This window comes from Pelodiscus sinensis, chromosome 1 (assembly GCF_049634645.1).
Source record: "Pelodiscus sinensis isolate JC-2024 chromosome 1, ASM4963464v1, whole genome shotgun sequence".
NCBI classification, from domain to species: Eukaryota; Metazoa; Chordata; order Testudines; family Trionychidae; genus Pelodiscus; species Pelodiscus sinensis.
In genome coordinates, this window is record NC_134711.1 from 18,737,750 (window position 1) to 19,891,182 (window position 1,153,433).

Here is a 1,153,433-nt window from a genome sequence, read left to right on the forward strand (position 1 = left end):
AGGAATGGTGTCCCTGGCCTCTGTTTGTGGAAGGCTGGAGATGGATGGCACAAGACAAATGGCTTGGTCGTTGTCTTCGGTCCATCCCCTCCGGGGTAGCTGGTGCTGGCCGCTGTTGGCAGACAGGCTACTGGCTATATGGATCTTTGGTCTGACCCAATACAGCTGTTGTTATGTTCTTATGTTCTAAATTCAGGGCTCAGGGTCGGGAATCTCACTGAACCAATTTGATTTTCATGCAAACCTGCTCCTGGGTTCGCATGTGGCCTTTGGTTGCCAAGCTGGCAGCTATCCTGCCCTAGATGGCCACTTTCCCGTGCCTAGTGCGGAGATTGTGGATGTTGGAGGCCTCCCCCCCCAAACCTGGATGAAGTCCATGATCTCCACACTAGATCAGGCAGGCGCCCGCCTCTTGCAGCCCCAGGCAGGCTCCTGGGAGCCATCAGCCTGGTCCTGGGAAGAGGCGGAGGGCTGGGTGGCAGCGGGTGGCTGGCTCATGGCGTGCCAGGTATAGGGTCTGCTGGGTCTACACAGCCCTTAATTTGAACTACTTAATTCGAACTAGGTGTTAGTCCTCGTAGAATGAGGTTTACCTAGTTCGAATTAAGCGCTCCGCTAGTTCGAATTAAGTTCAAACTAGCGGTTTGTATGTGTAGCGCCTATGAAAATTAATTCGAACTAACGGCTGTTTGTTCGAATTAACTTTGTAGTGTAGACATACCCTATGATGCTTTACAGATGGGCCTCGGTGACACCAGCCAGCATCATTTTTCTTTTTGTGTAAAAAGTTGATGTAAGGCTCTGTGATGCAAAATGAGAAAACATTCAACGTTGCAGCCAAAAGAATCTCACTTGTAATCCCAAAGGAATTTGACCCATCCTAGCAAATGCACTTTAGCCTGATTATGTAGTTTTCAATTATATTATTGTTTCCTGCAGCAAGATTACTTGGGCAAGATTCTATACTACAACAAAAAAATCCACTTCAGTGAAGTGTTTTACCTTTGCCTACCTACCAAACAAGTGAATATTGAACATGCATTAGTAATCCGAGTCTTTCTATTCCATTTTGTCAGTCATATATAAAGTTCAAGGCTGAAAAAAAAACCAATGGCTGATCCTCCCATTACTCAGTTATGTAACGGGAAGGGTATGACATTCTATAAACAAGTTCTGGTGAATTATGGGATACTGCACTCCTCTTTTCTTCTGTCTACTTTCTAGGGCTGAGGGGTTGCAGTCTGCTACATCATACATAACATTGTGGCCTTGACTTGCACATCAGTAAGTATGCTATTTAAATCTAAAATGAAGCATTTATAATTATACATTTTGTGGGGACAGAGTTCTGTGGCTGGGAGTAGGGGCAAGGGAACAGGGTGCTGGGAGGGCAGAGGACAGGATTCTGCAACAGGGGACAGAGTGCCAGTGGGGACAGGTTTCTGCAGCTGGGGACAGGGTGCCAGTGGGGACAAAGTTCAGGGAGTGGGGACGGGAATGGGGACAGAGTTCTGTAGCTGGGGACTGGGGAGTGGAGTTTGGGGAGCGGGGAGTGCAGACAGGGGGTGGGGTGCCAGTGGCAGCCGAGAGTCCCCTGCATATGCCTCCTCCCAGGATTCCCGCACCCCCGGAGGGAAGCAAGCACATGCCTTCTCCGGGCCCGACTGCTCCTTCCCCCCCCGTGGCTCAGGGAAACCCCAAGCGTGCCTGCTCCGGGGCCAACCTCCCCCCCTCCCGCGGCAGGGCCAAACTCCTGCGGGAGCTTTTCCCGGGGGCAATCCCCCCCTCCCGAGGCGGAGCCAAACCCCCCTCCCATGGCGCGGCCGGGCCCAGCCAACCCCCTCTCCTCCCGCAGTGCGGCCAAACCCCGGGGCTCACCCACCGCTTCCGCGGCGCAGGGAAACCCCTGCGCTCAACTCATCCCTCCAGCGCTGGTGGCACAGGGAAGCCGCCGCACTCCTCCTCCAGGGCAGATGCCCCCTCCCCCAGCATGCAACAGAGCTGTGGGAGGAGAGCAGTCCGCGCACTTCCAGAACCCCTGGAAGTGACGCGGGCTTCAGACAGGACTTCCGTCCACCCCGCGGGAAGCCAGCACTACACTAGAGGTAGGTAGTGGGGCTTCTCGGAGGTGGAGGGAAAATGGGGGGTGGGTGCCCCAACACCTCGCGATCGACTGGTCAAGGCCTTGCGATCGACCACGGATCTAAGGGTGTGTCTACACTACAGGGCTTAACTCAAAATAAGCTATGCAAATTGACCTACATCAGTTGCTTAGTTTATTTCAAAATAGATTATTTTGAAATAGGGAGTGTCTACACAGCACTTATTTCAAAATAGTGATAGAAATGTAGCCGTGTTAGTCTGGTGTAGCTGAAACAAAATACAGGACTATGTAGCACTTTAAAGACTAATAAACCATCTTGTTAGTCTTTAAAGTGCTACATAGTCCTGTATTTTATTTCAAAATAGATCACTCTTCCTCTGACTTCCCTTATTCCTCGTACAAGGAGGGCCACAGGAATTGGAGTAAGAAGTCCTCCAGCTTGACAGTATTTTGACAATATTTTGAAATAACTGCCAGCTGTGTAGACACGGACTAAGTTATTTCAGAATAGCACTAGTTATTTCGAAAGCGTGTTGCAGTGTAGATGTACCCTTACATGGAAACACCCAAAATACACTTTCTCCTGCTGTAGGGTGGGGAGATCATAGACATGTAGAAATTGTAAGTGATATGAGGGGTTTAAAATAGAAGTTTGGATCAGGAGTGAACTTGTTAAAAGTTCTGTCTTGAAATGCCAATTCCTTGATTCATATTCCATTCGTGTGCAAATACCATCAGATTTGTATCTACATCTGAATGCAAAAGCAACTCCCATCCCCACCCACAAAGAGACAGACTAATTATACAGATGTAACCCCAAAGAGTACTACCTTGGTTCCTGGGTCTCTGTGCATTAATTCACACATCCCAGAGCATTGTGAGAGGAGAGAAACCATTTTGGATGCATCTTTAGCCAGCCACTGAAAGGGAAGGATTTGCTCTGGGTAAATTCATGAGTTTCAGGGTACATGCAGGGATCCCTCTGAGAACTGGCCTCTGGAAATCTAGATGCAATAGCCCTTTTTGCAGGCTATTCCCAGTCTGTAGAATTTTACTGGGAAAACTCCCCACCTTACCAGGCTGAGTGAGTGCTTCAGCTCCATACATAACTCAGTTACTACAAGGCAAGTTCTGCTCTGGCTGCTAGCTTAGGGCTGCCCACCTGCTGTGAGTGTTTTTGAGCTCTAGGAATTAGAACTTTTAGTAGACTCATGAAATTTGCACCTGATTCCTGCATCCCTTTCTGGTGAGGGGAAACCCTGAGATCAGAAGCAGCTTCACTTTGCATTAAAGTACAATCTCCATGGTAGTTGCACTTAGGCTATGTCTAGACTGCAAGCCTCTTTCGAAAGAGAGCATCTAGACTGCACACGGAACTTTCGAAAAAGCAAGCCGCTTTTTCGAAAGAAAGCACCCAGTGAGCCTGTTTGCTTTCAAGAGCACTTTCGAAAGAAGGCGTTCTTCCTCGTGGAATTAGGTTTACCACCGTCGAAAGAAAAGCCGCAGTCTAGACGCAGGTGAAGTTTTTTCGAAAAAACCCCTGAGTCTGGACACAGCCTTATTGTGTCTCTCTTTTTCTAGCCCCGGCAGAATTAAATTAGGGGAGAATCACCTACTCGTCTGCATTACCATCTCAGCCATGTAAGAAAACAGGAATTTAATACCATGGCATTAAAAACTCCATCTAAATTTACTGGGAACACTTATCTATTTTCTCCCAAACAACATCAGACATTAATTCAAATCGATCCAGCACAGCAGCATGCTGTTCAAGTATTAAGGGAAACAGGCTCTGCTCTTAAGATTCCAAAGTGACAGTGATGTGTTAAGTTTGGGAGTGCCTTGGTTTATTCATCAGCAGGGACAGCATTTTATAGTGAAAATGCCACAGGATAACAAGATGGTAATGGAACTTGCAAGTGAAGAAAATTACATACTCCAATCTAGCTAACTGAACTATGATTTTTTTTCAAGATTAGGGAGAACTGGTGACTACATTTTTATTTTCAAGCTCTTCCCACCAAAAATGCTGTATGATATGCAGGAATCTAAGGGCTTCATCCAGCAGACACTTACACATATGAGTCACTTCAAATTACTTGCATGCACATATTTTTGCCTCAACGGGCACTGAAGTTGAAAGCAGATCGAAATAGCTATTTGATTACTGTTTTAATTTATACTGAGGAGAGCATTGTGGAGCAAATTTCAGGTTCACAGTATCTGGTAGAAATCCAAAGACTTTATTATTAACCAGGCATCTCATCTAAATAAAATTCAGACTGATCATTCATCTTCCCATTTTACACAAAGTCCTTTTTTCCTTCTCGTCACATGTATAATTAATTTTATTATACACTGATACATCTTACATCGTACATCTTTTTAACAGATCCTTTATAAATAGAGGTTAGTTCATCTACACAGGTTTTTTTGTTCACTGTTATAATGCAAGTGCCTGTAATTTAATTATTTTAATAGACATGACAAATGTGTCTGACACATGCTAGACGATGTTTTGGCTAGTGCTTTCATGCATACAAAATGGACATTTCCCTTGAGAGCAAATGCATCACTGCATATTGCTCCTGTTAAAAGGACAGTGGGTTTCATGGTGGTCTAATTAACAGAAACAACAACAGTGGTAACATAAGCATAACATTTAAGCATCTGCTCAGTCTGAGTGAACTGGTTAGATAATGCTTATTGCTTTTCAGAATTTTAAAGAACAAATGAAAATGACAAAGGGATCTCAGGCCCACTGAAGTCATCAGAAAATTCTCTTGACTTCAATGGGCTTTAGATGAAGACCAAAGAGAGTTAACCAAGGAATGACAACATATTTCACCACAATGTGTAATGCTTCAGCAACAATTAATTCATTTGAATTGGCAATGGCATAGTATGTCATACAGGCAATGGCTATAGTATGTCATTGTGGAAATGAGCAATTTTGTTTTACACAGATCAGAAAAGTTTATTTTGGTTTCATCGTATGGTTGAGTTCTTTGTGTGTGTGTGTGTGTGTGTGTGTGTGTGTGTGTGTGTGTGTGTGCGTGTGTGTGGGTGGGTGGGTGTGTGCATGCGTGCACACACACTATTTATTTTAGTAAAAATGTATTCCTGGCCCCGGTCTACACTAGGACTTTATTTTAAAATACACCCCCAAGTCAAATTTGTAAGTAGAGCATCCACACTACCAATCCTGTTATTTCAAAATAACAGGTAGCAGAATTAAAATCTGTACTCCTGCTTTTCATCAGGAGTAACACTAATTGCAAAAATAGTTATTTTGAAGTAACAGTAGTGTGGATGCTCCGGTGCCATCATTTCGAAAAAAATACTCCTCGGTGCTTGCTAGGGCTCTAAGTCTGAGGTAGCACATCTGTATTAATGGAGCCCGCCTCGGACTAATTTCAAGGCTTCCCCATAGTGTGGACATACTAGTTCGAATCTGTTAAATCAGGAGTTATGAAATTGAATTTAGTAATTTAAAATACTTTTCTAGAGTAAACATGTCCCGAGAGTGAAAACATGCACATTCTCTTCACATGGAAATTTCACAGAAATCGTTATATTTAATGTAACAGTGCCAGGGCCCTGTGCTAAAAATGGCAGCAAAAAAAGTAGAATTCCAAATCATGTTTCCATGAGCAAATATACACCAAGAAACATAAAACGGGCAATCACTCATGTAGAAACACCCTGTGGGCAGAATTTGTAGGGTGTGGAGATGTGATAAATGCTTTTGAAAATTTCCCACCATCTGAAATCCTTTTCAGGACAATTTACAGTACTTGGGAAAAATGGTGTCAGTCTACTTCCAGGTTACGTATTTCATTGAATTTTATCCTCCCCTTTTTAGTGGAGAGAACACTTCCTAACTGAAGTATACAGTGCATTACCAGAGTTTGTAGGGGTTAACTATCTAAATTCCACCTTTCTTCCTACATCCTGTCTAATGTCTCTAGCTCAAAGTGTAACTTGGCTTTCAGTTCTAACGTTTGACCTCTCAAGATGCTCTGTGATTAGTCCATGCTTCTGTAACCTTGGCCAGAGTCCAAATTTGATGAGCTTCCTGGTGCAGTTCAACACCTGTCTTTTCAGCTGGACCTATGATTGACCAATAGATCACCATTGCAGTGGGTCTAAAGGAAGCAGTCATTTTGTAAAGACCTACAGTATATCTAATCAAATTTAGTCTTTGATTTTAACTGATGTATAGTCAGGCACCTACACTTGGAGGTCATGGTTGCACTAACAAGCCCTTACACATGTACAAATACAGAACCATACCCTTCAGTATAAATTGACATAATTCCATGGACTGTATTTAAACTTTGCCCTGTTTTGCCAGCTGAGGTGTTTTATGGTGAAGTCCTTTCACAGAACACCTAGCAGACACTGACAGTGGGCTCTCTTCTGCAAGCTGCTAAAGCCATCCATTTCCATTGAGGTATACAACACATAACAGATGTCACTTGAGTTGATGGCTCTGAGCACCTCTCTGGATCAGGCCTTAGAATAGGGATTTAATGGATCACAGAACTTCCATTCTACACCCACAGAAATGGAGTTTCATTGCATCCAAGATGACTACAGTCAAATCCCACTCATAATATTTGTAACTTCCCTTCTCCATTCATCCCCATGTGGTTCCACTGCACACAGGGCATTATTCCTGATGCCCTTCTCTGAGGTGTGTGCAGACTGATTATGCCACCGTTGTACAGAGTTGGTGTCTGTGTTGTGTTGCTAGGCAACTCCTGAAAAACCAAATCCCGGAGCAGGTCATTTGCTCAGGCATACCTGCCTATGGCCCCAGCTCTGTTTGTTTAATTAAAACTCCAGCCACAGAACAATGAGCTGGCTGGAAAGTAAACAGCCCCAATCATTTATGACTGCATTCACCAATCTGCCCACAGTAAGTTTTCATTTAATATTTCAATGAGCTGGAAATATCTCCCATGCCCCACTCACTTTGATTGACTTCCCAGAAAGACTCTCTAAGCAAAATATGGACTGATTCTTTTGAATATTGCAGGCGTTGAAAGCAAGCTGTCAGGACTGTCTCTTCCTGTTATGAATACACCCATCCTGCAGGCATATGAAAAATAGCCACAACATGATTTCCTCCAAAAAAGGGACATGTGTCATTTAACATTGGTAGAGAACAACTGAAAATATACAGAGAAAATTTGCTTTGGTTTATTGATAAGAAAATAATGATGAGGGTGTAGTCTCTCTCATTTATACCTTCTATTCTACATGGTTTTCTATTCATTGTTATTACTATTATACTGATTTATTCCTTTCATATGTTTCCAAATTCCTCCAAGACTCCATTGTATCAAGCAAAAAGCATTGACACTAGCTTAGAAAACTGAAACTCCCAGTGGGAGACAGCAAATACGTGACATTATTTTAACATGCACCAGTAGCGCTTGTTGGCTCAGAGCTCATTCTTGGATTTTCTTCTCTTTTGGGAGTAACTATACATAGTATACATTCTTTGCAAGCTCCACTCATGAATCTATGGCAGATTCATTTTTAATAACTGTAAGGCATGGCTCCTTAAGTAGAATTTCATGTAACCATGGGTTTTCCAAATTTCTACAAGTGCTATTATGGTTGTGAAAGAGACTCTTAAAGAGGATTGAAATCACTGATAATAAAGCATGTTATTATGCGCATATTTTCCATTGGAATAGTATAACCTGCCAGAGTAAAAGGTGAGTATTCTAGGATGAAACTGTGATGTGGGAATGAAAATTGTGTTAAGATATTTTAGGAGCTCCTTTTGAAGCCAAAGGGCCTCTGATTTCAGTCACATTGGTGAACATCAGGATTAACCCTACTGATGTGAATCAAATTATGTCCATTTAAAACCATGGTGAGGTTGAAATTAGTCTCATCATGAAGAAAACTCTTTCATTTTAAGAGTAGAGCATGAAAATGCTTTAAAATTTAACTAATTTAATCCTTTCTGTGTTCTGAATAAACTATTTCCATCCCTGATGTCATGAGAATAATTCAGGTTAGTTTCGAATTTGGGAATTAAGGAATGATCATTTGCAACCGTGGATTAAAAACAAAGATTAAGAATGTGTTTTGTGGTGGTTGCTTTTAAGAAAATTCAAAATTAGTACCTGTGCAAATACAAAATTAGCATCCACATCTGCAAAAATGATTTGCTGATATCCAAATCCATATCTATGGATGCAGATATCCACAGATACAAGTAGATATAAAATTTGTATCCACATTCATATCTGCAAAAATGAAAGGAGGTAACTGCATTCACATCTGCCAATGTGGATACCAAGGAATATAGAGCTCATATCTGTGAATTTCTAGGGCTCTACTAATATTTCTATAGTAACTTGTCTGAAGTGTTTGGATGAATATTTTTACATTAGAATAGCAAAGGCACCAATCAGGATCATGGCCTCATTGTGCTGGAAGCTGTACAGACATAAAGCAGTTCCGATTCCATAATGTTTACCATCTAAAAAGCAATAAGGAAGGGACAAGAAAAGAGTTGTGGAGGAAGGAAGAAGAAGATGAATGTGACTTATAAGAACATAAGCTTTGTCTACACTATATTTTTGTAGAGTAAGCATGCCTATCAGGCAATTTACAATGGATATCATGGTAAAGTTTGGTCTTAAAAAAAAGTGAAAAAAAATGGATAGTGGCTCATGATTTGAATGTACAGATTTTAGTACAGCATAATAGGCTCATACTGGTTTAATGTAATAGAAGATTCTTAATTTATTTAAACTATCCTATATAAATAATCTGTAATCTGAAGCCTATGACTAGTGGTGTCGCTTGAACCACAGACTTCTCACTATGTAACCAGGAACCACCACTGGTTAAGCCAAGGAAAAATAAATAAATATTCTCCTTAGTTTGCTAAAAGGCTGTAACAGATTCTTAAACTTCTTTGCATTCCAACCACTAAAGGAGGACAAGGCACCATAATGCATAAACATGGGTTACAAACTTTTGCAGTCATGTCATTATATTTTTATCTGTAATCATTCCCATTTCTTAGTCTGCATGATTGTCTTTCCCAACTCAGCAACAGAGTTTGGCAATTTTTTAATCTGAGATTTTTCGGGGGCAAAAAATTCATCAACATTAAAATGTTTCACAAAATCATGTTGACTTTGCCAAATGTTCATTTTTAAAAAGGAAACTAAAAAATATCACTTCATTTTTATTTTTTTGTGTGTCTCAGTGTTTTCATGTTGGATCTTTCTCCATCTGGCTCCATTTCTCCAGTAAGTTACAAAGTCACTCTCTCTCTCTCTCTGTTGCAATAAATATTTAAGTATTTTACTGTTTACCTAGTGCTTTGGAGAGCTTTTTATAATAACATGAAACATGCAATTATAGATATACAAAATACACAATGGGAGATGGGACCAGGAGGACTTATTAATTGTATCATATTCACTACCATCAGAGCTGGATCCACAAGTACCCACCACTCAGGGTGTGTCTAGACTACAGAGTTTTGTCAACAAAAGTGGACTTTTGTTGACAAAACTATACCTGCGTCCACACTACCACTGAGTTCTGTCGACATAACGTCGACAGAACTCAGCAGTTTTGTCGACGTATGTAAACCTCATTTTACGAGGAATAACACCTTCTGTCGACAGAGTTTCTGTCGACAGAAGGTGTTATTGAATGGAAACTGTCCTTTGCGTCCAGACTACCATGTCGACAAAAGCAGCTTGCTTTGTCGACAGAACTCAATGTAGTCTGGACGCGCTTTGTCGACAGAAGTTTTGTCGACAGTATCTGTCGACAAAACTTCTGTCGACAGAAGCCTGTAGTCTAGACGTACCCCTAGTGACCTGAGCCCATACAAGTGGGAAAGAACCTCCACCCTAAACAAAGGGCACAGATGCAACAATCACAGAATCACAGGATTAGAAAAGACCTCAGGTCATCGAGTCCAAACCCTCTGCCCAAAGCAGGACCAACCCCAACTAAATCATCCCAGTCAGGGCTTTGTCAAGCCAGGACTTAAAAACCTTTAGGGATGGAGATTCCACCACCTCCCTAAGTAACCCATTCCAGTGCTTCACCACCCTCCCCGTGAAATAGTCTTTCCTAACATACAAGCTAGACCGCCCACACTAGACCATTGTTCCTTGTTCTGCCATCTTTCACGACCGAGACTAGTCTCTCTCCATCCTCTTTGGAACCTCCCTTCAAGTAGTTAAAGGCTGATATCAAATGCCTGTAATTCCAAGGTCTTTTTCTGCTAAACTGGTGCTTAGCCAGTCAGTCCCCAGCCTGTAGCATACTTGGGATTCTTCTGTCCCAAGTGCAGAACTCTGCACTTCTCCTTGTTGAACGTTATCAGATTTCTTGTAGCCCAATCCTCCAATTTGTCTAGGTTACTTTGGACCATATCTCCATCTTCTAGCATATCTACATTTCCTCCAAGTTTAGTGTCTTCTGTGAACTTGCTGAGGGTGAACTTCCATCCCCTCATCCAAGTCATTAATAAATATGAGCAACAAGCGGAGCGAAGCAGAGGGGAGGCTGCAGGCAGGGAAGCTTAAGAGGGAGTTTGACAGAGGGAGTTCTAATATGGTTAGGAAAACCTGCAACACCTGTTCCAGCACTGCTTCTGTCTCCTCCACCTGCGGCTGTAGCCAGACAGAATGCCAGAGCACTGATGCCTCTATCCAGATCCTGGTATGGTTTTGCAGGGACTGTGGCTTGCAATTCCCAATATCCAGACTGGGGGACCATCCAATGTGAAAGGTGCCTGTTGGTGGAATCTCTCAGGCAGAATATAGGAGAGCTACAGGAGGAGGTGGCTAGGTTGAGGAGCATCCAAATCCACGAGCAATTCCTGGACAGTGTTCATGTGGAGACAGCTGAGGTAGCTGTCCCAGTACTGCTGACACACCACTGGTGGAGGAGGAGATAACTCAGGGTAGACACTGGCAGCTGGTTACTTCTGGCAGCAGGCAGTGCTCCACCCCTGCTCTGAACCCTCCCACCATAGTACTAGGAAACCATTATGCTCTTCTTGATACAGGAAAGAAGGAATCACCCCCTACAACAGAGGAGGAGAAGCCTCGTACCTCCCAAGGCTGGGAGATCTGCTGCCACCACTGCGAATAGGAAACGTAGGGTAGTGGTGGTGAAGTCTCTCTTCTGAGGGGGATGGAGGCGCCTATCTGTCACCTATCTTTGATAGGATAACAATTCTTGTGGATAAGGGAGAAGCAGTGGACATCGTATACCTAGACTTTAGTAAGGCATTTGATATGATCTTGCATGATATTCTTATCAATAAACTAGGCAAATACAACTTTGATGGGGCTACTATAAGGTGGGTGCATAACTGACTGGATAACCGTTCTCAGAGAGTAGTAATTAATGGATCATAATCCTGCTGGAAAGGTATAACAAGTGAGGTTCCGCAGAGATCTGTTTTGGGACTGGTTCTGTTCAATATGTTCATCAACAATTTAAATATCAGCATAGAGAGTATGCTTATTAAGTTTGCAGATGATAACAAGCTGGGAGGGGTTGCAACTGGTTAGGAGGACAGGGTCATAATTCAAAATGATCTGGACAAATTGGAGAAATGGTCTGAGGTAAACAGGATGAAGTTTAATAAATACAAATGCAAAGTGCTCCACTTAGGAAGGAACAATCAGTTTTACGCAACCAGAATGGGAAGCAACTGTCTAGGAAGGAGTAAGGCAGAAAGGGATCTAGGGGTTATAGTGGACCACAAGCTAAATATGAGTCAACAGTGTGACTCTCTTGCAAAAAAATCAAACATGACTCTAGCATGCATTTATAGGTGTGTTGTGAGCTAGACATGAGAAGTCATTCTTTGACACTACTCTGCACTGATTAGAGTATTGTGAGTATTATCATTAGAGATTCTCAGTTGGAGTATTGTGTCCAATACATTTCAAGAAAGATGTGGAGAAATTGGAGAAGGTCCAGAGAAGAGCAACAAGAATGATTAAAGGTCTAGAGAACATGACCTATGAAGGACGATTGAAAGAATTGGGTTTGTTTAGTTTAGAAAAGAGAAGACTGAGGGGGGACATGATAGCGGTTTTCAGGAATCTAAAAGAGTGTCATAAGGAAGAGGGAAAAAACTTGTTCATCTTGGCCTCTGAGGATGGAACAAGAAGCAATGGGCTTAAACTGCAGCAAGGGAGGTTTAGGTTGGACATTAGGAAAAAGTTCCTGTCAGGGTGGTTAAACACTGGAATAAATTGCCTTGGGAGGTCGTGGAATCTCCATCTCTGGAGATATTTAAGAGTAGGTTAGATAAATGTCTATCAGGGATGGTCTAGACAGTAATGGGTCCTGCCATGAGGGCAGGGGACTGGACTTGATGAACTCTTGAGGTTGCTTTCAATCCTAATATTCTAAGATTCTATGTGTTCTCTTTCTCCCCTTCTCCCTCCCGCCGCTTCTGCCTGCAATGCGCACACCTCCGCCTCTGTTATAGCTTCACTCGTTTGGCTGCTTTTCTGTCCCTACTTCCCTGTTCTCAAAATAAACAAACATAAAGGTGGACATTAGGTTGGACATTAAGAAAAACTTCCTAACTAGCCGGGTGGTTAACACTGGAGTAAGTTGCTTAGGGAGGTTGTGGAATCTTTATCTCTGGAGATATTTAAGAGCAGGTTAGACAGACATCTATCAGTGATGGTCTAGATCAGTGTTTCTTAAACTTTTTAAGACCGAGGAACACCAAACAATAAAAAAAAAATTATGAGGAACACCAAAGATTTTTTGAGTAAAAATAAAAAAGTCGGGGGGAAAGTTATTGAGAAAAAAAAAGTTCACCTGCCCCTTTAAGGGTGGCCATTTTGAATTCTGGTGTTCTCTACTGCACACCTCCAACTTCCTCTTGGCACACCAGCATGCCGTGGAACACAGTTTAAGAAACACTGGTCTAGACGGTGCTTGGTCCTGCCATGAGAGCAAAGGACTGGACTCAATGACCTCCCGAGATCCCTTCCAGTTCTAGTGTTTCATGTTTAACAAAACTGCACCCAGAACTGACCCCTGGGGGACTCCATTTGACACAGATTGCCAACCTGACATCAAGCCATTGATCACTACCCATTGAGCCTAACAATCTAGCCAGCTTTCTACCCACCTTACAGTGCATTTATCCAATCCATACTTCCTTAACTTCCTGGCAATAATATTGTGGGAGACTGTAACATAAGCTTTGCTAAAGTCAAAGTATATCACATCCACTGCCTTACCCATGTCCACAGAGCCAGTTACTTTGTCAAAGAAGGCAATCGGGAGGTCAGGCATGACTTGCCCTTGGTGAATTCATATTAACTATTCCTGATCACTTAACTCTCTTCAAAATAGATTCCTTGAAGATCCCCTCCATGATTTTTTCCAGGGCCTGAGATGAGGCTGACCAGTCTGTGGTTCCCTGGATTGTCGTTCTTCCATTATTTTAAAGATGGGCACTTCATTTGCTTTTTTCCAATCATCTGGGACCTCCGCTGATCACCACAAGTTTTTAAATATAATGGCCAATGGCTTTGTAATCACATCAGCCAACTCCCTCAGCATCCCTGGATGCATTAGATCTGGCCCCATAGATTTGTATATGTCCAGGTTTTCTAAATAGATGCTCTCTATTAGACAGTCTGGACACTATCTTTCGTGAAAGCCATTTTTACCATGCTTTTTCGATGTGATTTTTCAGTGTGGATATGCCCTTGCGCAAGAAGTTTTTGTGGAAGTTCTCTTCCGATAAAACCTTCTTGCACAAGAAGCCTGCAGTCTAGACATAGCCATAGGCCCTATTGCTAGTTCTGCCATTGATTTATTATGTGATCCTTTCCAGATCTTTGTGTTTTAGTTCATTTTCCCATGTTACAATCTGAAAAATATTCTGTTCTCTTCATACTAACAATGAAACCTGTAATCAGCTGCATGCTTTTTAAAAAGGATGGGACATTACAAGATGTACTTCGACTTCATTTACCATTAATACTGTATTGGTGAACACACTAATAGGATGCACTTGTATTGTCAGAAAAAAATATTCTCTCACACCCCATTTAAATTTGCCACCACAACATTTTTCTGCCTCTTTTTATAAATGCATCAAATACTCTGTAGACCTCAGCAAAGATGCCACTAACCGTTGTAATAACAAATAAAGTTCTGCACACTTTTGCAACATGAAGGTCACTCATTCATGAAGTTCTGAAAAGAAATTTGCAAAGGCAAGATCAAAGAATTGACACAGTTGGAAGACGTGAAAAAAATGTAATTTTAAAAATAATTCAGAGAAAAATCCAAATGTGAAAAACGCAGTTAAAACAATGCATCATAAATAGCATTATTTCTTCAGTTAATACCCCAGCTTTTAAAGTCATGTCATTACCTGAGCCTCTACTCACAACAATTACACATTTAAGATAATTTACTGACACAAGAAACTGAAAAAGAAGGCACCGGGGAATTATGGTACAGTGGGTTAATTTACCTCTGGATAGCATTCAGCATATACCTAGTGTCTATAGCAGCAAGGGGAGAAATGGAAAAAACCACATACTTCTGTTTGAAATAACAAAAGCACTAGTGAAGAATATAATGCCTATGTAGTATCAACAATCCGATTTGCTACAATGACCACATCTGTGTGGTCTGTGAAATGTGGGAGGAGTTACTGTGTGGCTTGCTCTCAAAATACCGTGATTCCTACTGAAAAGTATGACTGTAAACTACAGATGCTTATGCAACAATTATTTATGTTTGGTGACTTCTGTACTTCAGTAAATAATATACTCATTTCCAATTTTTAATATCTTTTTCACATAAACGTGCTGAGCAGGAATTTTTTGCTTGTATGATTTTAAAATGTCAGTAAATAAATTAGAGAACTAAATCTCTGCCTTGCAGCAAAAAAAGGAACCAGGAAGCAGAAATCTCCCCTACGTCTTTATGCTACCAGCAAAAGAGAACTTAGTAAAATTTTCTGTGAGTAGAGGAATCTTGCAGAATCCCTGAAGGTCCACATGTAATGAGAGCACATATCCTGCAAACACACTTACGATTAAAAATCACACACACATTGAGCATGGACTAAAACCCTGATCATTCAGCTCTGAACAAAGAGGCTTCTGTCACTACCATTAAAAGCAACCTTCTTCAGCAACTGGCAGCATCTAGTCCCTTATCCTTTCAGTGGGATAGTCAATTTTGCAGAAAGCTAATACATTCCTAGAAGCTTTGGGTTCTGTTGGACCAGCAAAGGGAAGGAGTTCCCAATTCAAGGGCTCTTTCACTGAGGTTACATCTAGACTGCAGGCTTCTTTCGGAAGAAGCTTTTTTTGGAAGAGATCTTCCAAAAAAACTTCTTCTGAAAGAGAGCGTCCACACTGCAAAAGTGCATCAAAAAGAGATCTGTTTTTTCAAAAGAGAGCGTCCAGAAAGAATGGACACTCTCTCGCATGTAAACTGTGATTACTATGGGCACCAGGGCACCTGTGCTTTTTCCTCTTTTCTCTTCTTCTGAAAAAACTCCCTCTTCCCCGTCCACACATGGCTTTTTGCAAAAGAAAAAAGCCAATGCCGGAAACACACCTCTGTTCTTTTGATTTTCTTGCGGCAGAACTCAATTGCAGTGTTGGAAAAACGGTCTTCTCTGCCTCTCTTCTCCTCCATCCAATGTTCTCTCCAGGCTGGAACCAGCACAGTAGGTCACTGGGCTCTCCCCTTTGCAGCCCATTGTCTTTCGTCTGGCCAGAACTGGTTGTGTCCTCAGATCGGGGTTTAGCAATCACTAGGGCACCAGTCGCTGGGGCTCCAGTTCTGTGCTGTTCTCTGCAAAAATAAACTCCCTCTCCTCTTGTCACTTTAAACCAGAGTGCCCCGCTCTGAATGCAACCCCCCTTTGAACTGCCAAAACTCTCCACTTTCTCACAGTTTCCTACTGTTCATTTGTTGGGTCATAAGAGTTATCACATTATTTTGGCAAATCAGCACAAATGGGATTCTCTATTCATGACCAGCTAAAGACTGAAACAGCAAGACTTTTTTTAGGGTTGGATTGAAGTATATCAACTAATCCATGTGGAGGATTTTGAATAATACCTTCTATCAACACAGCATGTCTGATACAGATTAGTATTATTAAGCTCTGATTAGCTCTGAATTTCTCTCTATTTTCCTGGAATGTGTGTGTGTGTAAAACATGTAAAGACACCTTGTGATGAGAACCTAGTGGATTGTTGCACCAAAAATGATCAGAGACAGAAAGTCCTGTAGTCCAAGAACAAAGACAGGGAGGCAATTAAGCAGTATTCCACTTTGGGCTTTGCTTCCGCCATCCTTGAACTATACACTCTGTGCCTCAGTCTCCCTGTCTGTACAAGGGCAATATGATGATTACCTACCTGAGAAGAGCAGAACAACTATGAGTTAACTGATCGTGACAGGGCTTCACCCACCGAGCTAGCACTTTCTGGTGGTTTTCGTATGTATCCACTCCACAGATTGGTACACCCACTCTCAGCTGTGTCCCATCTGCCATCACACATGGTCCTGGATCTACATCAGTTCAAGGACCAATGCGTCCTTTTTATGACACAGCCCTCTAGCTGTACTGTGCAGTGCGTTTCCCCAGTACCACACTCCAATGCTACATCTACACTGACAAGTCTTGTGCAAGAACATATGCAAATAAAGTGTGATGATGAATATCGCCGTGCCTCATTTGTATACTTAATGAGCCACCATTTTGTGCAAGGGGCTTTTGCACAAGAAGGAGCAATCTATACTGCTCCTTCTTGCACAAAAAAATCCTCTTGCACAAGAGTTGTTCTGCCGCTTATTTTCAAGCAGAACGGCTCTTGCGCACAAGGGGGATTTTGCAGAAGAAGGAGAAGTGTAGACTGCTCCTTCTTGAACAAAAGCCTCTTGTGCAAAAATGGTGCCTCATTAAGTATGCAAATGAGGTGCGATGATATTCATCACCGCACCTCATTTGCATATATTCTTGCACAAGATTGGCCAGTGTGGATGTAGCCCAACTGTACAGCCACTACCTCTGTGGCAAGTGGAAAGGAGACACAGGCCCATCCATTATGCCAAGTCCCAGCCCAGGGATTCTATAGAAGACAGCCATGTGCTGCATCTCCTCCAACCTCTCAGTACATTTTCCTGCACCATTTCCCCACAGCCTCAGCCCCATCTTCACCCTTGCCTCTCTCTAGCTTCCCTAGCCTCTGTTAGCAGGGCTGCTCTGTCCATTGTGCTGATGCTTCTCCTTCTTATTAGGGAGCCAGCTCTTTCCTCCTTGGGCTCCAGGCAGCCATTGAACCTGATCTGCCCTGAAATTCTTCTTAAATGGGCCTGCCAGACCCTGACCAGATGGTACTCACAAACCCTCTCTTATTTGCTGCTTTTTGTGCAGCCTCATTAGAGCTCACTTAACTCCTTGTAGGCCACTGGGAGGCAGATGCCCCATCACACTGATGTTTGCAAAGTGGTTAGAAATCCTGATGGAAGCATAGAACTGCAAAGTATATTTTACTAACAGTTGAAAAGCAGCATATTATAAGATATACAGTGCAAATTTCCCCAGAATATATATGCTTAGCCTGCATATTTCAACACTTATGTCCCCCCCACCCCAACTAAATTTCCCAGATATTGGTGGCATAGTCAACTGTGGGTAATGTCCTCAAACATCCTTCCTGGAAAAATTTGTATATAGAAAGCTAGCCTTCTCCCAAAAGCAAGCACATCCACTGTGGGGTAGATTGTGATATCAAGTATAAATAATACTTGACATCTATGGGGCAATTTGAAAAATACTAAGCTATCCAATGTGAGATGCAATCTTATGATCTAGGACCACCTAGAAATGTATGTTGAAGAATGACCATCAAAAGAAACATGTCAAGCAACAGTGCTTCCAGCTCAACCATTCCTTGGCACATATGATCCTTGACTTGTATGGTCCTTGGCACGTATGATTGTCCATGAAGAAGATTTAATCATAGATAATCTATGGTTGAGGAGAATTGGGAAATTAGTACTCACACTGTTGCATGGCAAAATCAGACTGAGTAACAATCTTTTCTTTTCTAATTGTATGTATACTCTATAATTCAAACACTAATAAGCACAAAAGAAGAGGTTAAGCAAGTTATCACTGTAACAACATCTTGGATGTTGGAGCATTCCAGATTTTTCAATTTATCTGTTACTTTAATTTGATATTAATATCATAATGAAGTTACCATAAAAAAGTTATCCATTAGTTCCCATAATAGAAGGACTAGAGGACACCAAATGAAATTAATGGGTAGCAGGTTTAAAACTAATAAAAGAAAGTTCTTCTTCACACAGTGCATAGTCAATCTGTGGAACTCTTTGCCAGAGGAGGCTGTGAAGGCTAGAACTATAATAGAGTTTAAAGAGAAACTAGATAGATTCATGGAGGTTAGGTCCATAAAAGGCTATTAGCCAGGGAGTAGGAATGGTGTCCCTGGCCTCTGTTTGTCAGAGGCTGGAGACAGATGGCATGAGACAAATTGCTTGAACATTGTCTTCAGTCCACCCCCTCCGGGGCACCTGCTGCTGGCCACTGTCAGCAGACAGGCTACTGGGCTAGATGGACCTTTGGTCTGACCCAGTATGGCCACTCTTATGTTCTCATATACTATAAGGTCACTGGTTTTCTTGAACCTTACTTGGGGATAGATTAATGGAGGAGGTAAACTACATGTAGTTGATGTAGGTATGGGAGGATGCAATGGAGAAAAAGTTTTTAAAAAAAGAGGAGGTCTTACCTCCCTTAAGTCTTACAAATGTTTTTATTCTCGGAAGTCATACTAAATCATTTTGTAATGTACTTGTAGGTAAGATAAGCACAATTTATTAAAAAAATAAGTTAGTACTTGTATAAAATCTCAACAGCAATCAATCAAAAGATGCCCATAGAGAGGCGAGAACTTATAGGAAGCAAATTCTGTATTTAACTCCAGAAGGATAATTCATTGGCTGTTGATTTAGGACTGTTGGACAACTCCCCTTTTGAAATAAGAAATTAACTTTGTTCATTGCCTCATCACTCTGCTGAACATGAAAATAGGGCCTCATATAATGGAACGAAATACTCTCCCTATGAGCTGATTACATATTGCAGGCTGAATATGAAAACAATAAAAACACATCTGTTACTGAAACTTGACTTCCTTTCATCTGATGTTTCCTCCTTACGAATGTCTGCCGTGTATTTAAAATCTCACAGTGATATCACATACTGATGCCAGTGCATAGTAACAGATTATAGTGCATTGCAATTTTCATTAGTTCCATCATTTCAGTCCTAAATGAGTTTGGTCTAATCAACAGTGAGAATTGTTGTGGGAATGTTTATAGTCAAGTTACTTAATTGGTAAAGTGTAGTAAAAGATGTATCTTGTGTAAGAGAAATTCCCACAAGTCATGTTTAAAGGTCAATATTTTAATTTGGCTTTTTAAAACCACATTTTACGAGCAGTGCACGAAGGGGGGCAAATTCTAATCTCGATTTCACTTTTGTGTAAAGTTAGCAAAAGCCATTCTGTGTATCTGTATAGCACCTAACACAACCAGGGTGGGATGATGGGGGGTGGGGTAATCCCCTAAGCATTACCGCAATATAAATAAAGTAACAGATGAACAGAGTTGACATTTTTCAGATTCTGTTCTCTAGCTTTTCACCCGAATTCTGCTAACCTTTAAATATTGCAGATCAGCAATTGCACTTTTTCCATACTCTTGCATTCAGAATCTCAAAAGAGATCTATCTAGAAGGGAAGAAATGGATATATCCTATCAAGACAGCCTCCTTCACGCTGACTCACTTAAACAGGCATAAGAACCAAATTACTCTCGTTCCCTCTTGGAACTGGTATAAAGCAGATGAAGTTCACTTCAGAAAGGCTTCTCCTAGCTGTTCAGCTGTTGAACAACACCTTATTCTCCTCTCCATTGCAGCACAGCCAGGACCCTAACAATAGCCCACTAAAGTTAGTGGAAAGATTCCTATTAACTTCAGTGTACTTTGCATTGGGCTACAATGGACAATCAGTACAATTGCTGAAGTTGCCCACAGGTTAGCCAATCCTATTCTCATTGAAGTTATTTGCAAAATTTGTGACTTCCATGATCTAGCATTGGGTCCTGGGTATCTGAAGTAGAGGTTGTGTCATTGGATATTATACTGACAAATACACACATGCATCTGTTAAGTTTATTGGCATTTAAAAATGCCGTGCATGTTGACAGTGCATTTAGACACAACAGACAAATACAGTAAAAAAACAACACAACAATGTATAATTCACTTCTCAGCAAGAACGTTTCGACTAGAAGTTCTTAGAATTGATGGAGAAACCAGAATGAAAATGAATCTTCCTTATTTTGGGTTAGGCTTCTCTCATAATATGCATGTGTGTGTTGCTGTGTGCATGTATGCCTCTAGTCTGCATATTTTAGAGAAACGCCCTGGATTTGAATTTGTTATTATTCTGTTTCCCTTAATGTCCTTCTGGAATAAACTATGCTGATCCAAAACGTACTGAAGTCAATTAAAAGATTTCCACTGACTTCAGTGAGCTTTGGAAAAAGGTGCTAAATACAACAAACCAGTGAATGTAGATTTTTCCACTCAAAAATGAATCTACTCTTCATCAATAAATCAAATAGGGCAAGATCCTCAGCTAGTACCAATTGGTGTAGTATTATTTAAATCAGTGGAGTGATAGCTATTTACACCGGTAAGGGTATGGCCCACAATAACTGTATATATCATGATGATCCTGCAGATTTTCTGATGAATAGGTTGGCCAGGTATGGAACCAAACTCCATGAATGGTCAACAATGATCTCAACAAATGTATGCCAAATTGAAGGTAATGGGATTTTGTTGTTGTGGAATAGAGCACCCTAAGGAATTAATTAAATGGGATTTTAAATTATGAATACCAAAGTCAGGTCATATTGGATAATTCACTTGTTATTTTACAGTAATTGGTTACACAAATTATTGTATTATTTAGAACCTCTTGTTTTTTGGTGGAACTCCTTGCACATTTAATTAACTATGAGTACAAAATGACTTAAAGCAAAGCCAATAACAACTCCTTATACATCTTTATTGAATGGATATAGCCAGTAAAAACAACATTTTAGTTTCTCCTATTGGAATTTTCTTTTTTTTTTTAAGGAAAACCAACAGAGATGCGTGATAAATTCATGAGAGCTGACAACATTGAGTATGGCAAACAAAGATTTTTGTCCCTTATATAGTGAATAGTTCATAATTGTTAATGAGCCATTAGAATACATTAAAAAGTAAATGAATGTTGTCACAAGTGAGAATATTGTAAAATGAGAGATGGGGGATGTTAGTTCTAAACCCACATGCTGTTTTAGCATTCATTATTCTCCCTGTATTCCATAGCTTTATGCACTTTGAGTCCTTCTCTCATTATAATCTTTATACATTCAACTAAAAATTCATTAATTTGTGTCAATATGACAAGCTGTCAATTTCGTCTTTCTCAGCCAGTTTAATGTTAGCTAATAAACGATCTTTCCTTATTTCAACTTCCATGAGTCAGCATAAGTAATATATGACTTCTGCCAGCTTGCGTGTTGCAGTAATTTGGCCACTGGCAATGTGTGACAGTCTTCATTTTGATCATCTGACTTAACCAATCAGTCTTTTTTTAATGTACTTTAAGACTTTGTAATGCAACAATGCAGTGAGGCTCAAGTAACATACATGATGTGTTTTAGAACTTGTATGTATCAGTAACTTCCCTCGTAAGGGGGTAAAATATGTTATACATATACACATCACCAGTATGTCTTCATAGCGTCAAATGTTTTAAAAAAAAATCTAAGTGAAAATGCAAGTGTTTTCCCCCAAAGTGTTTTTATGCCATCTTTAATCAGAGCAAGGGAACTGGCTTATTAAAATAAATTAGCAGTGCAGACCCCAATTTTCATAAATAAGTACACATAATTCAATTGCTGAGATTGTTGTAGCATGAACACTGATAGTTGTGTGCTTGTTTCTCTACTTGCATGTACAACACCAGTAATTTTATAAGCAGAATGTGCACAAGCACTTTTCCATACAAATGTAAGGAAATTCTGTTCATTCCTTTAAGAACTCTTTTTTTCCTATTGGCAGTCCAATGTTATGAAGGAAAGTTCATTTCCCATGATGACAAAGCACACAAACTAGAATGCAGATTTTAACATGAATAATATTAAAACTAGGGCTGGTTTTCCTGACTTGCAATAGTTTGGAATCTCAACATTTTTTCACATCTGAAGTCAGGATGAAAATTATAAATCTCAGAAACATATGCAAACCAGTAATTTGAAAATGTTTTTGGATCAGGTCAAACAAAATGTTTTATTCTGATAGATTAATAATGTTTCAACTTTAACTTTTTTAAATAATTTCTAAAAATCAGTTTCTGTGAATCAGCATTTCCTGAAGAAATGTTTTGCTGGAAAATTCCCAACAAGTTTTAATTAAAACTACTGACCAATGTTCTGCAAACTTTCCTTGTTTTGGAAATTTCAGTTAGACTTAATCAAACTCTTTGCCATGATGAAGAAGCCCTTTTTCTTCTTTGTCATTCTAGTTCCCCTACCAACCAGTCCTTCATTTGTGCACCGTTAAAGTGGCTAACTCAAGGCATCACTGGAGAAATTCTGGATAGAAATCTTATTCAAATGACTCTTCCTGGCTAGCCATATTTCCCATATTTACCAATAGTTCCCCCTATCCTCTGGAATTATGCAGATGAAGTAGCTCTGTGGCCATTCTTCCTCCTGGTCACAAGAGATGGGAGCAGAGAGGCTCCTGACCCTGTGTAATGTCAGGCCTCAGGCCTTGCAAAGATAACTGTGAAAGCCATATGTAACTCACTGTGTGTACAGCAGCACAAGTACAGGAGTCTGGGCTGGTCTGCTGCATCAGCAAGATATAGCCAGTACTCTATACTAGGAAGACACAAGGGGAACAGAATGACATTGGCAGCTCTTACAGCACGGCTGTACTGTCCCCAGCCCTTGTACTTAGCTGCATCTCCTCCATCCGTACAGCAGTCCCACCGGAGGACAGAGATGAGGGCAAGGCTGGGGGTGGGCACAGCCATGCCAGAAGAGCTGCTGCACAGGACCACCATGCAAACATGTTCTGCTTCTCCCCAGAGTGCCCAGAACTGGTATAGACATAGGCTATGTAATGGATTCATAAGGGCATCCTGGGATGCACACACCATGGACACACAATAATCATTAAACTGTTGGTTGGCGTATATGCAAGTTAGCCATCTAAACTGCATCACAACATTCCAGGATTGTCATTTTTTTGTCTCATGTTGAAACCTAGAATGCATGCTGAATGGGTGTGAAGTGCTGGAAATAGTAATAATTATGGCTGTTCAGAAAATCACTAAGTTCAATCAGCACTGGGACTTGCAGTTTTTGAATTTTCTGCCATTTCCTTCTTCAAAATGGCCACCAACTCCTGTGACTGTCCACAGGACTAAAGCCAGCAATGTTCACCATTTCCCTGCTGCCTATTTGCATGGAGAAATGGTGCTACCCTTATGAAAGCTGACTGCCACCTGTTGCTTTTCATCACTGAGACTGAAAACTCCCTCACAGGCAACATGGTTGCTATCATAGGATTCAGGGAGCAGGGAAGGAAAAAGAACTGTGAGGAGCACCAGAGACACGGGGGGTATGTCTACACTACCCCGCTAGTTCGAACTAGCGGGGTAATGTATGCATACCGCACTTGCTAATGAAGCCCGGGATTTGAATTTCCCGGGCTTCATTAGCATAAGCGGGGAGCCGCCATTTTTAAATCCCCGCTGCTTCGAACCCCGTGTAGCGCGGCTACACGGGGCTCGAACTAGGTAGTTCGGACTAGGGTCCTATTCCGAACTACCGTTACTCCTCGTTTCACGTGAAACGAGGAGTAACGGTAGTTCGGAATAGGACCCTAGTCCGAACTACCTAGTTCGAGCCCCGTGTAGCCACGCTACACGGGGTTCGAAGCAGCGGGGATTTAAAAATGGCGGCTCCCCGCTTATGCTAATGAAGCCCGGGAAATTCAAATCCCGGGCTTCATTAGCAAGTGCGGTATGCATACATTACCCCGCTAGTTCGAACTAGCGGGGTAGTGTAGACATACCCTGGGAGAGGTGAGAGCAAGTGAAAGCAGATGGCATGAGAGGCTCCTTCGAGCCAGCATTTTTCAGGGTGGGCATGCAGACAAAGTGCTGTGAGAGAAACTGAGGACACAGACTTTTTCTGCCACTGAGCCCTGCCTTCATATATGACCCTAGAGTAGAGATGGTCCTGGGGTAGGAAGCAGCAGGGGGCACATCACTGGGGAATTGGTGCTGCTGTGTCCCTAGTAGAGAAGTCCTCGGGCAGCAAAAAGCAGAGAAGTCTTGCTGAAGGGTCCAGACAGTCATAAGACATGAATGGCAGAGCCACTGTCTTAGGGGTGAGGAGAAGATTAGCAAGTCTCCAGCAAAGCAGCCAGGGAAAAACTCATGCACTCTGACAGAGGAATAGAGGGCAATTAAAAAGAGATACTACTGCTAACACATATTTCAGCATTATGTGCTCTGTCAGTACTGTGGTATCCCGAGACTGATGACATGTACCTTGGTAATAAAGTTTTACATTCAAAGCAAAAAGTGAGGCAAGGATGACACATTGTTGAGCATTTGTCTTCCACAAAATAAAAATGGGTTCAAGGTTCTGACATTAATGAAAGATGCTGCTCAAATCTTTGCGAAAACGTGGACAAATGTCCTAAGTAATGTAACAAACAAATGGGATGGAGGTGGGCATTTGTAATTTTTGTGATAGGAGAAAATGTTGTCACGTGTGCATACATTACAATTGGACAGGATACATGTTTTGCAGTCATATTCTTTCTTTACTGCCTTCTAGCTGTCACTGTCATTTCACATGACTTTAGAAATTAAACCAGTGCAATAGCATAGCCTTTAGCTAGTAGGCTATAACCAGACCATGTTGGCAATCCTTTATATTGCAGTGCAGAATAAGATCTGTAGTACCCAAGTGAGCCTGAAAGACCTATTTTCTATTTCATAAATACAGAAGAAAAGAGTGAGATTGAAAAAGGCAATTAGCTAGTGCAAAATAAAAACAGTTTAGCAGCTCTTGTGCCACTCAATATACCCATGCTACATATTTGCTATTACATCTCATGTGTACTAATGACAGATTAACAAACCACATAGGTGTAAGTGGGAGTTTGAAAGCCAATTAGACCCAGTGAATTTTCCCCAATGTGTCAAAACAACAGAAGTGGCTGGGCTCAGTAACTTTGTGCTGAGCCATTGCGAAAAATGAGTGATTATTAACCTTCAGTGTTTTTCTTTGCTTCCCTGGGGTCTTGTGACCTAGTTGCTCTATGCTAAGAAGCAATGTGCATATCCGGCATACAAATCTCTTAAATGAGGGCAGTCTTGGGTCCCAGGTACACCTCCAGGCCTCCATGTAATAATGAATGCTTTTTATATACACAACACACTTATCTGACATTTAGCCTGGGACATAAATTTTAGGCCTAGTGATCAGAGCAGCGGTGGTCAGGAGTAGTGGTCCAAGCCAGACTCAGAATGGGAAGACAAGACAAATTAGAAATGGAGTCACAATCAGGAATCAAGTCAAGCTGTCAAAGCAGAGTGAGTAGCAAGGGATGGAGTGTGGAAGCAAGGAAGTGGAAGAAGGCAGGAATCAGGATCCAGGTGAGAAGGAAGATCAAAAATCTACCTAATTGCTCAAACAACTTTTTGTGCTTCCTTCTGACTTATACAGCAAATCTCAGCCAATGCAAAAAGAGCTCTGTGGGTGGTACCACTAGTGAGGTAGGGTCCACCAGCCCATCTCCAGGCTGGGAGTAGCCAGGTGTTGGATGGTGATTGAGGTATGAGGACTACCCGTGGCTCATGGCTTAAGACCTCCCATGATAATTCTGTACTTATAAGAACAGCCTCTGGACTAACTTCTCTCCTGTGCCAAATTTCCTGATTCTTGGCCATAGCCCTGATATGATTTCAAGCAGAGACTAGGATGCTCTGACATATGGCATTGGTGTAGCTCTGCCTGCCATCCCCAGGTTGGAGAAATCTCAGAGGCATCTGATCTGGCTCCTGAACACTTAGGCTACGTCTACATTGGCCCCTTCTCCGGAAGAGGCATGTTAATTTCCAACTTCAGAATAGGGAAATCTGCGGGGGATTTAAATATCCCCTGCGGGATTTAAATAAACATGGCCGCCCCTTTTTTTCCAGCTTGGGGAAAAGCCGGAAAAAAGCGTCTAGACTGGTGTGATCCTCCGGAATAAAGCCCTTTTCCGGAGGATCTCTTATTCCTACTTCAAAGTAGGAATAAGTAGGAATAAGAAGTAGGAATAAGAGATCCTCCGGAAAAGGGCTTTATTCCGGAGGATCGCACCAGTCTAGACGCTTTTTTCCGGCTTTTCCCCAAGCTGGAAAAAAGCGGCGGCCATGTTTATTTAAATCCCACGGGGGATATTTAAATCCCTCACAGATTTCCCTATTCTGAAGTTGGAAATTAACATGCCTCTTCCGGAGAAGGGGCCAATGTAGACGTAGCCTTATTGTAAGAGAGTTCCCCTTTCCCAGGAGGTTTCATTGCCAGATATATTGTCACCTGAACAGGAGAGAGTCTAGGTCTTATGATTTCATTTTCCAAAACTAACACAGCAGTGGATGCTTATTATTGATCTTTACAGTGTTGAAAAGTACCATGACAACAGTCTTTTTAAAAATAGAAACATAGACTTTAAAGTACTGTTGTAAGAGCACCTAGACTCCATGTAGAGAAACCCATTATCCACATAGTACCCATATGCTTGCTAGGGGCTTTTTATACATAGTTCATGTCCCCAAAGCTGCTCTCACAATATTAGACATGCAGAGAACCTTGCAAGTTTTGGGACATTATATAAATAAGTAATAAAGGCTTATCTTCAATCCTGCCATGGGGGAGAGGGAAAAGAGATCCAAAGGCTATCCTTGAACCTCAGCAGGATAGAGCGTTGAGTTCTCACATGGCAAATATAATTGCTGCCAAATCAAAGTTCTACATCAGACAAGGAATTCTTTTTCTCTAAATCAAAAGGACTGCAGAAAAGCAATCAGCTTTGTGTTAGCAGAGAGAAGTAGAGACCCTAGGGAACAAGTCATTTAAGAACACATTGAAAATAACTGTGGAAATAACACAGAGAAACATCTGTGTAGGTTGCAGCAGCCTTCAACAGTACTGAATTGAAGCAAAGGTGAGAAAAGGAGATATCTGAGCCATTAATGATTGTCTTTGAAAAGTTATGGAAGATGGGAGAGATGACAGAAGGCTGGAAAGGGGCAAATATAATGGCCATCTATTAAAACGGGGGAAAAGACAACACAGGTAATTGCAGACCAATCAGATTAATTTCTGTAACTGGAAATATAATGGAGCAAATAATTAAGCTATCAATTTAAAGACATCTAGAATATAATAAGTAACAATCAGCATGGATCTGCCAAGAAGAAACCTTGGATAACTTTCTTGGATAGCATAACAAGTCAAAGATGAACATTAGACTTTATATATCTTTATTTTAATAAAGTTTTTGATACTATCTTTCATTTCTCTAGTTGTTCATGTGAAGGTCATGTAACCTAGAAGGAGCTACTAGAAGGTGGACGTGTAACTGGTTAGAAAACCATTCCAAGAGAGCAGTTATCAGTGGGCCAAAGTCATGCTGGATGGGTATAATAGGTGGGGGTACCAGAGGGATCAGTTCTGGGTCAAGTTCTGTTCAATATCTTCATCAATTATTTAGATAATGACATAGAGAGTACACTTATAACATCTGTGGAAAATATCAAGTGGAGAGGGATTGCAAATGCTTTGGAAGAAAGGATTATAATTCAAAATGATGTGAAGAAATGATCTGCAGTAAATAGGATGAAGTGCAATAAGGACAAATGCAAAGTACTCCATTTCAGAAGGAACAATCAGTTGCACACATGTAAAATAGGAAATGACTGTCTAGGGAGGAGATCTGGGGATCTGGGGGTCCTAGTGGACGACGAGCTGAATATGAGTAAACAATGTGACACTGTTGAAAAAATATCATTCTGGAATGTATTAACAGGAGGTTGTAAATAAGAAAACACAAGAACTTCAGAGGGATAGCCTAGTTAGCCTGTAACTGGAAAAACTTAAAAACATCAGAAGTAATTTTTCCATTCTACTGCACATTGATTAGGCCTCCACTGGACCATTGTATCCAATTTTGGGAGCCACATGTCGGGAAAGATGTGGACAAATTTTGAGAGAAGTCTAGAGAAGAGCAACAAAAATTATCAAAGATCTAGAAAACCTGACCTCTGAAAGAAGACTGAAAAATCTGGGTTTGTTTAGTCTGGAAAAGAGACACAGGGGACACGATAACAGCTTTCAAACACGTGAATGGTTGTTACAAGGAGGAAGAAGAAAAAATGTTCTTAACTTCTGAGGCTAGGACCAAGAAGCAATGGACTTAAACTGCAGTGAGGGTGGTTTAGATTAGACATTAGGAAAAATTGTATGTCAGGGTGGTTAAACACTGGAATAAATTGTCTAAGGTGGTTGGGGAATCTCCATCCTTGGATATTTTTAGGAGCAGTTTAGACAAACACATGTCAGGGATGGTCTAGATAATACTTAGTCCTGCCATGAATGCAGGGCACTGGACTAGATGACCTCTTGAGATCCTCTCCAGTCCTATGATTCCATTGTAATCCCCTTTTCCTCCCTGGGATACTCAGTAGCAGGCAACACTCAGTTGTATGCTTGATCTTGAGAATAAAGAAGATCCTGAATATCCCATTGCACTGTTAGATAGGTGGGAATCCTCTAGCCACCCCTCTACTGCAGTCCCTTATTCCTAAAAGAATTTAAAATTGGCAGTGCCTCCACTTGGCTGTCCTCTATACATACTCCAAGATGTGCATTGGGAATCTCCAGGAAGAAACCTATTCTAATAATAATAATCTGTGTTATGGGTCTAACTCAAAAATACAAATTATCAATCATACACATCCAATGCCCTTAAATTAGAGATTACAAACTTTTACTTAACAATATAAAGAAACAGGATCTAACAGATTAAAATTAAATGTCACTGCTAATTTAAATCCACAGGGCGAAGCTAAATAAAATTAAATAAATATTGGATTCAGTAACAAATAAAACTAATCCAACTGGCATTTATATTGCCACGATTTATCCCATCCCAGAGTATACACTCCTCTGGATTTCAGAGTCCTAGACACTTACATGGCCATGTTTGGAGATTTGCAGCTGGAGACAGCACTGTGCAGGTCTGTGTATCATTCTAGTCACGGCAACAAGCTGCACAACCCCTCTGGAGATGAGACAGTAGCCTCATTAAATGCCAGCAGCTCTGAGTTCTGGTTCGATGGGAAGATCACTCTGCCACTTTTCAGACTCAGACTCAGTCTCTCTGCTATGCTAGTTCCTTTACTGCAGGCATTTCTCAGTCAACTCTAGGCCCAGTGATCTCTCCCCAGCTCCAGGGAATCCACCAACCATAACCAAAACTGCTTGCTTGATCAGAGCCCCATCAGTCTCTCAGAAGCAACTTCTTGCTCCATCGCTGTAGCTCCTGGTATAGACAGAGCTCCACAGCAGCAATTTGGCTCCTCTTCCAAAAAGGGAGGCCACTGCCTGCTCTCTTTGCACTACCTCGAAGACTGAAGTCTCACCTCTCATCATGGGAGTTTAAGTCTTACAGGCTAGATTGAAGCCCCACTGGCACACTCCCAGAAAAGGTCAGAGGCTTCTGTAGTAAAGAGGGCTTCCACTATGATGTTCTATAAGGTGGTGGCACAGGACACAGCTGACATCTGTATCCACAGAAAGCTACTGATTGGCCCTGATGCTCTCCGTGTTGGGATCTTGCTGTCAAGATCTTGTCTTGTTGGGATTAATTACTGCAGTGGCTGAAGACAGCCAGTGGGGAGGACTGAGAGCCAGGGCCCTCAGCTATATGCAGCTCCCCTCTAGGAGCCCCGTTGTCTCCTCTCAGGCAGGAGGGTGGTTAGGCAGCCGCACAGGGCTTCTTCTCTCTGCAATCCCAGACATGGAATTCAGGAGACAGTGTGGAATGGAGTTGATCAAAAATGTTCTATTACAATGGTTTCTCAGGGAGGAATTGGAACTTCTGATTACATGGATTTCACCCCAAATGATCAGCTTTTTGTGGGAAAATTTGGTTTTTTTAACCAAATTCTTTTCATTTTTTAGTTTCGCCCAAATGCACACATATTTCCAGGGGAAACATACAGATGAAATCAATCTTTTGTTTTGTTTTGTCATAAATATCCACAGAGGAAAGTACACAGACTAACTATAAATGGGATGCCTCATTAGAGAGCAGGTGCAGACTGATTTTGGTGAAGGGGACTCTTAACCCAGTACACATTTCATGAAGTTCTCGTGTGCATGTGTTACCCAACAAGAATAACAACATTTTATTACCATCAGACTTTTTTGATCAAAATATTACAGGCTCTTCTGTAGCAGATATGAAAATGAGGGTTGGCCTATTCAGTTGTTTCTCATTTTTCACCAACAAAAGCCTCTGTTTCACTAACTGAAAGAGCAAGTTCTCTCTGCTCTAGTACAGTGGTTATCAACCTGAGGTCTGTGGCTTCCTGGGGGTCTGCAGACCGTGTCTAAGATTTCCAAAAGAGCCTACCCATTTTTTATGGGTTCTCAGATGAAAAAGGTAGAAAACTATTGCTGTACGGCTTCAGGCCAAAGAAGACAATGCTCCCTAGCACTACACAGGGCCATTTTGGAGTACAGTTGCTGACTCCAGGCCTAAATATTCCTGTCCTGCCAACATAGATGAGGAGTAGCTCCATTAAAGTTAATGGCATTACACAGGTGGCAGAGAACAATTAGGCTGTCAGTCTTCATTTACAGACATCTCGGTTTTACACAGTGGAAGGATAACAAATGCATTGTTAAAAAAGCTATTGTCACAGAAGGAAGAGTTTATGCCCACCCACACTGCCCACTCATTCATGATCACAAGATGAGATTACCATGATGACTACAATATAAGGAAAATATGTTGTCCTTTTAGAGCCTAAGGCTAAGGTTACTTATTCATTGTCTGAGGCTGAAACTAAAGAACGCTTCAGTATCAAGATAGACATTTTAAACATTTTTGCTAGAGGCTAATTTTTAAATAACTGACTGACTATTAGCATCAAAGAGCTGTACTGCATCTCACCTTATTTACCTACCACAGTGAGTAAATCTAATTCTTTCAGGATTTGATAGCATCTACCAGATTGGTTCACAGTTGCTAACTTTTGGAGAGGACAATTCTCAAAATGGCCTAATGCCACTAATGGTTTCAGGAGGAAAATAGTAGGCGCACTTCACTCCACACAGTTTTATCAGGCATCTCCCCCTTTCCTTTTCTGGAGGTGATAGGAGGCTTCTTCCCTCTGTTCCACAGCCTAGGGAGAACATGTACCAGATATAGTTTGAACTCCGATACATCTTTCACCCAAGCTTCTTTTTCTTTTTTCTTCTGAAATAGCCCCATTTCTCTCTAACATTTCTCTGGGCTTTCTTTTTCTTTGTCCCCATCCTCCCTGGCCTTTTTTTCATCCCTACTTCATTTTTATCCTCAGTTATTTCTCTCACAGGAGATCAGGGTTCAAGCACCTGCTTTTCCACAGGCTTCCTGAGTGACATTAGATAAGTCACTTAGCCACTCTGTGCCTCAGTTTCCTCTCTGGAGAATAGAATAGGGATGTAAATGCGTAGTTGATTAACCGATAATCAAAAGCTTATAGGTTAATGCTATAGACTACATGCATTCCCGCCCCCCACCCCTCTGACACTTGCCAGTACATTTTTTAACAGGCTAGCCAGCAGCCCGGCTCAGTCCTGGCTTGTGATGGGTCTGGGATCTACCCCTGCTGTGGCTCTTCATTTAAAGCATATTAGGAGCCGAGCGGGCAGGCAGCCCAGCTCAGCTCCAGCTCGTGTCGGGTCTGGGAGCTCAAACTACCCCCTAGACAGGGGACACTGCCACCCCATGCTGCTGCCTCTTTATCTGAGGCAATAGCACAGGGCAACAGGCAGCCTCTCCGCAAGAGGAGCCTCCCACCTGACACCCTGCGCTGCTGTCTCTGATACAGTGGCAGCAGCATGGAGTGTCATGGGTCTTCTCAAAACTGAGGTCAGAGTTAACTAGCTGCAGGCCCCGCCCCCAGGGACTATAGAATAGTTGACTAACGGATAAGAATTCATGAGATTACTCAACTATCCAATTAACTAATATTTAACATCCCTAGAATAGAGTCGTTCCATGGGTCATATGAGGACAAATGCATTACAGATTGTGAGGTGCTCACATACTACGGTAATGAAGGTCATATAGGTACAATTGAGTCTCTTAACAGTTCTGTCCCCTATAATTTATTGGACATTTCCATACTGGACCTGGAGGTTATTGAGAAGAGTGGGGTGGGAAGAGATAGATCAATGAGTGCCTTCTCCCCTCTTCATTCTCTTAGGTTGCTAGGAGGCATAACTGCTCCTGTTATGCCTTTGAGCCAGCTACATTCTGCTCTACCTTTGGACACCACCAAGATACAGGGAAAAGACAGGTATTCCACTGTCTGCCTCCCCTCATTATAGTGTCTCTTAATTCATAGATTTGAAGGCCAGAATGGATCTTTGTGATCCTCTAGTCTGACCTCTTGTATAACACAGTGCATAAATCTTCCCTAAAGTAGTTCCCAGATCATCTCTTGTTGAAGATGGTCAGTGATGGAAAAATCCATGAAGACCTCGGTAAGTTGTTCCAAATGGTTAATTCCTCTCACTGATGAAAAATGTACACCTTATTTTCAAGCTTAATTTATCCATCTTCAGCTTCCACAACAGCATGATGTTATACTTTTCTCTGCTAGACTGAAGAAATCATTGTTGAACATGTTCCCCCAGTAGATTCTTATATACAGTAAACAAACTCAACCTTCTTTTTGTTAAGCTAGATAGATCAAGCTCCTTGAATCTATCACTGCAAGGCCTGTTTTCTAATCCTTTAATCACACTTGTAGCTCCTCTCTGTATCCTCTCCAATTAAGTGGCAAGATGGTGGCATTTTTTAAATAAAGCATAAGCACTAGTGTCAGACAGCAGTGCTTGGGACACTGCCCAGGGCTGGATTATAAAATGAAGGAAGTCTGGCAAAAATGGGACTCTTGGCAGTTCTGAGTGGCTGAGCCACTGGCAACATCACACACAATCATTTATTCATCAGGGATCTACAATAAAAATGTATAACTAAATGTATATAACATAATGGACCAAAGGAGTTCAAGAGACTTGGCAGTTTCTCTTGGGGACAATATTAAAAGGAACAACTTCAAACTACCACTCTGTAAAGCAGGGATGGGAACTTATGGCATATTGGCCAGCTCCAGCCCACAGAGGGTCTTCCTCTGCAGTGAAGTCAGCTGGTGCTCATGCTCCAGCCCAGCAGCAAGTCTCTGAGCCTCGGTACTTCCCCCCGGGGGGCTGGAGCATGAACGATGGCTCACCTTGCTGAGCCGTGGAGCCAGATCATTAAGTTTTGGGTTTTGTTTTTGAGGGTTTTTTTGTTTGTTTGGGGTTTGTTTTTTCTTATTGGAAGCCAGGTCAGAATTTTTTTTCCCACGTCTCACTTTTGTGTGGCTCCCAACTGATTTTTCTGTGGATCTTTGGCCCCTGGCTGAAAAAAGGTTTCCCTCCCTTACTGTAAAGGAAAGATGGGAAGAGCAGAGAGGGTATATCTAGACTACAGGCTTTTGTCGACAGAAGTTCTGTTGACAGATACTGTCAACAAAGCTTCTGTCGACCAAGAGCATCTAGACTACATCCAGTTCTGTCGACAAAGGAAGCCGCTTTGTCGACATGACAGTGTAGACGAAAAGGACAGTGTAGATTCAATAATGCCTTCTGTCGACAGAACTCATCGACAAAAGGTGTTATTCCTCATAAAATGAGGTTTACAGTCGTCGACAAAGCTGCTGAGTTCTGTTGACGTTATGTTGACAGAACTCAGCAGCAGTGTAGACGCAGGTATAGTTTACCTTAAAAGGTCTTCATGGCTCTATCAGGAGCTCTTTAATGTCCTGAAAAACAAAAAGGAATCCTATAAAAAGTGAAAAGTGATGAATACATGAGATAAAGATGAGTAGAAAAGAATAAGCACAAAAATGCAGGGACAAAAATCAGACAAGCTAAGGCACAGAATGAATAAAACTACCAAGGAGCATGAAGAAAAATAAGAGGTTCTTTCAAATACATTAGGGCTACATCTACTCTGCAGGCTTTTTGTGCAAGAACGGCCGTTCTTGTGCATAAAACTTGTGGAGCGTCTACAATGCATGCACGTTCTTGTGCAAGTAAATTTACAGTAAAGTGTTGGAAAAAAGGGCTTCTGCACAAGAGTTATACCTCTCCCCACGAGGAATAAGCCCTCTTGCGCAAGAGTTCTTGCGCAAGAAGGCAATGTGGATGGGCAACAGGGATTTCTTGAGCAAGAAATCCCTATGGCTAAAATGGCCATCAGAGCTTTATTGCACAAGAGAGCATCCACACTGCCGTGGATGCTCTTGTGCAAAAGCACATCTCTTGTGCAAACACACATGGCAGTGTGGACATGCTCTTGCACAAGACCTTTTGCACAAGAACTCTTGCGCAAAGCAGTTCTTGTGCAAGAAACCTGCAGTGTAGACATAGCACAAGAGCAAGAGAAAGATGAAGGAAAGAGCAGGTCGTCTTCTTAGCAGAGAAAGAACTCTAATGACTGATGGCAGCAGGAAGTCTCAGGTTTTTAATTTTGCTTATTTTGCTTCAGTCTTCCTAAAATGTAAATGGTGACAAGACACTCAACATAATTAATAGTAACAATAAAGGACCAGAGCCAAAATAGGAATAGAACAGATAAGTTAGATGTATTTAAGTCAGCAAGTCAGATTAAATTCATGCTAAGGTACTTAGAAACTAGATGAAGCTATCCTGGAACTATTAATGTCCCTCTGCAATGTATATTGGACAAACTGGTCAGTCACTTTGCCAGAGAATCAATCCTCACAGATCAGACATCAGAAATCTCCACACACACAAACCTGTCAGCCAGCATTTTAATCAAACTGGCCGTTCCCTTAAAGACCTGACAACATGTGTCCTACTACAAAGAGACTTTAACACCAGATTACAGGGGGAGACTTCAAAACTTTTATTTCTGCTAACATTTGACAGTTAATATAGATGATAATTACCTTACGCATTACAAAGACAGCCTCCCCATCTTTAAAGTGCTACATAGTCCTGTATTTTGTTTCAGCTACACCAGACTAACACGGCTACATTTCTATCACTATTCCCTATCTTTTGATATTCGTAGTAACTCCTGATTAGCCACTTAATTGACTCTTACAATAAGCAATTTCCTACTTCCTTGTCTCTTCCTTGTCCCTTTGCCCCCTTCTGTTCTATGTAGCTGATTCGTTAGTTTATATTTTGTTCACTTTTTTCATTGTATCCCTCTGTTATATAATGGTCATGCTAATTCATTTTCAGAATATGATCTGAAGAAGTGGGTCTGCTCCACGAAAGCTCATCACCTAATAAACTATCTTGTTAGTCTTTAAAGTGCTACATGACTGCTTTTTTTGTATTAAAAAATATGTTTGAGAACTCATGCAAGATGGGTTAGGTCCCAGAAGGCTGGAGTAAGACAGATATAGTATCCTTCCTTAAAAGAGAAGCAAAAAGGACCCAGGGAAGTACAGAGCAGTCAGCCTAACACAATCAGTTTGCATGCACCTCGAGAATATAAGAAATAGCCCCAAATTATGCCAGACCTATCTAATTTTCTTTTGTGAGAGGATTTCTGACCTACTCTTTGGGAGGAAGGGCAGTAAAAGTAATATCTTGATTTTAATAGATCTTTTGACACAGTACCATATGACATTTTCATAAGCAAACTAGGGAAATGCGGTTTAGATTAAATTACTTGAGGGTTGTTCACAACCTGTTGAGAGACCATAGACAATGAATAGTTATCATGGATTACTATTAAACCAGGAGGACATGTCTAGTAGACTCCTGTAGGGACTAATACTATTCAATATTTTCATTAATGATTTGGATAATGGAGTAAAGAATATGCTTATAAAATTTTCAGATAACACCGAGTTGGAAGGGGTTGCTGGCACTTTAATGGACCGGATTGCTATCCAAAATAACCTTGACAAATTGGAGAAGTGGCCTGAATTCAACAAGATGAAATTCATTACTTACAAGTGCAACATGGAGAATACAAAATACAGCTACAAAATGGGGAATAACTGGCCAGGCAGTATAGGTACCGAAAAGGATCTTAGGTTTATGTGGGTTAAAAATTAAATGTGATTAAACAGTATAATGCAGAAGCAAAATATAATTCTGGGCTATATGAAAAGAAGAATCATATATAAGACCTAAGCAGTAACTGTAAATATAAAAGGTTTAGAAATGTTGATCTATGAGGAAAGGTTAAAAAAGGTGGTCATATTTAGTCTTGAGAAAAGAAGTCCCGGTTTTTAAAAAAATCAGGTTATTGGGAAAATGAAGAACACCTGTCAAGAATGGTCTAGCTTTTCTAGGTCCTTGTTACGCCTCTATCATGAAGGCAGGGGAAAAGGAGGGGGGGGGTCCCCCCCTTTCCTATCTAGCGAGACACCGGACCCAGATCCGTTTTCTCGATTGCCAACCTTTAATTTCTAATACACGCACCGCGTTACCGGTCCTGAACAGCACGCCCGTGGTGCCAATGACCACCCTCTGGGAGAAGGGTGAGAGGGAGGGGGTCCGGGCCCGCCCTCACTCCGGACCCCGACCCAGGGCCCTAAAGCCAGGACACTAGTCCCAGCCAACGACGGGGGGGGTGTTTGCAACCCTAAACTCCCCCGCACTCGGGTTCCACGGCCCAGCCCTGGGCCACTTCTCCCTCTTCCCCCGAGTTCCCCCTGCTACGGCTCACCGGCCCCCGGGGTTGCACCTCACCCAGGGGCGCCAGTAGCCGCTACCTTCCGGTCCCCCGGCGTGCTCCCCGTCTCCCGGGCCGCCCCTCTGGACGGGCGTCCCGGCATTTAAATCTCCCGCCCGGCGCCGGAGAATGACGCCCCCCCTGACGTCCGTTTTGTGCGCCGCCTGTTCCCGTCGCGGGGGTGACGTCACGCCCCACGCAGAATTGCACGGACGCCGCTCCCCTGGGCAGCGTCCGCTGGCTGCCCCGAACCGCGTCTCACGGCGGTCGGGGGGAGCCCGTGCCGCGGCCGGCTCCGAAAGTGGCGGGGCGGCCCCGCCACACACCTTCCCCCTTATGTCCGAGTCTCTCCTTACCGGCCCGCCCTCTAATGTTTCGTCTATACGTGACAGGCAGTCCGCATTCCCGTTCGCGGCTCCTGCTCGGTGTGTCACCTGGAATTGGTACGGTTGCAGGCTCAGGTACCACCTTAATACTCGTGGGTTGGTCTCCTTCATCGTCTGCATCCACTGCAGTGGCGCGTGGTCCGTTACCACGGTAAATTTCCCCCCTACAAGAAAATACCGCAGTGAGTCAATTGCCCATTTCAGAGCCAGGGCCTCCTTCTCTATCGTTGCGTACGCCTTCTCCCGGGGAAATAACTTGCGGCTCAAATATAAAATAGGATGACCCTCGCCCCCCTCCTCCTGGGTCAAGACAGCCCCTAAACCGGCTTCTGACACGTCAGTCTGTAATACGAAGGGTTTATCAAAGTTTGGCTGTGCCAGCACTGGCGCGCATACCAACCGTCCTTTTAGCTCTTGGAAGGCTGTCTCACACTCTGGGGTCCATCTTACCCGGTCGGGTTGTCCCTTCCGGGTGAGGTCTGTGAGAGGGGCGGCTATCGATGCGAAATTAGGTATAAATCGTCTATAATACCCTGCTAAGCCGAGAAATTGCCTTACCCGTCTTTTCGTAGTTGGGGTGGGGTATTCGCGTACCGCCTGAACTTTGTCTATCAGGGGTCTGAGCTCCCCCTTCCCTACTGTATATCCTAGGTACGAGACCTCGGCCTTCCCAAACTGACATTTTTTTGGGTTGGCAGTTAGGCCTGCCTGGTGTAGGGTTGCCAATATCGCCTTCAGGTGTTTCAGATGTTCTTCCCAGGAGTTGCTGTACACGATGATATCGTCGATATAGGCGGCTGCGTAGTTCTGGTGATCTTTCAAGACGCGGTTCATCAGTCTCTGAAATGTCGCTGCGGCCCTGTGTAGTCCGAATGGCATTTTCGTAAACTGATATAATCCGAAGGGGGTGGCGAACGCCGTCTTCACCTGGGCTTCTGCTTCCAGGGGGATCTGCCAGTAGCCTTTCGTCAGGTCTAATGTCGACAGGTATATAGCCCCTCCCAGGCGGTCCAGCAGCTCATCTATCCACGGCATGGGGTAGGCATCAAAACGGGATATGGCATTTACTTTTCTGAAATCTATACAAAATCTAACGGACCCATCGGGTTTAGGCACCAGGACAATGGGGCTCCGCCACTCGCTATGGGATTCTCGTATCACTCCCCAATCTAGCATAGCTTGGAGCTCCTCCTTTACCGTACCCCACAGTTTCCAGGGCAGCGGGCGCATATTGTCCCGTACCACCTTCCCCGGCTCCGTCCTAATTTCGTGTTGCACTAGTATCGTTTGCCCGGGGCGGCTGGTCAGCACCTCCTTGAACCCCTCGAGGAGGCCTCGTAGCTGTTCTCGTTGTGAGCGGGAGAGGTCTTCGCCGACCTGTATCCCGTCTAGCCTGATCTCGGGCTCTCCCCAGGGCCCGAACTCGATGTCGGTTGACCGGGGTTCTACTAGGAGGGCCTCTCGGGGGTTCCATTTCTTTAACAAATTAACGTGGTAGACTTGTGCCTCTACCCGGTTTCTATTCACCCGGACCTCATAGTCGACAGGCCCCACCCTCCGTAATACTCGGAAGGGTCCCTGCCAGTGGGCTAACAATTTCGACTCCCCGCTAGGCAGTAGTAAGAGGACTTGGTCTCCGGGTTCGAACTCCCGTACTTGGGTCTTCTTATCATAGTTCTCCTTCTGTCGGTCTTGTGACCTTTTCAGGTTCCCTTGGGCCCACTCTGCCAAGTCGTGCAGGGTCCTCTTTAACTTGCCTACATATTGGGCTGTCCCCAGCGCGGTGGAGTTATCGGCCTCCCAGCCTTCCCTTACCAAGTCCAGGATGCCTCGAGGTCGCCGCCCGTACAGTAACTCGAACGGAGAATATCCCAAGGATGACTGGGGAACCTCTCGCACCGCGAACATCAGAGCTGGGAGAAGTTTGTCCCATTCGCGGGGGTCGTCCTGCGCAAACTTCCTCAACATCCCTTTCAGGGTGCGGTTAAAACGTTCCACCAGGCCATCCGTCTGCGGGTGGTATACCGAGGTCCGGATCTTCCGTATCTGCAACACCTTACATAACTCCATCATTACTTTGGACGTCAAATTCGTCCCTTGGTCCGTTAACAGTTCTTTGGGTAAACCAACCCATGAGAACAGTTTTACTAACGCCTCCGCTATTACGGGGGCGGTGGCCCGTTTTAGGGGTATGGCCTCCGGCCAGCGGGTCGCATAGTCCACAATGACCAAAATGAAACTATGCCCCCGTGCGGATTTCTCGAGAGGCCCTACCAAGTCTAGTGCAACCCGCTCAAAGGGGGTCCCTACCACGGGGAGGGGGACTAACGGCGCTGGGGGTACCCGATTGGTGGATGTCTTTTGGCACTGGGGACACGAGCCACAGAAGTCCTTAATTTCCTGGTAGACCCCGGGCCAATAAAATCGCTGCAATACCCTCTGCTGGGTCTTTTCCGCCCCTAAGTGTCCGGACCACGGGTGTTCGTGGGCTAGCTCTAAGACCTTCCACCGATAAGGTCGCGGTACCAGGAGCTGCCACCGCTCCTCCCCGGGGAGCTCCCCTTCTGCTACCCGGTATAAACGGTCCCCCTTCACCTCAAAGCGCGGTCCTCTGGGTTGGCGCGTGGGTCCGCCCGGCTGGGGGTCTTCCGTCGTTTGAATCTGGGCCCAGGCCGCCCGCAAGGTGGGGTCTTCCCTTTGCTGCACCAGGAAGTCTCCCTCCTCCACCTCCAGGCGGACGATCGTCGGGGTCCCCTCCGCTTTCTTTGCGTGCCCCGAATCCGCCTGTTCCTCGTCCCCTTGGGCCACCAGTGTCCCACGTTCGTCCTCCCTTCCTTGTCCGGCTGGCACGGCCTCGCCCCACTGGCTCAAGAGTCTTTTTAGTCCCGGCCAATCCCGCCCCACCAGTAGCGGGTAGGCCAACTTGGGGCCTACCGCCACTATACAGTCCTCCTCCAACACCCCATCCCCGAGCCGGACTCGTATGGTGGGGTAGTGGTGAACGTCCCCGTGGACACACCGGAGCGCTATAGTGGGGCCCTTGGCCTGCTTGGGGTATATTACATCCTCCCGGACTATGGTCTGCCCGCACCCGGAGTCTAATATTGCCTCCACCGGGCGTCCCTCGACCCACAGTTCCCTGATTACCTGTGCGGTGCTTGGGGCTCCACGCCTCTGGCCGAAGGTACAGTCCATCATAGGGCAGTCCCGTTTGTAATGGCCCTCTTGGCCGCATCGGTAACACGCCCCTCTGGGTGCCCCCTCCGGTGGTGGAACCCCGGGCCCGGTCTCGGTTGCCCGGTCGACCTTCGGCTCCGTTAGGGGTCGACTCCATCGTGGGGCGAGTCTCCTCTCCGGTAGGAGTCCTAAGGGGCCTCTCCGGCCCTCCCCACTCCGTAAAGGTGTGGCTGGTTTCGCCGGGGGTGGTTCACCCTTTCTGGGTTCTCGTGGCGACCCGCCGGTGGGTTTTCCCTCTATCCCCTCCGCGGCCAGAAAGTGCTCCATCAGGGTCACAGCTTCGTCTAGGGTTTCCGGGAGATGGCGACGCACCCACCGCTGCCCTTCCGTGGGGAGTATCCGCATGTATTGTTCTAGGATGACCATGTCGGCCACCTGCGTCCCCGTCTTATTCTCGGGTTCCAGCCACCGCATGCCCGCCTCCTTCACCCTTTGGGCCACCGCTCGCGGCCGCTCCAGTGGGTCATACCTGGCCTCCCGGTACCTCCGTCGGTGGGTCTCTGGGGTCACGCCCAACTGGTCGAGAACTGCTTCTTTTACCTTATAGTAACATAAGGCGTCCCGTGCCGACATCCCGCGATAGGCCAGCTGGGCGGGCCCGGACAGGTAGGGCGCCAACAGGGTTGCCCAATGTTCCTGTGGCCACCTAGCCGCTGTGGCTACCCGCTCGAAGGTGACCAAGAAGGCTTCCGGGTCGTCGTCCGGTCCCAGCTTTGTCAACCGTATGGGTAGTCGGGCTCCACTGTCCTCGTCCACTCCCGGCATACCGGCCACAGCCCCCATGGCAGCTCCCCGCGGCTCCCTGGCCGCTTGCTCCTGACGCTCTTGCAGCTGGTTCAGCAATTGTTGCAGGGCCTGCATCTGCTGTTGCTGCTGGACCTTTTGCGTCTCAGTCCACCATTCTATGATCCGGTTGGGCTCCATTTCGGCTAAGAGTTAAACCTTCGTTAATATCGCTTACCGTCCCCCCTAGACCCCTGTTTCGGGGCCCCTTGCCCACATTCTCCACCACGTGTTACGCCTCTATCCTGAAGGCAGGGGAAAAGGAGGGGGGGGGTCCCCCCCTTTCCTATCTAGTGAGACACCGGACCCAGATCCGTTTTCTCGATTGCCAACCTTTAATTTCTAATACACGCACCGCGTTACCGGTCCCGAACAGCACGCCCGTGGTGCCAATGACCACCCTCTGGGAGAAGGGTGAGAGGGAGGGGGTCCGGGCCCGCCCTCACTCCGGACCCCGACCCAGGGCCCTAAAGCCAGGACACTAGTCCCAGCCAACGACGGGGGGGGTGTTTGCAACCCTAAACTCCCCCGCACTCGGGTTCCACGGCCCAGCCCTGGGCCACTTCTCCCTCTTCCCCCGAGTTCCCCCTGCTACGGCTCACCGGCCCCCGGGGTTGCACCTCACCCAGGGGCGCCAGTAGCCGCTACCTTCCGGTCCCCCGGCGTGCTCCCCGTCTCCCGGGCCGCCCCTCTGGACGGGCGTCCCGGCATTTAAATCTCCCGCCCGGCGCCGGAGAATGACGCCCCCCCCGACGTCCGTTTTGTGCGCCGCCTGTTCCCGTCGCGGGGGTGACGTCACGCCCCGCGCAGAATTGCACAGACGCCGCTCCCCTGGGCGGCGTCCGCTGGCTGCCCCGAACCGCGTCTCACGGCGGTCGGGGGGAGCCCGTGCCGCGGCCGGCTCCGAAAGTGGCGGGGCGGCCCCGCCACAGTCCTCCATCAGCACAGGGAGCTAGATTTGATGACCTCTCGAGGTCTCTTTCAGTCCTACAGTTCTATGAAAACAATCAGAATGGTAAAGGTAATGTATTCAACAGCAAAGTGTATCATTGTAATGGGGTATATTCCCTAGACTGGTTCTGAGAGGCATGAATTAAGCCAGGAGGTCCAATCATCCAACTAAGCAGCAAATGAGGGAGATATAAACTGTGTGGTGGGAGCTAATTGGGAGGAAGCTCATCTGAGAAGGAAGAGGAGGGTCCCGAATAAAGCCCAGAAGCTTAGCACAAAAATGGCTGCAGGGATGTAGGCTGCAGTTGCTTCTGAATAGCACAGACTAGGCTGTGTTTCTAAGGGGAGGAGTAAGAAGTGAGGTCAGATTAGGGTTGGAGATTTGGGGAGGGGACAGGATCAGGACATGGTAGGAGTCTGTGCAAGGAGTTGCCTCATGCCCTGTGCCCCCCTCAGGACAGCCCTAGCTACAGTAGCTGGTAGCCTTCAGCTACTCTCTGGGAGGAGAAAGTTAGGAAGCTAGTAAATCTTGGGAAAGGAGTCAGCCAGCCACACAGGCAGGAAAAGCTTAGGGAAAGTGGCAGCAAGGCCCAGGAGGTAGTAGACCTTGGCTATTAATTAGAAGCCCAGTGTAGACAGTGGGACTGGGTTCTCATACTAGCCATTGGGCAAGAAAATGGAAAGACTGCTTGGGTCTGGGGCTTTGATCCCCAGAATGGGAAGTAGTGTGATTACCTGTCATGAAGAGGCAGCTGTTGGAGCAAGAAAGGGGCTTCAGAATGATGGAGAGAGAGGGTGCCATTGCAGGAAAGGGCATTGGCCTCACAGAGCAAGTTCCCAGACAAGCCAGGAGGAGGAACCATCCAGTGGTGAGTAGAATACACTGTGGCAGTCGCATTTAGAATTAAACAGAAATAGCTGTTAGTACAGCTATCTATCCTAGGCAGTCATCTGACCCATACCTGATCACCTCACTGTCTGTAATGTAGCATCCTTATAATACCGGTGAAGGGGCGTACCGGCTCCACACTGGGGAAGCTACGCCTTACCAGGCTCACCTGCTGAAGAAGCACGGCTGGGCCTGCGTAAACTGCAGCCCAGGTATAAAAGCCTGGAGAGAGGCTCGGTCTGGACTGGCTGCTGAGGAGGAAGGAGGCACTGTCAGAGGGACTGGACCTGGAAACCAGCCAGTGAGACTCCTGCACTAAAGAAGGGTATCTGGAGGAAGGAGGTGCTGCTGGAACTCCTGTAGGAAAACTGTCAGAGGCACCGGACCTGGAAACCAGCCAGCGAGATACCTACATTACAGAGGACCTAGAGGAAGGACCTTGGAAGGGGTCCAACTGAGTATGGTAGGAAATAGCCCAGGGTGGGAGATGGTTTCCTGAGGAGCTTCCCATGTTGCAGAGGGAGTCCCCGTTTAGAAAGCAGTCATCTGTGTCACTGTTAATAGGGCTCTGGGATGGGACCCAATGGAATAGGGAGGGCCTGGGTCCCCCTACCACCTCCTCAATCTCCCAACCAGTGGGGCCTGCACCCCCTTATTACTGATTCCAGATGCTAGGCTGCACTGCCCCAGTGAGAAGGTTGTGAGTGTAGAACCGCATTCAAGTTTCAGGATGCCCAGGGTTAGGTGTGGTTCCAAAAGCCCCAGGAGACATGACAGCTTCCCATAGCCCAGGAGAGAGATGAGTGCTTCAAGCGACAACAATACCACAGAGAAAGGGAGCGGCTCCTTTATTGCCATTTTACAGAACTCAAAGCCTGAGTGACATCCAGGAAGTCTGAGGCCAATGAGGAAGTTGAACATCTCCCCACTTGCACCTTAACTATACAACCAAGTTTTCTCTTTAAACTACCCCGATGTGAGGGTGACATGACAAAACCCAGAATCTCTTATTCTAATAGCTAACCACCAGAGCCTGAAATGACCCAAGAAATGCTGACAGCTTTTAAAACACAAGGGGCTCGTCTACACTGGCCCCTTTTCCGGAAGGGGCATGTTAATTTCAACTATCATAGTAGGGAAATCTGTGGGGGATTTAAATATCCCCCGCGGCATTTAAATAAAAATGTCTGCCGCTTTTTTCCGGCTTTTAGAAAAGCCGGAAAAGAGCGTCTACACTGGCCCCGATCCTCCGGAAAAAGCGCCCTTTTCCGGAGGCTCTTATTCCTACTTTGAACTAGGGTGGTAGTTCGAACTAGGGTGGTAGTGTAGACATACCCAAGCAGTATAAGGCTTTAACTAGCCATATTGGCCTGATTCACTATTTCCCTGCACCTGGATAGACAGTTACATCGCGGAGAGTGGATACAGTTGCAATGGTAGCATTTCACCGCCACTGTACACTGGTTTAAGTGACAACATAAAGGGCAGAGAATTGAATTGGACTGCCATGTGCATTACACTATTTCCCATGCAGTACCTGAATGCTGTAATAAACATAGAACACCAAGAAGTTTGCCATACAGGGCTTAGTGCATTTAAAATAAACTGATCTGTAAGTGTCTGTCTACATTAAAACAACCACTCTCAACAGCAACTGACTCCTGCTCCTGCTATGAAGCTAAAAATAGCCAGGTACATATTCCTGCTCACCTATAGCCTTGAATTTAAAATCTGGCTGGAAATAGGAGGTCTCAGAGCACAGGTTCCAGCAGAAGCAGAAATGTCTACATGCCTATTTTTAATTGTTTACCAGCATGAAACCAAGTGAGCTGATACAGTCTCTGAGACTTACTGCCATTAATTGTTGTGGACTTTTAATGTAGATGTACCCTAGGAAGGTTTTTAACTCAAATTTGGGGCATGTTGTGCAATTGATTTTTTCCAGAAGAACTCCGTAGTAAAAATCAATGAGGAGTTCTGCTTAATGATCAATAGTATAATATGGCCTTTGGCTTGGATTAGGAGTTAGATCAGATCATCTAATAAAGACAGCAAATGCTGAATATCTCACTACACACGCATGGGGTCACAACTTGAGAGTGTTAATTTCTTCCCTTCCATACCAAAATGCTGAAAGGAGAAGTAAAATAATAAGTTTTATTTTGTTTACCACATCTATCACTTTCACAGAATATTGATATACCTGCTGGTTTAGAAATAATTTTATTGGTAAATAATTTTATTGGTAAAAGATACTTGAAAAAGAATTTCTATAGTGATTGGTGATTTGGGGTGCTAATCTGAGACCCCTTTAAGACACCTTATTTTTCAGAAAGTTCTGCAAACTCACCCTCTGAAAATCAGGCCTCTTTAAAAGGTGACATCCTGGCCCTATTACTTTCTCTGGCAACACTCCCTGGCTTCAAGGGGGCCAGCTTTGCCTCTCAAGGGTCTCATAGAGATGTCTATTGCATGAGCAAGGGTCTTTGGGTTTAGTACCAAGTCCTAACACAGCTTTCCTCCTCTACAGCCTTAGGCAAGCCATTAAGGGCCACTTTTCCAAAGGAATTGAGATGCCTACAGATATAAGGTGGCACTTTTTAAAAAAGGACTTAGGTGCTTAAAGCCCACTGAAAGGAACAATACTTCCTTCATGGGGTTATATAACTTAATTAATGTTTAAAGGCTCTGTGGTATATTAATATCATGGTTATGAGAAAACTGCTTTGGACTCTTTAGTTTCTTCAGTGCACTCCTTCAGTGAGAAACCTAATTTCTTGCATCTCCCTCTGTCCAGAGCCACACAATTTAACCATTCAGGCTACGTCTACACTACGAGTTTTTCTGGAAGAGGCAATGCAAATGAAGCGCAGATTAACGTTTTCTTATGCTTCATTTGCATACTCTCTTCTGATCTGTTTTAGCGCTAGGGGGTTTTGCACAAAAACAAGCAGTGTGGATGTTTCCTTTTTGAGCAAAAACCCGTTTTTGTGCAAGATCGTTATACCTCCTTTTTTGAGGCATAAGGATCACTTAAGAGCACTTTTGGTAAAAGGTGTGTGTGGACAGGGAAGAGGGAGTTCTTTCACAAGAAGAGGAAAGAGGAAAAAGCACAGGTGCTCTGATGGCCCTCCAATCAATGTAGACGCTATCTTTCGAAAAAAGCAGATAGCTTTTTCAATGTGCTTCGGCAGTGTGAACGATCTCTTCTTGAAAAGTTTCTTCCAAAAGAAGCCTGCAGTCTAGACATGGCCTCAGTGTCATACACTCTGATGGACATAGTTTGGGATCAATATAACCAATCAGGTGTTTACTCAGCTCGTTCACTTTTTACCTTCTATTTCACCCCCATTCTATGCCTCTAGGAAAAAGATGAAGACTCTTTTTATTGCCTAGAAAAATCTTTAGTACTTTACATGTAGGTAACTGGTGCCTATCCTTTCTATCCAATTACAATGGATTGGGAGTGTGTAATGATTCACTCAGGTTGAATGTTCCAAGGTTATTAAATTAATCTGGGAGAAAACCTCAGTTAAAAAAAGAGAACTACTCATAGCACAATTAGGAAATGTTATGCTAGAGCCATGGCTGCCAATTTATAGTGTATAAATTAAAATGGTGGCAGCAGCTATGTCTGTTCACTCTGCATATTTTGCACACTATTTAAAATTGCTTATCAATGACTTCCTGCATTTGAGTGGAATGAAAGTATTCTCTTGGCAGCTTCACTCTTACCTCAGAGATTGATGAAAAGATGTTTTCATATAGAGTGGCCTCCCTTCACCTTTTCCTTCTCTTTAGATCACTTAAGAAATTATTTTCCCCCTAATGTTCTAGTTTCAATCTCTCTATTTTTCTGCAGTTTTTCCTCTCTTGTTCTATTGCAGTAGTCCTGAATGCCAATGAAGTAATATCTGGTTTAGCCATACAAAGACATTTTGAAGGTCATTTCTCAGGGATGATTTTTTTTCTTTTGAGTCCGAAACTGATGTTGGACAACTTGAAAAAGTACTTGAGCTGAGCTAAGTTAAAAGTGAAGGTGTTTGAGTTCAAACTATCAATTGGTGTTCGTTGACTACACTGGATCTATGCAGATTTATGCCAGCTGAAGAGCTGATATTTTCCTATATTTTAGACTACAGCAACATGTCTAGTTTACCACTGTGTCCTTGTGCTAATAATTGCGAGGTGGGGGGGAGAGGGAGTTGTTTTGTTTTTTGTTTTTTGGTGGGTTTTTTGCCGCCACTGGTCTCTAATGGAAAACACAGGTATATTGGAACCTTTTCATGATGTTCTCCTGGAATTTCAATTAGAGTGCTACATGCTACAAATCCAATTTCCTATATTTCCCTGAGTTTTATAGAATCATAGAATCATAGGGCTGGAAGAGACCTCAGGAGACTTAAAAACCTCTAGGAATGGAGATTCTACCACCTCCCTAGTTAACCCATTTCAGTACTTCACCCACTCTCCTAGTGAAATAGCTTTTCCTAATATCCAACCTAGACCTCCTCCACTGTAACTTGAGACCATTGCTCCTTGTTCTGCCATCCGTCAGTACTGAGAACAGCCTCTCTCCATCCTCTTTGGAACCTCCCTTCAGGAAGATGAAGGCTGCTATCAAATTCTCTCTCACTCTTCTCTTCTGTAGACTAAATAAGCCCAAATCCCTCAGCCTCTCCTCATAGGTCATGTGCTCCAGCCCCCTAATCGTTTTGGTTGCCCTCTGATGTACCCTCTCCAATGTGTCACATCCTTTCTGTATTGGGGGCCTAGAATTGCATGCAATACTCCAGATGTGGCCTCACCAGTGCCAAATAAAGGGGAATAATCACTTGTCTAGATTTGCTGGCAATGCTCCTCCTAATGCACCTTAATATGCCACTAGCTACAAGGGCACACTGTTGACTCATATCCAGCTTCTCATCCTCTGTAATCCCCAGGTTCTTTTCTACTGAACTGCTACTTAGCCAGTCAGTCCCCAGCCTGTAACAATGCTTGGGATTCTTCCGTCCCAAGTGCAGGGCTCTGCACTTGTCCTTGTTGAACCTCATCAGATTTCTTTTGGCCCAATCCTCCAATTTGTCTAGGTCACTCTGGACCTTATCTCTGCCCTCCAATATATTTGCCTCTCCCGCTAGCTTAGTGTCATTCACAAACTTGCATAGGATGCAATCCATCCCCTCATCCAGGTCATTAATAAAGATGTTGAACAAAACCGGTCCTAGAATCTATCCTTGGGGCACTCCACTTGAAACCAACCAGACATCAAGCTGTTGACCACTACCTGTTGAGCCCGACAATCTAGCCAGCTTCCTATCCACCCCACAGTCCATTTATCCTATCCATACTTCCTTAACTTGCTGGCAAGAATATTGTGGGAGACCGTATCAAAAGCTTTGGTAAAGTCAAGGTATATCACATCCACTCTTCCCCATGTCCACAGAGCCAGTTACCTCATCATAAAAACTAATCAGATTGGTCAGGCATGACTTGCCCTTGTGAATCCATGTTGACTATTCCTGATCAATTTCCCCTCTTCTAAGTGCTTCAAAATGTGTTTCTTTTTCTTTTTCTCCATTCAAAAATTATAAAAGCACTACAAAGACAAGGTAGATGAGGTAATATTTTGCTTTTATTGACCCAACTTCTGTTTGTGACAGAAAAGCTTTTGAGCTTATAGAGACCTGAAGAAGAGATCTGTGTAAGCTCAAACACTTTTCTCTGTCACAAACAGAAGTTGGGTCAATAAAAGAGATGACCTTGCCTACCTTCTGCCTAATATCCTGGGAACCAGCACAGCTACACCACTGCTTAAAAGCACTTGAGAAGTTTTCATCTTGCAGCTCATGATGGTTAGTAGTACTGCTTTTAAATTTATTTAGAGCATATTCTGACGGAGTTCTTCACAATGAGTAACCTTTTGCTGTGTAAGTAGCCTCAGGAAAACCAATGAAATGTTGCCCTGTAAAGCTTTACTTAATCTGCCTCACCCTGCCCCACTGAAGTCAACACTAACACTTCCATTCACTTGTGTAGAGAAGAATTAACCCCAATGAAAGTAAGGCTGGTAGAATCAGACAGACCCTTTTTTATGGCTTTTCCCCTTCACTGGCAGCTCTAGCAAGGCAATAGGCATTAAGCATGGTGGGGGACAGACACAGACAAGAGCTGTTCTTGTTGCTTTTACACTAGTGCCTTTTAGAATGGTAGTTCCCAATTTTTTCGTGCTCTGGGCCCTGCACACAGACACTTTGGGATTACTTCTCTTTATGGGATGCCCAGGGATCTGATTGCTGATTAGTTCAAAATTAAAATGAATCAAATGAGTCTTTCCTGCAGAGGGTGGAGGAGCCAAGTACACAGCAAATCAACTCTGCCATCATCCCAAAACTGTGGCTCCTGCCACCTCTGTGCTGTGTCCTGGCTGGGCTCAGCTCCCACTTTGGGTATTACAGCCTAGCCCCTCACACATGGAGTCACAATTTAGTGCTGTTCTGGCTTGGCTGGGCCAAATATTAGTGAGTGGCACAGAAAGCCAGGGGCTAAGTCACAGCAGCCAGAGCAATGAATCGAGTCCAGGGGAACATGAACCACTTCAACCAAGACTTGCTCTGGCTTTCTTGCATTTTCTTTTCTCCCCCTTTTCCGGGTCTCACAATCCTCTCATGCCCTTTTATGACCTCTAAGGAAATTCATGTCTCTCAGTTTACAAAATGCTTCACTAGAAGACTGGCAGCAATTGTTCAGGTGTTTTCTACGCTGCATTGATAAATGTGATGAAAGAATGATCCTCTGATGTGGTGGTTTATGTGGTTAGGTCCAGTGATGCCATCACTTGTATAGATGTGTATAACGCTTGTATAGATGTCCACACATCTATATAAGAGATATCATCACAGGACTTAACTACATAAACCACCACATCAGAGGCTCATTTAACTGCACATCCACTATTGTGATCAATGGCATCAAATTCCAGCAATGCCCCTCTGCCATGTATATTGGCTAAACTGGACAGTCTCTACAGGAAATAATTAATGGACACAAATCAGATAAATGAAAAGGCAACACACAGAAACCCATTGGGGAACATTTTAACTTATTAACCAGGCACTTATTAATGGATCTCAAAGTCACCACATTTTTTCAGGCCAATTCCACAAGCCAGCTACACTGGGAAGCCTTAGAATTGAACTTCATTTACAGGTTTGATTCCTATCACAAAGCTATGAATAAAGACATTGGCTGGAGGGCCCACTACATTCCATATCCTAGGGTATGTCTAGACTACATGGCTCCATCAATGGAGTAGATGAGTTTACTACACATAGGAAAATGAAGCAGCGATTTAAATAATTGCCGCTTTATTTACATCAAAATGGCTGCCGTGCTGTGCCAATCAGCTGTTTAGCAGCACAGAGGGGCAGTCTGGGCGCACCGCGGTCGACAAGGGACCCGCTGTGCCACCAAACAGCTGATTATTTAAATCGCTGCTTCGTTTTCCTACGTCTAGTAAACTCATCTACATGGCTCCGTCGACGGAGCCATGTAGCCTAGACATACCCCAATGACATAAAAAACCAAACAACGGGTCCTTAAGAATGATTTGCACCTTCTCTATCAGCTTCATGTTGCATGAACACTCTGACTATTCTTTTCCCTTTTTTTCTTTCTCTCTTTCCCCCACCCTACCATCCATCCCTTATTTATTTAGAAACTGGACCTTTAATAACTCCATTCATCTGAAGAAATGGATTGTGCCTACAAAAGCTCATGTTACCATCTACATGTTTTGTTAGTCTTTAAGGGTATGTCTACACTACCCCCCTAGTTCAAACTAGGGGGGGTAATGTAGTCATACGGAGTTGCAAATGAAGCCCGGGATTTGAATTTCCCGGGCTTCATTTGCATAAAGCCGGCCGGCGCCATTTTTAAATGCCGGCTAGGTCGGACCCCGTGCCGCGCGGCTACACGCGGCACGGACTAGCTAGTTCGGATTAGGCTTCCTAATCCGAACTAGCTGTACACCTCGTTCCATGAGGCCTCTATCCTTTCCCCCCTCCGTCTCCTCTTTTCTAAGCTGAAAAGTCCCAGTCTCTGTAGCCTTTCTTCATCTGGGACCTGTTCCCAACCCCTGATCATGTTAGTTGCCCTCCCCTCTCCCACCCTCTCTCTTCCCCTCTCCCACCTCCTTTTCCCAGTCTCCCCCAGTTTTGTTCAATAAAGACAGAGTCAATGTTGGAAGAAACGTTATCTTTATTTTGTACATCAATAAGAAGGGGGGCTAGGGAAGGGTAAGTGGAAGGAGGTGAGGGAGGAATGGGGTACGAGCCCCCGATGGGGAGGACTGGGCTGGCTCTGCAGGCTTCTGGGGGTGGAAGCTCTCCTGCAGCCCCCCAATTGCCCCCTCTCCCCAGATGGCAGCCTGCGGCAAGTGCAGCCGGGCTGATGGCCGAGTGGTGTGATGTGCCCAGTGTGGGTACTCCAGGCACTCCAAGCCAGAACTTCTTTGCAAGCGGGGCACCCCTTAGAACTGTGTGTCCGGGGTGGGGGTTGGGACCCTTTAAGCGCAGCCCTCGGCTAGCCTGAGACAGCATCTCCATGCTCTAAGTCCTCCTCTTATGCCCTGCCGGCACTGCTTCCGGCCATCCTTAAGCCCTGTTCAGAGTCCACTCAATGTGGACTTGCTAGTTCGAATTAGCAAAACGCTAATTCGAACTAGTTTTTAGTTCTAGACGCGTTAGTTCGAATTAGCTTAGTTCGAATTAACTAATTCGAACTAAGTTAGTTCGAACTAGTGCTGTAGTGTAGACGTACCCTCAGCTACTCCTCTGAAACCTCTGCTTAGGGTAGGGCTGACTGCCTGGACACGACAGAGAAACGGTGCTTTACCTGGGGCCTGTCCTGTCACGGAGAAGGAGTGTAGTGGCCAACAAGGGAAAAAAGGGTCCTTACCACAGGGTATATTTTATACATACAATAAAAGCAGTACCCAGATTAAATTCTGATTATTTGTCTCGGCAAGCATTAAGCTACTGTTGCTGCTGACCCAAAATAACTATAGGCTGGCTATAGTACATATAGTACATTCCTTGTACTTATGAGATCACTGTAGCCTGGGAGGAGGTTACCTTTCATTCCAATCAATTAGTAAGCTAATGAGTTTAGCACAAGGGGTGGTCAATAATTTTTGCCCAGGGGACACTTCAAAATTTTTTGAAATACCCCCAGGCCACCCCGGAAGGAGCTACCCCACCCCCACACCATGATTGGTGTGGGGATTGGGCAGCCCCTTTACCCTCCCTTCCCACTAGGCACCCATGCCCTGAAAGAGGCTTGGCACTCTCCCCCACCCCCTGGCCAATCAGAGCCTGGGGGTGGAGGAGCACGAGAAGCCTCCTCCCACCCTGTGAGGTGCCGCGGGCTCCTCGCAGGGCCAGGGGAGGGCAAAGGAAGCTTCATGAAGCTTCCCCACCAACAAGTCCTCATTGGTCTGAGGGAGGGGGAGTGCGTTAAGCCTTCTCCACTCTGCCCCCACCCTGAGAGCAGTGTGCGGCGCTTTAAAGTGCTGTGCACTGTTCACAGGGCAGGGACAGAGCAGAGAAGGCTTCAGGCTCTCCCCCACCCCCAGGGCCTAATTGGCCTGAGGGGGAGGGAGCAGCAGGGCCTCTGGGGGCCAGATCCATCCACTTGGCAGGCCGGATTCAGCCCATGGAGGCCCTTTTGCCCACCCCTGGTTTAGCACATGGATCTCATTCTTCTTTGAGCTAAGTGTATGGTGGATTCTATCTCTCTGGACCACATGCACTGGGGAACCTCTGAGTACAGCTCCCAGGGGCAGCTGTGAGCCTAGGCAGACTAGGCAGTCGCCTAGGGCATCGCCGGCCTGGGGTGCCCGATGATGACATCACAGGGCGCCCGGGTGCCCGATGATTATGTCACGGCCATTGACAGCCGTGCAGGTGGGGGCACCAATCGCGCCTTCCACCTGGGGCACCAGCTGCTGCAGCCGGCCTCGGGCCACTCCTGACAGCTCCCACCTCTTCTTGAATGATAACATTCAGATCCATGGAGGGAGCCCCCAGCATCCAGAAATTCATGACAAGGAAGAAAGAGGTGGAGAAAAGTGGACCAGTTTGCTGTGAGGCTGCAGGGGAAAGTACTTCTCTCCCTGCCCCAGTTCTATCCGTATACATATACACCAGACCCCTAGCTATTAGGGTAGAAATAAAATGTATTTCCAAATGTCATCTTTCCACTGGGTAGCCTTTGGCTACAAAAGCCCTGATGATGTCTGAGGCACATGGTCTCCAAGGCAACTGCCCTGGTCTCCTGACTCACAGGATTACAGAGCTGGCCCTACAATCTATCCAATGGATGGGGAGAGATCAACACATCTGAAAAATGTGCTTTAGTGCAGTGCAAGTTACACTTTTGTCAAACACATCGCTGGATTCAATGCAGCTACAGACAGGTGAAATTAAATGGCCTGTGATATACAGGAGATCAGACTTGATCTAACGTTCCCTTCTGGCTTCAAAATCTATAACCATTTTTCCCTGACAGAATGACACATGAGAGAAATTAACCTACCTGCCCCTCCTATAGTGTCCTTGTGAGAAAAGGATGATCAAATAATATTTATGTATGTGCTCTACCCTGCAAATATGAAGGATACATCTAGACTGCACTCCAAAATCGAAATAAGATAGGCAATTTGCATAGTGCAAATTGCCTACCTTATTTTGATTTTATTTCAAAATAGGCTATTTCAAAATTTGGTGAGTCTACACGGCATCAAATTTCGAAATAAAGCACTATTTCAAAACATCCCTTATTCCTTGTGGAATGAGGTTTAAAGGGATGCCAAAATAGCACATCCGGTATTTTGAAAATTATTTCAAAATGGCAGACATGTTCCTTGGACAAGGGGTATGCCTTGCAATCTAGACATACTCTAGGTTGTCACCACTTAAAATGGCACCAGTTGCTACTTTCGCAATGGTATCAACATGATCACAGTGTTTCCTAGGATTGCCAACTTTCCAATTTCTTTGAAACTGGACACCCGTGCTGTGCCCCACCCCTTGAGGCCAGACCTTCTACTGCACCCTTTGCTCTACTCTCACCCACAAGGTCCCAACCTCCACTCCTCCTCTCCCTGCCTCATCCTGTGCCTAGTCTGGGAATCACCACAGTCTCCACATCCTGCCAGTTACATGTGAGCTCTCTCCTCCTCCTACACTTGTCCCTGCTGGCAGGCCAATCTTGCCCCCACATACCAACCTCTATTCTCCATTCCTGCTTCTACAGTTGGCAACTGGATTGCTGGTGTATGGTCGGTGTTTCTGACTGGTTGCCAGGTGCCTGTTTTGACTGTACTTTACACCATACACCTGGCATCCTTAGACTATTTCCTGGCATTAGAATATGGAATAACTGCAACATCTCATATGCCACAGTATAATGAATGTTGACTTTCTTAATAGTGATCAGTGTATATATATACATGCATATATTTAGCAAAGCCCTTGGATTGAAAGATACCCTCTTATTCTAAGCCAGGAGGAAAAGTGACTTCTTGCTCTATATTTGTCATCTGAAGAAGTGGGTTGTGTCCATAAAAGCTCATGATACTATCTCTACATGTTTGGTTAGTCTCTAAGGCTACGTCTAGACTGCAAACCTCTTTCGAAAAAGAGCATCTAGACTACAAACAGTACTTTAGAAAAAGCAAGCCGCTTTTTCGAAAGAGAGCACCCAGACAGTCTGGAAGCTCTCGTTCAAAAAAGCACAGTTTGCATTACATAGCACCTTTTTTCAAAAGAACACTTTTGAAAAAAGGCATTATTCCTCATAAAACAAGGTTTTCCGTGGTTGAAAAAACTGCGGCATTCTTTCAATTTACTTTCAAAAGAATGCGGCAGCAGTCTAGACGCAGGGGAAGTTTTTTTTGAAAAAAGGCCACTTTAAAAAAAAAAAACCTGTAGTCTAGATACACCCTAAGGTGCGCAAGGCCATTGTTGTTTTTTAACTTTTTTTTTTTTAGTTATAGATTAATGTGGTTACCCCTCTGGGACTTTCAAGAAGTTAATCAGATATTGACTTGCAATTGCTGTGCATAGTAAATTGTGTTAATCACTAACTTTAACCAATTAATCAGATACTTCCCATCCCCCCTTTTTTTCCTGGACCATTGTGTATTTTTGTTGTTGCCATCTTTAAATAGTAGTTGTTAGGAAGCAGGGTCTGAAGTAGAACCAGTCTCCAGGCAACGTAATGAGTGTGGCTGACCTGTAACAAGACACCTAATTGGTGGGAAGAGTCAGCAGACCAGTTCTTAAACCCAGCAGCAGTTTGGCTGGTGGCTGATTGCCTCCCTTGGGAGTGCAAAGTGTGTACACTGGAAAAGGAGGTGGTAATATGAAAAGCTTGGAGGCCTTAACAATGTCACAGATTCTATTGTAACACCTAGTCAGAGCATCAGGAAAATGTGACCCTATTTAAAAAAAATACAATATTACTTTTCTTTACACATACAGCAAAAGTGAATGGCTTGAATTCTTGAATTATCCACATTGTCCACTGATGATGATAGACTCAGCAAGGAATGTTACTTTGCCCGGAACTTCATGAAGAAGTTTGCTGGCTATTCAAAGCATCCTCCCATGGCTACAATAACTCCTGTGACAGCTTGTTCCCAGCCTTGTTCCTGCCTTGCTTCACCCAAGGTAACACAGCTCTGACTAGGTTTTGATTCCTGACCTCTGACTCTGCTATCTGGCTTCTGTCTCCAACCACTCAGCATGCTGGCCTGGAACTCTATTTCTAACGTTGGTAAAATGGAAATCCTTTGCAGATACATTCTGCATCTATTGTTTCTGAAGTTTGTACAGGAATATATTAGGGTCATATTATCTTATAATGTGAAGACACAATCTCCCTATAGACACAATCAAGAGGTACAGACTGGCAGCTTCTACCTGAATTGGTTAGAAGTGTTTTGGCATTATCTCAAGTAATATCAGCTTCACAGAGAAAATGAAGTGCTTTTAGCACCCCTTCCCTCATATTTCCCCTCCCTTTTATAGATCTCTTAAGAATTAATATAAAGCTTTTTGAGTAATCTCTTTTCAGTATGATATACAATGTAAAATACATTTTATCATTTAAAAAGCTATGGAAGTCTGTGTCAACATGGCATATACCAACAGCATATCGTTTAGCAAATATAACCTGCAAAATGTGTGTGGAAGCCTACTTGGATTTGAGTTGTCATCTTCACAAATTTTGATGTCAAAACAAATCATTGTCCAAATCAGGTATTTGATTCTATGTCCATTGAGGATTTCTCAACAACATAAGAAAATCCTAAGTGATGTTATTGAATAGCCACTCTAAGAAATTCTTGATTAGGACTTAAAACACAGGGGTCTTGTAAAATCTGCAGTCTCCCTCATTCTTCCCTCTAAAGTCAGGAGTTTGGCACTGGCAGAAATGTAGTCAGGTAGGAGAACGCAGCTGCATTTCAGTCTCAAAATGCCCAAAGCATTTCTCTCTACCCTGTGATTTCCTTTGGAGTAGAGGAGGCAGAATGAATTCAAAGTATGGTCATACTAATGAGATAATACCTACACTGATGACAATCAGCTATGGGAGTACAGCTGTATTGAGCTGAAAGAGGAAATCACCTCTGGATAATGAAGGACCACCAGGAATCATGCATATTTTTCTTTTGCACTTGGTCTCATATAGTATATCTACACTACAGTGTTATTTCAAAATATCTTATTCTAAATAAGATATCTTCTTTTGGAATAGTTAATTCGAAATAAGTTATTTTGAAATAAAGCGTCTACACACAAAATGCATTTTGAAATAGCGTTTCACTATTTTGAAATAGCGCATCCACACTGAGTGGATGCTGAATTGCATTTAAGGCCGGCTGGAACCAGGTCCAGCAGGGCATCAGATCAGGAGTTACTTTGTGTAACTGAGGCTATCTGAGGCCTGTGCTTAAAGGGACTCCCCCGCCCCCAGACAGCCAGTTCTCAGCTTTCCCTGCTTGCTTGCCTACCTGGATGAGGGACAACAAAGCATTTTGTCTCTGAGTGCTCTGGTTGCCCTCACTCAGGACACCACAGCACTCTGCAACATGGAGCCAGAGCTGCCCCTGGGCACTCTAGTGCTTCTCTTGGATGTGTTGCTGCGAGCCTGGCTGCACTTTCTGCAGGCTGTCATCCAGGAGGTCCATGGGGGGGCTGTCAGTATCCAGGAGGCCCTGCGGGAGAGCTTCCACCCTGAGGAGCACCAAGAGCCTCCCTGGTCTGCCCCAGTGGGGGCTTGTGCCTCATTCCTCCCTCACGTCCTTCCACTTACCCTTCCCTAATCCCCTTCCTGATGTCAAATAAAATACACATATTTTCATGAATACAAACTCTCTTTATTTAATAAAACTGGGAGGGGAGGATGAAACTTTGGTGAAACTGGGAAAGGGGAGATGAGAAGGTGGGAGAGGGGAGGGAGAAACCTGAGAGGAGGGAGCTCGAAGGGGGAATCAAGGGGAAGAAGGGGGAGGGGAAGTTCAGGGCTGGGGGTCTCGCCGGACAAACTTGATTTTCATGTGAACCTGCTCCTAGGTTCGCATGTGGCCTTTCGTGGCCAGGCTGGCAGCTATCCTGCCATAGATGGCTGCATTCCTTCATCTAGCATGGAGAGCATGGACATTGGGGGCATCCCCCCCAAACCTGAATAAGGTCCATGATCTCCATGCTGAACCAGGAAGGCACCCGCCTTCTCCAGGCCCTGGCAGGCTCCTGGGAGCTGGCAGACTGCTCCTCGGGAGTGGTGGAGGGCTGGCTGCCAGTGGCTTGCTGTCTCATGTTTTGGGGCCACTGGGTCGGGGCAGTGACTGCTAGCTCTGGGCTGGCAGGCTTGGAGATGGCACAGGCACTGTGACCAGAGTCAATCCCTTTAAGGGCTCCGGGAAGGGGGAGGGACAGGAGTGTTCTTGGTTGAACCCTAGGCAGCTGACCCAGGCTCTGAGACTTGGTCCTGTGGGCTTTTTTATTGCAGTGTAGACATATTCAGAGTCACAGACAGGGCTTTTGCTCTTATTTGGACTGGATTATAACTTTACAATCAATCCCTTAAGAAACTAATATTTGTTAATAGGCTTTGTTTTAATAGACTGTATTGCTTAACTGCAACAAGCAGTTCCAAAACAGATGGAATTCCTAGGGTGATTACATAGCAAAGCTTTGGTAATGTAAATACCATCAATTCCTCCCTCAGTATATCTTCTCTGGCATCTCATTAGTAATAAAAGGTCATACTGTAGGCAGTGCTTAATTTGTGCTAGAGCTTACTGAGGCTGAGCCCCAGCACCTTGAGGCTTGGCAATTCATAGCTTTGGTACCTCTGGCCTTACTGCATCGGTTATGAAAGTAAAAAAGATTATTATTTGAGTATTGGCGCTTCTTCATTACAACCTAAGCACTGAACATTGGCACACTTAAAAACAACTTGCCTTAAGTGACTAACATTATTATCAGTACCCTCTATAGTACGTATAAAAAGGATGAGGTACAAACTGAAGTAACTTTCTCTCAAATGGATGAAATTTAAAAGTAGCATGTCTAAAGTGTGAATTCATTTCTTTAAGAGATGAAATTGCACTCATGTTCGTGATTTAGAACAACTGCAATACCAACAATAGTGGCTGTACAAGTGAGTGATATTCTCTGTCAGGGGGATTTCACAACTGAGGAGACGAAATGAGACATTTTGTGCCCTGTTAGTGTGATGTGAATTGTACTTTCTATATGAATCTGGGGGCGGGATCAATACTGCATTTTCTGTGTGCTTGTGCATGACAGCTAGGCTAGAAACAAGGTCAGCAGTGGTTACATTTGTAAGGTTAGAAAACATTTCTCTCAGGGTATGTTGAAGGAAAAATCCCTGACACCTGATGGTCAGACATACCCAGTAGATGTTGTATTACATGACAATGAATGCTCTTGTAAATAGGAAAAGAAACCAAATTCTGACATAAGTTGCACTCATATGAAACAATGAATTCAGTGATCTAAGACTCATGAGTTTATTCAAAAAGTAAATAATTCTTACTGAATGTGAAACTGTAGGGGTATGTCTACACTGCCACACTAGTTCAAACTAGAGTGGCTAATGTAGGCATTCAAACTTGCAAATGAAGCCCGGGATTTAAATATCCTGGGCTTTATTTGCATGTTCCCGGGCGCCACCATTTTTAAATGCCCAGAGGTTTAATGGTAGTTCGTATTAGGAGCTTTAATTCGAACTACCTAGTCTGTGCTGCGTGTAGCCGTAGGCAGGGAATTCGAACTACGGGGCATTTAAAAATGGCGGCACCTGGGAACATGCAAATAAAGCATGGGATATTTAAATCCCGGGCTTCATCTGCGAGTTCGAATGCCTACATTAGCCACCCTAGTTCGAACTAGGGTGGCAGTATAGACATACTCTTGGTGCCTCAAAATCACATGTAACCCCCACAAATAGATGAACTATCAGGGAAACCTCAGGAGAACCCAATATAGTACAAACTAAAGAACAAGGAAATCGACACCTCCATGAAACCAATAAATAGAAACTGGATAGGGGGCCAGAATATATATGACATTATGAGTGGAACAGGAAGAGATCACCTGGGGACTGCAACTGACCAACATTGACTTTTCTATTAAGAAGGTCTCAAATGATTGTTGGGCACTACAACCTTTAGATGTGGTCTGCCCACTTGGCCCTTCCCCAAAATCTAAAGCCCTCTGTATGATTTACAACACTGTTTACTCTTCTGGGAATTCCAGAAGTTACTATTATAAACATTCACCTGTTTTCAGTTACTCTCTATTGGTCACTGTTGGCTTGCACTTGTTTTTGTTGTTTTCAGTTGGAGAAAGAGTATTCCGAGGAAACACGAGATGAATAGACCTGTTTCTCTGTTCCAAAATCTAATTGGCCAAATAGAAAGAACTAGGAGAAAGTTGCAAATTTTCCATTGGAACGTAAGTAAAAAAGGTTAATTTCTGGTCTTTAGTGGAAAGATAAGTAATTTATGGAGATCCTTATCCCTGTTGCTTTGGAATATGCACTTATACAGCAAATTGGAAGTGCTTTGTTGTTGACAAGGCTGGGATGGTGGTAACCTATGAATCCAGCAGTCAGTCAATACTAATATGAGTGTAAAACATGCTATCAAGGAACAAAGAAATGTCTAGTTTCCTAAATCATGTATTTGAACACCAGGATATATTAGTATCTGCATTTGTTGGCATTTTCTCTGTATGTTTATTAAAAGCTGTGATACTTGCCTGCTTAATCTTTCCTGAAATGAATGTTATATTTGCTGTCTCAATAAATGAAATTGTGGTTATGTAGTTTAATCCATGCCAATACAGTCTTTCTCTGTCCCCCTCTAGTTTCTGGACTATATGTCGTCTTTATTTGTCTCTGAAATAATAGAACTGGTCCATTAGCTTCAGCAATGAATAGTGTAAATCTAAGCCTCTGACTACACTGCAAACAAACACCCTTGGCAGTGAATCTCAAACCTGGGTCTACAAACTCAGACTCATACTATGGTGCTAAAAATAACCAAAAAATATCCAACCAGGAATGTCTAAAAGCTAAGAGAGTGGGTTTCAGAGCTCATCTATCTTATTTTTAGCTGAGACTAGGGTAGACGCCTTGTTTTTTGCAGCATAGACATACTTTCAGAGGTCTTATGCATAATCCAGTCCCTTCAGATACACTAACTAGGTTTGCCATTACAATAATGGGCCATATATAGATGACATCATGGCTGCCAATTGGACAAAACTAGGAACTCCAGCCCAAAACCAAATTTACGATTGCTTCACCTGAAATAGTTCTTTTCACTGTTAATACATAGCAGTCTTTTACTACCTCTGTGACTAGCCACTCAACAGATTAAGACTGTGTAATGCATTTCACAATCAAAGCGATGGGATCCCAACTTTCCATAGAACCCCATTCTGTGTTGAACCCCTGGTTCCCTTATCTATGCTGAAAGCCCATCAAGCTCCATCCGTGCACCCTGAATCCTTTCTTCCAGTTGCCATGGAGGTTTGAGGGAAGCAGCCAGTACAAAAGATGGCAAACATAATAATGTGGCATCTAGAATGAGCATCCAATTGTTCCCCTTTGCTACAAAAAATCTAAGCTAAACCCTGTTGTTCAGTGAGATGATATCCATAAATTGGATTAGTTAGATGCCTACCATGGTAACAATCACAGCTCCAACTCAGTTCCCAGAATTCCTCCTAGAAATGTAGTGTACACATTAGTTAGCAAACTGACCAAGAGGGTTTTGGTCTTGTGAGTGTGTGTTTATTTATCTTTTGGCACTTGTACATGTCATGCTTAGGGGAGTTCCCAGCAACAGAGAGACCAGTGCTTACAGCTGCTGCTTTTTTCTCCTTTTGTTTTCATTTTTAATTATTCCAAGGCTTTTTGAGACTCGTGTATTCCCTTCAACAGCTGAGCTACTTTACATGCTCTAAAGAGTAGAAATAATATAAACTGCTGGGAAAAAATTTAAAAAATCATAAAAAAGATCCAAACTCCTCTAGATAAAGTACTACATTGGAAGCATTTAGTTTCTACATCATAGATGAAGTGTTGAGAATGATAATAGATATAGTCAAAATTCATTGGTCCCTCCTTTTTATACTGTATGATAATTGGAGAATGACAGATACCTCAAGATAATTTAACAGCAAAGAAAAAATCCAAAATATTTCACAAAGCGCTAAAACCTGGGGTCTTTTGACCACAATGACTAAATTCACATTAACTACTATGAGGGTGAAGAGGTTTCCTGAGCAAGGAAAAACTCTGAGAGGATCTCAGGATTTGGTCTCTTATGTAGGCACTTCATGGAATACAATGAAGCAAGAGGTAACTGAAGTCTACAATAGGATTGCCAGGTGAAAAGGGAACCCTGGCAGCTCCAGTCAGCATCACTGTGCAATGGGGCTAAGGCAGGCTCTTCGCCTGCCCGGGCTCTGCGTGGCGCCCAGAAGCAGCCAGCATATCCAGTACCTAGGTGCAGGGGCAGCCACTGGAGTTCCATGCATGGCCCTTTCCCTGAGCCATTGCTCCATGGCTCCCATAGGCAGGGAACCATGGCCAGTGGGAGATGCAGGAGCAGTAGCTATGTACATGGGTAACATGCAGAGCCCCCAGCTCCTCCACCTAGGAGCCAGATATGCCATATGCTTCTGGGAACTGTGTGAGGTAAGTGCCTCCTGGCCAGAGCGTCCTCTCCCATATCTAGCCCCCCCGACCCCAGACCTGAGACCCCCTTCCATACCCAACACCCTCCCCCCCCCCGGATTTCACACCTCAACCCTCTGCCCCAGCCCTGCGCCCCCTCCTGTAATCCAAACTCTTCATCCCTGGATCTACCCCCTGAATTTATATCCCCAGCTGGAGCCCACACTCCAAACCACTACCCCAACCTGGAGCGCCCTCTGGCACCCTAAATGCCTCATTTCTGGACCTATCTCAGAGCTCAGCTGCCCGCCGGAGCCCTCACCCCCTCCTATGCTCCAACCCCCTCCCCCAGACCAGTGAATGGGAATGAAGAGGGAAGAGTGAGCAACAGAGTGAGAGAGGCATGAGCTAGGGTGGGGCCTCAGAGAAGGGACAGAGCACTTGGGAATAACTTCCTGTAAGCTACCCTCAGGCTCTTTTAACCCCCTCCTCTGAAGAAAGCTTGAAACTCAGCTACTGAGATCAGATGAGAACTGAATTTTAATTTCCCTTAGTAGTTTGGCTATGCAGTCCTAGGCATGTGTACACAAAATCTCCCATCTTCTAGGAATTAGATCAGGATCTTAAAAGAGTGATTTTTCTTTAGAAAAAAATACACATTTGGTGATATATTACTTGGTTGGTAGGTGTTATGGAACTGAAAAAAAGAATTAAAAACACAGATAATTCTTTCCCTGGGATTCAGTTTGGAAAGTTACAGGGTAAGGAGGTAGCACAGAGAAGGCCAACAAACCCCAAAATAAAGAAAAATTAACCTGATCATGTCTGATTAAACCTTCTGTATTCTACTCACATATCTGTAGTTTCAAGACTTAGTCCTTCTCTAGACATGGATGACTATGAATTCTCCATGCCTGGCTCCCTGGCTCATTATGGGTCCTTCCAGAGCTCTGCTCTGGCCTCACCACAACAGGAAGAGATACTGCTTCCAATTCAAAAGCCCATACTCTGTTTCCATTGGCTCACCTGGCTTCTTGCCAACTCAACTCCTTGCTTTCTTAAGCATTACTGGGGGTTCTGGGTCTTACTGGCTATGTTTTAACCCTTTCACAAGCAGGGCAAATAAGGCTAAGTCTAAAGAGTTAACACTACTGAGTAAAGACATTTGCTAATTCAATGTCTGGACTATTCAGAAAATGGTGTTACACGGTCTCCCCAAGCACCTCACCTGTTTATGCTGCTGTCTGCACTGTTGATGCCAACAAGGGAGCGTCAGCTTCAGTGAGCTGTGGCTGCAGAGTTCACTGCCATCGATCAGGCCACATAAGGCTCAAAGCACTCAGTCTATTAGTTTAACAAAGAGATGGTAATGTAGTGATTTGGATAGCCTGTAAGTACCTGCAGGAAGAACAAATACTTAAGTTTAGGAGCGAGAGAGATAATATAATCCAATAGTCAGAAGGTGAAAATGCATACATCCAGACTAGAAAGAAGGTGTAACTTTTCAACCATGAGAACAATTAACCATTGGAACAATTTACCAAGGATCATAGCGGATTGGTTATCACAGACTATTTTTCAATCCAGATTGGATGTTTTTCTAAAAGATTTGCTCTAGGAATTATTTTGGGGAAATTCTCTGCCCTATGGGAGGTCAGACAAGATGATCACAATGATTTCTCCTGGACTTCAAATGCATAGAGGGGATTATGGTAAACTAGAGGAAACCATTGGAAATGTGGGTCCAGATTCATGAATAGATTACCACCTCGTTCCATCAACATTTGACTTTCTTCCTTCCTTCCTTCCTTTGGAGCAAGCCTTTGGGAGCTGCCTTGTGGAAAGCCAAGAGTAACCACGATACTAGCCTGTAACTTTGTCCCATGGTCATCAACTCTTCTAGCCAGTACTTCCTCATAGCTAGGAAAAATTCTAGATAAGAGACAGTTAATTCTCAGTTAACTTTAAAAAATAGACCTTTGTCATGTCATCTTCATGCCTTGTCACTAGCATGTTTCACTTTTGTATAAAGAAACCTGAGGTTGCATTTCAGGCTACCTTCAGGTAGGAATAAGAGATCCTCCGGAAAAGGGCTTTATTCCGGAGGATCGCGCCAGTCTAGATGCTTTTTTCCGGCTTTTCCCCAAGCCGGAAAAAAAGCGGCAGACATGTTTATTTAAATCCGCAGGGGATATTTAAATATCCCGCAGATTTCCTTATGTTGACTTACCTGCTTTGCATCCCTTTTCCGGAATTTGGGGCCAGTGTAGACGTAGCCCATTTGTATACATGTATTAGTCATGACTCAAAAGATGGGCTTGAGAATGAGAGTTTGCACATGGAAGGAGGTAGCGGAGAGAGTGAAGTACTTGTTTTCTAAGCATATTCTTTGTTAAAGCTCAGTGCAATCACTCCAAGTGGGAATGTACAGCTAGGATGTGAAGAGAAGGGAAATAGATATTTTCCTAGATATGCCACTTTGATGTATGCCCACTTCTAATTCGCACACAGTGGGAGAATCTGAGAAGCAAGGTGGGCAGGAGAATAAGGCCTTGTTCTAAAATAACATCCTTCATTAAGCTTTCCTTATGTTTGCTAATTAGTGAAGATTTAAAACAACAACAAAAAGCTAATGGACTTGACAGTGCTCTGAAGTGTCACATTATTAACAGCAATTTGATGATGATGATGACTTAATTATGCACTTACTTAGATCAGAGATTATCTAAGAGTCTGCCTTGGTGTTGAATTTGTTAAACCGTATCATTCAGACTTTAATTTGCAATCTTCAAATTGGGGATGGCTCAGATCTGGATTCATTCAACCAACTTAAGCATCCGGGGTTTGGCTTAGTGGGAACCAAGACAAAAGATTCTAGTTTAGTGGACTCTCATTTCTAATTTATATAGCACTCTAGGAAGCTTTCTAGGATTGTGCAAGATATATTAAAGGGTTCAGGTTAGCCCTGCCCCCACAGGATTACAGGGAGCAAATACTAATGCAGGGTTTGTCTTTAGGTGTTACTACTATATTTCAGAACAATGAACTCTTCCCTGCTCTGAAGAGTTATACAGTACATTGGAGTCCAGATGAACACAGGACAAGAACTGTGAAAGACAGGAGACACAGGGGTGAAATAACTTAAATCTTACAGGTACTGTTGTATTCCAACCAAACCTCCTCCTCCCCCCCCCCCCCAAGGGAGGGGGGAGTCAGGGAAGAAGGTTGGGAAGGTTGCCAGGGCAGAGATTGGGGGGTGTTTGTGGAGGAGCTCAGAGCTTTGGGGTGTGGAGATTGCAGGAGTCAAGACAAAGATGGTGAAGGGTGGCTCAGGGCAGGGGTGTGGAGCATGTGGGGGTGCAGGAGTCAGGGCAGGGATCTGTGGGGTGAGGGACTCAAGGCAGGGGATTAGGATTATGTGTAGGAAGCTCAGGGCCAGCAGTTGTCCACTGTACTTATCTGGCTACCTGAGCACTGCCTAGCTGCTTGAATACTAGGGCTGGAGCCTGAGTTTGCTGTGGCTGCACCGTCCAAGTTGATGGTAGCATCCAAAGCACCTCTCCCAGGCAGCCAGTCTCATACCAGGATGCACCATTTTATGTTCATCTTTGGCAGGAGTGCATAAGAGTATGGAGACATGCTGAGTGAGAAGGACCCTGGCACTGGACGGTTTAATGCAGAGATAAGTTTTAAGGAATAATATGGAGCAGAAAGAGGGTGGTCATTTAAAAAGAAGTAGGTGGGGCTTCCAATGGTGTGAAATAAATTCTTAGCAAGCCTAGAACTGAGGCTAAATTATTAGTTTCTGGTGCTTTCTCTGTGGACTTTATTTTTTTAGAAGAATTTTCCTGAGCATCATTATGGGTGAATGGCTCAGGAATTAGACTTGGAATGAGGAGACCTGCATTCTATTCCTGGATCTGTGACTGATTGCCTGGATGACTGTGGGCAAGTCATTTCACCTATCTGTGTCTATTTCCCATTGCTTGCCTACCTTGGTAATTGAGATGGTAAACTCTTCATGGAAGGGATGGTCTTCCTCAGTGTGTCTGTATAGCACCTAAACAAAAGGGTTCCAGGCTTGAATGGACACTATTGCAATACACACAATAATCTGTCTTGCTCTCTGGCTTTATGTTTTACCTTAAGTGGTTATGTCAAACCATCTAAAAGTGCAATTAGCATCTAAAAGTGCAATTACACAAAACCCTCTTTCATAATTTTTTCTTATTCTTGAATTAATTTGATAATAAGTTGTTGATCTCAATTTAAAACACTAAGGAAAGAGGATTTGTACAACATTTCATGATCATGTATTACCAATAAAGTGCAACGAAATAGGTTTGCATGGCTTGCCTTTAAAAAGAAACAACCGTGCTGGCTGTCCAGCTGAAGTATGAAATGAAATAGCATTCATCATCAGCACAAGAGGAAGTGGAACCAACCAGCCACTGTATTCCCCTGAAAGCATGAGTCACAGACCTATTGAGAACAAAATATGGATTTCAGATGGTGAGCCCTTCAGGCTGTCTGGCAACCTGCTTGCCAGTGAGAAAAATGTAATAGCTAGTTCATATAAGACTAAGAAGGATGATGGAAAGGCCTATTTTGGCATGGGGAGCTCAATACCTGTAAAAAATAGTCAAGGCAGAGACCATCTGTGCCTTAAGAAACAACTAAATCCAGCTAGTGTTGCTGGAATAAAAACAGGGTGGCATTTGCTTATTAGAGTCAGGAATTACCTGTTTCTGCGTCCATTTTAGTGGGGCTTATTTTAAAATCTTCTAATGATGGTTTTTATTTCAAAATAGTATTTATTTTTATGCTGACCATTCCAAAGGGGCCTACAGAAGTTAGGTGCCCATCTCCTATTGACCCCCTTGCAAACCCTATCCTTATTTCTTAAGGCCAGCTTGTTTCTGGACTTTTTGCAGGGTGCAGGAAAGGGAGAGCAAACAGAGCCCACCTCTGCCAAATCCCTACACTCAGAGCATGAGACACTGGCCTGCAGAATGGCGGGAAGTTTCTCACTTCATGGAGTCTTGTGTGTTCCATCCTAACCTACCCATCACAATGGAGTCCCTGTTCTGTTTCCAGATAAATTAGAGATAGGGCCCTGTGATGGGGTGTCGTGTCCCCATGTGGTGGAATTCCCCGAACCCCGCAAAAGCAAGCGGGGAGCGAAGGCGCTCTGGACTCGTGGAGCCGCTCCCATGTGGTGGTACCAGGGCTATTCCATGGCTGCAGCTGGCACATGCGCAGAAGCGCTTGGGGCCGGCTTGCCAGCCAGCAGGACGACGCCTGTGCCAGCGTCCCAAAGGGATGGCGCCGGCTTTGAAAAGGCGTCAGCCCCTGCAGCAAGGGGCGGTGGACCGGAGGCAAGGACTGCAGATCGTTGGCCTCGGCAGGACGCGGGCTGTATGGGGTGGAGAGACGGGCAGCGGACTGGCATCTCCCTCATGGCCGGCGAAGGCTTTTTGACCCTCAGGGTGGGCCCAGAGAGAGGAGAATTGACAGCGCCGGATGGGATCATGGGGTGAGATGCAGCCGGCGGTATAACCATGGACCAACATGACAAAGGGGGTAGGAAGTAACCCAGGATGTGTGGAACATGGATGTCGGGCCATGGGTAAGGCCTCATTGGAGCCCGCGGATTGGTGCATTGCGGGACGAGTCCCCACCAACTGAGCAGTGGACCGGTATCCCTGCTCTTAGGGTCCTGGGTTGGGGACTGGAGTGGGGGTGGGACCAGTCCCCCCTATCCTCTATGAGTGGGCCAAGTAAACATTTAGGACTATCGACTTTGTCCAAGAGACTTAATTATGTGGGTGCGGGTCTTATGGCGAGCACATAGGGACATTGTTGACAGGAAAGGAGGGAGGACAGCTGCCGAAAATGGCATACATCCGCTCACGATGATGAGGTACACTAGTGCCTGCGTGAGCATTGACCGGAGGGAGTAGCCCCATGCTGGGACAGGCCCAAACAACAAAGAATAAATCCAAATCCAAAGTTTGGAGAGATCTTCCTAGCCAGGACTTTGCTTCCACTTATACTAGAGATTAAGTCCGGCAGCAAAATGCAGATCTGCAGAAAGGATGGTCTTGCCCTTGACTAAACAGGGATTAAGAGATCAGACTTCCTACATGTTCTTGGGCAAGTCATACATCTCCCCGTGCCTCAGTTTCACACCTTTAAAATGGATATTTCTCCTGCCTTTTGCCTGTTTTGTCTATAATTTATAAGTTTTTCACAGCAGGTACTCTTGCTTACTATCTGTGTGTACATCACCAGCACTGCAGAGCCCCTAGATATGGCCATAATATGAATAACAGAACTTCACAGAGAATACAGTTGGACTGCTAGTTCAGGCTCAAGTTTTGACTTAAGCACCCATAATCTTCCAATATCAATATCACCCAAACTGTGCATCTTTGGCACTCACCGATGGAAATAACGCTTTTTCACTACGGCAGAAAGTGGTTTAAATCAGCCACAGATCCAGGTGGAATGTCACATTCGATGGACTCTCTAAGGGTACGTCTACACTACAGCGCTAGTTCGAACTAACTTTCTAGTGTAGACATACCCTAAGTCAAGATCTCATGGAAATAGGGGAGCATCAACAATGTTTTAAATGTCAGGGAAATTTAAATGCTAATGACTGTCTGATTCACTTATAAATGAACAGGATAATTTAGGAAATAAAAATGACCTCCCTCCTCTGTGCTCAATTGATTATGTGTCTGTAATGCATCACCACCCACTTCTTCAATCAGATTCTTTGCAACTGCACGAAGGTGCCTTGTATCTGGCAATATATTGAAAATAGGCAAAACTCGTGATGCCTGCTCAGAATCACTGAAGGACAAGCTTGTTATCTATTCAAGGGACAAACAGCCCTATAACAGTGTTTTTTCTATTACCTTCAGGAAGAAAAAAATTATGGCTAAATTATTATCCAAATGATATCACGTTCTTCTTTTGGGGGGGGGGGTTGGTTTTGTTTGGTTTTGTTTGGTTTGGTTTTTTTTGCAAAAGCTTTCGAACATACTTTAATGAGTTTAAACAAAGTCAACAAAGAAAAACAAAAACTGTAAAAGTGGTACAGGTTGCTGCACCTCTATAAACCAGGACTCTCTGACCCAGCAGGACCACATATGTTCCAGGATCAGAGAGTCCCAGTGCACTGGGGTGGGGGTGAGTGGAGCTCAGTGCGATGCAGCGGGTACATGGCCCAGCTGGGCTGTATGGGAGGGGCGGGAAACAGAAAGCCAGGCATGCAGCTCTGCTGGGCTGCAGGGGGGGGGGGGGAGGAGGAAAGGGAGCCAGAAAGCCCTGGCATGGGGTAGGCCTGGCAGCAAAGGGGGCAGAAATGTCCGCCCCTGGTCTGGCAAAATTCCTCATCCGGGACCAATCAGGTCCTGAGGATGCTGGACCAGGGAGAGCCAACCTGCAATAACAAAAGTAGGAGCATTTCAAGTATATATTCATAGTGTTAGAGTTGTTCTAGGGACACTTCAGTAGCATCCATGTATTTGGGGTGAGGAGTTTCTTTTCTGCTAGCTGGCTCCAAAGTACCCTCCCTTCCTTTGGAATGAAGAACTCTCTTGTTGCCTTTGAGGAAGGAGGGATTTCCCCCCCAATATCATTCCAACGCCTTTATTGGAGATCAAATAGCTCCAGTCCTTCAGTCACCAATCAGGGGACTCCTTCCTTTTGGCCTGTGGCCACAGGTGTAGGCTCACAGGTATGTCCACACTGCAATAAACTAACCAGAACTGTTCCATGTCAGCTAAGTTTGGCTTGGGCTGCATGGCTGTTTACTTTCACCATAGACATTCAGCCTCAGGCTGAACCCTGGGACTCTGTGAGGAGAGTAGGTCCTAAAAGCCAGGCTGAAACCTAAGCCCAAACATCTACACTGCAATTAAACAGTCCCATAGCCTGATTTCTGTGAGTCCAAGTCAGCTGATAGGGGCCTGCTGGGGGAGTTTTAATTGCAGTGTAGACACCTACATAGTGACCCCTCAAATGGGCCTCTCTGGGTTTGTCTTTCAGCCCTAAGCTCTTAGGCTAGTGTGTTCCTGCAGTAGCACTACAGCCTGCACACTCCCTTCTCAAAGAGCATTCCCTTCTCTGTCATGATCCCATGTTTCCAACCACCCCATTCTCACTAGGGACATTTAAGTCAGACCACTCTCCATCTGCTTCCTTCTAATAAGGACCCTGTTCCTATGAGAGGGAGTCACCTGTTAGGTATGGTAAGTGTTCTTCAAACTCTGTTGCAGAAACCCACAGGGACTGAAGTAATACACTTATAATTTATTATTTACAGTTAAAACCTCTGAATGGATTCTGGTACTGCCCAGATAGAAGGGCTTAATATCCTTTTCAAGTCCCAGAAAGGTTTATTTCACACCCCAGTGCAGACTTCCTTTTCATAAGCCACAGAGACTGAAGTTCTCCCTGTCTGTTCTCAATACCACTCTCTTGGCAGCCCAGACCTCTACCCTCCCTGGTCCACAGAGTTCAGCAAGACCTTTCTGGGTACCTTCAGCAAGCCTGGATCAAACCATCTGCAGTTGGCAAGTCTTCACATTCTCTCACTCTTTTGAATAAATAAGGGGCGGGGGAGTGCTTCTAGCAACCCTGTGGGCCCTCATGTAGTCCTTAGGCTTCAGACCACTATCTCACATCCATCCACATATTTTACCTTCCACATATCTCCTACCTAAATAATATAAACACAGCACATATCAAATGTTCTTCTGGCTCTCCTACAAGTGGAGAAGAAATAGCAGATGGAAGCAGGGGTGGGATTTCCGGCCAGCTCCCTATCTAGCCAGGGCTCTAGGTACAGAGATCTGACCTCCTCACTCTGTTGATATGTGAAATGGAAACTCCACAGGTTATATGTGATGTGGAAACTCTTCCTCCACACTGTTGATATGTGAAATGGAAACTCCTCCTTTTAGAGTCACACTTTTAGCTCAGGACATAAAGGGTTAGCTAAATGACTCCTGTTAATCATACTGGAAGTTGTTTGGCAATATCCCTGTGGGGCAAGAGATTAGTTAATACCTGTGATTAGTTAAAAAACAGCCAAACAAAAATCCTTTTTCAAGTTAGATTTACATTTCAAAACTTTCCCCAAGCCTGTGAAGATTCTGCTCCTGAGTTCTGAATCAGCCCATTTGCAGACTTACACCCAATTCTCTTCTCAAATATGACCATAGGTAAGTGTCTGCCTGGTTGGGTGATTGCTGCGCTGACATAAAGTGAGTTTGTTTGCCAACCACCCCACACCATGATGGCATTACAGACAGGTCAGGAAAAAGCATAGCTCTGCCAATTTCCAAGTATAATCCCTGGGCTGACTAACTTGCATTGAGAGCAACATGACTACCACAGACCAGTCTGCAGGCTGTTCCTGACATTCCCCCATCCCACACCAATTTGAACATATTTTCCCACAATTACCTCTTTGGGAGTACTGACACTTAGTTTCTACTCATATTTTCTCCCTAATCAAGGCTATGAAGTTTTCAGCCTCATAAACATTTGGGCTGTGTCTAGACTGGCCAGTTTTTCCGGAAAATCAGCCGCTTTTCCAGAAAAACTTGCCAGCTGTCTACACTGGCCGCTTGAATTTCTGCAAAAGCACTGACTTCCTACTGTAAGAAATCAGTGCTTCTTGCAGAAATACTATTCTGCTCCTGTTCAGGCAAAAGTCCTTTTGCGCAAAGCTTTTGCCCGAACAGGAGCAGAATAGTATTTCTGTAAGAAGCACTGATTTCTTACAGTAGGAAGTCAGTGCTTTTGCGCAAAAGGGCCAGTGTAGACAACTCAGATTTGTTTTCCGCAAAAAAGACCTGATCGGGAAAATGGCGATCGGGGCTTTTTTGCAGAAAAGCGCGTCTAGATTGGCACGGACGCTGTTCCGCAAAAAGTGCTTTTGTGGAAAAGCGTCCATGCCAATCTAGACGCTCTGTTCCAAAAATGCTTTTAACGGAACACGTTTCCGTTAAAAGCATTTCCGGAAAATCATGCCAATCTAGACGCAGCCATACAGTAGAAACTACTTATACTGAGACATCATAAATGCATTTTTCCAGATGCTTCTGCCTCACACTTTCTCCTTTGCTAACTCAGGATTGTAAATCACCAGCAACCATGAAAGATAAAATATGTATATGCAATGGTGATGCAGGATCTCTGGATATAAAAATATGAGCATTTCCTGGCAGAGTGAAAGGACTAGCTCTACGAAGTTCAGAGTCAGCAGCACATTCATGCACCTTTATCTTTGGCCTACCCTCTAGAGGGAGACAAAGAACCACTGTGGTGTTGAAGTGAGTTACACATACATAGGAACCAGGAGTTCAGAAAGTTTGAGTTCTGCAATCACTGTACTGGAAGTACCAGAAAAATAGTAAAGTAAAAGGGGTTTGAGGGTTGAAAAATATGCTTGAAAATGGGTGACTGCTCTCTTTGACGCCTCCATTGCCGCTGACGCCATTGACTTCATTAGGTGGATTCCCATCAGGCCTATAGGCAATGGTACTGCAGCACTTGTTCCTCCCACTCTGATATGGTCAAATAAAAGAGGATAGGGAGAAGATAATCCATGGGAATGCAGTACTTCACACCTTCCAGAGAGATAAAAATGTCATGGAGATTATCCAAGAGGACCCTGATTGCACTTAAGTTTTGTTTCATAGTAAGACGTGTGAAAGTCCATTACAACAAACCCTTTTTGACCACAGATGGAGTTTCACTTTATCCAGGTTCATTATAGGCAGGTTCTTCTGTACTCCTAACATGCACTACTCAGCTGCTTAGTGGCTATAACAAGAGAGTAGGAATCAAAACAATGGGTTCTTTTCTTTTGCATGAAGCATTAGAAAGCTACATAATCTGTCTCTGAAGCTATAAAAAACCATTGTTGTTTCCAACCCAAGAGCAGATATATGTAAATCCCTTTGCTGACAGCCTGTTCCCTGTAAGATTCATATTAGAGAAAGCTATACAGGATGGAATAGATTTTGGAAGGATGATGTGGAAGGAAGATGGACTCAGTGGGGGATTGTGCCTCAGGGAATATCGTGAAAAGTCTCTCACGCTCCCTCCTGCACAAGAGGATGTGCAGTTTGCATCAGTCTTTAAAACAGTCTGGCCTTCCCCTTGCAATGCCTGAACTGCTCCGCCCTTTTCCCTGCTTCCATCTTCCTCCCTTCTATCGACCACAGCAGGAGTCAAGTACAATTTGTCCAGTGCATTTATATGCCAACAGACATGATTTATATGCTCCTGAAACAGGCATCACTGAAAAGACTTTACTGTGACAGAAGATGAATAAGGCTAAGAGAGCCCTTTCGGGTGTTTTAGCCTGCAAAATGAAGCAGACGTAGACATGGATGACATAAAACACCAGTGATCATCAGTTACACATTTTTAGGGCACAAAAGATCCTTTTGCCACTGCATTAGGTGCCTGGCTCATCACACTTCAAGTGCCAATACTAAGGTACACTCCACAGTTCCAAAGAAACCACCATCACACAGAAATTATGATGGCCACTACAATCAGTGGAAGAGTGGTGTTACTTTTCAGAGAAAAGCATTTTTTTTTCAGAAATAAACATGTTCATGACTGCTGGGCATTTTTTCCCTCTTGCTATAGACATCTGCAGTTTATTTATCTGAATTCTTTCTGAAACTATAGAACAACTGGCAGCTTGCAGTCAGAGCTTCAAAAGGAATCTCAGATTCTTTGGAGACCAAGAAGAGTATTTGACAGACATTTCTATCTCATGCATTCCCCCTTCTTCTCCCTCCCCCCACACACTTCTTTTTCTACAGTTAAATACTGTTTTAATAATATTTTTAGTAGATGAGTCCATCTTTTCCCTTCCTTGTACATAAAAGGTCTCTAGCTTTGAGTGAGAAAGAAGTACAAAGAGAGACGCAGGTAAATCCTGATTTTTCTGAACTCCAACTATCTGTCTCTCAGGAAGAATTATAGACATACTATATTCCAGTCTCAAATTATCAAAGAAACATATGATGGTGAAATAAATCAACATGGAATTAATATAAACAATAATGTCCAATCGATAGACATATATATAAAAAAGGAAAGGAAGGTAATATTGCATTAAATCATAGATGCCAAGATAACATGTGTGGAGAGGGATTAATGATGTTTTCCCTTCTACACTGAGCAACTTCATGTAACATGTGATGCCAGTGATCTAGACATAATTTGGGTGCATGTCTCTAATTAAGTCACATGGCTTTGATATGGGATAGATAAGCCACACACTGGTGAGACAGGGATTGATAAGGCAGGTAGGCTACGCAGTGGCAAGAATGTTAAGAAAAGTTTAATGGTGGACCCACTGAACTATGCCCTGCTATGCGTGTCAGGAGTGGTGAGGAGAGGTAACAGGAGCCCTAACTCGGTTCAGGGCTGACCAGGAAGGAAAACAGAGCTCTATTATGAGCTCCTTTGAGGGGGGAAGCGTCGTTCCAGCCAAGGCTATGTCTAGCCATCCCTCTTTCGAAAGAGGGATATAAATTAGACAGATCAAAATTTCCCATGCTTCATTTGCATAATGGTGGCCACACGTTCTTTCAAAAATGGGTATTTCTAAAGTGAAACCTTTGTGTAGATGCAGTTCTTTTTTTTAAAAAACCCTTTTTCGAAAGATTCTGTACTCCTCAAAAAATGAGGTTTACAGGATCTTTTGAAAAGGGTTTTTTTTCCGAAAGAACCATGTCTAGATGGAGGTTTCACTTTCAAAATACCCGTTTTCGAAAGAACACATGATCACCATTATGTAAATGAAGTGCGGAAATTCAAATCTCGGTTTCATTTGCAATTTTGATCTGTCTAATTTACATCCCTCTTTCGAAAGAGGGACGTAGTTTAGACATGCCCTAAGAACCTGAGGCAGCTTGCTATGTGAACGAGCCATTTGGTGGCTGCAGTGACTGGGCACAGGAAGATGGACATAAAGGGACTACCTGTGGTGACCAAGCTGAAGCAAAAGGATGGTGACCGTTTTCAGTTCACCATTTTCCTTTGGTTTTGGACTATATCACCCCAGAAGGGGTCAAACTCAAATGTGCCATAGATGGAGGACTAAAGCACTAGATCTTCGAGGAATGACATCTGACCAGCAGATGCCAGCGGAATTGTATCCTTGTAAGCCATAAGGGGGAGGTGGGTGCTGCTTAAATGATTTTGTTTAAAGGCTTGTAACCAGGGATGTCAAATAAGCAGTAGAGTATTTTTTCCAACAGCTGTAACAAGGCACTTCAGAATTAAGATAGCATTGCATAGCAATATGAACAGAGTTTAGAGAGGTGTAAGGATTACCAGAGGTGGGAAGAAGAATAACATGGGGGTAAGGGGGTTTGTTTGTTTTGCAAATCTACTGTTAAAAAAAAGACTCACAAGATTGTGTAGGTAAAAAGAGTCATGTTTGTTAAATTTCTGCTGCACTCTCAGGACATGCACGCCAATGAAGTCACAACAGCATACTCTGGGCTGATACTATACTCGATAGGGAAGCTTTGACACAAGCGCACTGCTTTGGGATTTTGGATGCTGCTGAAGGACCTTTTAGGAGGATTTAGGAGATAGGCAACACATAAGTAAGTACAGGATGACTTTACAGTTAAAGGATCCCTATGAATCAGCAAGTATCTAACACTACAGAGATTAACTCATCTGAATTTTGGTTTGATACATAGCCAAATGTGACTGCAAGATCTAGGAATGGAAAGAGAAAAGGAATGCCCTCAGGTGAAAGGGTGTCATTCACAAATGTCTCAGTATTAGGCTATTTCTATCTCCCATGATAGAAACAGCTGTAGGCAAAATGACTTAGCTTAGTCCAATCCAGCAGCAACAGCCAATGCCGTACTTTTCCTGTGTCACACAGTTAATGGTGATAGTCTTCACTCAAAATTACTAGGAAGTAGCAAACAGGGTAGGAGACATCTTAGAAAATCAACATGACAAAGTGAGCAATTAGTCTCACAGGAAATAAGAGGACAAGTTCTTTCTGAAACTCATCATCAACTCTGAGGATTGGGAGTTGTGCAAGTCAATTTATGGAGATCCAGCAACACCAGCCAGGTGTGGTAACAGACTTTATGCCAAACAGTTATTCTGGGAAACTAAATGTATTCTGCACACACAAGCTATATTAAAAGAAGAATGCAGAACCAAACACTTGGGCTGTGTCCAGACTCAGGGTTTTTTTCGAAAAAAGTAGCCTTTTTTCGAAAAAACTTCACCTGCGTCTAGACTGCAGCCGCGTTCTTTCGAAATTAAATTGAAAGAATGCGGCTTTTCTTTCGACGGTGGTAAACCTAATTCCACGAGGAAGAACGCCTTCTTTTGAAAGTACTCTTTCGAAAGAAGGCGTTCTTGAAAGCAAACAGGCTTTTTAGAAAGAGAGCATCCAGACTCACTGGGTGCTTTCTTTCGAAAAAGCGGCTTGCTTTTTCGAAATTCCGCGTGCAGTCTAGACGCTCTCTTTCGAAAGAGGCTCTTTCGAAAGTATCTTTCGAAAGAGCCTCTTTCGAAAGAGGCTTGCAGTCTAGACATAGCCTTGGAAGTTAAGACACACCAGACTTAAAGCTGTCAATGTAACTTTAATTCAATACCATATTGTGTAAATGTAACCTTAATTCAGAGTCTTTCATTACATGATCCCATATAACTTTCTGTACAGTGACCAGCTTCATTCAGTGCACAGAATGGACAGACCTTGCTTACTGGGCATCTCTCCAGTATTGTCTGATCTTCTTTCTTCAATAATGTGGCTCTATGTCTTATCAGTTGCACTCTGTTCAAATCTTGTTCTCATGACTAAATTATCTTTTTATGATCCCTTCACAGGCATTAATATATCTTCATGACTTGCCTAAGAGAAGAGGGAGAAGAGGTATTTGCAAATTGGGAACTGAGGCACAGAGAAATAAAGATCAGAAGTTTCCACTAATGTTATGTGCCCAGTCTGAGCGGCTTACAACCTCACTTTTTGGCATACATCATGCTACATATACCATTTTATGGTCAGTGTGTCTCCCATTGACAATGCCATCTGTGAGTCCTCAGCCCTTCTGTACATCAGACCCCAATGTTTCAAGTCAGGTGCCGAAAAAATGAGGAACACACAATTAGTGACCGTCTCAGAAAAGTTTTGGTTTAAGTGACTCGCCTCCTATCATACAGGAGCATTAGTCAAAGCTTCCCTCACATCCTGTGAGAAAAATCGCCCATTGCCTTGACTGATAGCCAAGAGAGGAAATGCATAGGGAACCTTTAGCATCCACATGAGGCTTGTGAGGGCGTGCTGGGCTGTTATATGGTTTATTTTCCTGAGCATTCTCAGGTATAGCTACTGTCTACTCCCACGGGCCATGGTCAACTGTACACAGCCAATGGCAGCTACAGGAAGTGGTACAAGCTGGGCCACCAATTCCATAGCTGCCATTGGCTGTGACTGGCAGTCCCTGGGAGCTCAGAGCAGCTATGCCTAAGGATGCTTAGGTAAGGAAACTGTCTGGAGGCCTGCCAGCAGCTAACCCCGATGAACCACATTTGGCCTGCAAGTTGGAGGTTCTTATCCCTGCTGTAGAGGCAACATGCCAGGTCTGCATCCCCTCAGAGCTGCCCCTCTCAGCACCATCACTGAAACCGTGCCCCCACTTTTAACAAAAGATACATAAGCATTGAAATTATGTCCCCCACAGATTTTTTTTAGCCCACAGAATATTAGATTCTGCCTGGAAGGTGCTACAATTACACCTTTTGCCCATCAGGGGCTGCTGTGGCACAAGAAGAGAGGCAGTTGTCTCACTGCCAGAGAAACCAGCCCCAAAGAAGGAAGGGACACTTTGGCCTTGAGCCCCATCTCACTTCTACAATGGTTTCGGTGCCTTTGCTACATGGGCATACTCTGGGATAGCTGATTAAACTGGCTGTCCTCCAACTGTGTGCCACCAGAGCAGCCCAAAGCCAGCAAGGGGGGAAAGGGGCAGAATCAGGGTTTCCACCTTTACTCAGGCAACTATGTGAATTGCCTTGCCCTTGACTTCAGTGGAAGTTTTCTGAAGTCTTCGCTGAGGCAAATGTTAGAACTATGAATAAACTTCAATATTTATAGAAAACTGTCCTTCTGCAAATAGACTTGTACTGTTTTCTCCATATGTGCTGGGGTTTATATAACATTTGTTTTCTGCTTCCTGCTTTTCAATACCTACTAACATCTGGTAGTTCCTGCTATTATTCTTTTGTAGGGTGATAGTGTCTAGAAGCCCCAGTCAGGTGTTGTACAAATGTAACCCACACACCTTCTGGGTGGGGTGCACTGTCCCATGTAGTGGCACTGAGATCATTTACAGAAAGAATAATGAGTCTGTTCTACAGCCTTAGCTGAGAGCTGGCTTTTAGCTCATTCAGTAGAGGCTCATTCATGAAGCTTGAGAGGTCTCTTACACAAACACAGATCACAAATATTTTCGATGCTCCGAAGAGCTTACAATATACCTAAATTAGTGGTGCAATAACTTGTTTGTTTTTTATTCAAAACATAAATACTCTCAAAGATTTAAGTCACTTAAAGACAAGATAAAAGTACTACACTTAGGAAGGAAAAATGACATGCACCAAACAGAAGGGCTGCTGAAAATATCTGGGGCTTATAGTGGATCACAAATTAATAGGACTCCACCATGTCATTTAATCAGTGTCTTAGTCAGTGCCATTCTAGGATATATTAATGGGAGTGGTATATGTATGACATGGGAGGCAAATGTCCTCCTCTACACAGCACTGCTGAGGCCTTAGCTGGAGTAGAGTGTTAGGATTTTGCACCTCACATTAAAGAAGATATGATAGAGAGATTCCAGAAGAGAGCATTAAAAACTGCTAAGAGGTTTATAAAGGTTGAAAGCATTGGGGATGTTTAGTCTAGAGAAGAGAGCGGGATGTGGGGAGAACCTGAGAAGTCTTCAGATGTGTTAAGGGTTGTTATAAAGAAGACAGCGATCAATTAGTCTCCACATCCACTGAAGGTAGGGCAAGTAGTAATTGGCTTAGTTTGAAGCAAGGATATTTAATACTGGAATAGATTATCAAGGAAGTTTGAGGAATCCCCATCAGAACAGGTTAGACAAACACCTGTCGGGTATGGTGGTTGCATACATAATTGTGGTTCAGCAAAGGTCATAGATAGATAACCTCTTGAGGCCCTACATTTCTGTGACTCTCTTTCACAGTTTCATTGTGAAACTAAATTATTAGTGGATATTCTGGTGTAACTTAGCTTCTCGCAAAATTTCAAATATAAGTCCCTTCCCCAGCAAAAATAAATGGATACCAAAAGTAAAAATAATGCCTCACTCTAGACAAGGCTGTTTTGTAACATCAAAAAACAGGAATGCCACATGTGTATCTATGTATGTATAAACAAACTTACAAATAAATAAATAGCCATACTGCAGCCAACTTACCAAACCCCCTCCTCCCACAAAATTGCTCGCATGAATGAGAAATTATGTTGCTCCAGTCCACAAGAAGTAGAAGTCAGAGGCAAACTGTTAGTAATTAGTCCACTTCTCTGTGCAGAGCTAAGGATTCAATTTGCTCATCTTTCACAATGCTCCTTTTCTCCTCAGCCAGGAAGTTTAATGTAGAGACCACATCTTTGTCTTTGAGGACTGGGGCAGTGGTTGTTGTTGAGGGGGAGGCGGGTATGGTGCAGCAACCTTCTCATAGAAGGCTATCTATAACTGTCACTTCCCTCTTTCATTAGTAGCTAATATTTTTAAGATCCTTTCACTCAGTCTAGTAGCATTAAGGAAATGCAACATTTTTTTTGCACAACTGAATATCTCTGATACTCTCACTAGTTCTTTTGACTCCAACCTGGCTCCGTTTTTATTTAAAAAAATAATACTCTATCCATTGGATATTGCCCACAATTCCATGCAAAATGATCAGCAGTTTCTTTGGTTTTACACACATTACACAGCTTGTCTTTGTCTATTTATTTATGTCATTTAATGAACACTGACCAGTTAACAGTCTAAAAATGCCTACTTCACTTTTTCCATCATGACTGTAAAATATTATTTTTTATTTCTGAGCCTACATCATATCATATTTATGCTTTTATTTCCTTAGTTCATGGCTTTTTGCAACTCCTTTGCAAGCTCCTTCATGACCACACTTCTAAATTTTTGTCTACTCTATATCGATTGTAAATGGTGTGGTCTCATGGGACACTGCTGAGAGTTTTCAATTCGGGACAAACTGCTGAGAAAAAGGGGCAGTCACAGCCAATGTTCTCTCTAATCTTTTCCATGCATGTACAGAATATTTTTTATGTGCAGCAAGGCATGTGTGAATGTGTACCACTAGGAGAAACATCTCCTTTTTTATAACATGTTTTGCTGTTTTGTCAGTTATCTCACTGCCAGATGTTCCAATATGTGCTGGAATACATGCTGTTGTTACTGATATCTGCTTGCATTATTTCCATAGTTAGGGATATTATTTCACTTATTATGTCACTTCTGCTTTCTAAACTCCCTACTTTGATTGTCATTATGCCTGACAAGTAATCAGATAAAATTACAGCTACAGCTGGTCATGCATCTCTTATCCAGGTTAGTGTCAACCTTATCCCCATTAGTTCAGCTGTCAGAATGGTCACATAACTCAATAGCCTTTTAGAGATCTGGATTCCCAGACTAGGAACACAGAAGGCTGTTCTCAATCTACCCATGTTGTCTTCTTTAGATCCATCTGCTTAGAATAGGCAAAGCTGGATCCATTTTTCATGAATAAATTCAGAAATTTCTTTGTCCGTAATGTTCAATTGCTTCCTTCCCTTATGGATTTGGAGTTGTATGGGTATTTTTAAAGGATGGGATGCAAGGTGGAATAACTGTCTTTCCATTTGATTTCCTATGACTAAAAATTTTTAGTTCTTTCAACATTTCTTTGACATTATCTTTACTTATTTTCTGATTCTTTTCATATGAGGAAGTCTGTGACAATCATATGTTTTCATCTATTAAGCTCCCAGCAATTCTCATAAATCTGACTACTTCTATTATCATTGTTTTCCTTTTACCTTTTGCACGAAAGGTTAGATCTAACAGTTTCATCCTTATTCATAGGTGCTTCTCCAGTGGTTATTGGCAATACATGCATTGGTGCTCTTACTGTGCACTGCATGCCTATGGCCATTCTTCTTCCTGGAGCAATTTCAAGTTTCTAAGAGGTGTTTTTGGCGGTGAACCAAAATCATGGCAGCTATAGTGTAAAACTGGCGTTATCAATGTTCTATATAAAATAAGCTGCACTTTCTTATCTGAAACCCATTTGTTTCCAGCAACACTTTTAATTAAGTTCATCCTACATTTGTGCATTATGTGACCTTTCCAAGCTAATTTATTATCAAACACTACTCCTAGGAACACAGATTTTTGAACTATCTGAATTTTTTTCACTATAAAGAAATAAGTACTATTTTTCACTAATTTTCTTCCCAATGAAAAGCATCCCTTTATAATTATGAATTTAAATCCCAAATCACTTACCTCTTTAGAAATTCGATAAAGTGCCTCATTTCTTTTCCATGGCTCCACTGTCTTTCATACTTAGTCCATACAAGACAGTCATCTGCAAAAAAAAAGAAGAAATATATATTCTCATCTGCACACTATGTAGAGATAATTTATCATAATGAAACCAAAGTAAGGCTGATAATGCTCCCTTGTGGAAATCCATTTGTAAAGACCACACCTCTTTTCTAGGCTTCTGCTTGTTTCCTCAAACTAAACTGAGTATGTCACAGAGTAGCCAATCCCTGGTGACTAGAAATGAGTCTTGTTTCCCTGTGTCTGAGCAGGCGAGCCCAGAGTAGCCAATTAAAGGGGCTGAGTTCCATCTGGGACTATAAAGGGCTGCCATAGTTCAGGAAGTAAGTGTTGGAAAGGAGTGACTGGGCAAGGCTTTGCCTGGAGAAGGGAAGCCCTAGTGCTAACTCTGTAGTGGGTCCTTGGAGTAAGGGATCAGATGCTTAGGGACGCAGCTCTGGAGTTACTGCTTTCAGAAGGGAGCTTCAAGGAGCTTCTTTGACAACCCCAGAGACTCCTGGGAGTCATGACCCTGAAGCCTGAGAGAAAGGAATGAGTTAAGAATATTTTTTGTTGCTTTATTTGCCTGTGTTAAGAAACTGAACTTTCATAAAGGAGACAGGGTAGGGCTGTGACTGCTTGGAAGCTGCGGAGAAACCCCAATTAGCCGGAAGAAGACAAAGAACTAAAGTCATGTCTCCCATGAAGAGGCACTGCACTTCTAGAAGAAAGTAACATACTAGGAGTGACCTTCAATTGAGGGTATGCATTGCATTCCCGTCTGCATTCTTTCCAGCCTGCCTACACAATAGGTCTGCAGCAACTCCAACCCGGCTTTCACACATATATTTACCCTTCCCTGACAATGTCACAGCATAAATGAGATTACAGACAGCACTGTAATGCAACCCATAGAAAGTAAATACATTTTCCAGAAGGGAAGTTTGTAAGTGTTTTGGTTTCTTTTGGCACAGTGAGGGATTACTAATTTCCATGTCTCTCAATACCTGTCTATTAATTGGATTCATCTTCAGGCTTAGGCAAATTAGAAGTGACCCCTTGAAGAACTCTGACACATGTTGCCCATGATGGAGGAACAGTCTTAACCTATCTTACACTAGTGTCCTGAGGCTTAAATTGTTAATATTTGCAAATGTAAAGTGCTACATAAGTTCACAGTCAAGAAACACAATTAGTACTAGGCTAGTCAGGGAACAAAAGTCAAAGACAAAAAAATAAGATATAAAGTCAAAGAGGTGGAGTACGAAGTGAACTTAACTAAAGGTCACAGAGGATGCAACTACACTACGCTGTAACTTGAAATAATATATGCAATTTGAACTACGCAAATTACGTATCTTATTTCAATGCTATTTCAAAATAGCTTATTTTGTCTACACAGTGCCAAATTTTGAAATAAATCACTATTCTGAAACATCCCTTACTCCTCGTGGAATGAGGTTTACAGCGACATCGGAATAGCAAGCCCAAAATAACAGGCTTGCTGTGACAACACAGGATAGCTATTTCCGGATACTCCAGTATCCTGAAATAGCATTGCAATGTAGACGTACCCAGAGAAGGCCTAACATTGAGATCAAAGAAAGGGGTCATAATTTGCTTTAGCTGACTGGGATATAAGAATCCTCCCAATAGCTGGTGAGGTTCGGGAAACCTAAATGCCCTCCACCAAAGTTTGTATTGCCTGTTCTGTATCAGCAATGGGAAGATGTATTGTAAAGTACTGATAGAGTTAATCTGCGGGTCTTACTGCATTCTGAAGTGGTATGGGCTATTTGTGGCACTTTGCATTATTACTCAGCTGTGGTTTTGCTGCCAGCCTGGAGTAAGGAACAGCCTGTGGTTGTGTTTTCCTAGAAGCAGGCCAAAGGCCAGTTATTGACTCAGACACATTTTAAAGCCTGTTTCTCTCCAGCCCGGTGTGGCAAGATAATCTGCTCCAGCCCTGTACTAGACTAGATGACTACCCAGGCCAATTGGGGCAGGTCAGTCCTGAAATGCAGCGTTCAAGTCCCAGGCCTAGATTGAAAGACTCCAGAACAGAATTTGTCCTGGATTCCCTGAGGCACTGTTCTGTACCTGCCTTAGGCTTAGGGTGGTACCAGTCAATTCCTGATGAGGTGGGCAGGTTCATAGTCTTGGGGCTGCTTTTGTCTCTCCACCAGCCTTTTGCCCAGGACAGGGGGACTATCTGAGACGTGACACTGTGGCCTGCGCCCCCTGGATGGCTGTTATCATGACCCAGCTTGTGGAATGGTGGAGGCCAAAGCCTCAGGGAGAACAGGATAGGACCAAAGCATGTGTCCTGCTTTAGCCTTTTGAAAAGTGATCACCCTGCACTGGTCATGAATTACCTACTTGCTGTACAAACTCCACCAGTTTCCCCAGCAGTGGGAAGAGATGCCCCACAGAGATAGCTCTGCCTCTGCACCTGCAATGGAGGTAGTCCACACAGGGGAGTAACAGGACTCCTCGGGTATGCCTACACTACAGCGCTAATTCGAACTAACTTAGTTTGAATTAGTTAATTCGAACTAAGCTAATTCGAACTAACGCATCCAGACTAAAAAACTAGTTCGAATTAGCGTTTTGCTAATTCGAACTAGCATGTCCACATTAAGTGGACCCTGAACCAGGCTTAAGTATGGCCGGAAGCAGTGCCGGCAGGGCATCAGATGAGGACTTAGAGCGTGGAGCTGCTGCCTCAGGCTAGCCGAGAGCTGTGCTTAAAGGGACCCGACCCCCATCCCGGACAGACAGTTCTCAGGGGTGCCTCACTTGCAAAGCAGTCCTGGCTTGGAGTGCCCTGAGTGCCCACACTGGACACATCACAGCATTTGGCCATCAGACCAGCTGCACTTGCTGCAGGCCGCCATCTGGGGAGAGGGGGCAATTGGGGAGCTGCAGGAGAGTTTCCACCCCCAGAAGCCTGCAGAGCCAACCCAGTCCTCCCCATCGGGGGCTCGTACCCCATTCCTCCCTCACCTCTTCCCACTTACCCTTCCCTAGCCCCCCTTCCTGATGTACAAAATAAAGAAAATGTGTGGTCAAAAATAGAATCTCTCTTTATTGAACAAAACTCGGGGAGACTGGAAAAAGGAGGTGGGAGAGGGGAAGAGAGAGGGTGGGAGAGGGGAGGACAACTAAAATTATCAGAGGTTTGGAACAGGTCCGATATGAAGAGAGGCTAAAGAGACTGGGACTTCTCAGCTTAGAAAAGAGGAGACTGAGGGGGGATAGGATAGAGGTCTATAAAAGCATGAGTGGGGTGGAGAGGGTGCATACAGAAAAGTTCTTGATTAATTCCCATAATAGAAGGACTAGAGGACACCAAAGGAAAGGAATGGGTAGCAGGCTTCAAACTAGTAACAGAAAGTTGTTCTTCACAAAGCAAAGAGTCAACCTGTGGAACTCCTTGCTGCAGGAGGCTGTGAAGGCAAGAACTAGAACAGAGTTTAAAGAGAAGTGAGATAAAGTGATGGAGGTTGGGTCCATGAAGTGGTATTAGCCAGGGAGTACGAGTGGTGTCCCTGCTCAAAGTTTGTGGAAGGCTGGAGAGGGATGGCACGAGACAAATGGCTTGGTCACTGTCTTCGGTCCATCCCCTCCAGGGTCCCTAGGGTTGGCTGCTGTCGGCAGACAGGCTACTGGGCTAGATGGACCTTTGGTCTGACCCAGGACGGCCATTGTAAGCTCAGGGCTCAGGGTCAGGGGTCTCAGTGGACAACCTTGATTTTCATGCACACCTGCTCCTGGGTGGCCAGGCTGGCAGCTATCCAGACCTAGATGGCCACTTTCCTGTGCCTAGTGCGGAGGTCGTGGACGAGGTCCACGATGTCCGCACTAGCCCAAGCAGGTGCCCGCCTCTTGCGGTCCCGGGCCAGCTCCAGGGAGCCGCCAGCCTGGTCCCGGGAAGAGGGGGAGGGCTGGGGAGCATCGGGTGGCTGGCTTGAGCTGTGCCAGGTGCAGGGTCTGCTAGCTGGGTGCTGGCAGGCTTGCACCTGGCACGGGCACCGTAGCCAGCCCGTGCCCCTTTAAGGGGTCCGGAGCCGGGAGGGGGGCAATAGAGTTTCCCTGGTGTTGGCCAGAGTGGCCACCAGGGAAAGCTGGGGAGGGCTAGCCTCCCACTAGTTCGAATTAAGGGGCTACACACCCCTTAATTCGAACTAGTAAGTTCGAACTAGGCTTAGTCCTCGTAGAATGAGGTTTACCAAGTTCGAACTAAGCGCTCCGCTAGTTCGAATTAAGTTCAAACTAGCGGAGCGCTAGTGTAGCACCTATCAAAGTTAATTCGAACTAACGTCTGTTAGTTCGAATTAACTTTGTAGTGTAGACATACCCCTTGTGTCCCCTAACTCTCCTGTGAAACAGCACAGCCAGGGTGACCTTCTGTGTCTTACAAAGTCACTGGAAGCAACTATGCTCCCTGTCCTAGGTGCTGATTCCACCGGTGGAGGGCTGGAGCACCTATTGGGAGAATATGGTGGGCGCCCAACACCTGTTCCCCTATTCCCGAGTGTCTCTTACCCATTGTTGGGCTCCGATGATCAGTGCCTCTCCCTCCCTCCCCATGCATCCCACCACAATGAACAGATGTTTTATGGCGTGTAGCTCTGGGGAGAGGAGGGTGGAGCAAAGGAATGGTGTGTTTAGGAGAAGGGGAAGAGGTGGGGTGGGAAGATGTGGGGTGGGGCTTGGCACCGAGCTGGTGGTCAAGCACCCCTTGGCACATTAGAAAAGCCGTCTCCTGTGCTCCTTGCTTCTGCCTACACCACTACGGAATATGTCCCTAAAATGTTGTGCAACTTCCAGCAAGAGTGAATTGATTTGGGTTTTTGCAATCAAGCTTCTGTCTTTCATGTCAAAAAGATAAAGGTCCTGCCCTCCCCCACTTGTTCATCCATGAATGCACCAGAATTCACAAGTCTCCAATCGAAGTCTGGGAATGAACTCTCAGCTATCAAGTTCCTAAAGACTGGCTAAAATTCCTCTGTCATCATTAATAGTAAATATAAAATCAAAGCTCTTATCTATGGGTACAGCCATTCCTTTTTTAAAAAAAAATCAACAGATATTTTTATGCCTTTTCTCTGGCCAGAGGAGCATTAAGGGAGGAAGGACTGGCTGCCATGCTAAACATCATTGGATTTTGCTTTATTGGATCAGATGAGCAGTAAATTGAGAGTGGGAATGGTTAGAAAAAATTTGACAGAACCACTTTTTGTCAGAGAATTTCATGCAGTTCCATGGAAGCTGAAATGCCTCGTGAACTCATATTGATCTAACTGAAATTTCATTTCTCAGGGGAAAAAATGGGTTTTGTTTCTAGTTGGAACAAAGATAAATGATGAAATCTCAAAGCCTTTGGTGAATAGGATTTCCATCCTCCATGTGGCTTCTATTGAGAGGAGCAACCTGCCTAAGGCAATGGCCAGGGGTAACACCTCTGACAACTCATTGTGCACCTCACCAAATGTAGAGTGCAATGTGAAGTGGAGACATTTCTTCCTGACCAGCTAACCCCCTAGAAGCTTAGACTCCTGACTGCTGTACTCTTTGCTTGTGCAACTACCACGGGTGCTCTGGGGCTGGAGTACCCATAGAACAAAAAATAGTGGGGTGCTCAGTATCCTCTATGGCCCCACCCATCAACTCCTCCTCCCCCATCAGCACCTCCTGTCCATGCAGAAGATGCCGGGGTGGAGGGGAAGCTCATGTAGGGCATGCTCAGGGAAAGGGCAGAACAGGCAGGAAGAAGCTGGAACAGGGCCGGGAAGAAATAGGGCTGGGTGGGGCCTTGGGAAGGAGTGGAGTGGGGTGCTGGGCCTGGGGTGAGGGTTGAGCACCCCCAGGGAAACAAGGAAGTTGGCGCCTGTGACAACTAGAGATATCATTGGTTCCAAAAGCAAACAATTCCGCTGTGTAGGAAAGATAGAAAATATGGCAAAAGACCAGCTTGGCTTAACAAGGAGATCTTGCACGATCTCAAAATAAAAAAGGAGTCGTATAAAAAATGGAAACTAGGACAACTAACAAAGGATGAATATAGGCAAGCAACACGGGAATGCAGGGGCAAGATTAGAAAGGCAAAGGCACAAAATGAGATCAAACTAGCAACAGGCATAAAGGGAAACAAGAAGACCTTTTATAAATACATTAAAAGCAAGAGGAAGACCAAGGACAGGGTAGGCCCACTGCTTAGTGAGGAGGGAGAAGCAGTAACAGGAAACTTGGAAATGGCGGAGATGCTCAATGACTTCTTTGTTTCGGTCTTCACCAAGAAGTCTGGAGGTGTGCCTAACGCAGTGAATACAAGCAGAGAGAGGGTAAGTTTAGAAGATAGGATACACAAAGAACAAGTTAAAAATCACTTAGGAAAGTTAGATGTCAGCAAGTCACCAGGTCCTGATGAAATGCATCCCAGGATACTCAAGGAGCTGATAGAGGAGGTATCTGAGCCTTTAGCTATGATCTTTGAAAAATCATGGCAGACAGGGGAGATTCCAGAAGACTGGAAAAGGGCAAATATTGTGCCCATCTATAAAAAGGGGAATAAGAACAACCCAGGAAACTATAGACCAGTCAGTTTAACGTCTGTCCCAGGGAAGCTAATGGAGCAGGTAATTAAGGAAATCATATGCAAACACTTGGAAGGTAATAAAGTGATAGGGAATAGCCAACATGGGTTTGTGAAGAACAAGTCATGCCAAACTAATCTGATAGCTTTCTTTGATAAGATAACGAGCCTTGTGGATAAGGGAGAAGCGGTGGATGTCATATACCTAGATTTTAGTAAGGCATTTGATACGGTCTCACATGATATTCTTATTGATAAACTAGGCAAATATAACTTAGATAGGGCCACGATAAGGTGGGTGCATAATTGGCTGGATAACCGTAGTCAGAGAGTTGTTGTTAACGGTTCTAAATCCTGCTGGAAAGGGATAACAAGTGGAGTTCCTCAAGGGTCTGTTTTGGGACCCGTACTGTTCAATATCTTCATCAATGATGTAGATATTGGGATAGAGAGTACGCTTATTAAGTTTGCAGATGATACCAAACTGGGTGGGGTTGCGACTTCTTTGGAGGATAGGGACATAATTCAAAATGACCTTAGCAAGTTAGAGAAATGGTCACAGGTAAACAGGATGAGGTTTAATAAAGAGAAATGCAAAGTGCTCCACTTAGGAAGGAACAATCAGTTCCATACATACAAGATGGGAAGCGACTGTCTAGGAAGGAGCATGGCAGAAAGGGATCTAGGGGCCATAGTGGACCACAAGTTGAATATGAGTCAACAGTGTGATGCTGTTGCAAAAAAAGCAAATATGATTCTAGGTTGTATCAACAGGTGTGTTGTAAGCAAAACTCGTGAAGTCATTCTGCCGCTCTACTCTGCACTAGTTAGGCCTCAGCTGGGATACTGTGTCCAGTTCTGGGCGCCACATTTCAAGAAAGATGTGGAGAAATTGGAAAGGGTACAGAGAAGAGCAACAAGAATGATTAAAGGTCTAGAGAACATGACCTATGAAGCCAGGCTTCATTAACTGGGCTTGTTTAGTTTGGAAAAAAGAAGATTAAGGGGGGACATGATAGCGGTTTTCAAATATCTAAAAGGGTGTCACAAGGAGGAAGGAGAAAATTTGTTCCTCTTGGTTTCTGAGGACAGGACAAGGAGTAATGGGCTTAAAGTGCAGCAGGAGAGGTTTAGATTGGACATTAGGAAAAAATTCCTAACTGTCAGGGTGGTCAAATATTGGAATAAATTGCCAAGGGAGGTGGTGGAATCTCCCTCTCTGGAGATATTTAAGAACAGGTTAGATAGACATCTGTCAGGGATGGTGTAGATGGAGCTTGGTCCTGCCTTGAGGGCGGGGGGCTGGACTCGATGACCTCTCGAGGTCCCTTCCAGTCCTATTATTCTATGATTCTATGATTGGTTCTAAAACTAGTCGATACGCAGCCTGTCTGATGGCAGTGAAATCAGTACACTGACTTCATGCTGGGAGTGTTGCTTTTATTTGCCTTCCTCCCACAGTGCAGGAGCCAAGAAAATGTTCATTTTTTAAAAAATATCAAATGTCTGTCTCAAAATTATTGCATGATTTAGTTCTGGATTTAAAATCCACATGGTTAAAAGGATTATTGGATGAAGGCAGGATGGGGGGGAAATGCTGTATGCTGTGATAGCACAATCCCTCTCATTGACCAGGAGAAAGGGGGAACAAGATGATCACTGCTGTTATGGTGCTGCAATCTTTATCCTGCTGAAGATGAACAGGAGGTAATAGAGATGCAGGTAGGTAACAGTGGGCAAGTAAGCAGCTGGGAGAGGACCGTTGAAACCAGGAGTTGGTTGACCCTGTGGCAGATCTGAGGGAGATACCCTCTGATTGGCTGACTCCAAGCATGCTGACCCTCTCACAAGGTGCTGTGAGAGCATTTGCATGTCTAAGTGAAAAGCTCACGGTTTTGAACTGTTTTGTTTTGAGCTTCTGTATGTGCATGTGTTTGGGGGGAAATATGGATGCTAATTGAGTATTGGGAGGAATGAAACCTGAGTAATTTACTGGCACACTTAAACAAGACATAATGTTTTATTTATCATTTTCCATGCCCCGTGTTGGTAAATTTCAAGGATGCTACCTATCTCCTGTCCCATAACAAAGGTAGGGTATGTCTACACATCAAAGTTAATTCGAAATAGCAGTCATTATTCTGAATTAACTTTAATAGTGTCTACACAGCCAAACTGCTATTTCAAATTAAATTCGAAATAGCGGGGCAGTTAATTCAAATTTGGGAAACCTCATTCTGCGAGAAGTAACACCAAACTTGAATTATCTAATTCAAAATAAGTGCTGTGTAGACGTTTAGTCCGAATTACCTGGCCTCCAGCCTTCCCAGTTTCCCCTGGTGGCCACTCTGAGCCAAACCAGGAAATCTCTTCTCCCTCCCCCCAGCCCCGGAGCCCTTAAAGGGGCAGACTCTGGCCACAGAGCCTGTGCCAGCTCCAAGCCTGCCGGCCCAGAGCCAGCAGTCACTGTCCCAACCCAGTGGCCCCAAAACATGAGCCAGCAATCCACTGGCAGCCAGCCCTCCACTTCTCCCCAGGAGCAGTCTGCCAGCTCCTAGGAGCCTGCCAGCACCTGGAGAAGGCGGGCGCCTTCCTGGTCCAGGGCAGAAATCAGGGTGGACCGTACTCAGGTTTGGGGGGGATGCCCCCAACGTCCATGATCTCTGCACTAGACAGAGGAACACAGCTGTCTATGGCAGGATAGCTGCCAGCCTGGCCACCAAAGGCCACAGGCAAACCCAGGAGCAGGTTTGCATGAAAATCAAGTTGGTCCGGCAAGACCCTCAACCCTGAGCTTCTCCTCCCCCTTCCTCCCCTTGCCTCCCCATTCCAGCGCCTTCCTCCGAGGTTTCCCCCTCTCCTCTCCCATCCTCATTCCCACCCCAGTTTCGGTCAATAAAGAGAGTTTGTTTTTGGCAAGAAATGTGTTTTTATTTGACATCAGGAAGTGGGGTCAGGGAGGGGTAAGTTGAAGGAGGGAAGAATGAGGCACAAGCCCCCACTGGAGCACACCCGGGAGGCTCTTAGTGCTCCTCAGGGTGGAAGCTCTCCTGCAGGGCCTACTGACAGCCCCCCCCCCATGGACCTCCAGGATGGCAGCCTGCAGAAAGTGCAGTCAGGCTCGCTGCAGCATGCCCATGAGAAGCATCAGAGTGCCCAGGGCCAGCTCCAGCTCCGTGTTGCAGAGTGCTGTGGTGTCCCGAGTGAGGGTAACCAGAGCACGCAGAGACAAAATGCTTTGCTGTCCCTCATCAAGGCAGGCAAGCAAGCAGGGACACCTGAGAACCAGCTACCCAGAGATGGGTGGGGGAGGGGTGTCCCTTTAAGCACAGGCCTCAGAGAGCCTCAGGCAGCAGCCACACACAGACACTCCTGACCTGATGCCCTGCCTGACCTAGTTCTGGCTGGCCTTAAATCCGAGTCTGTGTCCAGTCAGTGTGGATGCAGTATTTCAAATTAACAAAAAGCTATTTCAAACTGCATTTTGTGCATAGACACATTAATTCAAATTAGCTTAATTCGAATTAACTATTTCGAATTAAGATAACTCAAATTAACGCTGTAGTGTAGACATACCCGTAGAGAGTCACAAGAAGAGCTGATAGCTGAAAGCTAATCTGATAGCTTTCTTTGATAGGATAATGAGCCTTGTGGATAAGGGAGAAGCGGTGGATGTCATATGCCTAGACTTTAGTAAGGCATTTGATACGGCCTCGCATGATATTCTTATTGATAAACTAGGCAAATATAACTTAGATAGGGCCACGATAAGGTGGGTGCATAATTGGCTGGATAACTGTAGTCAGAGAGTTGTTGTTAACGGTGCTAAATCCTGCTGGAAAGGGATAACAAGTGGAGTTCCGCAAGGGTCTGTTTTCGGACCCGTACTGTTCAATATCTTCATCAATGATGTAGATATTGGGATAGAGAGTACGCTTATTAAGTTTGCAGATGATACCAAACTGGGTGGCGTTGCAACTTCTTTGGAGGATAGGGACATAATTCAAAATGACCTTAGCAAGTTAAAGAAATGGTCAGAGGTAAACAGGATGAGGTTTAATAAAGAGAAATGCAAAGTGCTCCACTTAGGAAGGAACAATCAGTTCCATACATACAAGATGGGAAGCGGCTGTCTAGGAAGGAGCATGGCGGAAAGGGATCTAGGGATCATAGTGGACCACAAGTTGAATATGAGTCAACAGTGTGTTGCCGTTGCAAAAAAAGCAAATATGATTCTAGGTTGTATCAACAGGTGTGTTGTAAGCAAAACTCTTGAAGTCATTCTGCCGCTCTACTCTGCACTAGTTAGGCCTCAGATGGAGTACTGTGTCCAGTTCTGGGCGCCACATTTCAAGAAAGATGTGGAGAAATTGGAAAGGGTACAGAGAAGAGCGACAAGAATGATTAAAGGTTTAGAGAACATGACCTATGAAGCCAGGCTTCATGAACTGGGCTTGTTTAGTTTGGAAAAAAGAAGATTAAGGGGGGACATGATAGCGGTTTTCAAATATCTAAAAGGGTGTCACAAGGAGGAAGGAGAAAATTTGTTCCTCTTGGTTTCTGAGGACAGGACAAGGAGTAATGGGCTTAAAGTGCAGCAGGGGAGGTTTAGATTGGACATTAGGAAAAAATTCCTAACTGTCAGGGTGGTCAAATATTGGAATAAATTGCCAAGGGAGGTGGTGGAATCTCCCTCTCTGGAGATATTTAAGAACAGGTTAGATAGACATCTGTCAGGGATGGTGTCCTGCCTTGAGGGCGGGGGGCTGGACTCGATGACCTTTCGAGGTCCCTTCCAGTCCTATTATTCTATGATTCTATGATTCTTCTGACGCTAAAGAAGGAACTTGATTAGAATAACAGAAAATAGAGTCATCCTTAAAAATACTCTACCCAGAGTGGAGAGCTTCTGCCCAGAATCTTTCCCTAGATGACCAGATGACCCATTTCATAGGGACATTCCTGATATTTGTGGCTTTGTCTTATATAGATGCCTATTACCCCCACACACTCTGTTCCAATTTTTCACCCTTGCTATCAGGTCGCCATAGGCTGTCCTTCCATCAAATATTTTAAGAAGCAGTGTACATGTACAGAGCCTCACAGGCCCTTTATTTATGCCAGTGACTGCTGGTGGGGAATGCAAAGGAAAGCTGAATAGTAAAGATGGTGTTTCTTCATTAAGGTTCAGGGGTTTTTCAGGTATGATGTATCAGCTTGCTGCTGTGCATCAGCTTTTATTGGTTTTGTAAAAGAGAAGAGGTAGGGACAAAGAGACAGTCATGAGCCAAAGAAATGTAAAAAATGAACAAAATGGTATAGAAGAAGCAAGGGAGAAATAGAAGAGGGCAAAGTAAAGGAGCCTAAAAGGAAAATGAAGAGGAAAATAGCTGAGGGTAAATATGTGTAATATTGTATTAATAAAGCCATTATTTTCTCTCCCTAGAGATTTTTCACTGTATTCTTTAAGGGATACTATGAAGCTAGGAATCTGTGAAGTTAGGAGTTAAATCTGGGTCACACCTGCCCTTTGTACTGGCCTATATTTTTGGTTTTATAATAAACAGGAAAATATTATTTTCCCCTTTGTTACTGTATAAAAAATGTAAACAATAAAGGGAATTGACTGGCTATAACAGGTACTGGAGAACTTTACTATTTAAAAAGTGCTACGCAGCGCACAGTGTAAATTGGACAAAAGCAACATTTTTCCTTTGTTGCTTTGGTAATAATCTTAGTGTCACTTTCAACAACAACAGGTTATACATTTTCAAAAAGAAGTGTTTGTTTTGTTTTAAAGGGACCGTGGGCTAGATTCACAAAAGGTCTTAGATGCCTACTTGAGGCACCTAAATCCCATAATTAGGCCCCAAGGGGATTCACAAAATCCCTACTCAAGAATCCTGAAAGTACCTGAAATTCACACTACAACATTCTTTGTAGTAAAAATTTGCTAGGAACGTGTGTTCCTGCCTGTGTACATATACATTGTGGCCCGATGCCCAGAGTCTGAATGCACAAACCCCACACAATTCACAAAATGGGGCAAAATAGATGTTTCTCTGCCTGACTCTCCTGCAATGCCCAATTTGGCAAGCATACACAGGCCCCAGTAAATGCAACCAGGAACCTCATACTTCTGTAGCCCAAGGATTTGGGTACTCAGTATGTTTAAGACCCTGGTTCAGGTCCTCCTACTCTGAGAGAGGATTTGACAAGGGATCTGCCACCTCTCATATGAGTTCCCTAATCACGAGATTAGGGGATATTTTCATGTGGGGTCCCCCAATTTCTCCTGTTGAAACTGTTCCACTGAGGATCGATTATAATTTGGCGCTGTCTACAAAGTGCCAAATTTCAAAATAACTTGCTATTCTGAAATTTCCCTTAACCCTTGTGGAACAAGGGTTACCAGGACATCAGAATAAGCTGCCTGTTATTTTGAAATAACAGGCTGCTTCAATAGACAAGGAATAGCTATTTTGGGATATTTCTGGTATCCCGAAATAACTCTGCAGTTTAGATGTACCTGTAGAGAATAGGAAAAAGTACATCACCTAAAGCATCTCAATCTTTAGGCACCTCAATACCTCTGAAAATCTGGCCTGATGTTTCCTTTGGCTCCAAACCTACACTGTAATATGTGAGTGGAGTAATGAACTGGTACAGAGTCTTGCTGAAGTAATTAGGCCTCCGTGGAGATCTGCCTGAATGCTGCAAAATATATTAGAGGCAAACCTATACATTCATGTTGATAAGAAATTTAAACATTGTGACACTGCTGCAAAAATAAGCAAACATAATTCTGGGATGCATTAACAGGAGCATTGTAAACAGGACACAAAATGTAATTATTTCAGTCTATTCTGTACTTATTAGGCCTCCACTGGAATATGGTGTCCAGTTCTGGGCACCAAGTTTCAGGAAAAATGTGGAGAAATTGGAGAAGGTCCAGAGAAGAGCAACAAGAATGATTAAAGGTTTAGAAAACATGAGCTATGAGGGAAGACTGAAAGAACTGGAAAAGAAAAGACTCTTTTGTTCAGTTTGGAAAAGAGAAGACTGAGACAGGATGTGATAACAGCTTTCAAGAATCTAAAAGGATGTTACAAGGAGGAGGGAGAAAAAATATTCTCCTTAACCTCTCACGATAGGATAAGAAGCAATGGGCTTCAATTGTAGCAAGGGAGGCTTAGATCGGACATTGGGAAAAATTTCCTAATTGTCAGGGTTGTTAAGCATCAAATTGTCAAAGGAGGTTGTGGAATCTCCATCCTTGGAGATATTTAAGAGCAGGTTAGACAAACATCTGTCAGGAATTATTTAGAAGGTGGATGGTCCTGCTGTGAGTGCAGGGGACTGGACTGATGGCCTCTTGAGGGCCCTTCCCGTTCTAGTGTTCTATTGTTCTATGATCGGGGTGGGCAAGATATGACCTGTGGGCCAGATCCAGCTCACAAAATCCTTTGATCCAGTCTGTGACCTGTCCTGTCAAGACCCTGAGGCTGTTCAAAATGGCTGGCAGATCCCCTGGCACATCGCACGGCACCTAGCGGGCGCTGGCAGACATTTTAAACAGTGAGGTGTGCACCTGGCAGGCAAGCTCCAGGCACCAGTTGGCCTGGGGTAGGGGATCATGTGAAGTCTCCTTCTCCCCTTGAACTCCTGCAGGGGTGCAGATGAATAGAAGGTTCAAAACAGCTGGTGGCTCCCTCTAGGCACCGTGCAGCCCTGGTGAGGGGAGAGAGAGTTCTTGCACTCCCACACCCTAAGGCCCTGCTCCCAGCTGCAATGATTGGCCTGGGGGTGGGGAAGCATGGAAAGTCTCTTGCCCCTCAGGGATGTGCATCCATGAGTGGCACACAGAAGGAACCTCCTTGAGCACCCTAGGGCTGCTGCAGGCGGGAGCCTGCCTTGGGGACCCTGTTGGGCTGCTGGCCGGGAGCCACCTAAGGTAAGTGGCTCCCAGCCATTGCCTGCATCTAACACCCCAGCCCCTACTTCTTGCACCCCAGCCCCTTCCATTTCCCAACTCCCTGCCGCAGGCCACCACCCCCTCCTGCTCTAAGTCATGTCCCAAATCCTCTGCACACACATCTGGCCCCAGGTCACAATGCCCTCCCAGATCCTCCACCCCCTGCTACACCCTTCCCCCAGGTCAAAATTCACTCCTGCACACCAATCCTCTGCCCCAGTTACAACCCCCAACTTCATTCAAATTCCCTCTCAGATCCCACACCCTCTCCTGCACCCCAATACTGTACCCCAAGCTCCCTTCTGCACCTAACCTCTGTCCCAATCCCCACACCTCCTCCATAGCACAGTGTGGCCCTTGACCACTTTCCAAAATCTTGGAATGCCTCCTCCCCCCCCCATCAAAAATTATTACCCACTCTTGTTTTATTATGTTAAACATATGTATTTATTCCACATTAAAAAGATAACTGGCGTATGCATTTTTGCATCATCTTGTTATCAAGATTCATTAAAGCTGCTAATTGCTTAATGAAAAATAAAAATACAGCTGCTGTATTTTTAGATTCACAGCCAGATGTCTTCACTAGATAGTTGTGGTTACCTGCCCTTCCCACCTTTTTCAAAAATTTGCAGCCCTACAATAATTCCAGTTTCTTATTAAGTTCTTCTGAAATCCTCTCGGAGTGAATCCATAGCTGTCTTGGAAATCTACTTATCAAATCATCCTATATAAGCAGAAATAGCAAGTAATAGCATAAGCTCATGATTATTTTTCTCTCGCGAACACAGCCCTTTACAGCAACTCATTTAACAGCATGGAAGCCTGTGAACATGAAAAAATAAAACAAATTTTTCCCCCTAAAAATATCCCCTATTAAGTATCTCTCACACAGAATAAAATCACAAAGGAAAGCTAGATCAAACATAAAGTGCACAGATGATACTAGAGTAGCATAGAATAGTGCTGCAATAATTTAGAAGATTTCAATCTTTTTCATTATGACCTCAGTTTTCAGGGGTCGTAAGTGAGCCACTGTAGTTTGTATTGGGATGAAATGATAATTATACAAGTTTTCAAGCCATTTATAGTTTTGCAAAGCAATTTTGAAAGTACTGATGAGAAGAAATTGGCATTTTTCTAACTAGTTGTGGATGTTCATTCTTTTTTCTAGCTACCATCTAAAACCAGATTTTTAAAAATTACAAACAATAAGTTCTTTGTGAAGACCGTTTCATTTCTGGTTTTTCCTGTTTTTAATTTGAAACATTGCAGAATATTTCCAGTTGGTAGAAAAAAATAGTTACCGAGCAGATGCACTAGCTATTTTCAGAATGCCATTTCCCCGCCCCCACTCCTCACCCCCATTCCATGAGCTGTACTGTTGAAGACTGCTGCTTAATAATTTCACCCACACATTTAGAAAGCAATAATTTTTAGAGTACTATATCCAGTCCAGTTGACATCCCACTGAAGTGAGGTTCAGCATTCCAATTACCAGCCTGCTTCCAAATGCCCCTTGAGTTAGAGATTGTAGATCAGATCACACATCAAAACATGTGAACACATCAATTAGCATTCTGTTGGAAGCAAATCAAGGACAAACATACTCTGTGACATTTTTCAGATCTTATTTTACACAGAAATGAGGGTTAAAAACCAGCCATATTTGGCCTTAATCATTATTTTCCCAGTCTCTTTCTTTATTATAACACCATACTATTGCAATATTGACATGCAAATTCCCATTCAAATAAGCCATGCTTCCCCCATTGATTTTTTTTTTTTTATAATGGAGATTTATTACAAAGAAAAATGCTTAGCACTTGTAGTACTTATTCATCTTCAAAACTCTGTGAACATGAATTGGTTAATCCTCATAGCCTTCCCTTTCATTTTTCTGCTCCTGCACCATATTCTCTTCCTCCTACCCTACAAACTCTCTCAAAGTTACCCTGTTCCTCTCCTCCTTTTCCTCAGGTTTCCTCCACCCTCCTTCCAAAAAATCTCCCTCTCTTCTCTTCCCTTCCTAGCCCTAGAGAGGGGCTCTTGGGAGCTTTGTAGGCAGAGACAGATGCAGGGAGAGGTTCAGGTTCAAGTAAGGGGGCGCACAGCCAAAAGCAGAGGAATAGCTCCCCTCTTCTCCCTGGCTAGGGTAAGCAGATTTGACTTACAGTTATAGAAGTGGTAGCCCTGTCTTGTTTCAGTCTACTTTAACCATAGGGAGTTCACTGCAAGGTGATGATATGTAGGGAGTTTGCACAGGAGTTCATGTTGGCTAAAGAGACAAATCCAGGATGACCCAGGAGGGAGCAGCATCTAGAAGAGATATCCTTTGTGAACCACCTGCTTCCACTTCCCAGTATTGGGCCCTGGCACAAAAAAAGCATGTGCCACCAAGCTCTTTGGCTCCTGGATCCTGAAACATGTTGAGGTTCTCCACCTCCAATTCAAATCAATGAGGGTATGTCTACACTACCCCGCTAGTTCGAACTAGCGGGGTAATGTATGCATACCGCACTTGCTAATGAAGCCCGGGATTTGAATTTCCCGGGCTTCATTAGCATAAGCGGGGAGCCGCCATTTTTAAATCCCCGCTGCTTCGAACCCCGTGTAGCGCGGCTACACGGGGCTCGAACTAGGTAGTTCGGACTAGGGTGCCTATTCCGAACTACCGGTACACCTCGTTTCACGAGGAGTACCGGTAGTTCGGAATAGGACCCTAGTCCGAACTACCTAGTTCGAGCCCCGTGTAGCCGCGCTACACGGGGTTCGAAGCAGCGGGGATTTAAAAATGGCGGCTCCCCGCTTATGCTAATGAAGCCCGGGAAATTCAAATCCCGGGCTTCATTAGCAAGTGCGGTATGCATACATTACCCCGCTAGTTCGAACTAGCGGGGTAGTGTAGACATACCCTGAGAGCTGGGCACCTAACTATATCTGAAGAGCTGGGCTTCAGGTCCTGTGAAGCATATCAACCCATCAGGCAAATGCTGATTGATACATCAGTGCAAGTCACTTCCCTGGAAAAGAATGCAAGCAAATGATTCTTTACAGGAGAATTAATAAGAATTAAACTTGTAAATGAAGTTAAGTTCCAACCCTTCTCTGTGTATTTGGCTTGTGGAATGGACCTGAAACAACACTGTAATTTGGAGATCCATTAATGAGAGCCCAGTTGTTAAAGTGTTCTCCAACAGGTTTCTCTGTATTGTCTTTACAGATATATACACAGTGAAGAGTTGGAACTTAACTTCATTTACAAGTTTAATTCTTATGCTAACGGAATGGACAGAGACATTAGCTGGCTCACACACTACCTTCCACATCCCAATGACTTAACCAACCAACCAACCAAGTGAGGTGCCAATTGTTCTTATCAATCTCTTGTAACTATTGAATAATCCAATCACTGTCTTTTTTTTCCTCCTCCCCCTCCTTTTCCCTTATTTATTCTTGAATCTGGACTTCTAATACTCCAGTCATCTGAAGAAGTGGGCTGTGCCTACGAAAGCTCATGATACCATCTACATGTTTTGTTAGTCTTTAAGGTGCTACTAGACTTTTCATTGTTTTTTAAGTTTTTCCTGTTACAGACTAACTCGGCTACCCCTCTGACACTTTTGAACATCTCTTATTGCTGTAACTTCTTTTTGGTGTATGTGTATGCTCTTTGTTGGATAGTGCATGAGGCCTTCTCAAGTAGGGGTGAGTGTGTGCATGCACACGCATACACCTGTGTTAATAAAACAAGTGTGTATATATATCAAGGTTTGTGGTGTCTATATATATTTACTGCACCTATAAGGTCTGAAATAGTGCTGGTCACAAATTTTTCAACAACAAAATTTCTTGTCAGCAAATGTGGTCTTCTTGAAATCAAAATGTCCCACAGGCAAATGTCAACTTTGATTATTTTTTTAAAAATTATTTTTCAGAACCAACATGTAGAAATGCCAATTTGAAATTAAATGTCTTGTTTCAAATTGACATTTCATTTCAAAATGTCAGGAGGTTATATTTTGATTGGAAATGTTGAAATTTGTCATGTCAACATTCCCCAATTAGTATTTTATGGAGCTTTTTGCTCTGCAAAAATTCTTAGCATTTGTTACCAGATTTGCCCAATACTCTGGGGTATGCTCATTTTTTAGGGTTATTCTTATGGGGCTGGGGGGAGGTTAACAATTCTATCAGTGTGCTGCTTGTGCTTACTTGTGCTCTCATATGGAGCTGAATTCTCCCTGCTGCCAATTCCCCCTTCCACTGGAGCTCTCCTGCAGGAACTGGGTTCCTCAGGATGGGGTTCTTCCCACCTTAGCAACACACACAGACACTCACAACCACTAACAGAGCATGCCTGAGAGGACTGAGTAATCAGCACTCACAAGCTGACCCCTCATATGTCCCTGGATTCAGCAGGCTGGGTTAACCGCAGTGCCATGCTACACCCTCATGAGCCTTTGGACTCAGTGGGGCTGGATTAAACAGCACTTTAAGCTGCCATCCTCATAAGCCCCTAGATTCAGTACCCCCTATCCTCACTTTCACATCACAATCATTCACTGGGAAACCACATGATGAGCAAACCTCACAGGATTTTGAGCACTACAGGGATCTTTAGCTTGGGTACAAGAAGCGTTATTACAGAGCGAATGGGGAAGCCAAAACAACACCCCTTGAGGAAGAGTGAGCGAAAGAGAAAGAAAGAGAGAGAGAAGCAACCAGCTTAACAATGAAAGTGATTTATTTCTGAGTAGTGAAAACAGTCACAATATTAAATCTAAATTGAAACTGATTACAAATGTTATAACAGTGTACATAGGGCAGGGTCAGGAGGCTATGCTTAGAGAGGTAGTGGGGGGGGGAAGGAAGAGAGAGAGAGAGAGATCTCACCAATTCATGGAGCTTGCACTGATCGGGGTTCCCAGATGCTGATGGGATCCAGGGGTCCAGAGGGCAGGAGATGAGAGCCCCCAGCACAATCAGACAGGAGATGATGAAGTCTCAATGGAACGTATGCAGTTTAAATCCAGATATCAGAACAGTTTTTCCTAGGCAAGGATAGGCGTTTTTATAGGGATAGGACAATAGCTCAAAGAGAAACAGAGGCAAGACAATAGAGACTGATCACACCTGGTTATGAGTGAACTTCCTTGAACAAGCGCACAATGCAACTGGGCAGTTTCAGTATTTTGGATGTCAATAGGATCATTACTAGAATTGGTCTGATAGGGTATGTCTAGAATACATGGCTCCGTCGACGGGCCCATGTAAACTAGTTTACCCGGCATAGGCAAAGAAGCGGAATTGAAATAATCCCCGCTTCATTAAAATAAACATGGCCAGCGTGCTGTGCCGACGATCAGCTGACCCGGCACAGCGCGGTAGTCTAGACATGGCTCGGCCGGCTGAGGAAGCCTTTGCCGACCAATCCCTTATGCCTCGTGAAACAAATTTTTAAAAAGGACAAATTCAAGACATCTAAAGCCCAACTCCTACTGAATTAGTGGGGTGCACAACTCATTTGGGCTCTTCTGAAAATTCCGATAAATTTGATAGCTCTTTACAACATTACATGCTGCATTTTGATTCTCTTGTATATTAAAATATTTTTGTCATTTTTGGTGTATGTGTCTTCATTCCCCTTTACACGTATCCAGTTGCTTCCCCACCTTCTTTTAAGTATTTTAGTTACTATGGAAACAACACTAGAGTTGGGAGTGGTTGTAATTAGTGATGTCTGCAAGTGCAGTATAAAGTTAATATATATAATTAAGCCCTGAAGCCCCAGTAGGCTCTGTGTAGATGGAGTCCCAAGGTCTGGATGGGCAGAGTTCATTGCCATACGGAGGCCTTAGCATTCTATATCATGATTTGTGAAATAGTTGTGCAAATTAATTAATATAAATTAATTACATTATTACAGGGTTGAGTGACTTGTGAATCAAGCCAGGAATTGGATTTGACATGTATTAGGAGTGCATGTGAAGGACACACTATGCACTTGCAGTGAGTAGTAAAAAAAGATTGTCTTCCTACTGAACTGTCAGCTTAACATGGGACTTTTAAATTCATTCCTTCATTTTAGTGGTGGATGCTGGGGCTGGGAAGAGGCACATGCACATTTATATGCAGCTGCTTTGAACTTTGATTCTTTATTTTAAATGTTTATTGGTAATATTAAAAATGCTAATTAAAGATTTTAAATAAAACTCAAAAAGACTTAGAGCCTTCTTGCCACTGGCTTCTTCAGAGAAGGAACATTTATTTTTCCTTAAAGGTAATTTGTTTGTTTGTGTTATTCATCCCTTTGCTCCTCTTCTTCCCAGGCCTTGCCTGTACACAGATGTTGTACTCCTTTAACTTACATTAGTATTCAGATTAGTGCTAAAGCTGTGTGGATACTCTTCTTTCAGATGGTGAGGGCTTTTTATTCAATTAGTTTAATCCATTTGCATCACGTTAGACTAAACTGAAATATGTCATTCTTAACACAAAATATGTGTATCTATTGGTAATGGCATTGAGGTAATTGAGGCAATGTTATGTATAACTCTCCTCTTCTTCCAGTTTACCTCCAGTTTTGCTGAAGCACTGGTCTGATTTTTGTCTTTTCAGAACTTTTAGGAAGTATTACAAAGTTTCACCTCAGAATTATTGTATGGGCAATCCTCAGCAGTAGGTGTTAATAGCTCCCAGTTAACATCAAAGAGAGAGCAATCTACCCTTTATTAGTAAAAAAAAAAAAAAAAAAAAAAAAAACCAAAACACTGTAAACAAAATAAAGTCTTATAAATAGAGCTTTGGAATACTACAAATGTACACAAAGGCTATTAGATGGTAAATGTGTTCCTTCTACAGACTTCCCCCTTTGTTGTTGTTACATATATTTAAATATAAGTTCCAAGGTAACATTTAGACTTCTGTATTTTAGCACATACTCCCTTTAGATCTTTTTACACAGATGGCTTCTCAGTCTTTATAGTGTGACCAGAATATGGAGAAACAAAAGACAGGACTATGAAACACTTTAAATACTGACAAGATGGTTTATTAGGTGATGAGTTTTTGTGGGACAGACCCACTACCTCAGATCAAATTGTGGAAGAACATTGTTATGACCATATATACCAAAGAGATACAATCAAAAAGGTGTTCACTTTTTTTTTATTGTATCCCTTTGGTATATACGGTCATGCCAATTTTCTTCCACAATTTGATCTGAGGAAGTGGGTCTGGCCCACGAAAGCTCATCACCTAATAAACCATCTTGTTAGTCTCTAAAGTGCTTCATAGTCCTGTCTTTTGTTTCAGCTAGACCAGACTAACAAGGCTACATTTCTATTACAGAATATGGAGAGTGTGTCACTTGGACTCTGCCTCCTCTTTTTCCTTCTTCTAGGCTTCTTCACTCTCCTTTCTCTCCTACATCCTTGCTTCCCTCCAATTCTTGGTTTTCTTCTTGCCTCGCTGCTTTTCATTCTCTGGTTCATTCTACAGTTTTTCAGTGTCAGCTTTCAGGCTTGAACTCTGTGGCCGTAAGCCCCAGGTCCATGGTTAGGGTGACCAGATGTCCTGTTTTTAAAGGGACAGTCCCATGTTTAAGCTAGGTTGCAGGTGTCCTGACTTTTTTTGAGAAGCAGAAGTATTTCATTACTTAGGTACCCAGTGATGAGGATTAACCTTCTCAATGCTCATTGGACTCACAGGGAGACTTATAACTGACTTCAGTGATCTTTGGATCAGACCAGAGAAAGCTCTTATTGAACTGTTCTAGCATTACTTTTGTACCCAAAGCCTCACTGCTTTCAGTATGACAATAATCAGTATGAAAGAAGGATCAGGCCCTGACTTTTTAATCCTGAATTTCTTTGGCAAATGCTTAACAGAGTAAACAATTGTGCTCAAGGCGTTGCAATGGCACAAAAGCAGAATAACAGAGGAAAGACTCAGGCACCTTCTATTCTTAACTTGTCACAGCTTTAGCATGATTTTAAAGCCTATTTTAGGCCAGATGCACCACTACTTCACTGGTATTTTATGCTGTTGTAACAACATTGATTTCCTATAACGGACACTTGCATAAGGCTACAGGGAAAGCAGTGGTTCATCTGGCCATTAAAAATGTATGTAAATGGTTTTAAAACTTACATGAGTCTCATCCATGGACCAACTCTCGCTCTTACTTCATGTGATGTGATATAACAACAGCAGCAGGAGTCATTCTCCATCATTCTTACAGTCTGATTCTGAGAGGTGCTCAGCACCCTGAGCACTCACTCTGGCAAGAGGACCGACCTTGGCAGAGATGTCCCAAAGACTCCTATTAATTGCATCAAGAAGCTGTCTGGTGCAATATTATATATTAACAACTACTGCCAAGTTTCTCATCAAATGATGCACCAATCACAAAAACACCCCATTACTCCTGGCATGCATTATCTTCCTTATGCATTTCCATTACATGTGGCTTGAGAGACTAAGCACATCAAATTTTCAATTTGTTCAGGAGTCTAGTGGTGGCTAGAGTAAAAGCCTGATCTGGAAATAAGACATACATTTGTGAGTGATGGTAATTGTGCCAATGGTTAATTTACAAGGGGCATGGTGAGGTGTTCATCATGTGCAATTCTTAACTCAAGACTGGATGTTTTTCTCAAAAACATGCTCTATTTTGGGGAAGTTCTGTGGGCTGTGATATATAGACAGTCAGACTCGATGATCACAATGATCCCCTGTGGCCTTCGAATCTATGAATTCCATTCTCAGGCAAAACTTTGCCTAAAGTTTAAATCACCTGTGAAGAGAGCTTGCTTTTATGATAGATGGTACCTTATATCAAAAATCATAATAATATTCGGTTCTCTCCCACTCCCAAAGGACTAGTCACTTACCCCAGGTTAATTGTACCTCAGATCTCAAACTTATAGGCTACATCTAGACTGGCATGATTTTCTGCAAATGCTTTTAACGGAAAAGTTTTTCCGTTAAAAGCATTTGTGGAAAAGAGCATCTAGATTGGCACAGACGCTTTTGCGCAAAAGCACTTTCTGAAGAGAAGCGTCCGTGCCAATCTAGATGCAGTATTGCGCAAGAAAGCCCTGCTCGCCATTTTCGCCATCGGGGCTTTTTTGCGCAAAACACTTTTTAGCTGTCTACACTGGCCCTCTTGCGCAAATGCTTTTGCGCAAGAGGGCTTTTTCCCAAATGGGAGCAGCATTGTATTTGCGCAAGAACACTGACAATCTTACATTAGATCGTCAGTGCTCTTGTGCAAATTCAAGTGGCCAGTGTAGACAGCTGGCAAGTTTTTCCGCAAAAGCAGATGCTTTTGCGGAAAAACTTGCCAGTCTAGACACAGCCATAGGTTATAGTCAATCCTATAACAAACACACACGCACACAAGAAAAAGAGAAAAAATTCATTTGCAAGATTAAAGCTGGTAAATTTACACACACATACACACATATTAGTTACAGTCATAGGTTCAAAAAATAATGGAAGCAGCTGTAATATGCAAGCTGTACATGTCCTTTTGAGTTAATTCAGGACAAGCACTGAGGATCCCTTGCATAGGTTTAGAAATCTTCCCCTTCATTGATTGAGCAGCAAAGAGACAACAATTTCTTCTTTTTCGAGATTTTTATTCCCTTTCTCCAAAGTTCAAGCTGGAGGGCTGTGTGCTTCTGGATGTCTTCTGTTCACAGTGCAGCCATCAATAAAGCCTTTTATCCTCTGATGTTCTACAAGGTTTCATCTGCTGTCAATGGGACTTCTTTTGTTGGGCAGGAGATGACACCTCTTCTGGTAAACCAATATTTCCCTCTTGTTAAAGTTCTCTCTGACATTTATAGTTATAGGTCATGCCCTTAAATATTACATTAAAACACAGGATACTGGTATTGTAAGTGAGATTCATGTGTGGAACAACCTACTGGCATTTCATAGCATTAAATCACTTAACGCATTTTTATAAATCTAATACTATATTAATAATGCTAACACACAGGCGAGCCAGACTGGTTTCTAGCTATGTGTTTGTTAGTCAACAATGAGGCCTAGGAGACCTTGGCATGAGTTGCCCTGTCACAACATATATGCACACATTATAAATGGAGGCGATGTACTGAGGATAATTATGTAACATTATGATGTTATCATGTATCTTTGACTGTTTCATTTGCCTTCTCTCCAGTAGTCCACCTCACCTGGAATTTTTTCCACTTCTTAGAGCACCTGCAAACAGATGTCTCTTATTTATTTATTCTTTAAAATATACCTATCACAAAAAATGTCAACTTCGCCTCCCAAATGTCGATTTTCCTAGCAAAACCATATGTGACCATGAGCAAGATTTATCCCTAGGCCATTAAGAACTTTCATGTACATTAAAGTGTCACTATTCTAAAGTCAGATCTTAAGTGACCCTATCAGATTAGAAAAGGGAACTTTATCCTTTTTTTAAATGGGAGACGCTCAGGTTTCTGATGAGACAAATAGCGTAAGAGCTACTAGAAATAGATACCTACTTATCTTCTCTATGGGACAGCTAGTTGATTCCAAAAGGTACCATAAGAGCTTCAGTTAAGATTTTACCTATCAACATTATTTTACAAGAGCCCCTTCTATATCACACACAGCATACTCATCTGAAAATAGAATTGTCCATCTTCAAAATGGCATTGCATTGTGTACTCATCTTCCATCTTCCTCTGATGTGCCTAATGGAATGGAGCCCTGGTAATACTTGTACGTGCTACATCAATATAAATGTTTTATTTTGGGCATAATGATGATTATGATTTATCTCTTCATACGAGCTTTCTAAATAATAGATCCATACTTGACATGTAGATGGGGCTTTGTTTTTCCTCAGATGTGTTATGTTTTATCTTGGTATTTAAATATCCCCTATTACTATACTATCAGTGTAGTTATCCTCACAACACCCTTGTGAGATAGGGATATGCTCTTTACAGATGAAGACCTTAAGACTCAGAAAGATAATGTTTTGCTCAAGCTCATACAGGAATTTTGCCATAAAGCGTGGGATTGAGCCCAAGGTCCTAAGGGTAGCAGCACCTTTACACTTGCACTGCCCTTTTTGTATTTTGCTATGTTAAACTCATCTTTTTCTTTGGCCTGCCAAAAGTCCCACATGATCCCAATTCCTCTGTGTTTTATGGGGTTCTGTAGAAATTGTGCAAAACTTCAGAAACAATTTCAAATTTTTCCACCATTTCTCCCAATCCACAACAGTGAGATCTTAGCTGATGTGCTGTCAGAGAGTCACCAAATGCAGAGCAGCGTCCATAAACTTTTTTACAGGGCTGCACAGTGTGTTACAGGAAAGTATGAAGAGGTGCATTCAGGTATCTCCTTTTCTGGAATAAATTTGATAGGTTTTGGCTCAGCAGATCACAGAGTCTGCAAGGAGTTTCTTTGCGTGAAGAGGTTTTCTTTCTTTATATTTTTACCAAATAATAACAATAGTGAGTTTTCTGATTAAATGAACTTTGTCTGAACTTTGTCTAAGAATTTCATAAGCACCTAAGTGACTTTGAGTTCCATTTCAAAATCCCACCCATAAGGGCAAGTCTCTGTATTTAATATGGGGTTAAGGGATTTGTTGAAAAAGTGGGCATCCAATACTGCTGTCATTGCCAGTCTTCTGAGGTCCTCATGCACCAAGAGCCTGATCCAAAGCCCCACTGAAGACAATGGGCATCACCCATTAATTTCAGTGGACTTTGTTTTAGGGCATAGGAGCACAAGGCTAGACACAGTCCTGCTCCTTGCACAGAGGCTTAATGGAAAAAGAAGAAATGTGCTAGTGCTTCATCCCTGATAACTTACTTTTGCTCTACAAGTGTAGCCTGTAGACATCTGTATATTTTCCTGCATGTGTTTAGACAACCCAGCAAACAGCTGCCAGACTGATTCAAGAATAAGCTACAGAGCTTCTCCAGTTTACACCAGCTGAGTCTGTGACACTGTCTCTTGACACAGGGTACTCTCTCAAAGCCTGCAGCATGAGAGAGCCCATTGCTACCTTGTGGAAGAGCCAGGGATGGCACACTCCTCCAGAGTGGGGCGTACAATCTTTTTGCAGTCTGGCTTTGGATAGATAAAATAGACAGAATAAGGCATATTGTCAGAAATATATAGAGAACCTGATTCTCCTCTTGATTCCAATGGTGTAAATCAGAAATAGCTAATTCCCCTCCCGCATATGCATTGTAGCGAATATATTGATAATTCACTGTTCAGAGTTCCCTAATATTCACTATCCTTCTTCTTGCCTCCTGACTGGCAGATTCAGAAACATGTAAGGATTTGCATGCTTCACTTGGTTTTGAAACAAAACCATGACTCTACTTCAGGTTTTGCCTGCACTGGGATCATCTCCAATAAGGGTTGTACACGTTGCAAGAATTTCAGGCTCAATCCGGGTGAAAACTTAGGCTCTGATCCTTACTGTGAGTAGACCCCTGCATCCCACACCACACTGACTTCACTGAAGGTATGAATGGGTGGAGTGATCTACCTACATGGAGCTTGTTGCAGTTTTGGGGCTCAAGTTTGTAATGAAACCCCAAGCCCACCGAGCTGTCCGTGTTCTGTGAATGCTGTACACAGTTCTAGCTAGATCTAACCTTGCAATATATTTCATCATGGAGTACATGTTTAGAATCAGTTTTGAATAGAAACATGGCCAAAGGTGGTTGGCCAGATTTACCCAGCCTTGAAGCCAGATTGTGATCCAGAGCACTAGCCCCATGCATTGTACTCCTGCATGGACTTTCCAGGCTTGGGCCTGGAAACATAGGAGTAAGATGGTACTGCATACATGTTTACACTCCCTGGAGCAGAAGAGTGGGAAATAGGCATAGCCTTGTGTCTTCTGATCAACACAGCTGAGCTCACTTCTGTAGTTCCGTTTTTCCAGAGTTGCTCCCAGCTGCAGATACTTCCTGGTTTTCTCTAATATGGAGGAGCATGACAAAACAAAGAGTTAATGTCTGGGAACAAGAGTAGCACCCCAGAGCTGTCACAGATGCATTGCTTTTCCATATGGACTTCTGCATCTCTTGCGGAGGGGGGCATACAATCTGGGAACAGTAATACCTCCTGATCCAGGAATGGCATCCCCCTCTCTTCCCTTTTGAAATAGAAAGGTAAATACTAAATCCCTTTATGCCTCCGCTCCAGCCCAATGGCATCTGTTCATCTCCTGACTGTGCAGGGAGTCCAAGAACTTCACCCAAATATTTTTGCTCTGATCCTCTCCCCACACTACCTGATGTCAATAGACATCATGCTCCTCTTTCCTTCACTTCTCCTTTTGATTCACTCTTGCTAACCTTTTCTATCCCTGCCATTCCCATCTCTACCCCATTTCTACCTGGGCAAGCCATTAAAAAACAAACAAACCCCTTAACAGTAAAAGGAAAGAAATGGGTATTTGGTGATATATGTGTATATCCAGGGAGCTAATAGGGCATATTCTGGTCATCACTCTGATAGCTTGCAGTGAGCTTCATGCTCACCTGTTCGCCGGTATGGAATTCATTGCAGTAGGGAGCCTCAGCTTGTAATCTCTTTATAGCGAGTTACTTGCAATGTGTTTGTACAGGGCCTAGAATAATGGTCTGGATACTGATTAATGCCTTTGGGGTATTTCTGTATTAGAGCAATAACATTTTTATTTGTATTTTCTCCAGGTTTTTTTCTACTGTTATTATGTATTTATATTACAGTGGCACCTTAAGTCTTTAGTCATAGACTAGTGTTGGATCCTGTACAAACACAGAACCAACTATATTATTATATGGGGACCTGATCTTGGAAGCTATTTGTATTCCTGTTACTCTAATTAATATTTTTACAGATATTGCCCTAATGAGCTGCACCAATGACAAATGCAGCATTAGAAAGCTTAAGAATATGATAATGTAAAAAAAATTAATCTTATGCCACTTTATGCTTCTGGCTTTACTGTTTACCCGAGCATTCCTCCTTTTGCCTTATTATTTGTCTCTCTCATGTCAGCACTGCTATAACCCCAAATGTTCAAAGATCATGAGTCAGGCACCCAAAATCAGGAGATTGGCTTGATAAAATAATTATGATGGTTTCCCGCCTTCTTTTTTTAGTCTCTGAGCCTGCTGTAGGTCATGGTTTTTAAGCTTTTCTCTGCAATGATTAGGGCTAAACATGTCCTTTTTAAAAAGTGGAAGTTGAGATGTTCACATAGTCATATGACTCCAGGAGTTGAGTTCTTGAGGAAAAACACCAAATGCCATAAAACAACAAAACAGACGCTGGCTGAGTTTTACTTCAGTGCTGAAACAGTCTTTGTGACTGAGGAGTTATGACCACCCTGTTCTCCCCACATTGCTAAGCAGAATGGAGTTCTATGCAGAGAGAAGAGAAGTCTCAGGGGTGGGGATGTTTGAGTGTAGTAAATCCATTGAGTTAATAGTGACACTGTTCAATAGAATCAGGGAGTAGGTGGAAGGCAGAAGCTGCATTAGATTAGAATAATTAATATGAGACTGGACATAACTTTCAGGTATCCTAATGATGCAGGTCACACACAGAAGACAAATTGCACTACAAATGCATTGTAAGGCAGAGAGTCTCAAAAGTGTGGTCTGACTGTGGAGTATTTGCTGTCAGTCATGCAGAGAGCTAGCAGCTCAGGGGTACAAGATTGGTCTGGTCCTTAAGGCACAAGGCTGTGATTTGGAGCACCTGTGTTTAATTCCCTGTTCTGAGACAGACTTCCTGAGTGACCCTAGGTGAGCTGCTTAGTCTCCTTGCCTCAGTTTCCCAACTATAAAATATAGATAACAACACTGCCTAAATTCACAACGGTCTAGTGGGCCAAATAAAGATTCTGAGGCATTTCGATATTAGAGTAACGTGAGCCATTTATCTAATTACTGAAGATAGATGTTGCTGGTTCCACCTCCCCTAGCTGATGTATTAGATTGATTTTTTTAAGGTTGGAGTAACTCAAAATAGTTGCCATTGTTTCTCTACCTACTCTATTAAATATCCATGAAATAAATCCCCCCCCTTCCTTTACCCTGTAAAACAGTTGCCGTTTCCATGGGGATATTACTGATGATGAATTGGGTCATGGGGGCTGTGGGAGGGGCTGATCTGCATGATTGTGAATGGAAGTGATGTTGGCTCCTACAAGGGCATAGACAACTTTTTGATGGGGAGGAGGGGAATAGAGGAAACAATAACTTGCTTTAATGTGTAATATTTTATTATGATTAAACTGCTCCACTTGTAATACAGCAAAATAAACAAGCTTCTGTTCCAAATTGTGTTTTCATGTTTTAATAAAACCCTTAATTTTTAGTAGGGATGAAGCCCCTCCCTAGCTCTCAGTTGTTTGTACCCTTGGCCCTGAGATGATCTCTTTCTTAAAAATGTGGTGAGGCCAGGTGCAAGGGCTAAGATCTTCTACTGGATCAACTTCTGTGGGCTGAGAGCAAGGTGCTTTCGAGCTCCCAATAAGCTTTTCGTCGGGTCTTGGTTTCTCTTTAGCAGGCAGGCTCCTCTCGTTCGCCGACAGAAGTTGGTCCCAAAACACGATTTCACCTCCCCCACCTTGTGTGTCTGCTGTTCTGGGACCCACCGGTTTCCAACAAGACTGCAGACGCGGTGACCGCCCTGACAAAATCTGGTCCGCCTGTCCCAGGAAGGAAACAGGCGCAAGGGGCCAGGTGTTGCTGCTTAGCACCCAAAATGGGAAAGAGGTTTACAAAAGAGCTGGGGAATTCCGAGCACTCGCAACAAACAAACAAACAAACCCCTCAGGCCAGTATCTAGGGGGAGGCGAACGGGAAGCTGCTGAGCGCTGGACGATTTGCCCGGGACTAGGTCTTCCCTTGCCTGGCTCTCTGAAAGCAGGCTGCGGGGGAGGGTTGCCCGGGGGAAATCGGGAGATGCAGAATCCCAGCCTCACATGGCCAGGGTGCCGCTAGCGAGAAGCCAGGCGCGGCTTTGGGGGCAGCCGGAGTCTCCCTGCGCTCCACGCTGGCTGCCCCGGCCCAACCCCAGGGTCTATGCGCACCACCCCTCGCACAGTGCGCCGCGGAGCGCAGCCGAGCCGGTTCGCAGCCGGCCTGCAGCGGCTTTCTGGCATGTGCCCGCTCCGCGCCGGCTGGGGCGAGGCACCACCCCCTGCCTCCCCCTCCTCGCGCGGGAGATCAGAGGCTGACTCCGGGAGTCCCTCCTCTGCCTTGTATGGCAAGCGGCTCCCTATAGGGCTCGGCGAGTCTCCTCTGCCACCCGCCCCCGCGGTGACTTTCCCCAGCTCCCTTCCTGCGGCTCGTGGCAGGGAAGCCGAGGAGAAATCGCCCAGCCTCTGCCTGCTTTCGCACCCCCTCCACCAGCCCCCGCCTCCGCCGCCTCCTCCCTCCTCCGCAATCGGGAATAAATCAGGCACGGACAGCCCCACGCAGGCACAGAGCGAGCGGAGAGCTGGTCCCAAAGTAGCCCTGATGGCGGCGGATCGCAGGGAGCCGGAGCCGCTGCTGGAGTAGCGGAGAGTCAGAGCCTCTCCCTCTCGGCTGGATCTCCCGCCCCCCGGCTCTCTCCATCGCTCGCCTCCCCACCCCTAGCTCCCCTCCCAGCTGCTGCGCCCAGCGCTGGGCGGCTCCTGGGAGAGGGGGAGGGGGCTTTAAAAAGCAAAACAAGCCCCAGTCATTTAATTATTTGTTCCGGCTCCGTGACTGGGGGGAATCGATCTTCGATCAGGAAGATGGCTGCTGGCTGGCGGCTGCTCCTGAGTCTGACACTTTGCCACTCCCTGGTGCTGAACCTGGCCTCGGAAGGACCCTTCCCTTCTGCCTCTATGTGAGTCCCAGCCGAGTTTGGCTCCGGCGTGGTTTGTTTTGAAACGCGGTGGTGGGGAAGGGGGAGGGTGTTTCCCTGAGAAAGTGTGTGTGTGTGTGTGTGTGTGTGTGTGTTTGGGAGAGGGTGGGATTGTAACGTGCGAGGGGAACTCTCCTTCCCTGGGATTGGGGGAGCCCTGTTCATAAAGTGGTAACTGGGGCACATGGCAGGATTTTGGCTGCTTTTGCTTTAAAGATCCAGGATCTCCGATCGATGGTCAATGAGGAGGGAAACAGCAAGCCCCAGCACAGCCAAGTACTAGACTTTTGAGTTCAGGGATTTGCATGAGAACAACACTCCCGACCGGGTCCCAGTCTCTAAATATACCCCCAGCAGATGAGCTGTGCTAAGAAGAAAGTTTCTAGTTGCACACATTCTCCCTCCCCGCTCCCACGGGCTTCAAAGGCTATTTCAGTTTGACTGGAATCTCAATACTTTCTATTTTTAAGTAATACAGCAGCAATTTATTTTTTCTTCTTTTTAAGAATTTTAAAATGCACAAAATACATATCCTTGCTTTCCCCATGCATGTTTGCATGATAGTGTTATTTTAATTTTTGGCTGGGGATTTTAAATGTATGTATGTCATTCTTACCTTGATCTCCTCCAGTTCACAACATGAATATTTTGACAGCTCCAGGGTTTGTTTTGTGTGTATGATTTTGTGGGTGCAGAATCATGTGCAAAAACAGACTTTTTTCATGTTGAAAGCAACGTAAGTAAAGTAGGTGTATTTTCATGCAGACTCTCTCAAACATTAGCTTTCATAATAATTACTTCAGGGGATTCACCTTTGCACCTTTTAAAAGGAATACTTAGTAATAGCTGTTTTATGTTGCTACTTTGCATGGATGTAATCCAAAATGTTCAAAGCGTTGTATAGTTATTAACATGAAAATGTTTCCCAGAGCAAAGGAAGGATCACATATTGAAAACCATGTGAAACAAAAAAGGAAAGGGGAAATAGACCAATATATTTTTGGTTTCAACCAGACATTTATAGGATAAGAAACAATGTGTGCTAATGACCACACTTCCTTTGTAGAAGCGCTTACTTTTAGTTCTATGGTTACCTGTCATCAGGTAACTTTATGTGGATGGTTCACTTGAATGCATTTTCTACAGGAAAACAAAAGTAAGGGTAGTAGTCTATGTTTGATGCTGGGCAGAATTTACTGTTCTTGCTCATCCTGTACAGGCGATTCCAGTGATTACCAGGAGTGCTTTTTCACCAATAAGTGCTGCTGGGGTGTTACAATTGGTTTCAGTTCTTAATATTGGTTCCATTTATATATTGAAGCAAAACTAAAATGATGCGCACACTGGTACAAGAAGGAAAGGGATTAAAAACATAACTGCATAGCCACTTAATATATTTTATATTGCATAAATGAAGCCTTGCCTTTTCTGATGCTTGACTCATGATTCAGTTTCTTGGACTGAAAGAATGCCTTACAAAGTTGTGCTGGGTAAAGCAAGGAGAGGAGTAAAAATAAATGCTAGGATACTCATCTTTTAAAATACTTGCTACTCTTAGTCTTCTGTTTTAGGATGTTGAAATCTACCTCCTTAGTGAATTGATAAATCATGTTATTCACAATTGATCTTCTCATAAAATTACTCTAATTCATAAAAGAGACAGAAATATTGAAATCAACATGGTGTGAAGCAAATACTATAATTTCCAGATGAAATTACAGACCACTTTTTACTGTGAGATACTTTGGTTTTCAGTCTTAGTAGTCCACTCAGTCCATATTTGCTTCTTACCTTTGCAGTCACTATTACTATATTCATCATAAAAGCAAACATCAGCAAAATAAGGTATTGGTTAATCAAAGAACTTGTTTCTAATAAGGAATGCAGAATAAGAAATATTTTTTTCCTCTTGGTTAACAGCTTTTAAATGTTCTCCACTGTCTACTTATGGTATGTGGGTTGCTTTTAAAAAAAAAAATTAAGCCATTGCAACATTGTAGAAACAATCCAGTGTCTGCCTATCCTTCATAATATATTTCATCCCTTAAATGAAATCAAAGAGCACATAAGTCTCAGTTCATTTAGGAGACAGTTCAGCAGGCTGGTAGGAAGACTTGTTTTGCAAAAGAGTAATGATGTAACAGGTGAAGATGAAAACAATGCTAGGATGCTGTTTTTAATGCTTGTGTGATGATGATTTTCTCAACAGTGAATAGTGTAAAGGGGAAGAAGTGAAAATGACACAAGTGAGAATATCTGTGAGTGTAAATAATTTAAGATGTAAATAGTACAGGTAACAAATAGGAAAAAAAGAAAAGGACTGAAGGGTGGAAAGGAAAGAAAGGAGTACTAGTAGCTGACACATTAAAGGCTGTTTAATGCCTGATTTGTTATACTTATCTACAAGTATTTTCCCAATATTTTTTTTACATGAACCCCTTTTTATCATTGATTTTGAAAAGCTGATATAAAGTGGCATTTAAGTATTGCTGGGGGGGGTATTGTAAAAACAAAAAACTCTAGCATAGTTTATGATTTCATCAATAGCTGTTTGTCACCCTCATGGCCCTGTGAATTTTTTGTGTCAGTAATTTCATTCTTTTGAGATGTATCTTAAATGCAGAACTCAAGAAATTCATGTAATCAATACAGTGATATAAAATATTACCTCTTTTGTGGTAAAGAAAACCCAGAAGATTTCACCAGTGTCTCTGATAGAATCTCAGGGGTTTGATAAATATCATTACTATGGCTTTGATATATTTACCCAGGAAAATAGGGGTTGTCAGCTTATTAGAAATGTCTATACTGAATGAAACAGAAATCTGAGCTTTTCATTCAAAATAAGAAAAGATGTTAGTCATAGAGTGCTGCAAGTAGGCAATGTTAGAATATTTGAAACATATTGAGGATTTTTTTTGTATTGGTATATGCAGGTTATATTGGTAGATAAAACTTGATATTTTGATATAGTTGGACTATATATGAACGAAATGTGTAATTTTCACTGTCAAAATATTAAGGAATCATGCAATGAACTAAAATATATAGTGGTCGCTTATGTTTTGACTGCCAGTAATTCAGTGATCATATGCATTGTGCACTTACATGAGATTTTTTTTTAAATATGGCAGACTTATTCTTTTAACTAAACTCCTGGGAATAGTGCACAATACGTTTCTTTCTGTCTAGTCCTATATGTCCATTTAATGTCTATGTATATCTAGATGTATTCTTTAATTTTTTATAAGGATACCATAGCACACTATTGGTGCTATATGAATAAAATAACAATAAAAACAAAATAAGAGCGATTTTAACTTCAGATTTTTTAAAAATAGTTGTAACTTTGACATCGGCTAAAAAGAAAGGATTACAAAGTGTTTAGTATTTAACATACCAGTGATTAAGATACAGTGTAAATGTGTACTTTGTGAGGACTAACTTAGCTATTTTGTTACAAAATTAAAAACTTATCAGTTACATGACACATTAGATTTGGATCCTATTAAATTCTTGTTTTTGTGTTTACAGGATTGGTTTTATAATTTGGTCCTATCAAATCCTCTTAACAATTTTCTTGGTTCTCTCTCTTTTTTTTTTTTTTTTTTAAATGGCCCTCTCCTAATGTTTGGGTTTTAAAATAGAAAGCTTAAATTCATGACATAACAGAACAGACTTTGTCCCTTTGAGTTACAATATTTATTAATATTATTCAAAATATATCAGAATACCAAGGAAATTGTGAACATATTTCTAAACAAGCAAACACTTAGTAAATAAAGGTGCAATCCTCAAACATTTGTTTGTGACTCACTCTTACTCTTTTATGTTAGGATTACTCATTGAAGTAAGTATAACACACATGAAAGGACTGTGACTTTTATCTTTGTGTTTTGCACATGATCCTACCAAGTTTAATTCTACCATTAATAACTATATAGGTTAGACTTGTTATTTTGTATCACTTTCTGTATTAAATAATTAGAAACAAATGATGGAGAGAAACATTCACAGTATGCATTTTAAATATTCTTATAGACTTCATTTTGACATTTCCAAATTAATGATTACTTGATCCTTTTATTAAAAAATAGCATATTTTGCAATCAAGGACTATTTAGCATTGAAGCTAGTTGTAATATACCAAGTACTTGCCCTTTTGAAAGTAGCATTGTTTGGTATATTGAGAAATAATTTCTGATATTAAAAAAAAATCCTACTCACTGATGTGAGCCTTTATGCAAATGAATAGAGGGAGCCAAAAGATAAAATGCACTTAGGAACAGTATTACCTCTTGGTGTATTCTCTTGTGTACTGTTTTGTACCTCAGACACATGATGCTGAGGTACAAAACAGTACACAAGAGGTATAAAACTACAGTTGCTTAAAATACAATCTTATGAATGTATGTCTAGGAGAAATAAATATAAAACAGAATAAAACACCTTGGTGATCAGTGTTAGTTTTCTTTTTGTGTGTTTATATAGGTGTGCGTGATGAGTATAAATGAAAGTTATTTGGATTCACAAAACAGTATTCTATTTTTATTTTATTTATTATCAGTGGGAGTTTCTTGGTATTTTGGTTTTATTTCTTTCCCTCTGTTTTGTTTTGTTTTTTGTTTTTGTTTTTTAATGTTTGGATGTCTGCTACCCTCTTGATGGTTATTTCTTCTGAGGTTTTCAAACGTTCAGCTGGTATATTTTATTAGATATGAAAATCATAAACTGAAAACATGCAGTATAGTCACTGATTAAAGAGAATGTGAGAGATTTTCATTGAAATCAGTGTTTTAAGGTTTTTGTCATCTTTCATCTTACAATGATGCTATTTTCAGAACTCTGTTGCTCATACCCTACAAAATGATTTTATCCAAGAATTCAGCTGTTAGAGAGGGAGGGAGCCTGGCAGCATGTTAGTTTTATACATGCTCACTTAAATAGAAGGCCTTTGATGTAGATTTCTTTTAACAACAACATTAATTTTGCTAAGCAGTTTAATTTGGGGGAGGGACACGGTCAAATTGTGATTTAACCTTTTGCAGAAGATAAACACAAATCCACAGATAACTGAGGTCAGATCTTTTAATGCCTTGGTCCCACATCCATTACTCATGTGAGTAACCATTCCTAAAGCAAGTCATCTCATTTAAACAACTGGACTATGATAAGATTTAAAGATTGCTCTTCTGGGTAATTTAACAGAGATAAGAAAATAGATCAATCCTACTCCCACTGGCTTAATGGAAGCAGGATCAGGCCCCAAACTCCCTTGTATTTGTACAGATGAACTAGAGTTTCCTCATCCCTGTATGCTTATATATGTACTTTGTTCATCATGTTTAAAAAGATCTTCATGACTAATGCCAAAATTGTAGACTTGGAATAAAAACCTCTCCTCTGCATCGGAAAAAGAAACTGTTCACCAATCTATAACACTGGGAATCAAATTGTTATGCGGTCCCCACCTGTAATTTTGCTAAAGTCAGATGCTGTGCTCTATTTTTGTCGTTGGTAAATACTGAATCAGGCTTATTTACAGAAATGATGTAAACTCAATGTCAGGATTTAAGTGATTTGTGACTCTAGCATCTTAAAAAAATACAAATGTTATTGGGGACCAAACTGCCTCCCCTTTCCTCTCTCCCCACCCCCATTCCTCATATTTTCTCCCTTTGGCAATCCCTATTCTCAGTGCCCTGATTACTCTCAAAGCTCTCCCATATGAGCACTGCATTTTACTGTCATTAATTGATGAATATCAATGACTATTTAAATTATGTGACTGAAAATGCAGTCCTGATTTTGCCTTTGGGGCTTACTATAGGACCTGATCCTAAAACACCTTTCTCATACATATAGTTCTTTCATTTTAGTGGCCCCAGTATCCCTTTACAATTTGAAGGATTGGACCCAAAGCTTGGATTTTGTATTACTAAATGGCATTGGAAATAGTAGTGAATTGAACGCTTCTGTTAGGCATGATGGACTTGATTCTCATAACTTCTGATTGACACGAATGTAAATGAAGTCAAAATTTGCCCAGTATTTTATTTTTGATACACTTTTCAGCAACAACAGCATAATTATATCCACATAACGCTATACTGATTGTAGAAAGGATTTACGTGCAAATTGCAAATATAATATTAATAGCTGAATCCTGCTCGCAGTTGCACTTGTAACACCTTGATGACATTAATGTGCTGGTTTGAGGTTAGCTGAGGACAAAGTCGGGCCCAGGAGGTCTAATGTTCTAGTATATTGAGTCAAATCTAGCCTGCTAATTTTGCAGTATTGCATTAGACTTCCAAAAAAGCCTCAGTGATTTAAGAGCCTCTATATACTTTCTTGAAAATCAGTGGGATTTGTGCTCCTAAATCTCATCAGCATCTTTAAAAATCCCAGTCTGTATCAGGGGAGTATAAACCTATTGGCCTGATTGCATAAATCTTGCTTAAGCTAAAACCAATGACAACTTTGCCTACATAGGGGCTGCTGATTGAAGCCTTGGATCTTTCTCAGGTGTGTTATACAGGTTGACCCTCTCTAATCCAGCACTCTCTGGTCCAGCAGAATTTATGGTCCAGCATGATACTAATTAGTTAGATATATAAAACCATGGTATGCCCACACCTTGAATACTGTGTACAGATGTGGGAGCCTCATCTCAAAAAAATATATTGGCATTGGAAAAGGTTCAGAAAAGGGCAACAGAAATTATTAAGGGTTTGGAACAGATCCCATATGAAGAGAGATTAAAAAGACTTGGACTTTTCAGCTTTGAAAAGAGAAGACTAAAGGGAAGAGGGTATGATAGAGGTCTGTAAAACCATGACTGATGTGGAAAAAATGAATAAGGAAAAATTACTTACTTGTTCCCATAATATAAGAACTAGCAATCATTACATGAAATTAATAGGTAGCAGGTTTAAAACAAAGAAATGGAAGTCTTTCTTCACACAGCACACAGTCAACTGATGGAACTCCTTGTCAGAGGATGTTGTGAAGACCAGGACTTCAACAGGGTTCAAAAAAGAACTAGATAAATTCACAAAGGTGAGGTCCATCAATGGTTATTAGCCGGGATGGGTAGGAATGGTGTCCCTAACCTTTCTTTGTTAGAGGCTGGAAATGGATGACAGGAGAGGGATCACGTAATGATTCCCTGTTCTGTTCACTCCCTCTGGGGCATCTGGCATTGGTCACTGTTGGAAGACAGGCTGCTGGGCTAGATGGACCTTCGTTCTGGCCCAATATGGCTGTTTTAATGTCCTCTTATCCTGGGCGTGACTAAGTTTCCTGCACTCCCATCAAATTTGTTTACAGCCACCAGTCCTGGCTCTCGGTGTTCTATGCTGTTATTTATCTCTAATTTACCCCCCTAAATTTCTTTTAAGAACCCAGTAAGCAGTGAAAGTGTTAGTAATGCTGCTAAACAATACTGACCCCCATTGGTCCGGTATATTCTCTAGTTTGGCAGCGGTCAGGTCCCAAGGGTGCCGGACAAGAGAGGTTCAATCTATACTACACTTTTTGGAAATTAGTTCAGATTGTGGCCCCAAAATTGTTTGCAGAAGAGGGCATCAGCAGAGTCCTCGGCAGCATCTCCAATTTCCCATGCCCTGAGAACTTGCAGTGAGGGCTCTGGAGCTCATCAGGCCTGATGCAGGATGTGGGTGTTTCCCACAATGGACTGAGGCAGTGGGATGATACACATCATTCCCTCCTGAATCTCTCTTGAGTAAAATTGATATGGGATGGAACTCTGTTGGGGAAGCTGACTTGGTGAGGTTGAAATTGTTGTCCAAAGAGTGTCCCTGTGCAGAAGTCTTATGAAGCAAGGTTATGCTATCTGTGGCCATGGCCCTGATATTTGAAAAAATAAAAGCAACTATGCTGATAAAAACAGACTTGCAAAAGCCTTGATGTCTCTACCTCCAAAAGTATTTGGATCATTTTATTATTTTTCTGGGCTTTGTTGAGACATTACATGCATAGTGCTGTGCATAGAGAACAAACATGATTTACAAAGGGAAATATGTCAACTGTGGCTTTGTACAAGATTGCTTCCCTTGATTGCAGCCTACTATCTTTAATGGGAGTTAATAATAAATTAATGAATTATGTAATGCAAGGTTGGATGTTTGAAAGATACCTTATGTTCTTTGAAGTTTCACTCCACATGCCCACCACGACAAAAATCCATACTAAATGTGCCTGATCTGTATCCCTCAAAACAGTTGTTTCACAACCTTTTTTTTTTTTAAATAAAGTGCCCTTTTTGAAATGTATATAAAAGTACTCCCAGTACCTACAGTTTTCAGACAGACAACAAAGATTTCTACCATTTCAACACATTTGTTTAAACAACTTAATCCTAGCCGGGTGGGCAATAAATTTTGTGGGCATAAAAAGTACAAAAATAATAGAGTTGTAAAACTTAACACACAAATTCAGTTTTCTCCAAATGTCAGTTTTGCTGACCTACCCTCCCAGACTTCTCTCAAGTACCCCTAAGAGTATTCGCACCACTGGCTGAGAAACACTGCCTTAAAAGACGTGAACGTTTGTTAACATACAGTGATACCCCCCCCCCTCGCCCCCCATTTACAACGGTGAGATCTTCCATGAGCAGTGCTTATTTGAGTCAAATTTTGCCAAGTGAAACCCCATGTCTTATTCTTGATTTGGGGTCAGAATCTGACCCTAAATCAATCAATTAATCTTAATTGAGAAGTCCTGTGGATGTTAGTGGGGATATTTGTATTTGCAAGAATTCATCTCATGAGTCAGGATTTGCAGATTAGGCCTAGACCTCAGTTTTTGTTTTTAAACCACCAAAAATGAGTCCAGTCTAGTTATCATTCAGTGGGAATTTTGGGTCTGAGCCTGCTCTCGCTGAAGCAAATGAAAATGTCCTATTTTTCTCTGACTTGCTCTCCATGACATACCAGTGGTGGAAGAGAGGCAGGAAGCTGGATTTTTGTTCCTCATATGATTTTTGCTATTTATTTACAAAGATTCTAACAAGTTTATGAAAAAGATTGACATTATATTGCACCAACAAATCAGCAAGCTTTTACAGTTAATTACAGTAATTCAGAATCACACTGTCTTTATTTGAGGCAGTGCCTGAAACACTCAGAATATGAATATAGGGTTATAATATTTCTGTTTAAATAAGGCTTGTTTCTATGGGATTTTTTCCCCTTTCTTTCATTACCTTCTTGTCCTCTCTCCATTTCCCTGCTTTTTAAGAGTTCAATCGGAGAAAGATAGGATTTTGCAAATAATTATTTGGGCCCTTGAATCTGTAGTAGGATCAGTGTGTTCTGAGCCCAGACCTGCAGCCCTTACTCACCTGACTCTCATAACTTCCACTGGGTTACATGTGAATATGGCAAGCAAAATTTGACTCCTGTTTAGCAGAAGCTCACATAGGAAAATAAACTGGAGGGGAAAGGGATTCACCATTCAATCACGATATAGCTTAGGGGTGGGCAATAATTTTTTTCTGCGGGCCACTTCAGAAATCTTTGAAGTGGCCTGGACCACATGGGAAGGGGAGGGGCATCGGTATTTCCACTCCACTCCAGGTTCCCCACTCCTAGACAGTGATTGGTCTGGAGGTAAGGGAGTGCCTTTGCCCCCACCCCACATTCCCCCAAGATGCCCATGCCACTGACATGAGAGGAGACTTCCCTCTCTCCCCTGCCCCTAGGCCAATTAGGACTTGGGGGTGGGGGAGCACCCGAAGCCTCCTCTGCTCCTGTCCCCCCCCCTCCCCACAGCCCGTGCTCTGTGAGCAGCTTGTAGTGCTTCAAAGCGCCGCATGCTCCTGGCAGAGTGGGAGTAGGCTTTGTGTGTTTCCCTGCCTCCTGACCCTAATTGGCTTGGGGGCGGGGGGAGCAGCAGGACATCCATGGGCCTGATCTACCCACTTGGCAGGCTGGATGTGGCCTGCGGAAGCCATTTTGCCCATCCGATATAGCTTATGTTTTTTTTTTTTTTTTTTTTAAAGCAAGTGACAAGATAGTTATTCTCCAATGTGACTAGAGTAAAATGAAGATTGAAGTCATCATTTTCCTTGGCATGCTGCTGAAACTGCATGTTGTTAGGGATGCCTTAGTACAGCCATGTTTTCTGAGGCAACAATTTTTACTCTAGGTTAGCTCCTCCAAATGACATCATTGGGGATTGGGCTCTGAGTTTATTCTGGAAGCACAGTTGTTGCATGTGTCATGTTCCACTCTGCAACTGCCAGTCACCTAGAAGACACCAGTGCAGGGAGTGATATGGGTAGAAATAACCCTGTATAATATGATTTATTATCACTATCAATAATTCTCTAGAAAGAGTGACATTCTGAGTTAGGGTCTATGTCACTGTCAAAAATATCATTACCTGTTTCTGAGTCCCTGATAATTTGGAATTTAATCAGAAAAAGAAGAAAAAATGATTCAGGAAATTATAAATGATTATTAGGAATGGTGTAAGAACACTTTACCACATGCCAAAAATGTGCAATCCTTCTTTTTCAGTTGTGGGATGTGTAAATTAGAAAAACAACCTGATTTGTAAGGGAAGTAAAGGTGGCTACAAAACATTATATATATATATATATATAAACCAATATATATGAGAATAATGAATATAAATCAGAATTTAGGAATTGTTAAAAAAAACCATTGATTTGGGAAGTAAAGGAACCCAAGGAGAAATTGACAAAACCCTGTCTGGAATGATTTAGTAGGGATTGGCCGTGCTTTTAGTTGGGGGTTGGACTTGATGACCTCCTGAGGTCTTTTCCAACCCTATGATTCTAACTGAATAATCTTATGAATCAGCATCCTAGCAGATAAAGCACAATATAGGAGTATTAGCTGGTGTCTGCCACAGACCACCAGATCACTCTAGGAAACAGAATAATGAGCTCCTTTCTCACCTATTAGGAATGTGCAGGGGAAAAAAGCTGTGTGATTATGGGGATTTCAGTGAGGGCCACATACACTGAAAGTCTCATGCTGCCAGCACTAAAACATTCTTGGCATTTCTAAATATTATAGAATTCAGTTCAAATTCAGTGTTGCATCCCACATGGAAGAATTCTATATTAGACCAAATCTTAATAGGTAAAGAAAAACTGGTCATAGAACTACACTTTAATGTTATGTTATGTACAAGTGATCATGATTTGATCACATTTCTAACGTGCAAACTGAATAAAATCCAGATCAGTACTAAGTATACTCAATGCTATTAAAGGGCCTATTTCATAAAGCTGAAATCGATGACCAGTTAGATCAGCTGGGAGGAAGAACTGAATCAGAAAAATGTGAATGATTATTGGGAATTTTTATAAGAACACTTTACGCATGCCAAATATGTGCAGTCCTCAACCAAGGAAAAATGATGTCTAGGTTAGAAAAACAGCCTGATTTATAAGAGAAGTAAAGGCAGCCACAAAAAATGACCTGGAGGAAAACATAAAATCATCACTGATGGAGTTTGAAGAAGGCACAACAATTGTGGGAGTGGTAAATAAAGAAGCGGACAGATGATGGATGCAGCATGTTCTGGATCACTGTAACTTGGGTACAAGCAAACACTGCATTTTAGTATAGTTAAATGTATCCCTCAAGGAAGAGAGAACACAACCCATTCTTATAGTACAGGGACTCTGTCTTGGGAAGCAATTATTCAGAGGAAGATTTGGAGGTTGTGTTGAATAAGCAGCTGAACATGAAGTACCAGTGTGATGCTGTGGCCAAAAGTGTAATGTGTCTCTTGGTTTAATTAATTGGGAAATGCCAATGAGGAGAAGCCAGGTTAACTTTACCTCTGTTTTGGCACTGGTGTGACTGCTGCTGGAATACAGTGTCCAATTCCAATGTCAACAATTCAATAAATATGTTCATAAATTGGAGAGGGATCGGGAAAGAGTCACAAGAATGATTAAAGATTTAGAAAACATGTCTCTCAGCCATAGACTCAGAGAGGTCCTTCTGTTTTTGCTTAGCAAGGAGAAGGGGTGACTTTCTGGGTATCAAATATTTGATAAAGGGCTCTTTAGTCTAGCAGAAAAATACCCAGTGACTGGATGTAGAAGCTAGGTAAATTCAGACTGGAAAATAGGCATACATCTTTAACTGAGAGAGTAACCGGCTATTGTAACAGGATTGTGGAGAGCTCTCCGTCACTGGCAATTGTTAAATCAGGATTAGGTGTGTTTTTTTTTTTAAATAAGTTCTCTCCTAATTATTTTGGAGACGTTCTATGCCCTGTGTTACATAGGAAATCAAACTAGATGATCATAGTGGTCCCTTCTGGCTTTGGAATCTATGCCTCTATCAATTCATTAAACTCCTTAAGGTGTTTTAAAATACGTTCTGTAGAACCTTGCTGAATGTCTGTAGCATAGGCACTGACTCCCTGGTGGCTAGGGAAAAATTACTGGCTGCTGAGCAGCCAAGCCAAGCTCTCACCTCCCCCACCCCCCGCACCTTCCCCATGAGCCTCTTGTCTGCTGGTGGCCCCACCTTACTAATTCCTCCCCTGCCCTTCCAACACTGCTGGAGTGCTATGAACAGCTGATTCATGGTGCTCAGGAAGCTCCAGGAGGGAGGGGGAAGAGTGGGACATGGTGCACTCAAGTGAGGAGGTGCGTCGAACACCACCCCAGCCCTAACCTGGCTAGGAGGGAAGTTGGTGCTTTTGGTGTGATAATCCTCTTGCTTTTACCCTTCTTGTATTCTGTAGCACTTTATATGTGAGAAGTAATTTCATTCTGTATGTATAACCCTGCTACAAGAGGGATTAAAATGGACATCCGAGACCTGTGCTGTGCTGTAGGGGAGAACAGCTGAGAGTGGATAGGATGAAAATGTGAAGTACTATAAAATGCTACCAGACCATTTGTTGTTTTTGTAGTTTATCCTGTACAGATTAACTCGGCTACTCCCTGAAGCTGCATAAAGAAGGTTAGCCTCCTATAATAGAAGGGGATATGCACATGTGCACATGCATTTACTAGTGAATCTGCTGGTAATGCCAGCTGTGCTCTCTTCATGTCTAAATCCATCCCCATGGGTGGATGATACCATTGAAACTGCTTTTTTTTTTTTTTTTTTTTTTCCCTGCAGAAATAAGAGGAGACTGAAGGGGCATTGTGTTTTCTGGTTTACATCCCCAAGGGCAAATACATTGCATCGTAGTTATGTCGGTCTAGTCTTTCCATACAGAGTCTCGCTGTGAGCTTGTTCTAGTCACTTAAATTCTATGCCTCAGTTTCCCTCACCTATTAAATGGTGTCAATACTTGACAAGTGTCCCATTTTATGGATGAAGGGGCCTAGTATCTAGCCAAATGGGGACAGAGGGCAGGATGGTGACCCATCTAAATAAATTAGTTACTTATGGTTTGTAAAGCCCTTTATGAATGAAAAGTGGCTTTATTTTTATACTTCCATTTTGCTTCAAAAACCTGCGTACATGTGAACTTTCCTGACAGAATAATAATTCTGATTTTTCTGTTTCACATGGCAGATGCTTTTTATAGACCAAATAAAAAGTTGCTGGCACACCTCTTCCTCCGCCCCCCCCTTTTTTTGGGGTTACTGAAGGCCTGGGGAGTTAGGAGAATTAATCCCTCCAAATCTTTTACTCCTGAGATGTACACAGATTGTAAAACATAAGCCTAGTAGCATTTTTAGAAACTTATTCAGGAGTCAGCAAAAGTTTACAGACAGAACTGTGGGGGGGAAAAACAGCTTATCTGCTTCATGCCAGCTGTTAGGTACTCATTTTGCTACACCCCCATCATTGTCCCAAATAAGAACACCTGAGGGGCTTGCTTCTGGAATTAATGAACACCTGGAGTTCTCACTGAAGGCAGTTGGAACTGAGGGTACTTAGCTCATTTGAAAATGGACCATAAAGATCTTGTTAAGGGTTCTCTAAAGAAAACAGAGAGAGACTAGTCCACAGGTTAGGATGCTACCCTTGGACCCATCTGACCTTGCAGAGTCGCTGTGTGAATAAATACATTTCAGAAAGAGGTGCTCTGGTATGCTGGGAATGGGGGTTTTGTAAGTACTTAAGATAAATAGCGCTACTTAATAAAATTACTTCCAAGGAATTTTGTGTGTGTGCCCACGCATACGTGCTCATGGGGGTAGGGTAGTTGGAGGTGGGTTTATTACCGACTACGAATTAATGCCATTGCTAATGATAACTACTGAAGTTGTAAGGGTGGTTGTGGGGTTTTTTCCCCAAAATTTGTATAACAGGCCTTTCTTTGGTAATCATTTTTGACATGGACACCAGAAGGAAATTTGTATAAAGTCTTACAATGTTCATTTGTGACTTAAGTCACTTCATTCTGTGGCATCGCAGAAATGGCTTTTGCAGAAATGCTAGATCTTCAAATGAGTGGGTGATCTGCACGAAGGGTCACTAATAATTGCATGAGAGAATGTTAAGGAGATTACATTAAACTTAATATGTATGACCAAATTTTGCTCTATATCTGGAGGCAGAATCTGGCTAAATTAATCCCCATGTGACTTCAGTAAAGTTACACCAAGGATGAATTTAGCCCATTGCATGCATAAATGTCCACAGATATAATTTAGCACCCGAGTCTAGTATTCCATTCATCAGTATAAGACCGGAGTAATTCTACTGGAGTGAATAATAGAGGTATATTGGTCATTGCAAGAAGAAAATTAGGCCTGTACCATATACACACAAGGTTCAGGATGAATCTGCATAAAATAATTTCTCATTGTGCCCATACAGGTTTTAATCCCTGGGGAATGAGTCATCACTGTCAAGACCTGGTTATGTAGATTTTTATAAAATAAAATGCATTTCCTACTATGTTCATGCAATACAACAGGAGATAGTAACACATCACAAAGAAACCATGCATGAGATCAGATATGGTCATTTGTTTTTCCCTTTAAATGATCAGTTCTGACATCACTTCATTGTTTATGTGTTACTGAAAAAGTGCTCATGTAAAAGGACTTTTTAACATTCTATGAGGCAAGGCAAATTAGTAACAAATGCTATTTTCAATACGTATGTGATTGTAAAGAAGAAGTATTTTCATTGTTTAAAACACTGCCTGTTTAATACTGTGAAGTCTAAAATGTATGTCTTTTCACACATTTTATTTTTTTTCTTAAGAAGTAATTAGTTGTAGAACTCAGCATTTTTACATTACAGCGAGGGTAGGAATGATCAAAGTCATTTATTTTAACCCTCATTATGCAGAGCTGATTACCAGGTACACCATCTGGTGCAAAATCATGATTTTTTTTTCAGGTATTTATTATTCAAATCTTCACAAAAATCTAAAGCATCCAAGTTCTGCAATATAAAATCTTGACTTTTGTAACAGTAGATATATTGGACAATGGTTACCTTCTCTCTTCTCCACCAGGAATTGAATTATCCAACCGGATTTAACAAGGCGACTGGTCTAGGGGTGAGACTGCTGTATAGAAACATTGGGTTATAGTCTTCATAAGTTCAGTGTGCTCAGAGTTAGATCTCTTACACCACTGGCTCCCTGTGTGATCTTCAATGAGTGATTTAAATAGTAATCATGTCAGTTGTTGAGCACTTTCAGCTTCCATTAGTCATAACTTCATTGAAAACTGACTGCTCTCAGTACCTCATAGGATCAACTCCTTGAGCATCTCAGTGCCTTAGTTTCCCAATATGCAAAAATGAGGGCTAACAATACTCCTCGCTCCCTCACTGGGATGTTGGAAGACATAATTCGTGAGTTTGCTCATCAAAGTAAGTATTTGCATTTGCAAACAGGGTCACTATGCGCACACATCATCGTTTAAACACACAAATATCCATTATGCACCCCATGCAGAGATTTTTTGTTTCTGCCATTTCTGCAAGCACAAATTAAGCACTAGCAACTGAAACTTTGGTTCCATGGCTGTACTTAACCGAGACCTAATACTGCCACCCTTACATGGAGTGTAGTATCATACTCCACAAGTAGTCCATTAAGGACAGTGGAACACCCTGTAAATGAAGGGACTGGGTGTAGAAATGGGCTCACAGTTCTGTTGGCTTAGTTATCAAATTACTTCAACCCAATCCAAATTTAATATTCGTGTGGATCCTTTCTATACATCAGACAGTTGCTCAGTCATATGTCAACTTTATGTTTGAGCTCCTTAGCCATCATTGTTTTAAGTAACTTTTTTTTAATCAATGGGATGTAGAACTGCCGCTAGATAAGAGGTAGACAATAATTTTTATAGGGGGTCCACTTCATTAATTTTGGTACATGTTCACGTGCTGGCTCCACCTGCAGAAGGGGCGGGGCTGGGGCCAGAGGCTTTGAAGAAAAAACAGCAGAGGGTTCCTGGCTCTGCCGCTACCACATTGCATTGCAGCTGCTCAGGGCTGCTGTGGCTATTTAAAGGGCTTGTGGCTCCGGCCTCTGCCAGGGTAGCACTGCGAATGGGAGTTGTGAACCATTTAAATGGGATCCTGCTGCCTGAGTCACCACCTGGAAATTCAGAGGCCCAGGCAGCAAGATATACATAGAAATGGCTGGATCGAAGTGTTAGGTGGCCGGATTTGGCCCCTGGGCCGCATCTTACCCATCCCTGTGCTAGATTAAGGTATTACCATAGTAAAAAAAACCCTAAATATAGCAGTTGTGATATACTGTAAAATCTTGTAGCTTTAATTTGAAATGATTGTTTAACTATTTTGGTGCTTGTATATCATAAACAGAGATATTAAGTGGTTCTGTACCCTGGGGTAAGGATGAATATCTGAGCTGAAGTTTACAATAACTGAGTAGTCAGACGAGATGAAACATGACACAAAAATTAGAAACCACACTAAAATTCAGAAAGTTACTCATTGTTAATCACTTGAGTGAAATTGCAAAGGTAGCATGATAAACGGAGGAAGGGAAATACAGCAGTGAAAACAAACAAGGGAATTGGGCAGAGACTACTGGCAGAAAAGAAAAGACCTGTTGACATTATAGTATTTGGAAGAGGTAAGTTAGGGTGACGCTTTATCAAGTGAAGGGATAATAGTAACACAATTGAACATAATTGAAAACTGAATAGAGGCACACAGGGGCGGATATACGGCAGGGCGAACGGGGCGGCCACCCTGGGCCCCGTGCTTCAGAAAGCCCCGCGCATGCGCCGTGACGCCACCGCGCATGCGCCGTGGCAAAGGGGGGGGGGCCCACGGAATTATGCTGCCCAGGGCCCCGCAAAACGGTCATCTGCCCCTGGAGGCACAGAGTATCTAAGTGGAAACAGAGGATGTAGAACAATGATAAATACTAGCTAACAAAGGTTATGGAATAGTCTATGACATGGGTTCCCAAACTGGGGGGCATGCCCCCCTGGTGGGGTGTGAAGAAATTCTGGGGGTGGGGGCACAAGGCAACCCAGCCTTCCTCCCCCACCCCAATCAAGTTTTGCTGCCCTATTCAGTTCCTTTTTTCTCTTTTCTTTTTTTCCTCAACAAGTTTTGCTGCTATTGGGGGGGTGGTATTAAAAAGGGGGGCGTGATGCCAAAAAGTTTGGGAACCACTGGTCTATGGAATACAGGCAGTCCCCGGGTTACATGGATCTGACTTACATCGGATCCCTACTTACAAACGGGATGAGGCAACCCCGCACTAGCTGCTTCCCCTCAGCAGACCAGGGAGACGCGAAGCTAGCACCCCCCCCCCCCCCCCCCCCCAGCAGACCATGGAGACGTGGAGCGGCTTTTCTCAGCAGACACCTCAGCTTGAGAATAAAGGACTGAGGGAAGTGAGGTGTGGGAGAATAAAACTGAGCTCTGGAGAAATGTTTGGCTAGAGTTTCCCCTACAATATGTACCAGTTCCGACTTACATACAAATTCAACTTAAGAACAAACCTACAGTCCCTATCTTGTACGTAACCCGGGGACTGCCTGTAGTCACTTAGTTGGAGAGTATTTTCTAAGGTAGTAGGAGTCTCAGAAAAGGAGTTCTATTCTGTTTGGTTTTAACTAAGCTTTGAACTTTCTGTGGATCCGTGTTTTCATTTTAGTTTTGTAGACTTGTGTATGCAAATTTAGAAGTCAAGAATGTAAAACACTAGTTGCACTGTCTAGATTCACAGGCTAGTGCTCTACATACTTCCCTAGACATCTCTGTAGTGAATGCCATAGATGACCCGTCATTCCCCTTTTTTATTCCAGGTCTGAGAATTTCCTTTGCTTGAGTAATCATTATGCAAATCTGTGTGGCTGTGGGTTTTTTTTTTTTAGCTATGAACAAATTTCCACCAATGACCAACCCTAAAAGAGAGGACTCATTTTCACTGATCTTCTATGCTGTTATTTGGACTGAACTCCATTAGAGAATGACTTGTGTATGAACATCAGTCATCATCAGATACCCTTCCTTACAGATCATATTACTCTACTCCACAGACAGCATTACTGACTCCAGTGGGACTATTCAAGAAACAAGGTAGTGCACAAGTAAGGGTATTAGAACATAGCCCCTGTGGATCACTGGCACTGATTAGGCTATTTCTGGTTCACACTCAGGCTAGGTCTGCACTACAGAGTTTTTGCACAAAACCAGCCGTTTTTGCGCAAAAACTCGTGGAGCATCCACACCAAGTACATTTTTGTGCAAGTAAAATGAAAGAACAGGGGTTTTTCCAGTGTAGGTATTCCTCCTTCTAAGAGGAATAACTCCTTTTTGCGCAAGAGCTCTTGTGCAAAAACATGTGTGTGGTTGGGGAACAGGGTTTTTTTTGTGCAAAAAGAGGCAATCGAAAAAAGCACAGGTGCCCTGGTGGCCATTCTGTAAATAGCTATCAGTTTCCTTTCGAGGGAGCGGCCATGCAGTCGGGATGCTCTCTTTTGAAAAAGTGCATCACTTTTTAATGCGCTTTTGCAGTGTGGGTGCTCTCTTGTGCAAGAAGTTTTTGAGGAAGATCTTTCGCAAAAAGCTTCTTTATGCAAGAAGCCTGTAGTGTAGATATATAGCCTCAGTGGAGAAGTGATACAATGAAAAACTTTAGCAATGCACTTGTTATGGTAAGTCCATCCAGATGCTTTTAAAGGATCAGAGAAGTCTCCTATCCCAGATCATTTATATTGAAAAATTACTCCCTTGTTGGCATTACTTGCACAACACCATGCGGAAGAAGGGCATAACACTTGATGAAAGGAATATAATTTCCTTTAAAATTATACATAAAATCAACACAAAATGTGAGTCAGGAAGTTGGATTCTGTACCTGGCTCTAGCACTAACCTGATGGATTGCCTCAAAGGGTAGCCATGTTAGTTTGTATCTGCAAAAATAGCAAGGAGTCCTATGGCATCTTAAAGACTAGCAAACGTATGAGGGTGTAAGCTTTTGTGGGTGAAAACTACTTTATCAAATACTTTAGAGTCGTCATACATTGCATCAGATGCATGGAGTCATCATTATATATTGGTTATAATGGCTAGAGGTTTCAATTGAAATCTGGTCATTATTGTGCTATGTGTAGTTAAAGAAGGGCTTTGGATAGCTCAGTGGTTTGAGCATTGGCCTGCTAAACCCAGGGTTGTGAGTTCCATCCTTGCAGAGGCTGTTTAGGGATTTGGGGCAAAAAAAAATTCATCATGGTACTTGGTCATGCTGAGAAGGCAGGGGACTGGACTCAATGACCTATCAAGGTCCCTTCCAGTTCTAGGAGATAAGCAATCTCCATTATTTAAAAAAAGAAAGAAAGAGAAGGGAAACAAGCCCAGAGAAGTACTGTGGCTTGTCCAAAACTGCAAAGAAGTTAACTGGCATCACATAACCCTGGATCCCTGATTCCCATTACAGTGTTTTCTGTAACTGATGTAGTTAGTCCTAGTGCCCAAGTGGTAGAAGTCTGAGTACAATGATGATGAATGATGGGCAGAAAGGCTGTCACAGTTGTATATAGAATAATTTGTATTTTCTTTAAGATAAAACAAACAAGGAAATGACTTGCAAAAAATGCTAAGTTTTATAGAACATTATTGGATTGCAAGGTCAAGAACTCCAGAACTAGGAATCCTAAGCTTCTAGGTTACCTATGCAATCTTGATTCACCCCTTGTGCATATGTATGCATTATGATACAGTCTTTAACTAAATGATCTCATGGATATTTCCGTAAAAATCGATGCCTCTTTCTGGAAGTGGCTAATTATACTGTTCATCAGCCGTTTGGAGGCACAGGTGCATTTTTGGTGAAACCTGCTACCTAAACTTAAGTAGCACCGGTCCTAACTGGACTATCTAGGAGTTTGTCAATAGCTTTTTCTGTCCGAGAGAGCTAAATGTTTCAAATCTGTCAGTCACAATCCACATGTGCTCCACTTACAGACTGTATTTGGGCAGGAATCCAGTCCAGTATACAGGCAGTCCCCGAGTTACGCGGATCCGACTTATGTCGGATCCGCAGTTACGAACGGGGCCCGTCTCCCTGGTCTCCAGCAGACCAGGGAGAGGAAGCAAAGCGGCGGAGCACGCGGGCAGCGGAGAGCCCAGACGCGTCTGGGCTGTCCATTGCCCGCGTCCTCCTTGGCTTTGCTCCCCGTCCCCCTGGTCTGCGGACCAGGGAGACGAAGAGCAAAGCAGAGCAAAGCCGCGGAGCCCGAGGGCAGCAGGACAGCCACGGCGCATCTGGGCTGTCCCGCTGCCCCCGTGCTCCGTGGCTTTGCTCCGGACGCCTGTGGTACAGCAGCTGGGGCACTGCCGGTTGGTCCCGTAGCGCCGCTCTGGGCGCTACTGGACCAACCCGGCAGCACCCCAGCTGCTCTGCCCCAGGCGTCCTGATTCAGCCACTGCTGGTCAGTTTCAGCAGCAGCTGAATCAGGACGCCTGGGGCAGAGCAGCTTGGGTGCTGCTGGGTTGGTCCAGTAGCGCCGAGGAGTGGCGGTGCTACTGGAGCAACCCAGCAGCACCCCAGCTGCTCTGCCCTAGGCGTCCCCAAGTCAGCTGCTGCTGAAACTGACCAGTGGCTGACTACAGGAAGCCCCTGCCCTGGGCTTCCTGGAATCAGCCGCTGATCAGTTTCAGCAGCAGCTGACTTGGGGATGCCTGGGGTTCTTAAGTTGAATCTGTATGTAAGTCAGAACTGGCTTATGTCGGTTGAATCTGGACACCAGTTCTGACTTACGTACAGATTCAACTTAAGAAGAAACCTACAGTCCCTATCTTGTACATAACCCGGGGACTGCCTGTATATTTAAAGATCAGCTAAGCTACAAATTGGAGATCAACTGAAAAATAATTAATCCCAAACCTGGTTAATACAGAAATATTGATTACAAAGAATGTATGAAGCTGAGTTGCCATCAGATACCTCAAAAAAGTCACAGTACACTACTTTGATAAACTAATAACTTGGGATTCTATAACTGTTATAGTGAAACAACTCCACAGTAACTGAAATAAGCCTGTTTATTTTTCCAGGCAGGCACATAAATAGATGTTAGTCCATACTCATAAAATACAGAAATCCTGTGTGGATACACAATCCGTGTATACATGCAAGTATACACTTTATAAAGTGTGTAATATATTTATTTGCTTTTGTATATTAGACTTCTGGTTCAACAGCAATTTGGTTCATTGCCAGGTTAGCCTGTTAACACTCTATAATTAACATGGACACATACCCCCTGTGTGTGACATTTGTTTCACCTGGGAAAATTGGATAATAAACTAATGGAGGTTTTCTTGGCTGAAAATGCTGTGTATTTTCAGAGGGGAGCAATTACAAAGACTGCATAATACTCAGCTTTATCTAAACAGAAAAACATCAGACAAACAGGCTTTATTTACAAGAAGCATATTATTTTGGTATGTGTGTGGAGGGGAAGGATGCATGGATGTATGTAGATTTTATATAATCCCTGTGATATAGGTTGGCGTGAAGGATTTACCATGCACTAGGACACAGGGATATTCAGAAGCCTTGTAGCACATCAGACATACATTTAATTTATTTTACCATCTGATGTTGCATTCAGTTGAAAGGTGGTGTCACCTTCACTTGTGTCCAGAATCTGAATGGTAGGGGGTGGCTCAGAGACATTTAAGAGGCAAATGCTGTAGAGAGCATTCTGTGCTGGGGAGCGCTCGAAGGTTTGATGTAGACTTTGTAGCCATTTATACACTTCCAGACAGGCTAAAATGCCCATAATTTGTTGGAAAATGTAGTTGGAAAACACCTTAAACCTTGCAGCCTAAAGCTAGGTATGGGTGAATATGTCCACTTGATGTGAGTCACAGGATGTGATTGTGTAGTGTCTAGGCTCTCTCACTTCAGTGCAGCAGAGGTCTTAATGAGTCATATGTGGGTCTTGGATTCTGATAGTTGCTTGTTGTTTCTACATTGTTTGTCTCCACTGGGACAGTGGGATAATAACACTTGTCCCTTAGTGGTTTAGTAGTGGTGATGTAAAATGCTAATACCTATTTCATTTGAGAAAGTAAGACTGTGCAAAAACCTAATCAGATTTTTTAAAAAAAGTATTTCGGTTAGACGAGGTCCTATAACTTTTATAGGACCAAGTTCTGTTTGATAGAGACAAGATATCACCTTACCTGTCTTGTCTTTCTAATATTGCGGGACTGAAATAGTTACAACTACATTGCATATAAGTATTCATGTTTTCAGCCATTTTATGCATTCATGGGCTTCGAATTAAAATCAGGAAGGTTAGCTTAAGCATCAAGGAAAAATGTCCCAACAGGCTCCTTAATTTGTGGAATCATTCTTTATGGATGTTTTATGGTTGTTTCCAGACTGAGGCTTCTAAAATATTACTGCACAAGATGTGAAAATATAATGTAAAACCCAATCCTTCACTAGTGGCCATTACTCATTTATATTCTGTGCAACTTGTTTTTTATACTAGCAAAATATAGTTTACTTGTCTGACCCAGTTACAAAATTGGGGTATGAATGAATGCAAGGTCTGGTAATGCAATCACATGTGTTTCGAATTGTGTGTTATCAACCACCATTCTTCTCTAAGTTAGACATCTGTGGGATATTCTTAAGGAGATTTCTCACTTCATTGTGGCTCTGCATAGAACGTCTTTATTGCCAATATTCACTAGAGGAATGCCATGACTATCATTGATATTCTGTCTGGTCTCAGTTCACATTATCTTTTAATGAAATAAAATGTAGCTTGTTCAATTATTCACGCTTTGTGGCAAGATATTGTTAAACACTAGAGATATGCAGTCCTTCTCCCCTGAATATTCTGGTGACAAACAAGTTCACAGAATCATAGATGTGTAAGATAGAAGGGGATCATTTTTGCCATTTCTCTGCCAGTTGCATTCTTGAATGTCAGTTATGTTATAGTGTACATTATAGTGATTGTGTATTGTGCCAAGTAGGAAGACTTGGGCAATGAGGTCCATTCTCTCCCACAGTTGGGAAAGGAGCAGTGGATGTGCCCTCTCATAACCCTACATGCTGCCTCTGTTGCTGATCTTTATTATTGCTGTTGCACCTGGGAGCTCCAGTAATGGCTCAGAACCCTCTTGTCTTAAAGAGTTAAACACAGAACAAAAAGATGGTCCCTGACATACAAGAAACTTACATTCTAGGTATAAGATAAGAGACAACAGACAGATTGTGGTTTGGAGAGACCACATCTGGAAGTGAGGAGTTCACCTCATGCCCAAGCAAATCTTGATGTCTTTCCCATGGCTGCTGACAAAGGTAACAATTAGTGCCCAATGGTAGTGTTTGAACGTCTTGTTCTGTGGACATATGTCCCTGCTGCCTCTGACTCCTCAACTACTATATCCCTAATGGATAGGTCTGTGTTGCTCCTTGGACTGGAAAATAAATCTCCTCCTTTTGTTCTGGGCTAGTTCATTTTTAAAACTAAAACCTATTTATCAGAGGCTCCTGCTCTGCTCATGGTTTCCTGCCACTGTTGTAGTCCTCACTGGCACCTACTCTGGGGTTCCCCGGTTATGAGAGAGGATAGGATGTTCTTGGGAGGACCCCATAGCACTGGACTCATTATCACCTTTTGGTTTGTAATAATTGTTTGACCTCTAAACATCACTGAAAGGCAATTGGGTTTCCCTAACTGAAAGCGAATGAGAGTTCTTATGGCAGATCTCTTTTAGGTATGTATGTGTGCTGGGTTATTTTTGGTTGTCGTGGAAGTAGGGGCTAGAGGAGTGGCCAGTTTCAGGGTTCTGTATCTAGGATTGGTTGGAGATTATCTAAAGAAAGGGATGTGCATATAAGTCTAATTATGGCTGCCATTTCCCAATTCTGTTGATGTACTTTTTATTTGATATAGGATTCTTTTTTTTTTCCTGCCTCTTAGAAGGAAATCCAGAAATCTTAAAGAAATGGTACAGAATGGAGGGTAAGAAAGAAATGTCCATTTGAACAAAAGATACTGCTCTAGCTGGATAATATTACACTTAATTATTTTATTTGACGATGATAAAGGAGCCAAGGAACCCACAGCAGTGGTTTTATCAATTGATTGTATGTTGCTGAGAAGGATGATGGTGTGACTTTTTTTTTCATTGTGGCATTTTTGTATGTATCTAAGATTCTTCAGTATAAAAAATGCTATCTGATTAGCATTTTGAGAACAGCTTGGATTCAGACAGATGACAATCAAATTGGAATAAGCCACCTAAGATGCAGTTAAGTACAAGGCTGAATAGTAACAGAGATTCAGTTTGGAATTTAAACCTTGCATAAGGTGTCTTGCTAAGGAGCAGCAGGGAACTGGCTCCACCTAAAGAGATCTGGTGTGGCACAGTTGGACTGAACTCCAGTCTTTAGTGTCTCTCCTTTCTTCGGGATCTCTGATATCTGAAGTCCACGCAGTGCTTAGAGTGCACTTTCTCTCAGCATGTCACACAACGACAGGGTAATATAACTAATAAGGATTTGCTGTTTTCTTCATTGCTCTTGTTGATTTTATTTTTAGCTCTTTGCTACAAGAGATGGGGCTTTGAATTGCTTGCTCTGCTGTGCTCTCTCTCTCTCAGTCTCTGTCTCTTGACAGGTGTAAGGAGGATCCTAAATATAGAATCCACCCGTCAGTTGGTTTCAGCAATAAGCAGGCACTGATTTAGCATTTCTTAACCTACTATGTTCCAAATGGTAGGGTTGATTTGTTTTAAATCTACAAATGTGTTAAACTACAAGGCACTCTTAAGATTATCAGCAGATTGGAATATGCTGTAGTATGTATGAGCTATGCCATAAGCAGGCATGTCCATGAAACAATAGGAGAGTGTCAGGAATGGTTTGCGTAAGCTGCGGTGATGGAGCTGTGTATCAGAAAGGGACAGAAAATGCATTTTAAACATTTCCTCTTTCTCAGCCATTTAATTAGATGATAGATCACTGATTAGGATAAGAATCAGGAAAAATAAACAAGCATGTATTGGACATGGAATGGATTTTTAGCACTTGTATTCTCCCTGGATTTCCCAAGGAAAATAGAATAACAGTTAGTGTGATGGGTGTGTGGGGGTGTTAATCAGTTGCATCTTGGGACAAGAATGAAATTCAAGTGCTTGGTGGGAGATGCAGTTCTCAACTCTGTGTTTTTTTTTTTTATATTGCTTTCATTAATACAGTATAAAAATAAAGTATGGTCATTTCATAAAGTGCGGTTATTAATGACTTAGCTGAGGTCAGTGCATTACTCATGCTTAATATTAATTGGCCAATCTTAATTTGTTAATGGAAAAGGTTTCTAATATTGGTAAAGATGTGTGATTTTCTACTTAAGAGAGTAGGGAGTTTCTTTGCTTGCCCTCAGAAATTAAAGGGATCTCATCTGTGTCTTACATATATCCGTACAGCACTCCTTTCAGTGGGAGTTTTGCACAGGACAGAGAAAGAGAGGGGTGCTGAATTGTTAACATGGAGGATGTCATGATTTATGTCCCGCACCCCTTCTGATGTACATGTCTATGGGAAGTATATGTCCTATCCATTACACTAAAGGCCACTTTAAGGATAACTCCTTTAAATGGATCAAGACCACAGTCTTGCTTCTCCCGGTTTGCCATGGGTCAGTGCCTTATGTTAATGGCTAGTCTGTCCCATCCATAGGAGCCTGGTCTCCCTAGTCCCTTTGCTATCACCTTTAGAGTGGAACAGGTTGATTGCTCATCATTCTTATTTCCGGTTTCTTCACGGGACAACCAGCTGGTCTCCTGGAAAAACCTCTTCAGGGAAATAGGAAATACTCCTCCTTGTCCTGCTGCTTCTGGCTGATTTCCAGACCTGGGATTATCTGCTAACATGGTTCACTCGGTTGGTTTAAGCCCTAGAGTGAGGTAAAAGGGCAGAATGCCACAACAGCAGGGCTTGCACTTGAGACGATGCTTTGAGGAGGAGGGGTGACTTCTGTCCATGCCCCTGAATGATTGTTAGGGACTCTGCTGCAGAGGGTTGATAAGGGTACCAGGCTGGGATTTATGTTCTCAGGCGTGGACTGTGAAACTGTCAGGTGTAAACTTGCTGGCTCTTTGCAGTTCAGAGAGGAACCCTACTGAAAGTTTTGGACAGGTGTTCTTTTGGGTCTCTAAGGTCAAATGAACTGAAACTCTAGGGGGCCCAGTACCATGAGAACTGAACCTGATTTCTAAAGAAGCAAAACAGAACTTGTAGTGATCTGGATCTGAAACTAGTGATCTGGATCTGAAACTGCTGCCTCCTTTTTTTTTTTTTGCACAGCTGCAGCTGCTTGTTCACAGATGGGTTCAATCTGTCATGACAGCTGAGAGCACTGACCTTTCACCTAAAGCTATTGCCTAGCTCTCTGTCACCAAGAACCTCAGTAGTGGAAAAATAGGAGCATTTGGCTTGTGTGGCTCTTTTTTTTTTTTTTTTCTTTTTTTTAACTGTAATGATTGACAATGTTGGTTTCATTTCTTCCTCCCACTCTCAGCTCTGCCACTGTCACTCCTGTAGTGGCCAGATTCCTTGTCTTCCAACACCCTCCTCTCTGCTTGGTCTGGGTTTTGGATGGTATTTTTAATTTGCCTACTCTCATCTTTGCAGATTGCACTGGGGAGAGTCATTCTGCTACACCCTCATCCAAGAGAACTCTTCCTGGTCAGAATCTATCCACCCTCCCTCCACCCTCCTCATTTGTTGAAACAGAAGATATATCTGCTAAATAGAAGAAATAATCTAGGGCCAGCTCCAAAGCCTACTGAATGGGAGTCATTTCCTCAAGTGCATGGGCTTTGGATGAACCCCTAGTCTGTATTATTTGGAAATAAGTCTGTTGGTGCATTTCACCCAGCATAAAACTGCATGAAGCAGACCTATTATATTGTTCAGTTAGGGAGTCAATTGCAGAATATGCCCTAGTAAAAGGTGAATTTGAGAAATATGTAGTGGGAGCAATGGCTAAACTTAGCATTAGTTTGCATTGAACAGGAAATAACCCACATAGTTTAGCCATATAAAAAGATAAAAGGATTTAAGGATGTAAGCTTAAGAATGAAAGCTTAAGGATGTAAGAAGGTTAATAAGAGGATACATGCTAACTGTGTACATGAGCATAAAGACTGAAGATTATCTGCAGGCGATTTATTTTTATTAAGACATTTCGTGACTGGCATGTCTGGGCAACATTGACCTAAAAGAAATGTTGAGGATTTGTTGTGTATATATAATTCTGCAGCAGTTTGTGCTTGAAAATTGCTGGCACTTGTATCAGTGGTTTAGAGGTTTTGTACGTACCACCATCTCTTATCCTAGCAACTATAAAATCAGTTTGTCCCTAACCCTCCATGCTTGTGTGAAGGGGAAGGCACAAGCTATTTTGTGCAGCACAAGGACTGCTCCTTCCCTTGGATATCCTCTGCTCTGGGATAGGAAGGGAGTGAGGTCATGGCCCTATCTACCTTCCTCATACTGGTTTTGGGAGCTTGTTGGGCATGGATAGAGAAGCAGGCTGTACGATCTTAAACTTGCCCAGTCTTCCTTCATGCTTGCCTCTTGAGGAAAGTTCTCATCTTTTTAAAGGCACAGTCCCTCCTCATTTTGCTTTAGGGCAGGGCAGGCCTGTGGCTAAATGCCACAATGTCTGTATAAAGCAAAGACATAGCCTGCCACCACCAGAACAGATAGCATCATTTAGTGGTTACATGTTGCAAAGAAGTTCCTTTGAGATGCACTGGCAGTCACTTGATCAAATGATATGAGTTTTGAAGCAGCTGTATAAGTTGCAAAAAGTTACTCTCCATCTATGGTGCTTTCTTTCCTAGCCTTTGCGTATTGGTGGATTTGAGATCTCATGAAAGAAAACACTTTAGCCAAGTAAATACAGTACTCAGAAGGAGAGCGAACTGTGTCCTTGCTGTTGGGTTTCTTGTCTAAGGCTTTTAGAGGTAACATGAGGCATTCTCACACTGTTTTAAAATGAATGGATATGTTGGTTCCATATCCTATATCAGAGGATTCCTCACAATTAGTCACATGGAAGACTCCAGGCTAAGTTTCTTCAAAGTAGAATGTTCAGAAAACAGATGGGTGGATGTCTTCTTTAAGAAGCCAGGAAAAAACGTCACTCTTCATGTTTGAGTGTATGCCTAGGCTATCATGATTATACTGTAACATCTTTTCTGCCATTCCTGACACAAGTTTACAAGCTCCCAGAACCTGTGGGTCAGCCCAACAGCTTCTGTTTTTCTTTCCTTCAACGCCAATTGAAACGTGTTTAAGGTAGAAGTTTGAAAAGGGTTTCAAATGTTTGAAAGTGAACAATAAATAAATAAAACTGAGTTGCATCTCTAGATTTGAAACATTAATTCCCTTCCTGTAGTTAAGTGTAGATTCTCCTTGAGCACAACTGTGGGACTACGGTATAGAGAGAGAGGCTGATTTCTCAGTTAAGCAAGTCATATAGGAGCTATGGGATCAAAAACTATAATCTCCATGAGGAAACTGAGATCCAGCACAAATCGCCAAGTACGCACACCCCTGTCTCTGTGTGTGCCATCTGTGAGATGCTGTCAGACCTGGGGTCAGCTCATGCCGACTGCTCATGCCAGGGCCTTACTGACCACTTACAAATGCACAACTGGAAATCACTCTAGCTTACCTGTGGGTTACTATAGTTAAAACATTCTTATTACACTAATATCTATTTTTAGTGTTTAAACTTTATGGAATACTTGAAGGATGCTGCATGTACTAATCCTACCTCTTCATAGCTGAATCCATGGTATAAAGTTATACTGAATGTTCCGTATTATAAAGCTCTCTAGCTGTGTAACTCATAAAACAGAAAAGGAAGCATTAAGGCAAAGTGCTCGTGCTGCATGCAAAATGGCCCATTGAGGGCAAATAAGGCATTGTATAGCATCAAAGAAAGAAACCTTCTTGATTGCATTTCTTACTCTCTCCAGGACATTTGGATTCTAGGGTGAAGGGGATAAAAATCTGACAAGGGGAAACTTGACTCTGCAAGACAAAAAATGCTAAACTTTAGCAAGAGATCCCCGTGTTGCTTGGCATGGGCTAGCCCTAAAGAACATAGAGGATTGGTCATTTTACCTATTTAAATCTAAGACCTGCAACACATTTGTGTGTATCTGCTTCCTGTTTGAACTTTGTAAATAACTCTCGTTTTCTCCTAGTTAACAAATCTTTAGCTCATTTATCACTCATTAATTTGATTTGAGATCAGAGTACAATTGACCTGTGGTAGTGACTGATCCTTTGGGACTGAGAGCTGTGGGGAAAGCAGAGTGCCGGTGATCTTCAAAGCCATGTGGTTGGGGATGGGGTGCCATGAGGAGAGCGGGGGAGGGGGGTGATGCCATGAAGGGACAGGATTTCAGGGCTGTTGAGACAGAGCCCCCGCCCATGAGGGGGTGGGAGAGTCCTGGACTGGATTGTGCGATCATTCCAGCTGGGACTGGCCAGTGGGCCAGGAGTCTGAAATCCCTGCGTTGCACATAAGCCTATGCTGTTTACCATCCTCTGGGTGAAAAGCTTGTTCAAGACTCCAACCCAAGGTTAGAATTCATATTTCTCTGTTCTTGCTTGGTTAAATCTAGCCTGTGCTACAGTTTCAGTTGTCTAAGATACAACAAACCTGACTGGACAGCAACCAGAACTGTTGTAAATTAACCTCAACAGCTGTGTGTGGTTGGAAGCATAGCATGAATTGTGATACTGGTGTATGTATACTACCCATTTTATGGGCTCCATTTCTGCAAGTGAGAAGGAGACCCAGCATAGTGAATGGTAATGCTGGCTTTTTGTGCATTTCAAATTATTTCTCCGTGAAAATGCCATACTGTGTAAACCACTTCTCTGTGTAAATGTCATGTAAACCCTCAACTAGCACACTCCTTGTAAAGGAAAAGTAGGCATGGCAGAATTATGGCACCAATAAAGGAACATTTATTAAGAGGTTGCCAGTTGGGTCCGTCTTCACTTTATTCAGATAAGTAGGTCCAGTCTTACACTTCTTAGTGCAGACTACATTTCCTAAGGAAGTGGACTGGGGGAGAATTTAATTTCCTGTCTAGAGGAACACTGCCAGGTGGCAGTGTAACAGCTTGATGGTTCTAATTTTGCAATTAGTTCTTGCAAATAGAGTTTTGTAATCTCTTTTCAAACAGTCTAGCTCAAACTAATCATGGCCTTTTCTCTTTACTTAAGCAACAGAATCTACATTTCATAAAACTGCCAGGACTCTAAATAACTTGCCTATACCTGCTATATTTGCCATGCTCTTCCTTTAACAGTAATACAGTTGTGTAGTATGCACAGGTAATTTTTTAGTCACATCTTATGTGTGTTAGATTGTTGCCAGCCCTTACATAGTTACAGGGTACAGAAGGACAGAGGAAGGCATTTCCCCCTGCTTTAGTGGGCTCCATGGGGGCCAGCTATAATTACAGCCCTTGCATTCACAAGCAGTGCAGGGGTTGCTAGCAAGTGGTCTGTTCCTGCTGAGAGCCACATGGCTTAAAACAGGGAACAGGTAGTAGGTACGATTGCTAGGTGTCCGGTGTTGAACTAGACAGTCCAGTATGTGAGCTTTCTGTTTGGGAAACAATTCATAAAATATAAATAAATGTCCGGTATATTCTAAATAAGATGTAATGTAGATTGTGATGTAATGTCAAGTGTGTCCAGTATTTTTGTTGAAACCATCTGGCAACCCTAGCTACTGGGGAGACCCATGAGTTTATCAGCTTCCTGAATGCTGGCCAGGGTACTGTGTTCAGTGCCTTAAAAACATGTCACAGATTTGGTTTTTTTCCCCCCCTCAACACCAACAAGGAGCCACAGAGAGATACCACTTGGTCCAATGCATGTCTTAATGTGGCTAGGAGCGAAATGCCAAAACCTAGCACTTTATAAACAATAGCCCAATGCTTTTCTCTAGCAGAATGAATTTTAGTGCTTATCTGCTTGCCAGCTTTACCTCCATAGTGCTCAGAATCAATGGTGGTAAGATCAACAGCATAACCAAAATTTGTGTGCAAACTTCCCTAATCCATCCCACCAACATGTGAGCTGTAGAGATTAGGGATGTAAACGACTAGTCAACTACATGATTAGCCTAGGCTTATTGGGTAGTCAAGTCACTATTCGACTAGTCACTTCCCTCCTTGGTCCCTATGAATCAGAGGCACGGGGGTAGGGGGGGAGAGGGGGAAGGAACTGGTGCTGGGGGAAGTCGGTTTAAAAGCCGGTTCCTCCTGGCACCATCTCCTGGGGCGGAGAGGGGGCGAGGACGGGGGTGGCAGAGGCACAGCGCAAGAAATGGTACAAGTGGAAACTGAAGCCATTCCTGCTCAAGCCATCCCCGCTGCACCTCTGCCTTTGAAATGTACAAGAGTCATGGGCAGCTCTTGTACATTTCAAAGGCAGAGGTGCAGCGGGATAAGGAGCACCCCCATCATCAACTAACTGAAAATTAACATCCCTAGTAGGATGAGACATTGTGTGTCCATTCACATTTAATGCCTGGTATCTCTGCTGATACATCCAGCATCACAGGCTCAAGAATATTTTTAGTGATATCTGAAAGGAAACCCAACTAAACCTTGGTCCTGCAGTTCTTGTTTGATTTGCCCCGACCATGTTAGAATGCTACCCAGAGCTATTCCATAATATTCACTGGAGGAGGTGACTGGCTGCTTCTCTTGGAAATCTATGTTGATGGGATCTAACCACATTAGACTTGACTGCAACCCTGCATGTGTTCCCATGCTGAGGAGGAAGGAGGCAAAAGAGAATTCCTACCGATATTGGGTGGTTGAGGAGGGAGCAGCCACAAATGGTTTATGAGGAGAGGGTGGTGGACACCTGTGTGTGGCAGGAAGAGTCTTGGCTCCATCTCTAGTGCATTATCTACCACACTTGAGCCAATGCACAAGAGGAAGTTGGCTGTCCCAGGAAAATGGTGTGGTATAGTTCCCTGTACCCCCCAAGGATTCATGGAAAATCAGGGACCAAATTGTGGTTCGCAGTCATACCTCAATTCCTGCTTTGTATTTGGGGCTACTGAACAGGGTGGGGGCAGCGCCACGCTCCTGGGGACCAGGGCGCACGAATGGCTCAGGCCAGCCCTAAGTGGGAGAGGTCTAGGTTGGATATTAGGAAAAACTATTTCATTAGGAGGGTGGTGAAGCACTGGAATGGGTTACCTAGGGAGATGGTGGAATCTGCATCGCTAGGGGTTTTTAAGTCTCAGCTTGACAAAGCCCTGCCTGGGTTGCTTTAGTTGGGATTGGTCCTGCCTTGGGCAGGGGGCTGGACTTGATGACCTTCTGAGGTCTCTTCCAGCTCTATGATTCTAACTCTATAAAGATCATGTGAAAGATTAAGCCTCTGATCTAAGATAGAGAAGATATTGGAAAAACACTTTCTAGGCCAATGAGGTCATAGGACAGCTGCTTATGAAACTCATGGGGTAGCCAAGTTAGTCTGTACAGGATAAACTTCAACAACAAGTGGTCTTGTAGCACTTTATTGACTAACAAAACGTGTAGATAGTATCAAACCATTTACATGTGGTGTTAGTCAAAGTGCTACCAGACAATTTGTTGTTTTTCAAGTTTATAAAACTCATGTTCTGGTACTAGCCTCTGATTTCATTCACTCGGATCTCTGCATCTGCCTCTGATAGTGCAGCAATCTAAGCAGTTCTTTCCAGACAGTTGCTAAATTCATGGCTGTTCTTGAGGTACACACGGGCTGCATGTCAACAACTGCAAATTAGAGTCCAGGAAGTGGGCTTTAACAAAATCTGCCAATATTCTGGGATTTACAATCTAACAGATCATGTCGATTTCTGGCAATAGCAATTATTTTTGGCTCATTAAATTCCTCTTCAGAAACACAATCTAATATGTGACATATAATAGGATCCCTGTCAGGTTAAAATCCTCTCAGTACCTCAATAGGATGCTTGAAGATTCCAGTGTGGGAGGCAGAATTCCTTCTTCCATAAGCTGCTGCTTCGATCCTGGAGCATAATTCTACAGTAGAAAGAAAACGTTTCTTCCCAAACTTCTTTATCCAGAATTCACACACCCTGCATTGAAGTGCTATGTGTTCTCCCCATACATTTGAAAAGTACCTTTCTCTGGCTGAACAAGCCATGATGTGATCTGCTTTTTTTATGCATCTTTTTTTTTTTTTTTTTTTTTTTTTTTGTGGCAGCTTGAACACAGTACAGGGAGACCAAAAGATAAATATATCAGTCATATTTTGAAATCAATAGATTAAAGATCCATGTGAAAGGCAGAAAAGAGTGTACAGCAGACTGTACAAAAGAAAGATGTGTTCAGGAATGGAAAACTACTGGGTTTGGAAGGAAAGTAGACCTAAAATAAGGAACACATGGCCATAAAACGATATTGTAAAAAAGGACTACATAAAAGGATTCTCTAAGTTCACACAGAAAAAAAAATCAGGTTGGGGTAAAACAAGGCTGCTGATAAAGGCGCACGACGAACTGACAAGTCATGATTGTACAGTGGCAACATTTTTAACCATCTTTGTTCTTTCAGCAAGGATTTAAAAAAAAAAAAAACAGTCCAAGACCAAGCACAATATTGACTGCAATAATCTGACTCTAAAACAAGTGATGAGCAAGGAGATGGTGAAAGGCTCTCAGAAAATTGAATATATAGTTCAGTATTTTATAAAGTTTTGAGCTAACTCTGAAGTGGTGAATGAATGGGAAAGCTGAATAGCCAGCTTTTGTGAGCCACGATCCCTGTACCCAAGTTAAAGATATGTTAAAGATCCCTGTGCTACTCATGTACCTATCAAACCTCTCACCTCCAGGGAAGCATAAATAAGTTATCTGGGGTGTTGTTTGTAAATGAGCAGGTAGGTTGGGACAAAATGCCTCTGAGAGCTCTACAGAATTTTTGAAAATGATCTACTATAAATCATGTGTGTCAAGAAAGATACTTCATGACAAGAAAAGCATTTAGGAAAAAAGATAACCCAGGAAGCTATCAGCCAATTAGTACCTGTACCAGAGACTGACTCTTTGGGAGCCAGGCCTTGAGCACCCAGGGGAAAAATTAGTGGTGCAGAGCATACATAAGCACCAAGCTCCTCTCCATCCCTTCCCCTTGTGCCTCTCACATGTCAGTGGCCCTGCACTTACCAACTCCCTCCTTCCCTCCCAACACTTCCAGAGTAATGCAAACAGCTGATCTGTGGTGTGCAAGCTCCGGAAAGGAGGAAAAGGAGTGGTGATGGGGTGTGCTTGGGGAACGAGGCAGGGAAAAAGTGAGGCAGGGCAGCAGGGATGGGAAGATTTGGGGCAGATGACAGGGCTTGGGGGAAGGGATGGAGTAGAGTCAGGGCCTGGAGTAGGTGAGTGTCGACGATCCCCCAACAAAAAGTTGGCACCTATTGTTCTGCGCAAAGTATTCAAGCATAGTTGGGGGGAGGAGTAAAAATATTTTGGATATAAACGTTCAACTGACAAAGTATTAACAAAAGACATTCATCATGATATTTCCTGATCTAGCCGACAAAGGAAATACAGGCATGATAGAGTATGATATGATGCTGAATCCTAAATTGATCAAGAAAATAGATAAATAATAATCAGATAAAAACTTCCTAGCATGGATTCAAACCAGTTGATGAACAGGAGCAATGTTAATTTGATTTCACAGGCCTTTTCTTCAGGTGTTCTGTTTTCATTAGTGATCTACAAGTGATGTAACAGTAATCATGATCAAATTCATTGAATGCACCAACATTGAGGAGTGGCAAATGCAAACATCCAGCCCAATTGTGAAGTGAATGCAGTTGGGTGAATGTAGTGATCTCAGATTACTGTCATTTTTTTTTTCAATCCATCAAAATGAAAGAGGAAACTAAATAGTACAGAAATAAATGAGGGGACAGCTATCTAGCACTGAGTGATAGGAAATGATGAAAATAAAGCCCCATTTTGTAAATAAATGTGCTCTACTGGAGAAGTATGTGTGTTGAAGGTTACAGGGAAACTTTGAAGTGACCCATGATTTTGGGTGCCAAGTTATGGTTGCCTAGCTTGAGATGTCTCAAAGGGGCTGATGTTCCAATGACAAGTGTTCAGCACATTCTGATAATCAGCTCCAATTATGATGTTTCAAGGTAGACACTCCAATTCATTAATTGTTTTTGAAAATATTGACCATATACAGGCCATCCTCACTATAAGTCCAAGATACGTTCCAAAAATCTTGGACTTAGAGTGAAACAACTTAAATCAGGGAATTCCTTTCCCCGCGGCTGATTTCCATTTGTTCAAATTGGTTTTGTTTTTCTTAGTGTGACTTAAGAAGAGGGATCGGAGGTCTTAATGCACCAGTTCCTACCAGTGACTTTAGCATGGAACTGATATATATCAGGATGACTTATAGCTGAGACACCCTGTATAGAATATCTCGAAGATCTAAGAAATTAATCGTGCCATTCTGCATGGCCCTGGAATAGTGTGTACAGTTGCAGTTCTCAACTGCTTAGGAAGAATAGAAGAAAACTAGAAAAATACCAAGGAGTTTAAAAAAAATACAAAAATTGACAGAAGTCATTTGAGGAAGTTTAAAGTAGCTAACCTTAAAAAGCTCAGAAAAGACTGGGGACAAAGTCGTGGTCTATAAATACCTTCAAGGAAGTGGTATAAATGAAATGATGGAATTATTCCATGCTGGAAGTAGGTAGACAAAAGAGCAATGACTTGAGGCTAAAAGAGAAAAGTTAAGGTTAGGTATTTGAAAAACATCCCTCTTGAATACCAAGAGCAAATAGCCAATGGAATAGATTGCTAATGACCAGAGCACCTTCACTACAAGAATGCAAGAATTTAGGTAAAAAAACAGTCTTGCAAACCAGAAGAGTAGAATAGGATGTTGGGGTTTCAGCTCTAGTCCCTAGTGATCATTCCTGGCCTTACTGTCTCTATTGTATTTATCTCTATGGGTGAAAGATAATGAAGAGCAGAGAAATCACATACAAGCTATGAATTTCAGTCCTCTTTTATACTCTGCAGGGCTTATTACAACCTCACAAAGCCTCCTTGTACAGTTGTCCACTTCTGGAAGCGTATGTAGCAGAAATGCCATCACCTGAGCAGGTTAGGGAATTAGCCCTTGGTACTAGCCTGCCAACACAATCACCAGCTACTTCAGTACAGCTGCTAGTAGCCATTTGTTTGCTCCAGAGGCTATATCACAGCGATATAGGCTGATGAGTGGGCCTTATAAGTGGCCCTCCATCTCAGTAGGTCCGAAGATGGTCGTAAACCAGATGGTCTCCCGGGATAGGTTAGTTTTGTTAACTGTGCTCGTGTGCCTAGAATTTGCAGGATGTGCCAACTGAACTGTAGCAGCTCTTTGATTGGATGCAGAAGGAATGCACGGCTTTTGTAGTCAATGTTGTGAGTAATCAGCTGCATGTGCCCTTGCTTTAAGTTAGTAATACCACTAGGAAAAAAGCTACATGGATGGAAACCAATGTAATCTGGCAACCATGCACATGGGCAACAGTAAATAAAATGTCTCATGGGCCACACTTAGAACACTGATAGGTCTCAGGTTGTCCACCACTGCTATATTACAATGTCCTCTCTTTGACTCTTTCCTAAGCAGTGTGGTGTTGCCTCACACCCTCAAGTCAGTTAGTCCTCTCCTTACAGTCATGCCTGTCTGTCCTTGGTGATGCTGTGCGTTCTAAATAGTTCTTTTTCCCCCCCCATTGCGAACAAACCTTCTGGTCTTGTGTGTTTATATTGCATGTTACACCTTCCTGGAGAGGTCATTTACAGAAAGGGTAGGTCTTTTGTACATAGCATTGTTCAATTTTGTTAGTTTTTCTTGGACTGTGGTCCAGAGAGCACTCAGTGCTCTGTAGGACTTGTAAGGAAAAAAACAAAACCAGTTTGTGGCCAGAGTGTTTCTGGCATTTAAGGTGGACTTGGGGAAGACCATTCAGAAGTCTTAGTTAAACTAGAGGAGGATAATGCACCCCATTCCAATATCTTATTAAAATGACCCTATCGAATTCACAGTCCAATTTTGGTCAATTTCATACTCATAGGACATAAATAATAAATAAGGATTTCAGCTGTTTAATTCAGAAATTTGAGTGGCCCATAAAGGAGTGGTGAGGGAGAGAGTTGTAAGGGATTACAGGGGTTTGTGGTATTGCACTGCACTCCCTTCAGAGCTGGGTGCTGCCAGTCTCCACGCCCCCACTGAAGACAATTTTGAAACCCTTCCCTCCTGCAAAATAACCTTTTTGGGTTGGGACCCCCAATTTGAGAAATGCTGGTCTCCCCTGTGAAATCTACACAGGATAGGGCAAAAGCACACAAGACCAGTTTTCACATGGGGAAACCAGTTTTCATGGTCTCTGCATTTTTGATGGCAGAGAGTTTGGCACCGCCCTGGTTATTAAAGTGCTCTTTATTGGACTTGTAGGAGAGTTCAAAATGAGGAGAGTGTGGATTTGGCAAATGGGGAAGTTATTTAATTACAAAAAAGCAGCATGGAGAACAGGAATAAGAAACGAATGGGATGATGAGGCCAGGCGCATGGATCCTTTCTGATGACATGCAGAACTGAACTGTTTAAGAATGAAATAATACATTTGTACATGGATTTATGAAGTCTCCACTGAAATGGTGAAATATCATGCTTTGGACCAGCATTATGCATGTGGGAGGTGACACCTATCACTAGGAAATCCCAGGAAAGATATTGCAAGGGCTACAGTTTGACTGGCAGGACGTAGCAGAGTGCATTTTATAAATATTTAGTGACATTTTAATACTTAACGTTAAACAACCTCTCAGGAATTTTTGTTTTGACTCACTGTAACTGAGATGATCAAAATGAATCCAGACAAGCGTCATGAACTGTAGATTTATCAACAGGAGGTAGCTTTGCATAATGAAAGGGGGCAAATTCCACACTGATGGAAAGTATGATCTCCACACAGCGTGCCGGCCTGTGGAATTCATTGTCATATGATATCATCCAAGCCAACAACTTAACAGCAGTCATTCCGAAAAGGACTTCACAGTTATATGGATAACCAGCACAAACGCTGTCCTGGCTCTGCCCCAGGTCCTATCCACACCTGACCCTTCTTCCCCCAAGGCCCTGCCCTTACTCTGCTTCTTCCTGACCACATTCCTCCTCTCTCCTAGCATTTCCCACTGCCCACTGCAGAACTGATAGTGTGTGAGGGTGTGGAAGAAGGATGTGCTGGGAATAGGGGGAGGAACTCATCAGTAGGGTCTGCCATGGGTGCTCCTATGAAGTCAATGGCTGTGATAGTAACTATTTAAAAATATATAACCCAAGAGCGCTGGAAGAGATTGGAACTATCAAGTGTCATAATATGAAACGATCTCTAACTATTAGGCTTCAACAAGAAATTTTTCCCTGGGGACAAGTTATCCTGTAGCTGCTTATTTAGGCTTTCTTCCCTTTGAAGCAGCTGGCACTGACCATTGTTGGAGACAGATTATTGGGCAAGAAGGGCCACTGCTCTGATCCAGTATGACCCTGGGCAAGTGAGGATAAATGCTTTGGTGATGGTGAGGTGCTTGAATACTCTGGTCACAGGATCCATATGAGTGCCTCAGAGACTTCCTGTGTGGTGCTGTTTTCCATTGGTGTTGCCCCATTGCATTGTTTATCGCAAAAGTTTTCTTGTAGTTAGAAACTTTTCCTCATAGTTTTCAGACTCCTCCAAACTGGCTGCCATTAGCTCACTGGTTTCTTGATGAAGGTGATGGCCCACACGCATGCTGTGATGTCGACAGTTCAGATTATTCCATGTGCAGAACTAATGTAGCCATTGTCATGCAAGCTGATGGCGTGAGTAATATTACTGCATCCTGCTTGAGCTACGAAAGTGATACGCCCAGGGCCAACATGGTGACTGTGGCAGATACACTTGGTGCGAGTAGAGAGAGTGGGTGTGACTGGAATAGGGCAGAGTTCTGTTCTCAAAAGTGACTGAGAGGCTGAGCTATTAAAGGAGAGTCCCAGGAGAGAAGTTATTAGCATTTGCTCTGGACATCTTTCAACTCATGTCTGTTATCCACCTCCTGTGGAAAACAAAAGCATATATAGACTTGAGTGATTTCGTCTCTTTGCAGAAGTAAGTCCTCACTCTTGTGGAAAGTGCTGTTAGAATTCCATTGTTTGGCCCTTGACTCGCTGTATGATCTTGGGGAAATCTATTGTAACCACTTGGTACCTCAGTTTCCCCATCTGGGTACCAATAATAAATATCAGAATGGTGGAAGGCTTGATGGAATATATGGCCAGTGTGAAATCTTTAATTCAGTGTTTCTCAACTAGGGATATGTGTAGATCTTCCAATGGGTATATCAGTTCATCTAGGGTATGTCTAGACTACATGCCTCTGTTACCAGAGGCATATAAATTAGACTACCCAACATAGTCAATGAAGCCGGGATTTAAATATCCCTGGCTCATTAAAATGGCAGCCACACTGTGCTGGCTCAGCTGATCGTCGGCACAGTGCACGAGTCAAGACGCGGATCGGTCGACAGGGAATTCCTTGTCGACCGCTTCTGTAAACCTCATTTCATGAGGCATAAGGGAGTGGTCGACAAAGGTGTTCCCTGTCGACTGATCTGCATCTTGACTGCTGCGCTCTGCCGACGATCAGCTGAGATGGCACAGCGCAGCGGCCATTTTTATTTTAATGGTGCCAGGGATATTTAAATCCTGGCTTCATTGACTCTGTCGGGTAGTCTAATTTACTTGCCTCTGGCGACAGAGGCATGTAGTCTAGACATACCCCTAGATATTTGCCTAGTTTTACAACAGATTACATAAAGCACTAATGAAGTCAGTACAAACTAGACAAATTATAGTGCTCTGTCTGCCATACACTGAAATGGAAGTACAGGCAGTCCCCAGGTTACGTACAAGATAGGGACTGTAGGTTTGTTCTTAAGTTGAATTTGTATGTAAGTCGGAACTGGTACATATTGTAGGGGAAACTCTAGCCAAACATTTCTCCAGAGCTCAGTTGGGATGATGAACAAGGACTCTGGATTTACAGAGTTGTTGGCCAGAAGGTACCATTAGCGACACCTAGTCTGACCATAACATAGGCCATCAGAACCACATTCTACATTAAACCCATTGCTTCTGTTTGAGCGACAGCATTGGATATTATTATAGAATGTCCTGTCCAGATGTATTTCTCCTCCTGGAGGTGACTCAAAATAAAGAGAGCAGCAATCAGTGAGATGGGGTGCTGAAAGGTTGAAGGCGCTGAAAGGGAAACAGCCAAGTAATGGTTCATGTTTGTTCTTTGCAATGTGTGGGGCCAAAGTGTTAAAATGCCACTTCAAGTCTCCTTCTACAATGCTATCTGTATTCCATTAGCTTCTGTTTTTCTACACCTGTTTCTCAGTTCCCATCTGCACTGAAGCCTCCTGCACATGGCCCTTGCATAAAGATGGGACAAATCACATGCAACCTGCCAGTGTCCTGAAATGAAATGATGGGACATGGTCAAAGGTATTTTTTTTTCAGTGTGCTTTTGACCAGGTGACTGTTCTAACTGGTGGCTTTGCAGATGGTGGGTTATAATCTATTGTATTTCAGAAAGACAAAGTTTGCAGAATGCAAGGAACTAGTGGGTCACTGGTCCTGTGTTGGTGAATGAGAGTGTACATGAAGCTTTCTTTCACTCTCCTGGAACAGTGGCTAATCATAGTGCATCCTGGGGAGTGAAGCCATAGGGTGATCTGGTGCTCAACTTTCTAAAGTATTGTCAACCCTAAGCATTTGCAAATTGTGAGTCTGACTTAAAAATCATGAGACTTCAAAAGGAATAGCTCTTGCTTATTTGTGTATTGTGTTCTTTGTTCTCTGGTGTCAGCCTTTAGATCACTATCAAGCTTTTCTCTACAACCTAGGGTTGCTAACTTTCTGAATGCACAAAATCTAATGCCTTGCCAGTCCCCGAGGCCCAGTTCATCGCCCTTCCTCCAAAGCTTGCTCTATTTCACCTTCACTTGCTTTTACCAAGGTGGGATGGGGGGGGGGGTTCCTGTCTGGGCTCTGGAGTGGGGCTGGGGATGAAGGTTTGGAGTACCAGAAGGGATCTGGGCTGAGTCAGATATTTAGAATTTGGGGTGGCATGGGCTTTGGGCTGGGGGTGCAGGCTCTGGGTAAGCCTAGAAATGAAGAGTTCAGAGGGCTCTAAGCAGGTGCAGGCATTTGAGGTGAGGGTTCTGGCTGGGGGAGTGGGGTTAGAAATGAGGGATTTGGGGTTCAGGATGGGCTAGGGAAGAGAGCTGGGGCAGGCAGGGATCTGGTGGCTCTTATTGTGGCTCCCAGGAAGCAGCTGCTGAGTGCCCTGCATCCTGTGGCACATGAGAAGCCAGAGACTCTGGGTGCTGCCCTTGTGCCTGCAGGAGCTGCTCCTGCAGCTCCTATTGGTTGCTGTTCCCAGTAAATGGGAGTTGCGGAGTTGGCACTTGGGAGCCACACAAAGACAGATCAGGTAGGGAGCCTACCATAGCTCTGGTCCTTTTAGCCCAGCATCTTGTCTTCCAACAGTGGCTGGTGTAAGAATTGGCATGATTGTGTATCTGAGAGCTAGTTGAAAAGCCAGTTTTCATTTTGCAAAATTTGAAATGTCCTCAATTTATTTTTAGCGACAAAAGAAAATGAACAAAGAAAAGTTCCATTTTTTTCAGGGTTTCTCTTTTATATCCTCCTCTTAAAGAAGACAAAAAGATAGACAAACAAACAAAAACCCAGAAAAACTTAAAGGAAAGCAAACATCTTCCACCAAAAACATATACAAAACAGCCATTTTTCATTGAATACATTCCAAATGAACAATTTTGACCATATCTAATAAACATATTTTATATTTGTATTTTATAATGTAGACCATCAGTGATGATTGATAGATAAAAAGCAACCATTCTGTAAAATACATACAGAAAGTCTATAGCAAGATACTCAGATATTTAGTACATAAAAATGTTTTTTTGAGGGGAGGGTTACGTGAATCTTAGCCATGATTTTTTGAGAATTTTTCTAGCCTCACAAATAGAATGTAAGGTAAGGAGGTTTTTCTTCATAAGAACATGAGAATGGCCGTACTGGGTCAGACCAAAGGTCCATCTAGCCCAGTATCCTGTCTGCCGACAGTGGCCAGCACCAGGTGCCCCAGAGAGGGTAGACCGAAGACAGTGATCAAGCGATTTGTCTTCTGCCATCCCTCTCCAGCCTCTGACAAACAGAGGCCAAGGACACCATTTTATCCCCTGGCGAAAAGCCTTTTATGGACCTAACCTCCATGAAATTATCTAGCTTCTCTTTAAACTCTGTTATAGTCCTAGCCTTCACAGGCTCCTCTGGCAAGGAGTTCCACAGGTTGACTACACGCTGTGTGAAGAAGAACTTTCTTTTATTAGTTTTAAACCTGCTCCCCATTAATTTCATTTGGTGTCCTCTAGTTCTTTTATTTAGGGAACAAATAAATAACTTTATAGGCCTGAATAGTAGATGTTCCTGATTTCTGAACTGGGCTTTGCCATTTTCTCTCTGTGGCCTGGAGCAAACCACTTAATCATCCAGGCTATGTCTACACTGCGCTGTTTTGCTCAAGAAATATGCAAGTGAGGCAAAGCCTGGAATATCGCCGTGCCTCATCTGCATAATTAATGAGCAGCCGCTTTTTGCGCAAGAGGCTCTTGCACAACAGGGGGTTTTTGCGCAAAAAGGAGCCGTGTAGATGGCTCCTTTTTTGCACAAAAGCCTCTTCTGCAAAAAGTGGCTGCTCATTAATTATGCAGATGAGGTGCAGCAATATTCCATGCTTTGCCTCATTTGCATATTTTGTGCAAAACAGTGCAGTATAGACATAGCCCCAGCCTAAAGCTATGTCTACATGGGGAAGGGATGGTGACAAACGTGCTGTCGAAATGCAAAGGTCGCCAAAAGTAAAAAATGTTTAAGATTTTTTTTTTTTCTGCCTCTCGTTGTCGACACTTCATGACCACATGGCTAGTACTCTAGCTATGTAGACAAGCATCCCACCATGCAGGGTTGTGGGAAGGCAGAGCTGATCCCTGTGCTTCTTGGGATTCCCTCATAGCTTTGTGAGCTCTCCCTGCTGTGGAATGTCAAAGCAGCACAGTAGTCTCTCCAGCCCACCCCCTTCAGCAGCAGTCTGCCTGCTGCTCTGCTCCTAGCAGGGCAAAAAAGGAGCATTCCAGTGCTTTGCTCTTTGTCTGTTCCCCAGACGGAGCAGCTCACTCAGCTGTCAGATACTTCCCAGAGCTTTGAAAGGGAAGGGGATGCATGCCTGCAAGTCAGCAGAGATCATAAAACACTGAGCAGAGACATCAGGGCAGGCATTGTGGGATACTGACAGAAGTCAGTTCTCTGGACAAAACAAACAACAAAGTCCACACCGGTTCTGTCTTTTCCCATGTCTTTATTGTTGACAGCAGTCTCTTGCGGGGCTGGACATTTTTTGTCGCCAAAACTGGATGTTTGTCCCAACAAAAGTCACATTGCAGTATAAATGCTCTCACTGTTTTGTTGTCAAAAGGCAGATTTTTGGAGATAAAACATGCCAGTGTAGAGAAGCCCTTAGAATCCTATCTGTAACATGGGATCATCCTTATATATCCCCCCAATGGTGTACTGAAGATTAATCAGTACATGTTTATAAAGGGCACTGAAGATGTACAAACCTCAGTAGTACTGTCAGAAGTTTCTTGTGCAATGATTCAGGAAATCCATCTTTTAAAAATTTAAAGGCAATTTCCAGACTCTGTGGTTCCTCTAAGCCCGCTGTTTCTGAAAGTAGACTGAAATGTCATATACAGAGAAATCTGAATCACTTAGTAAATGATTGTTGTTGACTCCCTTTTGCTCCAAAGCCTCTTTAAGAGTTGCTCAACGTGAAACTCTTATCCCCACCACTCCCAACTCTGTTATGGGGTTGATCATTCTAATGTGTGCCACAGAGAGCAAAATAATCTATCCCCAGATTACTGAAATTGCCAGTAATTTGCCATCAGATGATTCTGGTCTCCATGTGGCGCTGCCTCTTTGAAACGCCGCGAGGAGCCTGACATTGGGCTCCCAACTGCATTTCAGAGGCAGTGACGCATGGAGCCCAGCGTCAGCAGGGGAATCCCTAGCTGACCCTGGGCTCCATGTGGTGCTTTCGCCTTTGAAGTGTAGCAACAGTCCTAGAGCTGTTGCTACACTTCAATTGTGCCTCTCAACTATTCGAATAGTCAATGCAAAATGAATCGACTATTCGATTAGTCAGTCGATATTTAATATCCTTAATGTGATGCATAGACTCGTTTTTATCCTGTGCGATGGCTTAATGCTAATGAATAATCTGAGTCTGGGTGCTCCTTAGCAAATCCAGCCAGCATTTCTCAATGTTAATAGTGCTCGAAAGCATCAAAAATTGAAGACCAAATTCTGCATCACACCACACTCATGCAACCCCATTGACTTCAGTAAGTTTAGCCCCTGGTATTTCATTTGTATGCTAATTATTCACATTAGGGATGGTAAATCCTGTTTAATTGATTGTTTAACCCCTTAACGGGGGATTAGATGAGGGAAAGCTGCTCCAGTCTACTCAGGCTGGAGCGCCCCAAACCTCCCAGACAGGGGCTGCTCCTGCCACGCTGGAGTGCCCCTTAATCTCCTCTACTCTTCCCCCTCATGGCAGGCCCATGGGGATGGAGCAGCCCCTTGTCTTCAGGGGGTGTAGAGCTGCTCTAGCCCCAACAGTTAACCGGAACGGGTAAACCTCACCGGTTAAGATGTGCCCAATTCACATCTGCTTTATTTTCAAAGGCATTAAGATTTGTGACTTTTTTTTAACATATTTCCTGTTTTCTTAGACAAGAGTCCTATTGTTCTTCTTTTATGGAGAAACTATGTATGCATATGGTCACCTCTGAAAAGACTACCCATCACTGAAGGTGACTGAGATGTTTATGCAAGCAGGAGAGAGCTGTGCTACTTTAGATTGCTGACTCTTTGGGGTAAAAACTGTCTCTTTTTTCCTTTTGCTCTGGGTTTGTGCTATATCTAGCACAATGGCCCCTGGTACATGATTGGGCTTCTAGGTTCCAGTGCAATACTGTCAATAATAATAATAATAATAATGCGTGAACTTCAAAATACGTGGCAGACTGCAGGATCCCAAAGCAACCTTTTTCTAACCCATAGGAACTGCAATTTACCATCTGTAAGTAGGTTACTGTCCAATAAAAATGAGTGGGAAGTAGTTTTCCCACCCCATGATGCTTTGAGATTTTAAAAAAATAAATCCCATTGGGAGGAACCAAGAACCCTGAAAGTCCTTGCCATCAATGATTGAGTAAGAGAGGTAGCCTAGTGCTTAGGGTACTCTGCTGGCATATGACAACTCTGGTTCATGGCATTGATCTGCCATTCTTCCAAGCCCCAAGTGAGAAAGGGGGGGGGGGGAGGTTTTAACTACCAGGCTGTAAACTGTTCTGAGGTGGGTTGCTGTCATTACTCCTGTTTGGAGCTGTTCCATTTCATAGAAATGATGTGGATCTCAGAGCAAGTATGGGAGTCTGGGTCCTCCATCCCACCTGAGTGCCCTAAACACTGGGCTATGGAGTCAGTCTTTTCTTCTCACCTTGGATGAGGAAGACATGTTCTCCTTCACCCCAGCCAAGTGCCTTTGCTACCAGGATTTAGTCTATTCTGATTTCTTAGCATGGAGGAAAATCTGCCCAGTCTTTCCCTCCCCTATACATTGAGAGGAGGTGCAGATGGGATGTAAGGATCTATAGTGAGCTAAAGGGCCCATCAGGCTTTGAAGACTCATTTATTTCCTTCCAGGAACAAGTAAAGCAAAATTATTATAATGTTCCCCAGGATCTTCACCATTAGTGGATGAAGCCATCATTAATTTAGCATAGTATTAGTTATAAATTTAAAGCACAAATCAACTGAAAGCATTTGGTGGCACTAGTCTAATTTCCTACATAGATATAAATGTTATGCAAGTGTGAAAGCTTGCATTAGCACTTCTTTATAGCTCAGGCAATTCACTGTGTGCTTTGACACTTTTGTACATCTAGTCCATTAATGTGTACTATAAAGTCTTTTTTTTCTTTCTGAGCTTGTATATCACAGCTTAACCAGTGTTCCAAGATGACATATCCTGAATTCAAATTATTCTGATTAGTGTAAGAAAATGCAGCGTAACATAAGGGCAAAACAGTCTTATTCAATCTGCATTATATATCACTAATCTAAGCTATGCTCTCCTTCCATTGGCTAGAATCCCCATTAACATGAGTGGAAGTAGAGAGTAGAGAAGAATATTCATTGGTGAGCCAGAGCAGTAGGTGGGAGACTTTTGCATTGAGGTGGGAGGGAAGAATTTTAGGTGTGGGTAGTGGCCTGTGCAGAAGAGGTAATGCTGCTGTTGTTGCTCTGTTTGTGAAATTGCAGAGTAAATCCACAGTGTTGCAATGAGCTCTACACGGGTTTGTGAAATTGAATTTATTTACCTTAGTGTAGTTCCATGCAAAACAGCTTGTAGGTTCCAGGCCAGAATTAACACCATACAACATATCAGACTGGGATTTCGACTCTGTTAATTATTTTTTTTTTTAAGTGCAGTAAATTCTGCAAATTCTGATTATCCTCTTTAAAGGTTGTGTACATTGGTGTGCCCTCCCCCACCCCTGCCAGCACCGCTGAGCTGCTTAGTGTGGCCGTGGCTAGCTGGCCAGACTGTGTGGCTCCCTCTTCCCCATTTCGTGCCCCTGGCTAGGCCTGGAGAGGCCTGCACCAACCCCTCCACTCTCCTCTGCCCTAGGAAGCCTGCACAGCCTCCCCTTTGCCCCCTCCCTTACCCCCAGGCAAGACGGAGGGAGAACCAGCAGCAGAGTCCTGCATGGCTTCAACACCCCTCTCCCCCACCTTGGGCTAGCACCGCCCAAATCCTGGCCATGGGCCAGGTTCCCTCCCTAATCCCAGGCCCCCCTGAACTCCTACTCCCAGGCTGGACCCAGTCAATATCGGGTATGTCTTATAGCAGTGTTTCTCAACATTTTTTTATGAGATACCATTTTTTTTTTTTTTTTTTGGTAAAGTACCCCCAGTACCTACAGTTTTCAGACACATTTTTTTTTCTACCATTGCAACACATTTGTTCGAACAACTTAATTGTAGCTGGACGGGCAATCAAATTTTGGGTGTAAAAAGTACAAAAGTAATAAAGCGCTGTAAAACTTAAAACAAAAATTCAGTTTTCTCCAAATTTCAGTTGTGTTGACGTACCCCCCAGACTTCTCTCCAGTACCCTTAAGGGTACTCGTACCACTGGTTGAGAAACACTGTCTTTATAGTATTGAAAAAATATATGCATCTATAATGAGTTTTATACATATTAACAGTTATGTATAATGTTGACCTAGATATGCTTGCTGTAGGAATCATAACTTCATTTTTTTGTTTTAATAACTGAGGATTTCAACATTCTATGAATGTAGGGGTTTTCTTTGAATTTCTTTTAAATACTGCATTTAATTCTTTAAAAAATATGGTCTATGGTTGTATTTTTAAGGTATGAATACAAAAATAGGTGGTGGCACACACAGGTAAGTACACATTGGGGAAGGAATTTGTGATCTAGAATGATTGGTCCCTGGCTTCATAAAGGGCATCAGAGGGTATTGCAATTACCCATACCACCCTCAGACTCCTATACGGTGGCTGTATAATTGCCGAGTATGCAAATGTGAATGAAATGGCTGATTCATTGTTCACATATGCAATAACAGGGTACCAAGATGAGGGTATGACTGGTCAGGTTTGAGATGGGTACAGAGTCTAATCAGTTTAAACTGTGCTCCAAACTGCATTTTGGGTATAAATGGAATGATATCTGTTGATGGCATCTGAGGAACTGGAGGCCTTTATTAATGTTTGTGCATCCATAGGATTACCATTGTCCATTGCAAGCTCTTATGATTTTTATCATGAAGTATTCTTGAATTTCCTACTGCTGAAGTTATGTGATTTTTATTAATATCGCAGCTTTCATTTTTTTTAAAAGTGGATTTCCAACTCTTTATTATGGAGATAGGCAAAAGTTTGAAAATGTGATATCTAAAGGTTTGAAAGTGAAAAGAGAAATTAAAAAACCAAAGAAATGGATTCATTTTTTTAAAAAATCTTGATTTGTAAGTTAGCCTCATAATTTTTGGGAGGATCTCTCAATTTTTGCGTGATTGGTTGCCCTAAGCTATACAATCTCTGTTTTAGGTGGCTTTGCAAAGAATTGTGCAGACTGTGAGTTTTATAAACATTTGTAACTTTATTTTCAAATGAAATAGCTTTCGACATGTCTAGAATGTGGAGTGTGGCCCAAATCCTGTAATATGTTGCACAGAGATGGACTGCTGCTGCATTTCCCTGGAGACTCAGGTTTCATTTTGGGGCACAGGAAATGCTCCATGATACAGTACCAGCTGTTGTTCCACCATAAGAATACTGACACTTACAAATTAAAGTTCAGCACTTACAAAGTGCAAAAAACACAGCCTGATTTTAAAATAATCCCCCATGATTATCATAATAAAAATGTCTGAATGTAATTGTACTTAGATTCTCTCTCACTCACACTCACACTCACACCCTTCTTCAGAGAAGAAGCATGGGAAATTTCAGGATGGAGGTTAATTTTCATAAAGCTAGAAGCAGTTGAACACACAGCTTTCTAACTGGGCATCCTTGACCACAACTGTAGAAGAAATCTCTATAGTAATTGCCAATGCTTTTGATAAAGGGCTTTTTTAGTATGCTCACTTTCTTTATAATAATGGAACACATTTGGATTTATTTTGTTAACATTATGATTTGCTGGAATAATTACGGAGAAAGCCACAGTTGTGAGAATGAAAGATAAAGGAATAAAATGCCTTTCAGAATCAGTTTTCTATGCTGTGAACCATTTTACATGCCTCTCAGTAATCATGGCTGATAAAAGTATTTCACTTTAATAAAATGGGTGAAAGATGGAAAAAGTGAACCATTCTTCCTTAATAAGATTTAGTGTATGAAACTTTCCTTCTTCAGCCCCCACAAAACACTATTATCTCATGGAAGGGGAAAAGAACATAGTGATAAATTTACAAGTAAGTCTGGAGTTTGCGTCTGTTCCTGATGAAGTAATTGAGAAGAAGCAGAATCTGGCCTGTTGGTTGATTGTCCAACCCCAGTAAAGAGAATAGGAGTCTCGTTGTTGACTTCAGTGGTGGCAGAATTTCTGTGTTCTGTAAACGCCATTCAACTGTGTAAGGTGCAGAGTGCCTCTTGTATTTGAGGGTAGTCAGTGTTTACTAGGAGATGCTTGGTGGTTATTTGGATCAAATTCATTTAAGCAGAATAAAGTAATATTAAGCAAAGCAACTTCCCATAATTTGTTTCCTTAATGTCAATCTTCTCCGCTATCTATTGCCTTTTATTGCCCTGTTCTTTGAGTATCCATTTTTTTATCAGCAGACTGAAATAAATAAGCGTATCAAGTTCTTGAGATCTGAAGAATCCCAAGCAAAAACTATAATAATTATTATTCAAATAGTTCCAAACTGTCACGCTCCTTATAGATGTATGATTTGGCTCTTGTGTTGCATAGTTTGAATTCTGGTTCTAGAAACTTTGTTTAGTGTTCATAAGAACACTTTGAGCCCTTTAAGTATTCCTTTTGTTTTTCTTCAGCTGTTGTCATAAGTGGCATAATGTAAATCTGTTTTTATTATTCTGACTTAAGATGCTATCTTGTAAGAATTAGTTGACTATATAGAAAAAATCATGGAAATAATCTTGATTATGAAGATTATGAAATCACAAAAATGGAGTAAAGTAATGCTGACTAACCATGTTGATTTCTACTCACTGTTTAGCCAGTCTTCAGCTCCATTTCACCAAAGCACTTAAGGATGTGATTAAAGGTAAAAGCATGATTAAGTCCTGTGAGCATAAATAAAACTTAATAATGTAGCTTAAAAGCTGAGCACATGCTTATATGCTTGGACTGGAACCTGCAATCAAACACATGGTTATATGCTATAGTGAAATAGATTATAATCATTATTGAGTGGTGTGTGTGTGTGTGGGGGGGGGGGGGTGACTGATTATCATTCCATTTTGGTCAGTATTAGGGATGTCAATGAGTAGTCAACTGGACAATTAACCAATAAGCTTAAATATATCGGTTAATCTTGTTGACTACTCACATTCCCCCCCATGTGTTGCCTCTGGCTCTGTGGTGCCACCTGTTCCCACCCCACACTACTGCCTCTGTCAGATGCAGCAGCAGGGGTGAGGAGGTAGGGGAGGCTGCTGCAAGGCAGCCTATGTCTCTGGCCTGGGTCCACTGTGGACAGAAGCTGCATCATAGTAGCAGACCCTGTCCGGCGGGGAGGAGGGAAGGGAAAGGGGGGAGGTGGTTCTGAGCTCCACACAGACAGCAGCTGCTCCACATCTCCTGGAGCAGCCTTTGTCTGTGGGGAGCGTGGACCCTCCATGGACAGGGATTGCTGTGACTGCATGCTGCTGCTTTTGTATCAGAGGCAGCAGCACAAGGTGGCAGGCAGCCAGTCTGCACGGAGAACTGGTTTTTAAACTGGCCCCCCTTGTGAACCGGCTCCACCCGCACTGCTGTCTCTGATACAGTCCCCCAACCCCCCACCTCGGGACTATCTAATAGTCATGTAATTGACAATATTTTGTGCAGTTACACAGCTATTCAGTTACATGTTGTACCTCTAAAATCCGAGATTCTGTGGTCCAGCAACATCCATGGTCCAGCAGATCTTTTAAGGAGAGAAAAATCCATTCTTGATTTTAAAATTGTCGTTGATGGAGAATCCACCACAGTTCTGGGTAGATTGTGCCTATGGATAATTATCCTCACTTTTAAAAAATTATATCTTGTTTCTACTCTTAGAAATGTTAGGACACTCCTGAAACATATATTCAATAGTTTTTTGCAAAATGCATTGGAACAAATAGATTAATTTTGTTAACATTTGTAAGTGCTCTTGTCAGGATAGAATGATTTTAACTTGTTTTACTTCTTTACGAAAGTGTCCTTTTTTTTAAATTCAGATCAAGCACTTGTGGTTTACAGAGCTCTGTAGGGTAAAATTTCACACTATGAGCAAAACTGATGAATGGCTCACACCTTCTTTGAATTTGCAAACAGCAGAATATTTGTAACTTCTCCACCCCCTCTGATTTTGTTCTTATTTCTTCTCCCTTTCACTTCCTCTAAACAAGAATATATTTGGTGTGTGAATTGTCAGTTTTTCCCCAGCACATGGGCATAAATTTACTGCTGAAAGTTGTTTTTTATAAGTGAAAATTTGGAAAGTGAAAATAGTTTTTCAGAGATGCACCAATGATTCATTTCTTGCTGTTTAAGTGAGCTCCATTGAGGTTATTGCATACAGTGGTTTTTAAACAATTAAGTTATCTACAAAGAGTGCTTTTCTTGAGTAGGATTTCAGGATTTGGTCCATAGAAATTAATCAGACAAAGCCATATTATCTCATCTAGTCACCTCTTTACTAGATGGAGTTGTTCCTCTAGTGTATTTTCTGTATCCTTTCTTGTTTAATTACCAGTATGTGCCAAGCAACTCCGCCTGTCTTAACACATTGTGTTTTGAAAAAAGTCTCTCTTAAAAATATATAGTGTTCTAGGGATTTATTTTCTCCCACTCCCATTGTGTTTTATCTGGGTGTGACTCCACAAAAACTAATGCAGTTACAGCAGCATTAAGCTGGTGTAAAGCCATGAAGAATCAGGTTCCTATGCTTATTACTCTGTGTGACCAGAAACTTCCAGATTGATCTGCTTAAGGTTCAGTTGGATGTGGGGAGTTGTAAATGTCTTTAAATGATAATTGTTTAGTTATCCATTCTTTGTTACTCTGAGGAATTTTGTTGTGAATTGCAGCTGTAGGTCAGTTGAATTTTGCTTGCCCTTCCTTGTCCTAAGGTTCTTGCAGGTAAATGGCAGAAGCAATGGGTTCTTTTCCTGACTGACATTCGTTCCCCTTGTGTCTTTTTGGCAAGTTACTTGTAATTTGTTTAACTCTTCAGGCAATGCCATTGTGGGTGATGTAACACTGACAGTATCACAAAGGGCATTGCAAAGGGAGGTGGTCCTGTACACTGCTCTAGACAGCTAACAACAAAACAAAGATCACATTTGTAGTAAGTAGGTCACTTGTCTCTTTGTCCTAAGAGCACTAACATTTCGCCTACTGCCCCTCCCCAGGACCGTGATGAATGGATTCTGTGAATGGGCCAGCGTGGCTTCTGTTTAGTAGGGGTTCTTGATCCAGAATAGATGTAGCACTTACAAAGAAATAATAAAGGTCAGAAGTAGACGTGATGGAGATTTGCTGACAGAAAGACCATTTTGGAAAGAAGCAGGGCCAATCTGGATGTTTCCGGTAACACACAGAGAGGAAGGAATTCTCATCTGCTCTCTGATTCTTAAAGTGAGAACCAAAAGCTGAAAAAAATGTAGTAGTAGACACTCCTTAAGAGAAGGAGTTTTAACTCCAGAAAGACAACAGAAGCATATATGCTTAATCTGTTACCACTGGGTTCACTTCTACTGCTTGGATGATTCACGGGAGCAAATTTCTTACAAAGTCAAATCTCTGTGTGACATGACCTCCTACGTGCAGATTCTTCTGAATCATTCATCCACATCTGGCAGTGGGTGAGGATGGTGGGAAAAGTACTAGAGGCACATTGTTAATGCTTGATAAATACTCGGTGAATGGCCAGCTTTACATCAGACAACTGATTCGCCATATTTTGTTGGTGATGTTTGTTCAGAATACTACTGTCTGCTCACCAAACTTGAAACAAGCTTCTTAATTACTCTGAAACCAGTAGTTCTCCAAAAGAGTCTAATTGGAACTACTGAAATCTGGAGGTCATTGTTTTTTGTCCAGGAATTCATATGCTCTCTCATGACAAGAATTGTCAAAAATAGGCTGTATTTGTAAACAAAACCAAAACAAAGTAGATCTGAGGATTGTTGGTTAGGAATTCCTGTCACCCATCCCAGCTCTGTCACTAATTACTTCTCTACCCTCTGGCATAGCATATCACTGTGTTGCCTCAGTTTCTCCTACTGTAATGAGAGCTTTACTTACCTACCTAACAAAGTGTATTTAAGATTAGAAAATGAGAATTTCTGTGTGTTTGTTGGTAAAAGGCATGTCCCCCATCTGCCTTTTCAGTGTACATGCTGCCTAGATTGTGCTGTTATATGGAATGCACCCTAGTCAGTGGAAGGAGGTGTACAGCTAGTTCGGATTAGAAGCCTAATCCGAACTAGCTAGTCCGTGCCGCGTCTAGCTGCGCGGCACGGGGTTCGAACTAGCCGGCATTTAAAAATGGCGCCGGCCGGCTTCATGCAAATGAAGCCCCAGAAATTCAAATCCCGGGCTTCATTTGCAACTGTGGATGACTACATTACCCCCGCTAGTTCGAACTAGCGGGGTAGTGTAGACATACCCTCCCATACTGGGAAACATAGTGCAGTAGTCTGGGAGCTGACCTTGTCTATGAAGACAGATGCAAAAAAAGCATTGAGTACTTCAGCTTTTCCCACATCATCTGTCACTAGGTTACCTCCCTCATCCAGTAAGGGCCCCACACCCTGTCTGATCACCCTCTTATTGCTAACGTACCTGTAGAAACTTTTCTTGTTCTACACATCCCTTGCTAGCTGCAATTCCAATTGTTCTTTCACTTTCCAGATTACTCCCCTGCATTCTCGAGCAATATATATATCCTCCTCCCTGCTCATCTGTCCAAGCTTCCACTTCTTATAAGCTTCCTTTTTTGTGTTTAAGCTCACAAAGGATTACCCCGGTAAGCCAATCTGGTCACCTACCACACTTGCTTTTGTCTTAGTACAATTTGCTTTCCATTGGTGATCTCTTTGGCAATTGAAGCAATTGCTTGCCCAGGAAAGTAACAATAGGAAAGCATTTGTTATTTTTTGTTGGCTTTTAATATAGATTAGTCTCCTGATATGAGGAGAATCCAACCGACCAGAGCATACATCGCAGGCAGAGTTTGGGGATCACTGCTTTCGTCTTTCTGAAGTGAAAGTGAGCTGTACCAAAGAATAGAAGTGTATCAGATTTGTGTACAGCTGGGAGTTAAACTTGAGTAGAAATGTCAACATATCCTTTTTTCCCTCAATGCGTTTCCTTGAAAGTGCACTCAATTTCTCCCTCTGAGGGTATATAGTAGCCTGTGTAAGTCAGAGTATTAAGATGATTAAATATTAAACGTAGTCTCTAGACCTTCATTAATTAATCTGGTCTGTTACCAGTACAAGACATAAAGCCAGCTCCTCTTCATTCTCCTCTCTGTGTAATCTATTGTGGCGCATGCACAGATCCCACATAGCAGAGTGCTCTTCTGCAGATGAAAAAGGGATTACATTTCAATGACAGCCTTAAAAAGAGGCTACACATAGATATGTCTGGTTTTGATAATAGGTTGTGTTGTTAGGGCCTTTTTAATTATTAGAGGATCTAAGGATGCTTTCCAAATGTTAACCAAGACTCATAGCATCTGTGAGAAATGGGGAAGCAACATGCTCATTCTGCAGGAGTGTAAAGAGAGATTAAATGATTGCATTTGCTTGTACAGAATCTCGGGTGTATCCTTGCAGTTAGGTAGGTTTGAAAGAACCTGTCTGGCTTTCACTCAAATATTTATTTGTGTGTGTAAGGAAAAGAAGTGCCCCATAAACAGAAGTTTTGTTGAGAGAGGTGCCCTAAATTTCTAAGCAATGATTTTTTTTTTCAAACAAAATCACCTAGTGGATTTTGCTGTCAATAAAATGGGAATTGGGCATGTAAATCCTTTTGACAGATTTACAAATATCAGCGTTATTGTCAGTAGAGAGGCAATTGGAGGCCCCAGTCTGGGATCAAGGTCGCATTGTGCTAGAGTACTGTGCAAAGCCGTAGTAAAGAGGCAGTCCCTACCTAAAGAGTTTACTGTATAGGTTGTTAATGAGATGCAACAGATAGATGAATCAAGATGATGGTGATGAAGGTGAGTTTTTCATGCAACAGACATGTTTTCATATGGACTAGCTATGCACACAATGTAGTGCCACTTACCTAACCAGCGCTGTTTGACTTTTGTGCAAATAGTCTGAATTGCCTCCTGCTTTTAATGAAGCCTGAATCTTAGTTCTAATAAGAGGGTACTGCAGTGCTGTCAGAGTACACCATTTTTGGCAGTGGTCTTAAAGCCCTCGCTCCTGGCATCCTGTGATCGCATGAGATTATCAAATTTCATTTTCAAGCACATTTTTAGCCCTCAGATTTGCCAAAGAAAGTGTGAACACTAATGTCTCAAAAAGCAGATGGCACCTTAAACCCTAGAAATAATTATTTAAAATCTCATGATATTTAAGCCAATCTAGTGACTTTGGGGGACTTATGATTTTTTTGAATGGATTGATGCTAATGGAATTATTGGGCACCTCTACTATCCACGAGTAATTAGTAGAGACAAAAGCAGGGGAGGGAACCTTTTGTTCCCCCTCCATACAACAAGGGGGACTTGTTCTCAGTGGTGCAAACTGAAATTACTCTCATGACTTCAGCAGTACTATTGTCATTTACATCCCAGAGGACAGCCTGGCGAAATATGCATTCCATCCACTGTGCTGATGTCATATAACATCTCTTATCCAAAGACAACAGCAAATCTGATACCTTTCAAAGCACATCTGAAACTTCAATCAATAATTAGAATGTAAGAGCTTGACAGTGGGACAGGAGTGGGGTTTAAAGCAAGCTGTGTGACCCTCGCGTAGGGAATCAATTTTTATGAGGAGTAGAATCTGGCACTTGTCCTGCATGATCTGCCGGGAATCAATTGGACAAAATTTGGATAATGGATTAGTGCTGATCGAAATTAAGTAATTTTATGTGACTTTAACACGCTGCCTGAGATGAGTCAGTCAATAGTACTTAAACTGAGATGCCCCAATATTAGAGGACAGTTTGAAGTAAGCAGACAACATGTTCGGTACAGTGCTGTGTGTGTGTGATTAGTCCCTATGCCTGCCAGAGAAGGGGAGCCATTTTGAGAAAGAAGTGAATTACTAGCTCACTACTCTTCCCATTTCGGTTTTGCATTTGAGTCTAAAGCAGCATTGACATTTGGTGCAGCAGAGCCTGGAATGTTGTTCACAAGCAGGAAGATCTGAGAGCGATCCCAGCTAGATAGACCTGGACCATGCCTAAAATTTAGGTCAACCTAACCACATTGCTCAGGGCTGTGAAAAAATGTCACACCTTACATGAAGTACTTAGGTTGGTTGGCCTGTAGATGCAGCGAGGTTGGCAGAAAAATTCTTCTGCTGCCTCTCAATGTTGTGGATTTACTACAGTGACTATAGAGGAAGAAAAACAAAACAAACCTACTGTCTATGCTATATTAGTTTAGCAATTCCTGTAGCACGTGTATTTGTAGACGTATCCTTAGTCATCAGCCGACATACCGCAGCCTGCAGCACTACTGAAAGCCAGTTATTGGATGTTCATGTTGCTGAGGAGGCTAGAGGCAAAGTGTCCTCTAATGGTGAGGGGTAGGGCAGGTAACTCTACTGTGTAAATATCTCAGACACATTTATGGGCTTAGCACTCACTATGCCTTTTCTGAGAGGTTGAAACATGAGGAGGCACAGAGATATTTACCTCTGAAGTAAATCATGGTCCTTCCACAAAAGATAAGTGGCCAGATAGTGCCCTTAGTGAGTGGATGCCTGATAAGGGAATGGATCTGCTGCTTCAATGCTATCCCTTTGGTGAAAAAGACAACCCAGCTGTGCCAAGGTGTTTTACAGACTTCCCTTCTATGGGGAAGGCATTAGCAATGGCGCAGTGATTAACATATTTTATGAATGCTGTCTGCTGTCCCGGCAAGGTGTCTGGCTGTTTGATTATAGAGTTGACAATGAACTGAAAGTCAGTCTACAAAACCGCTTTATTTCTCTAGCTATAGAGAAATACTGAGCTGCTCAAGAACTCCCAGTGACTGCCAGTCTAAAAACACGTAACCCCCCCCCCCTCCCCCAAATAATCATCAGCTATTGTCTTTGGCACAAAGTAGAAAACTCCATTCATTATTTACTCACTTTGTCTCCCTCTCTGTTGTAATGGAGGTGCCTCCCCCACTTGCACACAGTTGTAGCCATCTGTATCCCTGTGCTCTTTTCTACTCACTGCCACTGGCTCAAGGATGGGTGAAGGCTAAATATGGCTCGCTGCCTCTCTCACCAGGAAAAAAAAATCTTTCCTCGCCAAACTTGCCAATGGGCTTTTTTTTTTTTTTCCTGAGTCCCCACTTCTTGGATAGCCAGACACTCCACATTCTGTCAGTGTCCTGCAGCGGCTTCTTTGATCTTTTTGTTGGTTCTTCTCTCCACCAGTAAACTATTTAGAAGGCTGACTGGCAGCCAAGCTCAGGCCTGGCTTGCAGTGGGTCCAGGACCTACCTCTGCTGCGGCTCTTTATTAAAAGTGTATTAGGAGCTAGGTGAGCAGGCAGCCTGGCTCAATCCCGGCTCGCACCAAGTGCGAGTTCAGACCTCCTGTGGAAAGGGGCTGCTGCCACCCTGCACTGCTGCCTCTGTATCAAAGGCAGCAGCAAAGAGCAAAAGGCAGCCAGTCCATGTGGGGAGCTGTTTTTTAAACTGGGATCCTGCGCCAAAAAGGGATACAGGTTACTACTGTATCTGTTTTGCATAACACAGAAGAATTAGTTTGACAATTGGCTTCTTCCCTCTCCCCGCCTTTGCTCAGTCTAATAACTGCTAGAGAAACTGATTTAATCAACAAACCATGTAAGTGCAGTGATTGTGAATCAGATCCTTGTAAAGCAAACACATGTTTCACAGCAAATTGCTAAGGGATACCAGAGTCTCTGCTCTCTTTTTACCCAAATAGATTGTCTTTTAAGCAGCTGCCTCATTTTAAAAAAAAGCCTGTGCTACATATGGACCTTTAATCAACATGTCATCAAAGCCCATGTTATGGTATGCTTCATTTGAAACACATCCGTACTTTCGTTTATTCAATTGTCCAGTTCCTATTCCAACCACTATTAACCCTGGCAAGCAAAGATGGATGAGTGAGTGACAAAAAGCTTGTGTCAGAGCTGAGATCATTTATGTGTGTGTGATGTCTTGATCTGTGTACACATCCCTCTTGGGGACCATCGGGCAATTAAGTTCACCCATTACAAACAGAGCTGTGTCTTTACACTCTGATTTGATAGGAGAATGGGTAATTCCTGTTAATGACTACTACATCTGTTCAATTACATTGCTTTGTATTGATGCTTAATTAGGGAATGTGTCTAGATGGGGGGCAGGGGAGGGAGAGGAAGAAAGGGGGAGGGATGGCTCCTGTGTAAATGTCTCATGCTCTTCCTCAATAGTCTGCCTTTGTAACATGCGTTTGAATGCAGTGACAGGCATTGTGGCCCTTTTGACTATAGGGCTTGTACCCCAGCCTGAGAGAGGAGAGCAAAGCCTCTTTGAGAAGGAGCTGCTCTAAAGCTGAATTACACTTAATGGCATCCTTATCCAGCTTTCCTGTGAAGTGACCCTTGCTGACCTATTGCCCTGTATACTTGCTCTGAAATCGTTCCTAAGGCTTGACTATAAAACTTGTTTCAGAACAGAGGCTTTATAGACCGCCTCGGGCATTCAAAAATCATGGGTCAGACCCCTCCTAAAATTGTGAATGTTAGCTTAAAATCGTAAGATTTTTTTTTTTAACTAAGATGTTCTTATTTGGCTATTGACTTTTGGGTCTTCAATGCCAAATTTTCATGCTGCTTACTCTTCTCCTCCTCACCCCTTTTCTTTAAGGTAAAGCTGAGATTCTTATGAACCCAAAGTTTTAAGAAAAATGAGAAATACCAATACTAAGAGATTCACAATAAAATCTATGGAGCTGGCAATGGCCCGCGAAGCCTGATGGTAACTGTTTTAAAGGCTTTTGTTAAAGTGCTGGAGAAAGTTAGTCACAGATGGCTTTAACGTACATGTGGCCTAACCACACTGGCTGGCATAGCTGTGACCCTGATCGGGTGGCCATTACACAAACAAGCGGTGGTCATTCATATGAGTTGTCCCATTGAAGACAAGAGGCTACTCAGATGGACTAAGGTTTACTGAAATGAGCATGATCTTTTGCATAAACAGTTTTCAACCCTGTATTTGAAGTTGTTTCTCAGTACAGCAAGCTCTTGGTGTATTGGACTAAATTTATCCTTTACTCAAAAGATATAGGACTGAAGTTTTCTGGAGAAGGACAAGGATCATGACAGATGTTAATTTACATTCACAGTCCAGGAGCTTAGCTAGAACAGTCCTTTAAAAAACAAAACAAAAAAACAAAACAGGATTTCAGTGCAATTGACTTTATAGGACTTGAGCAATTTGAAGACACTAGCATGTATACAGTCTATTGCTACTGCTGTGGATGCTTAACAATCTGTTCAATGCCCCTTTGATTTAACAGTTTTTATTTTCCAATTTCCTTTTATTTTTAAGCCAGCATTGAATGCAGATAAACCCTACCTTTAGAAGATGAAGTCTGTTTACATCTCTGCAACACACAATCTCTTTGTACTGTTACAGTTGTGGTATGTTACAGAGATGATGGCTTTTACACACTGTAAATCAGCCTTTAAAGGATAGAATATATTTGCAATGAAATAGATTATTAGTCTGGAGACTATTATATAGCAAAGAGTTCCTAGCAACACTTTGGTAAAGTAATTTTGTAAATGAGAGTGGCAGTAGTGTAGGGTCACGAGGTAAGGTGAGTTGGAGTCAAAGACTTTTTTGTTTCTTTGATTGTGTCCTTAAAGCACTAACTCCCAAGCTTTTTCATATCATGCACCAGCAAACTCATTCACAAACTTTTGGTGGACCGGTAACATTTTTATTTGCATATCCATTATGCAATTATTGAATATTCAAACAAGCAAATAAAATGTTACTGGCCTGCCAAAAGTTTGTGAATGAGTTTGCCAGTCTGAATTTATAAATATCCCCAACCTCCAGAGCCTCCCTAGTGCCAGCCCTAACCTCTAGAGCCCTCAGCACCAGCCACTAACCCCAGAGTCCTCTGCAACCAAGCCCCACCCAGTGCCAGCTGTCCATCCTCAGATTCCCCCCAGTGCCAGCCTCCCACCATGATACCCCCTAGTACCAACCCCCAATATTAGCCCCATCCCCAGGACCCTCAAGTGCCAGCTCCCCACCCTGGATGTCCCAGTGCCTCCCATGGTCAGTACCCCACTGCTTAGAGCCCCCACCCACCAGAATCCCTCAGTATTAGCTTTACCCCCAGAGGTCCCCAGTGCCAGCCCCCTGCCTCTTAGAGCCTCCCAGCACTAGCCCTGCTCCTGGTTCTCCCAGTGCCTGTCCCTCCCCCCCTCACCTAACTTGTGCTGCCTCCCAGCTGCCAGCTGAGCACTGCTTCCTGGATTGTGGCTGCTCTGCCAGTCTCCATGCAGTGAACTGTAATTATGCAGCTGGGAGGAGAACCGCCCCTGCCTGGCGCTGCTGAGAGGTGGAGCAGGACATGCCTCTCCTAACAGCCGCGGCAGGAGGGGAGGCACTGGGTGGTGTATTCCAGCCCTGGCCCCGGAGCCGCTGCAGCCTGGTAGCCAGCGGTTTGCGGCCCGGCGCCAGTCCTTGGCCCAGTGGTTGTGAACCACTGCCTAATAGCATATGGCAGCATGCTACCTTTTTATAATGGATATTTTATTTATAACTCCTTGTGATGATTAAGCAGGAGGAATCAGCAGCACAGAACATTGTCTTTCCACAGAAGCTCTAAGGATCAAGTCTCAGTGGTGAACTGTTCTTGGTTGCATTGTAGCCATCCTGTTTGTTTACACATTTACTGCATGAGCTGTATTTAAATCACGGCTGTTACCTGGCTATGAAAAGCCTAGCATAAAAATAAGTCTGATTTAATAGAATCCTAGAATACTAGAACTGGAAGGGACCTTGAGAGGTCATTGAGTCCAGTCCCCTCCCCAGACCATTCCTGATAGGTGTATTAGTATTTGGGCTTTCTTCTTGACCCAATTAATATTGAATTTCTAGGACTAGATCCTGGGTGTTTGCTCCTGCTTGGCTTGTGCCTTGAATACTAGACTAGAGCCATGCTCAGTCATTCTCTCTGACCCAGTGACTAATTATTTATTGCCAAATGGAACAATTTAAGCAATCTGAGAGATTATTTCCCTCCAGATTTCCTGATAGCCTGGTTGTTAGACCACTCACCTGAGATGAGATGAGATATCTGGATTGAAGTCCCCTCTGACCCAAGCTACTAGCATGGCTAGATATCAAATATGAAAAATGCGGATGGGGGATGGAGGGTAGTAGGCACTTAAATAAGACAAAACCCCAAATATCAGGACTGATCAGCTAAAATTGCCAGAATATGAAAATGGGGAGGGATCAAGTTTGCAAACATGAAGCTAGGGGGAGAGGTAGATATGTTGGAGGGCAGGGATAGAGTCCGGAGTGACCTAGACAAATTGGAGGATTGGGCCAAAAGAAATCCGACGAGATTCAACAAGGCCAAGTGCAGATTCCTGCACTCAGGACGAAAGAATCCCAAGCATTGCTACAGGCTGGGGACTGACTGGCTAAGCAGCAGTTCGGCAGAAAAGGAGCTGGGGGTTACAGTGGATGAGAAGCTGGATATGAGTCAACAATGTGCCCTTGTAGCCAAGAAGGCTAATGGCAAATTGGGGTGCTTTAGAAGGAGCATTTCCAGAAGATCTAGAGAAGTTATTACTCCCCTTATTCAGCATTGGTGAGGTCACATCTGGAGTACTGTGTCCAGTTCTGGGCCCCCCAATACAGAAAGGATGTGGACGCATTGGAGAGAGTCCAGCAAAGGGCGACCAAAATGATTAGGGGGCTGGAGCACATGACCTACGAGGAGAGGCTGAGTGATTTGGGCTTATTTAGTCTGCAGAAGCGAAGAGTGAAGGGGGATGTGATAGCAGCCTTCAACTTCCTGAAGGGAGGTTCCAAAGAGGATGGAGAGAGGCTATTCTTAGTAGTGACGGATGGAAGAACAAGGAGCAATGGGCTCAAGTTACAGTGGGGAAGGTCTAGGTTGGCTATTAGGAAAAACTATCTCACTAGGAGGGTGGTGAAGCACTGGAATGGGTTACCTAGGGAGGTGGTAGAATCTCCATCCCTAAAGGTTTTTAAGTCTCGGCTTGACAAAGCCCTGGCTGGGATGGTTTAGTTGAGGTTGGTCCTGCTTTGGGTAGGGGGCTGGGCTCAATGACCTCCTGAAGTCTCTGCCAGCCCTAGGATTCTATGATTCTGTGATCACTTGATGATAACATATACTGTTCATTCCGCATAGGGCACCACTAGGAGAAGAGAGGATACCAAGATAGATGGCCTTTGGTCTGATGCAGCGGAGCTGTTAAGTTTTTATGTTCTAAAATTGGGACACCTGGTCACCATACAAGCTAGCCAATATAAGATGGGTGCATTTTAATTAAATTTTCTCTCTCTGAATAGAATGAGGGCATCCAATCCTATGCTTACAATGGGCTATGTGGTTCACCTTCTTTACACCTCATGCAATGCCACGAATGTCATTTGTGCTAAGGGCTTGCTGCTGCACCACTGAAATCAGTGAAAACTTTCATGTTGACTACAGCAGGAGCAGAACTGAGAGGTCTAAATCAGGAGATAAGTGGTTGTGTGTGTGTGAGAGAGAGAAAAAGATATTCTGATCAGATTTATAAATGTACTTATGGCAAACATGTAGCTTCAGTGATAAATGGTCCTTGAAATAGCTAGGGAATAATAAATACAGCTATGAAATGTGACAACATAATTTCCAAATGATCTCTTTGGGTGCTTTTCTGGTTTGGGATCTATTCTAGAGTTCTTTCTCAGACAAAACATCTACTTTAGGGCTTTGAGTGAAGGTGGAGGCTTTGAACTGACAGGGTGATCTTAGCAATACACAGTTATTTTTTTACTGCTACATTGGTCAGAAGACGTTTGCAGTTTTTATACCACACAGACACATGTGAGATGCCACCATTTTTCTGAGTACTCTCTAGTAGTAAATACATTTAGGCTACGTCTACACTGGCCCCTTCTTCGGAAGGGGCATGCTAATTTTGAAAGTGGGAATAGGGAAATCCGCGGGGGATTTAAATATCCCCCGCGGGATTTAAATAAACATGTCCGCCGCTTTTTTTCCGGCTTGGGGAAAAGCCGGAAAAAAGCGTCTAGACTGGCCCGATCCTCCGGAATAAAGCCCTATTCCGGAGGATCTCTTATTCCTACTTCGAAGTAGGGCTTTATTCCGGAGGATCGGGCCAGTCTAGACGCTTTTTTCCGGCTTTTCCCCAAGCCGGAAAAAAAGCGGCGGACATGTTTATTTAAATCCCGCGGGGGATATTTAAATCCCCCGCGGATTTCCCTATTCCCACTTTCAAAATTAGCATGCCCCTTCCCAAGAAGGGGCCAGTGTAGACGTAGCCTTAGTGTCTAAGATTCTTGGTGTGAGGTAGTTGTTGACCCTAATGATGACAACTGTTTATATATTGTGTAGATAATTCAAAGGCTTGTGTAGCTAATTAAGCCAAAAAGTAAAGTGCCTAACTCTTGTATTCAAGCTGCATGAAGGCAAGACTCTGCTATGGCACAAAAAGATCCAACTTGTGTGGCCCAGATGGAATTCTCATAACTGCCCTGAGAATTTATATATGTATCCTATTTTGATTCTCATTTATATAAGCCTCTTTCCTTCTCGATCTTCAATCAGTCTGCCATGTTTTAATTTCATTATACTTTTTGACTAAGACTAAGGTCTTAGATGTGGAGAAAAAAATCATTTCATTATAAATGATAGCTAGCATGTGAACCTGAGATGTTAAAAGCCATTGATAAAACTGTTTCATGAATAAAATGCCTTTTCAAAACTGCATTTTAAACACTTTATAAAATCCCATTACAGTGAATTTTTTTTTCAATCTGTGTTTTTAGGATAATTGTTTTCTTCCAGTAAGCAGTGCTTTGCCCAGTTAAATAGCTATCATTAAAAACCAGCAGACTCTGGTCTGGCAACATCCATCATTCAGCAGGACCAAGGATGCTCCTGCACCAGAGAGCTGGGAGCCTAAGGGCAGGAGCCCCAGAGCAGCTACCAGGAGTGTGGAGCCCCACGGCTGCCCTGGATGTGTGGAGCCTTGCAATAGAAACCAGAGCCTCTGCTGCCCAGGAAGCCAGCTGCAGCTGGGCAAGCAGCCCAGCTAGGTTGGGAGTGGGTGAGGGTGAGACAGGATGCAGTGATGGGCTTGGGAGCGCGTGGCAGGACACCTCCCCTGGTCCAGCAAATTCTCTCATTCGGGACTGGTCAGGGAGATCCAACCTGTACTACATAATATAATAATATTCCGCAGCACGTACATAGAGCTTTTCAGCCATAGGGACTAGAGTCTAACGCAGGGGTGGGCAATAATTTTTGATGGGGGAACCACTCCAAAGTTTTAGAAAGTGGTTGAGGGCCACACTCCTCCATGATATTAATGGAGGAAGTGTGGGGTCTGGGATGGAGGTTGGGTACAGAAGGGAGCTTGGGTTAAGGGATTGGGGTGCTAGAGGAAGAATGGAGTCTGGGAGGGCGTTCGGGGAAAGGAGGTGGTTGTGACCTAGTGCAGGGGACTGAGATGCAGGGTATTTGGATGTGACCTAGGGTAGGAGGGGATTGTGATCTTTTTAGGCACGCGATTGGGGTGCCAGATCTGGGAGGGGGCATGGGTGCATGTGGTGTAGCAGGGCAGGAGTGGGGGACAGAGAGTTGGGGAAGGGAGGAACTGAGGTGCCAGAAGCAGGCTCTGGCCAGGAGTCTTTCCAGCTAGCAGCCAAACCAGCCTGCCTGCAGAGCTCAAGGCTTGCAGACCTTAAAATGTTTCTGCCTGCTCAGCCATGTGCTTGAGTAAATAATTCAGCAGGAGGTTGTGCTTCGTGGCTGCTTGTTATTGTAACAGGCAGATCCTATTGGGCAATTTCTCGTCAGAAACTGGCCAATGGGATTGTGCTGGGGTGGGAGCTGTGTCTGAATCTTGCCCTCTCCCCTCTGGGCTCATAAAGCCATGTTTCAGACTGGTGTGGGGCTCTCCATTGCCTCCATAGGCCAGATCCTGTGGCTTGGTAGCCTGCATGTGGCCCACAGGCAGTATTTTGCGCAGGCCTGTTCTAATTCTAGATCCACTGATGTAAATCGGGAGTAACTGCAGTCTGAAGAATGGGCTCAGTTCTCATCTCATTTACATAAGCGTAAATTCATGGAAGTCTGTAGAGTTACTCCTGATTCTTACTATTGTAGTTGAGATTAGAATTGTACTCAGTGAAATGATTCCTAGGTGGCATCAATGCAAATAAAAATACTGTTAATTATCTATTTACTTTGGTCCCTATCATCCTATTATCTGAACATCCTGAATTTCAAAGCACTTTATATAGGTTAGTATCATTAACCTAATTTTAGAGAAGTGGAAACAGTCTGTCTCTGTGAATTGCAGGTGTCTCACTGAATGGCAGTTGGCATTTTAGTTTCAAGTATTATGTGTTAACAGTTGTGAATATAACTTCTAGTGTGGAGATTCACAACTGATTTTAGCATGACACCACAAAAAACACCATCTCAATTAACCTAGAAGTTGCAGTTGTGTGTCAACAATTACATATGTTCAGAAATATTCCCGATAAAGAGCTAGGAAACAAAGCTGGGTTTTCTATTTGTGTGCTCTATTAACTGGACCAGATTTTTTTTATTATTTTAAAAAGATATATATTAAGCTGTTGATTTAGAAACAAGCTCATTATCATGCATGATGCAATTCTAGTTTTGGGGCTATAGCAGTGTTAAGTAGATTCTGAGAATTTGATTAATTTTCATCTTATAAGCAATAAACATACTTGACAGGTATCCACTTGTACGAGCCTGTAATGAATCACATCTAGGAAACAATGGCAGTCAATGAGCTGTAACTTTATTAAGTCTTATCTCTTTATGAAATACTTCTCATTTAGCTAGAGTTGGTTAAACTTTAATAATTCTTAAGGGTTTCCATTTAGGATATATGTTAATTTTGGATCTGAATCGGTTTGTGTCAGGTGTAAATATCTTGGGTTAAACATTTAAGAAAAATGAAAGTGTGTTGAAAAATGATTATCCATGTAATAGTCATTTCCATTATAGAGTATTTTTCACATTTGTTTACTGGAAAGTTGCAGATTGCAAAAGGAGATTTGTTTGGCAAAAAATAGAAGTATTTGTGAAGCAGTAGCTGTAATCACTGACTTGTTCTGGTATACAAACACCTTCCTGTCACTTGATTTGTACAGGATTTTCTTATAGAAAGCAGTAACACAGTTGAGGCCTGCTTTGGTTGTGTTAATGTAGGCAGCAGAGCTTCTATTGAACTCTGGAATCTATCCTAAGCAGATGTGGCCCCCATTATAAGCAACTCTTGATCTTAAAGGTATTTGTTCTCAACACCACTGTGAGGAAGGGAGTTCTGTTGTCCCCATTTTCCAGGGAGTGAACTGGGGAACACAGAAGCAATGTGATTTGGTCAACATCGTACAGTAAGTCCATAGCAGATCAAGGGCTCACTTCCAGATCTCTGAAGTCTTAGGCTAGTGTGTTAAACATTGAACCACCTTTCTGCTAACATATGCTGGTATAAAAATTACTGCATTGAGCGCCCATTGTGGTGTTTACCTGCATCACATAAGCCTCACTTTGAGGTTATTTGCTGGAGTAGGTGGTAGAGTGGTCATGGAGGTCTGTGAAACAAGCCTGCATAGGCTTGCAGCATAGGCTGCAATGGCTGTGGGACTGAAAGAGACCTATTTTTGTAGCTCCAGTGCTCTGGATGGTCTAGTCAAGGATGAGGAGGGACTGAAGCTGCTGCTTCTCCAGATTTGGGCTGGGTTTCAGAAGTGGTTTTTAGCTTCCTTCACCCACCTGAAGAAGCCTAGATGTCGATTTCATTCATGGAGATTAAATTCTGGATTTTTGCTTTCTAAAGCCTTCTGCTTAACTTGGAAATACCTCCTCCAAGAGAAGGGGTGGAGGGTTGGATGTGAGGGAGGGCTGTCTTTCTCTCTCCTCCCATCATGGCACTCAAGTATACAGGCATCCATATATCTAGTTCACTGGATTAAGTCTGGTGTAGATAGGGAATGACTCCAAATTAGTTCCATTGGGTAATGTTTTGGTGGAAATCATGTAAAGTCTGCCTCAGATTTCTCTTCTATAACATTGGGATAGTGATGCTAACCCACATACGGTGCTTTGACATTCAGGATGTCGAGATGATAGGTTGATGGGGACCTAAGTATTCAGATTAGATGATTAAAACAGTATTTCCTTTGCATAACTGTAAATTGGGAATTAGTCCATTGGGCCCAAAATTCTGATCTTATTTACAACAGTGTAAATTAGGAATAACTCTAATGACTACTGTGGCATTGTTTGTATAGGTGAGATCAAAATAAACCCATTCATGTGAATGCAGTTAATCCATTCTTGGAGGATGAAAAGCACTGTGTGTGCTGGTGCTTATTCAGTATTTTTTTAATATTAAAATTTATTGCAGGCAGCAAGTTTCATGAGCACTGCCTGGAAGATTGATGTAGAAGTTTATTAATTTAAGGGGAGGGGAAGTCAGGTGGTGGTATTAGTATTCTATCAGTGCCAAGAGGCTACAACTAATCACTGAGCTAGACACTAGATAAACACTGAGTAAATAATCCCTACCCTGGTGAGTTTGCAGCCTAAATAGACACTAAAGGAAGCCTTTTTACGAGAACAAGAATGACAGTCACTGTATAGATGCCCACAGCTCCCTCCCTGCTGATAAACAAATCAAGCAACCAAATAAATAACCCTACTTCAAGCAAGTACTTATATTCTGAAAAGTGAGAAGACCTGGAAACTCCCTGGAGTACTCTAAGGTCTTGGCTACTGGTACTCTATTTTATGTGAGTGAAAGGCACTCCTGTACTAAACAGGCAGAGTGTGTTGCCGTTAACAAAGATAGACAAGATGGGTAAAGAGAGTGAGGAAGAACGAAATAGTATCCCCATTCTAGCAGTATAATGCATGCTGCAGTGAGTACACTGTACCTGCACACATCATAGACAGCATGGCGCCCAACTACTCCCCACATAGTGTAGTAGCTAGAGGCAACAGTCTAACCTTTTAGCTAGACAAAAGCTTGTGGTGGTCATCTTCAGTTCCATTTTATATGCAGTTTTGCAGGGAGTCTCTGATACTGCACATGCATAGAGCTCTGCAAATCTGCAGATACCCACTTTATATCCATGGGCATCTGCAGATCATTTTTGTGGATTGCAGATTGGTTACGCATACAGATTTTGCATCTGCGCAGGACTCTACGCATGCACAACATTTGCAGCACAAGCCTTTACCACTTGAGCTAAAGGACATAATTATTTATATACACCTTCATTCAATACTAATGGAATTTGCTACACGTTCCTACAGTAAATAGATTATAAGGGAGTATCTGAGATCCAAGGGCTCAGGTTCAGAAATGCCCAAAGGTTACATAATTAGTTCAGCATGTCTCTTATTGTGATTGTAAAGATGCTTCATGGTGCGGCACCTGAATGAATCATTAAGTGTCCTGCACTAGCGTATAAGCTAGTCAGAGCTGTGACTTTCACTTCCTGTTACACTTGGGCTTTCAAACTGAGGTGACAGTTTTATCCATCTTTTGATACTAGTGGTGTGATTCAAGGTAATGTCACTTTTCTAAGGGATTTGATCTCATGACTTCAGTGGTCATAGGACTGGACTTGTGTGTCCAATCTTCTGAAATGCTGAGTGCACTCCTTTCTCTTTCACATGGGGGAAAATGGCAGTTTGAGGGCGGTCAGCCTGTTGCAAAGCAATTTGGTCAGTATCTTACAGAAGCTTCATCTCCTTACTCTTTTCAAATCCCAGCCAGCCAGCCAGCCACACATGAGATACAAGTACTGTCGGCTTGATAGATCATTGGAATATATAATCGCATTAAAACTCCCTAGGGAGTCATACACTAGCGAAACTGGTGATTTCCTTATAGAAAGTTAATATTTCCATTGTAATGTGTGGTGCTCTTTCACATGTCATCTACAAATTGTAATAACAAGAAATTTCTACTTGCCCTTCAGTTTAGTCTGAAAGGGAAAAATCGTAGCTGACAATTCTGTATTTGTTAATTTTATAACAGTATTTTTTTCTGTGTGTGCTTTCCCCCTCCTTTCATGGATAGTAAATCTTCCAGAATTATCCTAGTCTGAAAGAAAAGGTCCTCTGAGCAGGAAAACAAAGTGTAAGGGTAGATTGGAAAAATAGCAGTGCTTGCTCTTTCATTACTTTTGAGTCAAATCTCCTTTGTCTTTATTTTTCAAACATGGCCTTTTGGTTGAATTAAGAGCACGTGGTCTGCATTTTTGGTGTGGAGGTAGAGGCTGATAGTCTGAGAAACATTGAATGATTTTTGTGAACAAATCACCTTCTTTGTGCAGTCCTCTATCTTTTTCATCATTTTAACTGTGGTTTATTAGGTGTTCAAAGGTATGCTGGGTATCATTCAGAATCACAGACTAAGATGTGCCTGCATCTTGAGAAGCGTACAACTAAGGTCTCGAACTTCATTGTGCTCTGCATTGACTGACTGACTGACTAACTGAATGCTCTGGCTAGCTAGGGTACGTCTGCACACCCCACGGCCTCACAGCCTGGGGATTATGCTCCTCCGTACTGCTCTAAAAATAGCTGTGGAGATGTTTTGCCTTGGGGCTGGGACTCTGGCTCTGAAGCTCGACCTGAAACTTAATAGTGCTGTCTACACAGCTGTTTTTAAGGCACGTGAGCCCTGTAAGTCTGTGTGTGTCAATCCGGGCACACGTTCACTGTGCCACTAGCTGTATAAATGTGTCTAAAATTACATTGAAATCATTGTGGCTTCATGAGGGCATTGCACAGCAGCTTGTCCAAAACATTAGTGCCAAACACATCAAGATTGGGCCTTATATCAGTACACTACCTTTAAAACCATACTGTGCAATGAAGGGACTGCCTGTTCTCCCATGGGTGTCAGTGACAAAATTCACATCAACTTTAGTGACAGGTGGAGAGAATTCAAAGGATTCACAGCTGTAACACTGTGTGAATTAACTGCACATGTTTCTTTGATTTCTGAAATGCACGCAAGCACTGTGTTTTTTCACATTGAACTAGTGATGCACAGTGCTGTGTGAAGTCTATTTTAAAGTACATGTGGAACATTAAAAAAAAAGATTTGGGGTGTATAATGAAGGGTCTCTGAAAACCTCCCTCAGTCAGGTATATCTTTAAATTATTATGGTTCAATTCTGTGATTTTTGGGAACTGTAAATTGCTGTGGTGAAAGAGTGTTTGTTATATTAAGTGTCAAATTGGCCTTTATGGACCACATTTTACCGTCAGCCCTTGCGCAGAGAATCCTGGTGAACTTACTTGCAGTAAAACACATGGCATGCAGTAGCCCTGAGTTTGAAACATCAGGCCCCATTCTGCTTTTGAACGCTCAGATGAGGTTCCCGTTGAAGTCAATAGGAGCGGAAGATGTGCGAAACATATTCTGTATACAATCTTTGTATACGGAGTTCTTCATCAGCGGGTCTCAAAGCCCTTTAACAAAGGAGGTAAGTCTCAGTCCCATTTTGTTGAACAGAAAACTGATTTGTAGGGAAATAACTTGCCCAAGATCAGCCAGCAAACCAGAAGTGGAGCAGAGAACAGACCCTAGGACTCCTGAGTTCCAACCCACACTAGCCACTGACCAAAACTGTTTTTCTTCCTGGTGATTGTCTGTCTTTGATTACCTATATGCAAGTGAGAGCCTCTTCACTACATGGCATGTACATCATTTTACAGCCCATCTCAAAGAAAACCCAGTCTCAGTAATGCACTCCTTCAGTAATTCTCAGCAATTGAAATGATGTAAACAGAGGTTTAGAGCAATTGTGTTACAATATGCGGCCTCTTTTGATTAAATATGGTTTGATTTTCTGTTTTAAATTCGTCACTGCAACTTTAATGCTGTACTAAACAGTCCGACATAAACTTCTCTTCAGCATTGCAGTTCTGGTGCTGCCCTTATCAGGAAAAAGAAAGCTTGCTGCCTCTTTAAGCCATAAACCAACATGTTTGCTGTTACAACTTTGCAATTGCAAAATAAACTTTGCCTGTGAGCAACTGTCAGAGATTACACTGCAGGCTTCAGTGAAAGGAAGCAGTGGACAAGCATAACAGTGTCCAGGAGCTCCCATTTCTCCCTCCTCCCCCCCCTTTTTTTTTCCTTTTTCAATTGACAATTTTTTAAAGAAATATTGTCAATGAGAGAAACTACAATACAGTTGGAAATATTTAATAGAAATTGCTATTTTGGACTGGGATTACAGTTTGCAAGTGTTGTGAAGAATTTCCCATGCACGTTTAGGATTGAGAATTGTCTAGTTCAGAAACCACATACAACAGAAGCTTGGAATAGCTAAACTGTAGGCTGCCAACCCACTTATATCTGGTGGTTGAGGTGGAGGATTACCAATCACAGTTACAAATGAGAAACAATATAAGTAAATACTGCTAATGTTACTTACAGTAGTCTGAATGGGAAAGACTGCATTAATGTTTGTAACAATATTAAAACATTAGTTTACAATGTAGTACTTTTACTATTAGCCTGGGAGGAAGAATCTGAATTTATTATTCTTCATTATACATTGTATTAAACATTTTAGAAACAATACCAAGAGCGCACAGGCCACAGAAATCATACCATTGTAGGATTAATATTTTAGACATCATTGATCATGAATAAAATCTATAAATCAATAATTGAATGTACAAAATTATTTTAGACAAAACTAGAATGGGGAGGGAGAAAGTCTCTTGTTAATTTTGGCTTATTAGTTTTATTCCATCTAATTGTGTGGAGCCAGTTGTAGGACTGGGGTAAGTGAAATCAGAAGCAGGCCTGGGATTTTTCATTTAATATACAATTTCATATTAATAGAAAAGATTAGCATATTTTTCCACACTGAAGGCCTCAATTTCCAAAAAGTTTAAGTAATTTTAATAACATTAAAATTTTTGTTCCATCACTAATACAATTGTCATTCCAAAATTAACTACAGAGAACACAATTGTGGTAAAGGGAAACTGTCAATTTAAAAACCAGTCCCGTCTCATTTTTATCGCTTGTTGTTACAAATAAGACCTAAAATCTTTTTATAACTAGAATAGAGAAGAGACAATATTCTCAGTTATTTTTCCTGTTTCCTTTATTTTATGCATTGGAATCACATTTTGAATAATGGATGGCACTATTTCATTTGTTTGTGTGGATGTTTCTCACCACAACAAGGGAGAAAAGAAATAGTTTAAAAGATAGAAAATGTAATGGTAAACCCACAGAAATTAGTAGATGCTCTTGGGATAGTAGATGTGGTTCCTGATACTACCTGTTAATACACGCATACGTGTAAGTGACTAGATTTTAAATTGGTGTCCTTTCACTGAAGCAGACGGTAGTTTAGTAGATCACAGCTGCAGAGCACACAAAATGCATCATAAAGAATCCACATTTATAAGAAATTTCTAGAATAGAAATCACTAGACTAAATGTTTACTTTATGTACAATGCAGAAGATTTGAACAGCGACCTTTAAAATAATTTATATATGATGCTTTTGAAAACTGAAACATGAAAAATAATATGGAAAAGCTTCAGAATAATGTTTGAATTAATTACAGTAGTCAGTGAGAATGTAATCAATCAATAAGCCTAGAAACACATCAACAGCATGTTTCCTTGCCATATGGGAGAAGAGACCTGATGGGGGGGAGGAGGGTGAATTGTTGTTGATAGGATGCTAAAGAGGAAAAGCAAAGCACGCACACACTGTATCTCATCATCTGATCCATAGACGAGCGTTAATACTAAACCTGAAGGGAGTTGCTTATTGGTTGTCTGGGAGACTGGTGGCAAATTTTTCCATTTGGGACAGCAAGTGGAAGAAGCAGTGTTCTAGTGAGGGGAGTAGGAATTAATGGTATAAAAAAGGGAGAGATGTGGGCGAAAGAGAACAACATTGACTTCAGTGAAGCCAAGATTTCACCTACTGTTTGCTAGCATTTGTTTTAAACTTGCCCACCCTTGCATTATTGCCAGTCAAGTTACACTTCTGCTAGCAACTTAGAGTGCTGGGACAGACTGGCACACTGTCTGTTCAACTGCCATCTTGCTTAAGCCCTGTCTGCCACTCCCACTGGTGTTAGCGTGAAGGTGAGAAATGTTAAAAGAAATTGTACTGTAAGCGCGGCTGCTGGGTCTAAGTGGGTGAATGAAAACATCCTCTGTGCTCGTGTAGAAAATAACGGCTTCTCTCTTGGTTCTTTTTGAAGAAACTTTTAGAATATAATAGAGCTTTATAGCTCTGCTATAGAACTCCATCAGATGGATCAAATGCTAGGGGTGGTGGTGGGGGGAATAGAAACTAAAGTTTCCATAATGATACATAACCTCTTCCTGGATTTCCTAGCCACCTATGAGTCCATTGGGACCTGGGTTAAGTGGCAGGTTCTAAGGCAGCAATAGGCAACCAAGACTAGTAATTGGGCTGCAAGAATTATCCTCCTTCATCTCAGTTGGATGCATGATTGCCAGAGGTGGGCAACCTGCAGCCCAGTGGGTTTCTCCCTATGGCCAAAGAGATGTTTTTTGCCCCCTTCCCTGGTGCCTATCACAACCTGGGGTACTGGAGCCCACCCTTCCTACTTTTTCCCCCCTCGATCCCAATACTCTGAGTGTCATAAATCCTCCCAGCTCCTCTCCATCTCTCCCAGAGCTTGCATAGCCGTGAACAGCTAATTTGTGCATTCAGGCTCTGGGAGAAAATGGGAGGAGCGGGAACAGAGTGTGAATCAGTGGATTCATGACTCTCCGAAAGTGCTGGGAAGGCGGGAGAGGGATAGGAAGTGTGGAGCCTCTGTGCCTGAGGGTCTGAGGGCCGCAGGGAGGGTCTGCGGGCCGCAGGTTTTCCACCACTGCTCTAAGGGGAGGCAAACCCCATCATCTTGGAAGGAAATGATTGGTGAATTTCCAGAAATTTCATTTACCTTTCCATGCAATATCCCTAATCCCTCTCTCCTTCCTCTCACCCCCTGCTAGCACACACTCCTGTGACTTTGCCCACAATATAGCCTGTTATTTCTGAGGCATCTAAGAAGCTGATATTCTAATAGACTGGAATGATCAGTGAAGCCTCTTTTGTCACCCACTGAGAACCTCTGGGTATTATAGTTACTGCCAAAAATTTAAAGCAAACCTTTGTTCTGTTTTTGAAAGTAAATGCTGCTGTCCAACCCAAATGTGGACACTGTCCCCTTCAAATGGTGCAGTTACTAGGTTGTGCTGCATTTTAAATGTAAGCTTTGTTGCATTCCTATCACATTGTGCTGTATAATTTGTGTCACATTCCAAACTGGAACGTGATGGGATGCACTGTAATGAGATGTAACCCAATTTGGTGTTTTTTTTTCTCTTTAACAAAGGCTTTGCTCTCTTGGATTAGATACAGCACATCTGCTTTGCCATTGAATTTAAAATAACTGCAAAGCAGGAAGAGACTGTGTCAAGTATGAGGAATGGACAATTTTTATTTAATATTAAACCATTTACAACAATAATATTTTTAGAATATCAGATCTTAACTGCTGAGAGCACAATACAATTCCTGGATTTCTTGTTGTGCTCTTTCTGATATTTCTCAGGAAAGTGCAAAGGCATAAAAAGGAAGTCAAAGGCTCGTTATAATTATAACTGCAGGGATATGCAAATGTGGCAGGCAAAGGGTCAATGCTATTAGGGTTCATCTACACCTCAGTGATGTTTCAGAATAACTGATGTTATTCTGAAATAAAGAGCATGTCTATGCTACAAGCCTTTATTTTGAAATAATGTTGTCAGTCCCCGTAATACACGAGGTTCGAAGGGATGCCGGAAAGGATGAGACCTCAACTGGGGGTTTTAAAAAGCAGAAACTGATTTTATTTTGATGACGCCAGACAATCATCAGAACAAAAATTAAACAGATTGCCAGACAACACAAAACAATTCCCTGAGGCTTTTTCTAAATCACAATAATTCCCAATAACTGCCCAGGGGTTAGGAACAGTTGAATTAACACTGGTATTGTCCATAGGGCTGATTATTTACACAACTTTTATACAAGGAAACAGTAAAAAACCTAAACCACAACTATTTATAAACTAACTTAGTAACTTTTTAGCCACTGTCACTTGCCAAGAAATAAGGACAACTAAAACATCAATTAGGATAGGGATGATGGTGGGGGGGTGGGGGTGGGGGTTTATGCCAGTTATGGAGACAGCAGGAACACAAGTACCGGTCGCATGCTCATAAACTGTCTCCACTCGAGTCGACCAACTCGGAGTACACTCAGTAAGACTCGAAAGCGGGGGGTGCAAGGCGTCTGGGTGATCAGGCCAGGCGTTCACTCAATGCGAATCCCCAGTGAGAGAGGGGCTGCCTGCCTGTTTTATTGCCTGTGAACTTATCACCCCATAGGTTGGTTTTTGCTGCAGTGGGTGGAGTAGCAGGCCTGAGCACAAGTCAGCCCATTGGCTGATCTTTGACTGCAATGGGTGGAGCGAGCAGGGGAAGATTATTAATTTACATGCTCTTATATGGAAAACACTCCACCTCACAGACAGAGCCCCCTATACCAGCCTTAGAGGTATTACAGGCTATGGCTCCCTGCGACGGGCAGCCATTGTTGTAGTTCTGACTCGAACAAATGTCAAGCTGGAGGACTTCTTACTCCAACTTCTGTAACCCTCATTTCACGAGGATTAAGGGAAGTTGAAGGAAGAGTGTTCTTCCTTTGACTTCCTGCTGGTTGGATAGCGCCAAAAGCTGAATTAAGCTATTTCGACTTCACCTATACAGTTGACATAACTGAAGTTCAGTAGCTTGTACCCTTAGGCTACATCTAGACTACAGGCTTCTTTCGTAAGAAGCTTTTTTTTGAAAGATCTTCTGAAAGAATTTCTTCAGAAAGAGAGCATCCACACTGCAAAAGGCATTGAAAAAGTTATCTGCTTTTTCGAAAGAGCGTCCAGACTGAATGAATGCTCTCTTGCATGTAAACTGTGATTGCTATGGATAGAATGGCCACCAGGGCACCTGTGCTTTTTCCTCTTCTTTCGAAAACACCCTCTTCCCCGTGCACACAAGCCTTTTGCGAAAGAACTCTTTTGGAAAAAGGCTTCTTCTGTGTAAAATGGGGATTGCCAATGCCAGAAAAATTCCTCTGTTCTTTCGATTTTTCTTGTGGAAGAACGCAATTGTAATGTCGATGTTCCTCAAGCTTTGCCAGAAAAGTGACATTTTTTCTGACAAAACTCTGTAGTGTAGACATACCCTTAGAGACAGGCATTTCTTGCAGTTTCTCTGACCTCAATAGAGTTAAGACCAGATTTCCCTGTAGTCTCTAGTCTCTGCAGAATTAAAGATCCATGTTCTATGCTCATCCTCTAAAGAGAAGAATCTGATGAGCTTTCTAGATACTGAAGTTCTTTGTGTGTTCAGACTACTTTTTTCCACTTTTGCTAATTTTTTTTATAGAAGGGTGTAGGGGGCCCATCTCCCCTGACAGTCGGAGGAGGGGTCCCCAAAAACAGGATTGATGCCCAGTTTTAAAAGGGGTGTGTGGTCCCCAAAATACAATTCCCTTCTTTTACAGTAAATACGGCCCTATGGGCCTGGTCTGAAAGTCCTGTTTCCTCTTTAGGGTAAATATGGCCCAAGATGCCTAGCAAAAATACTGTCTCCTCTCTCAGGGGGAATGCAGCCCGGTAGGCCTAGTCCCAAAAGCACTGTTCCCTCTGTTAGGATATATGGCCCTGCAGGCTTAGTCAAAAAGTGCTGTGGTCTCCTTCTGCAAGACTCTCTGGCCTCAAGACCTATGCCCCTTGTGAGTTTCCCTTGGCTGTCAGGGAGACAAGTGTCGCGGGGCAGGGAGGTAGGAGGACCTGTGCCCTCCTGCTCCACCAGGTCTTGACGCAAGGCCCTGTTGCCAGCGGGGCATCCCACTGAAATGCACTGAGCTCCAGGAGGGACAAACCTCACCCTGGGCCACTTCCTACTGTCCCTGGTGGAGCATTGCTCAATGAATCCAGCTCACGGAAAAGGTTTCCCTGGTTGGGGCTGGTGCTGAGGCTGCAACAGCTGCTGCCACGGTGGCTGCTCTTACGGCTGCAGTAGCTGCGGCAACGGCTGCCTGGGCTGCGGCTCTGGGGACTCCTGCAGCTGCGGTGGCTGCTCTGGTGGCAGGGACTGCTCGGGAGCTCTGGCTTGAGCTCCTTCCCTGCTGGCAGTCAGCCCAGACAGGGCTGCTCCACTGGCTTTTATACAGCTCCAGCAGTTGGAGCATGCCCAGTCTGGGAAGAAGGGTGGGACTGCCTCTGCCACAGAGTCTTAGGCTCATCGCAAAGGGGAAAAGGTAGAAATCTGTAGCTAAGTGAATGCCGAAGATGAAAGATAATGGTAAAGCAGGAAAGGAATTAGAATGTACATAAGCTTAACAGAATGAAATTAAGCAAATGATTTTGCGATAGGAGTAGGTGATGGTGTAGCCTTCCAAGGAATGTTAGGCCAAATCCATTGAAAAGTAGACTAAACAAAGCTCAAGAAAATGGACTAGATGGAATAAATCTTGGCAAAGCAGGCAATAGGTTAGGTGACCAGTGCTCTTCCTCTGTGTCTGTTGTTACCAAGGCTGAGAGAATCTCTCTGGGTCAAATCCCCACTAGCTGCCTCATGCTTCTGTTTGGGTTTAGCGTGGGTCGCGTGCATAATTAGTGGGGAAATCCATTCTGGCAGCCTGGGAGCAAGTTGAAGAGATGGTTTATGATTTGTGGTAATTGCTACTACATCCTGGATTACATTCTAATGCGACTCTCTCTCCCTTTTCATTGTATAGGAAGTCAGGGCCCACTACTTAGCTTTGTGGATCACAAGGTTATTTCTGTGACTTTCTAGGGACCTAAAAGTGAGGCACTGTACACTCAGTCTTGTAATGTGTAAGTCCCTTGTGAATCCCTCCCTTAGTCCCTTTGTACCTCAATTCCCCCAGCTGTTAAATGGGATAACAGTACTTCCCTACTTCATAGGGACCTAGTGTGCTCCTATACCAGGATGATGGGGACTCTTCCATACATGGTAATAAAGGCTGACAGTATGTTTCCTTCTTCAGCTAACAATTAATCTGATCACTAAGACAACACTACAAGAGATACAACTGCAGAAAAGTTCACCCAGCACTAGGGATGTAAGGGAGTAGTTGACTACCCAATAAACCTATGCTTATCAGGTAGTTGAGGCAACTACTTGCTTCCCCCCTCTCCTTTCTGCCTCTGTGTCAGAGGCAGCAAGGAGGCAGAAGCTGGTGCTGGGGGGGAGCTGACTTAAAATCTCATACATCCTCCCCCCTCCCCCCCAGCACCGTCTCCACAATGAGGAGCTCTTAATACGTTTAAACTAAAGCGCCACAGCGGCATTAGCTCCCGGGGCCTGAACTAACCAGCCCCAGCTCATGCTGGCTTTGGGACCACTGCGGCTCTGCATTTTAAATGTAGTTTAATGTCATTTTAAATGTAGCATTTAAACTTCAGAGCCGCAGCGGAAGTAGCAAGTGCCCTTCCCCCACCCCCCATCGACTATTTGAGTAGTCAATGGAAATCCTTTGGCTACTTGATTAGCTAATTAATCGAAACTTAACATCCCTACCTGGCACTTGAAGACTTATAATCAAAACACAGATGGGAGTTTAGTCAGTCTCTATACCATTTAATCCCTAACCTCTCCGCTGCAGCTGTCAGCTAGTGCTAATTGTGGTTGTGTTTTCTGACAGGAACTCTTATCTAGGATATGCGGAGACCACCATGCAGTCTACAGATGGTTTAAAAAAAAAAAGGTTGCTGTACAGCCAGGCTAGATTTGAGCCAGCAGAAGAGATTCATATTCACTTTTCTCAGTGTTGGTGGCATATTCCAAAAAGGCAAACAGGTTACATTTTTAGCAACCAAGGACACATTCGTTCTCTCTCTCACACATATACATACACACCCCATTATGTGTGTGCAGAGAGAGAGAGAGCATATCTAAAGCAGATTCACAGCAATATCGAGGAGGGATTTCAGCATCAATCTGCCACCTGGAAGATAATCTGTCAGCCTGCATTCATGTTTGTGATCATCACCAGCTATTTGCGATTGATCTGATGGGACATCTTTTTTTCTCTCTCCTTTTTATTTCTGTAGAATAAAGTCATGGGTGGATAAAATGCAAGAGGATCTTGTAACGTTGGCAAGAACTGCAAGTGGGGTGGACCAGCTTGCCAAGGTGAGTCTGAACGGGCGGAGCCTCTATTTTTGACAGTAGAACCGTCAGAAGTGGATGGGGTTTGTCATTTAGGGGAAACAATTAATTCATGCCATCCTCATGATTATGTTTGGAATTCAAGCCTATAGTATGTCTTTTCTCTACTGACTAATACAAATATAGAGTATCATGAGCTTTTGTGGGTAAAACCCATTATCTGAAGTTCTTGAGACTGTATATTTTTGTTATTCTCTAAGATGCCGTAAGACTATTTGTTCTTTCCTAAAGTTACAGACTAATACAGCTACCCCTCTGAGACTTTTTTCTACTGTTTACTTAGAAGAAAATGAATAATGGAGACATCCATTAATTCATCCTCTTTATACTGAAGCTAATCTTTAATCAGCTCTGCACTGCCAGGCATAAGGTTTATGATTGTTATAACATCCACACACAATAGCACAGCTCTTTTTACATTGTATATTTGTCTAACACGGTATCCAGGAAGCAACTATTCAAGGACAGTTCATGGAAAGCTCTGCTCCATATTGAGAGAGAAGATCAGTTTTCTGACACATAAATTCTCTGAATGGAAGAAGTCTTTGTTGGTTCGATTTCTATGGAGGAGAATAACTATCTAATTTCAGTTACCCTTGCTACTTTGCTAGAGAATATTTTACTGAAGGAACAAATTATTACTTGTTTATGGAGAATAGATATCCATACTGTTATCTCACACAGAAAAGTAAGTTAAAAGAACATTATTAAGGTTGTAAAGTTAAGCACTCAAAAGTTAGGAAATACCAGAATTAAGATTTCCTGTGCAGCATTAATTCAGTCCCCTTGTATGTATATACATAGTCTTTAATTTCATGTCACACAATTTTTTTTCCATAGGAATTTTTTTTTCCATAGGACCTGCTCTGAATATGAGTGAGGGTTTTGCAGTGAAGGGGACTGTTGTTTAAAGGTCCTTACCTCATTTAATGCAGAATTTGGAAGGTGTATTGTAGGGATGTGAGCGACTAATTGACTAGTCGACTAGTTGCTTCCTCTCCCCCCTCCCCCCTTGCTGCCTCTATCACAAAGAGGCAGCAAGGGGGGAAGAGGAGCGAGTCCTGGAGGGAGCCATCTTAAAAGCTGATTTTTTTTCCCCCCAGCTCCATGGGAGGGGGCAGGGGCGCAGCGACGGCCCACTTTGAAATGTACAAGAGGCCCTGCTGGGGACACTTGTATGTTTCAAAGGGGAAGCGCCCGCCTGGAGTGGGGTCAGTGGGACTTCAAGTTGGTCCCTGGCTCCATGCGGTATTCCAACTTTGAAATGTAGAAGTGTCCCCAGTGAGGGCTCTTGTGCAGTTCAAAGAGGAAGCACAGCATTGAGCCAGGGGCCAGTGCAGGACTCAGAGTCCCTTGCTGACCCCAGGCTCCATGCGACACTTCTGCTTGGGCTCTTGTGCATTTCCAAGCAGAAGCACTCGCGTGGAGCCCGGGATCAGCGGGACTCCCTACTGGCCCCAGCCTCCAGGCTGTGTTCCAACTTTGAAATGCAGAAGAGCCCCCTCTGGAGCTCTTGTACATTTTGAAGGCGGAAGTTCTTTTCGACTAATCAAATAGTCAATGGAAATCCCATTGACTTTGATTAGTTAACTAATTGAAATTTAGCATCCCTAATGTATAGTGTAAGAGGAAGGAGAATGAGGGAGAGAAAGGAGGGTCTCATGGTTAAGGCAGTTGAATGCTATCCTGGAGAATTGGATTCTGTCCCTGTCTTAGCCAAAGAATTCTTACGTGATACTGTGCAAGTCACTTATTCCAAATTTATCACACTTGTTGTGTGTTCTGTATTTTCTTGGTGGCTAAATTGAGTCTCTGAAATCTAATTTGCAGGAGTGCTGAGCATTCTCAGCTACAATTGAAGTCAATGGGACCTGTTCTTTGATGGTATAAAATACTGTATAATGGTAAGAGCTAGGGATGTTAAATATTGGTAAATTGAATAGTCAATTAACCTCATGAATTGTTATCGGTTAATCGACTATTCTATAATCCCCAGGGGTGGGGCCAGCAGTAGCGCGGGGTGCCAGGTGGGAGCTGGTCTGTGAGGGGAGCCAATTTAAAAACCAGCTGCTCTTGCGGATCAGCTGCTTGTCGCCCTGGGATGCTGCTTTTGATAAAGAGGGAGCAGTGCGGGGTGGTAGCAGCCCCTTTCTGGGGGCAGAGGGTCTGAGTTCCCAGAGCCAGCATGAACTGGAACTGAGCCAGGCCGTCTGCCCGCCCGGCTCCTAATACACTCTAAGTGCAGAGCCTCAGCGGGGGTAGGTCTTGGACCTGGCGTGAGCCAGAGTTGAGCAGGGCTGCTGAGCAGCCTGCAAAAAAAAAAAAGTTACTGGTTGGGTGTGGGGGGAGAAATGTGTGTAGTCTATAGCGTTAACCTATAAGCTTTTACTTATCAGTTAATCGATTTCACTATTACATTCCTAGTAAGAACTCTGAAAAGGTCTGAGGCCTCTCAAATTAGGAACCTAACATTAGTAAACGCTTTTGACCTTCATCTTCCTGTTCCTCATTGCCCCATGTTTAAAGTTGGGATAATACCTGCAACTCATCTCTTGTGGAAATGAATTCATTAATATTTGTGAAGCTCTCATATGCTATAGTGATAAGCTCTATGCTTAACCTAAAAGCTCAGCAGTTTTGTCGACGCTGGTAAACCTCATTTTACAAGGCATAACACCTTCTGTCGACAGAGTTCTGTCAACAGAAGGTGTTATTGCCTGTAGGGTTGCGTCTAGACTACAGAGTTCTGTCGACAAAGCAGCTTGCTTTGTCGACAGAACTGAATGTGTCTAGACGCTCTATGTCGACAAAACCCTGTAGTCTAGACGTACCTAAAGTGACCACTGTCCATTCTAAGTACTGAATGAAGCAAGGGTCCTATGGAAAAACACGTGAGAGTTAGATATTACATCCTAATACCCCCTGGCAGCCGAATTAAGGTTGTACAGACATCTGTATTCCTAATTTTTTAGTCCTTGACTTTGCAGCCTTAATATTATTCTTTTAATTTTGTTCTATGTGTTATGGGTAATTCCCTAGATTTTTTTTTTTAAATGACACTGGAAAAAAAATCCACCCTGAAATATCATCTTGAGAAATCATATTGACATTCACATGGTTCATCAGCAAGAAAGGAACCTTTAGACCCACTGAATACACCTCCGACACTTGAGCTAATGCAGTAACTGATAGCAACAGTGAATCATCTCCTGTGTGGACTAGCTCCAAAGGGGTAATTTCAGAGAGATTCACATCAGAAGAGGGAGAGACTCAAACTCTATATTCAGTTCCAGGCTAGGGAGTGTGCTCTAGCAGGTGCAAATTGTTCTGTGCATGTGCCCCAAATGTGACATATTCTGTCCCATCCCTTCAGACTGTCTCTTATCCACCCCAGACTCCTTTTCCCAGTTCCATAATTCTCACTTTCTCATCCCAGTCTTTAGGCTGCTCATCCCAGTCCTGGTTTACTTGCTTAGACCGTCAAAGTCTTACCCTTATTGACTTTTGATCCCCTTGTTAGTTGGTTCCCAACTTCCAGTTTTCTTGTGTAGTCACTCCTAGATCATCCCTCCTCAAAACCCCTGTCTCCTTAAGCAGCCAGTCCAAGTTGTCCTCCTCTGGCTTCTTCTAATCTTTCTCCCTCCCTTCCAGTCACTTCCCTCTTTGCTTCCAATCTTCCTTTTGGGCTTTTTGTCTAATCTCAATGACCCCTCCCACTTCTCTCCATGCATGCATACTCCCAGCCAGATCCATCCATCCATCCATCCATCCTAGTCTCCATATCCTGCACTCACAGTCTGAGTCTGGTGCTTGACTGCTCATCTGATTTCAGTCTCCCACATTTCCCACCTTTCACTGTTTCCTTTCTCAACCAGCTCCAGTCTCTCCTCTCCCTTAATTCACACTCCTAGTTCCACACCCACTAGGTAATTTTCCCAGTGCATGCCTTTCCCTCCTCTCTAGTTTGGCTTTTGTCACCTCTGTATGAGACTCAGATGGATTCCTTCACCATGAACCCTGAGTCTAGTGGCAGATGCCTGGACTAAGAATAGCCCACAGCAGCTCAGAAGTGCAGTTTTCAGACAAAACTCTGTTCAACTGCCGACTTGAACATGCCCAGTGCACCAACAATCTTTGAGGAAACTGCTGAAATCTAAGAACCCTCTGCTGAGCATATGTGTTCTTCAGCTTTTCAAGGATCAGAATTTGGACAAATTAGGATGGGGTTTCCATGGGAGAACCAAAGGCACATCTGTGAAACAAAAGTTGCCCCCTGCAAAACATCAGGTTCTACTGCCACTGTGCTTTGGTGCATAAGCATTTCAAAGAAAAGGTGTCTAGAATATTTTAACATAAGGAAACATATTTATCCATAATTTTTTTCTTGGAAATCGCCGAAGCATTATGGCAAAAATTTTAAAAAGATCAATAATCAGCCTGAAGCAGACACCAGGAATGGAAAATTTCAGCCCAAAGCATATAATGTGGCCAGACTTGAACCAAGTGAAAACAGGTTCTTATAATGGGAATGTTCGTGTATATTATTAAGATCACCTATCAGCCCAGCCTAAAATATACCATAGTTCATGAAAATTGAAGGAAATATTAATCTCTGAACATAGTATATAATCCTTTTAGATAGCCAAGATATATAGTACACTTAATACATGTTAAATTTCTGTTTCAGTAGGTATGTCTATAGGTTTCTATGAGTGTGTGTGATTCTAGAATAAGAAGCATTAATGCAGTATGTGTCCATGTAAACTACCACTTCATATTAATATCGTTTATGACCGATCTATACAGCAGTATGGTTTTAGTCTATATCCAGAGGCTTTAATTGCCCTTCTTTGTAAGTGTGAATGTAAAACCCAGTGAGGTGTGACCTAAGCAATCTCTCTTTTCTCTTGTATACAAGTATCATTGTCACTTTCAGATTTTTAAAATGACATACTATTTCACTGCTATACTTACATTAGTGCTTTATTATCATTTCTTCTGAAATTAACCCCAGTCTTGCTGTATGAGCTATTAACATGTTAAAGATAAAGCGCTTGTGAATTCTGTAGTTTGGGGCGACTAACACTTCATCAGAGAACCTGCTTTCCATTGCTTATAGCTTTTTGAAACTTGCAGCTTTTCAGCTAAGTTTCCAGGGCTGGAGTCTGACACACAGCCTGCTGAAATCAATGGACATACTTCTGTTGACTTTAAATCAGCAGTCTAGTCTCCGCATTTTGGGGAAAATTTGAGAGAAAATAGTTTTCTCTCTTCATCCCTTTTTTCTTTCATTTTTTTTTTGTTGGGAGGGGTGTTGTAAGGAATGATGATATTTAAAAATAATACACTGTTTCTGTTCTAACTAGTCCTGACTTTCTGTGAACATTGATTTTTTTTTTTTTTTTTTTTTTTTTGTGCAGCACCAGAGTGCTGGGGGGTAAATAGCCAGGAAATAGACTTAGGAAAGAGAAGTGTGTGTGTGTTCTAGAGACAAATCCATTCTGATTTGATAAAATGATGAGGACTTAAAAATCACAGCTAGCACAGGTAATTGATTTTTAATCATTTTAAGACATTGGAAGGACACCCACTGAGTTCAGTGGTAATTACTGCAACTTTCCCAATGCTGCATTCACTCATAGGTGTCATGAGGTATTCTGGTGACATATCCCATGATTCTTTGTGCAGCTTTATGATTCTTTCCTTGTGAATTGAGAGAGAATTTCTCAGTTCTTCTTAGCATGTGAGGGGATTGTAGGGAGGCCCCAAAGGATCATCAGCACTGGAGAGATTTAGACTGTGACCTCACTACAAAGGGAATAGATTACCAGCTGAGTGGAAGTTATACACAAGCTATAACATACATAGTCAGCAGGGTTAGGCTTATAGTTTCACTAAATTCAAGTGAGTTTTGTGATGGATAGGTGGGGTGTTATGAGTAAGACCCAAGTAAGAGCTCAAATTAAGTCTACAGTGAAGATACCTGAAAAGTGGCAGCATGGTTAAAGTTGTTGTTGTTTTTTAAACGCTTAATGTTCTCTAGTGGTAAACAGTATCAAGAGTCTGAGTTTCTCCTATTTCTCCCTAAGGAGCATATTCTTTTGTTTAGTAGTCCCCATTGTTGAAAGATCTCTTCTGAGGAAATTTTGTTGTTCTAATCATAATAGTTTTCTGGCAGTTAATAAAACTGCCTCCTGCATTTGGATAGTTAATGGGGTAACCATAAAGAATACTGTAGGAACAGTAAGTCCAATCAAAACCTTTCAAATAGCTTATAATATTGAATACTTTTCAATAAACTGCTTATGAACTTTCTAAAATGTATGATTAAAGACTAAGAAAAATGCACAGAAATGGTTTGATGAATAACTTAGAATAGTTGCTTCTTGTGAACATTTGACCTACAGAAGTGTATTGAATGTTATCCATTTTTTTTGCAATAGCACTTATGCTATGAAACAAGGTTGGGTTCCTGTTGCACTGGGTGCTGTGCATACAGATAGAAAACCCCTGCTCAGAAGAGAGTAGTCTAAACAGCCAAAATGTGTGGGCATGCGGATGGAAAGGAAACACTATTCTCTGTATTGTATGGATGTGGAACTTGGGCACAAAGAGATTGACTTACTCATGGTCACACAGAGGCTATGTCTGTACTGCCCCCGTTTTGCGCAAGAAATATGCAAATGAGGCTAAGGTGGTATATATCCGAGCCTCATTTGCATAATTAATATGCACCCGCTTTTGGGACAGAAAACCCCTCTTGCGCAAGAGCCAATTTCTGGAAAAAATGCAGAAGAACGGCTCTTGTGCAACAGCTCCTTTTTGCGCAAAGCCTCTTGCGCAAAAAGTGGGTGCTCATTAATTATGCAAATGAGGCGTGGCAATATTCCATGGTAGCCTCATTTGCATATTTCTTGAGCAAAACGGGCAGTATAGACATAGCCAGAGGGTCTGAGCCAGAGTGAAGAATAGATCCAGGATCTCTTGAATCCCAGGCCAGTACTTTTGCCACAAATCATGCTCCCTCTAAATAGTGTATTATGAATAATTGATTAACTGTAGGAATAAAGAATAACATAGCTATCAATTAACTACATTTATTAGTACCCATAAGTTGGACTGTGCTTAATATATGTCTCCTCTTCTAGTTCATCTTTGTGCCCTTTGCTGCTTATTTATGCTGTATAGAAAGTGGCTTCAAAGTGGTTTTCCAAAAATAGTTTTTAATTTGCATTTTTAAATGCAGCTTTCCCAGACATTAATTAGGGGGGTTCAGCTCGAGAGCTGGGAATGCGCCAACACAGATTTTCCACCAACTGTGGTGTCCTTATCTCAGTTCCAGTCCTCCAAAGATTGCCTTGGCAAGGAGGGATGTCTTGAGTTGATAGGCCAAATTCTCATCTGGTGTAAATCTCAGGGTGCTACACTGTAGTCCATGCAGTAACATCAGTTTATATCCGCTGACACACTGGCATGATAGCTCTAATTTTAAAACCAGCTGAGACCAATACTGAGCCACTTTATACATCACATTCATCTGAAGGAAGTAGGTTGTGCCCACAAAAGCTCATGATACCATCTACATGTTTTGTTGGTCTCTAAAGTGCTGCAAGACTATTTGTTGTTTTTTACATTTTTCCAGTTACAGACTAATTTGGCTACTTCTCTGAAGCTTCTGAACTTTTTTGTTCTGTTTCCCATTTGAAAAGAGCATGGTGGGTTGTATTACCAATTTCACATCCTGAGACAGTTCAGTTTCTGATTAATTATATGTTTCTTTCTAAAAGAACAATGGGAAAACTCATAATAAAACACAGTATACAGGATAATCTAGTTACAAGATATTGAACATATAGCAACCTCTGACACACTCGGAGGGAAGACCACAGGTTGCAGGAGGGGAGAGTTTGGAGGAGGCACTAGCAAGTCAGTCTGTGTGCATATGGCTTGAATGATTGCTGCAGTTATGCCACATGCAAATAGCTCTCAAGAAAAAAAAATCTCTAATTTTAAGACATTATATACTTTAAATTCATGATATATAAACCAGTGCAATTGGAGCATGTGAGTGGTATTTGATGCTCTGGCTGATCTATTTTTTTAAACAAATTTGCCAGTTGCCAATAAAATAATGTAATCTGCCTTTTTTTCTTATGAGTTTGGAGATTTGCATTATCATCACAATACCTTGGGATAGCTAATTTTAAAAGTTTGCATCCAGCTAAAGATACTGCTGTTCCACTGTTTAAGTGGTAACAGATGGAACCTGTTGAAAATACAGCAGCAGTTTGCCAACCGACATGCAAGCATGCTGTGTGTGTGAGAGAGAGGATTTGAGTCACACGCAAGTGAGGAGACGTGATGTTATCGTATTATCTCTGTAGATGCTGAGAGGTGGTTTTGTAGGGAGGTATTAGGGAGTTGCCTTGGGGATGCAGTTGTGGCAGGCTTGCTTGCTATTGGAGAGGGTGCTGAGATTTTTTGCATTTCAAAGGTGGTGACTCCTAGTTCTAGACCTTAAAAATAAAAAATGGGAGGGGCTGGATTGTTATATCCGCTAAGGCTGCTTTAAACTGCTCTGGTAGCATAAAGGCGGTGTAATTGCTGTTCATTAGGGATGCAAGAGTATAGTCGATTAACTGATAACTGATAGATTAATGCTATAACCTGCATGCATTTCTTCCCTCCTTCACCTCCCACCAGTAATTTTTTAGCAGGCTAGCCAGCAGCCCTGCTCAGTTCTGGCTTGCGCCGGGTCTGGGAGCTCAGCCCTCGTACAGGGGCTGCTGCCACCCCATGCTGCTGTCTCTGTATTAGAGGCAGCAACGCAGGGTGGCAGGCAGCTCGTTCATTAGAGGAGCTGGTTTTTAAACTGGCTACCCTCATGGACCAGCTCCTGTGTGGCACCCCAAGTTGCTGCCTCTCTTAGAGAGGCAGCAGCACAAGATGGCAGGGGATTGCTGGGAGTGGGGCTGGAACGCACTGGCTGTCATCTCCACCTCCGATATTATAGAATAGTCAGCTAACCGATAAGAATTCATGAGTTTAATCGACTATTCAGTTTACCTATATTTAACATCCCCACTGGTCCCTTTAAGCAGTATAAAGCAACTTCAGTGTAAATCAGCATTGCCCAAACTATGTGCCACGGCTCGATACCGAGTCGCGGGAAAAATATACTGGGCCTCAGCGTGGCTGATGGGAGGGGAGCGGGGCGGACTGGGAGGAGGTGTGTATGTGTGTGGGGGGGAAACCAGCCGCCAGGAAGTAGGGTTGGGAGCAGCGGGGCTGTCTGGCGGAAGCAGGGTTGGGGGCAGCGGGGCTATCCAGTGGAGATTAGGGCGTGCAGGCAGCGGAAGCAGGGCTGGGTGGAGGGGGGGCTGGCCAGGGGAGATCGGGAGGAGAAGGACTGGAGAACCAGCCTCCGGAAGCAGAGTTGGATGGGGGCTGGCCACGGGATGGGGTGGAAGGGGCTTGACAGGGAAGATCATGAGGAGGAGGACAGGTAAACCAGCCACTGGAAGCTGGCCAGGGGAGATCAGGAGGAAAAGCGGCCGGGGCGGGAGGGGAGTGAATCAGCCGGCGGGAAGCGGGACTGACCCGGGCACACGAGTGAGTCTGGCCCTGGGGATTCCATATTGCTCCCCTGCCCCACACATACCCTCCCTCGAGTAGTTGCGAACTGCCTGGCTGGTAGGCACGCTCATGCAGGATTAGCACATCTACCAGCCAGACAGTTTGAAGCTGCAGATTGATACACCTAATAATAATAAAACTTACCTAATTAGAAAATACTGGACATATAAAATGTCCGATATTTTCTCAATTCGTTTCCCAGACAGAATGCTCAAATACCGGACTGTCCGGTACAAAACTGGACACCTGGCAACCCTACGCCTCCTTGCACCCTGCCTCTTAGCCAGATACCTTACCCCCAATCTGCTCCTGCTCCCGTCTCCTGGAGTGCCCATGCGGCGCTGGGTCCCCCAAGCCCTGGTCCAGGCTGGGTGGAGGATGTGGCCAGGTGAAACACTGAAAAATGTATTCATTTTTAATTCTTTTTTAAAATATGCGTTTATATTTTTGGGCTGCAAAAAACAGTACTGAAAAAGAGTTCTAACTAAAGTAAAAAGTTTGGGAAACCCTGGTTTAGCCAGCTTTGTATCCATCTTGCAGTCTATTAATCCAATCCATATTCACTTAACTTGCTGGCAAGAATATTGTGGGTGACCGTATCAAAAGCTTTGCTAAAGCTGGCACTGGGAGCTTCGGGAGGACCAGAAAAACTTATTTGAATATTCATCATTTGCTTAATGAATATGTAAATATGCAAATGAATGTTAACGGTCCTCCAAAAGCTTGTGAATGGATTTTCTGGTCCCTGTGTCAAAAAGTTTGGGAACCCCTGGTGTAAATGGTATGGAAGCCCTGGTAAGGAAGTGTTTTTTTCAAGGTTCCTTGGACAGATTTAAAGATATGGACATAGATTTTTATTAAAGTGAGATTTTATAGATAGGCCCCCTATTTTGATACTTCATGATGGATTTGGGAGGCTGCCTCTCCAATGTGCTAAGCACTCAGGTGATTTCATTGTCTTCAGTCATTTTCTTCTGGAGGACCAAAATCTAACTGACAAAGTTTATTCAGAAAGGATGCATACCCATGTGTGTTAATCCTGGACAGCCACTGCCATGTTGCTCAAGAGCGAGTGGAGGGTGGTTTGAATTGTAGAGCTAAGTACACAAATAGTTATTATTTTTTGAATGTGCGTATTGCTTCCATTTAACAGAAACCTTTTGAAGCAGAGGTCCATGACAGAGCTAATTGACACTTTTTATAATTTAATAAACTATGGCAAGTGTGTTTCTAATTCCTCACATAAATTGCGAATCTACCTCTAGGGGTAGGAGTCTGAGGGAAAAGATCTCAGAGTGGGCATGCTGACCCATAAAAATGCACTTGTCCATTTCAAACTGATTGACAAGGAACACATATTACATATCAGAGTAACAATATGGTTGTATGTTAGGAGTTTTGACATGACAAATACATAGGAGCTGGACCGTAAACTGTAATGGCAATGAATAACATTTTACACTGTAACCTTTTCAAACAACAGGCTAATTGAACAGAACAGCAGTTTAGAGAGACTGTTCCAAAGAGAGCTAGTTTCTGAATGTTTCCCTTTTGATATATAGCAGCAATAGCGAGTCATGCATGATATTCATGAGGCATGCTGTTAATCTATCCCAGGAGCCGAAGAGTGTACCCGTACAGATAACGGACTTGGTCTCCAAATGATATTCATACCACAACAAGCATATATTTTCATTTCCAAAAATTAAATGAAGATGTGAATGGAAATCTGATGGGTGAATGTGAGTTTACTCTCAGAAGCTGTCCACAATTAATTATTAGATATTTTTATTTTGTTTTATCTCATAAATGGTTTATGGTAATATACCCCACTGAGATTCTGCATTCAGAGATGTGGTCCACTTTTTAGGCAGTTTTGTATCCCCTTGACAGCCTCGTTCTTCTGTTTATGCTTTTAATGCTGGAAGTTTCTGGTTCAGGGTCTCATTTTGGGTTTGAACCTCTGAGGGCATCGTATGCTCTGAACAAACTTCTCAATCCCGAGGAGGTATGCAACTCACTGGTTCTTAGGTGTTGTGCCTCTGGTCCACAGGGAATATGGATCTGCTACAGCTTCCTTAGCTCAACTTGTAGAGAGAATCATAGTGTACAAGTCTGTGGGTCAGTGCCTGGTGTTGCAGATAAAATGGTAGCAAACAGCATACATCTTCTTTATCCTCTAGGTATCACAGAGAAAGTTAAGCTTGTTCTTTATTAGAGCTGGTTGAAAAATGGGGGGAAATTTTCTTTAAACTTTTATCTTAAAGATAAAAGACCAGAATTCCAAATGTGAACTTCCCCTGAATTATTTGAAATTTCCATTTATTTTCAACCAGCTCTGTTCTTTATCCCTACACATATGTGTTATTGTGAACATTACCAGTTGATGTTTTCTGCATTTGTTTTTTATTTTGGCTTAGATATTTTCCAAAGTAAAAACCATTTGTTCATAGTGAGAAATATGACGGATGGAAATGATTGATTTGGAGAAATGATGGGAAGGATACTTTCTATCTCTTAACTGTATAGCGGATGGATGCAGCAGGGCCAACAGCTCCTATGGGCCCCCATGCAAGGGGCAGGACTAGGGGTAGCCAGCCTGGAGAGCCACCCAGAGTGTATTGCTGACCTACTCTCCCCTCCCCCCCCCAATACCCTCAGAACTGTGCTGAACGGCATTCTGGTGGCAATTTTAAAGGGCCTGGGTTCTCTGGCTGCTGCCACTGCTGCTTCTCTATCTGTAGAGCCAACTGCAGAGCCAATGAATTGGTATGTATTAACTCAAAGGGAAAGATCTAAAAACAAGAAAGCATTTGTCACACTGTGTTCTGTTAAGCATGATATATCCCTGAAGGAATTATGCACCAAAAATTAAAAATGTTATGCACGATATTTGAAAAGGCTCCAGTATGGCAAGAGGAGAGCACAGGCCACTGTATTCATGGAGGTGGAAGATCACCCTGCAGCACCTTCCCACCAGACACAGATGATTCAGTGGTGACGTTATGCCCGACCCTGACATAGAACAAGGGTTAGGCCTGTCCCAGAAACACTCCAGAGACTGCCCCCTACATCAGGCATACTAAGATAGCAAGTATGGAGCCGGCAGGCTCAGCCCAGTAGGATCCAAAAGTGGAGGGGCTTAGTGTAGGGACTTCCAAGGCGTGGGATGGCAGAATTCAGTTGGGGCAGTCTGGTGATTGGCTTGGTGGTATGTGCAAGAGGATCTGGATGCACAGGGGCTCTCAGTGAGGCTCCAGATGCTAGGGGAATGGGGCTCTGGGGGAGGCCTAGCTGAAGGCAGTTGTGGTTCAGCTGCAGGGGTCTGGGTGTGGGGGAGATGGAGGTCTGATTGTGGGTGGCTCAGCTGGGGTAACAGGTGCTGGGATGAGGGTCTGTGTGCAGCTGGTTGGGGCTGAGGCCTGGTTATGGGGAGTCGTTGGGATGGTACAGGTGCGGGGACGAGGTTCATCAGGGTGGGGGTCCAAGTGTGGGGAATGTCTCAGTGCATGAGTAGGGGGTTTGGATGCAGGGGGAGGTTTTGGTGGGGATTTCTGGGTACAGAAAGTGAGGCTCAGCAGATGGGTCTGGGTATAGATCCATGGAGGTCTCGGTCTGGCTGTTGTACAGAGAGCTGCTCCTCTGTTCACACAATGACCCTTCCCACCACGAGGGCATGAATTGCAGTGGTATGGAGCTTTCTGAAGCTGGGGGAGGTTTCTGGGTCTGATCCAGTCCTGGCTACTCCTTGCAGGGAAAGAGGAGGTTCTGTTCTCTCCCACATCCCCAGCTCTGCTGAGGCTAGCAGATGAACCTGTCACCCAGTAGCCTCCAGCCAGGGCATCCCCAGCTCCTCTCTCTCTTACCTGCAGGGATTTATGTCTCTACAGGCTACCCAAAACAATGCACTCATGCTATTGGGCTCAGGCATGTGACTACTCTTGCAGTGTCCCTTTGCTTTCCCATTGGAAATCATTTTTCTGTGGGCAAACAAGGAAGTCTCTGGGAGGTATGAATTCTGTGCTCAGGAAGTGGCACAGAATTCACTTGAGTAATCATACAGGAGGGCTCATTACTGGAGTGTCAGTGAAGTTGAGTTTATGGCATAGGGTTGGCCCTTGACATCTCCTGAGTCCTAATTCTGGATGTATCATCAACCTGCTTTGTAGCCTTATGCCACTTAGTCGTTTCCTAATTCATATGTAAAAGGGGGGATAATACTGAGCCATCCCAAGCCTGTTGGGGAGGTTAATTTATTGAGGTTTGCATGGTGTGTTTAAAAATGTAAATACAGCCGGAGAATTGGTGAGCATTAAGGGATTTTGCCAGCAGTGCAATGAACATGTGCATTGAAAATTAGCATCTCATGCGATGACAGAGCCCAATACGTAGAGTTTGAGACAAAAGACAAAATGGGATAAGCTAACTAGTGGTCTCCAAAACATGGAACAGTATTGTAACAATATTGTGCTCCAAAGAGACATCCCATTTATGGCACACCACTGCCAGTGCTGTACAGTTTTATGTGAAACCAACTACCAAAGGAGTGAGAATCATGAACAGCATCCAACTTACATGTTGCTAACTGATGTGGAGATGTCAGTGAAGTGTAATTACTTCTAGAAATGCAGTCTGGGAAATGTGAAGACCTATCTGCATGTCCTTATGATATGAATGGAAAGTAAAGGATTGTCAAAACACTGGGTGCCTCATTTATAATATGCACATGCTAGTCTCTCTCTCTCTCTCTCTCTCTCCGCTCCCTTAGCAATAAACTGGCATTTTGAAACATTGCTCCTTCAAGCATGCAGAGTTGGTTATAAGAGTTGAAACATAGGTGGCTGTGTTAACGAAGTTCAGACAGACTCAAGGGGAAGGAGTAACTTAGCACTGCCATACGTTCAAATTATTACTACATGATGAGCAGGGAAGTTATTGAGCATGTTACTATTCCTGGCACATGGAGGGGTTGTGTTGATCATGCATGCAAGTATAACTGGAAAACCATTTTATTCCAGCTTCCTGTGACATTTGCTTTCTGCTTGCTCTCATGGGAGCAGGGGATGGATTTCTTTCATCCAAAATGTTCTTTGGCCCAGATATGTAGATAATGAAGGATTATTGAGGTACTTTGCAATGGGGTATCGTCCTGATCCTGATACACTTTTACTTTTAGCTGTGTGTGTTTTCAGACTCCTGGGTTCTGTTCTTGACTCTGCTACCAACCTTACTGTTTTATGCTGGAGAAGCCATTATCAGGCTTAAGTTGATAAGATACTTATTTGCAAAGTGTTCATACACGTACAAAATTGACTCGAAGATGAAAATGTCTGTATACACGTTGAATATTATGATATCGTTTATTATCAGTGTGACAACCAATGAGACATTTTAAAAGGTCATTTTTTTATTGATAGGAATATTTCCTATCTTCTTTGTGTTGTCGTTGGGGAAGAATGTCTATATTGAGAGATTCTATACATATGAAATAGTGATCATGGAAAAAATTCCTAGACTTTACAGGCTACCAGACTACATACCTAGGCATGCAAGGATAAAGCTGTGCAATTTCTCAATCCTGCACTATGGCCCTTGTGCTGCAAGTAAAGAAAGGCTCATGAGCAGTTTCATGAGTTTGGGATTACTCATGTGCTTTGAGTAAAAATGATGCTTATGTGCATTGGTGGTTCAGCTCAAATTGTTCTGCATTTTGCAGGATGAGGCCCCCGTTGGCTACCTGAGGATTGGTGAAAGTGTCCGTTAAAAGTGAGCCGTCTCTTGTCATACTTCTAGATTGCGATGAGCAACCTAGGCTAGTGAGTGGACTGCATGAATGGCCCTCCTTCAGCTCAATGAGCTGAAATATTGTAGATACTGAAAATGGTCTCCTGGGACATCTTTTTGCTAACTTTTTGTGTGTAACTAAAATTTGCAAGGTGTGCCATTTGAACCATAGTAGCGCTTTGATTGGAAGCAGAAGGAGCACATGGTTCTTACCATCAATATTGTGTGCAATCAGCATGCATGTTACTTTATATGCCCTTGCTTTATGAGGGCATCACTTTAGTAATAACAGTGGGGGGGGAAAATTACGTGGTCGGAAGCCAGCAGAATCTGGCAACCCTGCGCATGGGCAATCGTAAGGAAAGTGCCTCATGGGCCATGTGTAGAACCTTTATGGGCTGGATGTGGCCCCACCACTGTTTTAGGCATCCTAATGCACACGTCAATACTAATGATACGTCCTGGATCTAGAAACTGTCTGATCTGTCATGTCTACATGGATCACAGCACTCTGACTAGGCAAGTAATTCTGGAAAAAGCCACAGATATTGTACAATATGGAGGCATTTTCTTCCTTGGGTGCTGATAAGAATTTCAAGAGCAAAGACATCTGTGGGTTGCTAGGAAACTAGTGTAATTTTATTTGGACTCCATATCTGACAAATTAAGCTGTTCAACATATCTCTCTGATTTTCCTGGCATAAGTGTCTTTAAAAATGGTGAGGATTTGTGCCTATGGCTTGCAGCCTATGCTCTATAATGAATCAGTTAGTTGCAAACAAGTTAGATAGTCATAAGAAAAATCCTCAGGCCATGACCTTATGTAACCCCCTTTTTCCTTCCCAAGTTACTCAGGAGCAGGTCACACTCACAGATGTGCCTGGGTGCCTGATGGTTTCAACATAAAAGGAGATCCTGAGTACCCCAGTGGTGGTGAAGTTTAGTTGGGGAAAACCCTATCCACCCCCTTGCTGCTGTCCCTTGCTCATAAAGAACATACAGTGGCAGTGCCTCCACCTGGCTAGCTCGTTACACACTTAATGGTGTGCCTTTGGAGCCTCCAGGAATAAAATTATTCCAGCAATAATCTGGATCTAACTCTAGGACAACAATACAAATCATAAATAATATACATCTGATAGATTGCAATAGAATGAACAACCTTTACTTAAACCCTGTTTCTTTAAGTTGTTAACAGATTAACAGTGAATAACATTAACAAAGTACACAGCAATAATAGGAAACTTATATATTTGGCATGTGCACTGCCAGCAATTATCCCCACTCCTCAGAACTCACAGTACCATACACTTGCTTGTGTGGGTGTGCTTGAAGATTTTGCAGCTGGAGTGGATGGCTCTAGTCTCCTTCTGTGTGCTGGATGCAGAGTAACTTCTAGCCACAGGTACAGCCAAAGGGCAATCAGAAGCAACTTGCTAGATTCCAGTCCCAAAGGCTCTTAGTCCAAACCCTAACAGCTCCTGGACTGGATCAAATGCCTCCACAGCAGCCTGGCTCTCTTTCTGCTCCAAAAACAGAGGGAAGAGTCCACAGACCGCTGGGGCTCACCTCACACACATGGAAAGAATCAGCACCCAAAAACAAAAGTCACTTTCTTCCTGGTTTCCTTCAGGGCTCATGGGAATTGTAGTCTCTGGGGCTACATTGCAGCACACAGGATCTTCCCAGAGAATAAGCAGAGGCACGAGAAAGTATCCATATTCCTTCAGGAATCTGTTATGGGCAGTAAGAGGACAGGAATTATTTACTTTAGTGCTTGGAGCTACTGCAGACTAGGAAGTATGTAGTATAATGTTAAATCAGAAGTAATAATAAGGGGACTCCCTGGAGTACATTAGAGTGAATATGTCTATTTTCAAACTTTTCCTCTTTTTACTGAAATCCGTGTCAAACTGCCTTATTACCTTCATTGGCAGCAGGATGGAGCCCTTTATGTTGAGAGGTTTAACAAACCCAATACGCATAGAATTGATAGTATGAATTAATTAGAATATTCTGCAGTGCTGGAAACTTTTATGACTCCCAGTTCCATAGTATCTGAGTGACTCGTTGACAGTGACCAGGAAATGGGCAGTTGTGCCTATTGGTTACAACAGGACTGAGAAGCCAAAACCAAGTGATAAAGCCCAAGTGAGAAATTGGAGCAAAGGATCAGAGCCAGGTTACTGGTAGTGAAGAAGGTAAGGGCATGGATGGGTTCAAAGCGGGGCCAGGTGCTACCACAGCAGTGGGTGAATGGGTGACTCATGTTATCAGGCAATTTACTACAGGACAGCTCTGCTCATTAAGTTGCCTGCCGACTGGTTCTACTACACTCACAATCTTTAATGTATTAATCTGCATGGCAAAGTAGGAAAGCATTGTCGGCCCTCATTTTACAGATGAAAAACTAAGTGATTTGCCCAAGGTTATACAGAAAGTGTATGGTAGAGCAGGGACCAAGACCCAGATCTTCCATATTCTTCCCCTCACATACACACAAAAACATGCCATTTCATGAAACCACCCAAATCAAACTCATCATACACAGTTTGGTCTAAGATGAAATAAAATATAAAGACGACACATAAATGGTGACTAACCTATTAACTAACTGTTCACTTTAATATTCTAAAGTAGTGCTAGAATCCAGATAAGGAATTTAATTTAGTGTGATTTTTTTTTTAAGGTTCACAATAGTCCCATTAAAGATGGGAATTATCCTTTTCTATGATCTTTATGCCAATAGCATGAATTACGTTGTACAGGCAGTCCCCGGGTTACGTACAAGTTAGGGACTGTAGGTTTGTTCTTAAGTTGAATTTGTACGTAAGTCGGAACTGGCGTCCAGATTCAGCCGCTGCTGAAACTGACCAGCGGCTGATTACAGGAAGCCTGAGGCAGAGCTGCTGGGGTGTTGCTGGGTTGGTTCAGTAGCGCCGAGGAGCGGTGCTGCGGGACCAACCGGCAGCGCCCCAGCGGCTTTACCACAGGCGTCCGGGAGAAAAGCCAGGCTTTGCTCCGCGTCTCCCTGGTCTGCTGGGGGGGCAGCTTTTCTCGCCCCGGAGGACGCGGGCTGCGGGACCGCGGCACGTCTGGGCGGTCCCGCCGCCTGAGTCCTCCAGGGCAAGAAAAGCCCCGTTTGTAAGTGCGGATCCGACATAAATCGGATCCGCGTAACCCGGGGACTGCCTGTACTCTCTTTCTTATCATTTGAATTACTACAGCGCCAAAGAATCCTAGACATTGCACTGAACCACATAGTGCTGGGTGCTGTATGAACACTCCCTGCCACAGGAACTTACATGCTAAGTATCTGTCATGACTGGTATGTGGGCAATCTGACCTTGTAGTCAGAGCAGGAGTCAAGTAGGGGCAGTTTACCAGAATATCAGAATCCAAGACAGGCCAAAAGGCAAATGCAGGATCAGAAAACAGGCAATGTCTGGTTATTAGGAGATCTACAGGAGGCTGTAGACTCGGCTATTTCAGGCAAAGCAGTTTTGAGCAGAGAGAACACACTTGCAAGGACAATTTCCCATTCCTCTGTTTGGGGGCTATGGACTTGTCAGGGCCATTCAGGGATCCTCCAATCTGATTGCCCTCTGGTTAGGGGAACCAGTTGGAGTCCTCTGTGAGAGAGCAGCCGTTTGTGTTGCTGGGTGGCTGGTTGTGACCTCCTAACTCTTATGAGGCTGGTAGACTCTCTGTCCCTGCCCATCAGATCTGATAGCTGGATATCAACAGGCAGGGCAGTCAAGTGAAAAATGAGACATTGGTCTGCATGCTAGCCAGTGGATGGCAATTATGAACACTATTCAGCAGCAATATAATGCCTCATAAATGAGAATCAGGAATAGTGCAATAATTGTTGTCAGTACTGTTGCAGCAGTGCATGACTGGAGTGAGATGCATGTCTGGGTGCTCACGTGGCTCTGTGGCTGCAGCGTTCAAGGCCTTGTCTACACTGGCAAGTTTTGTCTCAAAAGCCTCTTTTCAGAGACAAAACCTGGAAAATGTTTACTTTGTGATGCGGCTAAATGTCTGTTTGGGTCCACCTCCTCAAGGGACTCTTGTCTTTTCCCATCCCTTTATTGCCAACAGTCATGCACTAGAGTAGTATGGTGTGTGTTTTGTTGATTTCATTAGACTCTAGCATGTTTCCCACAATGCTCATTTAGTCACTCTGACTGGCTCTTCAAATCTGCTGCTCTGAATCAACATAAATGGGTATTCAGATGTTCCCCTCCCACCTGCCATCCCCAGGAACTTTAAAATCCATTTTCTGGTGTCTGGCTTATGGTGTAGTGATCCTTATGGAGTCTTCTCAGGGAACCAGGGTGTCGATTGCTCAAAACAGGCTCCAAAAGCTCAAGCAGGAGAATATCAGTGTGTGGGGTGGAGGATTGGTGCAATCACAGCTGCGAGTGACCCAGAGGAACTGGAACATGTACGGTCACATTTCTGGAGCCTGACGCAGATTGGAAAGTACCTCTCTGCAAAGCCAGACACTGTCGTCAACATTCCACAGAGTCACAGTCCCATGTATCAAAGTGAAATTTATTGCCCTGAACACTTAAGTGCTGCCCCAACAGTAGGTTTCCCCACTCCAAACTGATTTGCAACTGAACGGTAGCAATTGGAAGTTAACAGCTTTCACAAAGCTATGGCAACACGCTTCTGTACCAAGAAAGCAGCTCTCATTCGGATGTCCTTGCATGACAATTCAGGGGCCAGCTCAGCACACAGGTCCAGGAAGGTTGCCTTATATATCTGAAAGTTCCATAGCCACAGATCTTCATTCCACCCATGCATGACTAGCTTACTGCTAGTTTTCCTAGTCCGAAAGAGACCCTCTTCTGTGCATAGCTGATCTGTGACAGCCCAGTGCAATGCTACTTTGCTGATGTCCCTGTCACTTGTGCTGTTGTCCACGTCTGAGACTTCATCCTCTGCTGTTAATTGCATAAGTAGCTCTGCTGCTGTGTGTGATGTTCTAAGCACAACAACATGAGAGAGAAATCTGGGATTCATGATTTGTCACAGCAGATGGTGGAGTTTGCAGGAAGGACTGTCATGCCAGTGGTGTGAAAGTAAGCTGGAAGCCCAGGGAGGGCTGGGAAGCAAAGAGGTGGTTGCTGGGACTTTTTCATATTTCCAAAATGCCTAGTGCTATGCTGCACATTCCCACTGTGCTTAGTGAGTGATGGTGACTCCAGGCTTATCCTTATTGCTTTGGGGGATGCTTATGCTCATTGCTTTGCACTTTCTTCGGAGCTAATGATGTGGCCATGGTATGTTGACAGTGGGTTCCAGAAAAAACAGATTTTACAAGTTTTCAGTTTGTGACATTTGCATGTGGAGATCACTTTAGTCTTCAAACTTTTCCTTTTAAACAAAGCCCAAGTGTGTCTCAAGCATCAATAGATTATCCACAGAAGATTGTGTTGATCTAGACCAATACTATATTCTTTGTTTTACAGATGGGTGTCTGAGGTGTACACAGATCAGTAGTATTTAACACTGAGCATTCAAAATCTGACTTCATATGCCTCGCCCAATTTCATGCAGGAAGTCTGATGGCACATCTTCAAATAGAACTCGCTTCTCCCAAATCTCTGTCCAGTGCCTTCACTATTGGTCCCAAACATGGTGCCCTCTGGCGCCCGGCAGGCGAACGGCCATGCCCCCTGGCGCCCGGCAGCCTCTAAAGGTTGGGGACCACTGGCCTTTACCATACTGCTATCCTTTCTAAGAAAAGGGCCCTCTGTTTCTTAAATGTGGAAAACTTGCCTTATTCCAGAGCCAAATAGAAGTTTTTGCAAAACTGACTAAACAATACAGCCTTCCTATGACAACAGTCAGAGGAATTCAGCCATAGTTTAAAATGATTCAGTGCTCCATTATTATTAGGTTATTGGACAATCTGTGCAAACAATGTGGAGTATGCCGGCCGTGTAAAGGCGAACACACTCACTGCTCTTGGAAATGTATGAGAGGAACCAACTTTTCTTTTTTTTTCTATTTTTAATTTTTTAATAATATATTAAAGCCATTTCAATGGAATTTCAATTACGTGTATAATAAGGAGCACACTGTGTGTGTGCATTTTCAATTCACACTCAACTCATATAAACATACTTGACTTTCCTTAGCAGCAAGCAGAGAGAACAAAGTCTGTAAATGTGCCCTTGAAGACTGAGTGAAGAGGGAGGCGTTCTGTAGGGGAATTATCAGTTCTTCTCCTCTTCAGCACATTAGACCATTGTTCTTGTTCTTATGTTGCTTCATGCTGAAATGTTTTTTTTTAACACTTAATTATCAATATCCAGGAGGGCCAACAGGCTAGTTGGGTTCCTGGGGAAGTTGGGAGGCGGTGTGTGTCTGGCTCTGCACCCATTGAAGAGGTGGGGCCTCAGGTGGAAAGGGCATGGCTGGGAGCAGCCAGCCTTCACAGTTGCCTGGAGCATCCTGTGCTGCTTCCCCACCTCCATTCCTCAGCCAACCTTGAAGCTGCTTGGAGTGCACAGTGTGGCACTTCCATGGCAATGTAATGGGCCCGGGGTCATTTTGAATCTCTGGGCTTCAGGGCAACTGCCCTTTTTGTGCCCCCTTGTTAGTGGGTCAGTCTATATGAAGTATTTAGAAAATAATTTTAATACATTCTCTCTTGAAGAGGAAAGTTCAGGTTGAATCTCTTTAATCTGATACTCTCTGGTTGAGCAACATCTGTGGCCCAGCATGATTTTAGTTAGCTGGGTGCACTTACCATGGGTGAGGCTAAGTTTCTTGCAGTCCCATAAAGTTTGATTGCAGCCACCAGTTCTGGCTCTGTGTTCTGTGCTGTTGTTTGGCTCTAACGTAGCCCTAAATGTCTTCTAATGCTTACAGGACTCTTAGGAGTGTTGGTAATGATGCTAGACAATATTGAGCTCCAGTGGTTCAGCAAATGTTCTGGTTTGGCACTGGTCAGGTCCCGAGGGTGTCAGACTAAAGAGGCTCAACCTGTACATGACTATTGACTTTAAAAAGAAATGAACACCTTTTATTTTTCTTGTTGTGGCCTTACGGATTTCACTTATCCATGCAGTGAGGTTTTGTTCCATTAAAAATGGCATATTTTACTGACAATTTGAAAAGTTTTTAGTAAAACTCCAGTGATTTAATGCAATTCTATGTAAAATCTAACAAAAACTTGCATTCACTTGGTCAAAGCAATGTAATGTATTCTGATCAGCTCTTTAGAAGGAGCCCTATAGATAGCCAAATTGCATTGTTAAAGGTGAATAAACACACCTTACCTGATAAAGACCTTTCTGACTATTAGAGCAGAGCTTTTGCTAATTGTGTTTGACTACTAGATGGAAGGTTTTGAAAATGAAAAGTTTGTTGCTGGGTGGCTGATTGTGAAACCTCTCTTTGCTGCTCTAATTTTCTGCAGCATCAAAGCTGAATGAAAGGAAAAGGGGAGTAAACAAACACACAAATTATGTAAGCATCTCTTAAATAATTAGTTACGCTTTCCTCCATTATTCCTGACTTGCTAGTTTAGACAAGCCTCACATTTTGAGGAAGGTCGGGAAGCGTGTTAACATTGACGATCACTCTGAAAAACTGGAACAGGCATGTATTCAGTAAATAGGGGCATATATTTTCCATTAGTTAGCCACAGGTAAAAGAGGAGTAATGTTGATACTTTGAGCCCTGAGGATAGGCGGAAGTGCGGTAAAGGAGCACTAGTTTACTCTAGTCTAGGATAGAGGACTGCATTCTAGAAATGTGTATCTCTATGGTACCAGTTTCCAGGTTAGATCATCTGGCAACAGCACTTTTTAAAATCCCTGACACAGATGCAGTGTCTCAGGAAATAATATGAACCTCAGGAGAGCCCCTCATATCTGCAGGGCCAATGGTGTCAGCAGTGAAGCTTTTCACTGAATGGGGTAAAATATTCCAATTCAGCATTGTTGGATCACACCTATAAGTCTTGGAGTAGGAGCTGGAGAAGGGAGAGTAGACAGTTTCCTTGATCCTGAAAGTGATAACCAGCAACTTCCTCCAAAGCCCCACCAATAAGGGGTATTTAAATGTTACAGTGTATTGAAAGGCTAGAAGCCCCATAGGTTCTAATGCTGTGCTTTGTTCTGTGGGCGACAGCCTGCTTTTCACTGGCACGTGTGACAGCATGTTACGACTACATGGTCCCTCCCTTAAGACTCTACAGTGGAACATACAGTGCTAAAACACATAACTGGTGAGTTGAGGAAACATTTTAATTTCCCTTGTTACCCCCAACAATTATTACTCCAAAAGTGTAACTCTCATGTGGATTGCGAGTTTGCATGTATTTATTGTTCTCCCTATTCTTGGGTGGTGGTTTATTTTAATAGAGCAGAGCTGATTCAAATATTTGGAATGTAAACATTTCTTATAATCAAATATAGCCCTTTTTTTGTTTTGTGTTTTTTTTTGTGAATGGAAATTGACCTGCTTTGCTTCTCTTCTCCTCGCCAGTGAAACCAAAAATATGAAGGGAAAAAAAATCCTGTGTGTAGGTGAGACAGAGGTTGGGTTAAAAATGAAGTACTGGAATTTTTCAAAAAACAATTTTTTTCATGAAATGTTCAAATAATGGACACCCCTAAAGAGTATTTCAAATTGATCTAATTTCTTTATATGGCTAAAAAAGTAGAAATTTTGGGCAGCGGCAGATATACTATACCAAGGGTTGCAGAATTTGGGGGATACGTTTTTTTTTTTTGCTTTTTTATGCTCCACACAGGTTTCTGGGGTGGCTGAGGAGGTGGGACGTACTACTTAGCTTTCCAGTTTCGTGAGTCATTTAGCACTTCTTCAGCTGCCTCGGAGCCTGCCTGGGCCATATCAGAAGCTGCTTTAGGGGAGTGAGTTTTTCCCCAGGGTGTCTTGGATGGGAAGATATGGCTACGACTAGCAGGAGGCTTTCCCAGGAAGGTGCTGGTGGGACCTTGAGGCTTTGGCTGTCCCAAGGCTCCTCTGGGTGTGGGGAAGGAGTTTGGAGGGACCGGGGCAGGGGTCAGCCATGGAGAGGGTATCTTGGGGCTTCAGCTGCAGGGTTTTTTTGAGCTCTGTCTTTGGGGGCGTTCGAGCCTCTGGCCAGCCCAGGGCTGATGCAGCTGAGGGACTGTTGCTTGGGGCTCCTCGGTGTGAGGTGGGGCAGGAAGTCTTGGGGCTCCGGCTATGGGGGAGTGGACGGATGGGGAAGAGAAGTGGGGCTGTCCTCCCCAAATGCGGGCTCCACTCACCAAATATTACCAGAGTGGCTCAGACCATTAGCTCCTTGAGTATCCTATTTCTGACAATAACTAGCGCTAGATGCCCCAGAGCAAGGCACAAGACACTCTGTAGTGGTCAGTTGCGGAATAAAACACACCTAGAAATATAGGGCTAAAAGGGATGTCCAGAGGTGATCTAGTGCACCCCACTTTCTCAGAGGCTGGACCAAGTAAATCTAGACTATCCCTGACAGGTCGGACAAACACTTGTACTTAAAAACTTCCAAGAGGAGTAGCCATGTTAGTCTGTAACTTAAAAACAAAATTAAAAAAACCACGAATGGTCCTGTGGCATCTTAGAGACAACAAAAATATGTAAGCGTATGAAAGCTCATAATGCTATACATACTGCTCCGTGTCTCTCTTTCTCTTCCCCCCCTTCCTGCCTCTCACTCTCTCTCCACCCTCCTGTCTCTGTCAGGGATGCACGCATGTTCAGGCTCCGCCCCCTGGGCATGTACGTCACCGCCCCGCTCCCCATCGCCTCCCGCTGTGGTGCTCGGCTGACTTCTGTGCCGCTCAGCCGGGCCACCGCGTGGGAGCAAGTGGCACAAATGGCCTCTTTCTCCCTCCTCCTACTGCCTTGCCTTCTCTCTCTCTCAGCTCTCGTCCGCCGCCTGCCTCTCTCTCCTTTTCTCTCTCTCTTCTCCTCCTCTCACCCTGTGTTTCTCTTCTCCTCCTCCTGCTGTCTGTCTCTCTCTCTCTCTCTCTTTCTCTCTCACTGTCCTCCGCCTCCTCTTTGCCTCCTCTGTTCTCCAATCTGTCTCCTCCCAACCGCTCTGCTTTCCTTCTTTTGAATCCGGCGCCCTTTTCTGATGTCAGAGATGCATGCTTGTCCAGGCCCCGCCCCCAGGCTGTTCCCTCTGGGTGGCGTGTTGCCTCTCGCCGTGGTGCTCGGCTGATATCTGCGCCGCTCAGCCGGGCTGCCACGTGGGAGCAAGTGGTGCGAGCAGATGTTTGGTGTCCACGCTCCCCATGCAGCACGGTGGTGCTGCATGGGGAGCGCGGGACCTAAACGGTCCAGGGGGGCGCGGCCCCCTGGCTGTGTACATCACCACTCTTCCTCCATGGCGGCTCGGTTGAGTGCTGCACCACGGTCGCTTGCGCCGCTGGCTTCCCCGCGGCTGCCCGGCTGAGGGGCGCAGCACTTAGCTGAGCTCCACGGCGGGAGGGGAAAGGGGATGGGGCGGGGCGGTGACGTACAAGGCCAGAGGGCGAGTCCGTGTACGTCAGAATTACAGACTCTCAGACATTGGGCTACTATATATATGATACTCTTCGCTCCATTATCCAAGTTACTAATGAAAATATTGAATAGTACCAATCCTAGGACAGAGCACTGCAGAATCCCAGTAGTAGAGCCCAGCAAATCCATGGATATCCACAGCTCATTTTTACGGATATGGATGTGGGTGAGGATACTAATTTTATATGTAGAGCCCTGTGAATTTACGGATACCCGCTTTATATCCACGGGTATCTGCATCCAGGGATGTCAATGCGCAGGGCTCGCCAAGCGCTTGTGAGCCCTGCTCACCAGAAGTGCGGTTTGGCATGGTGTGCATGTGCTGATCGCGCTGCACGGCTGTGCCGGCTTGTAATCTTCTCACCATGGGCGAGTAGATTACACTAATTGTCGAGCTCTGTCAATGTGGCTAATTGTGGCTACTTTTTTTTCTGCACAGGACTCTACCCATTAAATACATCTCAGTTTTGATGGTGAAGCACTGGTAACTACTCTTTAAACCAATTGTGCATCCAGGTCATTGTAATTTCATCTAGACCCTGCATTTCTCTAGTTTGCTCATTAAAATATTATGGAGAACGCTATCAAAAAGCCTTACAAAATTTCAATCTATTGTTTTCTCCTATCCCAAGTAACCCTTTCAGAGAAGGAAATTAGATTGCTTTGGCATGATTTGTTCATGACAAATCCATGTTGGCTGTTACTTATACCCCTCCTACCACCTCCATGCTTGCAAACTAATTATTTAATAATTAATTCCAGTAATCTTTCCAGGTCCTCTTTGTTCCTCTTTTTAAAGCTAGGTACTGTGTTTGCCCTTTTCCAGTCCTCTGGGGCCTCCCCTCCCTCCTTGAGGTTTCAAAGATAATTGCTGATGGTTCTGAGATAGCTTTAGCTAGTTCTTAAATTACCTAATGTGAATTTCATCAATCCCTGACAACTTGAATGCACCTCACTTATCTAAATACTGTATTTTAACATGTTCTAACTCTATCAACTAATAGTTGGTTTATGTCCTGAAGCATGAAGGTTTATATCTCTTCTTTGGTATTGTTATTCTATGTAATGTAAATGTGCATGTTGTCATTACAGAAATAGGTCCACATTTTCAGAAGACATCAACACGTTGTCCATAACTATCATTGCTGAACGATTAGTAGCTTTGAAAATCCAGCTCTTACTTAGACGCTTAAGTAGGAACTGAACTCCTTATGAAACCTGTCTCTCTGATTGTAGATTGTTTGCCATCTGACTGTCTTGTCCATGATGTCTAATTTGGTTTTGAATCTGCAGTAGAAGATTTAGAAAGGCATGAAATAATTAACCATACTGGAATTTGACCAAGATACTGAGACTTGCAAAATGAGTCATGAGATCTTTAGTGTGCTTCCCTTGCACCTCACTGGGGTTTGGCTGGCTAACAGCGGAGCATGAAGCATCTGTGACTGAATCACTGCATCATTTATTGCTGCACAGTGGTCTTATATATTTACTTGGGAGATCTTAGGTGATCCTAGACTTCAGTGGTAGATTTTATGCAGATATTTAGGGGATGTCTTTCCAAAAGCAAAAATTAAAACCTTTTTTTCTTTTAAAATCAGTTACTAGGGAGAGAGGTTTTTGATTTGGGGGGGGTGGGGGGGGAGAAATGCCTGAAACTAATGGTAATTAATGTGCGTGACAGAACTGATGAATATCTCAGACGTGACTGGTTCCATTGACAAGAATGGCATCAGTTCTGGCAATGTTCAAAATCTACCAGCCGCAAGCAGCAGATCCCTGTATTGGTGTGTTCCTTTAAAGCCACCATATAATTATACCCTGAGAAGCCTGGCACAGCTGGTGGAATCCGTCTGCTGGATAGTTTCTGAGCTCTTTCTGCTGGATCTCTGCCAGTGAATTAGTGTTGGACCCATTCCTCTGTGTGTGTGCCTAGAATTACTTCCCATAAGACTGTCTAACCCCCATCAGGCAGTGTTTCAGAGAGGCAACACACTTGTGTAACCTCAGGCCATCTGTTGGTTGCATAAATTAGTTTTCCCCATTCACCATCTAGCCATCAGATACACACACTCTTTCTTTTTCCAGATTTAGATTTCTCCTCCCCCCCCCACAGTGAAGTTGTGTAGGAGGGAAGGGACATCCTTTAAAAAACACAAACTGAGAAACCCCATTCCTCTCCTTTTTTAGGTTGATAATAACCCCCTTAGAAACACTTCAGAAAAACAGAACCAGTTATTCCAGTACCAAGGAGGACTTCAAAAAACTACCACCCCTAAATGTAAATAAGGGACTGATTGCCAGGAGGTTTAAATCTGCACAATTATATTTACTTCAACACATTATGTTGATTCACCTCCGGTATCTGGGTCTTAATCTTTTAGGAAGAATAAAATAATTACGTCAGTGATTTCCGGGCTCAGCTTCAGGCACCTTTATAGACATTTGATTTTCAGAGAGGGGATGCTCAGTGAAAACCAGGCCCTTTTAAGTCTCAGGTCAAGTATTGTAAAAACAAAGCTGTACGTGTGTGTGTGTGTGTGTGTGTGTGTGTGTGTGTGTGTGTGTGTGTACGCGCGCACACACGCACACCCCCCCCCCCCCAAAACAACAACCAACCCCCCTTCCACCTAGAATCATTAACCATTTTTAAAAATTGGGGGAGGAGGGGAGGGGGGTCATCATTTTCAAGGCTCAGACCTGAAAGAAGCAGAGCATTGCTTGGGGATGCGGAGGACTATGAAATCCCACTGCTGAGATCTGCTCATCTCCTTGCAGAATTGATCCCATAGTTCTCCAGCTCACCAAGGACTAACAGATTCCAGAATCCTTAAGCCATCATTGTATTGACTTCACTACTACCCATCTCACAATCTCCTTTATAGAGATAGAGAAACTCGAACACAGAAATTCAAAGCTCCCTGGGGTAGGGGCCGTCTGTTCATTATATGTATGCACAGTGACTAGCACAGTGTGGCTCTGATCTTTGATCCTTTAGGCTTTATTGCGATGCAAATAATTAGTAATAATGATCATAATAGCCTCATGAGTGCTGAGGATTAATTTTAATAATAATGATAATACATTCAGCCCTTCATTATGCCCACTTAACACCCAAATCAGTGGAGACATAATTCTCAAGCAGAGAGGCTGTGGCTTGCACAACTCATCATAGTTTATTCAAACAGTGGGCAATAACTGAAGAGTTACCAGTTCATAGCCCTGTAGTCAATTCACTAGGCCACTGTGCTCTTATTACAATAAAAACAAACAGGCCCATGCTGTAGTTCTGAATTGTTTCCTTTTTTCTTCCTTTTTTCTTCCTTTTTTCATGTAGATTTATATGAAAAACAACCATCTGTATACAGTGGAAGCCAACAATGCACGTGACTTGGTGGAATTTGCAGCCAGAGATATTGAAAAACTACTGAGTAACAGATCAAAAGCCCTGGTGGTGAGTACTAACTGGATCGTTCTCTTCTACTCATTCTCTTTCTTTTTGAGTCTTCATGTTTTTACTGATGCATGTTTTGCTACTTATAAATATAGGGACATTGTCAGCCTGATGTGTACAGGACATGACATATGTAGAATGATGGCTTGCAATTTCATGATAGAAAATCAACTTATGAGTTAGGGCAGACACTTATGTTGTTGATTGACAGATTAGGGACCCGGGCCAAATGGCAAACCAAAAGATAAATAGGGTGAACAATTTTCCTCTGACTGATGCACATGAATGTTTGACATGAAGATGATAGTATTCTATAGTCATTAATAATCTTGAAGCATTGAATGGATACTCGATCCTCTAAGGTAACTCATTTTAAAAAATATTTGTACATAACCAATTGGGTAGATGAGTTTTGAGAGCGATATCCAGTAACAGTTGGGTAATATGATATGTATCTCTAAATCACAAGCCTTTACTCTCCTCATCTTTTTAACCTCCCAGTCTTTTGTGATGGTAGCATCTGATTTTCCTCTTCCAATAATGTGTTTGTGTGTCTGCTGAAGCGGATTCACTTCACAGGATGTTTGTTCTACTGCTGGCTGGCTATTTTACTCCATATTTCTACCACCTTCAGGGTAAATGAAATCCACCTTGAACTTCTAATAAGTTTGTCCTCCGTTCTAATCCCATGATCCCATATGTTTTGAATTACAACCAGTTGCTATTTCAAACTGTTCATTGGCTGTGATCCTTTTCCTTTCCATTAAATGGATCAGGTGTGGCTAATTCCTTCTTGTAACTCAGACCCACAAAACCCTGGTTCATTTCAGAATTGTTTTCTACTGCCTTTTTCAATTTGAACAATGCCCTTCCTTTAAATGTGTTGACCAGATTTCTATGGAGCGCTCCAAGGGTGTGTCTAGACTACATGCCTCCTTCGACGGAGGCATGTAGATTAGCCAGATCGGAAGAGGGAAATGAAGCCGCGATTAAAATAATCGCGGCTTCATTTAAATTTAAATGGCTGCCCCGATCTGCCGATCAGCTGTTTGTCGGCAGATCGGGGGAGTCTGGACGCGATGCCCCGACAAAGAAGCCTTTCTTCATCGACACAGGTAAGCCTGGTTTCACGAGGCTTACCTGTGTCGATGAAGAAAGGCTTCTTTGTCGGGGCATCGCGTCCAGACTCCCCCGATCTGCCGACAAACAGCTGATCGGCAGATCGGGGCAGCCATTTAAATTTAAATGAAGCCGCGATTATTTTAATCGCGGCTTCATTTCCCTCTTCCGATCTGGCTAATCTACATGCCTCCGTCGAAGGAGGCATGTAGTCTAGACACACCCCAAGTGTGTTCGCTCTTGTGTCTTTCATAGTGTTAGATCTAGAAACAGGCATTCCTTGAAGTAGGGTCTAAAACTAGATGGAACAGTAGACCTGTGAGATGAGGGTCAATTGGTTTATTTACATCTTCACATTGACGCTTAGTGTAGTTTGGGAAAAGTCACTTAAAGCCACATTGTAGTTTGCCATCTAGGATAGAATTCATCCCACTCCAGCTGTACCTTGGTCAGGTGTCAGTAACTGGCTGACAAGTGAAACCACTGCTCTGTGTTTGGCCTTCAGTACTAGCCTCCTTAAAAGCCAGGCACTTGTGTCTGTTGGTAAAGTTGTCTGAACTGGCTGGTGGGGATCGTTATGTGGTGTATCTCTCTCTTTAGTGCAGGGTTATATCTTTAATACACAATCTTTTAACTTTGCTGTGCCTTAGCTTATCTAAATGTCAGATGGATGTTGTGCACCTACAATATGCTGTTGTGTGTTCTGAGGCTGGCTTAATGTTCATATAGCACATGAACATTGCATGGACGATACATTGTGATGAATTATGATGAGTTGTTATATGGATAACTGCTGTTTCCCCACTACTTTCCCTGTCCAGTAAATTCAAACCATTGTACACCTAAGGCAGTGTTGCTCGTGTTTGCAATTTTATTGTTAATCCTACTTTTTTTTTAAACATCAGCTACTAAAATCAAGAAGATATGCGAGAATCTCAGATTGAATTTTAAAAAAGTAAGTTTCAGGCCCTCATGGTTGCTGAGAAACTTGTAAAGTCAAGTGAATGCATGCTAAAGGCTCACAAACAAGAAAGCAAGATAAAATAACCCCAAATTATTCTTTAAATAATTCATTATCCCTTTTTAGCCGATTTCATGACTGTTCAGTGCTTAGGCTGGTAATACCACGAACAGTGGGCACCTACTATAGGACTTATACCAGGGGGCTGTAGTCTCCTGATCTTTGTTGAAACATGGGAGTATCAGACTCCTGGCATAAGTACTTGTCACTTTATCCATAAATAGTGAAATTCACTCTATGTAGAGGGCCAGAATTGGGCACTTAAACCTCTGCCCAGATGTGAATTTTTCTCGCAGTCTCTTAGATCCTAATGCGCTCCCTCTTTGTGCTGAAACAGCTGAGAAATTATCATTTTTAGCTGGTCTTTATGAGGTGTGTTTAATCATCTGAGGATCTCTGTGGTTTACAAACATTAATTAAGCAAATACAACAGATGCATCTCCCCCCCTCCCCCCCCCCCTTGGATAAGTATATTTTGGATATATATATAACCCTCATCCAGCCTACCACAATTGCATATTCATCTGCTCCAGTTGGCAAAGCATTGCATTGGACTTCTGCAGACTCCCAGTATTTAAGTGTTTACTTTTTCTATGAAGCGTTCTCCCAGTCTTTGTTTGGCTTTTTTATGCCATGTGTCTATACACACACACTTCTTATGCCTTTATTCATATATAGGCATAAAAGAATACGTGTGAATACATACATGTGTATATATACATGTTTTTCCATGCTGAAAAACTGGATATTTAATTCTTACTCAGTTCCTTTCAGAGTATTATCTGCTGTTTATATGAAAGATCCACATTCCCATCACAGGTCATAATTTCTTTTCTGGAGAACCTGTGAAATTTCAGTGACTTTAGAACAGTTACATGGGAATAAAGTAGAGTAGACTCCAAAAGATATTTTTTAAAACTACAGATAAATGTTGTGCAGAAGGGTTTAGTGTGTATTACCATACCACCTCAAGTATTCAAAAATTATGACTCAAGTATTCCCAACTCATGCTAATGGCTTAATTGTGAGATTTTGAAGAATGGGTTTTGTTTTAGTTAATTTCTGGTTATGATCTATTAGTATAATTTAAAGTCACATTTTTAATTTTTTTTTACAGCCACATGGGCTAGAAATGTTTTTTAAATGAAAGTTGAGACTCAAATATTCAAAAGGACTTCATGAGATGGATCTTTCAGAAATATGCTAACTATTGCAAGACAACCAATAGAATCACGATACTATTACCAACTTCTGTCATGGTGCTGGCTTCTGTTCTCTATTAATTCTCAGTCTATGCCATTACTGTATGTTAAAAATGACCTGTTTCATTCATCTTGCCATAAACATTAATGGTTGATTTTGTTTTTGTTTTTTGTTTTTTTTTGTTCAACACCTTACTGCTTTTGTCATCAGTGTACACAGTCACTTCGGAGTTTATGTCCTCCTCCAGGTCATTTATATACACTCGTGATAGTCTCTTGTTGTTTCATGAATCTTAATCTGTTACTTTCTACTAGCAGTTCTTCACCCAGGCAGATTTCTGTGTCATACAGGAGCTTCCCCATATGTTTAACTGATTTTTGTAAACAGATCATCTGTGCTGCATAAAATAGTTCTGCAATCTAGATACGTTTACACCTACAGTTTCAATTTTGACGGCGCTGAAAAGAAGTCAGGCATAGCTGTTACTAATTACCACTGGGAATAAAGTGTGCCAAAGTGTTAATTAAGACCGAGTATGATTCAAGAGGACAATTCAGCTTCCAGCGATGCTCTCAGGGAGGTACAAGTGAATGACATCAGCGGTCTCATTGTTCATACACTGGCATAGCCGAAGGACTTCACTGGGTAAATGATAGTCCCTAGGCATGTAGCAGAAACAAAGTTGGGGCAAGGTTATAATATGCAAACACTGATGGCTTTCCCAATAATATACTACTTTCCTTCAGGTTGCCAGGGTGACTGTAAATGAAAATTAATGCTACTGTAATAAAATCTGCGGTGTTGTAACACACCCCTCTGTTAAGCATCAGTAAATATCCATGAATAAGATTTTTTGGACAACATTATCTGATGGTTTTGTACATGACATATGAAAGTGTCACTTCATCAAGCACTGGGGCTAACTCAGAAGGGATTCATCATTCTATTTCAGTCTGCATACATTAAGAATATAGTATAAAATTTATATGGAGAGGAGTGTGAAAAATGAATGAAGATAGCAGGTGTTTTTCTAGAAAGGAGATAGATTACATTTGATTAATCATCATCTTTCCTTTTAGTTGGGTTCATATATTTTCTATTCACAGAAAGTAAGCCCATCCACACTCCTTAATCTGCCAATGCCCCAGTATGGGATACCCAGTGTCACAGAATTCCAAATGAGACACACACAAATATTAGAGTTGTATTGGAAATACAGTGAAGTTTCTTTTTGTAGGGTTAGTCACTGTTTCTGTAACCATGACACCACAGTTCTTTATTTCATATGGGGAGAATAAATTCTGCAATAAAAGTTTGAAGTACTATTTTTATAAAGAACTGGAAGACTTACTCAGTGTTGCCCAGGTCCGGGGCAGGGAGTGGGCTGTGCAGGTCTCCCACTGAAGCTCCCTGGGCCTGCCTGTCTGTGAGTGTGTTGGGCGGATCAGTGGTTAAGGCGGGGGGGAGAAGCCTGTGTCTCCTGGGAGGAGGGGGGAGAGCTGCACTGCTTGGCCTTGGTGGTACTCCGGGGGTGGTGGTACAGGGCTTTCCCTTGCTCTCCTCTTGATTTGGCACTGGGATCAAGGACTGGTAGGAGGGCCTGGGCCAGTGGCTGGTAAGATAGCAATCCCCATGCCCAGCTGGGCCATTCCTTTCCTGGTGAGGCTACCCCAGTGTTTACTCTTCAGTATAGTTGTCCCCTGTGTTTGCCGCCTCTGGTGGTCACTCTGCAGTATCATGTCCCTCCAATCAGCTCCCTCCCTTTCCATGTTATGAGAAACAATTGAATTCCAGGCATATCTAGTTTTCCTGACAAAACCAAACACAGACTTTGCTTGAAATTAGGATAAGAGGATGCTGCATATGAAATGTGGTGATCTTAGCTGTTACCATTTAGGAGGAGTTCTTGAACAAAGAGACTTGCAGATGAATAGTCAGACTCACAGACAGACACACAAATCTCTAAAATTATATATTTAGATTTAAGTATTCTTGGAACGGAAATAATTGATGTCCCTTAAAATTCTAAATATTTGGGATGTGAGAGCTCATCTGGCCATCTCTGAGTGGCAAAAAAAATTCATTTGAAGAACAAAGCAAGGGTAGTTTGATTGAGCTAACAGTTCAAAAGCCCCTTGAATGCATACATAGGTACTGTAGCCAGCTATCTTCAAGTGGTTAATTAGCTCAATAATATTAAAGATGTTCAGCAGAGCTCTGGAATTCTTTGTCAAAACAATTTTGAATGAAAATTCAGTTTTTGCAAAATTGGACTTTTTCAAAAATTTCAGTTTTGCAGATCATTCTTGATTTTTTTTCCCACTTTTGTTTTGAGACAACGCAACATGAAAGTACAGTTTCAGGTTACCTGATTTGGAATAATATTTTGGGTAACCGCTGCCCACATTCTCCTCTGTTGATTGAGCTCTTTGGTTAGACATCTCATGATGCCATCTGGTCTCCCTTTTGACAATGTGTGCATCATGAGAGCTATTTTCATTCCAGGGAGGTGAACCACAGCAGAGAATGAAGGCACAAGTCACCTTAACAACCATGAGGCAGAGGAACACCCCAGGCCGATGTAGTTGCATGATGAATTTTTTCAAAATAAAATGCTTTGACATTTTCCAGTGAAATTTTCATTCTACGAAATAGTTTTGATATTTCAACTTTTTTTATTGTGATTTGGGTATGTTGAAGTACAGGCAGTCCCCGGGTTACGTACAAGATAGGGACTGTAGGTTTGTTCTTAAGTTGAATTTGTATGTAAGTCGGAACTGGTACATATTGTAGGGGAAACTCTAGCCAAACATTTCTCCAGAGCTCAGTTTTATTCTCCCACACCTCACTTCCCTCAGTCCTTTATTCTCAAGCTGAGGTGTCTGCTGGGAAAAGCCGCTCCGAGTCTCCCTGGTCTGCTGGGGGAGGGGGGCACTAACTTCGCGTCTCCCTGGTCTGCTGGGGGAAGCAGCTAGTGCGGGGTTGCCTCACCCCATTTGTAAGTAGGGATCCGATGTAAGTCGGATCCCTGTAATTCGGGGACTGCCTGTATCAGAATTTCCTGTGAGACAAACTCTGTTTATTGCTCAGCTCTAGTGCTAAGTTGTCTATTCAAATGTCATGGGAGGGAAGAGGCAGTTCTCTTGAGTTAGCTCATCTCAAGTGAAAAATACACCTTTTTACCAGTGAAGATAGGGCCTCTGAGATTAAGCATGGTTTTATTAATACTACTTCTGAATGGATACGTGGTCAACCATGAAGCCGGTTAAAAGCCTCTTCTTGTAACAGAATAAAATGTGTAAAAAGGCATATTATAGTCTCCTTAATATTTGTGTGTGATTGAAGGCTTCCCTCCGTGTTCTGAGTGCAGCAATATTATCTTTTGCCAATTATTCCAAGGCCAGAAGAAACCGCTGGGATCTTCTCATCTCATCTGATCTGTGTAATACAGGCCACAGAATGTACACTTGCGAATCTTTTATTAAATAATCCAATCATGATTTTAAAACTGCCAGTGATACTGACCATTAAAAGGAAAAATATGTTGCTAACAGCAGTGATGAATTTTTCAGGAGTGTGCTGCAAAGGACAAGGGTATATTTAATGTAGGCGATAGTGTGACGTAGGTAAGTGATGGGCTTTCACCCAGTGATTTTGAAATGCAATATGTATTGTTCAGCTGATCAACATGTATCCTCTGTGTTTAAGTTCTTGCACATGTAATTGTTGTATCATATTTCTTGTTGGCCTAATCCATCACTCAGTGCAAGTGACTTCAAGAGAAGGTGGTCTGGCCTAATATGCATACATGAGAGAAATTGTATCTGAAAATGTAATCAACACAAATGAAAACGAGTTCTATAGGTGTATGTACTCACATGCTAGTACTCAAAGACTTCATGTACCAATGATAGGGTGTTACCCTTTTCTGAAATGATTCCGATGCCAATATATCTTTGTTTGAGATGAGGCGACTACATCTGTACGCATTATTCAAGATGTAGGTGTACCATGGATTTATATGAAGGCAATAAGATATTATCCATCTTATTCTCTATCCCTTTTTTAATAATAAGCTTTTTCTTATCTGTTATTCGACCACACTATTACATCCCTAATTGGTAGCACTGGAATTGTAATCCCATTGTCCCAGTACTGGTGACTCCACACATGCTGCATGAACCCCTCAGCATGTCATGCCCCTGCTATAGCAATTTTCTGTTTTTCATTGTTAACATAATTAAAATGAAAGCAATGCCTGACCTATTTGAATTCTTTGAGACTAGGCCCACTGTTAGGTTTATTTTTGGAGTCCTGAACTGTAGATAGTCTTGTTTTATTGCTGTTACTTATAGAATGTTTTGAAACATGTTTTTGCTACAGATCAAAGTATACTGTAGCTGTTTGCCTTTCTCTGGGTTGGTAATATCTGAATTATGAAGAAAGTGGTCTATAATGGGTATGGTAAATCTAACATGTCTCCCTCAAGAATTCCTTTAAGATGAGGATCTCTAAATGCTTTACAATTAACATGGCTTGACAATACATAATATTATTCCATGTATTTCTTATTGTTTGACAGCAAGTTTATATGTAAAGATATTGCTCTAGATGCTTTTGCTGCACATGGATCAGAAATAAAATGAACCACAGCGGAATATTGGACTATCCATTTCATATGATATATGCTGAGAATACTGGAAAATATTGCTTAGTTATATTCCCCATTCTAAGCATAGGATGGAATATTTCTGTAAACAGGTATTTCTCTAAAACTGCACTATGGGTGCCCCTGCTGTTGGTAGCTCTTGTAACTATAGCTGATGTCAGCTCAGCAAAACCCAGTTAGATGGGAAAGCCAGGTGGTGGTCTTGCCCAGGTTTCTTGCAGCCTTATCACTAGAATAACTGCAGTTAACATAACTGGTCCCTCCACATGACCAACTTTTTAAGGGTGCTCACTGTTAATTACATTTCATAACCAGATAAATCTTTGTCCTGACATCCATTCCCTCCTCCTGCTCAAATGTCTTTTCATGAAAATAATACAAGATGAGCATTACACTATATCTAGAAAGTTAACACATCTAAGCTTTGGTGAACCAAGAGATACAAATGAATTCTAGAGCCTCCTCATGGAGCATGTCCAGCCAGCCATCTATTTTTAATGCCTCTGTTCATTGTAGCTGCTGTATGATGAAACAGGGAGGGCGATGAATTATCAGATGACCAGGTCCCAATGTGTTTTTGTGCTTTAGATTAAAACCAGAACCTTGAACTTCACCCAGAAACCAACAAGCATCCCTACATAGCACCATTACAATGCATATCTGGTGCAGCATTATGCTTAATATGTGTTTTCTTCACTACCTTCAGTTTCAAGATCAAGTTCCATGTAATGTGTCACAGTAATATAGAGCTGACATGGCAAAGGCAAGAAGGGTTTGCAAGGTGGTTGGTGTGCAGAAGAAACCGGCTCAAGCATCTAGCTTGGTATAGATAAAAAGGATTGTTGGCAGTTACTTGGGCACTGAAGTCCATTGGCATTCTGCATGAGAAAAGACTGCAAAATATCACCTTATCATGTCACATTAAGAAAAATAAAGCAAAAAATGTCCAGCTGCCCTATAGGGGTATGTCTAGACAGTGGAACTATTTTGGGATATGTCCGGTATCTCAAAATAGCGTTTTCTGCGTCTTAACAGCACACCTGTTATTCTGAACTGCAGTTGAAATAATGGGCTTGCTATTCTGATGTCCTGGTAAACCTCATTCCACAAGGAGTGAAAGACTTGTTGGAATAGCAGTCTGTTTCGAAATAAGCTACGCAGTTTGTGTAGCTACTTCAGGCTAGCACACTGTGTAAACTCACCCTAGGATTTTACCAGTCCAGCATACAATAGAGTCTGTGTGAAAATAACTCTAGTAGAGCAATAATAGACTGGGTGGTGCTAACAGATGCCTTCCAAAAACAAGAAAAGATTATCCGCCTGTGAAGTACGGTTATAGCTCACAGATGCCAGAACGTCTGTCAGATCAGCAGTGATGCTCACAGTGACTGGCAAAATGCTGAAATGCTGCACTATCTCTGGATGCCCCTGCTGTTGGTAGCTATTGTAACTATAGCTGATGTCAGCTCTGCAAAACCCAGTTAGGTGGGAAAGCCAGGTGGTGTTTTACAGCTGCAGCAGGGGTTCCTTGTAGCCTTTTCACCAGGATACCTGCAATTAACATAACTGGTTCCTCCCCTTGACTAATTAACTCAAGTCCTACCACTGTTTACAGCACAAATTCTGGCCTCGTGAAGTGTTTTGAATGAGAATTGAGAGCATGCAGGGAACTGACTTTCTGATCTGTTCATTCTGTTGCCACATAATTTTTCAGCTAGTTCTTAAGCAAAGTACAGTAGAGTTTCTAGGAGAGAGTCCTTGTGCCCCTTGTATTTCATGATGTGATACTTGTGAGCAGCAGTGTAGTCATGTGCAATGAGAATTAAACTCAGGCGGGGGGTGGGGAGGAAATGACATTGACAATATGTGGATAATGTAAATCACAGGGTAAAAGGTGACTGTATTGATCCATTGCTGAGCAGATTTCAGCGTTTGAATGTATAAAGTGCTCAAATATCCACTATAATAAGAAAAAAGGTAAGGTAGGGTTTGGAAATAGTTTGTCTGGTTTACATTGATGACCTCTCTCTTTCTCTGTCTTGTACTTGGCAAGTACAGGCAGTCCCTGGGTTATGTACAAGATAGGGACTGTAGGTTTGTTCTTAAGTTGAATCTGTATGTAAGTTGGAACTGGCGTCCAGATTCAGCCGCTGCTGAAACTGACTAGCGGCTGACTACAGGAAGCCCAAGGCAGAGTTCCTTTGCCCCGGGCTTCCTGGAATCAGCCTCTGATCAGTTTCAACAGGCTGAATCTGGACGCCAGTTCTGACTTGCATACAGATTCAACTTAAGAACCCCAGGCGTCCCCAAGTCAGCTGCTGCTGAAACTGATCAGCGGCTGACTTTGGGACGCCTGGGGCAGAGCAGCTGGGGTGCTGCTTGGTTGCTCCAGTAGCGCCGCTCCTCGGCACACCTGCTCCTGAACCCTAATCCCCTCCCTGAGCTCCATTCTGCACCAAAGCTCGGTCCCGAACTCCACATCCCCTCCATAGAGAAGTGCAGTGCTTGACCACTTTCCAAAATCTTGGAGAGCCCCCCCATTAAAATTATTGCCCATCCCTATGCTATGCCAATATGCTTTCGTTCTGAGCTGCAACACCCCTTGTATTTCAGCTCTCCAATGAACTGCTTCCGGTTTTAGCACTCTGAGGTTGCTTAATCCTGGCATGTGCCTGGAGAAGTTTAATAGCACTTATCCATATGCAGTGGTACAGGCCATAGAAGTTTGCTATTCAGGGTGTGTGTGTGTGTGTGTGTGTGTGTGTTCTTTGCTTAGCCTATTTCAGACAAATATCATAATATATTGCACTGTATAATCTCATTGATAAATCTATTTCAGTTCCCATAAAAGGCATTCTTTGTTTTTAAAATGTCACCTAAATAGATGCCAACCAAATTGTGTAATGATACTAGCAGTGATGCAGGAGACCATGAGCTCAGGGTTGGTCTAAAGAAAGGGACTTTGGACTTTGGTCGTGTAGGCCAGAATTTTCACTGCCAAAATCAAACCAGTGATAAGATGGATGCAGAAGAGGCGGCACTTGATGGTTACACTGTCTTGCCAAGAGGAGCAGATCAAGGGATTTCTGAGAGAAGAATGCCAGAAGATGATAAACTTCCCATCCCACCTTGAGCTGGAGCTGTAGGAAATGGCAGCAGGGCCAGAATCTGCAAGTCCATATACCAACTCCAAACATGTGGACCCTCAACTGGGCACTAAAAGTGACATGCAGCTGTTGTACATCTAAAGTGCACTACGCATCTTTTAGTGCACTGTAGTAGGGTCCACATGGCAATTTTGTGAGATACTTGCTCTTGGTATAGACAAGGCCTAAAGCTTCAGTAGTATCTCACAAAGGAGGACAGACAACAGTATTGTCTTCTCCATTTCCTTGTGCTGAATTCTTGCTGAGGCTCAGGGGAGTCAGCTGGTGCACATATCTGGACTGGTTTGGAGTAATTTTGTCAATAGAATGCAAGCAATTCAGACAGGTGAGGTACTTACGAGACCATGGCAGCGATTTCATTGATCCCATGCCTGGATCAATCACTGATTTTTTTCCAAGCCATTTATAAAGGGCTTGTTAAGAGTTGCTGTGATTCCATGGGATTTATCAAGATCAGGTGTATTTTAATCAGCTGTTCTCTCTCTCCTACCCTTGCTGATACAGTACTATGCACTGTTCATTCCTGTTGATTTGAAAAGCTAGGTAAATTGCTGTATTAGTAGGTAAAATAGAAGCAGCAGGATTGTTTGGATGAAGTCTGTTTAAGTTTAGCTCTAAGAATTTCATCTGTTTCCCACTCCTTTTTTTGACACACCAGCCAGCTGCACTAGAAGAGCTCACACTGGAGAAATGTTGGAAGGAGGACAGCTTGAAGGGCTGACAGCAGTCAAGGCAGGCTGTACTTTTTCTTTCAGAAAGCTGCTCACAAGGGAACCTTCCCCATACTTTGCTAGTGTTTTATTGTCACTTAAATAGGTGTGCATCCTAAAGGCAGCTTGCAATGGACTCTCTTTGCTATGTTGTCAGGGAAAAGCAATTCCATGTCTCTCAATCCAGGGACACAGTTAAGAGGAGAACATTTTCTGTTCAGGAAGAAGTGTAAGATACATGGAATAAATTACTGGTACCCAAGGCAAATAGGTTTTGTTGGGTTTACACACCTTGCAAAGCATTAGAGGCTCAGGAAAATAATAAACAATGAGGGCTGTCAGTAAAAATCCAACTGGAGGCTGCACGATTGATTCTTTCCCTGTTGTTTTTCTCATGATTTGATATCCCCACTCACAAGTGAAAAGAGGGCCTTTTCCCTCTTCTCTACATGGACAATCATGATTCATCATCCTGAAGGAATGCCGCATAAGTCCACAGAGATGCTGAGATGGTATTTAGTACCTCTGCTGAATCTCTAGCCTCCTGGCTCAGTCTATTGCAGTAATAGGACTACATGCTTTACATACATATGTGACTGAGATGGCACAGGTGAAGATGGGCTTGAGGCAAATCTTTTAAAATGATCAGCATTTCTTTTCATTCTACTCACAGAATTGACTATTGCTGCTACATCTATGAAACAAGTATGTTTTTTTGTTTCCATGGCATCATTCTAGCAGCATTTAGCATGTAAAGAAAGCAGGAACACTAGGACCAAAAAGCCATAGACTTCCCCAGGTTTACATTTTCTTTTCAGATATGCCCCTTTGAATGTTTTTTCCCCCCCTCTTTTGGAAGAAATTCCCTTCCAATATGTTCCATGACTCAGGATCAGAATACAACATTCTAGATTTGTGCATATACTTCTTTCCCCCCATTCAGAAGATTGGGATTCTCTTCTAAGGGCATCTCAGAATACAAGTGATATTCTAAATACCTAGAGCATCAGTTGTGGTGTATTCACTGTAAGTTAGTGAGCTGACCCACCAGCTAGGGAAGGTGAAGTACTACTCCAATCAGCCACATTAGTCCAGCTTGGCATTGCGATATATAGCTGAGCTAAGTCCCAAGGCATGTTTGAAAGTGCAGGCCTGCCGACAGGAAGAGTAAAGGGGGCAGTTGTCATGGAGCTTGGCGATTTAAAATGGGTCTGGGGTTTAGGCCACTGCTGCTGACACAGTAGCACCCACCTTTTCCGGGGGCACAGAGCAGGGCTACCCCCACATAACTGTGTGCTTCTGTAACTGGGCAGCATTCCATGTGGGCTGGAGAATCTGGGGCTAAGCCAAATTGATTACAAAATGAGCCCTACCTGAGGGGAATTAGGCAGTTCCCTATAAAGAAGAGAATGTGGCTGAAATAAATTAGGGAGCACTAGGAAAGCTCTCAAGACAGGGAAGCTTGGGCGAGACTCTAACAAAAAAAAGACTGAGAGAAGCTCTCTAGTAAGAGGGGCCTAGGAGAGACTAGGGTTGCCAGGTGTCCGGTTTTGAACTGGACAGTCTAGAAATTGAGCTTTCTGTTTGGGAAACAAATTGAGAAAATATAAATGTCTGGTATTTTCTAAATAAGATGTAACGTAGATTGTGCTGTAATGTCAAGTGTGTCCGGTATTTTTGTTGAAACCATCTGGCAACCCTAGGAGAGCCCCTGATTAAGCAGGGAGGAGACAGAGGGAAACTTAAGAGGCTGGGTAAGAATTGGTTCAGGGAATACTGCAGCACAAGGAAAGGAGGCGATTGTGCAGATCCAGGCCAGTACCTAGAGCAGAGGGTGGGCCTGCATTTCCCTACTGGTCCCAAGAAAGGGGAGAGAAGCCCACCACAAATATTATTGAGCCCACAAGGAGTTAGAGGATGAGAAGAGAAGAGGCTGAGAGAGTCTGAGGCTTGGGAGTGGGGAAGGATTTTGTTTGTGTGGAAGATAATTGGGAGACTTTCAGTTTGGACAGCTGACCCTGGAAGGGAGGGTCTTAAGATACAGTGTAGCTGCCAGAGCTTTTCTTCGCTGCAGGGAAAGCTGTCAGCTTCCTGTGACAGGGAAAGGCTCCAGCAATTAGGAAAGGCTCTGACTGGGGAGACAGTAGGGAAATGCTCCAGCAGCTCCCCCCAGCCGAGACATTTCCCATTGTTTCCCCTTGCTAGAGCTTTTCACTGACATGCATAGCTGTTCACGGCCATGTGAATGCAGCCAGCTTTTCACTACAGCACATGTACTCTCTATGCCTCCTCAAATGGTATGCACTGTAAATGTAAAGGCAGGAAGCTTTATATATTTGTAGTATTTAAAGTCAGAAGAGAATATTACACTTTCTGGTCCAGTGGTTCTCAGTCTGTGGTCTGCAGACCCCCTGGGGTCAGCATACTCTCTCTAAAGGGTCCATGAAATATTCCCATAGAACAGTGGGTTTCAACCTTTTGCATCCTGGGATGTCCAAAGGGTCCTGCATCTCCATTTTGAAATTGTTAGTGGTCTGCAAATGAAAAAAAGGTTGAGAACCTCTGAATTAGTCTGATCACCTGTACATCAGCGGCCATTAACTTTCACCCTGTCTTAAGCGCAGTACCTTGAGTTTGGCTAAAGCACACTTTTCAGAAAAATATCCAGCCTTGATTTGAAGATTTTAATAGATGGAGAGAGTCCACCACTTCCCTTCACTTTTATTAGTGGTTAATCAACCCTTATTTAAAAAACAAACAGTGCCTGATTTCTGTTTCAGTTTGTCTGGATTTAGCTTCCAGTGATGGTTTATCTCCATTAGTTTAAAGAATCACTTCACATTTTGTTTGTCCAGCTTACCAAGTGATCTGAAAAATGTTAAATTTTTGCCTTTGCAGCAGCATAACCTTTCAATTCAACTTTCTGAGTGAATTTGGAGTTGTGGTTATTTAGGCAAGATATTAGTGTTCTTTTCCTCTGTATGAAGTTGCAATGTAACAAATAAGTACTACTTCTTGTAAGGTCAGTAGCCCTCTATTAGTATTTACTGAATTAATAAACACACAGATGCTCTAAGGCAGATTCTGATTTTGGTTTACAGTGATTTATGGGAGAGACTCTGAATTTTAAACTGTCAATGAAAGCATAATTTGTTCCAGGTTGATTTTCAGGGGTTGACTATTAATATAATTTATCAGTGCCTAGAATTGAGCATCCAAAAACTAAATTCCACAAAAATCACTAATCACTTTGGAAAAGTGAACCCAGCCCATTTACTGATGAGGTGGCCAGTTGTCCTCTCGTTTGCACCTGTTCTGGAAAGCATCATTTATTTATTAATCAGGTTAGTAGCAAAAAAGTTGTACAGCAAAATTGTGCTAATGTGCCACCTTTTGTAAAAGATTACGTATTATTACAGCTGTAAATGTTTACCCTTGTTTAGGTACAAATGTAGTACTTTTAGGGGTTTTGTAGGCCACCGCTATAAGAATAAAATATGAAAAGGTGCCATAATGAATTTCCCATACTGCAGTCCCACTGGCACACAGTCTTTCTGTAGATTTCCTTAGGTAGATGCTGATGGCTCTTAGCTTTTTTCTTTCTATGCTACCAACTATCTTAAAGGTCAGCTTTGTGACAAGGCCATTGGCCAAAATGCCAAATGTTTATGATAATGGATGGAAAGTGTAAATACATTAAGCACATTTTTAAATGGAACAGACTGTCTACATGGCAAAAACTGTAGTTGGCAGACTCATTGCAGATCTTTCACAAAATGTTCCCTAAATGGTAACTGTTTACAATAACGGCAGCCTTTTTTATACAAGAAGCTCGGAAAGCTCTTCTTTGAGTTATGGCCTTTATTGTATTCCACGGAGTGCTATATGTATGTGCCATGTGTCCAGATAGATACACAGGTGCAGAGAAATCAAAGCTAATAGAGGCCTGACGTCTGTGTGAAAAAATTGCTGGAGCAAAATGATCGGCACCGCTGTTTGATAGTGATCCAGCTTAAAGGAGGCTGATACAGTTTGCTGCCTAGATAAGGTGGCAGTTGCGAGCACCTAGTTTTTGTTCAGCACTGCGCTTAATGAAATGTCTCAGAATGAGGGAGGCTAGTCCAAATGCCAGATTTTGGGGTCTGGAAGAAATGTTTTCCATATGGCAAAATTGGCAAACTGTTGTATGGGTATCTTCACCCTCTATCCAGCATGTAGTTGATCTGGGGTTAAGTTGCAGCTATGTTGAGTTCAGGTGCAATTCCGTGTGGCAAGGTCTCTATTTGAGGTCCCTGTAACCCAGTGGTCTGCCAGGACTTTGGGCCTGGGCATGGCAACATATGATGAAGGAAAATGTCTCTGGATCACATGCAGCTTGCAGCTTCCCTCATGTTCTCTCTCCTACCTCCAGTGTGGAGGACAGGAGCAAGTTTGGACTCTGGCTTTCCCTTGGCAGGCTTGAGAGTATTGAGAGGACATTAACCTCATGCTCACGCTCACATTTATAGTAAATCAGGAGCCATTGGTGCCAGTTGAGATCTACACTGCAGCATCCCTGCTGGGTAGTTTGAACATATTACCCCATTCGGTGATACTTACAAAGTAGCAAATCTCAAACTTTTTGGCCCATGGTCCATCCCGCTCAATACAAACCTTTCAACAGACCATCAGTCACATAATTATGCCCAAGCCACTTTGCTAGTGCTACCGCTAGGGAGGACAGTTTAATATTAATCAAAATTATTAAATGGGTTAAGCGCTTTAACTTTCTCATGTTAGTTTATCAAACTTCACTTTAAAGTAAAATATTAATTTACGTCCAACACAAAAAGGTTTCAACATTGTCTTTATTCATGGCAGAGGTACCCTGCTGTGTCTCTGCCTTTTAAATGTAATAGGAGCCACCCGGCTCTTACTCCATTTAAAAAGCAGAGGCGCAGAATCTGGGACTGTGCACGAGCTGGGAATCAGCTGATTCCTGGCTTGCACCCAATGCCCTGCTGTGCCTCTGCTTTTTAAATGGAGTAAGAGCCAGGTGACTCTTACTACATTTAAAAGGAAGAGCCACAGCGGGGCTGGCTGCCGGGGGCCGGGAGCTAATCCTGCTGCAGCTCTGCAGTTTCTTTCCCTTATTGACTAATCGAGTAGTTGATGGAGATTCCATTGACTACTCGATTATATGATTAAACTAAATTTAACATCCCTCGTTTGAGAACCACTGATATAAAGTAAGTTGTGGCCTCTGCTTTTAGCCATTTCATGGTGTCTGCACCTTGTTTCCATGTTCATGCCAATGAAATGCTGTACGTATTAATGTGCATTCAGAATGCTCTATACTCCATACCCAAAGGCAGTGTAAGCTTAGCTGTAGATCTTCTTCAAATGGGTATTCTTGGGACTGACCTGTAACAATAAGGTCTTAAGTGACTTTTCTGAAGTTTCGGTTGAAGTCTGTGACCCATCCAGCATTACAACCTGGATCCCTTCTCTCCCTTTGCCTGTGGTATGATCTTGAGATCATACAAATTACATTACTGGGATTTGAGTTTTGTGATGTTTATGAACAGTTGAAGATTTCTATTTGTAATCTGCCTGCCTGCTTTACACTGATTAGCCTCTTGCTGGTGAAGGGGTGTAAGAGGCCTGCCCAGAGAGAGGCTGCAGGGAAGCAGCGTTATGCGAGTCAGGCAGGCTCCGCTCTACCGAGATGGATGGGTTTAGTAGGCCAGTGCAAACCAGAGGAACAAGTGCGGGTGCTCTGTTCTGGTCCTAGGAGTGCAACTGGTGGCATTTCTTTTTTAAGCTTGGCGAGGGAAGAACTGAGAACTTACCTCTGAGGTAAGGAGTGAAGATAAAGGGGAAGGTAGGGAGAGGGCCGCGGATGCAGCAGCAATGAACTGAAGGGAACAGAACATACTTGCTCTTTATAAGGTCTCTGAGTTGGAACTCAGGGTTCTCCCACTGGCACGTGGTTTGAAGGCTGAGTAAACTGCTGAGTTTAAAGGGCCCAGAGCCAAGGCTGAAGACTCTGATGAAGGCAGACAGTTTTTGTTGGATTTCTACTACACTGGAAGGGATTAATTTTTGATTTTATGACCCAGCCGGAGGGCTTCATCTCTGAAGACCCAGAATGCAAGGTTGACAGCCTACAGGGGATATCAGAAGCAGGAAAACACATGCATGTACTCAAGAGCTGACTTGTCCTTGTTATATACCTCTTTTTAACAGGGACTATTCACAGAGAAAGATAATTTCTTTGTAAGAAAGGGGCAGTTTACAATCAATTTACTTGTGTGTTCCATACTTTTCTTCACCCCCTCAACATGAATTATTTTAATGCCAAATTAGGATATCCTTTTTCAATGCGAAATAGTATCTAACTACACAAGTAGCGGTTTTAATTTCTGTTGTAACTTCTCTTGCAAAATGATGCTATAAAATTGAAATAGAAGTATCTGAATTTGACCTTAAGATTGTCAGCTCTTTGGAACAGGGACCGACTTTTCGTATATTTTTGGAGAAATCTTAGCACATTTTGCAATGCTGTAATTTAGATAATTTATAGTAATAAATTGGACATTTCTGCATAGTCTTTCTGTTGACTGAATCAACCATCCCACTTCGTCATTCAGTCCTCAAACTGTTGTCCTGAATGTTACTTTAGCCATCTGTACTCTTTATCAAGAGCCTTAGAATCTGCAGATGAAAGGTGTTATAGAATTGCATAAATACTATGGGTTCAGTGTTGTTGACATTTTTTTTCCTGGAACATTTTGGAGATTATTTTTTTAGCATCTTGGTGGCACAATTTGTGCCAGTATTTTAGGCATGCTGTTAATTGCAAGCCTCAGGGAAGAATACAGCAAAATCTGGGGTTTTTCAGAGTAAGCTTCGAAGGAAAATTGGATCATCAGTGTTTGAATCTTTGGGAAACAGCTTGCTGCACAGCTAGTTAAGAAGCAACACCCAGATCTCTCTCTTCAGGAAAGTTCAAAGCAGATTCGAGTCTGTCATCTTTCTTTGATAGGTGTCCCTTCCCCCATCAGTATTAAGGCGCCCACCTGCTACCTTTATTATGCCTTATGGGCTTTCTAGTTGAATTTCCATGTTAAAATATTCCTCAAGGGCAGCTTCTGTCAGCTTTCTATGCAACAGTGACCTTTGATGTACTTGTTAGTACAGAAGGCAAAATTCCCTAGGAAACCAAGACCTAAAGGTTCAGAAGGCAGAATATGTTGGTAGGAAGGCAGTATAATAAACCACCTTCTGTGATTTCCTGGAGGTGCAGATTGTGCTTTATTCCAGCTATCTCAGATCCAACTGTAAATTTGCCCGTAAACAAATGAAAAGCTTCACCTGTGAAAGCTTGCATTAGACATAAGTGAGTGATCCACTTTGCTGTTCATCCCTTTAGAAAATGAAGCGGTGCCTCTTGTGGATGGGATAGCTTCATATAAATCTGCCCACAAGGGGCTGGTGGGTGATGTACCATTGCCGTAATATTATAGGTGTATCGGAGATCAAGGCAAGAAGTGGCACATGAGACGCTACCTCCTCCCCTTTCTTGCACAGTCATTCATGGGCTGTACCTAATACAGGTTGAACCTGTCTTGTCTGGGACTCTCTGGTCTGGCAACATCTGTGGATAAATGTTGTTGGACCAGAGAGCCCCTGGACCAGAGGGCTGGGTGACCATGTGGTTGGCCGCCGCAGCCCTGGGGTAGCAGAGCTGCGACAGCCCTGAGGAGTAGAGCCCCAGTGGCTCCAGAGCAGCAGATCCATGGCACCACTGGCAGCCCTGCGGTAGCAAACGTGTGGAAGCCCCGGCAGCCCCAAGGTGTGGAGCCCTGGCAGCTCTGGGGAGTGGAACTATGGTTGCTGGAGCCGCCCCAATGTTCCGAGCACTGGAGCCAGGTAGCAGCGGCAGCCCCAGCATAACAGAGTCCAGCAGCCCCGGGGAGTGCAGCCCCAGAGCCATAACAGCCCTGGAACCCCAGAGCTGTGGCAGGGGCATTACCTGAGAGTTGTGGCAGCCCAGAGACAGTGGATTCCTGACAGTCCCTGGGCAGTAGAGCTGGGAACTGGCAACTTGGGGGCAAGGGAGCTCCACTAGGTCTGCTGACAGACCCTGGGAAAGCCCAGAGTGCCATCAGCAGAGCGATGGAATTGACCTCCCCAGGTCCGGCAAACTGCTCATTTGGGACCAGTCAAGTCCCAGGAATGCCAGACCAGGGAGGTCCAACCTGTAGCTGTTTATGTTCTAGGGAGCACAGGAACTGTTCACTTCTGCTCCCCACTAGTGACTTGGAAAAGGGACCAGGGAGGAGGTAGGGCCGAGAATGGAGTACATTGCTCAGTCCCTTCCACTCTATGCCACATACACATGTAGCAACAGAGCGGAGATAGGAATTTTCACACTGTTAAACCAGTGGTCCATCTGGTTCAATTTCTGTCACTGTCAGGGACTCCTATAAGTTGCTTCAGAAGAAATCCTTCAGCAAGCCACTAGCAGAGCTGGCAATAAAAGCTATGTCTCTTGAATCGAGGTCCAAAGCCCAGTCCATTAGTCCATGTTGCCTCCTGAGAGCTGAAGTGGGAATAAAATGTGAAGGCAGAAGTGAGAAAGGATAAAAAAAGAAAACATGGATGTACAACACATTTTAAAGGATGGGATGAAATTGTTTTTAAATGATGAAGGGTAGGCTATGGGCTTGTCCACATGGCTCTGGAGTACAGACTATCCATAAGATATGCAAATCCAGCTATGCAAAATGTGTAGCTGTAGTTGGCTTACCTTAAGCAGAGCCTTGCAGTTTCCACACTACTCATAAAAGGAGTACCGGATGCTGGCCCTCAGCATTCGATTTATAGGACTATACTAGACCTACTAAATCAAACACCAGAAGATCAGCATCCAGAGCGCTGATCTTCTGGTAAGTATAGACGCGCCCTATGTGAGCCATTCATCAGTATTTTACCTTATTTTAGTTAGTGGTGAGAATTCTCTTATTTTATCCCATTAATACAAATTGTTGCTCATCTCCTGGGCTGTGTCTGCATTGGGACCCCTTTCCGGAAAAGGGATGCTAATGTAGACTTCAGAATTGCAAATTCCGCGGGGGATTTAAATATCCACCGCGGCATTTGCATTTACATGGCTGCCGCTTTTTTCCGGCTTGGGGATAAGCCGGAGAAAAGCGCCAGTCTAGATGTGATTCTCCGGAAAATGAGCCCTTTTCCGGAGGATCTCTTATTCCTACTTTTTTCCAGAGAATCATGTCTAGACTGGCGCTTTTCTCCGGCTTATCCCCAAGCCGGAAAAAAGCGGCAGCCATGTAAATGCAAATGCCGCGGTGGATATTTAAATCCCCCGCGGAATTTGCAATTCAGAAGTCTACATTAGCATCCCTTTTCCGGAAAGGGCTGCCAGTGTAGACACAGCCCTGTTGTAGAATAACCTGAGCAGCCATTGCTCATCAGTGAGGGTTATTTTTTTATTAGGCTTTTTGGTTCTAATGTATTTTAAATTCAAGCAATCTTATTAAAACTTCAGTCACTTCCCACTTCATTGTAATTAAAACCACCCCAAGGCAATAAATTTTGTTTCATGTAAATATGACAGGCATAATTATGGCAAACCTAATTGTTCATGTATTGCTATTTTTCATGAAGTGATAAGGTTGTGTATGAAGGTGAGTGAACAAGAAATTAATTTGAAAATTGCCCCCTCCTCCCCGATTTTTCCCATTTTTTAAAAAAGTTTTAATTTCCCTCCACCTTGATGATTGAACCACATTTTAAAATTAACTCCAGGATGCTACAGAGATATTGCTGTAGCTCCAAATGCTATTAAAATGGAGAAAACCAGTGCTGTTAGTCAAACATATAAAATTCTGTTTTTAATTGTAATTACACCGGTTTGAAGGCTTGAATATTTCAGACTTGCAATAATGGGAATATTTTGTAACCTTATGCTTGCCTTTTTCCCTTCTATGATGAGCCTGCGTGTCCCCTTACAGCTCTCTTCAGGTAACAGCTTCTTTCCTGAAGGAATTTTTCAAGAAGCAAGTGCGTGGAGGCAGGGGGGCAAACTACCTCAGACCTAAAGAATATCAGGAATGATGCTTGAGCCTTCCCGCTTCTTCAAAACCTTATATTACATAACCCTTCCATCTCAGTTTTTGCTTGCATACTATCTACAGGCAAGCTCCTTTTCCCCAGCTCTTCATGCTGGCACAGAGTTGTTCGGTGTCACAGCAGCAGTGACTCATTAATGCTCAGTCCAGCGTAAAATACTTAACAGACAGCCTCTGCTGCTAAATTCAGTAAATATTCCCCTAGTAGGCTGTCTGAGGCAGACCAGTGGAGAGCAATGATTTCACTTGCTGGGCATGATGTCACAGGAGTGTGCGGTCCTGGGGTTCTGGTTGCTGAGTGTGCAGTGAGCTTTACCCTTTGACATTTGTTTTGTTTTAGCTCTTTGAAGGATTTGCATTTGTCGTAGATTTGTCAGGATCTAGTTCTGTTATGTGGCTTGTTTTCTTTAAAAAAAATAATGGACTGAAATGTTAGAGTGGCATGTTTACCTGTCTCGAAGATGATAGAATCAGCTCAGGTTGAAACTCCAGGGGCTAATTATTCGCAGGAAATTTTCGAAGAGGTTTAGTCATTAGAAACATACATGCTGTGTAAACCATGTGCTCCTTATAAGATCTCATTCAGCTTCTCCAGAGACCTCTCTCCTTCAATTGCATTACTGTTACTACCAGCTATTATTTCTATTAAACACAATTGTGAAAGTTGGGGGAACCCCTAGCAACATGCACTGATTATTTTTTATTCCACACTAAACATATGTACATTTTACAGTGATGTATGTTAGGGGATGTAACTAACTGAGGAACAACAGGCAAAATAAAAATGTTTGTGTTGTCATGAGATGCAGACAAAGGAGTAGTCTATGGTCTTGTCACAACTCTATGGAAAATTATCTGGGAAATGACAACGTGCATGAGCTTAAATTCTTTATACACAAAGAGGAGATCATATCCACACATGCTCCTGTTTCCTTACATATACTCAGACTACCTGGCACCTGCATAATTAGGGTTGTGTGCCAAAATGGGTTTAATAGGGTAGCTTTCTCCTCTAAAAGTAGGGCTCTAATCAGTGTAAAATTTTTCTCAGTGGGCTAGTTTGTGTACCCTTTGAGTTTTCTATGTAGTCTCTGTGTCGACCTCCCACCACAACTGCAGCACTACTACCTTCCCACTATGCCTCCTTTAACCACCCTGCTGCAAATGACCCCTTACTAAACTGCACTCTCCCAGCATAGCCAACTGTAACACCAAACCTCCACATCAGTTAGTATTTGGGTAGGAGGAAATAATCTGGTAAAGGGGGGTATCTGCAGTAGGTGTAATTCAAGTTAATATTGTAGAGCATGGTCTGCTATACTGCTGCTGAGCATTTGTGGGTGAGAGAATAGAGCAGGGGCGGCCCATCCGTATAGGCGAACTAAGCGGTCGCCTAGGGCGCCAAGTTAAATGGGGCACCAAATGGTGGCGCAATATTATTGAGGGGTTTGGAGGTGAGGGCACCAATTGCATGGTTCGCCTAGGGCGCCAGTTGTAGGCAGCTAGTCTAGGGCCGCCCCGATAGAGATAATGTACTGCCAGGTGGCTGAGCAATTCTTTTCCATGCTTTTTATGACTTTCAGGAGAGAGGGATAAGCTCAGTGGTTTGAGCATTGGCCTGCTCAACGCAGGGTTGTGAGTTCAATCCTTGAAGAGGCCATTTGGGGATCTGGGCAAATCTGGCAGAGATGGTACTAGGTCCTGCTGTGAGGCCAGGGGACTGGACTCAATGATCTCTCAGGGTCCAATTCTATGAGAGAGGTATATCTCTATATATTATATTATGTTATATTATTACATTCTGCGTGTTTTGGCTATAGCAATACTAACTGCTTCTCAAGAAAGGCTTTTGTATATTAATAGACATGTGCATATGCAGTCGTACTCTGTTCTGTGTAAAGGTTTTTGGGCACTAATTGTGGCCCTGAACCTTCACTCAATTATGCACATGCTAAGTATCATACACATGAATTTTCCTGTTAGTTTCATCTTCCCAGAATCGGTACCTATAGGATCCCTTTTGGAATTAAAAATGCTGCTAAAGTTATGATTACTTTAATTGAGCCTCTATTGATAGAATTAATTATGGAATTTGAATTTGAAACTTCTACTTATCTTGCATTCAAAAATATGTGAAAGGAACACATTATTTGAAATACCAATACAATTATATTAGTATAACTTGAGATGTCATTTTTCATGTATGTTTTATGTGAGCACATAGCCTGTCTTTTTAGCTATGAGTATTAAACTGTATTTGAGCAACTCCTCTGGCTCCTCATAGCACCATATGGGAAACTCCAGTCTAAATACCATCTTAATATTCTAGTTTTCCAGACCCAGTGATCTGTGTCTTGGGAGCAGGCAGAAAGACAGAAGGTCTTTTGGATGTTATGTGATAATCCCCGTATAAACATATGGATGTCATTCATGAGGAGTACCTCCAGCCATTAAGAAATGATAGAAGCTTCAGGTTGACTCTTTTAACTTGTCTTTTGGAGTGCAGCTCTAATCCATATTTGGTTGTTTAGTAACAAATCATTTCCCATCAGCTATGTTTTGCTTTTTCTCCTATCCTTAATAATATCCACAAGACACCATATTGGTGTATGTCTTTGTCTTTTAGTGATATTTTTGTGGGTCAATACAAATTTGAAAATTATGGTATGGATATTGTCAGGAATTAATAATATCATTTTGCTAGAGTCAACATAGAGGTGCGATTAGATGTCTCTACTGAGACTTCTCTTAGTCTCAGGCTCAGAATGAAGCAGTATCCGGGTCGGGGGGTGGGTGGGTGTGTGTGTGTGTGTGTGTGTGTGTGTGTGTGTGTTTAGGAACATGTGGTGGAGAGGTATGCGAATGAGATGGGATTTTGCTTTTTCAAGATGCTTGGCTACATGGGTCTGATTTATTATTTAGCTGTGTGCTGTGTTCAGATCAGCAGGGAAGCCTTTTCTTCTGCAGCTCCATTGAGATCTGTGTATGTCAATTACTATTGTATAGCTGCTTGGATATCATTCATGATTGCTTGCATTTTCTGCTAACTTTCCACAGAATTTATTCTCATAACTTTTTCAGTGCAGACAGAATACTAGTTTTTACTAGCTTTATTTTCTCTTTAATTATCAGAACCTTCGTGTAAGCATATAACCATAGGCTGCTTTTGCACTGACTACCACTTGTCAGCTGGAAAATTAGACCACTTTAGTTTGGCACTGAATTAAAACTAATACTGTACCTAAAGAAGGCATGCTTAATTAGCAGCTTTCCTATAGGTATGGTGTCACCAATGGGTAAATTACTGAAAAGTTTGTGTTCAATTTTCAAGGTTTGTGATGTCTTCTGTACCATATACATTGTTAGTATCTAATAACTGAAAGCAAAGAGAAAGGAGCCTGGTATCTTAAAATCCTGATGTCATACCATTCGGGCTGTGACTTACCTATATCTGCAGTAAGCAGAGCTGTTTCTTTTGCCAATTAGGATATTTTACAATACTACACACCCTCATTTTCATTTTAGGTTTCAAGAAAACAGGTACTGTGGCACTCTAGAAGGACTTTTCAACAGAGATTATCTTCATAAAGTCATATGAATTATAGCTAGGTAAAGATTACTGGTTGAGCTAATTCTTCACCTAGTCAAGAAAGGATTTTTATCCTAGACAATGTTCAAATCTTTTGTCTAGTTTCTTTTTCAATTGTCTAATTGATTAGGCTTCTGACACCTTGGAGACTTTCCACTAAGCAGTAAATCCTCTGACAAGACACTTTCTCTTATCCTTCAGGGGGTAGCCAAGTTAGTCTGTATAATAATAATAATAAGAATAAACTTAAAAAAAACAATGAAGAGTCTGGTAGCACTTTAAAGACCAACAAAACATGTAGATGGTATCATGAGCTCTCGTGGGCACAGCACACTTCTTCAGGTGATCAGAGTGTTGGATGTCCAGAACTAAAATAAATAGCATAGGAAAAGGGAGAAGGAAAGAAATGGGAGAGGGGGAAACAAGAAGAGGTAGTGGGTATAAAAAATATCAAGGGGAAAGCGGAGCTGGAAAGCCGAGCTGGAATGTAACAGGAAAAACAAATAGTCTAAAGATTGGATAGGCAAAAGAGGCAGATGAGAACCATTAGTGGGCAATAGAGAAGAAGAGTACTAACACCAGATACTATGCAGACAAAGAATCATTGGCATCTTCATTGTCTGGTACGTTGATAATGTCCCAGCCATCCATATCTTTATTTAATCCATTAGCATGAGTATCAAACTTGTGAATGAATTGTAGTTCTAGTCCTTCCCTGTGTATTTGGCTTGTGGAATTGATCTGTAACAAAACAGCCGCTTGAAGATCTGTTAATGAATGCCCTGGTAGATTGAAGTGTTCTCCAACAAGTTTTTGTATGTTCCCTTTAGGGATATCTGATTTGTGTCCATTAATTCTTTCCTGTAGGGACTGTCCAGTTTGTCCAATATATATTGCAGTGAGGCATTGCTGGCATGTTACATTCCTGGATGTGCAGTTAAATAAATCTCTGATTTGGTGGCTTATGTGGTTGCCTCCAGTACAGGCAGTCCCCAAGTTACGCGGATCCGACTTATGTCGGATCCGCAGTTACGAACGGGGCCGTTCCTCTCCCTGGTCTCCAGCAGACCAGGGAGAGGAAGCAAAGTGGCGGAACACGTGGGCAGCGGACAGGGCTGTCCGCTGCCCACGCGCTCCGAGGCTTGGCTCTGCTTTGCCCCCCCCCCCGTCCCCCTGGTCTGCAGACCAGGAGGAGGGGGGGGAGCAAAGCAGAGCAAAGCCGCAGAGCACGCGGGCAGCGGACAGCCACGGCGCGTCTGGGCTGTCCCGCTGCCCCCGTGCTCCGTGGCTTTGCTCCAGACACCTGTGGTACAGCAGCTGGGGCGCTGCCAGTAGCGCCGCTCTGGGCGCTACTGGACCAACCGGGCAGCACCCCAGCTGTTCTGCCCCAGGCTCCTGATTCAGCCACTGCTGGTCAGATTCAGCAGCGGCTGAATCAGGACGCCTGGGGCAGAGCAGCTTGGGAGCTCCTGGGTTGGTCCAGTAGCGCCCAGGAGCGGCGGCGCTACTGGACCAACCCAGCAGCACACCAGCTGCTCTGCCCCAGGCATCCCCAAGTCAGCCGCTGCTGAAACTGACCAGGAAGCCCCTGCCCCGGGCTTCCTGGAATCAGCCGCTGATCAGTTTCAGCAGCAGCTGACTTGGGGATGCCTGGGGTTCTTAAGTTGAATCTGTATGTAAGTCAGAACTGGCATCCAGATTCAGCTGCTGTTGAAACTGATCAGTTTCAGCAGTGGCTGAATCTGGACGCCAGTTCCGACTTACATACAGATTCAACTTAAGAACAAACCTACAGTCCCTATCTTGTACGTAACCCGGGGTCTGCCTGTAATGAATTTGCTTGTATAGATATGTGGGGCAGAGTTGGCATCGGGGCTGATTGCAGGGCTGGGTTCCTGGATATTTATGATGTAGCTGTGTAGCGTGTTCAGGCTCCTTTTTTTCTTTTTTTACCAGTTTTAAGTTTCCTACTCATACTATCTTGTCACCTAAAATAATTCTTCTTTACATCACCACAATTGTGACTCAGCCACCATACAGATCTGTATATCTTTCCTCCTATGCTAGAACCTTCCTGCCATTTGAAACCATTTCAGTTGGTTTCCTCTGCACTTGTCTTGTTCATTTGTTCATTGCTAACTTTGTAGTGTTAAAGGTATTCAGAATTTTGCTATAATACCCTAAGTGTGGTCTCAAAACATGCAAAGAACTTTAAAAATACTACTCCTATTATGTCATTGGTGAGAGACACTGGGCTTGGGGTCTCATTGTGTAAAAAGAAAAGAGTGTTTTCCCAAAGGGTTTAGTCTTTTTGAAGGGCTTTATATTCCTAGCTATCATGTTAATATTGATAGCAATAGCAAAGTCCACAATGGTCTTTATTGAGTCACTAGCAGGTCTTCCTTTTTCAGAGTAAAAATTCTACTTGGGGTACGATTCTTGGTTTGGATATTGTAGATTTTGTTAACTTACTTTGTATTTAAGTTGATTTGTTTCAGAGTCTTTTTGTTTTATTTTTGGTGTTGCTCAAAGATCATAGAATCATAGAGGATTAAGGCTGGAAGAGACCTCAGGAAGGAGTCTAGTCCAAACCCCTGCTCAAAGCGGGACTGACCCCAACTAAATCATTTGGCAGAAGGCGGTGTTGGTTTTGTGAAGTCTATGATAAGACCTTCCCAAAGAGGAATTTTTGCAGCATTTCCTAAAGACCATCGGACTTCAGGTTCATCTAATACAGGGCTACTCAACACATTGCCCGTTTGTTTGTGGCCTGCAGTGCAGTTTGGGTTTACGCGAGCCTCAACACGCAACCCATGAGTGGGAGCCAAAACAAAAAAATAGTCAATATAATGGTCTTCTGTTGATATGCATATTAGTAGTTAAATTCCTGGACTCATTAAAAGTGCTGTTATATGGGTGGAAATGGGGTAAATATTGCATTATAGTAATATCAGCAGAACTGACTTAAATGGGGCATGTGTGTTGTGTAGCCTCTCCATAATCTTTGTATTCATGCCCATCAGTGTGAAAGAAGCTATTTTCATATATTTACATATATATTTGCATGTATATGCAACCACACTTAAGTTGCGGCCCTCGGCATATGCTGTGAGTATCATTGTGGCCCGTGGAGATTCCAAAGTTGAGTTGCCCTGATCTAATACAATTCAAATATGTTCCATAGTCCAATCCTCTAAACTGAGAGTGCTTTGTCTCCAACTCTGATGTGTTTTATCTTGGGCTTCGTGATCTGCATTGGCCCAGAAGAGCACAGCAGTCTTAGTCCTAGAGTAGACACAGTGAAAAGGGTAGTGGAGGGTGCTATAATATAAAGAAATGAGTATGATGAAGAATTAGCATAACTTTTATAAAAATAGTGGTGGTTTTCAGGGTGGTAGCAGGACGTAGGAAAAGGGACTAATCGCACTTTGTTGCTAAAATAACCATGATCACAAGGCTCAGTTTATTAGCCATCATGGTAGTATCCTAAGGAAGAATTTGGAAAAAAAATAAGCTAATATCAGTATGAATTGAATAGGGATGTTGAAGGACTTGTGGACTATCCCATAAGCAAATGCTTATCAGATAGTTGGCAGGATAGTTGACTAGTCGCTCCCCCCCCCCCCCGCCTTGCTGCCTCTGTCAGATAGAGGCGGGGGGGAAAGGGGAGAAGAGAGGGTACTTCAAAGCGCTGATCCTGGGTTCCATGAGAACTACCCAGCTGACTCTGGACTCCGTGTAGTACTGCCACTTTGAAATGCCGTGGGGAGTCGAGCATCAGGCTCCTCACAGCATTTCAAAGTGGCAGCACTGCGTGGAGCCCAGGGTCAGCAAGTCCCCAGCTCATTCTGGGCTTCACGTGTTGCTTTTGCCTTTGAAGTGCAGCAACAGCCATAGGGCCGTAGGGCTGTTGCTGCACTTCAAAGGTAGAGGCGCCCTATTGACTAATCGAATAATCAGTGCAAAATGCATCGACTATTTGATTAGTCAATTACTCTATCCTTAACATCCTTAGGATTGAATGAGAGAGATTTTGCTGTGTACATAGGACAGTTTGGGAGAAAGCCCAGAGAAGTTTAAGGAAGAAGGTAATTGGGGGTGGGAAAGGCTAAGAGTATTGGAGTAAATTTTTGCTTTAGATCCTGTAAGTGAGAACAGTCTGCCAGAGAAATCTGAGGATTGGAGCATGCAGTAATACTGCCTCTGAAATTGCAAGCGACTCTCTTAAATTGCAAACCAAGAGATTATCCGTAATCCAGCCATCCTCCGAAGTCCCATAATGCAGAAAATAGTAATGGTGCTCTCTAAATTGTAACCGACAGAGAAACATAAAGGTTATAAACTATTTCAGTTAGACGTTTTCTAGAATATGAGGTACATTTTTGCAATATCCAACTCTTAAAACATTAACATGAAATAAGTATCCAGGTTCTGATATTTTTATAGGCAAACCAATCATCGTACCTGCGACTGAAATGGCTGTAATAAATCGGCAACACTTTATACCAAAAATCCAAGGGGGAATTTTGTGAACAGCACAAGATCTCCATAGGTGGTGGCTTGGCTATACTTAAAAGAATGTCTGCAGCAATTTATTTCTGTGTGTCTCTAGTAATTTTGTGGAAGGAATTTTTCACAGCAATCGGCTGCATATTAAGGCAGGAGAGTAAGAGGAATATGATGGGCAGAGGAAAGTGATTAAGGATAATTGTTCATTTTTTATATTTCTGAAAACTTGAAAATGTGCTGGTTGGCTCACAACATCCTTAATCAGGGCTTATGCTGAAACTTGGTTATTAGTTCTGCAGCGCACACAGACTGTGCAACCTGTGTATTGACTCTGCAATGACTTTTGCATCTTCAAGTAAGGAAGTTCCACTCCTGTAATCATGTGATACCCTTTATCCAAACAATACTGCAAACCACTGTATGTGTTGAACTTTGAAACAGAAGAAGGGTGGGCAGTAATTTTTACCGGGGGTGGGCACTTCATGAATTTTGGTACATGGTTGCAGACCGACTGTAGGCACTCGGGAAGGTGCAGGGACTCGGGGAGAAAGGAGTGGGGCTGGAGGCTACAGATAGAGACAAAGAGAGTGAGTGACTGAACAGGCCCATATGCAGGAATTTCTTTGTGTGTGGGATGCTTCTTTTGTAGATGTGGCCTACAAGGATGTGAATGTACCCACTATGGTCCCCCAAGTAAGTGGGAAATCAACCCCAGCTTTCCCCTGGCCAGCCAGAGCATGGAAGAGGGAGGCTTGGGCAGCACGCTGCTCCTGCCTTTCCCTGGCTAGCTGGAACATGCTTACTTGGGGGACCACGGGGTGCTTTTACACCCTTCACACTCTTTTCCCCCACATATGGGCCTGGTAAAGGAGACACTTTGCGTGTGAGACACAAACTTTGGGACACAGATTGAGTGTGTGTGACTGTACATGACAGTGACTGCGTATGTGTGCCACAGACTGGATGTATGTGATAGTGACAGAGAGTGTGTGCACAGGCTGCTGCTGGATAAGTTTCTGAGAGAAACCAGGCTGTGTCTCGTGAAGGGAAATGTGTCCTGCTCTATTGTCTCTCCTCTCCCTGCTCTGCACTCCTCTGAGTCACTTACCATCCATGCTTCAGATTGGAGCAGCTCTTCTGACTGCGTGTCTCCCTCTCCCCAACCCCTGCTCCGTAGAGATGGGGCACAGGGGCAGTGAATACCCTGACTTAAGCACTCTCCTCTCCCCTCTGTCCACTCCACCTGCTGGCTCTTCATTAGCAGGAAAATAATGGGAGCAGCTTGGTTGCAAGACAGAGCAAGGGAGGAGGGGGGCAGCTGAACATATGCCGTGGGCTATTAATTACCTCTGGGAATCAGCTGGGCAGGCAGGAGAGAAAGGCTTGGCCAGCTGGATCCAGCCCCTAGGCCAGATTTTTTTGCCCACCCTTTTTTCAAGTGTCTCTTCTCTCCCATTTTGTGTGCTACAATTTTCTGTTCTTTAACCTCCTGATATCCACCTAGTTTTACTGAGGTCTCCTCAAAACACTAGTATTAAGAGCAGCTTCTTTGGTATGTCCTGCACTGCACCTCTGTTAGGTCACTCCATTGTCTAGTCTACCACAACAAACAGAAGCTTTGGATCCTTCCCCTTTAAAGCCCTTCACAACTTCATCCTTCCTTACTTAAAAGCAAACAAATTTCTCCCTCCCCTTCCTGGCACCTCCTCCATCATTTGTATTTCTACTTTTCTCCGGAAACTATCTTGTACTTTTCCAGCCCCCAAGTGTGGTTTTGCACGTGGATCCGTTTTATTCTGAATCTGAAATTCTCCCTTTCTTTGTGCTTTATTTTTTCCCAAGAATCCAGTTTTATTTCAAAACTCCATCAAATTCAGAAGTGTAAAAACACTAGCTTATTTACATGCTTACATATTTTCCACACCCCCCCCTAACTGATCACATTCCGGAAGCTCAATATGTTTTATGGAGCTATATTTTTTCCACGTCAGTTTAGCACACTAGCTGAAATCTTGGTCCCGTTGATTCAGTGCAGCCAAGATTACAACCAAAGTATGTTAAATGTTGTTTTAGACTTTTATTCCCTAAAACCCTAACCTTCCCCAATATCTCAACAATGCTTTTTCTGGCAGGGGAAAGCTAGATTTATCCACCTCCATATCTTCATTCATCCTCTTGTGATGGTCACTGGAAAGCAATACAAAACATTGCATTCCCTTCCTCCTCTCTGCCTGATGATCTGAAAATCTGATCTAAACTAATCTAGATTAGAGTAGTTTAGATTAGAGTGGTTTACATTAAATTAGAGTAGATTAATCTAAACTACGCTAATATAATCTAAACTAAATTACTCTACTCTAATCTAAACTATTCTAATCTAATCCAAACTACCCTAATCTGATGACCACACTTTCAAAAGGATGTAAAAAAACAACAAATGGTGTGGTAGCACTTTATAGACTAACAAAACATGTAGATGGTATTATGAGCTTTCGTGGACACAGCCCACTTCTTCAGATGACTGGAGTTAAGTATCAATGGAGCCATGCCTTTTTATTTCACCTAAGGATCTGCTTCAGATCCTTAACAATGACAATGCGAGCATTTATACAGCTTTTCTGTTAGGGTATGTCTACGCTTGCAGCCTAATTCGAACTAGAGCTGCAAATGTAGGCATTCGGAACTGCAGATCAAGCCCGGGATTTAAATATCCCGCACTTGATTTGCATCTTCCCGGCCAGTGCCATTTTTGAAATTTACAAGCCCAAAATAACTGCCTGCGTCTACACGCGGCAATGATATGGGCGTTCGAAATAAAGCCCTAGTTCGAACTACCTGTTGGAGGAATAACAGGTAGCTTGAACTAGGGTTTTATTTTGAATGCCCATTTCACTGCCGCATGTAGATGTGGGCAGTTACTTCGGGCTTGTAAATTTTAAAAAAAAATGGCTACTGGCTGGGAAGATGCAAATCAAGTGCGGGATATTCAAATCCCGGGCTTGATTTGCAATTCTGAATGCCTACATTTGCAGCCCTAGTTTGAATTAGGCTGCAAATGTAGACATACCCTTATTTCAAAATAATTTGGAAATAATGGATGGCTTATTCTGAAATCTGTAAACCTCATTTTACTAGGAATAGCACTATTCCAAAATAGCTATTTTGAAATAACCCATGTGTAGACACTCCACAGCTGCTATTTCAAATTTGGCCCTGGTGAGGAACTATCTAAGTTATTCCTCCCCACTGCCTCCTGGTGCTCTAAATCGAGATAGCACATCTACATTGGGGAAGCCTGCCTTGTTCTAATTTTGAAACTTCCCTGCAGCGTAGATGTGCTATTTTGAAATAAGCTATTTCAGAATAACTGTTCCGGAATAGCTTATTTTGAAATAAGCGTGCAGTGTAGACATACCCGAAGGTGCCACAGGACTACTCATTGTTTTCCAGTACTAGATACAGCACTTCTGTGTTTGAGAGTTTGGGTTAGCTCCTGAGGATGTATCTGAATTTGATTTTTTTTCAGTCCATCTTTGACATTTGTTTCCTTCACTGTAAAGTCAGGGCAGTGAAGCATATAAGACAGCTGTTATGGACTGAGAAAGGAAGCAGACAACAAAATGCACACAGAAACAAACAGTGGAACCTGATCGGTTGAGTCATCGGAATAGAAAAAGATTACAATACACAGGGCCTGGTCCTAAACAGAATCTTAGAAGCAGTTGCATCTAGCAAAAAGAAAAAGAAAAAAAGAGTAAGCTGTTTTAGTCTGCCTGCAAGAAAGGAAATTAGCGAATAAGAAATCAAACTCTCTCAATATTTCAGGGGTTATATAGATATGGCAGAAAGGAAGGATCTGAACCAGAATGCACTAATGGATTTGTTCTTAGGAAATGCTCTTGAAGCAACATTCTGGAAAAAAAAAAATCTACATGCTAATTGTCACTGCCCTGGATGGAAGGTGATAAGAAAAAGTAGTGTTCCATGGTCAACCCTAATAAATATGCACGGAAAGTATGATTTCTTCATCTGTCTACTTTTAGCCATGAGAGGATGCATCACCTGTTTGTCCTTTCTTGTGACGGGTTGCTGCTGTGCTCTGTCCTTGTAGATAGGTCAGGCTTGTCTGGAGTAGTTCATGAGGGATGTGTCATCTTTGTACTTGGCTGTAGGGAGAGTGTGAATTAAGCAAAGAGTAGGGAAAAAAAAGACAAAATTAAAGCACATGATAAGCAAATGTTTCTAGTTTGTTTTTCCTATTTCTTTTATTTCTGTCATGTTTTCTTCCTCTGCGATCCACATGCAACATGTTTTTCAACTTGGGCACTGTGTTGCTGTCCTCCACCATCTGCATTTTTCTGAATATTCAAAATTGGGTTCTCTTGGTACCAAATGGATCCATGGGATATGGCAGTTTATATCATCATGCAGATGATTTTCTTGATTGTTGGGTACAGACAGGAGAAATCCCATATTTCCCTACATGTGGATGTGTATTATGTGCTGTGTGTGTCTGGTATGATCCATCAAATGCCACAGCATGCATGGGAAAGAGGCCACTTGAGCGCCTATGAAAAAATGGCATTTGATGCTCTTGTGGTTTCTGAAAGCTCCTAAGGCTGGAAGCTGCTAACTGATTTAAAACCTAAACCCCAGACAATACAACAAAACCTGTTTACTGTTAACAGTCTCAAATGGAAGGTAGAACCTTGAGTGATGCATTATAGAAGCAAGATGTAGGAAGAAAGTGCAAAAATATCACCAGCATTGTGAAAGGGAAGGCTTCTGTAATGATACCAGGGACCTTGATGTAATTTCATTTGCCTTCAGTATATTGGAGTCCAGTACGCAGTGTAGTCATTAGAAATGATTCAATATGTTCAGACAGCTTATACTGCTGTAAGATGAACGATTAAGGGAGCCGAACAAAAAATTATGTATTATGCCTTTCTAGTAAAAGCAAAGGGGAGCTTAATCCTTAGAATGACTCCACTGAAGGCAGAGTAACACTAGACATGGCATTTTGGTGCAAAGAGCTGGTGTGTGTGTGTGTGTGTGTGTGTGTGTGTGTGTGTGTGTGTGTGTCAGTACGTAATTTTCAGAGAAATCTTTCAATGGTAACAGCTTTATAAGGAAAGGAAGTTCAGGCAAAACAAGAGAGCCCAAATCACATCAACACTTGTGTGCAGGAGTAATTTTAGTGGAAAGGATAGTTACCATTGAGATCAATGGAGATTTAACCATGTTCACAAATGTGACTTTCTCGCACATGTAGGTGTTTGCATCAGGACCTAATGGAGAGAGTGCAAAAACAGTGCCAAAAAATGGAAATTCAAATTGTGTGTGTGTGTGTGTGTGTGTGTGTGTGTGTGTGTGTAAGGAGGGTTGGGAAGATAAGAAAAACTGGAAAGACTAATTCTGTAGACCCTTAGGGTTGCCAACTTTCTACTTGCAGAAAAACTAACACCCTTGCTTTTCCCTGCCCATGCCCTGCCCCTCTTGAGAGGCCCCGCCTCACCCTTCTCTCTCACTTTCACTGGGTTGGATCGGGGGCTGAGATATCTCAGAAACAATTCACTCCTGCTCTGGCATGGGAACTGATGGTTTACATGACATCTGCCATCTTGGCCAATATTCTGGTGATTAGACCGGGGATATCAAGGGTGGGTGTCACTTAGTGGTATTTGTTGGACTGTCTCTAGTGCTCTATAGAGCTGTGTGCATATTATAAGGAGTGCCATGGGTCCTGCTAGCCTCACACTCTCTCAGTTCCTTCTTACTGCCTGGGACAGCTGTTGAAATGACCCTTTCTTAATTTGGCAAGTGAAATGGCAAGGCTTCTTCCCAGTGGAGTCACTCTTTGTTCACAGTGATAGAGATTCAGCCGTGTTAGTCTGGTCTAGCTGAAATAAAAGACAGGACTATGTAGCACTTTAAAGACTAACAAGATGGTTTATTAGGTGATGAGCTTTCGTGGGCCAGACCCACTTCCTCAGATCAATATGTGGAAGAAAATCGGCACAATCATATATACCGAAGTCAAAAAAATGAACACATGTGAAACTGACAAATCAAATTTTAGAACAGAGTGGGCTGAGGGGGGAAGGTTAGTGTCTGTGAAGTAATGACATAGCAGTGATAATAGGGGAAGTTTCTGTGAGGTAATGACATTAGGGATGATAATTGGGGAAGCTAATTAGTGCATCGAAAAAGGGTACTCACCAGTGCAGAAGAGAGACAAGTGGAAAGGGATTGAGAAGCTACTGTCACCTCTGACAACGTTGTTGAGTTTGGTTCAAGTCTCTCCGCTGACACCAGGTAACCACTGGTGAACAGATGGTGCATTGATTCCAGGGGCATTTTAATCAGCTAGAGATCTTCTGTCTGTCTCAAAAAATCAAACGGAGAGTTAGGAAGCATTAAGAAAGGGATAGAGAATAAGACAGAGAATGTCTTATTACCTCTGTACAAATCCTCTAAAAAACTTACCCAGCCTTGCCTGGGTCCAGCCTAGGGTGGGGGTAGAGCTGCACACTCTGTCTACTGGATTCTCCCTTAGTCAGTGTGAAGAGGGGAGGGAGAGGCCTGCAGTTGCTGGCTTCTTCCTGGTGCTGGGTGGAGGGAAGGGGGAGGGAGGGGGAGCCCTGGCTGATAGCTGTCCCCTGAGGCTGGCTAGGGGCAGGAGGAACCATAATGGGGGCAGGAGAGGCCGCACACTGTGGCTGCTTGCTCACCCTGAGAATGACTAAGTGTAAGGAGCGGGGGTTGGAGAGGCCAGCTGCCACCGCTCCCCAGAGGCAGGGAAGGCATGCAGAGCTCCTGCAGATGCTCGCACTGGGGGCCACGCAGCAGCTCGCAGCTATTCCCTGGGACTGGCTGGGGTGTCAGCTGCTCATGGTCAGTGGCTTCCCGCTGGGGCACTGGCCACTTCCGTTGGGTTTTTGCTGGACCCCTGTGGCCATTCATGAGTATAACTGTCCCTACTCTCACACGCTGCTTTTCTATTTTGTGAGAAACAATTGAATTCAAGGCACATCCCCTTGTCTTGGAACAGCCAGACCCTGACCTTACTTAAAGTTAGGGTAAGAGAAAGCTGCATACTAAATTTTGTGCTCCTAGCTCGTATAGTTTAGAAAGAGTTCTTGAACAGACTGACAGATGGACAAACAGACGGACACACATTTCTAAAATATATAGATATATGGTAAATCCACATCTTGAATACTTCATGCAGATGTGGTCACCTCATCTCAAAAAGATATCTTGGCATTGGAAAAGGTTCAGAAAAGGGCAACAAAAATGATTACAGGTATGGATCAGCTGCAATTTGAAGAGAGGTTGATAAGACTTGGACTTTTCAGCTTAGAGAAGAGACAACTAAGGGGATAGATGATAGAGGTCTATAAAATCATGACTAGTTGGAAAAAGAGAATAAACAAGAGTTATTTACTCCTTCCCATAACACACAAACTAGGAGTCACAAATGAAGTTTATAGGTAGCAGGTTTAAAACAAACAAAAGGAAGTTCTTCTTGACTCAATGCACAGTCAACCTGTGGAACTTCTTGTCAGAGGATAATGTGAAGTCCAGGATTAAAAAATGAGCTAGATAAATTCACAGAGTATAGGTCCATTAATGGCTAATAGCCAGTATGGGCAGGAATGGCACCCTAGATTCTGTTTGTCAGAAACAGGGAATTGGCGACCAGGGCTGAATCGCCTGACGATTACCTGTTCTACTCATTCTCTCTGGGGCACCTGGCATTGGCCGCTGTCAGAATACAGGCTACAGGGATAGATGTACCTTTAGTCTGACCCAGTATGGCCATTCTTATGCTCTTTGGTTCCTCCAACTTCTCTTTGGCAGCTACAATCTTCAGTGTCCAGAAACCAAACAGTTCTACAACAACCAGGACGTTTTTTCTACGTGACTTTTCCCGGTGACTTTTCTTACAAAAAGCTCTGAGGAAAGAGTTGTTTGCATGTTGGACATTTAGGTGGGCCTTTGCTTTTTATACTGAGAGCACTGAGCCCTTCTGCAAATCCTTGCAAATCTTTCCGGCAATAGTAGAAAGGATGAGAGGGTTATTTGTGTCAACCTGGAGTATCTTATCCTGTATTTGAGCTTGTTACAAACAAGTGAATGCCCTTCCTCCAGCTCTCATGACCTCTCATTCCACAAGGCTTTGTCAGCAGTATTCCTCGTGCAGATAGCAATCCAGGAGTTGCAACCTGGTTGTTGGTTTGTAACTTCATGTCCCACTACATCACCATCTAGCAGGCTCAAGCAGATGCTCTGTTTGGGAGACTAGGGTTGCAGAGTCAGTACATCCATGGATTCTGAGCCCACTTTTGGGGGTACTGCTTGTGAATCACCTAGCACGGAATGGACGTGAACTAACTCTTAAAGAAGAAAAGGTGACTGCTAATCTTGCATAATTGTTCTTCAAGGTGTGTTGCTCGTGTCTCGTCCATGACCCACCCTTTTACTAACTCTATCAGAATTACCAGCAAGAAGGAACTGAGCGGGTGCAGGGCCGGCAGCATTCCTAATACATTACATGTGTATAGCTTCAGAGGGCACTAGTGTTGGCCCAATGGATGCCCTTAAGGGAATAATCTCTGTCAACAGTGTACATGGCATGTACCACCCAGCATATAATAGACATGAGCTCCACCTCTTGAAGAAACAACAGTGATGGAAGGTTAATAACTGCTGCTTTTTTTAACATTTTCACATGACTGAATTTGTGCAGTGAAGTTCTTTGCTTTGTGTTGAGCAGAGAAGTCCTTGTCCTAATACTGCTCACTTGCAGGATGGGAAGAAAAGTTGTTTACATGCCTGCCCTATGGGATGATGTCCTTTGTCAAATAGATTTAAAAAAAGCTAAGCACTAAATTTGCCTTGCTCTTGTACTTATGGGGAGATAAGTAAACAATATCTGTGTTCATATATCATGGGGAAATAGGGGAAATAAAGGATTTCCAGTTCTTAGATAACCTCAGTTGTGATATTGAGAGAGTTTGCAATAGATTTTGCATAACTGACTACTGTTGATCAAGTATGCAAATTTCTATATATTAGCAATCAGAATATCTAGTTATGAATGGAGAGTATGTTTTCATGCTGATACTTTAATTTAAAAGTCAGCTTTTAAACTACACGTTTAAATGTGGGATTTTCAAAAAGCGCTTGGATGACTTTGTAATGGATTTAAGGGGAAGGTTTTCAAAAAGTGCTTAGTGATTCTGGGCACCTCCATTTATGGGTATCTCTCTCAACACTGAAAGACACATGGCTTTCAGAAACTGCTTAGCACCCATCTTCTGAAAATCAGATCCCTCTAAGGCATGTCATGTTGGGCATACAAAAATGGAAACAATCAATTTTAAAAATTTTGGCCAGTGCTCCTAAGTCACTTAGGAACTTTTGAAAAAAAAATCTAATGCTTCAGCAGTAAGTAAAGAAACAGGCATTTTGTCCTCATGTTAAAGGTAAATATTATACGTCCTTCCCAACCTGTACAGTAGCAGGCCCTTGCAATATTTTTAAATGTGTTTGTTTTGTATTCTAAATTGTTCCTATGAAAGTCCACTAAGTTATGTCAAGCACTACAAGACAAGTTCCTATCTTGCCTTATGTGGGGGCCCATTGGGTCTACTGTTTTTCCACATGTTCAATGAGAACTGTACATTTCAGTGTTTGTCTTCAACTAATTGCTCCCCAGACCCAATCATGTGTTGAAAATTTTACCTAAGGTTGAAATACTGAAGTCCCTTCTCAACACTCCTTCCATCTTGCCTTTCACTGTGTAGCACAACTGTTGGGAAAGAAGTCTTTCAGAATCAGTAATCAGAAAAGGCAATAATACTTTGAGTACTGGGGTGCAGACAAAGAGTGATATGGTAAGTTTTCAATTCCTACAGTGAAACAGTATTATGGCTTGATATGTCATAATGCAGGGTATATTGGTATCCATGAGGGAAACTAATGTGGACAAAACATAATTGCTGGGGCTTGCTTTATGTCATGTGTTATTTTACTGAATGCAGAAAACAAAAGGTCTTGCTTGGGTCAGATGCTTGTCTTGCTTGGTTAAGATGCTTGTGAACATTTACAGATATTTGAAATGTTCTGGAGACACAAATCTTGCTATTATGGGAATCACAACTTCACTTGGCGCTTATGCGTGGTTTACTTTACGGATGTGAACAGCTAGTCGACTATCGGATAAGCATTTGCTTCTCCGATAGTCGACTAGTCACTTCTCTTCTCCCCCTTGCTGCCTCTATCAAAAGGAGGCAGGAAGTGGAGAGGATGGGAGAAGAATAGCAGGGGGTGGGTCAAAGCAGCAGTGCCACATGGAGCCAGGGGTCCGCTGAGCCTGGGCTCCATGTGGCTCTGCCGCTTTGAAACGCGGCATGGAGCCGGACGCTGGGCTCCCTGCAGCGTTTCAAGTTGGCAGTGCTGCATGAAGCCTGGGCTCAGCTGGGGATTCAGAGTCCACAGCAGACCACAGGTTCCATGTGGCACTGCCGCTTTGAAACACTGTGGGGAGCACAGGACCAGCAGGGGACTGTTTGGGTCCCCCACTGACCTCGTGCTCCCCACAGTGCTTTCGCCTTTGAAGCGTAGCAACAGTCCTGGGGTGTTGCTACACTTCAAAGGCGGAGGCGCCCTTATCGACTATAGGCAGTCCCCGGGTTACGTACAAGATAGGGACTGTAGGTTTGTTCTTAAGTTGAATCTGTATGTAAGTTGGAACTGGCGTCCAGATTCAGCCGCTGCTGAAACTGACCAGCAGCTGACTACAGGAAGCCCGAGGCAGAGTTGCTCTGCCCCAGGCTTCCTGGAATCAGCCTCTGATCAGTTTCAACAGGCTGAATCTGGACGCCAGTTCCATACAGATTCAACTTAAGAACCCCAGGCGTCCCCAAGTCAGCTGCTGCTGAAACTGATCAGCGGCTGATTCCAAGAAGTTGGGGATTCCAGCGGCTGACTTGGGGACGCCTGGGGCAGAGCAGCTGGGGTGCTGCTGACCAGGGAGACGCGGAGCAAGCCCCGTTCGTAACTGCGGATCCGACATAAGTCGGATCCGCATAACTTGGGGACTGCCTGTATTCAATTAGCAAATTAATCTAAATGTAACATCCATAATTTACTTTCAGTTCTCAAATAATAAATTGCTTTCAGGTTTTCTGAAATTCAGTGGAAGAAAGAATAATTTCAGATGTCACATCAGTATTCCTATTGAAGATGTTTGTTTTACTGGACAGCTTTCATGACATTCAAACTCTCTAAAAGTGAAATAAGGCTCCTTTCTCTGGAGAAAGGTCTAGTAGTGACTCTGTCGCCATGACCGTGACAGACCGTGAGTTTTTTACAGATGGGCAGTGTCTTTGTGGGATATTAAACTTTTGGCTTACTTGCTTATTTCTAAACCTGAAAACACACAACGATGCTTTGGGCATTTGTTTTAGTTCCCTTGTATGCTTCTTCCAGCTTCTGCTAACGTCTGTCTCACGTACCCCAGCATGACTGCAGGGGTTCAGCAGTGTTTCACTAGCAATGATTCCTTTTGTCTGTTAGCACAGTGGTGCTGGTACAAAAAAGACTGTCTCTCTATCTGCTTCATTCAGTGCACTCTTGCTGGTGCCTAGTAAGTGTGGAACCACTGAGGGAAGAGAAGATAGCAGCTGAGTGCCTCAGGGTCTGGATTGAAGGGAGTTGACTAACCAGATGAAGGTGACACAAGCTCAAGGGGGAACAGGGTGGATCCTAGTCCTCCTTACACTCTTTTTTTTTTTTTTAATTTTATTTTTTAACTCTCCACTTTCAAATTGGAGCCAGTATTTCCACAACTATTTAAGGTCTGATAATAGAAATCATTTCTCATCCATCACAGTGAAGCACATCAAAGTAAAGGTTGTTACTACAGTGTACGCATTAGTAATATGGATAGCTTTGGTGGATACCTTTCTGTCTCAAACATGTATGATGCTTGAGCTCATTAGCCTTCTTGAAGTGGAGGCCTGAAGGTACACATTTGAGATCTCCATACTATTGAACATTTTGTAACTAGATTTATGAACGGACTCTTATGGCAAGGTGAAGGGAGAGGTAGCGGAGGAAGATATTCCAGTTTACAGATATGTGATGGGATAGAAGCATCATAGTATAACCCCAGTGGATAAGGAGTTAACTCTGGCTTCCTTTCTCTCTGTCCAGAATGGCTTGTGTTGAGCCGGAGAGAGTAAAGTGCTTATGGGAAGACGTTTTACCTGGTCTTTGAGGAGTGAGTTGAACTACCAGCCTTCCAGGTTCTTTTGTATATGAAAAGTTGATTTGGTTAAAAAATTTGCTTGTGATATCAACTATTGGTGGCGGTTACTGTAAATTCTGCAGTCACTCCAGTTTATTATGGAATCATATCTTCTTAGCTCTCTGATATCTGCAATGCTGGAGGAAAGGTTCTTGAGTGTTTAGTGGAAGCACAACACTGAAACTTTTTGTTCTGGTTGGTTGCCTGCAAATGCATTGCTGTAAGAGGTGTGCATGTCAGATCCCACTAGCTTAGTATGGTTGGACCTGTTTTTTGGGTTTGTGTATGAATGGGAGCCATCTAAGGGAGTCTGAACATATTGGGATTATGTGCTGCTTCTGTGTCACTACTGAACCAATTTTTTAGTACCATTGTCAAGAGGGAGGGAGAGCACTATATTGGAGGTGTGTTATTTCCGTCTATAATTAAAATCCCACAACACCTTTTGCAAGCTCAAGGGCTTTTTTTAACTCTAGTAATCTTAGTTAATCAACTCAGATGATCAAATACTAATTTAGGACATTGGATTCTGCTTGCCTATTATAAATGCTTCCTACAGTTTTGAATGACTAAACTGTATTTCCTTCCCTTACTGTCCCAAACAGTTCTGCAACATCGTGAGGCACTTTTTTCCCCGAAATTTTGCTTTGTTCAGCTGAAGAAACAGCTACATATCAATAGCTAGCTAACTGATTTTTTTTGTGTGTGTGTATGCTTGGTTTCAGATGGAAAAAGGCAAATCTAAATCTACTGGACCCCTCCACCCCAGCCGATAAAACATGGAAACACATGGTTGTTGATTCTTATTATTAATACGGCAGTGCCTCAGTTTCAGCCAGATATTATACAGAATAATTAAGACAGTCTTTTAAAATACTGTCTTCACTTCTCACACACACCTCACTGATATTCGTAAGAATTGTATAGTGGTTCCAAGGCAGCATGTGTGGCCTTTTAGATGGTTTCTTTTAAATCTTAATCAGCTCAGAACCTTAATCTTGTGTTTTGTAGAATAGAATAGAGCTTATTATATGATTGAAATCACTGTTCTGAGTCATCCAGTTGGAATTACAGAAATGTATTACACGGCGCTGACAATGCGAACGCCTTTAACTTAGTGTCTTGCTCAGTGTGCAGTTGACCCTGACAAGAGATTCCCCCAGCTCTCTCTGCGATTTGTCTCTCACTGTGCAATCTAGAGTATTTGGCCTTTAATCAGTTAAAGGGGTTGAAGTGTTGCTTGTGGGAGGTAATTACAGGTTTGCAATGAAAATGACAGTTTGTCTGCTGGATGGCACTTGTCACACTGGGGAGAATGCAAACAGCCTACATAGCGCATGGGTTCTCTGCAGAAAGGCCCCTTCCTGAGATAATGACTCAGGTCCTTGGAGAAATGAGGGAATTGGGCAGCAACCTGAGGGGCAAAGTGCTGCTTTATCTTGTGTGATATCTATTCAAGAGAATCCAAGAAGGAAATGTTAAACAAGAGGCAATCTGTGCTGAATCCTCCTTCAGCTCATGCTCTTTGCATTCAAAATAACATGGGTAAAAAAAAAAAAAAAAAAAAAAGAGGAATTATTGACATAGATCTTCTAGGAAGCCTCCAAAGATTTTGTGTTCTCCAGTCCTTTTTTTTCAGAAACTTGCCTTTTTGAAAGTAGCTATCTTGCTAGAAGTCCTGTGTCAATTCTGGTATTTAATTAAAGTAACAAAGGTTTTCTCTGCAGTCTTAATTGGCAGCACCTATGAGAGAGGGGAGTTTGGTGGCTGAAGCTGTAGATACAGTTTGTGTTTCTGAATACATGCCTTAAAGCTGAAACTGCTGTCTAGATGCAATCAGGTTCTACGAGCATATAACTGAGACTGCACTTCAACTGACATAAATCAGTGCGGCTCCAATGCAATTGATGAAACTATGCTGATTTACACCAGCTCATGGTGTGGCCTATAAAATGTCTACATAAAAGGTGATATGTGATTGGCTTCAATCTGTAAAATGGCATGCAGCATAAATGTGGTTTCATATTCATTGCTTCTCTTTTCTATGGGGTTAGGAATTAGGTTATTGAGTCGAAGACCTGTTTGTGTGTTCCCTTTTTGAGAAGACAAAGCTGCCAGATTTTATAGTCTAGTTATTTGTGGGGATTTAATAAAGTAAATCATGGGGGACATGTCATTGTGTTAGGAGACTATTGCTGTTGCTGAAGAAGAATTAGAAGTCTGTGGCTCCAGAGAAGCTACCTCATTTTGGAGGTGCCCAAGTTTCTTGCTTCTGATTCTGCTGAGATCAAGACTGCTCTGTGCCAGACCAAAACAGTTGCACAGGCACATTAACCACCCACTGGTATTGCTTGTTTTAAGAGAACATAAATTAACAGAGCTGTTTTCCTTCGTGATAATTACAATTGGAAAACTCACCTTAGTAATCAGAATACATGTGTGCACAAAGAGAGAACTTTGGAGCTGTCAATCTGGAATCCTTTTTTGAATAGTATAGTTACTTATCGTTTAAAAGGGGGAGAGAGATAATATGCTAAGAAACTGAATTGAACAGCCATCTCTCTGAAGAGATGGTTGCATAGTGCAGTACTTGCATTAGTGCTGGCAAAAGGACTCTCACTTCCATAGAAACAGATAAAAAAGTCCCTTCTAGGAGAATACATCAGATGGCAGCAGAATCACAGGCAATCTGATTAGTTCGACAAGTTGTCAATTTTCACAGGCTCTCTGTTCCGGCAGAAAAGCTTTGATGGGATTTGTGTGGGGAAGACTGATGTTCTCTTTATAGTCCCTAAGTGAGATAGTAAAAGTTCCCTGTCATATGCCAACCTGCACTCGAGTAAACACAAAATAAGATAATATGTTGCTGCTGCCAGTGCCTCTGGGTCTTCTGAACGAGACTTTGAAGAGCCCAAGGAAATAGGATCTAAAAATAACATGAAGTGCAAGGGCCTTTCTGCTATGTACTGTTTCTTACAAGAAGGCATGTAGCCTTGGCGTTTCATTTTATATGAATGGTTACTTTTTATTAAATACAAGGAATTTTTTTTTTATTTTGGAGAAAATACTATCTTACAATGTTTTCATACAGAAGTGCACCCCCAAAACCCAAATCAAACCAAAAATTAAAAGCAACAGAAAGCTCCAACCCAAAGCTTTTGCATTATTACTTAGCAAGAGACTCAAACCTCTCTTCGAATTTTGAACAGTTGACTCTTAGCTTGTTACAGACAGGTTGTTAACACTATTCTAGGGTGTGTGGGAATGTTTAAACAGGGAGGACCTGGAAGTGGTAGTGCTTTGAGCAAAGCAATACTAATTGCACTATTTCTTCAATGGAACTTCATATTCAAAATATGAGGAGATGCCAGTTTAATACCTATTAAATACAGACTAAACCAGAACCTAGAATCTAAAACATTGACTGTTGATTGAATTCATATTTGAACTCATAGGCTATGTCTAAACTACATCCCTCTGTCAGCAGAGGGATGTAAATGAAGCACTTCAAAAGTTTAAATGAAGCTGGGATTTAAATATCCCGTGCTTCATTTGCATAATCACGTAATGACGCTCTTTTGAAAAAGCGCTCTTTCGAAATTGAAACTGACTCTAGATTTGAGAGTCTGTCTCTCTAACTCTATAACTTCAAGTGGTTTATGGGCCTGTTTTCCCATTTAGATGCAGCCCAAATTTATTGAAAAGTTGTTCTTGCAAGATGTATGCTCAGAATGGCACATAGTTTGTGAGAAAAGCTGATCATGTGTGATTTCTGTCATGTTCTGTTGAAATCTTGAGGGTTCAGCAGGATATCACTGATCTTGGATCTGAACCCAAGTCTTAGCCCTGAGTTGGTTTTGAATCACCAGATTGATTGTGGATCTAACTTTGCATAGCTGCAATTGTTAGCTACTGATTGAATGAAATCCGTGTTGGCAGGGATGATTGGCAGTGAGGTAGCATCATACAACTATGGAACAGCTTGAATAATAACCTTTGAAAAAAAACTTAAAGCAATTAGAACTAAACATGAATTATCTGTAAATTTTTAGACCATCCTTTATTAAATCGTCATTTAGACATCTTCCTTTTGGGCAAACTGGGATTTCCCCACCTTCTACAAGAGCTTGTGGTCATAGAGAGTGCTGTAGTATGATGCTCTCTCAAAATACATGTGGGATGTGAATGATAGAAGAGGAGAAGGCAGATTTGCATCATGGATTGTCTATCAGTCAGTGAGATTAACAAAAGTTCAGAGTATAATAAAAATTAGGGAAAGAGAGAAACAAAGCAGAAATCCATACCTACAATGTCAAATGGTGGCTTCTCTCATGAAAGTTTGGTACGTGACCACTGCCCATACCAAGAGAGCAGACTCACTTTTTTCCCTTGGGGTAGAATTTTCAATAGTGCTTAGTCCTATTTTTCAAAAGTGACTTCCGAGCCTAAGTTTCATTGACTTTCTATGAGAAAGAGGTGTCTAAATCACTTATGAGAAATGGGACTTCTGCTGCAATCCTAAATCACTTAGGCTCTTTTGAAAACTTTACCCCCTAAACTCAAATCCAACATGTTGGCTATGCCTACGCTGAAGACATAATTTCAGCATGAGTAGAAGTATCCACACTGGCTCTAAAATAACAGTCACCAGTGATTGCCCTGGAGAAGGGATGTGCTAGCTGCCCCATGTACAATCCCATCTGAAACCTGAGGTGTGTAATTGGAGCAACTGACCTATCCCTCTTCCTTCTGCACTGCTATTTTTATCATGCTATAATGTACAGATCTAGGATGCATATGCCTGCCTGAGTTAGAAATGATGCCTCCAGTTCCAGTGTAAACATACCTTTTAAAATCTACATTTACTAAAGACACTTCTGTATAATTGCTTATATGATCTAGAGGTCAGTCTTCTTTGAACAGTGTCAGCCTAATATATTGATTGGGTGTATGTTCTTATTATTGACATTTTAGTAGAGATTTGAGTCAATAGTGGGATGATCATGTTGGCAGAATAGTCCACAGAAAACTATTGGGACCTCAGTCTTCCGTGAAAGAACACTTTTAATAGCAGAAATTAACTGTTTCTGATTAATTTACTCAAGAGAGACTGGCCATATAATTTAGAAAGAGGTAATTTTAGCTATCCACAATAGCTTTGAATTCTCCATTAGGGTTTGGAGAGGTATACAACTGATATATAACCAACACCCTTTTTTAATATCTGAGTAGAAATTCTCCATGTGCATTTTTAGGGTTTTCTTTTTTTTTTTTAACTAATACATCCTTAATGGGAGCCACAGTTGTCTGAAGTCAGAATAACTTAGCAAAAAATGGACAGTGTGACAGTCAGGTGCAGGGCCGGTCCTAACCAACTGGTGGCCCCAGGCAACTGCCCATCTCACCCATAGGTTTGCCAGATGGTTTCAAAACAAATACCAGACACAAATTTGTCAAGCAAAAAAAAGAGGGGTCGGGGGGTCGGAAAACTGGGGGAGGCTTCAGGAGGTCGGGCTGAAATGCGGTCACGTCCCGCCTCTCAGATCGGAAGCCCCTTGAAGATGGTGGCCCTGGGTGACCGCCTGGCTCGCCCACCCCACTAAGACCAGCTCTGGTCAGGTGTGTATATTAAAAGAGAACATGAGGTGGTTGTTATGGTTTGGGATTAGAATGTTGTTCCATGTCCACAAAGATGGAGTGCTTATTACATTTAGTACCTTTAGGAATCCTTTACAGGTGGGGAGGAGTGTGCTAGCAGTAGTAGAGTAGCCAATGGGAAGGTGGCAGGGAGATTTTCACAGTAACTTTTTGTTTTTTTTTCCTTTTAGGGCTTTATATGGGTGTATTGTATTCTGGTATAACTAAGTGCCTGATCAAACAAAGTTTTGGTTGTTGCTAAGAAAATAAAGCAGGAAGCATCAAATAATTCCAGTCTTTTATATAATAAAAGTGTGTGTGGTTGAATGTAACACAAATGAAAACACTTTAAAAGAATGTAGCAAACTTAAGTACTCAAAAGTTAGGAAATGCTAGAAAGTTGCCTGTGCAATCTTAATTCAGCCCCTTGTATGAATGATACTGTCTTTAATTATACAATCACATGCTATTTTTTCCACAGGACGGCTATTTCATTTGGTGTCTCAGGGACTTGCTCTGAGGATGAATCAGAGTTATTAAACTAGTCTTGAGAAGCGCTGCAGATCAGTGCCTATACTCTTTGTACGTGTCCTGTATGCCTCAAGGTTTATTGGTTTTTATCAAAGAAAAAATTCAAAGATGGCCTCCAGTTCACTTTCACTTCTGCCTGAAATTCTGTAGGCACACAATTAGCTGTAAAGTGATGCTATATTTCACTTTTGTGCAATCTTTTGCTAGAATAATATAAAGTATCCCAGGGCTTAACATAGTCTGTATCTGAATGGAAATGTTCTCAGAGTTCATGAAAAAAGTTGTTCCTTTTTTTCCCTCTCTTAAAGACTGCTATGTTTACAACCATGTCTTTCAAGGTTCTTGTAACTGATTTCCTCAGTTTGCAATCTCTGATGGGAACATTGAGTTTAGTTTAGAAATCTTGGGCCAAAGTTGGTTCGAATAGTGTCAACCTTCTTTTGCCTACACCAGAATTATTATTCACTTTTTATCTCAGTTCTGATGATTCACTTGTAGAATTTCTCTTTCTGTACTTTCCACAGATCAGTGGAGCCTTGACAGCCTCTACTGGCCCCATGCTCCTGGAAGGGGCGTGGCCAAAGGCAGAACGGGCGGAACCAAGGACAGCTAGCTCTCAGTGCCGCCCAGAGCACAGTGCTCTCTGCAGCCCTTAATGATGACTGGAACATGCAGCACTGGGCTCTGGCAGTGATTTAAAGGGCTCATGTCTCTGGCTTTCACCTCTCTTACTGTTGGGAGTGGTGGCATCCAAAGTCCTGGACCCCTTTCAATTGCCTCGCCACGGGTCAATTGCTCCCTTTGCCTTCCCCTTCGGAGATGGACACACTTCTCCTCTTTTTTCCACTCTGACCTTATGCTATCACCAAAAGTTTTGATTCTGGTTTGTGAAATGTGTTATGTCATGCATTTTCACTACATTAATAAACTAAAATCATTCTTTGTTCCAGATTTTCCAAGCATGAAGGAAAATTGCTGTTTTGCAAGACTGCCCCTGCTGTAGAGCGACTTATGACAATTCTTTGTACTTTATTTTGTTCTAAGGAAGGGTATAGGGGAGAAATGTCACCCTTCTGCTTGTTACCACCCTATATTGCTCAGCTGTCACAGCCATTCTCATAGCAGTTCAGCTCTACATTTTAGAATAGTTGCCTTTCTAGGTCCTTGAGTTCCCCTCATCAGTGACTATGAAGATATCTTATGACTGAATTGACGGTAATTCACTAAAACGTGAGCTTGTTGCTAATAAGGATTCAATCCACTGTGCCAAGCCCTAGTGCTTGTTTAGTGTTCTGGTTGTAAGTTAATGCTCAGAAGGCTCTGTTATTTGAATTATTGATAAAGCATTTTGTTCAAAGTGCGAATGCAAAAGCAGTTTTGAGCTACAGAGGTAAGACACTCCCATACACTATTCCCAGGCTGTCTGTGTGAAAATGCCTGCCCTTAGCCTAAAATGAAAGATACAAATCACTTACTTCAGCTGCTAAAATTGCTAGATATCAGTTAACAAGCAAGCAGTTCTCTTACACCTGACTCGAGAGTCTTTCTGTCATTGCAGTGTAAGAGTTATCAAGTCTTTTTTGAAAGCCACATTATATAATACTGAAAAGAAGTCAGTATTTAATTACTAGACCTTCACATGTGAACTCACCCCAGACTTTTTTTACTGCTCCTCCACAAATGATTTTGGGTTCTCTTGTAGGTTGCAATTAAGAGCAGCAATTCATATATCCTGTATTTAGTTTCACTGATGGATACATATCATAGGTTACTAGGATCTGGGGCTTTTTTCTTATACTTTTAAGGACAGAAGGGACTGTTGTGACCATCTAATCTAAAGCAGAGTGTATGAACTTTCACCCAGTTATTTTCAAATCAAGACCATAATTTGTGGTTGAGCCTAGCCCTGGGCACACGGCGCCCCTTACAGCTGCCATCAGGCATCTCCTATAGGTTGGCACCCAAGGCAGTTGCCCGGCTAGTTCCCCCCCCCCCCCCTTAATCCGGCCCTGAGCCTAGAACAGGTATTTTGGAAAGACAACCAGCAATGAGTTTCTTTTCTCAATTTCTGTCTGAGTTGCAGGATTAGGAGACCCTTCAAACAGGCTTACACTTACACTCAAAAAGTTTAAGTTTAAATAAGGAAAAGTTATATGTTAAAGTTTGAAGTTAATCTCTAATGGTTTGAAAGATAATCACCATTAACCTACCTTTCTACATTATCAAATCCTTATGCAGCACAGGTTTATAACTTTCACCTTCAAGAATTTACATATAAAGTAGAGTCCCGATTATCCGACCTAAATGGGACCGACAGGTGGTCAGATTACCAAAAATGTCGGATGATAGGGACTCTACTGTAGCGGGTGCCACTTGGTCCCTATCCCTGCCTGGCCCTAGCCCCTTTCCTCCCTGCAGCTCCCGGGCATGGGCTGGGAGAATGGCCCCGCTCGCTGCCCCATCACTCTCCTGGAGCCGCTGATGCCGCTCCTGCCGGCACCGCTTCGTCCCCGGGTGCTGCAGGGTCAGATAAAGCGGAATGTCAGATTACCAAAGGTCGGATAATCCGGACTCTACTGTACTATATAAAAGCTTAATATATAAATGGGACCTTGTGAGAGTTAATGGAAAAATACACACTTTCCCAAAACACACCGAGACGCCTCCATTTGAAGTAAAAATGGATCTTCACGTGAGTACTGGAGTCTGCTTACAAGATGGGTGCTTAAAAGTATGTTGGCCAAAAAGTGGGGAAAGCCTTCCACAATCCTAGTTTATACAGTACTGTATTTACTGTTCCTACCAGCCTGACCTAATCATTCACTTTGTTCCCAGAAGTGCTTAAACCCTGGCATAATTGTGAATGACTGTCTGGTGAAGAAAAATTCTGGGCATTGGCATGCAAAGGAGAGCCTTTATATATCCATTTTTTCTTCACCATTTTGATTTCCAGCAGTCTGACTCCTGCAACAGGCAGGTTGTGTATGGGCGTAGAGTTTACCCTGGCCAAGCGTGCTGTCCTGGATTTCAGCTATATTATTTCATTTGTTTATTTTAGAGAAAGTGTGGTGTTTACTCTCTCTAATGAATTTTTTGGCTTAGGCAAATGGCACACTGAATGCTTTTATGAATTAATATTTTCTCAGTGAACTATAATAGCTTCTTAGTGAGTACACATCATTTGGTTCACACTCTTTGGTATGCATATTAACTCTAAAATATTGTGTGTTATTTACTTACATGCTTTATTAGACCCCTCTGATTTAACATGGTTTATTCTGTCAGTCTCTGATATACTTTTTAAAAAGTTCGGGTCCAGATCCTACTGTCTTTACTCAGGACATCAACAGAAACTTTTGCTTAAGAAGTTTTGTTGGAATGAAGTAACCTTTTTGTGGCTGATAGCTCAAAGCCATTAAGGTCTATTACAAAATTCATTTTAATTCAATCGGTTATTGATCCAGTTGACTTTCACAGATGCTACTGTTTCAGTCACGGTGCCATACATCCTTATGCAAGTACAGACAAAATATGCATTTACAATGAAAATATTGCATGTTAACGGTATCTTGTATTTCCAACCTCAATTTTAGTGCCATTGTTTTGTATTTTTAAAACTTGCCAATGGGCTCCATTCTGATCAGACATTACTTATATAGTTAAGTAAAGGTTTTGATTTAATAAGTGCAAAAAACGTGCTTTGTTAGAAAACTTTTTTTTCATTTAACATTAGGCACACTTAACTTCAGAGGACACTTTTCAAGTTTAAAATCATGCAAGTGAAAAATCAGCCTCCCATCTTATTATGCCTATAGTATTTAAAGTTCTGAGAGGTAGACAAGTTAGTCGGTTACAGCAAAAACAACAAGTAGTTTGGGGGCACTTTAAAGACTAACACATTTATTAGGGTATTAGAGCATAAGCTTTTGTAAGTTATGCGTCATTATTCAAGCTGATTTAAAAGCAAACAAACAAAACTCAGGACTTGTCTTCATTTTTCAGTTTATTTATATGTGGCACTTCCTTCATTTTAGATAAGGGAAATATACTTGTTAAAATACAATTGTCCTTTTGTTTCTCATCAATTTCACTGGTGGCTGGTGTGCTTATTAGCAAGCACCTTGTTGCAGTATTTGCATTGCAGACACTGCAGGAGAATGTTTCTATTCATAACCAGTAATACAAGCACAGTTGGATTTCTGCCTTTTTTAGTTATTTTATTCTAAAAGCACAGAACCTGAATACTGGGCTCCCATTTCAATGTCCCTTTGAGGATGGCTGAATAAATTTCTGGCAAATACTGGAGTCCATTGTGACTTTGCCTCAACCCTTTGCTTGGGTCAGTGCATAGCTGTGTTGCCCCAGGAACCAGACTGATATACAGTTACAATTTGCATATGTTTCTCTTTCTCCCCCGCCTCCCCCCGAGCCAGAAGGTGGAAGCTATTTAGCCAGCCTTGTACCTGGTGCAGCGTATTACCCTTAGCACTTTCATACAATTGGACTACCTGGTGTATGGGGAGGGACAGAGCCAATGCTCAACCAGCTCTCTGGCCACAGCTGCAAGGAATGAAGATATAGCAAACCTTTGGAGACTGTTCTGTGCTACTACCAAAGGTACAGCCAGGTGGTACAGGGAAATCTGGGGCACCACATGCCCTGTTACTCACCTATACGGGTACACATATTGGACCATAACCTGGCCCTTATATTGTGCTCTTCCTGAACATTGAATTCAGCAAAACTCGCTTCTGAAAATCAGGAAACACTTTCACCACGAATTCCCAGCTGGAACTCTGCCAGTATTTCAGCCAGGCTTCATTAACCATGCCCTAAGGTCATCTAGTTCAACCGTCCTCCAAATCTCCCCCGAACCCTAAACTTCCTTTGTTCCCCATCATGTTCTCCACCTTCCTCTCCCTACCTTGCCACCCAATTCTCTTCCTTTTCCTATCACCCATTTTCATTTATCCTCCTCCTCATAATATTCCTACCTCTTGCTTCAGAATCAAGCCTCACTTCCCCTATTACCACCCACTTTTTCACCCATAATTCCCCTCCTTGTGAGCATTCACATGTATAATTTTTTTTCTTCTTTTCCAAAACAGTTTCAGCACCTCCTCAGCATTCTGCTGTACTCATATTACTATCCCCCAAAGTAATGGAACAAAACAAAAACAAAAACTCAGCCCTGGATAGTGGCAAATTTTTCACAAATGTTTTATTCTCAGATTTCTGCAGTGGGTGGATTTCAAATGTGCAAATTGTAGGTTCAGAGGTGTGAAATGGCTCTTTCATCTCAATGAGAAATTCTCATGGAAAAAAAACACCCATGGGAGCCTGAACAAGAAGCAATAGGCTTAAATTGCAGTAAGGGAGATTTAGGTTGAACATTAAGACAAACTTCCTAACTGTCAGGGTGTTTAAGCACTGGAATATCTTGCCTGGGGAGGTTGTGGAATCTCCATCATTGGAGACATATAAGAGGTTAGACAAACATCTATCAGGTATAATCTAGACAGAGCTTGGTCCTCCCAGGTGGGCAGAGGACTCGAATTGATGACCTCTTGAGTTCCCTTCCAGTTCTAGTACAGGTTGAACCTCTGTCGTCTGGAACGCTCTGGTCCAGCAACATCCACTTACTAGAGAACCCCAGCACAGATGTTGCCGGCAGCTGGGAGCAAAGATGGCAGGCAGAGGAGCTCATGGGGCACCAGAGATGTCAGCTGGCCTAGTTGGGAAGCCAGTGGGGGTGCTGGAGCCTTCGGGGTGGGGTACTAAGCCTGCAGGTGGCAGAGCCAGGAAGGGGGAGGGGCTGCAGACCTCACAGCCGGTGGGAGCATGACACCCACGGGACTGCTACCAGAACTGCTGGGGCCAGAGGGGCAGCTGGGGCCATTGGCGCTCACAGGGCTGTGGCAGTGTGACAGGTAGCTGAGTAGAAGAACCAAGCGGAAAGGCTGGCACCCCCTCCCTCCCCAACCTTCCCTGGCCCAAAAAACTCCTTTGTCCCGGACCAGTCAGGTCCCGAGGGAGCCAGACCAGAGAGGTACAACCTGTGTTCTGTGATTCTATGAATAGTTCTGAGATTGAGTGCAGAGTTTCAGTGTGTCAGGCATACCTCTTCTCAGCTCCTCATCCCAGTCTAAGCAGTGTGGTATTTGGTGCATGTACTGAGCATGTCAATTTTAAGCTCTTTACCCAGAGAGACATATCTTCTCCAGATTCTGGCTCACACTGGCATGGTGTAGGAAAAGGAGGGTAATTACACTATAGGTTACTTAAAAATTCAAGAACTTGACCTTGAATTCTGCCTTTATAACATTTACCAAGGGATGTCTTTATGAACATCACCAATGTTGTGTCAGAATAACTCAAGATTGCATGTATTACAATCTGCCATTTTCATTCTCTTTGCTATTTTCCTGTGCAAAGTGATTGACAGGATTGGGATATTGGCCACTCAGAGAGGAAAGATGGTCAGTAATGAGGCTCCAAATCTAGGATTTGGGAGATCTGGGATGAAGTCCCTTTTCTGCTCATACTCTTTGTATGACTTTGGACATGTCGCTTACCAGCACAACTGGTCCAACAGAAAACAGCAAATAGTTTTGTAGCACCTTAGAGACTGAGAAAACATGTAGATGGTATCATGAGCTTTTGTGGGCACAACCCACTTCTTCAGAGGAATGGAGTTATTAAAGGTCCAGCTTCTAAAAACAAGGCTAGTCGTTGTTTGTTTTTCTAGCTACAGACTAACTCAGCTATCTCTCTGCAGCTTTTGTCCCAGCAGAAGTTTATCAGAGGTGTGATCCATGAATGACACTGCTGTGCTCCCACAGCTCCTGATGTAGATGCCATTTAATCAACAAAATTGCACTTTTGCTGGCATATCTTATTTTACTCAGCTGAGCTTGAAGATATATCAGCAAAAGCTATGTCCATGCTAGAAGCACTTTGGTAGTGTAATATGGTGGTATACCAGGAAAGCACTCCTAGTGTAGACTTGGCTTTGCTGCTTTTTGCCTCAGTTTCCCAGCAATAACATGGGTATAATACTTTTCTTAGGCTCACTTTTTAACACTTATGAGTGTTGTGAGGGTAAATACATTCAAGATTACAAGGTGTTCAGATATTTCGATGTTGGGGAGCGTCTAAACATCTAAAATATCTAGATTGATCCAGATCGAATTACATGTGTTAATTAACTTTCTGATTCTTATTCAGAATCACTGCAGAAGAATATCTGGATAAAAGGCACAGGGAAATGAAATAACTCAAAAAATCCAATTGCTGAAAATTATTTGTGTTTCTTTAAGAAGAGAAAGAAACCCTCCTACTCCTTTTTAATGGCTAATTATATGCTGGAATTATTTTAGATTTTAAATTATAGTATATAAAATATCTTTGTCCCATTTTTGGCATATTCTCTAGATGTTCTCAGACAATGGTGTAACTTTTGGCCTATACAACAAAATAGGCTACATCAAACAACCTGAATTCTTAGCTAAGCAAATTGAAAACACGAGCTCTGTATCTAAAATCAATACGCAGTACTATTATTTCAGTATGGAATTAAGATGGACCCAATAGCTGCAGTTCAGAATAGTTCTCTGTGGTTTCTTGTATTGGAGCCATACTCAATGTGGTTTGTTTGCTATTTTTTTAAATGCTGGGTCCTTAAAAAAAATAATATTCACAATACAAATCTAACCCCAAAGGTCAATTTGCAGTATTTTAGGAGTAATTGTGAAGAGATTGGAATGGGGGGTGGAGGGAGGAATGGCAGTTGCAGAGATTGTGCTGTATTGCTAATGAGCAGATGCTCTGCAGTGTACTGAGAGATCGCATTACAATTAAAAAAATAGTGGTAGGTGTGAGGAGATCATTCAGCTGTGTATGTGATGTCAGATCTACCTTGACCAGCTTTTTTTGTGACAGGTGCAGGTGGATAAAAAATACCAAAAAGAGTCTCCATTAGGATTGCCAGATGGCTGAAACAAAAATACCGCCCCCCCCAAAAAAAAGAACCACTGGGGGGTGGAAACGGGGGGGCGGGGGGGGGAGGGGAGAGGCAAGGTTGTTGAGCAAAAAAAAAAAGAACCTCCAAGGACCTGAATCACTGCTAGGGGTTACCAGGTAGTCATTCAAAAAAAAAAAAAAAAAAAAAAAAGGGAAGAAATGGAAAGGAAATTGACTCTAGAATTAATGTCCCTATCTCAAAGACCAAAGGTAATCTCATCATATTTATTAGAAAAAATGCTTCCCAGTTTAGGAAGCAGCTGCATTTTGCATAGGGAAAGGTGCTTAGTAAGAGCAACGTAGGTGCTGCAAGTACTGTTAGATCCACTAATGCACATTTTCTTTTATGGCCTCCTCCTGTCTCTCTCTTTCACATCAGGTCAGGGGGCTTGTAGCATAATTAAAAATTTAATTATTTATGAAGAGCCATTAAAGTGGGCGGCTTGCAGATTAGTCAAAGACAGCAGAAGTGTGACACGAAGCCACCGCATTCTCCTCTGCCTCTCTCATTCACAGTAAATGATGTCTCGACTGACTGCCTGGAAACCAAGCTAATGTGTTTTGAGCTTTGGATAAGAAGGAAAAAAAAAAAGCATGCTCTGTGGTGAGATATATAGCAGAGATAAAACTACAGATGGAATTCTGCTGGCAAAGGGGCATATTGAGAGGACAAAAGAAAGGGCATGGAGCATGACTCATTGTACAGCTTTGGAAATTAGGAAACTGAATGTTCTAATTTTTCCATCCACTTGAGGAGTTTATGAGCTTAATGAAGTTTCTGAAAATAGTGGGAGCTTGTTTAATAGCATTAAGACCATATTCTACCAATATGGTGGGGGACTATCTGAAAATAAGATAAGGCCTTTATTTATATGCTGTTATCTGGTAATAAGGGCACAGCTATAGATGTTACCCTAATGAATGAGATCTATGGCATGTGAAGCCTTTTAGCTACAGTACTATTTTTGCCCTGACAAAACCACCTTATAGGAAAACAAGATGAGAAATAGGCACTAATTATCCTGTAAAAATCAGCCTTGTCTGCCAGGTTCCCATTCACTTTCAGGTGCACTTCTAGATACTGACTTAGGTCCCTCCATGGCTAAACCCTGACAATTTGAAAGATCATTCTTCTCCCCATGACCGATCATAGCATTTCAGGTCATCTGAATTGCTGAAGCTAGCTGTCCCTAGATTTAACTGGACATGTGTTAGTGGCATTGGGAGTGCAGTGGAAAGAATTCTGGTGTGGGGGTAAGAAGGTGGGCTATTCCTACCCTACCCCAAAAGAAGTATCTTACTGAGTATTTGAATGTGGCTTATTAAATTATGTGAATGCAGCCTGAGGTCTGTGGAAGGCCTGTTTAATCTAATGATAAGACATACTGTGGTATGTTTGTGTATGTGTGAGATGGTTTCATCATAAAGACTGCTTCAATAGTAAGATGGAGCTTTCTTGAAATATCCAGTGTAGTAATCCTGGCAAATAAAATCTCTATTGTAACACATCTCTTTTGACTTACAATAGAATTATAGTGAAAATATGCCTACAGGCCATCTATGAAGAGCCAATTTGAAAATGAAAAACGCACGTTGTCTCTTCAGTTTGCATTGTTCATACACTGTACACATTGTTTTTAGTATGCATAATACAATGAGAGTGCATCCCTTTCATCATATGTATGTATGCACTCATGCAGGCGGGGGAAAGTGCAGAGTCCTGTCTCCACCCTTAAATTTTTTTTTTTAATTTTTTTTTAGTCTTCCTTTAGTCATGACAGATGGAATATGATTCTGTAACCTGATTGAAATGAGTTTCTAGCACAGACCTTTCATTGCTCTGAATGCTTAAACTGAATGTGCATTCATTATCCAGGAAAAAAACAAAACAAAACAAAACAAAAAAAAACTAACACCTTTAAAACCCATGTCTGATGAGAGTTGGCATTATTTTGCAAAATAAGAATGCAGACACATTAATTAATATAAATTGACTGGAACTGATGCTTAGTATGCAGAATTGAAACTGCTTGAAGCTGCCTTCACTTACACATGCACAAGTTATGCTGGTTGTTCCCATGGTAATTATAGCTCTGTTCAATATTAATGAGTAATTGCCATAGTGAATTCCTTAAAGTCCTCTCTTTTTTGAAAAAAAGAGATTAACCCTTTAGTGAATTTGGAGTTTATATGGCTCATGAAAACAGGTGATCAGCAACCACCACTGAAGTCGGGATCGTGGCTGGAGATGCTGTCTGAGTACCCTTGTTTTAAGTTTGCTGGTCAGAACCGGCCACTCTGTGCCTCATCCAGCAATTTCTTCATAGATGTACTATGTATGGTTGCATTGCAGTTGTGTAAGGCTGTAGATGCATATGCTGACCCATATTTGCAAGCTGCCCAATGTGAAACACGTTAAATAGGCTCAATTTTCAGAAAGTTCTGAGAACTCACTCCCTGAAAATCAGGTCCCAAGTTGGACACCCAAAAACTGAGACACTCATAATTACAAATCACTCTTAAACATTTTATACACTGGACTTAGGTCTTCAGCCTACTCCCTGTTTTATAGGGTTGTGCAGAAAGGTCAAGCATAGCTTGTAATCTCCTTCAACTACCTTCCGAGATCAGTCCCTTAATACGTTAAGACATGGTCATTCTTAATGCACAAACCATCACAACAGTTTTCAAGTATGAGCAGCAAATTGTCTTTTCTTATCCAGTTGGTAAAGATTCTCTTTTGGGTTAGGACATTCTTTGTTTCATTCTGATAGTTCTGTGTCCACCACTCAGACATTTGCTATGGATAGATAACATTTCAGTAACTTAAAATGATCCCTTTTTTTCTGGAATATTTCCTAGGAATTATCTTACCTTATCAACACTATAATTCTCCAAAACAGCATCCCATTATTGCGATGTGTGAAAGTAATTATACTCTTTCTTTTAGCATGCCAATTTTGTCATTTTGGAAGCAAGGAGCGTGTTTTTCTTTGATCTTTGTGTATATTTTTTCCCCCTGAGCCTCTAGTTCTATTCTTGAAACAGTGGCTTATTAGATACTTTCTCAAGAAAAAGCATAGCTGAACCCAATAGAAATAAATAAAATATAATGAAAGAAAAAAGCTGAATTATACTTGCTGTTTGCGCCTGAGACATTCCTTCATGGTACAGTAATGGAGGTTCAGTGTAAAAGCAGAAAGGGCAGTAGCCAGTGATTGATTTTTTTTTTTAAAGAACTTTGGCTTCTATTATTATCTTTGTTCTCTGAAATGAAATGTATTATTTTCCTTTCTTGGTACATTTCCTTTGCTACTTTTTTTTTGTAGACCTGAGTATGTAAAGAGGCCCCTCTTGCTTTGTAGTTATTGTGCAGTGCAACTTTTTGAGATCACAGCTATCCAGTCTTGTTTTTATTGTTGTTTTTATTACTATTATTTGTATTGCATTAGCATCTAGGAGCCCCAATCATGGATGTGGACCTCATTTGTTAGGCATTTTTCAGACATAAAACAGTAAATGGTCCCAACCAACCCCAAAGAGCTTCCAATCCAGGTGTAAGACGAGAGTCAACAGATGAAAAATAATTGGGGGCCCAAAGAAATCCTGAGACCGTGCACAGACAATCAGCCTAACCAGTAACTTTCTCATGATGTTGTAATAAAAGCAGAAGCTATATCAGGAGAACGTCTTTGTTTTTTGCTTTCATTTTCCAGGGTAATTTTTTTCCGTTGTTGATAGAAAACTACAGATGTAGATATATCTGCAGGCACAGTTTCTAATGTTGACAGCAGTTTCTGAGCTGAAGATTTGGTGTACTTTGGGTAAACCAATGCTTTTTTGGCTTTGGTTTTCTATTTGTTCCCAAAACAGAAACAAACTATGTATATAAACAGTGAGCTTTGTCATTTTCTTACCCCCTTTTTATGTTCCTCTAAGTTCTCAGATGACATGATGAGAAACATCTATGTAAATAGACGGCTGTAGGGAAGGTAGTGTCACCAGACTAGGAGTCAAGAGACCTGGGCGAGTGCCTCAGGTGATGTAAATGGTCACTGCTCTACTGAAGTCTAATAGAGTTCCGTCAGCTCAGGATTTGTTCCTCATTGTGCTATTGGTTTGTGTCACTCAAGGCAAGTCACATCACCTCTCTGTGATTCATCTATACAGTAATGCCACATTTGTGTAGAGTGCTGTGAGATGTGCAGATGAAAAGGTGCTGAATAAATGTAAATTATGAGATTGATAATTGTTTTATTTTTGTGTAAATTAAGGCTATTTGCGGGCTTTTGGTGCTCCTATTTGAGTGGACTGGCAAGAAGCATATAAATGATAAATATCTTCTCCCCATTTTGAATAATGCCATTATTTTTACGGTGTAGTCTTATATTTTAAATATATCCCATCAAGTGTCAAATTTTGCTTTTATTTATCTTCAGAGCGGAGCATCCTTATTCACTGCATTTTGGCTGCCAGCATAAATGGAAACTGTCTTGAGATGTATATGCATTCAGACTGCAACAGAATGACTGGCACTGGGTATGTGTTTTTAGTGTCAAGGCTATGATAATATATATCATTAGTTGTAAAACATAGTCTGCTGCCGGCTCCATGCCAGCATGCTGTCTTATGCACAGTGCCAAACCTTACTGGGAACCTAATATGTTCTTTAGTTCAGCTGCAAATTTCCACAGTTGAAACTACAAAGCTAAGATGCCAAATTGGGTCACACCAAATCTCCTTTGAATCATGTTGACTGTATCTCAACTGGACATGGAAATCAGTCTCGATGTAGGCCAAATGAGATGCTATTGTATCTTCATCTTCCCTTTGGGCTAGATGGCTATAGTCCTGAGTTAGCCATGCTATGGGAGCAATACCTCTCTTATGGTACATTTACACAGAGATAAAAGCCCTGTGGCACAGCTATGGCTGACTTGGGCCCACAAGGTCTAAAAGTTGCTGTAGATATTTAGGCACCAGCCCGGATCTGAACATATACCTGGCAGGTTTTGAGCTCTGGAGCCTGAATCAGCTGCCTCAGGCCAGCCACTGGTTTTCTATCCTTGGGTGGATATATCCTTAGTCCACTGTGCAGCCCTGATCAGATTTTGGCTACGGCTATGAGGCCTAGCAATGCTGACCAAAGGATGTAGGGGAAAAGTCAGAGAAGGGAAGCCACCTTGGCTCCATTTCCTTGCTTGTTTCCTTGAGAGAGTGTGTGACCCAACACACAGGGAGTAAATTGCTCCAGGAAAAGTGGTGAACTACTTCACTCCTTCCCCAAGGAAAGGGGATGAATTGTGACTGAGTAACAATTCATTCTCTGGTCTGGTGCTGGGGCTGTGTCACCCTTTTTTGTAGAGATCTAGTTCTTTCTGATTTCTTGGCATAGTACGTACTGACTGTGAAATAGATGATGCAAAGAAAAAACCTCGTTGTTGATTTCCTGACAGGTAAAATAGCACAGTGTGTTATAACAACTTGTGTGTCCAATAGTGACTTTTGTATGTAATGTTATAGTCCTGCCTATCACCGGAAATTAGAGAGACAGGCTGAGTGAGGAATGATACCTTTAATTAGACCAACTTCTGTTTTTTCTCTCGTCAGGAGAAGCTGGTCCAATGCAAGTTGTTACATCACTCAACTTGTCTCTCCCCATAGTACCTTTTGCCAATTGAACATAAGATTGTCTATACTGGGTCAGACCAAAGGTCCATCTAGCCCAATATCCTGTCTTCGGACAGTGGCCAATGCCAGGTGCCCCGCAGAGGGAGTGAACAGAACAGGAAATCATCAAGTGATCCATCCCCTGTAGTCCATTCCCAGCTTCTGACAAACCATACGTGCCCATCGAGGCTAATAACCATGGATGTACCTATCCTTCAGGAATTTATCTAGCTCTTTTTTGAACCCTGTTATAGTCTTGGATTTCACAACATCCTCTGACAAGGTGTTCCACAGATTGACTGTGTGTTGTGTGAATTTGGTACTACTAATAAAATATACTTGGTTCTCTTTTCTTGATACTTAGGTTACACTATAGATTTATTTAGCGCAAAAGAAAGGTACTTTACAAGTACTTTTAAAATACAGCATTAAAAAGGCTTTGTAACAATGGGAAAAGGAAGGAATTGCTAGGTAAAGGGGATTATGGAACTCTCACTCATGATCAATATTATCTCACTACATGACTTTTTCTACTAGCAATCAGCAGATTTACAAATGTATTCACATACTGCTTGGTTTGAGCATGGACTTTCCCAAAGCAGTAGTGGGACGAGATGGAGGGAGATGTTAGGTTGATTATCAGCACAAATATTTATCCCATTATGAAATCTCTCAAGGGGCATTTCAGAAGTCCCTTCACTTTAGTGTTTCACAACAGGAATTTGGAGATTATATTGCTAACAGTATTGTAAGAGGAAATGGATTTGCTGGACTAATAGGTCTTTTCAGGTCTAATTTTCTTAGTTCTGTTATAGGAGAAACTCCAGTTTTTTACTCTGGATTTCTATGATAAACTTAATGGAACACAAACTACAAGAATGACAAAATACATGTATGGTTAAATATATTTCCGGACTCTGTTATATTTTCACATATTATATTCACACTATAAAACGGCAGGCTGATGTACATGGGAAGGAAAGGCAAAAAGTTATGATCCTAAAAGCACAAAAAAAAAAGTCAGAGTGGGAAATGTCATTTATCTAAAAGCAGTAGAGTTTTTGAATGGTTTGCTTGGCCTAGGATTTGCTGGGATGAGAAATTAGAAGACCGAGAACCCCTCCCCCTCTTGATTCAGTGTAATTCACCAGAAAGGGAAAGGAAATAAAATGTGAGCAACAATACAGATTCTGTAATCCCTTGCTTAAGGGAAGCGTGTTTGCATGGGGATGGGGGTGAAGAGGAGGGACAGCTGCTCACTGGATTAATATACAGTCCAATATTAATCCAATCATAAAAATCCAATATTTATTGGATTATGGTATTTAGCTTATAATGGTTTTATGACATAGCAAAGCTGAATTTTGAAGCTCTTTATTTCGCCAGTCTCTGCAACAGCACTACTTTGCTTTGCAGAACCTGAGGATTAAAAACAGGCTACAACAATAAGTACATAAAAATATAAAATTTAAAAAAAGTTAGAAAGGATGTTGTTTGCTGTCTTTATTAGATATTTGTCAACAGCTCTTCTCATTATAATTTGGCATTATGAGCCAGCACGCACCAAAAGAAACCTAAGGTCACCCATTTCTTTACACACAGTAACACATTTTCATAATGATCTTTGGATTCAGATTGGAAGATACCTCCTGTGGCTCCTTTCTGTATATATATGAAAAGGAAAACGTAAAGATTTCATTTCTAATTGGAACACTCGGGCAAATTCTGTAGAGGAACTTTGTTCCTGCATCTCTCATGAAAGTTAATAGGAATTAAAATGAATAGAGGACGCAGATGCTAAGCACCTTTCATGGGGTGGCCATTATTTAAAACCATTAGTTAAAACCATGTATAATACAGACATCTACTTGAGGGCTCTAGAACAGGGGTAGGCAAAAAGCCAGAGGCAGTTCACCAGGGTTAGCCCTTGGTGGGTCACTAGCACTTTACTTACCTGCGTGTCCGCAGGTACAACAGCTTGCAGCTCCTGTTCTCTATGAATCACCATTGCCGTTCAGTGGGATCTGCAGGAAGCAGTGCGTTCCATTAGCCGGGAACGGTGATCCATAGCCTGCAAGCGGCCATATGGGTAAATAAAGCTGTCAGTATTTAGGGTACGTTTAGACTACATGCCTCTGTCGCCAGAGGCTTGTAGATTGGCTACCCGACATAGTAAAATGAAGAGGCGATTTAAATAATCTCCGCTTCATTTAAATTGACATGGCTGCCGTACTGAGCCGACAAACAGCTGATCAGCTGTTTGTCGGCTCAGCGCGATAGTCTGGACGCGCGGGTGTCGACATCAAAGGTGTTTGTCGACCACCCAGGTATGTCTCCTGGGATGAGGTTTACCTGGGTGGTCGACAAATACCTTTGATGTTGACACCCGCGTGTCCAGACTATCGCGCTGAGCCGACAAACAGCTGATCAGCTGTTTGTCGGCTCAGCGCAGCAGCCATGTAAATTTAAATGAAGCGGCGATTATTTAAATCGCCGCTTCATTTTACTATGTCGGGTAGCCTAATCTACATGCCTCTGGCGACAGAGGCATGTAGTCTAGACGTACCCTTAGTAACTTTGGACAAGGAATAAGCTCCACATTGGAGCAGGAATATGGCTAATGAGAAAAGTAACAAATTTAGAAAGGTAAATCAAGCAAACTGACTGAGATATTTAGTCTTGCTGAATATGCTCTGTATAACAGAAACTGGGCCATGGATGAATGGATTTTTATATGTATAATCATATCTGTGGCATAGCCACTGTACTGTGGTTGTTAGGTATTTTAAAATGGAATGTATTTGCATAATCCATTTTCACCTTAAAATAGTGACAACAGCATAGGGGATATTTCCATGGTATTAGTGACCAGCTGGAGTTAACACCTCTTGTCCTTCTCAGTCTTTTTATTTTACAAGGAAATGCGATGCAGCTTACCAGTCACTGAGGAAATAATGATCTTAGTATGCTACAATACATGATTTTAAACAGCTGCCTGATTGGACCCCAGTCACAAATATAAGCCAAGCCATTTTATTTTAAAAAACAACAAATAGTCTGGTAGCACTTCAAAGACTAACACTGTTTTGTTAGTCTTTAAAGTGCTACCAGACTATCTGTTGTTTTTTAAGTTTATCCTGTACAGACTAACTCAGCTACCCCCTGAAGCATTTTATTTTAGTAAAGCCCATCTACTGTCCCCTGGAGTGACCCATAAAGTGCCTATTTCTTTTGTCAGACAAGGCCCTAAAACTTGCAAGTGAATCCACATTTATTTGTGAGCACTGTGAATGTTGTGTCCTTTTGGGCCATTCTTTTCCATTTTTTAATATCTTGAAGTTACCTCGAACCTAAACTGTGGACCTGCCCCAGAGAAGAAGTGGTAGTACAACTATCTTACTCACTTCTGCCAAAGTATCTGTATCAGTAACTAGGGGGGTAGTTTTATTAAGGTCTTGACAAGGAATGGTTTTCTCTGTGTATAGTTGTTGAGAATAAATGTTTAAAATAAGTGTAACCATACCTAGTTATTGTAAAGACCAGTGTGATATAAATTATTTAATAAATCACTATGTAAAATGTAACCCTTTTTATCCTTCTTTCAACTAAAATCTGTATTTAGAGAATATCAGTAAAACTTTAATGATGAATATTTTCTCTTCTTATAAATCAAGAATATTTTATCTTGTGTATACTGTATATAATAGTAAAAAGTAATACAGTGCTTGTGATCTGTTTTTAAACAGTAGCTTAGAGATAACATAAAGACCATGATGACATGGTAAGGTTGATGTAGCAGGCATTTCTATTTGATTGTAATAGTTGTGAAAATCTATGCATTTTACCAGAGTGCAAATTAAAATCCTGATGAGGTCCTTGTGGCATTGCTTTCACTGGAAATCTCTGGGTAGATACAAGAATCCACTTGTGTGGTTTCTGGATCTAAGGCAACAAGCTAGAGTCCTTGTAAAGTCAGTGTGGCTGCATGGGGGCTTGAGCGGCTATTCACATATTTCTGATTCCATGCATAGCACCTAAATAATACACTGATATGTTTGGACCTGTTTAATAGGAATTGCCAGACTGGATCATATTAGTTTTTTGAGTAATCCACTGTCTTCTCACTGACAGTCTCGCCAATAGCAACCTTCAAATATTGCTGCGAGAAACTTAGTAGGAGGTAGTCAAGCTAACTCCCATTAATTGGTGTTTGGCTCAAACCCTGTAGTGTGAGAGTTTATAGTCCTTCTAAAATTCTTGTTTGGTTGGTTGGTGTTAGTATTTACTATTATGACTGGATATTTTTTACTCTGGATATGAATTTATGGAAGAAGGGTAGATTTGTGATTAAGGCACTTGGCTGGAACTCAGGAGATTTGGCTTTATTTTTGTCTGAAATTTCCTCTGTAACTTTGGGCAAGTCTCTTTATCTCTGTGTGTCTCAACTTTCCCTGCCTAAAATGAGGCTAATATTTTCCTATATAAAAGGGTTGTTTTGAAAATGAAATCTGTTAATGACTGTGAAGTACTTATGCTGATCTGTAGTGGGCTTATAAATACCTAGATAGACAGAAATGTCCGATTCCTTTTTTGAATCCTGTGGTGCTCTTAGCCTCAATAATAAATAATAATAATAAACTCACTATGTGTTACGTGAAAAATAATTTATTTTATAATATCAGATGTGTTGCTGTGGGAGCAGCAGTAAAGTAACATACTTCACTTGGACATTTCATGACTGTGAAGTATGTTACTTTACTTCTGAAAAATCTTGAATGCTTAACTGTAAAATCTTCGTCACATTAATATCTGTTCTCTCCATTCAATATTTTATATATCATTTATGGTCCTCAGGATGGGAGGTGCTTTTTAAAATTAAGATATTATTGCCTCACATTAAGAAGTTTATCTTTATAGAGTGGTTGCCTAGGAGATAAACAAATGCTAGTTTTCCAAGATTTCCCTGCAGCATATAAGAATACAGATGCTTCAGGAAGAATGAACTTGAACAGGGCAATTTCAAGTGATCCATCTGTATGGACCACTTCCAGCTTCCGGCATAAGCTATTTGAACAAATCCAAGGCTTACCTATGAGCAACAAAGCAAAACTATTAAGATGAGTAATTTGTGAACTCAAATTCTTACATATTAGCAGCTTTAGAGAAAAATCTTAGTTTTTATGGACAAAGCAAGCATATTTTATGTGCTTTAATAAAGCAACTTTCTTGTTCATTCTAACTTATTTTTTGTTACTGGGAGCTGCATTCTTATTCAGGTACTAGAGTTCTCTGTGAATCCCCAGGGGAATAGAACATAGAGGGATATTATTGCCAGAAGATATTATTGGTGAATTTCAATTGTACAGCAGTTTCCTGTAAGTCTGTTGAATTGTCAAGGACTTTGTTTCATGGTGAAAAGAAATTATGCTTCTGTGCTGAACTGAACAAGCTGAAAGCCCAAGGGGAATGCAAAAAATGTTGCCTTACTTGCGGGGGAATATTGCGTATGCGATTGCAGATGACAGTAACACAATAAATAAAGGTAATAAATAAGCAGAACAATGTCAGTTTGCAAGTTGCAGATGGTCACCTTCTGATAGGAACATGATATAAAGGGTGCTCTGATTAGTGATGTTGTTTCATAGCATTTGGTTCTAGTAGTGCCTAATCATACCACCCTTTCAGTGTGAATGCCAATGAGTGCTTTATAATCCCGAGAAACTGAAAACCCACCTTTGCATTGTTATTTTCCTATTTTATTATGCCTTTTCCTGCCTGTGAAAGGAAGCTTTGATCAAAGATTCCTAATCCTCTTCACTCTCTAAATATATATGGAAATAGGATTTTAAGACATAAAATAACTTGCATAAATGGAAAAAAAGGGGAAGGCAACTATAATTCTAATTGTCCACTGCTCCTAAACAGTGGGGTTGTTTTGACATATTTAGATGTGCTAAGGATTTATCCCAATGCTTGTTAAATAGTGTTTTAAACTATCTTTTACGAAAAAAAAAGTCCTACATATTTTTCTGCTACTAGAAATAGTTCATTGTGCAAATATTGTACTGCAATTGCTTATGAATGGGGAACAAATTAAGAAAATGTATTCTGCTTCTCTTTAAACTGAACTATACCGTCGTGAGTATAACACTTAAGGCTATCTCCCTGATTCCTCGTGACTGTTAAGAAGTGTATTTTGTGTACTTGAGTCATCAACAGTAGCCATAGGGCAAGGAGAAAAAAAATTAACTGGAATGTGTAACCTAGAACTTCAAATATAGAAGTAGAAGAAATACAAGAACTGTATAAATCAGAAGGTGAAACACACTGTGATTCTCCTTGCTCTTTACATTCATCTGAATACATTGCCTTCAATAGTAAAGTGTGGTTTACATCAGAATGTGAGGTGAATCAAGCCCTTTTTTGCATCCAGAAAAGGATATTTTAAACAGCTTTCATTAGTGAGACTGTTCCAGTCCTTATTTTAACTATTTCATTCAACTAGGAAGGATGAAGACAGTAGAAAGATAAAATAAAAACCAAACATAAACCATGGGTTTGCCATGCAAGCACAGTACTTTTATGACATTGTGTGTGTATGCATGAGAGAGAGAATCTGTTTAATTTATAAATTTTGTAGGGCTGGGGCCTTGTCTTCTTACTGTTCAGCAAATTGCCTAGCATATATATACAAATCAGGTTAGATTATTGCTTTGCAGTCTGTATTCAGTCGGGGGCAGCACAGAGCTCTGATGTCCAGAAGCAGACTAGCGAGGGAATTCATAGAATTATAGAACTGGAGAGGTCATCAAGTCCAGCCCCCTGCACTCATGGCAGGACCAAGCACCATCTAGATCAGGGCAACTGAACTTTGGAAGCCCCAGGGGCCACAATGATACTCTCAGCATCTCTACAACGTAAGTGTGGTTGCATATATATGCAAATATATATGCAAATAGCTTCTTTCACACATTGCCCTGGCGCTCCCGGCACCTCCTCCCTGGGGGCTAGAAACGCCAACACCCTGAACCCGTCTGATCTAGAAAGCCCATCAGCTTGCATCTTTCAGTGCTCACCCCGCCTGGGAGACACCTGGCTGTTGTGGACCATGTTCCCAGTGGAGGCCATGTTCAAAGGATCCCACCCGTAGGCCACTTGTTGAACCCTGTGTAAACCCAAACTGCACCGCGGGCTGCAAACAAAAGGGCTGCAGGTTGCATGCGGACCATGGGCCGCGTGTTGATAGCCCTGATCTAGATCATCCTTGAGAAATGTCTATCTAACCTGCTCTTAAAAATCTCCAGTGATGCAGATTCCACAACCTCCTTACACATTTATTCCAGTGATTAACCACCCGGACAGGAAGCTTTTTCTTAATGTCCAGCCTAAACCTCCCATGCTGCAATTTAAATACATACAGATATGAATAGAATTCTTAAGCCAGTTTCATAGTAGAGATGGTGAGCTTAAGACTTACAGCAGATCTGAGGTCACAGAATATTTCACCAAAGGAAGACATGCTGCCAGGCTTGCATAGGGCTTGAACACATATGCTCAGTATTATTAACACACTGTACTTACCAGTTGAGCTAGCCAGCCCACAGAGGACTTAAAGCCCACCAGGCTCAACTTTCTGATGGTCAGGGAACTTTCTGATGTTGGGTTGGGGTAGAGACTTTTAATACCACAACTCTCTCCCTACCTCTCCTGTTTCTCCAGGGAATTAGTATTCTGCAACTGATCTATGCCAACATCAGTGTACTTTCTCCTTTGCACCAGCTCCAGAAGAGAGAAATTGCCCCAGGGTCTGACCATTAAAAAAAGCCTGGGGTTACTGGCTGCTACCAGCCTTTAGAGCACCCAGAATGCAAACAGAATGCCCAGAAGACAAAGAGAATGCCAGTTGTGTGGGGGAAATGGTAAAACATTCACCTGCAAACAAATTATAATTGTATCTCATAATGATAAGATCTTGACGTTTGTGTAATATATTATGTTGTGTAGTAGCAGTTCCCAAAAAGACGAAGAACGTTTTCTGTAAGTGACGATGCATGTGATATTTTAGGGAGCAGAATACACATGTCAAATTTCAAAAGAGTTGAGATGAGAGAACAAGCCCAAACTCCTTCAGATCTTTTGTGTTTATCTATTTCCTGTGCTAATAGTTCTGGTAAAATGCAGAAAAATGTTGTCGTTGAACCAAAATAATGTTAGAGTTTGGAAGACTGGTTCAACTCACACTCCTTATTAAAACTTATATGTTTTGCTTTAAAAAAAAATAAAGCAGGATACTAGAGGCCTCCTGATTTAGAATTTATATAGAAAGTGTCAGTTAAACTTGGGAGAGAAACATCTGAAAACATACTGACAGCCCCCGTTCCACTGAACTAGAGGTGCCTCTTTAAAGCAGCTTTTGAAAATTCCTAGATGAAAGATAACTGGCTATGTTTTATACTTTATTTAAAGCTATTATGAGATCATGGAAGCCTGCCTCATTACTTGCTCCACTGCTTATTACTTGCCAGTGCAGTAAATGCTAAAAGGCCTAAATTTTAGGTTTCGTGTTCAGCTTTTTTTAATGTTAAATACTAAATTTTAATGGAACTTATGAAAATATTGATTAAAGCCTCTTTTATGCCCTCTTCTTTTGATTTTTGTATTTCCTTAAAGTGTTTGTAGCTCACTTTAAGGAATGCTCTGACAGGGTGCAATAGAACCAGACCGTGAAACTGGCTACACGCAAGTTGGTGTATTTTTTTTCCCAAGCCCAATGTAGATGCACATAAATAAGCCTGCCCTTTGGCAATTAGATTTAACCAGATCACTGGACCCATATGCACATGTGGAAATCCGTGAATGCAAGGATTTCTTTGTTCAAAACTAGCTGCAGGTTTGGGGTCTAAGTGGTGAAAAGTGAATGAGAATAGATGTGGATATGTCTTTGACCCTTATTATCCCCCAAAGTATTAAGATGTCTTTATATAGAGGGGGAGGGAGTGTGGGTGTGGGTGTGTGGGTGGCCCACATTCTAGTTTGTATCTTATAGTGGATAAGTTTCCTTGTGGTAAAAACAGCACCGGTTCCAGTTATTGCTAATTGGCACTTTAACTGAGCACCTCAAAACACAGGGTAAGAATTTAAAGGGACCAAATGTGCATTTGTTCTACACAAATTCTTTCTGCATAGCCACATGAGGCCTGCTCCTGCTATTTGTGTTGTATGTGTACAGTTCCTCTAAGTCTGGGTTGAGGCACTATCAGGATGTTGGAGGGAAACTTGTACTGCCCACACTAAACTAACAACTTTTTTAGGAAATCAGATGTCTGGAACAGTGAAACGATGAGACTGTTTCATGAACTGGTTGAACAAAAATAAATTACTGAAACAAAGCATCTTTCTTTAGAGATAAGTAAAGGAATGTGCTCAAACAGAGGTGCAATTCTAGGGATATATGCAGGAAACCTATAGACCTTTATTACATGAATTGAGAAATCCCTCCTTTTTTTGGAAGAGAATGCCTTTGTTTATACTATCGTAAGTCTTAAAGATACTTAGTAATGGGCTAGACCAGGAAAAGGCAATAGGTGGACAGTGGGCCAAATCCAAACTGCTTCATGCTTTTGAAGAGACTGCAAAATCTTATTTACTACTACTACTGCTACATTATTAATTATTATTTATTATTATTCTATTTTGCATTATTTTCTCTAGAGTCTGACCTTGACTATGCCTTCATCAAGAAATTTGGACATTAACAAAAAAGTAATGGCTACTTCTGAGCTAGCCAGTTTCTTTCCTCTGAGATGGCCATACCTTTGCTATAACAACTACAAATGTATCTTCCAGTATGAGAGAGGCACATCCAATGAGTTACTTTTCATTCCTCATTTTGATTTTTCTAATGTGGCAGGAATATTTAGTTGCTGATCAGTGAAACTCACTAGACTTTAGATGTTAACCCCTTTGATTGTAGTTTGAATACTGATCTGGGCATAATTGTTGCTGGCTCGTCTATCTGCAGTATTGTTCCATACAGCTTACATGCAAACGTTCCTTGCCATCAAAAAAGCGAAGGAAGTAAACTGGTTTCTAGAAGAGTACCATTTGCTACCCTTGCCATAATGGGAACACTTTATTTTATTCTTTCTTTCCTCTGGGTGTTGAGTAAGACGAGGTGTTTTGAATCATGAAAAGAATAAAAGGACGAGCAGTCCAAGGCAAGAATTATGCTCTGGGAAGGGGCAGGGTCTCAGGCTGAAGAGGCATGGCTGGGGTAGCCTGTTGTCATATTTTGAATTCTGGACCCTGGAACAACTACCCCTTTGCCCTTTCCCCCCTTCGATGGGCCTGGCATCTCTTGACCCATCAACAATTTTGCACACAAGAGTCTTTGTCTTATAACACCAATAGTTATAATTAGATTCTTTGAAGTTTATATATAACACACAGAGATTGGTCTCTTTGTTAAATTGAATACAGTACTATGCATATATTATAAAGGGACAGAGATTGGGCACACATTAGAAACACGTCACGGGAGGTCTAGTGTGACTGCATCCGTGGCTGGCAGGGGAAAATATTCTTTGGGGCTAAGTCTACACTGCGAGTTTTTGCGGCATAAAGTACGCTAATGAGGGAGTCATTAGCATAAGAAGTGATCTCATTAGCATCTTTTTTGCTGTTTCTTTTTGCGCAAGGGGTGTTTGCGCAGAAAGAAGCAGGGTAGCCATTTCTGTTTTGCGCGAAACCCCTGTTTTGCGCAAGATCCTTGTGCCTGTCCCGGAGAGGTATGAGGATCTTGCACAAAAACTCCATTTTGTGCAAAATGGAATAGGCTACACGGCTTCTTTTTGCGCAAAAAGAAATGGCAGAAAATATGCTAATGAGATAGTGACTCATTCTAATGAATCCCTCATTAGCATATTTAATGCCGCAAAAACTCGCAGTGTAGACGTAGCCTGGGAGATGGGTTTTGTGGGGGAGGACATGTAACTTGGTGCATCTTTATTGGCATCCTGCTCTCTGTGGGAGCATGGGGGGATGTGAGGCCCCTCTCTCATCTGTGGTTGTGCCTTTCTTTATCCTGGCCTGGTTTGGAGAGTGAGTCCATCCTTCTCTGGTGGTTTCTGTCAGCAGCACTAGGCCTCACTTGGGGTTATTTAATTTAGTGCCAAAGCGAAGTAAAATATAACACACAAAAAGAGTAAGAGATCAGATGGCGTTTTTTTTTTGGAGGGGGGGGAAGAGTTAAATAAATAAATGCTCTCCAATTAAAGAGCTAGGGAGGGAGGCAGAGGCAGTCCCTGGTGTCCAAAGGGAGCCTGTTGCAAGAAGGGAGAGCCATTCTCAAAGTATTAACATTGATAATATCAGGCCAGTGCCCTTTAAGTCCTGGGAGCTACTGCTGACACTGATCAAGCCAGCTCAGCTTGCATAATGTGCTGTTTCCCATGTGCGTAGTCCTGACCTCCCTCCTTGTGGGAGCTGCAGTGCACCATGCGTGGAGCCAGCCATAATGAGAGTACATGTCCCAAGCAGCGTCCATGGGGGAGCGCATGTGCATGGGTAGGTCGGGAGCAGAGTGAGGCTGGTAAACAGGGAGCACATTTTGCTGTTTCTCAAGAGCTGGAGTGTAGCTCTGTCCTGCGTTTCAAGTGCTGGAGCGATTCTCTGGACAATCCAACAACACTACATCCCTGTGGCACAGAAAGAATGGAGAGGGGCTAAGTCTTTTTGCCATAGCTGCCTGCCAGTTATGATAGTCCTGTAAATAACCCTCATGTATACATACATCTTGTGTACACTTCTGGACACTTGCTTGCCAAAACATTTACCAACTGAAAGCCCAAATAAGGTGAATTAGGGATTGAAAACTCTGATTTAATAGGAAAGACTAAGAGTTAACTATGTACACAGTAGCTGAATTAAATGATAAATTAAGGGAAGGGTAATGCTGGAGAAGGCAATAGCAGTGTACAGATGTCTGAAAGTGTAAACAGCAGGGAGGCTGCAAAACTCTGCAGGCTTGTGTGTGTGCAGGGATTGTAATTATTGGGAAAGGAATGAAATTAGGACATGGTAAATTCTAAAATTCAAAATACAGGCAGTCCCCGAGTTACGCGGATCCGACTTATGTCGGATCCGCAGTTACGAACGGGGCCGTTCCTCTCCCTGGTCTCCAGCAGACCAGGGAGAGGAAGCAAAGCGGCGGAACACGTGGGCAGCGGACAGGGCTGTCCGCTGCCCACGCGCTCCGAGGCTTGGCTCTGCCTTGCCCCCCCCATCCTCCTGGTCTGCAGACCAGGGGGATGGGGGGGGGGGGGCAAAGCAGAGCCAAGCCGCCCGGCCAGCTGACAGCCCAGACGCGTCTGGGCTGTCAGCTGATCGCGCACTCCGCGGCTTGGCTCTTCTTTGCCCCCCCCGCCCCCCTGGTCTGCAGACCAGGGGGACGGGGGGGGGGGGCAAAGCAGAGCAAAGCCGCGGAGCCTGAGGGCAGCAGGACAGCCACGGCACGTCTGGGCTGTCCCGCTGCCCCCGTGCTCCGTGGCTTTGCTCCGGACACCTGTGGTACAGCAGCTGGGGCGCTGCCAGTTGGTCCCGTAGCGCCGCTCTGGGCGCTACTGGACCAACCGGGCAGCACCCCAGCTGTTCTGCCCCAGGCGTCCTGATTCAGCCACTGCTGGTCAGATTCAGCAGCGGCTGAATCAGGACGCCTGGGGCAGAGCAGCTTGGGTGCTGCTGGGTTGGTTCAGTAGCGCCGAGGAGCGGCGGCACTACTGGACCAACCCAGCAGCACCCCAGCTGCTCTGCCCCAGGCGTCCCCAAGTCAGCCGCTGCTGAAAGTGACCAGTGGCTGACTACAGGAAGCCCCTGCCTCGGGCTTCCTGGAATCAGCCGCTGATCAGTTTCAGCAGCAGCTGACTTGGGGATGCCTGGGGTTCTTAAGTTGAATCTGTATGTAAGTCAGAACTGGCGTCCAGATTCAGCCGCTGTTGAAACTGATCAGTTTCAGCAGCGGCTGAATCTGGACGCCAGTTCCGACTTACATACAGATTCAACTTAAGAACAAACCTACAGTCCCTATCTTGTACGTAACCCGGGGACTGTCTGTAACAGGAAAATATCTTAGGCATGGAAATTGCTGCCCAAAGGATGTGCTGGAACCAGCATCAATCTGTTTAGGGTACTTAGCTGGCCCCATCACTATGGTAACTCACAACTGTAATGTATTTATCATCCCAGCATTCCTGTAAGATAAGGGAAATTTGCTTTTTACTCATGGGAAACAGAGAAGCTAAGTGACTTACCCAAGGTTACACACAAAGTCTGTGGTAGAACAGAGACTTGAAGTTGAGTATCCCAAAGCACAGGCTAGCACCATAACCAACCTTTTTCTCTCCATTTGCGTATTTCAGTTTAGACCAGAAATGATCCTGCTTGGGTTAGATCCTTCTTCCATCGTGATTTTTCTGTGAGGTTTTTTGGCTGCTCATATCTTCTTGGGATTCGAACCTCGTGTGCCTTTTCACTGCTGCTAGGAAGTTGCTCTTTGCCATTGGTCTGTGCTTCTAACTCAGTCCATCTTCCCAGCAGTGGGTCTCTTGAGCCACGAAGCAGGGAGACCGGAGAGAGAACCTGAATGGAGCTAGGAACCTAGCAGAATAGTAGGTAAGCCCATGGTGTCCAACACGCTAGTCGTTAGCCACATGTGGCGATTTGGCTGGTTGAGTGTGGCTAGTTTGCTGTAATGGCTACTTCTTCAGAACTGGTTGAGCAGTCAACAGCCATGGAACGCAGTCAGGGAACAAAGGAAATAATCCCACTGCTGTGTATCTCTCATAGTTTGGGGTCTGACGAATCCAAGGCAGGGGTTGATGAGTCAGGAAGAAGCACTGTGAGCTGGAGATAAGGAGAGAGCAGGGTTTGGGATGGTAGTGGGTATGTTGTGTGGGAAAACGGGGAGAGAAGGGGCAGAAGGAAAGGTGGCTTACTCTTGTTACTTTAGCACAGAAGGTACCAATTTTGTTTTGTTCTCTGAGCAATAATACAGTAGGTGTTTGGTTGATTTTATTCTTGCCTTTCTTTTCATGTATTAACAAAATACAGGCAGTTTTGAAGGAACACTTTGCCTGGGGTACGCCCTTGCTATATCCAGGTTTGCTCTTTGTTTTGAGAAACTGCTCCATCATAGAACTCTGACAATATGCACCAGTTTCTTAAAAATCATGTTGAAATTAGGTATAAATGTTTAGGAAAACACCAATTAAACTCTCTTTTCTACATAGCAGGAGTCTTAAAATGAAAATCTTTGGAAGAAATAGATCTCTTCATCTTCTGTTTGATGTTACTTGAGAACTATCCTTGTCAACTGATCCAAGAATTCACTGAGTCTTTCTAATTTGTCTGCACATTTCAGTGTAATTAATTTTGCTTTTAAATGTTCAGTTGCAAATATATCTGGGAAGGAGCAATGGCAGGCTAAGATAAAATTCCTCCTTCAGATAGCTTGGGTAACTTGGCTGTGATCAAAGCGGCAACTATTATTCATTATCCCTTAAGTTACTTAATACATTTATTCTTTTTCATTATAATATTCTTGAGAAGACTGGAAAATTGTTTGAGCCTTTCCCAATTGCACTTAAAATCTGTGTAATTAGTGGGTGTTAAGTATGGGAATGACAACTGCCAAGAGCTTTTTCTGCACAACAGATCAGTGACTGTAAGTCTCAGTAATGTTATCACACCCATAAAAGTGATCGCCTTGGTTTATACAATATGATTTTACTGTGGTGCTTGTTCCAACCAGGGTGAGTTGAAATGGATTTTCTCTCTTTGGATGATACCTTCGAATCAAGACTAGATGCCTCTCTGGAAAATAGGCTTTAATCAAATACAAGTTCATTTTTAGTCAACTGCAAGTTACTGAGCTCAATAAAAGGGTAAACTGGGTGAAATTTAATGGCCACACTAGAAAATGTAATGGCTTCTTCTGGCCTTAAACTCGGTGAATCCATGGCATATGTCATAGAAGTGAATGGATTGTTACTAGCAGTATTACTTTGTTCAGAAAGTTTTACTGATCATGAGGGCTGTGTCTACACTGGCATGAATTTCCGGAACTGCTTAAAACGGAATACTATTCCGTTTTCAGTTTTTCCGGAAAAGGAGTGTCCACACTGGCAGGCTGCTTTTCTGGAAAAGCCCTTTTTCTGGAAAAGCGTCTGTGGCCAATGTAGACGCGCTTTTCCGGAAAAGAGCCCCAATCGCCATTTTTGCGATCGGGGCTTTTTTCCGGAAAAGACTACTGGGCTGTCTACACTGGCCCTTTTCCAGAACAGTGTTCCGGAATAAGGACTTATGCCCGACCGGGAGCAGAATAATTTTTCCGGAATAGCGGCTGATTTTGTACCGTAGAGTGTTGTTGCTTTTCCGGAAATTCAAGGGCCAGTGTAGACAGCTCGCAGCTTATTCCGGAAAAGTGGCTGATTTTCCGGAATAAGTGGCCCAGTGTAGACACAGCCGAGTAGTTTTCTTATTGTGTAGTTGGAATAACAAGTATACCATTTTAGCACAATCTAGGCTTTAGATTCAAAGTGTAGTCAACTACTGTATAATACAACAGTGAACTCATTAAATTAGATAGTCCATCAGTCTCTCCACATGTCTGAGGTGACTCCATAGCAATGTTGAGAAAAGGCATGAAAGGAAAAATATTATTCACCAAAACTTTATTAAGACTATCAGAAAAGGAGGTCTGGGCATCCATTATGAGTCGAGAGAAATAAAATGTACTATATAGTTTAGAGGGTCTGTACATCTGCCTGTCTATCTGAGTCTGTTCAAAAACGCCTCTTAAATGGTAAGAGCAAGGGACACCAAATTTGGCATGCAGCTTCCTCGTACCATAATTTAAAGCAAGGCCAGTATTTGATTGTGCCAGGACAATGGGATGAGCGTGGAATGTGATTGTTTTGCATCAAACGGAAAGAGAGGGGTGAGAGCAGGGACAGTTATACTCACAAATGACCTCGGGGGGCTAGGAAGTGTCCCAATTTTGAGGAACAGCTGCTGGCTGGTAGCATGGCCCCTGCCATTCCAAGCTGCCCACAGAGAGCAGCTACCCACTGTGCTGCACAGTCCCCACACTCCTGGGGCAAAGCTAGCAGGCAGCCTGCATATCCCTCCCGCTGTCCCAGGCCAGCCTCCATGAGAAGCCAGTCGGTAGGGAGTGCTGAGTAAATCTGGGTATGTCTACACTACCCCGCTAGTTCGAACTAGCGGGGTAATGTATGCATACCGAACTTGCTAATGAAGCCCGGGATTTGAATTTCCCAGGCTTCATTAGCATAAAGCCGGCGCCGCCATTTTTAAAAGCCGGCTAGTGCGAACCCCGTGCCGCGTGTAGCCGCGCGGCACGGGCTAGATAGTTGGAACTTGGAACGAGGAGTACAGATAGTTCGAACTACGTAGCCATTCCGAACTATCTAGCCCGTGCCGCGTGGCTACACGTGGCACGGGGTTCGCACTAGCCGGCTTTTAAAAATGGCGGCGCCGGCTTTATGCTAATGAAGCCCGGGAAATTCAAATCCCGGGCTTCATTAGCAAGTTCGGTATGCATACCTTACCCCGCTAGTTCGAACTAGCGGGGTAGTATAGACATACCCTCTTTCAGAGTATTATAAACAAAGAGTCGTTGAATGTCCATTACATAGTTAAGAATGTGAGGGTATGTCAACACTACAAAGTTCATTCGAACTAACGGATGTTAGTTCGAATTAACTTTGATAGGCGCTACACTAGCGCTCCGCTAGTTTGAACTTAATGTCCGTGCCAGGTGCAAGCCTGCCAGCACCCAGCTAGCAGACCCTGCACCTGGCACAGCTTGAGCCAGGCACTTGATGCCCGCCAGCCCTCCCCCTCTTCCCGGGACCAGGCTGGCGGCTCCCGGGAGCTTGCCCGGGACCGCGAGAGGCGGGCACCCGCCTGGTCTAGTGCGGACATCGTGGACCTCGTCCACGACCTCCGCACTAGGCACAGGAAAGTGGTTGTCTAGGGCAGGAGAGCTGCCAGCCTGGCCACCCAGGAGCACGTGTGCATGAAAATCAAGGTGGTCCACTGAGACCCCCGACCCTGAGCCCTGAGCTTACAATGGCCGTACTGGGTCAGACCAAAGGTCCATCTAGCCCAGTAGCCTGTCTGCCAACAGCGGCCAACCCTAGGGACCCTGGAGGGGATGGACTGACGACAGTGACCAAGTCATTTGTCTCGTGCCATCCCTCTCCAGCCTTCCACAAACTTTGGGCAGGGACACCACTCCTACCCCTGGCTAATACCACTCCATGGACCCAACCTCCATGACTTGATCTCACTTCTCTTTAAACTCTGTTCTAGTTCTAGCCTTCACAGCCTCCTGCAGCAAGCAGTTCCACAGCTTGACTCTTTGCTTTGTGAAGAACAACTTTCTGTTACTAGTTTGAAGCCTGCTACCCATTCCTTTCCTTTGGTGTCCTCTAGTCCTTCTATTATGGGAACTAATGAAGAACTTTTCTGTATGCACCCTCTCCACCCCACTCATGCTTTTATAGACCTCTATCCTATCCCCCCTCAGTCTCCTCTTTTCTAAACTGAAGAGTCCCAGTCTCTTTAGCCTCTCTTCATATGGGACCTGTTCCAAACCTCTGATCATTTTAGTTGCCCTCCCCTCTCCCAACCTCTCTCTTCCCCTCTCCCACCTCCTTTTCCCAGTCTCCCCGAGTTTTGTTCAATAAAGAGAGATTCTATTTTTGACCACACATTTTCTTTATTTTGTACATCAGGAAGGGGGGCTAGGGAAGGGTAAGTGGAAGGAGGTGAGGGAGGAATGGGGTACGAGCCCCCGATGGGGAGGACTGGGCTGGCTCTGTGGGCTTCTGGGGGTGGAAGCTCTCCTGCAGCCCCCCAATTGCCCTCTTTCCCCAGATGGCAGCCTGCGGCAAGTGCAGCCGGTCTGATGGCTGAGTGCTATGATGTGTCCAGTGTGGGCACTCAGGGCACTCCAAGCCAGGACTGCTTTGCAAGTGGGGCACCCCTGAGAACTGTCTGTCCGGGGTGGGGGTCGGGTCCCTTTAAGCACAGCCTTTGGCTAGCCTGAGACAGCATCTCCACGCTCTAAGTCCTCATCTGATGCCCTGCCGGCAATGCTTCCGGCCATCCTTAACCCCGGTTCAGGGTCCACTTAAGGTGGACATGCTAGTTCGAATTAGCAAAGCGCTAATTCGAACTAGTTTTTAGTTCTAGATGCGTTAGTTCAACTTAGCTTAGTTCGAATTAACTAATTCGAACTAAGTTAGTTCGAATTAGCGCTGTAGTGTAGACATACCCTTACATTATTTCTTTGGTTTCTCCTACTATTTCTGAAATGGCAGGCACAGCCTTAATTCTATATTGTCTACTTTTAAATATTTCCCTTTAGTGTCTCTTAAACATATATTCACCTGGCATTTCTCAAAACTATTGTATCTTGGTTATGGAGGAGAAAAAGAAACTAAATTCTTGAAGCCACTTGGGACCTTTATGTAAATAATTAAATCATCATGCCAAAGAGAAAGTGAGAATGCCTCTATTTTCTTTGGCCGCTAGGGCACTCATGTGGGAGACATATCCTAGGCTCTCTGCTTAAGTGAACATTAAATTGTTTCTACAAAATTGAACAGCATCCTCAGATGGAGAAAAGCTTGTCCTGGATTTACCCCATAGCTAAGTGGTTAGTGCAAAAAGATGGCCCTTCTCTTGAGGGAGGGAGGGAAAATGAACCTGAGTCTCTTGCATCCCAGGTGAGTTAGCTTTTCTCCTTCGGTTTTCTTGAATAAAAGAATTACCTGGCTCAGATGTCTGATTCTGGGAGAAGGTTCATAGCTGTGACCCTGCATGCAGATAGGCACCTCCAAGTGTTGAACTCCCACAATTGAAGCACAAGTTCCAGGAAATGCACATATAGCTATAATAACATTCCTACTTAAGAAAAGCATTTTGAAAATGGCTTGTAGGAAGGAGGGAAAGAAACAAGGGAAGGGGGCAATGAATCAAGAGCATCTTACTCTCTTCCTTTATCAGGGACAGAATGGGGAAAGGCATCGTTAGGGCTTTCTTTCCATTATCATCTCTCTCAGAAAATTACACGTTCTCTCTAGTGTGCACACGCATCATTAAACACTCCATATATCTCCCATAGCTTCTCCACCCTAACACTCAAGAAGCCGGTCATCAGATTAATCTTTGTCACTAACAATCACTTATATAGCTATGAGAAAGGAACATTATAGCCATACAAGCACAGCAGGAATCTATAATTTAAACCTCATACTGCTGAATTAAAGGCATTTATCAGTATACTAACCCATCTCGCTCACATTATCTTATTTTTAGCCCCACAATGACAGTATATTCAGGTATTGTAACCCCCGCCTCTAAATGTGTTAGTAGTTAGCAATCTGCTCTTGATAGGAACCATTATAGCTACGAAAGGGCTGGGGTTGATATTATTTGTTACTTCACTGGCAGCAGGCCTCTGAGATGCCCCTGTGATATCATTTGGCTGCATCTTGATAGAATTAGGAGCCTCTCTTCTCTGTGTGGGCACATTCTTCCCCAGTTTCTAGGCAGGGTTGCCAACTGGCTTATCACAGAAACCCAAACACCCTTGACTCCTCTCCTCCACCCTTCCCTGAGGACCTGCCCCACTCACTACATCCCTCACCTCGCTTTCACTTGTTCTCCTTCACCTTTACTAACTTTCACCAAGCTGGGGCAGATGGGTGGGGTGCAGTATGTGGTGAGGGCTCTGGACTGGGGCCAAAGGGTTCAGAATGTGGGAGAAGGCTCTGGGTTGAGCCTGGAGCAGGGCACTGGGATACAAGGCAGGGTGGGGGGTGAGGGCTTGGGAAGAAATTTAGGTGCAGGGGGAGTCCAGGATGGGACAGGGGATTGGAATGTAGGAAGAAGTTCAAGAGCTGAGACAGGATGCGGGCTCTGACTGGGTGCCATTTACCTCAGACATCTCCAGACAGGGGCACAAGCTCCAGCCAGGTGGTGCTTATATAAGTCATATACCTTCTAGGTGTGGTGTACTGTCCTGTCTAGTGGCACTGAGATCACTTAGGGCACATCTACACGGCAAGACTAAACTCAAAATAAACTGTGCAACTTGAGCTATACTAATAATTGCATAGCTTAAGTCGAGAGAGTTTATTTTGATTTTTGCACAGCAATTATTGTACTGTTCCCCCAACATCCCTTACTCCTCATACAATGAGGGTTATAGGAGTTGGAATAAGCAGTCCTCCAGCTCAACATAATTTCGAATTAACTGCTTGTGTCTAGACATGGACTTTATTTCAGAATAACGTCAATTTTACCAAAATAATACTGCTCACAGAGAGAAGAAATGAGTGTGCTCTACAGCCTTTGCTAATAACCTTTTAGCTCATGCAGTAGAGGCTCGTGCACTAAGCTCCAGAGGTCCCAGGTTCAACTGTGTCCGCAGACAACCGGGGTCTGTTGGCGTTTCATTTAAATTGGTTGGTTCAGGTTTTACTGTGCAGCACACTGCTCCTGGAAAAGTGGCTTGTCTGTCCTTGTGGGCTCAGGGAAGGTGGCTGATGGCTCTGCCGGCTGCCCTCGTCTGTAGACATGATCCCCACAGCTCCCAATGGTCAGGAGCAGAACAGCACCTGAGCAGGCAGGCCTTAGCTCTGCAGCATTGCCAGATTTTTAGCAGTTTAAAATCTCCCAGTTTGTCATCAGGAGCTTCCAGGAGATAGTTTGATTCCAGGAGACTCCTGGTGAAACTGGGAGTGTTGGCATAAGAATGGCTGTACTGGGTCAGACCAAAGGTCCATCTAGCCCAGTATCCTGTCTGCCGAGAGTGGCCAGCACCAGGTGCCCCAGAGAGGGTGGACCGAAGACCGTGATCAAGCAATTTGTCTCCTGCCATCCCTCTCCAACCTCTGACAGAGGCCAGGGATATCAATTCTATCCCCTGGCTAATAGCCTTTTATGGACCTAACTTCCATGAAATTATCTAGCTTCTCTTTAAACTCTGTTATAGTCCTAGCCTTCACAGCCTCCTCTGGCAAGGAGTTCCACAGGTTGACTACATACTGTGTGAAGAAGAACTTTCTTTTATTAGTTTTAAACCTGCTACCCATTATTTTCATTTGGTGTCCTCTAGTTCTTCTATTATGGGAACTAATAAATAACTTTTCTCTATCCGCCCTCTCCACACCACTCATGATTTTATAGATCTCTATCATATCCCCCCTCTGTCTCCTCTTTTCTAAACTGAAAAGTCCCAGTCGCTTTAACCTCTCCTCATATGGGATTCGTTCCAAACCCCTAATCGTTTTAGTTGGCCTTTTCTGAACCCTTTCTAAGGCCAAAATATCTTTTTTGAGGTGAGGAGACCACATCTGTACACACTATTCAAGATGTGGGCGTACCATAATTTTGTATAGGGGCAGTAAGATAGTCTGTGTCTTATTTTCTATCCCTTTCTTAATAATTCCTAGCATCCTATTTGCCTTTTTGACCGCCGCTGTACACTGTGTGGAAGTTTTCAGAGAACTATCCATGATAACTTCAAGATCTCTTTCCTGATTTTTCATAGCCAAATTAGCCCCCATCATACTGTACCTATAGTTGAGGTTATTTTTCCCGATCTGCATTACTTTATACGTATCCACATTAAATTTCATTTGCCATTTTGTTGCCCAATCACTTAGTTTGGTGAGATCTTCTTGGAGTCCCTCACAGTCTGCTTCTGTCTTGACTATCCTAAACAGTTTGGTATCATCTGCAAACTTTACCACCTCACTGCTTACCCCTTTCTCCAGATCATTTATGAATAAGTTGAAAAGGATTGGTCCCAGGACTGACCCTTGGGGGACACCACTAGTTACCCCTCTCCATTCTGAAAATTTACCATTTATTCCTACCCTTTGTTTCCTGTCTTTTAACCAGTTCTCAATCCAAGAAAGGACCTTCCCTCTTATCCCATGGCCATGTAATTTACACAAGAGCCTTTGGAATAAGCAGTCCTCCAGCTCAACATAAGCCTTGTCAAAGGCTTTCTGAAAATCTAAGTATACTATATCTACTGGATCCCCCTTGTCTGCATGTTTGTTAACTCCTTCAAAGAACTCTAATAGATTAGTAAGACATGATTTCCCTTTACAGAAACCATGTTGACACTTGTCCAACAAATTATGTTCTTCTACATGCCTCGTGATTTTATTCTTTATTATTGTTTTGACTAATTTGCCCGGTACTGAAGTTAGGCTTATTGGGGTTCTGGCTTCGGTGACCCTAATCTCACCTGGCCTCCCTTCTCCCAATTACAAGGAGAGAGGGAGGCAGAGCAGGCTTTCCCACTATATGTAGCCAGATCCCAGAAGCAGCCAAAACTACCCAAACCTTCAAAGCAACATCTTGGAAGAGGGCTGAGAATAGCCAAGCACGGGTTGCCTCACCTCTTCCCCCAACAGCCATTGGAGAACAGAAGGGGAACAGAAATGATTAAAGTGGAAAGATGAAAATTACTGAGACTTTTCAGTTTGGAAAAGACACATCTAAGAGAAGATATGATAGAGGTCCATACAATCATGAATGGCGTGCAGAATGTCAATAAGTAAGTGATATTTATTTATTCACATAACCCAAGAATAAGGGCTCACCCAAACAAATTAATAGGCAGCAGATGTAAGGCAAACAGAAGGAAGTATTTCTTTACACAATGCACAGTCATCCTGTGCAACACCTTGCCAGAGGATGCTGTGAAAGTCAAAAGTATAACGGGTTCAACAAACAATCAGAGAAGTTCATGGAGGATCTCTTGAGAATGTTCTGAATGCCCTTAGACTCTGACTGCTGGAAGCTGGGAATGGAAGACAGGGATGAGACATTTAGCCTTTTCTTTTCATTCCCTCTGGGACAACCTGACATTGGTTGCTATGAGAAGACAGGATACTTGCCTGGATGAACCATTGTTCTAACACAGTATGGATGTTCTTAATTCTTATACTCTGATAACTACACAGCTATGTGTAGTCACGTAGTGCTCTGCACCTTCCCTGGTTCTGGAGTCTTTCGCGGCCTTGTGTAGCTACATGTGTAATTCCCATACAGCACATCTTGCTGTAAATGTAGCTATAGCCTAAGCAGACCAGAAACAAGCAGAAGGTTGGGGAAAGGGACACAAAACGTGTTTTGCTAGTTCCAGCATACATTTTTATGTACATTATCTTGAATATACACATAGCAGTTATATTTGGGTGTTTTATAACCCGTCCATTTATAGCTGACTAATTTCTTATACACATTCCGAGGAGAATTGGGGTTCATAGGGAGGGAGTTAGAGAAGGGAAGGGCAGATTATAGCCTAAATTATTGAGCGATTCACACAGTGAAAGAGCAGAGATCAGAGACATAGGCTGTGTCTATACTACGGGGCTTTATCAGACAAAGGTACACACATTGCATTCCGTGGAGTGCAATGTGTGTACCTTTTTCCAGTAGTTTCTTTGGAAGAGGCTTTTCTGAAATTTGGCCTGTCTATACTGGCCCAAATTTCAGAAAAAATCCCTCTTTCAGAAGAGCCCTTCTTCCTCATGGGAGGAGGAAGACAGGGCTTCCAAAAGAATGTGACTGTTCTTCTGTAAAAAAGAGGAGGAGCAGACTTGTTCCCTGCATGCGGCGGAGGTATCCCGGAAAACCCCCGTAATCTAGACATAGCCATGAGGGGCAAAATTTTCCTGATCCTGACTATTTTGTGTCAGTGCACCAGATACTAAGGACACAACTGTCTTTCCTCCAGAGTCATCGAGGTGCTAAAGTGGTGAATGGAGTTGTTGTTGTGAGCTGTTAAACAGCTGTTATATGTGTCATAGGGGTTCCTGTATTTGTACAGTTTGTAACACACTTCAAGAATCTCTTCTGGATGGAAGGTGTTATAAAATATCCTAAATGAAAGACTATGGCACAGTTTTTGCTTGGGGCTTAATCCAAAACTAAGCAAATGAAGGGGAGGAAAAATGGGCAACAGTTTAGACCCTCAGCTGAAGTACAATATCTGTGTTCGTTTCTGCAGTTCATTATAAAACAAGAACAATAGCAATGTGCTATGCTTTTCACACAGTAAAAACAGTAGTTCGAAATAGAAAAGGTGGTTTCAAATGTGATGGGGTGCAGAATGCAGGGCATCTGAATTTTTTAGGCCAAATTCTGTGTTTTATCTGTGTAATTTGATTGCAGCCCCATAAGTATTCAGGTTTATTCTCATGTGACTGCAAGCCAAATTTGCCCATTTGTATATGACAGAGATTGCTTAACTACTGCAAGAATGTACATTTAATTATTTGAGATTGATTACTAAACTTATCTCTCAAGACAAATATTAATTTAAAAGACACAGAGTTTTCCTCCTGCTGAAATCCATAACAACTTCGGTATCTTTCAAAAAGCTCAGTCGCACTGCAGCTTTATTAATCTGGAAAGAGGGTCCAAGAGGTTATAGGGCAAATTTGGGAAACCACCATAGAGACAGGGGAAATAGAAAATTTAATAAATCACTGTCTATACTAAGTCTTCTGTTATGATTTAAAAAAAACACACCTCTTGCTCTGTCCATGGTAGATGTGTTGGATTTAACTGTTAATTTGTATAATGCCTAATCGATAGAGGTCCATGATTGGGACCAATGTTCCCAGTAAGTTGAGAGCTGGGGCAGGCACCCAGGAAAGATTAGAATGCCCACAGCCAGCAGCATGAGTTTCTACTGGTAGTGCCCATCTACACATCTCTTGGTGCATATAACGAAATGTATTCTACACATGAATGAAAAAATTAGAGGGAACATTAATTAGAATCCTGGGGTGTAGGAGGTTTGTACAAACATAGTCATAATTAATTATAGCATCTGAAACCTTCCTGGCATTTGAGAAGCACGTTAAAACACGTGGATGGAAAGCCCTGTATAAATGCAATATTTTCTTTATTATACTATGTGACTCATGACCCAAATACCAAAGAAAAGTGGTGCATGAAAGAACAGTTAGATTTATCCTATGAAAATAGGTTCAGCAGTTCAGCATTTGATTTAGATCAGTAGAGCAATTTCACTGCTGTTGAAAGCTGTGTAATCATCTAATTTTGACTGCTGTGCTATTGGTTAGTGAAAAGTGCAATTTACCTACATTATATTTACTTACTAAGTTATCATAAAGCAATATGAGCTTACAATTAACCTACAGTTTTAGAATAAAATACAAGGGGGAGCAAAGAAAAATAAAATCCCATTGTTTAACACATCCCTGGTAATATGAACTAAATCTTTAAACTTTTTCTTTCAATTAACTTTTGCACTTTATATAGTCCTTTTGTGCAACAATCACAAAGTGCCAAATAGTTTTCCCATAACTCACATGAGATGCTTTACACATGTTTTATAGCAAAGTAAAATAAGCTGCAAAGAGGTTTCATTATGTGCCTGACATTACACAAAGAAGTCAGTAGTAGGGCTTTTAATAGAATGCAACAGGTGTGTTTGCCAGTCCTCTGCTCTAACCAGTCATCAGCACTCCCTTGGTAGTTAGTCATGTACATTGTTTGCTTTCTCTATAGTATTCCTGAAGAGAAATCTACAGTAATTTGGTGCCTTAAGGTTCTACTAGTGAAAGTGATTGCATTATTTTTCATAAGATACCACATATTTTACCCTCTGTGAGTATCCATAAAATACATATGTGTTTATAGATATGCTAAGATGTAATATTACTTCAATAAGCTCTGATTTATAGGACTTGTGTAATCAAGTTTCTATGAGTCCTACACATTGCTGAGAATCTGCGTTGGCTAACCCAAGTCCTGTTTATAGTCTCTTTGACATCACTGGCTCTGGGACTCTTGTAATTTTTGCCATCTGAGTTAGCAGTCTGTTTCATTTAAATGACAGCCGACAGTCTTTTAAAAAAAAAATCCGAGCACAGTACATAAAACGGAACATTCTCTAAGTAGCATGAAGTCAAAGACATATGCCTTAATGTGATGATGACAAAAGGAAAGCATGAGCCAAATATCATGCTATCGCAATGATTTTGACCTGAAGAAGAGAGAAGTGAAAACACCCATCCTTCCCTGTTCACCACATACTTAGGTTTAGCACCCATTCTCCAGATACTTAAAGAAAAAACAGGAAGGGGAGTGGGAGATAGAGCATCATTCTCTTCCCCTTCCGCCGTTTCCCTTCTATTTATTTCGAGTTTTCATATCCGCTACTGATAACACCAGTCATCTGAAGAAGTGGGCTGTGCCCACGAAAGCTTATACCACCATCTACATGTTTTGTTAGTCTATAAAGTTTTGCATTAGTCTGTTACAGAAAAAAACAACAAACTCGTCTACTGCCTGAAGCTCCTTCACGTACTTAGGGTAAAACACAATGGCTAAATCCTCCGCATTAATATAACCCTGCAAATCTGCAGAGGATGTGGATATCCAAGGATCATTTACACATGGAAATCAATTCTGTATCAATGCAGGACTCTATGCATTAATTTGTTTAGTACTTTTGAAGGCAAGCGAGCAGTGCTGATTTACACCAATTGAGGTGCAATTGGGCTGGCTCCTACTTCCATTTCTCCTTGTATTAGAAGCAAAGCATTCAGACTTTTGTAATGTGATTTACTAAGGAACATGTATTTGAAAGCATTGTATGATTGAGTTGGCTTTCCAGAGAACACTGAAGAGCCCTTCAGGACAACATTCCACCCAAGAAAAAGTACCTGGCTTGAAAAAAAATGCAGTGATATAGGCAAATTTGATACAAAGTCTGCCATTTTAGGACTGTGAAATCAGCCCACTGAAGGAATGTGAGTAATAGTGTTGACATAATATACTTAGACCTTTGTAATATGTTTGACATGTTATTGCACAATATTTTGTTCATTAATACTAGAACCATATAAAATTAACAAGGCATGTGTTAATTAAACTAAAAATTAGCTAACTGATGAGTCAACACATAATTGTAAATGGAAAATTATTATTAAGTGGGTGTTTTTTCATTCGGATCCTAGTCAGGTTTTGTCCATCCACTATTTAACATTTTAATCAATGGCCTGGGAGAACACGCAGAAAGAAGCCTCACTAAGAAAATTTGCATTTGACAAATGCGGGGGTGGGGGGAGTGATACATAATGAAGAAAACAAGTCACTGATTGAAAGGGACTGTGCAAGCTAACAGTATCTATTGCAATAAAGCTAAATGTGTAAATATGTAAATGTATACCTCTAGGAACAAAATGTGTAGGCCATACACATGGGAAAAGGAACTGTGTCCTGTGAGACAGTGATCACGAAAAAGATTTGGTGGATTATAAGATGAACACAAACTCCTGGTGTGAATCTGTTGCCAAAAGAGGTAATCTGATCCTGTGATGCATAAATAGGGGAATTTTGAGTAGGAGTAGAAAGTTTATTTTATCTCTGTAGTTGGCAGTGATGTGACTACAGCTGGATACTGTGTTGATCAACTAGAGAGGGTTCAGAGAACAGTAAAAAAAAAAGATTAGAAAGCATCATTATCATAATAATAATAGACTTGAGGAACTCCAGTTGTGTAGCTGATAGGGATGTTAAAAAACGTGTTTTTATGTAAATGTGTAACTGTTGATTTTTTTTTTAGCGGTTATACATTTACACGCAGGGAGGCAGGCAGGAGCAAGCGCTCATGGGGAGCCGACTGATACAAAGGCAATGGGGTATGGCTGTAACTGTTAGGATTAACCAATGAGTCCAGGCTTATCAGTTAATCATGTAAATGAGTACACACTAACATCCCTAGTAGCTGAATAAAGAGATGGTTAAGGGGTGACTTAATTACAGACTATACCTATCTTCATGGGGAACAAATATTTAATAATGGGCTCTCCAGATATAACACAATCCAGTGGGTGAAAGTTGAAGCTAAACAAATTTTGACTGGAAACAAGAAGTAAATTTTGAAGCAGAAGTAATGAACTATTGAAACAATTTCAATTGTGGTGGATTCTCTGTCTTGGAAATTTTAAAACCAAGATTAGATTTTGTTTTTCTAAACAATGTGCCCTAGAATTATTATTAGGGGAAGTTTTGTGCCATGTGTTCCATAGACGGTCAAACAAAAGAATCAGAATGGCTTCTTTTGGACTAGAGATACATATATTAACCTAGTAATGCAATGTTAACCCTTTGAAGTTTCTGGTGCTGTTGCTTAAAATTAGCACACCAATCTGTACTATGTGCAGTAATTAAAAGTACTGCATATGTAAGCACTGACACTGACTTGCTGTTTGAATGATGATGCATTACCAATACTCAGTGTTCTTAGTAGGCTGTTACCTCCCATTGGGACTTGACTTTTGGTGGGTGTAGTGCATGTCGATTTTTAAGTGAGTGCTATAAATAAATGCTGCAATTACTGTAGGGTAATGAAAGGGGTGACTAGTTAAGTTGTAGTCTGTTTAAGCTATCACCAAAGCATGACTGTGATTACAGAAGATAAACACAGAACACTCATAGTACTGCTTATTCATACTCCAGAGAACAGAGATTTCTTCCTCACCAAAGAGAAATCAGAGATAAATGGTTGCTACAGCTTCAAAAACAGTCTTTAATGAGACTGTGGTAATAATGTAGCCTCCTGCAGAACATAAAAATTTCCAAATAGTGGAAATGACTGAGGTATGTGTGTGACACGTGAAGATAAGAAGTTACTTTCCCTCTTTACCCACACACCACTATTTCCACTTTTTAAGGCTTTTGTACTTTAAGTTAAATGGAAAATAGCCACCTTTTCTACCATTGTTAATTATAATTATATCCTCAATTTATTAATTAAATTTTGGAACATTTTTCTCTTGAAGGTGCTGCTCATTGCATCCACATCATTATGTTGCATGGAATGAATCTAATTGGTACAGTCTAATTGAACTATTTGTTAAAAACTTTTTAAAATTATAGCATGACAATAAGTGTAACTTTCACTTTTTATCAAGCATACAGTATCTGGTAGTCCAAATCTGAATGATTACAGTGTGCCTCAGTGCACTTCATCAATGTTGCTATCGGGAGCTTTCATTCTAGGAGTTTTTAACTTAAGCAAATTGAATCACTGATTTTCTTTTACTTTTCTGTTTGTTGTAAATTGCACAGCTGCTTTTTTCTCTCCCCACATCTGAAAATGGATACTTTTGGCCCTCTAGTGGTTAAGCATGAACAATTTCAGCCCCACTTCTACACAGCATTGAAATGACAGTCTTTGAGGATGGGTCTTGAGTGCTGAGCTCCCTTTAAAGCCAGCAATGGGCAACCAGGCTAGTGAGTGGACAGCATGAGTGGCCCTCTTTCATGTCAGTGGGTCACAAGATTGTCATAACCAAGACTGTCTTCTGGCTTAGGGTAATTTTAACTGTACCGGCGTACCTAGTATTTGTGGCGTATGTGGATTGATCCATAGCAGTACTTTGATTGAATGTGGAGGGAGTACAAACAAATTGTGATTCTTTGGTTTATATGCATGGAATTGCATTTGTTTAGGTGATGTTGTGATTGAATGTTCGGAAACACTCAGTTCAGAATATTCCTGTTCAAAATTAGTTGGTATTTTTTACTCTTATTTGGCCTTTTTGTCTTAGTTAAACTTTGCAAAGTCAGCAGGCTACAAGCTTTAAAAGTTGATTTGGTATGTGGCTATGCATGCCACACCTGCTTGTGCTCCACCAAGGTACTGAGTGACATAAGTACCCCCTAAAATCTTGTTCCCTAGTTTATGAACAGTAGGTGGTGCTAAAGGAGTGTTGTCAACAGTACAGGGTAAGACTTCTGTCCATCTTACAAAAACGATTCTTAAATGCATTCAAAACAGCACTTTCCTTTTTAAAGCCTCTCAGAATTTTCCAGCTTTATGTTCAGCTTCTGATTATCTCTTTTCTTTCTGAAATGGACTGTCCATCCCTAATGTAAATAACTGCTACCTGGCATTAGAACATAAGCTTAGCACTAACAGGTATTCTTAGAAGGGTGAAGCTCTATGAAATCGTGCCTTAGCTTTGAAAATTCATTCACAAACAGTTGGGTGCTTTATGTCTCAGTGTGCATGCAAATTGTATGAACAAACCTTAGCACTCCATTGCTTTGAGACCTCTCCCCATATATTTATTTATTTTTATTGCTGTAGCAAATAGGAGCCCCAGATACATATAGGACTCCATTGTGCTAGACACTGCACAAGCACAACAGAAGAATGGCCCCTATCGCCATAAGGTTGCAAGGATCTTACAGGTGGATGAGGAAGTACAAGGAAACAATGAGAAAATAATAGTGATCAAGAAGACCAGTGGTATCAGTTCCCCAGAAGCCTAACTGGCATGTTTTTCATAAACCTTGTGGCAAAGAGAATTTCAAGAGGGTTTTGAAAAAGGATAATGAGTTAGTTTTGTGGGTATTTGCAGGGAGCATCTCCCCAGTGTGAGGGGCATCCTGGGAGAAAGCTTTAAAGTGCTTGTTTAAATTTAACAAAGATGCCTTCTGATGTCATTGGCTACTTGGAGGTCAGAATCAGGATGAAGAACTGGTTCTGAGCTTTGGCTTGGAAGAGGTCATTAGAGACCATAGCAAAAACAGTTGTCAGGCAAGTGCAAGGGGCAGAAGATGGTTTTGGGAAGGTCTGTTCAACCCATGTTTAGGGAGCAACCATGCTTTTAGTGCTTTTCATCTTCCAACCACAACTAATAGCCACTTTTTAATGGATCCTCTCAAAGCCAATGCTCCTGTAAGATGCTGAAAGAAAACATCATTATAAAAGCTGAAAATGAAGTAGAGGGAAAGTATGGAATTGGGAGTTTTCTAGAGGGCTGGTCCTGATGACTAGACTGTTTCCAGGATTTGGGATTTGAAGTGGTCTTATGACAATTGGGGGACAGGGACAGGTTAGGAGTGAGTCTTGTTGTGCCAAGATGTAGGATAGAGCTTTACAAAGACTGAGAATCCGGCTATATCTTACCTATCTTTGCGGCTGGACTCAGTCCCTTGCTCAGTTTAGGTACAGCACTACATTTTGCAGGTTGGATCCATCACATAAAATAGTTTCTGGAGAAAATTACCATAACTTGCTTCGTGCCAAGGATATTGGTAGTACTGGAGGTTCTGGTACTCTCATAACATAACTTTGGAAGGACAATAAGCAAGGCTTGTTTTTTGAGTGAACATGATTTTGGAATGCCTTTCCAATCAAAAAGTCGTCCCTGTTGATATGACGGTAACTGGGTGCTGGCGATGGCCACGCTGACAATGCCACATTTATATCAGACTGAAAGAAATAGGACAGATATACCCCAAAGCTGGAGGGATGTGTGTATCTATTATTAGTTTCACCAGACCAGTAACAAAGGAGCCTCTGTAATACCACACTATTTAACGAAAAGCTAAAAACACAGTTCCTTTTTGGCATTCCAGTCTTTGACTTGGGATGTTAGATTGAGTGTAATTAAATAGTTGTGTAGCTGCATCACATTTTAGTGGTTACACAACTATTCAATAGTCCCTGGAGGTGGGGCTGGCAGACAGTGCTCTCCCAGGGAGCCGCCTGCCACCTCAAGCTGCTGCCTCTCTATCAGTGGCAGTAGTGCAGGGTGGCAGGTAGGAGTAGTCTGCAAGGGGAGCTAGTTTAAAACCAGCTCCACATGGGCTCCAACACCCATCTCCTCCCTGCCCCTTGCTGCCTCTGAGGGGAACACATGCAGTTGACAGGATTAACTGATAAGACCAGGCTTATCAGTTAATTGTGTAGTTGCTGACACATTGACATTCCTACCTTTGACTCCTATTGAGATAACCAGGGAGAAGTTATAATGAGAAGTTATTGAAAACCCATTTTATTATATGTAAGGTTCTTCCAAATTCCAAATGATCAGACATATCCCCAGGTTGATATGTAACTTAAATATCAGTCAGCCAATCCTTAGTAACTAAAATTTAATAATAAAATAAAAGATAGTTATAAATGCTTGATAGATCATACACAGATGAATGATTGCAAAGCCCACTGTCAGGTTTGTAGCAGTGATGGGATAGACTTTTAAAGTGTCTCTGGTAACTCCCAAAAGAATGGAAAGTCTTTAGCCCATAGTTCAGTATGCTCCTTGTAGTAATAAATACACAAAATTAGAGTAGGAAAGCAGTATTATGGTTACATTTTAGGAGACTTTTCATATCCTGTGCTAAGTACAGTACTTGTAAATTTACTGTCCTTCAAAAGAGCCTACAGCCCCCACTGAATGGAAAGTTACTTAGCCAAGATGGAGTCTAGGGTCATATGAACATATTACATGTCTTTGCATGGTTTGCTGAATCACAGGTAGTGGCCATTTGTGCCTTGCTGTCTGAAGCATCCGCAGGAAGAGCTATCTGGAAGGGATGAGTTTCTACAGTGGCCTATTGTGATAGTGGAGTGTCCTTAATAAGACGTTAATTCATAGCTGTCTATCCCAAAAGTAAATTCTGTTTAAACGATGTCATCCAGGAACATAACACATGTTTTAGATACAAGTGTGTAGCCAATATTCATATATTTAAATCTGTGTATCTACTTTGTTTCTAATCTGGATAATCAAACTTAGAAAATGATATCTTTTCTATTGATGCCTTACATGATGTACTTTGTACAGGGCTTATAGAAACTATGTGACAGTGATAACAACAGTGATGTAAATCTTTGATCATATAGCATCACACTTTCTCTGTCTCAAGTAGCTTGGCCATCCTCACCAGATGGACAATAGTCACATTTTAAAAGATCTCCTGTGTGGAGAACATGCAGGTGATCCAAGGCCACTGGGTCAATCTAGGCTCGGATTCAAAGATGGTTTTTAAGAGGGGCTTGAAAAAGTTGACAGTGCGAGTTGAGAAGATGCAGCTAGCTGTGCTACAGGAGGGAGTAAAAGAGGTGGAAGAGAGGTGGCGGAAAGACAGGGAAGCAAGAAGTAAATGGCAGCAAGTCAGCTTCATCCTGTGTCCCTGCATCATCTGCAGGAAGGATGGTGGCTCGAGAATTGTACTTCTTAGCCATATATGATGGTGCTGCACAACATTCAGTAGCTGATCTGATTTGGCATTTACCTCATTGTCTTTCGAGATACATAAGTGCTATTTCCATAATTATTAACCTGTATGAATCAAAGACACTGCATAAAATTGTCTTGGCTTTAAACTATTTTGCTGCTAGGGAAATTGTGACAAGAGAGCTAAATTCACTTGCCCAATGTTAGAAAGTCAAGACCAGAACGTGGTGTTTTAATCCCCCTAGTTAATGCATGTTAGGGATATTAAATATCAGTTAATTGAATAGTCGAGTAACCTCATGAGTTCTTATTGGTTAGTCAACTATTCTATAGTCCCTGGGGTGGGGTCCGGCCCGGCAGCTCTCTGGCCTCACTCCTGAGAAGTCCCCTGCCTTTTGGTGCTGCTTCCACTTTATCAGAGAGGTGCCAAGTGGGAGCTGTTCTGCGAGGGGAGCCAGTTTAAAAAACAGTTCCCCTTGTAGACCAGCTGCCTGTTTCCCTGTGCCGCTGCCTCTGATAAAAAAAACAGCGGCATGGGCTGGTAGTATCCCCTGTCTAGGGGGTGGTCTGAGCTTCCAGACCCAGCACAGGCTGGAGCTGAGCTGAGCTGCTTGCCCACCTCCTAATATGCTTTAAATGCAGAGCCCATTCTGGTCCTAGAGGGAGATGTGACTTGCCAAGGGTCATATGGGAATAATTTATCAGAACTGGAATTTGAAATCAGGTATCCTGAGAATGAGTCTATTGTGTTGACCTCAGGATCATCCTCAAAGGGAAAAAATGCAGAGCCGCAGAGGGGAAAGGTCCTGGACCCATCGCAAGCCAGGACTGAGCCAGGCTACTGGTCAGTCTGCTAAAAAAAATGTACTGGCAAGTTGGGGGGAGGGGGAATGCATGTAGTCTATAGCATTAACCTATAAGCTTTTGCTTATCAGTTAATTTCTTAATCAACTACACTTTTACATCCCTAACGTGTGAGTTTTATATTTGTTATCAGGAGATGTACTAGTAGAACGCTTTGATAGTCCCTTAGGTAAACTGGCCCCAGTATTAAAAGGAATTACGGACATTTATGAGGCCTGGTCACCATAGTAACTGTGTGTCCTGTAGTCCTCAAACGTTCTGTGAGGCAGTAGGGAGTACTGCCATTCTCATATTCTGGTCCTGGAGGGAGATTTGACTTGAGGGTCATATGGGAATAATTTATCAGAACTGGAATTTGAAATCAGGTCTCTTGAGCATGAGTCTATTGTGTTGACCTCAGGATCATCCTGAAAGGGAAAAAATGAACCTTGACATCTTTAATCTTTTCCCCTCCCCTCCCATATCCCAAGGCCCAAGATGGGTCTAACAGAAGAATCCACTTCCTAGTACAGTAGAACAAAAGAAAAGATTTTGCCCTTCTTGCATTGTCCAAAGGTCACAACAGTTCTCTATGTGATTCTCTCATTTCTTTCACCTGTCTTGGGAAAGTCATTTAGGTGATTATTGTTAGGGTGGGTGGGAGGGTAGGGGAGGAGATTAGATGATTTGGGAGATGATAATGTGATGGCAATAAATCCCAGTTGGAATTTAGCCCAGGATGTTCATGATCAATAAGGATTATTGTTTCATGTGAAATGGGTTAGTGCTCTGATTCCAATTCCATTTGTTTATGTAGGCATTCACACAGCACACACAATAAAATCCAAAACCCAATGAAGAGAAGGAAACATTCTATCAGAGTTTCTGTTAATTGGTATCTCTGTCAGTCTCAGGAGAAAGAGAGAGAGAGGAAGGGGCTAAATAGTCTTCTCCAGTGCAGGGTTTCAGACAGGAAAAATTGCACTACTGCTACTGACAACACTCTTATTTGTTCTGTAGACACATAGGAGACCTTCATCACAGAGGAGTCTAGCACAAACACTATAGCTTAAAAAGAAGAGAGAAGCTTGGTAGGAGGAAGTTTGACATGCCAGCCTCAAAACAACTATTTCTTCTGTCACATATTCCTCACATTTTGTCCCAACTAAATGCTTGTAAAACTAAGGAATCCCCAGGACACTCTCTGTTGCTCCTTGCATATGATATTCCCATTTGCTCTTCCATCCACAGTCATTAGAAAGCAATTATCCAAAAGATTATTATCATTGCTAAGCTTTTTGTTAAGTTAAAACAACAGTTTCACTGTTTTGAAATTGAGCAAGTTGCTACCAATCCTAGCCATATACAAAGCAGAAAGCCTTACTTTGGATAAAAAAAGATTTATTCTGAAAGCCATTTTTGTTTCATGCTCTATTGGCTTTGAAACAAAGTCATTAATTATCTTGGCTAATTTCCTCCCCTAGTATCTCAATTTGTTTTTTGTGCATCATAAACTACACCATACGTTCAAGTGGTACTTGCATACTGCCTGGTTTAATTTCACTTCCATAATTATCTTCCCTTGTATTGCCAAGATCTGGATTTGACTAGCTGACTAATTAAAATATTGTGTATGTCAGAGACATGTTTTCTACACCCTAATTCCTTCCCACTGTTGATGTATATGAGAAACCCAGAAGAACAGTAGATGCCAGTCAGAGTGCTGAACACAAAAGAAAAAGCAAAGGTTTCATACAGTACCTTACATGCACAAATAGGTTAGATATTAGTAATGTAGGGTATTTGTAGGCAAACACAGCACCAATGATGCCCTTGCCAAGAGCTCAAGTATAGCACTGGGTATAGAACTTGTAGTCTGAGACCAGTTTACTGGAGAGTCTGACATTATTCACTAATGGCTGACTGTAAGAGTGGGTACTGCTTCTTTGGGTGGAACTTGATCTAGAAGCCTGTGTTGGGAAGGTCATGATTTTATTTACCAGAAATAAATGGCATTGAGCTGAATTTACTTTGGAGGACTGGGGAGATTTTAAGGCTGTATTAACTTCTTTTATCCCCACAGGTAAACAGAATTAGCTGTTACTGAAATCAAAAGTGTTAGGTTGTATAAAGTTTTGAATGACATGAATTAGGATGACCATATTATAGATACATTGTTTCCATTAAACCCTTTTGCAAACCATAAAGTATTCTGTATAGTTAAGAAGTATGCTTTAGAAATGTTTAATTTTTTCTTGTTTTCTTTCACCGTATTAGTCTCCCTCTGTTTCTAAAGTCATCTCCTCCAATTAGTATCATGCCTTGCAGAGACAAACTTTGATAGCAATAAATATTAGAAACTTAGAAATCAGGTGGAGTAGCGTTTCCATCCATAATAATGAAGTAGTGTTAAAGTCTAATTCTTCATGATGGACAAGAGTAGAAATACAAGGCTCTAAGCACTAGAAACTTGGGTGGAAGAAGGATTTCTAGGTCTCTGTTATAAATCTCAATTTCTAGCACTAACATTTATAATTAAAATCAAGCCTGAAACTTGCAGGATGGAATAATGCCCATTATTGGCATCATAACATTTGGCAAGGCAACATACTACTACCTTCACCTTGCCAGGCTCCACATTCCCTCTTCTGGCAGTGGGGAGTAAATCAGTCCCATTCAGGAGAGTTTTCATTCTTTATTCAGGTTTTATTTTTGAACAATAAAGAGGTAGGCCTTTAGAGTAGGCTTAAGCAGTGCTCTCCAGTCACACAAAAAGTAACAAGTTCATGACATAAAAAGGGAATAGCTCTTTCTGTCCTCTCTCACCAGAAGATTTTTTTTAAAGAGATCACTAGGGGGCTATGCCCCCCATCACTACTCTCACCAACTCCGCCCCCCCCCCCCCTCTGGGAGTAGGCAACCTTGGTTCTCCCCTCAGCCACCAGGGAGGGCCAGGCCATGTCCCTGCCAACTCTGACCTTGACCCACCAGCCCCAGTCCTTTCTCCTTGGCTGTGTTAGCCCCGGCCTATGCCCTTCCCCCCCGCCCCCATCACTACCCAGCTGAGGCTGTGCCAGCCCTGACTCTGCCCTCAGCAACCGGAGAGGGTTGAGTCCACAGTGTGGCAGGCCCAGCTCTACCCCCGGCAACTGAGAGAGGCCAAGGCCGCAGCAAACCAGCCCCCGTTCTGCACTGGCTGCCGGGAAGGGCTGGGCCAAGGCGCAAAGCCCCAGCTCTACCCTCAGAGGCCAGGGTAGGCTGAGGCTGCAGCATGCCTGCCCTGGCTCTGTCCTTGGTGGCCGTGGAAAGTCAAGACTGCAGTGAGTCAGCCCCAGCTCTGCATATGGCTGCTGGAGAGGGCTGGACTGGCAGTGGATGGGGCTTAGCTCCAGGGACGGGGCTTCGGGTCAAAGGTGTGGGGCTAGGCTCTGTTGTCCCGCAGGATTATATGAGACAGACAATCACCCACCCACCGCTTAATGGAACTCAATGAGCCTAAACTTTCACACTTGCATTGGTGGTATAGTTGAGTGTATTTTTCCACTTCCATTGGTGGTATAGTGGTAAGCATAGCTTCCTTCCAAGCAGTTGACTTGGGTTTGATTCCTGCCCAATGCAGGGGTGGGTGTGTGTGTGTGTGTGTGTGTTCCCTTCTGTAGGGGCATGGACTTGATGATCTCTCAAGGTCCCTTCCAGTTCTGTATTTTCTGATTAATGTCCTGGAGAACCTTACCATTCTAGAGCTGATATATCTGATTCCCACCATACTGTGGTATTGTCTAGTGTGACTTGGTCACAAGAGGTATGTCTAGACTAAATGGCTCTGTCGATGGAGCCATGTAAACTAGTTTACCCGGCATAGGCAAAGAAGCGGGGATTTAAATAATCCCCATTTCATTAAAATAAGCATGGCCCCTGCGCTGTGCCAACGATCAGCTGATCCGGCACAGTGCAACAGTCTAGACGCAGATCTGTCGGCTGGGGAAGCCTTTGCTGACCGATCTTGTAAACCTTGTTTCACGAGGCATAAGGGATTGGTCAGCAAAGGCTTCCCCAGCCGACAGATCCACGTCTAGACTGCCTCACTCTGCTGGATCAGCTGATGGTTGGCACAGCACAGCGGCCATGTTTATTTTAATGAAGCGGGGATTATTTAAATCTCCGCTTCATTGCCTATGCCTGGTAAACTAGTTTACATGGCTCCGTCGAAGGAGCCATGTAGTCCAGACATACCCAAGAGGTATATATTAAAAAAAAAAAAAAAAAAATCTGGCGTTTTTCTTTTTTCAGTGGCATGTGTTTAAAGCTACTCAAAGACTTTGAATATTAGAAGTAGCCTAGTGGACATAATACAAACGATGAAGTTGTCTAGGTCCATTCTCCTTGTCTCTGTAATAATGCATGTGAGGCAGCCAAAATGTATGGTTCAGTTTATCATGTGGCTATTACCACCCCATCTGTAATACCAGTGTTGTTAAACCTTTTTATTTCTTGTTTTCTGATGACGTTAGTCATTGAGGAGGTTGTGTAGGATTGTCTTCCTATTCTTGTGCTCATCCTTTGACAGAGGGTGGGATGTTTATTTTTGTCCGTGGTTTGCTTTTTAATTTATGAATTCAGATAATTAATTGAAAATGTGTCGGCACTGATGCCATTAAACAGTCCTCACAATGTGAAGCTTGCAGCACTACTTGGATTTGGTGTCCGTTTGTCCCACTTTTGAACACCAGCTGACAGATATGGATGAGCTAAAAGTAGGTTTCAAATGGCAAAATAAGGTATTCCTAGCTTTAATATAGAGGAGGGGAGTCTGGACGGAGGATTAGAACACTACACTGGGAGGAAAGAGACCTGTTAATCCCAGATCTGACAATACCTCATTATATGGTCTTTGGCTTCAGATGGGTAGCCGAGTTAGTCTGTAACAGGAAAAACTTAAAAAAACAACAAATAGTGTAGTAGCACCTTGAAGACTAACAAAACATGTAGATGATATCATGAGCTTTCAGTTATCACTTTCTGTGTTCATTTCATTCACGGGTAAGTTTTCAGTTGAACTGTCAGCTAGTGCTGCTCTACTAGCTGATTTCTATGTAACATAGTTATCTTTGTGATACTGAAGTTTCATGTGTAGGTGTTCAGTCTTTCAACTTCCTCCAACTGATACTCCAGCCGGATGGTCAGACAGCACTGATGCACTTGAAATATTACTATTAAAAATGAAACAGGATACACAGTACAGAGCCTGCTTTTCCATGCTCCAACAGAGCCAATCTCTTCTATAGATTTCTCCATTTGGAAGAGTTTTTGTCAGCAGATGAGTGGAAAAAGCATGATTTTCAGCATCTTTTGGTATCTTACTTGAGATCTGAAAACAACTGCCTTTGAAAAATGACTGCATTTGAGCAACATTGTTCTTATCAAGAAGTACAATATGAGGTTCTGATGTCATGGTTATTTCACTGTCCTGTGCTAGTCATCAGTTCTTGCTCTTGCTGCACAGCAACTCCAAGGTCCTCATTTTCTGCCTGCACAGTCTCTAAATTGAGCATCGATTCTACGTCTATTGCTGTGATTGGCATTTCTGTCTCTTGATTAATGACCTCCTCATTTTGAGGCAGTGGCATTGAAATATCATTTGTGAGTACAAAGTTTTCATCATCAGAACTGGTGGTGTCACTCTCAGTATGATCACCATCTAATGTCTGAGGAGTCTCTTCTATGAGAAATGATGTTATTGGCTTTAAACTCTTAACTGCTGCTTTGCTCTGTTGCTTTTGCCATCTCTTATTTGCACCACTTTTAAATCTTCATTTTTATAAAGGGATTCTTTTAAAATATAGTAACACAGAATACATTAATTTGCTAAAGGCTATTGGTTATACAAAATTTTAATTGTCTGTACTTTGTGATGAATATTATATAATAATGGGTTGAGGCTGTTGTTTACTATGGCCCATATAACCTTATTTTAAAATCTTGAAATTTTGACTAACATGTTCCTGTTATTAAATTCTTCTAATTACTGGTGCTTTGTTATGAATATGAACATGGGGCGATTGCCAGATTAGATATAAAGTTTATTAAACAACTAGTATTAGAAGTTTATTACCACAAAAAAGCCTTTAATGGTGAATCGAAACCTGGATAAAGAGGTAGCATACAGCTGAGCATGATATAGTTATTGTATACAAAGACACATAAGAAAAAACAGGAATATGAAAATTTCCTATGCTGAGATGGAAATGACTTGCTAGAAAAATGTTAAAATTTGAGGCCCCTTTGTTTCCTGAGGCCCCAGCCAAATGGTCCTCTTAGCCGTCCCTCTAATAGGACCTGATGTTCTATGCATAGCTACTTTTGATCAAGAGGAAAAAGTTAGAAGCTTATTCAAAGGGATTCATAACACTTTTGTGTGTATCACACAAAGTTTTCTTTCCTCATCCTTATGGCAAAGTATGCTAGAATACTTTGCACTGAGAATCACTTGTAAACTAAAAACTGAAAATTTTATTTTAGCAGAGAACTTAAAGAAAGGAAACAATTTGAAAAGGAGAGTTTAAGCTATCTGTCTTTCCATGCCTACTTATGTATTTTTGCAGCTTTTATTACAATAGTATTAAATTAAGATACCAACATGGAGTGTACTCATTAAAATGCAATGACAATTATCAACCAAAGTGCTTCTTATGATTGCTTCTCTCAACTCTGTCCTTATAACTTTCATGTCATCTAAAACCATGGATAAACCTTTAAAAAAGAGTGAACATTTGGCCTTAATAGTCCCAGTGGTGCATTTTGTTGCAGAATTACTATATACACTGTTTTAAAATTAGTAGCAATTTAGTAAGAAAACAATAACTATGATCTCAAAATATTTTTTCCCACTGTTTTGTTATGAGTTGCTTTCCTGATTGTGGTGTAATGAGGAATATTATGGATAATTGCATTTTGTAATAAGCAATGATTAATGCAAATCATTTGCAGCAAATGTATTAATAGCTTTATAGTTACCAGAGAGCTCTCATTGCTTCAATAATGCATTAGAAAATTAAGTCCAAGGGCAACATTGTGAAGCTACAAATTTTGAAGTTAATATAATAAGAAAGAGGTTATTTTATTATCTTCTATAATTTATCAGTTAATCCTTTTCAACCCACACATAGATATGCATATTTAAAATTGTTTGTAATACTGATCATTCAGTAAATTTTTGCGTATGAGTGGTATGTTTGCATCATTAGAAATTGTTTTTTTTTTTAAGAATATTCACCAAAATTTCATCACTGCATGTTAGGCAATGATTCTAAAGTGCAGCTGAAAGCATTGGAAATTTCAGACATGCAGCTAACATTGTTCAGAACTGTTGGTTTGTTACAATGGAAGAGTTCAGTAGTGCACCCATGCGAGAATTCCCTTTCCTTTACATTCCTGGAAACTTTAGCTAGTCTAGGAATCAATATGAGTGCTACTGAAAGAATAAAAGTAACAGCTTAAAATGAGGTTAAAATGTATATGGGCCTTTGCTTATCTCCATGCTTAATCCACAGGATTCATGTATTTGGTAGTGCTTGGACATTATCATATTGCTACCTCCATCAACCTTCATCTATCAAATGAGCCAAACACAAATGAGCCCCCTCTTACCTTTGTCAACAGCATCCCAGGAGAGTGCTTACCCCTTTGTGTCTTATTCAATAAGATATATATGAAACAGAGGAGAAATTCACAATGTTGGGAGCTGAGTACAGGAGCAAAATCACTGCCATTTTGCAGATAGTAGATTGCCATGAAGGAAAGTAATATAACTCCAGAATATGAAGTTTTAGCAGAATATACACAATTAGGGTATGTCTACACTACCACCCTAGTTCGAACTAGGGTGGTTAATGTAGGCAACCGAAGTTGCAAATGAAGCCCGGGATTTAAATATCCTGGGCTTCATTTGCATCTTGCCGGGCACTGCCATTTTGCCCGGCACGGAGTAGGTAGTTTGGATTAGGCTCTCTAATCCGAACTACTGGTACACCTCGTGGTTCAAAAATCAAATGAGGTGTACCAGTAGTTTGGATTAGAGAGCCTAATCTGAACTACCTACTCCGTGCCGCGTGTAGCTGCGGGCACGGAGTCCAAACTACCGGGGCTTTAAAAATGGCGGTGCCTGGCAAGATGCAAATGAAGCCCGGGATATTTAAATCCCGGGCTTCATTTTCAACTTCGGTTGCCTACATTAACCACCCTAGTTCGAACTAGGGTGGTAGTGTAGACATACCCTTAGTGTCTTGCACACTTCTTTGGAGTATATGTCACTCTTAATTCTCTTCTGTTGTGCTGCCATCAGTGAGCTTTTTGGCTAATTATTTTTTTACACATAATTCTGCTTAATAAACCCTCCAGATGTTTACAAAAAATCAAACAAAAACCCAACAACCAAAACATTAAGGATGTTCTGTGAATTTGCACAGTTCCTTTGAGGTTGATGAGTGTAGAAATCAATCAACAGATTACACTGATCTCCTTTCTGTACCAGTCTATCTATAGTAAATTTGTTTTCTGTGGTGGATCACTTTTATATGATAGTTGTAATTTCCAGCAATCGTTTCAAAACACAATACAAAAATTACAACAGGATAAGAATTGCTTACGTAGATAAATACATGCTTACTAGCTTTGTCTTTTTTTTTTTTTTTTTTTTTTTTTTTTTTTTTTTTTGACAAGCTCTAGAGAATGCAGGTAAATATATTATTGCATTTATTGGTCCTGTGTATTTCAGCCATAAAAGCCTGGCACTTAAAGCTAAAATTTTCTTTAGTCCTCAGAGTGGTAGTCAGGGTTTCCATGCTATGTCCACCAGAGAAATTATTATGTACTGAGTTACATAAGTAGTATAGAAAAATCCTGTATTTAGAATCTTCAGAGGGGTAGCCAAGTTAGTCTGTAACAGGAAAAACTTAAAAAAAACAACAAATATTCTAGTAGCACCTTAAAGACTAACAAAACATGTAGATGGTGGTATGAGCTTTTGTGGGCACAATCCGCTTCTTCAGATGACAGGAGTGTTGGAAGTACACATCCAAGAATAAATAAGAGAAGGAGTAGGGGAGAGGGGAGGAAGGAAAAAAAATGGAGGAGAGGAAGAAAAAAAAGAGACAGTGAGTAGATAAGCTTCAGATGGATAGCCGAGTTAGTCTGTAACAGGAAAAACTTAAACAACAAATAGTCTAGTCTTATGGTGCTTCTAGGCTATTTGTTGTTTTTTAAGTTTTTCCTGTATGTAGAATGACATTTGCATGCTATGGAGTAAACAAGGCATGAAGTACTGAATATCTGATCATTCACTTGAATCTGTCCAGTTGTCTATCCTCTAACCAGTGCACTAAATATAGTGGCAGTCCTGAAGGGAAAAAAAAGGGATCATGCAATTCAAGAATATGATGCATTTGCACGAGGGGGGCTGAATTAAGGTTCTACAGGCATCCTTAAAAATGGAGTTTACAAAAGGGCTCAATTTTGCAATTTCCATATGTATTAATGCTGTTTTCTCAGTAACATTTCTCTTTCTCACTACATAGACAACCTCCTTCCCCCTCTACACACGCACATACAACTGGCTTGCATTTTTGAGTGATACTCTGTAAGGCACGCCTACTCGACTTTGGAAGCACTGAGGCGCATACCAAATATATATGCAAATAGCTTCTTTCACATGATGGGCATGAATACAAAGATTAAGGCAAGACTACACATTTAAGGTCTCATTTAAGTCAATTCTGCTGATATTAATAAAATACAATATTTACCCACATTATGCATAGATTTCCACCAATATGACAGCACTTTTAATGAGCAAACAGTCCAGGAATTTAACTACTAAAATGCATATCAACAGAGACCATTATATTGACTACTTTTTTGTTTTGGCTCCCGCCTGCGGGTTGCATGTTGAGCCCTGTGTAAACCCAAACTGCACCGTGGGCAGCAAGCAAACAGATTGTGGGCCTCATTCAGTCCGTGGGCTGCGTGTTGAGTAGCCTTGCTGTAAGGTATGGACTTGTGCTGCTCAGTAATTGACCTACTATGTGCAATAGCAAATGGTTAAGTGAAAAAATCATATAATATTTAGTGCACCATAATGCCTCCACCATTTACAGTATCAGAGAAATCAGGTTTCCAAATTAAAATTTCCAGCTGTCCTCTTTATCTGACAGACTTCTTAGAATCGCCTAAGAGAAATTATTAATAAAATGTATTTCTTGTAATTTTTGTTGTCTCTGTGGCTTGTAGCTAGGATTCTCTATGTATGTTAACAGCAGAGCTGTGTTAGCTATTGAGTGTGGTTGGTTGAACTTTCTATTATTCACAAAGCAAGTATGTCTGTTCATTAATTGTGATTTGTGATTAGTCACCTAGGTTGAATAGTATTGTCTGTGCTTCCTACCTGGATTGGATTGTAAATAGAGGATAAGGAATAGCCAAATAAGAATGCACTTTCAGAGTAATAATAATGATTTTGCGGAATTCATCAAATAGAGAATGTTTGGAAATTATTGAAATTTTCTGATATTCATGAGGCTTTCTAAAACTACGTATGTGACCCTACAAGTAACCACATCTGTCACTTTACTCTGTATATTTATGTGGGTGACTTTATGTATTATTTGAGAAGCTTGCTTAATACTCAAATTTAAAATGTGCTGAGAACTCTGGCCCTAATCAAGAAAAGCTCTTCAGTTCATTCTTAAATGTAAGGGTATGAGTAGCCCCATTTACTTAAATGGAATTACTCGTGCATTTTAATATGTGCTTGTGACGGCACGTTGGGGGTTCCCCGTCTCCTGCACCCCGAAATGGCACAAACAGACTGTACCAGCCAGTGGAATTGAGGGTGGTTTATTGCTCCTCCAGCACAGCGCAGCACAGATGTAATCTGGTTACAGGAACTGGGCTAGGAGGCCTCAGGCCCCCTTGAGATGGGGGAGACTGGGCCCCTAAACTCCAGTTCCTCTCCCTAGGCTGTCTCATCCATCCTCACAGACAGCCACCAACCAACTAACCCACTTCCAGCCCTGCCCCCCAGCCAGGGCCGCATTCACCTTCCTTTGTTCCTCTCCATGGGGGGTGTCTGGCCACTGGTTCAACCAGTTTGGCCTTACCTTTGCCTAGTGAGGTTTTCCCTGCTGGGTCTTGCTCCAGACAGCAGAGGTCACCACAGCCCAGCAAGTACCCCCACTACGTCACAGTGCTTCCATGCTTTGCTGGATCAGAGCCATAGTGCTTTGCACCTTGCAGAATTGGGTCTTGAGCTGGCACAGTCTGTGATGGTTGCTTTGTACTAAAAGTGTCTCATAGCTAATCCCTTGCTCTATCCATCTGCATTTCACTAACCTTTGTGATTGGATGCCACATTGATATAATCAGAAAGCTCTTCATTCCTGCTATGTCCTTTGGGAAATCAAAGTTTTTCATTTGACTCTCCCCACCAGCTTGAAAATAGGGTCTCATCTGTCATTGTACATTTTAGCTTGTTCTGTCACACTGAGGACAAGGTATGGAGCAGCAAGGCAGATGGCCTTGGGTTAAGTAAACAGCAACAACATGATGGATAACCAGTTCATACAGGTTGCTCTTGGAATATAGAGGACAAGTTCAGACCTGTGTGAACCTGGTATGGTAGCAGGTTGTTTCATTGCTGCATTGTTCTCAAAAGTTAGAATGACTGAAACTGCTGTTTGCAAAGGCTCTATGCAAAGGAGCATGGAACATTTAACACAGGGGATCCCAATACATGTTTGATTCAATGGCAATCTTTTGTTTACAGGGCTTGAATACCATATGTAAGTAACTGATTAAAATGTGACTGTTTTCTTCTATAAGCTAGAAGATTGTGCTCCTGTAGGCTCCTCTGTGTCAGACACATCCTATAGCCATGGTATCCAACACCCTAGCCACATATGACTATTTGTCCAGTTGAGTGTGGCTAGTTGGCTTGAACAGTAAAAACTCAATCGTTTTATTCAATTTTTTAAATAAAAAAACAAAAATTTTCAGAGAATTAAAAAAAAAGTTCATAAGATCTTTCTTAATTCCAAAGCCACTTTCTGTTAATTTGACCCACCTGCTCAATGTAGGCTACAACCTGTTTGTGGAATAGCTTAAATATGCTGCTAGAGGCTGGAAATCATCATGCACCATTGTAAGCTATGGCTGGTATTTCCAAGTACTAGTTTTCCACTGGTATTTATCATCGAAGCCTTTTTGAAAATACTTCTGAGTTCTTTGGGTGAAATTATTTGTTCTTGTATGAAGCAACTTAGTTTCCATGCTGGCCAGTCTTCTCCTGGCATTCATTTCATTCGTTGAGTGTGTTACTCAAGTGAGTATCTTTATTTTTAAGCGTCCATTGTGCAAGTACAGTACTATACAGATTATGCTACCTTTTGAGATCCCTGTTTTTGTTTTGAATGTTCATATGCCGGATTCTGATGATTAGAACAACTACAATCAGTTGTCAAAAAAAATTGAAAATAATGTTTGCCTTAACTGTTATTTATTATAACTTTTTCATGTTGGCATTTTGATTCATGAAAAACCCATTTTAGTTTGACATTGCTAATTCTCAAGACCTTGTCAATTTGCTCAGCCTGGACAAATGTACGTTTGAAGAAGATATGCTTGCACTTCAAAGCCAACTCGATCAGTCAAAAAAAATGAATCGGGTTTCACAATGTGGCATGTGTTTTTGTGACAGAATCATTTGGCTATTTTGAAAAATGCAGTTGCCAAACGTTTTTCCAGGTTTAGTTTTTCATCATGGCATACATCAAGTCCAAGTATTGGTCACCATTACTGGATGAAAATATGGAGGCTGAGTTGACGTGTGCTATCAGTGAAAAGCTTTTGCCTGATTTCAGAGGTTTAGCAGTGAAACAAAATTATCAAGTGTCCCACTGATTGAATTTCTGTGAAATGTGATTTCTGTTGATTAAAACCAATGTTGAAGCATTCTGTTGCTATTAAAAGACAAGAATTGGTATGTTCAGAGAGTCTTGCAAAATTATTTACATTTTCAGAGTAATGTGGATAGTTCGCTATAGCAGTAGCCATTACAATGGGTACTGCTTCAGAACTGGTTGGATACCATGGTGAAGCTTTCCTGTGAATTTTCTCCAGTTTTTCAGCATCCCTTTTAATTACTGCAGTATTCCACTAGTCATCTCACCAGTGTCTTATATGCTTGTTCAATATTCCTCTGTTAATATAGTTGTGTATTGTTAGCCCTTTTTTCTACAGTGTCACACATACTGTAATTTTTTATACTCCTAAGTGCTATGATAATACAAATAATTAATAATAATAATTGCAGTGGAAGCTCATGTTGAGTTTAATATCTACAATGGCCTCTTCAGTCACTGCCTTGAAGAATATAATCTCAGTGTTGTCAATATGACTGTTTGGGGAGAGTTGCTTTAAAAATGGTATTATAGACTTGGGAGGGCTGCTTGTTGTTAATGTTGCTTGACACTTCCTTTTATAAGAACCTGTTTTCATTTGCTAAAGTTTTCTAAACTTTAATCATTGGGCTGAAGCTTTCAATGACACATGCCTGCCTCAGGCTAAATTTTTTTGATAAAGGCACTCCTCTTCGTAGTCATGGGTGGGAATGAACAACAATAAAGAAATTGATTGTTTGGGAGCACTCTAAAGATTTCAAAGAGCAAGGGTACTGGGAAAGTAGATTTAGTGTGGGAAAGTGAGGGGATATATTTATTATCAGTTAAGGAGGGCAGCCTTTAGGGAGACTGCAGGAGGATTAAGAGTTGAACACATTGATACTTGTCTTCAGCTCCAAATGGAAATTTGTGTGTTAAAGTCTGACTTCTTTGTTTATACATAGTATAGTAGTACAACAATATGGGTCTGATTTTGCTCTAAACCAGTGTTTCCCAAATGGTGTTCTGAGAAATCTCGGGGTTCCGCAAAGTAAAAATAAGGGTTCTGTGAGAAAATTCCATTACAGCCTGAACTATTGTCATGGAATGCAATTTTCATTCATTTATGAATTTTATTGAAAACAATTTTAATTTGTGTTTGCCACGATAAGTGTCCCTGTGTAATGCCAGCTTAACCAGAGAGTGGGGACGATGATGTCACTACTCAGCGCTGCGCGCGCAGTCAGTTGGGTTCCTTGCAGCCAGTCAGGTTCCGCAAAATTCTTTCAAGTTCAAAAGGGTTCCATGGCCAAATAAAATTGGGAAACACTGCTCTAAACTATACCAGTGAAAGTCCCTGGAGTTATAACACTAACAAAACTAAGCTAGCACACAATCGGGCCCTTTTTATTACACACGTTGGACAAGATCCTCAGCTGATGCTCCCTCGAGTTCAATGAATGCAAGACTTCTGTCTCCCAAGTGAAGTCAATGGAGCCATGTTGATTTACACCAGTTGAAGATCAGACTCACATGTGACTTATATGGGCTTATTGTGTTCCAGTCTTTTAATATTGAACTTTTAAACCTGCTACATGAGTTTACTATCAGACCCCTGCATTGTGTGTCTTGTTCAAAGATGCTATTCTGTGTCCTATTCAAAGAGCATGGGCAGCTCATTTTTGATACGGCATTTGATAAGGCATTTGATACGGTCTCGCATGATATTCTTATTGATAAACTAGGCAAATATAACTTAGATAGGGCCACGATAAGGTGGGTGCATAATTGGTTGGATAACCGTAGTCAGAGAGTTGTTGTTAACGGTTCTAAATCCTACTGGAAAGGGATAACAAGTGGAGTTCCTCAAGGGTTTGTTTTGGGACCCGTACTGTTCAATATCTTCATCAATGATGTAGATATTGGGATAGAGAGTACGCTTATTAAGTTTGCAGATGATACCAAACTGGGTGCGGTTGCAACTTCTTTGAAGGATAGGGACATAATTCAAAATGACCTTAGCAAGTTAGAGAAATGGTCAGAGGTAAACAGGATGAGGTTTAATAAAGAGAAATGCAAAGTGCTTCACTTAGGAAGGAACAATCAGTTCCATACATACAAGATGGGAAGCGACTGTCTAGGAAGGAGCATGGCGGAAAGGGATCTAGGGGTCATAGTGGACCACAAGTTGAATATGAGTCAACAGTGTGATGCTGTTGCAAAAAAAGCAAATATGATTCTAGGTTGTATCAACAGGTGTGTTGTAAGCAAAACTCGTGAAGTCATTCTGCTGCTCTACTCTGCACTAGTTAGGCCTCAGCTGGAGTACTGTGTCCAGTTCTGGGCGCCACATTTCAAGAAAGATGTGGAGAAATTGGAAAGGGTACAGAGAAGAGCGACAAGAATGATTAAAGGTTTAGAGAACGTGACCTATGAAGCCAGGCTTCATGAACTGGGCTTGTTTAGTTTGGAAAAAAGAAGATTAAGGGGGGACATGATAGCAGTTTTCAAATATCTAAAAGGGTGTCACAAGGAGGAAGGAGAAAATTTGTTCCTCTTGGTTTCTGAGGACAGGACAAGGAGTAATGGGCTTAGGGTGCAGCAGGGGAGGTTTAGATTGGACATTAGGAAAAAATTCCTAACTGTCAGGGTGGTCAAATATTGGAATAAATTGCCAAGGGAGGTGGTGGAATCTCCCTCTCTGGAGATATTTAAGAACAGGTTAGATAGACATCTGTCAGGGATGGTGTAGACAGAGCTTGGTCCTGCCTTGAGGGCGGGGGGCTGGACTCGATGACCTCTTGAGGTCCCTTCCAGTCCTATTATTCTATGATTCTATGTACATGCACTGCTCATTGGGATTTGAATACAGGAGCCGCAGACAAGCAATTTCTCCTTATACCTACAGTTCTATTGATTTAAATAAGAACTAGAATAATCACATTCTCTCATGTATTTGCTTCCAGTCTTTCTTAGAGAATTGACCACACAGCAAATGCTTGGATCTCTTCTCCAGTATGAAAGTTACTTGGCACTTGAGCCAGCCCTGACTTTTAAAAACTTTAGTCCAAATGGAACCTCAGACAAGGAATATCCCTCCCTTCCCACATGTGTTGAATGCCTTATTTTACTGTGCTTATTTTGAATACCTTACATTAATGTGGATGTAAACCTTCACACCCACTTAAGGCCCTTTTATATTTACCAGAAGTTTGAAAAGGGACCTTAATGCAGTTGAGAACTGGTTTCTCATTATGGGTAACATGCTTGGAGATACTTGATGGAAAAGAATAGAAGTCAAATACATTATAACATTTGAACTTTCTGTAAAAGCAGTCATTGAAAGAAACATTTCAAAGGAAAGGTGTTATGATATAAACTTTCATGGGAAGGTGAGATAATTTCTTATTGGACAGGCAAAAGAAATAAAAAGGGCCTAAACCACTTATCGGGCCTTTTTGTGTGTGACTCTGCAGTTCTGTTGATCCCTGTTTAGCATACTGTCATTTTGTCTGGGCTTTAATCATGTTTCCAAAACATTGTGCTTCAGGTAAAAGTTTTGATGACACCTTTTCTTTTTCCTGAGATGAAAACATCTTGATACCCCGTGAAAATGCTTTCCAACAGAAGGCATAGTCTGCAGAAAATTATAGAGGATGAAAAAGCTACACTGAGAGAATAAGTTTTGGATGAAAAAGAACAGTCCCTCTGCTACAATAATAATAATGGATATGTAAAATAGTAAGTTCTCAAGCAGCAACAATTATAAATCTTTAACTTTCTGGTATCAAGTGTCAGAGGAGTAGCCATGTTAGTCTGAAACTGCAAAAGCGCCAAGGAGTCCTGTGGCACCTTACAGACTAATAGATTTATTGGAGCATACGCTTTCTTGGGCACAGACCCACTGCATCTGACAAAGTGGGTCTTTGCCCACGAAAGCTTATCTTCCAATAAATCTATTAGTCTGTAAGGTGCCACAGGACTCCTCGTCACTTTAACTTTCTGAATTTCAGAATCTCCTGTCATTAAAATAGTCTCATCCCCCACAATTTCCCATAATTGTGAAAAAAATTAAATCAATAAGAAACAATGAAATGCTTGAAAATATACATTAATGTCTATTTTAATGTTGAATTCTACTAAGCATTGCTATAATAATAGCCCTCTGGATACTCTGAAACTGTGTGTTTTACAAACAGCTGATATACAAATAGTTATGTCATCCCAAGTGTCTAAACCAGTTTTTTTCTGCATAACATCCCACTATCTCGCACCACTTTACACACTTGACCTAAATTTAATTATCCAAGGGGTGTGTGTATGTGGAATTTCATTAGTTCTACAAAATGGAAATTGGGGATTTCAGAAAACCTTTCTGCCTGACTGATACATTTACTGTTATTGACTAGAACCTTACTCCATCAGCAGATCCTATAATTTAAATGGACTTATGTAGTGACTGTGATGTGGCCACATAATGGAGTAATGGAGAATCAACTGCCCTTCCATTGCTGTGCACAGCCCAATTAATGCTTTCATCTTCATGGCTGGAAAATGGTGGGGACAGCAGGAGCTGTCTGTCCAATTACTCTACCCATTGGGGGATGGAACATTCCATTCCCTATATGGCAGCCAGTGCGATCTCTAGTGGTGTGTGGGGTCTGGGGCAGTCCCCCTTTCTGCCCCAGAACCCACTCTCCTATCCTGCCTCTTCCCACCTCTGCTCTGCCCTCAAGCCCTCCCCCTGAGCAAAACAGTTCAGGATATAACTAGGTGGCCTGGTGCCAGCAATAGAGGTCAGACCCCACCTACGCTCGTTGCAGGGCAGGAAATGGATTAACCCAGCCCCAGCACTCTGTGCTCCCCCAACCCTAGCTCCCAGCTGTGTCACTTGAGGTAGCAGAGTAGGCTGAGGCGGCATGCCCCACTTCCCATTGTCGCGATGAAGGAGAGCAACCCGGGTGGGAAATGGCAGAGCAGGCACCTTGGTTGCTCTGCTTCCCATGGCTTGTGCCTCTGCTGGTGAATGCTGGGATGAACCCAACCCTTGCTTATTAGCCTTAGGCCCACCTGATAACAGGTTGCCCTGTGCCCCATATTGCCCCCCAAAGCGTGGGGTCCGGAGCAGCGGACCCAAACTGTCCAATGGACAGACAGAAAACCCAGTTAGTCTGGTTTTCATTTTCTATGGCATTTGCAAGTTGACACTTTTTCACCAAACTTTCCCAGTGTAGCCATAGCCTTAAGTTCCAAAAAACCTTCCTTTTTGACCCCAGGTTATATGGTCAAACGTCAGTCCTACCTGGCTATACCTTAATCAATTATGTTAAACTTAAGAACAGTAAAACCTGTTATCCGGCATGCTCGGGGATTAGGGAGTGCCAGTAACCTAAAAATTCTGGTTAGCTGAGGGGGTGGGGTGCATGGGAGAGGTGCGGGGGCCGGGATGTGGTCTGCTTTTGGGGGGGAGCCATGCCTGGTGAGGGGTGTGGAAGCTGGGAGTGCCAGGAGCTGTGGGTCAGTTTCTTTTTTTTGGGCAAGGAGGGGGTGAGTTGCTTTTCCCAGCTTCAGAAATTTTCCGGTTTCTACAGTTTTCCAGGTGATTACGTTCCAGATAGCGCAGGTTTTACTGTACAACAAAAGAGAATTTGTCACCACTTGTAGCCTATATGAAACTATTCTTTAACCAAGCATACTTCTTCACCTTAGATTATTTAAATCTTACAGAATCAGTGTACAACAAACTGAAACAATTAAAGAATCAGACAGAGGCCATATAGATAGGCAAAACTATAGATAAAGGTAAACCAATAGAAGTAAAGATTTCTTAATCACAGTTATTGATAACAGAGTCTGTCAAGGGACCCACTTATCGAACAAGTTTTCTTTAAAAATCTTAAAATCTGTTTCTTTATCTAGTGATGGGGGTAGTATTAGGACAGGAGCACCTTCGTAACAGCCCAATATCACATTCTTTTGATGTGATTTAGATAGAATGTGAGGGTACAACTGCTTCTTAGCTCATGGCTGCTGCTCTCTCAATGTGTCTGTTGCTGCTTATTGCAAACAAAAGGCCTCAGACTTTACTAAATGAAATAAGAATATTTTAAGCAGTGGTGGATCACCACCCGGGCCAACGGGGCCCATGCCCTGGGATGCCAGACAGTTTTGGACCCCTGGAAAAAATCTCCCCTGCTGTGGCCTGAGGGCAAAGAGCTTCTCTGGTCTCAGAGCCATGGGAGAAGGGGGGAAGGGAGATCAATAGGAGTGGGGAGAGGTGCTGCAGGGGGAAGAGGTGGACTAGCACAGGTAAGGGTCTGAAGTGGGATGGTTTGGGACAGTGCTGTTGTGGAACAGGTGTGGGGCTGTGGGGAAAAGGGCAAAATGGGCTGTGTCTGTGGAGTAATTGCAGACAGAAGAGGTGAAGTGCCCAACTTGCTTGTGCCCAAGGCTCCAGGAGAACTTCTTCTCCCTCTGATTTTCAGAGGATCTGTATGACACATTTGACACTCAGGTAGATAGTAACAGAATAATATAGTCCTTTTCTGTTTGTGGCACTGGAGTTGCTCACTTGATAGATACAATTTTGTTATTTTTTTGTGTAACTTGATGCATCTGTGGTTATTGTTATTTTCCATACTGAGTTAAACATTGATATATTAGGGTTTCAGGTAAAAGATGTGGGTACATTGTTGTGTTCATTTGAACATAAGAACAGTCATGCTGGGTGAGGCCAATGATCCATCTAGCTCAGTTTGCAGTCTTCTGACAGTGACCAATGCCAGATGCTTCAGAGAGAGTGAACAGAACATGTAAATTAAGTAATCTATCCACTGTCATTCATTCCCAGCTTCAGAGAGTCAGGCTCAGGGACTCTCAGATCAGGGGGTTGCATCCCTGATCATCTTGGGAAATAGCCGTTATTAGTCTATGCTCCATGAACTATCTAAGTTCTTTTTTTGGACGCAATTATAGTTCCGGCCTTCACAACATCCCCTGGCAATGAGTTCTTTAGGCTTACATGAGCAGAAGGACTTTTGTTTAATTTAAACCTGCTGCATATTAATTTAATCAGGTGACTGGTTCTTGCATTCTGCAAAGGGATAAAGAACACTATCTTATTCATTTTCTCCACATTTTGACCTCTATCATATTCCTTCCTTAGTAGTCTCTGTCCAAAACAGAACAGGCCAGTGTTCTTAATATCGCCTCTTATGGAAGCTGTTCCATACCGTTAGTTATATTTGTTCATCTTGTCTGTACCTTTTCCATTTCTTTCTTTTTAAGATGGGGCAATCAGAAAGGCACATGGTGTTCAAGGTGTGGGTGTACCATGGATTAATATAGTGGCATTATGATATTTTCTGTTTTATTGTTTATCCTTTCCATAATGGAGCATAACATGCTGTTAGCTTTTTTGATTGCCAATGCACATTGAGCAGATGTTTTTAATTTAGAGAAATGAAGCTAGTAATAAAGCTTTTTTTTTTTTTTTTTTTAAGTTGGGGAGCAAATTTTAGATCTCAGAGTGAATGGGCTATATGCACAAGAACAATCCCTTTGATACCTTAACATATTTGGCAGACATTTTAGAAAAGTGACACATTTAACCTTACAGACCTGTGTCAAAGTTGTGATGTTCTGTTTAAGTTAGGTGCAGTGTGATTAGTTCCACAAAGAACTGGGTGGCATGGAGGAAAATCTAAAAAAGTTTGAAGGAAAATTGGGTTGAATAAAGCTGAGTAATGATGGAGTCTAATAACTTGATATCATTTAAGAGAGAACTGATACAGCAGGACTAAAATTTTGATATGCCTTCATATAAGCTATATTTCTTCCTGGATTCTTCATTGACACCACATTTCCCTTCATCAATGAGAACACATTGGGTATGTCTAAACTACATCCCTTTTTCGATAAAGGGGTGTAAATTAGACATATTGAAATTGTAAATGAAGCCGGGATTTGAATTTCCCGCACTTCATTTGCATTTAGAAAAGCTGTTTTTCAGAAAAAAAAGCCCATGGTCAAGATGGGGGATCTTTCGACAGAAATGCCCCATTTCGAAAGATCCTGCAGCCCTCATTTTTTGAGGTGTACAGGATCTTTTGAAACGGGGCATTTCTGTCGAAAGATTCCCGTCTTGACCGTGGTTTCTTTTGTTTGTTTGTTTGTTTGTTTGTTTGTTTTTGAAAAGCGGTTTTTTGGAAAAAAGCCGCAGCCACCATTATGCAAATGAAGTGTAGGAAATTCAAATCCAGGCTTCATTTACAATTTCGATATGTCTAATTTACATCCCTTTATTGAAAAAGGGATGTAGTTTAGACATGCCCACAAGGAGTAATTTCATCTTCTTGGGCAAATCAGCAGCCATTCACCAGGCCTGGATTCATGCTGAGAATCCACAGTGAAGCATAACACCCCAGTCAAGACAGAGCAGTAGGGTACATAATTTCTTCTGCCATTGAATTGCTGGTGTTTTGGGTGATGGGAGGGAGGAGGAATGACCGAAGTATTGTTGCTTAAAAGTTAGGTATTACATATGTGAAGTGGATTTCTTAAAGTGAAAAAAAAAACATGGTTGTTTCATGACCTGTTTAGCTTGCAACTTAGTTTGTGTGGATGGCAGCTTAAGTTGCAGAACAGACCATTATTTCTCCTTTGTTGTCGCTACGGTTTTTCAGGTAGAGAATTCATGAACTAAAAATGGTTGACAAAACCAAGTGTAAAGATATACTGGTTCAGAAATCCTGTCTTGTTAAGTGTCCAAGTAAGTTTTATGTGTGTCTTATTTTTATTATTGTTATGCTCACAATGTATAATTAACCTTGTGAATTCACTGCTTCAGAATCATATTTTTTTTGAATTCACTGCTTCAGAATCATATTTTGGAAGTGAGATTTACATCATAAAAATTACTCAGAGGGGTAGCCGTGTTAGTCTTTAACTTTAAAAACAATGAGTAGTTTGTGGCACCTTAAATACTAAGAAAAATATTATATCTATCATGAACTTTTGTGGATAACACCAAATTCGTCAGATGAGTTGGAGTGGAAAAAATTATAAAAATAATAAAATCATAACTTATAAAAATTCATAAAATTAGAATGTTTGCACAGATAAGTTGGGTTAAGAGTTCACTATAAAATTATAAAGGGTTATCATTCTGCATGTGTGATGGATGGGAGGGGGTACTATCCTTTTCCAAACATCCAAGAATTAAGTAACTAAAGGGTTAAAACCCAGAATAGTGGGTATCCAGGAAGTGTTGGCAGGGAGCCAGGAGAACCAGTGGGAAGGAAGCATTCAGCTTTGAACTGAAAGCAAATCTGCCTGCTGCAGTTCTTTTGTATGAGTTCAAACCAGGAGCTGCAGAGGGGGGACCTGAATTAAACCAGGCAGGAATACCTATGCAAAATTATGAGATCCATTGCGGGTGCAGATACTGCCATTTCCTTCATTCCAGTTACTGTTGGAGATATGTGAATTGTCTGCCTGGGCCACTAATCTATGTAGATATGGCAATCATCCTGTGCATGGTGGTGGCAGTCTAATCAAGATCAGGACTCTGTTGTGTTAAGCACTATACAAACATAAAGGTAGGTGCCATTTCTACCTCCAAGTTTAGTAGTTTTACTCTAATAGTAAGTATTATAGAAGTGTAGGAAATAAAATAACTATATCTGCTAGGTCTAAAGCAAAACCAACATGGTTCCTGAGTGACCACTGTAAATCTGTTACAGATAGTACAGACACACTATAATTGATACTCATGGTAAGTGTCTGTTGTTTTCTTCCTCATGCCCCTTCATCATTTATCTATAGTGTTTCCCAGAGTTTGAGGCATGAACCATTAGCCAGAGGAACATGCGTAGGTCCCTTTATTTTTCTCTGCCTCTGCTTTCATTAAAAAGACAACAGAAGTAAGTGTCTAGCTGATATGATTGCAAAGAAAACCTTGAAAACATGACCTGTCTAAAAGTACAGAAAAGTCTGAATTTCATAATTTCATAGAACTAGAGGGAACCTTAAGAAATCATCAAATCGAGTCCCCTGCATTCATTGCAGGACCAATCACCAGAGCGTTCAACAAGAGCTCTGAGGTATGAACTGCCCTTTTCATTTCAATAGTATTAAACTCAGTTGCCAGTGATGACACTTATCCTCACCCACCCACACATTAATTCTTCTATTGCCCATCAATGTACTGTAAGAAAGAAGATTGTTATAGGAGGCAACTCTAACCTGTGTACTAGGAGTGATTGCTCCTTTTGGGTAGGCCATTAATGCCATCTTGTTGTTGGAAGACTATTTAGTTTCATCTTCCTGAAAGACAGCTCTACTTTTAAATAGTTGGAAAATGTGGTTTAGAAAAATGTCCAATTATGTAAAATAGTATCAAACTGAGGTATGTCTACCCTATAATTGGAGGGTGTAAATTCCAGCTTGAGGAGACACACCTGTGCTAGCTCTGTTGGAGTTAGGGCAGTAGAATTCTGAAGTTCTCCTGCTGGGAGGGCTACCTACACTGAAGGAGGCCAAGTCTACACTGGGTGAAAAATTCAACTTAAGATACTCAACTCCAGCTACAAAGATAGTGTTGATGGAGTCTATGTAACTTTAATCAGATTTCGGCAGTGGTGGCCCCACTATGGGAAGTTGATGGGAGAAACTCTCCCATTGACTTCTCTTAGTCCTTGCAATCTCGGGGAGTACTGGGGTTGATGGGAGCTCCATCAGCATTTGATGTAGTGTGTCCTTACTATCTCTGGATTAGTATAGACAAAGCCTGAGTACATGCTTTCTGATTTCAATGGGATCGTATTCAGAATGGCTTGCCCTTTCCATGGCTTGTGCTACAAGAGCTACACTTTTCTACTTTTAGAGCACTAGTTTAGGCAGATCTAGTGTGGACGTGTCTTCTGGAGTTGAAATTTATACCAACAGTAGGCTGGAGAGCCTAGGGGTGAGCCAGCCCTGATTACAGGATGAGCCCCACAGGTGAGAAATCAGGTGACTCTGATTACAAAAGAAGCAGAAAGTTACAGTGAAAGGGGGGAAGCTCAGAAAACTGTGGTGGACTGAAGAAAGCTTTCCAGGCAGGGAGGCCTGGCAGAGACCCTGACTAAGCAGAGAAGAGATTGCAAAGACCCCCTGCAGGACAAAAAGAGAAAATAGCATTGTGAGGACTTCAGAATGGATTTTTGGGGGGCGAGTTTTGTGTACAGTTTAGTTTATATTGATAAAAACAGTACCATAGGAGGAATCATTTTTGACCAAGAAAAAGTGAAATTTTATTTGGAACAGATACAGGCTGCCTCTAGCATGACTCTAGGCCACAAGGGGGCACACGGAAGGCAGCCAACCTATCATCTAAGTGGTATTTGTTTGTGAAGCAAGGAAACTATGAGAAAATGAATTGCCAGATCCTAGTTCAGCACTTCCTCCTGTGACTGAATTTTAAATATCTGATTAATGTTCACAGCTCACAGTCTGTTTCACCCATAAAGGTTAATATGTCGAGATGGTGCTTTGTTTCCTATTTTGTTTCCTACATCACTCTCCATAGTGATACCTTCATATATTTGCTAAACCAACACATTTTATATTATCCAGCAGTTTATTTAATTATTGGTCAGGCATCACTTTTTAATATCTCATCCAAGCACAAATGTATTTGTTCCAGTAGCTGTTCTTTTTTTAAACACCAGCCTGCAATATTTGAGTCTCCCTAGGGAACTCTTAGAGCCAGGCCTACCCAGTAAATAGAAACAGCTTTCTTGCAGCCTGAGGTATTGACAGATGCTTCAAATTGGATGCTTTATACTCAGTACCTGCTGTGAATAAAAGATTACTAAGGATTGATAGGCCATACTTTACTCACAAAAAAAGGTTTGCTAATTTTTCTGCTATTTTGTAATAGGGAAAATCACATCACAATTTCCTATTTCTGTGGTAGTTTTTAGCCTTTTCTTCCCCCTCCCCCCTAGATCTACAAGATGCAGCTGTCTTTTACCAGGATTATGTTATTCAGCAAGTGTAATGCAAGATATATTACTCTGACATTAATTTGCAGCTAAACCAGGAAACCATTTTCTTATTCCTAAGGGACAGAAAGTGGCAGTAATGCCAAGAGGAATATGATAGGACCAAATAAAAATGAATGATATAGTAGATTAGGTCACTGTCAGGTATAATGGAATCTGTTATGGGTTATTTATATTCTATACAATGGGACAAAGACCTATCCTGGTGGTCAATATACAAATATGGGATTATTATTATTATTATTATGAACATAGCACCTAGTCCTATATTAGGACACCATTGTGCAATGTTCAGTACAAGTACAGAACAAAAAATAGACCCGTCCTGAAAGGCTTGTAACACCAACACACAGAACTGAATGTGGGTCTTCTGGAGCTGAGTGCATGAGCCTCTACAGCTTGAGCTAAAAGGTTATTAGCGAAGGCAGATCTAGGGGCTCCATCTGAACTAGGGACCCTGAGAGCAGGGCAGGCAGCGATAAGAACGCTGTCCCACAGTCAATAAGCCCCAGGCGCTGGTTCAGGGTGGGCAGCAGAGCAAAGCAGTTCCAATTAGTAAGACCTGGACCCTGGTTCAGGACAGGGCAGCAAACAAATGCAGTTCCAGTTACAGGCAACCCCCCAGACTTGCAACACGACCGGTTCCTGGGGAAGCGTCACAAGTCGGAGGCATCGTAACTCGAACCCGCATTTACAATAAGCGCCGTGCGCCGTTGTAAATGTGGTCTGAGGATATAAGTCGGGGGTTTTTGGCCTCTTCTGCAATTACAAAAATGGTCATAAGTGCAGGGGGTTGCAACTCAGGCCATCGTGACATGGTGGTTTCCTTATATTAAGGCCCAGGCCTTGGTCCAGGGCAGGCATCCAAACAAATGCAGTTCTGCAGGCATGAGAGTGGAGGGGGAGACTGCCACCTAGTGTGTGGAGTGGCAGGGGTACGTGGGCCCTCCCTACTTGATCATGTCCCAGCCCAGGGCCCTAGCAGTAGGGTTACCAGGTAGACCTCCCCCGAAATACCGGACACATTTGATTGTGGGCGGGGGAGGAACCGGCCGGGAGGAGGGCGGGACTGGCTGGGAAAAAGGGGGGTGGGAGGCGGGGTTGGAGGGGGTGGCGGACCTGGCCAAGAGGAAGGGGGCGGGAGGTGGGGCTGGCAGGGGGGGATCGGGGGCCGCGGGGCTGGCCAGGAGGAAGGGGGGGCAGGAAGCAGACCTGAGGGGGAGCGGGAACCGAGGGGGCTGGATGGGAGGAGGGGTGGCCAGAGGAAGGGGGGCAGTAAGCAGAACTGGCGGGCGGGGGGTGCAGCCACTGGCCATAGCCAGAGTCCAACAGGCCGCGCCCCTGGCAGGCGCTCTCTCTAGTTGCTAGTAGAAGCCGGGCAGGGGCAGTGGCTGGGACTTGCAGCCACGCCCACCGCCTGGTTTCTGAACGCAACCAGAGGCTCCCAGCTGGTAGGCGGGGCCGCAGTTGGTGCTGGGAGCCTCTGGTTGCATGCAGAAGCCGAGCGGTGAGCGTAGCTGCAAGTCCCAGCCATTGCCCCTGCCTGTCTCGCCCCGCCCTACCCTGCCACACCTGGCTTTTGCATGCGACCACAGGGTTCCCAGTGCCAATCGCGGCCTGCCTTCTAGTAGCTCCTCCGCCAGGGTTCTGTCCAGCACCCAGCCAGAAAGTCAGAAAATACCGGACATTGCACATGCTGAAACATGCTGACTAAACTCCACAATGTTATGAGCTCAGTCTGACAGTCGTTGGCTTCTCCTGGGCCACTTCCTAACTCCTCCTCAGCATCTACCTGGCACCACGCTGACTGCTGGTTCTTGGGATTATAGTACTCTGAACCCTTTGGCAGGGTGTAGAAAGTCTCCTCTTTGGAGCAAGGGTACGTTGGTTTGGGCCAGTCCTCAGCCTCTGCAAGGTTCTCAGGGTCCTCCTGGCTTGAGAGCTCAGGGCAGGCTTCTGCTTCCTCCAGCAGCTGAGGCCGTACTGAGCTCCTGGGCTGGGCTTTTATGCTCCTGCCCTGCCCTTTGGCCTCCTTGGAGTTAAAATGGCAGGACCGGGCTTGGAGAGGGGTGGTTCTTCCTCGAGGTCAGGGAGCGGTCACCCCTGCTCACTACGGCCCCATTTACCAAAGGGAATAAGCACATGGTGGTTATTTTGTGTTTAAATCCCACTGATTGCATGATAGCTCAGCACACACCTGAATATTTTGCTGGAGAAATATTAAGCACAGGCTCAAGAGCTCTTCTGAATCAGGACCTTAGTAAAGTATCTCCTAGACTGAAATATAAAACCAGTATCCCACTTGCCTATTGAAAGCTGTATGCTCGGTCATATTGATTTATACTGGAATTTAGTTGGTTAATAAGGGCAGGTGCGCACTTAAAATGCTACATCGGTAAAGCTATGCCACTGCAGTGCTTTAATGAAGACCTTTTAAGATGGTGGGATAGTGTTTTCCCATTGACATAAACTACTGCCTCTTGGGGAAATGGATAAACTATGTCAACTGGAGAAGGTTCCTGATGACATAACACGGTCTCCTCTACTAGGCTGGTATCAATATTCCTTCTAATTTTTTCCATCCATGTGCAGAATGAATTTTACGTGCACTAAGGCACGTGTGGATATGTACCACCAATAGAAATACATGCTGCTGGCTGTAGGAATGTATTGGTGCTCTGCTAATCAGCTGGATGGCATTTGAATTTCTCCTGAGTGGTCGCTTAAGTGCTCTTTGGATTTTTCACATCCCTGAGGTTTATAGTTATAGCACCATAGGTCTGTAGCTAGGGCTGCCAACTCTCCCGCTGGAAGGAGCGGACACCATTTGCAGCAATGGCATCTGTTGTGTCCAGCCAAAGAACTTTGGTAATCCTGCATAGTGCAGGCCAGACCTAAAACTAAAGAAAGACAGTTGGCTTGGTTTTTAAACACATTTCATCAGTTGGTGTGTGTGATTTTGTTCTGTTTTATTTTCTGAGAGTGAGAGAGCGAGTGCGTGCAAGCCAGGAGTGACCAAATCCAATTACATTCCTCACCGCTGAGCAAAGCATTTCAACACAAAGACAACTAGCCTCAGATTGGCTTGGCAGAGATTAAGCCCACTTCAATTCAATGAGTTAACATAGCAGCTTGTTTTAAAATAACTTGTGGACATGCTGGCAGTCTCTGTCAGTAATCTGAAGCTGCTTTTTGCCGTGATATATGTGCGAAGCCATTGTCAAGACACTGATTCATTATCTAGCCTAGCCGAAGTGCCGTAAATTTTAATGGCTGTTTTTCCAGGTTACTGCCACAACTTGTAGTGTCAATATGCTCTGACAGAATAAATAGGCTAGAATTCGATTTAGAATTCTACTCAGAAAAAAAGATACTTTTAAATATTGAAACTTAGTACAATTCAACTAGTTTATTTAATAGTTGATTATTGTTTGTATTATAGTAGAAAATCCAACTGAGACTGAGAGTACGTCTAGACTACAGGCTTTTGTCGACAGAAGTTTTGTCAACAGATACTGTCGACAAAGCTTCTATCGACAAAGAGCGTGTACACTACATTCAGTTCTGTCGACAAAGCAAGCTGCTTTGTCGACATGGCACTGTAGACGCAAGGATAGTTTACATGCAATAACGCCTTCTGTCGACAGAACGCGTTATGCCTTGTGAAATGAGGTTTACCAGCGTTGACAAAACTACTGAGTTCTGTCAACGTTATGTCAACAGAACTCAGCGGTAGTGTGGACCCAGGTATAGTTTTGTCGACAAAAGTCCACTTTTGTCGACAAAACTCTGTAGTCTAGACACACCCTGAGGCTCCATTTTGTAAGGCAGTGTAGTAAAATAGTGCATGTCCTGAAAAGGTCATGATAGAAATAGGCAGTGCAGACAAAGATTAGGAGGTGAAAAGCAGACAGCAAGATTCCCTCTAATATGTTCCATCCATGTGTGGAATAAATTACTCACCTGGCCCTTAATTGATATATAGCAGCCCTGTCTCAGCTGCCCCTGATTAGCCATGGCGGTTGCTGTGGTGTGTTTTTTTGTTTGTTTGTTTTTTAAGAGCTGCCTCTCTTTCCATCCAGCCCTTTAACCTGCCCTGACACAGTATATTAAAGATTGTGATATCGGAGCCCATATTAGCATCTGATATAGCTGTGCAGCATCCATATTCATTGTATTGTATAATGACAATTTGCAAAGGTCACTTGCTCACCCTAAAAAATAATTATACACCATATACATGGAAATACTGAGACCACTTGTCACTACTTTCATTTTTTTAAATTAGCTAATCACAATTTAGTCCTAATTTTTCCAACAATGTCTGTCATTTTATTGGCATTCAAACTAGACTCTTCTGACAATAGGCTGATTTGACAATTATAAGCCCAGATGGAAAACTGAATATTTGATTTAAAACAAAGGATTTGCAAGACACAAAAAACAAAGTGGTTTAATAATAATACCCTTTGAATATTGTTTAATCTACCCAAAGCCTTGGTAAACCAGATGAAGTTTGAAAATTGAACTCTTTGATGGAGTGGTTTGAATCATCAAGGAAGATGTTAGGAATGGTGAATATTGGAACTTGGGTTGAAAAACTTGGGAGCATATATAGTTCTGAAAATGAATCATCTTTGCTTGTCTGTGAGGTGAAATCGTCCCACTCTTGATTAACATTTGTTCCAAGATTTGGTATATTCCTTGCTACTTTGTCAATATTATTCTCATCTCCTTTTCAGTTCTGGTTAAAACTAAGGTTTTGTCATGTTTTCTTCTAGTATAAGTTACTATAGGTGCCAGTTTTCTCCAAGCTCATGAGGGGTTCTCTCTCTCCCCCCCCCCCCCCAGCCCCGGCTCTCCCCAATCCTTCTTTCCCCCAGGTCCTCACTCCTGTCCTGCCATTTCCTCCCCCAAATGAGCCCTGTCCATGCCTCTCCGCTACTTCCCAGAGCATCCTGCTCACCGTGAAACAGCTGACTGGTAGGAATTGATTGGCTGGGATACCAGCAGACAGGAGATGTTAGGGGGAAGGGAGGGATCTGGCTTAGAGGGTTCTAAGCACCCACTAATTATTTTTTGTGGGTGCTCCAGCCCCTGGAGCACTGCAGGTGAAAGTCAAGGACACGTGATAAAAAATCATAGAAGCCTGTGACCTGTGCCCACCTTATAATAAAAATGGTCATGACAAAATGGGCAGAGGAGGGACTCAGCACCCAACACTACTGTGGTTTTGGGGCTTCCCCCTCATGATGGTTTGGAACTGCAGGGTCCCACACTGTCCTTGGCATGTGGTCCCCCTGCCATCCTGGGCTAAAGCAGAAAATATCACTGAGATCTCTGTAAGTCACAGATTCTGTGATATAATCTTAGCTTTGGTTATACATGTTGAACCTCCCAAATCCAGGATTCTCTGGTCTGGCAACATCCGTGGTCCAGCAGAACCATGGATGTTGATGGACCAAAGAGCCCTGGAGCCTGCTGAGACAACACAGGGACTGGGGAGCCCTGGTTGGGCCAGATGACATCTGGGGAGTCTGTGTCCTGGCTGGGGAACCTCTGGCATCAGTGGGTCCAGGTGGTGGCCAGGAGTCCCAGCATCAGTGGTGCCAGGTCTGGCCAGGGAGTTCCTGCCCTGGCCGGGGAACCACTGGCTTTAGCAAGGCCAGGTGGCCTGGGAGTCCCAGCCCCAGAACCCCCAGTGGCAGCAGGTATGGGATGTCTGGACAGCTTCTCTCAGGGAAACCCCAGCTGAAGAGAGCCTGGCAGAGGCGGCCTTCCTTGGCCAGGGGATTTCATGGGTTTCTAATGGCAGCAGGGTGGCCCTAGCAGTGGGATGCCAGGCTTGAAAAGATGCATCAACGTGCAGAAGAGTTCACAATCTCTTGGCCCTCTGTAGAACCAAGGACCTTTTCTATTGAAAGGCTATATACTGTAATTTCATAGAATCATAGAACTGGAAAGGGACCTCAAGAGATCGAATCAACTCCCCTGCCCTTGATGTGTGGGCAGCATCTAATTGTGCTGCTAAGGCTCATTTAGGCGATTTGGCACTGCAAATGTTGAACCTGAGAAGCAGAGACTGAAAAAAAATTTGGAGTCATGCTACATAAATCAGTTGAGCACAAGCTTCCAATGCAACACTGGGCTGAAAAGTGCAAATGACATCCTTGTATGCATAAAGAGTTATGGAGTAGGAACAGAGGTTATATTACTGCCCTTGGCATTGATGCAGCCACTGCCAAAATATATTGATCAGTTCTGGTGTCCGCAAGTTAAGAATGATGCTGATAAACTGGTGAGGATTCAGAGAAAGAGTAGAATGATTTAGAGACGGGAAAACATACCTTATAGGAAATTCAAAAAGCTCAATCTAATTAGCTTAACAAAGATGCTTAAGGGGTGACTTGATTACATTCTATAATTACCAACACGGGGCACAAATATTTAATACTGTAATGGGCTCTTTAGTCTAGAACAACAAGGTATAACATGATCCATTGGTGGAAACTGAAGCCAGACAAATTCAGACTGGAAATAAAGTATATATATATATTTTTAGCTGTGAGAGTAATTAAGCATTAGAACGGTTGTGGTGGATTCTCAGTCTCTGGCAACTTCTAAATAAAGACTGGATATTTTTCTAAAAGATACTCTCTAGGAATTATTGTGTGTTATACAGGAGGTCAGTCTAGATTATTACAATGGTCCCTTCTGGCCTTGCAATGTAGGAATAGGAGCAGCTTGCATCTAGGTCTGACAAGCTTGTGATTGGGTTACAAGAGCTCTGGCTGATGCAGTGACATTTCCATTTTGCATGTTATTGCTGTCACTCAATCTCAAGAGAGAGACAGGCACAATTAATTAAGCCCCTAACTTGCAGCTGCAGCAGCCACACTGGCCTGTGAAAAAGGAGGTTAACCCTCCCTCCTCCCCCTTCCCCGACTAACAACTAAAGAGCAGGTTAATAGTGATAAGAAAATAGAAAAGTAATAATGCAGTGGCTCAGAGAAGAAGGATTTTTTGGTCATACCTATCACTCAGTACCTCGTCTAGAAATTAGCTTTTATCTGTTGTTTCGGATTGGTCCATGTTCTCTGACCTCACAGCTGGAGGTGGGGCACCATGAATTTGCCAGGCAGAACATATGTTTTGACTGGCACAAAGGAGTTGCTGATAGCTTGTTTCTGACAGTGGCCAGTGCCAGCCGCTTCAGAGGAATGTGCAATTCTGGAATAACATGCTTGTAAGGCAGGTTTCTTCCCAGTTATTAGTTAATTGTTGGCTTATACAGAGAGCTGGTAAAAGCTAAATTCTGCCATAAAATACCTGCCACAACTGTTGCTGAAACAGTGGGATTTTGGACACGTGCAAAATAGAACTTATCCTGAAGTATTGTCTTTCATATAAACATGTATTGCCACGTAATTCCTGTTTTTCCAGTGGGGTAACTAAAGCACAACTGTTGTTACATGACAAGCGCAATGTCACGTAGCAACTCAGTGGCAGAGTTAAGAACAGAATCTATGTCTCTTCAAGCTATGCTGAAATTCTCTAGCTCTGAGAATTAACTCACAGTAAGTGTGCTTGTGGGTGCCCTGTGTGAGTGTGAAAATTACCACGTTAAAGGTAGTAATTTGTTTAAGCGCTTTCCTCTTAAAGTGCCAGAAACTTTAACATATTAATAGTTAAGCACCATTTTGATGAGATAATTGAATGTGCTGGGCAGTTTGGAGTTCCAAGGCAAAGAAGAAAGTGCTTAATATATACATGAGGTCAGTTATTAGGTAACACTCACTTCTGAACAGTTTACTGTCATCAGTAAATTTACTGAGAATCTGCTTGAAAAGCCACTGCTGCCAGTCTACAGTTATATACCTAAGAGTGAGAACAAAATGTAAGTGTTTAAAGAACCTGAAACAGCAAATGGAAAAGAGGCTCTGGTTGCCTAGAGGAGATAGGACGGATGAACAAACTGTCATTTAACAGAAAACCTTTTTCCTCCTTTAGAGAATGTTACACGATGTGATAGGAAGGATTTACATTTTTTCTGAAGATGAATATTATGAATATTTTCAGCAAAGTGTGCTGTGAATATGAAAACTGACTGCTTTTATTGCTATGTGTATAAAATCTATATTTTGTTAGTGCATTTCTTTAGAATGTGTAATATCCATTTCTAAAATTAGATTGATTAATGAGGTGATTCGTGAGAATGGGAAGGAAGTCCTGTAATGGACAGTTATGCAATTATGCCCATAAGGGAAGATTCTATTTTCTGAACATTTTTGTATCACTTATAAAGCCTCAGAGAAAAACATATTCATGTTTTATATTTCTCTGCCATGTGCCTTAAGAACAAGATAATTCATTCTCTCTCAAATATTTAGCAAATTGGTTGACTGGGGTAGTTTTCTGAAGCTTTTCCAAATATATTCAAAGATCGTTGGGAAGTGGAAGAGAGGCTGTGTCTGGCACAAACAGGTTTTGTATAAAAAATCCAGGGCTTCTGGCTTTTCACTGAGTCTGCACTATTGTCTGAATAATCTGATTGATTTTACTACTTCAGTTTATCTGCAGATTAAGGGAATTCAGATGCACGTGAAAATTAGCATGCAGAGTTGTACAGTTTTTGTACACTTACACTTTTCTGTATTACTTGCACAATTGTGAGAACAATGAGTTTCCATTTGAAGACTACTATGAAGCATTAATCAAACATATATGTCAAGAAGTTACCATATGTAATATGTTTACTTAAAATGTTACTAGAATAATAACATGGAAGACTATTGTCAAGGAGCTAAGAGTCATGAGTAGAGATGGATGAAATTTGTTTGGCAAATGATAAATTGGCTGAAAAAATGGTTCTTCTTCGAGTGAAGTCCCTGTGGGGCTCCACTGTTTGTGTCGGGCTTGTCCCAGCACCATAGATCAGAGACTGTTTCAGCAGTGTTCAGTCGGGCTACGTGAGAGGCGCAGGATGTTCCTGCCTGACTCCTCACAGTTCCTTCTTCACCTCCTTCAGCTATGGACGAGCTCCAACCTCTCTCCTCCTTGTGTTACTTCTGTGAAGCAAAAGAAAGAAAATGAGATAGATATTGTAGACTTACCTGTTCCTCTTAGTTTTTCCTTTGTTAAACAGTTAATAGTTTTAAAAACACAGCTCTTATTTCAGCTTGTATAGAGTTAATCCGACAGTTTACCGCCGAGGTTGATAGTAGGGTGGAAGTTGCTGAAATCCTTGTGGAATTCTTCAAGAGTCTCTTAACTGTGGGTCCATATGATGAAGATGTCATCAATGTAGCATAAGTAAAGTAGATGTGTGTTAGGGGGCGAGAGCTGAGGAAACATTGTTCAAGGTCAGCCATAAAGATGTTGGCATACTGTGGTAACATGCGAGTGTGTAAAGGGAATATACAGAAGCCTGTTAGTGAGCATTTCAGCTTGTCTAACCATAGTCTGACAGACCTGCAAGTAGCTGTCTTGTCACAAACCAGCTGTACAAGCCAAATACACAGAGAAGCCCTGGAATCCCAGTTCATCCACAAATTCAATTTACATGCTAATGGACTCAGTCGTGATATGGGCTAGTGGGGACTCTACCTACTTAATAACCACTGAAGTTGCTAACAGCTCCCTGAGTGGTATCCTTCGTGTTTTAGGAAACTATCTATTGACTTCAATTTTTATCTGCTTATGTTTAAGTACTCATTCTCCAGATACGTAATGATGCTCTGTCTCCCATCTTCCTCCCTTTTTCTTTCTCTCCCCCTCCCTTTCCCCTCTCCTATTTATTTCGAGTTTTCATATCCCCAACTCATAACTCCAGTCAGCTGAAGAAGTGGGCTGTGCCCACAAAAGTTCATGATACCATCTACATGTTTCGTCAGTCTATAAAGTGCTCCCAGACCATTTTTGTTTTTTTTCTGTAACAGACGCTCCCAAAGTCATGAGGTTTTGATATCAGAAGTGCAGGAGAAACAGCATGATCTTCTAAAGAACCTCCAGTTCTCTACAAAATCTAAAATTGCACTGCCTGTAGACGAGGCAATATCTGAAGCAGCAGACCAAGTATGGCAAATACCAGCCATAACTTCTCCCACCCCTCCTCCAACCAACAAAAGGGCAGATAGAAAATACTTTGTTCCATGGACTTTTTATTCTTGCACCCTCAACCTAAAACTTTAGTGGTTGATGGTGCAAATCAAAGGTCTAAAAATCCTCAATACAAAACAAATATACAAGACAAAGACCACAAACACCTGGAGAAAAACATTCTCCACTCGCTCACAAAACCACCCTCAAGCCAATGGCAACTTCATCACTTACCTTTCTCACCATGAAAATGGTGTTCCTGTTGGCAATCATATCTGCAAGGAGGGGTAGTGAACTTGTGGCTTTCACAGCTTCACCTCCATACACGATTTTGCACAAACATAAAGTTATTCTATGACCCCACTCCTCCTTCCTACCCAAAGTTTGATCTGAATTTCATATCAGTGAATCGATAGATCTTCCCACTTTCTAACTGAAACCTCATCACTTAAGTGATGAAGCCATATTGCACACGCTGGATGCGAGAGGGGCCACTGCCATCTAGTTAGACAGGATGCAGTCTTTTTGATTATCACAGAAATTGCTCATATATATTGCCAAAAGATCCAAGGGAAAACCACTTTCTTCCCTGTGCATATCAAAATTGATAACATACTGTATTGCCACCTGCTACTCACTCCAGAACAGAGTGGTACTAACAACTTCTAAAGCTCATTCCACCAGAGCGATGGCAACATCAACGACCTTCCTCAGGGGAGTGTCGCTCCATGAAATACGTCAAACGATGAACATCTAACATCTATGCAATTCCACCATGCTCGACAAGGGACACCACAGTAGTTACAGCGATCCTTTCCATGGCCAGCAACAACTAGATGAAGCCCACCTACCATCTAACTGGGCACTGCTACATAGTCACCAACAGTGGAACATCTTTGAGGACATCACTTGAAGAAAGAGAAGTTACTCACTCTGTGCAGTAACGATGGTTCTTTGAGATGTGTCCCCTTGTGGGTGTTACACTATTGGTAACTATGCTCCTCTACCCACTCTCCTCCCCACTTGTTTGAGCACTAGCAACTTGCCAGGAGGGCGACAAAGAATAAACAGAGAGGAGTTTGGCTGCACGTGCTAACGTCAAAGGTGGGAACACTGCGCACCTCACGCGCATGTGCAGCCCGATTGGACACTGCTGTAAAAGTCTCTGATCCGTGGAGCCAGGGCGATCCTGACAACAGTGGTTCCCCCCTCAGGAACACACATCTCAAAGAACCATCGTGACTACACAGAGTGAGTAACTTCTCTATTTTTGAGGCACTGAAACTATTCACAAATTCAGGATGAATTTGGTAAATAGTATTGGCTAAGGTAAAATTATTTTTGGAATGTTGAAAAGTTAAATTTCAAGATTTCCAAAAATAACATTGTTTCAAAATCAACATTTTTAAACACAAAATGTTTTGAATTGTCATTTTCATGCATTTTGTGTGGCCAGAACAACATTTTTTGAAGGGGATTTTTTTTTGGTGAGGAAAAAATGAAAAACATAGTTTCTGTTCAGTCATGAGTCCTATTTTTGACTTTTGCTGCCTTAGGCCCTGTTCCATAAGATATTTATAGTAGGCATTTGCTTAAGCATGTAAGAAGTTCCATTGATGCCAATGGGGCTTCTCCTATGCTTTAAGGCAGGCACATACTAATGTGTAAACTTGAACCCCTTCAAATACCAGCTTATGAAATGTGAATAATATTACCTTCTTTACGTGATTGGATTAAATAAAATGTTATCTTTATAAAGGGAACCTGATTATAAGCGCCTGTATGCAATAAGTGAAAAAGTATATAACAGAAAAATAATTGTATACATTGGAGGGAGATATCAGCATATAAAATTATTCTTTGTTTATATATCAGACAACTAGATTTGACAGAATTAGATTATTTTTAATAAGTGTTACAGATATGGTTATTTTTAAGAGTTGTTTCAGTTGTTATAGGTTTAAATTTTCAATCAAAACTATGGGTTTTTAACATTTTTTTATTTAAATTTTAACAGTGGGAAATTATGGAGGTGGTATCAGACAATAAATATTGACAGTACATGCTTAGATTCAAGAAGATTATGCTTTTTAACAGTAAAAACAGAATTATCAAATCAAAATACACAAAGTGAATATTATTAAATCAAGCTCCAATGAGTTCCCAAGTAACACTTTTCTTTCTGTGCATTTATCTGTATATTTTGATTACTATCAGTGGAAATATTTTTGTCCATCTTTGTGTTTTACATTGAATGGATATTTATGGACATTTACTGATTTAAAAAAATCTAATTCTTCCAAGTCTCAATAAGACTCTGTGAGAATACTGTATACTGTCACAGTGAAAATGACCTCTTACCTCACCCCCCAGAAACGGTAGTGTTAAAACAGTTACAGATACAGTGAATGATTTTTCAGAAATATTTTCGGGAAAAAACCTCCTTGTTTTCAAACAGATGTCACCCAAAATGTATTTTGTTTTAAAGGGGTGGCAAGTTCTTAAAAATCAGTGCCTGTTTGCCTGTGATGTGGGACTGTGGAGCTTAAGGGCTAATGAGACAATATGTGGGTATCATTCATTATTCTCTTGTCATGAAATGACACTAAGCCTTCATGCACAGTTGCTGCTGTAAAGTTCCTATGTTATATTAGGTGCCTTTTGTAAAAAAAAATCTACTTTGACTCCAAGATGAATAGATTGTGGAGTAATTACATTGAGTTCACTTTCTCCATAAAATGACCCCTTGAAAAGCTATCTATAGCTAAGCAGAGGTACTCAATATTTTGCCTAATATCAATAGAACTGTCCAAAGCATGCTGCGTTTTGCCGTGTGTACATATGTTTTAAAATAGTGTCTTCAAGGCTCCTGCACACTATAGTCATACTGCTATCAATAACAAAATAAACTGCACAGAGGGCCTGATCTAAAACTCATTAAAGTTGATAATATTTGACTTTGCAGACCTTTGGGACCACTAAGAGTGGGATTTTCAAAAATACTTAAATGATTTATGAGCAGAGACCTATTGCAAGATGATGGGATACGTAAGGGAACTTTTTAGTAGCTTGAATGGCAGTTAAGCGTCTTATACTCATTGACTTACAGTGCATCTGTGCCTTTGCAGACCTTGCCCTTTGCTCCTAAATCACTTAAGTGTTTTTTTGAAAATCCCATCCTAAGGGGCCACTTTATGTGTTTTGGTACACAGCTACAACTACTGGTGAAATAATGAATGGAATCTGATCTTTGGCATTTCCAGGGGCAGATTCAGTTGGTGCTGGGCCTTCATCCTGGGAAGGATGAGTGTTAAAAAAGTGTGCCCATCTATTGAATTTACTCTAAGAACAAACAGCTTTGATATGATAAATATAGTGCATGTGAAAAAATATTTCCTAAGATAAAATTATTTTCTAAGGGTACATCTACATTTGCATCCCTCGAGATAGGGATGCAAATGTAGCCAACTGAAATTGCTAAACTTGCCCGTGCGTTACTCCACTCGCCAACTGATTCGAACCCGGAAGTGTGCTCTGGGACATGTTAGTTTGAACCAAATCTCTTGGTTCGAACTAATGTTACTCAAAAAATGCTAATGAAGCACGGGATATTTGAATCCCCACTTCATTAGCAATTTCGGTCGGCTACATTTGCATCCCTATCTTGAGATAGGGAGCAAGTGTAGATGTATCCTAAGGGAATACAAATAAAACGAGGCAAATAACTGTTTAAGAATTTTGTCTATCAACTTTACTCATTGTAATTCTACAATGTATTTGTTTTTAATTGAAACAAAATCAAATCAAACTTTGCTTAGTAGACAATAGAGAGAGAGAGGGAGATACTTCAGTATTTTGGTTCTTGGGATGCTTCCGTGCTGAATTTGTATACACAGATCAGAAATTCCCCAAAGTGCACGGGTATTCATATAGTGAATATAGGTTTAACCCCCTTTCTATTTGCATTACTTTCTACTCCATCTCCCAGAATTTGCTATGTCTGTGCATTACAAGCTCAGTGGATAGCTGTAGCATGTGAATAAGTAATAAGTGAATGGGGAACACTAATCCCCGCATTTTTGAAGGGGAATTAATAGCACCAGCAAAAGTTAAGAGGAGATGGAGCTCAATGACATATTGTCCAAGGTAGGTGGAATTATTCTGGTTGTGAATGTGTTTGAAGCAGTTGAATCACTTTGTTCACTGTGAGTGAGATTAATCTTAAAGATCCATACTACAGATCACCCATAGGTCATCTAATACCTGAATGCGGCTTCAGAAATCTTGGAACTGTCCCCAAGAAAGGGTACATCATCTTTCCCTTGCCATAGACTCAAAGTAGGACCAGGATTTTTCATGATCTGCTGTGGATATTGCACTAGCCACCGTTTTTATTTTTCTTCTTCTTTTAGGGCAGGAAAGGATTGGCTGAGGTGGGGTGGTGCTTTTTTTTTTAAGGTAGGTGGGGAAATTACATCAAGATGTCTCAGCTTAGTAGGTAGCAGGTGTAGTAGGTACATGTTGCAGTGGGAATATGGTTAGTAGATAAACAGGAGTTGAAACTGGATTTCAAGGTGGCAGCCCCTATGGAAGCTTTATAAAAGCGTTAGGACTCTGGTGCAGCCCAGGTACAATCCCCTTTCTTTTGCAGGTCTTCATATGGGGGGTGCACAAATGGGCATGGAAGCAGGATAGAAACAGGGAGGGCTGACAACAGCCTTCCCATATAGGTGGGAACAATTATGGAGATAATGTCCTACATGTATGATTCATAATGACCTAAATGTGTGATTTATTTCAGGGTGTTTCCACATCTGTTAAATTAATACAGTTGTGGCCTAGTTAAACCACATGCATTATATCTAGACTTTATTCCTGCAAAGTCAGGAAAACAACTAATACAAACATTCTGGGCTCGTCTACACTGGCCCCTTTTCCGAAAGGGGCATGGTAATTTCAGAGATCGTAATAGGGAAATCCGCGGGGGATTTAAATATCCCCCGCGGCATTTAAATAAAAATGTCCGCCGCTTTTTTCCAGCTTTTAGAAAAGCCGGAAAAGAGCGTCTACACTGGCCCCGATCCTCCGGAAAAAGCGCCCTTTTCCGGAGGATCTTATTCCTACTTTCTCTGAAATTACCATGCCCCTTTCGGAAAAGGGGCCAGTGTAGACGTAGCTTCTAGGTCTGAGCTGATTCTGCCATGACAGCAGCATTAGCAAACAATCTCATCCTGTGCATTGAATGAACATACAAGGGAATGAAATTGAAGTTTCACAGGCAGCCTTGTTCGTTACATTTCCGCACTTTTGGATGCTTGCAGCCTGAACGAATTTCCTGTAACATGCAGGCAAGGCCAGCTCGAGCCATTCCTGCGCCCCGGGCAGTGGGCATGCGATGCATGTGCGGCTCTGCCCCCGGGTGCACGGCGCATGCATGGACCCACCCCCCGGTGTGCTGTGCACCTTACAGCTGCAATCGGGTACGCGGTGCCTGATGGCAGCTCTAAGGGACACCGCCGGGCGCCTGATTGCTAAATACGCTGGCTAAATACAAATTTGTACTAAATACACTGGCTTTGTTTTTATAGCATGGACATGGTTTTTAGTGCTGTGCAGAGGTCAAATTCTGTTTTGAAATGGAGCATGAGATTTCAGCATATGTTTTGGAAGAATCGTTCTGATTAGGAACAAACTCTAAATTTCTTAATTTCGCTGTTGAAAGAAAACTCTGAAAAAATAGTTTTGGATTGATTGTTTGAAATTGATTGTCCGCCCTGTTTATTATATTAAACACCAAAAGTCATTTCAAAACCAAAAATCAAAAGATTTAATTCCAAAACGTCAAAATGGAAGGTTTGATATTTGGACCCCCTCTTCTTCTTTTCTTCCGTGGTGAATTTTACATGACTTTACCAAGGACATAGACTTCAATTGAACCAAATTCCCTGACAGGAAATGTCAATGTGTTTTTTCACCACCTCTAATTTAATTTTTAATCCTGCTCTAAGGTGTGATTTGTGCCTTCTAAATATAGTTGAAGATATTTTAGATAATAAGGCCTAAACCAATATAATAAGCACTGTTAAACTCTTTAATTCTTACTGAAATCTTAAGTTCTCTTTCTGTAAGCGTGTGGAGAATAAAAAAAAAGAGAGAGAAATAAGCCACTATAGCAACAGAAAAAAATGCACCAAGCCTCATTAGTGCATAAATGAAGCTCTTACTGGATATTTTTCTTTAGCTCTAAGCAGTTACAACTACAGTTAGAATTACATTGGCACACCCAGCAAGAAGTGTTCATTAGCTCTAGAAGCTACTTTCTTTTAGCCATTAGAAACGGAAACAAAAACCAGTCTGATCGTTCCTTATTTCATATTCATGTGATTTTGCCTTGTAATGGCTTGAGTGACAGCCTTGGTATGCATTGTCCAATGTCTTCACATCAAGACTGTGACCTCAATTCACCTATCATTCATTCCTCTGTGTCAGCTGCGCCTACTGTGGATGTCCATTATTCAGACCCTATATTGTGTTATGATGAATTGCCCCCTTGGGAATTTTAGGACATGTTAATCCCAGTTGGACAGAATTCTCTGGAATAAATAATCAGCAAGACCCTAAGGTAAATCCAGGCAGATCAGAGGCTGTGGATTTTTGACAGCCATTTCTCCATGAAAAGAATCAAGAAGCATCCTTGAGCAGCTCCCCTTTCACTATCACTGGATGCTTGTACATTGAGATGTTGTCTGTCATAATTTCATTCCCGGTTTCTTCCTTTATATGTAAAGTATCTATGTTGCAGAGGACAGTTACAGATAATTGTCTTTTGTAATTGAGACTCTCACCAGGTTCTTCCTTCATCTTCAGATGAGAGAAGTTTGTAGTAAGAAAAGTCAGTAACATTTTAATGTATATTGTATTGAAAGCCATTTGTGTGTATTTAGTGCAGCTGGTGGTCTATAGTCAAATATAATTGAAAATATAACACTGTGTGGGGGGGGGAGGGAAGAGAGAGAGAGAGAGAGAGAGAGAGAAAGAGATTTAATCCTTTCAGTAAGGCTAGAGTGTGGGCCCCCATGTAGCGATACTGGCCAAGGGAAGGATTGAGTGAGGAATTGTATATTGCATGTCAAATTGCCAGAATTTCAGCACAGGATCTGCTAGCAAGATACTTTGTGAAGCTAGTGGGGAGGGGAATGGATTAATCCGGGGTGGCCAACCTGTTCCAGTCGAAGAGCCACAATAGTAGTGGAGACAGCATGAAGAGCCGGGGCAAAGTTGTTGAGAGAGAGAGAGAAAAAAAAAGCACTGTACTGGAGGAAAATAGGTGCTGGAACATCCATCCCAGGGCATGGTTGGTGGGTTGTTTTGTTTTGGCTCAACAGCTTTGCCCTGGCTCTTTATTCTGTCTCCACTGCTATTGTGGTTCACAAAAAAAACACTGAGAAGGGGTGAGAGATGCAAGCTCTGGGAGGGAGTTTGGGAGCAGGAGGAAGTAGAGAAGAGGATGCGGGTTCAGGGAGGGGGCTCCTGGCTGGATAATGTTGGGGTCAGGTGGAGGGTTGGGGTGCTGAGTAAGATGCAGGCTTGTGGCTGTGAGGGTGCAGGAGTTTGGGCTGGGGTACATGAGGGGCTCAGGGCAAGGAGGCTGGGAGCATGATGGGCTCAGGACACAGATTTGCAGTGTGTGGATGGTGCAGGAGTGTTGTGGCAGAAGACTGGGGAAGTGGAGTACAGGAGTTTGGGGATGAGAGGCTCAGGACAGGGGGTTCAAGTGTATGATAGGCTCAGGTTTGGGGTTGGGTGTGTGTGTGCAGGAGTGTTATGATGCTGTGGACAGATCAGGGCTTGGCGGCCAGGCTTCACTTTTAAATAAAATATTATGTCAAACATAAAATGTTTCAGCATTGTCTTTATTTATCAGAGGGGCAGGGAAACCTTTTTGAGTCACTGACCCACAGAAAAGTCAGTTGGGGCCACACAAGTGAGATGCAAAAAAACAACTGCTCCAAAACCCCCCAAGCCTCACTAATGTGGTCCCAACTGTGCTGGTGGGGGCAGAGGGCAGGGTGCTGGGGCAGGGTACTCGTGGGGGAAGGGGTCTGGCCAGGAGGAGGGAGCAGAGACAGCTGGGGCCAGTACCTGGGGATCCCAGGTCTCAGGAAGCACGCTGGCTGCTCTTTCCCTTCCCCAGAGCCAGGTGCGCCCTCACCCCTAACCCAATTCCCCCCAGAGCCAAGCACCGGGCCCCCTCTATATCAATCCCCCTTCCTCCCCAACCTAATTCTCATATTCCCCCCCCCCCCCCGCCCGCTGCTACAGCTGCGCCTCTCCCTCTATGCGCTGAGCAGTCAGCACACTGTAAATGTGCCCTTTCCCCCTGGTAGCCGCCTCTCCTTCCCAGAGCCAGACACCTCCCCTCCCCACTCTAACCCAATCCCTCTGCCCCATTAACCTTATGCCCAGGTCCCGGAGCAGAGCCACCGCTGCACCCGAAGCCGGTGCCGCTACCTGCACTCAGCAACTGGCTACTAGCACCTGCAGGCTGGGACTCTGTGTGCTACCCGACCTGCATGTGCAGGATATGACCTATTGCGCTGGGGGCCGTGAGCGGAACGGCACAGGCCGTGAGCTCGCATGCAGCTCACAGCAGCCCTGCTGTGAGAGCAGCTGACCTAACTGGTTCTGGGCTTCGTCTTGGTTCCGTCAGGAGCTGCAATTTTTTTTCTTCGTGAGCCGCATGCAGCTCATGAGCCACGGGTTTGGCCGCCCCTGGATTAGTCTGAGACCCATCTCAATCCCCACATCTTAAGTACTCCAAGATGAAGGCAAGAAATTCAGGGCCACTGATTCTTCTTCAGTCTGTGAAATTTGGTAAAAGTTAGAACTGGTTGAAAAATATGGAATATTTTACCCATGGAAAATCTCATTCTTTTTAGTGAAAAATTTCAATCAACTCTCCCTCTCAAAACTAGATTAAACTGGCACTAGCCTTATGGGAATTGTGGTTTGAGTGCCTTTTCTTCTATATTCCTGTGAGGTCTGGGCTCATGATAAACCATTTTCTTCCCTCTTGGTGAGGTGAGAGTAAATTACAACATTATCTGGTTGCGGTGTATCATAAGAGAAGTAATTCAGATAGAGGGAAGAATGCAGTTTCAGTTTAATCCAACCTCCAAATTTAGAATCAAATCTTTTGAAGTTTGGATTATTGATGCTATAGTGAAAGTTTTGAAGACATTTTTCATGGAAGAATTCCATTCATTAAAAAAATCCCTAATTTTCCATTAAAAATGGTTGACCAACCTTCCCCCTGCCCAAAACAAACAAACAAAAACTACTAGCACTGTCTAAATCACCAGTCATGTCAGTTAATCAGTTTGCCTCACAATTTTCTGTGCTTTATTTATTGAATTTAATAATAAAAATATACAAATATTTTTGTAGTAGTATGGTAGCTGGTGAGAAACAAAACATTCATTTTAGTTCTTCACTACTGAGACTGAATCTACTAGTGGTCATGTTTGATGCCCGATATTCACAGCAGCCCTGAAATAAGTCTGAGGTGCCACACGTTATGAGGTCATAGCCAGTCTCTTTGCATGGAGTACTAGTTTCAAAGCTTTAATACAGGCATCTTTTGAAAGAAATATTGCAGTTTCAATTAACAGATACTAGATAAATACATTTCTTAACTTGACTTGCAAATATTTCTTTTAAAGAAATTGACTGATTTAAAAAAGAACTGTCAGACTGTACAAGCCTGAATTCTGATAAGGCCTAGGGTTTAATGTCACATTTCAGTATTTCTTGCATAAGCTGCATTGTTACATTTAAGCCACGGAGGCTGTCAAACCTTGCAGAAGAAGCAAGTTCTCTTCCTCTGAACTGTCAGCCAGCACCTTAATTAAGCTACAAAGCAATTTTTCCTCCAAATAAAAAGTGGTAGGTGTCTCTTCTCACATTTCAGATCTGAGGCTCTATTTGACAATGTAAAGTCAAGATGTCATCCAGCACTGCACTGTTTGCCATTATAACTTAGACAGCTGTAGGAGCTGTTGTGTTCTGAGGGCGAAATAGGCTTGGGGGGGCGGGGCGCAGGTTAATAAATGAGCCTTGAGAATGGGAGGAAAAAGAGCTTTGTCTACACCATTGTGCTCTTTCTTGTTTGGAAGCTAAGTAAGGAGAGCTACATTGGCAGTGCTGCTCTTTAAATAGCTTCATCTTTCTTAGGCCATGTCTGCATGACAAACTTTGGTCAACATAAGTTATGTCAGCATAAAGCTGCTGTGGTTAGGGCATTGCTTGCATATGTATGTAACGTGGACAAGTGGAATTGAATATGTGACCTCTGGAGCTTAGTGCATGATCCTCTACAACATGAGCTAAAAGCCAGCTGCCTTTCAGCTAAGGCAGTAGAGCAAGCTACCATGACAGTAAAGAGGTGAGTGGGGCTCACGCTCTGGAAACTAGGAATTCTAGATTGCTACAAGTCAGTATTGGAGTTCAAAATCCACTTTCAGGACTCTTCTCGTGGTTGTGAATGGTCATTAATTGTCTCTTGCTACACATAACTCAGGTTCTTTGTAATGTGCATGGATTTGCAGAAAATGGGTTCCTGAACTGTACTGAACCAAAAGACAAGCTCACATATCCTTATTTTGGCATTAGACCAGCTTCCTGTGGAGAACATCAACAGATAGGACTACTTTTCAATGGTTATGTAAGTGCTTGTGGCTCTTGGACAGGGTTTAAATTCTCAGGGTATGTCTACACTTGCTCCCTAGTTTGAACTAGGGATGCAAATATAGCTGACCGAAATTGCTAATGAAGTGGGGATTTAAATATCCTGTACTTCATTAGCATAATCTTGCCCGCGCGCTATTCCGCTCACCAGTTGATCGAACCGGGAAGTGCACTCCGGGATGCGTTAGTTCAAATCAAACCCCTTGGTTCTAATGAGAACTAATGTTACTCCTGAGGGCAATGAAGCAGTGAAGCAATGGTTGTCATTAATATCTCTCAGGGTGGATGAGTAAGGGATGGGATGTGGGTCCAGGTACCACATGGGACGTTGAGGGGGCGGTATAGGAATGCACTGTAATGGACTTCTTCATGGACTACAGAGGGAGGAGAGCTTGTGGTTGCTGAGCCATCCCCAAGAGTCAGCAACATCTGTGTTTGCTGCTGGAGCAGACCTGTTATCTCCTGGTTTTTCTTCTTCTTGTCCTGCTAGGTCTCCTGAACCATCCTCCTGTGTGCTTTTTCCTTCTTCGGGCTGTCTGCAATGTTCATCCTTCAGACTCTTTGCTGACAGTAGATTTGGTTGGAAAATGAGGTTGAAAAATTGAAAACTGCCAACAATTGACACATTCCCTGCTGAGGGCTACTAAATCCCATAAAATGTTTGACTGAAAACCAGGGATGAAAATGACTTAAACCACTAACTTGTACATGGGACGGCTAGTCTCCTGAGCAGTGTGTACAGTACACATGGCTGCTTTCTTACCAGTACACTGTGCCCACTTTTGCCTCCCCTGAAAACACACAATTTCATTTGAAAGGGTTTTTTTTAGTTTTCTAATGAGAAATTTAAAAAAAAAAATCAAGGAAAGTACACACTTTCCATGAAAATGTGTAACTGAAAGCTTAATTTTACTTTAACAATTAAGTATTTAATTCTGATGAATGATTGTATTTGGCTTGCTGTACTATTGAGTCAATCATGGGAGATGGAACTCTTAGCATTAATATTTTAAAGCTATATCAAATAATCTAATGGCATTCCCACACTTAGATTCACACAAATGGGCCCATGTGCCTACATTGAGCTTCATCATTCAGCGCTGAATCTGATTTCAGGATCAGGGCAACAATTGATGCAGCGCTTTGAAGATTTAAGGTGCGATGTTAGAGCTAAGTTTTAGAATTGTTAGGGTTATTAATAACCCTGATAAAATTCTTTTTAATTCCCGATTGTGAAATATTGCATTGTTCGGTTAAGAATACAAGGCTTAGCTCTTAACCACATAATAGTGTTTCAAACTGTGTTTAAATAAATGCACGTTTGTGGTAGAACAAAACCAGAGTACAAGCAGTCCCCGGGTTACGTACAAGATAGGGACTGTAGGTTTGTTCTTAAGTTGAATTTGTATGTAAGTCGGAACTGGTACATATTGTAGGGGAAACTCTAGCCAAACATTTCTCCAGAGCTCAGTTTTATTCTCCCACACCTCACTTCCCTCAGTCCTTTATTCTCAAGCTGAGGTGTCTGCTGAGAAAAGCCGCTCCCCATCTCTCTGGTCTGCTGGGGGGGGGGGGGGCGCTAGCTTCGCATCTCCCTGGTCTGCTGGCGGGAAGCAGCTAGTGCGGGGTTGCCTCACCCCGTTTGTAAGTAGGGATCCGATGTAAGTCAGATCCATGTAACCCGGGGACTGCCTGTAATTGAAACTTAAAAGTCTTTCACTATCCCTTGTTTATTTTAAAAAAATACTATTAGAGACACCATCTTTCCTAACAACAAAACAATACTTCAAATCTGAATAGAAAAGTCATCTTCTTAGAAACACATTTATAATGTGTTTGGGTTTGGACCTGTAGCTTTTAATTAGTTTGTGTGGTTTTTCCACAATAAATTATTTACAGGAACTTTTGATGTTTCATATCAATCTAAATGGAGAGAGAATTAAATAGGGCGCATATATATATATATATATATATATATATATAAAATAGGGCATATATTTTACATATATATAAAATTAGACTTAAACAGCTGTAGAAAATCAATCTGGCTCAGTTTGTGCTATTATGTAAACTACAATTCAGGATATGCTATAGCATTGAATTCAATTTTTTTGATTCTATAGGGATTTTCAGCAGTTATGTTCTAGCTAGTGTGAGGCTTCATTTGTGTAGACAAATTTTGCTTTGTAGTCTTAAAGCCTTGTTCTGCAGTCCTTGTGCATCCAAAACAGTTAGAAGTTCTGTGTATGAAATGCACATAAGCTCAAGTCCTATATATGATATCAGTGGTGGGCAAGTAGTTCTATTGAAGTAGCAAATAATGGATTCTTTGCCAATACGCAGAAGCACAATAACAGAGTAGCAGAAAATGTTTATGGCATGAATTATTTATTAGTAGGGGAAGATTCCTGCAATATAACCATGAAACTAGACAAAGAAAAGGGAAATTATATTTCAATTTGGGTAGGAGATATTGAGATTACTAATCTTAAATTATACTTCAAGTCTGATAAACTGATGCTTTAGAAGACATGGCTTGGTTAGAGATATGTTGTTATGTATGCCCCAAAATAGGGTTCATTTACCTACCTTTGTGAAAGTCCATGAATAATTATTGATGATAAAGCTGTAAGTGTGAGATTTGGAACAAGGCAGACAAAGGGAGTAACCAGGACTAAGCAAATAGGAAACAAATACAGTGTTTGAGTTCGTACTTCCTTATTCTCTTGTGTTTACATATTAAGCTTCTAGATACAACAGACCACACCCTTAAGAGGTGAAAATCAGCATATTTCCATGGAAATTACTGATATTATAGATATGTACATCAGTTGAGATGCTGACTTATTTATGTAGCTGACTTTTTCCTTGTTTTGCCTCTGCCAAAATTGCCGCTATGCTTAAGATTTCCTATCTTATTTTGGGGACAGAGAAATAAACATGATTTTTATGACAGCCAGATAGAAAAAGGGTTGCCTAGTGGTTCACGTGCTGCACTGTGACTCTAAAAACATAGATTCAGTTCCCTGACCTTCCACAGACCTGTGTAACCATGGGAAGTCACTGTCCCTCAGCTGCCCATCTGCAAAAAGAGGATATTTGTATTAACATAGTGCTAGAACCTTAATGGTGGAGCAGAACTCCAGTGTGCTAGAAGCTATACAAACCCAATGGGTTTACAGTCAGAATAAGCAGCTCCTTGACTCACAAGAAGCTACGTACATTGAAGACTGTGAGGTGCTCTAGTATTATGGTAAAGGGGCCATAAAAGTACCTAAGAGAGATGTTGCATCATACTGTTACTTCGCTGAGGGTATGTCTACACTAGTCCCCTAGTTCGAACTAGGGGGGCCAATGAGGGCAACCGAAAATTGTTAATGAAGCGCGGGATTTAAATATCCCGTGCTTGATTAGCATATTCCCGGCCGGTCGCCATTTTGGAAACTAACTAGCCCGAAGTAACTGCTCACATCTACACGCGGCAGAGAAGTGAGATTCCGAGATAAACCCCTTAGTTCGAATTAACTGTTAAACCTTATGGAATGAGGCTAGTGTAGACGTATCCTGAGTTCAATAAGTACATACGGTTTTGAAGTGAAATAGGTAGCAATATTGATGCTATACTCCAATGACAGTTAAATTGGTTTAAATCCAGAGCAAACCCCTTACAGTTAGTGAACTAAGACCTTGCCCCCTGCATAAGGATGTTAAATATCAACTAATCGAATAGTCAATGCATTTTGCTGTTGCTACACTTCAAAAGTGAAAGTGCTGCATGGAGCCCAGGGTCAGCAGGGGACTCCCCTGTGGACTCCCTCTGATAGCGGCAGCAAGGGTCGGGGGGAAGCGACTAGTCAACTACCCTATTGACTAATCCTTCACATCCCTATTTCTGCATGCCAGCTGTACCAAAGTAGGCACATGACAGTGCTAATGTATAAGGTAGGTGCTGTTACTGGGCACATTGCTTCTGCCCATGTTATTACAGCAGTTATGTCTTGTGGAGGCATAATGCTTCCCTTCAGCAGCAACTGGGTAGTCAGCAGCTTTCTCCTTGTTACCATTCCTATTCCCATGGCTTCATCAGCTCTCAGAGCTGTAATTTAGCCCTCAAAATCTGGTTGTCAAGTTTCTGTTTTAATAGCTGGGATTTGTTTGTGTAATGGTTCTTAATTATTGGGTTTCATCTGAGGAATAGTGTATGTGTAAAAGTCCTCCTGGCTTAGGAGAATTACTGGTTCTTCTCTCTGCGGTTGGTGCATTCATATTTTTTCCATCTGAGGTTCCAGTGAAGTCAAAACCTATGAAGGGGGTATGTTTGGAATCAGGAAGATGGGCCATAATCTACTTTGTTTTATTTGGGTACACCAGATATTGATTAGTGAAGCCAGCAGAGTTACACTGGATCTATGGCAAGCTTGACAGTATATAGGCAGCAGCAGGAATTTGATACAAATTGTGTGTATGGAAACTTGAGTGTTCAGAGTGACAATTATGAATAGTGACAATGACACCAGCAAATGGACTGCATCTGGAGAGAGCAGTTTTCCTTCTATCTAGTGTATATTTCTAATGGGATTAGGCAAATTATAAAGTGTTCCAAATATAACTTGATAGTCTGTTTTAAGACATTTTATTACTGAGTTGTTTGACTAGGTTTAGCCAGCAAGTTGAGGGATGTTAATATAGAATAAAACACTCACACGTTCATGGTCCAATCCTCCTTTAAAATAGTGAGTTTTAATGCTTAAGGAAAGAAGAAATGAGTCCTTTATATTTAAAAAATACACAAGTCTATAAAGTTGTTAATTCTGCTGTCTTTGCAGAATGTAATAAACGAGAAGCAAAGATAGTTAGCTTAAAGAGCTGAAGCCACTGAAATAATCTTACCTGCTGAGTGATTTTTCTACCAGCCTGGGGATTCATTCATTGTGACAGTTTTTGTTCCATTTAAATACTTTAGAAGCAAAACGGATATCTAGAAATACTATTTCAGGAGGTTGATTAAAGCAGCTATTGAGCTAACTAAGTCCTAAACTTTTTTTTCCTAAAGTGAAGAACTTAGTAGGCTTCTCAAACTGATTCTGCTGCTTTCAGAGCCCTTTATGTTTCCAGGAGACCCTGCTTTGTACTGAAGAAAGCAGTATCTTTTAATCTCCAGAATCATTAGTCATTCTTTCCTGCTGATTTCGTACACAGGCAATTCCATATACATTCAATAGACAGATATTTTTATATAAGGCTGAAAATAGTTGCTTAATAATTATAAGAGCCACTTGTTATTACCCTTATAGTTAAGACTGCCTATCTCTTTGGCCCTTTTACTTTAGTTGAGAGTGTGGGGGGAGAGAATTTTTCCATACTTGGAGTCTGTTTCATTTGCACCAGTGTAAAATGAGTATAAAGTGCTACTAAAGAGTTACTAATCACTCATTCTACACTGGTGTAAGTGATGATACCTTATAGAGCAATGGAGACTCAGATCCCTACAAGAAGGTGAGTACTGCTAGAAGATTGGAAGAAAATCACTCAGCCATTTCTGAGGGATATGAGAGTGAGAAAATTACTGCTAAGGTTGAATAATAATGAAAATCACAATTTTCATTTGCTCATACATTTCTGAGATTTGAAACTTTGAAATTGAAACTTCCTTTCAAATGTCTTCCCCAAAAGAAATATTTTCGGAAAAAAAATTGAGCCATTTTTTAGTTGAATGCCAGTGAAAAGTAGTTTTCCTGTTACTGGAGAAATGACACTTTGTGACATTAGCGGAAGGAAACTACCCTTCTGCCATGAGAAGCATAGTGGAGAGAGGCATTGTCATGGCTGGAACTTACTGGTGAGTGTGTTACAAGTACATCTCTTATGTCTGAGCCACAGAAGGTACAACCCCACATAGGGAATGTTAGCTCATGCTTTTAGCTTTGGAGATGTCAGTCAGGATAGTGGCCATTCCATGTTTAGTGTCAGATCCAGAACAGTGGTTTGTGCTAGTGCCAAACAATCAGTGCTGGAAAATGAATCTTACCCTTTTTTATTTTCCTCCCATCTCTTTTCTTAAAACCAAACAAAAAACCCTTTTGGCCATTGTGTACAAGGTAGCTGCCTGCATAAGGGCTTGCATGATTACACTGAAAAGGTAGGAAACACCAAAGTTTATTATTTATATTGTAAATGCTAATTTTATTACTAGTACTGTAGCGGGACTGTTGGGAGGGCATCACAGCACCAGATGTATTCTTAAATTTCATAATTAAACTAGACAGATGTTATATGATAGTCTCGCTGATTGTTCAGCTATTTAAATATACACCATGGTATTGCACATTTTGTTTTCTACAACCTTAGCTATGCATTGATTGCATCTTGTAATGCTACATAATGCAGTATATTTAACTATAATTAACGTTATTTAACATCCTTAGTAATTATTGCAGTTTTTTTATGTTCACACTACTCTCCTTTGGCCAGTGTTGCATATACTCACTGGAGGTTCTTGTACTGACTTAAGTGGGGCAGTGTGGGAGGCTGTGAGCCCTGGGGCAGAGAGGCTCCAGGTTTAAGGCTTAGAGTTGGGGGCGTCCAGCTGTGAGACCTGCGCAACCTGACAGCCATCATGCAATGTCAGTAACATGGTGTCTATATGGACACTGTGTTTCTCTAACTACATCTACCTAAGTGCTATGCCCCTCTCAGAGGTGGAGTTATTAGATCAAGGCAATGGGTGACATACACGGTTTGGAGAAGCATTGTAGTTGTGTATATGCTTACAGAGTTAGGTCAACATAAGACAATTTATGTCATCCTCACTCTGTAATGTAGACCTGGCTAAGAGGTGTATTTATCAGGCATGGGGTCTTCTGCTACTTGACTACAGATGGCAATATTGCCAAATCCAAACATTCAAAAATCATGAATCAGACCCTAAAAATTAGGACATTATCTTAAAAATGTTGAGACTTTAAAGAAGGAATGTTGAGCAGTTTTCCTTTGCCTCTTGCTTTCTGAGATCAGGTCACATTCTCAAATTTTTCTCCGCAACCATCAGGACTAAAACCCACATTTTTAAAGGAAAGTTGAAATACTCATATGATTTACGACAACTTGACCAACCGAGCTGCAGAGTCTCAAAAACAAACCAACTAAAAAAAATTCACCCCACAAACCAACCCTGAAAAAAAAACCCCAAACAAACATCAATGGTATTTTATGGGACTTGTGACAAAACTGCAAGTCTGTGTCTACACTGGCATGAATTTCCGGAAATGCTTAAAACGGAATACTATTCCGTTTTCAGTTTTTCCAGAAAAGGAGCATCTACATTGGCAGGTTGCTTTTCCGGAAAAGCCCTTTTTCCGGAAAAGCGTCTGTGGCCAATGTAGACGCACTTTTCTGGAAAAGACTACTGGGCTGTCTACACTGGCCCTTTTCCGGAACAGTGTTCCGGAATAAGGACTTATGCCCGAGCGGGAGCAGAATAGTTTTTCCGGAATAGCAGCTGATTTTGTACAGTAGAGCATCATTGCTTTTCTAGAAATTCAAGGGCCAGTGTAGACAGCTCGCAGCTTATTCTGGAAAAGTGGCTGATTTTCCGGAATAAGTGGCCCAGTGTAGACACAGCCCAAGAGTTTCTAACCTTGCTAGTCAAACTAGTGGAAAAGGAAAGATCTTGGAAAGCCAGTTTTCTTTTATAAAAAAGAATGTTTAAAACTTGAAATGACTCTTTATTTTTCCATTTTTGGGTCAAATAATGAACTGTGCCTGTATATTATAAATTTTGTCCACAGTTGAGTCATCCTGTGATGACCTTATTAGATTCATTCCAGATCTCCAAAAGAGATGGAATGGGAGAAAGCATCCTTTTTATGATTGTACGCCAGCCACTGGAGTCCTGGGTCCCTGACCTGTGCTTGGTCTAATGCCTCTGGCAAAACTGGGGACCCTGAAATCAGGGAAGGCAGTGATATAACCACTGTCCCACAGATAAATAAGCTCAGGCCCTGGGTCAGGATGGACAGTTCAACAAACAGTCCAAAATCAGTATGGCCCGAGCCCTGGTTCATGGTGGGCCAGGCAAACGAATGCAGTTCCAGTTATTAAGGCCCAGATCCTGGTTCGGGGGATGGGTGGGGGTGGGCAGGCAAACAAACAAGAGTTCTCCAGGCATGAGCAGGGAGGGGGAGACTGCCACCTGTATGTGTGGGGGCAGGAGGGACGTGGGCCCTCCCTTTTCCACCGTATCCCACCCAGTGCCCTAGCAATGGCAGCCCTGGCTGCTGCTGGGATCAGCGGGGATCCAGCCCGCAACACACTGACACGCTCTATGATGTTATGAGGTCAGTCTGACAGTCATCGGCTTCCCCTGGGCCACTGCCTAACTCCTCCCTAGCATCTACCTGGCACCACAATCTCTGCTGGACCTCAGGGTCCTGGTAGTCTGAACCATTGAGCAGGGTATAGAAGGTCTCATTTTTGGAGCAAAGGCCCGGCTGTCTGGGACAGTCCTCAGCCTCTACAAGGTTCTCAGGGCCTTCCTGGCTTGGGAGCTCAGGGCAGGCCTCTTCTTCCTCCAATGGCTGAGCCCTTACTGAGCTCCTGGGCTGGGCTTTTATGCTCCTGCCCTGCCCCTTGGCCTCCATGGAGTTAAAGGGTCAGGACCCATTTTGGCCCACCCAGACTCAGAGAGGGGTTCTTCCACCTCGGGGTCAGTGAGCAGCCACGCCTGTTCACTACAATTATCCAGTATTTGCTTACAATACAGGCACCAAGCTTTTTCTCTCTGTTTAGAATTTCTAGTAGCCCAGATATTAACTTTGCAACTATCAATGACGTCTGTCTGCATACAGTCACAGCCACCCATAATAGTTGCTGTAGGTGCAGGGACTTGTGGTACTGCCACCCCCCCGGCTTGAAGTAGTAATGATTGCTCACACCATAAGGTACAACCTTCACTGCACACAGACCCTATGCAGCCCCAGCCTATATCCTGAGCACCTTTCGAACCAGCATTTGAATGATAAGTTTTGATAGTCTCCCTCCAACCCAGACAGGCTGGGTGGCCTGCTGAGGTTAGTCGGGGGTAGGGATGTTAAATTTTGATTAATCAGCTAAAAGAGTGGTCAATGGAATTTCCATCAACTACTCGACTAGTCAATAAAAGGCAGAGCACTCACTACCCCTGCTGCGCCTCTGCCTTTTAAATGCAGTAAGAGCTGAGTGGCTCTTACTACATTTAAAAGGCAGAACTACAGTGCCGCTGTTTGTCTTCCTCCTCTATCCTTCCCCACACTGTGGAGATGGTAATGGGGGAAACCAGCTTTTAAACCAGCTCCCCCTAGGACTGGTTCCTGCTTCCTCCGCCCTTGCTGCTTCTGATATAGAGGAATCTACTACTTTATTGGATAGGAAAGATAGGTATTGAGAAGTATAGACATACGTTCATGTTTTATAATTTTGTGTTGTATTGTAGCTACTTTTTTCTATTACTCTTTCATTTCTAGTAATTTTTAATAATCCATAAGTAATCCTAATTTTATTTTATGATAAGTGTTTGCAAGTGCAGTGTAGTTACAGGAACAGTGTTTTAAGGTAAAAATGGGTACAGTGGATCTTGAATTTCTGTGTGCAGAGTCAGGGGCTGGATATCACAGAGGAATGAATCAAATGGGTTGGGGATTGGGGTGCTTTTGTTGTTAACCTGCAAGGTGCAGGAAGGGCTGGCATGAACCCAGAGGAAAGTGCTTGAATAGCTAAAGGACTGAAGGTAACAAAATGACCCTCAGTCATGAGACTATCAAAGCAGGTTACAACCTAAGTCCTTTTATGAGACTTAAGTCCTTCCTAAGTCCTTGCACCCTTCCCTGAGCAGCCTGCATTGGCCATTGCCAGGGAAAGTATACTGGACTGAATGGACCAGTGGTGTGAACTGGTCTGGAAGAAGTAATTGCTGTGTTAACTGTGAGATACAGTTGTACTAGGGCATTCATCACAGATTCATTCGTCTTCTGTTCACTCTTTTGTCATAATCTCACTTTTTAAAATTCTTTTTGTATTGATTTTTGCTGTTCACAACCAGATTCGGAAGATAACCTTGTAATAAGAAGCTTTAGTTGGAATGAAAATAAATAGAAGTTCAAAGGGGGAACTAAACTTTTGCATATTATTAGGCTTTTTTTTTCTTTTGTAGGAGGCATGAAAGACTAGCAAAACAAAGTAATACAAGATGTGGAAGCAATATGAGGATGGAACAAAGGCAGTTTTGAGATGGGATAATGCTACTTGATTGTGTTCTTTGAGGTAGAAGGTGGTGATTAGATTTTCATGTGTAGAGAAGTGTGAGACATCCTAATTAAACACCTTTTGCTGGGAATCATCATTGATAAATCGAGACTGCTTGTGGTAGCTCTTTTGCCCAGAAAGCTAATGCTACAAAAGTCTTTCAGAAATAGATTTTCAGAAGTCTTTCTTCCACATTGGAAGGAAATTGTAATTTGGGTGTTGAATCAAGTGTGTATGTTATAGTTCTTGCCACTTTTCACAAAGATAATTTATGTTAAGCAGAGCTAGAGCTACTGTGGAGTACATTTTGGTTTTCTAAAATGGCCTAGTTCCTGGGAGGAATATTAAAGTATTAAAGTATCACATGCTGCTGTGAATGGTAGTGTGTGCAGTGAACTAACCTTGAGACTGAGTGCCAGATGACTGTTCTAATCCCAGTTCTATCATTTATTCATTACTAAAAGACCTGTGTTGCCCAGATCCATCAGGGCAGGGGACTGGGTGCATGGGGTGGGGGAGGGCAAGGGAGTGAGGTGGGACTCAGGGTGGGGATTGCCATCTGGTGGGAATTTCTCTCCCACCTGGCCATTGGCTTCTCCCCCCACCCCTCCATACACCCCACCTGGCAGGGGCCATTTCTTTCCCCCCAGGCCCTTCACCTAGCAGGGGTCTTCCCTCTTCTCCCAACCCCCATAGGGAAAGCTATAAAATATACTCAGTATATTCCAACATCATCCCTTTTGCCTTTGGGGTACTACATTTTTTTTTAAACTACACACTGCTGTTTTATTCTATTTCAAATGAGATTTAGGGAAAGCTCTTAATGGAACTTAATCCTCATTAAAATGCCTCACTTTTCTGTATACGTGATTGATTGCCAAAAAATGACTATTGTCTTTTAGTAATTAATCTCCATTGTGCCACAGACTAGCTGTTTTGAACTGAAACAATGTATTCATAGTGTGTGCAATTAAACGCCAGTCCACATTCAGAAGAACTAATTGGTAAACTGATATTGTATTTGTATGTAGTGATAGCATTAAAATCTTGTTTCAGAAACGAGGCATAAGGTATTGTTTACATTTCATCAAGCAAATTAACTGGGATATGAAAAGCGGTCTATAATTGGTCATCTGTGGAACTTTCAACTTACTTTTTTTGCATTTAAATACTCTGCATGACACTTTGGAACACTACATCTGTAATTAGTTCAGCATCTATAACAATAGGAAGCTCCACAAATTCAGACTGGAAATAAAGTACACATTTTTAACAGTAATTACCAAGAGTTGTGGCAGATTCTCCATCACTGGCAACTTTTAAACCAAGGTTAGATGTTTTTCAAATTTTGCTTTTGTTCAAACTGGAATTAGTTCAGGAAAATGTTATGGCCTGTGTTCTGCTAGAAGTCAGTAAGCACTTCCAGCTTTAGAACCTATGAGTCAGATTCTAAAAGCTATTTAGACATCTAATGGGATTGTTTTAAAGCATCTACATGCCTAGATGCTTTTTAAAATCCCAGTATGTACCTAAATAGCCTTAACAATCATGCCATATGAGTTCATGACTCTGTGAGTCAATAGCACTAAATCAAGATGAAACTGCCTGAATTTGCCATAATTTCTTTCCTGGTTTAGAATTTTACAGTAGATGTGCATTTTGTACTGGAGAGGTATCATCCAGACATCAGAATCATTAGAGAGGAAAAAAATCATGCTCTCATAACTAAACCTGTTATTGCTGTAAACTGACTCTTGTGTTCAGGCTTGAAATTAGATGAATGTTTGTAACCATCAGTGGAATGAAGTTCTGGTACACCTTTCCATGGGGTCTGTGAGAGTAAAAAGCCTAACTGGCTTCAATACATTTTTTATGAGATTTCCTACCAAGGCATGTAGGTGTTTTACAACTGATTACCTCCAGTGTCTGGTGATTGGACACTATATGAGGAGGGTGTGATCACTATTGGGCTGCTGAGTCCTTCAACTCACCAACCTTGGTTGCTTCTCATACTGTCATGCTGATTGTGACCATCCCCCCATGCTTCATGAAATTGACTTATGGACACACATGCATAACTCAAAGCTGTTTTGGAAAAAATACCTAATCTAATCTACAAATTTTCATGTCTCGATGTGCTGGATCTATATAACTTATTTTGGTGTATGTATCATTCTTGTATGTAAAGTTAGAGATATAGAGTATGGAATAGTTTATGGCTTTAAATATGCAAATGCAGGCCATCAAGGGTGTTTCCCTCAATATCTGGGTGATCACCTGTAAATAGCCCCTCCTGTCCTTTAAATCTTACCAGTGCTTGGTCCTAGGAAGTCATGTGATCTTCCTAACTGGTAGGGGCTAACTAGGTAATTCTCCATGGAAGGGGGGAATATAAAAAAGAGAATTTCTGCCTGAAAGGGAAGCTATTTAAGTTGCAATTGTTTTCAGTCTCTGTCTTTGGGTGGTATCTCACGCCCAGGAGAATTAACCAAAGACCCTAGGAGGGAAAAAAGAACTTCTCTGGTAGGAAAGCTTAGCTGAAATAAGAATAGTTTTAGGGTAAGTTTGTGATAAGTGTTAGAACTAGTATCCGTTTTTTGTTATTTTAAATTTGTAATCTGCTTTGCTCTGCCTGTTTTTACCTGCATGCAATAAATCACTTTGATTTACTACAAAACCCAGTTTAAATAGTTCTTTCCTGGAGGAGCAATCAGTGCGTACCTCCTCTTTTCTTTGTTAAAGGAGGCTTACATGAATGATTTGAGGTGCTGATTCCTTTTGGGGAGTGGGTTCCCTCGAAGCTGTGCCCAAAACTGTATTTTCCTCAGATCTGAAGAGTTTCAGTGTCAATATTGCTCTTCAGGGGGGTGGTGATCTCAGCTCTATTCCTTGGCTAGGGGAGACCAGGAGATCTGCCCCAGCAGGACAGGGTAGTGAGAAGCCCCAGAGAGCAGAGGCAAGGGTCAGTGGCTTTGTCAGCACTCCGGTAAGCATCCCCAAGGGGACTTCTGGGACTGTACCCTGTGTCAGTGATGTCAAGCTACAGACCTCTGACAGGCACTGTGCTTACACAGACATCCAGAGTCAGGGACACATCTAACTTTCTTACGGGAATGACGTCCCAGCCACTCAGGAGCCATCAGTAGGGAGGCTCAAGCCAGTTCCCACCAGCTCTTCACCCTGGAATCCCAAAGATTTACCGTCTTGAACCGGTCACTGACTGGCTAATGGAAGTTCATTAAATAAAAGTAGCCCTTGGTTTTGGGGGCTTTTTTTGGTGGTGGTGGTGGTGGTGCATTCCTCTGCAGCCTGGAGCACAAGTCACTGATAAGTTTAAACTACTATTCACTAGTGGTGAATACTCTGCTGTAACTTGAAGTATTTAAATCCTGATCTGAGGACATCAGTAAATGAGAGAGACAGAGAGAGAGACAGAACGAACACAGACAGATGGAGTCTTCTGACCTTAAAGTGAAGATGAATACTCTGTTTGCACTAAACTGCAAATAGATTCTCATCTCATAAGGAGTGGAATTTGAACAAAGGAGATTGTGTGATAGTTGGCAGATATAAAATGATTGACAGCCCCAGATGGATAGATAGTACACATCATGTATTCGTGAGTATGTTAAGTAGCCATTCCATTTAAAGTGTATGCTACTCGTACCATCCATATACCATTATCACAGGTACTTACAGTGCTTGAGTATCTCTGCTTAGGCAGAAGGCAAGTTGTGATTGAGGTATGTGTCTGATGAACATAGTCCCCAGTTAAGCTGTTGATGCATCTTTGAAGCCAAAGAGGTTTGATCCTGTTCAAATATTGTCAGATCATAACAAAAATCAAACAGATTGATTTAGTTACAGTTGCTTAAGCAAAGCAGGGGCAGTTAAAGAAACCTTTTTCTGATGCATCCTGCCATTTAGCATCCCACCAAAATGTAAAGATCAATCTTTTGTGTATTATTGAGAAGAACTAGGAGAGGGAGCAAGGAAGGGGATGGAGTTTTGATTTGATTGAAGTTGCCTATTCCTGAACACGAGTGAGGTCTGTTTAGTCATTAACAAAACATAGTCCTGATTCGGGAAAGCACTCAAGGATGTGCTTGAACTTTATGCACATCAGTAGGTCCCATAGAAGCATGTACTCAATGATATAAGAGTTTAAATGCTTTCCTAGATATAGATTTTTTTTCTGAATCTAGTGTTATGCTTTGAGGGATAAAGGTTGCTGGACAACACTAGAGTGGCCAATGCACTGTTAGATTTTCCTTTAGTCAGTTTCTGCTCTCATGTACCCTAATGTAAACCAGGAGTAATTATCTTGAAATCAATGAAGTTACATTAATGCAAAATCACCCTGAAGATTTAGGTCCTTTGTGGGGGGTTTTCCAGTTTGCTAATTATGGCACATCATTCCTTGAAAATTTATGTTTTTACTTCTTAAGGTGACTATACACTGCTGCTATGTCCCCTCTCCCAAAAAATATTTCTACAGGTTTATGAGTTAAACATCTTTATCTTTCTGGTGACTAAAAGCTACTTCCATTACAGCAGTGGAGTCTGACAATAGTATTCAGTTTTAGTGCACTTTTTTCCAGAGGTAGCCATGTTAGTACTTTTTGTTTGTGCCGTTGCCATTGGAAACATGTTTCTTTGACTCTTTCTTTCTCACTATTGAAGACGTTAAATAGATTATCCAGTAGCTATATCTCACCACCTGCTCTCTTTCTTCCTTAGCATGCAAAGCTGCTAATATGCTATAAGGGGGGGCATGGGCTCAGTTATCACTTATTCTGTCAATATTCTGTCTGGTTAAAGTCAATGTACACATTGTTTGAAGGCGGCTGAGATTCCTGTTGAATTTTGTTTTTGTTTTTTTTCCTGTGGAGGCGTTAATTAACTTTTAAACATAGAAAGCCAGATTCTTTGCTACTGTGACTCAGCATTAATTGAATGAAGTCAACAGACCTATGCAGTTTGCACCACCTGAAGATCTGAAACAGAATGTTTTAAACTTTTTTTTCTTTTTTTTTTCCAGTTAGGGTTTGGGGGTGGTGGGAGCACATGAAGTCTGCCCCGTCCTGCAAGGCAGCTCCGCCAGCTGAGTGCTTAGACTCACCCGCCAGCTGAGCCGGGGATGGGGGCAGGGCAGGAGGATACTCTGTGCACTTTTCCCCGCCCCCAGGGCCTAATTGGCCTGGGTGTGGAAGAAGTGTGAAATCTCTCGCTCCCTGCCTTCCTGTGTGTGGCGCTTAGTCAACCGCCAGTCAAGTGTCCACATGCTCCCCCGTCCATAGGCCCTGATTGTCCTGGGGGTGAAAGAGCAACAGGACTGCCATGATGCTTGGTGGGCCAGATTTGGCCCGCGGAGGCCCTTTTGCCCACCTCTGGTCTAAAGTCATGACTATACTTAGCATGCTGGAGATCAATCTTCTGGCATTTGATGAAGCACATCTATTAAAGATGCACTAAACTGAATGCGGGGGGCACCCAGGGTCGACACTGGTACTTCTCGATTTGGGAGGAGTAAGGGAAGCTGATGGGAGCATTTGTTGCCATTGGCCTCCCATTGAGAAGATGATGCCAAGCTCTGCTTAAGTTATGTTGACTCCAGCTATGTTATTTACATAGCTGGTACCTTAAGCTGACCTTCTGGATCTAGTCTAGACCTGGCCTAATAGTTTACACATAAAGGTAAACTAGATCCACAAAAGAACCTAAGTGCTGCAATGCTTAGCATTGTTGCACATAGCTTTGGAATCCACAGCCCCAAGTTGGGCAGCTAGATACCTTAAGCAATGCATGTGCAGAATTAAGCAATTAAGCATGGGATTACCAAAATCCAGCACTCGAGTGGGAAATCACATAACCTATCCAGAAGGAAATGAGGAGGAGAGAGGTGTGGCCTATCTTAGGCCTTTCAAAAGGAGATAAATGTCTGATCATTTTTGCACGTAAATCTGGAGGAGGCAGTAGCCCTCCTTTACTGCTTTTAGCCAAATGGTTAGGACATTCACCCAGGATGAAGGGCACTAATTTTTAATGCCCCATTTCTGTCTGACGGAGAAAAAAATATGACCTTTGGTTTCCTGTGCTCAGGAAAGGGTCTTTACCACTGGGATGTGGTGTATTCTAGGATAGGGCACTTTCAATCTTTCCTATTGAAACTGTATTTTATAAATTAAATAGCCATTGGTAGGGAGGATAAGCAATAGACTGTATAGCTAAGTGGTTAGGCCACTCACTTAAGCTATAGGAGACCAAGGTTCTCAGTTCCCACTGAGTATTTATACACACTGGAACAGCTCTAATAGGAAAAGCAGAGAAATATGTTCTGGAATACACCCTATACTAATCAGTAGGACACTGGGAGGAGTGTGTTGTTAGCACACTATTTGTGTAATGGCATCGTATTTTGATAACACCTAAGGGCAATTAGACTAAAAGATAATTAATGTGCCTAAATCTGGGCTTTTACTGTTTGGTTTTTTTTAAATACCTTTTAACCCCAGTGACACAAATAAGTCTATTATGGTGTAACTAAGATCAGAGTTTGAACATATGTATCCTCCTCTTCTATTTTCCTCCATATGAGCAGGGCTCGACAAATAATACAATCTACTTGCCTGTGGTGAGTAGATTGTAACCCGGAAGAGCTGGATTCAGGCGATCTGCGCATGCGCAGATTGCCGGACAGCACGGCTGGCGAGCAGGGCTCGCTGTGGTTCGGCAAGCCCTGCATATAAGGATACATGGGCTGTATTCATTTCCTGCTCTTCTGTAAGGGTACGTTTACACTAGCCCCCAGTTCGATCTAGGGAGGCTTATGAGGGTGACCGAAATTGCTAATGAAGCACATGATTTAAATATCCCGTGCTTGATTAGCATATTTCCGGCCAGTTGCCATTTTGTAAACTGATTAGCCCAAAGTAACTGCCCTCGTCTACATGCGGCAGGAAAGCGTGTTTCCGAGATAAATCCCTTAGTTCGAATTAACAGTTAAATCTCATTCCAAGGGCAGAATTAAGCAATTAAGCATGGGATTACCAAAGGCCTCATTCCATGAGGTGTAACTGTTAATTCAAACTAAGGGGTTTATCTCAGAATCACGCTTCTCTGCCATGTGTAGAAGCTGGCAGTTACTTCGGGCTAGTCAGTTTCCAAAATGGTGACCGGCCGGGAATATGCTAATCAAGTGCGGGATATTTAAATCCCGTGCTTCATTAGCAATTTTGGTCGCCCTCATTAGCCTCCCTAGTTTGAACTAGGAGGCTAGTGTAGATGTACCCTAAGATCCTGAAGTTAAGCAGGTGCTTAACATGAAGCCCAGGAGTAATCCCATTTGACCTGATCAATGCCCCCAGAAATGAGTAAAAGTGCTTACTTAGTGCATATGTCACTTAGCTGGGCACCTTGTTGGTTATGGCTGCAAAGTTACTGGCTCAGCTGCTTTGATTGTGAGGGCGGGGGATGTCACTGAAGTAGGCAGTGAATAGAAGCTTCTGGAGTTCTGCAGTTTGTGAATTGTCAGATTATTTGGCAAGCTCAGACTAATGGTTCTGGCATTTGTCCCTCACCTTATGAACATTGAAAAAAATATAACAATAATGTGCCCGGCTTTTAAAGCATATAAATTATGAGAGTGCAAATCTAATAAGAAATACTTGAAGGGGTTGAAAACACTGGAAATGAGAAGCATACATTGTATGTTAAAATAAATGGCCTTTTACTGATTGGATAAAGTATTCTACCAAGATTTCACTGCTAGATGTCAAGACAGATTTGACAGACTATTTCTTATTCTCCCTTTCTGCTCATTTTTCTTCATGCCATTATCTATCGCTCTCTTCATCTTATCCTCTCCTTGACAGAGACATTTTCTGGCACTATCAGGCTGTCAGAGTCCTGCACAGCTTTTCAAAACCCCCCTTTCCACTATTTCACTCCCAAAAAGAAGAACCTAATAGATGAAAAGCTATGAAATTAACTGCCCTGCCAGTGTGCGTCATAAACACGTTGCTGCTATTTTATACATTTTTATATAGAAAATGTGTACATAAACATGTTGTGAATTATTATATATTTTGTTTAATATTTATTGCACAAAGATATATCAGCAGAAAAAAAGACATTTTTCTGACCTATCTTCCATGTAGACAAACATGTTTTTTTCCTTCTTCCTATCATGTATGACTTTTTTATTTAACTTCCTCCTTCTACTGACTCTAACTACTGTATACCCAGTGCCCTCTGGTTTTGATACTTGTCTTGCAAGAATTATCATAAAATAGGGTTCATTTTTGTTTTATTTTGATCAGATGAAAAAAATCCTTATTGAACTCAAGCTACTATGTCCTTAGTTTGCCTGTGTTAACAGTGAGCTAATTTATATCTCTTTGGGGAGTTAGAGATGAAATTATTTTGATTCTCTGGGATTGATTTTCACAGCCCTCTCTTTTACTTACATTGCACAGCTCATCCAGAACCAAACTTTTCCAACAACAATCAGGCTGAAGCCATGTTGTGTTTCTTTTCATATTTACCTTGCATCCAGTAAAGAGGAGAATGTGATTTAGTGTGATTTCAGCCTCTTGTTATGTATGAGAGATGCCAGCTTGCTGTTTTTAAGTTTCCTTTAGGAAAGGCCTGTAGTCAGAGACTGCCTATTCCATACGTCTGAGAAGGGTGTGAAATGTGAGGCTAAGTTGATATTTTGTCAAAAAGAATTGGATTGTGCTGAATTGCATTAACTATTACTAGGAAGTATACAGAAGTTTAATTCAGCATTATTTTATGTGTACTAGACTTTGTCATTTTTGGTTATAGCTTCTCTGAAAAAAATCAAATATTTGCGGCTAAATGCTCATGTCTATGTATCAAGAGAAATAATTGCTCGATGTTACTCTACTGCCTACTGCATCCCTGTGCACCCTATTTTAAAGCAGATTCACTGTGCCCTAGCACGATTATTTTTATTTCCTGTGACCTAAGAGCCCAATCCAAAATGCACTAAAGTCCATGGAAACGCTTCAGTTAATAGTTCTGCAGATTTATAGGGGAGAACACATCACACGCTCTAAAATCAATGTCTAGGTAGCATTCGATCAATTATAGAATCATAGATTCATAGGGCTGGAAGAGACCTCAGGGAGTCATCGAGTCCAGCCCCCTGCCAAAACAGGACCAACCCCAATTAAATCATCCCAGGCAAGGCTTTGTTAAGCCGTAACTTTAAAAACCTCTAGGGATGGAGATTCTACCACCTCCCTAGGTAACTCATTCTAGTGCTTCTTCCACCCTTCTAGTGAATAGTTTTTCCTAATATCCATCCTAGACCTTTGTGTGCATGAGTAGGGATTTCAGAGGAAATACTCTCTTTTTTTTGACCAGCTAAAGAAATTGCTCAGATCTTAAACACTCTCTTCACCTGAGCAGTTTAGAGCTTAACAAGAGGGAATCTTTTCTTGGGGATGGCTTAAACTTAAAATATGTGAGAGTTCAATTCAGTTTGGGTAAATACCCAGTAAAGTGAGTGAGTTCCTGAACCTGACTTGCACATCAAAATGATGATACTACATCCTCCCTCATCTGGAGGCGGGCAGAGTGCACAAAGTCTCTTGTTCCCAGCCTCCGCCCTGTAAGGGGCACACACTTTCAGGGCAGGTGCAGGGAGCGAGAGATTTCATAAGAACATAAGAACGGCCATACTGGGTCAGACCAACAGTCCATCTAGTCCAGTATCCTGTCTGCTGACAGTGACCAATGCCAGATGCCCCAGGGAGAGGGAACACAACAGGTAATCCTCACGTGATCTCTCCCTTGTCACCCATTTCCAGACAGAGGCTAGGGACACCATTCCTACCTGTCCTGGCTAATAGCCAATGATAGACATAACCTCCATGAATCTATCTAGCTCTTTTTAAAACCCTGTTAAAGTCCTAGCCTTCACCACATCCTCTGATAAGGAATTCCAGAGTGCCCCTCCCTCCCTCAGGCCCCGATTGGCTTAGGGGCAGGGGAGTGGCAGGATAGTCATGAGCCGGATCCACCCCTGTCATGGAGGGCCAAATTCTGACGAGTGACATCAGTAGGATCACTCATGGAGTGGAGCATTAAATGTACTCACACAGCTTTAACTCCAAGCACTGAGTTTCAGAGATAAGATTCAGATAGTATTAAGTCACTGTGAATACTAAGTCACATGCATCTGACGAAGTGGGTCTTTGCCCATGAAAGCTTATGCTCCTACACTTCAGTTAGTCTATAAGGTGCCACAGGACTCCTCGTCGCTTTTGTGAATACTTTGGAACTCATGAGTAGCTTTATCAAATCAGTGGCACATTCATACAGTACAACATTCCAGGTCTACTTGTGGCAATTCCTCTTGGGAGTGGGGAGAAGAGTTTTCAGTGGAAACTGAAAGAGTTTTTAATCTGACTTTCCCTTTGCCCATTTTAATCCGTGCTAATAAAAGTCAGTTTGACTCGTAAAGGAGGAAGATACCCATTACATTTGTGTAACTGACATTGAATAGAAATATTTTAATGTAGTCTTCTAAATTGATGGAAGATAATGAGATTTCCCCATTAGATTTTATTAGCTGACATGATTGTTTCATGTTAGACATGAGGTCATCTTGTTAGAAAAACTAATTGAGATGGTCTGAAAATAAAATTATTATTCACGTGGTAAAAGAAGACGAGCTTGGAAAGATTAAAAAATGTGTAAAATTGTATTTACTTCACAGGTGCACTAAGATTGTTTGAAATTTGTAGTCTCCAATATTATGGAAAGGAGCACACTTTTCAGCATGCAGTATGTTGGGATCTAGATAATTTAGGTGGTTGGTAAATGGGGATAGAGTCTGAGTCATGAGTTCAAAGTTGTTTACAATAGGCATTCCATTCCTAATAGCTAGCTGCCCCCATTTCAAAAGCCACTGTTACTGCAGGCAAGTTTTGTCTTTTGGCAGCATCATGAAAAAAGGTAAGGGCTAATGGACATGAATTATACACTGATCCTCAGGGCTGGTCCACTCTAGAAGCATATCGAGACATATTGGTATGGCACTGTGGGGAATTTGGAATTGCTGTTTTCTGTGTGGCACCCATCAGTGAGATTAATAAGCCATGTTGAGTCTCCATATATTCACTTACAATTAATGAAAGAAGGGTGGGGAGGGGAGAACATAAGAACCTGATTATCTGTCTCATCCAAGCTGTGATCAGTGAAAGGCAAAGGGGGAATGAGCACTGATGGTAAGCCATCTTTATTCCTCTCAATTATAGGGCTGCAAGTTAGAACATCCTCAAATCTGTACTAACTTCTGTCAGACCCAAAGGGGCTGTTGTACAACTGAGGATTTGTGAAGCACAAGATGCTCTAGACTTGGTCCCCTTAATATCAGCGACTTCCTCTTGCCCAGCGTGCCCCCTAAACTCAAGTGCCTGGTAGGGTGTGACCTAGAGCTACACTGGTTCTGTGCTCCTCATAGACTAAGCTGTGCTGTGGTATCCTTATATGGTATTTAAGCCAGCAGGAATTAATAATAGACATTTATTATTTTTAAGAAGAGATTGTTTCATTAGATTGCATTAGATGTGTATATATATATATTTTAGCACTGTAATTTACGTACATGTTGCTTGCATAAATAGAAGTATATCAAACTAAAAATATTTTATGATAAAATGTTAAAAAAGAAGAAAAAGAGCAAATTGGTCATGGTCCAAATATGTATTTTTGATCTTCCACAATTCATGTAAAACTGAATTAATAATACACACTAAAACACACACAGCATGAGTCCTCTTATAGTTTCTCTTTCAGAAATGGTTACTTTGACAAACAAGCAACAGTTACTCTTGCAAACAAGCTAAATTACTTTAGCAACAAGATTACTTTACCAAGTCTTTTTAGCCAAATGGCTTTCAGGTCTCACATGGTGGGTCACATGCTGTGCAGAGGGAAAGTATTTTATGATTTACATGCTGTGTAGATGGAAAGTAATTTATGATTTTAACCCCATGTGCCATAAAACAAAATTCTACAAAACATGGTCACAACCATTGTTTATTGTGTAGTATGTTGTCTTTTTCAATTTAAGATTCCCATGTTACCAATACAAATTGAATCTCCTTTCAAGAAAATTCATGTATGAACTCCGTGGTGCTTAAGGGTGCTATCCTCTCCTTTAATTGTTTCTTCCTAGTTGCCTGTCCTTCAAAATCTATTACCTCATTGTCTACTCCCCCCCCCCCCCCCCCCCGCCCCTCATAATACCCATCGCTGCTTGCAGGAATTTCAGGGCTGAATTCTGCCCTCAAATGCTGGTCACAGTATGTGTGTATTCTGTACTGTAACATGTCAGTGAATCAACTGCATAATCGTAGAAGTAATAGTTCTCTTCTCCTTACCATTTTTCATCCTACACACATCTCTGGCCTTAAAGTCATGTTCCTACATAGAAAGGTGATCGGCATATAGCTACTGAGTCCTTAATCAAATGTATGCACTATGTAATTAAGAGACTGAAGAATTCTACTTAAGCTATTTTAATATTAGTAGGTTAGTATTTATATAGAATTTGGGGAAGATGGAAAACACTCAAGAGTATAAGAGATTAGTGTTACCTTTATTATTCAGAGCTGACAGAGAATCGACACGATATTTTGTGAAACACTGTAATTCATTCTGTGAGCCCTATATCATCATCAGATTATGTAAATTAACATCCCTCCAGTGATATCTATAATGTTAAACCAGAATTCTTATGCAAATGATATGAACAGGGACATCTGATGGCTCCCACACTATCTTTCACATTCTAATGACTTAACCAACCAGCCAAACAATGAGGGTGCTAATTGTTCTTATCAGCCTCTTGTAACTATTTGAAACATCTATTTACTGTGTGTCTCTTTTTTTCCCCTTCCCCTCCTTTATCTTTTTTCCTCCTCCTCCCCTCTCCCTTCTCCTTATTGATTCTTGGATCTAGACATCTAATACTCCAGTCATCTGAAGAAGAGCTTATGATACCATCTACATGTTTTGCTAGTATTTAAGATGATGCTAGACTATTTGTTGTTTATGTTTTTCCTGTTGCAGACAAACTTGGCTACCCCTCATAAGCTTCAGAATATATCAGTTGAGGATTTGGCACTTAACATCTTAATCTGTTTAATTCTGAATTTCAATAGCAATTGTTTAGGTTTGGATTATATAGAGATAAATTCATGGAGGTTAGGTCCATCAATTGCTATTCGCCAGGATAGATAGGAATGGTGTCCCTAGCCTCTGTTTGTCAGAGGCTGGAAATAGATGACAGGAGAGGAATCACTTGATGATTACCTGTTCTGTCCACTTTCACTGGGGCATCTGGCATTGGCCACTGTCGGAAGACAGGATACTGGGCTAGATGAACCTTTGGTCTTAACCAGTATGGCTTCTTATGTAATTTTTTATCTTTGATCTCAGTTCTAAATTTTAAATAATGTCCATAGTCGCCTTCCCATTGCCTTTTACTGTTTCTTGACCAACACCATAATGTTCCTCAGTGTGATAGTTGCCATCTTGGTCAATACTGAGTATCTGCAGAGCTAAAAGCTGGAACTGGTTGAGCTTGAACTTAAAAAAAAATGGTCTGCTGGTGCAGTCACAGCCTTCATATCCTCTGTGGTCCAGGAGTACACTGAAATGCATGCTCATCAGTAGTTTGCAGCTTCTGCTCTTAACCTAATGGTGCCTCACTCTGGCACTATTAAGCAAAAATGGTTAGTTGTTAAATGTAAATGAACAGCTGTTAAGAATTCATTTGAAATGAAAAAGTGTCCCTTTTATTTATCATTCTAAGCTGTTTCTGAGCTTTTTTTTTCATAATTGCAGTTCTGCCTTTGATCCCTGCTTTATACCCACAATTCTAGAAAGAAATGCTTAAACTGGTACTTGAGATCCATAGTAAAATGATTAGAGCATGCATTACATTTCAAGTACTTAAAGTTATAGTTTCCACCATGAATAAAAGTAACATTCACTGATTACAACACAATGGCATCTGAGATACTATCATAATTCTCTTATTCTAAGTATAAATATTCATGTGATATCCCTGTATGTGCTAGGTGTTGGTAAGGTTGGACTTTTAGTTTCCAATCACTATATGTAAGCATTATGTAATCTTTTGGGATCTGAACAACATGCAGTAACTGGATCCAGAATCCTGCATAGAGGACTCTTACGCCCTCATAGAGTCCAGCTGAAGACAGTGTGTTTCTATGCAGGGGTAAAGGGTCATCCCTCAAAGATCCCTTTTCAAGTCTCCACTCATTAAATCAATTTTGGATTCTGATGTGATACAGAAAAACTACACAGGCCAAAAGTGGGTGCTGATGAATGTCCATTTAGAGTAGACGGAGAGGCCACCTAATAAATATTTTAGTATTTCCAGTCGGGTCCCTCGGGTGTCAGTTTTTTGCCTTCTGCTATTCAACAGTTTTATCAATGACCTGGAAGAACACACAAAATTATCACTGGTAAAGGTTTGCAAATGAAACAACAATTGAAGGAGTGGTAAAAATGTGGGGGTCATGGTGAATATGAAGGTGAGCTTGAGATTTCAGTATAATGCTGTCACTAAAGAACTACAGGGTGGACCTCCCTGGTCCGGCACTCTCAGGACTTGCCCATCCCCGATGAGGAAATTTGCTGGACAATGGGAGGTCCCCTGACACCAGCCCCTCAGCCTGTTGCCCCTCCCTACTGCTGGCTCCTTCAGCTGAGCTGGGCTGGGCTGCAAGCTCTGGCTCTGCTGCCAGCTGGGCATGCATCCCAGCAACGCTGCCGGTTGGCACATTGCCTGATCAGGCTGTTGCAGTTCCAGCCCTACTGCAAGGCAGCACCTGGCCTGAGCCATGTTGCTTCTACCAAGTTGCCACGGCCCCAGCCTGGCTTTCCCTCCCTGACTGCTGCAGCTGCAGCCCAGGCCCCAGGGCTCGGTGGCAGGCAACCCCAATCACACTGCCTCCTGGGCTGCTGCGGCCCCAGCCAGGCTTCCCCTCCTAGACTACCATGGTCCCAGCAGGCATCCTCAACCATGCTCCACTGCTGCCTGGACTGCCCCAGTACTGCTGCTGCCTAGGCTGCTGTGACCCTGCTGCTACCAGACTTACTGGGCTGTGCCAGCTCCCAGCTGCTGGCCCTCCTGCTCTGGGGCTTTCTCATCAAGGAGGAGCATCTGCATTTTGGAAGGGAGTCTTAAGTAGGGGCAGAGTGGTTGATTTGCCTCTATATTTAGTGGTGGTGCAACCACTGCTGCAATATTGTGCCCAGTACTGGTGTTGGGAGTTGAAGAAGGATGTTGCTATATTAGAGATGGTTCAGGGAAGAGCCCTGTGAATGGCTAAAGTATTAGAAAACACACCTTCTAGGGAAAGACCTAAGGAGCTCTATCTTTGTAGTTTAAGAAAGAGACAGTAAAGGGGTGACTTGATTACAGTCTATAAGTAGCCACATGGGGAACAAATATTTAATAAGTGGCTCTTCAATTTAGTAGAGAAAAATATAATATGATACAATGGTGGAAACTGAAGCTAGAAAACAATTGGACTGAAAATAAGGCATACATTTTTGAATGTGAGAATAATGACCTATGGGAACAATTTACTAAGGGTCACTGTGGATTCTCCCATCACTGGCAATTTTTAAATCAAGGTAGTTGAGGTGTTTTAATAAAAGAGAGAGACACAGAGAGATCTGCTCTAGGAGTTATTTGGGGAAGTTCTAAGACCTGGGTTATCTAGTCTGACCTTGTATATCACACTGGTCTCTCCTGGCATTGGAATCTATGAACTATCTTCATGGCAGTTACTCACAGAAAACCACATCAAATTTGGAATATGGCAAAAATGATCCCTTATGTATCCCTTAAAGTGCTACATAGTCCTGCATTTCCCTTATGTCAGTGATGCTCAGACCTTAGTGATTCATTACTCTCAAACTAGTGATCAGCATTATTCAAAAGAGCCACAGTCATATGACTTTTTCATTTACTGTAGTGTACATTCATAGTTAAACAGCATGAGGAGGGGAAATATGTAGTTGTATTATTGTTTATTAGTATTATTTTATCAATTACAATCAGTTAATAACAAAGTAAAAACATCCAATCGATTAATAATTAAGACAGGTTACTAATTAAATTAGTGTTTTAATATCAGGTGCTGCAAAGAACCACAGGAGACACACTTTTATCATAATGAGTAGTATTCTGCTTTGTAAATTGTCCTATCAATGGACTTTTAAGGTAAAGTACCATACATGAGTAAGGGTAGCAGAAACTAGTCCTATGTAAGTGGATAAATTGCGATTAGCTTAAGAGACAAAAAGTAGAAGCATTATGAACAAAGAAATAGTTTTTCTAACCTGCAGTGCTTCATCAGCCTTTATTAAAACATTTTAAAAATTGCATGCGCTTATTTTTTTCACTGTGGCCTCTTGCTACCAGGAACTGTATACCCCACTCCCAGCCCAACCCATTTCTTTGCATTACCATAATCGGTAATCCTCACCTGTTAAGGGCGAGGCTTACCAGTTAACCATTCATATCCCTAATTGATACAAGCACTTGAAGTTCATTCTATATTTCTAAATTGTTTGATGCTGGCATAGTCTCCCAGAGCATATCTCTTTTTTTAAATGACCTAATTTTTTCCCCCTTGGAATTCAGTATTTTAGCAGGCTTTTGTCAGACTACTGAGGTCTAATAACTCTCAGATTACACATTTTATAATGGCTTAATGTACCACAGGGTAGTCAAATATTATTTCAAGATGAATTACTTGAGAGGAGGAGGTGGGAAGGACAAGAAGATTGATTTCATTGTACTGAATGTAATTGTAATAGAGCCATTAACTGACAGAAGTCTGTGCTGGCTAGGGAAGATAAAGATATGACACACAAGAAAAAGGATTGTTGGAAGATGAATAGGCCTTTTAGGGAGTTGATCTTTCAGCTGATCAGATAAAGCATTTTCAGGTCTCATTCCTGCAAACTATGGTAAATCAAAGGCTTTCTTGGGATCCAGGGACTAGACCTTTAAAATAGGCAGTTTTAAGATTGACAATAGGATTTATGTGGCATTTTTGTAATCCCTTTAAAAATTACAGAAAAGTTGAAATAAACATAAACCTTGGATCTTTTGCACTTCTTATTCTTCCACAATGGATATTTTACTCTAAGAGTAGCAGTTGACAGAAAGATGAAAGGAAATGTAACATCCTGGTTGATGGTGTTGCCCAAGTAGGTGAATATTTCTACATTAGTGAGAACATCATCCTCTATCCATACTGGAGATGGTGTGGCAATATTGAAGGTCACAATATCTATCTTTCTGCAGTTGATTTTCTGATTTTCAATTTACCAGCTGAATGTGTTAATTTTTTTTTTTTGGTATATGGAGTTGGGTATGTGATAGGAAAGCAAAGTCCAGGTCTTCAGGGTATGAGAAGGATGTCTTAACATGTCTTCTGTTGTATGCCACATTACCCAGTAGACAATAATGTTAAAGAGGATTGCTGATATTACATACCCGTGGTATACTGTTTTAACTTCACTGTGATCAACACTTTATATAATGTTGGAATAGAAACTTTTGATTATGTTGATTATATAGAGAGAAATTCCATATACAGTACCTGCAGAATGCTCCACAGCCTGGTCCTGTGAACGCTATCAAAAGCGTTCTCAATATCTTTGATGTTTATGTAGAGTTACCATTGTCATTCTAAACATTGTTCTATTATACTTTTTGTGTCTGTGCATGCATATCCTTTCTGAAAACCATCTTCCTTTTCTCTGGTAACACTATCAACTGACTCAGCTATATGCTGGACTATGATTTTACACAATACCTTGCTTGACACAGGTGGAATTGTGATACCACACCAAATATTACAATCGTTAAGAGTTTCTTTGGTATCTTCACTCATTTGGCACTTTTTCCCTTTCCCAAACTGATGTACATAGAAGGGACAAGATAGATGCTGCTAACTCTGGATTTACCGTGAACAATTTTGCTTTTAAGTTATTCTTGCTATGAGTTTCCCCATTTTTGAAGGATTTGATGGATTGAATAATCTTTTCTTTCGCTGAAGTATCTGTGTTGATATCAAGATCTTCTTCTGCCTCCTGGATGTTTGCTGCTTCTTTAGGTGACTCCCTATTCAGCAATTATTTGAAATGCTCTGCTCAGCACATTTATTGTTTTATTTGTCTTTCTTATTGTCAGTAGGTGGCCTTGTTTGTCCCTGATGAGTATTTGTTCATGTCTGCCATTTACCATGATAAACAGGTCTTATTTCACCATGAGCAGCTGCATCCTTGGCTTTTGTTGCCAGATTATCAATATAATATAATTTGTCTGCTTTCAGAAAAATGTTTGACCTACCAGTGCACCTTGCTATAGCTCGTGGTATTTGTCTTTTAGCTTCTTAATTTTTTTTGTCTAAAACATTTTACATGTAGGGCTCATCTGGTTTCTATAGCACTCTGTGTTGGGTGTAATCCAATCCTTTCTTCTCTTCTGCTGGTAGCCTAGACAGGCTTCACTGGTCTGCTTATAGACTATTGTAATCCTGTCCAGCTACTTGTTGATCTCATCTGCATTTCCCTTCTCTTCATCAAAGTCTACAAATGCCTGAAACCTGTTCTTCAAAGGCAGAATGAAGGCCTTCTATATTTCAGGTGATTTTAGTTTGACAGTGTCAGTAAGTAAATATCCCTTGTTGGTGAACTCACACTTCTCAGTTTTAGCTTGGTGAAGGCTATCAGAAGGTGGGAGTGACTGCCAAAATCTTCTCCTCTTTTCGTTTTCACATGTTTCAGTGAGCATTGCCATTGATCACCATATAGTCAGTCTGGTTCTTATCTCTGCCATTTGGAGAGCACCATGTCACGATGTTGAAATAGGATTCTGCTGATGACTAGGTCATTTGAATTGGAGAACTCAACAAGCCTCCCTCTCTGTTCATTCATGGTTCCACAACCATGTCTTCAATTTGCTCTGTCTGCGTTCGTGTTGTCCTTACTGACCTTGGCATTCAGGTCTCCCATGGCAATGGGTCATCTCATGGTGCTCACTCTAATTCTGCCTGTAATATAAGGTAGAATTTGTCCTTTGCTTCTTCATCACAGCCATTTTCTGTACCATAACACTGAATCAGGGTGATATTACTGTTGTGGTTCCCTTTTTCAGTCTGGCTTTCATAAGTCTGCTACTGATGGACTTACACTCAAGCAGGGATCTCTCTACTCCCTTCTTCAAAAGGATGGCAACACCCTTATCGGGTTGTCCATCATCTTCTCTGGAATATAGCAAAGTTTCTCCTAAGGTTCTTGCTAACCTTCTTGATTATATCCATCTGCTCTCATTGACAGCCAGGGTATATAAGTTACAGTGTCTCATCTCTTCCCAGTTTCATATATTGTCCATTATGTTCCAAAAACTATGTTTGGTTCTTATCTGGAAGTCACATGGGTCATTGACTCCTGAAGGCAGTAATGTTCATGCAATGATGGCCAATTTTTCTGCCGCTTCTTCGTTGTTGTGATGGTTTTTACAGGTTGAGGTTATTATCCCTGTGCCTAACCTACAACCTGGAGGACAGGGATGTGTATTCTGTCTAGTCTCTCCTCCACAGACCAGTGCAGCATAACTGAACCTGCCAAGACCAAAAAGCCTTCATTGACACCAATTCTGAAGATTATTAGAGCATGCATATTTTCCCAACCCAACCAGGGCCAGAAAAAGTAGTGTGTTCCAGTGACTAGAACAATGGACTTATAAAGCGGAGACCTTTGCTCTGTTTGCTGCTTTTTTTTTTTTTTTTTTAAACCAGTGTCGTCTTTGTGACTTTTGGTAAGGAGCTTTGGCTTATGTTTTCTAAAGGGAGCATTAGCTTTCATGCTTAAGTTTGGACAACTAGGGCCTGATTTCCAGAGGTATTGAACATCTGCAATTGCAGATGTGGGTACCTCTTAGAAAATTTGGCCCCATCTGTGTAATATTGGGCAGTCGGGATTAAATGCTGCTTTTGTAAATGGGGCTCTTTACCAGTCAGTGCCTCAGTTTCTACAAATGCAAAACATAAGTGGGTACATATTTTAAGGTGTTTTGAGATCTACAGCTATAAACTGAGAATTAATTTCCTTATTATCTTTTGGCACTCTACTATGAAGAACAGTTGAGGACAAAAAAATGAACAACTGTTTAAAATACGAGTCTCTCAAGATTTCAAATTGAGGTTCATTTCTGGTTGCTGCTAACTTTCTCTGAAATCCTTAGCAGGGGCAATACAAACAGTTATTCCTCCATTGTAACTTATTGTTCAATTTTGTTCCTTTGTGTTCCTCTTGTCTTTCTCTAAAACCCAGAAGCAGCAGTTCATTGCTGAACTTCGAGGCTGCGTCTACACTGGCAAGATTTTGCACAAATACTTTAATGCAAGAGTTTTAGCGTTAAAGTATTTGCGCAAGAGAGCGTCTACATTGGCATGTGCTTTTGCGCAAGAGATGTGCTTTTGTGCAAAAGCAGCCGTGCCAGTGTAAACGCTCTCTTGCGCAAGAAAGCTCCGATGGGATGGCCATTTTAGCCATCGGGTTTTCTTGCACAAGAAATTCATGTTGCCTGCCTACACTGGCCTCTTGCGCAAGAACAATTGCGCAAGAGGGCTTTTTCCTGAGTGGAAGCATCATAGTTCTTGTGCAAGAAGCACTGATTTCACACATTAAAACGTCAGTGTTCTTGCGCAAAAATTCCCCGCCAGTGTAGACAGGCAGCATGTTTTTGCACAAAAGCGCCTGCTTTTGCGCAAAATCATGCCAATGTAGACATAGCCCAAGGGTATATTGAGACAATGTGTAAGAAGCCCAATACAAATAAAGATGAATGGTGCATGGTTTTGTGTGGTGATGTCACACTATGTCCTGCTTTCCTATGTTGTTATGAAACACAACTTCAGTATCTACAGCTCACCAGAGCACAACCTCTACAATTTGATGCAGGACTGTCTGTATCAAGTAAAGACATCAGGATTAATAAATCCCTGTACCGATGTGTTATGCAAGTGCATTATCACAATGAGGTATTTGAGGTAATGAATTAATCTAATGGGATGTATGGGACAAGCCAGCATTCTTTGTCCCAGCATAATGCATCATATTATAATAGGATTGTTTTTGTTTTGCAAACATGGAAGTTGGCCAGTTGGAAGGTAATTGTGGGTGGAAATGCTGATAAGACATCAGTAATTTCCTATTAATTATGAATAGTTTGAATTGCCTACCACAGTAGAGTGGGCATAGCTCTGCTTTGGCAGCGAAACAGGCTAGGCTCTGACATTGTTTCTAGGATGATTGCAAGCAAATCATAATAATGAGTTAAAATGAATGCTATACTTGTGAAACTTGCCAGCCTGCCAGTCCTAGAGTTTGACTTCCTCTCTTCACGCTGCTGGTCTTGCACTGACAGTCCCAATGGAACCGTCTTATTTGTCCCCTCCAACCAGTGCGATCGGACTCCATCCAAAGGCACCACAAGCAGGGAGGTGATCATTGAGGTCTTGGTCTCTTTGCTGAGACTGAAAGCAAGAGTGAACATTTACACATTATAAAACTACTGTTGTGATTGGTCACTGGGAAATTATACTGATTTCACCAATTCATTTCAGGTAGGATTTGATCCAAAGCCCATTGTAGTCAATGAGGACCTTTCCATTGACTTTAACAGACTTTGGAGCTGTCCCATGGTGACCAAGATGTCATCAGAGGGTAATTAATTTTATTCACTATTGATCTTAACTAGATTCAAATAGACAAGTAGAATCAGAATGTTTTAGAATCCTGTTATCAATCCCCTAACAACATATCTGTAATAACAAACCTCCTTTACACTGTTTTGCCTGACTTACATATTAAAAATGAACGATTGGTGTTTTTATTACTTTCTCCTTCTAACAAAGGCCAGGTAGAAAGGTGTTTCCTGTGTGCTAAACATATGCAGATGTTTGTTCATGCCTTTGTGAACTTCCTTTGGTGTTTCCCGGTTTTCCTACTCAGGTTACAAAGTCTAAACATAAATTTAAAGAGTGAGTGCAAAAGCAGTTTGTTTGTGGATATTGTCCACAGATTTTGAGACATAAGTCTCTTTCTCTCTCTCACACACACAAAAATATCTCAACTGACAGCTACATTAAAATAACTCTATTAAGACTGCAAAGTGAAGTATTCAAAATGTAGGAAATGGCACAGGGTACCGGTCAAAAAGCTCCCTCTTTCTTGCTGCATGGACACCAGCATGGGGACACTAAGGCTGTGTCCAAACTCGAGGTTTTTTCCGAAAAAAGTAGCCTTTTTTTCGAAAAAACTTCCCCTGCGTCTAGACTACAGCCGCATTCTTTCAAAATAAAATCGAAAGAACGCGGTTTTTCTTTCGACGGCGGAAAACTTCATTTCACGAGGAAGAATGACTTTTTTCGAAAGTGCTCTTTCGAAAAAAGGCGTTCTTGAATGCAAACAGGACTTCTTCGAAAGAGAGCATCCAGACTGCCTGGGTGCTCTCTTTTGAAAAAGCGTCTTGCTTTTTCAAAAGTACTGCTTGCAGTCTAGACGCTCTTTTTCAAAAGAGGCTTTTTTGAAAGTATCTTTCGAAAAAGACTCTTTCGAAAGAGCCTTGCAGTCTGGACGTAGCCTAAGGGTGTATCTAGACTACATGCCTCCGTCGATGGAGGCATGTACGTTAGACAGATAGGCAAAGGGAAATGAAGCCGCGATTTAAATAATCGCGGCTTCATTTAAATTTACATGGCTGCCGCGCTGAGCCGACAAACAGCTGATTAGCTGTTTGTCGGCTCTGCGCGCTAGTCTGGACGTGCCGCGCCGACCTGAAAGCCTTTTATCGACATCCCCCTTATGCCTCATAGGATGAGATTTACAAGGGATGTTGATAAAAGGCTTTCATTTCGACAGGGGAGCGTCCAGACTAGCGCCCGGAGCCGACAAACAGCTGATCAGCTGTTTGTCGGCTCAGCGCGGCAGTCATGTAAATTTAAATGAAGCCGCGATTATTTTAATCGCGGCTTCATTTCCCTTTTTCTAATACACCAATCTACATGCCTCCATCGATGGAGGCATGTAGTTTAGACATACCCTAAGAGCACAGGAAACAAAATTCTTGTTTTAATTCTGGTGCATTGCCCCAACTTGCAGCAGTCTACAGCGCTAATGGCTGATAATTTCCGGCTTAGCTCTGGCTTAGGTATCTACTTGGTGCAGATAGCTGCAAAACTCTAGCTATCCTTTATTGAACATATGTGAACTGTTTCCACTGTCTCCCATTCCCTGAGGCTTGTGACTTGGCCATGTATGGGTGGATTTTCATAGGGTTGGGAAAAGGCCATCCTCTGCCAAATTTCTGAATGTAGGGGCATTGGAGCTTCCCAAAGAAAAGGTCACTGGAATTTTTTTAAAAGGGCGGAAACTATTTATTTTCCCCTACTTACGTTGGATCTAATAAATATTAGTTATTGTGTAGCATGACGGCAGATTATATGAATGGTGATAAATGCAAAGGAACGCATGTTAGGAAAACCTTTTTCCAGAAACACGGATTATCAATTAGCTAGAACTCTTTTAAGGAAAAGTTGGAATAGTAATGTCCAGATTGTGCACCACAATCTATATAATGATTATGGTGCTCGAGTGAGCAAAAGGAACAACACAAAAATATTATGGCATTTTTTGAATATATGATATGTCCTTACTCAATTGAATGTTATTTTTTTGGGTCCACATCTCAGAACATAGCTGAAAAGGGGAATATCTAGAGAGGAGAACCAGAAAAGGCTCGCGAATTACCCACGAGAAGAGTTTTAACATGCATAAATAAATAAGATGGATTCTAATATTTTGGTAGAAGAAGAATCAGAAAGGATAGAATCTTATGTATATTTGAGAGTGAGTGTCTGTCGGTCTGTGCATCTGTTCAGTAACTCCTCAAAGTGGTAAAAGCGAAAACCACCGAATTTGGCATGCAGTTCCTCTAATCGTAACTTAAAGGTCAGTTTATTTAGTTGTGCCAGGACAATGGAATGTGCATGGAAACTGCTTGTTTTTCATCAAATTGAAAGAGAAGACTCTGATAGCAGGGACAGTTATACTCCACAATGACCATAGGGGTGTATCAAGCACTCCAGTCCCAGGGAGCAGCTGCCAGCTGGCCAGCGCAGCCCGTCATCCCAGGTCATCCTTTGGGACCAGCTTCTGGCTGGCCCCAGGAAGCAGCCGCCAGCCACTCTTGCCCCCATCCTCTGTCCTGAGCCCCCCCATTCCCTACTCTGACTCCTGCATCCCCCCACTCCGTCCCTGAGCCCTTCACATCTCCCAACCCCCTGCCATGGCTCCTGCATTGCCTACCCCTTGCCCTGCCTCCTGCACCCTCCACACTCCCAGCCCTCTCCCCTGAAAGACCTGAGAAACACCAGATAAATCTTCCAGTACATTATAAAATAACAAATGTCACAATAGATGCCATGTCCCTTATTGCATCATGAAATTGAAAGGCAACATGTTTATATAGATAATCTGTGTATAGACGTATATCAATAAGGAGATGAAAGAAGTAAATATTATAATATTAAGACAAGTATTAATGAATGCCCATTATTTAAAACAATGACAAGGATGTCAATCTTCATGCTACAGAGAATAAGCTGATAGCCTATTGTAGTCTGCCCTACTGATCATGCATTATGTTTGCATAAGTACAGGTTGAACCTCTGTAAGTAGGGACTCTCTGTTCTGGAAACATCCATGGTCTGGTGAAGGGCTGGTGCCTAGGGGTGCTGCAGATTGGCAGGGCTGCGGGCTATTGGCAGAAAGCTGCCAGCGGGGCCAGTATCCTAGATCCCTGCAGTTGGGCAGCCATGTTTCCTAATAAATTTGGTGAGGAATTCAGCTTGACCTTTTAGGTATATGTATGTGAATTGAGCACCAGAGAGAGATGGGATTGATAGGAGTTTTGCCACAAATGTTGGAAGTACTCTTTGACTTAGTGAGGGGCAATTCAGGTGCTAAATTACAGTGAATATGCAGTATTGTTGTGATTGTGTTGGTCCCAGGATATTAGAGCGACAAGAGGGCTAAGGTAATATATTTTATTGGACCAACTTCTGCTGGTGAGGGAGACAAGTTTTACAGTGAATAGGCAGGAAAGAAGATGAAACACAGGTAGGACCTATGAGGGAGACAGCTTAATCATGTCATGACATCTAATATTTCAGAAGATCTTGTAATATCTGTGACAACACAGTGATGGATTACAAACAAAGGCATGCAAAACTAATTTGTATTAAGCCAATGAAAATGACTTGAACAGCAATTGCTATTTCAAAGAGGTTTCCAAGTCAACACCCTGAGCTAGCAGCCAAGAAAAGATGAAGCAGATCATTAATATCAAGTGTGACAATGTCTATGTTCCTTAGCCCAGTGTCCTGCTCCCAGGGTGAAGTAACTGCTTATTATCTGTTTCAAACACTACTGCAGGGTGAACAATCTAAGTAAATTATTATTTCTTGGGCTTTGTATGAGTCTCTTGATCATTACCATGTGGCTTCAACTGGATGTGCAACAGAGAATCCAGTTGATTAAGTAATTCCAAATTGCAGATGGGCCCCTTTAAAAGTCTGATCTCACATACTTATTCATTAACTTACGTCCCCCCCCCCCCACACACACACAAAAAGAAAAAAAAAGAAAAAGAAAAGACATTTAAGAAACTACTGACATTGGAACCTGGCTAATGCCTTGGACATCAATTGTTATATTAATAGAACAGGTACGCAGGTAGCTGTTGTTAGGGCTAGAAAAATAGATATTGTGATAATGCCCATTATTTACAAACATTATTTTATTAAGAAAAGTATTGATGGATGTCTTGTCTGTTTTTTTCCTCAGCGCCTTGCAACAGAAGCAGAGATATTTCAAGCATCACATCAGTGGAGAGATGAGTTTGGGGTAAGTTTTCACCTTTCCCTTCATCAGTCTTTTCAAATATTTCCCGCTTTACAGTTGCCACTCTCTTTTTTTCAACTTTAACATCTCAACATAAGTGTTTTAGCAGGGACCTCATCCTCTAAAAGCATGGATTTGGCCTGGTAGAAAGAATCAGTGTGTTAGATGTATTAATTTGCTTTGAAGTATTAAATCAGTTTCTGTAAGTCAGTGAAATGTCCTGAGCCCACCCTGAAAATGGCATGGGTAGGGAAGGTTGCAAAAAGGAAAGAACATTTGCTCCAAACTTATGGCTAATGCTATATTTAGATTCACTCACCAATCACAAAACTGTGCTCCTGATCCCTTGAACCGATTATCAAAAAGCTAGAAAAAAGAAATTGCATAGTCCCCCTTTACTGCATTCCATGTTCTGGCTCCCAGTCAGAGAACAGGTTCCGTAAAGTGAGAAGTTACTTAAAACTCAATTCAGTATTGTAACCAATTGTGGTCTCAATGCAAAGGGTGGTCAGGGTGGGAGAGTCCCAAAGCTCTTGTAGGTGGGAGTTGTGGTATTGCCACCCTCATTTCTGCCCTGCTTCTGGCAGGTAGAACTGCCTTCAGAGCTGGCTAGTCAAGCGCTGTCTACACTACAGAGATTTTTTGGAAAAATGGCTGTTTTTTTTTTTTTTTAAAGCTTCACTTACGTCCACACTGCAATCATGTCCTTTTGAAAGAACAGAGGAGATTTTCCGACATTGGTAAACCTTTTTCTGCGAGGAAGAAGCCTTTTTTCTGAAAGAGCTCATCAGAAAAAGGCGTGTGTGGATGGGGAAAAGGGAGTTCTTTCGGAAGAAATACGAGATAGTGTCCATTCAGTGTGGATGCTCTCTTTTGGAAGAAGTTTTTCCAGAAGATCTCCTCTGGAAAAGCTTCTTCCAAAAGAAGCCTGCAGGAGATAGATGTAGCCTCTGGGAGGAAGGTTGCTGGTAGGGAGTCCAGCTCTAATGCCAGTGCTACAGCAGCAGTTGGAGCTGAAGCCTCTCCACATTGGGGGTGGGAGGAGTGACATCTGGCACTGGGGAGCTTCCTGCAAGCAAGGGAAATCCTGGAGGTGGGTCTAACCCACCCCAAGAGCACCCCTGCAGGAGAAGAGGAAATACCATCCTTCCCCATCCCCAGCTGGGACTAGCAACTGGAGCCTGCCCTGGGCTGTGCCAGACTTCAATAGGGAGATCAGATTTCACAGTCCATGACTCATTTTTCATGGTCATGAATTTGGTAGGGCCTAGAACCCCATTGATTTCAGTCACTTTCAGTCAGGAACTTAACCTCTGTGCCAAGCTGTTGAACAAGAATGTGATATCTCTTTGCTTTATTCATCATAAATTCAGAATTTTGATGTTTTGGACATTTTCCAACTGTGCCTCTTCCCAATCAGCTCATTCATGTCATGTGGTGGCAGTTATGTCCCATTATGCTACTCTAAAGAGTAGCGTTCCCCAGGTGCATTCATGGACTGTTTGCGTCTAGTCTGAAAACAATTGAATGCACAAACCTTCTAGTGACTTCAGGATGCCCCCAGGATACACCAGGTGAAGGGATCTCTGAGGCTGATTGATAGCTACTAGCTATAGAAGTTGATTTCTTCTTCACCTAAAAAATACTAGCTGATGGGGCAGATAATTTCCAGCAAAGACACTTCTAATGATCTTTCCTCCCACATCATCCTAACCAGTTGGATTTTTTATTCCTACACAACCCTTTGCCAATTGGTAAGGCGCCAATACTGTGTGTATACATCTACTAGCAAGATAAACCCACACAATTAAAAACATGACCCCCCATTTGATGGAGCCATCATTCTTTCATTCTTTAAACCAGTGTTCCATGTACATGTTAATACAAAGAGGTTAAAAAAGAAATTAGGACCAGGCCAAATTTAGATCCTGGATCTGTAATGGGCAACCCGTCTGCAGTGCTGGTGGCCTCAGTGCACAAGGGTGTGGGTAATTTTAGGTACTATGTTTGATCATGCACCATTTTACTATTGTAGTATGCACTTGTGCCACCTGGCACTAGGGTCTGCTTTTGCTTTATTTCTTTTATCCTTCACGTTCGGTATAAAAGACACAGATTGGCGTACTCCCTTCAGGGAAGCTTCTGCTCTCATCAGAATTCATCGCCAGGGAGAGATCTCAGAGTAATTTTTGAAATGTAATTTCATATTAATGCACAGCGCAGGCTGTGGCTGGAGTTATAGAGTTAAGGTAATCACAGTCTGTGCATATCTTACAGTCTGAAAGAGTCTGCAGTTGGATTTGTAATAAAGTAGCTGCAAAGAAAGCTTGTGCTTTACTGTTTTGAGTTAGGATGAGAACACTGTGCAGACTATAATAACCTTGACCTTAGGTTATGCAATTAAATTTAGAATAAATGTATTTAAGCTTCATATAATTTAATTTGTTCCATTTTAGCCAGAAGTAATCTTTCTTCTTTTCTGCCCTACTTTTTAGAAAATGTCTGATCAAATTAGCTTGCACACAGATCTTTTTGATAAACTTTACTTTTCACTGCAAGATTCATTCTCCTAATGACTGTTTTAAGAACAGAAGCGGTATCATAGAAGGTTTTCAGTGGGCTATGCTTCTTGTTGGCTCGTGGTTGCATATTGAATGAACCTGCTTCCCTTGTTTGATGGAGTTTGAGTTTGGGTGATAAATAAAAAGCTCCTTCAGCACAGTATATATGAGTCATAAGAGAAACAAGCTTTTTTGGACACAGTCTGTTGCTGATTTTAATTAGCTCACAATCAGCAATGATCTTGACAGCCATATTGCAGTGCAGTGATAGCCTGCAGGTTTTTGGAGAGGGGAAAAAAAAAACCAAGTTAAAATATACAGTATAACATGGGAGGCTCACTCTTACAGAGTGACTCTATGGACTGATTTCAGTGGAAGAAGTTTGGGGGAGAAAGGCTAAAGCTGTGACATATGTAAATTCTGATGTCTGTGTAAAGGTGTAAAAGATGTGTGCCATTAGGAAAGAGTCAGAGCATCTGTTGTAGCAACTTGCTCTGTGTGGAAATTTTTGTGCACAGTTACACAATAAAAGTGTGTAAAATATACTAAGGTGGGAGCAAGAAAGTTTTTTTTTAATAGAGCTGTTGATTAATCACAGTTAACTCAGAAAATTATCTCAAAAATTAACCGTGATTCAAAATAGTGATGAATTGCCATTTTTAATCACAGTTATACAATAGAATAACAATTGAAATGTATTCAGTGTTTGTGTATGGTTTTTTTATCTACATTTTCAAATTAGGGATGTTAGCTTGTACTTATTTACATGATTATCCTATAAGTCTTATTGGTTAATCCTAATGACTTAGCACACCCCCCTCCTCCCTGCAGCAAGTGGGGAGTGGGAGGGTGGAGCTGGGTTCTAAGCTAGCTCACAGCATGTACCAGTTTCTGGAGAGATACCTGCCCCCTTAGCTCCTTGTTACTTCCTACTGATGCAGCAGCATGGGGGTGGCAGCGGCGGGGAGTGGAGGGGAGGCAGGAGCCAGTGCTGGGGGGAGCCGGCTTAATGAATGAGAGGCATCAGCACAGGGTATGAGAGGTACAGGCAGGAGCCGGTACATGCAGGAAGCTGGCTTTCAAGCTGGCTCACGCAGAGCTTCCTTCACCCCCTGTACTGCTGCCTCTGTATCAGAGCCAGCAGAGTGTGTATGTGTGTGGGTGACAGGCAGAAGCCAATACGCCCACTTTTAAGCCAGCTCTGTGGAGTCGCCTGTCCCCCCTTGCTGCTTCCCACTGAGGCAGCTGTGTGGAGGCAGGACATGCAGGAGCTGGTGCTCAGGGGGCAGTTGGCTTAAAAGTCAGCTCCCCAGGAGCCCCGGCTCCTGTGAAGCCACCTGCCCCCCACTCTACTGCCTCTGATAGAGACTGCAGCATGCAGGGGAGGGAAGGAAGGTGGGAGATGGTACACACAGGAAACCCGCTTTCAACCTGGCTCCTCGCACATATTGGCTCCTGCCAAGCTGCCCTCTCCATCTCCCCCTGTCCACCTCGCTGCTGCCTCCCAGCACGCGGCTGCCCTCTGGGACCTGGAGCCTTAGTGCAGCATGCGCAGCTGCTCTACAGGACCCGGAGCGCTAGTGTGGCATGCATAGCTGCCTTACGGGACCCAGAGCCATGGCAGCAATGGCTGGCCAATGGGATCAGCAGGGCAGGGCAGCGAGACCAACAGGAGGTGGGGAGTATCGACTCCCATGGGGCTGCCTGCACCCTGTGCAGTTGCCTCTTTATTAAAGGCAGTGGGGGAGACTTAAACGTCGGCTCCCTGTGAGGACAGCTCCTGCCTCCCCCAACTCTCCTGCATGTAAATGTGTAACCACTAAAAAAATCCAGCAGCTACACATTTACACAAACACACGTTAGGGATATCAACTATCTCAAATGTATTTTACCGTGAAAGCTTTTGCTATCCAGCACTTTAACTGGAAAACTTTAACCAGCATTGTGGCACTTCAAGATGATGTCATCAACAGGTGCCTCCTTCTCCCTCAGCCTGCCTTGAGCTGCCTAACGCTTTGCTTAAGCATGCAGCACATTCAATTAACTGGCAACCAGTATTCCCCATAAGTGCTGAATAATAAAGCTTTCACTGTGTTTCAGTTCCCACACAAAGCTAAACACAGAGCAAGACCCAAAGCATGCTTACTTTATATCCTGTTTGATTAAAATATTTGTACAGTTTGAACCTCCCTGGTCCAGCACCATTAGGACCTGACTGGTTCCAGATGAGGGATTTTGCTGGACCAAGGGAAGCCATTTCCATACCCTTGCCACTGTCCCACCTGGCCCCAGCTAGCTCCCCGCCTCCTGCTGGTCCCATTGCCCTGCTGACCCCATTGGGAAGCCATCACTGCCGTGGCTTTGGGTCCTGTAGGTCAGCCATGCATGCTGCGCTAGGGCTCCGAATCCCGTACATTCTGCGTAGGGTAGCCGTGTGCTGGGGCTCCAGGATCTGCTGGGTTGCTGCGCACTGCGGCTTCCTGCCTCACCAAGCTACCATGACTCCCTGCTGCAGCTCCCGCTGGGCAGCCTTGTGCCAGTTCTCCCAACCTTGACTGGCAGTCTCACTGCCACATGCTGGGCAGCCCTGCCATCAGCTCACTGTAGGCTGTCCACTGCCCTGCTGGTCCTGAAGGGATCTATGTTGCTGGCCCTCCACCAGGACTTTCTAGTTTTGACACATCCATGCCAGACCATGGATGTAGCTGGACCAGAGAATCCTGGTTGAGAGAGTTTCAACCTGTACTGTAAAAACGATAAACAAAAGAAATAGTATTTTTCAGTTCACCTTAGACAAGTAGTGTAGTTCAATCTCTTCATCATGAAAGTGCAAATTACAAATGAAGATTTTTTTTTTAAGTAACTTCAGTCAGAAACAAAACAAAACAATGTCCCCAAGTCCATTTGGTCCTACTTCTTGTTCTGGCAATGGCTAAGGGAAGCAATTATGGGAGATAATGATACCTGCTTCTTATTTGCATTGTCACCTGAAAATAATGCGCAGTCCTGTGGCTCCTTAGTGACGATCCAAAATATGTAGAATCATAAGCGTTCCTGGGTAAAACCCACTTCATCAGATGAATTGGAGTGGAAATAACAGAAACCAAGAGATATAGATATGGCAAAAGAAGTACCTGTCTATTGTAGCACCTGTGCTAATGAGGCTAATTAAGTGGGCTGGATATGTCTCATACATAACTTTTATTGCGGAAACGCAGATATAGGAGGAAATGCAGAGGCGGGAGAAATTGGTTTAAAGTAAGAACAGAGGTCCACATGGCACTTCTGTGCCAGACATGCTAAATATTCATTTGCTCCTTTATGCTTCAGCCACCATTCCAGAGGACATGCATTAATTACATTTATCACTGAACTCCTTGAAAGTTATGATTCGGGTTTGTCCAAACAAACTACTCTAAAGTGACTATTTAGGGCTGCACCAGGTATAAGAGCTAACTTACTTCAGATATGGAAGTTTTTGACACAAGACTTTGACTTTGCTGGGATTGCATGGTGGTATACGTTGGATTACAATCGGTCCTACTGCTTAAGAAAATGGAGACTGTGGAGTAAGTAGAGGGTGACATGGCCTAAAGTTGTTTAAAAAATATGTATACAAATAGATAAGGTTAGGTTTTCAGCAAGTTGGAGTCTGTAAGGAACAACTTGAAGCAGAGGGTTAAGTTTGATATTGCAGAGGGAACATCTGATTCTACAACATTGAGACCCAATGATTGTCCACTGAATTCAGAAATGGTCTTTCCACTGATGTCAGTGTTCTTTGAAACAAGCCGTAAAGGCACAAATCTGCATTCTGTGTTCACATAACTCATAGATTCATAGACTTTAAGGCGAGAAGGGACCACTATGATCTAGTCTGATTTCCTTAACATTGTGCTGAAAACCCTCCTGTAATGGCCCCCGACGTCTGGCTGAGTTACTGGAGTCCTCAAAGCATGATTTAAAGTTACAGAGAGTCCATCATTTATGCTTGTTTAAACCTGCAAGTGATCTATGCCCCATGCTGCAGAGGAAGGCGAATCCCTCATCAACCACTGCCAATCTGATCCCCTGGGAAAATCCCTTCCTGCACCCAAATGTGATGTTCGGTTGGACTTTGAGCTAGGGATGTAAGCGACTAGCTTATGCTTATCGGATAGTCGACTAGTCACTTCCGCCCTTTGCTGCCTCTATCAGAGAAAGGCAGCAAGGGGGCAGAGGACAAGCCTGTGCTGGGGGAAGCCAACTTAAAAGCTCATTCCCCCAGCACTGTCTCCACGGGGGCAGGGGAAGTAGAGGCACTGTGGGAAACCGTGCAAGCAGGGACTGAAGCAGTCTCCGCTAGTGCTGCTTCTGCTGCGATTCTGCTTTCGAAATGTACAAGAGACCCACGGGGGCTCTTGTACATTTCAAAAGCAGAAGCCCCGTGCTCTCTGTGGGGCTTCTGCTCCCTGAGAGGCTTCAGCAGGGCTTTTGTACATTTCAAAGGCTCAGGTGCCACAGGGAGCACAGGTCCGGTCCCCTCCTGGCCTGTGTTCCCTGTGGGGCTTCCACTTTTGAACTGTAGTAAGAGCCCGGAAGGAAGAGCCCTTCCACTAAATTGAGCATGGGGTTTTGGTATGCAAGGTTGAGACAACACGTACAGACTCCAAAACATTTTAGGCTCAGTAATTTCCCGGAAGCTGTAATGAGTATGTGTCAGCATTGCACACTCTATTCTCCTGACATACTTACCTCTTGAATTTTCCTTAAATACACTCCCTCTGGGGAGCTATTTATTATTCAATAAATGTATATTATATAGTATCATAGACACAAACTGAACTCTACATCATCCTCTAGTGATTTGGTGAAGTGAGCAAAGTCTCATAAGTGTTAAAATTTAGAAAATGATTAATTGAATGTAGTGCACCGAATATAAATTAATTGTGACTGTATGTATTTTGTGTCAACTTCACACCTGGAGCACAGGGCTGGCATATTGAATTTAGTGGATTTATATGATTAAAATTAAGCATGTGTATATAAATTAGGGCATTACACAGATCGGGTCTCTCTAATACTCTTTGTAACAGGCACAGAGGAGCTTTGGCAATCAGGGCTGTCTCTGGGTGGGGGCAGTTCTGGGACAACCCCACCACTAACCCGAGCCCTTATCCTCCCTTCCTCTTTACAACCCTGTTACACTTCTGACCCTGTCTCCATTCTGCCCCTTCCTCCCAATCTCTACTTGCCTCACCTCTTCCAACCTCTGTTCTCCCTCTTCCTGCCTCCCTTTCATCCCTTCCCCCCAAACTTCTCCCCCATGCAATGCTGGTAGCCAGTGGAGTGAGGCAGGTTGGGGCTAAGTTGTTCTGCTTCCTGCCACCGCCAGTGAGTGCAAGGGTGGGCCTGACCACTGTTCCCTCAAGCTATGTGCTTGGACAGCTGCCCAGTGAGATTCAAATGCCACCCAACTGATTAGCCGAGTGCCCAGAGCTGGAAGCACGTGTTTCTACTGGTGGTGCACATTCACACACGCCTCGGTGCACATAAAAATATTAAAAAATAGAGGGAACATTGGCCCGGACCCCAGCTACCAATGCCAAGCAACTTTTTTGTGCCCCAGACCACCTTGCCCTGAAGCGTAGGGTCTCCCATAGTGCGAGGCCCGGGGCATTTGCCTTGGACTGTCTTAAGAACAAGATAGCTCTGGCAGTCACTGTTCCAGCCCTTGGCATGGAATAGCACATGGACTAGGGTTGTCAGATGGTTGAAACAAAAATACTGAACCTCCCCCCCCCCCCCCCCCCAAAGAAAACAAAACAACACTAGGGAAAAAATTCTGTTGAAGGGGAAAAAAGGGGGTGGGGGAGACCAAAGTTGTTGAGCAAAAAAGAAAAAAAAAACACCCAGCATTAAAACAGCATGTCTCCTTTAAGAGTGAGTGCAGGGATAGGAACAGGGGAGAAGTTGAGCATTAAGACCCAGGGAGTCATTGCTTCCCCTAGGTCTTTTGGCCAGCAGCCAGTTTGTGCCGGCAGCCTTGTGGAACCAGGTAAGCATGGGGGCTGGTGTTGGGGGCTGGGGGGAAAAGTTTGGGGGGGGGCAGAGGCCGGGCACTGAGTGTTTGTAGAGTTGCCAGGTGCCCGACATTTTCGCCTCCTGTCTGGGGAAAAATTTAGAAAATACCGGACATCTCAGGTGTCCAGTATTCTCTGAATTTTTTTACCGGACAGGAGGAGAAAATACCGGACACCTTGGCAACCCTAACATGGATGGGCTGCATGAGAAGCGCAGCATCTTGGTTCTGAAGGTGGATCTTACCTCCTGGGACTCCAGGCTCTCTGAAGTTTATCCAGAGCCCGCTAAAATCAGTGGATATTTCTATTGGCTTCAGTGGGCAGTAGGCAGAACTACTCTCGATTTATGTGGAGTGAATTTTACTCCATGTAAGTACAACTTACTAAGATGGAGGCATATTGCCAATAAACCTTTATTACACAGGAGTGTTTTGAAATCGTAAGTTCAATAGAAACGAAAGGATTTTTTTTTTTTTTACAGAATTTCTTTCCAAGATCCATTTTTAACATGAATGCTTTAGTGTTTTAATATTATAAAGAGTCTAATAACTTCTTAATACCTTCCATCAATAATTTAACAGTGGGGTAATGGGAATAATTACTGAAAAGGTTCCTTTACGTTTCAAAAGGCATATTAGAGATCCTGGATATTTTCTGGAGTAAAGAAGGGCAGCTTTCATTAAATATAGGTTTGCAATTTATACATATGTATACATTTTCTGATTAAATGCAATGCCAATTAAAATAGATCTGATTTGCAGTTATCTTTAAGGCCCTAAAATACAACATACTGCTTATAAAAGTGTTACGTCTCTTAGAGACTTACGAGACCACTATAAAGAAGAATCCAAAATATTGAACTTCAGAAGCATAACAAGAAAAAGGGGGGGCAAAAGCCCACTTAATTCACTGCCATACTCCATTTCCTTTACTCCCAGCAGCACAGCATTCCCTAGTTGAACATAGAACTGGAGAAACAAAAACTGTACTTATAAATGAGTTTGAATTAATGCAGCCATCAGAAGTACAAACCAGTACTGCTAAACAGACCAAACCTCATCAGCTATTACTCTGAATTTCTTGAGCCTTTGAAAGGAAGATTTTTTTTTTTGTCAGTTGTAATGGTCCAATTATTCTTTTGGATTTCAGGGGCTTTTGAAGAAGGAATAGTGTGTGTAGAGGGGAAATGTTCAGTATTAAAATAATTGCTGTGATTCCCCAAAAGATCTCTTACAATTGCATTTGGTATCACGTTTGATTGCATTGCAATGGTTTGTTAGCTAAAGCAATTTTTGTTTTCAGTTGGGCATATAATATTAATTGTACTTACACATGTATAAGCGTAAGGAATATCTCATTTGTATTTTAATAAGCAGAGTCTTTCTGCTTGGCTTATTAGCATCCACTTATTTATAAGACTGCAATGCAGACTGCTAGGAATTAATTATCATGTAAATAGAAGCTCTTAAAAATTCCTTTCAATGTGTGTTTTCTGTTAAACAATGGCATCGTTCTGGATTCTTTCAGGACCATCTTAATTCTCTGTACATTAGTATCTAAGATAAAATATTTAGTATGATTTGGAAATAGGCCAAAGTTTGAGTTTCAGCTTAGCTTAAGTTTGCGGTGTAGAGAAAAGATTATAGAAATGTTATTGTGGATCATGTATTTTCATAGCTTCTTAGTTTTCTTGAGAAGAGAATGTTAACTGCATAAAAATGTAATGCAGAGTTGCACACCATCAGAATGGCAAAGGATAAAATTATGATTGAGACTAATTTATTCTCCTAACATGAGCAGTAATCCTTTTAGGTCACAGTAAAAATGTTTTATGGGAGGCAGTAGAAGGAAATGTCAAACAACACAAGTTCCTAGGGATAGAATGCTTACGTTTCCAGGACTGGCTATAATTTTTCCCGAATGCTGAGTCAGCATCAGAAAGTTGCATCTTAAAAACAACTGAAATCCTGCCAGTTGTATTGTTAATCGCCTAATTGTCAAACCTGATTTTTCAACTCCTGAGATGATTGAAAGAAATCAGACATCAGAGGCAGAGATGGGACACAGAATACTTCACTGATGTGTACCTCATGTAGCTATTCACATTTGTACAAAGGAATCCAGACTCTTTGCTGTAATCAGGTTCTTACCTAGTCGATTGCACCAGTGCAAACTAGATGGGAAATGCTATCATTCCAATTTGATACCATTTCCTACCCACTTTGCATTGATCTAAATGCATACACGAGCTGCAGGGCAGCGGAGAACTAAGCAGAATGTCTGCAGGTGTAGAGGAAGTGTAAAGCTCTGTGACTGGGAAGAGTTGAGAAATCTGATTAAAAACAAAAATGGCTCACAGCAATGGAAAATCAGGTCCATGCTGGTATATGTCAGTCTTTTCTGTGTCTTCACTCTGGGACTGGATCCAAAGACTGTTGAAGTTAATGGGAAGACTTCTACTGATTTCAGTGGTTTTTGGATGAGGCCCTGTGTTTCTGAGATATATATGATAGAGAAGTTAACTCAGTGTGATTAATCTAAATTGACAGATGGTCATGGTCTTAGGGAGAGGAATATGTTTTCCTCTGAAGGGCCCTGTGTTACCTTAACTTATGTGATACTTGTCTTGGATTGGTGCATAATTTAAATGAGACATGCCATATATCTCTCTGAAATAACGTGAACATGGAATTCTGCTGTCAGCTGTGTGTGCACTTTGAGGTCTTCCCACTCACAGAATTGTGCATCATGCAATGGAGATTGTGAGAAGAAATGGAGCATAACATGTTGCATGCAGAGGCAATCATGTGGATTATTCTGATGTTTCTCTGATGCTTATCCAAATCATCCCAAGTTTTGGGGTCTGTGGAAGTGGGACCAAAGTTTGGTAGGAAAAAAATTCCTGGTACTGTCTGATTTAAATCTAGTAGGGAAATATCTCAATTACAATTTTTTTGTCAGTACATCAGCCCTGGACTGAAGCCAAGTTATAATTCTGTTCCTTTAAGTTAACGGGAATGACTTCCAAATTAAAAAAAAAAGTTTTAGTTCAGTTTCCACTGTATTTGAACCAGTTTTACCATCCTTTATGTAGAATGCCAGCAAATGGCATGGAGACAGATTTCTTTATTTTAATTTATGAGAATTTGACCAGATTGAAACATAGCCTGGACAAATGTGTTATGAGAGATAAGTATTGAGTCTTGGTTCTCCTTATGCACTCTTTTTTTTTTCCATTTAGGAAAAAATGTTAACCCTTTGGCAAGATTTTTATCTGATTGACAGGTGTCAATCCAAATAATGTTGAACTCCAGTGGAATTTCCCTTGACTAGTGTAAGAAGAGAAATAATCTCAATAAATCCTCAGGAAAGTAAATACAAGAGTCCCTGACTAAATCACTTACAGCCTTTTTTTTCTCTTTAATTTCCAGAGAATGGCAAATAATATTTACATTTATCCTTCAGTGTTTTGTTCAGAAGGTCTTGCACTATCTGAACTAATTCATACTGATTTTACCATTCCAAGTGGAAACACCTGCTTTTACCATTCACTTCAAAGTGGACACACCTGATTAATACTAAGATCAGAATGAAGGATGTGCGTAAATATTCCATACTTGATCTCCCAATTAGGACTGCATGGTGGATTATTGATATGGGCACTAGAACACTGAGACCACAAATACACATCAAAATATCCTAAAGCTAGCCAAAAATCTATTGACCACTTTATATCATCTAAATTACAGTTGTGAATTATGGCTTCACTGTGCAGTGTAAAGCTGTGTAAGTCATACATTCAGCTCCAGTAACCAAACAGTGCACAACCTGTCATCAGTGCAATTCTCCTACTGAGTGTTGAAGCTCTTAATGGGTTATCACGCATACATTCAGATGAAAACAAAGTTTCCTTGACATCTTATGTGTGCTTGAGAAGTACTGAATTTGACACATCCTATTTTCTAATATGTCTCTTTGGGTTATTGCATTTTGGCATCTCTTTTACATGCTTAATTATAAATAGAAGTTTAACATTTTAATATAAATTGTTAAAAAATTATATCTACCTAAACGAGAAATTTACTGGTATGCATGGTGCCAGGAAAGTTTTTAGGATGAGGAGATAAGCAGTCAGTCATTATTTTATCTTTCAGAACCCCATTTTATCTAAAAAAATTAAAAGTGTGAACAGACATCACTTAGCTTTACACATTGACCATGCAGCTAATTAAAATTTTTGCTGCTTCTGACAGAGGTGGGAGGTGGCTGGGCTCAGTGTAATTTAAATTTTCTCATCTTTCAGACCCCACTGACATCATAAAATCCTAGGGCTGGAAGAGACTTCAGGAGGTCATCAAGTCTAGCCCCCTGCCCAAAGCAGGACCAATCCCAACTAAATCATCCTAGCCAGGGCTTTGTCAAGCCAAGACTTAAAAATCTCTAGGGATGGCGATACCACCACCTCACTAGGTAACCCATTCCAGTACTTCACCACCCTCCTAGTGAAATAGTTTTTCCTAATATCCAACCTAGACCTCCGCCACTGTAACTTGAGACCATTGCTCCTTGTTCTGCCATCCGTCACTATTGAGAACAGCTTCTCTCCATCCCCTTTTGAACCTCCCTTCAGGAAGTTGCTGTCAATTTCCCCCTCTCTCCTTACTTTTCTCTTCTGCAGACTAAAGAAGCCCAAATCCCTCAGCCTCTCCTTCTAGATCATGTGTTCCAGCCCCCTAATCATTTTGGTTGCCCTGCTCTGGACCCTCTCTAGTGTGTCCACATCCTGTCTGTAGTGGGGGGCCCAGAACTGGACACAATAATCCAGTGCCAAATAAAGACATGTACATTATCGCCGCCTTTGATGCAGTTGTTTAATGTGGTTTCTGAACAAACATCTAATTACAAGCAAAATGTATTATTGCACCCAATTTATTAGCACCCTGCAGATTCTCTAGCTTAGTTTAAAGAACCTACTGTACTGTAAGAGATACTTCCTGCAGGCTGCTGTCTACTTAGTACCTACTTTTCCCAGACTCTTAAATGACTTGGTAACACTTAGATGACTAATTACTATTTTTGCCCATATTACATTCCAGTGGCAGAGATAGTAGCTACTGAGTTTGTGATGAGTGGCAACCCCGTTATCTTCATTTGGAATTTAGTTAATAAATCTAGTGATGTGGGGAAAGGAAGAGAATTAAGTTAACTCAGTTACAGTGGTTTTGGACTACTAATAAGAGAAAGACAGTAAAAGCACATTTTTGTCTTCTATAGAATAAACATATAAACAAGGAAGCAGTCAGTTAAGTAACAAGATGACATTCTGACATAGATATTTTTGGGAATGGAAGCACACTTTAAAAGGTTTCAAGATTCAGTTCAGTTTAAATAGGCATCTGAAAGCTTTGATACTTATTTGAAAAGTATCCAAAGTATGAATTACTTCTTGGATCTGCAAATTGGGTTGAAAAATATGATGCTTGTGAGAATTTCAATATTTTCTCTTCCAGGCTCTTTTGTTTAATGTTTAAAACAAACAAACAAAGAAACACAACCAAGAAAGCACCTCCCCAAAAACTCTCTTCCTCTATAAACAATGTTTTCAATTTGGCAGGTCTGTTTCACGAAGGCTGGAATCTGGATATGCAGAGGGCCCAGAAGTGCAGAATAGATTGAGAAGAGTGGGAGAGGAGAAGAAGGAAATAACCATGTTTATTTGAAACTGGAAATAGATTTGTTTTGAGATTTTTAGGGCAATAGAATAGATGACGTTCTTTTCCCATTCAAATGTTTGCTTTCCCATTGTGTTCTTTTCCCATTCAAATCTATTTACTATCTCTCTCTATATAGCAGGGCAGTGCAGGACTAATAGTGGTTGCAACTTTGAGGCTCCCATGTTTGGTCTCAGCACAGGGAGCTGAACTTGATGATTTCTCAAGGTCCATTCCAAACCTAATATTTTTTTATTTAAGAGGTTCACATTTTTCTTCATATGCTACAATCTGTTTGTGTAGCGAATACAAATATTTAATCTGTGCATCACTTTCCCTCATGTAGAGGAAAAAAAGACATTGTAATATTGATGAAATCTATATAGTAGGGTGGTTGTAAGGTTTAACATGGTAATGTTTGAAGTCCTTGATGGAGATACTATAATGCAAAATGTGGCAACAGTCTGAAAACCTAATGACCCACACAATGAAAAATGGCATTTTCACACCAGTATGCATTCATTAGGAATTTTAAGAGTGAATGTTCCAAGACTACTAGCACATGGGACAGCTAAAGATGGCAAGTATTTGATGCCTCTCCAGTAATCTCAAACAGATACACAATCCAAAAGTAAATGATATTCTCAGTCGGGTTTGACATTAAAATATACTTAGAGCTATAAAGAGACCTGCTGGATACCTACTGTAAACACAAACATTTTACATTGGTTGTTTGATTTCTGTCCATTCATCCTTTCTACGCTCTGCCTCTGATTTGCATGCAAATTAAGTAAGTGAGGTAAAATCATGGCTCTCTTCTGTGACTTCCTTGAAAGTGATGTGGTTCTACTGAAATTATGAAACACTTTTCTGTGGGTTCAAATGGGCGAAGGAATATCCTTTAGTGGACCAACTTCTAGTGGTAAGAGAAAGAGTCTTGATCTACACAGAGCTCATCTTCAAGTCTGGGGAAGGTACTCAAACTATCACAACAAATACTGTGATGTCCAGTTGTATATAAATCCACAGATCCACAGGTATAAATCTATTGCAGCTAGTTGTGGAACTGGTTCCAGATGTGTGTGTATGTGGAAAATTCAAATTGTATTCATTTTCCATTTGATTTGTACATAAAGTATATTTAATTTTAATGGTAAATTTGAAATTATTAAAAAAAATACTAATGGACCTGCTCCACATTTAGATCCAAATAATTAATCTAAATTTAGCTTGTCCATCTGCGCTTTTTAGGAGGTGCATTGAGGCTTGCTACTTATAGAACGGCCACAAAGTGACCTGAATCTACATGTTTGCCTTCTGCCTTTTACAGGTATCTTCCATTGCACAAGTCTACTGACTCCTCTTCTTAGAGGAGAATATGCAGAGGAAATTCAAAGGAAGAACCTTGTTTGGGGTTTTACTGGATTTGCTTTTCTTTTTTTCCACAGTTGTGGAATATGTGGCCATCAGACACATACCAAAATAATATTTAAATAACTCTAAATAGTTACGAACAGTTGATGTGTTTTTAAAAATGACTGTGGCATTACTACAGTTTAATTTGTAAAGCTCCCTGTCAGGAAGGGAACTGGTATTGTACAATGATGACCTTCCTTGTAAGTGATGGTTTCAATCTGAAAAATGGTATAGCCACAAATATTACAAAGTGTCATCCAGTTGAAAAAATCTCTTCCATTCTTCTTCCAGACGAGGCTGCAGGAGTCAAACTAAGGCTGCCATGTACACAATGGACTTAAAAGAAATCGGAGCCAACTAAATATAGGAGTCCATTCTATAATAAAGAGAAAACTTAACAATGATGTATTGGGCTGCTTGGTGTCACACATTTCTCATATGAAATCCAAAGTTTCTTTAGGAGGGAAAATGTTCTATTTTAATCCATGTTCTTTGCTTTTAGAAAGACTTTTTTCTCTTCTGCATGAGAAGTACCCATAATGGTTGCCATTCATACAGGGCAATGTAAAGGTATGTACTGTTAGATCAGGTTGGCCTTCAGATGGAGTGGGAGGATGGCACAGAACAATGTTCATACTGTATCATTACTTACTTAAAAACAATAAAAATGTGTGTGTTGCACATTCAAAGAAGAGTCAGATAAATACTGACAATAGCTAGACACAGCAAGACACTGGAGAAGCACACATAAAAGGAACTGCTTGTGTGCAAACAAATGAGTGCCTTTTTCTGATTTAATTTATGCTCCCTGAAAACAAGCACAATCCAAATAGGGATTATGAGTCAGAGTCAACCTGTAATGATGTAAATGGCAGTTCGGTTGGACTCAAAATGAAATTAAACCAGAGTACGGAGTCATGACCATTGCTCTCTTATGATGTCCAATACATATTACTACAGTAGACTGCCGATAATCCGGAACCTTTGGGACCTAGGTGGTGATATATATGCACACACACACACAGTGTATGTAAAGTGTTTTTAACCCTTTTTATTGTAGCACAAGTACTGTCCAGTGTCACACAATGCCAGTGGCAGACTGACTCAGTCCCATCCGGTTTCACTCAGTTCAGCTGCTGCATCTGATATCTTGTGACCCGTTTTTTGCCGAAGCTCGCTCACTAGGCTCTTGCCATTTTGATGCCGGACTATCGGGAGTGCCGTATAATTGGATGCCGGACTATTGGAGTTTTACTGTACTTGGCAAGTAATACTAAAGAAACATGCACTATTCTGCTTGCAAAATACCTGCAGTGGTCATGATACCTTTAAACATGGCAAAGCTGAAGTACGCAACACAGTGTATGACAGAGAATCAAGGCACACAAAAAGTGTTCTTTAGGCAACATAAAACAGTGTAGGATTAATTTCTTGAGAATAAATAGCCATCTATAGCCATATTATCACCATTCTTTATTTTCTCTGTAAATAATTTTCAACAACAGCAGTGAACTGAAACTATATTTGTGTGGAACACAGACAGCTTTGGGCCAAAAATGAGTGTTATCTCTTGAAATGAGAGCTACCAAATTACAGTAATTACCAAAAAGTGTTGTATGAGATGTTGCAGATGATTTCTATTTGAAATAAAGGGAAATCTAGTGGCATTACAGTTTAAAGCTGTGAGCAAATATTGACTTTGGATTAGGGATTTGAAAGGTTAACCAGTGGAGGCAGAAGCAGCTCCCTGCTCCATACCTGCAGAGTCCACTGTGGTGAGAAGGTGAAATCAAGAAACAGACACTGAGATGTTTCCAATCCCAAACCTCCCCCTACCCCAAAGAAAAAAAAAGAATTGGCAAAGGCAAGATTGAGAAACAGGAATTGCTGCCTTCTGTTTTGTTGCACAGTCTTCCATTGGGCCAAGCTGCTTCCCATACAAATGTTAGGGTATGTCTACATTTAGGGTGGCATATAAACTACAGATTAGGGCTTTAAGCGACTAATCGACTAGTCGCTCCTCACCCCACTTGCTGCTTCTGTCCGAGAGAGGCAGCAAAGGGGGGCACGGTTAAAAGACAGTTCCCCCCAGCACCGTCTCTGCCGGGGGTAGGGAGGCAGAGGCGTAGTGGGGGGACTGAGTGTGAGATGGGAATCAACTGTCCTGGCTAATACCCATTCCACATCTAAGCCTCTGCTTTTACCGCAGTGGGATTAGTTCCAGGGGTGGGAACTAACCCCACTGTGGCTCTGCTGTTTTCCCCTTATAAACTCATCGGTGGACATTCCATCAACTATTCGATTAGCTGATTAAATGCAACAGATGCTGCATGCTCAGTTAGCATGGGTACACAAATACCTTAGAGCTGAAGTGGGCAATAATTTTGGATGGGGGGGGCTACTTCACTAATTTTTAAAGTGGCCCTGGGCTACCCTGGAAGGGCAGGTCCTCAGGTGGAAGGGGTGGGGCCAGGACACTCTGATGGCCTGGGAGCAGGGTAGCAGCAGCATGCCCATGGGCCGGATGCATCCATTTGGCGGAATCCTCTTTGCCCGCCCCTGCCTTAGATACCTAAGTCTTATCACTTTAGTATCTCAGCGGCTTCCAGAAACATGTTCAGTTATGTTTAAAAGTCTCAGAGGTTTAGCTGTGTTAGTTTGAAAGGCTGTGTCTAGACTACATCCCTCTTTCGACAGAGGGATGTAAATTAGACACTTCGAAATTGCAAATGAAATGGGGATTTAAATATCCCGTGCTTCATTTGCATAATCATGTCATGGCGCTCTTTTGAAAAAGTGCCATTTTGAAAGTAAAACCCCTTTCTAGACACGGTTCTTTTGAAAATGGCAGGCTTTTTCGAAAGATCCTGTACTCCTCAAAAAATGAGGTTTATAGGATCTTTTGAAAAAACGTGCTGTTTTCGAAAGGACCATGTCTAGACTGTAGTTTTACTTTCGAAATGGTGCTTTTTCAAAAGAGCACCATGCAAATGAAGCACGGGATATTGAAATCCCCGCTTCCTTTGCAATTCCAAAGTGTCTAATTTACATCCCTCTGTTGAAAGAGGTTTATAGTCTAGACATAGCCTGTCAGAATACGCTTAAAAAACAGCAAAGGGTCCTGCAGCACCATAGAGACTAACAAAAAATGTAGATAGTATCATGAGCTTTCGTGGGCACAACCCACTTCTTCAAATGAAACTGAAATCTGAAGAAGTGGGTTGTACCCACGAAAGCTCATTATACTGTCTACATTTTTTGTTAGTCTCTAAGGTGCTGCAGAACTATTTGTTGTTTTTAAGTTTATTCAGTTGTGTCTTCAGATAAAGTCTTCAGTACTTTTGTTTTTTTGCAGAACTGAGAAAATTAAAAGGAAATCTCTGAAGTCATAAGGTTTTTTATATCGTAGTACTGGAGAATCCATATTTTTAATATCTTTTTTAATATCTTTCAGCTCATTTTTTAAAAAGAAAGAAACTGAGTTACATGGAGGAATTTCTGTTAGGTTAAAAAAAGGAAAGCACTAATAATACAAATATTAAACTTTCTTACATATAAAGTATGATTATTTGGGACATTTAGAACAATACCTACAAATGTAATAAGGCGGTTGATACAGATTTTGTACCAGTATGATTAATTTAATGATCTGAAGAAAAATACAACAAGGGATAGTGATACAAACTGTTGTTACATAACATCAGTTCCCCTGGGTAAGTCATTAAACTAACCAGAATAAAATCATCTATAACTTCATTTTTGTATTAAGTAATAAAATAAATTGTACTTATATACTCTCAGTGGTTATCTCCTGGCACTGAAATACTGTACATCCCATTACATGTTTTATTCCAGTGATTTCAGGCAGGGCATACATATAAGAGATGTCAAAGGTAAGTAATTATGATTGTTTTTGTTCTTCTTTTAAGTGGGTGAATTCTGAATATTTCTTAAACCTGACAACTGCCCACCTGCACTAGCTGTCATTGTGACACATCTTAGAGGTTTAGGAAAATTATTTAAATAAATCTTTTTACAGAGAAGGTAAGATTATCTCAGAGAGCCCCATTACGATAATTACCGTATTTTCCGGCGTATAGGGCGACTGGGCGTATAAGACGACCCCCTATCTTTTTAATTAAAAGATAGGGTTTCATCTTATACCCCAGCGCCCCTCCTCCTCCTTTGCTCCCGGTGTCCCTGGTCTGCTGGAGATGGTCCCCAGCAGACCAGAGGCACCGGGAGCAAAGCCGCCAGGAGCGCCTGGGCTCCCCCCCCCCCTCCCCGCCGGAGCCCCTCCGCGGCTTTGAAAGCCTCGGGGGAAGCCGGCGGCGGGGCATCCCAGGCGCGCATAGGCTCCCCCCCCCCGCCGGAGCCCCTCCGCGGCTTTGAAAGCCTCGGGGGAAGCCGGCGGGGGGGCATCCCAGGCGCGCATGGGCTGCCCGCCCGCCGGAGCCCCTCCGCGGCTTTGAAAGCCTCGGGGGAAGCCGGCGGGGGGGCATCCCAGGCGCGCATGGGCTGCCCCCCCTCCGGAGCCCCGCGGGCTGGGCAGCATGGCTGGCCAGAGGAGATGCAGGGGGGTGGGGATCAGGGATGAGGTATACCTGGGTGGTCGACAAATACCTTTGATGTCGACACCCCCGCGTCCAGACTACCGCGCTGAGCCGACAAACAGCTGATCAGCTGTTTGTCGGCACAGCGTGGCAGCCATGTAAATTTAAATGAAGTGGCGATTATTTAAATCGCCGCTTCATTTTCCTATGTCTGGTAGCCTAATCTACATGTCTCTGGCGACAGAGGCATGTAGTCTAGACGTACCCCATGCCTGTGTTGCCAGAGGCATGTAAATTAGACTACCAGACATAGTCAATGAAGCTGGAATTTAAATATCCCTGGCTTCATTAAAATAAAAATGGCCACCACGCTGTGCTGGCTCAGCTTATCATCAGCACAGCGCACGAGTCATGACGCGGATTGGTAGACAAGGGAAATCTTTGTCGACTGCTTCCTTATGCCTGTTTATTGTGAATGTGCAACTTACAAATTTAGAATTTCTTTTATACTCTAAGGACATATCTACACTATGAAATTATTTCCAAATAACTAAATTCAATTTAACTCCTGATTTTACAGAATTGAAATAGTGTGTCCCCTCTACGAAGAAGCCTCACAATTAGCCTTAGGCAGGCTCCGTTAATGTCCATGTGCTACCTTGACTAAGAGTCCCAGGAAGCTCTATGGAGTAATTAGTTCAAATTACTCTGGGGAGTAGTTGTTTTGAAATAGTGGCACCAGAGTGGCCACACTTACGGTATTTCAAAATAACTACAGGCAGTCCCCGGGTTACGTACGAAATAGGGACTGTAGGTTTGTTCTTAAGTTGAATCTGTATGTAAGTCGGAACTGGCATCAGCCGCTGCTGAAACTGATCAGCGGCTGATTCCAGGAAGCCCGGGGCAGAGCAACTCTGCCTCGGGCTTCCTGTAGTTAGCCGCTGGTCAGTTTCAGCAGCGGCTGACTTGGGGACGCCTGGGGCAGAGCAGCTGGGGTGCTGCTTGGTTGGTCCAGTAGCGCGGCTCCTCGACGCTACTGGAGCAACCCGGCAGCACCCCAGCTGCTCTGCCCCAGGCGTCCTGATTCAGCCGCTGCTGAAACTGACCAGCAGCGGCTGAATCAGGATGCCTCGGGCAGAGCAGCTGCGGTGCTGCCGGGTTGTTCCGGAGCAGGCAATGCGGGACCAACCCGGCAGCCCCCAGCTGCTCTACCCCAGGGGTAGGCAAGAAAAGCCTGGTCAGCTGGGGGGGGGGGCACTAGCTGCACCCCCCCCCCAGCAGACCAGGGAGACGGGGGTGGCGGGACCGCCCAAGTCCTCCACGGCTTTGCTCTGTCTCCCTGGTCTGCTGACCTGGGAGACGCGGAGCAAAGCCGCAGAGCACGTGGGCAGCGGGACAGTCCAAGCGCGCCGCGGCTGTCCCACTGCAGGCCTGCTCCGAGGCTTTGCTCCCCATCTCCCTGGTCTGCTGGTCCCCAGGCTTTGCTCCCCGTCTCCCTGCAGACCAGGGAGATGGGGAGCAAAGCCGCGGAGCACGCCCGCAGCGGGACAGCCTGGGCGCGCTTGAGCTGTCCCCCTGCGGGCGTGCTCCGCGGCTTTGCTCCCCATCTCCCTGCAGACCAGGGAGACAGGGGGCAGCTTTTCTCGCCCCGGAGGACAGGGGCGGTGAACCGCGGCGCATCTGGGCGTCCCGCCACTCCCGTCCTCTGGGGCGAGAAAAGCCCCGTTCGTAACTGCGGATCCGACGTAAGTCGGAGCCACGTAACTCGGGGACTGCTTATATTTCAAAATTAGGGTGGCACCCCGAGGAAAGCAGGAGTACAGATTTCAAAATAAGTGGCCTGTTATTTTGAAATAAGGGGCTTGGTAGTGTGGATGCTCTATTTATAAATTTGACCTAAAGAGGTTATCTAGTATACCGTATTTTCCGGCGTATAGGGCGACTGGGTGTATAAGACGACCCCCTATCTTTTTAATTAAAAGATAGGGTTTCATCTTATACCCCAGCGCCCCTCCGCCTCCTTTGCTCCCGGTGTCCCTGGTCTGCTGGAGATGGTCCCCAGCAGACCAGAGGCACCGGGAGCAAAGCCGCCAGGAGCGCCTGGGCTGCCCCCCCCCCGCTCCCGCCGGAGCCCCTCCGCGGCTTTGAAAGCCTCGGGGGAAGCCGGCGGCGGGGCATCCCAGGCGCGCATGGGCTGCCCCCCCGCCAGAGCCCCTCCGCGGCTTTGAAAGCCTCGGGGGAAGCCGGCGGGGGGGCATCCCAGGCGCGCATGGGCTGCCCCCCCGCCGGAGCCCCTCCGCGGCTTTGAAAGCCTCGGGGGAAGCCGGCGGCGGGGCATCCCAGGCGCGCATGGGCTGCCCCCCCGCCGGAGCCCCTCCGCGGCTTTGAAAGCCTCGGGGGAAGCCGGCGGGGGGGGGGCATCCCAGGCGCGCATGGGCTGCCCCCCCGCCGGAGCCCCTCCGCGGCTTTGAAAGCCTCGGGGGAAGCCGGCGGGGGGGCATCCCAGGCGCGCATGGGCTGCCCCCCCGCCGGCTTCCCCCGAGGCTTTCAAAGCCGCGGAGGGGCTCCGGCGGGGGGGCAGCCCATGCGCGCCTGGGATGCCCCGCCGCCGGCTTCCCCCGAGGCTTTCAAAGCCGCGGAGGGGCTCCGGCGGCGGGGCATCCGGCGTACAAGACGACCCCCGATTTTTGGGGGATGTTTTTTAACATCAGAGGTCGTCTTGTACGCCGGAATATACGGTAGATCAGGGCAAAAAGAAAACAGTGTGAAACTTGAGTGCCTACAGGTTCACATCTGTAAGTTGCACTTTCATGGTAGAAAAATCTCAGAGAGGTAGCCATGTCAGTTTGTAATTTTAAAAACTGAGTAGTCCAGTGGCACCTTAGACACTAACTCAAATATATAGATAGCAGATATGTAGATAGATATCTATTGGGATCTTACCCATGGAAGCTTATGATGCTATATATTTTTCTTAGATTGCACTATAGTACTTATATTGGGTGAACTGAATTTATCCTATTTCTTTTGTTCATCTTTTTACAGTGCAAATATTTGTGAACATGGTACACTTTGTATTCTGTATTATAATTGAAATAAATTTATTTGAAAATGTAGAAAAACATCCACAATATTTATAATAAATTTTAATTGGTAGGATATTCATTTAACTGTATTATTAAAACTATGATTAATCATGTTTAATTTTTAAATTGAACTATTTTGTTTTGCATCAATTACTTGAATTTATTGAGATTGACAGCCAAAACATATTAATACTTTAATAGAATATAAAAATTGGAGCAAAAGGATTGAGAATGTTGAAGGTGAGGCAAAACATTTACTTCATCAAAGGAAAATGTTTTTACTTTATCCAACTGAGAGAGCCCAAACCAAAAACTATTATTTTTCAATTTTTTCCCATAAAAATACTGTTGAAATTGATACTGTCTTGTGAAACATTTAGATGAAAGTGCTTTTTGTGACAGAAAACTGAATAAGTTCAAAGCCAGGGATATGCCTTGGAGAAGACTTTCTTGCACTCTCATCCAAGACACTTCCATTATCTACAGTGGGAGTTGAATCAGACCCTTTCTAATCAACTGAGGTAACCATTTATTGTTGCCACTAAACTCGGCACATATGATGTACTTTTACTGTTGATCTTTGGAAACAGAAGTGGAGGAATAAACTTGCTGCTCAATAACCAGTTGTAAATGCAATTGTCTGGTAATGCCAAAGGAGGACAGGAGGCACTTGATATAGGGTTGCTAGACATCTGGCTTTCAACTGGAATGTCTGGTCGAAAAGGGACCCTGGTGATTCTGATCAGCATTCCTGGTTGACCCCACATAGGCTCTGAGGGTAGAGGAGGAGGTTCAGAGTGTGGGCTCCAGGCAGCACTCATCTCAGGTGCATCCTGGGAAGTAGCAACATGTCCCTATGGCTTGAGCACAAGACTGGCCAGGGAGGCTCTGCACACTGCTCCTGAGTGCTGGCTCCACCCTTGCAGCAACCCTTGACTGTGGTTCCAGGCCTGTGATCCCCTTTCTACCTGTCTCTTGGACAAGCTGCCTTTGCTACTGAAGAAGAAATGGGGAAAATCTCACGTTGATCAAGTCAGCAAAGCCCCCCCCCCTTTTAATGTTGTGAGGGCATTTTATATTCAACAGTATGAAGTCTAAATAAGAATACACCCCCATGATATAGACTGGAGCACCATTAAAGGTCAGAGAAGGGAGGATACAGTAATCTGTTTATTTTCTAATACAAATCTGCTCATTCATTGATTAATGCAGAAGGCTTTACCATCTTGCTCCAGCCCTTGTTGCTTGTTAGTGGAGCAGTAGCAGAGAGGTGAATCAGTTTTCATAAAGACAAATGGTTTTAAAACATTGTCCATTGTTTCTTAAAAGCTCTCTCCATGTGAGTTGGTATCTAGAGGGTATGTCTAGACTACGTGCCTCTGTAGTCAGAGGCATGTAGATTAGGCTACCCGGCATAGGGGAATGAAGACGTGATTTAAATAATCGCAGCTTTATTTAAATTAAAAGGGCTGCCACGCTCTGCCGACCAGCTGATGATCAGCTGTTTGTCGGCAGATCGGGGCAGTCTGAACGTGCCACGGTTGACAAGTAAGCCTTTGTTGACTGGTGCAGGTAAACCTGGTTTCACGAGGCATACCTGCGCCGATTGACAAAGGCTTCTTTGTCGACCGTGGCGCGTCCAGACTGCTCTGATCTGCCGACAAACAGCTGATCATCAGCTGGTCGGCAAAGCGTGGCTGCCATTTTAATTTAAATGAAGCCGCGATTATTTAAATCGCAGCTTCATTTCCCTATGCTGGGTAGCCTAATCTACATGCCTCTGATGACAGAAGCATTTAGTCTAGACATACCCTTGGAGCCTGGCAATTAGAATCAGAATACCATTTTTTCCATTCAGTTATGAAAGGCTAACCGTTATTAAAACAATCTAGTTCATTGTGTATTGACATGCTCCTGAGACAGAGTTCTGGGTGGCAGTGTTGTGCTACTTTTGACTTGCCAATCTGGTTTAGACTTCACATCCAAATTAAGGAAGTCAATAGTGATCTGTACTGGACACCTCTATTTAAAATTCTAATGAAATGAAGATGGATTTAACAAACTGTGAATTAAGAGAAACATATATTAGTACTTCAAGCAGATAGTATGGTGTGATAGAGAGTTTAATTAGGTGCTAAGATGTTAATTTCAATTTTTGTGCCTGGAAATCATCTTTGTAATTTTGTCATGTTAAAAAAACCCAACAAAAAACAAAAACATTAGGTTGGTTATGCTTGGTCTCGGTGATTAAAAGATTAGCAGTTCAGGGAGCTAGTTTGTGGAATTATCTGAATAATTCTATCTACCAGAATAACTATAATAATGAAAAACATTAATAAACACTGCCTGAATAAGATAGATTAAGAGAGTCTCTTCCCTCCACCCATTTTTCCATGTACATAGTTTAAAGGATTATGGTAGTGACTCTGGAAAATGAGTCGGGTGCGACTCACTTTACTTGGAAACCTTATTTTAAACCAGGAGTGGGCAATAATTTTTGATTGGGGGGCAGGACCACGTCAAGATTTTGGTAAATGGACAAGGGTCACACTTTTGTATAGAGGGAGAGTGGGTTCTGGGACTGAGGGTGTTTGCAGAAGGGAGCTCAGGGTAGGGTATTGGGGTACAGGAGAGGATGCGGGCTCTGAGAGGATGAAAGGGGGTTTGGCCCTGGGGCAGGAGATTGGGGGGCAGGATCAAGGAGAGGCTCTGGGTTGAGGAGAGGATTCTAGCCAGGAGAGAGGTGTAGGAAGGGATGCAGAGTCTGGGAGGGAGTTGTGACCTGAGGCTGGGGAGAGGAGAGTGCAGAGGGTGTTAGCAGCCCCAAACCACTCAAAGTGGTCAATAAGATCTGAGAGCAAGGGCAGTGAACAACCCGCTCCCCCCATCCCTGTGCATGGCTCAGAGAGCCAAATGGAACAGCCAGCCACTTTGAGTGGCATGGAGCTTCTCCATGCCAGAGGGTCCCAGTGGGGCAGGCCACAAGCTGGATTAAAGGGGTTGGTGGGCTGGATTCAGACCATAGGCCATATCTAGCCCACCACTGTTTCAAACCAAATATTTTTACACAGAAAATTTCCTTACTTCCTCACATTTAAATTTATGGGTTTTCTCACTATAGATATTTTTTGCGAAAATAAACATATAGCAACATCTGTCCATCCATCCACCCACACCTGCCACTCTATATTTGTTAGAGAAGACTGAAACTCCACTCTTGTTTTGGCATTGTCCTAATATATCTTGGGTGGGAAATTGGATTCTAAATATTCCATATACTATGCAATTTAAGTATAGGTATTACTACACAGTGCAGTGCTTATGGCTTATCAGAGATGAAAATCTTACACTCCAAGAAAAAGTTTCATTGCAGATAACTGCTACAGTGACCATTCTTACTCCATAAACAGTTGTGGCAGAGGTTAATGGCAGTACTAGTTTTGAAATAGCAGAGTCTTCATCCTTGATTTGGACTTTGAAATTTTACATTAAACTTCTTCTTTTTTTTTTTTTTTTTTTTTTTTTTTTTTTTTTTTTTTTTTTTGGTAGCAATCACTTCTAGATGCAATTTTTTAGTAGCAGTAAGGAAAAGATCTAAAAAATCAATAAGTTTTCCTCATTGTAATGTCAATTGTTTTTATGCTCAACGGAGATTAGTTTTTGATCAGAGGACATTAGACAATATGGGATCTTGGTGTGAAGATGCCCAGACTCTTAACAAATATTGTAATGTATCAGAATAGACAACAATGATGTGCAGAAGCTTCACTGAAGACTCTGATATGACACAGCTGTGTTTTTATATTATGAAGGTATTTGTTCAGTTGTGGCAGCTGTTCCTTGTGGGGTTGGGGGCAGTATTTAGTGTTTTATTTTACCACATTATTCTGTTATTGTGTTTAGTCTATATCCAAATTGTACGTAATATCTAAATAAGATGTTTAATATATTTTTCATAGGAGCCTAGACAGTGGAAAATTAAGAATCATCCAGACAGGGCTGTCAAAAGACTATTTCCTATAAACGTTCTAAATTATTTGATGTTTGGTGACGTTAAAGTTACCCTGACTCTTTTCTAACACATTTCCGCTTTCTATCATCATTTTCATAGAGAAAGGTTGAACAGAATAACAATCATGTTAGTGTATTTTATAGTACTTTATAGAGCTATGTTTATGACCAGGATGAGTGGTTATAAATCAAAGTCATTTAAATCACTGATTTTATTCATGATTTAAGCCAGCAAGCAAGAAACTTTGATTAAAATAATTGATTTTGTATTTGCATTTGTACTTAACTAGTTAGCTTTCTAAAGAAAGGTTGATTCTCATCGGATGGTAACTATGAAACCATGTTGCAGTTACATATAGCTTTTTCACTACAATTGATATCTGTTGTTTCTAAGCTGGAAGATACACTATATCTATATACATATAAGAATTATGTAAAAAGCTTAGCTTCTACATTAATTCAGATTCTTAATTTTACTCTTTTATATTAGAAAATTGTAATGGATGCATTTCATATTTACTAAATTATTATTTTTATATGTGATTTGTATAGAACTCTGGATAGAAAATCAAATTAAGTTAAAATGTACAAACAGCATTTTCAGGTTTTGTTATTTCATGAAATTACCTTAAATGTGCAGAGTATATTAAAACAAGGGAAGTGTTATGTGTAGTAAATGAATGTAACAAGATTTATTTCTAGTCACCATGTCCTGCAAAATTTAAGACTAGTATATCGCACCCTTTTATCTAGTTTTTATTCATAGACTGGAAGAGAAAAACAGGTTTTTATATTTTTCAGCTCCCAGTTGGTTTTTGAGTTTTGAATGCATTTGAATCAATGGGCAGAAAGAGAATATTTTCACTGTATTTGCTACTCTGTCACATGCTGCCTTAACACTTCAGCAAACTCTGGTTCCAAGAGCTTACAGTGACATCCACCAGTCCAGTGATTTCTTTAACTGGGAAGTAAAAGTGTACTTCTTAATGTTAGTTTTTGTATTTAATTTAAATAGATGTAATATAGTATATTTAGATTTATAGATGTAATATAGTATATTTAGATTTTGACATAGATGAACAATTATAACTTAAATTTAAAATTTATTTTTAAATAACCCTGTATTTATTTATTTTTTATTGTTTTTTTCAATTGTTCTTTCAAAAAGATTTGTATGCATTCAGCTTGTGACTTAAATTACAATGAAAATTGATGTGAACATGAACTAATTGTTGCTCAGTTTAACACAAAGGCTGTGTCAAGACTGGCAAGTGTTTCCGCAAAAGCAGCTGCTTTTGCGGGAAAACTTGCCAGCTGTCTACACTGGCCACTTGAATTTCTGCAGGAACACTGATGATCTCATGTAAGATTGTCAGTGTTCTTGCGGAAATGCTATGCTGCTCCCGTTTGGGCAAAAGCCCTTTTCCAGAAATGCTTTTGTTCAAAAGGGCCAGTGTAGACAGCTGAAAACTGTTTTGCGCAAAAAAGCCCCGATGGCGAAAATGGTGATCTGGGCTTTCTTGCACAAAACCGCATCTAGATTGGCATGGATGCTTTTCCACAAAAAGTGCTTTTGCGGAAAAGCATCCGTGCCTATCTAGACACTCTTTTCTGCAAATGCTTTTAACGGAAAAACTTTTCAGTCAAAAGCATTCGTGGAAAATCATGCCTGTCTAGACGTAGCCAAAATGTACAGACAGTAAGATGACATTGGTGCTGCTGATAAACATATTCTCTCCTCTTTTTCATTTTTTGGCTACATAAATGGCTTGATATATTACTATGGTCAGCATAAAAATAGAACAAAAAAAAACAAACAAAGAACAAAACAGCATATTGTGTGAAGAGTTAGCATTCTGTTTTCTTCTGACTTTAGGGACTAAGATTTTTTTTTTAATTACAGCTATGTTTGCTGTATAGCAGGCCAATACAAATGTAAATTAAAAATGCATTTTAAAATAGTTTGTGTATGTATTTGGGCGTTACTATAATGTAACTCATGATCTCTAAGTCATTAACACATACTTATTGTAAGTACATACAAAGTCCACTTCAAACCATTTGAAGCCATTCTATTTTTTCAGCTAACTTTGGACCAGGCCCATCAAAAGTAACAGGATACAGCAACATTATTTATCTCAGGGCAAGGGTACATGAGAAAATCATGTAAATGAGGGACTAGACATACTGCCAACTTGATCTGTTTCTTTAAAAAAATCCTCAGGTTAATTAATTTCAGATTTTTCTTTTGGCACATAATCTCTGAAGTTTAGCAAGCTATTCATTGACAGACACAGGATAAGAAAAAAAAAAGTAAACTTTCTGTATTATGTCCTATCAGCAGCATTTTAGATTGCAGCATGATATTAATCTAAAAGATCTTTTCAAGTAGGAAAAATGTTAGTCCTGGTCAGAATCCTATAATAATGGCTATTCTCATCACATGCGATAGAGTAGGCGTTAGCAGCAAACTCATCAATGCAGTGCGTTAACTTCCTGATATTTGGTTTATAAGGTAATGCAAGTTTATACTCAGTATGTAAGATACAATATTGAGCCTGTTATCGATCATCATATGTTGATGCACCATCCCTACTGAGACAGAAGCTACCTTCTCAGCACCATTGTCTGATTTAGAAATAGAAAATTTAATTGGCCAGATTCCTACTTTATAATCAGCATCGGGTGCAAAGTCTTCAAAATAAGATCTTTTTGGGGGTAAGGGGGCACATATCTGTCTTGGCTAGGTATTCCTAAGTGCTCATTACTCAGGTTTCTGAGTGACACAGTGATCACGTACCCCTGATAAACAGTTTGATGAGTATGAAAGATCAGGCCTACGTGTCTTGGGAATGGTGACAATCAGGTATATAGCCTTGTAGTGAACCAGTCATCCTCTTTCTGGTACCATTAGTCAATTATCTCAGTCCATTTCACAGTAGACAATTGTTCACATCACAAAAAACCCTATCACTCTTGCTACAAATTGGGAACCTCATTGTTAGGCTGAGCAGAGGAGCAATTTCAGGATGCATGCTACAGGAAATAAACAGGACCAATTCTCCTGAAAGGTCATGGTAATTAAGCTGAATTTAATGAAAAAATATGTAGTATCTTCAATCCTCCCTCATTATATTTTTTCAGTTTCTGCATTATCACAGGAGCATTGTTCATTCCCCATATAGCTCTTGGTAAGTTCCAAAGACAGTTCTGGTGCATAAAATAGGCAGTATGGTCCTTACGCAAGCTGTGGACCTGAATTAGAACATCTAAATACTTCCCAAATTATTGTATGAAATGTAATGTTAGAAATACAGATACTTCCTCTTGAGCTTATCGCATCCTCTGGGCAAACCCAATGGTGACTAAAAATCTCACTACTCCCCATCCCCCCCCCCCGGATCAAATCTTGATAGGGAAATTATTGCATTGCTTTGACATTTGCCCACAAATCACTTTAAAATAGCAGTTTTGTTTCCTCAAGGCTCCTGTTTTTTATGTAACAAGATCAAGATGCTTTTCTCTTATGTCTTAGAAACTGAATAATTTTCACATTATTTCCTGTTTATTTAGCCATTTTTATTTTATTGAATTGCTGTGCTTTTGCAAGTTGGTTGTAGAGACAGCAGGCAAATGAATGTTTCAATACAAAGATTAAGGGGAAAAGGTTATTAGCTGATATTCTTTTTCTTATTTGTTTTGCCTGTCTGAAATTTAACCTAAACGAGACTGTTACAGCGTTATTAGAAAACTAATTAATTGTAATAGTTGTCTCTTTTTCATGAACTAGACAAGCTTTTTACCTAGCAATACTTTATTTTGAGACACAATGATACACATGGACTAATTTAGTCTTTATTGTAGGTCACATCTTGCTTTCTTTTATGCTGTGTCTAATTGTGCCTGACTAGTATATGTCCGACAAAGAGCAGGATTGAACTGAGGCTAGATAGCTTATTTCTCTTAGGACATGTTAGGCTGGTGTTGAATGATAACGATCCTAAAGGAAACAGAAGGAATAATTCTTAATCTTCACTGGGAGGCAGAAAAAATTCTGTGGAACATAAAACTGATTTTTCTTTTTTCTTTTTTTTTTTCTTTTTTTTTTTTTTAAACAAATACTTAACAGAAGTATTGACTGGCATTTCCTAAACATTTATCAGATAATTTCAGCTTTTCTTGCTCTACCATTTTGATATGTCCACACAGAGCACCAAAACAGGATAATTCAGTTTCAATTGTACTTGTTATTTAAGTATATGGCTCCCAAAATATGCATACATAATTCTGTTTGCTAAATATTTAGGACTGATTTGTGACATAAAATTATCTCAAAATATGTATGCGGAGATTACCTTAAAGCAGTCAAATGGTTAAACTGTGCAGTCAGGAAAAAAGTATAAAAATAAGTGAATGCTGTGGAACTTGAGTAAACATATTAAGTTGTGTCCTACTTGCTTACTGTTGAGAGAAGTCCATTGTGCTGTGTGCATGTATAGTGACTCACTATACATTGCAGGAACCGAGTTGAGAATTGGTGGCAATTCTGAAACATTAAAAAAGTGTTTCAGATCTAACAGAAAATGTGTTAAAACAAATTCCACAAGTCAAAAAGTGTAAACAAACAAACAAAAAAACTACTCACCCGCTCCCCAAAAACAAAACAAAGTTTGGATTGAACTAAACATTCAGATTTAAATTATTTTTCTAATGCTTATAGAAATAAATATAACTTTGAAGGATGCAATTGTTTTGAACTGAAAAATTGAAACAATTTATTCCAAAAATGTTAAAATTTAACATTTAAAAGTGGCTTTTAAATCAAGACAATTCAGTGAAATGGACATGAATTAATTAAATGTGTTGTGTTACAGAATCTACATTTTTCACTGAAAAAAGATTGTGTTTGAAAAATTATGCCCATCCCTAATCCTTGTTTTCAAAACAAAACAAGGTTGATGTGATCTATAACTGTGACAAGAAGGAAGCAAGAAATATGTATGTGTATTTCCTACACATCAACATATTTCTGGTGTTTTTCATTGTTGTCACGACTACTGCAGTCAAAAGTGACATTATAGTTTCCCTCCTCTATGTTGCTTTGGCACTATTTCATATAAAATAGAATGGAAGAAGTAGAAAAAGATTGTGATAAGTCAGAGAATTAGGACCTTTAAATATACTTCAATTTATTTTGCATATTAATTTACTCATACTATATCATACTACAATATAATTTATGGAGTAATTGATTCCAGTGCTCTATACTGTAGCATGATTCTATAAAGCAAGGGTTCTCAAACAGACACTTCTTAATAGTGATTTTTTCCCCCTGGGAAGTCTCCTTTCTCATTGATAATCTCATAATAGAGTTCTATAGCAAATACAACGAGAACAGCTATACTGGGTCAGACCAAAGGTCCATCTCACCTAGTATTTTATCTTCTGGTGGTAGCCAATGCCAGGTGCTCCAGTGGGAATGAACAGAACCGGTAATTGTGAAATGTTCACCCCCTTTTCCTCATTCCCAGCCTCTGACAAACAGAGGAGGACACCATCCCTGCTCATTCTTGGCAAATAGCCATTGATAAACATCCTCCATGAATTTATCTAGCTCTTTTTTAACCCTGTTATAATCTTGGTCTTCTATATCCTCTAGCAAGGAGTTCCACAGGTTGATTGTGCTTTGTGTGAAGAAGTATAGGCTGACCATCTAAAATCTGGCGCACACAGGTCCAGCAAAATCCATGGTCCAGCAGGACCACAGATATTGCTGGATTGTAGAGCCTGGCTTGGAGCAGAGACCGGGAGCAAAGGTCTGGCCAGGCCCCAAGGGTTCTGCGCTTCTAGGTGGGTATCATCTGCCTCAGAGGATCAGTCATCCTCCACATAGCCTCTTGCCCTTTAGAGGCAAAGGTTACAGCTTACTGAGCCCTCCTTGTCATAGGCAAGTCCAAGGATTGGGGTGAGGCTCTTCCGCAGTCCCGGTTTTCCGCTTCAGAAGCATACTCTGTAGTGGCATAGGAAGGGTTTGGAGAAACCCAGGCCCACCAACTACTCCAGGTTCCAGCCCAGGGACCATAAGGGAGCGGCAATTGACATTTTTTTCCTGTAGCCCCAGTTCAGTAGCCTTGTCCCTGGTCTTTCCCAAAGACACCCCTCAGTACCATCTCCCTGGTACCTAAGTGAGTCTCTCCTGCTCCTGTACAACACGCTTCCCTCCTTGCAGATCTCAGCTCTCCAGCAGAGTACCTCTCACACTCAGCCCTGGGCTAGTCTCCTGTTTCCTGCTTTTCCTGAGAGAAAGCCCTTTAAACTAGCCCCACCAGGCCTTAATGGACTGCAGGTGCCCTGATTAGCCTGGTGCTTCAGGGAAGTTCTTAATTGGCCCTAGGTGCCTGCTTGTCTTGATAACGTGGCCAGTTCATTCAAGGGACAGAAGACTATTCATCCAGTTCACTGTATACTTGCCCTCTATCAAACCATTGTAGCCAGCTGCCCTGGGTTTGTCACATTCTCTTTCCCTTTATTAATGATTCCCAACATTCTATTCGTTCTTCTGACTGCCACCACACATCGAGTGGATGTTTTCAGAGAACTATCCACAATGACTCCACAATCACTTTCTTGAATTATAACAGCTAATTTATTCCCTATCATTTTATATGTAGAGTTGAGATTATTTTCCAATATGCATTACTTTGCATTTATCAACATTAAATTTAATCTGCCTTTTGTTGTCCAGTCACCTAATTTTGTGATATCCTTTGGAAGCTCTTCATTGTCTGCTTTTGTACTTAACTCTATTGAGAAGTTTTGTGTCACTATTTACCCTTTTCTCCAGAGCATTTACAAATATGCTGGTCCCAGAGTGAATCCCTGTAGTTACCTCTCCATTCCAATCACTGACCATTAGTTCTTACCCTTTGTTTCCTATCTTTTAACCAATTACCAGTCCATGAGAGGACCTTCCCTCTTATGCTGTGACAGCTTACTTTGCTTAAGAGCCTTTGGTGAGGAACCTTTCTGGAAATCTAAATACACTATATCTACTGGATTCCTCTTGTCCATATGTTTATCGATCCCCTCAAATAATTGTAGTAGATTCAGGAGCCTTGATTTCTCTTTACAAAAAGATGTTGACTCTTCCCTAACAAATTATGTTCATCTGTGTGTCTGACAATTCTGTTCTTTACTATAATTTCAACCAATTTACTCAGTACTGATGTTAGACTTACTGGCTTGTAATTGCCAGGATCACCTCTAGCACCCTTTTTAACAATTAGTGTCACATTACCTAGCCTCAGTCAGTTTGGTATAGAAGCTGATTTAAATTATAGTTAATAGTTCTGCAATTTCACATTTGAGTTCTTCAAAGCTCTTAGGTGTATGCTATCTGCTCCTGCCTGATATATTACGTTAGTTTATCAGTTTGTTCTAAAACCTCCTTTCAAGACACCTCAGTCTGGGATATTTCCTCAGATTTTTCACCCCAAAAGAAAGGCTCAAGTATGAGAATCTCCATCTTGTCCTCAGACATGAAATCCTATGCAAAGAGTCCATTTAGTTTCTCCACACTGATCTTATTGTCTGAGTGCTCCCTTTAGCATCTCAAACATCTAGTAGCCCTACTGGGTTTTTTTTTAAGTACTGCTTCTCATGCTACTAATTCTAAGTTTTGGCTGGTTGGTGTTCAGGTTACATTTTGGCCTTCCTAATTGTATATTTACATTTCATTTGCCAGAGTTTATACTCCTTTCTGTTTTTCTCACTAGGATTTAACTTCTACCTTTTTATTGCTCATTGCATCTTTATATAACAGTGGCTCTTTTTTTGTTTGCTTACTATGTGTGTGTTTTTGGCGGGGGGGGGGGAAGTGGGGCTTGGCAGGTATTCATTTAAGCTAAGCTCTGAAAAGCAAAAACATATGTTTGACCTAAATCTGAAAATTTTTGATGTGGAAGTGTCAGCATGGTACTGGTATTATTTGGCTTTTTCATGTCTCCTATGTGAAACACTGTGGTGTCCCCTCTTGCTGGATTGCGTAGTCTAGTTTGGGAGCCCACCCAGACAGTAAAAGAGAGAAGGACTCACAAGGCATATAAAGAACTATAAATCTCTAGAGAGTATTTCTGAATCAATATTTTTCATTTATCTGAAAATTTCAGGTTTTTTACCAAGTCAATATTTTTTCTTTTTTTCTTTTTTTCTTTTTTTTTTTTTTTTTTTTACAAAAAGTCAATATTTTTTTCTGTGAAAAGCAATATGTTTTCAGTGGTGGGGGGAAGCATTCTGTCAACAAACCATCTTTCTACCAATAAAGTTTTGATCAGAACTAGTGAGGACTACACTCTTTGTGGGCCATTGCTAGGATTTGAATGAAGGCTCTCTAGCTCATACGCATTAGGATTACCAGGTAATCCAAAGGAGTAACTCCATTTACTAGCAGTAATGAAATGACAGAAATGATAACACAATTAATGTGACTTTGAGATAATAGGGTCAATGAAGGCTCACAGGATAAAGAATATCTATACGGTCAGAAAAGTGACATTACTAAATTGGTCCCACATCAAATCTTAATTTGTTTTGATATTATTAGATACTGTTAGAGATTGTTTGCCGTGCAATAGGAATTCATATTGTGAATTATCTTGGTTTCACTCTAGGGAATGTCTCGCTAATATATAACACCATTGTGGTCATGTATAAATTTCTCATTTAAATATAAAATCACCTGAAGTTATTTCTTCCATAAACATGATTCATTCACAGATGGAATGATGATTGACTTCTTTGTTGAAGAAGATGATGGTGCTATTGTTGGGGAAAACCTTTCGCTTTATACTTTCCGGAATCCAGCTGTAATTTCCATAGTAGCATGATACTGTACTGATATATTTCATTAGGTGGATTCAAATTCCCTGTGCCCAGGAGTGAATAAAGAAGTAGTTGAATATAAGAATCAAAAAAATTTGTTCTTGTCTAGCAGTGGTTAAATATGAAGTATAGGCCTGGAGTTTTAACTGGTCCATGAATTTAATTTGTGAGTTTATGCTGGCTTCAATGTATCCTAATACAGTGTTAGGTCATGTTTTCTACATCAGGTGCAGTGAAACAGATATAATATCCATATTGGTTTATTTTTTGTTTAGGTGCTTTCTAAAAGGAGCATAACATGAAAAATATCATCAAGCAAGGTTTTAATTCTTTCCTTCTGTGCTTATCTTGGTTAAACTTGTCCTTATGTTTTTAAGAGCTTCATTTGTTTGAGGGTGGTTATTAATATTTCTAATTATTTGAGTCAAACAGAAGTAGCAGAGGACTAATTCACAGCATTATATGATGCAGGCAGCATCTTGCAGGATTAGAGCTTCAAAGAATGTTAATTAAACAGAGAGTTTCATTGCCCTCTGAGTGTGCCTGAACCCAATGGTGTATGAAATAACAGGATGGAAAAAAAACTAATATTTTTGCTCTCTTTTTTTTTTTCAACTTTCTTCACAAGCCACGTGCTAAAATGCTTCCTGTTATGGAAACATGGCACGTTAAGTACCAGGGACTGATGTCTAACCTGTTCCCCATTGAGGGCTAGAGAGTGACTTCTTGTGGCAGCTTCAGCCCATATCGTAATGGGGATGCTGGCCCATCCTCCACCAGGTGATCAGAAGATACAGAAAACTGTTTAATGCCCCACTGTTGCATGAAAAGGGCTTTTTATCTCAACCAGGCAGAGCAGCATTCATCTCCCACCCAGGGTAGTAGTTAAATAGCAGGTTTGTCATGATCCAATATGAGCATCACATGACATAAGCTCACAAATTAAATTCATGGACTAGTTAATACTCCTTTTTTTGCAGGGGGCTGGGAAGAATTACTTTCCTTACTACCAGTACAGTAGGTTGAGGGCTTAGTGCAGATAAATATTAACTATGGGTTAGGCTACGATGTTCCAACTCATAAATATGGGATGGATGTACTCTATAGCGAAGGGAAAGGGTGATCGGATAAAATGATTTGGTAAAGGTTTTCAAGGGAGATATTCTTTAAAGGAGCTGAAACAGAGGGGTTTGGGGCTCTTATGATTGGCACAGCACAAAGCTGCTCCCAGCTCTTTTGTAACCTTCATTTGGGGGTGGTGGAAGGTCGCAAGGTCCCAGCAGTGGACCAGACTGCAGAAAGTAGCAGGGCTAATAATGACATATACCCTACACCTTGGATATATATAAACCAATGCTACTCATACTGAGGCTTACAAGGCTCAAGGGGCTCTTTAATGTGTCTCCTGCCGCTCTTTATAGCATATATTTAAAAAAAAAAAACCTGTGTAATTATTAACCAGTCTAAGATATTAGTCAATCAGGATGTTTTAACCAATTTTCTTTTTGCTGAGAGAAGAATAACATACATATACATAAAACAATGAATTCACATTTCCGTGGCTCTCTTGCATAATGTTGATTTGTCTCCTGAATACTGAGATCTTTGTATCAATAATGTACATTATTATGGCAAAGTCTGCACTATAGAATTTTATCTGACACTTGCACCCAGACATTTAGAAATAATGTTGTGTCCTAATTAAACCACATCCAGTGTCTCCTGTCCTCCTGCCATCACCCGACAAAGATCAATGTACTACAATTAACTGTGATCTCTTGTGGTAAAAGGAATTTCCTCATGTGTCTGTGCATGTGATGAGCTGTGGTTTAACAATCCTAGCTTTGGTAGAAAGCCAGCATTGAGTAGAAAAGAAATGTATAGTGATGGCAGAGTGTGATGAATTAAGAGCTATTTGTATTTGTGTCTCATATTTCCTTTCGCTTCTGCAAAAATCCAACACCATGTGACTGAAAATATTCTGAAACAAAGCTTTTAAAATGGGGTGGAGGAATGGAGAAAGGAAAAATAATGGATTCAGATTGATAATATTTAAATCATAAGCTATTATAATATATAAAGTTCAAAACACTTTATACAGGGAAATAATTTCACTAACCTTACTGAAGAGATGGTGCAGCACGGTGGCTTTATTATTATCAAAAATTAACTGTGCTTAGCTTAGAACTTCAGGATTGCTATACTCCTTGTTAGACTTTCTCCAGTAAGTCTCTCATGATTATGTTTATATAAGGAAACAAGTCTTGGGGTAGCCATGTTAGTCTGAAACGAAAAAAACCCTGAAAAACCAACAATGGTCCTGTAGCACGTTAGGGCATATCTACACTAGGAAATTATTTTGAAATAACTACATTGGAAATAATAGCCCCCAAAATAACTATTTCAAAATAAGCATATTCCCCAAAGAAAGTAGGAGTTTAGATTTTGAAATAATCAGCTCATTATTTCAAAATAACAGTCTTAGTAGTATAGACGCTTTGGTTATTATTTTGAAATAAGGGCGTAGAGACTAACCAAAAAATATATAGATAGTATCATGCACTTTCGTGGGCACAACCCACTTCTTCAACCCATGAAAGCTCATGATACTATCTATATATATTTTTTGGTTAGTTTTTAAGATGCTACAGGACTATTATTGTTTTTTAAGATTTTTAAATGAGGAAATAGTATGTCTTTCTTCCTTTTAGAGGCCGGGTTTCTGCAACTTTTTGTGCATGTGAGTAGCCTGGGTTACTCATATGAGTAAGACCTATTCTTGTGATTAAGGGTTTGCATTTTGGTTGTTTTCATACATTTTTAATATATAGAATTCATTTCTGTAAATAGAAATAATATATATATATTGATGGATGAATATACTGTATTTACATAAGAACATAATGGCCATAATGGATTAGATCAATGGTCCATCTATCCTGCTAGTCGATCCTCCAATAGTAGCGAATGCCAAGTGATTCAGAGAGAATGAACTGAAGTGATCCATTCCACATCATCCATTCGCAGCTTCTAGCAATCAGAGGCTAGGGACACTTTAGAATCTGTTTTTGCATCTTGTCCATCCTGGCTAATAGTCACTGATAGATCTATTTTCTGTGAATGTATCTAGTTACTTTTTGAGCCCTGTTCTGGTGTTTGCCTTTACAACATCATCTGGCAAGGAGTTCTGCAGGTTGACTGTATGTTGTGTAAAGACATAACTTTCTTTGAATTGTTTAAAACCTGCTTCCTATTAATTTTATTTGGGGACTCCTAATTCTTGTGTTATGAGAAGGAGTACTATATATGCTTGTTCATAAGCTGATCTTTTTTTGGAAGGAAAAAAGTGAAGTATCAAAGAGGAGGGGTCAGCTTATGAAACAGGTCTAGACCAATAGTTGATGATTTTAAGCTGTTGAATTATTGAACTGAGTATCCAATACATTCTCATTGCAGATTAGGGGTCAGCAAACTTTGGTTTCTGACCCGGGGGGTAAGCTGCTGGTGATTGTGGGCATTTTGCTTACATGAAATGTCTGAGGCATTGAGTGCTGCATTTTCCTGTGGCTGTGGTTCACTGTTACCATCCTGTGGGAGGAGGAGGCCCGCATGTTTGTCAGCCAGTGCCACTTCCTGAAGCTCCTAGTGGCCAGGACCAGCAAACTGTGGTCACTGGGAGCTGAGGAACTCCATGCCTGTTGATGCTCAAGGGAGACAGGGACTAAAGTTTGCTGACCATCTGAAAAGAGTCACTTGATTTTTTCCATTTTTACCTATCCTTCTTTGGGGGTCAGCTTATAAATGAATGGGTTAGAGAGTGAGTATATACATTAAGACAGTTCCTTATTTACTTTCTCTACATAAGTCATAACTTTATAAACCTCTATCATATCCCCCCCCCCCCTCCCGTATTCATCTCTTTTATAAACTGAAAGATCCCAGTCTTATTAATCTCTCCTCCTACGGGAGCCATCCCATGCCCTTAATAATTTTGTTGCCCTTTTTTGTACCTTTGCCAGTTCCAATATATGTTTATTGGAATGGGGTGACTGCATCTGCATGAAGTATTGAAAATGTGAGCATATCATGTTTGTATATCTAGGCAATATGATATTTTCTGTCTTATTATTTATCCCATTTGTAATGATTACCCAATATTGTTAGCTTTTTTTGACTGCTGCTGCACATTGAGTGGATGGTATCAGAAAACTATCCACAGTAACGCCAAAATCTCTTTCTTGCATTATAACAGCCTAATTCAGACTCCATCATTTTATATGGATATTTGGAATTATACTTTCCAATGTACATTATTTTACATTTATCAGCATTGAATTTCATCTCCTATTTTTTTACCCAGTCACCCAGTTTTGTGAATCCAGTGTCAGGCTAATATTTCACTTAGATATTAATTATTGAATGATGGAAGCTTAGACAAGGGGTAAGAGTTCAAACATATCATTGTAAAATTGGCTATATAATATAAACTGGATTAAAAGTGTAAATGACAATTTTTTGTAGGCAGTAATGATTGCTTTCTGATTTAGGCTCTGATGAAAGCAAAATACTTAAGCATGTGCTTAACTTTTAAGTGCATATTTAAGCACTTTAATTACTTAGGGACTCAACATAGCACTCTTGAGATTCTTGAGCAGAAAGATCTGCGTAAGTGCAAAGGGTTGCATTTACTTTGTTGAAAAAAGTGACAGTTATTGGAAGGAAGACTCCACATTAGGCAATTCTGCAGGATTAATAGAAAGACAACAGAAGTGGCAGATTTTTCATAGGAAAATGTCATAATTTTTCACCCGCTCAAGAAATCATTTCAAATCTTGATTTATTGTGATATTACAAAAGTGGCTAATGTTATGGTAGTTCATGGGTCTGTTAAAATTGAGACTATTGAAATTCATCTTCTGCAACATTAAATTCTGTTGTATTCTACAATAATTAAATTGTCCTTCTGATACGTATTCCCCAGGCTTATTTTTACCCCACATGAAAATGGATTATGTGCAAGCAAGTCTTAGTAACCCACTTATTTAACCCACTAAACATAGTGGCTACGTCTAGACAGGAATGATTTTCCGCAAATGCTTTTAACGGAAAAGTTTTTCCGTTAAAAGCATTTGCGGAAAAGAGCATCTAGATTGGGATAGACGCTTTTGCGCAAAAGCATTTTTTGCGAAAAGTGTCCGTGCCAATCTAGACGTAGTTTTGCGCAAGAAAGCCCCGATCGCCATTTTCGCCATCGGGGCTTTTTTGCGCAAAACAGTTTTTAGCTGTCTACACTGGCCCTCTTGCGCAAAAGCATTTGCGCAAGAGGGCTTTTTCCCAAACGGGAGCAGCATAGTATTTGCGCAAGAACACTGATAATCTTACATTAGATCGTCAGTGTTCTTGCGCAAATTCAAGCGGCCAGTGTAGACAGCTGGCAAGTTTTTCCACAAAAGCAGATGCTTTTGCAGAATAACTTGCCAGTCTAGATGCAGCCAGTGAGTTATCATGTCTGTTGCTTGATAGGTTGTTTTGTAGCAAATATTATCACTTTTTAGGTGGTGAATTCTTCATATATCTTCAAAATAAATAGCTCTCATAAATCTTCTGTTAGCAGATCCTCCCCCCACCCCCAGCATATCTTATACTCTTCCAATTGTTGATGTACCTTTTACAAGTTTTCAGGGAAGAAGTGCTAAATAAATGACATTTCTCTGTCATATTTGTTGGTTCACAAAGAAGATAAAACTAAGGGCCTGATCTTATTGGGAAATGAACATGGGTGTGCACAAAATTCAGAATCAATTCTAAAATGTGTATATTCAGCTTTACTTTAGTTTGTGGACCTGTATATTCATCATCACTTTTCAATTAATTGAATGATTTTTTTCTTTCCCCCCCACAGCGTAATGATATCATCTATTACAATGCAAAAGATGATCAGAATGATGTAAGTAGTACATTATCTTTTGTTTTACTTGCAAACCGTGGGCTGCTGAAATTCTCAGAAAATTGAAGGGGATATTAAAGATTCTAACTCTGTTAAGCTGACATTTTCAACTATTTCTGGGAAATATTTTCGATTTCTGTACATACAAACCAAGTTTGGTAGACTATTAGATTGCTTTTCATGTTTGTTTAAAGTCATGTTTTCTCTCGTTAGGCCTTCAGAGTTGGTAATGAGGGAATGGCTTGAGAAAAGAACAGCACTCTCCACAGCACTGATTAGGTATAGAATCAAACAGCGTAGTCTGAATTATAATACTACATAATCAAGAGCACTAACTTAAAGAATTTGAGAACTATTTTCTTATTTGGTTTCCAGAATTTCTTTCTGGCTGGGAACAAAACCACAGCAGGAAGAAACAATACTCCTCCCCCGCCTTCTTATAAGTTCCCTAGCCCAATTTTGCAGACTTAAGTGGCCAGATTCTCCATTGCTCCCTATACAGTCCATTGCATCATTGCATCCCATGAAGTCATTTATAGCCCTGGAAAGTGATGAAAATGGATGAAAATTGATGTAAAATACAAATAATAGCAATTTGCACCCATTTTGCATTGATGGAAAAACTATAAAAGGTGCAGGGCAATGGAGAATCTGGCCCAGAAAAAGTAAATTATCTGAGGTTTTCCACCATGACTTTAAATACTAAAAACCTTGAGAGGAAGTAACCTTCTCCTTCATTTGAGATAACACAGCTGACTTTTTTATTATAGTTTTATTTACAAAGGAATGGCAAACGTGTTGGAATGATTTAATTGGATGGATCAACATGCTTCAATAGCACTCTGTAATCACATATTGCTAAAAAGATTGATGCCATCACTATAGCACTTGATGCTATTGCTGTGAGGTAATTAAATAAGATACATAGATCATGTCAAACAAAAGTATTTGAGTTGCTTTTGTTAGATATGGGTACTCCACTGGGATGCAGGTAGAGACAGTTTGTTCCTCAAATAATCAAAACTCACAGGCTGAACTCTTCAAATTTGGGTGCCTGAAGATAAATCTATACTTAGGCAGCTAAGGAAAAGTGATGTGAGTTTGAACAATGATGTTTAGTATGTGTCCTGTTGAATACAATGCAATTATCAAGTGTTCTGCATTTCTGAATACATATAATTTCTCATTAAGTGCCTAAGTCTTTGTCTATGGCTGTGTCTAGACTGGCAAGTTTTTCCACAAAAGCAGTTGCTTTTGTGGAAAAACTTGCCAGCTGTCTACACTGGCCACTTGAATTTGCTCAAGAACACTGACGATCTAATGTAAGATTGTCAGTGTTCTTCCGCAAATACAATGAATCTCCGTTTGGGGAAAAAGCCCTCTTGCGGAAATGCTTTTGCACAAGAGGGCCAGTGTAGACAGCTAAAAACTGTTTTGTGCAAAAAAGCCCCAATGGCGAAAAGGGTGATCGTGGCTTTCTTGCTAAACCGTGTCTAGATTGTCACGGACGCTTTTCAGCAAAAAGTGCTTTTGCGCAAAAGCGTCCGCGCCAATGTAGACTCTCTCTTCTGCAAATGCTTTTAACGGAAAAACTTTTCAGTTAAAAGCATTTGTGGAAAATCATGCCAGTCTAGTCGTAGCCTATATGTCTAAGTTTAAAGCACACACGAAAGCACTTTAAGATGGCAGTATAGTCAAACCACCTCCATGAGGAGAGTAGCCAACAGAATTGGGAGCCTGCTGATATTGGCATTTAACAGTGCTGTAACTTTGCTGCACTAAAGGGCTACATCTACTTTACGAGTTTTCTCAGCAAAAACATGCTAATGAGGGACTAATTTGCATGAGTTGTGATCTTATTTGCATATTTTCTGCTGATCCGTTTTTGCGCTGGGGTTTTTGCAAAAACATGCAGTGTGGACATTTTCTTTTTGCACAAAAAAACCTTTTCCTGCAAGATCGGTAAACCTCCTTTTTGGGGGCATAAGGTTCTTGCAGGAAATGGGGTTTTTGAGCAAAAAGAAAATGTCCACATTGCTTGTTTTTGCGCAAATACCCCAGCAGAAAAACTGATTAACAGAAAATATGCAAATGAGATAATGACTCATGCAAATGAATCCCTCATTCGCATATTTTTTTTGCTGAGAAAACTCGTAGTGTAGACATAGCCAGGGTGTATTTTTCCACACCCTTGAGTAAGAAAATTACAGAGCAGTCAAGTGGCAGTGAAGACAAGTCCTAAGTATGCATTTAGGATGCTAAATGTGGGCCCCCATGTTTGAGCAATTCAAGCCTACAATAGAAGTTCCTATTTTAATTCTGATAGATAAAAATAATATTGTAAGGTTGTTTGGGGGCATCTATTTTTATAGCAGTGGTCAAAATAGGTTAGGCACAGCTGCAATGCAAACACCTTCTAGCAATTTATATCTTTCTCAATTCAAAAATCTTGTGTTTCCTCCCCCATTTTAAAACACATTCCCAAAAAAGGCTTTTTATTCTTATCCTTGCTCCTTCCACCTTGTTTTTGTTTCTTTGGACTCCTTTCCTTTCTGGAGCCCCAGACCCATTAACACCAAAAGAAAATACTAAGAAACATCATGATTGTGGACTTAATCGTCGTTGTCAGTCAGTGATGGAGAATTTGATGGAGAATTGGTCAATAAATAAGAAAAACACCTTAAGATGATAGCAGCAGTACAGCATGTAATCCAAAAGCCAGGACCAGTACAAGTTACTATTTTGAACACTCTTTTCTATTTCTGAACAAATGAAATATTTGAAACCCTTGGGATTCAGTCAGATGCTACAGCAGTTCCCAGAGTAATAGCTTTAGGTGATTTTTTTTTTCAATGCAAAAATCGATGATATTTGAGCCTGCCAGCTGGTTTCAGTCCTTGTACGTTTTGTGATTTTTCATTTTGCACCTATATCCTGAGAGGAAGTCCAAGAATCTGACAAAAGTGAAGAACAGTAATTCAGTCCCATTCTTAGGACTTTTGTTTAGTGCAAGATCAGGTTCCCTAGATGCAGTGGTTAGTGCAGTTAATTATATAATGGGTTGGAAAGGTGGAAATCAAACCGGGCAACATCATAGAAGGTGCTGTGTACTTTGCATTGATAATATCGTAATGTGCTCAGATGCTTTGAAGATGAATGAAATATAAATACTAGCTAGCTAGGTTAGGTAGGTAAAAGGGCATCTGATTCTGAGTAAGTGGGGTATATTTACATGGTCACATGTGCTGACAAAGTTCATTGCATTTCCTCCTTTCATAATAATTCACATTTCAAACAGTAGCAATGATGGAAAGCAGGGGTGTTACATCTGTGATTTTTTTCCTTTTTAGGGTTTTTCCCCCCAAATTTAAGAAAACAATGTTAATGAACAAAGAATTAGACTTCAAGAATCCATTTGATTTTAAAGTCTCTGGTTGCTTTGCGACACATGTGCTTTGTCTCTGCCAGATCAGTCTTTGGAACAGGCAGGATCAGAAGCTGCTTGGCTGCCTTTGAAACGAGTGTTCTGTCTCTGCAGATGCCACTAATGACATCCCCCATGAGTTCTGGTTAGACCCTGACAATTTAGGTCATCTTCACATTTCACTGCCACTGATGCCTATTCAGTACATCTACGAAGGACTGTACACACTCGCCTTGGATAAATTCCTTTAATGCCTTTCTTTGGCATTCATGAAAGGCGAAGCTTTCGTGTTCGCTCTAACCTTTATCACCTTTAAAGCAGCAGTGCACTCAGTGGTTATACACAAACAGGAGAAACCTTATTTCCATTAGCATATACGTGAAAAGAAAACATGGGCTGCAAATGTAATACAAAAAAAGAAGGGCCAGGGTTTTCGAGAATGACTAATGATGTTGTTTATCCGACCTGAGACAGTTTAAAAAGGGTTTCTGATTTTTCAGAAACCGCTGAGGGCCCATTCCCAGAATATCTGTCGTCTATAAGGAGTCTCAAGTTGGGCATATATAAAATCTTGGCCTAAGCATTTATTTTTAAATGCAGTATATTTAGATCTTCTCCTTTATCTGGAGAGGTGTTATCTTATTGAATGAGTTCAGGTTAGGGACTAAGGATCATTTGAATTGTTGATCCTAGCACTGGCTCTAACTTCTGACTCTGTGGCCTTGAGTAAATTGCATAATCACTTTACCATGGTTTCCACAACTATAAAGTGGGGATAAAATGTATTGCACAAGGTGGTATGGATGAATTAATCTTTTTTTTTTTTTTTTTGCAAAGCATTTTTAGGTGAGACAATCTATAGAACTTATCAACAAACTCCTTTAAAAGAGCAAATGATCACTATAAGATTGACCTCGGGGGAGGGATAGCTCAGTGGTTTGAGCGTTGGCCTGCTAAACCCAGGGTGAGTTCAATCCTTGAGAGGTCCATTTAGGGATTTGGGGCAAGGATGGTACTAGGTCCTGCTGTGAGGGCAGGGGACTAGACTCAATGACCTTTCAAGGTTCCTTCCAGTTCTATGAGATGGTATATCTCCATATATTATATCTAGTTGAACAGATCTGCAGTCTTCTTCATCTGAAATATGTACACTTAAAAGAAGCTCAGATACCTTTTTCAAAGTATATCTTGCTGATTTCTAGTTAAATTCTAATTTGTACCCTTACTGAGTTAAAGTCCTACTTCAGCTGACTCCTCCCCTCCAGACCTCTTACTGTAGAATAGAAATCCCCAGGCCCATTTTTTTGTACCATTTCATATTTTGTGGGTACCTGAAATTTAGATGAGGCTATTGGAGTGCAATACACTAGCCTTCCAGTGGTTGGAATTAAACTAAAGTGTAAAACACTTACTAGGGTAAAGAAATGCGTTTATTTGTTGAAAGAAAGAAAGAAAGGAAAGAAAGAAAGAAAGAATCTCACCATGCATTGGCAGTTTCTGAAGCTTCGATAAACTTTGTCTCAGAGTAAGCCAAAAGGAGAAACAGTGAAAAAGTGCATCATTAGTAGCCTTTATTAACTAAATTCTTAAATCTATAGTCTGTGTGCCTGTTTGGAGCCGGTCTGAAACTTGCTTACTCTGGTAATTCCTGCAGAGTCTAGTTTTCTTAGCTTGACTAATTCTAAGACTCATCTGTTCTTGAAGCAAGGGGAAACTTGTTTACTCAGGTCTTCAATTCAAATGACTTGCCAACTCTAGTAGAGAATTCTATTGATCTTGTACAGCCAAACTCTCTTGAACATTCTGGTCAGCCTGTTCAGATGCTTCGCTTATTTGGTTTTGACTGTTGGTTTTCCTAGTGAAATTGTTTTGTATTTGTCTCCATGAATTATGATAATTCAGTAAAGTTTTGGTCTGCACAATGTGCTGCAAGATTCAGCGTTTGTACTTATTTTTTTTTCTTCTTTGCTCTCAGGTAAACTTTCACTATTATACAGATATTCATGTTTATATGTCCTGACTTTTCAATCTCTGAAAAATTAATCTTAATACTATGACCTTTTCTTATAAGCCCTTTTAACCTGATTTGGTTCTTGCCTATCCTTCCCCAACTACAACATACCTGTACTAATTTCTAGATTAGTAAAACTGAACATTTATAATCTAAATTTTTCTGTCACAGCTCAGATGACAGCAGTGAAAGCCTCCCAGAATGTCCAACCAATCTTAATACTGAACTGAAACCACTGAAGTTGAAAGGGTTGTTCAGTTTTTCTGTTAATCTTGTTTTCTGGCTTACCTGTTACTGATCTCGATTGAGGCCTATGCAGTAGTAATAGTAATTGCAGATTTTTTTCTGTTCTGCAGTCTACTTTGCTTTCCTTCTTTTTAAATACACAGTGCTCTGAAGAGGCACCTCTCTCCCTCTTTCAGGCATAGTTTTTTGTGGCTAAACTGCTTTCTTCACTTTTTTTAAATTAAATAAAATCATTTTAATAAGTTCATCTAATTACTTGTGTGCCTGTTTTCACCATGAAATGTGAATCATTAATGTGTTTTATCTTCACAACAAGGAAGGAAGGGTTTTTTCCCTATTTTTTAATTATGGAAATGAAGCACGGGGTATATTAAATGACTTACCAAGGTCATAGAGGATAATTGTGGTTAAACCAATAGGTTTGCATTCACTAGAACATATTTCCTAGCCTTCCTGTTTGGCAGGTTGTAGTCCATATAATTGAGTTTTATTTGAAGGTGTAGACTACAGGTGTATGAAAGATACTGTGCTTTTATATGACAGCTGAACAGTTCTGTTACTCATTCCCCTTTCACACATTGTAATTACTTTATCTGCTTTTTCGTTTTTGCCTCCTTGCTTCTTTCTACTCTTCTCTATTTAAAGTCTCTTCTGACTCACTGTTCAGTCCTCTTTTCTTGTCTTGCATTGGCTTTGCTGTATTTCCAGTCAGCATCTTTTCCCCACAGATCTTTTCCAAACCTAAGTTCTCTCTGTATTTGCTCTTAGAATCCATTCCTCTAGTACAGAGGTACTCAACATTCATTGCATTGTGACTGTGACCCCCCCCCCCCTTCTGACAATAAATATGTTACATGACCCTAGGACTAAAGACTGAGCCCACCCAAGCCCTGCTGCTCCAGGTGTGTGTGTGGGGGAGGGAGGGAGCAAAGACTAGGCAGTAGGGCTTTGTCTTCAGCCCAAGGCAATAGGGTTTGAGTAAAGCTCAGGCTTTGTCCCTGGTTCCATGCAAGTCTAATGCCAGTGCTGGTTACCCTATTAAAACAGATTTGTGATGCACTTTGGGGTCCTAAACTACAGTTTGAGATAAACAGCTCTAATAGACCCTTAATTGCTTGGTCTTCCTTTTTTCACTCTTTGTGTTCTATTCCTATTTCCTTATTTTTTTTAATTGGTCACTTCTTCCCTATGGCATACTGCAGTAAGGAGAACTCTTGTAATACCACACAGGCAGTGCACAGTTTGGGTGAGCCTAGACTACATTCCTCTTTTGAAAGAGGAATGAAAATGAGGGAAATCAAAAATGCAAATCTTGTGCTTCATTTGCATAATCTCTTCCGATTGTTTTTTTGGAAGAGATTTTTACGGAAAAAAAAAGCAGTCTAGATGGGGTTCTTTCGAAAAAAACCCCACCCTTTTTTGAAAGAACCCTGTAAGCCTCATTTTTTCAGGAAAAAAGGGTTCTTTTGAAAGGTTTTTTTTTTTCCAAAAGAACCCCATATAGACTGCTTTTTTTTCAAAAAAATCTCTTCCGAAAAAGTGATTAGAAGAGATTATGCAAATGAAGAGCGAGATTTGTAAATCAGGGCTTCATTTGCATTCATTTTTCAAAAAAGGAATGTAGTCTAGACACACCCATTTTGTTACCATTATGTGTATATGCAGCAGACTTCTCTGTATTATAAATAGCAATACAAGCTTCTGGAGGAGCAAAACCTAAAACACATTCATTTTAGGAGTTTAAAATTCAGTGTTTCCAGGTGCATTCTGCAGGATAGTGCATGATTTTTTTTATTTTTAGTTTTTAACACTGAACATGAAGCTGGTTTACCTACCAAATTGCCTTTGTAAACTATAATGATTTAAATTGATCACAGCATAAAACTGCTTATTAATTTGTAATTGGACATTTCTAAAGAAACAAGGAAAACTGTAGTTATCAGCAGGATCATTCCAGAACTGCCAATTAAGGTCTTTGTTATTCACAGAATTACTGTTCCCTCCGTTGCTTTATATGGTGGTAAATGGTAATATAAGTTAAGTTATTGGTTGCTGTGCTGTCAGTCAAATAAGAAGTTATGGCAGTGAAAACCTGCACTATCAATACCAAGTTGTTTAATTTATAGTGCATATAATAGCATGTGTCCTGAGCAAATCTACTTTTTTCTCCTTTTATTCTAATGACGCTTTTTATAATCCTTTCAACAAAAAGGACATAATACCCTAAGGGGAAAGAGAGTACAGAATTGCAGTGACTTAGCTAATTAACTCAAAGGACCAACTCTTGTTCTTTTTACCTAGGTTGTTCTTTTTATTTAACATTTAGCTTAACCTGAAACCAGAACAGCCATGCCTGACTGGAAGCTTCGAGCACCCCTTTCACTCTAATTCATCAGACCTTAATTGGGAACAGTCAATTGCATCTTCTGGCAAGGAATGCATCCCTAATTGACACAAGTGATTTATTAGAGAAGAGGATTTCCTTCATCAGCCTCATATTGGAAAGCAGCCATGACTGATGGAGGAGTACCACTTGTGCAGATGCTAATCATTTACTAATAGTTAAAGCGACAGCTACACTTTTTATTCATTTTCTTACTGAACTGAAAGCAGGAGGCCTAAGAATGGAAACTCCACAAGAGACTAAACAAATTGGGAACTGTGAATTTTACCTACAGGGAAGCAGCCCAGTTTTGTATCAAATAAGGTCATGCTTGTGCCACTTATATAGATTTTTTTTAAATCTGTTTAAACATGTGTGAGCTCTACTGCAAGGGATACGTGTCATTTCTGACTTTTTCCCAGAGCAGTGGCTAATAGCTGAAACAGGGATTCAGTGAAAGATATAATACATTGGCATAAATGCAGCTCTCTACCTCTTTGCAAATTCACAGAGGAATATTATTAGATAAATCAAGAAAGGGGAGGCAAGAGAAGCTGGGCTGGGTCTTGCATGGATATTGGTGTAGATATTAATGTGACCTTTAAAAAGTGACTAGTGGATTTTGAATGCCATAATTTTTGGGCGCCAAACTTCAGATGTCATACAAGGACTGATTTTTATACAAGGAAGTAATGAGGGTCCACTCTCTAACAAGTAGGTATCTTTGGTGTGCCAAGTTGGGCACCCCCTAAACCAGAAGTGGGCAATAATTTTTGATCGGGGGGGCTACTTCAGAAATTTATAACATGGCCCAGGCTGCCCCAGAAGGGGTAGGGCTTTAGGCAGAAGAGCTGGGGCCAGGACACTTCCGTGCTTCCCCACTCATAGACCCTGATTGGTCTGGAGTGAGGGAGTGTGCAAAATCTCTTCTCCCCCTCTGCTTCCCTCCCCCCTCCATGCCTTGTTGGTGGGAGGAGACTTTACATGCTCCCTCCTGCTGCCCCCAGGTCAGTCAAGGCCGGGGCGGGGGAGCATGTGAAGTCTCTTGCTCCCTCCCCCTGCTCTGCAAGGAAGTGCCAGCTGAGAAGCAGCTGGTGGTTGACTTTAAGTGCTAAGCCTTTTGCAGGGAAGGAGGGAGGAGGCTTCACACACTACCCATGCCCCCAAGGCTTAATTGGCCTGGGGGCAAGGGAGAGCGCACAAAGTCTCCTCCCACCCTGCGAGGGGCACGGCGCTTCTAAGAGCCACACACTCCTTGCAGGATGGGGACAGGGTGGGAGGAGACTGTGAGTTCCCCCTGCCTGCAGGCCAATCTAGGAGGGGCAAAGATTTAGCACACTTCCTCACCCCAGACTAATCCGGGTCTGAAAGTGGGGAAGCACGGAAGTGTCCTAGCCCTGGCCCTTCTGCCTGAGGCCCTGACCCTCACTGTGAACAAAGTAGAATGTCAAATGAACATTTTCTATCTTCCTCTGCTGCTTGGATTCCAGCGAGATCAGAGCAGTGAAAGTTGCAAATGGCAACGTGAAACTTTGCTGAAAATACATTGAAACTGCTCTATGAAAGTTGAATGCTGAGTATTGAAACAACCTGGGACTTCCGCTCCACATCCTTCTAAGAAAGGTTTCACTAACTTGACTCCCTTGGAGTGTTTTGCTAGCAACATTTAGTATCCTGCTTGAGAAGATATTTTGCTTATGAACTCCTATTTTGGGTAACAAGATAGCACACACTTTAGAAATACCTTGAATAAATAGCTAGATTCTGACACTTAAACAATTACAAGGTGGTAGGGAGAGAAAAGCTTAGAAGTAAAGTGCTATGGAATGTCACAATATTCCTTGCTTGCTTCCGTCTTACCTTGCCCGTCAGGTTTTAAGTTAGTGACAATTTTAACTCTTTATTCCCTTCCAAATTGTGTGCTCTTTAGTATATTTTCTCTGCTGTTCTATATCCACTTGCTACACTCTACTTCACTCCTCTTCATGTTTGTAAGAAGCAACAAAAGATGTTCAGACAGTGCTTTGAGTATCATACCAATTTCACTTCGGTGCTCTGCAGTAGAATAGGGAAGAGAAGCTTAAAAATGCTGCTGTTCTACATTTAATCTTGTGTTTATGTTGAGTGCTCTAGGAGGTGTTAGCTTGACAGTCATAACTCTGGTGGTATCACACAGTGATTAAAGTAGTGTTTCAGTTAGCCAGGTTCCAAGTCCCATATGGTTTTATAGATCACAACCACATTTAGATTTCTTTTCTAAACTTTTTCCATCATTTCTCATTGGAAAGGCAGCACATGCTATGGAGAAGTAATGCAAGGTGTTCCTTGTGTGATGTGTTACTCAATAACTGGACAGCTTCATGTTTCCAAATTGGTTTGAGCATTTAGCTCCATGTTGTTTAGCAGAACCACATGTATCAATGGTAAATATACACCTCAGGTATATCTAATTTTGAAAGGGATCATGTATTTTAATCTCAAAGTTACTTAGGTTCTACACCTACTTGCTATTTCCTCACATTTACATTGAAACATATCTGAATCATAAAGAAAGACTAAGAATCCCAAGTTTACAGAAAACATTGTGGACCCTAAAGGAATGACTTCAACAGCAGTTCAAATTTCTTCTCTGAGTACATTCACATGCCCATTCTGATTTAGGTGTATATATATCCCAAATAAAGCTATCAGAGACTTTTGTCCCCTTAGTGGTGTCTGTCTGCTCAGCGCTTGCACCCCCAGGTGCTGCACGTTCATAATACGGAATAAGGCAGCCACACTGAACCTGGGCTCCTCAGTTCCATGCAGCTGTTACATGCTCTCTGTCTTTAGTAAAACATCTTAGTGACTTTTAATTGTGTTCTATTGTAAAGAGTTCATGGTTTTATAGTTGTAATTTTAGGAGTCAGAGCTCCTCTTCATATTCAGAGAGGTGGCCCATTCCTCCCTCAGTACTGTGGCATGGCTCAGGCGTTAGGGCTTAAACAGTGCTTTTCATTTGATAATTAGAGATCCTGATGCATCTTACCTCAAGAATTTTGGAGAGGGTCCCAGAAAAGAAGGCTTCCACATTTGTTAAGGACTGAAGCCTGCATGCAGAAGGACAGAGAGTGGGGTTCAGAGTCTCCTCATGGAGGCAGCACTGAGACCTGCCTTGGAGCCAACAGCAGACTTGGTGTTGAACACTTCAGCATCAGTACACAGCTCTCAGCACCAGTCCTCCTCTGTGTTAAAGAAGAATAAACACCAGGGTCAGCAGGATAAGACCTACTCTCTGGCAGCAAAAGGAATCTGAGCAGACAACAGAATTCCATGCCACTCTCCCTCCTCAGCACTGTGCGACTGCTGACAGCAATATCAGTGCTGGCACCACTGACTCCAGGAGATGATCAATCAGCTGGCTGGCAGTAGGCAGACCATTTCGCAATGCCATGCACCCCAGAATCTTATACAGCTGCTAAGAAACCCATGACATAGCTGGTTCCAAGCAGGCCAAGAGACAGGATACAGTTGTTGGATCTCCAGGATACGGGAGAAGGTCCCAGTACCGAACCTGGTACCTAAGTGGGAATAACCCCTAGTACTGAAGCTGGCACCAGAACCGGGACTGGTTCAGGATTCCCAGGGGGAGGCAGAATTGCATGCTGTGGCAGCACGTGACTCCTCCCCATCTTCTCCGGAAGATGAACTGATGCTCTAAAGATCCTTCATTGCCATAGGATGACTTAAGAATACACCAAGACTAACAAAAGTGGGTTCCTCTAATCTAGGGCTGCTAATAGGGGATATCAAGGAACCATCCATTGGGTTCCTGGGCATTTTGTAAACCACAGTTCCTACAAGGGTTGTACTCCCTTTGCACAATACAATCAGGGTCCTATCAAGGCCATTTGGCAGAATCTCTCCTCTATGCTCCCCATAGCAAAGAGAACAGAAAGAAAATATTTTGTGCCTGCAAAATGCTGTGAATTTCTGTTCTCTCTCCCTCCACCAGGTTCCCTCATTTTAGCAGTTGCTACCAAGGCCAGACAGGTTCTACCCCAAAACCAAAAAAACCCAAGGAAAATGGACTTTAATGTGGGGGAGATCTACTCAGTAGGGGAGAGAGAGGTTGGAGTTGAGGATAGTGAACCAGCAGGCATTGCTGGATCACTGTGATTATAATTCGTGGGAAGCAATGAACATATTTGACTGACCTCCCAGGTACTGCGACCAGGAATCTCCCCCCCCCCCCCTATCGATGAGGGGAAAATAGTAACTAGTGCTTCCTTGCAGGCAGCCAAAGATGCCATGGACTCAGTGACTAGATCTATATGTGGCCATGTCATGGGCTCCTTAGTGACCACAACATCTGTGACCATGCATAAGAGCTTGTGGTTGCAGGTGGGTCGGTTCACTCAAGAAGTTCAGCATTCAGTACAAAATTTGCTGTTGGAGGGACTCTTGCTCTTTATGTAGCAAACAGATGCCAGGCTCCAGGAGTACAAAGACATCAGGGCAACACTTAATTCCTTGGACCTTCCACCTGAGGCAGCATATAGGAGGCAATACAGGCCCCAACACTCTGGTCTGTCCCTTCTTGTCCTGTTACTACCACAAGAGATGGAGAAATAAAGACTCAAGCACAGGCCTCCCCTGCTTTCCTCCTCTTCTGCAGGTCCAACACAGTTGGTCCCACTTAACTCAGGGACCTTGAAACACCTGTTTTGGTGGGTTTGTCGAGGAAAGCATACCAATTCCTTGCAATCCAGATTTAGTTTCTCCTGTTTTTTCTGTCTTTCCCACTTCCTTCGAGCATGGCAATGGGTCAGCTCTTACTGTTGAATCCTAAACACAGTGTTTCATTACACTCTTCAATTTATTTCAACCCCATCTTCCCAACTGCCTTCCCCATCCGTCTTCAGAGGCCCCTCTCACAAGCTTCTGCTTCTGCTTGTGAGAGGTTGGTAGGAGAAATGGAGAACAGGCTGTGTGCCTCCCTTATACCAGTGCTATGAGCACATGGCATCAGGATGCACTAGAGCCAAACTGACAGATACCACCAGAGGAAAAATCCGCAATATCTGTGGTCAGAGCTGACACACTCCTAAATTGGGAGGAACATGTACAATATATCTTAAAGTACAATAGGTACAGAAGGTTTAAAAACATTTTTCCTTTTGTCCCTCATTTTGGATCTTAATCACATACTATGATTTGATTATTGGCAGATAGTTTGATAGGGATGATATTCATCTCTACACCGAAAAGATCACTTATTCTGGAACAAAATGGAGTCCTGATCCATGTCCAGGACTCCTAGTAAATACAAATCATTAATATTTCTCACCTGAGCACAGGTAATCAAAATGCACCTTACCCTAACACAGCATAAGATATGACCAGTGTTTATTAAGACATATTAACAAATGAATCAAATTTCCCTTGTTCCTTTTGCCCAAGTTTATACCCTTCTCATTTTTACCTTTTACGTATTTTTACACTCTCAACTTCCATCTTTCGAGTTTCTTTTAGTTCCCTTGTGACGTTGCTTCTTTCTCTTTCAGAGAGAAATGCACATTCTATGATTACACTGCATTTTTACTTCATGTTTGAAATATAATAACAGAATATTTTCAATGCCAGTGTGAGTTAATGCTATTCCTGGGAAGATGAACATTTGAACTGACAGTGAGTACATGACTGACATTGACTAGTTAGTACCAAGAGTTTGTCAGGTTGCTCACTGAAAATGAGCTCCTTCCACACCTACCAAATGTGTCGCTGAAAGACGTATCAAGTCTCTCCACGTCAAGGTTATTACAAGACAGTTTGATTGTAAACAGCGGTTGGGAAATGGGCTGCTTTTCTGGCTGCCATTGGAATTATAAATTATCTTAATGCCTGAAGGAGCAGGTGTTCTTCTTGCACTCTATTTGAATTTGGGGGATGAATCAGACTTTATGCTCATATCCCATTCCTCCCAACTATGCAAATCTTTTCTCTTCTCTCCTATCTCTCCCTCACCTAATGTATGAATATGCATTTGGGGCTGCATGAAAAATACATGATAATGAGATATGACTATGCCCAGAGCCATCTCCTACCTGGGAAATGGTATTATGAAATAATAATGGCAAGAGTGCTGCTATAGTCAATATCATAAGATGATGAGAGTGTTCATAATGCAAAGAATCCTACCTTCAAGGCAGACGTGCATCAGAACACCACTAGAAGTCTCCCAGTGGAGGCTAAAGTTTATGCGACACTAAAGATGAAAATTCAACCCTAAAGCTAGTGATTCATTGTTTTAATGGAACTTTACTTTCTTTGAAATATTAATTTTATCAGAAACATGGGTGATAGTTAAAAATGCACTAATATTCTTTTTGTTCGTGTGTTTGTTTTCTGTAAATAAAGTCAGTCCTTACTGAAGTTAGTGTTGGAACTCTCATTGAAACGGTGTTTTCAGACAAAATTATGTGTTCCCCAACTCCAAATGTTACTTGTATGAATGCCATGATATGTCACTTTGAATTGCATCAGTCATTCTGAGTTTTATTATATAGCATAAAACTAAATGATTGATTAAAACTGACATGTATTGTTATGTAGTTGATCTTAGGGTGAAATGGGATTTGAAAATTCCAGGGTTTTCTAACAAAGGCTGATATGGTGTGACAACTGCACCCCATATTTCCATGATTTTATGATTATGATATGATTTATGGCATAAATATTATGCAGTTAGTACAAGGTGAGTCTGTAAGGTGTCATTGGAAAGTTATGATTTGCTGAATACAATTCTCATTTGTGTGCATGTAACATCATCTGTAGGCAAGATGCTCCCAGTCTAGATAGCTGGTTGAGAAGAGCCTATTTAAGGTAATGGTCCATTCAGATGAAATATAGGCCTTAGGAGAAACTTATTCTCCATCTGGTGAGCCTTTCTGGGAACACTCCAGACAGCATATGAGTAATGGCAGCTGTGACACAGCAAGGTATGTGGAAGGGCATATGGCCAGACTACATGACACTCATCTCCATTTTGGTACCTCTGTTTTTCAGCAATATGTTCTGGGAACCAAGTTTGAAACAAAGGGTTCCTGCCATATGGAAAAACTATGTAAGACAAGGAGTGACATCACTCATTGCACTTCACTCCCTCACAGTTGAACACCAGAAAGAAGCTTCAAAAGAAAAGGACTGGAAACGAGGGTACGAGCCCAAGCTACAAATCAAGTGCAACTTGTTCCTTAAGGATCTGCAAGTCTGCTCGTAACATCAGTCAGGGGGAGAATTTACTAATTCATATTAGGGATGTTAAGCTGCATTTATTTTATTTATTAAAAGCCAGCTCCTTGTGAGCACTGGCCCCCATTTGCCCCTCCTTGTGCTGCTGCTTCTGTAGGAAGCAGCAGTGATGGGGAAGGAGGCTCTGTGGGAGCCAACACACATCTCCCTCCCACCACCGTGCTGCCTCTGATACAGTTAACCGGATACACGTTCACATCCCCAATTCATATGCAATGTTTTCAATATCTTAGCCTCAATTTGCAGTTGTACTTATTTACTAGGTAATCTGCTTTGATCTGTGTGCTATCTCTTATATTCACTTAAAAGCTATTTTTTATAGTTAATAAAATGTTTTATGTTTTAATCTAAATCAATGTGCCTTGACTGAAACATCTGGAGAAAATTTCAGCTTGTTTTAATACAAGCATATTCTGCATATTCTTCTCCACTTTAAGAGAGACGTGAACTGAGTAATACATTCATACTGGTTGAGAGTTTGACCGGCTCAAGCCGATTCAGTTTTGGGGTGCTAAGCTTGGAAGCTGGGGGTTACTGTGGCTGCAGCCCCTCTACTGCTGCTTCATACAGTGGCTGGCCAAAGCCTGCATGCAACTGAAGCTGGATGTGTCCCTGTGTTTGTGAATGTTGGAAAGGATGCAGAAACAGGAGCAGTTTATAGCCTGTCACAGCAGCACAGTCCAGAGAGGGAACTCAGGCTGGTGAATCAGATGGCTAAGAAGTATCCGAATTTGAGTGGCACTCGTGGGGGAACCTGTACTTATGATAACAGGTTCAAAAACATGAAGACCTCACATAGGTTAGTATTGAAATAAAATGTGTCCATATGAGTGAGTTGGACACAAGAAAATAAAAATCACATTGTTTTGCATTGATAATTGTATTCAGAACCCCTGAACCTTGAGTTGAACTTCATATTATTTACAATAGCTAATGAAAGAAATTAACAGAAATAATCTTGCACAATGCTCTCTGGATTTGATAACAGTTATAGCTAATGTATGACAGTGTTACAAAACAAGCAAAAATATTCCAATTATAGTTGAGACAATTGAGACAACAATCCAAACACTGTCTTAAAATGTAAAATGTACCAAAACTAGCGGTGAAGTATTGGGACTAATAAGTAATTTTTGTTTTCTGTCAGAGTCTTGAAGTATTTCTTTTATTGACGGCATAATGTCTCACTACCTTAAGGTGACCTTGAATATATTTCAAAGGCTGCAGGGTACAGTCTTGAGACAGAGGTGATGTGTAAATTGCACTGTCCCAGAATTGGCAGTGTCTTTCTTTCTTAGGCACAGTTCTTCCTTTTCTTCCCCTTGGCCTCTATTTTAGTATATGTGATTGTGGAGGTGTTATGTGAATTTTCTCTTGGCCTATAGCAGGAACAAACTGCTCCCAAATTGGCTCACCTGCTTTAATCCCAAGTAAGGTGGAGCCATGGTACTGACCACTGCTCACCTCTCTCCAATCATTTGCTCCCAAAGTCCAAATAGTCTCCAATAGCAGTTTGAGACAGTATCCTACCCTCACTAAGCCAGTTAAGAATAGAAGGTGAGTGGAACCAATCTTAGGCCAGGTCTACACTAAATGAGAAAGTTAACTTAAGATACGCAACTCCAGCAGCTGGAGTGGAAGCATCTTAAATTGTGCTTTGGCACTGTCCACACAGTGGGAGGGTTGCACATGTTCCTGTTGACTTCTCTTACTCATCATGAAGAGAAGGACTACTGGTTAGAATGGAGACACCTGCTCAGTCTGAATTAGCAGGTCTTCACTAGCCATGCTAATTTGAACCCTGGAAAATCGACTGCGGCAGCTTTAATCTTCTATATAATGTAGACAAGCTCTCAGGAAGAAAAGATCCAATGCAGACCTTGTATATTTGCATATAATTAGTCTGCTATCTTATTCATTCTAGTGCTGTCCCCTAGTCCATTTCTGCGAGCATTAACACGATAATCTACTGTTTCCTATATTTTCCATAAATAAAACTGTCAGCTACAGACAAGGCATGAGACTTGAAACAGTCTTTTATGTAACGCTTTTCAGACAGTACTTCTGCATCCAAGACATGTCTTTCCAAACATGTGCAGAATAGTAAGCAATCTCTGGTTTAGCTGCAGAAATAATTCTTGCCCAGTGTGACTGTGAAAGGTCAACTATATTTCTACTTCAACTGTTCCTGTGTTCTCTCAGCAGATTCCTAGACTTTCAACTCCCTTAATTATGACCCAAGAAAAGGGTGGCTTTTAGTTAATCCTACAACTCTCTTTTATTGTATTCATTATGTTTTAACTGTTTTTTAATTCTGTTAATTTTTTTATATGAAGCGACCCAATGCTTGACTCCTTCAATAATTTTCCAGAAAGTTCCTTAGTTATGTCCAGTGTTTATGTGACGAGGCATCTGCCCTGAACAGGCACTTTAAGGGTAAAACCCATCCTTTGGAGAGGGCTGAGAGAGAAAAGCCCACAGCTAAGGCAGATATTGCCAATTAGGGCCCATCTGGGGGCTATAAGAAAAAGGGCCCCAGGACAGAGACTCTTGCTCTAGCTGGGGAACAGGAAGACCTGGCTGCCAAGGAAACTTGGAGGCTTCCTGCAACAGAGCAGTGCTGGGAAAGGCAGGCAGGGCTGGGGAGCTCTGGCCTGATCTCACTCCCAGGCTTCAGGGCCTGAAGCAAGGCTTGAGAGTACTAGGGCTGCAGGGGGGCCACCAGAATAGGAAAAGGCAGCAGGTCCTCACCCTCTTGCCAAAGATGTGTGGCCATTTCATACTGCAGTTTGCCCCTGTGGCAGGGGCTTGATGAAGATTGGCAGTGGGTCACTTAGGCAAGGTAGGTACAGGGGAATTGGGATTCCTTGGGAAGGGTGGTCCCCAGAGTGCAGAGACTGATGAACACCCCTCCCCCCCAGAAGGGGACCAAGAATGGGCACTGCCAGAGGGCAATACCCTGAAGAGAACGCCATGGTCTGGGAGCGATGCGGGTCCAGAATAGAGAGCATGGAGTGAGGACATGGAGAGACACCCTCCAGAGGGAGGCACCCTGTGGGCTGTTAAGAACTAATTCCCAGTGCTACTGGCAGGAGACGCCATGGCGGTGAGTCCTGCCCTCTGACAGTCTCCTTAAAATATTTGCATGAGCTTTGGCAACATTTAGAGATTGACCCTTCTGTATTTTTTTGTGCATCTCTGCTCATGCCTATTGTTTTGCTAAAGTGTCTTACTGAATTTCTTTCTTCTAACTTTTACTTTCTTACACATGCCTCATACCAAACTTTAACTTTGTAGTTTCTCATATAGTGAACTGTCAGTTTGTTCAGGCTCTACTAATATGGAACCTGGGGAAAAACATCTGTATATGCTCCATGTGTAACTCACGGGATTTGTACTTGGTTTAGTATTATCTACTGACTTTTTGTTTTTCTAGATATTACAGTGCAAACAGACAGAGTTTCTAGCAGCAATTAACATCATGACATAATTAGTTAAAGTTTTTACAAGGTATTAAATATTTAGAATACAAAATATTACTATTAACAATACTAAATGCTAATCAAATTGAGGCGGGGGAAAGGGCAACTGCCAAGAGCATGCTCTAAACAGTACTAGCATCGAATGGGGTACAGCTGAAGACAGTACTGCATTATGGGATAGCATCAGGATTCAGGGGATGACTATATATGGTGCAGGACAAAGACATGCGGATCAGATAAAGAACTCAAACTCATAACTGTCCAAATTCAATTGCTTTTAAATCTGGGATTTATAGCTAAACACCAGTGATGTACTCTGAGAATTTAGCAGTTTGAGATTGCTTTTGTTAGGAATCTGGTCCATAAAGTATGTGGGGGAGGGGGAAAGGATTTCTGTCACTTTATTTTCAGTAAAATCAGGATTGGGTTCTAGATTGGAGCTCTGGTTTGACATGTATCTGTTGAATATTCTAATTTATCCATTGTCTGGAAAACTCACAGATCAGATACTTTCAGTAGAGATTCAGCAAGACTGGGCCTATCTTTTTCAAATAGTGTTACATCTGGTTGACTACCTCATGGGACCTCTGTACAACCAGTTCCAAGGAAGATAGGAAATAAAAGAGAATTGTGTTAATTGTGTTTTTTGTTTTGTTTTATAATAAAAAAAATCAGCTAATGGATTTTTTTGTGAAATTCAACAAAAGTTTATATTTTGTGTTAGCTGAATTGACAGTTTATTTTATTCAGACCAAGTCATTCACTCCTGTCTAGATTATCCATCACCCCACCTTCAAAGCCAAGCACCCTTCAGCAAAATACTAGGCATGAGGAGAGAGGTAGAAAAGGAAATCCAGAAGGATCAACCAAAGCTAGTGAAAATGAAGGAAAGAAACACAGGACCTTTCTAAAAAAATCAACTGACATCTCCTTTGAAATTGATAAAGAAGTTGAGTAATGGGACAACACAAAATTAAATGTTAAAAATAGTTAAAGTGTAATGAACTCAAGATGTATCTAGTACTGAAACAGTCACAATCAATCAGCTATATCTCAGGAGTAAGCAAGAAAATGACGGTGGGGTTATTTTGTGGTGTTTCCCCTCACTGCCCTCCTTCCGCTGGAATCTGGGACTCTGAATCCAGTGTCATCATTACACACAAGCAAGAAACACACAAGACAAAATGATGTGCTCCCATCTCATATGTCCCCATATTTCCCTCACCAAGTACCCATGTTTTGGGTTATATTGTAGTGAGGGGAGCAAACTCCATGAGTGCACATGCAGAGACTGGAAATGGTTGGAGCCTTGACATCTGTGAATGAGCACCAGGAGGAAGATAGCTGGATGCCAGGACAGGCAGTGCCAGTGAACCAGACACTGCTTTTATTTCTAGTGCATAAAATTGGTTTTAATTATGCAAAAAGTGTCACAAACACCTTCATCAGTCTTGCTAGTTTCATTAGGCTGGGGGGGGCAATAGCTGTGCCTCTGCTTCACCATCTCTGAGAAGGGCCATGCATCTTGACACCCCCACCTAGGAGAGTTTCACCAATAAGTTTCACTAATAATTAGCATGTCTCTCTTGGACATTTTGTCCACGCACCAGGATAATCTTGCACATCGTCAGTGGAACATAACATCCTTGTTGATTTGCAAATAAAATTCCTCCATGAAATTCCTTCTGCTTTCATCTTTTCAAAGGGGGCAGTTTGTGCTCAGTCTGTGCTTGCCTGTCTTAAAACTCCAGCAGTTATTGTGTAAATGTCTAGCTCTTGCATCTTTTTCCAGTGTAGTCTATATTGCTGATAAGCTGCTGTCTAGTCTGGTGTAATTGCTGCTGCGATTTAATACTTTAATATCAGCTCACCTTTGCTGCTATACACTTTTAATTTGGTTGCAAATGATCTTATTCTTCAAAGTCATTGCTCAACATCAGTTGTCCTGTTTTTCAGCTGTGGAAATCACTCATATGAATTTTAGTTTCCTGCATCTCAGACCACATTGCTACTGGCAGTTAAGAAAATCATGCTCTTTTTACCTAAGATATCTAATAAAGTGATCCTCAAAGCTAGGTAGTTGAGGTCATGTCACAGTCACGTTGGCCAGTGGTAGGCACCTCCATCTACTTGGGATCCCCAGTGATGAACCCACTTAAGGTGTCTATATCCTACTCTTTCCTCTGTAGCTGACTCATTCTGTCTTCTGCTTATGTGCAATACCTCTCAAGAAAACTCTGTTTCCATATGCTGTCTTTTATGCAGATACCATGCACCCTTCCACATAATGGGTGTACTCCTACCAATCATCCTGCTGTGAAGCCTAAGACAAGGGTCTACACTACCAGAGAATGTCAACCTCAGATATACAACTCCAGCTATGAGAATAACATAGCTGGATTTGAGGTACTTTAAGTCAAATTTCTGCGATGCCCCCCACTACGGGGAAACACTCTGTTGACTTTCCTTACTCCTTGCAACGCAGTGTATTACTGGGGTTGACGGGGGAAGAGGAGGCACTATCAGCGCACAATTTAGTGGATTCTTACTAGACCCACTAAATTGAACCCTGAGAGATCGATCTCTGGAGAATCAGTCTTGGGGTAAGTAAAGACAAGCCCTGAGAGGTGTCAGGTCTTTGGCATGCCACAAGATTGGGTCTCACTGGCAAGATGGCTTAGTTCCGAGGCATCTGGGGCTTTGGTACTGAGGTGGTACTTAGCTGTTGAACAGTATCTGGGCTTAGGTGGCTTTTTGAATTACAACTGGCAGGAACTTAGACAGCTATGAGGTTTGGCAGAAGCTGAACACCAATTTTGAGAATGTCAGTGCTGTCTAATTTGTGGATTTAGACACTCTCATCATCCAAGGCTTATGATCTGAAAATCTGATGCCAAGTCTATACTAGACCTGGAAGGTTGGATTAAAGTATGCATCTCCAGCTATGTAAATAATGTAGCTGGAGCCAAGCTTGGTGCCGTCTCCATATTGGGAGGTCGATGGGAGCAAGCATTTCCATCTGCTTCCCTTACTCCTTATGACTGCCGACTTGGGGCGCCCTCAGCATTCAATCTTTGGTGCAGTAAGTGTAGATGTGGCCTAAGTTCTACTTGGAATAGGACTTAGAGTGTTTTTTGTTAAAGATAACCTTCGACTTTCCTTGAGCCAGCTCATGCAAGTAGAAATGGATCATTACTGCCCATATACCTGTGTAAGAGTTAATCACAGTAAAACCCATTATAGGTCAGCAGCTGCAATATATTTTTAAACAGCCACAGAAGTTACAAAGCTTTCTAACTGAAACAGAACTCTTCCTAAAGAGTAAGAGCTAGGACCACCACTTCTAGTATATAGCTTCCTATGATCATAACTTAAATCATCATAAGAGTTTGGTTTGCCAGGAAAATGGGATGTGTCTGCAATGTGATTGCTTCTCATAAAATCATACAGAATCACCAGGCAGGTGAGAGGGGTTGACTGGGGGGCTCCCATTAGGGAGGGTGGGGGGCATACAGGGACGCTGCCGGCTGTTCCCCTTGGTCAGGGAGTGAGGGGAAAGTGAGGTCTGCTGCATTTATCACTCTGGCTGGAGAGCACAGGGGGCAGAAAAGCGGTGCACTTTGCTCTCACACTCTTGACAGGGACAGGAAGGGGAAGAGCAGGCAGTCCTAGTACAAGTCTGGCGGAGAAGGGGCTTCAGTTCCTTTTCATACCCAGTCCCCTGCCTAGAGGCCCTCACTCCCCAACCCTGACTTCTGCCCCCTCCACACCCCTCATTCCCTGCCCTACCTCTCTCCTTAAGGACTTGAGCAACACTGGGTACATGTGTTGTATAGTATAGTATAGTTAGTGTGTGCATAAATTCTTCAAGGACATTTTAAGTAATGGAATTTCTCAAGTGCTGGAAAATTGCTAAATATATGTAGAAGGCTGTGACAAAAGTATAAATGGTTTTACTCTGTATTTCTATATTTGTGTGGGGGGGGTTCAGTGGGGGACAATATGCCTTTGTTTTGCTACAGGAAAATTCTTTATAAAATGACATTCTTCTCTCTACTGCATGCTCTTGACATGGCCAAAAAGAGTGATGGCATAGAATAAAAACACATTCAGTCCTGAATGTAATCACTAATACTTATTAAACAATTTGTTAGACCATGAAGACAAATGTGACCCTAAGCACCCCTGTATGGTCTGCGCTGAAGCCCAGAATGTGTCAGATAGTTAAACTTAAGAATATAGCAGCAAACTGCATGACTCAGGAGGCGGGAAGATGATATTTCCATCTGCAGAATGGTCAATCTGTCACATTCCATGAGCACTTAATTCATTTAAAATAGATTCAGTGCTTTTAATGTCATCTCATTCATCTTAAATAGTTGTTTAATTTAACTAGTAAAAGAGTAGGTTATTTAAAAAACAGTGACTCAAGCTTTTGCACTATAGGAAATTGATTTGCTGAGGTTTTTTTAACTATGTATTTTCAATATTTCAAATTAATATAAAACTGTACTATGCTATCAAATTTAAAGAGTCTTAACAGGATAATGTTTATTATTAGGAATGGTCAAATTATTCACTATAAGCTGCTTATTTGGCTTTTTAGTTCTTTATTTCTGATTGTATGTTGTCCGTGAAGAAATTCCAATTTGTATATATTTATTCATTATAATGAGTTGTTCAGTGAATGATCTACACAAGCAAATTTCATCCTATGGATAGTTTGCAGATTTTTGATATTAATCAATTATTTAATATTCAATCTTCATCTAAAGTCAAATGATATTCTTAGAGCTCTGTGAGTTGCTAATCCATCCTTTAATTTTTGTACACACCTGAAACTAGCATCATTGTATCATGAAATGAATTTGTTTTTTTTTATTGACTGAATCATGGCTCCAGGTTTGAAATTCACTTTCCAATAATGTGCACAAGAACAAAACTTTACTTGCAGGAGTGTTCATGAAAACTTAGGCAAAAAAGAGTACAAATACACCTTAAGCGATTGCCCCAGGCTGAATTTATGTCTGAAATTTTCTCTGCTTGCAATGACCCTTGTGGGCTGTTTTTCAGGTACGCTTCGGAAACTCAGCCCTCTGACCGACTCTCACTCCATAGGTGTCCAAATCAATCAGACTCCTTCTAGGCTAACAGGCTCTCTGTCCTGTCCTTCTCTGTAACACTGTCTCTGGGCTCTGGGCTCAGTCAGTCCTTCAGTTTCAGTTCTTCTGATTTGCCTCTCAAACATGTTTCCCTCTCTTTATTATGGAGCCAACAGCTGAGCCACCACACTATATCTATGCATTAGATCTCCCTCTGGGGTAACTCAGTAACTATTGACAGCCTTCGGGGTTTTCAGTCCTCTCTCTGGGCGTGGTTCAGCTTCCTTTTTAGGGTATTCCCTCTGGCTGGTAGAGGGGGAGGGACTCAGGCCCACCAACTACTCTCTGGAAATAGCAGCCACATGCTACTTTAGTTTGTCTGCTCCTATTCTTCCGTGGGCCGTTTTCCATGTGCACTCTCACTTTCACTTATATCAACCTCATAGATCTTTTATAGAGTCCCAGAAGGCAGCCACTCTTGTTCTGTCCCAGGTACTGCAGCTTCTTCAGACAGTAAGAAATTCCATCCTTAATCTTTTAGCTTCTGCAGTAACTGAACTTCTCTAGCCCTGTAGTCCTTTGTATATGAGCCTACTGATCCCTGATTGGCTGCTTTCCTGCAGCCTGTCCCTAATTGGCTGCTCTCCTACAGCTTCTCCGGAAGACACTTTAGTGATGTTCATGTTACATAATGGAATATGTTAATAATATTTTCCTCTAATGGTAAATTTAAGGATGCCATGAGAATTACCATACATGCCACTCTAAGCAAAAGATTTGAATATACCTTATGTTTCTCTTTGATTAATAAAGCATATTTGTTGGGATTTAAAAACTAAGTAATAAACATATCAAAATATTTTCTTAATCAATGCATTAAGAATGTTTAAGTAGTGCTATTAAAACTCCATATTTGTGGACTTATAATAACGACGGGCAAGCCATTTTGACTAAAACAAGAACCACACAGAATTCTGAACTCAAATTGTATTGGGAAAAAAAGTATTTATTTGTTTATTCATTTTCATTCTCATGAGCTTTGCATTTCTTGGCTCTAATAGCATTTGGATATGTGAGGATAAAAAGAACTCCTGAGGTAACCAAATAGAGCCAGGAGATCTGGATATTTTCAATTCTTGTCTTTCAAAATTTGCAATTTTTGTCTTCTGACAAAAGTAGTTCAGTAAAAGTTTTTGGTTTTAACACAATTTTGGATTACTAATCTTCCAAACATTTTGAGATGTATCTAGCAATATTTTCTGAAAATCATTTTATTTCCACAACAGACTATATAATTAGATATACATTTAAAATGTATTTTAAATTATTGCATGGCAGCCTTTTGAATTTCCTTTTTTGATGCAGTACTTTCCATGACACACAGTACAAGAAGATAGGTAAAATCTGTGTACTTTTAATGTAGCATATTGCTGTTGTAGGTGAAGACTGAGATTGTATGAAATATCTCAGTAGCTAGTATTTGTCGGGCAACATAGAAGTCACTGTGATTTACTCCTGTACTTAGTCAGGCACATGCTGAACAGTCTTGCTCAATTAGGGCCTAAGGGCTAGTTCTCTCAAACCCTTGCTCCAGATATTTATTGTCACTATAATATATTATTTACATGGTGACTGTGTCAAGAAGCCAAAACAGATTTTGGTCCCACAATACTAGGTTTTCTGATAACACTGAAGAACAAAAAAACCAGAAATAATTTACACTTGTACCAGGCTTTGATGCTGCAATTGATTGGAACACAGACGTGTCTGCATCTGCATGGGCCTCATTGGAATCAATGGCACTTTTGTCTGGAGTATGCAAACATACATGGAAAAGGTTTGAAGAACTGGGCCAAATTTCTTACAAATTGTATAGTTCAGACCCGTGTTGAGCAATTAGTGTCATTACATGCCTCATTTTTCCATCCACATGCAGAATACATTTTGTTATATGCACTGAGGCATGGACTGATGTGCATACCAGTAGAAACACACACAGTCAGCTGTGGGCACTCTGCTAATCAGCTGGGCAGCATTTGAATCTCTCGTAGCTGGCCACCCAATCCCACAACTTACAGGAAACACTGGTCAGCATATCCCCAGAGATCCATGACAAACAGGTTGAACTCCACTGGTCTGTGGTTAATGACAGCATTTCATGGACCCCTTAGACATATTTTACAGCTTCCACAGGGGTCCTTAGGCCTCTATTTGAAAGCCATTGAAATAAACTAATATGATGGTAAGTATTAAGTAACACATCATCAAGTCTGTGAAGTTACTCATATATAAAGAAGTTTTGCAGCCATACAAAGCATATTATCTGGACTGCAGAATGATGAAAATGTTGGGTATGTCATTCCCAGTCCATACCACACAAGTACTACAGTTGTCTAAAAGCATTATTTGTCTTTGGTTTGGATTTGCATCTGTTTTAGCAGCTAATAAGGCTAATTCAACCTTGCATAGCATACGATCTACCCTGTGCCATTTGGCACCTGAGTTAAATCATCTTTGATTCTTCTTGGGTAACTTTGGGTGTGCATTTGTAAGTAATCTGCTAAAAGAAAGGAATGTTTGTTTGTTTCAGTGATATGATTTTTTTTTTCAAAATACAGTTCCATTTTTTTCAGACCATTCTTTGCTAACAGCTACAAGAAGAAGGAATCAAATAGTTTGATGTATTAATGAAAGGAATTTCCTGGAATACAGCATAAGCACACACACATCTTAAAATTATAAGAAAATTTAATAGCGGGGGAGAGAATTGACTTCCCTTCCTGTTACCATAATGATGAAATAGCAAATTATATTTTACTCCCTTATCTAAAACAAATAAAAATTCAAAGTAGCCAAAACCTCACCCTACTAGGGCACAAAATTTAGAAAGGTATTTCTCTAGATCTGTAATTCTGTAGGTTTCTTTTCTATATAGGTCTCTCGGCATCACCCACCATCGCTATCTGAGCCCCTTGTGTTTCTGAATGAATGTGTATCCATGACAATCTAGGTGAAGTAGGGAAAATAGCATCTCTAGTTTACATGTGGGGTACTGAGTCACCTAAGGCCTAAACCAGAGGTATTGATGTGCCTGAACTCCAGATTTGGGTGCCATTGAAATCCACAAAACCTTCCCTTGAATTCTGCATACCCCTGAATAAATTCACTAAGCAGCCACATTTTCCTTGTGAAAGTCTGTATGCTTATGTGTCTGCCTCTGGGCATGCATGCAATCTCCCACTATAGGCATCCAAATGCTTCAGACCCAGTGTAATTTTTAAATTAGGGAAATATAGGTGTACTCACATGCAGATTGTGGTCCATACACAATCCAACTAGAGGAAGAATTTATGATGTCACCCTAATAACCCCTTTACCCATTGGTTAGAACACTTACTCAGAGTGTAGGACACTAGTTTCTATTCCCTCTTGACCTGATAGAGTGAGGATTTCAATACAGGCCTCCCACCTCTCAGGTAAGCACCCTAACAACTGGGCTATGAGATATTCTGATGCGGTTCCCACATTCTTTTCTCTTGAAATTGTTCCATTCTGGAAAAAATAATTAAATAGTCATTGGGTCTGAGATAATTGAGAGTAGCTCTGTAGCCTGGTGTTCAGGGCATTTCATCTGTGTGGTGAGAGACAAAGGACCAGTCCCCCTGCCCTTATGACCATTTAATTATTTTTCCAAAATGGAATGGCATCAGGAGGAGAGATGGTGGAAGAACCATATCAGAATATCCTGTAGCCCAGTGGTTAGAGCACTGTCCTTAGAGCTGATGATATCTGAATGGGGAGCTTTCATCTTATCAGGCAGAGGAGGGCAATGAACCCAGATCTCCTACATTGCTGATGAGTATTTTAAACACTGGGCTGAAAATAAGGGAGATACTTCCTCCAGCATTTCTTGCAAGAATAGCTGAGGTGCCAAGATGTTCCTGACTTTGGAAGGGATTCCTAGCTGTGGACTACAAACAGGAAGAGATACATACCTGCACCACAGCCTTACACATCTAGCCTCCTGAGAAGAGTGGAGTATAGGATATATCATTCTCATAGATATCTCCCATTGTTTAGCTTAGGCAGCTCCCCTCACTGATATTTCTCATTGCTTACCTCAGGTATCTCTCTGCCTAAAATGCTGGTTTTTGTGCATCACATTCTGAGGTGTGATTCTCTTTCTCCCCCTACATTAAATAGGGAGTTGGCACCTGTGACGGGGCAGGCGCTTTGCCCGCGCTCCCCTGCACTGAAACGGACACCAGGGCAGAAAGCAGGCATCCGGGAAGGCGGGCGGACGAGGGGGCGTCGATCGCGGGGAACCCGGAAGCCGTAGCAAGGGCAGAGGCGGCCGGCAATCGGGAGGACTACCCGGCGCTGCCGGATGATGTCAGGGGAGGCGACGAGCGGGATGCCAAGAAGGGCGGGCCCAGAACGCCGGGAGGACGCCAGCCCAGGAGGTGGAGGGGCGGGGGATTCAAAAGGGCGGGTGCCACAAACAAGAGGGGAGCTCCTGGAGATGGGAGGATGCCAGCCCCCTGCCAGGAGAGCGTAGCACGGGGGAACCCCTGGGCACAGATCCCCGCCAGAGGAAGGGACTCAGGGTGAGTCTATCCCCTTGCTGGGGAACCTACTGGGATTGAGCCGGGAAGAAGAGACCCAGGGCGGGGCCGCGAACCCCGCGAGTGGAGGGTTTGGGGAACTCGACCCCCTCCACTGACAAGGGACAGGCGTCCCCGTCTTAGGGCCCTGGGCCGGGGCTCGGAGAGTGGGAGGGCCCGAGCCCCCTTCCCGGCCCCTCGGATCCAAGTGGGTCCGGAGCGTGCCGGAGTTATAGGCCTCAGACCGCGGCCAGGTGGTCAGTCACAAGGCAAATACTCCCCTTTGGGACGACGGCTCACCCGAACTCAGGGTGACCTCAGGAGAGAGGGTAACAGCACTGAACCCAGGGTTTGTGAATTCCAATGATTTTTCAGTCGAAAAGTTAGGTGTTGCAGTGTTCAGTTTTGCAGCTGATGTATGAGTGTCTCTGTGCTTTTTGGTCATGAAATTAAGGGTCTAATGGTGTGGAGATGGGGAAATAGGGATGGAGTCTCCAATTTGCTTCATGTCAAGCAGTAAGCAAATTGGCCAAGGTCACAAAGAAGCATTATGGAAGAATCCATGTTTCCTGAATCCCAACTGAATGTTTTAGTGACAACATTCACTTCCATCTATTCTGGTGCTGAACTGTGCATGCATGGGGGGAAAGATTGTATTTCTTTAAGTTAATGCCCTAAACTGGTACAAATGTGAATTGAAAGGTGAAATGGATGGTATCAGCTACACAAGGCAGGGAGAAATTGGTCTGGAGATTTATTTCAGAGAAATAAGTGAGATATTTTGCTGACTGTCAGTGGTAGTAAGAACGTAATTCAATAAGTGTAGGCTGAGTTCGAATAGATGGAAAATTAATCTTCAGCCTCTGTCTCCTGTGGGATTTTCCTGTGCCATTATTGATTGCATTTCAAGCTCCTGCCTCAGGAGAGAAATTGGTTGGAGTTAGATTTTAATTGTATTCACAAGCTACATTGGATTACTTTCCTTCACAAGATATGTGCTTTGTGGTATGTTTGTGAAAACAAAGTTGGGCTGGATATTAAAAACGTAACCAATACATTTATTCTATTGATAGAAACATAATTCTTAGGATCTTGTTGTGTGATTAATATGTTAATGCAAATACACTGTTTCCTCCCCTGTCTTAGACAGTTTTACTGTGAGTCTACATTATTTTAATTCATATATATTTATTCAGGGGAAATGGGTAAATTCCTGTTAATTACCGAGGAACCATTATAACACCTGGATTTTGTCAATTAGTGACTAGGAATGAAATTCATCCAGTCTGGAAAGCCCATTTAAGCCATTATGGAGGGGAGATAGGAAAATGTGTCGGGTAGTGAGGATATCACAGTGGCTCTCTGTGCCAGCCCAGAAAATGTCAAAAGTAGTCAATTCAAAGCAGAATGCTGGTGCATTTTATGTGAATTATTGGGCCCAGTCCTTGATATCAGGGGCCCCACAGAGACAATGATGCATGTGGGAAGGGATTCTAGGTGAGTTGAGGGAACTGAGTGAATGAACTCACCGATCTTTGTAGTTCTCCCTTTTGGCTCATGGAGCATAGACAGAAAAGGTAATACGCCCTGGCTTAATGATCTCTACAGAAGCAATTCTTGTTTGGGGGAGGAGCGCTGGTAGAACTTTCAGAGGCTCTGTGGGACTGCATACTGTGTGAAAGCTCAAGCCCTTGTATGATATCTCATGATTCTTGTAGATCAAATGTAGAGAATGAAACTGCAACCTCTTCTCTGAGCTCAGAGGATGGGGCTATACAACCTAACTCCCCCTTTTCCCTAAAACAGTGGTCCCCAACCATTTGAGGTTGCCGGGTGCCAGGGGGCGTGGCCGTTCGCCCTCCGGGCGCCAGGGGGCGGGGACACTTGCGAGACCGGGGGCTGCCCCCCCATAGCCGCGAGCCCGGGGGCGGCCCCCCCCATAGCCGCGGGCCCAGGGCCCCCCCCCATAGCCACGCGCCTGGGGCCGGCGCCCCCCCCCCCAAAGCGCCGTGCGCCCGGGGCCAGCGCTCTCCCCCCCAACCGCCGCGCGCCCGGGGCCGGCGCCCCCTGCAAGCGCCCCGCGCCCAGAGCACGGGCGGCCAATCCACAGCACTCCCGGGGCCGGCGCTCACCGTGCGCCATGTGCCCGGGGCCAGGCCAGCCCCGAGCACTTGGCAGGCGCATACAAATGCCCCCGCGGGCACCGTGTTGGGGACCACGGCCCTAAAAGAATAATAGAATAGGAACAAAGAGGGATTATCTCACTTAGAGAGCCGTGCCTTCCCACTCTTCGTAAGAGACAATCACTTGAGTCTGCATTTGCAACCAAATATTCTAATCTCTTAGAACTGAATTGAAACCATGTAGAAAAGAGATTGCAGAGATTCATGTTCAGAGGAATACAGAGTTTTCATAATCCTTCCAGTCCTATATAAAAATATGCTCTTGGGAGTGCTGCTTTTATAGAAGATAGACTATAGAGAAACTTTGAAATAAATAAACCCTGCAAATTCAAAACAAATAATCTTTATGGAGAGATAAAGGGGAAACAGTAGCTGTTTCTGGTATTTTATAGTGGTAATACGACTTGACAGCTCTTAAAATTATTTTTTTGAGCATGTGAATGTAGCGTTTGGGACTGTTGGTGCCAATCTCCCAAATAAATGACAGTGCTAGGTTTTGGGGGTTGCTCTTTTTTTTTTTTAAATCAAATGATTTGTAGGTATGAATTTTGTGACATTAACAACCTGTTGCTGGGATCTCATGATCAGAATTAGTCTAATTCATTAGATTGGGCAGCATGAGGCCAGAAAATAATTTAGGATCAGCACACTAACATTTGGTAACTGTTAAGTGACATTTCACACTTGCAAACATTTAAACTGTCCTGTAGCTGAAAAGCAAAAATTATGGAAAAACATTAATTGGGCCATATTACATTTTGTGTAGAGTAATGTTAATGTTCCATCATTTTAAATCATAAACATATACAGTAATCGCTAAACAATCACTGTTATGGATCCAGAATGATCATTTAAAAATCAAGATATAAGAGCAGAACTTCCTCCTGAAACTTCTGTTTATGAAGTAGGGATGGATAATGTGTTAAACTGCAATGTCCCATGCAACATTGTTCTGATATATCTTGCTTTGTCCACTTTCCTGTTTTTAATACTAAATTTCATCACTGGAAAAGGAGGAACTTCTATGTACAGTATCAAAAGGCTAGATAGTAAATGCTTTACAGTTGCTGATATTGGCCTGAGGTCAGGTGCTCACCAATGTGAACATGTACACATCTGGTCTTAAATGGGAGCTGAAGATTACACTTAAATTCTAATGCGGATTTATGAAGATACTCAGGTGGAACAGGAGTGTTAGGTACCTCCTGATGTGCTTGGAGTGCCTGAAGAAAAACAATCAGACTCATGCACGCTTCACCTGGTGGGTCTTAGGACTACTGTGCTACAAAGGGAGTAAGTGAAAGAGGCAAGAACATGGCTGTTTTTCTGCTCTGGTCAGCAGACCTGGCTTTTCAGAGACTCTGTTTCATGCCATAAAAATAGTATGGGGCTGACCAGACTCTCTTGCTCCCTGGAGCTCTGGCAGGCATCCTGTCTTCCCAAGTACAGTACCTCCCAGCTCTTCCACTGGGGCAGTGAAACATTAACACTACTCTTTATTATGGGATCTGGGATCAAACCTTTACCTAGTACTGCAATAGGACAAATGGCAGGACAGCTAAAGAAACGATATTTCAATCAAGACAATCCTGTGGTTGCCTTGATATTTGGTTGTCTGTGATTAAAGATGAACAGCGTAGAAATACATCATTAATACTCTATAAGACAGTTATGTTTGGTTAAAATCTGTATTGTTCTTCAAAACATAATCCATCTTACAAAATCAGGGTGTCTGAACAGTACCATAAATTTGAAATAAGATACGCAATTTGCCCTATGCAAACTGCGTATCTTATTTAGATTGAATTTTGAAATAGGCTATTTCAAAATGTGGAACCTGTACACAGTACCAAATTTCAAAATAACAAGGGTTACCAAGATGATGAAATAGCATGCTCATTATTTTGAGAAATGGATGGCTTGTTAAGATGTAGGGTACCTCCGGTATCCCGAAATAGCCACGCAGTGTAGACGTACCCTCAGTGTCTTCATGTATAATATTAACATGACTATACAGTGATACTTTATTATAATATGTATTATTGCTGTTCCAAATAGTTAACTTATGATAAAATACTGTAACAGGACTCTTATTTATATCATGTTCCTTTCCTTTTGCCTCTTGTTATAGGCTAAATGAGCAGTTTATGTAAAATCTATATATGAAATGTACATTGTAGCAATTTAGGATTTCCAATCTGCAAGATAATTTTCTAATAGGAATGTGGAAATAAATCATATTTATACTTTCCCACCTACAGCTCTAGAATGAGCTTGTAGCGCTAATTGATTATGAATCATTACCATGCTGTAAGATTAAATGCTCTTGCATTGTGTGTGTGTGTGTGTGTGTATTAAATATGCATCTGGATGTGTAGTACTGCATTCACCTTTTTCTTCTATCAGCTTTAATTCCATTGACTTTAATGGGACATCTCTTGGTTTAAACCAACGTGTGTGTGTGAGAGAGAGAGAGACAGACAGACAGACACTCTGACCTAGCTAGTAGAGAAAGATTATGAGTCTATTCTGTGCCAAGAGGCAAATATGAATTAAATTGTTCTTAACATAAATTTTAATATGTTGTCCTTTGAATGTCTTTCCTTATAAAGCCTGAAAAGAATGAGACTGAAACTGGAAGCCAGAAAATCAGACCTGTGTTTGAAGAAGATGCTGTTTTTAGGAGACAGATATCTTACCAGCATGCAGCAGTTCACATACCAACAGATATTTATGAAGGCTGTAAGTAGCATGTGAACACATAATTCTATAATTATAGTACATTTATTATGTGAATCCCATTCATAAAAACAATTAGATAAGTGTGCCTATTTTTTTCATTTGTGTTTGTGGGTTTTTTTAAGTGCTTTCTTTTTAAAGAGCTTCACATATGGTACATTAGGCATGCCATTCATAATATGAGCTGGAAGAAGCTGTATTTAGACTATCAACTATGTGAGAGGTAAAGATCTGCTTATAAGAGATCTGAATTTGGTTAATGGATCACAGAGCAGGAACTGTGAAAGTAAATTCTTGTGAGTGTCCTAATTTTCTCATCCATTCATTCTTTGTATGTACAGTTTTCTCAGTTAATCCAAACTCTTCTTGACAGCTTTTCCTTAGATAGTTTCAGCCTCAGGCAGAGATGAGCACTGAAAACATCTGAAGTATTTCAAAAGCATATACAACTCATTGAAATAGCATGCTGTTCAATATGGTAGTACTTATACTGCATGTAGCTTATATGAAGTACTTTTTGTTAGTATAGACCTTTAGCAGTGAATGCTGAATGAGCTCTCTTCAAACTGAGCCAATAAAGGAAACAATTGTGTTCAAGTTTCCAAATAAGTAATTACAGGAACCCAAAATGCAGTACTACATTGTCTCTCAAAATAGAAATATTTCCTTGTCTGAAACTTCATAAAAGGTACAATATTAAATAAAAAGATACAAAAGAGATACCACACTCACATTGAAATGCCTGAAAATTTAAGAAAGGAGGGATCCATTTTAGTTTTGTAGTTAGCACTACTCATTTTTATTCTGCAGACTTTTCCAGTCTGTAAAGATCTCATCAACAGGAAGAAGACTCTAATCTGACCTGTATTTCTTTAAAATTCAAAGCCACCATTGTGTTTCTGCATCTGTAAATGACATAGGAGTGAAAATGGAAATGTCAACAGGATTGGGGAGGAGGGAATCATAGTATTCGTCATATGGTGTGTATGAACAACACTGATTTAGAGGATTATTCTGGGATTCTGACTTTAATAAATGCTAAAGTGCATTTTAATTGAAGGATTAAAGAGAAGTCGGCAGCCATTTTCTTTCCTTATTTTAGAGCTTCTTACATTTAGCTGCTAAAATCTTATGAGAAATCATATGGTTCCCATCACTGGGACTGGGAAGCTAATTAGTTAATGACCCTTGAATTTTGATGTGGTCACAGGAATATTTAAAAAGTCTGGATCTTGTGTTAAGGTTCCAGGCATGATTTGTAAGTGGCATGTATATCCCATAGAATATTTCTAAGGTAATTTTACTAACAAATTGTCCATTTATCTAAAAGTGAAAAATTCCACAGACTTCTAAACTTTTAAAGACTTAATTAAATAGATCCAAAATATTAATGTAAGTACTTGTTGAGAGGGTATTGTTTCATGATTTGTGGTAGATGTTGGTATGAAAAATTCATGATTTTTTGATTCTGTGACATTAAATACCAGAGTAAAGTGCCTGGTGATATGACTTGATTTAGATTGAGAGAAGAGGAAGTCCTCAAACCTTTCAGATTTCATTTTGTGTCAGCAACATCTCACCCCCTCACATGGTAATAACATATAACTTTTACTTATACGGTTACACTTTAATTTTGTTTCTTGAACCACCATTTGTTTTTTAAAAAAGTACAAGTTCCAGGTTTTATATTAATGAGCATGGAAATCAGCACCAGATTTATGTTTTGGTAACAAAGATCTATAACATCTGAAATGTAGCAAAGAAGTTTGGATGCCTGTCATGTATTGACTAACCCTGTTTTAATCACAAGTAACAAAACAGACACAAGCCAGGCCTATAATCTTCAGCACTTATCCAAAGCAAATTTCTTCAACTACAAGAACATTTTTTGCTGTTCATAACCCAAAGGAGATTGATAACATATTTGTAAACCTATATTAATTCAGCATCTTGCTGTTCTAATTAATCCAACTGCTATTTTCTTACTCAGCTTTTGGTGTCCACTGCATAACAAATGGTTGTATAGTTTGAGAATAGTTTTATCTGCAGTTCCTTTACCATACTAGACTGCTTATGAGCTCTCATAAGGGGCTATTGCAGTGAATAGCTCTGAAAACAATGTGTGAAACATAATTTACAGGTTTTAAGAGTTAGAGATCAAATAGCTTTTGTGAATGAATTATTGCTTGGAATATGGGTTTATAATTTAGTTTTTTTAAATGTTTTATGTTTTCTTATATATGGGGGAGGAAATATAGAATTGGATGTTTATCTCACAGAAGAATCTGGAGATTAACTCCCTTGAATGCTCCATTGAGATTTGCCTGTATAGATCCCATCTCTTGATATACCACGCACTTCACATTATGAACAAGAAACAATGGTGGTGTGGGCCAAGTACATGTCCTCATGGATCTGCATGATCCTTGAGGTAATTTTCACCATAGCTCTACTTATTTCTGCATCCTTTCTGAACGCCTAACGTCTGGGCTTTAGAATCATTGGTAGTTTAGTGGCTTCTACTTTTTTTACAGTCAGCCCTTCATAATGGGAGCTCTATAGCTGCCACACCAAAGGAGCAGACTAGAAAACAAATTGTGACCTCTGAGAATTACAATTCATTCCTGTTTACGTGGAGAGGGAGTAAGTTATGTCACCTCTTTTTGTGGAGCTTCTTACTCCTTTCTACGTGGAGGACGGTCACAACCAAATCTCCGCTCATTACTTACCATTCCACATTTCTTCCCTGTCCAGTGGATTGAAGAAGGAAATATCAGGCAAGTGGTTTGTGCTCTTGCACCTATATTGGGAATCACAGTCTGAATGGGGCCCAGCAGACTCCCCATAATCTCCATTTCTTGTCTGCATGGCAGAGCATGGACTATCAATCTTGCTAAAGGGAGGTCTTGGTTCAGCCTAGTTGAAACTGACACAAGACAGACCTATAAGCTTCAGCAATTTTTGAGGGTTCCTAGAGGTCTCAAGACAAAATCAAAATTCTGTTTTAAAAAAGGAGCCCCTGGAATCAACTTTCTGCTACATTTTGGGAAACAGACAAGCATCTTCTTTTAACAGTTACATAAGTTTCATGTCTAATTCCCTACACACTACACTGGAACTTTACTCTTCTACTCTGTACGCATATAAATGGTTGCTCTCAGTTGCTCTCACAGTTTGCAGTGAGTGGCAAATTGTGTGAGTCAGTGGTAGCTCCAGTTAGACATTGGTACCGGTGTTGCTGCAGACTTTAGAAAAAGTGCTGGATGAGGTACCCATGAGAACACTTTTTATAATAATTCCTGCTTCAGTTGTTGTAAACAGTCACTCTAAATTAAAGGTTTACAATTTTTCAGCAACTAAGCCTGTCATCGCTTTAGCCTCTGATTAGTTCCAAAGAGTTGATTAAAATGACAGATCAACACTGCATAGAGAAAAAAGCAACATAGTGCTTTTCAGCATACTGACATCACTTTAAATAAGTCCAGGCAGCTTCTGATAACCTGGCAGGGCCTTTCTCCCAAATATATCAGAGGAATGATAAACAGTTATGATTTTGTCAGATGATTGAATTAGTTTGGTGAAATATTTGTATGCATTTTTTTTATCCTGAATGAATTTGGTATTTTAAGATCCAGTCTTTTCATTGGTATGGCAATTTCAACTCTCCTCTCTTGGAAAGAGTGAGGGTGAAGACCTGACATCATTGAAGTTTATGGAAAATCACATTAATTTTATCCAATGATTGTTTTTGTTTTTACATTTCAATTCTTACCTATAATGGAATATGCCAACAATCTTAAGCATGTTAAAATATAATAATAATAAATAAAAATATAATACAATGCATTATGATAGTGGTCTTCTGATAGTAATTCTAATTATATTAGCTACTGATGTGACATTACAAAATAATACAATGATAAGATTTAGTGCATTTTTTGCCTAGAAGGGATAAGTCTTTAAGAACTATCTGAAAACTATTATTTTGAGGCCTTCGTAATTATGATATCCATATCCTTAAAATAGAATTTGAACATGGTCCATGGGTTATTAGAAGCTTGGAATATGCCAAGATATAAGTTTATTATAAATTTCAAGGCAAGTAATGCAAATCCCATATTTATAATGTAACCTAGTGCATATGTGGGATAGATTATCCTGTTAACAATACCAAAAACTGGAAAAACACTATTGGTTTTTATTTTCATAATATCCAAATGTGGGTAGTAAGATTTATTTTAGGAAGCATCTATTATATTAATAAAAGGTTGGAATGCTGCATCTTTTAAGGTTTTAGAGAAGATCAAGGGAGTATTAAAAGTTTCTTATGCCTTACTGTAAATATTTTAAAGAGGCAGTAAAACTGTATGTAATATAAAGTGTTTTTTCTTCTAGGTAAGACAATTTTCCTTCTAGGATTATTTTGTTTTGTGTATGAAAAAGATAAAAATATGCTATCAAACTCAAATTGGGGTGATAACTGAGTAGGGATATTACTAGTCCAGTGTTAATTTTTTGTGGAGGTTGAAAAGGGAAATTTAAAAGTGTTGGATGCCAAGATATTTTATTTTAAAAATTAACGGTCCAGGAAAATAAGAAATGGTATGCCAGCTCTTACTACTTGTTTCTTTTACTGCAAAATAATGGAAAACCAAAATGAAAAATGCAGTTTTATCTCTTTATCGTGTGAATCCCGTGATAGAGACAAGGTGAATGAGGTAATATCTTTTATTGTTCCAATTTCTGTTGGTGAGAAAGTTGAGTTGTGGTATGTATCGATGCTCACCTTCAGATACAAGATTTCCTCAGACCAAGACACACCAACTCAAAACAGCACCGGATCCTGAGAGAACAAATTCATAACTTGCAGGCATATTTCCACTACCACACACTTTTTAAGACCATGGGTCCTATGAATGCCCATCACATCACGTGGTATACCTCACCAAATGATCACTATTCTTTTGAATGAACTCACCTGGAAAAATAAGACAAAAACACAATATCATTTGTAGATTAATGTAGTTCACAAAATGATCACCTCTGTCATTCAATATTTTCAAAAGATGAGTGTGAGTTTTAGTTCATAACTTTGCTAGATACTAAAAGTCACAGTCCTAATAAAGGATTTAATGCTCATTGTAACAGTCTGTAACCCACTAACCCCCTTCTTTTATTCTTTGTCTACATGGGTGTTAATGGGACACTTAATCTTTTATGGTCCTTAAAATATGTTCTAACTACTTGTGCTAAACTACCTGTTCAATCTACTATTTACTAACAATGAATAGTCCTGTGGCACCTGAGAGGCTAGCCAAAATATATAAAATCATGAGCTTTCATCAGATGAAGTGGAGTGGAAATAACAGAAACCAAAGTATATATATATATATATACACCTTGGTTTCTGTTATTTCCACTCCACTTCATCTGATATATATATACACATTAGCAGATGTACCTCTCAATTGCAGGACCTGTGTTAATGAGACCAATTAAGTGGGCTGGATGTGTCCCATATATAGCTTTTGACATAGAAATTCAGATGTTTTGGGATACTTTTCCAGATCTGAAGTACTCTTTAGTTTGACAGCTTGTTCTTCTCATCAATATCCTATTAAAAGCATTTCAATAGTTTTAAATTGAATCCCTTCCATGTATCTTAGGTAATTTTCTCTTACTAATGTAACCCTTCTGCTGGATAGGGCCGGCAGCAACCAGGGCCAGGTTCAATATCTAGGAGTCCATCTCTCACATAACCGGCTCCGGCCCCCACCCAGTCGCTTGGGAAATTCATATACCCCTGGGTGCCTCTGAGAGGTGATGCTTCCCCACTCGCAAGCACAGAGTCTGAATGTAGAACATAAACTTTTAATGAAAGAGAAAGAGAGAAGTGACATGGCATTAACTTGGGAAAATACCATGAACAGAGTTCATAACTCCCCACGAGTAACCATCCCAGCTCAAATGGCTTGAGCAATGTCCTTGGCCTCTCGTGTTCACTAGTCGAACAAGGTAAGGGTTCCATTCACTTACCCAACATTCCCCATACCCCACTTCAAACGCCCCACTTACAGCTCTGTCCAGTCAGTGCAGACCCAGCCACATCACCCTGATGACTTCCTTCATAGACCCTGATGTGATGCCACCTGTGCGCTGCCCCTGCTGCCCACCGGTTGTTCCCGCCAGCCGCTCCTCTGGCTGCCTATCGCCTCTCCTACCGGCTGCCCGTTCCCGCCAGCCGCTCCACTGGCCACCTACCGCCTCTCCTACCGGCTGCCCGTTCCCGCCAGCCGCTCCACTGGCCGCCGCTCCTACCGACCGCCTGCCGGTTTTTCCTGCCAGCTGCAATGGGTCTGGTTCCTGGCCAAACCAGTGACTTCATCTCTCAGGGTATGTCTACAAAGTTAGTTCGAACTAACGGACGTTAGTTCGAACTAACTTTCATAGGCGCTACACTAGCGCTCCGTTAGTTCGAACTTAATTCGAACTAACGGAGCGCTTAGTTCGAACTAGGTAATCCTCATTCCACGAGGATTAAGCCTAGTTCGAACTTACTAGTTCGAATTAAGGGCTGTGTAGACCCTTAATTCGAACTAGTGGGAGGCTAGCCCTCCCCAGCTTTCCCTTGTGGCCACTCTGGCCAGCACCAGGGAACTTGTCTGCCCCCCTCCCGGCCCCGGACCCCTTAAAGGGGCACGGGCTGGCTACGGTGCCCGTGCCAGGTGCAAGCCTGTCAGCACCCAGCCAGCAGACCCTGCACCTGGCACGGATCGAGCCACCCACCCGATGGCCCCCAGCCCTCCCCCTCTTCCCGGGACCAGGCTGGCAGCTCCCGGGAGCTTGCCCGGGACCGCAAGAGGCGGGCACCCGCCTTGGCTAGTGCGGACATCGTGGACCTCGTCCACGACCTCCGCACTAGACACAGGAAAGTAGCCGGCTAGGTCAGGATAGCTGCCAGCCTGGCCACCCAGGAGCAGGTGTGCGTGAAAATCAAGGTGGTCCACTGAGACCCCCGACCCTGAGCCCTGAGCTTACAATGGCCGTCCTGGGTCAGACCAAAGGTCCATTTAGCCCAGTAGCCTGTCTGCCGACAGCGGCCAACCCTAGGGACCCTGGAGGGGATGGACCGAAGACAGTGACCAAGCCAATTGTCTCGTGCCATCCCTCTCCAGCCTTCCACAAACCTTGGGCAGGGACACCACTCCTACCCCCTGGCTAATAGCACTCCATGGACCCAACCTCCATGACTTGATCTCACTTCCCTTTAAACTCTGTTCTAGTTGTAGCCTTCACAGCCTCCTGCAGCAAGGAGTTCCACAGGTTGACTCTTTGCTTTGTGAAGAACAACTTTCTGTTACTAGTTTGAAGCCTGCTACCCATTCCTTTCCTTTGGTATCCTCTAGTCCTTCTTTATGGGAACTAATGAAGAACTTTTCTGTATGCACCCTCTCCACCCAACTCCTGCTTTTAAAGACCTCTATCCTGTCCCCCCTCCGTCTCCTCTTTTCTAAGCTGAAAAGTCCCAGTCTCTTTAGCCTCTCTTCATATGGGACCTGTTCCCAACCTCTGATCATTTTAGTTGCCCTCCCCTCTCCCAGCCTCTCTCTTCCCCTCTCCCACCTCCTTTTCCCAGTCTCCCCCAGTTTTGTTCAATAAAGACAGATTCCATATTTGAACACAATTGTCCTTTATTTTGTACATTAAGAAGAGGGGCTAGGGAAGGGTAAGTGGAAGGAGGTGAGGGAGGAATGGGGTACACGCCCCCGATGGGGTGGACTGGGCTGGCTCTGTAGGCTTCTGGGGGTGGAAGCTCTCCTGCAACCCCCCCAATTGATCCCTCTCCCCAGATGGCAGCCTGCGGGAAGTGTAGCCGGTCTGATGGCCGAGTGCTGTGATGTGCCCAGTGTGGGTACTCTGGGCACTCCAAACCAGGACTGCTTTGCAAGCGGGGCACCCAGAGAACTGTCTGTCCGGGGTGGGGGTCGGGACCCTTTAAGCACAGCCCTCGGCTAGCCTGAGACAGCATCTCCACGCTCTAAGTCCTCCTCTGATGCCCTGCCGGCACTGCTTCCGGCCATCCTCAAGCCTGGTTCAGGGTCCTCTTAATGTGGACGCGCTAGTTCGAATTAGCAAAATGCTAATTTGAACTAGTTTTTTAGTCTAGATCCGTTAGTTCGAATTAGCTTAGTTCAAATTAACTAATTCGAACTAAGTTAGTTCGAATTAATGTTGTAGTGTAGACGTACCCTCTGTGATTTCAACTCTTTAGCCATCACCTAGGCTGGCAAAAGATTCCAGCTTCCACTGAAATAATAAAAGGATGCCTGATGGAGACTGCTTTAGGTCTATCCTTAAAACAGGAGGGAAAGAAGCAGATTGAACCAGTCTTCAGCTCACACTTGGCAGGCATGATGCAGGCTGGCTCAAGCCCTTCTCCTCAAGCTCCCTATACCCAACCTCTGGAAGGGGGAGGCTTGTTCATCTGAGACTTCTCACAATGATGGTGTCTCTCCTGCAAGCATTGGTGTCATATTTTACAGTTCCCACATTTAGGGGTTGCATGATTTGTGACCCCCACAACAGCCCAAATTAGTTATAATACATCACATTCCATTCCAACAGTGATCCTCCATCAGCCCTGGCTGAATTGGATTTACATAACCACACCTCAGATTCCTGCCCCATCCTGGCATGAGCTGTATTTACATATCAACAGTTAACAGTTAAGTGTCTTGCAGAGCTAAAACAATTTGAGTGAGCACACCCACCTCCAGGGCAGCTTTCTCCTTTTAGCTGGCTGATAGCAAGCAGTAGTTTAGCCTCTACTTACACTAATATATGTTCAGGTCTTCAGGAAATTTCCCTTGGGTTGGATTTCTTGAGTCTTCCCTGTTCATCTTAGCTATCTGTAGTAGCTTCATAGTAGAGATTGACAAAATGAGTTTTGGGGAGAGAGGATGTTAAGTTTCCATTGATTACTCAATTAGTTAATAAGGGGGAAAACTGCAGAGCTGCAGCTAGTTAGCTCCTGGCCCCAGAAGCTAACCCCACAGTGGCTCTGCCTTTTAAGAGCTGTGAGGCTTCTAATACATTTAAAAGGCAGAGGCGCAGTCAGGGAGACCCAGTGCGAGCCAGTAATCAGCTATCCCAGCTTGTGCCTGGTCCCTGACTCAGCGGCTCTGCTTTTTAAATATATTAAAGAGCCTGCTTGATTTTACTACATTTAAAAAGCAGAGATGAGTGTCTGGGACCAGGCACAGCTGGGAATCAGCTGATTTTTGGCTTGCACCCGGTCCCCCGCTAGCCTCTGCCTCTGCTGCTCCCTGCGGAGATGGTCCTGAGGGAAACAGGCTTTTAAGCCAGCTCCTCCCCTCCCTCCACACAGGCTCCTGCTCTCCCCAGCCTTTCTGCCTCTCTCTGATAGAGGCAGCAAGTGGGGGCGGGGGGAGAGAGTGTGACTAATCAAGTGACTGATCCTTGGATGGGTGAGAACATCCACATTATACCTAGATTTATTTCTCTGATAATACAACCCTACTTTCTTTTTCATAGGTCTTTTCCTAAAACATCAATGTTTTACACATTTACTTTCATGAGCTAAGGTTTATATTTCAGCAACACTGGATTTTATACCAGATGGGGAAAGGCAGGGTTCATTTACCCTAGGATAAGGATCTTCTTTGTTACTTGTCTTTGAAATAATTTTTTGTGTTTCCTGGGGGCGCAGTATTTACAATTAACACTTCTATCAAATCTTCTATCCAAAGCACCAGTTGCAGCCTCCAAGTATATGTCCATTTTTCAAAATGTAATATAAACCAAATTGGAATAGAGAGTTTAAGCAAGATAAATGTCACATCATAGCTTTTCTGAGTTAGTACAGTCTTAAAGGTGATATTCCCTTCTTCCCACAAAACCATGTTTGTCTTCCTGACATTTGCTTGTCTCCAGGGTGACTTAGAGCAGAAGCCTCCTATAATTAAACAAACAAAAATATATGCGGATGAGATTTTCCCTCCAAAGAATCATACATATGAAAATAAAATAAATATCCTCTAAGCTTCTGTAAAAGTACAGATAAATTTTATATTGTACATTTTAGTACAGATACTAAAATTACAAAAATTTATTAATATCATTTTTATTAATATTGAGGTCTGTCCTCTATATTTTGAAGGGTAAACAAAGTGGCTACTTGTTTTACTAAACCTGAAATTGACAACAAAACATTTAAACCTCTTAATGTTTCTTCATGTTCAAGTCTTTGAAACCCTGAAAAGATTCATTGTCTTAATTGAAAAAGCAGTGAATCGTTATTTAGCTCCATGTAGCATACGACACGGTTCTGCTAATTTTCGGCATGTTTATTATGATTTAATTATCAAGCAATTAGAAAAAAAATCATTGAAGTGGATCTTTAAATGAATTCACTATGTCAGCATATTCTAAATACCAAACCCTATGGCTTGAGGTCATTGTAAAACAAATGTTAGTTTCAAGGGGCCTTCATGTACTCTCAGCCTGCCTGGCAGGAACCAATATTAAACCTGGAAGGAAGTTATTGAAGCATGAACCTTAAGCACAGAAATTCAGGGTCATGATTGCTTTTAATGTTATGAAAAAACTAGATTTACTATTATTTTTGTGTGGGTACTTATTAAAATTCCCAGAGAGTCAGGTGACTTTTAAATGTCATAAAAGCAGGAAGAAATAACTCGGATTGAGTTACTATAATGGTTACTATTTTCAAACTACTACCTTAAGAAGTAAATATAAAAGTTCTCAGTTCTTTGCTCAAAAAAAGATTATTGTTGTCAAATACAGAAAGCAAAACAATTTGACTCGTATCCTCCATAGTGACCTTTGCATCCAGGTCACACTAACGAACATTTTGAAGATCACTCATTGCTAATTTTACTTAATTTTGAGAGAGCAGGATTTTTGGTGGGGCAAAATTCTTTGATTCGCTTAACCACATCTTATCAGTATGTTTCAAGGAACATCAAAGACCTGTAGTCAGTAACGAAGAGAAGGATAGAAGAAACATGTAACACTTTTAATACTGGCTTCTACATGAGACATCTTGGATAGTTTTTATTGCCAATAACTTTTTCTAATTTGCTTGAAGTTGGAGACAGTAGATCATGCATTTTTGCTTTTCTATTCTCTATGGCCATATAGTAGCTCAGGCTGCAAATATATCCAATAAGAAACTACTGACATAGTTGCTGAAGTGCTATCCTTGTTTATTAAGTAGCATAGATAATCTTTGTTGTGTTTTTCCCTATGGTAGTCTGATAATTTGAATTCAATGAATAAGGACTTTTCAAAAATAATTACTGTGTGTGTGAGGCGAAGCCTTTGTTGATTTTTTTCATATATAAAGAGAGAAGAAGAATGAATCATCATTTTGTCAGATGAAGTAGGGGAGACAGATGAGTCAGTGGAGGTACAGTAAAAAAAATGCAGGAAACTAAATGGATGGTTCAGTAGTCATTGAGTTTCTGTTATACACAAAAGCAGACAGGCATTAAAAATGAGGGAAGCCTTAAAAATTATGGGACTAGCTGGTTGCAGAAATGCTGTAGACACATCAGCACAGCAATTGTCCATAGACATTCCTTCTAAATGTCACTTTAAATAGCTAAATATGAATTTCAGACTGAAATAGGTTGTAATTGTTCTTATATCTGTCACTTCTGCTGTATCAAGAAATTACGCTGCATCAGCAGAAGAGGTCACTGTTATTGCACAGTAATTTATCCTAGTTTGCTCTTCCTGTTTACAGGACAAAAAAAAATGTGCCTGCCTCTTGGTTATATTTCCAGCTAGTGTTTGTCACTCATACAACAGACAGACAGACTGACTCATTTTTGTAAAACAGGCTGCAAGCAATTTGGGAATGAGTACAGGCAGTCCCCGACTTACGCGGATCCGACTTATGTCGGATCCGCACTTACGAACGGGGCTTTCTCGCCCCGGAGGTCGAGGTGGCGGATTGCTACCTGCGAGCTCCGGGGCGAGAAAGCCCCGTTCGTAAGCTGCTCCGGTGCCCCTGGTCTGCTGGAGACCGTCTCCAGCAGACCAGGGGCACCGGGCGGGTTCCCGCGCTTCTGAGGCTTTGCCAGAGCAAAGCATCAGAAGCACGGGAACCCGCCGCGGCTGCCGCTTCAGTCCCGGTGCCTGTGGTCTGCTGGGGACGGTCCCCAGCAGACCACAGGCACCGGGACTGAAGCGGCAGCAGCGGCGGTTCCCCGCGCTTCTGAGGCTTTGCCAGAGCAAAGCATCAGAGGCGCGGCACCCCGCTGCCGCTGCGGCTCTGCTCCCCGTGTCCCTGGTCTGCTGGGGAGGGGGGCGCAGCTAGTGTGCCCCCCCCCCAGCAGACCAGGCTTTTGTTTTTGACCCTGGGGCAGAGCAGCTGGGGCTCTGCCGATTGGTCCTGCAGCGCCGCTCTGGGCACTACTGGACCAACCCGGCAGCACCCCAGTTGCTCTGCCCCAGGTCCTGATTCAGCCACTGCTGGTCAGTTTCAGCAGTGGCTGAATCAGGACGCCTGGGGCAGAGCAGATGGGGTGCTGCTGGGTTGGTCCAGTAGCACCGAGGAGCGGCGCTACTGGAGCAACCCAGCAGCACCCCAGCTGCTCTGCCCCAGGCGTCCCCAAGTCAGCTTCTGCTGAAACTGACCAGCGCTGACTACAGGAAGCCCGAGGCAGAGTTGCTCTGCCCCGGGCTTCCTGGAATCAGCTGCTGATCAGTTTCAGCAGCAGCTGACTTGGGGACGCCTGGGGTTCTTAAGTTGATTCTGTATGTAAGTCAGAACTGGCGGTCAGTTTCAGCTGCTCATGACATGCTTGCAAAGCAGTCCTGGTTTGGAGTGCCCAGAGTACCCACACTGGGCACATCACAGCACTCGGCCATCAGACCGGCTACACTTCCCGCAGGCTGCCATCTGGGGAGAGGGATCAATTGGTGGGGTTGCAGGAGAGTCTTGAATTCATTGTGGATAGTTCTCTGAAAACATCCACTCAGTGTGCAGCGGCAGTCAAAAAAGCAAATAGAATGTTGGGAATCATTAAAAAGGGATAGAGAATAAGAGAACATCTTATTGCCTCTATATAAATCTATGGTACACCCATATCTTGAATACTGTGTACAGATGTTGTTGCCTCATCTCAAAAAGATATCTTGTCATTAGAAAAAATCAGAACAATGATTAGGGGTTTGGAATGGGTGCCATATGAAGAGAGATTAAAAAGACAGGGATTTTTCATCTGAGAAAAAGGAGGGATATGACAGAGATCGATAAAATCATGACAGGTATGGCGAAAGTGAATAAGGAAAAGTTACTTACTTCTTCCAATAACATAGGAACGAGGGATCACCAAAATAAATTAATAGGTAGCAGATTTTAAACAAACAAGAGGAAGTTTTTCTTTAGGCAGCATATAGTCAACCCGTGGAACTCCTTGCCAAAGGATATTTTGAATACCACAATTTTTTACAAGGTTCAAAAAAAGAACTAGATAAATTCTTGGAAGTTAGATCCATCAATACGTATTAGCCAGAATAAGTAGAAATGGTGTCCCTAGTCTCTGTTTGTCAGGGGCTGGAAATGGATGACAAGAGAGGGATCACTTGATGATTACCTGTTCTGTTACCCCTTCTGGGGCATCTGGCTTTGGACACTGTTGGAAGACAGGATACTGGGCTAGATGGACCTTTGGCCTGGTCCAGTATGGCCGTTCTTATGTTCTAAGAAATTGGATTGGTTGTATCCCATACATAACATCTGTGTTTCTGTATCCCCAGGGTCCAGGCCACTGACCCTGTAGGTTCTGCTGTGATTCAGGGTCTTGCTGCCAACTACGGGCTCCTCAGCTGTGTCCTGCTGTGGCTAGGTTACCACCTCTCTTGGACTGGCATACCGGGCACCAGGTGTGGCAATGATGACTGGTCCAGGAGAATTAGCAACCCTAGGTATGACTCTAGCCTCGGGCAGTGAGGGGCACATACAGGTGTAGGGGGTGGAGTCACAGCTCAGCACCCTCACCCTAAAAATAGTTCAGGTGTGTGACGTAGTGTGGGTACCTTGCTGGTTGCTGGGCTTGGGTTGTGAGCGACCTCCATTGGCTGCTGTCTGCAGCACGGCCCAGCAGGGCAGGGGATGAGTCATTATGCAAGGGGGCTTTGAACCTGTCTGACCAGTTATCTCCCAGGGAACGGAACAATGGGAAAAGGAGAGTGGATCCCTGGCTGGGGGCAGGGCTGGAAGTGAGTTAGTTTGGTTTCTGACTGGTATCATGGAGGAAGCAGCCTAGGCAACGGGCTGGGATTTAGGGGCCCAGGCTCCCCCATCTCAAGGGGCGGCTGAGGCATCCTAGGCCTGCCCTGTAACCAGATTACATCTGTGCTGTGCTGTATCCCGGAGAAACAATAAACTCCCTCTATTCTACTGGCTGGTGGAGTCTATTCGTGCCATTATGGGGGTGCAGGAGACAGGAAAACCCCAACGTGCCATTACAAGATGCCACTGGAGATAGGAGGTAAAAAGCAGAAGGAATATGCTCCTGCCTCTTATTTGGAACCCAGAACTGATAAGAAAAGTCCACAGTGTCTTTAAGTGGTCAATAAAATCATATTACTTTTTAAATCCTAGGAGTGTGGGGGAAAAACAACTCTTACCATTTTCTCTCTGTGCACAGTGATGGGTTTTGAAATGTGTCTAGGTGGTTTATTTATTTATTTTTAATATCAAAAGGAATAAGCACATAAATTGTGAACAAAATGCCTGCAAGGTTTCCTTTTGAAAAAGGAAAACTGCTTTTGAGCTATTAAAGTATGGAGCACGGTGGGGAGAGGAGTACTTGAAACAAGGTAAATCTGTTATTAGTATTTGTTTTTCTACTTTAGAAGTCTTTTTTTTTTTTCAAAGCTGTGATCTCATAGCTAAGAAATTTCAGTGCATGGTACCAATATGGCCATAAGTTATGACTTTCCTCCTCCGCACAAAACGTAAATAGAAATTACATCTTTGAGTTATTGGATTTAAAAGATTGGCAGTGTGTTCTTATAATCCTGTGATGGGGTGAGGTCACAGAAGACCCCTTGGGGGAAGCTTCCCGGAGTGGTGACAAAGCCACTGACATTCGCTGCCTTGCTCTCTATGGCTTCTCACTACCCTATCCTGCTGGGCCAGCTCAAAAGGTCTCCCCAGCCAAGGCACAGAACTGAGATCGCCCCCCCTTCCTCCCCCGCCCGTACAGACACTGAAAATCTTCAGGTCCAAGGAAAATGCAGTTTTGGACCCAGCCTCCAGGGATATCACTCCCCAAATGGGATCAGAACCACAAATTAATTATTTAGGTAAGCCTCCTTTAATAATGAAAGGAGCACACACTAATTGCTCCCCCAGGTAACAGTTATTTACATTGGGCTTGATAGTAAATAAAAGTGATGTTATTCATTACAAACTGTAGAATTAAGTGGTTGTGAAAACAGGCAGAGCAAAGTAGATTACAAATTTAAAATAACAGAAAAAGTTTGGCTAATTCTAACACTAAAACCTCAGTACAAACTCACCCTAAAATTATTCTTAGTCCTGCTAAGCCTCCAAACCAGGGAAGTTCATCTCCCTGGGGATCTCTGGTTCATTTTTTGGGGAGTGCCATGTCAGCCAAAGACCAAGAAATTGCTAGTTTCCCATTGTTTTATAGATTCCACCTTTGGGCTGGAATTCTGTTTCTATATTCCACCATTACATGGAAAAATCACAGTTGGTTATACCCTACCAGTTGGTGGGGGGGGGGAGGGTTGTCACATGACTTCCTAGGACAAATCACTGCTAGAAGACAAAATAATCTGTTTACAGTTGACCAGACCTTGAGGAAAACACTCTTGATGGCTTGTCTTTGCACTTTCAAAACCATAACCATACTCTATATATCTAACTTTACACCCAAGAATGATAGTCACCAAAATAAGATATACAGTCCCAGTGGATTATGACATTAAGATTAATAGATTACATGAGACAGTTTTTCAACAGCATCTTTTGAATTATGCATATTTGTGTCTGTAAGTCCATTTCATAAAGCATGTTTGGGGTGGGGAGAGTGTCCATCATAAATCTTTCCCTTAGGGACATTTAATTCATTTGGACTTTCACAGTGAAATGAATGAAACTTGTTAAATTATAGCTATGCAGAAGATAAAAATTAGGATTCTGAGCATTTAATGCTGAAAAAGACTGCCCACATGTAGGATGAAATATTAAAAAGGAAACATTATACCTATGGGCACTGTTTAAAATCTCCCTATTGATATAGCCATCTGGTATGTGGTTTTGGATGTTTACTGAGAAGCTGTATGGATCATCAAAATTGAATAAATTTGTTTAGAATAAATTATATCTACTATAATGATAGCATCTATTTTATCATAGAATCCAGCAAACAGTATTTAAAATGTCAAATCATCTTTGCAAGTGATGATGTGGAAGATTAAACATGCAGAGGGGGAAGAAATTAAATGGAAGCAGGAAAAGATCGACCAACCTTGGGAACAGTGTATGTGTGCATCTAAGTTAGCCTAATAGGATGACATTGCTTTCTGTACAAATACTGTGTCCCCCCGCGGATTCACAATTCATGGAGCTGCATCATGTAGACTATCCTGTAACTGAAAAACAATGAATGGTTCTGCAGTGCTGCAGGACCATTTGTTGTTGTTGTTTTTTTTAAATGTATGTTTCCATTTCTGATGTTTTATTTGAGTCCATTTGTCCTTTGTTGTAGAAACTGTCCAGTTTGGCCAATATACATGGTACGGGTTATTACTGGCACTTGGTGGCATATATCACGAGAGGATATGCTGCTATATGAGCCCCTGATGTTGCCTTTGATGGTGTTTCTTGTGTATAGGTAGACAGAGTTGGCAGAAGCAATCATGGATTTTAAAGTGGATTTAAAAGCCATTCTTCTACAAAATAATTTCACTAACCAATTGAGAGAGGCAGATGTTTGAAACCGTTACACGGCTTGAATAAAGACATTAACTGGGTGGTGCATTACAAAGTCAATTTCTCCTGTCTTTAACCTCCAAATTTTCACATCAAAAGCTATGAATGGGAAACACTCAGCACACTAAATTAGCCTCATTAACACATATCCTACAATTGATAGGTACTTCTTTTGATGTTATATATCTTTTGGTTTCTGTTATTTGCACTCCAACTTGTCTGATGAAGTGGGTTATACCCATGTATCAAGGCTGATTCCCCACTCTGGCATGATAAATGCAGAAGTGGGGGCCCGCAAAAGTACCCCAAAACCAAAGTATAAACCTTCCCCCGCAAAATCTTAAAAACCTAGATTTTGGAGATAAAAATCCGCTGCTACCACCCACGTAATGGTAAGAAAACCAGGGAGGAGATCACTTGGGAAATCTCAGCCCTAAAGTAAAACCAGGACAAACAAATTAACCAATACCAGGTTAATAAAAAAGGAAGAACTTTTATTATCATCACAATAGTCCTGTTACAAGCATAATGACTAGATGGAAAAGTCACCAATTAATATACTTATGGGGGACCTCCACGGGTCAAGAGCTTAGTTACAAAGGAGAGGAAAACTCATTTTTAAATGCACAGACATCAGATTTCCATTCCCAAACCATAAAACGGATTTATCTAAACTTTACCCTACTTACAGATAGTGAAGAGTCTTTTCTTGGAGAGAGACCTGTTGTCTGTTCCCCTCAGTATCTGGAGGGAGACTGCACAGAGACAAAGGAGGGAAACCCAAAAATTCCTTTGTCTCAGTTTGAAATCCCTGTCTGCATTTCTATTGGCTAACTTCTACCTGGCTAGGTACAGTTAACCCCTTAGTCCCTAGGCTGCTAGCTAACCCTCATGGTCATGACAGCTTGAAAGCTAATTTTACATATGATATAGCTGATACTCTCTTAAGAATATTCAAAGGGATAGCTGAGTTAGTCTGTAACAAGAAAAACTTAAAAAACAACACATTGTCTAGTAGCACCTTAAAGACTAAATAGTTACAAGAGGCAGATAAGAACCAGTATTTTTTACCAGTTTTACTGATCATCTGGATCTATTTCACTCTATATGTCATAAAATTTCCTGAATTTTAGAAGGCAATAACTTCTTATTTAAATAGTAGGATGCTGCCATGAGAAAACATTACTCAGATTTATTCTGCCTAATATCTTTGCTTGTTCAATAGGAACCCACTGAACAAGCATTTTGAAAGTTAGGGGTTGTTTTCTTCAAAAAAAACCCCTGTAAAATCATATTATTCAGTGGTTATTTTGTAATGACCATAGAATTAAAAATTCATTAAAATAAATTATATTTTAACATAATATGCTCTTCTTCACATCCCATAGTATCACTTTGTCCTGAATTCAACTGCTATATGGGAAACCTGCTTGAGCCATTCTTACTCTCAGTGAATACCAACTTATTCTATGAGTAGTTCCATGGAACAAGCACCAATAAGCTAGTTGTATCTAAAAAGTATTAACCATTTTGTGTATGTCACAAATTGCGATCTAATTTGCTGCCCTTTATGTGTGTCTGTACACACATAAATAAAAGGCAACAAATTAGGTTTTTGGAGAAACAAAAGTTATTGTGCAGGTGTGTCTATACACACACATAAGAACTTTTGTTTCTCCAGAAACCTATCCAACTAAACTGGGGGGGGGGGGGGGGGGGGGGAAGAGTGTGAGTGTGTGTTAAACAACCCTAAAACAGAAACTGTAGGAAAACCAATGCAATATGACAGCCTGCCTGCAAATGCACATTGCCAAAACAAAGAGTTGAACTGCAGTAGTGCTGTAGATTCCTGTATCAGTATCCCCCCTATCTATTAACTTTGATCCTTATCTGCTTTCTTTTTAACTGGCCAGTCTTCAGGTGCTTACTGATGGCCATTCTGCTTTCCTGTTTTTCCCCTTGATTTTTTCATAACCTCTACTCCGTTTCCCACCCCTCCTCCTTTTTTTCCTTCTGCCTTCTCCCCTATTTATTTTGGGTCTGCACATCCTAATCTTATAACTCCGGTCATCTGAAGAAGTGGCTGTGTCCACAAAAGCTCATGATACCATCTACATGTTTTGTTAGTCTCTAAGGTGCTACCAGACCTGTTTTTGTTTAAGTTTACTCTTCAAATCTTATGCTTATAAGAAGCACTCAGGATCTTTTTAGCAGAAAAGGAAATTTGTTGCATTTATTAATAACACAATAGTAAAGTAGCTAGTGTATGCTCACACAAACACACACACAATCCTACAGTGTTGTTATAGTTACCAGTCTGTTGTTTTATCAGCCTGTTGGCCAGGTAGGCTGAGTGTGAGGAGCAGGGATTTAGCAGGGAGTGATGCTCCAGGATCTTGACAGGACACACAAACTGTGGTAAAACAGACCCTTTTATAGCAGTTTTACTTAATTTAGATCAATAAGTTTTGCACAGTCATGCTGTAATAAATCACCATTTGATGAGTGCTTGTTTTCTTAAGTTGCTCTTCTCATATCCTAGCTATCTTGTCCCAACTGATAGGTGCTTGCCTTATCTTTTAGAGTCATCAGTCTGCTTCTCATCTGCTTCTCAACAGAGGTATACAGTAATCTCCTGGCACCTTTGTGTCTGTCCTAAGTCTTTCCTAGAACATCTGGTCTGGTGATGGCCTTCACAATTATCTTCTAACACACATTCCTCATTCTGCATTCACACAAACAAAAATTACATAATAAACTTAAAAAACAACAAATGTTCTGGTAGCATTTTATAGACTAACAAAACATGTAGATGGTACCATGAGCTTTCATCTGAAGAAGTGGACTGTGCCCATGAAAGCTTGTGATACCATCTACATGTTTTGTTAGTCTATTAAGTGCTGCCAGACCCACTGTTGTTTTTTAAGTTTATCTTGTATAGACTAACTCGGCTACCCCCAAAAATTACATAGTTGCTTCTGTAAAAATAGATCTAGTACAAAAAATATTCTTACATTCTTAAATTAAAGAAAAAAACAATCATGACAGAAAAAGGGTGACACTAGTGAGAAACAGACTTTTAATCTATTTCTGCTTTAACATCTATAACTAACACAAATAGCCTGCTTAATGCATCTTTACCAACAGCACTAAGCTCTTCCTTTCTGCAAGTCAGAAAGAATGGCTGGTAAGGTACATGGTGGTACATTTACATTGCATAAAGCTACATTTAAGCTACATGGCTACCGAAAAACCACACAAAAAACAACATCTATGTACTATAACACAGATTGATATCCTTTTACAGGTTTTTGAACCATTTTACATAATCTAATGTAGTGGGAATATAGTTTTCTGTCACATTTAATAGGATGGCTTTTGAAAGTTTATATTTGCTATAATATTTTAGAGAATTATTTTTAAAGCAATACTTAATATGAGTGCCAAAAATCTTCCCGCTCTGTTTTGTCACCAATTACATAGCTAAGAATAGTTACAATATTTCCTAAAAACAACCACTTTCCAAACCCCCCCAAATTGTTCTTTCTTTTTTTATGTTCCGTGCCTCAGATGACTCTTGCCTTCCATACAAGGTTATGACATCTATGCAAATGTATGAAAAATAATTATTATAGATTGTTGTGGAATCATATAAATATAGGTCTGGAAAGGACAACAAAGGTCATCTAATCAATGTCTATATGATCCTCTCTCCTGCAGGAGCAAGAATACATAAATTATCCCTGAAAGTAATTGCGCTAGCCTGCCCATAAACCTCTCCTATGATAGGGATTTCAAGATGACCTGACTGCTACTTAGCTTTCCTTATAGTTTTGAAAGTCTTTTTTCCTCCTAATATTCAATCTGAATCCTTTTTGCTTCAAATTAAGCCAGTTACTTCTCTTTTGACCCTCATTGGACAATTGATCACTGTCCTCTGTAAAAACCAACTTTTACATGTTTATTATATCCCCACTCAGTTTTCTCTTATCTAATTGAAATTGTGATATATTTTCCCAACTGTTTAAAACCCAGTTTAAAAAATTGGAATGTGGAGTTATATGCGAGGGGGTTTAACTACTGCCTCTTGTACCAACCACTAGTGTTTCAGTGTCTCCTTATGCTTCCCCATCTGTGTGTCTACATCTGTCTGTTGTCTCCTGTTTTACAGTTCTACACTAAGGTCCATGGATAGGGTCCATATTTTTCTTCTACATTTGTAGTCTACCTAGCACACTGAGGTCATGGTCATACCTTGGGTTTTTAAGTACAATAACTGCAGTACAAATAAATAATGATTATGATGGGAGTCACTGGACGGTACACATTATTTAACATATTTTTTTCTTAGTGAGCAAGGAAGAGAGGCTGTATTTTTTTTTGTTATGAATTGTGCTTTGAAAGAAGCTGGAGTGAGTTGCAGCAGATTTCACTCTCCAACTTAATCTCACTAATTAGACCCAGTTGTCAGGGTAGAGTAGTTTCTTGGGAACAGACATTGGCATATAAGTTGAGATTTCTGAATATTGCCTGCATGATATTTATGACAACCTCTGTTCCAGGAGTGGACTATATGTATAAATATGGCCATTTGTGTTTAGAATATACCTAGAGTCCATGTCACTTATTCTAGGAAGCTGACTCAAATGGCCCAGAATCCTACTGCTACTTGACACAAAAGTGACTCTGGTGTCAGTAACAGGACAATGGTAAAAAAGTGCATCTAATTTTCACATTCAAAAGTTGTCACTAAAGATCAGTTTTTATAATTGTAACACTCATACACACAAGTCGAAAATACTTATCTTAAGGGGTATTATTTTATGCATTTTAAAGTAATGTCTATAAAACATCTTTCAGCACAACTCTATTAAATGCTATAGAACTTTTTTTTTCATTCATTGATAAAGATAATCACATTTGCTACTTTAAGACCCAGACCAGTGGAGTGCTGAATGTGCATTTAATTTGGTAGGATTTGAGGGTAATTAGTAGACTGTAAAGTGAGGTATTTACCAGGAAGTGCATTTTAATAATGGTAAGAGACTAAATAGTGGCTGACCACAAGAAGAGAGCATGAGAGGAGAAAGACATAAAACCAAGACCTTATTCCTCTCAGTTGGTGGTGGAAAATCAAAGGCACACTTGGGTAGCTCACTATGATGGCTATAGCAAGTGACAGACCATTCAGAGGCTTAAGGAAAGAAGATAATGAAATCTTAAATTAGAATAGCATCCAAAACAGCCTGACAATTGCTCAAAGCAAATAAAAAAAAGCCATATAGTGGTTGGCAATTGGGGGAGTGGAGAAGGAATGGAATAAGGACCAGGAAGAAGAAAAGTGAATTTTTAAAGGCTAGCAGTTTTTCACAAATGTGAGTTCTGAGAATTGGAATAGAGTTCTGAAGAAAAGGTTCCAAAATTCCTGTTAACTATGTGCAAGGTCCAAAGGGACTGGATTATCTCTTGGTAGCTTCTGTTTTGTAATATGAGACAGATTTTTTTAAATTAATTCTGCATTTGTCACAGCTGTTTTGGAATTATTTATCTTCCTTTGATTCTTTATATAAGGATAATACTCATCATATGGTTTAGAAATGCGTGAATGTATTTGGATAAAATAAGACGCGAGCAGAAATATTTTCAGAACATTGCCTTTTTTTTTTGAGGGAAAGAAGTCTGATTAACCATATCTTCTATATAGTTGAGAGAGTTTGTCTATCCATCTGTCTGTCTGTCTGTTCAATAAGTGCTCCTTTTTATCAGAGGCTGGAAATGGATGACAAGAGAGAGAACACTTGAGGATTACTGTTCTGTTCACTCCTTCAGAGGTATCTGGCTTTGACCACTGTTGGAAGACAGGATTCTGGCCTAAATGTACCTTTGGTCTGTCCCAGTACGACCGTTCTTATGTTCTCTTAAATGATAAGAGCTAGGATCACCAAATTTGGTATACAGCTTCCTCTTATCATAACTTAAAACAAGGTAAGGTTTGTACCAGGAGAATGGGATGTGCCTGGAATGTGATTGTGTCTCAGAAAACCATACAGAAAAGAGAGAATCACCAGGCAGGTGAAAAGGGCTGGCTGGCGGCATACCCTGCTCCCATCTGGGACTGTCCTATCCCCGAGCATCCCCCCTCAGGTGCCTTTTTAGGGAGGGCATGAGAGCTGAAGCTGCTCCCTGCCCCAATTCACATTGCTGACTGTTTCATCAGGGTGTGAGGGGAAAGGGCAGAAGTTTGTTGCATATTCCACTCTGGCTGGGAAGCACAGGGGGCAAATGAGCTGTGTACTGTGCTCTCGCTTCCTGACAGGGACAGGAGGGAGAAAAGCAAGTCACCTTGGTACAAATCTCGGGGAGGGGGTAGTTATACCCACAATGTCCTTACACACACACACACACACACACACACACACACACACCCAGCCCTGAGACTCTCCTGACCTATCAATCCTGATTCCTGTATCCCCTCACATCTCCTCCTGCCCTGAGCCCCTCCTCAACCCCCAACCCTGACTTCTGCATTCCCACCCCATTAGCCCTCTTCTCCCCCACACCGTTGACTTCTGGACCCCCACGCTCCCCAGCCCCATGCTCTGAGCCCCTCCTCACAGCCACCCTCACTTCTGTCCTAGACCTATAGCCCTCTGTCCTGACTGTTGCATCTCCCCTCTTTTCTCATCCCCTACTCTGAGCCCACTCACATCCTGACATGCCCCACCCCCCTGACTTGAGCCTCCCAAACTCCACCCCACACTTAATATCACAACCTCTACCCCCCACAACATCCTTCCCTGAGGGACTCCCTACTCGGGTGAAGACGGGGGGGGGGGAGGGTTGGGGTTTGCGATACTATAGTACTTATAAAAAAAATTGTTACTTTTAACCCAGGACTAAACCAAGATTGGCCAGAAAAATAGGATGAACCTACAATTGGATTGCTTCTCAATAGACGTTACAGAAAAGAGAGAAAACAGAGAAATTTGGAGTAGTGCCCTGTTTTGGCACAGCTAAAAGAATGCTTATGGTTTGGAAACTAGAAGAAAAATTCATGGCAAAACACATTGACTACAGCCCTTAAAAGGGGGGGGAGGGAACCCTCAGCAAATGATAAGAGTTTATAGTGATGAAGAAAAAAAATGAAACATTATGTTTAGACATTTCCATGGCATTTTGACTTCTGATTCAGTTGAAACTACTGGCGAACGTGACATGAATTCATGAATATTTTTGGACCACCCAAATCAGCATTTTTTGGCAAATAAGCTATTGAAAAATATCACCAAGTTCTAAATGGAGAGTCTTTTGAGGGGTCAACAATCACCATTACGAGCCCACTTGAACTTTTGTTTGAGTTACTTTCTTCGGCATGATTTGAATAGAGATTTCTTTGAGCTAATTATATTGCACTCTAGTTCAGTTTTAACATTAGAACAACTGACTTCTGAAACAGACACAGAATTGTGTCAGATGCTTTAGTTTGTAGAAGTAGTCCTTCACGTGTAGTTTGGGAATAAATGGAAATGAGCTTTTTTTCCTCTATTTTTTTTTTTAAGTGGAGTTCAATTAATGTTTGCGGTATTGTGCCCAGAAATAATAGAGGCAGAATGAATAGCTATCTAAGGATGTAGACAGCCTCGTGTCCTCCAATTTGATAGTTATAAGAATATAAGGACATAAGAATGGCCATAATGGTCAGACTAAAGGTCCATCTAGCTCAGTATCCTGTCCTCCAACAGTGGCCAATACGAGGTATCCCAGAGGGAATGAACAGAATAGATCAAGTGATCCCTCCCTTCTCACCTATTCCCAGCTTCCGACAAACAGAGACTATAAGAACACCATTTCTACCCATCCTGGTTAATAGCTATTGATGAACCTATCCTCCATGAATTTATCTAGTTCTTTTTTGAACCTTGTTAAAGTCTTGGTCTTCACAATACCCTGTAATAAGGAGTTCCACAGGTTCACTGGATGTTGCATATAGAAATACTTCCTTTTGTTTGTTTTAAACTTGCTACCTATTAATTCCATTTGGTGACCCCTAGTTCTTGTGTTATGGGAACAAGTAAATAACATTTCCTTATTTACTTTCTCCACACCAGTTTTGACTTTATAGACCTCTATCATGTCCCCTCTCAGTCTTCTCTTTTCTAAACTGAAAAGTCCCTATCTTTTTAATCTCTCCTCATATGGCAGCTGTTCCAAACCCCTATCCATTTAGTTGCCTTTTTCTGAATTTTTCCAATGACAAGATTGTTTTAGGTGACCATGCACACATTATTCAAGATGTGGGCGTACCATGGATTTATATAGAGGCAATAAGATATTCTCTGTCTTATTCTCTATCCCTTTTAAAATAATTCTTAGGATTCTCTTTGCTTTTTTGACAGCTGCTGCACGTTGAAACAAAAAACAGGACTATGTAGCACTTTAAAGACTAACAAAATGGTTTATTAGGTGATGCGCTTTCATGGGCCTGACCCACTTCCTCAGATCATGCATATTGAGTGGATGTTTTCAGAGAACTATCCACAATAACTCCAAGACCTCTCTCTTGAGTTACAATAGCTAATTTAATCCACATCATTTGTATGTATAGTTGGGATTGTTTTCCAATATGCATTAATTTGCATTTAACAACATTAAAATTCATTCACCATTTTTTTTTGCCCTGTCACCTAGGTTAATGAGATCCCTTTGAAGCTCTTCACAGTCTGCTTTGCAATTCACTGTTTTGCCCCCTCACTGTTTAGCCCAGTGGTTTAAGCATGAGATCACCTCAAACTCAAATACGCTCTCCCTGCCTCCTTTGTGCCCCTTCTCCAAGGTCCTGCCCCTGCTCACTCCATCCTCCCTCTTTCCCCCACCCTCCTTCACTTTCACCTGGCTGGGTCAGAGGGTTGGGGTGCAGGCTCTAGTCTTGAATTAAGGCAGCATTTCTCAAACTGTGGGTTGCGATTCTTCTTCCGTGCCTGACTCTGCGGGGTGTGTGTGGGGGGGGGAGAGATTTGATTGGAGCGGGGCTCCAGACACTGAGACTGCCTGCCTGGGAGGGTGTGGGGCGCTAGGGGGGCCTGGGTCTGACTCAGGGGGAGAATCCACTGGTATGGAGGGATACTAGGGGGCCTGCCTCAGGGGGAGGGAGGAGTGCACTGTGATGCGGGGGCGCTGGGGGGCCTGGCTCAGGGGGAGGGGTTGGTGCAGTTCCAAACTGGACAAAGTGGTGCAACTTTTGCTTAACAACTTTGGTGAGGGTCACACACATTCAAATAGCATTTTAGGGGGTCGCAGTATCACAACGTTCAGATTTGGAGTGTGAGAGGGGCTCTGAGATGAGCTTGGGGCAGGCCATTGGGGTGCTGGAAGGGGTTCTAAGTGCAGGCTCTGGGAGGGCATTTGGATGCAGGGCTGCTCGGGGCTAGAGCAGGGGCCTGGAGTGCAGGAGGGGGGGTTCATGACTGGGGTGGGGTTTCGGGATGTGGCCACCAGCTAGGCACTGCTTACCTCAGGTGGTGGTGCAGTGGGGCTAAGGCACTCCCAAAAGCAGCCAGCAAACTCCATCCCAAGTCCTGGAGCTAGGATACAGAGTAGGAGAGGGGACACCTTGACATCAGCACCCCTCTTCTCCCTCCCCTGACCTGCACAGAAAGCAGAGTCTCCTGAGGGGACAGCTCCAAGACAAAGGGCAGGAGATGTGCAGCAGTCTGGGGTGAAGGGGCAGCTCAAGTGGTGGGCTTGATAACCTCTTGGCCAAAACAGTCAGGAGCCCCTCTCAGAGGCTCCAAGATCTACAAGTAGATCCTGATCTACTGGTTGGTGACCACTAGTTTAGCTCTCTCTGCAGATTATTTATGAATATGTTGAATAGGACTGATCCATGTACAGATTTCTGGGGCACACCAATGGTTACTTCTCTTCAATATGAAAACAGACAAGTTATTCCTATCCTTCATTTTCTGTATTTTAACCAGTTATAAATCTAAGCTTGGATTTGCAAAATAGTCTAAGTGCAGGCATGGAATTAGTTACAAACTGCGTCCTTAGTTACACATGTCAGAGTTCCCATTGCAGTCAATGGGAGTATGTGTGGTATTCATTGCCTCATAAATAAAGCACCAGGTCAAAATATTAGCTGCATTGAAATCAGCATTAATATTCCTATTGATTTCATTGGGATCAGGATTTCCACCCAAGAATTTAATTTAAAAAATTAGCATTGCCATTTTCAACCTGAAACATGTTTCCTACTTTTCTTATCAACAAATTGTATAGACCTTACTGTAGGGCTTTCAAATATCTGAGGTGCTCAAGTACAAAAATATAACTAGAAAGAATTGAAAAATCCTACAGTAGCATTAAAAACACCATATGGCAATTGGTTCTTGCATGCAAGCAATGTAATAGGGGAAACCAAATAACTTCCTGTTGACAACTTACAAATGAGATGGAATTGTGTCCCGGAAAGTTCATTAGTTCTAGCCTGAGTGCAATAGTTTGGACAGTGAATAAATGAGAAACTTCATTATAGGATACCAGCTGTATATTTAGAGTTGATCTGCTGAGACGTATACAATGTAGCTGTTAAATTATTTCTTTATTATCTTTAAATTTCATTTCCTGTAGCTCTCACCAGCAGGAGAAATTTACAATTGCTACCCATGAAAATCCCACTTGTCTTGCAAAATGGATACTGTGTTTTGACATGCAGACTAGTTCCAATGGCTCATCAAGGACAGATTGTGTGTTTGGTTTACTTAGATGGTTTGTTTATTTACTCCAAAATAGAGTTTTGTTTTGTTTTACTGCAAGAACAAATAGTATAATGCCATAATTGCTAACCAACAAAAAATCAGTTCCCAAGAATCCAGACTAAAGACTTTGTCACTATAGACAGTACAGCTAATAATGTAATGGTATACACAATGCTTTTAATAATTAATAATCTGTAGGTCTATTTAACAACAGATCAAGGTCTCATTGAGCTAGGTACAATACACACATAACAAAAGGACAGAATATCAAGCACATTTGTAACAGTTAAAGGTATAGTAACAGTCAGATATGAAGAAATTGTATACTAATGTAGCCCTACTAAGCGTGACTTGTTTGTTTCCCAATTCTATGTGTTCCCCAATATTATTACTATTTGCCACATAAAATTAATCTTCCCAGTTGAGTACACAAATTACTCATTCATAATTTCCTGAGTCCCAGTTTGAGAACAAAAAAGGAAAGCAAATCTTTCTTTTCTTAAAAATCATTATGAGTAGGGTTATAATTTCTGATATAGGCAGTAACTATTATGTGACATCCATGTGTAGGATAAATAGGGTAAATTTAGATTTGGAAGATATTTCCTCAATGTTGGAAGGAGTTCTGGGATACTGAGTAGTGTCTTTGCCTTCTACCATAAAGCAGGAGGGATTCACAGAGAGATAGATGTTTGTGGGAAGAATTTTTACTCTAGCCTGCATATAGAGACTGTGACCTTAATCCTGCAATGAGTCTACACTAGGGCTGTCAAGCAATTAAAAAACTTAATTGTGATTAATCACATGATAAATCGCATGCAACTCCTCTTTGAAATGCTGCGGTGACGTTTCAACGAGGCAGCACTGCATAGAGCTCGGGATCAGCTACAGCATTTCAAAAGGGCAGCTGGAGTTCCCAGCTGATCCCAGCTCTGCATTGCAAAGCCCCTTTGAAGTACCACTCAAGCGCCTTAAAGGGGCAGCTCTATATGGAGTTTTGCAACGCGGAGCCGGGGATCAGCTGGGCACTCCAGCTGCTCCCTGGCTCCACTTGTGTTGCCCCTTTAAAGTGCCAGAATGGCACTTTAAACAGACAGCGCAGTATTAACGCCTGCGATTAATGTGTTAATTTTTTTAACACATTAATCCTGTCCTGCATTAGTCTCAGGTGTTAACGCAGGTCAATTGAAAGCCCTAGTCTGTACCTGCTTAACTGTATGCACTGTGAGTATTTCTGTTGACTCCAATGAGACTGCTTGCAGGATGTCAAGATAAGCACGTGCAAGCCTTTGCACGAATAGAGCTTAAGGAATGAGATATGTAACGTCTGGTTTTTTGTCAGGGAGAAGTCTGATGGAGGAAACAGTTCTGATCCCGTATGGATTAGTTGTTGGCAGTTTATAATAAACCAGAGTGTAGAGGTGTGGGGGATACAGAGCCCGTGGGCTGTGTTCATGAATGCTACTTCGAGCACTCAACAAACTGTTTAAATGTAACCTTCTGCTGAGAAGTGCCTATAAAATTTTTCAGCACTAGAAATAATTGCCTACAGAGACTAGCATTTGACCCTTTTTAAAGTTAGAGTTAAATATCTATTGCTTTTAGCTCACAGAGAAACCTAGTGGAATTAATTCTCTGGGCTGGGCAATTTTAATATAATCATATAAATTAGAGAAAACAATGTAGGTTTTGTGAAAAATATGCAAATATTCCCTGGGACATAATGTACTATAATGTCATTGCAACACAAAGTGAATTTAGGTTAAATTAATTTAAAGTAATGTTTTTAGTTCCATTATGAAAAGATAAACCTAAGATTGCTATAAGATTAACATTGGAAGCTTTTTTGTACGGATGGTACAGATTGCAGCTGGGGTAATTATGAACAACTGTTCTTTATAGAAGTAAATCTTTTCTACCCCTCTGTTTCCCAGGTTTTACAACAAGACAACTTCTTGTGCTATGCTTCCTTGCTCCTTCAGTCCCTCTGGAGAACTAACTTATATCAGTCAGTCTCCCTGTCAATGCAAGAATGCGTCAGTCATGGGGACATCAGTGGATTCATGCAGGCTTTACAATCCCTGTCTCGCTATCTCCTATAGATATCTGAAAGGACCAGAGAGAAAGCATTTGAAATGTCTTTGTATATGTACATAATAGATCAAACAATTGCTTTTAGATATTCCTTTGTTAAGGAGTAACAGTGATGACTGACAGCACATAATCATAGACTGAGCTATGTTAGTAAATTCTGATAGTTCCATGTAGCCTCTCCAGACTGGCACACCAGATTATAATACCAGAATATTTTAAAGGTATAGTTTACCCTGCTATTATTGAAATGTGCTAATATTTCTGTGCATCGTGTTTCAGCCTCCCTCCTGATCACTTTTACATTTTTACCATTTAATCACAAAACTTGTACCATGTTCAAATCTGACTTTCACAAATATCATGTTTCTAAGGATTCTCCCTCCACCCCCTAATCAGTATATCATTTCTCCTATTCCGTCCTTTTAAAAATACTGGTTTTAAGCATAGATTTTTGGTTTTCCAGGTTGCACCTCAGCAGGGACATTTTATAAAATTAAATTATGCAGGCTAATGGTTTGTATTTGTCTTTATTTTCCCAATATGGTAAAATATATTCATTTGGATTATATATAAAGACTTGTATAATGCCCTACATCTATTCACACAATATCTGCAAGCTATAACTTCTCTTAGAGTTCACGGGTAACTGTATGTTTTGCCTGAAAATTACGTACAAGCTGAACTCTCAAATGCTGTGGGATATAAAATTAAAATGGATTCTTCTAGTGCTTTAACCACAAAGGAAATTTAATTAGAAAAAGAGCATACAAAAAGGTGCTAATTACTTATGAGACAAGGCTGTTTTTAGGTCGTACACTGCCTAGCCAGGCAAAAAAGATACTTTTCAATGGTTATGATAGTATGAAAACTGGTCTTTCTATCAGTCTTGATGACCCCTAAAATCCAAAAAAGTATGAGCCAAATCTTAACAAGAGCCAGCAGACACCACCCAGTGGAACTCTGCCCAGATGCATGAATAGATACTGGAACAGAAATAGGGCCCACAGTCACAGGTCCCTTCTTCAGCTAGTCTTTGCTCCCTGGTCTTATAAATGGCCGTCTTGGCCAGGCCCAGGAGGAGGCTGACGACGTGGTCACACAACTTTGTGGAGCCATGGGTAAATTAACAGGTGAAGGATTCCCTGAACCTGTTGAAGGAAAGGCAAAAAAACCCCTAACTGCACCCAAACCAGTATGGTAGTGTGAAGGGCTCACCTTTTCATGAATGAGACCACACCAAGGGCAGGTCTGCAACTTCTCTGCGTGGCTCTTCTCTGGGGCTGTGTCTACACTGGGCCACTTATTCCGGAAAATCAGCCGCTTTTCCGGAATAAGCTGCGAGCTGTCTACACTGGCCCTTGAATTTCCGGAAAAGCAACGATGCTCTACTGTACAAAATCAGCCGCTATTCCGGAAAAACTATTCTGCTCCTGCTCGGGCATAAGTCCTTATTCCGAAACACTGTTCCGGAAAAGGGCCGGTGTAGACAGCCCAGTAGTCTTTTCCGGAAAAAAGCCCCGATCGCGAAAATGGTGATCGGGGCTCTTTTCCGGAAAAGCCCGTCTACATTGGCCACAGACGCTTTTCCAGAAAAGCAGCCTGCCAATGTAGATGCTCCTTTTCCGGAAAAACTGAAAACGGAATAGTATTCCGTTTTAAGCAGTTCCGGAAATTCATGCCAGTGTAGACACAGCCTGGGAGTAGAGGTGTCCCAGGTGGCTTTCTGGTTGGTTGCCTGGGACCAGGCTTCTTTCTACCCCCTTGGGGGAACCTGGGGGCTTGGGGGAACCCGGGCACACCCACTCCTCTGGGTCCCGGCCCAGGGACCTTGTGAATGGCAGTTACCTTCTAACTGGCTCTGCTGCCCACTGCTACCTCGCTCTCTGGGCCACTTCCCCAAATAGCTACTCCATCCAGCCCTCTCTCTCAAGGTTTTGAGGTCCAGGGTTCTGTAAAGTATTCTGTTATGGCTATATTCAGCCATTGGGCCTTGGAGCTGTCCAAGGTGCTGCTGTCCTCCCAGGCAGTCCCTAGATCTGATTGGGTTGCGCTCCAGTGAGGAACTGCTAGGTCTTGGCCCTGCAGCTTCTTTTATATCAGCCTGCTGGGTCCTGATTGGGTGCAGGAGAAACAGCTGAACTCTGCTTTGGAGGACCTTTTTTCTGTTGTTCTCCCTGGGGCAGGGTGCGGCAAGGCCTCCAGCAGGGAGCACCAGGCCTAATCCACCCTGTCATATGTGTCAATAGAAAAATTCCTTCCCAACCTCTTCTCTGCTCCTCTCCTGCCCCCACAAAAAAGTAGTGAGTAGTGTAATGCATACAGTGGGTCTTGACCAAACCTGATATTTTACCTACAGGGGAGGAAGGATGGGTCCTGACTCAGCCTGTTCCATGTAAAAGAGAGACTTCAGGTACAGGGCTGCCTCTTATATGCTGCCTTCCCAGGGAATAAGTCAGTAAGCATGCTGATCCTTTTGCAACAGTTTTCATCCCCTCCGCCCATCCATAAATCACTGCTCCTTTCATTTGGCCAGCCCAGCCAAATGCCTCCTCCCCTGTCTTAAAAGTGTGGTACAGTCAGTGTGGTTTTTGTTAGCTTTGGAATGATCATCCACCTTATTTAAACCAGTTTCATATAATTTGCCATGCATTCCTTTTATAGACATCTGATACTTCAAATTTAAAAAAAAAATGATTCCTCTGTCATTACATAGTAGTTCTTTCTTCAGTGATTGATTCACAGAATTGTATGACGTTTTACTAAATAGAGTTTTTTAGGCTTCATGTTACAAGTTTTAAAAACAATCTAAACTAGTTTATAACTATTCTTTCTGGCATGGTCCATCTGTCCTTTAGATTGCCAGGGGATGCCAAAGAAAAAGTAATCATCGAAGGTTTTATTATCTTGTAGTCAAAACCAGAGGGCTTTAGCCTTTGGTCACCATCACTTTTTCTCTTTGTCAGACTATTGCTGTGAAATGAATGATGCGAGCCATTAGGTAGGCAAACCTCTACTGTGCACTCATTAAATGGATACTTTACATGCTGATTTTCCCTGATGTTGAATTTTGTGGGTAGGACATTGGTCAAAGTTGTGAACTTGTGGAACAATAAAAGCAAACCATGTTAGAGAATTCCAGCTCTATATAGACTTTGATCCAGTGTAAGAACAGGAAAAGGAGTCAGAAAACTTGGGTTTTATCCCCAATTGTGTTACTATCTTTGTGAAATCATTTCCTTTCCCTGCATTTTCCCCTCAGCTTCTCTATTAAATTGAGGATATTTTTAAAGTGTTCTGAGATCAGTAAATAAAATTCACTTGTAAGTTTCAATTTATGTTTATGATAAAGCAAGGCACAGAAGTTCAAGTGGATTGTCCAAGATTCCAGAGATAAATCAGAGGCAGAGGTAGGAATATATTTCCAAGGTTTTATGCATTCCTAATCTCTCAAGATTAAAATTCTTCTTGTGCAATTATCTGCTCAACATTGCCTTAAATATGTGTTTGCCTACATTCACAAAGAGTGCGGCAAACATTTATTTTGAGAGGGCAATGAGGTACAGTCTGAATTTGTGAAGGTTTCAATGCATTATAACCTTGAAGTCTGGAATCTGTTCAAGTCCATTACAGAGAAAAGAGAAAAATGGATGTTTACAGCAAACTCTCAGAAACTTACTCCGCACATTATGACACGGGTGAAAAACTGAAATATTTATTTTCTTTCAAATCTGTAGTAGCAGTGAGCTGTAATATACAGCTGGTAGGAGACCCACTCGTAGGCTATACCTACACTATAACCTCTTGCGCAAAAACAGATGCAAATGAGGGAAAGCGTGAAATATTGCCACACCTCATTTGCATAATGAATGAGGCTCTGTTTGTGCACAAGAGGCTTTTGAACAAAAACCCCTCTTGCGCAAGAGCCGCTCTTCCTGGAAAAAAATGCGGAAGAACGGCTCTTGCTCAAGAGGGTTTTTTGCACAAAAAAGAGCCATGTAATGGCTCCTTTTTGCGCAAAAGCCTCTTGTGCAAAAACAGCGCCTCATTAATTATTCAAATGAGGTACAACGATATTCCACACTTTGCCTCATTTGCATATGTTTTTGCGCAAGAGGCTGTAGTGTAGACATAGCCTTAGAGTCTGAGCTGTGCTTCCTTATATCTCTGCTGTGGCTGGGTGACTGCTTTCTGATTTGTGACGAGGAAATGGGTAATGGGTATGTGTGGCCTGCTCTTCTTTTTTTATGCAATTGTCATTATTTCCATCGAATCATTATTTACAGTGTTTTGCACCCATTGTTAGTTATTGTTCTCAAGATCTAAAATAGTTTTGTTTCCTTCATATTTCTCCTACCTACACAGAGGCTAGTTTGGTCCACTAGCTAGGATACTAGACCTGGAGGCAGAAGATCTGAGTTTCATTTTTACCTCTGCCACGAACCTGCTTTGCAACTTCGAACAAGTCACTTCTCTTCCTTACACTTTTCCTGATGAGGATACTGATATGTCCCTTCCTTATAAACTGCTTTAAGATGTGTGAGTTGTAAGTGTTGCAGTTCTTGGTAACTGCACCTGGACTCCCCATCCATAGTCTCTCATAGGCTCCCACTCTAGGTTCCTAGCTTCTCAGTCATCACCTTTCTTGTTTAGAGACCCATCTCTCTGCTACCCATCCCCTTTTTTTTCCCAGGCTACATAGTTCTCTGACCTAAATGGTCAGTGTCTGCACTTTGCTTTCTCTGAAGAGGCCCAGTAATTCCCCAAACAGCCCTTTCTCAGCAAGCAGATTTATTTTTAAGGTGAAACCATTACAGAGAAAATGTATTTGAAACAATAGAAGAACCTACACACTTGCAAATAAGTTTACAAGAGATCCTGCTTCCCCTGACACACACACACACACACACACACACACACACACACACACACACACACACACACACGAGACTGTACTTCAGACAGCATCAAGGAACTTGTTTATGGTCACAAGTTTATAATAGCTTTAGCTCAGAAAAAAAAAGTCCCAATAACCAAGTTACTCACCTTTATACATTTTGGGACTTTGCTCTTCAAAGTCTTCCAGGTAGAGATAATCAGCATATAAGGGTTCCCTCAGGGTGTAACTTCAAAGGGTTGGGTCCAGTGTCAGAAATTTGTATTTACCTCTCACCAGGTATTTCCTTGGAAACACCCTGTAGTTTGTTTGTTCCTGAGGTTCCTTCTGATCTGACACATTGTTTATGAAGGTCATAAGATTTTCCAAGATTACACTGGCCACATTTTCCCCACATACAACCCCACGATAATGTTCAAACTTTGCATTTAAACAATGGAGTCCAAAGATAATTAATTTAATTCAGTAAGTTTTGCAAGGATATTGCAGGAAATTGCATGCCACAATAAGAATTGAGTTTTATTCATTGCAAGGTTTGTTATTTCACATATTTTTTTTTAAACTGGCACTATGCGAAAGTATTCCTCCTTTCCTCAAAATGCTTTGTGTCTAACATTATTTACACATTACTGGGCCCCTACATTTGAGACAATTGAGAGGGTTCCTTCATCTCCTACACAAAATCCTTTAATTCTGGTTTTCAGCGTGAGAAGGGCAGGCAACATTTAGTCTTGTAAGCAGGTTTTGCAGTGTAATGATACTGGAGGTAAATGTCACTGTAATAGAAAGTTACAAGATAATGGTCTCTTGCCACTAACTTAAATACTGGAGGTGAAATGGAAACATTTACTCTGTAAACTAGAGGCATGGATTCAGTAACAGAATTTTGTTACCACAAATGATTGCACTTGCTCCTTCTCCCAAAGGAGCCTGCCTTGGACTTATTTCGAGGCTTCCCGTAGTGTAGACACACTATTTTGAAATAGTTATTTTAGGAGCTATTATTTTGAAATAACTTATTTCAAAATAATTTCCTAGTGTAGACATGCCCCCATTGTAAGTGAATAAAGCACAATTTTATTTTTCAACTGAGTACACCTCAAGAAGACAGGGAGTGCTGAAGTCTACCCTGATATCAGAGAGGTTGAAAGGGCGTGTGTGTTTGTGTTTATATCTATAAATGAAAACAAATGTAGTGAATGTGTCTTCCAAAATTGATCTCCCAGTCAATTTGGAATGCATCAGAAAGCATTCTTCAACTGAACTTCATAGAATATGGATTTGTCTGCACTTTGTAAATTAGTAATGTGATTTGAATTATTAGAAGCTTGTTCATTTTCTGTGTATCTGACAGGTTCTAAAGGGTTTAATTCTTAATGATTTTTTGAGGCCAGGCCCGGCAAAACTCCTTTGATCTAACTCAGATACTTAGCTGCATAGGAGATGTTTGTTTCATTGAGATTTATATGAAAGGCATAGGAAAAGCTGATATCCAGGATTGGACAATTTGCAAAATCTGTAAGAGGGAAGATAGAGAGTGCTTACTTCATTTTGTTTATAAAAAAATCTTGGGGTGTTTGAGATAGTGAAGCATATTACATTAGCCTATGTCTTCCGTACTGCTGTAAAATAATCATTTAAGGCTGTGCGGGAATTGATTTGTTGGTAATTTACAGTGTAGTTCTTGCAATGTACTTGTTAATAACATACATCCACTTAATTACATTGGCACAAATGGAGAGTTTCATCTCAGTAAAGGCCTGGGATTGTGGTGCCTTCCAAATATAATGAAAGGAAGAATACACAGTTGATCCCCATTGTGTGATGGACTGTAGACTTATATTACCAACCTTTTGCTTTGATGAATACTGAAAATTCACTAAAATTATGTCTTAAAAGACAAAAAGAGGAATTCTCTTGATTTGCAGGAACATGTTTGCAATGATAATGGTAAAGGCATTAGTCAAATTCTCTCTGAAGTCTTGATTAACTGTTAATTTAACTATTCGTAGCCCTTTCATGTGCTTCATAAAAGAGATTCAACTTATAAAGTGGACTGTTTCTAGAAATTCTTTTGAAATACCTTATAACAGTCATTAAACATTAAAATAAAACCTGAATAATCTTTTAAGACTATAGAAAACTTAAAGGAAAGAACTGTAAGATCCCCCAAGCAATGTACATATTAAAATAAAAAGTAAAATATGCCGCAATAAAAAGCAGAATTCTAAGGACAAATTCCAGTAAATCTGCTTTGACCTGACTTCCAATTAAACTAACCTAGCTATGCCCCATACAGTTATGATGAATATGCAGTAGTGCTTCATGCAAAAGAGTTCATTATGGACAGAAGTTTTAGGTCTCACCAGACTAATTTATGTGCATACTTCTTCTCCCCATCCCCAGTCTAACAGAGCTTTGTGGATTTGCTTTATTGTGTGTGTGTGAATGTGTGTCCAATAGATGGCTGTGCAAATTTAAACATGTGTGTTGCTTGTTCCCCTTGTGCATGATAATTGCAGAATATGTGCTAGTTCAGTTTCATTTTTTTGTCAGGGAGGCTACGTCTAAACTGTGAAGCTATTTCGGAATACCGGAAATATCCCAAAATAGCTATTCTGTGTCTTTAAAGCAGCCCATTATTTAGAAATAGATTTTGAAATAATGGGCACGGTATTCCGGCATCTCTGTAACCCGCGTTCCATGAGTGTTAAGGGATGCTTCAGAATAGCACTTTATTTTGAAATTTGGTGCTGTGTCTACTTATAGGCTACGTCTAGACTGGCATGATTTTCCGCAAATGCTTTTAACGGAAAAGTTTTCCGTTAAAAGCATTTGCGGAAAAGAGCATCTAGATTGGCACGGATGCTTTTCCTCAAAAGCACTTTTTGCGGAAAAGTGTCCATGCCAATCTAGACGTGCTTTTGCGCAAAAAAGCCCAGATTGCCATTTTCGCGATCAGGGCTTTTTTGCGGAAAACAAATCTGAGCTATCTACACTGGCCCTTTTGTGCAAAAGGACTTTTGCACGAATGGGAGCAGCATAGTATTTCCGCAAGAAGCACTGATTTCTTACATGAGATTGTCAGTGTTCTTGCAGAAATTCAAGCAGCCAGTGTAGACAGCTGGCAAGTTTTTCCGAAAAAGTGGCTGCTTTTGCGGAAAAACTTGCCAGTCTAGGCACAGCCATAAGCTAAAGATAAGCAAAACTAACTCTTTTCAGTCTCTCTTCATATAGGTTTTTTTCCATGTCCCTGATTATTCTCTTTGCTCTTCCCCTTCTAATTCTTCAGTATCGTTTAGCAGATAAAGAACACATCAGTGTGCACAATATTTCAGATTAAGGCATTCCATTGTCTTCTATAAAGACATTATTATTTTTACCATATTACAGGCGACCCCGACTTGCGACACGATTGGTTCCCCGGGACATAATTCAGGGGTTTTCGGCCCCTTCCGCACTTCAAAAAATAGTTGTAAGTGCGAAGGGTTACAGCTCAGGGGTTTCCTGTATTCTCTGCCAATTTATTATCTATTACAACATCTAGGTTTTTTGATTATTGTCAATGAAGTTTTTTTTACCTGATTATGGCATTAAAAACAATTGTATTGATCTCATACAAGAAATAATAGAATCCATTTCACACTCTTTCATGTATGTTATCTATGCGGTTCTAATAGCTGTGAAATGCAGAGCTGAGCAGTAAGGTGGTGTTTTGTGTTCTCTCTCTTTCTTTTTTCCCCATGGAGCCATATTTAACTCAGATTACATCTTTTCGAATTACATAGTGTTTAGTCTCACAATGAATTGTTATGTACGTATTGGGATATCTTTACCTCATTTTAAGGCTATTATATTGTGGTATGAAGTTTCTAGAAAATTATATTTATGCCCACTTCTGATAACTGGAAGTGTTTATCTCCTTTCTTGTCAAGTATAAAGAAAGTGATTTAACATATGGGATCTTTCCTAGGGTCTCTTGTGTGTCTTTCTGTCACCATGGAATTATTGCTTCATCTTCATGTATATTCACACACATGGGCACACTTTCAATAAGCAAGGATTTATTAGCCTTTGTACTGTGAAATGGCACCTATCTGATACTGCAGTGGGGAAAAAACAGGAACGATTCACTTATTGAGTTTGTGGGACTGCAGTGTCAATATGGCTGGTAAACTGCAGAAACTGACAGCATCGATTGAACAATAATTGCATAAAACATTGTCCAGTTAAATCATGATTAATATGTAAACATGAATGAAATGCTTAAGTTGTGTCTACACATATTTCAAGAGAAATAGAGGTCCAAGATATTAATGTAAGATAGAAAAATGACTCAATTGCCTGTATATGAAGCAACCTGATTTATACTCCGTAATTATGCAGAATTCAAGTCAGCAGAAAATGTACTGATTGGCAGAAACAATTACCAGTACAGTTCAGATATGAACTGTGTTTTTAGTTTTGACTAGTAGCAGATTCTGGTAAAATACAGCAAAATGTTCTAAAGCAATATCTTTTATCATTAGGATTATTCATTTTGTATATGCATTCATTGTTTTGCATTTTAATTGTTTGATCTGACTAGCATTTAAAAGATTTAGGCAGAAGAAAATATAGGTAGACTTCGAGACATGCCCATTCTAGAAGGCTGCATAATGATGATTGTTGCAGCCAGGTGACTAAGACATATAGCCATGCTGTACCATCAGATATTGCAAAATCTAAACAGAAGTGATATTTAAAGGAGCCCTAATAAAGTACACGATTTTGCATGATGTAGGTAGCTGCTAATCCAAGACACAGTTAAAGCAAGGTAATAAATGCCAGTTAACATAGTTTATGAAAAATAGATGATGTCAAACAGATTTTATCTTTTTTATAAGATTATAAGTTTGGTTGATAAAGCCAATAGTTTTGATGTAATACATTTAGAATTTTGTAAGTAATGTGACTTGGTACTGCACCGCATTTTGATTAAAAACTGCAGTAAGTCCTTCTATAATTCACATGTATACAGTGGATTTTGACATAATACAGTTTTCCTTTTGTGATGCATTTTTAGGCTGTGCACACTATTTTATATAGTGTGTGCTCACAGAGGGAGTTTGGATGTGGGAGGGTGGTCAGGACAGAGCTTTGAGTTCTGCACCAGGAACAGCTGAGGACCGACCCAAGTTCAGCTCCATCTGGATCCAGCTCCCCAGACCTCATCGGACAGAGCCCCACAAAGGGACTCTCCATGCCTGCTGTTCCTGGCGGAAGCATGGATATGTGGCTCCATGAAGGTCCCCCAATGTGGGGGAGGGGAAAATGCCCCAGGACCCGGTGATTTGAAATTGCCTGGGGCCTCCCAGAATCTCACGGTTCAGATAACACTGAGAGCTGGGAGGAGGCATGCTGTAGCTCAGAAGACATAGGGGGGGCTGGCTGCCTCTGGCCCCGCCCCTTCTGACTAATGCCCTGCCCCAGGGCTGGCTTTAGGAAGTGCGGGGCCCAATTCGAACCAAATTTTGGTTGACCAAAAAACCCCCCCAAAACAACCCAGCACACAAACAAACAACTCACAGCCCCCTTAAATCCCCAGCTACAGGGCAGAGTCCCGCCCTCGAGCCAAACACATGGGCTGACTCCCCCTCCCACAGCGCACAGTAGCTGCCACGCTCCTCTACCGGGGCCAATGCCCCCTCCCGCAGCGCGCCCAGCACATTTCTGGGTTTAGGGCGCGGGGCCCTTTTAGGCTCAGCCCGATTCGGGGGAATCGGCCTAAAGCCGTCCCTTCCCCATGTTGGATCACAGATCCAGGCCTCTCCATCTTGCCCAGGGGCCCAGGAATTCTGTCAGCTCTCCTGGCTCCATGTGCTGTCCCAATTCCTCCCAGAACACTGACTGAGGGTAGAAGAGTTGCAGACCCAACTGGCTGCATGCTCCGGCCAGGAACAGGGCAGGCATGGGGAGTGGCTTACAGGTATCCACCTGAAGTGAGTGCCCCTCCTGTGCCTAACCTTCCTGCCCCGAGCACCCTCCACCCCCATATCCAAACACCCTCACAGAGCCTGCGCCTTGCTCTCCTTCCCATGCACCCAACTTTGTCATGTCTGGGAAAGTAACCCTGGTTTTTCCCAGTTATTCTTCAGTTTATATAATATGCTCTCTTATAACGTGCTGGCCAATGGACAACCCTGCCAGGACCCTCAGGCACGCAGCTGCCATGGTGTAAAGTGTAGTCTGTGCAGCTCTCTGCTCCACAGGAAGGGTAAAGCTTCATGTGATCTCCCTGCCCCCAGCCCAATTCTCAGATCCTATAGGTTGGAATTAAGCAGCCAATAGGAATTGACCCCAGCCAATCTCTCAGCTCCTATTGGCTGGAAACCACCAGCAAAAGCCTCTTTCCCTTCCCCGAGCTGTGAGCCATGTGTAGGGAACAACCCTGCAGTTTAAAATGATCTGGGACTGCAGCAGGCAGGGAACCCAGCCTGCCTTTGGGGCTGCTGTAGGGCTGCTGGCTTAGGTAAGCGCCTCCCAGTCAGAGCCTGCCTCTGGCATGCCTTCCCCTCCTGCACTCCAACTTCCTCCTCCAGGTCACCATCCAAACCCTCTGCACCCCATTCCCCAGGTCACAACTCCCTCCCAGACCTTGTACCCTCTCCTAAGCTTCTCCCCCAGGCCAGAATCCTCTCCTGCATCCAAACCCCATCTCAGACCCTGCACCCCAATCACTTGCCCCAGATCACCACCCAAACCCTCTGCAGTCACTCTGCACCCCCTTCTCCCATGTCATAATTCCCTCCCAGACATTGCACCTCCTCCTAGAGCCTCTCCCCGAGGTCCAAATCCTCTCCTGCACCCAAACTCCTTCCCTGACCCTACAAGCTCCTCCTTCACCCAGCTTCACTCTCAGACCTCACACCGTCTCTTGCACTCTTACCCCGTGTACCCTTCTGCACCCAGCCTCCACCCTGTACCCCGAATCTCCTCCAAAGAAAAGTGAGGCCCATGATCACTTTCCAAAATCTTGGAGTGCCCCTTCCCCACCAAAAATTATTGCCCACTACTGCTGGAAGTGGTCTAAGTGCCATTACATGGGACAGTGAACCACATGCAGTAGGTGAGTGGGTTACATATACATCCAGTGATGAAAAATAAAAGCTATACAGGCAGTCCCCGGGTTACGTACAAGATATGGACTGTAGGTTTGTTCTTAAGTTGAATTTGTATGTATGTCAGAACTGGCGTCCAGATTCAGCCGTTGTTGAAACTTACCAGCAGCGGCTGAATTGGACATGCCTGGGGCAGAACAGCTGGCGTGCTGCTGGGTTGGTCCCGCAGCGCTGCTTCTCGGCGCTAGAGGACCAACCCGGCAGCACCCCAGCTGCTCTGCCCCAGGTGTTCCCAAGTCAGCCGCTGCTGAAACCGACCAGCGGCTGACTACAGGAAGCCCGAGGCAGAGATGCTCTGCCCCGGGCTTCCTGGAATCAGCCACTAATCACTTTCAACAGTGGCTGACTTGGGGACGCCTGGGACAGAGCATCTGGGGTGCTGCTGGGTTGGTCCAGTAGTGCCGCACCTCGGCGCTGTGGGACCAACCCGGCAGCCCCCCAGCTGCTCTACCCCAGGCGTCGGCGAGAAAAGCCTGGTCTGCTGGGGTGGGGGGGGAGCACAAGCTGGGCCCCCCCCCCAGCAGACCAGGGAGATGTGGAGCGGCTTTTCCCGCCGCGGAGGGCGCGGGCGGCGGGACTGCGGTGCATCTCGGCGGTCCCGCCGCCCGCATCTTCTGCGGCGAGAAAAGCTGCTCCTCATCTCCCTGGTCTGCTGGGGGGAAGCACCCCCCGCGCCGCCGGAGGCAGCGACAGTGGGGGAGGCACCCCGCTCTAGCGGGCCCCCCCCGGTTCGTAACTAGGGGTCCGACTTAAGTCGGACTGATGTAATCCGGGGACTGCCTGTATTTACACATGGAGGGACTTGATCTTAGAAGGCAGTGACCATTCAAAGGACTTGGAGGTCATGGTGTTTAATAAGTTGTACATGAACTGCTGGTGCATTTTTGCAGCCAAAAGGACTAATGCTTCCCTTGAATGCATAGTCGGCAATTTTGATCAGGCGTATGGAAGTTACATTGTCTCTGTAGCTGGCACGGGCGTGATCACTGCTGCAATTCTGTGTCCAGTTCTGGTGTGTACAATTTAGGAAGGATATGGTAAATTCTCCATCACCAGATAACTTTTTTTTTAAATGGAGATGGATGCTTATATAAAATATGTGCACTTGTTCAATCAGCAATTTGTGTGGCTTTGTTATTCATGAGTTTGGACTAGATGATCTCTCGTGTACCTTTTGGCCTTAGAATCCATAGAGATTGTTATCCCGTTAGTTAGACGTGTTCCTGTTCTTCAGTATTGTATGAGGGCTGAAGTCATAGCTGTATGTGATTATTAAAAGATTTCACTACTCAGATGAGTAGTGCTTCAAACTTATGCTGCCCAAGTCCCAGTACCATGTGATTCCTATATAAACTACCTCTCTCCATGAGAAAATCCTTTTCGATACAGTATTCTTCATTTCCTGTCATCATACGGTTCACAGATAGAGAATATCTATTAGATTATCACTTATTTTATAGCTTAACCAATTTCGCTATTGAGAAGTTTTATTTTGCTTTCCTTAATACAGTAGGCTTCCGATAATCTGGAACCTATGGGACCTAGGTGGTGCCGGATTATCAAATATGCCGGACTATCAGGAGGTACTATAAACTGTGTACATTATATACTGTATATAAAGTGTTCTTAACACTTTTTATTGTACATACTGTATACAGTATACTGTAATGTTTTAGGTTTAAGACTTTTTTACCCTTTTTTCTCAGTTCAGCTGCTGCCGCTGTTACCTTGTGACTCATTTTTTGCCGAAGCTCACTCCCCAGGCTTTTGCCATTTTGATGCCGGACTATCAGGAGTGCCGGACTATTGGATGCCCGACTATTGGAGTTTTACTGTATAATCTGACCTATAGCAATACTCTTTTATTCCAGCAAAATGCAGGACAATGTAGCACTTTAAAGACTAACTAGATGGTTTATTAGATGATGAGCTTTCGTGGGCCAGACCCACTTCCTCAGGGTCTGGCCCACGAAAGCTCATCATCTAATAAACCATCTTGTTAGTCTTTAAAGTGCTACATTGTCCTGCATTTTGCTTCAGCTACCCCAGACTAACATGGCTACATTTCTATCACTCTTTTATTCCATTAATTATGATTCATAATTCCTTTCCTGTCCTTAGTGTTTCAACCCCCTCAGATATTTGTGAATTATTAACCCAGAATGCAATATGCAAAAAGAGACTGAAGGGCGGTACATGACTTTACTATATACTAAAGGTTACCAAAAAGGCCATTGCAATTTCCAGCTTCAGGGCATTAGTATGCCTTTAGTCTGAATGAGCCTGAAATAAGACAATCATGAACAGTTAACACCAGTGATCAGATCATCAGCTGATATAAATTGTCATTGCTCCACTGAAGTCAATAAAACTATGATGGTGCTTCCAAGATATACAAATAATAGTTTGTGATAGACCTAGAAAACTAATGGAAGGACTAAAACCTATGTTCGTTCATTTTGAAGCTTCTGAGGTAATGGGCATAAACCTCTCCAGTGCCCACCTTGAGTAACTATTAGTAAGATGTCTGCTCTGCAATAACTAATGAGAGAATCAGATTTGTATCTGAATTAACTGCTGTCTTAAATCATTTGCTCAAATGCGCTTTACCAGATTAGGTTTATATCAAACACCTGATGCTGCAAAATCACAACTCCCGCAGTTCTGCAGATGGCTTTGTTTTTGTTTCTTTACTATACTTAGCTCACAGCATAATCACAGCATCTTAGCCACCACTGATATTCTTGTTTTGCAGATGTGTAAATTAAATTTCTGTAAATGTGATCGAACAATTGGACATTGCTGCAGGTTCAGATGTCTGATGTAAAGCTTTTTACAAGAAAATAAGATGTAGGATCAAGCTCTGAACTGCTTACCGGAGCATTTGAAGCAAAAGGTTTACTGCTTCAAGGTGAACAAGGTGGACAGCTTCATGTGATTGCATGGGTTGACTCTCTTCAGGAGACAGCATATATTTCTCTTTCCCCTCTGTCAGTGGAAGTGTCCCCCCTGAATTACATTATTATGCAAATCTGGTGTTGTGTAAACATCTAGTTTTTGCTTTGAGATATAGCTTTTTGGTGAGGGGAAACAGCATTCTAAAATGAAAGTATATGCTATAAAGATTTCTATGTTGAAATGTATTAATCTTCGTCATGCTCCATTTGGAAAATGCAGGTGTTTTAAAATTAAAACAAAAGCAAAAATACTTGAAATTCCCTGAGGGAAGCATAATTCACTCTCCATTTATAGTAATTGCCATTGGTTTGGCTCATAAAGCAGTTAACTATGTTACAGAACAGCCTCATTTGAAATGAATGTTTAAACAACCTTGTATGTCTACTAACTGGGATTGATACATTTGTTCGTATTAATAGTTTGTACATCACAATCAATCAAATTTTCCATTGTGATCAAATCAATAATTTTCTGAACAGAAAAGCAAGCTGGGGACCCATAAATTTTTTTAATCTCAGTTGGCACTCTAAGAAGAGCAATAGAAACAGATATGTATATGCAGTATAGCCAGAATGGTGTGTAAAGATGGGTAAAACCTTAAATAGTCAAAAAGTTTCCTTTTTTTAAAAAAAATACAAAAGGCTTTTATGTCTGCTCTTAATATCAGTAGAACACAAAACAGGAGGAAATCACAATGATCATATGTGGAAACAAAAATATAATTACTTTATTTTTTTCTCCATATGGTGAATATGTTTTGCCAGAAAATTGCAGGTGTTTGTAAGAAATGAAATTGTTCTTGTTTGTAATATATAGGTGTGTTTATTTTACTGGTATTACTAACGTGACACACATGTAATGCGAGGGCATGTGAAGTGAGGTGTGTGTTGATTGCACACAACATAAACTGTGAGAGCCATGCAGTCCCGCTGCCTCCAGTGTTTAAAATCAAGCAATAATTTGATCTGAGAGATGATTTATGGTCTTTTTAATTCTTTTACTGGATTCCAAAGAGTGATCTTTCTCCGTAACTATCCACAGCCAGCAAGTCAGTGTAGTGTGTGCAGCTGTTTCAAGTGTTAGTTCCACAGTGTTATTTGCACTGCAGGTATATTAATAGTTTATGAAAAGGGAAGTAAAATACCACTTAAAACAACTTGAGAGGGTGGTGAGTTAGAACCACTGTTAGTCAAAGGAGCAGAGCAGTGGCTCTTTATTCTTTTCTGCATATATAATAGCAATAGCAGGTAATAAATAATATTCAAATAATAATAAAAGTTAACACAATGTGTGTGCATTCTATTTGATGGAACTAAACTGAAAAATCAGCCAAATGACCTTTCATTGCTGGCTTCAGTATAGAAATGAATGTTTTCAGTTACTGTTGCAGATGGCTCAGATGAACCAGACACAGCATTTACTAATGTTACGTCTGTGACGTACACCTGCAAACAAGATTAATAGAGTGCTCAGATTGAATAAAACAAGTTAATTTTTATTTACCTCAGTAACTTTTTTTTAAGGGGGGGGGTTGTTCTGTTAGGTGACAGTAAAACTTGGTTATCAAATTGAATTCAAAGGCGTACAGTCATGGCCCAGTTTGCTTATGGGCCTTTCTATAGTCCTCATAAGCACAATGTCTGAGGACCTGACAAACATCAGTCAATATATCCTCCCAGTGTCACTGTGCAGTAGACAGGTACTATCTCCTGCTTTGCAGATAGGTCACCAAGGCCTACGGAAGTAAATGAGCTTCCAAAGGAAGGATGGGCAAGTTGATATCTGTTATTGGACCATAGTGATAGAAATGTAGCGGTGTTAGTCTGGTGTAGCTGAAACAAAATACAGAACTATGTAGCACTTTAAAGACTAACAAGATGGTTTATTAGATGATGAGCTTTCGTGGGCCAGACCCACTTCCTCAGATCAAATAGTGGAAGAAAATAGTCACAGCCATATATACCAAAGGATACAATTTTAAAAAAATGAACACATATGAAAAGGACAAATCACATTTCAGAACAGAAGGGGGATGCGGGGGGAGGGGGGGGGGGAAGGAAGGTGAATGCCAGTGAGTTAATGATATTAGAGGTGGGGAAGGGGAAATGTCTGTGAGTTAATAGTATTAGAGGTGATAATTGGGGAAGCTATCTTTGTAATGGGTAAGATAGCTGGAGTCTTTGTTAAGTCCCCTGCAGAGAGTGTCGAATTTTAGCATGAATGCCAGTTCAGAGGATTCCCTTTCAAGTGCAGATTTGAATGTCTTCTGAAGTAGGATGCAGGTTAGCAGGTCATTCAGACAGTGTCCTTTCTGGTTGAAATGACAAGCAACTGTTTTTTCTTTGTGATCCTGTCTAATGTCTGTTTTGTGGGCATTGATTCTTTGGCGAAGTGTCTGAGACGTTTGTCCAATGTACATAGCAGACGGACACTTCCGGCACATGATAGCATAGATTATATTTCTGGATGCGCAGAAATATGTATTCTGGATCTTATAACTCACTTGGTTAGGTCCAATAATGGTGTCAGCAGAGTGAATATGTGGACAAAGCTGGCAGCGGGGTTTGTTGCAAGGTAAAGTACCAGGGTTGGTAATAGTGTGGTATGTCCTGTGGTTGTTGGTAAGAATCATCTTGAGGTTAGGTGGTTGTCTATAGGAGACTATGGGTCTGTCTCCCAGAGCTTCTTGGAGTTTAGTGTCCTGTTCCAGTATAGGTTGTAATCTATTGATAATGTGTTGGACAGGTTTAAGTTGGGAGCTGTAGGTGATGACAAGTGGTGTTCTATTGTTGGTTTTCTTGGGTCTGTCTTGTAGTAGATGGTGTCTAGCTACTCGTTTGGCTCTTTCAATTTGCATTTTTATTTCTCCGGGTGGGTAGTTGAGGTTTATAAATGCTTGGTAGAGATCCTGAAGTTTCTGGTCTCTGTCTGTGGGATTAGAGCAGATGCGGTTGTATCGAAGGGCTTGGCTATAAATGATGGATCGTATGGTGTGTGCTGGATGGGAGCTGGAAGCATGTAGGTAACTGTATGAGTCAGTGGGTTTTCTGTAGAGGGTGGTGTCTAATTTTCCATTGTTGATTTGTACTGTGGTGTCCAGGAAATGGATCTCTCGTGTGCAATGGTCCAGGCTGAGGTTAATGGTGGGGTGTAGGTTGTTGAAATCTCTGTGGAATGTCTCCAGTGTTTCTTGGCCATGCGTCCAGATCATAAAGATGTCATCGATGTAGCGTAAGTAGAGAAGGGGTAAAAGGGGACGGGAGTTGAGGAAACATTGTTCTAGGTCAGCCATAAAGATATTAGCATATTGTGGGGCCATGCGTGTACCCATGGCTGTGCCGCTGATCTGGAAATAATTGTGGGTGAGAACGAAGTTACATAGGTCTGCTACCAGGTTGGCAGTGGTGTCCTCTGGGATAGTGTTTCTAATAGCTTGTAATCCGTCTTCATATGGGATGTTGGTGTATAGTGCTTCTACATCCATGGTGGCAAGGATGGTGTTATTGGGGAGGTTATCGATGTTTTGTAGTTTCCTTAGGAAGTCAGTAGTGTCTCGGAGATAGCTGGGGGTGTTGGTTGCGTAGGGTTTGAGGAGAGAGTCTACATAGCTGGATAGGCCAGTAGTGAGTGTGCCAATACCAGAGATGATGGGGCGTCCGGGGTGTCCAGGTTTATGGATCTTGGGAAGCAGATAGAAAAATCCTGGTCGGGGGTCAGAAGGTATTTCTATGTGGATTTGTTCCCGAGTAGCTGTAGGGAGGCTTTTAAGGAGACAGAGTAATTTCTTTTGGTATTCCAAAAGTAGGATCAGAGGAGAGAGGTTTGTAAAATGTGGTGTTGGAGAGTTGTCTGGTTGCCTCTTGGTTATAGTCGGCCTTATTCATAATGACCACAGCACCACCTTTGTCAGCTGGTTTGATTATAATGTCCAGGTTGTTTTTGAGACTCTGGACGGCATGTTGTTCAGCGTGGCTGAGATTGTGTGTCGCTTGTTGTTGTTTGCGCATCCAGAAATATAATCTATGCTAACATGTGCCGGAAGTGTCCGTCTGCTATGTACACTGGACAAACGTCTCAGACACTTCGCCAAAGAATCAATGCCCACAAAACAGACATTAGACAGGATCACAAAGAAAAAACAGTTGCTTGTCATTTCAACCAGAAAGGACACTGTCTGAATGACCTGCTAACCTGCATCCTACTTCAGAAGACATTCAAATCTGCACTTGAAAGGGAATCCTCTGAACTGGCATTCATGCTAAAATTCGACACTCTCTGCAGGGGACTTAACAAAGACTCCAGCTATCTTACCCATTACAAAGATAGCTTCCCCAATTATCACCTCTAATACTATTAACTTACAGACATCTACCCTTCCCCACCTCTAATATCATTAACTCATTGGCATTCACCTTCCTTCTCCCCCTCCCCCGCATCCCCCTTCTGTTCTGAAATGTGATTTGTCCTTTTCATATGTGTTCATTTTTTTTTAAATTGTATCCTTTGGTATATATGGCTGTGACTATTTTCTTCCACTATTTGATCTGAGGAAGTGGGTCTGGCCCATGAAAACTCATCATTTAATAAACCATCTTGTTAGTCTTTAAAGTGCTACATAGTCCTGTATTTTGTTATTGGACCAGCTTTTGTTGGTGAGAGACACAAGCTTTCGAGCCCCACAGAGCTCTTCTTCAGAACTGGGGAACAACTTGCAAGGATTGAAACTATGGGATAGAAAAACTTTGAGAACATTTGGAATTTAAATGCTTTCGATTTTCTTGAATCCTAGAAACATTATATAAATATTAGGGCATGTTTCTGCTTCTCTTCAATACAAGACAACACAAGAAAAAATTATTTGAAATTCTCATTTATAGTTCAGTTTTAACCTACCCAGCAAACCAAATAATATCTTGCTCATGGCCAAGTAAGCCATTGTGTGACCAGAAGGTCTCTATGTAAATTAAACACAAAATAAAAATTTGCTAGTTGAACGTACCAGTCTTTTCTCTAGTTAAAATTTATATATTTGGAATCCAGAATATACTTCACAATGGCATTGGGGGCTAAATTCAAACTGAAGACTAACTTTTTGTGAAGGTTCTCAAGAAAGAACCCATTTTGCTTTCTGTAACTATGCTGTATATGCACATACTCAAGAGGAAGTGTTGTAAATTAACAGTCACATTGTCTTAGCAGCCAGTTAATAGCACAAAATTAAAATCTGTCCAGTGAGTCTTAAGAGGCTTTCATTTCAAGGAAGCCATCACTGTTGGTGATACGTACCTAAGTATCTTGATTCCTTATCTTATTATCAAATGACAATCACACTGCTTTTAAAAGACAGAAAAATCGGCCGATATCCTCTAATTGAAAGACCTTTTATCACCAGCTCTTCATGGAAACAAAGGACAACAAAACCTACACAGGTGAAATTAACATGGACTCATGTTCAAATAATCAGATATAGGCTAAAGGGCCATTTTATCACTGCCATTCCTCAGCATACAAAAGAGGAGAGAAGGGTGAAAAATTCTGGTATTTAGCCAGGTGGTATTTCAATAGGAACCACATCCTCCTGTCAAGATACCCGCAGAAGGGCTAATTTGGCACCTTTTTCTTACAGTCAGTACTGCCCAGACAAGTCTAGGTAGTAGATGGGTGGTTTCTGAACAATCTCCACTTTGGTCTTACAATAGGGTCCACCAACACTGACTGGGCAAAGAGCCTGTTCCTCTAAAACTGATGAGAAATAGTAAGTCTCCAGACATACGAGAGGGAGAAAGTAGGTTGAGCTCAATGGTCATGTATAAAGTAGCTCACATTTATAAGTGTTTGCAGGATGTCGGGCCTGAAAGAACTAATGACTCCGCTCCTACATGAGACAAAACCAGGACTGTCGATACAAGGGGAGAGGGATAAAAGCGGCAGTTGCCCCAAGGGCCAGCGATTCAAATGAGCCCTGGGCTCTTTAAATTACTTCTGGAGTCCCATTACTCTCTCCAGGCAGCACTGAGGGCCAGTTACCCTCAGCCCCTCCCCTTCATCCTTGATCCCACCCCTTCTGGGAATACGGAGCTGGGCTCCTCAGGGCCTGTGGAGACTGTTGGCTCCACTGGACAAAACTACCTCTGACCTCAGTGAGAGTCTTGCCTGGGTAAAAACCCTAGTGTCAGACAATATATGTAGTCTGAAATGATAGACTGTTGGTAGAAGACTTTGATTAGTGTTTCAGATTTACAAGTCAATTATATCCTTCTGTATGTTTAAGAATGGAATTCTTATTTTAACTAATTTAGGGCCATACTCTGATTTTTTTTCTTTAGCAAAATGGTACCTCCTTACACCCCAAGCAATTCAATTGAAATCAAGGGATTTCAGTGTAAATGAGGGAGACAGACTATGGTTTATAGGGATATAAATCTAGAATTTTAAAACAAAATCAACATTAATTGTTTCTGTTGTCAATCTGAACAAGAATAATATAATAATAATTAGTAATGATGTCAGATGTGGAAAATGCTTGTAATTGTAGAAATAATGAACTTGGGGGCAAGGCAATGAAACAATGCAATGATGATATAAAGACAGTAATATAAAAACAAATGTGGTATATAGGAAAATGACAAGAAACTAGAAAGCTCTTTTTTGACTAAGATCAATATAAAAGGAGATTCGATAGAATCTGACAAGGGAAGTGAAAGCTCTTTGCTTGAATAAGATGAATGAAACGTGGGAAGCAATAGAAACTGACCAGTGACTTGAAGGATCACGGCTTGCATGAGATCGATATAAAAACAGATGGAATGCAAACTGACAATGAAGTGGAGGGTTGTTACAAGAGTAAGACGAATATGAAAATATAGACAATACTGAAAAGACTGGGAAGATGCATATTGCTTCATAAGAGACATGAGGGCGCACGCTAATGATATACCAAGATAAGCATTATCATTCTGATAGCATACTACTCTTACTAATGTGCTTTTTTCAATTAGTCACTCTGGTAGTAATTGCCACTCTGGCAATAGTGTTTCCCTGATTATTAATTTTTAATTAAGCTTTTGAAAATTGTTGCACACGAGGGGAAAAGTTCAATTGAATATTTATGTTTTGTTGCATGGATATCATAACAGCAATTTTAAAAAATCATATTCTCTTCACCCTCTATATCACTCCACCTTTAAAGTTGCTCCATAGATCCTGGAGGAGGATCTCTCTGGCATTTGATAAGTCTGTGTAGATGGCAGACTGCATTCTTCCTGCGTTGTCCTTTGGAGCAGAACATTCCTGTAATCTTAGTTCTTTTCCCCTCTTTTTTTCCCCTTAAGGGCTAGTGCTTCTATACCTTCCAGTTTCTAATTTTGTGGGAGTATATCTTTTTCCCCTTTGATTTCCCATTCTCCCAGGGTTGCTTTTTGGGACATGACAATCTTTTCCTTCTCTTGCCTCAGAATAATGGCAGACAGAGACCACAAAGAAGGAAGCAAAAGTGGGAAAATACCATGCCTCTCCTCCCTCATGCAAAAGTGCCTAACATTGTCAGCAGACGATATTGGTGAGGTGGGAGTGAAGCCAGGTCCACAGTAATCAGGCAGAAGAATGCTCTACTCTTGACCAGCACACAAGTCTACTATAATCTGGTTGTAGTGATGCCTTCCAATTCACTGTGGCAACTAGGGAGGAATAGCCACAGCAAAAGGTGGCACCTCATCCTACATGCTAAGTGTGTTCAGTGTTTCTGCCCATTGCACATGGGGTCAGCTTTGATAACCAAAAGTGGAACTGATGAGAAGATCCACACCCAACAAATCCTTTTTTCTTTCTCCTGTCTTCCCCACTTTGCCACTCCAGCACACTCACCTCTGTGCCGGGGGAGGAATTGAGCCAATGAGCAGACCGGGGTTCAAGCCTGGGAAGACTGGAAAAGAAGACAAAGGAAGCAGCAGGTGAAGGAGACTGGTGCCCTCAGCTAGGGTAGAGAGAGAGAGAGAGTGGAAAAGAGAGAGAAGTTTTGTCTACACTACAGAGTTTTTTGGAAAAACAGCCGTTTTTCTGAAAAAAAAATCCTTCATGTACGTCTACACAGCAATCACGTTCTTTCAAAAAAAAATCAAAAGAGCAGAGGGTTTTTTCTGACATTGATAAACCTCTTTCTATGAGGAAGAAGCCTTTTTCTGAAAGACCTCTTTCGGAAAAAGGCGTGTGTGGATGGGGAAGAGGGAGTTCTTTCCTCAAAGAAGAGGAAAGAGGAAAAAGCACAGATGCTTTAGTGACCACTCTGTCCATAGTAATCACAACTTAAATGCGGGATAGTGTCCATTCAGTGTGGATGCTATTTTTCGAAAAAGCAGATCACTCTTTTGATGCGCTTTGGTAGTGTGGATGCTCTCTTTCGGAAGAAGTTTTTTTGGAAGATTTCTTCCAGAAAAGCTTTTTCCAAAAGAAGCCTGCAGTTTAGACGTAGCCAGAGAGAGACCAGAAGTGGAGCCTAGGCTGTGTCCAGACTCCATGCCTCCGTCGACGGAGGCATGTAGATTAGCCAGATCGGAAGAGGGAAATGAAGCCGCGATTAAAATAATCGCGGCTTCATTTAAATTTAAATGGCTGCCCCGATCTGCCGATCAGCTGTTTGTCGGCAGATCGGGAGAGTCTGGACGCGATGCCCCGACAAAGAAGCCTTTCTTCATCGACACAGGTAAGCCTGGTTTCACGAGGCTTACCTGTGTCGATGAAGAAAGGCTTCTTTGTCGGGGCATCGCGTCCAGACTCTCCCGATCTGCCGACAAACAGCTGATCGGCAGATCGGGGCAGCCATTTAAATTTAAATGAAGCCGCGATTATTTTAATCGCGGCTTCATTTCCCTCTTCCGATCTGGCTAATCTACATGCCTCCGTCGACGGAGGCATGGAGTCTGGACACAGCCCTAGTGGCTGGTGGCCAGGACCCTGGTGCAGAGCCACACTGGGTGCATAATTTGCTGCAGTACTCCCCAATATTCCTACTTCCTGCACCTATAGATCTCTGTTCCTGCTCCTTGTCCCTGATTCTGCACCTGGGGTCTTATTCCTGGATCCTGCCACTGCCCCAACTTATACTCTGGCTCCAGTTTTTGATTCCTGGCTCTGGCTTACTCTGGACTTGGTGTGTGTACTATGCTCATGACTTTGATCCTGTGTTTCTGGCTTCTGGCTCCAGCTGGATTCCCTGACTAGGTAACTCAGCTTCTCCATCAGCCAGTATGTTTGGCTACCTGTTTTCCAACCCTTAAGCCATCCTCATGCTCTGATCATTACCCATGACCCCATCACTGCACCAAGAGACCATTTGATTATATAAGATCATTGGCTGATTTCATCTTCATGTTTATGTTGCTATATTGAACTGTAAAGCATTGTTTGTGTTTTGTGTAAAAGCGAATTACAGTAAACTTCCGATAATCTGGCACCTTTAGGACCCAGGGGGTGCCGGATTATCAGATACGCCGGAGTACCGGAAGGGGAGCTATGAGGCGTCTGGCGTGGGAGTGGTGTGGGGGGATTGGCGGGGAACTGCACAGACTGGGAGAGGGTGGCGCTGCGGGACCAACCTGGCAGCACCCCAGCTTCTCTGCCCCCGGCTTTCCCAAGTCAGTCGCTGCTGAAACTGACCAGCAGCTGACTTGGGACCCCAGCTGCTCTGTCCCTGGCTTCCCGAAGTCAGCCGCTGGTCAGTTTCAGCAGCGGCTGACTTGGGGAAGCTGGTGGCAGAGAAGCTGCGGTGCTGCCGGGTTGGTCCCGCAGCGCCGCTCAGGTGAGGAGCTGCTCTGCCCCCGGCATCTCCAAGTCAGCCGCTGGTCAGTTTCAGCAGCAGCGGACTTGAGGAAGCTGGGAGGAGAGCAGATGGCGTGCTCTGCCCCAGGGCTTCCCCAAGTCCACCGCTGCTAAACTGATCAGCGGCTGACTTGGGGAAGCTGGGGGCAGAGCAGCTCCAATTGTCCAGCTGGCTGGAGCACTTCCGAGTTCCAGTTGGTGCTGGACTATCAGGAGTGCCGGACTCCTGGATGCCGGACAATTGGAGTTTTACTGTACATGTGTTCTTCTTGGCCTCTGATGATAGGACAAGAAGCAATGGGCTAAAACTGCAGTAAGGGAGGTTCAGGTTGGATATTAGAAAAAAATTCCTAACTGTCAGGTGGTTGAGCACTGGAATAAATTGCCTAGGGAGGTTGTGGAATCTCCTTCACTGGAGATATCTAAAAGCAGGTTAGACAGGCATCTATCAGGGATGATCTAGATGGTGCTTGGTCCTGCTATGAGGACAGGGACTGGACTTGATGATCTCTCAAGGTCCCTTCCAGTTCTAGTGTTCTATGATTCTTTCAAAACAAAAAGTGTGGTTTATTGTCTCTGCAGGGGAGGAGGTGGGGAGACAGAAGGGAGGGGTTGGGTAGGAAAGGCACACTGGGCCACTGCAAAGACCCCATGTGGGGTGGCTCAGGGTATAATCTTGCAGCTCGTCCTGGATGATACTCTCCCTCAGGACCACCTGGATGCACACAGCCCCCTGATGGGCCTGCTGGATGGCTGCTGTATGCAGCTGCTCGAAGGCCCTGATAAGCCTCTCTGCCTCTGCCCACACCCTGGTAGGAACATCTTCTCCTTGTGTTCACAAAGGTTGTGGAGGACACAGCATGCAGCCACTCTTTGGAGAATGTTCTGGTCGCTGAGTTCCTGCCAGGTGAGGAGGAAACAGAATCTCCCTTTCAGATGACAACAGGCACCCTCCACTGCAGTGGGGGACCTGCTGAGCCTGCCATTGCAGCATTTCTTGCTTTGGTCAACATGTCTGGTATAGGGTTTCATTAGCCAGGGGAGCAGAATGTAGGCTGCATCCCCTACAATGTACATCAGCTTGTCAACAGTCCCCCACGTGATGGTGTGGTCTGGGGAAAAAGTGCTGCCGTGCAGCTTCTGGAACAGGCTGGAGTTTCGGAAGATGCGGACATCATGCGCCTTCCCTGACCAGCCAATGTTGATGTCCATGAACTGGCCTTGGTGATCCATGAGGGCCTGCAGGACCAAGAACCCCTTGTGGTTGATGCATTTAAATGCCCAGTGGTCAGGGGCCTGGATATGGGTGCTGTCAATAGATCCCTACAGTTGGGGAAGCTGATGGCACCAAAGCCAGTGTCGATGGGGTCCACGTTGGTTGATGGCCCTGCATAACAGGATGTTGTTGATGGCCCTCACCCCCTGTAGAAGGCGACAAACAGAGAATCACAGGGTTGCCAGATGTCTCAGGAGGTCCCCAAGTCTAATCTGCCCTCCCCCATACACACCAGAGGCAACCCTTACTTACCCCATCCTCCGGTGGAGCTTTTTGAAAGCGGGACTGAAAAGCCTCCCGGGAAGGAGGCTTCCACCATGCCCCCTTCCCTAGAGAACCCCATTCTAGCATCTCACTGCCCTCCTGGGACAATAGCACGAGTGAATCATATCTGCATAAACATGGCCCCAACAGTCGATATCCTCATGCCAAACTGGTTCCCCACAAAGTGGTAGCTGTCCAGTGTGGCAAATAGCAATGGCAACCTGCTTCTGGAGGGGGATGGAGGATCTCCTGTAGGTGTCCTGTCCCAGGAGGGCAGGGACAAGCCACTTACATAGCTCCATGAAGTATCCTTCTGCATGGTGAAGTTCTAGAGTCACTACTGGTTGTCCCACCATTCCATGAGAATCCTGTCCACCAGTTGGACTGGTGTCCAGTCTCCAGAAACAGCAGTGCACAGTGTGCATGGAAGGATGAGTGTGGTTGTGCTGCAGGAACAGCACATGGAGAGAGGAGAGGAGGTGCCTGCAGTGAGCTGGGGGTCCGCCTGCAGAGTCATGAGGGCAGCCTGCAGAAAATGTACCAGGAGGTACAGCATGATATGTAAGAGCCATCGATTTCTCGGAGGCAGATGCAGCTCTGTGGCAGGAGTACTTTGGTGTCTACAAGGTAGCAAGATCATGAAGAGAAAAAGTGGTGTTGTCTCTCAAGAATGTAGGCAAAGGAGAAGAGCCTGAGACATGACTGTACGGAGGGGTCCTTTTAAGCATGAGTCTCAGATAGCCTAAGGCAGCAGCTCTGGGAAGTGACTGCTGTCTTGATGCCCTGCCTGAAGTGCTTCTGGGTGACCTTAAAAGCGATTCAGCATCCAAGAGTATGGACACTATTTCAAAATAGCTCAGCGCTATTTCACCAGGCATTTGCTGTGTAGATGCACTATTTTGAAATAAGCTCTTTCAAAATACAAATTTCTAAGTTGCTTATTCCGAAATAAGCAGGCAGTGTGGACGTACCCTTAATGAACAAATGCTGGTTGTTGTTTTTTTTTTCTGAATTAGGGTTTCTATACATTGTCCTATTATATCTAAATGTGTGTTTTGCTTTAGCAGATGCTGCTTCTTTTTGAGCTAGAGAAAGTCAAAGATCAGTCACATATTTGTTACCTTCTCATGTGAGATTTGGTTTGTTATTTTTTGCTCCCCCCCTAAATATGTAATTGATTGGCAGAATAAATTGCATTAAAAACACTCTTTGTCAACCATCTTTCATTGTGCTGTCTGTTGTTCTCTTAGGAGACTCGGATACACACAGTGAAGCCACGCCGGATACATAAACATAAGTGGTTTTATTGTCAAAGCATATTACTCCTTACAGCCTTCACGTATTACTAAATATGTGCTTCTCAGCGCAGAGAAGCAGGCAAGTAAGCAAGCAAACAGGCAAGCAAGGATCCAAGGCTTACACCCCTTGGGCGACCACCAGTCCTGGGCCCTCCCGTCCGTGCTCTTGAGGGCTGGTAGTAGGCGCTGCTCCAGCGTGGGGAATTCCTGGGCATCCACACAGCCTAGATCCTTAGGTGGGACTGACCATTCAAGCAGTGCCTTTCAGCTGTTTTATAACTCTTTCTTTCTGAGAAGCACAAACATTCAGAGGCAGAGTCTAGCAAGAAGCACTACGGCTATCCCATTCCCACACATATCCTTGGGCTTAATTATCTCACAACTTATTTATGCAGCCAACGAGGTCTTGAGCCAGCTTGTCACCAGTTAGAACCAGCCCAGCTCCGGCTCTAGCCGAGCCACCTGCAAAAAACAGCAAGGGTAACTAACGGTTACCCCGACACTGTTTTGCAGCTTATTGTGCTTGGTTGAGTAAGTAGGTTCACATTCTACTTTTATTTTTTCTGTATGAGTAATTAGTGTGTCTGGTTGAGCTGTTTTTATTAGGGTTTTCTCCATACAGCTTACAAGAATTAATCTTGTCGTACTTTTCTTGGTTTAGGATGGTCAGCTTTCTCCCCTTTATTAAAAATAATTACCCTTTCCATCTTACCAAGTCTAGCATGTTCTGACTTTTCTGTTCCTGTGTTTTATTGCATCCAGGTACCTCTTTCCCTCTGATTTGCCAAGAATGTGAGCTTTTCGGTGTCACATTCTTCCCATCATATTCTTGTACTACTTTGCATAGCACATCTCTTAATCTCATTTGCTACTTCCCTGTCCATTTTTCAATTATTTCCTATGCCTATCAAAATGCCTATAGTAAGCATGGCTTATGTGTTTGTATAGCACTTAGCAAAATGGAGCCTTGATACAAAGAATGCAATAATAAGTGATTGAACAGTAACTTCCTCTATTCATCCCCCTGCCTTGTTAGTCAGTGGCTTCTGAATATACGTTCTGAAAAACTCTGGTCATCTGAAGAAGTGGGCTGTGTCTACAAAAAATCATGACACCATCTATATGTTTTGTTAGTCTATGAAGTACTACCAGACCAGTTTTTGTTTTTTAAGTTTATCCTGTACAGACTAACTCGGCTACCCCCTAGAGCTTCTGAATATACAATTCATCTGCTTCCTCTTTTTCTCATCTGCTGTTACACAGTATGGATTGGATGCATTCTCTTTCTCTTCTTTCCAATGTCTTGTTAACATAAGAATATTGATGATTTTTTCTATATTCAAAATATCTAAGCTTGTAAGATCACTGACCAGAATTTTTGACTGCTAGCATCTGAAATGCAATTTTGTAAAAAACAAATTGTAGCTGTGGCAGGGCCTCTAATGTCTACTTAAATGATGCCCATGGTGTTTTTTTTTTTTTAACCAAAAGCAGCTTTCTGGATTCCAAAGAAGGATATTATTATTATTATTATTATTATTACAACTATTTATATATTTATTGGCAGCAACAACAACAACATATCTCTGTGTCTAATATCTTTGGAGCAACATGTCTTCAGCAACACTTGTAAACATCAATACAATTTATAAGTTTGACTTTTTGGTTACACATTGCTGACAATAAAAATAAGATAAAGTTCTCTGTCAGTATCTGCCAAAACATAATAGATTGACAAAATTAAAAAAAAAACACTAATGTTTTGAAATTTATTTTAATGCTATAACCATAAACAATAGAATATTTTCACATTGCTATCAGGGATTAGTTACGTGCAGCTAAAATGAAAAAGATTTGGTTGATTTTGGTTTATATATTGTAAACCACAGTCCTTCGAAGGGAAAAAAATATTTTTGATCCATAAGCCCTGAAAACATAGAGTGGCTTCGTGGATCCATTTTGTGCTCTGAAGAAAAAGTACTCAAATTTTTCCCCTTTTATCCCTACTTGAGATTTTGCTGTATTTGTTAGATGTTGTTAATTGAAGTAGCAGGAGCAAAGCACTCAACGGATTTTGGATCCAGCAGCTGAACAACAAGAAGAACACAAATAACAATTCTATAGTACTAGCACGCTGAGCCCCATGTTAGCTTCGCTTACCAACCCCCCTTCTCTCTGGCATCTTTCATGGCCAGAAAGCATGAGAGCGTGATGATGTCATTCTGTTCCTCATCAGGAAAAAATTATACACACACACACACACACACACACACACACACACACACACACACACACACACACAGAAAGAGAGAGAGAGCGTGTGCGTAGGGCTGGCCTTACCATGAGGTGAACTGAGGCGGCCGCCTCAGGTGCCAGACTGTTGGGGGAGGGCGCCACTAGGACCCAGAGTGTAGAAAATTGTTTCTGCTGCTGGTGCATATATATTCTCTCTGCTCTAGATGCACAGAAATGGTGGAGTGCTGTGCTGGAGGAAGGAGGGCACAAGAGACATAACAGGCAGGCAGGAGAAAAGGCGGCATGGGGGTGTTATTTGAGCTCCCCACCTCAGGTGCCAAATGTATCTGTCCCAGGGAAGATAATGGAGCAGGTAATTAAGGAAATCATATGCAAACACTTGAAAGGTAATAAAGTGATAGGGAATAGCCAGCATGGGTTTGTGAAGAACAAGTCATGCCAAACTAATCTGATAGCTTTCTTTGATAGGATAACGAGCCTTGTGGATAAGGGAGAAGCGGTGGATGTCATATACCTAGACTTTAGTAAGGCATTTGATACGGTCTCGCATGATATTCTTATTGATAAACTAGGCAAATATAACTTAGATAGGGCCACGATAAGGTGGGTGCATAATTGGCTGGATAACCGTAGTCAGAGAGTTGTTGTTAACGGTGCTAAATCCTGCTGGAAAGGGATAACAAGTGGAGTTCCTCAAGGGTCTGTTTTGGGACCCGTACTGTTCAATATCTTCATCAATGACTTAGATATTGGGATAGAGAGTACGCTTATTAAGTTTGCAGATGATACCAAACTGGGTGGGGTTGCAACTTCTTTGGAGGATAGGGACATAATTCAAAATGACCTTAGCAAGTTAGAGAAATGGTCAGAGGTAAACAGGATGAGGTTTAATAAAGAGAAATGCAAAGTGCTCCACTTAGGAAGGAACAATCAGTTCCATACATACAAGATGGGAAGCGACTGTCTAGGAAGGAGCATGGCGGAAAGGGATCTAGGGGTCATAGTGGACCACAAGTTGAATATGAGTCAACAGTGTGATGCTGTTGCAAAAAAAGCAAATATGATTCTAGGTTGTATCAACAGGTGTGTTGTAAGCAAAACTCGTGAAGTCATTCTGCCGCTCTACTCTGCACTAGTTAGGCCTCAGCTGGAGTACTGTGTCCAGTTCTGGGCGCCACATTTCCAGAAAGATGTGGAGAAATTGGAAAGGGTACAGAGAAGAGCGAAAAGAATGATTAAAGGTCTAGAGAACATGACCTATGAAGCCAGGCTTCATGAACTGGGCTTGTTTAGTTTGGAAAAAAGAAGATTAAGGGGGGACATGATAGCGGTTTTCAAATATCTAAGAGGGTGTCACAAGGAGGAAGGAGAAAATTTGTTCCTCTTGGTTTCTGAGGACAGGACAAGGAGTAATGGGCTTAAAGTGCAGCAGGGGAAGTTTAGATTGGACATTAGGAAAAAATTCCTAACGGTCAGGGTAGTCAGATATTGGAATAAATTGCCAAGGGAGGTGGTGGAATCTCCTTCTCTGGAGATATTTAAGAACAGGTTAGATAGACATCTGTCAGGGATGGTGTAGACGGAGCTTGGTCCTGCCTTGAGGGCGGGGGGCTGGACTCGAAGACCTCTTGAGGTCCCTTCCAGTCCTATGATTCTATGATGTCAATGGATAGGGTCCTGCTAGGTTGACAGCCATGAAAAACATGACATAGACCATGAAATAAGCCCTTCCCTGTGAAATCTGATCTCAGTTCTGGGGAGGGATAGGACTTGTTACCCCTCTTACCAACACCCCATGACTCCTGCCCTGATGTGGGGGGGGGGGCATTGTGCCAAGCTCCAGACAGCTGCTCTCCTTTGCTCCCTCTGTGACACCTGCTAGGATTCAGTGCATCCATTCCCCCGCCCCTCCCCATAGCTCCTGCTTGGGTTCAGGAGCTTTTGGCTCAGGGCTGCTGTCCCCCCGGCTCCTATGTGGGCTCTGGACCACCACAGCTCAGGGCTTCAGCCCCCACAGCTCTTGTTGTTTCTTGGGGCTTCCACCCTGTGGCTACTGCCAGAGTTTGGGCACCCATTTTGGGCATGGGCCACAGCTTTCGACTTCTCCAATCCACTTTTAGATTGGGACACTCAAGGTTATAACATGGTGATATTTCAGATTGAAACATCTGAAATCATGAAAATGACTCAAGTGAACCTAGAGTTTTGCAGGGACCTGTTCACAGAGATACATACATTGATAAAAGCCTAGGATCTAGTGCTGCTTTTCTTACTGGACTCGTGTCATGTATAGAACATATAAGGGTATATGCTGGTTTAGAGTGTTGTCACTTCCTTAAAGTGGCATAGTTGCTCAGCCTTGCTTAGTGGGTCTTTCATTTAATAGAAAAGGACAGATGGTTTTGATAAGTATTTTGACTCTAGGGCAGATCCTCACCTGGTGCAAGTTGCCATAGCTTTATTGGCTACAGCTGAAGCTAAGAAAATTGCCATAGCTCCACTGCTTAGCTTCTATTAAAGCCAATGAAGCTGTAACAATTTGCATCAAAAATTTGCCTCTCTGTATAGAGTGAATAGGTTGTAATTGGTTTCTAGATATGAGATGGAGTACTTAAAGAAGCCAGGTGCAAATATTATTTCTAATACTATATATCAACAATCTATTTTGAGCAACTTGGTGTGATATCTTTTGTCATGTCCTGTACTTTTTATCTTTGTATGGCTGTTCCGCTAGCTGAAAATGTGTGACATGTGCTGTCAATTATAACAGATTAATATGGCCATAGCTGAAGCATATCAAAGCTGTTGCTGGAAATCACTAAGCAACACTTTATTCCAGATGGACTGACACATTTATTTAAGTACAGTCCAGTGTATTGCCTGTTGACAGCATATCTTCTGTCACTGGCAAGCCCAGTTATCCCTTCTCTCAGCTATGGTTTATTACTCTGTTTTAATTTATTTGACCCTTCACTCTTAGTTCACCAAACCACAATTGCATCTAAGCTGTCTAATCACTATATGCAGACAACACAATCACAAACAGAAGCATCGGTGTCTTGCTATGGTAAGTCCAGTGTTGCTTAGTTATAAACTCATCTGAGCTGTCTTATCGCTATGTACAGAGAACACAATTGCAAACAGAAGCAGCAGTGTCTCACCATAGTAAGTCCAGTGCTGCTTAGTTATAAACTAATTTTTAATTGATTTAAAGCATAATGGTTCTTTTCTTTTTTAAACAGGTCCTGCTAGGCAGGTCTTGCATATTTCAACTACAATGCTCTAAACTCATATTCTCAGCTGAAGTCAAACCATATGAAAAATTAAATGTGCCCACATATTTGCAGGATTTGGGACTGAGTTTATTATATTTTACTATGAAGCATGGCCCCAAGTTAAATATATGAAATTCAGATTCCAATTTTAATATAATCTTTATTTTATGAATTTGCAATACTCTGAGTCCTTGTTTCTAGGCCTGTGTTGGAAAAGCTAGTTGATTTAGCTTCAAGTTATTTGACAGGTGTTAGAAAACAGAATAGTCCTGGCCATTTTGGTTCCAGATCGCTGTTCACCAATTGTTCCATATTTTTTTATTTTCTTAAAAACAATTAACCATCATCCCCTTCTTGTTGTGTGGAAAGAATTTAATCTCTACATCTAAGCTTAAAAAGAATCCATTCTCATCAGGCACTAGTATTCCATAGTTATTTTTATGTAATTGTTACTAACTAGCAGTGAGATTTTGGCTTTTAAGATTAAAATGCCTGAACCTTTTGCAATAATATTTTTGTGAAATTTACAACAAATATATATTTCTTTGCTTTAAAAATGATTTGGTCTCTTCCTTACTAATGTTCTGGATGCTTAAAGCTTTTCCTTTAGGTATACTTCCAATGCTTTGATTCTTAACATCTCACAAGCTAATTGAGGTCAGTCTAAATTTGAACAAACTCTTAGTAATCAACACTTCCTATAATACCAGAGAAGTATGATCCAGGGGACATGTTCCAGGAGATAAGGCAGTAGCCTAGATTTTGGGATATCTTCATTTAAGTCCTGCTCTGCTGTTGACTCACTGGATTACCTTTGTGCCTTAGTTGTCCATCTGTGAAATTGGGATAATAGCACTTCCCTATCTTGTGGGTGTATTGTGAGGACAAAGCCATTAAAATTGTGTTGCCCTAGGCACTAGGATCATATCATAGAATCATAGAATACTAGGACTGGAAGGGACATCAAGAGGTCAGCAAGTCCAGTCCCCTGTCCTCATGGCAGGACCAAATACTGTCTAGACCATCCCTGATAGACATTTATCTAACCTACTCTTAAATATCTCCAGAGATGGGGATTCCACAACCTCCATGGGCAATTTATTCCAGTGTTTAACTATCCTGACAGTTAGGAACTTTTTCCTAATGTCCAACCTAAATCTCCCTTGCTGCAGTTTAAGCCCATTGCTTCTTGTTCTATACTCAGAGGCCAAGATGAACAAGTTTTCTCCCTCCTCCTTCTGACACCCTTTTAGATACCTGAAAACTGTCCCCCCTCTGTCTTCTCTTTTCTAAACTAAACAAACCCAATTCTTTCAGCCTTCCTTCATCGGTCATGTTCTCTAGACCTTCATTCATTCTTGTTGCTCTTCTCTGGACCCTCTCCAATTTCCCCACATCTTTCTTGAAATGCGGTGCCCAGAACTGGACACAGTACTCCAACTGAGGCCTAACCAGCGCAGAGTAGAGCAGAAGAATAAATTCTTAATGCATCCCAGAATCATGTTTGCTTTTTTTGCAACAGCATCACACTGCTGACTCATATTCAGCTTGTGGTCCCCTATAACTCCTAGATCCCTTTCTGCCGTACTCCTTCTTAGACAGTCGCTTCCCATTCTGTATGTGTGAAACTGATTGTTCCTTCCTAAGTGGAGCACTTTACATTTGTCTTTATTAAACTTCATCCTGTTTACCTCAGACCATTTCTCCAATTTGTCCAGATCATTTTGAATTATGACCCTATCCTCCAGAGCAGTCGCAACCCCTTCCAGCTTGGTATCATCTGAAAACTTAATAAGCGTACTTTCTATGCCAATATCTAAATCGTTGATGAAGATATTGAACAGAGCCAGTCCCAAAATAGAACCCCACTTGTTATACCTTTCCAGCAGGATTGTGAACCATTAATAACTACTCTCTGACGAGAGGGCATGTAAGTACTTAATTTGGCTGGCTGGGATAGTAGTTTACAGAACACCCAGTGAACAAGTGCCGTATACAGTAAAACTCCAATAGTCCGGCATCCAATAGTCCGGCATCAAAATGGCAAGAACCTAGTGAGTGAGCTTCAGCAAAAAATGAGTCACAAGGTAGCAGCAGCAGCTGAACTGAGCAAAAAGGGTAAAAAAGGCTTAAAAAAACTAAAACATTACATTATACTGTATACAGTATGTACAATAAAAAGGGTTAAGAACACTTTATGTACAGTATATAATGTATACAGTATATATATAACCAGTTTATAGTACCTCCTGATAGTCTGGCAAATTTGATAATCCGGCACCACCTAGGTCCCATAGGTTCCAGATTATCAGAAGTCTACTGTATATAACTCTGAAGTGTGGGTAATATGTATTGCATGTTAGGGCAGTTTGTTCTATTGGCAGAAAGGTTCCCCATAATGTCCCCCATTGTATGTGATTAAAAAAATACCACCTTATTATTGTATTATTGAAGTGCTTTGCTGCTTTGATGTCAAGGACACCACCAACTTTTGGAAACATGCTTTCAAGATTTGTTTGTTTTTAAATCTAAAGCAATGATAAGACTCTGTCCTGTGGTCAGTTCTCTACACCTGGCTACCAATCTACTGAATATAAACACAACAGATGAAAGTTTCAGGAAAAGCTCTTGGTGAAGCCATGGAGAGGAAACGGGAGGTGTAAAATCCTGGCCCCCATGGAAATCAATGAGTGTTTTGCCTTTCACTTCAGTCATACCAGAATTTCACCCTGAGAGTAGAATGTAATTTGGTATCAAGGAGAACAAGACACAGGAGTGTATCTGCCTCTTATTTCACTTGGAATACTACTGTAGACTACATAAAACACAAGCTGTTCCTTTTGTATAAAAATTCAGGTAGAGGATATAAAAAAAATCTTGGCAGAGTCCTTGGAGAAATAAGCAGCATTTCTGTCTGCATAGGCTGCTAGCTTCAACTCTAACCCCTCCAAAATCCCATAGCCCTTTGAAGAGAGAAACAGCTTTATTAATTCTTCAAATAAACATCCAGGACACATACTTTACAAAGACCTTAATTATAATTCATTCTGTAATACAGTTGCTGATGTATCCATGCTTCGAAAGGATTCCCTGCGTCATTTGTATTATTTTAGTATTTGGCTTTAGTTATACAGTGGGCTGTTGTTTTTGTATCCCTCCAACTGATTTCCTCTGAGGGAAGAGATCTCTAGGAATTGGACTTCTCCAGAGCATCCATCCTCCCATCCTCTGTTTTTTAATAGCAGATTTATCCAAAGCAAACCTTCGTACTACCTTTTTGCCAAGCTAAAATTACAGAAGTTAGGAAAATTCTACTATTTTTCAGTCTGGAAAGTTCATGCATGAGAATATTAGTGCATCATAAAATAGAAAGAGTCTTTCATATCTGCTCTCTATAAACTGAGGGAACAGGTTTTATCTCATAATCAGTTTCCTCACGTATGCTTTTTCATCGTACTCCCTTCGTACTCCGTATGCCTTGGATTTCTATAGTCTACGATGCAATTAGATAGATTAAACCAGTATGCCCATCTTCCCATTGCTCATTAATCTTCCATTTACATGGAGATTTGATTAGATTCCATTAGCCAAATCCACCAAAATGGTCTGTACCTTTTTAATATTTATGAAAATGTGGCATCCTTTAAAATAGATTTCTATATATTTAATTGGATGAACAGGTTTATTACTGAGTGCTTTACCTCTTTGTTAATTAGAGTCACTGTAAAAATCAATAATGCTTGTAGTTATCAAACGTAGCCTGTTAAAGTTGCCTTTCATTTATTGTAACGAACATCAAATATATGTCTGGTTTACTGCCACTGGTGTAAGAATAAAAGGAATGAACTCTCATTGTATACAGTATACATTCCATAAAGAAAGTCTTGAGAATTTGGTACCCTGAGAAATGTATGAAATTCATTTGTATAACATCTCTATTTTCAAGGCATCTTTAGACTACAGATAATATAAATTACAAAGAGGAAAGAAAGCTTCTGCTGTTTTGGCTTTCTTATGCCATAGTCAGACAAAAATACTTTTTCTCTTGACATGATGACTCATGGTTATTCAGAGCCTTTCTTTGAAAAAACTTCCCCTGCGTCTAGACTGCTGCTGCGTTCTTTCGAAAGTAAATTGAAAGAAAACGGCGGTTATTTCGACCGCGGAAAACCTTGTTTCATGAGGAATAACACCTTTTTTCAAAAGTGCTCTTTGCTATGTAATGCAAACTGTGCTTTTTCAAAAGAGAGCATCCAGACTGCCTGGGTGCTCTCTTTTGGAAAAGTGGCTTGCTTTTTCTAAAGTACTGGTTGTAGTCTAGACGCTCTTTTTTGAAAGAAGCTTTTTCGAAAGTATCTTTCGAAAAAGCCTCTTTCTAAAGAAGCTTATAGTTTAGACGTAGCCTTAAGGGGCTGCATTTTTCACACCACTGAGAGAGCTTGGTATGCTGGGGAAAATTCCCAGGGTAGACCAGGCCTTTGTTCTCCACGCCTGAGGTTTTCTTTTAAATGTCAATGTATTTTGGTTAACTTTAATGATACACCATTGTCTCTTCCTGGCTGGAAATTTGAAGTTGGTTTTGTGTAAACAACTAGCCTCCCCCTGCCTGATTACTTCATCCCCTGTTGTGAGGGGGTGCACCATAGTTACAATTACAATGTTCCAAAGCTATGCACATGTATAAAAATCTATCCAGAAGTATACATTCATAACTGGAACCTGTATTCGTACCTCCTAATGATCACAATATTACAAGTTTCATAAAATATAATATTTAGGCACAACAACATTTTTGTACAACCAGTTGATTCAATTGCTCATTCTTTAGGATTTGGATGCCCTGTTGTTTCCCTGGGGTGTCTGGATCCTGTGATTTATAATTGTAAAACTTGAAGTTCAGAAAAAAAAGACTGTTATTATTGTGTTTGTGCTTCATATGGAAGAGTGTGGAGCAGCAGGGGTGAAAGAGTGCAAACTAGAACAGTAAGTGGTCAGAGAAAACAGATTGCAAACTAAGTAATAGCGAAAATAGTGTCAAACAAAAACCCTTCAATCTATATTGGCTGTAGTATGTCTAGGGGTATCACTTGTGTGATCTAGCTTTCATAGTATTTGTATCCTATTTTATAGCTGATTGCATTAAACTACCACACACAAAAAATTAAGTTGAAGCTTTTAAAAAAAATATATGTTTACATTATAAAGGAAAGAGTTTTGCAAACTGTGAATTTTAAAAATAGAATTCAAAAGATATTAAAATCTTTATAAGAAGAAGATTCCTCTATCCCTAGTTAGGAGAGAAATGTACTCTGCCACTGACAATAGGTTAGTGTGCATTTAAAAAGGGTTCACTTTTGTTTTATACAGCGTGACACATAACTCATTTAAACACTGAGTTTGTACTGGTGGAACTTTTGATGCTTAATTTACATTTTATTAATTGCTCTTGTTGAGATGTAACAGAAGCCTAATTCCATCCTCTGTTCTTGACATTTTTATTCTCATTTCCTTCTCCTGGGCATTTCTTTTTTTTTTTTTTTATGAGCTTTTAGTGTGCCATTCTTGCTATTAGCATGTGGCGGCTAAACCTGTCAGCTTACATCATATGGCATTGCCAATTAATTTTCTTGATTTGATGTAAGAAACAACTGCATGCTATTTCTCAGTGTCTTCTCTGGTGACTCATTAATAGAAATATGTAATCCATAATGTCAGCTCTTTAATGGGGAACAGTGAACTCACAGGAGTACAGGATGTTTTACTATTTGAACTTCTAATCAAGAATATTACTTGTATATCGTAAAATTATGCTTTGGCAAGCTCTGATGTTGAAATTATTCAATTTCGTTGGGTTTTTTTCGAAACTTGTAATTCTTTTTTGTAACGTTCTCTGTATTTCTCTGCTGTGTATTACCTAAAAAATTCTGATTGACCTGTCCAACTAAATTTTATGATAGGATGAATTACTCATTAAAGGTAATTCCAAACCAAGGCTTTACACTTAATTTGTAGTTAAGACATAAGAAACGATTACATGTACTGTAAAAAAATCCCATTGAAAACAATTTCTTCCCTGCTTATTGAATTATTTTAGAAACTATTAGAACAATTTTAGAACCATATTTTATTAGTTCCTTCTGTCCTCTAAATGCCAACCTGGTACTTGGACAAAATGATAAAGGGGACAATGTTCCTTTATGTTTCATTGGAGATGCCTGTTGAGTTTTTGTTAAAGCAAACAAACAAAATGTAGACAACTTGAATATAGCATGCTGTTGATGATAATTTCTGTTGCACATATTTATTTATTTCATTCACCAGTGAAAAAATAAGAACATGAATTTAAGTCTATTTGATATCTACTAAATATATATGGGTATGTCTACACTACCCCTCTAGTTCGAATTAGGGGGGTAATGTATGCATACCGAACTTGCTAATGAAGCCCGGGATTTGAATTTCCCGGGCTTCATTAGCATAAAGCCGGCGCCGCCATTTTTAAAAGCCGGCTAGTGCGAACCCCGTAGCTTCTCTAGAGAATATTATGCTGATTTAGGAGGTGAGGTGTGCACTGTCTGGTTTAGTTGAAATGTTGCTGGATTGTTTACATTAACTGGAACTTTTTTAGTGTGCCTAGTTTCACATTTGATATAATTTGCATCAGTTATGTGAAGGTCATTACTTGTGGCGAGCATTGTGACCAGTATGGTAGTGTTCATTCTTCTGTCTATTCACAGTTGGATGTTGTTGTTGGGTTGTGGGTTTCCATTTCCTTTCCCTTTTCCTTTCCCTTTCTTCCAACATGGTTATTTGTGCATTTGAAAGCAAGAGGACCCTAAAGCTGCAGACTGACCTAATGACATGAGGCTAGATAGCATTGGAAAAAGTTGCTGGAGAGGCAACAAGTTCTTCAGAGAACTTTTTATCTACACAACCACAGCCTTAATAGAAAGAGCACAAACAGGGAAGGACTAAGTGAAATATATGACAGACTTTCCCTTCCTGTTGAGCTTTATATGATGGGAGAAATTATGCCACCTCACAGTATAACTTGTGAGGTGAATTACTCCAGTACCTTCATTTGCAGTTCCAAAAATCACCAAACTGTATTTTTTAAATAGCCTCTACAGGGTCTTTAGTATTTGTGACAATATCTACAGATTTATAAAAAAATTCTCTCAGTATGTAGGTTTGTTTAGAAACATGAAGGAAATTACTCTTTCATTCTCAGCAGCACATACAGTATGACAGTAAAAGCTTTCAGTGATTGATGAGCATATTTAGCATTGTATTTCCTTAACATGTACCAGAAAGTATCTAAACTCTGAAAATGTAGGTTTGTAATAAAACCTATGAGGCAGCAAGAGCACTAGAATATACTTTCAGTAAAATTTCCATGTGTAGATGTTGTTGACTTGCTGACTGGGGGAGAGGTGAGGGAAGCACACTAGTGTGAACACATGAATAAATACATATATTCAAATATATCCTCCCTCCCATAGCCCAAAATTTGACTGGAATTATATATAACATTTACCACAATAATGTTGTATAAGGAGTGTGTCTCTGTGCTTTAAATCAATGAGTCAACTTCATTAAAATGAGAGATGGAAACCCATTGCCCACCACAGCCATACTAAAAGACAGTCACTTTTATGCAATACATGAATTGCTGAGGAGGTTCTTTTTGTTCCCTCCAGTGTATGCATAGCTGCATCATTAGGGAGCAAACAGTAGCTGACATCTCTTCAGAGATAGTAAATAGCTCCCAGGCTTTTCAAATAAAGTCATATATTGTCTTCTATTCAGGCCAGGGCCTATACATTAAATAAATCATCAAAACTATGTTCTTCCAGCTTTGTTTAAAAGAGAACAATAGTGCAGTGTTTTATTGATTGCATTTGCAGAGGCAGATTGAATCTAGGGCTTGTCAAGGCTCCTGAATCCCGTGTCATAAATAAGAGAGTGGGGAAGAATGGATGTATTTCAATGGAATTAGCAGGAAAGAATCATGTTGCCCATTGTATGATGATGGATTTAGTTTTTTTTTCCCTGCCCATGTCAAGTGGGAGGTAGCAACAGTAGTGCATTGAAGAGTCACTCTCCAAAGACCAAGGTCTGTTTTTAAAAGAGGATTTTAGAGGTAAGCTAGTTATATAAAATTCATCAACAGCTTCTTCCTCTTACAATGGTGTGCTTCAAAAGGTAAATAAGTGATTCTAGCAAATGCCATTTCTTATTTGAGCTGGCCATGACAAGTGATCAAATACCCATTTTAGGAAGGTCCAATTTTTCAAAACAACAGAAAAATAAATGCAGATATACTGTAGTAAATATAAGAGACATATTTGGGAAGCCCATAGAAATCCAAATCTTACAATTTAGATCATGGTCAGCTGAATTTAGTATCTCTGGAGGGGGTGATTTACTTATGTGCAAAATGAGTTGATAATTTAGGAGGGAGTGGTTTGAGGAATTGCCGGGGGGAGGGTTGTTTGTTTTTGTTTGATTAAGATGACTTTTCGTAAGGTGGAACGCATCAGAGGTATTGATGCTAGAAGTTTAACCAAAATCATATGTTCATCAGAGGCATCAGTTTGAAAATGCCTATTAGCAGTGGTATTGCAAAAATGGTAAATCTCATTACCAGCAAATGTCGGCATGCTTTTCTATTTACAAGGAGAGAACATCCGTCAGCATTTGGAAAGCAACATTAAGTTTCTTGAATAAATACACATTTTGAAAGTGATTGTGAAAGCTAAACTTCCTTACAATTACTTCTTCACTCCCTGTGACTTTGGGTGGATATTCTGTTTGCAGTAGAAGCTGCTTGTTGTAGAGTAAACACACAAATATCAAACCTCCCCCCAGAAAGGTTGTTTTAATGACCATATGTTGTGGATAACAGCCTTCCCCCACTGCATTGTACATATTTGTTTACATGATAAGTTGCTGTGATCACAGTGAGTAAATTAAAAGGAAGCTGATACAAAATGAAGTGTACAATTGTGTGATCTATTTTTTAAATTAAAAGCTGAAACAGTCACTATATTAATTTATGGAATACTGGAAAGAATTGGTTTTTTTGAAAATGTGATGGTAGAGATGCTATTAGTATCATTAGCAGCTTTCTCCCAGCTTTTATTCTTCTTTAACAGGGGATGGAATGAGTTGCTTTTGCTGGTCTAATTAAACTCCACTCATAACCCTGTTTTCAGGCATTCAGACTTAACAGGAAATAGTTTTTTTTTTCCTTCTGGACTTTCTTTTTTCATTTTTAAAATGCATAAATAAGGGAAAAAAGTCTCTTTCAAATATGCAAAAATATTATTTTAAGGCATAGTATTTAGTCTAAAATTCTTAAAGTAGGAGGTCGGGTGTTTGGGAGACAATTAAAATATAAAAGAGTCTTAAAGTTAACTGTAGCATCTTTTCTCCACAAATATCTAAAATAGTGAAGTGGTTTTGCCATATAAAACCATGGAGAAAAATCAGAGGATTTATTAATCAAGAAAATTATTATATCAGTAAGATCCTTGTCAATATAGTATATAGATATTTAGATATGTGATCGTTCTTTTTTCCACTTGTTAACCCATGATTATTATTTATGTGTAGGCTTTTCTGGGATACTCTTTACTGTAGTATTTAAGCACTTCATATACTTCCATTAAATTATAAGGAAGTATTGCTATCCTCATTTTATGAATGGGGAAACTAAGTTATGAAGAAATATAGGTCCTTCCTTAATCAGCAAGACACTCATCCATGTATGTAGTTTTTCACTTGTGCTCACATTCATTGCTATTTAGCTAAGCACTTAAGCATATCATGAATTCCATTGACTTCAGTGATCTAAGTGACTTGTCCAAAGTTATACTGGAAGTTTGTGCAGCAGTGAGACTAGCACCTCTGTCTTCTGAGTCTCTTTTCTCTTCCCCGTGTCCTTAATTTAAAGAAATCTCATACCAAAATTTGCACTGATTTCACTGGGACCAGGATTCCACTTTTAGGTGTTCAGTCATGTAAGGAGGGTCCAGGACAGAATCACTGCACAAATTAAAAAGAGTGTTACAAGAACTGTTCAAAGATTTCAGTGCTTTATTATGTAATTATACAATAGATCAGACTGGCTTGAAATAATATAATTGCACAATAAACATTTTAAAAATTATAGTTGAGTACTTACTGGTTTTGAGTGAAATGTTATTTCTCGAGTAAATATGTATTTAATTACATATTTGATAAAGAGACTGGATATATAATAAAGAGTATTGGTTACAGGGGATCTGGATCTTAGGAGCACAGAAAGCACTTTTAAAACTTTACAGAGTAAATCTTTCACCAAACACACAGAGTACCAAATGTTCCATTTGCTTTAAAACACAAACCAATGAAATGTAATGTTAGCATTTATTTATCTAATTACAAAAACCGATACAATCTAGAAGTGGATCTTAACTGCAGAGATTGCACTAAATTTTTATTCTTGGTTCTTCCCACCACCTTACCTGTAAAGTTTTACAGAAGAATGCCTCTTCTTTATCTGACAGATGTCCTAACTTTATTTAGTCCACCTTGAATTTCCTATGGACATTTCTGTAGAAATATGACAGAGAATTCTTATTAACAGCAACATTCTAAATGTATTTTTGTCACTTTTGATATATTTTTTTCCTTTCCCGCTTTTTTAATTCAGTTTGGTAATGAGTGTATTACAGCCTGTAGAACATATGTATTTCAGTCCTAAAGTGTTATTTATGATGCCATCAGACAAGACAAAGGAAAGCATTCGTGACCAACTTCTAAATAAAACCTCACTCATTTCTAAGAATCTGAATGCCAAGCTGTTCCCTAATGTTACTGATTTCTTTGGAAATCAGTTGTATTTACAGTTGATAAAGTGTGCAAACATTATTCAACTTCATTATTTGTTCATTTGATTAGTATTGGCATGTAGCATTCTTTATAAACCCCCTACTATTTTTCTTACTAAGACATATAACATGCTAATATAAATATTTGCAAAAGTAACACAGGGGATCAGTCCAGAGCAGTTTTGTGAATATGAATAGCCATGTCACTGGCTGCATAGTGTTTACTGCTGATCATGCTTAAGCATATGAATTTCCTTGTATTTCAAGTTCACTGTGGAACTGGCCCCGTTCATAAATATTAATATGCACAGAACTGATCTTTCTGCAAATGTGCAAATCCATAAACATGAAATCCTGTTAATTTGCTATAATGAGCACTGTCTTGGTTGCTGGTACCAGCTCAGTTTTATAAATCTAATGTTGTTTAATTAATTGTTTTCTCTTTTCCATAGAATCATTCTTAAATAATAGCATTTAGCTTGAAAGGGAGACCTTCATTAAATTTTTCAATGACTTTTATGTTGTTTGTTGGTATCACCTTTCTTTGTCCCATGGCTAAGTCGTGTGACCAAACAGGTTTTGTGATTACAATGCTCTTATTTACTTGTACATAGCCTGGAATCAAGAATAGAATGCCCTGTCAGAAACAACACATTTCACAGAACAAAGCTGGTATACAAGAGCATGTCTACACTACAGAGTTATTTTAAAATAACTCATATTATTTCAAAATAACAAGGTGAGCATCTACACAGTAAGATCATTATTTCGACATTATTTTGAAATAATGGGGTTCTTATTTTGAAACAATAAATCTTCATTCTGTGAGAAATAACGCCTACTTCAAAATTGCTATTTCGAAGTAGGGTTAGTGGGGACAGCACAGCTGTGCTTATTTTGAAATAATTGGCCTTCAGGGCTTGTCACAGCTGCTTTGGTGGCCACTCTGTCCACACCCCACAAAATGTGATAGTTTCCCTTCCTCTGCAGCCTTTAAAGCTGCAGGATGAAGGGAAAGGGCTCACGGCACTACACCAGACCTGCAAGCCCCATGCCACACAGCTGTCTGCAGAGGAACCATGGCAGACTCTAGCTTTCCCTCTGAGTCCACCATGGATGCAAGTGAGCCTACACCCAGCTTGGAAGCCCCACTCCAGGGGTGAAACAGGGTATCCTCCTGGCCTGGTATGGAGATCCTGCATCTCATTGAGGTCTGGGGGAGGAGACCAACATCCATGATCTCCACACCAAGAGGAAGAATGTCAAAGTCTACAGCCAAATGGTCTCCAGGCTGGCCCAGAAAGGGCACAGCCGTGCTCTGGTCCAGGTCTGGATGAAAATTAAAAAACTCCATCAGTCCTATACAAAGGCCAGGGAGCAAAGTTTCCACTCTAGGGTGGCATACCATCCTGGGAGGGGGGCACGTCACCTCCCCCTCCCGTCATAGACTGTGACCTGTCCATGTCCATCATCAGCCTCCACAAAGGTGGGGCTGTGTAGGAGGAGGAGGAGGACAGCGATGCGTGGGAGGAAGAAGAGGGCAGTCTTGACACTATGCCTGCCCGTCAGGAGGAGGTCATCACCCTGGAGCCAGTCTCCCCCTCCCAGGACTTCTCTCAGGCTTGGACCAGGCCTGGGAAGGCACTACAGGTGAGTTCCATAATTTCCTTAGACACATGCAGGGGAGGTGGTGGGCTGCGAGGGCTGCGCACTCCTCACTTGACCTTCTCAGCCTAGGGTTCACATGTGGGTACACACGGAGCACCAGTCTGGAGCACTGAGCCCCATGAAGCTCTCACACTGGAACCTTTTGCTCCTTCTCACATAGGCCTGCCTTACTTTTGACCCCTTGATGGGACACCTTCCCACTACTACTAAGGAGGCTGGAGTCATGGGAACACACTGCAGTGCCACACATGGTACAGGCTCGTGCCCACACTCTTGAGCAGCATCTGCTCCCGGGCAAGCACTGATCTTGTGATCCCCAGCATGGGCGCCTGCCGGGGGGAGAGAAGGGAGTACAGTACCACCCTACTTGAAAAATGGCATCTGCTGCTCCCCCAACACCCTCCCCCTCTCCTTCAGTGGGCAGAGACAGCAGATCTCTCTCTGCAGACATGGCATTCACAGGACCTGGAAGGAAGCTGAGCCAGCCTGTCCCCTCCTCCTTCCTGCAGGCTCCAGTTGTGGTCAGCACCTTCCCATGGGAGGCTCCTTTAGGCAACAAACGGCCTTGCTCAAAGCACTTTGCCATCATGAGAACTGAGACCTTCGGTGTTGGCTCAGGTACTAGGGCTAGGCTTTATGCACAGTGTCTCCAGGGTGACTGCCCTTCTTGCTTTTCTTCGCAGCTGAACCAGATGCAGGCACGGTGCGTCCACTGTCTCCAGCACCATTAGCAGAGGCACCCCAGGACGACCTGGCGGGGGAACACCTCAAGTGCCTGTGTGCCCTACAACACAATTTTGAAGCAGGGTGACCAGGACAGTTCGCTGACCGGGAGGAGCACCGTGCTGACCAGGAACGGTGCCACACCAACTGGGAGCTGCTGCCCCAGCAGCAGGAAACACTATGTGCTGCGTTCCACTTGCTTGATGCCATTGAGCACTCCTGTGGCTACGCTTCAACACCCACTCCTGTCCAAGTAACTGCAGCACCCACTCCTTCCAAGTCTCTGTAGTACCCACCCCTGCCCCCATATCCCCAGCGTCTCCTAGCCTCCCCCCTCTCCTCTCTGAGGGCTGTGCACACGAGGTGGAGTGACCTCTCAGGCAGCTGAAATGTCCCGAGGAGTCTGAGGCAGGCACCAGACCCAACCCCATCCATGAGCCCTCTTCCCCCCTCGTCCCTTCTCTTTTCCCCTCATTCCCCCCTCATGGGCTCTTTCACCAGTCCCTCCCTGGTTTTATAGTCCCCAAATAAAAAACACAGATTTTATTGTTTCACAACAAAAGGTCTGGTTTATTTTCTCTGCAGGGGATGTGGGAAGAGAAGAAAGGAGGGTGGGAGAAAAAAAGCACACGGGCAATGCAGAGGCCTCTTGTGGGGAGGCCTTGGGGAGAGTCTCACAGTGGCCTTGGCTGAAACTCTCCCTCAAGGCCTCACAGATGCACACAGCTTCACAGGGTTGCTGGAGACCCTGGGAGGGCCCCACACCACTTCCCACAGCAGGAGCAACCCCAAGTACCCCATCCTTGGCAGGGCTTTGTGAAGCCAGAACTTCAAAACCTCTAAGGACCGAGATTCCACCCTCTTCTGTAGGGAAACTATTACAGTAGTTTTTCACCCTCTTGTGACAATAGCAAGAGAGTCAACTCTGCATATGCACAGGCTGATGGTCTATCTCCCCATGCCAAATTGGTTCCCAACAGAGTGGTACTTGTCTGGTGTAGCGAGCTTCCAGAGGGTGATAGTGAATCACTGCTGGAGGGGAATGGTGGGTCGCATGTGGGGGTCCCATTGCCAAAGGGCAGGGGCGAGCTATTCACAGAGCTCCAGGAAGGTGTCCTTCTGTATGTAGAAGTTCTGGATCCACTGCTGGTCATCCCACCACTCTAAGACAATCTTTTAGCACCGGTTGGAACTGGTGTCCCGGCATCAGAAGCAGCAGTGCACGTGTGCTGGGGAGAATGGAAGGGACTGTGGGGTAGGAGGAGTGCCCAGGACTGTGTGAGAAGGTGCCCCAGACTGAACTGGCCGTCTTGGTCATGCAGTGCCACAAGTGTGGCCTGCTTTAACTGCACCAGAAGATGCAGCAGGAGGTCTAAGAGCCTGACACTGCTTTGTAGCACATCTGGGTCCATGGTAGTAGTGCTGTGGCATCCGCAAGGGCAACTAGAGCACGCAGTGTGGTGTTTGCTCTCCCTCAAGCAAGTAGGCAAAGGTGAAGAGTCTGAGACATGGCTGTAGAGGGGTGCCCCTTTAAGCACAAGCTTCAGATAGCCTCAGGCAGCAGCTCCAGGAAGTGACTGCTGGTCTGATGCCCTGCCTGAAGTGCTTCCAGGGGCCTTAAATGTGATTCAGGCTCCGATGAGTGTGGACACGCTATTTCGATATTTTACTATTTCTGTGAGGATTTGTAGTATGGACACGTTATTTCAAAATAGTTATTTCAGGAGTTATTATTTTGAAATAACTTATTTCAAAACAACCTTGTAGTGTAGACATAGCCCAAGAGAATAAGAATAATCTTTGCATATAGATGATGCACTGGAGGAAAAAAGCAGTACAAGAATATTAAAGAATGTTAAAACTTTCCATGAGGACTGTATTTCCCCAAATGCACTCTGTGATTACTTAAATTACATTTTTCTGGAGTAGTTGTTCTAATAGATTACTCAACCTCGGCACTCTTATTTGTCATGGTAAATCCTTCACTTATTTTTAAGAAACGATGCTAATTTTTAAATACCTAATTTTGTGATACCAAATATGTTTCCTCTTTTACAGCTACAATAGTGTTAAATGAACTCAACTGGACTGGAGCACTGGATGATGTATTCAAAAGGAACAGAGAAGAAGATCCAACTCTGTTATGGCAGGTTTTTGGCAGTGCAACTGGACTAGCCAGGTATTATCCAGGTAATTGCAAGTTTTTAATCAATTGCATTGTGTCCCAGAAATACAGTAAGTGATTCCCCCTTATTTATCAAAATAATCCTGTGACAATTAAAGGTAACTTAATTTTCTCAGAACAAAATGATAAGTGATCTGGTTCTCTTGCTGTAAATTAGAAGTAACTAGCTGGAGTTACCCGGCATTGCTTGGGAAACCAGAGTAACAAAATGCAGAAAAACAGTAGTACATTATCTTTTTATGAATGGTAGAAAAGTTGCACTGATTTCTATAGAGATTAAAATATAGATCCGCGTCATCCCCGGAGGGGAGCGGGGCGCGACCTCAGGTGGAGGGGAGCTTACATGTGGGATGGGCGCCCCAGCTCGCGCCCAGGGCTGAAGGTGCTACAGGGGGCAGGGCGGATGCCGGCGTGTGTGTGGGGGGGGAGGAGCGGAGAGGATTGCTTATGTAACCTCACGGGTGGGAGGTGGTGAGTCCCAGATGGCGCTGGGGGATGCAGGCGGCGGGCATGGGACCTACGGTGGGGGGGGGGGGGGTGGCCCCTGCAGTGCAGCATGGCAGGTTATTTTTTGGTTTTTACAGCTTGAGCTTGGTCCCGATCGGGTCCAAAAGTACCTTAAAATCTTCTCCTGGATGAAAGGTTATCCCATGAAAACTTTGGTTGTGGTAGCTCTTATAGTGTCTAAGGGTATGTCTACACTACAAAGTTAGTTTGAACTAACGGATGTTAGTTCGAACTAACTTTAATAGGCGCTACACTAGCGCTCCGCTAGTTCGAATTTAAATCGAACTAGTGGAGCGCTTAGTTCGAACTAGGAAAACCTCATTTTATGAGGATTAAGCCTAGTTCGAACTAGCTAGTTCGAATTAAGGGGTGTGTAGCCCCTTAATTCGAACTAGTGGGAGGCTCGCCCTCCCCAGGTTTCCGTGGTGGCCACCCTGGCCAACACCACGGAAACTCTATGCCTCCCTCCCGGCCCCGGACCCCTTAAAGGGGCACGGGCTGGCTACGGTGCCCGTGCCAGGTGCAAGCCTGCCAGCACCCAGCCAGCAGACCCTGCACCTGCTGAGCCACCCACCCGATGCCCCCAGCCCTCCCCCTCTTCCCGGGACCAGGCTGGCGGCTCCCAGGAACTTGCCCGGGACCGCAAAAGGCGGGCACCCGCCTGGGCTAGTGCGGACATCGTGGACCTCGTCCACGACCTCCGCACTAGGCACAGGAAAGTGGCCGGCTAGGGCAGGAGAGCTGCCAGCATGGCCACCCAGGAGCAGGTGTGCAAGAGAATCAAGGGGGTCCACTGAGACCCCCGACCCTGAGCCCTGAGCTTACAATGGCCGTATTGGGTCAGACCAAAGGTCCATCTAGCCCAGTAGCCTGTCTGCCAACAGCAGCCAACCCTAGGGCCCTGGAGGGGATGGACCGAAGACAGTGACCAAGCCATTTGTCTCGTGCCATCCCTCTCCAGCCTTCCACAAACCTTGGGCAGGGACACCACTCCTACCCCCTGGCTAATAGCACTCCATGGACCCAACCTCCATGACTTGATCTCACTTCCCTTTAAACTCTGTTCTAGTTGTAGCCTTCACAGCTTCCTGCAGCAAGGAGTTCCACAGGTTGACTCTTTTTTTTGTGAAGAACAACTTTCTGTTACTAGTTTGAAGCCTGCAACCCATTCCTTTCCTTTGGTGTCCTCTAGTCCTTCTTTATGGGAACTAATGAAGAACTTTTCTGTATGCACCCTCTCCACCCAACTCCTGCTTTTAGAGACCTCTATCCTGTCCCCCCTTCGTCTCCTCTTTTCTAAGCTGAAAAGTCCCAGTCTCTTTAGCCTCTCTTCATACGGGACCTGTTCCCAACCCCTGATCATTTTAGTTGCCCTCCCCTCTCCCACCCTCTCTCTTCCCCTCTCCCACCTCCTTTTCCCAGTCTCCCCCAGTTTTGTTCAATAAAGACAGATTCCATTTTGAACACAATTGTCCTTTATTTTGTACATCAAGAAGAGGGGCTAGGGAAGGGTAAGTGGAAGGAGGTGAGGGAGGAATGGGGTACGAGCCCCCGATGGGGAGGACTGGGCTGGCTCTGCGGGCTTCTGGGGGTGGAAGCTCTTCTGCAGCCCCCCAATTGCCCCCTCTCCCCAGATGGCAGCTTGCAGCAAGTGCAGCCGGTCTGATGGCCGAGTGCTGTGACGTGCCCAGTGTGGGTACTCCGGGCAATCCAAGCCAAGACTGCTTTGCAAGCGGGGCACCCCTGAGAACTGTCTGTCCGGGGTGGGGGTCGGGACCCTTTAAGCACAGCCCTCGGCTAGCCTGAGACAGCATCTCCACGCTCTAAGTCCTCCTCTGATGCCCTGCCGGCACTGCTTCCGGCCATCCTTAAGCCTGGTTCAGGGTCCACTTAATGTGGACATGCTAGTTCGAATTAGCAAAACGCTAATTCGAACTAGTTTTTTAGTCTGGATGCGTTAGTTCGAATTAGCGCTGTAGTGTAGACATACCCTAAGTTATTAGCACACGAACTTACAAACATTCTCCTTTATATATTAGATTCTGTTAACTTGAAGAAATTGTTTTGATACAAAACTGGTATGAGAGGGAAACTGGTTTCAGAATATTTCATCAACAGCAACTCTGTACTAAGAGATGGATTTCAGGAGTAGAATGTTACTTGAAATATTGTGAAACTGCACTTTTTCTAGATGTACGTCTCTATCAGTACATCTACACCTCCAAACAGGAGTCTTTTTCCCAGTTCTACAAGACGTACTCCTGCTAGCTGTCATCCAGCTAGAGGACTGAAAATAGTGTAGAGCGACAGCAGAGTGAATGGTGGGAGAAGCTCTCTTGCTATAAGACACATCTATCTGAGACCACAAGCAAATACTTACGACAGCTCCCGTTGCTTGAATCACTAGGACTACCCTCTGGTTTTTGGCTACAACTGTACTTACACAATGGAGATAGATCTTCTGGTGTTTGAGTTAACGCCCAGGGCCTTTTCTCTCCAACCCAGCCAACTCTCCCCAGCCAGCCTGGGGCCTGTTCTTCCCCCTCCCAGCCATCCCCTACCCGCTTGAGGCCTGTTCTTTCCTCCCTCCCTCTGGCCACACCTCCAGCCTATCTGAGACCTGCTCTCTCTCCTCTCTCCTAGGTACAGAGTAGGGGGAGTATTTATTGGTGTGCTGGCAGGCAAGATGGCAGAGTCCCAGCCCTGCTGGCCACTCCCTTGGTGGTAGGGTTGCCCTCAGTGGCCACTCTCATATCATGTCACTCGGAATAGCAGCTCCTTCCTTCGCATGCTATGGAAAATTGTCCTTTTCCCGGAATTCCCAGTTTTTTCTGGAACAAACAAACCCTGACCTTGCTTTAAGTTAGGAGAAGAGGAAGTTGTATGCCAAATTTGATGTCCCTAGCTCTTACCGTGTAGGAGGAGTTCTTGAACAAACGGATTTGCAGACAGATTCACAGACACGCTCTAACATAGATAGATAGATATGACAACAGAGGAAATTATAAAATAGCGTGGGATCATTTGCTCGTGAGGTTTGTATCTGTCTTGCTCCATGAATGCTTGATTCAATATTATGGCAGATAATCTTACGGTTAAACTTAGAATAAGCACAGTTGTATGATGGGTTATTCATTCACCATATTCAAGACCTCTACTGATTAGAGCAATGCCACTAAATATAAAACAAATTAATAAAACTGGAGTTCTTTTGACCTACATATATTCTACCTGTCAAAAAATCAGTTCATTGTATCATAATAATTATTATAAGAAGATACAGTACTTTTTTTGTGACGGTACTACCTTGCACACAGTACTGGCACCTCCAGACGCAGTACCAGCACCTCCAGTCAGAGCTCAATAACTTTCCCCCTGGAGTACCGGCACCTTTTTATTTTACAGAAAAAAAAGCACTGAGAAGATATATACATTAATAGGTTTAAGACTCCTGTACACTTTGTTGGGTGAATATATTTCATAAGAATAATCTATTTTTTTATATTAGGTATGTTCTCTACACATGTGCCTTTATTGTTAAATTGTGCATTCTTTTTTTAAAATTACACTATAACAAACAGCAGCATAAAGTTATAACTGCTATACCAGGAACTGGTTAAGAAAACCTGTCAGGGTGTCTCCTCTTCTATTCATGGCAGATTACTGGCATTTCTGAGGGTGGGAAGTTTACATTAATACTATTGTTTTGGGATTAGCATAAGTGCTGTCATTGACTGTTAAGCTCCTTTGGGCTAATCATGAGAAAAGGATATAATATAGTACTTCAGTCCAGTGGAGATCACCATGCTGTTGGTTGATAAAATAACTATAGTGAAAGTTAATGAGTAAATAATAATGAAAAGGCTACTTTCACATTTCCCTTGTTACAAGGATCTTTGTAACTATACTTATTAGTGCTATGCCTTGGGGCACCATTAAAAAGTCATGATAAATCACTAGTTATTATACACTGGTGTATTCAAGTGCAGGGAAATATCTGTGATGTCTCGCATTCCACTGTTATATAACTGCTGGTAGCAGCTGGCGCTCTTAAATGGCAGTCATAGTTGTCATATAGCCTTGAATGTATTTTGAAAATACATTTCCAGCAATTAAATCTAGATTAGCTATCTATTTTAGGTGCTTATATCCATAACATCTGAGTGCCAGATATACCATCTTTAAGGTATTTATCCTCCCAACACCCCTGAGTGGTAGGGAAGTGCTTTTATTTCTGTTGTACAGGTAGGTGGGAACCAAGACTAAGTGACTTGGCCAAGATCAGAGAGGGCATCTGTTGACAGAGCAGGAAATTGAACCTAGGTCTCCCCATTCTCAAGTTAGAACATCCTTGCAATTTTTGGATGCTAAGGGGATCTTTAGCTTAAGTACAACGAGCGTTGCTTCAGAGTGAATGAGGAAGCCAAAAACCACACCGCTCAGGGGAGAGTGGGTGGAGAGAGAGAGAGGCAACCAGCTGAATAAAGAAAGTTATTTATTTCCAGGTACAGTAAAACTCCAATTATTTGGCATCCAGTGATCCAGCACTCCCGATAGTCTAGCACCAACTAGAACCCAGAAGTGCTCCGGCCAGCCGGACAATTAGAGCTGCTGGTGGGGAATGGCGCGGCGAGAGGTGAACCCAGGAGTTTCCGGGAGGGTGTCAGCCGACGGTCAGGGCAGTGAGTCCCTTATGACCGGCTGAAGTTCTTTTAAATTGTGCTTGGTTCTGTTACAGCAACTGAAGGAGTCAGGTTAAAGCTTAAACAGTTACTATTTTATTGTTACAGGGTAAACTTAGTTGTTAAATGCTACTACTGTGTTACAGATAAAACAGCCACTACAAAGGACAGGACAGAAATTACACTAATAAGTCACTTACAGGTACCATGAAACCCTTTTGGTTCTCTGAGCTCTTATTAAATGCATGCAAAATAGACACATAGCAGGTACATATTCTCACCCCTGCGTTCCAGACTTGGCATGGCCAGCGTCTTTCTCTCAATCCCTCGGGAAGAAGTAGGGCGAGGTTGGGCGTCCCACAGACCTCGGGAGACAATCAATACCTGCCAGCAGGTATAGATGATTGGAGCTCAAATGGGGTGGGCTGCTGAACCTCTTTTATACTCCTTGGGTTATGTAGGCTTCTTCCTGGGCTCAAGTGGCCAATTAGGAAAAATGGCTTTGAATGCCAAGTTTCCCAGGAAGGGTGCAAAGCATAATTTACACCTGGGAAAATGCAGACAATGGGCACCTCTGGTATGTGATGGGCGAAGATTCCTCTCCTGGGACAGTGCAGGCGTGTCAATTACTGGTACTAGCCATCAGGGCGACGGGAGGCCCCGGGTCGTCAGCTAGCCCATTTACTGTCTGGTTTCTGTTTATGGTAGAGTCAGGGACAGGCAGCACACCTGCGTTCCCAGGGCATCAAAGGCTGACTGCCGTTCTCTTGCTCTCTGGGGGGGGGGGGGGACAAGATGGGGTTTGTGTCTGGCTACAGAGGGGAGCAGGCTTGCCACGCCCCAGACCGCAGTAGTTATCACCGAGCAGGGGGCTGAGGGGCAGCACTGCGGGACCAACTCAGCAGCACCACAGCTGCTCCGCTCCACCACTTGTCCACCGCTCGTCCGTTTCAGCTGCTTCCCCAAGTCCTCCGCTGCCACTGCTGAAACTGACGAGTGGCGGACAAGCGGCAGAGCAGAGCAGCTGGAGTGCTGTTGGGTTGGTCCCGCAGCGCCGTCCCTCACCCCCCTGCTTGGCACCTGGCAGCACCTCGCCTTCCTGCAAAACGGCGAAGGGTTCGCCCCTCACCATGCTGTTCCCCGCCTACCCCCCAGACGCAGTGCGGGTCCCGGCAGATCGGTCACAGCCCCCCGCCGGAGTACTTCCTGATACTCTGGCATATCCGATAATCCGGCACCACGTAGGTCCCAAAGGTGCCAGATTATCAGAAGTCTACTGTAGTAACCATACAAGGGGAGCCAAACAAAGAAAACAGTTACAATTAAATCTAACTTAAATCTGAGTTAGGGCTAAAAACTATAACTGATCACATGAGACAGGGTCAGGAGGCTATCTCTAGAGAGAGAGAAATCTCAGCAGGGGTGGCTAGTGAGCATTGGCTGATTCAGCCGTCACCTAGGGTGCCGTCTTCAATGGGGTGCCCAGGGCGCCCAATGATGACATCACAGCCATTGACAGCCATGCAGGCGGGGATGCTGATCGCGCCTTCCACCTCAGGCGCCAGCTGCCGCAGCCCGCCTCGGGCCGCCCCTGAATCTCAGCATTCCATGAAGCGTGAATCTATCAGGATTCCCAGGTAGTGATGGTAGCTGCAGGTCCAGGAGGTTGGAGACAGGAAGAGAAGAGCCCCCAGCATGATCAATCAGGAGCAGATGAAGTCTCAATGGGACTGATGCAGAATTTAAATCCATGCATCAGAGCACTTTACTTCAGTATGGGTAAGGGTTTTTGTAGGGAAAGAATAATGGTTGAAGGCAGAACACTAGAATTATTTATAGGTAAGCTGATCTTTTAAGAGAGCATTCTGAAGTTGTGTTATTTAGTCTAGAAAATAACTGCTTAACCCTGGGTATTGATGATGTTTCTTCAATGAGCTCACAATGCAATTAACAGCTTTAGGATTTTGGATACCAGTAGAAAATGTATTACTAGATTTGGCTTGATAACTAGTGACTAGTCGATTTCCAACTCAGCATTTGCTTATCGGGTAGCTGACCAGTCGCTTACAGCTTTACTATGCTTGCATGCCTAGAACTTATATGGTGTGATGACTGAAACATGGCAGCTCTTTGAATGCAGAGGAAGTGCCCAGCTCTCACAGTCAATGTTGTGTGCAATCAGCACGCACGGTAAGTGAAGTGCATGTCATTTCAGTGATACCAGTAGGAAAATCCATGGAATCTAGCAACTCTGCGCATGGGCAACAGTAAAGAAAATGTGTTGCAGGACACACATAGAGCCATGATGGGCCACAACTTTCCCATCACTGTTGCATACTAGTGGAGATGCCTTTTTGTTCCATTTTTGATGCAAATGAGATCAGGGGAATTTTTGAAGGGGTTTAGGTGTGTCTTTCCCTGCTGCTTTTTCTTCTGCTCAAGAAAAGGCTGGGGAAGGGAGGTTGTTTTTGAGTCAAACAGGTTCCCCAAGAGCACAAAGCTGGTAGGTATCAAATTTAGTGCATAATTTTTTGCCTACTGGCTTTTGAGGCTTCATTGTGTCCATGACACTGGTCAGCAAGCAAAACATGCTGTTTATCTCTCATTAGCTGTATGCTTTTCCTCTGAAAGTCTTTAAAAATGTGCCATGTCCCTTATTTTTCCTCTTTTTACTAAAGTAACAAATCTAGAATAGAAAAGTATGTCATTGAGATCCTTTATCTGGATTTTGCTTTGTTGTTGCTGGCTAGAGATTAGATATTGGATGGTAGAAAAGAGGGTTTGTCTACTATTGCATTTTGGGAGGGTTTCAGTCATTATATTGACCTAGTTCGTTCCATATGGGCTGACCCTTGCACTCACATAGAGCTTCACTGTCCTTGATTGAACTTCATGAAGATAGAAAGGTCCAAATGAACAGAACAGATGACAGATACTAAGATGCTCATATTTGGTGTGACACCTATCCTGCTATCTAATTTCACTTTTGGTCTGTAAAAAGCAACTGCCCAAAAGAATAATTAACTATACAATTCTTGGTAGATTTCATGAAACTCTAGATGCAGACCAACTATTTTCCCTTGTAATGTCTTTGAAATCTTTCTTAATTACTGATGTAATTGAGATCATAATTGTTAATCAGCGGATCAGTATAATGATGCTATCAGAAGCCTATTATCTTTGCTTTACTAATTACTAATTAAATTCATGAATTACTTTGTCTGGATATGGCCTTTGCTCAATGCCTTATTAGTCCGTCCGTCACCTTTCCTTTTATTTATGTTGGCGCTCAGAGGATAAGACCTTTAATAATGGGATTTGTTATGTTTTGGACTACAGTCAAATAAACCTGTGGGAAGCATTTATCTGTAGTGAAATATGATATAGAGGTGTTTGTGCTCCTGTTATGAGAGACAGTTTAGGAAAGGTTGGTTGTACAGCATTGCTGAGAAGAAAGACTAGCTCAAAGCAAACTCTCCATTCCGATAAGTGATTAGCCATGTGAAATCACATGGAGAGAAAAAGTGCACTAGCTGCCCAGGAGAGTGCATTAGATGTGATTTATCAATGTTAAATCAGAAAGAGACTGGTATAGTATTCTTGAGAAAGTGGGCAGTCTCAAGTGTGAATGACTACCCCAAGACGCTATTTTATTTAACAGATGTAGCAACAACTTAAAGAATGAAGCTACAATCAGAATTTTTTTCAGAGAATCCTTAACTTGATTGTCTATCTCCAGGATTTTATTCTCTGCTTCCTGTTAGATATCCACAGAAGCGCAAGTAGGCTGGTACCAGAAAGACACAAAAGGAGCCAGCGGCCACCTGCCTCCTCTGCCATGACTTGTACTACACAACTCCGCCCCTGTCCTTCCATGTTGCTACATCTCCTCCAGCTCCATCTGTACAGCAGCAGCCCTGCTGGAGAACAGAGCAGGGAGGGGTGGGGGTGTTTTAGACCCTGGAGGAGCTGCCAGCATTTTGCTCCTTTCCCTGTGGGGCAAAAACCAGTAGCTACTCCAGTAGCTATACTGCCCCTCAGATGCCCCCCTCCCAGTAACATGGGATGGATCATGAGATGGGGAGAGTGTAGGGGAGCTGCGTTGGGTTGAGTAAAGTCACATGGATTGTCACATGCCCCCGCCCCCTTAGCTGGTATCTCCTCTGCCCTCCCACCATATCAATAAAAAATTGATTTTACTTACACCAGTAGGTACCTTTCACAGAAGGCAGCATGCCCTAGAAGGAAGTTTTGGGCACTTGGCAAAAGGATTGATAAAACCCTGCAAATCTTCAGATATTTGCTTTATATCCTTAGGTATCCTCACCCACAGATGTGGATGTCGATATCCTCAGCTCATTTTTTGTGAATATGGATGCAGATATGAATTTTGTATCTACAAGTTGACCCACTCTGGTCTGGGACTCTCTGATGTGGCAACATCCATGGTCCAGCAAGCAAGGGAGCCCAGCGGCAGGCAGGGAGCCAGGGAGCCCTGGGCTGGGCACAGAGAAGTGGCCCAAGTAGCCCTGGGGCAACAGAGCCCTAGAGCCCTGGCAAACCTGGAGCAGAGGAACCTCAGCAATCCTGGTGTAGGCAGCCCTGGAGCAGCTTAGCTCCAGGAGACTTGGAGCTACAGATTTCAAGCAGCCCCAAGACAGCAGGGCTTCACAGCTGCAGAGCTGTGGACCCAGGAGCAGTGAAGGTATGGCAGCCCTGGGCCACAGAGCTCCAGTTCCCTGGCAATCCTAGGGCAGTGGAGGCCCGGTTTCCCGAGGGCAGGAGGGGAGCCAGACCAGAAAGTAATGGAGCCAGGTGGGGACCCTGGAGGAGCCCGGAGTCCATCAGTAAAGGAGCTGAAGTTGACCTCACTTGATCTGGCAAAATTCATCATTTGGAACATGTGAAGCTTAACCTGTAGAACCATGCAAATTTGTGGATATCTGCTTTATCCACAAGTATCATGTCAATGCATATCCACGGCTCATTTCTGAGGTTACATATGAGGATACAGATTTTGTATCCACGCAGGGCTCTATGGGTTCACAGATCCTCTAGCAAGAATATCTTACCACCTCCGCTCTACTCACTGGTCTCATCCCAAAATGTCAGAGGGTTCTGATCAGACATCAGAACTGACCATAAAAATATTTAGTCTCAATGGCATGATTCAATCTTCATAATTTTCAAATAACTTAAAAAAACCCTCCAGGATAATGGGAGCTATGACTGTCTCACTGCTGAAATGATAAGGAAGATAGATTATACAGACTAACTGGATAGTTTGCTAGTTAGAAGTTTGTTTGTTTTTTCAGGACAAAAATGTGACCAGTCTTTGCTGGCCAGCTTACTACTTATAATTTAACTGCCCCCCTTCCCCAAACTTCCCATACTTACATGGCAGTATGTGTCCAAGAGCTTAACGAGGGAGAAAAGTGTTGTTATCCCTATTTAATAGGTAGGAGAACAGAGTCACAAAGTAGTTATGTAACTTGCTGAGGTCACAGAGCTAGGAACAGAAACCAAGTCTCTTGAATCTCAGTTCAGTGCTCTATCCAGTCAATCACACTCATACTGAAAGGTGAACTGTCAGGTTGGAGGAAGGTTACTAGCGGAGTTCCTCAGGGATCAGTTTTGGGGCCAATTTTATTTAATCTTTTTATTGCTGATCTTGGCACCAAAAGTGGAAGTGTCCTAATAAAATTTGCGGATGACTCAAAGTTGGGAGCTATTGCCAATTCAGAAAAGGATCGGGATATCATACAGGAAGATCTGGATGATCTTGTAAATTGGAGTGATAGCAATAGGATGAAATTTAATAGTGAGAAGTGTAAGGTTATGCATTTAGGGATTAATAACAAGAATTTTAGTTATAAGCTGGGGACACATCAGTTGGAATTAACGGAGGAGGAGAAGGACCTCGGAGTCCTGGTTGATTATAGAATGACTATGAGCCGCCATTGTGACATGGCCGTGAAAAAGGCTAATACGATCTTGGGATGTATTAGGCGAGGTATTTCCAGTAGGGATAAGGAGGTGTTAGTGCCGTTATACAAGGCATTGGTGAGACCCCATTTGGAATACTGTGTGCAGTTCTGGTCTCCCATGTTTAAGAAGGATTAATTCAAACTGGAACAGGTACAAAGAAGGGCCACTAGGATGATCCGAGGAATGGAAAACCTGTCTTATGAAAGGAGACTCAAGGAGCTTGGCTTGTTTACTTTAACCAAAAGAAGGCTGAGGGGGAACATGATTGCACTTTTTAAATATATTAGAGGGATAAACACTAGGGAGGGAGAGGAATTATTTAAGTTTAATACCAATGTGGACACAAAAACAAATGGATATAAGCTGGCTAGTAGGAAGTTTAGATTTGAAATTAGACGAAGGTTTCTAACCATTAGAGGAGTGAAGTTCTAGAACGGCCTTCCAAGGGAAGTAGTGGGGGCAAAAGATCTATCTGGTTTCAAGATTAAACTAGATGGGTTTATGAAGGGGATGGTTTGATGAGATAACAGGATCTTGGTATCTAATTGACCATTCATTATCAGTGGGAAATAGGTCAATGGAGGGATGATAGGAGTTACTATAGAGAACTTTCTGGGTGTCTGGCTGGTGAGTCTTGCCCACGTGCTCAGGGTTTAGCTGATTGCCATATTTGGAGTCGGGAAGGAATTTTCCTCCAGGATAGATTGGCAGAGGCCCTGGAGGTTTTTCGCCTTCCTCTGTGGCATGGGGCGCAGATCACAGCTAGAGGATTCTCTGCATCTTGGGGTCTTCAAAGTATTTGAAGGCTTCAATATCTGAGATATAGGTGAGAGGATTATTCTAGGAGGGGTGGGTGAAATGTTGTGGCCTGCACTGTGCAGGGGGTCAGACTAGATGATCATAATGGTCCCTTCTGACCTTAAAGTCTATGAGTCTATGTTGATGGGACTGCTCATATATTGTAAAGTATGTATGTGCAAATGACTCTGTAGGATCTGTGCAGCATTAGGGGAGGATGGAAATCAGGGCTACTGAGTCCATTCTGATCTGTACTACTGGTTCACACTGACCATACAGAGTATAATCTTATTACCTCAGTTTACCCATTTGAAAACTACGATAATATTTTCCCATCTCCCAGTGGTAATGAGAAATTTAATAATTAGATTAAAATTCTCTCTTATATCCTTATGATAACACCTTTGGGGTACTGGTATCTCCTTATATAACTAGATGTTCCATAGATTTTAATGGGAGAACCATATATGTAAGGAAAACAGTGCTGAAGATTAGTATATGGAAGGATAAGTTTTTCCCTTACTGTGTGTAAAGTACTCTGAAGCCTTTTGCTTAAAGATAACTAGATAAAAGCCAATCTTAAGTTTTTTAAAACACCAAGAAAATTTTTATTTTGAAAATCTCTCCAGACGTCCATGGAAGTCTGCCTCTCTGAACTACTGAAGATTTCCCTGCTAAGGCAAATTAATAATGGAACAGCTTTAAAATCAATTTCTAATAAAATAAAATGGAATCTCTCTAAATGAAGGACTTGCTGTGCACAGCTGCTCTTATGTTAACCATTAATGCCAAGTAATAGTTTTGCCATGATATTGAACTCTCCAAAGAAAGTCATTACTGTAACATATAATAGGAGACTAGAAAGTCTAAAAAATCCATACAAAATGAATCTGAAGCCTTGCAAAAGAAAAGTTGAAGGGAGAACATTGTGGGCTTTTTTGTACATCTTTGTGTAGCTGACATTTCCCCTTTTACAACTGCAAATGTAAAGGAGAGGAAAATGAATGTTCCAAGTGTTTCAGCTTGTAAATTATCAGTGCAGTTATTGTGTTAGTCAGAATGGTTTTATCACATACAGAACGAGTCTCTATCTCATCATTATTCAGTTTATAATTTTTTAATGTCTGAAAAGAAAGGCCAAGGACTACAATGTTTGCTGCTGTTACAATGTTCATGATTCAGGCACTTTAACGATTCACTTACTTGGGTCTCATATTTCTAAAGCTATCACAACTGAATGCCTGCAGTTATGCAAGCAAGCCAAGTTAATTGCATGAAAGCATTCTAGTTTTGTAACAACAGGATGGCCAGACCCCATATTTTATGTGGAAGGGAACACTGCCACAGTGCCTTTATCATTTAAATAGAAACTTCTGAAGTTAATATTTATGAGGGAAAAACAAATGCCAAGGAAGATGTCATCTTCGCTAATGACATTCAGAAATGTTAGCCTCCTTGTTGAAGTACTTTACAGCCTACAAACCCACAGATATTCTTACCCGATTCAGTGTTGTATTTAGTTCACAGATATAAATAATATCCATTAGAGATCCACGTGAAACATGAAATTCAGTTTTTCTCATATAAAATCAGAAATACTAAATTCCATGCCCATGATTTGGCAGGAGGTGGTGGGCTTAAAATACATCCCCTGCCGACAGCAAAGTACTGGGCTGCAGAACAAGGCCCATGACCACATGGCTCCTTATCCCTCTAGGTATGTTAGAAAAACTAGGCCTGTGGAATCATGGACTCAGTTGCCACTAATGGACGCCTCACTGCCATGCTATTTGGAGCTGAAGTAGAGCCTACTAGGAACAGAAACCAGGCAGCCCTGAGGTGCTGAGATATGTGCTGTCTAGGAATGTGAACGGTAGGCAGGGGAGAGGTAGGGGTAATTTGAAGCAGCAGTGCTACACTGCACATCACGTTTCATACGGTAGTGCAGTGTGAAGGCCAGGATCAGCCGGGGGACCCCTCCCCCCTCACACTGACCCTGGGCTCCGTACGGCTTTGAAACGCCATGTGGAACCTGACGCCTATACGGGGAAGGGGAGACTCCAGGCTCCACATGGTGCTACCGCTTTGAAATGCTGCATGCATTCTGACACCGGGCTCTCCATGGAGTTTCAAAGCAGCAGCAGCGCATGGAGCCAGGGATCAGCTGGAGAGTCCCTAGCTGACCCCGGGCTTCACAGGGTGCTTTCACCTTTGAAGTGTTGCTACACTTAAAAGGCAGAGGCTCCCTATCAATTAATCAAATAATCGATGCCAAATGCATCGACTATTCAATTAATCAATTACTCGATATTTAACATCCCTAGTGCTGTCACTTTGTTACTCTCGCTTTCATATGCTCCAAGTAAATACGGGGCTTACACAGGGGAAGGCCTTGCATAGGGCAGTCTTTGCTAGGGTGAATTTCACGTGGCAAAAAAATTAAAAAGCCCTTGTCCACGTAAACTACTATAGCAGTGGGATTGCTCATCTCTTGCATTGCTGCAGTCTGGGCTTTCTTTCTTGTGCCCATGTGTTTGTACAATGCCATTCAATAAAAATAAAGAACTGTGGGAAAGTGTTCTCTCTGATACACACAGACACTTTGCAACTGTGTGTGAGTGAGAAGGTGTTTTGTTGTGAATGCTATACAATTGTCTTAATATTTCCTTCAGTGTCCTTCCCAACATATCTCTATCCCAGATTCATCTCTTCAGGAGAGGTAGTGCCATCTGACCTCCTTTCCCACTCTCACCTCAGTCGGGCCTTGGACGGACTACTCACTACTAGGTTCTAGGGATGTGAATGAATATCCCTTATCTGGGAGCAGCTCCCCACCTGCAGCCTCCATCCCCATGCTGCCAACTCCCAGTCTGCGCAGGTTGGTAGTCAGCAGCCTTGTTCTGGGTCAGAAGTGGCAGCCACTAGGGCCAGGTTGCTAGCTCCCAGCCCACATAGGCTTGCGGGTACGTAGTTGCCAACCTTTTGCAGGACCAGAAGCAGCATGGGATAGGAACCAGCAGCCCAGTGTGAGGCCAGAAGCAGCTGGTCTGGAGAAGCCCCTGTCTATGGCAGATGGGTCCCTCCCCTTCCCTGGTTAATCAGTTAAACTTAACATTTAAGAGGTTAACTAATTAAAATGGGATTTTACATCCCTACTAGGTGATTATTTCACCTCACTGTGTAAGCTTCATTTCCCATCTTTGCAGTGGGTTGTAACAACCTACACAGGTAGAAGGTAATTCATTCAGCTGCCACAGGTTATCTCCCTTTGATCACTTTCTAGTAGCCAAGAGGGTTGAATATCAGTTGCATGACATGGAGATTTGGAGAGCTGGGGAGAAGAGGCAGTCAGTTGTGAGAGTTTGGGCTGTGAGATCTTTGCTGTGGATGGGTATGGAAAAACTAGGATAGGATGAGCTAATTTCTCAAGATATAACTAAGTGTTAATGTCAAAGCAGTCACACTGGGGTCTTGAGCAGAATCTACATTTCATGCAGAGAACCTGCTTTGTGGTTCATGATGATTAATGCAAAGCTGTGGCTAATAAAATGACAGCCATCCATGGGTTTGATTATGGATTAGGCTCCAGACATTTCATGTATTACTGGAATCTACCTGGATAATACCGCAAAGCCACTATTACACCAACTGACTCCAAGTTGGCACTCATTTTAACGTAATACGCTTAGGAGATAGCTGTTGAATACGGTTCACCTCCAATGTAGGAAGCCTCACATTCTAAACTAGGACTTCTTTGAATGTGTTCACTTAATATAGGATTTTTTTTTATTTTATTTTAAGTGGGTATAGCGGCAAAGCATAGGCAGCTACTAGCTGTACCTTAACCTTCCTGTCTTGGTAAGCCACTTTCGTCTCAGCTGGCATTGGGGTCACTTAGACATATTTACCTGGATGATGTCAGCTCCAAGGTGAACAATTTCTTTAAAGAATGTAAAATGCCATTTTCTTTAAAGAAATAGCTGTCTGATCCATGTTTAAGAAATTATCTACTGATGCCAGCATTTTCATTAAATAGTAATCCTCCTCAAATTTTCCATTTTAAGAAAAAGATGATATAAAAGAATGAATTTAAGATAATTTGGCCAAAGATTTTTAAGAAGCTATTGACAAAATGTACCTGTTGCTATTAAGGCTCTAATAAATACATTAAAAATGCATTCTACTAATGTAAAATAGTTACAGGTTGGGCCTTGCTGGTCTGGTACCCTCAGGACCTGACTGGTCCCAAATGAGGGTATTTTCAGGGGAGATCCTTTCCCTCTGGCCCTTGCTGCCACTTGGTTAGGATGCCCCTGAGGCTCTCTAGATGCCGCTGGCCCTTCTGTTGCCAGGGCCGGAATGCCACAGCCCAAGCTCCACAGCTGGGACAGAGCTCCACAGATGTCCTGATCCACTGCTGAGGTCGAAGCTCCACAGCTAGGGCAGAGTTCCTCAGCCACCTGGCTTCGTGGCTGGGGCTGGAGCTGCGCAGTTAGGGACGGGGCAGAGGGATGAGGCTGCAGGTCCATGGCTGGGGCCAGTGTGTCAACTGGGCTGTCGCAGAGGCTGGGGCTGACGCTCCCCGGCTGCTGGAGACAGAGCAGGACTGGGGCCAGAGTTCCACAGCCAGAGCCAAAACCAGAGCTCCTTGGCTGCTGCTGGGTCCAGAACTCACCATCGTACTGTCTATCCTCTCCCCCACCACCGGACACTGGGTTCCCAGCTGAGTTGCCAGTGCTCCCTACAGCACTCCTGCCCTGCTGCCAGACCTCCCTGGGCTCTGTGGTCCAGGAACATCCGTGGTATGTGCCACATCACAAATGTTCCCATACAGGGAGTCCTGGTTAAGGGAGGTACAACTTGTATATGCAACAAGGAGAGGAAACAGAACAGAACAAAAACTAGTGTGAAAACCGTTCAACATACAAATAATCATCATCATCACTCCCATAACCACATTGGTCACCAGGACACCATCACTGATGTGCAGTCAACCAGTTGTCTCCATCCCTGATGATTGCATAGCAATACTTGTGTCTCCACAATGTCCATTCTGTCCACTCTTTTATGTAGTCAATCCATCTCGTCTTCTGTGTCGTCTTCTCTTCCACTGTACCATTCCTTGAAGGATGATCTTGGATAGGCCAGATTATCTTGTTATATGACCATACCACTTCAGGTTGTGTTTCTTCATGGTTGTCAGGAGGTCTTCATATGACCCAGCACACTGGGAAGAAGATGTTACGATAATAAAGCAGGTTTTGCTATACTATAAAATTCAGATCCAGTAAATAGGAATTTAACAACTGGGTTGCATTCAGCTGTAAATTCTCTACTACATAAACTTTCCCCCAGAAAGGTTACTTTCATTTGGAAGCCTGTAATCTCCATTTCAGTAGCTAGAGATGTAGAAGTTGCCCACATGCTTAGAAATCAACAAAACAACATGAACAAAGTTTGCTTCAACTGTATCTAAACCTCCATCTCTAAAATACAAAAATCTGTCAAAGTGAGGCTATCAAATCAATATGAATACTTTAGGAAAAAATATAAAGTCTAACCATATGCCAAAGAAGAAGAACATCAAACAAGAGCCTTACTAAAGTGCTGACATAGTTCAAAGATAATAGTATACTACAATGAAACAGAAAGGGCTGGGTCTCTAATGCACTCTGTTAGTCTGGTTCTAGTGTATCTGGTTACAATGGGTATTTTAATGAATAGATTTTAGAAATGAACTAAATGAAAACTTGAATGTTAATAATGCTTTTAGAAAACATGTCTAACATCTTGTCACATAATTAATGTTTATATTCAACAGACTTGGAGCCATATTGGGCACATCTAGACCCTAGTTGAAATCCCACATCACCAAGTCTCTTAGTCCTGATGAATTGTCTCGAGCATGCCAGACTCAGGCTCCGGGGCTAAAAAATGGGCCATTTAGACGTCTGAACTCAGGCTGCAACCCAAATTTGTATATTACTGTTCATAGCCCTGCAGCCTAAACATCACATGTCAACTGACATGGGCTAGCTGTGGCCATACCACAGGTCTTTCATTGCAGTGTACACATGGTTAGATATGATGCATTTCTTCTGATTAACATCACTGTGTGTTTTGTGCACAGATCTAGGGCAGCATGCAGCCCTTAGAGAAGATCGTCCCTTCTAATGAAGTTTCTATATAATTGTGATGGATTTGGTCACAGAGATCCTCTTGCAACTGTCATTTGACATGATGGAATACCAATGAGCCAGCATCCCTCAACCCTCTGTCCCATTTTTCAGACTAGTGTCCTACCCACTGGACTGTGAGATAGTTTGGAGGGAGCTGTCATCTCAGTCTCTCCTATTAAAGATACTCTATTTTGTATAAATACTTAAGTAATCATCTGAGAGAAAGTGAAAATTACTCTATAATCTGGTGTTTAGGGAATTGCTTCAGGATGTAGGACAGTGGTTCTCAGTGAGTGGTCTGGGAGCATCTGAAGATGCAAGCACGTTTCAGAGGGTCCATCAAGCAGAGCTGGCATTAGATTTCCTGGGGCCAAGGGCAGAAAACACTGCATGAGACAGCACCCTGCATCTGTGAGCCCCAACACATAGGACCAAAGTCTGAGCAACTTAATTTCAGGGTGCACCCTGCATCATGAGACCATCGGCAGTCGCCACTCTTACTACCACTTAATGCCAGCTTGGGGGTTTTTATATGGAAAAAACAGTTGTTGTGCCACAGCTGGATCAAAGAGTTTTTATAGCATTTTGGGGAGCATCAGACACAAAAAAATTGAAAACCCCTGATGCCGGAGACCCATATTCAAGTCCCTAATTTGAACCTGGGCCTCCCTCATCCTTAGTGAAAGCTCTTGCCCCTGGAATAAAGGTTATAAGGATGGAAGTAGCACCACCTGAACAGTTTTTTTAAAAGAAAAGATGTAGGTGCCTAACTCCAGAATAGGTCTGAAGGCTGTGTATCCCAAGTCGCAATAAGTGCCTCTCTCCACTTGGGCTTAGTGAGAAGCAGGACACAACCCTCTCTTTGGCATTTCCTACTGGGTAGTTGAGACATCTGTCTGCTCAATGTTGGCTTTTCTGGATCCCACTCTTAGACATTTAACTTTCCTTACGCTTTGCATCTGGAGGCTAACCCTGGGCAGAGCAGCTCTGCCTCGGGCTTCCTGTAGTCAGCCGCTGGTCAGTTTCAGCAGCGGCTGACTTGGGGACACCTGGGGCAGAGCAGCTGGGGTGCTGCTGGGTTGGTCCAGTAGCGCCGCACTTCGGCACTGTGGGACCAACCAGGCAGCCCCCCAGCTGCTCTACCCCAGGCGTCCTGATTCAGCCGCTGCTGAAACTGACCAGCGGCGAGAAAAGCCTGGTCTGCTGGGGGGGGGCACACTAGCTGCTCCCCCACCAGCAGACCAGGGAGACACGGGCGGTGGGACCGCCGAGATGCGCCGCGGTCCTGCCGCCCACGTCCTCTGCGGCTTTGCTCTGTGTCTCCCTGGTCTGCTGGGGGAGCCCCCCAAGCAGACCAGGGAGACACGGACAGGCTTTTCTCAGCGCAGAGGACGCGGGCGGCAGAACCGTGGCGCGTCTGGGTGGTCCCGCCACCCGCATCCTCTGCGGCAAGAAAAGCCCTGTTCGTAAGTAGGGATCCGACGTAAGTCGAATCCACGTAACCCAGGGACTGCCTGTATTGCAACACTCAGTGTAAGTTCTCTTGTCAATCAATCTACATATACTGTATATTCCTCTGGAGCATTCAGAATTAGAGGTTATAAAAAGAAAAAAAATTTAAACAACAACAAATAGTCTAATAACATCTTAAAGACTAACAAAACATGTAGATGGTATCTTGAGCTTTTGTGGGCACCATCCACTTCTGCAGATGACAGGAGTGTTGGAAGTCCAGATCCAAGAATATAATACGTAAGGGAAGCGGAAGGGAGGGAGAAAGAAGGCAAAAAAATGGAGGGGAAGAAGAAAAAAGAGATAATGAGTAGATAAGCTTCAGAGGGATAGCCAAGTTGGTCTGTAACAGGAAAAATTTAAAAAACAACAAATAGTCTAGTAGCATCTAAAAGAGTAAATAGTTACAAGAGGCTGATAAGAACCATTAGTTTGCACTTGGAAAGGAAGATGACTAACACCAGATTCTACACAGCCATTAAGAACCATTAGCACCTTCACTGTTTGGTTGGTTGATAATGTGTGAGCCATCTGATATCCTGATTCATACTATTTGCATAAGAATTAAACTTGTGAATGAAGTTAAGTTCCTACCCTTCTCTGTGTATTTGGCTTGTGGAATTGGTCTAAAACAAAACTGCGACTTGGAGATCCGTTCATGAGTGTCCAGGAAGATTAAAGTGTTTTCCAACAGGTTTTTCTGTGTTGCCTTTTCGGATATCTGATTTGTGTCCATTAATTCTTTCCCATAGAGACTGTCTATTTTGGCCAATATACATTGCAGTGGAGCATTGCTGGCATAGATCACATTACTGGATGTGCAGTTAAATGAGCCTCTGATTTAGTGGCTGATGTGGTTGGGTCCAGTGGTGAAATCGCTTAGGTAGTTCTCTGGGCAGAGTTGGCACTCAATTAGCCAGTAAGAAAAGGGATGAAATTTAATAATGCAGAGTGCAAGAACATATACTTACACACTAACAACTGGGGCCATATCACTTGCAAGTGACACAGAAGAAAGGTCTGGATGTACTGACTGATCACAGGATGACTATACATCACCAATATGATGCTGCAATGAGAAAGGCTAATGCAATCCTAGAATGTATCAAGCAAGGTGTTTCCATAGATATAGGGAAATGTTATTGCCATTATTTAAGGTAAGCCCTCCTCCAGAATACTGTGTGTAATTCAAGTCCTCAGTGTTAACGAAAAATGAATTCAAACTGGAATACATGCAGAGAAAGGCTACTGGAATGATAAGAGGAAGAGAAAACCTATTTTATAAGAGGAGAGGCAAGGAGTTTTGCTTGTTTAACCTAACCAAATGAAGTCTGAAGGGAGATATGATTGTCCTTTATAAATTCATCAGATGCTTTATAAATTCAAAGATGCTTTGGTTTGATATGAATGGACCTTCCTGAAAAGAAGCTAGATTGATCCATGTGAATAATTGGAATTGTCTGCTCCCCAAGACTTTCTCAAGGAGTTTTGATTGGGTAGAAAGACTTGGTAAGGGATATTCTTGTATTCTATAGGCAAAGTCTATAATTGTGGGCATCAGTAAAGTTTGATTTTTGTTTGTACTTTGAATTACATTTTGTATGTTTGCCTAGACTACACACTTTAAATAAACCTCAATGAATACATTAAATACACATTTCTTAAGCCCCAGAGGGAGTTTTTAAAGCAAGAATCCTCATATCAGATTTTAATAAATGAATTCATCTGTGTGGATCACAAAACAATAAATATGAACCTAGATGTAATCATCACTAAGCAAACACAAATTCTTGTCCTGTACAGAGCATCAAAATTAAAGAATTGCTGTTTTCCTACATGTTTAGTCACTGCAAGTCACTGCATATCTCAGTAAACGCTGACAAACTTACTCAGAAATTTGAAGTCCAGTCATTCTTATATATTTTACTCTCTCAGGCCTGGAAATTTCATATAGAGTATATGAAGTACTTTGCAGCTTTTGTGGTGTAGAAGACTAAGATGTGTGATTTTTGTATAAATGAAAGTGGTATATAGTTTTTGTGCTGTTTGCTTGTGTGTTTATATTTTGATAGTCAGGTGCTAATACAGACAATGGTCATTACATGTATAAAATCATTGTACAGTAAAACTGTACAATTGTCCGGCATCCAGTGGTCCGGCACTCCTGATAGTCTGGCACCAACTAGAACCCAGAAGTGCTCCAGCCAGCTGGACAATTGGTGCTGCTGTGAGCCCCATGGGCACTCATGACTGGGAAAGGGAAGGGGATTATACCCCTGTTACGGGTCTGCTGGGACCTGCACTGTGTCCAGATGGGCAGTGGAGGGTGGCACGGCGAGGGTGAACCCTCCACTGTTTTGCAGGAAGGCGGGGGAAGCCCCGCGCAGCCGCCGGCGACAGGCCAGCTGGGGAAACCCAGCTGCCGGCCTGCAAGCGGCAGCGGAGGAGAGGGGGCGAGAGCTAAGACCCCGAACTTGCACCGTTCCAGCTGTGCTCAGCCCCGCGCCGCCGCCAAGAGTGGGCTCCCCACCCCCCAGACTGCAGTAGTTATCGCCGAGCCGGGGGGATGAGGGGCGGCTCTGCGGGACCAACCCGGCAGCACCCCAGCTGCTCTGCTCTGCCACTTACCCAAGTCCGCCGCCGCTGCTACTGAAACTGACGAGCGGTGGACTTGGGTGAAGGCACAGAAAGAAACCATCCCAATGTGTAGCAAGAGAGGCAAACATGGTAAGAGACTGGATTGACTTACAGGGGAAATCCTTGGTGAACTTAAGCACAAAAAGGAAGCTTACAAAAAGTGGAAACTTTGACGAATGACCAGGGAGGGGTTTAAATGTATAGCTCGAGAATGCCGGGGGGTGACATTAAGCTAGGGGGAGAGGTAGATACGCTTCAGGGCAGAGATAGGGTCCAGAATGACTTAGATAAATTGGAGGATTGGGCCACAAGAACCCTGATGAGGTTCAACAAGGACAAGTGCAGAGTCCTGCACTTGGGACGGAAGAATCCCAAGCATTGTTATAGGCTGAGGACCAATCAGCTAAGTAGTAGTCCTGCAGCAAAGGACCTGGGAGTTACAGTGGATGAGAAGCTGGATATGAGTCAACAGTGTGCCCTTGTAGCCAAGAAGGCTAATGGCATATTAGGTTGCATTAAGAGGAGCATTGCCAGCAGACCCAGAGATGTCATTATTCCCCTTTATTCGGCTTTGGTGAGACCACATCTGGAGTATTGTGTCCAGTTCTGGGCCCCCCATTACAAAAAGGATGTGGACATATTGGAGAGGGTCCAGCGGAGGGCAACCAAAATGATTAGGGAGCTGGAGCATATGACCTATGAGGAGAGGCTGAGGGAGTTGGGTCTGTTTAGTTTGCAGAAGAGAAGAGTGAGGAGGGATTTGATAGCAGCCTTCATCTTCCTGAAGGGAGGTTCCAAAGAGGGTGAAGAAAGGCTTTTCTCAGTAGTGACAGGTAGCAGAACAAGGAGCAATGGTCTCAAGTTGCGGTAGGAGAGGTCTAGCTTGGATATTAGGAAAAACTATTTCACTAGGAGGGTGGTGAAGCACTGGAATGGGTTACCTAGGGATATAGTGGAGCCTCCATCCCTAGAGGTTTTTAAGTCTCGGCTTGACAAAGCCCTGGCTGGGTTGATTTAGTTGGGATTGGTCCTGCCTAGAGCAGGGGGCTGGACTTGATGACCTTCTGAGGTTTTTTCCAGCTCTATGATTCTATGATTAATTGATTGCACAGTAACTCATTGGCAGTGGTATTTACCACTGCTATTCTCCATGGGCAGTGGAACATAACTGCTCTATATTTACCTTTTGTGTAGAGATTAACCCAATCTACAAATCTCACATTGAATAAAAACTTACCTAAAGTCAGGAGAATTTTGGAGATGAATTCTTGGATCAGGTTCACACAATCCTGTATGTCTGTTCAGACTTTTAAAAGGTCTCTGTATAATTATTTATTGGACACCAGCAATACAAATTATGCTGAACAAATATCCACATATGTTCCCTAGCCCAAGGAGCTTGCACTTGATTTCCAGCAAAAATAATGGATGTTCCGGGTTAGAAATTATATTGATCATTTTAGAAAGGCCCAGTGGAAGTCACTGTAACTGAGAGATGTGAAAGACAACAGAAAACGAGACTGTCACAAGTACAATATTTAATATCATCAGGAGGGACAGATTTCCTTTAACCATCACATGAAGATCATCATCTCTGTCTTTACTCAGACATTGGTCTTATTATTGATACTTAGTAATAATTACTGATAATGTTGATGCTACATTTGGACCTAGGTTGTTGGTAACGAGTTTTCTGGATTTACACTGCTGTATCCAATACCAGATTTGTTCAGAGTGACTTTATTGCTTTGTTTAATCACTTGAAGGCTCTTTAGGTCCCAAAAGTGCAGGGAGAGTTTAATTACTAATATCTTTATCGTCAGGAAATATCATGCTGATGTACTACAAATATTAAAATTATTTATGATCTCTTCAAATTTTCCTTTTCTGTATTTGTGCAGACTTTGATATTGTCGTTACCTTTCATTTCCAGGATATTTTCATTAAACATCTGTTTCCTAATTTGATATTTCAGCCAAAGCCCATTTAAATCAGTGCAAAGGGTCCTATAAACTTCAATAAGCTTTGGATCAGGCTTGAATTTCCATAGGGTGAAATCCTGGTACCCTTGAAGTACGGATGTATTTCTATGGAAATACTTCTGTTAACTTAAGTGGAATTAGGATTTTTTCCTTTCAACTGTTTACAAAAATGATTGCTTTCATTAAAAGTGTATGAAGACAAAGAACATTCTAACTTCTTATCACATGTTGTTATTTATATAGTGCTAATAATATGAAATATTGGTATGCCATGTCTAAAAGTTTTAAAAATATTATCTAAAAGTCTTTAGCATTATGTTGCTTTATTCAGATGATGTGCAAGACACTGAAAGGAGTACAATATATCTTCTTTCATTTTTAGCATCCCCGTGGGTTGATAAAAGCCGAACCCCAAACAAGATAGATCTATATGATGTTCGCAGGAGACCATGGTAAGCTTTCTTTGGATGTATGAAGCACATGAAATTGTCAATGTACTACATATTCTCATAAAAAACAAAATTAATAATAAAAATGTGCTAAGCCTACATTAAACCCTCCTCTGATAACTTTTGAGGACTAAAAGTTCTGCTTTTAAAATATTTTCACTTTCTTTGTAAATTCAGTCCACTTCCTATGTACAGAATATATGTGCCATACCATGTTTCTGTGCAGAAGGAATTTTAAAAATGAAGACAGATACCCAAGTGGCATGAAGATAAGATTATTGACAGCAACAAACCAAGCCAAATTAAGATGACAAAAACAAACCATTCTTTTTTCCCGAATGATTAACAAGCATAATCCTTGAGTGGTAGGCTAGTACTATGATCAGCAGAGCACCTTAAATGGCAGTGGACATTGCTGTTTTCTATAGTGATTTTTAGCATTTTTCCATCAGCATACCATCCTATTATTTGCTCACTGCTTATTGTATTCGTATTGTTTGAATATAAAGTCAAACCTGCCTTTGCAACTTCCTCCAAAGAGAGACCTCATCTCATGAGCAACTATTTGCAGAGGCTGTGGAATGTTTCCCTCTATAATTTAACTGTGAAGAAATGGCTTTCCCAGCTCTGAAAACAATGCCACTGCTAGCAGCAGAGCAGAAGTAAAGATGGCAGCGCCATGCTTTTGAAGAGGGGCAACCTCATATAATAATTCCCATAGCTCTTCCCACCTCTTCTTGTACTCTCATTAGAAAAACATCTATGTCTGAGTTGGGCCACTGGAATAATTCACCTATCAATTTATCATTAGAGCATATTTAGCTTTCAAATCCTATTTACTTCTCTCAGTTGTCAACATACAAGAATAGCGAATTCCTACATCCTACTTCCAAATGTTGCTATTGTTACTTGAACTCTGGTTACTTAGAAGGAGAAGCAATAATAGAAAAAGTGACATTGCATGGATATCCTAGTAACCTCCAATTAAAGAGTTCCTTTGGTTCAGTTTGGCATGGTTTTAGAGATGAGAGGCTCTTCAGATCAAATTCAAGAGTGGTGTTTTAAATTTTTTTACTTCCACATCTTTTCATTTGTGTCTTTCAGGTACATTCAAGGAGCTGCGTCTCCAAAAGACATGCTTATTTTGGTTGATGCGTAAGTATTTAAAGACTAGTTAATAATACTGGAGAGATGCAGACATATTTGGCACCTTTTGAACACAATATTGAAAGCGTAGGAGAGATGAGTTTGAAGAAAAAAAAGACCTGTCTTTCTGAAAAAATGGTCTTGATTTTAGGATGATTTTATGTCCATCTAATGTTTTTATATTGTCAACATCTCAGTTACTGAAGTAACCAATTGAAAATAGATCAGATGCATGCTAGAGCTTGCTGCAAAATACAAAAGAAATGACTAGAAGCAGGAGCTGGATTTGTCTGAGAGTTCATTATGGTTTGGAGACCAAAAGGATGAGAACTCATTTATGCTTCATGTATTGTAGTCTAGCTCTCCACGGTTTATCTCAGCCTGTTCAAAAGCCTAAAGTCCAACCCCTTCAGATTGGTCAAAACATTAATCCCGAAACAGTCAAAATAAATATTTAAATGTATGACTTTAAAGAGTTTGAATATAAAGCCAAAATTAAATACCAGGTGACAGGGGCAGATGACTGTTTTGCGGGGCCCCGGGCAGCGTAACCCCGTGGGGCCCCCCCTTTGCCACGGCACATGCGCCATGACGCCATGCGCATGCGCGGTGGCGCCATGGCGCATGCGCGGGGCTTTTTTAAGCGCGAGGCCCGGAGCGGCCGCCCCGTTCGCCCCGCCCTATATCCGCCCCTGCCAGGTGACCTAATGTTGAAGGTAATAGTGCATATTTTAGGGACAGAAGCTATATTGATTTTCCTTTATTCATCCATTACTCAAATGGGGGTTTATATAATAATGTTAAAGAAGATATTGTTATAAAATCCTATGACAATTTTACAGTTTCCATTTCCCAATGTATAAATAAATCTGCCTCTGATTTGGTATTTATATTCAGAGATTTCTTCTTTGCTGTATGAAGAGTAATGGAAGAAATTCATAAAAAAACATTTCTCTGTACCCCGTCAAGTCTTCCTTTGTTAAGTTAACGTCAAGAGTCTGTCTTGAAGTGTTTCACAGATTGCTTTGCACTGAAAAAAAAATCTGTTCTTTGGTTCTTTGCCTCAGTGGGAGAGATTGCATTTGATGCTTTTAAATGCAGTGAAATACTTCCATATTGCAGAAGTGGGATTTATCAGCATTTGCAGTTCCACCCCTTCATCCAAAATTTGAGCTTTGCCCTGAAACAAACAAGCTACAATTTAAATTCCTGAAAACGGAAAGCCTTGACTGAATGTAAGAGAGTAGAAGAATATTTACGGAACATATAATTTGCATGTGATGAATTATCATGGCAATCATCAATTGAAAATGAACAAAAGGACGTGTCAGAATGGGTCAAGTGACAAATTGTTTCTCTGAGCACAAAGTTTTAGCTTAGAGATTAGCCCTGGAACTTAGAGAGAGGACATCAAGTATTGCCATTGCAGAGCAACTAGTAAAGGTGAAATTTGGAGCTAATCTTCAATATGAAAATCTGAGAGTCAGGTTTATAAAATCTAGTTCCAGTATTCAATCATTTTTAAAATTATTTTTCTGTTATATAGGAGTGGGAGTGTTAGTGGCTTGACACTGAAATTGATCCGAACCTCCGTCATTGAGATGCTAGAAACCTTGTCAGATGATGATTTTGTGAATGTAGTCTCCGTGAGTATCAATTCTTTCAGTAACTGGTACTGGCCACAGTGATACAAGGACATTGTTTTTTGGATTACATGCTAAGAGTTTAATACTTGGATTTGTCTTAAACTGGACATGCAGTGCTATCAAGCTAAAATATATGATGCAAATATTTTATTACATATAATGAAAAACACTGAAGTTTTGAAACATGGATTTGAATTCAGAAATGATTAGCTGAGATCAAGGACTGTACAAGGCAGTTTGCTTTTTACCATGATGTAAGAAAGCGTACTTTTATGAAAATTTGGATTTATTAGATCAAAATTCTCTCCTCTGTAATCCACACTGTAATTCTCTATTGCTCACATTTTTTGTTCTGCACATACAAATTCTACTGCAATCATGCATACTTTCCATCTTCAGTAGTGCAAAATATGAGAGATGCTTATTGGAGATATAGTAAGACATATAAGATGAAGTGGGTTGTTTCTCCACTGACTTTCACATTGTGTAGTCATTTATACCTGTGCATAACTGACAAAAATCTCAGCTGGTGTGATTTAGTGCAATACATGGTTCATCATGACAAACAACTGAGAATGTCTTGTCAAAATGGAAAGTAATGGTCTTGGTAAACAGTTAGGGCTTAATTGTCCAGAAAAGTGATAATATAGCTCAGTGACTATCTAGTCTCAGGTGCTTGCCAAAGACCATCTGTAAACAATGGCAGGAGCCACATATCTGGCTTTGATAGTACTACAGTTCAGGGATAGCACCGTCCATCCAGTGAGTCTCGTAAAGGTTGAGGTATTACGAAGTGTGCATCCTGCTACTATGCACTGCAGCTTGCACATTGAACAATTTTGCATGGGCAAGCTACTGGTGTCAACAATTTTCACCTTCCCAGCATCTCACCATTGTTATTCATTTAACCCTTCACCAAAAGTCTCAAGGTGTCACTTTCCTAGGTAGTACTAACAAGCCTGAGAAACTGGTTGTTACACAGGTTTGCATGGGGCCACCTGCACTGGAAATGCTAAGGTCAGGGCAGGTTGCAAAAAGGAGCGTAGATACTCTCCACACAGTTGTGGGTAACACTGAAGTTAAACCCCACAGTCACAAACTATGCTTCTGATCCCCTACCTTGATTTACAAGAAAAAAAACTCTTGTCATATACACAAAATGTTCTTCTGCCCCTAAATGGTGTTCAAATCCATAGATCAGCCTCGTAGCAGTATTGGTGAGTGTGTTGGACTGAAAATCTGGAATACACCCACCGTTTGGGTGGGTCGTGTAGTCCCTTGTTCAGAGTTTTGGTTTGTACAAAAGTTGCTCCAGAGCTAAAGACCAGAACTAAAGACCAAATGGACAAGATGAAGCTGCCTTTTATATTCTTTTGCCACAACACAAAATGCTAAAAGGTCTCAGAGGGGTAGCCATGTTAATCTGTAAATGAAAAAAAGAAAAAATCAACAAATACTCCTGCAGCATCTTAGAGACTAACAAAAAATGTAGACAGCATCATGAACTTTTTGGGCACAACCCACTTCTTCAGATGAATGGAGTTAAGGGGTCCAGGTTGCAAAGTAAAATGCTAAGTTTACACAGCTGCTGTACTTTCTTGTCTATAATACTCCTTAGAGACCTGCCGTCTTTATCTTTCTCTTATCCAAGAACTAAACTGTCTGTAACAGTGCCTTGCATGTGCCGCCGATGCAGGATCATGGGAATAAAGTGATCTGACAAAATCACCAACAGTGAGTGTCATGGCTCCTTCCCCACTCTGACACAATATATGCAGAAGTGGTGGCCAGCAAAAGTACCCCAAAACCTTATCTGCCAGGCTTTGGTATAAAACTTCCTCCCAAAATCTTAACAACCTAGATTTTGGGAATAAAATCTCCGCTGTCACCACCCAAATATGCTAAAGAAATCAGGGAGAGACTACTTGGGAAATCTCACCCCTACAGTACAAACCAGGACACAAAAATTAGCCAATACCAAGTTAACAAAGAGAAAAGAGAAAACTTTTATTTTCACCATAATATTCCTGTTGCAAGTGTAATAACTAGATGGAAAAGTAACAAAATAATATACTCATGGAGAAACTCCATGGGCCTAGAACTTAGTTACAAAGGAAAGCCAAAACATCAGATCCCATTTCCCAAACCATAAAATAACAAAACCTAACGGATTTATCTAAACTTTACCCTACTCACAGAAAGTGAAGAATTGTTTCTTGGAGAGAGAGACATGTCTGTCTCCCTCAGTAGCTGGAGAGAACAACTCCCAGGACAAAGGTGGGAAACCCAAAAATTCCTTTGTCCTAGTTTGAGATTCCTACCTACATTCTTATTGGCTAACTCTACCTGAGTTAGGTATAGTTAACCCCTTGGTCCCCAGGCTGATGGCTAACCCTCATGATCATGACAGTGAGGTACTAGAGCTGGCAGCCATGTGAAGTATGGAAGCCAAGCTAGTGCAGAAGCAAATGACTTGGATTGACCACTTTATAATTAAAAGAATTCACTGCCTGTGAGAGTTCTGTACATTGAATTTGAAAAGCAAGTGGGAAGGTTGGCCATCCCAAACTCCACTATAAGGATTGCAAAAAGTGGAACATACAGCCTGCCAAGCTGGACTTCATGACTCAGGAGGATACAGCCCATGATAGATGAGCTTGGCAGTTTGCTATGAAGGAAGCAGAATGAAAAACTGAATATCATTGTGCCACCTTGGCTGACAGCAGGAGGGAATGTAGACACCAACTTGCTGTGGCATATCTCCTGAGCCCAACTATGGAAACTGATGTCTAGTCATACTCTTACACAAATACGAGTGACAATTATTATGACACCTCATGGTATGGAAAAGGTTAAAGCAGTGAGTTACCAATGTTTGTATTAGATAGAAAATCACTTAGACCACAGAAAATGGAGGACATTCAGAGAGCTGTACCCAATCTAAGTGAACGGCAGCTGAATCTCAGAGGTAGTTCAGTGTTCTTAAATTCAAAGTAATGCACACATTGCAGGAAATATATTGATTTAGTCACACACCTAACAGGGTTTACTTTAACTTCATCAAATCAAGGGAAAAAGTACTTGCATATCATTTTGAACAGCGTAATAAAGACCTCTGCTCAAAGTGTGTCATCATTTAGAAAAGCAAAGACGTTGTTAGTATGAGATGAAAGATATCCCATAATGCCAAATGCCATTATGTAAATCATTGGTATATGAACACTGGAAACATTGAATTCAGCTCTGGTTACCCCAGCTCAGAAAGAGTATTGCAGAAAATGAACATGACTAGGGGATGGGGAAACCCTCACATGAAGACAGATTGAACATATTGGAGGGAGAAGACTCCCCCCCACATGTACTAAGGAAGCAGCTGGTGGCAGGGGGGAGGCAGGTGGGAGCCGGTGCACATGAAGAGATGGCTTGAATTTTCCAGCAGTTACATGGTTACTTAATTAAATGTATTTTTATATCTTTATTCTTAAGTACTCCTGGCTGAATTCTGCGCACACAAAAATTTCTGTGCCAAAAAAATTAAAATGCTGCACACAGAATTTTAAAATTTTGCAAAATTCTGCACATTTGTCAAAATAACATAATACAATAATGTCAGTTTCAATTATGTTAGTAATTTATTTAAAAATATCTGCCAGAAATAATAATATAGACATTAAAAAGTTACAGGAAATGTTATTTTGACAAATAGATTCATCACTAGGCAAATTAATACAGAACTTTGAATAATAATTAATTTAAACTACAATGCAGAAAAATATTTCTCACACCTGTGGGGAATAGTGCAAGGCTTAGGGGGAGTCAGGGGCAGCAGGAGAGGGAAAGAATTGCTGGGCAGGAGCCTAGCAGTGAGCCTGGAGAGTTGTTGGGAAGATGGGTGGGAGAAGATGGAACAAAGGGTTTTTTGGGGAGGCAGAAGGAATTGTTCTGCACTTGGGGAGTCTCCCCCATGCAGATCCTTGCTGACGCCTAATTTCTCCCATTCAGTCAGTCCCCATAAATGCATAATCTCTGTCCATATGTGTCCCTGTGCTCCTCTTCTACCTATCCATGTGTGTCCCAGCACCTGTACCCAAGCCATTCCTATCCCTGTCCAAAAGTGGCTCTGCACCCCCATTTCCATTCAGCCCCTACTCCAGTCAGTCCCTCACTAGTTCTTTTGAATCCTTGTCTTTGACACATATCCACTCCCGCCCCAGAAATCACATGTATCCTGTTCTGTTATCCCATATCCCATGCCTCCTAACCTGGATTTTCAGGCAGGGTGCAGTGAGAACCACAGCTTGTTGTTGATTGCTACTGCGGATCAAGTGTCCACTCTCTGTTCTGACACCACATGGTGGGAGAAAGTTGTAATTGCATCACCTCTCCAGTGGAATGTATTTTCTAGAGAGGAAAAAAAAATATCCTACAGGGCCTATGAATTCTGCACTTGCACAATGATGCATGACTCCCCAGGAATACTTAAAGGAAAATATTCTCCTGATTAAATAAGTGGGCATGTCCTTGACACATGGCTGGCATTAGGATCAGCTCCTGCAGCACCAAGGAAAGTTATTTGCCTATCTCCCACATCATGGCAACGACTTCAGAATTTCTTCAACACTTCATACTCGATAGTCTTTATAGGAAGAAGAACCATGAGGGGCTTCTAGCCAAGTTGTTCCTTCTTGCCCACAAGATATATAAAGAAGGAAAAAGGATGGTTTGTTCTTCTGGAATTGCAGATATGAACAGACAGCTATGAGGCCAGAATAGTGGTGTCAGCTTTGGCATCAGAGGTTTCCACTGCTTAGATCATTTGCCTAGGAGGATGCAGAGTGAAGCAAGAACTGTTGCACCCTGTTGTGCTGTGACATGTGTGTTAGGAATGGCTGAGACAGGCATCATCTGTTATTACTTTTGGATTTAGACCTCCAGGCTCTCACTTAATTGAGGCAAAGAGCTGAGTTATACTTCTTATTCAAGAATGTGTATGGAACGGGGTGATTTCTTTAGTATATTGAACAGGACGCTTGAGAAAATGAGACATGGAGCAAAGGGACACTATCAACCTAACATTCAATGAAGGTACAAACAGCTCTTTGTGTAGATTCTTATGTTAGGAAGTATACTATCTTTTGACTTCATCTTCTATCTTATCTGCTTCATTTTAACTACCCAGTCTTCAAATACTTACTGACTCCCAGCTCTACCTTCCTCTTTTTCCCTTTGATTTTCCATACCCTCTGCTCCCTGACTCCCACTCCCGTCCTTTTTTTCCTTCCCCCCCCCCACCTTCTCTCATATTTATTTTGGGTCTGCACATGCTAAACTCAAAACTCTGGTTATCTAAAGAAGTGGGCTATACCCACGAAAGGTCATAATACCATCCACATCTCAATGCAGAGGTAGAGTTTAACCTAAGAATGGTGGTATAGAAGTTTTGTGGCCTCTGTAGGATAGGAAGTCTGACCAGATGATCACAATTGGCCTTTCTGGCCTTATTTATGAAATTGTATCAATGTAATGGGGGGAGAGTCTTCTATTGAAGGTATTTCTTCATGCTGAAAAAACAAAGATGACTTTTACTCCCTTCTGATGAATCATCGGAAGTTGACCAATTACATCAGGAAGTTCACTTTCCATATGCTGACCTTGGGTTCCATTATTCTTGCCCTTGCTTCTTAAGACTTGTTCTGGACTTCAGACTTTAAATTTGCCTATTTTCAATTTGCAGTTAAACTGACACACCAGAAGGACCTTTAGTTATATGTAGGCAACAGTTGTTCCTTATACAAAGTCTTAGTCTTCAGTCTGTCTCTAGCACCAGGATCATTTGCCATGTGATTGGTAATAATTGTTGTTTTCTACAAGTTGTTTGGCATCCATGTGTATCTCGACGTAGAGGACTGGTATGAATATAATTTTCTAGAAAGTTAATAAAGCTCAGCCTTGTTGTGGTGGGGTTATATTTCCCAAATGTATGTGTATGCAGAGGCAGTAAAATAAAAAACAATATACTGTGATTTCTTTAACTTTCTTTCCTAAATATGTAGATTCAAGAAATATTACAATTTAAAACAGTCTCTTGGACTAACATTGCTTTTCAAGCTCTTGCCTATGATTCAATATGCCAAGTCCTGAACTGCAAAACTGTGTAAAGGCAAAATAGATTATTTGGGGTAGTTTGTTTTTTAGGCTTTTTTTTAAGTGGGGAAACCCTAAAATGCCATAGATTAGCCTAGGGCTTCTTATTTTTTATGATTGAAGTATACAACTTTGAATGTAGGTATATAGAATAGAAACACTGACAGACCCTAAAGCCAATAGACAGCATCTGTGGTGAGTAACTATGTAATAATTTTCAACTTTTATTGACACATTATAACCAGGCTGCAGGGAGAAAGACCTGAAATAACACTGTCAAAAATCTCTTTGAACACCATTTATTGCTTCATCTTTTAGCTGTCAGTCTAGTTAGACTGCTCTTCTAGTAGTAAAGGAGGCAGCTTTAATGGAAGTGGCATTTCCTGTCTTATAATTCTTAATATAGAATTAGAGGGTTTTCTTTGGTTTGAACTGCAGTGGAAAAAAACGTCATACACAGTTGTTTATTAAAGCACAAAAATCTTTTTGGTAATGAAAATGTCGATGCCTGCCAAAGTGAATTGAAATCTCATTGTTTGGTCCTTCTGGATTGTCTCTGATGTCGGGGGAGGGGGGAGCAGATCCTCATCAGGTGTAAATAAGCATGATTTATCGCATTCAGTGGAGCTATGCCAGTTGTTGGAAGCTGATGATGTGATCCCAAGAGCATTTTTTCCTGCTGCTTTAGACAGGAACTTTATAGTCTTACTAGTCTAACAATTCAGTTAGTAATTTTTGGTACCTGTAGGTTATCCAAGGCTGTTTCTGTCTGTCAGACTTGAAAGTTTGTGTTAGGCTGAGAGTGGTTTTAGGTGGAGATAAATGTTCAGACTGAAGTGGTTGCATTATCTCATGCCTTTGCAGTCTATCATATCACTGCTGGGGAAGGAACTGTATAAGTACCTGCTGCTTACTATGGCTCATCTAGGGTGATGACCCACACAGTCAAGTTCCTTGGCTTAAGGCCTTTCCAGACTTTTTCTCTCAGCATTTCTGGCCTGTTTCCCAGTCTTCCTGCCTGATCGCAATGGAGGATCCAATTTGGATCTTGCTTTGATCCAGGACTTCTGTAGTCTACATGCCAACTATCCACCACTAAGAATGAATAGCAAATATGCATGGGAAACTCATGAGGATTCATACATGGAGATTTTGTTTGCATGAAGTATTAGTTGAATAATTTGGAATGAGGAACATTGTTCACTATTAGTATTATTCCCAGACCTAGACATGACCAGAGTGCCTGCTGAAATCTGGTATGGTATGATAATAAGATCTCATCACATCAAAGAGTAAAATACAATTTGAATGCTTTCACAGGAAACGCAGCAGTTTAATTTTAATCTAAAGAATATCAAGATATTTTCTAATCCAGTCAACAGTTGTTTTGTGGTGTATGCTAGTGTTTTGTGACGTCATCGTGGAAATCAAGAATATATTTTTTTTCTTTCTGGCCACTGGTCTTCCACTGGTGTGCTAAAGGAATTTAGTTCCTCCATCTGGCTGCCTCAACATCCACTGGTAGGGTTGCCAACTTTCTCTTTCAGATGCCATTGCTGCAAATGATTGTCCACTCCATGTGGTCATGAAAATTGACAATGTCCTAATGTCCAGGCCACTTCTGTCCATAGGTGGTTGAAGGGGGACACAGAACTCCAAGTAACCTGGGTCCCAGCCCAGGGATCTGATAGTAACAGCTGTTTCTGTTTCTCTTTATCTAAGTTTGCACTGCTGCTCTAATTTCCTCAGGGTATGTCTACACTACCCCGCTAGTTCGAACTAGGAGGGTAATGTAGGCATACCGCACTTGCAAATGAAGCCCGGGATTTGAATTTCCCGGGCTTCATTTGCATAAGACAGGCGCCGCCATTTTTAAATCCCGGCTAGTTCGAACCCCGTGCCGCGCGGCTACACGCGGCACGGAATAGCTAATTCGGATTAGGCTTCCTAATCCAAACTAGCTGTACTCCTCATTCCACGAGGAGTACAGCTAGTTCGGATTAGAAGCCTAATCTGAACTAGCTACTCCGTGCCGCGTGTAGCCGCGCGGCACGGGGTTCGAACTACCCGGGATTTAAAAATGGCGGCGCCTGTCTTATGCAAATGAAGCCTGGGAAATTCAAATCCCGGGCTTCATTTGCAAGTGCGGTATGCCTACATTACCCTCCTAGTTCGAATTAGGAGGATAGTATAGACATACCCTCAGTTACTTCCCACACCATTTTCACCCTTACCTCAGGACATGTCCTAATGTTCAAGGCTTCTGGCAGCACTATTGTACCTCATATATAGTCATGCAGTTCCCTCAGACAGTCACACACCATCCATATTCCTTCAGCTCTGACAAAGTACTGATCTTGCTCTGGCCCTGCATCGCATAAGATACTAGCCTGCTGGGCTCTGATTGTGTTTCCCAAACAGCCAGTCCAGGCAGTTTAGAGGACCTCTCTATTTCCTGTTTTTTGGGCAGGATGTGGCAGTGCCACAAGGCCACCAGAAGGGGCCTCAGGTCCTAGACCATCCTCTCACAAGCATTCATGCTCATGGAAAGTCAATGTCCACAAATCCGAATATAAAAGAATATGGCATATTTTAAATATTTTATGCACTGCAATTTGGAAAGTAGTGGTTTGTGTATAAATTTACACTATTTTAAATAGTCTATATCCTTTCAGTATCAAAATTAAGCTTTTATAAACTATATTTTAAGTGTTTAAAACACCATTCTGGATTGCAATTGTAAGGTAAGATTAGATTTCAACGATGACATTTTCCTTTGTATGACAAGAAAATGGGATGTGTATGCAACAAATAGGAAACCAAGTTTGAAATGGTTTTACTGCCCCAAGGATTTCTTCAGGCAATGGAATTAAAAATAGAACAAATTTAGTTCAGTCATATTTTGCTCTTAATGTTGTTTTTATTTTTATCGTATTTTTCCGTTCTTTCATTTTTCCACAGCCCAGCCAAAATCTCAAAGTGAAGTAAAAAACCAACAGCATTGAACTAAATACATATGTATAAATGTAAAGCAACAAAGAATTCTGTGACATCTTAAAGAATAGGAGATTTATCTGAGCATAAGCTTTCATCTAACTGTTTTTTACACACAAAAGCTTATGGCCAAATAAATCTGTTAAGGCTATGTATGTCTACACTGCCCCCATTTTGTGCAAAAAATATGCAAATGAATCAAAGCATGGAATATCATCGTGCCTCATTTGCATAATTAATGAGCCAGCTGACTAATACTGTGCCATTCAGTAGAGAAGAGCATCTTCAATCAGTGGGGAAATCCCTATCTGGGAAATGTTTGCCTCCCAGACAGACAGGAAATACAGCACGTATTGTTGCAGGTGAACTCCGGGCCAGTGTTCCAACCGCCATGCTCTCCTAGTTTCTTGGACAGACCACCTAAACTATGCTTTCTTGCTATTCCGTTGTTTTCTCATGTATAGCAGAGGGTTTGACAGGACAGACCACAGGTCTCTTCAATGTCTTCCTTACAGCCAGTCAGCCCTGGGCGCCATTTCGGGATGGTAAGAGGGCAGCAGCCATGCGCTCCGGGACGCAGCTAGCTTTTCACCCTGTTCCGTGGACGCTAAGACACCGAGGGGAAAGTGTTTGCATTCCATGCATTCCTCTCACACCTCAATGGTGAGCTACCTTCACTAGCCAGGTGTGAGCGGCAGGCACAGAATGCAAGCACTTTCCCCTCACTCCCTTGGCATCCAAGGAATGGGATGAAAAGCAAGCCGCGTCCCAGAGCGCATGGCTGCTGCCCCCCGCCCTTCTGAAATAATACCCTTGCAGTCAGCATTTATGCTTTTCAGCTCTCTTGACTGAAAAGAAAGGCAAGATCAAGCATCCCAACATGGAAACTCTTCACCTCACATCTTGGCATTTGAATGGTCATCAGATCTAAAATGTTCCTGTTCCCAAAATGCTCAATCTGTCCTTACTAACAGTGGGTAGGAATGACAAGGTATACATTTGCCAGATGGAAGCACTTCTCCGTAATCTGGATCCAGCATCTTTATTTCTTGAGTCAGTGGGTATCTGCATTATCTTAGATTACCTTTCCATCTTCAAGAAGTTGGGCCTTTTTCCTAGCTCAATACAGGTTTGTCTAGAACAATGGTTCCCAACCTTTTTGAGTTTATGGGCCCCGTCTCAATCTATTAAAATTTCATGGAGCTCCCCCCCTCCCCCGGGGTAGGGGAAAAAAGAAAAAAGGAAAAAACAAAAGGAGAAGGAAAAGAAAAGAGAGAGTAAGATTCGGGCCCACCACAATGGGCCCGATCCAAACAGTTAAACCTTCCCATGGACCCATGCAGTACTGTCATGGACCACCAGGGGTCCACAGATCACAGTATGGGAACCACTGGCCTAGAAGTAGTCAGCACATGGCACCCTCCATCACAAAGGTGTTTTGTCTTTAATCACACAGTCACCTCCAGGTTCTTATGGGGTTTATAATTAGACTTTTCCACCAGTACTAAAATCACTGTCTCTCTGGGACCTTCATTTAAAGATTTGAACACACAGTAAAACACCCTTTGAACTCCTGGCTACCTATCTATGACGGTTACCTTCCTCATTACCATCACTTTGGCCAGACAGATATTTGAGCTAGAGGCCCACCCTGCAGCCACCTCTTTCAATATACTTCATACCAACAAGGTCTCACTAGGATCACTGCCTTATATTCACCATATTTGTCGTGGTGTCAGATTTCTGAAGTTCCATCCTGCCAGCATAGGAAGAATGATTCATTCCCTTGATATGAGACGAGTTTTGGCCTTTTACCTAGAGAGAGCAAATCACAACAGTCACCTAGAATAATCCTGGCCATAGCAGAATGAGTCTGAGGATCTCCAGGATGTAGCTTCATCTTACTTTATCAGTACACACTTTCATCCTCCATAGGCATATGTGCTTTCTCTACAAGACCAGAAAACCTCAGTGGCATCATTCCAAGCAGTATCTCTGCTTGACATTTGAAAGGCAGAAACATGGAGCAAGCAGCCATGTATGTACATATCCTTGCACTCGCCTCATATCTGAATACTGCATATCAATCACTGACAGTGATTTAGGGAAACTGGGACTCAAAGCAGAAATTTTACATGAAATGTCTGATCTCAGGTGCATGGAATACTCACGGCAAAATATAAATAGGGATCACATATCTTGAAGAACTCCAATTACGAAAGGTGACTTCTCTTTGTCTGCCATTATGCTTTTTTCCCTTCTGCATTTTTTGGCCAAGAAAGTAACAATACTCTATACAATGGTGAATTTAGCAATGGGGTATTGAATTATCCAGATCTCTGTTCTACAGCTAAACTCCATCAAGATGTTGCCCCACAGAACATTCATGGAGCTATTCATGCCCACATCTGAGAGACTGGGATTTAAGGTCATGTCAATCATCTCAAGGAACTTGCCCATTGTGACTTAATCAGTCATGCTAAATTTATTTAGAAATCCTGGGGGGGAACAACAACCTTAAAATGGCATGCACTAAACACTTTAGTTCTACATATTTAATGTAGCCCTTGCATTTATTTCCAGGGAGAAAGGGCTTCCAGGATTATTTAAGTCATGTAAAGACTTTCAAGGGTTAATATGTCATAATTTCCTCTGGGATTTGCATTTCTGCTCTCTGAAGAACTGTGCTTTGTTGCAGAAAGGAAACCTGCTGTTAGAAAGAGCTTAAATGTATGAGTAATACAGCTGTTTTCCCACTAATCCGGTTATATGCTTTGATAGCAGTAAGTGGTAGATGATAGGGGTAGCAATTCAATCCCAGCACGCTATGATTTAGAGACTTGGTTGCAAATGTTGACACAGAGAGTGTAATTTGTTTATGATCGTGGGTAGGCTGTGGTTTCTGGAGAAATGTATTTCAACTTCAAACCTGCAGAGGGTAAAAAATGCACCAAGGAAAACACTAACTTGTAACAACAGACATGTTAAAGGTCAGAAGCTGTAGGGCTGTTAGAATCACTTATCCTTTATAAAAACACAACCAAATATTTACAGTTTAGGAGCTGGAAATGAAATATTATGAGTGTGCTATAGATAACAGAATCATGCTGTGGGAAAACTCAAAGTTCATCTCTGTCTATTATGCTGTGGTTTGGAAATGTGAGAATAAGGCTGGGGATGGGGAGCAAAATTGTTTTGAAATAATTCATCTCCCAGCTCTCCCACGCAGTCAATCAAACTGTAGGCCTGATTCTTCAGAAGAATTAGACCTCTACCTCTGTTGAATTTGAATAAGAGTTTGTCTCATCATTCTATGAGTCTTCTCGGAAAATCTTAGCCATAGTTACTTAGCCGATGTAGTAGACTATGAGCAGTGGTCCCATGGAGCTGCTACAGATGCAGGTTTCAGTGATTTTGGAGCATGCTAAATAACAAGGCTATTGGAGAGGAGATGGAGGGTTGCAGAAGATAACAGGATGGATCAATGAGGTCAAAAAATAACAGAAGTTGGTCAGGAGGCAAGAAAGAAATGGACTGAGTGGAGGAGAGCTGGCAGGAGAAGGGCAAGACTGGGCAGCTGAATGGATGATGTCTTGTCAGGTGAGCGAGTGGAAAGCAGGAAGAAGTCACTGATTTGGAAAAGCAAAGAGACAGTCCTCAAAATGAAATAGGAAGAGAGGAATTAAGTCCCGGAGAGAAGCAGAAAGAGAGGGGGAAAGGTTTTGCTTTGTTTTTTTCTTTAAAATGGAAGAATGTGAGGGGGGAGGAGCCTGGAAGTAGAGGTTTAAACTGAGCCATGGACAGACAATTGTGAAAGCCTCCATCAATGCAAGAAGCTTGAAAGTCAGTGGGTCCAGTTCAAAGCATAAAGTACATGGATGGGACTCCAGTGATATCAGTGGAGCTGTAGTCCTCTGACTCCAGGTTGTTTATTTAACCCTAAAATTGCTCCTGGGAGGCAGGGGGGACTTTTCCCAATGCTTGCTGAAATCTATGTAACAACTCACATTTACTTTCATAGGTGCTGGATCAGCTCCCTCATGTTTGGAACAAGATATATACTGTTCTTAATTAAGCCATTTTAAATTGCATTGGGAGGGATTACCTTTGCAAAAATTGGTTATTCAGAATATTGCTGTAAACATCTAAACCTTTAAACATAATTTTGATAGGATTGCAGATGCAGTGTACAGAAATAAAATCTCCTTCCTCTTCCTACTTCCCCTTTTATATGTCCAATGATCACAATTATTGTTTGTTCATTTTGCCACAGCTTCACATTGAGGCATCATGTTTAATTACTTGTCATTTTATGGACTCTAAATCCTTTTCAGAGTCACGGCTTTCCAGGATGACCTTCCATTCTGTAGGTCTGGTGTGCATGCCTTCTTCTTAGATGTATACCGCAGTATTAGGCTGCAATAAAATGCATTCTGTTTTAAAGGACACCGCTTGTCAAGTGTTCCAGATTGCTCTATATGACTGCCATTTTCTCATCATGGTTTACTATTCTACCACACTTTGTAGAATGCACAAATTTCATCAGCAGTGCTTACAGCTTTGCTTCCCAGTCCCTGATGAAAATAGAGAGTATAAATTGAACCTTTCCAGTGCAGAACCCTCACCTGGTACCGAACCAGAGAATTTGCCAAACTATAGGAGGTCAATATTGTCTTAGGCTAAGTCTACACTGGCATGAATTTCCGGAACTGCTTAAAACGGAATACTATTCCGTTTTCAGTTTTTCTGGGAAAGGAACGTCAACATTGGCAGGCTGCTTTTCCGGAAAAGCTCTTTTTCCGGAAAAGCGTCTGTGGCCAATGTAGACGCGCTTTTCCGGAAAAGAGCCCCGATCGCCATTTTCGCGATCGGGGCTTTTTTTTGGAAAAGACTACTGGGCTGTCTACACAGTGTTCCGGAACAGTGTTCCGGAATAAGGACTTATGCCCGAGCGGGAGCAGAATAGTTTTTCTGGAATAGCGTCTGATTTTGTACAGTAGAGCATCGTTGCTTTTCTGGAAATTCAAGGGCCAGTGTAGACAGCTCGCAGCTTATTCTGGAAAAGCGGCTGATTTTCCGGAATAAGTGGCTCAGTATTACCAACACTTCCACTGTTTAATGGGCTCTTAGAAGACATTTAGGGGTAAGTTAGAGCTAAATAACATCAGAGAACACTGGTGGCTATAAACAAATATTATGAGACCATGGGAAACTTCACCATACTCATAGTAAGTGAACACATCTGGCTAGCCAAAATCATGCCAGGCTATGGATGTTGCCGGACCAGAAAGTCCTGGATTAGAGAGGTTCAATCTGCAGTGGCAAGACATAGTGTCAATCCCTGCAGAAATTCCCCCTTCAATGATGATTCCTCATTTATCACTCCTTTCTGATACTTGTCAGTTATCCAGATCTGAATCCATTTAACATGTCATTATTTTTGCTACTGTATAGTGCTAATTTTATAATCAGAATGTTGTGTGATATTGATTCAAATGCTTTACAACATGCTCTGCATTTTGCATCTACACAATTACCTTTATGAAGCAAATTTATAATATAGAATGACATTAGATTGATTTGAGAATTGTTTTTCATTAATCTATGGTGACTGGCATTCATTATATTCCTACGCTTTTAGTCTTTATTAATTTAGTCCTGTATCGGCTTTTCCATTATTTCATGTGAAACTGATGTCGGGCTAACCAGATTATAGTTACCCAGCTCATCCTGTTTGCACGACATGAGCACTCATCCAAACCTCTCAGATATCTCCTTTATTCCAAATTTAAAATTAGCATCAGAGAGCCACAGATACCCCAATTAGCCTTTTTAGGACTTTGGGGTCCAAATTATCTGGGGCTGTTAATATAAAAAGGCTTATTTCTAGTAGATGTCATTTAACATCCTGCTTAGTTATTTGCGGAGGACATTATTTATTGAATACTACTATCTTTGCTGCATCTTTTTAATCATATTTTACCATCTCCATCTCTACCATGGTTAGGATTGTGTTTGATCCTAATATTTATATTTGTAACTCCTTATTTTCCTTAGCTTTGTGAGCCATATTTTGCTATAATACACTGTATTCATGTATTGTAGTATAAAACAACAAAGGAGTTTATCTAAATATAGATATACTGAATCAGACACCAAAGTTACATGAACATTGAGTATTACTGTGCTGTCAGAATGATGGGCATTTCATGGACAGACAATATCAACAGTTAACTAAAAATATGCTTCCAATACATAAAACAGAAAAGCTTATTTAATACTCTTAGGCTACGTCTAGACTGGCATGATTTTCCGCAAATACTTTTAACAGAAAAGTTTTCTGTTAAAAGCATTTGCAGAAAAGAGTGTCTAGATTTGGCTTGGATGCTTTTTCGCAAAAGCACTTTTTGCAGAAAAGCGTCCGTGCCAATCTAGACACGCTTTTGCGCAAAAAAGCCCCGATCGCCATTTTCGCGATCGGGGCTTTTTTCCGCAAAACAAATCTGAGCTGTCTACACTGGCTCTTTTGCGCAAAAGCTTTGCACAAAAGGGACTTTTGCCTGAACGGGAGCAGCATAGTATTTCTGCAAGAAGCACTGATTTCAGACAGTAGGAAGTCAGTGTTCTTGCGGAAATTCAAGCGGCCAGTGTAGGGAGCTGGCAAGTTTTTCCGCAAAAGCAACTGCTTTTGCAGAAAAACTTGCCAGTCTAGACACAGCCTTATTGTTACTGCATAGCCTGGAACATACAATCTGGGAAAAATTATGAAGCCATGGGGTGATTTTCCCTATTGATAAATGAACACAATACCAATTAACATTAATCCGAGTTGTGTGCAGCAAAGAAAGGAAAGTACTTTAAAAAATATTGTAGACATTGATTTCAGACCATTGAGCTGCTACTGCATAAAGCCATTAGAAAACTTTAAATGAACTTAAGTATTAACAGTCCACTACTAACATGTTATTTAAATTGAACCCTGAATAACTAGACATTATATTATGAAGCATGTGGGAATTAAGTTATTACTGATTTTTCATATTGCATGTTATATTAAAAAAAATAAAACCTGCTATGTTTAAACATTTTGCTTGTCCCAGTATATATATTTTTCAAATCTTAGAAAATGGCATCAGTTAGACAATCCCTCTTCAAGGTATGCAGTTTCTTACCTTATTTGACTACCTGATAACTACTCCAGAATAAGTGGCTGGAAATGTTTACTGGCCCCCATGAAGCATTAGTATAGGGCTGCCAATTTGGTTTTGGCCCTAGCATGTGACATGTAATTCTGCTCCCCCACTTGCCTTTTCCTGGAATACTCTAGCCGCTTCCTCTCTAATTTCTTGAGATAAATATTAAGGGCTAATCTTTTCTCACAGGAATGATTGGTGATTTTAAAATTTGTTCCTCACATTGTGCCCATGCGTGAGTTCTGAATACAAATCAAAATGGTACCTGGAAAAATAAGGCTCCTTTCTGAAGATTTAGCCTAACTCCCTATGTCTCTTGAAAGCCAGAATTCTAAGTTGTGGGCAGTGATGGGGCCAAGATCTTAAGGCATGTTTAGGAACCTGCCTGATTTTTTTTCAAGAGTGCTGAGTATTCAGCATCTTCCACTGACCTCAGTGCCTGTAGAGTGGACCTCCGTAGGAACTCAGAACCTTGGAAATAAGACAGATATTCTTAGACGCTTAACTTGGGGCTCTGCATTTTTAATAACTTGGTTAAGGTTTGCTGATATTTTAAGCTGTTTAATTTTTTATTAAAAAATGTGAAGGAAAAGGGCAGCAAAAATGTAGTAGAGAAGATGAGAGAGAAAAGAAAGCAGAAGAGAAGGGGAAAGGGAAGTATGAACCACAAAACAAAATCTGTCTAATTTTGGATTTGGCTAGGTTAGAAGACAAAAAGCCAAATCAAATAAAATTAGAAACTGTAGACTAGAAATCAGGATCTGGGGGTTTGGATAAGTTATTAAAAATTATATATTTGTTGCTAAGCAGCATAACTGGAATAAAACCATTTCCAAAGCTGGTAGACTAGCTAAACCACATACACTCTTGAGCTGTTTGGGCTTCAGCACAGATTACTATTGTCCCTGTTTATAGCTGTCACAATCAGCAAGCCAAACTATGTAAATTGCTTAAATGACAATGATTTCCAGAATAATCTCCATCTCTCAGGTACACTATGGCTATGTTTACACAGCAGCATTATTTCGAAATAACTGACATTATTCCGAAGTAACATAGTCCGCGTCTACACTACAAGCAGCTATTTCAAAATAATGTCGACTAATGTCAAGTTGGAGCACTTCTTATTCCAATTCCAATTGTTGGTTCCTTTTTCATGTGGTAGTGCATTCATTTCTGTGCAATCCTGATTTCCTTCTCTTGGAAATTATTAATAGCCTAGTGTAAATTCATACTGGCTCAGAATTAATCCTAAATATTACATACCACCATTGCTTAAATAACTATGTAACAGAGATATAGTTCATCATGATTAAACCTCACGGATACATTGTACAATAGGTAGCTCTCATTGAATCATCTTCAACAAAATGTTTATGCCTCACACTTAGTATGAAGTGTTTCTGTGATGTGTATGCTTTTTCAGCATCAAAACATTTCAAAGCATGTTTATCATGAAAAGGAAGAACTAAGTATAGTATTGTGAAATATCAAGAGATATGATATTATAATTTTGCACACAGTATATTCATTATATAGTCCCCTTTATGGGTATCTGAATGTGCAGAATTATTTGAGATATGACATTCCTGGAAGAGTGACATTTTTATGGGTTATTGTAGAGCATATGTATTGTACAAGTGAAGTGTCTTGAAGATTTTATTTTAAATTACATGCTAACATCAGAGGAAAACACTTTTCTATAACAAGATATGAACCCTAAACTTTAATATAAATTGCTATTCTCTGTGGTGTCAAGACTACAAGGCAAACCTCGAATTTTTGAGTGCACTAAAATCTACTGATGATTAATACTTGGAAGTGCTCTATTGTGTCTTAGTATTCTCTAAATGGCCTGTGATAAATATTAGTAATAACTACTAAAATATAGGAATAGTTCAGAAAATTGGCCTTATTCCGGTTCAGGTGTTCTTAGGATTAACCTCAAGCCCTATTACAGAGACAACAGAATGGAAACAAACACAAAACAGAAAGCAGCATAGCTGGATTTAGTTACAAGGGGAAAGCCTTATAGAATCAGATCTGTTTCACTCCTGCTCATTTAATATGTATAGATACAACTAGGTCACCAAGCTCCTTTAGCCATGAGGTAGGAGTAGCATAGCAACAATCCTCAGTAGACTGTAAAATCAGCAGCAGTAATATCATACTAGGTCTGCAACATGCTGGCCATATTTTTTTTTCAGATTTTCAGTATTCCCAGAGTAATATATTGATTTATTCAAATATCCCCATTGCAATATTTTAAATAGATAAGATTTGGCACTGTAGTACCAGTGGTAAGAAATACAGGCAGTCCCCGGGTTACGTACAAGATAGGGACTGTAGGTTTGTTCTTAAGTTGAATTTGTATGTAAGTCGGAACTGGTACATATTGTAGGGGAAACTCTAGCCAAACATTTCTCCAGAGCTCAGTTTTATTCTCCCACACCTCACTTCCCTCAGTCCTTTATTCTCAAGCTGAGGTGTCTGCTGGGAAAAGCCGCTCCGAGTCTCCCTGGTCTGCTGGCGGGTAGAGGGGGCACTAACTTCGCGTCTCCCTGGTCTGCTGGGGGGGAAGCAGCTAGTGCGGGGTTGCCTCACCCCATTTGTAAGTAGGGATCTGATGTAAGTCGGATCCATGTAACCCGGGGACTGCCTGTACTTATTTGTGCAAGAACAAAAAACAGGACTATGTAGCACTTTAAAGACTATCAAGATGGTTTATTAGGTGATGAGCTTTCGTGGGCCAGACCCACTTCCTCAGATCAAATAGTAGAAGAAAACTCTTTCTTCCACTATTCGATCTGAGGAAGTGGGTCTGGCCCACGAAAGCTCATCACCTAATAAACCATCTTGTTAGTCTTTAAAGTGCTACATAGTCCTGTTTTTTGTTTCAGCTACACCAGACAAACACGGCTACATTTCTATCACTATTTCATTTGTGCAAGTGCTTCTAACTTATAATTTTTCGTACACCTCACATGCTGCAGAGCATCTAAAAATTCCCACCAAATTTCAAAAAGTCTGATTTTCTTTTAATGTTCATTTTTAGTCAGCAACATGTCATTTAAATGGATTCCAATTAGACTGGCTGCATTCTACAGTAAGGGTGTGTCGAGAATACAGGGTTTTTTAGAAAAAAGTGACTTTTCCAGAAACTTCCCCCTGCGTCTAGACTGCTACCGCTTTCTTTCGAAAATAAATCAAAAGAACACAGCAGTTTTTTCAACCACGGAAAACCTCATTTTATGAGGAATAACGCCTTTTTTTGAAAGTGCTCTTTCAGAAAAAGGCGCTATGTAATGCAAACTGTGCTTTTTCGAAAGAGAGCATCCAGACTGCCTGGGTGCTCTCTTTCAAAAAAGCGGCTCGCATTTTCAGAAGTACTGGCTGTAGTCTAGACATTCTCTTTCGAAAGAGGCTTGTAGTCTAGACCTATCCATAGCGTTAGAAAACCAACGGGGGATGTGACTAGGGGATTGACAAGGAAGGAGGTCTAAGAGTATTGTCTGAGCTAAGATTTAAAAATTACTGAGATAGGCAAGCCCTAGAAATATCATCTATTGTACAGTACTTGGAAGGTCAGGAGGGTTTCTAGGCAGCACGTCAAGTGTGTAAAATGTCAGCCTCTGGCTATAATCAGTGAGTATGTCAGACACTTTCCAAGTATTCATTTGAAAGGAATAGACTTGTGCTTGTAACATGTGTGCACTTCGCAGCTGAATAGACAAGGTTTTCTCCCCCCCTCCCCCCAGCACTGAACTTCCCGTGTTCAAGACATGGAGACTTCTGTATTATTTATGTTTAATGGCTCTGGTCCTTCTGCCCATCTGGTGCTCAAGAGAAAGTAATAATGGTTCTGTTTAACAAGCAATTTACAGCATTCACAAAAAGTTGTGATTCTGATTGCTATACTGGGAGAGGGCGGGAAAGGACACAATGTAAAATCTTCAGACCAGTAAAATGCTGGTCTGTGAAAGACCAAGTCAGGCAAAGCTTTTTACTATAATGCCACCTAGTGGTCAAAGCCCACAAAGTTTGTTGTAAGGTATCTCATTAATTTGTGTCAGAGCTGACTAATACGTAATGTTGTCTTTTCACCATTGAGATGATAGGCCTAATATTTTTTTAAATCTTTTGTGAAAGTAAGTGGCATTGCACCACTGAGACAAAGCTTTGTTTGTGAGGACTTGAGCTCATATGTGGTAATCACTCTCCCGTTGACTGATTTTCAGTATTGCTCAACATAGGTATATTCTTCCGCCATCTAAACCAGAAATAACATAGATGCATACTGATTCAGCAGTTGTGTCTGAAGAAATATATAGAAAAAGGAGACTCTCATGATAAATGGGAAGCATCCATTTTGGCTAAATAGAAATATATAAGCATATTGAATACAATGTACATAGAGTGCTTTCTCATAAAGATCAACAGATTAATATAATAAGTCATTTGTACTAATGATAAATGAATGATAGAACTATCCCCTTGTCCCAAGATAATTCTCTTTGTATTCTCTGTACTTAATGCTGTTATTTCTGATGCCCTAGGGGATGCTGCCTGCATGTTTTGCTGGCAGTGCCGGTAAAATTCACTCTCATGATGGAATGAAGAAGGGGCATGTTGGATCTTCATGTAATAAAAGAAGAAAAGTCAATTTAAATATTTCATTTGTATTTATATTGCCTCCTACGTTCCCCAAAAGGAAGATTAACATTGAACTGCAGATTTAATTTTCTCCTTCCCTCCCCCCCGGTTTTGTAGATATAAAGAGAGAAATTCAAATGTTCACCAATTTATACATCATCTCTGAAACCAAAGATTTTTCTCTCATGGTGATGTATTATTCAGAATGAATTTCATTAGCAGCATATACTTTTGAATAAATCTTGGTTAGAGGAGCCTCATAAAAATGTATGCTTTAAGGATTTATGTCATATTTGCTCTTGTGGTTAAAATAGAATAGACTAGGATAACAAAGATCAAGTTCAAGGACAAATTTGAGGACTGGAGAATTGAGGCAGAGAAAGACAGTATGTGACTGAGACTTAAGCTTCTTACTTTCTCTTAGATATTAGCTCACCAGGTGACGTGGGCAAGACACCATTTGCTGCAGTTTCCTTACCAATTAAACAGAAGAACGCATTGTTATTCCACCAAGGAACCAGAAAACTTCATTCATGTTTGTAAAGTGACTTGCATAGTAAACACATGTCATCTTCTTGTAGCAATTGTTACTTGCAAATGTCAGCTATTCTTTCAGAGATATCTCCTTCAACCCACATCACCGTAGCAAAAGTCCATCTTAATTTCTTTTCATCACAATAATGTCGCGATTGCACTATGCTTACTTTAAATGAGATCAACGAGGGGGAAATATCAGTGTCAACGTATATTTATTATGGATAAGCTAAAAATGATTCTTGAATAAAATATGGATTTAATCAGTTCAAACCTTAAATCATTAATAGCATATAACAGTTATGATAGGATTCATCTATGTGGACTTTAAAAAATGTATTTTTGAAATACATTTGGTGAAAGTTATCTTGGCCGTGTTGTCACAGACACCATGGTGCAACATCAGGTAACATTCCTCTGAAAATTAGTAATAAGAGCCAGAATCAGTGAGCTGGGCTTTATTATAGGTTGTGCCATAGACTTTCAGTGTCATGTTGAACAGGTCATGTAACACTCATTTTTTCAGTATCAGAATACATAAAAAGCCACCCTATACATGTGACGTATATATTTTCACACACCTCTAATGGCAATGTAAGGCATGTTTGGTATTTCTCAGCTCTTTTACTATTTGACTTGTTTATAATGTCACCAGATGATGCAGAAGAGCCAGATTGTTCATGATTTCCATTCTCAGATAAGTGATATGGATGGCATTTATCTCATATGATATGCAGATATTTTTGCTTAGAATGGCAACATGTTTGAAAGATTAATAGTTAAATTAGTGCTGGCATATTTGCAATGAATGTAACAGAAAACTGGCTGCATAGGATGTTTCTTACCATATCAGATGTTCTAAATGGTGCTGGGTGAGTTGAGTGCTTGTCACATTGTCAGCTGGCTAGATCATTGAACTATTTTAGTATTGTGCAAAAGGAAGGACTAACCAGTTCTAAGGGCAGTCTGGAGGCTTTTACACATGAAATGCGTCAATTAGTTCAGTTCTTTAGTTTATTGTAGCTCAAATTAATTAAATATAACCCTGAATTTTGTCCCTCCCTATAGCTGTTTTTGTCCATTGTTCTTTTACCTTCACACTCTGTGGTGGTTCTTCTGAATATCAGGTTGAAGACAAGTGTGGAGATTTTACCTAAACTGATTGTTTTATCTAATAGGAAATTAATTTTATCTATTTTGTTTCCTTGCTTCAGTTTTCTGGCCTCTAATTATAAGTTTAGCAGTTGAAGACTCTTGTTTTCCTGGTTTAACACTCTGTCTTACAAATGTGCTACTTCACTCTTCATTATAACTTTAATCCATCAGTAAAAGTAAACATTTTGACTCTTTTTCTTTATTCAATTAACATTTTGTAGCAGTGTTGCTCAATCCAGATTTTTTTCTGCATGATACAGCTAGAGTTAGAACCATGATCGCCATAAACTTCTAAAGTAATTTATCATTTTTAAAAGTAACTGTTTCAGAAACTAGGTATATTACATCTATTTAAAATGATCTGTAATATCTTGTGCAGCACTATTAATGAGTGAACGCTTTTAACTCTGGATTTAATAAAAGTGATGTTACAGAGTCCATTTAGAATTAGTGAAAGTTTTCTGTCTGAACAATCAGACCTCTTCTGAAAAACACAGCCTTCATCTCTGGAGACATAAAGTACATGTCATGTACTCTATTCCTTGTTCCTCCTATGTAGAAGCCACTCTGTTTTCATGTGTTTTTATATTCGTACACCTTATGCAGCAACAATTCCCCTCGCGCCCCCTTGTACTGGATTATCCATAGCTGGCCAGAATATAAATAACATTAATATTGTTTGACTCTTGGCATTTATGTATTACAAATTTTTATATTAATATCACCAGAGCACCTATGGGGGCCTCGTTGAGCTTGGTATTGTACAAGTAAGAGACGGGAGAGCTGACAGTCTACGCAGGCAAGATTTCAGCCACTCTCGGCCCTCTCACACTTTCCCATATCTTAGATGGATTTCTGGAAATGTGCAGCTGAGAGGTAGGAATGTTGCTGGCATTTCATGTGTAGAATCACTTTTTATCCATCAGAGGCTCTAATGATGCCTATTAGATCAGGGTCTGCTATGAACAGCAAGGAATGGGTGACAGAAGTGGCCAGAGAAAGCACAGGGGCAACAACTGCACAGTGAAAGGGCCCATGCCACTTCCTGACTCCCTTCAGCCATCTTCCCCTAGCTACTAAAATAATCCCAGCATCTACTACTCCCTAGAATTATCTAACCCCCTCCTGGATCCCTCTGCCCCCAGTAGCCTCAGAGTCCTCTATTTAACCCTTTGATGTCCCAGCAACCAGTCTGCTTGTTAGCAGCCACCCAAGACAGAGTGCGGGTATATTAACCATAAGCTCGAGTTTATGCAAACTAATCCATTACATTTATATAAGATATCATAGATAACGTGGAACAAAGCTTGGCAGCTCTGGATTGGTAGGTAGTGATGAAACATACAAGCCAAATAGGCATTGGGGTTGCTAGTAGCATGTTAGTTTCATGGCGGTGTTTTTTGTTTGTTTTTTGCTAGGATAGGAGGTAGTGTGTTGGGAAGGCATAGGCTAAGGAGTCAAATGAAAGAAGAGAAGTGCATTGAAGGGAGGTGGGAAAGAAAGTGAGTATGAAGACCAGGTGGGATGAGGCTTCAGTGAAGAAACTATAAGTAGGAATTGGTGAAAACAGCTAGTCTGCAGAATGGAAAAACAATTGAAGAAACAACTGAAGAACAATTGAAGAAAAGGCAGTCTGCTATTGATGATATGAACGATGTCCAAAGACCCCTGCTGTAGCTGCTTATTTCTGCTTGTGGCTGAGTTTCTGAACCAGCTTTTCCCTGCTGATTTTTTTCTTTCGGGTCATATGGCTGTTGGGGTAGAGTTGAAGCCACATGTTGCATAGCATCCATAGAGAGAAGCTCTGGTCTGCATGGTTCTGGGTCCAGAGTGTTGAAGTGGGAGGGGTAACTCTCTTTTGGTCTCATCTTCCTCTCCCCACCATGGTTTGGCTATAGCTATTCAATATATTGCACCAGAATTTGGATCTTAGATTTCTGTGCAACTTCTTTCATCAGATTGTTGTTTCTACTCTTCTCTTATGAATAAGAACTGGATTTTGTACAGCAGAACTAAGTGTCAGATAGTGTTAAAGTTTTCTTTTTATCTCTCTATCTTCATGTGCAAACATTTGTATTGTGATGTCCACTCAGTACGTGATGGTCCATTGGAAAGTTTCATTTAAAAATTTCTATCCCTCTCAGAATGCTGCCCTTCTCAGATTCAAAATCAAGTCAAGGCAAGCTGAAGGACTTCCTTATCTCAGAAATGTTTTGTGCTCTTATATCATCTGTGCACTAATAATTACACGATGAGTCATAATTTCCTGTTATAAAAACGTGTGTGTCAGTTCTTAACTTCAAAGCCTATTTTAACAACACTGTGTACACTTGTGCTTTTGTTGTGTGGGCAAAACACATCGTACTGCTTTTAAATCAGAATCACTGCAAATAAGTATTTTACGGGGGAGAGAGTGGGAGAAACCTATAAGAAAGGGCTGAACTTTATTACTAGTGTGAATGTTTTCTAGTTAGCAATCCTTGGTTCCAGTGCCAGCTCTTGATCTGCACTTGTACCTTGATATTATTTTTCCACTGTGTACTATACTAGATTCAAAGGAATAGTAAAAATCCGAACTGAATTCACTACTGTTGTCACTTTTTTCAGGCAAGGGTAATAACCATAAATTGTTTTTTTTTGTTTTGGCTGGAGATGGATGAGAAGTGGGCAACATTTCTCTCTCTCACCATCCTTATTCTCTCCTTGGACCAAAATGTACCTTGTACTTTTCAGAAAATGAAAGCTCCAACTGACCAATTATTACAATTTCCAATCTACTCTCCCATGTCAAATAATGGCATGACAATTCTAGACACAGTCCACTATAGAATATCTGATTAAGTATAGCATTCTCTCCCAGTCATTTATGGCTAATGTCTGCACTGCTTGCATTCTATCAGTCTTCTCATAAGTTGCTTGTGGAGCCTAATGTGCCAACTAATGACAAATCAGAAGAGTCATGCCAGGCTCTTTAGAGGCTAATAATGATAAATACAACACCAGATCCAAACTCCTTGACACTAGAAACATTCCCAGTAAGTTTAATGTCTTTTGGGTCAGAACCATAGAAATGAGAAAACAATAATAGCTTCCCATTCCCTTTTTGATCAGGAAGAAACCATGTGGCTGTTTTTGTTAGATAATGCCACATGTACACTCTTGTACCAAGAGTTACTAACAATTTTAGGAAAATACGTGGGGTGGAAATGCATTCGGGAGAAGGAAAAAGTATCAATAAATCATTGAAGGGCAAAATTAATTTGGGCAAGGAATGAATAAAATCAGCTGCCTGGCAAAGCATATCTAACATGGAGACGATAGTATTAGATTAGTGTTAAGATATACGGTATTCAAAATAGAAGTAGAGGGGGTTTGTTTTCTTTGTTGATTTATACATTAATTCAAGAATGATTGATAAAACGTCAATCATATTAGAAAATAACAAATTAATTCCTGACAAATAGCCTGTCTTATACTCTTGAGTTAATGTGTCGCTTTGTCACGCGTAACAAAAAGAAATAATGTAAACAATTTAACATGGGGGCCTACGAAGATATATTATATAGCAAATGCTATTATAATAATGCAGAGTTCACTTATTCACAGAAGCTACATCTACACTGCAGAGCTCTTGCGGGATACTTTTGGTATCCCAAAATAGCTATTCCATGTCTTAAGAGCAAGCCCATTATATCAAAATATAATGGGCTCACTATTCCAACATCCCTATAAACCTCATTGCATGAAGGTTAAGGGACGTTTCATAATAATACCTTATTTAGAAATTTAGTACTGTTTAGACAGCCCCAAATTTCAAAATAAGCTATTCAAAATTACCTCAAACTACTCTACATAATTTGCATAGTTCAAATTGCGTAGCTTATTTCGAAATAAGGTTGCTGTGTAGATGCATCAATATAGTGTAGGAAGAAATTGGAGCTGCATGAACATTTTCAAGACAGGCTTGAAACAGATTTGATTTTTTTTCTTATTCTCACCTAGTTTAGATGTTGTAGGCCTTCAGGTGCCAGTAAATGACAGCATACACAGTCCTTTGAAGGCTAAACTTTCCGCTGTTGGCCATCTCGTCTACAAAATAAATAAATAAAACTTTTACACTTAAAGGTTTTATCTATGTATCTTTTGAATTCACCCAGTCATCATGATATTTAAGCTTTAGAGTGAGCAATGGAAAGAGACAAGGGGTGATGAAATCCTGGCCCATAGAAATGGCAAAAATCCTATTTATTTCAGCAGAGCCCATATTTCACCCTCGATCTCTTTCTACTTAGGTCCTAACTCTGCATCTAGATTTCAGGACACACTTAAAACATGTTATGTTAATAAATCTTCCCTAAGCACAGAACAACTGCCCCAAAAGCTTCAGCATTCTTAGTGAGAGTTCTCAATTACATTGTACTCAGTGGCTATCTGCTGATATACACACAATTACTATAAAGTAAGGCCCTCATTATTCCTCTAATTAAAATCTGTTCCCAGTAAATACTTGTTTTGCCATGGTATAACTCAGAGGGAAGAAGTCCTGTAAACAGTGATTTAGAATACTACCAGCTGTGCTGGTATTGACACACTAGTCCTGATTTTCTGCTACTTTGTGTTGTTTACACCCATATTAAAATGATACCATTCTGACTGGATAGTGTTTTACAGTTACTTGATATGGGGTGTATGGTAATAGAGAAGCAGGCCATATATCACTATATGAGCAGATTAGAAGACAGATATGTGTTGTATGTGGGATTGTTGATTCCTGTTATCAGTCACTTATGTTTCTCCTTGTTTTTGCCTTGCTTCCTGCTCTCACTTTTATTTCCCCCCTCTTTCTTCTTGATTCTCACATTACTACTAACAATCAGCCAATGGATTTTAATCAATCAATCAATCTGAAATTACTGGCCACTCACTTGTGATTAACAGTAAAAGTCAATATGTATATATTAGACAACTCATTTTATTGTTTGGTTTATTGATAAGTATAATTGGTGTCACTGAGATGTGGATAAAATGACTGATCTTTAATATAAAGTGAACATGAAATGAATAGCATACAGCAAGAGAGCAGTATTATTAGAACACTGGTATAATGAATGTATGAAAGCCCCACAGTGTGGCTCAAAAATAACTGCAAACTAAGATGAAAGAGCAAGACTCCCATTCTCATTAATTGCTATTTTTGCCAATTGAAATGCATTATTTATTGTATCTTTAACAAAAGTTAAAAAAGAACCAATACAAAATCCCTAATACACTCGTTCCTTCAGTTTGTGCTTGGGAGCCTCATCTTGTACAGCATAAGAACGGCCGTACTGGGTCAGACCATAGGTCCATCTAGCCCAGTATCCTGTCTGCCAACAGTGGCCAGCACCAGGTACCCCAGAGAGGGTGGACCAAAGACAATGATCAAGCAATTTGTCTCCAGCCATCCCTCTCCAGCCTCTGACAAACAGAGGCTAGGGACACCAATTTTATCCCCTGGCTAATAGCCTTTTATGGACCTAACCTCAATGAAGTTATCTAGCTTCTCTTTAAACTCTGTTATAGTCCTAGCCTTCACAGCCTCCTCTGGCAAGGAGTTCCACAGGTTGACTACCCGCTGTGTGAAGAAGAACTTTCTTTTATTAGTTTTAAACCTGCTACCCATTAATTTCATTTGGTGTCCTCTAGTTCTTCTATTTAGGGAACTAATAAATAACTTTTCTTTATCCGCCCTCTCCACAACCCTCATGATTTTATATACCTCTATCATATCCCCCCTCAGTCTCCTCGTTTCTAAACTGAAAAATCCCAGTCGCTTTAACCTCTCCTCATATGTGACCCGTTCCAAACCCCTAATCATTTTAGTTGCCCTTTTCTGAACCCTTTCCAATGCCAAAATATCTTTTTTGAGGTGAGGAGACCACATCTGTACACAGTATTCAAGATGTGGGTGTACCATAGTTTTATACAGGGGCAGTAAGATATTCTGTGTCTTATTTTCTATCCCTTTCTTAATAATTCCTAGCATCGTATTTGCCTTTTTGACCGCCGCTTCACACTGTGTGGAAGTTTTCAGAGAACTATCCACGATAACTCCAAGATCTCTTCCCTGATTTGTCGTAGCCAAATTAGCCCCATCATACTGTACCTATAGTTGGGGTTATTTTTCCCGATGTGCATTACTTTACACTTATCCACATTAAATTTAATTTGCCATTTTGTTGCCCAATCACTCAGTTTGGTGAGATTTTCTTGGAGTCCCTCACAGTCTGCTTCTGTCTTGACTATCCTAAACAGTTTTGTATCATCTGCAACTTTACTACCTCACTGCATATCCCTTTCTCCAGATCATTTATGAATAAGTTGAAAAGGACTGATACTTGGGGGACACCACTAGTTACCCCTCTTCCTTCTGAAAATTTACCATTTATTCCTACCCTTTGTTTCCTGTCTTTTAACCAGTTCTCAGTCCAAGAAAAGACCTTCTCTCTTATCCCATGGCCATGCACAAGAGCCTTTGGTGAGGGACCTTGTCAAAGTCTTTCTGAAAATCTAAGTACACTATATCTACTGGATCCCTCTTGTCTGCATGTTTGGCAACCCCTTCAAAGAACTCTAATAGATTAGTAAGACATGGTTTCCCTTTACAGAAACCATGTTGACTTTTGTCCAACAAATTATGTTCTTCTACATGCTTCACAACTATTGCATGATGATGCTTATATTTTTGGGGTTGTATTCTCTCATCTCCACAGTAATTTTATTCTGAACTACAGATGATGTAAATTCATCAGACTCATGCCCAGTGCCTGTGATTTAATTCAGGGTCTCTACCAACCTAAAACCTTGCCTTTGCTTACTCTTTCATTAAAATATCAGCTGTGCCCGTATGGGATAATGTTTCTGTACTAAAAAGGGGAGGAAATGCTTTACATCAGTTCTAAGGCCTAATCCATCATTTCAGTCCCCAAAACCATGATTGTGTATGAGAACAATAGAAAAACAGTACAATCAGCAGTATTTTTTTAATACCAAACCTAAAATAAAACTGAAGTACCCATCGCAAGTGGTGGTAATACCTTAAAGAGTTTTTCCTTTCAACTTGTCTATTTTCATTATCCAAAATCATACCTTTCTTTGTGGCCTTGGACCTATTCCTACCAAGTCTGTAATAATTCCCATTGATATAAAATGGTGCATGAGAAAAGCATTGATGATACAGGCTAATAATTCATATGTCTACTACTATTATTTGGTGTTGATATAATAGTTACCGATTCTCCAGTACACAGTAGCAGAGAGCGTACATTCACACATCTCTGATTTCAGGGCACTGAAAACTAAAGAACTTTCTAAGTATGCCATGAGCATGTATTGAGTAACAATACAGAACATACATTTACATTCAGGAATACTTAATTGGACATCACTTTATGTACTTATGCTCTGGCTCATGGAAACTCTCTTGTGCATTGCTTCCTTTGGTATTATACCATAATTGCTTATGGTATGACAAGGCTGAGATACTTGCTTTAAACACAGGGGGTTTCTACACATTTTTCTTAAATTCTAGTGAAGAAATTTGTCCTAGTCTGTAATTATCTGTTATCATATTGCTTTGACATATATTGTAAATTCAAAAAACTCTATAATTAACATATATATTTTAACTATATCTAAGATTCAGAGGTAATAATTAATTTACTGGAAAATTGTGTGTGTGTGTGCATGCATGTGCATAAGTGCATTAGACACAAAAACCTGTGTTAAAAGAACATTCAGGTAGCAATGCCAAGATTAAAAAAAAAGTTAGGTGATGCCAAAATTAAGGTCGCCTGTATAATTGTAATTCATCAGCCAAGTGTGTATGCATTATTAAACAATGTATAATTACATGATCACATGTAGTGTTTTCCAGAGCACCCCTATCTCATTCTGTGCACAGAGTGGCTGGAGCATACTTTATGAGCAGCTACTTATCTTCATTATTCAGAAAAGAGAATTATTAATTTCCTCATGGGGTTTTGTGTGGTGCTCATCATTGTTGTGTTACAGTACTTCACAGTGCATTGGTTAATTTATCTTCCTAACACCCTTATGAGATGAACATATAATTTGCCCTGTGTTATTGTTGGGGTGCTCAAGCACAGAGAGAGTCCTAATTTTGAGTACCTAATTTGAGAGCTCTAGGACCTGATTATTTAGCATTCTCTAGCATTATATAGTCCTTCACTTTTTCAATGCACAGCTCCCATTGACTTCAGGAGCAGCTGAGTGAAGGGTTCAGAACGTCTGTAAATAAGATCCCAAATGTCTCTAGTTAGGCATCAGAAATGGAGGAATGCTCTCAAGAGTGAACATCTGTGTACAGTTTGGTTTAACTGAGATTCCAAGAGATAGAATCCAGTTCTGCAGGGCAACAGCTCACTGCTTTCATGACAAGACTATGCTTTCTCTTCCTGCAATCCCTTGCCTTGTTTTCCACGCTCTTTCCAAACGCCGCAATAATAAGCTGGAGGTCCTTCAAACAACATCCAGTTCTGATTTGCCCCCTGTGCAGATCCGCCCTGTGTTCTTAATGAGCCAGGGGGGGTTGTGTAAGAATTAGTATGTAAGCAGGCGTTTAAAACAATGTACATGCACATGTGCAAAGGAATCACAGCAAGAGGGCTTAGGAAACCTTAATTAAATTATTTCCTAACTATTGAGTGTTTGACTGCAATCCTAATATAATTTCAGTATATATTATGCAAATGTAATTTCCTAGGTTTTTTAAAAAACAAAGTAAACATCAGAGTTGTGTCATGTGACATCATATTAACACCAACATGGGTCATTTGTCAGAGTAGGAACCTTTATCTCCATCACACAGACATCTGTTATTAGAGCTAACAGAGAATCAGATAGCAGTGATAAGTTGTCTTTCTCTATGGCTATATTTATCCTGATGGTGGTGTAAAGAGTGCATACACAGCTTGCTCCCCATGCACAAGGTACACAAACTTGTTTATAAAGTAAGTCATTGTGTAGGCAAATAGATCCACCAGGACTGTAGGTTCCTTACCCAGTGTGCCTCTCTATGTACCCAAGCCATGTCTCCATTTTCTGGAATGCTATCTTTAAAACTTAGTGTCCTGCTGCTAGGGCCTTTCCTTGCCACAAGGAAAAGCTCTGGCAATAGGGAAATTCTCAGAGGAGAGGCAGAGGCAGAGGGGAAAAACTCTTGCAACGTCTCATTGCTGTAGCCTTTTCCTGTGGCCTCCCCCTGGTGGAGTCTTTTTCCTGCAGAAGCAGGAAGCAAGATATGTGTATAGCTACCCACGGCAGTGGGGAAAGGCTCTGGCAGCAGAAAAGCAGCAGTGAAAGACTGCCAGCTCCTTGCTGCTGGAATAATTTCTCTCTGCCTCTCCTCACAAGAGCTTTTCAGTGTTTTGTGTAGCTGCATACTGAAGTGTGGAAACAACCTGCTTTTTCATTCTGTCTTGTTGCTATATGTACCCTATATGCTGCTGCTAGTGTGGACAAGGCTTATTTTGACCAAAAGAGGGGGAATGCCAGTGGGTTTCACAGGTGTTGGCTGATAAAGGAAGAATGAAAAAACTTTTACAAAATGAATAGTCTAGCCACGCCTTAAAGACTGACAAAACACGTAGAGGGTATCATGAGCTTTGGTGGGCACAACCCATTTCTACCGATGAATGGAGTATTAAAGATTCAGTTCCAAAATAAATAGGAGATGGGGGTGGGGGAGAGAAGGAAGGGAAAAAAGTAAATTAGAATGCTCATGTTACATGAAGCTGATAGGGAAGGTGTAAATTGTTCTTAAGTGCCCATTGTTTGGTTTTTAAATTTCCAGTTACATTCTAACTCTGCTACCCCTCTGAAGCAAAGGAAGAATGGTAAGCCACCAGAAACTTGAGATCTATTCAAGGAAGGGAGTGTGCTCTTGTAGTTACAGATTCTTCTGTCCATTCTCCCTCAGGGTATGTCTACACTACCCTCCTAGTTCGAACTAGCGGGGTAATGTAGGCATACCACACTTGCAAATGAAGCCCAGGATTTGAATTTCCCGGGCTTCATTTGCATAAGCGGGGAGCCGCCATTTTTAAAACCTCGCTGGTTCGATCCCCGTGCAGCGCGGCTACACGGGGCTCGAACTAGGTAGTTCGGACTAGGCTTCCTATTCCGAACTACCGGTACACCTCGTGGAAGCCTAGTCCGAACTACCTAGTTCGAGCCCCGTGTAGCCGCGCTGCACGGGGTTCGAACCAGCGGGGTTTTAAAAATGGTAGCTCCTCGCTTATGCAAATGAAGCCCGGGAAATTCAAATCCCGGGCTTCATTTGCAAGTGCGGTATGCCTACATTACCCCGCTAGTTCGAACTAGCGGGGTAGTGTAGACATACCCTAAGGCTGACCCTTTCTGCTCTGTCCTCTCCAGCCTATCTCTGTCCCAGTTCTGTTTCTTGCCTTCCCCTAGCTGCTTAGCCTGGTCTCCTGTTTTTGCCAAGTCGTTCCTCACTCTCTCTACCTGAGTGTCTACTGCACCCACTGATCATCTTCTTGCCCAGCCAATCCCATTGTCCCCTCCTCAACTGATCTTTCTTGCCTCCAGTTGGCCCCCACCACACAAATCCCTGTTTCTCCATCACTGTTGGTTCCCAGTCCTAGTTCTCTTCTCTGGCTTCCTCAACCAATCTGCTTCCCACTCCAGTCATTCCCTGGTACCTTGTCCCCCTCTCTGGCTCTTTGTCCCAGTCTCTTTGCCCAGCCAATCCCAGTTCTCCCCTGGAATTTTGCTTTCTTGTCTGGTTTCAGTCCCTTCTGCCATTTTTCTCTCTAGCACCCACTCTTGCTGAGTAGCTAGACCCATTCTTCCCTCTGCCTCTGGCCCTCAGTTCCATTCTCTGTTCTCAGCCTCTCTTGGACTCCTATCACCCAACTCAGTATAGTTCTCTCCCTGAAACCTCCAGTCCCCATCTCATCAGGCTTCTTATCCTAATCTATTCCTTTCTATCTCATTCAGAACTGCTCTTTAAGTAAGGTAGCTTCCTCCTCTAAACTGATTGTGCAACAAGAAGGGGCTCATTGACAGCTCAAGAGAGTGTGGAACCAAGCTCTCAGGGTATGTCTACACTACAGATTTTTTTTGGAAAAACAGCCATTTTCTGGAAAAAAACCTTCAGTTATGTCCACACTGCAGTCACGTTCTTTTGGAAGAAAATATAAAGAACAGAGGGGTTTTCCTGACATTGGTAAACCTCTTTCTACAAGGAAAAAGCCTTTTTCCAAAAGAGCTATTTCGGAAAAAGGCGTATGTGGATGGGGAAGAAGGAGTTATTTCGAAAGAGGAAAAAGCACAGGTGCCCTGGTGGCCACTCCACCCATAGTAATCACAGTTTAAATGCGAGATAGCGTCCATTCAGTGTGTACACTCTCTTTCGAAAAAGCAGATCGCTTTTTCGATGTGCTTTTGCTGTGTAGACACTCTTTCAAAAAAATTTTTTTGGACAATCTCTTCCGGAAAAACTTCTTCTGAAAGAAGCCTGCAGTCTAGACATAGCCTCAGTTTCAGTGCCCCACCCTCGCACAGAGCAGCTGCGAACATTTTCTGCAAATTCCAGCTTCTCCCCTGTAACTCTAGGCTGGAACACAGCCATTCTGTGGTGAGGGTGCATGTGTAGTGCAGTCTGCAGCAGAAGCTGTGAGTTGATGGAGCATGCTTAGTGAGGACTGACTATTTAGAGATTTTTACCTACTAATTTCTGTGTCCACTTAGAAACCGTGAACTGTTCTTTCAAAGGCATATAACTTGGTCAAATTTGAACAGAGTTTCATAGGAACAGTAAAATTGAGGCCCCTGACACAAAATGGCTGTTCCTGCTATATTTCAAGTCCTTGTTCCAAAGTCTGGGGATGCAGGAGCTCCCCAAAAATATCACCAGAATTATTTTATTATGGTGCAACAACATAAGAATAGCTATAAGAACATAAGAATGGCCATACTGGGTGAGACCAAATGTCCGTCTAGCCCAGTACCCTGTCTGCCAACAGTGGCCATGTCCCAGAGGGAGTGAATCGAACAGGTAATGATCAAGCAAGCTCTCTCCTGCCATCCATCTCCACCCTCTGACAAACAGAGGCTAGGATACCATTCCTTACCCATACTAAGTAATAGCCATTTATGGACTTAACCTCCATGAATTTATCTAGTTCTCTTTTAAACCCTGTTATAGTCCTAGCCTTCACAACCTCCTCAGGCAAGGAGTTCCACAGACTGACTATGAGCTCTGTGGAGAAGAACTTCCTTTTATTTGTTTTAAACCTGTTGACCATACCAATACTGGTCATACCAATGGTCTGTGTAGCTCAGTTGCCTGTCTCTGATATTGCCCAGTGCCAGATGTTCCAGGAAAATAAGAGCATGGAAATTATAGAGTGATCTATCCATGCCCAGCTTCTGGCAGTTAGGGACACCCAGAGCATGGGAGGAGAAGGGGAGTGTATGTCCCTGATCATCTTGTCTAATAGCTATTGATGGACCGTGAATTTACGTAATTCTTTTGTAAGCCCAATTATACTTGTGGACTTCAGAATGTCCCTTGGCAACAAGTTGCAGGGAATGAATGTATATTGTGTGAAGTGCTTACTTTTGTTTGTTTTTAAACCTGCTGCCTATTAATTTAATCATGTGACCCCTATTTCTTACTTTATGCAAAAGAATAACACTTTCTTGTTCACTTTCTTCACCCGTTCATGATTGTACAGACTTCATCGTATTTCCAGTGTAGCTATTTCTTTTTTAAGCTGAACAGTCCCAGTCACTTAATTTCTGTATGGAAGTTGTTCCACATCTCTCATCATTTTTGTCACCTTTCTGTGCATCTTTTCCAATTCTAATATATCTTGTTTCACATGAGACAGCCAGAACTCCACACAGCTTTCAACAAACACTGATCAGAGCACAAAGGATTGTTTTGTTGTACCATGTATATAATGTATAAAACACAAAATAGTGTCCCTCTTGAGAGAGATGCCAGAGCTTGGCATGATGATATGATTATGTGCCAATATTTTGTCTATGATTAGAGCTATAATGAATAATGTGTATCTCCTGTTTGAGTAGTATACTTAGGCATTCAAAAAATAGTAGGGCAGAAATGTCAAATGAATATATTGTGTTGCATGTATTTGAACAATTATACAAATAGCTGACTGGCTATTATGTATTCGTCCCACACATCTGAAATAACATATAAGTGGCATTCAAACTCTTTCTGCTATTAGGTTATCTCTGTACCAATTTATCTTGTTTCAAATACAGCTGAATATTTACAATCACAGATACACACACAGAGCAATAGGCTATTCGTCCTTGTACAGGCCTGCGTGCTGTTCGTTTTTCTTCCAGAGGTTCTTTATCTTTATTTTTATGTTTTTATTTTCAGTCTCCATTATTTGATATAAGAAAAGGTCTTGATTGTTCAAGGATAAAATTTAGACTCTAACTTTCAGCGAAAGCACAATCAATCACAAAGATATTGCTATTCTGAACAGAACTTGGAAAACAAAAAAAAATCAAAATTGAGTGGCAATTAAAGTTAATACTATAACCTTGATTTTAATGAACTGTGTGACCACAGAAATGTGAAAACACTACATCTGTTACTGGAGACTGAATCTTCAGATTAACAGCACTAAAACTAGAGGCTTTTGTGAGTGATAGGAATAATTTTTTTAGTTGTGAAAAGAGGAAACTGATATAGTCACTGCAGATTATGAGGAGACTCGTACACAAATTTATACTGTTGATTGGTATAGGCTACATCTACACTGCAGGCTTCTTGTGCAAGAACAGCCATTCTTGCACAAAAACTTATGGAACATCTACACTGCACACGCGTTCTTGCGCAAGTAAATTTACAGTAAAGCATCAGAACAGAGGGCTTCTTGGGCAGGAACTATGATGCTTCATATGAGGAATAAGCCTTCTTGTGCAAGTGGTCTTGCGCAAGAAGGCAGTGTAGACAGGCAGCAGGGAGTTTTTGTGCAAGGATTGGCCTCCAGGAAAAAATGGAGCTGGCTGCTTGGACACTCCATACCCGCATTCACAGCTCACTACTTCTTGTTTGCCAGACCCCCCACTTAAAGGCTTACGCACCCTGCAGACGCCGCATGGCAGAAGCAGCACAGCCGGAAACTGTCCACAGATGGCTCTGCCTGCTGCAGCTCAGAAGCACCAGATGCTTGCCCCGAAGCCACCCCATGAGCCTGCACCACCATCCCAGAAGCCACTCCAGGGCTCCCAGCAGCCACGGGGGCACCAAGCGGTGCACCCCATGCTGGGCCGGGGCTGAGGTTGAGTTCCTCCTGGACCTGTGGGGGCAGAAGGAAGCCCTCCACGGTCCCAGCGCCATAACACAGACATCTTTGGCCACGTGGACCAGGCGCTGGCAGACCAGGGACACTCAGTCCGGACCCTGGAGCAGGTCTGGGCCAAGGTTAAGGAGCTGCGCCTGGCATATGTGAAAGCCAGTGAGGGTGGCCGGGGGCGGGGAGGGAAGAGCTGACACCTGCCCCCACTACGAGCTCCTGCACGCCATCATGGGCAAGACAGCTGTGCAAGGGCCCTCTCCTATGATGGACACCAGACTGCACACCCCAGTGGTCAGACCTCCTGACCTGGAGGAGGGCGACCTGACCACTGCCTCCAAAGACAAAGGAGAGGACCACCCACCCACCATCGCCCTCCATCTGGAGCCAGTGTCCAGCAGCTAGGACGTCTCCCAGGCCTCGTCCGAGGTTGGCGACAGACCCTCCCTGTAGCGGTTGTCACTCACAAGGGCGGGGAGGCAGGTGCTCGGGGAAGGGGTGTCTCTCAGGCAGTCCCAGCTGCACATCGTGCAGTAGTACGCAGCACGTGCAACCTCGTGCAGCCTGACCGTGTGGCACGTGGACGCAGCAGGTAGCTCCAGGGCATGCCTGGGACCCTGATGCTCACACACATCCTGCCCAGGAGAGGGAGGGGGATGCCGGCTGGAAGCAGCCAAGCCCGCAGGGCACAGACCATACCCCACACATCCCAAAGGGTGCCGCACACAGACAGGAGATGGTACAAGTCCCCAAAGGCACTCGGGCAGAAGCTGTGGTGTCCAAAGAGGCTGAGGGCAACCACAACAGGCACTGCTACAGCTTTCAGTCCCTACAAGAGGTCCCAAAGCATACAGCAGCAGAGAAACAGCTGTCCAGGGAGATACCTTTAAGCACGTGTCTCAGCAGGGCTCCAGCCCCCTTCCCTGGAAGGTACTGGTGCCCTTTTGCTCTGTCCTAAGTGATTTTGGGAGGCAGGTCTTTGCGCAAGAGGATCTCGCCAGTGTGGATGCTCTCTTGCAAAAGAACTCTTGCGCAAAACAGTTCTCTCACTAGAAGCCTGCAGTGTAGACGTAGCCATATTATACATGGAGGAGGAACCGAGAAAAATGTTTTTGGGGGTATTTTCACCAAATTGCTGTGGGTTTGTAGGAATTTCTTTTTGGTTTGGCAGCTGGCTCTGCTTGAACTTTGCACCCTAAAGTTTTCTTCAATTTCTGGGTACAAGTGAACCATTAAAAACAGAATTTTCTGTTTTAGAGAACAAAAACTTTAAGATCTATGAGTTTTATAATGTTTATACCCAAAAATAACTACTTAGAAAATTTGCTCAGAATATCACTCAAACTCTGGAATTGTATGTTCTAAACTCAGATGTTTTGTCCTGTGTAGGAGTCAGGTATTTGTATGTAAAATTTTTGCACATCTTTGATATTTAACCATTACATTTTTGCTCTGTTAGCACCTGGATAAAATATGGGATATTTATAATTGGTCAGTCTGATTTTCGTTACTTTTTTGGTTTGAATCAAACCTGTTTTATCAGAAAAAAAAATTTTGTTTTAATTTTGAATTTATCACACAGTCAGACAATAGAAATAGCCTGAGTATTCCACTAAATATTTAAAATTACTGGCCAGATTCTCTTATTTATTTATCCTGAGTGCAACACAACTAGATTAAACAGAGATATTCAGGATTTAGGGACCAAGACTGGGGCTTAAGGCCACTTCACATAATTGTTGTTCTCTTTAAGGCCCCATATACAGCTAAAGTGGTAGAAAACAACTTTTGTGAGAATTTTTAATCATATAAAGCTGCAAGAAGTTTCTCTTATAATTAACATTTATGTCCAGTCACACCAATGATAATTTCTTTGAGCAGGAAATTGTTTTTTTTTACGTATATTTCCCGTGTTTGCTTTTAGATGAAAAAGCAGTGTTTTGTAATTATCAAAGAGATTTTTCAGGCAATACAAGCCAGTGCTTTCACCGCATCTACCATCGAGGTGCCCAAGACCATATCTGTGATTGATAGGTGTTATCACAATACACACAAAAACAATAATATGTCACTACTATATAAGCAGGACCAAATTTTGAAGAAGGCACAAGATGATTTCCATTTGCATGTTTATAGTTGACATGTGTGCTGGAATATATCAAGAACTAGAATCTCCCACTTAATTGATGAGAGTGCTAAAAAAGTAAATAAAAGCACATGCGTAATACATAAATGGAAACCTGGGTTTAAAAGTGTCTTGTTATGTATATCTATACTGTGATGTGCTTATTTTTGCCAAGAATGTTTTATATTTTCAGGACAAGAAACTTTCAGAAACCAAGAAATTTCAAGAAACTTTCAGACATTCATTGCCGATTATTATTTATTTCATTTTTTTTCTGTGCATCTGAGCTTCCCAGTTCTATTGAGCTGGTAAGGTCATTGAAACTCCTTCAGAGTTTTTCCACTCATTTCAGTGAGTTTAGCATCTGATTTTTAGATGTAAAGAAATGAATATCCATTTTCACAGAATCACAAAAATGCAAGTCTAGAAGGGATCTCAGGAAGTAATCAAATCCAGGCCCTTGAACTTTGGCAGTATCAAGAGACCCTAAGCCGTCCTTGGCAGGTCTCTGTCCAGCCTTTTATTTAAAACATCCATTGATGGGGATTCCACAACAGCTCTAGGAAACCTATTTCAACTACCCTTAGAAAGTGTCTTCTAATATCTGACCTAAATCTCTCTTTCTACAGAGTAAGCCCATTACTTCTTGTCCTACCGTCTGTGGACTTGGAGAATTGTTGCCCCCTAGTCCTTAATATGTTTGGAGAGTGTTATCATGTCCCTTCTCTTTTCAGATGACTAAGTTGTTTTTTTTTTTTTAAACTTTTCCTCATAGATCTGGTTTTCTAAACCTTTTATCATTTGTGTTGCTCTCTTCTGGATTCACTCCAGTTTATCCACAACTTCCTTAGATATGGTGCCAACCATTGGACACAGTATTTCCAACTGAGGCTTCACCAGTGCCAAGTACACCAGGACAGTCCTCACCTGGAATGCTGTGTCCACACCATGCTTCTGAAAGCTCTGGACAAGTTGGAGAGAGTCATGACATTTTCTGTTGAAGTTTCAAGAAACTGTTATTTTGGATAAAATTGTGATAAGTAACTGAATATTTGTGTGCATTATCACATCATCTAAATATTTTCAGGATCACCCATTGCTAGGAGTTGCATGTATGCCCTGAAGCCAGCATCTGGCCCTTACACTATAGAGCAGAAAAGGAAATTAAACCAGTATTATTGTCTTTAATTTTCTTTATCAATTATTTTGCAGTTTAACAATAATGCTCAGAACGTCAGCTGCTTTAATCATCTTGTCCAAGCTAATGTGAGGAATAAGAAGAAGCTGAAAGAGGCTGTCTACAAAATCTCAGCTAAAGGAATCACTGACTACAAGAAAGGTTTTAGCTATGCTTTTGAACAGCTGCTAAATGTAAGTATTACAAAGTTTTCCTTCAGTGCTGTTATACTATTGATCTGTGGTAATAGCACTTTAATGTCCAGATGGTCACTTAGAGTGCTCCACAAGCAGTAAACAGTGTGATATATTTTATGATGCAATTACTTACAAAACAAATGTATCCCATCAGCCTGCTTTCCCTAAATAGAGCCCCACTCAGCTTGATTTTTTAAGATTTGTGAAGGGGAAACTTGTTTGTCAGTGTGATATAATGGGTTTTTGTGTGTGCGGGGGGGTTATTATTTTTTTCCATTTTGGGCTTCATTTTTCAATGGGCGTCTCTTCCAGTTATCACATGACTGTGCTACTGGCTGCATTGCTTCCCCTTTTTCAAAGAAGAAAACATGTTATTACATCTAAGAAGAATATTTCAGTTATATCATAATTTAGAATGTCTCCCGGTTGTTTTTTACTTTATTCACATTTATTGATTTAGTTTATAATGCATGATACCTCATGCATACTTGTGTGTGGTTTCAATACCTTTGTATTTATAAATACCTTTCGGAGGGATATTAGATGGAGGAAAGAGACTAATCCAAAGTATTTTAAGCATGGCAGGGGGAACAGAATACATCTCATCAGAGACCAAATGCATTGGTTCCGTCTTTTGGTTATGTTACCTAATTTCAGACTGTCCTCAAATTTTCTTTCTAATTAGTAATATAAAGTGAAGTAATGTTGCCAACCTACCATAATAAGTTTGTTTGGTACAGTTTCTTTTTTACTTAATAAAAAATATTGGTGTAGTTCATAGTATTAACAACTGTATGTCAGAACTTCAGCCAATCTAAATGGAGCTACGCCAGTTAATAAATACTTGCTTATTATCTTGCCCACAAAACAGAAGGGGTTGCACTCATTCTTGGTGAAACTTTATTGGAGGCTTCAATCTCTACTCCCCTCATCAGCTACTTGCTAGAACTAGACACCTATTTGGTCACTCTGTATCATGTCACAGGAACAGAGCTGGTTGGAGAATATCCATCCAAATTATATCTGAATTAAAAAATGTAATATTTGCAAAAATATCTTCTGACCCACTCAGTGTGCGTGGGGAAAAGGATTTGGTGACCTCAGTTGCTGATTATGTGAAACTTTACGCAGAAGGGAAAAGAGTGATTTAAATCTTTGTCCAACTTGAGAACAAGGTTACTTCTGTCCCTCGGGGTATGTCTACTCCACATCTTTTAAACACACCAGTTATTTTGAAATATTTTTCAAAATAACGGGCGAGCTATTTTGGCATCCCTTTAACCCTCATTCCACAGGCGTTAAGAGATGTGTTGAAATAGTGCATTATTTCAAAATTTGGTCCTGTGTAGACACGCCAAATTTTGAAATAAGCTATTTTGAAATTCAGTGGAAATTATTTTGAGTTTAGCATGCTGTGTAGATGCACCCTCAGTGGCCCTATGGGCATGTTAGAGCAATAACAGGAGAAAGCTAGAAGGACAGAAGGAGTTTTATTTTGACCTATAATTTCCTCAGAACATTGACACTTTGTGGGTTACGTTTGATACAGTACTAAATATGTTCTTAGAACCTAACAAATAATTGCCAAGAATAGAAGTAATAGAAGTCCTAATTTGGAAGTAATGAATATGGCAAAGTCAAGTGTTCGCAAAGGTAAACAGAAATAAAACACTAGACCATGTCTCTGGTTGTTATTGTTAATGTGTTTTAGTTGTTGCAGAGATTATGGCTTTATTGAGGCCCAATATGTTCTGCAAGAATCAGAATGATTAATGGATGTGGCACACATCTATACCTGGAGAATTTAAGAGATCACATGAGACTGAAGAACTGCAGTTGTCCACTCCAGGATCCAGCAGATCCAGTTGACAGGAGGAGTAAAGAGCTGTCGATGGAGACAGCTATAGACTATAGAGACAAGCATATAAAGTTAAATGGGATGGGATTATGAAGATTTAGAAGGATAAAATTATGAAAAAGTTTTATTGTGTGCTTACGATTTCAAACAAGCCAGCTTTGTAATAAGTTCCAAAGATGTTAGATGTTTTGAAAGGTCACGGTCTGGTAATAATTGTGCAGGCGCAATGCTGTGGATGAGAACCACTTGAACACACTCTTACACGTACAGAAGTGTTGTCTTCTTTGTGCCGTTAGGAAAATTACTTTCTAGAGCTAGTGCTGGATGGAAATAAATATTTTATTATAATCTTAGAAATAAATTAAGGCACTCCGGTAATATCTACTTGTAATATGGATTTGCTGATTTGTGAGTTAGTGTTATCTATTGTTCCTCTACACATTATTTGCAAAGGTATATTTACCATTGTTTTTTAATTTTGGTGTATCAATTAATTTTACCCTATTGTAATGATTACTATAGAACTATTTTTTTCTGTAAATCACTTTGTGGTATATTGTGATTCTAGGTAGGAGGGTTTTTGTTTGTTGGATTGTTTTTTTGGGAGGGGTTGGTGGGCGAGGGGGAGGGGTGCCTTGTTTTTTGCTTCCTCGGGGACATAAAAAGGTTCATTCTTAGAGTTTCATGCACCAAGCTATTTCCAGACATGTAGGTAAGTAAACTCCATTTTAAAGGATGTGTTAATCTTATCCATAAAATGAATGTGGTTGCACCTTCATTTAAAAAAAAAAAAAAAAAAAAAAAAAAAAAAGATGTCTAGCTACTGGCTTGCTTTGTTGAATTTTAAAAATATATAAAAATAAAAAAAATGAAAGCTATAATTAGCAGACTAAGAGGGAGGTCAGAAAGCATTTTTGAAATAGAGAGACATCCTATTATTCTATAGCATCAAGAAAATCATACTGATTTCTGATGTATTGCAGCACACTGTCATCTTCATCCAAGACCTTATATTACTTCTTGTCAGCTGGGAGTATGAATTCTTTAACAGATGAATCTATGAACAGATAGATCAGTGAAAATTCAGAAAAGGTGTAAATTAAACTCACGTGTGTAAGTTAAGAATGTTTTGAGTTAACTATAAATCTCTGACACAGTAGGAGGCCCAATCTCTGAAAGGGAATCTGGCTTCCTGGCTGGCTCCTTGAAGCATAGGAAGAAATGTGAATCTGCTTGCTTTTAAGGTAGGGGTGGACAAGATACGGTCCGTGGGCCACATCTGGCCCGCCAAGCCATTTGATCCAGCCTGTGGCCTGCCCTGCCACTTCCTCACCCTCATGCCAATAGAGATGTGGGGCAGGAGAGTGCATGAAGTTTCTTCAGCCCCGCCAGGGCGCATGACACCTTGAAGGAACTGCCAGCTGTTCAAAATGACTGGAGATTTCCTCTCAGCGCCACATGCCTCTGGCAGGTGGTGGCTGGGGACGAGAGACTTAATGTACTCCCCTGCTCCAAGGCCCAGATTGACCTGAGGGCGAGGGAGTGCACAGTGTCCTCCCTGAGCCAGGGTCGCATGGCACCTAGAGGGAACCACCAGCTGTTCTAAGTGCTGTGTGCCCCTGGCAGGGCTGGGGCAGGGTGCAGGGGACTTTGCATGCTAGCCTTCACAGCCTCCTGTAGCAAGGAGTTCCATAGGTTGACTCTTTGCTTTGTGAAGAACAACTTTCTGTTACTAGTTTGAAGCCTGCTACCCATTCCTTTCCTTTGGTGTCCTCTAGTCCTTCTTTATGGGAACTAATGAAGAACTTTTCTGTATGCACCCTCTTCACCCAACTCCTGCTTTTAGAGACCTCTATCGTATCCCCCCTCCATCTCCTCTTTTCTAAGCTGAAAAGTCCCAGTCTCTTTAGCCTCTCTTCATATGGGACCTGTTCCAAATCCCTCATCATTATAGTTGCCCTCCCCTCTCCCACCCTCTCTCTTCCACCTCCTTTTCCCAGTCTCCCCGAGTTTGGTTCAATAAAGAGAGATTCTATTTTTGACCACACATTTTCTTTATTTTGTACATCAGGAAGGCGGGCTAGGGAAGGGTAAGTGGAAGGAGGTGAGGGAGGAATGGGGTACGAGCCCCCGATGGGGAGGACTGGGCTGGCTCTGCGGGCTTCTGGGGGTGGAAGCTCTCCTGCAGCCCCCCAATTGCCCCCTCTCCCCAGATGGCAGTCTGTGGCAAGTGCAGCTGGTCTGATGGCCGAGTGCTGTGATGTGCCCAGTGTGGGTACTCCGGGCAATCAAGCCAGGACTGCTTTGCAAGCGGGGCACCCCTGAGAATTGTCTGTCCGGGGTGGGGGTTGGGTCCCTTTAAGCACAGCCCTCAGCTAGCCTGAGACAGCAGCTCCACGCTCTAAGTCCTCATCTGATAACCTGCCGGCACTGCTTCCGGCCATCCTTAACCCTGGTTCAGGGTCCACTCAGTGTGAACATGCTAGTTCGAATTAGCAAAACGCTAATTCGAACTAGTTTTTTAGTCTGGATGCGTTAGTTCGAATTAACTAATTCGAACTAAGTTAGTTCGAATTAGCGCTGTAGTGTAGACATACCCTAACACTGTTTGCAGGTAACTTTTCGTAACACTTGGGAGGTGTGCCACTCCCGGTGTCCATGCCAAAACTCTAATTGGTAACTGGGGTGCCTTTCCCAGGCCTTCTGGGTGTCCCCTCCTGCACCTTCTCCTCCTGCAGGTGTTTGTGAAGATAAACCCAGACAAACAGGAAAGAAAGAGGAAAAACTCCTCTTTTAACTGCTTAAACCACTGTTAATACCTAGCACATATTTGTATTATATTTGCAGTAATGGCTATCTAGACATATAGATATGAAAAATGTATCACCAATATAGCAAATTGTATTGCTAAGTCAAAAACAGAACTTTTAGTTATTTTAAAACTAAACAGAAAGTATTGATAATATAATTCTCATGTGCATAGTAATATAGCTGATAAAGTATGCTGATAACATGTTCTGGAGAAAATTCTACTCCCAAATACTAATGGTGTTGATTCATAGTAAAATTCATTTACAACACTGTGAGGAAATATTCTGTCTCCACACACATGAACCCATTATTGTTTATCAATTATAGAAACACACAACCGATGTAAAATAAATAGCTGTAATATGGCTGTGGGTTGAAGCATATATTTTCAATGGATACATTGGGATCAGTTTCATACTAATGCTTTTACCTTGGAACACAATAGGCTCTGTAACACACATTTATTTTATTTTTTATTTTACTGGCAAAACCCCCTTTTCCACTATCATTTCAGCAAGAGTGCGAAGTTAGTGAGAATACCAAATGGGAATTACTTGCGATACAGATGCAACAGCCTGGGGTGGCAGCAGCCCCTGTCTGTGGGGCACTGGAGCTCCCTACACACAGAAGCTGCTCTGCGGGATGTGCTGTTGCCCTAGTGAGAATACCAAATGGGAATTTGTCTACATCAAGATGCAATCACCCAATGATAATATGATCACCATTCTCCCCACATTTCTCCCCTTGATTTCTCTGTATTCATTTACAACCTGATCTGGTAAAAATTCCTATTAAGTCCAAGGGCTTTCTCGGACTTCCTGCTGTGTAGACAGTGACAAAATCTGAAATATACTATTTCGACTTAAGCTACTCAATTGACATAGCTCAAGTTGCATAGCTTATTTTGGCTTTAGCCCTGCTGTGTAGACGTTTCCTGGATATCTAACTTAAAGTACTAAGTAAATCAGTACAGATTTTGGCCTAGTAGAACAAGTACCAAACCTGTTTTACTTTACTCATGTAGGCTGGCCTTTTAAATCCATGGGATATCTTATGGGAGTAAGGTGACCAAGATTTGGACCTTGGGTCAGTTAGTTTTGTGGTGTTTTTATGAATTTATTTTGGAATGTCTATTAAATCATTAAGAAGGCAGGCATTTTTTTAATATTGATAACGTTACTGTTCTAGCTTTATTACTTTTATTATAAAAAAGGGCAGCAGCCCAAAGCAATATATTGTGTATAGTATTTTATAACCAAAAGTGATCCTGAATTATATTTCTGGGAACTATATTACACTTTTGTGGGTCTTTTGAGAGCCAGAACTAAAAAGTTACTTCTTTCTCTATCTCCTACAGCACAGTGTCTCTAGAGCTAACTGCAATAAGATCATTATGTTGTTTACTGATGGTGGTGAAGAGAGAGCCCAAGAGATTTTTCTCAGATACAACAAAGACAAAAAAGTAAGTGGCATTTACAAAACAATTTCAGCATGAAGATACTTAATGAGGAAATTTAGGTGGTTTCTGGAGGGAAGAATGCTTGCATTTTATAAATGCTCAAAATAACTGGTATCTTTGAAATCAAGTATTGAATAATACACCATCAGAAGCTTTCCCAGTGAACAACATGCTATGAAAATATGGTGGAATTATTAAATAATATTTTGCATATCTACACTGTCTATCACCTCAAAGCTCTTTTACTCCTGTATGCCAAAATCAAAAATCCTGGGCACAATGTTTGAAAATTCTGCATATTTTATTTGTCAAAATAACACAATCCAATCATAACAATTTCCATTATTTTGGTAAATTATTTCAAAATACCAGTCTGCTTAAACACAGAAACAGTCCCTTAGGCTGCAGTGGAACTATTCATGTGATCATACCTGGGCATGTACCTTGCTTATTTGGGGCCCAGAAATCCGGGGTTCTGTTCCTGTCTTTGCCAAGGACTCACTATGGGTATGTCTACACTACAAAGTTAGTTCGAACTAACGGATGTTAGTTCGAACTAACTTTCATAGGCGCTACACTAGCGCTCCGTTAGTTCGAATTTAATTCGAACTAACGGAGCGCTTAGTTTGAACTAGATAATCCTCATTCCACGAGGATTAAGCCTAGTTCGAATTTACTAGTTCGAATTAAGGGGTGTGTAGCCCCTTAATTCGAACGAGTGGGAGGCTAGCCCTCCCCAGGTTTCCCTGGTGGCCACTCTGGCCAACACCAGGGAAATTCGTCTGCCCCCCTCCCGGCCCCGGATACCTTAAAGGTACACGGGCTGGCTACGGTGCCCGTGCCAGGTGCAAGCCTGCCAGCACCCAGCCAACAGACCCTGCACCTGGCACGGATCGAGCCACCCACCCGATGCCCCCCAGCCCTCCCCCTCTTCCCGGGACCAGGCTGGCGGCTCCCGGGAGCTTGCCCGGGACCGCAAGAGGCGGGCACCCGCCTGGGCTAGTGCGGACATCGCGGACCTCGTCCACGACCTCCGCACTAGGCACAGGAAAGTGGCTGGCTTGGGCAGGAGAGCTGCCAGCCTGGCCACCCAGGAGCAGGTGTGCAAGAGAATCAAGGGGGTCCACTGAGACCCCCGACCCTGAGCCCTGAGCTTACAATGGCCGTTCTGGGTCAGACCAAAGGTCCATCTAGCCCAGTAGCCTATCTGCCGACAGCGGCCAACCCTAGGGACCCTGGAGGGGATGGACCGAAGACAGTGACCAAGCAATTTGTCTCGTGCCATCCCTCTCCAGCCTTCCACAAACCTTGGGCAGGGACACCACTCCTACCCCCTGGCTAATAGCACTCCATGGACCCAACCTCCATGACTTGATCTCACTTCCCTTTAAACTCTGTTCCAGTTCTAGCCTTCACAGCCTCCTGCAGCAAGGAGTTCCACAGGTTGACTCTTTGCTTTGTGAAGAACAACTTTCTGTTGTTAATTTGAAGCCTGCTACCCATTCCTTTCCTTTGGTGTCCTCTAGTCCTTCTTTATGGGAACTAATGAAGAACTTTTCTGTATGCACCCTCTCCACCCAACTCCTGCTTTTAGAGACCTCTATCCTGTCCCCCCCTCCGTCTCCTCTTTTCTAAAGTGAAAAATCCCAGTCTCTTTAGCCTCTCTTCATATGGGACCTGTTCCCAACCTCTGATCATTGTAGTTGCCCTCCCCTCTCCCAGCCTCTCTCTTCCCCTCTCCCACCTCCTTTTCCCAGTCTCCCCCAGTTTTGTTTAATAAAGATAGATTCCATTTTTGAACACAATTGTCCTTTATTTTGTACATCAAGAAGAGAGGCTAGGGAAGGGTAAGTGGAAGGAGGTGAGGGAGGAATGGGGTACGCGCCCCCGATAGGGAGGACTTGGCCGGCTCTGCGGGCTTCTGGGGGTGGAAGCTCTCCTGCAGCCCCCCAATTGCCCCCTCTCCCCAGATGGCAGCCTGCGGCAAGTGCAGCTGGTCTGATGGCCGAGTGCTGTGATGTGCCCAGTGTGGGTACTCCGGGCAATCCAAGCCAGGACTGCTTTGCAAGCAGGACACCCCTGAGAACTGTCTTTCCGGGGTGGGGGTCGGGACCCTTTAAGCACAGCCCTCGGCTAGCCTGAGACTGCATCTCCACGCTCTAAGTCCTCCTCTGATGCCCTGCCGGCACTGCTTCCGGCCATCCTTAAGCCTGGTTCAGGGTCCACTTAATGTGGACATGCTAGTTCGAATTAGCAAAACGCTAATTCGAACTAGTTTTTTAGTCTGGATCGGTTAGTTGGAATGAGCTTAGTTCGAATTAACTAATTCGAACTAAGTTAGTTTGAATTAACATTGTAGTGTAGACGTACCCAAAGTGATCTTGAAAAATTCTTTCATTTGATTTCGTCCCTCCTCCCCATCGACATTATGGATATAAAGTCACCCTCACAGTGGTTCTAGAAGGTTTGTCTAATCCAGGACTAATCAACTTTGGAAGCCCTGGGGGCCACAATGATACTCAGAGCACATGCTGATGGCCACAACTTAAGTGCAGTTCCATATATACCAATAGCTTCTTTCACACTGATGGGCATGAATACAAAGATTAAGGCAAGACTACACAACACACAGGCCCCATTTAAGTCGGTTCTGATTATATTAATAAAATGCAATATTTACCTGATTTCCACTCATATGACAGCACTTTTAATGAGCAATGACAGTCCAGGAATTTAACTACTAAAATGCATATCAACAGAAGACCATTATATTGACTACTTTTTTGTTTTGGCTCCCACCCATGTATTGAGTGCCGTATAAACCCAAACCACATCGTGGGCTGCAAACAAATGGGCCACGGACCAGATGTGGCCTGTGGGCCACATGTTGAGTAGCCCTGGACTAATCTGTGTATATTACTTTGAGACTTGAAAGGCCTTTTTAAACTGTTGGTTAACAATAATCTACATTGCACTACCAGCTGGAATTGTAGTCACTCTACTCTAAGGCATTCTGACTGCAACCTTCTCAAGTTACACATGGAGAGTTCATGCTATCTCACCTCTTTTCTGTGCCTGATAGTTTTTGGTGTGCTATAAAAGAATGATATCAGCCAACGGAAAAGTAATTAGGTGACATTCAGTGAAAGAAGCATGGAGGGGTGCATGATTCGCTTCATAGAGCTTTTCATTTGCAGTTGTATTTTAGGATTGGAAAGAAGATAAAATGACCAGTTCTAACACAGGTGCAGTTTTATAATGCTAAGAAATGAATCACATTACATCCTGCATTGTGCCCAATTGTATAAGTATACGAAAGACAATAAATTCCTCAGCCAAGCATTGCAAATGAAATGTATAGTTATTGTCTGACACACAATTTGTTACTGCATACTATGTAAAATATGTGGATAATAATTGCCACTTTATTGGAACATATGCTTAATTAAACACATTTTCTGATATAATTAACCGTAATGGAAGCAACTTACATCTGATTAATTTTATAAATTTGCTGATTTAATTCTCAATAAATGCCAGCATTCCTTTTACTTTTACTTTTCTACTAGCAAAAATGTCTATACTATTGCTTTTCTCCAAAGTGACTTTAAAAGTACAAGGAGTAAAGTTTTTAACTTGCACCACTTAAAAACCATAAGGTTTATTCAAGGAAAAAGGATATGCTTTTTCAATCAAGTAAACATTTTACCTTCTTGAAGATTAATTTGTGTTTACAAAATATAATTAGAGACTCATAAATATTTTATAGCAAAAGATAGAATGAGGGTAATCAGTGATTTGTACTGGCAAATTCATCTGTGTGAAATCATAATACAAATAGCCATGTCATTGTAGCAAGTTCTGGTGTTCCTCAAGTAATATCTTAATGCAAAAGTTATTAGTACTAATTCAAGAACTCATAGTCTATCTGGTGACAAGGATAAGCTTTATTTTTGAATGTTAACAGTGTATATGTATCTCTGTCTTTTTGAGCATATGTAATTAATGTTTAGACTGACAGGATAAAAGTAAAGCCACTAGCACATGCATTCCAAGATTAGAAAATTAATATGTTTTATCTTGCAAAGAAGTAGCCATAGATAATAAGGTAGCCTTCTAAAGACTTAGAGTAAGCTGTGTTTGTGCAAGAAATGATAAGACTTCTCACTGGTAATGATAATGGTCCAGATTTTAGTACTTTTACTCCAGTCTACTTATGCCACAAATTGTCCATCACACATAATAGAGACTAAGTTTTAAACAAAGGTTCTTTCAAGATGAGAAAGGCTATCAGAATCTGATTCTATGTATTTTTTAGAAATAACATTACAAGAGAAGTAAAATGCAGCTGAGCTGTATATACTGCAAATTAGACAGAACCAAGTGGTGGTATCTGTTCTTGAATTATCGTTCGTGTTTGAGCATTTCTCCCTATGTTTAGCAATGGAGTTGTAAAAGAAAAATCTTTATGTTGTTCACCATTGGAGAAGAGTACAGTGAATCATTGTTACTTCGGAGATGTAACTTTTTGACCTTCTGTCTGAGATTGTGGAATGAAGTCCCAAAGGAACTAGGGGCCGTCTCAAAACTCTCCTCTTTCAACTCCAGGTGAAAGACACGGTTCTTCAATCTTGTCTTCTCGAACATAAATATACCTTTTAAAATGCAAGCAAAAAAAGATGACGCTTCACTGCATACACTTCTCCTTAGGGAGATGGGGAGAGAAACAACATATGATCAATTTTAATCATGTTGCTCTATTCGCTACTGGAAGTCATACTTTGATGGACTGCAGTATAAGAATGCATCTATGAATTGAATAGATGTAGTCAGACTCTATTATATACCATTTGATGGAAGACTTATTGCCTGTACCTTATACAAAAATGCCATCTTCTCCTTTATTCAAACCGGATCTTGTTACTCTTTATTGTTGCAGACTCTCCAAGCTAAACTCACTATAGTTCTCAAAGTACCGTGTTTCCTTCTTGGTGTCAACCAGTTTGGTATGTAAGGGAGCTAAGTACCTTCTGGCTAATCACACAACATGTCATGTTTACACTTCTTTGCATTATTTTGCTGTTACTGGAGCTAGCCCTTAGTTCAGCCTTCCAGTTGCTGAGTCAAAGAAAACAATAAAATATTGTATTAAACAAAAGCAGCAACCCTTGAAAAGAGAGGCAGGGAAAATATCCCATTAAATTACTGATTTTGATCTGTTTGTGCTGGCTATATTTCAAGTCAATTTCGGTCTCTTTCAATCCCATGGTGTGTGAATGCAGAAATTGTTGTAAAACCAAATTAACTATTAATATTTTGAGGGGACAGGTCTGAAGGCATTCAGGGAATGTTTGTTCTATGTATGTACAGTGGTGTCCTGGCTATGCCAAAGGTTCCAAGGTGTTACTGCACTATAAGTAGTAGTAAAGCCTTTGACATCTAAATTATTCATTTAATCTTGCCTTATCATGCTTTGTCACTTCTGTAAAGCTATAGTTAGAGTAACAGAATACAGCTTCGCAGGGTGCTATTTAACAACTGGCATGTTTACCTTTACTGTGGCAATCGCGATGCTCACATTAAACACCCAGAATAGTGATAGAAATGTAGCCGTGTTAGTCTGGGGTAGCTGAAGCAAAATGCAGGACAATGTAGCACTTTAAAGACTAACAAGATGGTTTATTAGATGATGAGCACCCAGGCAATGCCACAATGGCAGCAGAAAATGACAGGGATGGAAGTGGTAAATATTCATTTTGTGTGTGCAGCCAGGCTACAGATAGCTTTGCTGAAGACAGCAGTATATTTACACATAATGGCCGAGCAAAGCAACTGTGACTATTCACTGCCATTAAAAAAACAATGACACTTTCATGATAGAATGCTATCCCCAGTGCGTTGGCCAAAATCCACACTTTGTGTGTTCTGTTTTCTCTGATTACCCATGTAGTTACAATTAGATTTGTCATTTTTCTATTTTAAGACTTGATTTGTTGATGTAATTTAACAGCTGTCAAATTCTACCTCAGAGATGGCTGCATTTTGTAAGTACATGGGAGTGATTCTTCAATGCGTGTGTGTTGTATGAATGAGATGGCATTAAAGGGCAAAACGTATTGATAACTGAATGAAAATAAGGAAGATTTTGATTGAATAGGTTAGATCCTGGGCTATGTCTGAACTAAGTTTGGCAGAGTCTGAGGGGCAAAGGTTTCAAACCAACTCTATCCTTCCTGTATATTAAGTGACCCAGAAGATAGAGATTACTATGACACTTTGTCATGTCCCTGGCCATGCCCCTTATTATAGGAACTGTAATGTAGATGGGAGTGTAGAAGGTGTTGGGCAGGAGGAATCCTCCACTGGCCAGCTAGTCTGTCTTTACTGCCCTTTTGTACTGTGTATTACTGGCACAATGCAATTGTAAGTTGGCCATAGCTGGGCTGGGGTCTGCATGCTGGAGATAGTAGACAATGAACAGGAATAAGCAGAATCATTAGAGTCAGGTCAAAGTCAAGATGGGGTTAGAGACCAGACATAGTGCCAGACTGGACATGGGAGGCAGGAATCAAACTTTGAATTAGGCTGGAGTCTGAGACTAGTGGTGGCACCAGGAAAGATTCAAGATCAAGGTCAAACTGGGATCAGAGATCAGGAGATGAAATCTGAATTCGTAGCAAGCCCTAAGCCTGTGACGTTGACCAGACAACTCTCTGGGTCAGGTCTCTTGAGGGTCAAATAGGATGGATGGTCAATCACAGGGCTTCAGGGTACTGTTATTCTAGATGCTTAGGGTGGATTTCCTGTGGCAACATCTCCACATAGCTTCTGGATAGGGCTGGCATGACTTCTTGGTACACTGTGGGAATATCAGCCATCCTAGGATCTGCAGAGTCTGAATCTAGTTTCTGCATCTTTATAGCTACTTAGCTAGGCCAATATCTACAATGTCATCTTAACTCTGAGATCAGCTGATCTGTAGAATGACTTCCTAAAAGAATTGGTAGAAAAGCTCTCTTTGGAGACATTTAGGGTATGTCTACACTACCACCCTAGTTTGAACTAGGGTGGTTAATGCAGGCATTCAAATTTGCAAATGAAGTCCGGGATTTAAATATCCCGGGCATCATTTGCATGTTCCCGGGCAGGCACCATTTTAAAATGCCTGTAGTTCGAACTGACTGTCCACGGCTACATGCGGCACGGACTAGGTAGTTGGATTTAGCTACCTCCTTCTTGCAGGAGGAAAAACGGTAGTTCGAATTAGGAGCTTTAATTCGAACTACCTAGTCCATGCCTCTTGTAGCCGTGGGCAGTCAGTTCGAACTACGGGCATTTAAAAATGGCGCCCGCCCGGGAACATGCAAATGAAGCCCGGGATATTTAAATCCCGGGCTTCATTTGCAAGTTCGAATGCCTGCATTAGCCACCCTAGTTCGAACTAGGGAGGCAGTGTAGACATACCCTTAGAAACAAAAGAACAATCCTAAAATGTACAGGAAGATGATCTCATAGCCATCACATGCACCCACTTCACTTTCCTCTGGTGAGTAACCGTACTTTTCACAGGCACTTATTTGAAATACATTACGTTAGTCCCTTATAATATGAGTTTAGGCTTAAAAATGCATGTAAACAAGTGTTGGGCATTAAGTCTCTTTTCCAAATCTAAACTAGGTGGAGTGAGATATATTTGAACTGAAAGTCTGCCACTGTTCTAGTGAGAGAACAGACAAATATGTGAAGGTCTTCACAGTAGAGCCAAAGGGGATAAGGGAGTATGAGAGGCTCCATGGGACGCATGAGAAGAAAAGAATAGCTAAAATAGACAGTGGAGCAAGAGGGGAAAATGTAGTAACTTAAACATGTTACATGAGAGCTTAAAATAATGTTAAAAATGGAAAACATCAAGAAACAGTTAAATACCATCCCAATATGATGAAGTTTTTATTTATATGTTCACAAAGCATGAGGAAATAAAATAAGAGATTTAGTAAGAGCAGGTGTATGAGAGCCTCAAATTAGCCTAGTGGAGGAAGAAAATAAGTTTTAAATACTTGTGTAACCTAAATAAGTAGTTTTCAGCTTCTGGTCAGTGGATCTCTGGGGGTCTGTAGTCTGTCTACATTTTCAAAAGGTTTCTGCACTGCCATTTGAAAATTGTTAGGTGAAAAAATGTTCCAAAGCACTGACCTAAATTGTTTGGAAGGGTTTAAGAAGAGTTTTTTTGGGGGGAAAGGAGAGCATGTACTTGATTCAATAACATTATATCCTATAAAATATATATAGTTGAGAATAAGAATCGCTATAATTAATAACAATAATTTTGGAAGGTTTTACTATAAAATGTCCGATCACAAGAAGCACAGGGGGCACATCTAGACTACAGGCTTCTGTTGACAAAGAGCGTCTAGACTACATACAGTTCTGTTAACAAAGTGGCTTGCTTTGTCGACACGAGCGTGTAGACACAAAGGACAGTGTAGATGCAATAACACCTTCTGTTGATAGAACTCTGTCGACAAAAGGCGTTATTCCTCGCAGAATGAGGTTTACCGCTGTCAACAAAACTTCCGAGTTCTGTCAACGTTATGTCGACAGAACTCGGTGGTAGTGTAGACGCAGGTATAGTTTTGTCGACAAAAGTTCACTTTTGTCAACAAAACCCTGTAGTTTAGACACACCCTGGGAGAGAACCTAGTTTAAATCAAAATAGCTAAAAAGTGAAAACTTATTCCTGAAGTAAATTGGCATGTTGTAAGTAGATGAGGTCAAATAAAGTAAGGCTGTTAAATCAGGATTTGCATCCAGGATTAAACAACTTTTTGCTTTTTTATACATTATTATCAAAATACTTATACAAGATAGTAAAATGGTAAAGTATAAGAGGCTCTTAAACATTTTGATAATAATGTATAAAAAAGCAAAAAAGTTGTTTAATTCAACATTTAAAAAAAAGGAAATGAAGGCCATTGCCATATAAATATACAGGATTAAAAAGGTCTCAACTAAGTGTTCTTTTTGCATCCACAATTAATTACACACACAGATAATAGTATGATTGAATGGCTATCCAGTTTGTATGTAGAATGGGTGATGCAGACAGATGGCTACTGGTTCTCAAGAAAACAAACTAATACTTTAAGAAGGGATAAAAATTCTAAGGGTGAAATTCTGGTTCCACTGAAATCAAGGTGTGTTTTACCATTGTCTTCAATGGAGTCAGGTTATCATCTTGAATTACTTGAATAGTTTCAGGAAATAGAACAGGGAAAGATACAAGATATACAGTTGAGAGAGTTTGTATGTTTTCCTGCGTGTCTGTCTGTCCTTGAGCTGGGAGACATGCATCCCTCCCTCTGGCTGTGCCTGCAGCACTGCAGTGCTCTTGGACAGGCGCTTTTCACCTGTCCACAAGAAGCTGCAGTGAGAGAGGGTATGGGTTGTTCTCTCTCCCCAGGGCATTGTGCATACTGAACCCCTCATCTTTAGCCCACCACAGCAATCCAGGCTTTCTTCAGACAACGGAGAGAAGCTTCCAGATCACAGGCTCTGGTTCTCATGGGGAACTTTAATCACCCTGACATCAGTTGGGACACCAAAACAGCAGTACACAGACAACCCAGGAAGTTTTTGGAGAATGTTGGGGATACCTTCTTGGTACAAGCGCTGAAGGAACCAACCATGGGACATGCACAACTTGACATGCTGCTCACAAACAGGGAGGAACTAGTAGAGGAAGTAGAGGTGGGTGACAACCTGGGAAGCAGTGATCATGAGATGGTAGATTTCAGGATCCTGACCAAATAGAAAGGAGAGAAGCAAAATACACACCCTGGACTTCAGAAAACCAGACTTTGACTCCCTCAGAGAACTGATGGGCAGGATCCTTTGGGATGCTAACATAAAGGGGAAAGCAGTCCAGGAGAGCTGGCAGTATTTTAAAGAAGCCTTATTAAAGGCATAGGAAGAAAAGCAAATATGGTAAGCAACCATATTGGCTTACTGGGGAAATCCTTGGTGAGCTTCAACACAAAAGGGAAGCTTACAAGAAGTGGAAACTTGGACAGATGACTAGGAAGGAGTATAAATATATTGCTCGAGAATGCAGGGGAATTATCAGGAAAGTGAAAGTGCAATTGGAATTGCAGCTAGCAAGGGATGTGAAGGTTAACAAGAAAGGTTTCTACAGGCACGTTAGCAATAAGAGGGTGATCAGAGAGGGTGTAGGACCCTTACTGGATGACGGAGGTAACCTAGTGACAGATGTTGTGGGAAAAGCTGAAGTACTCAATGCTTTCTTTGCCTCTGTCTTCACAGACAAGTTCAGCTCCCAGACTAATACAGTAGGCAATGCAGTATGGGAAGGAGGTGGACAGACCTTGGTGGGGAAAGAACAGGTTAGGAACTATTTAGAAAAGCTAAACATACACAAATCCATGGGTCCAGATTTAATGCATCCGAGGGTATTGAGGGAGTTGGCAAATGTAATTGCTGAGCCTTTGGCCATTATCTTTGAAAACTCGTGGAGATTGGGAGAGATCTCGGGTGATTGGAAAAAGGCAAATGTAGTGCCCATCTTTAAAAAAGGGAAGGAGGACAATCCAGGGAACTACAGACCAATAAGCCTTACCTCAGTCCCCGGAAAAATCATGGAGGGGATCCTCAAGGAATCCATTTTGAAGCACTTAGAAGAGGGGAAAGTGATCGGGAATAATCAACATGGATTCACGAAGGGCAAGTCATACCTGACCAATCAGAATAGCCTCTATGATGAGGTAACTGGCTATGTGGTTATGGGAAAATCAGAGGATGTGATATACCTTGACTTTAGCAAATCTTTTTATACTGTCTCCCACAATATTCATGCCAGCAAGTTAAGGAAGTATGGATTGGATAAATGGACTGTAAGATGGATAGAAAGCTGGCTAGAATGTTGGGCCAACGGGTAGAGATCAATGGCTTAATGTCAGGTCGGTGGTTGGTTTCTGGCGGAGTCCCCCAAGGATCTGTTCTAGGACCTGTTTTGTTCAACATCTTTATTAATGACCTGGATGAGAGGATGGATTGTACCCTCAGCAAGTTTGCAGATGACACTAAGCTAGGGGGAGAGGTAGATATGCTGGAGGGCAGGGATAGAGTCCAAAATGACTTAGAGAAATTGGACGTGTGGGGGCAACAAGAAGTCTGATGAGGTTCAACAAGGACAAGTGTAGAGTCCTGCACTTGGGACGGAAGAATCCCAAGCATTGTTACAGGCTGGGGACCAACTGGCTAAGTAGCAGGTCTGCAGAAAAGGACCTGGGGATTACAGTGAATGAGAAGCTGGATGAGTCAACAGTGTGCCCTTGTAGCCAAGAAGGCTAATGGCATATTAGGTTGCATTAGGAGGAGCATTGTCAGCAGATCTAGAGAAGTGATTATTCCCCTTTATTCGGCTCTGGTGAAGACACGTCTGGAGTATTATGTCCAGTTCTGGGCCCCCCACTATAGAAAGGATGTGGATGCAGTGGAGAGGGTCTAGTGAAGGGTGGAGGCTGGAGCATATGACCTATGAGGGGAGAGAGCGATTTGGATTTGTTTATTATGCAGAAGACAAGAGTGAGGGGGAATTTGATAGCAGCCTTCAACTTCCTGAAGGGAGGTTCCAAAGAGGATGGAGAAAGGCTGTTCACAGTAGTGACGGATGGCAGAACAAGGAGCAATGGTCTCAAGTTACAGTGAGAGAGGTCTAGGTTGGTTATTAGGAAAAACTATTTTACTAGGAGGGTGGTGAAGCACTGGAATGGGTTACCTAGGGAAGTGGTGGAATCTCCATCCCTAGAGGTGTTTAAGTCTCTGTTTGACAAAGCCCTGGCTGAGTTGATTTAGTTGGGACTGGTTCTGCCTTGGGCAGGGGGCTGGACTTGATGACCTCCTGAGGTCTCTTCCAGCTCTATGATTCTATAATATAAATGAAGAAAAACAAAACTTATTTGAGTTAAAGGCCCAAGCAACACCAGGTAAATCGTCTAGTTAAATAAATTAGAAAAACAATTAGTAATAGGGAATATATTGGCAGTAATGTCACAAACCACTGATCAGGAAAATAATTTAAGGTTTGACCCATGACAGCCTTTCACTAGCAGTTAATTAAGTGCAATCCATAAGAGCAGAATGAATGAGGATATTTTATAACGCTCAGTATACACAGAAATTCTGCCTGCACTGCAGCCTGAAGTTGATGAGTCATTGCTTGAGTGCTATGCCCAGCTGAAAAATCTCCTTTTTAAAGAAGTCTGTAGAAGATTAGAGACATGGCATGAAAAATGAAGTTGCATACCAAATTTAGTGTGACAAACTCCAAGGGTACGTCTACACAGAGGCACAAATTCAGGATAACATCGATTATCCCGAAATAGCGTTCTGAGCATCTTAACAGCAAGCTCATTATTTCAAAATACATTTGAAATAATGGGCTATTATTCCAATGTCATGCAAACCTCGTTTCATGAGGATTAAGGGACTCGTTGGAATAGCGCTCCATTTCAAAATTAGCGCTGTTTAGACAATGCCAAATTTTGAAATAGGCTATCCCAAAATAAGCTATACAATTTGCATAGCTCAAATTGCATAGCTTATTTCAAGCTACGCACTACTATGTAGACCAGAGCTGAGCAAAATATGGCTCACCAAACCACCAGATCCGGCTCGCAGACCACCCTGCTGAGACCCTCATGAACTCAGCTGCCGCAGTTCAAAACACCGTCTCTGCAGCTCTGCTCTTCATGCAATCTTCCCAACCCAGCTCAATCTTCAGTTCCTATTGTCCAGAAACAGTTTGCCAATAAGAACTGACCTCAGCCAATCTCTCTGCTTCTATTGGCTGGAAATAGCCAGTCAATCAGAGATGAGAGATTGGCCTGGGAGACTGGGGCAATGCAAGCCTCCCCACCCGGAGTTGAGAGCCACATGGAGGGGGCAGCTGGCAGGGAGCCCAGACTGCCTTGGGGGTGCTGCAGCCTGCTGGCCAGAAGACACTTAGGTAAACTCCTTCCAGCCAGCACCTGCCTCTGGTACTCCAACGCTTCCTGCATCCCCACTTCCTTCCCCAGATCACCATCCAAACCCTTTGCATTGCTCTGCCCTCTCGACCCAGGTGACAGCTCCCTCCCCGACTCGGTACCTCCTTCTGCACTCCTCCTTTGAGCCAGAATGCTCTCCTGCACCCACACTCCCTCCTTGACTGTACACCCCAATCCCCTGACCCAGGTCACAACCCCCTCCTCCACCCAAACACCCTCTCAGACCCCACACCATCTCTTGCACCCCATGTACCCTTCTGCACCCAACCTCCAAACTATAGATTCCACGCCTCCTCCACAAAAAAATGTGGCCCTTGATCACTTACCAAAACCTTGGAGTGGCCCCCCACCAAAATTATTGTCCACCTCTGGTGTAGACATTGTGTCGTATGGGCGAAACCCTGACCCCATTGAAATCAATGGCAAAATTCTCATTGAATTCAGTGAAGTCAAGATTTCATTGTATGTTTAAAAAAAATATAGACACACATGGTGAGAGGGGCAATATTTTTTTAATTGGACCAAATTCTGGGAGTGAGGGAAATAAGCATTCTCACCCATCTTGTCTGTCTCATACCCTGAGACCAATATGACTTCAACAACACTGCATATAACATATAATAATACTCCACCGTGAACGGAGAATCTGTTCATGAAGATTAGTATTGGCTACAGAATGCTGGTGTTAACTGGAAAGGAAGGACATAGGTGACAAGTTTCTGGTCTGTATCCTCAGCAAATATTCAGAAAGCTCTATGAAACTAAGGGTACGTCTACCCTGCACAGCTATTTTGGCATACCGGAGGTATCCTGAAATAGCTACCTTGCGTCTACACAAGCCGCCTATTATTTTGAAATATTTTTCAAAATAATGGGCCCGTTATTTCACTATCCCAGTAAACCTTGTTCCATGAGGGATAAGAAATGGCTTGAAATAGCACGTTATTTAGAAATTTGGCCCTGTGTAGGCACACCAAAATAAGCTAGTTCAAATTGTGTATCTTATTTTGAGTTTAGGATGCTATGTAGACACACTCTAAAAGAGCCTATACTTCCAGATCTGGTCCACTACATCTCCATTATGTCTAATTTTCTGTTCAGCATTTTGAAGTTAATGATTTTACTTGTATTCATATTATCCATGTACCTACATTTACATAAAATTACCTATCCATATTTTTAAGTCTCTTTCAAGGGTTTAAGTGAAATGTGCGTGGTTTATAGCCCTTGTTCTAGTCATCTGCACAGTCATATAGAACAAAGGATTCATCTGGTATATATGCTAAAAACACTTTTTTCAATAATTTCATTTTTATTTTAAGTGTTGCTTTTACCATCTCTGAACAGCAGAGTACTGTGCTTGCTAAGTTCTGTGTTTGTGGCAATTGCATCTTTGCTTGTGATGCATCTGGCTTCATGGCAGCACTGAGTTCGATTAACAAAGACAATTTTCCCTGAGCAGGTTCCCTGTTTTATGCAAAGCATATTTGCAAAACTTAAAAAAGTTGATTCTATATCAGTCTTTGACTGTGCAGCACATTTATAGTAATATTTTAATCAATAGCTGGAACCATAATAAATATCATAATTAATTACCATTTGAGAAAGCAGCCAACACAATTCTTCCATTAAAGTTCAAAGTTTAGTTAAATGAGACATTATCAATTATAATCTGTTGGTAGTTAAGATTTAGCAAGGTTTTCAGCTTTTTAACTAGAAAACCCTGAACGATTGGGGGAGGGTTCACTACATCACATCACTTTATAATGAAACAAGATTTATGTTTTGTCAGCTGAGATGTGATTTAAATACAGTGTACTATCCTGCTGTCATTAATCAGGCCCCGATCCTTAACTTTCACACTTGTAAAGTTGAGCATGTAATACATGTTTGCAGTATTGGGGCCTCAAGCCACTTAAAATTCAGAGAATTAGAGTTTTCATTGCAGGATCAGGTCTAATTTCTTCTTTAGCTGAAAATGTATTGATTGTTTTCTTAAAGTAATTGAAGATATTCATCATTTACAGTGAAGTAACCTCACAGTGAGAATCACCTGGTCGTCATTTGTTCTGTGGCAAAATAATGTATTATTCTACATCATACAGATGAGGTCTAAATTTGTATTTTCGTAATGGTGATGTCACAACTTTAACTGTTCTCATAGCGGATGCATAGAAGGAATCTTGAGATTTTGGATGTAGTTTAGCTGTCCTTTGTCCTAATTTAGAAAAAATAAAATACAGTTTTACAAGCAAGTTTAGCTAGCCCATATAGTATTACCTTTTTAAAAATTGTAAAGAGCATTCTGTATTATATATGTAAATTTATAATTCGATCCTTCAGATATACTGGGAAATATAGCAACTGCTTATAGTGGGTAGCAACAGTGGATATAGTTGTATCAAGACTGGAAATATTTTAACTATGAGTGAAGACGGTCAAATTTGGCTCAGCAGAATCTCAAAAAATATGTTTGAGGCTTCCCTGATATACAATAATTATTAGTGTTTTCTCTTGTTATGCTTATGAAGAAACCTAGCTAGAAAATGCTGACATTTAAATGTTTTAATATAAGACAGAGAAAGAAAAAGGAAAGCAAGCCAGGTAATACAAACTCTCCATCCTGTCCTCTACCCAAAGTGTACATTTTAAAACCATAACAGATCCTGCAAATTTACTGGCAACCTGAATTTTCCCTGTTAATTGCGTTCTTGAATTCATATCAGGGCTCTGTAAAAGAAAACCCATTAAAGAGAGTGCCTACCAACTGGGAGGCATTTCTTAAGGGAATGATGGTAAAATAATGTTGGAGGTCAAATAAAAGAGATAAGAATGGAGTATGTTGGAGACTAAATTGGGTACTAGTGGGTTGCTGTGTAATGTCAGTTTAGTTGGATATTAGATAAGGAAGGGGATTAAAAGAAAGTAGGGGTATTGCATGAAATACTATTGTGTGTGTGAATGGAACAATTGAGCTGTGTCATTAATCCCACACGCTGTAAAGAAAATGGAGAGGTGTTCATTTAAATTAACAAAGGAAAGACATTCAGACTTCAGGCTGCAATTCCATTCTGAACCATCACCCATGGGATGCTGTTCTGAAACCTTTGCAATCCCTGGGCAATATGTTACCATCAAGAGAAAAAAAGCTTTAGATCTGATTTTTTGCTTCTTAATTATTTGCCCACATCATCAAACCATTTACTTTTAAATATCTTTCACTACTTTTCCTTTCTTCAGAGTCAGCATTTTCATTAATCTTTGGAGATTTGACCAATGTGAAATTAGACTTGAACTTTGTGTAACTGATAATTGTGCAGGCAAAGATTTCCTGTAAATAAGCTCTGCTGGGAAATGAGAATTTCCTATGGCCTTTCCCCCCTCCTATTATAATGCAATCCTTTGGCATTTGAAACATTTAATTGCAATCAAACATCTCATGCTACAAGAACTAGGGTAATGGGAGTGGAAAGCTGAAAGAATAATGCTACAAAAGAGAACAGTACATTTTTTTCCAGAGAGCAGCCTATTTGCATTCAGCAATGAATCAATCTGCAATAGCTGGAAAAGGACCATGTTGGAAACAAGCTAGAAACTAATATTCATTGGGATATTAAAATTATCCTGTTAGCTTCAGCTGTGTGAAATGACAGCTTTATAGGTAATGATTCCTCCATGGGGTAGATGAGGTCAGACAATGATGAATGTCTTAACATTGTATTACAGTACGAACAGTGATAACCTCCATAACTAAGTTGGCCAAATTCCAATTTCATTGTCATCTGATTCTGTTCTATCAAAACATTTCTTAAGGTCCTCCCATCTTTATACCAGAATTGCTGTGGATGGTGGCCTCTTTTCTTAGATGCCCAGCTAGATATAGAGAACACTTTACTTGAGTATGGTTGTTAGCTGCTGGGAGACGAACATAAAGAAGAGGATGTATAAATCTATCTACTTTTACAGTAATTTTGTGTATTTTCAGGTAGGCTACCCACAATATGACAAGGAACTCTCCAAAAAAATTCCCCTTTAGTTTGTGAAGAATATCAGAGAGCATCTGCTCATATACAGGAGAGGGACATGAGAAGTCTATTACTGTATTTCCCCTTTAAACAAAGAAATGTTTAATCATAATTATAACCAAAGAAAGAGGCTTTGAGTAAACATAATTAGATTAGTTAACTTTTAAAATGCCTCTTCATTGTTCATGGGAAAATATACTGAAAATATAGAACAGTGTTCTGCTTTTGTAATTTGAAGTGGAAATGAGAACATATGTGTGGGATTGTAGGGGAAATACTACAGTTTGGACCTCCCTGGTCTGGCACCCTCGGGACCTGAGCCATCCCGGACCTTGGAGTTTGCTGGACCACGGGAGGTCAATGCTCTCCTGTTGGCTGCCCCATTGCCAGCTCCTCTTCCTGGGGCTTGTTGCACTGCTGCCTCTGCTGCTGCAGGGGATTCCAAGGAGTTCCCTTGCTAGGGCTGCTCTGATGACACCAGACCCATTCAACTGCCGTCAGCCCTGGTACCTCTGGAACCTGGGAGTTCCTCAACGGTTTCTGGCCCTGGGCCACCCAGCCTCCGCTGGCCCTACTGCCACCAGAGGTTTCCCAGGGTTCCCTGGCTGGGGCAGCCACTGGGAATTCCCCTGCTGGAGCCAGGATTACCCTTCTGCAGCCTGGCCCTGCTGCCAGGGTTTCCCATCCAGCACTCCTGGGCCACTGCCTGGCCCCACTGCTGCTGAGTTTTTTCCCAGTCAGGGCCACCTGGCCATCACAACCCTGCTACTGCCAGAGGGTTCCCAGGATTCCCTAGCTGGGGCCACCATGCTGCTGCCGCCCCACTGCCAGGATCTCTCCGGCTAGCTGATACCACTAATGCAGGGGGGTTTCTGGCTGGAGCAGAAGCTCCCCCGTGCCACCTGGCCTCACTGATGCCAGTGATCCCTTGCCTCGCCACTGTTAGCCTTGCTGGGACCCTATGTTTTCCTGGCTGGCTCCCGCTCCTGGGGCTCTTCGGTCCAGCAACATCCCAGGCCTTGTCGGCTCACAAATGTTGCCGGACCAGAGAGTTCCAGATTTGGGAGGTTCAACCCGTAACAGCTTCTGAAATCTGGTCCCTTCTAAAGGCCAATGCTTTACTCTTCAGAAACATTGAGAAATCCATGTGTGAGTGAGTCAGTTTAGCTATATTGAGAGAGTAATGGCAAAGCCAGGAATTGAATTTACGTCTAAGTTCCTTAATTTAAAAAACCCTTTCCTAACGAGTGGTCAGGGTTATAGAGTATAAAACATATCACTCCTTAGTATCATCATCATCATATAATGAAAGCTGAATAAACTTGTGTTCAGTTTTACCAGTTTTATCTGATATGAATGTTATTGAGCTTATAAATGATATTTTGAAATATTCCAAGAAGTGCAAGGCCAAAAAAGCATGGGAAGATGTTTTATGTTTAGAGTGGTATGCTAATAAAAATAAATATGTATTTGATAAGAGAAGCTGTCCTTATATGCCCTTCTGAAATAATAATAATAATAATAATAATAACAATAAATTAATTAAATAAATGGCATGAAAGGACTACCATCTTCAAAAAAGAGACACACATCATATACGTCCCATTAACAGGTTCAAAAATGGGTAACTGTATGCTCATCTTAATTCCCCAGCTATTCCACAAGGTGGCAGTAATAAGATATGGAACTGTATTAATGAAATTTGTAAGGGATTGTTAATACAGAGATTGCTCCTCAGGTCACAATTTAATGGTACTACCAGCCTTTGTACTATAAAATATCTCCTGCTGAATGAAAATTTTCTTTAAATATCCAGAAGGAAAAAGACAGACAAAAACACTTTTTCACTAAAAAGACTGAAGTGGAAGTCACTTGAAAGAATTTGTCAGTCAAAAGATAGCTGTGGGATGTGTGTGGATTGGCATAGAGGTGAAGATTTCAAATATTAACCTTCACGTTTCAATTTATATTGCAATATCAGTCTTTCTTTTTACCTCTTAACCAGAAACGTTTGAATGGTCTTGTGTCAATTTTTTCTTCACTGAATAGGGATGTGGTAAAATATTTTTTTTCTTTACTAATAAAAACCCTAATTAATATAATTTGACTCGTTAGAAGCATTGAGTCTGAAACAAGCTAGAGGAAATTAATGATCAAGACTTATCAAAGAAAGCTGTCTTGAATTTTTCTGAGCTGAGCCCCAGACAGCCTCTTTTCAAAATGATCTTGTTGTCGAAGCACTGGGCTGGGACTCAGAAAATTTGAGTTCAGTTCATGGCTTTGTTAAGGTATGTCTACACACAATTTTTATTTCAGGAGAAGGATGCAAATAGCGCTGCGCATTAGCATACTTCCTCCAGGTTTTTTTTTTTTTTCAGAAGACGCTCTTCCGGTATTTACCGGCATCTAAACGTGGCCGAATTTCTAAATAAACCCCTATTTCGAAAGACCCCTTATTCCTCCCACACTGAAGTTTACAAGGGTCTTTCGAAATAGGGGTTTATTTCGAAATTCAGCCTCATGTACATGTGGGTAAATACCGGAAGAGCATCTTTAAAAAAAAAAAACCTGGAGGAAGTATGCAAATGTGTAGACATACTGTCATGGCTCCTTCCCCACTCTGGCACAATAAATGCAGAAGTGGGGGCCAGAAAAAGTACCCTAAAACCTTATCTACCAGGCTTTGGTATAAAACTCCCCACCACCCAAAATCTTAACCTAGATTTTGGGGATAAAAACTCCTCTGCCACCGCCCAAGTATTGATGAGAAAATCAGGGGAGAGATCATTTGGGAAATCTCACCCCTAAAGTACAAACCAGGACACAACCATTAACCAATACCAGGTTAATAAAAAGGAAAGAGAAAGAACTTTTATTATCACCAAAATATTCTTGTTGCAAGCATAATGACTAGATGGAAAAGTAATAAAGTAATACTCATGGGCTACGTCTACACTGGCCCCTTTTCCGGAAGGGGCATGTAAATTTCAGCAGTCGTCGTAGGGAAATCCGCGGGGGATTTAAATATCCCCCGCGGCATTTAAATAAAAATGTCCGCCGCTTTTTTCCGGCTTTTAAAAAAGCCGGAAAAGAGCGTCTAGACTGGCCCCGATCCTCCGGAAAAAGTGCCCTTACTTCAAAGTAAGAATAAGAGCCTCCGGAAAAGGGCACTTTTTCCGGAGGATCGGGGCCAGTCTAGACGCTCTTTTCCGGCTTTTTTAAAAGCCGGAAAAAAGCGGCGGACATTTTTATTTAAATGCCGCGGGGGATATTTAAATCCCCCGCGGATTTCCCTACGACGACTGCTGAAATTTACATGCCCCTTCCGGAAAAGGGGCCAGTGTAGACGAGCCCATGGAGAAGCTCCACCATGGGCCTAGAACTTAGTTACAAAGGGAAGCCAAAACATTTTTTAAAAGTACACAGACATCAGATCCCATTTCCCAAACCATAAAACAATGGATTTATCTAAACTTTACCCTACTTACAGAAGAGTGAAGAATTGTTTCTGGGAGAGAGAGACACGTTTGTCTCCTTCAGTAGCTGGAGGGAACTGCCCAGGACAAAGGAGGGAAAACCCAATCATCCCTTTGTTCTAGTTTGAAATTCCTACTTACATTTCTATTGGCTGCCTGCCACCTGGTTTAGGTAAGGGACATGGTTAACCCCTTAGTCCCCAGGATGCTGGCTAATCCTCATGATCATGACACATACCCTTACAGACTCAGCATGTGCTCTTGAAGAAATTACTTAATTTCTCTTCAACTCAGTTCCCCACCTGTGAAATGGAGGATGATAATTTATCTCCCATGTCCTTTGTCCGTCTTGCCTGTTTAGACCAGTGGGACTAACAGCCTCACCAGGCCCCTGGATAAGGTGGGAGGAGCTCTGTTTCATGCCTCCGCAAGGGGCTAGACCTCAGGTGGAAGGGACTATGCTGAATCTAGGCAACCCTTAGTACCACACAGAGAATGCTGCACCTCCCCCAGGCAACTCTAAATGCTGCTCGGAGCATGCTGCATGGTGCTCCAGTGGTGATTTAAAGGGCCTGGGGCTCCAGCCTCTGCTGCTGCCACAGTAGCAATGGCAGCGACCAGGAGCTCTAGGCTTTTTTATATTGCCAGTCCATGCTCCCACTGATCCCCCTCCCCTGTTGGTGGGCCTTGTTTAGAGTGAAAGCTTTTCAGGCCAGGGACTGTGTCTTGCCCTGTGTATGCAGAGTGTCAAGGACAATGAGGTATTGATCTCAATCAGATCCTTGTAGTGCTATTGTAATATAAATAACAATAATAATCATTTAACACGGTGTCATTCTGTCCATGCTCTGTTGATTTTATAGTAGGAAGTAGAGAAGTAAATCCCATTTAATTGGTTAACCAGTCTGATAAGAATTAGGCATACCAGTTAACCGGTTAATCTTTCGCATCCCTAGTAGGCAGTGCCATCTGGTGACACATACAACATACACTGTGAGATACGAAGTGCCTGAATTTGATACCTTTTCACATGTTGAGTAATTCCTTGTTCTGAAGCAGTCTCATTGAAACTAGGAGTATCAGAACCTGATGTCAATTTACCTGACCATAAAATCTACATATTGTGCACATTATTGTGAGGTTGGTATGTTAGTCCTTCACCCACTTTCTGTACATAAGATTTGTTCAAGATTAGCATTTTAAAACTGTATTTTAATATAGATAATTAGTTTTGATTCAATCCACTTATCAAAGTGAATCACTTTTGTGTGTGTGAATTAGTGAGAGAGAGAGAAAAAAAGTTATCTCTCTTCTTAGTTTTCAGATACTATCTCCTTATAATGCTGATTTCAGTTACTGTCTATGCAGCACTAAGCAAGGCCAATATTCTCGCTGTATTTCAGGTTTCCCATCTATAAAACTGATGTAAAATTACCTCACTTGCTAGGAAATTCAGGAGTAATTTTTATTTTATTTCTCCATGGCTAACTTGGAGAAAGAAGAAAAAAACTATTTACCTAGTTATATATGGTTTAAAACAAAACTCTAGGTTGTTTTAAGTATTCCCAAGGGTCTGATACGAAGAATTACCAAGGGTCTGATCCAAAGCCTATTTAAATCACTGGAAAGATTTCAGTTGGCATTCTACGAGGCCCAGGTAACATGACAGAGACTGTCTACCTCAATGGCCAGATGTTTGTGTCTTTAATGGCCCTAACTTTGTTTTGAATTTTCACTGGGAACTGAAAACTTGGGTAGAAAACAATTTGTTCTTATATCAGAGTTTCCAGAGCTTTGGAATGAATTTTCTGAACAGGTAACAAAATAAATGCTCAGCAGATGTAAATCAGCAATATTCCTCTGGAGTCTTACAGAACGTAAAGTAGATACCTTAGCCCAGGGGTGAGCACTAATTTTTAAAGAAGAGCCACTTCAAACATTTTTTGAAGTAGTTGCGAGCTGCCTCGGAAGGAGCAAGGCCTCAGATGAAAGGGGCAGAGCCTCAAGCGCAAGGGGCAGGCCTTTAAATAGCAGGAGTTAAGGAGTTGAAAGAGCTCATGCCTCCCCTGTGGCTCCCAGGCATCACAATAGTGGGGGGATGGGAGCTGCAAGCCCTTTCAATTCATGCTATTTAAAGAGCTCGCTGTTCCTGGCCTTGCTGCTAGAGCATTGCCAGGATGCACAAACCCTTTCAACTGCTTCTTTTTAAAGGGCTTGCACATTCCCTGCAGTTGCCAGGCAATGTATTCCCCGAAAGGCATGGGGAAGGTGTGAGCCCTTTAAATAGAAACAGTTAAAAGGGCTTGCGCATCTCTGGTTCCCAGACAATGTGCTAGAGGGCAGGGGTCTGGAACTTCTGTGCGGGTTGGATCAAAGCCTTAGGTGAGCTGGGTCCGGCCTGTTGAGAGGGTTTTGCCCACCCTTGCCTTAGAGCTAGTGTGATTTAGATCAGCTGAGAATCTGATATTTTGTTTGCTGTGAACTGAGTTTTAACTATATCACCTATTATATCATTTTCTAGATGAGACTGTAAATTAATTTGTTAGCCAGAGTGGTGGCTTGAAGTTATTTTGGGGTGAACATCAGGAGATAGGGATTCATTGCAAAAATATACAGTAGGCTGAAGAGGACGAATAGGAACAGCTCCCAAGCATGGCCATATTGGGTCAGACCAAAAGTCCATCTAACCAAATATCCTCTCTTCCAACAAAGGCCAATGCCAGAGTACCCTTGAGGAAATGAACAGAGCAGGTACTCATCAAGTGATCCAACCCCTGTTGCCCATTCCCAGCTTCCCAGAGGCTAGGAACATCATTCCTGCCCATTACGGCTAATAGCCATTGATGGACCTATCCTGCAGAAAATACCTAGTTCATGTTCCTGTTATAGTCTTAGCCTTCACAACATCTTCTGGCAAGCAGTTCCACAGATTGGCTATGTGTTGTGTGCAAAAATACTTCCTTTTGTTTGTTTTAAACCAGCTGCCCATTAATATCATTGGGTAATCCCTAGTCCTCCTGTTATGTGAAGGAGCAAATAACACTTCTTTATTTACTTTCTCCACACCAGTCATGATTTTATAGACCTCTTTCATCTCTCCCCTTAGTTGTCTGGTTTTGCACCCTTAAACGTCCCAGTCTTACTTCTCTCTTTACAATGACAGTCATTCCATATCCTTAATCATTTTTGTTGCTCTATTCTGAACATTTTCCAGTTCAAATAAACCTTCTTTGAGATGAGGTGACCATATCTGTACAATATATTCCAGATGTGGGCATAGCATGGATTTATATAGTGGCAATAAGTGGCAAAAAAGGCTTTCTGAAAATAGGTGCACTAAATCCATTGGATTCCCCTTCTCCACATGCTTATTGCCCTTCTCAAAGAACTCTGTTAGATTGATCAGGCGTAAATTACCGTAACAAAAACCCAGTCTGAAATGAACTATAGGAAATTAATGATCAAGACCTATAAGAGAGCATTTTTAAAAAAAAGCTGTTATATTAGTTATCCTCCAATTATTTGATAAGTGAAGCTGATTTAAATGATAGATTACAAACTGCAGCGAGTAGTTTTGCAATTTCACATTTGAGTTCCTTCAGAAGTCCTAGGTGAACAATAACTGGTCCCAGTAACTGTTTACTGTTTAGTTTATCAATTTTTTCCAAAATCTCATCTAATGACATCTCAATCTGGGATAGTGCGTCAGTCGGGCCATCTAAAAAGAATGGCTTAGGTTTGGGAATCTCCCTCACAACCTCAGTTGTTGAGAGCAGTGCAAAGAATTAATTTAATTTCTTCACAATAGACTATTGTCCTTTAGCATTTTGATCATCCAGTGGCCCCACCGATTGTTTAGCAGGCTTTGCTTTCATTTTGAAGACACTGGAAGAAGAGCAGCTCTAAGTCCCCAGTTCACTTAAACATGGGCCTTAAACTTTAAGCATGCATACTTTAATGGGACTACTTGCATAGTTAAACTTTGACACATGCCCATAATGATGAATGAAGGTAGTACTTGGGGGGTAAGTTATCAGTACACACACTTCTGCAACCTAACTGTTGTAAATGGAAATTTAATGACATATGTTCTGATATTTCTACATCCCAGGTAATCCTTATAATCTAAAAGTTAAAATCTCATCCTTTTGCTCACATTCTTCCCAACCTGAGTCTGTTGTGCACATACTTTGGGAAGTGTCCTGAAATAAGAGCCTGCTGATCTTAGCTGGTTCATAACAAAATCCTTCCTCTTCCTTTTTAGAGTAATCCTCCGTTGTATGTGTGTGGAAGTATACCCACAGAATTAACCAATAATAAAGAAAGATGTGTTTTTAACTGGGGCAGTCAGTTTGTACATTGTGGCATGGAGAAAAAACAGCCTTAAGATTTGTATTTAGAAATATGGGTTTAATTTGTGTGCTGTTCCTTTCTTTCAATAGAAGAAATACAACCATAAATAGAAATTTAAGTGAACCAGATGTCTGTTTGCCTTAAATTGTGAAAAATAATTTCCTGGGACACACTTTACCCCACTGATATTCTTTCCCCTTTAATTTGCCATATTTGTGTATAACTTTTTAGGGTTAGATCTTGAGTGCGTTGTCCTTGGTGACAACAGGTCTGAGAGACAGTCTGTTGAGGTCTGTGTAATGACTCCTACTGATTTGTATTGTTTTTGGTCTACGGCTGGTCTGAGTAAATGTTTCCTACCTACACTACGGCAAATAAACCTGTTGAACCTCTTCAAGTCATGCAACCACTTTGAAATCAACTTAGTATAATAAAAGTGTGTTTGAATGTGTGGGTCCGTTGTTATCTAACTACTTTTCTGAATAACTCACATCAACCTATTTCTTTTCTGTTATATTTACAGTACATGATGTACTACAGGAGACACATAATTATTGCATGCTTTGCATTACTCAAGTAGCACATTGGAGAAACAAAAACATTGCTACAGATGTTAGTCTTTAACCAAAGCAGCACTTTTATTGCATTTAATTATGGCTCTTAACCTCTGCCTTTATAACAGCAACTCGAGTGCCTGAAATTGCTAATATTTGTAGCAGCCAGAACCCTTCATTTTACCTTGACCTGCATGCACCTGTCCAATTGAAGGGAAATGCAAAACAAAACAAATTAATTTGATTCTTGGAAAATCAGACTCCCACTAACAACAATTTTCCTTCCTTCTGTCCATTGTCTTTCTTCTGTCCTTGCACTGCCCACTCTGACTAGGATTTGTGGTTTTTATCATGTAACCTCCATCTAATGACCTTTTTGAATCAAGGACCAGTCTTTCCATATGCTAGTAGATAAAGTGCTATGCACAGCTGAATAAATAAATTAAATATTGTCACCAGAGCTAGGGAAATTGATAACTAGCAGATTGTTACTAATAGCTGATTCAAATATGATAGAAGAAAATACAGAATTATAGGATACTAGAACTAGAAGGGACCTTGAGAGGTCATCAAGTCCAGTACCCTGAACTCACAGTAAGACCAAGCACCATCTAGATCATCCTCGTTAGACATTTAACTCTTATGTTCTTAAATATCTCCAATGATGGAGATTCTACAGCCTCCTTATGCAGTTAATGGCAGTGCTTACCTATCCTCACAGTTAGGAAGTTTTTCCTAATGACCCAACCTAAACCTCTCTTACTTCACTTTAAGCCCATTGCTTCTTGCCCTGTCATCAGACATTAAAGAGACATTAATTTTTCTCCCCCCTCCTTGTAACACTTTAAGTCCTTGAAATATGCAACTCTGTACTACACACCTGTGGGTCAGACAAAAGATCCATCTAGCCCAATATCCTGTCTTCCAACAGTGGCCAATGCCAGATTCCCCAGAGGGAGTGTACAGAACAGGTGATCATCAAGTGATCCCTCTCCTGTCATCCATTTCCAGCATCTGACAAAGAGAGGCCAGGGACACCATTCCTATCCATCCTGGCTAATAGCCATTGATGGACCTAACCTCCATGAATTTATATAGTTCTATTTTGAATCCTGTTAGTCTTCTTGTTTAAGAGCCAGTCTTGGTTGGTGACAAGATCTTGCACCGGGTTTTGTTGTATCACTTACTCTTCTACTTGGACTTCCTAACTTCCTAATTTTCCATGGTTCTGCATGAACCCATAGATAAAGGAGAATAATTTTTCTAGTGTCCCAGCAGTTTGCCAAGTCAAACCATAATTGACAAACCACTATCCTCTATACTTGTTCTTTGCTACTATTCATCTCCAGGAAGTATTCGTGGACCCTTAGATCAGATATATTTCTCTTCTTTGCATTGTCAGAGGGAGGTCCTTAAAATTCCTTACAGAACAGCTACGAAGATCACGTAACACTACTGTCTTGGCTTGAATTGCCAGTCACAATTTATCTGCTAATCCAGTGTTGCAGTCTTACAAAGAGGGTAGAGTTTTTCTGTTTAAAAATAAAAAGACTTTTTTTTTTACCATTCCTGTACTTAATTTTGCTCTCAATTATACAGATATGGAAGTAACAGTAAAAAAAAGTATGATTTAGTCAAGAGTTTTTAAAACTTAATCGAACAGGTCCTTACACATGGAACTCCCATTGAAGTGGGTGGAAGTTTTACAGATTTGAGTCTAATTAGACTTTATTCTCTGTACAGTTTTCAAGATTCACTTATAAAGTTTCAGAACAAAATTGTGCAATATCCTGGGAAATCTTATTTTTGCATTGTACTTCAATTCTTCTGCCTAAAGTGTGCACACTTCATCTCCCTGGAGATGACAAAGGGCTCAAGAAGGATTATGTGAAGTAATCTAATAAAAATTAACAAAAATGATAACTCACACCCTAAAACAAGTATATTTAGATATCAAAACCTTAGGTATTGGACTCAGACTTCTGAGACTATAGATGAATGTTCTTCCCACATGCCTATGTACTATTTAAATATCAAATATATCAAGGTAGATATAACATAGCTCAATGCAGCTACTGTAGGGTATTGGATGCAATGGTAGAATTTCTGAATATTATCACACTGATTAAATGAATTAAACATTTAAGTGACTCTATCTGAAAGTGACATCTGATTAATGTCATGGAGAAAAATCATGTATCTTTTTTTCAATTTGTTTAGGTACGTGTATTCACATTTTCTGTTGGTCAACATAATTATGACAAAGGACCCATACAATGGATGGCCTGCCAAAATAAAGGTACAGTGTATATATCTCTGATCTTACACCTATATAAAGCTTTGATTACCCCCACAGAGTATCTAAACCATTCTTTAGGTGTCTCACACACTACCGATTTAAAATCCTTAGCCTGGTGTAAAAATTAATTGTGAGGCTTTGAATCAGGACTCCAAATAGTGATTTTTTAAAAACTTTTAATAGAACATTGGTTCTATTACTATTATTGATCTTATTTTATAGAACTATTACTAATGGCCTCAGCGTTTACTATTTACAAAATGAGAGTGCTGTAAAAAACAGACCTCTTTTCACAGATGTATTTGATTTAAGATTTTTGTAGTAACTTTTGGGAGGTGGGGAAATCTCTTGCACATTTATTCAAGTCTGAGGTGTGTTAATTACCAACAGTTACTGAAGTGATAACTGAATGTGAGCATGTCCAATTTTCCTTGAACAGATTTAAGGAACTGAACTGAATAATAGAAAAAAAATATAAGAATAATTTTTGGTACAATTCATAGCAATAACACGTGCATTTATACCAGGGGTGGGCAATACTTTTTCATGGGGGGCACACCAAGAATTTGGAAAGTGGTTTAGGGCCACACTCTTCCAAGATATTAATGGAGGAGGTATGGGGTCTGGGAAGGAGGTTAGGTACAGAAGGGAGCTTAGGGTAAGGGAGGGAGTTTTGGTGAAGGACGTAGTTGTGTCTTGAGGCACTGGACTGGGGTGCAGGGAGTTGGATTATCACCTAGATCAGGGAATTGTGGTACAGGAGGGGCTGCAGGAGTTTGGGTTGTGAGCTAGGGCAGGAGGGGACTGTGATCTGGGGCAGAGGATTGGGGTATCGGATCTGGAGAAGGTATGATTGCAGAGGATTTGGGTATGTGGAGTAGGGGGGTAGGAGTGGAGGGGCAGAGGATTGTGGAAGGGAGGGGCTGGGTTCCCAGAGGCAGGCTCTGGCCAGGAGACCATTCCTGAATCTGCCTCCCTGCCTGCCCCACTCCCTCGCAGGCTGCAGCCATATGCTCTGTGAATAATTATGAACATAGCAGGGCTCGACAAACCACAGCAAAATCCACTCGCCAGCCCCACACTGCACATGCACCAGACCGGCATTGTGCATGTGCGCGCTGCCAGTGAATGGGGCGACCGGCTGAAATCTACTCGCCACGGGCGAATAGATACACTGATTTGTCGAGTCCTGAACATAAGAATGGCAATACTGGGACAGACCAAAGGTTCATCCAGCCCAGTATCCTGTCTGCTGACAGTGGCCAATGCCAAGTGCCCCAGAGGGAGTGAGCCAAACAGGTAAAATGATCAAGCCATCCATCTTCACCCTCTGAAAACCAAAAGTTAGGGACACCATTCCTTACCCAACCTGGCTAATAGCCATTAATGGCCTTAACCTCCGTGAATTTATCTAGTTCTCTTTTAAATCCTGTTATAGTCCTAGCCTTCACACCCTCCTTAGGCAAGGAGTTCCACAGGTAGACTTTGTGCTGTGTTTTAAACCTGCTGCCCATTAATTTCATTTGGTGGCCCATAGTTCTTATATTATGGGAACAAGTAAGTAACTTCCTTATTTACTTTCTCCACATCACTCATGATTTTGCATACCTCTATCATATCCCCCCTTAGTCTCCTCTTTTTTAAGCTAAAAAGTCCTAGTCTCTTTAATCCGTCCTAACCCTAACCCATTCCAAACCCCTAATCATTTTAGTTGGCCTTCTCTGAACCCTTGTGCCCCTTGTGCTTTGTGGCTGCTTGTTATTGAAACAGACAGCTCCCATTGGTCAGTTTCTGGCCAGAAGCTGGCCACTGTGATTGTGCTGGAGGTGGGAGCAATTCCTAAAGCTTTTTCCTCTCCCTTCCTGGTTCAGTTTTTAAAGTGAAACTGCCTCACAGCCACGTTTCTGAGCAGCATATGCACGGGGCGAGGAAAGCGTAGAGCCTACCTGGGGCTCCCCACAGTGTCCTTGGGCCAGATCTGGTAGCTTGGTGATCTGGATCCAGCCCACAGGCCTTATTTTGCCCAATCCTGATTTATACAGACTCCAACTGTGGAAACTGAGTTGAGGTAATCAGTTATCTAAATCTTCTTACTGGGATATTTTATCAAGCTGAGCCTCAGTCTTAACAAGCAAGAAGACCTGGCAAATGTGGCAGAATTTTAGTAGAGTGATCAAATCTGGTAGAGATGTTTCAATTCTTGATTATCATAAATTCAAGCCTGAGGAAGTAAAGGTTAATATTTGCCCTAAAAGATCTAATTGAAATATAAGTTACATTTATATCAGTGTACCTTTCAGAAATTTTAACTCTTACTTCGCTCCAATTTCGCCCACATTCCCAGCGGCTTCTGCTCCACATTCCCTGGCTCTGTCTCAGATACAGTATGCCCATTCCCTCTATACTGACCCACCTCTCAGCACCCAGGCATTGCATGGTGTGGCAGAGGTCACAGTTAGTCCCAGACTCTGCATTTGGAGAGGAGGAAAGGAGATGCTGATGGCTGTTTAAGTTCCTTTATAAATCTATAGCTTGGTCTGTAGGTCTGGATGAGAGCTCTGTGAACTGCAAAATACTTCTAAATGGAGTGTATAAGCAATTGTCTACCTTTCAGTCTTAAAACTGATTTCCTAGAGAGGCTTATTATTCTATTTCAATGTGTCTATTTTAAAGTAAGCAGTAATACTGAGAAAAATTAGGCATAATAACCAAATCCAGCCTTAATTGATGACCTGGGAATACAACTTTTGAAGCTACTGTGACAATAAACATCATCAAAAGCTCCATGATCACTCCATTCCATTTGAAGAAGTGATATGAGTAAAGATCAACTAGCTATATTTTTGTAAAAGAGATTTCCAAATCTACTGGCGTGTAAAATACTAACAATATTCTAAGATATTTAGAAAAATGAACCAAAATTGAAGCATGATGAGCTGAAACTTTTTTTTTTTTTAGCATCTGTTGAAGTATTGGCTAGTGGGCATGCTGAAATTATGAGATTACTTTTCATCTCCAACAAGGAAGAAAAGTCAAAGTATTAAATAGAAGGTTTTGATTTTAAAACATCGAGAAGAACAATTTGACATTTTTATGAAACAGCATATTTTGTTTCAGAATTATAATTTGTAATGAAACATTTTGTTTTGATATACTGAATTTTTCAAAATTTCTTATTATCAGCATGTTCATTGTCTCAAATTCTGAAATGCTGATTTGAAACAAATTGTAACATTTATGTTAAAATCAGAAAAAAATATTGAATGTGCTAGTCAACAATTCTTACTTATCTCTAATAATAGTGAAGCGTAACTAATTATATGTTTTGGAAAGTTTTTGTTTTGGTGAAAGATGAGACGCTGACATTAAGGACAGATTAGAAAAATTAAGCAAAAATCTTTCTAAAAATAGAGTATGCCAACATTTATCCAATAAACAAAAAAATATTTGATATATTTCACAGTGTTCAATCTGATATATTTCACAGTGTTTCCTTTTATTTCCACAAAAAAGTCAAATGATTTAAGAAATAAAACAAAATAGAAATAATTGAAAAATGTGTTGATTTTTGTGTGGGTTTCCGCCTTTGTTTAGGGAAAAAAGGAGTGACAAGGGCTTTTTTTGGATGGGAGATATTTTCTTTTACCTTTTTCTGTAGAAAATGGTACAGTATATTGTTTTGTAGGTTTTTTTGTTTTGGGGAGAAGGAAGGAAGGAAGAAAGATTTCCATCAACCATTTAAAAAAAATATTTTTAAAATATATGTTCAAAATTTTATTATTCAATAATATTTGTATGACAAGCTCCTTTTTTTGCTGAAAATATTATTGTATTCAAAACCCATCATTTTGTCCACATTTCTCTTTCACTATCTTACCACCACATACATTCCTGAACACTAATTGAAAGATAGATGTAGAAACCAAGCTGACGCATTTTTAATCACAAACAGGGGCAACAAGGTGGTCATATAATAGTATGAATGTCTAGCTCCAAATTTACAGTAGACTACATGTGGTAAATTATATTGCCAAGAGCTACTGGGATAAACGGATCTTAGAATGAAAAGTAAATGTACATTCTGCTTGATGAGAAAGCTATCAGTTTTTACACTCTTGAATTTTCAGATTCCCTTATCCTTTGGCTGCCCCCAAATAACTGTTGTTTTTATGTTTCTGGAATTGGTTTATCATGTGACTGCCTCCTATTATCCCACTTAAATAAAAGTCTCACCTTACTTTTTTCTTGTGTTATTCCAGTTTAGATCCAATGCTGAGAAGTAATGGGCACTGTTGTTATTTGTAATATCATAGCTCAAAGTGCCCTACTTCTGCTCCAAGGCCACATTGTGGCAAGCACTTCACAAACACAGAACAAAAAGTCTCCACCCCAAGCAGCCTACAATCTAAATACAAGATGGGACAGAACAAATGAACTAATGAAATAATATTGGTCAATATGACATGAGTTATCTGTGCACAATAGGGGACCAACAATTTTCAAGTTTTTGCAGATATCGTGGCAAAGGAAAACTTAGAGGGTTTTCAAGAAGGATGATTTTTGCATATGTTTGAGTGGAATTTATCCCAAGCTAGAGGGCACAAAATGGGAAAAAGCATAAAGGTGCTTGCTTATGAATGATGGAGGCTGGCATGATGGGCCTATCAGAGGAGGGAGATAAGATTTTGATAATAAGACAGAGAGGACAGTGAGGGCAGGTTGTGAAGGGCTTTGAAAGTGAAAACAAGGCAGCTAATATTTGATATGTAGAGCCCTGCCCAGATACAAATTTATATCTGTGGATATAAATCAGTCTCCATAGAACCACTGGGCTCTCCCAGGAACTGCAGCAGTGAAAGGAAGCAGAGTGTGGGTCCACATCTCCCAGCGGCCAGCAGCACCACATGATGGCAACTTGTCTAGTACAGATGTACTGCCCACGGCCTAGCCTTGCCCCTGTCCATTGCACACAGCTGCCTGTGTCTCCTGTCTGAGGCCGTGCACACCACCTGAACACAAGAAAATAACCAGGGACAGCTGCTGGTGAGCCTGGCACTCACCCCAGTGGGCAGGGATGGGGGTGGTACAACCTCGTCAGAGAAGTTTCCCTCAGGGGGTGCTGGCTCTTCATCTGCAGGTATAAGCTTGTATCCATGCAGGGGTCTATTGATGTGGTAGACAAAGTGAACACATTCAAAAAGAGGACTGAAAGGGTGCGCCTGCACGACATCCTTAGCGCGAAATAAGATACGCAATTTGCGCTGTGCAAATTGCGTATTTTATTTTGATTCAATTTTGAAATAGGCTATTTCGAAATTTGGCACATCTACACAGCACCAAATATTGAAATAACACACTATTTTGAGATCCCTTCCCTCGTGGAACGAGGTTTACAGGGATGCGGAAACAGTGGATCGTTATTTCGTAATAGGAGACACGTTCAAAAGACGCGGGGTAGCTATTTCAAAATAGCCTTGCAGTGTAGATGTACCAAAAGAGGCAAAGTGATGGGATAGCAAAGGGATCTTTGCAGCAGCATTTTGAGTGAATATGAGCAGGGCAAGATTACATTTATTAATACGTGGAAAAAAAAGGATGTTGCACTAATTGAGATATGAGGTAATGACAGATTTAATGGGCTGTTTGCATAGAAGGTGTTGTATTTTACAGAGAATATGCAGAAAGAAACTGCAAGATTTATAGAGAGCTTACATGTTAGGACTTTATAGAAAGGTCAGAATTGGAAATGATGCCCCTGACACAGGCTTGAGTGATGTACAGGATGGTTCTGTGTTCCATATGGATTGAGGGTTTGTGGGGGAAAATTAGGAGCTCTTTTAGTCATGTTGAGCTTGAGGTGATATCCACAGAGAGTTTGCAATACAGGTGGAAATTGTAGATTTGCTAGAGATAGCTCTGGAGGAGAGAGAGAGAGATAAGTGGATCTGGAAGGCAGAAGGATAAAGCTCATAGCTGAATTTGTGTTTTTAGAAATTACCAAGGGATAAAGTGCAAAGGGATCCAGTATATTTGACTCCTTACTCTTCACTCCTCAAAATTTGACTTCTCATGTGTAGGTAAAACTTCTTAAGAATGGTGGTTATTGGCAATGGCAGATGAGGTATTATTAGTAAAAGGAAAAGATTATTATTGAGATTTTTTTCCCCACTGTTATTTTTAGAGCGATTGACTTCACTTAGTGATAATAGCATATGATTATCAATTTTTTTGCTTGTTTTCCAAATTGATTCCCACTCTGTTACCTGTTTATGTTTAAGAGCAATCAATAGATCATTATAACATAATTATAAGATAAGTTATTATAGGTGATTAAGATATATGTTTGCCTCTTGGGTTAGATGTATTTGGGATTTTATCAATTTGCAGATGCAAAGAAACTGGCAAAGGTTTTCTTTCTTTCGTTCTTTCTTTCTTAGAATGTTAGGAATAGTCACGTTGTGAACAGTTACTTTTCTCCACCTTCCTCTGCCCTCCCTACTACTTGTAATTGATAGTCTGTAGTCTGAGTGGATCATGACTTGTTATTGCTGCTGTATTGTGGGTCCTCAGTCATGACTGGGACCTTTGGCAATGTTATAATGGAAATAAATAACAATAGTGAAGATGATGAATGAATGGGCACCGCTAATATTTTGTGAGAGAATATGTCAAATGAATGTTTTCATTCTTATCACACAATAAGCATGGTTTTATGCTGTGGATGAGTTCACTTGATTGTAAAGGCAAAGTAGATTTTAATTGGTTTTAGACCTGTATTTAGCATATAATTGTACTGTTGTCACTACTTATTGCTATACCTATTTAATATGTTTATTCAAAATAGCTGCAAGTGCATGGGGAAATGCATCAAAATTCAATTTCTTTCATTTGGAAAAACACAAAGGTTACAAAGCAGCTTGTCTTTGCTTAGGAATAGCTAGCATGGAGTACATATGGTAATGGCACAACTTACATGACCATGCATTGTTATGAATTCTAATTTAAAATTGAGGCATATAGGGTCTTTCGTGAAAATGCTTTTAAGAGACTGTCCATAATTATTGGAAGCAAACGAGATATGGAAATAGAATTTTTTATTTCAAGTGCTCTCAGATGAGGAGCATAGCATTCTAAGGCAGCAATATATTATTGTGTCTTTTATGTATTTTAGGTTACTATTATGAAATTCCTTCCATTGGAGCGATAAGAATAAACACACAGGTAAGCCTGTAGTGCTTGCAAACTTTCAAGTACACTCATAAGTCATAGAAATGCTGTAATGATGGTTAAAAAATTACAAGATTACTCTTGGTTTTCCTTAACTACAATGAAACACACCACCATTTTTAGATAAATAGAGTAAATCTTGATATCTCTGTAAATACATGTACTATCTAACAATGGTGAAATATTCTTTCACGTTGAAGAATTTAATATACAGATGAACTAGACTGAAATCCTTGTTTTCTGTATCTGTATGAAAATTTGTGATATTCAAATGAAAATCTCACTTGAGCAGTCTTTCTTGTGACATTTTTGAAAATTCCTGAATCTGGTTTCTCAAGAAATAATAAAATAGAAGCCATTTTGTCAATTCAGTTTTCAGAGTCAGGCATGATGTAGTAGGCACAAAATTTATAAACTCTGGTTATGATTACAGGCCTTTTATTTTACATGACTGTGTTAAAGTATCCCTGAAAGTAACCACATAGGGTGTGTCTAGACTATACCTCTCTGTCAACAGAGAGATGTAGATTAGGCACATCGAAATTGCTAATGAAGCAAGGATTTAAATATCCTGCACCTCATTAGCATAAATATGGCTGCCACTTTTTTCAAAACGGAGGTTTTTTTTAAAAGGCAGTCTAGAAAATAAACCCTTTTTTTGACAGATCCTGTAAACCTCATTTTTTGAGGAATACAGGATCTGTTGAAAAAGGCTTTATTTTCGACACATCTGCGTCTAGACTGCCTTTTTTTTTTCAAAAGAAACCCCTCCATTTTGAAAAAAGTGGCAGACATGTTTATGCTAATGAGGTGCGGGATATTTAAATCCCTGCTTCATTAGCAATTTCGATGTGCTTGATTAACATCCCTCTGTCAACAAAGGGATGCAGTCTAGATGTAACCATAGACAGAATATTCTCGACTTGTCCAGAAGAATATATTTGTAAAGTGAAACAAATGTGAAGGTGACCACTCATAAACCAATACAGAACATTTACCTCTCTTAGATCCCCATCTCAGCCCCAGATCCCCATCTCAGCCCAAGGAAGACAGGAGCAGCTCTAAGTTCTAAAGCTATTGTTTCCAATAGGTAATGCCCTGTGCAAGACCCTGCAATGGAAGAAGAGCATGCATTGTTGTTAACCTGATGTTTCAAACCTAGTATTTACAACCACAGTGTTTACAGTTCCAACCAAAAATCCTTATGAACTGCCTCTGTCTGTTGTTAGCATCATCTAGATCAATTAACTCGCACATCCATAGTTTCTTTAATGTTAAAGAGCTTTAGATCTTTTGGTTGTCCAATTTGTGCTGGAAAAAATGTGGGAGATTTGTCTTGTTCCACTTTCCCCATTCTTTTTTTGTGTTATGGTTCTATAACAAGAAGACAGTTTAGTGGCTCCAAATAAGTGAAACAACTGCAATTAAACTTTCTGTGCATGCACAAGCACATGACTGCTATGGCCTTAACAGAACATTGTGCGTACTTGCTTACTGTCAAATCTTGGGCAAAGTGCCTGAAAGCTGTTCTGCCCTTTGCAAATCAGTCCACCGTGGCTTTCTACTGATAGGTCCAGAAGCAGCTACAGACTAGATTTACCACTCCTGAAGGCAACGAGAATTATCAAACAATTTGATCATTCATTCATCATTCATGTTTCCTGCTTTTCATCTGTGCAGAATCTAGATATGAGTAGTACCTTGAATCCTTGGCTCTACAGGACCACTGAATGTGCTAAAAATGTGATTCACATTCTACTCCTGTATGCACCTTTCATGCTATTGTCAACACTAATAATTCCAAAAGTGATAGGAATTATTTTCCAAAGACAGCTGGAACCATGAAGACCTTACTATAGCTATTAGATCTGATGGTGACCACCGAATTTATAATTTATATATCACAAAACTAGAGCCCTGCAAATCTGTGGGTATCCACTTTATATCCATGGCAGATATGGCTAAAGATATAAATTTTGTATCTAGAACTCTGTGAATTTGCAGAAATCAGCTTTATATCCGTGGATAGCTGTATCTGTAAATGGGGATACGGATATTTGTGGTTTATTTATGTGGATGTGGATACAAATTTTGTATCCATGCAGAGCTCTACGTACATCAGTGGACCCTGAAATCGTAGTAGTGTCAAGCTACACAAAGACTTTTACGTCGCACTTGGACAATATGTGAATTCCAATAATTTTCACTTGAGTCAGTTCAGTGGATGTTTTTAAGGAGGACAATATTTGCAAATGTCTTCTTTCACACTGTAGTAGATATATTTATGATTAGGAAATTCACAAAAGGAGGGAAGGGAGTTACACTCAAAATACCTGGCCTGTCCAAGAAGATCTTTGCACATTAGTTTTATGGCTGTAAAGTAAGACACTCCTGAGTACACTGAGGACAATCAGGCTGCCTCCTTTTATATCAACTAACAAAGAAAATCTAGGACTAAGCCTCCTGTATCAGGAAGCCCTGCAGACTTCAGTTGTAGACAGTACTGTACAAGATGTTCCCAATGGTTACTTATCAGGCAGGGAAGGAAAATTATTGGCAGTGTTCCATAGTGAACCCATAGGATTCACTGTGGGTTAATATCGCTGGATCAACATATAGTATATCTGTCTAATTTGTCTGTCATAAGTAGTTCCAGTACACCATCTCGCACTGTTTCCGAGTAGACACAATGGGTTGGTTTTCTCTCAAGTAGGGCAAAGGGTTCTGTTTGCAGCATCTCTGAACAACAACAATTGGTTTTCTGCACAATACAGTAGGAAGCAATATCTTCTCTATCTATTGGTGACGGAAACTCACACATATCTTTCCTTCACTATGTCATGTATATCTTTCTTTCATTTCTGGTGTTAGCCAATTTCCAGGGCTCAGGAGAAAGGCAAATCCTTATTCATGTCCCACTCACAAACTGCTGGAGAGTTAGCTTCTTCTTGATTGGTATTGTTCACATGGTTTGACTTTCCTCACATTTGAAATCTTTTGTTGTTACCAGTTTTTTATTATTTTAGAAGCATCGCTGGATCTTTTCAGTAGTGGTGATCTCTCTGTGAAGTGACTTTGGAGATGGTGCTTATTGGTAATTACTCTCTGAAGGTCTACATCATAACATATAACAAATAACATACACCATTATTCCCCCATGGAGTTGAGGTTTCTGCAGTGTTGTCATATTATTATTACATCTAAAATTAATTTTTATAGATTTATGTTCCAATGGAGGCACTGACTCAGAATATCCCTTGTTGAAACATTTGTGGTATGTAGTGCAGACCCAAATGTGATTGGCTTTAATGTACACCTTCAGAGAACAATGAGTATAAATATTTTCTATTATATCACTGATGCTGAAATCATGGCCTTATACTGACTTCACTTTATTTTTTGTCATGTATTTTGTTTTCTTCCTGGTACTATTTTTAAATTTTGATAAGATAATGACTTACCTCTGTTGGGCTTCTTGCTTTATTTTGACAGGAATATTTGGACGTGTTGGGAAGACCAATGGTTTTAGCTGGAGATAAAGCAAAACAAGTCCAGTGGACCAATGTGTATTTGGATGCACTGGTGAGAAAAGAAAGCATATCATTTTACTATAAAGCATTTTGAACTGTACATATTTTAATATATCCATTGCTTTTAATCATAAAGAAAGAACTTTGCAATGCTCAGCATTGCATAAATTATGCAATGCATAAATTATGTCAATACTTTTATGAACTGTATTCTGGATAAAGCAGCATATTTTGTATGTATGGAAAACATTTATAAATGAAAGGGTTCTCCCATTTCTGTCCACAACCTAAAAAAAAGACTCAAACGCCTACATCTCAAAATATAACATAACTGAATTGTCATAAAGGAGCTTTCTGAACTGCTATTATTCCCCTGAGCTGGACATTTTCTGTCCTTGCTATCTTTTATCATTTTCTTCCAGTATAATGACATGAATAGGAATGTGATTTGTTCCAGGAATATGTCTCACACAGAGATCTCTAAATGCAGTTCCCTGCTGACATAAAACAAACAAATGTCAAAATTTTTCTGTGATTATGGGATTCTACTCAGCAAAAGACCAGCTAAATTGTCTGGAGACCTTGTTCTGTGAAAAAGTGCACAGTTGGTCAAAAACAACCAACTCATTTTCACATGACATGTGAACAGCATTTGGACTCCAGAGTTGCATGGTTGCAATTGCCCATTGTCTCAGCCAACAGCTTATTTAGTGAACTATTGTATGTGATGGAGGAAACAACCTAAAGGGCATAATCCAGTCCTTTCCACACAGCTAGTTTATCATTGGGGTCTTTTAAAACAAACAAATTCAGGAAACTATGAAAAGCTAAGTATTATTGGCAGCAGTAAGGACTGCTGAAGTAGATAAACTTGCTGTACGTACTTCTAATCATGCTGAAATTACTGTAAAATGCGCATCTAAAATCACATATTTATCCAAGTTCAAATAGTCATCTAGTGTCATGTCAAAGTCCACTTTTTCCTGTCCGCATTACCGTAAAATATCTATTTTTATCAGTCTATCATAGAACAGTGTGCAACATAGAGGAGAAAGTTTTGTGTTATTCTAGTTTTCATAGCCAGAAGTTCATTGACCACATTTTGTTGACTGTTGTTGAGGTATTTACTGGAAATATGAAGGATGTTATGAGGAAAGTTCATATGTTCCGTACATATCCTGTTCTGAATTCAGAGCTAAATTTGTAACATGGTGTGGGAGGGGATCTGGTCAATTAAAGAAAAAGAAGAGGGGGTACCTGCAAATAACTATTGCATGGCTTTGTTTTCATTGGATTGCAAAAAGCTTTCACTCTGAGCCTTTCCTTAATGTCTTTGCCCATATGTGTAAACTAGCTAATCTTCTCTGTACCAATATAGATGAGGAGTTCTGTGGCACATTATAGACTAACAGATTTATTGGAGCATAAGCTTTTGTGGGCAAAGACCCACTTTGTTAGATGAACGTAGTGGAAATTCCAGAGGCAGGTATAATATAATATATCTGTTAGTCTATAAGGTACCACAGGACTCCTCGTAACTTTTGCAGATTCAGACTAACATGGCTATCCCCTGATACTTGTACCAATATACTGTAGTTAAGCAGAGATGGACTCCAAGTTGCATAATTCAGATCAAGACGAGCGTCCATGGGCTCAGTGCTTAGTTGAACTCAGCTCACAGGGAGGCAGAAATACAGGTTGAAACTCTCTATTCTGGCACTCTTTAGTCGGGCAGCATCCATGGGCCTGCATGATTTGTTACCTGGATGTCCACTTACCATGGTTTTGGCCAAGTTTCCTGCAGCCCCATAAAGTTTGCTTACAGCCGCCAGTCCTGGCGGTCAGTGTTCTGTGCTCTTAGTTAGCTCTAGTGTACCCCTAAATGTCTTTTAAGAGCCCAGTAAGTAGTAGAAGTGTAGGTAATGCTTCTAGACAATATTAGCCTCCCATAGTTTTGCAATTTCTCTGGTTCAGCAATGGTCAGGTTCCCAGGATGCTATAGTAGAAAGGTTCAGCCTGTAGTTCTAAGTCATCTTCCTGCCTTATCTCTTCCTGGATAAATCAGCTAGAACAGCATCCTATGGGATTTTTCCTCCCATCCAGGCTCACTTAGAGCTTGCTGCACTGGGGAAAGGTGAGCCATAGAACAGGGATTCCCCAATTATGTCTTCAGGGGTTGCTTCATGTCTACTTGATGTCCCTTTTCTCCTTCTACTAGGTTTTGTGTATGTGTGTAAATGGAGCCTTCCCAAATGGAACCCCTTATCTTTCTGACAGATCCTTCTCCACCACCTCTCTTCTCTGTATTCCCTGACAGTTCCACTACATTTCTCTTCACCTGGGCTCACTGTCCCGGTGTGATTTCTGACAATTCCTGCTTTCTGTAAGTCTAGCTTCCTGCTAAAACTGTCATTGTCACTTCTCTCTCTTTTATATGGTTTAGCTCTGTTTGACACTGCCAACATATCCAGAGTACTAAATATTTGTCATTTATCCCTTTGCCCATACTTTCCGGTCTCCTCACCTCACTCCGCACCCCCATCAATCTGTCCAAAAGTAATGTCATGTACAGAATGGATCAAGATGACCACCTGGTTGAAGGACTAATGGAAAAGAGTTTTCAGTGAGCACAGTTACGGAATAGTTTAGGATCTAATTTCTCTATTACTTCTCTCAAACCATGTAATCTCTTACTGTAAATCTCTAAACAGCATTATCACACTACTCATCCTACTCAGTCTTCTTAACCTGAATTTTGTTATGCTACATAATCTGGCACCCACCTTAATCTCTGCTCTCATTTCCTCCTACTCTCCCCTTTGCTCAGTATACATCACAATCTTTTTTCTCTTCTGCTGCCTTAATTTTTTTAATTCTCTGCTTTGCTCCATCTTGTGCTCCAGTACAAATCCACTCACATCTCCTTCAAATGCCTCTTTAAAATTCATTTCTTCCAGGAATAGCTCTCACTTTCCTCTCCCCCCAATAATTAGAGCCCTGAGCAGATACAAAATTAGTATCCACATCCGTATCTACAAAAATGAGCTGCAGATATCTGCATCCATATCTGCAGATACAGCTACAGATATGGATATCCACAGAGATCCGCAGATTTGCAGGGGTCCATTGATAGTCTCTCTAGACTCATCATAGTTTGTCTTCTCTGTTTTACACTAACTTCTGTGAACAGTATTTCGTTAATATGCATTTTGAATATTACTGGCTCTTTCATTTTATGTTAAGTCATAAGACTTTTCTCCAAGTAATTTCCTTAGCATCAGTCATCTAACTGCATTACGGTTATTAATTGTAGGCCATGTAGACATGCCCACAGTCTGTTCCTGTCTGGATGATGCAACTGAAATACCTTCACATAATGAGTGTTCTGGCTAAATTCTTGGCCTTATCACCTTCCAGAACATTATGTGTGGCAGTTATTTCACAGTGTGGTTAGTGTGCATCATTCCAGACATACTCCCTTTTTAAAGGGATTGCTTTTGGGAATTACATTAGTAAACAAGGGTGAGGCAATAAGTAACTTAACATGCCATTTTATGTTTCTGTATTGATTTGGCTTAATTCTTTTTCCTATCCCCTTGATTTAAGGAGAGGTTTTTTTTTCATACTTACTGCTAATTATATGTGAGAGAGAATTAATGTATAGGTATCAATTAAGTCTCATCGACCTACAGTTTTTTTGAATGACAATTGCATTCTAAAGTGTAGAACACCACTCATCTTAAAATTTGAGTTATTACCTGGGGCGAGTCTTCACCAGTAAATATATATATAATTTAAATTTTTTACCCAGCTACAGTTGGAATTTATTATTCAGTTAATGGCTTTCTTATTTTTTAGCAAAACCGAAGCCCAGATTTTATGTGGTTTTTAAAAATGTAATAACGAATTAGTCTTCATTTATTTTAAAATTTATTTTAGTTATGGATTTGTTCTCCTCTTATGACTGTGTTCTAGGAACTGGGCCTTGTCATTACTGGGACTCTGCCTGTCTTTAATCTAACAGAAGATGCAGAAGGAAAAAAGGTAAGCTATTACTTAAAGCTGGAAAGTTTCAGTTGTTCTTTGAGAGCTTGTTCACGTCGATTCCAATCAGGTGTACTCATGCTTCATGCATGAGCACTGGAACTTTTTCCGCTAGCAGCTCCTGCATGGTCAGCTGTGGAGGCCCCTAAAGTGGTGCCGCTATATTAGCTTGTATATACCTCTGCAGACCCTACCCCTCCCTCAGTTCCTTCTTACCAGCCGTGATCATGTTGGATCCTCCTAGTTGTGTTGCTTTGGCAAGCTCTTAGTTCCTAGAAAATATTGATCTCAACTCATCTTCCGTCTTCTAATTCAAACAACTTTAAGAACAGGTGGGCAAATGCCCAAGGACAGTCAGCCCCTCTGAGTCACAGGGGTATGCCTAATGCCCTAGGCTTTACGTTGTGCGCTATGTGCGAACGGCCTGTGGCCTAACAGCCACCCTCACGATGCGTACCTTCACTGTTTAGGTGAAGAACACTGGATTAAGAAGTGCAAAATCTGCAGGAGTTTCAAGCCCCGTACCAGGAAGGACCAGAAGTATAAATTCCAGCAGCTTCTCTTAGAGGTGGCACTGAAACCTCCCTGGGCTGAGTAATCAACACCCAAGGCCAGCTTTGTGTGTAGCGCCCCAGCCTCCGTGCCAAAAGCAGGTGCCACCAAGGACTCCCGGCACCAGACCGTGGCACTGCGACACTATTCCACTTCAGAGCCGCGTGGCTGGAAAGAGGGCAGAGATAGACTGTCCTAGAATCCATGCCTGTGGCAGAACCAGGCATACTGTCAAGAGTCCCCCATGCGGAAGGTCCAGCACTTGACATCAACTCTAGCCTTGGGGGCCATGCTGTTGAGTCCAGCATGTGACCTGTCACTGGGACACACAAGTCCAGTTCAGGTGTTGAACTCCCTGTCAACATCTAACACTTATGAGGGCACTTGGGACCTCATAGAGATTTCAGAGACCGTGGTGCCTTGGGTGATGGATAAACCACTGGTACTGCTAAGATCAGTTCACTCGAGGGGCAAGCCAGCAATTCTGTGGTGCTCCCAGTCTCTGCAACAGCACTGGGACAGATTATCTTCTTTGTCCTCTGATAGGTCATCCCTGCCTTCATTGCATGCCACACCAGTGGCTCCAGTGGATACTCCAGCGCCGAGCCTCCAGCACTGAGCTCAAGAAGGAAGGGTGGAGATCCAGAGAGAGCAACGCTGAGTGAGCTACAATGCTCAGTGTTAAGGTTGTGTTCTTGGTCCCAGACTAGGTCAAGATCGAGAGGAAACTGGTACCGTTCCAAGTTTTGACTGTCCTGGTATCAGTCTAAAACTCTGAGGACGTCCATCTGCATGGCACCACACTGGCACTGACATCATTGGCACAGTCGGTCGGACCACTGCTGTGGTCATCACAGTCGGAATCGGAGCCCAACTCAATGTCAACACATTCCCGCTGGAGTCATACCGACCATAGGAGATGTGATCCCTGGGCACCATGGCAACTGCAGTGGCTGCCCTCTGCACAATGGCCCTTCTGGACATCCTGGGCATAGCACCTGTCCCAGGATGCACCCAGGCTGGTGGTCTCCACGAGCCATCAGTCCTGATCTCCCAGCAATAGATGCTGCTACTTCCTCCTCCTCAGATGAGGCTGTGGCAGGTACCTCCATGACAGGGCTCCCTTTGGTTGACCGTAGGGCATACAAAGATCTGTTCCGCTGGGTAGCCCAGATCATGAACCTCCCCATGGAGGAAATAGAGGAACCAGAGGGTCCCATGGTGAACATTCTATCCCAAGAGGGTCCATCGAGAGTGGCTCTGCCAATTATAAAGACTATTCAGTCTAAATACAACAATATGTGTTAGACCCCCATGTCCATACCTCCCACAGTAAAGGGTACGGAGAGGGTATACTTTGTCTCTTCTAAGGGATATAGGTTCCTCTTTTCCCACCCCTAGCCCTCTTCTCTTGTGGTATCAGCCGTCAATAAGAGACCGAGGTAAGGACATAGGCCCCGTCTCCAAGGCCAAAAAGCCAAAAAGATTGATCTCTTCAGCAGAAAGGTCTATTCTGTTAGGAGCTTACAGTTGAGGATCACAAACCAGCAGGCAATCATCAGTCATTATGTTTTTAAGTCATGGTAGGTACTCTCAAAATATAAAGCATCAGGAGTTTGGGGCCTTGTTGGAGAAATATCGCACCATAGCCAGGACCACCGTACAAGCGGTCCTGGATTTGGAGGACTCTGTGGTGAGGATGCTTTTGGTGGGAAAGAGCTGTTCTCTGAGCAGATGGACTCAAAGCTGCATTCCCGCAAGGACTCCCAAGCGATCATGAAATCCTTAGGAATATACTCCCTGGCTTACCAAAGGTGCCCCTTCAGACCCCAACCTTCTTAGAAGAGGTTTGCACTCAGGCAGTGCCTAGAACAACAGCACAGGTGAAACAGGAACAATAATAGGAGAACTCCATCCCAACAACCTACCCACGGGAACAACTCCTCTAAACCCCTCCAGGTTCAAAACAGGAAACTGCAGGGCATCTGCACTGAGGACAGAAAGTGCACTGAGGACAGTGCACTGAGGACAGAACACCAGACCTACTGGATCTCTCCCATTTGTTTTCGGACAGATTATCCCACTTTTGCCAAGTGTGAGCCATCATTACCTCAGACCGTTGGGTCCTCTACATTGTTGGGCTGGGATCTTCTCACAAGCATCTTCTACACCATGAGGTCCAATCGCTCCTAGACTTAGGTGAGATCCAAGGGGTCCTCCCAAGAATAAGGGGCAAGGGTTTCTGCTACCATTATTTTCTAATATTGAAGGCGAAAGGGAATTTAAAACCAATCCTAGACCTGAAAAACCTCAACCACTATATGCGGAAAATGAAGTTCAGAATGGTCTCCCTGACCGTTATTATTCTCTATGTGGGTCCTGGTGACTGGTTCGCTGCCCTTGACATGAAGGACACTTATTTCCACGTATCAATCCTTCCATGTCACAGACACTACCTCAGATTTACAGTGGCAAATGAGCGCTATAAGTTTGTGGTGCTTCCCTTTGGCCTGTCCACTGCCCCACAGCTCCATCCATGTATTTACAGCTACATCCAAGTGTATGGCAGTGGCAGCAGCCTTCCTATTCAAGAGGAGTGTTCAGGTGTTTCCCTACCTGGACAATTGGTTACTGAAAGCAACCTCCCAGGAGCAGCTTCACATACATGTGAGACTCGCGTTAGAGCTGTTGAAGTCCCTGGGGATCCTCCTCTACCACGAGAAGTTGTACTGAGTCTGGTGCAAAGAATAGAGTTCATTGTCTTCCCACCTTTGCCTCAAAGCCCAAAATCTTTGGCACTATTGTATAAAGCACAAGATCCATCTAGAGGCCCAGTACCTTCTGGGCTTGCAGAACATGCTAGCGGATGCCCTCAGCAGGACCATAGTGGTCCACGAGGGATCAGTCAGAAAAGACGTAATATACCCAATCTTCCGCAGGTCTCCCCATCTAGACCTGCTTGCCATGCCAGTGAACAAGAAGTGCAAGGACTTCTGTTCCTTCCAGAATCATTGTCATAGTTCCACTGCAGACGCATTTGCGCTCCCTTTGGGGAGGAGGAAGAATCTCCTGTATGCATTCCCCTGGTCCCTCTGCTACATCAAGTCCTATTAAAAACATGCAAGGATAAGGCACTCCTAATTTTGTTGGTGCCGGTGTGCCTGAGCCAACATTGGTTCTTCACTCTACTCAACCTGTAAGTGGAAGCGCCAATAGCCCTTCCCCTGTACCCAGACAACCTAACTCAACATCAGGGGTATGTCGGACACCCGGACCTGTGCTCTCTCCATCTCATGTCATGGAAGCTAGATGGTTCATTCTGTTAGAACTTCAGTGTTCAGCTCAGGTGCAGGAGGTTCTACTGGGAAGCAGAAAGGCCTCCACTAGGGCAGCATACCTTGCCAAGTAGAGGAGGTTTTCTATTTGATATGCAGAATGAGATCTCTTCCCCCCAGGAGAGCACCCATCCCAGTGATATTGGATTACCTGTTGCATTTACGAACACAGGGCCTAGCACCCTCCTCTGTCAAATTTCACCTAGCAGCTGTGTCCACTTTTCACCCAGGGTGTTCCCAACATAATCTGCTTTAGGAAAGGGTTAGACAGCTTGTATCCATATTCTCGCTTACCTCTACCCATTTGGGACATTAACTTGGTGCTCAATAAACTTATGGGACTCCCCCCCCCCCTTTTAACCAATGGCTGAGTTCCATGAAGGTGCCCTTCCTGGTGGCCATCACTTCAGTGAGGAGGTTGTCTGAGCTGAGAGCTCTTTCCTTGCAACTGCTGAATACAGTTTTCCATAAGGACAAGGTGCAGCTCAGGCCACATCCAAACTTTTTGCAAAAGGTGGTCTCCCATTTCCATCTGGGTCAAGATATCTTCCACCCATTTTTTTATTGGAAACCACACTACAGTGCTAAACAAAGGGTGCTGCACGTACTAGACGTGAGAAGGGCTTTAGCTTTCTATATTGATCATACAAAACCATTCAGGGAATCCACACAACTGTTTGTGGCCATAGCGGAATGAATGAAAGGTGATCCGGTCTCTGTACAGTGTATGTCATCCTGGATAGTATGGTGCATACGCACCTGTTATGATCTGGCAGGGGTCGCACCCCCACCAGTCACAGATCGCTCAATTAGAGCACATGCCTCATTGATTGCATTTGTGGCACAAGTCCCCTTTCATGAGATCTGTAGGGCAGCCACATGGTCCTCTATACACATGTTCATGGCCCATTATGCCATCGATAAGTTTTTCAGTGAGGATGCAGCTGTCAGGAGGGCAATGCTCCAAGCTATGAATCCTACCTGCGATCCCACCTCCACGGGGTAGCAGCTTGGGAGTCACCTGATTGGAATTGATGTGAACAAGGTCTTGAAGGAGAAAAGACAGTTGTCTCTTCATGTAACTAGTGTTCTTTGAGATGCTTTGTTTACGTCCATTCCAACATCCACCTTCCTTCCCCCCTGTCAGAGTAATTGGCAAAAAGCAACTGAGGGAGGGGTAGGGTCAGCAGTGGTATATATACGCTAATGTAGTGGCGGCACTGGTGGGATCTCCACAGCTAACTCTACAGGAGATGCTAAGGGAAAACGTTCCAGTGCTCATGCACACAACACATGTACACCTGATTGGAATGGACATGAACAACACATCTCAAAGAACACCAGTTATGTGAAAAGGTAACTGTCTTTTTCGTTAATAAAACTTGATGTAGCTATCCATGTGGAAATAGATATTTCTATAAAGAACTATCTATGGTCGAGCTATTTTGTACAACCAAAAATAAAAAATCATATTGAGTTATCTGATAACCACTTGGGAACAAGAAAATGCATATCTTATTGCTTGTTCTGAGTTTCACCATATGATATTACTTTATCTGTCTGCATGATCTGGTGGTAATGAAAGTGCAATTGGATATAATGGTTACATAGGAAATAGGTGATGATAATCCATAGGTCTTTCCAAGAGAGAAGCTTAGATACATGTAGAAAAAGTCATAGACGCTATGAAATTTCACAATAGGGCAATGATTGTAATGACGTTTGTACTTTAAATGAACAGCCAGTTTTCTAGGGCATTGCTAGCAAAATTATGTGTGTTTCCTCGCATGGAAGAGAAATATATTTTCCACTTTCCATTACATGATATCCCCACCCTCCATTACATGATATATTACTGTGTAGAATGCTTCCTTCTTTACTCAGAGATGACACATCAGATCACTTGTAGTAAATTATATGCAACACAAAACAACCCTATTCACACTTCAAAGTGAGTGTAAACTTTAGGCAATGCTGAATTTAAGATTGCCTTGGCAACATATATAAATCCTTGGTTATACAGAAACACATATTCCTCTCTAACTTTAGTATATCTTCACCTGTATGCTTTTAGGAAGTGTGTAGCATAGCTGTAGGAATAAAATAAGCATTAATATATATAGGACAAGAGATTAGATTTACATATGTGTATGTGTGTTTGTATAATACATCTAGTTATTACATAGACTATAATTTTATTCTATAATCCTGTATAGTGTTGAAACTGTGTACTTTTTGCTGCGTGATTATACTGTTTTCTTTTTTCTGAGGTAGACCTAGGAGTATATTTTGAAGTTGAAAGAAAAATGTCTATATATTTCATATATAAATATTCTCAGTGTTAATCTGGGTTACTTAAACTGTCATGTACATTTTAATACAAGTTGGAAAACAGACATTTTCATTTTACATTTATCCATTTGTGGATTTAAGTATGCAAATGCTTATTTTGTATGCAAAATACACTTTTTGATTTCAATTTAAAAGAGACCCATATAGGATTCAATCCGATATGTTTCTCTAACTAGTTTATTAAAAGCTCTTTAACCTCTCCTAATCAGTGTCAGGTTCTTATACTCTCAGGGCAGGTCTACACTGAACGGAAACCTCAAATCAAGATATGCAACTCCAACTACATTAATTACATAGCTGGAGTTGACGTGCCTTGTTTCAAGTTTCCCTGCCATCCCCACAGCAGGAGGCCAATGGGAGCAAATACTCCCGTTGATTTACCTTACGCCTTGTAGAAGCAGGAGTAACGGATGCTAATGGGGGCACCCTCTCAGTTCTATGTAGTGAGTCTTAACTAGAGTCACTAAATCAGAGCTACTGAACATGCGGCCCCTGGGCCACATGCGGCCTGCAGCCGTAATGTCGTTTGGGTTACACGGAGCTCAACACATGGCCTGCGGGTGGGAGCCAAAACAAAAAAGTAATCAATATAATGGTCTTCCATTGATATGCGTTTTAGTAGTTAAATTCCTGGACTGTCATTGCTCATTAAAAGTGCTATCATATGGGTAGAAATCAGGTAAATATTGCATTTTATTAACATCAGCAGAACTGACTTAAATGGGGCCTGTGTGTTGTCTTGCCTTAATCTTTGTATTCATGCCCGTCAGTGTGAAGGAAGCTATTTGCATATGTACTTGCATGTATATGCAATCACATTTAAGTTGTGGCCCTTGGCATGTGCTGTAAGTATCATTGTGGCCCCTGGGGCTTCCAAAGTTGAGTAGCCCTGAACTAAATCAAACTTCAGAAGATTGATTGTGGTGGCATCAATCTTCCAGGTTTTAGTCATGAAATAGTGCCATACTTCGTTCAGGGTACGTCTGCACTAGCCCCCTAGTTCGAACTAGGGAGGCTAATGAGGGCGACCAAAATTGCTAATGAAGTGTGGGATTTAAATATCCTGCGCTTGATTAGCATATTCCTGGCCGGTCGCCATTTTGGAAACTGACTAGCCCGAAGTAACTGCCCACATCTACACGCAGCAGAGAAGCGGAATTCCAAGATAAACCCCTTAGTTCGAATTAATTGTTAAAGCAGTTAATTCGAACTAAGGGGTTTATCTCGGAATTCTGCTTTTCTGCCGTGTATAGACGCGGGCAGTTACTTCAGGCTAGCCAGTTTCCAAAATGGTGACCGGCCAGGAATATGCTAATCAAGCCAGAATATGCTAATGGTGACCGGCCAGGAATATGCTAATCATTAGCAATTTTGGTCACTCTCATTAGCCTCCCTAGTTTGAACCTAGGGGGCTAGTGTAGATGTACCCTCAGATCCCACTGGATCTGTTTGAAAAGTAATGTGATCCTCACTCAGTAAGGGTTCCTGAACTCAGAAGGGCTCTTTCAGGAAAGTAAAACAGCTCTGGGCTGTGTCATTTCTGAATTAATCCCCTTAGGGTTGGTGAAGGGGACAATGTACATTCCAAAGGTAAGAGCGCCACAGCTCTGCTATCTCCCCTAATATGTATTCCAAATGCTCAAGTGCCCTCCATGACATCCATGTTGGAATGGGTTGAAATGATACTATGGAATAACAGAACTCCTTTTTTTTCCAATATGGAGTGGGGACACCTGCACATGACGTTCTTACATTCCCTTGCTTGGTGGTAAACAGTATGTTTAGGCTTTGATGTCTATGCTGAATACCATGGTGTTTTTTGATCATTACCGTGTAGTCAAAAGTATGCACTGCTTTTGCACAAGTCAATTTTTGAATGTCTGGCCTGAGACTCTGAGTTGTGTGTGCCTGGAATATTCTGAAAATCGGATTTCTTTTGGAGACCTCAGAGAACTCAAAATCACAAGTAGGATTTCAAAATCTTGGCTGAAATACCCAGTAGCCCCCATCAGAACCAAGACCTCATAATACTGCATAGTGTATACACACACATGAGAAGATATGATCCATACACCAAAAAATATTTAACTTGTACTCTCCTTAAAAAGAATGAAAAACTTGAGATAAGATTTAACAGATAATATACAGTGTAAATTTCCAAAATATGGGAGAAAGTTTATGTAGCGTTTATATGTGGTTACTATGTCATTTAAGTCATAAAAATTGGATGGGCCATATTTGCATTAATGACTTTAATGGAGATATCCCATAGTTTTTATTCTTCTATTGTTTTTTGAAATTTTTACTCATTCATGAAAGTACAATTTTTTTTTATATTGGCCCCTGGTGTCTTTACTTCGATCTCTGCATCTGCTTTTTATTTGCCTTCTAGAATATTTTACACTGAGCCTGGTGTTAATATTATTCCATTTTTTGGCTAGTGTGGAGTAAAGTCCTTAAAATCCATGCAGCTGCTTTCTTCTTCCTGTCCAGTACTCAAGCTCTTATGAGTGCTAATCTCTCTTTCTGTGTATCACTCAAAAAAGTTGTAAGTAGTACCTGTCATTAAAAATAAAGAAGATAAAAGCAAAATTAAGATTCAGCTGCTGCATGTTTTCATGTGTATTGTCACCCTGTTAAAAACAGACACTAACTTTTCCTAATCTTGCTCCAGAACCAGCTGATTCTTGGAGTTATGGGAGTTGATGTCTCTCTTGAGGACATAAAAAAACTGACACCACGGTTTACAGTAAGTTGCCCTCTTTTGGTGGTATTGGCTATTTTCTTTCATGCATGAATTCTTTGCATGCACTTTCACAGGCCATATAACTGCGCACTAGATGGGAGTCAGAAGATCACCAGATTTCCTATAACCTATGCTCTCTTTTTCTCTGAATGCTTTAGAGGGTGATTACTTCTTCTATAGACAGTATCAGCTGCTCTACAAGATGGTCATCAGGATGGAACTCAATTGCACAATATGCTTGTGTTTCATGAGCCTTAAAATTAGCAGATCTTAGATCATTTCATAATCTAGGGTAGCCACATGAATGCTGTCATCCACACGTTTGATCTAGGTCACACCTGGGCAAAATATGGCCCACAGGCCTGATCTGCCCCACCAAGCCCCAGATCCGGCCCACGGACTAAGCGGGAAGCCTCAGGCAGACTTACTTGTTTGCCTTACAGCCCAACACATCACTCAGAATAGCATCTGTGGGATCATTTCTCTTTAAAAACAGTAAGCCTGGTGGGGGAAGGGGAAAGCTTAAAGTATATCTCACGCCCCCAGCACAAATCCATTGGCTGGCTTCTGGCCAGAAACTGGCCAATAGGAGCTGCCTGTTTGAATAACAGGCAGCACACAAATCACCATGCCCCCTGCCCTCCTGCTCAGTAATTCACACAAGCACATGGCCATACAGCCTGGGCAGGCAGGCAGACTGAGAAACTTTTTAAACTCTGCAAACATTTAGCTCTGCAGGCAGACAGGCTGGTTGGGCTGCTGGCTGGTAAGTCTCCTGGCAAGAGCCTGGCTCTGGAACCCCAAACCTTATCTTCCCATACCCTCTACCTCCACCCCCACTCAACATACCCAAACCCTCTGCCCCCTCCTGCACCCATGCCTCCTCCCAGATCTGGCATCCCAATCCCCTGCCCCAGATCACAATCCCCTCCTACCCTAGGTTATAACCCAAACTCCTGCACCCCAGTCCTCTCCCCTAGGTCACAAACCAAACCCCTGTACCCTAGTCCACTTCCCTAGGTCACAACCCCCTCCTGCCCTAATTCACATTCCAAAACCCTGCACCACCATCCCCTGCCCTGGATCACAACTGCCTCCTTCACCCAAACTCCCTCCCAGACCCCACTCTCCCTCCTGTACCCCAGTCCCTTACCCTAAGCTCCCTTCTGCACCCAACTTCCATCCCAGACCCCTCACCTCCTCTATTAATAACATGGAAGAATGTGGCCCTCGACCACTTTCCAAAATCTTCGAATGGCTCCCCATCAAAAATTATTGCCCACCCCTGGTCTAGGTAGTCTTTTTATTGCACTGTACACAGTGTATCTTCTTTATTAACTTAATACACTTTTCTTCACCTTGCATATTAGTTTGCATCATGTTAGCAGGTATCATTTATATCCCATATGCAGAGCAAATATTTAAGTAATTAATTTATATTAACATTGTTGAAAATAAAAGCCATGGAAATAAAATTTAAAAATCTTTCCTATATTAGGTGAGTTTGATGTCAGATTATCACCACCATCTTAATGTATGTCAGCTTTGCCATAAGCTGTATATTTTTCACATTCTGAATATTATTAGAAAACCATAACTAAACCTTTTTCATTCAACTAAGCCTAATTAACAGTACAAATCTTTTTTTCTTCTTTCAGCTGTGCCCAAATGGTTACTATTTTGCAATTGACCCCAATGGTTATGTGTTACTTCATCCAGATCTTCAACCAAAGGTATGAAAAATCTTCTATTTTGTGTCATTGTAGCTCTGGGATTCTTATTTGACATTAAAGAAGCACACTGTATTTGCTGATTAAAGTGCTACACCTCAATGGTGAATATACCTATTTGAGATTTGATCCAAAACTCACTTTAGTTGATAGAGCCCGCACTCAGTGATTTTGCGGGGATTTGGCCTTTGATGTAAAAAGAAAATTAAAGATTCCACTCTTACATCATTATTGTCAAGTATGTCATTTGTTACTTTAATAATATAATGATAAATAGCTTGTGATAACAGCAGCTAACTGTGATTCTGAAGGTTATCTTTTTTTTTCAGGGGAGCAGGATTGTCCCAAAGTGACCCTCATGAATTAGAGGCTCAGAAATGGAATCCTTAAGAGTTTATTTCTGACAGTGTTTAGTTTGTTATTTTTATTCTTTGGGAGCTACTGTAGATTTAGATTGAAGAGGAACTTTCATACTGAAAAGAGCTTTCAAACTTATAAATCAGACACAAAAAGCAATAACTTTGTTTCTTTTTTTTTCTTGCATTTTTACTAATTACTAGGGTTGAGATCTGATGGAAAATTTGTCCAAAGGGGTTTGGGATAGAGCGATAATCCAGCTATGTGGAATTTAGATTTAGCTTTAGATCTAATCAGGATGTACATTTTCTCAAAGTTTGGAGATGTTCAGATCAAAGGTTTTGATTTGTGCTCATCTCTGCTAATTATGACCCTGATCCTGCAAATATTTGTGTGTTCCACAGCTTTACTCATTAAGTAGCCTCACAGATTGTAATCAGACTTTTCACATGAGCAAAATTATATGGTATATTTGTTGGATTACATCTTTAATTTGTGTTTTAACAAGATTTTGCTCCATCTTAGTCAATATTCTCTTCTGTTTTAAAGAGCAAAGCCAGGTGTCCTAATCCAATAAGAATATTTCAGTGAGTTTTATATTATTTTTCACTGGAAACATTTTTTCAGTAAATATTCCTCCCACCGTCTGCAATAAACACACTACAACATTGCGCTACTACACCCAAAATTGCAAGTAGGGCTGTCAAGCGATTAAAAAATTTAATCGCGATTAATTTCGTGATTTAAAAATGTAATCGCGTGCGCCACCCCTTTGAAACGCCACAGCAGCATTTCAACAGGCCAGCACTGCATGGAGCCTGGGATCAGCTGATCCCTGACTCCACTTGTGCTGCCCCTTTGAAGCACCAGAGTGGCACTTCAAAGGGGCAACGCAGCATTAATGCCTGCGATTAACACATTAAAAAAATTAACGTATTAATTCTGTCCTGAGTTAATCGTAGGCATTAGCACAGGTCAATTGACATCCCTGATTGCAAGTCAAATTAAATAGAAATTAAAGAAATGTAAAAATGAACAGTCCAGGCTCAGAGAAATGTATAAAAAGCAAGGGGGAAAATCAACCAGGATAAATAGTGAAAAGCAAATTAGATTTTTAGATTTAATATTAAAATTGCTATTAACTTTGTTAGGACAATTGATGTTTACATATATGGGTGAGATTCTTAGTGGAGGGAGAAATGGGAGCTAAAGTGCATCTAGGCCTCTCCTTAACTGACTGCATAATTTAACCCTGGGGAAGCCCCTCCAGCTACCTACAAGCTATAGGATTGCTTGGAAACAGAGCAGCCTTGGCCTCAATATACCCCTTCCATCCTGTGATATCAGCTATATCAGGGGTTGGAAGGTCATCCTTGGAAGTCTGCCTTACAGCTGTCTTCCTCAGTACCTGCACCAGTGCAGTCCCATTACAGATAGAGCCATGGCTCTAAAACCCCCTTTAAACTTTTTCCAACTATTTATCTACTCTGGAGGGTACCAAGGATATGTGATAATCTTATCTGAGATTTTCAGTGGTGCATTTTATCTTGCAAGGTAATCATCACTCTAAACTTGTCATCTGAGAATTTTTTATGTGGTGTAATTAACAACAAATTTTAAATTACTTACCAGATCTAACAGAAAGGGGAATTGAGCATGGAAGGAAAGATCATAAGTTAAACATAATGATCTCTAATGAGAGCAAAGGGAAAGAAATAGAAATGTCTGATAAAATAAAATAGATTTATAAAACTATTGCTTTTTGTCTATATTTTCTGGTTTACAAATTGGACTTAGTATGAAAATTCCTGTGTAAAAAGAAAAGGGAAAGTTGGTTTAATAATTTACATGCACTTCAGCTTAATGGATACATGCATTAGGCCTTTGATGAAGCGTAAAGGACTCCCTTAGTCACCTTTCATTTGATAAATTAGCATGTTGAATAGTTCTCAAAGAAATAGCAGTTCACTGATGACATGTATTAATTGCACAATTACTGGATGATTTTGTTTTCATTAGAGGTTATTAGAGGTATCCTAACAACAAAAGGGTTGAGGCAGGTGTCTGCCATTTCCTATCTTGTATGAGCTCTTTGTTAAAGAGAAAAAAAATATGCAATGCATTGTCCTATTTGGATGCCAGTCTTGCTAGCTACTGAGCACTCCTCTCTCCCACTGATGTCTCCTTTTACTGATGTCAGTCAGCACTCTGCAAAATTAGACTATTTTTTAATGAAGGTGCAAACTTCAAAATTCTCCAAATGAGGTCAGGCTCTTGTATACATGCCTCCTGATGAAATGATAGGGTAAATGAAATAGTTCTTAAGAAGGGACTTAGCAAGTATAAAAAAGTAAACAATCATGATGTATTATACAACCAACATTTTTGTTGCTGTTCCAGAACTTTAATTTATTGACCTACCTTTTTAAATATAGGTTGAACCTCTGTAGACAGGACTCCCTGCTTCGGCAACATTCATGGTCCAGCAGTACCAGTGGATGTTCCAGGACCAGAGAGTCCTGGTAGATGGCTGGTGGCTGATCTCCTCTACAGCTGGACTACTCAGTTCCCCATAGCTGGACCGCTAGGTCCAATCCAGCAGGGCTGCCTGGTGAGCCCAGGAGCCCAGCGTGCTACAGCAAGGTTACCCAGTGAGGCCAGAAGCCCTGCGCACAGGAAGCTGGGCTGGATCTGGTCTGCCCAGCTTAGCAGGGAAGGGGCGGGGGAACTGTCAGGGCAACAGAGCTAATGGTGGGAATGGAATAGGGAGAGGAGCCAACCAGGAGGCCGGCAGCCGGTCCAGAGCTGGGAGGAGCGGTAGTAGAGGGACCAGATATGACCTCCCCTGGTCCAGCAAAATCCCTTATCCAGGACCAGTCAGGTCCCGAGGGTGCTGGACCAGGGAGGTCCAACCTGTAATATCATATTCACCAAAGCTCACCTAATCTCATGACTGTAAGACTGGTTTTCTTGGAAAATCCCATTCATTTTCAAATATGGATTCATTTTCAAAATATTCTTCAGTTCCAAATAGTCAGAGTATGGATTTTGTTTAATTAAAGAGGGTTAATTAGTGCAGTAAAGATGACTAGAGATATCCCTCAAGTACTACTTCAGTGGTTGTTTCAGAATGTTCTACAATATTTATAGTTTTATATATGATATATTATGTTGTTATGAATGTGCAAACTGAGTACTAAGAATGCTTCCATCTGTGTATTATTATTATTATTTATTAACAGTAATACAGATTAGACTTTATCACTGCCAGTTTGTTTGGTGTGGTGCATGCAATTCAAACTGATACAAGAACTGCCTTCTCAAACTAAGGTACACTACAAAGACAGCTGGTATAGAACTTCTAATTGTCTCTTAACACACTAGATTAATTTTTAGTTGAAATTTTTGATTGAACTTAATATACTAACCAACAACATGTTAACCCTCTTTACCAGAAATTGTTCAATAGCTGTATACCAAAACATAGCTACGCATTTGCCTTTGAAGAGGTGAGAGTGCACTAAAGTGTCATTAGTTCCTTCTTCTCACAATGCCTTTTCTTTCCTTCCTAAAATCTGTTATCTAAAATCAAAACTTGTTCAGCATAATTAACATTTTGGAATATTGTCTTATGGTTACAATGCACAAACCAAAAACCCCGCTCTTCACTATGAACTTGTGAGGTGGTTGTTCTGACTTTCTTGAGAAAACACCATCATTTATGTTACACAATCTACAAAATCATATTTTTAACAAAATATAAATTCACTTTTAATCTCACATACATGATTTTTTTAAATGAGTTATATCAGTTTCTAAATAGTAATTTACAGTTTGTCAAATATATATATATATTGTCACAAGCAAGAATCAATTATCCCAAGAATTAGATCTAATCATGGAAGTCAATGGAGTTACACTAGAATAAATGTGTCTCAACATATTCAGTCTTAATAGGATACAAATTCAGGAATAGACAATAAATAATCCCCTCATTCTACAACTGATATCAATATCCTTTTATCTGACCCAGACCCTTCATGATTAATGCTCCCGTTGACTATAGTGGACTTAGAGAAAGGTCCTACGTACTTTAGGCACTTCATCATATATATATATATGTTTGTTTTGTTTTTAAAAGTAAAACAGAAGGCTAGGTGGTTTGTTAGGGTTAGGAGCAAATATGATGTGTGAAAGGAATTTTTTTTCCTGTGGTCTACTAAAACTCTGGCAAAATGTACCTATTATGTACATGTAGAGCTCTCTTTGAATTTAATTAACTTGGTTTACCATGGTTTGTTTGTTTGCCCAGCTTGTAACACGTGACACTAAGGGTACATCTAAACTACACCCCTCTGTTGGCAGAGGGATGTAAATCAGATGTATCAAAAGTGCAAAGGAAGCCGGGATTTAAATATCCTGTGCTTCATTTGCATAATGGCAGCCACCCCTTTTTTTTCGAAATGGGGCTTTTCGAAAAAAACCCAGCAGTTTAGATGGGATATTTTCGACAGAAATGCCCCGTTTCAAAAGATCCTGTACTCCTTCGAAAAAAAGCGGTGGCCCCTGTTATGCAAATGAAGCATGGGATATTTAAATCCTAGCTTCATTTGCACTTTCAATACATCTAATTTACATCCCTCTGCTGACAGAGGGGTGTAGTTTAGACGTACCCTAACAGAGAACTCTGAAACTACTTTACCAAAATGAGCTTAGTCTTATTATTTCAGGAAAATGCCCATTCGAGAAGAGTAGATCTTGAGGGCTGAGTATAGATAATACATAATTAACTGCATGTTAATGGTGTGAAGGTATAAATTACTGCTTTTCTATTACTTCAGCATATTGGTGTGGGCATACCAAAAGTTAATGTGAGAAAAAGGAGACCCAGTATCCAGGTAACTGTGGATGGAGGTGATCATTAGTGCGTTAAAATGCATAGAGCTGGAGATAAGATTTGGAAAGCTTCTGCCCTGCTTAGTAGGAAGACCCTAACTGGGGAACTGTTTACTTTGACAAACAGCTTCCAAAGCATGAGACTTGCATTCTTCTTTGTTAAATGATTATTGAAGGTATCTGTAGATGTTCATTTAAATTATGATGCATTACTAATAGCTGCTAATTAGAGCTGTGCTGTAAACGTTCTTCCGACTTGGAAATGAATTTGCAGTTTGAAAAAAAATAAGAGACTACTTGTGCTAAGTTTGTTTTCATAACCCTGAAAGTCCGGGGAAGATTGTTTGTGAAATTATTGCCAAGTCTTACTGCACCGTGTGTGGTGTATAACAACACCCTTGTGGAATTTTGGTGATTTGTGTAGCTTTCTACGTGGAAGTCAAAATGTGGTGCATATGTAATCTGTCACTCGGAGCAGGTGTCGCTGATCAATCAACATAACCACATCTATGGTTAGAAGCAGTCATATTAAGCTGATGAAAGGAAATAAGTGACGTGATGCAGTTTCAAAAAGTATAAAAGTCCATTGCATACAAAACACTTATTGAAAACTGAAATATAAAAAAGAATGGTTTAACTATATAAATAGTGAGCCAAAGAATTGAATACAATATAAAATGTCATTATCCTACACATGTGGGAATATATATGTGAAGTTAGCAGCTTATGAAAAGAAGACAAAGGTTAATTAACTAGCACTGAAACAATGTGTAATCCTAGCTCCATTGAAGTCACTGACAATTCCCATTTATTCACTTAGGGCTATGATTTTATCCATGATTCCAAACTTAGCCTGATCCTGTATTAGCTTAATGTATCTGACAGAATCTGACAGTCCACATCTCCAGGTTTTACCCTTTCATGGACAGGTTAAAACCTAGACTGTTGTAATTCAAAGTAAGGAAGAGAGACTGCCATATTTTGAGAATATTCAAGGCCTGCTCCCAAAATCCTTTCAAAGCACAAAGTGCTGATGTGGAAACAACGTATTTTTATGTTGCTGCACCAGTTCTTTTTTCTTTTCTTTTCTTTTCTTTTCTTTTCTTTTCTTTTCTTTTCTTTTCTTTCTTTCTTTCTTTCTTTCTTTCTTTCTTTCTTTCTTTCTTTCTTTCTTTCTTTCTTTCTTTCTTTCTTTCTTTCTTTCTTTCTTTCTTTCTTTCTTTCTTTCTTTCTTTCTTTCTTTCTTTCTTACAATAATAACACATCCTTTTCTTTGCTCAGGCTGAAAGTAGATTTGCACTAACCTTGTTTGTGTGCTTCATTTCTGCTGCTGTACTTCTGTTTAATTTAGTTGAGTTGTGCTGTAGTGTTGTAGTTCTTATACAGTATGGTTGTGTGCATGTTTGAATAGGTAAACAGAAGAACAAACTTAACAGAAGGTTTGTTTCTTCTTCATTACATAAATAAATCATTAAATAGATTAAACAAATGACAACCTAGAGGAAGGGAATTGTTATGGAGTCCAAATACCTGAGAAATAAACAAGTTTTTCAGGAGAGAAAAAAACCCACAGAGGGAGAAAAGATGGTTTTTATGGTTAAACTATTGGACTAGGAGTTAACATATCTATTCCAATCTCTACTACACATTTCCTTTGTGACTTTGGTGAGTTTCGGGATCTAATGTTCACTCACTTCAGTTTTCTTATCTGTAAGATATGGATAATTTGTATTTCATAAATATGCTAGAATAAAGTGCAAATGAATCAAGTAATTTGAGACCCTAAAGCAAACAGCAAGATGCATTTAGTGCATATTTTTGTTGCATGAATTTCACTGTTTCTTTGTGTTTTAAATCAGTCACCTAACCTCTGGGACTCCTTAACTAAGACTAGCCCAGGTTATCATTTGATACAGTTTCCGTTAATTTGATGTGATGGCTTTCTTTTACCATTTTCTTTTCTTTTCTTTCCCTTTGTGTATTGGAATGGGATACAAACTTCAAAATGCCACTTCTGCCATGGCAATGCCTTCATGCATGCTGTTTGGGTTTGATCATGCTGTTCATTATCCATTGCATGTAAGAACATACTTTTATTTGCTTTTACATTTTAGCCTTTTGCTATGTGTTATTGAGTGTGATTTTGTTGGAAAAAGTTGATGAATAGCAAAAGATAAAATTGTAATGAATTGTGATATGTATTTCATTGATTTTGCATTCAAGCTGATTAATTATATATGTTCTAGATTAAAAAGATCAGATGATTCTGTGCAGTTATAAATACACCTTTAGTGGTTAATTGGCAGTATTTACCTTAGAGTGCTTTGTTCAACCCTGTCCAACGTATGCTTTCAAATATAAAAATCTGATTGTCTTCCAAGAGAATAACCCTTATTTATGGAGAGAATGAAAAACATCCATCCATCCAATAATTTGCATCTTCATTTCTCTAGAATGTTAGAGACTGATCTTACAATCTTTTATACCCATGTGAATTATATTGCACTAAAGCACTTGTATCATTGTAGCACAATCAGCAAATCACCATCCCCAGTACTCCAAAATCATTTAGATGAGTTCATTTCCTAACAAGACATACAGGACATGATTTTCTACTCTCAAAATCTGAGGGATACATCTTTCAAAATGTGAGGGATACATCTTGAGAACTTTCGTTTGTTAGAACAAAAAAAGAATATAACCACTGCTTTGAAAGACATTTAGATTTATTATTTACAGCAGTTGATCCCATGACATCTGGAAGATCCCCTTGATTTAACTAGCTAGTCAAATGGAGCTTAGACTATGTCAAGAAATAATACATTTTTCTTAGCTAATTACATCACAGGGAATGCTAGTACAGTGATGGATAAAAGTGATATCTTAAATCTTCATTTTATGTCCCATTTACCCAAAGCAAATTATTTTCCAGAAAATAAAAATAAAATACATTGAGGGCCTGTTTTCTCTTCTGTACTATGTCCGTCCCATAGTATCATGTTCACAGGGTTTAAAACTATGCCCCATAATTATTTCCCTTAAAAGACTGAACTACATATGTGCCTTACATAACTACTGAATAACCAGGATTTGTTAGGAGCTTTTACTTCAGGACTAGGAATAGTTAGAAACAGATGGTTATAAAATTATAGCTATTAGTGGCCTTTGATTTGTTCTGCCAAATTCACTGACTCTGTGCATTAAAAATCCTACACAGAGCCTTAATCCAGCAAACATATACTCATTCTTAGCTTCTGATATGTGCATCAAGGATGATCTAGTGGTTAGAATAGTAGACTGGGACTTGGCAGAGTTGGTTTTAATTTTCTGTTTTTCCAAAGACTTCCTCTTTAGGCTTCCTCTTGGCCTCTCAATACCTCCGTTTCTATCTGTGGAATGGGAATAACTACTTCCTTATCTCATAGGGGTGTTTTGCATTAGAGATTGAGGCTGTCGGATACTCAGCAAGAAAACAAAACGAAACAACAATAAAACCCATACTGAGTCTCATTTAGATTGAAGTTACTTATATGGTCTGTAAATCACATATGTGAAGCACATTGGCTACAGTGTGTCTGAGATTCTGTCAGAATCCACTCTGCACAAACAAGTCCTTTAGGTATTCCCTTACTTTTGTCTATTGTGTGTAAAATAACTCCAGTGGAAAACTTGCTAAGTGCTGCTGATGCACAGGGTCTCAGTGCAACGTAGTGACCTTCCATTCTAAAGAACATGTATGCACAGCTATTGAGGTAGCAAACAGAATATGAAATATGGAAGACATGTTTCTGCAGGTCACAACAGTTTCTATTTTAGTTCTTTTGATGAGTTAGATCCTGGTTCAGTAAGGTGCTGAAGAACATTGAAATCAGTGATTCTAGTCATGTGATTAATTTTAGATGTTTTTAGATGTGTGCTATCTTGTTTTATCAGAACTTCATTTGTTACACATGATATCAGACTTTTTGTTTAAGAGGCAAGTGAATGTTCTATAACACATTTCCATAAGAGGTTCTTTTCATCTGACCTTATCCTGTTGTAATTCCTTTCTCTTGCACTTGCTACCCCTTTCATCTCTATTGGCAATCATCTCGTGCCATTGCCACAAATCTGCAGTGTGCTGTAAGTTTCATCGTGGTAGAGTGCAGGTGTTACATATTACTAGTCACTCAGAAAACTTACATGCTAATTGTCTCCCCTCTCTTTTGTGGTGGCAGGAAACATAAGGAGTGATTCCTTGTATGACAGGTTATCTTAGATTTCTGATACTATGCTTACAATCTGTGACATACCAGTAGCAGAGGAAGCAGCCATCAGTCATAACACTCTGTGACAGACCCTAACCAGTAATCACTCATCTGATTGCCTCTCTCTTTTAAAATCTATTTTAAGTGAAAAGGTAGTACTAGCAATTCGTAATGCTACATCTGATTAAAGGATAGTATGGTAAGTAATCCTATTTCAACAGTCTATATTTTTATCTAAGGGAGGTTTTGAATGATTTCCAATAACTTATTCATAATATCAAGTGAGAGATGTTTATTACTTGATTGTTTAAAATCTTGTGCTTCAGAATCGTAAATCTCAGGAGCCTGTTACCCTGGATTTTCTGGATGCTGAACTAGAAAATGATATTAAAGTTGAGGTAAGATGGACTTGTAATGTAGTACCTACTTTGAGAGATATAGCTCTGTTTATTACATTTCTAAAGGATACTACTGAACTACAGAAAATATTCAAACAAAAATGTTTTCCCTCCATTGCACTAATGCAAAATTATTATAATGACACAACTAAGTTTAAAACACTAAAATATGCAAATCTTCACAAACTTTAGCAAACTTAAAGCCCTGAAAACAAAAACAAACAAACAAATCAATCCTCCCCAACAAAATAGGACTTGCCTAGCTTATATAATCATTATAAACTCAAGTGCTAGGTAAGATTTGTTAAAGATTCATTCTTGCACAACCATGGCACATAACAACTGACTTTCAAATAGCTATGATGAAAATAGTTTTCATGAGCTTTCGTGGGCACAACACACTTCTTCAGATGGATGGAGTTAAGGGGTCCAGTTTCTGAATAAATATCAGACAAAGAGACGGAATGGTGGGGGGGACGAGAAGGGAAAAGTTTGTCAATTAGAGTGTCCATGCTAAATGAAGCTGTTACAGTGGGTACTAAGTGCTTGGTTTTTTATGTCATTAGGATGTAGAATGTAGTAGTCCATCCACGCAAGGTCTTTGTTCAGATCCCTGTTGCAGATATCAAACTTGTAAATGAAATTAATTTCTGCAGCCTCCCTTTCAAGTTGTTGTTTTTTTTTCAATTGGCTTGCAATAATACGGTAACTTTGAGATCCATTAATGAGTGCCCAAGCAAGTTAAAATATTCCCAACAGATTTCTTTGTGTTACCTTTTGAATATCTGATTTATGTCCATTAATCCTTTCTCATAGAGACTGTCCAGTTTGGCCAATATACATGGCAGAGGGGCATTGCTGTCACTTGATGGCTTAGATCACATTGGTGGATGTGCAGTTAGATGAGCCTCTGATATAACCGCCCCCCCAATCCCCTCTCTTTTTGTACTATTTATTTGGAAACTGGACCCCTTAACTCCATGAATCTGAAGAAGTGAGTTGTGCCCATGAAAGCCCATAATACCAGCTACAATTTTTTGTTAGCCTCTAAGATGCGGCAAAATTATTCACTATTTTTTAATTGTTTTTCAGTTACAGACTAATACAGCTCTGCCACTATTAGGCAACCTATATTAAGTCTGCATCCAAAACTCCTGTGGATTTCCCTGGGGATTCTGGCTTTGCAAAGAATAGAGGAATTAATACTCATGCTCACTGAACCTAGTCTTGCACACAAGCAATTCTTACTGTCTTGTGGATTTTCCCTAGTGTCAACAAGACTGTTCTCAAGTATTTGAATGACAGGATTGTGTTCTTTAATGGGGGTAAGATAAAGAGGCTGTTATGGGCTATTTTTGTCAATGTGTTACTGTGATAGTATTGCTCATAAGATGCAATGGATATTGGAAAATTTTAATCACGTTGTATATAACACCAATATTCATATTTTATTTTTCTTCACCTCATATATAGATTCGGAAAAAAATGATTGACGGAGAAAGCGGGGAAAAGACATTTAAAACGTTGGTCAAGTCTCAAGATGAGGTAAGAATGGAATATAGGCTGTCCTACTTTCAGGAAACACTGCAAAATTACATCAAGAAACTCCACTTTGTATTGTCTTTTGTATTTAAAACCTAACATTCTACTTTTCCAGATAGGCTCATGGATTTTCCTGCACAAATATTTCCTCCCCTGCTCCCTTCAGCTCTGCAGAGTTTCCTGGCTTGTACTAAGGGAAAGCAATCATTTCTTAAAACAATGGGGGGAAGGTTTCTCTGTTTCTTTGGTGTGTCATAAACTGCTGCTAAGGCCCTGAATTCTGTCGTCAAGGGTTTAGCAGAGAGTTGTCATACTTCTTTACATGAATCCCTTAGAAAAAGTCTTAAACAATATAGGAATATGTTCCTTTGTAAGGCATTATATCCGGAGTGGATATGAAGAAAGTTGTGGTGGTGAGGGAAATGATTGTACAATTTACAGTTCCTAGATTAGGATTTGTTAAAATAAGCAAATGAATCATCCATACTGTTACAGCCATAGTATGGATTTAATTATAATTTGGATCTTGATGTGTTTGTGGTATAAAATAGGCTTCTAAACAACCTGTCTCGGTAGGTTAGTTTTATTTTCCAAATAGGTTGGACCTAAACAGTTTGGTCCCTAACCCTGACAAGCTTTTGCAGTAACATAAAATTCCCTTGAAGCTGGATGAGCTGGCAGTCCCCAGTAATAGGGGGAATCCATAGATGGTGTAAGTTTGTCATATATCTATGCCACATCCCTTAAAAAAGCAGTGCAGGGGGAGGAGTAATGAACTGAGAAGTCTGCACTCAGTTGAATCCTTCCTGCTAGATGAGGTCTTTGGGGTACTACAGGCAATTGTAAGTAGTAGAACAGCCTGAAGAGAGCTGATTAGAGCAATTGTGGCCCCAGAGATCAGGGGAGATCAAAAGGTCACATAGGAAAAATAAACAAACAAACAAAAAGGACATGAAACTGTATTTCTGTTTATAAATACAAACAAACTATAAAATAGTAAACAGAATAGTTCATCTATATGCAACATTGATAGCAACAACGGTGTGCTTTTGTGTGCTGTAAAACTTACTGCCCTTCACTAGCCAACAGCCTTCATTTTTACTATCTCTAAGTCTTACATTGGATAGTAATAGAGAGGTAGCCGTGTTTGTTTGCTCTCGCTAAAACAAAAGGAAAAACCATGTACAGGCAGTCCCCGAGTTACGCGGATCCGACTTATGTCGGATCCGCACTTACGAACCAGGGTTTCTCGCCCCGGAGCTCAGAGGCAGCGGGACCGCCACCTCGACCTCTGGGGCGAGAAAGCTGCTCCGGGTGCCCCTGGTCTGCTGGGGACCGTCTCCAGCAGACCAGGGACACCCGGAGAAAGCCGGGGAGGCGGAGGGGTCCCGCGCCTCTGAGGCTTTGCTGTGGCAAAGCCAGGGAGGCGCGGGACTCCGCCGCCACTGCCGCTTTGCTCCCGGTGCCTCTGGTCTGCTGGGGACCGTCTCCAGCAGACCAGGGACACCTGGAGCAAAGCCGGGGAGGCGGAGGGGTCCCGCGCCTCTGAGGCTTTGCTGTGGCAAAGCCAGGGAGGCGCGGGACTCCGCCGCCACTGCCGCTTTGCTCCCGGTGCCTCTGGTCTGCTGGGGACCGTCTCCAGCAGACCAGGGACACCTGGAGCAAAGCCGGGAGGCGCGGCACCCCACCACCGCTGCGGTTTTGCTCCCCGTGTCCCTGGTCTGCTGGGGGGGGGCGCAGCTAGTGCCCCCCCCAGCAGACCAGGGAGACGTGGAGCAAAGCCCCGGGCCTGTGGTAGAGCAGGTGGGGCGCTGCTGGTTGGTCCTGCAGCACCGCTCCTTGGCGCTACTGGACCAACCCGGCAGCACCCCAGCTGCTCTGCCCCAGGAGTCCTGATTCAGCTGCTGCTGATCAGTTTCAGCAGCGGCTGAATCAGGACACCTGGGGCAGAGCAGCTCGGGTGCTGCTGGGTTGGTCCAGTAGCGCCGAGGAGCGGCGGCGCTACTGGACCAACCCAGCAGCACCCCAGCTGCTCTGTCCCAGGCGTCCCCAAGTCAGCCGCTGCTGAAACTGACCAGTGGCTGACTACAGGAAGCCCCTGCCCCGGGCTTCCTGGAATCAGCCGCTGATCAGTTTCAGCAGCAGCTGACTTGGGGATGCCTGGGGTTCTTAAGTTGAATCTGTATGTAAGTCAGAACTGGCGTCCAGATTCAGCCGCTGTTGAAACTGATCAGTTTCAGCAGCAGCTGAATCTGGACGCCAGTTCCGACTTACATACAGATTCAACTTAAGAACAAACCTACAGTCCCTATCTTGTACGTAACCCGGGGACTGCCTGTAGTACTTTAAAGACTAACAGGATGGTTTAATAGCACTTTAAAGACTAACAAGATGGTTTAAACCCTCTTCTGGCCCACGAAAGCTCATCACCTATTAAACCATCTTGTTAGTCTTTAAAGTGCTACATAGTTTTTCCTTTTGTTTTAGTAAATCTTACATTGTCTCTGACTTAAATGGTAGATGCTTTGAACCTGAGCCCACTCTTCCATTGATGTAGTACAGGAGTTAGGCCCCATATATTTCATTTGCCTGTAAAGCGTGTAGTCATATAACATGATATAATTATGATCATAATCATAGCAGTCTCACCCCCTTTTTCTTTTCTTTTCTTTTCTTTTCTTTTCTTTTCTTTTCTTTTCTTTTCTTTTCTTTTCTTTTCTTTTCTTTTCTTTTCTTTTCTTTTCTTTTCTTTTCTTTTCTTTTCTAATCAAAGTCTCTGTAATACCAATGCAATATGAACAGATGCAAGGCTTTTTCATGAGGATGACAATTTGATAAAATGAGAAAAGGCCAAAAAATGATTCAAATGAGCTTCTTATGTTTGTTTTCCTTCTATAAAGTCTTGAAATATAGCTCCAAGGACTATATTTAAATCAGTCTCCCTTGTAAGGCCGCACTTACTCCACCTATTAGTGTGGCGCGATAACAGGAAAAATTAATCTCCAACAGTAACGCTAATGTTATGCACAATCCAGGCTTTTTCTTGAATATTAAGCATGTGTTTTATATTTCCAAGTTTTTTTTTACCTGTACACCTGTCCAAGGTAACTAATAATAGTAAAAATGTCCACATACTTTCCATTAATATTTTTGGTACCCATAACAGATGAGAGCCCTGGCAGAGTGCAAAACTCTATTATAATTTTATTTGATCCATCAGGAGCACTTTAATTAATTTAAAATAAAAAGGAACCCTACAAAAAGTAGAATTCTGGACAAATTGCTGAGTATTAGTACACAAAAATAGCACTAGCATGTAGGGACAACCTGTAATATGATATATAGAGATATACCTATCTCATGGAACTGGAAGGAACCTTGAGAGGTCATTGAGTCCAGTTACCTGCCCTCACAGCAGGACCAAGTACCATCCCTCACGTATTTGCCCCAGATCCCTAAGTGGTCCCCTCAAGGATTGAGCTCACAACCTTGGGTTTAGCAGGCCAATGCTCAAACCACTGAGCTAACCCTCCCTGTGGGTGGTCTGAGTTAGTTGACTGGGCTATAAAGCTGTAAAATTGCAGTGTAGATGCCTGTATTCAGATTGAAACCTGAGCTGTAGGATTCTGTGAGTGTGATGGGTCCCGCAACTCAGGCTCCAGTGTAGATGCACCCACAAAGGCTAAGGCACAAAATTAATTACACCTTGCAAGGGACATAAAAGGCAATACAAAGACATTCTTTAAATAAATACAGACATCCTTTAAAACCATTGAGCATGTGAAAGGTGAAGGAAAGTGTGTGACTTCTACTTAGTGCAGAAGAAGAGTTAATAGTGGAAAACATCAAGAAGGCTGAACTATTTAATGACATTTTAGCTTCAGTATTTACTAAAAAGATAAATGGCGAACAGATAAGACAAATAGGGGGAAGGAATGCATGCTGAAATTTGGGAAAGAACATCTTAAAAATGCTAAGATACGTGTATTCAAATTTGCACAACTTCACAAGGTCCTTTTTCATCCTACGTTTCTTAATAAGTTGGATTTCTATGCCTGGAGACCAGCAAGGACCACAGATGTTGCTGACCGGAGAGTCCGGGCAGCTGGGAATGGGGCCCACTGGGAGCCCAGCAGCATGAAGGCTGGTGTGTCGGCTGCAGTGGGGCCAGCGGTGGGGCCAGCAGCTGCGGGGAAGCAAGGGCCCAGACCTTGCTGCGTAGGAACTAGTGGTAGCCTGGAAGCTACCAGATGAGCCAGTAGCAGCCAGGAAGCTGCAAGCTAGTTCAGCTGCAGGGGAGCCCCAGTCAGGCTGACATCTGGGGTGCTGGGAAGCTGCAGCCAGGAGCCTTGGCCTGGCAGGAAGGAACAACCCCAGTGGCAGAGAGGTGTTGGGGGCGGGGGGAAGGCAACGACCATGAGCCCTGCTGGACAGGAGTGGAGCCCACAGTGGGGCTGACGGCCAGCAGGGGAGTTTTGACCTCCCCTGGTCCAGCAAACTCTCAGGTTTGGGACCACTCAGGTTCTGAGGGTGCCAGACCAAGGAGGTCCAACCATTATTTATTTTGAGAACATGTGCAGTCTGTATAGCCACAATGCATGCTCCCCTATGCTGTTTTGTCAGTATGCCAGAACACTGGCATGTTAGGGGAAAAGACAATGTTGCTCAGTTTTCATATCCAATTAATCCTTTGCTATCTGCTGATCCTTGAACAAAGATGCCGGTAGGATGCCAAATGTATATAATAGTAACTTTTGTGATCGGGATACTTGTCTACTAGAAAACAGACTGAAGTAGCCAATTCATTTCACACAGTTCACTGAACCGCCCTTATATGAGAGTGACATTGAAGTACAACTGACTGTGGCCATGTTACAGCTCAACACCTAGTAGTGAATGGTTTCCATTAGCTGTCTTCTCTGTCCCATGTGGGACACAGTGAGATTCTTAAATACTCATCGTCATCTTAGCATAGAGCAGGCCTGGGAAAAAAACCCTTCGTGGGCCTCATCCGGCTGGTCAAACCACTGGATCCAGCCCATGGGTGCAGCGGGGAATCTCAGGCAGATTGCCCTACTTGTCCACCCCTGCACCCTGCTCAGAAAAGAGGCTGCCAGGCTGTTTATGTTCCACAGACTGTGAGCCCAGAGGGGAGGGGAGGGAGGGAGTAGTGCTTCATGTCTGCTCCTGCCCCAGCACAATTCCGTTAGCTGGTTTCTGGCTCATGGAAGCTGCCTGTTTGAAAAACAGAGAGCACATGAAGCATCGCGTCCCCTCTCCTTCCCACCCCCCATCTCCTATTCACAGAGCACAGGGCCCTGCAGCCTTGTGGGGGTGGGACAGGCTCCTGCAGGAAAAATGTGCTGGGTTGCTGGCTAGGAGTTTCACAGGTAAGTTTCCCAGTCAGAGCCTGCCTCTAGCACCCCAGCCCCTCCCTCCCCCTTAGCTCTTTTCCTCCTCCCACTCCTACCCCCATAAGCCAAACCCTCTGCCCCCATCCTGAGCCCATACCCCATCCCAGACCCTACAGCCCAGGCCTCTGCCCCAGATCACAATGCTCTCTGGCCCTAGGTCACAGCCCAAACCCCTGTACCTCCTTCTGCACCCAAGTCCCCTGCCCTAGGTCACAGCCCCTTCCTTGCCTAGGGCACAACCCAAAGCCCTGCACCCTCTCCTACACCTAAGTTCCCTGCCCTAGGTCACAACCTCAATCCTCTGCCATCCAAACCCCTATACTTCAATCCTGTGCCCCAGGTCACAACTGCCTTCTTCACCCAAACCCCCCTCCTAGACCTCACACACCCTCCTGCACCCAAATCCCTTACCTCAGAGGTGGGCAAGACAGCTTCCATGGGCCAGATTCAGCCCACCAAGCTGGTTGATCCAGCCCTCAGCCACCCTGACACTGCCCCTACCCCAGGCCAATTGAGACCTGGGGCCAGGGGAGTTGGTACGTCTCTGAGAGATGGGGGCAAAGATTTCACATGCCCCCCCTCAGCCTCTAGGCTAATCAGGGTCTGTGAGCGGGGGAGCATGGGAAGCCACCTGCCCCTGGCCCCTCCACTTGAGGCCCCACCCCTTCCAGGAAAGCCCACGACCACTTCAGAAATGTGTGAGATGCCCCCCTCCCCTCAAAAACTACTGCCCACTGCTGGCATAGAGAAATCCCTTGTGTTCTTAATCTTTCATGAGGTCACAAATGCAATAGGAAGTTAAGGTGCATTTGCTTTTTTTTTCTTTTCTTTTTTTTAAGTGGGTGGGCAGTGTGATTATCAGCACTACTAGGTCAATAAACATGCATAAATTTTGTGCTGAATAAATCCTCCCATCTACAAGTCTTAAATAAACAATATTTCATAGCTTTGCACATTTTTCCAAACACTTTCTTTCTAAATGGCTTTTAGATTGTTTATACCTGTCCTGCTGTGCTGAGAAGTAATAAGGGAAGAGAAATTTTATTCAACTTATAAAAGTCAGAAAAGAATCAAAACCACCTTTTCATAATCATGTTAATTTTTGTGTTTTTATTTTTGCACAGGGACAGAAATAACTTAGACATCTACAGTAACATTTGAATAGTATTAGTAATGTCGTGATGCAGCAGCTGCATAGATTTTATTGCAGACATCCCCATAAATCTTTGTCTCTGACTATAAAGCAGTAATATGCTACAGCTGGCATATACTTATAATTTTAATGTGGAAAAATGAGTAAAACGGCTCCAGTGGGGTGCATTAATGATGATTAAATCTTCTACAGGGAGTCAGGGGACCTTTTAAACTTGTCTGTTGTGTCATCTTTCATTCCAGGAGCAAGTGAATTGAAAAGCTAACCTTAATCTCATACTTCTTGAGAACACTTATGATCAAGCTTAACTTTACACAGTTTAGTTCTCCTGTTTACTTTAATGGATCTTTTTGTACATAAAGTGTGTGTAGGGCTAGAGTGTATATTTTAAGATAATGTCCCAGAGATACAGACATCCAGACATTAGTATAGGAGTATAATCAGGCATAGTGATATATTGTTATAGGGTTGCTTTTAAGTGCTTTCCTGCTGTGTGTGTGTGTTTAGGTACATGACCACTGGGCCACTCCTGTGTGGGAGGAACCCTTTCCAGTATTTTAAATTAACAGTAAAAAAGTAATAAGAAAAAGAAGTAATCTGACATATAGACACAAAGAGTAACTATGGATAGTTAACCGTCACACTGCACTTCTAAAATTCTTTATTAGATTTAAAGAATGCAGATGATTCTGTAACTTCTGTTCTAAATCTGGAAATTGTTGAAGAAACGCAACTGCAAAGCACAACACATTTTACTGAAAAGAGCAAAAGAATTCCAACTACTTGTTTGTTATTGAGTTTTACATTCTTTTCTCCTCAATAATAAATCAAAACCTATTATTTACTGAGCCTCCAGTGGCAATGATATACTTGTTTGTCAAAATTGCTTTCCAGAGGTATATTGATAAAGGAAACCGAACGTATACATGGACTGCAGTGAATGGCACAGATTACAGGTAATTAAATGTCGTTGCTTGTTTCTGTTTTGTAATGGGAGGTATTGGCTTGTTTGTTTTAGTGAATAATTTTATTCATATGATATATAATATTAAAAAGCCTAAGAACTAGCTCTCTACAAAAAAATGGAGAAATAAATACTAGTGTAGTGCATATAACTTGAAAATTTTTCTCTGCTCACCACCTAATGGGGTAGGACTTCAGAGCTTTCAAAAACAAAAAACAAAAACAAAAATCTCCCATTTCCCATAATGAGTGTTTTGCTGAAGGAAGCATACATGGTTAGGCTCTCAATCTTTCATGGAGCTTTCTAAGCAACACACCTACTAGCAAAGTTTTACTAATTCTCAGCAAAGTTTTACTAAATTTCAGAGAAGTAGCTCTGTTAGTCTATTATTTTAAAAACGAATAGTCCTGTGGCACCTTGGACACTAACAATAATATATAGAATCATAAGTTTTCGTGGGTAAAACCCACTTCATCAGATGGATTGGGGTATAAATAACAGAAACAGGTAGGGATGTGTGTGTGTGTGTGTGTGTGTGTGTGTGTGTGTGTGTGTGTGTGTGTGTGTGTGTATATATATATATATATATTTATGTTATTTCCATACACACACATACAAATTGGAGTGGGAATAACAGAAATATATATATATACAGGCAGTCCCCGGGTTACGTACAAGATAGGGACTGTAGGTTTGTTCTTAAGTTGAATCTGTATGTAAGTCGGAACTGGCGTCCAGATTCAGACACTGCTGAAACTGACCGCCAGTTCTGACTTACATACAGAATCAACTTAAGAACCCCAGGCGTCCCCAAGTCAGCTGCTGCTGAAACTGATCAGCAGCTGATTCCAGGAAGCCCGGGGCAGAGCAACTCTGCCTGGGGCTTCCTGTAGTCAGCGCTGGTCAGTTTCAGCAGAAGCTGACTTGGGGACGCCTGGGGCAGAGCAGCTGGGGTGCTACTGGACCAACCCAGCAGCACCCCATCTGCTCTGCCCCAGACGTCCTGATTCAGCCGCTGCTGAAACTGACCAGCAGCGGCTGAATCAGGACCTGGGGCAGAGCAGCTGGGGTGCTGCCGGGTTGGTCCAGTAGTGCCCACGGGCGCTGCAGGACCAATCGGCAGCGCCCCAGCTGCTCTGCCCCAGAGTCCAAAACAAAAGCCTGGTCTGCTGGGGGGGGGGAGCACACTAGCTGCGCTCCCCCCCCCACCAGACCAGGGACACGGGGAGCAGAGCCGCAGCGGCAGCGGGGTGCCGCGCCTCTGAGGCTTTGCTCTGGCAAAGCCTCAGAGGCGAGGGACCCCGCCACGGCTGCGGCTTCAGTCTGGGTGCCTGTGGTCTGCTGGGGACGGTCCCCAGCAGACCACAGGCACCCTGACTGAAGCCGCAGCCGCGAGGGGGTCCCGCGCCTCTGAGGCTTTGCCAGAGCAAAGCCTCAGAGGCGCGGGGAACCGCCGCTGCTGCCGCTTTGACTGAAGCGGCAGCAGCGGCGGTTCCCCGCACCTCTGAGGCTTTGATCTGGCAAAGCCTCAGAGGCGCGGGACCCCCCCGCGGCTGCGGCTTCAGTCCGGGTGCCTGTGGTCTGCTGGGGACCGTCCCCAGCAGACCACAGGCACCGGGTCTCAAGGGGCAGCAGCAGCGGTTCCCGCGCTTCTGAGGCTTTGCTCTGGCAAAGCCTCAGAAGCGCAGGAACCCGCCCGGTGCCCCTGGTCTGCTGGAGACGGTCTCCAGCAGACCAGGGGCACCGGAGCAGCTTACGAACGGGGCTTTCTCGCCCCGACTTCCGGGGCGAGAAAGCTCCGTTCGTAAGTGCGGATCCGACATAAGTCGGATCCGCGTAAATCGGGGACTGCCTGTACACAGGTTGAACCTCCTTGTTCCGGCACTGGTCTCAAACAAGAGAATTTACCGGACCAGGGGAGGTCTTCTGCAATTGGCTCCCAAGGCTGCCTCAGCAGGCACCTGGCCTCGCCTCCACCCTCCACCGTACCTGGCTGGGTTGCTTGCCTAGCTGCTGCCAGCTCCCTGGCAAGCAAAGGCTCCAACTCCTGACACGGTGCTCTAGCCCCGTGCATCCAGGGGCAGCTATGAGACTCCGGCCTCAACCCCAAGCTCTAGGGGGCTTCTTCAGGGTTCCAGCCCTGGCCCTGTGCTCCAATGGGCTTCCCTGAGGATCCAGCCCTGTACTGCCGTGGAATTCAACTCCAACCCTACACTCTGTGGGGCTGTCACGGTGCCCCAGCTCCGCACTCAGGGAACTACTATGGGGCTCCAGCCCCGCATTCCAGGAAGCTGCCAGAGGATTGAGGGGATGGATTGCACCCTCAGCAAGTTTTCAGATGACACTAAACTAGAGGGAGAGGTAGACATGCTGGAGGGCCGGGATAGGGTCCAGAATGACCAATTGGAGGATTAGGCCAAAAGAAATCTGATGAGGTTCAACAAGGACAAGTGTAGAGTCCTGCACTTGGGACGGAAGAATCCCAAGCATTGTTACAGGCTGGGGACGAATGGCTAAGCAGCAGTTCTGCAGAAAAGGAGCTGGAGATTACAATGGACAAGAAGCTGGATATGAGTCAACAGTGTGCCCCTGTAGCCAAGAAGGCTAATGGGATATTAGGGTGCATTAAGAGGAGTATTGCCAGCAGATCCTGAGAAGTGATTATTCCCTTTTATTCGGCTCTGGTGAGGCCACATCTGGAATATTGTGTCCAATTCTGGGCCCCCAACTACAGCAATGATGTGGACGCATTGGAGAGGGTCCAGCGGAGGGTGACCAAAATGATTAAGGAGCTGGAGCATATGTCCTGTGAGGAGAGGTGAGGAATTTGGGTTTGTTTAGTCTGCAGAAGAGAAGAGTGAGGGGGGATTTGATAGCAGCCTTTAACTTCCTGAAGGGAGGTTCCAAAGAGGCTGGAGAAAGGCTGTTCACAGTAGTGATGGATGGCAGAACAAGGAGCAGTGGTCTTAAGTTACAGTGGAAGAGGTCTAAGTTGGATATTAAGAAAAACTATTTCACTAGGAGGGCGGTGAAGAACTGGAATGGGTTGCCTAGGGAAGTGGTGGAATCTCCATTCCCTAAAGATTTTTAAGTCTCGGCTTGACAAAGCCCTGGCTGAGTTGATTTAGTCAGGATTGGTCCTGCCTTGAGCACGGGGCTGGACTAGATGACCTCCTGAGGTCTCTTCTAGCTCTGTGATTCTGGCCCCACACTCTCACAGGGCCCTGTCCTCAGCCCTAACTCCTGGCGGCTATAGAGCTCTGGGTTTTCTGGGGGCTCCAGCCCAGTGCTGATTTGTGCTGCTGAGGGATTCTTGCATGGCACCGCACTGACATGGGCTGCTGGGGGCTACTGCAGGGCCATGACTCCAGTCTCACACTGCCCTCAGCCGGGCTGCTGATCCTGTTGTCCCGGCTGGCCTTCCTGCCCTTAAGCTCCCAAGCTCTCTGATCCAGAAGCATTTGTGGTCCTGCCGGATGACAGACGTTGTCATGTGCCAACCAATTAATGTCTTTATTCAAGCCCAAAATAAGCATATCAAATTTGTAGATAAATTCTAGTCCTACAGACTCGGTCACACGTTAGTGAGATTCCTTTGTAGAAGAATGGCTACTTTTAAATCTATGACTGAATAACCAGGCGGGTTAAAATGTTCCCGTATAGGTTTATGTGTGTTACCATTTCTCATGTCTATTTTGTGTCCATTTATCCTTTGTCATAGAAACCGTCCGGTTTTTCCAATATACCTGGTAAAGGGGCAATTTATATGGCATATATCACATTAAGGGGTGTGTGGTTGTATGAACTCCACATATTGTGGCTTATGTGGTTAGGTTTTGTGATAGTGTCTCTTGCTTGGATATGCAGACAGCGTTGGCAACAGGGTTTGTTGTAGGGGTAGGTTGCAGAGGTAGATTAACTGGTTGGTGCATTACAAAGCCAATTTCTACTACCTTTAACATCTTCATCTACATATGAATGGGACACTCCAGCCCATTTAATTAGCACATAAACACAGATCCTACAGCTGAGAGGTCCTTCCTCTGCTGCTATATGTATTTTTCTTGATTTCTGTTATTTATACTCCAATTCATCCGAGCTTAGGGGGGTAGCCGAGTTAGTCTGTTACAGGAAAAGCAAGCAAATGGTCTGATAGCACTTTATAGACTAACAAAACATGTAGATGGTATCATGAGCTTTCGTGAGCACAGCCCACTTCTTCAGATGACTGGAGTTATGATTAGAGGATAAGGAAACTCGAAATAAATAGAAGGAAAGGGGGTGGGGGAGAGATATTCTGTCACCCACCCCCCTACCTCTATGCATAAAGTATCAGGAGAAATGGTGTTAAACGAGTTTTACCCATGAAGGCTCATGATTCTATATATTTTTGTTAGTCTCTAAGGTTATGTCTACACTACATGAATATTTTGGAGTAAGCTGTTCCAGAAGAAATACTCCGAAATAGCTTTTTTCGAAATAGTGCTTCTATATTACAGGGAAGCGTGGAAAGTAGTCTGAGGCAGGCTCCCCTAATGTGGATGTGCGGCCTCAATTTAGAGCCCTAGGAAGCACTGAGGAATAATTACTTTGAATGGCCTGGAGAAGGAGCTATTTTGAAATAACAGCCGTGGAGTATCCACACTACTGCTTTTCCAAAATACCTATTTTACTAGAGGTGTTATTCTTCATGAAATGATGTTTACAAACACTGAAGTAAGCCACCCATTATTTTGAAATTATTTCGAAATAATGGGCTAGCTGTGTAGATGCTCGCATAGTTATTTTGGAATAATGTGTTATTCTGAAATAATGCTGCTGTGTAAACATACCCTAAGGTGCTACAGAACTACTCATTTTTATATATACCAAGAAGTTTGTATGATCAGTAATATCATTTGTAAGTGAAACTTATCTTTTCAGGGATCTCATAAATTCATCAGTGTTTTTACAATCTTTGTAGTGTCTGATTTGTGACTGTGTCTTTAGTTGTGGTCTTCTCCTTCAAGCCCCCCTTTAATCCCACCTTTTCTTGCAGTCTTTCCAAAAATAATTTCCATTTTCACACTGACTTTTGCAAGTAATTTTTTTAAAATTAATAATAAACAGAAAGGTCTAATATTTCATGCCTTTCTAAAATGAACAGAATCACAACCTTATTTTGAGTATACCTCCTTCACAATTTTATGTTCATTATTTGTAATATCTATATGTCATATAAAGCCTACTGTGTCAGATCTTGTCAGGCAAGAACTGTGGTATTATAACTCTAATGTGCACTTATGATGCCATATACAAATATTAAATAACAATTATATTATGTGTATTAAATCATATAGCAGTAGATAACATCAAAGAAAGATAACACTCTTTGGAAAAGGTTTACATCACTCAAAAAATTTCTGAGATCATCATGATTTCAAACAATAGAGCTACTCAGCACCGTGACATTGGAAGAGATGTGATATCTTGACATCCCCTTCCTAAAGTATTTGGGCTACAGTTGATCTCAGAAAGTTTAGTTTCAAAGCTAAATAGCTTTTAACATTACAAACACTGTGCCCAAGTTCTATGAAGTTGTGAATGTCCAAGTTAAGGCACTCAGAACCTTTCAGAATTGGACAAAGAATCACAAATGAGAATCACTATCAGCACATTGTTTGGTGTACATAGTGTGAAACTGGAAACAACACTGACAGGATTATCTAATTTTAATAAAAAAACTGTAATATTGGCAGTTTTACCCAAAATATTCATTAGTGTGATAACTAGAGCCATCTACAAAGTTGGGATAGTTGGCACTGTGCAAACATATAGTGAACAACAGTCTCTGACTAGAATATATTGTCGTCATCTACAGCAGGCAGTTATTTAAAAATAATGTTGAAATACTGTCAAGCTGGAGGACTTCTTACTCCGGATCTTGAAACCTTCATTGTACAAGGAGTAAGGGAAGTCAAAGGAAAAGTGCTCTGTTTCTAAATAAGTGCTATGTAAATGCTCTCAATTTCTAAATAAGTTATTTCGAAATAAGCTAATTGATGTAGCTCAATTTGCATAGCTTATTTCAGGTTAAGTCCTGCTATGTAGACACACCCTTAGGAAAAAAAACAGCCCCCCAAACCTGCTTGTTGTGATGTAAAACAAAAATCTTGATTTATGCAATTCTGAATTTAGTTTTTCTGTTGTACCCTCATTTTTATTTTCTGAGGGAAAGCAGGGTTTTTTGCATCCTCTTATGCTATCTGGTAAGCCGCACTGATGTGTATTTGACTTATCTGAGTTCTTAGTTCTTACCTAACTCCCCTTATAGTTGTTTTTCATAAGCTGAGAGACATCAGATAATCTCCTGAGTCACATTGCAGCAGTCCCATTAAGCATAAAATTATAGATTTTAATTAGTAGTTTCTGTTAGCAATAACTGTTAATGGCAGGTAAACTTCACCTGATTTCCCTCGAGGGGAATTGAGAGAAGACTATCACTAAATAATCAGCAATCTCACTTCTGTGATGTTTAAATGGCAAATGCATTATTAAAGGTCATCATCTTTTTTGTAAAACCTGTTTTAATGTTAATTTCTACCACCATCTATTACAAATCAGTGGTAAAATGCAATTTTATGCTAATGAAAATTGGATGCAAACATTAAGGATGAAAGAAGATGCATCTCTGATAGGAATTTTTACCCATCGCCTTTAACATCCATTTTTAAAAGTTCTACTCCCAGATACATGTATTGATTTTTAGTTGCAAAGCCAAAAGTCAGAATAATTTTTAAACAAAATTAGATATATAACTCAAAGAAGGTGAATTATAAAATATATTGTATATCTTAAGACACTCTTATATAGTCAAGTTCAAAACATTATTTTATCCAGAAGTGACTATATCACTTGAAGATGATAGTCTTTCTCACAGAGATAATGTAAATTCAAATCATACAAGTTTTTGCATTAAACATCAATAGCTGTCTTTTTACTAATAGGGGTTTCCATCATCATCATTCTCTTTTCATAGCAATTCAGGATTACTTATGGGTTTTTTTTCAGATTTTCTTAAACCCTCACTTTCAGTGGATATATCCATAAAAATTGTGACTGGCCCATGAATTTTAGGATTGGTGCAGATTTGGAATGTCTCCCTCTTCATTTCAGGCCCCTTTTTATGTGAGGTTAATTTCAATCTCATGTAGGTGCCTAAAGTTAGCACTATGGCAGTGTAGGGCTGTCTGTAATAATCAAATAAAATAATATATTCTCACAATAAATTTCATCCCTAACATGTCAATTGTTTTCAAAAACACTTTGAAGCAGACTATAGGAAACTACTTTAAAACTTATAAGGGCTCTCCACCCAACTACATGTATATTTCTTTGTTTATGCCTTCGTTATTTCTATTGCAGTTTGGCCTTGGTATTACCATCCTACAGCTTTTACTATATAAAAGCCAAAATAGAAGAAATAATGATTCAGGCCAAATGTAAGTACTTATGAAGGTTCTCTGGGTTCTGACATACTTCTGACACACTGATGTTTTAAAAAAATAATTTTGAAATTCCTAAAGCATGCGGAGTTCCCTAACGTTATCATAATGTACCCCAAATCTACAGCAATGATTCTAACCCATTGTAAACATCCAAGGTACAAGAAATATTCTACATAGCTAGAATATGTGCAGGTACCCCCAACTTCACTGACAGATCCTTTCCCTTTGCTATGTACCTATAGAATCATTGCTTTGTGTATCCTCTGTTGGTGTTGTTTTAAGGGGTCTGTTAGCTGACATTTAAATATCCCACCTAGTAATAACATATAGAGCAAAGCTTCTCATAGTGTGCAATATTAACAGTATTGGACATAGCAATTTATCGTGCTGCTCTTATAAATAAAGTAATATTAGGGACTATTTTGTTTTATCTTATAGTTTAGCTTTTATGTTGCTTTGTAAATAGTTTCAGTGAATGTCTGTAGTATCTTGTTTGAATGACAGTCTTTTTAAGCCACTTCCAGATTGTAGAAAACTAACTGGAAATACCATGTATGATGCATTTCCAGCTATAACACTTTTGTTTGTTTTGTTTGACCATAGTTGGGTGAGTAAATGAAGTGTGAGTCATCATATTCTTTTAACTTTATTGAAGTATTAATACAACCTCAATTTCAGTTTTTGTATTTAGAAATATATCTATATAAAACTTAGTTACAAAGACAAAGCATTTTCCACTCTCATTACTAGTCTCATTATCAATCATAGTTCCCTATTACCCCAGAGAAGACTTGGTTAGAAGTTGTTTCCTTGACAACCATGCTATGTATCCTCACATGCTTGTTCAGAGATTCAACATGATATGCTTTTACCAAGTAGTCATTTTTATGGTGTATTTTTTCAGTTGATCAAATAGGATCTAGTGATTAAAGTTTTAATGAATAAAAATTAGTTCGGTGTGTGGAGTAGATATATTGATATTGGACTGGTATCAAATAGATCCTTACAAAATAGATCCTTGAAATAGCCACAGTATATATAGAGGTTACTTCAGAAATAATAGACAAGTACATACACTCCAGTATTTAGAGTTGTTTGTCTTTTTTCCCAGACTATAGCTGTGCATAAATTTAACCTATGATCTATTCACAATATTTTTATTCAAGGGGTGATTGAATAAAATATTGATTGTGACCCCTTTTGGTTTTACCCTGTTTTTTCTGTTTCCCTGCTTTCTCTTTCTGATGGAATTTCACAGACAAAAATTGCAAGTATATTCTTGTTGCTCAATTTCCTTCTGTATACTGCAGTTGATATTTTCCACTTATATTTCCATTCCTACTGGACATTCTCCTTTGTATTCTTCATTTCTGGACTTCTCCCATGATCATTGGGTACCATAGCAACAGAAAGGGGGGGAATCTAGAAAATGCTTTTGTATTTTCATGCACATTTCAATTTGTCACTAATCACTAATCCCTATTTGTCGGATCCTATCACCTGTTGGTTCATGCTGACGTTCAGATATGTCATTCCTTTTTTTTTAAGGCCACTTTTTAAATAAGATTGTAAAAATGATGCTTTATAACTTTATTGATGCAAATATTACACATTAATGTTTTTCTTGATGTTTTCAGTCCTAAACATAGCACGTATTTTGAATGAACACATTGTAATGCTAATAGAAATGTCACATATACTGTGAATTATCATATTGTCATGCTAATGAAACAATGACTCAGTCTCAACTTGCTTCAATTGTTTTGTTATTGCTTGGTCTGTTGCTGTATAATAATCACTTCATTTCTTCCTGCTATGTGGTACACTGATAATGAGCGTGCACATTAGTTAGAAAAATGTTCTTTAGAGATTACATTTTTTAAAATTCACAGATGCATGCAGAAATTATCCAAGGAATTTTACAAAATCCTGTTTCCTTACCTAATATTCAACCTTCATCTTTATAGATTCAGCAACTCTAAAGATTGATCACTTTGATGAAGCTGGCTATACCTTTCTAGCACCAAGGTTGGTCAATTTCTCAGTTCTAATCATTATACCCAGCAGTAAATAAGAAGTCTTGGTCAAGTTAGTGGCATTTATGAACCATGGATTTGCCCAGTAAAATTTAATTTGGCACACAAGATGTGCTGGGGAAAATTGTTAAGTATAAGAGCAATGGCTAAACTCATTTTCCAAGTTCATATAACATTTTTATTACAAGAATATGGATAGAACCTTCTCAGGCTAGTTTGTCTTGTAATTTATCATATTATATTCCATACACTGCAGCGTTATAGTATTTGGAAAGATTAAAGAAAAAAATCAGTACCTCCCACTAAGTTCTTTCTTTCTTTCTTTCTTTCTTTCTTTCTTTCTTTCTTTCTTTCTTTCTTTCTTTCTTTCTTTCTTTCTTTCTTTCTTTCTCTTTCTTTCTTTCTTTCTTTCTTTCTTTCTTTCTTTCTTTCTTTCTCTTTCTTTCTTTCTTTCTTTCTTTCACTTACTCACTCACTCACTCACTCACTGTGGTCTTCTAGTGAATACAGTGGGACTCAGGAGTTCTTAATTATATTCCTGGGTCTAGATAATATTTGACAACCTAGTTTAGCCCATCCATGCCTCAAGGTTCCCTCCTTTATAATAAGTAAAATATAATATTTATAATAATTCTTATTTCTTTTGCAAAATTTTTGAGGTTTAAGGATGAAAAGTATTTCCAAAAGAACTACAATAACAATTATTGGTTGTAACACCACTGACTTCTGTGGAGTTACAATAGGAATGAATTTAAGGTTGCCAATCCTCCAGGATTAGCCTGGAGTATCCCAGGATCAGTTTTAATCTCCCAGTGACTATTGAAAGCAATCTTAGCAGGATATTTTAAGAAAATGACATTACATCATGTTGCAAACAAAATCTTCCAGAATAGCTTCAGTCAGAGTAGGCAGCCCTAGATGAATCTGATCCAATAAATGCATTATTCCCTGGGTTTTCCCAAGGGATATTGATTTCTTAGTCCATTGCATTTGTGCATCTCAGACATATTAATATAAATGCTGACAGAAGCAAAGAGTATCTTAAAGAGATAGTGGTGCTAAGTAATTGATAAATTGCATATTCACAATCAGTCTTGAATGATTCAAGCTCATTCTAGCTCAAAAGCTCAAGCTTTTGTAAGACAGTAAAAATATTCTGACAGAAAAAACAAATGCAAAGCAAATTGTTTAGGTTTTTTTGTTTAGCTGGGCACCTCCACAAAAATCAAAACAATCTAAAGCTGATCAGGAGCATTTAATTTTCTTGACAGAGGCAGAGGCATTCATAATGGACTGTAGCATTGTTAATGAATTCTTATAATCTGTCTGGGTAGAACCAGACACAGAACCCTATTAAAGTGCTGACTGTGGGACGGGGGGGAGGTCTAAATTCTGAGTTCTCTTTGGTCCAGTGTGTCATAAGTGAATGGGAAGAAGGTGGCTTCTTTCTAAAGTAGAGCTGCTCAATCTTGGAAGCCCCAGGAGGCCACAGTAACACTTATAGTATATGCCAAGGGCTGCAACTTAAGTGTGGTTGCATATACATGCAAATATATATGCAAATATATGCAAATAGCTTCTTTCACACAATGCCCCAGCGCTCCTGGCCCTGTACCCATCTGTTCCAGCCAGCTAGTCCTCTTGCATCTTTCCGTGCTCACCCCACCTGGGAGATGCCTTGCCATTGTGGAGCGTGTTCCCAGTGGAGGACATGTTCAAATGATCCCACCCACGGGCCGCGTGTTGAGCCCTATATAAACCCAGATTGCAGCACGGGCCGCATGTTGAGTAGTCCTGTTCTAAGTTAATGCTTGAACCATTTTTGTTCCTTTGTGTGGCATATAAATTGTATTTTGAAAATGAGATACTTCCATATATTACTGCTAATTATTCAACGCCTATCTTCTGTTCATCATTTACTCTGCTCTGGAAAATCTGGTGAATATTTTCTTTTGAAAGTAATCCATTTAATCCCATTTGCTGGCTAATTCTCTTCTTAAAGTCCACACAGATACAGGGACAGCAGCACAGAGAGTGAGGTGGGCAGCTGGGAGCCAGTATACGCAGAAAGCCAACTTTCAAGCCAACTTCCCATGTGTATTGTCTCCCAAGCCACCTGCCCCCAAGCTGCTTCCTTTCTGTCAGAGGCATCAGCATGGCGGGAGGAGGGGTGGAGAAGAGGAGGGCAGGCAGGAGCTCATACATGTGAGGAGCTGACTTGTAAGCCAGCTCTTCATGCATGTTGCTGCCACAAAGCCACCTGAATCCCTGTCCCTTGCTGCCTCTCACAAGGCAGCGGGGTGTGGGAAGGCAGGCAGGAGCCGTTGCTCAGGGGAGCAGGCTTAAAAGAGCCAGCTCCCCATGAGCACAAGCTCCGTGGAGCTACCTGCCCTCACCCTGTGCAACTGCAGAGGCAGCAGCGTGGGGGCGGAGGAAGAGGAGAGGCTGCCGTGGGGCAGCCTCTGTCCACGTTGGGCCCAGGCTCTCCACGGACAGATGTTGTTCCGTGGAATATTTTAATTGCCTCTGTTCATGGGATGGAGGCGGGGAGGGGCAGCTGCTGCCGCCCCACACTCCTATCTCTATATTGCACCTGCAGACCAGCTTCCACCCACCACCACACACTGCTGCTTCTGGTACAGAGGCAGCAGCATGGGGCAGCAGCAGCCCCTGTCCATGAGGAGCCTGAGCTGAAACTGAGGCTGGAAGGAGGCTCCCAGGGACTATCAAATATCTGTGTAACCACTAAGTTTTGATGCGGTTACACAGTTATTAAATTAGTCAGTATCTAACATCCCTCGCCTCTTCCTATTGAATTCTGCAATGAGGATCAATGGGATTTTGCAGAGTTGCATTGCATTGTCTTTTATAATACACTACCACTGAGCTGAATGCCCGCAGGTCACTACCCAGCCTGCAGGAAATACAAGCCGCCACTTATCGGCCCTTGTCGCATCTGAAACAAATCTAACCAAATTGATGTTTTATTGTTTTTCAGAGAATACTGTAATGATGTAAAAGTATCAGACAACAACACTGAATTTCTTTTAAAATTCATTGACTTTATTGATAAAAATACTCCAAACAGCTCTTCATGTAAGTATTCTGTTCAATTCACTAAAATTTCATACAGAGCTCTACAAATATGAATAATGCTTCAATATAATAGCTTTCTCTATGCTAGTGTTTTAAGATTTGTTTTTTTTTCTTTATTTATTTGTTTAATATAATTACATACCGTTAAGGGCATTGAATTTATCAGAGTTTTTATTTATGTCCAAGAGAGCGTTTGTAAGTTTGGTTTGCAGATTGCTGTGACCATCAATATATCTCCCTAAATAATATGAAGCAAAATGTATTCCACAATTTACAAAGTTCCCTCCATAGACTGTTTTCCAAAAGCAAACAAAATGCCAGTCAGTTTCCTTCTACATTCCCTCCCTGTTTCTGGTTCACATTTTTTTTTCAGCCAACACAATGACACAGGCAGAATTTAAAAGAAAAAGAATCTTTGATTTTTTGTCTAATATTTGCTGACTTCCACAGTAAATATTAGACAGCTATATCAGTTCCCAAGTAAAAAAGGCATTTTTCTTTTCGTCACCTCATCAAATTCCACCTAGACTTTTTAGAGTCCACCTCGATTCTTTCCAGCTTGTGCATCATCACCAATAATAAAGATCCTGTAGACCAAATTAGGTCCAGTTATATCTAGGTAATATTTTTCTTTTCAAATCATGCACCAAGTTTCACCCATGCAGAAACATTGTCTTCAGTAGATTTACTGACTGATTGGAATTTAAAACAAAAACTATGTCTAGATATATGAGATGGAATAGAATTCAGAACCCAGCCTTAGCTTTGTTTGCTCAACAGGAAAAAGCAGGAAAAACACTTTTTGTCACTAAATGCAGAAAAGTGACTTTTTCACAATATTACTCACTATAAAAAGGAAACCTCTGAAAAATAATAGCATGTCATTTTTACATTTCCGGAATAACCAATACTTTAATATAAGACGCTTAGTCTTACAATAGGTACACTTAACTAGTTCATTCCTATTTGGGATATATTGCCAGTGGTATTCCCCATTGTAAATATGGAAATATTGTTGTAAATGGTAGTAGTTCTAAAATTTGAATGAACTTAAAAAGTGCATCCACTATATCTATCTGTTATCAAAGACTTCAGTTAAACATTGCTGATTTATGAAAGTTTCTTGAAGAATTTAATGGCTAGTTCCTGTTAGCATTGCTAGAGGTTTTAGAGAGTCATGGAGGGAAAAATATAGCTCTTGTGATCTATCCCTATCTGGGATCAATTATTATGAAAGCAGAGGAGATATCAGTTTCTAAGCACTACCATGGGCTAGTTTTCGCCCAAAAGGAACTGAAGGAAAAAATATTTATTTTGTTAGACCACCTCGTTGGAATAATCTGAATCAAGATATGAACTGCTCTCACAGTGTCACCATGTGTAACTAGCTTTAGGACTAATTTATTTTCTTATTTGTCCGTGCATTTATCTTATCTGATGATGTATTATGGTGTACAATGTATGACTGTAACTTTAAGTGTGTCCCCTGAGTCAGTCTTCAAAGTGAGATTATTCATCTCAAATGACTTTATCCAGAAAGAAATTTTAATTTATGAAAACTCTAAGCTAATAGCCTACATTATATGTAATTGAGTATTGAGGACACATTAGTGTCAGCATGGTACACACTAGGACTTAGAGAGTAATTAAACCATACAGCACATAGTCAAATTACTGCCAGCTCTCAGGTTTCAATTCACAATTATATTTGAATTTATTTTCCTAATTGTTTTTTTCATAACCATAACTTAAACAAGTACTCTCCTGAATTATTGAGATAGTGGAGTTGACTAAAGTAATGTCTTATTATCCTTCTGGGAGATTATCCTTTAAAAAAAAGTCTTTAAAAAGGAGCAACTACTATCATATGTACAGTTATCTAATCCTTATGCAGAGTATAGCTTTAATTTTCATTATCGTTTACAGCTAAATGTTTAGGGACAGATCTAAGAATCCATATTCAAAACTCCCATTTGACTTCCGTGGAAATTTGAACCATTATGGGCTGCAAAAGCTAGCCCTGATAATATTTAGCATTATTCCTAATTTCTTCTTTTTATTTTCAGCTGATGGGGTTACTTTTAAAGAAATACCTTTCCCTTGTTATGTACCTTAATATGGCACTGTCAAATGACTTGGGTTTTACCATTCTTGCTTCTGCAGTCAGCTCTGTACATTTATTTCCATGAGTCTCAAGTAATTGGAGTCATTGTAACACAACAGGCTGGCTTTAGCAGAATAATGTAAATATGTCCTAATTAGAATATAAGTAATTCATTAAAATGGGATTGAAGCAGTATTGTCTGTTGGGTATAGCAAGGCCTAGGAGTTGATTGGGTGACATGTTTGTACTAAGGGTCCTTATAAATTCAATAATTAAAGTGGTTTTATTGAAAGCATTTTTGCAAATGTTCACAAAACTTTTGAGTAAGCTGACTGATTTTTGATTTCACATAAGAGTGATACAGAATTAACAGTTTCAATGTGAAATTGAGAAAAGCTCAGGTGGTTTTGACGAAGTATCATTCTGAATTCATATGAATCCAAAGCTCAGAACAAAACTTGAGGCATGAGAAACAATATCCTAAAAAAAGTTTGTAAGATCCTCTGAAATGAACCCACAGAGTTTGGCACAATTCAAATTGAGAGTCAGGACTCCAAATTCTAATCCCCATTATATCACTGCCTCATTGGGGGGCCTGAGAATCTTTCTGTTTATTTCACTGGGCTTCAGTTCAGCCATTGTTTTATATCCTACAGTTGTACTACATTATTTACCTAAAACACTAGGGTATTGTAAAGAACTCTCTGTTACAAAGTGGTTCCAAAATAGAAAAGCTGAGAAGTACTGATCTCTGGATATTTTTTTAAGGGCTTCTACAGAAGACATCTAGTCTAATTGTTTAAAACCTGATTATCACTGCAGTTTTTAACAAAAGGGAAGAAAAATGCATTTTGCATTTTTAAAATAAAAACAAAGAAAGGTCTTAACTGTCCAATGTATACTGTAGTTAATTTTTTTTTTTTTTTTTTTTGTAATGCAAGACGAGGTGGGTGAGGTAGTATCTTTTATTGAACCAAGTTCTGCTGGTGAAAGAGATGAGCTTTCCTCAGGTCAGGAAAGGCACGGCACAATTTCCTACAGAGGAGAAATAAAAATTGGAGAAGTTTGAGATGTCAGCTATTTGAATGAAAATGTGCTCTTCCCAGTGTTTTAACTTCCATTTTCAATACAAAATTAGGATCTTTTCTGGATAATTACTCTGGTCTATGAGTGGTCGAACATAATGCAATATAGGCAAAGCTAAAGATAGCCCAGCTCACCTAAAATGTAGATGTGGAGATTACACAGATCCAGGGCATTATGGTCACTAGTCAGGGTAGATACAGAACTTTATGTATTTCTTGTTTATACAATTTTACTTCCTATGGGCTTACTTACAATGTTCCCCCTAGTGGCCACTCTGAATAGTAGCTTTAATGAACCATTCAAACAACATCATTATATTTAGGAAGCTGATTTATAGGAGTGTTGCCCTCAGTGGGAGTTCTGGAAGCAGTGAGCACTGACATTTGGGCCATTTACAATAAGCTGCCGAAAATAGATTTAGATGTCCGATTTAAAAAGACAAGTTTGAAAAAGTTATCTTTTGTATTGTGATTTGGTAGTCTAACTTTAGCCACTTGAGTTTGAAAAAATTTTGGTTTAAAGAGTTTGATTAAATTAGCATATTTTCTTGTAAGTCTCAATATTTTAAAATATTATATAGTTTTATTAATAAGTAGCTGGAATAAAGCAATTCATAGTTTCATCTTGAGAACAGATTTGCAGATCTCAAAGTCATGTGGTTTCAGATGACTTATGTTGTCTCTCTTGCTAGGTAATGCTGATATGGTCATTAGAGTTTTGCTGGATGCAGGACTTACAGATGAACTAGTCCAGAATTATTGGAGTAAGCAGTCTCCGTAAGTGTTCTTTTTTAACTACGTAGGCCTGGTAAATTAAAGTTTATGATTAGACAGTAAAATCAAAAATAAAAACAAAATGTGTGATGTATATTTCAGTATTTAATGTTCATTAGAAAGCTTATGTATTTTTCTTATAATTATGTGCCAAATGGTGCTATTGTGAATGTTGGTAATAGTTCTAATTAGCTTTAATTTAAACTTTGGCTTTTTTGTCCTAGCAATGGAGTTGTTGCACGATTTGTAGTTACGGATGGTGGAATCACTAGGGTTTACCCTAAAAGGTAAGGGTCACTATATTTTCATATAATATCAGAATGTGGAAATATTTCTTGTAAGCCATATCAATGGAATATCCAAGCATTTAATGCTATGTATACAACTGAACTTTCTTTGGGAACCTCAAGGATACATACATCATAAGAGATGTTACTGTGTAGATTGTCTTTCAATTGCACCGTTTTTGTATACAGGCAGTCCCCGAGTTACGCGGATCCGACTTATGTCGGATCCGCAGTTACGAACGGGGCTTTTCTCGCCCCGGAGGACGGGAGCGGCGGGACGCCCAAATGCGCCGCGGTCCGCCGCCCCCGTCCTCTGGGGCGAGAAAAACTGCTCCCCGTCTCCCTGGTCTGCAGGGAGACGGGGAGCAAAGCCTTGGAGCACGCCCGCAGCAGGACAGCCCAGGCACGCTTGAGCTGTCCCCCTGCGGGCGTGCTCCGCGGCTTTGCTTCCCGTCTCCCGACCAGCAGACCAGGGAGACGGGGAGCAAAGCCTTGGAGCACGCCCGCAGCGGGACAGCCCAAGCGCGCCTGGGCTGTCCCGCTGTGGGCATGCTCCAAGGCTTTGCTCCCCGTCTCCCTGCAGACCAGACAATCAGAAAAAAATGTCATATAAAAATTGTGAGGCTTGGTTCATGTTGCTCTCGGAAACCCTTTCTCCATTTGGTGCTGTTTGATTCCCCCCCCCCCCCCCCTCCCCCCCCACTTGTTTCCAGTTTAAGTTGCTGAAAGCTCAGGCTTTTGTGAAGGATAGGCACGAATGCAGTATCTGAAACCTTATAATAATGGGAGCTCATGAGTTTTTTTTCAATCAAGACATTTCAATAACGGGGGAGGGGAAAGACACCCCTGTCCTGCAGCTTAAAATAAATATCTGACAGATTTTCTTTTTTGTATGACTTTCTTTTTCTGCCATGTATAGGGCAGGAGAGGATTGGATGGAAGATCCTGAAACTTATGAACTCAGTTTCTATAAACGAAGCTTGGATAATGACAACTATATCTTCACAGCTCCATACTACAATAGTAAGTAAACACTACCTTGACATTTTAGAGGTGATTTGCACAATATAAAAAACAAGGAATAGATCTGCATCAAGTTAGAGACTAACAAAAATGTAAATAGTATCATGAGCTTTTGTGGGCACAACCCAATTCTTCAGATAAATAGAGCAAGGGGTCCAGATAAATAACAGAAAAAGAGGGGAGATAATGAGGGAAAGAGAAGAAAAGAAATCTTGTCAGAATGTCTCCTCTAATGAAGCCAGCAGAGTGGGCTATAAGTGCCTGATACTTATCTTCTGATATCATTAGGTTGTGGAATGTAGCAGCCCATCCTGTTCATGTCTGTTCAAACCTTGATTTAATGTGTTAAATTTGCAAATGAAGGCAAGTGAAGGCAAGTTTGCTATTTATAGTGGCATAGTTCAGAGTACAATAAAAGGAAAAACTATGTAGCACTTTAAAGACTATCAAGATGGTTTAATAGGTGATGAGTTTTGTGGACCAGACCCACTTCCTCAGATCATATTCTGGAAGAGAATTGGCATGACCATATATACCAAAGGAATACAAGGAAAAAAGTGAACACATTATTAAAGTGACAAATCAGATTTAGTACAGAAGGTTGGGGGAGGGAGGGAGGGATTAGCTATTTGAGTCAATGAATGGCTAATCAGGGATGATAAGTGGGAAGCTATCTTTGTAATGATTAAGGTAATTAGCATCTTTGTTAAGGCTCATTCATAAAGTGTCAAATTTAAGCATGAAAGAAATTTCTGAAATTTCTCTCTGTAATCTGGTGTTAAAGTCACTTTGAAGTAAGTTCTATGTAGTAGGGTCATTAAGACCATGTCCAGATAGGCTGAAATGAAAAGCAACTGGTTTGTGAAGATGTCTGATGTCTGATTTGTGGGCATTAATTCTTTGGCAAAGTGTCTGAGAAGTCTGTCCAATATACATAGCAGAAGGACACTGTGGACACATGATGGCATAAATTATATTTCTGGATGAACAGGAATATGGGTTCTTGATCATATAACTGACATGGTTAGGTCCACTGATGGTGTCATCAGAGTAAATATGTGGACAAAGTTGGCAATGGGGTTTGTTGCAAGGGAAAGTTCCAGGGTTGGTATTAATGTGGTGTGTCCTGTGATTGTTGGTAAGAATCTTCCTGAGGTTAGGTGATTGTCTGTTGGGGTATGTCTAGACTACATGCCTCTGCCGACAGAGGCGTGTAAATTAGACATACCGACATAGTCAATGAAGCGGGGATTTAAATATCCCCTGCTTCATTAGAATAAAAATGGCCACCATGTTGTGCTGGCTCAGTTGTTTGTCGGCACAAACCGGCAGTCAAGATGGGGATCGGTCGACAAGGAAAGCCTTTGCCAACCTATCCTTTATGCCTCGTGAAACGATATCGTGATGATGTATCTCACTGTCTGCAAGAACCTCAATTTGATGTATTCACATCAGAGTTGGAGAGGGGATCCCAGAGCAATGTCATATACTTGATTTTCCTAGCTCTTATCACTGTTGGACCCAGCCATCCCGGGGGGAACCAGGCCCAAAAGGGCAGAAGGAAGGCCTAAATTTTCATGACTGCTTTAGCACTACTCTCGTTATTTTTTTCCATTTTCCCCCCCAATTTTTATTTTTCCAGGCCATTGCAATCACAGAACTGTGTAGTCCTGAGTGCTTTACTTCTGAATTGAAACCAGACTGTGCCACTGATTTATTTAACACTTCAAACTTTTGAGTTTGAATTGTTATTCAGAGAACGTTTCAGAGAACGTTATTCTGCTGAAGTGAACTAGAGGACAGCCTGGGCTCTATTGTAATGACCATAGAATCTATGGGCCTGACCTGAACCTGTACTTCATGGGGACGCTCACGTGATAAAAATTAATCATGGCTGTGTTTGCCGAATCAGGCTCTCACTAACTACGCAGACAGTGATAGAAATGTAGCCATGTTAGTCTGGTGTAGCTGAAGCAAAAGACAGGACTATGTAGCACTTTAAAGACTAACAAGATGGTTTATTAGGTGATGAGCTTTCGTGGGCCAGACCCACTTTCTCAGATCAAATAGTAGAAGAAAATTGTCACAACCATATATACCAAAGGATCCAATTAAAAAAATAAAAGAACACACATGAAAAGGACAAATCAAATTTCAGAACAGAAGGGGGATGCGGGGGGGGGGGATCCTCTGAACTGTTACTCATGCCAAAATTCGACACTTTGCGCGGGGGTCTCAACAAAGACTCTAGTTATTTTACCCATTACAAAGATAGCTTCCCCAATTATCATCTCTAATATCATTAGCTCACAGACATTTACCTCCCACCCCCCGCATCCCTCTTCTGTTCTGAAATTTGATTTGTCCTCTTCATATGTGTTCTTTTTTTTTAAATTGTATCCTTTGGTATATATGGTTGTGACTATTTTCTTCCACTATTTGATCTGAGGAAGTGGGTCTGGCCCACGAAAGCTCATCATCTAATAAACCATCTTGTTAGTCTTTAAAGTGCTACATAGTCCTGTATTTTGCTATGCAGACAGTGGCACTGATTGTACACACAGAACTGCCAAATGCATAACGTAAATAACAAAGAGCAAAATATATTTTCCACTGATTGCTCATGATCCTAGCACTAGCTGGAGGTAATAGTTAAATACAGTTAGTAAATTAGTAAATTAAATTTTCGGTAGAGATTTGGGATTGAGAGTGGTGGATGCCATTTAAATAATGGTTAATTTCTTGACCTAACTTGAGTTGAGGGGTAGCACGACTTTTATTTTAGGAGAACAAGAAAAGACCGCAACTTTTTAACTCCTTTTCTTTTCTTACTTTCAGGAAGTGATGCCAGTAGCTATGAAACAGGTATTATGGTAAGCAAGGCTGTGGAAATAACAATTAATGGAAAACTTCTTAAACCTGCAGGTAAGATGGAATGGTGCTGACAATCTAAATTCAGAAGTGTCTCTGTTGTTGCCCATCACAAATGTCCATTAGTAATCTAACTAAACTCATAGAACAGCCTCAGTCTGTCTAAAATTCTTCTCCAAAAGGCTTTTTTAAAATTTTACTGATGAAAATCTAGCCAAAGATCTGACGCTCTGTGAAGATGTTAGTGAAGATGTCTACTTGATTAGAAAGATGCCTTAGAGGACGGATGGCTGATCAGAAATACAATTTCTTTTAGTTTATCATCCTCAGAAGTTATACTTTTGTTTTGAATTTTCCTTCTGTTTTAGGATCTTGCCTTTTGTTGTTGTTTCCTTTTCACTTGGTTAAACAGACTTTTTTTCTGGGTTTTTGTTTGTTTGTTTTAGTTGTTGGAATAAAAATTGATGCAATCAACTGGATGGAAAATTTCACCAAAACCACAATCAAGAGCCTGGTAAGGAATATAGTTGACTTCTGTTGAACTTCCTTTGCTTTTTCTCTAAGCTCTTAGCACAACCAGTCCTTCCCCCTTCTGTGCAGACAGCTCTGTATTACAACTTCACAGTGTTGCATGGATGCTAACTGGAGTTGGCATTTCAAGCTTTTTAAAACATGAAATACTTCTATTAAAAAGCAGCTGTATTTTTTTTCAATTTGTCCCTTGTATTCTTGCACTGAAGGCTAGAATATGTCTCAAGACTCAGTAACAACTTGAGAAAGAAAATTTATAATAATGGCATATGTCAGCCACTGGAGTCAATATTGTGTTTTTATAATGAGTCAAAACTCACAGAAAAGCAGGTTGTGGAGTAATCCCTTTAACTGCAAAATATATGAGACAAGAGTTGTTAGACATGGAGAACGTAAAGAATATATCTAACTGCAGACAGACACCCGTGGCTGGCCCATGTTAGTGACTGAGGCTAAGGTTCTGGGGCTGTTTAATTGTGGTGTAGATGTTCAGATCTGGGTCCCTCTGACCTGGCAGGAATTGAATGGGTATTTTTAAAGGAGTTTGCTGAGAGAGAGAGAAAGTTAGTGGCAGCTAGAATGAAAACTAACGGAAGGATCTGGCACACTAGGCAAGGGGAGGGACAAGAAGTAGAGGAGGAGGAAAGAGACTTGATGAACCACAGCTGACGGGAGCACAGACTCATGTTCATGGCATGCTTGTACTGTCAGAGCTGCAGCTTGATTGATGAGTTGAGTGTGGAGAAGCAGCTGTGTCCTCCAACACATGGATATGAGCTGAAGGAAGCTGTTTGAAAATGAGAGAAGGTAGACTTGAGACAAGTATCAGACGGGTAGCCATGTTAGTCTGGATTTGCAAAAGTGACAAGCAGTCCTGTGGCACCTTATAGACGTATTGTAGCATAAGCTTTCGTGGGCAAAGACCATGAGAAGGTAGACTTGTGTCAGTGAGTGTGAAAGAGGCTGCAGTGTGGTCTGGGAACTGAGTAGCCCAAAACACAATATATATATATGAGAGAGAGAGAGAGAGAGAGAGAGAGAGAGAGAAAATGAGCGCTGTCTCCACCAATATTCAAAACACACATAGCTGCATGGGGCACCATGACATTTGGAGCACCAAATTTCACAGTGCACGTGCACCTGAGTGAGGCATATGGACTCCAGTGGCTCTATCCCCACACCCTGGATGCCCCTCAAACCTTGGTGAGCTGTGCCCAGCCCCCGCTCACCAGTCAGCAGTATGAGCACAGGCCAGAGGACTGAGGAGGAGCAGAGGGAAGCTGTGCAGGCAGCAGCAAGAGAGAAGCTGCAGTTTCCCCTTCAAACGCTGTTTCTCTTCAGCCAGCTGCATGGCTGCCCTCTGCTCCTCCGACCCATGCTTGCCACCACTTGCTCTTCCCGTCTGCTCCCCAGAGGCCGTGAGGTGTGCCTCCCACCCTGCCCTGCTCCTGCTATAGTTGCCAGTTCTGACCAGATGGAATGGACACCATTTGTGCCACTGGCATCCTGCCTGGGAGAGTTGGCAATCCTACTCCTGTCCTCCATAGGGTCTGCCACTGCAGTCGCCCAGTCCCTACAGTGTGGATGTGGCCATTCCCCCCTTGCGAGGGGCAGAGGACGGGATGCCAGTACTGGGTGGCATAGGGCATCAGCATTGGTAGGGATATTCCTGGGCAGAAAGCTTCAGAAATGAAAAATGGTGAACCTCCTTGATTTGAGAAGAGAGTTAAAGTGAAACACTGGTTCCTATAGTTTTTCACATATATATGGGTATGTCTACCCTACCCTCCTAATTCGAACTAGGAGGGTAATGTAGGCATACCGCACTTGCAAATGAAGCCCGGGATTTGAATTTCCCGGGCTTCATTTGCATAAAGCCGGCCGGCGCCATTTTTAAATGCCGGCAGTTCGAACCCCGTGCCGCGCGGCTACACGCGGCACGGAGTAGCTAGTTCGGATTAGGCTTCCTCGTGGAATGAGGAGTACAGCTAGTTCAGATTAGGAAGCCTAATCCGAACTAGCTACTCCGTGCCGCGTGTAGCCGCGCGGCACGGGGTTCGAACTGCCGGCATTTAAAAATGGCGCCGGCCGGCTTTATGCAAATGAAGCCCGGGAAATTCAAATCCCGGGCTTCATTTGCAAGTGCGGTATGCCTACATTACCCTCCTAGTTCGAATTAGGAGGGTAGTGTAGACATACCCTAGGAGACTAGAATCTATAATTAATTAAATAAATAAACATCTACCCGGAGCAGAGTTTTGCCTCTCAGAGGCAAGTGCAATGTGCTCAGATACCATGGTCACGGGGAGCAGTTTAAACCCTTCAGTAGACATCCAAACACACAGACAACTATGGACATAAAAAACACCTGGGTTTGTCTTGAATCTATTAATTCAACTGTTTATAGTCATGAGTTAATGGACATTGTTTAATAGTACAGACTTTTTAACAAACTATTCCCTAAAATCTTTATCATTCTGTTTTCCAGTGCAACAGTGAACTTTGTGGCTGTGAAAGAAACAGCATGGTAAGAATAAACTTACTAATAGACACCTGGCAGATAGAGGAAATTCCCCTTTGTACTTTGGGAGCTTCAAAACTTGAGACAGGTTTCTGAAGATTAGACAGAGGCCTCTTTGCAAGGAGTTGTCAGTCTTTTGTGTCTTGAAAGAGAAGGGAGGATTCTGAAGGAGAGAGGGAGATGCCAGCATGAGAGAATGAAATGAAGTGATAATTAAGGGGATAATTGAAATGACAATGGAAGAACTAAAGGGGAAAGAAGAAGAAGAACATACATAATATGGGACAGAGCAGTAGAAAATAGGGGTCATGAAAAAGACAGCTGAGGAGAGGAAAGATACTGAAGCTTTTCAAAGAAAGAAGTGGAGAGGAAAGAGAGGGAATCAAAAAAGAGACCAAGAAAACAAGAGAAACTGAAGAGAGAGACAAAAAAAGAAGAGGTAAAGGAATGTGAAAAGAAAGAAAGCAAGAACGATGTGCAGTGTTTCATCTACTAAATATCAGATCATAATTAGTTTCTCCTTTGTTTTATTGTATTTCTTTCACAGACATGCTGTACCTTTTAGTGGGAGAGAAGCCTATGTTGTACATGTCTGTTACATGAATATTGCTTCCTAGTTTGGATTCTGTATTATCAAATCAGAGACAAAGAGAGAGAATAACCAAATCCACCATAATGCACCCAGCACCCTCTATCATGTGGGGATAAAGGACTTACACTGTTTTTCTTCCCTCCATTCGGCCCTAGCAGCTCTCCAGAGTGATGATTTCACAGCCTCAAGAACCATAATATTGTCAGCAAATTCGAATTCTGTTATGTACTTAAGCACCATCCTGAATTGCATTTTGAATTCTTTTCTGGAGTTGGGAGAATGACTGTTGAACTTGGAAGTTATGAATAACTGTAAGAGCCAGGCAGCAGTATCACAACCTTAGTCACTGTGTGCTCTATAGTTAATCAATGGACTTTCTGCCCCCAGCAGAAATTACCTGATACCTGCAGCAGGGATTCACCCATGCCATTGAGACAGCAGCATGCAAAAATGGGCTCTGAGCTCTATGAGTTCCTTAGTTGGAGAAGAAGGGGTTTGCCATCTGAATGGGGGAGGTGGGTGCGTGTAAAAAACAGAGCAAAATAAAGTAAATAATGTAAAATAATTATAGGCAGAAAGCCCAGGTTTGCTGAGTTTTTTTAAAGACTCCCACTGCTAAAAGATGGAAATCAGAAGAGTTTCCACCTATGAGCTAAAATCAAATCAAAAGCGGCAATCCCTTTATCTGAGCTCTGATCCATGTATGAAGAGATTTTGTAAGGAAGTCACACTCTTAGTCTAGTCACACTCTTAAGTCTAGTTAATTAAGCTGAATAAATAATTTACCAAAATAAGTAGCATAAAGTTAAGCCACAAGTGAGTCCTTTGATCTATTTTTTTACAACACTTTGAATTCCAGGGCCATTTGCCTCATATCTTAGAGTCCTGAACATAGTCTCCTCTTCTTATACTCTTTGAATATCAGGTGTAAAGTTATTGCTGGGTGAAAAAATAGGGTCAAGTTACTACAGCAAGGGAAGAATGAGTGTGTGGAGTTCTCCAAAAACTAATGTTTTACCTAAAAATTCAAATCTTGAGAGTTGGAAACTAGGTGAAACATGCAGATTCTTTGTCGCTAAACTGATTCCTATTGAAAAGGGACACTTCCATCCAGACCATGTTGATTTTAAGATATATCTGGAAGGCTGACCATCAGGCTTTCATGAGGGATTGTTTTCTGTATATTTCCTGAAAAAGATCCTTTTTTTTCTTGTAATAGCATGTGGACTGTGTTGTTCTTGATGATGGTGGTTTTCTTTTGATGTCAAATCGGGATGAGTATACCCAGCAGGTATGAATTTTTTTAAATTCAAGTATTTAAAGATGAGATGGATGTGTGTCTCTGTCAAGACAGAGTTTTATCATTTTAAATTACCTGTTAACCAAAGTTCAATATACAAATACGGAGAATGGCTATTATAGAAGTCATTATATTTATTTAAATCACAATTAGCAGAGTTTGAGGCAATGAATCAAAAACTCATGTTTGAACCATAAAGAAAAATTGCTACACTTCAAGTTTCATATAATTTGCTAGCTTTTATCATTATCTTACTAGTGACTTGACATGTCTTGGCCTGTGCTAATGTGGCTCTGGTTATTGTGATTTAAGGGAGTGAATAAGAAATGGGATGGAGAGTTTGCATCATTTCCCTGAGACAGACTGTGTGAAGCATAGAGAATAATGTAGTATGGGTGTTGTATTATAGGGGTATTCTTTGTTAATGTATGAGAAAATGAAGATGTGTTTTTTCTATGAAACAAATCACGTTTTTCCAGTACCTTTGAACACTTATGTAAAAATATTTTGGTTCTCAATTATTGAAAATTTCAATTTAATCAAAATACATTTTTATAAAAAAAAATCCCTATGAAAAAATTTCTATCGGATCTAATTCTTACAGTTTAATGAGACTGCAGCATGATGAAGATGATGGTTTCTCCTCAAAGACAGAATTCAGGCATTATATAGAAAAGTACTAAATATGCCATAGAGTTATTTTTGATTGGTTCTACCTTTTTTCAAATAGAAAAATGAGGTAAGCACTATATTGGAGATATCCAAATCTCTTTGTATGCTACCTGCTGATGGGATGAGTACAAACATTAGGGAGAAATGCAAGCGACTATGTAGTCACATCAAGAGTTGAACATTCAAAAAAGTCTTGGGATTTGCATTTAAAAGATTGCCTGCTCAGTCATTTATTCATAGGAAGAAATACCTAAACACTCAGAGTGATAGTGATGTTAAATATGAAGATAGTCAGGTCGATGTCCCACTGAAAAATGGGTCCCTTATGGAGTTTCTAATAAAAGCAGCGAACAAAGCTATGCAGCTGTAAATCAGAGCCAAACTTCCCTTGAAGTCATTTAGAGTTTTGCCTGAGTAGATCTGGAAAAAAATTTATTATTTTATGGAATATAAAGTAAATGCAAAATGAATGCAAAAAAGAAAGACTTTTTGTAATTTATCATCACATACTATTATAAGAATTGTAGGGCTTATATCTTGTTTGATTTCAACAGCATTTTTCAATATATGTAAATTATATGTATGTTGTTTACCATGTGATATCAGTTTAGAAGTGTTTTAACTCCTCTTTTTTTAAATAATTTTCTGTACCAGATTGGAAGATTCTTTGGTGAGATTGACCCTGGCCTGATGCGAAACCTCCTTAACCTGTCCTTATATGCCTTTAACAAGTCTTATGACTATCAGTCTGTGTGTGATCCAGAAGAAGAACCAAAACAAGGAGCTGGCCTTCGTTCTGCATATGTGGTCAGTATCCTCTTGTCACATTAGGAGTATTCCCTTGACAAGTTATCAGTATTCTCCTTACCTATATGTAGATGTTTTACTGATGATGCAATCTTTATATTTCATTTTCTAGCCCACAGTAGCGGATATTTTGCATATTGGCTGGTGGGCCTCTGCAGCCGCTTGGTAAGTTCACGTATTCTGTCAATGTTTATACCAAAGTCATAGTAACAATAAAAAGAAAACATATTTGTCAACAATTTGTCTCTTTTTCCTATGGGGCAATGTACAATAATACTCTTAAATCTTTGGGAGCTGTTCTGGAGTCTTATGTGCTGGTTCTGCAGCCTTATATAGTGAACATTTTTAGTGTCCTCCCACTCCTTGGAAACTTCATTTTATTGATCTTAAATCAAAATGAGACTCCTCAGACTTTGTAATTCTCTGTTCTCAGTCTACACTGAATATGTGTAGGCAGAGAAGTTGGTTTTGGGTTGAATCGTTTTAAATCTTGGTTGCTGGTGTACAGATTTCAGGTTTACTCGTTGGATTCATAATTCAGCACACACATTCTTCTTTTTCAAGTGCATGATGAAATGAGCAGGTTGAGGAAGTTTTCGAGAGGTCGGTGAACCATGTTGTTAGGCACAAAACAACATAATTCTGGGAAAACATAATTCTTATTTCAGAACACCAGATATACTTAAAAATCATTGTTTGATAGTGAGAGTTTTGAGTTTGACTTCAGTGGAGTCAGGATTTCATCTCATAGCCATTTCAGTGGTTTACAATCTTCAGGTAAACACAGGACAAAATAAGCCTTGAAACTGATCTAACTTCATAACAAAGAATTGTCTCATTTTGGAATTAAATCTATGAAGTAATCAGCAATAGCCACAAAAAATATTTTGTTAGTTTCATAATGTGTATATATAATGAAATTCAGCCCTGTAAAGATTAAGCATCTTGTCATAGCAAAGCCATGCAGCAAAGATTTAATTAGGACTTAAGTGTTTTGATGTGTAAGCCTTCTGCAGTGGTGTGAAGTTTTACCCTCTGTGACTATCTGTTCTTCATGATAAAATTTTGTGGAGCATATTCTGTAGCACAGCGGTAGGTAATTTACTCTATTTGGAGGTAAGCATTGCAATATATCACAGCTGAACAAATATATAGAGAGCAGTTATCTCACAAATGGTACTAAGATGACTTTGGACAATTGTTTTCATTATTGGTTACATTTAGTTAAGAGGAACAGTTAAGATCTTTGTTTTCTGGAACAAAAAAATGAACCTCAAAAATAAAGATGGGAAATGATCCAGGGATGAAACCTAAGCTTTGCTCAAACAGAGAAATGTGCCTTATCAGTGTTCCAATCAAACTCAAAGGTCTGGACTCAATTTAGACTTGTGGCTTGTTTTCCACAGGGTTTCGCTTGAAAGCACCATAAGAAAGTGCTTTTATTAGACATTTTTGAAATGGAATCTAGGCCACAAACAGACTGGAGAAGGCCATTAGGGAAGTGGAGTGGAAAGGGCTGATCAGAGAGCATTTCAGCAAGGCAGCAAGTGAAAGCAAATGCAGAGAAATAGGAGACGCTGGGATAAGGTTAACTATTGTGTTTCGGGCAAAAATGTGACTAGGATAGTGAGTGACAACTTTCAAAGCTTAATTGGGGAGCATGAGGATTCAGTTAACTAAGTTTCCTCTATACTCTTGGAACTTTGAGGGTCTTCCCCATTTTTCCAAGTTTCCTCTTTTTCTCATCAGCAGAGAGTTACTTGATCACTTTCTTCTAACCTAAAACGAGCTAGATGAGGGCTTCCCTTTGGGGTCAGCCAGCGTAGTCACTATTGAATGCCACGAGGTTTCTCTTCATCCCTGTAGACAAGTGCTCAGTCTATGCAACAAACTCAGTCCTGATGTTATGTAAATAAACCCAGTGTTGGATGCAGTATTGCAGCGCTTTAGCCACAGAAATAACTGGCGGATATATTTTCTTTAAAAACTATCTTAAGCTATGGAAGAAGCAGACTAAAGGGTCATCAAAACTGGTGTTAATGAGAGCAGAGCATATGAGGGAATAAGGTGCCACAATAAGAGATTGAGACAGATTCAGTGGCAGGAGTAGGGCCTTGTAGTTTAAAGTTAATGAAGAAAAGGATGGGCGGAGAGGATTCAAAGAGGGGAAGTGAGGATGAAAGGTCTGTAATGTGGTTGTGATAGGAAGAGTTGGGTAATGTGAATATTAGGAAAACCAGAAAAGAGGAGATTGCAATAACTGGGATGCAATAATTGAAATAGGAGGGATGTGGGCATGAATGCAGAAAATGAATAGTTTACCATTATTCGTGTTAAGCTTTATTTTTCCAGCATCAAGTAAGAAATGACAAGGACGTGCTGCAATGCAGCAGTGAAGATAGCAATACAAGTCACCAGCACAGAGAGAATTTTTACGTGACATAGTTAGACTAGTGTAGCATTTATCTGCCTCACAGACATGTTGTGAGATTTAATCAGTGTAAAATGCCTGAAGCCCCTTGGAGCTATATATGACTCTTGTCATTTAAGGCAGCCTAGTTGGTTTAAATGTGAGAGGACTCCCAGGATTCCTGTTTCACATTCTGCAGAGATATTAAAGAATGACAAACTGCTCTTCAGCATCTCTCCTAGCAGAATTATGGGTAAGAGGGGCAGTGGATATTAACTGTCAAAATATAATATGGGACAGTAACTGGAAGGGGAAGAAGAAAATGACAGAGAAAATGTAACATATTAGAGAAACACATTCCTATTATTTGGCATAAGTGCATTTAACATATGTTGTTGCTGGTTTTATTAACAATTATATCCCAGCAATCAGGGCTCCCTTATTAGCACAGCTATGTTCCAAGTAGAGGAAAATGATGGTTCCTTTAACAAAAGTGTATTTTCTATGCTCAGGTCTATCTTGCAACAACTGTTTTTGGGCCTGACTTTTCCACGATTTCTTGAGGCAGGTAAGTCAACACTCATATTTATGAAAGAGATAGTCTTGAATGAATTAGAAGAAAAGAATTCAGATACCAGCCAAATGCTGCTCACTACACTATATATGTTGTGAATGTTTCTGTTTTTTCTTTCTCATAAGTGGAAATGGATGATGATGATTACACTGTTGCCCTATCCAAACAGAGCTGCATTACTGAGCAAACTCAGTATTTCTTTGGAAATGATGATAAATCCTTCAGTGGGATTGTAGACTGTATAAACTGTTCCAGGTAAGTTTTCATCTTCAAATACAGAATGTAAAGAGAAGCCTTTTTTGTGCATATTAATCTTAGAAGTCAGTAATTACCTTACTGTATTAAGGATAAACTATACTGTGTCATAACTATATCACATGTATGTAAGAATGGTAAAGGTATACATGCAAGTGGTCAGTGCAATAATATACACTAGAATGTATATTACATGTTAGCATAGACTGGAACAGTAATAGTGCACTGAATTATTTTACCCCAACTTGTGTTTTTCTCTTTTATGGGACTATCTCCATATATATTTTAATAGGATAATTGGTGTTTAATAGTTTTTATTCTTAATTGTTTTCACTGTATTTTTTCTAATTTACTATTTGAAATTCTTGAGTTCTATTACAGATTTTCAGAACAGAGATGTTTCTGTGCATCCTTGTACATAATGTTAAAATGTTAATAGTCTTTTCATGTTTTGCCTTGAGTTGCTGCTGCTTTCGTTAAAGAGGTTACAATCTCAGTATAGTTTTGTGAGACTTGAAAATTTCTTCCATACCAAGTTATTAAATTGCCATAGAATGAACATGCATCCTAAAAGAGGAGCCCTTTGAATACCTTTGTATAAACATTGTTAATTCAGTTTAAAATTCCTAAACAAACATTAAGCTACAAATGGATAAAAGAGGACATCTAGGCTGTGTTATGGCACAGCATGGGTGTGGCACAACTGATGTAAGTGTCAAGGTAAGAAGGGATCACCAGCACAGGGTACCTGACCCTGTATTAAATGAAACATTGCTATGCAGCAACCCGATTACTCCTTTGCATTAACAGGAGAGTGGGAAACGCAGCGCTAAATACCTCCCTAGCATAACAAGAAATTCATTTAAACCCTTCTCTCCTCCCATTCCACTTTGTTCAGGTCTTTTTGGTTGTGGTTTGTGTGTGCATGTTGTTTTTCTTTATCTGACACTCTTAAGAATAAGGAAGGGTTTCAAGTCTTGGTTCCTCCACTTCCTGCCTAAAAGTATACTTATTGCTTCTCTTTATATATTCCCACATGTAGCCTCTGCTCATCCTTCCCTTGAAATGTAATAACCTTACATACAATAGAGTGGCTCATGCCAGAGTCTACAAGGACAAGGCCTCATAGTTATTAGCACTATTTGAAACTGCTGGAGACAACAAAACTTCTATAAACAGCTAAGCCTTGAGGAATTCATAGCAAATGTTTCATAGGGGATTTCAGTCCAGCAAAGTGCACACTAAGAATTGGACACAATCACAGTACAGGGTCAAATACTGAATTTCATAAAGGGTGGGATGGTGTTGTTATGGGCACAAACAGTGCAATCCTCAGAAATTCTCCTTCACTGATTTAATCAGAAAAGATGTGACCCCCTAAAATGACCAACTAGTGTGAATGAGTCATTTGTAAGATTACAGATGACCTGAAGGAGCTGTTGGGTCAAATACAGACAGTGGGACAAACTCCACTAAGGTCAGGGAAGTTTGTTCCACATACACCAATAGATACATTTTGCCTGTTTTTGTTAGATATGTGAAAAAGTGACAGGAAGCCAGTTTACAAATAAAATGCTTCTCTAAATTCAGAACAACATGAAAGCTTTTCTTCGGCAATTAGAAAATATTTTCTTTGTCACTAAGGATGTAAAAATGCTTGAGAAAACACTAGCACTTAACCAATTAACTTAGGGCCTAACTCCCGACCTGATTCTGCCATATGGTTCCACTGTAGCCACAGGGTCTTGCCACCTGGTCCTTCAGACCCTTTGTATCCAGGGCTGCTCTGGCCCAGCCCAGCTGGCCATCATCGGCATTAACCGGCAATGGCCAATTAACCAGCTAAGCAATAAGCATAGTGGTAAGCCTCCTGCTTGCTGATATGTTTACTGGTAACTGGTCCATTCAACATCCCTATTTGTCACTGTTTTTTATTTTTATTTCTCAGCTCACCTGGATGTTTATCCATCTAGCTGTCTAAATATACTGTAAAAACACCTGATAATAAGCCATGAAAATGCAGTAATATTCTTCAATACATATGAAGTTTCCTATCTCATTTAGAGCGGCTTTTCTTTTCAAACCTCATTGGCAGTAGAGAAATTGTAGCTGAACTGGTTTCCCTTCTTAGAGGAGTTACTGATTTAGCACCATGCAACTAGCTGTCTAGTGGTATATGGTCATTCTGCCCTTTTTCTGTTTTTTAATCACAGCATTCGCTCTAATGTGGATCAATCCATCAATAAAGATTACAAAATTTTCCTTTGAATGGTCCTTGCTGTTCTTAAAAAAAAAAAAAAAAAAAAAAAGCTGTCCCCTATATAGACAATCTATAAAGTTGTGCTATCTGTGATCTCATTAGTGAATGTAAAAAGCCAAAAAGCCTCTGAAGATAACCTGTAGCCTTTTTTTTAACTGGAATTTTGTTTCTTTTCCAGACTTTATCATGCAGAAAAGGTTTCAAACACCAATCTAGTGTTTATAATTAGTGACAGCCAACTGATGTGCCGCTCCTGTGACCCAAAGCCATTGATGCAAGCAGAAAAGCCGGGTATCCTTGAAAGTCAGAACTTCTAGTGACATAAACTGATGTTTGTTGACCAAATCCTAGAACAGGATATGGAGAAACATCGTCTATTTATATTCATTTCTTTGACACACATCACTTTAGTATTTGAATCATCAGATGATTATCAATTGGATTTTGTATAGAACAAAACATAGAACGGTCTCTGAAGGAATCATTTCAAGTTTGCTAAGATTTTTATTTTTACATATATTTGATAAGCTGGTCTTAATACCTGTTCCCAGCCTTTGTTACCAGGCAAAATCACCTGAAGCCTGAACACTGGAATGACTCATCAGTAGGTCAGGGCAGGCATCACTGCTCTATGTAGTGGCTTGTTGTCATAATTTCCTGGTGTTATTGTAGCTTCCTGGAACCAGGGTGTTCTGCGGAGAACCAGAAGGTTCATCCCAAGCCCCACAGTTTGTCACAGAAGTTGGTGACTGACCTGAAGCAAGAGAACGGGGCAAGGCTAGGGTTGCTAGATGGTTTAACCAAAAATATTGACCCCCCCCCCCAAAAAAAAAAACGGGGAAAAAATTCTCTTGAGGGAAAAAAAAAGACCAAAGTTGTTGAGCAAAAAAAAAAAAAAGGACTGCTGGTGGCCATCCACCATCTTGTCTTCCTGCTCTGGGCCAGCCAGCTCCCCTACAGACCCAGGTAAGCACCTGGTATTTTTGCCTCCTAGCCAGGAAAAAATCAGAAAATACTGGAGATTTTAGATGTCCGGTATTTTCTGAATTTTTTTACCAGACAGAAGGTGAAAATACCTGGCAACCCTAGGTAGGGCAGAGCTTCACGGTTACATGTTACCTGAGGTGCTGAGGACCATTAAGCACGTATCACCATGCTAGTTTCCCTCCCCTCAATACAGGGACAGTCTAAAGAAGTGAAAAGCTCCTTTTGGGGTGTATTGGGTGCGCTGGGGTCTGCAGCCATTTTGAATAGAGCTGATAGTATAAAGAGAATGCCTCTGCTGAAACATAACACAGAAAGCAGAGCCCAAAACAGGGATAATGGGGCCAGGACCCTCCAATTACTGTACTGCTAGTGTGGCGAGGTTTTGCAGGATGCAGGAGCAGCAGCTGTCAATAGGTCCCTGTGCGGGGGTTGGAGCTATTCTGGCCATATAGTATCTCTGTCTGCCTCCAAGGGGGCTTCTTTATAGAGGACAAGAAGCAGAGAGGAATACAAGGAAAGCATAGACTGGAGCCCTGCAGTAGTATTGGATCACAGTGCAATACTGTGTTGTAGTTGGATTGGATAGGCTCCAATAATTTGTGGGAAACACCAGCTCTCTTGTTGGCGTGTTGTAAATAGAGTTTCAGTAATGTAAAGCAAGTTTTTCATTTAAAAAAAAATTAAGGTTTTAATACTTACATTTAAGCAATAGATAGAAAGAGATTTGATGTCTGTTATACCAGGAGTTAAAGTATATTTACAGGGTTAAAGCAAGATTAGTTTTATGATTTTAGTGGTAAAAGGATACAGTGCCGGCTAGGTATGTCAGCATGTAGATGGATATACGATTAACCTATAAGCCTAGGCTTATTGGTTAATCTTCTTGACTACATGCATTGCCTGCCCCTCCACCCCCCGCGCAGCCACTGCATCAGAGGCAGAAGAGGGTTGGGAGCCATTGCCCACGAGGAGCTGACTTAAAAGCTAGCTCCCCACAACTTCTGGATCCGCCTGCTCCCACTCATCCCACACTCCTGCCTCTGATAGCGAGGCGGCAGGCTGGAGCCAATACATGCAGGGAGCCAGCTTTCAAGCTAGTTCCACGCATGCATCGTGTCCTACAGAACCATCTGCCCCCCATCGCTTGTATGGGGGGAGGCAGGAGCCAGTGCTGTGGGGAGCCAGATTAAAAGCGCAATGGAGGCGGGTGGGGAGCTGGTTTTTAAAATGGCTCCACAGGCAGATCAGCTCCTGCCTGTCGCCCCACGCTGCTGCCTCTGTATCGGAGGCAGCAGTGAGGAGTGGCAGCAGCTCCTGTCCATGGGGGGTCCAAGCTCCCCATGGACAGGGGCTGCTGGTGCAAAGCAGCCTCCGTGTGCAGCAGGCCCAGGCTTACCATGGACAAAGGCAGGATGGCAGCAGCAAGGATGGCAAGGGGCTCCCCGGGAATAGGGCTGCAAGTGCACTGGCTGCCAGTCCTGCCCCCAGGGTCTATTGAATAATCGTGTAACCACTAAGATTTAATGTGGTTACATGACTATTCAATTACACGATATCTAACATCCCTACTGCTGGGCCCATCCAAGCTCCCTGCTCCCAGGCTGCTGCACCCAACTCTGCTGCCAACCCTGCCTGGGCTCCCTGTCCCTGGGATGCTGGCCTGTCTCCACTGGCAGCCCTCGCCATGCTCCAGCTACCAAACCCTCTGCGCTGGACTCCCAGCTGGTGCCCGCTCCCAGCTGCTAGGACTTTCTAATCTAGGGGCTCTGTGGTCCATCAACATCTGGGTCCTGAGGGACAACAGATGCTGCCAGACCAGAGAGTCCTGACCCTTTTGTTTGGTTGGTTTTTGTTTTTGTTTTTTTAGTCTCTCTCTCTCTCTCGGGATTTTCAGGACCCAAAGTTTTTTCCAGCTGGGAGCAAGATAAAAATGCAAGAAACAATGCAGGAATGGGAAGGGTTTTTTTTTTTTTTTTTTTTCAAAAATACCACACAGGACTTGACTATAGAGCTTTTGTACAAGTTGCCTCCCGCCTTCAGGCCACTATTCTGAATTATATCAGCTTTTCTCCTGCTGTCTGTGGGCTGCTCAAGACTATGGCTGCTCCTTCTCATCTCCCTCCCTGGTAAATAATCCCAGCCACAGTGACACAAGCAGCATCGGCAGCACATACTGTGCCAGAGCAATTCTCCTTGTACGCTTCTTTGGCCTTTAAGTACACAGAAGAGGCCTTCCGGCACTGAGCTGGGAGCCAAAATCTGACTGCTTAACATAGACTGTAGAAAAATATAGTGGCTAAAAAACATATTCCTGACATGCAGGGAAAAGAGAGATTAGCAAATCCTAATTTTAAAAAATTGCTTCTCCTATATCAGATGGTAAAGCTCCTTATGGTGGAGATGATGGAAATCCCTTGGCAAAATATCAATACATATTTAATATACATTAAATATCACATTAATTATGACTGAAAATCTGTTGGCCCTTCAGATGAAAGGGAGGGTTACACCAGTGGAAGCAGCATTTGTAGCATAGTAGCGCCCTGTAAATGTAGGTTGCTACCCTGACCAACTTAGCTCCATGTCAGCTTGATTAATTGTGGTTACGGTCTACAGGTTGCGTACAAGGCCTTATTAAAGGGAATGTAACAAGAAATGGTGTAACTTTCCCAAGGGGCACTTTGCAAGTCCAGGGGCAGTGGATGACAACTTCAACAGCTGGCCTGGCTAACTTTTCACTAAAGGAATTGCTATACGTAATTTTGACCTGAGCATCACTAAGCCAAGCTTTCTTTTTGCAACATGGGTCCATTGTGAATTGCAGATGTAGCATGACAACACCCAGATGGGAAGTGCTCTTCCTCTGTAGGTGTCTATTAAGTGTTGCTTGCTGTAATCTGGTAGGATATGCCAATGTAGATGGCCTTTTACATATTATCATCCCTGTTTCTAGCTCTCCCTCCTCCCATAACCTAAATCTTATCACCTGTACACCACCCTGGCGTCGATGGGTAGATGGATCCTGCTAGGATGTGAATTAGGGAAGAAATTGACCATATATTGTCTTTTCACTTACATTTTTTTAACATTTTAAGTTTAGGACCAAATCCCATGTTATCTTGGATACTGACCACAGTAAATTAGGTTGTGCCCTGTCTTGCATTGGGACAGTGGTAATGACTTTAAAGTCTAGTTATAATAACATTTTCTCTAATGGTGTAAAAGGAATGCCTTGAGTTCAAGAGAGCTCAGATAAAACCTGCAAAGGCCCTAATATGTTTTAAAGCATTAGATTTTTTTTTAAAAAAAAACCTAAACTAACATGGAAGTCCTATTCCTGTTTCTGCCATTGACATGATGTGCGATCCTGACTTCGCCATTTTGTCTGTTTTCTCTTGCACTCTAAAGCTGAAATCCTAAGAAAAAAACTTTGTCCTTTATTATGGGCTAGTCTACAATGAAAAATTACACAGCTACATCTCTCAGGAGTCTGAAAATCCCTCCCCCGAGAGAAAATAGTTAAGACAATCTAAGCTGTTACATAGACAAGAATTATTCCATTGACCTAGATACCACTTTTTGGAGAGATGGATTAACTGTAATGAAACATTCTGTTTTTAGATTGCTTATTTTTCCCGTGCATAGTCTTGCAGTGTGTATCTTTATTACCACGATTAGGAACACTAGAAGGTTATCTTTCAAGTCACAGAATGATAGGACTGGAAGAGGGACCTCAAGAGGTCATCTAATCAAGTGCTCTGTGCTCATGACAGGACTAAGTATTATATAGATCATCCATGACATGTGTTTGTTTCACATGCTCTTAAAAATCTACAAAGATAGATATTCTATAACTTTCCTGTGCAATTTATTCCAGTGCTTAACTGTTCCAATAGTTAGGAAGTTTTTCGTAATGGTCAACCTAAACCTCTCTTGCTGCAATTTAAACCCATTGCATCTTGTCTGATCATCAGAGATTAAGAAGAAGAAAATGTACTCCTCGTTGTAACATTTTATATACGCGAAAACTGTTATGTCCTCTGACAGTTGTCTCTTCTTCAGATTAAACAAATACGGTTTTCTCAGTCTTTCCTCATAGGTCATGTTTTCTAGACCTTTAATCATTTTTGTTGTTCTTCTCTGGACTTTTTCCAATTGGTCCGCATCTTTCCTGAAATGTGATGCCCAGAACTGGACACAATATGGAAGAATTACTACTGGTGGCTTACTTACAAAACTCTTGCTAATACATTCCACAGTGATGTTTGCTTTTTTTTTAAACATTGTGACACTGTTCAATCATATTTACCTCATGATCCACAATGTGCCCCAAATCACATTCCTCAGTACTACTATTTAGGCAGTCATTTCCCATTTTGTATGTGTGCAACTGGTTGTCCCTTTCTAAGTGGAATACTTTTCAATTTTCCTTAGTGAATTTCATCCTATTTGCCTCTGACCATTTCTCCAGTTTGTCCAACTCATTTTGAATTTTAATCTAATCCTTCAAAGCACTTGCAACCCCAGCCATCTTAGTACCATACACAACATTTATCAGTGCTCTCTGTGCTGTTATCTAAATCATTGAAGATGATATTGAACCGAACAAGAACTGATCCCTGCAGACCCCCCTTAACACGTTCTTCCAGCTTCACTGTGAATTACTGATAACTCTTTTCTGGGGACAGTTTTCTAGCCAGTTATGCACCCACATTATAGTAGCTCCATCTAGATTGCATTCCCTTAGCTTGTTTATGAAAAGGTCATGCAAGGCTGTATCAAAAGCCTTGCTCAAGTCAAAACAAAGTACGTTTGATCTGTATTAATGTCATTTTCTTTAATAAGGAACAGTAACAGTGGGCCGTTAATGTGATGCAACCAACATCATCATAAAGCCATAGCTGCCAAAGTATCTGTCATGGACGAGGCCATAAGTATTTGGCCCTGCTTACGCTGTGTTTGATAGTAAAAATGAAATTAAAATGTTGCTGCTGTTAATGTGTTGTACATGAAAAAAGAATGCTACATTCCTTAGCTAAAGTTTAGATGAAGGTCCAAATCCTTGTGAAATGGTGAAGCAACCAAGATACAGAAAGGGTCCTGATGTCTGCTTTGACAAAGATGATGGGGTAAGATTGAACTCTTAAGGACGTAAGACTCTAAAATAGAGTCTTTCCATGTGAAAGCAGTTATAGGTGATATTTCAGAACAACAATAAAATCTGTGTTTTAGTGGATCTGACAGCTCATGACATAACCTATCTCTCTTTTAACATACTATTTGTTCTGAACCATAATCAATTTATTTCAAATGTCCTATTATTAACATTAAATTAACAGTTGCTTTTTTTAGCCGCTTTTATTGTAAGCACTGCACTTTCACACATGATTCCTGGAGTAGTAATAAGCCAAGAAACCTAGTTTTCCGCACATGGTGGTGCCAAAGACAATTCCTCCATGGCTCTGGCAAGCATTCATTATTTCTGAATACTGAAAAGATACTCAGGACCAGATTTTTAAAGGCAGGTAGGCAAAGAAATGCCTTTAAAAATCTGGACCTTACAGAATGCTATTTTTATATGTCATGCCTCATAGGAATACTAGGAATATGTGTCTTAATGTGTATTGACACTGTGTGCCAGGTTCTCAGCTCATGTATATCTGCATATTTCCACTGAAGTCAACTGATTTTCACCAGCAGAAGACCTTGCCTTCTGTGTCCACAATTTTCACTTTTTCATTTTTAAAGATTAGAGCCAAAGACAAATCATTTCTTTAGGAAAGGAAAAATAGAGGGATAATTTTTAGAAGGGTAACCGTGCTAGTCTGTATCTGCAAAAACAATGAGGAATCCTGTGGCATCTTAGGGTATGTCTGCACTGCCACCCTAGTTCAAACTAGGGTAGCTAATGTAGACATTCGAATTTGCAAATGCAGCCCAGGATTAAAATATCCCGGGCTTTATTTGATTGTTCCCAGGCTCCGCCATTTTTAAATGCCCCGTATTTCGAACTCCCTGCCCGCGGTTACATGCGGCATGGGCTAGGTAGTTTGAATTAAAGCTCCTAATTCGAACTACTGTTACTCCTCCTGCAATGGCGGTGCCTGGGAACATGCAAATAAAGCCCGGGATATTTAAATCCTGGGCTGCATTTGCAATTTCGAATGCCTACATTAGCCACCCTAGTTCAAACTAGGGTGGCAGTGTAGACATACCCATAGAGATTAACAGATATATTGGGACATAAGATTTCATGGGTAAAATCCATTTCATCAAATGACTTGGGGTGTGTCTAAACTACAGGGTTTTTTCAAAAAAAGTAGCCTTTTTTCGAAAAACTTCAACTGCTTCTAGACTACAGCCGCATTCTTTCGAAAGTAAATCAAAAGAACGCAGCAGTTTTTTTCAGTGGCAGTAAACCTCATTCTACAAGGAATAATGCCTTTTTTTTTAAATTACTCTTTCGAAAAAAGGCGCTATTGAATGCAAACTGTGCTTTTTCGAAAGAGAGCATCTAGAGAAAGCGGCTCACTTTTTCAAAAAATCTGCTTGTAGTCTAGACACTCTCTTTCGAAAGAGGCTTGTAGTCTAGATGTCATCTTGGAGTGGGAGTTAAAGAAGCAGAAGTATATATAAGGGAGAAGTTGCTTGTGTTAATGGAACTAATCAAGTCAGGGTAGAAGTGGGTCATTTGCAGCAGTTGTTGTGGAGATGTGAATATCCAGAAAGGGAAAATTGCCTTTTTAATGTGTTAACCAATTGAAGGACTTATTCAGTCCTAAGTTATAGTCTTGAATTTGCAAATGAATTCCCATTCATCTGTTTTCCTTTGTAACCGTTTTTTGAAATTCTTTTGTAGAGGAATGGCTACTTTCAATCCATTACTGAATGACCCGGGAATTTAAAATGTTCCCCTACAGGTTTATATGAATTACCATTCCTGACATCTGATTTGTGTCCTTTGGTGTTGAGACTTTCCAGTTTGTCCAATAAACATGGCAAAGGGACACTGCTGGCACTTGATGGAACATATTGCGTTAGTGAATGTGCAGGGGGACGAACACCTGATGGTGTGGTTTAGGTACTTATTTGCTGTGATGATGTTGCTTGTATAGTAACACACATGAACCTGTATTTTACAGCATTTGACTCCAAAACTGCAGATTTCATATTTTTAGAAACTATTTTTATACCTGTCAAGGCTGATTCCCCACTCTGACATGATGAATGCAGAAGTGGGGGCCCATAAAAGTACCCCAAAACCTTATCTTTCCAGGCTTTGGTATAAAACTCCTCCCCCCCAAAAAAACTAGATTTTGGGGGATAAAAATTTGCTGCCACCATCAAGTGCTTTTGAACCCACAAATGGGTGGACACTTGAAACCAACCCCAAGGTACCCCAAGCTCTTTTCTCCAAAGAGCTTGAAAAAGAAAGATAAAATATAAACTTTAGTCTGTGGCTGCTGTCCCCTCAAAGGCATGCAGATCCCACAGACAGATTTTCCAGGACACAGAACTTAACCAATACCAGGTTAATAAAAAAGAAAAAACTTTTATTCTCAAAACAATACTCCTGTTGCAAGCATGACTAGTTGGAAAAAGTCACCAATTAATATACTCATGGGGACTCCCATGGGCTCAGGACTTAGTCACAAAAGGGAGAAAAACCCATTTCTAACAGCACAGACATCAGATCCAAAGTCCCACAACAGAAAACAATAAAACCTAACAGATTTATCTAAACTTTACTCTACTTACACATTATGAAAAGTCTTTTTCTTAGAGAGAGACATGTCTTCCGTCTCCCTCAGTATCTAGAGCAAACTGGCCCAGAGACAAAAGAGGGAAAAACCCAAAAATTCCTTTGTCTCAGTTTGAAAATCCCTATCTGAATTTTTATTAGCTGACTGCTACCTGGCTAGGTACAGTTAACCCTTTAGTCCCCAGGCTGCTGGCCATCCCTCATGACCATGACAACACCAAGTGAGTTTATACCTGTGACAGGTTTTCCTAGCTTGCAGGATACAATTTAGTAGTAATTTTTTACTTTTTGAGGAAATATTCATTGCTTGGAATTGAATACCTTTCTGCATTCCTAAACGTGTGCCATGACCTTATTTACTAGCCACATCTTTCGAGGACTTATTTTCAACCAACAGGACTAGATAAATGGTTTTGTCAAAGCAATTGCAAGTACCACTGTTTGACTCTGCTTGATATAGCTTAATCCGCGCTGCTCTTTAAGCAGATGTCATGCCTCAGATGTTCATTATGGTTACACAAGCCTAAGCCTTGGGAGTGAATGCATTTTCTTTGAAGCCCACGTGTTCACAAAGTCTCCTGTAAAAAACTGTCGTTTTGATCAGTGGATGTAAAACAATTGGCTTCTACAGGGACTGAAAAAGTGTCCTAAATGCATGAACTTTTCTAACAGATATCGATCCAAGTGTTGTGTGTGAAAGTAAAACTCTTGCTCACTAGCTTGATGTGCAATTGGTGTGTAAGTCGTGTGTTCTCTGTAACAGCAGAATATTTTGTTTAAGTTTATTTGCAGTACTCACTATGAGTCTCTTGCTCTTGGGTGGATGCTTTCACATTAATTCTGCTAACTGCCAGCAAACTGCATGAAATCTCATCTTGTATGTCTTTTTTTCTGTGTTTTCTTTCCTTTCCTCTACTTGCTACTTTGCCCGTTATTAATAGGATCAGCCTATATGCACAACGAGTCGTGCCTCTGCCATGATGTCTTCTCCTATCTTCATTTTTCTGCAAGTTTTCATATGGTGTGGATGGTCAGTTACTTTCTCTAATTTTTTGGTTTAGTTTGGTTTGGTTCTTTGCATAAAAAGTGGCTTTTTTTTTTACTAACTAGCAAATGAAAGAAAATGGAACAAAATGGGTCCCCAAAACAGTAATTTGGAACAAATTCCTGTAACAATTTAAGGGACAATTACAAATTCAAAGAGCTCTGCCCAAAGCTTTTTAAGTCTTCACCCTGGAATCAGGAACCAGTCAGCTTTGTAGGCTGCAATATCTGGCCTTCTATTCATATTGCTGTCATTCCCTTCCTTACTGGTCCTTCAGAATGTTTATTGTTTCCTGTGTTCCTGGTAAAGATGAAAAGGAGGAGGAGGAAGACATCTAGGACAAAATTCTCCATAGTAATAAGCAGAGGTATAAAGTAGTTGGAGGAGATTCTAGTTCCTGCAAAACTAATACTATGCATGGCACAGCATAACTGAATGCTGTCTTTAGGATTTGCAAAAATAATTGCTGTGGAGAACATATGGGGAAATTCATAGTGTTGCCAAATCCAGACAGAGGTTGATGATCAAAATACTAAGACTAATTGTTTGTTTTTAGGAATGAAAAAAAAAAGTTTTCTTTTTAAAGATGAATATCCAGTAAAACAGTGCCATTGGCTAGTAAAGACCAATGAGAACTTTGCTTCTAATAGTAATGTGGATGTACATTTCAGAGCACGAGATTCAGCGCTATAATTCTAGAATACTAGTGTATGGAGACATCAGATTCATAAAGAAAGCTGAGTCTTTCCATGTTATGTTTACTGGAAAGTCTGAGCTACCATCATTGCTGCTAGTATAGCAAATGATCTGAGAATCATTATCAGAAAGCATATTCCTTGCGCAGTAGAAGTGTGTCAGAATATAACAGTATTGGTATACATTCTCAGGAGACCACTAGAGGGAGATGCTACCATGACTATTATTGAAAAGCTAACAAATAAAATCATTATATTATATTGTGATGGGAATTATTGCAATGTTAAAATATAGTGTATATGTGTATATATTCAATCTCTTTCCAAATGTTCTAAATACATTGTAAGATATGTTTTGGATAAAACTTTTTTGAAGGGTTAAGTACATAGATTTGTGTTGCTAGGGTAATATTTATAACCAGGTAAAAAAATAAAACAAGTCAGTTGTAAGAGTTCGTCTTCTTTACTGTGTTCAGTATTGGAAAAAGCTAAATCACTTGGACACAATGAAAAAAAAACCTTCATGCTTAGCTTCATAGCTATATGGGAGACTTTTGAGCTTCGTAAATTGTATTAAATAGTCTCATGACTAACAAACATAGAAGCTGAATTGGTGCAATTGAAGACTGGGAGGAGTTAATTACAGTTTCTCTCCAACACTAGTCCCATGTAATATGTGAAGATCAGATCTTTACTCATATTGAGTAGTTCCTTTCTCTACAAGTAGCTTTGCTGAAATCAAGTAAGGTTCTGATCATATATAGGATTCTGACTGCAAATTTAAGTGCTAAGGTCCCAATTCCTTGTTCAGGAAGTCAATCCAAAACACCTATGGAAGCAAGCCCTTAAAGCACGACTTTAACAGGTGTGTTCTCAGCAGCAGCAGATGGAAACTGGGCAAGTAGCAAAGTCAGACTCTTATTTGGTGTAAATCAGCTAATTAATAACATTAATATTTTGTAATATGAAATTAAATTTAGCTATAGTCTGCTTCTTAATGGGTACAAACAAGTGTTTATGCATTCCTTTGACAGTCCTGTTCCCAATAGATTTTGATACTTTGATTTTGATGACTGTTAACGTGAAGATACTGAATTAAAATGGTACTATATAGTCAGAAAATAAGCCTGCCTAAAGATATTATAGTAGGACTTCCTAATTGGAGAAAATAGTGTTTGGATTTGACTCTCTTCCCACTCTTTCCTCTGAACCCTTGATGTTTAGAAGAATTGGAGAGTGATTTTTGACTATAGAAGAGTTCACACTGCTAGAATGGAAAGAAAGTGACAAAAAAGATTCTTGTCAGTGAGAAAAATATCCATACTACTGATGATTAATAGAAAAGGTAACAGACAAATTGCTTCAGTTAAACATTCTGATTCAGGACTGAGTAGTGTTATGAATTAGAAAACAATATATCCAGTGTCTGCCAGTGTTGGCAGATGGGAAGAAGAGAGTGAAAATTATGTGTAAATAAGAATGATTGTGAAAGAAAAGGAAATTCTGGGCAGCTTTCCATGCAGTTAAATTACTTCAAAAGGTTACCCAGCCATCTTCTGGAGCAGGAAAGGACCATGGAAGCTGCTTGCTATCAACTGATCTAAAATTAATACTTGGAGGGAAATAACAGAGATGGCTATGACTCAGATATTCTTCATCACTATGTTGGACACTTATGGATGCACTTATACAAGGAATCCTGGGGTGAAAGTTCACAGAAAATTCCAGAACAACTATGTTTCTTTAGTAGAGCTGGTGAATGGAGAAAGACATTTTTATCAGATATTTTGAAGATGACATTGTAAGGCTATGGCTTCATCAAATCTGATTATGCTCTCATAACATATTTTAGTAGTGTGATTTAGTAGTGCTACTCATTTCTTCCCCCATCACTTCTTTCATCAGCTTTATTTTCCATATCTATACAGTTATAGCACATAGGAACCTTGCTAATTATAATACACATTGTTGGGGAAAAAAAACAAGTAATTTAAATCAGTATCACTTGATTTCTTCCTTATTGGGGATAACTGACCTTTGATTAGGACAAAAGAAGCTATCTGAAGAGATTTTGAGCAATTACAATGAGTGAATCTGTGAAGATATGTGCTCCATTATGGGTGGTTCTTAGGCCTCAGAAATTCAACACTACAGTATTTAAGTCCGAAACAACTTGCAAAACTCAAGAGTAAAATCTCACTAATCTTTAACAGCATATTTTGTGGGAGATATCTCCTTGGAAGAGCTCCAATGATGTGACTCTAAGTATCAGAAATGTGATACAGAATATCGCTTATTGATGAACCCATATAAGAAGAAACCATCACTGATAATGTCCTTTCGAGTAGTGCTCTCTTTAAGGTAGAAGCAATTGGCTTAATTTTTAGGTCTGGTGAATAGAAGACAAAATGCAGGCTCAAAAAGGAAGCCTAGTATAACAACCCTGAAAGTTCAGTGCATCTTCAAATCACAGTACGTCACTCCAAACTTGTGTAACAGAGTACACTCAAGGCTTACTTGTTGATCAGCAACGTTTTGAATTTTGGGGTACATTCAATGAACAAAACCTTAAACCAGTAGAACAGAAGCTAACAAATGAAAGAAGTCATCATTTTAGCAATGGCTGCCTTAATAAAGAATAGAAGAAAATATGGAGCTTTTTTAAATTTTTTAATTTTTTTAAAAAATTTTATCTTTTACTTTTTTTTTTTGCAAGAGAATGACCTAAACAATTTAGAATCATTTGAATACTTATTGAAAATATCGTTGGTTTCTGATAGCTTGTCTTGGCAGTTTAACCTCTCAGAGCAGTGAAAAACCGAAGACCTCTCTTCTTCTCGTCTGAAAGAACTCCTTGATTTTCCAGAGAGAGATTTTAAGATGGGTCTGGCAAGTGTTGCAAGTACATTTTTTAGGTAGATTATGGCAAAAACTCTACACATTACAGATTAAGGATTTTTCATAGCCACGCCCTTTGATGGTGCTTGTAAGACAGATGTCTAGTTTCATATTTACTTACATTGGTAAGAAGACTTAGAAGCCTTCAGGGAAATGGAAGCTGCTGACTGATGGTGGCAGTTGTGGCCCATTATCTGCACCATGATATAAGCAAGTGGCTCTTTGGACAGAGGAAATTGGAGACTAGGACAAAGAAATCTTTGCAGAGAATATTAGGAGGAGCCAAGTTTAGGGCAAAGGCTTAGGTTTAAGATTAAGTTATGTGTTATTGGCGTTCCGAAACTCAGAAATTTGGACATAATAAAATAGACTAGACCCTCATGGTTTAAATCAAAGTAGCTACAATCACGCTATACCGGATTACATCAGGTGTGGGTTTGGCCTAACATACATAGTTCTAAGGTCTAGAACTTGCCCTAAACTTGTCTTCTGTAGCACAGAGCAGACTTTCAGTGCATTTCCACCACTGAAGCATAAGCTTTCCACTTGGTATACTTTGAGCATTTCAATTTTGCAGGAGCCAGATGTAACTTCTTCCATCTGTGATAAGATATTTCCTAAGATAGGAAGAGAGCCTGAATGAGGAGACCCTGGCTCCTTCTACCATCGATACAGAGTAAAACCACTGCAACAACAAAAAGCTTTGCTTGCTGGGAGGGTCATAGGGCTGTAAAGTTGCCTCACCCAGCAACCTGAGAATGTCCCAGGCCAAAGAAGAAATTCTCGAGTGGTCCTGACTTGATGCTGGGGAGAGGGTAGGGGAGAGGGCCTGGCTGCAGCACCTACTGGGCCCTGGATAGTAAGGCATAAGTTTCATCAGCATTGGGACAGGAGCTATAATTCGCTCAGTTACCTCCTACCTACAGTGCATCAAGTGCACCTCAGCTAGACCAGAAGCCGGGGCTGTGATCCTGAGGATATCCACAAACATTAAAATATTTCATTCATGATCGTTAAAACCACAGCCGATTCAGAGATAACTGTGGAAGAGAGGAAGGGGCTGGAGGGATGGTGCAATCCCAGAGATGCCAGCACTGTGTGGCATATGGATTCCTTGGGGACCATTAACAGCTGGTGCTAGTTAGAACTCTGCTGGGTTGAAAGTGGCTCCTGGCAAGCCCCTGAACTGGAGAAGGTAAAGGTGGTGCCTAGCATGGCCAGATCTGAATATCAAGCCTTTGGAGATTTCACAGGGTGTTCAAGAAATCGATACAATATTTGGTTTCAGCACTTGAATATAGTGATAGAGATCAGAGAAGAGAACTGACTTCCCTTTGGTCTGGCAGAATACACTCATTCTAAATGCGTGCCCTTAGAGCATTGGGCATAGGTTGGTTGGTTTCTTTTTTCTTACCCCCAAAGATTTCACTGCTCTTCCTTCTTTCCTTGCAGGAAAATGGTGTTTCGGGGGTGGGGAAGAGGGTCCAGTATTGTCAATGTAGAGAATTAAACACATTTATTTTCGGTCAGATAGAGTGATTTAGGGCTCAGTAGTTAGTTTCACAAATTATTTCTCATCAGAATGTGCACTCATCCTGCTTTTTCTTTTATGGTGAGTAACCACAGTATGTGTCTGTAAGTATTTGTCTTTGCTTTTACAATGATGTTCTAGGTATAACTTCCATAGCACTTAATTTAAATATTCAGATTGTTGCCACCACTAACAATATGAATGGCACACTAGGGAAAATGGTGTATTTGAGACCAAAATCCATCCTGCAAAGTAGATCAACATGTAACAGGCTAGAGTGCAGATTATTTCACCTTGAATGCTAGTTCATGCTGAACTATCTCATTTTCTTGCCAACAGGAAGATTCGTCAGACTGTGGTGGAGTCTCTGGACTGAGCCCATCACTGTGGTCTATGGTAGGAATCCAATTTGTCCTGCTTTGGCTGGTATCTGGCAGCAGACATTGCCAGTTATGACCCTGTGAAATCAAAATCTGCGTAACTAATCAAGACCCTGCCAAAACGTTAGCCCTCAGTTTCATTTTCAAAGGGTCAGCTATTCAGACAGCAGAAGAACAGCAATGCCCACATCAGTCTATGTGAAAGATCCAAAATGACACCCACAGTGGCTGCATGTTGGACTGTCAGATCCTTAAACTCGTGTGAATGCTGCATCATCTATGCCATCAGAACAGAAATCTATATGTGCTTTATTGAGGAATCTAAGATTTTTGTGTTCATTGTTGTATCGTTGATGACTTCATGTAAAAGGGCTCCCCTTTAAAATAGCTTATGTATGGTATGATTTTTATTTATTTTTATTTTAGCATTGAATTTATTGCAGATCCTATATGCTATTACATACACATTTGTGAATTCACATTTATTTAACCCTGCTCTTTTGTTCTATTAATGCCATTATGGCTGCTTTGAACATCAGTTATGTCCAGAGTATAAAATAGTTGTCATACTTCAGTTTGTACGGAACTGCTTAGTGAATTTGAAAATATTAGCTAATGTTCCTCAGAAGTTCACCACGACTGAAATGCCTTACAATATGTGGTTTATTCTGCCAAAATCAATCAAAACGGGCGGCTAGCTAAGTTTTGGTAGGTTCATAAGCTATTGGTTTTAAAAATAAAATAAATCAAGAAAGAAGCTACTGAATTTTGAAATATAAAGGTGTTTGAAAGTTTGATGTTTTATCTAACCAAGTAATTTTCTTCCTGAACTGAATGTCATGTCCCTCTCAGAAAGCTGTTAATTTCCATGTAATGATCAGCGCGCTCTTCACAGTGCAGTTATGTAACGCTAGCCAAATCCTTCAAAATGCTCAAAAGAAAAAGCTTGTGAATACAAAATGTCTTTGTGATTATTGAACGTTGGTTTCCAAGGATATTTTGCATGATGATGCTGCTTCTTTATTGTTTTTAAGTTTGTTTTCTTGAATGGTAGCGTATAGTCCATTGAAAAGATAACCGAGTGATTCTTTTGTTGTGTGAGAAACTGAACATTGCAATGTGATGCAATTAAATAATCTTAAATTATATTGTTAAACAGAGCTCTGAATATACTGTGCAATGAAAAAAGCTAAGAAAGTAGCTTAAATTTAGTTGGCTGGACAAAAGGGATGAGATGGATTTTATACAGATTAGTGCTCTCACAGGAAAACTTATGTACAGATATTTTAAGTATATAAAAATCAGATTTGACACATTTATTTTTGAAGAGAATATGTTGTTCTGAGATTCATGCCAGGTTCCCCTTTTGTTTTCATAGCATTGTTGCACCCTATAATGTTTAAATTCCTCCTGTTGCTATTTTATATTGAAAATAGCAAGCTAAAAAGAACAAGATTTCCTGGCTGCTGAAATTAGAATGGAATCTGAACAAATGGGGAGCCTTGAATCTATATGTATGCACATTGATACTTGATTGTTAATAATAATAAAAAATTGTTTTATACAACCTTGTTGGTGATACAAATTAGTGCAGTAAATTATAATATCACACTGTAGAATAGTGTACATGCAATATATGATTTGCGCTTTTTTCAGAATTAAACAGTATTGCAAGACAGCTAAACCAATGAATGTGCAACTCTGCTGACGTGCAACTCTCTGCTAACAGCTGCAATATGCAAATATCTACATGGTACAAATCAGTTGTTGTTTTAAACATTGAAAATGCAAAATTGTGGTATGTATATGCTGGGAAATTCCTACTATAATCCTGAATGTGTCAAAAGCTGATCATAATTATTAGATGTGCATTAATATACATTGAAAATTTAAGAACCCACTCAATTCTATAACACGGCTCACAAAATGAGATGACTACATGTAGCTGTGCCTAAGATTAGTTGGGTTTTTTTCCAAATTGCCCTTGATTCCAGATGTGTATAATCCCATGTTTAGGGTTACAGTGCTGGGAAAATGGAAAAAAACTCACATTGTTTAATTATCACAATTAACTGTTTAATGTCTGTAGGAAAATAATCTGATTAAAAGTACAACTGACTGAGTCTGGTGGACTCCATTTCTTCCCTAGTGAAGATGAGCTGATTTCAGGAGCACAGGATGAGGATAATTGGGGATCATTCCCTTCCATTGGCATTGCTGGCGTTCCCTTCACTCTGCCTATGCCTGCTCACCACACAGAAAATGCCAACTGTAGTTTGTCAATCACTGGAGCACCATTCTACAATCCGCTTGCATGTTGCCAATGACATGCTCGTAGCAGAAAGAGGTTTGTTGGATGGGGTGATATTTATTACATGGATGAAGCTAACCCTCAGCTTATTAAGTATTTTTATTTTATAATTATTTGGAAAGTTACCAGAATATTAAGTGCTATATATTTAAATATTTCCCAGAAGAAAAGCCTTCTTGGAAAAGTATGATGCTTACACTTCCAGAATGATGTGGAGTACGTGTGTCTGTACTAGATTTGTTAAAAGAGATGGGTGGAATCCCATGTTACTTACTGAGGCATTAATTGTGCCCATAGAGGAGGTTGGTGCAGAGTCACATTGCCCCAGAAAAACTGCCATCAGCTCCTGACAGTGTTCCCGCTAAGCTGTGCCATAGCACAGCTTCACAGGTGATTAATCAGCCCTGCCCAGTCAGTCAGCTTCATGCTTGGAGCCCTGAGCCACTGACTGGGCAGAGCTGATTAATCACCTGTGAAGCTGTGCTGCCACCCAGATTTGAAGAAACACTGGCCCCTGACTCCTCTCTGACACCGTTGAGCTGCCATGCAACCCTTGGAAGCAGGCAAGGAGGAGTCCTGGCACCTCAGAGGCTATGTCTACACTACAAAGAAAAGTCGGATGCAATTTGCGTATCTCTTTCTGCTTTTCTTCCAAAAGAGGCTTTTCTGACGTTTACCCTGTCTACACTGGGACAAATGTTGGAGGAAAACCCTCTTTCAGAACATCCCTTCTTCCTCGTAGGACTAGGTTTACAGGGATGCCAAAAAAAAGTCTGCTTTTCCGAAAATTTTTTGGAAAAGTAAACGTGTATCTTGGACCCAGCAGAGCTTTTCTGGGATGCTTCTGGTATCCCAGAAAAGCTCTGTAGTTTAGACATACCCAAAGGGACTAGAGTTCTTCCTAGTCCTCACACAGCCAGGCTCCTTGTTTACACTTCCAAATACAGATCTGCACTCGGATATTTTCCAAGCCAACTCCTATTGACTATGGGTGGGATTATCAAAAATGCCTAATGATTAAACAGTATAAATCTCACTGAAAGTCTACAGGACTTGTGCCACTCAGTCACACAGATGCTTTAGAAAATTCCATTCTGTGCAAGTAATTTTTCTTCCACAGAGGTTTTGTCTGTGTGGTGACAGATTGAAAACTCAGGATTTGGCCCAGCTATTGTTTTTCACAAGGCTCAATATTTTTAAGATTAAAAAATTGAACTTTTGCTGCTGTTTGCAGAGAACTAGGTATTTTCTGATTACACACAAATAACATCCAATGATTTAAAGTTCAGAAAAGGACTGTATAGATTTATTTGTCAGAAGAGCAAACACAACATTGTAAACATTATATACATCATGCATTCTAACTCTCACATATAGACTTGTTTATAAGAAAAAAACTTTAATTCTAATATTTAAAATTTAGAAACATTATATCTTGTTTAAATGGTTTTCATTTTTTTAGTTACCAAATAATAAGCTGTGTTGACATTTGTTTTAAAGCCTTTAAATAGCCCTAGGGGATCTAGACAAGTTGCTGGAACTCTTTGGGTTTGTCTACACTAGCAAATTATTTCAAAATAACTTATTTTGAAATAGTAACTCCCAAAATAAGCATCATTTCTCATTGGAATCAGAAGTTATTTCAAAATAACTAGCCCATTAATTCAAAATAACAGGTTTGGTAGTGTGGACGCTCGGCTTGTTATTTTGAAATATGGGGAATTATTTCAAAATAATTCCCTAGTGTAGGTAAGGGCTTTTAGTTTACACTGTAGTCACACAGCCTATTGCATATCTGACAGTTAAACACAGTTCAAGTCATTATAGCACTGTACTATACAAACAAACATGAAGGAATAAGGACATAACATGAAAAGTTTCTTTCTTATTTTTCATTTGAACAACCAGCATTACTGCCAAAACACTGACTGTGGTCCATATTTCTAACAGGTTTTTAACATGACATAGTTAGCAAGTTTGAGTGAAGAGATTTTTAGGTCCAGTACCTTTAAGACTGTAGTATAATCTTTTTCATGTTTCTAATGCTTGAGGCTTTATTGCTTAACTTGACAAAAACAGTGTTGCTGCCATTTGTAAGTTTTCCTATAATATTCCTTTTAGTAACTTTAAATACTTGCCTTACTGGGTTCACATAGGCAGTATCCCTTTTAAGTGACCTTTGCAACCCAAGTGTTACTTGCCGTGTTTAACAGTTTTCATTAGCTTTTAAAGGACATTGAAATTCTTTATTCTCTTACATTGAAGCTCACAAAGATTAATTATTATTATGTCTTAATTTGAAAACACTACATTAATTTCACCAGTTGTGCAAATACAAATGCTAACCCTGCTGGTAAATAAGAACTCCAGTAATGTGGGCAAACCACTGCAAAAACATCTGTGAAGTTTTTTAGAATGTCTACTGAAAACGAAATGTGAGTAAACTCCTTTGGAGTATAAAGTTTATCCTAAGCCTTCATGAGACATCCAGACCTTTAGCAAAGGCCATATTTATATTTTGTTTCTTTTTTGATACCACAGTGTTAATATTGTTAATACTCAATGTACACTATTGTAAAAAACAAACAAACAAAAAAACCTATGAAAAAGTGTCTCAAAACAATTCCAGAGTTTCAAAATTTGGCTTCATCCTCTTACCAGCATTTCTGGGTTTGGTTTTTCTTAAAGGGTTATCTTGAAGAAATAATTTCACTGAGGCTAAAGGGATACTGTCTTGTTCAGATGCCATGAATTTGCGATTGTGATCTGACAAAGCTGTCTTCTCTTCTTGTGTTGTATGGAATGTCTGGATCATGCTAACTGAAATATTTTTATTAAGATGCTTACTGTGCGTTCCTGCAGAAAAAGGCCCCTGACTGCTCTGATTGAGCAAACCGGCCTTTTTTTTCCCCTTTTATTGTGTTCTCTTGACACTTTTGTGGAACATGACAAGCCTGGAAGAAATAAAATAAAATTTTGTAAAAATTTGTACAATAATGTTATAAAAAGTTTATAATCCTAAAAAATGTTGTGTTAATTCTTGTGCAAAAACAGTATATTCAGAATAAAAGTTTATCATTTAAGATCAAGAATGAGTGTGGATTTGTTGTCAATTTGAGCAATAACATGTAAGTAGACCCCAGAGAAACTTCTGAATAATTATCTGTCCTGAATTTGCTGAATAATTGTTCTGCAGAATCTTAGGAGAAGATTTCCAAAACCACAAATGAAGAATTAAGAGCTTAACTCCTGTGACAAGTCAATTGAAGATGTTCAGCTAACTCCATTGGTGCCTTCAGAAATTCTTTCATTAAAATAAAAGTCTCTTATTGCAAAAAACTTTAGCAAGTTAGTCCAAAAGTAACATAATAGGCTCTGTGCCTGAGTCTGCAGGGAGCCTGAAACAATCATGCTGAGAATTGTAATTGTTCTACTAACTCTGCCAAGGATTACATTGGTGAGATCTCAGGTAATTGAAATTGCAGATAGCAGTTGTACTGTGAGATAAGTTGGGAAAAACTCAAACAGAGGTCCTCTAGTCTGTGTAACACTACAGAGTAGTAGATCTCACACATGTAACACAGCAGGGCGGCACATGATACTGCAGATCAGCATCCATAGATCACAATCTATTAGGCTCCAGGGGCATGTCTATCCTTACTGGGACACTGACGTTCCTGAGGTCAATCTTCTGGCATTCAATTTAGTGGGTCTACTTTAGACCCATAATTTGAATGCTGAGGGCAGCTCCTGTTGGCGTCCGATACTCCTCCTTTGGCAAGGAGTAAGGGGAGCTGACCACAGCATTTGCTCCCATTGGCTTCCCGCAGTGTGGACACAACCATGGTCAACATACATTATTTGAATTGTTTAGCAGTTTGAGCAATAGTTCACACAATTTACACTCACCACAGTCAGGATTTCCAGTGTGATATCTTATAATTTCAACATATGCTTCTTTATAGTAGCCATGAAAATAAAATGCAAGCAGCAAAACCTTTGCACAGATAAGGACGGTATGTTTTTATCATAACTATTTGTTAGATTGGCAAATTGACCCCTCTCTCACTACATCCTGCCTGACTACAGTTAGCATGAAGAATTATAGAATTTGTACATAATCCCAGGGTATATACAAGGCACATGTGAAAGGCCAGATGCATCCTTGATTGTCATAAAATATGTGTCTTGTCATCTACTTAGAACTCCAAGACTACAGCCTGGTGACTTTCAGGAGCCTAAGTCATTTTGTATTTAGGTTTTATTTCTGTAATGGGGCAAACCAAAATGCTTGACTAGACTTTTGCTCATGTGTGTCTACTAAAATGTAGATCTGGTTCTAAAATTAGAGGTTTAACCTCCACCACAGCTATCAAGGAAGATTCAAGTAACTATTTGGATTTTTTTCTTTTTTGAGACTGTGTATATATCTGTATCCTAATTAGATTTTGATTGTGGGCCCCTATCAAGTTATCATTATTGCCTTGGTCTCACAAGTTTGGACTCCTACTGTGCTTTTTTGTGTAGCACACATCATTAGAAAAATAACTTAATGTAAGAAAGTCCTTGTACTGATTCTGCACAAAGTGATTCCACGCAATATGATTTTTAATCTATATTTGAGTTAAATGTTTTACATGATAAATAGCTCTGATCTGAATGAAAATCTACATTGAAAGTTATCTTCATTGTTTCCAGTAGAAGTTGACATAGCAGGATTGCATAGAAACCCAAGTTTTATAGTTAATCTAGATTCACTCATCTGTAATTGAGAGCACTGACTCTTTAGCACATTTCAGACTTTTAATGTACCTGCACATTAAATATAGCTGATTTACATCGTGAAATGGAAATTAAAATCAGACTTCAAACTGCATTTCCAAAGTAATATTTGATTAATTTTTATTTCATAAATGAACATTGAGAAATTATGTTTTTAAAGTAGTTAATACACAGAGTGTAACTTTTTTTTGGAAGTTTACTATGTGCATGCAAGGTGATACTATTTTTAATGTACATCCCTATCAGAATTTTTCAAAAGTTTATGTATACCATGAATCCCTATTAAAAATAAAAAGGTCAAATTCTTAGCTAACTCTATTTTTCCACAAGTTAATAACATGGAACAAGTACTATGGAGAATATATATACATGGCTTATTCTCTGATGTTCCATATTATTAGATGTGGGAAGAGTTTGCAATTTTAGTTTGCAGGGAATTTGGCAATTACAATTTGGCAGTTCCAGGTAAAGTGGGATTGATAGCTCCTGAATTTCACTTTCAAATCTGAATGAAATTGGACCATGCCAGTGACATTTTGGTGTTCTGATGTTTCACCCATATGAAACCTGTGTTCACTCTCTGTTCCAGCAACATCTCTGTTCCATCATGATTTTAATTAGCTGGATGTCCATTTATTATGGGCGTGCCCAAATTTCCTATAGTCCCATAAAGTTTGTTTACAGACACCAGTCCCGGCTCTCAGTGTTCTGTGCTGTTATTTACCTCTAATTTACCCCTAAATGTCTTCTAAGAGCCCGGTAAGCAGTGGAAGTGTTGGTAATGCTGCTAGACAATATTGACCTCCTGTGGATCGGCAAATTCTCTTGTTTAACATGGATCAGTCCTCAGGATGCTGGACTAGAGAGGTTCAACCGGTAGGTTGATGATTCAGTGTCTAGCCACAATGGAGTTAATAAGGATGAAGTCTCCACCTGAATCTTAGTGGGTTTTTTAAATTTTGTAATGTTTAAATGCGATTATTTGTGGTTTTTATAATAAGACTAGAGGGGCATAATATGGCCTAGTGTGGTTAACCACAATGTTGTTCTATGTTGTTAAGCTTGAAGTGGGTACCAGTAAACAGATTTAGGCTGTGTCTAGACTGCAGGGTTTTTTTTGAAAAAAGTAGCCTTTGGAAAAAAAAAGTAGCCTTTTTTCGAAAAAACTTCAGCTGCGTCTAGACTACAGTCACGTTCTTTTGAAATTAAATCGAAAGAACGCGGCTTTTCTTTCGATGGTGGTAATGCTCATTTCATGAGGAATAATGCCTTTTTTTGAAAGTGTTCTTTTGAAAAAAGGCGTTGTTGAATGCAAACATGGCTTTTTCGAAACAGAGCATGCCTGGGTGCTCTCTTTCAAAAAAGCGGCTCACTTTTTCGAAAGAAGAGGTTGCAGTCTAGACACTCTCTTTCGAAAGAGGCTTGCAGTCTAGACGTAGCCTTACTAAATGGTTATCAATTGAGTCAACCAAAGTTTTCAAAATTTCGTTCCTAAAGTTAAGCACCTACATCCATATTTAAGCACCTGCCCCTTGAATCAATGAGATGCTGAATATTCTGACCCCAATCGAGCAAAGCTCATGTATGCACACATCCAGCCTGAACTATCAAACATGTCAGTTGCTGCAGCTCACCGCCACTTCTATGACTCGCATGGGAATAGGGAATGTTCAGTGCTTCTGAAAAAGAGTCCAGTTTGCTTTATAAATATGGTTTTAGGTGCCTAACTTCAGAAAAACTTGAGTTGACAATTGACTGAGTGAATAACGTTGACTCTAATAGTGTCTAATTCAAGCTTGATGTTATAGAATAGTATTGCTTTTAGCTAACTGAGGGCATATTATGCTATTTAGGCATGGCTGCATGGAGCACAGTGAACCAAGCCAAGCACTTACCTATTTGCTGGCATGCAGAGGGGAGCGTGCCCGCTGTGCCATCTATCAGGAGGTTACAGCATCATGTGTGCTACACACATTCACCTCTCAAACCTCTGCCTTCTTTGCAACCTCATTTGGCTGTTAGCAGGGATTAATCCCAATTCACAAGAGATTCCAGGTCCCTGTGTTCTCCTTTTACAGCAAACAAGGGCCAGACTCAGCCTGACCCTCCATATCTGACTGTATTGCTATCGGCCAAAGCAGAGACCCACACATGAAATACGTGATCAAAGCCACAAATCATGAAACTTGAAATATATGTCTAGAGTATCTGGTTATAGTTATGCTGCAAGTAATATGATCCTTGGCAATGAAGGCAGATGGCCTTTTGGAAATATGGGATGGCTTGATTGTTTTTAACTTTGCTGCTTCAATAGGTTATTTTAAAATGCTCAGTTTCATGACCACCTTTGAAAAGAACCCTTAGAGACAAAGAGGTTATAGCCGTATAACTTATGTCGCTATGGAATTGAGGGAAATGCAGCTGCTGGAAAAAGGCTGTAGTCCTCTGAATAGCTTTAAAGTGATTTCACTGATGTTATGTCTCATGGTTTTAAGATGCCTGATTAATGTTTTTAAGGTGATTCATCTTTGGTTCCCCTATTGGTGACCCAAACTAAAGAAAACATGATAGCCCCTAAAAAGACAGAGGAAAAATGACTGAAACGTGAATTTATGTATTTCAATTAATAAAAACATTGAACATAAATACAATTCAGAACTATAGATATTAGAGAGTAAAAGATAGCTAGTTCCTCATTGTTTTTTCACCAGCAAAGTTGAAAAATATTACTTTTTTATTGGCTGGGCTGGGTTGTGTTTATTGATTCAGTTAAATAGTAGATATTCGAATATTGCAATTGACTGGAAGAGAGCATACCTCATTAGCTAGTTTATCTATTTATGCATTTTTGACAATTCTCAAATCGTTGAACTATTTCTGGCTTTTGGCACTAGATTTCATTTAGCAAGCAAGGGTAAATATGAAACCAGATTCATTGTTGTAAGGCTACTTTCCCACAAATAGTATTTATACTGGCTTGTACAGTATTTACAATTTGGTTTTTGTGCAAATATGCTCACACTCTACCTGGCATCCTAAGTAGTACTTTGGAGAAAACATGGGTCTCAAGGGTGCACAGAATTTGGCGTCTGGTTCTTTCAAATTAGCATTACACTTTCTTGTTTGCATTTCTATTCACATTTGCTAATGGCCCGATTCTCAAGGATATTTTGCTGCCTAACTGCTGTTGAAAGGATCCTGTGAGAGTTTTGAGGATCTGGGCTGAAGTCACTATGTGTTGCCTAAAGTCGATGGGTTATTTTAAATAATTTGAATGAGCTATTTTGTTCCTGACATTGTGCACTAGATCAATAAATGGAGACCACACACACAGAAAATATCTGATGGTATGGGGCAAGCTTTCATGGGATGAGTTCAGAGGAGCTCTGCTGCTCACAATATCATTTAGTATGTGTGTTTGTGTGTGTATACACACACACACACACACACACACACATACACGTACCTACACCTATCTCAAAGCAGATTTGTGTGTGTGAATTTCATTTATCATGGTCCTTTAGCCTCACCATCTGCATCCTACCCACAAACCTCTCTCTCTAGAATGACTTATGACATTCCAAACCCAAGAGCAACTTTTGAACAGCTGCCATTAAGAAAAAAATCCTGCCCTTCTTTGTTTCTTATCCCCAAAATTGCATCACGTTGAGGTGCAGAATGGGCCATAGGTCTTCATCAAGTGACAAGTTTATAGTCTGTTAGTACTACCGTTTTAGGGCTAGTAACAGGAGCATTATACAAAGGCAAAGAGGTGATTCCCATCTTTCAATACATCGCTTGTTCTACTGATACAGTCCAGAGAGATGGGTCTTAAAATTGTAACTTTATTTGTAAGAAAGCATTCTGAGGTTTATAATATGTAGTATGTAAAAATATATTTATCTAGCAGAAAGTCCAAAGACCCATAGAAGCTGAGCACGCACTTAGTTTTGCATTTGCTTAACGGATTTGTTGTATTTACAGGGATGAACTAAAGCATTTTATTAAACACTCAGTTGAGTCAAGAGCTTTATTAGTTAATATCCTGTTGTCTGTATTGTGGATTCATTTACTTAAAGCCCTCTCATTGCTTATTCAAACTATGGTATGTTTCCTAAATATATAATTAATTTCACTTATTTAGCACTTAAGTTAGATGTACTCATGGGTTTAAAAAAAATAAAATTCACCATTCTTTTGAGTCAATATTTCAAGCAGTGAAATGAAAGCATCTTGTTTCCTTGGAAAAAAAAGTTCTGACAATTTATGGCTCTCTATTTCAACATGTGGCAAATCCATGAGTAAACTTCTATTTAAAATGTTAAGATATCCCAAAACTCGATGACACATTTTAGTTAGATCAGACCTTCAGAGGGAAATGCAAATAAAGCAGACACTAAATTGTGGTAAAATCCTACAAGCATTTCACAATGGTGTCCTTTATACCAGTTCCACACCCCTATTCATATTAGCGCAAAGAAAACCTTTCTAGTTAATTCCCACACCATCCAAAACAAATCATCAATCTATAATGTCCACTAAGGAGTAATATGTTTCAATGTGTAGGAAGCACAGATGTTGACTCTGTTCCATGAATGAAGGCTGAAGAATGATTCCTGAAATTAAAGAGATATTCTAGAACACTGGTATTGTACAGGTCCAGTCATTTTTCAATTCAGTGTCTCTCACTGTGGTGGACATTCATATATGTTACCATTTAGCTGTGAGGAAAAGATGTAAAGAAGGCCATCACCCACACAATTGACAATATTTTTCAAGAATAAGGGGGAAGGGTAGCAATGGAATAGAAAAATAACAACATTTGAGTTATTTCTGAACACATTTGGATGTGATGAATATTGTGGATTAAATCTAAGGGTAAAAATACTATCCCAGTTGGTGTGGTTGCACAAAATGGAAGAAGATGTTCCAGTTTCGTTCCTTTGCGGGCATTTGGACAGCAACGAAGCAGGAGCCACTCCTAACGCTCTCTTAGGATATGTCTACACTTGCTCTCTATCTCGAGATAGGGATGCAAATGTAGTTTACCGAAATTGCTAATGAAGCGTGGGATTTAAATATCCCGTGCTTAATTAGCATAATCGTGTCCGCCCACCATTTTGAAATCACGTTATTGAGAAATAAAATGACCTGTGTAGCAGTGTTATTTCAAGAGAAAACCCGTTTCTCGAAATAACTGTTAAACCTCTATTGCTGTGAGGTTCATAGAAATGTAAGCAGCCACCATGTTGGTAGAGGTGACGTATAGGAGCAGTCCTGGTAGAAGAGGTGAACTGTAGCTTTCTGGCCACCAGCCTTAAAGCAAAGAAGATTCTGTGGGCAGTGTTTTTGTCTCTGGATCATACATGGGGAGCACAAATGCTCCAAAATACATAATGAACTGTGAAATCTAGAATAGTTGAGAAGTCTGACCCAAAGTGGCTTTCAGAGTGACCAGATCCCCACCGCCCAACCTCCTTTTGTGAATGAGCAGGAGGCATTAGGAGGCATGCACTGTTCCTTTTAGAAAGAGCAGTAAGGAAAGCCAGAGAACATGTTGGATTAGGGAGGGACCTCTCTCCTCTCTGCCACAGATGGTTCTTGATCCCTCTTCATCCCCCACATCTCTGGGATGTTACAGCACAATTCATATTAGTCAGTCATGGAATTTTGTATTCGTATACTGAGCTTGATCCTGCCATTCTAGTGAGGTGCTCTTTTTCTCTCAATAGCTATGTCTAGACTATGTAGACTTTTTGAAAGAGGATATGCAAATTCTGTGGGAATTTGCATATCTTCTTCCGATCTCACTTTTGGAAGAAAATCTTTCAAAAGTGAAAGTAGTCTGGATGCGTTTTTTCAGGGAAAAAACCACTTTTTCAAAAAACTGCTCTTCCTTAAATAAGGAAGTTATAAGGTTTGTCAAAAAAGAGTTTTTTTTCCTAAAAAAAAAAACCCCATGTCCAGACTACTTTTACTTTCAAAAGATCCTCTTTCGAAAGAAAGATGGGAAGAAGATATGCAAATTCCTGTGGAATTTGCATATCCTCTTTCAAAAATAAATGTTGTTTAAACATGCCGTAACAGTAATCATGACTGCACACAAGATCATTCAAGTTATTAAAGAAATATCTTTCAGAGCATCAAACCTGATGTCCAAGAGGATGCACGTTTAGTGCTAAGCACAGATGTCAGAGTCATTGCTAGAATAAGGATGCATTATGCCCAGCAGCAAGTGTACCCATAGTCAGGTCTTTACTTGCTTATACACAAATGCAAATGTCCAGGTTCATTTATCCATGCACAGTTGGACTTCGGGAGCAACGTCATTTTCAGTGCTTTGAGCTATAGACGCATGGTTTTAAACAAACAATATCACTAAGCCAAGTTGTCAAAAATAATAAGTCAGGCTCCCATTCCCTGTGCCTCCTCAGGTCGTGATATTGCCTTGAATCATGAGATTTTGAAAAATAGTAAAGTAGTGGGGTTCTTTGATTTGACTGGTTGATTCATGGTCCTTAGGGTGCACTTGTTTCTATTTTCTCCATGCCAGGAGGCATAAGAAACTTAATTCAAAACAAAACAAGCTGGAATTCTCTTCTTCAGGAGCTGGGGCTTTGTAAAAAACTAAATATCAGGAGATTTATTAATAAAATTACAGGAGCTGGTGTCATTGACTAAAATTCTGTTCTTTTGTGTAGTCTGAGAGAGCCTGCACACTTAATGCTGCTTCATGAAACGTCTAACTTCTAAGATGTGTCTACATTTGAAACTGGAAGTGATTCTTAGCTCCACAAATACCCTTGCTCCAGCTCTCATTGCATTGGCATGCTAAAAATAGTGTAGCAGTAGGAGAGGCAGCATAGGCTAGCTATCCCCAAAATATAACCTATTGGGTCTGGGGAGATTTGTACTCAGGGCAACTAGATTATCTTGCTACTCACCACTGCCCATGATACCTTGAGCCAGCAATTCAAGCCAGGAATCATGTCCTCATGCAAACATAGTCCTAATGTTGTATCTTACCCCACTTGGCAAGTTTTTCAGAAATTTTTTTTCAGCTCTCCCCCCTCCACAAAAAACTCCCCCAAAAAACAGAAGCAAATAGCTGCATTTATAGGCAATGCTAAAAAGATATAGACAGCTTAGAACATTACAAATATAGCTCACTTAATTTCCATTCATAGAATCATAGAATACTAGGGCTGGAAGGGACCTCAAGAGGTCATCGAGTCTAGTCTCCTGCCCTCATGGCAGGACCAAATACTGTCTAGACCATCCCTGATAGACATTTATCTAACCTACTCTTAAATATCTCCAGAGATGGAGATTCCACAACTTCCCTGGGCAATTTATTCCAGTGTTTGACCACTCTGACAGTTAGGAACTTTTTCCTAATGTCCAACCTAAACCTCCCTTGCTGCAGTTTAAGCCCATTGCTTCTTGTTCTATCCCCAGAGGCCAAGATGAGCAAGTTTTCTCCCTTCTCCTTATGACACCCTTTTAGATATCTGAAAACTGCTATCATGTCCCCCCTCAATCTTCTCATTGTCTTAGACTATTTTCTTTGAGGCCCTTAAAAATCACATGGGTTTCCATTTTATTATACAGCTATATATTTTCAATACAGTACCTGTATTCTCCTCCTCGTACATCTAATGGTTGCACAGAAACATAGGAGCCAAGTGACAGGAAATTTTCTTATGGCATGAAACCTGTAAAATCTGAGGGGAAGGCTGGCCAGCTAACATAGACACATGAGTAACTCACGTGAATTGTCCTGACTTCAGTGGAAGTTTCTGGTTACTGATAGGCATAATGACTGTCAGGGGCTGGACCTATATTCATTCATTGAATGCAGGAGTAACTTTAATATAATTTGTATTACATAAGAAAAAAAAGATTTGCTTTAAGGTCAGTTTGGGGCTCCTCACCCTGTAAGTGTCTATATCAGCAAATGGGAAAGATTGCTTCCCACACTCCATATGCACACACTCTCTTGTATGAGTTACCCTTTTGCCTGGAACTGTGCTCTGGGGATTAGCAGGCTCTGCAGTAAGGATGTTAAGGACTAGTCAACTATCTGATAAGCAAATGTTTATTGGATAGTCAGTCGACTCATCGATTCCCCCCCTTTCTGCCTCTATCAAATAGAGGCAGCAAGTGGTGGGGGGGAAGAAAGGGTACTTCAAAAGGACAGTGCTGCACAGTTGAGCCGAGGATCAGCTGTGTGGCACTGCCCTGGGTGGAGCCTGGAGTCAGCTGGGGTCTCCTCAGCTGACCCCAGGCTCCACGCGCAGCATTTCCACAGAACCTGGGATCAGCTGGGGAGTCCCCAGCTGACCCTGGGTTCTGGGGAAATGCTGTGCGGAACTGCAGTCAGCTGGGGACTCTCCAGCTGATCCTGGGTTCCGCTGAAAAGCCACGTGGAGCCCAGGATCAGCTGGGGTGTCCCCAGATGACCCCGGTTCTGCGTGGCATTTCAAATTTGCAGTGCGGCATGGAGTTCGAGGTCAACAGGAGACTGACTCTGGTTTCCATGCTCGCTGCCTCTTTGAAATGCTCAAGAGCCCCCGCGGGGGACTTCCCACTGGCCCAGGCTGCAGGCGGTGATCCACATTTTTCCTTTGAAATGTACAAGAGCCCCACATATGTTTCAAAGGAGGATTGTGGAAGTGCCTATAGACTAGTTGATGGAAATTACATCGACTACTCGACTAATACAATAACTAGTAGTTAACATCCCTACTCTGCAGAGCTGCTACTGCCTCCTTCCCAAGTGGACTACAGGATAGTATGTTATTGATGAAGCTGAGTGTTTACTATTACCAATGTCCCTGGACTGATTTGGGGATAAATTTCTGGTGCCCCAACGCTGGAGAAGGAGGTATGTATCCCAAGGCATGGAGTTAGATTTGGGAACTACATAGTGATCTGTGGGGTCCTCACCTCATAATTTCAATAGAGAACACCCTGAGATTTGAATGTGAATGGTGCTGACTGTACCATGTTTTCCCTCCCTTCTTAGCACTATAGGTTTACAAAGGGGGCAGCAGCAAGCTCACTATCATGTTGACAACATAATTCCTGAAGCATCAGTGTGGTGTCTGTACCATGAGTTGCTGATTCAGTTGCTGACAATCGAACCCCTTTTTTAAAAAAAATCCCAGAAGGCAAGGAAAAGTGGAAGTGCCTAGTCATGCCAGGGACACAGAAAAGCGAGGACAAAGAAAGAAGGGATTTGAACATGTATAAAATGTTCCTGTTTGGCACTGTCCTTCTCTGGGGGAAAAAATTCCTCAGCACAGATCCACTGAAGTGGATGGACCTGTAGGGTTACTTGGGAGCAGGTCACACTCATGTGTGCCTGGGCACCTGATGTTTTTAACATAAAAGGAGATCCTGAGTACCCCAGCAGTGATGTTGTTTAGTGGGGGATTCCCTATTGATCCCCTTGCTGCAGTCCCTTCCTCCTAAAGGAATATTCAGTGTTGGTGCCTCCAACTGACTGGTCCTGTACACACTTAATGGTGTGTCTTGGGAGTCTCCAGGAATAAAATTATCCCAGTAATAATTTGGATCTAACTCCAAGACGACAATTATATGTATTGTTAAATTAGAATTAACACACCTTTACTTAACTTAAAGAAACAGGGTTTAACAGATTAAAAGTGAATAAAATCAATTAACAAAGTACACAGAAAAAAAGGAAACTTATCTATTTGGCATTTGCCACCCTTTATCGCACCCCAGAGTGTGCATTTCTCTGGATTCAGAGACCCAGATGCTTGCATGGGCATGCTTGAAGGTCTGCAGCTGGAGTGGAGACAGCTCTGTGCAGGTTGTGTCAGTTTTGTTAGTCTGGGCAGGCAGCCAGCTGCACAATCACTCTGCCACTGGAGCAGACCCTTCTCAGCCACAGGCACAGCCAGAGTCTCTCCCCTCCAGGGACAATCACCAGCAGCCACTGAAGCAGCCTGCTAGATCCAAACCCCAGCAGGCTCTCAGCAGCAGGCTGTTGGTTCCAGCAGCACCTCCTGGACTGGAAAAATGCTCCACGCCAGCAATCTGGCTCCTATCTCAAAAAAATGGATCTCACCAACACTCTGGCAGCATAGCATGGCAGAGCCACTGTTCCCTCCTTTTTCCCAAGGCCTCGTGGGAGTTGTAGTCTCTAGGACTAGATTGCAGTAAAAGTCAGAGGCTCCTATAGTAAGGGGACTATATATATAAAATAATATGTGGGTTTATATTAGTTAATGAGCTGGAAGATGTACATCTAATATGGAAATAATATCTGAATAGTCTTTATGATGTTCCGTTTAAAAATAAACCTCTTACATATAAACTATTAGTACCAGTCCCTTTCCCAAAAAATGTTCCTAGTTTTAGTTTTTTGATTTTCCTGTGTGTAGCTTTCTGTTTTAGCTTGTGACTGGAATAAAGGAAACAAATTACATGGATAAATTGATTTCCCTACTGCATAATTTGAATGAAAAGAAATATCTGAAAGGCTTCCCTCTATAGATTCCTAAAACTTAAACTCAGTAATTCAGTGCTTACATGATCTTTTCAGATACATTAGCAGCAGGCTATGTGTAAAACACTTACATAATGCATGCTATGAATCTGAGTATAGCATGTTAACTGATGTTTAGTCATAACTGTGTGGCGGAAGGCCAGGGTTTTTGCTTTCAGCTAACCTGGATAGTTCACAAGGATAGTCTTTGTCCAGGTACTACTGCAGTTTTTGTCTCTGGCACAAACCTAGAAATGCAGATGTGCTGAAAAACAAAGGGAAAAGTTAGCCAAACATTTTTGAATGTCAGACTGTGGACATGGGGTGGCTTGTTTTGCATTGAGTGAGGTTTTTAAGTGTGGTTTGTCTTTTGTACCACCAAATTCACAGGTTCCTATAAAAACCTCACTTTAAACTCGCCCCACAAAAAACCTTGTAACTGAGAAGGTAAGCTTTTATGGAATGCGTAGATTTTTACATAAAAGATTCACTACCCAATTGAAGTTCCATCTAAGTATCCCCATTTCTGCCATGCTTAACTCTGTTTATTGGTTTCAGCAGAAGTACTCACATAAATCTTTGCAGATTACAGTTTTAAGGACAATATTCTGCAGTTGTTATTCCATTTGACACAGGGTCTGCTGCTTTGATGTAAAGCAGAGGAAAAGCAAGAACACTGAGAAACTGGACACTTGTGGTGTGTATTAGTTAGTTATGTGTTTTTGTTGACATAAGTGGACTTTTGTTGGCAAAACTATAACTGCGTCTACACTACCGCCGTGTTCTGTTGACAGTAAGTCAACAGAATGTGGCAGTTTTGTTGATGGCAGTAAACCTTGTTTTACAATGAATAACACCTTTGTCGACAGAGTTCTGTTGACAAAAGGTAAGTGTAGATGCGGGGAAGAATTTATGTAGAAAATAAAGGCCTCCAGGAAGAAGCCCTTGTGACATTCCTGCCATAGCTTTCAACTTTATTATTCCTGCCTGTAGCCATCTTTAAAAGGCACAGGCACCCAGGATTAGCATTCTGGCAGCAAGCCAGCTCCAGCCAGGACCCTGACTGCACAGCTTTTCCTGGTAGGGCCACTCGGAGTCATGTCCCAGGGACAAGCCCCCCCCAAGACCCACCTGGCTCTTCCAGGGACACATCGCCGCAGGAAGCTGGGGACACCAAATGCTGGGCACCCTCCTGGTCTGGCCCTGAGATAAAGGAACTATTGGAGCTCTGGTCCGAGGAGGAGGTTCTTCAGGCCCCACAGTCTAGGTGGTGGAATGCTGATATTTACACCAGAATGGCTGATGGCTTTGCAAGGAAAGCCCCCCCGCTCCTTAGACCAGGTCAGAGCCAAGGTCAAGGAGCTGCGGCAGGGGTACATTAGGGCCCATGAGCGCAGCTCCCACTCTGGGGAAAATGCACACTATTGTGCCTATTTCGAGGACCTGGACCAGATCCTGCAGTCTGGGGAACCCCTGCCTCCTGAGAGGTTTGTGGAGTCTGGGTTGGAGACCCCTGTGTAGCAGTGGCTGAAACTCCAGGGTGAGACCCCAGCAGAGGACCAGCAGCTCCAGGAGGAGGAGGAGGAAGACACAACCAGGAGCATAGCGACCCTGACTCAGGAGCCAGACACCCAGACTCAGGGAGCGTCCCAGACAACTTCGGATACGGGGGAGGTGGGGACATCAGGTGAGTGCTGTGAGGGTCCAACACACACAGGGCAGGGCAGGTGGGAGCAAAATGGATGGTGCAGTTCTGTGACATGTCATGCTGATCACAGCCTGGGGGGGAGGACACATGGCCAACCTCAGGGAGAGCTGTTCTACCCCTGCACCCGCATGGCTGAGGCACCACCTGCTCCTACAGGCAGTAATGCCAGGTGCAGTCATGGGTTGGTGATGCTAGGATTGCCACACAGCTTCAGGCCTCTCAGCAACCTGTGGGAACCCTAACTATGGCCTGACACTTGTCTGTGCTGCTTGGCCATTGGGTGTGTGTGTGTGTTGGTGGAGGGGGGGGGGCAGGATGGTGTCCTGCACACCTTCCTGGCTGCAGGGAGGCCATGGCTGTGGGCCAGGCCACACCATGCCTTGCTGAGATGCACACGAGCATCCTCTGACCCTAGGACAGGCACTGCCTGCTGAGAAGGAGGGCATGCCCTCTCAGGGAAAGTGTGAGCATGAATAACTGATGACTTTTCCCTCTTGTCCTCCACAGTCAGACCAGCTGACCAGAAGGGGAGCACCACACCTGCCCCACCACCCAGATGGCTGCAGGGAACCCGTCTGCACTGGCTCACGTATTTGGACCTGGTGCGCCAGCACATCTCGGACCTGCCAGGGATGCAGGACACAATGAACCGGAGGATGGAGGTAGAGGCAGAGTGGCACAGGTGCTTGCTGGACATTTTTGTCCAGCAGTGCACAGAGATTTGCGCTGCTATCGGGGAGGCCATGGCTGTCCCCAGTCCTGTGTCTGGTCCTGCTCCTCTTGCTCAGCCTGGCCCCCTCTCAACCTCTGCTCCCCTCTCATCCGCTGCCATCCCAGACCTAGGTACAGCCCCACCTCCTGCCCAGCCCCCTATTGTCCCAGCCCGCATGCATGGCCGTGTGTGAGAAGGCCTCCACAGCCAATGTTCCAGGGGCTCTTCATCAAGGCAGCGCTCTGAGCCTACCTCCCCCCTTCCAGGTTGAGGTTCTCCCTTCCCACCTGTGAGAATCACTGAGGGAAGCACTTTACTTTGTTTACAAACACTTTATTTTTCTGAACAAAAGAGTATTTTAGTTTTTTTAAAAACCAACAGTGAAATAAACTGTAAACATTTTTTCTACAACACTTGTCTCTGTTGTCAGTGTGTGATGACTGCATCCAATGTGTGAATGTGGGGCCAGGAGGAGTTTTGGGGAGAAAGGCACTGGGGGCATAGGGCAATCCCACAATAGGAAGGCCCTGGGGAAAATCATCAGCCTCCTTGGGAGAATTGTTCCCTCAGGGCTTCTCGAATGTGCAATCACAGCTGATGGGGTTGCCAGATGGCAGCTGTCTGGGGCTGCTCAAAGTGCCTCCCCTCCACATCAGCCTGTGTCCCCCATGCAGGGAGGAAGGCCTCCCCTTTCCTCTCCACTAGGTTGTGCAGCACACAGCATACAGCAACCACATCAGGGATGTTGTGTTCCCCCATGTCCTGCCGAGTGAGCAGGCATCTAAATCTGCCCTTCAGATGGCCAAAGGCGCACTCCACCTGGAAGCGAGCCTGATTTAGGCAGGAGTTAGAGTTCCCTGCTTGCATCCAGGTGTCCCGTGAATGGCTTCATGATTTAGGGCATAAGGGGGTATGCTGCATCAGCCACGATGCACGTAGGCATCTGCACATCCCCGACTGCACAGTTTCTCTCCGGAAAGAATGCCCCAGCCTGCAATCTGCAGTACAGGTACGAGTTCCGGAATATGTGGGCATCGTGTGCCTGGCCTGATCACCCAAAACAAATGTCTGTGAATTGTCCCCGGTGGTTGACCAGGGCCTGCAGCACCATGTAAAAGTAGCCCTTTCTGTTAATATACTGTGCTGCTTGATGAGGTGGTGCGTGGATCAGGACGTGAGTCTCCACCGTAGTTCGGAAAACCCAGCCCCGCAAATCTGGCCAAGATGGTATCCAGGTCTCCGAGGTAGACAGTCCTGTGAAGCAGCTCTGAGTTGATGGCTGTTACCACCTGCAGAAAGGGACAAATACAAACACACATAAAAGGACATTAGAGAAGTTGTGTGAGCTGATGAGAGGTGCTCCCTCACCCCTGCCCTCCCAGACCCCAAGAGCCCCCCATCAGGCACCCCCCCCATATCCTTCGCACCACTGCAGGGTGAGGCCAGGCAGGCTTCTACAACTCCCACCCCATCCCCCGCTCCCTGTGCCCGGTCCTGACCATCCCCCTTATCCGTCCACTCCCACCCCCATTGGACTGTCCCCCGAAAGTGACTTACCTCCATCAAGACGGCCCGGACAATAGATCTCCCCACACCAAATTGATGTCTCATGGAGCGGTAGCTGTCGGGGGTGGCCAGCTTCCACAGAGCAATAGCAACGCACTTCTCCAGGGGGATGGCAGGCTGCAAATGGGTGTCCTAGCATTGCAGGGCAGCGGCAAGCCAGGCACAGAGCTCCTGGAAGATGGACTTCTGCATTCGGAAGTTTCGGAGCTACTGGTCGTCACCCCACTGCTGCATAACAAGCCAGTCCCACCAGTCAGAACTGGTGTCCAGCCTCCAAACTCGCCTCTCCAGGAATAAGTTCGGGGGCAAGTGCAGTAGGGCTGCAGCCTGAGTAAGCAGCTCAAAGCTGGGCTCTGAATCCAGCTCTTCCACAAACGTCATTATGCTCTCATGAAGATGCAGCAGAACCTCCAGCATCACAGTGTGGGGCCATTGCCTGCCCACGGGCAGTTCAGTCTCCATGGCCAAAAACATAATGCAAAGCACAAAAACAAACCTGAAAATAAACTGCTGTGGTGCCCGAGGAAGCAGGGCAACCAAGCAAGAACGGCAGCAGCTTTGTTTTCCCTCTAGGAGGTAGGCAAGCCAGAAGCAGGAGCAGAGCAACGGCTGTCCAGGAGGATCCCTTTAAGCACGCGTCTCTGCAAAGAGCATGCATCAGCGCCTGGAATTTAAGGCTGCCCCTGTGACCTGCCAGAAGTACTTCCGGGTGCCTTCTTTTGTCAGCAGAGCATCCGGCAATCTGGACGCTCTTTTTCGACAAAGAAGATCGATTTTTCAATCCGTGTAATGCAGTCTAGATGATCTTTGTCGACAGAGGCTTTGTCGGCAGTATCTGTCAACAAAGCCTGTCGAAAAAAGCTTGTAGTCTAGATGTACCTTTATTGTTTGTCTACCAGAAGCATTAATCTGCACCAGAGTGCTGCAAATGCTAGTGTGATCTAACACATTGCCTTCTAGCTGGCCTTGTGGCCCTTCCTGGTGCACTCTAGAAGTCCCCTTCAGTGTCAATATACTGTTGCTTCAAATGGGACTTAATTAATGTGCACTAGGAAACTGGTAGTACATGTCAGCAGGGTCCACGTGGGCAGTTAGTTCACCACACTCTCAGGCATGCTAGAAATGACTTCTCTCTGGTGCAATCTAATGCACCACATAGATCGATTTGTCCTGCATAAATTATGTATTTGTCAAAATAGAATCAGGACTGCTGGAGGACAGAGGTTTCTTTAAGGAAAAAGGTTGTGGAAGACTCTGGTAACAAAAGAATAAGAGCCTGGCAGGTAAGCGTACATGTTTCTTCTCATCCCAGAAGAGAACTAAGAGGGTATTTGCTCCTAAACAAAGGAGCAATTCCTAGGCTCTCTAAATATACTTCAGAAAAGGCAAACTCTCTGGACCGATGACCAATAGGACTTCTCCAAGCAGACAAACTGCTCTCTCAGAAACACCTTTACTCAAGATTAATTAGTAACTTGCCATAAGAAGGCAGTCTGTGAAATGGGATGCTACTTAATGTACAGATGGCAGGATTTGGCCTTCATTGTTTCCATACACAGGATACTGAATTTGACCTGCTGGGTCTTTTCTTCAAAAAATGACAGCACCTCTGTCAGAATAATTTCTATATAGCCATAAGAACTGATTATAGACTTGATGGAGTAGGGTTTTTTCTTCCTTTTCGCTTGCTGCCAGCCACTATCATAACCAATTCCCTCATACTGTGAAAACAAAAGTGAAGCTGTTGTAGATAATAATGCTCTTGCTGTGTGAAATCAGCTATTAAGGGGGACTCCAGAATGTCACTGCTGGTAACACTCTGTGGAAACTGAGTTCTATGTCTGTGTTACAAACCCTGACTCCATCAGCCTGGGGTCCAAATATGTCTACTCTATTTGACACTCCCCCTAGAAAGACACAATATGAGAGAAAAAGGGGTGGCAGATGCAAAAATAAATCAACGGCAGCTTTGTGAGACAAAAGAATTATGTCTGGTAGCTGGGGGAAGGGGAGGTATACATAGGGTCTTTTTAAAATAAGAACTGGCATTAAAGAGCAGATTTGGTATGTTCCTGGACAGTATAAATGCAAGCTATTACTGATGGCCTACAAAATATTCTGGATATGTGGATAGTGATGCCAGTACCAAATGTAATGCCCACATATCAAGGATAACCTGACCTGATAATGTAAGAAAGAGCAAATAAACCAGAGGCTAAAGAAATTAACCATTCCCATTTGAACTACTGGGACTGAATGGGGTTAAACTCCAAGGGTGTGTCTATGCAGAATTCTAAACTCGAAATAATCTACACAATTTGAGCTATTCAAATTGCGTATCTTATCTCAAATCTACTTTGAAATAGCTTATTTTGAAATTTGGTCCATCTACACAGCACCAAATTTTGAAATAGATTTACTGGGATGGCAAAACAGTGTGCCCGTTATTTCAAAAAAAATTACTTGCTCAAGAACACGCGTGCAGTGTAGACACCTGGCAAGCTTTTGCATAAGAACAGCTATTCTTGCACAAAAAGCCTTCAGTGTAGACGTAGCCAGAGAGTTTGAATTCATAAGGATGAAATTGGGAAGCTTTTTGTTTTCGAGAACAGCAATTCTTCTCTCAGCCAGTGATAAATCACTGTCCACAAAGTTGTGCTGATGGGCTTTTATTTTTTCTTCTTTTCCTAAATACAACATACTGAGCGTGGGACCAGGTTGATGGGTTTGTTAATGATTTCTGGTATATGTGAAGTAATATATTGCCAGTGCATGGATAAATTAGAACAGGATCAGAACATATTCAGGATCTTTCCTTTAATAAAACACTGAAGTCAATGCTGGCTGTTCTGAAGAAGGCAGGTAGTGCCCTGAACAGGGGATAATATACAATTTGTATGGTTACATTGTGTCTTTATATCACATTGATATATGTTTCATAGAAATTTAACCCATTTGCCTTCTAAATACACAACGATCTACTATATATTTCATTTTTTCTAATAGTTTTTGGCAGAGGCTATGAAGGCGGGATTCTATCTTTCCTGGCAACAATCACGATAAAAAAATACTAAATTCTGAGTTTTATTTTCATGCAATCTAATTATATCTGTTACTATTAAAGCATTTCCCAGTAAATGCCATGTAGTTACCACAACTGACAAATTAAGTGAAAGGGAAATATATGGTATCTCAGTTATCTAAAAAATAGTAGACATTAGCAAAGGCCTTTCTATTAATTTTTTGTACTTATATGTCCCCCATCACTGTAGCAGCTCACATTTTTTTTATGTAGTCAGCCTAACAAGTCTCCTGTGATATAGGAAAACACAATGACTCCAGTATCACGGATGGGAAACTGAGGCACGGGGAAGTGAACTGACTTGTTCGAGGTCACACAAGTGGCCTAGGGCAAAGCAGGATGTTGAAGCTGTGTCTCCCATCTCATAAGCAAGTGCCTTAACTAACTGCTGGGCCATCCTTCCACATTTCTGAAAAGCACTGTAAATCTGATTTGTGAAATATATAATGGCACAGTATCATGAGGTAACAGCTGGAAGTAATTTTTCCAACATGGAAATAATTAATGAAAATGAACAGCTTCATCAACACCTTTCTATACATATTTTGGGGGGCAAAATCAAAAATGTTTGAGCAAAAATTACCCATGTGGGTAAAAAAAATATTTTTAAAGAAAACCGGAGTCTATGCTGAAATGTTTCAATTTGTAGTAGCTCTTTCCTAAAATTATATTTGATTTTGGAAGGAAAACTGGAAAATTTAATATAAAATAGACATTACTAGTGGAAACCTCTACCTAAATAATCATTTTCTATAAGGCTTTTTCCCCATGCAATGTCTTCCCAACCTGTGGTCCACAATGGTACTGTAGGGGGTCCACGGAAAGTTTAGAAAAGGAAAGGAAAAGAAAAGCAAGGATCGGGCCCACTGTGGGATTGGGACTTTCTACCAGGCGATTCTTTCCCGGGGCTCACTGTTTGCTATCAGCCACAGGCATGCTGCCTTCCACCCTCGGGATGGGATCTTGATACCCCAGGAAGTACCATCCCTCCTCCCGCCGCCAGCTGCACTGCTGTTTACGCTCCAGCCCTATCCCTGCTTCCAATCTCACAGTGCCGTATGCTCCGTGGGTGGGCAAGGACGAGGTTAGGGGCTGGAGTTGAGGAAGCAGCACAGGCCCAGGGACATGCCGGCTGCCACTTCCCACCACTCCCCTTAGGTGGTCCGTAAAATTTTAACAGATTGAAAAGGGCTCCGTATGCTCGAAAAGGTTGGGAACCACTGTCTTGAAGTAGTGCCAGTAAGTACTGCTAAGTAATTTCCATTTTGCAGTGCATTGTTGAAAATAGGTAAAATGTTCATGCATAGTAAATAAGTTGCGAAGACAACAACGTCCTATCCAAACTAATGAACAGATCAAACTCTGTCTGGCTCTTAGTAATGTGGGTTGTGCACCCTGGGGATCTGATGGGTTCTGAGCCAGGGATTCTACCGGGGTTGGTCCTGCTTTGGGCAGGGGGCTGGACTCGATGACCTCTTGAGGTCTCTTCCAGCCCTAGCATTTTATGATTCTAAGGTGGGTCAATGCCAGCCCCTCTGCTATGGGGCCTTTCCAGTGGCAGCAGAGGGTCCTGCATTGACCGAGAGGGAAGTAGGGGTGAGCTTGGGGAAGAGGCAGGATGGATGTGGAGCCGCAGGAGTGCAGCTCTGTGGAAGCTGGGCTGCATTCCCAGCTCCTATCACCAGCTGTGGGGCTTCTCCCCCTTTCTGCCTCCCTGAGCATGAGTACCACAAAGGAACTATTTGTGGGGCTCTGGAACCACTGGGATGGCAGGGAAGAAGTTGCTGAGCATGAGGCCTGGACTTTACTTCTGAGTGCTCCAACCCAGATTCGCCCATGGGGATGTTGGACCACAGATAGTGCTGGATTATGGCAATCCAGACCACAGAGGTCAGGCCTGAATTATTTTGTCTTGATTCCTAAGGACTCATCATCTCTAACATGAACTTCCACTGGAGGCCTCAGATCCTTGAGTCAGTCTGCAGCCTAGGCCTGCCTGGATTCCTCATTGTCTCTGGATACCGAGTAGCTATTTTTGTGACAAATGCCCTTTCCCACCTCAGGCTAGCAAGAACATTGGAGCCTTCTCTTATTAGATTCAGACTGAGCCCCAGTGAGGCAGGAATTTGTGACCTCAGGATAGGTGCTTGACTATTTGTAGGTCTGTGATCAACAACTTTCCAAAAGCTACAAGTGATTCAGAATCATGTATCTGGATAGATAATTATAGTAAATATATTGAGGAGAGAGGGCAGTATTTAAGTACTCAGCAGCATGGGAATTGAGAGTACATCACCCCTCCCTCCCCCACATTGGTCTCTGCCTCTGCCAGATCAAATTCAAGCCTTCAGACCCAGATCTATGAAGGTATTTAGGCTCCTCATTTCCATTGGACATCAGCTTCAATGCCCTCAAAGGTTCTATCAACTAATGAAAGAAGCTTGGAACCTTGGAAACTGTTCAGCAAGTCACCAACAGCTCCAGCTCCAGCTACCTGGTGAAAGCCTCTTCTCGGGTCCCTGGAGGAAAGGGAGAGTCAACCAAATCAAGGAGAGGAGGAGGGCTCTTCCTCTGCTTTTAGTTGAGTGGTGCTCCCCCTTATTTTAAGCCCTGGCTTGCCTTAGACATTGCATTTCAAGGATGCCATGTTGGATAGCCTAGTGTTAAATACATGGAGGAGCTTGTGAGTGAAATATAAAATAGGAAATGACTAAGACCTTATTCAATCTTAAACACTATCCATAATGTCAGACCCATTTCACATTAAAGTTAAATGGGATAAAAATCATTGTGCCCATAAAAGAGCATCCCCATATGTTTATCTTATGCAGCACGATCTATGCATTTTTATAAATTAACAGTTTTCAGATGTATAAACAAGTCTTGACTCTGCTGCTCTTTAGGCTCAAGTGATTATATTTACAGTTATGATGCAGCTATCTTGTGACACAGGTCAGAAGCCAATTTATTTATAATACATAACATTTGAAAAGTGACATCTGTTCTTGGGATACTTACAGGATGACTGAACTGACGTCAATAATGTAACCACAAACAAAACCATGTTTCCTGTACATTTCCTCACAGTTTTAATCTATGAGATAACTGATCCCAGCATATTGTGCTTTTTATGCTTTTTCTGCCGTCTAGGTAATGGCACGATCAAGCAGATTTTCAAAAGTGCTCAACTCTCAAATCAGGGGCCAGATTTTCAAGTATACTCAGCATGTAGGAGGGTGAGCGCTTCGGAAAAATCCAGATACAAGTGCACTCAGATGGTGTGCTGGGTGCTGTTGCTGAACGCTGTTGAAAATCCTAAATGTCTCCATAGAAACTGGACACTTCTGAAAATCTGACCCTGGCTGTGAATGCTGAGTGCTAGAAATCTGACCCCTGAGTTCTTTTGAAAATTAGGCCCTCAATGCATAGAACGTATCACTTGAATTTAGGAGAGGATGGCAGCTAATATTTAGAGGAAGAGAAAGCTGTGCCTACATTTTTGGAAGGACAAATTGGTAGCTTCTGTAGGTTTTTGGTTTCCCTGACCACCGACTTACCTTCTAAACAAGTCTGTCCCTGAGCTAAATCAGGAGTTCTCAATTTCTTTCGTATTTTGAGGCACAGCTTGAAAATCAACAGCTTATATATACAGCTATTTTCTTATTGATTAACATGCTGACTGCCTCCTTTCCATACAGAACTGCATAACATCCATGGAAAAGCTACAGTAATGCACAATCAGAAGAACTAAAATTGAAGGAAGTATGTAGTATAGCTAATTTATATGTGATTTAGTGGCTGGAAATACAAAAGAAGGCATAGAATCATTGATCTCAATATGCAGTCAATCAGGGAGTACTGACAGGTCCAACAGTCTGGAAAACTCTGCTTCCTATCTGAATATGCTTGAACATGATCACATATGAATATCAAATGTGCATGTTATTTTTCTCAGCTCTTGTTGACACCATTGACTACCAGCTGTTTTTGGTACATTGGTGGTCTCCAGAGCAAGGAATGTGAGTTAGAGATGCCATTTTACTGATTTAAACCTCTGAGACAGTTGCTTTGTTCTGACTAGTTATGTTATCACTGTTTAGCACCGCCCAATAAAGTAGCACGTATTGTCATTCTACAGTCATAGACTCTGAGGCTGGAACGGGCCATTAAATCATCTCATCTGTTTTTGTTTTAAACACAACCCATAGGATTTAACCCAGTTATTCCTGTATTAAATTCCTTGAACTTCCCTTATAGAAACTGTATGCATTATGACTTTTTAGGTACTGGTGCACAGTGGTTATATTACTTCACATTCTCTCTTGAAAGACTACTGCAAGACAATTGTATTTTTTAAAAACTCTTTCTTTCCCTTCAAGAGCCTGAAAGATGTCCAGACCCACAGTGAAATAAATATTCATTAAGATGGGTGAGTTATGTTATTTAGTTTGGTATTAATGCCGAAAGTTATGTATAGGTGTCTGATAGACATGGTCTGTGACTCCCAAAATCCCTGGCTTGGTGAAATGGAATATGAAATTGTGGGGATTGTTTTGCACACAATCATTAACAGGACTAACAGTAAAGCAGCAAATTTGCTGCTATTTGGCTACAGAATGCTGCAAAATAATTCTCTACACTTCCTCAATAGCAAACCTGAAAATACAGTCTGTCTGCCATGTGATTACCCAACTCAGAAAATTGTTCATTAATTTCAATGTCACTAAAGGTGGCAGAATCTGTCCCTAAAAGATGAGAGAACAAATTTCCAGGAATGAGTTTGGTGTGTCAGCTAATCAGCACAGCCTGACAGACCCATTGAAAGCAGGTGCACTCTGAACTGCACATGCACAAGCGTATTCTGAATAGCAAGCACTGAATTTTTGAAGTTATGAAAGCATCTTGCACACAGGAAGGGCTGAAGGGCTTTCATCTGAACTTAACCCATGTCTGAAATATTCCTAAATAAGGTTTGCAATTCTTAGTCAGTAACCACAATTACTGTTGCATTGCATAAGTACTATACAACTCTTTCTTAGTCAATACACAAGAATTATGCTTTTTTACCAGTGCAGAGGTTTTGACATAGTGCTTAGTAATTGAGCACAGAATAGAAATTAGAAAACCCCTTACAATATTAAATGTAGCCTCCTCTCACAACAAATGAATTATTCCAAACAAATAGGTCTCAGGTTTTCTCCAGGAACACAAACTCCTGTCTTCTGGTTCAGTGTTTTTTCACTTGCAAATATAGATGTAACAGGAAGCTGCATTCAGTAGCAGCTTACATGCTAGTTGAGTGCCTTCCTGACCTTTAGCCATTTGGCCATGCCCTAATGGGGTTGAAGAGAGTAATGCTGCTGGTGGTCATAGATCTAATCCAAACATAGGAAACATTTTCATGACAACTTTTACAACAAACATTTCCCTTTTTTTCCCATGGAAAATGTCAAAATTTAAAATTTGAGACTCCCTCCATGTGATTCAGGGCTGGACCTGACCACATACAAATGAACATCTGCAGTGACATTTGAAAACTGCCTAAAAGAGTTGAATACCCAATTCCCATTCATTTTAGTGGGAATTAGGTGTCCAGTTACCTAGACGGTTTTGAAAACCAAAATGTTACATTTCTGAAACTGTACAATGCATCCAAAGAGGGAAGTGAATTGATTTAGGTACTAGCTGACAAAGAAAAATGCCTGACCCAACATTTCCAAAAACAGTTGCCTAGAGTTAGGCATCTTGAGCCACAAAAAAGCACTGAAGGAACTAGATTTGCAGCAATGCAACACTTATTTATAGCTGTAACTTTAGGTATCAGCTTTTTTTAAATGTCTGCCTTGGTGACAAGTAGCCAGCCATCTGCTAAAAGGAAGGTTCTCAGAAGTACCTGAGAACTCTCTCTGAGTCTCTCACTATAACTGAATGCTTTGTATTGCAAGCAGAAAGATGCATTTTTATTAATATAAAACACCAATATTGTGTGAGGCAAATACAAGACAGTATGAGATGAGAGAGGAACTGTTTGTCTCAATCCTGTTCCTTTTCCCATTCCCCCTAGAAATAGAAGTGAATGGAGTTGTCCACATAAGTCCAGTACCTATTAGCCATGTGTCAAGTGAGTAATTTTTTAAACTGATTCATCATCAGTCAAATTAAATGGTCTATCTCTTCTTTTTGACATGCTTAGGGTAATTAGTTTAATTGCACGTAGTAGGGGAAAGAGTTGTTTAAGCAAGTCCTTATGGAAATTAATCTTTCGTATAAAAAATGAGCACATAAAAGATAGAGCTTCCTATAATTCATGTTTTCAGGAAATAAAATAGGAAATCAATCAAGAGGAGTGACACAAAAGATCTCTTCAGCAGGAAGCTGTTTATTAATTATCTCCAGACACGTTTTTGCACAAACGTTGCACAGGGTGAGCTATCTTGTGATTGTATTTTTCAGAAATTCTCTGTTGCCCTTCACCTCACTTCTTCCCACAGATGGCTGATGCTCACTGTCTTCCTCCAGCCAAGATGGGCAGTTTAGAGGCTTCCTTTTGCAGCTGAAGCCAACGTCACCCTTTTGGCTAGCTTATGCAGTATGGGCATCCTGCCTCCATCTGTGCCCCAGTTCATGAAGCCATCACTAGTTCCAGTGCCTGGGTTAGGCCAAATGAAACAAAGAATAGCAAAGAGAAGTGTCTTTCAAATTAATTTAACATTCCCAGCATGTGTGTGTGTGTGAAACAGACATACTATACTAGGAAAAGATGCATGATTTACTGCATCTTTAACTCATAGTAAGTCTACTTAAAATTACTAACACCTCTGGGTGTCAGAAAGGCACAGTGTATACATGAGAGGATAAACTAGAACATACTAGATCTTTCAGGGACTTATGGGTTGAAGTAATTTCTAAAAATCTGTTGTTAAAGGTAATTCAATAAGCAATGTGAGAATTGGTTATAAAGCTACTTTAGGAGCTGTCTCTTCATCTACAAGTCTTAAAGCATCATATGAAGAAAGCTTGCTGTAGCTTAGAGCCAGATCTTGGTGAACTAAACATCACTGACAGTTTTCCAGTAAGACCAACCACAAGGTTGTGTGTTATAGGTTGTCATACACCGACCCATCTAGTCCCGTGCCAGGGCTCCCCCAGTGGGGTGGGAGGACCCTTAGTCTTCTGTTGCAATAGCCCAACCGGCCCTTATGGGGGCCTTCTGAGGTGGAGGGGGACCTGGGCCCTCCCCCTCTCCAGATCCCAGCCCAGAACCCTAAGGGTAGGCGTTGTAGATGCGCTGCCCGACCGGGGAGGGGGGGGGCTACGGCCGCAACTCACTGGTCCCCGGGGTTTCCCTGACCCCGTCCTGGGCTGTTTCCTCCATCTCGTCTGGTCATAGTCTATCCTACCCCATCCGGCGGGGGGGGGGGGGGGGCGGGAGGGCTCACCTCTTCCTGCTGGGTCAGTCCTCCATTTGTGCTTCCAGTATCCCGTCGGGTCTGGCACTGTCCCGGCGGGTCTCTACTGGCGCGGTCCAGCTCTCCCGCGTCCTCCTCCTCCTCGCTCCTGGTCGGGAGCCAGGTTTTGAAGCCGGTGCCCTTTGCCGGGGATGCCGGTGCCTGTGCGCTGGGCCATCAGCCTCCCCTCCTCCGGGCGTCCCGCCAGGGAAACGACGGCGCCTGCGCAGGCAGCCACCGGTGAACAGGCTCAGCAGAGCCACTCAGGCTTCCCGGAGGCTCTGCCATCCAGCGCTCTAGTGCAGGGCGCAGGGCTAGCCTCTGCGGTCCCTGCCGCCCCATCACACAGGTTCTGGATAGAAAATCATAAACCTTCATATGCCTTCACTTGGTGTAAGGAATTTGTTTCGTAGTCTTAGAGTTACTCTAATTTCTGTGGGGTCACATGTAGAGTAATACATTTCGATCCTATTAATATCTTCACCAGATCTAGCTAGGTTCCTATGTGACAATTTAATCATAGCACTCGATCTTTGGTTCCACCCTCCCATGGACAGATATCACAGTGCTGAGTGCGAAATAATACTTATTTAGAGTCAGCCAGTCTTTGAATCTTCCCAAAGATTTCCTCTATCCATACTCATCATGCTTCCCATAGTGACCTTAGGTGTGATATTTCTGGGGCCTGTGTGCCCCACCCTACCTGTGTTGGGAAGCCAGATGGTGAAGTAGAAGTGTGGCTTTTAGGAAGGACAGGACAGTCAAGGAACCCAGTATTTTCCCCCAACTCACGAATGCAGTTGATTGTGACTATGGAGAGGGAATTGAAGGATGGTGATCTGGTTTTTATATTGGGGGTGAGTACATCGCATTGGTATTAAGTGAGTACATCACTGTTACATCTTCTGATAGAATTCCCAGCATTTTGATTATTACTTTATGAATTTGGGGACAGATTTAATTCATCATGCAGGCATTCATTTCTTGGGGGCAGTGTTTCCACTTGTATTGCTTGTATTTTGTCTACTTAGATTATAAAGTCTTGCATAAACCATCCTCTGTACATATGTCTGCAGCATCTAGCACAGTGGGACCCACAAAAGCACTAATCCATCCTATAGGCTGAACGTCTCCAGTCCAGCACTCTCTGGTCTGGTAACATCTGTGGGCCAGCATGATTTTAGTTATCTTGTCTCATACAGTTTGTTTACAGCCACCAGTCCTAGCTGTCAGTGTTCTGCACTATTATTTAGCTCTAATTTACCCCTAAATGTCTTTTAAGGGCCCAGTATGCAGTGAAAGTGTTGACCTCCCGTGGTTCAGCAAATTATCTTGTTCGGCACTGGTCAGATCCCGAGGGTGCTGGACTGGAGAGGTTAAATCTGTAATAACTGTAATTGTCTTAAGGCAAAAGATGTGTCTTGCTGTTTATCTCTGAAGCATCTCACACACTTTTGGCAGAGAGCACATCATAATAAAATAATTACTTACATCAAAATCAATTGAAAAATACCCAAGCGCTCTCTGGAATGTCTGCAAGCAATTGCTGCTTAATACAGAAATAGCAACCAAAACATAGCTACAGCTAATAATATCTCAGAGTTATATAATGCTTTTCATAAGTATATGGTAAAATAAGTGCACCTCCACCTCCAAAAAATTAGTCATTTTGGTGTGATATTGGTATTTGGTTCTATTTTAAATTGCAGTTTTCTTCTTTTATTTTATAGCTATTATTCAGAATGCAAATTCTGCTAATATTACATGTAAATCTTGGAATCAGATGAGGTAAAGTGTGTGTGTGTGTGTGTGAGAGAGAGAGAGAGAACAGGAACTGAGATCCTCAAAGAACAATAGTTTTCATTTCTGGAGGTGGTGTTGAGTCATAAACAGCACAAGCTATTTTGTCCTCGCTGGGGGAAATAGGAAGTGAAAGTGCAATCTAAGGAACTCCAGACATTCAGATAAACAACCAAATAAGATCAAATGGCACAAAATTACTTGTCCATGTCTGTGATTTTTTTTATAAGTTGATTTTATCCAGTGTGACTAATGAAGGATTTGTGAAAGGTGTCAGAACAGGCTCTGTAAATTGGAAGCCTCCTTTTTACTATTGCACTAGCAGTCGCTGATGTAGGTTCACTCATGACATCCTGACAGTGTGTCACAATGTTCCTTCAAGAAAAAGAGGGTACTACTTTCTCCATGACCCATTCAATTCCTATGCTCTGCCAGTATTGCCAACAAACTAGTTGTGCCTGTTATTTTATTGATGTAGACACTACTCTGCTGGGGCCTGGACTGAACTGATCTTGGAATGAACTTAAATATGGCAGCAATTACCATTATTATTTTTTCCTGCAATCCCCGTACTGTGATGGTAGTTTCACAAAACAAACAGTGACACAAAGAACGTACAGCCTACATTCAACATGGCTCTACAAGTGAGGGAGGAACACACAAGAGGAAATGGAAGTGAGATCACTAGGGGTATGTCTAGACTACATGGCTCCATCGACGGAGCCATGTAGATGAGTTTACTAGACACAGGAAAATGAAGCGGTGATTTAAATAATCACCCCTTCATTTACATCAAAATGGCTGCCACGCTGTGCCGATCAGCTGTTTGGCGGCACAGCACAGTAGTCTGGACGCTCCGCGGTTGACAACGGAGGCCTTTGTCAACCGCTTCGTTATTCTTCGTGGAATGAGGTTTACCAGAGTGGTCGACAAAGGCTTCAGTTGTCGACCGCAGAGCATCCAGACTACTGCACTGTGTCGCCAAACAGCTGATTGGCACAGCGCAGTGGCCATTTTGATGTAAATGAAGGGGTGATTATTTAAATTGCCTCTTCATTTTCCTGTGTCTAGTAAACTCATCTACATGAGTAGTCTAGGTATACCCTTGGTTACTCAGCAAAGCATGGAAATATTGGGATGATCCTATAACATCTTCTCTGCTTTTGTGCTTTCTTTTTTTAAGTGATCTCTCCAGGGCTGCCCTTAGGATTTATGAGGCCCTATGCAGTACTATTAAACAGCTGCCCTTCTGCCCAATGGCAGCTGGAGGGGACAACAATTTGCTTTTGGAGATGTGAATTTATAATCTTCAGCAACACAGTAACGAAATATTTTTAAAACAAATTTCAAAGGAAGGTCCTGTAGATGAGGAGTAGTGGACCTAAGGCCTAGGGGCCAGAAGCAGCCCCCAACTTGGATCTGGCCTCTGAGGTTCAGGGCTTCCCCCCCCCCCCCCCCCGAGCATTGGGGAGCCTGCACTGGCACTCCAACTGTCCCCACTGCCTTCTGTGGGGCTGGAGCACACAAAATCTACTAGCTTGAGCCCCTCTAGATTCTGGTGTGTGAGGGGAATGTGGGGAGTGTCTTTCTCCTTCTCAGTCAGGAGCCACATGAGTGACCCGCAGCTCAAAAAGGATTCTCCACACCTGGTGTAGACTAACATAGTAAATTCAGAAATTAACAGTCTATACCTGGGCTTGGCAAATGCCTGTTAAATGGTTTAATTGCCACTTGAATGGCTCTTTCACAAATTTGATGTTCTGCTAATACAGAATAGGCTTTTCTATTTTTAAGTTAACTAGGTCCTCTCTGGATGAAGCAGAGCCATACAACAGGGATAGGGCCAGGCAGCTGGGTGGACATTAAGATGAAGTGGTGCCCCAAATTTCTGGGTGCCCTACACAACTGTGTAATCTGCATATGGGCAAGGATGGCTCTGGAGTGCTCCTGTCCACTCACTTCTTGTAGGTGAAATGATAGCAGTACATGTCTAGGAGGAAATTCAATGAGGTAGAGGGTTGCCAACTCTGACTGATACAATTCTGGGAGATTTTTTCCCCCAAATTTTCCTATTACAATTTCCCAGGATTGATTTCAACAGTCACTGGGAGACTGATGCTGATTTTGGGAGACTCCAGGCCAATCCCAGAGGATTGGCAACCCTAGTGGTGATGTGGCAAACTACTTGTAGAACAAAGCCCAGAGACAGTGGAGTGGAATAGAGGAGGGAAAGAAAATGGAGGCTGGTATGCATAACAGGGAACAAAAAAGGAGGTGAGCTCAGGAATGCTGGCAGGAGCAGTGTCATATAGGGATGGCAAAAACAAGATGTTCAGATTTGATGCTGGGAAGCACTAGTCAAAAGGGACAATTTTTGCAGCAGTATTTTGGAAGCACTTAACTGGAAAGGAGCTATCTTAATTTCGACAAGGCCAAGATACCTGAGTGAGATTTGTACATTAGGGCAAAAAGGTAGAGGTAGAGGGAAGAGTTTAGAAATATTGTGGCAGAAAACCCTCAGCATATTTAGCTATAGCCTGAGAAGGACAGTGAAAGGAGTTGAAGATAATTTCCTAGGTAAAGGCCTGGCTTCCTAGGAGGGAAATGACATTGTTGACATAATTGATAATGGCGATATCAATAATTTGAAGGAGGAATGATGATTGGCTGCATCTTAGTTGTGTTAAGTTTGGAGGATGCAAAAGAAACAAGACTGACCTTGCAGGGACAGATCTGGAAGAGGGTGCATCTGATTCAGCAGTGAGGCTGTGGTAAGGAAGTTCACAATCCAGAAGTTGTAAAAAGTTCAGTCAGTGACTTGGGGAAAGAGGTAGGAAGGCAGGACAGAATACACCAAAAATACTTCATACAAAGCGACAGATGCTCATCAGATTACAATGGATGCATGATCATAGTTATTTAATAGCTGCTTAAAATATTAGTTTCCTTTTCTTGTCCTGTGCATCACTGTTTGGGTCTACAGCCTTTCTCTAATCCATAGTTTCTTATCACTATATGGATGGGTGGGAGAGGGGACTGGGTAGCATCATCTTGTGAAGATAATATTTGGGGCAAGTGATCAGTTCCCTTGGGTTGCTAATGGATTGTTCACACATCTGAGAATGCTGTTAAGAAGCTTCTGAAGTGGAATGTGAATCCAGCTGTAACAATTACTTACTGCTCATATTTCCTACCCCTGGTTCCCAAGAGTTTCACTACTGCCTATTAACAAGCTGACAGTGGAAGGAACAGTTGTAAATCTCAAAAGCAATGATAAGCTCAATGTTCCTGAATGAAATAAAGAATAACTAACTGCAATTTAAAAATAGATTCTTGAACCTTGATCTTTTAAATGAGTGATGCCGGCAGCAAGGCAGTGGACTCAGAGAAAAGATAAACAATAACTATTTCTCATTTCTTGCTTTATGATCTTCCATCTTTCTTGGAGCTGAATGAGGAATGACAGTCAATGGGTTGCATCCAAATGTCAAGCCAACATATCACATATTTTCCAAACATGTGGAAGGCAAATAATAGAGAACTCACAAAGAAATAGGAGAGTTGTAAGTTCTAACCTTGCATCCATGTACTGTCTTACTCTGGTTTTCAGCAGAGAGACTAAAAGGAATATAGTAGGGAAATCAAATAAACATCTTAGATTTCTGTATACTATGGGGAAGAAACAGGAGAACTGTAAATAGTAGTGAATAATCACAATTATGATATAATAAGCATCACTGAAATTTGGTGGAATAACTCACACCAATGGAATATTCCACCAAAATGAGGTAGTGTTGCCTTGTACATCTGCACAGAGGTTGATACAGTAGTGAAAGCCAGACAATTGGAGGACTATGGATACAGATAAAAGGGCTAAAAATAATGATGTCATGATAGGTATCTTCTACAAACATTGCTCAAAGTACAGCCTGAATCCCAAGAAAATTACTACCCTTCCTGACTCATAAAAACCAAGAAACAGAATTATAAAGTAAATACAGACTCAAGTATCCAGAGAAGATCATTCCAAAGTTAGTAGCTCTACTTTCATCTTCAATAGACATCAGTACTGTTTCTTGATCTATCAAATGGTTAGTGAAAAAAATTAGAGTAATTGTTACTATGAATTGGGAGGATTATTAATTATTATGTCAGTGTTTATACAGGACGGAAGATCTCACACATGAGGTAAGTGTTAAACATTATTAGGAGACACTGTTTCTTTAAAGTCCTTGAGCCCAGTTGATTTAATAGTAAAAAGAAACATTCCGTAAAGACCTGGTGTAACTAAAACTTTGTCTGAGAGGTGCTGTGAACTAGCATATAGGGGCTAAAGAATCAGAACTGGAAGGAACTGTAATAGATCATTTAGTCCAGCTCCCTGCACTGAGGCATAACTACGTATTATCTAGACCCTCTCCCCCGGGTGGGTAATTGTCTCTAGTGACAGAGATTCCACAACCTCCTGAGGCAATCTGTTCCAATGCTTAATTATTCTTCCATTAAGAACAGGAATTTTTTCTAATGTCTTACCTAAACCTTCTTTGCTATAATTTAAGCCTATTACTTCTTATCTTGTCCTCAATGGATAAGGAGAATGATTTATCACCTCTGCTTCATAACAATCTTTTATGTACCTAAAGACTGTTATGCCCCCCTCAGTCTTCTCTTCTCCAGGCTAAACAAAACCATTTTTTCAATCTTTCCTCATAAGTCATGTGTTCTGGATAGGGTTGCCAATTAATTGCACTAAACTCACCCGATTAACTATTGGGAAAAATAGTCTGATTAAAAAATAAGCCTGATTAATCAGAACTTTAATTGCATGGTTAAATAGAATATCAATTGAAATGTATTAAATAGTTTGGATTTTCTTCTACATTTTCAAATACAGGTTGAAACTTTGTTGTCCAGGACTCTCTGTTCTGGCAATATCCATGGTACAGAAGACCATTACACTGGGGCTCAGAGGTCTGTGTTCTATTGCAGGGTCTGTCACCACCAGCTGTGCAATCTTCAGCAAATCTCAATGGCTCTGTTTCTTCTCCTGTAGCTTTTCAAAACAGGGACCAGTGTCACCGCAGTTGTTCCAGACCACTGCAGACCCCAGGACAATCCCGCCAGCAACTCAGGCTCTGGCCCTACCTCTTCTGAACCAACCACTGTTCTGCTCCACACTCCACCTCATCCCTAAGCTCTGCCCCTTCTTCTCTCCCACCCCACCTCTTCCCACTCCTGTAACTCCATTGCACATATTCCTCCAACCCCCTTCCTGGAGCAATGTGATCTGGGGGATTTTACCAGGGGGGACTGCACTGGCAGCAAGGCTCAGGCTTGCTCCATAGTCACTGCAGTAGTGGGAATTGGAATGAACTGGCTCCAGCCCATTGTGATCCGCCAAGCCTGGCTCTCAGCCATGTTGTTCAGTGGCGTGATCCAGCTGGGAGACGACAGAGCTGAGCAGGTTAGGATTGGGGTGCTCTGCTTCTCATCGCTTCTGCCATCACTAGTGAGTGTGGGGACAGACTTGGGCCCTGCTGCTAGATCCAAGCCCTCCGTTAATCCCCCAGGATGCCCTGGGCCTCAAGCCTCTCTTCTTCCCTCCTCCCCCAGAGCACAGAGCCTGGGATGGCTGCTCTAAACTGTCGAATAGATGGGACAGCTCTGACAGCAACTGTCATTCACTGTCTTTGTACACTGCCTAGCACAATGGCATCCCAATCTGGGTTGATGCCTGTAGATGATAGTACTAATAATACAAGACATTCTAAGGTGAAACAGGTTCATTTTGGCTTTCCGTGAGGCTTCAATATCAAATTTATGACCTTATCCAGCAAAATATTCAAGCACATCCCCAAGTTTTGAGCATGAGTGGTCCTATTGACTTTGCAGGGACTACTCGCATGCTTAAAGTTAGACACATATGAACGTAACATGCAGGATCAAGAACTTAGTCATTTTTGTGTTACTGACCCACTACGCAGGAAACCACTCTAATAAAATTTGCTTGAATGATTCATAGATCTTGCAATATATATTAAAAGGAGAGAAAGGTGGAAAAAAGGAAATTAGATTTCTGATTCTCTGGTGTGCTGTGAGCTTTTGCTCCTATTGTTTACATCTGCTACACGTTCTGCTCTCTAATATTAAAAACAAAACCAAAGCATGACCCTGTTTTCTGTGGCCCTCAGGAGAAGTAAAGTGGCTGAGCAGTCTGGCCTTCTAGCAGCACTGACCCTTTGAGAGATGACTCATAAGGTACCCCGTCAAAAGTAAAATCAAAAGGGAAGATGCTAATCTAAATTCTATTATTTTCATTTCTCTGATGATTTTTAAATGGATGGCTTGAAAGAGATCTATCTCATTCACTAGGGCTATGTCTAGACTGCAGGCTTCTTGCACAGAAGCTTGTATCGCAAGAGATCTGTATGGACGCTCTCGCGAAAGTAAGCTCTGATTGCTATGCACAGAATGGCCACCAGGGCACCTGTGCTTTTTCCTCTTTTTGCGCAAGAAATCCCTCTTCCCTGTCCACACACACCTTTTTGCGAAAGAGCTCTTTCACAAAAAGGCATTTTTCCTAGTAAAATGAAGAATATCTATGCTGGAAAAAACCCTCCGTTCTTTCAATTTTTTTGCACAAAAATGCAGTTGAGGTGTGGAAGCTCCATGAGTTTCCTTTTTTCCAAAAAAACTCTGTAGTATAGACATAACCTAGTTCTTTACTTATTTTTACTCAGCATGTGATTTTTTTAACAGTAGAGGAATGCCATGATCACCTGACTGGAAAAAAGATCAGATAAACTAAAAACATCAAGCTCTCACCCTGACCATTACACTCACATCCTTGCTAGAACACTAGAAAACAGCACAGTAGTATGGCTAGAGACAATTTTACAGATATGAATAATCCCAAACTTGCCTTAGCTGCATATAGATCTGTATGTTTTTGCAATCCGACTCATGGGGGAGGGGAGGGCGGAGGACTGGACAAACAACAAACATGTTGGGGGATTTGATAGCAGCCCTTAACTTCCTGAAGGGAGGTCCAAAGAGGATGTTCACAGTAGTGACAGATGGAAGAACAAAGAGCAATGGGCTCAAGTGACAGTGGGGGAGGTCTAGGTTGGATATTAGGAAAAACTATTTCACTAGGAGGGTGGTGAAACACTGGAATGAGTTACCTGAGGAAGTGGTGGAATCTTCATCCTTAGAGGTTTGTAATTCTCGGCTTGACAAAGCCCTGGCTGGGTTGATTTAGTTGGGATTGGTCCTGCATTGGGCAGGGGGCTGGACTTGATGGCCTCCTGAGGTCTCTTCCAGTTCTACGATTCTATGATTCTAAACAAACTTGTTGCTAACGTGACCCTGCAGTGTTCCCTTAACCAAAATGAGAAGGGGTTTTATAAAACCTTGCTATAGAAAAAAGGGGTTAGGGAGAGGTGGGGTACCATGTATACTGTTTACTTACAAACAATGAGTAGTCCTGGGGCACGTTAGACCATGTCTACACTAAGGGATTGTTCTGAATTTACTAAATTCAACTTCTGGGCACCCAATTTTGCAAATTCAAAGTTCCATTTCCTCACTATGGGGAGGAATCGAATGTAGTCCGAGGCAGGCTTTGTTAATGTGGATGCACTACCTCAGACTCAGAGCCCTGGGAAGCACTCTGGGGAGCTGATGGAGGCCTCCCCGAGGCTAATTAGTCCAAATTAGTGGCATCAGAGCATTCACACTAATGCTATTTTGGACTTACAAGTTCAGGAATAGCATTATTCCTCATGCAAAGCAGGACTACAGAGTTCAAATTCTGTGGCCTCTTATTCCAGAATAATGGGCTTGGTATTGTGGACACATCACTTACAAAATCAATCTTGGGGGATAATATTGGACTAAAGTCCTAGTACAGATCAGGCCTTATTGATGAACAAAACTATATGTACAGGTTGGACATCTCTTATCTAGCAACATCAGGACCTGACCCGTCCCACACCAAGGAATTTGCCAGACTAGGGAAGGTTTCCCTCCTATAGCCCTCTGCTGCCAATTTGTCATCCGAGACAGAGGGAGAGGGAGGAACTACCTCCAGCCCCAGCCAGGCTGGACTTCCTGCTGTGGTGTTGGCCCTGCTGCTACTGCCTGGCCAGACGATCTGGCGGGCTCCATCAGCCTGTGCTGCTGCAGACTGCCAGGAGCCTGTTCTGTCCCTTTTCAGGCTGCCACGGGCTTCTGAGTGCTTGGACTCTGGTCCCAGCCTCACAGCAGTTTGCAGGCTCTGACCCTGCTTCTACGGGCTGTCCAGGGTTCCAGCCCCACACTGCTGTGTGGTGCTAGGGCTGCCACAAGTCTTGGCCCTAGCCCAGCTGCTGCAGGCTGCCTAGGGTTCTCTCCCTGGCCCCCTGCTGCCCCATGCTGTTGCCAGCCAGTCCTGCTCTGCCAGGGACTGCTCCAACCCAGACCCGGTGCCACAGGCTGTTGGAAGCTGCTGGGGGCTGCTGCTGGCTACAGCCCCACTGCTGCAGGCTGCTGGGGGCTGCCGCCAGCACCTGTCCTGTCCTGCTACTTCATCCCAGACCCTCCTGGATTGCCCTCTTGCCACTAGACTACTAGAGTTCTCTGATCCAGGAATGTCCATGATCCCAGAGAATTCTGGTTTTGGGAGGTGCAACCTGTGGTATCATGAGCTTTCACAGGCAAAACCCACTTCTTCAGATGAGCTGTTTTACTTTGATAGGTTTGTTCTCCAAGCCAAATATTTTGTTCAATGGACCTCAGGGTAATTGTGCTTGTACTCTGCTGGCTACAATTAAACGGAATTATTACCAATGCTGTTCAGATCCAAGGATGAAAAGGGGCTGCTATATTGAAGCACAATAGGATTAGGAATTATGCACACCACAGAGAATATGTCCCTGTCTCCAGACAAGTTTAATTTAGGAAATGGTTCCAATATTTTTTGAAAATGTACAAGGTATTTTGCTTCTGAGTTAAGACTATCTCCGTTTTTAATAGCCTTTTCATTAGGAAAGTTCATGTGAGTAAAGGCTAGCAAGATTTGTTCTCTTATGTTATTGGCATCTATCCTAGATATAACTGAAATGTTAGCCCACATCACCATGGCAGTTCTGAAATCCTTTCCCCCTCCCCCCTCAAAAAAATCTACCATTTAGCTATATTTTTATGGTAAAATTCCGGCTCGTTCAAGTCAATGGTGTTTTGCCATTGACCATTGGGGACAGAATTTCACGTGTAAAGACACAAATCAAAGTAAAATTGCAGTCTTCTCATTCAGTGTTTCTTGGCATGATGCATTTTTTAAAATTAACAAAACAAAAGCTTTGTTTTGTGACAGTTAAGGTGGCAACAAGAAATATTGACTCCCAATAAGCCCTTAAAACATGGAAATAAGGTTATGGGAAAAGTCTCCAGCATTCTGGCCCACCTTCTCATCACCTGGAACACTGTTACTAAGGCTTACTAAGCACTCTGACTTTCCTTAAGGCATTCACTTCTATGGTCAAGAGATTCTGAAAAGCAATACCTCTCCCTCTCCTGGCTTTCTCCACTTCAATCAAAATGCAAAACTTTCAAGGTGATCATCTATTATCTCTTGTAACCACATTGTAACAAGTCCTACTGCCACATCATCTGATCAGTTGACAAGTTAGTCGATCTTAACCCCACCACTATGGTTGAGCAGGAGAGCTTGAGTGAGATGACAGTTACTGGGGTGTCCAGAACCATGATCAACTTTGTTACTCCTTTGCCTTATCAAAAAAGAGACTTGTTGGAACTAAACTTCATTGTTACCCTGTTCTTTAAGCCATCCCGACAAACAGCTCAGGACCCACTTCTTCAGACGAGCTGTTTTACTTTGATAGGTTTGTTCTCCAAGCCAAATATTTTGTTCTATGGAACTCAGGGTAATTGTGCTTGTACTCTGCTGGCTACAATTAAATAGAATTATTACCAATGCTGTTCAGATCCAAGGATGAAAAGGGGCTGCTATATTGAAGCACAATAGGATTAGGAATTATGCACACCACAGAGAATATGTCCCTGTCTCCAGACAAGTTTAATTTAGGAAATGGTTCCAATATTTTTTGAAAATGTACAAGGTATTTTGCTTCTGAGTTAAGACTATCTCCATTTTAATTGCCTTTTCATTAGGAAAGTTCATGTGAGTAAAGGCTAGCAAGATTTTTTCTCTTATGTTATTGGCATCTATCCTAGATATAACTGAAATGTTAGCCCACATCACCATGGCAGTTCTGAAATCCTTTCTCCCTCCCCCCTCAAAAAAAATCTACCATTTAGCTATATTTTTATGGTAAAATTCTGGCTCTTCCATGGTATTCAGTCCCTGTGACTGGATGCTCACAGTAATTACCAAGTCCACTGCTTGCAAAGAGTGAGTGTGCTCACCTGTTTACCTGGTTCACCTCAGAATCTACACTTACGATAAAACGAAGGAGAATGTTATCAACAAAGGGATTCAAATGACACCGAGTAAGGGATTTAGAAACAGATATAGTTACAAACAGAGCAAAAGTATAACATGCTTGTCAGAGACTGGACACAAGTTAGACAAGTAATTTAGCATTCTTAAATCCTCCACAAGTGTTGTATGAGATACAATAAGGTTGTATAACATACAGTAGAAGCTGAAAAGCTTCAGGGGGGAGCCGAATTAGTCTGTATAGGATAAACTTAAAAAACAACAAATGGTCTGGTAGCACTTTATAGACTAACAAAAAGAATGAGGCTTTTAACAAGTTAAGCAAAACCAAAATAACCCATTCCTAAGAGGCCTCCTCGTGATTTTTTCCAAATGATCATAAATGTTTTTTTCTGGAAGAAAACAGACCACAGTGAAGACTATTTCCATGCCACACTGAAACCTCAGCTATTTTTTGGGGCTTTTATTAAAAGAAGTTTCAAGTTTAGTTTAGGAAACTACTGATAATTCTATCAGTGTGTAACAGGCTGGATTTGTATTATCCATGTACTCTTGCCACTTTGCCTTACATGTTAGATCAGTATCTCTCTGGTCCAGATAACCCCTTGAAGATAGGTATGGGGAGGGAGCATTCAATGCACACATCTGTTCTAGAGGCAGGAGTTATTTCTACGTGGCACCATGCAGTCATCACTGCTTACTTGCTGCACAAAACCTTCTTCTGGACTTGGTGGGAGCAATGTGAGCTGGGAAGCAAAAGAAGGCAGGGAGCTGCAGCACCCATAAGGACAACTTCATGCAGAATTCTGGAAAGGTGATACTATGGAGAGGCACTGGATCATCTAACAAATATGGATTATATTCCATGCCTCCAACGGGAGAGAGCCACAGTGCAGCAGCATGGATACCTCTGTGTGGATGTTGTGGTGCTCTTCCCTCTACTTCTATGAGATTTTAACACTTCATCCTTCTCCCTTGAAGGGACAATTTATAGTGAAGTTCATGAATTCAGCCTTGTGCTGAATCCTGTCCCTTTGGGCCCTTCTTACAAGTTTCACTACAGAAGGTTGCCAAATTGGCATAAAAAATCTAAACAGTAAGTCAAGGATGAATTCTGCAAATTGCTTAGCACCTACTGCAGGCAATAGAAGTAGCAGTGATTCTGAACCATGCAATTAACACTACCTCAGATCGAGCACTCATTGTGTAAGGATTAGCTATTTATTGCCATCTTCAGAAGATCTTTGTATAGACTTTTCTTGTTGATGATTGACGGCAATGTGGTGTGCACTTGAACAGAGGAAAAAAATTACAGTTTGTGATGAGGAAATTGTTCAAATAGAATGAAACTGCCAATCTAAATTTAATTGTGCCCTATAAATGCATTCATTCTTCCTACCCCTCCTCCACAATTTCTATAAATGTGTCACATCTGTTGTCTAGAGCTTTATATTCTTCAGAGCTCTTTGCTGGAAACTAAGTAGCCCACTTGCCTGTCTTCCCTTTTCCAAAAAACCATACACTAGAGGTCATGAGTTACAGAACCCAGGTTTAGATGGTGCAAAAAACTGCTATTTTTCATGATCCCATTGCTTGCCAAATTTCACTTCTGCTCTCAATTTATACCACACAGCTAATTTTAATAACAACAATGACACTTTCTATACACACAGCAAATGTTTTCAATCTCTATTTTAAGAAATGACACCAAAATTTCCAGGAGTTTCTGCTGATTTTTGGTATCATAATAATTTGGGTGTCCAACATGAGACAGCTCAGGTTTGTTGCTCAGGTGTGCTGAACACCTATAACTCTATTTGATTTCTAGGGTCTTGAAAACTCACTCACTCTAAAAAATCTGACACAAGGTATCTCATACTGAGCACCCTAAGACAGAGGACACACAAAATCAATGCCTCTTATGGAAAATTTGGCCTAATTCCTTATAGGGAAATCCTGACCCCACTGTAGTCATGTGCAAAATTCTCATAAGAACATAAGAACAGCCATACTAGGTCAGACCAATGGTCTATCTAATTCACTATCCTGTCTTCCAACAGTGGCCAGTGCCAGATGCTCCAGAAGCGACAAACAGAACAGATAATCGTCGCATGATCCGTCCCGTGCCATCCATTCCCACCTTTTGACAAACAGAGGCTAGGGACACCATTCCTGCCCATCCTGGCTATTAGCTGTTGATGGATCTAATCTCCATTAATTTAAACTTCCCATAGCTGCCTAAAGTTTTACAAAGAGAAGTAACATCATACACATTTTTGTCTTTTAAGTTTTCTCTCTTCTTGACTTGGGCTTTTCTTTAGGTTGACAAAACTGTGTTTTTAATGTAAACTCCATAAAAATAAGTACTAGTGTAATTATGGAGTGAGTGGGAGGGTTCACAATGCTTATGAAATCCCAAGTATTTGAAAACCCTATTCGTAAATCTCAATAAATCTTAAGCACCACTGATCTCTCCCAACAATGCTGTAATTGCAAATTTTACAATACAAATGAGAAACTGAGGAAAATTCTAGTAACTTAGGTTCCTTGAATTTACATATTTAAAAAAGGGAGCCCATAGTAGGTCAGTATCTATAATAAATCATAGCAGTGATTTATTTGCTGATCTAGAATTTGAAGAAAAACATATTTCAAAAAGATAACTTTAAGTACTTTAAAGTAGATTATATCTGCAAAATATAACTGTGCCAAATTATGATCCCATTCTTCCTGTAGTAGTTTAAAAATAACCATTTTTATTCATAAATGTCTTAGCAGAATGTACAAAAATCTACCTTTGTTCCTATAAATGACCACATTAGAAACTTAATGTAGATTATTTTTACTTAATATAAATAAGGAATTCAAGCAAGGATTTAAGCAAGGAACCAGCTGCTTCTTTGTGTTTAAATTTAATAAAATATCTGTTTTATATACTAGCCCCTAAAGCAAACTAGTCAGCAGAAAATGGACTTGAGAAAGTTATTATAGGTTCTTTAAGTAAGCTTTACATCCACTTAGCCTACCGTAAGCTTAACATATGCTTTAGATCTATTGTATACATATGCAAACACATGAATAGGTACCCCAAGCCACTCGGCTTCGAAAGTCTGGACTATTTAAATTAGACTTAGTAGAGAGATTGGTGGACAGAGTAAAGGTGAGGACAAATGCAATTTGTCATATAGATAAATCTAATCTGTCTTGCCATTTTTTCAGATATATAATAACACTTTGTGTTTCAGTTACAGTTGGAACTGTGGTGTCTCAGATATAGTGCAACAAGTAGACATAATTGTTCATTTTTTGATGGTGACTACTGTATCTTAATCTTCCCATTGTACTGGGTAAATTTTTCAAAAGTGCTTTTATACATAGAATCATAGATTATTAGGATTGGCAGAGACCTCAGGAGGTCATCTAATCCAATCCCCTCGAAACAGCACCAACCCTAACTAAACCATTCAAGCCAGGGCTTTGGTAAGCCTGGTCTTAAAAACCTCTGAGGATAGAGATTTGAACACCTTTCTAGGTAACCAATTCCAGTGTTCACCCCCCTCTAAGTGAAATAGTTTTTCCTAATATCCAACGTACACCTCACCCACTGCAACTTGAGACCATTGTTCCTCATTCTGCCATCTGTCACCACTGAGAACAGCTTTTCTCCATCCTCTTTGGAACCTCCCTGCAGGTAGTTAAAGGTTGCTATCATATCCCCCCCTCACTCTTCCCTTGTGTAGACTAAATAAGCCCACATCCCTCAGCCTCTCCTTGTAGGTCATGTGCTCCAGCCCGCTAATAATTTTTATTGCTTTCTGCAGAACATTCTCCATTTTGTCCACACCTTTTCTGTAGTGGGGAGCCCATAACTGGATGCAGTATTCCAGATGTGGACTCATCAATGCCAAATAGAAGAGAATCCTCACTTCCCTCAGTCTGCTGGTAATGTTCCTGTTAATGCAGCCCAATAGGCCATTAGCCTTCTTGGTAACAAGGACACACTGTTGACTCATATCCAACTTCTCATCCACTGTAATCCCCAGGTCCTTTTCTGCAGAACTGCTGCTTAGCTAGCTGGTCCCCAGCCTGCAGCAGTACATGAGATCCTTCCTTCCTAAGTGTGGGACCCCTTGGCTGCACCACTTGATACCAGTTGGCAACTGGACATTGATCCATTTGTCACTACTGGAGCATTGATTGGACCACTGAGCTCAATGATCTAGTTAAGTTTCTATCCACCTTATAGTCTATGCAGAGTAGCCAGCAGAGACAAGCTAACCCCAGGGTCCATTCTGTCTTTGACACATCACTTTCTCCCATAACATTAATGGATTTTATGCATATGCATCAGTGAGAGAATTTAACCCCAGTATTTGTAAAATAAAAGAATCTCAGGAGTAATCTCTCTGTAGAGCTCTATAGACACGCTGTTAAGGTTAGTGTACTCGTGGGATTCAGCTCTTCCTCAACATCGTCACCACAGTTTCATTTTCTTCAATTGCAGCTGTTAGTTAGCACCACGAGGAATAAGCTGGAACGTGTAATTTGCAGATAGACCTGGCAAAGGGGTGGTGTGGAACTGTACCACACATGCAGGAGATCTAAATATACCTCCTCTCAGGATTGTACCACTAGGGTGAAAGAGGATAGGTAGCTCTTTGATTAAGGCATGACCTGAGGGCTGAAGAGAGTAGGGTTTAATTCCCCGCTCCTTTCTGTTTGACTGTGACTATGTAACACCTTAAAATAATTGGTCCTGTATGCCTACAGATGCAAATAGGCACCTAGTTGGACTTTCAAAAGCACCTACTTGACTGTCTTCACTTTAGGCACCTAGAAACCTTACAAAAAAAAAACTGGTCCTCAGTCTATGGACATGAGCTACCCATCTGTAAAATGTGAATAACACCATATCCCTGTTCACTGGGGTGCTGTGAGAGTAAAGACTGTGAAGAGCTCATGGTAATGGAGGTCATATCAGCACTTCAGATAGTTAGTCAGGGCAAGGTGCATTACTTCTCCCTGGTGTGCTGATCTCATTCAGAGGGCTGAGCCATGGGCTCTCCTGCCCTCTTTCAGGTGATTTGCTAACTGAGGGAAGAATCCTTCCCGCAAGGACAACTAACGCGGTGAGCAGTGGTGGAGAACAAACAAAGGGCAGGAGAAACATCTTGTGACTTCTCTCTGCAATGAATCTTGACTGCTTTATACAATTTAGTGGAAAACCTTATCCATGCTGAGTTGCAATGTTAGTGTTAAAGGAGGGAAAATTGACCTAAGTACTCTCTGTAAGGAACAGGCCAAGATCCCAGTTCAGATCTTAAGAGAAAGCTAAGAAAGCTGCCCTAAATTAGCCAGCAAATGAAAGCATCAAGAAGGCATGGAACGATTCCCCCCCTCTGGTTAGCATTCGTGTTGTCATCTGCAACATAAATTGGCCAGAGGCTCCTACTGCTCTTTTGAAAAGTGGACTCCCTGCAGTGCAGTATCATTGATAACTTTAGCCCAGCTGCTATACTCCATTTATGTCACTTTAGAAACCAACATGTGGCCGGATCTGGCCCACTACCTGCAGCACCTATAAATAAAGAGCAGTGTTGCCCTTTCTGTTGTAGCCTGTTGGCAACTTGTAAATTTGTTTCCAGGCAGTTTAGAATACCTCCATAGACAGACTGGACCTTTATCTTACCACCTGCCAGTTCTGTCTACACAATGCGCTTGGAAAACACGTTGCACTAATTCACCTTTCCTTTTGGCTGGCAAGCCTCCCGAGGCATCTGTTCTCAGCTCTAGGGAACATTCAAGGGCTTTAAATCTGATCTTTCAGGCAGCTGCACTAATTTGACTAAACAGGCTACAGAAGGGGACGGGGAGAAATCTATAAAATATTTGGCTGACATTTTAAAAAAAGAGGGTGGCTGTTTTCTTGTTAACCTTTAGAACAGCACATTACATAAATTGTGACAAAGTTACCAGATTAAATGGAACTGTATTAGGCATCATGGAGCTCACTTTTAGATTTATCACTCCAGCAAATGAATTTTACTGTAAAGTCTGGCAATACATCTTTTAAAGAATGCTGTTTATCTCATTTGGGAACTTGAGTGCTGATAAATAAGGGACATGAATTAACCACCAAAAAAAAATGGATGGACAAGATGATTCAGTAGCATCAGTTTCCTTTGGTGAGGAGAAAGTGTTACACTGTAGATAGTCCATTAAAAATAATGTCTTACCACTTTTGTGAGGGTGCAGTAGTAAACAATATTTGGGGAATTACACTCTGCGTAATTAAAATGATTGTGGTGTTACTAGTATTCCTTATACTATGGTAAAGTTAATTCTTTGCAAAGAAGCAATTGTACAGATTTTAATTACAAACAACTGTGCTTCTGTATCTTAAGTTACTGATTACCATTCTGCTAGAAAGCATTCACTCTGAGCACGTAAATGTAATCAATTTATGCTTAAAAGAGGGTTTGAGGTACAAATTATAGTGGCATAGTGGATTCATTTCATTCAATTCCCCTCTAAAAGTAAATTATAAATAGTCTAAAATAAATTATCTTTGGTTTCTAAGATATTTGGGTGCAATGTTACAAAAATGATTAGGGATATGGAAAAGCTGCCATTTAAGGAGAGATTAATAGGATTGGGACTTTTTAGCTTAGAAAAGAGAAGACTAAGGAGAGATGTGTATATGAAATCATGGCTGGTTGGAGAAAGTAAATAAAGAAAAGTCATTTAACTGCTCCTATAACACAAGAACTAGGGGTAACCAAAATAAATTAATAGTTAGCAAGTTTTAAACAAACAAAAGAAAGTATTTCTTCACACAACACAGAGTCAACCTGTGGAACTCCCCGCCAGAAGATATTGTGAAGGCGAGGTCTTCAACAGGGTTCAAAAAGAACTAGAAAAATTCATGGAGGAGAGATCAATCAATGGCTGTTAGCCAGAATGGGCAGGAATGGTGTCCCTAACCTCTGTTTGTCAAAAGCTGGAATGAGCAACAGGATCACTTGATGATTACCTGTTCTGTTCATTCCCTCTGGGGCACCTCACATTGGCTGTTGTCAGAAGACAGGATACTGAGCTATATGGACCTTTGGTCCAACCCAGTATGGCTGTTCTTATGATTTTATGTAATGCCTGTAGCAGCCAGTTAAGTGAGGAGAATTTCTTTGTAGTTTTTCAAAGACTGAGTCATAGTGTAACAAGAAAAATTGCAATTAAAAGGCTCAGTTTTGATCTCATTCATGTCAATGGGAGTTTTGCCATTGACTTTTACTGGCAGCAGGGTTGAATTGTTTAATTACAAGATTATGAATGTCAGTTGCAAAATGGATGCACTGCAATGATTCTGTCTTGCTGTCTAGTGCATGAAGTCTATGTCTTGCCTACAGATGCAATAACATCTCTGCAGTAAGACAAAGTTCAAAATATATCAAACCTGTCTACAGCTATATCCATCAGGATGTTGGTGTTCTTACAGACAGATTAGGAGTGGCTAGAGGCATATGTTATGAGCACAAAACCCTAACCATAAAGTCGTTCAATTTCATGTGGCATGCCATTATCTTCCAGAGGTCTGGCCTTCCTCCAATTACTTACTTTGTTTAAAAACAGCATTGCATGCTCTTTGGCCATTTCACCGGGATGGATTAAAATACCCCAGCACACTGTGCTCTCAAATACTTCATTGATGTGGGAAGGAGTGTATACCCTGACCCTACTGGGCATCACCCACAGAATCACCCCATATGTTCATGAAGTTGCAGGATTGAGTTAAATCTGGAAAATTGACTCTGTGATGTCTGGTACAATGCCATCAACTGTATTCACTCTGGCTAACACAACAGTTCTCAAAAGACCATGTGCTTTTAGTGATGATGAATTACAAACAAGTCTATAAATCAGAAGAATCCTAAATGCCATAATAAATGACATTTCAGAGGTTTTTGAGATCCATGTTTTGTTTGAAAGGGGAAGAAAAAACAACCATTTAAAAAAGTTTGACATGATGGAAATTTGTAAAAGACCTGTATATTCTACGAAATCACTAGAGCTACTTAAAAAAAAATACATGACTCACAATCCCTAAACTTTTCATGGCTTTTTTTTCAGTACACTTCATGCTGCTGTGGTAATTTCACCTACTTCATAAATAATATATTGTATCAAATCCTGCAAGGAGCTAAGCACTTTCTAGGTGGTCCTGAACTTCTTCAGCTTATACTACATATGCAATAAAAGCCCAGAATACTTCAGTAAAATGTGCATTTGGCATTTATTTTTGATAGCTAGTTTAGTTTGAATTATTTGTGAGAATATTCTGTTGTGTGCTATACAGGTTCTATAGCGTGTTTTGTACTGGCTAAGAAATGTCATTAATGCCACCACTCGGTACAAGACTTGATTATTAAATCTTTGAGACTAGGGAAGATATGGATGCTTGTATGTGTATTAATTGTGGTTGTTCACCGAAGTGCAAATTAGTGAGTTTTTATTATACAATGTGACACATTGAATATAAATATTCAAAACTTTACTAAAAGCAAATTGGCACAACAATACAGATGATACTGTTGTAGAATTAATACAAGGTACTAATATTAAAGGTATATAGGAGAGATGGGATCAAATTAAAACCATTTATATGAACATGCCACAGCTTTTACAAAACTGTTCTGGGACTCAACCAGCACTCCAATAAAGAATTTGGAAAGAATCAGTGGGGCCAGCAGCCAGTGTGGGCTCCAGGGCATGTTGGTGGTGGCGTTCTGTGTCCCCACAAGGGGCAGGACCATGGTTGGAAGGGATAGGGCTAAGAGCAGTCAGCAGACTGCAGCGCTAGCCCCTACCATCCCTCAAAACCATGTAGAGTGCTGCTCTGGCTCCTGCAGTAGTTCAATAGGGCAATCCACAGTAACTGCAATGGCAGCCGACAGCTCCAGGCCCCTTTCAATGGCTGAGCCCTGGGCCAATTGTCCCCCTTTCTCCGTCTGTCAGCAGGCCTAGGAAGAATAAAATAGGCACTTGCACCATATCCAGCAATGGGACTGCTCATGGAAGTGAGGTCTTCTTGTCTGAGAAAAGCAAGAACTAGTTATCTGAAGAAGTGGGTTGCGGCCACAAAAGCTCATGATGCCATCTACATTTTTTTGTTAGTCTCTGAGGTGCTGCAGGACTATTCACTGTTTTTTAAGTTTTTCCTATTTCTTTTTAAAGTAAAACTAACTTCCAGTAGAAGTCTCTGCTCTGGAAGAGTTAATTTTAGCAAAGCTAAAAAAGCAGAAATACATGAACCTTCTAGCCCTGAGGACAAATCTTGTTGAAGGTTGCAATGTTTCCTTATTTTATCTTTATTTACTGTAGAAAGTTGGTTGGATGATGGTGACTAATAGCTGAACATCTGGCCAGTGTGACCTTTAAAAGCCCTTAGTCATTATTGTGCCCCGTTAAACACAATGTCAACAGAAAAGCTCCCATTTTGACTTGGCTGGTATAAATCAGTTTGCAAACAGTGGTGAACATTACCTGTCTAGGCTCATTCCCCTACACATTGGCTGAAAGATGACCAAAATTTTCCTGAGCTCACTTGGGACTAGCAATAACACATACTTTCTCTGAGGCTGATGGTCATTAAGTTCTACCAGACCTGTCCCTTTTTCTCCAGCTCAGATTTTGTAAACCCTTGGGTTTTTCAGATTAATGATATAAAGGAAATCCTTCCACTGCTGCTTAATCCAGACCTCTCCTTCCTCAGAGAGAAGAAAGGAATCCTTTTCATTGTCATTCATTAGTTGGAATCCTTATATAAAACTCCCTGTGTATTTTGATAAATTATTCTAAAATGGATTTTTCTATTCTTGTTAGAAAGAGGGGAGAGAGGTAACCTCTTCTCTCCCCAAGCCCTAGAAATATATCTAGAAAGGTAATTGAACATTTCAGCACCATCAATCCTAGGAAAAGACAATGTCACAGCTCTTTTAATCTGTATTCTATGTTAAGATGAAGCATTACTGGAAACTGAATAATAGGGCATTCTGTCTGGGCACTCTCCCTAGCAGAATTCTGACAAGATTAAGGGAATTTGGAGATGATAAAAAAATTGATTCCTAAAGGGGCTGAATGACCAAGAAAGGAAAAGAATTCAATATTTGCAGCTTGGCTAAGCAATGAGTGATTAGGGGGCAAAAGCAGTGTAAAACCCCTGTAAAGGAAGATAATTATTTAGCGTGGCATGAAGGACTGTCACATGAAATTAATGGTACTTCAGGCCTGAATGGTAGCTTTCCCAGACAAACTCCATTTCTGGGACAGCGTGTAGCTGAGCTACCTAATGAACAGATTGGGAACTAAACTGTAACCCAGAGATTCATAATCTGTTTCGTGGTTTCCACCTGGTCTGGAGGAAAAATATCCTGCACCAACCCTATAGCTGACACAGTATACAGCTTGTGACGTATGCAATCTTGTGTGGCAGGGATATAGCTTCTGCCTATGTGGTATCTCTTCCTACTGACAAATGTTCGGGAAAGGGATGCTCTTCTCCATTCCACCATTCACAATATAGGAAGTTGACATGGACGAGCAAGGTAATGGTGAATACAGATGGCATAAGGGCAAAGGATACAGACAGGGTATAGTATGAAGCAGTTTAAGAGATGCTACACCAATGCCCTAGTCAATGAGAAGAGAGCTGATTGGGAGCCTGTCATGGGAAGGCTTGCGAGGGTACATTCATCATTTGTGTTGATAACTTGTTTCACAGATGAGCAGAGTTCAAGGTTGGGAAGAATGAGATTAAGCTCTAAGAAGACTGATGTGGATTCTGTTTCCATCTCTGCAACAAATGAACTGGGTGAACTTGGCCAAATCTCCTTTGCCATGTCCTCATGAAAGGGGCCCTTATAAATATGAGCAATTCCACAGAAGTCAGTCTAACTCATGATACTGAGGTACTGAGTTCTGTGAGATCCTGAGATGAATGCCCTCAGCTCTCAGTCTCTTAACCCACCTGTGTTCAGTTTCCTCAAGTAAAAATGGGAGCCAGATTACCCAACTCACAATGCATTTTAAGTTAACCTACGGTTTGTAGAGCAGATTCAGATCCTATAGAAGTACAAAGTATCATCACTATAAAGCCAAAGTGTCAAGACTTGTGGGTTGAACATTTCATTTGCTGTGTAATTACTATTAACAACTTCTATTGTCCCTTGTGTTCTTCTACAATCCTGTGGTTACAGATCTAACAAGAAATTCAAAATATGCTTGTTGCTTGTTTCTACATTTTCTGTAAGAGCACAAAATTACACATTTGGAAAAAAACACATGCAGCTTTTATAATATGCATTTAATAGGGCACTACTGAACCAAATTAAACAAAACAGCACAGAGGCATGTATCCGACCCAATTGTTATGCTATAACAATCAAATATATATAACACTAAGTGGTACTCTTTCCTTTTACCTTTCAGCAATTTAAATGAAGTTATTCCAGAAAACAGAAACTAGAACAGAAAGAATCCTATAGTTCTAATATAGACATTTTGGATTTCTTCAAGTACTACAACTCCAGCTTTTACAGCCAAGCTTCAGGACCTTGATGCTTCAGGTAAAGGAAATTGTTCTATGGGATAATTGACCCCAAGGGAAAGGTATATCAGCGGCTTTCATGCTAAAAAGCAGCACACTATCAAGTCATTAATCATTTGTGAATGTCACTGAATAATTATAATGCAAAAGAAAGGGTCTGAGAACATAAACTATCACAGGGAAATAAAAAATAATGTAATTAAGAAAACAGGAGTGGAAAAAAGGGGAAGAAAATCCTTTCATAATAGACACAATTTATAAACACTAGTAGAATGTCAGTAAATGTTCAGAATTTTTTAAGACTCTACACTAATTGTTATTTGAAATGGGCCTCCCAGTGTCTTTCATCAAGAGCCGAAAAGGGGTTGAAGAATGAAAACAGAGCAAAATATTTGGGTGTCTAACGCATTCATTGATGTAGATTTGTTGAAAACATTAAAAAGATGCCTATCCAGAGCCCTAAATGTCCTTGGCTAGCCATGGACACTACACCAAGTAATAAATGCAACACCTGGGTCTTCATAGCAATATACCAGCCACAAAAATGAATTTAAAAACATGATTATGTTTGGAAAACTGTATGATTTCAGCCATTTCATTAAACTTTTATTAAGCCCATAGTAGGCTAGACAAGCAATCTCTCTTCATGGCCTTACTACAATCCTCTTGCCTCACTCTACATCCTTTTTGTTTCCCTATAGCTTTGGTGGCCTGATTGTAGAGCCCATCAGATTGTTGGTTACGTGAGTGAGGATGGCTTGTTTTTTTCACATAGTCTGGGGCTTTCCCATTGCAGATGTTCCAAGAGTGCATTGCACACCTATGACATGAAAGCACCATGTCAATCCAGTACCCTGAAGGAGATGAAGGCAGAACAACTCTTGGATTCTGTAGAGAGACTGGACCATACCATCAAAGGCAGAGATAAACAGAGTGGGAGTCAATTCCTCAGATGGTGTAAATGGGCATTGCTCTGTAGACTTCAATTGAGTGATGCCAAACAACACCAGCCTGAGGACCTAGCCCACTTGGGCTCCAATTCACATGTCCCCTCTCAATCTTCTCTTTTCTAAACTAAACAAACCCCATTCTTTCAGTCTTCTTTCATAAGTCATGTTCTCTAGAACTTTAATCATTCTTGTTCCTCTTCCCTGGACCCTCTCCAATTTCTCCACATCCTTCTTGAAATGCAGTGCCCAGAACTGGACACAATACTCCAACTGAGGCCTAACCAGTGCAGAATAGAGCGGAAGAATGACTTCTCGTGTCCTGCTCACAACATACCTATTAATGCATCCCAGAATCATGTTTGCTTTTTTTGCAACAGCATCACACTGCTGACTCGTATTGTGCTTGTGGTCCACTATAAACCCTAGATCCCTTTCTACCGTACTCCTTTCTAGACAGTTGTTTCCCATTCTGTATGTGTGAAACTGATTGTTCTTTCCTTCCTAAGTGGAGCACTTTGCATTTGTCTTTATTAAACTTCATCCTGTTTACCTCAGACTATTTCTCCAATTTGTCCAGATCATTTTGAATTATGACCCTATCCTCCAGATTAGTTGAAACCCTCCCAACTTGGTATCATCTGCAAACTTAATAAGCGTACTTTCTATGTCATTATCTAAATCGTTGATGAAGATATTGAACAGAGCCGGTCCCAGAACAGACCCCTGCGGAACCCCACTTGTTATGTCTTTCCAGCAGGATTGTGAACCATTAATAACTACTCTCTGAGTACGGTTATCTAGCCAGTTATGCACCCACCTTATAGTAGTCCCATCTAAGTTGTATTTGCCTAGTTTATTGATAAGAATATCATGCGAGACCGTATCAAACGCCTTTCTAAAGTCTAGGTATACCACATCCACCACTTTTCCCTTATCCACAAGACTCGTTATCCTATCAAAGAAAGCTATCACATTAGTTTGACATGATTTGTTCTTTACAAATCAATGCTGGCTGTTCCCTATCACCTTGCCACCCTCCAAGTGTTTACAGATGATTTCCTTAATTACTTGCTTCATTATCTTCCCTGGCACAGAAGTTAAACTAACTGGTCTGTAGTTTCCTGGGTTATTCTTATTTCCATTTTATAAATGGGCACTATATTTTCCCTTTTCCAGACTTCTGGAATCTCTCCTGTCTCCCATGATTTTCCAAAGATGATAGCAAGCGGCTCAGATATCTCCTCTATCAGCTCCTTGAGTATTCTAGGATGCATTTCATCATGCCCTGGTGACTTGCAGGCATATAACTTTTCTAGGTGATTTTTAACTTGTTATTTTTTAATTTTATCTTCTAAACCTCCCCTCTTCCCACTAGCATTCACTATGTTAGGCATTCCTTCAGACTTCTCGGTGAAGACCGAAATAAAGAAGTCATAAAACATCTCTTCCATTTCTAAAAGTCCTGTTACTGTTTCTCCCTCCTCACTGACCTATGGGCCTACCCTGTCCTTGGGCTTCCTCTTGCTTCTAATGTATTTATAAAAGGTCTTCTTGTTTCCCTTTATTCCAGTAGCTAGTTTGAGCTCATTTTGTGCCTTTGCCTTTCTAATCTTGCCCCTGCATTCCTGTGGTGTTTGTCTATATTCATTCTTTGTAATTTGTCCTACTTTCCATTTTTTATACGACTCCTTTTTTATTTTTAGCTCATGCAAGAACTCATGGTTAAGCCAAGGCAGTCTTTTGCCATATTTTCTATCTTTCTGACACATCAGAATAGCTTGCTTTTGGGCCCTTAACAATGTCCCTTTGAAAAACTGCCAACTCTCCTCAGTTGTTTATTTTTGATAATAAAGGTTCTTTCTCTTTTTTTTTTATTAACCTGGTATTGGTTATTTTTTTGTGTCCTAGTTGTACTTTAGGGCTGAGATTTCCCAAGTGATCTCTTCCCTGGGTTTCTTATCATTACTTGGGTGGTGGCAGTGGATTTTTATCCCCAAAATCTAGATTTTTAAGGTTTTGGGGGAAAGCTTTATACCAAAGCCTGGAAAGAGAAGGTTTTGGGGTACTTTTTCAGGCCCCCACTTCTGCATTCATCATGCCAGAGTGGGGATAAGGCCTTGACAGGGAGTGATGCCAAAAAGTTTGGGAACCACTGCTCTAGGGAGTAGTTATTTTGAAATAACAGCATGGGATCATCCACACTACCACTATTTTGGAATAACTATTGTGAAATAAGCATTATTCCTCAAGGAAAGCAGGAGTTATTATTTCAAAATAACTAGCCTGTTATTTCGAAATAACAGGCTTGGTAGTGTGGCCCCTCTGCTTGTAATTCTGAAATAAGGGGAGTTATTTTGAAATAACTCTCTAGTGTAGACCAGGACTGTCTGATGAAAAGAAGTGGCAGAAAAGCTCCCAGAAATAAAAGCAGTCTCTGGTTTAGATACAAAATAAATAGTCTGTGAAATAAACTAAGATAAGTCCAAGTCTAAGCTGGTTACTTTCCATATAGATATTATGAATGGGATCTTCAGTAAGTGTGAATTTTCATGGCTCCATTGAAGTCAATAGAGTGATGATAATTTACACCATCAGAGGAGCTGCCCCTGTACATTTAAGCAAATAACATTTGGTATTAGTTCTGTTCCCAAGGCATTTCACAGTAATTGCACAGAACATTGAGCAATTACAAGGTGTTGAAGTTTATAACAGATGATGTTTAAATTTAGACTTGGGACCTTAAAAACACAATGCAAGAGTCAGGCAAGTTTTACAGAGAGCAAGTGAAGGACATGGAACAATGAACTTGGAACAGTTAAAAGGAGGAGAGGGACTAGAGGAAATTCTTTATATTGGACACAAGTTAAGCAAAAATGACTTGATGATTCAGACAAAATAAAAGCAACAATTGAACTACATACTCCACAATGTAAAACAGACCAACAGATTTATAGAGACGATAAACTCTTTGATAGAATCAATAACTAATCCATGGTCAATGGGGAAATTGGGGAAATGACATAAATATGCATCTGTGCAGTCTGACACTTTTAAAATCTTGTAATTTAACTATGCCAATTGCATCGTCCAAAGGACTAAACTACTTTCAAGGAATAAGGGATCTTCCGGAAAAGGGCTTATTTTCTGGAAAATCGCGTCTACACTGGCGCTTTTCTCCGGCAAAAACCCCAAGCCGGAAAAAAGCGGCAGCCATGTAAATGCAAATGCCGCGGGGGATATTTAAATCCCCCACGGATTTGCAATTCCGAAGTGTCTCATTAGCATCTCTTTTCCGGAAAGGGATGCCAATGTAGACACAGCCTTGGAGTATTGTGTCTAGTTCTGGGCACCGCATTTCAAGAAAGATGTGGAGAAATTGGAGAGGGTCCAGAGAAGAGCAACAAGAATGATTAAAGGTCTAGGATGTGTCTAGACTGGCCAGTTTTTCCGGAAAATCAGCTGCTTTTCCGGAAAAACTTGCCAGCTGTCTACACTGGCCGCTTGAATTTCTGCAAAAGCACTGACTTCCTACTGTAAGAAATCAGTGCTTCTTGCGGAAATACTGTTCTGCTCCTGTTCAGGCAAAAGTCCCTTTTGCGCAAAGCTTTAGCGCAAAAGGGCCAGTGTAGACAGCTCAGATTTGTTTTCTGCAAAAAAGCCCCGATTGCGAAAATGGCGATCGGGGATTTTTGCGGAAAAGTGTGTTTAGATTGGCACGGATGCTTTTCCACAAAAAGTGCTTTGTGGAAAAGCGTCCATGCCAATCTAGACGCTCTGTTCTGAAAATGCTTTTAACTGAAAACTTTTCCGTTAAAAGAATTTCTGGAAAATCATGCCAATCTAGACGCAGCCCTAGAGAATATGACCTATGAAGGAAGACTGAAAGAATGGGGTTTGTTTAGTTTAGAAAAGAGAAGATTGAGGGGGGACATGATAGCTGTTTTCAGGTATCTAAAAGGGTGTCATAAGGAGGAGGGAGAAAACTTGTTCATCTTGGCTTCTGAGGATAGAACAAGACACAATGGGCTTAAACTGAAGCAAGGGAGGTTTAGGTTGGACATTAGGAAAAAGTTCCTAACTGTCAGGGTAGTCAAACACTGGTATAAATTGCCCAGGGAGGTTGTGGAATCCCCATCTCTGGAGATATTTAAGAGTAGGTTAGATAAATGTCTATCAGGGATGGTCTAAACAGTATTTGGTCCTGCCATGGGGGCAGGGGACTGGACTCGATGACCTCTCGAGGTCCCTTCCAGTCCTAGTATTCCATGATTCCATGATTGCATCCCCACAATACTCCTGTTACAAGCATAATGACTAGATGGAAAAGTCAGCCAATTAATATACTCATGGGGGACCCCCATGGGCCAAGAGTTTAGTTACAAAGGAGAGGAAACCCCATTTTTAAATGCACAGACATCAGATTCCCATTCCCAAACCATAAAACAATAAAACCTAATGGATTTAACTAAACTTTACCCTACTTACAGATAGTGAAGAGTCTTTTGTTGGAGAGAGAGACATGTCTGTCTTCCTCAATATTTGGAGAGAAATTGCACAGGGACAAAGGAGGGAAAAACCAAAAATTTCTTTTTTCCAGTTTGAAATCCCTATCTGTATTTTTATTGGCTAACTGCTACCCGGCTTAGGTACAGTTAACTCCTTAGTCCCCAGGCTGCTGGCCATCCCTCAAAATCATGACATTCCCCCTTTTTGATTTTTGAGAAAACCCTTATGATCCCCCCCCCCCAAATAGCAGCAAAAGTTTTTGAGCAAACAAAACAAACAAAGAAACAAACAAAACAGTCATGGCCCTTTTAATTCCCAGGACCAGTGTGAACAAAATGTGCCAGTTACTCCAGGGGAAAAGTTGTTGACCAAAAAAAAAAAAGTTGCCTTAAAAGAACAGGCATTGCCATTTTAGGGCAGCTATTTTGAAGTCTGCCCAGGATGTACCATCCTCCCCCCACCTCAGCCAGCCTGAACTACGTGTGTTCCGATGGATGCCCGAGCCAGCAAAAACAGAAAATACTGGACATTTCACCAGTATTTTCTGTTTTTTTTACTGGATGGACCGGGCTCTTTTGGCGGGGAGGGGAGAGAGGAGGTGGGAATTGATGGGGGAGAGGGTAGAATTGCTTGGGAACCTATGCCCCAGAACATTCAAAATAATTATTCCCTAGTGCCTCAAGAGGTTCTAAGTCAAGGTAGCGTGTCCACATTAAGGGAGCCTGACTTGGACTAATTTCAAGGCTTCCCTGTAATGTGGACACACTATTTAAAAATTGTTATTTTGGGAGTAATCATTCTGAAATATGTTATTTCAGAATAATGTCCTCATGTAGATATGTTCCCAGTGTTCACATTTTATTACTTTGTTTTAATTGTGTGAATGGACATGTATTCTTAGTGGGGAGTTTTTGGGTAGGGGATTCTATTATTTCACAGATTTTCTCTGTTACAAAGTTCAAGTTTTCTCATGCATGTGTTAGGAGAAGTGGATTTTTTTCAGGGTGATTGGATCATTATAGTTAGTCATTTTGTATTTCTTATTATATTATCCGTCCAAACATCATAGAAGATATCTGATAATTTTCCCATGTTCCCTGTTAGCATTTGTCATTCTATGACATTTGCAACAAATGCTCTTTTAACTGACTAGGTAAGTATGCAGATTCCATTTCTAACACAGAAGGTACATCTGCAGTTATTCTTCCTATTTTAAGTGATACTGGTTTTTGCAAGAAGTTGTAGCTCTTCTTAGTTTTTCACACTTTTAAATCGAGAATATGATACAGCTTTGCTCTAGATTTCTGTACCATTTCCTTAACTACAGTATTATGTATTTTTTAAAATAACTGTTCATTTCTATTCTAGTATTCAGTTTTAAAAAAATATGTTGTCATTAACACTTTGCTTCATTTTACCTTCTGAAGTAGTTTACCTACCTTGAAAGCTGTGTCATTTCTTTGCTATATTTTAAGCATGTGGTCACTCAATGGCTTTAACAATATGACTTACTTTTTGAACGTTTCTTTTCCTCACTCAGTGGCGTAGAGAGAGGGGGAATTTAGAGTTGGAATGTAGTACCCATCCATTCCCACTGTCATCCCTTGGCTCACCTGCTCCTCCTCTGCTCGCCACCAGCTGGAGCCTCCTCTCTGCCTCCAACCCAACCCTCGGCCATCTGCACTGGCAGGTTAGTGTGTGCAGGGACCCAACCCCAAACTGGAGGGGTATGGGGAAGATGCGGTACAAGCTCACCCCCCTCCTCCCAGGGTTGGGCTCAGCCATGCATGGTAGAGGCAGAGGGGAAACAGCAAATTTTGCCTTTTCCCCCAGGTGCATAACACCCTCACTACTCCTCTGTCCTCACTACTACATTTACAGCATATTTTACCTAATGTTAGACAGTTTCTTGGTGTATGTTTTCAGCTACAGCTCATGCATGGGAATTTTTGTCTGTCAGATGACCCTTCATTCCCCTTTGGAATGTTATATTTGGTGTCTGAAGAAGTGGGTTGTGCCCACAAATGCTCATGATACCACAAAGACACGCTGTTCATTATAGACTGATTTGCCCAGTACACAGATTTGCTAATCACCCTAATGCATGGAAATCCAGGTGTTTGTGGGAAGGAGATCATTCTCTTCATAAATGGAGTTCTATAACCTGATTGGTAAAAAAATCAATTAAAGATCTGGATTTTAAACTGTTTTATTTGTTAATAAAAAGTAGTTAAATCGATCCACATCACATTTTCTGTCTCAAAACAGGGGAAACCCTATAGTTTGTCAGTTCACTGTGTCCCAAGAATATTTTACACAGTTAAAATGTATAGCCCTCTACAACAACCCACAAATGCCTGGTAGTATTTGAAATTGAATTGCCACTTCTAATTTTTGTTAAACTATGTTTAGAGATTAAATCACTTTAGATGGCAAACGAGAGAGTTGAAGTGATGAATAGTTTTGTGGAAATTATATTAAGTTGAGACCAATAGAAGCTGTACAAAAATTAAAATGCATCTTCCAGTTGCTCTCTCCCTTCTGTTGCTGTAATTTCTTTATTGCCTGGACTAAGCCTCAGCAGGCTGGGTCTCATACACGCCCAAATCATGTCCAGTCTGTAGTACTCCCAACATGCTGCACCTGACAACAGATATAAGCACAATGAACAGATATTAGGACAATAAATCAGAGATGTACAGATACACAGTACACGTGGAGACTCTGATGATGGGTGCAGAATAAAAACCTTAATGGAAAACAAAAGCAACACATCTTGCAAAAGTTTCACGCAATAATTGCATAACTATACCCAAGGTTACACCATGTTCAGTATTGTTCAGTAATTGTAGTTGCAATTAACAGCTAAAAAATTCAATTTTTCTTTAGAGTTCTTCTGAGAGTTCCTGTCTAATTACACAGCCAAATGTTTCTATTCCTCCCTAATTTCCAGTAGCTGCATTGCAAAGATCACATTGACAAACCAGGACTCTGATTCAATTGACGTACCCATGACCTGTTCTTGAAAAGAATTCAGTCTGAGATTCCTTCACTGATAACATCTTTTTCTGATGTCTTTGTGAGTGTGTAGCCCTTCAATTACCAGGCTTAAATCATGAAAGATCAGCATTTTATGGCCTTCAGTTGTGAGTTCCTTTTGTTGTTGTTTTTATTTTTTTCCACCACTGTGCTATTAATATTCCTTCATGTCTCAGGATTGCATGACAGCTACTACATCTCCATCTTAGTAATATACTGTATATATATATATATATTTGCTGAGTGGTGTAACAGGACTGTAGGTACAAAGGATCTTCTTTGATATCAAAGCTTAGTTAGTTTACTTTTGACAAGCTGATCCTGGAAGTCTTCATCCTCTGGAATTTCCAGGTCTAATGTTTTTGCGTGTGTCTGGTTTTTCAAGTATCTCCACTCATCCCATAATTCATTAACTTTTAAACCTCACTCTTCCTTGTGCATTTAATTCGTTTTCTCTTCATGAAGTTGGCACACTTCAAAAGTTTCTGTCCGACAGATATTAACAGTAGAGGCAGAATTTTGCATCTTGAGCCTGATTCAAAACCCAATGAAATGAATGAGAAAAGTCTATGGGCCTTTTAATCATGGCCTTTATGTTTAGGAAGTCTGTCACAACTGGCAGAATCTTTGTAAAAAGGACAGCAAATGTGCTCCTCTACTTTAGTATCCATTGCATTAATATTCATTATTAATGTCTCTATGATGTAATATGTGTAACTTTTCTTCCAGTATTATTTTTTATGTGTGAGGTTTTCTCAGATTGATGGGTCTTCTGTGAAGGAATCAGATGGGAAGAAGAGGCCCCTTGGTTCTTTGCCAGCTGCTGGACCAAGTTTCTGTGTTGTTTTTAAAGATTTTTTTTCTGGCTTTCAATGCTTTTCTTCTTTATGATAATGAATGTACTATTTACACCAACTGTAGCCTCAGAATAAGGGTAGCAGTATTATCGGCCTTAGCAGCTCAAGCGTCATGAGTAAGGCACCCATTTTAGATTCTTTGTATTTGACTATTGGCATTGGAGCACTTTAGGTTCCCATTTTCAAGCTACACAACTACAATGGCTAAAGTAATATATTTAAAATGGAAGGTGGGATTCTCTGGCAATAAATAATCCTCAGAATTCATGCACCAACATTACTACATGTGAATTAATTTACCTACAAAATTAAATCACTCTGGAAAAAGACTAAGTTTCCAGAGGCAGTGGGCAATAAACACAGAGAGAAAAGACCAGGTAGCCTATTGCTTTTAGTTTATATTTCAAAGAAAAAGACACATTCAGTAAGTGTGACAAAACTCTGGTCTGGACCTTATGCTAGAGCCCATGTATTAAAAGGGAAGCAGCGTGAACAGTATGTTAAGATTGACTATGTTAAGATTTCTTCATTGAGAAGTTTTCAGATAACTTAATCAGGTTTAATAAAGAACCATATAACATCACATACAGACAGGTAAAGATTAAACTGACCTAAACTGGGGCTGCAGTCATAATGAAGTCTGCTCCAAAAAATAATACAGGCAGTCCCTGAGTTACGTACAAGGTAGGGACTGTAGGTTTGTTCTTAAGTTGAATCTGTATGTAAGTTGGAACTGGCATCCAGATTCAGCCGCTGCTGAAACTGACCAGTGGCTGACTACAGGAAGCCCGAGGCCCGGGCTTCCTGGAATCAGCCGCTGATCAGTTTCAACGGGCTGAATCTGGATGCTAGTTCCGACTTAAATACAGATTCAACTTAAGAACCCCAGGCATCCCCAAGTCAGCTGCTGCTGAAACTGATCAGCAGCTGATTCCAGGAAGCCCCGGGGCATAGCAACTCTGCCTCGGGTTTCCTATAGTCAACGCTGGTCAGTTTCAGCAGCGGCTGACTTGGGGACGCCTGGGACAGAGCAGCTGGGGTGCTGCTGGGTTGGTCCAGTAGCGCCGAGGAGCGGCGCTACTGGAGCAACCCAGCAGCACCCCAGCTGCTCTGCCCCAGGTGTCCTGATTCAGCCGCTGCTGAAACTGACCAGCAGCAGCTGAATCAGGACGCTTGGGGCAGAGCAGCTGGGGTGTTGCGGGTTGGTCCAATAGCGCCCAGAGTGGCGCTGCAGGACCAACCAGCAGCGCCCCAGCTGCTCTACCACAGGCGTCTGGAGAAAAGCATGGTCTGCTGGGGGGGGGCGCACACTAGCTGTGCCCCCCCCCCCCAGCAGACCAGGGAGACGCGGGCGGCGGACCGAGATGCACCGCGGTCCCGCCGCCCTGGTCGTCCACGGCTTTGCTTCACATCTCCCTGGTCTGCTGGAGACCAGCAGACCAGGGAGACGGGAAGCAAAGCCGTGGAGCACGCAGGCAGTGGGACAGCCCAGATGCGCCTCGGCTGTCCTGCTGCTGGCGTCCTCTGAGGCTTTGCTCCCCATCTCCCTGGTCTGCTGGAGGCAGCAGACCAGGGAGATTCGGAGCAAAGACAGCCGCGGTGCGTCTGGGCTGTCCTGCTGACCATGTGCTCCGCGGCTTTGCTCAGCGTCTCCCTGGTCTACTGGGGGGGTGGGGACTCCCTCCCTCCCAGCAGACCAGGGAGACACGGAGCAGCTTTTCTCGCCCCGGAGGACACGGGGGGCGGGACCGCGACGCATCTGGGCGTCCTGCCGCTCCCGTCCTCCGGGGTGAGAAAAAACCCATTTATAACTGCGGATCCAACATAAGTCGGATCCGCATAACTCGGGGACTGCCTGTATCTCACTATTACCATTTTGTACATTATCATGTTACCATAGAAAGGAAACTCCCTACATTTCCTTATGACATGATGTACCCTAATTTTCTTTTCCTATGCAATTTGTACCTATTGCCAAAGGCTTTAGCATATCTGTACCCTGTTAGTTTTTACAATCTTGTAACAGTTATAAGGGCTTATTACCTGTCTAGTCTTTGATGATGTCCTTAAAATCTGTCTTGTCCTTGCTTATAGAACAATTTTAACATATTTCCAGCACAATGTATGCTGCTTGTGTGACTCACATAGCATAATTGTGGATTCCGTTTATTCAAGAACTCTTCCTAAGTGGTAAGAGCTAGAACCACCAAATTTGGCATTCAACTTCCTCTTATCCTAACTTAAAGAAAGGTGAGGGTTTGGTTGTGCCAGGAAAATGGGACGTGCCTAGAATGGGATTGTTTTTCATAACACAGAAAGGGAGGGGTCTTGAAGCAGGGACTATTATGCTTTTTATTGACAACTGGGGGCAGTGAGTGTGGAGGCAGGTGACCACAGGGGAGCGGCCGCACTGGGAAAAGAGTGGCCATTTGGGGCCTGGAGTCTCCATATTGCCATCCACTGGCATGAATATATGGAATTTCATGTAAAAACAAAGGAATGAAGAAGTAAAGAAGTGTTGTAAATAATTAGAATTGCCTTTGATCTTGATAGAATCCAGTTAAATATCTAAATGAGATTTTGTGGCATGCAGTTATTCCAGTCTATGCACTGGAATTTTCTTTTCCCTGTCTTATGTTGCCCTGTTTTAAAAAAGACAGTAAAAATAGACTCTTAGATTTTAAGGCAATAAGGAGCTCATATAGTTTGAACTCCTATATGTTGCAGGCCACTGAAGCTTACCCACCCTACTCCTATAATAGACCCACAGTTCTCAAACCATGTTTTAAAGAAGTACAGGCAGTCCCTGGGTTATGTACAAGATAGGGACTGTAGGTTTGTTCTTAAGTTGAATCTGTATGTAAGTCGGAACTGGCGTCAGCCGCTGCTGAAACTGATCAGTTTCAACCGCAGCTGAATCTGCTCCGCGGCTTTGCTCCCCGTCTCTCTGGTCTGCAGGGAGATGGGGAGCAAAGCCTTGGAGCACGCCCGCAGCGGGACAGCCCGGGCGCGCTTGAGCTGTCCCCCTGTGGGCGTGCTCCCCGGCTTTGCTCCCCGTCTCCCTGGTCTGCTTTGCAAAGCCGCGGAGGGGCTGGGGCTGCAGGGCAGCCCAGGTGCGCCTGGGCTGCCCGGCTGCCCGAGCCCCTCTGCGGCTTTGCTCCACATCTTCCTGGTCTGCAGACCAGGGAGACGCGGAGCAGCTTTTCTCGCCCCGGAGTACACGGGTGGCAGGACCGCGAGGTCCCGCAGTCCGTGTCCTCCGGGGTGAGAAAAGCTGCGTTCGTAACTGCGGATCCGACATAAGTCGGATCCGCGTAAGTCGGGGACTGCCTGTACAGAGAATCCATCATTTAAAATGGACCTATGCCCCATGCTGCAGATGAAGGCAAAAAATCCCAAGGTCTTTGCTAGTCTGACCTGGGGGGAAATTCCTTCTCAATCCCAAATATGGTGATCAGATGGACTCTGAACATTATAGGAAGATCCAACAACCAGAAGCCTGTGAAAGAATTATTTCCATTTACTCAAACTTCGCTCTCCACCCCCTGCTTAGGGCATGTCTACATTAGGAAATAATTTTGAAAATATTTGGAAATAATTTGGAAATAATGACTCCCGAAATAACTATTTTGACGTAGTGTGTCTATACTACAGGGAAGCCTCAAAATTTGTTTGATGCAGGTTCCCTTAATGTGGATGCACTACCTCGACTTAGAGCCCCATGAAGCACTGGGGAGTAATTAGTTTGAATTACTCTGAAGAGTAGTTATTTCAAAATAGCAGCAGAGGAGTGTCCACACTACCACTATTTCAAAATAAGTGTTATTCCTCATGGAAAGCAGGAGTTATTATTTCAAAATAACCAGCCCCTTATTTTGAAATAATGGGCTTAGTAGTGTGGATGCTCTGCTTGTTATTTAGAAAGAAGGGGAGTTATTTTGAAATAACTCCTTAGTGTAGACCAGGGCCTAAAGTCCTATCACCAGCCATTGGGGATATTCACTAATAGCAGTTGCAGACTGGCTACGTGCCTTTATAGGCAGTCTCATCATGCCATCTCCTCCATAAACTTACCAAGTTTTGAAGCTAGTTAGGTTTTTAGCCCGCACTACTCCCCTCAGAAGGCTGTTCCACAATTTTACTCCTCTGATGATTAGAAACCGCGATCCAATTTCAAGTCTAACTTAGAAGAAAATAATATAAGAATGTCCACATTGAGTCAGACCAGTGGTCCATCTAGCCTCGTATCCTGTCTTCTGATAGTGGCCAATGCTAGGTTCTTCAGAGGGAATTATCAGAACAGGTAATCATTGAATGATCCATCTCCTCTCATCCACTCCCTGCTTCTGTCAATGAGTTTGCTGATGGACAGTTTATATCCATTAATTCTTGTGTCAACATTGATACTTAATTGAACTAACTCCTCTCCCTCCGTGATATTTATCCCTCTGGTGTTTATATAGACAGCAATTAGCCTTCTTTTGATTAGGCTAAACAAGTCAATCTCTTACAGTCTCAGCACACACTGTAGGTTTTCCATTCCTCTGATAATCCCTTCTCTGCATGTGTTTCAGTTGGAATTCAAGTTTCTTAAACATGGGAGACCAGATCTGCACATAGTGTTCCAGATGAGGTTTCCATAGTGCCTTGTATAATGATACTAACGATTCCTTATTTCTACTGGAAATACCTGCTGTATCCTAGGACTGTATTAGCCTTTTGTACAGCTGACTCACATTGTGACTCAGAGTCATCCTGTCATCTGCCAATACACTCTGGTCTTTATCCTTCTCCAGTTCTTCCAAACAATAAGTTCACAGTTTGTGGCAAAAATTCTTGCTAATCCACGTGCATGACCTTGTACTTTTCACCATTAAATTTCATCCCATTTCTATTACTCCTGTTTTCAAGTCATTTGGATCTTCTCTCATGAAATTCTGGTCCTTCTCTGCATTGGCAATACCTCTCAACATTGTGTCATCTGCAGATTTGATTTCATTTACTTTTTGTGCCAAACTCATTAAAGAAAATATTGAATGAGTGGTCCCAAAAATGATCCCTGAAGAACTCCACTGATAACCTCTCTCTAGCCTGACAGCTCACTATTCAGTAAGACCTGTTGTAGTCTCCCCTTTAACCAGTGCCTTATCAATTCTCCAATTATCAGACTGAACCATATATGTGAGTCCTTTCCTAGGAGGTGGTACTTCTCGAGAAGAGTTATATCCTGAGTGATTTGACATAGTCGTCTTCTACTGTTTTCACTTCCTGGACGAGCTGTTGCAATCTTTTCCTCATGGAGTGCATACAATAAATACATGGCACACAAGATTGGACCAAGCTGGTACTAATTCAAAAATCTTGCATAGGGGCCTCTGGGACTTAATTTAAACCAGGATTCTGAGTTGTTCAAAAAGCTTAGGGATGATGTCGGGATGATGTGCTTTAGAAAATTAAAATGCTGACCACAGGAAATGTACGCACCTATGGGACTTGTCCCACTACTGGATAATGGACACTGTAGTGATCAATTCACTGGGGGTTGACTGAGTGGGTCTAGTGAAGACCCATTAAATCAACTGTAGATCACTTTCCTCTCGACTCCATTACTCCACCAGAACAAGAAGGGTAAGGTAAGTTGATGGGAGAGTTTCTTCTGTTGATCCAGTGCAGTAAAGACACAGCAGTAAGCAACAACTACTTAAGCTACGTTGATGCCAGCTACGTGAATTGCATAACTTAGGTTGACTTAACTCTGGAGTGTAGACCTGCCTTTAGTCACCTCCAGGATGGTAAGGTGACACCCAAGTGATGATCTGAACATGACAGTGGAGCCTAAATGGGTGGACCTACATACAAGTTGGACCTTTCTGGTCTGGCATCCTCGGGACCTGAGCAGTCCCGAAAGAGGGAGTTTGCCAGAACAAGGGAGGTCAGTCGCTCTGCCAGGCTCCCCTGCTCCTGGGCTACTGGGCTCTCAGATCCTTGGTCAGTCTCACAGTGACTGGGGCTTCACTGCCCCAAAGCTACCAGGCCCCACATCCCCGGGACCACCAGAGATCAGGTACTCCAGAGCCGTTGGAACTCTGCTGCTCAACATGTTCAATAGAATCACTATGGATAGTAATTCCATGCTCCAATAATAAGAAATTAGCAGTAGAGATATATTACCGACCACCTGACCAGGACAGCGATACTGACAATGAAATGCTAAGGGAGATTAGAGAAGCTACCAAAATAAAGAACTCTATAATAATGGGGGATTTTAATTACCCCCATATTGACTGGATATATGTCACCTCAGGAAGAGAAGCGGAGATAAAATTTCTCAATGGCTTAAATGACTGCTTCTTGGAGCAGCTGGTGCAGGAACCCACAAGGAGAGAGGAAATTCTTGATTTAGTCCTGAGTGGAGCGCAGGATCAGGTCCAGGATATAACCGTTACAGGACGGCTTGGGAATAGTGACCATAATATAATAACATTCAACATTCCTGTGGTGGGAAGAACACCTCAGCAGTCCAGGACCCTGGCATTTAATTTAAACTTTTTAAAGACACCATAATAGAGGCCCAACTTAAATGTATAACCCAAATTAAAAAACATAGCAAGAGACCTAAAAAAGAATCACCATGGCTTAACCACCATGTAAAAGAAGCAGTGAGGGACAAAACGATATCTTTTAAGAAGTGGAAGTCCAATCCTAGTGAGATAAATAGAAAGCAACATAAACACTGTCAAATCAAGTGTAAAAATGTAATAAGAAAAGCAAAAAAAGATTTTGAGGAACAGCTAGCCAAAAACTCAAAAAGAAATAACAAAATGTTTTTTAAGTACATTAGAAGCAGGAAGCCTGCTAAAAAACCTGTGGGTCCCCTAGATGATCGAGCTATAAAAGGAGCAATCAAGGACAATAAAGCCATTGTGGAGAAACTAAATAATTTCTTTGCTTCAGTCTTCACGGCAGAGGACGTTGGGGAGATTCCTGAATCTGCACCGTCCTTTGTGGGTGATGAATCTGAGGAACTGTCCCGGATTGAAGTATCATTAGAGGAGGTTTTGGAACAAATAGAAAAACTTAATGTTAACAAATCTCCGGGACCGGATGGCATTCATCCAAGGGTTCTAAAAGAACTCAAATGGGAAATTGCTGAGCTATTATCTGTCGTTTGTAACCTATCCTTTAAATCGGCTTCCGTACCTAATGACTGGATGGTAGCCAACGTGACACCAATATTTAAAAAGGGCTCTAGAGGCGATCCTGGCAATTACAGACCGGTAAGTCTAACTTCAGTACCGGGCAAATTAGTTGAAACAATAGTAAAGAATAAAATTGTGAAGCATGTAGAAGAACATGATTTGTTGGACAAAAGTCAACATGGTTTCTATAAAGGGAAATCCTGTCTTACTAATCTATTAGAGTTCTTTGAAGGGGTTAACAAACATGCGGACAAGGGGAATCCAGTAGATATAGTATACTTGGATTTTCAGAAAGCCTTTGACAAGGTCCCTCACCAAAGGCTCTTGTGTAAATTACACGGCCATGGGATAAGAGGGATAACAGGGAAGGTCCTTTCTTGGATTGAGAACTGGTTAAGAGACAGGAAACAAAGGGTAGGAATAAATGGTAAATTTTCAGATTGGAGAGGGGTAACTAGTGGTGTCCCCCAAGGGTCAGTCTGGGACCAATCCTTTTCAACTTATTCATAAATGATCTGGAGAAAGGGGTAAGCAGTGAGGTAGTAAAGTTTGCAGATGATACAAAACGGTTTAGGATAGTCAAGACAGAAGCAGACTGTGAGGGACTCCAAGAAGATCTCACCAAACTGAGTGATTGGGCAACAAAATGGCAAATGAAATTTAATGTGGATAAGTGTAAAGTAATGCACATTGGGAAAAATAACCCCAACTATACGTACAGTATGATGGGGGCTAATTTGGCTACGACAAATCAGGAAAGAGATCTTGGAGTTATCGTGGACAGTTCTCTGAGAACTTCCACGCAGTGTGCAGCGGCGGTCAAAAAGGCAAATAGGATGCTAGGAATTATTAGGAAAGGGATAGAAAATAAGACCCAGAATATCTTACTGCCCCTGTATAAAACTATGGTACGCCCACATCTTGAATACTGTGTACAGATGTGGTCTCCTCACCTCAAAAAAGATATTTTGGCCTTGGAAAGGGTTCAGAAAGGGCAAATAAAATGATTAGGGGTTTGGAACGGGTCCCATATGAGGAGAGGTTAAAGTGAGTGGGACTTTTCAGTTTAGAAAAAAGGAGACTGAGGGGGGATATGATAGAGGTATATAAAATCATGAGTGGTGTGGAGAGGGCCGATAAAGAAAAGTTATTTATTTGTTCCCTAAATAGAAGAACTAGAGGACACCAAATGAAATTAATGGGGAGCAGGTTTTAAACTAATAAAAGAAAGTTCTTCTTCACACAGTGTGTAGTCAACCTGTGGAACTTCTTGCCAGAGGAGGCAGTGAAGGCTAGGACTATAATAGAGTTTAAAGAGAAGCTAGATAATTTCATGCAGGTTAGGTCCATAAAACGCTATTAGCCAGGGGATAAAATGGTGTCTTTGGCCTCTGTTTGTCAGAGGCTGGAGAGGGATGGCAGGAGACAAGTTGCTTGATCATTGTCTTCGGTCCACCCTCTCTGGGGCACCTGGTGCTGGCCACTGTCAGTAGACAGGATACTGGGCTAGATGGACCTTTGGTCTGACCCAGTACGGCTATTTTTATCTTATGTTCTTATGTTCCAGGGTGATGGGACTCCACTGCTCTAGGGTGCTGGGGCTCTGCTGCCCTGGAGTTGCCAGGGCTCCACTGTCCCTGCACTGCCAGGGCTTGATCTGGGGCTGCTGGAGCTCCATGGCCAACCTCAGGGTTGCTGGCACTCCACAGGGCACTCCATTGGGCACCAGGACTAGGCTGCCCCAAGCTGGTGCTCTCTGGTCTGGCAACATTTGTGGACCACGGACATTGCCAGACCAGAGAGGTTCATCCTGTACTTTTTAAAGAGTCAGAGAAGGACCTAAATATATTTGAGGATATTAGCTTTAAAGCCTAAGTCTCATTGAAAGTCAGTGGTAATCAGGCTCCTAGACACAGATCCTCAGCAGTACTTAAATGCCTAAGTAATTTTTAAAAATGGGTTTTCAGGACCTATATCACTTGAGCATTTTTCAAAATTTTACCCAAGTAAAATTAATATTTTGTTTTGCTTCTTGAATTTTTTTTCTTTAAACAATATGTAAAAATTATTTAGGAAATACTTCTGTTTTAGACTGAAAAAATATGAAGGTAGGAATTTTCAAAAGATGTGAATGGAATTTAGGTGTTCAAATCCCATTGAAATGTAAGGTGAGTTTGAAAGCTAGTTGTCTGAATAAACGAAACAAGTAGGTAGATGTTTACATTCCACGATTTGCATCTGCCGGGCAGGGCAGGCACAAAAGAGAGAAAGTGGGTATTAAAAATCAGGCCCACCTAAATGGACAATCTAGGATGGGGACCAGAATGCAATAAAGTGGTGAGTCTTAGCAGATGTGTGGTTTGAGGTTTTGTTTTTCCAGCACCATCTGTGCTCTTACCACTTATTGGAGAGAGGGACCAGAAATCAATGATTACTTATTATAGTATAGCCATCCAAGACAACATGCACTATGTATTAGATTTTTTTTTTTTTTTTTTTTTTTTGGTTACAAGCTAATATCACCTCAATTCACCCTCCTTACCTGCATTTGATAGGTGGGACAGAGACAAGGTCTGTAGCCTTGACTGAGATGGCATAGGTGGGAAAGGTGGAGTGTTTAGCTCATGTTGGGAGGGTGGATGAGACTTCAGAGGTTTTAATCCAAATATAGATTTGATGGGAGATTTGGTGGTGGTAAGAAGTGTGTCAGGCCCTTAGGTGGAGATTAGGTGGTGGTGATTCTAAATGCTTCCAGTCTTGAGTAGGGATTGAACTTGGTTGAAAAACTGTAGTTTTTGTACAAAAAAAATAGAAATCACTTTCATCTTGCAAGTTTTGAAAAAGAACATTTTTTAAAATTTTTGAAATGGTTTACAAAAATGTTCCTTTTAGAAAAAAATTTAGTTGCTCAGGCCTCTTTCTCCCCTTTCTTCTTTCATTTCACTTTCCTTACCTCCCAGCCCTCTCCTACTTTTTCCATTCAATCACGGAGAAAAATAAAATAGAAGGAAGAACTAAAAACAGAATGCTTGGGGGATACAAAAATGGAAAATAATTTTTCTCCAAAGTATCTATTTTAAGAAAAAAGGTCATTTTAAAAGAGCCATACATTCATAAGGTTTAAGGCCCACCTATCAAATGCAGGTAAGGACAGTGAACTGAGGTGATAATAGCTTGTAACCAAAAAAATAGTTATATATATCAGTCCTCCAACACTCCCAGCATCTTCACACAAAACTCCCAAATATGCATGACTTTTGTGTTTTTGTTTTTGTTGTTACATGCTACTATAACCTCAACTCACACTTTTTGCTTGCATTTGGTAAGTGGGGAAAAGATAGGAATAAAAATGATGAGCAGTATTGATGCAGATAGTAGGAGCAGGCAAAGGGGAGGGGAAGGTGTCTCTGAGTAATACAAGGAGATTGCATATGGCTGTTGTTAAAGTTGGCATGGCAACAGTGGAGGTCTCTGGATGATTTGTGGGAAATTAAGGGGATTATGGTGTCCTGCCTATTTGTTTTGTCTGTGCCCCACACATGTTAGCCAAACATGGCCCCCTGAGGCTATGTCTAGACTGCAGGCTTCTTTCAGAAGAAGCTTTTCTGGAAGAGATCTTCGGAAAAAACTTCTTCTGAAAGAGAGCATCTACCTAGCAAAAGTGCATCAAAAAAGTTATCTAGCCTAATCTAAAGGCTAGATAACTTTTTCGATGTACACACGCCTTTTTCCGAAAGAGCTCTTTCAGAAAAAGGCTTCTTCCTCATATAGAAAGAGGTTTACCAATGTCAGAAAAAAACCCTCTGTTTCAATTCTCTTTCAAAAGGACAAGAACGCAGTGTGGATGTAATTCAGGTTTTTTCAGAAAAATGTCCGTTTTTCCGAAAAAAAACCCTCTGTAGAGTAGACATAGCCTGAGAGAGAGGATTGGGTTCCAGGGATAAGTGGAACAGAGTTAAAGTCAGTGCAAGAGCCTGAACAGAAAATGTCCCTTTATTCTGAACTCTAGAATTTTATGTGCTAAAATTATCTACAACCTAAAATGAGTATTAATGACATTGCTTCAGTGTCAATAACAGTAGACGTGTGATAGAAAAAACATAGTTGACATTTGCCTATGAAAGATATGAAGATAAATGTGGCTTTGGATTTTGCTGTTTGTCTATTCTAATTGCACCGGACCAGTTTGTGTTTGCCTTTTTTTTTAATTTGCCCTTTTGAGTTCCTACCATTTTAGGGAACTGGAACTTGGCTGCTGGAGTGAGAGTGGGGATGATGAGGTCAGACTGCATGGCATGGGAAGAGCAGGGGTGAAGTGTGGAAGAAGAAATTGGCTAATTATGGTGGATGAGGAGGGTAAGGATGTGTTTCCATCTACCTTGCTGCTGTAACAGGTCTGGGGACAGTGGGAGAATTTGAAATAAGTGACAAGACTGCTTGTTAGGAAGGAGACTGTGTGGGTCTAACTGAAGCTGAGGGAGAGAGCAAATTTGGCTGCAGGTGAGAGAAGGAAAGTGGGGGTGTCTGGTGGGAGCCTGGAGGGGAGAAGATTTGTCTGCAAGTGAAGGGGGAGTTGGGTCAGGGGTCTGCCTGAAGATATGGGAAGGAGCAGGGGTAGTTTGGCTGTAGAATAAGGGAGAAGTTTGGCTGCAGGAAACAGAGGGGTGAGTTAGAGGTCTGGCACCAGGTGAGCCAGGAAGGTCTAACTACAGGTGAGGGGGGCTGGTGGTAGGTGAGGCTGGAGGTGGGCCTCTGGCTGAGAAAGTACAGCCCAGCTGAGACAGGAAATGTTGCTTCAGGTGAAGCAAGAGGGTTCAGCTGCAGGTGAGGCAAGATATAGAGGAGGGGTCTGGATGCAAGAGAGCGGGGTCTGGCTGCTGGTGAGGCAGGGAATGGGAGGGGGTCCAGCTGCTGGTGAGGAAGTGGGTGGAGAGGGACCCCAGCTGCTGGTGAGGCAGGGTATGGAGGTGGGGGGGGGGGAGATGCTATTGAGGCATGGACCTGGGGAGGGGGTATCCAGGCCGCTGGTGAGGCAGAGGATGGGTGGAGACGGGCGGGGGGGGGGGGCAGCTGCTATTGAGGCATGGACCTGGGGAGGGGGTATCCCGGCGCTGGGGAGGCAGAGGCTGGCAGGGGGGTGTCCGGCTGCCGTCCATGCCGCCCCCACTGGAGCGCCACACGAAGCTCGCTCTCCGGCCTCTGCCCTGCGCTACCGGCGGGTCTGGCAGGCGCTAACACCAGGCAAAGCGCCCAGGGACTTGCTCAGGCTCGGGGCCCTTGTGCGCGGCGCTGCCCCCGGCTCCACGCCCCGCCCTGGGATGCACCCTCCTGCCCCGCGCGTGCTGCCCCCGCAGCTGGCGGGCCCCTGCCTGCCGGGCGGGCTGAGGGAGGGAAGGAGGCAGCGCAGGGGAGGGGGAGCAGGCAGAGGGGATGTTGTTAAACAGGCTCTTACCGTAAGAGGGAGTTGGGACCCAGAGCTTTCCAGTTAATCACACAACAAACTTAGATCATCGCAATAAAAAGCCGCGCGGCGCGCTCAGCCTCCTCTAGTGACCGGCTGGGCGCTGGGATCCTTCCACGAGCCTCCTCTTGTCCCTGCGAGCTGCTGGGGCAGCCCAGCGGCACCATGTGGGCCAAGGAACTCCTGCCGGCCCTGCTGCTCCATCTGATGCTGCTGCTTCCCATCACCATCCCCTTGGCAGGTTAGTTTCCCCCCTTTTCGCTTCCCCAGCGATCTCTCTTCCCGCTCTCTCTTTTCGGCATCCGTTTCTTTTCCCTTTCCCCGTGTAGTATGGTGGGTGGATATGTGCACTATTTACAAACCTTTGGGAAAGGATACAGACAAAGTCGAAAAATCTCCACCCACAGCATCCTTACCTCAGTAAAAACAAACACACCTACCTACTCCCTGCCAGATGGCTGCAGAGCGCCAACAAACCAAGTGTCACTGTGAGTTGAACAACCCTTCTGCTCTGGCAGATTGCACCGGAGGAGGGAGAAGGAATCTTATCCTTTCTCCTGGGGGATAATTTCTGAACATCAGGGATCTCAAATATATTATCTGTGCCAATGATTTTTTCATTCTGTTTGTGTGCTTCTGTGTACATGCTTTTCACAAACAGCGTGCATTTTGTGGGTTAGCTCTGGGCTTCTGATCTACCGTTACCTTCTCACTCAGCCCCTCGTTGAGGGGTGGCTCAAGGCTGACAGGGAGCTGGATGAACTAAAAATGGCACAGGGTATTTTATCCTTGTTTCTTGGAAATCTCAGCTGTTAGGGTAAGAGGAAACATCTGTACTTTATTGCACTGTAATAGATTAAATAATTGTGAGATGACAATGAACATCTAAAACATCTGACAGTATGTGGTGTGGAGTCTCTGTCCAAATAGCAGGCATGTCTCTGTGTGCATATTCATCAACAGGAATAAGCTATTTCTAAGTCTCAATTCATTCTAATTTCATGTGTGTCTCTGTTGGGTCCCTGATGAAATCGTGGTGTGAAAGGTGCAAGGAGTGAACAGTATTAAGTAATCAACTCTTGGAAGCTGTCTAGTTGAATTTATTTCCTGAAGTGCTCCATTTGATAGAGAAGACAGACTGGCTGTGCATTCCTATTGGTTCTTTGTCGAGGCACTCCAGGAAAAATGTTTTACAGAGATTTCCACAAACCTTTCCCTTCCTTCCTTTTCTTTCCTACAGCAGTGAAGGACACACTGCTAGACAGACAGAAAGAAAAGATAACATGCAGCTCCTGGAGAAGGTCTACCAGCAATGGGCAATATACCTGCAGAAAGCAGGAGAGAAGATAAACAATGCAGGGGTCCAGCACACACACACACAGATCATGGAGTTGTGGGACACGTTTGGAAGGCATAATGTGCAAATAGTACTTTGTAGACTGCACTTTCACTGTACTGGCTTGGAAGAAGCAACTGCAGTTTCCTCAAGAATTGTGGTGGTTAAGCAGAGTTGAGAAAGGGAGCCCCCTGCCTATATACAGATAATCACAAGAACTATCTGGCTGCCCAGATTTTGAGATCTTGGGATATATCTCCAGGAAGCATCCAATTTATTCTTAAATACAAGGAGAGACAATGAGTTGCACAGTACTTTGAAATAACATTATTTTGTATTTAGAACATGCAAGCCACAAATATATTGACAGTAACATCTTTAATTAATCCTGTCATATACTTCTAAGATACGAGCCTAATTCTGCAAGGTGCTGAATATTTTATGAAAAGTGAAGTATGCCTTCATCTCCTGTTGATTTCAGTGTTCTGGTATATGCCCATTTCAGTACATTTTTGTGTTATTTTCATCCTGAATGTGCCTCCTTGTTTTCATGCCCTTGAGCTGCAAACTTTTAGAAAAAATGATGACCTTTCCATTTCTCAGCAACACTTCTCCGATTTCACCCAACATTCTAATTTCCTCTGCCATCACTTTAAATTTTTCTTCTATCCTATTGGGCAAAAAAGATGAGTCTTGCCACTAACTACCATTGGACAGCTCAGAGCCTTGACTCTGTTTGTCCTGCTTTTTTATTCCTATTTTCATCACAGCGTGAGTTTGATCAAAAATGCCAAACTTTAAAAATTCCCACAAAAACAATATACATTAGAGAAAATGGTGTCATTAACCTATACAAATATATTTTTTCATATGCTAAAATTTCTCCTTGAATAATTTCCCCATTGATATTATTTATTTTATTTTATTTTATTTTATTTTATTTTATTTTATTTTATTTAAGTGGCCCTGTACACACTGAAAAATATTATATAAATGCCATAAGAAATGAAGCTATTTGACCCGTGTATTAGAACTTAGAGACAGAAGACTGACTTCTTATATTTTCAGATCCATCTCTCTGCTAATGTAAAAATGTCCCAATTCTGTTGATGATAAATGAATCTATGACGTTTATTTTTTTACTTTGTATTAATTGTATTATGGTAGTACCTACAGGCCCCTACCAAGGTTTAGTGGCTGAATGTATTAGGTTCTGCATGGATGTAATCTTTGACTTACAGCACTGAGAAGTAGCAATATGTCAATAGACACAGGGAAAGATAGAAAGGGAAGAATGCATTAATGGGAACATATATTGATGTGTTGATGTGAACCAACTATGTCCATTGTGAGAGGTCTTATTTTTTATTGATATATAAATAATAAAATAAGAATAGATGAACGAGATAAACATGTAAAGTTCTTCTTACTAGCTAGCTATTACCCATTGGTAATATTCTGTAGGTACCTATCACTTACACTGAGCAACTAGTCTGTAAGCTAATAACTTTCCTCAGGAAGGTTTTTTTCATGATATTCAGGCCTACTTAGATATTCTTAATGACTTCCAAATATTCCCAGTCAGTATATTTTTTTATTCTGTTAAAAACAGACTGCTTAGCCCAATAAAAGCCATGTAACTAAAATGACTGATATTTTTATGAGCCAGGAATGCACATCAGCACATGACGAAGAGGGAATGAAAGATTTATAAAAAGGTATCAAATTTTCACATGAAGAAGTCTCGTCTCTACAATTTTTCTTAAAACCAAGTTTTACAGCATTTTCTGTTGGTCACATGGGATGAAAAGAATATGAAGGGCAGGTATTATTTTTAACAAAAAATGCTTTATACAAATATTCATAGTAATAGGAGTGTTGTGACTTGCATAAATGTGTGCATTTTACATGTCTAATGTGATTTATTTTCCTCACTCCCTAGTTGTAAATAATCATCATATTATATGCCATTAGCAATGCAAAATGGTACTCTGCCAGTTTGACGACTGTATTCCTTCTGATTAAGAGACTCCATTAAGTGCAGAGTGCCAATGGCTGCTTGTTTTGCTCTCCTATGCAGCATAGCATTTACCCTTCTTAGCAGATTTTCTGTTTTCATTAATACTGTTTTTGTGAGCAACATAACCAGAGAAAAATAGAATAGAAAATCTTGAAATTAGGATGTTGCATAAAAACTAGAAAAATGTACTCTGAAGTCAAAGAAAGAAAAGCCTCTTAGTAGAAAAGCTTATCTCTCATTAAGATAATACTTTAACTGAGGCCAGAGTTGGGAGGGAAATGGGTATTCTTTTTTACAGGGGATGACATCTTTCCTCAGAGTGCTTTTTTGCTGAGTATTACATGCAGTTTATGTCCTTTTAAACCTTATGAAGGAGAGGAAGGATGGCTCTCTAGGGATGATATAGGACTGGAAATCAGGAGATCTCGGCCTATCCTGCCATGGTTGGATGGCAGTCAATTCAACTGCACTCAACCTGGGCCCTGCAGAGGAATTTTACAATTTAGTATGTTAGGGTAGGTTTAGAGACTTGTACTTGTCCCCCAGCATCCATGTTGAGGGCCACCCTGCAGTAGCAACATCAAGAGGACCAACATAACTAGCATTCCTCCTGTGTTACTCAAGAACACATTACAATGGCAGCTTTACCATCTTCTAAATGGGAGCCATACAAATTGTCTGCAGACCCATATGCAAGTCTTCTAGAAAGCATGGAAATGAAAGGGATGGGTCACATTTCCTCTTTTCACCCCCACCAGTGCTAGTGTGGAGCCGTGGCTCTGCTGTCCAACCTCTCTGTGGCTGCCCAGTATGCAGGGATACTAGGATGGTGGAGGTGGGAGTCCTTGCACTTTTCCCCATTGCCTTGCATACCCAGCAACCATCAAGCTCCTTTTGCAGCAGGTTGTACATAACACACTGTTGGAGGTGAAAGAGACATCAGATACTTTCAAGTGTGTTACTTTTGCAGTGGACAGTAGCTTGAAATGGTGGGGATTTATTTCTGTGGTTAATCCAGCATTTTGAAGGACTACAGACCTCTAAAGCAAAGGTTCATTTTATAGCCAGATGTTAGATCCATCAGGTCAGAGTACACACACCTCAAAGCAGTCAGTTCTTCTGCTCTGTCCCAGCATCATACTGAGCAGATACCTTTTCCTGGAATTAGAAGGCCTGTCATTATATATGTTTGACTTTAGAACACATTGTAGGCTGTTACCATTATCTTCCATCTTCTGGGCTTTGGTGCTGTGTACAGATGAGTTGTGAAGACAGGATTTACTAAAGTTGAGAGTCAGGTTTCTAATAAAAGGTTAACCCTGGATCCTGCTCCTGGCATGCCTGTTGTAGGAAGGAGTCACTGTTAAAATAAACAGTATCAATGAAGCAATGAACAGTGAACAAAGAAAACAACCTCTCTCCTTTCTCCCACCTTCTTGACAACTGTCCTCAAAAGCAACTGTAAGGCACAAATAAAAGGATACGTGTTTAGTTATTTTTTCCAGATTGTTGTTACAGAAGCAACCAAGCATTTTCAGCAACTTTTTTTACAACGAGAAAACTTTTGAAAGTTAAGATTACGAAGTGCTATTCGGTATTGCCTTCAAGTAGCATTTTGAAGGAAGCACTTAACTGTGACAAGCTAGAGATCCATATGGCCAGCCTTGTTTTACTTAGGGCACGTCTAGACTGCCTGCGGCTTTTGAAAGAAGATATGCAAATTTGATGCAAATTTGCATGTCTTCTTCCGCGCCTGTTTTCGGAAGAGTTTTTTGGGGAAAAAAAGCAGTCTAAATGCGTTTTGTGGAAAAAACCCACCCTTTTTTGAAAGGACTCTTCTTCCTAAAAAAATGTCTTGAGTTTGGGCAAACTCTTTTTTCATCAAGATGGGTGTCCTAAAGAACTAATTTCACTGAACCTGATTTAGCATTTTTTTAGTGCCTTCCCCCTTTGGCACATTGCAGAACTCTATGCAACTTCTGTTTGTGCTGATCATTTATGCCCCAAATCAGGAGTCATGGGCAGTTATTCATTTAATCCCTATACGCAAAGCTTTGGGACATCTCTAGTGCTGAAGCAATCCTAATGGGAAGATACTTAAATATATTCTACCAAAAGGGATGAAGAAAAGGTATGTATTATACTTTCTCTGTTGATATGGATCTGCCAAAAACTGTGGCTTTCATCCAAAACTGAAAACAATCCTGAATTTAGTAGTCCAGGCATGACCTCCTCAAACTATGTTTGCTATTGTGTTGCTCACAGAAATTATTATGTTGATCACAAAAGTGTTTGATGGCATTTTTAAAAACTTTTGATTCTACATAATCTTTAACATCTTTGATTTTATAATTGTGCCCATGTTGTTAACCCAGTTGGCAGGTGTCAGAATTCTTTCATTAATGCCTAATTTTGCTGTCTGGTCAGATTTAACTTTTACCTTCTATATACATTTGCGGTGGTGATGCTGAAATCTGTATCAATATTTGATATATCCAGGACGTATAATATACTAGTAGATTCTAGTTCATTAAAAACTTAATTGAATTCCTTAAGACTATCCTTTTTCATCCTGTTTTGAAGACTAGCTCTACCCCCATTTGATTATCTGTATTTGCAGACTGCTCTTCAGGGCAAGTATGGTTCTCATCTTGCTTTGTTTCAAACTCTAGTGGCTGCTATCTTTTCTTATATATATGCCAGTGTTGCTTTGCTACATATGCTCATTTTGTGTGCTTTATCCAACATGCATAATTTTGATTTTAATAGTGTGCTATCACTGTATATACTGAACTCAGCTCCAGTGTCTATTTGCAGTCTCTATGGTCATTATTTCCTTTGTCAGGAAACGTCTGTTTCTTCATCATCACTATTCAGCTTTCTCCTTCAGCTGTGTATTTGTTAACATGTTTTGCTTTTGTATTTCTTTTTGCAGTTTGGAGTGAGTATGGCATTCTCTTGCAGAATGATCTCTCCTTTGGTTGATTTTCACATGTATTCCTAACACACATAATCTTTGCTATTTGTTCATTCTGCCTCTGTGCCTCAGTAAATATTTTTAATTAGATGCAGTTCAGTCCTTTCTTTGCTTGCTTGCTCAGTTCATTTGGAAAGCACATTTTACATTAGCACTGTACTTAGTAGCTGTTCTTTGCAAAGTTAAGTGCTTTTCTTAATCTTACTTTGAACAGGTTATCGGTTATACTACAAGTAATTTGCTCTCTAATTAGTCTGTTACCTGTTCAGCCAGGTGACTTAGTTTGATTACTTGTGTCACTGATCACTATCATCAGTAATCATGAGTGGAATCACTTGGCAGCCTGTGCCTTGTGTTGAGAATATCTTTCCCAAGTGATATTCTTGTGTGAAGCAACATGTTCTTGACATTTTTGAGTGCCTTTCTCTACTAATTTGTTATTTGTGGAAATGCCTTGTGGCTCTCCAGAGCCTATGGCCTTGGCAGATATAGCAGTGTGGAGGTGCTTACCCTATGTATCTTCTCTTCTTTACAACTTGGAAGAGATAAAGTCATAAGAATTAGAAGCACTTTGAGTTCAAGTAGACTATATTAGAACCCTAATGTTATAGAAACATCAGGGGATCTCTGAAAACTCAGTAAAATTGGAGATTAGACTAAATGGAACAGCTGAAGAGCTTTAGTTCTACTTCACAAGTCTGAAGTTACTCTATGCTGTGTATTGTATGGATGTGTTTATAGTAAAAAAAAAGGTGGATTTTTAATAAAGATATAGCTATTTTATTGCAGGCTTATCTTCATGTAGATGGTCCAGGTAATCTGTAGGTTCTCCTCTGCCTCCTGGGATTACCTTCACAAACTACACTGAAGTAAAACTACTGCTATGTTGAGATTGCCTTGTTTATGCCTGGATTTCACAACAAGATACAGTAGATATCTTGTTTAACAAATGAATAATCAAGAACAAACAAAAACTCAACATCTTGTTCACTAGTGAGGAAAAGCTGTAGAAGTCTGAAGCTATGCCATTCTAGCAGGTGTGGATGGGGACAAATTAGGGTTTGTCCTGTTTTCTGGAGATGCATCAGGGGTCACCCTTCATCATTTACTGAATATTGCTCAGAATCTGAGGGGTCTTAATCTAACAGAGAACATTTACTGAAAATTGTTTAAGATGATGCAATATATCTGTTTTATTATTTTTAAAGTAACAGTTCATGCTGTTGTTCAACTATTTCTGTGGGGGAGGGTTATTACTAGAATTATAAGTATTTATGGTTAAAATTTATCTCTGGTATAGCTCTCTTGGCTCAAATGGAATTACACAAAGGATTAATTTGACTCTTTCCTCTTGTATTGCAATCTTGGCCACAGAATGTAGTTGCTTCAGATCTAAAGTAAATCAGGTTGTTGAAAATTGCTAAATGCAGGATCAAACTCTTAATCTTCTTTGGGCAACTGTTCATTAAAAAGGAAAAAAAAACCACAAAGACAACCCTATGTCCCATTACTTTCAGGCTGAGCTCAGCTACTTCAGTTTTTTATCTAGCTCTCTTATTCTAGCTAGTGACAGTTTAAGAACCCATTATCATAAGGATTTATGATAATGACACTTATCAGTGCATAGGAAATGTTATCAGCAGAAACTGCAAAGAAATACTTTGATATAACTGAATAGATTCTCACCTTAATTTGTCAAAGAACTCTTGGCTTAGGGAGGCTCTATAAAACTAATTCAGCAGTAATAAAGAAATCCCGTAAGAGTTTTCAGCATTTTAAAACCTTTGTTTAAAAGAATCTCTTTACTGTGGTAGTCCTGGAACATGAGATTGAAATGTGTGTTGTGGAACATTGATTTTGCCATATGTATTGTGGAAAAGACAACTTCAAAGATGCTTGGTTTTACATATTAAAGGAAAATGGGTACCAGTGATGTGCTGTTGATATTTTAACAAGGGGCTCTCCATAATTTTCTCCTCTTAGCATGTGATTAGTTCTGTGTCCACTGAATACAGGAGCTGCAGAAAAAAAGTGAGAAACTAGGGAATCTATTAATATTTTCATTTTAAACAAAATTTTTTTTTCACATAACAACAAGCTAGGAGCGTAATCAGCACCATTGTAAAAGGAGTCTCTATTAACCAGCCCCTTATGGGCAATTATTACAATTTGTCCTTGAAAAATAAATGAATACATGTTGCTCTATCCTATTTTTCAGCTTTTACAGTTTGGAGTGAGGGGAAGAGGCGAGGGGAAGATTTTGTAGGGATTTGTTACAGGGGTGATATCCTCTCTCTGAAAATTCTATTTTTAATAGCTGAAGCTTGCTGCAATCTGATCTAAGAGCAAGAAGAAAACCGAATGAACCCAACCCTCTTCAAACTATTTTGAGAAGCTCACGTGATAAGTTATCTCTTGGATGGTTTTTTGCCTTCCTCTGTAGCATGGGGCACAGATCACAGCTGGAGGATTCTCTGCATCTTGGGGTCTTTAAACTATTTGAAGGCTTCAATATCTGAGATATAGGTGAGAGGATTATTCCAGGAGTGAATGGGTGAGATTCTGTGGCCTGTGTTGTGCAGGGGGGTGGACTGGATGATCATAGTGGTCCCTTCTGACCTTAAAGTCTATGAGTCTATGATTGAGCTGTGTCCAGTGAAAGAGATCACAGCCTTCCATATAACGAGTTGGTGGAATTTTAATCTGGAGATTCTGGAAACTCTCCTGTAGTCTGTTCTGAGACTTGAGGCCTGATTCTCTGCTGCCCTGCTTCTTGTGCAGTTATCATTGCAAAAGGAATGTAAAACAATACCATTCTGACCTGGTAGCATTTTAAACTCATTTTGCACTCTGCAAAGATAACGACACATGGTACAAGGTAATGAAGAATCAGGCTTGTGGTTTGTATTTGCAAAAAGTAACAGGCTGTGGTGAACCTCTTTTGTAACTTAATTGCTACGCAACATCTTTTTTGTTTTTCAACATGCATTGATGCAACTTGTAGACAGGAGAGCAAAAAGATTATGAAAGGAGAAATAGGAAACTAAAGCATGAAAAATTAGGTGTACTCTGTACTCTGAGCACTGACTCTTGACTAGTTTTGTAAACTAGTATTTTATGCAATTGTTTATCGGAAATTACCTTCTGTATTTTTAATAAATCTCTGTGTTTGAGTGAATACAGATTAATGACTTCAAGAGACATGTTTTTCCTTGCTACTGTGGGGGCTGATGTGGTTTTGGTTCTTAATAAACTTTACATATTGTCTACTGAAATAATTATCTTCACTGCTCTCCCTAACAGCCTGTTTTTTTATCTTATTTGGTTTTTCCACAGAGGGCAAAGGGAAAAGGAGAAATGCTCTTCATGACTTCAAAAAGACAGGAGAGACTATGCTAATTAGGTCAGACCTATCACTAGTGAGAAAAACCAAGCTGTTAAACACTACAGAGCAATGTGCCAAGAGATGCAGCAGGAATAAAAGTTTTTCATTCCCTTGCAAGTAAGTTATTACATCTCTGATATTTTTGTTTCATTAGAAAAGTGACCCATATACTACACTTTAGCCAAGCACGTCACTTGCATTTACATCAGTGAGACTACCACTATGGATAGAGGGCAGTGTATAAACCAGGGATGGGCAATAATTTTTAATGGGGGAACCACTCCAAAAATTTGATAAGTGGTGAAGGGCCATACTCTTCTCCGATATTAATGGAGGAGATATAGGGTCTGGGAAGGAGGTTGGGTATAGAAAGGAGCTAAAGATAGGGGATTGTGGTACAGGAATGACATGGGGTCTGGGAGGAATTCTGGGAGGAAGTCTGGGTGAAGGAAGGCATGGTGGGACAGGGGATTGAAGTGGTGGAGGGGATACAGGGTCTGGGCAGGAGTATGGGTGCAGGAGAGGATGCTGATCTGGAGGATGGGTGTAGGTCCTGGGAGAATGTTGTGAGCTTGAGCAGGGATGCTGGAGGGGTGCAGAGTGTTTGGATTGTGATCTAGGATAGGAGGGGGTTGCAGCTGGGGGCAGAAGATTGGGGTGTAGGTATACAGGGTCTGGTTGGGGGTATGAATGCAGGAGTGGAGAGATTACAGAAGATTTGTGACCTGGGGTAAGGAGTGGGGATGTGGGAGGGGTTGTGGTGCCAGGTGCAGGTTCAGGCTGGGAAGCATTTACAATAGATGGTTCCCGGCCAGCTGCTTGAGTCATGTGAATATGTACACATCACGCACCCCGTAGGGACTCTCCATATGCTGTCTGTGCCTCATAGTTCAGGTTTCTAGTCAATGGGAGCTGCAACATTCTACTGGGGACTGGGACACCACATGAAGTGTCCCCCCTCCCGACCATGTAATGCACAGAAGTGAACATGGTCCCCGCAGCTGGCATCTCTGAGCGATGTGCAAGGGCATGGCAGCAGAGAGCCTACCTGAAGCTCCCGCTGGGCCGCAGGATGGTGGTGTGATGGATCTGTTAGTTTGGCAAGCTGTATCTGTCCCATGGGCTATATTTTGTCCACTCCTGGTACAGACTAATGTTTGTGTTTTGACAGCTTTGATATTACACTTTGGGGACAGAGATTTTCTGGTCTTCTCCAATCCTTAAACTGAAATTGAAGTAGTTCTGATTACTTTTCCAGTTCTTTCTTTCTTTCTTTCTTTCTTTCTTTCTTTCTTTCTTTCTTTCTTTCTTTCTTTCTTTCTTTCTTTCTTTCTTTCTTTCTTTCTTTCTTTCTTTCTTTCTTTCTTTCTTTCTTTCTTTCTTTCTTTCTTTCTTTCTTTCTTTCTTTCGGTGTGTCTAGACTACATGCCTCCTTCGACGGAGGCATGTAGATTAGCCAGATCGGAAGAGGGAAATGAAGCCGCGATTAAAATAATCGCGGCTTCATTTAAATTTAAATGGCTGCCCCGATCTGCCGATCAGCTGTTTGTCGGCAGATCGGGGGAGTCTGGACGCGATGCCCCGACAAAGAAGCCTTTCTTCATCGACACAGGTAAACCTGGTTTCACGAGGCTTACCTGTGTCGATGAAGAAAGGCTTCTTTGTCGGGGCATCGCGTCCAGACTCCCCCGATCTGCCGACAAACAGCTGATCGGCAGATCGGGGCAGCCATTTAAATTTAAATGAAGCCGCGATTATTTTAATCGCGGCTTCATTTCCCTCTTCCGATCTGGCTAATCTACATGCCTCCGTCGAAGGAGGCATGTAGTCTAGACACACCCTTTCTTTCTTTCTTTCTTTCTTTCTTTCTTTCTTTCTTTCTTTCTTTCTTTCTTTCTTTCTTTCTTTCTTTCTTTCTTTCTTTCTTTCTTTCTTTCTTTCTTTCTTTCTTTCTTTCTTTCTTTCTTTCTTTCTTTCTTTCTTTCTTAGTTTTCCCCATTTTCTACATTGCTTATAAAATGGCTATTTTTATACATTACAGCTGCAGTGATGCAGCACCACTTTAAGCCACATCCTTTGCATATTACTCCTGTTGATTTCAATGGGAATTCCACACATGGAACATGGTTGAATGGCTAAAGATCATTGTTATGTTCCTAGAATCTCTGATACAATGTGATCAAACATTTTTGGGCTGAATAATAATTACATAATGGAGACTGTGAGCTTTAGGCTATGTCTACATTGCAGAGCTTTTCTGGGATATCGGAGGTATCCTGGAAAAGCTATGCTGCATTCAAGGACGCGTCTGCTTTTTTGGAACAATTTCCGAAAAAGCGGATGTGTTCTGTCGGCATCCATGTATTCCTCATTGTATGAGGAATAAGGGATGTTCCGAAAAAGGAGGTTTTTCCAAAATTTGGCCCTGTGTAGACAGGCCAAATTTCGGAAAAGCCTCTTCCGAAAAAAAAGGGGAAAAATTTGCGGTTTGCAATTTGCATATTTTTTTCTGATATTACACTGCAGTCTAAACATAGCCATAACTATCCCAAGGTGCCTGCTGGCACCACTCTTTTATATTTGGCTCCATTAGGTCTGATTCCCCAACTGCCTTGCCCTTTGTGTACACTTGTGAAAAAGAAGTACAAGGTGGATGTTAAGAATGGTAGGTAGCATACTGCACCCATCTGACTCACTTTTCATATGGTGTTAATGACTGTGGACTTAATCTCATTCCCACTGCAGTAATAGTTATAACTTGCATTGTCTTTACTGCTAGTTGACTCGGATCATACATAAGGTTCAAAACAGCATGGGATCATGCCTGGTAAGTTGAGGTGTAAGTGTACAGGAAAGGGCTCACAGTAAAATTACTTAGGTTTCATAATATAAACATTATTTCTGAACTCTGCCAGACTTTGAACAAAGCTAAATTCCTACATCTGCTCAGAGAAATTGCTTCAAGCTTTCACTAGTGGCTGCTCTGGCTGTTGTTTCATGAAAAGTAGGTTAATACATGTGAGTTATTTTAATCCATTATGAAAAATAATCTAAAATTGCTCATATTTTTTCATTTACTTTCTCATTTGTGAAGGATTGCCCCCCAGGACTGTGGCCATTGCATTTATTCAGGAGCAAACTCTTTCCTCTGTGCATAGCCTGAGTAAAAAGGCTGTATAGTGCGGAGATATACAAGGACTTGGGCACAGTGGGAGGATCTCGAATCTAGTTGGCAGAGTGGCAATAATGTTCCACTACTGATTTTTACTTGCTTCATGAGTTAGAATGAATGACAAATCTGCCTCATCATGGATCCACAGGCACTATATCTGCTGTTTCCCTAGGCTGCTACCAAACTCCCATCCCACAGTGTCAGATTTCCATCATGTGCAGCTCCATGCACTATGGGAAGATGCACAGCTCTTGCCTAGGATACCAGAAAAAAGCCTTCTTAAACAACATTAAATGAACTGATTTCTTGTAACCAGACTCCTCTAATGGTATGTCTTAGTTTTGGCTGTAAGACAATTGTTATAACAAAAATTAGCACTAAACACTAACACAAAGGCAGGATAAGCCACATGGGGTGACAAGATTTCTTCCATGCCATTTTGCTTGTGTGTGACAATCAGAAAATGAAACTGATGGTAAATATAAGATGAAACTGACAAGTCAAGCTATGAGACTAATTTACTTTTGGTCCAGTGTCTGCCAATAATAAAAATAAAAATAATATAATTAATAATGATTTGGGGAAGTGTAATGATCCCATATATGTGGTCAAGACAAGATTGTTAGAAATCTTTTTGTGGAGAGAAAAAAGCTAGAGTGGAAGATATCCATGATGGAGCTGGAGGATGGACTCAAAGAAATGGTTGTAAATGATGCATTCAGTGTAGGGAAGAAGGAAATGAGAATAGATTTAGAGGTCAACAGGAGACAATGGTTTATATTTGTGAGAAAAGAGGAGACCAGATATGGCATCATTTGGAGAACTGGGCAGAAGAGAGGCTGAAGAACGGGTAGAAGGATGAAGGTTTGCAATTTGGAGAGGTGGGAGATCAAAGAACAGGTAAAATGATTAGAGACAGGATGAGAAACTTTGTTGATAGTGATGGGGAAAAAGATGAAAGGGAGGGAGGTTGCAAATTATCATGTAATTTTTTTTCATTGTAAAAGGCAATAAAATCTTGCAAAGAGACAGAGGTGTGTGACACTAGGAAATGCGGGATTTTAGGAATGAGTCAAAGATTTTTAAAATGTCTATTAACAAGGCTGCAGAAATAGTGAGAATCAGTAAAACTGGAGAAATTGGGCTAATTTGGGAAGGAATAAAGCAGAATTAAAGGAGGAGTGGGCAGCTCTGTAGCGTAGGAAGTCTAGAGTTGGTCATGAGATACTCAGTAATGCTGCACCAGAGCAGAGTGGAGAAAGTAGATGATGGAGAAGAGAGTGGATGTGGTTAGAGGGACATACTTTGTGGTGTTGCAAGATGGGGCAAAGAAATCAAGACTGGAATGGAGTGAAACAACAGCAAACAACAGGGATGGGAGGAGAGGGAATTATCATAATTGCAATTATTAAAAATAATTTTCATGATTCCACTTTGAACTCCCATTTATCTCTAAGCAACATGGATGAAATGCTTGCATGCCTCATAGGGATGTAGTAAGTTTCGCTTAATCTTGGAGATCCAGGGGTAGAAGATTTCTTACAGATGCAAGGTATTGTCATTATTTTCTTGCTTATTCACTACATTCATCTCCAGTGTCAATCTACTGAATTTAAGTCAACTGAGTTGTATCTGATTACATGAGGAATGAATTTGGCCCATGTGGTTCAATACAGTATATCCCCCTCCTTATAACAAAAGGGAATGCCATATTTAGAAAAGAGCGTAACTGGGGCTTAATGTACTGCCTGACTTATTTTTTTAAAATAAGAGATGTTTTAATGACAAGTCAAATCTGAAATTAATGCAAGCAATAAGCAACAAAACTGATATTTAATGCTACAACCACAACCACTTAATTTATTTGTTTTTTTTATGCATGTCAGTACAGTTGTGGTTTTGAATACCAATTTGGTCTGCTTCTATGCCTTTCCCAGTAAAAAATAGATCTATTGTCATAGTCTGCTCGCTGGTATGCCATCTATCATTGCTCTAACCATGTAGGATTCCTTTCCTCATTGAAATTTTCTCTTTCAGAGCCTTTGCTTTTGACAGAGCTACAAAACGATGCCATTGGTTCTCTTTCAACAGCATGACGAATGGAGTGAGGAAGAAGCAGGACCATGCGTTTGATCTATATGAAAAGAAAGGTAACTGATTTATTCTCCTAACACAGTGCTACAGAGAAGGGAGTCAGCAAATGACATTTATAACTGTTTCTTGCCTAAGGGAAGGATGGTTTGTGGAGCTGATCTGTTGTGCCTTAAAACTATGTTTACAAGATGCCCTTTATCTTTGCTGAGATACACAACACAGTGATGGATTGTACATATAAGAGCCTCAGTTGTGTGACCTTTGGTATTTGTGTACCAGATTATGTGCTGGTTTCTACTGCTGCTTACTTTACTACTTAAGGGTCTAATCTAATGAGTTTGTTGATGTCAGTGTGAGTTGAGAGTACTCACTTGTATTTTTGGTAAATGAAACATTTCATTTATTTTTCAGTAGCATTTTGAATAGAGTTTAGGATTAGATACAGGTTGGACTTCTCCGGTCCAACACCCGCAGGATCTGCCCCTCCATCCAGCTTGGCTCAGCTACAGCCCTGCTGCTACAGGGCTTAGGCTTGGCACTGGTCCACTTCTACCAGCTGGCTGGGGCTTTCTGGGAATGGAGCTCCCCTGCCGCTGCTGCCCTGCTTCTGTCTTGCCTGGTTGGGACTTTCCAGGGATGGGGCTCCGTCGGTGCCCTGCTTCTATCCCATCCACCTGGGGCTTTCCAGGGTTGGGCTCAGTAGCTGCCTTGCTGGGTCAGAACTCCATGAGTGCCCCACTGCTGTCACAGCCGACTGGGCCTTCCTATGGTCAGGACTCCGTGGCTGCCCTGCTGTGCTGTGCCCAGTTGGGATCCCCCAAGACAGGGCTCATTAGTCCTGATGGTGGGGCTCCCTACTGCTGGACTCCCGACCAGCTTGCATTCCAGGGCGCTGGGGCTCTCTGGTCTAGCAACAGAGTCCCGGATTTAGGTGGCTCAACCTATATTTTGAAAAAACCCCACTTTTTTGGTGAAAAAGCTAAAAATTATGATATGACATTGTAATTTTTTAAAGCTTTTGCACAAAAAGCTGCACAACTTTATTGAAAAACAAAACAAAAAAAGCTTTTCTGAAAAAAGGCTACTTTTGACATAAATCCTTTTTATTCAAAAAATGTCGATCAGGTGTAATTTTCAACAAGACTTTCCTCTAGGATCTTATTTTCCCTCTGTTTTCTTCCAACAGACTACATTAGAAACTGTATTATTGGTAAAGGTGCAAACTACAAGGGAACAATGTCTGTTACAAAAAGTGGCATCCAGTGTCAGGCATGGAATTCTATGATACCCCATGAGCACAGGTAAGTGTAGTCTGAACATAAGAAAGGCAGACTCTGTTGGAACTCTGCTAATAGTCTAGACATTATGGAATACAAATGTGTATGATGAAGAGTAGCTTCTGTTTCATTTTTAATTTTACAAATGAGTAAAGGGCCTTTGACCCTCCTCCTCTTCCAGAATTTCAGGCATTTCACCCTGCAGTCTTTGACATGACTTGATTCAGAAATTTTAGGTATTTTCTAGTTGGGACTTTTTCAGTTAGCAACATATATTTAAAATAAAGGATTTGGGGGACAGATGGTAGACCAGATTCTAAGTTCAGTTTTGCCATGGAGTAACTGAGTAACTCCACTGAATTCTGTAATCTATGTATGACCTAATTAATATCTCAGCTCAAATAAAATATGATCTAATGCAGCAAGATTTCTTCTGCCAATGCCCCCAAGTTCATTATCTTTTATATATTCAAATTTTAATATCAATATTACTTTTAAGAATCATAAATAACCCAAGGTAGGGTGATGGTGTATATTTCAGAAACAGCATTTGAGGGGTGGCTACTGAGTGCTTCTGGCTGCTGATGGGTAGTGCTGGATGTGTTGCTGATTCATTGTGCTTTAATTCTGTTATCTCCATGTACACTCAGTCTTTGGCTTTAACATTTAGACTCCATGTCCACTCAGTCTTTGGCTCTCTAATAAGACTTCCACCAACTGTGACAATTAGTACTAATCAAAGGGTGTTTGGTGTTGCTATATGGCGACACAGCCAACTATTTATATTTATATTACCAAAGACCTATCCTGACATTGCTCTTTACCAGCCCTAGGTATATATCAGTGACCTACAGGTGAAAGGATCTGGTTTGCATAGAATATTGTAAAATATCCTCTTTGTATTCAGGTAATCCCAGGGTAATGGTACATTTGCTAGGAACTTTCCAGTGATTTGATTCCAAAAATTATTCTTTGACTTTTCACAGAACCTCATTTTTTTTCACTGCAAATGGGAATAAAACAAGAATTCGAGCTGGGAAGCAGATTCTGGAAGCTTAAAAAATGGCTCAAATATCACTCCAGATTACAAAAGAACTGGAACCCAAACTCCAATTTTTTTCTAGGTTTAATCATTTCAGACAAATAGCACATCTTCTTCCTAATTTCTGAGTACCCTTTGTTATTGCCAATATACATCTCAGGACATGACCATCTCTGGTACATCACACTTAGTATTACAGTCGTAGTTGGATTTGTCCAGTGCCCCAATTCTCACTGATGGGGACCTTCAAACAAGGATGATCTACCTGAACTGAGAATACAAAATCTAAGGGAAATATCTGCTACCTGTACTCAGGTTGCATAGCACTTTATCATGCAAGTTGTCCCATTGGAATAGATCTAGAGATGTCTATATATTTACTGAACACAATAGAAATTTAGTGGATTAAATTACTGTTAAATGACCTCATTTATGTGTTGAATCTTCATTACATTACCTTAACTCTGTCTGTGGGGGAAGGGGAGGAAGGACACAAGAATTTGATACGTTTTAACTGTACATGAATATAGTAAGATTTACAATAAAGTTTGCATGCTCTTATACTGTAATGATTGTCATTTTAAAACTAGCTTTTTGCCTTCGAGCTATCGGGGTAAAGACCTTCAGGAAAACTACTGTCGGAATCCCCGAGGGGAAGAAGGAGGGCCTTGGTGTTTCACAAGCAATCCAGAGATACGCCATGAAGTCTGTGACATTCCTCTCTGTTCAGAAGGTAACATGACACAATTGATACCATAGAAAAGTCTCTTGTGCCCTGGAATCAAGTGTATAACTCTCATTAGCTATTAGTATTTACCTATGGGCTTTAAACAAAGAACAATCAATTCTTAGTAAGAATGACCTATTTAGCAAGTGGTGTTTGACTAATGATGTGCTTATCACACATATTAGATCCTATGAACAGCTCTCTAGTCCACTACAGATCAGCAAACAATCTCAGTTGTGTTAAGTACATTATGGAAGCACCCACTGCAGATCTATAGTTAATGTTGAGTAGAGTTTTGCACTTTATATGTTATCTAAATAATGGATTAGAAGATGAACGGTAAAAGTTCATTTTTGTTTTACCTTCCAAATAATGCTCAATCTGTAAGGAACATTGGTCCATGTGATTGCTGTAGAGCATTCGGACAGGGTGCCTTCCATCAGCTGATATTTATAAATAAGAACATAAGAATAGTTATTAATGGTTTATCCTGTCATCTGACTGTGGCCTTTGACAGATACTTCAGAAGGAATTAACAAAACAAGGAAATTTCAAGTGATCCATTCCTAGTTTTCCAATCCCAACTTCCAGTAGTTATAGTTTTAGGGACTCCCCCAGGTGTGGTGCTGCATTCCTGATTGTCTTGGCTAACAGTCTTTGATGAACCTATCCTTCATTAGCTTATCTAATTCTTTTTTAAATCTAGTTAACTTTTGGCCTTCACAACATCCTCTGGCAACAAATTCCACAGGCTGAATGTGCATTGTGTGAAGAAATACTTCCAGTAAACCTGTTGCCTATTAATTTCATTTGGTAGCTCCTAATTCTTGTGTTCTCTGAAAGGGAACATTTACCCATTCACTTTCCTCACACCATACATGATTTTCCTTAGAGTCCTCTATCATAGCCCCCATTGATTGTCTTTTTTCTGAGATGAACAGTCCCGATCTTTTTAATCTCTCCTCATAATGAATCTGTCCCATTCCTCTTATAGCAACTTACTGGTTTTGATTTTTATATAATTAAATCTTTTGGCACTTCACAAAATGTGATCAGTTATATTCAATATATTGATTCTAAGAGTTGGGATCAGCAGTTCTACAGTTCAGGACTATATTAATCGGACTGATTTATTTACCTCAACTCTAAGCCCTTCTACTCTGCTGGCATTTGAAGTAAGCTTTGCAGTATGCTTGGAAGGCTACGAGATCCAGGCTCTGGAAGACTAAGAACCAAAATTTACAGCCTGTCTCTGCTGCAGCTAGAATTAGAACTGCAGCTGAATGTGGGATGAAGGCCTTGACTGATGATTTGACTGAAGAATTCATTTTCTGACTGCCTAAATTATCATTTTCCATAGCTTGTTTCACACTAGAAAATTAGGTTCATCTAGCTAAATTACTCGGGGGAGTGGTGATAGAAATGTAGCCGTGTTAGTCTGGGGTAGTTGAAGCAAAATACAGGACTATGTAGCACTTTAAAGACTAACAAGATGGTTTATTAGATGATGAGCTTTCGTGGGCCAGACCCACTTCCTCAGATCAAATAGTGGAAGAAAGTAGTCACAACCATATATACCAAAGGATACAATTAAAAAAAATGAACAAATATGAAAAGGACAAATCACATTGCAGAACAGAAGGGGGATGCGGGGGGGTGGGAAGGGGGAGGAAGGAAGGTAAGTGTCTGTGAATTGCTGATATTAAAGGTAGGGAGAGTGGGATGTTTGTGAGTTAATGGTATTACAGGTGATAATTGGGGAAACTGTCTTGGTAATGGGTGAGAAAGTTCAAAGTCTTGTTAAGTCCTTGTTGGCAAGTGTCGAATTTTAACATGAATGACAGTTCAGAGGATTCCCTTTCAAGTGCAGATGTAAAAGGTCTTTGTAGCAGAATGCAGGTGGCTAAGTCATTTAGAGAGTGTCCTTTCTGGTTAAAGTGGCAATTTTCCAGGGTGAGAGGTATACTTAAACTGACCTATTAATGTGGCTGCTGCCTCTTTGATAAGTGGATTACCTACACCAGTGGGAGTATCCCTCCTGTTTGAAGGAGGTAGAGTCTACATTGAAGCAGTGCAACAGGTCAGGGATAGACAAGTCCTAAGTGATTTTTATATTTAAACGTTTGTATACACCCACACACACTACACACACTCTTCAGGGCCTGGGGATATTTCAGTTGGGAGCAGGAATTGCTGATGATGGAGTCTGGTACATTCTTCGATACAATCTTGTTTATTTACAAGGAGTGTGTATTATCCTGCTCCTTTGAAGTAACCAAAGGCAATAGGACTACATGCTCAAGGTCCAACTGGTTACTGTATTGGGGATTGGGAGGAAATTTTCTCCTGGGTCAGACTGGTAGAGACTCTGGGATTATTTTGTCTTCCTTTGCAGCATGGAGTATAGGTCACTTGCATGTTTAAACTGGTGTAAAAGTGGATTCTCTGTAATATCACATCTTGAAATCATGATTGGAAGATTTCAGTAACTCAGCCAGAGGCTAGGGGTCTACTACAGCAGTGGATGGGTGAGGTTCTATGGCCTGCAATATGAAGAAGGTCAGAATAGATAATCATGATAGTCCCTTCAAAGCCTTAAAGTCTATGAATTATGAAGAGTGGTTTCTTAGCATACAGGCCCAGCAGTCTTTTGGACCAGCACTCCAATCCAGAACTTTTCTGAGTTTCTCTTAGGGTCTCTGTGTTTCGACAGGTTTTAGCTCTGTTTTCTTCAGGCTGTCTCAGTTGCTCCCTGGCTCTGTGTTATGTTCCTGCTTGCTCACCCACAGATTTACCCAAAACATCAACACAAACTTTCTATCCACACAATCCAAAACTCCTGGTTCAGGTCACATGACCCTTTTGCCTTAAGTGAGGGATTGTGATTAATTTATGCCAATACATGAGTGCATTCACACCTATTAATTTCAGTGAGATTTTAACTTTATCTATGACCAGATTACATCACAGCTAGTATGTATAGATAGCTAGACAGACAGACACACAAGCAAGTTTCACTTATTTAATCAACAATAACATTGCTTGGTTGGTGTGCAGTTCATCAAAACTAAATCTAGATCTCCATTCAATACTCAAAACTAATTTCTATAAAGGGCTCATAAAAGATGCTCGGTATATAAATGCCTCAAGCACTTTCATCGAGATGTATCCAAAAGTAATTTGAGCTAATTTGGCACCGAATCTAAATATTATGCGATACATTATTTTGAAATGCATTTCTTATACTTGTGTGAAAGCGATGATCAAGGAATTAATATTTTTATAATTCTCTGTGCAGGACAGCAGTTTATGACAGAAATTTCTTTCTACTACTTTTATGAGCTACTAACAGACTTATTTTTTTGTTTTCAGTTGAATGTATGACCTGCAATGGAGAAAGTTATAGAGGGCCAATGGATCACACTGAATCAGGCAAGGAATGCCAGCGCTGGGACCTTCAGAGACCACACAGGCACAAATTCAGACCAGAGAGGTAAAATACTTCTTACTGTTGTTTTTCTAAAATTACACATACTCTGATACTTGTTAGACCTAACCTCAGCTGGTTTAAATCAGCAAGCCTTCATAAAGTGCAATGCAGCTGTGTGAATTTACGTGGTCTGAGGAGAGATATATGTCTATATACTGAGAGCTAGTGTCTCACTTTAGAAAACATAGCATAACTAAATAAATAATATTAATTACCAATAACAGTAATTCTTTACACTTACCAAAGATATCAACACAAAATTAATAATTTACAATATATCTATTTACTTCAATAATGAATAGCTAGAGTCTATATAATTATCAGGCTTAGCTATCCAGTTTATGTTGTGTGAGGTGTTAAAAAAATCAGCACTGATTTTCAGCCTGGGAAAGCAATTGTACATGGTTACATTCAGAATTTTATGATCATAGATTTATGTTTGGACAATAGTTTGATGAGATGTAGATATAAAGCCAAAAAAGTGAGTCAGAAATAGCAATATAAATGCAGTCAAGAAAGATTTTATTCTAGTGGGTAAAATTTACCAAAGTGCAGACGGCCATCTGCAACATTTACACTTCCTTCTGGAGAAGCTATGTGGGTGGATTTAGGCCACACATAAAGGCCTTTGATCCTTTATTGCATTAGGGTGGGAAAATCTTGCATGGTCTCATACTGAAAAAGGAGTATCTGAAAATTTTTATTTTAACTAAACCCATTAGTAAAATAATGCTAACCTACCTCACAATAAAGTTGTAAAGCTTAATTAATATTTGAAAATATCTGTGATCTTCTGAATGTGTCCATATAAACACCAAGTGCAAATAGTGAAATGTATTTACTTAGGCTTTAGAATAAAGCACTGGTAGTTTTAGGCTATGTCTACACTAATGCTTTGATATAATTTATGTGGCTCAGGAATGTGAATAAATCAAAACTACCAGGGAAAAAGAAGTCTGAGATCTGTTTTACACTATTGTTAAGTCAAAATAAGGCATTAAAATGTTGCTCCCATTGATGTAACTTGGTGAGGCCAAGCAGTGTAGCATGGAAAGGCAAAAGCAGTTTATTTACAGTAGTGGCTGTATGCCAACATAACATAGGTCAACCTAATTCTGTAGTATAGATTTGCCCTAAGGGGGACACCTTGGCATCACCATGGAAATTTTCTCATTGATTTCAGTGGAGCCAGGATTTCATTCTAGGGCTTTTTATCTGCACAGACACACTGCGGCACATTCATGGAATCCCATTGAGATTAAGATGGTTTGGGGCAGCAGTCCCTCTGTATGAAGCACAATGCAGGAATGTGGCTTATATCTATGTATGGCAGAGAAATACTGAGATGTGCTACTGCACTTTAAAGTCTCTGTCTTTTCAATACAACTCCCTAATTTGTATCACTGATATGAAAATGCCCTTTATACAACAACTTGGCGTTGTTTCCTCTAGAGCAAAAATTTGGACTATTTTTGAATGGCTTTAGCTGCTACAAAACACTATTTAATTTTAAGTGTGACAAATCAGAAGGCCAATTAATCACTAGTGGAATTTACTTACATCAGGGATGTATTTTGGATGTAAATTTCAGTATGAAGAAATAAATAAGGATCATCCACCAGTATTAAAGAATAATGTTGGTCTGTCAGAAAAAATACGTAATATTCACATCTTCAGTTGCTAACTCTCTTCAGACAGCCCTATCTCTGACACTTGGAGGAGTGTCTTGTTGCTTTCCTAGGTTCCTATTGCCACTTTAGTGGATGATGGGAGAAAAAACCCCCAAGACAACCAAATTTAACAAAAATCACTAAGCAGGTGTACCAGGGAATCTAAAAGATTTCAGTAACCCCGCAGATCCTGATCTGATCCAAGCAGGCAGCTTTGGCTCTGCCTGTGTGTTGCGGAAAAGAGACCTTGAAATCAAACCAACTGCTATAGGGACATTACATAATTCTCAGTGACAAAAATATGAGGTTGCATGAGCCAGATCGCAGCCCCATCATCCAGCTTATCCCTGCTAGTTCTGGCTCCCTGTGAGGGAAGGGACATTAAATGGTCTTCTGCTGTAAGGAATAAAATAGCTACTGAGTAACTCCAAGGCTGTGTCTACACTGGCGCAATCTTGCGCCAAAGGGGCCACTCTTGCACAAAAACTTGCTACCTGTCTACACTGTCCATGTGTTCTTGTGCAAGTAAACTGACATTCTACTGTATAAAATCAGGGCTTCTTGCGCAAGGACTAAGATGCTCCCACTCAGGAATAAGCCCTCTTGCACAACTGTTCTTCCGCAAGAGGCCAGTGTAGACAGGCAACATGAATTTCTTGCACAAGAAAGCCCTATGGTTAAAATGACCATCAAAGCTTTCTTGCACAAGAGAGCGTCTACACTGGGGCTGTATCTACACTCGCATGATTTTGTGCAAATACTTTTAACGGAAGAGTTTTTCCATTAAAAGTATTTGCGCAAGAGAGCGTCTATACTGGCATGTGCCTTTGTGCAAAAGATTTGCTTTTGCGCAAAAGCATCCATGCCAGTGTAGAAGCTCTCTTGTGCAAGAAAGCTCCGATGGTCATTTTAGCCATCGGGCTTTCTTGCGCAAGAAATTGATGTTACCTGTCTTCACTAGCCTCTTGCGCAAGAACACTTGCACAAGAGGACTTATACCTGAGCGGGAGCATCAGAGTATTTGTGCAAGAAGCACTGATTTTGTACATTACGTCAGTGTTCTTGCACAAATGCTCGTGGCCAGTGTAGACAGCCGTCAAGATATTGTGCAAAATCTTGCCAATGTAGACACAGCCTAGCATGGATGCGCTTATGCAAAAGCACATCTCTTGCACAAAAGCACATGCCAGTGTAGACACTCTCTTCTGGAATTGTTTTTTGCACAAGAACTCTTCCTCAAAAGAGTTCTTGGGCAAGTAGCTGCCAGTGTAGACGTAGCCCAAGGGACATGGAAAGGAGCAAGCAGATCTGAGAACACTGTCGGCAAAATCTGTAACTGAACAGGACAACTTCTTCCTTGCCTACTCTCTCTGCACATGAGCAAATGAGGGCGATAAACTGGAGCTCTTATGGTTTCTAGAGGCGAAGGAAGTAAAAAAGGGCTAGCTTTTGTACACTAACACCCTCCTGCAACCCAAACCATTTGTAGTCCTTGCATCCCTAAGAATCCTGTAATGTTCTGGGTGTAATGCTGAGAATACAGTCAGTGGATAATGCTGGACGTTTTCCTGCTTTTCTGTCTATATAGCTTGATCCTGCAAAATGCTGAGCACTTTGACAATGATTAAATCCATAAGTGATTCAGTTGAAGTTAAGCCTGTGCCTAAGTGTCTTGCTGGATTAGGACCAGAGTGCTCAGAACCTTGCAGGATAGAACCCTTAGTGTACAGTTACCTGATGGCATTTAAGGGAAATGGTTCTGATGATCATAACCCAGCTGGTATCTTACCCTGTCCCCATCTCAGGAACTGATTGGTTGTGGGGATCAGGGAAAGGGCGTTGGAGATACCAGCGTCCTTTTAAACTTCACCCCCTCCCAGTTTAGAACTAAGTAATTGTCTTGAAGCAGTAATGATCATTGTGAAGCACAGCAATTAGTACAATAAACTTCCGATAATCCGGTACCTTTAGGACCCAGGGGGTGCCTGATTATCAGATATGCAGGACTATAGGGAGGGGGGCCTATGAGGTGTCTGGGGTGGAGTGAGGGGGATGTGCCTCTTGGCACTGCGGGACCAACCCATTAGCACCCCAGCTGCTCTGCCCCAGGCGTCCCCGAGTCAGCCGCTGTTGAAACTGACCAGCGGCTGACTCCGGGAAGCCCGCGGCAGAGCAGCTGGGGTGCTGCCGGGTTGGTCCCGTATCATCACCCCTCGGCACTGTGGAACCAACCCGGAAGCACCCCTGCACTCCAGCTGCTCTGCCCCAGGCATCCCCAAGTCAGCCGCTGCTGAAACTGACCAGCGGCTGACTCTGGGAAGCCCGGGACACAGCACGCTCTGCCCTGGGCTTCCCGGAGTCAGCCGCTGGTCAGTTTCAGCAGTGACTGACTTGAGGAAGTCTGGGGCAGAGCAGCTGGGGTGCTAACGGGTTGGTCCCGCAGCGCCGAGGTGCGACGCTATGGGACCAACCCGGCAGCACCCCAGCTGCTCTGCCCCCGGCTTCCCCGAGTCAGCCACTGGTCAGTTTCATCAGCAGCTGAATTGGGAAAGCCGGGGGCAGAACAGCTCCAATTGCCCGGCTGCCCAGAGAACTTTCGGGTTCCAGATGGTGCCGGACCATCGGGAGTGCTGGACCATTGGATGCCGGATCACTGGAGTTTTACTGTACTGATTAAGGGCTCTCATGCTGCCACAGCCCTTTCTGCTCCCCATTCATGAAGGCACAATGATAGTAATGGTTGAACAGTCTTTTGACTGTCCACCTACCCCACCTTTCAAACCTTGCTGTAACAGAGGGAAGGTACCTTGTCCCAGGGAGGCAGGATTGAACTCCAAATGTACAAACAGACCTTGGGATGAGTGTAGGGTAGGTAGAAAACCCCAATCAGCACACTTTTTAAAAATCACACGTTCCTCTGCCCATGAAAAGCACATCTGCTTGCAGTTCCAGAAGGTCTTGGGTTCATAGGTAGTTAACATTTTTGTCTTCTTTAATAAATTTTCACAGTTGTCCCCTGGGCAAGCCTAACTTTTTGTTCTCTTTTCCACATGTAGCAAAAAAATTGGCAAAAACAAAGCATTTTGCCTTTATTGATAATCAATACATTTTACTTATTATCCTCATCTCCCTCTCCCTCTCTCTCTCTTTATTTTTTATCCCCACATTTGTTTAATTGTATCTCTGTATTGATTTCTGGCTGCTAGTATAACCATTTAGATAAAGTAAGTCTCCTTATTATGTCCCCCCACTCATCTGATTAATAGTGGCAAGACGAATATGGAAACAATTAAAATAATGCAACAGTCTCAAACCATGACAAGATAAAAGGAGAGGGAAGTTTTAAATATTTTTTGCAATGCTGGAAATGAGGGCATGACCTAAAACAAGCTGTGTTACCAAAATGGAGCTATCATTAGTAACAAAGCAATTGAAAATAGCTTCCAGTTTGAACCCAGGGTTGTTGTACTAGAGAACCTGTTTTCTTAATGAGTCTGGCATGCCAGGCATTGCTTATATAATCCATACTTAATTGGGCTGTTTGGAAAAGAAATATCAGGCTGGTGTGTCTGTCGACCGATGGTCACACTCTATTGGAGTGAAGTAATTGGATGAGTTACCCCAGCTGGTATCCTACCATTGCTGAAAGTCCCCTTCCCCAAAGAGCTTGATTTTGCTCAGTGCTGCCTAGCTGGTTTCAGTCTCATTTCCCTCTATGACAATAGAGGGTAGTCCCCAGAATAAGGTCCCAAGCCAGCAGACACTATCCCAAAATAGTCTCTGCGGAATTGGTTCCTTACACAGCTTGTGCACGACTGCAGCGTTGCCAGCCAGACGTGCTGAACGCATTTGTTGGTGTGGTTTATAGATATCCTGACAAAGGCTTTGATGATAATTACTGCCGCAATCCCGATGGCAAGCCGAGACCATGGTGCTACACTCTTGACCCTAACACCCTGTGGGAGTTCTGTGCAATTAAAACATGTGGTGAGTTAAAGCAAAATTTATTGCTTCCTTTTCCTTTCCCAAATCTGGACTAACATAGTCTGTTTTCAGTGGGTGGGGAATATAACTGTTTTTGTCCAGTTGTGTTTTTTGCTTAGTTTTAAAATAAGAATATAACATATATACTGGGTTAAATCAAAGGTCCATCTAACCCAGTATCCAGTCTTCTGGCAGTGGCCAATGTCAAGTGCCCCAGAGGGAATGAACAGAACAGGTAATCATCAAGTGATCCATCCCCTGTCACCCATTCCCAGGTTCTAGCAAACACAGGTTATGGATACTATCCCTGTCCACCCTGGCTAATAGCCATTGATGGACCTGTCCTCCATGAACTTATCTAGTTCTTTTTCAGACCCTGTTTGAGCCTTGGCCTTCACAACAGCCTCTGTAAGGAGTTGTACAGGTTGACTGAGCATTGTATGGGGAAAAATACTTTCGTTAGTTGTTTTAAACCTCAAACCTTTTTTTTTTAAGATGAGGCACCCATGCCTGAATGCAGTATTTAAGGAGTTGGTGTACCATGGGTTTATATAGAGGCATTATAGTATTTTATATTTTATTATATATTCTGTTCTGAATGATTCCAACATTCTGTTCGTGTTTTTGACTATGACTGCACAGTGAGTTGATGTTTTCAGAGAATTATCCATAATTACCCCCAAGAAATCTTAGAAATGTAGAATCCATCATTATATATGTATATATATAGTTGGGATTATGTTTTCCAATGAGCATTATTTTGAATTTTGTTTCCCGGTCACCCAGTTTTGTGAGGTCCTTTTGAAACTCTTTGCAGTCTGCCTGGGACTTAACTATCTTGAGTAGTTTTGTATTGTCTGCAATTTTGGCATCTCACTGATTACCCCATTTTCCAGATAATTTATTAATATGTTGACTAGGATTGGTCCCAGAACAGCCCCTGGAGAAATACAACTAGTTACCTCTTTCCATTCTGAGAACTATTTCTATCCTTTATTTCTTATCTTTTAACCATTTGTTATTGCATTAGAGGACCTGTCCTCTTATCCCATGACAGCTTTACTTTGATTATTCCTAAAGTCTATAATATTATAAAAAGACTTACTACAAAATTTCTATCTTATGATAAGACTTAATACAAAGATAAAAAAAACCTTGAGACGTTATAAAATAACTCATACAAAGATTTAGCTACATTGTCCCCCTTTTGACCTCTCAAGAACAATTCTTGAGTGGTCACTATTTAAAATTTTCTGTATTTGCTTCATAGCTATGTATTGAGTCATAATTTCAGTTTGTGGTTTCAGTTTGGAATACATCCTTTTCATCCAATAGCACATACAGAGTGTTGGAGCAAACATAACAGTTAAGATTACTAATAAAACAATGTTAGGATGGAAAGCTATATTTAGATCTGTGGACCAAGTAGGTGACCACTCCTTAAACACATCATACCAATGAAGAATGCTTTCATTGTCTTGCTTGGTTAACCACCCTAAGTGTTTCTTCTCTCTGATAGAGAAGAGCCAAAAAAATCTAATGGTCAATATGGGAATGGGCTTATCTTCCATAGCTCTGTCTTCACAGACTGCTGGTGAGCAATTTTAACAACAATATCACCTAGGGTACTTCTACACAGCAACATTATTTTGAAATAACTTAATCTGCGTCTACATAGCAGGCAATTATTTCGACATAATGTTGAAATACTGTCAAGCTGGAGGACTTCTTACTCTGACTCCTGTAACCCTCATTGTACAAGGAGTAAGGGAAGTTGGAGGAAGAGTGCTCTATTTAGAAATAAGCTGTTTTGAAATAAGCTATGCAATTGACGTAGTTGAATTTTTGTAGCTTATTTTGAGTTAAGCCCTGTGGTGTAGATGCACCCCTATTAATAAATCCAGCGTAACCAAGCTAAAGACATATTGCATCCAAACATATCTATATGTGTTAAACAATTATTTTATTCTTGTTTTAATATATGTGCTAATAAAATATTTCCAGATATTATTTAATACATTTTATGTTCCAGTGTTGTTAAGCTGAGATTTGCATTTCAGTTCATTGCAGTTTTACTCCTAATTCCATCTGTATCCTATATAGCAGCCAGGTGGAAATGTTTAGCCACTGCCACATATTCTATGTAACTTTCAGGTTTTCCCAACTCATCTAGACCAAATCCACATTGGCACGTACCTGCTTCTGAATGACTCTGTCTTGCAATTCTGTTAGGGAGTTTAGCTTATTTTTTTATTATCTCTACATCAATAGTATTTGAATTCCTGCTTTAAAACCAATTTCTCCAAATATTTTTGACTATTACAAAATTCCTGACACAGATCACATGAAAACTTCACATGTAGCATCCACTTTTCTGTAGGTTTTTTTTTTTTTTACACAAAATGGACCCTTATTTTAAAGACACAACATATATATGAAGCAGACCAGCAAGAGGAATAACCACACACAGGGCGAACTCTTGCAGTGCTTTACAAACAATCAGAGCAGTGAGGGATCTAACAGCAGACATTATGAATTCCTGCCCTGCCTCATAGAAACTCCACACAGGGATAGCAGCATACAGGGTTAATTCCTTGTGTGCTGAGAGAAAGACAGTAGCATACAAGCTGAACTGCTGTGCTATCTAATAACTCAAAACAGCAAAGCGGTTAAAGGGAGAAAGTAATAGCAATGTGCAGGGTTAACATCTGCTGTGCTGGGAGAGGGGAAAACAGCAAAGGGACATGAGAGCATGCAGTGTAAACTCCTACTTTGCCCACAAGCAAACCAAAAAGGAATGAGACCATGCAGTGTGGACTCCTACCATGCTCACTAGCAATATATCCCATTTTAGATGCCTTTAGCGACGTCCAAGCCATACCAATTTTTCCTTCTACTAACAATGGGTTTAACAAAACTTTTACTAGACTATTTTGGATTACAAATAATTTAGGCATCCTCATCTTGACTGGGGTGCTGCTTTAAAACACACAATCCCTTGTCCAGGTTTTGGTACAACTGTCTGGAAACCATTGATTCAGGTCACCACTTTAAAAGCCAAGCTTCCTGCTGGAATTTCATTGTTTGTGAACTGAAAGTGGGATGGTTAAGCAGCGCTTCGTGCAGGTCTCAGAAAGCTCTTTTACCGCAAAGAATCCAAACACCATCAAGCTGGATTGTTGCAGGTATCCTCCCAGCTCATAATTAAGTTTTGCCCAGAGTGGTTCAATATACATTTTGGGTGCCATTCTTTAGGCTTTTCAGTCTTCATGGCCACCAATCAAATTTAATATTTTTAGTAAGTCATATTGAAAGCATAAAAATGTGTAACACCAGCAGGTGGAACAGGACCTTTAAAACCTCTGGAGCTTAGTGCGTGAGCCTCTATTGCATGAGCTAAAAGCCAGCTCTTCATTAGCTTAGGCTTTAGAGCAGGCTCATTATTCTCTCTATGGGTATGTCTAAACTACATCCCTTTTTTGATAAAGGGATGTAAATTAGACATATCAAAATTGTAAATGAAGGCGGGATTTGAATTTCCTGCACTTCATTTACATAATGGCGGCCGTGGCTTTTTTTCGAAAAGCCACTTTACAAAAAAAAAATCGTGGTCAAGACGGGGATCTTTTGACAGAATTGGCCCATTTTGTAAGATCCTGTAACCCTCATTTTTTGTGGTTTACAGTATCTTTCAAAAAAGTTTGCTGTTTTCGAAAGAACTGCGTCTAGACTGCGATTTTACTTTCAAAATGGCACAGGATGTGATTATGCAAATGAAGCACAGGATATTTAAATCTCCACTTCATTTGCACTTTTGAAGTGCCTCATTTACATCCCTCTTTCGACAGAGGCTATGTAATCTAGATGTAGCCTAAGTGGTCTTAGTGCCGCTTGATGGGACAGTACACCTCCCCCAGAAGGTGTGTTGATTCTAAAAGCCGAATATGGCTCCTTAACTTTTGGTTATTATCCAGTTTAAACTTCTCAGTATTTTCAAGTTTTTCCATCCATACTTCTGAACAGTCTATAGTCTGCACTAGTTTTGTGCAACTGTAACCTTTTGGGAATGACTCACTTCTCATTTTTTCCTGTGTTTATACTGGTATAATTCTGTTGACTTCAGTGGTGTCACTCCTGATTCACTCCTTGATGTAGAACCTCACTTTGAACCTAGTTTTGCTTTCACATATATCAGTGCCAGTTTAGAATACAGGCAGTCCCAGAGTTACGTGGATCCGACTTATGTCGGATCCGCAGTTACGAACGGGGTTTGCTGCCCGTCTCCCTGGTCTGCTGAGACGGGGAGCAAAGCCTCTGAGGATGCCGGCAGCAGGACAGCCGCGGCACGTCTGGGCTGTCCGCTGCCCGCGTGCTCCCCGGCTTTGCTCCCCGTCTCCCTGGTCTGCGGGTCTCCAGCAGACCAGGGAGACGGGGAGCAAAGCCACGGAGGACCCGGGCGGCAGGACCGCAGTGCATCTCGGTCCGCAGCCCACGTCTCCCTGGTCTGCTGGGGGGGGGGGGGGGCGCAGCTAGTACGTTCCCCCCCCCCCCCCCAGCAGACCAGGCTTTTTTCCGGATGCCTGTGGTAGAGCAGCTGGGGCACTGCCGGTTGGTCCCGCAGCGCTGCTCTGGGCGCTACTGGACCAACCCGGCAGCACCCCAGCTGCTCTGCCCCAGGAGTCCTGATTCAGCCGCTGCTGGTCAGTTTCAGCAGCAGCTGAATCAGGACGCCTGGGGCAGAGCAGCTGGGATGCTGGTGGGTTGGTCCAGTAGCGCCGAGGAGTGGCGCTACTGGAGCAACCCAGCAGCACCCCAGCTGCTCTGCCCCAGGCATCCCCAAGTTGGCCGCTGCTGAAACTGACCAGCGGCTGACTACAGGAAGCCCGAGGCAGAGTTGCTCTGCCCCGGGATTCCTGGAATCAGCCGCTGATCAGTTTCAGCAGCAGCTGACTTGGGGACGCCTGGGGTTGTTAAGTTGAATCTGTATGTAAGTCGGAACTGGCGTCCAGATTCAGTCTGTTGAAACTGATCAGAGGCTGATTCCAGGAAGCCCTGGGCAGAGCAACTCTGCCTTGGGCTTCCTGTAGTCAGCCGCTGGTCAGTTTCAGCAGCTGCTGTATCTGGACGCCAGTTCCGACTTACATACAGATTCAACTTAAGAACAAACCTACAGTCCCTATCTTGTACGTATCCCGGGGACTGCCTGTAATTCCATTAAAGTCAGAGAACTTAGCTTATTGTAAAATTGGTGTAAAAGAGAAAAAAAATTGCCATGTTGTATGATGTCTGCAATGGTGTTATCCAGAGCAGTGGTAACTAACTTAGAAGTAATGCTGCTCTCTTTTGTGATAAAAAATAGTGGCTTCAAAAATCAATGCACCAGTTAATGTGTGACCTGTTGCCAAAAGTTCTCTCTTACAAACTTAAGCACCTTCTTGTACACATTGGTATCTGAACTTTTTGCTACCTGAGCATCCAACTTTGGTCTCTCAGATCAACTGGGAAGCTATCAATCCAAAAGACTTCATCTAGTTTGGACCTAGTTTTTGTCTGAAATATTAAAAATTGAGTCTATACCCTATATTGAAGATTGCAAAAAGCAATTGACTCTCTTGTTCCTTTAATATTTATTTTTTATTCAGTAGTGATGTCAACAACCACTGGCGGATTAACCTCTGGGCAGCAAGGGCCATGTCCAGGTGCCATGGGCAATTTGGAGCTTCCAAAAAAATGTATGCCCCTGTGCCCTGACCTGGTCCACCTGCTTCTCCCACTGACTCCTTCCAGGTAGCAAGGTCAGGGTACAGGGGCTTGGTCCATCTGCACTCCTGTTGGGAAGAGGGGGAAGCCCCATCTGCCCTAACCTTGCTCTCCAGCAAAAGCACCAGGCAGGTAGAGCAGGGCAAGTCCCTGTGCCTTGACCCCAATTCCTGGAAAGAATGCCATGAGGGAAGCAAAGGGGGACTACAGGCCAAAGGAGTGGGAAGGAGGCCCCCCTTGTTCTGATCCAGGGCCCCACAAACCCCTAACCTGCCTCTGCCCACATTGACTTTCAGTATTCAATAAAATATACATGGTCAGTCTCTGTTGTAACACATTCATATACTTTTTCTACTAGTGGAGATTTTATTACTAAAAATTGTGTAAGTTATCATATCTGACCATTTTTATAAATGCAACATTTATAAATGTTTATCCTTTGGCATTTCCCAAGCTGATATGTCAGTGCTCTGAAGAGTCACATCTGGTTTTGGTAGTCACGTAAACGTACCATCACTGTAACTCTTAACAGTCTGATCCCTAAAGACCTATTCTAGAGGAACTTTTCCAAACACAAGGAATGACGCCTCCTCCTCCAACAGTCAAGATTATGTTAGAGTCTTGATGAAATGCAATCCCAGTACCAGCCCTTTTAAAAACAAGTGATCTCCATTAATGAGCCCAACCACTTTGCTCTTGATGTTGTGATGAAGCTGGGCTCTCTGCATTGGGTACGCAGTCTTCCTTTGATCTTCCTCTGACATCAGTGGGAGTTCCACATTTGAAACTAAATTTTCCTTAAGTAAACTATAATGTGGATATATAAAAGATGCATCCACAATACAAAAGTTCTTTTGATAAATTGCCTGATTCTATTTCACATTACTAATCTGACACTATCAAACAATGTTCTAATCTGTATAATTTTACAACAAAAAATCTCTACTTTTTTTTAATCTTTGAAACCTGAAAAAAATCAGGTATCTATGGGGTTTTTTTCATTAAATGCTGACGGACGCTTTAGTGCAATGGTTTCAAACAGGGAAATGCATACTCTTTGGGGTACGTGAGCTGTCATCGGGCGTAGAGGAGAAAAATCTTATAATGGTCAACAATGTGTTTCATTTAGAAAGATTTAACAATCAAATCAAGTTTCATCTCCTTTCAATTAAAAGTGCAGCAGCATTGGTGTATGATTCGTTTCTGCTGTGTGACTGCAAATTAGAAGTATTCAAACTGTGGGGAGTGCCCCCATAGGGGGGTGCAGAGTAACAGTCAGGGGGTGAACTTTTTCAAAACTTTCTGGGTATGTCTAGACTATATGGTTATGTCGACAAAAGTTGACTTTTGTCAACAAAACTATACCTGCGTCTACACTGCTGCTGAGTTCTGTCGACATAACATCGACAGTACTCAACAGTTTTGTCGACAGCTGTAAATCTCATTCTACGAGGAATAACGCCTTTTGTCGACAGAGTTCTATCGACAGAAGGTGCTATTGCATCTACACTGTCCTTTGAGTCTACAATGTAATGTTGACAAAGCGGCTTGCTTTGTCGACAGAACTGGATGTAGTCTAGATGCTCTTGTCGACAGAAGCTTTGTCGACAGTATCTGTCAACGAAACTTCTGTCGACAAAAGCCTGTAGTTTAGACGTACCCTCTGAGCTGAGTGGCCCTCTCTTTGGTTGTGTTCTCCTCCCAGTCCAGACTAGCTGGGTGGCCTGTTGAGCTTAGTCTGGGAATAGAGGTAAATCAATACAAGTATTTTTTTAATTGAAAAGTTAAAAACAACTAGTGCTGTAATTTGCTTTAGTGAATCCATCCTAAAGAGTGCCTTTACCAGCTTGCAGAACCCCTATATGTGGGGGTTATGACTATGGCCTTTTGACTTTGAAATGAGCTTGGAATCACAACCTAAGAGCAGAGGAGCAACTTTTGCAGATGGACTGCCTTGAGAAGGGAAGACAGCCAACTCTTTTGGCTAGCTGTAGGTAAAAGCATCCAACGTGAATAAAAGAAATTTAGAGTTCTAGAATAGGTATATTGATAGAGATAGAGATGGAGATAGAAATATATATAATACCACTTTTCATCTTGATGTTATTGATTGAAGTTAATGGGATCTTTGAAAATAAATCCTACAGAAACCCTATGTTATAACATTTAGTTTTCCTAAGATCTGTTCCCTTCACAAATTAGCCAAGCTAGCTTGAATTACTGAAGCACTAAGAGATAATTACAGTATTAATAAAACACATCTATATTATTGTAATTGGTGGAAAATGGCAGAGTCAATTTAGAGACTGTTTATTAATTTATTTACAGTTGATAACTATAGCTGATAAATTAATTTATAAAATTACTCACCAGACTATGAAAAAATACCAATTAGCAACAGATCCAAAATGACTCTTGAAAAATTATTCAAAGGTGGTTTTGGGGCATTTAGAAGACACTGATAGTACTGTAGTGTGTTTAGATTTCATTACTTAGTAAATGTGTGCTGTCCACATCTGTCCCATAAACTTTTCAATTACAAAAAATAAAAAGAGGCTTTCAAGTGAATGCTTACTTATCCAACACTGGTCTTTTGGGTGCTTTGAAAAAAATAATTAGAGTCTGAATCCTGCCAACATTTATGCATATGCTTCACTTAAACATGTGGGCTACTGAATTGTGTAAAATTAAGAATGTGTGTAAATACTTTCTGGATTGGGATTATAATAGCTAAGAATATCGCTCTGACATTGACTGGTGTAGGAAGAAGCTTGGCATCTCTCTATGCAGCAAGATTTACATAGGAAAGCATATATATTTCAGAGATGTTATGCTCTGTTCCTGAAGGCAAATGTGCTAGCATGGTTCCTGCAGTTGCAGAGAATCTCACTGGTCTTGTAAAAGTTTAAATGAACAGTTAATTTGTTTTAGAGTTGCTAGACTTGACCATCACTGACAATGTAGGCAGAGGGCCCAGATTTGAATAGCTATAAGGTATGAATTTCAGTGCACTTAGCCCTGACTCACTCTTAGGAAAGCAAACCAGCTCCTTTTCTTTTCATTTATAGCTCAGACCATTGTGAACATCACTGATACTGCAGTGGAAACAACAGAGTGTGTCAAGGGGCAAGGCGAGGGCTACCGAGGCACCGTGAACACAATATGGAGTGGAGTCCAGTGCCAGCACTGGGACTCCCAGTTTCCTCACCAGCACAACATCATTCCAGAAAATTTCAAGTGCAAGTGAGTAGCACATGCAGGTGTCACAGATTACAGGGCAGAGATCAGTTCCTGCAATTTAGACATTCCTATCACCAAAGGGTATTAAATGACCGGTTGTTACTTTTTTTAATACAGTCATCACCATCATTACTCCAATACTGACATGTTCATTGTTATTTCTGCCATAGGAACATTCAAATATTGCAAGTGTGCGCTATAAATAATTATTTCTCTTTGAAAACAAAAATTATGGGTTATTATGGGTCACTTGATAAATTGGTTCAAGGCTGTCTTTGTTTTTACACACTGAAGACCCTTATTCTGAAAACTCCCATGAGCTTAATTTTGGCCACATGAAGTAGACTGATTGACTTCAAAGTCAGACACATGTGTGTTTATAATACTGTGGCCTAAATCCCATTATTATGCCATCACTGTTTTTTGGAGGGAGAACATTGTTTATCTGTAGTTTTGATATTCAGATATAACTAAGTCCTAATGTGTTTTCCCCCTTTTTTATCTAAACAATCTCATTGTGGATAGTTGACACTTATAATATTTTTATGGAGTTAGCTTTTTTTTATTTTGCCTTCTTGTAAATTCTGTTTTCCCCTCATTAGCCCGAGTTCTAACCTTGGCTCTGAGAGGCACTTGCTCTGTGATTTTGGGCAAGACACTTACCTTTGCTGCGTCAGTCCCTTCATTGACCTGGAGCATTATCAAGTTTGTCTAATAATGCATGTTATGTTACTTTAGAGTCACTTGGACATAGCTGCAGAGCTGAAAAGTATTTGCTCCCTGGGTAAGAATATTGGGTTAAAATCACTCACATGTTAACCTTTTGAATTCCTGTTGACTTCAGAATTAGTATTGTCCCTGAATCGCCTGTACAAATCTCAGAGATGGTTGAGCAGGACCTTCCTGAGTCCACCTGAAAGACAGTCTTGGGGGCTGTTCCTGCCGTGTTTTCTTATCCAAACAAGGATTGAGTCTTTGAGTCACTAATATATTAAAAGCAGGCTCCATGTACAGTTCTTTCAATCTCTTGTAAAAATGTAGCTTTGGAACAGCTCACCCTGAAAACAATAAAGGATCTGATGTGCAGTCTTTCCTCATATGAGTAAATATTAATTATGCTAGTAGCCCTAATAAAGTCCATGAAACTGCTTGTATGACTGAGGAAAACCCATGTGAATAATGGTTATGGGATCATGCCTATTTTATTCTACTGTAAGTTATCAATGACTGTGGCAAATTGAAAAATACAGTGGAATGTAAAATTTCAAAGAACATGAGGACATCTTTCAGGAGAATGGAGAACAAAACTTACATTTGAGGAGTTTGGCTATTTAATTCAAGTGTGAGAGATTTTTAAAGAGAGAGTCCCTTGTGGTTAAACTTTTATTCAAAAGGTAACACCTGTGTAAGATTTCAACACAATTTTTTCATATACTCATATTCAGTTTCCTAATTAAATCACTGAGAAACTACAGGACACCATTTCTGTATGCTCTACAGAGCCATTCACAGTATTGAGAATTTTTAATGCTATAGTATGGTTTGCATTTTTTAAAAGTGCTTTTAATAGGTTTCAGGTGTATCTGATGCCATGCAAGAATTTTGTAATCAGAGAAAGCTTTGAAAAAAATGGTGGAGGTTCCCATATGGAAATATACTATATTTAAAATATTATTATACTTGAAGTGAAATCCTATAGCTAGCCAAAACAAAGATCTACTGGAGATGATTCCCTTATTACCACACTCCATTTACAATTAACTTATTTTATTAGTCCCTATTTTCTTATTGTCTCAGACTGATCTCTCTGCACTAAATATTGATCAATAACATATAGACCTCAAAGAGCCTCTATTATTGTTAACTTGTAATAGAAAAGCAGTAGAACACAGCAGTTTTAGGTTATGCCTAATGTAAAATAGCATATTTATTTTTACAGGGATTTAAGAGAGAACTACTGCCGAAATCCAGATGGATCCGAGTCACCTTGGTGTTTTACTACTGACCCAAACATCCGGATTGGTTATTGCTCCCAAATACCTAAATGTGATGTGTTAAGTGAACAAGGTAACTAATATCAAGGAGATAAAATATTTTAAGTTCAAGGTGCCAGACTGACTTTCGTGGAGACTGAAATAACAGATTCTGATTTGTTACACCTATGCAATCCAGAGTGACTCCACGGGCTTCATTTCAAATTCATTGGATTTATAATGGTGTAAATGGAATCTGAATCTGTCTTGGTCCCTCTATTCAGGTAAAAGAAAGCAATAACAAGTGTTCCCTCACCTGATGCCCTATTGCATCATGTCCTCTACTTAACTAACTCAGTACAGTTCTATTGCAAGCAAGGAACTGTGTATTTTACACCAGTTGAAGATCTAGCTCATTGTGTTTCCTCCTTTGAGATGGAGGGATCATCTCTAGATCATTCTCTGTTTTGATCTCTCTACTGAAATTGTCAAAACTACCAAATGTTATGTAAGTTTGGCTGGCTGTTCTAATGTGGAATCCTGACCACTGACAAATGGACTTAGACAATTATATGCAACTCATTGCAAACAGCCTGAATTTTATACAGAATCAGAAAAGTATTCTAAACTGGATGTTTAGCGCTTCATGGAGTTTTATAAATATTTTCACAGTAGCTCTGTTGTACGTGAATTTGATCTTGCAAGGTGTGCATTGTTATCAAAGGGAGTTGACTGTATTCAGCATCTTATAGAGAATACTCAGGCTTTGACTCTATTTTAGTACCTACATCCAGATAATATTAACTCATCAGAAAAGATTTCGGATTTATTCCATTTATTTTAGCTGGGTTAAGGGGCTTGACAATTTTTTGCATTATGAGGATTAAATTTAGCCTTCTCTTTTTGTGTTTGTTAAAAATAAAGATGTGTGTGTGTGTATCTCCATGGAGTGTGGTGTGGGGGGGAGGGGGCGGGTCTGTCTAGAATTAGAACATCTCTCTCTATATATAAAAAAACTTTTCCTGTGTAATGACAGAATGATGTCATCATATTACTCTGCATCCTGCAGCACCTCCTTCACTCTCCTTTTTCCCCATTGATTGGCTACCACACCACAGCCTCCCTCTTCACTCTCCCACCAGCAGCCTGGAAGTGCCCCCCTCGGTGGTGAGGGGGGGAAGTGCAGGGCCCGGCAAGGCCTTGGAGCAGGCCTCTTCTCCCCGGCAACTGGGGTGGGGGAGGGAAGCACAAGGCCTGGTGAGGGATCCCTAGAGAAGGGGGTTGGCAATTATAGTGAGATGGGGGCGCAGCCCCATTGTTGACCATTTAAATTAATCATTTAATATATAAAGTCTTTCTTATTTTTACTCCTAAATGTTTGACAGCACATCATGAAATGATCTTAATGTATGATGCATTATCAAGCCATGTTTCTAAATTGTATTTAAGTTGAAGGTGTGCTACTCCTTGTTCATACCAGAGTACAGAAAAACTTCAGTGTTATCTATTGCTGCCAAAATCCAGAACCTCTGTTAATGAGTTCAGAAAGTTTTGTTCTCCATTCAGTTGAGGACATCTGGATGTTTTTAAAAAGAGCATAACATATCCTGGCGGCTTTTAGAAGTAGAATAATTTGCAGTGACCCTGTTAACTGTAAGCAAATTATATTTAAACTGAAAAGGTCTCAGTTTATCTAGGAAAGGCGCAGTAAAAGCAAGTTATTGCATGTTGTAGTTAAGTCTTTAGGCCCTGAGAAGGGGATATATCCATTTAAATTCAGAAAGGTTCACTTTCTCTCATTAATTTGTTGTCTGGTTTCAGTTATGTTTGCTATATCTGGGATAGTGTCTGCTAAATATAGCACTTGATTATCTTTAATTATTTGGATGCTTGCTGTAAAAGAACAATTTTTCTTTCATTATTGCACAAGTTCCAACAACATTTCTTTTTCTCAATATTCTTTCTCCAGATTGCTATCGTGGTAATGGCAAAAATTACATGGGAAATTTGGCTAAGACAAGATCTGGGCTAACTTGCTCCATGTGGAATGAGAATATTGAGGATTTAAGGAGGTATGTAGATACAAGACACAAAGAGGATGTACAGTGAGTCCTGCACAAACAGCACCTATAATTGTCACCTCTTTTTCTTCTGCAAACACTTCAAAACATCCTTGAGTTCCCAGTATAATTTCCTTCTACATTTAAGTACATTATACAATGTGTCTTTGTTCAGGCACTAATTATAGACTTTGGGATTTCTTAGCACACTAAATGCTAGGGATTTTCCCATCTCTGCCCTTTAAAGTTGTGGGGGAGGAGAGTGAGGAATGCAGCATAATTGCTCCCTATGGATGACACATTGTGACTAGTTGAGTGCTCTCTGCTCAACATCCTCAAGTCCCATTGACTTCAATGGGAAGCTGGGAGAAATTGCAACTCAGTTCAACATAGTTTCAGTTGGATTTTAAGCTGAAAATTGATAAACAACCCAAGAAAGGTTCCAAGCAAGAAGAGCTCTCTGGGCTCTCCATATCTCAACTGTATTCTCAGCACCAACTCAGTTTGCTCTGAAAGGAGCACCAGATAGCTCCCTCCGCAGAAAGGGCAGATGCCTTAAAGATGCCACGTCCTCCTTACGAAGTTAATTGCAAATGCAAGCCTGCCGACAGGCGAGGGCAAAGGAGGCAAGTGGGCCACAGGGCTTCTATGCACGCATGGGCTAGTACAGGTGGCGTCAAGGCAGCTGGGTGGGCATGTGGAGGCCCTTCCTGTGCCAGAAGAGAGTACCCAGCAGTGCAGCTGGCAGCTCACTGGGCACCAGCCAGTGCAAGTGCAGCACCACCTAAATGTCAGGTGGACTATGTCCGTGTAGGCGTAGCTTGTGCATGCTTGGAGGGGGGGGGGGCATTTACTGTTCTGCCTTGGGACTCAGAATGGCTGTTGGTGAGCCCACTCAAATGAAACTCAGCCATGCAGAGTGCAAGGACAGAATCGTAGAACACTAGAGCTGGAAGGGACCTCGAGAGGTCATCGAGTACAGTTCCCTGCCACATGACAGAACCAAGCACCATCTCTAGACCATCCCTGATAGATATCTGTCTAACCTGTTCTTAAATATCTCCAGAGATGGAGGTTACATAACCTTCCCAGGCAACTTATTCCTGTGTTTAACTACCCTGACAGTTAAGAAGTTTTTCCTAATGTCCAACCTAAACCTCCCTTGCTGCAGTTTAGGACCTGGCCCCTAATGAAACTGTTCTACCTCAGCTATGCAAGTCACTGCTCTCTGATTTGTACTGTGTGTTTAGTTTGTGTAGTCACTGTCTGGTGATTTCTCACTGTCCATGACATGAATTGCTATATACTTTTGCCAACTGCCATTATTAACCAATTATAGTGAAGGGAATTGTCATGCTCTGAATGTATAAATGTGTCTATTCTAATCAGAATTTATAAACTGTCTGCTTGGATTGGCTAATGAACTTAGTATGCTTGTGCTTCCCACTCTCATCCTCATAAATAGAAAATCTCTGCAGGTTAGATGGAGGAGCAGTCCTGTTGTTATACATGTGTTTGTGTGTGCGTGCCTGTGTAAGGCCAACAGGCGGAATCAAATCTGAGACCTGTGGAGCTTAGGGCATGAGCCTCTATAGCCTGAGCTAAAAGCTAACTGGCTCTCAGCGATGGCTATAGAGTGCACTCATTTTTCCTCCCTGTAAGTGGTCTAAGTGCCACTAGGTGAGGCAATACCATACCTAGTACACATGTGAGTTACACCTGCATACTCTGAATGAGTCTTATAGACATCTGGGTGGATTCTTGGGCTACTTTCTGATCCCTGGTGTGGAACGTGGAATCCAGATTCATCAGCCACTCTCCCCCAATTGAAAGGAACTAGGATTTGCTCTTTAATATGACCCCAGTCTTCCCATTGAGCACATGGCCTGAACACAGGGATTTGTGCTAAGTTTCTTCATGTCAAGCTGAGGAAATTAATTTTCCTGCCAGCCCTTGAAATCTACAGAGTAACTCCATAGGCTTTCCTACATCCATATGCTTGAATATAGTCAATGTGAATTCATTTAAAATGAGGAATGAATGTTCATAGGAACATGTTTATTGGTAGCATGAACATACTTATTAGTAGCATGTTGTTTTTTTTCCTGTAGGCACATACCAGTATTCATGGAACTAGACATTAGCAAACTGAAGAAAAACTACTGCCGCAATCCCGATGATGATGTTCATGGTCCTTGGTGCTACACGAGCAATCCTCTCGTTCCCTGGGACTACTGCCCAATTTCTCGATGTAAGCACTTAAGATGCCTTGCAACTTCGGAATTACTGTCAGCTGTATAATATTTGCTATATTTTGTTGTCATATACATTTGTCTATGCTCCAGCTGCTACATGTGGCACCACAAAACTTAAACTCTTATCATGAATAATTTGTTCATAACTTGGGGGGCAATGGGGAGGAGAACAGCCTTGTGCAAAGCTTGTCCCAGGGACATTCTCTCTTAACTGGCTCTGAGGCTTATTTATGCTGCCACAGCAGGATAACAGGGCTATAGCAGACAAAGAATCCTGCTCAGTATGGTTACTGGTGATAGTGAGGCAAGGAAAGGAAGAGTGATGATTCAGGGTGAAGGATATTAGCCTGGGACTCATGGGACCCAGGTTTAGTTACCTTTTTTGTCTGCCTCACACTTCCCACGTGATGTTGGGCAAATCACTGAGGGTGCGTCAAGACTACAGGATTTTTTCAAAAAAAGCTGCCTTCTTTTAAAAAAAAAACTTCACTTGCATCTAGACTGCAGCTGCGTTCTTTCAAAAGTAAATTGAAACAACACGGCAGTTTTTGGGATCGTGGTAAACCTCATTTTACGAGGAACGATGCCTTTTTTCGGAAGTACTCTTTCAAAAAAAGATTCTATTGAATGCAAACTGTGCTTTTTCAAAAGAGTGTCTACACTATCTTTCAAAAAAGTGGCTCACTTTTTTGAAAAATCTGCTTATAGTCTAGATGCTATCTTTCAAATGAGGCTTGTAGTCTAGACGTAGCCTAAGGGTGCACAGCACTCTACACAGCACTCTAAACTAGTACTCTAAGTCTACATAGCACTCTAAACTCGAAATAAGATACTCAAATTGTGTATTTTATTTTTATTCTATTTCAAAATAGTTTATTTTGAAATTTGGCATGTCTACATACTACCAAATTTCGAAATAACACACTATTTCAAGACATCCCTTAACCCTCATGGAACGAGGGTTACAGGGATGCTGAAATAGCATCCCATTATTTTGAAAAATATTTCAAAATAGTATGTAGTTTGTTAAGACATGGGGGTAACTATTTCAGGACACAAGAGGTATCCCAAAATAGCCATGCAGTGTAGTCGTACCCTTAGCCTCTCAGTGCTTCAGTTACCCTTCTGTAAAGGGTTAATAGCATTTGACTAACTCAAAGGGTGTTGGGTGGATAAATGCATTGAGTCCAGATGCTGGGAGAAAGGAGGTTCATAAAGTACCTTGATATCATAATTTCCCCATATTTCTACAGTGTTGTTTAAATAACTCAAGTGCTCTAAGGAAACAAATCTTAAAGAAATATTTGTTTCAGTGTACAAAGAGGTTCTTCACCATTATACTTAATTGTTACAGTAGATAATTTTCAATATGAAGGAAGAAAGTATAAATTCATTGCCTTTTATTTCTGTGTGTTTTTCTATGAATGAATTTTTACATCTAAAACCACAATATATGTGTGATAACACTACATAATATATATAAATAAAATCATATGTTAAAATGGAGTAAATAAACATAAACAAAAGGGATTTTAAAAAATGAATGGAGGTTTAGTGGGGGAGAGAGTTCATGATGAGATATTTGGAATTCACATTTAAGTTTGAAAGATATTTATTTTCTATTTGTATCTTAAAACCAAAAATGTTTCAGAACCTGGGAGAACATTTAAACAGTAAAATAGGCTGTTGTGTTCCTATGCTCTCTAGGATTTAGGAATAAAGTCAGAAGAGTAATTGGCAGCAAATTTGTGAGACCCTAAAACTATAAGCATGTTCAGGCTATGTACATGCTACAAGTGCTACTGAAATATAGCTGTATCTATACAGCTACACATTTGTAGTATAGATACTTACTACAGCAAAGGAAAAAGGGTTTTCCATTGTTTTGGTGCCTTGAGAGGCAGTGGTTGGCTTGATATTCCAGTTGCAATGGGAGAGGTGTAGGTTGGATGTTAGGAAAATCTGTTTTTTACTAGGAGGGTGGTGAAGCACTGGAATGGGTTACCTAGGCAGGTGGTGGAATCTCTATCCCTATAGGTTTTTAAGTCCTGGTTTGACAAAGCCCTGTCTGGGATGATTTAGTTTGGGTTGATCCTGTTTTAGGTTGGGGTTTGGACTCGATGACCTCTTGAGGTCTCTTCCAACCCTATGATTCTATGATGGAAGAATTCTTCCATTGACCTTATGGTATCTACTGGAGCTAAGATTGACTCAGCTTTGTCTCTCAGGGATGTACATTACCCTCAAGAGATACAGCTAAGTTGACCTAAGTTTTAGGTGTTGACCAACTCTCAGAGAGAGATCCTCTGATTCAGGTATTTTTGTATCTGTTGAAAGTAAACAAACCTTGTTTTGTATCTGTTGAAAGTAAACAAAACCTTTGTTTTGTTTTGTTTTGTTTTGTTTTGTTTTGACAGTGTAGCCAAAAATAAATAGTTCAGCAAATGTCAAATCTATTTTGTGTGTGATGATATTATCAGTAATTTTGGACTGTTTACAGCAAGCACTGGTGGGCTATGTGCTAATAGTAATTTATTTTAATTAATTATCAATTAATTAATTATTCTCTCAGAGATAGAGGTAAAAATTCTTCTAACTTAGACAAAGTTTAAGCAGTTTTAATAAATGCAATTGGATTATAGAATTGATCTCCAAATAACAAATTTGACTTCAGATAAATGTTTCCTAGTATCAACATATAAATAAGGTTCAGATTTTCCAAAGGTCTAAGTTAGGAAGACAGCTCGATTTCCTTTAAAAGTAATTTGAATTTGGGCAAGTAGCTCCATTTAATAGCATCCTCCTTATTTGTTAGTATTGGCCGATGCATATGTGAAACCATATGTGTGCACTGGTAAATGTCCATGTAGTTCAAATGTATTCAAAATTAATCCAAGAGGAAAAGTGTGAAATAAACATTTTAAAATGTTGATATTTTTTTTTCTGAAATAAAATTCTACCCCTTCATTTGCCTCTGTGCCTTTGAGGCCTTTTCCAAAATCTATTTAAGACTTAATCTGTGAGAGCTATTAAAATCAGCAACAGCCTACCATTTATTTTTCTGTTATGACTCCTCTTAATTTTAGACTTTCTTTTATTTTTCACTGTTATGGACGTCTTGTGTGTCTGCTAGGTGAAGGTGATACAACTCCTACCACAACCAATTTAGACCGTAAGTAATTGTTACATATATACTGTGTGTTTCATTATGATAGTTCCATTTTCTTTTGAGTGTATCTGTGTATGTGTAACAGAAAACTCACCTTTCCAACTAGTGTATGATTCTATTTTTCAGTATTAGCATATAATTATAACAATCTGAATAATAACACAATTTAATTATATTAATGCCAACAGCCTGCCTAAATGTTTAATGGCCTGATACCACTTCAATTGAAGTAATTATGATTTCTTGTAGTAGCAGTGAGAAAAAATGTTTATTTAAAATTGACTTTTCTGTGGTCCTTATGTGAAACTGTACAGATTTCCTACCACTGTTTTTAGTAAAATGTGACCTCTGCACCTGCTTTCAGATACTGTCATTTCTTGTGCCTCAACAAAACATTTGAGAGTTGTAAACGGAATCCCTACACAAACTAATAAAGGATGGATGGTTAGTTTGGCATACAGGTAACTATTATTTTGCATAGAAAGATGACCCTATTAAAAAAAAAGAGGTCTGTGTTTACATTAAAATGTAGACCTTAGTAAAGACACAAGTACATAGCGGTTAAAAACTGCCTAAGAAAGTATAAATATAAGTATAAACTATTCAATTCAAATCTGTATCCTTTATGTCAATGAACTAATTTTAAGCTCATTATTTCCGTCCTGTTTATAAGAACTGCTCTTTAAAAAACATGCTTAAACTTCTGCTTTCCAGATTAGCTATTGTAGATGCATTTTTCTGCTCGGTACCTTATGAAGAGCTACCAACATAAAAATGAATGCTTCTTCAATTCATTATTCTGCGCCTCCATAAATGCAGTTCTTAACCCATTTGTTTGCCTTTTCCTAAGTACCTGTATGTTGTATTTCTGAACTATTTGATTGTGGTATTGGTCTTTTTAAATATCTGTGGACTATTTGTACCCGTTGTGCTCTCTGTGTCTGTGTGCTTAAAAGCCATCTCCAACTTGCTTTCTATTAGGAAAGTTAATTTTGGATGTTCAAACTGTTCTGTTTTCCCTGAATATCAGGAGTGTTGCATCAACTTTGTTTTCTGTATATGTACAGCACTTAGAATCGTAGAATACTAGGACTGGAAGGGACCTTGAGAGGTCACCAAGTCCAATCACCTGCCCTCATGGCAGGACCCAATACTGTCTAGACCATCCCAGACAGACATTTATCTAAACTACTTTTAAATATCTCCAGAGATGGAGATTCCACAACCAGTCTAAGCAATTTATTCCAGTGTTTGACTGCCCTGCCAGTTAGGAGCTTTTTCTAATGTCCAACCTAAACCTCCCTTGCTGCAGTTTAAGCCCATTGCTTCTTGTTCTACCCTCAGAGGCCAAGAAGAACAAGTTTTCTCCCTCCTCCTTGTGACACCCTTTTAGATACCTGAAAGGTTCTGGTCCACAACTGGGGTTCTTAGGCACTTCTCAAAATAATGTTCATTTAGGATGTTTTCAGGGTCTGTCTCAAGGTCCTGGTTGGTTTTACAAAAACAGTATTTTCGTCCTCTTGAATAAGCTGCTGAGCAGCTGGCTGTTGGCTTGGCCCAGCAAGACTGGTATGATCCAGCAAAATTCTTGAGTGCATGCTTAACATGTGAAGCCTTGACTTCAGCTGAACTACTGACAAAACAGAGCAGGTGCATACGTTCCATGTTGTACCAGGCTAGCGTGTTCAGCACATACAAGCAAAAAAGGAAAACGGAGGTATGCAATATGACCGAGGAAAGGAAAAGGAATGAGTGGGCATAGATTTTTGTTTTGCACCACCATGACCCAAACCCTTCCATATAAGCAATTTCTGATCCTTTCCAAAAGTATCTTCTACCTGCCTACTATGGTAGATATTCTCCACTTTGAATATTTGGTCATCAACAGTGACTCCCAGTTTAGCTTTTACTCTAACTGGTTGGTTAAAAAGCTTCAGAGGGATCGCTAAGTTAGTCTGTAACTGGAAAAACTTAAAAAACAACAAATAGTTTTGCAGCACCTTAAAGACTAACAAAATATGTTGATAGTATCATGAGCTTTTGTGGACACAGCCCACTTCTTCAGTAGCTTGCAGGCCACAAACAGCTGCAGAAGAATAGGCTGTATAAATCTATGATTTGTTTGTCCTCAGTACTTCCCTCTGCTTGCCTGCCATTGCTACCTCGCTTGTGACCCTACCTGTATTTGTTTTCCTTCCCCTGCTAACTCTTCCCTGTTCTCTACCCATAATGGACATAGCAGCTTTGTTTTGTGGTTTTTTTTCTTTTTGTTATGAAGCTTCATATCTGTATCCTCAGGTGTTGCTACACAGGTGACATAACTGAAAAAACCCAGCCACTGGCTAACTGGAATGTTACTTTGGACACTGTATCCCATGCCATACCACAATATATATTAAGAGATACAGAATTACCAGTGCCTGGGGGGATGACCAAAAATTTTGTTGGTGAATACGAATATGGTTTTATTATTCAACATTTGTATTATCAGAAACAAACCCAATAATTAAAATAGAGATTTGAAACAAAACCTCAGATTGCTCCAGATTGTGTGTGTGTGTGTGTGTGTGTGTGTCTGAAGGGAGAAAGTTTCAAAACTGTCTCCTAACCATAATTTAGAAAGCTTTAAAATGGGCAATACCAAAAATCAGAGCTGAACATCTCTATCCTTTGGGGTGTTTGAAACCTATATCTGGCTCCACAGTGTGCAGCTAGGGGCCCATCTCAGAAATGTAAAGAAAATTAATTACCCTGAACATCCTGAAGTCTGCGCCAGATTCTATTACTAGTGACACTTAAGTAAATCTGGAGTAACTCCATCTGCAGAGAAGTTATTCTGGATTTGTGCCACTGTGAAAGCAGAATTTTGATCTCTGTGAACGCCACTGTAAATACACCAGTCATAATTTGTAAATGAGACAATGCCAATCTGGCCAAATGACATTGAGAAAAAGTTTACATGTTCTCTAACTTGTGATGCAGTTACAAGGAACATGGCCAAAATCTTTCTTTTAAAAAGAATACAACTTGTTCCCCAGACGAAATACAGTCCAAAAAGAAGTAGAAGGCAAACATCTGTGTTAAGTCTGCTATCTTTGAACTGCAACATAGAATAAGCATAAGTGAATTTGGGCTCTTTCTTGCTAAAGCTTTGGACAGCTGCATGATTTGAATTTATAAAATGCAAGAATTTAAGCTTTTCCCAAAGTACTGAAGTTTCATATCTTCTGTCCAAACAGATGCAGTAAATAAATATAACGATTTTGGAAATACTAAAGAAGCAAACTAATCTGCATTCCAAATTATCTTTATTCCAGGAGTATCTGTCATGTTAAATCCTTTAAATTTTACATGATATAGTGTGCCACAGTCTTTATAATCTCACATAGGTCATCATTACATATTGCAGATTATTTCCAACTGAAATATGTGGGGACTAGATAACTCAAGGGATTGGTAATCAAATAGGAACTTTCCACCTTTAAGTCAATATTCGGAATATGATCTAGTTGAGTAATGATCAAATGTTGTTACCATCTGGCGGCAGTTTGGCTGTGTCTAGACTACACCTCTCTGTCGGCAGAGATGTAGATTAGGCATGTCAAAATTACTAACGAAGCAGGGATTTAAATAGCCTGCCCTTCATTAGCATAAAGATGGCTGCTGCTTTTTTCAGACATGGAGCTTTTTCGAAAACAAAAAAAAACAAAAAACAAAACCTGGCAGTCTAGATGAGGATCTGTCAAAAAATAAACCCTTTTTCGATAGATCCTTAATTCCTCAAAAAATGAGGTTTACAGGATCTGTCGAAAAAGGGCTTATTTTTCGACAGATCCCCATCTAGACTGCCATTTTTTTTCAAAAAAGCTCCGTGTCGAAAAAAGCGGCGGCTATGTTTATGCTAATGAAGTACAAGATATTTAAATCCCTGCTTCATTAGCAATTTTGATGTGCCTAATCTACATCTCTCTGTCGACAGAGAGTTGTAGTCTAGACACAGCCTTTAGGAGCCTGTGTGAAATGAGCTGATAGTTTCAGTCTAGTTCCTACTATGCAGATAGCCACATCACAGTTTTACATTTGGCTCTCTTATTTTAGTCTCAGCAATGAAGCCAAAAATGAATGAACAGAGAAATGAACATCCCTCTCATCTCTAGACATAAGTTAGTAGGGCAGTCTGAGGGAAGCCTGCATTATTATTATTCAGCAGGAAACTACTTTAGAGAGATCTTCATTTTTGGGGGTTATCAATCTACCCTTTAGTGACATTAAATCTAGTTAAATAGTATAACACATGTAACTGAATGGTAGCCTTAGAAGTTATCTTAGAACTATTGGCTTGGTAAAATGTAAAGAGTACATTTATCTTGTTTTTTCAGGAATAAACATATCTGTGGAGGTACTTTGATAAAGGAAAACTGGGTTCTAACAGCAAGACAATGTTTCCCTTCGAGGTAAAGTACTTTGTAGCTTTGTATAGTTGAAATGTATTTCTTTCCTTTAAGCCTATGGTACAATGCCTCTTCCATTTAAAACATGAAGTTTTTCCCTTTGCTTTATCTTCAGTCTTTCTTTCTTGATAATCAGTGTTTTATGGATCATTTCTTTATTTATTCATTAGAAAAGAGCACTGAAGATTTTACACACAAGCATGACATATGACCATGTCTTTGAAGTGTAATGGTTAGACAATTTCCTCTTTATAAAATTTCATCTCATGCTACTGCTGTAAATGGTGTAAGGTGTCAGAGCTGGGAATTACTAACAGACAAAGCTCTTTTCCTGCAGCCTGGAATTAAACACCTATCTTCAATGGTCGTACTTAACACTCCCCTTTGGTCAGCATCTCCCATTGGCTAGTTTAGTAAGCTCCTTGCCTAGAATGCTAGCTTCTGTGAATCCATCTAACTAGTTTATATGTCTCCATTCATTGCATAGGAGCCAAGGTGCCTATCTCAGACTTAGTGAATTGCTGGATTTTCCTAGGCATCTAAAAGTAAGGTGCCGTTACGCTCAGCATTTTAACACTTAACTTCTTTTGTGTTCATAGGCCTTACTACTTAATCATTAATGCTCCATAGTATCTGAATATTCACAAGAACTTTGATAGGTTATGAAATTTCTGGAGCTTTCTTATTCTGCCTTAGAAATACTAACAGAACAAACTTTCCATTACCCTGCTTAGATACTGTCTGAATTCAAGAAGTACAACTTCACCATGCAAATGAAAATAAATATTTTTAAAAGTGTGACCTTTGGGTCTTCCAAAAGGTTCAGTTTGAGTTTTGGCTGCAAGTGTATTTTGGTTCTTATTTTTTCATACTTGTTTTCCCCTCTCTATACACTGCTGTTCTAGGTGTTCCAATTTATTGACCTAGCAACTTCCAGGGTATAGACTAACAGGTTTGCCATGAATATATGTAGAAGTGGGTGCATATTTCTATGATAAATGTTCCTAATATACAAGTGGAGAAAAATGGTAATCTGCTACAACATCACTTCCATTTTTAACATAATACTTCAGTAGCTCTTGTCTTTGAAGCTGCAATTTCAATAACCAGTAAACAGATTCTCTATCAAGCTGCAGTACTTGCAAAGTGAAATAAACTCTTACAATTGGTGGAATTGATATAAAATGTAAAAAAAAAACCCAACCAAACAAAGAGAGAATACAGAAATAATGGTGACTGACACTAGCTAAAATGCCTTTAGATTTTGGAAAGTTTTGGAACTGGATGTAAACTTTATAGCTTCCCTCTATTTATGTAGTGCTTCCAAACCAAAACCCTACATCTGAACAGGACAAAATTTGGAAAAGTTCTGATTTGACTTTGAAATGGCAGTGTGGGTCCATCTCTATCAGAGTCAGATAATATCTCTCAATGCATATGGGAATGATACTGTACAAAATAAGTAGTGTTGAGACTAATCCAAGGAAAATGCCACTCTATCATACCAATTTTGACTTATTCAGGTACAAAGATTTGAAAGACTATGAAGTTTGGCTTGGAGTTCATAATATCAAAGGAAGAGAAGAGAAACATAAACAAGTTCTGAATATCTCCCAGTTGGTGTATGGACCTGAAGGGTCTGATTTGGTGTTATTGAAACTTACCAGGTCAGTTCTTAATATGGCTAACTCCAGGATATTGAATGTTTTGACTAAGAAAGAAATACAGGCTCAGACCTAGATAGTAGCAATACAGGTTATGTCCATATAGATTAAATTCACAGTTAAAGCTGGTTGTAGAAAGGCAAAGCAGCTATAGGTTATGAAACCATTCAAAAGAAATGTTTTCACTTTGTTTGAAATTCTTCATTTATTTTCAACAAAAATAATCATTTTGGGAGTAGAAATAATAAAACCCTTACAATATTTAGCTTCCTCCACCCTACTGGAAAAGGGTTTGTTAAAATAAAAGAGTAACAGAGGAGAATTTTCCCCATCCAAATAAAACAGGGGGGAAAACCCTTCAAAAACGGAAAACAATGTCAATTAAAACAAAATTTTTGTGGATTTCCTTTTTAGTGGTTGAAAAGCCATTTCCATTGAAAAACATTGACAGAAATGACAAGGAGTCCTGTAGGACCAAGTATCAGAGGGGTAGCTGTGTTCGTCTGAATCCACATGAACAATGAGAAGTCCTGTGGCACCATCAGCTCAGGATTAAACAAAGACCGTGAATGGCTAGCTAACTACAAAAGCAGCTTTTCCTCTCTCGGTATTAACATCTCAGATCAGCTGCTAAAAGTGGGCCTCATCCTCCCTGATTGATTAACCGCATTATCTCTAGCCTGATTCTGGCCTGCATATTTATACCTGCTTCTGAATGTTTCCACTACATGCATCTGACGAAGTGAGTCTTTGCCCACAAAAGCTTATGCTCCAATACATCTGATAGTCTATAAGGTGCTACAGGACTCCTTGTCACTTTTGCAGATCCAGATTAACATGGCTACCCCTCTGATAACTGACAGAAATGTTGACCAATTCTGCTCACTATGGCGCATTGATTAGTTGCTAATCTTTGTTTTTTTTCTGTTTTGAGAATTGGTTTAATATTCTTCACAGTACGTCCCTAATTTTCCAGATGTCCTGTGTTTTTGATTGAAAGGATAGTGGTTATATTATATCTTTGTCAAGAATTCAGTTGAGTAGTGGTTCTAGTATCTGGTGCTAGGTCTCTGTTTGGGGATTATTCTGGTGTCTGCTACAGAAAAGCTGAAAAATCATGGTTGTGAACTCACTCTGTATTAAAGACACAGCTGCTATATTGGTTCCATGAAATCTGGCATAAGAAGCAATAGTTGTGATAGCCCAGAGGGGTCACACAGCTCGATATTTATACTGATCCAGTAGTTCCAATAACTGGTGTGGATCAGCAGCTAGAACAGCAGTCGCCAGAAGGGCTAGTTGTACATATAGTTCACTTCTCAAGTTAATGAGCACTCCAGCAGCGTAAAGCCTGAATTATTGGACATGTGTTGAAAAAGCAAGTTCCCCGTCTGCACCAACAAAAATAAATGCCATTTCTGAATAATAAATGCCATTCCATGTATCTTTTTTTCTTGATAATGAGGGCTTGTTAAAAACAGTGAAGGGAATGGTGCATGGTTTTAATTTATAGCATAAAATAAACAATAGATTGTGAGTGCCTTTTGTACATATGACCCTTCATATGTACTGTCATATTATAATAAATGTTTATTCAAATTAAGGGTATTCCCTTTATGCCTTCATTGTTTATCTTTGTACAGAAAATCCAAATTAAACAGAATAAATGTGGTAACAGCTTTTCAGGAAAGCTGCTTGAGAACTAACAGCTGCAATGCAAAAAACAATTAAAAGGAACTCCCAGATTTTCATACAAAGAAAAATAAAGCAGAAAAATTGTCACAATTGTTAATTACTACTGAGAGTTATAATAGATAGTATAATTTTTAAAAAGCAGTTTAAAATATCGCATATGATCCATCGTATCTACTCTGTTTTCTCTTTGCAGAGCGGCAGTATTAAATAATTTTGTGGATATAATCAGACTGCCCACTTCTGGATGCACCATTCCAGAGAGGACCACTTGTAGTGTTTATGGATGGGGATACACAGGATGTAAGAAATTAATTTTTTTAAACCAAAAGAGACAATGTATGTTGAGTGCCTACTCAGTTCCCATTCCCAACATAAAGGCTAGTAGTGTTGCCTAGAATTTAATTCAGGGGGGCTGACAGCATGCCAGGCCCCTGCACAAGGTGGGGTAGGCCAGCTTCATGCTCCTGGCAGGCGCAGGATTCTGGTGAAAGAGGTGGAGCCAGGGGAAGCAAGTGTGCCACACCTGCTCCCTCACAGCCTTCAGTTCTGCCTGGAGCATGGCACATCCCAGCTCTTAGACCTGCCCAGAGCATGCTGTGCCTGGAACCCGGGCCCTTTAGAATTGCTGGGCCCATTGGCAGGCCTGATATAAGTTCTCTAAAATGTCCTATTATAAGATTTTGTATTCCATTGCTTATAATATTGCTAAATGTTAACCCTTTCAGGTGAAATTTGTGACGCTTGATAGCTTCATCAAAGAGAATATATTTGGAAAATTAAAAAATGATTCAGCTATGTCTGAGAATGAGGCTAGAGGAAATTACATTGTTCTGTATATGTTAACATTTTGTTTGACATTTCCCTTATGAAAGCTGTAGCAGCCCATGTTTTGGAGCAGGCAGGGGGTTTTGTGTTAGGGCGTCTACACACTAGCCCCCTAGTTCGATCTACGAAGGCTAATGTGGGTGACCAAAATTGCAAATGAAGCGTGGGATTTAAATATCCCGCACTTCATTAGCATGTTCCCGGCCAGTCACCATTTTAGAAATTGACTAGCCCGAAGTAACTACCCGCATCTATACGCGGAGGTGAAATGGGATTCCGAATTAAAGCCCTAAATCGAATTAGCTGTTATTCCTCCTGCAATGAGGTTTATCAGCTAATTCAATTTAGGGCTTTAGTTTGGAATCCCATTAAATCCTGTGCTTCATTTGCAATTTCGGTCACCCTCATTAGCCTCCCTAGATCGAACTAGGGGGCTAGTATAGACACACCCTTAGACATGCTCCTTTTGTCATCCCTGTGAAAATCTGCTCAAATTTGGCCACGCTATAAACTTTTTTAAAAATCACAGTTAACACATGTTCAGTGGACTTTGCTTAGAGTTTAACTCATAAAATCAGTGACGTCTCTGCAGTGCATACTCCAGCCGAGGGCTGAACAAGACATTCCCTGCGATTGCTGGTCTGGATCACTAAGGATGAGGGCTGGGCACTAAACTGAGATCAAGGAACCTATCTCTCGTGTGCTTTCAGTGGGCACTGGGGATGGCTGGGCAAAGATACCTGGCCTGGAAGCCAATGAGGGGGTTGCATGACTGGAATCTGGGTGTGTATGACAGAGAGAGATTAGATAAGGAGCCAGGAGGGAGTGGAATGGGCTGAGCAAGGAAACTAGGTGTGGCACTAGGATGTGCTGGCCAAGGAGGCTAGGCCAGTTGGGAAAAGGGCAGGGGAAACAGGACTGGGACAGGAACATGTTGGAGAGGATGGGAGACAGTGGGTTCATCTTATAGGGAAATGAGCAGAAGAGTCTATGCCTACTAGAACATGCTCTCCCCCTCCACCTTTGAGCTTGTAGTGGAATCCATGTTTCCTCTGCTTTGAGAAAATGGCTGTGAAAGCCACTGGCCATGTACTGACTCACTGGAGTGTTGGTGAACATAGAGGATGAGAACCCTTCCTCGCAATCTGCTAGCCAAAGGGTAATTGATGGGTTTCTAAGAAGAAGCTCTATCTCTGATAGGTAGATAGCACCCCCCGCCGGATCTGTACTGGAACGAGTGCTGTTCAACAGATTAAAAAATGATCTGGAAAAAGGGTGAACAATGTGGTGGCAAAATTGGCAGACATTTCAAAATTACTCAGGGTAATTAGTCCACGGCTAACTCTGAAAATCTATAAAGGGATCTCACTGACGAGGGTGAATGGGAAACAAAAGGACAGATGAAATCCAGTGTTGATAAGAGTGCATTAATGCACAGTGGAAAAACAATCCCATTTGTATGTACAAAATGATGGGGTCTGAATTGGCTGTTAGCTCTCAAGAAAGAGATCTTAGAGTCATTTCAGATAGTTCTTTGCAAACATTCAGGGGCAGTTAAAAGGCCCACAGAATATTAAGAAACATTAGGAAAGGAATAGATAAAAAACAAAAAATATCCTAATGGCACTGTATAAACCTATGATACAGCCACACTTTGAATACCGTATGCAGCTCTGGTCACTCCATGCCAAAAAGATCTATTATAATTGGAAAAGGTACACAGAAAGGCAACTAAAAATATTAGGGTTATGTACTAGTTTCTATATGAGGACAGATTAAAAAGACTGGGACTGTTCATCTTAGTAAAGAGATGACTAGAGGGAATACAATAGAGGTCTGTAAAATTGTAAGTGGTATGGAGAAAGTGAATGGGGAAGTGCTATTTATCCCATCATGTAACAAATGATTCACAAGTCCCCCAGTGAAATTAATAGGCAGCTGGTTTAAAACAAACATAAGAGAATACTTTTCACAACACACAGTCAACTTGTAGAACTTGTTGCTGGGGTTGCTGAAAAGGCCAAAAGTACAAATGGATTCCAAAGAGAGCTATGTAAGATCCAGGAGGATAGGTCCATAAATGGCTATTTGCCAAGATGGTCAGGGACACAACACATTGTTCTGAGAGTCCCTAAATGTCTGAGTATCAGAACCTCTGGATAGACAACTGGTAATGGATCACTTGATAAATGGTCTGTGCTTTTCATTCCCTTTGAAGCATCTGACTGCCTGCCTTCTCTGCCTCCTCACACTTGCTCAGGGCAGCTCTTTGAATGCTGCAAGCCTGGGGGAAAGGAGAAGAGGCTTTGTGTGCTGCCTCTACCCCCAGCACAATCTTGAAACTCCTATTAGCCACTCACCATGTTCAGATTCAGCCATACGTGGCCCCTGCAGTTGGTGCAAGGACATGGAAGGCAGGAACCAGCTGGACTACTGCCAGGAGCCACCCATGTAAGCGCCTTCCAGCCAGAGCCTCCCTCTAGCACCCCAGCCTCTTCTCCCTCCGACCATCCTGCACTCCTACACCCATATCACCCAAACCCTGTGCACTCATGCCCCAGGGCATAACCCCCTCCTAGACCCTGCACTTCCTTTTATACCTCTCCTCTCTGTCAGATTCCTTGCCTGCACGCATATCTCCTCATGGACCCTGCACCCTCCCTCTCCCCCCTTCCCCGTAACCCAGTCCCTTACCATAAGCACCTTCTGCACCCAATCTCCATTCCAGAACATGCACCTCCTTCATTAATATCATGGAAGAGTGAGACCCTTGACCACTTAATACATTCTTGGAGTGGCACGCGATCAAAAATTATTGCCCACCCCTGGGCTAGATAGACCATTGATCTGACCCAATATGGTCATTCTTATGTTCTCTTCGGTTTTATCTACACTGGGAATTATTCTGGTTTAAAATTAGGATGTGAATTTGACGTATTTTGTCTATTCCAGAATAATTCCCTTATTCTAGAGGAATAGTACCTTTTTCTGGTTCATTATAATCCAGAAAGAGGCCCTGTTGTTCTGAAATAAGTGTCCAAATGGGCAGCTATACAAGAATTCTTTATTCCAAAATAGCTCCCTCCGAATTTTTGTGGAACCAGAATTTCACCCAAAGTCTCAATCTTACCTTTAGTGATTTCCCACGAAGTCATACAGCAAGTCATTCATCGATTAGGGAATAGAACCCAGAAATCCGTACTCTGTCCATTACTCTTACCATTGCTCTTTTTGTTGTACTAAATCTAAAACATTCATGCATACTACCGGGGAAGTTAGGAGAATCTGGAGCTGATAAAGCAGCATGTAACAGCATAAACAGTTGTTTTACTTGGTGTTCCTTTTCATTAAAATGTAATGTACACAATTCATTGCTGCTCTTGTTTTCTATGTTAGTGATTCACTTTGATGGCCTGCTCCGAGTAGCAAACCTATTTATTGTGGGAAATGAAAAGTGCAACCAATATCTCAAAGGAAAGATTACAGTGAATGAGTCAGAAATCTGCGCTGGGGCTGAGAGCGCTGGCACTGGACCATGTGAGGTAAAACAGTATGGCTATGACTAGAGTGCAAGAATCGACAAACATCTACTCAGGGTTGTCGCTTTCGTTATTAGTAATATTTTCCTGGTGTTTGCCTAATTATTCTCTCCATTTAATTTGTCAGTGAAAAGAAAACATGGATGTTATTTCCTTTCAAGACACATTGCCAACAAAGGTCTTTTTCTGGAAGACCCTTTTCTGCCCCCTGACCCTTTATTCTGCAAGTTTAGTTTATCTGAAATCAATGGGACTATGATCTCAACCCATTAGAACTCCAGAACATATGTGAAGTTTACTCAGCATGACTAAATCATATGCATTGGTGGACTGAGATCTGTTTGTGGTGTAAATACTATACTGTGTGACTAAGGTGGCAACATCAGGCCCCCTTTGTGCAGCAGCACTTTATTTAGATTGCTGGTAGGGTTGCAGTCAGTGCTGATGCTTTGTCAAGCTGCTTAGTCAAGTACAGTTTTGCCCAAGAAATTAACAAAATAGGCAAGTGCATTGTGATGTTGAAAGAGCACTCTGAACTGAGTTGAAGCCCTAGGCCTTTGAGTTCCAACATACACAGTGTAGAAGCCTTAAAATCTGTGCAACCCTTTCTGGGATTTAGAATAGCTTCAGCTTTATTAAATATATTAAATTCAGGATTTGGGACAGTTTGAATTGTTATATACACTTTTGGGACATATTGGCATTCAGCCTAAATTGTGATGGGGATCTTATTGGGTGGAAAAGACATATCAGATGATATCTTTGTTTCTAGCAGAAAAGTGGAGCTTTATTAGAGAAGATATTATCCTTCAATTGCAGACTGAGCCAAAACTCAAGCAAATCAGGGAAAGAATTTTCACTGACTTCATTGGGGTTCGAGTCAGTCCCTCAGAATGGGAATTGGTAAGATGTGGAGGAAAAGATGAGCAGAATTGTTTAAAATCCTCGTATTGTAGAGCTACAACATTTTTGAATTAACAATCTGCCAGACAAGATGATGGGTAGAGAACGCAACAGTGATTGTTATTAGTACACATTTGGTATACATGGATAAAAAATGTGCTAAGTGGTTCAATATAAATAAAACATTGAACTTTTCCCTATCCGAGGACAGCACCAAGACTTGGTGCAGGCAGATCCTGATTAAGTAGAAGCATAGTAGGGGGGTGCAAATCTTTCATGGGATCATTTGGTTATAACAAAGTATGTTCTTCAAAATCAAACATTTAGTTAATTATAAATGAGTTTCTGTGGGTGCTAAGATGATATAAATGACACACCTGCATAGAAGTGCTCTTGAAATCCATCCCTTCATTTCCCCTGTAAGAAGAAATGTTATTATATATGATATTATGATTATAACCTATGGATGTTTTCCCTCTTCCTGTGTTCTCCTTAGAGCAACCTCTATCAGTATGGAGCAGAAAAATAGAACTTTAAGATAATGAGAAATTAAATCAGAATGGCAACTGAAACCCTAGCTGAAAATATTTCCGTAGCAGGTTTTGTGTTGCTATAATGGCACATGCATCATCTGTGAATTAACCTGAAATCAGCAAGAACTAAGAAAACCAGCTGTATTTGGAAAATATCAGTCACTGTTAATTCTCAAGTGATCTGGAGAAGATAGGATAGTTGTTGTCGTTTATGTTGTAGGGCAGTATCTCCAGATCTGATGCTCTTTCTTGCTGGTGTCAGTGAAAGAAGACTGCATGATGTTATTGTTCATTAGCTAATCAAAACTTAAAGAATATCAGTGCTATCTAAGGGCTTGTCTAGACTACATCCAGTTCTGTTAACAAAGCAAGCCGCTTTGTCGACATGAGAGTGTAGATGTAAAGGACAGTGTAGCAATAACGCCTTCTGTCGACAGAACTCTGTCAACAAAAGGCGTTATTCCTCGTAAAATGAGGTTTACCACCGTCGACAAAACTGCTGAGTTCTGTCGACATTATGTCGACAGAACTCAGCAGTAGTGTAGACGCAGGTATAGTTTTGTTGACAAAAGTCCACTTTTGTCAACAAAACCCTGTAGTCTAGACATACCCTTAGAGGTGGCCTTTGTTATCTATGTAAACATATGAGGCTGTATATACCCCGATGCTTTGTTGTACAATATGTGACACAGGGATAGCACTGCTGGCTTTTTTTTTGTATCCTTTTATCAATAGCCTGGCATTGCACCAGAGATTTTCCAATCATCTGCACTGTTTGCCAGCTGGCTATACTTGCCAGGTGGCTGAGAGAAGGAAGCAATATGGTTGGTATGTAGAAATTTGGAGGTGAAGGGAAATTCGGGGCCTCTCATGGTTCAAGTTGCATAGAGACCCGACAAAACCTAGGGCCCATCATGCTGTTTGTTGATACAAGCCCTGTTTGTGATGCTCTGCACAAATAAATATATCACCATACTCCATGGATTGTCATACTGAAGGTTCCTAGAGTAATGTGCTTCCCAAGAGCTCAGAGAAAACAAGTGGGGAATGTGTCTTTTAGCTGTTTCAAAATTAATGTTCTTTATTTCTCTTTTCCTAGAGAGATTATGGTGGTCCCCTGGTCTGTGAACAAAACAGGATGAAAATAATAGTGGGTGTTATTGTTCCTGGCCGTGGATGTGCCATTCCAAATCGTCCTGGGATTTTTGTTAGAGTGGCATATTACTCCAAGTGGATACGCAAAATCTTGTTAACGTACTAATCTGAGCTATAGCTGAATATTCCACACAAACCCACCAATTTTATTCACATGAAGATTTCAGAGAGCATGAAATTAATGTGTAATGTAAAGATCCATGATTTTCTTAAAAACTACTTGATAGTCAAGTTTCTTGATCTTCTATTGATATTTATGGGTGTTTTCTGAAGATTTTGTCTATCAGTGTTGTTTTATAAATGTTGAAGTGAGCTACAGCATATGCAAGTATGGTGACATATCTCCTGAAAATACTTGAATGGGTAAACAAATTGCAAAGATATGATTGCTGGATGCAGAAGTGTTTTGTGGAAGCTCATGTGGTCTCTTTAGGCTGCTTCTCCAGCTCGGCTTGTCCATGAGAAAAAAGAAAGCTTGTTTTCTTTAATACCTCTTACTCTTGCTATGTACACTGCTTTCAGTTTGTGGCAAAAGTTCTACTGAGAGCTGTGCATTGCTCAAGAACAGCCTATATGGACTTAATTCTCTGTCCCCATCTGAAGAATTTAAATATAATTAATACTATATTTTTAAAATAATCTCTTTATTTGCTCATTTCATTGTGGGCCCAATTCTGCAAGCCCTCTATGAGCGGAGCTCTCATTGAAGTCAATGGGAGTTCCTTCTACATAGGATATGTAGGATCTGGCTGTGTACTTATTGTCCAAATCAACCCTATGTATAAGGGTAGGTTGATTAGCAGCTTATCAGACTTTGTTTTTAATTGTCCCAGAGTGTGTGCTCTGCAGCTGGAGATGTAATTCAGGCAGATATACACATGCTAGATTTGATTGAGCTAGCATGTTAAAATAGCCCTGTAGCTGTGGTGGTGCCGGAAATGGCATGGTCTAGCTCTCTCAGTATTTACCTAGTGACTCTGATAGAATTGCAGTCAGAAGGCCAGTCCATCCAGTTGCCTGTGCTGTCATGGTCACACCGCTATCTGGAAACTGCCCCTCCAGCTGCAGAGTAGATTAACCCCTAGATTAAAACAACATATCTAAGGATATGTCTACACTGCAACACTATTCCGAAATAACTTAGTCTGCATCTATACAGCAGACAGTTATTTAGAATTAATGTCGAAATATCGTCAAGCTGGAGGACTTCTTACGCTGACTCCTGTAACCCTTATTGTACAAGGAGTAAGGGAAGTCAGAGGAAGAGTGCTCTGTTTTGAAATAAGTGTTGTGTTGACACTCCCAATTTTGAAATAAGCTATTTCAAAATAAGCTACACAATTGACATAGCTCAAGTTGCGTAGCTTATTTCGAGGTAAGCCCTGCTGTGTAGATGCACCCATAGGGTCCCAGAAATTTATCCTGATGAGCTAAAGACAGACCATTTTTTTACGGTTAAAATGAATTCCATTCAAATAGAGAGTTAGGCCCAGATTTCTCAGTGACTCATGGAAGTAACTGTGGATATACAGCAGTGTAGAGGTGTGTCTAGACTACATGCCTCCGTCGACAGAGGCATGTAGATTAGCCAGATCGGCAGAGGGAAATGAAGCCGCGATTAAAATAATCGCGGCTTCATTTAAATTTAAATGGCTGCCCCGCTCTGCCGATCAGCTGTTTGTCGGCAGATCGGGGCAGTCTGGACGCGCCGTGCCGACAAAGAAGCCTTTCTTGATCGGCACAGGTAAACCTGGTTTCACGAGGCATACCTGTGCCGATCAAGAAAGGCTTCTTTGTCGGCGCGGCGCGTCCAGACTGCCCCGATCTGCCGACAAACAGCTGATCGGCAGAGCGGGGCAGCCATTTAAATTTAAATGAAGCCGCGATTATTTTAATCGCGGCTTCATTTCCCTCTGCCGATCTGGCTAATCTACATGCCTCCGTCGACGGAGGCATGTAGTTTAGACGTACCCTAGGTGTAGAATCAATCTGCCCCTGATTTTATAGAATCAATCAGGGAGGAAAAGAATACTGTTGTCATTAATGCATTTAAAACTAACCATTGGAAACTACATACTTTTCTGGAGGCAGAATTTCAAACCATCATATTTAACAAATAGGGCTACTAAATAACCAATATTTAAAATAGAGTGGAGAACATCTTTTGCTTTTAGTAACATTACATATATTTTATTTATAGACATTATGTTGTCTTTAATAAAAACCTAAACATTTGGTTAAACAATACATCTTGGGGACAAATGGAATTATTGCAGAGATGAATCTGACTTGATGTAAAGTATTGAAAATGTTACTAATGGTTTAATTGCTTGTTTTTCATGTCTACTTGCACAACTATGGCCATAATGTTCCATACTAGAGGTGGAGCAAGAGAGTAAATAGTCATCATCTATGAGGTTTCCTTGTGCTCCTTTCGAAAATATATAGCTGAAATACTAAACAATTAGCAAATGGCAATATTGTATGTTAGATGGCACTCATTATCATGTGTCTGCTGGAAAAATGATACACTATATAATCTCACTGTACTTACTACTACTGTACATTAAAATGCATAAGGAACTTCATTGTTGCTGTATTCATGCACTATGCAAAGGCTATCTTCAGACAGAAGATTGTAAAGTATGTTCCATATCTAACAATATAGCTCCTAAACAGACAACATGGTGTAGATTCATAAAAGTAAATAACATTTTAATATAATTACCTTTAAGTGGCACAGGACTGAATCCTACCTTGGCAAAAATAACCTTGGGAGGTGGGCAAGGTGATAATTCCCCAAATCTTAGAATCATAGAGCTGGAAGAGACCTCAGGAGGCCATCAGGTCCAGCCCCTGAACAAGGCAGGACCAATCCCAACTAAATCAACCCAGCCAGAGCTTTGTCAAGCTGAGACTTAAACACCTCTAGGGATGGAGACTCCACTACTTCCCTAGGTAACACATGCCAGTACTTCACCACCCTCCCAGTGAAATAGTTTTTCCTAATGTCCAACCTAGACCTCGCCCACTGTAATTAGGACTATCTGCCATCTGTCACCACTGAGAACAGCCTCTCTCCATCCTCTTTGGAACCTCCCTTCAGGAAGTTAAAGGCTGCTATCAAATCCCCTCTCACTCTTCTCTTCTGCAGACTAAACAAACCCAAGTCCCTCAGGGTATGTCTACACTTGCCCCCTACTTCAAAGTAGGGAGGCAAATGAAGCATACCGAAGTTGCAAATTAAGCCCAGGATTTAAATATCCCATGCTTGATTTGCATGTTCCTGGCCGGTCGCCATTTTAGAAATTCACTAGCCTGGAGTAACTGCCCAGGTCTACACGTGTCAGTGAAACAAGAGTCTGATTTCAAGCCTCTAATTTGAATTAGCTGGTAAACCTCATTGCAGGAGGAATACCAGCTAATTCGAGTTAGGGTTTTAAATCGGACTCCGTTTCACTGCCGCGTGTAGACAAGGGCAGTTACTCTGGGCTAGTGAATTTCTAAAATGGCGACTGGCCGGGAACATGCAAATCAAGCGCGGGATATTTAAATCCTGGGCTTGATTTGCAATTTCAGTATGCTTCATTTGCCTCCCTACTTCGAAGTAGGGGGCAAGTGTACACATACCCTCAGTCTCTCTTTAATTAGCAAAGTATTTTGACTTTAATGGGAATTAACTATATAGTTAAATGCTTTGCTGAACAGGGATGGACTTTAGCATAGGTTTACTGCTTTGCTGAATTGCACCCTAAACAGTCCACCAGCACAAAGCAAGAGGTCGTGCAGCAAGCAGATACATAGGCATGTTTCTGAAAATCCTTCCTCATGTGAGTCGTCCCACTCACTGCTTCCATGAGAAGGACTACTTGTAAAGGCTTTCAGTTTCTGGCTCCTGGCTTTCATGCTTGGATGGTAGCTGGAATATCTGCCACTTTGCAGGGAATACTGTTCACACAATCTCTTTCCCTTAGCTCTTCTTATTTTCTAGTCTAGCAGAGGGCAGGATTTAGCTTGTAGCAATTACAATAAATTATTGCCATTTATGTAAAATATGTGTCCTCATTAAATAGGCACTGACTATATCTTAATGAAAAAAATGAACTTTTAAGGAGAGATAAGGAACGCCACGTGAGTTTTTATTTTCTGCCACATTGAGACGAGCATGGATAAAGTATACAATGATATATTCACTTTTCCTATTCTAAGACTTGTTACGTGCTCACTGTGTTATATCTGCAGGTATTTTGTTATGTCTAAAACCAAAATAAAATAAATCAGATCCTAATGTATTTTAGTTATATTCTTCTGCTGTGCAGAAGACAATATGGTTTTTATATGTATGATGAATGTACTGTTTTTTGTTAGACAACATGTAAGGATTTTTACCTGTTTGTTCTTGGCAGCGTCTCAGTAAAATGCGGAGTCGATGCTCTAGAACTTAATGTGTTTGTAAGCACTTGCTTATCAGGTGTGCATTCTCTCTCTCAGTGTGGAGGGAACCTGAGACTCTGAAAAGCAAGGAAAGAGAAGAATAATGACATGTGGTAATGACTTTGTGCTTCATTTATTCCTGTGAATATTTCTTGTTGGTACCAATGGTACTGTACCCAGCAAATGTTATAGCTACAGCATTCTCCTTGAAAAAGACACTGTTAAGGGATTTTTCATTGTTTTAACAATTGTCTCTTTTATAACAAGAAGGGTCCAGTGCTCATCGAAATCATGGGAAAGCCTCCTATTAACTGAAAAGGGCATTTGCCTAGGCTTTGTGGATTCATTTTGGCTATGGCCATATTTAAGAGAAGATAATTGGTAGTCATGGTGAAAAGGGTATGAAACAAGTAATTAGGAAAGAGAATCTCAAGTTGCTGACATTGTCTTAAGCCAAACTCAGTTTAGTTTGTCAAATTTTTGATTCAGGCAAGAATAACTAGTCCCTGGGCTGTGATAACAGACAAAAGTATAATTAATATTTGGCATGGGACTTTAAAAAAATGTAGGGGCTGCTTTTGTCCCTAAAGTCAATGGAAGCTTTATTACTGATTTTGAGGGTGTGGTGGGGCACTGAATGCAGCTGCGAGTTCTTACCTTTTTGTGACCACAAACTCCTCTCTAAACTTTGTTTTCCTTTTACTACCCTAGGATTAAGCTCAAGGGGAGAACATTGTGACTTCCCAAGGAATTAGAGCTTTGATCAGTCTACTTGCTTCTGAAATCCTTTTCCAGGGTTTAAGATGAGAGCTCTTATGGAGCATCCTGGAAACCCTTACTCCTGTGTGTAGTACCATGGAATTTCATGGGGCTACTCATGCAATTTGGGGTTTTCAGAATAAGAACCAACATTTTTGTAAGGGACACAATCTACACAGGCAAACATTTTGAAATTGGTGGATATTTGTTGCCAAAAGACTGCAGCACTGTGCTTGAAGTTTGCTCTGTACTGTTGAAGATGGTTACCCCCCCATTTACATAATCCCCAAATATCAAAAGGCATGATAAATCATATCCCCCCAAAAGCCTGAGCATGAACCAGCTGACCCCAATGGAAGTTAGTGGGAGTTTTGGCAGCATGCGGTCTAATGGACTGCTTTTTTCCCCCACATATACTGGTGTAATACTGTGTTACAAGCATCGGGTCTGCTGGCAAGAACTAACAGATTTTCACCCGACCTTTACAGTGTCTTTTTATAAACAGGCTCATGGACATATGCATTTGGAATTTCCTAACTTAGAATCTGACTTCAGGGAACTTTCAGTGAAATGCTGTGGATGTTTGATTCTTTTTCTTGTGTTTAGATAGGAACATATTAATGTTGCCTGTTCAATGAGACTAGTTGAATACCTATCAAAAAGGGAGCACTGTGGTTATAATTTCTATTACAAAAATTCTGTAATTAATGGCATTGTTAGTTAATAAAGTTGGTATTTTTGTAGCCTTGTTTATCCTTATTATTCTTAATAAAATATTTTATAGAAAATCCCCAATCTAATCAGTATCATATTTCTTATTTGGGGTTTGGAAATTGTATTGTTGGCAGAGGTAACAGTGCCTTTGAGAAAACAAGAAGCCCAGTCCTGACTTTAGTGGCAGTATTGGATGTGCAAAGAAGGCATGAGTGGGATCACACAGACATTCTTGCCTTGATGCATATTTAATGCTACAAGTAATGCTGTTTGCATATAAAAAGGGGAATTGATCCCAAATTCAGGATCAGATCCCACCAATCCACCCTCAGAAGTCCCAATAGGAATTTTGCATTTGGAATGAAGGAATGGATCCCAAAAGATTGAAGTGTTTTTTAAAAAAAGGAACCAATAGAAAAGTATGAAATTACACTAAGCGTTCTGCATGATGGTGTTTCCTTACAAAATGAATACATGAAGAGCAGGCAGGACTGGCTGAGGTGTGTGAAGTTCTTTCCCCCGCACATGTCCCTGCACTTTGTATTTGGTCCTGTCAGTCCAGGAGACATGTCCTACCTAACGCGCATTCCAAAACTGCGGGCAGAGCCTCCCCCACACCTAGCAGGATCCCCACTCTGTGGGAGAAGAAGAGGAGGCTGCATGGGTGCCAGTGGAAAGGGCTCACTAGGCAGCCTGGTGTCTTCCACTGCTGGCCTAGCAGCTCTTTGTGCCACTGGGGGAATAGCCACAATAGTCCCCACATGGGCAAAGCTGGAGGCCTGGGCCTGGTGTGCAGTTAGCGGCGGCCTGGGCCGCAGTGCTCCATTTGAATTAGGCCCCGCAAATAATCATGCTGGCTCTGATAGCAGAGACTTGGAATGTTCAGAATTCATCTTTGTTTACTTCATTCTAGTTTAGGACATGGAATTGTTGTCCTGTTAATATCTGTGTCACTTCAAAAAGTCTTGTTCTGAAGTATGAAATGCTGCTCCTAATTTAGTCTTTCCTTGTCTATGACTACCGAAGTCAATAGGAATTTTGGTACTAACTCCAGGAATCCAGGTACAGGAATGCATTCAATATTTGCCTCTTTTAAAAAATTAGGAATACAAATGATACGAAAATGATTTGTTACCATACTCTTAGGGTACGTCCTCATAGCAAAATTATTTCAAAATAACTAGCGTTATTTCAAAATAACTTAGTCCGCATCTACACAGCAGGCAGTATTTCAAAATAATCTTGAAATACTGTCAAGCTGGAGGATTTCTTTCTCCAACTCCTGTAACCCCACAGCAATATTATTTCAAAATTACTAGCGTTATTTTGAAATAGCTTAATCTGTGTATACACAGCAGGCAGTTATTTTGAAATAATGTTCGAATACTGTCAAGCTAGAGGATTTCTTATGCCGACTCCTGTAATCCTCATTGTACGAGGAATAAGGGAAGTCAGAGGAAGAGTACTCTTTCGAAATAAGTGCTGTGTAGATGCTCCCAATTTCAAAATAAGCTATTTTGAAATAAGCTGCGCAATTGAGGTAGCTCAGTTTGCATAGCTTATTTCAAGTTGAGCCCTGCTGTGTAGATGCACCATAAGGATGCGTCTACACAGAACCATAACTCAAAATAAGATACATGTTTTGAGCTATGGAAATTGCGTATCTTATTTCAATGCTATTTTTTAAATAGCTTATTTAGTTATTTGGGAATGTCTACACAATGCCAAATTTTGAAATAAAGCGCTATTCCAAAATGTCCCTTACTCCTCGTAGAATGAGATTTCCAGGGATATTGGAATAGCGAGCCCAAAATAACGGGCTTGCTGTGTAGACACAGGATAGCTATTTCGGTATACTCCGGTATTCCAAAATAGTGTTGCAGTGTAGATGTACCCTGAGTGACAGCAATATTAATGCTTACATAACTTCACAGAAATGTTGTCAGAATTAGCTAATGTTTGCATAGTAGTTTGAAGAGGTAAATCCTTGCTAAGTGTTATTGTCATTATATTAAATTCAGTGGTTATTGCTTTGTCCTCTTCAGGAGCTGCAAGAATACTGCACTCTGTAAATGACAAAGGAGATGTGTAGTGTTTGTTTTCCCAAATCCTCATGTAAACACTGCAGGCCATTAAGCAGTTCCCTTAAGTCACCCCAACCTTCAAAAGCACTAATCTCTGGACAGCTGCAATAAATCATAAAGGAAACATCTGGAAGGAAAAATGGCAAACCATAAAAAGGTTAATACTAAATAAGCTCTAAAATGAACAAATAAAATGTTTTTAAGTGGTCTTGCTTTTAATAACGTGGAATATATGGTGTGAAAAGCATCCCTAGCATAGGCTAATAGCCTCAGTTTGATTTAAAATGATCCATACTGTTTAAAAAACTTGAAGTGCAATGACTTCTCCAGATGCACCTAAAGACTGTCATGCACACTGTACTTAGGGGTAAGGGCCACAGAAGTCAATGGCATAGACAAGCTGAGTGTATTGGTTAAACCCCAGCCTCTCTCCCTTTCTTCACATGAACATTTTGATAAAGTACAGTATAATTATTTTAGGACCTGATTCAGCAAATTACATGAAACTTGGAAAAGCCAGAGGTGCTTAATGACTTCATTGTTTTGGTTTTCACCAACAAGTTTGATGGGATGCCTAACATAGAGAATGCTAGTGGAAATGGGGTAGGTTTGGAAGTTAAAAAAAGAACAAGTTAAAAATCACTTAGAAAAGTTAGATATTTTCAAGTCATCAGGGCCTGATGAAATGCATCCTAGAACACTCAAGGAGCTGATAGAAGAGGTATCTGAGACTTTGAAAAGTCATTAAAGTCGGGAGAGATCCCAGAAGACTGGAAAAGGGCAAATATGATGCCTATCTATAAAAAGGGAAATAAGAGCAACCCAGGAAATTACAGTCAGGGTACGTCTAGACCAGAGGAGGCCAACCCGCGGCTCTTCTCCCCTTAAAGTGCAGCTCGTGAAGCCTCCGCCACGGCTTGAGAAGCCTTCCTTGCACCCCCTACAAATGGCTTTCAGTTCCCTGTGCTCACCGGGTTTAGGGGCGCCATCCGATGTGGTGAAGCAAAATGGCGCCACCCGACAGGAACCTGATGTGGCCAAACTGGAGGCTTTTTTAAAGGGGCAATTTTTTTTTTTTTTTGCTCAACCAAACTTGGCGGCTGGGCTTCTTTCTTTTTTTTTCTCAACAACTTTTTTCCCTCTGCTCTTGGCTCTTTGCACTATATCCAGTGCGATTTTGGCTCTTTGCCTGTAACGGGTTGCTCACCTCTGGTCTAGACCTGAGGTATCCTGAAAAAACTCTGCGGTGTCCAGGGAATACATTTGCTCTTCTGCTTTTTTTTTCTCTTTGGGAAGCCCAATCTTTCTCATTCCAAAAGAGGTTTTTTTCTGAAATTTGGCCCAGTGTAGATGGGCCAAATTTCAGAAAAGCCTCTTCTGGAAAAAAAAAAAAAAAGCTGAAAAAGGTACACAAAATGTGCTGCACATTTTGCATAGCTTTTTAAAAAAAAAAAAAAAAAGATGTAGTGTAGACATAGCCTCAGCTTAACTTCTGTGCCAGGGAAGATAATGGAGCAAGTAATTAAGGAATTAAATTGCAAACATCTGGAAGATTGGAAGATAATAAGGCAATAGATAATAGACAGCATGGATTTTTAAAAAACAAATTATGTCAAACCAATCTGATAGCTTTTTTTGATAAGATAACAAGACTTGTGGATAAGGGAGAAGTGGTGGACATGTTATACCTAGACTTTAGTAAAGCACTTGGTGTCGTCTCTCATGACCTTCTTATCTGTAAACTAGGGAAATACAACCTACATGGGGTTACTGTAAAGTGGATGCACAATTGGCTGGATAACCATTCTCAGAAAGTAGTTATTAATGGTTCACAGTTATGTTGGAAGGCATAAAAATTAGGGTTCCACAAGGATCTGTTTTGGGACTGGTTCTGTTCAATATCTTAATCGGTGATTCAGATGATACCAAGCTGTGAGGCGCTGAGTGCGCTTTGGAGGATAGGGTCATAATTCAAATGATATGGACAAACTAGATAAATGGTCTGAGGTAATTAGGATGAAGTTTAATAAGGGCAAATGTAAAATACTCCACTTAACAAGGAACAGTCAGTTTCACACATACAGAATGAGAAGTTACTGTCTAGGAAGGAGCACTGCAGTAAGGGATTTAGGAGTCATAGTGGACCACAAGCTAAATATGAGTCAACAGTGTGATGCTGTTGCAAAAAAAGAAAACATGATTCTTGGATGCATTGACAGGAGTGTTGTGAGCAAGACACGAGAAGTCATTCTTCTGCTCTACTCTATGCTGATTAGTCCCCAGTTGGAGTATTGTGTCCAGTACTGGGCACCACATTTCAAGAAAGATATGGAGAAATTGGAGAATGTCCAGAGAAGAACAACAAAAATGATTCAAGGTCTGGAAAAAGTGAGCTATGAGGGAAGAGTGGAAGAACTGGGCTTGTTTCGTTTAGAAAAGAGAAGACTGAGAGGGGATATGATAACAGTTTTCAAGTATCTAAAAGGGTGCTCCAAGGAGGAGGGGAAAAAATTGTTCTCCCTGACCTCTGAGGATAAGATAAAAACAATGGGCTTAAATGGAGGTTTAGGTTGGACACTAGGAAAAAGTTCCTGTCAGGTGGTGGCTCCCTAGGGCTGTCTGCAGTGTGGGCTGTGTTTCCTGAGTGACATATCCCCAGGGCTGGCCACGGTGGTGGCTGTGCTTTCCAGAGGGTGGGCAGGAAGTTTAATTCCACCTCTGACCCCTGCTGCTCCAGTAAGGTTATAGCTGTGCTAGTCCCCATCTCTGGCTCTTTGCTGCTCCTCTGTCATCCTTACACAGTCTAATTCTCCCTGGTAGCCGCTCCTCAATTTTTATGTTATGAGAAACAATAGCATTCCAGGCACATCCCATTGTCCTGGCACAACCAAACACTTGTCTTGCTTTATGTTATGATAAGAGGGAGCTGCATACCAAATTTGATGGTCTGAGCTCTTACTGTTTAGGAGGAATTATTGAGCAAACCAATGGATGGACAGATCGACTTGTTTGCTCGCCAACAGAAAGTCTCTCTCAATATATATCTACTATGAATTTGCGAGAGTCTGTCTGTTTGTTCAAGGCCTCCTCCTAACCAATACAGACTGCATCTAGACTGGCAAGTTTCTCCGCAAAAGCAGTTGCTTTTGTGGAAAAACTTCCCAGCTGTCTACACTGGCCGCTTGAATTTGTGCAAGAACACTGACGATCTCATGTAAGATTGTCAGTGTTCTTGCGGAAATACTATACTGCTCCCATTCGAGCAAAAGCCCTCTTGCACAAATGCTTTTGCGCAAGAGGGCCAGTGTAGACAACGCAGTATTGTTTTGCGCAAAGAAAGCCCCGATCACGAAAATGGCGATTGGGGCTTTCTTGCGCAAAACCATGTCTAGATTGGCACGGACGCTTTTCTGTAAAAAGTGCTTTTGCGGAAAAGCATCTGTGCCAATCTAGACGCTCTTTTCCACAAATGCTTTTAACTGAAAACTTTTCCGTTAAAAGCATTTGCAGAAAATCATGCCAGTCTAGACATAGCCTAAGAGTGAGGATGGCTAAATTCAGCATACAGCTGCTTTTTACCATAACTGAAAAGAAGTTCAGGGTTTAGTTCTGCAAGGAAAATGGGATGCACCTGAAATGGGATGACTTCCTGTAAAACCATACAGAAAAGAGACAGAATCATAAAACAGGTGAAAGGAGCTGGCTTTAGGCATCCCCTCCACCCCCCTGCCGTCAAGGAATGCTCCAGACCTGAGCCTCCCACACACCATCCCCACTACAGTGCCCTTTAGGGGAGTAGGACAGGCTGAAGCTCCACCCCCTACCCCGATTTGTAAGGGAACATTTCTGGCTGTTCCCTTCATCTGGGAATGAGGGCAAAGTGTGCAGTGTTTGTGTGTGTGTGTGTGCATAGTGGCAGGGTCAGGCCAGAAGCTACAGGAAAGAGATAGAACAGAAATAGATTAGCTTAGATTAAATTAGATCCCTGTTCCCAAGGTACACTAACTAGAGCTAATCTAGAAGCAGCGGGAACCTGCTAGAATTAATCAGGGCAATCAAGTCAATTAAAAAACCTGGAGCCAATTAGGAGATTTCCAGAATCAAGTGTGTCAGACTAATCAGAACACCTTTGGGAGGAGGGAGGGAAGCAATTACGAACCAGTTGAGACTGGTTTAAAAAGGCTTCCCTTCTGTTAGCTCAGGTGCAAGCTAGGAGCTGAGGAGGAATGGTGCTGTGGAGAGGGTGGGAAAAGAAAGAGCAAGCAGGTACCATGAGGCAGAGCCCCCAGTAAGAAAGGTGCTGGGAAATGCCACGGGGAAGTGGCTTAAGGTTCTGTAGCTGTCACACAGCTGATACTAGACACATTACAGGCAACTGCTACTGTAGGGTCCCTGAGCAGGAACCTGGTACAGAGTGCGGCCCTGGGTACCACCACTCCCCATTTCAGCACTAGAAAACACTAACTTTAGTAAAGGGGTCTGTCCTGCTCTGTACCCCTTGGAGGGGCAACAGAGATTAAGGAGTTTTGTCTCCCATCTCTTTCCCGTGCTATCCAATGATCAAAGTGGCTCAAATAAGCAGCAAGGCATTGCTCTAGAGAAAGTGTCTAAACTTGAGGGAGTCTCTGTGATAGAGGAGGAGCTACCTCTGTAGTGCACTTAGTTGAGTGGATTGGGATAGTGCCTTTCTGGAGGAAAGTTTTATAAAGCCATAGATGCAGGTGGTTAAGCCAAGAAACATGAACTTTGAAGTGTTAGCAACTGTATGGGGGCTTTTAAAAGAAAGAATGAAGCTCCAGAGATTTTTCAGTGATTTTGGGGAGGGAGTGCGGTGGCAAGTGGGTGAGGTTTTCGTCACTGGTGATAAGAGTTTACTTTAAATGGCTAATATGGTTTATATTACATTAGTTGAAAAGTTCCCCATCTGGTTTTGTTTCCTGGAGGGCTGAGGTCATGTAATACAACTGGGGTGGGGGTGGGGGATATATGGGGAGTGTAGAGGGTGTTTAATGTATCACATAAGCTTTGTAATATAGACTGTGTCCTCATGGGCTCATCAGACCTGGTGCGTCAATGTGCCATCTGCTGCACATTCACGAGTTTCACAAGAGCGTTACTTCATGGAGTAGCTAAAATGCTTTCACTTCTACTCTTTTCTTCGGATTAAAGGAAGATTTGGAACAGCTGCTGCTCAGCTCAGTGGAAGCAACCCTCTGCATGTAGTCTACCTCAGTAAATAAAAAAGAGGCTTTGCATTATAAACTTGTTTTAAATCTTATTTTGGCGGGTGGCTTATTTGCATGGCCTCTATGTATCGAAGCAGCTTAGTATCAAATGTTTGCTTTTTTGAGTGAACTGAGTGGCATTTGGACCAATTAACTTGTGGGACAATAGGGATGCCAAAATGATTTCACCTATAAGCTGTGCATGTGACGCCACAGGACCATAACAATTGACTTACATACCAGTTTTGAGGGCCCTGCCACTCGTAACACTGGATTCTTGTTTTTCACTTTTGTGCTACATCAATTACTGTTTGTCAGTTGCTAGCCCCAGTGTGCATTGAGGCTGGTTTGAGAGTGCAGGCGTACATGTCCAGGAATCTAGCCTGCTGTTTCTACATATGATTCACAGCTTTTCCACTACAGGAAACCCCTCTAAAGTTCTTTCTGGGCTCCCCTCTCACCAGCTTTCATTATGAACTTTCCTTCTGAAACATGGGCTGGGTTTTCCATTCTGCCCTTCCCTTTTATTGTAAGAGTGAGGGCTTGCTTTTGTTGTAAACATCTAATTCTTTAATCTGGTCTGTTCCCACTTAAAGCTAATGACTCCTCAGTTGTTACAACACACCAGCACTAATCCGTTAGATTTTTAAATTTTCTGCGGAGGCTTTGCTTTTAGTCATATCTTCCTGGCAGTTTTTTGTGCCCTGGTTGAGGGAGTCATTACAACCCTTCTTCCAACGTGCTTCTCATTAGAGCTGGTTGGAACTTTTTTGACGTACTTTTTCCCCCATCAGGTGTCTGACAGAAAATTGCCTGGTTTCCTGCTAGCTCAGCCACCTGCTTCAATGCAGCCATCAGCCTGCAGTGGGTCCTGGGTTTCTCAGATTCACAGGCTTGTTCCCTTTCCCTGGCAATGAGCTGCTCACAATGGTCTGTCCAGCCAGCCTCTGACTCTCTCTGGCGTAATGCTTCCAGTGTGCTCTCTTGATGATCTCTTGCGGTCCCTTCCAGTTCTAGTATTCTATGATTCTCTCACACATCCCATTTTTTTGCCCCTCCTCCAGTTGTGTACAGGGCTCAACAATTAGTGTAATCTACTCGCCTGTGGCGAGCTGATTACAAACCAGCACAGCCATGCAGCGTGGTAAGCGCATGCACAGCACGCCAAACCACATGACTGGAGAGTGGGGCTCGCCACTGCTTGATGAGCCCTGGCCGTGTGGATGCTGTACTCCTCCACTTATTGGTCAAATGTATCCAGCCCTCCTATCGTAGTCTGACAGGAATAGGCGTTTAGGCATGCTCAGAGCATGCCCACCAGAACAGGATCTCCCTGGCACGAATATATGCACCTGTATAACTGGAGACTTCCGGTTGGTGAGGGAGGAGGTCTCACAAGCTTTTGCTTGGGCCCCAAGATGCTTGTTAACTATGTGGTGACATCAGGCAGTTAGTAGCTTTGGGGAACTTAGATGTCTATAGGGTTTGACGGCAGCTGACTAGTTTTTAGTCTGGCAGTGACACACCAACTTAGGGGACTTGCATGCATAAATTGGCAGCTAGGCATTCAAGTACCTCTGAGGTTCTGGGCCCAAGCCAGCAACCTCTTCCCGCTTAAATCCCTCTTAATCCACATCTTTCTTGTCAGCCACAAGTAGCGAGTGTTGATCTTACCATGCAGATGGCCAGAACAAATGAAATGTTCAAGAAATGCACAAAAAACATTGTGACCAGTTGACCTTTAACCTCCCTTACCACAACATCTCTCCCTTAGTAGCTGTTACTCTTGTTCATTGCATCACATTTATAACTAGACCCTATCCAGCAAAGGCTTTTTCTATATCTAATTTTTTAGCATGTCATTAAGCCAGTCCAGTGGCTCTAACTACTTAAGGATTGCTTGTACGTTTTTGTACTACTGAGCCTTAGTTTCGAAGGGTATGTCTACACTACCCCCCTAGTTCGAACTAGGGGGGGTAATGTAGTCATACGGAGTTGCAAATGAAGCCTGGGATTTGAATTTCCCGGGCTTCATTTGCATGAAGCCGGCCGGTGCCATTTTTAAATGCCGTCTAGTTCGGAGTGCGTGCCGTGCGGCTACACGCGGCACGAACTAGCTAGTTCGGATTAGGCTTCCTATCCGAATTAGCTGTATGCCTCGTGGAACGTGGAACGAGGTGTACAGCTAGTTCGGATTAGGAAGCCTAATCCGAACTAGCTAGTTCGTGCCGCGTGTAGCCACGCGGCACGCAGTCCGAACTAGCCAGCATTTAAAAATGGTGCCGGCCGGCTTCATGCAAATGAAGCCCGGGAAATTCAAATCCCGGGCTTCATTTGCAACTCCGTATGACTACATTACCCCCCCTAGTTCGAACTAGGGGAGGTAGTGTAGACATACCCATAGGCAGCTCTAGGGCTTCCACCTGAGTTTCTCACACCCAGGGGCTGGCTCAACCAATGGTTCTTCCAACCCAATGTCCCAGCCTCCAGGTACTGCTTGTTTAGGCACTGACCCCCACCCCTGGAATCTTACTGCCTGCCCTCCCCATGGACTCTGCAGCCTGCTGTCCCTAGGGTCCAGGCTACTGGCCCTAGAGACAGAATTGTTGCTCAGGATCCTACTGCCAGTCCAGAGTTCTGAAGCCGCCTCCAGCTGTGGCTAAGTTACCAACTCTCCTGGAGCAGATGGATATAGCTATTTGCTATAATGGTAACCAGTCTAGGGGAGTTGGCAAGCCTAGGTGTGACCCTAGCCTGGGGCAATGAGGTATGCAGATTGGTGGAGCGAACACCACTCAGCAGCACCCCCACCATAAAAATAGTTCCAGCACCGTTGCTTAATTTAAACTCTTCTGATTATTTCATTTTGGGTACTCTGTAATTAACTAATCCATCTAAAGCCAAATTTAGACCACAGAAATCAGAGATGAGAGAACTTTTAGTAAATCTATTATTATTATTTATTTCTTTAAGGCATCATGCACATCTATGTGATTGCATAAGTAATACAAAAATATCACTCTTGCATTACTCTCAACTGAGTTTGCATTTTGAATCTGTTTCCTAATGGAGTTAAGGTGTGAGATATTAAACCTATTGTGATGGACACCTTCCACCAGCTTGATGAAATGGATTTATGGACATAAATGTATGTAACTCAAAGGTGTTTTGACCAAATTACTTCATGTAATCTATCAATCTTCATGTCATAATCCACTGGTTCTGTTTATCTTATTTTGGTGACTGTATCATTCTTGTGTGTGAAATTAGACATATGGAGTAGGGAATAGTTTGTGGGTTTTAAATGTCATCAAGGGAGGACTACTGGCATAAATTTTAGTTGTGGTAGGTAGGGAGTGGCCAGGTGACTCCCCATGCAATAAGGGAGTTATTTAAAAAGAATAAGAAGGTAGGAATCTTTTGTCTTTGGCAGGCTGGACACATCCAAGTAGGGTAAACCAGAGACCACAGTGGAAAATGACCCTGGTTTGGAAGGTATTTGGAACAAACAGTTTTAGGGTGAGTTTAAGGAGTTTGTGCTGAGGATTTTAGAATTAGTTAAGTGGTTTTTTGTCACTTTTGATTTGTAATTGATTTGCTTTGCCTTTTTTCCACTAATTACTACTTAAATCCTAATGCTTGTACTTAATAAAATCACTTACTTACTATAAGCCCAGTGTAAACAATTATTACCTGGGGGAACAGTCAGTGTACACATACCCCCTTTCATTGTTAAAGGGGGCTTACCTAACTAATTTTTTGGGGTTTGATCCCCATAGGGAAGTGATCTCAGGAAGCTGGGCCCTATGCTGCACTCTCCTTGGAAGTGAAGTTCAGTATCTGCACTGCTTTTTGGAGGACCAGTTCAGTATTTGTACTGGTTCTTGGAGGACCAGTAATTTCAGCTTGGTGCCTTGCTTGGGGAAGACCAGTGGACCTGGCCCATGAGGACCGAGCAATGAGAAGCCCCAGAAAGCAAGAAGGAGGATGGCAGTGGCCACATCAGCTCTCTGGGAAGCTCCCCATAAGGGTTCGTCTGACTTCAACCTGTCACACCTGAGCCCATGTAAAGAATATGGAGGTGAATGAGAAATACTACCAACTTTGGCTACATCTACACTACAAGGTTTTTGCGCAAAAACAGCTAAAACATGTGAAGCGTCCACACCGCAGATGAGATCTTGCACAATTAATGGGCAGTTAAACGGCCAAACAGAGGGCTTTTTCCACTGTAGGTAAACCACCTTTTCTGAGGCATAACTGCTTTTAGTGCTACAGCTATCATGCAAGAAAACAAGTGTGGATGCTCCAAAGGGATTTCTTGTGCAAGAAACCCCTATGGGAAAAAGCACAGGTGCTCTTGGCCATCAGAGCTTTCTTGTGCAAGAGCATCCATGCAGTGTGGATGTTCTCTTGCACAAAAGCACATCGCTTTTGCGATGTGCTTTGAGGTGTGGATGTGCTCTTGTGCAAGACTTTTTATGCAAAAACTCTTGCGCAAAAGGCTTCTTGTGCAACAAACATGTAGTGTAGATGTAGCCTTTGTGTTTCTATAGAGCTCTTTAAGACCCTTCTATGAAAAGTGTTTGTTTTGGAAACATTGATTATGCTTCCAATATATAAAGATACATATTTTATCTTCATTTCCGGATGGGAAACCCAAACCTGGTGGGGTGACATGGGAATCACAAGAGAAATTCAAGTGCAAATAAAATACACATACCGATGTGCATCAAAGTCTAGCTTTTCTAAGAAGATAGAAGTAACACTCCGTGGCTTTCACTGGGAGTAATTTAATTAGAGGGCAGCTTGGTCTAGTGAGTAGATTACAAGTTGCCAAACACAGGAAGCTGCCATCTAATCCGGAGTCTACCATGACCTTCTGTCTCACCCTGGGCAAATGACACTGCTTATGTGTGCTTCTCATCTTCCCTGCAATCCTGTGACTTTCTTGTTGGCTATTTTGATTGTAAGCTCTTTGGGGAAGGTGCTATTTCTCACTATATATTTGTACAGCACCTTTCACATGTGGGCCCATGCTGTTTGGGCCTCTAGTCAGTGCTGTAACAAAAATATTCCTCCTGCTCTTTCCTTTAATGGTTTTATTCTGGTACACCTTATTCCATTTGAATGCTGACAAGGGAAATCAACAGGGAAACAGCAATATTCATGCAATTTAACTAGTCTAAGGGTAAGATTTATGGTTCATGGATGACAACTTCTTGATCAGGTTATCCTTTCTCTCCTTTCATGGAAGTCTATTTGACTGTGTGAAGACACTTTATTTTTCTTTTGTTGGAAAGTACTTTCCACATTCTTTTCAGGGTGGAAATACTGAATGACCTCAGTCTTTCCCCCTTTCTGCTTTGCTGGCCTGACTGTGGAACTCTCTTCCCATTTTCCATTCAATTTTTCCAACTTGAATATAAAAATAATGCTGAGCATTTACACTGCGGGACACTTACATCCTGCCACAGAGCCGGCAATGAGTGCCACTCCTAAGTAAGTTCAGCAGATGACATATGCTCAATTCACATAAATGCCCAATATATGACAAGTGCCTATGCTCAGCTACACATTCCTCCAGAGATCACCTCTGGAGGGTCCAGAGTCCATGACTTTGGCATGAGAGGAAGCAGAGCCATGGAATGGTCACTCTCCATGGCCTGGTCTACACTAAAGTAGAAAGTCCACTTAAGATATGCAACTCCAGCTACGTTACTTCAATTCCAGCTGCACAATTATCTAAAGTTACATTTTGGCACCATTCACAGAGCGGGAGCTTGATGGACGCACACACTCCCTTCAATTCCCCTTACTCCTTGTAAGAGCAGGACTACCAGTGCCGATGGGAGCATCTTCTCAGTTCAAATTAGTGTATCCTCACTAGACCCACTAATTCGAACCTTGGAAGATCATCTGCAGCAGCTTCGTTCTTCCCTGTAGTGTAGACAAGCTGGGACCACTGCTGTACTGTATATTACCCCTGGATGGGGGTGGTGTTGCACAGGGATTGCTAGTCAATGGAAATGAAGCATGATAGAGCTGGGCTGTCTGAGAGAGCTTGGCACCTATCCCTTTTCTATGCCTCCTCCGAATCCCTGCCCCAGGAGGATAGATTCAGGTCATGGGGGGAAACCTTGGCTGCACTGTAGTCAAGTCTACCTTTTTGCCATGGTCCTTGCTAGTATGAGGATTTAGTCCATGGAGTTTCCACCTTCCTACAGGATCTTCCTTGAAAGTGAACAAGAGACTAGTAAAGGTTAAAAAAAATCTGCCCATTGAATTCAATGGGAACTGAATTCATTGAATGAAGTTGGAACTTTCCCTGAAATAATTCCTGTGTCCTCATGATGAGATAAGTGTTAGGTGGCAAGAGCTAATGCAAAATGGAAAGGAGAATTTAATAATGCCTGGCTCCCACTTTTAGCCCTGACCCCGGGAACCTTGCCTTTCCCTTTGTTGCCTTCCCAAGGCATATAGTCATTTACAATGGCCAATGTACAATATGCAGAGTCAAACCAATGTAATGTCTGGCTGGATTCCTTGGCAATGCACTGCTGACTTGCAAAGCAAAACTCCTGGGGCAATCTATCTAATCATTTGACTGCCTCCTGGGGAAAAAAAAATAAAAACAAACCAAAACATTCCCCTTTTCAACAGTACAAGGCTAGGTATTTAGCAAATTACATATTGGGCTTCTCAAAGGCTTGTCCTGATTATTCTATTAAACTCATGTTCAAAGCAAGTAAAACATTTGGCTCTGATGGAAAGTTACCATTTAACTCAGTGGAGATCTAGTAGCAGTAGAGCTCACTCAAAAAGGATTTTAAACATGCATCATGTCATATCAAGATTCAAATTCCTTCATTGTCTGCAGTCTCTTCAAAGCAATGGAAGCCCTGAGTTATGTTATCAGGACTTTTTAATGGGTGATGTAAATGATGTGTAAGAATGAATTGCATATTCTGGTACAGATGCTATGTTTACACCACAGAGCGATATCCTGGAAAAACACTGCCATGTCCAGGAAAGGCAACTGCTCTTCCAAAAAAATTTTCAGAAGATTAGATGCACTTTTTCGGTGCAGATGGGCCAAATGTTGGAAAAGCCTCTTCCAGAAAAAGCTACACAAATTGCGGTTTGCAATTTGCATGGCTTTTTCCGCTTCTTTTTTCGGAAGAACAGTGCAGTGTAGACATAGCCAGAGTGAGAAATAGAAGATGTATTCTCCTCTATCTCTTGGAAGAGTCTACTCAGCATGCAATAGAAAATTTAGGCTTTTATGCCAGAGTTTCCCAAACATTTGTTTCGCTCCTGGTACATTGAGATTAACTGATACTATGAGAGATGAAGTCATGACCTCAGTTAACACTTGCTGTAACTGGGAGCAGAAGGTCAGTCGTCATGCTATTTCACAGAATCTGTGCTCCAGAAATGTGGGAGTGCTGTCTTGTTGGTTTAAAAAAAAAAAGATTGTCACTCCAATAAAACTAAAACTAAATGGAATTGTAGAGTGAGGGGGGAGGGAACCTTTAAAATCCAAATGTCAGTTTCACTTGGTGCAGTCTGGCTGTTTTATGCAGCTCTGGTGACACAAAGCAGCCTTACAGCTGGTTTAGCTGTTAAGCTGGGGTTTATGGCTGCTTTACACGGCCAGAGAACAGCCACACTTAGAGATGAATTAAGCACGTGGAGTCTTACTTTAATGTTTGCTTCTTGGCAAATACTTATTAGAGTCTTTCGAATAGTCACAGTGGGATTCAGAAAATATGTGTTGCCCTCCCTGCCTCACCTGTGGGCCAGGCCTGGTAGATATGTTTTCAGCATGCCGAAACCTGCACAACAGAAAGGGTTAGTGCCCCTTTATATCTTTTTAGGCCTCTGTCCATCAGTGGTTAGGTTTTTTTCACTACACATCAGGTAAAGGGCAGAACTGGAGCAGGGATTTGCACTTGGATTTCTTATCTCCCAAGAGTTCTCCAATCACTGGGCTCTGGATGGGTTGCTCTCGGTTTCTCCTATGGAAGCTCGCCCAATGAATATTTAAATAGCAATACAAAGTGGAATAGAGAGAATGACCTGAGTTCTCCAGAGTCCAGGTGAGGACTTCAATCCTGGAGCTGGCAGTTGTTATGGTGAGGCGGACAAAGAGGGCTGACATGAACTAGATGAGCAGCAGACTCTGCATCCCAAGCAGAGAGATGCACCATTCTATGGCTCAGACTTAAGCACTTAATTCCCCTAGAGTGGTGAGTCTTAAGCATCCATTTTCCCTAGTACCTCCCATTGGCTAATTCAGGCGGCAACCTGTTCAATGTATTGGCTCTTCTACGAATCAGTCTTTTAGTGTCTAACTGGTCTTACAATGTATAATGGATGTTAAACTATACTATGCCATTCAATCACAAGGTAGTAATGTGCATAAACTCTCTAATTTAAAGGAACTTCAGTCATACCCTAGTGAAGCATGAAAAGATCTTATGATCACATCTGGGGTATGTCTAGACAGTGGCTCTATTTTTGGATACATCTAATATCCTGATATAGCGTTTTCCACTTCTTAACAACAAGACTGTTATTTCAAAATAATGTGATTGCTATTCTGACGTCCCAGTAAACCTTGTTTCACAAGGATTAAGGGATGACTTAGCATAGTGGTTTATTTAGAAATCTGGCATTGTGTAGACAGCACCAAATATTGAAATAGACTATCTCAAAATAATCTATGCAATTTGTGTAGCTCGCATTGAGTGTCTTATTTTGAGCTATGTGGCACCGTATAGAGGTACCCCTGGCATCTGTAAAAGCAAGCTCTGTAATCCATGTCTGGTACAAGGAGCATGACACAGAGCAGGTCTACACAGGATGTTACTCTGTAGGAAAACCAGTGTGCACATGTATAGTAAAGCAGCATGCTACACAGCCCATGTGGACACCACTACAGTGCACTGGAAGTTACACTCTGGGCCTTTGAGTGCACTGTAGATACACAGTCTGGCTAGCTACACAATAACAAGCCATATAGACAAGCCTATACTTGTGTAAGGGACCTGGACACAACATAGGGTTGTAAATTCTACTAGGCAGCAGGGCTGCTAGGAATTATGCCTTGCAATGTTTAGTGTTACAGCACATAAGTCTCCTTCATGAATGTAGCCCTCATATTGAAATATGTAATTAGGTGTCGGACTAGTCTTAAAACAACCTTGGCTGATACCTAAGGCACGTAACTCAGTGAATGCTACAGCAGAAGGCTCAGAGTATTTCCCTGTAAGGAACTTGGACCTTGCCTACACTGCTGGGGATCGATGTTTCAGCGATCTATCAACTGGCCACTGATTTATTGTGTTGCTTAAATGTAATAAATCCATCTGACTGCTCTGCCACTGATGCTGGTACTCCACCAGGATGAGAAGAGTAGCTGGTGATGGGAGAGCAACCCCTGCAGACCTTACTCACTGCAGTGAGTGTGTGCAGTACGTAGACTTCAGCTATGCTATTAGATCGGAGGTTAGTGTAGACATGGGCTCATATCCATTGCTTATAGTTATCACAATGTATAATGTATTTTTCCAGATGAGTTTGCTGTACAAATATTGGCAGTTTGCAGTATGGCAAGAATTAGATGACTTCTTCCTAATTCAAATACTTTCAGAAAATCCTTTATGTAAATCTTGAGTAACAAAAGCCTTTGGGGATGGCAACATCTCATGAGCGAGAGCAGCTTTGGCAGTGAGTTCATCATGAGCAAGATAACCTAGTCAGACAACTAAAACATGTGGTTCCATCTGATTAAACACTGAATAATTGGGTAAGACCATATTTCAGAGACCAATGAATTTGTACTTGGTTCGGTCACCCATTATGCACTTTTATTCCATTCAAATACCACTAGTATTAGAAATTGGACCCTATGTGTTGAGATTTTGTTAAATTAATTCTATGACATAAAATACTTGCTATGCTAAGTTATTCAGAGTGCTTGTCCTCTGACAAGGTTCCTGTTCTTGGAAAAGGTTCAGAAAAGGGCAACAAAAATGATTAGGGGTTTGGAATGGATGTCATATGAAGAGAGATTAAAAAGACTGGGACTTTTCATCTTAGAAAAGAGGAGACTAAGAGGGGATATGATAGAGGTCTATAAAATCATGACCACTATGGAGAAAGTGAATAAGGAAAAGTTATTTACTTATTCCTGTAACAAAAGAACTAGGGGTCACCAAATGAAATTAATAGTTAGCAGGTATAAAACAAAAGAAAATTCTTCTTCATGCAATGCACAATCTGTGGAACTCCTTGCCAGAGGATATTGTGAAGACCAGGACTTTAACAGGTTTTTAAAAAGAACTAAATAGATTCATGGAGGTTAAGTCCATCAATGGCTATTAGTCAGGATGGGTAGGAATGGTGTCCATAGCCACTCTTTGTCAGATGCTGGAAATAGGTGACAGAGAGATCACTTGATTTTCTGTTCACTCCTTCTGTGGCATCCGGCGTTGGACACTGTCAGAAGACAGGATACTGAGCTAGCTAAATCTTTGCTCTGACCCAGTATGGCTAGTCTTATGTTCTTATGACATATATAATAGTACATTAGCAATATAAAGTGGTAGATCATTATGAGAGAAGGCATCTGTGTCAACACACTATTGAAATCTTTGTTAAAAGTGTGTTGTCTCTTTTGAAAACTCATATCCTGCTGCTCAATACTGTCTAAAAAAATGTATAGTAACATTATATACAGTTATAAGTTTTTACTGGATGGTATTATTAATGTGTGTTCTAAACTGAGGCTGGCAAGCATGTCTATTTCAAGCAAAGGAATAAATGTGCTGCTTAATTTGCATTTAAGCAGTAAATGGAATCATCAAACAGGAAGGAGAAGCAAAGAAATCTCCTGGAGGAAAAGCACCTGGGAAGATCTGATGTGTGAGCAGATAGCCTACCTCCTGTCCCTCATCTGGAGGCTTGGTGAGGAGCAGTGGGAGTAGGCTGCTGATTCGGAGGAGTGCTGCGCTGACCAGAAGCAGAGGAAGGCCAGCTGGTGCACCAGTGTGAGGCCACGTGCTCCTCCCTCACCTCGGTGATGGAGCTCATGGCCTCATGAATAAAGTTGTCTACCAGTCACTTTCCCTCGTAGCCCCCCCAAGGGCAGCTGGGGCCCCAGAATATAGGGCTGTGGGACCTCTTGGGCAGCCAAAGCCTTTTCAGCTGATGGAGGTAGGCACCAGTCCCAGCCCCACGAGTCCCTCTTCCCCATCCTCTCCCCTATTCCAGGTTCTTTCCCCAGTCCCTCCCCTGTTCTATACCCCCAAAATAAACAGTCTTGTTTTTTCAAACAAAAAAGGAGTTTTATTTGCTCAGCAGGGAAGGGGGGTGAAGATAGGAAGGGAGGAGTGGGAAAAGGAAGGCACACGGAGGGAATGTAGAGGCCCCTTGTGGAGAGGCACAGGGGAGAGTCTTACAGCTGGCTTTTTCTGAAACTTTCCCTTAAGGCCTCCCTGATGAACACAGCCCCTTGATGTGCTCATCTAATGGCACTGGTATCTGGCTGCTCATATGCCCTGACCATCCCTTTTGCCTCTACCCACCCGACTCTGGCAGGAAAATCTCCCCTTTGCTCTCACACAGATTGTGGAGCACACAACAGGCTGCCACCATGAAGGGGATGTTGCACTCACTGAGGTCCAGGTGGGTGAGGAGACTCCTGAAATCCCTCTTTAAGCAGCCAAATGCACACTCCACGATTACATGTCACCTGCTCGGCCTGGTGTTGAAATGCTCCTTGGTGGCCATGCAGGACTTCCTAAGCCAGGAGAGCAAGATGTAGGCTGTGCCATCCAGGATGTAGATGGGCATGTCCATGTTCCCAACCCTGACAGTGCCATCAGGGAAAAATGTGCTGGGGTGCTTTTTTGGAACAGGCAGGAGTTCCAGAAGATGCAGGCATTGTGAACCTTCCCCGACCACCTGATGTTGATGTCAGTGAAATGTCCCCTCTGGTCCATGAGGGCTTGCAGTACAATGGAGAAGTAACCCTTTCTGTTTATGTAATCTGAGGAGTGGTGGTCGTTGGGGAAACCCATGGCAGCATGGTGTCCATGTTCCCCAGAGTGATGACCTTCAGTAGCAGCACGTTGTTGATGGCCTTGGATACTTGCAGGAGCACGGCCCCAATTGTGGATTTCCCCATGCTGAACTGGTTGCTGACAGAGTGGTAGCTGTCCGGCATAGCGAGTTTCCACAGGGCAGTGGTGATGTGGTTTTACACAGGGATAGTGGTTTGCAGTTGTGTGTCCTGCCACTTGCAGAGCTCCAGGAAGGTGGACTTCTGCATACAGAAGTTCTGGAGCCACTACGGGTTGTCCCATCATGGCAGGATAATGCGGTCCCACCAGTCTGAACTGGTTTTCCTCTGCCAGAAGCGGCATTCGAGGGTGTCCAGGGGATTGAAGGGCATTGGGTGAAGAGGTCCTCCAGTTTGGGAGGCTCATAGTCCTGCTGGAAGAACAAGTGGGCAGTTAGGATGAACTGGGCCATGAGGAACAGCACAAGGCCCATGAGCTGGCACTGTTTTGCAGCACCTCCGGCTCCATGTTGTGAGTGCTATGGTATCCACAAGGGATACCAGAGCCTACTGTGTTTGTTTGGTGTACTGAAAAGTGGGAAGAAGTGGAGGAGAGGCATGTGAGATGTGGCCATAGAGAAGAGCCCTTGAAAACACATGGCACAGCTTGCCTGACCATGCAGCCACAGGAAGTATCTGCCCTCCGGGTGCCCTCCCCGAAGGGCTTGCAGGGCCTCTAGATCTGAGGCAGGCTCCAATCAGTGTGAACGTGCTATTTTGAAATAATTCTGAGCAATTTTGTTGCTTCCCCATAGTGGGAACATGCTATTTCGATTTTGTTATTTCGGGAGTTATTTCGATTTTATTTATTTCAAAATTATTTCCTAGTGTAGATATGCCCTCAGAGATGTAGCTGGGAATGACTAGCATGCTTGTGGCTGTTTGAGAGAAGTCCATGTTGGAGACTAAAGTAGTAAAAAAACTGTGAAGAGTACCCCGTTTAGAGGACAGAAGTGGCACTGATACTCATTAGTATGGATTGTACCCTAGTATATCCCTGTGATAAGTCTAGCAAATTCATCTAGGACTCAGTTCAGGAAAGCACTTAAATACGTGCTTAATTTTAAACAGAAACTTAAGTTTCATTTAAAACAATGGACCTTAAGCATGCACTTAAGTGTCTTCCTGAATATGTGCATTTTTTTTCAACCTGTGTCTTAAGTGCATACTTAATTTAAACACCTGAATAGCAACAACAGCAATAATAAGCATCTAGGAGCCCCAGTCAAGGTCCTGGACCTCACTGTGATATTTTTAACGGCTTTGCTGAATATAAATGTGATTATTTATGTGCCCGTACCAAGATGCATACAAATAGTTAAGCTCCTAACTTCCTCTGATTTAGGAATTAGGAGCCTAAATGCCTTTAAAGTCCTGGGCCTAGGTTGTTAGCTGAATTGAGGCCTTAAATATCAGCAATACAGCTGGCTGAAATTGCAAACATTTTAAATTTGAAAAAAAAAAAGTCCCTCTTCCCCCGCCCACCAACTCCAAGAGCTAGTGAAAAGAGGACAGGAAGTTAAACTTACCTCTAGGTTAAAGTGCAGCAGGCGTTGCTACAATGATGTTAATGGATTTGTTGCTGCTTACACCAGCCAGGTTAGGCAATCTCTCCAAGACATTGCAAAAATGACTGATGCCGTAACTGAGCCAGACTTAAGACTCATTTTGTAATCTCTGGAGCATATCTTGTAAAATTAGCTATACATATGCTCATGAGCTGATTTTTTTTGTATCAATATTACCTAGCATGATTATAACTATACACTAATTATAAATATCTTCAGTTCATACAAATTACAAATGACATATAACATATAAACATAGCCCCAGATTTTACAATACAATCTCTTCATATGAATATAAACATCTTCAATACATGATATATCAGAGAGCAGATTAAGGTTTCAATAGTTTTACATGAGGGAAGGCCAGAAACCCTTTATTATTCTATTAAAAGCTATAGTCAATCCAACACCGTTGGCTCTTAAAACTTTCTTTTATATATCTAATGATGGAATCGAGACCAAAGGTACAATTGTTTTCTAAAAGTCTCTCAACTCTCCAAAGGAAAGTATCATTGAAAAAAATCTAAAGTCACCTGATTATTTGATCAAACCATCTGAATTTTGTCAAATAATTTTTTCTAATTTATTACCTAAAATGCGATTCTACAATTAGGGCTGTCAATTGGAGATAAATATGGAATATCTCTTTGGAACAAAACCAATTGCTGAAGACAAGCATAAGAGTCACGTGGACTTTAATTCTTTGTTTTGAGGAGTCTCATTTCACGCAGTAATGAATTATTAAATATTCCTTTAAAATCAACAGAATGCCTGATTCATAAACCCATGACAATCTGTTTTATTTCTAATACATACAAATTATATAGCACTTTATACCTTTAAAGTGCTTTACCGATCTTAACTAATTAGTCCTCACAACAGTATTAGAACCCTGGATAGCAGGTATTCTTCTTAGCTTACAGAGGGAAAAATGGAGATGCAGCCTTTAAGAGACATCCACAAAACTATCACTTGAACTACCATGATGATTGCCCTATTTGTAGTTACAACTTTGCTCTGTGAATTACAATGCTTGGAAAGTTTTGACTGAGTAATTCAGAGGTGGCCACTGTCAGAGACAGGGTTTGGATCCAAGGGTTACTAGCTCCCCATTGTCTGTACACCTCCTCTCTCTATAAATGTTGGAAATAGTCACAAGTTGCCTTCCCTATTTCTCTCTAGTGTGCCATCAAATTCCTATGCCTGAGTTGAAATGTTAATCAAGATACATAGTACAAATAGATCACATGCCGTTTATCCATATAACTAATTGTCAAGCATGATGACATTTTCCATAAGGAACTGAAACACAGTGAGCATCACTTTTCTTTCATGCAAGTGAATACAACTTCACACCTTTAATACCTAAATCTAGAAGCTAATGGACCCAATCAGCACATTAAACTGCAATCCTTTTATTATACCATTCATTATTTTTATTAGAGTGTTTGTCATAGCGATTTATATATTGACATATTTATTATAAACAGGGATCGCTTAACCTATCACTGAAATGAAATAAAACAATTGTTTCATACAGTGTGGTGACTACCAGGCCTACTGAGCAGGGGAGGGAGGAAAAAAGTGCAATTGCCCAGCAGTCCTGGTTATTTAAAAGGGCCCTTGTAGAAGACTAGCCCCCCAGTTCCAATCCTTCCACCTACAACTTTCCGTCATGGCCTGAGACTCCCTACCCTTTACCCCCTACTCTCTGGAGCCACAGCGTCTGCCCAGAGAAGCCCTGAATACTCTTCCCTCCCCCGCAGCCAGAGGAGTTCCACATTAGCCACAGCAAGTGGAGAACAGGGCAGGTGGGGGATAGGGCTGCAACCAGCCTGGGAGTTCTACAGGTGGGTGTGGGGGTGTGGCTCATTGGGCAGGTGTGGGACTCGGCTGTGACCAACCTGGCAATCTTCTGGCCAATGGGACTGATGCTCAGGGTAGGAGTTCAATTGATTCTTTTGTCCTGGGTGCCGGAATTGCTCTCAGCGGGCCTGGTGATTACACACAAAAGCTTGAGACTGAAAGTGAAGCATTCGATGAAAAGAGACATTTAGAAAAGGCGGGGTGAATTCAAGCTGGAATTTTGGCCAAGAGACCATTTTGTAAGTGCAGCTTGACAAGAACAATTAGGCAAGAATTATTTTCTTTGTGACAGTTTCATAAATTTACATTTAATGGATCTAAAAGGACAAATCATTAAAAAATAGTGACAAAGTACTAAATAGAATCATAGCAGTCAATGAAAGTTAGGTTTGGATGGGACCTTGATAGGTCATCCAATCAAGTCCCTTACACAAAGGCAGGACTAAATATTATCTATACCATCCCTGACAGGTGTTGTCTGAGCTGGTCTTAAAACTTCCATTGAAATAGACTCCACCTCCCTGGGTAATTTGTTCCAGGGCTTCCTACACTTATGTTTAGAAAGCTTTTCCTAATGTCTAAGCTAAATCTTCCTTGCTGCAATTTAATCTTGTCCTGTCCTCAGTGGTTAAGGAGAACAATATATCACCCTCCTCCACTGAAACAACTTTTTATGTACCTGAAGACCGTTATCATGTCCCCTTTCAGTAGTCTTTTCTCCAGATTAAATAAACACAGTTTTTCAATCTTTCCTTGTAGATCATGTTTTCTAGAACTAAACATATTTGCTGCTCTCCTCTGGGCTTTTCTTCAAAATGTCCACACCTTTTTTGAAGTATAAACTATTGTATCTTGGTTTATTCATCTATTTTCACATGTGTATTTCATCTTGCTTCAAAATTATATGTCAATACAGTTTAAAGGGAATTTTAAAATATTAAAATTGTTATACCTACCATCAAGACAATAGGAGGTTCTTTAAATATATTAGGTGCAAGAGACAGATGAAGGAAAATGTAGGGCCCCAACTTAGCAGGGAAGAACAACTAATGAATGACATCAAGAATGTTGGCAGGTTATTGCAGGGAAAGGCAATAAAATGGTGGTGATTGACAAGAGTTAGCCTCAGGTGGGCTGTTGCCACTATATTTACCTGCATCTCCACAGGTACAGGTGATCACAGTTCCCATTGGCCAGGAACAGCAATCCACAGCCAGAAGGAACTGTGATCCCTTGTACCTGTGGAGGTGCAGGTAAATATGGCAGGGTGGGGGTCCACCAGAGACTAAACTTTGCAGACTGCATCTGGACCATGGGCTAGCATGTGCCCACTACTGGGTATTGCCTATTTTCCTTTACTCTTTGCCAGACAAGGTTAAGGATTATCAGATGCCCAACACTGACAGGGTCAGTATGTGCATCTCTGTGTGGCACGTGTCCCCTTGGGGGGAAGGAGATATCTGATCACTGTCCCAGCCCCCAACATAATCCTCACCACTCCAAATGACCAAAAGTCAGACACATGAGCTGTGTTTGTGGGCAAAGGCATCTCACAGATCTCCCCTCTCCTTGTGTTGTGCACTGTGCTGAGAGGCACACTCTGGCCCCAGCAGGTAGATGCTTTGAGAGCTGCAGCAGACAGGGAGCCTGGGTTCCTTTGGGCTGCTGGCCAGGCACTGACTACAGTAAAACTGTGGAATTTCACATGTAACCTTGCCATATAATTTTAACTACCACTTACAGAATTCTGTTGCAAGGATATATTGCATCCTGGGGTGCTTTAAAATCCTCTAAAATTTAATAATGGTATCCATGTCATATAATTTTCAGTACTGTCTTTAGAACCCTATTCAGTTTCTACATACGTTTTATTTGGGATTCGCAAACATATCTCCTTAAAAGTTCCCATTCAAGTCAATGGTAAAATATTGACTACAATGAAAGCTGAGCTAACCCACTGAGTATTGGTGAGAATTCCACCCTTCAACCTGATTAAATTCCTGAAGCCCTTATTTACAAGATTGTAGGATGGGCCCAGAGCTTCATCATCTGTGCTCTACTCTGTGCTGGTTAGGCCTCAGTTGGAGTATTGTTTCCAGTTCTGGACACTGCATTTCAAGAAAGATGTGGAGAAATTGGAGAGGGTCCAGAGACGAGCAACAAGAATGATTAAAGGTCTAGAGAACATGACCTATGAAGGAAGGCTGAAAGAACTGGGTTTGTTTAGTTTAGAAAAGAGAAGATTGAGGGGGGACATGATAGCTGTTTTCAGGTATCTAAAAGGGTGTCATAAGGAGGAGGGAGAAAACTTGTTCATCTTGGCCTCTGGGGATAGAACAAGAAGCAATGGGCTTAAACTGCAGCAGGGGAGGTTTAGGCTGGACATTAGGAAAAAGTTCCTAAAAGTCAAACACTGGAATAAATTGCCCAGGGAGGTTGTGGAATCTCCATTTCTGGAGATATTTAAGAGTAGGTTAGATAAATGTCTATCAGGGATGGTCTGGACAGTATTTGGTCCTGCCATGAGGGCAGGGGATTAGACTTGATGACCTCTCGAGGTCCCTTCCAGTCCTGGTATTCTATGATTCTATCTCTTTTTCTAAATTCATGTTATGTCCATTTCCATGTAAAAATATGTTCCAATATATTAATTGACTCACTATCAACAATAATCTTCTTCAACTCATTTAGCCTTGCATGGCCAACTACATGACTAATTTCCACATCCTTCCACAAAATGAAGTAAGCTCACTGTGCTCTGAAATTCAACCAATTCTAGCTCCATAAGGCCCAAGATCTTTACGAGGTAAATGGTATGTCAACACAAATCCTTTCTTATGGTTACAAAAGGTGACATTTGAAAGACCTACTGCCACATCTTGTGCTTGGGAAACTAATGGCATCTTATCAGGTAACCTTCCACTCAATAGTACAGTAAGAATAAGAAAAAGAGGCTAATTATATTGGGTCAGGAATTTTTTTTAAACCGTATGAGAATGGAAGTTGAAAGCTAGTTTGGGGTTCAGCCTCTGGAAAACACATTCATTTGAACTTTGGAGTCTTATTTTCTGGTGATAAAGAACAAACCCAGGTCTCTGTAGGGCTGTTTCTCTCTTCGACAGATTTCACAGGGCTATTTGAAATGTTTGTTTTCTTTGGAAAGAGCCATTCCAACAGGTCATCATGGTAATCTTGCATGAATCCTACCTATTTAGGAATGAGGTAGACTTCATTTTTTTTGTTAATGTGCAGCAGGCACATGATAAATTGGCTGCTGATGAGAATAACAGTCTCCCAAATTAATCAGTCTTCCAAAACTCTCTCAGCGCTTTTCTTTCAAAATCTGTTAAAAATATTGTAATAAATGAATACTAGGCCAATGTTTTAATGTTCATAAATGGGTGCACAGGCCTAGCATTGCGTTTTCTTCATAACAAGGATCAAGTGGGGGAAACAATATTGGACAAAGTTTCAGGGTCTGATCATGTGATGTTCTGAGTGCTTGCTAGGAAGTACTGAGAGCCATTGGCTACCTCTGAAGTCAATGAAGAGTCAAGGATTCTTGAGTACTTGACAGGAGGAGGTCCTTTTTACATCCCTTCAAATAATATTGGGTACGTCTGCACTTGCTCCCTAGCTCGAGACAGGGATGCAAATGTAGTGTACTGAAATTGCTAATGAAGCACGGGATTTACATATCCTGCACTTCATTAGCATAATTGTGTCCGGCCACCATTTTGAAATCACATTATTGTGAAATAAAATGCCCCATGTAACAGCATTATTTTGAGAGAAAACTCTTCTCTCGAAATAACTGTTACTCCTCATACAATGAGGTTTAACAGTTATTTTGAGAGAGGTGTGTTCTCTCAAAATAATGCTGCTACACAGGGCATTTTATTTCACAATAATGTGATATCAAAGTGGCAGCCGGATGCGATTATGCTAATGAAGTGCAGGATATGTAAATCCCGTGCTTCATTAGCAATTTCAGTACACTACATTTGCATCCCTGTCTTGAGCTAGGGAGCAAGTGTAGACATACCCATTCTGATTAGGCATTTGCTAGTTTTTTTCTCATCGGTCTATGTGTGAGTATGCACTAAAACCTTCTTTGAAGTTATTTGTCATACTGGGAAGCCTCAGTTTAAAACTGTGCAATGCATACTTTGTCTTTGCTGAGATACAGATGCTTTCCTCTTGGTCCCATAAAACTGTGCATTTTGGTGATAAATAAGGGAGTTTATAGCTACAATTACTCTTGTCTCTTTTGAAGCAGGAAAGTTGGCCACATCTTATCTAGGCTGTAACAACTTGAGATAAACCTTGATAGCAAAATGTCTCTGGACAGTCAGAGATGTAGCTACAGTAAACTACTTAAACTGAAAGCAGCTGTTAGAAAATGTATCTGTAAGATGTTCTGTGCTGTCTGGAATATTATTGAATGAGGACTTTTATTGAACTGAGATAATTAAGAAAAATCCATGCTCCATAAACACATTGTGTGTGTGTATAAAGCAAAAATGTTTGGCTTTCACACAGAAGTTCACTTGGGGACTAGCTCATGGAGATGGTCGTGTTGAAAAGACTATAGTTTAGTTCCAACAATTGAGAAGCTAGATTATGCTTATCATTATACAAATGTTATTGTTGTCTATACAGGAATATTATTTCCATATGATGCCTGGATGCTTCCCTGTATGACTGTTCTTCATGTTCATACAGAATGAGATGGTGTAGACATACGTAGATTTATGTACTACTTTAAAAATCTCTGCAAAGGTATTTCATTGTATTACATGATATAATGATTCTGATATCCTCTTTGACTTTGTATTGTGCTTAGGTCAAATTATGTCTAAATAAGGTGTCATTTTCTGCTATAAAATTAAGTCCATGTTTGAGTTAATATAGCATATAGGCAAATGTGCTGGCTAATCCTATTTTAAAAATATCTTAAATGTGCAATATACTTACGCTCATTTTATTTATAAAACAAAATTTAGCAAATTACAAGTGAGCTTAGGTCTGTTTGGCAAAGTAAAGTTCAGAAGAGGGGCTTTCTGTTTATGCCATGTGTAATAATGATCTCTGAAATTGTACACATCATGCTGTTTGGTTTTGCAAAGTTCTGTAGCCTCTCCCGTAGCAAACAAAACAAATAAAGGACTAAATCTTCATCTGGTATAAAGCAGCACAATTTTATTGACTTCAGAACTATGAAGATCTTGCCTTCAAATTAAAACAATCTATACTTCACCTGACTTTGAGAGCAGTTTTACATGTTTTCCACCTAAAATCATATTTTGGCTCCTATGTGCTCTAAATGTACTCAAGTTTGCTTGGAATTTTGCCCAATATTACTGGCAAACCAGACCAGACTCTTACTGACTCTCAGACTAGACGCACCAAGTTTTTGATCAAACTGGCTCACTATTGTGGTTTCCAGAGAAAAGATGAAGTCAGTTGCTTTTTGTGGGGATTCACTATGGATGTTTTGCATAGCTTCAATAAAGCTAAATCCTCTGAGAGCCCTCTAGAGATTTCAAATAAATGGAAAATGAGCTTCAAGCGAGACTGGACAATTTGGTGTTTGATCTTTTTGAAGTAGAACTATAGGAATGTAGTTACTGACTTACACCAACTGGTTTACCTACCTCTAACACCCAATCCCTAACAGTGGGTAGCTGCAGCTAATTCATAAGAAGTTAAAAGTCACTAGTAGACAATTACTAAATAATATTCCAAGAGGGGGAAGCTTTTCTCCAACCCCTGTAAATTGGAGGTTACATCATTCCCTGAACATGAACATTTTATTTTGTAGACCTAACACATTATTAGAGCTGCCAACAGACTTTGCTAGGCCCCGAGCAAGGTGTGTGTGTTGGAGGGAAGGAGTGTGGTTCTGGACCCCTGGAAAGGGCAGAGCCTCATGCAGAAGGGGAGGGTTGGAGCTAGCCTCCTCTAAGTAGCCCTTCAGAGCCTGCACATTGTACAGTTGTGTAGCAGTGCCAACACAATTGTTTTCTGTGAATGATGAGCTATCTGTGGGATTCCCTAAACCATTTGTAGCAAAGAAGTAATGCTTCCCTTCTTGACAATCTTGTTTTTAAGGTTAAACATATTAATGAGAAAAATGAGAAAGGGAGAAAACAGAAAATGTTAACACAGGAGAAAAGTACAAATGAAGGAAGCAAGGGTATGTCTACACTACAGCACTAATTCGAACTAATTTAGTTCAAATTAGTTAATTCGAACTAAGCTAATTCGAACTAGTGCATCTAGACCTAAAAACTAGTTTGAATTAGCATTTTGCTAATTCGAACTAGCATGTCCACATTGAGTGGACCCTGAACCGAGGTTAAGGATGGCCGGAAGCAGTGCCGGCAGGGCATCAGATTAGGACTTAGAGTGTGGAGATGCTGTCTCAGGCTAGCAGAGGGCTATGCTTAAAGGATCCCGACCCCCACCCCGGACAGACAGTTCTCAGGGGTTCCCCGCTTGCAAAGCAGTCCTGGCTTGGAGTGCCCTGAGTGCCCACACTCGGCACATCACAGCACTCGGCCATCAGCCCAGCTGCATTTGCCGCAGGCTGCCATCCGGGGGAGGAAGGGTGATTCGGGGGGCTGCAGGAGAGCTTCCACCCCGAGGAGCCCGCAGGGCCACCCCAGTCCTCCTCATCGGGGGCTCGTACCCCATTCCTCCTTCACCTCCTTCCACTTACCCCTCCCTAGCACCCCTTCCTGATGTACAAAATAAAGGACACGTGTGTTCAAAAATGGAAACTCTCTTTATTGAACAAAACTGGAGGAGACTGGGAAAAGGAGGTGGGAGAGGGGAAGAGAGAGGGTGGGAGAGGGGAGGTCAACTAAAATGATCAGGGGTTTGGAACAGGTCCCATATGAAGAGAGGCTAAAGAGATTGGGACTTTTCAGCTTAGAAAAGAGGAGATGGAGGGGGGATATGATAGAGGTCTATAAAAGCATGAGTGGTGTGGAGAGGGTGCATAAAGAAAAGTTCTTCATTAGTTCCCAGAATAGAAGGACTAGAGGACACCAAATGAAATGAATGGGTAGCAGGCTTCAAACTAACAACAGAAAGTTGTTCTTCACAAAGCAAATAGTCAACCTGTGGAACTCCTTGCTGCAGGAGGCTATGAAGGCTAGAACTATAACAGAGTTTAAAGAGAAGTGAGATAAAGTCATGGAGGTTGGGTCCATGGAGTGGTATTAGCCAGGGGGCAGAAATGGTGTCCCTGGCCTCTGTTTGTGGAAGGCTGGAGAGGGATGGCACGAGACAAATGGCTTGGTCATTGTCTTCGGTCCATCCCCTCCAGGGTACCTAGTGTTGGCCGCTGTCGGGAGACAGGCTACTGGGCTAGATGGACCTTTGGTCTGACCCAGTATGGCCATTCTAAGCTCAGGGCTCAGGGTCGGGGGGCTCAGTGGACCACCTTGATTTTCATGCCAACCTGCTCCTGGGTGGCCAGGCTGGCATCTATCCTGCCCTAGACGGCCAATTACCTGTGCCTAGTGTGGAGGTCCATGATGTCTGCACTAGACCAGGCGGGTGCCTGCCTATTGTGGACCTGGGCAGGCTCCCGGGAGCTGCCAGCCTGGTCCCGGGAAGACGCGGAGGGCTGGGTGGCAGTGGGTGGCTGGCTCGAGCCGTGCCAGGTGCAGGGTCTGCTGGCTGGGTGCTGGCAGGCTTGCTCCTGGCACGGGCACAGTAGCCAGCCTGTGCCCCTTTAAGGGCTCCGGGGCTGGGAGGGGGGCAGAAGAGTTTCCCTGGTGGTGCCCAGAGTGGCCACCAGGGCTAGCCTCCCACTAGTTCGAATTAAGTGGCTACACAGCCCTTAATTCGAACTAGTTAATTCGAACTAGGCGTTAGTCCTCGTGGAATGAGGTTTACCTGGTTGGAATTAAGCGCTCTGCTAGTTCGATTTAAGTTCGAACTAGCGGTTCGCGTGTGTAGCTCCTATCAAAGTTAATTCGAACTAATGTCTGTTAGTTCAAATTAACTTTGTAGTGTAGACATACCCCAAGTGAGTAGGTGTTGGCCTCTAACTTGTTTAGATACTTTGTAAATTACACTAGAAACAAACTTTTTAAAGTTACTAGCATTGCCCGTCTCATTGCGATGGGAAATATACATGTGGCCTCCTCTGCTGTTCCTGGGGTGGAGGAGGTTTGGATTGGTTCAGGCCACACAGCTGTCTCCCTTCCCAATTCTCCTGGGGCTGGGAAGGCTTAGGCTGGCTCAGGCCATGGGGTCTCCTCTCTCCCTGCTGCTCCAGAGATACTGGGGAGCATGCCTGTGTGCTCTTCCCTCCCTGTGGTGGGTGGTAGTGGTGTGTGCTGCTCCTGCTCCTGCTCTTGCTCCTCCTCTCCCTATGGTGGGGTGGAGCCTCAGCGGAAGGGGTGGGGCTAAAGGTGAGCTTAGGGGCTTGCCTCCCCCTGGAAACTTCCCAAGTCTACTCAAATGTTTTCTGTGACAGATGGCATGATGGATCCTTCTCCTTAAGTAAAGTAAGTTGTCATGGGATAAGATAGAAGGTCCTTTCATGGATTGATAACTGGTTAAAAGACAGGAAACAAAGAGTAGGAATAAATGGTAAGCTTTCAGAGGGTATGTCTACACTACCACGCTAGTTCGAACTAGGAGTACAGCTAGTTCGAACGAGGAGTACAGCTAGTTCGGATTAGGAAGCCTAACCCGAACTAGCTACTCCATGCCGCGTGTAGCCGCGCGGCACGGGGTTCGAACTAGCCGGGATTTAAAAATGGCGGCACCCGGCTTATGCAAATGAAGCCCGGGAAATTCAAATCCTGGGCTTCATTTGCAAGTGCGGTATGCCTACATTACCCTCCTAGTTCGAATTAGGAGGGTAGTGTAGACATACCCAGAGTGGAGAGAGGTAACTATTGGCGTCCCCCATGGGTCTGTCCTCGGACCAACCCTATTCAATTTATTTATAAATGATCTAAAGAAAGGGGTAAACAGCGAAGTGGCAAAATTTGCAGATGATACCAAACTGCTCAAGATAGTTAAGTCCAAAGCAGACTATGAAGAGCTTTGTGACGGGGCGGACAGGCCCCGCACTACCGAGCAGGAGATAGCCCAGGCCCAGCTGGCAGAGAAGGCCCCGCCCCTCCGACCCTGCTGGGCATGCTCCCAACAGCGGCCGGGTATAAAGGCAGGAGGAGCCCAGCAGGCGGAGAGGCCCCAGGGAGAAGGAGGAGACCAGGCCGGACCGGAGTTCTTGCAGTTGCTGGGTCCAGAGTCGTCACCCGCGCTGAACCGGGACACGGAGAAAGCAACCGCTGGCCCAGAGTGGCAGGAGCGCGCCCTCAACCCCGACACGTACTGCCTGAGAGGCGAAGGGGCCCGGGGGGGACCAGGGCGTGGTAGGAAGCAGCCCAGGGCAAGGGATACAAAGTTTGGCTCGGCCTGTATCGGCCGGATCCCCCGCCGAGCCGGCAGGAGCCATGGGCCCTGCCTAAAGGGCCCTGGGCTGGGACCCGGTGGAGAGGGAGGGCCCGGGTCCCCCTACCACCCGTTTTCCCTTTCCCTGGACAAACAAACCCCGGGCCAGGGGAGGCTTCGCAGAGCAACTAGGCCTTTGCTACCGTATATGCCCTGATAGAAGGGCCGGGACTTTTGTGTTGAGACTTTGCTACCGCATATGCCCTGATAGAAGGGCCGGGACTTTTGTGTTGAGACTTTGTTACCGCATATGCCCTGATAGAAGGGCCGGGACTTTTGTGTTGAGACTTTGTTACCGTATATGCCCTGATAGAGGGGCCGAGACTGTCGTGTTGAGACTCTGCTACCGTACATACCCTGATAGAAGGGCCGGGACCTTGGCCTAGGGACTCTGGAGTACTGTATAGGCCCGGTCGGAGGGGGCCGAGCCCCTGGACGGGGGCGTACCCCCTGACAAGCTTCAAAAGATCTCACCAAACTAAGTGATTGCACAACCAAATGACAAATGAAATTTAATGTTGATAAATGTAAAGTAATGCACATTGGAAAAAATAATCCCAACCTCCTTACAATATGATGGGGACTAATTTATATACAATTACTCAAGAGAGAGATCTTGGAGTAATAGTGGATAGTATTCTGAAAACCTCCACTCAGAGTGCAGCAGCAGTCAAAAAAACAAATAGAATGTCTGGAATCATTAAAGAAAGGATAGAGAATAAGACGGAAAATATATTATTGCCTCTATATAAAACCATGGTACGCCCACATTTTGAATACTGCATACAGCTGTGGTCTCCTCATCTCAAAAAAGATATATTGGCATTGGAAAAGGTTCAGAAAAGGGCAACCAAAATTATTAGGGGTTGGAACAGGGCCCCATATGAAGAGACATTAAAAAGACTTGGACTTTTCTGCTTAGAAAAGAGGAGACTAAGGGGGGATATGATAGATGTCTATAAAATCATGCCTTGTGTGGAAAAAGTGAATAAGGAAAAGTTATGTACTTATTCCCACAATATAAGAATTAGGGGTCACCAAATGAAATTAATAGACAGCATGTTTAAAACTAACATAAGGAAGTTTTTCTTCACTCAAGCATAGTCAACCTGTGGAACTCCTTGCCAGAAGATGTGGTGAAGGCTATGTCTTTAACAGGGTTCAAAAAAGATCTAGATAGATTTATGGAGGCTAAGTCCATCAATGGCTATAGCCAGGATGGGTAGGAATGGTGTCCCTAGCCTCTGTTTATCTGGAAATGGATGACAGGGTAGGGAGAACGTGAGGATTACCTGTTCTGATCCCTAACCCTCTGGGGCATCTGGTATTGGTCACTGTTGATGGACAGGACACTGGGCTAGATGGACCATTGGTCTCATCCAGTATGGCCGTTCTTATATTATGTTCCTTTTATAATAGTGTAGATTTAGGCATCTTAGGGTTTGTCTAGACTACAGGGTTTTTTTTTAAAAAAGTAGCCTTTTCGAAAAAAGCTGTACCTGCGTCTAGACTACCACCGGGTTCTGCTGACAGTCAATTGAAAGAACACGGCGGTTTTGTCGATGGTGGTAAACCTCATTCTAATGCCTTTTTTTGAAAGTCATCTTTCGAAAAAGGTGCTATTACATGAAAACAAGGCTTTTTTGAAAGAGAGTGTCTAGACTCTCTTTAGAAAAAGCGAGCCGCTTTTTTGAAAAATCTTCTTGTAGTCTAGACTCTCCTTTTTGAAAGAGGCTTTTTTGAAAGATACTTTCAAAAAAGCCTCTTTAGAAAGAGGCTTGCAATCTAGACATAGCTTTAGAGTGCTGTGCAATGGGTGGGAACATTTTGTTAAATAGCACCAAATGAAACTAATGGGCAGTAGGTTTAAAACAAATAAAACGAAGTTCTTCTTCACACAGTGCATAGTCAATCTGTGGAACTCCTTTCCTGAGGAAGTTGTGAAGGATAGGACTATAACAGGGTTTAAAAGAGAACTAGATAAATTCATGGAGGTTAAGTCCATAATGTCTATTAGCCAGTATGGGTAAGGAATGGTCCCTAGCCTCTGTTTGTCAGAGGGTGGAGATGGATGGCAGGAGAGAGATCGCTTGATCATTACCTGTTCGATTCACTCCCTCTGGGACACCTGGCATTGGCCACTGTTGGCAGACAGGGTACTAGGCTGGATGGATCTTTGGTCTGACCCAAGATGGCCATTCCTATGTTCTTACCAATATAAAATGTCATTACATTGCACTTTGTAGGCTCAGGCCCAGAAGAGCAATTCAGGATGACAGTATCCCAAGTCCACATCCCTGATTTCATGGCAGCTTCCACATGGTGCACATAAACACTCCCAGGCCAGCAAAGGGCACCCTGGGGGATGGGTGTAATGTAAAGCCTATTGGGTCTCAAACCTAGGCCTACAAAGGTGCCAGAAGACAGACCTATCATGTTGCTACCAAGTGGCTACCCAAAACAGCTTGTTCTCAAAACCTTGTTCTCATTACCCAAAACCTGCCGTGGATCATGGGAGTTCTCACTTCAAGGCATTTGACAGGTCCTCCTGGGCCCTGATTGACTCCGCACCCTATGGATCTCCCATAGTTCCCAAGACCATTCTTACTCCCTGTTCTTGAATTCCTGGCACTGACACTGGCTTCATTTGGACCTCACCTCCTGACTTTAGAGATTGAAACTCAGGCCTGTCTACACTGGGACTTTACATTGAATTTAGCCGCATAGGGTCGATTTTTTTAAACCGTACATCCAAACTATTAAGCCTGTTGTATTGACTTTGGGTATGTCGAACTAGGGTGGTAATGTAGTCAACCGGAGTTGCAAATGAAGCCCGGGATTTGAATTTCCTGGGCTTCATTTGCTGCCACTGGGGCTGGAGCTCCCTGGCTGAGGCCAGAGGTCCATGGCTGTGGCCAGGCTAGAGCTCCCCAGCATGTTGGGACCAGGGAGCTCCGCTGGGGCCGGAACTCCCTGTCATGCCATCCCATCCATCCTCCCCCCACTCACTCTGGGGTCTCAGTTGAGTCACTGGTGTCCCTTACAGAGCTCTTGCCCCACCACCAGACCTCCCTCTCCCTGGGCTCTGTGATCCAGGAATATCCGTGGTCCATGCTGGACCACAGATGTTGTTGGACCAGGGAGTCCTGGTTAAAGGAAATACAGCCTGTATTGGTCTCTGGGAGGCCTCCCACAGTTCTCTACTCTGACTGCTTTGGCCAGAACTTGTGCTTCTACTGGTCTCCAGGTGAGCACAAAAAGCCCTGGGAAAAATTGAATTGCATTTCCCGTGTGGCCAGCATTGCAAGTACATCCCAGAGTGAGCAGTACACTGTGCCACATGTTGACATGACTTCAACCCATTCTGATAACAGTGTGACGAGTTTGAATACTTCTGCTCCCATGCACTTCAATTCCCAATGACACAGCAGAGCGTCAATCTGGAGTGTCCATGAGATCTTGGACCTCATGTAGGTATGGAGTGGTGAATCCATTCTCTCCAAGCTCCAAACCAGCAGAGGAACACGGACATTTATGGCAAGAATGCAAGCTTCCTGGTGGTTAAAGGCCATTCCAACAATGCCTTTCCAACAACACCTAACAGTGCCGAGTCAAAATCAAGACACTGAGGCATACCCATCCATTGCACAGTTTTGGTGCCACCAGGCACCCCTGAGCATGGCCCAGTGTGCAAAGATACCCACAGTGCTTCACTGTCTGAATCACCAATAGGCTCCCTAATGGGGACGCGCTACTTTGGACTACATTTGATTCTTCCCCACAGTGAGAACACAGATCTTTGACTTCACAAAATTAGGTGGCAAGCAATCAACCATATTAGATTTGATCTTTCCTCAAAGTGTAGTTGTACCCTCAGTCCCAACTGTCCTCATCAGGAGCCTGACAATTTCATTCTGTATCTTTAAGATAAGAATGGAAATTTCTCATCCCCAGAAGGCAAAACACATAATAGAACTAGGATTTTCCATATCAGTTCAAACTATTAGTCAGCCAAGTCCCACTAACAGCAGCCAGTTGCTAGTGGTCAAAAGGATGATCAAACCCCATAATATATTTAAGCAATAGTGCAATGTGATATGTAGGGATGGGTGGTGGTGGTGGTGGTAATAGGGGAAGGAATATGGGAATAGGGAAAATTAATTATTTTATTCATAAAGTATATATTAATCCTACTTTAAGGATTCCTTCAAGTATGTTCTAATTAGAAAAGAGACTCTACTAATGCAATTTTGGGGTTCCACATGTAATCCTTCTCTTGGATAGGGCTGTCAGCAACTAGGGCCAGGTTCAATATCTAGGGGTCCATCTCACACAGAACTGGCTCGAGCTCCCACCCACTAGCCTGGGAAATTCACACACCCCTGGGTGCCTCTGAGAGGCAATGCTTCCCCACTCGCAAGCACAGAATCAGAGGGTAGAAAATAAACTTTTAGGGTACGTCTAGACTACATGCCTCTGGCGACAGAGGCATGTAGATTAGACTACCAGGAATAGGAAAATGGACGCGCGGGGGTCAACATCAAAGGCATTTGTCGACCACCCAGGTATGCCTCATCCCAGGAGGCGTACCTGGATGGTCGACAAATGCCTTTACTGTCGACCCCCGTGCGTCCAGACTACCGCTCTGAGCCGACAAACAGCTGATCGGCTCAGCGCGGCAGCCATGTAAATGTAAATGAAGTGGCGATTATTTAAATTGCCACTTCATTTTCCTATGCCTGGTAGTCTAATCTACATACCTCTGTCGCCAGAGGCATAGGCTACGTCTACACTGGCCCCTCTTCTGTAAGGGGCATGTAAATTTCAAGAGTCGTCGTAGGGAAATCCGCGGGGGATTTAAATATCCCCCGCGGCATTTAAATAAAAATGGCCGCCGCTTTTTTCCGGCTTTTAAAAAAGCCGGAAAAGAGCGTCTAGACTGGCCCCGATCCTCCGGAAAAAGCGCCCTTTTCCGGAGGGTCTTATTCTTACTTCAAAGTAAGAATAAGAGCCTCCGGAAAAGGGTGCTTTTTCCGGAGGATCGGGGCCAGTCTAGACGCTCTTTTCCGGCTTTTTTAAAAGCCGGAAAAAAGCGGCGGCCATTTTTATTTAAATGCCGCGGGGGATATTTAAATCCCCCGCGGATTTCCCTACGACGACTGCTGAAATTTACATGCCCCTTCCGGAAAAGGGGCCAGTGTAGACGTAGCCATATAGTCTAGACGTACCCTTAGTGTGAAAGAGAGAGAGACGTGACATGGCATTAACTTGGGAAAATACCATGAACAGAGTTCATAACTCCCCACGAGTAACCGTCCCAGCTCAAATGGATTGAGCAATGTCTTTTGCCTCTCAGGCTCACTAGTCCAACAAGGTAAGGGTTCCATTCACCTACCCAAATGCCCCACATACAGCTCTGTCCAGTCAGTGCAGCTCCAGACACATCACCCTAATGACTTCCTTCATAGAGCATGATGTGATGCCACCTGTGTGCTGCCCCTGCTGCTTGCTGGTCATTCTTGCCAGCCACTCTGCTAGTTGCAGTGGGTCTGGTCTGGCTCCAGGCCAAACCAGTGACTTCAGATCTTAGTGATTTCAATTCTTTAGCTACCACCTAGACTGGCAAAAGATTCCAGCTTCCACTAGACTAGCAAAAAGACTTCTCATGGAGTCTTGTTTAGTTCTATGCTTAAAACAAGGGGAAAAGAGGTAGGGTTAGACAGTCTTATTGCTCACACCTGGCAGGTGTGAAGCAGGATGACTCCCCCAACTCAGTTCACTCAATTCTGGAAGGGGGGAGGCTTGTTCCTCTGAGACTTCTTACAGTGATGGTGTCTCTCCTACAAGCACTGGTGCCATATTTTCCAGTTCCCATATTTAGGGGTAGCATGATTTGTGACCCCCACAACAGCTCAAATTAGTTACAATACATCACATTCATTCCAACGCTGATCCTCCATCAGCCCTGGCTGAATTGGATTTACATAACCACACCTTGGATTCCTTCCCCCTCCTGGCATGAGCTGTATTTACATATCAACAATTAACAGTGAATTATCTTGCAGAGCTAAACAATTGGAATGAGCATACCCATAGCCCAGGGCAGCTCTCTCCTTCTAACTGGCTGATAGCAAGCAGTAATTCAGCCCCTGCTTACACACATTTACTTGCTTCTCACTGGTTTACACAGCAGGTAAAATGCCATTTCTAACTGCCATCCTTACATGGGCTGCCAGCTATCTGGGAGGATTTTGCATAGACACGCCAGACTGGATCTTAGCATTCCCTTAGCTCTGTTGACTCTGCAGGATTAGCAGGACTGAAAGCTAAAATAAAAATACTTTTCTAACAAAAAATCAATAGGTAGAGGTATCAGATTTGTTGAGCAAGAAAGTATCATTTTTACCTAAACTTCTTGCAGTGATAATTTATGTCTTTGCTGCTGGAATGGCTCCATCCATAGAATTCTGGATAAAACCTACATATTTTCAAGTTTGGGCCCAAAAGCAAATTCCACTCTGGGTGTGATTCTGGCCTTACCTTTCTTTAGTGAATGTTGAGGATGACATGTTTCCAGTATCCATAAGCTCTTTTTCCCTCATACCACTTAACATACTTAATTTTTCAATCTTCAAGGGAACATTTTGGGGTAAACCAACTGTTGAATTTCCTATCTGCACGCTATGTTGAGACAGGCATGTAAGATTTCTTTTCTAAATCCATGGTGATACATTTGGAATTACAGATTGCTTTCACCAGAACATGTTTATTAAAGAGAATTGTACAAATCTGCTACAATACAGATTTCTGCACAGCTTGAGTTCCATTTTTATCACTATTATTTACTAGGGATCGCATTTTGTCTAGATTTCTATGAAGTACAGAAAGACACTGAGCAGCTCACTAACCTTCTACACGTACATTTATTATACTTGGGAATATTGTCAGGTTAATCTCTTCATTCACAGGAATACTAAGGTCACACTCTAGCTCTCCAGAAATACAAAGTTCTGCTAAACAAACTGTTGCCAATATAGGAACTATGGCTGGCACAGTCTTAGCAGAAATTAATGTATAGACTGATATGCTCCCATGAGTTATATTTACTCATACTAGACCCATTGTGATCAATAAGGGTTGTAGCATGAAAGCCTAAAAGCACTTAAACCAAGTCTGTCCTGAGCTGTCTCCTATAACACTGGTCTGGGTACATATAAAGCCCATAAAGACCAGGTCAAGGGTGAATTTCCTCAGCAAAGGAGCAACACGGGGTTCATGTAAGTGCCCATACACTGCCCTTCCATAGGTTGTGTTGAAGGGGACATGTTTGGGGAGGATGAGGCAGGAAGGCTATAGTGGCAGTAGGATGGGGTATGTCCATAGTGCTCAGTTTTAAAGGTCGGTGTAGGCCATATGTAGCCACGAGGTGCTGCCATAAATTAGAGCAGACTGTGTCCTGGAGTCTGTCTGACCCTCTCTCCAGCAAAAATTCTGGGTATACAGTCTGCATCGGACACTGGATTGCTCCCCTCTGGTGTGCTGGCTTTGCTTCTTCTGTTGGTCTCAGGGAGGGACAGTCACTGCCTCCTGTCAGCTCCCATCACTTCTGTCCTCTGGCAGGCAATTGGTTCACAGGGACTGGTGCTTCTCTTGTGATTGCCCCATCCAAGACACCCGGGCAAGGGCCCGTCATCACTTGTCCTTAAGGAAAGAGAACAATTATGTAGTGTGGTGAAAGAGAAGTATAATGAGGTATGATGAGATGGTATCAGGAAATGAAGAAAAATTTCAGGCTACATTCCATGGGGTGAGATCTACTGAAATGTGGAAGTGTCCAAAAGAAAGTGATGGAAGTCCCATCTTTTAAGAGACAGCAGGAGAAAGCACCAAAGAACAAGACTGTCCTGCCCTAGCTCTATTTTCATCCCTGGTGTCAATGATTCATAGCATTTCAGAGCCACATCCAAATTCAGGATTAATAATATAAGCAAGCAGACACTGTGAAACCCTATTAGTCACATCATGTAATCCAACAACATTGCTATCTTTTTCATACTGGGCTTCCCTTTTGAATACATTATTATAGACACCTAGGGCTGGAAGAAACCTCAGGAGGGCATTGAGTCCAACCCTCTTACCAAAGCAGGACATTGTTTCTACCCACTCTTTTTAGGTTAACTGCAATAATTAGGACAACCAATCTAGATTGAATGGCGGAGTGTTCAATTTGTTATGTGTTAGAAACAATTAGCCATCTGCTCCAGGACTGGAAGAGTGCTTCCTGATATCACTGCAGTTAATCTCTTGTACATACAAACTCTTGGTATTCTGAACTAGTTCCATGACTTTCCTCCATGGATCCCAAAACACTGTACAAACTTTATTTAATTAGGCCTTGCAATTCCAATCTATTTCAGAGAGATCACATGAGCCACAGTGCCATGTGTGATTTGATCAGGGCTACTTTCTAACTCAGTGACAGAGCTGGGAACAGAAAGTGGACTTCAGTGTTGAGGGAAGTAGAATCACCTGCATAGCAAGGAATAGACAAAATAGAGGTCAGCGTTGAATAACCAAGACATTTGTAAAATTCTACAGGTTAGATCATTGAGCCCTGTTTCATATGGGTGAAGACTTAAGTGTGCACAAGAGTAAATCCCCTCCTCATATGGGTGCCAAACTACTAACAAGTTATCATGGCAATGCAAGAGGAGAATTCCCCATTGAATGAAATGGCGCCTCTTAGGCTACGTCTACACTACAGGCTTCTTATGCAAGAAGCCTTTTGAGCAAGAGTTTTTAAGCAAAAACTTCTTGCACAAGAGCGCGTTCACACCTCAAAGCGCATCGCTTTTGTGAAAGAGAACGTCCACACTATTAGATGCTCACCACATATAAAGCAACCCGGAACCAGTTCTAGCTGGGTTAGAGGTTATCAGTTGCTCCCCAGTGCTGTTGCTGGAGCCCTCCAGAGACTCACTCTTAAAGAGACCCCCTGGACAGCTGCTTCTCTGTTTCTGTGGCCTTCTTGCTAGTTTCTTTGGCAAAGCAAAGCTTCAGCAGTGCCCGCTGTGTGTGCCCTGTCCTTTTTTGGGAACGACACAGCTTTCCACTACTCTTCCCTGTGCTATGGAGCCGGAGCAGCCCCGGGCCCGCGACAGACCCCCAGGACCATACTGAACTTCCTGCAGTGCCTGGGATCCTTTTTCAGATGGAGGTGGACCCCAAGATCTTCCTCATCAGCCTCTGTCTGGCTGCGGGTGCTCCACTCTGGCTTCCTCAGCCCACCATACCCAGAAGATTCTGGAGGCTGGACACCAGCTTGGAGTGGTGGAACTAGCTGGCTGTGGAGTGGTGGGATGACCAGCAATGGGTACTGAACTTCTGCATGTGGAAGGCCACCTGGCTGTGCCTGGCTCGCACCCACCCTGCCATGACGCGATACCCACCTGCAGCCCGCCATCTCACTCCAATGGCCACGTCCCATTGGGAGCACACAACCCCTCTCTCATTTCTTTGTTTTGTGTGTTCCCGTCTCTCCTTCTACAGGTTGTCCGAGGCCACTTCGCAGACATTTATGTGAGTTGGCTGGGCAGAGCTTATGATGCCCAAGTCTTTAGGAACTCCAGCCTGTGTGCCCAGCCGGAGGTGGGCACCTTTTTCCCCCACTGGGAGTTTCCAGTAGGCTATCAGACTATTCCAGTGTGCATAGTGCGGGGACACTGTATACCCACTAATGCCCAGGCTAATTCACCCCTACACCAACCAACTTCAGCCGGTCATAAGGGACTCACTGCCCTGACCGTCGGCTGACACAGCCTCCTTGAGAAAAACCTCCTTTGAAGAACATAAGAACACAAGAATGACTATACTGGGCCAGACCAAAGGTCTGTCTATCCCAGTATCCTGTCTTCTGACAATGGCCAATGCCAGATGCTCCAAAAGGAGTGAACAAAATGGAATCTTTAAGCAATCCCTTTCCCATCAACCATTTCCAGCCTCTGACAGAGTTTAGGGGCAATATTCCTGACCTTCCTGGCTAATAGCCATTCATGGACTTATTCTTTTTTTAACTCTGTTAAAGTCCTGGCTGTCACAATGTCCTCTAGCAAGGAGTTCCACAGATTGACTGTATGTTCTGTGAAGAAATACTTCCTTTTGTTTGTTTAAAACCTGCTACCTATTAATTTCATTTGGTGACCCCTAGTTCTTGTTTTGTGGGAGCAAGTAAATTAACATTTCCTTATTTACTTTCTCCACAGCAGCCATGATTTAATAGACCTCTAGCATATCCTGGGGGGGTGCACATACAGCTGTGGCTCGCGCTGGTGCCTCTCGTGTGCAGGCATGCCCGTGTGCTGTGGGCAGCACTCCACGGTGTGTGAGGGAGCTGAGCCTGCGCCCTTGTGACTAGCCTGCTTGCAGCTAGCTGCACCCTTCCTCCCCCCTGAGGACAGCATTTGTGTGGCGACGTATGAGGCTGGCAGCAGGCTCCCAGTCATGTTGAGGGGCTGGCTGCTGTAGCCACATGTTACACCCTCCCTCTGAACATGGCTGCACATGCCCAGACTGCAACAGCACGTGCTCGCCTAGCAGCCTGCGTGACGCTGTGCCCCCCACCCCTTGTTTGGCCACCTCCTCTGCCCTGTGTGTGTTTGTGTGTGCCAATGTACCTGAAGATCCCGCTCAATCCTCAGAGGCCTGGGAGACATCCAGGCTGGCAGGGACTGTCTCCAGGGACAGGGTGATGGTCCCACTGTCCTGGTCATCCCCCTCCTCCTCCATTGGGGGCTGGATCTGCCCCCCCCCCATCTCCTCCAGGTTGGGAACAGGCTCCGGGTGCTGGACTACCAACTACTCCCATCTGGAGTCCACCAGGATAGAGGGGAAGAGGGTTCCCCTCCCCCAAGGATGTGGTGGAGCTCAGAGTAGAAGGGGCAGGTGTGGGGTCCTGTCCCTGAGCACTCCCTCTGCTACCTGGCCTTAACGTACCCCTGACAGAGCTCCTTCACCTTAGCCCGGACTTCCTCCATGGTCCAGGCAGGGTGTCCTCAATCTGCCAGGAATACAGCCATGCAGGAGTAAATCTCTGTATTGCGGTGGTTGGCCTGGGGTTCCTGCAGGGATGACTCCTTGTCCCACAACTCCAGGAGGGTGGTGATTTCAGGCCTGGTCCAGGTGGGGACACACCTTTTGGTCCCCCTCAGGAGATCCTGTGACCCCTGTCTCTGGTCCCTGGAAGGGCCAGGGGGAGTCTCGGGGAGCTTGCTGGGTGGCCACTTGTGCCTGAAGCAGAGCCATGTGGCGAAGGCACCTGCTCTGGGAAAACTTCCAGCAACAAGGCTTGTGCAGGGTGCCTGCGACTTTAAAGGTGGCCAGCAGACAGAAATTATAGAGTTCTGATTGACATGGCTGGAGTGGCCCAGGGGCCATCATTTATTCTCCCTGGAGGCCAATTCTTGCACAAAAGCCCATCTTGAGCATCCACGGGTGCCTTTTTGCACAAGAGCTATTGTGCAAAGAGGAGTTATGCCTTGTAGAAGGAGGTTTACCTACAGTGCAAAAAGCCATCTGTTCTGCTGTTTTACTCCCGATTTACTTGAGCAAAAGCATGCTTGAGGTGTGGATGCTCCATGGGGTTTTGCACAAACATGGCCGTTTTTGCACAAAAACTTTGCAGTGTAGACGTAGCCTTACAGTAAAACATGTTAAGGGCTGAAAGGACCAGTTTGCCCTCTAATCTGACCACCTTGCTGCATAAATCTGAGGCCCAGAGCCATGCTACTTCATCCTGGTACTTAAGCATCTTGTTTGATTATATTTTTCTGTGTGTATCAGGACAGTCCTTTTCCATTAAAATTAAATATATGGTTCAATCAAAGAACAGACATAGACATTTTTTCATGCTTAAAAATTCCTACGTGTCATACCGCTGTAATTTGCAATACAGCAGATAATCAGAATACCTTTGTTATTTCCTCTTCTTCTGGCTGTGTTTGCATTCATAAGCTGATAAGGGGCGACATGTTAATTGTACATATGCTTTGGCTTGTTTAGTTATACTGGTAATTATCTACCAGTCACTTTTATATAAAGGAAAAAGCAGAAATACTGTTTTCTATCTTTCAAAAAACATTGATGAAGTTAAATATGATTAATGGATACTTATTGTTAAACTATTTATTAGACATTAAAATAATTCAGTATTCACCAAATGTGGAGAGATATTATGACTGGAAATACACTGTTTGGGGTAGGGCAAGGGAGGGGCAGAAATCTTGGCCCCACAGAAGTCAGTGGCAAAATCTCTGTTGAATTCAATGGAGATAGGATTTCACCTTCAGACGACAATGATATTTTATACATTTTTTGGGGGGTGGGGGGGGTTTAGGTTTTTTGAATAGTTTTAAAATAGTCCCTAGTATATATTGAAGCTCCTGGGAGAGAGAATTTGATTTCAGAGGTGCAGAATCAGGTCCTGAATATTTTTGTGTCTAACTGAAGCAGTAGATGAATGATACATATTTTATTCATCTTATAAGGAAAATATAATTATGAAATAACGTACATTCTGATTCTTCAGTGCAAGAAAGTTAACAATTGAGATTAAGGTTTATCTTATGGATTGTGTCATTAGACAGTTGCCAACCCTATTCTGAACCCCAGTTATGCAAAACACTTAGGAACGCTTAATTTTCAGAATATGCTAAATTCTTCTGCACCAAAAACCATGCTAGTGATTTGATGAACGCAGATGAACTTATTCACAGGCTTAAAATTAAATGTAGGTTTTAGTAACTTGAGGCCTTAATACGAACAGCCTTTCAAATAAAAATCCAAGTTCACTTTGCTGATATTCATGCCCCCACCCTATTTCATTTTGTAGGTTGAGGTTTTGTTTGTTGATTTGCAAGAATATCTTTGAAAAGTGAATGTAAATCTTAGGAAGCCTTGTGCACATAGTTATTAAATCTCTAGGCACATCTGTGAGGTGAAGAAGAAGAAACTGTACCATGTGATTCATCTGGCCAACCTCAACGCAGGGATAACATTCACAGATACATTCAGGACAACTAGCAATCAATCACCGCCTGATATTTATCTTCCTAAAGGATTAGCTGAAGAACTGAAAAGAGCAAATAAGTTGATTTAGTAAAATTAGTCTGTACTCAATTGTCAATTTGCTGAACCAGTCACGAATTGAGGATTGTTTGCCATGTAGATGTGGTAGAATAGGCTGTACAAACATTGGAGACCCTTAATATGTACTTCTTTGCAAGCCCATGGTGAAACTTATGCCATTGCATCTTTGCAGCTACTTTACCAATGTAGATATGGATAAATTCCACCTCAGATTGCAATGTAGACAGGCCTCATAGAAACAGAAACACACTGTTTCATCGATGGGTCCTATTTAAAACTACATTACATGTTGAATTTGTAATTTCAAATGTCAAATACTACCACCAATCTGTTCTCTCACAATTTACAGACCTAGAATTAGTCACTGAAATTATCAAATGAGTGATTTAAAACAAGTTCTTTATTTTAAAATATCGGTTGGGTAAAATTTATAGACAGAAAAAGCTGTTATTTGGCTTACATATTCTTATGTGTATTATACATATTAATCATCCTTGCCCACATCTACCGACCTCCATCAGTTCTTTACATTGTGATGTAGAGTGTATTTCATTTTCTCTATCCTCTCCATTCTTTCTAAGCTTCTTTGACATCCTCCCCAACATGGCCTGCTTGAAATCTTGTTTCTGTATCTGATGAGAACCGGTTGTGATTTACACATAGCAACTTCTAATCTTATCGTAGCCATTGGACCTGGTTGTGGTCACTAGATCCTCCTGGCTCATTGATGTCTAATTGAATTGTCCTGCATTAGTCACCATCTACCAGCTGTAGGTTCATAAAGTCATTTATGACAGGAAGCCATATGTCAACACATTCATCACTTCTGTCTTCATTACATCATGTCTTTCAAGAGAGCTTTTTCCTAAAGGAATACCAAGAAAGGAGAAATCACATCACTCATCTGTATTTGCAGTGATGATGCCTGCATGTGTAGGATGTAACTAAAGGATCTTAAATAGTTCGCAGCAAATTTATCCCTTTTGTTTTAGGCATTTTTCACTAACAAACTGATTTTCATAAATCTAGTCAATATTTGTAATTGAATAGTTACAACAATGAATAGTTACATAAATTAATTGCAACCTATAGGCTGTTTACAAATTCAGTTATTCACAACTAGTGGGGTGTGACAGGTTAAGTCATATGGCCTTTTTCTGCTTTCGTATTTAATGACTGAAACTTTTAGAACTAGAGAATATTGGGAAATGCATGCATGAATGTCCTTATTTATATTGTAATATTGATAATCATATGAATAATAGTCATTCTCCTAACATTTTTGAGAGCAAAAAACCCCAAAAAACCCCTGTTCATGCAAGTATTTGCAAATAGTGAATGAGTGACACACACACAGGTGAAGAATATGCACCAAGAAGGTTCATGAATGCAGTATCAGTCAACTTTAGTTATCATATAATTTAACACGGGGCACTTTTAGACTTCTCTGGAAGTATAAAAAGGGCCTTAAAGTAAAAATGAGAATAAGGCCTTTTGGTTTTAATGCTATGTAGAAGAGCATTAAATGATACTTTAATGATGAAGTTCACCCCAAACGTAGGAGCCTATGTGAGATTTGAGCATCACATAAGCACCATTAATGCTTATATGTTACATAGGACTTGTACTGGTCCCTTTGCACAGGAGTGAACTGCCTTCTAACTCCCACAATTCACTTGCAAATCTGAGTTTTGTGGTCCCAAATGTGATGCCAATTTTTTTAGAGTAGGTCTACATTGCAATTAGACACATGCCAGCAAACTTGGGCTCCCGGGACTTAGGATAAGGGGCCGTTTAATTGCTGTGTAGACATTTGGGTTCAGGCTGCAGACAGAACTCTGAGACGCTCCCACCATGTAGGAGGAATATAACAAATCCCCAAAGCACATTCCATTTTTACACAGTTTCATTCAAATTATAAATATTTAGATTCAGTGACTCTTGATCCAAAAAGGAATAATGAATACTAGCTAATAAGAAAAATGTGTGTGCTCTTTAAAATACAGCAAGCATAATGTATCAAATTATAAGCAGACAGTTAAAATTTCAGTGTATAACCAAGCTAAAACTAATTTATAGCCTTATTTAAGAATGCAAGTGTTTTGGGGTGAAAGGAATGTGAGGTAGCTAAACTCATGAAAATAATAATTTAAAGAAAGTTAAACTAAAGCATCCTAACAATTGTTGCAAACAGCCACATGTAATATACAGATACATTCATAGCCAAGCATATTACTTCTTTAACTGTCTTTAAAGACATTCGTTTTGATGCAGTCTATATCATTATTGTTACCCTGAGATGAACTGTGTCCATTTTATCTTTCTTGCTAAGAAAAACTGATGGTTGGAATCAGGAGAGTGTAGGTGGGTCGCTTTCTCGCTCCATCCCCAAAAGTCTTTTCAGTGTGACAAGGCTGATGTGGGTGATCCAGCTCATAAAAAGAGACTGCCTGGTGACCAAGTCTTTTGTAGAATTCAAGATGAGAGAGAACCACTATCGTCAACTTATCTTGTATATTGCAGAATAAATAACCCTAGGGCCTAGAATTTCACTCTTTGGTTTCTGGAGCAAGCTTGATGCTTTGTGGTTGGGCTTCACAAATTGTGATTTCCTCCATCCAATCTGCCACGGGTATGATGCAGTGAGTGTTTGCACCACCCTGAGTTTAGGGGGGCCAAACTAGTTGTAGGGAACAACTTATGGACTGCTATGCTACCAGCTACTGGGACAAATCTCGGGGGGTGCAGGATGGAAGGAATCACAGTTCCTTGTTTTAGTTACTCTTTTCATCCCCACCCAACTCACATGTTTTCAGGTGGGGGGAGCTTGCAAGTCAGGTAGCCTCAGATCTCCTTCCTACAGAAGGACTGAACAGGGGAGAAATACAGACCTGACTCCACTTGACTGTCTGTAGAGGTAAGTAAGGGTTGTGACAGTCCATCTTAAGTTGATTTCTATGGTCGGTTCTTTCCTAGTGCTGGCATTCCTTTCTTTCCCATCTCATTATGTATTTTTTGCAGTGAGGTGAGGATATGTGGATACCTCTCCTTGTGAAATCTTCTCAGTTGTGGTTTGGTTGTACTTGGGCTGGGACAGAGCCTCTCATGTTCAAGGCACCATCTGACTTCCTCATGCTTCTTTATCCGGTGGCAGTGGAAAGATCTGAGCAGTACAAAGGGGTCAGAATGTGCCAGATAACCTACTTTTAAATCCTGCAGCTCACCTTTATGTAAGCTAACTAAACACTGTCCAATGCAAGAAGATGCACATCTCTTCGTTTCATCAATACAACAGCAGAGTCATGTTAAGATCTGTAGTTGGCAGGTTCTTCTGTTTATTCTCACACTCATCTTTGGGTCAGACTTCCGTTTGTTCCTCTACTGATCACTTTGAATAAAGCAGAGAGGTGTTTACTCCACGATCTACAACTAAAGCCTGTTTTTTAGTTGATAACTGACTGAAACTTAGCTGCAGCCTGACATGTGGTTTGTTACTAGAAATTCTTTCTGTGTTCATCATACTATTTGTCATCTGAAACTGTCTGCAAGCTGCACTTTTCATAGACATCAACTCTTGTTTAAGATTGCTCCTGTAATGAAAATTGGGAAACTGAAACAGAATGGATTTTCCTTCCCATGTGTTATATTTTATCCCTAACATCTCCATAAGCTTTTTTTACCAAAATATGTAACCATTTTTATTTCATGTGTATCAAAGACACAGTAGTGGACTATAAACAGAAAAACTAAGCATTCTGAAAGATCAACATTTTCAAACATGCTAGGTAAAGCGAGATATAGAATCATAGGGTTAGCAGGGAACACAATAGTCATCTAGTCTTGCCTTGTGACAAGATGTGGGATTTGTTGTTTCTCAGCCATCCAAGACAGGTGGTGCTCCAGCCTCCTTGAGAAAAACCTCCTTTGAAGAACATAAGAACACAAGAATGACTATACTGGGCCAGACCAAAGGTCTGTCTATCCCAGTATCCTGTCTTCTGACAATGGCCAATGCCAGATGCTCCAAAAGGAGTGAACAAAATGGAATCTTTAAGCAATCCCTTTCCCATCAACCATTTCCAGCCTCTGACAGAGTTTAGGGGCAATATTCCTGACCTTCCTGGCTAATAGCCATTCATGGACTTATTCTTTTTTTAACTCTGTTAAAGTCCTGGCTGTCACAATGTCCTCTAGCAAGGAGTTCCACAGATTGACTGTATGTTCTGTGAAGAAATACTTCCTTTTGTTTGTTTAAAACCTGCTACCTATTAATTTCATTTGGTGACCCCTAGTTCTTGTTTTGTGGGAGCAAGTAAATTAACATTTCCTTATTTACTTTCTCCACAGCAGCCATGATTTAATAGACCTCTAGCATATCCTCGCTTATCACCCATATCTTCTTTTCTAAGCTGAAAAGTCCCAGTCTCATTAATATACCCTCATATGGCAGTTGTTCCATACCTCTCAATCTATCAGAAGCTTGGTTGGACAATAAAGAATGGATCATTTGATGGTTACTTGTTCTGTTCATTCCCTTTGGGGCACCTGGCATTGGCCACTGACAGAAGACAGGATATTGGGCTAGACGGACCTTTGGTCTAACCCAGTATGGCCATTCTTATGTTTTTATATTCTGCCTTTAAAATCAGTGGCTCCAGGATTTAATGCAATAACTCTTAGTAGAGATGGTATGAATCACTGCAGCACACTGATCCTGAGTACACCCTGAAAAAGCACGCAGGGTATACCTGATGAAAAGCATTTTAGGCATTTTTTGTACAGACAGTGGTACTTAATCCTAGATTGCCTTGGACAATTTTTCTATTATGAGATATCTTCCTTCCTGCTTCAGCTGTATTCTTCAAGTAGTTGCCTTAAATTCTTTGTTGCATTGTTGTTCACAGTTAAACAGCAGCTATATTCCAAGATGTGGCTGTGTTTCAGATATGGATTACATGATTCTTGTTTGCAGAAATTATAAAGTTCTTCAGAGAAAAGACTAAAGAAATATTATAGAGTAAAGCCAAAAGTATACAATTGCGGTTTAATGGGATATTCGCTGTTCTTAGCAAGAGAACAAACAAAGCTTTCATTGTACTTCAGCCAGATTCCTCATATACAGTGATAATTTTTTCCATGAATGGCATTCTTCTGCAATCTGCTACTAATGAAAATGGATCCTAACAAATAAAGTCACATTTTTTTCATTCATGTTATTCAAAGTTAGGATGCTGAAATGGAAAATATGTCTGCTAAAGCTGATGAAAGAAATGAAACAAACAATTCAGAACCTTCCTTTATGGAAAGAAAAAAATATCTAAAGCTTATAAAATTTGATTTTTTTTACCTATTCTGGTCCTTGCATTAATCAGGACTTGTTTTAAATGTATTTCTAATGTACATGAGGCTCACAGTCCTTCGTGTGTGAATGCCTGTAAAATAAGGTCCATTTTCATTTAATAAAGCAAAAAGAAACTGAAGCTAGTATAGGTGTTTGTGAGCTATTGATGGCTCATGGATGAGCAGGATAATCCAGTGCAAGAACATTTGCAAAAGAAGTAGCTAAGGGAGACTCACTCCTGACCTGGCCCCTCACCACTCTTGAAAGCACCAGGCTTGGATAGCAGTGGCTCCATGCACTACCCCTCATCCACAGGACCCAACCCCACATGTTTGCAAAAGAAGTAGCAAAAGAAGTAGCAGAGTGTGCGTGGATCAGTAAAGGATGGGCTCTCAGGGAAGAGAAAAAAAATAGTTTGTGGAGTCTGTTCAGAATACAGAAGTCAAGGGATGTCCTTAGGGTTTATGGGGCCCTATCCAATACTATTAAACTATGCCCAATGGCAGCAATGGGGATATTGATGATTTTTTAAAGATGTGTTTTTATAGCCTTCAGCAACACAGTAATAAAATATTTTAAAGCAAATTTTAAACTAAGGTCCTGTAGGCCAGGGTTGGGCAATAACATGGTGGCAGTTTGCCAGGGTTAGCCCATGGTGGGCTGCCGCCACTAAATTTATATGCATAGCCTCAGATACTGGCAATTGCAGCTCCTGTTGGCCACAGATTCCTGTTCCCGGCCAATGGGAGCTGCAGGAAGCTGTGTCTCAGTCTGCGCCACTTCCCACAGTGCCTATTGGCCAGGAATGGAGCCTCACGGCCAGTGGGAGCTGCGATCACCAGTATTTGCAGCTGTGAAGGTAAATATAGCAGTGAGAACCCACCAAGAGTTAATTCTGGTGGACAGGCAGGAGCGGCCCTAGATGAGCTGCCGGCAAGTGGCGCCCTAGGCAAAGCACACGATCGGCGCCCCCGCCTTCAAAGCCCTCAACGGTCGTTTATCTTGGCGCCCTAGGCAACCGCCTAGTTTGCCTGTATTGACAGGCTGCCACTGTGGACAGGATCTCTCCCAAAGACCATATTTACCCACTCCTGCTATAGACTAAGACAGTGAATCAAAAAATGAATAGTCCTGTGTAGGGATGTAAAATGTTGATTATTTGGCTAATCGAATAGTTGATGCAATTTGCATCAACTATTTGATTAGTCGATAAGGGCGCTTCTCCCTTTGAAGTGTAGCAACAGCCCCAGAGCTGTTGCTACACTTCAAAGGTGAAAGCGCTGGTGGGGACTACGGGGCCAGCGGGGGACTGAATCAATCCTCCACTAGCTCTGTGCTCCTCACAGCATTTCAAAGCAGGAGCCCTGCATGGAACCCAGGGTCATCAGGGGAGTCCCCAGCTGACCCCAGGCTCCATGCGGCACTGCCGCTTTGAAATGCCCTGGGGAGCCCAGAGTCAGGCTCCATATGATGTTTCAAAGCAGCAGTGCCACATGGAGCCTGGGTTCAGTGGGGGAGTCCCCAGTTGACCCCGGGCTCCACATGGCTCTACTGCTTTGAAATGCCGCATGCAACCTGGGCTGGCTGGGAACTCCCAGCTGGCCCTGGGCTGCACGCGGCATTTCAAAGTGGCAGCGCCATGTGGAGCTGGGGGTCTGGCCCCAGACTTTACAGGGTGCTGCCATTTTGAAGGACCCTCTCTTCTTCCTCCCCCTTGCTGACTCTTTCTGGTAGAGGCAGAAAGAGGGTGCGAGTGACTAGTCGACTAGCCAGTTGACTATCTGATAAGCATAAGCTTATCGGATAGTCGACTAGTTGAATAGTTGTTCACATCCCTAGTCTTGTGGCACTTTAGAGACCAACCAAAATGTATATAGTATCATGATCTTTTGTTGGCAAAACCCACTTCTTCAGATGAGCATGAGATGAGATGGGTTCTGCTTATGAAAGCTTGTGATACTATATATATATATACTGGTAAGTCTCTAAGGTGCCACTGGACTACTCATTGTTTTTAAAGTTACAGACTAACACGGGTACCCCTTTGAAAAGTAAATTCAGAAATTGACTGTATATACCCAGGGTAAATACCTGTTAAATGGTTTAATTACCACTTGAATTACGGGTTCTGTGTTCTGCTAATAGCTCTGGCAGGCTTTTTCACTTTTGAGTTAACCAGATCGTCTCCAGAGAAAGCAGAGCCACAGAACAGGGATATGAAGAGGCAAGTAGATGAATATTAAGACCCAGCAGTGCTCCAAGTTTTACTCTGCATAGCTGTCTATGGGTAAGGATGGCCCTGCAGATATCTGTGCTAGGAGGAGTAATCAAGTGAGAAAAAGAATGATCTTGTATGCAAGGCACTAGACTGGGGCTGACAAAGTCTGAGTTCAATTTCAAGCTCTGTCATGTATGTCCTGTGGGAATCATGGAAATCAAATGAAAGCTTGTCTTCTAAGTACATTAATCTTTATACTGTTCTGTAAAATGGGCACAATAATATGTTGGTCTTTTCAAGTGAAACTTTAAATTGTTACTACAGATATATGAAATGCCTAGTACAATGGTCTCTTAATCTTGTTTGGGATGTATTAATACAATAAATCTTAGTGAGTAATGGTATGAATTACGGTGGAACAGAGTGGATCGATTCAAATCAGTAGTTTAAATCACAGGCTTTAATCATGATTAAAATCTGTGTGCAGAAAATCTTGCTTTAAATCTTTTATTTTTAATTTTATTTTGCATTTGTATTTTAATAATTTTTCTAGAGAGAGCTTGATTTTTGATCTCTAAATCACAGGCTTTAATCATGATTAAAATCTGTGTGCAGAAAATCTTGCTTTAAATCTTTTATTTTTAATTTTATTTTGCATTTGTATTTTAATAATTTTTCTAGAGAGAGCTTGATTTTTGATCTCTAACAAAACATGCTTTTTTTTCCGAACTAGTAAGAGCTCTTGTGCAAAAAGGAGTTATTCCTCGTAGAAATGGGAATACCTACTCCGCAAATCCCCCTCTGTTCTATCGATTCACTGTACATTTTCTTGCGCAAAAACGTGCTTGAGGTGTGGATGCTCTGTGAATTTGTGCGCAAAAACAGTCGTTTTTGTGTAAAAACTCTGCAATGTAGACATAGCCTGAGTTTCAGTCTATTTCTTCTTTTCTGGTAGGGATTAAAGTACCTTGACCCCATTGCAATAAGGACTGTAAAAAGAAATAAGACAAATGATATAAATGCACGTGCTTGGAAAATGAGCATACTTGTTAGGAGTGACAACCAAACAAGCATTCTGAGATCACCTCTTTTTGTAGTATGCAGAGATCTATGTAGCTTCAGGGGCTAATTATCTCTTGTCAGGCTTAACTTTGCTTATGATAGAACAAGAGGTTCTGTCAATGCAATTCTGAAATACACTATTCTCTAGAGTAGCTGGTAAAACACTTCACATTGGAAAATTAAGAAATAAGTTGCCACAAGATAATTTTCTTCCTTCTTCTGATATAACAGTAAGTGTTGGCTGACTCCATGACATTTTATGTGATTTATACCTTTGTTTATGTTTTCACTGAGTCCTCATTGTGCTCCTCTCTACTGTTGTAACTATGTCTCTCGTCTTCTACTTCTACTCTCTCCCCTGTAGCTAACAGGGAGTTTTGAGAGGGAGCATTCTGTGCAATCAGGAAGTTTTGGTCTCAAGCAGTGAGTTATTTCCCCCTTTTTTCTGGGGGCAATGTGTGAACACAGACCAAGCCCGCTGACAGTAATTCTGGGCCCTGGGGCAGAAATCAATGGCTCCCCTGAACCCTCCCTCAGCTGGGGTCACAAGCCTCCCTGCCTGAAAGAGCCCGAAGCTCTCTGCCAGGGAAGCTCTGGGCTCGAATGAGCCCCAAAGCAGCCTTACCATGTCACCAGACCCAAACTTCCTGGTCTTGGGAAAGCCACAGCGACATATTTCAATTTAAGGAAGCTTTGATGTGCCTCATACATGTTCTAGGGCCCAGTAATCCCAGAGCGGAACCTGCATGGAGCATATCAAAAGCATCTTTGCATCAAGAGATGCTTTCCCCTAGCAGGAAGAGGTACTGAAGCAATGGCCAGGAACCCTGGGGTCTTTTACATCATTTGGACCCCTGGGGTACGTCTAAACTACATGGCTCCGTCGACGGAGCCATGTAGATTTGTTTGCTTGGCAAAGGGAAATGAAACCGCGATTTAAATAATCGCGGCTTAATTTAAATTTACATGGCTGCCGCACTGATCCAACAAACAGCTGATCAGCTGTTTTTTGGCTCAGCACGCTAGTCTGGACGCTCCCCTGTTGACATGAAAGCCTTTTATCGACCTCTCCGGTAAACCTCATCGTACAAGGCATAACGGGGAGGTCGATAAAGGGCTTTCAGGTGGGCGCGGGAGTGTCCAGACTAGCACGCTGAGCCAACAAACAGCTGATCAGCTGTTTTTCGGCTCAGCGCGCTAGTCTGGACACTCCCCTGTCAACATGAAAGCCTTTTATCGACCTCTCCGGTAAACCTCATCCTACAAGGCATAACGGGGAGGTCGATAAAGGGCTTTCAGGTTGGTGCGGGAGCGTCCAGTCTAGCACGCTGAGCCGACAAACAGCTGATTGGCTGTTTGTCGGCTCAGCGCGGCAGCCATGTAAATTTAAATGAAGCCGTGATTATTTAAATTGTGGCTTCATTTCCCTTTGCTGATCAGCCTTCATTGATGGAGCCATGTAGTTTAGACACAGCCCTGGGTAATTGCTCCCTTTGCCTTCCACTGTCTGTGGGACTGACACAGACACAGAATTGATAAATGATCCCAATCTATTTAATTTATTTAGACAAGATGGTTAACAGTAATAAGAGTTCTTACACATATACCATGCTGGAAATGGCTAAATAAAAAAAAAAGCCTATTAATTAACACGAGGATTTCTGAAGAGGGGCCATCCTTCTTGAATACTTGGAATTGTCTAGCATAGAGTAGGTGCTACCATAAATAAATACCCTGAAGATTTTCTTAACTATCCAATTCTCATTGAATTTCAATGTCATAGGGTGGAAGGCATGAGTCTCTTCTGCTCTTTTGAAATCGTATCTTAAATAAATTAATAAGAGTAGAGATGATAAATATAGAGGGAACCAGCCCCCATGCAACGTCATTATTTTTTCCAAATTTCTAAATTCTACAGCTTTTGTCCTGTTTTATAATTGGTATAAAAATGATGGACATAATTCATGAAAGCATCCTCAGTCCTTTTTCTCTAATGAGTTTTTGTCAAATTTTTAAAACCTCCAAATTTTTCAGATGATCTAGTAGTGAGGAAGGTGATAAAATGAATGATGCATCAGGAATATCTCAGTAAAGTTTTACTGAAACAAAGATTAAAAAGGATAATGCTTCCCAGTGGAGGGTTGGGCACCTAACAATGGAATTCTCCAAAGCCAGGAAGCTTAGTAAGGAGCCACCTAAGATAGCAAAGAGAGAAATGCATCGGTGAAGGGCAGGACCTAACTCCTGTTGAACCTGGGCCATAGTTACCTGATGGAGCCTATGTCTACACTATACTCCGGTATCCCTGAAAAACTCTGCCACATACAGGGAAAGCGTCTGCTCTCCCGCTTTTTGTTTGTGTGTGGAAGAGCAGACGTGCTCTTTTGGAAGCCCTGTCTTCCTCCTCCCACAAGGAAGAAGGGCTTATCCGAAAGAGGAGGCTTTTCCGAAATTTGGCCCGGTGTAAATAGGCCAAATTTCGGAAAAGCCTCTTCTGAAAAAGCTATCGGAACTATCTATTTCTGATAGTTCATTGTAGTGTAGACATAGCCTCAGAGGGTAGAGTGTAGGTAAATGCTTCCCTCTGCTTGCTATTCTCAGCTATGAACCATGAGCTGGAGTTAGGCACCTAATCCTGGTGAGCACTTTCTCTCATAAAATTACATAGATTAATGATAGCCAATAATGTAGTGGTTAGGGTACTCAGTTACATGTGGAAGAGCTGATTTGAACTCCCAGCTCCAAACCAGGCAGTGTACAAATTCAAATCTGGGTCTCTCTGGTGGTTGCTCTGGTGGAAACACTTACTTCTTTCTTGCCCACTGCTGCCTTTTGTGTGGGTTAGACGTGTTCAGAGCATGTCTCATGGATCAGGCCCCATTAGCATGGAAGGCAGGAGAATACCCAGTTTTAGAATCCCACTGAACATTTGTCTTGGTTTGGGCTCTGGGAAGATTGTTCGTTGAGAAGGGTCAGTGTCAGGATTTAAGCAGTTATATGCATGCCCACCACCAGTAATTTAGGCTCCCACTAGCTTATGTGGCAGCTGAGTGGTGGTTTTGAGAGTCAGATGCCTAAATGTTACACTTATTAACCAAAGATAACTGGGGTAACTCTATCAGTTTGGCACTGTGTGATTTAAGATCCCAAGTCTCATTTCTAAGCAATTAGAAACCTCCAAAGTCACTTATGAAAATGGATCTTGGGCTCCTCAGCCACTTAGGTGCTTTTGAAAAGTTAGCTCAGGCTTCTCATCTTTTGCAAAACTTAATCTCATCCCCCATTAAACTCACACCATGCTCCCATTCCAAACTAATTTATTTAGTGCTCTTTGACCGAACAATAAATGGTGAAGATTGATTCTATACCTTCCATGAATCCTGAGATTGATCCTTGCTCTAGATAACAATTTATATACAAGGTTGGACTGAAAACCATTAGCTTGCTCCCGAGGACTTTTTAAGATATCAGATCAAAAGATCTGTAGTAATTCAAGGGATGTCAGATATTGGTTTGGAAGAGAAGCTAGACTGATTCACTGTCTGAGTCATGGAGCCTTCCCCCCCTACCCTCCACATACAGCTCCCATCCTGCTAAGATGCACCTTGTTTTTGAAAATTAGTGACACAAAGAAACTAGCTATTTGGCTCCTCCCCTTCAAATCCTCCCCTTATGGTAACATAGTCAATAAGAGTTTTAGCTGCTCTTAGGCAGTCTGAGATGCATATGCATTAGTGAGCTGTGTTTGAAAGAGTCATTCTGCAGCTGCAACTTATATCCCTTGAAGCACATGCAGTTTGTCCTGGGGCTATTTTATGCCCTTATTAGGGCAAGCAGAGGCTTAATTCTGGCATTTCCTAACTGCTGAGTGCTTGACTTTGCTATCTAGACATTTTAGTGTATTTTTTTGCATGTAATGTTGTATATAAAAAAATGTAGAATTCCTTTGACCACACTGAGTCATGCTTATAGATAGCTTTTCCATATAGTCTAAGGGGGAAATTCCCATCTTACAGATAAAATTTTAAGGGTTTTACTCACTTAGGATAGTAACTTATTTCCAAGAAGGGTCCCAGTAGTTTCAGTGCTATCCAGTGTGAATAAGGGAGGCCAATTTTGGTCCTAAGTACCAGGAACATGTGTGTGAGGAAGGTAAAAAGAGTGTAAAGGAGGATTAAATAGTCTCCCTCCCCCCGAAACTAAAAACATAACCATGTGTTTAATGTTTATAAGTAAACTGAGATTTCATTTTCTAACACCAAAGTCCATGAAAATCCATGGCAGTTCCTATGGATTTTGGGTCAGGACCTGAATCATCTGCATTTATGGCCCCCTCCCTGTTCCTCTGAGTGGTCCTCCCTGCACTCCCCTCCTTCTGTAAGCATCTGTTGCCTATGACAGAACTTCAACATCAGCTGATTTTACAGAATGCTGTCAGCAAGTTTTATACCTTAGAAAAGTCAGTATTAAATGCTCTTTGATAACAGTATAGTGATGACAGTCATAAAAGTAAAGCACCATTTGGAGTAAATGTTAAAATATTAAAAGTACAGTTGCTAGGGACATTATCCTACTTTCCTTGGACACCTGGGATTTCCATTAATATTTATGATGGGTCTAGCTTAACAAGAGATACAGAATGGTCTATCAGTTAATTTTCATAAATCTTCAGCTTGCCTAGTAAAATAGAAGATATACCAATCCAACAGCAAATATCATAGTCTTGGGCCGTGTCCACACTCAGGGGTTCTTTCGAAAAAAGTACCCTTTTTTCGAAAGAACTTCCCCTGCGTCCAGACTCAAGCCGCGTTCTTTCGAAAGTAAATCGAAAGAATGCGGCTTTTCTTTCGACGGCGGTAAACCTCGTTTCACGAGGAAGAACGCCTTTTTCGAGGGAGATCCGTCGAAAGAACGTGAGTCTGGACGGGGGGAGCCCTTTCTTTCGAAATTATTGGCCTCCAGGAAGAAGCCCTGGTGGACAATCTGGGCCATGGGTTGCACGTCTGTGGTTCCTGGCTGCAGCCATTCCTTAAAGGGACAGGCGCACCCTCACAGCCACTTGTTGCAGACAAGGAGCCAGAGCACACGGCGACCTTGCTGCAGCATGTCACAGCCCCAAGAGCATCCTGGCCCTTCCACAGAGCCTTCTGGGGACCCAGCCAAGGGCTCCAAGCGCCGGGCACCATCCTGGTCCGGCGCAGAGATAAAGAGCCTGCTGGAGCTGTGGGGAGAGGAGGAGGCCTTACAGGCCCTCAAAAGCCGGCGGCGAAATGCCGAAATTTATGGCCGCATGGCTGAAGCCCTGGCCCAGAAGGGCCACTACCCCCGCACACAGGACCAGGTGGGCTCCAAGGTAAAGGAGCTGCGGCAGGGCTACGCCAAAGCCAGGGAGGAGAGCTCCCGGTCTGGGGCAGCCCCCCACTACTGCCCCTACTACCTAGAGCTGGACCAGATCCTGGGTGGCAGTGCAGAAGCACGCACACCACGGAGGTTCGTGCAGTCTGGACTGGCAGACCTGGTGGTGGACGCTCCAGAGCGGGAGCTACAGCAGTCTGGAGACGGGGACATGGTCCCAGAGGAGGAGGACAGCGAAGAGACGGCGATCCTCACCCTGGAGCCAGTCACCCAGACCTCTGAGGCCTCCCAGGCGTCATCTGGCGCGGGAGAGGAAGCAGCAGGTGAGTACAGTGAGTTTGTGTCACACCCGGGGGGGGGGGAGGTAGGTGGGTGCACAGTGGGTGATGCACAAGGGAAACCTGTCATGCTCAGGCTGATGCCCAGGTCTCTCACACACACACACACACACAGTGTGACCTTCAGAATGTCTGCTCACCTGTCTCAAGGGAGAGGGCATGCCCTTTTGGACAGCTGTTGCACACATGACTGATTGTGATAGAAATGTAGCCGTGTTACTCTGATCTGAGGAAGTGGGTCTGGCCCTGGAAAGCTCATCCCCTAATAAACCATCCTGTTAGTATTTTCAGTGCTACAGAGTCCAGTTTATAGGACTGATTGTGTCTTCTTCTTTTCCTCCACAGCCAGACCAGCCGTGGAAGAGGGCCGCAGCACCTCAGCCCCACCTCCATCTCCATCTCCATCTCGGAGACATGGGAGCCGCAGACACAGGCGTGTCTACGCCGACATCCTCCGGCAGCACGTCGAGGCTGTGCAGGAGCAGAACGCCATCCTGCTACAGAGGGCGGAGGCAGAGGAGCGGTGGCGTGATCGGCTCATGAATGAGCTGGTCCTGCAGCGCACGGTGCTGTACGCCACCCTGAGGGAGGTCAGCGGCTTGCCTGCTGCTGTGCCTGGTCCTGCTCCTCCTGCACCCCATGACCCCACCCCACCAAACCCCCCTTCCACAACAGCATCCCTTTCCCCCCTTGGACCTCCCTCTCCCCCAGCCCCCCCAGCTCCCCAGCCCCTCTCTCCCCCTGGCCCTCCTCTCCCCCAGGCTTCCACGTCCCAAGAGCCCCCCAGCAGCCAGCCAACCGACAGGTGCATCACCCGATCCCGTAGCCGGGGAGCACCCCAAACACGAGGCCCAGCCAGGAAAGGGAAATCTGCCAAGCCCCGTTCAACCTGATCCCCTTCCCCCCTCCAGGTTTCCAGTCCCCTTCCCCCCTCCAGGTTTCAATCACCCCCATCACCCCAGTTATTAAGCACAAACAAAGGGTTAAACGAACTGTTTGTTTATTGTATATAGTTTGGCAACAACAAAAATGAAAAAAATTTTTGTTATGTTTGCAACATTGTTTGATTATATGTACAAAATTATAAATAAGTAAAGAGAACATTTTATTTTGAAACACACCCTGGTGTAAGTGATGTGTCCAAACTGGGTCAGGAGATGGGTTGTGGAGGGAAGCTTCTATTGGGGGCCAGGGCCCAGTCCCCAGGCAGAAGCCCCTCAGTGCACTCAGTGGCCTCCACTGGAGAATTGCTCCCGGAGGGCCTCCCGGATGCCAACTGCAGACCGGTGAGCCTGGCGGATGGCAGCTGTCCGGGGCTGGGCATAGAGCCTCTCCTGGGCATCAGCAGCTCTCCCCCACCCTGGTAGGAAGGCCTCCCCTTTCCTCTCCACGAGGTTATGGAGGACGCAACACGCGGCCACCACCTCGGGGATGTTGGTCTCCCCCATGTCGAGGCGTGTGAGCAAGCACCGGAATCTGCCCTTTAAACGGCCAAACGCACATTCCACCTGGTTGCGAGCCCGGTTAAGGCGGGCATTAAACTGCTCCTTGCTCGCATCCAGCTGGCCGGTGTAGGGCTTCATCAGCCACAGCATCAGGGGATAGGCGGCATCAGCCACTATGCACACCGGCATGTGCACATCCCCAACCGCAAACTGGCAATGGGGGAAAAATGTTCCTGCCTGAAGCCTCCGGTACAGGTACGAGTTTCTGAAGATGCGGGCATCGTGTGCCCGCCCTGACCACCCAACACAAATGTCCGAAAACTGTCCACGATGGTCGACCAGGGCCTGGAGGACCATAGAAAAGTAGCCCTTTCGGTTGATGAATTGGGCTGCTCGATGGGGTGGTGCACGGATGGCAATGTGTGTCCCATCGAGCGCTCCTCCGCAATTGGGGAAGCCGAGGGCAGCAAAGCCGGCCATGACGCTGTCCAGATCCAGTAGACAGATGAGCCTGTTGAGCAGCTCCGAATTGATGGCCCTCACCACCTGCAGAACGAGACAGACAACAAAGTGTTAGAAGGGGTGCCTTATCTCTTAGGAGGAGAACCCACCGCCCACCTTCCCTCTCAAACAGCCCGGGAATCCCCTCCTCAGAACCCCCCCCCCCCACAATTCAGGGTGAGTGGAGGAGCTCCCTCCCACTCCCACTCCACTTGGCCCTTCCTGACAGTCTCCCTTCCCCCCACCCCAAACTGTGACTGTCCCCAGACAATGACTTACCTCCATCAAGATGGCCCCAACAGTAGATCTCCCCACGCCAAATTGGTGTCCCACGGAGCGGTAGCTGTCGGGGGTTGCCAGCTTCCAGAGGGCAATGGCGACCCTCTTTTCCAGGGGGATGGCGGGCCGCAGGTGGGTGTCTTGCCGTTGCAGAGCAGGGGCGAGCCAGGTACACAGCTCCTGGAAAGTGGTCTTTCTCATGCGGAAGTTCCGTAGCCAGTCTTGGTCATCCCAGATCTCCATCACGAGCCGGTCCCACCAGTCAGAGCTGGTGTCAAACCTCCAAACACGCCTGTCCACGAAAAAGTTCGGAGGCAAGGGCAGTGTGGCTGCCGGACGGAGGAACCCCTCATCCCTCTGGTCTGGGTCCAGCTCAGGAAGGAGCCTCATGATTGTCTCATGAAGATGCAGCAACAGCTGCAGTATGGTGGTGTGGGGCCATCGCCTGCCCAGGGGCAGCTCTGGCTCCATGCCAAAAATAAGGGTCTGCAAGCAGAAAAACCTCACAAGAAAAAAGCTGCTGGGGTGTCCCAGGAAGCTGAGCACTCCAAAGCAGCACTGCAATGCCTTGCAAAATTCCTCAAGGGACAGCAAAGGCAGCTGCAGGAGCAGAGCAACGGGTGTTCAGGAGTGTCCCTCTCACCACGCGTCTCTGCAAAGGGCAGGCAGGCAGCACCCGGAAGGAAATGCTGCCCCCATGCCCTGGCAGAAGCAGTTCTGGGTGGCTTTGAATTTCGAAAGAGCGTCCAGCGCATTGTAGTCTAGACGCGCTCTTTCGAAAGAGCCTCTTTCGAAAGATGCTTTCGAAAGAGGCTCTTTCGAAAGAAGCATGCAGTCTAGACACAGCCTTGGAGGAAAAAACATCAGCTCTTTCTCCCATCAGTAAATAGACCCATTTTTTTCTGATACCATCCATTTGGATTCAGTTAAGAGGACTTAAAATGAACCTGTTGAAGCCATTATAATAAAAGTAAAGACAACAGATCACAATACAAATAGAAACATCAGCTGTGCATTTTCAACTCGACAAACAGGTTTTTGTCTTGGACCCATGTACATATATTTTTCAATTTGTCTTTGTAAAATGTATTAGAAGATTTGCAGAAAAGCTTATAGGATATTGAGGTTCATGTCTGGCTGGAAATGAAAGGCCAAAAGAAGTCAATATTAATATTGGAGCAGCTTTTCCTTATTAAAGCTTGGCCACTTTTCTGTTTCAGAAGTTGAGTAGAATATATTCAAGGCACTAATCTCCCTCATGACAGTGAGAATTTCCAGCACTGACTAATACTGATACTATTAAGTATTTTAAAAATAGCATTTGAGATGGAGAGAATCCAAAAGGATGTTTTATGAAACCTTTAGCATCCAATTGTGAAAAGATTATTTTCCAGCTCATTAGGGCAGTTGATGTTATGTGGCTCACAAATTTAAGTCAAAATAAAGTTCTTCATTGAAGTCAAGGGAGTATGGCCATTCATGCCTGCTGAGAACCTGTCTCATAGAGTTCCTAAAATGTGCTCCCTTGCAAATAAAGGAATATATCAGAAGTTAGTTCTATTTTGAAGCCAAAAGGATGTTCACTATTGCTAGAGTCATATCACAACTCTTTCTGTGGTGGCTTTGGTGTGGGAGTGTGTGCGCATGCGTGTATGTGTGTGTTCATCAACTCTCCATTTTTGTGCTATTGAGGGCAACTCGATCTCTTACTTGCTCATTTTCCTCATTGTACCTTATAGCCATGAAGATCTTTCTGGGGCTATGTCAGGTATCCCAGAAAAACACCACCACATCCAGGGAACGTATTTGCCCTTCCACTTTTTTGTGTGTGTGTGTGCAGAAGAGCAGACACGCTCTTTAGGAAGCCCTGTCTTCCTCCTCCCACGAGGAAAAAGGGCTCTTCTGAAAGAGGAGGCTTTTCTGAAATTTGGCTTAGTGTAGATGGGCCAAATTTCAGAAAAGCCTCTTCCGGAAAAACTATCAGAAAAAAGGTATGCAAATTGCATAGATCATTGTAGTGTAGACATCGCCAAGGTGTGTTACTTCCAAAGGAACCAGACTCAACTCCAATCTTTCAAAGCTCTCTCTCTCTTCACTTTTGCAGCACTAAGCCCCCTCCATCCCCTTCAGTGCTTTCCTGAACAGAGGCCAAGGACCCTGATTTGGCATGTGACTTCAGCAGCTGCCTAATTTTAAACTGTGGGATTTCTTGAGTGCTTGAAATGAGAGAAATGCTTAACTACTTTGCAAAACAAGATCCAGGGAAACAATCCATCTAAGCACTTAATTATGTGCATAACTTTATGTAGGAAAGCAGTGACACTGATTTCACTAAAATGTTTGTGCTTTGCTGAATTAGGTAGGCATTGAACAATTCAGATGAAGCACCAAGATCCCGAAAACTGCTTCATACTGGCAGACTGCTGTCTATATGGAGCAAGAACAGGACTTGGTACATAATCATTAATTAGACTCCTTTTTTCCAAATAAGCATATGCTACTAAATCTCCAGTTCCCTCGCCATCAAATCCAGAGGTTTTAAACTATATTACTCCTAGATTCTGTCTTTGATTTTACCATATAAAATAGTCTCTGTGTTAACCACATGCTAAAAATGATTTTTTCCTAATTGAATTTTCATAGTGCACATCAAACCAGCCTTTAAAATAAGAGGAAATCACAGGCTGCACTTCTCAAATATCAAGGACAGTTAAAATTACCACTGTTAAAAAAGCAACAGAGTCTGATAATGTACCTCACTGGCATATTGTTAACTTTTACAAATCAATCACTGGCAGCGTTGCTCTTCAACATTTGGACTTCGAAAAGACAAAATTACCCCTCACAGCTGGAGGCCAGAAAAAATGGAAATTCTCACCCTGCCTTCTGTGTACCTTGTTAGATAATGTGGATGACCCTCAGTTATACAACACAGATTTTTATGCTGGTGTGGACAAGTCACTGTTGAATCTTTGGGTCTATACATTGGAGAAAGAGATGGGCTGGCTAAAAATTCAAGTGCCGATGGGCATATGTATGTAACCCAATATGAAGAAAATTGCAGGGTACATGAGTTATTATCCACCTCTACGTACTATGACTGTGAGGAATATCCAGACTGTGGACTCAGACTTCACAGTCTGTGTGGCATTCTATCCACGTGTTCTTCAAATGTGAACATTCAATTTGGTATATCTATATATATAAAATGGAGCCAGATTATGGGGAGCTCCACCCAGTCAGGGACTTAAGACTTGTGCATGGATCTGCTTGGCTGGGGAAGGGGCACTTCTTCCTCAGCAACAGCAGCAGCTTCCTGTTGAGGAGAAAGCAGAGAGTTTCTCGCAGGCAGTTGTGAGGGGACTTGTCTATACAGGCTGAGAAAGACTTGTTGCTCTGTCCTTAGCAGAGAGCTGCTGCTGTCGCTGAGGGAGAAGTGTCTCTCCCCTCCTCCCCCCCCCGCCAGGCAGTTCTGTGCAGAAGCCCTGAGCCGCTGGCTGGGCAGGGCTGATAAAGCAGTTGTGAGGTTATGCTGCTGCACAGCTTAGAGAGAACACTACTCCAACCCTACCTTTCATTTTAGAGCTGCTGCTGTAGGCAATGAGCTGGAATGGTGGTTGCAGTTCCGTTGTGCTAGTTGCATGGAGTGTCAAGGCCATTGGATCTTTGTAAATTTAGTTCACTGGAATCTCTCCTGGTGTGGCATAGTGACCTTCCATAGTAGACAATATGGGGCTAATGTGGAGATCTTTCCTAGGGTATAGAGGGGTTGGAAAAGTGTGTGTGTACACATGCGCAAGCATGTGTCCAGGTCTATATGTCTCCTCCTATACTCACCTTCTGCAGGACCTAAATGGTGCAGAGGGCCTTGCAGGAGCCCTCTACTACTTGGGCTAATTTGATCTTTTATGGCCATCTATAGACTGCAAATATCCTTTGGCATACTGGGAGCAAGAATCCCTGTCTAGTTATCTGAAACAACTGGTGTCAGGGGTATTCCCCGCTCTGCCACTCTGAATGCAGAAGGTGAGGGCCCACAAGAGAACTTAAGAACATTGCCTCTACCTCTACAGGCACTGGTTACCAAACACTTTCCCCCAGAATCACAATACACAGAGTTTGGAGAATTGCTGCAACCAACAAGTAACTGCAGTCTCTGGTAGCTGATCCCTCAGTCTGAGGCATGCAGATGCACAGAGACAGACCTTTAAGGACACAAGAATCAAATCATCACCTTAAAAAAAGTGTTTTTTTCTTACAAAAGATAAACTTGATAAAGCATACTTGGTTGCTAGATGTTACAGAGCAACTAAGGAAAACAAATTAGAACACACAGAAAAGTTTCTGGGCACAATGTAAGGTAGTAAATGGGGAGGGGAGGCATAGATTCACATAGAGCAGTTCAAACCAAATCACAGAATAAAGAAAAAGTACCCTGAACACGACTAGATTCACCTTTCCTTTTACTTACTTCCAATTTTCTCTTTGTTCGGTCCACTCTCATGCCCCAAATTTCTTGAAGACATAGTAGTCCTGTCTGGGTTTAAATAATTCTGGCTGCGTCTAGATTGGCATGATTTTCTGGAAATGCTTTTAACGGAAAAGTTTTCCGTTAAAAGAATTTTTGGAACAGAGCGTCTAGATTGGCACGGACACTTTTCAGCAAAAGCACTTTTTGTGGAAAAGCCTCCGTGCCAATCTAGACGCGCTTTTCCGCAAAAAAGCCCTGATTGTCATTTTTGTGGTCGGGGCTTTTTAGCGGAAAACAAATCTGAGCTGTCTACACTGGCCCTTTTGTGCAAAAGCTTTGCGCAAAAGGGACTTTTGTCTGAACGGGAGCAGAATAGTATTTCCGCAAGAAGCACTGATTTCTTACAGTAGGAAGTCAGTGCTTTTGCGGAAATTCAAGCGGCCAGTGTAGACAGTTGGCAAGTTTTTCCAGAAAAGCAGCTGATTTTCCAGAAAAACTGGCCAGTCTAGACACAGCCTCTGTGTCTCTCAACTGCTGGTTTATCTCTCCAACAAAAAGAAAGCAGGCAAGGAATCTGTATCCAATTCAAACGTCAACAATCTATCTCGATTGGTTCTACCGGCTCCCTGGCCAACACCTAGCTACCTGAGTTTAACCCCTTAGTCACTAGTTCCTGTCCATTACGAATGGGTAGACTGCTGATCAGGTACATGTGTATTAGACACCACATTCAATGTTTTTCAGAAATATTAGGGGCGAAGTTTGCAAATTTACGGAGCAAATTTGGAGCATTGTAAAGTACACGCTAGTCCTTTATTACTGTGTTTCTCTGTTTGGTGTGGTTTTTAGGTCCACTCCAAGTACAAAAAGGCACAGGAGTGCAGGTATGAAAAGATATATTTTGGGGAAAAGCAGAACATCCCTAAATAAACACCAGTTTGTGCTTTTAGTCTCTTCAACACAACTCCTTTGCTTAGCTTGTAAGCGAAACTCAGAGGATAGAATTTCAGTCTGATACTATAACTAAATTAAATCACTGACAATTTTGTATAAACGTATGTGACTATTTTATAAAAAATATCTTGACTCTAATTCAAATTTCCTTTTAAAGTTAAATGATTTTGTTTAACTTTATTATTAATCACACTGACATCAATGGATGTTTTGCCTGCAGTTTGTCTACACAGAACTGTAAAGCTTCAAGATTGGACCTAGAAATGTAAGGCATATTTTTATAAAAAAGAAATCAGATCTTTCTAGGCATTAAAGCAGCAGTTTACTGCTATTAGACAAACTTGTCCGAGTGATTGTAATGGGTCCAATTTGCTGTTATTCATATTGCTCAGACATTTCTGTGTCAGTTCTTGTACCATTTCCAGTCTCTGTAGACGTCTACACAATTCTGGCAAGAGATCCAGAACTTTTGGAACTGTTGAAGTAAGTGGGTAAGATGCATCTAAGAACTGTTCTTCTCAATGGATGAAGCTTCACATATGACCACCAGGTGACTCCTCTTCATCCCATTCTCTGTTTTCCAAATACTTACCAGGATCTGCCACGTGAAACTCACAGAAGGATTGGGCCAATAGGAACCCATACCAGATCCTCACTTTATAAATATAAACTAAACTTCCAAGTTGATATATGCCTTAACCTTTGGAAAGAAACCTCACCAATCCTGGACAAATTAAAGATTTCCTCTGAAAATTTACTTGCCTGATGTTTTGAGTTGCTAACCTCTTGTTTTAACCTTAATCTGCTTAGCTCAGCCTTGAGTTGTGCTGCTTTCAAGGATCTCAGACATTTGTCCAGATGTTACATGTCTACTGAGATGGATTCCTAGACAAATTGGAAAAAATGTAAAAGGTTGTTTATTAACACACACACAGCAAATTCCATGACTCTGGTAACCTGATGGTAAAAACACAGGGTAATCCACAAGTTTTGAAATTTATACAGGCTTCTTCCGTGTTAGTTTAATTTCAGAATTATAGTCCCACACCTCATGTGAAGCCCTTCACAAAATGATACCATGTTTGTCTCACTTCGTTGAGGTGTTCTGGTTTCTGCTGATCCATGACCATACAAAAGCAACCAAGGTCTTTCACAGTATGAGCTGCCATCTGACTATGTTCTTCAGCCTTCACCAACTTTCTCTTTGAAGTTAAAGGTTTTCTTTTTAATCATAGTCACCATTCATCTGTATTATTTTGCCTGATTTTGTAATAATGGTAACTTGGGATGGTCATAAATAAAGATGTTTGATAACTGCTTTGTTTTTTGTTACAAGCTATTAAGTTAGTGGAAACCACTAATCCACCAAGCCTTGTTTCCATCACACTACATGGAATGGGAATGTCTAAAGATGGGTCATGACCTTTCACCTCATTTTCATCAACTTAAAGTTTCTATAAAACTGCGCAGGGATCAAGAAGACCAGATTAATGAGTGCTGTGTTATTAATGGCTGCCTTTACAAACAACATGGCAAATCAATGTAGGAGCAGCCAGAACTAAATTCTGCTGCTGTGAATCCCCTAAAATCAACAATGCTGAACCAATGTAAATGAAACCAGTGCATGGCCAATAATGAGTAGTATAAATATGTAAGATGCATCTCACTTATAGATGTGTTGGCAGAGATTGATATTTCCTTTATTTCTCTTGAGCTTCATTAAGAGTAGATGACATTTCCATGGAGGCTGAACAGTAGCCAAATAGCTTCCTAGCTTAGGCAATCATGACATTTGATTTTATTATGTGTAACTGACGTGAGGAGCGCTGTCATCCGATCTGCCTCAGGTGGGAGCTGACGGAACTCAGAATGTGCTGAGCTTTGAACACCAAGTAGTGACAAGTCTAAATTCTATCAATTGATTGTTCCTGTAGTTTCAACCCACAAGTGACTGTAAAGACAAAACTAGAGACAGAAGACTGTAAATGTAGTCTCTTACATAATGTAATTATATCTCTCTGCTCTGCAGAAAATAAACTTTTTCCAGTTATCACTGGAGTGAAGTAACGCAACATGTTTTTCCTGTTGCATGTGACTAGTTGCACATAGCCAGGGCCACCCGAATTCTCATGTACAGAACAGATTTTCTTCCACTGACTTTTAATTCCAAACAGTAGAGTGAACAAATAGGAAACAGATTTTCTCCTATTAGTAAGCCAAGACTTCAGTACTGTTTTATTTCAAGACAGCAATTTATACACCTAAAACTTACCAAAAGTAAATGCAATCATATAAAAATGGCTTGGCAACCTACATCTGAGGATTTAACAGAATGCACAAAATCTTTTTGATGTTTAAAACTGAATGATTAGTGGGGTTTAGTTTACATGATCTGTTTTAATATGATTCATTTCAACTTGCAATATATTCATGAGAACATAAGAATGGCCATACTGGGTCAGACCAAAGGTCAATCTAGCCCGTATCCTGTCTTCTGACCGTGGCCAATGCCAGGTGTCCCAGAGGGAATAATGATTCCAAAGATTCCTTTTTAAACAGGCACAAGACAAAAATAATTATTTTTGTCATTGATATATTTTAACCACTTTGCTTTTTACTTCTTACTGACTTAAAAAAATTAATTCAAAATAAGCTACACAATTTGTATAGCTCAAATTGCATAGCTTATTTTGAGTTAATTTCGAAAGAGAGAGCTATGCCAAAATATCCCTTAATCCACGTAGAATGAGGTTCACAGGGATGTCAGAATAGTGTGCCTGTTATTTTGAAAGCTATTTCAAAATAATGCACGTTTTGTCAAGATGCAGAAAATGCTATTTCAGGATACCAGAATTATTCCAAAATCGTGCCACTGGCTTAGACACACCCGGTGAGCACATCAAAAGATGGGAAAAGGGAGAAAGAATAAGAAGGCAGGAGTGGTAAAACCTGAGAAGGAATTTGCCCTAGCAAATTATATCGTTCAGTGTCCTTTACAAATATGTAATTTACCTCTGCAGAGAGGCAAAATGGCTTTTAATAACTAAATCCTAAATTTAGTATACTTTATTCTCTCTTTTAACCATTGTAAACCTATTAACATACTATGCACATGCACCCTTCAACTGCTTCAAGACCTATAAATTCTTTCTGGAACACCGTGCGGCAAACTCTGAGTAGCTCTGAGGGCTGCCTAGGAGGGCCATGGTGCAATGTGTCTCCATTTGGCATTGAGGGCCAACTGCCCCAGCCTCATGCCTTTCGCTCAAGGCCCCACCCCTTCCGGGAGCATGGATCCACTCCCCCACCCTTTTGGCCTCCAGGACCTGAAGATGCTGACCCTACCTTCCATCAAAGAGGCTTCAGCATTCTTAACCATCTGATTCATCTGAATCAAGTTAAAGGCATTTTCCCTAATGGGTAAGTCTGCAGAGCCTGCATCACCCTGGTACTTTTGAAAATTGTACCTTGTAGTCTTACCTGAAACCCAATCTCTCTTTAAACACAGTGGGGTCAATGAGAGAGGAGAAGATGTTGTAACTAATTCAGCTGCTCAGTGTTGCAGTACATCAGAGGTTCAGTAGCATCCCAGATGAGTCATAACCCAGAAGGAAAAGTGTGGAAGAGGTCTCATCTCTTAGATCGATTGATACTAGCATTGGGAGATCCCAATAAGCCTGAGAACATGGCTAAAACAAAGGGATATGAGCAAGGCTGAGAGACAGGAGTGATTGCCAATACATGAGGCATGGTGGCTTACACTGTTATATTTCAAGCTGTGGCATAGTATTTCCTGAACTTGCCTCTGCAGGGGGGCATCCTATAAAACCATGGGATTCTTCAGGTCTAGCATGGGAGCCCTCTTCAGTCTATTCCTCTTTGAAAACCAACCACATGGTTGATTTGCGGACTTCCTGGCCAGGATCTGACACACTGGGGCCTCCTCTTTATTGTTTCCCTATGGCTGCTGCAGCCCTTCCTGCACAGGTCCCACTACTGGGCTGGTCTAGCCCTAGAAAAAAGCTAGACTAAAAGCCTTCCTATGGGTCCCTGGATGTATATAGTAGTCCTTTTTATTGGGTCTGATGGCTGGTTACTCACCACACTAATTCCCAGAGTTTTAGAACACCTTCTGCAATAGACTTTTACATGCTCCTGAGCTAGCCACTCACTCTGTGCACAGACCTATAGCCATCCATGCTTCTGGCCTTACATAGAGCTCCTCAGCTTCTCTATGGCCTGCTTCATTGCTCTGCTCTCAGCGCACCATGAAACTCCTCTAGCTACTCTTCAGTTTCTCTGCTCTGCTCTCCAAGGCTATGTCTAGACTGCAAGCCTCTTTTGAAAGAGAGCGTCTAGACTGCACGTTGAACTTTCGAAAAAGCGGCTTGCTTTTTCGAAAGAAAGCATCCAGTGAGTCTGGATGCTCTCTTTCGAAGAAGTCCTATTTACATTGAAGAACGCCTTCTTTCGAAAGAGGAATTTTCGAAAGAAGGCGTTCTTCCTCGTGAAATGAGGTTTACCGCCATCGAAAGAAAAGCCGCGTTCTTTCGATTTAATTTCGAAAGAACGCGGCTGCAGTCTAGACGCAGGTGAGGTTTTTTCGAAAAAAGGCTACTTTTTTTCGAAAAAGCCCCTGAGTCTGGACACAGCCCAATTGTCATACTACCTGCCTAGCCCATCCTCCTCTGGCTACTGGCTATTTGGAGATCACTTCCTGTCTGCAGTGCCTTCAAAGATTTCCATGCCTTCCCCATATTGGCCAAGAGAAGAGGAGGCCCCTATGTCTCAAACCAGGATGGTCAGTGGGGAGGGGATAAAATTAGAAGTTTTCTGCTTACCAGATTCAGCCACAGAGTGTTCATAAAACAGGTATATGTGGAGATAGATTCTGCAGAAATATGCTAGAAGGGATAACAAGTGTATACAACTTGTAGGGCAGGATTGTACACTCCTGTAGACATATGCTATCACAGTTACTCATGGGATGAATACTTCACTATACAAATAGTCCCAAAGCATCTAGTGAATAGCATACTAGATTGGCATTTAGATAACCTGGGATCTAGTCTCACATCTGCTGCTATACGCTATGGGGCAAGCCTTTGTGCCATGGTTTTCCCATGTGTAAAATAAGGATAATGCCGTCAACCTCCTTTGTAAAAGGAAATTGCAGTCTAGGCATAAAGAGTGCATGATTTTTCATGAATTAAGATGGTACTCAGCTTAAGGAAAGATGGGAGAATTAGACTCAACAAAATTACTTCTCACACTCATCCGGATTCTACAATCTTTACCCTGACTAGCACTTGCGTATACATGCATTCCTACTGATATACTCAGACCCTGTGGGGATGGGCATAAGAACAGAGCTGAACTCAATGGAACACCTGGCATGAGCAAGTACTACTCACCTGTAGCACCTGCAGTCCCGGGTTCGAGCTAGGGCTCCCCTCCTGAATGTAACCACTCCTCCACCTGGGGTCGCACCCCTTCCCCGTCCAGGGATGATGCAGACCTATATTTTAATCCCTATAGAAATCAGTGCAACTTTTCTACCATTTAAAAAAAGATAATGGACCACAGTTTTTCTACATTTTGTTCCTCCGGTTTCCCAAGCAATGCTGGGTAACTCCAGCTAGTAGGTTATACTTTGCTGAGAGTCTGACAGTTTATTACCCATAAGCCACACTATAAAATGAGTTATATTATTAATATTTTATTGAACAGTCTTCTAATACTAGATTTGGAAAATCAACATTCCCTAAAGTGTGATTCAGAACAACTTTATAAGACTAAGCAGTCATTGGAGTGTAATACATTGCCCAATGCTTCTAACACAAGTGACAATGGAGAAGCAAAGAATTTTAGTTATATTGGACCAGCTCTTCAGCTGGCCTAAATCAATATACCTTGATTGATTTTGATTTACATTAGCTAAGGGTCTGGGCCCCAGTATTTTTGAAAGACAATCCCTCCCCCCCCCAAAAAAAGGGGAGATCATTTTAACACAGATTTAAATATTAGATTACTTTATTTGCACTAAGCCACAGCCCCTCCAAAATTCTTCATGAATACTGTAAAGTGGATTGAAAGCAGCAGGTGAATGCCCATGAAGAACACGGAGGAAGTCCTCATTGGTGTAATTCTTACAGAGGCAGCAGTTATCTCATGCACCAACTATGTCCCTTTCCCCTCCTTTCTGTCATAAGAAGGGAAGGTGCACGTCAAGAGTGTACAGGGCCAAGAAGGGGCATGGCAGGGTGGAGCTGCAACATGCCTGATCCTTCACTAATATATGATCCTTGAAATAGGACCTTAGTCCAATGTCATAGACTAGATCCCCTCCTTGGCAGCTCTAATTTTCACTGCGACCATGGGGATTCTAGCCAGAGAGCTACAATTGGCAGCCCCTCCTCTTCCTGTGTGAATCTAGCTGGAGGAGTTCATTACCAAATTGTGCATTTTTAAATTAAGGTGACTATCCTTAAAGTATCAATAACACACACAATTAAAGCTGATGGCTAAGCATAATAGAGTTGTCAATAGCAATATTAATCTCAGTTATTCATCACACTATTGAAATAGCAAGGACATTGCCTCAAATTAAAAATAGTTTTGGTCATTTTATTTGTGATGCTATCAGGAATAAATATACAGTTACACTGAACACCTGAAAAGGTTCCAAATAGTAAATATGCACCATTGATCAAATACACCTCCCTCTGGAATTGAGGATGCTTGTGACAAGTAACCAGTACCCTACAAAACAGACCGTGTGGAGATTTTAGCTAAGGGTACCAAGGCTAGTCACAGAGTCCCATGGGATTATTAGTAGCGGTGTGAATCACAAAGGGATTTTGGTTTTAACATATTACACAAGGAACTCAACACACAGAGTGAAAAGATTTCAATTGTCTTTGGCCCAGGATATGATGCTTACACTTAAATAATTCTACCTTTCAAATGAGTATCTATAGTAATTCCTCCACCTCTGCCCCACAGTTCTTCAGATTCTCCATTTCTTAAGGGCTACTGCAGTTGCCTGAACACGACCTGTAAAAATCACTACTGGCATGTTTTTTCATGTTGCCAGCCTTCTGGATACCCGTGAGATTGCAATTTCTATGAAGCCTCTGCTGTTTCTTGCAGGAGGGTACAGGAAACCACAGCCTGTGACAGGAATGGAATACATTCTTTTACAGTAGCAGTGCCTGCCTTTTTACAGGCTGTAAATGATAACCCTCCATAGTGGGTTAGAGACCTTTATGTGTAAATCCAAATCCAAAGGAGTAGTGGGAATGCTAGTCTCACATTAGCATAGCACTTTTTTGTATACAGTGGAAAATTAACATGACCAACTTACTTATCAAAATATATGGAGCCTTTTATATCTATTTCATATGCACTCAGATCTCAGGCAAGCTGATATTGTTCACAATTCTCTATGGACCGTTATGTCAGTAGTTCACACTGTATGAAATAAACAGATTGTTTCAGTGTAAGGCCTAACTGGCTATTGTCCACTCAGTTCCCAAATCAGCATCATCCTTGATCTGCATGTCAAGGACTGAGTGACCATAGAGAATGATCTCCCCCCTAAGTCCCAGAGTTCTTCCTGATCAGGATTGATATATACTAATAGGAAATTGAGCACCACGCTGTGGCATAGACACATGCAAAACTATATGTTTCATGCTGGTCAATCCAGGATCTTTCACAAGCACAAGATTTCACTTAAAATTATATATGTATTGAACTGATTCTCCTCATGTCCTCATCACACGTAGCACTGAACTTCCTGAAACAGCTTCCCTAGCAACCTTCTGGTGTGACTCTAACACATGGAGACAGCGACAGAACATTTTAACCTATGAATTAATGCTCGATGAGTTTTCCAGGGAAAAATTTACTCTAATTACTAATGAAATCTAAAGGAAGTCTTTCTGTTGTGTCACTGGATTTATGATGACATTTAATCATAGATAAATAAAGCTTGCACAGTTTATCTTTTGCTTCTGAGAACACTGGTTGTTCTATTTGGGATGATGTATAAGCAGCTGAGAAGGAGGGAGAGTTGGCAAAGCCGGAGATACTCTACAAAGGGTGTGTCTAGACTACAGAGTTTTGTCAACAAAACTATACCTGCGTCTACACTACCACTGAGTTCTGTCGACATAACGTCGACAGAACTCAGCAGTTTTGTCGACGCTGGTAAACCTCATTTTACGAGGCATAACACCTTCTGTCGACAGAGTTCTGTCGACAGAAGGTGTTATTGCATGTAGGGTTGTGTCTAGACTACAGTGTTTTGTTGATAAAGCAGCTTGCTTTGTTGACAGAACTGAATGTAGTCTAGACGCTCTTTGTCGACAGAAGCTTTGTAGTCTAGAGGTACCCAAAGACAATCCTCTAGGTCTGAAATAGGAACATATTGAGCGTTATCTTTCTCTTTCAGCATCTCCAACGTTTCTGAGGCCAACATAGGGAATGAACATGCTTCGTCTTTTAAAAGAATATGGTACTTGTAATTCCTTGATACTGCTCCAATAATCATGCAGGACTTCTCCCTGGCCTGTGGTCTCTGCAGATGGAATGCCTCCATCTGGTATTCTGTAGTGTTCCTCTGAACAACTTCACTTTTGATTTTATCCAAGTCCACAATTATCAGCAATGCATTCCGTACTAATTCTGGTATTTAGAATAAGCAGCTTTTGGCAGTGGTTATAATTCTTCTAAAAAATGACAGTACTTGAAAGTACTGTGTTCAGTGGAAATTAGAACTTGTGTAAAATTCATTGTTTATCTGGAATTCCTGTATTCACTTAGGCTACGTCTAGACTACATGCCTCTGTCGCCAGAGGCATGTAGATTAGGCTACCAGGCATAGGAAAATGAAGCGGCGATTTAAATAATCGCCGCTTCATTTAAATTTACATGGCTGCCGCGCTGAGCCAATCAGCTGTTTGTTGGCTCAGCGTGGTAGTCTGGACGCATGGGTGTCGACATCAAAGGCATTTGTCAACCACCCAGATATGCCTCCTGGGATGAGGTTTACCTGGGTGGTTGACAAATGCCTTTGATGTCGACACCCGCACGTCCAGACTACCGCGCTGAGCCGACAAACAGCTGATCGGCTCAGCGCGGCAGCCATGTAAATTTAAATGAAGCGGCGATTATTTAAATCGCCGCTTCATTTTCCTATGCCTGGTAGCCTAATCTACATGCCTCTGGCGACAGAGGCATGTAGTCTAGACGTAGCCTTAGTTATCATACTTTTTTCTATAGGAGATCTGTGTGCAATTTGACATTATGCACATATCTGCAGTTGAACAATCTGGGCCAAGCTCAACATTCCCTTTGAATTTTAAAATGCTTTTTGAAGCTGATTGCTTTCCACTGGTATATGCAATTATTTTCTAAACATGCTGTTACCTTAGAATGGTCATGGGTCACTCTGAACAAGCTAACGTACAGGACATTAATTGGTCAGTGTATGCTGCTTTTGGGACTGGGCAAACACTGTGGTCTAGACTGACCCTGTGCTCTACAGTAAATGCATTGTTTGTAAGTGAGTACAACATCATTTGCTTGTGTGTGTGAAGGTAGCAGCAAAAACTGTACAACAGTTCTTTTAACCTTTTTTTTTCCAAGGAAACATAAGAGGACAATCTGATTCCAGTTAAATTTCATAAGGAAGAAAAATTCACTCCGAGACAGGAAACTCATATCCCAGCTTTCAGCTTAAAGCAAAATGTCATGGCCAAGTTATAAAATGCTTTAAAAATGGGGTATATATAATGAAAGTGCTGACAGCCCTTTAATTATACTCACGAGTGTGGCTGTATGGCATTGGCAGAATAATTTTGATTTCCTCTTTGATTCTTAAGGTCTGAAGCAATTTTAATTTACTGTGAAGTGACATCTTGCAGAATACTAGAGTGAGGCACTTTATTTCAATATTTAAAATACTGAATTACATGCTACTTCTTTTCTAAAAATCCATAACATCTGCATTGAATCCAAATGAGTCTATTACAAAATAGCATTACTAATATCAAATGTATTCCTATGGTTGTGGAACACAAGGAATAGTATATTAATGCCCTCCATGAAGACCGTAGATTTTTGCAGAATCTATTTCTTCTACTTTTATAGGCAGGAGCACTGACGATGGTTAAAGTTGCCTGATGCTTTCTATTGATTTTAATTTCACCAGATTTTAACTGTTAGAGCTGAAATTTTCAAAGTTAGGAGTCTGCCTGAGACTGAATATTTCTGAAAAGTTACAGAAAAGAGCGTTTGATTATTCCTGAGACTGAGGACATAACATTTGCCAGTGTCAAAACCAAATCTTCCCATTTTTTGATTGAGGGGCTCTAGAACTTTTTGGAGGAGAGAATTGAAATCTGATAAGACAATGGGAAAATAGTATGTGATTGTCTAACTAAAGTCTATATATCAAAATGCATTGGCACAACGGGAGCAAAGGGACTTTGAATAGAAATATTATGTCTGGTACTTTCTAAATTTTGCATGTTTGACTGTAACAGGGCAGCTGCCCTGTACTGGCCCCTTTAAGAGCCAAACCCCAGCCTGGAGCAGGCCCGGGGAGTTCAGCCCAGCTGGGCGGCGTTGGCCCATTAAGGCCCAGCTGGGAGCTATAAAAGGGAAGGGCTGCTTCAGCAAAGGGAGTGTGAGCCTGGCTGCTGAGGGAGCAGGACGCTCTCTGGAGCTAGGGCAGGGCTAGAGAGTCAGGCTGGGCCAGGACGCTTGGACAGCCAACCGGCCAGCCTGCTAGGCCTGCGGCAAGGCTGTGAGCCTGGCTGCCGAGGGAGCAGGACGCTCTCTGGAGCTAGGGCAGGGCTAGAGAGTTAGGCTGGGCCAGGGTGCTCGGACAGCCAACTGGCCGGCCTGCGGACAGGCCTGCTGGAGAGACACCAAACCCCCGGAAGGGGGGCTCAGAGCGAGTGACTTGGACACTGCCGGAGGGCAGTGTGGCAAAGAGAGCAACGCGACTGGAAGATTCCAGAGGGGAAACGCCACGTAAGCGGAGGCCGGTGCGGGTGGAATGGACTGATTCCGGGGGACAGACGACGGCCCCCCGCTACGGTGGTGAGTGACCCCCTCACATTGACTTTGAATGTTATTTTTTTTTAAATAACTTCTCTGCATGTATCGTGTAGTTATGGTTGCTCCTTCCAAAAAGAGGACTCTCTAGTCCAGCTACATCCATGATCTGGTAAGCCCATGGATGTTCCTGGATCAGAGAGGCCTGGGTCCAAGAGCCTAATGGTAAGAGTACCAGTGGCAGCAGGGTTGGGGCAGACACGTGGCAGCTAGGCTGGGGCTGGGGCCAGAGCCAGGGCCAGGCCCGGGGCCAGGCCCAGGCCCAAAGCTGGCATCTGGCAGTCTGGCCAGGGCTGGGGCCATTGGCAGCAGGGCTGGGGATGGGGGCAGGCTGGTGGTAGCGGGACTGGAACATTTGGAGGAAATGGGGCCCTGCATCCAGCATTCTGACCAGGGCCAACGGCCCAACTGGGCTGGAGGCAGGGCGGCTGGCTGGGGCAAAAGTGGATCCAGTGATGGGGGAGGAGTGGCGGGGATGGGGGGGACAGTGAGAGGGGACCACCCCTGGTCTTTAAAATCCCCTTGTTCAGGGCTGGTCAGGTCCTGAGGGTACCAGACCAGGGAGGTCCAACCTGTAGTATATAAACATTCCTTCTCACTGAGAATAAATCCCATTACATAGACATTTAAATATGCAGGAGACACAGAACTGGGACATAGGCAGTCTTACAAGACTGGGTGGTAAAGAGGCAGTCGGATGAAACCTGGGTGCTAATTTAATTATGCTTTTATGACCTAATCAAAAATCCATTGTAATCAATGGAAACATTTCTCATGGCTTCAGTAGGCTTTGGGTCTGGTCACCAGGCCCACCAACAATGTGGGGAGGAGTGTGATAAAGGGGATAGTTGCCCTAGAGTCCTGCAATTCAAAGGAGCCCAGGGATCTCAGCGGCTGCTGCTGCAGCCATTTAAAAGGCCACCAAAGTCCCACAGTACATGCTCCATGGAGCTGTAAGGGGGGGTGTGTACCACACTCTGAGAAGTGCAGAGGGCTGGCTGCCCCTATCCCTTTTGCTCACGGCCCTGTCCCTTCCAACAGCTTAGAGCCCAGCCCTCAACCTCCTTCCTCCCCTAAGTTGCCCAGGGGCCCATGGAGGTTGTTGTCTCACTTGCTGGTCACTACTCCACTTTCTCTCATTTTCATTCTGAGGCACCTGTCCAGGAATAATACTCTATCCCTCCATTTAATTCACAAGAGGTCTGAGATAACAGGGAAATAATTCCCCTTGTAAAATTGGGATATAAATGGCAACAGCAGTAGGAAATAAGTCAGGTCTTAATAACTGAGGGCCTGACAGAAGGCCACAGTTTGCACGCGAGAGCCAGGAAAACATAAAATATTCTGGATATTTCCAGCTGAATCAGAGATTAAGTTAAAATAGCCTCTGCTGAGATCAGCTGATCTTCCTCTTCCCAAGTGGTGAACTCAGTCCTCAAAGACATTCCACGTAAAGGCACATGTACACTGCACGCTTATTTCAGAATAAGCTATTTCAGAGGAAATACTCTAAAATAGCTTATCTCGAAATAGCGCAGCTATGCAGCAAGTGCCCATTGAAATAGCGCTGTGCTATTTCAAAATAGAGCATCCACCTTATTGGATGCTGAATCGCATTTAAGACCACCTGGAAGCACATCAGGCGGGCATCAGAGCAGCACTCCTGGAGGTGCTGCTGGACACTATCTAAGGCTCAAAGGGACCCCCTGGTACAGAAGTGCCTCAGGCTCGTCTCCTTTCCCTACCTCACTGAGACTGTGTCTAAACTACACCTCTCAGTTGACAGAGAGATGTAGATTAGGCATGTTGAAATTGCTAATGAAGCAGGGATTTAAATATCCCACACTTTATTAGCATAATCATGACTGCCACTTTTTTCTGAAACGGAGCTTTTAAAAAAAAAAAACCAGGCAGTCTAGACGTGGATCTATCAAAAATAAACCCTTTTTTGATAGATCCTATATTCCTCAAAAATGAGGTTTACAGGATCTGTCGAAAAAGGGTTTATTTTCGACAGATCCGCGTCTAGACTGCCGTTTTTTTTTAAAAAAAGGTCTGTTTTGAAAAAAAGCGGTGGCCATGTTTATGCTAATGAAGCATGAGATATTTAAATCCCTGCTTCATTAGCAATTTCGATGTGCTTGATTTGCATCCCTCTGTTGACAGAGGAATGCAGTCTAGACATAGCCAGAGGGACAGCCAAGCCTTTTCTTTTCCTGCTGTGGTTTCCCTTGTGGACACCTCACACTTCTGTCATGGCACTGGACCTGCCTCCAAGCATTCAACAGCTCTTATATGTCTTGGTGTACATCCTGCTGCAGTTTCTGTGGGTTGCCTTTCTGGCCCTGTAGGAACAGGACCCCCATCTCATTGTGGGGGCAATTCTTCACCTCTCTTTGCTCATGCAGCTCGACCCCACCTATCCTGCCCTGCACATTGTGCACCACTGCTTCTGGCAACTGGACACCAGCTCCTACTGGTGGGACCATATCATCCTGGAGTGGTGGGATGACCAGCAGTAGCTCTGGAATTCCTGTATGCAGAAGGATACCTTTCTAGAACTGTGTGCCTGACTTGCCCCTGACCTCCAGCAACAGGACACCTATATGAGACCTGCCCATCCCTCCCCAGAAGTGGGTATCCATTGCCATCTGGAAGCTCACCATGCCAGATAGCTATCGATTCATCATGAACCAGTTCAGCATGAGGAGATTGACAGTTGGGGCCATGGTCATGCAGGTATGGTACTCTCATGCTATCGTCCCCACTCGTGCTAGTGAACTGAACTGCTGGAGTGGGGTTCCCTAAGGAAGGGGGTGAGGGTGGTAGAAGCCCCCTCACCAGGTTACAGTCCCACCTTCACAAAGGCTTTATGAGGAATGAAGCAAGTAGGGGTTGCTCCTCGTGTAGGGGTGGGGAGGAAAGGGTTGGATTTGGGGGGCTCCTGAGGGCCCTGGCAAGCCTGTGATGCTGTTTGGCTCCTTCCACAGATGGTGAGGGCCATCAACACTGTCATCAACCTGGGTGACACAGACCCCATCACCGCCAGCTTTGCCACCATGGGCTTCCCCAACTGTGAGGGGGCTATTGATGGTACCCATGTCCCCATCCGGGCCCCCGATCACTGGGGATCCGAATACATCAACTGGAAAGAGTATTTTTCAATGGTCCTGAAGGCCCTTGTCAACCACTGTGGCTATTTCATGGACATCTACATCAGGTGGTTTGGGAAGGTGCACAATGCATGTGTCTTTCAAAACTCCAGCCTCTTCCAGAACTGCATGCCTCTCTTTACCTATCCTTCCACACCTCTGCCTTGCCCTCCCTCCTTTCTCCCTTCCTCCTCTCCCTTCTTTCCCCTACAGAAACAGTAAACAACAATTTTTGTTTTGGAACAAGACACTCTGTTTTTTTTTTATTGGAGTGAATGTAACTGGGGAGGGACTGGGGAAAGAACTTGGGGAGTGAGAAGGATAAGGTGGAAGGGGAAGGAGGGAGGCAGGAGAGGGTCAGGGCTGGGGCTGGGAGTGGAACCTGCATAGAGTAGTCCCACTGCCTCTTGTGAGGGGTCCTTGGCAGCCACAGGGGAAGCTAGAGGGAGAAGCCAGAGGGGAGGGAGCTTGGGTGGGAGTGGCCACCTGGCAGTCAAAGATTGTGTGAAAGGCTGCACAGAAGGCTCAGTCCTGCTGCAGCAGCTCCCACCAGATGTTGCAGCACAGTTGGAGGTTCTATTCAAGTCTCCAGTCCTGCTGATCTATGAAGCACTACAGGGCTCACAGGGAAGCAATATGCTCCCTCTGGAGGTTCTCGTGGACTTTCCTGCTCCAGCAGGTTACGTGGGGTCGGGAGGATGGCTCGCTTCCCTCTCACAGCTGGTCCAACAGTGGAGAACAAAGAGAAGGGCAATCATCCCAGGAGACACCGTGTATGAAGCCTACCCCTCATCTCTGAGCTGAGACCAAAAGATCTTGGGTCAGATGAAGGTGATGTGCTTCTGTGGTCTAGACAGCAGGTCCTTTCCAGCAGGGACACAGATGTCCCTGTGGGAAGCCTCATTACCCCCACGTCCCGGAGACAAAAAGTCATGGGAAGGTGATGGCCAGACCAGGAGCCTGAGGGCAGGAGGGGGGCCATGGGCTGACTGGGCTTCCCTCTGTGCCATACACATGCTGGGTCCATCAGTGGTGGCATCCTGAAGGGAGAGGACTTTCATCCCTGGGCACTGGAGGAGAGAATGGCAGCCTGTTGGGGGGGAGGTGTATGTGAGCGGCAGATGCTCCTGCACCTCGCAGTGCTGTCCCCAGGAGCAGATGCTGCCCCGAGGTGTGGGCATGCCCAAGTGCCATGTGCGGCACTCCTGAGTGCGAGTGTCCATATCCCCAGCCTCCTGCTAGTGGTGGCTTGTGGTAAGAGGCTGTCCCACCCGGGAGTCAGGAGTAAGGCCTCTCCAGACACCCAGGTAGAGTCTTTTGTTGCTGCCTCCTGGGGCTGTGTGCCCCAGACTGGCGCTCCATGTGCACAGGCTGCTGCACGATCCCCAGGCCAAGAAGGCTGAGCGAGAAGCACACAGCTGCCCGTCGCCTCCGCCCATGTGTGTGTAGGGAAAGTAATGGCGCTTACTTGAGGGGCGTTCCCTGACCTCGGACAATGCCCAGGGATATCCTGCACGAGAGGTACCAACTCCAGAGTGAGCATGACCTCCTGGTTGGTGGGCATGGATACAGTGCTGGCCTTGTCTGGCTCTTTCTTCTCCTCCTTACTGACCATGCCCCCCGGGAGGGCAACAATGGGTATTCCCAGCCCTGAGACCACAATGGGTGACGGGGGTGTGTGCGAGACTGACCCACCCCCTAGGATGTGGTGGAGCTCAGTCTAGTATGGGCAGGCCTGTGGTGCCATCCTGGAGCAGGAGCTGCACTTCCTGGTCTTGGCATAAGCCTGCCTTAGCTCTTTTACTGTCATGCGCATTTGCTCCTGGGTGCACATGTGGCTCTTGGTAGCCAGGCTGTCGGCCATCTGGTTGTAGACATCTGCATTCCTGTGCCTGGTGCAGAGATCCTGGAGGGTTGGCTCCTCTCCCCAAACCTCAGTGAGGTCCAGGATATCCGCACCAGACCAGTAATGCACATACCTCTTCCATCTCCAGGCAGGGTCCTGGGAACTGGCTGCCAGATCCATAGGAGCAGAAGAGGGCTCAGTTAGAGCAATGGGGTCACTCATGGTGGCTGAACACGCTGGTCTGGCAGCTGCTGCGTGGTTCAGGGCTGTTAGGACCTGCCATGAGCCACAAGCCCTTTCCCCTGTGGCTGCAGCTTTAAGGGCTGCGGGGAAAGGGGGACTTCCTGTGTAGATGCTTTCAAAGTTATTTTGGAATAATGTCCATTATTCCAGAATAATGCTGCTGTGTAAACGTGTGCAAAGTGAGCTCAAACTCCAATTACTACCATCTACAGGAATCTGAAGAAGTTTGTGGGTATTGAACAGAGGAAAAAGTAATGGCTAAGCATCTTTGCAGGACTCCCTTCTTAAAAAAAAAATAATCAAATAATAATAAATTAAATAAAATAATAAAAAGCTCTGTTCAATCACCACTGGTTCCTGGACACAGTTCACACTCCAAACTAATAATGACAAGTCTTCTTGCAATTCCAGCCGAACCATTTATACAAATGAAGTAACACTACATTTTACTTACTTTATTTCCTAGCCTTGTGGTTTCAATTGAGTTGTGTATTCTGCTTTGTCATGGCCATATTCTATTAAACAGTTGCTCTTTTCCCCATAGAGCTGGGTGTTGGTAAGCAATGGGAAAATACTTTTGCATAAGGTGAGATCTTCAGATGATTTAATTTAGCAGTTCTCCAGATTACTCAGTGGAGCTATGTTGATTTACACCAGCTGAGGTCTGGCAAGAGTATAATCATTAGAGTTTTTAAGGCACTTTGGGGTCCTCTGGGAAGAAGGGTGCCATATGTAAGGGGAGATTATTAACATAATAGCTCTTGAAATTGTGGTAAGATTAGACCCATTAAAATGCGGTGTCACAGAAGGAACTGTGCTTAACCTTTTACTGAGGTTGACCAGGCTCTCAAGCTGTCAAGCAGAATCTCTCCCAAGAGAGAAAAACAGGCTCACGTTGCATTAGAGGGCACTGTAAACAAATGTCACTACAGGATGTGTGATGTGTGTGGAGGAATATACAAAAGTACACATGGGAGCAAAACAGAAGCAAGTGAACAACTGTTCCATTTTAAGATCTGTGAAGAAGCTGCAAAGGGAACATCTTCACTGTGATCATTTCTAAAATTTGATAATAGCTATCCTGGCCCTTCTTGTTCTTCCACAGACACTGTCACACTTATAAAAATGACGTTTGTTAATGAAGAGACTCTATGTGCTAGCAGAAATATATTTAGTGTGCTTGGAAACAGCAACATTGGTACTCCAATTAGGAGAGTCGTATTTACAGGTGGGCTGTGTCTACCCTGGCCACTTATTCCAGAAAATCAGCCGCTTTTCCGGAATAACTTGCCAGTTGCCTACACTGGCCCCTTGAATTTCCGGAAAAGCACTGACGATCTACTGTAAGAAATCAGCCACTTTTCCGGAAATACTATGCTGCTCCTGTTCGGGGAAAAGTCCTTTTTCCGGAAAACTGTTCCGGAAAAGAACCAGTGTAGACAGCACAGTAGTGTTTTCCGCAAAAAAGCCCCGATCGCGAAAATGACGATTGGGGCTTTTTTGCGGAAAAGCGCGTCTAGATTGGCCACGGATGCTTTTCCGGAAAAAGTGCTTTTCCGGAAAAGCATCCTGCCAATGTAGACGCTCTTTTTCCGGGAATACTTATAATGGAAAACTGTTCCGTTTTAAGCATTTCCGGAAAAGGGTGCCAATGTAGACGTCACCATGGAGATTGGCCATTCAACAATTTGAGGAAACCAGTGCTGAAGACAATTTGGGAATGCCTGCCATGTTTTCTATAGATCCGGATTCAGGTACTGGATGACTCAAGCTTATAAATGCATGTAACATAAATCTGAATGGAACCTGAAACATTTTCAGTTTTGCTTTTACATCTGTAACACATTTCCTTTCAGAGCAGATGAGTAGACAATCAACCCAGAAGGTCTTATAATCTATAAATGTGTGAAGGAAATATATTCAATGGTGGATATCCCAGATAGTGTCAGTTAGACAATGAGTTCCCCACTTCACAATTAGGGCCCTCATTCACATTATTAGGCTTCCAATGCAATTTCCATAAAAAGGGCATACCCATGCTCCAGGTATTCTATAGCAGAATCCCCTCCTCTTTCGGCCGATCTTAGCTCTGAGCTCCCACTGTTTGTCCTAGGCAATTGATAGCAGGAATGGCTGGGCTCCTACTTTCACATTTCTGCAAATAACAAAGGGGCCATTTTAACTTTTCCATGATTTTCCATGTGTTGTCCACAATGCAGCCACAATTATTTGATAATTATCCTGCATCCTCCCTTATCCACAATTAATTAACTTAAAGTGGAAATTTATGCTGGAAAGTTTTCAATGCACTAAACAGTGAAACAAAGTCCCAGTATTTAACCATAGTAAAAGCTCTGAACATTGACACTGAAGCAGATTCCATCAGAGAGAATACTACTTTTGCTGTGGTCATAGTCAATGTTTGACTAACTAAAATTATTTTTATGTCTCAGTCCTGCACCACCCCCCAAAATTATGAGCAGTAGGAACAAGTAAACTTGGGGCCTGATTCTGATGGCAGATACTTAATGTAAATTAATCATGTGCTTGGGCTAAAACTTTCTGGAAGTTGAATGTGTTACACAAATGTAAAACTGATGATTATGATATCTGAATTAGATCCCATATGACTTCATATTATTTGTTGAAATCTATTTATTTCCTTTTTTTTTAAATGAAGGACAGAACTACCTGAGTAGCTGTGGAGACGTGAAAAGTTTAGTAAGACCAGTGAATCAAATTTGTATTCACCTAAAATGGTGTATCATGGGCAAGTTTATTCTGTAAAACATAATAAATACAAAGTAATGTGAGCAATTACAGCTTTTGCAAATAGTAGATTCAGAGATTCATGGAGTATTATTTGCAACAGATGTGGAAAATTGCAGTAATGATTGAAATTGTATAATAAACTGAACAAGATATAGTGCAGGGCCTGTAAGTAGCCCTTTCTCTCTCCTTCTCTTTCCTCGATATCAACTATATATTTTACACAGTATGTCTGTCTGTCTCTTTGATCAAGAACTTCTAAACGGTAAGAGCTAGAACCACCAAATTCAGTATACAATTTCTTATTATCATAACTTAAAGCATCTTAAGGGTTTGTTTGTCCCAGGTAAATGGGATGTGTTTGGAATGGGATTACTTCTCATAAAATAAAACAGAAAAGAGACAGAATCACCAAATAATGTACAGTCCTCAAAATTGACATACCCGAGTGAATGTTGAAAAAGACTGAACCAAGATGAGCTAGAAAAGTAAGATGAACTTAGAATAGATTTGCTTCTCAATAATACCTTACAGAAAAGAGATAAAATGGAGAAATTTGGAGCAGTGATCTGTTTTGGCACAGCTAAATCAATGCTTAAAGTTTGAAAACTAGAAGAAAATGTCATTGGAAACCAAATTGACTATAGACTTTTTTTTGTTAAAACATAATGGTAAGAGTTTATAGGGATGAAGAAAAAATATACCGGCTGGAATTCCCATTAAAGACATTTACTAAAAAATTAAATGGAAAAATTTTAACAATCCCTTTTTTATGAAATCCAAAATAAAAATTAACTTCTTAAAATTAACACTGTATTTTTTAAAAATATATAATTATTTAAATAAAGCATGTTCATTTAACATTTATTTTCCAATCCTCCCAAAAAACCAACCAAACAAACCAACCAACCACCATTATTGAGTTAAGGCCTCAAGCAATACTGGGTAAATCTGCTAGTATGAGGTCATTTTATACCTATTCATGTATCATCTGCACACACGTTTTCTCTCTTTCTCTCTCTCTCTCTCTCACACACACACACACACACACACACACACACACACACACACATCTGTGAATAAACCAACAGTGATACATGCAAGAGTTACAAATTAATGTTGATAGTTATGTTTGCAAACTATAATCCTAAATTTATGTTTTAAGATGTACACATAACTTCATCATGATGGAACAAATGTGAAAATGCACCAAAGAGTATTCCAGTCTTTGCACTTTAGTTTAACAAACAAAAAACAGACATTACATGACATTATACATTTATTCTTTAGCTTCTTAAATCATTTATGTTAAACTAATCTGAAAACCATTATAAATAGGATTTGTACAGGAGGAGCAGTGTGGACACAAGTGAAGTAGTCAGCGTATAGCATACTACTGTACTGACAAAAATGTTCAGATTTTCAGCTGGTGCAAAAGAAAGTAGCTACACTGAAGTCAATGGAATGGTAGTAGTTTAGACTACCTAAGTATCTTTCATTGATTGAAAACTGCAAAACACATCTCTGTGCCAACATAAAAACTAAACACCCCGTAATACAATTTGCATTTTGATTTTTATAGTTATAATAAAATAGTTCAAGGCGTACTCATAAAAAAACGCCCTCGGAGGCCAGGCACAAATAACATTTTATTTGGCATGCAGGAAAAAAAGTTATATTTTTACTATACATATTGAAGGTCCTTGACTGCTTTTCTATTATGTTTGTTAATTTATATATTGTATTTCATAAAATAAAACTAGATTTAACATGTTTATTTTCAGGCTGTAATATGGCATTTGTCGCTAGTTTGTACTATTTCTATGAGATATAAATTAAGAAAACTCCTTGATTTTGTAGTAAACCTCCACAGAAATTCCCTGAATTTCCTTTCCTTCATCATTGAATAAAAACACTCTCCCAAATAGCTAGGTCAGTGGAAAAAAAATCTTTAAGATTGAAAATGTGTGTCTCTTTGTATATTCAATTTATGGACCTATTTCCTCTCTTAGGGTATGTCTACGCTACAACCCTAGTTCGAACTAGGGTAGTTAATGTAGGCAACCGAAGTTGCAAATGAAGCCCGGGATTTGAATTTCCCAGGCTTCATTTGCATATTGCCGGGCACCGCCATTTTTAAATGTCCGCTAGTTCGGACTCCGTGCCCGCGGCTACACGCAACACAAATTAGGTAGTTCAGATTAGGCTTCCTATTCTGAACTACCGTTACTCCTCATGGAAAGAGGTGTACCGGTAGTTCGGAATAGGAAATCTAATCCGAACTACCTAGTTCGTGCCGTGTGTAGTTCGGACTCCATGCCCGCGGCTAGCGGACATTTAAAAATGGCGGCGTCTGGCAATAGGCAAATGAAGCCTGGGAAATTCAAATCCCGGGCTTCATTTGTAACTTCGGTTGCCTACATTAACTACTCTGGTTCGAACTAGGGTGGTAGTGTAGACATACCCTTAGATACTATCCAAAGTCCAGTGGAGTCAAACTTTCCTTCACTTGGCTTCATGTCACTGTAACTGCTACTGGGAACTCAAAATTCTGACCAGGGGTCACTTAAGTCAGGGCACCAAGATCCTCAAAGGTATTTAGGTTCTTACCTCACTCTGATTTCAATGGGAGCTAACTGCTTAAACAACTTGAAGGGTCTGGATAACTTTCCATTAATTAGGTTGGTCATTGATCGGGTCCTTCTAAACAAGGGCTCTTGTACATTACAAAAGCAGAAGTGTCCGCAGTGGGAACCTGCTCATGCCATTTTCCCACTGTGCCTCTGTCTCTCCTGCCTCATGTGGAGAGGGTGCTGGGGGAGATGGTGCTCCTGGTCCCCTCCCCCTTACTACTCACTACTCGACTAGTAGTTAGTCACTACTCAACTAGTAACTTACATCCCTAGTTTCAGTGCCACATTTTTGTGACATTTTTTGCAACCCTTACTCATGGGCAGAATTGTTTGCCCTAAAGGTAAGGCTATATAAACTTTTACCTAAAGTCCTTATCATGCAAATACCATGTCTAGATCCATCAGAGCTATGTTTTCTCAGAATTAAAGAATAAAAGATTACATTATTATCAGAGTTAGCAACAGAGTTTGCTGAGCCCTGGGCAATGGGGTAGGGGTTTGACTCTGGTCCCCCAGAAGGGGAAGGGCCTCAGGTAGAAGGGGCAGGGCTATGGAAAGTCAGATCTCACCACCATCCAGGCTGTTCTGTGTGGGGATCTGACTGCTGCTACTGCAGTGGTAGCAGCTCAGAGTCCTGGGCGGGCAACCAGTAGGTGGCCAAAAGGGCGGTTGGCAGGAGCAGGCGGCCAGCTGGACGGCTGATGAGAGCAGCTGGTGGCCAGCTGGTAGAACTAGCAGTAGGCAGCCAGCAGGAATGGCTCACAGGAGTGGCCAGTGGGTGGTCAGTAGGAACAGCTGCAGAAGGCCAGCAGGGTGGCTGGCAGGAGCAGGCGGCCAGTGGGGCAGCTGGTGGGAGTGGCTGGCAGGAGCAGCAGCGAGAGGCCAACTGAGTGGGTGAGATGCCTCTTATTCCCACCCCCCAAAGGGTGGGAGGTGAGCTCTGAAAATCACCTCTGAGCTCTGATCTTCCCTGACCAAGGGCAGCAACTGTGAGTGGGGTATGGAGAAAGTATGGGCATGTGAATGCAACAATTACGTTGCTGGACTTGTAAGCTTGAAAGGCAAAGGACATTGCTCATTCCATTTGAGCTGGGATGTTCACTCATGGTTTGGTTATGAACTCTATTGGTATTTTCCCATGCTACTGTCATGTTTCTTCTCTTCCTCTTTCATTAAAAGATTATTGTTCTATGCTCAGACTCAATGTTTGAGAGTGGGGAAGTGCCCAGGAGTGTATGGGTGGCTCGAGCTGGTTCTGTGTGAGATGGATGAAAGGAACCCCTAGATATTGAACCCGGCCCTGGCTGCTGCCGGCACTACCTGGCAGAAGGGTTACACAGTCTAAATCACTTTAGTGTTTGTAGTCCTCCAGTATATTTCCACAATTCTGCCTAAAGGACAGACCAGTTCTTCAGCCCCTGACACAACAGATAGGGATAGAATCCATTTCCCGAGTGTCCCAGCATAAAGACTCCAGGGATTTGAATCCAGATAACATGGATGAGTGCAGAAACAGTGAGGATCCAGTAACATGGGAATGGCTTTGCTGTGTGGATGCCCACAACTAGAATAGGCTAATCCAGGTGCCCAGAATCAGGTGCCAATCACGTGGGCTAACTCTACAGTGAAGACCTACTCACAGGGTATGTCTACACTTGCACCCTAGTTCGAACAAGGAATGCAAATGTAGGCATTTGAAATAGTCAATGAAGTGAGGATTTAAATATCCCATGCTTCATTAGCACGATCTCGCCAGCACATTACTCTGATCAACAGCTGTTTTGAAAGTGAAAGTGCGCACCGAGACTCATTAGTTCAAACCAAACCCCTTGGTTTGAACTAACATTACTCCTCAAAAAATACTTTATGGTCCCCATTTCCAGCTGTGCTATATGAGTCACCCTCAGAAATGCGTCTTGGTTTATCTTAGGAAATGAGAATATTCACCTCTTTCTGTCCTGAACACAGCAAAATTAAGACAATTATGGAGAACTGGCTTTGTAGGCTTGGGCATCAAGGCTACGTCTACACTGGCATGATTTTCCGAAAATGCTTTTAACGGAAAAGTTTTCTGTTAAAAGCATTTTTGGAAAAGCACGTCTAGATTGGCAGGATGTTTTTCCGCAAAAGCACTTTTTGCGGAAAACAGTCCGAGGCCAATCTAGACGCGGTTTTCCGCAAAAAAGCCCCAATCGCCATTTTCTCACTACTGTGCTGTTTACACTGGCCCTTTTGCGCAAAAGTCTTTCAGACAATTAAAAGACTTTTTTCCAAACGGGAGCAGCATAGTATTTCCGGAAAAGCACTGACAATCTTACATCAGATGATTTTGCGGAAAAACTTGCCAGTCTAGACACAGCCCAAGTGTTTAATTATTGGTTTAATTATCTGGGGACCTGACCACTTCTGAACCACAAAATTTGTCAGACTAGGGGAGGTCACTACTAGCCCCTCTGCTACTTCATGGCTCTGCTCTGCCAGCAGCAGAGGAGCTGGTATTGATGAAGCAGAGACTGTGGGGGAGTGCTCAAGGAAAGAGGCAGGGTGGCTACCAAGCACTGCGGCTGGGGGCAAGTAGCACAGCACCATGTGAGAGCAGCTCTCCAGCCAACAGGCTGCTCTTCTGATACCTGGGTGTGGGGCTTCACAGCCACCCAGCTAATTCTCCTGAGTGCTTCCAACCCATCCCTGCTCCTCTCCATCCCTTCCTGAGCTTGCGCTCCAGAAGCTCTGGGAGGACAGGGGAGGAATTGCTGAGTGCAAGGGCCCCAGCTTTCCCCTGTGATTGCTTCAGCCCTGAAGCATGCATGGACGCTGGACCATGGATGTCACTGGATGAGGGAAGCTCAGATTAAAGAGGTGCAAACTCTATTTTAAATATTTGGTTATACTTTATATTAAGTGTTGGTTTATAAAGGATAATACATGAATAATCAGTTTTTATTAAACCTGAGACAACAATATGTTGCTGATAACTGGAGTAGGGTGGGAAATATTTTTCCTATTGCATGGAAATATTGGAGATATTTTTTTTCCATTGCACAAGAAGACCTAGATATTGAGACTGGAGAGAGAGAGAATGCACCAAGATTTTATAATTGCTTGAAAACTTCATGTCCCTTTAATAATCCTTAACAAGTTTCAGTGTAATTTACCAATCAGGTTTTAAGCCTACAAAGCACTTTGTAATCCTTCAAGAAGAAAGACATTGTTATAAATGTGATTTCTTACTAACGCTTTACCTGAATCAATTTGCCATCTTCTCTTAAAATACTGCAAACCATAAAAGCTACAATTATAAAGGATTCTTTTTTTTAATACATTAGTAAAATTCAGATATGAAAATACAATTATAATAAGGCACAATCACATAATCTGCCCACCCACTGTTAAGTTGCCTTTTAACCTTGGAGAGTTTAAAGTCTCATCTCAATCCATCTCAGTCCACCGATCCATAGCTGCAGCCAAGGCACGTTCGAGGCCCAAAGCTGATATTAAAGCAGCCTGCGGGAAGTCCTTTGAGGCATCTGAAATATAGTAGACTTCTAAGAAGGCAAGTCCATGTATAATTTAAAGTGAAGAAAGCCAAAAGCAAACTTTCCATTCGGTAACACAAAGGCCTTTGGGAGTGTGATGGACTATTTAGAATTTTGAGCAGCATATTCACAATATAAGAGCATAGAGTTTTTATTCTCTGATAAAGCCAAAGCATGTCTCCTGTTTACGTGACTGGTGCAGCCACTGGTATGCTGTGATCTATTACTCATGTAATAGGGTATGTGGGCATCAGTGATGGAACCATTCTCTTTTCAGTGGGACATGTATTTGATCAAAAAAAGTGGGAATTGATTTCACCCTCATAACTTCTCCTGTTATATTAAAATTAACTACTTACTATCACAAGAAATAAATGATACTTAAAAAAAATCCTAGTTATTTCTTGTTCTGAATTTCCCAAAGCATCCTGTCTACCCTGTGCCTGTCCAGTTTAAATTGTAAGCAGTTCAGGGCAGGGACTCTGTATTTTGTCTCTTGGTGCTGCATAAACACTTGGTGCTAGGTCACCAGCTAGTAAAGAATTCTAGAGGATTTGTCCTGTCATGGGCATTTGACACTTCCCCACTGAATACTGATAAAATAATAATAGCTCTTTGGGCTATTTGAATTTTCATTTTAGTGCCCCTTAAAATGAAAGGCTGATATGTGATCTGGATTCTTATTAGTCTGCCAGTGATGCTGTTGTATTCTTAGTGCTCTCTTAAGCACAGACAACCAAGAATTCATAGAATCATAGAACACTAGAACTGGAAGGGACCTCGAGAGGTCATCATGTCCAGTCTCCTGCCCTCATGGCAGGACCAAGCATCATCTAGATCATCCCTGATAGATGTCTATCTAACCTGTTCTTAAGTATCTCCAGAGATGGAGATTCCACAACCTCCATAGGTAATTTATTCCATGTTTAACCACCCTGACAGTTAGGAAGTTTTCCTAATGTCCAACATAAACTTCCCTTGCTGCAGTTTAAGCCCATTGCTTCTTGTCCTATCAGAGGCCCAGGAGAAATTTTTTTCTTCCTCTTCCTTGTAATACTCTTTTAGGTACTTGAAAACTGCTATCATGTCCCCTCTCAGTCCTGAAGTTTTTTTGCTGCAGGATGGCAACCTTTAGATCTGCAACTGTGTGTCCAAGGAGATTGAAGTGTTCCCGTACAGGTTTTTGTATGTTGCCATTCCTAATATCTGATTTGTGTCCGTTGATTCTTTTACGTAGGGACTGTCCAGTTTGGCCGATGTATATAGCAGTGGGGCATTGTTGGCACATGATGGCATATGGTACGTTAGTAGATGTGCAGGAGAATGAACCAGTGACAGTATGGCTGATCTGGTTAGGTCCTGTGATGGTGTTGCTGGTGTATATATGTGGGCAGAGTTGGCACTGAGGTTTGTTGCATGGATTGGTTCCTGAGTTAGAGTTATTATGGTGTAGTGTGTAGTTGCTGATAAGAATATGCTTCAGGTTGGCAGGTGGTCTGTGGGCAAGGACTGGCCTGCCTCTCAAGGCCTGTGAAAGTGTGGGATCATTGTCCAGGATGGGTTGTAGATCACTAATGATGCATAGGATAGGTTTTATCTGAGGACTGTAGGTGATGGCCAGTGGTGTTCTGTTGGTTTCTTTCTTGGGCTTGTCCTGTAGCAGGAGGCTTCTGGGTACATGTCTGGCTCTGTCAATCTGTCTCCTCACTTCCTCATGTGGGTATCGTAGTTTACAGAATGCTTGTTGAAGATCTTGTAGGTGTAGGTCTCTGTCTGAGGGGTTGGAGCATATGCGGTTGTACCTCAGTGCTTGGCTGTAAACAATGGATCGTGTGGTGTGTCCAGGATGGAAGCTGGAGGCATGCAGGTAAGCATAGCAGTTGGTAGGTTTTCGGTATAGGGTGCTATTGATGTGACCGTCACTTATTTGCACCGTGGTGTCCAGGAAATGGACCTCCCGTGTAGACTGGTCCATGCTGAGGTTGATGGTGGGGTGGAAGCTGTTGAAATCATGGTGAAATTCTTCCAGAGTCTCCTTCCCCTGGGTCCAGATGATGAAGATGTCATCGATGTAGCGTAGGTAGAGAATGGGCGTAAGTGGATGAGAGCTGAGGAAGCATTGTTCCAGGGCAGCCATAAAAATGTTGGCGTATTGTGGGGCCATGCGGGTGCCCATAGCAGTGCCACTGGTCTGGAGGTATATATTGTCACCAAATCTGAAATAGTTGGGTGTGAGGATAAATTCACAGAGTTCAGCCACCAGCTGTGCTGTGGCATCATCAGGGATACTGTTCCTGACAGCTTGTACTCCATCTGCATGTGGGATGTTTGTGTAGAGAGCCTCTACATCCATGGTGGCTAGGATGGTGTTTTCTGGAAGATCACCAATGCATTGTAGTTTTCTCAGGAAATCCGTACTGTCACAGAGGTAACTGGGAGTGCTGGTGGCGTAGGGTCTGAGTAGAGAGTCTACATAGCCAGACAGTCCTTTAGTGACACACAATTGCAGATCTAAAGGTAGCCATTCTACAGCAAAAAAAACCTTCAGGACCAGACTTCAAAGAGAAACTGCTGAGCTACAGTTCATCTTCAAGTTTGACACAATCAACTCTGGATTAAACAAAGACTGTGAATGGCTTGCTAACTACAAAAGCAGCTTTTCCTCTCTTGGAATTCACACCTCCAGATCAGCTACTAGAAGTGGGCCTCATCCTCCCTGATTGGATCCACCTTGTCATCTCCAGCCTGATTCTAGCCTGCATATTTATACCTGCCCCTGGAAATTTCCACTACATGCATCTGACGAAGTGGGTCTTTACCCATGAAAGCTTATGCTCCAACACTTCAATTAGTCTATAAGGTGCCACAGAACTCCTCGCCACTTTTGCAGATTCAGACTAACACGGCTACTCCTCTCATACTTAATTTTTCCATGCCCCATGTCTTTCATGTTATTAAACTACATTTCCACTACTTATGTCTCTAGTCATTGAGGCCTGGTCTATGCTACATGGGAAGGTCTTAAACCCCTGTCCACACAGTGGCTACCTCCAGACTAGATCCCTCTGTCAGCAGAGGGATGCAATTAAAGCACTTTGAAAGTGCAAATGAGCCTGGGATTCAAAAAATGAGGAGTACAGGATCTGTCTAAAAAGCTCCCCACTGTCGGCAGAACCGCAGCTACACAGCACTTTCACTTTTGAAATGGCATGTGATCAGCACAGCGCCAGAGCAAGAGTGTGCAAATGAATCCCAGGATATTTAAATCTCAGGTTCATTTGCATTTTCAAAGTGCTTTATTTGCATCCCTCTGCCAACAGAAGGATGCAGTCTGGAGGTAGCCAGTGGGAGGTCGACAGGAGCAAACATTCCTATTGACTTCCCTTGCTCTTCATGAGGAGTAGGAGAACCTGCGTCAATGGGTGCAACCTTTGAGTTTGATCTAAGGGGTCTATACTACACCCGCCAATTCGAACCATGGAACATAGACCAAAGCAATGTCAGTCTTTCATGTAGTGTAGACATGTCCTGAGTCAGAAAGCCACGTAACACTGCATTCAAGATAATATTTATCCATTATAATTTTCATCAACTAATTCCTTACATTAATTTACAAGTAATTTACTTATTTGAAGATGATTTGTAAAACTACATAGACCTATTGTTTTAAAAAAATAGTTCAGATGACATGTACATACTATATAAAATGTCCCCTTGCTTTTTAGTGGAAATGTGTACAAAATTAATAATTACAACTAGTATATAGAAATATATTTGCTGTGAAATAAGTTACCCGCTGCACACAGTAGATCATATTGGCCATTAAACTGTGGATTTTAGCATTTACACAGCCAAAGATTCTTGTTTAAACTGGAGAATTGCATTACGTTGTCACTAGCATGTGAGCTTCATTGCCCTCCAGTGTCGTTTTTAAATGCTGATATTTCATGGTCTTTGAAGTCACATTTTGCCATCTTGTGAGCTAATAGGTTCTGCTTTATCTAGTAGGGCTTCATGGCTCACCCACTGTTCTTACTTTCTCATATCTTTATTTTAAACTATATTAATCCACTATTTAAATATGAATGGACTCTTATGTTTTGTTACTAAAAAGAAAAGCAAAATCAGGGGAGGAGTAGGCAGCTTTATTTACCTTAGTAATTCATTTAATGGAACATTTAATAAGATAAACATTCAAAATGACTTTCCTGTTTACATCATTAGGGGGAAAGGCTTGGCTGAGTGGTCCTGATTTGACTCATTTCTCTTTAATTGAGAACAGATTATAAAGCCATACAGGTTTCCAGGCAAACTGACTGACAGCTCTGTTCTTCAGTCTGCACTGTTATATTCGTAGCATTTGCCAATGGCAAAGCTTTATAACTCTGCTAGTAATAACACACCTTTTGCAATCTACCACTGTGGCTTCTTTGTAAAAGAAATACAGAGAGCTACATAACAACAGGTAAACAATAGTTCATCACTTAACCAATCAGAGGACTATTTTATATGTCCTGTATTTTTTCTTCTAGTACAAGTAGCTAATTCAAAGTAAGATTTACTTTTTCCTGATAGTCTTTGCTAAGATGGACTTCCAGACACATATTGGCAAAATGTATTTCTAGTCATTTGGACTATTCTCTAGGTGTACTGAGGGACTTTAGTGAGTTATTCTACTTGGCAATAAGAAATTCAATGGACCATGCCAGTCATGTTTCTTTGCCAAGTCTCACTTGGCTCAGAGCCCTGGGATATTGTATGTAAATCCAGACAACAGGAAAAATATTATAGAAGAAAAGAATAGATAATTCAGTCAGCAGGTTCAACTTGTTGTAACTGGTGAGGTGGAACATTTTTTGTGCTATGAAAAGGGAGCAGTATACACAGGAGAATATTAACCCTTATTTTAGACTCAGTTTTCCTAATCAGCTATCCTGGAGCTCTGTCCAGTGCATGCCCCTTGTTGTGTAGATCCCTTATGATGCTTGAGAGTCACAGACCAGATTTTACATCTTGATGAAATTCAGCGTACTTATTGCTATCAACAAAAAGATTCCTGGTCTGGGTATTGGTTTTCTCAGGGTGCTTCTACATAGCACCCTAAATTCAAAATAAGATACGCAATTCACATTGCACAAATTGAGTATCTTCTTTCGATTTTATTTTGAAATAGCTTATTTTGAAAATTGGTGCATCTACACAGCATCAAATTTTGAAATAATGCACTATTTTGACATATCCTTTAACCCTTGTGGAATGAAATAGTGTGTCGTTATTTAAAAAATATTTAAAAGACATGTTTAAAAGAAACTGGGTAGCTATTTTGGGTTACCTCCAGTATCCCGAAATAACCTCGCTGTATAGATGTACCCTCAGAGACTACTCCTCTATCTTGCCCATCAAGTCAACTGTGTTCATCCTGAATACCTTGGCTATTCCCCACCCACAGCTGGAGCAGGAAGGAGATGAGAACATGGTGCCTTGATATCAGGCCCTCACCTCTGGAACTCTTTCCCACTAGAAACATATTTCAGCCAGAGCTTAGCCACATTACATTCCTATTGTAGAAGCATCTGTCTGTGCAGACTTTTCCCTATCTATTGCTTATGGAATCATTAGCTCTTTGTCAAATGGGCAGCATTTTCTGTCTATTTTTTAAATGATTTTTATTTGAGCTGGTATGAGAAAAATCAATGTGCGTTTACTGTCATATGCAGGATAGGCACTTAATATCCTGTTCAGCACTGGTATTATTTCTGTAATTGTATCTTCCTATCTAGGAAGAAATAATTATCTCAAACCAGTAAATGATGATTGGAAAATTACAACACTCTATTATTAGGAAATTAGAATACCAAAGGAATACAATTGTAATGATGTATCAGAGGATATGACCAATGGACTGGTATTTTGTGGTGACTTTTCAGCCATCTTAGATACAATTTATTGACATTTATTCATGAACGCTGTGAAATGTTTATCTGAGACACTAGAAGGACAGATTCTGATACTCTTGCTCATACTGACTAAGTCTGTTCTTCACAAGTGAACCAAGTGAAACCAGTGGGACTATTTGTGAAGATATTGCTCCACATGAGGGATGTACAATCTGGCTCGTAGCTATTTCCTATTGTATTCACAAGTATTGCTCTGATTCTAAGGATAGTTCCTCTCCACTTTGCAACTGCAGACAAATGTTGACTTTCAATGTGACAACTGTAATTCTAATTGTTCACCATTTGCACACATGAGAGTGTGTTTCTATGCTTATGAATGTGTTTGTACAGGGAATGAATAGGGTGATCCAGAGAAGTGGATGAAGGAGAGTGTATAATTTTTCTGTGAACCATAATTTTTTATTTTTCTTCTTTTACAAAATGTGAACGTTGAAACTCAGAACTCAGACCACATCATAACATAACACAAGTGTATATTTCACAATTAAGAACCCCTTTCTTCAGCTAACTGTTTGTTTAAAGATTCACCAACTAATCATCTCAGCTAGTCTACTGCCGGAGCCAAGAATGACACAAATTTGATATCTTTGTTTTTTCCAGTTCTCTGGGAATCTAGAATGGTTGTGAAAGCAAACCAAAATGTCACGGCTGGTATTATGTTTGACACAGAATCCCAACAGGCTGAAACTAGCAGAACAGCTAGGTACAATATGAACTCAGTCTTGTTTTCTAATTCTATAACTTCATTATTTCTAGGCAGAACTAATTATTGCTTCATGCTCTACAGACAAATTACTGGCCTTTATTTGGTGACCATTCAGAGTTTCCAGTATGATATGTTGCAAGAAACTCAGAATCCAACCATCTTTCAACTACTGACTGAAGAGCTGATAAATATAATGGAAACACAGCTAGTTAGCTGATCAACACAGCAACTGTAATCATATATGCAATTCCATGGACTCTAACCAAGCTGAGTTTCAGCACAAAAACTGCTATCATTATAATAATTAAGCAGTACTCCACTACTTTTCAAAAGTTCCTGAAAATCATAAAGGCCCAGATTTTAAAGTTATGTAGGTGTTACTGCACTCAGCATTGTAGCACCTAAAGGATTTAGATGCCCAAATATCTTTTTAAAAAGGGTTTTATGTATTTAGGAGTCTAAATTCTATCAAAAATTGATTGGATTTAGAAATCCAGGTGCCTAGATATCGGTTAAAATTGAATTTTAGGCTCCTAAATCAGTTAGGTATTGCACTGCCTGAATACCTGTAAAAATTTGGGCCAGAGTATCTGGGGGTATGTCTACACTACAGCGTTATTTTGAAATAATAATGCGTTTAGACATAAAATGCATTGTAAAATAGCATTTTGCTATTTCGAAATCATGTGTCCACACTGATAGAATACTGAATCCACATTTAAGGCCGGCCGGAACCCGTTCTGACAGGACATGAGGTCAGAAGTTACCTTGTGTGGCTGCTGCCTGAGGCTATCTGAGACCTGTGCTTAAAGGGATCCCCCCCCCTCCCCCCGGACAGCTGGTTCTAAGATTTCCATGCTTGCTTGCCTACCTCACTGAGGGACAGCAAAGCATTTTTTCTCTGCGTGTTCTGGTTGCCCTCACTCAGGATACCACAGCACTCTATATCATGGAGCCAAGCCACCTCTGGGCATTCTGGTGCTTCTCCTGGACGTGTTGCTGTGAGCCTGGAACCATGTTCTGCAGGCAGTAACAGTCTCCCTGGCTTGTGCCTCATTCCTCTCTCACGTCCTTCTACTTACCCCTCCCTAACCCCTCTTCCTGCTGTACAATAAAAGACACATGTGTTCATTAAAACAAAGCCTATTTATTGAACAAAACTGGGATGGGGGGAATGAAACTGAGGTGAGACTGGGAAAAGAAGGCGGGAGAGGAGCTAGGGTGGGAGAGGGGAAGGGGAAGGGGGTGGGAGGAGGGAGCTGGCAAGGAGAGGCAAGGGGAGGAAGGAGGAGGAAAAGCTCAGGGTTCGGGGTCTCGCTGGCCCAACTATCTCCCAGCAGGGTGGGTGCAGGGGCCTCAGGATCCCTGGGAGTGTGGGGAGGGTGGGGAGGAAGAAGCAGGATGGGGAGAAGGAGTGGGAGGAGGAGTGGTAGCTAGGGAGGCAGCAGGAGCTGGAGCAGCAGGAGGCAGCAAGCTCTGCCTCAGGGTTAATGACCACCTGGGGGGCATGGACTGTCCTGTGCCCCGGGATGTGGTCCATGGTATCAAAATTGGGGAAGGGGTCTGGGTCTGCCTTTATTTTCATGTGAACCTGCTTCTTTGGTGGCCAGGCTGGCAGCCATCTGCCTGTAGATGGTTGCGTTTCTCCATTTAGTGTGGAGATCATGGATGTTGGAGGCATCCCCCCAAACCTGAATTAGGTCCACACTGGACCAGGCAGGCGCCTGCCTTTTCCAGCCCCTAGCAGTCTCCTGGGAGCTGGCAGACTGGTCCTGGCAAGCGGTGTAGGGCTGTCTGGAACTGGCTGCCTGGCTCATTCTGGGGCCACTGGGTCAGGTGCAGTGACTGCTGGCTCTGGGCTGGTAGGCTTGGAGCTGGCACAGGCACTGTGGCCAAAGTGTACTCCTTTAAGGGCTCTGGGGAAGAGGGGAGGAAGAGGACTTGTCTTGGTTGTGCCCCAAGTAGCCACCAGGGCACCCTGGGAAGGGCCGGAGGTCCCCATTTCAAAATAAGTGTCTACACAATGCTTATTTTGAAATAGCAGTTTTGAAATTGGTGCTATTCCTCGTGGAATGAGGTTTACCAATTTTGAAATAAGCCCTCCGCTATTTCAATTTAATTTCAAAATAGTAGTTTGGTTGTGTAGACGCTGGTAAATGTTATTTCATACCCTGGGAATTCCAACAGCTCTCTAAAGATCCCAACCTGCAGCCCTCTTGTGGCCCAATCAGGGCTATAACTAGGTCAGAGTGGGAGGAGTACATGTTCTGGGTGAAGAGCCAGAGGGGAGGTGCGAAAATGGGGCAGCACATTATGGGGCCCAGCATCTGGACCCCTGGCAGGATCAGGTTCAGAAGTATCTGTGTTCAGTGCCACCTACCTTGCAAGATCACGGGTCCCATGCTCTCATCAGGAGGAGGTTCCTTGGCACTAGGACTGGAGCAGTAGGTGAACAGGAAAGGCTGCATGGTTGAGTTATGTGCGTCAAAGGTAGCAGATCAGTGGGCCTTGAGAGGGAGATGCAAGGGGCTAAGGCTAGAAGAGACATGGGCAGATGATTCATGGGGCTGTGGCTGGAGGGAGGGGGTGCAAGAAGAACAGAATGTGGGTGAGGGGAGATTGATGGCTGTGGTAGTCCCTGGATGGAGGCTATATACTGGAGCAGCTAGAGGCAGTTGATGGGTGCTGCAGGGGAGCAGTCTCTGGGTGGGGGACTGGACGCTAGAGGCGGAATTCCCTGAAGGGCAGCATATATTGAGGGGTCTGGATGCTGTGGGGACAGTCCCAGGGGGTTGAGTGATGGGTGGGCATTCCCTGCCTGGGGGCAGTCTAGGGAGGGCTGGGGTTCAAGCCCTGAGTGCAGGGCTAAGGTGAAAGGGGATAGTCCTTGGCTAAGGAGTGCAGGGCTCTCAATCTTTGCAGGCAGGGTCCTCAGTTGCATTCTCTCTAGGCACTCAGCCCAGCTGTGCCACCAGCAGCAGTGTGGAAGTGAGGGTGTCAATAAACCTTGCTCTGCCATCCTTACAGTAAATTAATTTTAACAGTTAAACTTTTGACGTATTTTTCTGTTTGAAAATGTTTTTAGTAGCTGAAAATGAAAAGTACTGTACTAGATTGATCTGAATTGTAGTACTGTCATATAACAAGTGCTAACCCTTATTTTTCGTAGATGAACAGGTAGTACATTTATTGTGTGGATGTGACCCACATAATAGAGAGAGTTGCATATGCGGCCCACAATGGCGAGTTGAGACCCCTGCTCTAGCTATAGGTATCTTGATAGTATAAGACGTAAAATACATCTGTCTTCTCAGTTTCCTTATGGCAGTATGAGGCCTGAGGCTGAAATGCTTACTTAGTCGGCGTAGAACCTCACTGCATGAGTGGTGCAGTTAAATTCAACATAGTTAAAGACATCAGGAATCAGCTGCAAATAGATAATTATTTTATCTGTTAGTCATGTGAATGAACATGGCTGACATAAGATCATATCTTTGGCTGTGATGGCTTAAATCAAGACATGGTTTTCTTTCTGAAAGATAAACTCTCACTCAGTTTCAAGTTATGAGCTTAATGCAGAAACTACTGGGCATACTTCTAAGCCTTGCATTAAGAAGGACATCAGACTAGATAATCATAATTGTTCCTTCTTGACTTGACACCTCAGAATCTCTTGAGATCTCGAAAATTTGTCAGGGTTGGACCTAATCGTTTTTTAGGAGATTATTTAGGGCACTCCAGGGTCCTGTAGGAAGGTCTGCTGGTGAGTCAGTAGATTATACTCTTCTTCCTGAGTTTGAAACCAAGGCAGTGCTCCCATATGGTGACATTGAGGCACTGTTCTCTGGGATGTTGCTATCTCTGAGATGAGAGGTAAAACCAAATTCTTTTTAGTTCATTGAAGATACTAGGACACTTTTAACCTGATGTCTAGCCCAATTCCTATTTGAATGATTACACTATGCCTACCTATATTTTCATCTCAGGTATTCTGTGCTTCTGTTTTCCTCTCTTAAACTGCTGTGTGGTGCAAGTATTAGTGGATAATATGATTCTCATATGCAGATTTAAATTGCTCTGGGACCTCCTCTTTGTGTGAAAGGTTCCCACTAACAACCCAAGAACCCAGGAATGGAGAAGGATTCTTTTGAGGCTGTGAAACATTTTAGTGAAACATCCCACATAGGTTGCTTAGCCAAATTGTATGTACTTAATTATTTTACTGTCACTGTATAATTTACTCACTCCTGTTCTTTCACTGTGTTTGTTGCTGTCCCCCAAACTCTAGTCAATTAAGAACATAAGAAAGGCAATACTGGATCAGACCAACAATCCATCCAGCCCTGCATCCCGTCTGTCGACAGTGGCCAATACCAGATACCCCAAAGCGAGGGAACACAACAGGTAATCCTCACGTGATCCCTCCCCTGTCACTCACCTCCAGAGAAACAGAGGCTAGGGACACCATTCCTACCCATTCTGGCTAATAGCCATTGGTGGATCCCATCATTTTGCATGTATAGTTGGGATGTTTTCCGATGTGCATTACTTTAGATTGATCAACATTAAATTTCATTTGCCATTTTGTTGCCCAATCACGTAGTTTGGTGAGATCTTTTTGAAGCTCTTCACAGTCTGCTTTGGTCTTAACTATCAAGAACAGTTTGGTATCACCTGCAAATATTGCCACCTCACTCATTATCCTTTTCTCTAGATCATTTATAAATAAGTTGAATAGGATTAGTTCCAGGACAGACCCTTGGGGGACCCCACTAGTTACCTCTCTCCACTCTGAAAACTTACAATTTATTTCTACCCTTTGTTTCCTGTCTTTTAACCAGTTCTCAATCCATGAAAGCATCTTTCCTCTTATCCCATGATAACTTACTTTACTTAAGAGCATCTGGTGAGGGACTTTGTCAAACGCTTTCTGGAAATCTAAGTATACTATATCCACTGGATTCTCCTTGTCCACAAGTTTGTTCACCCCCTCAAAGAACTCTAGTAGATTAGCCAAGCGTGATTTCCTTTACAAAAACCATGTTGACATTTCCTCAGCAAATTATGTTAATCTATGTGTCTGACAATTTTATTCTTTACTATAGATTCAACTAATTTAAACTAATTTCAATCAATACTGACATTAGACTTACCAGTCTGTAATTGCCAGGATCACCTCTAGCGCCCTTTTTTAATATTGGCATCATGTTAGCTATCTTCCAGTCATTAGGTATGGAAGATGATTTAAAGGATAGGTTACAAACCACAATTAATAGTTCCACAATTTCACATTTGAGTGCTTTTAGAACTCTTGGGTGAATGCCATCTGGCCCCGTTGACTTGTTACTATTACGTTTATCAGTTTGTTCCAAAACCTCCTCTAATGACACCACAATTTGGGACAATTCTTCAGTTTTGTCACCTAAAAGGAATGGCTCAGGTTTGGGAATCTCCCCAGTATCCTTAGCCATGAAGACCAAAGCAAAGAATTCATTTAGCTTCTCTGCCATGACTTTATCATCTTTGAGTGCATTTTTAGAATCTCAATCATCCAAGGGTCCCACTGGTTTTTAGCTGGCTTCCTGCTTCTGAGGTACATAAAACACGTTTTGCCACTACTTTGAGTTTTTGGCTAGCTGTTCTTCAAACTCCGTTTTGGTTTTTCTTATTATATTTTTAGATTTTTTGTTTCACAATTTACCTACTTGTTTCTGGGAATCAGGGATAAAAGCCATGAATACTAAATTTAACAGAAATATGACCATTGACTCTAATAGATTAAAGGTTCACCATAGGTCCTGGAAGGAAAGATGGTATTTCAGATGCTAACTTGCCTGTGTAGTATACTGGGAGTATTACCCACCTGCTTAGATCCATAGTAAACGTCCAGCTGCATACGACTCTTTCTTCATATAAACCACATCAATACTAAGGACCTGATCCAACATCCACTGAAATGAATGGAAAGACTTCACTGAACATACCCCTAAAAATTACTGTTCTCTGGGTTTCTCCCTTCCTTCCTGCCTCCTACCATATCTGATTCTATTTCCCCCAGATGCATTATCCCTTAGCTGATTCTCATTATATTATATCCTGTCCATATTTCTAAAAATACAATTCTACAGTGAGATAGCCAGCTAAGTAATTAAGACACCAAGCCAGGAAATCAAATTAACTGTCCATAGCCCTAAGGAACTTTGAATGTCAGGGCACTGAACGATTGTACACAACAGATGGTAACTGCCTAAGTCCTTTAATTTCATTGTTTGCTGATATAATATTGCAATACATATCTGACACACGCAGAGTGTTCAAATACATGGTTACTTCAACACTTTGTCCATCATTAGTCAATTATTTCAGTTCCCAATAGCAACTGACTGACAGGCCATTTGATCAATCTAAATAGTCTCTTCACTCTCATCTGTCTGAAATTTTTGAGCACGATACCAAGAGAAAGAGAAAAAAATGGGCTTCTTCAATGAAATTAAACATTGCAGAAATTAAGAAAAATAGAACTTACAGGCTTTAAACATTCATGTCTTTGTCTAAAGATTAATCTCTTCCTCTGTGCCCATGACTTTATTCTAACATGGGCTTCCTAACTTTCTTGTCACCTCAATTTTAGGGCTTACCAAGGTTTTTTGTTAACAAAGTTTTTTGAAATTTGGTATTTACTAGGGTGGGCAAAAAAATGTTCATTTGGGCAGAAAATGTTCCAGACTCTCAGAAGCAGAGTAGAATTTTGGAGGACAATTGGAGGGCTGTGGTTCATTTCACTCAGGTAAGGCTCAACACCAGGTAGTGCAAATGAGGGAAAAACTGCTTTGACCTACCTTAAATGAGCAGTTTTTCCTTTTGACATAAGACAGAAGAGATTTCTCGTGCTTGAAGTACAAGCTGGTGGCCATACTGGAGAAGATAGGTGGTCCTGAAATGTAAATGACAAAACTGTGTTGCATCTGAAAAATTGAAGGCCCATGGGAGAGCCAGATTCAGAAGTCATTGCCACGGATGCCACAGGGGGAAGGATTGTCACTAAGGCTATGTCTAGACTGCAAGCCTCTTTTGAAAGAGGCTCTTTTGAAAGATACTTTCAAAAGAGCCTCTTTCGAAAGAGAGCGTCTAGACTGCACGCAGAACTTTCGAAAGAGCAAGCCGCTTTTTCGAAAGAAAGCACCCAGTGAGTCTGGATGCTCTCTTTCGAAGAAGCCCTATTTACATTCAAGAATGCCTTCTTTCGAAAGAAGCACTTTCAAAAGAAGGCGTTCTTCCTCGTGAAATGAGGTTTACCGCTGTTGAAAGAAAAGCCGCGTTCTTTCGATTTAATTTTGAAAGAACGCGGCTGCAGTCTAGACGCAGGTGAAGTTTTTTCGGAAAAAGGCTACTTTTCCCGAAAAAACCCCTGAGTCTGGACACAGCCTAAGAGAACTGGAGTGAGAGTAGAAACCGAAGAAGCCAATTCATGGTTTGTAACCAACAAGGAAAAAACGATCAGGAGGTGTTCAATCTGGCTAACAATACTGAATTATTATCTGATACTCAGCATGTCAACAAGCAAGGAACTTGTTTGGAGAAAGGGCACAGAACACCACAAAGGACATCCTAGATGAAACTTGTTGCGTGTGAAGCAAGCAGCTACCAAGACAGATTCTTCAACTAGCCTAAGATGGCATGCTGTTATCTTTGGAGGATTTTTATTATGAAGAAAGGATATAGAAATCAGCAAAATTCACAGGAAAATATACTGTCTCCTTGGAACACAAATACAAGATATTACTGCATGATTGGGTAGGACTATGAAGTCATCTGTCAAATTTGCAGTGGAGGTGATAAATATCGTAAGCTATGACACAATATCACGTGGAACTGCATGTATTATAAAAGACTTCAGGTATATTGGAAGAAAGCAGAAAAAAAGAGGAAGGTCTAAATAATCTTTTTGTAGACCTGTTAAGTCCAATGAGCACGAGAAGGCAGAAGATAGAAAATACTGGAGGTCTGGTGAAATACTGGCAGCTCATGTGAAACTGAAAGTTTTATGGAACATCCAGCCATGTGCTAGTGGGTTCGAGAATTGTTTCCATCTCACAGATAAGAGGACTAATCTCATATGGGGCTAGCTGGAGCACCTAGGAGGCCATTAAATTAGCAACGGAATGGAATGGTACTAAGGGGGCAAAATGCAATATAAACTCAAATTTAACCTATTATGAACAAATTGAATTGATGTAGCAAAGAGAGAAATTTTTCAACTGCTTATATACCAGTGCTAAAAATCTGGTTACAAGCAAGAGTAACTTGTAATTCTCCTTTGATACATTTTAGATTAGAGAAACCTCCTGGACTATTTGCATGACTGGAATGTTAAAGTCACTAGCTATAAACTGCTTAGGAAAGACAGGGTGTGTTAAAGTGATGGGGAAGATTAGAATTTTATATTACCTACCCTGATTGAGACTTATTGATAATTTAGAACCACAGGATCTCAAATGCATATGGAAGCATGAAGAACGCCCAGAATAGAGTATTGGTGTGAGTCTGTTATAAAGCACCAAATAAAACCAGAGAACTGGCTGAGTCACTCCTTAGGCATGTGTGGAAAGAAAAACGGTGTTGTGGTAAGGAACGTCCATTTGGGGAACATATGTTGGAGCCCCAATATAAACTGTATAGAACCTCATTATGATGGATAAAATTGAATTAATCTTGTGATCAGTGATTATAATTTGATGGCATTCAATATGAGCATACAGAGGACAGCCCTAACCAGTAATAGATGTACTAGTAATTTGTATAAGTGAGATTTCAGAAGGGCTAATTTCCCAAAGCTGATGACAATTATTAGTGAAATTGTCTCTGAAGAAAATTTATACACAAATTGTGAATAAAAAATGGGAGTTCTTTAGAAGAGTTTTATTGGATGGCCAAAAGATATTAGGATTCCATAATGAAGAGTGAGGACAACTTTTGTTAAAAGCCAATGCTTAAGTGAAGGCTTTAATTAGAAATTAAAAAGTAATATATAACACATGGGGGGAAAGGAAAATGGATAGCAATTGGTTTAACTTAAATTATGATGTGCAAACATTGATAAGGGAAGCTAAAAAAAATTCCATTGCTGACAGTGCTAGGAACAATAAGGAAGACATTTTTAAGTATTTAAGAACCATTGAAAGTAGAGCAATAATTTAAGGCATTTATTACATGGAGGTTGTAAAATTGGTAATGTTGCAGGAAAGGCAGTATTGAATACAAACTTCATGAAATAGATGGTGCAGTTCCTATTGTATGAGGATGATGTGAAGTATTTTCTAGAAATATAGTAAATGTCTACTATATTAGACAAAATTTATTTTTAATTAGCAGGCACAGATCACTTGTACCCTAGACATACTTTCTGAGGAGATCTTTGGCCTGGAATTGTTAATTTTTAATAAACCTTGGAATACCAGGAAAATTTGAGAAAACTGGAAGAATGATAATGTTATTCATATATTCAAAAAGGGCAAGCAGGATGCCCTGGGTAACAATAGAAGGATTAGCTTGATATCAGTCTTGGGAAAAATAAGGGAAAAGCTGATACAGAACCCAGTTAATGAAGAATTAAAAGACAGAATTATAATTGATGCTCATCACCATAATTTTGTTTAAAATAGGTCTTGTCAATCAAACCCAATTTTAGTCTTTGATGACGTTATAGGTTGGTTAATAAAGATAACTACATAAATGTAAAACAATTATACTTCTGTAAGGGCATTTTGCTAAGCATTGCATGACATTCTGATTAAAAAATTAACACTAAAATTTAATAAGGCATGTGTTAAGTGGATTAAGAACAAGCTAACTAACATAACTCAAAAAGTAGTCATCAATGGAGAATCATCATTAATTGGGGGGTTTTCTAGGAGGATCCCGTTCATACCTGCAAGTCAGGGACTGCCTGTATGTTTATACCTGGCGTATAAGACGACCCCTGATTTTTGGGGGATGTTTTTTAGTATAGAAAGTCATCTTACACGCCGGAAAATACGGTAACTATTGTGGAATAACTATAGACTATGTATCTATGAAATGATTATCATGATGAAAAAATGTTGACACTTGTGACAACAGTAGAGGATCTAGGATCTGCTTTCATCAACTGCTATGTATTAGGCCAAGAAATGGCCTTGATTATGTAATGTAGAAGTACAGTATATAAAATTACTAAGATCACATGTGGTTTCCTCACTCTTTCTTCCTTCTTTTCCTTTAGGGGGAAATTGTGTGCGATTCTTTTTTTAAGTGTACCATTATCTCAAGCAAGCCAGAATATCCAATGTCCTTCCATATATTCAACAAGTCTCTCCATTAATATAATAATGGATGTGATATTTCAACTTCATGTTCAAACAAACCAATAAAATAAAATAAAAAAATAAGCATAACACATTTTTAAACATGAGGTTGTAAATTCTAAATAATTTCCTTCTTATTTTCTGCCTTAATAATTACATATTTTCCCAGCAGGCTTATTGGATCTAATTTATTGCCAAGTACAGCACTGTCATCTGCTGGTGAAGAGGTGGAAATTATTATGTTACCATTTAAAAGCATACTTGTTTCCTATTTAGAAGCCAAATCCTAATGCTTATGCCAGTAAAATACCACCCTTTCCCCCTCTTTCTCTCCCCTCTTGCCCCCCTCCCGCCCGCACCACAGCCAAGGTCAATGAGCGAATTGTATGAATCAGAAAAGAGTAAGAAGCATGGTAGGATTTGAGCCTATGGATTTATAAAGTGCTGCCTTTCTGACGGAGTTTTTCATATATATTTTCCTTTCTAATATAAAGCTACAATGCTCCAGCTCCCCATGCATTTAATCTTCATTTACATTTTCTCATTATAACATACAAACCATTTGTCCCATGTAAGCAATTTTGCAGAAAGGGAACCCTATTTTATCAATGATGGTGCATTTTTCATATATCATTGCAGTCAAGCCTGAAATGCAAAGTTCAACACCTGAACAAACATTTCCACAACCTTTCCAAATTTTCAGATCTAAGGGTGTGTCTAAACTACATGGCTCCATCGACGGAGCCATGTAGATGAGGCTGATCGACAGAGGGAAATGAAAGCAGGTTTACTTGCGTCAGTCGACAAAGGCTTCTTTGTTGACCACAGCGCGTCCAGACTGCCCTGATCTGCCGACAAACAGCTGATCAACAGCTGGTCGGCAGAGCGTGGCAGCCATTTAAATTTAAATGAAGCCGCGATTATTTAAATTGCGGCTTCATTTCCCTCTGCCGATCAGCCTAATCTCTATCGACGGAGCCATGTAGTTTAGAAACACCCTAAGCTTTTGCTGTGGTCCATTACATAGATCAGTCTAACTGTGAAGATCTGATCTGAGGAGTTGGAATCTGAGGGTTAAGTTCTAAAAAAGTCAGTGAAAAAGGTACACAACTTTGGATAGGACAAAGCTTTGTGGTGGTTACAACTTAAACGGGAACATGTGTCTTCTGAAATTAACTGAATTCAGTAGGGGCAGGATGTCAGCTTCAGTGTATTGACAAACTTTATAGGAGACTGTCTTTAGAAAACTCATTCAACCCCATGCTCTGGGTTTCCCAAAATGGCTGACTACCAGAAAATGGGACTATATGAACACTCAAAAACTACCCTATTCTGAAGCATATGGTACTGGTCATCGATGGAGGGAAGGGTACTGGGCTAGATAGACCATTTATTTGAACAATGATAACATTTGTGGGCATGTCTAATTCATCCCTTCTGCTGGGAACAATTAAATGAACAAGTCTGATCTTGCTAGTTAATATTGTAATCCCTATTGGTTGCTCATTAGAAAACCTTAAGAACATGGCTATAAAAAGATCAATCCTTAACACTTAAATTACTGTTTTACTGCTGTCCATTCACTGTCTGTACAACTGTACTATTGCTCAAGATCTCCAATAGCACTATCTTTGCTGTCATTTGAAACACTGTGTCCACAATACTTTGTTCTGAGATGGTCCATATCTTTAACACTGAGGATGACTAACTATTGGACAAAACTGTGATGGATTTGGTGCTTCTCTGTAACAAAGTGTGAATATTGTACATACCTGGTTATTTGGATGCCTACTGTAGGAATATTTGGATTTCATTTAATAAGGAGCTGTCAGGAAAACTAAGTACAGAATGAAAGAATAACAAGTTTAGCCACTTCACAAACATTCTTAGGTTATTAATAGGCAATTTTAGGACAGAAGCAGGTCTGAGAACCACAGGAGATTTTAAAAAAAAACTACAGGTATAAAGAGGTATAAAAAATGCCTCTCTCTCAACGGTGGAAGGTATTTCCTTTGGGAACCAGAGTGAGACACAGGCATACACTGCAGTATTTGAAGACAATAGACCTGCCTAGGTTACCATCAGGGGATTGTAAGTCTTTAGGTAAGATAGAAATGCATGTTTTAAAATCCTTTTTCCCTAATGTTTTATCCCTATTGAAAACCAAACAAAACTTTGGTTTAACAAGGATACCTGATCACTACATTTTTTGGCACCGATCTCAGAGTCCAGAGTAGAAGAACTGCAGGTGTGAAGCCCAGTCAGACCTGCAGCTTAATCACATGGATATACAGCATACTGTAGCTCAGGTTCCAGGTTGAGAGAGAATTGGGGAATTCCACCAGGATAGATAAAGGCATGATACCTGGCACCTGAGAACATGCATTCACAGGGACGGGAAAGGGAGCTGAGAGGCACAACTAGCCTTGTAAACATAAGACAAACTACCCTGGAAAGTGGTAGATTCACCATTTCTTCAACTCAGGACTGGATGCCTCCCTGGAAAATGTGCTTTAACCAAGCATAAATTATTGAGATCAATACCAGAGCAACCAGGTGAAATGGTATGGCCCCTATATTATACAGGAGGTCACACTATGATTATCTTTTTATGACCATATGTGCTGCTGTTTGTTTGTATTTCCATTTCCCACTCTACACTTTGGAATTGTTCATTTAATCATGTTAATGCCTGAAGAGAATATCTACAAACAACATGCTGTACCTGGCTGGTACATTTCTGTATTCCTTCTGTTATTTTATGCATCAAACCACAGAAACGAGAGTCTCTTTGGCTGATCCTCCAATGAAGTTTTAAGCCTGGTCTGATGGCCTTATACAGGAAATGACCATGAATAAGTCACAAAGCCATGATGACAACTCCATGCAGGGATAGGCGGGGGTCTGACAATGAACTAGAAGAGAGAATATTTTTGTAATAAAACAGATATACACATAGAAAGGTTACACTTTATATAAATTATATGAAAGATACATAGCAGTTGTGCCTCCCAGGATAGTTACAAATTATAATGCTTTCTGTTTTCCATGCCTTTAGGATTGATATATTCAAGTTTTCCTCAGTAACAATGAAGGCTAAAAAATCCATTTTTGAAAAGAAATGAAAAGTGAAATTCTCAGGCAATCAGAACACTGAATATTGTAGGGGTTTTGTGGGAGTTGGCAAAACTGTTACACAAGATAGCTTAAGAGATGAAGTGAAGCACATTTATTTACTTTGTGCAGCAAGGGGAATTTTAGCAAAGCACAATGGCTACGTCTAGACTGGCCCCTATTCCGAAATAGCCATGCTAATTTCCAACTTTGGAATAGGGAAATCCGTGGGGGATTTAAATATCCCCCGCGGGATTTAAATAAACATGTCCGCCCCTTTTTTTCCGGCTTGGGGAAAAGCCGGAAAAAGCGTCTAGACTGGCGCGATCCTCCGGAATAAAGCCCTTATTCCTGAAAGTAGGAATAAGAGATCCTCCAGAAAAGGGCTTTATTCCGGAGGATCGCGCCAGTCTAGATGCTTTTCCCGGCTTTTCCCCAAGCCGGAAAAAAAGCGGCGGACATGTTTATTTAAATCCCGCGGGGGATATTTAAATCCCCTGCGGATTTCCCTATTCCAAAGTTGGAAATTAGCACGGCTATTTCGGAATAGGGGCCAGTCTAGACGTAGCCAATATGTTTAGTACATCTGAGCAAATAATTAATCATGAAAAATTTATATATAAAACAGTCTCTCTCTTATTTGAAAAACACATTAGTGAGTTGACTGTAAAATTCTCTGGTATAATTGCTAATTTTTAAGATATACTTTTGTTTTATGAATACCCATTTTCGCTTTAAATATTTGCTATTAGAATATCATCCTGTGTTCTTTAGCTATATTTCATAGTATTTTTTGTGTTTCTTAGTTGGTGATATAACCAATCAGCACCGCACAATTCCTTGAAATACTACAATAGACTATATATTCCCAAATTGGATTTTTGTCAGTCTTTGAGCATTAAGCCTCTAAATTGCTTTCCAGGGGATGAGGACTGCTACAGCTCTACTATTTGACATTTGTAGTAGTTGATCAAGCAAGTATCATGGACATAAATCCAAACACATTTTTTAATTCACTTGAGTATTAATGAAAATAATAGACCCATTATATCATCTCCAAACTGGAATGTGGCCAAGACACCTGGATTAACTAGACCAACTCGTGGAAAAGTTGACATGTGATCATTTGTGATTACGTGTAGTCAGACCCTTGTTTTTACTTCTCAGACAAATGATTCATGATCTATGGAGAGATGATACATTTGGAATTGTTCCCCAGTGCAACTCACTCTGAAGTTATGTCTGATGTGCAAGGTCATGGGGAATAACATCCATTGTTATATTTTATGTTTCCAGGTGACTAAATTAGTGTTGGTTTGGATTCTGAATTGAGTCTGCAGGCTTCCAACCACATAAAATATAACAGCAGTCCTGTCTTTGATGTGTCTGTATGCCATGGCAAGGAGGATCTTTAAAAAGCAGGGTATGTCTTAACTCTTCCTTTGAATATATTGTAATTGGCAGTAGTAGGCATGGACGGTCTCTGGAATTCAAGACTTACGCAAACCTTGAATTCTGGGGGTCTAGATGATCTCTGACAGGTGTCTGTCTAACCCAATCTTAAATATCTTCAGTGATGGAGATTCCCCAACCCCCACAGGCAATTTTATTCTAGTGTGTAACTACTCAACCTAAACCCCTTGCTGTAATTTAAGCCTATTGCTTCTTGTCCTATCCTCCGAGGCCAAAGAGAAGAATTTTTCTCTCTCCTTCTTATAACACTCTTTTAGATACTTGAAAACTGCTATCATGTCGCTTCTCAGTCTTTTCTTTTCTAAACTAAACAAGCCCAGTTCTTTCAGTCTTCCCTCATTGGTCATGTTTTCTAGACCTTTAATCATTTTTGTTGCTCTTCTCTGGACCTTCTCCAATTTCTCCACATTCTTCTTAAAATGTGATGCTCAGAACTGGACACAATACTCCAATTGAAACCTAATCAGCACAGAGTAGAGTGGAAGAATTACTTCTCGTGTCTTACAACACTCCTATTAATGCATCCTAGAATTATGTTTGCTTTTTTGCAACAGAGTCACACTGTTGAGTCATGTTTAACTTGTGGTCCACTATGACATCTAAATCCCTTTCAGCAGTACTCCTTCCTAGACAGTCGCTTCCCATTCTATATGTGTGAAACTGATTGTTGCTTCCTAAGTGGAGTATTTGGCCTTTGTCCTTGTTAATCATAGAATCATAGAATAATAGGACTGGAAGGGACCTCGAGAGGTCATCGAGTCCAGCCCCCCACCCTCAAGGCACTTCATCCTGTTTACCTCAGACCATTTCTCTAGTTTGTCCAGATCATTTTGAATTTTGACCCTATCCTCCAAACCACTTGCAACCCCTCCCAGCTTGCAAACTTAATAATCTTACTTTCTATGCCATCATCTAAATCATTGATGAAGATATTGAACAGAACTGGCCCACAAACAAACCTCTGTGAAACCCCACTTGTTATGCCCTACCAGCATGATTGTGAACCGTTAATAACTACTCTCTGAGAATGGTTTTCCAGCCAGTTATGCACCCACCTTATAGTAGTTCCATCTAAGTTGTATTTGCCTATTTTATTGATAAGAATATCATGAGAGACCGTATCAAATGCCTTGCTAAAGTCTAGGTATACCACATCCACTGCTTTTCCCTTATCCACAAGACTCATCATCCTATCAAAGAAAGCTATCATATTGATTTGACATTATTTTGACAACATAAGAACAGCCATACTGGGTCAGACCAAAGGTCCATCCAGCCCAGTACCCTGTCTGCCAATACTGGCCAATGACAGGTGTCCCAGAGGGAGTGAATCAAACAGCTAATGATGAAGCAATTTCTCTCCTGCCATCCATCTCCATCCTCTGACAAACAGAGGCTAGGGACACCATTCCTTAACCATACTGCCTAATAGCCATTTATGGACTTAACCTCCATGAATTTATCTATTTCTCTTTTAAGCCCTGTTATAGTCCTAGCCTTCACAACCTCCTCAGGTAAGGAGTTCCACAGACTGACAATGCGCTGTGTGAAGAAGAACTTCCTTTTATTTGTTTTAAACCTCCTGTCCATTAGTTTCATTTGGTGTCTGCTAGTTCTTATATTATGGGAACAAGTAAATAACTTTTCCTTATTCACTTTCTCCATACCACTCAAGATTTTATCATATCCCCCCTTTGTAGAGTAAAAATTCTCTTAAATGCCATCTTGGACACAGTTGCCATTTTGAGAGCCCAACAACAACAGGGACTGCATTTTGGCCACCCTTCTTCTTCCTCCTTTTCCTGACCTTTCTGAGTTTTTGCGGGAAATCATAGTCTGCCTGGTAAGAGAAGAATACTTAAAGGCTACCTCTGGCTTTGCCCGGGGCTGCCCATCTGAGTGGCAGAGTGCAGAATCATTCAGATGGGTACGCCAGGGTCCATGCCTGTTAGGTTTAGGGTTGAGGGAGGCACACTCGTATCCACCTTCACTCCTTCCTGAGTAGGACATACTTGCACCCACAACGGTGCAGGGAGAAAGGGCACCATTGGGTGTTAGGCCGAACGGATCCAGCTGGAACAGGATCCTGCTATTCAATCTTGCTGCAGTTCCAGACGAGTGAGACTAAGTCTGAAACCTGGTGGCGGGCCTCACCTGCGAGAGATGATAATATCTCTGGATACGTCTACACTACAAAGTTAATTCAAACTAACTTAGTTCGAATTAGTTAATTCGAACTAAGCTAATTCGAACTAATGCATCTAGAACTAAAAACTAGTTCGAATTAGCGTTTTGCTAATTCAAACTAGCGCATCCACATTAAGTGGACCCTGAACCAGGCTTAAGGATGGCCGGAAGCAGTGCCGGCAGGGCATCAGAGGAGGACTTAGAGTGTGGAGATGCTGTCTCAGGCTAGCCGAGGGCTGTGCTTAAAGGGTCCCGACCCCCCCCCCCGGACAGACAGTTCTAAGGGGTGCCCCGCTTGCAAAGCAGTCCTGGCTTGGAGTGACCTGAGTGCCCACACTGGGCACATCACACCACTCGGCCATCAGCCCAGCTGCACTTGCCGCAAGCTGCCATCTGGGGAGAAAGGGCAATTGGGGGGCTGCAGGAGAGCTTCCACCCCCAGAAGCCCGCAGAGCCAGCCCAGTACTCCCCATCGGGGGCTCGTGCCCCATTCCTCCCTCAACTCCTTCCACTTACCCTTCCCTAGCTCCTCTTCTTGATGTACAAAATAAAGATAACGTGTCTTCCAAAATGGAATCTGTCTTTATTGAACAAAACTGGGGGAGACTGGGAAAAGGAGGTGGGAGAGGGGAAGAGAGAGGCTGGGAGAGGGGAGGGCAACTAAAATGATCAGGGGTTGGGAACAGGTCCCATATGAAGAAAGGCTAAAGAGACTGGGACTTTTCAGCTTAGAAAAGAGGAGACGAAGCGGGGACAGGATAGATGTCTCTAAAAGCAGGAGTAGGGTGGAGACGGTGCATACAGAAAAGTTCTTCATTAGTTCCCATAAAGAAGGACTAGAGGACACCAAAAGAAAGGAATGGGTAGCAGGCTTCAAACTAGTAACAGAAAGTTCTTCTTCACAAATCAAAGAGTCAACCTGTGGAACTCCTTGCTGCAGGAGGCTGTGAAGGCTAGAACTGGAACAGAGTTTAAAGGGAAGTGAGATCATGTCATGGAGGTTGGGTCCATGGAGTGCTATTAGCCAGGGGGTAAGAGTGGTGTCCCTGCTCAAGGTTTGTGGAAGGCTGGAGAGGAATGGCACGAGACAAATGGCTTGGTCACTGTCTTCGGGCCATCCCCTCCAGGGTCCCTAGGGTTGGCTGCTGTCGGCAGACAGGCTACTAGGCTAGATGGACCTTTGGTCTGACCCAGGACGGCCATTGTAAGCTCAGGGCTCAGGGTCAGGGGTCTCAGTGGACCCCCTTGATTCTCTTGCACACCTGCTCCTGGGTGGCCAGGCTGGCAGCTATCCTGCCCAAGCCGGCCACTTTCCTGTGCCTAGTGCGGAGATCGTGGACGAGGTCTGGTCCCGGGAAGAGGGGGAGGGCTCGGGGGCATCGGGTGGGTGGCTCGATCCGTGCCAGGTGCAGGGTCTGCTGGCTGGGTGCTGGCAGGCTTGCACCTGGCACGGGCACCGTAGCCAGCCCATGCCCCTTTAAGGGATCCGGGGCTGGGAGGGGGGCAGTAGAGTTTCCCTGGTGTTGGCCAGAGTGGCCACCAGGGTAAGCTGGGGAGGGCTAGCCTCCCACTAGTTGGAATTAAGGGGCTACACACCCCTTAATTCGAACTAGCTAGTTTGAACTAGGCTTAATCCTCATGTAATGAGGATTACCTAATTCGAACTCAGCACTCCGTTAGTTCGAATTAAATTCGAACTAACGGAGCGCTAGTGTAGTGCCTATGAAAGTTAGTTCGAACTAACGTCCGTTAGTTTGAACTAACTTTGTAGTGTAGACATACCCCTTGAGACCCTCCTCTGGTCATCTGGGTTCTTACTCTGTGCTTACCTGAGTCACAGTCAAGCTTGTGTATTTTATTTCTGTTGTGGGGTCCTATATCATTCCTGTTTATAATTACCTTTTTTATTGTTAATAAATCCTTGTTAGTTTACCATATTCATTGTCCTAGTCCTTGGGGAAGGCCTAATAGCTCCCAATGATAGTTGTGGGTTTGGGGATGGGTCTGAAAGCCAGCTTAGGTTAAAGCCATTAGTTTTCTGGCTAACTGCTTAGTCTCCTCTTTTCCAAGCTGAAAAGTCCCAGTCTCTTTAATCTCTCCTCATATGGGACCCGTTCCAAACCCTTAATCATTTTAGTTGCTCTTCTCTGAACCTTTTCTAATGCCAGTATATCTTTTTTGAGATGAGGAGAACTATCCACGATGACTCCAAGATCACTTTCCTGATTAGTTTTGGCTAAATTAGCCCCCATCATATTATATGTATACTTGGGGTTATTTTTTCCAATATTCATTATTTTATATTTATCCACATGAAATTTCATCTGCCATTTTGTTGGCCAGTCACTTAGTTTGGTGAGATCTTTTTGAAGTTCTTCACAGTCTACTTTGGTCCTAACTACATCGAGCAGTTTAGTATCATCTGCAACCTTTGCCACCTCACTGTTTACCCCTTTCTCCAGATCATTTATGAATATGTGGAATAGGATTGGTGCCAGGCTGACCCTTGGGGAACACCACTAGTTACCCCTCTCCGTTCTGAAAATTTACCATTTATTCCTACCCTTTGTTTCCTGTCTTTTAACCAGTTCTCAGTCAATGAAAGGATTTTCCCTCTTATCCCATGACAACGTACTTTACTTAAGAGCCTTTGGTGAGGGACCTTGTCAAAGGCTTTCTGGAAATCTAAGTACACTATATCTACTGGATCGCCCTTGTCCACATGTTTGTTGACCCCTTCAAAGAACAATAATAGATTAGTAAGACATTTCCCTTTACAGAAACCATGTTGACTTTTGCCCAAAATTATGTTCTTCTATGTGTCTGAAAAATTTATTCTTGACAATTGTTTCAACTAATTTGCCCAGTACTGACATTAGACTTACCGGTCTGTAACTGCCGGGATCACCTCTAGAACCCTTTTTAAATATTGGCGTTACATTAGCTATCTTCCAGTCATTAGGTATAGAAGCCGATTTAAAGGATAGGTTACAAACCATAGTTAATAGTTCTGCAATTTCACATTTGAGTTCTTTCAGAACTCTTGGGTGAATGCCATCTGGTCCTGGTGACTTGTTACTGTTAAGTTTCTCAATTAATTCCAAAACCTCTTCTACTGACACTTCAATCTGTGACAAATCCTCAGATTTGTCACCTACAAAGGAAAGGTCAGGTTTGGGAATCTCCCTAACATCCGCAGCCGTGAAGACTGAAGCAAAGAATTCATTTAGTTTCTCCACAATGACTTTATCATCTTTAAGTGCTCCTTCTGTATTTCGATCGTCCAGGGGCCCCACTGGTTTTTTAGCAGGCTTTCTGCTTTTGATGTACTTAAAACACATTTTGATATTACCTTTTGAATTTTTGGCTAGCTCCACCAGGTTTCTGTGATGCCTTTTACATCAGTATCCTCCTTTAACATGAGGCATTCTAGTTCACCCATCTTATTTTTAGACTTCTAGCATTTGTGTACAAGCACTTTAAAAACTTGTCACTGTTTATTGTTGGCCTTTTCTGATGTGTCAGATTCTTTTTTATGTGAATGTTTTTCATCTGATCTGGCCCATAGTTTATCCTCTTCCATCCTCTCCTCCTGACTAAAACCTAGAGAATCTATATCAATAGACTCTCCTCTAAGAGATATCTCTGTCTGATCCATGTGCTTGTCTGCACCAATCAGCTTTCCCCCATATCTTAGTTTAAAAACTGCTCTGCAACCTTTTTAATGTTAAGTGCCAGCAGTCTGGATCCACTGTGGTTTAGGTGGAGCCCATTCTTCCTGTATAGGCTACCCTTATCCCTGAAGTTTCCCCAGTTCCTTATAAAGCTAAATCCCTCCTCACTACACCATCGTCTCATCCATGCATTGAGACTCTGAAGCTCTGCCTGCCTGCCTGGTGTCACGTTACTGGATTTTGAGTGAGCAGCCAGATCACTGATGCACCCATAGGTGGGGGTGTTGGCCCCAAAAATGGTATAAAAGGGGCCATGTGGGGTGTTGAATAGAAGCTTACTGTCTGCTAATCCTATGTACGCTAGTCATGTAATTGTATAATGTCTGTGTGTGTAGTTAGGAGTCTGTAATCTGTGTAGATACTGAATATTTCTCTGTATATGGTTGAGCAGTGGGCAGAGCCCGGCCTATGGACATGATAATCAGTGAGGCCCTCAATGGACAATGGCACTCAATGGACCAAGGAGACACCTAAAGAATGAGTGGTGACTCATACCTAAGGGCTACCAGCAGGGAGCACAGAAATAAGCCATGGCCCAGGTGACCTGCTGTAGCCAAGAAGAGACCAGGAAGGAGGGATAAATAGGCCATGTGGTGGACTCCATCTTGGTCTTCAGCTCAGCACTTCCTCCCAGAGGCAGCAATGCAGGGATCGAAGAGCCAGAAAGAACTGTGGACCCATCCTGATCCTAGGATGCGCAACAAGGACTTTTAAGCCAGCAGCTGTAACATCTCTGCTAGAGCCTGTATCAAGAACTAGGAGATTCGATGCATGTAATGTACTATTCTTTAACAACCTTACTCTCATGCTTTTCTTTATCATAGTAATAAACCTTTAGAGGATAGATTCTAAAGGATTGGTTCAGCGTGATTTGTGGGTAAGATCCAGAGGGTAAATTGACCAGGGATCTGTGGCTGGTTTCTTGGAATCGGACAGAACTTGTTCGGGGTAGGTGGGATTGGGCCTAAGACCCCCCTCCTGTGTATGAGGCCCAGGGCCATCTGGGGCACGGATATTGCTGGGATGTCAGAGGGCTTTTGCTCGTGAGGCTTCAGGCAGGCAGCTGAAGTGCTCTGTGGGACTGGTTTGTGGCCTGTTTGGAGAGATCACCAGTCTGGGGACTGTAAGGAGCCCCGAAGTTGAGCAATTCACCCTGAGCCGACGCCCTCAGTTGTGCCCAGACATGGCCTGGTCCATCACACCTGGCCCTGTATGTGGAACTGGAAGCATTTCTGAGAATGCCACCATAAAGGTCCTGGATTTCAGTCTCTTTCCTAGCAGCCTAAATTTGGCCTCCAGGACACCTCTGCTACCCTTCCCTATGTCATTGGTACCTACATGTACCATGCCCACTGGCTCCTCCCCAGCACTACACATAAGTTTATCTATATGCCTCAAGCGATCTGTAACCTTTGCACCAGGCAGGCAAGTCACCATACAGTTCTCCCGGTCATCGCAAACCCAGCTATTAACATTTCTAATGATTGAATCTCCCATTACTAACAACAGCCTTTTCCTACTGACTGAAGTTCCTTCTCCCGGAGGGGTAACCTCAGTGCAAGAGGATACCCCAACATCTGGAAGGAGGGTCCCAACTATTGGAAGGTTTCCCTCTGCTCCCGTTGACTGCTCTCCTTCCCTGAGCCTTTCATCCTCCTTAATAGCACAGGGGCTGTCTGACCAGAGGTAGGACAAATCTACAGTGTCCCAGAAAGCCTCATCTATGCACCTCTCTGCCTCCCTCAGGGTATGCCTACACTGCCACCCTAGTTCGAACTAGGGTGGCTAATGTAGGCATTCGAAGTTGCAAATGAAGCTCGGGATTTAAATATCCCAGGCTTCATTTGCATCTTACCGGGCACCGCCATTTTTAAATCCCCGTTAGTGCGGACTCCATGCCCGTGGCTACACGTGGCAAGGAGTAGGTAGTTCGAATTAGGCTCTCTAATTTGAACTACCGGTACACCTCGTTCCAGGCTTCATTTGCAACTTCAAATGCCTACATTAGCCACCCTAGTTCAAATGAGGGTGGCAGTGTAGACATACTCTCAGCTCCTCCAGTTCAGCCACCCTGGCCTCCAAAGTCCGTACGCAGTCTCTGAGGGCCACAAGCTCTTTGCACCAAATGCACGCATACGCCACCCACCCATAGGGCAGGTAATCATACATGCTACACTGAGTGCAATAAACAGGATAGCCCCCACTCTGCTGCTGGGCTTCTGCCTGCATTCTCTCCTATAACTACCAAGGTTATTGATAGGGTTTCTAGTTAAATCAGGAAGTTTTGATTAAAACCTTTAAACTAAACTATAAAGACTGGCAAGTGTACCTTGGCTTACTTCCAACAGGACTTTATCTACAGCTTTCTGAGATTACTATAATCTGCCTTCCTGTAATCCATTGTCTCTAGTTTGCTGTTCTCCCTCTCTATGATTTTATGGTCAATTTCTTCCAAGCTGCCTTCAACTTTCAAATTTCAACCAGTTTGTTTTTATTGCTATCAAAGGTTGTGACTGTGGCTTTTGTAAACTATCCAATATAGTTTTAATGTAACTAATTTGGGCTCCACGGCAGTGAAACTGTGACTACGCACCTGGAACCTTGGGTACTCACCTCAGTAATTATCTTGGGTAATTACGCAGGTGATTGACATTTATTTTGACACAGTTTCACTGCTCTAATACTTAAACTAGCTAAAGTTAACTTAGCACAGGTATATCCATGCAAGATGAAATTATATTCCATGACAGAGAAGTGTAGATGTACCCATACAAGGTGATAGTCTATATCTGTTCATTAGTGTTTTCTTTCTCCCTCTAGTTCTCTTTTTAATTTTTTCCCCTTGTGACGGGCTGACCCCGTCACTCGTGCCGGGTCCGCGCAAAGAGCTGGAGGAATGCTGGCTGTGCTGCCGCGCATGCGCGGCAAGCTGGCGGCCGCTTTTAAGCGCGGCACCGGCACACCTGGGGGGGGCGCACCCGCTGAGCGGAGAGGGACACGGAAGACGCGGGAGGGGGAGCATCGCTGGACAGGGCTGGGCTGCAGCCGGCAGGTGTGCCAGCAGCGACCACCCCTCGGCCCCCCCACAGAGAGGGACTGAGGGAGGACCGGAAGAGTGTACCCCTGCCGAGTATGACAGGACCTCCGACGGACGAGGACCGGCCACGGGACATCTGGGAAGAGGCCCGCCGAAGCCACCCGGAGCCTTGCAGGAGCCCGCCGACTGAGGAGGTACCCAATGCCCCGTTCCCGGTAGGGTGCAGAGTCGGGACGGTGCCCCGCCTCGTAGGACCAAAGGGGAACCCCCCCCCCGACGATGGAGCAGTCTATAGGCAGAGGGCCACAGGGTATAAGTAGGAGGGTGTGAGCCCACCGGCACTTCCCGGTACATGGGAACCCTACTACGTCCTGTAGGCCTAGAGTAAACGGACCGAGAGTAGGAGAGGGCCCCTCCGTGAACAGAACGCGGGCCCACCCTACCCCACACTCTTGCGGGGTTAAGAGGGAGGGGGGTGGTTTCTCCCGTGACACCTCTATAGATGTTTTGCATTGGGCTTCTTTTTTCTCCCTCTCTATTTCCATTGGAGTTCTTCTTCTTCACAATGGAACATGTACTTAAAAGTGTTAGCATCTTCTATAATTGAGAAATACATGTTTGCCCATCTCTAATTGCAATTGTTATAAGTCCTTGCAGAAATTCAGATATTCAATCCTCTGATGGCAAACAGCAATTCTGTCAACCTTCCGCTAAGGCAGAGACTTAGCAGTATGTGTTTTTCTTCAACCTTTCCTCATCCTTATGCCTGGATGTATTGCCTCTGAAAGGCACCAGCTCACACCAAGACAAATGCCAATTTGCTGATTCTGTAACTCCATAATGTGTAGGAGGAGCGAGCATGTCTGAGTACCACCACACTGAGAACAATGAACATATTCTGCTACAGAATTATTCTTAAATGTCTGCTCTATATCTCCACTCTATATAATATCATTCATTTTCAATAATGATCCCAAAGGTTGAAGATTCTTCCTTTGTGGTTGGCCTGGTCAGAACCATCCATAAATTCCACCCAATGACAAAGCTGCCAAATCACAAAGCTAGGAAAAGCCCTTGTGGATTTCTTTTTGGTGTGTGGTGCTCGGTTTAATTTATCATAGAATCATAGAAATATAGGACTTGAATGAACTTCAGTATGTCATTAGTCCAGTACAAACTTACAAATGAAGCCTGGAATTTGAATTTCCCAGGCTTCATTTGCATGTTGCCGGGCGCCGCCATTTTTAAATATCCGCTAGTGCGGACTCCGTGCCCGCGGCTACACGTGGCACGAACTAGATAGTTCGGATTAGGCTTCTTATTCCGAACTATCTGTACGCCTCGTGGAATGAGGTGGAACGAGGTGTACAGATAGTTCGGAATAGGAAGCCTAATCCGAACTATCTAGTTCGTGCCGCATGTAGCCGTGGGCATAGAATCCACACTAGCGGACATTTAAAAATGGTGGTGCCCGGCAACATGCAAATGAAGCCCGGGAAATTCAAATCCCGGGCTTCATTTGCAAGTTTGTATGACTACATTAACCACCCTAGTTCGAACTAGGGTGGTAGTGTAGACATACCCTTTCATACTTGAAGAATATTATAAAGTTTCCCCTTAGTCTTTTTTTCTCCAGACTAAACAAACCTATTTTTTTAATCGTTCCTCTTAGTTCATGTTTTCTAGACCTATGATCATGTTTGTTGCCTTACTCTGGCTCTTTTTTCCAATTTGTTTACATCTTTCCAAAGTGTGGTACTGTAGCTGAAACCTATTTAGTGCTGCACAGATGGAAAGAATTACTTGTCATGTCTTCCGTGGAACACTTTTGCTAATAGATCCTGGAATTATGTTAATTTTTTTATTTTTTTTTTTGCAGTGGTGGTATATTTCTGACTCATATTTAGATTGTGATCTTACTGTCTTCAACCCATTTCTCCAGTTTAAGATCCTTTGGAAATAAAATCCTTTCTTCAAAAAGCATTTGCAACTCATTGCCTCTTGGTATCATCCACAAACATTACAGCTACGTCTAGACTGGCATGATTTTCTGCAAATGCTTTTAACGGAAAAGTTTTCCGTTAAAAGCATTTGCGGAAAAGAGCCTCTAGATTGGCACGGATGCTTTTGCGCAAAAGCACTTTTTGCGGAAAAGCATCCGTGCCAATCTAGACGCGGTTTTGCGCAAGAAAGCCCCGATCACCATTTTCGCGATCGGGGCTTTTTTGCACAAAACAATACTGCGTTGTCTACACTGGCCCTCCTGTACAAAAGCATTTGCACAAGAGGGCTTTTGCCCGAACGGGAGCAGCATAGCATTTGTGCAAGACCACTGATAATCTTACATGAGCTCGTCAGTGTTCTTGTGGAAATTCAAGCGGCCAGTGTAGACAGCTGGCAAGTTTTTCCGCAAAAGCAGCTGCTTTTGTGGAAAAACTTGCCAGTCTAGACACAGCCTATAAGTAGGACTTCACTTACATTACTGAGAAATCATACTTTTTGTGGGTAGTTTAGACCATATTTAGCAAATGTTGTGGATGTGTTCATAAACTATGCAAGTTTTGCACTAGAGCACTGGTCAGTTTCTAAGTCATCCTGGATAACGGAGTCTGATAAATCAAGGGTTTTCAAACTTTTTTTGCAGGGGTCCCCTTTGAAAATGTTTCAGGTTGTGATGACCCCCTCCTAATAGCATACCATTCTTACTTCTGAGCTGCTGGAGGTGGAGGTACTGCTTTCAGAGATAGTCCCCTTGCCAATAGGATCTGTTCTCTGCTCTGCCACAATCGTGATTGTGGTCAATTGTTTTTACATTTTAGTAAGCACAGAAGTTTTTCAGCGTATTTATGAATATTGGTATCTTAAAGGCTAATTTTATTAATGAGCCCATATTCAATGATTTCTGTAAAATCTGCAAAATGTTGAATTAAGTTGCCCAGCAGGCAAGGAATGTAGGTTGATAGTTTAGTATAATAGTATCAAACCTGTATAGGTGAAGTTTAACCAATTCCTTGAAGAAGAAGTGGCTACGGAGGAGTTAAACTGTATTCTCACTGTATTTGCTTAAATCTTCTGTGACTACAGCATGAACCTGATTCTAGTAAAAGGATAAAGGTTAACAAATATGAACTTTGGAAATAATAATAGTGAATTATTGCACTTTGTGAAAGAACATTATATGCAGGGACAACGTTCAGATGTAGAATGGTGTCTGCTGTTCAATTTTCTTCCTTATTTCTGTAATTTGTGATGGTTGGCAGTAGACCCAGGTAACATGCAATGTTAATATGGGGATCTCCTTATTTGGGTTAACATTCCCACAAATTTCAACTGGAATTTGTCCTAGTAAGGAGTTCAAGATCAGGTCTATTCACGTCGTACTTGAATATGCAAGCATCTCTCCAAGTGCCACCATCGTTCCATGAATGAGCCTCCTTCCTCTTCTCAGTTCTCTTCCACACACATGATTCACAGACATGTCTGCTGTCTTCTAGATTCTCATTCATTTTACCCTCTCCTAAATTTTGCATTTACTACCCCTTTTCCATATGCCCCGAATATGAATAAAGAGGTGCTGTCACGGGGTCATCCGTCCAGGCCGCCGCCCCTCCTGTTTGCCACTAGGCCGCGCTCAATGTACCCCTTGGTTCTGGATCTCCGGGCGGAGTGGGGGGTCCGGGCCCGCCCTCTCTCCGGACCCCAACCCAGGGCCCTGACACTGAGAGGCGCCCTCTCAGTGGTAGCAGGGGGGGGCTGGTACCCCAAACACCCCCGCGCTCGGGTTCCACAGCCCGCCCTGGGTCTTGCTCCACTCCGCCGGCCCTCACTGTGTTGGTTCCCCGCTGGCCCCTGCAGGCCCCCAGCCGCCTTCGCTGCCTCCTTGCCTGGCTCCCGCGGCCCGTTCCTCCCTCTCCTGGGCTCCTGCTCCGGTTGGCTCGGCTGCCGCTGGTCCCGCCGCCGCTGGCTCCGGTCCCCCTGGCCCAGCCGGTTCTGCTGGTTCTGCCGATTCCGCCCCCTTTACCCTGGCCTCCCCGGCTCCTTTTATCCCCCCTCCCCTTGCCTTCCCTGGCGTCGCTCTTTTGACGTCATCACTGGCACACCCCGGCGTCCCTCCACCCCCGCTCGGGCCTGCCACACTGATTGCCGGCTCCGCGGCGGCCCCGTCTGTCTCGCCCGAGTGGCGGGGTTGCTCCACCCCGTCACAGGTGCCATTACATGTTCATGACAAAAAATCCACTGCAGGGTGAGCTTGCACTTGGCTGTTGTCCTGCCATCTCTGAAAATCTAATCCTTAGGGTAGTCTCAGGCACCTGATCATTTTTTGCTATCTCTTTGATGTCTATTATATTAACCAGGGTAATCTCTGAGGTGAGTCATCCCTAGAAACCAAAGGGCATCAGAGCAGATGAAGGTTCCAGTGGGGAGAAAGAAAGGGCACCAAAGGCAGAACCTGCCATACACTGAGCACCCACTATAGAATTGCTCCTCCCCTTATGGGGAGCTAAGATCTTAGTTGCTCCCATTAAAGCATCAGCCTAACTGCTTGCCTTTTCTCACTTGGACTTAGTTGGAAATGCAGCATGAGCTGGAATCCCAGAAGTCTCAAGGAGATACTAAGGTGTATCTATTAACCTCCAGTATGGATCTCTCTGTTAACTTGGAATAGGATAGTGAGGGAGACAGAACCCACTGAGGGAGGGGGCCAAGCCATTAAGGGAATGGGAACAAAATAAAACAAACAGAATAGACTAGAGAGAAATGAACAGACAGACGGTGAGATGTTGGCAACTGTGCTGGGGCTAGAAACAGTGCAGAGGGGCACTGAGAGATTCTAGCTGGTATTCTGTTACAGAAGGTTCTAAGCAATGAAGTACCTGCGTAACCAATTCTTTCCAAGAATAGAAATGCTCATTCCTGCTCTGACCACCTGATGTCACCAGAGTCCCATAGCTGAGTGATATCAAGGAAAGTGAATTTAGGAAAGGGTTTGCAGCGTGTACAGACAGCTGCTATAATGTTCTCTGGTTTCTGTGAAATGCTGCAATGTCCACAGGAACCTTCTATATGGGGGGAAATAGACTTGATCCTATGAGACTGCTAGGATGGTTACACACATTTGTTGGATAACTATGAGTAAAAAGGAGTAGCTATGTGATCTTATTATTGTAACCCTTTGCTCACCTTCTTCTTCATTTATATGCACAGTTACCTGATTCAATTACACACTTTCAGTGCTGCAGAAAAAGATATTCACCAATATTCATTTGGGTTCTGAGCAACTCTTTGTTTTGACTTTGTCTGTCCCCTTCTTAGTTGTTGAAATCAGGAATGTGAACGGGATTTTTTCTTCATGCTAATATTTGCAAAAATAGCTGTTGTTGTGGGTGAAACTCACACTAAAAATACAGTCAACACAAGATCTGTGCACTAACTACATCTTCTTTTGAGCTCTGTGATGATTTTACCGTTCATGGATGTATTCAAAAGTGCCTGAAAATTCCACCTGGTTCCTGTCTGCTTGTCTGAATACTGAAGTACCTTTAAAAACCTTGTCCTTTGTTCTAAATGGAATAGTCATAGCATATAATGCCACATACTGATGTTATCTAATGATTTATGATACTATGAATATTTCAGCCATATATTTTTGTTTTTTCAGTAATGAGAATTGAGAGCCTGTTTAACTAAAAAAGGTGAAATTCATAGGTTGGACCAATATTCGAAGACTTCCGCTAGCGTGTGTGTATCTCAAAGCCCAAGTATCCCCAGCAGCTAATGATAGGACATTAGATAGGGAGGGCTGTGGTTTCCTATAGAGAATTATTTTCCTGGGTGTCTGGTTGTTGCATCTTCTACAATGCTCAGTGTCCAACTGATCACTATATTTGGGATCAGGAAGGAATTTTCTCTTAAGTCAGACTGGCAGAGAGTATGGGGTTTTCTCCTCTGGTGCCTGGAGCACTGGACATATGCAGCTTGACACTACCATAAACTTTACTAGATTCTCTGTAACTTGAAGTCTTTAATTCATGGTTTGAGGACTTCAGTAACTCAGGCTATGGCTACACTGCCATTTTTTGCTGAAGAGGCTATGCAAATGGTGCTCTCATTCACATATCTTCTTCTGATTCTTTTTGTGGAAGAGGTTTTGCTGATAAAAAGTTCCAAGTAGACAGAGCCATTTGTCAGAAACAACACCCCTTTTTTGCAAGATCCCTTATTCTTCCAAAATCGAAGTTTACAAGAACTTGCGAAAAAGGTTTTTTTTTTTTTGTTTTTTTTTCTGACAAATGGCCCCATCTACAAGGAACTTTTTATTGGCAAAAACCTCATCCGCAAAAAGAATCGGAAGAAGATATGTGAATGAGAGCATCTTTTGAATATTCTTTTCTGCAAAAAACAAACAAACAAAATGGCAGTGTAGTCGTAGCCTCAGACAGATGATATGGGTCTATTACAGAAGTGAGTGGATACAGGTATTCCAAGTTTGTAGAAATGTTGGTGGTGTCCAGAATTCTCAAAGCCAGCCCCGCTCCCCAAAAAATATTCCTCCCCTGAACACCTGCCTAAAGCTCTGGGAGAAAATTTGTGTGAGGGAAGGGTGTAGTTTCTAGGAGGGAATTTGAATGTGGGAAGGTCTGGGCTTCAGGTTCTGGGAAGGGATTTGGGTGATGGGTGCAAGCTCCAGGAAGGGAGAGGGGAGGAGGATGGATGGAAGGTGAAGGCTCTAGGGCCGTGTCCAGACTCAGGGTTTTTTTCGGGAAAAGTAGCCTTTTCCCGAAAAAACTTCCCCTGCGTCCAGACTCAAGCCGCGTTCTTTCGAAATAATTTTGAAAGAACGCGGCTTTTCTTTCGATAGCGGTAAACCTCATTTCAGGAGGAAGAACGCCTTCTTTCGAAAGTTCCTCTTTCGAAAGAAGGCGTTCTTCAATGTAAAGAGGCCGTCTTCGAAAGAGAGCATCCAGACTCGCTGGGTGCTCTCTTTCAAATAGGCGGATTTCTCTTTCGAAAGATCCGCCTGCAGTCTAGACGCGATCTTTCGAAAGAGGCTCTTTCGAAAGATGCTTTCGAAAGAGCCTCTTTCGAAAGAAGCCTGCAGTCTAGACATAGCCTAGGACAGAAATTGTGAATGAGAGGGAGTGAAAGGGAAGGGTTGGGGTGCAAGAGAGATTTTGAAAGTGGGGCGGGGTGTGGGAGAAGGGAATGCCCTAAGGGTCAGTACTGGTTTTGTTCAACATCTTTATTAATAACTTGGATGAGGAGATGTATTTCACTCTCAGCAAGTTCATATATAACACTAAACTAGGGGGAGAGGTAGATAAGATGGAGGGCAGGAAAAGGGTAGAGAGTGAGCTAGACAAATGTGAGGTTTGGGCAAAAAGAAATCTGATGAGGTTCAACAAGGAAGAATCCCAAGTACTGCAACAGTCTGGGGACCGACTGGCTAAGCAGCAATTCGGCAAAAAAGAACCTAGGGATTATAATGAATGAGAAGCTGGTTATGAGTCAAATGTGTGCCCCTGTAACTAAGAAGGTTAAAGGCATATTAGGGTGCTTTAGGAGGAGCGTTGCTAGCAAATCTAGAGAAGTGATTATGCTACTTTATTTGACACTGGTGAGGCCACATCTGAAGTATTTCATCCTATTCTGGGCCACCATTACAGAAAAGATGTGGACACATTGGAGAAAGTCCAGCGGAAGGTAACCAAAATGATTAGGGAGCAGGAACACATGACTTACGAGGAGAGGCTGAGGGACTTGGGCTTATTTAGTCTACAGAAGAGAAAAATGAAGGGGGATTTGATAGCAGCCTTCAACTACCTGAAAGGGGGTCCCAGAGAGGATGGAGAAAGACTGTTCTCAGTAGTGACAGACGGCAGAACAAGGAGCAATGGTCTCAAGTTGCAGTGGGGAAGGTCTAGGTTTGATATTAGGAAAACCTATTTCACTAGGAGGGTGGTGAAGCACTGGAATGGGTTACCTAGGGAGGTGGTGAAATCTCCATACCTAGAGGTATTTAAGTGTCAGTTTGACAAAGCCCTGGCTGAGATGACTTTGTTGGGGTTGGTCCTGCTTTGGGCAGGAGGTTGAACTCAATGATATCTTGAGGTCTCTTCCATCCCTATGATTCTGTGGTTCCAAGGGTTCCCCCCTCTGGCAGTGGCTCCTAGGTGGGAGGGTAGGGGTCTTTATGTGCTGCTGCCATTAGACACTGCTCCTGCAGTTCTCATTGGCTGCAGGGGCACTCAAGACAAGGATAGAGAGATACCACCCCTTGGGGTTGTAGGGACATGCCTGCAGCCATGCAGAACTAGTGGGAAGACAGCTGCTCTAGCGTTGCTGTGCTGCTAGTGGTGGTGGCAGGAGTCTCTGGGCCCTTTGAAATGACCAAGGGGTAGCAAGTGGAAGGGAAATGCACCGGGGGTAAGCATGAATGTGTGGCAGACAGGTCCAGGGGAAAAGACCTGGCCTCTACTTTGATGGATCAATGCCGCCAGACCAGGAATATTTCTAGAACCCTGGGCACCACAGACCCATATAACTTATTACTCCTGATTGGGCAAAGTTCTGTGACATGCAGTATGTAGGAGGACAGATGAGAAGTTCGTAATGGCCTCTTCTAGCATTAAAGTCTATGAGTCTATGTCTCCTCAGCCTGGAAGTAAATTTTGTGCACCCGAACTGGATGTGACTTCTCCATTTTGCACACAAAAGAAAAGATATTATTTCAACACATTTGAATGGTATCATATAACGATGCAAATATTATTACAAGCTTGATTATATCATTGCTGCTAATTATGCCAAGAACAGATCAATGGCAGGATGCCAGTTGTGAGCTCTATATGATTGTATCTCAGTCTCTCTAATTAAATGACGGGCTGCTGGATAAATCATCTAATGACAACATTTGTTGTAAGTGAAATTCTCTACTGGATAAGCCCTTGAGAGTGATTTTCATGTTTTCTTGTCCTAGGACTGTATCTTGGTCACTTGGTGTTGCCCTAACTGAGAGCTGGATTGTAAACCAAATGCTTGCGCATGGAAGAAATGTACATCATGATACATCACTGCTTTTCTTTAATTGTTTGGAGATTGTTTTCCATCTAAACTGTTTTCTGTCCAGAATCCAGGTTTCTGTCAAAATGGAAATTTTCAAGATGTCTGCTTTCCATGGATAATTTTACACTTTTTGACAAAAACTCACAGACATCTGAAAGCTAAAAATTTCCATCTGGAAATGTTGCAATGGTGATTCCTGGGAATTATAGTTCATAGGTCTTATGTAAGCTGCAGTTCTTGTGCCTGGAGCAAAGGCAGTTTGCTGGGGGAAAACTGACAGGTGTAGAGGTACATACATGTTGGGCAGAGACATTTATTAGATGGGGATTGCTATATCTTAGTACAGAAGAAAAAAAGAAGTTTATATGGTACAGGTAGTAGCTAGTGAAGAGCAGTCAAATGTTTAAAAGGCACTTGAATGCAAGTAGCTATATAGGGTATGTCTACACTACAACGTTAATTCGAAACAACAGCAGTTATTTCGAATTAACTTTAATAGCATCTACACAGGCAAACTGCTATTTCGAAATAAATTTGAAATAGTGGAGCCCTCATTCTAGTATGAGTTACACCAAATTCGAAATAGCTATTGTGAATTAAGTGCTGTGTAGACACTTAAATCGAAATAGGGGTCCTCCAGCCCTTCCCAGGGAGCCCTGGTGGCCACTCTAGGCACAACCAGGAAAACTTACTCTCCTCTCCCCCAGCCCTGGAGCCATTAAAGTGGTAGACCCTGGCCACAGTGCCTGTGCCAGCTCCAAGCCTGCAGGCCAGAGCCAGCAGTGGTCTCCTGGGCCCCTGATCCAGTGGCCCCAAAACATGAGCCAGCAAGCCACTGGCAGCCAGCCTCCCCCCCCCCCCCCCCCCCCCCACTGCTCTCCAGGAGCAGTCTGCCAGCTCCCAGGAGCCTGACAGAGGCTGGAGAAGATGGGCGCCTTCCTGGTCCAGGGTGGAGATCACGGACCTTATTCAGGTTTGGGGGGGATGCCATGATCTCTGCACTAGATGGAGGAATTCATCTGTCTATGGCAGGATAGCTGCCAGACTGGCCACCAAAGGCCACATGCAAACCCAGGAGCAGGTTAGCATGAAAGTCAAGTTGGTCTGGCGAGACCCCCAACCCTGAGCCCTGAGCTTCCCCTCCCCATTCTTCCCCTTGCTTCCTCCTTCCAGCTCCCTCCTCTAAGGTTTCCCCCTCCCCTCTTCCACCCTCTCTCTTCCCCTCTCCCATCTCCTTTTCCAAGTCTCCTCAGAGGTTCATCCCTCCCCAGTTTTGTTCAATAAACCCAGTTTCTATTTTAGAACATATGTGTCTTTTATTTGACATCAGGAAGTGGGGCTAGGGTGAGGTAAGTGGAAGGAATGGGGCACAAGCCTCCAGTGGGGAGGACCAGGGAGGCTCTGAGGGCTCCTTGGGGTGGACCATTTCCCTCAGGGCCTCCTGGATCCTGACAGCCTCCTGATGGTCCCACAGGCAGCAGCCCCACACACTAAGTCTTAAACTGATGCCCTGCTGGCACTGGTTCTGGACAGCCTTAACTTCGGTTCATGGTCCATTCAGTGTGGACATGCTATTTTGAAATAGCAAAATGCTAATTCGAAATAGTTTTTGTATATAGATGCATTATTTCTAATTAGCTTAATTCGAATTAACTATTTCGAATTATGTTAATTTGAAATAGCACTGTAGTGCAGACATACCCAGGCTGATAATATATACAAGTGCTTATGTACAAATGCTAGATGTCTAGATATTAATAGGTGGATTAGAATGCACGGTATTAAATGAGGATATTGATATAACAAGCATCATGAAAACTTGGTGCAATGAGCATAATCAATAGGATCAAGTAATATCAGGGTACAAAATATATAGGACAGACAGTGGATTGAGCTGATGTGGAAATGACACTATATGTTAAAAAAGTTTAGACACACAGGGTATGTCTACACTGAAAAGTTAGTTCGAACTAACGGACGTTAGTTCGAACTAACTTTCCTAGGCGCTACACTAGCGCTCCGCTAGTTCGAATTTGAATCGAACTAGCGGAGCGCTTAGTTCGAACTAGGTAAACCTCATTTTACGAGGATTAAGCCTAGTGCGAACTAGCTAGTTCGAATTAAGGGGTGTGTAGCCCCTTAATTCGAACTAGTGGGAGGCTAGCCCTCCCCAGGTTTCCCTGGTGGCCACTCTATGCCCCCCTCCCGGCCCCGGACCCCTTAAAGGGGCACGGGCTGGCTACGGTGCCCGTGCCAGGTGCAAGCCTGCCAGCACCCAGCCAGCAGACCCTGCACTTCGCATGGATCGAGCCACCCACCGATGTCCCCCAGCCCTCCCCCTCTTCCCGGGACCAGGCTGGCGGCTCCCGGGAGCTTGCCCAGGACCGCAAGAGGTGGGCACCCACCTGGGCTAGTGCAGACATCGTGGACCTCGTCCACGATGTCTGCACTAGGCACAGGAAAGTGGCCAGCTAGGGCAGGAGAGCTGCCAGCCTGGCCACCCAAGAGCAGGTGTGCATGAAAATCAAGGGGGTCCACTGAGACCCCCGACCCTGAGCCCTGAGCTTACAATGGCCGTCCTGGGTCAGACCTAAGGTCCATCTAGCCCAGTAGCCTGTCTACCGACAGCAGCCAACCCTAGGGACCCTGGAGGGGATGGATCGAAGACAGTGACCAAGCCATTTGTCTCCTGCCATCCCTCTCCAGCCTTCCACAAACCTTGGGCAGGGACACCACTCCTACCCCCTGGCTAAGACTACTCCATGGACCCAACCTCCATGACTTGATCTCACTTCCCTTTAAACTCTGTTCTAGTTCTAGCCTTCACAGCCTCCTGCAGCAAGGAGTCCCACAGGTTGACTCTTTGCTTTGTGAAGAACAACTTTCTCTTACTAGTTTGAAGCCTGCTACCCATTCCTTTCCTTTGGTGTCCTCTAGTCCTTCTTTATGGGAACTAATGAAGAACTTTTCTGTATGTACCCTCTCCACCCAACTCCTGCTTTTAGAGACCTCTATCCTATCCCCCCTCCGTCTCCTCTTTTCTAAGCTGAAAAGTCCCAGTCTCTTTAGCCTCTCTTCATATGGGACCTGTTCCCAACCCCTGATCATTTTAGTTGCCCTCCCCTCTCCTAGCCTCTCTTTTCCCCTCTCCCACCTCCTTTTCCCAGTCTCCCCCAGTTTTATTCAATAAAGACAGATTCCATTTTGGAAGACACGTTATCTTTATTTTGTACATCAAGAAGAGAAGCTAGGGAAGGGTAAGTGGAAGGAGGTGAGGGAAGAATGGGGCACAAGCCCCTGAAGGGGAGGACTGGACTGGCTCTGTGGGCTTCTGGGGGTTGAAGCTCTCCTGCAGCCCCCTGATTGCCCCCTCTCGCCGGATGGCAGCCTGCGGCAAGTGCAGCTGGGCTGATGGCCGAGTGGTGTGATGTGCCCAGTGTGGGTAGTCCGGGCAATCCAAGCCAGGGCTGCTTTGCAAGCGGGGCACCCCTGAGAACTGTTTGTCCGGGGTGGGATTCGGGAGCCTTTAAGCACAGCCCTTGGCTATCCTGAGACAGCATCTCCACACTCTAAGTCCTCCTCTGATGCCCTGCCGGCACTGCTTCCAGCCATCTTTAACCCCGGTTCAGGCTCCACTTAATGTGGACATGCTAGTTCGAATTAGCAAAACGCTAATTCGAACTAGTTTTTTAGTGTGGATCTGTTAATTCGAATTAGCTTAGTTCGAATTAACTAATTGGAACTAAGTTAGTTCGAATTAGCGCTGTAGTGTAGACATACCCTAGATGATTAAAGTGTTAAAGGAGCACTCAAGGAAGATACGATCATTGAAGAGAAACTACAGTAAATGAATTCTTTGCATTGCACTTCACTGCAGAAGATGTGAGGAGATGCCCCCATCAAAAATATGCTTTTGTGGCAACAAATCTGAAGAACTGTCCCAAATTAAGAGGTTTTAGAACAGTGATCAACTAAACATCATTCACCCAAGAGTTCCGAAGGAACTGATATATGAACTTGCAGAACTACTAACTGTCACATGTAACCTATCACTGAAATCAATCTCTGTCCCAGATGTCTGGAAGGTAGCTAATATAATCCCAATTTGTAAACAGGACTGCAGAGGAGATTCTGACAATTTAGCTTGGTAATTCTAACTTCAGTATCAGGCAAATTAGTAAAAACCACAGTAAAGAACAAAATTATCAGACACATAGGGTGTGTCTAGAGGGCTATGTCTAGACTGCAGGCTTCTTTCGAAAGAGAAATCCGCTTTTTCGAAAGAGAGCACCCAGCGAGTCTGGATGCTCTCTTTCGAAGACGGCCTCTTTACATTGAAGAACGCCTTCTTTCGAAAGACGAACTTTCGAAAGAAGGCGTTCTTCCTCGTGAAACGAGTTTTACCGCCATCGAAAGAAAAGCCGCGTTCTTTCGAAATAATTTCGAAAGAACGCGGCTTGAGTCTGGACGCAGGGGAAGTTTTTTCGGGAAAAGGCTACTTTTCCCGAAAAAAACCCCTGAGTCTGGACACGGCCGAGTAGACTACAGGGTTTTATCGAAAAAAGTGGCCTTTTTTTAAAAAAAAACTTCCCCTGCATCTAGACTGCTTCCACGTTCTTTCAAAAGTAAATTGAAAGAACGTGGCAGTTTTTTCAACCGCAGAAAATCTTGTTTTATGAGGAATAACACCTTTTTTCAAAAGTGCTCTTTTGAAAAAAATCGCTATGTAATTAAAACTGTGCTTTTTCGAAGGGAGCATCCAGACTTCCTGGGTGCTCTCTTTTGAAAAAGCAGCTTGCTTTTTCGGAAGTACTGGTTATAGACACACACTTTTTCAAAAGAGGCTTTTTTGAAAGTATCTTTCAAAACAACCTCTTTTGAAAGGGGCTTGCAGTCTAGAGTAGCCATAGATAATCACAGTAGGTGTGTCTAGACTACAGGGTTTTGTCGACAAAAGTGGACTTTTGTCAACAAAACTATACCTGCATCCACACTGCCTTTGAGTTATGTCGACATAACGTCGACAAAACTCAGCTGTTTTGTCGATGTATGTAAACCTCATTCTACGAGGAATAACGCCTTTTATCGACAGAGTTCTGTTGATAGAAGCATTTTTGCATCTACACTGTCCTTTGCGTCCACATTGTTATGTCGACAAAGCGGCTTGCTTTGTCGACAGAACTGGCTGTAGTCTAGATGCCCTTTGTCGACAGATGCTTTGTTGACAGTATCTGTAGACAAAACTTCTGTCGACAAAACCCTGTAGTCTAAACATACCCAGTTTGTTGGGTAAAAGGCAAAACAGCCTGTGTAAAGGGAAATCATGCCCCACTCCTAATCTCTGTGGGGGGTCAACAAGCCTGTCCACAAGGTTAATTCAATTGGTGTAAGGCACTTGGATTTTCAGTTAGCTTGTGACAACATCCTCAACAAAGGCTCTTAAGGAAGCTACATAGCGATGGCATAAGAGGAAGAATCCTCTCATTGATCAGTAACTGGTTGAAACACAGGAAACAAAGGATCGTAGTACATGGTCAGCTTTCAGAATAGAGCGATGTAAATAATGGGGTTCCCCACGGATCTGTACTGGGGACCAGTGCTGTTCAATGTATTCATTAGTGATCTGGATAAGAGATGAACAGTGAAGTGGAACAGCTTTCAGGAAATATAAATTATTTAAGATAGTTAATCCAAAGCAGACTGAAATGAGTCACAGAGGCATCTCTCAATACTTTGTATCTGGGCAATAGAATGGCAGCTGAAAATCAACATAGATAAGTACAAAGTAATGAATGTTGAAAAAAAAATCCTATACATATTCAATCATGGATACTATATGAGCCGTTAGCACCTAAGAAAGAGATCTTGGAATCAGCAAGGAGAGTTCTCCAAAACTGCCCATTCTTTTTAACCATGGCAACAGCTGAAAAGATTAACAGTATTATAAGAAATGCAAAGAAAATAAGACAGACAAGCTCATAAAGTTACTATATAAATCCACAGGCACCCACACTTTGAATACTGTGTCAAGTTGTCTATAGCAAGGCGGCATGCCCCTCTCCTCTCTCCTCCCCCCCGCCCTAATGCAGATGCCAAGCGAACACTTGGGTCACACTCTACATGCCAGGAACAGAGGGATAGGAGAGAAAGACAAAATATATAAAAAGTCATCCCACCCATTCAGCTATGAGAAGTTCCTGGGGGTGGCAGATGCTTCTTCCCCATAGATGGAGGCAGATACCAGGGAGAACTGCTGTTGGCTCAGGGACTAACCAGAGCTTCCAAGAAGCCTTGACAAAGGGGAGCTGCTGCTGGTGTCTTTGTCTGAGTACCTTGAGGAGATACCTTGAAGAGGGAGAGCAGGAGAAGGGGCTGGAGGGAGCTGGCTTAAAAGCTTGTTGCCTGTCCACACTGCCTTCTTGCACAAGAGCTCTTGCACAAGAGGGCTTATTCCTCACAAGGAAAGGAATAACTCTTAAGCAAGAAGCCCTTTTTTCTGATGCTTTACTGTAAATTTACTTGTGCAAGAACACGCATGCAGTGTAGACGCTCCACAAGTTCTTGCGCAAAATGCCTGCAGTGTAGACATAGGCTATCTCTACACTGTTGCGATCTTGCACCAACGCTATGCAAATGAGGCTAAGCGTGGCATATCGCCATGCCTCATTTGCATATCTAATGAGCCGCCATTTTGCGGAAGAGGCTCTTGCACAAGAAGGAGGTGTCTACACTGCCCTTCTTGCGCAAGAAAAACCCTTTTGCACAATGCCGCTACGCTGATTATTTTCAGGAATAACTGCATTGTGCAAGAGGGTTTTTCTTGCGCAAGAAGGGGCAGTGTAGACAGCTCCTTCTTGTGCAAGAGCCTCTTCCGCAAAAATGGCAGCTAATTAGACATGCAAATGAAGCTCGGCGACATTCCATGCTTAGCCTCATTTGCATAGCTCTGGCGCAAAATTGTGCCAGTGTAGACATAGCCTACATCTAAGTATGTAGTTATTTGCCATGACAATTTTAAATTCTGCTTTCATGAGGTCTTGGTGATAACAATTTCATAGTTCAACCCAATATCAGGACTACTCTGGTATAATTCATTTGCAGCTAACATGTGCCATCTAGTGGATTTTTATATATATTTATTTTTATTTCCTTGATATGTGTTAGCTCAGCAAAGACTGCACTATCTTTTTTTAAAAATAGGGACAGGTAAAAAGAAAGCATTTAACTCTCATAAATTGTTATGGCTCCATTGATTTCCCTGGAGATGCATCAGTGCTGAGAAATAAGCCCATATTTTGTAATATTAAATACGTTGCAGAACAGACATTACCAATAAGAGGAATTTATATGCAGACACAAAGCAGATTGGTAAGGCTGGATTTACTTCTTGTAAAATGAGAGTTATGGGAGTCTGAGTAAGAAGTGCTCCAGCTCAACATTATTTTGACATTATGTTGAAATAACTGCTTGTAGTGTAAACGCGGACTAAGTTATTTCGGAATTATGTCAGTTATTCCAAAATAAAACTGCTGTGTCAATGTACCCCCAATGGGGAGAACAAGCTTTTTAACCTCTTCTTTGATATCCTCTGGTGAATGATGTAACATTCTCATTAGGAACAAATAAATACTATTGTGTGATGGTATAAGAGTAGGGTTGTCTAGTGGTCAGGGCACTGGACCAGAACTCTGGAAATCCTGGGCATTGCATCTAACCTACCGTCTGACCTTGGGCAAATCATTACACTTCTTTGGGATGCTTATTCCCACTGGCCTTTGGCTGCTTTATCTATTCAGAACCTCAGTTCAGGGGAAGAGATTGTCTATGTGCTTTTACAGTGCCTAGCACAGATGGATCTCAATTTCAGCTGGGGCCTCTATGTGTTACATAAATACAAATAATAACCATTACCTTATGACATTGGGGGTATCTCACACACATTTTTTTGTTTGAAGCACTTTTAAAACTAGCTCAAGTTTACAGACCACTTTTTCCCTGTAATTTAAACCTGACGGAGCCAGATTCCTAGCAGCTGTAAATCAACTTAGTGCCATTGGTTTCAGTGGGAGTAGGATGACTTGCACAAGTGGGAGATGTGGCACATTATATCAAAGGCAAATTCATTTAAAAGCAAACAATCATTCATAAAATAAAAGCTTTCCTAGGTAAAGAGAGACCAGTGAGCACTGCGTATTTGGGTTAGACCATTGCCTGCCAAAAGTTAGGCTGCCACATAGATCTAGCATGTAAGTGGTTTGTAGATATTATATCTGTTCTTTAGTGGAAGTTTCATCTTTACCCACTCTCTTTATTCCTGTAATTGGTGTACATAGGCTCACAGGACACAGGACTGGAAGAAACCTTCTGGGTCTTCCATTCCAGATCCCTGCAGCACAGGTAATTCTGTTGTGTAATACTTGTTCAATTTATGAACAGGATTACATACTGCCCACTCTCTATTTTTCATTCATGGATATTTGCCCTCCTGTCTCTCCTGCTTTTTTCAGACTTGTCTAAGCAGACCAACCCCCACCACACTGGCAAATGAAGTCCAATCTCTATCATACCTAATATTGAATAGGCTCCCCATGAAATAAAATGACTTTTCCTATTGCTACTCCAGTTATTGTAAGCAGAAGAGAATGGGTTGAAAGCAAAGTGACTCTGAGGTTCATTCTTCCCTGGCCAGTCTCATGTATTATTTTAGACTCACCATGAGTAGTGAATGGAGTGAAAGATGAAGATCATGAGCTAGTTCACTGTAGCTCATTGTATGCTAACAGCAAAGAGAAACAGACTTACTGAGGTTTCTTGGCCTCAGTTTATCCTCAGATGTCTTGCATTCCTGTGTAATAAAGTTAATTTGAAAACAGAATCCCAATGTAGTACCAGATGAGGAATTGCTCAGGCAATTTCTTAGTCTGACTCCTGCCACTGGGCTCAGTGGGAGCAAGAGCAAAGTCAATAAGCAGCCCATATGCCACAGCAAACTCTAGTATATCCCCTGAAATAAGTCTATTGGAACTTGAATAGAAAACACCTATCAGATGTCTAGTCTAGCTTCAGTTACTGAACTTCCATCTGCTCATACCTTGCCTTTCTCTAACCATCATTTCCTTTCTGACTGATGGTGCTGTAAAGTCCTTCTATTTCTCCACAACGCAAAGGTCCAGGCCCCTAGACCAGTGATGGTCAAACTAAACTTGTGAGTGAGCCGCATGAGTGGCCCTCCTTCATCTCAATGGGACACAAGATTGTCATAACCAAGATGGTCTCCTGGGATAGAGTAGTTTTGCTAACTGTGTGTGTGTACTTACAATTTGTGGGGTGTGAGAATTGAACTGTTGTGGTGCTTTGGTCAGATGCACTCAATGTTGTGTGCAATCAGCATGCACCTCGCTTCATGTGCCCCCTTGCTTTAATCACTTTAATAATACCAGTAGGGGAAAAAAACTATGTAGATGGAAACCAGTGAGATCTGGCAACCCTAGTAAATAAAATGTCTCATGGGCTGCACATAGAACCCTAGTGGACCACATGTGTCCCACCACTGCTCTAGATTGACAAAGCAGTAACTGGTGCAAAACCAAAACATTGCATTATTGCTAAATTCCTCATATCATTAACTGTACTGCCAAAAATACAAGACAGATTTTAGCACAAAATGTTCATCTCGGAATTAGAGTTAATCAACACAACATTGCATTCCACCTTAGACTACTATGGCTCAGTTATGAGCCTCATTACTCACCCAGACAAAACAGTAAATGAGACCTTAACAGCCCTTGCTTGGGCTGTCTGCACTGGAGAGAAAAGAGGAGGCAGAATGAATATACTGAATAGGTTAACTGCTCTTCTTCGTTGCAGGAGGGTAGGAAGTGAGTTAATCCACCATACCCACAAGTGTTTCCAGGCATAGAGAGGGGAGTGGTCTTTGCCGGTTATAGAGCCAATATAGATTATTTTCTCCATTATGCATCAGGAGGGTGAAAGAGGGGACCAGAAAGCAGCCTGTGACTGAGGCACAGTGTGCTTGTTGGGCAGCAAAGGACTATGTTCATGCCCCTTGTGAATAGCAAAAATGAGTTAAAATCCAGTCATGTGCAACTTTTCAACATCCTGACATATTGTTGACCATTTATCTCATTATATATTTAAGTAATATTTTCCAAGAATACAATGTTTCTAAGTGGAGAGTCGTCTAGATAAGAATGATAGATGCAATTCTCTATTAAATATACTAACAGTTCATGGGTTAAAAGGATAACATAATAAACATATTTCCCTACCTTGCACTTGCATGAGTGTTTACATTCTGGACTGCAGAAGAAACAATGTCTGATTAATGGAGCTACTCTGGTAGTTTTCACATTATCTGATCAAATGCCTTTTTCTGAACATAAGTGTCATAACAAAACTTAAATGTATATTTTACAAAGTTGTCAGTAAAGTTACTTGCATTTTGTGAGTCTTTTATAATGAACTAGGTAGAGCTTCTATTCCATTTAGTTTACATAACTAAAATTGATAAATTTAGGCCATTTTTGAGTGACTGAATTTTGTACAAAGATATTACACTACCTATAACAAAATTACAAAACAAAATAGGGCTTAAAAGAAATCAGACAAGCAGGAGACCTTGATAAATAATCAGTTTTTCATATATTCAGACTGATACACTCTAAACTACAAGGAGGATTTCAAAACTGCTAAAAAATTCATTGGCTGTCCAAATTTGGCTCAGAAAGCACAAGATGATATTTAAAAGTCTGGCCACATCTGTTGATTTGGTTCAAACGTACATACTGTCAAACCATACTATGACTAATGAACTAAGAAGTGATGAGTCAATGCATCTGGTAAAAAGAATGAAAAGAACGTAGTTTTCAATATCACATTTAAAGGGATGTTGATTTTTCGACGAGAAGATTTAAAGGAACTAGTGATTGCTCTAAGAAAGGTTGAGTGGTTCCTTGAAATATTTCTGTGATCTGAGAAGGAAAACAGGGATGAGGTGGGAATCTGTCAAAGACAGTCCTTGGAGAATATTATTTAAAAAAAATAAGTTTGTGCACTCATTTCTCAGAACAGGGATCAAAGATGGCATTCTACAGGTAGGAGGAGATGAATCATATTTTCAAAATAATTTAAAATGTATCCATTTCTGCTCCAATGCAATGTCAAAATGTAAACTGCTTACAGAAACTTTGAAGAATGCATGAGCATGCTTTAAAAGTAACAAATAACTTTATTGAACATTTCGTTAGGCGCATGATTGGGACAACACATTCCAGCCATCACCCCTCAGATCTAATGTAATAGAGGGAGGAATACCAAAGATAACATTTGTACAACCAGACTTTATTTTGAGGGCAGAACAGTCTTCTGTGATCAATTTAAATATTGAAATGGAATGAGAAAAGACAATAAAACCTGCCCATCTTGTGCCAGATAAAAAAATCAATCTGAAATTATATATTAATCATGCTGTGTAATACACATGGTTAACGAGTATGGACTTCAAGATTGCTGATGTTTTAAATGCCTTGAATAATGAGGGGGCAGGAGGTGTTCATATCATTTCCGTAGAACTATTTTAAAACCCAGCTCTCACATAGACCAAGTCAATTGCTTTAACCAATGTGAACAGGGTCTGAATATCAGTTTTCAGAATCTTTTTAATACTCACTTACATAGACCAGAAAAAGACATCTTTAATCTTATTCGTTTTATTTTATTAGAACTTTTTAAAATAACTGTGTATTTGTATTTTACAGGGAGTATACAGACTGGGGCCATAGGTACACATATACATAAAGAGATGGATAATGAGGTAGAAACTTTGAATGTGTGGATACATACTTTCTTTTGAGACAAAATTGGCATACACTGCTGGCAATTGGTACAATATTGTATTCACATAGAAATTTAGGCTTCTAGCATAGTTAGGTGCAAGTGTGAATAACAGCATTCCTTATAACACTGTTATCTATGACTAGGTGCGTAGTAGATGCTATATGAATTACAATTACTGCTAGGTTTGTAGATTCTCATTATGTACAGGCATACTGTTCTGGGCTGGCAGGTCACCAACCTTCCTGAGTGCCATGCAAAAGTTATTTTGTATGTTGTAAAGTCTTCATTAAAGATGAATGGCCTCCACACCACTCTTGGGATTTTCAGCTATGAATTACGATTTGCTCCATATCTACAGTCATGTATTTCCTAGGCTGGTTGTTAATATCACAAGCAAGCAATTCCCACTGTTATAAAGTTTTTGGGGGGTCTGTTTATAGTCACAGAATAGCACATTTATTATTAAAACAGCATGAGACATTTTCTGCAGATTTGTAGATTATAACAAATGGTTTGGATTTATAATCACTGACCGTTCCTATATCCAACTTCTGTACATAGGGCCTGATGTGAATACAATGAAAAATCTGAGCCTTGGTGTCCAAAATTGGGCACCCAAAACTAGTAGACACAATCTGGACCTTAATCTCCCTGATCCAGATCCTCAATGGCATTTAGGTGCCTAATTCCCATTGAACCCAATGGGAATTAGGTGCCTAATACCTCTGGGTACGTCTACACTTGCACCCTAGTTCGAACTAGGGATGCAAATGTAGGCAACCAAAATTGCTAATGAAGAGGGGATTTAAATAACCCGGGCTTCATTAGCATAATCTTGCCGACACACTATTCCGATCATCAGCTGATTCGAACCAGGAAGTGCGCTCCAGGCCGCGTTAAATCTAATCAAACCCCTTCGTTTGAACTAACATTACTCCTCATCACGTAACACTCTCCTTCTGAGAGCCAGTCTATTTAGTTCTCAAATGTGTTGGCTCTCTATGTTCAGTGGCTTTCTGCTTCAGCCAAGAGTCCTTCTTCAGTCCTTTGCAGGGTTGGGTTTAGTTCAATCTCTTTCCCGGCAGGAGTCAGACTTACTCCCTGCCATATTCACCTCCAGCTTCTTTCTCGGGCAGGCTACCACTTCCCAGGTGCTTTCTTTCCAGGAACTTTTAACAATAACTAGCTGGAGTCTTATTGGCTCCCTCTTAAACTCCTCTATGGGTATATCTACACTGCAGCGTTTTTCTGGAAAAACAATACTTGCATCCACACTGCCATTGAGTTCTTTTGACAGAAAGTCAAAAGAACTGAGGGGTTTTTCCAACAGTGGTAAACCTCATTCTACAAGGAAGAAGCATTCTTCTTCATGGACTCAGAAGAGGGAGTTATTTAGAAAGAAGAGGACTCCAGGAAATAACACAGGGACCCTGGTGGCCACTCCATCTAGACTAATCACAACTGAAATGCAAGATAGTGGATGTTGTCTTTCGAAAAAGCACATCGATTTTTCGTTGCACTTTTGCTGTGTGAATGCTCTCTTTCAAAATAAGTTTTCTGGAAGATCTCTTCCTGAAAAGCTTTGTCCTAAAGAAGCTTTTAGTCTAGACGTAGCCTATGTCTCACACCCACTGCAAGGGTAGAGAGATGGGTGGCTGATCCTTGGCTTTCTGGCCTTTAAAGGGAAAGATCACCTTGTTACATAATCTAACACTTTTATCAACCATAGTGGGTTCTGTAAGCTGTTCTAGGCAAAACCCCAAACTGGTTCAAAACATGCTGTTCACTTGAAGATTCCTTGCAGTTTCAACTGAAGAAGGTAGTCCTCACTTCAAGCACCAAACTACTGAACAGTGTTGCCATTTGCTGTAAAACATAACTTAAAATACTGGAGTAGCTATGCTCTATGGCGAGAAGAAGGAAACTGGCTACGTCTACACTGGCCCCTTCTTCAAAAGGGGCATGCTAATTTTGAAAGTGGGAATAGGGAAATCAGCGGGGGATTTAAATATCCCCCGCGGGATTTAAATAAACATGTCTGCCGCTTTTTTTCCGGCTTGGGGAAAAGCCGGAAAAAAGCGTCTAGACTGGCCCGATCCTCCGGAATAAAGTCCTATTCCGGAGGAGTAGGACTTCAAAGTAGGAATAAGAGATCCTCCAGAATAGGGCTTTATTCCGGAGGATCGGGCCAGTCTAGACGCTTTTTTCCAGCTTTTCCCCAAGCCGGAAAAAAAGCGGCGGACATGTTTATTTAAATCCCGCGGGGGATATTTAAATCCCCCGTGGATTTCCCTATTCCCACTTTCAAAATTAGCATGCCCCTTCCGAAGAAGGGGCCAGGGTAGACGTAGCCACTGAGTTTAATCAATAATAACATTTGATATAGTGCTTTTATTCAGTATATCTCTAGTATTGTGCAAAGGAGGCAAGCAGCATTACTCCTGAGGTACAGATGCGGAAAGAGACATGTAAGGAAGTGAGAGCCACATCCAAGATTACTCAGTGACAGAGCTGGGACTAGAACACAGGTCTGTGTTAAATTCTAGGCCTAGGTGGTTAGGCAATTGTCACAACAGTACACCGGCCACAAGTCAGCTTAGAGAGCTCCCAGAATTCTTTGGGATCATTTGCAGTGGAAGAGGAAAGGCGGAGGTGAACGTAAGCTGGTGCACCCTGGTGTGACACTCTGACAAGAAGGAGCTGGCAAACTAGGGTGCTCCACAGCAGGAGGAGGGTGTGCTCTCAGCTGGGCTCCCGGGGCTCTCCTGAAGGCTGCTGCACTAAGCATCAGGGAGCCAGGCTGGCTGGGTAATGCATCCCCTTTAAGGTAGTCGGGGGGACTGAAGCCCCTGTGCCCCGAGATTTGTACCTGGATGGTGCTTTGCTCTTCCCTTTCCCATTGCTCCAAAAGAGCAAGTGGAAACCGCTCAGCATGCCTGCATTCCTCTCCGTCCTGACTGGAGTGGGGAGGGGCCAGATGAGTAAGTGACCCATGCTGTGAGCTTTGCTCTTGCTCTCTGACAGTGACAAAGGGGAACAGCAAGCAGCATCTTGGTATGAAACTTGGGGTGGGGCTTCATCCCCCCTAAATAATGCCCTTGCACCCCGCTCTCTCCACATAGCAACCTTGCCCCCACACTCTTTTCCACACACATACCCCAACCCCTTTCCTTATGCCCCTCCTCACACTACCCAACCGTGACTCTTGTGCCCCTCCATACCTAACCACCTCCCCTAGCTCCTTCTCACACACCTCTGCCCTGACTGCTACACCCCCTGCATACTCCAACTCTCTGCCTGGAGCCCTTCCTCATACTCCCCAACCCTGATACAACTGGACACTACCCTGAGCCCCACTTCACACTCCGCAACCCTGACTCCTGCATCCACCTTGTCCCGCACACCCAGGTCCCTGCCCTGAGCCCACCCTTCCCCCTGGTAGATGTGAAAGAACAGTGCAGGTAGGCCCCAACTTATGAACGGGTTACGTTACAAACACCTGGTCATAACTCGATATGTTCATACGTCAGAATACATGCTTTTAAATGAGGTCACGCTGTTCATAAGTACAGATCGCACGTTTGTACTGCACTGTTCGTAAGCGCGGATCGCGCATTCATACCGCACTGTTCGTAAGCACGGATCACGCATTCGTACCACACTGTTCGTAAGCATGGATTGCGTGTTCGTAACTCAGGGACCGGCTGTAATAGGCTTAATTTGAGGCTGCTTGTAAGTACGAACCGTCATAAGTCGACATGTTTTTAACTCGGGGACTGGCTGTACCTGTAAGAAATGTAAATTACTTTCATGTCTGAGAAAGTGGATATACAAATGCAAGATAATTATCAATGATACTAATCATACAATATATATTCTCTTTCCTGCTCACATGCAGCTTACGAGAATAGATGAGAGGAAAAAAAATATAGTGGCTTATACACAAGTTGTGCATAACAGAACCATCTGAAATACCCAGCCAATGATTTTCCAAGATAAATAAATTATCACATTTCTTTTATCATTCTTGCACAGCAATTTCCTTCAAAGATTATTTTTAATATGGCATTCCTATATCTTACTTGCCAGCCAATGTTTGGAACACATTGAAACCATCTGTTAAATTGCATAGAGTAAGTATTCCTCAAACTTCTTATAATGCTACATTAGAAGTATTACAAAGTTTCAGAAAAGCCTTGCAAGCAGAGAATTATATGAAGGTTTGCACACATTATATAATGTACAAGACTCTTTGCATAAACATCAGTACATCAAGACTGATGTACCACTGAAATAATGATGCAGACACCCAAACACATGGGATGTACTTAAAAAATAAATACAATTTTATAAAAAACAAACATAATTTTACAAAATATTGGGTTTTGGTGTATTTTTGGTCTGAATTACAAATAATTTTTAATCTTCCACAGGAAGCAGCCACACCTAATTTGTGGATGATTATTTCAGATTTAAAATGTTACCTTAAATATGGATATAAAATGCTGCCCTTCCTTCTGGTTGCTTGGAGGAATTCTCTTACCATTTCCTTCACTGGAAGAGGAGGTGCCATTCTGCTCCTTTCAATATCCCTCTCCCCGTTCTTGATTCACTCAGCCCCTCACTTCATTGTCTTTGACATATACTTCTCCTTCCATCTCCAGCCCCTCATTGTCCCTTGCCTCCTACTTTCTTCTCCCCATTCTCATGTTCTTCATGTTTTCCCTGTTTGCTACCACAGTATCCAGCTCTTTAACTTTCCTCCCTGTCCTCTCAGTCTGATGCATCTCATATCCTCCATCCATGTTCTCCCTTAATTTTCTTGCATGAACAGTCTCTGTCCCCTCCACTCTATTGCCTTTCCTCTTCTCATTACTCTCAATATTCAACCTTCCTGTAAGCCACATTCTTCTACCTCTTAGAACCTCTCTCTCATTTAATTAGCTTCAGCCCTCCTCTTCTGTCCATATATAACCGTGTTTTCATAACCTTCTCCGCAGATTCCCAACTTTTTTGCCCTCCATTGCCCCTACCTTACCTGAAGTAGGTTTACCTGTCTCTCTCCCATAACTTTAAGCATGCCACTGGGTTATTTGTTCCTTGTGAAGAACATTCATTTGGCTGTATGAAATGGGAGGGTAGAGTGATAGTCTGGGAAGAAAAAGATATAACATTGTGTTTGTTGTGGCAGTTTTATCTACTATTCACAATGGAACTGCACTTAAATAATTCTACTACTTAGCAGTCCAAAAAGGACTGCTAATCAGGGATGAGGTTCACCTTTTGAGGAAAGGAAAGACCATATTTGGATGCAGCCCAGCTAACCAAGGCGTTAAACTAGGTTTGATGGGGGCAGGTGACCAAAGCCAACAGGTAAGTGAAGTACATGGAGACCTGGGAGATGGGTTGGAAATGGGAGGGACTGTGGGTTATAATAGCAAGGAAAAAGGAGGGACAAGACAGAACTGGGAGGCAAGATCAAATAAGTATCTTAGATGCCTATATATAAATGCAATAAGTATGGGTAATAAGCAGGAAGAACTTGAAGTGCTAATAAATAAACACAAATATACATTGTTGGTATCACAGACACTTGGTGGAATAATACACATGATTGAAATATTGGTATAGAAGGGTACTCAGGAAGGATAGACGGGGGAAAAAGGGAGGATTCTATATGATACTATAATTCTATCAGGGCATATGCAGTACCTTATGGAAGGCCTGATACTGAAAAAAGTTGTTTTTAATACATTGCATTTACTATGTTACCTCAACTTCATATTGTTGTTTTAACACAAGTTTACTATAACAGAACTGAATTTGAATTGGTCTTGGTTCCACACAGCTTACTGGAAGAGAGAGTAGACAATGGCATGCATCTATTACAATTTACTTCAAGATATGGACTCTTTTAATGGATTCTGTATAACAAATTCCATCAAAACATTTTGATATCCATAAAGTGGCAATGTAACCTTGGACCATGTTCTAGTTTGAAAACCCTCGACTAAATGCATCGAGGGTGTTCATGAATTGAAGAGGCTGATCTTGCTCTGGAATCTGATCATCAATTCCTAATAACAACAATGATGTTCTGTTTAATAAAGTTCAAGACATGATTATCTACTGCTTCAAAATGCTTCAGAGTTGATAAGCTTCATGATGAAGTGATCATTAATAATTGCATTGGATGGGCAGTTGTCTATCATGGAGGAAAAATTGACTACATTTCTGGAAGTTTTCATAGAATAACTGGGAGTAAAGAGAATGAAAAAGCAAAACTGGGGGAGAAAAAGACATGGTGTGGAATGAATGCACTGTATATTTAGATCTGAGTCTGTGATAAGAGGAGGAAATGGGCAATAAAGTAAAAAAGAATGTCTTGAAGGAGCAGTGACAAAGACCTGCTAGACTCATCATAATCAGTGGTGAAATAGTATGACAATGAATTGAGGCCTCTAAAAGTCAGGGTCAGAAATGTATATTTGAGATTTTGAAGGTCTTGCCTGGATATCCATTCTTACAATTTCACCTGTTAAGGATAAAAAATGGAAAATAGTACTAGGATGCTGATGCACACTGTGACGGGGCTAACCTGCCCCGCACTGAGCAGGAGGAAGGGGAGCCCATTTATTGGGCAGGACACGCCCCTCCCCCACAGCCCTACTGGGCATGCTCGAAGTGCAGCCTCGCTATAAAAGACTGCTGGGCTGCTCAGTTGAGGGAGAACGCTGGGGAGGCAGGAGCTCCGGCCCAAGCTGCAGGCCCGCCGCCGGACCTGCCGCCAGATCCAGAGCCGGAGGAGGCGCTGCTGCTTCTGCCACCAGCCCCAGGGCGAGCCCGCCCTCAACACCGACGCCCGTTGGCCACCCGCCCCGCTGCAGAACGCCCGGTGCCGCTGCCCCAGGGACAAGCCCATCGGACGAAGCCACTGCTGGCAACCCAGCCTTGCCAGGTGGGAACTCCGTCGGCTACCAGATTGGGGGGTAGGAAGCAACCCAGGGCAAGAGGCTGGGAAACCCCCCCCCCCCAGTGGGCTTAGCATGTTTTGGGGGAGGATCCCCTGCTGAGCCAGTGGTGGGAACCACCCACCACTATCAGGGCCCTGGGTTGGGGTCCGGTGGAGAGGGAGGGCCCGGACCCCCCTACCCCACCCCGCAGTGCTGGACTAGGCCGCTGGGCCTGCTGCGAGTGCTGGACTAGGCCGCTGGGCCTGCTGCGAGTGCTGGACTAGGCCGCTGGGCCTGCTGCGAGTGCTGGACTAGGCCGCTGGGCCTGCTGCGAGTGCGGACTAGGCCCCCGTAGCTGGGGGTTAACGCTTTGTTCCCCAGGGGAAGGGAGCGGAGGCGGGTGGTACACACACACCTTAAGCTCTGTCATGAGTATTTTTGTGAAGTAGCGAACAGAGACCCAACAACATATAATTTACAATTTAATCCAAAAGTGAAACCAGCAAAAAACAAGCCTGTGATATTAGAGAAAATGATGCTTGTGGTGAAATAATTATGAAATGATAAATAATCTGCTTTTGACAGTAGTTTATCAGAGCTGCTAAGGAGCAGAGGTCCAGATTTTGTTTTTTTATAAAAGGAGAGTGACCAGCTTGCTCTAGTAATAGGGGAATAACACTGCTGTCAGTCTCAGGGAAGGTGCTTTCAGTTGTAGGATTGTATCAACGAAAACATTGTCTGAGCCCCAAAATGAGACCCAACCAATGCAGGTTTTGTACAGATTGATCTACAGTCCATGCGCTATGGAATGTTATTGTAAAACGATACTATTGCATTAGCGACTTTGTAGACACTTTTGATTCAGTGCCTCAATTAGCATAATTGATAAACTAAATAGTTTTTAGAATCAAAAGTTAAGGCATATTCTTGACATCTGTTTGATCAATTTTGTCACAGAGAAGGTTATATGGACAATCCAGGTCAATTGCAGTGTTGCACCAGTTGAGAACAGTTGATGTCCAATGTCCCAAAGAGAGTATGCATGTATTGAAAGTTCATAAATCTGAGACTGAAGGAAGTAGCACACAAAAATAATTTTGTTTGAGTTTGGAAGATGAAGTTTTGAGGGATTTAAGAAGCCTAAATCCTCCCATTCTGACTCTTGCCAAAGGAAGACTTGCATGTGACCATTCTGGTTAGCAGTCCATTCTGCACACCGCCATCACTACATCATAAGATTGTGAATCTGCTACTATTGATTGCCATGCCACAACCTAATCTACTTCTCTGCATTACAGTTTCCTTTCTATTCCTATTCCATTGTCTCCTACTGGGACACAAAGAATAATGAATAGGGGTGGCTACCTTCACTGACATCGGCACAGACTCTGTTCAACTAAGTACAGTGGGAAACAGCAGACATCTTTAATAAGGGACTCTCACATCTGTACAGCTTAGGGAAATGACAGTTCTCTTATGACAATGGTAAAGAAACATAGAAACGCCGAGAGATTTGCTTTCTTCCAACACAGAACAAGCAACTTTCTTACAATAAGGAACATATCGCCCAAAGTTACTTTGTCCATATCCTTCTGGGCAAAGTCCATAGAACTTCTGCCAAGGATCTGCCCTAGTCCCTTGCCCCTTCCTTCCTGCCATGGGTATAAATGAACACCACACATATGCATCCATTTCTCCCTCTCATCTGCATAAAGAAATGACAAATATTATTTAAGAGAAAATTATAGATGCAGCTAAGTTACCAGTGGTATGCAGCCCAGATCAGCTATTCATTCTGCTATTATGGTTTTGTTGAAGGTTTTGCCAAGCTGTTTCACTTGGATTACCCATTCTGTAAAATGCAGCCATATTCAAAACAAGTTTTGTTCTTATCTCAATAAGATGATCGTTCTTCATTAAGGCCATGAAGTGAGTGGTATTGTTTGCTCTTAGTATCTTATAGCAATCAAAAGGGATTAGAGTAATCTTAAAATGTTGTCTATTTTGTACTGGAATAGCACAAAACTACGGGGGAGAATCCTGGAATCGGGTCTTTTGGGACATTGGCTATACCAAAATATGTTGTAGAAAACAAATATTGTCACTTAACTCACAGAATCTGTTTCTGAAGGTAGTTGCAATAGATTGGTTCTAACTAGTGCAAGTCCACCTTCTGAAATAGATCAGCCATGCTCTAATCTTGAGAGATCATCAAGTCCAGCCCCTGGCCCTCACAGCAGGACCAAGCACCATCTAGATAATAGAATCACAGAATCAGAATGGTCCAAGTCCATTTTTAGTGCTAGTTAAAAACATTGATCCTGATCTTCAAAGACATCAGTAATGGTGTGTCTAGACTACACGGTTTTGTCGACAAAAGTGGACTTTTGTTGACAAAACTATACCTGCATCTACACTACCACTACATTATGTCGACAGAACTTGTCAGTTTTGTCAATGGTGGTAAACCTCATTCTACGAGGAATAACGCCTTTTGTCGACAGAGTTCTGTCGACAGACGGTGTTATTGTATCTACACTGTCCTTTGTGTCTACACTCTCATGTCGACAAAGCGGCTTGCTTTGTCGACAGAACTGGATGTAGTCTAGATGCTCTTTGTCGATACAAGCTTCTGTTGACAAAAGCCTGTAGTGTAGATGTACCCGAAGTGTGGAACCATGTACATGAGTGACCATGTCTTCTTCCATGTTCATCCAAGAGAGCTGTACTCCTCTGAAACCAGGCAGCTTACAAAGCAAAACCCAAGCTGAAGTATGTCTGAGGTGGAGATCAAGAATTCCTCATCAAGAAGCTCTGGTTGTGAGAGAGTTCCCAGAGAAATCAAAGTAATCCAGTATGTTAGCATTCTGGTGCCAGACTGCAAGGTACATTTCCACTATAACTAGCAAGATGATGAGTGAAAAAAGTATTACTCAGAGTCTCCTTTAACCAGTGAGGGGAGAAGAGCAGAAATTTCTGAAATCTATTAGTGATTTAATTTAGCAGAGAAATGTTTAGGTGTAGCAATAATGGGGCATAAAGAAAATCCTAAAGGTTTGAAGCTGAACTTTATCTCATATACATGGCTGCAGCTGTTGGTGATACTACAGGTCAATGTCAGTTTGTTTTCAGTGTGTTCCCTTGAATAGTTCTTAGTCTTTGTCAACATTTGGCTTTGATTATATTTTCTTAGTTCAGGTTAATCCAACACATCATTTATCTTCTTGCTGATATTAAAAAAGACTAAAATTTGCAGGTATTTGATAGTTCATGTCTTTAGCTCTTTGGGTCACTTCTTTAAACAATATAAATAAAAATTCTATTGGTTATAGTTCAGAAGAATGCAGAATTACTAATATAAAATGATATATTCTGAGTTAAAAAATCATTGGGTCAGATCCTCTGCCAGTGTAAATTACTAAAATCCATTCATGCAACACTGATTTATGCTAGTTGAACATCTGGAACGCAATGACAACTTGTGTAATAAAGACAGGTAAGTTTTTCAGTTTGGCATTTAGGTCTGATTGTCTTTGAATGAACTGAGTGATAGTCAGGGATGTAAATACATAAGAATGGCCATACTAAGGCTATGGCTGCACTGCAACACTATTTAGGGATACCTCGGGAAGTATCCCAAAGTATCCCAAAATAGCTATCCTGTATCTGCACAGCAAGCCTGTTATTTCAAAATATAATGGGTGTGCTATTCCGACGTCTTAATAAACCTCATTTCACAAGGAGTAAGGGATGTTTTGGAATAGCAGGTTATTTCAAAATTTGGCATAGTATAGACAATGACAACGTACAAAATAAGCTATTTTGAAATAAGATCTGCAATTTGCATAGCTCAAATTGTTTATTTTATTTTGAGCTATGGTTCAGTGTAGATACACCCTAAAAGTCCATCTAGCCCAGTATCCTATCTTCAGAGAGTGGCCAAAGCCAAATGCCCCAGACAAAATACATGGTCAGAGACTGTCCCTGAGGCTCCAGTAAGATTTGAATTCACAAGCCTTAGTTTACAAAACCAATGTGCTATCCCTTGAGTTATGAAGACTGTGAGCCTCTGGCACTAATTTCATGGGCACTCTTAGTCTATTCCCTTCACTCTTTCTGTTTTGCAGTTCGGCAACCGACAAGGTGTTTTCAATATAAATTGGTCAATTTTGCACAGTGTTTTAAGAATATAAATGGTTATTTTTGCTTTGCTGCTTGACCTACAATTTTGCATACATGTATTTTGTTGTGTATTTCTATGAACATGCATGTGTTCACACACATGTGTATGGGGTGATAGAAAAAGGTGTGAGAGGAAGTGCTGGCTCTGTAGAGTCGGCTTCCATTGATCTGCTGTTCCTCAGGATGAGGGTAGCTAGCTATGGTTTGTCCCTTTTGAAACCAGCTATGCTGTGGTGCAAGCCTGTCAGATCTCACGAGTTAACTTGTGTTGAGCTGTCTTGGTAGGTCAGGGCTAGGCAAGATGCAGCCTGCGGGCTGAATCCAGACCACCTAGCCACTGAATTTCCCGGTGGTGGCTCAGGGAGCAGGATCCTATTTAAATGGCTCATGGCTCCCAATCCCGGAGCTCCCCCAGCAAGACTAGAGCTGTGAGCCCTTTGCTGTGTTTTTAATTCAAAGCCTTAAGTCCCAGACAATACTAGAGAGAGGCTGGTCCTCAGCCCTGCCCCTTCTACCGCAGGCTCTGCCCCTTCTGGAGTGGAGCCAGACTGTGACCATGTACCAAATAAATTAAGTGTGCCCCTGTAAAAATGATTGCCCATCCCTGAAGTATGTGGATTGGAGACCTCCAAGGAATTGTGAGGGGCTACACAAAACTGTGATGAAGATTCAGCAGCTGGAACTCCTGCCACCGAATCAGTTACAAGACTGATATCATGGTGAGAGCTGGAGGTAGATTCTTTGAAGGGAAGGGGCTGTGATGTGAGGTCCCATTTCCTGACTCTGTGGGTACTTCTAAACTACATGGCTCTGTCAATGGAGCCATGTAGATTTGTTGTTTTGGCAAAGGCAAATGAAGCCGCGATTTAAATGATCGCGTCTTCATTTAAATTTACATGGCTGCCACGCTGAGCAGACAAACAGCTGATCAGCTCAGCGCGGCAGCCATGTAAATTTAAATGAAGCCGCGATCATTTAAATCACAGCTTCATTTGCCTATGTGTCTAATCTACATGCCTCTGATGACAGAGGCATGTAGTCTAGACACAGCCTGTGATATTATGTTGCTTTATTTAAGAACAATCAGATTAATTTGAGTGCACTTGCCAAAATATCCATTTTGGTTCCCTTACAAATGCTTTTCTCCCCACTGATGGCTCTTACCCTGCCCTCAGCCTTTACAAAATATGCCCCTTTTCCATGTTACTACACACAGCTCCCCTTCATCAGTTCACCATGGCTCCCCATTCTGCATCAGGAGGACTAATCACTGCTGTTGGCTTGGGATATATGCTTCTCTAACTTCAGTGGAAACCACCCACTGACTATATCTGAGTCAATTGCATGGAGGTACAGCTGAGAGCCAACTATTTGAATCTCAGAGATACAGTTGACAGGAGAAGGAAACCACTGAACAGCCAAGATTGTACTAGCACTAATTTCCTTGAGTGCTCCACTCCTTCAGAAGTTGGATGTAAAAAAGCAATCCATTCCCATTTCACGAGGCATAAGGGAGCAGTCGACAAAGGCATTCCCTGTTAACTGAGCCGCTTCTTGACTGCCGTGTTGTGCCAACGATCAGCTGAGCTGGCATAGCGCGGTGGCATAGCGCGGTGGCGGATATTTAAATTCCGGCTTCATTGACTATGTCTGGTAGTCTAATTTACATGCCTCTGGTGACAGAGGCATATAGTCTAGACATACCCACAAGAGAATAATGAGTTTGCTGTACAACCTTAGTTGAGAGCCTGCTGTTTTTTAGCTCAAGTAGAAGGCAGAAGCTCATGCACCAAGCTCCAGAGGCTCCAGGCTGCACCTGTTGGAATTACATATGTACCAATCCTACTCCAGTTTCCATGTCTCCATTATATTTGGAACTTACTTGCCTACTCCCTTCTTCAATCAGAATACCCTAGTTCCTTCCTCTTTCAACTTCTGCTGGGGGCTTCCTTTCACTTGGCATAGCTGCCAATACTCTTGGGACCATGGCTGGGACAGAAATCACCCACAACTGCTTTCTACTGGCTGTTTACTGCAGCAGCAGCAGCCCTTCAGTGGCAAATGAAATAATTCCCATGTACCTATAGGATCAAATCCTGCTTGCCTTGTTAATTCAGGAAGTACCATGGATTTGGTTTGTAAAACATATAATGATCCAGTCGCGTGAGCTGCATGATAGCCAGATAAGATCAGCAGCCTCTGTAGGTAACTCTGGCATTGTTGTACTCTAAAATGTAATTCCCTTAAATGTGTAATGTCAAAAGAAGCTTTTCTTTTCCTTTTTAAAAGAAAGGTGTTTTTGAACATTTATGATCAAGCACATTCCATGCAGCTCAGAATGTTTCCCTATTTAACTTTTTTGTGAGAAGCCACATGTGCTGTGTGTTACTGAAGAATTAAAAAGATATGGTTAAGTTCTGCTCTATGACACGAGCAGGCAACTCCCACAGGTTTGAGTGGGAAGCTGTGAGTTGCTCTCCAAGAGTAGATCTTGGCGCATGTAACTGTGGCTTTAACTGATATGTGCATTTCCTAATTTCTCCTTTTCCAAAAATCCCCGCAACTATTAAGAAAAGAATAACCCCGTATTTTTTCATTTTTACCAAACCATAATGGTACATTTTTCCAAAGTGTTTTTCCTCCACATAATGCATTTTCCAACATCTCAGTTTAAAGACCTGAATCACTAACAGAGGGATTTTTAATAGAGTATCTGAATTTTATTACAGAACTGAAAAAGAATGTGCAGATTTGCAACAAGCCTTATAAAAACACACAGAAGTTGGATGCAACATATAAATCAGCAATTCTTTAAGATCATTTACAATATTAATAATATTTTAATACCATGTTCCCCCCAGGAATGGATACAAAAGTCTTCGTAAGCCACACAGACAGAATATTACTCAAATCTCTCTTATTACGAACTGTGGTACTCAGCTTGAGAGATTTTATTCATATGATATACTAACAGAAAATTAAACACATCTTTTATTTAGTTTTGTAAAGTAAATATTTCATGGAAAGTATTTCTTTGAAGATTGGCAAAATAAATACAATGTAATTTTACAGAGTATTGCTCATAAAAACTATGTATCAAACTCCTTTACAGACTTCAGGGACATACTGCCATACTGAGAAGTGGAAACTGCTCCCTGACTCCATACAAATCTAGGATGGAGTGTGGATGTGATGACTTACCGCCCTTTTAGCAACACTTACCTGTCAGGATTGCCCCCAAATGGGGCTTTTTAATCAGGAATGGGTGTGACTGGGGAGGACAGGGATCCACTGAGTCAGCACATCTCCAGGAGCAGCCCTCAATTTGAGGCAGATCTAGATGTGGTTCCTGCACATGTCTCCTCACACTGTCCTTTGCCTTTGGCCTGGTGCCATAGATCACAGTGGGAGTTTCCCAGTCACCGTGTGTGAGTAGTATATATTTATATAAAACATTGACACCACTAGGTTTCCTATCAGTGTTCATCACTGCAGTATCTATGGGACCCTGCTGGTCAGTTTAGAGGTTGGCATAGAAATTGGTGACACAGAGTTGGGTGTTTCAATAGATGGTTTATTTACAAAACCTTCACGGGCCTTTTTCTTGAACAGGGCACAGTAACAAACTGCACTGAGGCAGTTCCTTTTGCACTCCTACCATCTCCCTGGAAGCAGCTGTCTCACTCCTGTCTCTTTCCAGCATCTCGTAGCCAGAGAAAATGTTAACCACACAGCAGCTCTGTTTTGGGCCTTGCCCTTTACACCTATAAACTGTTAATCCCGTGATTTTCAGTGCTTTGCATTAGTAGACCTCTTTGGGGCCTTTTTTCCTTCAGAAATCTTAGACATAGGTTCTAGCGTCATGGACCACAGGTTGAAAACCACTTCACTACTCCAAATCTCTTCATTTGAGGCCAGTTGGCCTGACCATTAACTATCCTTCCTCCTTCCCAATATACAAAACAGCCTCCAAGGAGGAGAGAAAGAGGGATAGGGCTGGGGTGCACCCTAGATAGGGTCTTCTACTATTCACCTGGCTCAAGCTGCTAGTCTGCCAGGCTGAGGAGGGATGGGACTTCTTCCCTTGCCTAGCTGCTTGGGGGTGGGTGGAGTGATCAGGCCCACCTTTAGGTATCTCTTCCACCTTCAGGGATCCCTGCAGTTGTTGCCTTCAAAGCTGAACTCTAAATGAAGTGCAGAGATGATGGTGGCAATTCTGTGTGACCCTCTTTGTGACACCCCCCCCCCACAGCTCTCTTTTGGGTTGGAAGCCCCCCACAATTTCATGATGAGAGGGTCTTAAAATTGATCATTTTCTCATGTAAAGATCAGATGTAAATATCTGAAAATGTGAAACTGATCAATTTTAAGATCTTTCCATCATGAAATTGATCAAAATACACCATAGATTTGGTGGGGTTCTATCTATATACAGCGTGTAGTCAACCTGTGGAACTCCTTGCCAGAGGAGGCTGTGAAGGCTAGGACTATAATAGAGTTTAAAGAGAAGCTAGATAATTTCATGGAGGTTAGGTCCATAAAAGGCTATTAGCCAGGGGATAAAATGGTGTCCTTGGCCTCTGTTTGTCAGAGGCTGGAGAGGGATGGCAGGAGACAAATAGCTTGATCACTGTCTTCGGTCCACCCTCTCTGAGGCACCTGGTGCTGGCCACTGTCGGTAGACAGGATACTGGGCTAGATGGACCTTTGGTCTGATTCAGTACGGCCGTTCTTATGTAGACTCCCTCCTCAAGACAGCTGTTGGTGCTTCACTGCATGATAATTATGGGTGATGGAACAATCTGTGCAGTGGGGGTGCTGAGAGCCTTTGAACCTGTCATGGCTCCTTCCCCATTCTTGCACGATAAATGCAGAAATGAGGGCCAGCAAAAATACCCCAAAACCTTATCTACTAGGCTTTGGTATAAAACTTCCCCCAAAATCTTAACAACCTAGATTTTGGGAACAAAATCCTTCACTGCCACCACCCAAGTATTGATGTGAAAAATCAGAGGAGAGATCACTTGGGAAATCTCAGCCCTAAAGTACAAACCAGGACTGTGGAGGGCCGCTCCCACCTACCCTCTCAAGTCCAAGGCCCTCTGGTCTGAGTCCAAAGCACAGTTTAAAGCTAGCCTTTTAAGTCAAGGCCAAGGCCCTCCGGCCTGTGTCCAGAACACCATTTAGGGTTGTAGCCGGGACACACCCCTGGTAGGGGAACCCACCATACTCCACCAGGTCCTGGCCCAGGGCCCTGTGAACAACTGGGTAGCGGGTCACTCCCTCGGCGGGGCAATCTGGCCGAAATGCACCGAGGTTCTCTGGGCAGGAAAAGAGGCTCCTGCTCCTGCCCTGGGCCACTTCCTACCTGGTTCCCTGGGGTTCTTTCCCCTGTACTCGCCCAGCTTGCTGTGACTTCCAGGCCAGCGTCCCCTTGGCAGGCAGGCAGTCCCTGGATCACACCATCTTGCCTCCACACCCCCTCCAGCCTCTCCTGGAGTCTCAGGCAACAGCTGTGCAGGAGCTCCCTTCATAGGTACTTCTCCTCTGGCTGACCTCCCAGACTGAGTCCTTCCCTAGGCTTTTATAGTGGAGTTTCAGCCTGGGCATGCTCGGTAGGGCTGTGGGGGAGGGGCATCTGCAGCCAGGTAACCCTGGCTGGGCCCTTCAGGTTCAGTGTGCCCCACCACAAGGACACAAAAATTACCCGGTTAATAAAAAGAAAAGAGAAAACTTTTATTTTCACCACAATATTCCTGTTGCAAGCATAATATAGATGGAAAAGTAGCAAAATAATATACTCATAGAGAAATTCCATGGGCCTAGAACTTAGTTACAAAGGCAAGCCAGCACATCAGATCCCATTTCCCAAAGCATAAAATAACAAAACCTAACGGATTTATCTAAACTTTACCCTACTCACAAAAAGTGAAGAATTGCTTCTTGGAGACAGAGACATGTCTGTCTCCCCCAGAAGCTGGAAGGAACTCTGAGACAAAGGAGGGAAAAGCCAAACATTCCTTTGTCCTAGATTGAAATTCCTACCTACATTCCTATTGGCTGAATCTACCTGACTTAGGTAAGGTTAGCTCCTTAGTTCCCAGGCTGCTGGCTAACCCTCATAATCATGATAGAACCAAACTGTGAACCCTCTATATAATGAAAACCATTTCAAGACTAGGAGTACTGCTGTACCTCAGAAACCTTAATTCCAGCATCTGTGATGATAGTATTGAGTGTTCTATGGACTCCTAGCGAATACTGAGAGCTACTGCTGGAAACCTGAGGGAGTTTGGCAATACAAACATTGACTGCCCTCTCTGGGCATGAGTCCCTGTGGAGGTTCAGAAGTACCCGCCAGATAGGGGAGGTGCAGTTCTTGCTTTCCTGTGTCAGCCAGGTTGAATCTATGGCGTGATCTTGAAGAATCCAAGCACCTTGACAGTTCAAAAATCTTGAACCAGGAACCTGTAGCTATTGGACCTTCTCACACCATGTTTATTTGAGTTCTAATGAGATTGTTACTCAAGTGTGTATGTCCAGTGAGAGAAAACCAGTCTCTTGATGTTCCCACGGTTTTCTTTCAGACAGCTATTTTTAAACATCTCTAAATAGTCAAGAGATGATGAAAAAAAAGTCAGTTTCATTTAGCCTTGTGCAAAATGATGTCATAAATGGATAAAAATCATGTAGATAGGTTGAGCCAACAGATGGCTTTGAACTGCCATGACGATGGTAGGCCTCATCAATGTTCTCTGTAATCTTTTCCACCTATGTGAGAATTTTTTCCATACCTGTGTGGAATAAATTTTTACATGCACCAATGCATGTGCAACTGTTCACCACCAGTAGAAACAAAACCTAGCTGTTGTCACACTGCTAATCAGCTGAGAGTCATTTGAATCTTTCCTGAGTGGCCGCACAAGCACATAACTTAGGGAACACTGATTCTCATGTATCTGCTCCTCACATTCATCCCAGCACACCTGGCCCAAAGAGCAAGTCGATCAGCAGGAGAACAATGAGGTATCACTCTTCCTTCTGCCCACATATGCCCACACTGTCCAAGTCACAGTCTCACTCACAGTATTCATTACCTTAACTGGCCAAATGGTGAGGCTGTGGACCTCAGCATGTGATCCAATAATGATTGATCATGAGCATAATTATTATATTAAATATATAAAAGGTTGCCAAAAAAGTAATCAGTAAAGTTAATTACTTGTGGGTAATGGAGGAACTCATAAATAAGAAGCTATGGAATGTAAGGGGCTGGCAAAATCAGATTAGCCAAGACAAGAAATAACTGCACTCCTGCCCTGAAAAATGGCAACTCTTGAAAATTATAGCATCCACACAGAAAAAGTGGCCACTGACTTTGGATATCTTATTTTTAAGAGTTAAGCTATTTTTAAAAAAAAATGCTGAGGCTGTACAGTTCCAAATAAAATCAACAAGAACTAGACAGTCACTGAAAAACAGGCCTACAGGAATCTCCAGTGAGTGCCCAAACACCAGTAGCCATTTTTGAAAGTTTTGGCTTATGACTTTGAGCACTTCAGTTAAAAATGATTTCTAAAAGAATTGCTCAAACTTTTCCATAGCAAGTGACCAACATAACAATGAAGATTTTACCTCATATCATTATTATATCAAAGATATGTGTGGGGAATAAAATCCCACAATGTCTGAACTGTATGGAAATTCTTCAGGAAGCCTGTGGAAACTTTGGTCTCCCCATCCTTCTGGCCCTGGACAAATATAATTACAAGGTAAAACATTTGCCACAGTAAAACAACAGTTGAAAGTGAAAAACAACTCCCTTTATGCAGACATGTAGAAAAGAAAAAACAAACAGAGGAACACAGAGCACAAGGCAAAATTATGCTCATAGTTCAAAGCCCACCTGGAAGACTTCTCTGTATAATTGCCCAAACACTTAGAATGTCTTTATAAGGCTCCAATTTAACAATTGCCCTGTAGCAGAGTCACTGGCCCCTTGAAATGTTTGGTTTACTGGAACATATCCCTTCCAATCACTCAGTAATGGTTCAACATAAAGCATGCTAGATGATAAACAAGCCAAAAGGCAACATGAGATACTACCCACAATAAAAGTGAAAGCAGCCAAAAAAGCAATTTTAAAAACCAAGAGCTATCCTGTATATTATGGAAATATTGAAAAAATATCTAGAAGTGGTTCTGGCTTTATGGTCATTTTAAAAATAACTCTGGGTTCAGATGAGTAGGTTTAACAGGCTACTCAGAATAATACAAAACCACTTGCCCTCTTCTTTACCATATACAAGGTTCTATTCAATGTCATAATCAGGGGACCACTGTTTTAAGACACACATGCTTTTGTACTTGTGTCCCAAAGGTGTAGAAGGCAGCAAAGACGTGTGTGCTACTGAAGTCATATTTTTAAATATTGTCCAGGACTTTCCTTAAGAACTGCAGAAAGTTAAACAGTATGGACCAGTCAAATTCTGAGTTTACTGGTTTAAATTCAGAGTGACTCGATGGAGTCAGATTAGATTTAAATTATTTTAACTCTGACCACAACTCACGGATAATGAAGTCATAATAAGGGTTACTATGATCAGCTCATCAGAGTTCCCAAAGAACACATATTACAATTGCTCCAAGGTGTTCCTGTATTAAGGCCATATCTTGTGGTTGAGCTACAAAATATTATTTTAGAGATATTCAATCTTGATTAAAAGACTCCAATTGATGGAGAATCCTCAACAGCCATAGAAAAGTAGTCCAAATGATTAAGTGCTTCACTTTCTAAACTGAATTTTTCCAGCTTCAAGACATTCTTGTACCTACTTCTGTTAGATTAGAGAAGCTTATTATTATTATTTACCCCCATATGGTTACTTATAGACTGTGATTAAGTCACTCTTAACAATTGAATAATTGATGTTTTTTTTCATTTCTCAGGCTCAGTGGGAACACTTTTAATAGTGAGGGAGTTGAAAGCCAGTCCCTGACCCCTGTCTACCCACTCCCCCCGCAACTGAGGTGTAAAAGTGGGACCAGCATCTGGGATATCAGGCGTGGGAACTGGGCCAGTAACTGGGAGCCTGGTGCAGGGATGGGGGTTGGCAGCCAGGCCCCTAGGCACCAGGCTGGCAGCAAAGCACTGACTAAAACCTGAGGGTGCTGTAGCACCCCCTACTCCTAGTTCCCGCGCCTATGCACTAGCTGCTCCAAAATTAATTTTTCAACTGTTTTTGCCATCTTAAAATAAAATTTGTAATGAAAAGCAGTTTTGAATCTAAAAATCAAAAGAGGGACATACTTTTGGGCTGAATTTATCCTAACACTGCATTAGTCCATGGAAAACTTTCAGTCACAAAATTTCATTCAGCGTTCTCTTATATAAACAAAATAGATTAAGCTTTTTTTAATTTCCGTGTCTGGAAACCCTGTTTTACAGTGAATCATTTTTGTACAGCTTTGCTGAACTCCTTCTAATTTGTCCTTTATAAAATGTTGATACCAGAATTGTGCACGGTATACCTGTAACAGTCTCACTAATGGCGTATACTCTGGTGATGACATCTTCCTACTTCTATTTCTTATTTCCCTACTTTATGCATCCAGTGATTGCATTAGGTCTCTTAATCATCACGCCACATAGGCTATGCCAACAAAGCCACTGGAAGCCTAGTCCCAGTTTGGGTAGACAGATGTGCATTGGCTTTGCTTGAGTTGGCATGCTAAAAATAGCAGGGTAGCCTGGGATAGCATGGGCAGCATTCAGGCTAACTACATGAGTGCAAATCTGCCAAAACTCCCACCGATAGTACTCGGGCTGCTAGTCTGAGTATGTGATTTTGCTTTCACTCCCTTTTCTAAACAGGAAAGCTTAACCAAACTAACTTTCTTTCATGCAGATGGCACTTGGCCGATCTCCTGGCCATTTTCATATGAGTAGCGTTATCCATGGTGTCCTGATTTCTAATGTGGTAATTATTTTCTGCCTACTTATTTTTCCCTCTTGTATTAACTGTTACTTTTAACATTGCTGTACACTGATAAATAACTGCTGTTCTACACATCAGGGCTGTGTCTATATTGGCACCCCTTTCCGGAAAAGGGATGCTAATGTAGACTTCGGAATTGCAAATTCTGCAGGGGATTTAAATATCCCCCGCGGCATTTGCATTTACATGGCTGCCGCTTTTTTCCGGCTTGGGGATAAGCCGGAGAAAAGCGCCAGTCTAGACGTGATTCTCCAGAAAACAAGCCCTTTTCCGGAGGATCTCTTATTCCTACTTTCAAGTGGGCAGCTATGTAAATGCAAATGCCGTGGGGGATATTTAAATCCCCCACGGAATTTGCAATTCCGAAGTCTACATTAGCATCCCTTTTCCGGAAAGGGGTGCCAATGTAGACACAGCCCAGAGGTGTTTGCATTTCACTGGTAGGTGAAGGGATAACTGCATCTATTACCTTCACAACTTTGATTTATTCCAGTTTAGAATGGCTCTAGCATTTACTCTGCCTGTTCAAGAACTCTTATCTTATTTTCTTCTTATACTAGTGCATAGAAGATTTAACCTTTTGAACAAAAACAAATCTCTTTTTCAAGTGTCGCTCTCCCTTTTGGGAGCTAGTGAGTGCAATTGCACTCAAGTCTCTGAATAATAAATATGAATAATGAATAGATAAAAAATACTTACGTTTTACACTGTCATTATTCATCATATAATTTAAAGGCAAAAGCTATAATCATCTACTCTGGCCTCCTGCATAGCATAAGCCATAACATTTCACCCAGGAATTCCCAGGATGTATCTAGACAGTGGCGCTATTTTGAGATACCAGAGGTATCCCAAAATAACTATTCCATGTCTTGACAGGACACCGATCATTTCAAAATATCTTTCGAAATAATGGGCACGCTATTCCAACATCCCTGTAAACCTCATTTCACAACGATTAAGGGACGTTTTGAAATAGCACTTTATTTCAAAATTTGGTACTGTGTAGACCAGCGTTTCCCAAACTATGGGCCGTGGCCTGGTACCGGCCTGTGGGAAAAAAATACTGGGCCTCAGCATGGCTGGTGGGGTGCTCTGGGCTTCCGGAGTGCCTGTGCAGCGCTGTGTCCTCCAAGCACTGCACTGGGCTGGGCGGAGGATGCAGCCAGATGTCCCAGGCTCCTGGCACAGAGGCGTAGCGAGGGGGGGGCAGTTGCCCCCAGGCACCATGCTAGGGGGGCGCTGGACTGGGGTGGGAGCAGAGCTCACAGCACCATGAGTTGTGGTGAGCAGGGAACCTGGTCTGTATGGAAATGCTCCCTGTAAGATTGTGCTACTTCTGGCATCACTTTCCTATAGGAGCATTTCCTTACAATCGTACCGATAAGAAAATGCTACCAGTAGCACATTCCTATAAGTTAGCAGCTTTCTACATTACAAGAAGTGCTGTCAGGCCACATGCTCCCTGTGCAATCAAGCCTCCAAGGCAGGGACAAGCGGCAAGAGAAGCCATTTTACAGGTAAGGTTACCCTGCCTGGCTCTGCAGAAGGAGGAGAGGGATTCGGCTAAGGCAGGGAAGCTGGGGGTGTCTGGCTCTGGGGGATGGGTATTGGATTAGAGCGGGGAGGGAGCAGGGGGGTGTTGTGGGGCAGAAAGAGCATTAGGTTGGAGCAGGGGGGCTGGGGATGCCTGGATCTGGGGGAGGGATGGGTGCACTGGGGATACTTATAATTTTTTAAATGGGGTACTTAATAAAAAAAGTTGAAAAACACTGCTCTAAACCAGTGTTTCTCAACCAGTTGTATGAATACCCTCAGGGGTACTTGAGAGAAGTCTGGAGGGTAAATCAACACAACTGAAATTTGGAGAAAATTGAATTTTTGGTTTAAGTTATTCAGTGCTTTATTATTTTTGTACGTTTTACATCCAAAAAATTCATCACCCACCCAGCTATGATTAAGTTGTTTAAACAAATGTGTTGCAATGGTAGAAATTTGTTTTGTGTGTCTGACACTGTGCTGGGAGTACTGATAATTTTTTAAAGGGGGGTACTTTCTAAAAGAAGGTTGAGAAACACTGCTCCAAACCATTCCTGTTGGCCTCCCTGTTTTCTTTCTCCTTTGGCAAGTTGGGCAGGTAGCAGTTTTGGTAAAAATATATCAGACGTGCACACAGTGCCCTCTCTACCTCAATTCATGCTGGATAGTCCGGGCCTCAATTCTAAAGGAGTTGGCATTACTGAGGTGATCGATTCCCTTCATGTGTTATTGTGGATAGTGCATGTGGGGACCTGCCCCAAACAGGAGGGGGTGAGGGAAGATGAAGTACAAGCTCCCCCCCTCCCTCTCAAGGTCTGGCTCAGCCATGCTCCAGGTTCAGAGCCCTGCCCCATGGCCGCAGCAGGGGGCACAAATTTTGCTTTTGTTCCGGGGCGCAGAACACCCTCACTAATCCTCTGATGCTAGGACTGGGCTGCGGGCGGGGGAGGGGAGAGGAGGTGTGGGGCGCTGGGCTCACTTGGGCTGCAGAAGGAGGGAGGTGCCGGGAACCAGGGGAGGGAGGGGCAGGAAATCAGAGCTGGGCTCAGCAGTTTTGCAGGGCTTGAGGGGAGGTGCAGGGAAATGGGACTGTGGGGGAGGCATGCAGGGAACCAGTGCAGGGCTCAACTGGACTGAGGTGGATGGGGAAGGCATAGGGAATAGAAGGGCAGCTCCGCTGGGCTGTGAGGGGCTGCAGGGAACTGGTGCTGTGCTCCCTTGGATTGTGGGGGATGGTTTTGGGGGAGATGCAGGGAATCAGTCGGGGTGGTCAGCTCAGATGGGTTGCAGGGGAGGGAGGTGCAAAGAAGCCTAGTGAGGAGGGAGGGAACCAGGAGCCCTGAAATGACCTCCCCTGGTCCAAAAAATTCCTCATCTGGGACCAGTCAGGTTTGGGAAACCCTTGTCTAGCCAGCTTTCTATCCATCTTAGGGTACGTCTAGACTACAGGGTTTTGTCGACGGAAGTTTTGTCGAAAGATACTGTCGACAAAACTTCTGTTGACATAGAGCGTCTAGACACATTCAGTTCTGTCGACAAAGCAAGCTGCTTTGTCGACAAAACCCTGTAGTCTAGACGCAACCCTACAGGCAATAACACCTTCTGTTGACAGAACTCTGTCGACAGAAGGTGTTATGCCTCGTAAAATGAGGTTTACCAACGTCGACAAAACTGCTGAGTTCTGTCGACATTATGTCAACAGAACTCAGCGGTAGTGTAGACGCTGGTATAGTTTTGTCGACAAAAGTCCACTTTTGTCGACAAAACTCAGTAGTCTAGACACACCCTTACAGTCCATTCATCCAATCCATATTCCCTTAACTTGCTAGCAGGAATATTGTGGGTGACCATATCAAAAGCTTTGCTAAATCTGGCACTGGGGGCCTTGGAAGGACCAGAAACAACTTATTTGCATATTCATAATTTGCTTAATGAATATGCAACTATGCAAATGAATGTTACAGGTTCTCCAAAAGCTCATGAATGGACTTACTGGTCCCTGTGTCAAAAAGTTTGGGAACCCCTGGTGTAGACCATGCCAAATTTTGAAATAAACTATTTCAAAATTAACTCGAAATAAGCTATGTAATTTGTGTAGCTCAAATTGGGTATCTTATTCCTAGCTAAGGGTGCAGTGTCATCACACCCCTATAGTGCTTCATGTCATGTTCTCTTTAGAGAATAATGAAGCTGCTCAGTGCTTGAGCTCCAAGAACGAATATGGAGAAACCTCTATTCATGGCAGAAAACTCTTTCCTAATTTGGAATTTGGTCTCATTAATCCAGAATTACCTGTGGAAATATATACAATTTATAATTAAAGCCTGCTGGTAGCCTCCCACATCCCAAACCCACAAAAAAAATCAGACTAAAAGCAAACATAAAGTAGTGGCCCATTGAAAGAAAGTATTGGGTTTACCCTCGAGAGAATTCTGACTACATTGTTCCATGTGGCTAAAAATAGAAAAATCTACTGTTTTTTCACAAAGCAGTATACTAGCATAATAAGCCACTTTCTCACCAGAATGAGCCCATTTAATATTACTGTTACTATTTTTATTTTAATAGGAGAGAGGTACACAATGGAAAAATTCTGCAGCAGACTGGATACAAATCCATTAAAAACTTGAAGCAATCTTCTGTGTTTGTTCCAATAAGTGGTTCAATGACCCCCTACTTTGCAAGATCTCTGTTGCAGTCTCAAAATATTTATGTGTAGTTTCTTTATTTTGTTTTCCACTTACTCATGAAGTTGAAGCTCTTGTCCACCACTTACTTGGGGAGCTTCTTTTGTTTCAACATTCTGCAGCTTGATGAAATTGTATTACTGAACTGGAGTGGTTAAACTTGCTGTAAATTAATACTGGACAATTAAGGAAGACATTAAAACTAAGCAGCTATTGTGAAACTGCCATGTAAGATGCAAGTAAGCACACTTTTACAGCAGTCTGCATTATATGCATATTGCCTAATGCCACTAGATAAATCTCTAAGGGTATGTCTACACAGCAAAGTTATTTCGAAATAACAGCCCTTATTCTGAAATAACTTTCCTAGTATCTACACAGCCAAACAGATATTTCGAAATAAATTCAAAATAGCGGAGCACTTATTTTGAATTTGGTGAACCTCATTCCACAAGGAATAATGCCAAATTCAAAATAGCTATTTCAAAATAAGTGCTGTGTAGACACTTATTTCGAAATAGGGGGACTCCAGCATTCCCAGGGTGCCTTGGTGTCCACCCTAGCCTCAACCAAGAACACTCCTCTCCCTCCCCCATCCCCAGAGACCTTAAAGGGGTAGACTCTGGCCACAGTGCCTCTGCCAGCTCCAAGCCTGCCAGCCCAGAGCCAGCAGTCACTGTCCCTGACCCAGTGGCCCCAAAACATGAGCCAGCAAGCCACTGGCAGCCAGCCGTCTACCACTCCCTAGGAGCAGTCTGCCAGCTCCCAGGAGCCTGCCGGGGCCTGGAGAAGGCAGGTGCCTTCCTGGTCCAGGGTGGAGATTATGGACCTTACTCAGCTTTGGAGGAGATGCCCCCAGTGTTAATGATCTCCACACTAGATGGAGGAACGCGGCCATCTATGGCAGGATAGCTGCCAGCCTGGCCACCAAAGGCCACATGCAAACCCAGAAGCAGGTTTGCATGAAAATCAAGTTAGTACGGCGAGACCCCCAACCCTGAGCCCTGAGCTTTCCCTCCCCCTTGCTTCCCCCTTCCAACTCCCCCCTCTCAGGTTTCCCCCTTCCCTTTCCCACCCTCTCCCACCACCTTTCCCCAGTCTCACCAGAGTTTCATTCCTTCCCCCCAGTTTTTTTAAATAAAGATAGTTTGTGTTCATGAAAATAAGAGTATTTTATTTGACATCAGGAAGTGGGGTTAGGGCGGGGTAAGTGGAAGGATGTGAGAGAGGAATGAGGCACAAGCCCCCAGTGGGGCAGATCAGGGAGGCTCTTAGTGCTCCTCAGGGTGGAAGCTCTCCCTCAGGGCCTCCTGGATACTGACAGCCCCCCGATGGACCTCCCAATTGGCAGCCTGCACAAAGTGCAGCCAGCCTCGTAGCAATGCGTCCAAGAGAAGCATCAGAGTAGCCAGGGGCAGCTCTGGCTCCATGTTGCAGAGTGCTATGGTGTCCCAAGTGAGGGCAACCAGCGCATGCAGAGACAAAATGCTTTGCTGTCCCTCATTGAGATAGACAAGCAAGCAGGGAAACCTGAGAACTGGCTGTCCAGGATGGGTCCCTTTAAGCACAGACCTCAGATAGTCTCAGGCAGCAGCCCCACACAGTAAGTCCTGACCTGGTGCCCTGCCGGAACTGGCTTCGGCCGACCTTAAATGCGATTCAGAGTGTGGATGCGCTATTTCAAAATAGCAAAATGCTATTTCAACATGCATTTTGTGTGTAGATGCGTTATTTAGAAATAAGCTATTTTGAAATAAGATATTTCAAAATAACACTGTAGTGTAGACATACCCTAAGCTCTAAAATGGGAGGAAGTAAAGACATAAGAACGGGAGTCAAGAGGCTTAGTTCTAGTCCCCACTCTGGCATGGTCATACCGTGTGGCTTAAGGCAAGTCATTTCACCCCTCCATGACTGTTTCCCTTAACAACCCTCCTCTCACTTATATATTTAGGCTACACACTTGGGGGCTTCAATCAGTGTTTGTAAGATGCCTAACAGTGTTGTGTCATTATGAGTTGGCGGTCTCAAAGGTCTACTGAGACAACATCAAAGACAATTCCTTAGAACATTGTGATAGATCCATTGAGCTAAAGACACATGGCCAAACACTGATGTGCACATGTGTAGACAAAGCCTTAGGTAATACATTACGAGTTATTGCAAACCTAAAGATGTGCATCTGTGTATTACATATAGGCTATGTCTAGACTGGCATGATTTTCCACAAATGCTTTTAACGGAAAAGTTTTTCCTTTAAAAGCATTTGCGGAAAAGAGTGTCTAGATTGGCACAGAAGCTTTTGCACAAAAGCACTTTTTGCGGAAAAGCGTCCGTACCAATCTAGACGTGGTTTTGCGCAACAAAGCCCCGATCGCCATTTTCGCCATCGGGGCTTTTTTGCGCAAGACAGTTTTTAGCTGTCTACACTGGCCCTCTTGTGCAAATACATTTGTGCAAGACGGCTTTTTCCCAAACGGGAGCAGCATAGTATTTGCGGAAGAACACTGACAATCTTACATTAGATCGTCAGTGTTCTTGTGCAAATTCAAGCGGCCAGTGTAGACAGTCTAGACGCAGCCATAGTGTGTACTTAGAACTGCTACTTATGCTCACACCAAGAAGTGCACATTTGGGATATTTCCCTTTACTATACATTTGGAAACTCACTGTACTCCAAAATAACAAGCATACATCTGGACTAGTTCAGATTTGCAGAAAATAGAATACTGCTCAACGTGCAATTTGTTATGAACTATAAGATTTGATTAAGTAATATGACAGTTCACTGGAAGAAAAACGAAGCTTGGACAAAAATTGAAGATTATGCTGTACAGACATGCAGCAAATGAAGTGGAAAGAAGGATTATCGTAACAGAGAGCCTTCCCAAACTATAATAAAAGTACAAATACTTTGCGCCTTGGGCAGTAGATCTATTTCATATAGAAAACAGCTGGGTGAATTCAAAGAACTAAAATAAAAGAACACTTCAGATGAGTATACTTATAAAACATAGAGAGAATACTTATAAAGTTTGTGGATGATACCATGGTGGGAGGGGTTGCAAGTGTTTTGGAGGATAATACTAAAATTCAAAATTATCTAAGTGGAAAAATGCAGAGCACTCTACTTAAGAATGAACAATCAATTTCACACACAGAAAATGGGAAATGACTGCCTAGGAAAGAGTACTGAGGAAAGAGAGCTGGGGGTTTTAGTGCATCACAGACTAAATACAAGTCAACAGAACTAACCCTCACTCCCCACCTCCAAAACAAACAAAAAACCTCCCAGTATTCAGGGATGTATTAGCAGGATTCTTGTAAGCAAGACACGAGAAATAATTCTTTTGCTTTACTCCATATTGATAAGGTCAGTTCCTTCCTGAAATGTAGTACACAGATATGGACAAACTGGAGAACGTCCAGAGCACAGCAACAAATTTGATTAAAAGTCTAGAAAACATGATCTATGAGGAACGATTAAAAATAATTGGGTTTGTTTAGTCTGGCCAAGACAAGACTGAGAGGGAACTTGATAACAGTTTTCAAGTTCACAAAAAGTTGTTACAAGGAGGGAGAAAATTTGCTCCCATTAACCTCTGACATAAGACAAGAAAGCAATGGCCTTAAATTGCAGCAACAGCATTTTAGGTTGGGCATTAAAAAATATTCCTGTACCTAACTACCCTGACAGGAAGTTGTTGCTTAGAAAGGTAATGGAATATCCATCACGGAAGATTTTTAGAACAGGTTAGGTAAACACCGTTCCAGGAATGGTCTAGTTATTATGCAGTCCTGCCCAGAGTGCAGAGGCCTGGACTAGATGACCTCTCAAGGTCCTTTCCCGTTGTACGTTTCTATGATTCTATGAAAGATATAAACCAGAAAGTGATCCTAACATAAAGAGGGCAGCTGTAATTAATGTATTACAATATTAGACTGTGAACCAGTAAATAAAAAAGTTGACTTGCTACTTGTTCCAATATTCTTGCAGAATTTTGATTTCATAGCTTTCACCTTCTAGGACATGAGTTATGACCCACTGATGTCAATGGAAGACTTGTCATTGCACTTAAAAGGATGGTGGGTCAGGGTATAAGTATCTGATTATATAAATACCTACATTTCTAAGTATCCATTAACTATTAGACACCTTGAGACAACTAGATGTCTCAAAAGGGCACACTAAATAAAGTTTAGAACACATGGTCTTATTTCTGTTTCTATACAGAAGCTTTTAGAGCTATTAGAAGATTTCCCTGACATTGCTGGAGCCAGAAATGTTCTCATTTGAATCCTGGGAGGGGGGAGGAGCTTCAGTCCCCTCCCCATCACTAAACAGTGCCTGTGGGGGTGGAAGGCTCAGGTGGGGATGGGGACAAAGGGTTCAGTATGCAGGCTGCCCCAGGGGAAAAAAGAAAGCAGTTTGGGGCCAAGTGAGAAGTGTCTGTCCATGGCCACTGCAGCTGCAGCGGGAACAGATGGAGGTGGGGTGCATATCCCCTGACTGGTGGATAGGCAGACATCCACAAAAACAGACAAACTATCTCAAATATATAGTAGACTGCTGTTCTTTTCTCCATCCCTTCCTCCTGCTTCCCCAATCGAGTTATAACTATCCCGGTTCCCATCTCTGTCCCCTTGATGGCTCCCTGTGCTCATTATATAGTATAACTGTTCCCGTGAGCAGAACCTTCCCTTCCCATGTTATGAGCAACACTTACATTCCAGGCACATCCCATTGTCATGGCACAACCAAACACATACCTTGCTTTAAGTTATGATATGAGGAAGCTGCATACCAAATGTGGTGATCTTAGCACTTTCCTCTGACTTTCCTTACTCCTCATAAAATGAGGGTTATAGGAGTCGGAATAAAAAGTCCTCCAGCTTGCCATTATTTTACAATAAAGGCTTGTAGTATAAACATGCACTATGTTATTTCAGTTATTCCGAAGTAATGCAGCTATATAGACGTACCCTGTTATCCACATTGGATCTTTCTAATGGAAGATCAATGGTTTCATACACATTTGAAAGCCTCTGGCTGTTAGTGATAGAGATGCAGCCGTGTTACTCTGGTCTAGCTGAAACAAAAGACAGAACTATGTAGCACTTTAAAGACTAACAAGATGGTTTATTAGGTGATGAGGTATCATGGGCCAGACCCACTTCCTCAGATCAATATGTGGAAGAAAATTGGCACAACCATATATACCAAAGTGATACAATAAAAAAAGAATGCATGTGAAATTGACAAATCAAATTTTAGAATAGAGTAGGGGTGAGGGGGGAAGATAGTGTCTGTGAGTTAATGACATTAGGGGTGATAATTGGGGAAGCTATCTTTCTAATGGGTGAGATAATTAGAGTCTTTGTTTAGACCCATACATAAAGTGTTAAATTTAAGCATGAATGACAATTCAGAAGCTTCTTGTTGACGTCTGGAGTTAAAGTATCTTTGAAACAATATACATGTTTTAAGGTCATTGAGGGAATGGCTGAAATGGCAAGCAACAGCTTTCTCTCTGTGAGAGAGTCTTATGTCTGTTTTGTGTGCATTGATTCTTTGGCGAAGTGTCTGAGAAGTTTGTCCAATGCTCATAGCAGACAGACACTTTAGGCACATGATAAACCATCTTGTTAGTCTTTAATGTTCTGGCTGTTAGGAACTGAAACTACATCAATTAAATAACTTCCACACTGCTCAGTTACAGAAAACTGCCTGCAAAAACTATCATGAAGGTTCTTTTCCTTAAAAGCATCTTCAACAATAATTCACCTTTACTTTGCTCCACAGAAGCATTGCTCTGCTGAACCACAACCAACTCCTTCTGGGTTTTACTTACACCCACAATTATCCCTATTACAGTAAGGGTACAGCAGGGCTAAAGTCTAATTAAGCTATGCAATTTTCAGCTACATCAATTGTGTAGCTTAAACTGAAATAGCTTAACTTGGCTTTTGGCATTGTCTACACAGCAGGAAGTTGAAAGAAGAACACTCGTCCTTCAACTTCGCTTACTCCTCATGTAATGAGGGTTACCATGAGTCAGAGTAAAAAGTCCTCCAGCTTGACATTAGTTTACAGATAGTGCAATGAGGTTCTCAGCTACTTCAGACAAATGGCTTCTACCTTTTTCATATTCACGTTCATAAGCTTTACACACCTCTGCTGCTGTGGGTTCCAGGGCTAGCTGCTTCTTGCCCTTTTATACCCTTCGCCCAGCCTCTTACCAGCCCTATTCTTCTTCCTCCCCCAAGTGCCTCCTGCATGTTGTCCAACCACTGATTGCAGAAGGCAGGAGGCCCTGGGAGGAAGTGGGAGGGGCTGATCAGTGGGGCCACTGGTGAGCCAGAGATATTGTGGGAAGGGAGAGGGTCTGATTTGGTGATATGATGGGCACCCATTTTTCCCACCATGTAGGTGCCTATCTCAGAGCTAACCATGAAGTTAGCACTTTTCCAGGTGATTTTCAGTGTGTAGAGTTTTGCTGGGAAAACTCCCATCCATCCGGGCTGAATTCATGCTTCAGGTCCATCAATGAATCAGTTACCATAGGACATGTTCTGCTCTGGCTGCTAACACAGTGCTGCCTACCTGCTGTGATTGTCTCTGAGCTCTAGAAGAAGAGACTGAGAATTAGAATTATTTTATCTGTATCTGATTCCTTTATCCCTTTCCAGTGAGGGGAATCCCTGAAATGAAAAACAGCCTGACTCCTGCAGGAAGAGGATCCCTAACAATTGTGACTGTCCATCCCTCCACTGAGGAGTCAAAATTAATCTTTGCATGTGGAGATTATTAGTGAAGATGAGTATGTACCACATTTTAGTGAGATAGTCAAGGAAATTGTTTGGGAGACCCCCACCCCCATTCACTGAATTATCTCCTCAAGTCAGGGGACAAGGATTTAGTGATTTGATTAACTGCTTTCTTGGAAACCTCTGGAGGATTTTACTATCTTATCCCACTTATTTTATTCTTCCTATCTCAGTTTACTTGACTGGGGAAATTCATGGATATTATCACCATTGGAACCAGTGATCACGGGAGTCGTATTTTACCTTGTTAGAGAAAGAGGGGTAGAGGCACCGCAAAACACATTTTAATATCCTGAAGAACCTTGATCTGTCCATCAGGTGCTATAGGAGGTATCCGGCATAGGGCTGCTACAGCACATTATAAATGATAAATAAATAGTATATAAAAGTAATTGGATCTCAGTACATTATAAATTAGAAATGTTCTTCATTTGATTTCATGATTTCGGAACTTTGTGTAATATATAAATAGATCTAACTGACTTTAAAATTACTTATAGTGTACATATAATGTCAGTAGCATACAACATGCTGAAGACTCTCATGCCAAACCCACCACAGTAACTACCCTTCTTTGCCCTTGGAGCCAATAATAGATTCTTCACAGCTGTGTGAGTTTGGAATGAGTGTAGATGTTAACCATTTCTCTTGTTATGTCTGGAGCTTCTTTTTACCTTGGTTATAGTCTGTTAAATATGGGCAGGGGAAGAAAGAGCTGTGTTCCTTCCAGCTGTGTCAATTTCCTTGGCAGCTACTCACTTAATGAGGTGAATGGAGTGATTGTAAATGGTGCTTTGATGTACTTGTGCCAGCACAGATTCAAGGCTTGTCTTGCTTCTGTGCTTGTAATTTATTATTAATTATTATTATTATTATAAAGATGAGAGCTCTGCTCTGTGATTCCAGAGTGCAGAATTCATCAGTAATTTACAGTAGGAACTCTGCCATTGTTCAGAAATCAACCAGGGATTTTGATTACGTAAGTAGAATCCTGCAAATCCATGGATATCTGCTTTATATCCACAGATCCTTTTTGCATATGCAGATGCGGATTCTGGTACAAATTTTGTATTTTTGCAGGGCTGTATCCATAAGACCTTAATAGTCACCAAATTATGATGCAAGATTTATTTTCCTAACCCTGTGAGCACATGAAAAATATGGCTTTTCCCACCTGCCCCCTTAATCCACTTTCCCTTTTAATTAAATTACTAGCTGAGAACTGGGGTAGTAGATCTTGTGCCTTGATAAGCCTGTCTGTCACCCTCTTGTTATATTTCTGAAGCTAGCAGAGAAGGAGCTAGATGGAAAGTTAGACAGAAGTAGAGGGAGCTGATGGATGCACAGCTGTGGGCTGTGGTGACTTTATTGCTCTGGCTTGCAAACTGAAGCTACCATAAAAGTAAGGGCTTTGCATGGGGGAGAGCACAGAGTTGAATGTTTAAAGGGACAGGACATCACATTCATTTACCCTATTTTAAAAAACATATCCAAACATATACTTTATTGTTTACATAGCTAACATGAAACAATAATATACAAATAGCCTAACTAAAAGCTGTGGCTGAACTTCCAAAGACTCATAAATAGAAAAGGATTATTCTGCCCTGGAATAGTAACTCCTTAACTAAACAATTTATAAACTAAGGAACACAAATGGTCTTTGCATTGGTTTTTGGGATAATTTGGTTATGGTGGTACATCAGTATCCTGAATAACAGAAACAATCATTAATAAAAAAATCAACTGAATCAGCTACAAAGGAGTCTTCTACCAAATTGTCAAGATTAGGACTTGTAACACAAGCAGGTTAGATCAGAGGAATAGAATGTCCTCCTGTAACATCTCTGGATTCAGTACTTGTTGAGGCTGCAACCAATCCACATATTGTTTCCATAAAATACCAGTAGATAGTTTTACCCTGAATTACACACTTTCTGTGCATTTTACAAGTTCTTCAGGTACCTGTTTCCTTCCACCACTGTAGCTGCAAGTCCACACTATGTCTCTGACTCAAAAAGAATGATATCGAGTCTTGCATCACTTATCAATTTGCATACATTGGGATTTGGATACATATGAAGCAATATCAGGATGCAGCAAATTCAAAAAGAACAAAATACATCATTTCAAAAAAAGAGTTGCAAGTGACTCTTGGGTTATGGCATGTGGTGTGTTCCTGTAGACAAGCAAGGCATTTGCAATTGCTGCTGATGACTCAAAACAGAGTTGTGAGCTTTTAAGAATTCTTAAGAGTTCTTATATAAAGTATTCTGCTAGTCCATTTGTATCAGGATGGTAAGGAAATGAGTCTGTGTGCTAATTTCCATTTGAAACCAAAAACCTCTGAAAATCTTCAGAATAGAATTGAGGTCCATTGTCACTCACCAACTATAATGGCAAAGCTGACTGGTTAAATAAGGTAAAAAGTTGTCCAAGGGAATGCCTAAGGAAACTGCCATTGTGACTTCTTGTTAGCCAGTATAGTGAAACAATGAAGGCAAATGAAGGCAAGTTCCACAGCATCTCTCTCCAGCTGGTTTTTGAAATTGTTTTGTAGTAGTATAGTCACTTTTGGATCTGGGCAAGTTAAAATGTTTTCTAACAGGTTTCTCTGATTAACCATTACAAAGCAATTTCAACCCCCCCACAAAAGCTAAGTATTGGGCACCTACAGCCCACTGTATTAGCCTCATTTATCACAGACATTCTAATTGACAATATTCTTTTCCTTCTCTTTCCCTCCCCATTCTCTCTTTTTCTGCTATTTATTTGTACCTCTGGACCCCTTGCTCCATTCATCTGAAGAAGTGGGTTGTGCCCAAGAAAACTCATGATGCCATCTACATTTTTTGTTAGTCTCTAAGGTGCTGCAGGACTATTCATTGTTTTTTAAAGTTTTTTTCAGAGACAGACTAACACGGCTACCCCTCTGAGACTTTTGAAGTTGTGGGTATTGGCTCTATACCTGTATTGCAAAATGTTTGACCTTGGGGTAACACCCATAAGATAGTTAGCCCAGACATCTTGAAGGGACTAATTAAATTAAGTGGCTAATCAAGGGACACTTAACTCACAATGGACCATGGGAGACACCTATCTACACTGAAAATGGACCTTCCTGTGGAAGTTCCATATGAAGTACAATATAGGCAATGGCAGCTGCCATGACAAAGCAAAACTAATCATGGACATGTGACTTGCCCATGTGGTTCCACGCTCCATCTTTACCTGTAATTTCCACAGTAAGAACAATGGGCTTCCCTCCACATAGCAGAAGCTATAGAAGGCTCCGGTGACACCTCCATTTTGCCTCTTTTCTGATCAAACCTCTGAGCCTATACTAATGGAAGCAGTCTAACCAAGAGATTGAGGAGCTTTCAAATATTTGGGAAGCAACCAGAAACTTGACTCAAGCCAGAAGTTTATTCCATCACTACAACAAGCCTGAACCAAGAACTTTGTCATTATTATCTGTATTTGAGCCCTTTAAATGACTTTAACTCTCATCTTTCTTTCTTTTTTTAAATAAACCTTTAGATTTAAGATACTGAAGGATTAGCAAAAGCATGATTTTGGGGTAAGAGCTGAGTCACATATTGATGTAGATGTGTGACTAGTCCTTTAGGGATCAGAAGAGACTTTTTATTTTATTAATTTGGTTTTAAATAACCATTCATCATTTAATAGTGAGAGGATAGCTCAGTGGTTTGAGCATTGGCTTGCTAAACCCACGGTTGTAAGCTCACTACTTGAGGGGGGCCATTTAGGGATCTGGGGCAAATCTGTCAGGGGTGATACTTGGTCCTGCTGTGAGGGTAGGGGACTGGACTCGATGCCCTCTCAAGGTCCCTTCTAGTTCTATGAAATAGTATATGTTCATATATTATTATTAAGGGTGTGTCTAGACTACATGTTTCCATCGACGGAGCCATGTAGATGAGTTTACTAGACATAGCAAAATGAAGCGTCGATTTCAATAATCACCGCTTCATTTACAAAATGGCCGCCGTGCTGTGCTGATCAGCTGATTGTTGGCACAGCGCGGTAGTCTAGATGGGGATCAGCTGAACCCTTTGTCATCAGATCCTTTATGACTTGTGAAATCCTTGTTAGTGACCAGTGACCAGAAGGCAGGGGCATCTCCCACACCTGATATGGCAGAAACGATTAGAATGCAGAAGGCAGAAAATGAGCAGTCACCTGAACATGAATTCGAAAAGGCTGAAGTACAGAAAGAAGCCTCTGCAATGCATGTGGAATAGCTGGTTGCGGAGGAGACATCTCACAAATATCAGCTCCAAGTGTTAGAAGAACAGAAAAAGTCATTGCCACCTGGAACTCCCCTTCCTCTCCATAATGCAAAAATCTGGGAAAGTAGCCGCTCCTCCTCCTCCTCCATAGCTGGCTGTTCTCTGTTTTGGTGTCACAGCAGCCCCTGCTTAGAGAAATGCAATTGTACCCTGTAGTGCCTTTCTGGCAGAATGTGTTTTCTGCAGGGAAAATAATTCTGTGGGGGCAGCGAATTCTGTACTGTAGCACAAAATCCCCCCAATAGTAGCTTATATAAATGGGTGCAGTAATTCCATTGAAATAAATGGAATTGCACCGATTTGCACCACTGATGTATTGGCCCCAACTATTTCAGTCTCTCACATCAACATTATTTGGAAACCTTATTGATTGCCCTAATTAGGGTTAATGGCCAATGTTGAATAGTCAATTTAATTATATTATTTATCAGATATTTGTTGGAGCAGAACTCTGGTTTCAAGTAGAAGTTGCTAGGTGGTCAGATATTCTAGCCTTTTTACTTTGTGATCCTGTTTGTGCATTGGATATTAGCACTGGCCATTCCAGAAAAAAGAATGAGGGATTTTTTTCCCAAATCTCAGGTAATGCTTTAATCTTTTCCATCAATGTGTGGATATTTTCCATCTATGTGTGGAATAAATGGTATGTGTACCAAGGCATGTCTGAATGCGCACCACCAATAGAAGTAAAACTCTAGCTGTAGGCACTCTGCTAATCAGCTGGGCAGCATTTGAATCTCTCCTGGGAGGCTGAACAAGCTTACACATAGCTTACAGGGAACCCTGATCCTGGGATGTTTTTATTTTTCCTTTAGATCAGATTTCTTTCTGAAACCTAATTTTCATTGATAAATTTTGTAAGGGTATGTCTACACTACCCCGCTAGTTCGAACTAGCGGGGTAATGTAGGCATACCGCACTTGCAAATGAAGCCCGGGATTTTAATTTCCCGGGCTTCATTTGCATAAACTGGGCGCCGCCATTTTTAAATCCCTGCTCGTTCGAACCCCGTGCCGCACGGCTACACGCGGCACGAATAGGTAGTTCGGACTAGGCTTCCTAGTCCGAACTACCGTTACTCCTCATTCCACGAATCCCGGGCTTCATTTGCAAGTGCGGTATGCCTACATTACCCTTCTAGTTCGAACTAGGAGGGTAATGTAGACATACCCTAAGGCTATGTCTAGACTGCAGGCTTCTTTCGAAAGAGGCTCTTTCGAAAGCATCTTTCGAAAGAGCCTCTTTCGAAAGATCGCGTCTAGACTGCAGGCAGATCTTTCGAAAGAGCAATCTGCTTTTTCGAAAGAGAGCACCCAGCGAGTCTGGATGCTCTCTTTCGAGGAAGCCCTATTTACATTGAAGAACGCCTTCTTTCGAAAGAGGAACTTTCGAAAGAAGGCGTTCTTCCTCGTGAAACGAGGTTTACCGCCATCGAAAGAAAAGCCGTGTTCTTTCGAAATTATTTCGAAAGAACGCGGCTTGAGTCTGGACGCAGGGGAAGTTTTTTCGGAAAAAAGGCTACTTTTCCCGAAAAAACCCCTGAATCTGGACACAGCCTAAATAATCACTGTTTACTATATATCCCGGGAGGAAAAACACTCATCATTTTGCATGTATTTATTAAATATTGAGTAAGAGATGATACTGGGAGGGAGTAGTTATGTGAACTAGTTATGACCCTAATCTCTTCAGTTACAGACCATGTAAGAATCCTCAAGTGTTTGAGGCAGCAGACCACAGGTCTCTGAATATACTTAATTATCTGCTGGTTTCATGAGAAATATTTATACGGTGTTGCTGAACTTGTAGCTGTCCACAGGTGGGTTATTTTGTGTGCACCTAAAGTGTTGAGTTTAAGCATCTGCTGGGTTTAAGCATCTCAGGCTATGGGTGTCAGGAAGCAGGAAAAAATTATGGGAGGATTTTTAAAATAAAAATTAACTAACTGGCTGGATTTTCTCAAAAAAATTATCCGTATGAGCAACAGTAAGGAGAAGAGGAGAGCCAGGAGGAAGGGAGCAGAAAGATCCTTAGGCTCACTTTGCAGCCCCTGTTACAGGCTTATAACATGAATTCAGACTGCTGCACTTTGGCCAGACCCTGTGATAGTGGGAAAAGGGAAAACAATAGACTTTGGAATCATTTCTGTGAAAGGCTGAGGGCTGTATAAAATGATGATGTGACCAGGGGGCTCCCACCAGCATGACAAAAGAGGAGTGCTGAGTTTTGTGGCCAATGGTGATAATAAAATGGGACCACTAAATTGAGTAAGCAGGTACTCTGCCAAAGAAAAAAAATCAAACAAGGGTCTGACAACAACCTTTGGAACTGGAACTGCACACACATGCAATTACTTGTGTAGGTGGCAGGAGAAAATAGGAAATAAACTTTGTTAAGCCTGTCATAACTTTTTTGTTTTCCAACAGGAAAGAAGTCAGGTATAATTGAATCTGTACTAAAATAGGATTTGTTTTGTTTTAGTTTGAGGTTTTTTTGCACAAGAAAGAAAATAGAAAATTACTACATTGTCCTAAATTTTTTCCTAACCCTGCTTTATACCTATGCTCCTTCGTTCCATCTTCTGAGAATTTCAGCATACCAAGAGATTCCTTCATGCTTTGCTACCTTTTATAAAAGTTATGTAATCAAATCAATGAATGGAGAATGACCTACTTGCCTAGTTTCTTATAACAGCACCCATCCCAACAGTATGAGATAAAAAAATCACAATCGACAAAGTGATCTAAATTTCTTCCTTATTGTCAATGATACAATCAGGGATATATTTTCTTCTTCTCTGTCTCTCTTCTCTCTTGCCTTCTTTCCTCCGGGCTCGTCTACACTGGCCCCTTTTCCAAAAGGGGCATGTTAATTTTACAGGTCGTAATAGGGAAATCCGCGGGGGATTTAAATATCCCCCGCGGCATTTAAATAAAAATGTCCGCCACTTTTTTCCGGCTTTTAGAAAAGCCGGAAAAGAGCATCTATACTGGCCCCGATCCTCCGGAAAAAGCGTCCTTTTCTGGAGGATCTTATTCCTACTTTGGATTTCCCTATTACGACCTGTGAAATTAACATGCCCCTTTTGGAAAAGGGGCCAGTGTAGACTTAGCCTCCTTGTTTCCCTTTCCTCCTTCTTGACTTCAACTCTTTTTCAGTTATGGGAGATAGGCTAAACCTTCAGTGATACTTCCTGTGAGCACACTGAAAGAAGAGGAATCACCATACTACTCATCATGACTACATTTTCATTTATGAATACTGCTTATAGCAAAGTAATTCATATTCACTGTCATGGACAAATCAATTAAAAGGATAATTATTGTAATTAAATAGTTTATTGAATGTTGGCCATTAACCTAATTAGGGCAATCAATAGAGTTTCCAAATAATGTTGATGTGAGAGACTACAGGTCCCCAGGCAGTAGTCCTACCATGGCCACCAACTGGCAGGTCACTGGAACCAGTGAAGAAAGGGGTTAGTAGTGCGCCAGTTTGCCAAGGGCTCAACCCATGAAAGTCCTGTCCGGGAGAGTTGTTTGACACACTAGGTAAAACAAAAGTAAGCACAGAAAGCTGTTTGAGCAATGAAGTGGTTTCCTGTTGGCTACCACTTTGGACCCTACTTCCCAGCTTGTTCCTGCGTTCCTTATCTCAGACCCAGTTCCAATTTTCTTGCCTTTCTAAAGGCCCCTGGCCATCCACCTGTCTTTTGATCCCTGCTTCATTCCCTGATCAAACTCTGACTTTCACCCTTGGGCTATGTCTAGACTACATGGCCTGTAAACGGAGCCATGTAAAACAGTTTATTCAGCATAGTCAAAGAAGTGGGGATTTAAATAATCCCTGCTTCATTAAAATAAAAATCGTCGGCACAGCGCGGCGGCCATCAGCTGATCTGTCACAGAGTGGCAGTCTAGACATGGCACAGTCGACAAAGCCTTTGTGGACCGCACCGCGTCTAGACTGCCACGCTGTGACAGATCAGCTGATTGTCGGCACAGCGCGGCGGCCATTTTTATTTTAATGAAGTGGGGATTATTTAAATCCCTGCTTCTTTGACTATGTCGAATAAACTATTTTACATGGCTCCATCGACGGAGCCATATAGTCTCGATGTAGCCTTGGATTGACTGCTGACTCTGTCTACATTTCTTACCCCTGACTTAGGTTCCTGGCTCCTAATGCCAAGGACTGACTTCCTATACCCTCTGGAGTTTCTGGTACTTCAAGGGACATTGGTGTTGCATGAGCAGGTGATCTATCTCAAAAGCAAACAATGGAGTGTTCTAGACAAGAATCAGGAATTGCAGGAGCAAGTCCCTGCAGACAATGCAGTGCTCCAGGTCCATTCAGTCACATGGTCACCCAAGCCTGAACCTGCTATCTCAGTGCCCCAGTGCTTTGATGGAAGAGCTCCAAATTCTGAGTCTACAAGAATCAATGCTACCTCTTGAACTTGCTGTGGCTGCGGATATACACTTCGCTTCTGATGCAAGTTAAGCCTAGTAGTCAACCTACTTACTGAAGAGGCATTAGACAAGTTCACACCCCTGGGATGCCTTCCATAAGAAATATCTTTGTTGTCCCCATCTGTAGCCGGCCAGAGTAAGTCTAAGATCCGACACTGGGTTCCCAAAGTACAAAGGATGCCACACAGGTATCTGTCATGCACAAACATTTTATTTCTTGACAGCTAACAGCTGTGCCCCATAAATTGAATAACAATATAACAAAAAAGCAGCATATTTTACCTCCCTTCCTGCAAGCCTGGGACCCCGGGCAGGATGCAGACGAAGTGGGAGGCTGTCTCAGTTTCCAAGGCGCTGGTACCCAAAGCCTATCGGTGAAGTCTGATTTGCTAGGCTCTGAGGCAGCCTTAAATACAGTTTTCCTTCCCTGTTTGGCAGTTTAGAAATTTCCAGGGCTTACTCATTAGTGCTGATGTAGAGCTTAGCTGTTAGTTATTGATCTGGTTCTGATCTGAATCTTCTTGTCCTTTGGCCCTGTTTATGTGATCGGTACTTTAGGGTAAACAGAGTTGTTTATGCATTCTTAACCTTATCTTATACTTGTTCTTGCTATACTGGCAACAATGCTTATCTTAAATGATGTATGTTCCCAAAGACTTGCTTCTGGCTCATCAGATATAGGGGAAAGGGAAAGGGAAAGGGGGGGAAGGAATGCAGTCCTCACCACACCTAAGCTAACACATACAAAGTTCTTCCGCAATTGACCACTACACCATCCATGCCTTCTCTGCTGAAGCTGCTCCATAGAAACTTCAGCAGGGGCTGAACACCTCTGCTTCCTAATCAGCTCATTTCTGCCATTTCATATCAGACACAGAATGGAATGAGGTAGCCTGGTTATCTCAGTTTTGATGGGGCTTGTGGGGTGAAATCAAGAATGAACTGACCCCAGTTGAGTCACCAGCATGACTGGACACCTTCACAGATCTGTTATCCAGACTGACAATCGTCTGCTCGAGTGATGGGACAAAAGAAGACGGCTGTGTCTCCCCGTTATTACATTGTGCTCCACCATTTGAACCAATACAGACAGACCTGGCTTGTTGCAACATGCCCCTGGATAAACAGTGCAGGTAAAAGCTTAACCTGTATTACTTCTGTGGTAAGGTGGCCCTCATGCTATCTGCAGTTGTTTCATAAGGAACCCATCCCAAAGGAATCTGGGATATACGCTATGTCAAGCTTGATGAAGAGGGCTAGCCTGAGCCCCCTGACAGTTTCTCACTGAAGCCCAAACTGAGCTCCTGACTGGAATGTGTACTGTTTTCCATTGACCAACGCTGTACCTGTCAGTGCTAGTTTAATTACAAATCATAGGGCATCCCCAATGACTCCCCTTACAGTGGGCCATTATGGACTCGTGCACAGCACACAATTTTATAAACACAGAATTAGATTGGGAACTACAGATTCCACTTTATGGCTCTTAGATATGCACTAACTACAGTACTTAGGCTGCACTATGGCTACATCTACACTGGCCAGTCATGCGCAAGAACATATGCAAGTGAGGCATAGCAATGAATATCGCCGTGCCTCATTTGCATACTTAATGAGCCATCATTTTTGCACAAAACCCCCCTCTTCTGTAAGAGCCATTCTGCCTGAAAATAAGCAGCAAAATAGCTCTTGCTCAAAAAGGGGGGTTTGCACAAGAAGAAATAGTGTAGACTGCTCCTTCTTGCACAAAAGCCCCTTGTGCAAAAATGGCAGCTCATTAACTATGCAAATGAGGCATGACAATATTCATTGCCATGCCTTATTTGCATATGTTCTTGCACAAGACTGGCCAGAGTAGACCTAGTCAATATGTTCAGGCTTGTGTTTTGCTGTGGCACTCTTAGTATCTTTCCCAGTGCTGAAGAAGAGTTCTGTGTAACGCAAAACTTGTCTCTCTCACCAACTGAAATTGGTCCAATAAAATATATTACCTCACCCACCTTATCTCTCTAAGCTGAGGCACTCTGGTTGGAAAATGTTGGCCATCATTATTGTTAAACACTCTTAATTAGATGCCATTAAATCATGTAAGCATCTGCAAAAATTTGTGATGAGATTTTCTCTCAAACAGTAAATGCTGGGCCGTTTTGACAAACTATCCCTGACAACAGCTCCCTTATTCTCTTCAGCTCTCTCCACAGCATCTAGACTGCTTGCCTTCCTGTTCAGCCTCACCAGCCTGTTCCTGAAGTTACACAAAGGAGCAAAGGAAGTGCTGGCCTGAGTCATTCATTCAGAAAGCACTCAAACCTTTCAAGCCTCATGTAAACAGAATTCCTATAAAAAGCTGAGGAGCCCAAAAGACATATACATTATATGTCTGAAAGTCTAAGATTCAGAAAGAAAAATAGTTTGTTTAAGTTAGAAGCAGGCTGTCATTACAGGTCAGTGCAGTAATACAGAAACTAAATGCAATGAGATCATTCTGACAATCTGAATTTCATTACTATGCTGGGGAAATATAAATATTCATTGATAATTTTTATTGCCTTTCATTCTCACAATATGTCCCTTTTATTTCCCTTGGAATTATAGTAGCAGGTAAGCTCTGACAGTTCTAATAGATTTCATGACAGAAAGTCCTTTTAGCTTTTCAAATTTGGGAACAGGGTTGGGGAAGATTTTTGTCAATGTTTTCATTCATGAAGCTGGTTGTACAGTACTTGTGTGGGAACAGTATTTAGCATTTTGCCTCTAAACAAATGTGACCTTAATATCCAGCTTTTGAATAGAATCCACTAAGTCAGACTGGAGATAATCTCCCTCTCCCTCCCCACACACACTTCCCAGTATGCCTCTGCACTTTGCAACAAATATGGTGTATAAAGATCACCCACTGTTCTGCAGTGTACTGTGCCAGAGCTAACCCTTCCCTCATTACCCTGTTTATTTTTCTGTTGGAAACAATAGCCTCTAATTACAGAGAGGCTGTGTAAATGTGGCAAGCAAAATGAATCCTACGCCACATTGCAATGTCTGGGAAGATCTCTCAGTGACCTAACAAGTTGGGAAATAGCTTGTATGACTTCTGTGGCAGGGGAGCCTTAATCAAAAACATCAAAAGAGGAGTACTTTGGAGTGGCAAGGAATTTTATACAGACTTAACTCACAGTCTGTGCCAACTTTGACATATTCATGTCAGAGGTGTAGGAGAAGGCAGTCTATATTCCACAATTCGCTCCAGTACTATACACCCTGCTTTTGCTTGGGGGTGATATCAATCATACAATTGGGTTTTCAGGGCTTTGTAGACACACCACAATTGCCTGTCTATGACACTTTCTTTACTACCATCTGAATTTCTTTGAACTGTCGGCCCCAGCTTTTTTTCATCATTGGATATGAGATGCTTGAAACTTGCAAAGCAGCCAAAGGGAAATAAATAATGTGGTGTACTCTAGCACTCATAAAAGAGACTGATTGATAGCACTGTTGTTCAGGTCTGCAAGATATATTGGTGTATCACTCTCCTGATCTCCTTCAACCTCTGGCCTTGGGCCTGTAAAGGAATGGAGACTGACATTCATGAAAAATTGTGTCATATTGCTTGGTGTTTTTTTCCCAATGGATGAACGTATGCTGCTGCTTTAGCACAATGAAAAAATCTTTCCCTTATCACAGATAGCTGTGGAGCAGATGATAGCTCAAAGCTAACAAGCTTATTTCCTGACCCATAGCACCTACTAACCACCACTCCTTCTTAAATATCTGAAAGAGCATGCAGTGAAAAAGGTGACAACTTTTATAATTTAAAGGAAAAGATCCATGTTAGAAAGACAAGGCAATTTTGGGGGATTGAAAGCTTGTCTCTCTCACCAGCAGAAGTCGGTCCAATAATGAATATGATCTCACCCACTTTATCTCTCTAACATCCTGGAACAAACATGGCTACAAGTGGTCCATGTTGACAGTGAAAGTTTCTTGGTGACACCTGGTGGTCTCAGTCCTGTCCCAGAAATAAAGTTCTAAAGTTGTTCACAAAACTACTCTCCAGTAGAGTGTAAGGACTAGGATATCAGTAGCCAGTCGTACTGGTTGGAGACAGATACCAGGAGCTCTAGAGACAGAGTTGGGAGTCAAGTGAAGCTGGAGTTGGAGCCAGGTTGAGGGCAGAGGAATAGGATCTGGGACTAGTCAAAAAAGCAAGAACTGGGATCAGGGGAGAATTTGGGATAAAGAGAGCAGGAACCAGGAGCAGACTAGATGCAAAAGTAAGGGTTTGAAACAGTAGCCATCCAGGAACCCACCTAGATTCTTGGACAAATGTTCCTCTGTTGCTGGGTCTCCTTCTGGCCTAAGTAGTGCATCCAAGCCAATCAGAAGGGCTAGACATCTTCCCTGATCAAAAGGTTAATTGTCAGAGCCCTTGGTAAGCTAGAGCTCTGATAGCCCCCCTTTCCACTGATCCTGATGAGCTGCCAGGTGATGGCCATTGTCTGATTGCTGGCTGGGAACATCCTAGGGTTGCCAATTTTGGTTGGACATATTCCTGAAGGTTTCATCGTATGACATAATCTTTAATTAAAGATTAATCCTCAATTCTCGGAGATTTTAGGACAGGACAATCCTGGGGGATTGAGAACCCGTAAACCTGCAACCCCGTGTTCAAGTCCTATAACCTCCCCCCCCCCCCCGAGCAATAATGGTCCTTGTGCATGGTGTTTACTAGATCAGAGTCATGGAGTCATGGATATCCTCCACTGGTTGCCAAGAGCAGCTGGACAGACAGTGGGCTCCAGCACTCCAGATGATACCAAACAGAAGGCCTACGCCCTGGACCTCAAAATTCCAGGCTCTAGTAGCTTAAAACATTTTGGGAATCCAGGGCATCCAGACTGAGATTGCTTGCCTAGCAGTCCTAAAGAGCAGCTGGAAGAGAGTGAGAAATATAACACACATAGTGGACTTTAAAATATAAATGATTTGCAATAGTCTAAAGCCAGATTTAAGTATCTTTCATGCTTTATGGTTAGGCAAAGCATTTGGATAAGAGAGGGTGTATTAAAAGGAAGGAAAACAGCTGCTGGGAGCAGAAATTACTAAGGTTCCATTAACAACATCTGGAAATGGGTCCAGAAGATGCTTGGAATAAAGAGTCTTATGGTTTAAGTGAGAGCAAGAGCCATAGGGGAAGCAAGTTTTGTTGTGCATTGTTTGGACAATCAGCAATACAGAGTTTCTCTTTACAAAAGTCAGCTTTCACTGAGAGTTACACAGTGCTAACGAAGCCAACACAATTCCTTCTCTATATTTAGAGTGGGAATTTACAATTCTACAGTAATTGAAAAAAATGACTCTTTATGGACACTGTTCTAAGTGTAGATGCAGTTTAATATAGCAGAATGAGCAAAGTTAAACATTTATTTTCCTTTCTGCTTGTCAGTGCAAGATAATTGTCTACAGAACTTTTCTGAATATCCTGTGCACATTGAAACATCCCAAGCCACCATTCTCCTTGGAAGTCAATGTTGGGCCTAATATGTTATAATCTACCCTGCAGCAGGATCTCACCAGCATGTTGTAATCTGCCCCGGAGTAGGATGGCATTGCAAATGTCGTGCTGTGCCAATGCATTCTAAAAGTCTGGTCACATGAGCTTTCAGAGAATTGCAATATCATCTTGGCTCTTTGTCCCCATAAATAGTCACCCATTTTGAGTAGTTAAAAGGATTAAATTATGAGGTCACCCAGAGAGAGAGAGTACAAATAAAGAATACACAATTATTTGAAAGCCACAATCAGACCAACAGTTCCCAGTAAATTAGAAGAATATGAAGAGATAGCTGATATATTGGACTCCTTAACACTAGTGTCATTGAAACTCCCTCCAGACCATCCCACTCCCCCAGCAAGAGCTCAGTTCTTTTGTTTGAGGTCTCTGTGCCATCCACATGCAGTGTCATCCTGTTGCCAGAAACAGGCAACAGTCACTTCCTTGACTATAGGTGGGAATCCCAATCATAATCCTCACAGCTTCCTTGTATGAAGATCACATTGACGGCATGTCCATTAAAAAAGCATTGATTAAAAGTGTTGCATGGCTGTTGATCAACCCTCAGTGTTGAGTTGCAAGACTTGAAGAGCATGGGCTTGATGATATGGAAGCTGTGAGACTGCACATTCTTATGGTTACCGCAAGCAGTGATAGCAGGAGTCGTCAAGTATATAATTGTGGAAGTCAGTTTGCTAAGAGGATCCGTAGTTCCCCTGGACTGTGCCAGGTTTTGACGGGTGGTGCAAAGAGAATGCTGATCCATTGCCACTAGGTGCTTGGAAAAAATATAGGAATGTGCTAACCCATAGATTTCTTCAAGCTTCAACCTTGTTCAGCCTATATATCAATGACCTGCCATCAACCCAGGCACAGAAGTTCATCTATGCAGATGAAAATGGCTATGGATTACAGGTTCCATTATTCTCCCATATGGATTCATAAGTCATTAAAAGACAGGACACAAAGGGTAGGAATAAATGGTAAGTTTTCAGAAAGGAGAGAGGTAACTAGTCATGTCTCCAAGGGTCCATACTGGGATCAATCCTATTCAACCTATTTAGAAATGATCTGGAGAAAGGGGTAAACAATGGGGTGGCAAAATTTGAAGATGATACCAAACTGCTCAAGATAGTTAAGGCCAAAGCAGACTGTGAAGAGCTTCAAAAAGATCTTATCAAACTAAAGGTATGTCTACAGTAGTTCGTTAGTTCGAGCTAGGTAGGGTAATTAGGGCAAGCGGAGTTGCAAATGAAGCCCAGGATTTAAATATCCCAGGCTTCATTTGTATGTTCCCGGGCGCCGCCATTTTTAAATCCCCCTTAGTCCGAACTCTGTGCCCGTAGCTACACACTGCACGGAGTAGGTAGTTCGAATTAAAGATCCTAATTCGAACTACTGTTACTCCTTGTGGAATGAGGAGTAACGGTAGTTCGAATTAGGATCTTTAATTCGAACTACCTAGTCCGTGCCGCGTGTAGCCGCAGGCATGGAGTTCGGACTGTAGCTCAGCAGTTTCTTTTTGTCTGTTCTTGAAGTTTTTTTGCTGAAGGATGGCTACCTTTAAATCTGCTACTGTGTGTCCAGGGAGATTGAAGTGTTCCCCTACAGGTTTTTGTATATTACCATTCCTGATATCTGATTTGTTTCTGTTTATTCTTTTACTTAGGGACTGTCCAGTTCGGCTGATATATATAGCAGAGGGGCATTGCTGGAACATGATGGCGTATATTACATTGGTAGATGAGAAGGTGAATGAACCCGTGATGGTGTGGCTGATCTGGTTAGGTCCTGTGATGGTGTCGCTGGTGTAGAAATGTGGGCAGAGTTGTCACCAAGGTTTGTTGCAGGGATTTGTTCCTGAGTTAGAGAGTTAGAGTTACTGTGGTGTGGTATATAGTTCCTGGTGAAAATTTGCTTTAGGTTGGCAGGTTGTCTGTGGGAGAGGACTGGCCTGCCTCCCAAGGCCTGTGAAAGTGAAGGATAATTGTCCAGGATGGGTTGTAGATCACTGATGATGTGTTGGAGAGGTTTTAGCTGAGGACTGTAGGTGTTGGCCAGTGGTGTTCTGTTGGTTTCTTTGTTGGGCTTGTCTTGTAGTAGGAGGCTTCTGGGTACACATCAGGCTCTGTTAATCTGTCTCCACACTTCCTTGGGTAGGTATTGTAGTTTCAAGAATGCTTGGTGAAGATCTTGTAGGTATTTGTCTCTGTCTGAGGGGTTGGAGCAAATGAGGTTGTACCTTAGTGCTTGGTTGCAGACAATGGATCATGTGGTGTGTCCAGGATGGAAGCTGGAGGCATGAAGGTAGGCATAGCAGTCAGTAGGTTTTCGGTATAGGGTGGTGTTTATGTGACCATCACTTATTTGCACCATAGTGTCCAGAAAATGGATCTCTTGTGTGGACTGGTCCAGGCTGAGGTTGATGGTGGGGTGGAAATTGTTGAAATCGTGGTGGAATTCTACCAGAGCCTCCTTCCCATGTGTCCAGATGATGAAGATGTCATCAATATATAGCTATACTTCTTTCATCATAACCAACAAGTTGTCCTTTGGCACCTTAGGGTACGGCTACACTAGCTCATTAGTTTAAGCTAGGTAGGGTAATGAGGGCAAGCGGAGTTGCCAATATTATTCCCCAATCAGTTTCTCATAATTGATCATAAGGTTTACCTACACAACATCGAACTGCCATGTTATCAATGGGCCCTTCTTAACCAATTCTACTCAGGGGCAAGTAGCTGGAGTTTTTGAGACAATCCAAGTCACGGTTTCAATGATACACATGTTGAGGAATGCCTTTTAACATAATGCAGTGGTGGACTCTGAGAGCTCTACTTGGCCACAGAGAGTGCTATTGCTTAGCTAGGAGGATATGCAGAGGCTAAATAAATAAATAAATCCTCACAGCTGGGCAGGATATTTTTAAGAGGACAGCAGATTTCCTACTGACTTCAAGCTCTGTCTTGATGTGGCCCAGCTTTTAGCTGTCAAATTCTTCAGAGGCTTGCACACATTTAAAAATGTGCTTTGCTGCAGAATTTGCTACATATACATTCTATTAGAGTCCATAAGTATGGGTGCGTATCTATGTCCATGAATGTCTATTACAGAAGTTATCAAACTAAAGTGTTATGCTCACATACTGACATGCTTTTAAACTTATTGCAGCCATCACTTCCTCCATCTGGCATTTTCCCTAAAGTTTTCTGACATCTTTATATGTCATTTTTGTGCTGTCACTGGAACTATAAAGTTTGGAACTTTTAATTTTTTTGAAATGCTGTAAAAACAATTTCTTGAAGTCCCACCCCATTAACTCTCAAACACTTTTTATGGCTGACCTCAGACTGTTATTGTTCTCCTCTCAAGTTTGGTGTCAGTCCTTAAAATTCCAATCAAAAGGAAGCTGGGGAAAAAGCTATCTAATTCTTAGGGCATAAATTGTTCACCTTCTATGGGAAGGAAGAAATTCAAGCTGTAACTGATAATGTGTTACATCCCTAGCTGCATTGAGCTTACACTGTCTTTTGAAAAATGTAGCACTGATAATTGTCAGAAGAATGCCAGAGTCGATGATGGAATACAACTCTTTCATTATAATAGTTTACATGTGAATGCTGACAAATATTTGGGTACTAAAAGCTGCATGATTTTAATGAGTTTATAGCAATAATAAATTTAGCCCATCTCCTGCTTTCATTCTTACTCTCTCTAAATCACATGCTAGAGGGTTGCTGCATTTATTGTCATTGGATTATGAGGAGACTTACAAACCTCAGTCAGGACTTCGGAAATATAATAAATCACATTCTCTAATGAGCGACCTTGCTTCTACCTGATCCATACTGTGTGTGAGGGGGGGAAAGAAGTGGGAGTTCAGTACAATCTAGAATTAGGACAGAGTTCAGAAACTGGATGGCCAATCCAGAAGGAAAATGAGATTTTGTTCATCCATTTGTTCCTTGGTCATTAACAGAAATTTCCCTGTTAAAGCATGTAAAGACATTACAAAAAGAACTCAGGAGATGATATTTGTCAAAAGCTTCACAAAAGTAACTGAGAGTCTGAATTAATTTGCACAGCCTGTACTTATCAGATAAGGCAGAATATTCCTTGAGTCTCAGATGTCAGAACTGACTATTATTTTCACATATAAAAAGAATCAGGTTAGATACCCCAGATGGTATAAATCAATGTTGATCTGTTAAAGCTTCTGGCACTAGAACTAGGCTGATTTACACCATCTGAGAATCCAGACTGCTACATAGCTGGGCAAGTCCCCAAAATAACATGCCCATCTAATTCAGCTTTTGACCAGAAACACTGGATTTTGAAGTCAGACTCAATTCCTGAATACTTAGGAATTCCGATGGGGACAGCATTTTGAATGTGCACAGTGCTACAGTCATGAAACTATCATTGAGTAGAATAGAGGGTGAGCCAAAAGGCCTCAAAGTGCACTGCTAAGGAGCTCCATGCTATCTGCATTTATCTAAGCAAGAACTATTCTATTTGCTGTTTTTTTAGAAAAGGAAAGTTTATTTTATTTCACGTGGAAGAGGTCAACTATAGGGAAGGATGAAAAACCAGTCACCTTAGAAGCAAGGATCAGGCTTTTGTAGTCAGGTATACTTTAAAAGTGACCATGGCTAATGGCATAGTAATTAGTAGTTGTCCTTAATTTTGATATTTGTTTTCAATCTACCAATGTGAAGACAGCAGAAGAAACTGAAGAACAGTGTTGCATCAGAAATTTAGTCAACCTCAGATTATATATATCACTACATTGTTGGTCCAAAATGAGGTTATTGGTTGTGGATGAACTAAAGTTAATATTTTAAGCATTATTAGTATTTCCATTGTCTAAGTATTCCTTTTCGTATTCTCACTGCTGGTTAGAAATCATTTTCTAGAAGCTGGGAATGGGTGATGGGATGGATCAGTTGATGATTGCCTGTTCTGTTCATTCCCTCTGGGGCACTTGGCATTGGCCATGATTAGAAGACATGATAAATAGACCTTTGGTTGGACCCACTATGGCCGTTTTTATGCTACTTATAGAATGTTGAGGCCAACTGAATCACTTTTTCTAAATGTCCATATAGCTATGACAGGCTGTCGAGAGTCAAAATTACAGTCATGATTAACCCCCCTCCATCCAGATTACTTATTCACTAGTCAGTTATTATCCTGGGCAAAATTCTGCTACACATTATATCTTGGGGGTTGCATGTAGTGCAATTTAGGACAGAATTTGACCCTTTGTTTTTAATATATGCAACATATGTATGTGAACCAGATAGTTGTACAAAATTCAGTGACTGATGTGCAAGATGTTTCTTGAACAGGTGTCTGGTAGCAAAAAATATATACAATATGCAAACAACTGGAATGATTGAAATTGCCACATTATGGTGGGCAAATATTCTGGTGGGGAGGGCAAGTTGTGCTGTATTTTTCAATTTCGATTTTGGGCACCCACCTATTTTTATCTCAATTTATTTTTCATCCTATCCATGTCTAAAGGTCTAGGGACTTTATTTTGAAGAGGAGGTGTGTTTAGATTGCCCTAAATTTACTGAGGATGAATGAGATTTTTCTGGTTACTGGTAGCTCAATGTATGTATTCACGTGATGTGATGACTCTAGATTCAGTGTGAGAGAACAAACTTAGCAATAAGGTTGCCAAATTTCTGACCAAAAAAATCTGAACCCACTTGCCCCAACCTTTCTTTGTGACCCGTCTCACTCATTCCATCCTCCCTCCATTTGTCACTCGCTCTCCCCAACCCTCAGTCCCTGGATCATTTTCACTGTTCTGGGGAGGGTTGGGAAGCATTTGTTTTTCACTGCAGGCTGCGTCTAGACTGGCATGATTTTGCACAAATACTTTTAACGGAAACATTTTTCCGTTAAAAGTATTTGCGCAAGAGAGCGTCTATACTGGCATGTGCCTTTGCACAATAGATTTGCTTTTGTGCAAAAGCATCCATGCCAGTGTAGACGCTCTCTTGTGCAAGAAAGCTCCAATGGCCATTTTAGCCATCGGGCTTTCTTGCCTAAGAAATTAACGTGGCTGTCTACACTGGCCCTCTTGCGCAAGAAAACTTGCACAAGAGGGCTTATCCCTGAGTGGGAGCGTCAGAGTATTTGCTCAAGAACCACTGATTTTGTACATTACAAAGTCAGTGTTCTTGTGTAAATACTCATGGCCAGTGTAGACAGGTGGCAAGATTTTGTGCAAAAGCGGCCACTTTTGCACAAAATCATGCCAGTCTAAACGCACCCTGGGTGTTCAGTTGAAAACAGGATACCTGCAACCCTAGAAACAGAGTGCAAGTCTCCTGTCCCAGTGGAGATTTAAAGCACATGGATGGCACATGCTGGGTCATAGAGTGTCTATATGTCAAGCACCATAGCACACATTAATAAGATGAGAAACAAAAGCATTGGAGCAACCCAATACATAGTTTACTCTGTTGTACACGATCATGTCACGCAATATTAGACACTCAGCTCTGAGTTCTATGGAAAAATGCCATAGAACTGCACATATGTAGTTTAATTATAGTGGTGTTTGTCCCCGGATATTAGAGAGATAAGGTGGGTAAGGCCATGTCTTTTACTATACCAACTTCTGTGGGTAAGAAAGTTTATCTCTCTCACCAACAGAATTGTGTCCAATAAAAAATATTACCTCACTTTCCTTGTTTTTCTAATAGGACTTCATAAGAAGTTTACAGGGTTTGCTCCTGCCTGTCAGTGAAGTCAGTGGGGGAATTTCCAGTCTGATTAATATTTAATAGGTCTGGCTCAGATTTAAAATAAAATACCTATGAAATGTTGTTCTGTTTTTTAAATGTGTGTTGTGAAGTAGCAAATAGTTAATTCAAAGGAGAACAAGAGTTGACTTGAGCTATTTAGAAGGGACTTAGATTTGCAAGACACTTGTAACAGATAATTTATCTTCCTATGAAAAATAATATTGAGTGACTAAATGTTTCCTGGAAGTGGAAAGCTGAGATGTTACCACATGGTACATATGATAAGATGAAAACATATGTGTGGTATGGATTTCTGTCCCATACTGGTAGTAATACAGTATTTTTAACATTATTTAAACTGTAATCAGCTCCTCTATCGCTGTTGTTCTTTTCACCAAACACATTTCTTCTCTTTCTTGGAAATATATGATCCTTCCAATGCCTTTTGCGAGTTGTAAAAATATTACATATTGTCAAAATTGTGACTTATCTAGACTATACAGAACTCCAATAAAGCTGTCTGGATTTACCAGCCAACCTTAAAATGAATGACTTGCACAGCTGTATCACAGCAAGTGTGCAAGGTGAAGGAGAGCTCAAATGCCTGCAAAAAAATCCCCAGAATTTGACTAATGATGGGAAATAGAGGTTAGTTTTGAAGGTAGAGAGTAGAGCAGTAGAGATTTTTGGAAGTAGAGAGGCTAGTTTTAGAAGTTTATCTCAATTTCTTTAGTCTAGAATTTGGCCTGGAAATTATCAAGAGAAAAAACTCTCCTGTACTAGAGATTTTTAGTGCCTTTGCTTTTTTTCCAGTGAAATCATAGATCAGAGCCACCATAAAAAACTTCAAACCCCAACCTTTGGGTTTGATTTAATTTGGGGGAGGAAGAGGAGGATTTTTTGTATATTAACAAAACACGTTTTCTTCTTTGAGTAGATGCAGATGTTCATTCCACTTAGGTTTGTGTGTGCCCAGAATGACAGAGATTTTACCTAACAGTGTTTGTGGCCCTTCCTTTGGTTATATAATGTGGCACTGCCCCGAACCACTCAGTTCCTTCTTACTGCCTCTGGCTGGAGTTGGAACTCTGTGAGGTAGTTTCACAACCTTCCCATTAATCTTAGCCCTTTTTATTGTATATAGCGACTTAGTTAGAGTTGGCTGTAGGCTGAATCCCTGAATCCCCCATGATGCTCTCAGCAGGGTTTAAACATTGTTGGGTAGAAAAGCAATTCCTAAGAGCAATCCCTACATGTGCTGCTTCCTTTGTTTGGTTACACCCACCGTATAGTATTTTATTTGATCTGCTGATCAGTCAGAGAAGGGGCTCAGGTGGCTCGAGACCTTCATCTCAAGCAGGACATTCTTGAACAGACCCATGGCCTGATTCAGTAGCAAGGCCTTCCTTGAGTTGATGATCACCCGAAGGCCCTGAGAATATTGCTGCCTTTTCAGGAGCAGCCATCTTTCTGAACAGGCAGAGGAGCTATTCCCTTAAATAGCTATCCACTTACCTGGGATACAGAATTGTCTCACAGATAATCTCAGCAGAATTTTCTCCTCTAGTCACAAGTGATCCCTAAAGGTGAGTGTCCTCTCGGTTTTCTTCTATTTGTGAGGAGGGAAAATAGAAAGTGTAGTTTATACTACTCTTAGCCCAGGCTTTCTCTCAGATGTCTTCCACTGTGGCTGACAGTTATCTTCCACATGTTCCTGATGGTAGCCAATACATCTTCAAGGAGAGAATATGAGTTGCAGGTTCTGGTGATGGCGGCTTTTTACACAAAGTTCACACAGGTAATTTTATGACCACACCCAAAGTTTTTATCCAAAGTGAGCCCTCAGTTTCATTTGAACCAGACAATGTATATTTCTCTAAGCCACATTCATCCCTGGAGGAAGAGAAGCACTATACTTTCGATGCCGGGCAGTGTATAACCTTTTACTGGAGAGGACTGAACTGTTTCATGCTTTACCTTGCCTGTTTATGTCATACACAGACCACATGAAGGGGCAAGGAGTTTCTTCAAAGACCATCTGCTGATGGATAACAACCTGAATCAAGACTGCATACATGATAGCTTCAACTCCTCCTCCTCACTGGATATCAGTTCATTTGATGAGTGTGCAAGCCACATCAAAAAGGTTTCTCAGTGATGCTTTCATATTGGACATTTACAGACCATGTTTCTGTAATTACTTCATCCATCATAGAGAGGGAGATACAGAAGACATGTTCTCTTAATGTACTGACAGGAGGTCTAGTAAAATATGTTATACACATTGCCACCTAGTAGTTGATTATTACAGTTTTAACCTTTGATCACACTGTTTCAGTTGCAGTGATTGGCTTCAAAAGAGTGAAAATGGCCATAACATAGCAATTTAGGTAAAAGCCTAAGTAACTCGGTAAAACCAAGGATAGTAAATGGTGCCTTTAAAAATAAATACTGTCAGAATAGGTACCAGAGTCAAATGATAGTTGATTCTCCAGATCTCAAAAAAATCTTCCCCCATTCAGTACTGGAAATGCTAAAAGTGTCAATTACACTTCACTGGCAAAAGGAGCCAAACAGAAAGAATGCCTCCCAAATGATGTTTGGCCAATTTACATGAGTCTAGAAGTCCCAGCCCAATTATCAGTAGGCAGATATCTACATCATGAGTTTTCTGTTGGAACATAATGTCTTGTTGAAATCATGATTTTTTGTGTGGAAACGTAACTTTTGTCAATTTTATTCTGAAAAAGGTAGAAAATTGTAAAACAAATGTTTGTTTCAAATTTGTAGTTTATAGAATATTAAAAAAGTAATAGAATGAAACATTTCAATCAATCTGATCTGTGGTATTTTGCAATTAAATTTTGGACTTGCAGAATTTCCTGTAAAACAGAAAATCCAGTTCCTACAGAGGTCTATTGCATATGACTAAAGACAAGGTAGTCCGTTGACATGATGAAATCATTGAATACTATCTTATTATTACTGTAATAGCCTCCACTACAGATGATCAGTCAGGTTTTTAGCAAGAATCCTCAGCACCACCAAACAGAGAACCAAAACTATTAGCCATGAGCAGAATCAGCTGTCAATTCTATATGTCTCAGATGCATGGGAGATGAAGGGAATGCTACACGATCACTGAACAGTGGGCTACATTACTCTTAAACATCAAATTATGCACATTTATTATATTACAGATCATCAATACTAATGCAAAATTCCCACTTAGTAAACTAGTGATGGAGACATCTTCTTCCTCTTTATCCCATACCCAAAGGCTACGTCTATACTGGCAGCTTCTTGCACAAGAAGTCTTTTGCGGAAGAGTTCTCGTGCAAAAACTCTTCCAGAAGAGAGTGAAAACACTGTCATGTGCATTTGCGCAAGAGTTGTGCTTTTGCACAAGAGCATCCTTACCAGTGTAGATGCTCTCTTGCGCAAGAAAGCTCTGATGGCCATTTTAACCATAGGGCTTTCTTGCGCAAGAAATTCATGTTGCCTGTCTACACTGGCCTCTTGTGCAAGAACAGTTGTGAAAAGGGCTTATTACTGAGCAGGAGCGTCAGAGTTCTGGTGCAAGAAGCCCTGATTTCATACTTAGAACGTCAGTTTACTTGTGCAAGAACACGGGGCCAGTTTAGACAGGCAGCAAGTGTTTGCACAAGAGCGGCTGCTTTTGCTAAAGATCATGCCAGTGTAGACACAGCCAAAAGGTTTTCATCATTGGTAACGCAAGATAAATTGGGCTCTGAATTTTCATTTTTGCAATCCTCTTCAGCCTTCATAATAAATTCCTAAATCTTAATCTCTCCAGAGAGACAGACATTATCTTCCAAAAATACCTCGATGAGTCTCGCTTACTTGATTTTTTTGTCTGCTGTTTCTGTGGCACCCATTCACTTTGATAAGAACATGAAACTATGTTTTCCAGGGCAAATCTTAGCAACACTTGAATAAGTGTGGAATAACTCCTTACCACTACCATTTGGGCCAGTAATCCAATTCAGAACATCAGATTAGGTTTTTATCAATAGTATTAATGTCAATGAAATTGAATGTGTCTCTTCCTTGGTGTCATTGTGATCTTGTGTTATTCTTAAAGCTTCAGTTCTTGGTGTCATGAATTTTAGTTTTTGTTTTATGTTGCCCGCAGTGGGGTGACATGGATAGATCATCACAGATGCTACAAAACCAAGCTGCAAAATTTGGATTTGTTTATAAACTTCCTTGGAGCTCAGGGTTCTTTAAATTCTTGTGGTTGAATTGATTAATGAGTACATCCTCCACTGAAACTTGTAAGAAAAGCTGTCTTCAGCTTGGTTGAAACCAGGAAGTACCACGTATTTTAGGAGAAGGTATGAGATTTCCAGCTTTCATTCCAGACACATGTGGATAAGAGTCTGAATGGAACCTTTTGCAACTGACAGCTCACCACCACCACAAATCATTTAATATTTAGGATAAGAGAGTTTGCCAAGAGGCTTAATTCATAAGCTAGACCCACATTTTGCAATGTTCTGTCCAAACCACATGATAAACAAATGGGAAAGGTTTTAATACTTTTTTTCTAAATGTACCCTCAATCTGGTTTCACTTTTTGTGTGGCCTTGTCACTTATAACAATCAAAAGCATGAAAACATTTACAATAGTAAAGGGAAGTTGGAGATTGAGGTATCTAATTATATATCTGCTGATTAAAGTAGAAGTAATCTAGTGTAGGATATCTGAGTAAGGTTAAAAACTATTTCTTGGGAGGGGGAGAAAAGAGAGGGAAAGGATCAACCTCTTTCAATTAACTAAAGCAGCATTAAAAATTATAATGCTTTCTAAAAGAAAATGTGAAAAAGCTAGCATTTGGTTGAATGATGCAGTGGACTGAGTGATTTTAGCAAAGTTAAAATAAACTTACTTGTCTCTTTCAGTTAGTATTGAAAATGTCTCCAGAAACTTTGTTTCAGTTTCATTGACCTGCTATTTGCTTCCCATTTGTACTTACTATTTACCATTATTTCAGTATTTAAGTATCCTACTGATTTAAGATTACAACATACATGTCAATTATTACACTAGACAGTGTTGCTGGTAATGTAGTCTAAGCTGTTATACAGATGTAAAGGAAAGGACCTATTGCTGTGAATTTTTATTCTCATAAAAAGTACTGCTTACTCAGTGTAACCTTTTGAGTATGAATGAAAGGTTACCAGGATCAGATCCAAAGACTTAAATGACAGCCAATTCTATTACCTATTCATCTAGAATAAACTTTATAAAGAAAGGCTTTGTCTCTTGAAAAAGGTAACTAATTTCCCTCCATATGAAACTGATTAAATATAAGTCAGACACAATACGATAGATAGGTGACATACAAGAATTTAAAAATATTTTCTAGACTTGAACAGCATATAAATCATAGTTTATCAACAACAGTTCTACTTCTGAGCCTGATTTGATACAAGATACGTCTGGCTCCTGAATTGCAGAAACCACAGAAAACAATTATGTCCAGAACATGCATTTGATTGAGTCAGGGCCTCTTCAGTTTCATTTGTTTCTCAATTTTTTATTGTCACAACAATTACCAGAGTATTTGCTGATTCCAAACAGAATTAGTCACACAGGAAAGAAATTTCTTCTCTTCAAGGGTTTGTTAACTGGATTCAGTCGCCGGATAAATAAACCATCATATAGAGCCAAAGACCTAAAAGCACAACAAACTGGGCAACATACCGGGCAACATACAAGTGTTAAAATCAGTGAGGCTCATAATGAACATAAGCATCTGCATTCCAAACTGCAGTTTACCTTAGCTTCTGCTACATTCAAAACCTTGTTGGTTTTAGCACCTTACAAGCTACAATGACAGTCTCTAAAGCTAAAAGTTCATCTACTTCCTAAGCAACACCTATGCTACATAAATTATGTAGCTGGAGTTGATATCTCTTAAATTCCCATTCACAAAGCGAGAGGTTAATGGTAGCAAACACTTCAATTGACTTCTCTTACTTCTCGTGAGGAGTAGGAGGAGTACCAGCACTGACGGGAACACACCTGAAGTACTATCTAATGGGCAGGGCTTGATGAATGGCGGCGAAAGCTGCTCGCCAGCCCCGCACTGTGCATGTGCAAGATCCATAGGCGAGTAGATTCAATGCTTTGTTGAGCCCTGCTAATGGGTCTATACTACACCCGCTAAATTAAACCCTGGAAGATCGACCACAGTGTTGATCTTCCATGTAGTGTAGAAGTACCCATAGAGACTTAGAATTAAAGCATATATACACAGGTTTATATTCTCCTCTTCTGAGGTAAAATGTACAAAGGTGAGTAAATTAGTGATAAAGAATATGTAGAGCCCTAATCAGATACAAAATTTGTATCCACATCTCCATCTGTATCTGTAAAAATGAGTCATGGATATCCACATCCATATCCATGAATGTGGATACCTACAGATTTAAAGCAGATATCGGCAGATTTGCAGAACTCTGGGGATATGACTTCACTGGAGATGTGGTGTCTAAGCCTTCTATCTGCTCTGGTCTGTGGGACAAGAGGGGAGTGAAGAACAGGAATGAAACAGGTTATCAGACACTATGCCCATATCAGTATTTAGGATGGGATTCAGACACTCAACCTTGCAAGTGGAGGGACACCTCACAGTTATAGTCATTCATCAGGATCTGTAGCTGAACCAATCAGATCTGAGACTCAGCAGAAGGAAGCCTCAGAGGCTCTAGTGGGACTTAATACCACCTTAAAGCATCATTATTATCAACATGCCACAATCTTTAGTAATTTTAGAGAAGAACATGACCCATACAGCATTCCTGGAGTTTCATGTGGCCCACCAAGAAGGAGGAGAAACAGAAAGGTAATTAAACGTGTAGAAAGATGCAAGTAAATAGCCCTTATTCTGCTCTTATTTATGCGAGTGTAGATCAGGAATGAACCCTGAAACAATCCCACTGTAAGTAAGAGGGAAAACAGTAACTTTCAATTGTCTTCACATACTATGCTTGAGCTAGATGAACCTACTGGCTATGGATTCACATAGCTTTCAGCATTCTGAGAATTGAGTCTCTAAACAAAAAGATCCAGATAGCTCACATCCAAGCATTACAGTACTAGCAGTTCAAGTTATATTCATGAATAATTTATTCAACATAACAAGTATTTTTCATCATTATTCAACCAGCTCTACATATGCTCAAATATGCATAAAATATATGTTGGGGATTTTGTTTCCACTTTGTCAATAAGCAATTGTGTGGTCAACTTTATGGGTAAGATCCTAACTCTTTTAACATCACTGGCAAGGAACCCACTTTAAGAAGGCCAAGATTTCACCATAGACCTTTGTGCTTCTGAAGACATATTGGATCAGATCCAACTTTTGTTGGATTCCATTGACTTCAGTGGGGAACATGCCAGGATTGAATGGACCCACCATGTAAACACCTGGCATTATAAAACATAAATAAAACTCAGCAGCACACTGGGACATACATTAATGCAAGGTCTGGTGCTGATGCCATTATAATTGATGGCAAAACTCCCATTAACTTCAATGGGTGGAGGAAAAAAGACACACTTATCTCGAAATAAGCTACACAATTTGAGCTATGCAAAGTGCATAGCTTATTTCAAGGTAATTTTGGATTAGTCTACAAAGTGCCAAATTTCAAAATAAAGTGCTGTTCCGAAACATCCCCTAATTACAGGGATGCCAGAATAGTGCACCCCTTATTTTGAAAGATATTTCAAAATAAGGAGCTGCTTTAAAGATGCGGAATAGCCTCCAGTATCCAGAAATTAGACATAGCCTCACTGTGCAGTAGCAAAGAACTCATGGCCTTTTCATCTGACCTTCAGGAGAATAACCAGTACTGTGACTGGACTAAAATTCTCTCTCTCTTATTCTCTCTTCCCTTTCTCTCATCCCCACTGTAAGAGTATGTCTACACTACAGTGTTATTTCGAAATAGCATATTTCGAAATAATGCAGCTACACACAAAATGCATTTCTAAATAGCTCTTTTTGCTCTTTCGAAATAGCACGTCCACACTAAGTGGACTCTGAATCGCATTTAAGGCCAGCCAGAACCAGTTCCAGCAAGACACCAGGTCAGGACTTACTGTGTGGGGATGCTCCTTGAGGCTATCTGAGGTCTGTGCTTAAAGGCACCCCCCCGGACAGCCAGTTCTCAGGTTTCCCTGCTTGCTTGTCTACCTCGATGAGGGATAGCAAAGCATTTTGTCTCTACGTCCTCTGGTTGCCCTCATTCGGGAGACCACAGCACCCTGCAACATGGAGCCAGAGCTGCCCCTGGGCACTCTGGTTCTTCTCTTGGATTTGTTAATGAAAGCCTGGCTGCACTTTCTGAGAGGTCCATCAGGAGGCTGTCTGAATCTAGGAGGCCCTGTGGGAGAGCTTCCATCCTGAGGAGCACTAAAGGCCTCCATGATCTGCCCCACTGGGGGCTTGTGCCTCATTCTTCCCTCATGTCCTTCCACCTCTCCTTCCACCCCTCCCATCGCCCTTCCTGATGTAAAATAAAATACACTTATTTTCATGAACACAAGCTCTCTTTATTTAAAAAAACTGGGGGGAGGGAATGAAACTCTGGTGAGACTGGAGAAAGGAGGCAGGAGAGAGGAGAGGGGAGGGAAGAGGAGAGGGTGGGAGGGGGGAGAGGGAAACCTGGGTGGGGAGAGCTGGATTTGAATTTCCCGGGCTTCATTTGCATAAGCGGGGAGCCGCCATTTTTAAAACCCCGCTGGTTCGAGCCTCGTTAAATGAGGAGTAACGGTAGTTCGAACTAGGAAGCCTAGTTCGAACTACCTAGTTCGTGCCCTGTGTAGCCGCACTGCATGGGATTCGAACCAGCGGGGTTTTAAAAATGGCGGCTCCCCGCTTATGCAAATGAAGCCCGGGAAATTCAAATCCCGGGCTTCATTTGCAAGTGCGGTATGCCTACATTACCCTCCTAGTTCGAACTAGGAGGGTAGTGTAGACATACCCAGTCTGTGGCTGGTCCTATAAAAGATTGCATCTCAACCACCTTCTCTCTCTAATATCCTGAGAGCAACACAGCTACAATACTCCATAAAATAAATTAATATTCATATTTACTACAGTAGAATCTAGAGACCAACCAAGAATGGAGGCCCATTGTACTAGTTACTACAGAAAACAAAGTACCAGACATGCATCCAACCCATGAAAGCTTATGCCCCCCCCCCAAAAAAAATCTGTTAGTCTTTAAGATGCCGCAGGACTCCTCAATGTTTTTGCAAATATGAGACAGTTTTTGTTTTGATGAGTTTACACTCATAACAGACAAGACAGGCACAGGGTAGGGGACAAATGGTATTACACGTGTGCTGAGTGAAGAATGTGATGGCAGCAAATGTCACATTCGTTCCATTACGTATAAATAAAATATGGAAGGATTTAGTTACATGGAATGTAAAGTGAAGGGATACTGAAGGAAAGAGAGTGGGAGGAGAGGGCAGGGGAGAAAAGGACAGTAAGCAGGAAGATGTGGAAGGATGCTGAAGTAAAAGAGTGCAATAGAGGGAGCAATATTGAGTTGATGCAAATAACCAATTGTCAGTAAGCAAAGAAAATTGGTCAAAACGGAGGGAGCATTTCTGGGATCATCAATGTCTGTTGCTGTTTAGTTTCTGTGGGACTAACGTGTCCAAGATTTATTTTAAATTTGGTTCTAATTAACCTGAGAAATCCAAAGAAAGATCCCAGAATTCCTAGTTTTCAGTGAATTTAGCAAATTTCCACCTGAAACAATAAAATCACCTCAGTTTCCCATCCCCAGGTACTGAGTTATGCTGCTGTGATACAACATCTCTGTATATATTAAAGCATCATGGCTATCCTAAAACAAATTCATGATTCTTTATTCTTCCTGTAAAACTGAATAACAGAATGAACTGTAACTGACAAATAAACCAGTAAAAGAAATATTGTTTTATTCATGAAGACTTTAATTTCATATCAAAGAATATACTTATAACCACAAAGAGGTATTTTACTTTTGGGCTATTGCCCATTTTGGTCAGGCATCAGACCCTAGAAGCAAGAGATTTGTTTCTAATTAAGAAGTCAGTCATTCGCTACAGCACAAAGCAAAAACCGGTGTATTTCAGAACTCTAATGTTTATGAACCACTGTGTCTTTTCTATGATATCTGGCTCAAATGACTCCCTTTAAGCATTAAGCATAGTCCATAAATCAGATTTCCAAATGTTAATCTTTCAAAAGGATTCCCTTCATTAAAATGTCATGGCAGGTTTTCTAAGAGTACTTCACATTGATGTGGAGAATTCTCCACATTTGAAGAAAAGCTGAATTGTTCGCCTTTTTGTGTGTGGACTGATGCCCAACTTCCCACTGGACCCCCTCAGGGAAAGAGGGGAGAGAAATTTTCACTCAAGAGTGCCGAACTACAATGCCTGTTGCTCATAAAGGACTGATATAAGTTTCCTGTTCTCTGTTCAGCATCCATTTTATGACTCTCACTTAACTCCCACTGAAATCAGTGGAATTCAATGGCAGTCAGAACAAATCATATGTAAAATACAACCTAAGGAAAGATTGAAAAAGGGAGCTTCTGTAGTATGAATGCAAAGGGAGATTATGGTTTAGGGGGACCCTGGATCAGAGCCAGTGGGAAACCCTCTCCTCATCCAACCACATTCCTGTACCTGCGCTTCCCCGGTACTCCTACCATGGTAATGGAGTGGAGTATGAGGGTTTTGTCCCTTCCACCCAGCACTCCTGTGGAGGAGTGGAGTTGAGGATATGGGAGCTAGTCCTGCTCTGCCTGTCACTCAAGTCCCCAAGCTCTGACCACAGTCCCCATCAGAAGTCCAAGGCAACCAGGAGGATAGACCTTGGGCTCTGACCCAGCTCCCTGGCAGGAGCACAGTGAGCAGATGGAGTGGGGTAGTGCCCCAGTGCCACAACACTACTCCCAGGCAGGTGGGTAGAATATATTAGGGTGCAGTGGTGCTCATTTTCCAGGGCTCACTCCATTGGCCCACTGACTAATCTACCACAGCATGCATGTACAATGTTTAGAAATGGGAGGGGTAAGGTGAAATTGTGTGGCAAGAGGAAAAAGATTTAAATCGTGCCTCATTTTCTCTTTGTTAGTTTGTACCACCGCACTTAACCCATGCCATGCCATTGAAAGATGTACCTGTCACGGGAGGCGGGGGGGGGGGGGGGGAGGGAAGGAGGGTCCTTTCTCCATTTTCTGATGTGAGCGGCCATGAACAAGGCTGGTAAGGAATATCAGGATAGGAAAGTGTTAGTGAACATCTTGGGAGGCAATTAACCTCACCTGGTACCCGTGAAAGGTTCATGGTAGGCTAAGGAAGTAAGTTTAAAAAGGAAGTACAAGGCAATTAAATGAGAGAAGGCTCTGGAGAAGTGGCTGGTGAGAATCAAGGATAAGGGGATTTGGAGAAGCTTCAAGAGAGACTTACCTCCTGTGGAGGGTCCTGGGAGGGGATGAAATTTGAGGGAGGTGGCAGTGTAAGCCAGTGTCCTGAGAATGGGGTGAAGAATTGAGTGGAATAGGAAAAGAGACTGCAGTTCCAAGCCCTCTAGTTAGAGATGGGAAGGGTGAGAGAACATGCTTTTTAATCATTGTGCAGAAAGCCTGACCTAAAAATAGACCCTCAGGGGAGGTAGAAGATATATGAGTTGAGTATTCGGGGCTCTGAGGACAATAGTTAGCCCAGAAGGGTAGGACTCTAGGGCTATGTCTACACAGCAGCATTATTACAGAATAACTAACGTTATTCTGAAATAACATAGTCTGCATCTACACAATAAGCAGTTATGTTGAAATAATGTCGAGCTGGAGGACTTCTTACTCCAACTCCTATAATCCTCATTTTAGGAGGAGTAAGGGAAGTTGGAGGAAGAGTGATCTAACTCAGACTTTCTGCTGTGTAGACAGCACCAAAAGCCGAAATAAGCTATTTTCAAGTTGCGTAGCTCATTTTGGCTTTAGCCCTGCTGTGTAGATGTGCCCTAGAAGAACATGGATGGAACAGCAGGTCCTCACTAGAGAAGATAATTTAATAGGGTAGGGCACTCTAGCTAGTAGGCCTGTCATGGTACCCCGTTGGGCGAAGTTCTCCTCTTGTATGAGGTGACCTAGTTCTATTGATTGCAGCAGAGCTGTGCTAATACTTGAATTAGGATGAGTCCCTTTATTCTGACTAGCATGGAAAGTAGGGGTTGTAGAGAGTGGATCTAAGTGGAAACTACTTTAGAGTTCACTTGTGCTCAAGTTACCTAACAACAGAGAAGAACTTTTATTGGAAGTCTCGGAGCATTGATTCAAATTTTTAAATCCATTGTTTTGTTTTGACTGTTTCCATGCTCCACTTCCCATGACATTAACTGGCATGACTTCTGTTAATGACTATGTTGAACTATGTTTTGTAACACATTGGACCTAGGAACAGAATTTTTTAGACATGAGAGAGGTTGCTGAGTCTTCGGGATGCCAGAAAGGTGAAACTAAGGGAGTGGCCTCTATTCTGACAGAGAAGGATGCTGCTAGTTGGTTCACTCTGACAGTCATCTTTTGTATTGTGAGAGTGTCAGGATGATTGACAGTTGTTTATTATTCAGGAGTACAGTGAAGCCCCACTCCTTGAAGGATCATTGCATACTGTGTTCCCCTCAAAAACTGTCTCTTGTGTTTTACTCTCATTGTAGAAAGGCCCCCACTGCCAGAGGAGCAGAGATATTAGTCTTCATCCTAAAGCTTTCCTCAGTCTTGTAGGGTACGTCGGCACAGCAACATTATTTTGAAATAACATAGTCCACATTTATATAGCAGGCAGTTATTTCAAAATAATGTTGAAAAACTGTCAAGCTGGAGGACTTCTTATTCCAACTCCTGTAACCTGCAGGCTGTGTCTACACTGGCAAGTTATTCCGGAAAATCAGCCGCTTTTCCGGAAAAACTTGCCAGCTGTCTACACTGGCTGCTTGAATTTCCGGAAAAGCACTGACGATCTAATGTAAAATCATCAGTGCTTTCCCGGAAAAACTACGCTGCTCCCGATTGGGCAAAAGTCTTTTTCTGGAAAACTGTTCCGGAAAAGGGCCAGTGTAGACAGCACAGTACTGTTTTCCGCAAAAAAGCCCCGATCGCGAAAATGACGATCAGGGCTTTTTTGTGGAAAAACGCGTCTACATTGGCCACGGACTCTTTTCCGGAAAAGCATCCTGCCAATCTAGACGCGCTTTTCCGAAAATGCTTTTAACTAAACACTTTTCCATTAAAAGCATTTTTGGAAATTCATGCCAGTGTAGACGTAGCCTCATTGTACGAGGAGTAAGGGAAGTCAGAGGAAGAGTGCTCTATTTCAAAACAAGTGCTGTGTAGACCCTCTCAATTTTGAAACAAGCTACACAATTGACGTAGCTCAGTTTGTGCAGCTTATTTCAAATTAAGCCCTGCTGTGGAGATATACCCTAAGAGTACATCTACACAGCACCCAAAACTTGAAATAAGATACGCAATTTGTGCTAGGCAAATTGCATAGTTTATTTTGAGTCTATTTCAAAATAGCTTATTTCATCATTTGGCACTGTCTACAAAGCACCAAATTTTGAAACAAAGCGCTATTTCAAGCCATCCCTTACTCCTCATAGAATGAGGTTTACAAGGATGGCAAAATAGCGTGCCCACTATATTTCAAAATAGTGGATGCATTCAAAAGATGCATTCAAAATTTTGCAGCGTAGACATACCCTTAGACACCCTGGGCCTAGCCCATTGAGTGCCTTGAAGATAAGGACTGAGACCTCCGTTTAAGATTTGAAAGGAGAGCCCAGTAGAAGGAGCAGAAGGTAGGTTTAATGTGCTTGCAGTAGGCACTGCTGCTAAGAGATGCTGTAGCATTCTCCACTGGTTGGGAGTTCCTAAACACTGAAGACTTCATGCTCACATTGCTGTAGGTTGGCAGGGAGGTGATGAGGACATAAATAGCCGAGGCCCTTATTTATTAGGATGGGACAGAAAATCCTAAGCTCCCATGAGACAGCAGAAAGCAGTACATGTGGAGGCTGCTCTCTCGAAGCTTGCCACCAGTACTGGAACAGTTCTGAACTACAGATTGAACTGTCCATAATCAATTCCCTGTCATGTGTCCTCGTCCTCAGTGGTCTGCAGTGCAGTGCTGCTCCGTCAGACTCCCCGTTCCAGGATTCCATAACTACCCTCACAGCTGAGCAGTCTCACAAGTCCTTCTGCCAGGGCTCTATTTATTTTCTCAGAAACAACAAAGTAAAAAAGAGAACAAGGTAAGTAAATTATCCTGCTGGCCTGAGTCTCTGCCCTCAGGGTCCTTCTTCAAAGGCTACTGCCAACCCTCCTGTCTCCAGTGTAACTCTCAACTCTTATCATCCCCGCTCCTGTAATTTCTTATAGATGATTTCTTATGGATGATTCCTGTTCAAATGTGTCTCCTTAGTAACTGGAGTTTGCTGGGCTCCAAGCTTCTGGTTTTTAATAGGGAAGTCACTCTCTTACATTCTCTTTCCCTCTTAGATCCTTGCCTATCTCAGGACAAGATCAGCATCTGTACCCAGTTCACCAGTACCTTTGGCCCAAGCATTCTTCAGCTCCCCGTATGGTTTGCTGACCATGGTGAGCAGATGCTGTTTGCTCCTATATACCAGGGGATAGTGAGTATCCTTAGTCCTTATGAGCACAGTCTGGGTCCCCCTACTCCTGATCATCCATCTCCCCCCATGACTCCTCTCCATTTGTGTTGTTCTTAATTCAAAATTTAGCAAATCTGCCTCATTCATGCTGCACACCTTCTCTATGGGTGGGCTGACTTTCCTGTCTAACCTTCCCAGATCCATGGATTGGGCCAGAACCACTTTCTGTTCCTTATTATATCTTCTCATTATCTTCAGCTAATAATTTAAAACACTATTCTACCAATTATCAGATGGGGAGCCGTGTTAGTCTGAATCTGCAAAAGTGGTGAGGAGTCCTGTGGCACCTTATGCTCCAACACTTCGGTTAGTCTATAAGGTGCCACAGAACTCCTCGCCGCTATTCTACCAATTGGTGACCTGCCTTGGGGACTATGCCCTGTCTTCTTATGTGTCCATGGGTAAGTAACTTTCTCAAGGTTCCACTCTTCAAAAGGACAAGTTCTTAGCATGTCCCCCCCCACACACACCATCCCTAATTGAAAGCATACATTGGAGAGACTTCTTTTTCTCCTCAGAGGGGATAGTCTCTCGGTGACCCTTAAAAGTCACTTCATAAGAGAACAATTTCTGTGAATATGGTCCACCCTCCCAACAACTAAACACATATTGAGATTTTTCTGGTAAAAATTCCCCTATGAAATGACAATCAGTGAGAATAAGTGGACTGTTTGTTCTTCTCTGTGGCTAGGGCTAGCCTTAATGTCCTTCTTCAGTAGGCTTTCCCATAGTCATGCTACTGCATTTCTGGTTCCCCCCCCCCCCCCCAAACTGCTTACTCCTGATCTGGTCTGCTACTCCAGATGTTTGGCTCCTTCAGTCCTCAGATAGACCTTTCCCTCCACTCCAGATGACAGATGGAAATGCTTCACTCAAGTTTGAGCTCCCACAGGCAGAATCTGCAAGAACTGTTCTAACATAAATTAGGTTCAGGACTTTTTTCCCAGAAGTTTGTCTCCAGACTTATTATCCTACAATAAACCTCTTGCAGTCTCTGGGCTATCATAGGGGGCTGAAGGCCCTGTGAAAATGGCTTGATGAGGAATTTATGCCAATATACTTCTGATAGCAATCCTAATCTGTCTAAAACATCTGCTTTCAACTCAAGATATGAGTTATAATTGTTTGTCACTCAAGCTCTGAGTACGGCTTGAGCTTCTCCAGTCAAAATTAGCACTATTCTGTAAAATTTGATGGAACTCGTTTAATCAGGATTGATATGGAACTCATACCACCTGGCCAAAACTGCGCTATCAGCAGAACAGTCCTACTGGCCCTTCCAAAAAAAGAAAACCATCCTAGACAAGTGCTCTGGAAGGTCTTAATCTCTGCCCTTAGGATCTTTCTTCCAACGCTACTGTCTCTGGTATCCCTGAAGGCTTTTTTCTTTTTCTTTTCAGTTCCTTCAACTTTCTGAACTTCTCCACCACAATGTCCCTCATTGTGCCTTATAGAAATCAACTGGTCCTTACATTTCCTCATTAAGCAGGATTGGCTGCACCCTGGTTGTGAACTCTTCAAAATATTTGTCTTTGACAACTAGCATTGAAGTTAAGCAAAAAAGAGACAACCAGCTATTCTTCATCAGTGAGCTAATTTTGTCCAAGCACTGGCCATCTAAGTGGTAGGAGTGTGGTACTGTTTGGTAATGTTATTCACTATCTGATTTGGCACGTTTTCAGAAATAATACTGGAAAACACAGAAATAATTAAGGGAGGTGAATTGGAACTGATTAGACCACTTGGCCCTTACTGGGAAAGCAGAGACTGCTGCTATCTAATTAGGCACGGACTGTATAAAAGCATTAGAGAAATTAAGTGTCGTATGGAGAGCAAGAAGAAAATAAAGACAGAAAGGTAGCTCTCCTCTTCTTGCTGTCTACAGATGGTGAAAGGGCTACTTGTATGATTAAAGGTGGTGGGAGTCCAACCTGTAAATAAACTGCTTTGGTGATTCCTGAACCTAGAGTCTCAGAATGACTTTCTGCCCAAGAAGGGCAGGAGGCAAGAGGGCTCTCTAGCATACTGCTACAGAAGGTTTCAACTATTAATACACAACTGAAAATTAAAAGCCTAAGAGTCTCACATTGGTGTTCACTTGCCTGTTTTGCATATAATCAATTCACTCATGGCCACATTGAAGTCAAGGGGAGACCAGGATTTCACCCACTATGTAAACTTCAACCCACATGTAACAGTAGGAAGGAAAAACACTGTGGGTGTAATATATAAACCATTTCATGTTGTTCATTTTTCAGTTTCCTGAGCTTCAAGCACTTAAGGGCTTCAACCTGAAAGAAGAATCAGGCCTTAAATCTGTAACATTAGAGCTACATCAACCCATATTCTAAAAATATTTTGTATTCAACATTAATTTTAGATTGCATATGGTGGTAAAAGCTTATCTCCCCTTCGTGCTTGTTTGATCCCTTTTAAAAATTTGTTTTCCTGAACTTAATCCTCTTACACTTCCTAACGTTTCTGATGGCTGACATAATCAGCATTTTAAGACACTGCAACAGTTTAGACTTATGAGAAGTATATGGCTTACTTTAAAATGTGTGCATGTAGGTATGCTTGTGTTTAACACACCTGTGACTTAGAATGATGTTATAAAAACAGCAGAAGGAAATGACATAGAGCTCTTCAAGTGCTCACCACTCTTCCCCCCCTCCTACACAGAAGACGGATCAAATACTTACTTCATTCTATCTTGGCCAATCTCTCTCATATGAAATGGCATTGCTATATTTTATATATACTATTTTAGTTTAGTTTTAATGTCCCATCATCTCACTTTAGTTTATAAAACCTGTCCAGATGTTGTCATAGGTATACAGAATTGTGAAAGGTTTTGTTACTGGAATTAGTGCATTAGCATGCCTCAGAGCTACTTTAATGTTTTGTTGGCAGAATCCCTTGAAATTCAACAGTATTTTTTTCATTGAGCACAATGGCTTCACTTGCCAGGATTTTCCAGGACCATTTTCAGGCTTGCTGAAATGGAATATGCATTGTAATTTTATGTCTTCCCTGAGTCTATTATGTGTCCATTGTGTACTTTATTTAGGGAACTTTATTTCATGAGTAGGTACAACATGACTTCAAAGGTCTGAAGTAAGCAGAGCACTTACATGCTTGCTGAACTTTATGCATGTTTTTAAGTCCTGTTGATTTCACTTGAAACAAAACGTGCTTCAAGTTAGGCATGCATGTAAATACTTTGCTGAGTTGGGGCCTATAACTTGGGAGCGGAACTACACTCAAAAGTTTTACTTTCTCAAATCGAATAGAGGAGGTGATAATTTGAACTGGAACTCTTAGTTGGTTGATATTCAACAAATCAGGTAAGTTCAGTTCTGTTGTCTTGAGATTTGTCAACATGAAACAAAAACAAAAACCCTTTCATCCAGGATCTCATAATTACAGATCTCAATAATCTGTAACTTCTTGCACATATTCAGTAAGCTATTATGAAAGTTGTTTTTCTTGTTTATTTTTGCATCTCTATTTGCATCTCTTCACTGGCTCCCTCTTCTCTATTTTATCAGACAAGGTACTCATTTTCACTTTCAAGTCCCTTCACTACCTATCTTGTTTCATTTGCTAGTGAAAGGTCAGCACCTTTCTTTGATCACTCCACAATGTTGGCCTTCTTCATCCAGTAGTTAAAAATAAAAACAAAACAAAAAAACAAAAACAACTTCATATTTCCCCACATTCTGTTCCTTGAGCTTAGACATTCCTTCTCAGATCCAAAAACCTCACAATTCTCCTTCAGAAACCAGAATTCTTCTTTGCTGTGATACCTACAAAAAACTTGACAAAGATTAGGTTGCTGGTGTGCTGGTACCTGCTTTAAATTTTCTATATCCCTGTTACCCTCATTGTTTTGGCTGTATCTACTGTTATCTCATTTGTGCTTATAATGTAAGCTCTTTGGGACAGAACCTGTCTCTTTGTTCAGAGTTTGAACAGCACAATCGCATCTTAGTGCATGATTGGCACTCATAGGCTTTAAAAAAATTATGATGATAAAACTAAGGAATAAAACCATAACTATACAACACATTCTGGGGACCTTACTTTCCAAGTTATATATTACCTCTTAATTATGAAATTCATGTGAGTACTTTAACACTGTACTTAAATTGGAGCAAATTTGAACCAGCATCAAAAGTGCTTTATATTAATTCAGAGCCTGCTGTTGTTTAAATTGATGGGAATTTAGTATTGACTTGGATAGGACACTCAGACACTCAGAAACACTCCTGCCTTCTTATTTATCTCCTTATTCTACTAATACAAGGGCACCTCTATGGGAACTTGAGGGACACCAGAACCCTGGTTCCCGTGAGGCACCAAGGTGTCTCAGGCAGATGTGAATTAGAGTTGAACTGACCCAAACAAAAACATTTTGATGTTTCTGAACTGAAATTTCTCAAAACCCTTTTTTTCTACAAAAGTTCTGTACTTTGGACTTCTCATCCTCTTGAAATATCAGTATGTCCCATGGAATAGAAATTCCATTTGTAATCAGTTCTAATGTAAAGTAAGAATTTTACAAAAGAAGCTCCTGTATTTGACATCCCTCTTCCTTCACAAAACTTCAGAAAATCTGAAAACAAAAGAGAACTGAGGACTCTATTACAACATACTGAAGTGAGTTACAGGCAATATTTTCATTACTCGTTTTTTGACACTATAATTGGATCTAAGGGTTAACAAAGCATACAGAATTGTGATTGAGTGTAAGATGATACAGCTATATGGTCATTGACCTGCTGATCCTCTCACACATTTTCCACATTGGAACTCCATTGACTTCATTAGAATTACTTCAGATTTACACTAGTGGAAATTGGGGTAAGCCTGTTTCTTATGCTTATATAGTTAGAAGAACTTAAAGAAATAAGAGAAAAATGTTTCCTCTGCATGCAGGACAAAAGGCTTCACTAAACAATTAGACAATTTAATTGTGTCATTAAAACTGATTGTGCCAAAATAACAGCCAACATTCAGTCTTCAATTTTAATGTATGGGTCACTCCAGTGACTCCATAACTTCCTGAGGATACCAAACTCCACAGCTGCATTCTCTTTGCTATCATTTGTCTCACTTTCAGTTTGCTGTTGATAGCCTTGACACAAACCATCCATTTTAAGATCAAAGTGGCTGTTTTTTTTAAGTCCACTTACTTTGGATTTTAAATGTTCCTATGCAAACTTTAAAAAAAGCATGTAATATCATTAAGAAATACAGCTAATGCTATGACAAAGGGCTAGACTTAGAAGAGGGTTTAGGTGACAGCTACATTAGAGGCCTAAATTCAGAATCAGCCCCATTGGGCCACACAAGGCCCTTTTCAGTGTCTCCAAACCCTATAGGTACATAAACTCGCTTGACAGTTAATTTTTTCATTAAATTTCCCAAGGTTTTCTCAGGCTAAACAAATTCTGGGCTGGGTCAGTAAGTATGTGTGTGTGTGGGGGGGGGGGGGGGGGGATCTATATGATTCGGTTATAGTAAGTCAGAAGATGGAATTGTTTCCTCCAAATCAGTCCTAAACTGATATTTAAGCGGGTGTTGCTGGAACTGTGCTATGGAAGAATTTGGGGGTGGAGGGGAGACTGCAGGAGTGTTTTTTGGATGAGATGAATGAAATCAAGTTGCCCATTGTTACCATTAAAGCTTGCATACATTCATTCAGAGTAGGGGTGTTAGCCAGAATATAATCACTCAAGGTGCCATTTGACCAGGATACAGAAGCTATCTCTGCAGTACCAGTAAATCAACACAATAAGGAAACTCTATTGCAGCTGCGGTTTTAACTGCATAACTTCACTTCTTGTCCTTACCTACTGTGTAGTGTTTTACCTCAGTGGAGGTTGTATTTCAATAGTGGATCTCAAAACCAAAGCTAACTCAAAAGCTGTTCAAAATGTAGTTACAGTTTTCCCCAAATGCTGATGTTTTAATTTTTAATTTTTTAGTAAATTAAAAGCAAAACATTTGTGGGGGAGGAGGGAAGGATTGGGGGAACTGCACCCTGTGATCATGGACAGCCTCTGATAAATCTCACAAAACAAATTTAACCGTTAGAAAATAACAAAACCTTCCTACCATATCTGACATGATCAGAGATCAATAATGGTACCTTTTCTGTACATTTGCAGAAATTTCACATATCTTTTAAAATAATTAAACTCACCAAGAAACATAGCAACTGGCAACACCAAAGGAAAATATGTATTACACCAGACATGTTATTTTGTATTGCTAGTTAAATGTGGGGAATCAATAATCTTAGCTTCCAAGGAAGTGGTGAATTGAATATTGGAGTTTGATTCACAAGGTGTTCAAAGGAAACTCCTGCAGATCGCCTGGAATATTCAGATGATAGTTGCCATCACAACAGAGTTATATGGCGAGGGATCATGTACAGGAATCTTTTTAAGTGTTGGAAATGAATTGTATAAAAGCTTCCAGTTGAACTCTACAGTCGCCATTCCGATTACTACAAATTTAAGTTGAATATTATCTCTATTAAAATCTTGTATTTGCACCCAGAGGTGAAAGTTAAGCTGTGCATCCCTATGCGTCACTCCATTAGGAGCCAGATGGGGTGCTCCATTGCAGGTGGAGGCACGCAGTATAGCTTGGGGTGCTCTCTCCCAGCTGGCTCTTGAGGCTCCTGCTGCAGACTGGCTCTGGCAGCATCCTGTGCACCACAGTAAACAGGTGAGGCAGGAAGGTATGAAAGGAGCTGGCTGGAGGCATAAGAGAGACATGCACCACATGCACACACACACAGCCCCTTGCCCTGAGCCTCCTACACGCTACCCCACACATATATTTCTTAATGTAAATGTTGTATCACAAATCCTCCCCAGCAAAACCCGCTGCCCTGAGCCAACCCCCTTCTCCCCCCCCCCCAGTTACTTTCACCCCTGTTCATGACTACATAACACCATAAGGGCTGAAGTTGTTGAAGTCTTCAGATAGGAAATGAGAAACTTACAGAAGGTCTTTACATTCATTTGGAAAATAAGATGAGCAACTGGGTCATACAACAGTTTTGTTAGTTAAAACTCCCTTTAGGACATTACAACTCTGGAAAGATGTCTCAGAAGGAACTTTCTCTAATCAAACTGTTAACACTTTTTACTCACTGACTACTTGAATGTCATCTGTCATGCCAAAGAAGATTAAGGGCCTTCATTTGGCGTGATTTCTCATTGATGTGCTTTTAAGAAACTAAAGTCAAATGATAAAATAGGAGCAATACTGAAATGTGTGATCCTTTAATTGCAGTTGTTTATTTTTCCCCATCTGTAATTCAGGCACTTTACAGTTTATATGCAGATTTTGTGTAAGTAAAAAGCACTATTATTCCGAAGTGAATGAAGTTTTGTGGTAACTGTGACTATTTTGTATATTTTATGACACGGGGGAGGAATTCCTCTTAATGGATAACACCCAATAATGACTTTGCTTTTCACAATGCCTGCAATCTGATAGCTGTAGAAAATTATAAGTCTAAGTGTTGCAACAGAAACATTTACTGAAAAATTAAAGCAAAAGGATAATAAAATATCTAGGGTTTCTAAAAGCCAATGAATACCTTGCCCTTTTTTAAAAAAGTCCTAAAGTTCAAGCTATTCCCTTTTTACACTTAAAACTGAAAGAATAAGCTCAACTTTGCCATAAATGACTAATGAAAACAAAAATGGAATCTCCATGATACTATCAGTAATTAAAACAGATGTTTGTGGCCATTTGTGCTAAAACACTAGCTCTGAACTTAAGCAAACCATGCATTAGCTGTAAAATACAGGACTAGTTTGTTGTTCTGCAACAAAACTAAAAACAAAAATCCATTTTTTTAATTGACCAGCCTAATTCTGCTCCTATTTAAGACAATGGGAATGTCACCATGAGTTCAGTATTTGCCAAATAATTTTGAAAAGCAAGCAAAGAGCCACAAACACACGCACAAAGTAATCAGTTTAATTGCCTTTCTTTTACTTATTACTCTCCCTAGAATCTCTGCCAGCACCCATATAACCATTATAAAGAAAATGCAGGAAGGATGTGTACTTGACTGAAGAGAAACCCCTCAGGTTGACAACACATTAGTGTCCAACACAAAGTAAAAAGACAAACAACATAAACCTGCAGCCCATAAGCTTGGATTCATCCTGCTATTCCTTGCAAAGCAAATGGTAGTTAGCACACATGAAGGAAGTTAGGTTCCTAACATCCTGAGCATCAGAGAGGCCTATGCTTCAGCAGAGCACCCAGGTTTCTGCTGAAAAACAGGGCATAGCAAAGGTGTTCCCTTTACTGCAGCATAGGCTCTACGGGGCTTTTCTGGGTGAGGAGACCACACTCTGTGGGGCTAGAGAGCTCTGCTCTTCAGCTCTATTCTCCCTGCTGACCTTCACTGAGCAGCAAACCTCCCTTTGAAGGGTATGCCCATCTCTAGACTTGATAAGCCTTACTACAGCTGCATTGGGTTGAGACTGATTGGGCCCAGAGGAGCCATTTAACTTTTCTTGACTGGGGTGCAGTTCTGCCCCACCACATAAGTCTGCTTATATCCCCATTACATAAGCCCCCTTCCTTCTTTAAAAACCTTTGTTATAGGTAGATTGTCATCTCTCCCTCTAGCTGTCACTGACCCAAGCTAAAACTATTTATTGAATTCTTCTCATCTCTCCGACCTCCTAGATGTTCATTACTTTTCTCCAATATCTCTCCAGTGAGCACTGCCATTCAGAGCATTTTACCCCCTATTCATACCACATTCATGAAAGAGTTCTACCATTATTATAGGGTAGTCTGCTGGTACCTAACCACTGCACTGCACAGTCATTCTCCCTCTCTTGCCCATTATGTATTCATATACTTATACAGAGCTGAACAGTTTAAATATCCCGCGCTTGATTTGCTGAACAGTTTCAACAGAAGATATTGTAGGGGTCCCACATTAGCATACCCAGGGGAGCCGATAGGCACAAGGCAGGGTTGAAGGTGAGACAGGGTTGAAGGCACACCTTTTTTATTGCTATCTGCTATTGGCTAATTTAGGTAGCACTATGGCTAGTATGTTGGCTTTGGTGGATCCCATTCTTAGATGCCTATCTCCCCCTCAATATTGCATAGACACCTGATTCAGGGTCTGTGTTTTCCACTGGGTTGTCAGAGCCCAGTTCCATAAATGAAAGGGAGATAGGTGCCTAAACACCTTTGAGGATCTGGGTCCATAAGTCTAAAATCTAGGCATTGCAAAATTGCTCTAAGTCCCTTTCTGAATCTGTGCCTTATAGTCCATAGAAAGATTGTATCTTTTTTTTTCTGGGGGGAAAAAAATATTAATTAATTGATTTAGTTAGGGTTGGTCCTATTTTGGGCAGGGTTTGGACTAGATGATCTCTTGAGGTCACTTCCAACCCTATGAGTCTATGATTCTATGATATTAATGGTTTTTCAACCAAAATGCAATATAAATTGAAAAATTTCAGTTTGATTAAAATATTTCGGTTTGTCTTTGAAAAAATGAAAATTTATATTTGTGGGGATAAATTATTATTTTTTTGTAAAATATTTCTACTCGTGTTGTTCAAACAATGTAACCTAAAAAATTAGTTTTGGAAAAACTGAAAAAAATAAAAACAATGAGAAGTCCTATGGCACCTTAGAGAATAATCAAAGATACCACAGGACTACTTTTTTTTTTGAAGTTACAGACTGACACAGCTACTGCTCTGAGATTTTCAGAAAATATAATTCAGTTTTTGTTTTTCATCAGAAAAGAACAAATAAAAGAAGCATTTCACAAGAAATTTAGAAATACAAATAAAATATACTGGCATTTGAGACATATTCGTAATGGTGAAGACATTTGAAATACACAGAAAAGTTGACAAGTCTTGCTTACATGTGCATTTATTTTACTTTCACTTTCAAATTTTCAAAAGCTGAACACTGTGAAGAAATAGTTATTTGAATATTAAAATGTAAAGGAAAACAAAACAAGGTTGTTCCTCTCTTTTATCACATGGAAGGCAGGAAAAGAAGAAATAAAATGTGAAATGGGAGAAAAAAAGACATCTGCTCATTTGTAATGTATGTCTAATATCTGGATAGCTTTGCATTTAGAAACATACGAGAAGCGCTGCTTATGCTAGTTTCTAGTAATGGCTAATCCACTAATGTTATTGTTGGCCAAGAGCAAATTGGAGAAAATGCAGTCTTCAAAATGAGCACCATTGTCGTTTTGGGGGAGGATACTAGGAAAAACGATCTAACTAGGAGGGTGGTGAAGCCCTGGAATGGGTTACTTTGGCAGGTGGTGGAAGCTTCATCCCTGGAGGTTTTTAAGTCCAGGCTTGACAAAGCCATGGCTGGGATGATTTAGCTGGGGTTGATCCTGCTTTGGGCAGGGGCCTGGATTCTGTGACCTCATGAGGTCACTTCCAACCCTATGTTTCTATGATTGTCAGGCTGTCTGGAATGGCTCAGGGACCTAACTACAGCCTGAATACAGGACAGAATCAGGAAACAAACCCAAACTGGCTGTGTATTTCATACTTAGATTCACCAACTATCTTTAAGATTTAACAGCCTCAACATGGAGTTACAGACAGAACATTTGTGTAACTAGGGCTTTCATGCCATGCAGGCAAGCTTACCTTTGTGATAGATGGTCCCTTAGGGTATGTCTACACTAGTCCCCTAGTTTGAACTAGGGAGGCTAATGTAGGCATTCAAAGTTGCAAATCTTAAATATCCCGCGCTTGATTTGCATCTTTCCGGCCGGTCGCAATTTTTTGAAATTTACAAGTCCGGACTAACTGCCCGCCCGGTAGTTCGAATTAAAGCCCCTAATTCGAACTTCCTGTTAAACCTTATTCCAGGAGGAATAACAGGTAGTTCGAACTAGGTCTTTATTTCGAACTACCTGGTCCCTGCCATATGTAGATGCGGGCAGTTAGTCCAGACTTGTAAATTTCAAAAATGGCGACTGGCTGGGAAGATGCAAATCAAGCACAGGATATTTAAATCAATATCAATAAATTCTAGAAAATGCTCTCTGACAGTCACCATTGCAGGGACATTTTCACCATTAAAGTAATTTGTTCCGTATGGCTGATGTCAGGTATGCAGCCCAGAATAACAGAGTAATAACTTGCTTACTTCAGATCTGTCACAATCTTCTGTTTGACTTTTGTTGCCAGTAACTGTATGATCTCATTTTGAATTGTTTTTCCAAGGTAGTGGTGTGTATACATTTCCTGGGTAGTGATTCCTCTTAGATGCGCCTGGAGTGCAGCATCAAACTCAGCCATTAGCTCCACAATTTTAAGGAAGTTTCCATTGTTTGGCACATGCAGCTGATCTGAAGTACCACTCAGTGCTAGGTTTTAGATAGCAAGCATTCTCCCAATGGCAATGAGCCTTTTCAGAACATTTTTCCAGTAAAGAGACTCTGGTGCAAACTTCTCTTGATGGAGATCATCTATGGTGGCCTTTAACATTAGTCTCATCTCAAGCTTTTTCCACCTATGGAATGCTCTCTGGTGATTTGCTGCCTTCTCATGGCATGCCAGATTTCTAGCCAGATTTTTCCAGTCCTTTGTTCCTGTAGAACCCAATGTGGCTGGAACATTAGACTGGAAGAATTTGCAACAAAAACAGTATGCAGCGTTCTGGGTTTTGGGTACATAAGCCATGGCCTCTCCACTTTGTCGCCATTGGGGATTTCATGCCAATAATATGTTGGATGGAAACTTCTATTTTCATTGTCTTTGAGGAACATGAAGTTTTTCACTTGCCATGGCCCATGCAGTAAAAGGAAGTCCCTCAGGCTACTGCTGAAGTGGGTCCACAGTCCTGGATCATCTAGACTTAAGTAACTAAGCTCAGCAGCAGCTATTTCTTGTACCTCTACCACACTCTTCTCTGATCTACACTTCTCTTCAGGAATGTGCATGGTTACATCCATTTGAGATGGAGATATGAATACTGCAGTAGCTGCCAGGTCACCTGCACTCTGACTAACTGGAAGATCAGGCCTCTTCTCAGCACTCACATCCTCACTGGGGCCAGAAGTCTCACTGTGAACATTTGTGTCTATGTATCTCAGAAGAGCTCCTTCCTGCTTAGATAGAAAAGCTTCTTTTGCTTTCTTTCTTTTTCTGAATGCTGCCCCAGAGGGACATTTCCTTCTTTCACTCATGACTGCTGTTCTGTGCCAGCTATAGTGGCTCTCAACACTCAATTGACGGGGACAAATAAGCAGGCTGGTAGCAGGGCCTGAGTGAGGGAAGATATCAGCATCTTAAGGGCCTAACTGGCTCCTACCACTTCAGTTGACTGCCTGTTCTCCTCAAGTGGGTTCAGGGAAGTAGCAGGAAACAGGAAGCTCCCTGAGAAGCTGGTGTTAATGAGTCCAGGCTTCTGGGGGTTCTAGAGAGGTACATAAGAGGCTCCTCCTCCTCTCTCTCCCCGCAGCTCCTGCTGCTTTCTGTTATTCCCTCTCACCTTTTCTCCTGCCTACCTGTTATGTCTCTTGTGCCCTCCTTCCTCCAGCACAGCACTCCACCATCTCTGTGCATCTAGAGCAGAGAGAATACATATGCACCAGCAGCAAACACAATTTTCTACACTCTGGGTCCTAGTGGTGCCACCCCACAGTCTGGCACCTGAAGCGGCTTCCTCAGTTTGCCTCATGGTAAGGCCAGCCCTGGCCCTTCCTTATTCTACCATTTCTAGACACTAAGGACATGTCTACACAGCAGGGAAAAAGTTGAATTAAGCTATGCAACTTGAGCTACGTCAATTAGGTAGCTTAAGTTGAAATAGCCTAATTCAGCTTTTGGCGCTGTCTATACAGCAGGAAGTCCGAGAAAGAACACTCTTCCTATGACTTCCCTTATTCCTTGAAAAATGAGAGTTACGGGAGTCGGAGTAAGATGCCCTGCAGTTAGCCATTATTTCAAAATAACGGCTTGCAGTGTATAAACGATCTTTGTTATTTCGAAATAATGTCAGTTTGTGGTGGGTTGAAGAGTTTTAATTTGCTTCTTTATGTCTTTTAGGTTTGTGCATATCTCTCAATTTCTACAGGATCTTCTCAATAGACATCCCTGCTAAGACTGACATAACATGTTAGCTCCAACTCCAGGGACCAAACATTTACATTCCTTACGTTCACATTAGATACTCAAAAGTCAAAGCGAGACTGTAGGCTTTACTTTTATGTAGAGATGATTGGTTCCTTTTTAAATAGAGTTACCAGAAAATTTAACTCATGCATTTTTTTGGAACAGGAATGTAAACATGCAAATCAGATGCATTGCACTGCAATATTATACCATACTGCAGTTCAAAATGGACTGAAACCACATGTTGCTTAAAGACTGGCTGATATTCAAAACAAGCATCACTGTTGTCTGTGGGATCATGCAGCCATTACCACTAAGAACATATTTTAAAAACTAAAAAAATGGCTTGACCCAGCTATGATTCATGGTGTACCCTTGCCCACTCACCCCATAACATAAATGAGATTTTCTCATGTATGTCTGGAAAACCTTCCAAGTTTTTCTGTGGAGAATTTGCATGTAATGTTCCCTGGAGCTAAGAACTGGGTTTTTTTTCTATCTGTCTTGTCTCACTCCTACCCCTTAATCTACACCATCTACAGATCATGTTTGGGCTTCTAAGCAGGAGGGGAGTGGGATGATCAGGACAATTTCATTTCTGGGAACTGTTTAGATGAGTTTGAAGAGAGCCGCCACGTAGATTCAATGCCAAGTATGCATATATACTTTGCATTTTGGGATCTTAGTGCATCTTCGATATTGACCATACAAATCAGAAGACAACCAAAAAGCAGAGAGCCTCCCACAAAGGGAATTTTGGTCTCTCTGAAGGCACAGATCCTGTTACTCCACTGTGATTAAGGAGCTTTCCTAAAGTGTCTGTAATTTAAACCCAAACCTTTAAAAATAACACATTCAACTCTATTCTGTATGCTTCAGTAAACTAGTGTGAGGCACTTTTCTGCATTTTACTGGAAAGTTTCTATTATGAGGTACCCTATGAATGGAGTTGAATGTTGGAAACCAGTTCAAAGTAGCTTTAGTTGAAAGGATTGACATGGGAGGGTTCCCTATATTTTTACAGTAATTATCAGGTAAATGCCAAAACACTCAGAGAAATCTTAATACATTTGAAATGAGGTAACCCACATATAAGCCTCCTGCATTTGGGCAAGTTTAAGTCTAAATCAAGATTTTTTTGTACATATTTAGCTTTTTCTCCCTTAGGAAGAAATATTTCATATCTTTAGCCATAAATATTCCCGTCGGACTGTCTACAAAACGTACCCATCATTAGTAGGTCTTACTAATCTAATGATAAAACTTTTAAAATGCCATCCCAAGAAGCATCAAAGAGCATTAAATACTATAGTAATTGTATCATTAAAAGAAAAACTAACAAATGTTCTCCTATCTACATATGATAGACTAGAAGTGTATATATAGTCTCAGGAATAATAATTATAACAACATTTACCATTTATATATCAGACTTCTGCCTTTAAAAGTGTTCTGCAAACATTAATTAATACTCAGAATAATGTTTTAAGGTAGGACAATAAGTAGTAGTATTTACCATTATATAGAAGGTGAAAGAAATGTTAAGTGATTTACCCCAAATGCCCTGTGACGGACCGGACCGGGTCTGGGCACCGCTGAAGGTGTCAGCCCAGGGCAAATTGCTCAAAACCAGGGCTACTTACAGCCCTCAACTGGAGACCTTTCCCAAACAGGCCACAAACCAGTCACACAGAGCAGTTCAGCTGCCAGTCTGACCAGCAGGAAGCCTCACAAGCCAAACCCCTCAGACAACCCCAGCTTTCCCTGTGCCTTGTGTCCTTGTCACACAGCCATCTATTTGGTGGCTACAGTCCAATCATGGGAAAATCTTCAGACTATTTCCTTAGGTTCAGGACTTGTGTTTGGACCATGGTGTATACAGTTCTTGGCCCATTTCAGTTCCCTGCCAAGGGATAAGAACCTATTGCTCCCTCTTCAGTGGTTGTTAGGGGAGCCCAGGCATACTCCATTCACCCATTCCCAGCTTCTGACAAACAGAAGCTAGGGACACTATTCCTATCCGTCCTAGCTAATAACCATTGATGGAACTATCCTCCATGAATGTATCTAGCTTTTTTTAACCCTGTTAAAATTCTGGCTTTCACAATATCCCCTGACAAGGAGTTCCACCGGTTGATTGTGTGTTGTGTGAAGAAATGCTTCCTTTGTTTGTTTTAAACATGTTACCTATCAATTCCATTTGATGTCCCCTATTGCTTGTGTTATGGGAACAAGTAAATAACTTTTCCCTGTTTACTTTCTCCAAGCCATTTATAATTGTATAGATCTCTATCATATATCCCCCTAGTCTCCTTTTCTGAGCTGAAAAGTCCCAGTTTTATTAATCTCACCTCATATGGCAACTATTCCAAACCCCTAATTTTTGGTTGCCCTTTTTTGAACTTTTTCTGTGCCAAGATATTTTTTTTAAATGAACTGATCACATCTGCCTTATTCTCTATCCATTTTTTAATTATTCCTAATAGTCTATTTCCGTTTTGACCATCACTGCACATTGAGTTTATGTTTTCAGAGAAAAATACACAATGACTCCAAGAGCTCTCCCTTGAGTTTCCAAAACAAAGTACTGACTTTGCAGGTCTGATCAGTATTGCCAGGCCTGAGAAAACCAGAGCTGTAGTTGTCCTTCTCACAATCTCAAAACACAGGTCTGCTCCCTTCCACGGCATACTGTTTTCTAAGCTGCTCTGCTTCCCTTTTTAAGGTCCCTCTCCAGCTTTTGTAGGCTTTGCAGGTACTACAAGGTGGGACTTCTTAGGCCCAGAGCTGCCCTTGACCCCTTTCTTCTCCATCCCTGTAATAATATATTTATAAAATTAGGTGCCAAATTCTTTGCTGGGATAACTGAGTAAAACTGTAGTGAATTCAATAGACCTGAATCTATTCACTGCACCAGGGAATTTGACCTTACTAAAGGCATTTGTTTAACTACAAATATAATAAAATAATAAAATAATAGTAATTAATAATTAATAAATAAACAATACTTCTCTCTTTTATAGTGAATCTCAAAGTACTTTACAAAGAAGCTCACGAACATTATCTCCATTTTACAGAGAAGGAAATGTAGGCAAAGAGAGTTGAAATATAATAGAGTATTAGTATGCTTTCTCAGCAGCTACTCTTTCCTTAATGTAGTTGTTTTAGATCCCCTGAGTTAATATCATCTGAGGTTTGTTTTGTGTGAAGTGCAGAGTTACTGCACTGTAGCTCAAGACTAGCACAGAAACACTTATCAATCAGCATCAGATACTTACAAATTGATTCTTTAGTCATTTGTTCTAGTATTGTTCCAGATATGGAAAGCAGGCTGACTCATCTATAATTCTCCAGGTTCTCTTTGTTTCCCATTTTAAAGACAGGCACTGTGGGACCTCACCCATCCTCTCTAGTTCTAGCTAATGATTACAGATTTCTTCAGCGAGTATTTATAATGCTATCTTTGATGACAGATTATCAGGAACTCAGCTTTATATTTAGTCCATAATGCAATTGACTGAGATTCTTGGTATAAATCAGATGATTTTCATGTAGTTCTGTGGACATACATTGTCTTATAGCTTACTGCATAAGGTGATAGGATAATTCTTCATTTATCGTTTTGCTTAGGAAATGTCCCTTCTGTCTCGTCTGCCTAACAAATAAAAGGTGAGTGTTGCGATGCTGAAGTATTTTTGTGAAACTAGGGCTTAAGGACTGATCCTATACCCACTGAAATTAATGGCAAATCTTCCCTTGACTTCCAGTGGTGTAGGATTTCAGTTTCAAGCCTTCTGAGCCTTAGAGTACATCTACACTAGCTCGTTAGTTCGAGCTAGGTAGGCAAATGAAGCCCGGGATTTAAATATCCCGGGCTTCATTTGCATGTTCCCAGGCACCGCCATTTTTAAATTCCCCTTAGTCCAAACTCCGTGCCACATGTAGCTGCGGGTTTGTATGTGTAGCAGAGCAGGGGCGAGCCACTTGCAGAACAGAAGGAAGGTGTCCGTCTTCATCCTGAAGTTCTGGGTCCACTGTTGGTCTCCCCAGCTCTCCAGGATGATGTGGTCCTACTAGTCACTGCTGGTGTCCAGATGCCAAATGCGGCAGGACAAGCTGTCATCTGAGAGCCGCTCCTCCAGGGCTCCCGGGGGGAGGGCCAGGGGGCTGGCCTGTAGTAGAAGGTGCCAGGCAGCTTCCAGCAATTGCTGCCAGGCTTGCAGCAAGACGTTCAACATGAGCACCAGAGTGCCTTGGGGTGGCTCTGGCTCCATGGTGCTTAGTGTTGCAATGTCCCAAATGAGAGCGACCAAAGCAGACGAAGAGGAAAACGCTTTGCTGTCATTTGGTGAGGTAGGCAAGCAAGCTGGAAAGCTGAGAACCGGCTGTCCAGGGGGGTCCCTTTAAGAACGAGCCTCAGATAGCATCAGACAGCAGCCACACAAAGCAACTACTGACCTGATGCCCTTCTGGAACCGGTTTCAGCTGCCTTTAAATGCGATCCAGCATCCAATCAGTGTGGATGCATTATTTTGAAATAGCAAAACGCTATTTCGAATTAGTTTTTGTGTCTAGATGCGTTATTTCGAATTAGATTATTTCGAATTCACTAATTCAAAATAAGTTAATTCGAAATAGCGCTGTAGTGTAGACATACCCTGGGTCAGGAGAATCTACTATTTTGGGTGATGTTTATGTGGCTTGTATTTTTTTTCAATAGTTGCTGCATGGAATAGCTGTTTTTAAAATCCAATATATAAAATTAAAGAAAGAAATACAATAAAAATAAATGTCTCTTACAAACAAGCATCTATAGCAGCTTTGTTATCCTTCATGAGTTGTCCCCAAAAGACCTTTAAGCAATAAGATAGTTAGCAACTGTGTGCCAATGAAGACAGACCACTGAATATATTGAGTAACCTAAGACAATGTTGTGGGCTTTTAACTATGGTTAGTAAATATTGCTACTTGGGGATCAGCTGCCTCTATAGACTACATAAATATCAATTTCCTTAAAAGGGGTAACTAATTTTATAACAAGCGTAGTCATTTTATACCAATGTTGGCTCTGAATTTTAAAACCTCTGTTTTCATCCAGATCTTATGGATCACCAGAGGCCAGTCCGTGTGCTATTTGTATATTTACAGCTAGAAAACTAATTATACTATCCCATTGGTATGTGTATATGCTCTTATATATTACTATATATTTACCATTACGTAATTTAGTTTGATATCAGCTATATATGGGACAATCACCACTTCTGTTGGATCCCAGTAAATGCAGGAAGTGAGATTCAAATTACTCGGTGCTTCGCTAATCCATCTTTCAGTACCGTGCTCTGTTGCTTAGCCTTGCTTTGAATAAACAGAAAATTTAGCCATACCATTTTGTTACACACTCAGACTTTGCTGTGCTAGTAGCTTTGAAACTCAACCCAGGGAAATGGGGTTGTAGTGAAACAACAAATAAACTTTGTAACGAGCATTTTGGACTGTGCTGGGTTCTGAGATAATAAAAACTGTAACCCTGTCATATACTTTGCATCTTCTCACTTTGTCTGGCTGGTTACGTGATGCTGAAGGAGTGTTCTCCTTGGCGATCTTTGCTGAGATCTGAAATGACTGTTTTTGAACTCCGACCTTGTTGGTGTACTTGGATTTAAACTACACTGACAATAGCTAAACATTGCAGAGGTGGTGGCCTCAATTAATTGGAAGTAAATGTAATGTTCCAGTATGACGGGTTGAAATAAGTTTACCACAGCAGCCTGATCCTCTACACTGTTACTCATCAGTGCAGTTTTGTGAAAGTAAAGGACTGAAATTGTTCTCTCTGCAGTTTGGGTGTGTCTAGACTACAGGGGTTTTTCAAAAAAAGTAGCCTTTTTTTGAAAAAAACTTCACCTGTGGCTAGACTGCAGCTGTGTTCTTTCTAAAGTAAATCAAAGAACGCAGCAGTTTTTTTGATCATGGTAAACCTTATTTTAGGAGGAATAACGCCTTTTTTCAAAAGTACTCTTTCGAAAAAAGGCGCTAATGAATGCAAAGGGTACGTCTAGACTACACGCCTTTTTTGAAAAAGGCTTTTTCAAAAGATAATTTCGAAAAAGCCTCTTTCAAAAAAGAGCATCTAGATTGCACTAAATGGATAGAAAAATTGATCCACTTTTTCGAAAAAGAGCATCCACACTGCCTGGATGCTCTGTCAAAAAAAGGTCACCTAGAAGCACTTGTGCCAGGGTGTGAGGGCAGCCTTTAGTTCTGAGTCCTTGCAGCATGTCTTTGCAGAAATGCATGCTTTAAGGGATCCCCCTGAACAACCATTCTTCTGCTCCTACAGCTGGCTTGCCTACCTCTTAGTGGGAGAGCAAAGCTTCTGCAGTGCTTTCTTGGAGTGCCCTGCTTTGTGAGACATCTCAGCATTTGTTTTCCCGGTGAGTTTTTGTGCTTTGAATTGTTTTTTTGCCATAGGGCTGGAGCTGCCTATGGGCAGGTTATGGCCCCACACTGTAGTGCTTCAAGTTCTGCAAATCCATGAGACCTTCATGGTGTTCTGGATTCTGAATCCAGACTTCAGTCCCTCGCTCAGGCTGCAGCAACACTGTTCTTGCCACTGAACTTCTTCCACTAGAGGCGATTTTGGAGGCTGGAGACAAGTACAGACTGGTGGGACCAGTTCGTCATGGAGCAGTGGGATGACCAGGCTTGAGTCTGAAACTTCCTAATGCGGAAGTCCACCTTTTGGGAGCAGTGTACTTGACTAGCCCCAGCCATGCAACAACAGGACACCCACCTGTGCCCTGCCCTCTCCCTAGAGAAGAGGGTGGCTATTGCCCTTTGGAAGCTGGCAATCCCGATAGCTACCGTTCAGTAGAACACCAATTTGGCATGGGGAGATCTACTGTTGGAGCCGTGTTGATGGAGGTAAGTCCTTCTGGAGGGACAGTCCATGTGGGGTAGGTGGATTGTAGCAGAAAAGGGTGAAGGGACAATTGAGTGGGAGTGGGGGAAGGCTCCTGTCCTCACCCTGCCCTACTGCTGGAAGTGGCCACCGGGGTGGGGGCTCCTGGGGTCTTTGGGGGGGGGAGAGAGAGAAGGGGTACCTCCAAAGGACTAGGGCAACCCCTCTAACTTCCTATTTTGTGTGTTTGTATGTATATTCCTGCTGGTGGTGAGGGCCATCAACTCGGAGCTGAACAGCAGAAAAGGGTACTTCTCCATGGTGCTGCAGTCCCTGGTTGACCACTGTGGACTATTCACTGACATTCGTGTGGGATGGTTGGGTTGGGTACATGATGCTCGGATCTTCCGAAATTCCTATCTACACGAGGGAATGCAATATCCTTGAGGTGGTGGTTACATGTTGAGTGCTCCACATCCTGGTGGAGATCAAAGGGGAGGCCTTTCTCCCAGGGTGGGGGACATGGGCTGATGTGGAGGGGAGGCAGGTTGAGCAGCCCTGGACAGCTGCCATCCACCAAGCCCATCATCTGGGGGTCCACATCCGGGAGGCTCTGCGTGAGAGATTCTCAGCAGTAGCCCAATGATTCTCCCCAGGATCTCCCCAATGGGCCCTGTTGGCTGGACCCCCTGCTCCAAAACCTTTCCTCCCACAACGCATCCCTGCACCAGTCTCCGGACAGTGAACACCCACACACACCAGGTTTAATATAAAAAAAGTTATGTTTATTAACAAACTATGTGCAAATAAATAACTTTTTGTAACAAAATAAAACTGCAAAATGTTTTCAAAAATAAACTTTCTTGTGCAACTAGCAAAGTCTTTTTAAAACTGGGGAGGAGAGAGGGAGCAAGGGAGGAGGGCTATAAACCTGGAGGAGGGAGGGAGAGAGGGCGGGCGGTTTAGGTCTCAGGGTATCACCCTGCCTTCAAAACTCTGCCACCTCAGGTCCGTGGCCCTAAATGTCCTCAGGGTTGAGTGGGGCCTGGGGCAGTGCGGGGGGGGGGGGGTTCAGCTGGCTCTGTGCTATCAGGGAGTGAGGGGGTGGCAGGGAGTGAGGGGTGACGGGGCTGAGGAGGAGGAAAGGGGTGCAGAGGGGGCTGGAGCAGGTTGATCAGGAAGAGCGGCAATGGGGATAGGACCTGGGGCAGCCAGGGCCTCTTGGATACTCCCACACATTGCGGGAGGAAATCCTCCATCAATTGGTTGTGCCACCGAGCCTCTTCCCATGCCCTTTCTGCCATGGTCTCCTCCGTGCTTTCGAAGGCTTCTACATGCCTCCGCATGAGGTCATTGTAGACCCATCAGTGCCTGCGGCTTCCGTGGAACCGGGTGGATGGTGGCACGGGTGTCGCATGGTGCTCTGATCTGGCATGTCTGGGTGTGGAGGAGAAGAGGAGGAAGCGATCAGTTTTATGAATGCACACACTGTCCTTGCTTGTGATCAGCGAGTAAGTCCTTAGAACAAGAGATGGGAATGTTCTCACTGCAAGCACATGTCTGGCTTGGCCAGAAGCCCCAGCCCCACAGAGGCCCCAAGGTGGCTAGGGCAATGTCCCGCCCCCCAACACTGCCCCCCCATTATGGTCATACAACCCAGGGAAGTGTGCAGCCACAGTGGGTCGCAAGACATAGGACAGGGGCCTGGAGCAGCTTGGGTTTCCCAGGGCCCCACCTACACACCCACCGCCTGCCCGTGACAGCACTATCTGCGGGACTGATTGTTGTGTCTCTTGTGCATACAGTGTATGACACTTGCGGTGGCCCATGTGACCAGCCTGCTTCCCGCAGTTCCTGCCAGGGGGAGGACAGCCCTCCCTAGGTCAGATGTGTGGGGCCTTCCCCGAGCCGTGAGCAACTGCCCATGTGTGCCCTGGGATTGAACATGCTTGCACATGCACAGAGAGGCACAAGCTGTGCAGGAAGAGCATGATATGTGCAGATTGCCCTGCATCCCCTGTGCTCCCACCTCCACCCTTCTGTGTGTGTGACCCTGACCGCACTCACCAGATGTTCCTTCACCAGCATCAGAGGATGCCTGCGAGACCTCCTGGGTCTCAGGGACTAGCTCCAGGGTCAGGTAACCACACTGCGGTTGGGGTTCTCCTCCTCCTCCTCTTCATCCTGCAGCTGCTCCTTGGGGATGTCCTCAGTCCCCTCCTGGCAATGCTGCATCAGTCTCTGCAACCCGGTCTGGACCAGAACCAGGACAGAGAGGGGCTCCCCACCACCCAGGATTCTGTCCAGCTCCTGGAAGTATGGGTAGTAGTGTGGCTCTTTCCCCAAGGCGGGGCTGCGCTCACGGGCTCTGGCATATCCCTGCCTTAGTTCTTTAACCTTGGCCCACACCTGGTCCAAGGTTCTGGGGCAGTGTCCTCTTTTGGCCAGCCCCTCGGCCATGCAGCCATAAATGTCTGTATTGAGGCGAAAGGAATGCAGAGCCTGGAGTGATTCCTCCTCTCCCATAGTTCTAAAAGGGTCAGGACCTCTGTCCCTGACCAGGCTGGAGCTCACCTCTTGCTCCTGGAAGGCTGCTGGGATGGCTCCCTGGAAGGTCCTTGTGGGCCTCGGGGGTCTTGGGCTTGTGCCATGATGAATTCTCAGAGAGAGAGCAAGAGCCTTGTTGGTCAGAGACTTCCTCTGGCTGCCTTCCTGCCACAATGGCTGCCCAGGGTGCCTGTGACTTTAAAACATGGCTACAGACAGGAACAATAGAGGTTATTCCCGCAGATGGACTGTCCACCAGGGCTTTTCCCTGGAAGTCTGTTTTTTTGGGAAAAAAACCCAACCCCGTGTCCACACATGCCTTTTTTCAATAGATCACTGTCTAAAAAGGTGTTATTTCTCGCAAAATGAGGTTTACTGCTGTTGACAAAACTGCCACGTTCTCTCAATTTACTTTCAAAATTTTTTCAAAAAAAGGCAACTTTTTTCGAAAGAACTGTGTAGTCTAGACACACCCAAACTGTGCTTTTTCGAAAGAGAGCATCTAGATTCTTTTTCGAAAAAGCAGTTTGCTTTTTCAAAAAATCTGCTAGTAGTCTGGACACTCTCTTTCAAAAGAGGCTTGTAGTCTAGATGTAGCGTTTATGTCCCTTCATTTCTCCATTCTGTTTGGTTAGCCCAGACAGCTAGTAAATGTACATGAAAGTTCTCATCACGTTTTCTCCCTTTAGATTGAACATCCTCTCTTCTATCTCTAATGCTAGTCTTGAAGCCCTAACAGTCCACTTCCTGCAGCAATGTTTCAGCAATGTTTTCCAGGCCACCCAAAACTTAGAATGTCCTTTTTGAGCTATTTGGAAAAAGCATGACCATCTGCTGGTTCAAATTCTTCCCCAACGCTAAAATAAATGAGACAAAGGCATGTAATGTATATCATTCATAGTAGTCTTCATGAAGGTGAATCTCACAGCTACTAGCAAAAAAGAAAAAAAAAAGAAGAAAAGTCTGAGTGTATAGCAAATGGTGCAGTTAACTTTTCATTCAGCACACGTCTGAGTATCAGACCAGGGTTTGCCAGTTGTATTAGCCAACCACCAAGTAACCTCAACCTTGCTTCCTTCATATACTGGGTTTGAATCAAAGCCCATTGTCTTCAGGAGATGTTGGATCAGTCTCTAAGTGCATAATTTTACTAATTTAACCTCTGTCCAGGCAACCCCTACCCCTTCCTACTATTGAGTTCTTGTGGTATGTCTGAAATTAGACTGTAAACACTTCTGGGAAGTGGCTATCTTTTCATATTTGGCCTGGGAGGCACCTAGCACACTTTTCATCTCCGTAATGAATAATCATTATAATTCTGAGGAAGGATGTAGATAATGATATCTGTATTGGCCATGAAAACAAAAATTCAAGCTATTTTTACTAAGATCATGGGCTATAATCTCTTTTGGCTAAGTGGTGGAGGAAGGTGTCAGGGAGCCAGAATTCTTGGGGCCAGCTCCAGCTCAGCTTGAAACTCTTTGGAGGCAGCCTCCGATTCTGGTTAATGCTCTGTAATGGATTAGAGCAGAGGTTGTCAAACTGTATTGCACCATGACCCTTGTATGATATCAGAAATTGCTGCACAACCCCAGGAGGGGTGGATGAAGCCTGAGCCTGCCTGAGTGTTACTGCCCCAGAAGAGGGGGCAAAGCCCAAGCCCTGCCCCAAGGGCTTCACCCCCAGGTGGTTGGGCTTAAGCTTCGGCTTTGGTCCTGGGCAGTGGGTCTTGAACTTTGACCTCAAATGCCAGCAAATCTAAAACCAGCCATTGAGACCCCATTAAAAAAGTCTTGTGCTCCACTTTTGGACTGATCCACAATTTGAGAACTGCTCGATTAGAGGATTTCCATAGCAGAGCTGTGCTTCCCCATGCTGCTTCCTTGCTGATTCCTACCCCTGGCTCAGCCCCTGTTCTAGATGTGGTGTAGAGGCACAGGAAGGGTTGTGGTACAGATGCACCAGCAGTAAATTCCCCAGCACCAGAGCCGTGCTGCACTGGGCATATCCATCTGGATTCTGGATCCTCTGTAACCCCAGTGGTGTAAAAGGGCAGTAAACTAGCTAGAAAAAGCTAATCATTTATTGTTTTCCAGCTACTTTTCCAAATTGCCTGATTATTGACTGCTGGTCAGGATTTTAGCAGAAAGAGGAGACCCAAGCACCTGTTTTTATTTCACAGTTAGACAATTTGATTTACTATTGATGGGAAGAGACATAATCAAAAAGAAAGCTAATGCTTACAATGAATTCATTCTGAAACTTAAATTCTGTAGCCATTTCTTGGCCATTCCAAAATATTTTCCCTCAAGAAGTCATTATTGATTTGTCCACATAAAAGGCTAACTCTCTACAGACGTTAAAGATCAAGAATGAAAATTATACACCAGGGCTTACATGCCCTTCACATTCTCTGTAGTTAGGGATATGTTTTGATTATATTCTTTGTACTTGAATCTTAGTGGGGGGATGCTGGAATTTTTCATTGGAGTGCTTTTAAAGAAACATGCCTTGAACTATTATGGATAAAAAGTGTTTGTTGTATTACTTCGTGTTACGTGTAACAGTAAGTTGAGTAGATGATTGATTTAATTGCAGTTGCCTGACTTGTTTTAAAAGCATATTTTCTTTTTGTTCTATGTCTCACGGCTGTAAAACAGTTGGATTAGGAACATTAGGGGAAAAGGGCCTGAATATAGCAATCATGAAAGTCAGAGCCTGGCTGAAACAAAGGTATTTTGTCAAGATGAGGCACCACTTAATTTTCCAAACACTCTGCTGTGCCAATGTGCTTTGGTTCTAACTAGCTACACTCCTATTATTTCACTCCCAGACCTTTCCAGAAGAAATTACCAAGAGGGCAGAACGAGCCAAACTGCATTGGTTTTGTTATGTTGACAAACTAAAGAAAAGATAAAAAGCCTGTGAGTGTTAGATGCTATTCCTTTATTTCCCTCCTCCTCAACACTCACTGACTTCCATGGGAGTGAACAATGCTGAGTGCTTGTCATGATCAGGTCCTGACACAGCTCAAAACCCAAGTCTCCAGAACAACAAATCCAGGACCAAAAATATTTCAATGCAGATGCCCCACGTTAAACACCATATTTAGGCATTCAAATCAACTGGGCTGGATTTTCAAAGGTGCCCAAGACCTGCAGCTCCCACTGTGATAAGTCAGTCTGTGGACATTCACATTTTAAAATGTTGGCCTCACAGTAGAAATCAAACTCAGCGGAAAGAGTCCCATTGATTCCAGTGAGCTTTGGATCAGGCCCATGAATAAGAGGGAAAAGCTGTAATTCCTTTCATATGAATTATTGCTGAGGAAACAAAGGAATTACATTTATACACAGCAAGCCTGTATGACTTGGTCTCCAGCCCTCAGTCAAACAATATTACAATCTGGCAGCAAAATGAAGTGCTGGGGGAAAATGAAATGAAAAGAAAAATGTCATAGGAAAACATTTATAGAAAGAGTTTCATCTTAGACTTGCTTTTATTAAACCGAGTAGGCTTTGTATCTGCAGGAGCATTTCTTAGCAATGGCCTTACTTAAAAGAGGTTTATTTGGGCCCCATTAAAAAGGTTCTGAGAGATGCCAGAAAATAATGAACATGTCCCTAACTCATAGTATCGCTAAACAGCATTGGTCAGAAAGACTATGGCTAAAAACAACTTCTTGGTTTATTTCTGTGGGGGGAAAAGCCTTTTCTATAGCTCAGCCCTTAATGAAAGACTCCCATCTACTTCTATGGGCTTTTGATCAATCTCTTGAACAATATTTTAAATAGGTTAAGGACTTCATACACAGAGAATAGCAATTTCCCTAGGATTTGAAGTGGTCCCTCAGAAGCTCCTGTCATTTATTGGATCCCTTGTTTAATATATTTGATAATCCAATTCCTTCCTCTGAGCAGATAGTGAATTATTTTTCTAATATTATGCGGCAGGAGGACAGAGGGTATGAAGATGAATTAGGCACTCAGACACTACACTGATGACTAAAAGCACAGAGATAACCAGTATTTGTGATCCATGTGACCATGTTGCTCTGACTAATTAGAAGCTAAGAATGAGTGCTGATTATTTACAGCCATAGATTGTGGACATATAGGGCACATCTAGACTTGCTTTCACTTTCGAAAGAAGATATGCAAATTTGGCATGAATTTGCATATCTTCTTACGATCCCTTTTGCAAAAGAGGTTCTTTCGAAAAAGAAAGTCGTCTAGACGTGGTTCTTTTGAGAAAAAAAACCCTTTTTTGAAGGAATCGTTCTTACTAAAAAAGCGAGGTTTACACGGTTCTTTCAAAAAAGGGGTTTTTTTCAAAAGAACATGTCTAGACTATTTTCTTTTTTGAAAGAACCTTTTTTGAAAAAGCGATCGGAAGAAGATATGCAAATTTTGAAAGTGAAAGCAAGTCTAGACGTCCCTATACATGGCATACTTGGAAGAGCCATATGTTCATCAATGTGGATAGTCTTGCCATCCATGCAGATTGCATTTTTTCCATGCTGTCTAGTTTAGTGCGATTGTCATCCATGTCCTTCCATGAATCCTCCATAAAGGATCCACTCAATGTGCTGAAGCCTTTCCTCTTGTTCTTTTTACATCTTGTGGATACCAGTGGAGTATATGTACTGTCCATCTGTTGTCTCAGTGTCATTACATGGGTAGCCCATGTTCTTTTCTGATTGTACATAACTTGGATGATATCGGTGACACCGCTTCTCCTGTAAGCATCGTGTTCCAGGTTTCACAGCCATACAGTATTACTGGAAGGATACTGGTGTTAAAGATAGGCTTTCGCAGTGGTGGAAAGTTTGAGACCAACAAAAACACTGCACAGACTCCCAAAGACAATCCAACCCAATCACCTTCTCCTCCTCAATTCTGGGCCCAACTCACTGTCCATCTGCAACGCTTGTCCAAAGAATACGTATTGATCCACTAGCTTGACGGTTCATCCAGCTGCATGACAGTGACGGGGTGCCCCCGTCCCTGGGTGCGCCCGCAGACAACCCCGAGAGCCAGGGGAAGAGAGCGGAGACCGGCTCGCTCCCCTGGCAGTGCGGCGCATGTACCCAGGTCCGCCCGCCGCATTTAAAAAGCGGCCGGACCAGCTGGTCAGTGGTGGAAGCTGTGGAGAGTGTGGGGCCAGCCGGGGCGTCCCAGGGAGCGACCGCAGATGCCAGCCGGGGGAGGAGCCCGGCAGGGGCGGCTGGGAGCAGGGAGCCAGCCAGGGCATCCCCGCAGACGGTCGCGGATGCCAGCCGAAGGAGGAAGCCGGCGGAGAGCCCGGGCAGCAGCGGCGGAAGCAGCTGGAAGCATGGAGCAGGTCAGGGCACCCCAACAAGTAGCCGCAGATGCCGGGCGGCGGGCAGAGCGGCCACCGATGCTGAGAGCGCAGAGGTGAGCGGGAGGCACCGCGGCAGGGTGACCAGGTGTGCTGAGTTGGCAGAGGCGGCCAGGGAGGTCGCTAGGAGGCCAGGGGAAGAGTGGTCTGGACCCCAGGACCTGCACAGGATCCAAAGGCGAGACGGCGCAAGACACCGGCCCCTTGAGCATCACTTCTGACAGACCTGGAGGAGCCATGAGTAACCCCCCAATGGGCGCCGGGTCCTCCCCACCCCAGACTACGGGGACTCTCCCCCAACCGTGGGGAAACGGGTGGCTTGCTGAGCGGTAGGTTGGTCTCTCCCAAATAAGTTGGCATAGACCGAGACCTAACCCCCCTCAGAGTGCAAGCCTAGAGCAAGGCTAGGGAGTGGGGCCTCCGTGCAGTAAACGTGAGGACCCATTCCCACATGAGCTTGGGGGGGGAGGGAGGAGGATCCGTGACAATGACATACTCTGAAAAATATGTGTTTTTCATCCACTTTGTTTTTCCACTGTGGACAGTCAGCCCAATCTCCTTCATGTTCTTATCATTGTCATTGAGGAGACTTTGCAATGTTTCAGGTTTCAACACAATTGGAATAATGTCATCTGCTAAAAGGAGTATCTAAAGAACGTCACCATCAATCAGAAATGCATCTTTCACTTTGACTTTCTGCAGGACTTCTTCCAGGATGCTGTCAAACAACTTTGCTGAACAAACGCCCCCCTGCTTTACATATTGCTTAACTTTGATGAACAAGGGATCATCAAAAAGTGTGATTTCTGTAGTTACATCCATCATGGAATCTTGTATGATTCTAACATTCACAGGGGAGGTACCCTGAGAAAGGAGAACATTTAAAAATGCATTTTGTTCCACCAAATCAAAGGGTTTTTTGAAGTCAATGAACAAGCATAATGGGATCTTGTACTCTCTACACCTTTTGGTCATCTCTACAACTTTCAGTCGTGATGGGGACTAATTTAGCTGCAATCACTCAAGAGAGAGAGATCTTGGAGTCATTGTGGCTAGTTCTCTGAACACATCCATTCAGTGTGCAGCAGCAGCCAAAAAAGCAAACATAATTTTCAGAATCATTAAAAAAGAGATAGAGAATAAGGCAGAGAATATCTTATTGCCTCTATATAAAACCATGGTATGCCCACATCTTGAATATTACATACAAATGTGGTTGCCTCCTCTCAAAAAAGATATATTGGCATTGGAAAAGGTTCAGAAAAGGGCAAAAAAATGGGGTTTGGATAGGGTCCCATATGAAGAGAGATTTAAAAGACTTGGACTTTTCAATTTAGAAAAGAGGAGACTAAGGGGGTATGTGATAGAGGTCTATAAAATCATGACTGGTGTGGAAAAAGTGAATAAGGAAAAGTTATTTACTTGTTCCCACAATAAAAGAACTAGGGGGTCACCAAATGAAATTAATAGGCAGCAGATTTAAAAAAAGCAAAAGGAAGTTTTTCTTCACTCAGTGCACAGTCAACCACTGGAATTCCTTGCCAGAGGATGTCATGAAGACTAGGACTTTAACAGGGATCAAAAAAAAGCTAGATAAATCCATGGAGGTTACGCCCATCGATGGCTATTAGCCAGGATGTGTAGGAATGGTGTCTCTTGCCTCAGATTGTCTGGAAATGGATGACAGGCGAGGGATCATGTGATGATTACCTGTTGTAGCGGTTAATTGCTGAAGAACTCCGTACGTTTGAAGTATAGGGGTGGTGAGGCCTGCATTTCCCCTTCCCCCATCTTCCCTACTACTGATGAGCCAGAAGCAAGCTTCTAGGAACATACACCATCGTTGCAAGAATGAATTGTAGATAAAGGCAGGAACATAACAATCCTGTTTACCCAGATGTACTGATCATGTAAACAAAGTCAAAGGACAAGCAGTACAGCTGAGTCATACTGTAACAAGTGATGAGTAACCCCCAGAAACTTCCAACCTGCAAAACAGGGTAAAAACCTGTATATAAGCTGCACAACAGTATGGCAATTTAGACCTCGCCGATGGGCTTTGGTACCGGTGCCTCGGAAGTCTAGATGATCGCCTACTTCATCCACAGCCGAAATGGGGTTCCCAGCTTGCAGAAGGGACCTAAGACACCACTTTTCCTATCATGTTGTTCTTTAGTTAAGGGGTGCAGCTGATAGCTTTCAGAAAATAAATTGCTTGTGTTTGACAGAAAATAAACTGCTGTGCAGCGGTTTTTGTAGTTTGAGAACCCAGTGTTGGACCTGAGACTTACTCTTGCCGGCAACACCTGTTGTGTTCACTCTGTTTGGGGCATCCGACATTGGCCACTGTTGGCAGACAGGATGCTGGGCTAGATGGCCTTTGGTCTGACCCAGTATGGCCGTTCTTATGTTCTTATCTGTGGGTGTGTCTAGACTACAGGGTTTTGTCGACAAAAGTGGACTTTTGTCGACAAAACTATACCTGCGTCCACACTGCCTTTGAGTTATGTCGACATAACGCCGACAAAACTCAGCAGTTTTGTCGACATATGTAAACCTCATTCTGCGAGGAATAACGCCTTCTGTCGACAGAGTTCTGTCAATAGAAGGCATTATTGCATCTACACTGTCTTTGCGTCCACACTGTTATGTCAACAAAGCAGCTTGTTTTGTCGACAGAACTGGATATAGTCTAGACGCTCTATGTCGACGTAAGTTTTGTCGACAGATTCTGTCAACAAAACTTATGTCGACGTAAGCCTGTAGTCTAGACATACCCTGTGTGACCACAAAAATGTGGTCCACTGTGGAGAATTCCCTATGAAAGCCTGCTTGTTCCCTTCTCATGTTTTCCTCAAGGAGACCCTTAATATGGGCATAAATCATTCTCATAAACACCTTATAAAGGTGAGAAAGCAGGCAGATGGGTCGATAGTTGTGAATGTCTTCTTGATCGCCTATTTTCAGCAGAAGAACAGTTTGCGACCTCTTCCGGTCTTTAGGAATTCTCCCCTCTTTAACATATCTTGAGAATCTCTCACTAAGTGCTATGAACAGTGTATCACCTCCTGCATGAAGTTTTTCTAGGTGTACTTGGTCCTCTATGTGTATTTGTACTTTATATATGTGAACATATATAAAGAATATATTGTTTGATACGTTCCATACTAGAAATATGGTCTAGTTAAGATAAATTGTTGCTTTATCCAAAATCCTGTAGGTTAAAATTAATTTAAAATGCAATGGGTAAAATTATATTTTAATAGTGTTTTAGAGCTTGCCTCTTCATGATCCCAAGATTATGTTATTTTAACTTAATATGGTAAATCCTAATAGGTTGATATATTCTGTCATTAGCAGTTAGTCATTTCTCTCTGCTGATGTGGACCATTTGGGGAAGTATTCAAGAAATATTTGAACATCATTAATAATTACTTCTTGTAGAATATCTGTAACTGATATACTAGTTTGGAAGCCTTATAGGAACAAATCTTTTCCTACTGTACACGTCTGAGAAATATTCAGTATCCCCACAGCACTAGACTGGACTCTGTGCTAGAAGAAGAGTATGTGACTCCAGAGGAAATAAGAAAAATTTGGAAAACTGTATTAAAAAGAGGATGAAAAGTCCTCCCTGTGACACACACTTATAATAATTTTCTTCCCTTCTTTTCTTTCGCCTCCTCTCCACTCCTCCCTGTGGAAGTTCAAGAAAAAAGATATAAAAAGGAAAAAGGGGACCCCAAATTCAAAACCTAATAAGATTTTAGTTTTCAGAAGATAAAACAAAATATTTTAAATTGAAATAAATCTTTTTTTTGTTTTAACTTGAAATAAAGATTCACAGGGATCATCCACTATCCTTTTCTTGTGATTTTGACAATTTCAAAACATTGTTCAGCATGGATTTGTAAAGAACAAATCATGTCAAACCAATCTGATAGCTTTCTTTGACATGATAACAAGGCTTGTGGATAGGAGAGAAGCGGTGGACGTGGTATATCTGGACTTCAGTAAGGCATTTGATACAATCTCGCATAATCTTCTTAACAATAAATTAGACAAATACAACTTAGATTGGGCTACTATAAGGTGGGTGCATAACTAGCTGGATAACCATTTTCAGAGAATAGTAATAGAAATTTAGCCGTGTTAGTCTGGTGTTGCTGAAGCAAAATACAGGACTATGTAGCACTTTAAAGACTAACAAGATGGTTTATTAGATGATGAGCTTTCGTGGGCCAGAAGCACTTCCTCAGATCAAATAGTGGAAGAAAATAGTCACAACCATATATACCAAAGGATACAATTAAAAAAAAATGAACACATATGAAAAGGACAAATCAAATTTCAGAACAGAAGGGGGATGGGGAGGGAGGTGAATGTCTGTGGGCTAATGATATTAGAGGTGATAATTGGGGAAGCTATCTTTGTAATGGGTAAGATAACTAGATCCTTTGTTTAGACTCAGATGTAAAGTGTTGAATTTTAGCATGAATGACAGTTCAAAGGATTCCCGTTCAAGTGCAGATTTAAAAAGACCTTTAAAGCTGGGAGGGGATGCAACTGCTTTGGACGATAGGGTCATGATTCAAAATGATCTGGACAAACCGGAGAAATGGTCTGGGGTAAACAGGATGACGTTTAATAAAGACAAATGCAAAGTATTCCACTTAGGAAGGAACAATCAGTTTCATATATACAGAATAAGAAGTGACTCTCTAGGAAGGAGTACTTCTGAAAGGGATCTAGGGGTTATAGTGAACCACAAACTAAATATGAGTCAACAGTGTGATGCTGTTGCAAAAAAAGCAAACATGATTCCAGAATGCATTAACAGGAGTGTTGTGAGCAAGACACGAGAAGTCATTCTTCTGCTCTACTCTGCGCTGATCAGGCCTCATTTCGAATATTGTGTTCAGTTCTGGGTACCACATTTCAAGAAAGATGTAAAGAAATTTGAGAAGGTCCAGAGAAGAGCAACAAAAATGATTAAAGGTCTATAGAACATGAGCTATGAGGGAAGGTTGAAAAACTGGGCTTGTTTAGTTTGGAAAGCAGATGACTGAGAGGGGACACGATGGTTGGTTTTCAATTATCTAAAAGGGTGTCACAAGGAAGAGGGAGAAAAAATTGTTCTCCTTGGCCTCTGAGGATAGGACAAGAAGCAATGGGCTGAAACTGCAGTAAGGGCAGTTTAGTTTGAACATTAGCAAAAACTTCCTAATTGTCAGGGTGGTTAAACACTGGAATAAATTGCCTAGTGATGTTGTGGAATCTTCATCTCTGAAGCTATTTAAGAGTAGGGTAGATTGACATCTATCTGGGAGGTTCTAGACAGTGCTTGATCCTGCCATGAGGGCAGGGGACTGGACTTGATGATCTTCTGAGATCCCTTCCAGTTCTAGTGTTTTATGATTCTACAATTCTATGATTTTTTTTCTGATACAAAAATTGAATTGGGAGATTAAGTGAAAGCAACACTTTCCTGTACCAGTTTCAGTTTGGATTAACTAGCATTCCCAATTCTCTCTCCTACCCTCCAAAATGAGTCAGTCAAGTCTCAACCAAAACTAATGAGGACCTCTAGGCCTTAAAGGACCCCACCCCCCTCAAAACACACATATACAGCACCCTCAGGATAGCTAGAATAGATAATAGAACTCCCCCAATGAGCCACATCCCATTTTACCAGCACATGTCTATGGGGGGGTTGAAGTAAATATCTTTCCCCCGGATCCCACTCTGTCCCCATGCAGGTTGGTCTGGGCCTTGTATTATGTTCACACTCTCTTTTTTGGAAGGAAACATTTTCTTCTGTCTGTTAAAACCCATATGAGTTATTTGACAGACTAATGCAATTGCCAGATTACAGGGGAACAGTAGTGCTGTGGTCAGGACTGAAGTGTGTTGACAGGCTTGTGTGTGGAAACTTCAACTTTGAGAACTTGCCATACTAGAGCTACCATTAGTTAGTGCTAACCACCATCCCCATAGGCAGGAGCACCGCCATTTATCAAAAGCAATGAATGAATGTCCAAACATGAAAGCAAGCTTGCTTTTCAATTAAGTTATTGGGAGCGGTGGTGTTCAGCACTTTATAGTCACAGGCTCTAAATACCTCGGGGAAACTGTCTATCTTCATTAACTATTTTTATATTTTCTTGCTTAATCTCTGAGGGTATGTCTACACTACCCCGCTAGTTCGAACTAGCGGGGTAATGTATGCATACCGAACGTGCTAATGAAGCCCGGGATTTGAATTTCCCGGGCTTCATTAGCATAAAGCCGGCTCCGCCATTTTTAAAAGCCGGCTTGTTCGAACCCCGTGCCGCGTGGCTACACGCGGCATGGGCTAGATAGTTCGAACTACGTAGTTGTTCCAAACTATCTGTACGCCTCGTGGAATGAGGTGTACAGATAGTTCGGAACAACTACGTAGTTCAAACTATCTAGCCCGTGCCGCGTGTAGCCGCGCGGCACGGGGTTCGAACAAGCCGGCTTTTAAAAATGGCGGAGCCGGCTTTATGCTAATGAAGCCCGGGAAATTCAAATCCCGGGCTTCATTAGCAAGTTCGGTATGCATACATTACCCCGCTAGTTCGAACTAGCGGGGTAGTGTAGACATACCCCCATTCTCCTGAATATGGCTTTAAAATGTATCAATTTAATGTATTTAAATGAATAAAGGAATTGGTGGCCATCATACAAAGGCTACCCTATAACATTTGCATGCATTAGTTTCTCACTTTATGTTTATTCAGAAAGGATAACATTGTGAATAACATTGTGAATGACTAACTTTTGCTCCTAGAACCATTGATGAACCATTGAAGGCAATCACAGTTTGGTCCCTGATCTTAGTTCTACTTCCTTAGTTTTAAAACTGTTGTAATCATTCATACTCTAGAAAGTGAAGCCTCAGGTAGGTTGAATGATCTAAAGAATGCAGTGGGATATTGTTATTATTATTATTTATTACAGTATTGCCCAAAATAAAAAGACACTGTCCCCAATCCAGAGTCTTATAACTCAGATTTAAGATTCTTAAATTTCCTAAAACACTTCACAATAGTAAAAGTGATAATAAAGAGTTTGCCATACTAAGGAGTTCTTTGTGTTCAGTATTTTGGAGGCTGTGATTTTCTTAGGCAAGGTTTAAAGCATTTTAGATCAAAGAAGCCAAAAATAAAGGCGTAATGAATAATTAGGAAATTTCATACATTTTCTTTTTCACCGGGACAGTATAATACTGGCTGTATATATAACTCGAAACTTAGAACACATGGCTTCCTTCCTGACTGAGGGACAGAGATATATAAACCACAGAATGCAAGATTTATTAGCTGTTTCAGCAAATTTTAAATTTCATTTTCAGTTGCTGACTAATTGCATCTGCATGTACCTGTGCGGCTCTAGCAGTGAAAGGTGCAGCTTAATGGTTATCTGGTTTAACTCACTGCTTCTGTGCTAGGGTTTTGCTATGCTAATTGCAAAGGCTCTGTTGAGTGCTTTAGTGCTGCATATGATAAATGGGAATAGCAGTCTCTGCTGTGCTGTGTGTGTTTAAGCATGTTATCTTATATCTTACATATCAGCCTAATGTTTAAAATTGAATTTACCAGTCTCAATTTTCTTATCACCATTCATAATTAACACGAACCTATTTTATTTTCATGGAATTGTTTCCTCCTCCTGCTCTGTAAATGCCTCCCTATTAATTTCTAAATCCAAAGTCCTTTAAAGCAGGGGTGAGGAACCTTTTTTGTGTTGTGGGACACTGACCCACAGAAAAAATCGGTCGAGGACAGCACACAAGTGAAAAGCGGAAAAAAAACTCTTATTGTGGTCCCTGACTAAGATGGAGAAAGACACTCCCCACATTCCCCTTGCACAGCAGAGCCTAGGTGGGTCCAGCCTAGTAAATTTTGTGCAATCCAGCCCCCAGGGGAGCAGCAGGGAGGCTGGAGGAGCTACAGCACTGGCTCCCAATGCCAGGGGTGGGCCCTGAGCTTCGGGGGCCGGATTTAGGCATGGCAAGGGCTGCATCTAGCCCCCGGGCCTGAGCTTTCCCACCCCAGTTTTAAAGACAGCTCTCCAAACATGTGTGGAATAAATCAGGTCCCAACTACCTTTTAGTGAGCTTTCAAGCTCCATTAACACATACATATTTGTAGGAGTGTTCAAGCACTTTCATATTCAGGAAATATTGTGGACAAAAATTAGCTCAGACAGCTGTTCTCAAAAAACAAATGAAAGAACGTGTGAGTGCTGTCAGAACAAACACATGCAGTCAGTGTTCCCTGTAAGCTGTGCTCTGGGGCAACCAATCAGGATTCAAATGCTGCACTGCTGATTAGCAGAGATATTCCAGCTAGGTTCTTTGTATCTATTGGTGGTGCACCTTCACACGTGAAAATTATCCTTCATGAGGATGGAAAAATCTGCACTTGGATGGAAAAGGTTAGAGGGAACATTGTATGCAGTGCTTTGTAAGTGAAATGTTCAGATACACTTTTCCCCAGAACTGTCCAAGCTCTAACAGGGATTCACTGTAGTGTCAAAAAAACTGTAATGTTATGGAGTTAAAGAATCAGTCAGGAAAAATTGCCAATCCTGTTGAATACCCAGGCAAAATCCTAGCCCATTGCAGTCAATGGCTAAATTTCCACTGCTTTCAATGGGACTAGAGTTTCACTCTCTTATTTGTTGCTATTTAGAATAACTTCACATACATGAGCATTGCACAGTTACTATTTTCACATTCTTCTCAGTACATATTATCCATTGTTAAATTTGAGTTGATTGATGACTGAAAGCAACTGCAAAGTAAAAAGAGTCTAATGTTTGTATGAAAAGATCAAGATCCATAGCTCACTAAAGTCAATCAAAAGACTTCCTTTGACTTCAATAGACTTTGAATTGGGCTTCTAAAACCTCATTTTTGTAAAGTAACTGCAGGAATAACTTGTAATGGCAAGTCTCAGAGAGGCAGCCATGTTAGTCTATAACTTTAAAACAACAAGCAGTCCCGTTACTCCTGTAACACCTTAGAGACTAACAAAACATATATAGTATCATGAGCTTTCATGGGCAAAACCCAGTTCCTCAGATGAGAGTGGGGAAAAAAGTAGAAACCTCCCAATTTATAACAGAAAAAGAAGGGAGGGAGGAAAAAAATGCACCTGAAATGTCAGGAAAAAACTACAGAGAGAAACTGAGGAACTGGCCTTCATATGCAAATATGACACCATCTCTCATGGCTTGAACAAAGACATGAACTGGATGGGCTGTTATATTCAATACCCAAATGACCTCAAAAGCTAAATATGGGACATTTACAGCCCACTCAATAACCCTCATTATCACTGGCACTGCAATTGACAGGTGTTTTTTTTTCTCCCCCTCCTCCCATCTTTTTCTGTTATAAATTTGGCAGTTTCCCCTTTTTACTCCTCTCATCTGAGGAGAGTAGGTTTTGCCCATGAAAGCTTCTGATACTATATATATACATATTCAGTCTCTAAGGTGCTATAGAACTACTCATTTTTGTAATAGCAAGACAATTTTATTTTCAATAATGCAGTTGAATTCTCTGGGTGATTCATCTATTGGATTTTGCCATAATTAAGACTAAGGCTTTGATTCTATGATTACTTACAAGTGAGTGCCTATTCTGTTGAGAAACCTTATTAATTTCAGCATAGAAAGAGCACTGGGACTTAGTGTTCCACTGATTACCCTTCTCTTCCAGCAGAGGGAGTATTTCATCCAGTAACAGAGCACTCTGACAACCATGCAGAGACAAGCATTTTTATTCAGATCAATAATGAGCTATAATGTGAAATATATTAGCTGAGAAATGACACCCATGGATTGTCTATAAGAAATACATGTTGGGAAAAGGAGAAGGTACTAATGATAGATTAGAACAGAAACTAGTTAGAGATGTTTTTCTTTAAGAATTGTCCTAGAAAAAAAGAGTAAAAATTAGTAAAAAGTATAGGGTTTCATTTATTTGCTGGAGCATGATGATGGAAGTGAAGCCTAATAGGCAAAGTAATTGACCATGATTTTCAAAAATAGGTGCTTAATGGGACTCCCATAAGTCTAGTTAGTCTACTTCAATAAGTGGCTTAATTTTCAAGTTTGCTTAGCTCCCAGCAGCTTCCACTGCCTTCAGTAATACCCATGTTTGAAAATCTGAATTGCAATGTACACTGCTTTCACATTTGTTGAAATGTGGGTTTGGACACATCTGGTGACAACTGCAATAGCATATGGAACAGGCTATACACCTCTCGTCTAATACCCAGGAGGCTGACACTTCATAAGGACAAGTGATATATAGACCACAGAAGGGCAACTACTATTGCTCAGAGTGGAAAGATCATATTGTATGGGTTTATAGGCAATGGGTTTCTAAGAAGGCTGATTCTCTTATTTCTGTACCCAGTTCTTTTTCTTTTCAGCCAGACCTTCTATGAAAGGCCATATGTCAGTAAATGTATCAAAGTTCTCAATACAGATATTATTAAAACTGGTTTTTGCTGATTTTATGGGTGAAATTCTCAGGTCATTTATCTAATTTACATTCACTCTTTTCTCAGGAAAACTCATTAACTTAAAAAGAAATTTGAGTGAGAATCCACACAATTTGATCTCATGGTAAATTAACTATTGAAGATTTCTAAACAAACACCACAAATCAAAACTTCGTCCCATGATGTTTTAATTCATACTCCAAAAGTAGACTCTGCAATCCATACTTAGGCAAATGTCCCAGTGAAATCACTAAGCAAGAAATGTGCTTTTGCACAAGAGTGTCCAATGCTGTGTGGATGCTCTCTTGGGCAAAAAATCTCTAATGGTCATTTTAGCTATAGGGGTTTCTTACGCAAGAAACCCCTGTTCCCATCCACGCTAGCCTTTTGGCACAAGAGCTCTTGAGCAAAAAGACTTATTCCTCGTGGGGAGAGGAATAACTCTTGTGCAAAGAGCCCTCTCTTCTGACATCTACTGTAAACTTTCTTTCGGAAGAACGGGCTTGTAGTGTGGACACTCCTCAAATTTTTGCGCAAGAACAGTCGTTCTTGTGCAAGAAGCCTGCAGTGTAGACATAGACCCTGGGAGTTGTGCCTTCGCAAAGAGGGCAGATGCAGTGTTAAGCAATCACAAACATGAAAATAATTTCTATAAAAGCCTAGTTCAAATTTCAGGCCAATCAAATTCACACCAAATTTTAAAGAACAGTTCTGTCTTTAAAGCCAACTGTAGTATAATGCCAAGAGATATATTTTCCCCTTTAAACATGTGGCAAGCAACGTTTGTGTGTATGAGTGTGTGGGGGGGGGAGGAGTAGGGAGAATTAAAATATGTTTATTGGAAATTCACAGCTAGGCACTTGCCCAGAAAAAGGCTGAGTACAAATGTTCAGGTCAAAGTTCACTCTCCTGATAGCTGCCTTGAACATTCCACTACAAGAGAAATGATTCTTGACAATCTGAGTGGAAATGTCATTGAGTGTGGAGGAACTGGCATGCTATCAATGGCATTCTTCTCCTGGGCAGGATTTGTTTGCTCAGCATGGGAAAAGTTTTGGGCCAGGTTGTAGACAGACCCTCACTGATGTACAAGGAGCCTCTCAAACTATTTCCTATTCCCCTGTCTCTGATCCTTATTTCAGTTTTTCCTATTTATTATGTTACCCTGCTCCCTTTTTCATTGGATTTTTTTTCTTTCTGCTTCTTCTCTTCCAGTTGAATGTTTGAGTTGCTTTCAGATTCATTGCAGTGTTTGAATAGGAGTCAGTTCAAAATTAAACACAATGTGTACGGCCCAATAACTACGCTGCCAAACTGATAAGGCAGAGACACTGTATTCAGATAAACATATTGCAATGTTTTAATAACTTAACAACTACTTGGGAGAGAGGCCCTCCTAAATCATGGCTTCTTCTGTACCAGGAATGTGGTGGTTTACTAAATTGACTTTAATTAACTTTGGTGCATTGTTTTGCACCAAGCCCATGTTCTGGATAAAATACAGTGCATCTACAACAGTTAACAGCTGTAGATATAGAAGGACTATAAAATTTGTACAAATAATTACCTAGAAAATAAGGATGCATCTACACAGTAGGGCTTAACTTGAAATAAGCTATGCAAAATGAGCTAGGTCAATTGTGTAGCTTATTTAGAAATACCTTATTTTGAAATTGGGAGCATCAACATAACACTTATTTTGAAATAGAGCACTCTTCCTCCGACTTCTCTTATTCCTTGTACAATGAGGGTTACAGAAGTCAGAGTAAGAAGTCCTCGAGCTTGACAGTATTTCAACAGTAATTCTAAATAACTGCCAGCTCTGTAGACATGGATAATGTTGCTATGTAGACGTACCCTTTGTGGGGCAAAAAAAAAAAAAGACAAGAAAAATCTTAGGGAAAATTGATGTGCATGAAAGAAAATGCTATTGTGCAAATATGTCTATGATCTTTATGATTAGGATCCTTATGGTAGTTTTTCATTCTGTGGTTGTCTATCTTTATTCATTATGAAGTATGAAGAGGATTTTTATTGCCTTAAAATCAGGGCTGGGCAAAATATGACCTGGGGGCCAGATCCAGCCTGCCAAGCCACCAGATGTGGCCTGTGGACCACTCTGCTGGGACCCTCAGGCATGCAGCTACAACGGTTTAAAGCACAGTATGTACAGCTCTCTGCTCTGCAGGCAAGGGGAGGCTTTGTGTGATCTCCTTGCCCCCAGCCCAGGCCTCATCTCCTATTGGTTAGAAACAACCAGCCAATAGAGGAACTGATCCCAGCCAATTTCTCAGCTCCTATTGGCTGGAAACAACCAGCCAATAGGAGCTAAGAAATTGACTGGGGGATGGGAGCAATGCAAGCCTTTTCCCCCTCATGGAGCTGAGAACCATGTGGAAGAAGCAGCCTGCAGTTTCAAGCAGTCTGGGGCTGCAGCAGGCAGAGAGTCCAGCCTTCCTGGGGATGCTGCAGGGCTGCTGGCCAGGAGACACTTAGATAAGTGCCTCCCAGCCAGAGCCTGCCTCTGGCATGCCCCTCCTGCACTTCAACACCCTCCCCCAGGTCACTATCCAAACCCTCTGCACCCCTGCCCCATCTTATAACTCCCTCCCAGACTCTGTAATACCTCCTACATCCTCCCACAGGCCAGAATCCTCTCCTGCACCCAAACACCCTCCCAGACCCTACACCCCATTCCCTAACACAGCTCTCAACTTCTCCTTCATGCAAACTCCTTCTTAGAATTCTTTCGAAAGGGATGTAAATTAGATATATTGAAAATGTAAATGAAGCTGGGGCTTGAATTTCCTATGCTTCATTTGCATAATTGCATCACAACTTTCTGTTGAAAAGTGCTATTTCAAAAGTGAAACCACCATCTAGACACGGTTCTTTCGAAAAGAAAAGCCTTTTTTCAAAAAATCCTGTACTCAAAAAATGAGGTTTACACAGTGGTCCCCAACCTTTCAAGGTTGTCTGGAGCCAGAGGGCGTGGCCGTTCGCCCGCCAGGCGCCAGGGGGCGGGGACACTTGCGCCCTGGGGGCGGCCCCCTACCATAGCCGCATGCCTGGGGGCGGCTCCCTCCCCCCATAGCTGCATGCCCGGGGCCGGCGCTCCCTCTGCCAAGCGCCGCGCGCCCGGGGCCGGCGCTCCCCCTGCCAAGCGCTGCGCGCCCGGGGCCGGTGCTCCCCCCGCCATGTGCCGCGCACCCGGGGCCGGCGCTCCCCCTGCCAAGTGCCGCGCGCCCGGGGCCGGCGCTCCCCCCACCATGAGCCCGGTGCCAGGCCAGCCCCGAGCACCTGGCGGGCATATGGAAATGCCCCCGCGGGCGCCATGGCGCCCGCGGGCACCGTGTTGGGGATCACGGGGTTTACAGGATCTTTTGAAAAATGGTGGTTTCATTTCAAAATACCCGTTTTCGAAAGAACGTGCGGCTGCCATTATGCACATGAAGTGCGGGAAATTCAAATCCTGGCTTCATTTGCAATTTTGATCTATCTAATTTACATCCCTCTTTTTAAAGAGGGATGTAGTCTAGACATAGCCTTAGACTTCACACCATCTCCTGCACCTCCAGTCCCTTGCCCTGCGTGCCCTTTTGCACTTAACCTCCATCCTAGACCTCACACCTCCTCCATAGAAGAGGTGGTCCCTGACCACTTTCCAAAATCTTTGAGTGGCTCCCCACCAAAAATTATTGCCCACCCCTTTCTAAATAATTAAGAAAAATACTGACAGACAGAGCTTTATGGCAGACATAAAGTACTTATGAGGGCAAGGCCATTTTTATTAAAGAGATTTCAGTGTGCCACTGCACACAATGGTGTGTTTACACATGCACTGAGCAAAAGTAAAGATAGCAAACAAAGGCAACAGGAGAGCTACCTGCAGAGAAAAAGCCTATGATTCCTGGCCAGCTTGAGGAACTGGTCTAAAGGCTGCCCTTAGTTATATCTACTAGAGTTAATAGGACTGCATTTGTGTAAGTGAGAGCAGAACTTGGCTTGTAAACTTCAAACAGCTCACAACAGCAATCAGGAAAACAAGAAGAAATTAAAAAATGAAACACTACCATGTGGAACGAATCTGAAACCTCCCGTCTCCTTGGTAAGAGCACTCAGCATCCCATTGTATTTATCCAGATCAAATGCAGGACATGAGATATATTGACACAATGTGAAGATGGGCTGGGAATGTGAAAACATTCAAATAAAAGCATTATTTTGGCAATGTTGCTGAGGCTAACATGGGTTATAAAAAGAAAGCCTCTGAGGCTGGCATTGATACCTTTATTAACCGACCTGGCTGACCGGAACGTCCGTATTATGACAACCCTAAAACTAAGGGAAAGAAAATATAAAAGGGGTACTTAGTTTTTCATATAACATAGTTACTTGGTTTCTTTGAAAACATTCAGTCCATAGAGTGTGTTGGCTATTTGAACACAAGTCCATCTTTGGAAAGAAATGACAAGAAACAAACTGTAATAGTGGAGAGTAAAATAATTTTCATGTGCATTTCCATAGTCTTTGACTAAGGGTATGTCTACACTACAGCGTTATTTCTAAATATCTTATTTCAAAATAAGTTATTTTGAAATAACGCATCTATGCACAAAATTCATTTCGAAATAGCATGTCCACACTGAGTGAATGCTGAATAGCATGTAAGGCAGGTTGGAACGAGATCTATCAGGGCATCAGGTCAGTAGTTACTTTATGTGGCTGCTGCCTGAGGCTATCTGAGGCCTGTGCTTAAAGGGATCCCCTCAGACAGCTAGTTCTCACCTTTCCCTGCTTGCTTGCCTTCCTTGATTAGTGACAGGAAAGTATGTTGTCTCTGCATGCTCTGGTTGCCCTCACTCGGGACACCACAGCACTCTGCAACATGGAGCCAGAGCTGCCCCATGGCACTCTGGTGCTTCTCGTGGATGGGTTGCTGCGAGCCTGGCTGCACTTTCTGTAGGATGTCATCTGGGAGGTCCATCGGGGGGCTGTCAGTATCCAGGAGGCCCCGTGGGAGAGCTTCCACCCTGGGCCTCCTGGACACTGACAGCCCCCGATGGACCTCCCAGATGGCATCCTGCAGAAAGTGCAGCCAGGCTCGCAGCAACCTGTCCATGAGGAGCACCAAAGTGCCCAAGTGGGAGAGCTTCCACCCTGAGGATCACTAAGAGCCTCCCTGGACTGCCCCACTAGGGGCTTGTGCCTCATTCCTCCCTCGTGTCCTTCCACTTACCCCTCCCTAACCCTCCTTCCTGATGTCAAATAAAATATATGTATTTTCATGAACACAAACGCTCTCTATTTAATAAAACTGGGGGAGGAAGAGAAACTGGTGAGATTAGGGAAAGGAGGTGGAAGAGAGGAGGAGGAAACCTGGAAGGAGGGAGATGGAAGGGGAAAGCAAGGGGAAGAAGGGGAAGGGGAAGCTCAGGGCTCAGGGTTAGGGGTTTCGCAGGACCAACTTGATTTTCATGCAAACCTGCTTCTGGGTTCGCATGTGGCCTTTGGTAGCCAGGCTGGCAGTTATCCTGCCATAGACGGCCGCGTTCCTCCATCTAGTGTAGAGATCATGGACGTTGGGGGTATCCTCCCCAAACCTGAATAAGATCCATCATCTCCTCCCTGGACCAGGAAGGCGCCCGCCTTCTCCGGGCCCTGGAAGTTCTCCTGGGAGCTGGCAGACTGCTCCTAGGGAGTGGTGGAGGGCTGGCTGCCAGTGGCTTGCTGGCTCATGTTTTGGGGCCACTGGATCAGGGGCAGTGACTGCTGGCTCTGGGCTGGCAGGCTTGGAGCTGGCACAGGCACTGTGGACAGAGTCAACCCCTTTAAGGGCTCCGGGGAGGGAGGAGGTAGAGGAGTGTTCTTGGTTAAGGCTGGAATGGCCACCAGGGCACCCTGGGAAGGCTGGAGGCTCCCTATTTCAATATAAGTGTCTACACAGCACTTATTTCGAAATAGATATTTCGAATTTGGCGTTATTCCTTGTGGAATGAGGTTTACCAATTTCAAAATAAGCACTCTGCTATTTCGAATTAATTTTGAAGTAGCGGTTTGGCTGTGTAGACACTAGTAAAGTTATTTTGAAATAACTTTGCTGTGTAGACATACCCTAAGGAAACAAAGCACTTCTTCATGAAAGTGGTTCCCAAACTGTGGGGTGCACCCCTCCCTCCCATGGGGGCACAGGGGAACTTTTGGAGGAGTGCACAGCAGGGCCGGTCCAGCTCCTAGGGTATGTCTACACTACACCGCTAGTTCGAACTAGCGGGGTAATGTAGGCATACCACACTTGCAAATGAAGCCCGGGATTTGAATTTCCCGGGCTCCATTTGCATAAGCGGGGAGCCGCCATTTTTAAAACCCCGCTGGTCCGAACCCCGTACAGCGCGGCTACACGGGGCTCGAACTAGGTAGTTCGGACTAGGCTTCCTATTTACCTCGTGTACCGGTAGTTCGAACTAGGAAGCCTAGTTCGAACTACCTAGTTCGAGCCCCGTGTAGCCGCGCTGCACGGGGTTCGAACCAGCGGGGTTTTAAAAATGGCGGCTCCCCGCTTATGCAAATGGAGCCCGGGAAATTCAAATCCCGGGCTTCATTTGCAAGTGCGGTATGCCTACATTACCCTCCTAGTTTGAACTAGGAGGGTAGTGTAGACATACCCCTATGGGGGGCAGGGAAGGAGCACCACCTATCCCTGCTCTACCCCCAGTCCAGTGCTATGTGCAGCTGCAGTTCCACTCCAGCACCTACCCGCCTCTACCCCCAGCCCAGCTCTGGCCTCATTCCCTCTCCACCTCTAGTCTAGATCCACTTGTAGCCCCAGCTCCTTCTCCATTCCCAGTTCTGCCCCATTTCTGCTTTGCCTTCATCCCCTGCTCCACTGCTGAGACAACTGTGCAATAATGGAGGAGAGAGGCTCAAGCACATTCCACTACTGGTAGGGGGAGTGTGACAGAAGAAATTTGAGCACCAGTGGGGTTTGGGCACCAGTGGGGAATCTGGCACAGTGAGATTAAAGAAGCTTTTCTAGGTCACAAAAAACATCTGTGGTGGAACCATAAGCAGCAAACCCAGTCTTCTGACAGCTAGTTTTTTGCTTTAACCATAAGACCATCCTTCCTTGCTAGCTGAATAATGTAAATGAAGAAAAAGGGGTGGACTCTTCCTCATGGCTCTGATCGCTGCAAGATGTTGAAAGCCTCCTGTGACGTGCAGAGCACCCTTAATGCTCACTGAAGTCAATGGGAGCTGACAATGCTCAGCTCAATCTAAAATCAGGTTGCCTCTGACCACAAATTTGATCCATATGATATAGAGCATAGAACTTGTAGTTCTTCTGTGTTGTGGACTACATTGGTACATCATGAATATTTGTAAAAGAATTTAAG

General features: G+C 41.9%; 2 protein-coding genes across 5 annotated transcripts; both read left to right on the plus strand.

Annotated features, from left to right (window-relative positions):
* The first annotated feature begins 113,449 nt into the window (after positions 1-113,449).
* Positions 113,450-756,289, plus strand: CACNA2D1 (calcium voltage-gated channel auxiliary subunit alpha2delta 1). 2 transcript variants are annotated; one of them, XM_075926367.1, is made up of 39 exons: positions 113,453-114,015; positions 194,249-194,330; positions 223,684-223,800; positions 402,182-402,241; positions 444,421-444,465; positions 477,806-477,935; positions 556,324-556,455; positions 581,118-581,187; positions 582,289-582,339; positions 583,877-583,976; positions 624,356-624,514; positions 630,544-630,648; positions 658,338-658,416; positions 665,588-665,637; positions 669,136-669,225; positions 673,149-673,217; positions 682,131-682,205; positions 683,861-683,935; positions 689,131-689,187; positions 693,759-693,830; positions 695,304-695,375; positions 702,834-702,895; positions 710,308-710,384; positions 712,358-712,418; positions 715,425-715,522; positions 719,404-719,488; positions 719,710-719,772; positions 720,692-720,795; positions 723,634-723,720; positions 724,113-724,180; positions 726,686-726,724; positions 728,530-728,601; positions 729,937-730,089; positions 730,202-730,254; positions 733,012-733,067; positions 733,199-733,328; positions 735,767-735,879; positions 741,622-741,704; positions 750,846-756,289. In XM_075926367.1, exons 1-39 carry the CDS (start codon positions 113,921-113,923, stop codon positions 750,960-750,962), a joined length of 3,306 nt encoding a protein of 1,101 aa, XP_075782482.1. In that variant the 5' UTR covers positions 113,453-113,920; the 3' UTR covers positions 750,963-756,289. The 2 variants fall into 2 exon arrangements, with proteins under 2 accessions (XP_006117206.1, XP_075782482.1); XM_006117144.4 differs by lacking the exon at positions 689,131-689,187 and having other exon boundaries at positions 113,450-114,015.
* A 72,584-nt stretch (positions 756,290-828,873) lies between these two features.
* Positions 828,874-892,520, plus strand: HGF (hepatocyte growth factor). Of its 3 annotated transcripts, XR_012903269.1 has the most exons (19): positions 828,874-829,131; positions 838,560-838,725; positions 843,818-843,930; positions 845,061-845,175; positions 846,784-846,926; positions 850,293-850,413; positions 855,949-856,067; positions 864,893-865,067; positions 867,004-867,131; positions 869,007-869,109; positions 871,209-871,348; positions 874,486-874,524; positions 874,886-874,982; positions 878,901-878,975; positions 880,496-880,639; positions 882,525-882,631; positions 886,553-886,698; positions 889,231-890,828; positions 891,239-892,520. XR_012903269.1 is itself a non-coding variant. In XM_075926385.1 (18 exons), exons 1-18 carry the CDS (start codon positions 829,056-829,058, stop codon positions 889,390-889,392), a joined length of 2,169 nt encoding a protein of 722 aa, XP_075782500.1. In that variant the 5' UTR covers positions 828,874-829,055; the 3' UTR covers positions 889,393-890,897. The 3 variants fall into 3 exon arrangements, 2 of the variants coding, with proteins under 2 accessions (XP_075782500.1, XP_075782513.1); XM_075926385.1 differs by lacking the exon at positions 891,239-892,520 and having other exon boundaries at positions 889,231-890,897; XM_075926398.1 differs by lacking the exon at positions 891,239-892,520 and having other exon boundaries at positions 846,799-846,926; positions 889,231-890,897.
* The last annotated feature ends 260,913 nt before the right edge of the window (positions 892,521-1,153,433 follow it).

What these genes read in the sequence shown, in the direction of transcription:
- CACNA2D1 (XM_075926367.1), top strand. Translation starts at nt 113,921, where the DNA reads ATGGCTGCTGGCTGGCGGCTGCTCCTGAGTCTGACACTTTGCCACTCC. An exon ending in GATGTTCGCAGGAGACCATG is followed by an intron (nt 581,188 to 582,288) that starts GTAAGCTTTCTT and finishes TGTGTCTTTCAG; the next exon opens with GTACATTCAAGGAGCTGCGT. An exon ending in GCTGTGAAAGAAACAGCATG is followed by an intron (nt 726,725 to 728,529) that starts GTAAGAATAAAC and finishes TTCTTGTAATAG; the next exon opens with CATGTGGACTGTGTTGTTCT.
- HGF (XM_075926385.1), top strand. Translation starts at nt 829,056, where the DNA reads ATGTGGGCCAAGGAACTCCTGCCGGCCCTGCTGCTCCATCTGATGCTG. An exon ending in TGGATGGGGATACACAGGAT is followed by an intron (nt 882,632 to 886,552) that starts GTAAGAAATTAA and finishes TTTCTATGTTAG; the next exon opens with TGATTCACTTTGATGGCCTG. An exon ending in CTGGCACTGGACCATGTGAG is followed by an intron (nt 886,699 to 889,230) that starts GTAAAACAGTAT and finishes CTCTTTTCCTAG; the next exon opens with AGAGATTATGGTGGTCCCCT.